This window comes from Limanda limanda, chromosome 22, assembly GCF_963576545.1.
Source record: "Limanda limanda chromosome 22, fLimLim1.1, whole genome shotgun sequence".
In the NCBI taxonomy this organism is placed as follows: Eukaryota; Metazoa; Chordata; class Actinopteri; order Pleuronectiformes; family Pleuronectidae; genus Limanda; species Limanda limanda.
In genome coordinates, this window is record NC_083657.1 from 13,950,290 (window position 1) to 14,996,752 (window position 1,046,463).

At 41.6% G+C, this 1,046,463-nt stretch overlaps 19 protein-coding genes and 1 long non-coding RNA gene across 27 annotated transcripts in view; 12 read left to right on the forward strand and 8 right to left on the reverse strand.

Annotated features, from left to right (window-relative positions):
* The window catches only part of kirrel1a (kirre like nephrin family adhesion molecule 1a), a 32,217-nt gene extending 3,830 nt beyond the window's left edge, over positions 1-28,387 (forward strand). Inside the window, exons 2-15 of the mRNA XM_061066116.1 lie at positions 11,607-11,756; positions 15,516-15,665; positions 15,749-15,906; positions 15,988-16,138; positions 16,300-16,405; positions 16,615-16,763; positions 16,885-17,012; positions 17,861-17,987; positions 18,253-18,353; positions 20,387-20,603; positions 21,225-21,332; positions 22,546-22,673; positions 23,048-23,125; positions 27,008-28,387. Of these exons, the coding sequence (XP_060922099.1) occupies positions 11,607-11,756; positions 15,516-15,665; positions 15,749-15,906; positions 15,988-16,138; positions 16,300-16,405; positions 16,615-16,763; positions 16,885-17,012; positions 17,861-17,987; positions 18,253-18,353; positions 20,387-20,603; positions 21,225-21,332; positions 22,546-22,673; positions 23,048-23,125; positions 27,008-27,733 (2,477 nt within the window). The 3' untranslated portion in view covers positions 27,734-28,387. The remainder of the gene's footprint in view (positions 1-11,606; positions 11,757-15,515; positions 15,666-15,748; positions 15,907-15,987; positions 16,139-16,299; positions 16,406-16,614; positions 16,764-16,884; positions 17,013-17,860; positions 17,988-18,252; positions 18,354-20,386; positions 20,604-21,224; positions 21,333-22,545; positions 22,674-23,047; positions 23,126-27,007) is intronic.
* A 2,047-nt stretch (positions 28,388-30,434) lies between these two features.
* On the forward strand, positions 30,435-38,000 carry ndufs2 (NADH:ubiquinone oxidoreductase core subunit S2). Its single transcript, XM_061095911.1, has 14 exons — positions 30,435-30,565; positions 31,617-31,720; positions 32,136-32,326; positions 32,584-32,704; positions 33,149-33,261; positions 33,610-33,684; positions 34,295-34,372; positions 34,486-34,571; positions 34,736-34,855; positions 35,693-35,822; positions 36,188-36,283; positions 37,079-37,162; positions 37,585-37,642; positions 37,777-38,000. The coding sequence occupies exons 1-14, from the start codon at positions 30,435-30,437 to the stop codon at positions 37,812-37,814; spliced, it is 1,425 nt and encodes a 474-aa protein (XP_060951894.1). The 3' UTR covers positions 37,815-38,000.
* A 218-nt stretch (positions 38,001-38,218) lies between these two features.
* fcer1g (Fc epsilon receptor IgFc epsilon receptor Ig) lies at positions 38,219-44,197 on the forward strand. Its single transcript, XM_061066152.1, has 5 exons — positions 38,219-38,389; positions 41,687-41,778; positions 42,167-42,205; positions 43,046-43,069; positions 43,174-44,197. Exons 1-5 carry the CDS (start codon positions 38,320-38,322, stop codon positions 43,225-43,227), a joined length of 279 nt encoding a protein of 92 aa, XP_060922135.1. The 5' UTR covers positions 38,219-38,319; the 3' UTR covers positions 43,228-44,197.
* Positions 44,198-45,161: 964 nt separating this feature from the next.
* nectin4a (nectin cell adhesion molecule 4a) lies at positions 45,162-58,273 on the forward strand. The gene is made up of 11 exons (XM_061066696.1): positions 45,162-45,216; positions 49,701-49,895; positions 50,364-50,531; positions 51,574-51,852; positions 52,119-52,233; positions 54,742-54,896; positions 55,016-55,175; positions 56,328-56,403; positions 56,728-56,790; positions 57,551-57,742; positions 57,875-58,273. Exons 1-11 carry the CDS (start codon positions 45,162-45,164, stop codon positions 58,271-58,273), a joined length of 1,857 nt encoding a protein of 618 aa, XP_060922679.1.
* A 3,708-nt stretch (positions 58,274-61,981) lies between these two features.
* LOC132995852 (ubiquitin thioesterase OTUB1-like) lies at positions 61,982-66,239 on the forward strand. Its single transcript, XM_061066070.1, has 7 exons — positions 61,982-62,095; positions 63,827-63,888; positions 64,016-64,114; positions 64,271-64,389; positions 64,979-65,063; positions 65,279-65,473; positions 65,646-66,239. The coding sequence occupies exons 1-7, from the start codon at positions 62,011-62,013 to the stop codon at positions 65,841-65,843; spliced, it is 843 nt and encodes a 280-aa protein (XP_060922053.1). The 5' UTR covers positions 61,982-62,010; the 3' UTR covers positions 65,844-66,239.
* Positions 66,240-67,030: 791 nt separating this feature from the next.
* On the forward strand, positions 67,031-69,247 carry cskmt (citrate synthase lysine methyltransferase). The gene is made up of 2 exons (XM_061066133.1): positions 67,031-67,165; positions 68,191-69,247. Exons 1-2 carry the CDS (start codon positions 67,090-67,092, stop codon positions 68,871-68,873), a joined length of 759 nt encoding a protein of 252 aa, XP_060922116.1. The 5' UTR covers positions 67,031-67,089; the 3' UTR covers positions 68,874-69,247.
* Positions 69,219-71,139, reverse strand: epdl1 (ependymin-like 1). The gene is made up of 6 exons (XM_061066134.1): positions 71,051-71,139; positions 70,833-70,867; positions 70,517-70,651; positions 70,249-70,441; positions 69,988-70,075; positions 69,219-69,769 (listed from the first exon to the last, which is right to left on the reverse strand). Exons 1-6 carry the CDS (start codon positions 71,115-71,117, stop codon positions 69,646-69,648), a joined length of 642 nt encoding a protein of 213 aa, XP_060922117.1. The 5' UTR covers positions 71,118-71,139; the 3' UTR covers positions 69,219-69,645.
* Positions 71,140-72,256: 1,117 nt separating this feature from the next.
* Positions 72,257-74,643, reverse strand: LOC133028736 (ependymin-like). Of its 2 annotated transcripts, XM_061095749.1 has the most exons (6): positions 74,501-74,643; positions 74,325-74,359; positions 74,112-74,246; positions 72,860-73,046; positions 72,687-72,774; positions 72,257-72,593 (listed from the first exon to the last, which is right to left on the reverse strand). In XM_061095749.1, exons 1-6 carry the CDS (start codon positions 74,565-74,567, stop codon positions 72,470-72,472), a joined length of 636 nt encoding a protein of 211 aa, XP_060951732.1. In that variant the 5' UTR covers positions 74,568-74,643; the 3' UTR covers positions 72,257-72,469. The 2 variants fall into 2 exon arrangements, with proteins under 2 accessions (XP_060951732.1, XP_060951731.1); XM_061095748.1 differs by having other exon boundaries at positions 74,112-74,359.
* Positions 74,644-75,213: 570 nt separating this feature from the next.
* On the reverse strand, positions 75,214-83,261 carry alpk1 (alpha-kinase 1). 2 transcript variants are annotated; one of them, XM_061066365.1, is made up of 15 exons: positions 83,204-83,261; positions 83,048-83,107; positions 82,557-82,794; positions 81,739-81,893; positions 81,459-81,657; positions 81,139-81,198; positions 80,955-81,041; positions 80,801-80,877; positions 80,590-80,685; positions 80,397-80,501; positions 78,446-80,234; positions 77,629-77,776; positions 77,384-77,546; positions 76,721-76,907; positions 75,214-76,524 (listed from the first exon to the last, which is right to left on the reverse strand). In XM_061066365.1, the coding sequence occupies exons 3-15, from the start codon at positions 82,678-82,680 to the stop codon at positions 76,322-76,324; spliced, it is 3,393 nt and encodes a 1,130-aa protein (XP_060922348.1). In that variant the 5' UTR covers positions 82,681-82,794; positions 83,048-83,107; positions 83,204-83,261; the 3' UTR covers positions 75,214-76,321. The 2 variants fall into 2 exon arrangements, with proteins under 2 accessions (XP_060922348.1, XP_060922347.1); XM_061066364.1 differs by having other exon boundaries at positions 83,048-83,247.
* A 10,344-nt stretch (positions 83,262-93,605) lies between these two features.
* Positions 93,606-119,461, forward strand: LOC132996130 (RAS guanyl-releasing protein 2-like). The gene is made up of 17 exons (XM_061066454.1): positions 93,606-93,675; positions 94,357-94,490; positions 94,697-94,799; positions 94,961-95,017; positions 95,652-95,783; positions 96,397-96,547; positions 97,591-97,764; positions 101,098-101,214; positions 101,626-101,907; positions 106,036-106,110; positions 106,515-106,640; positions 107,341-107,456; positions 107,583-107,724; positions 111,842-111,878; positions 115,451-115,609; positions 116,542-116,604; positions 118,043-119,461. The coding sequence occupies exons 1-16, from the start codon at positions 93,626-93,628 to the stop codon at positions 116,598-116,600; spliced, it is 1,914 nt and encodes a 637-aa protein (XP_060922437.1). The 5' UTR covers positions 93,606-93,625; the 3' UTR covers positions 116,601-116,604; positions 118,043-119,461.
* Positions 119,462-276,004: 156,543 nt separating this feature from the next.
* On the reverse strand, positions 276,005-279,959 carry LOC132995872 (uncharacterized). Its single transcript, XR_009677057.1, has 5 exons — positions 279,431-279,959; positions 278,477-278,622; positions 277,967-278,125; positions 277,730-277,825; positions 276,005-277,000 (listed from the first exon to the last, which is right to left on the reverse strand). It is a non-coding gene; the product is annotated as an uncharacterized LOC132995872 (long non-coding RNA).
* Positions 279,960-340,252: 60,293 nt separating this feature from the next.
* nrxn2b (neurexin 2b) lies at positions 340,253-874,238 on the forward strand. Of its 3 annotated transcripts, XM_061066075.1 has the most exons (25): positions 340,316-340,964; positions 384,865-384,882; positions 426,201-426,230; positions 454,643-454,664; positions 476,635-476,666; positions 522,353-522,370; positions 529,808-530,109; positions 543,711-543,755; positions 552,003-552,164; positions 558,545-558,983; positions 560,193-560,576; positions 563,223-563,426; positions 566,434-566,460; positions 588,543-588,662; positions 589,560-589,941; positions 591,071-591,261; positions 619,460-619,633; positions 623,643-623,762; positions 777,960-778,141; positions 833,363-833,534; positions 845,847-845,936; positions 858,344-858,669; positions 864,821-864,899; positions 873,346-873,665; positions 873,774-874,238. In XM_061066075.1, the coding sequence occupies exons 1-25, from the start codon at positions 340,328-340,330 to the stop codon at positions 874,236-874,238; spliced, it is 4,941 nt and encodes a 1,646-aa protein (XP_060922058.1). In that variant the 5' UTR covers positions 340,316-340,327. The 3 variants fall into 3 exon arrangements, with proteins under 3 accessions (XP_060922055.1, XP_060922056.1, XP_060922058.1); XM_061066072.1 differs by lacking the exons at positions 384,865-384,882; positions 454,643-454,664; positions 476,635-476,666; positions 522,353-522,370 and adding exons at positions 379,380-379,400; positions 462,061-462,078 and having other exon boundaries at positions 340,253-340,964; positions 873,346-874,238; XM_061066073.1 differs by lacking the exons at positions 384,865-384,882; positions 454,643-454,664; positions 476,635-476,666; positions 522,353-522,370 and adding exons at positions 379,380-379,400; positions 462,061-462,078 and having other exon boundaries at positions 340,253-340,964; positions 543,711-543,734; positions 873,346-874,238.
* Positions 874,239-907,864: 33,626 nt separating this feature from the next.
* On the reverse strand, positions 907,865-953,045 carry LOC132996202 (mitogen-activated protein kinase kinase kinase 11). The gene is made up of 10 exons (XM_061066532.1): positions 951,190-953,045; positions 932,588-932,768; positions 929,714-929,862; positions 928,470-928,645; positions 927,416-927,662; positions 924,554-924,670; positions 920,092-920,263; positions 919,879-919,991; positions 919,071-919,682; positions 907,865-917,083 (listed from the first exon to the last, which is right to left on the reverse strand). Exons 1-10 carry the CDS (start codon positions 951,944-951,946, stop codon positions 916,500-916,502), a joined length of 3,108 nt encoding a protein of 1,035 aa, XP_060922515.1. The 5' UTR covers positions 951,947-953,045; the 3' UTR covers positions 907,865-916,499.
* A 4,741-nt stretch (positions 953,046-957,786) lies between these two features.
* drap1 (DR1-associated protein 1 (negative cofactor 2 alpha)) lies at positions 957,787-966,522 on the reverse strand. The gene is made up of 7 exons (XM_061066533.1): positions 966,348-966,522; positions 965,644-965,716; positions 964,979-965,072; positions 963,379-963,504; positions 960,994-961,084; positions 960,793-960,881; positions 957,787-959,154 (listed from the first exon to the last, which is right to left on the reverse strand). The coding sequence occupies exons 1-7, from the start codon at positions 966,387-966,389 to the stop codon at positions 958,968-958,970; spliced, it is 702 nt and encodes a 233-aa protein (XP_060922516.1). The 5' UTR covers positions 966,390-966,522; the 3' UTR covers positions 957,787-958,967.
* Positions 966,523-966,943: 421 nt separating this feature from the next.
* c22h11orf68 (chromosome 22 C11orf68 homolog) lies at positions 966,944-968,666 on the forward strand. 2 transcript variants are annotated; one of them, XM_061095899.1, is made up of 2 exons: positions 966,944-967,008; positions 967,476-968,666. In XM_061095899.1, exon 2 carries the CDS (start codon positions 967,502-967,504, stop codon positions 968,237-968,239), a length of 738 nt encoding a protein of 245 aa, XP_060951882.1. In that variant the 5' UTR covers positions 966,944-967,008; positions 967,476-967,501; the 3' UTR covers positions 968,240-968,666. The 2 variants fall into 2 exon arrangements, with proteins under 2 accessions (XP_060951882.1, XP_060951883.1); XM_061095900.1 differs by having other exon boundaries at positions 966,961-967,008; positions 967,479-968,666.
* Positions 968,667-968,668: 2 nt separating this feature from the next.
* Positions 968,669-981,504, reverse strand: rela (v-rel avian reticuloendotheliosis viral oncogene homolog A). Of its 3 annotated transcripts, none has more exons than XM_061095898.1 (11): positions 981,341-981,504; positions 979,595-979,627; positions 979,200-979,333; positions 977,924-978,069; positions 976,003-976,094; positions 975,197-975,331; positions 974,365-974,469; positions 971,749-971,964; positions 971,572-971,652; positions 971,006-971,089; positions 968,669-970,608 (listed from the first exon to the last, which is right to left on the reverse strand). In XM_061095898.1, the coding sequence occupies exons 1-11, from the start codon at positions 981,345-981,347 to the stop codon at positions 969,767-969,769; spliced, it is 1,875 nt and encodes a 624-aa protein (XP_060951881.1). In that variant the 5' UTR covers positions 981,348-981,504; the 3' UTR covers positions 968,669-969,766. The 3 variants fall into 3 exon arrangements, with proteins under 3 accessions (XP_060951881.1, XP_060951880.1, XP_060951879.1); XM_061095897.1 differs by having other exon boundaries at positions 968,669-970,605; positions 979,200-979,336; XM_061095896.1 differs by having other exon boundaries at positions 979,200-979,336.
* A 6,282-nt stretch (positions 981,505-987,786) lies between these two features.
* Positions 987,787-1,007,896, forward strand: LOC132995925 (serine/threonine-protein phosphatase PP1-beta catalytic subunit). The gene is made up of 8 exons (XM_061066169.1): positions 987,787-987,902; positions 1,002,588-1,002,719; positions 1,002,810-1,003,040; positions 1,003,588-1,003,692; positions 1,004,047-1,004,118; positions 1,005,847-1,005,998; positions 1,006,250-1,006,384; positions 1,007,311-1,007,896. The coding sequence occupies exons 1-8, from the start codon at positions 987,851-987,853 to the stop codon at positions 1,007,413-1,007,415; spliced, it is 984 nt and encodes a 327-aa protein (XP_060922152.1). The 5' UTR covers positions 987,787-987,850; the 3' UTR covers positions 1,007,416-1,007,896.
* Positions 1,007,897-1,009,505: 1,609 nt separating this feature from the next.
* On the reverse strand, positions 1,009,506-1,025,566 carry LOC133028693 (equilibrative nucleoside transporter 2). Its single transcript, XM_061095654.1, has 13 exons — positions 1,025,415-1,025,566; positions 1,020,257-1,020,313; positions 1,019,837-1,019,918; positions 1,018,733-1,018,878; positions 1,017,952-1,018,091; positions 1,017,727-1,017,861; positions 1,017,415-1,017,512; positions 1,016,857-1,016,926; positions 1,015,482-1,015,660; positions 1,014,958-1,015,060; positions 1,014,472-1,014,557; positions 1,012,931-1,013,130; positions 1,009,506-1,011,926 (listed from the first exon to the last, which is right to left on the reverse strand). The coding sequence occupies exons 2-13, from the start codon at positions 1,020,286-1,020,288 to the stop codon at positions 1,011,815-1,011,817; spliced, it is 1,383 nt and encodes a 460-aa protein (XP_060951637.1). The 5' UTR covers positions 1,020,289-1,020,313; positions 1,025,415-1,025,566; the 3' UTR covers positions 1,009,506-1,011,814.
* Positions 1,025,567-1,031,843: 6,277 nt separating this feature from the next.
* On the forward strand, positions 1,031,844-1,046,202 carry LOC133028852 (uncharacterized). Its single transcript, XM_061095880.1, has 8 exons — positions 1,031,844-1,031,901; positions 1,032,305-1,032,616; positions 1,032,938-1,033,057; positions 1,034,123-1,034,223; positions 1,044,246-1,044,338; positions 1,045,166-1,045,279; positions 1,045,600-1,045,722; positions 1,046,065-1,046,202. Exons 1-8 carry the CDS (start codon positions 1,031,844-1,031,846, stop codon positions 1,046,200-1,046,202), a joined length of 1,059 nt encoding a protein of 352 aa, XP_060951863.1.
* Positions 1,040,559-1,041,233, forward strand: LOC132996079 (protein S100-P-like). The gene is made up of 2 exons (XM_061066396.1): positions 1,040,559-1,040,696; positions 1,041,093-1,041,233. Exons 1-2 carry the CDS (start codon positions 1,040,559-1,040,561, stop codon positions 1,041,231-1,041,233), a joined length of 279 nt encoding a protein of 92 aa, XP_060922379.1.
* Positions 1,046,203-1,046,463: the final 261 nt, after the last annotated feature.

Sequence of the window (1,046,463 nt, forward strand, 5' to 3'; positions counted from 1 at the left end):
GCGAAAAAATGCTCTTTCATGATAATCAAACTATTTATAGAGAAGTGACATTTTTTTCGCGTGCGCTCTGCCATGGTGTCAAGGCTAACCAACCATTTTTGCGATGCTATAGTGAACCCTATAGTGTGGATGTGGAGTGACACATGTAGCGAGGCAGAAGTCGGAAGTTTTACCCCAGCGAGCAAGATATCCAACTCAGCGTTAATGGTTTTGTGTTATTTTAACGGGATATGAAACGAAGCCTATTTACCGAAAAGCATCTCTAATTGACATCAGCCACTGAAGGCAACCAGTGAACCAGCTGTGAAGCTCGATCTGGGAATGGAGCCTGTGATGTTATAATGTACATCCACTCCCGTTGTTCCCCATTGGGTTCCATTCAATCGGGGAAATCTTGGCATTTCTGTCCTGGCGGGTGTTTGTCAACGTGTGACATGTTGATTGCTTCTCCCAGTGGATCTGTTTGTCTGAAGGCATTCCTCTGGACACGAGTGACCCACAATGCTCTTTGAAGAGCTGCTTGTGAGAACAAAGAGAGGGCGCGTGCATGCGTTCAGACGATCCAGGGAAATCTTTGAAGGGTGCAGAACTATTTAGTCGGATAATTCATTAGCAAACTTGTGGTTTGAGGAAAAATTCAATCAAAAGTACACGAATACATAAACTTTGAGTTTCCTGAACGGCTGCTCGAAGGTTCCTTAAGTGTGCGCTCAGGATTTAAATGCCCCTGTAATTTGATTGTGTTTGAAAGGCCGGGGGGGCATCGGAGGTATAAAAAGAAGATCGGAGAAAAAAAACAACATCCCCTTAAAAAAAAAAAATGTTTCTTTATGCAGAGTCCCCTGAGCGAGAGGAAGAACACTTCATCACATCTGACTGGATCTATCGGCCTTGTTTTCCCCAAACTGCACCGCTGCCACATTCTGCTGCGAGGACCAACGTGGGGGAAAGGGAGTGGGGGGGGACGAGGGGAGTGGGAGGGAGGGGGGGGAGTTACACAAAAAAAAGTTGTTTTGGGGGAGAAACGGAGGGGGGAGACAAAGAGGGGTGAGTCTCGTGGGCAGGTGGGTGCAGCCCGATCGAGAGTGATTGGGAGTTTTTTTTTCTTTCTTGTGTTTGTTTAAGAGGTGGAGAGGAGGAGGGGGGGGACGGCATTGTAGTTTGGGGAGGGGGGGTGTGTGTGTGTGTGTGTGCTGGATGAAAAGAAAAGCGAGGGCCGAGGACGAAGGAGGAGGAGGAGGAGGAGTGGTCGGGGGGGCCAGCGGCGGAGAGAAAGGGACCATTACTCAGGCTCCACTGCCCCCCCCCCTCAGTGGGGACAGTGGAGCGGCTCATTCAGACAGAATGTGGCCGGGGGCCGCTTCAAAGGGCTACAGTTTGCACCGGAGTGAGTGAACCCCCCCCCCCCCATTCCCCCCCCATCCCCGGCGAGGTTAATTGGCATCAATCTGTGTCGCTATTAACTTTATTTCTCTTTTTTGTGCCTCCTCTCCCCTTGCAACACGAGCCCTTGTTTTCTGCTTACCTCAGTTCATTCTTTCTCTCTCTCTCTCTCTCTCTTTCTTTCTGTCCCCTCCTGGACTTTCTTTTTTTTCTCTTTTTTAAATCTGAGTCCCCCCTCCTCTCCCTTCCTCCCCTCACCATTACTTCTTCTCTTTCCATCTACCCCGATTCTCTCTCGTGCTCTCTCCCTCTCTCTCTCTTTAATAAGTTCCAGATGTGGTTCTCGCATTCCTCTGGTCGGTGAAGAGAGAGAGCGAGAGAGCGAGAGGAGGGGAGCGAGAGGAGGGGAGGGGGTTGGTATGAGTCGGGGGGGAGGCGGTGGGGGAGGGGACAGGAGGAGAAGCACATGAATTGAAACAGGGAGCACATGATGGGGAAGAGGAGCCCGTTTACTGTAACACACACACGCAGTAACGTGTGCTGGAAAACACACACACAGACACACACACACACACACAGACACACACACACACACACAGACACACACACACACACACAGACACACACACACACACACAGACACACACACACACACACAGACACACACACACACACACACACACACACAGACACACACACACACACACACAGGCAGAGGGAGGGAGAATGGATGCATTTGTGAGGCAGAGGAGGGGGGGGTGGGGGGAGTCGGTCCTGTAACCTCAAAAAGTTTTGGGACATTCTCCTCCTCCTCCTCCTCTTCCCCTGTTTCCCCCTCCTCCTCCTCACCCCCTCCCTCCGCAGGAATGTGGCCGACGCTGATGATGTCACTTCATCTCGCCGCTCTCCCAGTTTTCTGCTCCTCAACAGGGACAGGGCCGAGGGAGAGGGGGGGTAGATAGAGAGTGAAAGGGAGTGAGAGAGAGAGAGAGAGAGAGAGAGACCCCATGTTCTTCATCCATCTTGCTCTTACAATAACAACATTAGGGTCAGCCGTCTAACTCGATCGGTTACCACGGCGCCGCGAGCCCGTCTCCTCGCCGTGTAATATAATCTAACAGCCTGCAGGCGGGATGATTGCACACGGCGAATAATGAGCGAGCAGCCTCTTGATGGTCATAATCATCAATGGCTTCCAAGTCCAGTTATTAAAAGAATGTTGTTCAGATGCATTACTTTCTTAATACTGGACCCTGGAGGCGGAGCTTATCCCCAGCCCAGTTTACCCATCGTCCTTAGATCCAGATTTGGACTCCATCGAATTAACATTTTTTCCAGTCATCGCCAGTTGATGGAAGATTCGCTCCGTTGCCAAAAATCGGGCTGTTCTGTTGTGATAACAGGCTCCACTTCACCAGGGAGGTTTTCCACCAGACTCTGGAGCCCGGCTGCAGGGACGTGCCCCCCCGGTCACGTTGGGCGATCGGTCCCTGCTCTCATGGTCGGCATTCCACTTCCTCCCAGAGGTGTTGTATGGGCCTGAGGTCAGGGCTCTGTGGAAAGCACTGGTTTTAAAGATAAAGCTGGCTGGTGTGATGAAATGAGCAAAGAACCTTCCTTAACCTGTGGTCCACTATCGGTTGAAATATCATTCTATGCTGCAGGGATATGGTTTCACACCTGAAAGTCGGGACCATAGTCTAAACTAAGGTTCATGTGTTTGTTGTGTTGTTTACATTTGATCTGCTTAGTTTTGGTGTCACATTACAATCTAGGAAGTACGGTAAATATTTTAGCACGATATACTTACGACCTTCATGGGCTGCACCTATTCTTCACATTGATTGGTTTGTAGAGATGTGTCTGGCATGTTGTCAATTCAGCTCTTATGTTGGCAAATAGTTTTGAATAAAGTGCTTAAAAAAAGAGTAGAGTCTCCATTTTTAAGTCAAAAAACAAAAGAGAAATGAAAAACCGTCTCGCTTTGTTAATGTTGTTGCCACTATAATAGCATTATAATATTTATAATGCTATTATAGTGGCAACAACTGCCAGCAAAATGAATGCATTATTTAATGCTGTGTTTCAAAACTCCAAACCATTCAAAAAAAGTATTTTCACACAGCAAACGCTCTGAACCAGGATTTGTTTGATCAGGACTGAGACCACTTCTTTAGCTTGGACTAGGGATGGTAATGAATATTCGAATATTCGATTATTCGTCATTAAGAATTTATTCGAATAAAAATCCAAGCCTAATGAATAGTCGTTCTAGTCCCGCGCATTATGAGAACATCTTCCGGTATCTTGCGCGAGCACGACTTCCTACAGCAGATGAGTGTAACGGGTGCTAAATCCCCGTCAGATATCTTACCGGACTGTTAGTTCAGGATGTGTACATCTAAAGAAAACATGTATTCACTCTAACCTCCCCATCCCTTCCCATAAACTCACAGACCAGGGTTCCTTAACTGAAAAATAAACACATTTATTTATTGTATGTATATTTATTTATCATTCAGATAATGGAACATATATTGTCACAGTGAGCCTCTTTAACACGATTCAATTAAAGCAACAAAATAGAACTTCAGTATATATTTGAATTTAGAATCAGCGAACAGAGACTAACCAAATATTACTTCAACACGTCATTTAAGTGCACTGCACCACGGTGGGCATGAAGCCCAGATATCGCGATGGAATTGTCCATAGAGTTCGTGGGGGGGGCGAGGGGGGGTCATGAATAATCAAATAATTGTTCAATAACGTTATGATTATTCAAACATGAAAACTCCTGTAAAGTCCCATCCCTAGCTTGGACTCAATTTTTGTCTGTTGGTCAAAGGCGCCTTACACAACTGTTTCATGGTTGGTCCAAACCAAATAAGGGGGGTGTCAACACACCCTGAGAGGTCTAACCCAAACAGCTGTAGACTGAGTTCTCGGGTGGATGTTGAAATTATGTTGGTCAGATCATATCAGGTTTTTTTTACGTGTTAAAAGCAGAAGATTAGGTCCTTGTTTGTCTTAAGAGAGACGTCTCTTCATTCATTAAACATGCTGTAATTTTCTCATATGCTCCAAAGGCTTTAAAGTTTAAAAGTCTACAGCGCTGAGCCGGACATTATCCTCACCCCACTGACTTTGCTCTCTCGTCTTGTCCGTGTGTTTTCAATCAACTAAGACGCCTCCCTTTCAACGTGACAATATGCACTCGTGGCGGTAGCAGCGACGGGCTCTGTAGCGATATTACGACAGCCTCTGAGGTCAAGGCCCCTGGGCTTTTTATTGGATGGTTTGTGACAGATGACATTGCAAGAAGCTCCAGTACATACCAATAAAATTAGATTGCACTGTGTTGAATTAAAGCAGACCTTGGAGGAGCTGATTTATGGATGGGATGCTGCTTGTAAAAATAGTCCTGCTAGATCCCGCCGCCGTGCCGTCCTGTAGCGTGAGGTGAATCGGTGAATCGGTGGATCTGAGAGCCGTCACAACCCACAGTGCGGATGTGTACTAGCGAGATCATGTGGTTCTTGGAGGCGGCGTGGCATTAGGAATGGGTCGCTGCCCAAAAATCAGTGGGGACTCGCTGCTGTGAATTAGTAATTCATTATGGTATCGAAGCGACCCCTGCGCTACAAGCTACACAGCTCGATTCTACAGAGGAGCAGCTTGATATGTATGTATCCCCCTTGTCGAGGCTTATCCAGAGGACGGCTATTGTTAGTTCTGGTCACCCTTGGTTACAGCAGAGTATTCTTTGTCAGTCGCTTGGCGTGTTGGCCGCACAAGCGCTCGTGGATTACCAGCGGCAGGCCGGCTCTCTACCACTCCAGCATATTCATGTGCCCGTAATGTGTCACACACTACCTCGTCCATGAATTATCATATTACCCACTACTGATCCAGGGGTTGCCATGGCCACCGTGTCTATCATTGTGTCAGCGGTCCTCGCTGGCTGTAGCCATAGTAACAATGTCGGTATTGTTTGGTGCAAAATAAGGCTCTTCAGATGTGAAATGTGTGTACGAGAGGAACCCCGGAGAATTGAACACATTCACACACACTAAAACACTAAAACACACACACACTAAAACACACACAAACACACACACACACACACAGAAAATCAGTCGTCACACCTTGACATGAGCTCATGTTCATAGTGGTATCAAAATGGACAGACAAAGCACAGCACTTATTTCCATACTGCCATTTCCAAATAAACGTGTTTCCACAGCAACCATTTTTATAGTAATGGAGAGAAGGAGAGCGAGAGAGAGAGAGAGAGAAACTGAAGCAGATTTGCTTGAAGGTGGAAAGGCAGCCGGAGAGGGGGATAAGGCACAAGGTGGAGGGGAGATGGAGGAGTGATCATTTCTACGTAGATGCCTCAGAGTAGAAGGATGTAGATGTAGAGGCCGTGAACAGGGGGAAAGGCCACAAAAGAGAGGAAGAAAGAGAGGTCGCTGGCTGCTAGTAAGGGGGAGGACGGCAAGGTAAGGTGACAGAGCAAGGGAGCGAGCAGGAGGACAATGCGGCAAACAAAGGCAGGAGTCTCCTAGTCCTTTCTCTCTCTGGCTCTTTCCCCACTCGGCCCTAATCTTCCCCTCCGCTCCCTCTCCACCTCCAGGAGTCACCTTTGTGTTGGACTGACCCGCTGTCGGCACGCTCAGCGGGTCGCCTCCTTTCACTGCCCGCTCCTCTCCGTCTATGCCTCTCGCTTGCTCCTATAGTGGCGTCACCATGGCGACGAGTTATTATGGCCGTCCTGCCGGGGCGGCCATGTTGTTGTGAGGAGACAGGCACAGGTGGTAGAGTTCCCACGGGCAGAAGAATGGATGGAGAGGCTGCACGTGCTCATGTGGTTAGAGGACGGAGCTGACCACAGAACATTCACATAAACTGTTTCTATCACTGATTTTTTATTGTTCCCAGTTTCTCAAGCATGAATTACCACTAATTTATGACATTTTATAGAAGTCTTGAAAATACTTGGTGTACATACATCCCATTCAGAATTTAGTACACACAGATTGCAGACATGCTCTTGTCGAGCGTGTGTAGCATTGAGGAGCTCAAACAGAAGGCGTCAACTGTGCTTCTAATCCCGTTTTCTGGATTATTCTCTGTAGAGACGTCCAAACAGCCTCATGCACACACACAGGACACAGGACACACGGGCAGACCTGAGTGACTGATGGACGGACAGATGGATTTATGTGCAGGCATGTTCGGCGAGAGAGAGAGAGAGAGAGCGAGCGAGTCCGTGCCGCATGACTCCCGTGGCTGCAACTTTGTCCCGAAACAATGATGTCATCCTCCTCCATCACACTTCACGGCTCCCGTGGACCTCGCCGTCTCTCTCTCTTTGTTCTCCTTTCTCCCTGCATCTCATTTTCAGGCAGCCCCCCCCCGCCTTCCTTCTGTAACAACCAACACATTGGCCACACGCGGCGGCGATATGGAATTAGACAGATAACAAAAATCAATTTGGAGCGGATCGACGAACAGTAGAAAGATTGAGGAGGGGGTGATGGTGAATGAGAGAAGTAATGAGAGACAGTGCGGCCGCCTCACTATTAAATGGATAGGTGGAGGGAGGATGAGGTAATTGAAAAAATGTTTTCTCTCTCAATTTCAGAAAAATGGGTGTACCGAGCACAAGGGAGGGTTTCATCAGACACACAGATGCACATACGCCGTGTGCACTCGCAGACAGAAAACTTTTTTTTTGGCCAGTTACTTTCCACGTCAGCTGTTGCTATGGTGACGCAAGTCTGTGATCCAGCCAAACGCACCGGGATTGGCTGGAGAGGGAAGCGAGGTAGAGGAAGGCTGGGGGGACTTTGTTGCAGGGGTACGGCGGGGGTACCGGGATGGAGGGGTGGGGCCAGACACAAAGATAATTAGATCGATGCATATACAATCCATACAAATGGCATCTGATTTAATAGCGTGTGATTTAGTGAGGCTGGATGTCGCCTAGTGAGCCGTTTCCCAGAACTCTCTCTGCTCTCGCCGCATGGCATCACTTCAAGCCTGGTCTCCCGTCCCGTGCACGGAGAGCCGAGGTGAGCCGGCGTTCAAATGCTGAAGAGCGAGCTTTGCCATTCACTGCCCGGCAGCAGCAGCAGGGCGTGTGGCACATTAAGGAACGCAGGGCACAGGAGCAGTACGCTTGCTAAAAATAGCTCCAACCCTCTTTGCATGCATATACCCTTTCTGTAATTCTCAGCAACAAATTGACGCTTCATTTACCTTGCTATTAAAACACCATCACATGGTGCGAGAGGTGCTTTCGGGCTAAACTGCTGTGGTGGTTCACACTGTGGTGGCGTGTGGCCATGCTTTCGGTGAGTCACACGGCAAGGAGTGCGTGTGTGTGTGTGTTTTGTGTGTTTGTGTGTTTGTGTGTGCTCGCCTTTGGCTTTGTGTCTGCTCTGACAAGCCGAGGTTGGTGTCACAGTGTCTGCAGGGGCCGTTGTCCTCGGCCTCCCACATTAATCCTAATCCCTTTCCAAACTTTGACTTGGGCTGTACTTAATCCCGGTCTAAACTGAGACCCGCTCCGGATGGAGATGGAGATGCTCCGCTGGTTTGACGGCTCAGTCCGTGCCGTGGCTTAATCTGTGCTCGGGAAACCGCCTGGACGTGTCGATTACATGTTTGGGGTTTAGACTGGTTATGTTTGTGTGTGTGCTGACAGGAAATGGTTAGCCCATGTGGTGTTGGCTGGGTCATCTGTGCTGCCTGTGTGTGTGTGTGTGTTTCAGTGTGCACGTGGTCATGGTCACAGCTCTTTGTGACCGTGGTCTCTGTGTGGACAGGCTGCTCGGAGTCTCCCGGTGGTATCTTGGGGATCAGTGACTCAAGGAAATCAGGACACACTCTAAATTTGTCACTGCAGCATAACCCACATAATGAACGAATACATGCTCCCTCGCTGCTGCCTTGCCTGTGCTGCTCCATCCAAGCAGATCTCCCTGTGTTAAAACACAGACACGAGCGCCTACACCCGCGTTGACAAGTGTTAACCGGGTAATATGGAAATCGGAAGAGCACATGTTTAAAATGAGTCAGTGTTTTCAGTCCTTTGAATGGGTGTTTTCTCTCCGCAGATTGTGTAGCCTCCGCTCAGACGCTTTTCAGTTTGGATTATGCTCGTGGTTTACCGAGGCGGTTGAGGGAATACCTCCAGCTCCCGTATCTGAGGTGGTGGAGGAAAGGATTTGCTTGCCCTCGGGCGACTGGGGTTGCAGGGTAGTTTAAACCCAGCTAAACTCTCTGCGCACCCATGGATATTTGAGAATAGGCTTTTCGTGGTTTTTAAAATAACTGGCATAAGTGCACACTGTACCGTACAGTAATTGGCATTAGACAAACACAAGGTTTATCTCATTATGAAATTGAATATACATACTCTTCATACAATCAGCTGACAACACATAGACTGTACATCACTCCAGAACTCTCTTGAAATATTGACATGATAACCTTGTAAGGTAACAGACGTCTCCAGCCCTTTTGGCAGCTATAATCAATATCTCCATATTTACACTGGATCACATGAATCTGTTTTAAGTGAAAGGGTCACTCGTAATAAGAAACCAACAGAGAATGGTCGCCTAACCCTGGAGTGAGTCCCTTCTGGATTTGCTGGATTTCTAATCAAATAACTACTACATAACAGGTAGATCTTACATTTGATAACATTACAGTACTGTGTTTACATCTTCAATATTTTAAAATCTTTGATTATTGGTTGTACAAAAGAGGAAATTTGTAGGATTCACATTTGTCTGACTTTGTTTGAACCCAACATGTGCAAGTGAGTTTAGTAGAGGGGGGGGGGGGGGTCACAGTCTGCCCAGGATAGAGGTCAGACACTGGCCTCCTTAACTTGAACATCAAGTGTTGCTCTACATTAAATATCTCTAACTAAATAAGCAACAATAAAATTTCAGGATCAGAAATAAGACATGCAAGCTCCTTATTAAGAATTGAGCACCCAAAAAAACGAAGTCAGTGACAAATGCGAAATGTGGCGTCTTCCAACCGACCTCCCCCCCATGGCAACAGTGACAGGAGCACAGAGGGGAAATAACACAAATTTTGTATATATTTAAAATTCAAAAACATTCACAGTAAGAGGGTGATTGAGATATATTGAAATATTTTATTTTGGGGCTTAACTTGGTATTTACCTCCTTATGCTGGGGAAAACATGCACTGCATTGGTGCCTTTACACCGTTTGCAGTTAAAGGCTTTGTGACTCGATATGATTTTACCTCCCAACTTTTCAGCGCTAATCATTGTTACAATGTTGTTTGCTTTGTTTATTTTAATACGTTAATCCTGTTAATTTGGGTGTTCCTCAGGGATCAAATTAAGAGCGGCTGTTGTTGTTTTTTTTTGGTTCATTGCTGAATTATTCTAGATACGCATGCTGCAAAGCTCCCTCTGCATCTGATTCCATTTGCGCTGTACATCTCTTTTATCTTCAGAATAATTAAGTCAGAAGCCATTGTTGCGAGTGGTGCGGAAGCCTCTTCGCTTGATTGCGTTCATTTGTAATAACAGGCACATTCCTCTGCAAATCTGACATGATCGGGAGAGAGTGCATGTCTGTGTATATGGAAGGGAAACATGATACAGGGATGGAGGGTCATCGTGGGGGGTGGGGTGGGGGGGGGTTGCAGATGCATATGGCAGTTGTTACCAAAAGCGAGAGGGACGGGAACCTTCAGAAAAGTGCTGGAGGGTTTCAGGGGGAGAAGTGTGAGTGGAATGAGAGAGGGAGGGCAAGCGAAGGGAAGGAGAAGGGGAAAACAAGTGATAAAAAAAAAAAAGTGGAGAGGACAAGTGAGAAGGAGAGATGTAAATAGAAGTAGGTGAAGAAAAGGGAGTGAGGGGGGAAAAAGTGAGAGACGAGTGAGGGTGAGCGGGGCGGACGAAAAAAAGAAAGAGGGAGGGAGAGAGAAAGTGCTGGAGGGCTGATATTTAATGTGATAAATGAGTTGTGACAGTCCGCCTCTAACCCCCTTCCAACCAGCGAGGAGGAGGAACTCAGAAATAGAAAGCGTTATGGGTAAAAAGGACATATACAGCATTATATATGTATATAGAAAGACGGAGATGCACATGCATAGTGGAAAGAGGGAGAGAGGGAAATCAGTGCAGGCAAAAGGACATGCATAGACAGCATTGTACATGTACAAAGGGAAAGAGGCAAGTAGGGATGCATAGATATACGAGGAAAAGCAGAGATGGAGGGAAAGTAATTTGGGTAAAGGACATACGACATGATAGAGGGAGAACAGAAGGAGAAGAGGGTGGTGGGGGGGGGGGTTCGACGAGCTCTGGGTTAATGATCTACTGTACGATAAAAAAAGTGGGAGAGAGGAGAAGAGACCGAGCGGAGAGAATGAAAATTTAAAGTGAGACGCGAATCCTCCACAGTGATCGCCCCTCCCCTATTCTCCGGGTGTCTTGTCTTCATGGGACAGCTAATTACAACTTGTCATCGCACACTGTGGAACAATGGCGGCGGATTTTTCTTGTGTTTTGCTCGCATTAGGCTGTCGGGGCCAGCTCGGCTCTGGGCTCTCTGCTGTGCCAGCGGACCACAGAATGGAGGGAGAGAGAGTCTAGTAGACAATGACAGCCACTGTAGTTTTGGTTGGGGAGTGGAAGCCTGGGAGATGACTCATAGGGAGGAATGAAGAAGGGGGAAACTGACAGAGAGAGAGAGACGAGAGGGAGACGAGAGAGAGGGCCGGAGTGTTTTGAAGAAATAAAAGTCGGGAGCGAGAAGGAAAAGGGGGGTGTGAGAGACCCCATGGCTGAGGTTGCGTGTTTGATCTCCCAGCTCCTCTCTCCTGAGTCAGCATTACCCGCCTCGTCCTCTTCCTTCGTTCTCTTTCGTCTTCCCCGACTAATTTTCCCTCCTTTGACACCTCTGTCTTTTCTCCCCACTCATCACGCCCTCAAGTTAATGGCTAGGAACCATCTTGTGATCAAAGATGATGGCCTTCGAGACATTCCATCGCTGCCCGGGGGAACGCACACGCTTTCTAATCAATTAACCATAAAACCACGGATACAATAACACGCCATAGCCGCGGTCAGCTCTGCAGTAGCTCGTCTGCAGCTCGTACGCAGTGGAAATGAGAAAGTACCCAACTTATGCCTCTCTTTCTTTCCCCACCTCCAGTGTTGACGGCGAGGTTCTCTCAGGAGCCAGCAGACCAGTCGGTGGTTCGGGGCCAGAGGGTGATCCTGTCCTGTGTCGTCTTCAACTACTCCGGCATCGTGCAGTGGACCAAAGATGGCCTGGCTCTGGGCATCGGAGAAGACCTGCGGGGTGAGAAACCACAGAAGCCTCCTCAGGCCTCTGCCACTGAGACTGGAGCTGACTCTGAGTCTTTCTCAGGGGTTTGGAGCAGCCAGATCGGATCAAAGCCGGAGAAGTTCATTTCATTCGAGAGAGAATAGAGGATAGAGACTGAATGTAAAGCCGTTACACTGGTGCTTTGAACTAAATGCTAAACTAAGTATATTTGATGTCACCATAACCACACGACTACCAACTATGGGCTGACTGCATGGGAACCACTTCCCAGTCTATCACACTTAGTGAGTAAGAGAGTGGACAAGATGAGAGATCCAAGGGTAATGGATGAATGAAACGTCTGCCTGCAAAGCAAAGCAGAGCTACAGAAAAAACACTGTGTTAAATAAATAAAACCCCTTTGAAAGTCTTTTTAAACAACAAGCACATTTGGTGGTGACTGTCTGGCACGGCTACGGGTTTACAAATGAATAGCTGGAATGTTTATAGAGGATAGGAGTAAATGAATCACATATAAATGAATCACACACAATATGTGATTCATTACAATTTAACAGGAAGAAATGTTTTAATATTAGGTTGAGGTTAGGGTAAGACAAGTAGTAACTATGGTGAGTAAGTGTGTGTGTGAGAGTGTGTGTGTGTGTCAGCCTTTTTTTTACGCATCCTTGGTCAGTGGTGGAGGAAGTACTGCAACATTTTACTTACAAATAAATGGACAAAAATGTACTCAAGTAACAGTACAACACAAGAATAATACAAGCTGTCACAGTCATAAAGGATGCTGCAGACGATGCTACTCAATACATTTGTATTGTCACATGAATTATTTGAAAGGAAACACGAGTCATTCTAAAGATATGGTTGAGTAGAAAGGACAGATATTTGCTGATATATAGTGTAGTAAAAGTGAAAAGTACCTGGAAGTAAATGTATTTAAGATAAGTACAGATATATGAAAAATGTACTTAGGTACAGTAACTAAGTAAATGTACGTGGATACATCCCAGAGTTGCCATTGGTCAACATTTGACCTTAAGGATGAGAAAACATTCTCACATGTGTGACTGAGCTAATTTCTAGTGTTGCTAACAAAGCAGAACACTTTGAAAGCTCACACACACACACACACACCATACACACACACACTCACACACACACACTCAGCCAGTGTTAGTACAACGTTGCTTGTTTGTAACAGTGGCGGCTAATGCGTGCTGACAAAATATCTTTGCCGCTGATTGTTTTAGTTGCAGCTAGATTGAGCCAGCGGAGCATTTTCTCCCCCCCCCCCCTCTAAGAGATGATGGAGGCTGCCGTGCTACTGGAGGACAGCTTCAACTACTACAGCAGCTATCCCGTCACATCACAGTCTGTGACTCACTCTGTCACTTATTTAGCTTGATGTTAAATTTGGCTGCCTCCTCCGCATATACCGTCAAACGCTTGACGGGTAATTCCAAGGGTCCTCGGGCACATTTTTTTACAGACTGACACCCTTCATCTTGGTCAGGGAGCATCACATCATCACCTTTGTCCTGAAAGAAGGGGCTGATACTGACTGATTTTATATTAAAGGCCAAATGCACGTATATATACTGTGTATATATATGTATGGACCTCATCCTAGTGTGCTGCTCTCCGCTCCTTATTGTTCTTTCTCTATGCATTTCACTTTAGCCTCCTGCTTTTTTCCATCCGTCAACATTAGTTTTTGACACAGCTTCCCTGACTTGAGCGGACCTTGGCGGAGTGATGCATTTTATCTCTGACTTCATTTGTGTCGACCCCAATATTTTCCGACTAATGACCTTATTCAGAATAAGACGATTATAGCTTTTACATGAGTTGCTAATATTTTACAATCAGTTTCCGGTTCACATGTTACAGAGGATAGCCAGATTAGGAGTTGCGTCCCATTCTGTCAGTTTTAAAACCCCAACCTTAAATTGTTTAATCTACGATGCTTTTTCTAAATGTAAAACCTAAGATTCCTTTTATTTATCTTGTTTACACCCAGGACATGTGCTGTCCAGCAGTTGGTAACTGTTGTATGTTAATGTCACAAAATGCTGTGAAACTCAATAGGAGAATGCAACATTAAGTACGTAATGCTTATTCAGAGGATGACCTTATGTCAGTGTCCGATTCAGACTGCTGTTTCAAATCAGGTTTATATCAGAATATTGCTGTCTGTGTAAATTTAGTCACTGTGTTGCAGCATTTTCAGAGTAGCACTGATTAGTCCAAAGGTGGAGCTGTCTAATTACTGGTCAAAACCAGCGGGCATATTCAGAAGTTATCTAGAGCATCGTTTGTGACATGCTGTCGCCTTGTATTTGTTGAGATTGTTTTCCCCCAGACTGTGTCCCTTAATATTTATTTATTTGTAATAGTTGTGTTTTCCCTGTTTTTTTTAAATGTCCCCTCTCTTTTACTTCCTCTCCTCTCCTCTCCTCTCCTCTCCTCTCCTCTCCTCTCCTCTCCTCTCCTCTCCTCTCCTCTCCTCTCCTCTCCTCTCCTCTCCTCTCCTCTCCTCTCCTCTCCTCTCCTCTCCTCTCCTCTCCTCTCCTCTCCTCTCCTCTCCTCTGAGTCATCCTAATGTAAGATCACTCCTTTTTTTCCACCTCTCCTATCCTTCATTTAACTCGTCTCTTTCTCCCTCACCTTTATCCGGCTCGCCTCCTCCTGTCAACACTCCTCTCCCACCTGTCTCTCCCTCTCTCTGTCCTCGTCTGTCGCTTCTCTATTCTTTCTTTGTCTCCCCTTCTCCCTTCGTTTAATCATATTGTTTCTGTAATGGTCCAGTGCTTCAAGCCAAAGCTTTTAAATAAGAAACATGTGAATGAACACTGGCCTCTTCATGCACACATACACTCAGTGGGCGCCTGTGTATGTTTGTGTATGAGGCTCTGTCCCCCCCCCCTGCCCGCTCCCTCTCTCTCTCTGGGCTTTTCAATGCGCTTTCTCCCTCTGCACATTTCACATGCAAATGTGCGTATACACAAGGCACACACATGCACACATGCATGCAGAAACAAGGACACACAAGGTTAGGCGGGCCCGTGCGGCTCACTTTGGAGGCTGCTCATGGAGACGGCAGCAGAGATTTTCACATGCCATCCACATCTGGGCAGCAAACATGAATTCTGCACCATGCACTGGAGTCTATTTGAGTCCTCTAAAACGTTGTTGTCATAATGCATTCATCTCTCTCCCCCCCTGCTGGTGAAAGAGCACGTGGATGCCACCTAATGGCGAGAATGTACAGCAGTGACACAGCTGGGCCGTGTGTCGGGATGGGGGAAGGGAAGCGAATAGCGGAGGGCCTGTGTTGTGTGTGTGTACGTGGGATTGTGTGTGTTTTTGGTCATGCGTTTGTGTTTGTGCATCATGTGCCATTGCGTCTCTCTGGTGTCAGTTGTCCTGCTGATGGAATACTTTTCCCTCATGTGTGACACGGATCTGAGGTTTTGTTTTCTTGCCACAAGCTGCACCGTGCTGCATTGTTTTAAAATTCTGATACACTCTACATGGGTGTGTCGGGATTCTGGCACATGTGATGCGTTAGTCTGTGTTTGGAATTTCAAATATTGAGGTACAGTGACAAACACTCACCTTCAGCCAGTAGTAGCGATAGATTAGGGCTAAGAATAGCAAAAAAGTGAACATCTTAATCCGCATCTTAAAGATGATCCTGAGGTCCTGAGGTGGAAGTGGAGCTCATGTTCGTGTTTAATTGAATCTGTTGTGTGTTTCTTTGCGCCCCAGCCTGGCCCAGGTACCGTGTGTTGCGCGTGCAGGAGTTGGGGGCATACAATCTGGAGATCCTGTCCGCTGACTTGACGGATGACTCGCTGTACGAGTGCCAGGCCCCTGATGCAGCGCTGAGGTCCAGGAGGGCCAAACTCACCGTCCTCAGTACGTTTGTGTGCTCATGTGTGCGTCTACATTCAGCCGCAAAGGCAAGTCAGTTCTTCTAATGGTGCTCTCTTCTGCTCCAGTCCCCCCAGATGACCCGGTGATCGATGGGGGTCCGGAGGTGCTGCTGAACGCCGGCGAGTCCTACAACCTGAGCTGCGTGTCTCGAGGGGCGAAGCCGCCGTCCGTGATCGAGTGGCTCAAAGACGGCCTGCCGGTGGACGGGGCGGCCAGTGCTACGGTAAGCCACAACCGCACCCACACACGCTAAACCCATACATCCGAGAGCTGCATTTAAAATCACAACATTATCAATTACCAGGAGGTGCTCCCGGACAGGAAGAGAGTGACCACACGGAGCTACCTGCCCATCCACCCGGTCGACACCGACACCGGGAGGAACTACAGCTGCGTGGGCACCAACCTGGCTATTCCCACCGGCAAGATGACAACTGTCACACTCAACGTGCACCGTAAGAAAAGCTGCTCTCAATCTCAAATAGTATGCACGTCACTGTTAGTATAGCTGTTTCTAAGTAATGCGTGGCAGCCATTTTGTATCAGACACTCCTCCAGGTTGCAGCATATATAATAAGTAGTAAGCAGCCCCCCTCTCTCTCTTTCTCTCCATCAGATCCACCCGCAGTGACCTTGTCCATCGAGCCGCGCTCTGTCCTGGAGGGGGAACGAGTCACCTTCACCTGCCAGGCGCACGCCAACCCTCCTATAATGGGCTACAGGTCGGCCTCCACTCTCAGGCCCCTTTCTATTTTCACTGGGCCTCTTAAAGTGACAGTCCCAGAATTGCTTTTTGATTTGTTTTGTAAGATAAAAAAAAAGAAGATGTTAGATCCACCATCTTTAGATTGTGGGTTATTACATTGTTGTGGTTTCCACCTGGGTCACATGTTTTTACAGTGTATGTAAATGTGTTCCTCGGAAATCCTAGGTGGGCTAAAGGTGGCGTGGTGCTGCAGGGCGCCAGGGAGAGCGTGTTCACCACCAAGGCGGACCACTCCTTCTTCACCGAGCCCGTCTCCTGTCTGGTCTTCAACGCCGTGGGAAAGACCAACGTCAGCATCCTGGTGGACGTCCACTGTGAGTCACACAACACTCATCTCGCCGGGCTCACTCACTCATGACCCACTTAACTGCATTATTTCTCAAACGCAATCCAAAAATCACAAACCTGCTCCCTCTCTCTCTCTTTGGTCTCCAGTCGGCCCGATCCTGTTGGTGGAGCCGCAGCCACAGACAGTCGACGTCGACTCGGACGTGACCCTCAACTGCAAATGGGCCGGAAACCCTCCGCTCACACTCACGTGGTTCAAAAAGGGATCAAACATGGTGAGGAGCCGAGGCACACGTCTCCTCTGACCCTGGATTCCCACTCACAAATCTAGCCTTTTCTCCGATTCTTTTACTTTGACTGCCAATTAATATTGAATTGGATCAGTTGAATGGACCAACTGGCAATACAGCTCAGCTAGCCTTCTGAATTTAAATGTTGCAGAAATAGAGGATAGGAAGGATTTAAGATGATATAAGATGACATCATACACGACATCATACTGAACAACGCTTTTCACTCTTCTCATCTAGCCCTTGACCAGGAAAGGACTTTTCTTTTACCCACTAGTTTTTGCAAGAACCACTTTTTAAAACTAAAGTACCATTAATTATAAATGTTTTGTTGTTAACATCTCTTGTGTCACACCAGCCAGTAACTGAATACAAGTAGGAGTATAAACATAAAAATATATATAATATATACATATAAACAAGTCCTGGTTGTTAATGACTCCCTGGCTGGTGGACTAATAAACAGTGTGTTTATGGTACATATACTAACTTATATGAAGGTATAGTTCAGAGTGCTGTGGACTGATGTGACCTCATCTCTATAATCAGGCTGGCTCAGGTGATTCTCTCTCTCTCACTGGGTGGTTTCATATTAACCATCATTTTCACACAGCTAATTTTCTGATGGATGTGGTTGCCAGGCAACTGCAAAACCTTTGTGATGGGTTAAAAGCATTGTCAGCCAGTTAGGGTCGGAGCATTAGAGCATGTGTGCTGAAATAAAGCCAGACTTTAAAACATGGAATATAAAATAATGAAGTGTACAGCTGGAGGTATCACAATGCGCACGCTTCTCTTCTACATATGTTTTATTATTTTTCACTCCCCCACAGGTTCTGAGTAACAGCAACCAGCTGTATCTGAAGTCAGTGAGCCAGGCGGACGCCGGCCAGTACGTCTGTAAGGCCATCGTCCCACGGATTGGAGTCGGAGAGACTGAGGTCACGCTCACTGTGAACGGTGAGAAAACATCCACATCATTTCATGTATCACTTTGAGAGGATGAAAATATTTTAGTTCTTTTAAAAAGGTCAGCTTGTCAGAAAATGAAAAAAAAAATGTCCAAAGTAAAGGTCGTTTATTTATGAAATCATATGAAAGCCTCTAGAACAGGTCGTCTAAGGTCATCGTCTTTAGAAACACATTTAGATTTAATATAATTTTTGCACATTGATGTATTTTCTGTGTCATGCACTCATGTGTCCTGTCGTTTTGACCTATGCAGGTCCTCCCATCATCTCCAGTGATCCAGTCCAGTACGCAGTGAGAGGAGAGAGAGGCGAGGTGAAGTGCTTCATCGCCAGTACGCCTCCTCCCGATAAGATTGTAAGTGAAAATGAAAAAAAAAGGGAAAATTACAAGGATATGAAACCTTTCTGGCACCAAATCCACAATTGAAATTTATGAATTTGACCCCAGCGTCAATTATTCAGACAGAGACTGCCAAGCAAGGAAAAGCTTTGGTCACAAAGAGCACAAGGTTGTAGCTTTTAGTCTGACAGGGATTTGTGTTTTACTGTTACTGTACCTTCTTGTTCCTAAATGGCCTCTCGCTCCTGCACGGCAAATGCTTTTAGGCGCTGTCCCCTTTTCTTTTGGAGCGGTGACTCACCCTCAAACTCTCCCAGAATGTTCCTCCATCCCATCACATAAACAAACCAACACTAACACTAAGCCGCTCCGCTTTTAGCTCCTGCGTCAGAAATCAGCTCGGGTGCTCTCTCCACTAGGCCGTGTCGCCGAGACGCAACGGCAGTGCTAGCTCCTCGCCCCCCCCCCCCCCCCCCCCTGTGACTGATCCGTCCTGACTTGCAGTGCGCGCTCCTAATGCAAGTGGCAGAGGTTGGGACAGAAAAAGATTTATAAAATATAAAGGACTGGAGAGGAACAGTTGTCCCGGTAAACGCCTCAGCCAAGGAGCTTCTCCTTCTCTGGAATAAGTGGGCACATTATGGGAACATGTGGGTTTATGCATAATTAACCGGCCGGCGTACAGTACTTCAATGCTGAATAATAGAGCTGCTTTTAGTGGCTTTAAAGTCGGAGAATGTGCGAGATTCAACTCACTTGTTCCCGCAGAAACACACTAACTGTTGCCTGTTGGAGGAAATCATGCAACGTGTGCATTAACATGTACTTGATGTATATTTATGTAGTTTGCCTTTGTCATGCACGTCTGTAGTATGTACTACTCCTGCCTGTATGTCTGTTTGTGGAACGCATATCTCACAGACTATTAATCCTATTGGCTTCACACTTGGTATTTGTATACTTATTGTCCAGGGAAGTACAATGCGGAATTTGTTGTGATGTTAACACGCAACGCATTCATTATAAATAAACTTTGAATAAACAGCCGACCGGTACTCGGTAATAGTCAGTGGGTGCAGGCCAGTCTGAGGACCGAGTTGAATATTCTACTTATCATTTTGATAACCTGATTATTTTTATTTCACCATATCGTCCAGCACACAAACAATAAAATGTGACAGTTTATTGTAGAATCTAACTGAAGAGGACTCACTAATGAAGTAGCCCCAGAGCATTATAAACAGGCAGATTTAGAACAGCCACAACACTATACACTCTCTTATGAGGAAATATTTTAAACTTGTAATCACATCAGTTGATTTCAATATTTAAATCTGATATGTGGTTTAAATATTTTACATATTTTTATTAATATTTTTTAAGCTATTTCCTTTGTTTGATAGAGACACTAAAGGTAAGACAGAAAATGGGATGAGAGGGAAAACCAGGTCGAACCAGGAATCTTTGGGTCGCCCCTCTAATTTTCTTTTATCATTAAAGAAAAAAGAGTTCTTCAAGTTATACATATACATTTTAAGAAGAGAGCAATAGGCCTGTTCTTCAAGGAATAGTTGGACATTGTAAGTAATAAACATATTCAGTTGCTTGCCAATGGTAATATAAGAACATGGAGCCACTGCCAGCAGCCTGGCTCTGAGCACCACCTGTAGAAGTGCTGGTTGGTGGATGTTGTTAGTTTCAGATGGAGCCAGGCTCTCTCCTACAGTTTCAAGTCTGAACTAACCGACTACATATTTACATCACAACAACTCTCAGCAAGAAGGCAAATAATAAGCACAACACAAAATGCTGAACCATTCTTTTAAAACATGTTTCAATACTTTGAATAAGGGTTTTAAGAACAGTAAAACGTGCTTAAAATGCCCTAAAAATCCTTCACTGAATGTCTCAGGTGCACACATCACAGATACATGACTATTCACCTCAATGTTCAAGTTAAAATCTTCCCATTCCAGTTGTATTCCAAATAGGGCTAACCATAATTAATAGTTACATTACCTAATTCACCCTCTGTGTGTGCGTTGCAGGTGTGGGCGTGGAAGGAGAACGTGTGGGAGAAGGAGAAGGGGACGCTTCTGGAGAGGTACACGGTGGAGCAGAGCAAATCGTCGGCTGAGGGCGGCGGCGTCCTCTCCACCCTCACCATCAACAACGTGATGGAATCAGACTTCCTGTCCAACTACAACTGCACTGCCTGGAACTCGTTCGGCCCCGGCACCATGATCATCACGCTGGAGGAGACTGGTACGTTGTGAAAACCATACAATGTCTTAGGTCATGCATTTTTGGAAAAGGAAAATGCTTTTGACTTTAGCTCAGGGGCAGATCCCAGGTGAGGGGCCATTGAGGAGTGACTCAAATCCGATTGGCCCCTGAAGTGCCCCTGTGCCCCTGACAATTTATTAAGAATTTTTGTCTTGTAAACAGTTTTGAAGAACACAGTGTGCCTGAACAAGGAACGACTTTCAAGATAGATTTAATTCTGCGCGGCTTTGGTCAAAGCTATAGAGTTATCAGTTCAACTTATTGAATCAGAATTGCCCCCCCTGTTAAAAATGTGGCCACCTTTTGGCCACTGATATAGCAAAATCCTAGATCCACCACTGCTTGAGCTCATAACATTGAAGAACATGCAAGGCTTCATATTACAGTTACAGTGTAGACTTGGGAACAATAGATGTTATAATAATTTGTTACCAGAAGCTCTAAAAAAGGCTGAAGAAATTTAAAAAATGTATGTTTTATGATTTTAATGATGATGAGTAATTTGTGTTTATAAGACTGTGGTTTTTCTCAAATAAAATCTCAGGCCATCTTCATGTCGACTGTTTCTCTCATCATCTCCTTCTCTCCCCTTCCTTTCAGAGGACGTCCCAGTGGGGATAATCGCTGGTGGGACGGTGGGCTCCACCATTTTCCTGTTCATCTGCCTGCTGGTCCTTGTTCTCATCTTCTACCGACAGCGTAAAGGCAGTGAGTCATAACCTCTACATCTAATATAACACATTAAAAATAATGTAAAGAATAATGCATTAATTTGTTTGGCACTTTTTAAAAGACACAGTTTCAATGTGCTTAATATGTTGTTTGAAATACACACATTTCAAAAAGAGCAATACATACAACGGAAAATCGAGAATAAACACAGACACATTAATTAAGCATGCAACCAAAATAAACTATTGTTTAAAATAGCAGAGTCTATACAGTCCAGAGCTTCCTATTTAAGCTTTAATATGTGGAATCGTTTGCTTAATATGTAAAGGGTCAATAAGAAAGATTTTGTTTTGAATTTATCACAAGTCTCTGAAGCTGAATTAGAGTATATGTAGGGAAAGGTAGGAACTTGCAACATTTGACCAAAATAAGGTTAAAAGATAGAATTAAAACAAAAGTATGTTATATTAGCATCAAGCATCTTATGGCACTGAATCATGTTACCGCAAACTTATGGAGGAGTCAGAAGTTTTTGGTTGAACAGCTGAGCAGGAGGAATCCTTCCTCTTGCCCTCAAAGTTGGTGGATTTAAAAACAGGTTGTGTGATTTGTGTGAATCAGCCGAGGTTGTGAATGACCCAAATTTTCTTTTGTATAGAACAAAGACAAGTTCCATTACAATAAGTGTCTGTTTCAAATCCAGAAATGTTCTGTTGCTCTAAAGATGACAAAACAAAAGTCCTTGTTTCTAAATCTTGTAAAGAAATGTCAGGATGGTTTATTTGTGTGGTTTTGTTATTGATGCTGCAGCTCTGGTTTCTGGTTTCTTTTTTGTTCTTTTAGTTTATCTGGATGATTGTGTCTCGTAAGCCTGATTTAGGCTGCGCACGTAAAGTGCATGACAAGTCGTAAAAAATCAATCAGTCAGGTTTTCAGAAGCCTTTTAAGATAAACCGCAGATCTGATGGAAAGACGGAGGCTGTTCCAAAGTATTCAAGCAACAAACCCAAAAGCACGTTCAGCTCTGGATTTTAAATAGGAACAGGGAACAGCATCTTGCCAGTTCATCAGACGGTTTTACGATCTGGTATAAACGTTCATCACAAGGCCTCTCTGCGTACCTACAACTTCCACCTCACCATATGGATATAGGTGCCCCCTCTGAACCTGCTCCCCCAGCTCGTGAAAACACGCCGGCCGGGGGTGCGCGTGTCCAGCTGCATTAAACCTTGCCGTGTTTTGCTTCTAGGTCGGCGCGGGGTCACGCTGGGTAAGCCCGACATCAAGGTGGAGACGATAAACAAGGAGACCCACAGCTTGGAGGAGGACTCCGGCAGCGTGTCCACGGCTTCGCGCATGGTCAAGGCCATGTACTCGGTGAGTGGCAGCAGCGGGATGAGTGTGTGTGTGTGTGTGTGTGTGTGTGTGTGTGTGCGTGTGCGTGTGTGTGTGTGTGTGTGTGTGTGTTTGGGCCGGACTCTGTTTATACAGCCTACAGTCGTAGGAAAAACCTCAGATTAACTCAGCCACCTCTCCCTGTGCTACACCTTCTGACTAAAAACCAACTCGATGCTTTCCCCTCTTTTTTTTAACACTTATAATTCCATTTTCTCCTCTCGTTACCTCCTTCCCTCTTTTCCTGTTTTGTTGCCACCTTCTCTCCTCCTTTTTTTCCTCCTCTTTTTCCATTTTTGTTTTGTTGTTTGACCGTTTAGTTTCTCCCCTCTGTGTCCTTCTCTCCCTCCAATCAGCCATTTAAAGACGACATAGAGCTCAAGTCCGACCTCCGCAGTGACACCCTGGACACCCGTCAGGAGTACGACTTAAAGGTGAGAAAACTCTCATTTCTGTTCATTCCCACAGGACACAGATGGTCTTGAAAACCTAAGGCTACGTTCTTCTCCAAACTAAAACGATCTCTGTCAACGCAAGCATTTTTTTTGCCTGCGTATTAGGTGTAATCCTCGTCCATACTCACACGGAATGTATTTGTCAGTGAGGACAGGAATTGTTTGATCGTGGGCCATTGAGACTGAGAAGGCTGAGCTTAAATGAGACGATCCGGTCATGAGAGGATTTCTGTGATCCGTGTCACCGGCTCGTCCAGCCCCTATTGCTCTTACCTAGCAACAGAGCTAAAATTACAACGTTTTTAATGCCCCTTGATCTTTTTCAACATATGTACTGTCACCAGTGCAACCAAGTCCGGGGCAAACACCAGGGAGCCATGCACAGCTCCACTAACTCCACCTATAGGGTTCATTTGGGGTCTTTTCATACATGTTTGAAGCGTGTGAAGTCATTTTTTTGTCAGTAGTGTTTGTGTGTGCACTGTTGCTTTTCCCTCAGGTTTTGGGATCATAAATAAGCTAAAAATTTGCATAAAATTAACCACTCAAAGTGATGAATCTGACTCGGGACAACAGTTCCTGTTCTCTCTCTATTCTCTTATTATCTGTTCCGACAATGATTCATAAGCGTTAAAACCTGTCAATGATCTGAATATCGATAATTTATTATGTAGGGCAGCAGGGCTCTACTTGAGCCAGGAAGGATCCACCCGTTGGAGCCTTCATTTCCAAAGGATGGAAGGATGCAATGGGAAATGAGACAGTCTAGTCATGGAACTGTCTTAAAATGTAGCCTCAGAAGGATGCAGACCCTGAATTGAGATAGCAGAGTTAAAACGTATTTGTATGGAAGGAGCTCAAAGCAACTTTCTTTCCTACTAAAAGAGCTAGAATGCAGTAAGAAAGGTGAAAATCACACGAAGGTAGAAAAACACGTGTCAAAGATACAGAACGCCGACATTAAATCAGACTGAAGTCACAGTGAGGTCTTGTGGAGTTCCTTTTTGACAAAGGTATCATTCTAATTATTATTATCATATCTCAAAGGTTTTGAAATACCCTAATCATGAGTGACACTGAGACTCAGAGTGACGCACTGTGCTGCAGGTTGACACTGAGAGCATCTGCCAGGCTGAAGAAAAAAACACTCAGAGGGGGACCACACTTACATTTTTTATGTTGAAACAAACCCTAATTCATAAATATATGATCCCAAATGAGTCCATCGATTGATATCATCACTGCCATAATAAAGGTGATCAATCACCCTCCAGTGGTGCTGTGAAGAAGTATGGATTTTTGTTTTTCGCGTGAAAAAATAATAAGTCTGCTGCAGTTCCACTACTATTTTCTAAAGGTGTAATGATTAAACCTAATGTTTTCTGGGAGATGACGTTTACTCTGATTATCAAAAATCCCATTTTCTATGTAATTATACAACCTTTATTTAGGGTCGTTGAGGTGTGACCCTCATTTACAATGATATGGAGTTAAATTACTGAGGCAGAAAAAGAGGAATAATCAATTTCCCAATATACCTAAATAAAAGACATCTAAGAAGGATAATGGATTAGAACAAATGACAAAACACGTCTTTTTTAACCTTAAAATGCGAAAAAATACGTTCATGTGAGATATTAAAGTTAAAATGACGAGGCTCAAACATTTAAAATAAAAATAAAGTTTCATAAGACACTTGTATCTGTAATTTATAAGGTTCAGGATCAAATTTCTAAAATGACCAAAGGGAAGAAGTGTACTTAATTTAAGGATGTGCTGTAATTTGTTACATGAGTCAGATCTCCTATCTTATTTTGAGGAGTGAACAATATGTGTTTGGTTCCTTATGAAACTGTAGCAGAACATAGTTAGTATATGCCAGGCGATGACTTTTCCTCCATATCGACACAATACTCCCTCAAACAGATGTTTTACTTTTCCTCATTCTACAGTTTGATGGGCTCTGGCTTTAGATGCTTTGTTTTCTCGGGCAGCGTGTTGTCAGCTGTGTCCAGCAGAAAGATATACCTTATAAAAAATGCTTTTGAGCCAGATTGTCATTTGGATTTATCAACAAAAACATCTAATGGGGACCTCACAGTGTCTTCAGCAGAGATGTGTTTCCTGTGCCGGTGGTCTCTTTGTCTTTGAATTTCTTCAAAACTGAGTGTTATTCGATATCTGTGAGAACAACAGAGTGGGATATTTAAGACAAAAACATTCTGCAGTGCGGTCAGCCGTTCTGTTCATTTCTGGTCTCTCCCTGCCCTTCGCTCTCAGGCCAACTGTGAGCCTCGCTTCTCTTATTACTTAAAAATTTGGCGCTATTGTTTCAAAGATATTTAAAGGCAGCACTTGTTAAAAAAAATTGAAAAATGAAAAAGAACAGAGGAAGTTCGGGCGCATTCTGCCCAGTCAGCTGGCATGAATCATTAATACGTTTTGACACCGCGGGGTTGCACTAAGGTGATGAATGTATTTTCACGCGTAAAGCTGCCAAATTCAGACATGAATCCACCCCAGGAGGTGGTTAGATCAGCCCGGCAACAGCCTCAGCCAGACTGCTTTTTTCTGCTTCCTGCTGCCTGAAGCCGCAAAGCAGTGAAGCAAAGTTGGTTGGGGGAGAAGTCTGGGTACGTGTGTGGCAAGGAGACGGTGGAATCATGTCAGAAAAATCTGCAAAGCAACATTGGAGCGTTCAGCAGGGGGTGCAGTGAGCGGAGAGAGCGTCTCCCCTCCACGACCCTGCGTGCTGGCAGGGATCCACTCGGCTGAAGAGGCCCCGGAGTTTAACGCTCACATTTTGATTTTAAGATTTTTCTTGTTAACTCGTTAAAAAATGTGAAAGTTGTGTGAATTCCATACAAAGCAAGTTTTGCATGTGCAGTTTTCTCCTGCTTGAAACGTGACACAACTAAAAAAAACTCTGAGTACATACCAAGACAGGTTTTTTTTTTTTTTTTCGAGCTTGCTTATGTTGGATCCTATTTCCAAAGGAAATTGAGGAGCTGCTCTCAGCCAGAAAAAAACTAAAACAGATGTAGATGTTGGTGCGACTGCCCTGTGAATAAGTCAATTAAAACAAGAAATCACTTCTACTTTATTCATTTCTGGGGCTTTCCCATTGTAAGGTCATTGGACAATGCTTTGGCCAACTTTCTGTTCGTCCAACATGAACTTACTGTTAGAATTAAACAGTCATGTGCATTCATTTCTTAATTTCTTAAAGCAATCTTCAAAGAAATTAGTGTATACAATACAGTGTATGTATTAACCATAAAGTGGTATCGAGAGAATAGGGACACAGCAGATATACAGTAGCTTTTTTTCCATATCATGCTTCCAGAACTTTCATCCAAATGCAGTCTTATAATTCTTCAGGAATATTTATTTAAAAGTCTATAGGTACGTGAGAGAAAAAAATCGTATTATTTATTCTAATCTGACGTTGTGCTCCGTGATGCCAGCCTGGATGGATTACTTGTGTAAAGTGTAACTGTGACACTAATCCGCTCGTACAGGGAGTGTCGCTGCTGTTGTTCAGAGCCAGAGTTTTCTCCGCAACTTCATTTGCATATATTTCTGAAAAAAGGAAACTCTGACCTCAAGCAGCTGAGTCACAAACAAGGCCAGAGCCAGAACACAGTCTTAATGAATCCAAACCTGGAAGCTGAGCAGCTCGAGGCATGCAGCTCACCCTGACCTCTGACCTTCTATAAGAGAAGATTTGTCCGTGGCAATCAGACGAGAGCATAACAATATAATGAACATACTTACATTATATTTATACACTGAATAAAAATGATTTTGACCATAAATCTCATTATAAAATCTTTGTTGTTTCTTTCTTTCTGTCTCCAGGACCCGACCAATGGCTACTACAACGTACGAGCTTCCACCCACGATGAAGGCCGCCCTGCGTCCCGCTCCACCCTGCACTACTCCGACTACCGCTCCCCTACAGGAACACCAGGGGGAGCTGCATCTATAAGCAGCAGTGCGGGCGGCTCAGGAGCCACGGCCAGCGGAGGAGCCCCCTGTCCCCCTGGACCCCTTACCTCCCCCGGCCGCCCCCAGGCCTGCTACGACCCCAGACCCCCCTCTAGACTGTCCCACATCAGCTACGCTCAGTTTAACACCTTCACCCGTGGGGGCCAGAGCCAGCAGCCCCCTGCCAACCCCGCCCCCCCAGCCAGCGACTTCCAAGGTGACTGCAGCCTCATGGACTCCACTTCCCAGCTGGCCTACGACAACTACGGTTACCCCTCGCATTACCAGACCTACCGTATGGGTTTCGCCCCCTCCAGCCTGGCCCCATTGGAGGCCGGCCCATCCTATGAGATGTACGGGGTGGGACCCAGCGTGGGGTCCCCTGGGGCCCCTGGGGTCTCTGGGGTCCCTGGGATCCCTGGGATTCCTGGCGTCCCTGGGATCCCTGGGGTTGGGGTGGGTCCCGGGGGCCCACCTCCCTCGGGATCAGAGACTGGACTCGGGAAGTACGGCAGCTCCACTCGCTTCTCCTACACCTCGCAACACTCTGACTACTCCCACAGCCGACACACACAGAGGATGCAGACTCACGTGTGAGACAGAGACGCAGAACCACCTCACAGTCTTAGCTGAGCATGAGGAAGCATCGTATAAATAGCGCCACACCTAGAAACACACACGATCACAGATTTACATGCACATTTTCACACGCCAAACACATCCTACTGAACGCATACACGATTACAGGACACAAAAATATAACATCACACACACACCCATGCACAGTCAGAAGACCATGCCCATGAGACAGGGAGGGTACGAGAAACGCAGAGGAACAGAGAGGGAAAAAAAGAGACGAGTGGGGGAGAGGGAGCTTTAGTGAGACAGGGAAGGGAAATTCCACGCAATTTTGAATTCCCTCACTCCCGATGTGTTTGTATATCTGAGCTCTGAAAGAGCGGACGGCGCAAGTCACAATCAAGACTGGGAACAAGAGCGAGAACCAGAGAGAAGAGGAGGAGAGATCACAGATCTTTGGAGCTCATAGCCTTCTCTATGAATCGACTTTGTAAATGATGAGAGTGAACGTCTTAAGGCAAACTGTGGCAAAAGATGGTTTGGGAAAAACCTCAAACAGTGGAAGTCATTTCTGGCCGCCTTTTTTTTTTTTGCTGGTTGTCTTATTCAACAATCATAGAGCACATATATAGAGTATCCCAGAATGCCCTTCTGTACAGTGGTACATGCCACCATGCCTGTTGGAGGCAGCGTGGAGGAGTGTATTGGGGCAGGGGTTGGGGGTTGGGGTCATCATTTTGCACTTCATCTACAGTATTCGTGCTTGGACGTCCCTTATCTATATCTGTGTAATGTCCTCTTTTTATTTGCACACCAGACTAGAGCTTTGTATTCTATTTTTTAACATTACAGAATTATTTTTGTCAATGTAAAACATGTAATGTGTATGTATGGACCAAAAGTTTGAACGGGAGTGCACATACCTCGGGCAATTTCCCCGAGGGAAACCCACTGAGACAGAGTAAAGAGTCGTGCCAACAACAGAGCCTGAAATCAGGCATCAGAAAGGTTTATCAGTGTCTGAACGAAACCTAGTGCCAAGTGTTGATGTTTTTCTTCACCTTAGACCGTGTATATGCAGTAGAAGCTCCTTCTATCGGCAAGTGTCGCTTTACACGCCAGGCTCGGGGGCCTTGAGTCATTCCCAGACGTTTTCGTCGGCTGGAGCCTTTTTTCTTTTCCCTCGGAGCTCTTAACTACAAGCCTGGTGCGGCCTGAAGAGAAAAACACAGATGTTGGGTTGAGAACTGAGTGGCCTTATAGGGGAACGTGTCATACATTTCCATTTTGAATCATTCCTCATTGTGTGTCTGCCAAATAAACAGCCGGAGGAGAATGTGTATGGAGAGGTTCATTGAAGGCTTGTCTACAATATTGACATATAGTGGTGTATGAGAGTGAGCGTGTGTGCGAGCGTGTGAGAGAGAGAGAAACCAAGAGAGACCAAGAGAGACCAAGAGGGAGAGTGTGTGGGCGTTGGCGCGCACACATCGATTTGTACAGTGTGTTTGTATAGACGCGTGAATGACCGTGTGTGTGGGACGGATTCTGTAAACATGCAGTGCCCGACTTGTGTGTGTGAGCGCGCGGCTGTTGTATGCATGTCAGTGTGTATACAGTATGTGTGTGTGCGTGTGTGTTTCTGTATATGTCCATATCATTTCGCTCACAATCCTGTTACAGTACTTTTATACCTCTGGTAGGACTGTATCCTGTATTATTGTGTCTTTGAATTTAGAAAAATCCAATGTTTATCTTATTGTACTGTTCTTCGTAGCAGAGAAAACTGTTCAACAGATGTACAACGAACGTTAAACTCTCATTTTTTAATTTCATTATCTTCAATATTTTTTAAAAATGGTATGTAATTATTTTTCCACAGTATTACATAAATAAAAGCACTGTTTTTTATAAAATGCAGAATTTGTCGTCTTTAATCAGATTGGTACTGGAGGCCAAATAAAGGATGGATTTCTGTTTTAAACCTGTTTTATATTCATACACACTTATTGAATTGTATATGTTATATATCATTTATTTTATACTATTGAATTATATTATTTTTAAATATACCTTTAATATCATACATTTTATGTATTCACAGCAAATGCTACAAATACCATTCATTTTAAATATGACAGGTGCAGGGATTTGGTATTTATTCTGTCACTAAAATACTAATATAAGAAATAATAAAAAATCATCACTTTTTTTTTCTCTCTTAGTAAATGTTATGCAAGGTTTGACGTTTATTCTATATTCATCCTATATTCATTTTAAGGAGAGACAAAGCTGTTATATTATTTATTATTAGTATTTCTAAAGCATGTGACATAAACAGAGGTTTCCAGGGATATGAAAAATAATAAATCAAAGCATAGTTTAAAAAACAATTGTCAAGCGAAATAAAAGGTGAAGACATCAATCAAGGTAAGAAAAATAAAACTACTAAAATCTAGATGTATCAAAAAATAAGATGAGGAGAAACATAATACGAATAAAACAAATACAAATCGGTAAAATAACAAAATGAAAATATAACAAAATTTAATGATGATACAGTCTTGTTTAAAGACGTATAAATGAAATAAAAAAGTTTTCAGTTCAGTTTTGTACATGGTAAGGGGGTGATTCCTGCCGGTAGGTGACAGCCACACACCTCATGCGCCTCTGAAACAAGGAAAGAAGAAACTCCTCTACGTCATTGGCCAGAGGTTGCATGAGAGGTTGTCTAACAGCCAAGATGGCGGCCACAATGTTGAGGTCGCTCTCTAAACTAGGACGTCCTTCAACCAAAGTATTATTAAATAACAATTTGCTCAGTCCTAGCTGTGCTGTTCTGCAAAACCGGTAAGTTAACAAACCTACAAATAACCATACGCGTCGCTTTGTGTGCAGCAGGAGGCGGAGTCCCCACAATAACATGTTAGCATAATGCTAATTATGCCGACTTCAGGGTAGCACGATAGTCGTCTACTATTCATTGTACTATGTTTTTAAATGGGAAAAAGGTTGTACGAGACACGCACATTGTAATAACGGGTATGTCTTCCAAGTTGACAAGTCGCTTAGGCTGCAGTGCTATGCTAGCCTTCATGCTAGGTAGGCTGGGGCTGTTAGCCTTCTCATTGTTAGCCGACGTGTGTCAGTGTTGACCACAGACTCGGTGCATCCTCTGGACTCAGACTAAGGTCGGAGGATTTGATCAGACTGTTAAACAACACTGATCATGTTCCGCTAACGAGACTGTGGATTACGTCGCAGTGCAGTTGACCGATGTGGGAGACTAAGCTGCTATCGTGCTAGCTAACCAGAGGACCTGTTGTGTAAATTGCTCATAAACGAGAGAGCTTGTATATTGAAATCAATTTGTGTTTTGTTTCTGGTGGGTTTGCTCCTTTAGTGCAGCACGTACAGCAGTATACAGGGTTATTATTGACTCGAGGCCCTATATACCTATTTGTTATATTGAGGAGATATATCATCGTGCTTATATCATACAATACCTCTTAATACTGTTCATATTCCATATATATTTGTTACTGTACATATCTCATTTATTTATATATTCCACTTTAAATATGCACAATACGCTTTTTGCACTTCTGGTTAGATGCTAAACTGCATTTCGTTGTATAAGTACTTGTACTGTGCAATAAAGTCGAATCTGATCTAAAAAAAATCGAATTTCTTCATGGTTCCATCATCAGTTAGACCTGAGAGTAAGTCCCAGATCCTCATCGCTTCCAAACGACAGCCTCAATAGAATAATAAGCAACATGCAGGCACTTTGATTATTCGTGTATTTCTACTGAGCTCTGTTGATCTACTCTGCAAAACTGACGATTCCCAGCACATCTTCCCCTCGTAGTAAGAATATGTTTTTCCATGTTTTTCACAGGCAGAAACAATGGCAGCCAGATGTGGAGTGGACGGAGCAGTTTGCTGGGGCAGTGATGTACCCCACTGCCCTCAATGAGAAGTGGACCCCGCCCCCATGGAATGGTACCATCATCCCTCTTTACATACAGTCTATGCATCATCCACATGCACAGTGACACTTTTCAGGCCAGGGATTGAGCTCCACTTACTATTCATTTAACAATAAGCTGTGATATACTTAAGTCAAATGGAAATGTAAAATGTTTCATTGACAAATGTGTGTGAAAGTTTACGCGTTAATAGATTTGTGAATTAACATATTATTGTTCATAATTACACTTGATTCATACCTGATTCAGTATTTTTAACATTTTCTGTGGCTCTATGGGTACAAGTTTGATGGAAGTAATGCAACAGGCTGAAATTGTCTTTTATTCCAATGTCATGGACACAGCTCAGTTGCATAGCTAAATCAAATCTGTTTTTTCATACTTTAAAGGTTAAATATTTCACATCGTGTCCTTTTTATTTCTCTCAGATGAGGATCCTCCTGCAGAGAAGGAAGTCGGCAACCTGACCATCAACTTTGGCCCCCAGCATCCTGCCGCTCACGGTGTGCTGCGTCTGGTGATGGAGCTCAGCGGAGAGTCGGTCAAGAAATGTGACCCACACATTGGCCTGCTTCACCGTGGCACAGAGAAGCTCATAGAGTACAAGACCTATCTGCAGGTATTACACCAGTGACAATGTCTCTAAATACTGTGTTTCTGTATTTTCTTACTCGTATCTATTTCTCAAACGTTGTCACTAAAGAGGACTATAATACCTCTCTGATAACCACCTGACGCAGCCTTTAACCAAAATCTTGCGCAATGAAAATGACCAGCAGAAGTGTTTCAAGATGATTTAAAAATACCCTTTATCCTGTCATGTGTTACTTAATTCTTAGAAGTCCTGCTTCAGTTCCTCTTTTCTGTGTGGTTCAGGCTCTGCCTTACTTTGACCGTCTGGACTATGTTTCCATGATGTGTAACGAGGAGGCCTACTCTCTGGCTGTGGAGAAGCTGCTCAACATCCAAGCTCCACCCCGTGCCCAGTGGATCAGAGGTACAGACCAGAAACAGTCTGAGTGTGTGCAGATTCTTCAGAGGATTCAAATGTTAAATCCAATGATTTAAAACCATAAAATACCTTGATTTAATCAATTACCTTTTTCTTTGATGTGAAAATCCTATTTGGCACTATTTTCTAATTTATTTGGTCTGCGAATTTGAAAGTGGCAAAAGAAAAATCCCCATTTAAATTTCCCAAGATGCAAGTCGACATAGAACCAGTAGATATTTACCAGAGAGAAAACTAATAAAACCGGTACATTTTCACATTTGAGAAGATGGAGCCGATGAATTGTTTTCACGTTTGCTTGAAAAATGACTTACAACTATTTGTTAATAGTGAAAATCAGTGCCCAGTTATTGTTTATCCATCAACAAATTAAATAATTGACCACTGTTTGAGCTCTTAATGTCTCTGTGTTCTATGTTGTGTTATAAGTGCTGTACGGAGAGATGACCCGCATCCTGAACCACATCATGGCCATCACCACTCACGCTCTGGACATTGGTGCCATGACCCCCTTCTTCTGGCTGTTCGAGGAGAGGGAGAAGGTCAGGATTTCTGCTGCTCAATGCTTTGTCGCAGTATTTATCACAGGATCACTCTGTTTGATATCGTTTTTTTAAAAGTTAACATGGGGCTGTTTTCAGACCTGCATATTCTCTAAATAATTATATAAATATGTTGGTATATGACAGTGGTAGTTATTGAACAATGCTGTTGGATAATAGTTTCCTGACTGTGCGCTTCTCAACAAAATGTTTGAGTAAATCAAACCAACACAAGTAAACTTCAAGGACTGCACAGGTCCTAACTGCTGATTAATGTTGGAGTTTATTGCTTAAGTATTTAACTGTATATTGCCTGAATTCTTCTTATTGACTCTTGTTTCCTCTCAGATGTTTGAGTTCTATGAGCGAGTGTCTGGAGCCAGAATGCACGCTGCATACATCAGACCTGGTGGTGTTCATCAGGTAGGAGAAATAACCTCATCAGTTTCTGTTTGTGACTGGTTTGTCTTCATCCTCAGAGCTGATGATGAGTCTGTGATATCCAAGTCAATAAACCATGATATTTAAATGTATAAAATACAAAAATAGAAACGTGAACAAAATATTTCTCAAAAGTCCACGTTGTTAGAACCACTAGAGTCACTCTCTGGCGCCTCCAAGTGTTATCGAAATGTGTTTTACTACATGTTGTGAAACCCGATGACATCATTGTAAGCCCACAATGTGATGAGGTAGAAGAAAGAGATCATTGCTTCCTGCAAAAAGAAGTGTTCTAACTATTACTGTTTATATTTTTGATCAGTTTTAACACGATCATGCAAACTCTTTTCAGAGGGTTGAAAAAATAATCTGTTTAGGAAAGTTGTGTTTTGTTTAAACGGCTGCAAAGATAGGACTGGTAAAATATACAGTCTTGCAATGAAAGAACATTCTGAGCTACCCTGCGATGAACTGATTATTCTTAATAATCCTGCAGTTAGAAGGACGTACCAAGTACATGACGAATGTAGATCACCTCCTTGAACTATCTTGCATCATCCATGAATTATTAATGGTCTTAAATGTGTTCCAGGATTTGCCCCTGGGTCTGATGGACGACATCTACGAGTGGTGCAAGAATTTCTCCATAAGAATCGATGAGGTGGAAGAGGTGAGTGACTGTTCTTCATCTCTCGCAAGCTCAGATAAACAATTAAGCCCAGTAAGGATGTAGTGGAGAAAGTTGCAGTAAATAATTGCGTCTGGCGGTTTTCCTCCTTGCAGATGTTGACCAACAATCGTATCTGGAAGAACCGTACTGTTGACATTGGGGTGGTTACTGCCGAGGAAGCCCTCAACTACGGCTTCAGGTAACCCTTCTGATCAGTGTGGTCACTTGACTTTTATGACATTCTCAAATCTCTGGGTGATTGATTGAAATGTAACACATTTAGAGCCATTACAAATGTGAGTAAAACTTGGAAACCAATACAAGCTCTGATATTCATCCCCTTCCTCATTGTTTCTCCACCAGTGGAGTGATGCTGCGAGGGTCGGGCATCAAGTGGGACCTGAGGAAGTCTCAGCCTTACGACAAGTATGACGAGGTGGAGTTTGACGTACCCATCGGGAGCAAAGGAGATTGTTATGACAGGTATGAAGATTTACTAATAGCCATTGTTTTATTTTATTTTTTCTGCCCAATTTTGTTTCTGTATCCATGTTGGAAGTTGTCACTGACTGGTTTAGTATCAGTCAGAATCTTGTTCGTTAATTGAGTAAGGAAATTTGTTTTCTATCATCAAATACAACTAAGCGTTAATCATGTATTTTGAAAATGGATATATGCAGTCCTTGGCTGGTGGGAGCTGCTTTAATATGATAAACCTGTTCATTCTGGCATTTCACAGACAACAGCCATCCTTTATTGATTTATCATGTAGAAATCATCTGTTAAACATTAAACATTCTAAGCTATCTTCATACATTTAAATTCCAATGGTTTCTGCAGAAGTATTTTATAAATCTTCATTAAACCAACATATTTAATTTGACATTAAGTATGCAACCTCATTAATACAGTTAACATTCAGTGTAGCTGTGAGTCTATTAGAAAGGCTTGTGTTACATTACTGGCCGACCATGTGTGATTAAATCATTGTTCATATGTAAACACAGCTGTTGGTGTGAGCGCACTGCCGCTGGTTGACTATTTTCATTGTGGCACAACAAGCAGTGTTTCTCATCACAATATCTAAAAACTGAATGTAAGGGAGCTGTTGGTGTAGAACACGACACATTAATCAATTGTATGATATCCAGACAAAATTAAAGAAATGACCGTCTGGTTTGTGAGGACGGATTTTGCGCTCCTCACCAGTGACCTTCTCAGAATGACTAATGACACATGATGAGTTGTGGTGGATTTTCCTATCTGCAGGATTAACGGCATCTATAAAGTAGCTTCGACTGCTTTCTGTGTGTTTTCCAGGTATCTGTGCAGAGTGGAGGAGATGAGGCAGTCCCTCAGGATCATGCACCAGGCGCTCAACATGATGCCAGAAGGAGAGATTAAGGTGGATGACGCCAAGGTGGCTCCACCCAAGAGGTCTGAGATGAAGGTGAGTGCTGCTTCATTCTGCGAGATTCCTTTTTCTGTTTTTTTTTTAACTGCCTGAGGCCATTTAATCTTGAAATGTTGGCACCTTTTTCATTTCTGGGTTTTCCCCTGCGCTTCAACTGTCCTCTGTGTTAATTAAATATCACTGGTGTCTCTAATTTGTCTTCGCACTACCCTCTTTACAGAATTAGGACACTTCTACTAAAAAATCCACTTTAATTTGGATGCTCTTGAGGCAGAAGATCACCTCTAGTTCACCTTACTGTTATAATTTTACATTTCAGTCAACAGAGAGTCAACTTCCATGAGCTTCGGTGTGCAGCCTTCACAAGGGACTTAACATGTCTTGTGTGCTTCTTGTCCTAGACGTCCATGGAGTCTCTGATCCATCACTTTAAGCTGTACACAGAGGGCTACCAGGTCCCCCCAGGGTCCACATACACAGCTGTGGAGGCACCAAAGGTAACAACACTCACAATGCACTGAACTCCGGATACTCTCCTGAAATTATCCACATGGGCTGCATGTGATAATGCAAATGTCTGAGTCAGTCGCTGCAGACTTTCTGTGGAGTTTCTCCTGCCAAAAACTGTGGATAATGTCTGAATGAGCAAAAGAATACAGCAGGAGATTAACCAGAGGATTCACTGTGGGCTAGTGGGCCCATTAAGGATGTTTCTAACACGTGACTGGCAAAACTGGAATAAAAGAATACATCTGAGGATGAAAAAGAGAAGCCATACATGTGGAAGTCATCGTCAAAGATCTTAACATGGAATGCTCTTTTGGTAAGGCGGGCTAATGCTGGTGTTGATGTGCTGTCAACAGAAACAACAAATGAATACGTTACATCCTGAGTTTCTTCTGTTATGAATGCGTCTGACTGGAGAATCTCCTGCTGCATTCTTCATGTTCGACAAGCAAACTAGACTAAATCCAGACCAAATGTTGCGTACTTTTTTGCATTTCATGTCTGTAAATGATTATAATGTAAACATTTTACAACTTCTGTTTAAGATTACACATTTTGCAATAACTCAATAAACTGCAGATGTTCAAATAGACTCCCAATAGATCAAGTGTCCTCTATTTAACACAACAAACAAAAACAGTGTCTCAGTGTCTGATTGTAGATCCTCAGTATACAGAAGGACTTTTGAGCCTTAATTAATTGGGAAGCCTTTGTGGGCCTCTTGGGATTATTGTGATGTAATATGCTGACTATTGTGTATTTGTGTGTGTGTGTGTCTCTTGCAGGGAGAGTTTGGTGTTTACCTGGTGTCGGATGGCTCCAGCAGACCCTATCGCTGCAAGATCAAAGCTCCTGGATTCGCTCACTTGGTGCGCTCTTAAAAACTTAATAAGACAGCGTGAAATATTAAACACAGCCGGCATCAATTATTCAGCACGTTTAACATCTTGTCCTAAAGGCTACTTTTAGTTCATTAAGTACGTTTAATATAGCACTATACAACCATTTCTAAAAGCACACAGACCCAACCCCCTCTTTGCCTCCTTCCTGCCCGTCCTCTTAGCTCATTGGTACATGAACTGCTGTTCCACGCAGTCATTAGAATTTTGGTCTTCAAGGCTAAAATGTCTTTAAAGTTGCATAAACAAACTATTAGAGTAGTTAGTGCATTAACTTCAGGCTATAATCTCATGAATAATGCATACTCACTTTCATATGAGCTCATCTGGCCTGAATAGTGGTGCTTGTCCTCATTGCTACTGAGTGTTAATACATGGTTTCTTCCTTGCAGGCGGGACTGGATAAAATGGCCCAAGGACACATGCTAGCTGATGTGGTCGCCATTATTGGTAAGATGGTGTCAAAGTGATTTTTAAAAAGTACACGGTTTATGCTTCAGGAAGACAAACAGCTACTACATCTGCAGAAAGTCACATTTGTATGTTGCTGAATTGTACTGAGTCCTTTGCTCTCCCTCCTCCAGGTACACAGGACATAGTGTTTGGCGAAGTGGACCGCTAACGTGACGCTGCTAATGGGCTGCTCACCTGAAGAGAATTCATTCTGCCCTTCGCACATCTGTTAGTCAGGTTCTCTTCCTGTTCACTATTCGCTGTAGTGAGACTTTCGACAGGTGACTCTGCTCATTATCGTTGATGTACAATGTCCAAATTAACCTAATAAATATTTTATGACCAGACCAGTAAAGCGATGGAACCCTTTTATTTTCATTATTTTTTCTTTTTTTTCAAATGCTCCATTTCCTCGAGTTGTTTGATAACATGAGAGAAAAAAGTGTGAAGATGGCAGCGAATTCTCAGCGATGTGTCCTTCCTCTGGCTTGATGGTGGAGGGGGAGTGGTCTGATGAGACCGAGACAAGTGGACTTCAGCGCTCCGACCACAACTTCCCCTCTGTGAGGTTAATGCAATACTTTAGTCTTCGCAAGAACATAGGAAACAAAAAAGACCACAACTAGTTGAGTTTGCTGCTTGTTGAAAGAGCCCAGTCCTGTGTATCTGTGATCATGGCCGTGTGGGGTAGGAGCACGTTACAGGTGGCTGTTCCTCTGTGGATGTGTTTTGGCAGAGCTGCTGGTGAGTGTTAACTGTAATTGAACCTGTTTATACCGATCTGGTTGAATGTCTGAAGACGTCGCAGTGGTCATTTAATTCCTGAGAACAATCTTACTTCGGAGAACTGTAAAAGCAGAAGCTGACACTGCTGTTCAGTGAGACAGTTCTCACTCACACGCACATTCCGTTGAACAACACAGATTTCACATAGACCTAACATAACTTTAACCTAATGAAAAGATATGTCTTCACTTAAGAAATGTAATGATTGACATTATAAAGACTTGCTTTTTGTTCCTATAAAGACGACAACACCCCATAATGTGGCTTTGTAAACACGTTTGCGTCCCCACAACATGAATACCTGGACCACACACACCCTTTAGGACAGTTATACAGCAGCCATTCGACTAATGTAAGGACATATTATTTTATTCCTATTCAGCTGCCTCCAAAGTTAATTTATACTAACTTTACTGTTATACTCTATATTTGTGCTTCTTGTAATCTTTAATTCTATACTTAAAAAAACATGAGCAGTATTTAATACACTGCTTTGAAAAGGAAGTCAAGTATAATAAAAATTAGAGTAACTTCAAATAAAACGACAAATGGTATATAAAGCCTTTAAAGAGACAATTATTAGGCGATTGGCGCTCTAATGCAAAGTGTTGGAATATCTATCGAGCTCAATTCAAATGTTTGATGGAAAATTAGTCGGGATCTATATTAGTAATTAATCATGCTATAGACAAAATGGTCACTACTTTACAAATGTGGATATTTTTGACTTTTCCTTCTCTTATACATATCGTATAATAGTAAAATAAATATATTGGAGTTGGGGAGTTTTTTTTAAAAGACAAAATGACATTTTCACCATTTTACAGACCAAATAATTAATTCTAATAAATAATTAGCAGATATAAATAAATTCAAGTGTGTTCATTTAGGCTTTGAGAGCTAACATTTTAAACCACAACTGACCTCGGCCTACTGACAGTATTTTACTTGTTATCTACACTAAAAGTTAAAGTTACAGCTATGCGAGTGAGTGTGTGTCTGTCCTGAAATACACATTTAAATTGGACTGAGGCATTTTGACACGTGACTCACATATAGAAAAGTATATCATAGGTTATTCTGGTCACAGTTTTTGATGGATACTTTTCACCAGCCCTTCATTTGAGCTGCGGAAACAAAAAGGAGATGTTGATGCAGATAAAAAAAACAACTCATCGCTCTCCACACATCTGCAGTTAGGCATTTAGAGCTCATAGTGTAGAAGTAATCTTATTTATTCTTTAAGGATTCTCTAAGTGGAGAGTGTAAACAGTTATGTGATTGCTGATTTCAGAAATGTTATTAATTTCCTTGAATTTGTGATAATTGAAACAGGAAGACGAAGGAGAGGACATGACAGAAGATGACGTTTGATCACAGGAATGATGTCATGGTTCCTGTGTCAAACAGTAGCAAGATAAATGTTATTCTTTTAGATAAGTTGCATTCTATACTTAAAATAATGTGGTGTTAAAGTATATAATGTAGGTGTATTTTAAAAAGTTGTTAAAGCTTTATAAATGTTTTAAAATAAAAAATATATATATTTTATAAATATTTTTTTAAAACAGACATATTGAGTCTGGATTATACACATATATGATGTAGGTGTAGTTTAAAATGTTGGTTTAGCTAGAGTTTAAAGTGAAAAAAAAAAGATATATATATTATTTTTTAAATCAGACATGTTGAGTCTGGATTGTGCCACATCATTTTTACTACCTAATAAACGAGTGAGTTGAAATATGCATTGACAACAACTTGAAATGTGAAAAATAAATAATATTTATATTTATAGCGTGTATTCATAACTATCGAGGAAAAATACTATCAAATAATATTAAATTTCCAAAACAAATTCTATCATCACTTTGTCTTCAATAGTCTCCAAAAAAATGTAAAGAATGGATTGTTGATTTATTTTACCCATTAAAAGTAAAAAAAAAAAAGTATATTTCATGTATTATCTTCCTTCTTTAACCTTTAGAGTTTTCCTGAGTTTGTGTCATTGCTCTAATTTGAATCAAACAAACGGGTGATGGCGAAACGAGGACTTATGCTCTGCGCATACAGCTGCCATTACACGCTGCCTTTACATTCTGACTTGTGACACACTCCCTGTGTATTTATAAAACAAAAAAGAATCAGGTGATCATGTTAGTTAAACCTAAAGAAAATGGAATATGGCAGTAAACAAATAAAATACATCTACGTCTCACTTTTTAAGGTTGTTGATCATGAAACACTTCACAAACGAAAAGGATCCATATATTTATTTTTAAGAGTTGTGCAACACACGTTGCATTTGTAGGGGACTCGCAGGGGAAGTTAGTTTTACCTCGATGTTGGTTAGGTCATGCATTTTGTGAACCATATTAATAGACTAAATAGCACATGTACCCGTGATGATTCTAATTCACGCTCACAGGTTTTTTTCTCAGTCAGAAATCCATCGGAAAGGGAGGCCAGTTTAAAACACTTGCGTACATGCGTCCTTTTTTTTTTTTTTAACAGATAAAGACGCAGCCAAGCTCTTTTAAAACCTATAACTTCTTTTTTTTAAATTGGAAGAATCTGCTGTTACAGATTCACATGTGTCCAAAAGTGAAATGTTGTTGAGAATGTTTTAGCATTCTTTAGTTTAAACAGGGTGCAGACCTGCAGCCCATATGTGGTTGTGTACACATCAAAACTGTGAAGGTCCACTGCTACGGCAATGATCCTCAACTGCAAATAATCTTCACTGAAATAATAATAAATTCTCTCATGCAGCAACTGGTGTCTTAGTGTTGGCCGGAAGTCCTGCTTGTCTAAAAATGAGTCTGTCAATATTTGCGGGTGAGAAACAATCATTTCACAGCCATTTGATTAGATTGTTTCTCCCTTAATGTCACATATTTACATTTCCCTTTTTTTGCAAGAAATATGCTTCCATCTGTTTGTTTTGCACACTCTGGATTTTTATGTAACGGCAGCTGCATCTGTTTGTTTCACAATCTGAAATGGTGTCGCCCTTCAATAAAATCGTTTTGTAAATAACAAGGAAGTATCGTCATTGTCACTGACACCATGTGACATGGGTGCTCACTGAACATCTCCTGCTCTGTGTGTTTATTTAAAGTTATACCGGCGCCAGGAGTCTGTTTTATGTCGTCCCTTTAAATGATGAGTATCAAGGTTATCAATGGTGTGTGGCAGTGTTGTTTCTGTTCATGGTTTTTGCTCCTCACCAATTGTTCACCTGTGTTTCCTCAGCCTCTCTTCCGGAACCGTATATTTGTTATGTGCTGGATGGGATCCTGTTTCTGTACGGCCTCATCCTGACAGCGCTCTACTGCAAAATCAAGGTTTGCAAGTTACATGATGTAGATAAATACCTATGTTCCACTGTTTCATTTTAAAGGGGGAAAATCTCCCCCATCTGCATAAATATAATATGATAACTTGTAAACGTAAAATAGAATGTCTGCAAAATAAAGCACTGCAAACATTAAAAAAGTAAAAACTAATGTTTTATATTCTAATAAAACACTATTGTACTGACATTGACTCGAATTCTCAGTCATGATTTTAACGTGACTTCCTCTGTCTGGGATTAGAATGATTGCACATGTGAAGCTGGGGTGTTGCTTCACATGTGCAACTAAACTGTTTAGTTTAATCTTGAATTCTTCTTTAACTGACTTTCAAGGAATACTAAAAAATTGATTTGACATGATTCTCTTTTTTTAACAGTTCACCAAGCAAGCTGGCCCTGAGAAAGCAAAGGCGAAGGTAATGAAAGAATGCACACACTGAAGAGACACACACACTGACACACACACTGAGGCAGGAGGCCCTGCACAGGCAGAAGTAACCACATCGCTAAGGTCAAACCTCAGTGGGCGAACTCGCAGGCAACTAGAAAAATGAAACTGACACACACCATACTTCTTGTCAACAGAAAAAGAAAAAAAAAAGATATTCAGTTCAATACATTGTAAAATACATACATCAACCAAAAAGGAAGACTGTCAATATTATGCTGCTTAAATTCTCCCATGTGACATTTAGAACTGCTACTAAGTCAGGGAAGGCTTAGTAGCGATTGGATGCATTGTGGGAAATGTAGGAGCCAGTAATTTCTGAGCTTGGTCGATACTTGAGTCTAAAAATGAAAACTCACCTGCACCTGTTGTCTCTACTTTCATGAGTGTCATTCAATCTGTCTTTCACCAAACTTTAAAGAAGTGAGATACTAAACATCCGGAGCTGCTTTCAAATCAGAAATGAACAAGGCAGCTTTGACTACATGTATACTTTGTGGTATTCATACCCTTGGTTTCAACTTGCTAAGCATAAGAAAAAAAAAGTTTTTCTTGTAAGTCCTGGAGCAGTTTTACAGCTTTGCCTTTTATTTCCTATGACCAGCCACAAACCCTGCAGATCTAACCGCATGTAGACATACACTAACACACACTCTAATATGTACACATCACCTTTTTTACACCATGTTCATACACACACGCACACGCATCCTGTCGCAATCGAGCGACACACAGAGAGAGTCTCACGTTCAGTGTTATGTGTTTGCCTCCGCTGTTTCTCACACTGTTGTTTCCTTCCCCCCGGCAGAATATGGAAGAGGGCATCTATACTGTGAGTTTCTATGCTGTGAATGATTTAAAATAATAACAATTATTAATTTAAAATGTAACCCTACACATGATTGCTCATTTACCCCCTCTCCGTCTCTCTGTTAGGGTTTGACCCCTCGGGCCCAGGACACGTACGAAACCATCGGCATGAAGAAGTGAAGGGCTTGAGTGGAAGATGAAGATTTTTCTACGTGATTGCTTTGTTTCTTGTTTTCCTATTTAAATATTGAATATTATCCATGGCATAGATTGTGAAACTGTGAGCCACAGTTTTCATTTCCCTTTTGCTTTTTCAGAATCTGTGGGAGGTTAAATTAAGAAATACCAGAGAGCGAGAGAGCGAAAGAGGGAAGTTGAGATCAGAATCGGCATTTCTCGGAAATGGGTGTTAGATAACATGTTTTCTTCTGCTATGTGAGTTTTCTTATGTGTGAATGTTTTTCAATAAATAAGACATGAATTCACTGTACCTTTTATGTACCTTTTAAGTTGAGTTAAGATGGCTTGCAGGGGTTGAAAATCATCTGGAAATGAAAAACCATATTCGTCCTGTTTTGTGTTGTGTTACTCAGACGTAAAAGACCGTTGAGGAAGAGGAGCTGTATTTCCAGTACACCACAGGATGGCAGTGATGGTGTGGTCTTTACCTGTCCACATTCACAAAACACACACACACAGCAGGGAGATCTGAAAGGAATCGCACAGCCTGCTGATAGAATAAATCTATTTCCACTGCCTGTAGGAAGCTTGGACTCCATTTCATGCTCTTATCAAATTACTTTGAACGACAGTGTAGCAAATGAGGACAGCCACAATTATGTTTCAACACAGAGAGACAAACATCCTGCCACAAACAACTTCATACAAATAATTAAAAATAACTAATTTCACGAAGCTCATTAAGGTGGACTGCATGTCAGTCTGAAAAGGATTTAGCTGTGAAAACTGTGTGATCATGTTGGGAAAAAAACATAGACATGACTGCTCCCCAAATATGAAGCCACAATGTCTTGAACGCCACCTGGGGGCTGGCTGCAGTATCGGTCAAAAACCCTGCCTCCTCCATGTTAATTAATGGGATGTGGACTGATGTACATGTCAAATAAAGGTTTGATGAGTTCTTATCACACTGATGTATGTTCATTTTTCTGACTCTGCTACCGTGGCAACGTCACAGACTCTTGCTTCCAATGAGCACAATTGCCACATTTGTATCTTGGATATTTTGGCTTAATTTCTGGATAGTGGGATAAAGTGAAGAAGTGTCATCCATCTTTAAATAACAGTCCATGGGAGAAATGATGAAGCTAAATATTAAAGCCTTTGATGTACAAGTCGTCAATGTTGTTATTGTTGACATTTCGTCTGAAAGAAACAATCAAACATATTGATTAAATGTGAGTCTTTTTAACTAAAGTTGGCTTAAGTTAGTGATCATTCTTCTGTCCTTTACTTTATATGTCATCCTAAATTGGTTTCTCCTTGGAGCTCTGATCTTTGACATTATCCCTTTAAAATGACAGGATCCACTCTCTCTCTCTCGCTCGCTCTCTCGCAGCGAACTTGCTGCTTTTCACCTGCCTCCTCCGAGCTGAGCAAGTAAAGGCGAGAAAATAACTGTCAGCCAAACCGGAATGGTGACTTTTGTGTGCGTGCACCGGCGTGTGTGTGTGTGTGTGAGAGAGAGAGAGAGAGAGAGAGAGAGAGAGAGAGAGAGAGAGAGAGAGAGAGAGAGAGTGGGGGTGGCGCTGCATGGTAGAGAACAGGTGTATCCAAACAGGTAGAGCTGCGCCTTTTTCCTTTTCTCTTAGGGACACACATTATGGCTTGCTCCTCACCAACCAGCACTTAACCAGACTCAAAGGATATTACCATTCTCACAAGGACCGCGTGCTAACTGCCACAGCTTTGACAGGTTTGTCCAGGGGGAGACTTCGGAGAGGAGCTGGTCCCATAGAGAAAGAAAAGGGATGATCCAGCAGCACCAGGCATGAGACAGCCCCAGTGCTCCATGCAGGCCTGTCTCTTAGGACTTTCCTCTCTGGACTGATTTTCCCAACGTTTCCTTTATTTATCACTACCTACCTGGGATAATGACACCTCTGCTGAACACACCCTCCCTGTGTCTCCTTGTCCTCCGGATCTTTGGTAAGAGGACTTGTCCAACCATGCAGGAATCAGTGTTATTCTTCTAAGATGTCTTGCCCTGTCTGTGTCTTAATGTTGATGATTCCAGACTAAAGCCTCCCTGCATTACTCAATTATTAGTGACCTTACTTCATGTGTATCTCCTTAATATTCCTGATTGCTGTGTAGAAGGCCTTCTACTCCTTAAACCAATACCACAGATGAGTGTCAGGTTTGGAAATGGGCACAGCAGTGGAAAGAAAGCAAAATTAGGCAATGGAATAAATGTACCATCTGAAAAATACTACATCTGCAGAAGGGACCATTTGGTTTTATTGTTTGTGAAAGCTGCCCGATCCCAATCCCATTCTGATGTTGAGTTATACGCACATGCTCTTCATGGGGGTGGGGGGGGGGGGCAGTTTTACCTGCAAACACCCTGAGCTGAAGCGGCGCTGTTAAAGAAAACACCTGTGGGGCTGTCTGTTATTTCTGGAAAAACCTGTTGCTGTTGATCAGTTTGCCTCCACCTGTCTCAACGGCGCAGACCCTCCTAGTGTGTGTGCCTGTGTGTGTGTGTGTGTGTGTGAGAGCATGTAAGCATCAGGAAGCATGTGTCCGCCCATTTCTTACTAGTTCTGTTAAGTCCTGTATCACCTAACACACAAATATTATCACAGTGATAGACAATGATAGACAATATGGGCATTGGAACAAGCTTTCAGTTACAGTCAGACATACAGTACAGAAAGGCAGCTACAGGCCGAGTGTTATTCCAGTAATGCAGCACAGGCAGATTCCACAGCAGGCTCCAACTTCAGGGTGAAAAACTCTCACAGATTTTCTTTCGAAAGAAAAACACACACACACTCATACCTGCCTCCGGAGTACAGTCATCGGCTCTGATGGTAAATGCATGAATCACACACTAATCACTGACATAGTCGAAACGGTTTCTCCCACATCAGGTATTAATCAGCACCTGTAATCTCTCTCTCTCTCTCTCTCTCTCTCACACACACACACACACACTGGCTGAGACTGGTGATGCTCAGAGTGTCATGTCTTCTTCACAGTGGTCTTTTACACAACATCGTTATCAAAAATAATTGCATGTGTTTGCTGTCATTTTGGAGCCGGAGTCTGTGCAGCAGCGATCAGGTCGGAAGCAGATAAATGACCACTTTGACATTTATATAACTAGAATGATAGAAACCATGTTAATTTGATGTGTACGGACATTTTAGTTTTGCCCATGCCCTCTCCACTAACATGGAGGAGGCATGGTTTATGACCTATACTGCAGCAAACCACTAAGGGGCAATTGGGATGTATTGGTTTCACTTTCAGGTGAGCCGTCATGTCGTCCATCTTTATATACAGTCTATAGTCTCATCATGGCTCTGGCCTTGTAACTCGACTTTCTAGTTTTCTAATAGCCACAATGGCAGCTAAGCTCTATGAGGATTTGTCTGCTTTATCAAAATAGCAATAACTTTTCAACCAATTTACCTTTTAATGGACGGAACTTGAAATTCACGATCCCCAGAGGATGAATCGGAATGACTTGAGTTCCTGCACTTTTTCTTGTACTGGACCTGTGAAAGTTATCATTTGTGCAATTGAGGGAAATTTTGCACATAGCACCATCAAAATGACATTTCCAAATTTTTACCAGGTAATAGTTTATGATATAATACGTGTCAAACTAATGGCATTCATATCAACTCAGTTTTATTTGTGCTACGTAGCTAATGGTGTCAAGCAAACACACGAGATTAAGATGGCAAACACAAGGCTACTTGCAAGTGCTTTTATTGTGAGCATTACAAGCATGACTGTGCCTCCTAGCATGGTATTGACAAACCTATCAGCCCACTGTTTACTTCCAAGTAATATATGACAAAAAGAACTGTACGCTTAAACTTCGTAACCAGTCCAAACTAGATACTGATCATATGGTATAATTGTGAAAATGAAAATTTGGGCTTGTTTAAACAGATGTGAGGGATCAGCAGAAACCAGTTAGAATCGCCTGCAGCAGTTTCTGTATTGTCTGTCGCAGGAAACTGGAGAGGGATCAGAAATAAAAGCTACAAACAATTTCCTCATGGGGTCATTTTAGGGGCACCTGATGAAAATTGTGTTTGGGCTTCGCCACACCTAATGTGTCATGTTGTGAATTGATCTATCATCAGTGTTTGGGAGCAGCTCATTTGCTGTTATTCACCCTCCATGCAGGCTGCTCTCCTTCAGTCTCTGCAGGCTTATCTCCATTAGGAAACCACTTTGTCAGAAAGTAAATCACGCACCATTAACACAAGCCCAACACCATGAGCACCAATAGCATAATACACTGTGGTGATGAACCTCCTGGTGGATCTGGCATCACTTTGGTTTTACCAAAAGGAAAATCAACTTTATCCGAACACTGTTCCAAGAGGAAGTGCACTTTGGAAAGGTGCAAGGAAACGTTTGACTCCTGGAGTTCCATCCATCATGGAGAAGTTATCTGTTAACCTCTGTTTGTTTTTTGGTTTGTTTTTATGTTTGTTTCATTGTGAACAAGGATTACAAACAAAGAACTGAAGATATTTCCACAAAACTTGCGGCCAGGGAGGAACCCATTATGCTGACAATCCAGATACAGGAACTTTTTTTGCACTTTCTTTAACATTGCCAGATATACAATGTTTTTTTCAACATTTTCACAGTTTTACCAGGAAATCATTCATAGGTTTTGAAGAAAAAAATCCAGGGATATTTAAGGAACTGATATATATGAGTTTGCTTAACTGAATTTAAGGGGATGGTTTTTCCTTGGCGGCGGTATACGTTCTACTAAATGCCAGTCTGGTTTCATATTTAGTCTTTTAATGCAGTTTGCAGAGATCCACATGTCATGACTGTCATGAATGCTACTGTGTGTGTGTGTGTACGTGTGTTTGTGTGTGTGTGTGTGTGTGTGTGTGTGTGTGTGTGTGTGTGTGTGTGTGTGTGTGTGTGTGGTTGTATGAGATTGCTGGAGGACAGGAGAAGATAAGGTGTCACTTTGTTGTTTGTCTACATCAGACAGATTGGCCAGTCTGGTCTGTAAACAGACAGACAACAAGAGATATTCATGCAAACACTGGGTTTGTGTTTTGCAGTGTGTTGCGGTTCCACAGTGTGAGACACACAGTACTTAATATGTCCTGTGCTGCATGTTTTCCTGGGGCCTTTTTGAGTTTCTCACTCCCTTCTTCAGACGCTGACTGCGTTTGCCTCGGAGCTTATCTGGAGCGACTTGTTAAGCGACATTTCTTCACTCGCACTCAGCTCCTCTGATAGACAACCTGTTTTCTTTCTCCACCCTCATTTCTGTCTGCACTGCTAGGACTCTTTAAATCCCACTCGCCCTACATTTCAATCACAGTTGTGTTTACTTTTCACACATTTCATCACTGCATATTTCCCCCTGGTATATGCTCTCAACATTAACCCAAACACAACAAGAGAAACTGTGGTCCAGTCACAAACAATAAAACATAATATGAAAGGGAGTGACCGTTTTTGGTTAGAGTTGGTGATTAAAATGAGAAGTGATAAACCTGTTAACTGCTTTTCATAACCACATCTCTGTCGTCTTATTTCTATTCAATTATTTGAAGTAATGTAAGATTATTCATGTAATATATGTGTATAACAGATATTCAAAACAATAGACAAACAAAAGAGAACATGAAAGGCTCTGTAGGAGCAAATAAATGGAAAAAAGTAAAATGGAATAAAACTAATTAAATAAAATTAACGGTAGAGGTACCCTTTATGTGCTGTGAAAGAATTTGAGTTAGTAGAACCTGTTATTAATAATTCATTTCAAACTTAACCCATTAATTAGAGTACCCAGGTTCGATTTCACTAACCTATTGTATACATTTTCCTCAATATAACCAAAGTCCAAAACTGCAGCTTCACTGAATAGCTCAGTTTCTTCATTTCAAAAATTTCTCTCATGGTTTCAATTAAGTCTTACACCAAAGGCGATTCTTATTATCTCTCGTTATAGTTTTCTTGCTTGCGGACAGAATTATTGTAAACAAAAATTTGAGCCTGATTAATGTCACCTCTATTGCCATGTATATTGTTGGTTATTTAAATGTAGGTCTATTCATTAATAATGACATGAAACAATAACAGCTTGGTGTTTGTATGAAGACCTTCTTTTCTATTCATTTTATCCAGCTTAACTAAACAGACATGTAGCTAATGGCTATAGTCTGAACTTGAAGGTTGAGCCAAGACAAATTAGTGAGGCCTAACCACGTTCTTCAAGTGCACAGCCTTTGTAATATAAGCCACTTCCTCATAGCCCCTGTATTCTTGAGATGCATAGAGCCATTGTAATAGGACGGAATTCCAGGTTTAGGTTGTAGGTCAAAGGTCACTGTCAAAATTTGTATTAGTGTAATGCAGATTGAAATAATTTGTATCATCCTCCAATCCTTTCTCCTCTTTCCTCCCAGTGACTCAGGGAGTGTTTGTCGAGGAGCCCCCGAAAAAGGCCATCCACTCCCTGGCCGAGAAGGAGACCGTCCTGCCCTGTCGCTACACGCCAATCGATCCCGGCACGACGGTGGTGCAGGTCACCTGGTATAAGGAGAAACCCGGGGCCGGCAAGGACCAGATCATCACCGCACACTTCACGAACGGACAGACCGGTCAGTCAGCGCCGACAAAATTAAACATATTGTCAAACTGGATAACTTCCCCCTTTCCACACAGTGAACTTTGGAGTGCTGCTCCAAGTTGTCAGTCTGCACTAATAGTGTCTCACTGCCATCTTAAAGAACTGTGAGAGACACTGGGCGCCAACGCTCTTGAACTCTACACTGTATTGTGGGTTTCTTGTAATTTGTGTGGACTTGGTATTTGGAGCCTTCACCCATTGTGAGTGTGAGACATGTCGGATAAGACTTCGAGCTAAATGCCCAGAATGTTAAATGTAATGTCAAGCATGAGTGCAGGAAGGTGTGTGGAACTGAAAGTGACAAAAACAACCCTGCAGGTCTGTCCTGAACTTGCTGGACTTAATCTTTTACAGATTTTTGTGTCACATTCTTCCTCACACGCTTCTTTAACTCCTGTCCCTCCTCATCTCTTTCCTCCCCTTTATTCTTGATCTGCAGCATTTGGGTCATGGTCTCGAAAAGTGCACTTCAGAAGCAGCGAGCCCACCCTGGACTCGTCCCTGGTTTTCAGGAGCACGGAGGTCTCAGATGAGGGGAAGTACATCTGCCACATCAACACCTTCCCCTCTGGCAACTTCGACAGTTACATGTCACTCACCGTATGGAGTGAGTCCCTTCCTGATACAATGGTTAAAGACCAGCGTAGTTTTTTAATGCAGCAGCATGAGTGATATTTTGTTGTACATGGATGGAAACTGGTGAAATGTTTACTTAATTCACGTGAATTGTGATGCATAATGGGTTTTACATGACTAAAAATGTAGTGACACAATAACAACCACACACTGACTCATCCCCTGTGTGAAAAACTACAAACAGTGAGTTGTCGTTCCTACGTTAACATCCACTCACTCCTTAAAACGCAATAAGCAATAACATTTGAAACCTAATGCATTTTTTGTTATTATTAATTCCCAATTAATTTAATTAGAAGGAATTATCTTTCTTGGATATCACTCCAAAATATAAGTTATTCAAACTAGACTTCTCAGTCCTATCACTCCTTATAAAGTAACAAGTCCAAGCCTTGGAAAGATAACATATATCCTATATTATTATAAATTCCCAATAGTATTATTTTAGTAGCTTATCTTATCTTTTCAGAGACCTTTTTCACAATATTTTCCTCCATTTTACTTTAATATCTCACAAATATTACTCTTATTTCGATTTACTAACTGGCTATAATGTAAACTTAGTATTATTAATCTTATTGTTAATGTCAAATATTACAAACAACTAGTTTTCCTACAAGAAGTACAACTATTACTTTCCTATAATAGTCATTAGCGTGTGAAAAATAATGCACTTTTACATTATTATTAATTCCTCATAATATTTTGGTTGTGTGAGTTTGTTGCCGTGCAAAGAGAAAGCTGTGATGTGTTTAAATGGCCAATTGAAAGTCTTGGTTAGCGCTTCAACCACGTCTGTTTTACTACTTCTAAAGGATTTTTACTATGATAATAGCTTAGTAGATTATCTTTCTGTTTGATTGGTGTAAGGATGTATGTGATATCACTTCTCTCCATGACCAGTGTGATAATGTGGCAGCCATAGCTCATACTGAGGAGCAGATTGAGAATATGTCTTTTTTTTAATCTGTGTGTGCATTCGTCACTGACTTGTCCTCATCTTCACCCTCCAGCCATTCCCATCTCCTCCCTGGAGCCTGTGATCATGGTGGAGGGTCAGTCCTACGGACAGGCCGCGTCCTGCCGCTCTATAGCCCGCCCGCCCCCCCGCCTCTCTTGGGAGAGCGCCCTGAACGGCCAGTCCACCAACCGCACCTCGGAAAACGGGGCGGTCACCTCGCACTACTCCCTGCACCCGCTGAGGAGCATGAACGGCATGAAACTGGACTGTCTGGTGTGGCACCCGACTTCCCCCAAACCACGCAGGCTCAGAAACATCCTGGAAGTTCACTGTGAGTATTTGTTAACAAAAAACATGGCCAAGGAATGAACAAATTTAATATTAATTTCCTGTTTTATAGCTCTGAGCATCACTTCAAAGTATTAAGAGAATTATATGGTTTCTTGACAAAATGTAGAATTCACTGTATCCTTTATAACTTCATCAGCGAAATTATCCTTCTGTTTTCTTCCACGTGAAAGACAACATCCCTCCCTTTCCCCCCCTCACTAGCCTCGGCTGAACAAACCTCAGTACATTTTTTGCTCTTCCTCCCAGTCCCGCCGCATGCAGAGGTGTCTGGCTACAGTGGAGACTGGTTCATCGGTCTGGAGAGCGCTGCCCTGAGGTGTGTGAGCGGAGGAAACCCCAAACCGAGAATCACCTGGATCAGGTACTGTCAGAGCCGCCTCCCTCTCTGGCTGTCTGGTACAATTGTGTGACTAACTGTCTGATGTGTCTGCTCATTATTATTTTTCTCATAAGCCCCACAGTGATCATGTATCAAGTATCTTTTGCTGTTGTTTCACCAGCGAGGAGACGTTAATGGGATGTTCAGTAAAGGTGAAACTCAGCTCGTCCTCACGAGGCAAAGTAACAAATTACTCTTTTTCGTCTGTTATTTTTCCGTGTGAATAGATGTGGCACATAATCCAAAACAATATTGACATACACTTTAAATTATCACGATCCCCTCAGGGAAAGTAGTTAATATTTTACCATCATCTCAATTTAAATAGACAAGTTTGCCAGTTTTGTTTTAAGTACTATTTTTAACTGCAAAAAGCTCTGAATTATGAGATAAAATCACTAATATGTTTGTACAACTGACTCAGCTCATCAGTAACGATTAAGGGCATAAATTATATCCATCCATCCATCCGGGGGAACACCCTGCAGGTCACAACAACATATAGACAAGTAAAAGAATAAATAAATTGACAAAAATGAACTCAAGTCACATTAATGTTTATACTTAAGTAGAAGTAAGTACTTGCTTTTAAAAGTATAGAACTAAAAGAGTTTGGCCTATTCCCTAATGCAAGGGTCCCCTTCTTTGTCATATCTTTGCGGTGACCTCTCCTGAATCCATAGGTGTTTTTTCAGCAGTGATGCTGCTGCTATATATAAAATACCTTGTATATATATATATATACATAAATATATAAACATTTGTTACTTTCTAGTTACTTAGTCACTTATTTACTTTCTTGTGCAGCTTGACACTTGTCTGGAGTTACCTTTTTACAGTGTAGTGTGGGAGGATCTCCACCCTCTTCCACATGACTTAACCAAACAAGCCCTGACATTGTCATCCTGCTGCCTCAGTGGAAACTGACAGATTCAGATGTTGGATGTGTCATTTAAAGGCGTCACACCGCTGCCTGTCTTTAAACCTCATTGAGGGTTTCATTCCCCCAGATGCCTGACTCCTTCTGCTCAAGTCACCTGCTGTCATCTCAAGTATCTATCCCCTGGTCCCTTAATGTGTTCTCAGGGTGTGGCGTAGAGTTCAGCCCGAAAAATGTGAGATGCGAAAAGTGACTCGGGGAGGAATGGCTCTCATGGAGATATGAGATGTGACAGTTAGGCCCCGGGGGGAAATCTTTCGAACGAACAGATGTGAAATAAATAAAATGTTAGGTAAAATGTTTCTTCTCATTTGGGTTGTTATGATGAGGCACGGATTACCTGTTGTTAGTCACTGGAGCGCACCTTGGGAAAGGAGCTTTTGTGAGTGTGGCTCAGCAGACGCCCGCACAACACTCACTCACTCACACACACAAACACACACAAACACACATCTACAGCAGTGGGAAAACCAGTTGGATTTGTCAGCAGAAGGCGGCAGGTGAAGAAATATCTGGTGTCACAGTGTCATGTTGCGGCTTGTGCCAAAAGTGGATGAGATAGTTTCACACGAAGGAGGGAGGAAGAGGGGGATGAGAAAGAAAAAAAAAGGGAAAGTGATGTGCAGCCCATAAAACAGTAGGTAGAGAGAGTGGAGTAGTGTGTGTGTGTGTTTAAATGTGTGTGTGGTCTGGGCTGTTGTGGTGGCGAGAGGAGGAAGATGATACTGAATGTGTGTATTTGTGTAAGATGTTATCGTGAGCATGTTTCTTTCGCATCTGTGAAAACAGAGAGTTCCTCTTTCCTGCTCGCGATAGGGGCTAACTGTGCTGTAAGTGTAACAAACTCAGGTTAGTTTCACCATGTGCAGATGATGCTTTTACACAGCAGTGTGGGTTGAAAATGCTCACAAACTACAGGCCAACATGAAGCACACAGCTGTACAAGCTACAGGCAAAGTACACAAGTAGTAGTAGTAGTACTCACTCTGTTTAAACTGATTACATATAAAGAAAAATACAGGATACACACTAAATGTTACTGACACACAGAACTAGAAAAAGAGACATTTTGAAAGTAATAAAAGTACCTTTTCCTCCTCCACACTCTCACCCTGTGGTGTGTCTTATGATGACATAAAAGCAGAAATGGGCGACAGCGTGAGCCGTCACATGCAACATGCAATCGTGCATCTCAGACTAATTTTTTTAGGTGCTCATTAAGTTTTATTTTGCCACCTCTTCTGTGTGTTTGATCTGTGAAAGTTAGGATTCCACATAAGTATTAATATTATTGCCGTTGAAATTGTTGCTCACTATCCTAAATTCTTAGTTGACTTTTACTAAATATTAAAGAATAATAAAGAATAATAAGATAAGATGGGATAAGATGAGATGAGATGAGATAAGATGAGATAAGATGAGATAAGATGAGATATGATGAGATAAGATAAGATAAGATAAGATAAGATGTATTCATTGTTCTCAATGATTAGAAAGTAAAAGGTCAATGTTTTAATTAAAATTCCCTGTAATGTAATTCTCTCTTGCAGAGTTGGCAAAGACTTGCCGGAAGGTGTGATCCCCCACCCTAACGGAACACTCGTTTTTGGGCGACCCCTGAGCTTGTCCGACCAAGGCACCTACCAGTGTGTGGCGGAGAATGAAGTGTCAGCGGGGAAGGCGGAGGTGGACATTGTTGTGGCAGGTAGATGACGGCACATGACCCACTGAGATTTGTCCTAATAATAAAAGTTGCATGTAGGGGGGGGGGGGTACATACATCTATCTAATCCTGCCTCTACCTCCCGTACTTACTATCCACAGAATCTCGCGTGGACCCGAAAATTCCAGAAGAACTGCTGATGATCATCGTGGGGGCTGTGGCTGGCGGGCTGCTGCTCCTGATGCTCGTCATCGTCATCACAATCACGTGTCACCACAAACGCAAGAGCACCAAGCTGAAGAAGGAGCTGAATGAGAAGACGTAAGTGGATATATTAAAGTGTTCAATTGAGGAGAGGAAAATTAAGTAAATCTGCATAGGAGAAAATCATGGCTATTAAACATGTTGCAATTCGAGGAGCGATAAGTGTGTGATATACATACAATAACAGCAAAGACAAGAAAGCAATTTCTGTGGAAAAAAATGCAGATAGATAGATAGATAGATAGATAGAGTACTTTATTCATCCCCAAAGGAAAGGGAAATTAAGTTGTCATAGCAGCCGGTATATTTGAATACAATAAAATACAATACAATAGAATAAAATAAAAAATATTGAGGTAGAAAGAATAAAAAACAGAAGCACAAGATAAAATAAAATAAAATAGGTAGATAAGGTGCAGTGGCAAGATGATGGTAATAGTGCTGATGATATGATGGTAATGTTATTGTTAGACAGTATATAAAAATAGTACAGTATATATAGTATAGTAATTATACCAATATAATAGCAGTATATAGTAATAATGGCAGCAACAGTATATATAATAATAATAGTAATATAATAATAATAATAATTATAACATGTACACATGTATAAATATGTCTATATAGACTTATGTATACAAGAATATACAAAGAGTATGACATAATATATGATATATAGTAGAGGTATGAATATAAGTATTTGACTATACAATAAGTAATATAATATACTATGAGTGTAAGAATATGTAGACAGAGTGTGCAAAAGACAATATTATTGTATAAAATGATATATAATATCAATATGGTTTATATGAACACATATCACATATGATGTAAATGTAAGTGTATATGGAGCGGAGTGTTGTACAGGTACACAGTGCAAGGAGACAGGTTTAGTGCAGTTCTGTGATGGTGGCTCTGACAGAGGTAGATGAGTTGAACAGTCTTATTGCGGTTGGGAGGAACGATTTCCTGTATCGTTCCTTCGAGCAGCGGGGTTGAATGAGTCTGTGGCTGAAGCTGCTCCTTAGCTTGTGCAGTGTTTTGTGGAGGGGGTGAAAGGGATTGTCCATGATTGCCAGCAGTTTTGCCAGCAGTGGGAAGTACGTTCAAACTTTTACAAGTGCTCTGACGATCCACAGTGGATTTCTTTAATCATTTAAATATCTTTTTACCTCTTTTCCCTCCATCGCTTGTTTCTCACAGGGAGGAAATCTCCACCCTCTCCAGACATGCCTCCATCAGGAGGATGCACTCCGTCAGCACAGACACCAGAGGAGCGGTAATATTCTTCTCCTCACTCTGAGCGCCTACTGTCTCTGCTGCTGCTTCATCTTGTGTTTTCTCCTGACCCGATTCAGGCTGTTCAGAATCAGAGGAATGTGTCAAACACTCGTTTGAAAAAGAAAGTTTTACTGTGATGAAATCTTTGTTCTGTGCTCCACAACCATGGGTGACTGCTTGTTGTGGCTTTCTGAGGAAATGAGTGAGTGGGCTTGGATTCGCATGAAAGGAGCTTGATGTTTTATGCACAGGCTTTTGTTGTGGCTAAGTTTGGTTATATTGAGTTCAACTAATCCGACCTCCTGTTTCTTTTTACTTGCAGACGGAGGAGAACATCCCTCTGAGGGTGGAGGGAACCATGAGGACCAGCTTCTCCTCCCTCGGGGTCAGTATCTGTTTGAAAATTAGGCTCTTCTGTTCAGATACCAGGCGGCTGAGTTCTGAGCTTCAACATTTCAATTCTGATTGCAGAGCATCTCAGAGGAGAGGAGAAGTTCTATGTATAGAAGTGCTGTATGAGTGTGTGAGGAGTCGTGCAAAGTGCTTTGGTGCTTTGAGTGGTTGTTGAGACTTGAATAACCCTATGACTGTCGTCCATTTGCAATTTAAGAAGTGCTGAGAGGCAGATATTATACCTTTGGACACATACTGACTAAAGGTTTCCACTTTTTCTCGTCTTTAAGCCAAGCAGTAGCTTTATATCTAGTATACACACACACACACACAAACACACACACACATATATATATTAGAGTAAATAGTAAATGGTTTTATGTGCAGCACTTTCTCTATCACACATCACAGGGGAGCTAACCACAGATTATTTTGTTTAGTTGACGACCCGCTCTACCTCCTAAGCCACAGCTGAGTGTTATCGATCTATTCATCAAACTCTCAGCAAATAGTGCAAATCAGGGCCGGGTCTAGGCAGGGGCAAGAGGGGGCCTGGCCCCCTCAAGATTTGTGGCTGCCCCCTCATACATGCCTGTCTAGACCCGGCCCTGGTGCAAATGAGGGTATTTAACCCAAACACCAAACTACTGCTGTAAAGTTATGTTACGTTAGGCGGGCCTGAAATAAGGGTGCAAACAGACGGCACCCAATCCATTCCAACACCACCTAATTACTTTATTGTGCTCTGACAGGACCAGGGCCACTACCTTGACAGCCGCTCGTCAATCTCAGGTGGGCGAGCAGGAGGAGGGGGAGCGTACGACTACCTGGGCAGACCAGTCCTTCACAACAACTCGCGTAGGGGGAGAGACAGGCTCCTGGACAGAGACGAGGAAAACCGACTCCGAGTGGAGACGTATGTGAGAGACAGCACCATATCTCTGGTAAGGGTGCCCGAGTGTGTGTGTGTGTGTTTCTGGGCATGTCGAAGCCTGATTTCACCAAATTGTGGAATGCAACTCACCCAACTTGATGACGCAATTGCTAAGCGCATCTACCTTTTGTGTCTTGTGCAGCAGGAAACTCGTTTCCACCCTCCTCTAACGCCGACAACCTTCCCCATGGTCCAGTCCACGGAGACTGTGCGGCAGCTGAACGGCAGCACTGTCATGCCAGCGGACGGCGGGGGTTCGCGGCCGGGAAGCGCCACCAGCAAAACCCACCAGCACCCTCCACTGAGCTCCACCTATCCACCGGTGACAGATGACGAGGATGAGGTGGACGAAGGCTTGGGGGGTCCCGCCAGCCAGGAGCATCCCGACGACCAAGACAGTGAGACCAACAGCTCCCACGTGTCCGAGGTCCCCAGCCCCCGCTATCAGCATACTAATGGCACTTTGAGACCCAAACCCCGGCCGAGCCCCACTGTGATCAGTCCCCATGCCTCCATGATCCACAAGGCTCAGATAGTGTAGCTGGAGACTGGAAAATAACAGCAGTCTTGGAGGCGGTCAGAATGAGGATACCCAGGGGTCACCGGAAAACCAGTTTGTGTTTGATTATGAAAAACCTGCATCTTGACTATAAAGCTGCATCTTCTTCATTCCGTGGGATAATGGTGCAATAGAACAAAATGTCTCACCAAAGCGTCTTCTGTATGGATTTCTGACATTGGGTTTGTTAACCAGCGCTGTGACGTCTGTTCCCCCACATTACTGCCACTAACAAAGACATGGTCGCACTATTTCCAGTTGGACTGCATTAATATAGTATCATCAACCTTTTTAGCTCAGACTCTACAGGCCACATTCTCCTTGAATCATAGAAAGCTTGTGCTGCAAGTTCAGACACACACCGATGTTACATTGGGGCCATAACGGTTCTGTATCTTGCTCAGGGACACTTTGAAGTGTAATGGAAGAGCTGGGGATTGAACCCCCGACCCTTGGATTAGTGGACCCACTCCACCTCCTGACAGCTGTTTCCTGTGACTAACAGGTGAATGCAACTGACGTACTTTCTGTGCAGCAGAAAATCAGGAAATGCAGGAGAAGGCTTTGTTGTTACATAAGACAAGTAGATTACCACACCATGGGTGGATTTTTTGCTTTAGTGTTATTCAGTTCCTGTGCCTGTGTTACGTTCCCTTACACAACGTGTTTTAGGATCTGATCCAAACCATTGGATTGTGACTGTCTCGCCACACCTACAACATGCATGACATTGTGCCATATTGTCTCTCTGCCCTCAAGCCTTCGCCTTAAGCACTGAGACGGTTTGGATCAGATAAGCCGTCAACGAAAAAAACCAAGACATAACCAATGTGTCTTACACATGTAGTAATTTGGCATAGAGTAAATCATATCAATGTGTAAATGAATTTACGAATGACTTTCTTTTTTCAAAGCTTTTTTTAAGTATTTTTTTTTATAACAGAATGAATTTAAATCAACACTATGCAAATTTGACTGAGCGACAGCGCCCTCTGCAGCCACACGTGATAACTAATTATGTTGGGCTCAAGTCTTTGAATATGTTGAGTTGAGCACTGACAGCTCTGAACTGAAACGCAACTGAAAGATAATCCCCGGCTTCCTGCACAAAAAGAGCTGCTGCTCTAACAAATACACCAAACACTGTTTAAACTTACTAATATGTTTAGTGTCTTCATTGAATATTGGAGACATAGGCAGGTTTTTAAAGGAATTTTGAGTCTTTTTAACAGATCCAGAGTTCGGCATTTGTCTTGAACTTGCTGGACCTGATTTTGACAATTTAAGTAAGTATCAGTCAGTTTCACAACTCGAACAGGAGATCGTACCCGCTCAACAAAGTGACAGCGCAAGAAAAGACTTTCAGGGTGAGGACTGAAATGAAAGAAACACCATTAAACTATCTTTGAAGCTGCTGTAGCACAGTATTGCTTTAAGTTGTATTTTGAGAACAATCAGTAACAATATACAATAAATAAGTATATTAACACATTCAATATACAGCATGTACATACCGAAAAAAATAATTAAATATATGTTACGTATATGTGCACCCTCATAGATCCACACACAAGCAAAGGTGACGACAGCTGGAAAACTTGTGAAATATTTGTATTATACATTTTAATGGATTTTTTTGTTTTTTACATTTCTGTATCGCTTGAAATGTGAATCTAAACTCACTAAAGATCATAGAGGCCAGATATTTTTACTACATCTTGTACAGTATACACTTTGTTAGGACAATATCTGTCCAAGAGGATACAACAAGCATGATCTGATTTTGACATTGAACAATCAAACATGTGTTGATTATCCGTGGTCTACTTTGTTACATGTATATATTTGAGTGTGTTTGTATTGTGACTATGGTTCGGTTCTGTTACAGCCCTGAAACGGGAAGCAATGTGCCAAAGGGAAGATATAAAAACATTTACTTTTGCTCTTTATTTTTTATTGCAAATATGAAGTATTATTTGAATATGTGTGTTTAATATGTTATGCTGTCGTCTCCACTTTTTCAATCACGGATATCAGAAAGAAAAAATACCAGAGTTAAAATATGCTGGACCAGTTTGTAGCAAACATAGTGTGCCATATCATGCAATAACACCCAACAGGTAAATGTATTAAATTTAACTTAAGCTGTATTTGTTGTAGACAGTGCCCCCTAATGTGTACTGCTGGAAGGTGCAGGGACCTGGATAAGCATATAAACTAAATCTGCATTCCACTGTGATTTAGGGAAAAAAACTGCCTTACTTTTCATTCATTTTGAGGGTTTTGTACGGTTGTCAGCTTTTATTGATGGGTTGAAATAAATATGCTTGCTTTTTCTTAAAGGACACTAAGACTTAAATGCCAAAATAGGCTTCGGAATACATCCTGTTTTCTTGATCATCTTAATATGGTGGGTTTTATATTGAGAGTTGTCTTGGTTTGCTCTGGTCCGTTGAGATGGTAGTGGAATTTAATTAGGGGTTTAAGTTAAAGACATATGTCGTTTTTTGCCCCTCACATTTTAACCGACGAGTGACAGCCCCACCTGTTCCTCCCTATAGGTACGTAGTCGATGTTAACGGTTTCCCTTCAGTTAATTTGTGGTATTTTTTTTTTTTACAAAACACATATTAATTCAAGAACAAGCAGTATGTAAGCATCAATTGCAAAATAAAGATTTGGATGCAGGGTCTCAAAATGACCCATCAAGAGTTAATGGGTAATTCTGCAGGAGACTCATATAGACCTTTATGATTTTTGATTTTATTGTACATGATGTTTTACAACAGTTGTTTTCATTCTTACCTTTCTCTTTTGCATAAAGGCTTTAAACACTGATGCACCTCTCCCTGTATGTTAGACACTGTCCTTTACCCAATAATGGTTTAACTAAAATTCTCTTTTCGACTATTTGGACCCCAGGGATCTGTAGCTCAGCTTCTACTGGGAATCAGTGAAATGATCACGATAAATGTCAGAATCAGAATCTGGGTTTATTGCCAAGTAGGCTTACACATACAAGGAATATGTTGTGGTGTATTTGTGCCAGCATATATAAGAAAATATAGAAATAGTTAAAACAGTACAAAATATTATAAACACTAGAAAAAATATATGTGTAATATGAATGATTGATATGACTAGTGCACAGTATGACTGTTATAGCCTACAGAAAGTTGAAGTTGTCCAGGGGCCTCCTGTTTAATCGAGGGGCCATTTGGATGTTTCTAACAGTAAGTAACAGTTTAACTATTTTCTTTATCACCAACTTAAATAAATGAACACATCAAATTCATCAGGTTGGATAAGTACGTTATACAACACTGGTAGTACTTCAAGTTGGAAACCTTTGTTAACCTTTAAACCAATTTACTACAAACTGAAATTTCCTTTTGTAGAAGTTTTAAAATTAAATCTCTTTATGATTTGACTGTTCGTTGAACCCTGACATTTAAGTGATGGTGAAAATAGTTTGCAGCCCTTCAACATCGACATATTCACTTTTAAATTACCTTTACCTGAATACTTTTTAAAATAATAAAATGTGCGCTTCTTGTTTATAGTTTACTGGATACACCACGGTTGATTTTTTAAAAATAAATTAAAATAAATAAACAAATAAATAAATAAAATTGTAATCTTTGTTTTGGTAGCCACCGCCCGGAAGTGCGTAACGGATGACGTCACGCAGGAGGAGGAAGCAGAAGTCGACAGCTAAGATGGCGGAGGAGCAGCAGGAATCATCACAGAGAGAGATGGAGGCTGAGGGAAACCGTAACAGCAGAAAATCTACCGAGAAAACAGGTTGGTGATCCGTGGTGCCGGTAGGGCCGGTGTCTACACTACTGTCTGGCCCGCTGTGGAGGCTGTGTGCGGGGTGACAGCGGGTGGTGGCGGCGGCTAACATGCAGCGGTGGTGATGGGGGGACACACAGGACCAGGGCTAGTTGGCTAACGCTAGCTACCGTCGCTACACAAAGGAAGAAAAGCCTCTTGTTTAGTTACCGAGGCGGCAGTTGTTGGTGACAGTCCCTGAGCCTTTCACCCCGGGCCATGTTCAAAGTCTAGGAGCATCGGCACAGGCGGGACGTCACAAGGTTAGCGGCCAAAACGACGCTAGTCGCCGTGACTGCAATTTGTTTTGTTTTCGCACAGCTCCCAGCTAGCCATGTTTAGCTGAGTGACGTTAGCCGTTGTTGTGGATTAACTTGTTTCCTCGTTAACCGCTGTCTCCGGACCAAATGCGGACATTGAGTTGCACTGTTGTTGTCTTTATTTCTTAAAATAACCTTAAAAATATATATATCATGTCAGTCAGGCATACCCCTCTGATTCTATTTTTATCTGCCTGAGTGCAGTGGCTTCACCGACGAAAAACACCCTCTCACACATCGCCTCCTAACAGATACACAGGAAGGGATCAGTACACATTGTTTGTTGTAATTATTTGAATAAAGTAAGAGGGCACTAACTGATTTGCTGGGGGTGGGGGGCAGTTTCTGTACAGGTTGTTCCTCCTCCTGGTTTATAAATAACACAAACAATGCAGGCAGATAGACACGTGCATTACACATGGCCGCTTTTGATGCTTTCCTTCAGAAACCATCGATGAGGAAAACTTGTGGACATTGACGAGTCACAGTGTGTTTGTTCAGGACTAAAGAGTCAATAAGATCAGACTTAATGCACTTTATTATAAATAGTTTATTCTCAGTTTGTGTCAATGCTCAATACCTGCATTTTACCTCTTAAGGACATTTGTGCTATTTTTCAGTTTAGACAGATATGATGTAAAGTTATATGATTTTCTTGTCATTGTCGTTAACGGTGTGTATTGCATATTGTATCACAAGTTTCATTGCAATTCCCACAGCTTTTTGCATAGCAATGCTTCTCGTTATTCACATTACTCTAACATTGCAATTGTATGTTTACATTTTGTTTTTTACAGCTGTAGGTTTTGACCTGTCTAGTTTCTCATTCTGATAAGTCTAACAAACACAGGCCTCATTAAGCTGTTTTAAAACATGGCCTGCGTGTAAATCCAGAGAATCTGATATGGACAAATCCTCCGCATTATTCAGGCGAGACGTGGAGCAGCCAGGTGCACCAGTGGGATCTGTTATCACCAAAAAGTCTTTTGACAACTTAGTTGTCTTAAATGTGTAAAGCATCGCCTTTTACGCCATGAGATATTTGTTTTCTTTTAGTTTTTTCTTTTTTGTGTCTGTCGCTTGTTAGAAGCGTCATCAACCCCCACCACTTGCTCTCTGTGAATCCAGCGGTGATCCCCTGCTGTGTTGTTGCATCAAATTCTACCGAATTTCTATGGACTTAATACCAGGAGGTCCTGTGGAGAAAGTCAGCAGAGACTGTGAAGCGTCTCACATTTGCATACACACAAGCACCTCCCCCGAAGAAAATACGGGGGAGGTCTGAAAATAGCTTTACAAACTTTGCAGTCAAATCCGCCTATCAATGTCCATTCGAGTATTTAACCCTGAAGCCTGATTTGTCGCCTTCTTTATCTTACAGGAGTGAACTGCCTCGCATATGACGAGGCCATAATTGCTCAGCAGGACAGAATTCAGCAGGAGGTGAGAAATTCCTTTTGATAAGCAAGAGCAAGTTTTGAAAGGTGTTGTCAGTGACTCTGTCCTGGTCAGCCTAAGTTAAGTGTTGTCATTGCATTAATCAATGTTCATTTTCTGTGTTGGTTTCTAGATCGCCAACAGTAACCCTTTAGTGTCGGACAGACAGGACTTGTCAGTGCTGCAGAGGGAGTATGCTGATGAAGACACAATTTATCAGCTGAAGATCAAGGTCAGTCAAACCACAGCACCTGCTCTCAGGTTACTGCACCCACATCCTGATACATTCACTTCCAAGACAAGGTCCCCATTTTCTTCAAAACTATCACATATTTACGTACTAGATTTGGGCTTACAATATGGTGTGATTCTGTTTGTTTTGTTGCAGGACCTATACAAACAATACTCGTACATCCGTAAGACGCGACCTGATGGGAACTGTTTCTACAGAGCTTTTGGTTTCGCACATCTCGAATCCCTGCTAGATGACAGCAAAGAACTTCAGAGGTGAGTACGAGTGTGGTTGGTTTTTAGGCAGTAGAGGATATGGATTTCCCAAGATTGAAATTCACACCTCTTGAACTATTACATTTAGTCTTTAGCACAGTTTAGTCTTCAAATGGCTGCATGTTGGACCAGACTGGAAAACAGTCCATCGATAGAATCACAGGCCCAGAGTGAATTTAGTGATAAGTAATTCCATCCGTCTGTAATTACTTTTTTTCCGGAGCAGAACTGGACAACCCTTACAATTTTTTTTTTAAGAAACAAACACAATTATTTTGATCTGGTAGTGAATGGGTACCTTTCAAATATTTTGTGTTTCTTGAAATGAAATTTTTTCCCTGTACCATCATGGCAACAGGTTTTATTTGGCCAAATTGAGAATTAGCTCTTTCCTTGGAACGTTTCAACAATAACCAAACAGATAGTATGCCACACAGTGTTCTGTTTACATATAAATGATATGAAGGGAGTCCCTAGTTATCACTGGCTCTGATTAAAAGGATCACTCAGTCCTCAACACCGGCCCTTTGTGGGCGGCTCTCAAGTTTGAGTATAAGAATATTATCTTATAGTTTTTTTGTCTCTTTAGGTTCAAAGCAGTTGCATCAAAAAGTAAACAGGACCTGGTCAATGAAGGCTTCACTGAGTTCACCATTGAAGACTTCCACAATACGGTGAGTTTTTACTTCACAAAAAAATCATGCTTCTAATTGTCCTGCACATAAAGCAATTTATTATTTTGTATATTTAAGTGAACAGAATTTAAAACCTATTTTATGAGAAGTTTTATGAGAGCCGATAGACACCCTAGTATTGGACCAGCTTCTTGGAAAAATGGTATTCGTACGTAGCCCTCTGATAAAATATATATAATATCTTTCCTCCCAAGTTCATGGATCTGCTCGAACTGTGTGAGAAACAGCCACGCCTGCAGGAGCTGCTGAGCTCCTTCAACGACCAGAATGTGTCCGATTACGTGGTCGTGTATCTGCGGCTGCTCACCTCGGGCTACCTGCAGCGAGAGTATGGCTTCTTCCAGCATTTCATAGAGGGAGGACGCTCTGTGAAGGAGTTCTGTCAGCAGGTTAGACTTATTTTCAATTTTCACTTCGGCTCTCTCTTTGAAAGTGGACCCAGCTGAACCTATCGACATATGTTAACCATTCTATGACCATAGTGTTCAATGTCTGTGTCAATTACTACTTATTTTACAGTGAAATCTAACTCCCATGCATCCTTTTTTTGTCTTTTCCAAGGAGGTAGAGCCAATGTCTAAAGAAAGTGACCACATTCACATCATCGCCTTAGCCCAGGCCCTGAACACAGCCATCCTGGTGGAGTACATGGATAGAGGAGAAGGTGGAACAGTCAACCATCACGTCTTCCCCGAAGGCGGCGACCCACGCATCTTCCTCCTCTACAGACCCGGCCATTATGACATCTTGTACAAATAACACTCCTGGTCACAGCCCACCTCCTCCTTCTCCTGATGCACGCTCTGGCAGCGGGTCGATGATACAAATTATTAAAAAAAAAGTCACATTGATGAATCATACATCTGTGTATGACATTACACTCATGTATTTGAAAAAAGTTAAAATAAAAATCACATTACATGCCTCCCTTACCCTGGTCGCCCCAAGTTCCCAGGTTTTCTCCCTCAGTCATCACAAAATGGTTAATGAAAAGACAAAAAAAGAATCCTTGGAAACAAATAGAAGTGACTCCAGGCATTTAGAGTTGTACAGGTTTTTTTGTGGTTGTAAATGTTATCTACTTGCTTTATGTTGGATTCTTTTCCTTTGTTACACTGCGTTTCATTGAGTTTTATTAAAGGGATTTACATCTTATCTTGTGGCGTTGAATTCAGGGGCTGCTGCATGATCAGATCCTGGTTGACTGATTGAGACTAATGCAAATCTTCTGAAACATAACTCACATCTTCATATAGTTGATTGTCTGCTGGCGACCTATGGATGTAGCCCACTGGCACAACCTCAACTGTGATTGTCTCCCCTCGCAGCCATCAAGGGGTTAAGTGGCACTGATCGTGGATGGATATCCATAGGTGTTCAGTTCACTCTGAGTTAGTGGGGAGGTACAGAAAATGTTCACCTCTAAGAGATGGAAACCAGTGACTTGAAGATATTTTCTTGTCTAATGACAATTGACTATCCAAACTGCACTGCTGATTGATTGTTTTATCATTTTTCTGATCACTCCCAACTGCAAATAACATTCTTCACAGTATAGCTGTTGTATATTAAACCATTGGATTTCTTAAAGCGTTAAATGTTATTAACAATGAACACCAATAATATATTGTTTGATTCTGACTGTGATCAGCTTCACAGCTCTAATCCCCTTATTACCAGACCTGACACCTGCCTGTGAAGCTTTACTTGGTCCCTTTACTACAGGAACTCTCACTCTGATGTGTGAGTTTTGTACCATTGACTGAAAAAAGTTCAGAGGAGCAGCTGTGTTGTTGTTTACATCTGCTCTCACACATGCGCAGTCGCGTCACCGCCACTCAGTTTGGCCCATAGCTTGGCCCAAATCAAAGATCGTCGGCTTACAACAGCAGGAGACGCTGTCCCTTTAACAATTTAGTGGACTACAACTATCGAATTTTGTAGTCGGGGCAGAGTGAGAGCTCTTCCGGTGGAGAAATTCAAAGACGCAAGTGGAGAAGGACAAATGTACAAATCTTTGAGACTGTTGAGCAGAGTGAGAGCTGCTGCCGCCTGTGTGCGGCACCACTCTTCTCTCACAGGTACGTTTCCACCTGGAGACACTGCAACACAAGTCAGCCTGACTCACATGCTAGAAACACATGCTAACACATTGGTGTATCACAGCAGCTAACGAAGCTAGGCTAGCAACTGCACCGGGTTGCCTGTATCATAGCAGCTAACGAAGCTAGGCTAGCAGCTACAACCGTATCTATGGCTACAACGAGTTAACTATGACACTACACATGGTTAGCATTCATAGCTAGCTACCACCTATAGTGGTTTAGCTCATCATCATGTGACATGCAGTTGAATAGTAACGCATTAAGTGTTTTTTAATGCACTGCACTGTATGTGAGTTGTGTTTCTGTGCAAGTTTAGCAACACACATGTTCTCCAGTTTTTAAATGGGGTTTCTAATAAGTTACAATAACTTAAAATGAGAATTAAGTTACTGCATAATTCAGTAATTTGCCTAAAGAACCAAAGAACAAGTATCAATGTCTGACAATAGCCTATTTACTGTCATTAATGAAATCATTACATCTTTAAAAGTCGCCACTATGTTTATTAGTACAGAAGTTAGTCTGACAGGGCTTAAAGAGATACTGCACACTTTATACACTAATAAATTCTATGAAAACTGGTTTTAATATCACGTTCATCACCAATCTATAAAAAACAAAAGGTATATGGGTTAACTATGGTTAATAACGCCACTTGGTGTTTCTGTCAGGGCCAATGCTCAGTTAGTGTCCACCGTTTGGGAAGTCTCTACATCATGAAATTTATTTATTTATATATACAGTATGTTTGAAAAGGTGGACTCCTTCTTCTCGAAGGTTGGGCAGACTCCAGCCACCAGAGAGCGCTTGTGAGCTGCAATCTGGAAAGCTGCGCTCATCTTCAAAAACTATGCTGAAACCAAACCTCTAAACCTCCACATCGTCTTCCATCTAGAGACGTCCCTCGTCCCTTGTCCTCTCCTGCCCCTCGACCTTCTTTTTGTCTGTGTTTCACTGCTTGAGTCCAATGAATATAATGAATTCACTCTTTTTATGTGTAGCTGACCTGATGGAAAACATGGATAAGAAAGCAACCTGGGACCGTTTCTACACTGAGAACAACGGTCGGACACCCACCTTCAAAAACTTTGAGTGGTTCTTTGGCTTTGAGGCCGTGCAGGACTTCATTATGCCCCTCCTGCAGCACAAGTGTGATCCAGGTGCTCTGCTCCGTGTCCTGGACGTGGGCTGTGGCACCTCAGCACTTGGGCCTTGCATTTACAGACACTCTCCCGTGCCGGTGCAGGTCACCTGTGCGGACATATCGCCCGTAGCGGTACGACTCATGAAGGAGCACGTTGAAGCGAAAGCGATTCAACCTCAAAGTGTTTCTTCTCGGCTGGAGTTTGTGGAGCTGGACTGCACACATCTTCTCCAGCACGTCGGTTCTGGCAGCGTGGACCTGGTCATCGACAAGGGCACCATAGACGCCTTGTTGAGGTCGAAGGAGGGGAAGGGGAAGGCCGGCCTGGTGCTGAGGCAGTGTTTGAAGGTGCTGCGAGGATCGGGGTCTCTGCTCCAGTTCTCTGATGAGGACCCTGATGCCCGGCTGCTGTGGCTGGAGACGGAGGCCCGGGAGCCGGGGACCATGGCAGCAGAGGTTGGCATGCAGGAGGTTGGAGAATTAAGGGGAATGTATTATTACTGCTACCAAGTGACTCCTCGCTCCATTAAACATCAGTGACTTTTCACCTCTGGATGTTCATAAACCCAAATGAATAAATTATTGAAAATCATTGTTAAAAGAGAATATATGTTTTTATTCCTGACTCAATTATGCCAAATAATTCACTTCAGAAAATCTATATGTCTCAACCATGGTCTCAACTCAGCAAACCTGGTAACTGCTGCCATCTAGTGGCCATCAGACCAACCCATTCAGGATGCCAGAAAGATCTCGGTGTTCTCAAGATGAAATAAGGAAAGTGGCGAAAAAGACTGAAAAAACTTTGATTTCACGTAGGTTGAGAAAACAGATTTAACTGCCTTCTTTTGTGAAAATCTGAGATTTTTTATTGTTCAATTGTTATTATAAATCTGTATCACTACATATTTCAACATTGGTTAAATCATTTGTCTTTATTGCTCCAACCAAGTATTCATGTATTTACCATAAATTATTTATGGTAAGGAAATCAAAAATCAAAAAATCTCTTATAAGTTTTATTTTCGGTCCAAAAAGAGATTGTAATTGTGTATTTTATTTGTTAAAATGAAATGATATTGTACATATCGTTTCTCTCTTCATGTGTATTTGAAGTAAATTACTTCTGACTCAAGTACACTTAATCTGTTTATACAAATAAGAGAATGTTAAACCCACAACAATCTTACTATAAGCTCATTGAATAATGGCCTCAATTTAACCCACATGCCACCAAATAAGTAATAATGCAGTGCAAAAGAGTTGCGTACAGTCACAGTGCACAATACATTTTAAAATATAGCCTTGTGTTTTAAAACAAGCTAAAGAAGGTCGCTGGGTCCTGTCCCTCCTCTTCCTCCAGCTGTGCGTCCTTGCAGAAAGGTGGAGGGATGAGCTGCTGAGGGTCCCGCAGTCCGACAATGTTGTTAAAAAAGCTGTGGATGAAACACAAAGAAGAAAACATGGTGAAAACAGGCAAACACTCGAGAAATCCCAGAATCTACTGCAATACCGAGAAGTGTCGTTAGTTGAGTGTGGCAGAAACTGAATATAGTTTTCGTAAACACCAGCTTAAATAAAATAAAAATAAAAAAAGCCCTATTACCTGTCTGGTGGAAAATAGTATTTCTGAATAGTTCATTAATGCACTGACCTGGTCACCATCCATCCACTTTTGCTGGTGTGAAACAGAGTGCTGACAGGAATACATCCAAACTCAGTGACAGTGCTCATGTACTGTGCTGCAGACAGAGAGGCGGATCACCAGGAAGCCGGGGCAGCACAACCAGACCAGCAGGTTCATGAGAATGAGATGGAATGAAATTAAATAACAAGGAAACAATCACTGACAGTCATGTGCCTCAAAACACCACATGACATCTAGTTTCATTCCCTCTTACTTCCTCTACTGTACCTTTCCCCTCCTTAATCTGCTGCTCTCCCGCCCAGGTGTTGACCAGGACTCCCTGTCCCGGGCCAGAGGAGCTGCCCAACACGACCTGTGCCAGCAGGGTGGCGTTCTTTGGGATCGCCAGTGGGTGGAAGTCCACATCAAGCGGCCTCTTGCAGCATGTGTGGTTCTTGGAGTTAATCTTATACATCACACGCTACAGGACAGGATGGTATTACACACTGAGCTGAGCTGTAAATGACATTTCCCAAAGCAGATGTGCTGCCATTACCTGTTTGTAGAGCAGAAGCACGTCAAGGTGGAAGGTCTTATTGCCGTAAACCCCCCACTCTGTGAGGCGGATGCGCTGTCTCTGGGAATCATAGCTGTACTTTGCGAAGGCCAGCAGCTTCTCATTTTGGGTAGTCTTTGAAATGAAGACATTTTTTGCATCTTTAAATGATTCATCGTATTATTCATTTAACCTTCCACCTGTGACTACTTAAAAAAAGAATCCAGTCAAAGGTGAATGAAAACGTTCAAATGTATTTATCAGCCAAAGACTTGGCATTTACACAGCAGCATAATGACAAGATGTTAAGACTTACCACAGACAGGTCTCCGGTCAGCTGTGGAGGGGATGCTGACAAAATCAAAGAAGCGGTTTTAACCTTAATGGAGCCTTTATATCACATAGCAATTTCCACATTCCACAGTATAATTTTCACTATATGCTGAAATTTAAAAAAAGGTGTGTGAAGGCCTGTGACAGGACATTATCCGTTAAAAGTAATTTGACTTTAGCTGTGTTGTGGAGGCTACTTACTGCATTGTTGTGGTCTCTGAGCAAGGCAGCCCGCTGACAGGCACACAAACAGGACGAGGACTCTCATGCTGCCTGTTGACACATACGCAGGTAGGTACGTATTGCTGATGCTTCACAGAGTTCACTTCCTTATAAACATGTGGGTGAGGCTGCGGCCAGTGACAGATTTTCTCAGTTTACAGACCTGTCCTGTCACTATAAAAGGGGAATTCAAAGGTGCCCATACCATTGAATCTGGCCTGAAATATTATTTCTTCACCTTCTTCTCTTTCCCTATTCTAGGTACATACATTGTTATCTTAGTACCGGCTTTTTGGATTTACTTTGTCTGTAGAGGAGGGTGCAAACATGTGACATAGTGGCGCTTAAACAAAATTTCTAAATAAAACGATATGCCTGTGTTCAGGACCTCTCTGACCATCAATGTACTGAATATCAAACATATTTACTGTATAGATTGAGAGATTTTTCAAAGTAAAGTCAAACGTGTGTACAATCAAATCAGTTCATTTCTGAATATTTCAAATTTCTATAAAAACACTTTGCTCAATAACTTCAGAGTGAGACTGATATGCCTGTGTTCAGGACCTCTCTGACTATCAATGTACTGAATATCAAACATATTTACTGTATAGATTAAGATATTTTTCATAGTAATGTCCAACATTTCAACTGTGGAATATATAATTTCTGGATATTTCAAAGTTCTGTAAAAACACTTTGCTCAATAAGTTCAGAGAGAGACTGATATGCCTTTGTTCAGGACCTCTCTGAATACCTACATACTGAATATTAAACATATTGTCTGTATAGATTGAGTGATTTTCCATAGTAAAGTCCAACATGTGTACAATCAAATCAGTTCATTTCTGGATATTTCAAAGTTCTATAAAAACACTTTGCTCAATAACTTCAGAGTGAGACTGATATGCCAGATTTTATGTGTAGTGTAAAGGAGTGTCGGCTGGCTTGACTGCAGTTACTACTGTGTATGTCTGGAAGTTATTAAAATCCCCAGATAACTCTAGTTATCTGTTGATTTTAAAGCTGTATGTAATATTTTTCAACCACCAGAGGACATTTTGCTGAACATGTTAGCAAATGATCAGCTTAAAATTTCCAGCAGACAGAAAGAAACATTTATTTGGTGTCTGTAAAAGGGAAAAGGTACTAAAATTAATTATAGAGTCACAGCAGTCTTGACAATTTACATGAAAGGCGTTTAATCAATTGGTGATATGAAAAAATGACATCAACAATAAAAAATATAAATTCTGCAAAATTTAGTCTGAGAAGCTTTGAATTATGCATGTTTGTTGCACAAGTAAATGTGCAACTCTGATTCAGTGGCTTCACTTATTTTCATTCAAAATCTCAAAGACAGTTTGTGACACGAGTTCAAGGAGGTCTTTATCACTTTTAAAGGAACAAGCTGACGAAGTCGACTGGCTCCTCTGCACCATCCTCCATCTCTGCATCGGGGCAGAAGTCCGGAGGGTTGAGCTGACCCGGGTCTGCAAGCCCAATGACGTTGTTGAAGTAGCTAGTGAACAGAAAGACGGGGACATAGTGAACACCTGGCAGGTAATGAAATGAAAAGTTTCTGGCTGTAGAGTTGATTTGAATCCTTCAGTACCTTAACACCACCCATCCGTAGTCGGCAGTTTGGTACGACAAGTTGACAGGAATACATCCAAATTCAGTGACTGTGCTCAGGTACTTTCCTGGAGGGACAGACATGACAGCGATGGTGTTAGTGAAGTAATGTGAAAGAAGAGAAGAGCTCTAACCTTCACGACTCGCTCTCACCTTGCTTGTCAGGCAGATCTCCCATCCAGGTGTTGACCAGGAGTCCCTGTCCGGGTCCAGACGAGCTGCCCACGACAGCCTGGCCGAGCAGAGCTGCAGTTTTGGGGATTCCAATGGGTTGGAAGTCTGTCTTCAGAGGCCTTTTCTTGCATGTATGGTTTTTGTGATTAATCTCATACATGACAGCCTGAAGGATAAAAGTTGAAGGATGAGGATTAATGTTTCAATCGACCTTTACACTAATCATTTACAGAGATTGCTATGTACACAGTAACGGGTCACCACAATGCCTAGGGCCCTGGAGCCAATAGAGCCCCTTGGCCTTAAGATGCATTATTAGGCTTTAATTTATTAATGTTTGAAGTATTTTTTAGATTAAAATTGAATTTGAAACTGTTGCTTGATTACAAAATTGTCTGAACATTTTGTAGATGAGCAGATTCTATCATGGGATGTTAAAACAGGCCTATACATTGCATTAAGATATTATCTGACGCATTTCCTTTCAGCAACTGTGAGGGAGAGCAGTCCTCACAAATGTCCAGGATGAGCATGCTGTAACTCGTGGTCACTGAATCGGAATTCATCCGGGAGTTGGACCTTTTACGGCTTGATGGATGACTTTTCTCCAAAGAAGGCCAGATGGAAGCCACTGCCCCAGGTCAGATATTTTTCACTGCAGTTTTGTGTGGTGGTCTGCGGCTCTGTGCTCCATCTGATGTTCATTTGTGTAAACTCCTATAGATACGCTGCACGTGCCATGTAAAAAATACCTAAAATGGCAGCAATTTAACATGTCAAATGAATGAATATAGTTTTGGAGTGACACACACTTTGTATATCCCGCATTTGCTATTTGCGTGCATGGCTAGGGGTCTGTGGCCAGGGCCAGGGGTCGTTGTAACCCATCTATGTGTGTATCGATCAAATGATTATTCAGCTTGTATGTTGAAGAGAGTGGGTTTGTTATTGTGACACCTGTGAGAAGTATTAGAAGTCCTGATTCCCTATGCAATAACTGAAATACACATGAACTTCCCTTTATGGCAAATCGTATTTCCCAGTGAAGATAATAATGAGATCTGAATTAGAATTTGTATATAGGCTACCCCGGACGAACTAATCTTCCGTTGCAGATCTCTGTGCTTTGACTTTGATTAACGCTAATTTCCCTTTGACTTTTCACTTTGGTTCAGAGGGGACTGTTCACCAGAACGAATTCATGTGTTGATAGTGTCATTGCTCTGGTTACCTCTCTGAAGAGCAGAAGAGCATCGTAGGTGAAGCTCTTGTTCTCATAGTTGCCCAGCTCCATGAGCCGGATCCTCTGTCCCATTGCATCATACTCGTATCTGATGTAGGTCCACAGCTTTTCATTCTGTGTGGACTGGAGACAGATAATATGAGTGAGTTTACATGTCGTACTTGCTCTCAGGTAAAAAAACACTCTAAAACAAACACTCACCACAGTGAGGGCTCCAGTCAGGAAAGGAGGACTTGCTGTATTCAAACGTAGGGAAGTATAACATTGCATTATTTCAATAAATTTTACATTTTAACAGGGAAAATTGGCATTAAATAAGCCTGTAATGAAATTCAAAATAAAATACACATCTGTCTTGTATCTGGTGTTTTACTTACAGCATGGGTGGGGCTTCTGAGCCAGGCAGCCTGCCAGGACACAAGCGAAAACCGCTAAGATTTTCATATTGTAGGTTTTCACGCTCCGGTTCACAGGACACAACAGACAACAGACACTCTGGTGCTTGGGAGAGGAGCTACTTCCTTATAAACGCTGACACTGAGGCTCCAGGATAAAGTCCAGCCTCCAGGTTTTATTTTTAACCCTTTGAGGCTTATGAAAGGAAAAATCCTCTTGCATCTGAGTGAAAAGCTTCTGTTATCAGGCTATCATCGGCTGTAAAAGTCAGTGTCTCCTCCCCTAAATGAAGCCTCTTCTACTTTATGTAAAGAATGGTTCGATGGAGAAGACAATTGTGTGAACAATTGTTATAAAATCACAACATCTACCCATATTTTTCCTCCAAACCTATAACATATTCACCTAAAATGCACTGAATGCAAATACCTGTCAGATATATTTAGTGACGCTTACTTCAAAAAAGTGCGTCTGAAGAGAGTGTCTGTAGGGGCCAGGGCTCAGTGGGACAGGGGTGAAGAATTGTGTTTATCTCAGCTAAAATGGGAAACCATAAACCCAGAACTGGAGTTTTCTGTGGAGTGGAGAAGAGGTGCGTGTGTTTGCTAACAGCCCTGTGAATGACATCACAGTCATATGATCTGAAGGTGTGTGTGACTGCACTCGTGACACTGGAGCACCTGCATGTCGGTGAATTACTTTATTGAACAAAGGCTATATTGCTTTTGACTCGCACAGAAACATGTTGAGGTCACAGACTGTTTGTTATTGTGTAATTTTATGAGTTTGATTAAAAAGGAGATAAAATGATTATTATCATTATAAGCAGAAAGTAGAACACTGGTGACATTGAATGTTTGTCAGTCACAAATAAATCTTTAACAATATCAATCTTATCTGACCTACAAGCCCACACCAGTCACCTGACTGACTGAACTACACTGATTTAAGTAGCACAGGTCATTTCATTCTCATCATGTACAGTGTCTTTCACCAAATCACAAACCCATTATATTTGAATAAAGAACACTGTCTTTTTGTTTTACATTTGCCACTTGTTTACACTTACATATGATGTATGTTTACAAGTTATGACCAATGACTGCAGGGTTATTTATTTACCTTCAAAACATAGTGCTGAGATGTCAAGTGAGTCACTGTGTCAGGTGACTCCTACTGTTAGTCCAGTTAGACAGCAATCCAATAACATACAGTAACAGCAAAATATACAAAAATACATTTACAAAAACAAACCAACAGAAGAATTTTATTTGATTTCAGTTGTGTTTTTTTTTATGATATACAGCTGGGTGCAGGTGAGGCTGTATCTGGAACTTTAAAAAAAAAATGTATAGGATAATTTAAAATGACTATATGACTGTGCAATCTTTCTTTCACTTTACTCTCCATGCCTTAGTCCTACAGAGTAAAATTTTTTTCTAATGAAGTTTTGTGAAGTACAAAACTTTATTTGCTGTGTCATGTCTCGTGAACAGAGAGTAAATATTCAAACAGAAGTAATATACATTTTGAAGCTTTAGCACAAAATGTTGCATTTTCATACAACAACCCTGACAAGTAACTATATGAACTTTATCTATATATACTATATTCTCTTATAAAAGTTTAGTTGAAATGAATTGAATAGTTGGGGAAATGTTGCTGAAAAATACCATACACTGTGCAAATCTTTAAAATTGCATGAAATATATTATACTCTTATTTTATTTAAAAGCTGAAACATAATCTTTTCACTTAACTGGAGAATCAAACTTTACAATATGTGTCACTTCTCAATGTTTCTAGGTGGGAACATGGGGCTGTCCGACCACTGGAGCTAGTTGAAGCAGCTGGCAGATGCAATTACACTCGGGTCCGTGTTGCTCTTCCAGGAAGTACCTGAGGCCTCTGGCAGCAAAGTTGGAGGGGCCCCGAGGGGTCCTGGTGGAGTGGATCTGGGGGTCAGTGAGGTAGGTAAGCCCTTTGCCATTGGCTGTCACCCATCCTGTGAAAAAGAAAAAGATGGAAGACTGTAACATCTTTTCAAAGTGACAAGAATGCACAGGCTGTGGGGAATCATCAAACACACTGGTGCACACACACACACTGGTGCACACACACACACACACACACACACACACACACACACACACACACACACACACACACACACACACACACACACACACACACACACACACCTTGCAGGTCTACAACAACTTCCTGGTAGTCAGAGAATATGTAGGTAAAGTGTCCAAAGGCAAGGCCATATTCTGTGGCCTGGAAACTCTTGTCCTTCTTTCCCGTGTTGTTGGTCAGTTTGACAAAGTCTCCGAGCATGTAGGGCTCTACTGACACACACCCCACGATCTCATCGCCATCCAAAATCTATTCACAAGAGAAAAAGGCTGAGTTCCATTATGAAATGTACACACAATTACAGTCATATTTATTTGTACTATAACAGTAATATGAAGTAGAAACAAAAGGAAACTGTTCTGTCAACACCCTGAAGTTGAACTATTTAGACTTTATACTAAGAACTAGTATTCATGCTAAAATGGTAAATGAATGAAGGACATAAATTGTTTTATTTGGTCTGATTCGATCTGATGGGGAGACACAATATCACTAAGCAAATGTTTATATCACTACGCCAATGGGGTATTATAAAGTCTATAATTACAACATATTATATTACCTTCTATATTAACAGCAGTAAACTGAAGGGTTAGTGTTATAAATGTGTAAGGGATCCTATTAAAGTAATATTGTGTGAATAAGGTTAATTTAATATGAGTGTATCTGCTATTTCTCCTCCTCCTCATCATCATCTGTTTGGAATCTTCGTTATTTGGCCTCACCAACAGTGCTTCTGAGGGAATGAAGTAGATCTGAGCCATGACATCTCTGTCGTAGAGACTCTTGTTGAATTCTGTCACATAGTACTGGGCCGTCATCTGCCTCTCCACATCTCTCAGGTGAAACTGGATTTGCTTCGGCTTCAGGTAGTCCTTCCCGACGTAACTACAGACATTAACACACAGACAGAATGAGACTTAAAGTCCTGTCACAGTCTGGTTGTGTGTAGAATGTGCAGCATGCGTACCTGCTTAACCTTTCCTCTTGGTGTAAAAACTGCACCCATATTGCTGCTCTCTGCTTGCCCTTCATCCCCATTGGCTCTCCGATGTAAACACAGGTCTCCCTTGCCGTCCACAGTCCTTGTGCTTTGGAGAACTTCAAATGTAGAGCACCTAGTGGTTTTGGATATTCAGAGACCATTACAACCCAAGTTTTATGTATTGTTAAGACACAGCTGGGTTTTTACACTACTTGCAGACTACCCCACTGTTTGTGTGGTTTTGATGCAAAGGCTTCTCAACTGGGACCAGAGCAATTTTGGACAAATGTACAGGTCTTACTTTCTTAATTAAGCATGTTATCATGCTACTATTGCCACTACTACAAAACAAAGCATTTGAAAGATACATATTCAAAACTGAACATGTCCACCAAGGTTATTACAATTCAACCTAAGGGGGACACGAATGACAGTAACTAATGTCATGTCACTTGATCAGATATTTCAAATATTAAAAAAACATTATTTAACTAAAAGTAAAGTCAGTGATTACCAAAGACCATTAATCCTTTTGTACTGAAATAATAAACCAGGCAGATGTATATTTTACAGAATGAGTGAAAACTTTGATCAGCTAGTGGAGTTAAATGAATAACAAGGGGATCACAATTACAAGTCATTACAATTTCATATTTTGGGCACCATGAATGTCAACACACTTTATGCTTTGAGGATCATGAATGTATATATTTCAGCCTGGACCCATGTGGAGGTCCAACTGACCCAACACTGCCAGCCTTCAAGCCATACCTAACATATTTAAATAGGACTTCATACTTACTGTAGACGGCTCTGTGTTCTTTAAGCTTGAATTGTGTCTCGTCACTGTGCAGCCTCTTCATCAGACAATCGTGGCAAACACCCGCCAGTAGGGCTTGGTAATCCGTCTGTGACAGCAAATATGGTCTCTCAGGGACAACACCACCTGCTGTGCTCTGATTTTGGCAGGTGTAACACAAGGGGCTCTGAGGAACATTCACTTTTTCTGTCGAAGAGACTTCATTCATCTCTACCATGTCAAATGAACTATCCATGGAAGGTTCAGTAGAGGCACACTGGGAGAGGTTTGGGTGCGGGTTTGCTAAAGAGCTCTTGGTAGCAGGTTTTACAGATACAGAGTCAGTTTCAGTGTCCATATTTGGGTCAACATTAATTTCCACGTTTTGTGGCCTGGACAAAACTCTGGATTCCCTTCTAGATATATGTTCCTTGTTCGTGGGAATTTGGCCTGAATCAGTGGTCTCAGAATCAAGTGTTTCTAAGAGGAAGAAGCTCCCGTCAGACTCAGATGACTTGCTGGTTTGGCTGGTTCCTGCTTTTGATTGGTTAGATAGCTGTGGTCTTCTGTTTGTGGGCGAGGTAAAGTCTGTGGAAATTTGCTCCCATGATGATTGGGAACTGAAACTGTCACCGAGCGAGCTGGAGGAGGTTATGAGAGTTATCTGGGACAAAGATTGTGGTTCTCCATCAGCTAGGAATGTTTTTTGCACTACACCAGCAGCATCAATCATCCAATCCTCCTCAGTGGCCAGTGTCTCTATTCCAGCTTGGATCTCTTCAAACTTTTCTGGATCACTACTCACATTGGAGGAGGAAGTGGCAGGTGTTGCCAGTCTTGGGACTGTATTGGAATTAACAGTAGAGCTTGAGACATGCAAGTCTCGCTTCATGTTTTTGTCAGGTAACAGGAGCAAGCTGTCGTCAACCTCAGTGGTCGGACAGTTCTGCTTCCTACCATCTGCTCCCGCTTCTGTGGCACTACTTCCTACTCCACTGCTGCTGGGCCAAGAAGACCCTGAACCACTCAAGGAGAAGTTCTGCCATGATGAGCCAAGTTCATCTGTGCTTCCTTGAGTGGTACTCTGGTCAGGGTGTTGAGGTGGATGCCCAGCAGATGAATCTGAACCTCTCAGATGTGGCTCCTCTCCTTGTGGTGTACCCTTTGCCACTTTGCAGGCCTCAGTGCTACATTCTGTGTTGAGTGGGTCCATGGTTGTCCCCAGCGCAGTTATACACAGCCTCGCCCCATCTAGCTCCTCTTTAGTTCCCTTACATTTGGAGTCGGTTGTCTCGCAGAGCGTTGCATGATACTTCTGGAATCTATGCATCAATTTAGAGAATTCGGCCAGACTAAAATTTACTGATGTGTCTGCGATGTTTCTGTAGCTGTCGGGAATAAAAGACCCCCTGTCTGAATTAAAGAAAGGCTCCACTCGCAGCAGAAGCTTGACTTGGGTGACCAGCTGCATGATCTCAGCACAGAGGCTATCCTTGTCTTGGCTATCTGCATGACAGTAATCATAGAAATTTGCTAAAGCTTTATGGCAAGCTTGTGTCACCTGCGTTACAACCTCCTGAGGAGTGCCAAGCCATTTGTGAGTGACAGTAAGGGAAAAGGCAGCCTTGAGGAAGGTGTGAAGCTCCTGCTTGCTGGTGACCTGCTTGCCCTCTGTATCGGTGAGTAGGCCGATGGAAAATGCCTCTCTGGCCTGCTGGAGGAAAGACTCTCTTTGTGATTTGGGGCACTCCACTGAGAAACTGTATGATAGCAAGCAGGTCCCTTGAGTTACCTAAAGAAAAAGAAAAGAGTCTGTCAATAGAAATTCCTATTGGAATAATTCCTTTTGCTTTACCGTTAGCTACCATGTCTGTTTTGTGATAAAAAGGAATTTATTAATTTCTGTCAATTGCAGGTATTCATGACTCAGTGCCCAGTCAGGTGAATGGCTTACCACATTCGTCAATACATACAGTGACGTGTACTGGCTGTATACCACGGCCATCTTCGCTGCCTGGGCTGCTGAAAGAAGACGATGACTCACATCTCCAAGTAAGGACTGAGGCAAAAACAACAGAACAACAAATTTATAAACCAATTTATAAAAAAGCCAATGGTATGAAAGAAATGATGGCGGTAAGACTTACCAATTCTATATTTTGATTAGTCCTAAAAGTACGAAAGTCCTCATCATTCATTGACACCAGTATGTTTGCCAGTAAGCCTAGAGAAGTTCCAATGCCCTATAAAATAAACAGACATGCAGAGCAAAGGTTTACAACCTTGTGCAAACTGGGTCACGCAGGCTCACAAACTTATAATTTGCTGTGCCCTTGTACTGTGGTGTTTCTAGGGTACCTTTTTATCAGGTTGAGGAAGTGAATAGTAGCCGACCAGCGAGGCCCAGATTAACTCTGCAGCCTCAAGCCACAGGCCTGAAACAGAGCAGTGAAGAAGGTGTGAAAATATAGAGCTGTCAGTGTTCTCTCTTTTACTCAAAAAATGATCTTACCCAGCTTTTGCAAAATCATTCCACGCACTTGAACACTAACAGCCTGAACAAGAGTCCTGTCACTTTCAGTGTGGTACACCCAACAACCTGTAAATTAGAGATTAATGTTCTTTTTATTTATCTATATACCATACAGTATAAACTGCCAATGAAGGCAATTAAAATGACATAGGAAGGACTTTACCTGTGGCCCCGCAGTTGTTTATAAGGCTGCTCAGGATGTACTCTGCCTTCTGCAGTTTGCCTGAAGGGAGGATGATGATAATGTTCACATTTATCCAACCCTGCATAATAAAAGCATAGAGCTTATATCTCTTTAATAAAAAGGTGTTATAATTACAAGGTATTGAAAGCCTTTTCACGTCCATGTTCAATGTTATGCATTTAAATCAACCAGTAGGATTTCTCAAATCTGTCATTACATTGATGGATAACTAGTTACTCATCCACTCATCCAATAGAAAAGTATTTTTAACCCCACCCTTCCACCACACTGTACCATACCAGAGTTGAGGTAGACCCTAGCCTGTCGTATGACCAGCTGGGGCGCCACCGGTGTGTCAGGTCGGCACCTGTGGAGCAGTTTAGTGATTTTCAGCAGCCGGGTGGACTCGTCTGTCCAGTAGAGGTAACGGTCCACCAAGAAGACTACTGCCAGTGCAGTGCTCGCTTCCCGAGCCACAATGGAAGCCTTTAAAACCGCCTGGCCACAAAATGAACATACGTGAGTTGTTTTCACGACAAGAAAACAAGAGTAGTTACTTTTTATCTGGGTGATTATTACCAGTAGCTGAGGTAGGTGCTTGCTGATTAGGTCACTGAGGTTGGTTTTGTCACTTGCACTGACTGAGTGCTTGTACTGCCACTTCTCCGGCACGAAGGGCCACTTCATGTCCATGGCCTCCTGCAGGAGAGAGGCCAGTCCTGCAGACAGCGAGTCTACAGAAAATAAGAGCGGGGGCACGTTTTTAGCTGCAACAAAACTGTGTGGGAGTGCAGAGATAAAAGACTTAAAATATCTTTAAATCCCAAGCACGTACAAAATGGTAGAATACAAATAATATAAGCCGTACCAGAAAGCTTTGTAAGTTTGGCAATTCATACAGGAAAAACTGGAGAGACTACTGGTGAGGAAATTTTGTTTTTGCTCCAACCGTATCTTGCTACACGTTGCTTTCGGTATTTTCTGTGGTATAATTGCTTCAATGTTATTTCAGGATCAAAATACTCAGAACAATGTAGTATTTTATTTGTTGTTCAGCTGTCTTCACGTTCCTTTGCTGGACACATACTATAAGTGGGCAGTGGGACTGCATAGGGACTGGGATAAACTGGGTTGAGAAGAAAGCTTACAGTGAACACTGTCCCAGTTTGTGCCACTGCAGAGCTAAACAAAAGGAAATCCCCTCCAATCCATGCCAGCTGCATGTTGGATTCTTTGAGCACTTGCAGAGAAAACCTTTGTCTTGAATTCCCAACACAAACTGTGTGTGTGGAGCAGCTCATGTCGGCGTTATTCCACCACACCAATACTAAATCCCAATCTGACTTTCTCCTACAGTCAAGTGAAGATTGACACCACAGCCCCCTCTAGTGTCTGACCTGTGCAGCTGCGGTGGTTCAGCCTCTCGGCCTCAGTGGGCTGGCTGGACCTTTGAGCCGCCGCTGCTGCTGCTGCTGCTCCGAGGCACTCCTCCAGTAAACCCCCCACCTCCTCACTGTCCATTGTGGCAAACGGATGTCCCAGCTGTTGCCTGTCATAAGAAAGATCTCCTCCTCTCTTGGTCTCCCCACCTCTGCCCCTGAACTACAGAGACTGGAGAAGGGAACGGCCACACTGCTGTGGAGAAAGGATTTTATGACATTTAGTAAATCATTTGTTGTGACTTGTACTTTCAACTGTCAATAATTTTGAGACGTATGTATGGTGCAAATAACAAAACACAACAACAATTCTCAAGACACTCTGGCGAATAAAAAAAGATAACAGGAGATCACAGAACTTCTTCTTCTTCTGCTGTGTTTTCTTATTCGAACCCCCAGTGGCTCAACCACTAAGATAAGTGGTCTAAAAAGTCTAAAAATTAACTTACGGTCACTTCAGGTTCTTCTTCTTCTTTTTGTTCCTGGAAGGGCAGGACTATAAATGCTGCCTTCAAGTGTTGTCGTAAATATCGCAATTAGAATAGGACACAATATATATATATTTGGAGATTGGTGGCTTGATTTAAAAACGGAATAAAAAGTACCCGTGACAACCAATCGAGACGAACTGCACGTTTCCTCTCACCGCTGCATGAGTTTCACTTTGTCCAGAGACACAAAAAGACGTACTATATCATTTAGTTTCTATTTCACTTTTTGACTGACCTATCACCATGTGCCTTTACATGGAGCTCTTTGCATACGTTGAAGTTCAATTATATCATATATTATAAATTAATATCAGCAATCAATAATCTGAATAATCCATTTTCTGTACTTTGTATAGATTCACAAATAAATAAACACACAATTGTTCTCTCCCCATTAACTCATTGCAGCAACACTTTGATTCCTATTTAAAAAATGCATTCTTCTGTGTCATCCTGGCTTTTATTATCATTGTTAGAATACTGGTACGGATTGTGCACTGCACTGACATGGTGTGTGTGTGTGTAGTTGGTGCGGAGCTGCGTGTGCACAAGCAGCATGTGCACGGACCGTGGTGCTGCTGCGTTCCCACCGACAGGAGGGACTGTGGCTCTGCAGTGTGGTGGCGAGGGCGCACAGCTGGAACATCCACACAGGGGCTGGCACCAGATGCTCCGACGCACGGCCGCATCCACAACTTGGCTCCGTGCGCGCCAGGAGGAGAGGAGGCGACCGCGTTGTAGGGTTAATGTGCCGTGAAGAAAACCAGCAACCGCATAGCACAGAGCCAGGGGAGCAGGAACCAGGGGGCAGCTGTTCTCCGATGAGGTCCGGTGGGTTTCCTGTCATCGCCTCTTCGCTCGGAACCGCAGGACCCGGTGCTGCCACTTGGTGAACCACAGAGTTCGGCGGTGCCGGTGATGTAACGGTCTTCTCCTCAGCGCGCACTCCTCAACTCTTCATCACTGTAGCCTCTCCTCTCAGAGCATTGGGCCCCTCAAACTCTGAAGGTAAGCCTTGTGCCAGAACTTGCATGTTGGAGGCAGTTTTGGCTTATTTGGACCTTTTTACGCACGGCGGGTCTCAGATTTGATACTTTGGATGTGTTTATTTGAGGCATTACCTGCCTGTTTAATTTCAAAGAAATGTCATCACTTTGTCAGTTGACGTTGCCGTAATCGGTGCACCGCTGTATCGCAATAGGATCAGGCGTGGACATGCCCGCTGGCACCACAGCAGCCCCAAGAATGTTATGTTGACTCATTAGGGATGCGGATCTTTGTACTTAGCGTTGGAAGCACTACTCGCAGCTGTTGCAGAGTTGAAGAAGGCATGGGTTGCACCATACTGCTGGCAGATATATTTACTAGTGGAACAATGACAATGAGTGTACCATTTATAGAGCAGGATGGCAACACTAGTTCATTGTTGTGAAGACAGGCTCCCAGTTCATAAACAGTCTAACGACTTGGTGGCTGTGGAGAAGAGTGCATGGGAGAGTGCAACAGCTTTATTTATAGGCCACACACTCCAAATAGAATTACCATAATATGATATTCAGGTGCTTAGAGCTGCTACAGCACTGATGGCACTGCCTCTTGGTGATCAGGAGGAGCATCAGGGAGCAGAGGAGGATGGAGGGATGCCTACTCCTAAACTTAGACCCAGGGAGTGGCAGGGTGTTCATCCTGCTTTGACCAGCTTGAGAATGATGGTATAAAAAAGTCTGTGTCGATATCCAAAAGTTATGGCTTAAGCCCGTGTGGGAGGAGGGAGGATGCTGGAGGTCGATGCTGAACCATTTACCTTTCGGAGCTTTGCTGAGGTGACAATCAAGCTGTGCTCACACTGACTTTCAGGCAGCTCTGTTTATAACCAATGAACACTTCTGTGCTGAGATAATCTCCCAAGGCCACATCCCAGTGTATTGTGATTCGGATCTAAGCAAGTGAAAGACTATAGCTGCTCACTTTATTCTCTTTCAGCCAGCCTCCTCGAGTGTATGTTGTGCTTTACAGGCCGCAGCTGTCTCACTGTCATGATTTAAGGTGATTTCCTCTCACCACCCTCAGATCAGTGAGGTTTAAGAGGCATCTGAGTATGTCGCGGCTGCTGATTATTCACTCTGCAGCTCCTCTGCCGACTTCACTCCTGCTTCACTGAGTCAGGCTTTGGTGTCAGAGCAGCCACATTTGACTTGTGAGCTGCGACTCGCTGCCTCTCTGGAAAAGCCTTTGCAGCTGCTGGAGAGAGAGAAGTCACTTCAGTGCTAGTGCAATTGGCATTCGGTGTCACTGATGGACTGTTCCTGCTTTGAATGCTGAACAAGCTCCCTTTGTCTAGGTCCAGATAAGCATCTAAATGCAAATGGGGCAGCCATCAACGTCAGACATGTGTGCAGACAAATCTGTCTCCGAAGCATAAATCAATAAAGCAGTTAGTCTGAAATCAGGAATTTTTTCTCGTGCTGACTCATTTGATCTTCAGGTACCTCAAATTGAACCGTGGCCTCTGTGGCCTTCATGTAGCCAACAAGTGAAGTGGAGCTTTACTTGAATGATATAGAGCTTTGAGAAAAAGAAGGATTCAAAGCACCTAGCAACAGATTAGTGGTAAAAATCAAGTCGAGGAGATTCTTTAAAAAGCCTCTGCATCCCCTCTCCTCCTCTCTCTCTCTCTCTCTCTCTCTCTCTATCTCTCTCTCTCTCTCTCTCTCTCTCTCTCTCTCTCTCTCTCTCTCTCTCTCTCTCTCTCTCTCTCTCTCTCTCGTCTGCTGCTGCAGTGCAATTACTTTAGTCCTCTGGAGTGGCCACCCTTGATATTTAGCACTGCCTCCAGCCGCCTCCTCCACCTCAACCTGCGGCACTGTTGCACTTATCAGGAAAGCCGGCCATAATTGGATCCATTGTGAGGGGCTGCTGCTTTATGCCGAAGCACCAAAAGCAACAAATTTGAAGGGGAGGAGGAGAGGAAGGAATAAACTATCAAGCAGAACAGAAGGACCGGAGCGAGGAAGACGAAAATCTAAAAAAAGTCGATCTACACAAAGAGGAAAATTAGGGAAAGAAGATAATAATTACAGGGAGCAGACAGGAGCAGCAGCTCAGGCATGTTCGCTGGATGTTTGCCATGATTGGGGTGTATGGTCCAATGCACTCGGCACTGTCTTTTCCCCTCTAGCTCACATTAGCCTATCCCATCTATTCCTCCAGAGGCACGTGTGCTGCACTCCTAATTGCCTGCATCATCTTTTTCACACATAACCTGCCAGGTCACATTCACACCAAGCATATTTGAAGTCGTTCATTAAAACCGCGCAGTGCTTGTTTGGCTCGTGGGCAAGTGACAACAATGGAATTCAAATAACTTTAACAAGAAAAAAAGTTTTCTACAAAATCATTTCTTACAGAGGGGTTCTAAGTGATTTAAACACCGCTAAAGAGAATTTAAAGATGCAGCTTAGGCAGAGCTGGAATCAGTTTGGTTTGGCTCCAACCAATTTAGAACAGAGGTTGTAAAACGGTGACAATTGGATGTGACATCTCTGAATGCAGACAAGGTCAAGTACATCTGTGCAAAGACCCTTAAAACTATTTGAAAAATGGCAAGAAATAGCAGGTACATTCCTCTGTCCCTCCTGTTCTCCTGTCACCTCTGCAGCGCCCATGAAATGGCACAGACCGTGTAACCCATCAGTCTGTCGGTGCACTCTGATCTGCCTCTCTTTAAAGACGGACAGGAGCTGAAAAGCAGCAGCACAGGGGGGGGAGACAGGGGAGGGAAATTGTTCGGATCTGAAGCGCTATAAATCAAACTGCAGTGGGAACTAAATCAGTCGGGGGCGAAACGCAAGGCTGGATCTGCCTGGAAGGAGGGTGCATTAAAAGTCACTGGTGCTGCATCTGAGCGAGTGATTACTGCCGGCAGTAAATTAGTGGCGATGGTGAAAGCGCAATTGCGATTAGTTTTCAGTTGACTGCACACTCGCCCCTGTGCTACAGGTGTTTGGCCCGCTTTACTTTCAGAAAGGGAATCAAAACAACAACGCCTGCGGTATCCTGCACTCGCTCTCTAACAACCAGGAGGTCATGTTTTCACCTGGGTCTGTTTCCGTTACTCAAAATGTGCTGAACCGTTTTGCTCCAATCTCAGTGGAGGGATGAAGAGGAGGCGAGGCAAAAACCCATTACATTATGAGGCAGATCATGTTATATGAATTTGAATATTTTACCTTGAAGAGGGAAGCATGTTGTCTGACACTGGTCCTGGCAGAGGCATTGTTTGTTCTAATGTTATATACTTTCCTTCTCGCCGTGTTTGCAATGTGCCCTCATATCCACTCTTTGCATGAACTCACTTAATGAATGCTGCGTTATGATGACAGGAAATTGTGGGTTTTGTGGTTCTCTGAGTGATGCGAGTTGAATTAACGGAATACAACATAAACAGGAACTAGCCAGTTCAAAATGTTCAAATGTTCAAAAGTCTGCGGGGGTAATGAAGGGCTCTGTGAATGTGCAACAGCATTTACACATACAGCATGGAGGTAGTTCAGAAGGACTGATGCATAAAAAACACCATAGAGCTCAGTGAGGCAACTCTGACAGGCAGGAGGAAATGAAGCAGATAAACACTGTGCAAAGAGCACATCTCTCACCAGATGTACAGTTTGGGCTCTGGTCTGTGAGCCACAGATATGTCTTAGAAGACATGCTGGTGTGAAAATTAAAGGACTCAGCAATGGCAGTGCATGTTTTCCTGCAGCCACACGGGGAAGGTGACAGCTGAAAAGGCTCATACTGGGAATTACTAGCAGAAACTGATTACACTAATTAGTACTAAACACAAAATTCATTAATTAGGATTGTCTATGTAGATTTAATTTCCCTTTGGTGTCTTTCATTTCATTGCTTTGAATCGACTACAATGACTTGACAAATTGACCTTCTGGGAAATATGTTGCGTTTCGTTTTGCCAGGAGAGAGATGAAGATAGATATCACTCTTATACACAAGAGCTACATGCTACATATGAGCCTATGAAGAAGAAACAGGTTTGTCAGGCAACCGGTAGGGATCATAGACTGTATAAAAGATGGGCGAAATGACTGCTTCACAAAAGTGAAGCCAAATTGTCTTGATCGCCACCTGGTGGCAGGCTGCAGAAAAGGTCACAAGTCTCACCACCTTCATGTTAGTGGATGCAGTGTAGACCAAACTAAAAAGATGGCTTCTGTCCTTTAAAGTTCTTATCACACTGATTTGTGTTAAATTAGTTATTTTATGTTTTTTCCTCAAAATGTTGCAGTATTGTGGAAGTAGAAACCAAACGGTCTCATGAATTATCCATAAATTATAAATTTTCGCAATAATCTCAAGTCTGACAATGCATCCTACTGGCAAAGGCTCAGATTTCAGAGTAGTATACTGTCATTAAATCATATTTAACCATCCTTGATGTAACTCTGTAACAACAGGAAGTGAAATTCCTGACTTCAGAGTTAGAGAACACCAGAAAGTGAGCTCTGACCGCGGGTTGTTCAGAAATGAATACTTTGGCAGTTGGTAGGAATCACGTGTGTTCACTGCAAGGGACATATTGCAAGAGATGATGTGTCAGGTTTGCTCTTTTGCACAATACGCCATGTGTCCTCATCTGTCACTCATCACACAACCAGTTATATGCGTGGGGGGGGTGGGTACGCACAAAGTGAGGAAACACTCGTATGTAGAGAAAGAAAAAGGTGAGAGAAAAACCCTGTTGAATAAAAACGACTGTGTGTTTAAAAAAAAATAGCCCACTCCGTACAAGACTATTTATACCGAGAGTACGCTTGCTACATTTCACACAGGCACACATACACGCCCTTCCGGTGTTTGTTATGAGGCAAACTTTCACATCTGGTAAAAGGACAGACGTTTGAGCAGGAAGCCTCAACACAAAGAGGCAAAAACAGAGCGACACAATGATACATTGTTGTCTTTGGGGGGTGAATGGGGCAGATATTAGGGCACATGCGATCTGCTGGCAGTTCCCCCTTGTTCTGTTTCACACATCAGACTTTTCATTTGAAGTCCGAAAGTTGAGATGTGAGATACGAGAGCAGGCCAGATGTGGAACAGGATGCGTGACTTTTTTTGGGGGGCTTCGGAGGACATAATAAAACATTCAACTCTGGCAGCTGCTGGGTCTCAGCAAGGCATTGTGAAATCTGCGTATTTGTCATCCCTGCACTTCCTTCTGTTATTTCAACATTATGAAAACTTTGCATACACCACATTAGCACGAGTGGCCCCAGCTACTTGTTGCATGTATTTTCATACCGTTTCCCATCATGTGTAACTCTCCCTGTTTCATTTCTCAGTTCTTTCTCTCAGTTCTTTCACATTTGACTGAGCTGAAGTGAGGATGTAGTACGCCCTCTTTGTGCCTCCCAGTCTCTCTCTCTCTCTCTTAATCGCCCGTTCCCCCTGTTCCTCCTCTCTTCCCACCGCCACCCACCCCTTCCCCTGAGGAGCAACTGCGGCTTCTAATCTCTGTTTGCAGCCAGTGCCCCCCCACCGATGTGGCATTCTGCATGTCCAGGGAAAAGGAAGCGTTTCCCTTCCTGCTCTCAGTACCCAGCAGTCTGTAAATAGAGCCTGCCACCAGCCGCTGTGTAGGGCCCCTCTGGTGAACTATATCTGTCACGTCATGCGGCACCTTTGCTACAACTTCCTGAAACAAAACCAGGAGGTGTTGTGCAAGAGATAATGTCAAGAAGTGGTTTTGCTGTCTTATAATTGTGGCCACATGGCCTCGCAACGACAGAGAGATATGATCAAGCTTCAGAGTCAGGATTCCTTGCCCTCACCAAAAATCTGGGGCTAAATCTTATCTAATATTTTCACTAATAATTTTATATATATAGATATATTTTGCTGCTAATCACATTGCTTTTAGTGTTTTTTGGTTTTGCATATGATAGATAGCTGTTTTACCAGTGAATGATGTGGTGAAATGGAGAAACAGCGGGGACATTTTTTCTCATAACTTCCTATGTGACAGGAAATAAAGAGGAATGTGACAAATATGTCTGAGACAAAGGCACCAACGCTGCCACTGGTGTGAGTAACTACAAAGAATGTTTTTCGAAAATAAATACCATGAATAAATAACCCATGCTGATGTCGAACAGTTATGCGTTTACCATTTACATCATCTTATTTCAACATGTTAGTATGCTAATATTTGGTCAGCGTAAAACATTTCTCTGGAGGCTTATGAGGACCGCAAAATTAGTTTTGACCCTATGGTGGCTCCAGATAAGGGGAGTGAAGGAATCGTCAACTTTATAACAATTCATCCTGAGGGGAAGATGAATAACTGCACCAGTTTTCATGCCCATCTATCTAATAGTGTTCAAAGCAATTTAGTCCAAACCGCAGCGATCCATCCACTTTTCCTCATTGGATGCATCCGAAGTCAGTCCATCACTTCAGTCAATTTAAACTGACGTGATGGACTGACCTCCCAACCCACACTGCAATCCCCACATTGTGTATGGTGTATTGGACTGCCACAAGGCTGGCAATTGAACCTTTTCACATGTTTGTGTCAGGGAATGAAAATACCCTGGGTGCATTTTTGAGTCTAACAGCTCCCCAAGGGTGAATAAATGCATCCACAGCTTTTGCCTCAGGGCCGCTGTCTGTGAAATCATCAATCAAATTTACCCAAATGTCAGTAGGGAAGGTATAAAACTAAATCAATGTCTGTATAGAGACACATACATTAGCTGCGGGTATTTACCAGCATGGCAATGAGCCCATTATGGAAATACCAATAGGAGGATGGATATCATTATCTCTGTTTGTGTGTGTGTGTGTGTGTGTGTGTGTGTGTGAGTCAGGGTCTTATCATCAATCAGTGCTTCTGTCGATTTTAAGACATGAAGGGAGGATGAAGATTTCCTGCTTATGTGTGGGCTCTGTGAGAAAACACATTTAGCATGGCCTGATGTGACTTAAACAGGGGGAAAGCATGTAAGCACCAAATGGATCAGTTCATTGGAAGGCAAAAAACACACTTTGGATAATCTTAAGTGTGGATAGTCTAATCCACTTCTTTGCATGTATACAGGAGCCTGGGGGACCCTGCATTGAACCAAACCGAGCCACTAACACCCCAAGAAACACGTTTTTCCAAGCTGCCAACAATTCTTTTAGTATCAACATTATAACCTGAGTGCAATCTGTGTATAAATATAATTATAGACGCCCTAGGAAGCGTTTGGTGAAAGCTAGTGGCATAGGGCCGTGTTGGGGGGGTTCCTGATGGCAGTGTCGTTGCAGTCTCCTGTATATTGCCCGTCATAGAGTTTCAGAGGGTTCTCACTTATTGCTGTGGTATTCAGTGGTTGTCAGGGCCCCCCCTCTCAACTCGAGGCCATGCTTTGCCTACTCTATAGCAAGCCGCTGTGAATAAATATAGTGTGTATCTAAAGAAAATTGATATTTTCAAAAGCGGAAAACACTAATTCGGTGAATCAGCCTGTGTTGCCTGTATCTGGTTAAAAGTGAGCTGTTACAAAGTGGTTTTCATGTTTTGTGGCTACAGTAGGGACAATAAAAAAAGGGCAGCAGAGAGAAGGTGTCTGTCTGTGTTAAGCCTCAGGGGCTTGACATTTTCATTGCCCACTAGACCGGCAGCGCGCCCCAGACTCCGGACGGCCAGGACTGACCAGGCACCTGTCAAACCTCCCTTTATCCCTGCTGTGCCCCATCCCACCCCCTAATCTGCCTGATCGATGGCCCCGGACCGTCGTCACCAGGCAACCGAGGATGACACCAAAGCCCTCACAGTGTGGGCCACCGAACAATCAATCCACCACTTCACAGCTTTAGAGACAGTATCTGAATTTAGGTCGTGGGTGAAATATCTGAATGGCAGAGCGTCTTGTTGATGGCCGGCCGCTCTCTAACTTCTCAGAAAAGACCCAGATAGAATTATTCCCTGGGTCGTGACAAAGAGCTCCTGTCAGCGGGATGATGAATGGTGTATTCCTCTGGATGTCAAGATGGTATCATCGTGCCGCAGTGCCAGACTAAACTAAGTTAAAAGACTCTGCTTTTGCACAGGTGGTACAGACCCCCCCCCCCTCCCCGGCATGTCATCTTTTGTGCAGTTTAATGGCCTCTGAGCGATGGAAACGCTGCGTCCTTGCATCTGTGGGGAAAGTGGGGTTTTATATCCTCAGTCGGCCGTGGAGGGCAGCCCGCCTCGACCTTAACTGTAAAACTGAAGACCTGAAACAGATGCGGATTTTGTCACGGTGTGAGATCCATTACACCTCAGTCTCTAGGTGACTCTCATCAATAAAAAAGGAGTCTGGCAATAACCGACTTCCAAGGCCACTTTTCTTCTCGGCGTATTCGTGAGAAGTGAGCCGTGGCATCTATCAATGCTGAGGACTTGATTTAGAAATACGGCTGCGCAAGGTCACACAGGTCTTGATGGTGTTTTTTTTCTTGGGAGGTTTTACAGCTCTTCTTCCTGTGTGTGTCTGTGTGTGTGTGTCTGTGTGTGTGTGCGTGTGTGTGTAAGTGTGCCTGAGACAGCTTGGGAAGCCTGCAATTGTGTGTGTCCGCCCACCACGCTGCAGCAGAGACAGCGTAGTGCCGGGCTTCATTGTGTCACGCACAATAGATACATACTCATCACAACCTTCCAACACTCTGCCACAAAACCACACCATTGAAGAGCCATTAGCAGACGAGACAGCAGCACGGATGCGCTGTAGCGGATTTTGCGTCCTAGCTTTTGTCTCTCGGTCATAACCTCAGCACTACCGTCAAGCTTATCTGCACTGAGCCATCCAGTGGCTTTTTTTTTTCTAAATCTCCTATTTTACCACCAGATCGAGCTGTAACCTACATATAAGAAAGGATTTGTGTATTTTACCTCTTCAGACGCCATAAATGCATTTAGGATTAGAGAAAAAAATGCTCATCCCTCAGGCTGATCCTACTCGTTTACCACACTTCTCGAGGTAAAAACATGCATTTGCGCACATGCGTCGTGCACAGAGGTGTGTGTGTTTGTGTGTGAAAGTGTGACTGGACACTAAGCCGTGGTTGCTATGGTTTCATGTCGTCAGGACTTAGCTCGCAATCCTCAAGAAAAATACCACTGCACATATACTTGACTGGCTGCTACAAAATAAATAAGGGAAGTAAATGTCACCGTGGGCTGCTTGTCCAAATATTATATATATAATAATATACTGATATGTATTAAATACTTATCCTTCTAATACTATCGTATTGTACAGCGCAGGCGGCATCGGGCCGTGTCAACAGCAGATAAAAAATTGTGGTTTCCTGAGTTCTGCATGTGGTTTTTCTATCAGTTTTCTTTCTAACAAACCATATTGAGGTCAACGTTGTTGTCTGAACTGTCATGCCTTCACATTCTGCCACAGATATGACCTTATTTGTATGTGGAATTTGCTTCCGTGCCACATGCCAGCATAGTTCATACTCATATAGCAGGGCTGGATGTGTGAATGTAGGCTTCACACATTATGGGAGTTTGAAGACCAACTCAGGTAACGATACAGCTTGAACTGAAAGTGCCAGTCGAATATTTAAGATTGTATTTATGTTTTTAATTAGACTGAGTGATTTCAAATGTATTCATTCTTAATACGTGCTTGGCATTATCAGCAAATTGTTCTTAATTATTATCAAACTATCAGATGTAAAAGCACTGTAAATGCAGGTTATTTCTATTGATTTGATTTTCATTACTGATGCATTAGGGCAACATTTAAATGTTGTATCTTGTGGAAGGGAAGCTATATAATCTATTTTTATATACTGCGATACAGTTAAACCTTAGACAAAAGCTTGAATGAATTCTCAGCCCTTCAGATAGCTAAGAGTAGTACAAATATAAAACCTCAGAATTTTAAACCACAATGAGACATATGAACTCTCCACTGAAAGGCTGTCTAATTAAATTGTGCTCATCCAAGTATAACGAGCTCTGACACCTTGAATTTGTTAAATGGAGCCCTCACATCAGCAGGGGATGACATTGTTAGGAAGAAATCCCAATTAAATTTAACAGGAAATACCAGCACACCAGCCCTGAATGTAAACAGCCGCTGCTTAGGTCAGCGGGAAGAGCGGCGTGCAAAAATAAGTGACGATACAGGACTCTTCTACTTGTGCGTAATTGCTCGACCCTGATCCTTTCCTTTCATCTTCTTTTTTTTGTTGTTCAGCAAGAGGCGACAGAGTCAAACCAATCCCAGGGAAACGAGGGGAAAGAAGGAGAGGGAAGGAACAATGGAGTCCACATTATCGGAGCAGTCGACCACTGTGGACGAGCTGGTGGAAGCGTGCATCAGAGCCTTTGGTTGGTTTTTAAAATATTGTGTCTTTGCTATAAATAACTAATTTGAATCCAGCGATAATCAAGAAAAAACCAAGTGAAGTTTTACATGGAAAGTATCGAAAAATGTTTTCTGTATAAATGTGCATGTTGGTGATGAGACGATACAGCAGATGATACTTGAGCTGAAGCATCTTTATAATGAGTGCCATCCTGTTTCTGTGTTTCAGATGAGAAGGGCACATTGAAGGATACTTCCTTGGTGCGCATGTTCCTCATGATGCACCCTTGGTACATCCCTTCAACGGACATGGCCAAGAAGCTGGTGCTCAAGTATCCTTCCTTGTCGTGTGCTCGCCGTGGCCAGGCTGAACAGGGCACTTCTCTTTTTTCTCTTCTCTTTCTCAGATCATCTCAGATTTTGTTCTGTTCCTTGTTTTGAGTATATTTTTGAACAGGTTTGTAGAAAGGTTTCGCCTTGACTTGTGGTTCAGATCTCAGGAGGAGAGCTGCACTGCTGGGCGCCGAACAAGAATATGTCACCTTTTAAAGTAATGACCCCTCTATTGCCCCTTACAGTTTCGCCTCCTTTCTGAACTTTGGTCTTTCCAAATATCATCTCTTGTTCTCTCTCTACCCCTCCTTGTTTTTCTCTACCCTTGTCTTCCTAATATGCTTGATTTATGGATTTTAGTTTTTAGGAATTGGTCAACCACTTCCAGTGCATGTAGGAAATGTGCCGCCCCCCTCACTTCGCCTGGCTTTGCTTGGGGGGGCGTGCCACACTATCAGCTGTATTATGCAAATGAGGGGCATTACCCCGGAAGTGTCGGCCGGATTACTGATGAGGCGTTTCAGGAACTTTAGAATCAGGGTTTTCTGTAAGAGGAACTCTCTCTCACAGCGGACTTTACATTTTTTTTACTTTAATTAAAACAAAATCTGTACAACACACTTGAGGACAGAAAAAGCATGGCATGTCTCCTTTAAAGCTGGTGTCCCATTTTTATGTAAATGTAAACAAGTCAATACCTTGTCGAGTGTTTTTCATCCCTCTCTCTCTCTCTCTCTCCTCTCTCTCTCTCTCTCTCTCTCTCTCTCTCTCTCTCTCTCTCTCTCTCTCTCTCTCTCTCTCTCTCGCTCTCTCTCTCTCTCTCTCTGGAAACCCTTTGTTCTGCCTCCCAGGTACTGGATCTCTGAGTTTCCAGCGGAGTTCAATCTGAGCCCGGAGCTGGCTGACCAGATCAAAGACTATAAAGACCTCTTGAACACCGAGGGCAATGAGAGCCAGAGTCAGCTCATTGACCTCGACAGTGTGTGAGTGTGTTGACCGCCGAAAGCCGTGCGTGCTGTCGACAGCGTGAATGAGTGTTTCTGTGTGCTGGTGTTTATGTCGGCGTGCCCTTTCATTGCCTGCTCTCAGACATTGCTGGTTACTGCTATGCAGGGGTCAGCGACTTCTACTTTTCCCATAAAAGCCATTTGTGCAGGACCTCCCTTCAGCGCTCCATTAGGAAACTAATTCTATAGAAAAAGCTGAATCACTTTAGTTCCCTCATGTGTTACAGAGCTATTTTTACCTCCACCAAGGAGGTTATGTTTTCTTCTGTGTTTGTTAGTAGGATTACGCAAAAACCTACTGGAGAGATTACCATGTGTGGGTGCAGATCAGGGGGTGGATACAGGAATTTTTCACATTCTTTAACATTGCATGACAGGGCGTTTTTGGAAATTATCACCAGTATCCCAGGGAGTAATCAGGCAAATTAAGGGGACTGATATCAATGAGTATGTGCAATTCTTGTCCAGTTTTTAACCTAAGCAGTGTGCGGAAAGCTGACCTGCATAATGCCATGATATTTTTCCACACCACCCCAGAACAGAAACCTTTCATAACATAGATTTTAATATGCTTTGTCGTCCCTGTCAGGCCATCGTATAAATGGAAGCGGCAGGTGACCCAGCGCGTCCCCTCAGTGTCCAAGAAGAGGAAGATGTCCCTCCTGTTCGACCACCTGGACTCCTGTGAACTGGCCGAGCACCTGACCTACCTGGAGTACAAATCCTTCTGCAAGATCCTGGTCAGTGCCCACGTAGTCTGCGATGAAGCTGCTGAACATCATGCATCCTGTGGGATGTTTACGGGTTCTGAATTCCTTGAATTCTTAAGTAATTCAGTGTTTACATGGGAGGACATTGTAGTTGCTAAGCAATGGGAGCTAAACTCGTTCACGGGCAGTAATTATATTTATTGTCTGGAAACATTTGTCTCTTCAAGTGTTATTTCTGGGAAGCAGAGAAAATGACTGTGTTTGTGCTGATTTAAACTTTTTTCTAAATTTATCTTTTCAATTGCGATGGTGTGAGTGGCGAGAAGTGGGCCGTAGCAGAGATTTGGCTGTGCTTCGAAAGATATTCTGATTAGCGTATGAAAGAGAAGAAGCCACAATAAACAGAGATACACAGATTGAATGTTGTGGCTGATTGAGGTTTATCCATAATATCCACAGTTTGTTTGGAAAGGGTCTGAATCAAAAACCTATTTTGTTGAAGCAATTATTGGCAGATTAGAATAGATTGGCCCATTAAAACCAGTTACCGCTTTTAATTTAGTGTCTGATCAATACTGGTCTAAATTCTCTGGTAGATTTCTCCACTTGGTATAAGTAGAAACAAGTCAAACGTTTTCTCACATTTTTTGTGGATAGTTATAGAATTAGCTTTATACAACTGCCATGCATGGTAACCATGAAATAACTGAATTATTCAATTGCTTACTGCTTATAAATGTTAAGCAACATTTAATTAAATAAAAAATACGGATCTGTTTCTGAATGTATGTATTTATATAATTTTTTTAAAGTATCTTTAGAATAAGTGGTTTTTGGTACTACCACCAGTAAAAACAACTTATTCTAAAGATACTTTTTTGGGGTTTGTTCCTCATACCCAAAATAAGGAAATCTCCCTCTCTGGTGATATGTCTGTGATGGTGTAAGTACACAGCAACATTTCTGATCATACACTCACAAGAGTTTATTGAAACACCAGAATATGTGTGAGCTGTAGTTTCATTTCAAACAAATGAGGTAAAAGTTTACCAATGTTCCCTCTCTCCTTTTAGTTTCAGGACTACCACAGCTTTGTGATGCAGGGCTGCACGGTGGACAACCCCATCTTGGAGCGCTTCATCACGCTCTTCAACAGCGTCTCCCAGTGGATCCAGCTCATGGTGCTCAGCAAGCCCACCGCCCCGCAGAGAGCTGCCGTCATCTCCCACTTCATCAGGCTGGCACAGGTATGTCAGCTGGGCCCAGGACGGCTGTTTAACGAGAAGGTTTAAAGACGGAGTGGTGTTCAGGTGCTCGTATGTGGGGGCTTTGGGTTCAGACAGACAGGTAATGATTGCCTTAGAGAAGACAGGGGAGGGGGGGAATTTCCAATTAGGTGGACCATATTGTGAGAAAAAGGCCTATTATCTGCTCTCATCATGCATCTCCGATAGCAATAACAGAAACCAGTTCTGTTTGAGCTGGGTGATGGTGCATTATCCAAAGACTTTAATGGGCCTCGAAAATCACCTAAATCTGATGTACCAGTTTTCCAGAATTGAACAATAAAAGCTCCCGCCCGAGGATTAGGTCTTGGCTGCACAGATTATAATACAAAATGAAATTAAGATGCATTGAGTCATAAACTGGGTCACAATTTAGGGGGTTATATCCTTCGGAGGACGGCGAAGACAGAGGAGATCGAGAGGATCTACGATTGGCATCAAGAAAGTTTTAAACATGTGTATCAGCCCGTTCAGTTGAGTTGAAGCGTGATACTCAGAACTTCTTTGAAAAACGGTTTGTCACCAGGTTATGTCGCGAAGGATCCCCTGGAGCCTTCACTTCTCTGGGATGAAAGGACACATTTGTCAGGCGCAATTGAAAGAAGCCTTTGAATTGGGTTAACGTTGTCACGCCAATGTGATGCCATTGGTCCTCAAATGCAGCCTCTGAGGGATGTAGCTATAGATTCATTATGCAGAACGTACACTTCCTGTTGGCCGGAAATAATTCAGTGAGTAGAGGGATCACTAGCGAGCCTCTTCGTGCATAGTGCAGACCTGACCAAGTGTCATAAACCTATATTTGGAATGAATAAAAAACAGTTGGTCTTGTTTTTAGTAGAGCTTGATTACTGAGTGCTTTCTTAGGCAGGTCCTTGAACTTTATTACCTTGTTTTGAAAGACGACATTGCCTTCATTTGAGTTATATTTAACTGTAAATCATCCACTTCAACTGTGAGCATTAATATGTCAGAACAAAAACATCTAATTTCAAGGATTAAGCATTTCGTTTCGGCTGAAACTGAAACCGCTGATACAGAGAGGAATGAAATGTGGGGAACCAACTGTTCCATTTAAATTTATTCTGGGCTTTTTTGAAACAGGAGAAGTTGATTAAATTCAACAGACGCTTCGCAAAAAAAGTCTTATGCAGAAATTTCACAGCAGTTCCAGACATTATCACGGTCAAACTATCCTCTATGTAAACTCCATGTAATCCGTTCACTGCTACAGTTGTGAAATGAAATCATCTGCGGCCATCTAGAGGTCACGGTGGCTCTTATCCTAATCTTAACTTAATCTGGTGTCTCCCCGCCAAATTCCCAGATGGCAGCTCCCTGCCTTACATGGTTCTCTGGAGTGTCTGGAGGCTGTCGTCCTTTCACTATAAAAACGTCCCTTTAAATTGCGTCCAGGGCTTCACTGCGACTCACACCATTTCACCTTGATGGGATCATTTACTTTGGGCTGTCAGATGGGCTGGGCCTTCCAAAATTCACTCTGCAAGGGGGCCTTCCAAAATTCACTCTGCAAGGGAGCTTCAGTCGTATGGTTTTCTTTTCAATCTTTATTCAAGAGCTTGGGGTTTTTCAGTGTGAGAAGAGGATTGATTGATTCAGATTCTGTAACGCTCTCAATCAAAACTGCTCCCATAAGATACAGGGAGAAAATGAGCTGGGAAAAGGAAGAATCCTCGATTTTGCCTTTTCATTTTAACCAATGATCTGCTGGAGTTCTGCTACGAGAAGGTGGTGTTGCTTTTCTTTAGGTGCACTAACGGGAAGCCAATGTAAGAGTGCATGATCCTTGTTAAGGTAACCGACTGTACAGGTTTCTCAAAGACATAAAGCCAAGAAAACCCACAACCAGGATTGGACAAATAAACACTTCACATTTCTTTCTATTTGTTGGAATTCAAGAGCAGAAGAAAAAAAAATCAGAGCGAAGATGTTTCAAGCGCAAAAAGGCAGCGTGAGCAGAAGAGCTGAATCTGGAGTGCAGAAGATCTAAGCACAAGGTGTATTTGAGCGTTCCAAAATCTGAATGTGAAATCAATAAGACGAGGTTCTTGAAATAAAGATAGAAATATAAAAAAACAGTCGACCACAGATAGTGCAGAAGAAGAATCTTCCTTCTAGTAGCCTGCATTGGAATGTGAGTACGTCCTCGTTACAAAGTGTAAAGCTACCTTTCATCATTATGAGATGTCCTGATCCGCCCTAATTTTCCATGTATTCGTCCTCCTCTTTATCTGCAGAAGAGCACTCCCTGCACCTCCCTCTCCCTGAGTGCACCAGTGCTCCAACACCTCAGCAGGGCTCTTGTCAGGAGAGCTCTCCTGAGTGTTCCACGCTCCTTGAGACTGCACAAATTTTTTCTGGACCGTGTCATTTGTGCAGAATGGGGCGGCCACACACAGGCAGACACATCGCACCAGCCGGAAATCCCCCTCGTTGATTCTTCGCCAATTTGAAATGCCTCAGACTTTGGCATTCGGTGCCCGGTGCAAGCACGTGCAGGGACCGAAAACCAAATCCTGCTCATGCTGATTTCGAATGCAGTCGCAGGCAGCACAGAAGGTAGCCGCGACATTTCCCCAAAGCTTCCCTCGGGGGGTGCTGGCTCTGTCTCATTTCAGAAATCACAAATGACTCATGTTCTTTCTCTTTTATTTTTAAAGACTGCGAGGACTTGTGCTGTGATTTAAAATGCAAAAAAAAAACACCACTTGCACACGGCAAAAGCTCGGTCCCATTTCACAGTATGTTCCCCGTGCAAGTGTCTTGAACAATACGCCGAGCACTGAAATGCCCTGGAAATCCTGGGCTGCCTTCCACGCCGCTTTGCCAATTGATTCCGAAGAGTGTTTGAGCTAAATCAAATGATCCCCTCTGGCAGCCCTCCCACACAGCTGCAACCCCATTGATTTCCACTGAGATGCCAAGCAGGCTGAAGGGCAGCGTGGAGCCCTGCGGTGTGCCATTCACAAAGTGTTAGCCTAACTTTGACACAGACAGGACGGAACGTTTGGTAATATCTTGGCCACTAAGATTAGTTTCATGCAGAGGGTGTGCACGTGGGCAACTGAACTATCTGCAGCTCCTAGTTTTACCTTCTGATGCTTTTATTTTCCATTTCTGGACCCTTGTAACTAATTTTAAATGTGTTTTTTTATAACCTACACCACCTTCTTGCTTACAATCTCCCCATTTTCCTGTTCTTCAGTGGCTCACACATTCACGCACTGTCTCCTCTATTGTTTCATCCTGATATTTTTCCTCATCCTTTAACAGAAGCTGCTGCAGTTGCAGAACTTCAACACGCTGATGGCGGTGGTGGGCGGCCTCAGCAACAGCTCCATCTCTCGCCTCAAGGACACGCAGAGCCACATCAGCGCAGAGACCAACAAGGTGCAGTAGTGTCCTCTGACCTCTCAAATCAAATCAAATCAAATCAAAGTTTATTGTCCAACCGACAACGATTGTTTTCTGGCATCAACAACCATGCATTTGTTGTCGGCTGCACGTGGATGCATTTAGCTATCGAGTGAACACAAGCTCCTACACTCCTACACAGAAGCTTTTTAAATCTGCGAATCTGAGCCATATGAGTAGAAAAGTTAAACGCAACAGTGTGGAGAGTTTCAGTGTCTTGTCGGTTATGTAATTCCATCTGGAGGAAAAGTGTTCCAGAATGTTTTTGATCCTTCTAAACAAACCTCTCTTGAGACAGACTCTCTGTTTCCTGCCAACTCTCATCTACTCTCATCTCATCTCATCCCGCCCTGACGTATCCACCCCCCCCGACTCACTCATCTACAGGTTTTTAACAACCTCATTGAACTGGTGACATCATGTGGGAACTACAGCCAGTACCGCAAGCGCTTCTCCGAGTGCTCCGGCTTCCGCTTCCCCATCCTCGGCGTGCACCTCAAAGACCTGATCGCCGTGCACGTGGCGCTGCAAGACTGGGCCGACAAGGAGAAGACGCAGGTCAACCTGGCCAAGACCCAGCAGCTGTACGCCATCCTGCAGGAGCTGGCGCTGATCCAGACCACGCCGCCTAACGTGGACGCCAACATGGATCTGCTCAACTTGCTCACGGTGAGTGCAGAGACTGGACAGCTTGTGTGTGTGTGTGTGTGTGTGTGTGTGTGTGTGCAGAGTCCAGGCTGAAAGATGTTTGGCTCGAATTAAAGATGGACCCGCAAAGAACAGCTTGTACCAGGCCACATGAAAATCCAACAGCAGGGATGTGGGATGAAAAACTTTGAGAGAGAGAAATACACTTTGTGTCCAGCCAGTGAAACAGGCGACCTGCTATACCTGCTTTTCTCCGCTGTGATTTGATTGGATTACGGACAGAAAGACTGGAGATTAAATGTAGCCAAAGAATCCAAATGTCTTAAATAGGTACATGATGGTCCAGTGTGGTCAGAACAAACAGTGTATCGCTAAATATTTAGTCTTAAATTAACTGTTTTTGATATTAAACATTGGATAACATATTATATTGTTGGATTACATGTTATAAGGCTTTTGTGTAATCGCACAAACGCAGACAAAATCATAACCTCATTTGCGAAGCTAATAAAAGTATTTTTCTCCAATTTGTAAAAACACATTTTAAAGAAGATTTCCTGACTTTCAGCTCCTAGAACGTGAATCTGCCCCAAGGACACTGCTGGGTCCTACATTTCCCATAATGCAGCTGTATTCTGCCTTCAATACTCCATGTGTCCTAAATGACCACTTCTGTTAAAACCCCACACTTTCAGTTTGGTATGAAGATGTGTATTCCCTGAATAATGACTAAGCTGAACGTCAGTGGATACATACAACATTATAGTTATAAGTAGATGGTGTGACCTAGGCTAGGTCTATATTACCACTACGTTTTATTTTGAAAACCGCCTTTTCACACAAAAATCTTTGTCCACGCGAGCATTTTGGCTGATTGCTTGAACAATAGCTCGTCTCCTACGCATGTAAATAGTTGTATCATTGTTAAAATGTAGAATTGATCTGCCCAACAGCTGTTTGCAAAGACAACCAGGTCAGAAACGCTTGTTATTGATTGTCAATGTTCTATACTGGTAGCCTGAGGCTAAGGGCCTGGTTGTTTTCTTTCGGAAGTGGGTCACATGATAGGAGCCTGACCAATCAGCGAAGGCTACGTCATGACCGGAAAGACCCAATCGACAAGTGGTTGTGAGTGTCTACGTCATCGTTTTCAAATGTCTCAGTTTCTGCCCCTTGACTAAAACACAGCCTCAGAGTTTGTAGAAGTCTTTCCAATCTTCTCAGTTTCAGTGGCTCTAAAACTGGAGTCGTGTGGATGCCAGATTGGAGCGTTTTCAAATCACAACGTAGGAGTGGGGTTAATACATTTACTTTAAGAAAAGAGGTGTTGAAATAAAGGGTATCATTATAATTGTTTGAGTATAGTCTGAGCTGCTCTCCCACTCCTTATGTTGCACTTGTGTTAATCACCAAACAGTAAGGACAGGAAGAAATTGGAGCCTCCACCAGGATAATCCTCCAAAAACAAGCCTCATGAAACTCATTCAGTTTGAAAGGTGGAAAGTGCTTTTCTTACAAATGTGTAAAATTACACTTTTCATGTTTAAAGTGAGAGTTATCCGTGCTTGAGTGCAGCTCAAACAAATCAGGATATTCTGCGGCAGAGTCACAGGATGATTCATCCTCTTAAATCAAGCGCGAGCTCTCAGAGTGAGAGAGCGAGACTGATGCGTGACAGCCGACGTGGAGTCGTAGCTTCAGGAAGAATTTGCCAGATGCAAATAAGAGTTTCCTGAATTTGAGACCGTTTGCTTACTGAGTTTGAGCAATCCCCGAGCGATCAGTTACGCTGTGTGGCTGCAGGTGTTGGTGTGAGACTGCAGCTGGCGTCTCTCTTTCTTCATCCTTTTTTTTCCTCTCCTGTGAAAATTAGAGAAAAACAACTTGACAGGTTTTGGAGCTGAGGGGCGGCGGGGAAGTTTTACCGGACATGAGCCAATACCCAATTATCTTACGCCAGCGCTTATCGGAGTTGATCTGGCTTGAGCGCCGCTTGGCTCGCAGCAGAGGAGAGGGAAAGAAAGTCGATAAATCCTTCAAAAGTAATGAAAAAACTAAGGGGGACGCCTGTGTGGAGAGCTCCAATAAGCAGGTTTAAAATCTCTTTTCATCAGCCTCCCAAGTGAAAGGTTTTCATTACATCAACCTGAAGGTGGTAAATACTCTGCTGCAAATCAGAAGGCCAAACTTTAACTCAATGAAAGGCAGGAAACAGGATTACAGTAAAGAGGAGCCAGGAGGAGAGTTATTTGAGGAGAACGGCGGATGCAGTGGATGATTACATGTGGCAGTTTGCTGTCACACGTTTACTGGAGCAAAAAATAGACGCCCCGCTCTCCTCACCTGTTGCCATAGCGGCTGTGCCAACGTACGCCACGCCTAGAGTTAACGACTCCTTTAATGAGCTTGTGTGTGTGTGTGTGTGTGTGTGTGTGTGTGTGTGTGTGTGGTAGAGCATCCCACTTTGTTAAATATGTGAAATACGTAGACCTCACAAGGTAAAATCAAGACTCTCCTCCTGACTAAATGTGTGGATGATAAATAAATGTAATTTAAGTAAAAAAAAAAATATTTTGCAGAACTCTTACAGGTCATTTATAAAAACATACTTTGTCCTGCTCCAATAACAGTTTTTTTTTTCACTTTTAGTCTGTTAACCTTACATTTGCCATTGCATGACATCCAATGTTTTGTGAGGTCTTTACTTAAAGCTGACGATAAAACGATGCATTCAGAAGCTCCTCGGAAGCTCCCATTTGCCAGAGTTATGAAGTGGTTATTCTGACTTTGGTTCGTTCATTTGAAAAAAAAGTTGACTGTTGTAATCATATAATCCTACTTATGAGTTCAGAGCATTTAAACAACACATTAACACAACACATTAACACCTATATTTGTTTCATATTAAAGAGAAAAGGAAAAGGCTCAGGTGTGACATATGCATACAAATAATTCAGGTTGTATAGAGGCTATGTACTGTTTTGCCTAAAGACTATGGTGTTTTGCACTTGTGGGTGTTGAACATACACTTTGCATAGGATAAAAGTAACATTTGAGTTCATATTAGATGCTACTGGAGCTGATTGTAAAATGATTTTATTAAGGCATGATGTCCGCAAGTCATCAAATCACGATGTTCCCTGTTATTCTGACATGAATGCACAGAGAGGATGTCTAAATGCAGACTCCTCTGCTCATGCATGCTGCTGTACTGACAGCTTTCAACCACAACTGCTGTCAAGTGATTGTTACCGTGTTGTATTCTGCTCCTTAGAGACTATATCTGTTATAATTTCCTGTTTTTACTTTGAAGCGACTTACCTTATGTGTCTCTTGGTTGTTCTACTTCCTGTCTTTGTCTCATTTCCCCGCTCTTGAGATGGTCTGACCTGCCCTGATACGTTTCACCTGTGACCAATTGTCCCTCTGTGCTCGTCTCCCCATCTTGCTTTGTGTCTTCTGTCTCTTCGATGGCGTTCAGTTGTATGAGTATGGATTATTTTATATGAAAGCCTTTGTAATCACTGCACCTCCCTGCCTGGGCCCTGCATCTACATTTTGGGTCTATGAAGCCTTCCCATAAACAAACCATTGTCCCATTTCAATGATGCAGAATTATAATACAATACTTCTAAAGTATAGTGCTGGTACAGAGGTAGTGACATCACTTGGGCATCACTGCTCCTATTTAGATTCTGCCCATATCATGGATTGCAAATTTTCACAAGTTACTTATGTTTGTATTCAATTTTAAAAGGGATTATTAATGGAAAAGCACAAATATATGTATCACGTTAATGTCACATGGACACTGTTAATCAATCCTAAGATTTCCACATTTTCATTGATTTTTCAGAGAATTGTGTGTGGGTCTGAATGAAGTATGAATATATTTTGTGTGTTAATATCGTGTGTGACTAAAATTCTGAAAACTTGTGGATTTAAATGCAGCGTCACAATGGTTTGGATTATTTACGACCACAAATGTGCAGCAGAGTATGATGGGAAACGAATCGTGGCCTTAGCTTCCGGCTTGTTTTAATTTAAGAGGACTGTCGGGCCTTGGTGGAGGTTTGCGCTCTACTTAGGGCAACATATGTCATGGAGTTTGGGATGGGCGGTGACTTGAGGTGTCCTGTGTTTGTGCAGGTGTCTCTGGACCAGTACCACACAGAGGAGGAGATCTACCAGATGTCCCTACAGAGAGAACCACGGAAACCAGTGGTGAGCAGCACAAAGATGGACCCTTTTTTTTACAACCCATATCCCACCCGACACCTGTCATGAAGTTCCTTTTCCAGAGTCCAGACTGTTTTAGACAGTTTCATCGTTATTTAGATATCATAGATTCATGATAAATTGCCCTACAGAACCCATAGCTGACCTACCCTGTTTAATGTGGGTGCTATTACAAATGTTATTATTATTACAAAAGTCTCCCTCAGGACTATTGGAAATCTTTATTGACATTTTGATCTATTGTCGTAACCCCTTGACTCCTGCTCCCTTGACTCCTGCTCCGCTCAGCAGCTGCCTTCCCCCCCCCCCCTCCCTGAAAGACGACACCTTCTTCCTCCCCGTGTTGATATCGATCTTATTTGCCCTTTGGTCTCTCGTCGGCCCCGCAGCAGAACTCCAGCCCAGGCCCGGCGCAGCCTGACCCCAAGCCCACCATGATCGACGAGTGGTCCGTGTCGGTGAAGCCCAACGCCGACCCGACGCTCATCAAGAAACACATCGAGAAGATGGTGGAGGTGAGTTTCTCTCCTGGAAAGGGAAGGGTGGTTCTTTTTGTCGTTATCCTCTCTACCACAATCTCCACATAACTGCGAAGTGCTCGAGGCCTTTTGGGCAATTCTCTTGTAATCTTTCCACATGATCACTGAGGCTTGGTCGGACATATGAAAATCGTCTAACACCATTTTTATGTCCTGGAACTGTGAGATTACACGATACCCTCGGGTCGAAAAGTTTTTATCGGTCTGGACTGCAGGAATCCTTTCCGAACCCATGAATAATAAATGCCTGCTGATGTAAAAAAATGAAGGTATTGTTGGTCAATGCAGTTTTATATATTAAGCATATTTCATACACAGAGGTAGATTCATGGTGCTGTACAGGGGCAATTTAAAACCAGAAGGATAAAGCGATTAAAAGAGGTAAATCAAGGGTCTAGGATCTAGTTGATTTAAGTGTGGTTTTATAATGGGACCGTCGGGCCTTGGTGGAGTGCCCGTATAGTTTAATTATGAAAATGATGAGAATTGTAGATTTTGTTAGCGATAATTGTATAAGCATATTTAAACTTTTGCCCATTACAGTCTTGTTAGAAAAGTTATTCCGGGTTCCCATTCTTTAAGAGGGTGAATTCAAAGTGAAGATACATTATTAGTAAACAGTGCTTTATGGCCGAATAGACATTGAAATGAACCGTCAGAACCCTCTCACTTACAGTCCGTCTTCAAGAACTTCGATACGGACGGTGACGGCAACATCTCCCAGGAAGAATTTGAAGCCATCAGGAACAACTTCCCTTACCTCAGCAAGTTCGGAGAACTGGACAAGAACCAGTGAGTATTTTTTTCAGATTTGTGCTCGCTTCCAGCTCCCCGACCGAGCATGACGGTGATCACTCACCGCAGTCTGTCGCCCAAATCCCTCTCATCTCTCTACTGTCTGCTTGCCTCCTCTCACAGGGATGGGAATATCAGCAGGGACGAGATGATCGACTACTTCATGAAAGCCAGCTCTCTTCTTAACTGCAAGATGGGCTTCATCCACACTTTCACCGAGAACTCCTACGTCAAGCCCACATTCTGTGAACACTGCGCCGGCTTTGTGAGTAAACACTGAAAAACTAATCCTATTCTGAGCTGGTGTTTCTTCCTCACACAAACCGTGCAGGCGATAATATACAGATATTTTTTAACACTGGGTCAGCTGTACAGTATGACTTAATAACCCTCCAGGCTCATGGGTAGACCTTAAACAAACATTGATCCTTGCTTTGTTTTTCTTTATATCTTTTCAAATGCATTGATTTCTTCACTAACCCACATCGATGTTGGTGTTGTTGCTCGTTGCGATGAGGTTCAAAGATCGGCGGTGCTCACGCTGCACAGATTACATGTATCAGCGCTTTTCGTTTTTGTTTTGTCTCCGGCCGCCTCATCTCTCAGCGGCGCCCCCCCGGTCAGGTCAGGGCAACGCCAATTACTATGAGCTATAGCCGCACAATACTCAAGCTGCATTCTGGGAAATATGGGAGGAAGGTAATTGGGCAGGATGATAGGCCTCCTCTGCTGCAGTGTGCATTTGTGTTTGTGTCCTCTGGACCCCTTAACATTTCCCAAAGCCCCCCCGCCCCACCGCACAATGAGCTCCGTGTTATTCGCCCTCAGACAGTGAGTCAGCTGTAATGAGAGCAGGCCTGGGGGGGGGGCCCTCATCGCTGAGGTGACACCGTGTTCGTTGCTCTGTTCTTCGCACACGCTGGAGAGAGGTTGTAATGTGTGTGTCATAGATGATACTTCATGTGTAGACTCAAAACAACACACCTTTACACACACACCAGCGTCTATTTTTCCAGAGGAGAGTCAGACGGTTTCAACCATCCCGAGGGGGGGGGAACTCAGACTGGAGAGCAGGGAGAGATAAGGACTCTGACAGTGTGAGCTCCTTCCTTTTGAATAGGTGTGTGTGTGTGTGTGTGTGTGTGTGTGTGTGTGTGTGTGTGTGTGTGTGTGTGTGTGTGTGTGTGTGTGGTGTCTCAGGAGGATAGTGTTAATCTACAGGCTCCGAGCTGTTTGATATGAGAGTCTGCGGAGTGGGATGCACAAGCCTCTTTTTTTTTTTTTTTTTTTTTTGATGGAATCTGAATAAGAGGAGCAGGAGCGAGTCGACACAAATCTCTTGTTTTGTCTCTCGTTAGCAAAGTGGGACAAAGGCTCAACGTGACTGAGAAGCAGCCAGTTAGAGCATTAGCATTTTTTCTCTTTGCCACGTTAAACTGTCTCATTACAGTCGCACATTCGTTCCTGGCTGCCTGTCAAGGTTATCAATCCAACAATAAAGCCATGATATCCAGTGCATTTCCATTTCCTGTACATGATCACACCTAGCGAGGAATCGTCTGCAGTATCCAAACCGCAGGAACAGCTTTGCTACTCTATTTTTCTGCATTTAGGTCACAAACCAGTGCTTGTAAACAAACCCTACAGGGATGGTGTCCCTTGAGTGACCTTATCGCGCCGGCTCGCAGTATTTGGCGGTGGAGAGGGGTGTGCCCAAACAAATCTGTGTCCAGTCACTGTTGCTTCAGCCACACACGCTGACGTTAACCCTTTATTACAATTTTCCTCTTTAAATGTCCAAAGCAGTTGGAGACATGTTGACATAACTAAATGTCTACAAATATGCAATGCAACATGTGCAAACAGCAATTTCAGGTTGGAGTTACAGTACACAGCTCCTTAGGTTTCTATAGAATGATGACATCAGCTTCATGTTAAATCCTCTCAGCCCTATTTGTGTCATGCGTGCAGCGGAGGAGGGATTTGGATTTGATTTGAGGAGGCTCAGACTTTCAGTGACAGCAAAGACTTTAAAAGAACACTCTGACATTTCAATACTTATTTGCTGTCTTTCTGGGAGTTAAAGGTAGGGTTGGTAATATAATCATTTTGTCCAAATCCTCTTCATGTCCCGTTCCACCAATAAATCCAATTGTCTGGATTTTCAAAGTGTAGCCTGCTCTTGCTGGATCTTTCTTTTTTTTACCAACTTAAAATGAGTAGATAGAAAGAATAGATCTTATATGAAGTGTATGTCCACTAAGCATGACTCTACAGTGGAGCCCTGTCCCTGCTGGTTCCCTGCCAACCAGGAAGTCACTGCTCCCTGACAACATAAAGTAAATTCACCCCTAAACTGCAACTTCATTTAATGTGTTTATCTGTCTGTATTTATCAAATGATCAAAAAGTTTTGAAAAGCAGGAGCAGAATATGTGAATCATGTCATTTTTTAATGTCTGATCGGAAAAATATAGTTTTAATTTAGTTCAGAAACTATTTATAAAAAGCTTTCTCATCATCCAGTATAATGCATGCTGACAAATTGTCTTTGTTGTGGAACCTCTCGCTGTGCTCACGGATTCCCACTGTGTGTTTGTGTGTGTGTTGGTCTTTGTGTCTGTATATACTGTATGTGCCTCTACAGGTGTTATCTGTCTGAATGCATATAGGTTTGCGTTTGTGTGTGTGTGTGTGTGTGTGTGTGTGTGTGTGTGTGTGTGTGTGTGTGTGTGTGTGTGTGTGTGTGTGTGTGTGCATGCGTGGAGAGGTCAGGATATTTTTTTTGTGCAGATGTGCCAGGACAGTGTGTGATCTCCGGCTCGCCACTTTCAAGTCATTGTTCCCCCCACTGTCTGTGCCGTCCCCGCGTCCCGCTTGATCTCGGTCCCCCTCCAGCCCCCCCCCCCCCCCCCCCCCATGTCCCCACCGACCTCCCCTCTCTTTGCTTTCTCTTCCCCTCAGCCTCTCTCTCTCTCCCCCTACATCCTCTCACCTCTCTGTGTTCCATTGTGCTCTTTTCTTGTGGCAGACACGATCTTGTATCAAGATGTGAATTACAGGTGTGTTTTCACTTGTTTTAGCACATTAGCTGCTAATTCTATCCACTTTCTCATTTACTGCAGTTATTGGTTTCTATTTGTTTCACTTCAATACAGCTTCCAGCCTGGGAACTTACACCAATTAGCAAATAAGTGTCAAAGTGGTTTGGTTGTAAAGGTGAAGGAAGGTTCTGTTTTGCAGACTATTAATGGCTGACTAAATAAAGCACATGCTCAATATGCACTTTGTAAAAACAAGGATGCAAATCTTGTTATTTCAAAGTTGCGTTTGGGCAGCCGACAGTGAAAGTTGTCGGAGGGTTGCTCACCACACTGAGCTGCTAATGAGCTGCGGGCACATTTTCACACTGTAGTGAAATGAACAGAAACTAATAGCAGGTTGGGAAGTGAGCGAATAACATATGGCACGCTGAATATTCTACTTTAACTAAATCCTATGATTGTATCATTAAAATTGCAGAGAGGAACTGAGTGAGACATCTGTCGTTTCAGAGAATTCTGATGAGTCGATGTGAAAATGGCCCCATTCTCAGTGGCACTCCCTGAGTTTAAAATACAAGTAGCCATTAAAACTCTAATGGGTGGCACACCGAAATAAAAGGTCAAAATATGGCAACAACAAATTATCACAGAATGTTTGAAGATCCACACACCTAGAAACTCCTGTGAAATAAAAGCCATAACTGAATTGTATTCATGAAATATGCTGTTAAAGTGAATGAATTTAAAACTATGAGGGTTAAGGAGTTGAATAGACTGAAACAGGCTACTTTGGTCTGATAAATGGTTAATGGCATTTTCTGAAATTAATAGTAATAATAATAGTAATAACCTGTTTTTAATATAGTATGAATCATTATCTGTTTCTACCATTGATAACTCGTATTACAGTTTTATTAAACCTACATATTCTACGCATTGTGGCTTAATTTCAGAGATGACAGTTAAGTAAGCAGCCACTTGATGCTCCTGCTGATAATTCTACAATCTACATTTATCCTAATATCTCCACTTCATCATCATGTTAAAAACCAAAGTGCTGGAGGTAAAAAAGAATCACGATTTAAACCAAAGTTCTACTTGTGATCATTCAGGATCTGGGTCCATATGATAATGATGAGTATTTAAATACGGGAATGACCTTTTGTTGGCCTATCATTACATTTTCTCCTCTTTCATCTGAAAAACTATGGCAACACCATGATTATTTCAATATCCCTCATGCCGAGATGGAAACCAAATGTGAACTCGTCCTAATTAACACCCAGCCCCACTGACCTTTGCTCTCTCTCTTTCTTTCTATCTGTCCTTCTCTCTGTAGATTTGGGGTTTCTACAAGCAAGGCTACAAGTGTAAAGGTAAGGGGAGAGATTCCTCGGATTCCACATCGGCTGCACAGATGTGTGTTCCACCCAGATGTGCACGGCAGCCTGCAAAGAGTTAGGGGAATTCATTTCGAGGCCATCAATCCCACACACACACAAACACACACACAATCCACAGAGTTGAAGTGTCGAGTAAATGTCATCAACGCATAGGCCTGTCACGATAACACATTTTTCTGTGCGATTAATTGCCCCAGAAATTATTGCGATAAGCGATAATATTGCCGTTTTGACACCATTTTCAACTTATATAATGATAATGGCATAATAATGCAAGTACACCCTTTCGAAGATCAATAAACTTTTATTTTTAAAGAACACTGGAACTGGACATCTGGAAGACATTTAAGAAAGACTTTTTTATTGCCAAATATATGAACTGTTTAAAGTAGATTATAAATATAAATAAATACAAAAACTTTTTAACTTTAACTTCGGTGCCTGAGCCAATTGAGACCCCGTGTCTCCGCGGAGACCCCTGTGTCAGACCGCTCGGAGACCCCCGTGTCTCCGCGGCTGGGGCTGTCGCAGGCAGGCTTCCGCCCGCCTTCGTCCCCCGAACGCTTTTGTGAAACCTTTCTCGCCGTGGTCTCCGTTCCTCCCGCCCCGAGCCTTTCCAAGCCGACCCGGAGCCGGTCGCGGCGCACCACGGAGGAAATGCGCCCGGCGGGGGCCAGCCAGCGCTTCGGAGAGGGCTCGCGAGGAGATCCTCCCCCACCTGCACGGGAGCCCTGACGCACGCGGGGCGCGGGCAGCGCGGAGACAAGAGTCTGTCCACCGGCAGCCGTGGCCGACTGCCGGATGGGATCTGCATCGATCTCATTTTTAGCCTTATGCGAGCGGAGTTGACGGAAATCCGTCATAGCGACGGAAAACTTTAATCCCTGAATTTATTGCAGCAAAAAATTATCGCTCATTTTAATTTATCGCGCAATTAATTGATTTATTGCATATCGCGACAGGCCTATCAACGCAGAAACCTTATCAAACACAATTCATCACACTTTTATTGTATGTCCACCCACAGGGAGCTCTGTACGCCAACAGCTGAGACCACAATGCTCGATTATTTGCCCTTTCAAGGCTCCCAGTAGACGAGTGTGTGAGGAAGCTGGTTCATTTCACAAATGTACATATACACACAGGCGAGCCATCTCCTCCTCATGGTCATTAGCTTCAAAAACACACACTTCTCCTCCTCCTCCTCCTCCTCCTCCTGTTTGCCGTTCGACGCTCTCCGTTAATGCTCCCGAGTTAAGTAATGATCATCTGCAGACATTCCGCCCCGTAATTAACTCACACTACACATGTTTCCGTCCAGATGTCGGGCGACAACTTTGGAGAATGTTCGCTCGATCTAAAAATGCAAATCACGCAAAGGCTTCCATCTGCCGGAGCGCCGGAGTGATTGATTACAGCTCGGCCGCGTGAGACGTTACAGCGGGGAGATAACATTTCATTGCTCTGCCAATCGTTCCGATAAATGAGGATATAAACGTTTACGGGCACAGGAGTGAGGGTGGCGGTATTCACTTTAGTTTCCATAGTAGCCGGGGAAGTAGGACAGACATGTAGGCGCGGAGGACTTTGCTTACAACTGCTCGTGGTTTCTCCGATGTTAATGCAGCTGTTCGCTCTTTTGGTATATCGTTATCTTCTTTGGGTTCTTTGGGTGTTTTTTAGCTTTTATACACAGGGTTGGGAAGGTGCTTCACTTTCTAAAAGGCAGAAATGACTTACCAGATTGCTGCCGTTGAGAGAAAATGAGGGGAAAACGTCAGGAAGGTGCGAAAACCAAACACACAGAGACGCTGACAAATCGATTCATGCATTACTTCGCACTTAGTGTACACACAGCATCCACTCGTACTCCCCCACTCCGCCCCTCCTACACAAACCTTCCCGATCACACACTTCCTTCAGAGGAGAGAGAGGACGGAGTGTCCTGTCTCATTCCGGTGCATTAAGGAGTCCAGTGGAAGTCAATGAAAGCTCCCACACCAATTCATCCCCATTACCTTTGTTAGCCCGTACGCACGGAGGTAGAGAGAGAGAGAGGCAGGGACATTATTAAAATGAATCACCTATGTTGAGAGTGTATGTGTGTGTGTGTGTGTGTGTCTACTGGGAAGTGTGTTTATAGGAGAATGCTCAATGTTTTGGGGGAAATCTTTCATCTTTCTGTCGCCTGGAGTTGGGAGAGATAATCAATACCAATTTTTATAATTGTCCATAAATATGACGCTGCCCCAGCACTTCCCCCATACTACGGTGTGCATCTCTCCCAAGCACATTAACAGAAACAGGAACGCACAAAGCCACAACTTAATTTTAATAACCACACAATGGGATCATGACCACAGAGGAAGTGAGCTACAATGGATATTGACAAATGAGCAACTACAGCTACTTACTGCCAGCGAGTCCCTGAGCCTTCGGTTGTAAAAACCTTGGTGCTTATGTATTTGATTATGTATTTGATGTGTTACGGTTACAGGTTTTTATTTCCATTCTGGGTGCTCAAAGAATTGCACTGCAAACACCTGAAATAGGCAAGCTTCACATTTTAAGCAAGCAGCTGGGTTTCCCAAAAAACAATGTCTCACTCGACATCAGTAAGTAACGTTGCTTGTTTTGTTGTCAGAATCCGCTGTGGCTCACTTCCTTTGTGATTGGGTTTCAGTTGTGTGGCTTTTGCAACCCGTGTTTTTCTGTTAAAGTGCTGGTGTGAGACGCCGTGGCCACGGTGCCGTACCCCTCCAATTTCATGGGTTTGTTAATGCGCCCCCGGAGTACAATGACTCTAATTGATACAGTAATGCTACAAGGGCAAACAAATAAACACACAGGAGAGAAATTGCGTTGAGGCTAAACAACAAGAAACATTTTCAATTGCTGCTTTTCAGTCCTTTCAAGGCAGACAGTTCGCCATGAAAGAAGTGAGACACTTGACCACTTATGAGAGGAAGAGGGGAATGTCTGATTTCCTGACCGAAGGAGAATAAGAATTTTTTTCTTTCAAAGACGTCTATTTTGCTTCCAAGAGGACGTGGGGTTTTAATTAGCAAAACACCTTTCCTATTAAGTGTCAATCTCTTCCCAACGGTTTCAAGGTCAAATGAGATTGAGTTTTACTGTGGTGATTTGTTGTGCATTCAGGTTGGTTGTCTCTCACATGTTCTCTTGGTGCCGGCTCGTCGCTCCTCCGCTCTTAGACGCCCACTTGACTGAGTTGTTGTCGGGCACAGTCGGCCTGGCTGTGTGCCGGTGTTCACGTGTCTGCATGGCGTGTAGAAGCACCCCCCCTTCGCCGCTCGCTCTCCTGTTCGCCTCCATGTTGGCACCCATTCCTCTGTCTGACCCTCTCCCTCTCTCTCACCTCCACTCCCCCTCCACCCGTCTCTCCTGGCCTTTCATCCTCCCGTCTCGCCTCCGCTCCCGGCGACTCTCCCTCCCTCTCATCCGACCTCGCTGTGCTCCCCTCCTGCCGCGGCACCGCTCCCTGCCGCCGCACTTCCCCCTCCACGCGGATGCTCCCGCGGCAGCCTGCGGGGTGAACTGCCACAAGGCCTGCCGGAGCCGCCTGGCCGTGGAGTGCCGGAAGAGGACCAAGAGCATCAGTCACGAGACGCCGCCGGCTCTGCAGGCCCGATCCTACAGCTTCCCTCCACCTGCCAACACCCCCCCCAGCCTGCAGAACACAGGTGAGTGGTGCTGGGGTTTGTTCAAAAGACACAAAAAACACATTTTCCTCATCTGTTGTTCTTGCAAAGTAGCAAAGCAAAGGCAAAGATGAGCGAAGACCAAGATTTTGAACAATTTTCATTTGCTTGGCATGATGGTGAATTTTTAAGATATGACGCTTGTAACCTCAGCATCAACATTTATATACATTGTTCCTTCTATACAAATAAATGATATCTGTTAATTGCAGTTATTTTCTTCATGCTGACATCAAAAGTGTAAAATAACATCCAACACTTGTATCCTCACGGCAGGTGAAAGTGAATGATATTTTCATGTGTAAATCTTTCATGTCTTTCTTGTGATGTAAATGCAGCATAAAAGTCTTATTAAGTTTTATATATGAGGCATAATATTATACAAATCCTCACAATCCTTCAATATATAAAAACTGAATTAAATATCAAAACAGTCTGTGAATATAGTCATTTTCCCACAGTAGTTCTGTTAGCTTCGAGGAATTTTTCAGTTTTCAGCTCTTCTCGACCCCTCCACTTTGCCCCCCCCCCCCCCCAATCATACGGTGCACTGACATTTGGCAGATATTTTCAATAACAATAGTGTAATTTGAAATGAGATGTGATTGGTCCACCACAGCGAGACCAGTGACTCACCGCCGCAGAGTTTTTATCAGCTATTAGGGAAGTGATGCTCAGCTCTGTTTTTATATCAGCGAGGAGCTGGATGATCACTGGATGAGACAATAGAGCCAGGCGCTGGTAAACACACAGAGGACACATATGTCATTAGATTTGGTGTGTGTGTGTGTGTGTGTGTGTGTGTGTGTGTGTGTGTGTGTGTGTGTGTGTGTGTGTGTGTGTGTCTGTTTGCATTCCCATTTGTTGACAAATCTGTTCCTGTTTTCTTTCCCCTCACTCTCTGTTTCCATCAGTGATTGCCGAGGAGGATATCGAGTCGGTGGAGGAAGGTGTGTTCGATGTCCACCTATAACCAGGTGAGAGATGGTTTATGCTTCTTACTTCATAATAACCTTATTAATCACTAAATCTGACTCAATAGTTTTCTTTTATTACCTGGAATTTACTCCTGGTGCCCTAAATACAGTTCAACAATCAGGATGTTTGTATTGATTTGAATGTCCAACATTTTATACCAGCTTTGGAACATTTTACACTGCAACACACAACAAACTTAAGAAGCTTTGAAGAACTCAACTAGTTTTTTGAGACATAACCCATCCACTATTCAAATGCACTGTTTCAGTTAGTGCTGAATATTATCTTCATCATATTCTACATTTGTTTATTATTCAGGCTAAATATAATAATAAAAAAATAAATATACAAAAAAAAAATGTTTGGAGGTTAGGCTTACTACTATGATTAATTTTCATTTATTTGTTTGGTAAATTGTATGCCCTGTAATAACAGTTGCCCGCCTGCTGGAGGTGCTGCAGCCCCTTTAGTACCTTTGCCTGCCCACAAAGCCTGGACTCTTTGAATGTGAACAGTTTAAAAAAAAATGTCAAACACTCAATCGTAGATTTCTACATTGTTATCATAGCTACCTGCCGAAATAATAATAATAATGCAAAACTGGTGTTACTCAAATATAAGATACGATAAGATCAAATGTACCTTTATGGATCCTCCATTGAGGAAAGTCACAATTGACACAGCTATGAAAAAGGGTTGAAAACTACAAATACTGGGTAGAATAAAAGTATACATTTTATAAACATGGCTGTTTTTATAAAGGTGCAAAAACCGTTGAAAATTATTTATTTTATAAAACAAATCATGATCTGACAGGATAAAAAAAGACTAGTTGGAGGTAACAGTATAAATACTCACATCTGCATTGGAGAAATGTTTTCTTCCTTCCTCTTATCATGCACTTCCTGCAATCTAGCTGGTGATCTCCCGAGAGTCACTCATTTGCAAGCTATGCAGGGGCCAATGCCTAATTTGGCAAATGACCATCCTAGCAATAATTCACATCTATAAATACAAGAACCAGTGTCCAGGTCAACCTACTGGTGAGCAACATGAGAAGTCAGTCCATGGCAGGTTGATTAAACACAGGTTCTTAGGTCGGAGAATATAGAGGCAGCCTCTATAAGATGGTTTTGCCGCCTCAGGGCTCAGGGGCTTTTGGTTTGTAAATAACTGGTGCATATTTCCATTCCAGTTTATCAAAGCAGATTACCACAAACTGAAAACCAACACAGCAACTGCAGGGCTTCCAGGGGCCTCCTGGAGGTCTGGGTTCCCAGAGCTGTCTCTATTCTGCCCAGTGCCGACGTTTTCATTTATGTTCCTTGAGCATTCAAACCTGTTGCACTTGCAATATCAGTCTGTATCATTATAAATTAAAGTGTGAGGTCTGCAGCTCTCTTATTTTTGAAATGCCTCTCTCCGGTTGCTGTGCAGGAGGCCAAATCAGTGACCGTCCATCAGGGGGCGCCAGACGCAGATGGTGCTGCAGTATGTGAGCCCGGCAGCCCCCCTACACTGAGGAGAAATTGCACTGAACACCAGTCAGGATACCTACACGGTGCCACATGGTGGACAAACGCCGCAACAGCAACCCCACTCCGGCTGACTCACGTGAATGTGAAGACCAATGTGAATGGAACGGTCTTTGTATGTCAAGTCTCTACATTTTGATCCCATGCCGACCAAGTGTTTGTGTAAATCTCACTATATATTCTATAGAAAAGAGAAATAAAATCCACAATATTGTATTTTCCTATGTTAAAGTCAGAGGAGTTCAATTTGAGCTCACTTTGCTGCAGATTGGAACGGCTGTCTACTTTTCATTTTCTTTTTTTTTTCTTTCAAAAACACAATAGAGGTGCTGTCATTGCCAAGAATGTAAACATATACCCAGACTAAGCTGCTGTCTCCTTCATCTGAGAATCTCTGCTTTTTATCGCTCACCGGCTTGTTTTTGAAATTACAATTTCGATGTCAGATAAAAAAAAAAGGAAGATTGACGACAAAAGCGGCCACTTTGCAAACAAACCCAGACGACCACGTGGACAGTTGTAATGACGGCGGACTTTGATCGGCGTCATATTCCTCTTAATGTTTATCCTGAATATCTGGAACTGTCCCGTGGTTGTTTCCCGTCTTGATGTTTTTCGGTATATGCAGTGTCTCGTACCAGTGCACTGGCGATCTATGCTCTCGCAGTACCGTCAACGTAGCGGTGACGGTGGAACGCTGCTGTCACATGAAGAACCTGAGAGAGAGAGAGAGAGAGAGCGGGAGAACGTGATAAGCAAACGGATAATACCCAAACTGGAATAATGAGGCTTTTTCATTTGACAGCAGCGTCTATAAAAACACATTACCCTGAGAAATCTGTGTTGATGCAAGTAGTATTCTGCTGTTTCTTATCCCGCATGCTTCTCTCCTTTATGGCTCTATTCTGTGGCCAGACGTCTCTGTTACTGAGAATTTCTTCTTTTTTTTTTTGTATCTAGCATGCCGAGTTATCATTTATTTAGGAAACGTGAGGTCTTGTGATTCCTGCCAGAGGACATGTTTCTGTTGCCTTGTGCCTGCGCCGAGATGAATTCAGACTTCGAGTGCCATATTGTGAACTGCTGGTTTGTCATTGATTGAGACTCATCCCACTGCTGGTATTTATTTTTTCTGTATAAAGAGCTAAATAGCTGCCGGTCCTTCTGTGTCGCTCCCCGCCTTACGAAAGATGTTCGCTGTTACTCTGAGAATGAATCTTTCCGACTGATTTTATGTGCTGCTCCCTGTAGTCTCCAGATGACTCGTCAGTATTAAATGGAGGCGTCTTTCCAAAACTTGGTGTCTGTCTTAAAGAATTTCTCTGACTAATAAGAATGTTACTCAAAAAAACAAGGTTTTGTCTTTGTCTTTGTGAAACAGGAAACGAGCCATTTGTTTTTTTTGTCCACTTCATTCTCTTTATTTCAGAAACACCTGGATTGGATTTTGGAGGTCAAAGGTCAAGGTTGCTGTGACCTCACAAAGGTGTAAGGTCAATTTGACATCATTTGAAGGATGCGATCCCTTAATAAGGACACAGTTCATATCTCCTGCCAATCCATCCAAACAAACTTCCAATTTTACATCCTTCACTTGATTAATATTGCTAAATATCTGGTGAGAGCTGGAACATTTTGGGGATTTTCTTGTTTAACTTGAAGAAACAACTCTGCAACTTATCGATCCCTTTCCAGCAGATGAGGATTTCACAGCAATTGCAACATCAAATTGAAAACAAATACTGTCTCTCACCACATCCTCCCCCAAAAGTGACTGATCTACACACACTCACACACACACACACACTTCTACCATTCTTAGTGAGACCGTGATGCAGTGTCCTCTGGCCTTCTATTGTAGACATTAATAACCAGCCCCGAATGAGCCTTGGAGTCGATGCCACATCTAATTACTCTCACAGATGAAGCCAGTCTGGGCCTCCGAGTGCTGACTCCCACTCTGCGTGTTCTGTTCAAGGGGGGGGGGGGGGGGGGGGCATTGATCTGGCCAAATCCAGCCTTTGAGTCCGCCCATATCTTATTGAATGCTATGATACTGCTAAATGCTCTCATGTGGTTCCGTGTCCGTTAACAGGGAGCTGGTGAACTGCAGAGGTGATTTCCTTTAACTTGGCCTATCGACCTCGGTCACGCACGCGGATGCATTCACCTTTAACCCCATGATTATGCAACCGTGATTCATGCTTTTATCGTGGCGGCCTATTCGACCAGCAAGGACACTCCTCCCTCCATCATCGATAAATAGCCAGAGCTGATGTATGAATGAGCAGAAAGGGTTGAAAGGAGGCAAATGCAGACTCCACACTGGAAGCACGGCGGCCTGCAAACAATAAACTCCATATTGAAACGTCCAGATTTGTGTCAGCACCTTGATGGCGGTCGATACCGGGTACGGAGAAGAAAAGAAGCAGTCGTAAAACTGACATTCTAATGCACTATCCACTTTGAAATATCACAGGCTCCCTAATATCACCCCACTGATCCCCTGGGAGCCTGCGCCATTGTGTCTTAAAGCGTGTGCGGTCATCGCCGACCGCACGGCATCGAACGTCTCTCTTAGCCCGTGATTGATACCGCCCATTCAGCTATAGAAAATCCCTCCGAGGCGGCGCAGCCATTTAGCCGGCAGCAGCCTGACTGACATTGATCGGAAAAAGGTCTGAAATTAGGGAAATTGAATAGCACTGCAGCTAATTACATAGTAATGAAGGCGGCAGGGAAATAAGCTCACACATTGTTAGCACTCTGGCACCGCCACCTTGATTGCGAGGAAAGGGAAGATCCGGCGCCTGATAGCCGAATCGCATCTGAGCTAAGACGTCATTTTCCCCTTCAGCAGACGCTAAAGGTTTATGGCGCTGTCCAAATAGAAAGAGATTGCAATGTAGAGCACCCAGATAAGATGTAGAGATGACCATTTCTGCCAGAGATATTGGCAGGCAGGTTTTTTTTTAGCAGCTATGGATGCACATTAAAAGGTCATCCGAGGGAGAAAGAGGATTTAGCACAATGGGTGAATCAGATTTCCTCTTGCAACACTAATGAACAGATTATTGATTTGATGTCCGCTCATCAAAAACCCGGGTCCGCAGCCAAGCGCTGATGCCCGCTCGTCTCTCTGAACCCGCAATGACACCCTCATCTGCAACGCCATCCCCTTGCGGTGCAGCTGATGGCCAGCATCTGGAGCTGTTAACCTCGAGGCAAGGTGGTGCTGGTGCTGGTGGTGGTGGTGGTGGTGGTGGTGGTGGTGGGGTAGGGGGATCATGGCAGGTGGTTTCCACTTGGTGGCAATGTTGAGCTGTTACATGGAGCATGTGGGTGTGTGTGTGTGACGAGGACGGACTCCTGTGGGGAAGGTGGGAACACTGCCAGTGATGTGGCAAAAGGAAAGAAGGCAAACAGAGGATCACAATGCAGCATCACACTGCAGACAGCAGCACCATCCTCCGTCGTTCCTGTTTCCCAGCATAAAACCCCCCACCTTTATGCATATGTGCACAAATTTCGAAAAATCAAATTAAATGTCGCTGCACGCTTGTTTTTCATAAGCTGACAGTTCTCTTGAAGTGTCGATTTCACCCACACGCGCAAACACAAGCTGAGAAACACCATCCACTGTCACCACAACACAATCTCAACTGTGTTGTGATCTTTTCACTCGTTTTTCTTTTTGTATTGATTTCAGAGAGGAAATAACACAGTTGTCCTTTTTTTTTCTTTGAAAAGGGGACAATACATTTAAATCCAAGTGTGTCTCCGAGGCCCTGCTTATCTGCCCCAGTCCACATTTTCAAAAAAAGTAGCCGTGCAAACTGTCCCCTCGCAGAGGAAAGTGGAAAGGAGGCTCCGCGAGACGGCTGCAGCCTTAATTGCATTAAGCTCATCGCCGACTCTGGTGAGGCGCTCAGCACTGTCGGGGGGGTTGGAATCCTCATTAGAGTAGAATCGGCTGTGATGAATATTGCTTCAAGAAAATTGAACTCGTGCCAAAGAACCCCAGTGGGGGGGAAGAGGCCGGACCTGTTGGCGCCGCTGTGCAACATTAAAGAGTTAAAGAAGCACCTTCGTCATCAGTGGGAATGCTAAACCAGAACCCGGCCCATGTGCTGAACTCTTCATCAGTGGGATCTGCTGTTAAATATCACCCTTCTTGCCAAAATGAAGATAATAAGAATGAGAAACCTGTCAACCCTTCTTCCAAATCCTGGCCTCCCCTGCTTGGAGAGGTCTCATTTAGCCATCACTGATACCAAATCGAGTAACCGCGGCCTCAGGATTGACACAAAATCAATGGCTGTGCCGCGTGCAGCGAGGACAACTTGCATATTCAATTCCCCCCGAAGCTGCAGGACTCAGGGCGGAAGGCGAGGAGGAAGGGAAACAAACCTCTGCGAGCGGTGCAAGTGTGTTTTCACTGCTGGACCTGCAGATTGTATCTTGTGACCCGGGTGTCAGCGATAGACTTATCTATGTATAACCTGCAAGGCCGGGTTGCCGGCGGTTGTCAAGAGATCCGACAACACGCGGGTTCCCTCCGCTCCCTGTGCCTTTTATTCCCTTTCCCTCGTTTTTATATTTTAGAATCAAAACCTGCACATTAACATTCCAGCTGTTCGTGAAAGCACAAGTACGACGAGGCTATAAAAGCCTGCGTGCATAAACGACGCTGCATTTCGGAAAGAGATTCCCGTGAACGCAGGCTATCATTTCTCTGAAAGGTGAGTTCTATTTCCTCACTGAATGCATCAGAAAGTGCGTTTTCAGTCCAGAGTGCCTCAGTCATCCCCTGTTTTTCTAGCCTTTTGCACCATTCACGTCCTTCATTCATTTATTCATCTACTCGTGTGTAGTGCAGGTTGCACAGTCGATTAATGGCATGAATTACTTTTAGTATTTGCCTTCCTTGGTGCCTTTTCAGAGGATGTAATCATTAGGATTTATGAAGAATGAATATGTGTGAGTGCTGCTTGTAGTACAAATAACACTGGGATCTACAGAAAGAGTGTAAACATACACCAACTGTAGAGATTTGCAGCCCTGAAGTGACTTAATGCACCATGTGAAATATTAGTTTTGGCAAATTATGGCATACGTGTAATTCTGGAGCAGTTGTGACCCTTCTTTGTCCATCCCTTTGGTGCTCATTAGGCAGCGATTGGGGGTGAATTATTCATGGTGGGCCTTTGGATTTTGTGAAATCCAAATATGTAAATATCCCAGATCAGCTGCTACTACCCCATCTTCCCCCCGAGGTTTAGTTCTTTTTAAGCTTTTTAAATAAACCCAGGTAAAAAGTAATTTAGTCCTTGATAATCAGATGGTAGTGTCTGAATTATGCCCGGTGGGTATTGTCCACTGGATGTCAAATATGTGTCCACCCATCCAGCCATTCATCCATGAAATTAAGATGTATTAACAGCCTGCCTCATTCTGTACATTTCAAAAAAGTGATTCTTAAATCTTTCCAACCACAGAATAACTCTCAGTATTATTTTACCCTCTGGCCAGAGCTGCTCACGTCTGTAGCCAGAGGGTCGTCATGGACTGCTGTGCCATGTTTGACGTCACAAAACTAAAATGCGTAGTCATCTTTGGAAATTGTCTAAAAACACGTGAAGTGTAACAAGCAAACAACACTCCAGCTGTCGGACGAATTAACATATTCACCCGGGTGTCACATTTCCATCAGTGCCGATCAGAGACAATAAAAACCTGTGTCTGCCACAGAGTAATTTGACCGGAGGATGAATGCTGCTTGTATCTATTCCCATTGCAGATAAAAGCCAGATGTTAGTGGGTGTTAATGGGTTTTTTGTTGACCAGGGGAAAGGAGGGCGGGACTCTGCAGTAGACACAAAGCTTTTATCAGCGCTGGGGACGATCTGCAGTGATGGAAACATGTCGTACTCATTTCTATTTCTCTATGTAAGTTTGCAAGTTTTTAAAACATGGATAAACCATGGTTTATCCATGTTTAAAAAACTTGCATATACTCACTGAATTTGCTTTCGAGGGGGTATAAGTCAAACATAACTTTCTTTGCTGCGGTCATTGAGATGGGAGGACGAGATCTGTCTTGGTTTTTAAAAGCCTGCTCAGGTTTGTGGTCTCGCCTCGGTCACGAAAGACAGAATGAAAGACATAAAAAACCTGTGCACCCAAGAAGTCGAAATGAGCCACCTGCGCAGGGTGTCTCTGCTCGCCCTCAGGGACACGTCAGAGACAGAACGGCTGCCAGTCAAGGTGGTTAAGGAAAATGATTGGCCTTCTCCTGAGTTCCCTTTTCTGTGGAAGCATTGTCAGGCAATCGGGAGGAGACCCAGGGCTGTCTCCAGGCACACTGGAGGGATTACATATCCTGTCTGGCCTGGGAACCCCTGGGGGATCCCACAAGTAGAGCTGGAGGATGTGCAGGAGGATTTCTGAGATGCCTTACTAAGCTCGTTGGACGAAAGTACTCAGTCCTGCCCCTGCTGTTCTATTTGCACTAGTAAATAATTGTTTTTCTCTAATGCGTCCTGTGCAGATGTGGTTTTCCAATCCCTCTGCTACCTCTTCTTTCTCTTTTTTATTCGCCCTTTAGCCCGAAGCCACAGCACCTCCACCTTCATGACTCTGAGGGGAAACACAGCCTCTCTGCCCAGAATAGTCGCTTTGTCTCCGCCTGCTCGGTTGCGTAAGCCACCTTGACGATGGGCACAGAATGGCAAAGTAGTGGAACTAATGTACGTATCATAACGCCTCAATCTTGAGGAGGGAGTTATTCCCAGATCCTCCGTTTCTCCTGGGGTTTTTAGTCCCCTTCTTCCCCTCCCTCTGATCAAATCAAGCTCATGACAAATATAATCATAGATGGGGAGTGACATGAGAGGAATGGAAAGAGAAATAAGGAGGAAAAGCAGGGGCAACTGAGGATACCGGGGCCGAGCATCATCTGGGGGTGATTAGACGAGGGTTATAGGGCTCCTGGAGGCACAAAAGAAAAAAACTGCTGAAATGGTTCTTATTGTCACGACGGTTTGAGGAGAGGATGCTCGGGTTTTACAACCCTGTAAGTGAGAATGACTCGCCAAAGCCTTTCAGCTTTTTATGAGAAAATACCTGAGAGGCATGTAAAACCTACCTTTTATTAAAGACCACTTAAGCATTTTTATGATGCCTAACAGCACTTGCTGATGGATATAGACACAGCCCTGCTTAAACGTGGTTTATGAATAGAAATGCTTGTAAGGGAGGCATCTGACTGATATTTAAGAATTAATGGTTTGAGAGTCGGCGATATCTAGAAGCTATAGCCATTGGCTGCCTCTGGGTTTGTTTGGAATGTTCATCTGTATTTTTTTTTTTTTTTTAACATTGCTCAATCCTATTTGGAGTCTGTCAAGTGTATCCCAGCATGCAAGAGTGGGCAGGTAAACATCCTGCGGAGGTTACCAGTCTATCACAGGGCACGCATACAGAAGATAATCCTTTCACCTCACATTCACACCCAGGGGCAGTTTAGCATCTCCGCTCTGCACCTGATTCAAACATCTTGCCGGACCAGGGGAGAGAGGGTCTTCACCGAGAATTAGAGCAGGTGTTAAAGGAAGACTTCACCTTCAAGAACTAACAGAAAGGCAGAGGTCCACTACCTGAACTTATTCTGGTCCAATCATCCTCCAGAGAGGGTTTAACCACCGTCTCCAGGCGTTTAAACCCAGACAAGGGATCCCTGACATGGGGAGGTGATCCCCTCAAGGCCCCTGTACTCCCAGGCGTTAAAGCTCTATGTACAGTGTGCGGCTCTACGCAGCCAGCCGGACCTACTGGCCCTGTGGCTGCATGGGCAAGACCCCCCGCCCCCTCCCTCTCTCTCTCTCCCTGTTAATTCCTCTTTCACTCTCTCACATCCTCCTCTTTTAATTGCTCTGAAGCAGAGCGCTCACCTCAGGGACCCCCGACAGGATGTTTTACAGGGCTTTGGGGAGACTGACTATTAATAAATAATACCCTCCCCTGTCCTCTTTCTATCCCTCTGCTCTTCCTCACTTCAGTTCGGATGTTGGGAGGAGAGCGGCGGAGAGCCAACAGCAGTCTTTAGTTAACCTACACTACCAAGGGGCGAGGGGGGGGGGGGCAGGCGCTGCACAGGTTAAACCAACAGCGTGATTCCAAAACACGAACGGGAGAAGAACTGAATGTAATCACTTGCAGTTTATCCCGGTAGCAGCTGCCACCTTTGTAGCAGCGTTGTTCATTGGCCGTGAAATTCACACAATAATTAAACCCCCCCCCCCCTTAGCACGTTTGAATATTTCAGTAAACTGCATATTGCACATCACAAAGCCGAGGTATTGTTGTTTTAACCTTGCGCTGCCCGTTAATAGATTCCACTTCATTCACATCCGTTTGATTGAAGCGTCATCAAAACAGTCGGGGGGGAAAAAAACTTTCTGTACATCTTTTTTCATTCTCTGCTCTCTTTGTTCCTTCTCGGTGTAGCATATTTCTTACCATACAGAGTTTCAGGGCTTTTCTTTTTGTTGTTGTGCCGCCAGCTGAGACTTTCCACATCAGGTTTTATCAAGAGTGTGATGTGTCTCTAAAGCTTTTCATGGCCGTATTGACCTTATAACGGCGAAACGCTTAAGAAACCACGGCTCCCAAAGGCCTTCACTAAAAATCTACCCATCCATGCTTTCATCCACTTCTACCCCAAAGGATATGACACTGGAATAACACAGCATCATAACCCATCGATAATTAATGCTTACACTTTGTGCAAGTGTTGTGTTTTTTTTATCATATTATGTTCAATATGTGCAATAATCCATATTACTTACTGCTATTATTATTACTTCTTACTGCCACTTTAATTCATCACCTCAAGTAACTTATTTTATTCTTATTTCAAGAACTGGATCTGCATATACATCTATATACACTATATATGTGTTGATACTCATTAGACCTACTAAGTGTTTTGTGGTCTGTAATATGGAGCAAGTTGGCACTATCTTATCTTACCTTGACTTACCTTCTATTAAAATAAGGATTTCAGAAAATCCTATTTTAGTTCAAGTTCATATGTACTTGGAACCATCTCACCATATTTTGTTATGACAAATATAAAAATTTGTGCTGACGAAGCGCTCCTACTGTTTTTGCAGGCACTCTGGTTTGTCGAATACAAACACACTGTACGAAGCACTGCTGCAAAGAATGTTAAGGGAAAAATCATAATACAAAAGAAATTGAACTGCAACCCAAAGTTGCATCATCCAACTGAAAAAACTGTACAGACACAATAATAGTTTCAAACTTTTCGGCAGGAAACTTTCCCCGACTCTCTGTCTTCTCTGCACGGATGTATGAGTTTCCCCCCCCCCTAATGAAGACTTATCTGTTCTACAGGAGCCCACCTTGAAAGAACAGACCTGTTCCCGTGCTCCACTTCCACTCCCCGGGCTATGTGACTAATTAGATGCTGTAATGCATCATGATGGAAGGGGGAGATATTGAGGTCTAAAAAGGAAGAGGGCCCGTGAGATTGATCTGGGCCTAAATGATAGAGGAATTGATCACGCCTGCACATGGCGGAGGGAGAGGAGCGATAGCATTCCCTAATGAGGAAGAATAGCCATTAGTGACAGAGTTAACAGATATGTGGGGAATCTCTCACGCTGATTAAAAAGGCTTATGAGCGCCGTGACGCGTTTGTCCTCCACGATCGGCGCGAACGAGGAGGGAGGGAAAGATATAGAGAGGGCAGCGATGAATCGGCACAGTCAGCTTTTACAACCCCCCCCCCCTCCTGGGACTTTAGAAATATACAGTGACAGAATAAAACATATTAGCTCCATGATTTGATGATCACGGTGTGGAAAGAGCGTATTCTGCCATCGTGCTGCAAAAAGTAGCGGAGGTATAAATGCAGACTAAGCAACGCTCAATATAAAGGTTCCTCTTTGACAAAGCAAATCTTATTTTGATATTAGGAGCCAGTCGCATATTAACACTCTCACATATTGCTTCTCTTGTACTTATTACTGTGTGGTTAACCCCATCTTAGAAGATACACAGGGCCTGTTTGTGGTTCGTGATTTCTGATGCTCCAGTGGAATCCTGTAGTGAGATCTGCAGGGGCGGAGCTAGGATTTTTCTAAAATGGTGGCCCAAAAAGGGGCCGCTATCACACTGACACGAGTAGAACACAAAAGCCAGACTCGATAGGGTCACAGGTACAGGTAAGTACAAAAGGCTTTACTGTTGAGGCAGGGTTCGGTACACACAAGACAGTCCGAGTAATCAGGCACAGGTACCCAAAATCCGCTAGGCAAAAACAGGTCGAAAACCGAGGGAGTACACAGGGAGAATAATACTGGAACACTGACACAAAGATATATGGCACAGAAGGAGGGGAGACAGTTGGACACGGGTGCAACACATTAGGGAGGAGCAGGTAATCCCAGGAGTGGGAAACACAGGAGGGCAGGACAGGGGGGTACCTGAAACAAGACGAGAGGTTAGTACGACTAATTCAATCAAGAAGCATGACCTCAACTATCTTGGAGATGCGATAGCCCCAATATATTTATGTGTCCAACATGCATGCACAACTTGTGGGATTCACGACCTATACTGCAGCCAACCCCTAGGTGGCGATTGCGACGCTTTGGCTTCACTATAGGGGAGCATCTATCTCTGTCTTTATATACATGCACCTAGCACTTAGGAGGAAAGTGCTGTCCTTTTAAGGCAACTGGAGAGACCTTCTGTGTTTTGTCATTAAAATTTGTCAAATTGAAGATTGGTATGTTTTTTGTTGTTCATGGAAGGAGACAATTATGGCGACATTAGGTCATGGCAAAGCTAAACTTACCTTATGTCAGTTCAAGTCCTCACAGAAATGCTGCGATCAGTGGAGCTGCTGATGGATGTTCAACTCTGGTTAACTTTTACATGCAACTTCACTTTATTCACAGTCTTGATTTAGTGCTGAAACTTTAGTGAATGCAGAGCCAGAGAGTCCAAAGTGATGAACACCATATTTGAATTAATGGTTATATTAATAAAGTATAATCTTTATTATACAACACCTCTCATAATAAAGTTATGGTTTTCTGTTTGTATCCAAAACCCACAATACCCACAACCTGCAAGCATATGTTGTATTTATTATTGATTTCACCAAGCCTACTACCACAAGACGTGAATTGATTCTTGCTTTGGTGTGGTTGGATACTAATGCTGTTTTTAGAAACTCCCTCCTCACGATAAGGTGAGGTTGAAGTTAAAACAATTACTTTTGATTTTCAGAAAACAAAAAAAACATCCACTAATGCTGTTAAAATCATGTGAAGCCCACTTCTTTTACAAAGATATCTCATAATGCCGTGTGGCTTTGTGCTGCATCATTTACCAATGTTATCAGGACTGTTTTCCACAAACAAGATCATCACATCCCCTTCTCCGACCCCCCCCCCCCCCCCCCCCCCGGCTGTGGCTTCCACAACTCACTGGAGCTACGTACGTCTCTGGGCTCAATAATATGAGAGAGAGTGTAGTTGTCAGGGCAATGTTCTCACATCCACACAAAAGAACACACACACACACACACACACACACACACACACACACTGATCCCTGTGATACCTTTGCCCTTTCTCTCTAATGTCACCGTGCCATGGCGACAACCCACAGCTTTTGTTTCATAAAACACACACACTTCTCAGCTCTACACATTGTGAAGCTTGATTCGTGGACGATGAATCGACTTTCCGCTTCTCGCTCACCTGTTTACCACTGTTTAGGTGGTTTTTCTACTTTAATGGCCTGGGTCAAATCGTGTGTGCGTTACTTTTGTGTGAGAGACAGTTTGAATTTACGTCTTTTATTGTTTTCGAGCTCTGCCCTCCACCCTGAGCCTCCCCCCCACGTAATGAGACATGTGTCTGACGCGAGCACACGTGCGTACAGACAAAAGGAAAATCAATGCTCTGCTGTTCGGGAGCCTGCGAGCAACTGAAACCATTTATTTTTGAAGAAAAAGAGGTTGTTGTTGCTGCAGTAGGTGATCGCCATGAAACACACCCGGCGATATCGTCCACTTAACGAAGCCCATTAAACATCACTCCAGAACAAACGGCTGGTGTTTCAACTCAGATTCACGGCGTTCATAAATGTTTAGTGTCACTTTCAACCAATCACAAGCCGCGGTAGTTGTGCATTATTTATTTATGAGAAAAATCTGACGGGAGAAATATACAGTATATCGATGCTGATTGAGCCTCGCTCGGCAGAAATAAGGAGATGCTGAGTCCTGATGTTAAATATTTAATTTGCCATGTGAATCCTGCTAATAGGAGGAGGTGAAGCTCTTATGGATCCTACCTGATATCAGTGTCACAGGCCAAATTTAGGCCAGAGGTAGATTTCAAAGACTGTATCAAATTCTCCCGATGTCAGTGCTCGGTTCTCCGCCTCACCGTGAAACAGCAGGATTTTAATATCCTGACTGAAATCTGGATGAAGTGACAGCGAGAGAGAGAGAGAGAGCGAGGGAGAAACAGCATGAAAAAAAGAGAGGGAGCGAGGCGACTGAGCATAAAAGTGAAACATAATCCACAGCTATTGGTGCTAATCTTTTGATTTGAGCAAATTTCCTTCTGCAGCCGAATCAAAAGGTCTATTTGCATTTATTTAACACGTGAGGTTTTAATTTTCACAGTTCTGTGGATTACCTCATTCAAAGCTCCCTGTCAGAAATGGAAAGATCTCTATCTTCATTTCCCTTCTCCTCATCTCGCTTCCTCTTGGAGAGGAATTGGGGGAAATTAATATATAGAGGCTGGTTTCTTTTGTCTTACGTAAGGTCCTGGCAAAAGAAATTCCATTATATTTGGATGGATTAGCTTTCTTTTCAACTGTATATGCAAATCTTTCGCCTCATACCGTGGAGAAGAAGAGGAGCAGAGAGGACAGGGAGATTTTACGCCATCCGTTCCAACAGGTGCAACCAGCGAAGAGGTCGCACCTCTGATAATTGAAGTTCCTGCTTTCTTCTTTTTCTTTATTCCACACCGGGACATGTTCATAATGCAGGCGTCAGTTTTTGGCACCATGCTCTAACACAACAAATATAATTCCTGGGAGTATTTCCCATCTCTTAAAAAAAACAACAGCGCTGGCTTATGAAGACAGGAAGAGTCCCACGCCGCTCGGGAACTGAGGGACAGGTGGAGGCCTGGGAGGCGGAGGCACGCCGGAAAAGCAATTAACATTCACAAACAGCGTCAGGGAAGCTATCCGCCGAGGTTGTGCAGGTGCTGAATGTCACCTACTGCTTGCGCCCAGTTCCTTCATTAAACCCTCCCATAAGGGCAGACACACTTAAATACATATTTGCATACAAATGCAGTGATTAACCCTCTAAGTGCATTAGCTCCCGGAGCTTCAGCCAGGATATCTCACTCCACCGTTTGCCTACGTGTGCTGGAAATGAGGCAGAATGATGAGGCTTAATTGAGTCCGTTCAGTCGACTTCCATCGGCGGTTTTGTTTATGGATTCCTCAGATACATCCATCCCCTTTCTATTCCAATAAATCGAAGCCAGATCTCAGTTTGCGTTTGACATTAAGACGGTGCGGCTCTGTTTGATTTCGGAAATACATTTCCGTGGCCTGGCCCATAAAGTAATAAGGCAGCGAGGCAAGTTAAATGAGCCCAGTTGGAGGGAGTGTGTCATTACAGTGCAAATATTAATAGAACTTTACGGGACGTAGCTAACATATAAAGAAACATCACGGAGGCATGGTACTCATCAACTAATCCTCCAACTGCAGAGAACATCGAGAGGAGGAAAATAGCTTCTTTAAAATAAAGCATGTGCATTCTTACTGCTTTGCAAGCTTTGTTGTATTTACAGCAGATGTAAAATGTGTGTGTGTGTGTGTGTGTGTGTGGGGGGGGGGTCACTGAATGTGCCACAGGGCTGATGTGTTCCTACACTGCTGCTTAGTTGGGATGTAGATAAAGAAAGAACAGACGAAAGGGACGGAAAGTATTCTCTTTTTATTTTCCCGAGTCATTCTTTCGCAAGGCGCGCTTCACGACCTCAGAGCTTCACCTCCAGGCTGCGACACACAGCTCCCTGTGGATTCAACGACAACAACAACAAAAACATCCCATGCTTTTTTCCCTCCCATCTTATTCCTTCTTCCCTCCACACTAAAGTCGTTTTCAGACGTGAACCCCTGCAGAATGTCCGCACAGTGACTTTTCCGGAGTTTGCCCTCAGCACATAAAGAACGCAGCTGGAGATTCTCCACTCAGGCACGTTCAGAGCAACACAGATATTTCGGGAGGATTCAGGTCGGCCCAGCAGACGCATCGGCCCCCACTTTCATCTGTGTCTTCTACGTGTTTTCCTTTACATTTTTACGTCTGTCACGGGTTCAAAAGGTCATAAACACACCCACTCTCTCGCCATGAATCCTGCAGAGGATCTCCTGCTGTTTTCACACATTCTAGAGCAGAGGTCTTCAACAGGGGGTCTGTGACCCTAGGGGGTCCGTGGAGGTACTGCAGGGGGGGTCGCGAAATTTTAGCTTGAGACAATTTTTTTCCAAAATTATTTTCCCCAAAAATGTAAGTACACATTAACATGCATCCGACATATTGTGAGGCTGATTTGACCCTCTGCCTGACAACTGCCATCCGTCCAAGGTTAGATAAGTTGTGTGCTACCCATCAGGGTCCGACATCTCACTAATGTGGGAGTATGTGTGGCATCCACAGATGGCTTCAGGATTCACTGTCTCTTTTACATGTTGGTTTAAAATAAAAACATGAATCTGTGAATTATTGTAATAGCTCAGTGTTGTATGCAAGATGTATATTTATAAAAGGCAGTGGCATGGCCACCCTGTACCTTGCACATGTTTAAATTAAAAACATGAATATATGAAACTGTGTAATATTTGAATAGTTTTGTATTGAATGCACAATAACAGGGTAGCTATGTTAATACATGACACTAAGCCCAATTTAATATAAAACACAATTTCATACAATATTTATAGTATGGGGTCCCTGCTCCATCTCTCCAGCAGTTTGGGGGTCCTTGGCCTGAAAAACCTTGAAGACCCCTGGACTAGAGAATGCCGGGCGATTGTTCGGGGGTTTGGTGCAGGTCTGAAAGCAGCGTAAGTCACATACTGCTGCATAGAAATAGACGATATTGAATAAGAGACATCTGGACTATCACTCCCTCGCAGTGCCTCCATGACTACCCCTCTCCTCCGTCTCGTTCTCCCTCCTCTGTCCATTGGCAGCGCACACAGCCGTGAGCAGAGCTAATTAAATGCTTCTAAGTGAGTCGCCTCGCCTCGCCTGCCATTCCAGCCTCGGCAAAAGGTCATCCTACTCACAGGCATGAAGCAGACATTTCTCATGACTTTCCTCCCTTCTTGGTTTTCCCCTATTGAGAAATTTAGCAGATTGTTAATTATCAGATTACAAGTTTGCCTTTTTTAAAGGCCAGCACACCGCCCCGAGTCGGACGGCTGGAGAGAGAGAGAGAGAGAGAGAGAGAGAGGGTCTGTACGCAGTGAAGATGGCTGAGGGGGGGCTCAGCTTTTCTCCTCTTTGCTCGAGTTGAGTCAGGGCTATGATTCGTGATCAGACGGAGAGAGAATTTGAGATAAGCAGAGGAGAGAGGCTCTGTGTCTGACGGTAGCCCCTGTACTCTCTGTCTGCTCCCATCAGCCCCTCGCAGCCCCTCCCTCCACCTCCCCTTCGCTCCTTCTAAATTTGAATGGAGGCTGTTGAAACAACCGAAGCCGAGGGAGAAAACGCTGGCCCGGCCTGTCGAGAGGAACCACATCCGAACTACTCAGACCAAAAAAACAACAACACAGGGAACACAATCATAGCTCAGTCCAACGGGCCCTGCTGTGTTGAAACAGACATGAGGCAAGAGGGAATTCAGCCAGGTGACATTCTGAATCTGCAGAGTTGAGTCTGGCCTTATGAAATATATGAAAGAGAATATCAAGGGAATGGCTGTGTCTCCCCCTTCTCACTATATGGGGACTTCTGTGTAGAGCACTTTACAATGAGCTTATCAGTAAAGAAAAAAATGATCTCGGACATTTCCTCGGCACTACAATATTACATTTCTCTCCTGTTTTGCATTTTCCTGTTTTGCATTTTACTTTTTATTTAACTTTTTATATATTGTATATATTTTTGTTTCGTTTTATATATAGGTATTTTTATTTTAATTTTAATTTTTTATTATGTGAAGTACTGATTGTGTTTTTATGTTTTATGTTCATTGTATGCGCCTATATACCATACCATACCATTCTGATTCTGATTCTGATTCTGATTCTAAATGTTTATTTCACAATCATTAACACTTTCAGGTAAAAAGAATGTTGAATAAATAAGTTTGAATATAGAAATAAACCTGCTCGAGTTTTTTTGATAAGAATAAGCAGTAGATTAACTAGAGAAATAAGGTGACGTGCCGCTCCTCCACGAGCACAGTGCATGATGGTGTACAGTGCTTGGTTAGTGACCATCAGTTGTACACTTCTTTATAAAGTGCCCTGGGATACTATGAGCTCACTGTATAGAGCATAACATATGTCACTAAACATTCAGACAAAATGGCAAATTCACTACTGAGTGGTGAGTGATTATATTTATTGTGTGTCTGCTGTAGTCCCACCCATAGAAAACCTCCACCTTTGAAGAAGAAACGTCCCTGTGCTCACCACCGTCCGGTTGACTGTACATCCGCAGATGAGCCTGGAGGCACCTTAACCTCCATTTACAAGAAATGCTGCAGTATCTACCAAATTGCTAATGTTCAACAGTGTTTCTTTAGCCTGATCCCTCAGCACCTCTGGGTCCTCGGCTTTCCACCGCCATCAATCTATAAATTGATACGGCGCGTTAATGAGCCAATAATTGAGTCGTGAATCAGGGCAACGGCAAGTCAGTGATGAAAGATCTGTACTTTGCACCCCTCGGCTGGAAACAAAGGAAGCAGCGAACACTGCACTGCAGGGTCGGAGTTACTTATTTAGATTTTGAATTCAAGCTATTAACTAGAAAATTACATTTTAGATGTGACGGATAACAAGTGTTAGTTACATCAGCATCTCGAGGCTTTACCAGGGGTTTGTTCTGATTCTGATTCATTCTAACTGGTATTTCTAATAAAGTCTCAAAATGAGTTCAAAACATCCCAAACTCTGCTGCTAGGATCATCACAGCAGTACTTCTGCTTAAATTGCTGACATTTTTAAGGGTAATGTTGTAATTTTGACTCTTACATTACAGCTGCAAAGAGATTATAGCATTACACACACAGGTAGATGATGAGCTTTATAAGAGACATTGTTACAAACAGATTCCCTCCACCTTGACCAGCTATATAAAAGTGCATCAGTGCTTATTATTCCAATTAAATAATCCCTGTTGTAGCACTCGTTATAGATTTTAATTAAATGATCATCCAAGTCTTCAGCTTCTGAATACAACACTTTTCTGACCAAACCTTGAGCTTCATTTCTTTTAGCTCCAGCAGATTTTTTAGACCAGCTCTTTTAGCCATAGCCGTAGCCGTAGCTGCTGCTGACTGTTTTCTCCCATCCTCTCGTTTTCCTTTTAGCCTCACCTCCTTCCCCTTCTGTGACCTTCAGCCCGTATTGGTGATTTGTAACTAATGTGCATATGACGTTATTTGTGTCCCTGCCTCGGGCAACCAATGTGCTCCGTCCAAACACTACACTGCCAAGCCAACTAAGTAAATAAATGGGACAAGAAGAACAAATGAATAAGGAGATGGATGTTCCCTTCTTGAAGACACAGAGCCCTAATTTGAGCTAATAAAGGACCACATCAAGCGTGACCCCTCGCTGAGAGCCGAGGGTCGATGGAGCGTCTGAGAAGCCCATGCAATCTCCAGTCAATTGCTCACAGGCCCAAAGATCTCATCAGCTTCTTTTCTCCTCCCAGGGAGAATGTGATGGGCGAGGGAATGAGAAAAAAGGACAAGAGAGAGGGAGAGAGAAGAAAGGTAACTGACTGGTGATGCTTTAAAAAACAGAGTGGGTCTTTATCATCGTTTGCCCTTTCGGTGGTTCGTCCCATCAGCTCGGTGATAATCTGAAAAGGAGCCACTTAAGAATGAGCTGTTGTCTATAATACTTTTAATCGATATCGATAGAGAAGGGCGGAGGGGGGGTCTCTTTCCTTTCGCTTTCTTTCCTCTTGCCCGTGTTCTTCTCCTCTCTGGAGTTAGCTCCTGATCTGAGGGGTAGAGTGGGGGGGTTATGGGTAATTGCCAGAGCACCCCCAGCGCCAGCTGTGATCTGATTTGTGGCAGAGGGCAGCCAATTACAACCATCGCGTCACTTTGTGCAAGGCAGCGACCGCCGGCAGGAGTTAGGGAGGGAGGGAGGAAGAAGGACAGAGAAGAAACAAAGGAGTGGAAGGATGGACAGAGAGACGGGAGGGCAAGAAAAAAGAGGATGAGAAAGTTTGGAGGCAAAAGAAAAGTAGGGGAGGGGAGGATGACAGAGCAAAGGAGGGGGGGTTCGGATGACAGAGACAATTAATAGTCTGATTATGTAAAGAACAATTCCTATTGTTTTTTTATTTTCACAACCATTTTTGTTATCATCCAAATACATACATCTATGAATTATTTGTAGGTGAATAATCCACAGAATGTAAATGAGGAAATGACAAAGTGACAGAAAAATATTTTTAATTTGCAGTTATATTTCTCTGTCATGAGACAATTGTATTAATATTTTGCAATGTTATTCCCATTTATCTCAGTTGTAATTTACTGCATATTAACATATGTTATACTGTGATAGCTTTATCTTCTATCAGTACATTATTACAAGGTCCTATCTACATATTGTCTCGATAACCGGGCGAGCACAACATTCAAAACATACTTCATATGAGAGAGCCTGCACTGCTTTTACCACCAGATTACAGATTACCACTGGTAATCAGAGTAGACAAGAGTCCATTTAAATAATCTATACAGATTAAGGCTGAAGAGTCAAACTGTAGTAACCTTGAACTCTCCTGTCAGAGGAAGAAATGACAAACGGAAAGAACGAGCAAAAGAGGAGTGAGATATGATAGGCAGGTGATCAGAAGACCACAGGTGGAAGACAAAGAAATAAGAAGAAAAATGTTGCACTTCCCGCAACATTCTGAGATGGCACTGCATTGAATTCACCCTACTGGTGTCCAATATAGAGCATTTGTTGTTCCATTCTGAAATATACCAGCAACCGTTTCAAAACACATCAACCACGTATTACTGTTGACCTCGTGGAAAATAAGGAGGGAGCTCCGCAAAACACCGTGACCCAGATTCCATATTTCCAGCCATTATGATCACGTCCCCTCCATACTTTGCTTCATTAGCGCCCATGTTAAGCTCTGCAGAATCGCTAATAAGTTAATTGAGGGCTTCTTAAGACTTGGTAGGTGACATTGAGAGGGAGATTGGCTTCACTTTGTGTGGGAATGAGCTTTGCATAATATTTAATGGCCACTCATGCCCCACATAGTGTAGCTGTAGAGACGACCGGGCCCATCGTATCACACACACACACACACACACACACACACACACACACACACACACATACACACACACACACACACACACACACACACACACACACACACACACACACACACACACACACACACACACACACACACACACACACACATACACACACAGACACACACACATACACACACAGACACACACACATAATCACCTGCTATGAGTTTGGTGTCAGTATTAATTAAACACTTTCTGTCCCACTAGGGGAGATGTTGTGTGTGTGTGTGTGTGTGTGTGTGTGTGTGTATGTGTATGTGTGTGTGTGTGTGTGTGTGTGTGTGTGTGTGTGTGTGTGTGTGTGTGTGTTTGCAAGCACACGTGATCAGTCACCTTGTGCGTCACAGGCCGAATAGGGGGTTTAATTTCGATATCAACTATATCTGACTTGTAGCGGCACTTCCTGCAATTCCACACAAACACACACACACATACACACATGCATGACCTTGTGAAAGTGGTCGTCTGTGTTTATTGCAATGTGTGTGTGTGTGTGTGTGTGTGTGTGTGTGTGTATGTGTGTGTGTGTGTGTGTGTGCAGACAGGTTGACAGTGCATGCAGAGAGTCAGAGAGAAAGTCTAGTGCATGCAGGGAGCAGCTATTGGGATTTCCTATTGGTGCCAAAGGTTTCCCTTCTCTCTCTCTCTCTCTCTCTCTCTCTCTCTCTCTCTCTCTCTCTCTCTCTCTCTCTCTCTCTCTCTCTCTCTCTCTCTCTCTCTTCTCTCCCCCGACCCCCCCCAGACCTCCACCCACACACTCGCACAGATTATCTTCCTCCATTGCAGAGCCAGCACTACGCCCACCAACAGGCCACAGATGAGTGCCAAAAGAAATACACTGGAAAGTGAAATATTGAAATGGAAGTCTGTTATGGTAATTATGTCTCTTGAGTCTGTATTTTGCTCTGGTTAAGTCTTGTGTGTGAGTGTGTGCGCGGGGTTGTGCACGCTCACTGGATGACTTCAGAGCAGCTTGATTAGCTGTAGCTGTCCGATTGCCCACCACAGATCAACCTTGGACAACCTTTCTGTCAACTTGATAAGGTCCACTTACCTCTGAGAGCTCTTATCTCCCTCACTCATCCTCTGCACATATTGCAGAAGGGATCGGATGAAATGTTTGGTTTATTACAACAGTAAATTTCAGTTGAGGAACAGACCCGGAACATTTGTTGATGTGATAATTTAGACCATAAGCACCACACACATGTGCACAGAGGGCATGGCTGGGAGTGTTCACGTTTGTGTGTGTGTGTGTGTGTTAGCTATATTTATTCTTCCCTTTAGGACCATTTCCTGCATGAACACTGACCAGTAGACCTCATGAATTGTGGTTAAATATTAAATAATTAATTATAATTCAGATAAACAAAATCTATCTATCTTTACTCACACATACACAAACACAAAATATCCAGTTAAAGCAACAATACAGTTAAATAAACATGTAGATGAATAGGTGGATATAAGTCAAACATTTTATTTAACATCGATAGAAAGTAAAACTAAAAAACTGTTTTCTATTGCCCCTTAAAAAGTTCACAGTTAATTTGGACAGTTTTGTTACTTTGGTCTATAAGCTGCAGAGTCCTGATATATTCTTTCAATTAAATTGTGCTAGGATGCATTATGGGTCAATAAAGAAGCCATCAGATTTTGGTGTGGATCCATTGATTTTTATTTAACTTTCTTGACATAAAATTTCTTTTTTATTTTGTATTAATCATGATATTTCACACTGCAGTGCGAGGATGGCCAGTAAAGAGAGTCGGTCAGAACAGAGCTCTATGAGGCTGGTAAAGGCAGTGGATACCTGACCAGCCGGGTGACACATGTATTAGGTGTTTACTTTGGTAAATGAGTTACGGACATGGACATTAATACCATTTATTAAGGTGGGGGTAATATTATTGACATTATTGATCAGTTGCACAAGCACATTGTGAGTTGTGTCCAGAGGGAGAGCGACTGGAAAGTGATTGATCAGTGCCATGATGTTGTGCGATTTGTTTTAAGAGTTCATGTTACATTCTGTTGGACGGTCATGGTGTGGAGATTGTTCCACTGGGATGTAAACTCATGACAGTACAGGTGTTGCTGATTACACTGGACATTTTACCAGAAAATAATCCTTTTGACTCGGTGTCTGTCGAGCGCTTGCTGAGAGTGAGATCTGTAACGTTGACTTTCACTGCGAGCTGTTTCAATCGTCCTCTAACACCAAATCATCAACTTGCCTGTCAGACAACTCTCCTTTCATATGATGAGAATCTGTTACTCTGCGATGCGACACTGCTTGAGAGCGGGACTACCTGACCTGAACCCAACGGGACACATGGCGGTTCGGGCCAAAAAAAAATCTAAACATCTGCCGGCGCTGATCGGGCTTGGCTTCGGCTCGATTGGGTTAAACAGAAAAATGCTGCTGAAATTCCACTCTACTCTGCTGCCGTGCAGAGCAGACACTCTAGTTTTCACTTTATAACTGCAGTGATTGATAACTAGTAACATGGGATCTACCACTGATATACAAAAATGAACCAAACCAAATTCATAGCTATAAAATATGAATAGGTGGTGTGGCTGGTGGTCAAATTGTATTATCAGTAAGTGCTGTAAATGGCAACATCGATGACTGCGGCAAACCCAGCATATACCTCTTCTTTAACGTCACTGCCCCTCTATAGGTCTCAGGGTACATCAATATTTCCTTGACTCTTTTTATTTTCGGCTGCCTTTTTATTCTACACCACATTTTAGAGGAAAATTCACAGCTAAAGTTCACAAGTTACTTTTTCAATGCATGACTTTTCCTTGTTATGTAGCATATAACATTGTGACATTAGTTCATTAAGTAAAGGATCGAAATAACTCCTCCACAGCTGGACTCATTTATTGAAAATAATGCTCCCGTTGCTATCAGGCAAGCATCTCTGGCACAGACATCAGAGCAGTAATTTGAAACAATAAGACCCAATTTGTGTGAATTTGTTCTAGTTGGAAAATGAAGCTCATTACGCTTGAGGTCTTGTTCAACCCAGAGTGAGCGAAGGAACATGAAATTGAAAAGCTTTTGAAATTCCGATGGCTTGCTCTGTTTTGCTAAGTGAAAATGTGAACGCTTTTCAAATCAAACCACCGTCAGTCTGGTGAAATCACGTCAGCGCTGTGTAATTCTTCTCTCCAGGAAATACCTCCCAAGTCGGATGGTTTATTCGATCCGAAAGTGCCGTATATCTCCACCAAGAGTACTATGTGTGTGCATGAGGCAAGATTCATGTGTGCAGAGCTCAGCCAGCGAGCTTTGAAATGAAGAAAGCGCACACAATGCAGGATTAGCAACTCCACACACAGCTGGAATGATACCTGTTGCACATACAGTGATTTTGTTAAGTGAATCTCTGCTTTCTTCTGCTAGCCCAATCTCGGCTGGCCCGTCATGCTGGACTTATTGAGCAAAAGATTGAAAGTGAGAAAGAAGGAATTGGTTGCAGAAGCTGGTGAAAGAGAGGGGAGGGCGTGAGGGCAACAGGCATGGCAGCAGGAAAAGTGAGAGGGCGAAGGCAGAGGATGAACGAGGCGGGAACGAGTGAATGACAGAGGAGGCAGACGAGTCAGAGAAAGAAGCTGTTCAGCTAATGGGAAGCACAGAGAGAGATGGAGAGATGGGTTTGACTGAATAAATGAGAAATATGGGGCTGACGGGGACCGCAGAGCAAAAGTGAGAGACTGCCCTGGGAGGCAAAAGATGTGGTGGAAGGAGAGGACAGCTCAGCTCTGCTGCTTGCTATTCCAGGTGTCATCTTTCCCAGTCACTGCTGATTAGTGCCTGAACATATCTCCCGGGGAGAAAATTAAATATTGATCTATTTTTCTCTCTCCGTTCTAAGCCCCCATCCTCCATTTTTTACTCGACTTCTTTTTTTATTTATATAGAAAAGACTCACAACAGATGGAATTTTAAATGTGACTGGTCAGGGCGAAAGCTGTGTTTTCACATGTGACAAAACTCCCCCCAGTCACCGCAAGTCCATTCATGCAATGGCTTGTTCTGCCTGCCAGGGAAAGTCGCTGCACCTTGCACGCTTCCATAAGCGTGGCAGCGCATTCTCTGCATGTCGAGTGGGTATTAGGCTTTCAGGAGGTATTTCTCATACTAAGAAAAAGCTGTAAATTCTAAGTAGACCAATCTAGTTTTTCAAGTTGCAGTCATGTTGTCTTGAAGTGAGACCAGAAGAAAGAAAGTATCTTTTGAGAAATCTGGAAATTTATGAAAGTGTAGACTAGAAGATATTTGAGATCAAATGTGTTCATTCAACACTGTGGTTGTATGGAAGCATTTTACAAGAGTTTAAATTTAAAAGTGCAATCTTTATAAGGAGGCCTAGATTTTTATGGCCACTAGAGGGCAGCACAACAATCTTTAAATAAAATATGTATATTATTTGCTCTTGAAGATTATATGATGAATAATTTTGCAAAAAAAGTACACTTCCATCAAAGTTAGTGTTTAGCTATAAGTAGCTGCCGACAGTGGACCAGGGCATGCCTACGCAGATAAAAAGTTTGGCCATAAAAGCCTAGATTTGCTGCCTCTGGTACACTTTAATGCAACTATTCATCAATATGTTCCTAATTATTGAAACGGTTTATTTAGCCTGGTGTAAATATCTATTGAGTTATTGTGTAGGAGAAGAATAAGGAAGTAAAGAACGTGTATTCACTTTTTCCCACATAAACCAGAAGAACATGATTTGATAACATGATAAAACATGATAAAGCAAAACATTTTACGATAGGGTTACACAGATCGGTCATAAATATGTTACTGCAGGTACTGTTGGTACTTCCTGAGTGAAGATTTAGAGGAATAAGAACACAGACATGAGTTAGTATCTGGTATCTAGCGAGGTGGACTCAGACAATAGATACGTTTATGCATGTTTACCAGAATCCGTACTGTTCCCTCTTCTTGTAGCTCTCTTTTGGTCTCCTCCAGCTCTTGCTATTTGGTGCCGGGAAGGTTAGTGTTCCTACCAAGTGAAAGTGGTCCTACAACCACTGGCTGTAGAACATTTGGTTCTCTGTTGGTTCATTCTAACAGTTATTAAACCCATTCTTAAAATAAAAACATTGGGTAGTGAAGCTCTATGTGAGATGGATTAATCTTATGGACCGTTCAATTATGTAACTAGTAAAAGGGCTTAAGCTTACTAGTCCCTCGGAACCCCCATGTCTGCTGTGGGTTCAAGAGATGCCTGAATGTACTGTGAATAAGAGAATTTAGTGCGGAACAAGATAGGCAGAAGGAAACCATGCTACTCGTTAGATAGTGTTCTGTGTAGTATATCGTTTGCATTACTGAGTGAACACTGTTTACTTTTGTACGACTGCTCCGCTGCCCGTTGATTCCATCTGAATTTACACAGAGGAGGCCGTAGGAGGACCACGTGAACAGACGGTACTTCACATATGGTGTAGAAGACAAAATAATAAAACTATTAATATCCTTCACACCCTCTGCAGCCTCATATCCTCTCAGATAGTATCATAAATCCTCCTACTCCACCCGAGTCCTCTGGGTGGCATAAAAGGAACAGCCACGCATGTAAATCCTCTCCTCTTATACCTTGTACCTTGTCCCCCCCCCCCGCGCCGCGTGTCTTGTTCCTCTCCTTGGCACTATGGCTTTTCAGTGTGACGGCCTCAGCTGTGAGGGACCGGAGTGGTTGTGACAGGCCGGGATAGCAGCCGTTCCCCGCTGTCTGGGAGGATTAGCTCTCCTCCTCCAGGATGACTGGGGATGCCTCCTGGCCCACCTTACCTTGCTCCTCTATGGTCTAGTCCACATAACAGGGCACACTGGGCCACCACTGACCATATGATGAGCAATGGAAATCCTGTTCAGATGATGATAAATAGTTTAACTTCTGTTTATCTTTAAAAATATGCAGTGTGATTAATCACAATTAAACATTTCCATTTCCTATTTTTATGTTTGTTTGCCAGCCCTCTGAGAGCGGTTAGAGCACAGTGCCAAAACGTACCTGGAGGTGCTTCATCTACTTGTTTTGAACTGAAATAAACCACCACAGTAATGCGAGACATTACTTTAATTACTGTACACAAATAAGGCAATTTCCAGGAAGACTAGCCGCTTCCACCGCTCTCCACACAGCATTTTACTGTACATTTGAGTCTGTTTAATGGCACAAACCAGGAGAATTAGTACACACATTATACAGACAAGTGATTTCACCTCTGTCTGTGTTTTCACTGCGAACACCATAGGCCGAATGGACCGCTTCAGGGTCTCAATCAGTGGGCCATATTCAGGGGTGTATTTACTGTAGGAGGGTTATTCAATCTACTCAAAACAGTTTCATTGTACTGGTGGAACTGTTTTTCTTATCGGCTCAATAATTATCTTGGTTTTATTATCTTTCTCACATACAGCTTGGAGTCATATACACTGTGATTTAAGACACCCGTGGTGTAAAGGGTGTTGTACCGTGTGTATATTTGAGTAACTGTTAAGTTTTACTGTACTTGTAGTACTTAAGTAATTTATATTGCCTGCCTGCCTCCATTAATATTCTTTTGGAGGAAATAATCGCTTGAATTGGAATTTAATTCTATTGAGTTGTGTCTCTTCCTTGGTGGTAGTTTTCGATGCATTTGAGCGAAACAATGAGGAAGTAGCTAATGAAGCGAGTGAACGCACCAAAGCTGTTTCAGTTTTTCTCAGACAACAGTGTTAGTCTGGTACCTTGTTCGTTCGTCTTGACCGTATAAGCAAATAAGCACTGTGGGTAATAATGAACACCTTTTATAGTGTATTTAAATGTTAATCTTAATCTACCAAGAAATTGGACAGCTGGTTTGTGGGAAAAAGCCGAGTGAGTGCTGCATGCTTTTCTCTCCTTACAGCCATTAAGACTTATTGTCCCTGACACGGTAACTGTAAAGCATACACTTGCAAACCAATTCCCACCTTTCCCCCAATCAACATCTCTTTTCCACATTTGTGGGAAATCGTTATGAAAACAAATGCCCGACCTTGTTATGGACCATTTGCAATATTGAAAAAAAGTCATTGTGCATTGTTTGATTCTTCTAAATACCAGGAACTGAAGAAAACTCCATACAGGGCATTTGTAGTGCTTCTATGTGACTGTAACTGGTTGAGCTACCTTTTATCCACAAGTTCAATTTGAACTTTCACGCGTCATGAATAGCAATCAAGCAGATATAGCAAACTCATGAGATCTGAGGAAAGGATGGCTCTGGTATTAAAAAGACAAACCCAGAACAGATGGGATTCTTTGCTCTAGTGACAATGCCCAAGGGCCTAAGACCAAACCCCATCATGATGCCCAGTCCACCGTAGATTCCACTGGAGAAATGGCAAGTAAATCTTGACTGGCTGACATCCAAACATCCAATTATTCAGTGTCAGGGAAAAGCCTCTCCTCTCTTGCAGCCTGATTGTATTTGAAAAAATTGAACAGTCCAAACAGGAAATGGGCTTTCATTTCCAGAGGCAGCCAAGAGCCAAGATTGAACGCCATTTTAATGAGCTTTCCCAATGAGGTGCCACCTGTTTTATACAGATAATTGGATGATTGGCCACCCTTAAACGACCCCTGCTTAGCAAGAAATCCTTTCTTTCTTTCTTTCTTTCTCTCTTTCTCTGTCTGACTGTCTGTCTCTTTTCTTTATGCTGTCTTTTATTCTTTGCCTTTTCATCGATTTGTTTCTTTTTTTTTCCTTTTATTGTCTGTCTTTCATTTTTCAGTCTGTCTTCCTGGATGTCTTTCATCTGCCCATCCATCTTTTTTCTTTTTTCTGTTTGTCATCTGTCCATCTGTCTGTCTGTCTGTCTGTCTGTCTGTCTGTCTGTCTGTCTGTCTGTCTGTCTGTCTGTCTGTCTGTCTGTCTGTCTGTCTGTCTGTCTGTCTGTCTGTCTGTCTGTCTGTCTGTCTGTCTGTCTGTCTGTCTGTCTGTCTGTCTGTCTGTCTGTCTGTCTGTCTGTCTGTCTGTCTGTCTGTCTGTCTGTCTGTCTGTCTGTCTGTCTGTCTGTCTGTCTGTCTGTCTGTCTGTCTGTCTGTCTGTCTGTCTGTCTGTCTGTCTGCTTCCTTCTTTCCTTCAAGACTACAGACAAATCATTCAACCCCTATGTCTGAAATTAGTCGTGCCTGCTACTGGAGCCAGGCAAACTCAGCTGGAGAAGTTGGATATTTTTTCTATTTACATCATCAAACATAAATCCTCACTAATGAGAGTATAAAAGAATGGAGGCTCTCCGCCTGCTTTACATATGATAGTTGCTTTCCATCTTGTGTGCCAGTGTATAGTGCTGTTGTATCTACCTAGCCTACTTAATGGCACCATGATATATCCGTTCTCAATTTGACCACAATTAGAAACACAGCGGCTCACTGATGGCTTTAACTATAACCTTACACTTTTCTGAGTCATTATAAATCCATTTGCTGCAGAGCAGATACAGGACTCCCTGCCGAGACAATTCACATGATTATACCAATTTCACATTCCACAGTACACTTTCGAACACCACAGACTCTTATGATCTTGATGGTTAAATCATTTCACACAGCTACTTTACATAAAGCAGACAGAGGGGGCACATGCTCAGCAAGTGGGTACAACTGAAGCTGATTGCAGCTTCTTGGTAACTCTGTAGGAAAATGATATATAAATTAAGGAAAAAGAAATAAAAAACTTCTTTAATGTATCTATCATGTCACTGAAATACAGGGATTTAAATAAATAAACAACCAAATAAGACAGTAGACTTGGATAAATGCAGTACTACTGTAGAGGAAATAAATATAAAATGGATTCAATGTCGGCTTGTAAAACCATAATAAAATCTTGCATTCAAAATCCTACTCAAAGTACAATGTGACATCGACATTATTTTCCATTATATACAACATATTATTAAACTAATACCAATGAATAAATGTGCAGCGTTTCAATATTTTAGTTGCTTGAGTATGAAATAGTAACCATTAAAGTAGTACTTTTTACTGCAAATACTATCAAATATTTTAATCCATGGGCTCCCAGTGTACAGGACAAATTCAATGTCTCAAAGAAACAAATTTGTTGGCTTTACCTTGTGGACTTTTCCTTAATCTTTTATATTACCATAAAAATCAAATCAGTATTTCTGTAATTTCTGCTTCAGATGGTAACAAAGATTAATGGTATTACTTGGTATTACTTTGCGGGAACATGCTTTTGACACAGTTTGCGGTGCAAGCCACTCTGCTACTTGTAGGACTTTAAATAGCCAAAATATCTCCACACCACCGAATTCCTCTGACCCTTCCTTACGAAAATGTCCTCGTCTTATGAACCTTGGGCTGTGACCGTTTGGGTTCCTTCTTCGTTAACACTGTCACTCGTTCTTGTCATCTTAACATCTTCTGTACTGGTGTGCACGGCTGCAGTAGCCCAAACATTAGCACTCGAGCTGCTTATGCTCCTATACTCTGTGCTGTGTGGGTCAACCTCACCTGACGTGGCTGTAACTCTATTCTATTATTGGTTCAGCTACTGTCATTATCATAGGCTGTTTGTGTTGTCGTGGATGAAATGAGTTCTATCGACGTTGACTTAACCATGTCATATATTTCTATTGAGGAATTTGTATTTCTTGATAATTATCAGTATTGTTTTATTGCCCAGTTCTATGGCAAACTGATATAGTGGTCAATTTCTCAATAGGTTTTTAAACTTATGTTTCTATGTAAAATCGCAGGTAACCACTTACTGCAGCAGTCAAGTAAATATCGCAAGACAAACAGTACAACATTACCCTCTGAAATATAGTGGGACAGCAGTTTTTAAGACAGCCCGACAGCTAAGATAAAACAGCTTGTTATACAGCTCTACATTCCAGTAGCCGTTACATCTGAGCAGTGTGTTTATCAGCTACTGCAAAGCAACGATTTCATTTATAATCTTTGCCCAAGTAGTTACCTTCTAGCAAAACAAACAACTGAACTGCTCAATACAATTGCTCCTTGGAAAAAGTTCATAACGGTGCTTTCATATTTTCTATTCAACTTAAATATGCAGAGACCTGAGCTGTCTGTTCTTGGAAAGAACGGAAACAACTCAAAACAATACAAATCCATTAATTGGGGCAAATTACAGTACAACAAATGAATTAATTAAAAAAGGATGAAGATAAATGTGGTAGTGAGAATGCTTGTCTCTAGGGAAAGGATCTGTATTCATGGGGGTTTCTATCACATAACCTGCTGAAATCTGTTGCGATTTATTCACTAATAATAGCAAAATAATACTGAAGCCCTAATGCATATCTGTGAGGTCAGTCTACATAAGTGCCTCTGGGCTTCTCCTTTAAAATCACCCACACTGGTCCCCACATAACCATCACAGGGTTCCATGTATGAAAGACAGTAATAACTGGCAGAGTGTAATAAACAGAAACCATGGCACCTTCCTGACTTGGGACCTGACCTTTCCAAAGTAGCTGCCCCTCAATTTGCCAGCCTAGAGGCCCTTGCAGGCAGATAATAGGCATCCCCTAGAGCTATTATAACATCCATGTGTCTGTATAGTGAGGCTTGGAAACACATGGCCGACTGTACTGGTGCTTTCAAATGTCAGGAGATATTTGCTGGTAACAGCGGCATTTGGTTGTTGAGGAAAGGCTGTACTCAGTGTAGATGTGATGGACAGAGGAGTGGAAGTTCACTGTGAAGGGAGATTTTAGAGTTCAGTAAAGGGCTGAATGAAATGAAAAGGTTTACATCGTAGGGGATCTCAAATTGGGATCTGGGGAAAAATCCGAGAAAAATGAAGAGGGAGTAATTTCACATGATAAGGAATAACCACAAATAATTATTTGTTATTTTCTTTACGATATGAAATTTTGTGCCACAGGATTTTATGAAAGATCTTGTCTTCATGAAATAACATGTATCCACTAAACTACAATGTACATAGATTGAGAGCTAACCATGAACTATTCCTCTCCAACCTGCATTCACTTCATTTGAGGAAGTTTTTGGTCTCCAGTAGCTTCATATTCGCTTCCTCTTAGCTTCCTACTATGCCCAGTGGACACCAGCGTCTGTTTAAAATTTCAGCTAGAATTATTACTATTTAAAAAGAGTAGCGAATCAATATTTTAACATTAACGGTGAATTACATGAGTACTTACAAACGAGTCACTCAAAAAGAACTCTGCAGCTCCCCGCATACAGAATTCTCCACTGACTTTCAGCTCATTGTTCAGTTAACCAGGCCTCAATTTTACTGCTTCTATTCACTCTCTTCCCTCAGCAGGCAGCAGTTTTCAACAAAAAAGCTCTTAAGACCCACTGTACCCGACCTGCCCAGCACCAAAAGGCCGCCAGACAAACTTTGCCACTAGCCTGTGGACATAGTGGGGCAACTTGTTTCCACTGCTCCAAGTGATGAAACGCTGAACTCCAAAACTAGGACCAAACTAAGTATGTAAGCTAAATTGGGGTGAGTGTGTCTTCTTCCAATCGTTGTCAGAGACCCACAGCCTCAGACTTAGGACCTCTGGACTGTTAGACTAATGGTTTTGATATAAAAGAAGAGATGTTGCACAAGTTATTTCGTATATTTAGCCACAGAAAAGGAGAAGGTTCATCTGTTTCTGTGTTTATTCAAGCTTGTGTATTTATGAGGGTCAGATGTTTGAAACTGAAAGTTTGTGTGTCTGTGCCATTCGCTTCTCCAATTATCTGCACTTGATTACACACACACATATAGAGCGCATTGTTCGGACTTAGAAGTTCATCTTCAGCTTATTGATGATCTATTGTCCCCATGGGAATTAAATCATCTGAGTTTTTCCACACTTGTGTTCTAGTAAAACCTAATTTTTATATTTCATGTAGGTTGCAACACACACAATAACTTATTTCTGAATCAAATAAATACAGTAAATATCTATTGTTTTTATGCCAACATGTGTGATGTCATGTAATGTGTTTGGCGTATTAGCTTTAATTACTGGACTTTATGTATTTGGATCAGAGAAAATATATATATTTTAAGTTTTATTTTATATCTGTATGACGTCACCCTTTGTGGGTGCTTGTATTACTCTCTTGTTGATGTCTACACTGTCTACCTTTTGTAGTACATACAGTAAAACCTCCAAATTTATATCTCCATCCATTCTTTACAATACCATTGCAGTCACTCACTTGTTATGACTTTGTCACACTCGCATTGCAGAGAGAAATCCATTCCGGCTCGTATTTGGTTTCAGGTTTTCCACGGTGATACAAAACCATTCGTCTGTCCCAGTATGATATACACTACACACGGTGTGTGAAACACACTTAACCTGTGGGTCAGCGCAGTGAATCCCAACACTGACACATCTTTGATCAAGCTACTTAATGGTTCCAACAGGATAGTTGTCCCACATAAATCCTAAATGGTCCAGGTAAGCCGAGGAGGAGGGAGAGAAGCAGGGAAAAGGCTGGCATGGCCAAAGGGGTTAGTGCTGATGCTTATAAATAACATGGTAAATATTGACTTTTTTATTTCTGAGCACTTCCACCTGTCCGGTACAAGGAGGGGTAAAATACTGGTGGAGTGGAAAAGGGTGATGAACAAGCAGAGCTGACGGCCCATGAGAAATGTAGACTGGTTTGGATCTGAAAAAAATTTGGTAGTAAGTGCATCAAACTTACTCTGCACCGTCTGCTGGCACTTGTGTGCCCATGAGCAAAACACTTCACCCGCCTCCAAGCTTCTTCAGTTGAGGTACTTGTGGCTAAATATTATATGAATGTAGTTGTTCTCTGCACATCTTCGCTGTTGGTGTGTAGTATGTGACCTACAGAGCGCATACCTCCGCCAGGTGTAATTCCCTATCTCGCAATGTCAAAACAGTGTTTCCTGCCATATTCAAAATGTTCCAGCCACAGCTTGATAAAGAACCAAAAAAGTGGTTTACACTTCAAGACATTTTGCAATAGACTTTCATTGTGCCCAGAATATATCTCTCAATGACTTTGGAGGTCCCCTGACTTTTCCTGTAGCACCACAAATTGTGGTGACATTTGAAATTCTGACTGAAATACCTCAACAACTATTGGATCTATTGCCATAAAATTTAGTACAGTCATTTATGAGCCCTTTAGGATGAATTGTAATAATATTGATTATCCAAGAACGTAAGGGCTTTGAGCCATATATTGGTTGACCAAAATACCTGAAACATCCTCAACTGCACTTTGTTGTCCTAATGAGCAAATGCAAGCATGCTAATTTACAAAAATATGATGTTGAATATGGTACATGTAAAAAATGAAATGTGAATCAACAGCATGTTAGCATTGGCATGGTTGAAATTAGCATACATTTTGGGTTTGAACCTTTACATGGAGGCCTGTAATAGTTGCAGCACAATGTTGTTTCAATCACATCTTCTCTTTTCAATATGCAAATTGTTTCCATTGCAGCCAAGCATAACCTTTTTTCCTCCAATATATCCGTAATACACTACAGGGTAAACAAAATGGAGAAACTATAGATGAAAGGGACAGGAGCAGGAGAAAAAGCCAAAACGACAAGAGGACAGCTGCCAAATATGAAAACCCAATCGATTGCAGCAACCGTACACACACTCGCAAACAGTTACGCAAGCTGCCTCCTCGTTGACCCCTTGTCTTGCTCAGGTGTCTATCAGCAGAGACAGAGAAGGAGGGAGGTTGAGGGAAAAGGCAGAGAGAGAGGAAGGGGAGCAGGAGCAGGATCAGTCAAAGGAAACAGACTGCCAGATCGCTGTGTGGCAGAGCAGCGTGGCCTCTGGCACTGTCACCAACGCCGCCGCCGCCGCCACTTCTGTTGTTGTTGTCAGATGACGACAGGATGAAGAAGAACAAAAACATTTGAGTGTCGGGTTCAGGAGGACAGGTTTACACCCAAAATATCAAGTAGAAATGCTGTTTTTAAAATGAATATGGAAATTGCTTATGGTTGGTAAGTTGTTTCTGAAACACTTACCTTATGTTTTCGTCACATTCCGATTGCCATCAATAAATAAAATGTAAAAAAAGCTGAAGAAAAAGAAGTCTGTGGTACTAATTAATAAAACTAGGGCTGGATTTAAAAAATCAATTATCTGATTGAAATTGATCTTTATTTAACTAATCTGATATCGATTCATAAACAGGAGGAATTGAGCTTTTAACAAATGCCTTTTCCCATGAGTTACACCATTTTACATAATATCAGCAGCAACATTTCAGTGAGTTATTGAGTTGCTTCTCTCATCTCATATCTGTGTCTAGAGAAGGGCAACGAGCAGAGACATGAGAGCACAAACACACACACACACACACACACACACACACACACAAACAAACACACACACACACACACACACACACACACACACACACACACACACACACACACACACACACACACACACACACACACACACACACACACACACACACACACACACACACACACACACACACACACACACACATACACACAGTTCTAGTGGAATACTGGAAAAACTAATACCATAATAATCATCTAACCCTGTTTACCGAGCTGGTAACATACATCATGCTCCAAGAATTCAAACTTTATTATTCATGAAATTATTATTCTATAATATTATCATAATATCAGTGCTATGAAATTATATTATGACCATAATCTAATATATCACAATAATTTCTGGGACAATATATCATCCAACAAAATTTCGTAAGACAGGCTTGTAAATCTAAACAACTTACACTGTGCAGAGCCGGAGCAAACAAGAGAGCCAAAGAGGTATTTACCTTTCGAATTAAAGACGATAGCCAGGCGATAGCAAGTGAGTCACAAAAAAATGTATCTTCTCGTAATTTTTAGACTGTGCACGTTTAAGTGTTTTGGGTGCATAGTTTTGAGGAGAGGGCCTATGGAAGGGGATTGGATGTATCAGTTGCATTTCTTTCCAAGTATAACCTGCTCCAATAGCTTTTCCAGGATTACCAACCCCAGCTTTCACCAGCCTTTCTTGTTGAGTGTGTCTGTTTTCATTAATCAAATGCTCGGTATATTTCTACAACTGACTACATGAAAATTTTAAGGGCTGCTGAGATGGGTCGATAAAAGTTTCTAAGAGCACTTTGATTTTTGGCTGAAAAGTCTTTACATATTTTTTCTCTAAATTTGGGCATAATCTCTTGGCATTGAACAAACACATCCAGTCGTAGTGAGTATTCTGGTGTCAGCTCAAGTGCCTCATTCAACAGCAATTCCAAGCCTTTTTAAAAAAGCCCAACCGTATAGGTGCAATAAACTCCATACTGATTCACTGAGTGAAAAGGTCTCGGTTTCCTCCCTCAACCTTCAATGCTCTGCTCTTTAATTCTCAAGTTGGACTCTCACTGCTACTGCCTCAAGCAAAGGAAGACAAATCAGTCAGTTGTAGTCTTCTACCACTGGCTCCGGGTTTTTTATATCCCCCTTTTTGGTTTGTAATTTTACTGTCAAAATAGGCTCAGTTATAACACCCCCTCAAACGACCTGGACACACAGAATCCTTCCTAAATAAGCAACAACATGTGAAGCAAATATCGGCAGCACTAAGAAATCAGATTTCTTGAAGGGAGAATATAAAGCTGACATGAGTACCGAAAAGAATATCAATTTATTTCAGTTACTATCCCCTTTTCTTCACATTTATTCCAATATTATTTATCATAGATTCTTAACTTCAGTGTCGTTGGACTACAGAGTTGTTGCTAATGGTGAGTGAATCATCCTTCTCATTAAAAGATGCAGCTGGGCAGAAAATGTCCTCATCTAACAGATGTTGTCAAGAGGACAGAGTACAGAGAGGGACAATGCTGGAGACAAGTCGGGTTGACTTGAGGCAGGGGAAACACTTTAGAGGGTCATATTAAGTAGATCATAAAAATGTATCTTATTTATTTTAACAAGTTAGTTATTCAGAGTTAATCATGTGCAGCCTTCAATGCCACTAGTTAACCGACCAACATGGTAAAGAAAAATATAACTGATGCAATGTTTTATACTCTATTTGTCACAATGCATATATACAAATCTGAAGTATTAAATCACATGCAGTTCAAATACAGAGCATGCTTCTTTTATATCTATAATTATTTATTCAATCAGGAGATTTCTCTATAAGTATTAAGCTAAATTCTATCTATCACATAGGGAATAAAAAAATGTTGTTATTTGATGTGTATAGTTAGTAAGAGCTACATACACCCTTTGAACTTTTGAAGCTAATGTATGTTAATGGAGCCAAGGACGTGAGTGAAGAATCTGTTTGTTGACATGAAGTAATCAGAAAATTAGAAGATGCATTTCAGAGTCTGCCTAAAATACCCTCAAACATTTGCAGACAGACAAAACAAGAAATTCCCCATTCAGTTCTCAACTCGTGCCTGTCAAACTTACAAATGCACAAATCTGCCCACACATATGTGGTGGGGACGTTTACCTGGCAGTTATTCCAATTATCTCTGTTCACACATAGTCTGCAGTGTATGCCTGTAAAAAGTTCCATCTGTTTATATACCACAGCTTTGTGTTCCTCATACCAGCTTCCACAGGTCATTTAGTTCCCCAGCAGAGAGTCAAGCTTTCACAAATCTCACAAACAACTCTATTGCAATTGCATCATTGTTGAAACTCCTTAGATAGAGGATCTGTGTTCACAAAGGTGGGTGTGGCAGCAGTTCTGAGTGATGACAGTGACATTTTGATCGTGTTGTCTTCTGTTTGAGTTGCAGCTGCTGTTGACGGCTTGACCGTTTTCCGTGGCCTGACATGAGTGGGCTATGTTTAGCAGGAGGACATTTGATGATTTGATGAGGATTTCAGTGTCAACTGAGCTTTTCTTTTATAGGAAATGTGACATGGAGCTAATCCTGCAGTCACACAGATAGACAGGGAGAGTTTCATCCTCGGAATGACAGAGTCCAAGCATCTAGTGCATGTGTGGGTGCACACACACACACACACACACACACACACACACACACACGCACATGCACACGCACACGCACACACACCACACTCCACTCCACACCCTGTATGCACCCATTAGGCACACAACATAAGTACTCTACATACACACACCAGTTCACCCCATCCATCTGCATGTTACAGATTGACAATTTATTCAGTCATATAGCTATCTAATTATTTTTGCAACCTGATTGGACTTTCTGATTTAGCAGCTTCAGTGAAAATACTGTGCAAGTTTTTTGTTTTGTCATTTGCAATTTCCAATTAGTTAATATAGGCAGGTTTCATGCAGATTTCCTAATCTGCAATTATACTTTGGTGTAGCAAGTTGTGCCATAGATTTGTTTGGTATAGGGAATTTGTATAGAAATGAGTTTTGCACAGTTGTTGCTCGTGTAGGGAGGTTTAATGCAAACTAAGTAACTTTCCAAAATATATCGATTGTATAAATATGTGATGGGTGATATAAGTATGTGATGCCATAAGGCAGTTGTTCACAGTGGAAATGTTGCAACATGCACTGCACTACCTGCACAGCACCGAAACCTGTCAGAGGTGAGCAGACAGATATTTCCCAAATGAATTGAATAAGACTAAAACAGAGCTAAAAGTAATGTGTACACAAAGCGCAAAACACAACTCCTTATTTTTCCTTTATATCTGAGGTTGTGATTGACATTTATCCAATAACATTGGAACCAAGGCATCGCTGTGTGTCTTGTACATAGGCAGCGTTGAAAGTTATTCTTGTTTGCAAAAGAAATATACTTGTGATGATAAAGTGTGTGTGCACTCCGCACTCTGGATATTCCTGATTTGATCGCCCTTTTCTCCTGAAACATTACAATTGCCCAGTTCTCTCATTACGCATACGGTATTCATGCACTTCTTTTATCGTGCTTTTGGATATTGTAACACGTTCTCTCGGCTCGGAGAACAAGCACACAGAGATTCAACCACAGATCTTTATTGTAATGCACCAACCACAGTGTAAGGATGCCTCCGCACCATCTGCCTTCTTGCTCGGCTTTATTCTTTCCACTAATCTGACCTTTCTGTTATCTCTGTGGATCTACAGTTGTTGTCTGTGGTTTTTCTGGTGCGTCTCTGTCAGTCTCTCCTCCACCTCAGTCCAGTCGCTTCTGAATTAATAGGAGAGTGTGATTAATTACAGTTGTGTTCATCAGCTCACCTGGCACTGCCCTGCTGAGGCCACCTCTCTCTCCTCCAGCTGAAAGGGTTCGGGAAACATCCTTGCTTATGTAAAATGTAATAACTGTAAAAAGCATGTTGTGTTTGACGTCTCTGTGAACATAAACCTGAAAGAATAATGCTTTAGTCACTGCAAATGGACGTTGTTATGCCCAATCTGATATTCTGGTGGAGAACAAGATATGTTCAGTGTGTAACTTGCCAGGTCTGTAAGCGTTTCACACAGAATTTGACTGTCACACTGCTCTACTATGAAGAAAATGATGCAACACTTATTTAAAGAACATTTTGGTGTGAATATTATGAAACTATGGCAGTGCATACTAAGACTATGGCATGCCACCGCATTCTAAATAATTAATGGAAAAAACACTGCATAAATTAACAACATATCCTCATTATGTTTGTTAGAAAATGTAATCTGGTCAAAACAAGAAGGTATTGTTGAAAGTTGTTGCAGTTGAGTTGTATAAAAACAGAAATATTCAGTAATATTTTTGACTTGACAAGTAGTCTGTTTTTTTAACCACCAGCTGCATGTTTGCAGGCAGCACCCTCACAACCTCTTATCATAACCCCAAACATAACAGTCAGTGGTTGGTGCATCTGTGTATGCAGCCAGCTGGAAAGGCTGGGAGAGTCGTGGCTGTGAGCCTGCAGCTATAATTGAAATGCTGTCGGAGCCTCTGGAATTGTAAAACACATCTTTTTATGTGTGCAACAGGAACTTTTCCTCGAGTGACTGTGAAAGCTTTTTATGAACCAGTCAGAGTTTGAGTCCCTAACACGTTGAACAGGGAGAGAGTGAGTGTAAAACAATGGCCCCAGTAGATCAGGCTGCTACCTTGAGAATGCATAGACATAGGGAAACTGCATTCTATAGCGTCTCAGCTCCAGGCAATAGATTGTGTTGGTGAGACGCTTCTTGGACTGATCAAACCATTCTTTAATTACCACACAACCATGGATACTGGCAGCCTTCAGGCAGCCATTTTTGTTTTTACACCAAATTGCTGAGCTTTAATGGTGTTGACCGCCGCCCTTGTGTTGTTTTCCGCCTCTCTTATTCTCTGATTGTGTGCAGTTATATTGTATTGTATTTTGTCTTTCAAATTGTACGAGGTTTACGTCAAACAACAGTGCACATTCTGTGGTCGTCAAAGGGATATTGAAAACAACTTAACTAGAGATGCGTTGTAAAAAAGTGATGTTGTAAGAAAGGAAAATTCTGTCCTCATGTGTCCTCAAAATGATGGATTATATTTGGTGAAGGAGGAGAATGTTTCTCTGAAACGCTTTAATAGATTTTTGAAAACACAGGGAGAAGATGACTTCAGCTTCTGACTGTGATGAATACATGGGTTTTTAATCATCACTGCCTTTACTGTAATTGAGAATACTGTTTAAAATTAAAAAAAATTCTTCTAATTTCCTGGGCATAAATTTGTTCTCATTATACTGTATATGTCTTAGAAGAAGCTTGAGTCTATATGCTGCAGTTAAATGAGATTCCCAGTCTTGGATGTGCTGGGTGCATGTGTGTCCTGTCCCCTCTGGCTGCACACACACACCTCCATGTGGCATGTGTTTATGCACATGCATGTGTTTTGCCGCCTATCCCTCCCTGTGCTCGCTGTGTTGGCAGGGCCACCACCAACCCGCTGTGACTGTTCATCAAAGTGCCGCTCCCAGGCAACCTTGTCGCCTGGCAACACAAGCGCGGTTCACCAAGGTGACACGTCAACCTGGCCCAAAGGGAGAGACAACATAAGGAAATAGAAAAAAGGGGCACAACACACAAGCGCCACCTCCCAGCATTCCACCTTGTTCTTTTCATCTGCATGGCTCTTCAGTGTTGCCCATTGTCTGTCGTCACTCTCTTTTCAACTCTGGCAACTCCCGAGTTTGGCAGTCGACTAAAAGCAGCTTGCAATTACTCTCTCAAACACATATGAACCCAAAGCCAGGCAGGTACGGGGTCAGAGATCTGCTGCTCAGTATCCCTCCAATGCGTCAATTGCTAAATTTACCTCTATAGGCGTGATATGGGACTACATGTGCTCTAACCCTTCATCAACTGCTGCCACGTGCACATGGATCCTTACTGGAGGCTCAGTGATCGAATGTGAAATGTGCCTTCATTTTAGAGCTTTTACAGCGCAGAGCTGCAATTACCCACTGATGCCTGCTTACTGCCAGGCAATCAGCACTCCATTAGCCCCTCCGCACTCAGCCTTCAGACACACACACACTGTATGCGCCGACACCCACAGTCACATACACACACACACACACGGGCAGGTGAACACACGTACGCACACTCTAGTTTCTCCCTTCCCAGCAACCACGGTTCTGGAGCCGACACAAATCATTACTGACTGCTGCAGCAGTTTTTCCCTTTCCCTTTTTTGGGGGGGTTGATCTTTTTTTTTGTTTTTCTGTCTCTTCAAGCATTTCTTTCCTCAAACCTTAAAACCACGAAGCTTCCCCAGCCTCTGCTTCCTGGAGGAACGCACAGTTTTTTCTCCCCCATTTCTAACACCTTCAGCAGAGGAAACAGATCATGTAATACTTTGCCCGAGGTACAGTAGGGAGAGTAAATGTGTTATTCATTGCCAAAGGCATTTCTATCATGTTAAGTGGAAAATCTGCAGCAGAGAGGTGACTGGGATGCAGGTGGTGCCGAAATGAACACAAACAGACACACACGCACACACACACACACACACACACACACACACACACACACACACACATATGTTTATGCATCAGTGCACAGTGCTGCACAGACACACAAAGTACAAACAGACGCGGTTAAAAATAGTGAGATAAATGTGTAAATCTGCTTTCCTGGTTAAAATAGTACATCTCTGCAGGGAGCAGACTTGTGCATTCTAGTTCACAGCCTTGGATTGATATATGTTCCTGTTTGCTTGTGTTTACTCTCCCTCAACTTTCTAATCCAGTTGAGCACACAGGCACCCTCCAAGTATATCTTCCACCCACAGCACATATTGCTTTCCTGATCAGTCCTCCACTCCCAGCGTGTGTGTGCATTGTGTGTATTGTCGCTGCCTGTCACCTTCCAGCCACTCTTGGAGAGAGGCAGGCCGTCCTTCACTTTGCCTCCTTTTAAATTGGCGTTCTTTTGGGGGAACTGTGAACAAACATTCCGCCCAAGGTGTCATTATTCATACTGATGACTCACAGACAAGGAGATGTTTTCCCATCTGAACGCTGCAAGACGTGGAGGCAATCGATGTCCCACATGGCAGTATATCGGAGTGTTAACTCACATGTATCACAAAACACACATCCATGAACCATGAAGCCTGCCAGGAAATTGTCATCACGTCGTTAATGTTTTTCTCATGAACAGTAAGTTATAACCACAAGGACGTTGAGTCACCTCAGATTAAGTACTGCAGAGACTGTGGAAATAACACTGAATCACTGTCATCATCCTTTTCTATAGGAATGGTGGCACTTGACTTTGCGGGTTAACAGAAGTACACAACTCCTTACAGTGTGTCATCTATATTTTAATTTGAACGTAGTCCCTTTTATTTCAAAATATCCTTTTCTAACTTGTGAAGAGGGCCGTGTAGCTGCTTTGGAAAACAGATTGCTACCTGTCAGGAAAGTCTACTTTTGACTACACAAGAGAAAACCAGGCAAAGTAGAACAACTGCACCTTTTGAAAAGAATTATATATGTATGCCATATTTGCATGGTATAAAATCCCTCTTTGAAGCACCGGTAAAGATGGCTCACATCCTGCAACTTAACCTTACACTTTCTACTAGCAAGTACTGAAAATTCAATGACCTCCATATAGTGCATTATAAGCCAGATGCTTTTACTTCCTATGGTAGACAAGTGCATCCATGATTCAATCCTTTATTTAGATGTTGCGAGTGGCACACAGGAAGTCTCATTCCAGTCTCTGCAGTGTATTAATACAAATATCTGAGAGATGGCCTTAAGTGTGCAGTATGTTAATTCAGTCATGATAGACTGTAGTTTGAGTGGTTTCTTCACGAGGTAAAGTACACAGGTTAATTTGGATTAATGCTGTATGTTCCAGAACTGAGCTCCATGTTAAACACAAGTCAAAGTTATTTAACTAGAGAGCAAACAGATTAGCGGTGGTGTTCAGCACCGGCATGTGTGTGTATGGTGGTATGCAAGTGCACACGCATACACACACATCAAACAGATGATTAGAAAGTCAATACTGTTACAGAAACTCAAGTAATCACTCTGTGTCAAATGATCTCAACCACACATCGTTACTTATCGTGTATCTAAACATGGTCAAGAAACTCATCATACCACATCATTAATCCAGGGCATTTCATTTGCGGCAGTTTCATTTTGAACATTATGATGTGTAAGGGACTCAATTCTGTTGACTCATAAGCCAAAAAACATCTTCAAACTAGAGTAGCACTCAAAACAGCGCATGCCTCTGCCAAGGTCAAGGCCAAGCAGTCCTTAAATTCAACCCACACTGAATTGTAAACACTTATTCGTCACTCCTCTGAATTATTAGCTGGGAAAATGGTGAAATGGAAAAGAAACTGAAAAGCTGAACTGGGAAAAAAAATCCTGGATCCTGGATCCAGATCCGCACCAACATTAAATGGGTTGTTCTTGATCAACAACACATCCCTCTTCCAAGTGGTAATTCGTCAAGTATAGTTTTTTGAGTAATGTGAGTAATGTGCCCCTGGAGTCTGACCTGTTTACTAGAATTTAAAAATATAATAAAAACTATAAACAGCTTCTGTCCGTTTATAACTTGTAAACTGCCTCTTTGCACTGCATTAAACATGTAGAGACACAAGTAGAGTGTAAAAGTAGTCTCTGATAGAGCAACTATGAGAAGTGTTTTTGTCCGCTGTGCCAGGAAGATGAGCTTTCCTAACAACCCTTGTGTTTCTCTTTGTACGTTTAAAATGTTCCTCTCTCTTTAGCCAGTCAGTTTAAAGCCGTGCTATTCAGACGCTAGGGTTGGAGGGCTTAATTTTAACTGCTGCCTTATCTTTTCCTCCCACTACACTGTTAGTATATTCTTGTTCTCCTGGTTCACTGCAATTCATTCTTTTTGTTCTACAGTATGTATTGAGCTGATAGCTACAAGCCCATTCATTGAATTTTTGGGCTGGCTTTTTAATAAGTTCCTCCAATGAGTCAGGTATTGTCAGGCATGCAGAAACTCATCTTGATGCCACAGAAACACCTTTTTTCTGCTTGGAGCCAGAAAGAGAAATTCAACCCATGCACACACGTTATCTGTGGTTTGTCATATCACTAATTAAAGTTAGCCGCTGTCGGTTTGTCTGTGACTGCACGCAGTTGTCACTTGTCATAAGCTGCATTCAGACATGCACTGAACTCTGCGGATCCTCTATTTTCTCTGGAGGAGGTGCATGTGTGAACGCATAGGTCTGAGTGAGGGGCTCCGTGATATCTCTGGAATTTCTCAGCCTATCCTCCAGGTATAAGGTCCATAGAAATTTAGGAGACTCGGATGTGAGAAAACAATGGGGGATCCGATGTTAAATTCACCGCGAGCGAGTGGGGGGGAGGGGTGTTAAAAACGCCTTTAACACGCGACAGATGCAGAAATGAAAAAAAAACAATGCCTTACACGTAGAAGACACCGATGAAGGTGTCTGTGTTTTCAAGAAAATCCCGTGATCTACGCAGCAGAACTAATAAGTCACTTCCTGCCTCTTCCTGCTGCACCCAGCTGCTCCACGTCTCGCCTGAATAATGCGGATGATTTGATGCTGTTGTGAACTTATCTGTGCAGAGAACCCCCCGCTGCGTTGTGCATGTGTGAAAGGCAAACCGCGGGCAAACTGCTAAGCCAATTCTCCGGACTTTACCCACAGGTCATGTCCACCAAAAGGGTTTTTTCTGTTCGAACAAATGCAGAGGGACACATCTTGTTTCGTATGAAAAGGATAACATCCCTGTCAGAGGTGGTATTCTCCCAAATTTGACTTCTATTATACTTATAAATAACTGTACAATAATAAAATGCATACTTATCATATGGACTATTGTATATAACACATTTTGGAACCATCATCTTCAGTATTTGAATCAAGCAGCTCATAAAAACAAGGTTTATGAGAATAAAGAGTCTACATCTGTGTCTATTCAATTCCTTTTGCTTGTTAATGTCTTCTTGTTTTCCTGTTATTGTAGAAAACACATTATATTGTACATTTTTATTTATACACAAAATTTTTCAATTATGGACCACATGGGCTTCTTAGGAACAAAAGTAAGCATCAAACCTTTGCTAAATTACACAGTCAAAACAATGTAATGTTTGCTAGATAGCAGTGTTATAATCTGTCTTCAGCCAATTTCCTCTTCCTGTTTGTTTTCACATTGATTTTTCAGATGTCAGTGATGACTTTTAAGGCTTTTCGCCACCAATCCCCTGTGTATATGGAGGATTTACTAACTCCCCATGACCCTGCATGTCATCTTAGATCAGCTGATCTTCCGATAGCTCAGAGCCCGATTGGTGACCAAAAAGCTATAATGCTTTTGAATTACGTGCCCCCTAACTCTAATGGCTTCCCAGCTGAGAACAGAAATTCTAGCTTCTGTTACTGCTCTTAAATCCCTTCTTATGACCTTCTTTAAAAAAGCTTTAACCCTCAAAATGCTTATTTAATTTGAGCAGATCTTTTAATGTTTGATTTGATTTAATTGTTATCTTTTGTGTATCACCGTGTACCTTTGTTACAAAAATGCTCTTCAAATATAACACATTTTTATTGTCATTATTATAATAAATGTGAAACCCTTCATTCACACAACTGAATGTTACTCTAAATACATAACCATTCTCAGATATTTGTTATTTTCATTATTTTTGTTATTATAATCGTTTTATAAGAAAATATAAATTCCTTTGCTTATTTTGCACAAACATGCAATATATCTAGCCTTTCTTACAGTATCACAACACCAAGTTATATACTGGATCATAACCCCTGTATTATGTTATGTATCATAGAGCCAGATTCTTGCCCGTGCACACCCCCTATCAATCAAACAAGTTGCTTTTAGTACAAATGCTCACTACTCACTCGAAGTCAGACAGAAAGCTGTCATGTTTCCCTCCCTCCTCGCTCCCTGCCTCCTATACTTCTTAGTGACACTAGCGACGCAACTAATTGTCCATAGTACAGAGAATGGAGAAGAAAAAGAGAAAAAAAAACATCTTCCCCTACACAAACATCTCATAAACCACCACCCTGTCAAAAATGAGCCGCTTTCCCAGTTGCAGTTTTGCGATCTGTATTTCAGTGTATCGCTGAAAGTCATAATTATGTTGTCAGGGAGAGAGCATGCTAGAGAAACATAATAAGCTCCACACACACAGACAGACACACACTTACTCACATATACACACACACACACACTTGCCCAGCTTGTGTGGAAGGGACAGCTGGGGGACAGAGGCGTCATTACGAGGAAGCTGATGGCTGTGACATTTTTGCTCCTCCTTGCCAAAAACATTGATTTTGTATTTACTTAACTTTTTTAATTTCCTAATTGAAGAACATGCGAATCACTCACATGCCATTTAGATCTAAGTATGTAGCCTTTAGAGCAGTGCTGTTTTCAAATCAACTCCCTATACTGATATACCCTTAGTTCCCAGCAAAATCTAGAATCTAGAATTGGAATTTTCCTCTGTTTTACCAATAAAAAAACAGAGCAATATATGTTATATTAACAGCTATTGCATACAACATTAAGAGATTAATATACATGTATTTGTCCCAAACACATGCACAGACATGCACAAGCACACTCATGCAAGGAGGGAAATTTAACCTCTGCTTTTAACCCATCTGGTGCAGGACACACAGAGCAGTGGGCAGCCATGTATGGCGCCCGGGGAGCAGATGTTGGGGGAGTAAGGTGCCTTGCTCAGGGGCACTAGACAGGGCAGGGAGAATCTTTGGACAGATCAATCCAGGTTCTTCTTTTTGTTGTTTCTCCGTGGAGTCGAACCAGAGACGAACCAGAGACCTTTTCTGCCCATAGTCCAAGTTTCTGCCACTAGTCCACCGCCTCTCCTTCTTTTTTTTTTTTTTTTTTTTTTTAAGATTAAGATTAAATGGAAATCATCGTTCAAACAGACCTCACTGAATTGACACCACTGCTATAGAATCTATAAGTGCCTTCAGGAGGTCAAATACATTTGTCAGTCTTTGCACATTTGCTGGTCTGCTCAGTGGCTCAGAACTGCCGAGCTACCTGAATGACCAGGCAATAGCCATGCAGGAAAAGGATATTGCTAACATTTGACAGCGACTTCACAAACCAATGAGTCAGAGATGGAACCGGGCTAAGTGTGGAGAGGCTGGCAGTTTTTTCCAAGGAGGAGGAGGAAAAATACAAGACGCAGCGAGTGAAAGAGATGCGTAGAATAGAGTGGCGACGAATAAAGATCCTCACAAGTAAACAACTGGAGAAAGAAATCTGCCGGAGCTGGCAGGAGCTGGCAGAGCTTGACACGTAGGGATGAAGCAAAGTAGTAAAGGGATGTGAAGCTCCATCTTCCCTCCATCAGTCTCCCTCACCCATGGCTCTTGTTACGCCCCAGCCATCAACCACACGCAGAGTGGCTAACTAGCATCCCACAGTTCCACTTCCAATATGACAGTGTTCTTAACAGCAGCGGCATGGTGGGGTTGGAAGTTACCAGTCTCACATGCAACAATTAAAGGAGGCGTGTGCATTCCAGTCGAAGCAAGGAGATAAATAGGTATATGTAAAAGTATGTAAACACATTTACACAAATGCATTTACACAAACAGATCATCAAGCTAAATATGTAAATGTGTTGTTATATCATGCTTGCCAACAAACACGACCACTAAACCTGAACCTGAACATTGCATTTGTAGCATAGACGTTGTAAAGATGGATGAGGTATTTCTTCCTCCTTCCACCATCCAGAAATTAATCAAAAAAGTCCAACATGCAGTGGCTGCCATCTAGCGCTGAAGACGTCATTTAGAGCATGGGTCTTCAACGTTTTTCAGGCCAAGGACACCAAACTGATGGAGACACCGAGCAGGGACCCCCTACTATATATATTGTAAAAAAAATTGTTTTATATTAAACTGGGCCTAGTGCCATGTATTAACATAGCTACCCTATTATTGTGCATTCAATGCTAAGCTATTCAAATAATATATAGGTTCATATATTCATGTTTTTATTATTGTGTGTCGCTGAATGAAAGATGACGTCTTCTGCCTCCATTTATCCGTTCGCTACAATATGTTGGATTCATGTTCATGTGTATTTAAAACAATTTAAATTTGTCGAAATAAAAATCTAAAAAATGTTGAAGACCTCTGATTTAGAGTAAGAGTCTGCACAGTAGTGATTGTTTAGAGTCAGGTAGGCGAGACCTTTTTATTGTTGGTTTTCATAGCATCAAATAAAGAATTAACTAAACCAAACATGTGTCAGTGCCATGAGAACAACCTTAAATAATAGAAACCATCTTTGAGAGTGTGTATTTTGACTTTTTATAATGGAGATGGCGGGTTTATGACCTATGCTGCAGCGAGCCACCCAGGGGCAATCAAGACCCTTTTGGCTTCACTTTAGGGGAGCCATCAAGTCGTCCATCTTTATATACAGTTACCTATTTGTCACCCGTTTTATCACCTGATCATTTCTTTTTTCTCAGACAAAAAAAAGTGTCAAAGATGGTTTCTAGCATTTAGTTTGTTCTCATCACACTGAATGTTATCTCATTATGACCTTTACTGCAGCCAGCAACCAGGGTGAAAACATAATCAGTTAATCATTTTCCTCAAACAAGGTAAATAATAATTACAATTTAAATTGAAGAGCTAATAATCCAGTTTAAGTTGCACATTCATTATTTTCAATGTTTCTCCTGCTCCCATGTTTTAAGCCAGTCCTCATTTTCCCACTTGTCCTTCATAGATTTTCTTATATTTGTATCATAATAGAATATTGACTTCAGAATATTGACTTCAGATAATAACACTAGAGCACAGTTAGCCTGTGACTATCAGTATTAAAGTAAATGTATTAAAGTCTATAGCCTTTCAACCGATCCATACACAAGTAATGCTCCTCTTTTATGTAGTACATTATTGAACCCTCCAACGTCACCTCCTCAGCTGCTGCCTCTCAGCATGCATGCTCCCAGGAGATCCAGCTGGAATAATGTGCAGCTGTTTGCCGGGCGGTGACCTCAACACGTACATGCATGTTCACATAACAACCTATAAACTCACACAGCATCAAATGCAACCATGTACAAACACACAGTGACACATGCCCCCACACACTCGGCCACATAAAATATACAGCTGCACTGTAGATGTGTATTTATTTTAATAAGCTCAAGTATTCATGCTGTAAGGTGTACAAATGTATGTGACAGGAATGTTACAATATTATCAGATGGTTTATTTAGGAGAATGTATAATAAGGTAGTCATGTCTTGACTTTTATTAATTTAACGTTGCAGCAACATCCATGAGCAGGAGGTCAAACTGATGTTCATCAGAAAGTTTTGAAAAACTGGTAATAAACTTGCAACATTTCATGAGCTGTAGTTAGCCTAAGCTAAACTTGTTTTTAGGTTAGGACTCCTACAGTGTTGATAATTCCACAGGTTTCTACTGGGTGAAATGTTTTTGTTCTATTCTTTAAACTACTGCATACAGCAGGGGGCCAAGGAGGTAGAGCAGGTCATCCTTAAAGAGGAGGTGGGCTGTGTAGGCGCTATGTGAGAAGGCGCTGCAAATAGATGCACTGTATGAGTGTGAGTGACTGAGTAAATGACAGAACTAATGTAAACACTTTAAATTGTCATCAAGATGAGAAAAGTGCTATAAATAATATATTAGTTTTTCCCAAATTCAAAATTTAATAGATACAAGAAGGAAATAGGAGTCGGAGTGGACTGTTAATTTTTTTTTAAGCTGTAACCCTATTCTCAGAGTTGCCACTTCTTTTTTTCGTTTAAAGATATTTGTATGGGTTCTCTAAGTATCTAATGTGCCTCATATTCCTTTTTCTATTTCCACAGAAGGTGGTCAGGGAAGCAGAGCTGAAGCTCCTCTCTCGCCAGTCTCTCTCTCCTGGTCTGGATCCCAGCAGAAGGAGATGAGCGGGAGAGAAGAGAGCAGGAGAGAGGAGGATGTGGATCGAAGATGGGAGGAGGTGGCACTGGTGGTGTGGGTGGGGCTCTCTAGGAACTCAGACCACTTGACTCTGGTGCACCCTTCACAGGGGGAGCTGTCGTTTCAATTATGCCGGCAGTCTTGCCTGCAAACACACGGGTGCGTACTGTACATGCACGTTCCCATGTCACACTCCATTGCTCCACTCCACCCACAGGAGTGTACGCCCTCAAACATTGCAGACATATGTAGGCACGTCTACACACTTTGCACCGACGCACACACACACACACACACACACCTAGGAAGACAGCTCCAGCTGAGACCCTGACTGTCGCCACTTCCCCCCGCTCGGTGAGAGTATCACAGCAACAACATGTGCAGCAGGGGGTGAGAAAGTCTATGCAGCTGATCAAGGCATCTAAGCACCGGCATCTCCACACATAGTCAGACACTTCAAAGCCCTGCTGTTGTGTGCCGCTTGGATGCCTGTTGTAAATTCCTCTTTCGAATGCTACAACAAACCTTTTGAACATTCTTCCTGTTCTGGCTTCCTCCTCTCTCTCTCTCATTTTCTCCCCCCTCTCTCTCTTTCTTTGCATCCCTTCTGTCTTGGCAATCTGCCTCTTTCATTACAGCTTGTTTACAGTGCAGTTAGCCCGTCTCACCAGCTTTTCCTCGTGTGTTTTTGCATCCTATTGCGTTGCCTGACTGTTGTGATCATGTCCTGTAGAAAGCATCACAGTGGCGTCTTTCTACCGTCCTACATGAGACGTGGCAAGTTGTTCTGTTTTAGGTTCCTTCAAAAAGGGGAACAAACCAGTAATCCCATTACAAACAATCCCTCCTCCAATCTGAAGTGGTTTACAGCACTGAAACTCGATGCAGCATTGATAATACACTACAGCACAAACCAAAAACCTGAGAGCAGCATCAGTTGACTGCTCTTGACCTTACACTTCACACTCAGCTTAATAATATACCTGTTGCCTGAGTTTTATTTAACCTTTGGCCTCAGTGTTACTTAGGCCTAGGATAATCGCTGTCAATAATAATTGCTTATTGTTGAGTAATCTTAAAGATAGGGTTGGTAATCCTGGATATTCCTCCGAGATGGACATAGTTTACCAACTACTTTAAAACTAGTCTGATGAAAAATGAATGGTTCTGATGGTTTGGACTGAGTCAAATCTCCTCTGAATTACTGTTTTCATCCCCTGATGTAACCTTTCCATTTTGGAATCATGATTCACTAATTTTGGATCTGGTTTTCTCTTTGTCAATCTTCCTGTACCTCCAGCCACCTATTTGTCTCAGCTCGTCTCTCTCCTGTGGTGTCTGAGGCGCTGAGGATGACATGCAGAGCAGACAGGTCTGTCACAGAGCAGGGGCAGAGAGGAGGAGAGAGGAAAGAGGGGATGCCACAGAAGATCACGCAGGTAGAGGCATCACATCTTAAATATGTTTTCAACAGCTTCGGGACTGAAATGTATTTCTGGGGTAAAGTACTGTCATTTAAGTACAACTTTTAAGTTACACAGGGACACTCATTGTTAATATCTCTGATTACTTTGTACCGCAAGCTGCCAGAATTTTAAGCTAGAAAATCAAGCGTTCAACTTACGCAGACATGGCATTCATCAATATAAGAACACAGATGCAAACAATTCTGCAGTTTAAGAATACGTCATGAATCTGATGTCGAGCTTTCTTAGGAAACTTCTTGGCCCAGAAGGCTTGTTTAAACGTTTGCAGCTATTTTTGTGTTGCCTGGCCTGGACAGACGTAAACAAAGGGGAAAGTATCAGTTCATGAAATATTCAAAGTTGTGTAAGCAACTGACCCATAGATTGGATCTGTCCTTATGTGTCCTTATGTGGATTTGGGTCCTAGTAAAGTAAATAATGCCTCACTACTCTTCCAAAGAAGTAGTTAAAGACACATTGACTTACTATGATAAATGTGAAGGTTATGTATGTTTTAGGTATGACAGCAGCTGGTTGGTCCTGATTGAAATGTCCGTGCTAATAGTGGATTGCTGCAATATTTCGCTATTCAAGTCAGACAAGGTAAATTGACTTTTTGTTATCTTGTCAATTACTTTAGCTACCGATAAATCAATTGAAATGTAACGTCTCACTGGTCCGAACATGCGGTTGACATTTGTAACAGTAAGATGAGGTTGACATTTTAGTAAATATATTCATATCTATTGGTTGCTTTGCCATGGTAATTTCCACCCACGTATCCATGGGACCCATGGAGGAGTTCTCCTGACGTTGTTGATCCCCTGACTTTTCATCTGGTGCCAGCATCAGGTTTTCTATATTTGAATCACTATCATCCCAACTATTTAAATGCGTTGAAAGTTCCTACACATACTGAAGGACCCTGACGGACACATTCTAATTACGCCGGTGATAAACTCCAGCTAATGTCATCATGGGGTCAAAATTTAATTTGTCCAATGCACTGGTTGATGAGCAAAAAAGCCAAAAATATTCACGTCAGCCTCTGCTTATTTGTGTTAATGAGCGAATGCTGGTATATAAACACCCTAAATATTTACTGCTAAACATTATCATTATCATTAGCATAGTGATTATGTCAGCATGCTGATGTTTAGCATTTAGCTCAAAGCACCAGTGCTCCCAAGTACAGCTTTAGTCCTTCTGAAGATTTCTAATGGCCTCTTTCTGAATGCTCAGACAACTTGAAAAACTTTTTTTAATTCAAACATTAATTTACAATGTATATAGAGAAAATACTCGATATTGTGGCATATAAATAACCATGATATGTATAATGTTACTGCCATTTTTTTAACTATAAAAACATTTATTTGTACTTTAAATATTATTAGATACTGTCTTCACTTGTCTCTAAATATAGCTGACTAGGTTTACATGATATAATCATACAGTCCAAGGATGTTACTAATGTCCGAACAGTCCTATCTTAAATAGATTATTGTTTATCTCGAGTATGACCTTAATTAGGTTAAGTTAAGAAATGAAACGCTGTTTACATGGCAGTGTCTTATTCGCTCAATCAGTCTAAAATATGAATATGGCTGTCCATGTAAAGCTTGTCACTGTAACTCCTCATTATCCATTGAAAGCTAGACTCTTGTTTTACATGGCTGACACTAGGACACAATCGGGTTGATTTAGAATATCTTTGAGGAACAGTCTATTTCAGGGTGTGACACAACTCCACAGCTTGTCCTTAACACCGAACCTTTTGTTTGCAGTCTGTATCATTTTGTCGACCCAAAGCAAAGACTGGAAGGTGGACACTGGAGGTGAAGGTGCATACTCGGTGGAAGTTGATTTTTTTTTCTTCTTCCTCCTCAGTCTGAAAGGAAATGTGTGGTAGAAGAAAAAGACGAATGTGATGAGATTAAAGAGAGAAGTGAGAAAAGGTGGGGAGGTGTGAAGCCTCAGGTTGAAAGAGGTGGCATAAAAGTAGAAGTGGTGAGGTACGAGGAATAGGAGGCAGAGTGCAGAAAGAGGGAGGAGGTTTGAGGTGGTTTATGTTACAAACGATAAATATGACAGCCCTCTTAGTCGGTGAGGCTAATGGATTTCTCTTGTTCACTCCTCATCCTTCCTGAAACACGCTGTTGTCCACCGCAGCTTATATGGAAAGCTCTGGACACTTGTCACGAATCCACTAGGAACTTGCTATTTATATGTGGTGCTTTTGCTGCAGTGGTTTCCTATTTCTGTGTGATTTCAGCTGGCTCTGACATATACCACAAGGGCGTGTGACCGGGACCGAGTGGTTGCCTTTCTTTGACATTTTAAACACTGCACACTAAAAATCATGTTGTGATATTTTTCACCAGATCGAAAAAACGGCACATTTTCACTCCCACTCCCACATGCCCCATGTGACATATGATAATGAGCTTTATGCGCACCATTCCAATGCGTGACATATATCTCTGTCACATGATGATAAATGCGGGACCTCTCTAAGCCAGATTGATTTTTTTATTCAGTGATTTCTCAGCTGAAAAAATAGCTGTCAATGTCTCTTGTTCTGCAGTCGTTTTCCGAGGAAGGTACACGCCCTTGTCAGCAATTAAACCGCTCCAGAATAAACACTGCACGGGCCGTGGTTTACCCCTCGTCCACCAACAATGTAGCAGTTCATTTTTAACCATTAACATTTAAATGGCTGCCTCGATTGATTGACCAAGTTTGAATGGCAATTTTTTACACACAAGTGACTCCTCTCATCCCCTATCAGCGCCGATGTTTTCACAACATTGCATCGCGGCTGCTTTAGCAATTATGTTTTCACCGTGCACGGTATTTACTGTCAGACACTCTCAACAAGCTCCATTTGTAAGAGTGTGACACATGCCACACGGAGGCATGGCGACTTTAAAAAATAATCCTGCCTAGATCAAATAATCGCCGACCAACGAGAGATTTCCAGTGACCGATGCTTTTATTTATAACGCCACTCTCATGTTATCGTTTTTTATATTTGCATCCAATAAAATAAAACAAAAAATATCGACACGTAATCAAAAACATTTAACTGAACTATCTGAAGACATTTTCTGTTTATTGCCAGAAGCATCGGCTGATACCAATAATCTCACCATGTTAGCTATCGGCCATGTTTGATCAGCTAATGATCAATTAGCTTATGAGTCATGTCAAGTAAAGCCAGTCATGGCCTGTGTGGAAATGCAATCGTCAGATGAGCTCTTCCACATCTCAGTCCTCACAGGGAGCATTTTCACTGTCAGCCAACACTATGTCACATTGCTCCAAAAAGTAACAAATAAATGACGTGTATAAAGCTTTTTTAAATTATGCTGAGGATCATTTAGAAATCTCAGTGTGTTTAATGCTCCACATATAATACGATTGTCTACAGAATTCCTTGGCCTAAAGGGCCATTCATAGAGGTTCAGTGTGTTCAGCTCAGAGGATCCTTTCATCTGCACCTTCCTCATCTATTCAGTGTGATGTCTTGATTTCAATTTCCATCTGAGGAAGGTTCTGATTTGAGTACTACTTTCTTCTTGGGACCATGGTGATAATACTCCAGAGGAACCTCTGTGGATTGTGTTTAATGAACCAAACATGTCGGCGGTTTAGTGCAGAATGCCCAAATGCATTGCAGAGTTAACTTGTCAGAAAAAAAACTTGAAAGTCTTGATTGGTGTAAGTCTTTGTTCCAGCTCTTTGGAGAATACATTTGAGGGGTCCAAAATATTAGATATGTCTTTGCTCTTTCAGTGATATTTGATATGAAATAGTCAAATTCCTACATTATTCTGCATGTAGTCTCCTGTTCTCCTAGCTACTTTAGTTCACTAAAGTGATACACAACTAGTGATCTAGATGTATGCATGCATTCTTTAGATAAACATTTTATTTTTGCAAGAGGTTTTTGTGATCTGTCCAGAGTGTAGCCAGTCAATGTCAGCTGGTATGTCAGCCCCCCTGCAATTCTTAGAGTATATAGATATTATATCTATATATATGTATATAATGGTCTAATCGGTATTGATAAGGGATGGATGGATAGCTTGGTATTTAAGTTTTTTCAATGTAGGTGTAATGATCGGTCGCCATTTCACTAAACTGACACATGAGTGAACACAAGTGTTATATTTAGAAACTCATTTGACTGATTGATGGTTGTGGTCAGAGCGGGAGTCGGAGGTCTCACAACGGAGACACCACAGAGTTGCTCCATCTCATTGTTAGTCTGCGAATGAGAGAAAGGGCTCAATAGAAGTAATCTTTTTATGCTTGACCTGTTTTGCTAAATTGGAAACAACAGCTAATCAAAATCCACGGAACAAACAAATCTTACCTGTTTGTGCTTCTCCCCTCAGGGTGCTCGGACATTCAATTCCTTGGGGGCTAGCGCACTTATCAACCTAGCTTTGATTTATTTAAGTAAAATGATGTTCACACTCAACACAAAACAACTAGATATGACAAACACTCATCAATTTATTCAAGTTAACTTTGTATCGAAATGATGAAAATCATTTGCGGCTGTAGAAGCTGTATGGTGTGAAGAAATAAGCTTCAATACATAAAAGGCTGCCGGGTTATCTTGGTTGAAATAACCAAGTGTGAAAGAATTCAGTGTGTGAATCAAAGTTATTCCTGATTCATTCATGTCTGAAGAAGTAACTGCTTCAGCGAGCAAACAGTTTTAGTACCATCTGCTTAAATGAGCCTGCTCAGTGTTTTAAAGTAGAAGACTGAGGCACGTTTGTTTGCACATGTGCAGTGTATATAAAAAGTGTGGAATGGTTGCAGTTAAATATAGCAGATAAATGTAATTTTTCTATATAAAAAGTCACATGTGATGTTTTTAAGATTCCTTGTGTAATCATTCGAATCATCAGGGAGCAGATATATTTTTAGAAATTATGGTTATCACAGCAGTGGCAGAAATTCACTTCAGCCTGAAATATAAAATAGCTGATTTTGAAACGAAAACTTTTTATTTCTTCACATCAAATTCTAGTGAAAAACCCAGGATTGAATAATACAGCAGGGAGCCTTTTACTATATATTACGTTGAGGTGAATGAATTGAATGTGGGTAAAATTGGAATAGATGTGACTGTCTGCTTTACCTCTGCCACAAAAGCCACAGTGCTGCTGTCGAACTGTCACAGCCTTCAGCCAATGGGAAAAATAACAGAACATGTAAGACATACATCAAATGAATCTCTGCTTGTCGTGTGCCATGCCTGAGGGGTTCATCAGTGACAAATGGCCTCCAAACCAACTCATGTGTGACGCAGGTGAGGAACGAGTATCTCTACACTCAGCATTTTGATGGCTCCTCAGATGGTGGTTGAGTATTTGTGTGTGGGTTGTGTGTGTGTGTGAGAGAGAGAGAGAGAGAGAGGGAGAGACTGATGTAAAGCGACGGAACCCAAGAAAAGCTTGTGATGTCTCCGGTGACGTGTTTGCTTGGTTGCCACGTGCCTGACTGCTGGCTAGGCTTTTGTGGCGTGTGGCCACCCGAACATGAAGTTACATCACGCTGATTTATGCATCGCGTTGAGCATATGTATAGGTTTGGTGCTGTGGGAAATATGCTGTTGGGATGTGCACTGTGCGTTTTATGCGTGTTTTGCTACTCTTGGTGACTACATGTGCATGCATGTGCAAAATATTAGATTGTATTTCAAGTGTTTTCCTGTCAAAGAAAAGCTATATCCTACAACACGTGTATATATATATATATACACATACACGTGTGCTCAATTCACATCTCAGTTTTCTGAAGGTTTAAAAATACATTGAGGAAACACTAAGGGATATGACTACATTCACCTGAGTTATGTCTAAGATCTCAAGCAACAGGACATCTGGAAATAGTACTGTGATACCATAACAGTACAGTTTTACATAATGGTAGAATAAGTATAAAAAAAACCTGTGAAAGCATTTGAACATTGTCAGCTGAGGATCTACATCTTGGGTGCTTACGTTTCCTTTCGGGGGCTCAGACCCCGAAACATGTCCTGCAAATGGTCAGTCCCCAGATAAAGGGGCTGCTTAAGGTCTTAAGAGTCAGGATCAGACAGGAAGTTGGTCAACTGGCGATGGTTAGCATTCCCGGTTGTAGCAGTGGCAAAAATGGCAGGAAATTACATTAACATGGTTTAGGTTGTATAGATTGTCAATGACTGTATTCAGGCACAGCAGATAAATGCTGAAATCAGCATGTTAACACGCAGGTAAAATGTTTATGCATATTCATCATTCTAGTTTAGCATGGTAACGTTTAGCAGGAAATGCACAGTATATTTGAAGCTAATGGGAATGTCATTAGTTCTGCTGGTTACAAATGATAAAAATTATATCACCTGATGTTTAATGCTATGAAAGTGTCATTAATTAAGAAATTATTGTTCCCATCTCTCAGTTGCACATTCCCAATTATTTATTCTAAACAACATATTAACATAATCATTTAATTCATCTAGTTACTTCATTCATTCTTTTGCCATTAGACATTGAGTGTTTTTGTTGATATACCTTTGAAAAGTGAACAAAGCCAATGTGATTTGTGGATGACTAGGAAAAATAATTTCCTGAATCTAAATAATTTTGAAACTTCCATACGTCTTTCTTGCTTGCTTACAGCTTTCAAATACTGTCTGAACAAGCTATTACACTAAATATCAACTTAATCTCAGTCATGTAGGAAAGTTAAATGACTCAAATATAAATAAAACATGAACCTTGAGTGAAACTACTTTTGGGAGTTAGATGCACATTAGCTCTATCTCTGAGAAAATGACAAGAAGCAATTAGAAGCACTTAGCATTATGGGAAACAACGGGAACATTTGCATGTCATGGAACAACAGTGATGCTGTTTTTCGTGTTCCCTTTATTTCAGAAATGTGTCATTATCACCGCAGCTCTTTCCCCTGCAGCCAGATGAGCACGGGGAGGTAGGATCAAAATTAACCTGTGTGTCTGGCAGCTGTGGGAGCACTGATCGAGTACTATCTCGACCGGTTTTAGTGCCTCACAACACACGCTACTGCCTTCAGTGGCACAAAGGCAAAGTGACTGAAATGTCTTTCATTTATGGATTTCCACCTTTTGATTCTACTTTTAATTAGGTCTCCTACACACTCACACACACAGACAGACACACACAGACACACACACACACAGGCGGCAATCACACGGCCAAATGACAAATGAATAGAGCAAGTTCTTTCCCATTGATTCCTGCTTTTCATTATGCTGGTGAGGGCATTGGGGGGTATTTCACAAAGCACTCTTTATCGCCCCGCTCTCTTTTATGAAATGGAAATTATAACCGTGGGAGAAAACCCTTCCACCCATCGTTGTCGGAGCCAGTCCAGCTCTGTCTGCTGGGAAACATTCTGAAGCCTGAAAGAGACATCCTCATTCATGGTCAGCTACTGATCGGGCTTAGTCACCTGTTTCCAAACGTGGCTTGGCAGCCACGTTTAAGGCTGATAAGTTACTGAGAGAACTAATGAAAACATTGTCTCTAGTCCTGCCTTTGAAATTGCTCCTCTGTGTGAGGATCCATGCTGATCGAGTGGAAGTCTCCAAAAAGAAAAGGAATAAGTGGGTGGAAAAGGTGTGAACATTTTTCTTCCCTTTGAGGGCTTTGCTGCTTTTGCCAAACATCTCTTTGCAGCCGCCTGTCGTTCTTTCTACCTGCACTCCTCTTTCGCCTACTCCTGCCTTTCTTGTCTGGATCTCAAAAGGCAAAATCTATCCGGTCCCCATCATCCCCCTCCCCACTTACACCCACCCATGTCCCGACACTACTTTTGCTCCCTCTTCCACATTTTTATACCAGTTGCTTCATCTCTGCTGTTTCACACACACACACACACACACACACACACACACACACACACACACACACACACACACACACACACACACACACACACACACACACACACACACACACACACACACACACACACACACACACACACACACACACACACACACACCAGCTGCCAATTCATACTCCAGAGGAAAATATCTTGTCCAACGAAGACGATAACTCACCGTTCCATATGTCGTCTTTGCGCTTCACTGTGACCCAACTCTTTTTGTAATCGGATCATCTCTCTTGCAGCAAACCCGACATCTGTTATTTTAGACGATTTTACGACTCCACACTTCCCGTTCACATCTGTCTGATCTTATACATTTTTCTGCCAACAGAACTAATATTTTGGATCCTCCTTGTCTACATGGGTTAACCCCCCTGACCAGAGTCAACAACAATCGCAATATCTTTTATTCTCGGCACATTCTAAAGCCTCTGACCAGGTTCAGTTTATGCTACTTTGGACTTTACTGGTTTTTGTTTTCACTGCTGACCTCTTCCCTGAGTCTTAAAATAAGAATCTCTGCTTTTACACCATCTTGCCTTCGAGTCAAGCTTTTGAGGCTGAATAATCACACATATTTTCACTAAGAACATCTCAGGGCATACAAATGTAAAAGGCTTTCTCACAGAGGACATTTTGACATATCACAGTAAAAGCACAGTTGTAATCATAAAAATCAATGATGGTTGAATTCAATTAGGCCACTTCACTACCATGGTCATGCTATTGAGTAAGCTAGCTCACTGTCACACTATCATGCCTTACTTGAAAAGAGCAGATCCACCATGAATGTTAACAGTAATGCCTGTGCTTTGACAAGTTCATATGGCTCCTGTGAACGTAGTCCACTGCAGTGGATAGTAAAAAAAAGGTAAATTAAAGAAGCATAAAATCTAGGCAATTAAAGAAAGTACAAGTTCTTGATAATTTCAACTGTACTGAAACTGATGCTTTAGTTAAGTACAAGTTTCTGGCTGGGTGATAAACCAATCTCAGCATCAAAGTTATTTCGACCTCTTTTAAGCAAGTTTGTCTTTGTTTGTTTGTCTTTTAGTGGGATTACGCAAAAAAGACTTTGAAATTAGACTCTCTTTAGCATTTAAAGATGGGATATATGCCTCTGCACCAAAGCATTATGCTTTTATGTTGTCCATAAGAAAATGGACAATGGAAGGACGAATAATTTAACATATCTGGTACAAATCTGGTTCATTTTAACTGATGAATGACCTGATTAGACTTTGGTGTTCAAAGATCACTCTGACCTCTCACACACATTTTGCCTGACTTGGACACACTGATTGAATGCAGATTTCTCTTGAATGTGATACATGAGACCAACTTGGAGGAATTTCTTCAACTTTTGCTCAGTTGTTCAATTGGATTCAAAGAGGCAATGATTACATTTTAGTGGTGAAAGGTCACAGTTTCCTTAGATGAATCTGGAAATAAAATATGTTGAAATATGTAGGTGGCAACTGTACTGGTTTGAGGAGCCATACAACCACAGTGTGGTAATTGTAGATCAACATTTTCTTATTTATCACAGAGAAATATGTGTGAGTAATTTAAATATAAATGTAAATCTGAGCTTAGTGGATCTATGCCGTCTGCTAAGTGTGATTCTAGTTTCTTAATGCAAAGTGGTTGCATATGTGTATATGTGTTTTTCTCGGCAGTCTACTGCCTGGCTTATTGGCACAAGGAAACTAAGATGAAAATATATTGTTTCCTCTTTTGCATGTAGAGTTGATAAACATGTGTGAAATTGATTCTTTAAATATTTTGCAACCTTAGCCAACACGTTTGTTTATGCATTTTTCAAAACACCCCTGTATGTCCTTGTGATCACCACGAGAAAACTGCATCCCGACTTCAGCACTCATCTCCTTCAACGTCCTAGATTCTCTTCTAGATCACTAGACTCTTCGATCACTCCACAGACCCTCTTGGTTAGTACATGTCCCACATGATGAATACGGGTGATTAGCAGATGTAATGACCTCTGCTGTGTGCATACAAATCACAGCACCTCTGTCTAACCTGCTGCGTGCAAAAGCTACAGTCATGCTCTGAGGGGTGTGTTTGAACGCTCCGTGTTAATGCATAAATAAGTCAGGGCAGCTTCTTCTAAGTCACAGGAGTTACTCACACACCCAGATATCACTGCAGTATATTCTACTTTCATCTCTTACAACGTCAGAGTATTAGCAAAGAAAGCATCAGGGTGGTAATTGTGTAACTGTCGCATCTCAGCAGTTCTTGGAGATGTGAATAATGAAGGATGTTTACATGAAAGTGCAGCTAATGGAGGCACTGCATGTGGTCTGTGTGGGGGTGTGTGTGTGTAGGTGGATCGAGTTGGTTGATATACGATTTGCGTCCATGCTTGTTGTTTGCTGATATGTCATTTGCATGTTTGTGGGATGATGTGTGAACATGTATGAATATGTGTGCGGTATAAATACATGCTCATGTATGAGGTACATAAACACCATGAAGAATTCTACGTCTTGTTGCCCAGCCCCAGTGGCTGTTAATGTTCTCTCTTTCTCTTCTCCACATGCAAACACACACACACACACACACACACACACACACACACACACACACACACACACACACACACACACACACACACACACACACACACACACACACACACACACACACACACACACACACACACACACACACACACACACACTCACACTTGTGTCCATCCTTCCACCTCCGTCATACTTCTCTCCACAGAACCTGCCAGAAAAATGGGCGTCTTTTAAATGGCCCACTCAGCATGGTGAGACGACTCGCTTATCATCAAGGTCTGCACTGTGTGTAGACATCACACTCGCACACAACAAGAGTAACACACAGCAGAGGAGTTGTGCAAGGCTGTGCATTTGCATAAACGCATATATTCACATGCCACCTAGCTCTTCATGCATGTTCTCCTGCACATAGTCAGATGCATGCACACACAGATATTACACACACACATACACACGCACACACACACACACTGCCTGCTCTGAAGCACATTTCTCATCCTCATTTTTTCCACTGCACACTTTCTCCCCCTCCCACCCTCCTTGTTCTACCCTGTCTGCCCCATAGGGGAGATTTCACACAGAGTGAAATACAGCATTGCCAACATATGTCTCTAGCAATCAATTTATGCCACAGGGTTCTCTCTTGGCTCCCTCCGCTTAATACACTGCCACAGAGGGCTGCACCGACCGTCTTGGCTGTATTCTCGTGTTTTTCGGGCAGAATTACTCTAAAAAGAAATATTTGCATTACTCCGAGTGACTTTGTGCTTTATTGTGCTTTATTCATGAGTGTATTGACAAATGAGAATAAGCAGCCGGCGTCAGCGATTGTCAGGAGAGTTACCGAAGCAGACGGTTGTGTTTGATGTGCTGCCTTTCATTTATGACTGCAGTAATATGGGAATAGTAATCGCTAGGGCAAAGCAGGTGGGTTAAAGTAAGAGCTGTTTATTTTTTGGGAGGGGTGTGTGTGTGTGTGTGTGTGTGAGAGAGAGAGAAATTGTGATTGCGCACATCAAAAAGAGGCATCTGAATTGCTTCTGGCATCTTCCCTTAGTATTTTGCTTTTAAGGTAAAAATGTGTCGCAGAAATTGTAATGATCTGTCCTGTGCAATGTTTTGTGTTCCATGTCGCCCTGCAGCGCGCCAGTAATTTCTGTGTTTCAGCATCAGTGGAGTGGACAGTTCCCTGCGAATTTCCCCTATTTTTGGGCTTTTTTCTCCTTCCAACAAAATAAATGTCCACTTTCAGGGTGAGGGCAGCAATGCATTAAGAACACAAGGCTGACGGAAAGGGGGAGGAAAGAAGGAGAGAGATTAAGTGAAAGAGTGGGGAGATAATCTAACACAGGTGGCTTTTTTCTGAGAGGAAATATGTCTCGGCACTGATCTGAGCAGTGATGTAGGATCATTAATTTGCCTACTTCTTTTCTGTGCTCCTGCTGAAGCCCGCCGTTTCAGTCGATTGCCTACAGCCATTAAGACAAGAGGCAGGATGGAGGGAGGAAAAGGGGTGAGGAGACAGAGAAATGAAGCACAGATTTATGTGGACATGCATGCATACATACAAATAAAACACACAAAAGGTTTGTAGAGATACACAAACGCCAGCTACACAAACACATCGATTCCTTTCAGCCTGGCACATGCTTCTGGATGTCGGCCTAATCGCAGCTACTGTGCAAAATGGAAAGCTCAAATAAAGAGCCCGATGGACTGATGGACTGTCTTCATTATGTTCCAGCTCGTCTCTGCAAACCACGGGGAGGAGATGTGGAGGTTGGAGAGGTTTTAAATCACCATAATCCCTTACCAGCGCCGTTTCACTCTTGGTTTTAAGTTGTCTCTCCTTCCTCGCATCTCTTCCTATTTGTCTATGTCAAGCTACCCATGTGAGGAAAATGGGTGCCCTTCACTGTGAAATAACCTCAGCCTTTCTCTTCAAATAACAGAAAGAAAAAGAGAAAAGGTCACTGCTGCGGTTCTGCAGGGCTTCCAAACCAATCAGAATATCTCACTGTACCATGCATTCATTTATAAGTGGCAGGGACCCCTGCAGATGCCTCCCCTCATTGACAGAGTGGTGTTATTCCAGGCTGTAAATGCTCCTATCAATTAGCGGCGGTCTAAGAATTGCTTAGGGCAGCAGAACTACACCTCTGTGAATCAACCTGTCATCTTTTGTAGATGCTGGTGAGTCCAAGGCGTGCCGGGCCTCAGAGGTACCAGCGAGCCAAGTGGTCAGCTGTTGAATTCATTATTCTGAAGGGGCCCAATATAGCAGGGGGAATATTAAGCAACGTGGTGTCAAAATCTGAGTCTTGGCTAAATAACAAGATCAGTATCATTGCATGTTCATTGTTGATGTTGATGGGGGCGAGCGATCTTGATGGAGGTGTGCGTCTTTTCGGAGCTTTTATCAGGGCCAATTACACAAACTGACATTGATTGTGTTTGAATCATAAATGAAAACAAACCAGTTCAGCCTCAACAATATTAAGACCATAATCTTTAAGATAAACGTGTCATTAAAACACTCTTAATCAACCCTGCCTTTTCAGAGGAGTAACAGCTCTTTGTTAACTGTGAATTCTACATCTCTGCTCACTAATTACACGTGGGAGTATCAAAAATAAACTATAATTCAAAAAAATTACCAGCTTAACTAAAGAAAGTACATTTGAATTGAACCGCTGATAATTACGGATTAATCTTTTTCATAAACGGGAGAAAATAAATTGCCCTATTTTAAGAACAGTTATTCACAAAAGACACAGAAGATGTGACTGAAGCTACTGACACAAAACAATAATACCTATTGGCACTGATAATAACATTCAAGGGGTGTGATAAATACAATGAATCGAGTAAAACCAGTCATGATTCAAACAGTAGGGGTTTATCAGAAGGGCATTTATCTGGCCTGCCCACTGACTATTGTTCCCAACACCCAGCTTGACATCCCCACACAAGCTCTTGTTATGAAGGTCACTTTACAGAGACCAAAATGAAAAGGGTCTCATAGCAGAAAGTTCAGGGTGAGGACCTCCGCTTCATTCAGCTTCGCCTGCATTATGCTCCTGTGGATGGCATGCACTATTCACCAAGTACAATGCAATGTAGCCTCTGCCGACCCCAGTTAGCCCGAATGAATGAGGCGACCTGCCAAGCCATTGGTACTTTGTAAAAAAAAAGTTACCCAAAGTTGTGTATCAGCTTCCTGGGAGGCAACACACTTCAGATTCAAGTGTGTGGACCGGACAATGTTTATTCTATCATACCAAATTAGTGGCTGACTCAAAAGTTTGTGTGGTTTTGTATTTTGTCCGGATAAGTTGTGTTGGCAATTGCACGAGCATATTACATGTATTCATTACGTTTGCCAAGTAAAATGCTGCTATTTTTAAGTTTTTTGTATAAAATGTGGGCAATCAGTAAACACTGATATATATGTATATGTAAGCAATTAGCAAAAACATTGGAGGCATCTGTTCTTGACACACGGCTAACAAGTTTTTAGTTCAGCCCATTACATTAAGTGTTGCAAAATGTGATAATTCGTTTTTATCATCACTTCAATGATACTACAGTACATTGAATTTTTATCAATGACTTAAATATCCACATGTTATAAAAAGGAACCATGCACCATAGCTGCAGTAAATATCTTTTGGCTCATGACCATTATGAGAAATCTGCTATCCCACTCCCACACACACATATCTATACCCACCCACACACACACACACACACACACACACACACACACCTGTGGGACATTAATGAGGAAGACTCTTCAGATCTCCAGCTCTGAGATGAAGTGTAATGACCGTGTGAATGAGTGTGTGTCTTTTTGTGTGTGTTTGTGGACGGTAGAGGACCTTGTTCACGTTTCATAAAAGTTCTGCATAGACATGGGACAACTCCGACTCTCTGCTTTCAATTAGGCCGGTAATGAGCTGACATTAAGGTCAAGCATGGACAGTGGTGCAGTGGAGCTGTACACATTAATCAAAAGAAGCTTCTCACAGTGGCCACTGAACATTATTAAATACACTATTTAAATGTTCTGTGTTACAACTAAACCTATATATGATACCAAGAAAATATCTCTGCCAGTATATCAGGCCAACTTTTTTTAAAGTTATAATGTCTAAATAGCACTTTTCAGATTGAGGGGGTATCTGGATGAATGTTTTTCTTAATTGATTATACACTTATTACTGTGCTGATTTTAGCAAGTTGACTTTATTCAGACATTAAACAGCTACAACTCAATGTAATATTGACACAAGACTCACTGAATAAGTTATTGCCCAATGCACCAGCCCACCACCACTAAAAAGATATTGATTGAAAGATGATGGATATACAAATATACATCATTATTCTCAGAAAATGGATTTAAAACCCTGATGATGCTTAGAGATTGAGGATATCCTCTGTAGCTAAGCCTCCTGGCACAGAGGCTGGTGTACAGACGTCCCATCACGACCAGTTCCAGTCGCGTCTCTACCTTAATTCACATTCAGCATCTACTTTAAACTCTTGAGGGTTTCAGTGAGATATTCTTACCTTTATACAAACCTAGAAGTTCCAGTTTTCGCCACAGTCCCCTATAAACATCAGCCAACAGGAACAAGCTCAAAGATATATTTTGACAAACAAGGATGTTCTCACTGACTCCAGGAGAACAGACATCCTTTGTATGTTTCCGATGCTAAGTTCAGAGCAGGTAGATCAATGTGATAATGAGTGACAAAACACAAGGAGCTGTTGCAGAGGTCTAGGCAGAAGTCATATTTGAATGGGCCTGTAAAAAAGTGAGTGGCCATCTACAGAAAGGGACTCGTAGAAAATGATACAATTATTTTGCAACAATCTGCATTACCAAGGCATTGCCTATACAACGGAGCTCAGTCTGTAAAAGGGTGTACACACCAGTCTGGACATTATAACCTATTCATTCCAACTGCAATGCCTGGATGTTAAAAACCTTATTGATGTTTTAATGGGCCACTAATAGGGACAGATTTCTGCCAGTGGTACAGATAGTCAGTGTGACTGTGACTGTGTTGCTTCAGGACTATTATCAGCTCATGGATAGCAGCACATGCGCAGGCACTGTTTGGCTGTGGGAATCACATTCCAGAGGCTTCCCATAGCTTGTTTCATAGTTCTGTTTTATTCAGAAGTATGTGTCTCTTTCATATGATTTGGTAATATGTATTTTGATCAACAGTTGGCTGAGGTGGTCCAGGGAGAAAAGTGGATGGGCTGGCATGTCTCAGATGATGGCATATGTTGCCCATTTCTTGTCTAATTCCAAGTCCATGTGTTTCACCCTCAATCAAAAGTCTGACATGGAGACTCTCTGACCCTTTTGCTCTTTTCATACTTTACCACACCAATTACATAGAGTAAAGATAAAGAATATATCGCCATGTCTGCTGTGTCGTGCATTATTCGAGCATGGGGTTAAAAAGGAGCCTGAGGAGGAGAAGTTGGCAAGGGTGCCAGCCACCCCAGCACTTTGACAAGATTAGCCCTCCACCCAATTCAATTAGAAGCCAACTTTAGTCACCACTCACCCCTTCAGGGTTTCCATAATCATAACAGATGGCTCTCTAGGAGACACCTACCATCTTTCACCTCCAAGAGGCCTGAAGAGCAGCCGAGCTGGAGAACTCATAATGGCACAGCAGTGGATCATGCAGAGTCTTTTTCACTGTGCAGTATGAGAAGTACTTATTTTGTAGATGATGATGTGTGTGGGGCACAGAACGACTGCTAGAATAGACAAAAATAAACCTAAAACTGCAAAAAAATAAGTCCAGAAACAAACAGGAAAAAAATCTGCATGGGATTAAATGTAAATAGATTAACCAATTTATGTTTAAGAATTAAACAAGCATTCATTCAGGTGTAAACCTGATTGACTTGACAGACTGACACTTCATTGTTTCACGTTTTATAGGAACTGGGCTGTTGAAATACCCACTTCATTTTTTCTTTGATCCCACTGTCAGTGCTATATAACACATTTGAGCGATCAACAGTGCTTTGACATTTATACAGGGTTGTTTCGAGCTCTGTTCAAGGCATATTTCTTTGCTTTGCAGCATTTTATGGATAATTTGCTGCCCACTGCAAGTGTCCAAAATGAAAACCTTGTAACACAAGATGTAGGATGTGTATAGAATGCCATGTGATCAGGATGCAATCAGATTGGAAAGACACTGTGATCAAATCTCAGCCAGTTGATATCTCTATTGTCTGAGTACCCAGTAAGTTCCTTGTAGAACTTGATTTAAAAAATTAAAATTCCCATTTACAGTTTTTCCTCTTGTGATCCGGGGTGTGTAGAGTTTGTTGTCTTCCATCCCTGACTAACTAAATGATGATAATTTTATATATATATATATATATACATCGCTGATTTTTCAGGTGACTGAATGTTCTGTAAACAACCTCCTTCCTCAGTGAAGTCAATCTAGAATTAGCTAGAAAATAGAATCAAACTCAGACAATCATGGTAATATTAATGATGTATTAGCTACAGTATTGGCTACATTTGTAACACATTTGACAGAAGATAGCATCAAGGGTTGATGTTACAGAGATGTATAAACAGTGTCAACACAACAGAGACTGCATTTTATGCAAATACAGACAGATAGGCCTATTGTATGAAAGCAATAAGGAGGCCAGCTCAGTATTTAAACACCACGTAGTGTGCACATGGTAAAAAAAATCAGTCAGTTTGTTCTGCCTGAATGTCAGAATGTCAGACAAGTCGTGCACGTCTTGCTAAACTTCAGGTTGGTCAGTTAACAGTTCCACCATGTGCATGTTAGCTTGACCCAGCACGAACCTGCGGGTGCATTCGATTTGAGTCACTTAGTCTGCCAGTAGAGTGGTGAATTAAATCAGAGATTAATTAATGTAAGCGAAACACTTTTGAAACTTATGCTGAGGTACAATAATGCTAATCATCCTCCCTATAATGACCCTATTCTTAACTGTGTAGCATTTTGGTGCATTTATTTGTGCTGTTCACAAACTGCCATCGGCCTGGCCTCTGCTGACTTGGTCTCTTTTCTTCCATTGTCACAGCTTTTCATGACTAGTGAACATGATAAAACAGCGTTGTCGTAGAAAGCATGTCAGCATATGCTGATCTTAGCATTTTTCCTCAAAGCACCATCGACGGCTTTGGAGAAACAAGTGTCGTGATGGACTCTGCATGCTCCCATTTTTCATTTTCGCTGAGTTTTCCTTTTGTTGACAGTGACAATAGAGACAAAGTTGCTAGTCTGCCCTGAGCCAGATCTGGATGTTCAACCAATTGTTCCTACTGAGTTTATTGTGTGCCTTTTGTTCGTATTCCATCGTATCATCAACAAGTAGAGACTGTTTGCTCACTCTTAGCATCCTGATACAAAATCCTCTTGTCATATTCCCATTGGCAGGGAATAACAGAATACAGACGAGTTAAAGTGGACACCAAGTGTCCTGATCTGGCATCAAACTCCAATCCAAATGCGTCCAGAGATAGTTTCATTTTATTTGCGTGTGGACAACCTCACTCTATTTTCCATGTAAACTGAGAAAGCCCTCTGTGTGTGTGGCTCATGCACAATGAATGAAGCCCCAGTCATGTCATTTCAAAATAAATGTTTTAAATAACCAACACACTGGTCCCTTTGTGGCGCCCCGGGCTAAAGCACATCCCATGTCCTCACGTCATTAGGACTCTGTGTACAGCTCCAGAGCCCTGTCTTATACCATCCCTGACTTCTTTCTCACGTCTCCTCCTCTTACTCCACATAAACATGACTTGAAAAGCACCAGAAATGGCATGAAACTTTATATATATATATATATATATAAAGAGTGCTCTGCTGATGTACTGTATGGACTCAGCATTGTGACTTTTTTTCACAAGAGGAATCATGTTTCCCCCGCTGAGGGAGAAGTTGGCACGAAAGTGCCTCTAAGGTCTTTTGTGTTTTGGTAAAATGAGATTGTTCAGTGTTCAGAGAATATAAAGCAAGCATCCACACAACAAGCGGATCAGGGATATCACCCAAGCCTTTTGTTTTTTCAGTACCAGTTCACTTTTCTCTTTTTTCCTTGAACACAGATAATTATCCATTGTGCTCATGTTAATTGTGTTAAATCTCATTCCAAGGTAAGACACAAACCACCAATGCCTTTGTGTAGATGTTGCTGTTACTAGTTATTCCAGACCTGGGATGAACTGCACAAGAAGAGTGAGACTGCAATCATCTTTCTCTCCACAGTTTGTGTGAGTGTACTGTATGATCAAAGCGGCTCTACCCCACCATGTGCTGATCCATCCTCGGCCAGATAAAGCTACTTAGTCCCCATAATGTCCTGGGGTCCCCTCTCATTGCTGCCTTTGAATCCCGTCACAGATAACGCTGCAGATTATATGCCTCTCCTGAGTCACTTTCAAGTTGACTGTACTCCAAAATCTCAAATCTCTCAATCTGACTGCGCACACGTCGGCAGTGAGAGTGGAACTATCCAGGCTTCTATCTGACTCTGTTGTTTCTGTTGGTGCATCAACGTGCAGAGGTTTCCTATGCCAAGATGTTAATTTGGAGAGACATAGTTTCTTCTGCAGTGCTAAAGTGCTAAAGGTGATAAGAGGGTCATTTTACATTAAATGATTCGATTATTAGCAAAAATGAAGAGCCTTCCTTGATTTCATTCATAGTAAACCTTCATACAGATCTGTCTACAGCTTTGCCTAGAAATAGTTAACACGAATCCTGGAATTTAGACAAAATAATCTGATTAAACTACCGCATTCCTTGTAGTTTTCCAACACAGCCATATATGTCAGTTGAATAAGTGAATGGAGCAAAGAGCCTCTTATTCCTCCATATGAAACCTGAGTATTTATGAATGGGTTTGTGACATTGTTTCCTTATGTTCTTATCTGTGTGTGTGTGTGTATGAGACTGTGTCTTTGTCTGTGTTAATATTTGGGCCACATTGACCTCTAGGTGAAAATTTCCCAGTAAAAGCAAATTGGAAGAGCACTCAAAAAGGATATTTGCCATTTTCCCCTTTTTTGGGATTTTACATTGAGGTGTATGGAGAGGTTTCACAGAAATGGTAGTAAAGTATTTCATAGAATAAATAAACTAAAAGATAAGCTCTTTTGCTTATTAATTTGCTGATCAAAAGATATCCTTCATTACAAAGTAAATCATTATTTGGTGTTGTGATGAGAATTAAAATAAAAGTTGTTAAACAATGTATCAGCTAAAAAACCATCCATCAATAAATCAAAGAATTTACAAAGAGGTTTGCAAAAACAACATTAAAAAGTGATAATGCGTATAATTTTTATAATACAACAAATAATCCACGAATTAGAAACTGTAGTTTAAAAGTCTGCTTGAAAATACAGTTCTAAAAAGAAGGAAATAACTGGATTGATCAAATTAAATTTAGAATACAGATTTTAATCCATCATTTAAAAGGGCAAATTCAATCCCTATTTCATTTCCATATTTATGCTACGTGTCCTTTTGCTTAATCATGTACATAGGTCTCTCCAGTTAGCCTCTGCACTTGCTGATTTGTGCTGGCGTTGTGACTTATGACATGGGTACGGGAAGGAGCAGGTCAGAGAGAAATAATTGTGCATTTGCATGTGACATGTCAAGCGATAGCCAATCAGAAAGCTTGATGCATCCTTTGGCTCATTTACATTGTTTTACCTAATTTGTCCCTATACAACCTCAAACTGTCATGGAGAGACAGAATTATGAATATGCTTTCATTGATGTGCGAGTAGAATAAAAGTTAAAGGGTAAGATAAGGGTTTTCTTAGTTGAGAGACATGGTACAGACGGACTGTGATGACAAAAACATCCACCTCCTGAAAATGTGTAAGACTTTGTGCAAGACAGGGAGATGAGCAGAGCATCATGCAACATGAAATATTATAAAGAAGTAGCAGGTGTAAATTGTAAATGTATACATTTGCATTGAAATGTTAATGATCATATTTGCTTTTACTGTGCTCTCAGTGAAAGATGGCACTAATGGTTCAATATAAATTCAGCTGCAGCTGTTATTTGTGTCTACAAATTTTATACATTCCTTTTTCCTGTACCTGCTGCAATCATTTCAATCTTTCAGAGGTTGGAGTGCCACAGTTTCACACTTAATGTGTTCCTCAGACATAAATGGTGTCTGTGGGCGATGGCCTGTGGATATGGTGAAAAGTGCAATCCATGATGAAGCAGGTTCAAAGAGTGTGCACTGAATGTATTCTTTAAATAATCATCGTGACTATTGCAGATGTAAAAATGCCTTTTAAAACGTGAGGAATCAATGGGCGCTTGAGTGCGAGAGTAAAAAATCTCTCTGGGTGCATTAGGTGTCTGTGTAGAGGACCCATTTCTGATTTCAGACAGTGTCACTGGAGCAAATTACACCATGCTATGCCACATCGCAACTGAATTAAATCCCCCGACGCTACACATCACAAAGCCAAGGACATTACTATCTATCAGGTCCCCACCCACTGCCAAACCATAACCGTCCTCTTCTCAATTCTAGCTCCGTTCATTAATGGAGACTAAGCGGCACACCATGCAAGTGTTTCCAGATACTAATGGTCCTGTTGTCTGGCCAAGGAGGGAATGAGCCCGAACTCTGTCAAATTTAATCTTTTAATAAGGTTTAATACTTAAGAGTGTGACCGCCTCCGTCGTCCTACTGCCTTTACCCGTTTCTTATCCCGGCCCGGGCCGCTGCTCCACTCTATCGTGCAAGCTCTCCTCGGCAGAGCTTTAGCCTCACCCTGGATTGTGTCAGCACTCGGTGGATGGGGCGACTGAGAGGCAAAGGAAGATGAGGATTGGGGAAGCGGTGGGAGGAGGGGGGGCTGGGTTGAGCACAGGGCCTTGTTAATGGGTACACAATGTGCCGAGAGACAAGAAGCGGCGTACTCCAGCCGGCAGTGCTGTCATCACAGAGGGAGAGACAAAGTGGGGACGGTGTGGGAGAGAGAAGGAGAGAGGGAGGGTTATTATTTCCCCACTTCACTTATTGGTTATCATTGGCGAGCACACAGACCAGAGCCTTGAACACAAACTCAACACACCCGCCAGCAGGGACACGGATTGATACACACACACCTGCAGGCATACGTTCAGGTCCGCAGGCCATAAAAGACTTGAAAGAAATAAAGCGAATGAGGAGACACACATTCACACACACATGCACACAGGATGCATGGTTAAGTGAATCTCCTAAATCACAAGCCAGTATTCAATTCATTAGGGAGCTCGTAGCAGCTGTTCTTGTCTAACCACATCAAGGCAAAGATTTAACACATGAATCTAACTCCGAACACTTAAGATAAGTCTGCTTTTCTAAGAGACGGGGGAATTCGCTGAGCAATAGTCCGCCCAGAAATTGGTTTTAAACCCTCAGTCATAAGTATCATTAAGCCAGCAGTGTCATCCAAATGACATGAAAACCAATTCATTCTCATAGGCAATCCAAAAATGGAAAAGAAAGAGTGAATTTAGTTGTTGATGGCAGCAGTCTCTGCAGTCCTTGAGTGAAACACATAATTGTACTATTGCTTGCAGTTGGCTACAGTAATTTTATGTCATTAGTTGAACTTTGTCAATGTGAGCTGCAGGTATGTGTTCATCTTCCTGAGTGGTTGTGATAATTCATTTGACTTTTTATAGCCTATAGTTTATTACTTTTGAGGTTTTATTTCCTAAGCTTTAGCCTGAATGGGGCAAGAAGCATAAGCAGTCAGAGGATCTGAAAAATTGCAGAGAAGCTCAACAATTTATCAAGAAAACTTCTACAAAATACCTAGGGTTGTTTTTATTTTATAAGCAAGTATCAGGATCAGTTAAAGAGAAAAAAAAAATTGCGATTTTGAGAATAAAGTCCTGATTTTACAAAGAAAGAAAAATAAAGTTGGTATTTCATGAGGATAAAGTTGCAATATTAGTTATTCTGTCATTATACAGGGGTAATGTCAGCCTGTCGTTGACGTTAAAATGAGGAATGTGGACATCTTGTTAAGTCAAACTTAAGTATAGGTTTCACAAATGACAAAAAAATGCTTTTGTCACATCAGAGCCAAATAATTAAAGTATCAGGACGTTTAAACGATTTAGTTAGAAACTGTCTATCCTGACGATAGAACCACAACGACTTGGAGTAAATTGCCTGTTGAGTGGAGGAAGATATGTTTGGTAGTGGTAGATTGCAAGGCAATCATTTCTTACGTCTGCGTGATGTGTAGTATCTCAACAAACAGTGAGATTGATGGCTAATCAAGATTTTGGCCATCATGCGTTGTTATAAAATTTGCACCAAAGTAATTCCTGAGAGGTAGGGAACACAACACTATCACTATAGCAACGTCTGCCAGGCTAAGAAATGCTCAAACCATCTAATAATTTGTAAACCGGCCAATATTTCAGCCAGATTACCTAAACAAGTGCTATTAGGAGCTCAGACGTAAACAGAGCACAGCCAACACATTACCAATAAACCTGCCGTGCACAAGAAAAACTTGCATGTAGGTTTGCAAAGGGGCGGAAAGTTTCCGGTAAATTTCCGGAAACTTTCTGGAAACTTTCCATGGGAAGTTTAGCTCGGGAATTTTGGGAATTTTGAAAAAAATAAAACTACACAAATTAAATGCTGAGCAATAAAAACATCATTAAAAACTCTATTTTAAAGATATATGGAATGCAGCACACGCTGCACGTTGAGTTTCAACCCTCCACTGTGCATTCTTCCATCACATGCACAGATAACTCCCAGCATCCTTCACACTACAGCAGGGCTACTGAGGCCTGCTGTAGTGTGCAGGACTAGTCAGGTAAGTTTCAATGATATCACTGGGGAAAACATATCAGCATGCTGATTGAGGATTGTTCATCTGTTCATCTAGCCTATTTCCATTCATTTATCCATCAATTGTAAAATATGTTCACAGACGATTCCAATTGTTTGGCTAACTATTTATATCTCTGGCATTGCATTAGTGTTTTTTTACAAACTTTTTCTCATCTTATTCTACAGAACAATGCCACGTGCACTATCTCATGTGTGGAGACATTTCACCCCATCCAATGTAGAAGGAATGGCTGTGTACATTTGCAAATACTGTGCAAAGACCTATGTTAAGAATGACACAACGATGCAGAAGCATATAGTCAAGTGCCCAAAGTTTCCTCAGGGCTCAAATCAGCCTATGACAAAACAAAATGTTTATATTTATGTCGGTATATGACAAGGTAAATACAGTAAGTATAAATTACCTACAACATTTTCAGTTTATTCCCGATAATTCCCGTATATTCCCGTTTATTCCCGTTAATTCACGTATATTCCCGTTAATTCCCATGGAAAGTTTCCAACTTTGAATATTCCCGGAGTTTTGCAACCCTACTTGCATGCACATAAGTCTATAAAATGTGACGCATGTTCAAGACAGACTGTTAATCAAACTGTTATCTGTCTCTTTCAGATGAATGTCTTAATTTACATAATCCATCAATAATGTTGATTTTGTGTATATATAATTAAACTCTTGACCGATGACATGTTTCATTTGCGTTTCGAAAATATCCACAAACTATAACTGATGCCCAACTACAGATTATTGAGTTTAGAACTTTTTTTCTGCTTGGTGATCCAACAATTTTTTACCAACTTTAATCAAAGAGCTTTAGTTGCTTAAACCAAACCTCACATTGATCTGGATTTGAAGCCAAGAAAGGCTTTTTATAAAGTAGGCTGTTTTATTATTTAAGTTGTTAAGAAATAAATCCTCTATGCATACTTGTAGCAGTTAAATTTAACTCAACAACATTTATTCAAGAGCTTCATAGCAATACATACTGTTATCAACATTTCCTATACATGTCACGCTCACTGTAGAAAATCCCTGCACTGAGCGCCATCCAAGAAAAAACTAAAGGAGAGGCGTTGGCCATATTTATGATGAATGTTTCTGTGCCCTGATTCCACAGCAGGGTTCAGATTTCCTGTATTAGGAAAGAATTACGCTCTCATCAAGTTTCATATGTCCAGAAACCTGCTCTCATCTTGGGCCATAAATAAAATGTAAAATTCACCAAAATATATAGCACTGGAGATTACAGCAGCTTAATTATTTTGTGACTGTTTATTGCTCTTTTCCAAGTGATGGATTGCTTTAAAAACGCAATGGATAGATGAAGAAGAGGATAGAGGTTGGAGGTAGAAAATGTTAATGAAAGCAGTCACTCAATTTGGGAGACTATAAATCAGCTGCGCATATTCACCTCCTCATCCGTCCTTTTTATTTTGTGTTAAAAAAATAAATAAAAAATCCCTCTGGTCAGCCTCATTGCTTGGTTCAGTGATCAAATTTTCCACCCACCATGCTTTTCTTTTCTTCTCTTTTATAGAGTGCAAAATAATGTAACAGTGTCAATGCACTGACAAAATGAGCCACTGCATTTTAGAGCATTTTCATTGAGCTGGTAGCTCATCCCCAGAGAAGCTCAAATTGTTCAAATTGTTCAGTCAGGTGCAATGTTTCCGTATAGCTGCAATTTTTTTGTACAGCCGGAGCGAGTGTTGCCTTTTGTTTTGGATTTCACCATCCTCCCCAACCTCATGAATGACAGGTTAGATACTTTTAACACACAATCCTTCTTGGCTTCCACACAAATGCCAAGAGAAACGTCTCCCAGAGCCAAATGGCACCAATTTTCTGCCTCCACAAACTTCTTATTCCAAAGAAGCAATGCTGCCAAACAGATTAACGCGAAAGGACACATACTGCGGTGCACACATAACACACAGCACCAGATAAAAAGTGAATTTTCTCCTGATTGGTTCTGGGGTGGTTAGAATTCAGAGCACCGTGTTTAAGAATAAAGAATCAACTGCTGTTTGCAGCTCACACACTGTGCACACTCTGATTAACTGAGGCAAAGGCTCTGTGTTTATACTCAACCGTCAAAGACAATAAGCTCGTGGGCAACATGGTGGGTTCCGTCTGGTCGAGGATGAGGGTGTGGTGGGGGTGTTGAAAGGTTGCAGGGAGAATGACAGGGGAGGGAAAGTAAATTACACTGAGGATACAGAGCATAAGAGTAGAGAAATATGTGGGACTGCTTTTGTGTGTGTCTGTGTGTGTGCGTGTGTGTTAGTTAGTGAGAGACAGACCGTGAGACATGCCTCCTCCAGTGCTGAGGGCAGCAGGTTCTTGGCAGAGCCAGCACTTTTGCGGGTGGAGAGAAGAAGACCAGGACGAGAGAGTGGGGGAGATGAAGGAGGGGGAATGGAGGTTTCGGCTGCAGCACTGGTGCCCGGACATGTGGCCATGGCAGGGTCATGTCAGCCCTGATTTGCTGCAGTCTCTGATGGAGGTTGACCTTGATCTCTCGCCGCTTTTAACCGACTCTGCGTGCTCTGTGAACAGCACACCGACACGTCCCCATGCTCACCCCCCCCCCCCCCCCCCCCCCCCGGGGCAGCGGTCAGCAGGAGGCGGCCACACTTGTGCACTTCACATACAAACGCACACATACAGCTGTGTCGGTGGACCTGGCACTACAGCAAGATGTGTGAAAGTGTCATTTTAGCAAATCACAATAAAAAACAAATTCCAGTCAAATCAACCAATACAAATAGGTTTGGATCTATTAAGCTGTGAGATATCTGACAATTCTGCTGCCACTAGAAAAAGGAAGTAAACTGATACTGACATTTATTATTAAGATAAAAGATTTGTATTTGATAATCTTAAAAGTCTCATGTTTCCAGAAACTGTTCAAGTATATTTTTCCTAATCCTGTGATGATTCAATAATTAGCATAAATGACACTAATTTCAGCATAAGGATACTGTGTTTCACTCCATTTAGTTGGAAAGTTATATTCATAAAATTGTTACCTTAAAAAGCGTTTATATTAGATGAACTGAAGCAATTAAGAAAATATAAATACAGCCACAAACATGTCATTAAAACAGCACTTTAATTATTTCAGTGATCAAACAATTCAGAACAAGGATCAGAAAAACTGTGGTCTTGACCCTTATTAACATCCATTAGCCCTCATTTTTAACTAGATCTAATTTGAAGCTCAAGCACTCATCGGACATGAATTAATTTAGAGGTTATGGGCATTGACATGTCTTTGAGGAGTTACACTGTTGTGTTCTCCTTTTCAGGACAAATTGGTGTAATAATACTACCGCAGACACACACACACAAACACACTTTGTCATCCTATCTAGTGGTGAATGAATCTGAAAGGATAGTCGGGACATGAGGAACCTGTGGTGGTGAAGGTCACACATCTGAGTGGTTCTTGAAGGGCACGGGAAAGTGATCCTGCCTTTAAAAACCCCACTGACAACACATTAGCCGGTGCCCAGGGAGCAGCAGTAATAACACACACACACACACAGACTCACATTTCTACATCTATCTTAGTGAGGACATTTATTGGCATAATGCATTCCCTAGCACCTCACCCTAACCTTAACCATCAAAACTAAGTGCCGTACCCTAACCCAAACTCTAAACCCACAAAGAGCCCATTTAAAGTGGGTGAGAAAGTGAGGACTGGCCAAAATGTCCCCACTCTCTTGAAATGTCTTCACTCCGTAGATTTAAGCTCAAAATGGTTCTCACAGAGATATGAGTACAGTAACACACACATACACTTTCAGAGCTGTTCAGGGGATCCTTTTTCAAAAGTAAACATGTGATTTCAGAGAAATCTTCTCAGATTGAAAACATGGTCCATATATATGTATATATATATATATATATATATATATGATGCTAGGATTTTGCCTTTTTGTTGAAGCTGTTTTCGACACAGTGTAATACACACCACACTTGTTGACTGGTATTTTCTGCACACATACCAATCAATAATCAAATCCTATTCTGATCCTCTTTTCCCCTTCCCGCTTTTCTCTATGAAAACACCCCACAGTGTGGCCTTGATTGTAAGAGTGGCTCTGTGTGTATACCTCATTTCAGATGCATTTTCCTATACAGCTTTCGGCCTGATGAATGCCTTTGTTGTTTAAAAACGCTGCTGTTTTCTAAGCCCACGTTTTGAGATAAATGTCGAGCAATTTTGTGAACGAATTGGTCCCAGCATTTAAGGATAAAAGAAGGCTTTGTTATTCAAGAGTTTTCAGCTTTAACAAGGGAAAATAATAACAATGGTTGATGATTTGTCTGCACACTTTGATCACCTGGCATTCATAAGGTTATGTACACAGCTGGAAAATAGGGCACACATCTGAAAATACTTTACTTTTTCACATGGTCCTAAGCAGATATACATTTTCAAATTTTTCACAGATTTAATACTATTGTGAAATGAAGGTGACTTACAACCAGACTCCAAAGACGAGTGGACAAGAGGTTCCTCCTTATTGCTGTGATGACCTTGTAGCTGTTCCCAGTGATCCAAACCATGACTTGATGAAAGAAATATTGTATTTGTGAGAAATCTTTAGTAGTGTAGATTGCGTAGAGAAAAAAAGGCAAAAGACACAGCACCTAGCAGTTGATAAAAAACAGATAATTCCCTTGTCTTGTTTGTCTGTTCTATTGTTTTACATTAAATAACAATAGAAGAAAAAACAATACTTACCTTTTGGCATATGAGTGCACATGCCCTGATAGTTCCCAGCACTCAGTAATGTTCTGAAAAGAGAGAATCATTTTAATAGATAGATGATGACAAAGCCAGGAGAAATACCCCCCACACACTTAATATATACACTTAATATTACACGCATAACTTTGAATTATACTAATTTCAATCACCTGATTTACTGGCTCTTAAAGTAGCATGTAAAATAACATTATTCGTCTATTATGGTTAATGCATTTTATTGAGTGTGCGGTGTGTGACGGCTAATCTGATGTGCTCTTCTTGTTGTATGATCTGAATGACAATAAAGTTCACTTTGACTTTGAAAATGTGGTAAAAAAACTAATTCACTGTGCATTTTGCTGTGAAACGCACACAGTACATGGAGAAAAGCCTGGACTCTCTCGAAGAGCAGCGCAGCACATGCTTCTGCTAAACTGTTAATCAAAAGCCCTGCCAGCTCCATCTTCGTCACAACAGTTCGATACAATGTCCACTTTACTGCTGACACTGCACAGGATCCTACTATTGGTCTCCCAATCCATCCAACTCTAACTCATGAATGAGATACTTCAACTAGTTTTCTGCCTGTGGGGCAGATACTCCGTCCTGACCAATTTTGAGCCCTCCAGGACTGTGGCTTCAGACTTGGATTATCCTCCCAGCTGCTTTAAACTCCAAGTGTGCACTTTATATCCTCACCCCCGCTGCAAATGTGGTTAAAGTGAATCAGAAACGTAGTCGATGACACCAGGAAGCAGGTCCTGGGCCGCCCTGTTGCCCTTATGATTCCAAAAGTATTTAGAGTTGACCTCCCTATAAACTCTCAGTGTAACTTTGTCTACTGGAACTGCGTAGCTGTACAGGGTACTTAGTGTCTCCCCACATTTTCATCAGCTTGGGAAAATTGAGAGGTTTTTTTATACAATAGAAAAATACATTCAAACACTATTCTGCATTTACAGTTGTATTTCCATATGACTCCCTTTTTTCACAAAGAAGATGAACTTTAAAAGTTAGTGTCAGATATATTATGCCCCCTGAACAATGTGTTCACATTCTATTGATGCTATGTATTTTTCATCACACAATCTCTGTTGGATCAGCTACCAGCCGGGATTATTGCCCCAGCTACAGTACATGCACTTGATAAAATATGTTTGCAACATGGTTAAAAGAAGGGGGAAAAAAGGACATACAAATCGATATAAGAGTATATTCAAGCAAGCTTAGACCTCAATCTTTTTTCAAACATGTTTCTACCAAATGCTTTTCCTGTCGCAAATGTTTTCCTGTTCATCTCCTGCATCCAAATATAGAGATAGAGGAGAAGGTGAGAGTGTGTGAGAGTGACAAAGAGATGCATCTCATGCTGGCATGTTGTCTGATCATCTTTTTTACTTTATTCGTGCAGAATTTTCCAATTATGACTGAGTGACATGTATTGTAGCAAATGGTGAGGGTGTCGGCACACCTTCCACCGCAGACAGCAGTTAATGAGCTTCATATCATCTATTTATGTGATTTCTGAGGGAGCAGATGAAAGTGAAGATATCTCTAAAAATGCTTTGCAGACACCTTTAATTATGATGAAACGAAATCTAAATTTTTAACCTCCTGATCAGCTTTGATCACATCGTCTCCCCCCCCCCCTCCTTTGTCATATTTAGAAATGCTAAAAGCGTGTGATCTGTCACTTCATGATATCCCTTGTAAGATGGGATAGAACCTGGTAATATTATTGCATCCACTCATATACCCGCCATATGGTACCTGTGTATGGGCCTCATTACTGCAGAGACATTTGATTGATGGAGCTGTAGTACACTACCACTCTGTATTTAACAGTAACACCTACTGAAGACAATATGCTGATACTTGAGGTTTATATGGTTTTTATTTAATTCTGTGAAACCATTGAGTCTGAGTGAGGTGAAATCTGAGTACTAAACTGGTAAGGTTTCATCAGAGAGACACAGAGGAAAACAGACAACAAAATTAAGTTTTACCTCCAACTAAAGCAAAGTCTATACATTGTCCTGGCCATATATATATAAAGATGGACGACATGACAACTCGCCAAAAGTGAAGCTTAAGCGTATCAATAAACTCTTTGTGTCTGGCTGCATTATAGGTCATAAAGCCTGTCTCCCCAATTTTAGAGGCATGAATCAAACTTAAAAGGTCAAAGAACATGTTAAAGAATCATGAAAAGGGTCAAGGGCAAATTGTTCCTGTGAGCCTGGTTTTAATTAGTAATTTGATGATATCACAATGGGGCATAATGTCATGATTGACAGCTGAGGCTGTCTCCCAATTGGTTGAAGACATGGATTGACAGGAACTTGATTACTGTTGCTCCATCCTCCAAACACGACTGTGTGGTCGTTTTTTTCTGTGTGCATTCCAAAATAAAACCACTCCAGCTTTAATGTTGACCGAATCAGTTAATTTGTTTTAAAAAAAGGGGTTTTATTGTGAAATTCTTGCAGGAGCGAAAAAAGGAACGGCTTCTTACTGTATAGCACTGGTATTTATTTGGGCGCAAGGGAATACTTTTACACAAGGAAGTAGTCATATTTATGGCCATATTCAAGGCTAGCAGCGTTTATATGCAGGATATTTTGGCTTCATTTCTGGATAGTGGGACAGTTTATGATCTGTACACTGTTTGCTTGTTTACAACCTGTCTGATTGCCTGACTGCATGTATTTCTGAACTCACTAGACTTAAGACACACCAGGGCCCGGACCATGTCCGGACCTTTTGGTGCCCTAGGCATCACATCCACTGCTGCTCCAAGGATTGATATTTTCATTATATTACTTTATGACGAGTGTATAATGATTTTTGCAATGATTTATTCTTTTTAATTAACTTAATTCAACTTCACTAAACACCTGTACATTTTGAGATTTTTCATAAACAGTATTTCCTATAATGTTTGGTTAAATTAGTTGGATAATGACTTGTATTATTGTGACATTATCAAGGCTATCAATTCTTTTTAAGCATGCTTAACAGTCTCTGTCATTTCTGTTCTGTATTGGGGCACAGGAGACTGTAACTTATGGCTCCTGACCACATTTTATTATCCAATATTTAGTTTAACTCCTATTTTTGACCATTTCCCCTGCATCATGAAATTTGAAGTGCACACTTCGGCATGCATTAAAATTTGTGAAACAACTTACAGATGAAAATATCTTCATAAAATGCAACGTGCTTGTTTCCTATTTGTATCGTGTCCTGAGATATTTTTATTATTTCATTAAATTCAGCATGAACAATATAATGACGTTTTCAGCAGCGCATCACAGGTGTGGTTCACCTGCTGCTTGATGTCATATAGTTTCCAGTCTGTCTGGACTCCTGTCACCATCAGGTGGTCGTGTGAACACTGCTGTGAAGGTCACATTTTACCCATCCGTTTGCCTGTGTAATTGTCAGCTGGACTCATCTAGCTAAAAGGTGGACCCATAATTTATACGCCTATATGACGGCAACTGCCAGTGGCTCAAGGGATTCACTTTTGGGGTTGTCCCATTTTGTGAACATGGCCCAAAGATGTACTGATTAGATATGGGTGGTCAAAGGTCAAAGGTCACAGTCACGGTGTCCTCACGATCATGTTTTTGGTCTCAACATGATATCTCAAGTTTGACTTTTGTGAATTTCTTTAAATTTTGACCTGTTGCCACTTTGACTCAAATATTAATTTGTCAGATTTCAATGGTCAAAGGTCACAATAACCTCGTAAGGTTTGGAAAATGATGAAAACAGAAACTGCTTTGTTTGCGGAGGCATACAACCTCAGTGCAGACATATTTATGGAATCGACATCTACCATGAGTTTTTATTTTATTTATCAGACTACTTCCTTTGTCCTTTATATTTTTATAGTCTAAGAGCTAGACCGCGAGCGAGCATGGACTGTTTGGCCTAGGCAGAGGTATGCACTCTACTAAGTGCTAGTTTAACAGTGTAATGCACATACCTGACATCAGTGACAGGCTTTTCAAAGTGCACTGGGAATCTGAAAGTAACTAGAAGAATGTAATCTTGCTAGTGGACACAGGTGCCCACTTGCTCACCTACTCCTAAAAGCAAAACCATAGTTAGATTTAATGGAACTATCGGAGCAGCAACTAGGATTCTGCTGGGAGAGCTACCCACTCCCCTCATAACAAACACCTTCCAGCTAAAACTCTCTCTGCAAACACGATTACTGGTCAGGTGGTAGCTAAGCAGCTAATGCCTGGCTGCGCCGCTCTTGAGTGCTACATCAGTGCTCAGCCTAAACTAATGCAATGCTCCATTAACGACTGATTGATTGATGATGGGAAAAAGGAAATGTGACGCAAGCTGTAATAAATCATGATTTTAATTTGCACGCTGGCCCCAGAATTCCTTCCTTACAGGGTTGGAAAGCCTCAATCTGCATTTCAATCTGGGACAATCATGATAATCACATCATACAATCATATTTACACACACTGAATCTAAATATCTCATAATGAGAAATTGATTTGAATCTTTTCAACACTCCAGATGGAAACTAAATCAATCAGGTCTGGATAAAATTTGAAAATCACACAGCTTTTTTTTATTGTTTGAGATCTAAAATCTGCTTATTGATGAATTGAGTTCCATAATTCCCAGTGCTTAGCGACCTGGGTGACTTCCTGTCGACGGCCAGCATCAGTCACCACACAAGGGGACACCACAGAACTTAGAGATGAATCATCCCTTAAGAGGAAGATCCTGGGTGTCCTCCATCTTCCTTTCTTCTCCATCCCACATCCTCACCCCCTGGGGAGGTGTATGAAGCGCTAGGAGGGGTGAGACATGCACATCAGGCCTCAATGATTGAGAGTCCACATCCAGTGGCCGTGAACATCAGCTTCTACAACACACATCCCCTCGGTCTGCTCTGGTCTGGTAGAGTGTGAACCCTCCCCACCTGCCTCAGTCAGAGGGGGCGGTGGGGGGGGGGGGGGGTGGAGGAGGCATGCAGCCCGTCATCCCCCACTGATGGATCGGGGACATTACGGCTCTTGGGGACAGGTGCCACTAACGATTAAAGGCCCCAGCCAGTGGCTCGGAAAGAATGGAAGTGGAAAGAGGGGAGAGGAAGGAAAGAGAAACTGTTGCCGCAGAACGAGTAAACACAAACGCTGCAGGGAAAGCAGACGTGAAACGAGAGGTGGGGAGGGGGGTGAGGAGGGGGGGGGGGGCGTTGCAGGTAGAGGAGAGACAGATGGCGAGATCCAGCTTTTTTTTTCCGGTCTCAGTGTTTGGATTTAGTGTTTTTTATATTTTTAGCCTGTGTACCAAAACAGTGATCACACATGCTTACAGGCCTGTTTACAGGTGTGGAAACACTTTGCAGCCCCCTTTGTTTTTCTCATGTAGCCGAACCGCGACAGACACTCGCCCCTTTTTCTGTTTTGTCTGCCAGAATCCTGCAGTTGCCTAGCTGCCCTCCTCTGTGCCGTGGAGAAGATATTTGTTTCTTAACCCTGTCAGTGAGCTTACCTCCCTTGTCTCAGGGGCAATTTAGCGTCCCATCATTGGTGCTCCCTCGCCTCTTTCCTGTCAAAGCCTCAGTGTTACACCGCCTCATAATTGGTCAGAACTCAAATTGTTTCCCCATCCACGGTATTACCTGTGCAATATTAAGAGGTAAATATATAATAAGCAGGGAGGGAAAATTCTTTAAATTTATATCTCCCTAATTAGTGCAAACCCAAGGACCTGCAGATTTATTTGCTACGTGCCAATCTACAACCAAATAACACGTTGGTTGCCATGTCACACGTGGGACCTTCCATTCCTGGATAACAAACCGAGCAACTAAAATGAACCCCCTATGGAGATGAAATGTGACAAAAATAATCAGGGCTCTGCAGCTCGTTTCCATTATCACTTCCAATCACGGAGAGGGGGAAAGAGGCGCTGTTGAGAGAAAGACATGTGAGTGAAAGACAGAAGATAGGGAGGAGAAAGCAGCTGTCCACTGGGAGCGGGCCGCTCTTTGTTGATGCCAAGTTCAACAGACTGATTGTGGAATTGAATCTCTACAGGGCCGAGGCAATGAATAATAGGCCCCAGCCGAGAGAATGGAGCTATACTTTAGGTTTCAACTGCAGAGTGAGAAGCACTGCCATCAGCAGAAAAAAAAAAAGGACAGGCGTAAGGACCAATGTCTATCTGCACAACACCAGTGATTTTGTGGAAATTGCCTTGACATTCAACTATAATTTGCTTTGTAATGACTGAAAATAGCTGCGGATGAGTCCTCCCAGATTGCTATGTTATCAAAAATTGTGCTCGTGAAAAAACGTGAACAACATTTGCAAACAGCAAGCTTGGGGAACCACTTCATCACCAACCCCCGCCCTGCCCCATCCAAATTCAGCCCCAGCTCCTCTCCTGATCCCTCCATTTTTTTTTGTAGTCCTTTTTTTCAGCCAGTCTGTCAGTGTTTACTGTTATAATGTTTAATGTTTGCTCATCTGCTTACCCATAATCCGTCAGCACACATTCCCTCTCCTCCTTGGCCTCTATATTAAGGCTCTGTCGTCATTGACGGATTAACTCCTCTGAACTTCTTGAGGCTGATACAGAACAAAAACATGGTACTGAACCATGCCTGGCTGTCATACCCACAAGTGTGTGTGTGTGTGTGTGTGTGTGTGCATGTGTGTGTGTGTGTGTGCGCTCTGTATATGTATTGGATGGATTTCTATCATGCTATCAGAGGAATTAAACGTCTGAATTCCTTCCAAAAAAAGAAGATAAAGCTATGATCAGGACTAATTACATTGACCAATAAGCAAGAAGTAACCGTCTATAGCCTCTTATTGACTTCTTGACCTCTTTTTGACCAACCATTGAGTCTCATTTCAATTCTCCTTCACATGCTGCAACAATCAAAAGTAAACAGAGCCTGGAATCCACCATCAGCTGATATTTTCTTAAAGTGCTTCCAGACAAAACAGCGAGTAAACAGAAACTTTTTTCTTTTCCGGCTGCACTCTTAAAACCAATGTATCCCACCTAATTATAATGAAAGGATTGTTCCCTCTCAGTTAGTTCACTTCTGATAGGTTGTCATGTGGGTTTCTGCCTCCTCTCCAAAGTGTCCCTTTATCAGCGAGTCCGCACAGATACTGCTCTGAGTCTCTTGCCAGCTTATCTCCGTTATGCCATTAATTAGCACCAAGTGTAGCAATTACACTCAAATATCCTGAGCAACAAAGGCACAAAAGATGCCCCCACCCCCCCCCCACTAACACACACACACACGCCGCCATACCCTGGCCTTAAAAACTAGACCAGCTCCCACAAATGACGGGAAGGGGAGAAGGGTTGAGGAGAGGACAATGAGAGATTTTTTTTGAAGCAACACAAAGACAGAACTCGGATAAGACTCCACTGTCGTTTTTAATTGGTTTGTCTCTCCTGAGAGGAGCTCCAGATCTGGACGGTTTTAGATTGCGAGCCTCCTCTTGTATATGCCGGTAAGTATGTGCATATACGTGAGTGCAATTTTGCATACATACACAACGCAGTGACTGAGGTAAAATTGTGAGAATTGGAGATTCACAATTGGATATAACTTACAAAAGGAAATCCTAAAATTCACTGTGTTTGTGACGGCTCACGTACACAGGCTCTCAATGTTCCTAGCATTTTTATCTTACCACTCAAGGACAAGAGTCTTTGTAGAATTGCTAACTTGTGTTTATTTCCTTTGTTGCATTTGTACTTATTGCAGTCAGAATCTTGGTGTCGGCATACATCTGACGTCCTAAGAGTAGATCGTATACTTAATTTATAATTGACCATAGAATTTGTGCTGTTTGATATAGCTGAAAATGGATATTTCTTGTATTCAATCTGCAAACTCTTTGCAAACTTCTGCTGCTGGGATTAATTAAGTCTCTTTCTCCTTTCCTTGACATAAATATTCACAGATGTCACATACGAAGATGCCTGTGCATGATATTCAAACAGTTCTCTTGCTTCTGTGTTAGGCTCTTAGTGAAGCAGAGGACCTACATGGTATTATCGGACTCACTGAAAAGCTTTCCGCTTTCTATGACAGTGTCCGTGAGCTGCAAAGAGCAGGTTGCATTCTTCTATTTGTGAGCATTGCTTCTTACATGCTGTTGCTAAACTGTAGGTTAGCTTCAGTCAATACCAACACTCAGTGGCTGCTTGTCATGTGCTACAGTGCATTTGCTGTCACCCTGGAGAATACAAATCGACTCACCTCACATGAGAAAGAGTGTACAAATAACAAGGGGAGGGCTGTTGCTGTGGTGAAGGGGGGAATGATTATGGAGGCCAATACTTCGGATTGGGGATTAGGGAAATTGGTTGAGTTTGGGATTAAGGTCTTTTAAGATCCTCCCAAGTACAGGAGGTTATGTTGTTGGATGCAAACAGTTTGTTGTATGTACTTATGCTCCATGGTGTCTGTCAGCATTTGAAGGGCTTTCGGGTGTTAGCCGGTTTCCCCACATGCGCAATTGGCCGCCCTGTGAACAGCTGACTAGACGGCAACTGTCTGGGGATCCCGGTCCCTTCCTCTAGCATCCATCAGGAAAGACAGAACTCTGGGGGAAAGTAGAAGCACAAATTAGGGTGTAGCACATCATCTAAAAGGTTCTTGCAGTGTTTTCAGAATGACTTTTAATTCAGGAGGGAGTTGGTAATCTACATCTGACAACATCTGTGACTAGGGGGGTGTTTGTGTATCAACAAGCAAAGCATTAAACAAGCAGCCGTGAAAAGCTTTTCAACTTCATATTATAAGTGCCAAACTGCAGCAAACATCTGGCTCCTTATGGCGGCTCTCAAGATATTGACATTAAACTGTAAGAGGACCACAGTATATTTTTTTCCAATTACCAATGTCCGCTGTTGGGATATTTGTATTCAATTTTTGCCACTTTTGGTTTGTCTAGCATTCAGTGCTGTTCCTAATGTTTTTTTGATTTGGTTTCCACAGCATGAAGCCCCACCCCTACAGAGAAGAGAGAGGCGGAGGTGTGATAAGGACTGTTAAGGAGCCTGCAGTTGTTTACGATTGTGGTGAACTTATACTCAAAGTAATGCAAGGTCAGGGCATTAGAAAATCAACATCATTACTATATCATTATTATGATTATTATTATTATTATTATGATCATTATTGTTATGATCATTATTATTAATATTTACTATATTAATACAGTGGCTGTTCTTGCATTTCTTGCCCTTTAGACATGATCATAAAGAAGCACCAGATATACTACAAATATGATATTTCTGTATTTTAACCACTCTGCAGACAGTGTTTAATAAAATAAAAAGCTAACCTACTAAAACAACACACAGCAGAAACCCAGTCACAATGGAGGAGGTCAACAAAGGATGTGTTTGAGTTTGTGCTAAGTGATTTTTGTCTATTTGAGGTGTTGTGAGGATGGTACAGGCGATCGGAGACCCCAAAAATGAAGAACATAAACGTTTTTCCTCAAATAAGAAAGCATCAAATAATAATTGTCGACTGGCTTGTCCAGATTTCCACGAGCGACAGTTCATTTGACCCATACATCCATTATACGGGTTTTGACTGCAGAATGTAGCTCTGCTTGTTTAATTGTCAACATCTGTTGTCGCCGACTTCTGTTGTGCTTGTGTTTTTGTTGTGTGTGCATTCATGTTTTTCGCTTGTGTGACACATCTCAGCCACTGGACTAAGAGCTTAGAGGAATATATATTTATATGCAGTGCATATTTTAAAAGATTGACAATCACTTGGCAGAGTGTAGTTTTTTTTTTTTAAAATGTTCACTTGTTTTCCCGTGGTGCATTCAGGAGCTGCAGGAACCTCAGAGAGTGGACACAACTCTGATGAGCAATGAAAAAACTATCACAGTCACAAGCATCCTTTAGGTCTCAGCCATGATTCCCTTTTAAATCCATGATTATTAAAACCAAATATAACTGCACCGCCTTTTCGATATCTGTGAACCCAATAATTATTTCTGTTGCCAACCCAACACACGCACAGAATATATATATTTTTTCAAATCAAAATAAATATTAAATGTAAATATATTACAGTTCACTCACAGCACCAACAATAGTCTGTTAATTTCACTTCAGAAATATGTCTGACGATGGAACACTAGTGATTTCCTTAATGACGGTAATCATGACCTTTTTGGGGATCTACAGCTCTACCTCTTCCCACACAGAGCTCTCAAGCTCTTTGGTTGCACATTCATTTGCTCTTATGAGAACCAAGCCTCATTATGCCTGAAGGTCACCCCATTATCCCCCGCAGTCAGACTGTCTGAATCCAAACATTCACATGCTTCACTGTCACTTCTTCAGACTGTGGAAGCCAGGGAGAGATTTGACGTCACCCTCTTTTTACCGGTGAAATTCGGATGCTATCCCAGACGGAGGTAAAACTCTCACATCTCTAAAATGCTGTAGGTGAAAGACTGAAAATAGGCAGCTGTGAGAGATACCCACCCTATTTCAGGGAATGCCGCAGCAAGGGAGGCACGCCAGCCGAGTGAGAGGGCTGTGAGAAAAGGAACAGGAGTGTCACATCCATTTGTAACTCCCACTGTGATGTCAGGATGCTGGCAGGGGCTCAACAACTGTTCACAGTCACGTTGATGGATGCAGGTGAGTGCTCCGACTCTCTCCCCGTACACTCATCTGTGGAGATCTGTCTGTTTGTCGTTCCTTTATGAACCCGTAGCTGATAGTCAGAGGCAGCAAAAGATGAGACATTGGGCCGGTAGGATAAATGAGAGTGACAGAGATAAGAATAAAGGTGAGAGTAGGGCGGAGTGACGAAATAGAGGAGCAGAGATTGTGAGGAGAAGAAAAGAGAATCGGTGTTGTGACCAGTCCAGAGAAAGTCAGACATAAAGGGAGTACATTGTAAAGTTTGTGTTGCCTTGAACCTTGACTTGAACTTTTCCCTTCGATTCTGTTTAAATATTAAAGGTTTGTAATTAAAAGGTGACAGAGTGGGATGCCACAGGGGGCTCTGGCTTTATTGAGCGAGGGGTGACAAAGCATCGGCCGCTGCGACTTGCAGTCTGCATCGTGGGCGAGGGCAGTGCCAAGTGAGCACTGTAATGTTTATGGTCTTTTGTGTTGTTGCGTAATCTTAACATTTTCGTATATTGTAATGCGACAGGTTTGTTACCACAGCAGGCGAGGAAACGGCCTCACGGTGAGAGTGTGGGGAAGCCACGGGAATTATATTTAGCCTGCATTGATTGTTTCATAAACTTTTGAGGAGGTCACTAAAGAGTGTTAATGTCTGTGCTGTCTGCAGTGTGTGGAAAATGTTTCCACTAGGGCTGGGCATCGATTAAAAGTTTTAATCGGATTAATCGCATGATTTCCCTGATTAATTACGATTAATCGCATTTGTATACGCAAAATCCAATAATCAATTAAAAAGTAGTGTATAGCGCAATTTTATTTTCAATGTTCTGCCATATGAACGAAAGTGCCATAACATTTGTTGTGCAAACACTTTTAACATCAGCATTTAATACAGTAGCAGTTAAATAAAATATTCAGTGTAAATCTCAACTTAACAATGTTATCAAAGCAAATACAAAATTAAAGGTCGATGCCACTGCCAGGGCATTAATGCTATCCTCTTCGTTATGAAAAATGTATACTCCTTCCTGCGTCTAACGTAGTCTGCCGAAGCCTCGCTCCGCTCGCTGTTTCGTTGAGTGATTTGCTGATATCAACTGTGTGTTTTGCATTTAGGTGGTATTTTAGACTGGAAGTACTCCGGTGGTAAGAAAATTCACCTTGGCAGTGGCTACAAATTACTTTGGTTCTGTCGACTCCGCCGTCTGGAAGAACTTTAAAATGAAAATGGCCATGTAAAAGCTCCGTACCCTTATCCATGGTTGTTTATCCGCCAATTATTTTCTTTTTTCCGGTTCCGCAGCAGTCAGCAACAGACTTCCACAAAATAAAAGCCTGACTTTCACAATAAAACAATAAATAATCAAACCTGAGTTAATGCGAGTTAAAATAATTAATCGAGTTAACTCATCACTTGAGTTAACTCGATTAAAATGAGTTAACTTGCCCAGCCCTAGTTTCCACAAATATGGCTGCCGCATCCGTCATTCACCACTTTTGATATCAGGGAAGATCAAAACTCATCCGTTCATTGGAAGATGTGGTTGCAGTGCTTTGAAAACTCCCATGTGCAAGGCTTTTGCATAATGCAGGGGAAGGTGTGCACTGTGCTTAGCATCACAGGAGAAGCAAAGCAACAAAAAATGCATCTGTGGCAGACAAGAACATGAACGACTGAAATCCTTCCTGGAAGAATTCTAGTGTCCTCCCCTGAGTCACAGTCACATGTTCATAAATACCCACTCAGCATGAACAGAGGACCCCAGTCTGACATCAATGATGTGAAAGGACTGAAAGGCATAATAGAAAGGAAGGATTTGACTTGGACTAGCTAACAGTTGTTGTTACAGAGCTGCAAGGGCACTTTATTTAATCAAGATCCGAGAATTATTCTCTGAGAAATAAATGAAGTACTGGATCCAGACCAAAATTTGATGGGCTCCTTCCTGACCCATATCGCATCCTTCCACCGAGTGTCATGGTTACATGTCGAGTAGTTTTTGTGTAATCTGTCTTTCACTATCAGACAAACAACGTGCAGATAAAAACATAACCTCCTTTTGTGGAGGCAAGTAGAATTTTTTTGTATTTTTTGTGATGTATTGTAATGTTTTACTAAATGCTTTAGTTGTAATGTGACACTGGTCTGTTTTGTTCACAAGGTGGCACTTAGTTAAACAGTTTGGCTTCTGACAGACGAGAGAAGAAGGTGAAGAATTAAAGGACAGGAAACAGGTTAAGGCACAAATCTCTTTCATCAACATCATCAGAATCTGTTTTTCTCCGTCGACCTGCATCGCGGATCTAAAAACTTGTTTCCACGTCGAAAACAAACGGTTTCCCGGGACTTTACGTTCTTTGATTGTTTGTTTCTGCAGGAAAATAACACACTGTTATGTACTTATATATATTTTTGTTCTTTTGTTTTTAATATATATATTTGTTGTACACTTTCCTACTGGACACTGACACAATCACTGCATTCTGTACCATTGGGTCAGACCCATTCCTGTATCTGTAATATGTTCTCCCTTTGTTTATGTGATTTATGTATGTATGTCTGTGAAGTGTATATGTGTATACATGTATCAGCTACTGAATGACCTAAATTTCCCATGGGATTAATAAAGTATCCATCTATCTATCTATCTATCTATCTATCTATCTATCTATCTATCTATCTATCTATCTATCTATCTATCTATCTATCTATCTATCTATCTATCTATCTATCTATCTATCTATCTATCTATCTATCTATCTATCTATCTATCTATCTATCTATCTATCTATCTATCTATCTATCTATCTATCTATCTATCTATCTATCTATCTATCTATCTATCTATCTATCTATCTATCTATCTATCTATCTATCTATCTATCTATCTATCTATCTATCTATCTATCTATCTATCTATCTATCTATCTATCTATCTATCTATCTATCTATCTATCTATCTATCTATCTATCTATCTATCTATCTATCTATCTATCTATCTATCTATCTATCTATCTATCTATCTATCTATCTACCATAGACTGTGGGTGGCACGTGTGGCTTATTATTCCCGCACACTTGGAAATGGACTTAGCGTGAGACTAAACACAGACAGCAAAGGGATGTTTTGCCTGTAGCCAAGGGTAATGAGCAGATTGTAAAAAGTGCAAGGAGTTCAAACACTACAGCTCTGTCTCGAAGAGTGTTTTGGGAATTTTACAGGCGCGTGGATGTTGAGATGTTTTCATCTGTTTACGTCCCAGCGAGAGCCTGCGCCAGCCTCCCAGGGTGCGCTGACAGATTTGAAGCATGAGCCCACCATGGCAGATACTGTATGTATTTCTGAGCGTTTCTATATTGCTTAATTTGTTTCTCCCCTCCACATGGGATTGCACTCTTGCTGAGAGATGACTGGCAGACAAGAAGAAAAAAGCCAGTTTTCAGCACTTTATCGGAGCTTGTACGCAATGGCAATCCCCCGCTACCACAGACTCGATTCCGCCTCGGAAATACAGGGAAATTATTCACTGCGTGGGGCCCGCTGTATGTTGTCTGCATCCTGAAGTTGTTTATCATTCGCCTCTCCAGTGTGTCAGCTTTGAAAGCACACTTCAAGCAGACAGTTATTGTTGTGGCCAAATGCACAACACTTCTTCCTCAACGGCAGCCAAAGAGCCAGATGGTGGAGTGTCAGAGGTCGATGGACTTACCACCTCCGAACACGAAGCACAAGTATGAACGCAGTAATCTCATTCTGCTATATAGAATGATCTTGTAACACCTCAGCATGATGGACAAAAGTGTTACTGTACCTTGAAATGCTCTCGGTTAGATGAGAAAAGCCTGTGTGTGCATTACTCCCCCATTAGAGTTTTCCTGTGTGTTGTGAAGTTGTGACACAGGCACCGATACGGTATTGGATCCTTACCTTCATTAATCATACATGCCTTTGAGTAAATTCACAGCTCAATAAATTTAATAAGAGACTGCTGGTGGGCCCGGGCGAGTCCCTGTGTCTCATATATACCAATGTAAGAGAGATCATTATGGAAATTCTCCGACTGAGGTGAACTTTAATAACTGCTCAAAATAAATCAAGAGGCGATATGAAAAGTGACAGGCGTTTCTCCCCCTCCAGACTTCAGATGGAGTGTGCAATTGAAACAACACCAAGCGTCAGAACATCTCAAGTAATATTGCTTCTTGAGGGAAATTCTGATTATGCAGGTTAGAATATTATGTGCCACTGCTTTGGGTAATCATGTAGTGCTGCAGCCGTGCTACTATTGCAATAAATCACAGTTTATGATAATGACAGGAGGAAATCATTGACACCTATGCATCTGGAACACAATATGTGACATTCATGCATATTCAGCGCGGACACCTCCGTGTGTTCCGACGCTTCCACCGTCAGAGAATTCCAGGGCGAGGTGTGAGATTATGAGAGAAGATGTAAATCTGGACCAGACGACAAAACACAGATGACCTTTCCTAACAAATCTGAGATGACCTTAGTGCGTGAATGCAAATGTGTGCAATGACTGATACGTTTTCAAAGGGCAGTTGTAGCTACAGACCTATCTTAGGGATTTCACTGATACATGTTCAGGTACATGGCTCCGGTGCCGGTTCTCTGAGTTTCTGAATTTCTATAACCATCATTAACTTTCATTGATGTTAATGACAGCTTGAGGATTTAAAGTTTCTTACTAACAAATCTAGCACAACCCCAGCAGTTTGTATTTTGTTAGAATCAATGTTAATACAAAATTAATTCCAGAGCCATTAGAAGTCTGAGAATAAAGTTTTTTTTATTTGAATATTTGCTCAAAGTGCGGACATGAACTTGCAGTTGTGTTTGGAGAGCGGTTGTATTTTTCACGCCTTGATTTTTTTTTTAATATATTTTTCAGCAGTAGAAAAACTTTGAATATCAGTTTCTGATCTTTTGATTTTTTTTCCATGTTTTGACACGTTTTGCCAAAGGAATTATTTTTTTTTAAATTTAAACAAGCCAACGACCACCTGCAGAGGTTGAGTCATAACAAATACTGGAGGAATAGTAAAGAGATGGCAACGTCCATGAGATCAGTAAATGCAGCTGCAGCGGCACATAAACAAACCACTCAACTGAAGACAGAGGTTTTTTTTTTAATCCTCAATCATGGAAAAAAAGCAAAGTAGATGATAACACCACTGGGATTTGGTACGTGCTGTCTGTTTTCCTGTCATTACCCTTCACCAGGCCTCGTTACAAACTTAACAGAGATCCGGGCAAGGTGAAAAGATGATAACACTCAGTCAGCCTTCATAACAAACTGTTACAGTTTTTATTTTTTATTTCTGTTTCTACTATTTCATTTTCGGCACTTTTCTAAAACAGTGTCAATCAGTCACCTACCCAGGGTCACTGGTGTGTCTCTAAGAAAATACAATAAGTCCTTATCCTTTTCTCCTCAGCTTATCAAAACGCGTCCTGACCTGCTGTGCTCTCTTATCACCACAAACTTACAATGGGGTTTATAAAAGAAATATAGTTTTAGTTGTGTGAGTGCGCAGCCTTCTGGGGATTTGATGGAGGAGCTGACAAGTGCCTACAAAGTTTCAGGACTGACCCCTGAAGGTGTTGGGGTGAGAATTAAGCAGGCGGAGTGATGGACCCTATTTTATTTGGAGGGAGCAGATAAGGCCTTGAATCGGAATCACATATTTACAGCCGCGGTTATTGAAAAGCAGGGTCACTGCACTCAGAAGAGCTCTTCAGATGGAGATGGGGAGCTCGGAGAAAAATTAACTTAGACTGGCTTGTCTTTGTCTCAGCCAGATTAGAATTTCATTTCGGTCACACTGCTGTGCTGTTATGTACTTACGTGCTTGTGTTGTATGTGTTTAACATTCTTAAGAGGCAGAAAGTCTTGATTTACTGTGGCAATTACATTCTTTTTATCATTGCTTACCATTGCCTCTTCTGTCTGTTCTGCAAAATATGGTTTCTATAAAGGAACAGTTTTCAATGCAATATCCCAAAGGACAGGAAGCTTGAAGTAGTAAAGAACTGCAGTCATCAAATAGCACACCAAAAAAACTTGGGACTTCAGAATAGAATATTTTATTTGTATGTCTCTGCGCTGTCAACAGCTCGTGGCCTGAGGCATTATGTTTTCAGCTTGTCCATCTGTCCCATTCTTATGAAAAGGTTATTTCAAGAAGGCCTTGAGGAAAAATCTTGAAAAGCATTCAGTTGGACTCATCGATTTACGGATTTGATTTTGTTGATCAAAGGTCGATGTCATGTTCTTGTGAATTTCATTACATTTGGCTCAAAAAATTCTTTGAACTCAAGGATGAACTGATTCAAATTTGGAGGTGAAAGGTCACTGTGACCTCAAAAAAGCCTTTTTTGCCTTGTGAAAGCATTTACGCGTTAAGAATGCCTCGAGAGAATCCTCTAAAATCGGGCACAAATGTTCACTTAAACTCACAGATTAACTGAATCGATTTTGGTGGTCAAACTTTACTCTAAAGAACGGTATAGTAAATAGTCTCTGATTGAGGCCACACTGTGGTGGAAATGTTTTCAATCACTAGTTTAAAAAAAGCTCTTGCGCCCTATCCATATACACAGTTCAAAGCACAGTTAAATTTCCAGTGAGCAGGGAATCTCTGCACATATGGTATTTTGGTATCATAATGCGCCCCCCCCCCCCCCCCCCCTGAAAACGCAACTAACAAAAGTTTTCACACAACTGCAGTCACAAATTGTCACCTCATCGATCCCTTGTGGACTTGGCCAGATTTACAAATTTCCATCACACAGACGCTTGTGACCATGTTGTCCACTATTTACTGTATCTGTTTCCTTCAGACAGTTTGCTTGCTGCAAATGCCAAGCTACAAGTAAATATCATTAGCCTAGTTGCTCTTATTTGTCTATTTCCTTATCTTATTTGTTTGAGGAATATATCATTGATTCAGACAAGAGGTGACAATGAGGAGCAGGACTCTTTGTAAATGTAATTCTAAAAACATTTACAAAGATCCAAAACATAAGCAGAGCAACACAATGCGAGATCACTCTCGGTTATAATCTCCGCCTACAGGTGGGATGCACAATTAACTGTTGTAAGTATGAGTTGCCAAAGAGCCATGTGGACTTACAAGGTTTTTGGCGTCAGGCAGTAAAAGTTTCACATTCTCTGCACTTAACTCGTAGTAGAGCAGTTAGCACAAATTGTAATAAGCTAACAGAGCAAGCAAGTGGGTTGCACAGTTCTAGCATGATACACTTGAGCAGAGGTCTTCAACAGGGGGTCCGCGACCCCTAGGGGGACCGTGAATGTACTGCAGCGGGGTCGCGAAAATTTTAGGTTGAGACAATTTTTTATATTTTTCTATAATTTTTTATTTATTTTCCAACCAATTCTTTTTTCCACAGATTTAAATGTCTTAAAATACACATTAACATGCATCCGACATATTATGAGGCTGATTTGACCCTCTGCCTGACAACCTCCATCCATCCAAGGTTAGATAAGTTGTGTGCTACCCATCAGGGTCCGACATCTCACTAATGTGGGAGTATGTGTGCCATCCACAGATGGCTTGAGGATTCACAGATTCACTTAAAAACATGAATCTGTGAATTATTGTAATAGCTCAGTGTTGTATGCAAGATGTATGTTTATAAAATGCAGTGGCATGGCCACCCTGTACCTTGCACATGTTTAAATTAAAAACATGAATATATGAAACTGTGTAATATTTGAATAGTTTAGTAATGAATGCACAATAACGGGGTAGCTATGTTTATACGTGGCACTAGGCCCAATTCAATATAAAACTCAATTTTATACACTATATAGGTCCCTGCTCCATCTCTCCACCAGTTTGGGGGTCCTTGGCCTGAAAAACGTTGAAGACCCCTGCTATAGAGTAACATAGTGCAGTTCCAAACGTCCAGGTAATGCTGTGGTAATGACAGACCAATGCCATTTTCTCTATTATAAGTATGTGTTACATCAAAATGTTTTGGAGTTCTTATTTTAAGGTGTAAAAACTGAAAAAGTGCTGCCAAGTGAATGCCAAGTTAATCTTATTTTCAAGCTATATACCTGACATTATCTCTAGGGTAAAAAAAACGCAGTGGATTTTACTCTCTGAAGTTCATTTCAATGATTTTGACATTATAGGGTAACTTCTTGCTGCTGCACATCATGCCAACTGATTATATATAAAATAAATATTTTCTCATATATTTCCACAGTTTCTTGAGGCACCACATAATGTATGAAAGCTGTTTACTGTTAGTCAAAGCCAAAAAATGATAATATAAAAAATATTAAGTCCTGTATAAACAAGGTCCTGAGGTAATAATGCAGCACGTTATATAAAGCTTAAGGTGAGCAGCCACCTACAGTAAGTAGAGGCTAGAATAAGTCTGCTGTTGTTCTCAGAGGCTGGTACATAATCATTTTCTCCTTATCAGCCTTGAAATGAACCAGCCAGCGACAAGATGAATCATGCACTTCTAATATTCAGGAAGAAAATATGAATGGAAAAACAGAAAGGTAATATTACTGTTTACATAACATTTTAAGAGGGACTGAGTCACCCCTCACGCCCAGCAGTGCATTTCTCTCTCACTCTCAGTTCCCATTGGCTCAATAAAAATGATTCATTGAATAAACCTTTAACTTTTAATCTCTGTCTCCATCTCTAGTTTGTTTCAAGGTGCCAGACCATGACCTTGCGTTTGCTTTTCCGTCTTTTAAGGTATAAATGTAGATGGCAGCACTTAAACTCTACACTCTGCTTTATTCTGCTAAATCAAATACTTCGCTCAACGCTTTCTATATTTATTTGTAGAAGGTGCAGGCCAGAGACCCCCCCCCAAGGTCAAAGAAAGTATCATCTTGCCAATGCCAGAAATCCTGCCTCTGATAAGAGCAAATACCAAAGCTGGAGAGGCCACAGACACAAACCACAACTACACCTCAGAAGCCTCAGAGAACTTTCCCTACACTGAACCAGCTCGTGATTGATTTTCTACACAGATCTCTTAACGGGTTGCTGCTCTCCTATCTGTAACAGTAATGAATTTCATTATAAGGCCTTGGAACACACAGAGACAGATAGAGATGCTGGCCAATGGCGAAGGGGGGGAGAAAGAGTGAAAGAGAAGAAAGCAGCGCTGTCATTCAGGGTCTGTCTGTCAAGACTGACAGCACATCACGCCTCTGGCAGGGGACTGAAATAACAGCCAGATTCAGAGCAATTATAAACACTGCCTACTGCTTTTTTGCAACCTAGATGCCCCTCAGCGAGCCTTAGATTCCTACTGTTTTGAAAATACATATTGTAACACACATGTAAATATAGACGTATGAGTTTCCACCCTACTTACTTCGGCAGTATGTTGTACCTCAAGTGCCCAGTAACCACGGCGACCAAAGATGTCCCCGGGCATTGGATGTATCCAAGCCGCAGTGAGTCAGGACGCAGGATTGGATGACTCACCGCTTTCTTGGGGCTAAACTCGCCCCTTCATCAGTATATCTCATTCTCTCTAACTCCCTTTCTTTCTCCTTTCTCCTCCCCTGCTCCCTCCTTGAGATTGTGCACGAAGCCGCACCTCGGCGTTTCCCCCCCCCCCCTGTAGGCCGGAATAAATGCTTTTTGTTTTTTTCTCCCAGACCCCGGGGTAAAGTGTTGTCGTCTGACACCACAGAGAGGTGTCGGAGCCTTCTGTTGACTTGTCAGTCATCTTATTTTTATATCTACTCCAGCCTTCTGTTTGGTTGCTAAGGAAGTGAATTTCAGCCCTATCATTTGATGGTCATTAGTATTCATGGAGGGCCGGGTCAGGTACCCCAGGAGTGATTGGCATTCATGAATAAGCCAAATGCCACTGGAGAATTTACAGAAAAACTGTTACTGCAGATTTCAAACTCAAGTGGACAATCACCACAGTGTATAGCTTATAATTTTTAGAAGTTATTCAAAAGGCCGCTCTGCTTCTTTTTTATATTCTTTCTCATTATTGATATCGTGGCCCGATTTTTCACTGTGGGTTCAGCCATTCTTACTCGGAGCCCACAGTCATTATTTATGCAGCTCAATTTCCTCATGGACAAAATTGATTTGACTCTATTCACATCATGTTTCCTCAGGAAAGATTTCCCAAATGGGGCATAATGTCATACAAGAAAATATTAGGTTAACACTTAACATGGACTCTGGAGGAATTTTATTTTGAAATAGCTGCTCGATAAATTGGCTCCCTGTTCTACGTGTACATCAAATATTTTCAGGCCAAGTGCCTGCTGTATAAAAGGTAAAGATCAGTTTGAATGAATTCCTCCTTATCTATTATAGATATTATATGAACAAGTTAATATTATAACAGCATGTGTGTGTTTGTGTGTACATTTGATAATACATATTTATTGAATGGTGTACGACAATTCTCTGACAATTATTGGTCGTTCGGTGATTGATTAGGAGATGGTTGTTTCAGAATTCTTTTAGAATCAGTATCAGAAGAATCAGAATTTCTACATGCTATATATATTTGTTAAAAGCTTGATCAAAGATGTAGATTACGAAAATCCACATTCTTTCCATATATTTTGGAAAGACACTTGATTAATATGTGGCCACAGTCGTCCTTTCTCTCTGTGACTGTTTTTAATCCATCTACTTCACTGCCGTCCCTATCGCCCGTTCTCATTTGGGCACTTTGATCCCTTTACTCCTTCCACTGTTATAGCTTTTTCAGGAGCACATTGCCTTTTTTCTCCTCTGTTTTTATTCAGCTCTTGTTCTTTTTGTCTGATCTTTTAGTCTGATTTGATCACTTAAACTTTTCTCCCCCAGAGTATCTGTGTAACACTCCCTCCTCTCTTTATCACCTTTTTCCTCTACCTCACTCTTCCTCCTCCTGCCCTACAACCAGGCATTTCACCATCACCTCCCTCCCTCCACTGCCGTCACGACCTTTGCTCTATTCACCTCAGGCTGCTGCTCTCCCCTTGACACTCAGTGATGTGCATATATACTATACATACTCTGTCCTTCAATCGCTCCATTTTTAATCTCTTGCTTTAGTTTCATCCTAACCTTTATTCTCTGAAAAAATAAAACGACACCATAAACCCTAATTAGTCCTCTCAAGTATAGGGTTCCAAAAACTCATCCACTCTGTCCCACTCGCTCTTGTTCTCTTTTTCTCTTTCACCCATACACCAATGCACATGTTGACGGCTTGTTGCCTCACTGACGTGGCTGCACTGAGGTGACACTGCGTCTGTCACTCTGACAGCTGGCATCTCACAGCGATCCACTGACTACGGCACTCACAAGGCAGACAGCAGAGATGGAGAGAGATAGAGAGGGGCCACTGAAAGAGAGAGAGGGAGGGAGGGTTTGTGCAAAGCAAAGATCAGCAAAAAGCATTAACATGAAACAGTGCGACAGATGGACAGTTTTTGCTTTAATATTTCTGCCCTTATCTTACCCTTGTCCAGGAAGATAAAGTAAACTGTGTAAGCTCTGTGTGCTGCACAGTGCACAGGAACACAGTGCAGTATTTGTTGGAAGGAAACATTGTGGTAAATCAAGAAGGGAGTTTTTAAGTCAGATTCAACTAATTGTAACCATATAAATTAAGCTTGAATTTTAGATGACCATCCTATAGTGTAGTATCTTGCAGTTTGATAAGGTTGTTGTTGTCAGTATAAGGGGTGACAAAAATGACGTCGTAAAAAGATCTAACTAGAATATTAATTTTACCCTTAAAAAAAAATAACTGTGAAAAGAAAAACGTTAGCGTTTCACCACCTGATGCGTCTTTCTGTGGCAGGATGGCGAGATTCTACGTAGTTTAGGGACCAGTTAAGTTTAATATGCTCTACTGTTAAACTAAGACAATTTAATGCAGCATGCAAGATTGTGAACATGCAGATTATTGTTCTTCATTAATATTTAACTTTACAGAGCCAAAGTTGGTTGTTCAAGAATCAAGATTCAAGGATGGTTGTAGAGCCTCAATCTTGTTTCTTAGAAAATGCTGTATATTTTAACCCCAGTAGAATTTCGTTGTGAGGCATCCTCAGTGGAATATATGAAGTCCATCTGTGTAATAGCCATCCGATATAAAACAGAAAATAGGAGAATTCAGGCTTTCAGAAAGAGTTCAGAATAAACAAGGTAAAATGAGTAGTTCCATCTACTGTACTGCTATGAAACAGAAAAGTTTGGAGTGTATTGAGTGAGCCAGCAATCCCACAAGTAAGAAAGTTTAAGTCATAATAAAAATGGAGAGCCCTGTAGTGCTGGAGAATGAAACTCAAAAAGTAATGGAGAAAAGCATCAGCAGCAGTATGAAAGGGAGGAGTGAGCTTCAAGATAGCTCGAGCCATTTCACAGAAGAGGCAGAGAATCTTTGAAATAAATTAGAAAGAAGGTTTCAGCTCGGAACCCAGCTAACCCTAACCCAGCTACAAGGAATTATTTTTTAAATTCTCACAAATCTCTTGGGAGGATTTAGCCAAACAACATTTAAAAAACCTACAAAATCCAGTCGTACATTAAAGCACTAGTGTCTCTCGGATCAAGTATTGAATAGAAGGTTAACAGAGTTAACTCAGTGTTATGCTAGGCACAAGAAGAACAAATTAATTTAATGTTGAAGAAAGATATTTTTTCTTTAAATAAACTTCTATCAGTGTTCTTTCTCTTACTGCCCATGAAGTACAGGTGAATAAAATCCTTCTAACTGGGGGAAAAAGCTAATTATACACCAATTTCTTGACACATCTAAACAAAATACAAAACAGTTGTCTGCTCAGGCAACTTAGATTGTCCAGCTAAAAACCTTGCTGTGTAAAAAACATCAAGTTACAGACCAATTTCCAGAGAAACTGTGCAAAATGGAACATTCTGCACAACATGGGATTGGCACTTACCAAAGCATGACAGTACTTTATATTATGGCAGGGTGCACCATTTTCCCAGCAGCCTCTGCACTGACAATGGAGGCAATTATTAGACCATCAAAGTGGCTCGTTGGTGAAGAGAGAGGCAACAGAAACGACACTTTCCAAAAAACAAGAGAGGCTAATTATGAGCTTCGGAAGACGGAACTTAGTCCGACACTAAATAGAGATTTCAATTTCATTATTTAGTCTGACACTGGCTTTACTGTTTCCTTAGTGGGAGGGGCATTATATATTTTCCTCAGGATTGGTCGAGAACTTGCGGCTGCAAGCCCTTCCCCCTTTTTGCTAATGCGCAGTCTCTGGCTTCAAATGGGCAAGATGACAGCTTAATTTTTTCTGGCTTTATTTCTGGATAGTGGGAGGAAGAAAATACACATTTATCATCTTCATATACAGTCTATTCCTGAACTGGATTTGAAGTGCTTGCAAAAGTCAACAATTAAGGTCCTGAAGTAGTTTAGATGCTGTTTTCTTGTATCTCCTCATCAGCTATTAACAGTATGGCTAGCAGCAACTTAAACATAGGGTGTGGTTAAGGATAATTAAAAGGTAAGCAGTTATTGCATGTGGGTGATTCCTGAGGGATGGAATTGGCCCACATGGATTGAATTCCTTTGATACTGCTGTTACAAGAATGGGTACACTGGGTACATACTGTATACAGACTTAAAGAGGAGATAGTACAACCCGAGTTGACGCTAATGGAATCAAAACACCCAATAGGGAGGCCGAATCTGAGTCGATTACATTCTCGACACTGTGAAGTGAAATGTTCTTTGTCTGTTAATCCACAGAGAGGCGGCTGCTCTGCCTGCTAACGATGCACTTCTTGAATTTCATTTAAAAGTAACAGCTGCAGCTACCAGAGGAGAAAAAAAAAATTATACTTAATGGTCACCAAAGCATTTTTGGTTGGTTGAAGGAAGATTTTATTTCTTTTTAAAAGTTCTACCTCACGTAAGCGAAGCGAGTGTCTTTGTGGTTGTGTAATGTTCCCACGGCATCTGTCAGACATCTGTGGGTATGTGATAAAAGACGACTGAGAAGCCACTTGTTAGGCGGAAATTTAACTGAGACAAGCTTTATGCACTTTGTTTCTCCACATAATTAAGCAAAACCTCCGCTCCGGGTTGAATCAACTTTTTGCTTGATACACAATAGTTTTTTATTCTCTCTGTCTCTCAGGAAAGACCAACATATTTAATTAATCTGCTAGAGAAAGCAGGAGGAAAAAAACACTTTCACCCGGCAGGATACAACGTTCATCTGATAAGCAGACAGGCTCACCTGATGTGTAAAGCAACATGAGAGGATATTGTTATCTGTGCTGATGCTGCCGTGCAGCTCGAGAACGCCAACAGGCACCGGGTCTGTCTGGAGAGGGACGGCAGCCTTATCAGACCTTCAACAGACGACTGACGTTTTTCTTAATTTATTTTCGCCAGATTGCCAGATCAAGACTGGCATTTCCATCAGGTGTTGCGGGCCGCATGCTAACATGCGAGCACCTGGCTGCCAGGCCGTGTGGTATAAAACACTAGTTTGATGGTAATCCAGGTGAATATAAAGTCGGTAGCCTGATCACGTGTTATTTTTGACTTGAAATCAGATTAATAATAAGAATTTTACTGAAGGTGCTGGCATTTCCTTTGCTGAAGAGCATCTGTCTTTGACTCAACACTGGAGTTGCTTTTACTCTGCATCGTGTGTTTGTGGGTGTGTGTGTGTGTGTGTGTGTGTGTGTGTGTGTGTGTGTGTGTGTGTGTGTGTGTGTGTGTGTGTGTGTGTGTTTGTGTGTGCTTGCAGTACTTGGCTCGTTCCAAAGTGCCTCAATCTTTCTGCTTCATTGCGTCCACTTTTCTAATTTTCACTTCCTCTCCCCTGCTCCTTCCTCCATTCCTTCTCTAATTATCTTTGCTTTACCATCATTTCCCTATTTAGCATATGAATTGGACCCGCAGCGTCTCTGTGTAGTTCGCTTATCATGTTGGCACCTGTGTGGATGCAAAACCGTGGCTCTCATAATGAAATACGCAGAGAATAGCATTATAATCAATTAAGGCAGTGACTGCAACACAAGTTCAGAGTTGGTAAATATGTCTTTTGTTTATACATTGTAATGTATATGACCTTGAATCATAATTAGATTACTCACAGGGATGTTTGTTGAAAGCAAATGTAATTGCAGTTGAGTTTGTTTCCCCACAGCTTCTATTATGTTGTCTCAGCTTTGCTCTCTCCTTTTTTTTTACGTCTTCATTTCTTTCAAATGGTTGATGTTATTTAAACAAATACTTGTGTTATTAATAGAAAACACTTTTTATTCCGTATGTATAGGGGGGACGAATAAAGGGCATTGTTTTGTTTCATCTCATTAATTGCCTTCTGTTACCACAAAACAAATGCCTATCATGACTGGAATGAGTTTATGAGCGCTGTTCACTCTGGAAGTACTAGGATTACTGATGGCTTTTTAATATAGCTCATGAAGTACCATCACATGTCCTATATCTTCATATTTCTTATTTCTCGACAAGTATATAAAGATTAATCATATTGCGTGTTCAAATTGCACTGAATACAACACTGAACTTCTTGGGCCTTTAACACTTCACATGCCAAGCCTACCTTGTTCTTCTTCTCTTTTCATATTATTGTTATTATTGTTATTATTTAATGAATGGGTAAATGTAGCAGTAATTATTATCAGCGCTAATGAGAAATTAGATAATTGAACAAAATAAACAGTGCAACCTGTTAAACAAAAGTGAATAATACTGTAGAAGTTACATTTCCAATTAGCAGTCCCCTGATCAGCAGTGGCCTGACTGACAAATACAATTTATTCTACAGTGTTTGCCAAAAAATTAGCTTTGAACCCAGATTTAAGTGTTAAACAATATTAGGAATTTTGAAGTTGAAGTGACATTCCAATAAAATATCCCCAAAATAATACAAGCCCAAAGGAGAATGTGGCTGTTAGCTTGATCTCTGATCAGGACGGTCATGCCAAAGCTTGGAGGCTTTTGAATCTTGGCTTTTTATGATTTCAGCACAGATATGAGCAGCTCACCAGAGAATCTCTAATTAACAACAAATTACACCCTTTCTGTCATGTTTTTAGATTAAACTGCCTACTCCCTGTTTCTAAAGCAATGGGAAGGGAAAAATATGAATTGAATTGGCCTTTCCATTTTTAATTAGTGAGAAGCTCACAACTATAAAATTAATGAAATAAAGAATTCCTTTTCTTTTTTGGGGTGTTGAGTTGCTGTAGTCAGTCAGGAAACTCCATCATGCTACATGGACAGATGAGTGTACACGCTCAGAGTAATATCAGGGATTTGTACCTATGTTATTACAGTGAGCACGGATGACAGACTCAAGGCAGTGAGTGGGAGGTTTTGAAGCAGAGATATCACACATTACACCCTCTCAGATTACTACCTTCTCACATAGCGTTTCTCACTCATTTCCTAATGAGCTTAATGGACTGAGAGCAGAGTCTCACCTCCTTTAAACCTGATTAGGTCAGGCAGAAAATGTATCCGCCTGGAGGGCTGATAAGTGCTCAGGCGAAATTAGATAGATGTAGTGTAAATTTCTATAATACGGATCCTTTAATCCTCAAAATGAAGTGCAGCGTCACTGCTTCATATAGCAGACAATAGTCTCAAACCTCTGGTTCAATTCCTGAAGTAGGTCTGAATAATGTTCCGCCATGCAGCACCTCAAGTCTGTCTGTATCAGGGTCCCTATCACCTAGTTTCACTCTTTATCAATATTGTGTTCCATTTTCCATCTGTTGAAATCATCGTTTCTCCCAAAGGTCACCTCCTCAAACCGCAAGTTGAAAGCTTTTTTTCCAATTAACACTCACAGTTATTTTTATAGGGCCTTTCCTAGCGTTCGGTTTGCCACAATGTAATGAAGCGTTTGACCTATAAATGTAGGAACAGCATGGAAATTAAGTGTCAAGGATTTTTGTCAGTGGGAGAAAATTTCACTGTCAATCAATAAAATAAACAGGGAATGACAGCACATTAAAGAAGATGTTAACAGCAGGCAGCAAAAAGGCCTGTTTAGAAATATTCAGACATAAGATATTGGCTTCTCTTCTCAAATGGAGCTTTATTAATAGCAAGGTATCTTTGAAAGTTATGGGTACAAACACACCACCTCATGACAGAAGACTTGTGGCAATTATACAAAGAGAGTGTGTGGGAGATCAGAGTCTGCAGGCATGCAAGGGATCTGGGATGATCACAACCATCGCTGGGTCTCTGAGGGTCTGACTCCAGGGAAGATATCAGATCAGAGCCAGGCTTTCACCACCCTTCACGTCAGAGTAAATTGTAGCCTCAGCTCCTCTAGGTGAATAGAAACCATCCCCCAACAAATGACATCACTCACCTTGGTGATTCGTAACAAACTAGATTAATGGCACATCAGCGACATTTAAGCCACAAGAAAGGGGATGAACAGATAGATCAGTGTCATCTCTCTGCAGCCTTGATTCCATGACACTTGTGAGTGGCTTTCACTCTGATCTTGTTTGTTCATGAACTTTGGACTTTCCACTTTAGACTGAACTAAAATACCAGGTGTGAAAATTGCCTCAGACAGATCATAACAAAATTCAGAACGAACAGAGGAGGTGGCCTCGGTCTAGATCAAACAGTAATTTTTCGGTTTATTTGCAGTGTAGTGTTTGGATTTTTAGACCAATTGCAGGACGTTGAGACATTCAACTCAGGTGTGAAAACGCCCTTAGCGGACTGTGAGACAATCCACCCATCACTTTTTCCCACATTACAAATGGCAGCCATCTTGTTGACTCCCATGCTGTGCCACCCCAGGAACTTTAAGCAGTCCTGCATAGACATTTGTTTGTTTGTTTGATGGCTGTTTCAAGCTTGTCTCTCCCTCCTTTTCAAATATACACCTTTCCAACATATTGGAGGAGCACTGATTAAAGCTTTTGCGACCGCAAGGAGCTTTCTATCATGGCTGCACATGAGCTATCAAAAACCTCAAAGCCCGCGCTAGCTCATACTTTGTCTTCCTATGAGCAGGGAGGCACATCAAAAGGATGACAAAACCTGTGCAAAAAGGGAATATTTTATTCATAGCTGTCAACGGAAGGGAGTGGTAAGATATTAGGGCAAGAAGGGACCTGCTGCAATTTAGATCCTGAACCCTCAACATAGTGTCGATTCCATCTGAGCCTCCAGGATGGTGTTTAATGAGGAAATCTGATCAATGGGGGAAAGGTGAGATCTTGGCTGGGACACAAGAGGTGATGATATTGACATCTCTCACCTCCTCTTTGCTCACTTTCACATGAGCCGTGGGTGTATTTTCGAACCTGTTGTTACTGGGATAGAGTTCATTTAACATTTTAAAACTCTAAAAGTGCTCATGCGGTTCAGGAGGTAAAGCGATAAACAGCATGGTAGACAAAGCACTATGTGTAGCAAGCTCTGGATGAATGTGGGTGTAAATGGCTGAATGTGATCTGTAACGTAAAGAACAATGAACAGCACCAAATATCTATTAAAATGCAGTATTTTTAACCTTCACTCGCCATAACCCTACGTGACCTCTGTGCAGTGTTTACAGCTGATTTCAAGCCATGACTTTTGAAGCTTGATTTTTTTTTTCAAATCCGGAGTAGTAAACTCTCACGTCCAGAGCAATTTCTGCGGTGTAAATGAGGCCTTGTCTCTGAAAAGTCACGACTGAGGTTTTTTAGATTGCATTAGAATGTTGTCTGCAACCCAGATGAAATCCCATTCAACTGCAGTTTGCTTTGTTCTTGGTGCCACCTGTTTGTGCGTTTATCCTGGCTTGGTTTGCAGATGTAGCCAGCCAAGTATGGTTTCCTCGATATCCCTTTCCCCAGCCACGCTTTCTAGTTTTTGTGAGGAATCCCGAGGCGTTCACAGGCCAGCTGGGATTTATAGTCCCTCCAGCAAGTTCTAGGTCTACCTGGGGTCTACTTTCAGTTTTGAGTGTCCAGCAAACCTCCAGAGGAAGGTGCCCAGGACACAACCTAACCAACTCAGGTGCAAATATCTCCAAACCTCAGCAGATAACAACAGATGTATTACTTAAATCACTTTGGATCTATCCACTGCCAGAGGAGTCACTTAACCCCTCATCGAGCCCTAGCCTTTGTTTTCCAACATGGATCGCACAGTGAACATCCAGGCAGCTGAGAGAGTGTTTAACAGCCAGCTGAGTTGTCCCAACCCTCGCCACAATAAAATAGCATCTTACAAAAATGACCACACACAAAGGGAGAACAGAGAATCAATGCTGTACTTTCAGTCGCTGTTGCCTTCTTGCAGCTTTTGCTCCTAGGTCTTGTCAACTGAATAAGAATAGTCTTGTGCTCTGTTCACACGCACAGGGACAAATATGTGAGGATGCTATGTGAGTTGAGAAAATAACAACTTCTAAAGCCTCAGATGCACGGGACTGTGTAAAGCAGCACCCACCTACCCATTTCACTACAATAACGCTTAAACCAGCCACAGAGGCTTGAATGAAAAACAAATGTGTGGAACCAAGTGGCTCATTCAGGTGCTAGTATCGCGGCAACATGGGGGAAAACAAAATCCAATCGGCCCCAAAGGAGCTGAGTATGGAAATAACAAGAGGCATGAAGCTTGATTTTCTCAGCTTTACAGACTCTGGCTCAAACAAGTACAATATTCGTCACACAAAATGCTTTTGAAAAGCAAAACATGTTAGCAGAAGCCAAATTCTTCTCTTATTTCCTCAGCTTTCCACTGAAACTGCAGCTCTCTGATCTTCTATTTGTAGAGAAGAATTGTCTCTTTAAATTCAGGATAAATGAGTTTTCCGCTTTTTGGACCAAACCCGTGTTATAGCAATTCTCCTCCAATATTGTGTTCTTTCTGTTTTGACACCGCAGCTTCTCCTTCTCATCTTCCTCCTCCTCCTCCTCCTCCATGCCACCCCTGCTCCTCCCCTTAGATTCACCTACTTGGAAAGAGGGTAGATTTTGAGCAGCAAGCTGTCAGGGGATAAAAGGTGCTTTTATCGGCCATTAGCTTAAGAGCATACACAGCTTCAATCAAGCAGTATTAAGCCGCGTATCACATCAAAAGAAGCTAAGTGTCCATACATGGGTGATTTAATGTGTCTGCAGGCATTTTGGTACCGTTTGTGTGAGAACGCCCGTCTCTCTGATCACTGATGTAACCTTTGGATAAGAAATACAGGAGGAAACATGAGAGATCTGACCTTGAGTCTGTGCTTGTGCTGCTGATGTGTGTGTGTGTGTGTGTGTGTGTGTGTGTGTGGTCCAGGTATGACTCATGTTTTGGAGACCTAATTATGTTTACACAGTCACATCAAAGGGACTTGTCTTCCTTATTAGGACAAAAAGCAAGTTCCGACAACTTAAATTATGAATCTTTAAGGTGTTCAGTGTTTTAAGGTCGGGTTTAGGTTTAGTTTAGGGTAATGTTATGTGTGGCAAGTGGTAACTATGGTCAATCTAAGTCAAAGTTTTGTCCTCTGAAGTCAGTGTGTGTGTGTGCGTGTCTGTCTGTCTGTACACTCTTTTTTTTTGTTACCCCTTAAGGGCCTTTTCCAGTGTAAACACTGACCTTGAATACCTGCTTAAGGTTTGGTTGAAGTCTAGCTTAATGTTTGTGTGAAACGAGAAGTGGTTGATTAAGGTTAGAGTCACTCTCCAGGGAACAAATGCAAGTCACTGTAATGCCCTCTGAAGTCATCAAGTCACGCATCTGTGTGTATGTGTGTGTGTGTGAGACAGAGAGAGAGACACTGTGAGAGAGTGCACGTGTGTGTCAGGGAGATGTACTGTATGAGTCAGGGACAAATGCAAGCGTGCCACACTGACAGTCTCCATCACGAAGGCCTGATGTGAAGGGACAGGACGTGTCAGAACACAGGAGCAGCACTTTCATCATCCAAAGGCCAGATGGATGAGAAAAAGTTCACAAAGACACATACTCACACTTCACACACATGTTTGTCCCTGACTCTTGACGTGCAGTTGAAAGAAAATGCATAGAAAGACGCAGTTAATCCTGCGCTTTATCACACACAAACACACACACACACGGAAAAAAAGAAATCTGATGCATATCAGTCAATCGAAGACAGCTTTCAGACGGGGGAGTTGCCAGTAGAATTGGAAGCCTCAGAGCAATGTCACCCCTGTCATCCCAACAAGAGGGTTGCTTTTCTTTCCTCCACAGGCAAACACATCCACATGATGCGCTCGGCTGAGCGGAGAAGCTTGAATTCCTGTTGCGGGCTGAGTATTTTCAACGGATACAGTCAGGCCAGTGTCTAACATTGTCATCAAAATGCACACAGGAATTGAGCGGTTGTTATGATCTTACCATCGGAGGGTCTTTCTGGACTTTACAAATAAATAATTGATCGAGCTGTCTCATGTATTTACTTCCTGATCCAGTTTCTTTCCTGCCTTTGTGATTATTGTGGCTGGTCCTTCCACCCGTCTCTATTCATGTCTTCTCTATATATTTAAATGTCAAGGATATCTTTTGGTTATCTGGTTATCAACTGTATAAATTAACTCAGGGATTGCCAGCTGTGCTTTTTTTTTCAAGGGATGAGGTTTTTGAAGGTTTGAGCACATGAGTTTTCTTTTCCTCATTAATAGTTTTCTCTGCCCTTCCCTTGAGTGTTTGTTGGTCCCTGGTTATACCTCTCCTTGCATCTGTGTCTACTGGATTTGGAAACCGGGTTTCGACCAACCCCTGCCAATCCTCCTGAAGTATTTAACCCCTAGTCCATCCATCCAGGCCTCTCCAGATTGTTCAGGCTACCACACTATATTTCTGTTTGCTGCCTTACCTCCAGTTCCATTCTGGTCACCTGCTGTGGGATTCCTGTATCCCTGTTAGCTCAGTCCAGCTCCTCTTCCTCCTGCCACACCACAAGACCCATTTACACCACAAGACCCATTTACACCTCAAATCCCTGTCATGACACCTCCTCCCTGCCTGCTCTCCTTGTCGCCCCTCCTCCCTAAAGTCCCTGGTGATAACATGCCATATTTAATACTATACTAAATACTATTTGCAATTTCTCCTTTTTGAAACTGGCTCAAGTCTCGTGTTTTGTGTTTTTGGGTCCAAAACTGAGTGTGTTACAACAAATTCATAATCCAGTTGCAGCTGCCAAATTCAGGAAGGACAGCTGGCCAAACATCTCAGACTGTGTCAATGCGTACGTTAATAGGCTTATAATATCACTGCCCCATCATTACACCATGAGTAGATGTGACTATAAATACATGTGTGTATTCCAGTAAATGAATGTGTGTATTTTCATGGTTTGTACGTCTATGTCAGCCTCATTTTTCAGCTGCAACCCAGTTGTAAACTGTGTTGCCGGATGATCGACAAAAGCATTATAGAAAAGGCTTTGATATTGCTGCATCCAAGAGGAAAATAATGAAATAAATACAGCAGTGAGCCCTCCTACACTCATGTTGAGGAGCTGGCCCCCTGTAATAATGAGGGTCACTCACACAAAAAAATAGTTTGCTGGTCTCTAAACACTCTTGCCCTCTGACGAGAACCTCTCATGATCCGCCCACTGGGCTCCATGGGATATTGTACAAATGTTTGTGTCATTTTCCAATAGAAATAACTCGGTAGTAAGTGGTGCTATAATTCACATTGGTGTGTTATTTCAAATATACTGTTTATAAATATGGAGCTATACTCTGGGTCTGGACAGTAAGGTGAAAATGTAGAAATGTTTCTGTAGAAGTCTATGGAAAGCAGGATTATACTTCTCTCCTGTATGCTCTGCAAAGCGAGTAAACATTTTAAGGAATCTTTCTATATGGCATAATGTTCTTTGTATAAATCAAGGTCCCATTTTGAGTCAATAGACGATATAGCATGAATACTGTGTGATTGAAAGCTAGTAACGTCCGATGGGTGTAGGTCACCGATGAAGGTCAAATTCAGCTCCTCCAAATATCGCCTCTTTGGTTTCAATAAACTAAGATGCATCTGTGTTGGTCAGTACAACAGTCTTGTCAAAATGTGCCAGGATCTTCCTTTAAACATGTTTAACTATTTACCATGTCAAAAATTTGAAGGTAGCAATTCTCAAAATAGCTACTATGGATTCATTTCCCTACAACAGACTGCCTGCTTGAGCCACTGATGCAGCAGCACTGGAACAACGCAGGTTAAATGTTTTTCTCACGGCCATGCAGTCATGGGCGAGTGAAGCATTTGTCATCCTTCTCTGACCAGTGCTTTTTTTCTGACTAACAACTTTCTGACACATTTTCATGACATTTGGCTCGACTGTCCAGTCACATTTCTTCATGCTGGATAGTAGAACTTTTTGTAGCCATTCCTCAGTTGTGTGGGAGAGGGAAAATATGTCGGAGAAAGACAAATGAAATTACACTGCATGATTGTGGTTGTGTTCTTCCTAAAAATATAACACTCAAGAAATATGAATTTATTGTATCTTGGAAGCGATCTTAATCATGTGCTTTTTATTGTCTGTCTGGTTTTCTTTTCTGCTTCTTGTTAGGGATGCCAGCTTGATAACTCTGGCTTATTAATCACTCTGCCAAAAACAATGCTCACTGCAAATGAACCTTTCTATATTTGTCTCTTTGTTAAATAGCTCCCATTGTGCTTTGAAACATATGTGGTGCTTGTTTCAGGAGGAGTGAATGTAAAATATGTCACTGATGCTAACACTACGAGGGGAAACTTATTTATGCTGCCGTGCCAAGTGCCGTAACGTTGAATCAACCGCTGAGGCTGACGTGCCAGGAAAAATAATGGGAGATTCTCCCCGGGGCTTTAATTGTCTTTAAAATATAAAGTTCAACCTGAAGAGAAAATCAAAACAACAGTTTAACAACTTGTGGTCAGGTAGTTTCACTGCAAAGTGGAGGTAGCTTTCTGAATGCAGTGCCGGCGAGGATATGTATAGCACTGAGCTTGCTCCACTTTCTTCAGACAGCGCTGACCTTTCCCACAATGTCCTTCTCACACAAGAAGCGCCAGCAGTCATGTCTGAAATATACAGTATGAAGGCAAAACACCCCCCCGCCCCAGCTCCTCACACAATTAGCACATTTACCGTAAGCAGGACAGTGCCTTAGTCGTTTCTGGGTACAGCTAGTCACGATGCACTGCTTCCTGCAAAAAACTCATGATGAGTGGGCACATGCACTGAGGCTGACCAACACAGACACGTTAATGTTGGAGTGTTTTGAATGTGTGTAAGAATGGGAGGGGCTGTAGGACAATGGGTAGACCCTTAATTGAAAGTGTGGTATCGGTTGGTTAGGTCTCACCAGCTAATGGTCATTCAAGCTGAAAGATAACCACCGTAACTGTTGTGTTTTTTGCAGCTAATACCTAATTAATGCTGTCCAAGGGTAATTCGATGATAAAAATAACAGCTAGGGGCAGGCGCTATGACCTTGGCTAAAATTAATATCAATGTATTTTATTTTAAGTTTTGGGCAGAGAAGCCTGTCCTGTCTAGGGTTATTTCCTCCCACCCTTTACTAGTCCTATCATATATGGCGCGTCAGCAGTAAACAATGCCTAGGGTGGCACTGATGTGGTGATGGGTTGTTCGCAAACAAGCAGCTTTCCTCTTCATATTCACAGAGATGTGAATGATTATGTAATCAGGGAAAACAAGCAATAACATGCATTGTATGTGGAGCTTATATTAACTGCATCGGTTGCAAGTCAGGTTTGGATAAAAAACTGAGATTCCTACCATTTTGGTCTGGCTCTTATAGTTTTGGACGGGTTTTGACAGCAAAATAAATTTCCTCCCCTGTCACCGTCGTGCCACAAGACTCCACACATTTTCTCTTTAAAGAAACACCATGTAAACCGAAATCAGTCATTCGTCTCTTAACATGTAACTGATTACTGAAAACATGTAAAACAATGGGAACTACTGAATTGTGAAGTTTGTGCGTTTTACAGCATTCCCTTTTTCCCGATTATTAGTTTGAGAGGGCGATCACACAATCTGGTATATTATTAGGCAGAGCTAGCTCCACACGCTAGCACCTATACTGAAGCACACATGCAGGTGATGAGTTCTAGTAGGTCGAAAGGAAGCTGTGAACATATGACGCTGCAATTCAACACAACACTGATGATTCATTTTATTGATACAGGTGTAATTCATTAAAAGTATGTCAAAAGACTGTTCAACAACCTGCTTTGCTTTAGTAAATGGGCAAACTGTGTACACTGAGAGACTTTAACTAGGTTGTACTCTCTGTAGTGCTTTGCTGTTTCGACAACAACTTCGGGCAGAAGTTAGTACCACTTTTACAACGCACTTTGCATAAATGCAGTGGCTTATATAGCAAATATATTTTGCTTTTTAAGATATACTGTATAATGACAAGTATTTAGAGCCATCTGAATTTGAAGTATTTTATAAAAAGGCTTTTGGTTTTCAGTGATCATGATATTGCAAAATCCATGTTTTGGTGCACTGTCACACTGGTGAGGACTATGAAACCAATGTACCAGGCACCCCTAATATCAGCATTAAGTCCTTTGTTGTGTTTGCCATGATGTATTAAGTTTAATTCTGTAGTATGGGTGCTGAATAATGAGCCTTGGGATTTTGCACAAGTAGACCTCCAGTGATGACACTGAATGTTTTAAATTTCTTGGGGTCGGCCCTCTCTGGTGTGCACTTTTGCTTCTAGTACAGTGTCTCTCTGCATCAGTGAGACAGGAGCATCCTTCCCCTCTGCCACCATCATTCTTCATTTCCATCAGCTCCTTTTCCCAAACTGTAAACACTCCCTCGCTTCCTGTCTGTGACTGTGATCTCTAACCCCAGTGGCCTATGCTGCAGTCTTACTGATGTATCCCGGCCCCAGTCACCTCCCTGGTGCTTCATGGCTGAGTGGAGGCAGTCTCAGAGGGTTTCCTTCTGGTGACAGAGGCCGACCAGACCCGGGTCACTTGCTTGGGGACAGCTTGCTCACCAACACTCTACTGGGAAAAGTCGTCCGACCGTTGGCCATTTATTCAGCACATTTGTCAGATGGTCACTCTAGATGGCATGTCAGCTGCAATGCAGTGCAAAGACAAACTGCTATTTTAAAGGAGGTAAACACTCCTCGCATTAAGCTTGAGCAAGAAATGCCACAGCTAAGGTCAGATACACAAAAGCCAAGCTGCATGAAGCAATGAATACATACCTTACAAGCAAGAATATTCCCCCTGAATCGATTACTATACATTGTAGTTACTTGTTGCATCGAGTTAGCAAGGGGCCAGTAGCCCTGGGCAGGTTTTTTAAGAGTTGGATGTCAGTTTCGAGGGCAGTATTAAAATTTAAAGATTGTTCCTTGTGAGTTTATTTGTTGCTATGTTTATGTCTATAGTCTAAGAAGTAGAGTCAGACCAGTATGGTGGTTGGCCAATAAAAAACATCTGACAGCTTAACAGACATAGTAGTATATGTGTTTATTTTTTGCCAATATGAAATACAGAAGAAGCAAAGTAGAAAATATGTGAATTTCCGCAGATCTATTAGTATCGGCAATGTTTTGCACCCTACTATCGGAGACCCCAAAAATCTGTTATGCTCTACTGAAAAGAGGATGTGATAACAAATACTGTTGTAATTATGCTATCAATAATAGCAACTGTAAAAACAGCCTCTAACTTGTCTTCTTTGGCTTGTTTCCCCACATTCGACATCCTGTGGCGGTAACTCTGTGTACTGGGAATTCATCCCTGTACTGGAGGGACTCATAACAACAGGACTTTTTGTGTTTGATCATAATTTACATAATCTGTGACTTTGTTGCAGTTGTTTTTGACAAATTTGGCTACTGTGTATAAAAGTTTGAGAGACTCAGCACAAGTAACCCTCGAGTTTATGAAGCTCAAACAAATTGTTTTTCTACCATCACGGGTGTCCACTGTTTTCAGTATCAAGTTTATTTGAATTTAGTTCCAGACTAATGAATTCCATTTCAAATTGTGCTATCCAGATTGATTTTATGACATTTTAAACAGGTAAGAAATCCAAATTATATGTATATATTTAATAAAAAGTTTCCAGTGACACATATTTCTGCGCAGACTAGTTTGGATATGTTTTTCCGACATGAAAAATTTAACTTTTTTAAAATCTCAGTCGTGGTGCCCTGCGGCCAAGCATACTGTATCTCCCCACGCTCCATTCTTTAGCTTCACCCCCTGACCCCCCGCTAGTACGTTCACCCCCTGCCAGTTCTCACCCGTCACTGCACCAGTGCAATTACACTGCATCACTCGCCAAGGTTAGCGAGAGTTCAGTGCTCTCAAGCTCGGCCCCTTGGTCCCTAAAGGACATTGATTCCTCTGACCTATGTGTGACTGCTCTTCCTCCGACTGAGGTTCACCAAGCTTCTTGCGGCATGCCTCAGTGCACAGCTAATTTCCCAAGGCTCAGTACACCACGCTATTAGCGCTGAGCCTAAATTCTGTCTGCTACAAGCCGCTGCCTCTGTGAGATCTATAACCAGGCTGGTGGGGGACCACGAGAGCTCAGACACACTAAAGGCTTCCACCGTCTACTCATGCATGTAGTTGTCTCCTCCTAAACCTGTGTTTGCCCTTAAGGATAATTTCATCAGGTGTGTTCTGCTGGTGAGACAACTATTCCCGCAAGCATGCAGCTGCTGGCTATAAAAAAGTGTTCTACCTATTATCAAAGATCAGACACAACAGATATGAAGCACCTAAGTTTCCACATTAGGGATAAAATCTACAACATTCGTCACTCAAGTTCACACAAGTTATACTAATGAGCTCATAATTAATATAATGAATGACCTATTTAGCATATTTGTTATCTAGATATCTTCACAACATCCTTAACAGGAGTATTAAATTACTTTTCTTGTGTTAAGCCATGATGAGCTGGTAGCACTTAAGAGAAAGCGTTATTAATTTTCTTGTTAATGCTCCAGTATCATTAAAACCATTTACTCTTAGAGGGTACAAGTATGAATTACTGTGTGTCTGTGGTTTTAAATATATATTGTGTTTATTGCATGTGTTGAGGATTCAGTATAAAGGAGACAACTGTGATAATATTGCTGTAGTATAGCTTCCTTCCCAACAGTGGTAGAATTGAGCTGCTGCCAAAAATCCTGCCCCTTGTGGCACCGCTTGGAGGGGACACTACCCAGCAAAGGTTTAGGGCTAACGGAGAGGAATTGGGACGGGGCCTATGTGTTGTTGAGGGTTATTGTTGTTTATAATGATACTACCGCTAGGAGTCCCCAAAGTCACAAATAGTCAGAAATACCATACTGTCTGTGATGTGGAATGCTGCAGCAAACTGCAAACTGACCTCAATGTTGCAATGAGGCAACATCAAATCACGACTGTGTGGGTGGTCTGTTATAGCCTGATGTAGAAAAATATCGTTGCTAAATAGCACACTCCATGGCTTTGTCTAAAATGATAAAAACGATTGTGGGTTTCTGTCACAGACAAACATCTTCCTCCCACTGTACAAACATTAAGCCAAAATAAGCTGGATACTGCACCTGCCATCTTTTTGACATCATTTTAAGCCATAACCTGCACAGTATTGACTGTGGTGTAGAACCAGGCTATTGATGTCACGCAGGTAAACTTGCGTGACCAATCACGAGTCAGTCTCAGTTGTCAATCATGACCTTTCACCCCATTTCTATTGAATCAAAAAACTACCTCTAATGACAGAACCTCTTCATTGAGAAAAAATTGAGTTGATGTATCTTCGTTTGACCCCTGTCCTTTCTGCCAGCATGGAGGCGTGCTAGGTGATTTGGTTTCACTTCAGAAAAGCCGTCATGTCATTCATCTTTATAAACTGTCTATGGTTGCTATGATAAGACACTAATGTAAGCATAATTACAAATAGTTTATTTATTATCTGCCAATAGATCAAACGAAAATCCTACATGCTGCAACTTTCCGTTCCGTGGTTGCTTGCCAACATTCAGCTAAGGTGGTATAGGTCACATCCACCTCTGCTTCCTATCAATGAAAAGTGCTGTTACGCATAACAGCTATCTAATTAAAATATGACAACAGAATTACCTTTTGTGTATCAAATTATCTATACGTGGATCCTGTGTGTAACTATATCCTCTGTGGTATTTATCAAGTCCATGGAGCGCTCTGCTGTCTTCACGTCAGAGGTGTCACACGGCGGGGACAAACACTGCCTCCAAACAAATAACCTATATCACCATGGAAACATTGACCCTGACCCAAACAACACCCCCTCCCGCCCTAAGGCTGGGGACCCAACTGCAGGATAAGCAGCTTTTCAACCTCGGCTCCGGTCCGGACTTTGTGTCCCTCCCAGGCCATCCTGTTATGAGGCCAGTTGCCAGAGGCCAGAGTGAATCTCATATACAGCAGCCGCTATCAGCTGGTCCATTGGGGCGGCTGGCACTCAGTCGGGCACGAGATAGTGACAACTGCAAGCTCATTTTGCCGCCACTCTCTGGTACATAGTGCAACAGAGTAATCATACCAATAACATTCTGGCTCGGTTACGGCACAGGAGCTCCGAGGAAGGAAATTAAAGGAACAGAGAGACACGAGGCTCTGCTCCGGATCTCACATCATTTTTATTAATTTTTTTCATCCCCACCCTTCTGTATACGCAACCAAAGGAGGCTGTCCAAGGCAATAAGGCTCACAGCCTGCGGAGGGATTTGTTTTGCCAAAAATATTTGCTGCTTTCAATAATGTGGCTGTTTGTATTGAGGGGAGGAGAGAAGAGGAGAGATGGTGGTTCACACACACTCTGTTGTAGCATCCTCAGTTCACCGGTGATGCCTTATTCTCTTTCCCGGGGGATATACTGGGAAGAGAATAAGATTTTTATGATTTGTCTGTCTGAGTGTGAGCCTTAATTCTGCTGCATGTGTGCATTTTCGTCTTTGTCCTTTTTCCATGAATGACACTAATCACCACCTGCCTTAAAGACTCACCATGTTGGCTGAGTGCTGCTGGCTCATGGCTAAGACTGGACCCACTTAAAGACAGTGCATCCCCAGAGACTCAATTGCCAACACAGGCTCTCATCGTTCTGGTTCTGACAGGCTCTTCCTTTGCAAATCCTTTGGAAAGGTGCCTAGCCTTGGGTGCAGCAGCCCAAAGAGCAGCTCCTGTCTGTGGAGGTTTGAACAGGAGCCCCGGGGGTCTTATACCGGCCTCAGAGACACAACCCCTAATCCCCAGATATCCTCGGGATGAGCCAGGAAAATGCTGCACCGACGAGTTCTTCAGCTCAAGCGAGCCAATGGCAAGCAGTCACATGAGACACCAGAAACTGAATCCCACTCCGTCCGTGATGGAGGAGAGAGTGGGAGGCCCGAGATTGGACTAACACGACTGGTCAAAATAAAAAAGGACACGCATACAGTACAAAGAGACACACACAGAACCTTCTCCCTTCCAGCGCACAAACCTTCACTTACTTAAGGCTAACATTTGGCATGGGGATATTGTGGTTCGCTGCAAGTGGTGTTTCTCTGAGATTGAAAAGTGTGTGTGTGTACGTGTGCGTGTGTGTGCAGGCGTGCTCGTGACTCAAGGATCCCTTTCATCTCGCCTCCACTACCAATCTTCGAGCCCCCACCATCGCTATCACCCAGCCACCCACTCTCCAGACTCCTGTCTTCCTCTTACAGTGGCTGCCTTAAAAGCCCCATCACTCTTCAGGTGATTGTTCTTTCTAATGTGATGACAGAGCAAGCGGTATGACCATGCTTCTTTATTTGTAGCAGCCACTCTGTGGGTATAGGTGGGAGGGGTTCAAAGTGAAACGGAGATATTGGAGTGAAGTGGTGCATAGGAAGCTGCAAGGGAAAGTGGAATGAGAGGAGATAATAAGGAAGAAAGTGTATAAGGATAAAATAAAATATCCTCGCATTTGAGAATGGGAAATTATATTTGCAGGTTCGTTCAGTAAATGACTCTTTCCTCTTTTACATTTTCGATGTAAACTCGCTAACAAAAGGCTACTGCTCTCTTTTTCCCCTTGGTGCGTCACGATCGATGTCACGAAGGCTCAGCCAGCTGAGGCGCTCTCTCACCTTGCTTGCCAATTTTGCACATTCACCAGAGTGTCATGTTTCCATCGCTACTGATTGGAACCGGAGACGATTAAAACCAGTGTCTACTGGGGAGTCATTTGACCTCGGAGTCAATGCTGATTGTATCTATTCCCATTGCAGATAAAAGCCAGATGTGAGTGACTTTTTAGTCCAGTTGAAAAAGGGCTTTATGTGATCAATTGAGAATGACTATTGTTGTTACATCATATTAACGCGAAAGACTGCTTCAGCTTTTTGTCGCTGCCTTTGAGGAAGTGGGAGGATTCAAGAAAAAACATGGATGGCTGCCTTTGTTCTGGCCTCTAGGTTAAGATCCTCACATACTGACACATCAGACATCAAATTCCACTCCCAGGATAAAAAAGAAGTGGCTGCTGTGTATTGGGGCAGACACACGCTCAATCCTAAAAACTATGATCATCTGTTTCACATTATCTAAATGCACCGACCATACAAAGATGTCCCAGTGTCTCATACTTTCGTTTTGCAAAATTGATTTGTTGTTTAGAACTATACACAAAGTCCAACAAGGACAGTGAAGTATCCTCTTCATGACCTTTAAATTACTGTTATTCTCCAGAGCCTGTGGATTTAAATACAATCCTGTACAGCATGCAGCGTGGGCGGCTCCACCAAGTTCGAATAAATATTAGTTGAAGGAGAATGACCATGATTTCTTCTTGCATCCATCATGTGGTGAGGTAGGAGATTATTCAATAACAAAACCCCTTGTGATTTGGACGCTGAGGCAAAGTGAAGCCTTTTCCATAAAAGTGACAAGTGGAACATGGGGGTGGTTTTAGATAACACATGGAGCTCAACATGAGGGAGGGAAGTGTAAGCACTTTTCTGCATTCATTACCACAGCTGATTAGCATAATTAGTGGTTATGCAAACCTTTTATGGGGGAACCCATTGAAGAGAGGTTAGCTTTTTAACTGCTGAGGAGGAGTCAAAAGATCACACACACTAACACACATACACACACACACACACACACACACACACACACACACACACACACACACACACACACACACACACACACACACACACACACACACACTGTATTTAGTCCTGAAATACAGAAGTTCTCTCAGTCAACAAATCCTCACTTCCTCAACTCAATTGATGATATTTAGAAACAGGCTGGTCTGGCTCAGGAGGAAGAGGGGGTGGAGCACTAAACAGAATGCCAATGGTTCGATCCCCAGCTCCTGTAGTCAGCATTCCTAAGCAGAATCGTGTGTGATACAAAAATAACTGCCTATAGAGGCGCTTTATGAATGTGTGTGTAAAATGGTTATCGCAACTTACTGTACTGTAAAGAGCTTTGAGTGGTTGTAAATAACTATAGCAGATGCTTATTATTTCCCTGCCTTGTACAAGCCATATATTTTAAACGTTAGATTTAAACATTGGTTTTAGACCCCATGAGAACACAATGGATGCAGTCCTATGAATTAGGAGCTTCATATATTTTATGATTTTCTCACCTGGAACCTAGATGCTGGTGGTGATGATGAGGACGGCAGTATGAAGTGTGGACGTCTCATGACCGCCTCTGATTGGACTGTTTGTAGGGATCTTGACCTGGTATCCAGAGTTGAGGTTGAGCAGGGGGTGGAGGTGCCGAACTGACAGCTGAATGACAGGATGGAGAGAGGACATTTTACACTTTACAGCTCATGACAGCTTTGTGACTTCATGAAAAGAGAGAATGAGCTGGTGGAGCCTAGAGATGGCAGGACCCAGTCACAAGAACTAAGCTTCATTTAGAAACACAGTTTTTAAAGATATTCAATAATACATCTGACTTATATCTCAAAAGCATCCGGTCTTCAACAAGCATACTTGTCATCCCTCCAAGCTAAATGTGGGTTTGTCTCCCTTACATTGGAATAACAGGGTCAAAGTTACAGCCAGGCTGTGGGGGGGAATGATTCAAACACACTTCACTAACCTGTGAAATGCATCCCGCTCTCCTCATGACACTGTACGAGCAAAATCACAGTTTTCATGGATTTTATTAGAAATCCTCCACACTGTGCCTGAAAGGAGAAGGGGAGGAAAAGACAAAAAAAGACAGAAGGGGCACAGGGAATAACAACACTTGCCATCTGAGTGTCAGGAACATATTTTTGATCTTTGCTGCAAGAAAGGAAGTCAGCCTCATCAAAGAGCCCTGAAGAGATGAGATGTAAAGAGGCTGCAAGACACATATGATTAGGGTTAGGCAGGTATTTCTTTTGTTGCTGTTTGTCATTTTTCTTTTGTTGTCGCGCATCAACTATTCTATCAACCATGAAAGGCAATTAATGAATGCTGCAGCATGAGGCTCTTATTCTTACAATGTATTACAATACATCCTCATCAACAGTAAATCCCTGTGCTTTAAAGAAACACAAAAAAGTTCTATCATGACGAGTGTTCTTTTCAGCACTTGCCATTTTCAATCAGCCTATCAATACATCCATATCAATGATGTCGGCTGGGAATTGACTATTTACAATGGACATATATTAATAAGCATAAGTAGGCATGACAGGCCCGTCAAGCTTTGGATTTTTTCCACATGTTGAAATGGTTGAAAATATGAAACATATATCAACTCTCTACATTGTTTGTTTGAATTTGCCTCACTGTGGCGAGCATAGAAAGAAAACCATTTAATACAGCACTGTAATGCAATGGCGAACAAGCTCCTGTAAATACAGGAACAATGCCTCTCCTTTATTTCCATGTCGTCTTCATGGATCATAAACTGGTGATGCAGACTTTTTGCCGGCAGCATTAGCTTCCTTGTCTTTTAGTGTCATAAAATTCATGCGGCTTTCAAGTGCATATTTAGGATCCTTTCACAGAATCCCATTCTTATTATTCACTGAAAAGAAAAAAAAACAGTTGTCAGACAGAAATGAGGCCTGCTGTTTTTACTTCTGTGTGGAAAGATGAAACACGTTGTTTCAGACATTTAATGCAGCAATAATTATGCCTGTGTTTTCTGTATATACATTGGTAAACTCTATATGTGCCATGCTTGGATGGACAAAGTGTAGCAACAAGGGGCTCAGTAGATTCCAATAATATTATTCTACATTTTATTTGGGGTTGTTATATTTGGGGAAGGGGAAAACGCTTAATGGAAATCTGCACAGCAGGGTGCATCCTGGACAGGTCACCAGCTTATAACTGGGCCGGCATACAGAGACAAACCAATCACACTCACATTTAGTGTCCAATTTGCGTGTATTTAGACTGTTAGAGGAAGATGTGGTATGAAGAGAAAACTCAGGGGAGAACATGCAAACTCCACACAGAGGGACACCAATCAAACCAAGATCCTTCCTATGAGGCGACAGTGCAATCAGCTGGACCAGTGTGCCGCCGATAGGTTTATAACTGAATCCAATTATAGCAAGATTTGAAACCATGTCACATGCTTGGAACATATTGTTGCAAAATGGGGCAAACGTGACTCTCAAATGTGAAACAAAAGCAGCTTTCAGACCTGACCTCCAGAAAATATCCACACAAAAGTTTGCAGGGATTTTTCCCTGAGTTCTGTGTCAGTCACGTGTTGGATCACCATGCCAACCTACTTACTATGAATTTTCCTGCAGCATTGTTAAATGGGCTTAGAGACTCAGACGTGTGCTTACACTTACAGCCCCTGTCCGCACTTTAGTACATGTCTGAGAGCAGCTTTAGTGAAAGAGGCGGAGGAGAGAAGACAGAGGGATTGGAGGCAAACACACTCACACACAAGTAGGCCAGTGGTGTGATATGTCTGGCTTCCAGAAACAGGGTTCAGACACTGACCTCATATCCTGTTAGTGAAGCAAACCCAAGTCAACCACAAAAACAGAGAGCAGCTGGGATTGTTCTTCACATGTTCACACACGCTTCAAATACTTTAAAGTCTGCTCAAGTTGAAAGGAGAGCCCCATTACACTCAGTAGGGACCACCCCCCCCTCTGTTACCAACAAACATTTTTCTTTTCTTGTCCATGGTGGTAGACATGCGGAAAATAAACTTTTGCAGGAAGAAAAATAAGAACGACTTGTTTCTGAACATCTAGCTGTCCCACTGTGTGTAAAATGAAATGGCATGCTTCCATTACAAAAGTAAAGACATCTTGTTTTCAGTGGGGAGCCTTCTCGTTCATGTTTCTCAGACCTGTCCATGAAACCTCTTAAAAATATGGAGATAGATACAGAGATTTCCATGGCTCTGGCACGGCTGCTGTCCATGAATGATGTCTATATTATTTATTTTCTGTACATCAAACCTGCCCCTGGAGAATAAGAGATGAAACTGAGATAAACATCATTCTAGGAAGAGACGAGCGGTAAGTACGCCCGCTTAAGTTTATGCAGAAGTTTTTCCCAGTATTTGGGGTGAGCATTTTTAGACTCTGCATAAGTGTGTGACTATGAGACATACTGTACCTGTAAGCACATCGGCTGCTCTCTAACTAAGTTGAAATTCCATTTTATGACAGATAAAGACCTAACAGCATCGCCTCCCCCGTATCTTCCTCCTCTGGCTCTGTCCCTATATTCCTTGCCGCGCCTGAAACCAGCTGCAATACACCTCAAAAATCCACTCGGCTCAGTTTCCTTACCCCCATCTCTCGCTTTCAGAAATGCTCACCAGTACTTAACAGTCAATTATAGCACATCACACAGAAGTATGGAGAAAGAACCTGCCAGAACCTGTCTCATAATATGATTGAGGCTCTCTTTACATGTTCAATTTTGAAGCCAGCTCTTAAACATGTACGTGTGGAGCAAGTGGTGCGTCTGACACAGTCTTGAAATTCTCAACCTGCTACCTGCACACATTGGACGGATCCATGCTTTAATTGAGAAGAAGAAATGTATTCTGTGCTTCAGTGTCTGTTTTACTCTAACTGGAGCCAGCTTTTATAAAAATAAAACATAATGCTGTATTGCAGTAGACTTGAATATCACGATCAAGACCACAAAGTAATCATTTTCTCATAGACTTCTATAGAAACTTACTTAGGAGTTGCTCTCTGCTGTTTAGAGCTGGACCTGGAGTCTATTATGTTTTTTATGTACAGTCTATGTCCCTCTTATAATTGTGAGAAGTGATCTATAGAATTGCTCTGTAGATGTGAAAAACCCATAATAAACATAGCCAGGGATTGATATGCTGGTCACACATAAACATCTTATTAACAGTTGGATACTCAACAGCGAGTAAATGCACGCGAGATGTCATTTCAATTAAAATGGACGAATGAAGTGATATTGGGAAATGGAGAAGGATCACCAAGGCATCATGCATGAACTGCATGGAGCAATTTATCCACCAGCTCTGCCCAATATTACCATTTAATTGATTTCTCGTGAATACAGTGGGACTCTTGATTTAGGTTTCCTGTAAAAAGGGAACTGAGGGAAATGAGAAGATGTGATCGTCAGTGCCACAAAACAAAACAGTCAAATAAATATACCAATAATATTCCAAGTAGTTTGTTCGATTTACACTAGACAGCATTTTGTCGTATAGTTAAAATCTGTGAAATTGGTCTAAACGTCTTATAAACTGCAGCAACTTTATTATAAACTGAAACAGATTCGACTCCCCTCTTCAAATACTTGAATAGTAGAAATTAAACAGCAGCACATTATGACTTTTGTCTGACAAGATATTATTAGTGTGAATAAGCTTGTGTGTTATCTCCACCATCTCCTTCCAATGTCTTACAATAATGAATGAGTAATATTATTAGGTTGTCTCAAAGAAAAATGATTGGAGTGATTTGATCAAGTCTGCAGTTGGTATCTTCTTAGGGTTCAACAGCAGAGGCAGTTTATTCTTAGTATGATGTGTTTTTAGCTTTACTACCCTTTTAACTACGATGGCAGGCTTGTGTATCTAATGATCTAATTAAAACTAACAGTAAGGTCATAACAAGCCACAGTCATCTATACATAATTAAATACTAAAGATGAAAGATAGAAAGGACCAAAAATGGCATAAGTATAAATAAATAAATAAATGAAAATAACAAATATATAGATACATAAATGAATTAAAATTCAGTTTGTGATTAAAAATGCTTTCTGTATTTCTACATTTAGTCATTGCTTTCCTGATTTCTACATTTATTTATATCTGTATTTCTACATTTTGTTATTTCTGTATTGCCGCATGCATTTTATTTCTGTATTTTCCCATTTTTTTATTTCTGTATAATTATTAACTTCTGTATTCTATTAATATTCTATATTTATATATATAGTTATTCATTTCGACATACACTTTTTTTTCTGTGTCCCTACGTTAATTAGGTAGGGGGTTTACACAGTCTACAGTCTTATCTCTGCATTTATTTATTTATTCAAACTTCAAACAGTGTCAAAATAGAACGTGTAGAATGTGTTTCTATGTCTTTCTGACTCTCTGGAGCTGCAGTGCATTTCAATCCCTGCAGGCTGTTGCTATAGGACGAGTCTGTTATCGATGTCCTCCTCCTATGGTGGCTAAATGTCAGAGTAAAATGATGACTTCACAAGCTGTTGCTCTTTGACACCACCACCGGGCCATTACTTGATGTTTTAGATTATAGCAGACTGCCAAAGCTTCTCTGTATCTGCTCAGGTAATCTAAAAAAAAATGACATTCATCTGCAGTTTCTTTAGATATCAAAGGAAAAAGAAAAACGTATCACTGAGTTTAAAAAAGAAAAAGGCCAAGAAATATACACACATACCAAAAGTTATTTTATCACACTTCAGGGAGGGTTTTCCTTTGGAGATTAGACTACCTGTTATTAAGTCAGAGCTAATTTTAGACGGTAATGAGAACGGATCATTAAGATCCTCTCTGCTTCATTTCCAGTTTTCAATATTTAAAAGGCATATTAACTAGAGACAGTTGGAAATGAAATACTGTGAATATGAATATTTCTACTTTTTAATTCTTGACTGCAAAGTCTTAAGAGTAAATATTTATTTTGTAGTGGCATTGTTAGAGTACATAAGATAGTAGATCCACATTTTGAAGGTAGTTTACCTTTGCCAGATGATTTAGCTGTTCATTTTTTTTACAAGACAACAACAAACCTTCAAAGAAAATATTGTAAGACCAGGATCTGCCTTGAACTGTAAATCTTGCACTTTGTTGTATCTGTTGTATGAGATATGATGCAAGGTGCTGTCAAAGTTTCACATCATTTGGCTTTTATTTATTTTTTCTCAATCCACATTCATTTAACTGGTGCAAATGTCTTTTTCTCAGGAAGAGACTATATAAAGAAAGAATAGCAAACCTTTTTCCTTCACAAATAAAGTGTCAGTTTGCAGCTGGGCTCTACAAGAATCTACGTCTGACAGACGTATCATGGCAGATGTTGCTATAGAATGGAAACATCACTCTGTATGAACTACTTTGCAGGTTGGAGTTAAACCTTAAAACACTGGCAGTAGATCCAACTACATCTGTAGATTTCTTTCTTTTTTTCCATGTGAAATAATTGTCCCAATTAGGTTTTGTGCAAATTGGTCTCAAACAATCAGCTACAAAAAGAGTAATTCCAAAAGAGCTGTAAAAAGATTTTAATTAACAGAAAAAGCCGCCGTGGGGAGATGCACGCAGTTTATTGCACCTTTAAGATAATAAATTGACTAACACATAGGTTATGTGGTAAATCCAGCACCGGAATTAACTGTGTTCAATTAGCACCACAGCAGGCATTGAACAAAGTGCAGTATGACATGCAGAATGTGAGGAAACGGTTTCTTTCATTTTAGTTAATTATGTCATTATAGGTTTTATCTGCAATCAAGTCAACTAAATGTACAGGGTGACAGCTCAACCTTATTAATATGCTCATTTCTGGAATAAGACAGCAGTGCTACAGCAGAAAAAAGCTGAACCAGTGTGGATGTGGAATTTGAATGTCTTTGAAGCATCTTTTCTAGAAGAGAACCTGACACCACAGCTCTCCCTATTGCTTTAAAGCTGCTTTTGCATTTGCACTGAAGTCCAGACATCTTCCTGGTGAGAACACAAATGTCAGTGTGTGAGTAATGAAGGAAAATGTCCAGAAAATTCAAAGCGGGCAAGTGAGCGTGTTGATGAGGATGAAAAAGAGGAGCCATACACGAGGATGCAGTGGAAAATGTCAACTTGGAAAGGCATTGAGAGTCAAGAGGTGGTAGCTATAAGGGTTGATTTCAATGTTTATGAGCTGTAAACAAAATATGGATACGTCATGTCCTGCTTTTTGATTGCTGTGTGTCTGTATGTGAGAACAGACTCAGTTGCTCAGGACATCTTCCAGATAGATGTTGTTGGAATAGAGTAGGAAAATGTTGGAAAAATTCACATTGAGGGAGTTGGGGCATGTTGATAATGTGTCTAACACCGGGCGGATGAGAAACTGTAAAAACCATAAAGATTCGAAATATTGTGTGTCAAAAACATGTAGAAGATGCAGGCACTGAGGTCAATTTGGAAAGACTCTTGAGCAGATTCATGAGATTCATGGACAATATCCTGCAGCGTTTGTAAAAGGTCAAGTTGGTTTGGGTTCATCGCTGAAAAGCATTCATCATAAAATCGTATCTTCTCCTTCTTTTTTCATTGACTAGCAATGATAGTGAAAACTAAAAGATGTACACCCATGCCTCCCTTACTGAATCACAATGGAGCCACCAGTTTCACTCATGCGTACTGTATATCTGATCCATTCATCAAAAATGTGTTACAATGGCAAAACTCCCAATATTCAGCTTCCTCAGTTGATCTACTCTTGGATCCAGGCCAGTCCTGCTGTAGACAGCACAGGCATTTGGAGGAAAAAAGGAAAAGACGGTCATTCCCCTCCTGGAAAGTGGCACGCAGCATTGAGCGTTCCCTTATATAATGGTTCAATAGCGATACCTACTCCCTCCTGTTTGAGAGCATTGTTTCCCTATGGTTATTGCACCATCAGTTACCCCCGCGGATGCTAGGCTGACGCAAATGCATACTTCCACGCCACGCCGAGCAAATTAAACTGAAGAGGGGGTGGAGAGAGAGAATGGGAGATTAAGTGAGAGAGAGGGAGGAAGACAGAGAGTTACAGAAAGGTTAGACGTGGAACAGAATGAGGGACTTGCAATCAGGAGGAAAGGAGGCCATCTTAGTGTCTCTTTGAAGACTCACACACACACACACACACACACACACACAGGTTTATAAGGCCTATTTCTCGTACTTTCACTGTGTGTGTACAGTTTTATCTAAGTTACTGTTACTGAGTTTTGTTTCCAAACTAACTCAACAGAAGCAAGGTGAAGTAGAGAATCCCCATAGTGCTGAGATGAAACTGGTAAATTAAACTAAACTGCACCGTTTACATTAACTGATAGGAACATTCGCCCAAATTCGTATCTTTCTTATCTTTTTAGGGTTGGTCAAATTTTACCTCCATACATATTTTGCAGATACAGTATTTCAAAAAAATCAGAGATTGTTTGCAATAGATAATCCAAACACAGTGATATATATTCTAATACCAGAGCCCAGTCCACCTGTAGGGAATGCTCACACCATTTTGTAAATTTGCTGATTTGCTGTCAAACTCAGAGTGAGATTAGAGGATCAATACCAATTTCATGTGCATATTCAATGCAGAGGTGGCTGCATGAGGTATTTAGCTGAACTCAGTGCCAAGTTTGTGACAGGGCGGGGGGGGGGGGGGGGGGGGGGGCAAATGGCCTCCTTCAAAATGCTCATCTCTAGTTCTTGGTAATTAGCAAATTATAGTCTTTCTTTTAACTAGTCCTGATCATGTTGCCTCACAGGAGGGGCCCTGGGGAGCGCGCTGCTGATTTTCACAGCCTTGATAGCGCGACACAAAGGCGGCATTGTTCACCATCGGCAGGCACCCCCCATCTCGAAGGGGGGGGTAAAAGCGAGAGGGAATAATTGCTTCCCCTCACACTGTGTGCAAAGTGTGTCCCCTATCAGCAGCCAGGCGTGGTGAGGCCGATAGTGGCGCTTCACGCACGAGACTATGCCCCCCCCCCACACACCTCACCTTCTCAAACACAAACACAAACACAGCACACCGCTGTCCGTGTTTACCGCCGCACAACAGCGCTCACCGGAGGGGCCCCCTTGGAAAACTGCCCCCTCCTGATGAGGATCTGTGTGCACGCTGTGGCGAGCAGCGCACTCAGCGACAAGCGATTCACTCGCTGAGACAAGTCGAGTCAAGTTTATTTATCTTGCACGTTTCGTACAACCCTATTTGACACACACACAGGATTCAGTTTGATCTGTGATCTTTATCGCAAAGTGTCGTCCTTTTCCTACTGTTAGCAAAGGTAAATATTCTGACGTGCGTTTCACACGCAAACACCACACAGATCCCCATCTCCAGCGGTGTGTGTCGGCAGCATATCTTTGTTCTCCTCTCTCTCGTGTGCAGGAGCAACTCTCTGCAAATATGCTGATGTTGTCACTATTGCATTACACACACACACACACACACACACACACACACACACACACACACACACACACCATGTCCAAAGGGCTCCATGGGGTAAATATGTTCGGAGCCATCATGCCTGATCATCTAATCATGACTAGGCCTTTAGGGAACGGAGCACGCCTGCTCTCCATACATGCTGATCAGACAATTTTCCCACAATGCCCTTCATCACTGCAGATTCATATCTCAGAGGCAGGTTAGATGGCTACAAAGACGGACTGAACAAAGAGACACTGTTGTTTTTTCCTCCTCCAATTTTCCAGGCCGTTTTTTTTTTTTGTGACAGAGATAATTGATGTGCTCTGAGTTTTCCCATCAACGCCTTTATTTTCTCCCACTCCTTCAGTCAAATCTAATCTAATATTATAATGGTCTAATGGTTCAGCACATACGATTTGCTTGTAGTTGCATGTTTATTTTCTCATTACCACTGGCTTTTCATTGGCTCTCCTACCAAGTGAAACACTGACACTTCATTAGATATCCTGCTGACAGCACCGTGCGTTGATTTACAACGACACTTCCTGGTCGACGCCCAATCAGCAGCTCTGTCTTTATGTATAACGACGGCTGTCTGCGTCCTTTTGGGGATAGTAAATATGATGAAGAGGCAGAAAGTTCATGAAGGAGCGACGTTAGGTGTAAAACAGGATGAGCCAAAGTGGAAACAATATTACAGCTGTAAACTTTTATGCTTGTTTGTTTATGAGGCCGTTAGTTTGTCAAAAGTGTTTGCTTTTTTATCTTCAATCTTCAATCCATATCAGTTTTAATTGTTTTGGGAGATGAATTTGTCCATTCATAATCTCATTGATGTTCACCTGTTATATGATCAACTGTAATTTATTAGTAGGTTAATTGATGGTTACAATCAGTGGAGTTTCACACATGCATCTCGGGCCAATCACCATCCAGTACACACAGTGCAGTGTATCTTGTTCTTGTGGTTCCAGGTGAGCAGAGACTAATAGCGTGTAGAAGAGTAGCTTCAGGTTTGAACTGTGAGCAATGCAAATAGGAGATTCATATCAGGGTTTGCAGGGTAAACACATGTAAATGTGCAACACTCAGCTAATAAGAAATTCAGTAGTGAAACCGAATGTAGCCTACCGCATGTATCAGTTGTGCGAGTGTGTTTTGAAGGTTCATCTTCAACTTTATTTGGTTTTGGATGACTTTGAAAACCTCCATGATGGGAGGGAGTGAGGGAAGGGAACCTCATCTAAATATATTTTCTAATTAGTGATCATGAAATCGACCTGTCTGGTGTTTACCCCACCTCTTGCCCAGTGTCAGCTGGGATTGGTTCCAGCGTTGTCCCTCGCGACCCTCAAAGGATAAACTGTATAAATGGATGGATGAAAATACGAATCAATGTTAAAAAAACAGCAATAAAATGATAATATACCTGGAAGGACACAGCAACAAAACAAAATACATTATTTGTAATCTTTCCCCAGGACGACAGAGGAGAATTTTTCTGATCTGACATTGCAGTGGTTCAGGTTCGCAAAAACAATTTGTAGGGTTTAAGAGATCTTTGTCGTCATAGTTATTATAAAGAAATATCGTTGGTTAAGGTTGGGGAACAATCACAGCTTAAAAGAAAACTGTTGCTGCTTATCGGCAAGAAAAAGGAAAAGAAACACTGTGTCAAAGTCTGACATTCTGTGGATCCGTCTGTCTGCACTCGGAAAAACTTTGTGGCTCCAAAAACAATGTATTATTTCCCCCCTTCACTCTGGATGCACACGAGTCATAATTCCTCCGGTCGCTGGAGGCTTTGCACAGAAACACGTTGCATGTTGTTAATGGGCATTTGCTAAAAACGACCGACGCCGTCATTTTTCTTCTGAGGACACATCTCCAAAATTTGCCTCAGAGGGCAGCGGCGCAGATTCGCAGCTGAAATATTCAACTCCCATTTCTCTTCACGGTGTCAGCGCGCCGACCACATCTCTGCCTTTTTTCTCCATCATTTGTTGACCATTAATCAACATCCTTCCTACACACAATGGGAACAGATCAATTTCCATGACAAGTGTTGTGTCTCAACCCACCTTGCCTTGCCCTGCTACTTAATGATCTGAAAGGAGGATTTTAGGTTTCTCCACGTCACGAAAAACACTTTACGCTTCTTTCCTGAATCCCGTCCTGTTTCCTGTTTCCTGTTTCGGCCTCTGAGCTCATCCAGTAAAAAGTTCTCACCTGACGTAGCGGGTTGTGTTGTGGATTGTCCTTGAGACTCAGCTTCCACAAGCTTGAGGTGACTCTCTCTCTCTCTCTATACGTGACCGTGCGAGAGCTGCTTCATTCTATCTGATTGATTTTTATTGACAACATAATGTACTCACCGCTTTCGGCCGTCAGCCTCTTCTCACACATAAGCAGCAATGACATTGTGTTTTTAACGCATCTAAGCCGGCCCGTATATTACCTATGATAAGTCATCGAACAAAATTGCTCATAAATTGATGCTAGAATATTTCACTGTAAAAACAAAAAACTGAAATTGCTCAGCCAAATTAGATTTATGAAGAAACTAAGCAACATATGTTCAACCGCATAATTAACTTAAGATTTTGCTTCAACTAACTTTATGAAGTTTCTTGTGTAAACTTGGTCTTGATTCATAACTTAAGGTGGTAAAACACTCAGTTTGAACCAGAGTGCACCACAATAAGTGGGGCCAGTTTTAGAACAGGGTCTACTATCAGTTGTGCAGAGGTTCAGAATAATTTTCTTATTAATTCTTTCAGACACTAACATCGTGGCTCAGGAGGTTGAGTGGGTTGTTGATCCCTGACTCATCAAGTCTGTTTGCTTTGTGAATGTTCTCTGAATGATCTACGATACAAATCTGTGGTAGAATATGTGCTGCTGAATGGGTAAAAGTACTCTGAGTGGTTATTTGGATTAGAAAGGCCCTTTTTAAAAAGCAGCCTTCAAAGAACTCTGTTGATATAACTGGTGAATCCAGTGAATAGATGTTAGTAAAACCTCTGCTTTAATTCATACAACTTTTATTTTTTGTTTAGTTTCTGTAATTATGAAAGATAAATAATCTAAATTAAAGATTACTAATCAGCACTAATGTTCAAAATAAATTTGACAGTTTTTCATGTTCCTGCCTTTTATTTAACTTTTGAGGGAATCTCTCTCTGTCTTCTCTCACACTTCACTGATTACCTGCCCACTTGTATTTGAACCCATGTGTTCCACTGTGTTCCTCACCAGTTGTTCTTGTCAGATTCCTGTCAGCGATCCAGTGTTTTCCTCATATTTTCCTCATGTTTTTGGAGAACCTACCCCTGCCTCTACTAAACCTTTTTAGTCCTGTTGAAAACTGTTTCCTGGATCTGTCCTTGAGTGTCACATCTAAAATTGGGTCCTTATCTTGTTCTAGACATAACTGAGTTTGAGTTGTCCTCAAAATCATAAAATCTAGTGCAATCATTTTTTTAAATCTATAAAAGACTATACAAGTTAAAACCACTACCATGAATAAAACACACATAGCACACATCCATACTATTTAATAGTTCAACTTCTACTTAGCTTCTACTTCCTCTTCAAGTTAGCTTGACCTGTCTGTCACCAGGATATTCTTCTATCACAAAACTTGTGTCAACATCGCGTAGAGGAAATAAATCATAATCTATGGACACAGTAAGCTAGTGCTGTATCTGCATACACCTACACAGCATTACCATAAGATGTGCTATTTATATTGTACCATAATTGTGTTCTATGAGTTGAATTTCTCTGTGACATAATTCCCTTGTTATGAAGTTGATTTCTCTGAACTTAGTATGTAGGACTTGCAGTATTATTTTCGAGCTAAGAGCCTTCATGTGGGTATAAAAACCGCTGTCGTATCTAAGGCGTCCAAATTGACTTGAGTTCAGACCCTCACCCTCTGCTCCGTTATGCACAGTTATCGTTTGTGCGCCTGATGGAAATGTGATAATGTGCCCCACACAATAACAACAGACAAGGGAGATGGCTTCTTTGGGGTGTTGATGTTTTTTTTTGTTTTTTTGTTCATGTCTGATTACACGGCACACTTGATTTGTCTCATTTCAGGGATGAGCAGGACTGCGATAGTGGCGCTGTGATTCGGGGGCTCTGTACCATCAATTCAATTCAATTAGTTTTAATTAGCGCAATGGAGACAAAAAGCGAGGGGGAAAAACAACAACCTCACAGGGTCCTCCGACAATGAAATGAATTACTCATGAGTGAAAGCTTATCAAATCAGCCAGCTTTATATGTCGAGAATATTAAATCAAGGTGCTGGAAGACATAAGACTGGAATGAGTTATGCCGATATTTAAAAGCCATGAAATCTCTATTGGATTCAAATCAGATCATGATAACAGGCTGGTGGTTATTTGATGATATTTGGTGTTTCACACACTCAGGTGACTACTACTCATCTGTCTGCTGTGAGATATTTTCATGTTTTTATCTGTCGCCTTTGAATGGAAAACTCTTGTTAAACCAAACAGTATTGACTTACATTTGATTGAAGTATACATCTAACAATGCGTGCAGGTACCTGTAAAATCCAGGCCTCTGACAAACATGGTACATAGTAAGTGAGCCTCAGACAATGACTCAGACCTCCAGTATGTATTGAGAGGACATTTGTCAACCAAACTACAAGATTCAAGATTCTTTCCTGTCATATGCACAGTTAAACCTATGTTGCTCCGTATAATTAAATATTATGTTGCTATTCATCCAATGGCACAGAAATAAAGATTAAACACACTTATAAAAGATTGAACGTAAACACATATATACACATACATATGTTTTTGCACATGTATTTTTTGCCAGACCAGCAGTATGCAATCATAATGTGATGGCAGATGAGTTTAATGTTAGTGCAACAGATCATAGAGTGCATTGTATATTGTTGAGTGTGTGATATAAATTAGATGAAATGGAGAAACTAAATATATATATATGTATATGTATATGTACAGCTTATTTGAATGATTGCAATATCTTGTGACCCATCAGATCTATCTGTGAGCCCTTGGAGGACTTCTTAATCCTTTCCCTGTGTTTGATCCATGGACATGAGTCTCTGTTGTTTGCTCCTTGTGCTCAATAATTTGTTTGTCTCTTTTTGCTCACAGCGAAGACTTTACAAGTGTCTCCTGTCTTTAGGGTTTTCACGGGAGTGAAGACTTACTTTTGACCAACCACAGGAACCAGTCTTTAGCCCTGTAAACCTTTTCATTCAAGATTTCAATCACCACTCACTGTCAGCAGCGTGCATCCCACTATTCCTGGGTGTACATGATAACAAATATATTTCATTATGTGACATAAATACAAATAATTGGTATATGTAAATATAGAGCAAATGTTAATCAAAAAACAAACAAATCAAAACTGAAGTCATTTTTACTCAGGGTGTTTCTGATACAGACTGGTAAGTTTTTGTTTGTGCAACACTGGACAAGTCTAACATTTTAACAGCAGTTCACAGATCAGTTTCTCTGCAAACTCATCTTCCACACAGATGCAGGTATAACTTTAAAAAACTGTCCCGACAAAACTTTGTGCAGTCACAATGGGCCACCTCCCCTCCACCAGCACTGGTTTTTAATCTTATATGTTGTCCTGAGAAATTAATTCTGAGAGGTGCCAATATTCCTTTGACAGGCTTCTCCAGCACCACGCTGCTCAATAAGCCAGTGATTGATGCACCCCCTCCAGGTTCATTGACTGGGAATGTGATTTCTCCGTTGGCACACTGCTCGCCTCTGACGTAGACGGACTTTTAAGGCAGTGCACGCTGATGGTGAGATGGATGGGATACACTGTAAAAGTACTCCGAAGACACATTATTGACTAACGTGTCAATTGTGTATGTGTGCAATGGTTCCCAATGGTTTCTGATTGATCGCCCGCTGAGGTGTTAACTGGCTTTTTGATTTAGTTGATTTTGAATTCTTAACATATTTCAATGGAAAGACAAAATTGCAGACTCATCAGCGTTACGTGGAAGTCAATGTAAGTCGACTAATAAGAATGAATCCTTTATATGGACATAACAGGCGGAAATGAAGACTTTTCCTGGGACATGATGTGCGACATGACGTGGGACATGATGAGCAGACTCCGTCGCTGTCCAATTGAAGTGAGACAAAGCTGCGGACCACAGTGAGACCAAGCAGGGCTTCTAATGAGGAACCCTGTCAGCCCGGCGTCTGACACCATGAAAAGAGGAAATGAAGAGAAAGCCAGAGCAGAGGGGGGGAAAGCACAGTTTTAGCTTAAAATGCTCTCCCCGACTCAAATGACCTTCGCCTCTGCAGAGATCAAATGCTCCCACGTGTGCAGGCGACACCTTGTTTTACTGCCAGGAGCAATAGCACTGCGTTAGTCTATAGCAGGGGTGCCCAATACGTCGATCGCGATCGAAGGCAGTGTGGGTCGATCGCACAACTGGACAAGAGGCAGTCACGTGGACGCTCCGGCGCACGTACCCACTTTTCTTTTTTTTTTGCCGCCGCCGCCCCTGCCGCCGCCGCCACTGCCACGCCCCCCGCCCTGGACGATGTTGCGAACGTCAACCGGGGCAGACTGCTCGTCACGCCGGGTTCAAACCGGACGCGGAAGCGCCGCCGAAGCGCCGCCGAAGCGCCGCGCAGCGCTAATCCCTAGAGCTGCATAGAGTGGATGACGGCAAAAGAGCGATTTGTTTACTGCTCCGCCGTTAAAGAGATGCGGACGTCAAAACATTAGTTCGCTATAATATTAGATCCGCCTCGCATTCTCTCCTCCTGGTCCCGCGCCTGTTATGCCTCCGCGCCGCACCGGTGGGAGAATCACTGCGCTACACAGGGGCGGCCCTAGCACATTTGGTGCTATATGCAAGAGCCCCCCCCCCCCCCCCCCTCAACAAAAAAAAGTTGAAAAACGGAATTGCAACTTTCGGACGGTATTTTGCCCTGTAAGACTGCATTTCATTTCAAATAAACACAACAACGATCACAACGACATGGTGCAAGCATTCGTTTTAGACAGCGTCTCTCCTCAGGAGAAGGAAAACATTACGTAACGTTTTAGCTTGACCTCAGATAATATGAACGTGTTTACCGTTCAAATTCATTATTTGTCATTAAGTTGCGTTTAGTTCAACGTTCTCATAAAAATGAACGCGTTCTTTTTAACTCGTTCATGGACAACACTGCCTGAAACTCAATAGCCGACTGGCCTACCTGCCTCGGCCGCCTGCAGGTGACTCTTCAGCTGTGCTGGATCGCTGTTCACTGCAAAGTGAACCCGAATGAGCTCTGCTCAACAAGAAGTTTGTAGACTAGTGCTCTAAAAGTGGACCAAAATTTCAATTGCACTTGTTTTAATAAATAAATACAGTTTTTAAAAGCATACAAGATCTGTATAAATATATTATTACTCTGCAATCAAAAGGACTCGAAACTCAAACTGCAAGACTTGGACTTGACTTGAGACTTGTCAGTCTTGACTTTGGACTTGACTCGGGACTTGCCTGTCTTGACTTGGGACTTGACCTGGGACTTGAGGGCAAAGACTTGAGACTTACTTGGGACTTGCCAGAAAATGACTTGGTCCCACTTCTGGAGGATCATACAGCTCACTGTACTTCTCCACTTAAATTATTAATTTAATGTCATCCATCTTCAAGAACTTCTCCACTGTTTGCTATGTCGGGTGTGGAGGGTAAATTACGTATTCTCCACTCAAACCTATGTGGAGAATACGTAGCCCCCCCCTCTCTCTCTTTTTATCTATATGACTGCTTGTGTGCAGAGGGGGACATTTAATAATGTGATTGGTAAAATTGGTAAAATTAAATCTCCAGGACAACAGAAGGGGAATACAAACTATGGGATGCATATTTAATCATTTATATCATATAAAATATGTTATCTATATCGTTTAAAATCATTTTTCAGTGTGTTTCCTGGCGCGAAAAAAGAGGGGGTACGTGCACGGGGGGGGGGGGGGTAGATCTTGTTGAGCTGGTCATTTCGAGAGTAGCTCACAAGCCTATAAAGTGTGGGCACCCCTGGTCTATAGGGTGACATGTGATGGTGCTGCAGCGAGAGAATGGCCTGGCTATAGTGAAAGCCCTTCTTGTGTTTTTAAAATAATACGCTACAAGAGAAGTTATTAAGTGCAGCGTGGTTCTGAGCACATTTGTCCAGTTACACTAAAGGCTAAAAACAGCAATACCATACCTGTGCATGCATATGACATTTGACAGGTGGGCATCTTTGGATACCAAAGAGAGTATTTTATTTTAGGTCAGTCAGCTTCTGCAAAAATCAAATCCAAAAGTCACACAATGCAGCTCCACAATGTTCCCTAACATTGATCATTTAGGTATTTTCATGCATATTCGAATGGTAGAGTTTTTACTGTCAGTAATTTTCTGCATCTCTCTCTCATTCCCACTGCACACTGCCAACAAGATTGAACCAATCCGAGCTCCCCCCCTCCATCTCCTCTAGCTCTCCAACCATTGACTACCTATACACATTCTGTGTTTTTTTACCCAGTCAAGGTTCTGGGACTATTATACTGAAGCTTCTAAATTACTTTATAGAAATCAACCACTGGTAGTGATGACAAACGTTATTACTCTAAGCGGTTTCCACTGTACTCGAATTTTGTCCGAGGTCAGTATTTGATCCAGTCATTACAGTTTAAATGAATGTTCCACTTTCAAGTAAAAAGTGACAGCCCTTGTTTGTTTGGAATAACAGCAACATGTTAATCAGTTGAATGAACTCTACATATAACAGTGATATGTCCATCATGAACTCAATATTTGTTACACTTCAGTTAAGTTAGGTTAAATTCAATGTGATCTAGAACGATTTTTTTAAATAAAACAATATACCTACACATTCCATGAATGAAACAGCAGCAGGGAAATCAATCGCCCCCTTTCATATATATAACATAAGGTAAATACAGATCACCATCCCTCTAAAAATCACGTTAAAAATGAATAGTTATCATTATAACATACTATACACACAAATGGCCTGTTGGTATATGACATCACGTGCACAGTCTTATTTTGGTCCTGTTCCATTGTAATACTGAAACATTTCATCTTGCAGATATAGGTTCCTGTCAGCCGACGTAAATCCACCTAAACTCAGTGCCTCCACCTCTTTATCCATTAGGTTATAATGAGTCATTGAGCAGAGTTATATCACAGTAATATCTCGGTCATGGATAAAGATTATGCTTCTCAAAGCACTATTCTCTGGTCAGTCAGTCTTGAGCAGAACTTAAGAGTCAGATTCTCCTCCGACTGGGACGACTCTCCCTACATTTGGTTTCGAGGGAGGTCGTCTGAGCTCATCATTGTTTTGCAGCTCAAGGATTTTGTGTCCTTGCTTGTCAGACACATCAGCTGGCTCGACTACTTTATGTTATTTTCTTGCATCATGGGAAAACAAAATAATTGCTGCCTTGAGAATTTTTCACTCTGTCTGAGTTTCTTTTTCCGTTAGTTTTTTGTATATTATCTCTGGGCCTGATCAAATTGTCCCAAGGGGCCCTATGCATATACAATTGTTTATTCACCTTTTTTAAGCGATCGTCAATCTTCATGAGGGAAATGTATGTGTATGTGTGTGTCAAAGTAAATAGACTAATTAGGATTATGTCGTCTGTGGAAGAAGAAAAAAAATGCATCTTCTTTCAAGTTGTTTTTGGACCAACTGTTTGGTTTACATAATTGGTTGCTGAAATGTGAGTATCGGCAGTCATTAGCGAATAATAGCAGCGGTGCACTTGATAGTTATATTTTTTTTTCAACAATATTAGTCTGTGACTCATTAGTAATTGCTCCATTTTGACTCAGACAAAGTTGTTTGTGTAATTAGGTCCGCAACTTGCAAATAATAATGCAGACAGCTCCACCCTTCACAGTTATTAGAGTATGAGGTCTATATGTTGTCCTTAGGGTATTATGCTGATTTTTAAGGTTACAATACATATTTTCCCTTTTGAATTCGTGTCATTTTGTGATTCCGGTAGATCAAGATGGCGTTTTTCTTTATCTTCGCAAGTGAATGCTTTAATTGGTTCACATTTAGTCCTCTGGGGTATGTTTGATATTAACATCCTCTTCGACCACCCTTTATTTCTCACATCTTAACTGCCTATTAGGAGCTACGATACTTGGGCCGAGAAGCAGCCAGCAGTGCACCGCCCTGCCCGTCTCCACCCCGGGGTGAAGTAGCCCTCTCCAGCCGGAGCGGGGCGTATATCTCTGCGAGTGCGGTGCCGCTGCTGCTGCTGCTGCTGATGCTGCTGTGTCTCCTTCTCCAGCGGATGCAGGTGGAGGATCATGCGTCAAAGCGCACAGAAACGAGCAGGAGCATCCGCCAGACGCAGGGCGACGGCCCCTCCGCAGTAAAAGCTTCCTCGCTACACAGCAGCGCAGGCGCTTTAATTCTGAAAAGGAGGATCTGAAGTTGCCCTCTTTCTTTTCCTGCCTTGTCGTTGCATTGACGGCAGGGATGCAGGTGGAGCGACTCAGCCAGGAACGTTCACATCTGTCTTAAAGGAGAGAGAGAGAGAGAGAGAGGAGAGTGGGGTGGAAAACCTGCCTTCTGGTCTGATCAACGCTCTGGATAAAATAAAAAAACAAAACAAGAAACACTGAAGCGCAAATTGCACCCGGGCTATATCCAGGGATTTGTACAAACCTCCTCAAGTCCTGGAGAATAATATCGGGAGGGATTGCTGCAAAACACAAGTAAGGACTTTTCCCCTCTTTGCTGTGGTGACAATATGCGTCTCAGTGCGTTTTTTTTCCCATCCCCTGGCTGTGAGGATTTATCCCTCTCTGCAAAGGCACTCATCGCCTCTCATGATTTTGTTAAAGATGACAGGTGAAAGAATTTAAAGATGAGACTAAGAATAACGAGCAGTACAGTTGCTGCTGGCTTTGTTCCGTTCAGTGCGAACGATGCGTAATGGGTCAATATTTGGAGGAGATTTGGGAGGCGAGTGGATCTGAGGGTCTGCTGTTTGTTCTCTGCGGCTCCGGGAGCAGACGCGTTGAAATCCGCGTGTGTGTGAGAGTGCGGAGGAGGCAAGTGATGGACATGTATGTTTTTGGAGCCACGCGTGACAGCAGTGGAGTGGAGTGGAGTGTGGGAATTCGGCAGGAAAGAGAGAGGGAAAGTCAGTTGTTGTGCTTCTTGAAGCTGTGGCTGTGTGAACGCAACGTCCAGGCGACTTGTGAGGGATTGTTTCCCGCAGACCCCACTGTAACAGCTCCGGGTTAGAATGAAATATGAGCCAGAATGTAGTGTAGAGAGTACAATGTACTGGTGGATCTAAATTCCCACACACAGCCCCACTTTCTTCTCTCCAAATCCCTTCAACCCCTCTCATTCCAGTGGTTCTGCCACCGGAGAGTTCATTCAAATAATGGGGCATTATAAAGCAGGTTTAATATCATTTTATTCTAGTAATATTTAACTGAATTTAGTCTTATAATTAAAACAATACATATATATATATATATGTTTGACTTTGACTGAATTAGGCCACCCGGGGGTATACGTTCTTTACAGAGCAGCTGCGTAATGGTTGGCTGCTGGAGAGGGAAGTGGCTGTGATCTAACCCTGAGTGTTAATATCCAGTCTTTTCCCCACGTACATGTGAGAACTGCGTGGCACTAAGCGTGGACATGTGTGGTGGCTTCTCATTCTGGAGCTGACTGTACGGCCTATCCTCTGCTGCGACTGCATGTGTCTCCTGCGCCACCGCGTCGCCAAACGCCCACTGGGGCGCGTAATGGTGTCTCTACACAAAATCCCCCGACCCAGGAGCAGCCTACAAATCACAGCGGCAGTCCGAATCAGCAGACACCGCGATTACGAGGTGCAAATGCGGACTGTGGGGGTTTAGCTGCACCTTCGGAAGCTCTAATTAAAGCGAGCACATGCTGTCTAGTGGAGCCGCGCAGAGGCAGGAGACGGATGGGAAGGACGCGACCAGAGAGAGAGCATGGGAGCAGACACCACACGAGGAGAGACCTTGTAAACGCCAGTGGGGATCTGACCTATTCTGTCTTTATATAGTGAAGCTGTGTGAACTTTTATAATAAATAAGATCCCCGTTACATTACACATATAACATTATATTTCTACTCCTCCATCTGTTGGACTGTGCAGCAACGCGGGGAGACCTGTAATGTGGGACAGTGGTAGCCTACTAATTACTACAATTAGTACTGTTAACTGAAAGCGCTTATTCATTTGAATGCATTCGCTCAGTAACACTTACAAACAAGGATTTTCACTCACAGTAGTGAAGTTTGAAGAATCCAGAGAAGTGTCCCTGCCTCAATTGTTGAGACTTTTGCAAGGCAAATATAATCATGTAAAGATGATTGGCCTAATCAGACACAGGAAGTGGAAGTGCATACTGAGTCCACATTGGAATTAATTAAGCAAGGTGATGTGATTCATTTCCTGAGTGCAGACTCATAGAGCCAGGATGAAAACGCTTAAGTTAAAAGACCTTACCTTTTACTCTTCCCTTGTAAACTTTGGCATCCAGCTTTTAATTTCCAGTCGACCAAAGGAAAACTGCACAAAGAGGATTCCTCCATCAACGTGGTCCAACAACATTTTGACAATGGCTTTTTGAATACTAAAAAGGCTTCTCCCCTTTCGTAATAATGGGCCACACTGAGCAGGGCCCATACACGATTCCCCTTTTGTTCTCAGTGCTTTCAGCGCACTTCATGAAGGGTGCTTAACATTGCCTTTGTGAGTCGAGATTACTTATAATAATTGCAAAATTCCCCTGCAATTTGAATAATGTTTCTAGTCCTTTTCAGTGTTTGTTATTCGGCAAGTGCAAGACGTGGATTTGAGGTCTTGTGCCTCCCTCTGTTTTCACTCGTTCCGCTGACACCAGGCGTCCAACAACTATCCTGCATGTAAATCTCTAGCTTTTCCGACTCCAATGCAATCATTCTGGGTCAACACGGAGACAGCATGGCGTTTGAAGGCAGCAAGAAAGAAAAAAATGTTTCTAATGCAGATTGTGACTTATTACTATTTGCTTTTCAGTGGGCTGAATCTGTAGACCTAGCATATCAGACTTATCTCCGAGAATTAACTCACTGAAGATGAGAAGGATCTCATGTGAGTCATGAGAGATTTGGTCTCATGATGGTATGTGCAGGTCGAGTGCAGTCGTCAGAGCAGCTGTCAGATCCGAGGCATCAGTCATAAACACCATCAGCTCACAGGTCAGTGTTTTGAGCAGCTGTCATCTTCCACTGACAGAGAGCAGAGCCACTGTCTTCTATCTCACCTCTATCACATCTTGGGCCCTCGCAATCCTCCCCACGCCGCGCCCCTCCAGTTTACCATGGCAGGGACCGAGAGGGAGCGGAATTGGACGCGGAGAGAATCCGAATGGGTAATCTGCCTGTAATCCCTCGCACGTCAGCAAAGAGAGCAATCTGCCTCATTAACTCACTCTTCTGCCGCTCGACGCCTGGCCCTCATCCGTCTTCCCATCCATTTGCCCACAATCCGCCCACAGAGTGGGACACGGGAGAGGTTAAAGGAGCTTAGGGGAGCCATACAGAAGACAGACACTTTCCTTTGCATAAAAAAGTGGAGAACATGTGATAGGAAAATGAAAGATATCCTCTTTCCCCTCCATACTCCCCCTCCATTTTAGCCATGGGGCCCATGATGGGGGAAGACATGCCTGGCCTGCTCTTACTCCAACCCTTCTATTGCTTTTCTCTTTTGATTAAGCCACTAGAATAGAGGTGGAAGAGCCAGTGGTGGAGAGATGGAGTGAAGGACCACTCACTGTCTTTGCATGACAGAGAAGCACAGGAGGGAGGAGGGGATACTGTACTGACCTATCGATCCTATCACTTTACGCTCGTCTCTCCTGTGTGGCCGTGGCTGTAGGATATCCGTGTCTAGATTGGAGCTAACATTAGTCAGTCCTGCAGGACATTTATTATGGGAGATGTCAGAGTAAGAACCTCTCTCATCAAGCTGTCATCTGCAGAGGGGAAAAAGCACAAAATTGTCTTGTGATGGCACCATTTGAGTTGAAAGCTCTGTGCGGCTTTTAACATCTTGCCTTTGGTCTTTCTAATTGAGAGAGTGGAGAGACTTGGGTGTTGGAATCCTGGAACTGTGCCACACACTCCACTGTATTCCACAAAGATTGGGTCATGAATTCATTCAGCACAGCTCGCAAGTGCATCGATGAGGGTTTCTCTCCCCCCTGCTCTCAAATAGTTGCAATTAATGTAATCCCAGCCCCCCTTTTTCATATCTGAGTATCAACCCTCCTCCCAAAAGCAGCTAATGCCAATAAATTATTGAAGATGTTCTTTGTAGCTTCAAGTGAGAGCCTGAGTGGAAATATTTGCAATACCACATCGCTCGCCTGTTAAGAGACTCAATTGAGATCGTTGCTGCTATGGTTGAGTTGGTCTTTATTAAAGAGAATAGGAGAGAATCAATAATAGGGAAATAAAACAGACATGTCAAGCTGAGTAGTCACGTCTGCACCTTATCTTCTTTTGGCTTCGACTCAAATGCCGTCCCCGTCAGTTGTCCTCCAGCCCAGACCTCGAGAGGACTCATGTCCCGGACGGGCCTGTGTTTCAGGTGTGGGACGTGTCTCTTTAGCACCTGCCAGTGAGCTGCTTTACCTGAATTAGTCCGGCGCATAAGCAGCTGCTGTTTCTCAGATTTAAAAATATCAGCCCAGACTCACCACCTCCCCATCTGGAAGGGCATGTTCGGAACAAAGCGGACCGATGTAACCTCACCCTCTATGACGATGTATCATGTTCACCTGCAACCCGACGACAGTTCATCCTCTCGGAGTCAGTAGTAAATGCAAGTGCTGTTTTTTTTTTTTTTTTTCTTTGCAGCAAAGCCTGTTACACCAAGCCTCATTTGGCTTTGCGTCATCACACATACACAAGAGCGTCTCTATCTTTGTATGAACTGTGCCTATCCAATCCAGGGTGTGCGAACATGTGATTAGCAGTGAAAGGATCCTATTTTAAAGTGGAGCAGGTTGCGTAACAGGGATATTGGACACAAAAAAAAAACCACATAAGAGTTTTATGCTCATAATTGAAGAGTGGGTGTTAGTAACTAATCCTTATGCTGTGGGATATCACTCATCCACACTATTTCTAGTTTTGCATAATCATGCAATTTGTTTGCATAACACTTGCATATCAAGCTACACAATAACATCCACTTGCAAAGACAAGCGCTTGGACATCGCCATCAGTCATTTAGTTGCCTTTTTGGGAGATAAAATGCATCCACATTTTCTTTCTCTTTGGGAATGTATAATTTATTATTGTGTGGCATTTTAAAAGAAATGCAAGCAACGTTGGCAGTCCGAGGAAATCACATTCATCACTTCAAATGCAAATATGCTTGCTGGTTTGTACATATGCTGTGGCGATGGCCAAGGACATACCACCAAGCTTCCTCGAAAGCACTTTAATACTTATAGTGTCTTTGTCAGGGAATGTGTTACCTACATACCCTTCAATTTCTTTATTATTATCAATTACATATTGAATGCCTGACCCTAATTATGTTGCACAGATGGTTGACCTACAATTGTATACAATTTTTGGGGGGATGGACTGTAAGCATGTACGTTTATGGCATCCAGAGTCTTCTCTGTTGACAGATCCACCACGTTGTGTTATTATTCAATATTAAACACTCTTTTATTCACCACCTTGAACGACGATTAGAAATTCTTCCATCTTCCATCAGACTTGTGTGCAGAAGATTTTCTCTATCCATCTGTTTTTTTAACTCATCCTCATTCTCAAATGGATTCTCAGGAGAGTGTGTTGAACAACTGGAGGTACAGCTCTCCGCCAAGTATACTTCAGAGAGTTGCTGTGCTCCACCACAGTGTATTCCCCTCTACCGGTAAATCCATAAGGCTTTTGTCCATCCTGTCATGGGTGAATTTTTTTTTCAAAGAACCATCCCCGCCACCAAATCAATACAAGATGTCCTAACCTGAGCTATGCATGCTAAAAATAAAACCTCCCAAGCTCCCATCTCTCTACCCCTCGCTCAATTCTGATATGTAGCTATTTCCAATACTAGAATGTACCTGTTCCTTTTCGCTCTATTCACTGGCTGAAATTAGGTTGGAGTATCTTCACCCGTGGGAAGAATGAGCCGGGCAACAGGGGGCACTCTGGGGCTGATGGGGTTCATGATGTGGAGATACTGTCCACCACTGCACCTGTGGCCACACTCCACCGGGCTTTCTTTGCCAGGCGATGAAGAGGGATGGCCATTCTGTGGGCCACAATGGCCACTTCAGTGCGGAGAGGGAAAGGCTCTGGCAGGGCACAATGGGTCCTTTTAGAGAGGTGGGGCTGCCGTTGCCGCTGCCCGGGCCTGCATTGGGTTTGTGCAGCCAGCATACCTTCATCAGGCTCGTCTTGCCACAGATAGGATGACTCTCTCGTTGCACACGGTCCCAGGGCAGAGCACGGGAATGGCCACCATTTATCCCATAGACCTCTCCCATCGAGAGCTCTCAGCAGTCGAAGGACGGAGGTTGAGCAGGCAGGGTCAAACAATTACCCAGCACTACTCTATCATTTGTAATAAGCCAGGTTTAGAGAAGCTCAATTGAGCGACACCATTTGTGATTCAAAGATGAAACAAAGAAATAAAATGGGCACTCAATTTCAATCACATACACCGCAGCTTTATTGTGTTGTTGTTTTGTATCTCGGCCCCAAAAACGAGCACTTTTTTTTATCATTTTTTAATTGTACTTCTGACAGCGGAGCAGTTCACTTTCTGTTTTCATTATCTGCACTCCTCCAAACTTTCGTTTTAAAAGCTTCTCTAGTGTTGATGCAGGTAGTTTTTTGCTTTTTTGTAGTTTTTGCCATTTTCGTGGTTGTCAGGGGCAAGTGAGGCCTGTGTCACATTTTGGCTTTCCTGGTTTGAAGGGAAAAGGTAGCGACATGAAGGCTGAATGTGTCAGAAAGACGGTAAGAGGAAAAGACGGCGAGGGAAGAGGAACGAGAGGAATTGCAGCGTCACAGGCCATTCTGCCCTCCCTCCGTCTCAGTTCAGCTATTTCAGTTCAACCATCCATTCAGAAAGCTTTAGTGGGACTTGCTGACTAACTGCTCTGATGCAGTGCACGCTGTTCCCAACTCTTTTGGACCTCATGCCTATCCATACTTTTACAATTTTAGCCATTCAGTGCACCTGAGTTGCATAAGTTTTTTCTCCTACATTGCTTTTTCGATTATGAATCAGGGAACCATTCAAAACATAAACTAAGTCACAACTCAGCACACGCAGTCCCTCCTTGTTTTGATGTTACATATTTTAAAGTAAGCTTTATTCCCAGTTTGATCAACCAAAAAGCAAACATTACACAACAAGTGATTCACTGGAGTTTTGGTGTTATCACTGCTCCCCTAGAAAATATTCTCTGCTCCAGGATAAATGGATGAATCCACTTTTCCAGCTTCTGATTTGTTCAGCTAAAGGAAGATCTTCAGTGAGGATGCAGTAAAGATTATCATTGGTCATATCCCCCCCAAAAAAAACAGACACACAAAATAGAATACTTCATCAGCAGAAAACACGTGTCACATTACAGGGTGGATCGGTGATTGACAGGTGATTCAGTAGGTAAATCCTTTGGAGAAAGGATCATTAGCTGAATCCTTTGACCAACAAAAGAGGTGGTGTCTCTGAGAATGCCGAACCGAAATAAGACGGTCTGGTCTACAGAGGCTCTTTGTGATATTGCTGTTGGCTTGCAACAGTGCTGGGAATGTTTTAATACCCTTGTTTTTTGTGTATTGTTAGCTGTTAGGTTGAGTTGAAGTGTGATAATCAAGCATACAGGTTACGGTTAAAGGACACTTTTCAATGGGACAGTGTAGTCCACTGTGACGCAATGAATGGTGTGGCTGCAACACCACAGCACTGGCATAACAGATGCCAAAATGGTTGTGTCATGTTCTTATACAACCTACAGTATTATTAAAGCCAGCATGGTTTGAATTAATCATTGCTATTGAATATATCTAGTTGAGTTCAAACAGTGTGAAAATGCCCAGAGCAGCCTCTCATTAAATGGCCCAGAAATTAAATAAGCCCAGATCTGATTGTTTTGGGATCAGAGCCACTTTTCCCATCAATGGTGCTAATTGTGAGGGTTTAGCACTTCCCAGGTTTCCAAGTCTCTCTCTCCCTCTCCCTGTCTCTTTCCCATATCTAAATAGAGCAGTCCAGGATTCATCAGTGTTTGCTCTCTCTTCCAAGCTGGTGTGACACACCATTTGGCCCGGGCGTTCGGGGACTGGCATGTATGGTGACTTGTGCCTCCCACTCCCCAGCGAGTCCCTGGAATAACTCCGTGATTTGACATGGCCCCTGGTGTACGGCAAGCTGTAGAGTGTGGGCGGCAGGAAGTGAGCGTGTTTGATCGTGTGTGAGCGTGTGTGTGTGTGTGAGAGAGAGAGAGTAGTATTAGCAACAGATATGCTTGTGCCTATTTTGACAGACCAAGTCCCTGGAAATGTATCAGAGATTTTCACCACGGCTGCGGCCTGTCAGTCTGTCACCCTTTTATATGTTTCTACAGCGGACACATTACAATATTTCCTGACACTGTTAACGTAATAGTTTCAGATATATATATTGTTTTTAAATGGTCGCAATTGCAGAATTAATAATGTATCTCGTCGCCCGGCTGATTAACCTTATTCAGATAATAAGGACTCTTTTCACACATAATGGTTTCTTACATGTATCTCACAAAAAATCCATCCATTCTTTATCTTTAAAGCGTATCCTTTGAGGGTTGATCACAGCTGACATTAGTTGGAAGGTGGGGTACACCCTAGACAGGTCACCAGTGTTTCACGGAGACAAACACTATTTACCTACACATTCATACCTATACAATCTATTCTGTCCCCAATTCACGTAAACCTAATCTGAAAGTTTTTGGATTGTGGGAGAAAGCTAGAGTACCTGGGGAAAAAAACACATAGACATATCAAGAACATAAAAAACTGAAAACAGAAGTACCCTGGCAACCACATGTGAGTAATAGCTAAAGCTAGTTTAAATAGAAAGGTTTCAGATGACACATTAAGATCTATAATAGAGAAGATAAAACGAGAAAAAAGCCAGTTTTCACTTGATACATTTGAAATTTGAGGTATGAACCTGCCCTCTTGCCCAGCGGAAGGATAACAAGACAAATGGCTCTAAAAAATAAAATAAAAACAAGAAAGTTTATAAAGATAAAATATAAAAAATAAACATGATTCTATTCGATATTACATTTACAGAACAAGTATTACACCAGACATGCAGTTCAGACCTAATGTCGGCCATTCAGTGAGAAAAAAGATCAATATCATCACAGTGAACAGCTTCCAGGACGGTGGAAAATCTGAGTAGTAAGTGAGAAGACAGGGAAAATGCGTGGGGAGAGGAAGAGAGAGATAAGAAAAACAACAAAGGCAGATCATAGGCACCCAGCAGACCTCTTAGGTCTTCCAAAACACAGAGGCTGTGTTGAAAAGTCAGCCTCACCAAAGCCCTTTCAAACTTCCTCAGCGCACTATCGATCGAAAGCATTCTCTCTTGCCAAGCCATTTTCTCTAAGGATGCTGCTATCTGCAAGGCGGGCACTTTGCTCCAGTTACCCACTATTCACTCGCTACCCCCCGCTCTGCCATCAGCTATGAATCCATAAGACTTAGTCACACCTGTGTGGCCTCGAGCAAGAGGAGAGCGAGCGAGCGGGCGTGTTGTTCTCGCCGCAAACATTAACATCTCCATCTTCCTCCCGGTTTATTTTGTTTTTGTCTTCTCAATGAGGAAAGAAACAGCAATGAGGTCGCTGCGCCCTCACAGCACAGCGGAGGCTCTTTTCACAGTTTCCGGGAACAAATGTAAATTTGCAAGAAAAAGAAATGATCATATTAAAGACAGAAAACTTTGTTGTTGTTGTGTTGAGGATGTTTTAAGATATTAAAGAATAATGTGAGATAGGATATCCCTCTCAGTATGGCAAGGTTATTGTTGAAGCGGAAATAATAGTTACTAAAATAATATTTACTAAAGGCAGTTGATAGCACTGTTGTCGCAGAGCCAGAAGGTTCCTGGTTTGAATCCCAGTTTGGCTCGTGTCTTTCCATCTGGTGTTTGCATCTTCTCCCTGTGTTTACGTTGGTTTACTCTTTGTTTACTCCCACAGTCCAAAACATGCAGATTGTGGTTATTTGAAGACACTGTAGGTTTGAGCGTCAATGGTTTTCGTCTCTGTATGTTGGTCTACGATACACCGGCAACCGGTCCAGGGTAAACTCGAAACCGCTCACCCAATGCCAGCTGGGATTGGCTCCAGCTGCCCCTAAGACCTGAAGGATGAGCGGTATAGATAATGTATGCATGGGATATTAATGAATATTGCAAATTATGAAACTTCTCTTTCTTTTTTACCGCAGATTTATTTTGGAAGAGGTTTTTGTGAATAGTGACAAATATGAACAGATCTTTATAATTCATATCTTTTATGGTTTGAAATTTGGAGGTTAAGAGCGGTCCAGGAAGCGATTTAATTATTCATCCTCTCAATTGTAGAAAGTATTTGTATTAATTTTTGAGTGAGTGAAGAGCGACTGTAAATTAACCTACTTGAAAAGAAAAGGCAGCCCTCAAGGTTTAAACATAGCAAGGTGAGGATGGATTGAGTGGAAACAAAAAGGAGATCTTCATCTGCTGGGTTTGTACCTCTTACCCAAACATTGCATACATTTAAAATTTTTCTGAATACCATATGTTATAATTCTTTCATCAAGGTCCCTCTTTTGTCGACTGCCTGCAGTGAAATGCTGAGTGTCAGTTCTGAGAATTTCAGTGACCTTCCTTCATGTCATTTAGTGCTCATGGCACATTCTGCAGTGCATCGCCACCTCTAGCATCTCCGGTTCAGAGCTGTGCGGCTGAACCAGAAACAATGGGTGCACTGCGGGGTAGGCCGCAAGTACACCATGACCATCAAGGAAGGACATGCTTTGTGCACACAATCCGTCGGCACACTTCAGCACCACACACTTCACAGACAGCTCCCCGCACGGCAGTTGTAAGCTGCTGTCAATTCAGCACCGTGGACAGCTCTCTACCCGCATGAGCCTGCCTGTCTCACACAAAAGACGATTGGGTTCGTCGCTTAACATCAGGTTCAACTCTGGCTTTCCCTGTGCACAAAGGGATCTTCATTTAACTGTGTTGGATCACCCTGGTAGATTTTGCTGCTCTACAGAGCTCAGATAGTATTTTTAGTTCAGGATTAATGTATCATTCCTGCAGAAAAACCAAATCAATTCTTTGAAAAAATTCTCTATCTAGCTGTAAAATGTAGTGTCTAAGAAAAAGCCAGCAGATGTTAGTGGAGAGTAGATATCAATAATGAATTAAATTTAGACTATTAATTGTGCTTCAAAATTCCTAACATCGATTGGTCCAGTGTAAATTGTTGCACTCCTATTTCATCACTGCGGCTCTGGGGAACATGAAACCAACTTTTTAAATAGAAATCTCTCTACAGAGTCAATACACAGTGCAGTATTAATGCAAAATAAAGTATGTCCACAGTGTTCTAATAATGCTGTGCTGCTAATCTTTTTTATTCATGCACTTACATAATGTCTACATCACTGGCAGTAACCCTTGTTTGCCCCGGCTGTAGTGCTGTACTGTTAGCATTGCTCAGACTAAATAACAATATCCATAGCTCAGTGATGCTTCATGCTGATATATATATATGTACTTATTTGTGATAATAGTCTACCTTATTTAACACACTAAACATATTTGGGAACGCACAGCCTATGCTAAATTTGCATACATGAATTATACATTGACAAACACAGAACAACTGCTTTTACCATGAATCCATTATTTTCTTTTACTCTTATTATTTATATTTCCTGGAACTAGCAGGAGGTCAACAAGTTAGGTAAGTCTAATCGGAGACAGTATCACCTTTTGTCAATCGTCTACTGTGTCTGTGAACAGCAGACCATCTGGAAGATTCAGTTCACCATTGGAAAACTCAGTCAACTTCACAGGTTTAAGTAAACCGTCTGACATGGTCTTATCCCTTGCATGCAAACATCGCCGGTGTATGAGTGAGAGCCATGCTGTTGATTCAGTAACTTGGACAGCTCGCCTCCTCTCTCCACTGTCTACTTCCATCTCTCCTTCAGTCCCACCAGCTGTTTCTCAGGGAGGCTTTCAGCACCTTGGGTAGCTCCAGATCCCGGAGTGCTGTTCCCACTGCTGTTCTTTACTAAAGCGTCACAGGGGAGCTGTTCTTTCAGCACCAACTTCCTAAGGCTTTGCAACACTGTCTTTGTGTGTGTGTGTGTGTGTGTGTGTGTGTGTGTGTGTGTGTGTGTGTGTGTGTGTGTGTGTGTGTGTGTGTGTGTTTGTGTGTGTGTGTGTGTGTGTGTGTGTGTGTGTGTGTGTGTGTGTGTGTGTGTGTGTGTGTGTGTGTGTGTATGTGTGTGTGTTACTTGGAGTGTACTCTGGGTTTGTTGTTAGTGAACCTCTGCTCTTTATTTTTATGATAGATTAGATGTGTGTATTTATGTGTCCCACTATTTGTGTGAGAAGAGGGATTGTATGGTAAATAGTTTGTATTTTTATAGCCCTCTTCTAGTATTTTAGTTTTAAATTCACACAAACAGTCATACAGTGCATCTATGTTCAGCACTTTTCTCTATGAGAACAGGAATTGGTGGGTTCAGTATCTTGCCCAAGGACGCTTAAAAATTCAGAAAGGGGAAGAATGGGATTCTAACCCCTGAGCCACAGCCGCTAATTCTAATGCACACATTAGAACTGTGCCTCAGTCTAGTTCTCGGTCTCTGCTTCTAGTTCTCTGTCTTTTTCTCCCTCTGAATCAGTGTCTGTTTACCTTCCTTACTGTGTTTTCTACTGTAACAGGAATTAATTGTAAGTGTTGTGAAGTACATGAGCATGAAACTGTGGATTTTAGGGTGTTTTGTGTGTATATGTGTGCGTGTTGTGCCATTTTTTCCCCCTATAATTGACTAGTGTGAATCCAGGAAGGGCTTGCGGTCCCTGTGGATTAAGACTACTATGATTATGTGTGATTTACAGCCCTCAGCTTCCCCTGTGATAACTCTGCAGGACTTTTTTCTCTCCCCCACTTCTTCCTACCGTCCGTCTCTTTTCGTCCTTACCCCAGTTTTGCTTTTTTTCCCTTATTTAAAAAAAAAAACTCAAGCCAGACTTGAGACCAGCATAATGGAAGCTTAGGGCAAGAACTGCTGACTGGAGCCCTTTGATGTTTGGACTCCTGGTTTCGCAACAGGTCATGGTGTAAATGTAGTGATGAGGTCATGTTAAGCCCCAGCCTCCTAGTGCACTTAAGGTAGCTGTAAAATATGTAAGCTTCGGAAGTGCGCAAATGGCGTGGGCAACAGAAGTCTTTTTTCAATGAAGGAAATATTATAGTGATTTATAGAGTATAATAATGTAGCAGTTGTACTCAGTGTGCCTCGCAGCGCTGTGTGTCTGTGCAAGAGTGCATATAAGTAGATTAGATTTCTATCGAATTAGAAAATGCTGTCTTCAATATTCATCATGCAGCATTAAGAAGTATTTGCACAGTGACATAACAATGTCAACAATTCAGTTAGAAAGTTCACATCTTTTACAGTGCCTTAATGTCCTGTTAGAGGAACTTTTAAATGCAAACGAAAAAACATATGCATTTAAGTATGTGTGCACATTTTGTGCATGTGTGTGCCATTTTGACGTCCCCGTGCACCACCTGTGACCTAGGAAAAGGTGAAGTCATTGTGCTGATGTGGCAGCTGATGCCTTTCCCACCCTTCCTTATGGTCCTGATAGGCCACAGCACAGGGACAGCTGCTGGGTGTCATAGCGACACACAGAGAAAGAGAGAGACAGAGGCTGCAATTGAGGCAAAGACAAGGGAGCATTTAAGTTTATGTTTGTGTTGTATGCACTAACAAAAGCTATCTGTTTCTGTATCTCCCCTCTTTTTTGTTTTCACACTTTGTACACTTCGGTGAACATTAAACATTAACACCCTGAAGGGAAATGAGACCAATTAAACTGTGTGTTGCATTGATGCATGAAACAATACTAACTCTATTGTTTTGAACACATTTTAAGAGGCGCTAGCCTGTAGCTGTGACCTTGTAGCTGCGATTGCGTGTCGGCATTTGCAAGGCTGTTGCATTGAACTTCGTTACAACACATGTTTGAATATTTTCAATTGAATTTAAATGAGCTTAAGTGGCTGGATAATTTTTTCAAGGCATAAAGGGATAAACTAGCTTGACATTTTTTGTGCAGCAGTAAAAAAAATATGTATCCACCCATTCGGTTTCTTAAGAGGGAAAGCTTGCTCTGATGAAGAAGAATCGAATCGGTCATCACCTCCTCTGCAGTGACCCTATCTTTGTGTGTGTATCTATAACTGTTAACTATGGAGCCATTATTAGTTATGTCACCATTGTGCAGCGGCACACATTACACAAGGCAAAGTGCTTTCAGTCAGGAGTGCAGACAGCTCCCAATCAATGCTAGGCCTGGGCTAGTATTGAGTGAGAGGAGAAAGACGAGTGAGGAGTGTTAAGAAATTAGGTAACGGTGAAAGAGAAGTGATAACAATAAAAAAGAGAAATGATGAGAGAATGAGGCAAGGTAATGGGAGTGATTTTTAGAGGAGGAAGAGGAGGACACAATTTGGTGTCAGGGGAAAAAAATCTTAAGGGAGGAGAAGGGGAGAAATATGTTTCCTCTATTCACTTAACCCAGTAAGAGTCTACCAAGAAAAGGGGCAGACATAGACAGAGAGCAACCTGGGGTTTGACTTTGGCTCACCTTGGCTGTCAGTGGAGTTGGACGGAGGGGTTATCTGTCTCCCCCCTGGTCCACTCCCTGCTGCTGTAATGAATTTATTGAGGCCTAGGGAATGGCTAATGCTCTTGTTTATGGAGGCAGGGAAACAGGTGGCAGCTGAATTCCCCTCTCGCACACATTTCCTGGGGAGATCCAAATAGTACTGCAAGCTGGGGCTCATATGCAATTTGGTATACATGTTGTGGGTTTTGAATCCAAATCATGACCATAGGCGTGTTTTCCCCTAACTTGTCTACACCTCCCTAAATAGTATTTTACACCTACCTTTTAGCCGTTTTATTTTTTTTTTTCAGCCCCAAGTCACAGATTGGAAAAAAACAGGTCCCATGGTAATAATAAAACCCAGATGAATCCCACATGTGGACTGAGGATTTTCTTTCTGCTCCATCTAGCTTCTCTGTCTGCGTATCGCTACCAAACCATCCTGTCCTCCATTCATACGCTCCACTGACTGTGCTGCGTCAAATCGGCCGCTTGAGAACTCTCGGGATGGGATGGTGAGCTGCAGGGTGCGGGGGCAGTTGGTCCATTGTGGCTAGTGATGTGGAGGAGTGAGGAGAACGTAGCTATCATCCATTCCCATTAAGAGGAGAGCAGGGAGAGGGAGGAGGGCCAGCAGGGAGAGAGACAATAAGTCACAAGGTGCCAAGACGGCAACGGAATATGCCTCTGGATACAATGTGAGCAGGAACGTATCACTCATAGTCCGCGCTCATGCCAAGGCAGAGGGGAGAGGCGGAGAAAGCGAGCGCAGACAGAGAAAGAGGAACTAATTCTCACGGCAGAGACCTTTACTTCCTGTGCAGTGTTAAATGCTAAACCTGTTACTGCTTACTGCAGAGCACAGTTTTCTCAATCCTTCGGGCCTTTCCTGGCCTCTGACTCCTGAGAGGGGGCGGGCGGGGATGTCAGAGCTAGCTGTAGGCTGCATGCCTGTCTGAAATTGCTAATAGATCTGTCTTCCCTGCTGTCTTCTCTCCCTGGTTAGCATAGTTCAGTTCAAAGCACATAGCCATTGTCTAATTTATTCATTTCCTTCCTCATTTTTCTTTGAAGCACTTAAAGCTGCAGTGGGAATCACGAGAAACATACTTTCTTTGTTGAGTCTTATGTCCAGTACACTGTAAAAAAAGAAAAGTTGACTCAACTTAAAAAAGTAAAGCAACCAGCTGCAACGCTTTTTTGAGTTGACCTCACTTAAGGGCTTGTGAGTTGTGTCAACTTAAATAATTAAGTTCACTCAAAATGTTATATAGAGTAGCTCTGAATGGTGATGTTCTGTTAGACTAACTTAACATCTCCATTCAGAGCTACTCAAATCTACAAGTTAGGAATACTAGATTATATGCATGCTAATGATTTGAAAACATACATCAACAGAACTGGATAGTTTCAGTCGAGAGAACTTAAACTTAAACTTGAAATGCTTAGTTAACTCAACTTTGCTGCCCATCAGTTGAGCTAACTCAAGTTTACTCTATTCATACTGTTGTGGAAATTCAATAATAACAGCAAAATTCTATAAAGAATCTGTTTATTAAGAACACAGGGGTTAACATTATATACATCCAATAACTACAAAAAAGGCAACATTGAAATTGCAGCAGCAGGGATGCTTAAGTGAACTTGGTAACATTATACAATTATTTTCAAAGATAGAATATGTAAACACATAACAAAGTGCAGAACCAGCTCTCAATACTTTAGCTATAATATAGAAAACAGTATGATTGACACTATGAATCACAAAACATGTGTTAGTCAGATACTTGAGGAAACCACTGGCCAAACCCAGCAGTGAAGAAAGTGCATCCATAAAAAACATGTAACAAGACACAAACGTGTTCAGTTGCAGAGATAACCAAATCCAGCACTTAGTAAACACTAACTTCCAATGGGAACATGGGATTCGTAGCAACACTACACAAACTTGTGTAGCTACTACTGAACTTGAAAACATATTTTGAGGAATAAAGTGACATGTCTATAGAAAGTGCATCCATAAAAACGTGTAACAAGACACAAACGTGTTTAGTTTCAGAGACAAACAAATCCAGCAGTTAGTAAACACTAACTTCAAATGGGAACATGGGATTTGTGTAGCTACTACTGAACTTAAAAACATATTTTGAGGAATAAAGTGACATGTCAATGTGTGCAAATATGTGCATTGAACACATGTCTATGTGTCATGGTATCGGGCTACTTTAACAAGTTGTTTTTCAGAGCCTGAACACGGGCAGAACACTCAGTGCCAAGGTTCATAAAAATCTTTTGAAGGGCCTCAAAAGTGTACCTCAACCCTTTGGGGTAGTCCAGGTTGAGGTTGTAGATGCATCCAAAGAGAAGGACAATGGCTGTACTGATGTCAGAGATGTCCTCCACAACAACCTTTTCCTCGATGACAAGGGCAATGTTGATTGTTCTGGGCATTGAGTGAGCTCTCCCAACATCATCTTCAACAATGGTGACTATGCCAAGTTGAACACCTGCAACGGACGTTTCCTCCGAGTCTGTATCATAGAGAAAACAAACAGACATTACTTAAATTTTTAATGTTTTCATCACCACATTTATAAATAAATTATATACCCCTGCCCATGAGTAAAGTGACATGCACCTTTATGAGTTAAACTTTGAGTGCAAGTGACCACTGTTCAAAATATGAAGAAATTTCCTAACGACAAATTTAAGATACATTAAAAAATACAATTTGTAAGGCCACCAGATAAATTTTGACCACCCAGATGTCATCAATTAATCCATGTGAAGGGATAATTTGTGCGAAATCTGGCATTTTTTTTCTAAAGGTGCTCTTAAAATTCAGCTGGTGTGCAGTTTAAAAGGTGTGGGATAATCCTTTGATTCCATAAGTGTTAACAATCCAAAAAGGATGGACAATATCTCACCCTGACAGTGCATATAAAATCGGCCACAATCCAAACACTAAAACTTGCAGCAAAATTTACTGATTTAAGGTTTTTTTTAGGTCAACCCTCATAGATGACCTCTTGATAATGTGTTTTTACTTTTATTGTTAAAGATTTCAGCCTTAATTAGGGATAACTACTTATATTACATTAAAGGGAATATAAATAAGTGGTTTTATTGCATATTCCTATCAAATGAATGCGTTTGCTCCTTAATCAGAGATGTACTTGCCCCTTGTATATTTATATTGGCCCAGCTATTAAAAAAATGGAAGAAAAAAACTTCAATGGTATAAACCGAAGTATTCTTACCAGACATGTCTTCAGGACGTTGCCTGGATTCTCCCTCAAATAGAGAGGTAGACCTCGGAGAGCTGTGGCCTTCCTTTGTGCAAGCACATTGGTTGTCTGAAAGACACAAATAAAGTTAAAAAAAATATATACCATGGCCTGAAAATACAATCACACCACACCTATTCACAATTTATGTTAATGTCTGTTTGCAATTGCACTCTCAGAAAACCTTAATTTATCTCCTACTTGCATTACCTGTTCATCAAGGTTGTCAAGGAGGGCCTTTAAGTCCTTTTCTAGTGTCCTGCTACGTGTTCTGTAAAGCTTTATCAGGTTTGAGGCGTGTGCATCCAAAGATGTGAAGAATGTCTTCTTTAGATCCACTTGAGTGATTCAAAAAAACTCAGCATATATCTAAGAGAGGAGAAATAACAGTATTAGTGTTAATACAGACTCCAATTACAGAAGGTGCCAATATTGTACAGTTATAAACTAAAAAGGTTTGCTACATCCGGAAGCTGAGCAGAATGGTGGAATTGGTAGAGCATTTAGGACATTACACATTATATAAAAAAAAAATCTTACCAACAGTAAACAGTAAACAATAAACAGTCACATGCTGCCTCAAATGAGTCCTTAGATGGGCTATGTATTTCTTTGGGGCACAGATGTCTTTAAAGTCACACAATTGACAAAAAAAGGTGACTTCTACTTCAGTTTTTCTGGACTTTGTGTGTACTCTTGAAAGGTGGCATTTTAACCCACCGCTTGTTTTGAAAGTGCAGCAGCAGTCAGTGTACAGGCACGGCAGTGGCCAGAAGCGTCCCCGGTAGTGGCAAAGTCGGTAATGCTTGAGGAGAATATCCTGATTAGGGTGCGAGAACTTGCACTCCTTACACTGCATCCAAATCCTGTGAAACAAGGAAAACACATTTAGTTTATGAGTTTAACACCACCCAAATGAACAAACTCAATTTGGCTGAGGCAGAGGTAGGCAACCTTTACATCAAAAGAACCATTTTGCCCACTCTTCGCCCAAATAAAATTTGTCTGGAGCTGAGAAACATATTTGATAAGAAAGCTTATAAAGTTGCATTTATGAAATTATAGAACAATAAAGAACTGTTGACTTTTATAGCTATTTTTACCTGTTACAAAGGAAAACACCAAACTCTTATGAAGAGAAGAAAAATACAGAGGCAAGTGTAGGTGTACTTTGAAATAAATTAAACACAGAACTATGTAGGGCTATTTGAGTTACATTTCCCCATATTTGTGGGAAATGTATGAAATAAGAAGTAGTTATTTTGAAATAAATAACACGTGAACGAGCTCTGTATGAAAGCTTAATTGTTAAATTCACCGTTATGCTAAGATTCAAACAGAAAAGACACCAACAGACGACACATACCCCAGTATACACAAGGAGAAGATCATCAAAATTTACCATTATTTTATTGATAACTCAACTTAACACGTTGGTAGTTTATAAACGTAGCACGGTGGTTTGGGTGGGGTTGGTCTACAGATAACTTAAAGTAAGCAAACACGTGGCTTTCACATGTAGCTGAAAGTTAGCAAACACGTGGCTTTCACGGGTAGCTAACAGGTAGATTTTATGGATAGCTTACACATGTAGTTTTGTAAACGTTGTGAATCATTGCATTCGAAAGACAACGGGTCGCAGAATAACCAGTAAAATAGCGGCGGGAGTCTTACCTAGTTAGTGCTGGAAGAAAGTGAGGAGGACACGCAGCCGTAGGACATGCGGTCGGAGGACATCAGTCGACAAAACTTGCCGTCGGGCGATATCAGGCGGCGGAACTTGCGATAGAAGGACGTGAATCTGATCAACTACACCCCAACATGTCCGGACAAGCCCACTCTACCTGAGAGCGCTGGGCTGGCGTCTCAAAACACGAGTGCGCAGTGACGCTGACTACGTCATGACGTCGCTTTCCGGACGCGGAAGCCACGCTGAAGCGCCGTGCAGCGCTTGCTCCAACATTAACCAACATTGTCCCATCATTAATCTTTTTTTTCACTGCACTTCTCCACTTCAATTATTAATTTAATGTCATCCATGTTGAAGAAGTTCTCCGCTGTTTGCTCCGTTAAATGTCGGCTGTCGAGGGTAAATTACGTATTCTCCACTCAAGCCTGTGTGGAGAATACGTAGCCCCACTCTCTCTTTTTATCTTTATCACTGCTTGTGTGGCTGCAGTGGATGGGCATAGGGGGACATTTAATAATGTGGTTGGTAAAAGTGGTAAAATTGAAACTCCAAGACGACAGAAGGTGAATACAAAGTAAGGGGTAAAAAGAAATCTGAACATGCTATATATATATATATATATATTTTATATGTGTGTGTAAATGTGTATAATAATAATACAAGACATAAATATATATGTTCACATATGTATATATGTTTGTTTGTGTGTGTGTGTTTATATATACATATCTAAGTAGATATATTCCATATATAAATGCATTCATATCATTCAATCTGAACTTATATTTGCATCCCGGAGCTGGCTAAGCAATATTTGAAGTTTCCTCAACTTAAAATGTTCAGTTGACTGCACTACTTATTTGTAAACTTGAAACTTTGGGTTTGCTCAACATTTAAAAAAAAAATTTGCTCACTCAACTTTTAAAAATAAGTTAGACCAATGATTTTGAAGTTGGGCTTTTTACAGTGTACTTGAAATATTATGGGTAGGAGGCTGTCTGTCTGTCTTGAGCCCCTCCCACCAGTAGAATGGGCAGATTCACCTCCTTCAATAACGTGTATGTGACAGATGTCCTACGTGTGATTTACTGTGTTTATTATCACTGGAAGTTTTGGCAGTTGTTTCCAATGCTGGATTGGCAACCTGGCCTGTAAAATGTCTGCTAGGCCGTACACATGCAGCTGCCAACAGCCAATAGGAGCAGCCTCTCTCTGAGCTGCCTTGTGATTGGTCACAGTCTCCCCATCACAAGCCAGGAAGAGGAGGCTGGATGAAGTGCAAAAGCTTATTATTGTGTTATTGCTCAATAGGGCCAGCATATTTAGCGTATTCCTGTTTAAAACATGCAATGGTTCAAGTAATGTCATGAAATTGACAAGACTGACTGATACGACTCCATGACTGATAGAATTGCATGAAAAGAGAATAAGTGTATAACACAGCAGGTGAATCATAGACACATTTCTTAAATATATAATCTCATATGTTGTAATTTTTTGGGTGAGCATGACCATCCACTGCAAACTTCATCCAAACCCAGAAGTTAGATTTATCTATAGGATCTTTAACTATAGGAATGTGATGATTCCACATGAAAAGAAAAAGCACCTGGGAAGCTACCAACATGTTTAAAGCAGAGAGGGTTAAATCTGAGGGAGCTGTGACTTTTGATTTCCCTTTACACAAGTGAAATATTATGTTAATCTACTTGAAAAGTCAAATGGTCTTAACCCCTAGGATAAGGATAATTAATCACGTGCAGCTGTTGAGAGTGCGGGACACACCTGAATTAAAGTGGAGGACGATAATGGAGGAGGATGGAGAAGACATGTAAGAGTTGTTTTATTTTAAGTTTAACATGCATTGTGCGTAGGTGAACAGTACGTGTTTGGCGTTAGTGCAGCGTTAATTGGCAGAGCAGGTAAATTGCTGGTTTAATTGTCTCGGTGACGGCGCGTATAAAAAGGAAATCCACTAACGCAGCTGGAGGATGTAAAAGCCGAGCACGTCAACCTGGTGAGTGTCGTCTATTCCAATATTCACTAATACTATAAACTTACTTTATTCTACTATTTACTGTCTGTGGAGTTAAAGCTGCATAAAAATGACAATTTTTTCCCCCCAATGGAGTCACCAAGTTCAGCTGCTTTTAGCATAGTGACGCAGCTAGTGTCGCCTTAAAGAGGAAAGTCGTTTTAACTGTTTTTTTCAAACTCTTTTTAAACAGGACTGGTATAAGCAGTGTTAGGGTCTTACAACAACTACAGCGTCATTTAATATTATTAAATATAAAATCATAGGTTACAGTCATAGTTAGCATCTCCACATGGTGTCGTGTGAGGCTTGCTCTCTCCTGAGAAAGTGTAGCAAAGTCCTGGGACTGTGTCATCCATTTTGTAAGTATACAGCAGTGTCATACCTTGGTTGTTAGAAGGCTTGTAACAGGCAGGGCTGTTGTGTTAAAGGTTGTTTATTTAATTGTGTTTAAAATGTACATAAGTGCGGTTACTGCGTTTTACAGTGTCAGTGAATGTGCTGGAAGCTTGGCAGTGGCTGCTACTCTGAGTGGAAGAAAGCTGAAAGGAGTATTGATGTTTTTCTTACTGATAATTTGAGGCGAGACTGTCAATAGAGAGTGTGGTATAAGATTCTAGCTGAGAGAACACGCGCGATCAGACAGGCTTTTGTTATTGTGGCATTGGCTACGGCCTTAACTAGCCTGTGTTCAGTTTCTGAATTAAAAATAAAACGAGAAAAGCAGCTTATTCCTTGGAGCCTCATTTCTGAGGGACACGACAGTAAGTTTCAACTGACCCTTTTTTTTATCTGGCACCCATATTCCTATAGTCATAACATCAGTGATTATCTGCTGTAGGCCAACAGTTTGTTTGTTTTTGTAACAGAGGGTGTATGTGATGGGGAAAAGTCTTTGCTTAAATGGTGCATTCGCTGGCTTACATTGACTGAGCATTGTGGTTTTGTGGCTTTGTGACTTAAATGTCGCTGTGTTGCAGTGTTATGCTCCCTGCTGTTAAAGAATCACTCTCACCCCCATCATTTGTGCATGGGATTGGGACGGGTGATTGTTTAATTGAATCTTAGTTGCTAAAAGACAAATAAGTGAGTTTAAATTAATCAACAACCCCCTGCCCATAATAATAATCATATTCCTTAAGGCTCAGGCTGAGAAAGAGCATATTTTAAATCTAACTGTTTAATAAATCCACAACCTTAATGTATTCTAGCTAATTTGAAAGCCACATTTGTATTATTTTACACCCAAGATGGAAAGCACAAAAAACACTTCTACTAGTTACTCTATAGATTTTCCAACTGCGCCTTCCTCTGAACTTATATCCGAATGGTCAAACTTTTTATATGAGTTAGTGCTTAGCACAGTTAAAGTCATTACAGTAATATACAGTTTTGGTTTGGCTCTAGCAGATAGACAATGATTTAACAGTATACTTTCAACCATTAGGTTTGGAAAGTCAGAAATTACAGAATTGTACCTCTTCTTAGAATATTTAGTTTTGCTTTGCTCAAATGGTGAGATTGCATTGGGAGTTACCATAAAGGACACGACAGGATTTGAAGAGCATTTCCAGTGCCTCAAACCTAGTTGCTCATCAGTGATGTCATGACTGGACAAGCGACATCTTGAACGTAAAACATGCCCAGCGGCAACTGATTCAAAGGTCAATCATCTTGAATGTATGCTTCACCGGTTTCCTCCGTGAACTCTTGGTCATCTTACATAGGTTTGTGGTTGCACTGCAGTTTGCCTGCGCCTTCATTAGCTTCACCTTAATGGTCTCTCTGTTTGTCAGTGTGTTCGTGAAGTAGAAGCGCTCATATTTGTGTGTGTGTGTGTGTGTGAGTGGATGGACGAGAGTATTCATGGATCTTAGCCGGCAGGCAAGAAACATTGTCTTTTCTCGTTTACAGGGAAGGGATGTCTCAGAGTGTTGGGTGCCTCTTGCAGAGCTGCTGCCCATTGGTATGTGAAGGCTTTATAATTGAATTAGCCCAGGCCTTATGGCCTAATGTTACTGGCATGCTGAGTTCCAACGCAACACTGCTTGCTCATTATTTGTGAAAGGAGGTCAGGGAGAATTGCATGTCGAATTTTGCGTACTTTTTAAAGATGGTGCAGATGTGGGGTGGCTTATGTTTTTGTGGGAGAACATGAGAATGATTTTGCCTTGATGCTCATCATCTTGAGTATTCTTCCACCAGGTTGGCTCATCCTGGCCGTGTGTGTGTGTGTGTGTGTGTGTGTGTGTGTGTGTGTGATGGGTCTGGCTGCTTGATTTACGTCAGACCTCTTGATGTGTGGATGATTGCTTCATCATGAGGCCCTGTGTAAATGTTTAACAGCTGTCGGCCATGTCCATCAATCAGAGCTTACGGAGCACATACGGATTCTGAAAATATCTTTGTATAATAACAGAGCAAATATATTATGTTTACACTACCATACATACAATATGAATACAGTTCCAGATTCTGCAGTTATGTAGGTACAGATCAGTTTGCACCAAATCTCCAGTGTGTCCCTCCTTTTTTTTTCATTTTCACACAAATTCCTGCTTGCACACAGGGCATAGTGGTTGCCCACAGACGCTGGGGCACTATCATTTATTTCAATCGGCCTTCTGTCAGTTTAGCATAGTTTAGCATAGCCACCTGAGGACTTTGGAAAAATATATGCAAATTTGCCATTACTCAGGGATATCAGCTTAACAGCACTTTGCCTCCCCGATCAATTGTGTGTGCTGTGTTACATCACTCTGAGATAATATACTGCAGCCCACCCATCAAATTCCCTCATACTTCCTTTCAGCTGCATTTTCGGTTCTATAGACATCTCCTGTGTGCTGCTGGATGTGTTAGGGAATATGCATTTGCATGCCCCTGCTTTTTGCATTCACTTATTGGCTGCTTTCACCGACTGTCTTTCTGCTTTCCAGCCTAGCGGCGGATCACACAAAATGTGCTTAAGACACATTTTAGCCTCACACAATGCGGCCGCAGTAATACGTTCGCTTGTAATGGCCCACAATCGGGTTGGTAGACTGCGGTTTGAAACGGTGGCACTGCGGAGGATGTCGGCGTGTATAATGAGGATTAAATCATAGTTGGGTCTGGAGCATTTACGAGAGCAGTGTCGAGACACCGCTGTGGTTTGGGTTTCAGTGCAGACTCACCCACTCTAAGGACATTGAGCATTCAAGGCCCTACAGCAGAGCAGACAAATGCATGTGTAAGATGTTATTGTGCATTATTTAGCACTAGCAGAACGCCTTGTTGGTCATCCTCCTGTGCTGTGTGAATTGGATGGTTGTGATAATGAAGCTCAATCATATGGAGTGGTCCTACATGAGATTACCTTATTTTGTGAATTAATTCACAACTTACATTAGCCCCTATATGGATAGAGAATGGAAACCTCTTAGTTGGGTAAACATGATGGGGAAAGTTAAGTCACAAGGGAATTATGGGGGACATGATGTCACATATCTTCACTTAACACCCTCACACCCCACCACATCTTGTTTGTACTATAAAGCTGTAATGCTTAACTCGCTTTGAGCCCTCTAGTACCATTTTAATGACAACAAATTAATTTAGCTGTGTTAACAAGGAATTATGACACCTAGTTGGGGAGGCAAGGAGGAGGAAGAGGAGTATAGGCAAAAAGGAAGAGGAAGCAGATGTGAAGGAAGGGGGGGGGGGGCAGGGCAGGAGATTGGAGCTGATTGTCAGTGGGGACATGTAAAGTGGAGCCTAAATTCACTGTGGTAACTGTTACTTCCACAAAAGCACTCAGTGCTAGTGAGTCCTGCTGGAGAGAAGGGCAGAGAAAATTGCTATCATTTGATATTCAAATAATATTCAAATACTCAAATAAAAAGCCTGTGCTTTACAGTCCCTCTGGCTTTCTCTCAACAACCAGCCTCTCCATCCTTCCCTCTCTTCTTCTCTTTGCTTTCTCCAACTGTCTGTTGTGCATCTCCTCTCCCACAGAGTCTGTTTTAACACTGTCTTATTTCAAGGCAAAAGCAGCTTAGGGGGCATTTCAGCTCTCACAGGCAGCGTCTATGTTTAACTGTTTTGCATCCAGCAGTTAAGACATCAGACTATGCTCTCTTCATTCTGTCTTTCCTTTTGTAGTTGAGCGTCCACCTGAATGTGATTCAAATTTTAAATGAATGTTGAGTAATTAATCAAAAGAAAACCCCAACACGTGCAGTAAGATCATGCAATTAAGAGTCAAGCCTCAAAGGGTGAAGCATAATGTGGACAACAGGATGTGAATTTGTTGCTTGTATTCATTTAAAAACTCTTTCTGATTCTGATAGTAGAAGCTTTTATTGTTTTGTAAGTTTTCTCCAAAAGTGTTTTAATGATAATTCCAGTTTTTCTTTTTTTCTTTCCGGAAATTTCCACTTACAAATTGACAATGTGCATAATACATTTGAGAAATAGCCTTATGTAACCAGTTTACTTTTCTCATTCATTTTCTTTTTGTTTGGCTCGATGCAGTTTACTCAGTTGCTAGATGACTGATAGCTCCTGCTCAAACATCTAAATACAACAGAATTAAATAAAAAATGCTCATAACAGTTCACATCTGCTACATTTGCATGAATATGTGCAAATGTGCGTGGGAGTGGTAATGAAGGAGCTGGGAGCCTGTGTAGTTATTCTACACTGGCTTAATATATTGTGTATGTGCCGAGGGTATTTTTAATGAAATGCTCCGTGTTAATGTTCAAATAATGGGTCCAAGTAAACCAAACCAACAAGCACAGGCTGTCTTTCCCCTCTCTGGGTTGTGTCACCCACAGTTTGGCACTGTTTGTTTTGGCAAATGACTGATCTGTTTATATGATATGCAGCGAGTCATTATGGCTGCCTGCCGTTTGGGCGTCATGTCCCGTCCTGTGTGGTTCCTGGGCACATTCATCACTTGCTTAATGACCAAAAATGAGGGCCAGGCCACAGTCTACTCCGAACTTGTGGTTTTGGCCATCATGTTGCAATATGCAGATGGAGAGAGGATTCTGAGAATCCAATAAGTCCCAATTTGTGTTCCTGGTGTGAACCTTATACCAACTGATATGATTAATGTAGATAAGGAAAACTTCCACTAGTTTTATATTTGTTTTCCTATTTTGACTGCAATTGTTGCTATGGCTTTCTGTCATTTTAGCATCTCAAAGAGAGACTTCTGTACACATAACTCAGAAAGAGTGAGTCAGGTATTAATGACTTTCTATTTTAACAATGTCAATGTCAATTTCCTGAAATTTTGATGTTATTTATTTAATTTTTTGTATTCTGAGAATCTGCACCTGCTGTGAAAGTTGTCCTTACAAAATATAGACTAACGTTTTCTTGTCATGCTAATGTAGCAGGGGATCATAATGTAAGCTGGGTGCTATCATCACAGTCTCCCATTAATTACATAGACTGTAGCAGCTCGGCACAGTTTCATAATGACCTGGAAATTATTTTACTTTTGTCTTAAAACAGTGAAACATCTTTAACTCTCTTTCTCCCAAGCACATTAATCTGTCTATCATAGTTGGAATGGCCAATGGCAGCACCGGGAGCAATCCAACTATACATCCGGGCCATCAAAAAGATCTGTAAAGGTGCTGTGCAAGTTCCTGTGACAAGCAAGCACTTCAGCGAGCAGGCAGACTTTGGCATAACACCTGTCCTCTCTGTGTACCCATCATTCGGGTGCACATGACAGCATACTACATGTGTTCACAAGGAAAACTAAACAATAAATCTTCTGTGCTTACTGCAGGGGTCAAGCTGTCGCCAGTGACGCCTTGTCACTGTCTGTGCAGTATGTTTTAAGCCCTAATAATATAGGGAATGTAAGTGGATTTGGTTTTAACATTTTCATCTCTTTTGATTTTTTGAATTAAACATGAAAATGTGAATGCCTGGTGTGATCTGCCAGAACAGATGCATTTAATTAATCCATATAGTAGACGTACTGCTGTGTTAGACTTGGATATGGCCACAAGACAGATGCCAACATTTGTGTAGGCGGGATTCAACATCTCCTTTTAAGTGAAAGATGTCGGTAGGATCTGTCAGCTCAGCATGTTGGCAGTTCCTCTCTCCATTCCCTGTGATATTACTGGCGTGACCGAATCACAGCAGTGTTTTAACGACTGGCAACAATGGTGGAGGGAGTTACAAAAACGCTGATATCAACATATCTGCACGATGCTTGACACCAAGCCTGGATATGAGTGGCAGTTCAATTTTAATCACCCCTCATCAGCGGCGATCATCTACGTAAACAGTGCACTGGGATGGGATAACTAATCATCAGTCCCTCATCTTCAATTAGCCGACTATTGGAGAAGCGGAAGGGAATATTCCAATTGCCGAGCTGCTATAAAGTCGGCATGTTGATGACACATCATAGTTAAAGACTTCCACCATCCCAGGGTCTAATAGGCAACATCCTGTTAGCAGTCCCTCATTTGGTAGTTTAGATGGGCTGAGAGCTAGAAAAGAAAGAAGGGAAGAAGAGAAAGCAAGGGACATGGATAATTTGTATCATATAATCATGGCTGATATAATTTGACATTTATATTTCTCTGTACTAATGGCTGGTCCCCATGATAATACATCCTGTGGGTGTGTACTCAAGGTGCTTTTTCATCAGAGGCAATAAGGAACAAATCAGTGTGGTCTGACTGCTTGTGTACGAGACTGCACTGCATCAGCATTTTCAGACTGGAAACAGTGGCACCACTCCCCCAAAATCAATCAAGTCATGCATTGATCAATCAGTGGGTGCTATACTCAATCCACTTAGCTTAGGTAACCTTTCAATCAGTTTAATAAGCTGTGTGTGACACCGCAGTGACTGAGCTAATGCAGGGCTAGTCAGGATGCATGGTGACGGCAGATGATTTACCAGTAAGTTATTTGGCACACTCGGAGCATTCTGTCTAATCTGATGTTTAATTATCCCATGTCAGGATAGGATAACTGTCTTACTCAGACCATAGACTCTCAGATTGATTTGACAAGGTTTCAGGCTTGTCCTCCCTTGAGGATGTGATTCTTTCTCTAAAAAAAATATGTTCCAAAACCTCATCCAACATGTCATAGCTTATCGACAAAAATAAATTAACAATGCTTTTTTCCCATCTACTTAACCCCCTAGTCAGCTGTCATTATACTTTATTTCATTGGCAGAGGGTGGAAGAAATGGTATTGATCTGATGTCAGGCAGGGAGTAGACACAGAGAGGGAGGGGAGGAGGCAGCTTAAAAGAGAGGAAATGTAAGAGCAAGGAAGACGTGGTGGCAAAGAAAGTATATATGCTAAGATAAAGAGGAAGAGAGGGCATGGAAAGAAACAGGCTTCCCAGGCAGGCTGTCGTACAGCAGCTGTCAGATTAGTGCAGGGGGAGCGATGGTAAACTGAGATGAGACGGCTGAACTTTTAACTGCCTATCCCCCGGTTCCCTTTGTTGGCATTGTGGCCACTTTTTCAAAAGGCAGTAGCTGTCACCGTGAGTGAACTTGGGCATCACCGCTCTCCCACTGTCGGTTCTCGGTGCCAGTCCCCTGTGATGCTGGCTACCGGTTAGCTGGCAGCACAACAACAAAGGATGACGACAAGGGCTATACCAGCTAAGTTACCTCAGATGGCTTTTCTGCTTCATATCTGATCCTCCTATGGGAGTCCTCGGGTGACTCTGGCAGCTAGTAAGCCATGGAGCAGCCACGGGAGGCGGGCATTCTCTCTCCGAGGATCATGTGCCTATTTTACATTGCTTATAAGCTGTACTGCTAGCAGCTTCTGATATTCTGCCGTATTGATCTCTCAGCACTCTTTGACTTTTCTAATGAAATACTGTACAGTAGACCAATGTGGTCATAACAACTCTGCCAGCCCCCTGTCAAATCACCCCCTCACCAGATATATTGGAGACTTCCTCCTTCATACATCTATGAAGTATTTAGTTGTGGGGTTGTTGGATTCAACTTCGTGTGTAACTTTGCACACTATAACTTGAAGTGGAGCTGCTTTATATGGTTGATTTTCGAGTGATCCTGATAAACATAAAATAGTTTGTACTCTTCTGTTGACTAGTTTTCTAGCTTTCATTTAGTGCAGTGATGCCAGGGTTACGGCCCGCGGGCCGGACCCGGCCCGACTGTACATCACATCCGGCCCGAGGGTGATAAGGGGAGAATATAAATTTTAATTTAATTTTGATGGAATTTAAAAAAAAAAAAAAAAATTAAAATTTTCGGTGGACTCCGTTAGTTGGTCTGTTGCTGCTGCCCGCCTCAGCTGCAGCAGCGCCGGTAGTGCTGATCGAGATGTTGTCAAATAAGAGGAAGGTCGACACTGAAGCTCGCATCTTTCAGGATAGATGGAGAGAAAATTATTTCTTTTGGGAAGTAGGAGGCAAACCCGTGTGTCTTATCTGTCGTGAACAAGTGGCTGTACTAAAGGAGTACAACATCAAACGACACTACGAGACCCACGCCGAGAAATACGGCGAGTACACAGGGCAACTCCGGACTCAAAAGCTAAACGAGCTAGCATCATCGCTACAGAAACAGCAAGCCGTATTCTCCAAATGTCGAGATACACACGAAGGTTCGTTTTATTTTAATACATATTGTAACGAACTGATAGTTGAGTTCTGTTCTGTTTGACTGCTTGATATGTGGTTGTTATGAATGGATGGATGGATGGATGGATGGATGGATGGATGGATGGATGGATGGATGGATGGATGGATGGATATGTAAAAAGATGGACAGACAGATAGATAGATAGATAGATAGATAGATAGATTACTTTCCGAAGGGAAATTAAGTTGTCATAGCAGCCGGTACATTTGAATACAATAAAATACAAAAATACAATACAATAGAATAAAATAAAAAATATTGAGGTAGAAAGAATAAAAAACAGATGGTAATGTTATTGTTAGACAGTATATAAGAATAGTACAGTATATATAGTATATAATATAACATAATATATATTTATATATGATAGTAATTATACCAATATAAAAGCAGTACATAGTAATAATGGCAGCAACAGTATATATAATAATAATAGTAATAGTGATATAATAATAGTAATTATAACATGTACACATGTATAAATATGTGTATATAGACTTATGTATACAAAGAATATACAGAGAGTATGATATATTTTATAATTTCCAGTGTGATATGGGGGGGAGGGAATAAAAGGGGCTGGGGTTGACTGATAGCCAGGCTAGTGCCATAAAGGCACATGGGTGTGTGGAAATATGGGTTGGTGACTGGTGATGACTGGCAAAGTTAATGTGCCTCATCTGTTATTGAGCCAATTTAGTTTTTAGATAGCTCATATTTGCCTATTTTTTCAAGAACCGTTTTGTTTTACTAATTCCTACTGGATATTCAATCACATGGTCTAATGTTGGACTACTTTATTCTGGCGCTTTCTTTCTGTGACTCGTTTAGGCCTACTTGGCCTGGCCTTCTTTTAATTGGCCTTATTTTGCATTGACTTGTTTTCATGTGCAAGCCTTCAATAAATATAATAAAAGTAATTAACAGTTTACACTTGTGTTATTTATAGGAAATGTGTTTTGTTGGCACCTAGTCTATTTTGTTGCATTTCTAATTTATAAATGTAGGCTACTTGCATGGATAGGAAAATGTAACGTTTTTAGAGGGTAACTGTCTCCTGCTTTAGGCTATGTAATTTTAGGCCTCATTGTGAGGCTATTTTGGTGCCGATGCAATTTCTTATTGATGTGTAGGCCTTCATGAATAATTTCAAATAACCTACCTATCCATGTGTTGAGTCAGTGTTTTGCCTTTTCAGTCCGAAAGTGTAATCCGGCCCCCTGAGGTCTTGCTTGAAAAAATCTGGCCCCCTGTCCAATTTCACCCTGGCATCCCTGATTTAGTGTCTCAATACTACATACTGTGAAGAAGTATTGAGCCACACTCTTTTAGCTGTAATAGAAGTATTTCTAGACAGCTTGATTATTGTCATGGTAATGCAGTTTAACATGATATTTTAGCCTTGTATATGTTCAACGTAAATTTGATACTGCCATCTCTTTTGGGAGTAGGAGAAATAACCATTTGTTGGAATCCCGATTTAGCAATTCCCTTTTAAACCCTGAAAAATAATTTAATTTCTGTAAGAAGACATAATATTTCTACTTGAGATTTTTAGAGACCAAACAATGTGGACAAAGTGCTTTATCTTTCTTTGTGACAATCCATAATTGGACAGGCTAAACATCTATGGTAACAGATATGAAGTGAAACAGCTAAAGTGAGTGTCAGCAGTCCAATGTTATTGTCATTTAGGATGAATGTATGTGCTGAAGACAGACTATTTGGTCACCATTAGCTGAGAAGGGAATTCTTTGTAGAGGAGGATAGATATAATAATAATAATAATAATAATAATAATAATAATAATAATAATAATAATAATAATAATAATAACAATAACAATAACAATAACAATAACAATGGCTTGAATTTATATTTCCCTGGACCGAGAACCGTTTACATATGTCTGTACATATATCAAGCACTTCAAGTGTCCATTATATCAGGAACAGAATGGTCACTTATGCAGGAACTGAGGTACAGGTTGGTCATCTGAATTCCTGGAAATGTAATTCTAATGCTGCAGACAAATATAAGCCTTAGACGTGCTCAACATGCAAATGTAATTGCTAAGTACAGCATAAAAGGCTGAAAGCTATATGTCTTATTAAGATAAGTATTGGATTATGAAAGTGCACTCTGGATCTAAAGCCAAAACCCCTCTTTAAAATACTGGATAATATCCAGGCTAAGCACTTCTACAGTACCTGAGCGGCAGCTTCACAGGTAGAGATAGGGCAAATTAATTTACAGTTCAGAAAGCAGCAAATGATTAATTACTGGATTGATTCACAAGGATTCAACATGCAATGTCTTCTGATCATTGCCATTCCCCCATTATATGAAATCAAGAGAATTTAGAGCTTCTGAACTGTTTGCTCATTTTCCTTTCACAAATATCAGCACCTCAAAGTGTCAGTTTTAACTCCTCTCAGATACACTGTGCATTTGCAGTCAGAGCACTCTTCAGAGCGTTAAGTAAGTTTGACCTTTAAAGATGAAACCCACAGCTCATTGTCTCCTTCATTTGTTGTGGTCTTTTACCTAAGATGACTTACTGTAAAGTAGGATTATTTCCTGTGGGATTAAATCATAGAGTAGAGGCAGGATTAGTGATGCATTCTTTACGTGTGATTTTTCATCTTTGGCACAGGTACTGGAAATTCATTGTTCCGCCACCAGACATTTGCACACCAAACAGAGATGAAATTAGTATGGGATTCATGGCCTGCCCCTGAATAGGGTAATACAAGAGCATAATCTGCAAAAGAAGGAGAAAGTGATGGGGGAGCAAATCCACCGCTGAGCTTGACAATTACATAGGACCGTGCAGTAAATCCCATCTTCATTTTACCGTAAATCTCATGTGAATGAAATTGTTCGAGCCACAATGGAATCTCTTCAGTCAGTTACTTAAAGAAGGAAAAGGACAGAGACCAGAGGGAGTCACATCTCATCCATTATCCCTCACATTATATATTTGTGATTTGATCTTGCTCAGTGTGAGTTTAATGGACTCTGGATAGAAAAAAAATTCATGTGTGTAGCAGGAGACCTAAACTTGAATGTGGGTGAAAATTATAATGTCGGTCTTCTTTTGGTTGAGACCCCATTGTTTCCACTTCTGTGCAAAAGTGCCAAGATTTGTATCAATTTTTGGGCAAATAATTGTCAGTTTGTTATAAGGTTAACACAAAACAAAGCTGACAAGCTCTCTGTTAATGGGGGCTGTGTGCACTTAGGTTCCTTCTCCAGATTAATTCATTCACAAGTTTTGCTGTGCAGCCAATAGGAGAATGATTGAAGTCGAAGGGTTTGGAAATTAGAAAATGGCTTCCTGACTCAGCATTTTGGGACATAAATAAACAATGCAGTTGATCAAACAGGTTTTAACATTTGTGCATGCTTGCTAAATTTCTGCACCTATACATGATATAAATTTTCCGTATTCGTAAATACATATTTAAGTAGACATTCTACCATACAAATGCTTTGAGAAAGTTGTGTATTTTCTAGAAAATATTTATAATTTCTTTTGTATTTCAACTCATTTACCATATGCGTGTATATATATAAGACACCTTAACCCTTGAGTGTCTCAAAATCTAAGAGATATTCTAGTCAATTGTTTCTCTATCACTGTATTGATCAGTGGTTTCAAATCCTCAGTCAAAAGAGACACTTGTGGCTACCAGTGGAGTTACAGTAATTCTGCTGTCAGCTCCACACAGCAAACCCAGATTAGTCATTTAAAGAGCAAACATTGTAGCTGAAAATATTTAAACCCTCAGAATACTGGTGTATTTGACATATGAGCTTGTCTGCCTTTTTCACCTCCCAGCTATTAGTAATAATATTTATTCAAACAAAATCCTCTTCTTGTTTTTTCCTCTCTTCCTTTTAACCTTGGAGCTTTGTGTTGAGGCTTTGTGTCTGTTTGGAAGCCTGACAGCCTGAGCTGTTGTTGTCAGAGGCTTTGCTCTCAAATACCACTCTCGGGTTTCATTCAATCAGTCATTCTCCCTGTGTCTCAGCATGCTGTGTATCGATGTTGGTTTGGAGCCCCTCTCCCACGGTGAGTCGCCGAAGTTGATGTAGTCTTAGGGCAGAATAAGCAGCTATCCAGCTGTGGATTGATGGGAGGGAGAATTCTCGTGCACGTACACACACACAGGCGATCTGCTGGACAGCTATTGATCAGATCATCTTATTGCTGACTCCAGTGTAGTGCACTCATGCCAAAAGGGTTGTGGAACGCCACTCAGCTACACAGGGAACATTCAATCAAAGTGCCCACAGCTGGGTTAAGAAAGTCAAACCTCACTTGAAGAACTGTAAATAAGGCACTTGTTTTTGTTATTTTCTCGTGTAGAGTTTGTTGCCAAGGTTTTGTTGGCAATGTACCACTTTGGTACCAACATGACCAAATGACTCATCCATTTCTATGAAGCAGAAGTATCAGCTTAAAGGGTCTGTTTGGTCCAAATCCCCCAAAAACACTCTTCCTCTTGTCCCAGCTTGTGATAGAGCCATGCTTAAAGTTGTATGTTCTGTCTTTGGAGCAAAATGCAATCAAAGAAATATGAGCTGAATTGATTTTTTGTCTGTAACTTAATGCATTGAAATAATAACAGTGTTTTCATAGAAACAATGTCTTAGACGTTAACTATGTTCTTGTGGGTGCTGTTTACACCGACAAATCAATTCTTAAGTAGAAAGTAGCACACAACAATGGTAAGAAAACAGATTTATTTTTTATTTTTGCCATCTGCAGTATTTGTATAGATTGTACTCGAAAGAATACACTGCCACACTCTGAAAATACGAATCATCAGTTTCTTTGTTATGAAGATCCGTCTCTCCAACAGTTCCTCCTGTGCTTGATGGGTAAGAAACAGTTGGTAAGAGATACTGATAGTAAAACGTGTACCACTGAGGGAAGTCATAAAAGGGCAGTGGTTCATTACCGGGCTAATGGACAAAGAGAAAGATCCTATAACCTAGTTAGGGAAGAGCTGTGTGTTTATGAGCCCTGGTCTCTATCTCTATGCATGCAGACAGAACTATGGACTCTGCAAACATCACACCAGTTCCTCCCATATTTTAGTTGTATCCCTTTCCCCCCTGAGTTATCACTTGGATTTTGATATCCCTAAACATCCCTAGATGCTTTGACTAGTGTGGATGTTTTTATGGCATGGTTTATCCAAATGATAAATTATTTGGCTCCATTAGACAAAGGGCAGACAAGCATGCACATGCACACACTTTCATGAACTTTAGCCTGCACACACAAAAAAGAGAGAGTGGGTGACTGATCAGAGTGTAATGGATCCTCCTCAGGTTTCCCCCAATGCACACATCTACATGAGCAGCGACAGGGCTGAGACGAGGGTGGATAGGAGACAGAAAGGGAGAGTGAAAGCTGCAGACGGAGAGGGAGATAAGAACTTGTAAGTACTCCTCTTTCTATTATCCACCTAAAGGAGCCTTTGTTACCACTTTTGCACTTGCTCAGTTGGGGCAGTGTTATGTTACACCCTGCAGTGTGTGCATGTGTGTGTGTGTCTGAGCGTGCACATGCGTGTTAGAATTTAAGTGTGCAGGATTATTTGGTAAGTCCAGAGGCTTCACTTCAATGACTGTGTACCTACAGCAGGCAGGTGATGAAAATAGCATTGTCTCTCCTTTGAGGCAAAAGAGGTAGTTTTAACTTTGATAGCTTCATCTGGATGTTTATTTTAGGAGGGACAATTAAGTAAGCTGAATTGAAATTCAGTTTAGTCTTTCTCCTACTGACACAAAACTATGCAGTTGTAAAGTAAACTGATCACAAAAATGAAATTCTTTCCTTGCAGTTCATTCCTGTAGTATTTTACTCTCCACTCCCCTCCTCTCAGCCTGATCCTCTGTCGGCCTTGCTTTTTATGCAGACACCAATAGTAGGGATCATCTCGAGACATAACCTATGCAGACAGAGTAATAGAACCCACCGATTGATCCCTTCTTTCCTCCACTTGGGGATATTTTGCCAAAGGCTCAGGTTACCAAGCTGACATCATTTTTAGTACCCCCACATCCCACAGTCAGACTTCATCTACCCCCTCTAATCCTACTCCTCCAGCTGGGAAGGATTTGCATGAATGAATGAGCAGCTCTATTGGCCCACATAACAAATATGGATTTGTATGAAGGTGGATGTCAAAAATACAATATAGTTAGTTTGGTGCAGTGTCCTGCTGTTTGATCTGTGCATCTGCCAAGATGCAAAGATTAAAACTGTTAAGAATTAGACAATGATGGCATATGCTAATTGGTGTTCAAGGAATGGAGATGTAGAGTTACCCAGTTATAGCAGAATATACTATTTAGGGTTATAGTCAGTCGTGAAAGGCATCTGGATAGGTCAAAGAGTAATTCAGTGAGTCGTTATTAAATAGGAAAAGAAGATAGCTGAAAGAGGTGTTTACCTACGACACTTCATATGGCAATTAATCATACAGATGGAAGGAGATAATGCCGGCCGTTACAAATTACCATCTGCAGATATACAGTCAGAAAAAAAATGTGTGAGTAACCAATACAGAGATGTATCTTAATCTGGATATTTTTATCATATCACACTGCCCGTTTTTACAGTGATATTTCACCCTTCATGCATCAGCCCCAAACATATTTCATTTGCAGAAAAAATGTTGCCTAGATTGGCACATGATACTATTTACGATGGCTGATGCCAAGACAAACAAAACTTCAGTATTAACACATGCATAACAAACGTACAGGCATTTAAAGCCTCGCTATAAACAATAAATTGATATCAAAATCTGAGTGGATGACTGATAAATGAACGTCTTCTGTCCATAAAATAATTATTTTTGCTTACACGTAGGGCAGGGCCAAATGAAAATTGTTTTTCATGTCCGTCGATATGGATTTATCTTGTTTATTTTTCTGTGCGCGTTGTTTTGTCTGTCAAAACATGTTCTATCCACGGTCTATCGACCATGTCTTAAATTTCTATAGATGAAAAGTAATGCAAAAATTATCGCTATAGGTACAAGATTGCAAATGTGAAGCTTGCGTGAGAGTGTTCATCTCTTTGTTCGTTTTTTACTGTAAATGGCATCCCCGACATGAGCCAGGTGTGTGATTTATCACTTATGAGTATTGGTCAAGGCCAACCACTACTCTGTGAGGATTTTGTGTTCCTCCACAATGGGGTAGGAACAGTGCGGGAGCTTAACACAGCTCAGAAATCTCCAAAAATACAAGCTCACAGATCAAAAAAACAAATGTTTTGTGGATAAAAGCCTTCTGAATTATTCGTGGTTTCTCATGGGCATGTTTCATCAAGTTTTACCTTTCCCACTATCACATCAAGTGGAGTGTGAAAAATGCTTTAAGCCTACAAAACACACTGTATGTGGAAAGATGATGACCAAAAAAGCAAGGAAACAATACCCCAGAAACAAGAGCAGTGGAACTTCCAGGAAAAAGGCAAATTGCCAAACAACTTTATTCCCCCCAAACAGACTGACTGTAACGGCTCTAGTTTTTTTTTATATGTACTGTAATCCAGTTATTTTTTTCCAGGATTGCACTTGTTTGCTATTCTCTCCAGTAACCTTCGATGGTGAAATGATAACTTGAATGTACAGCCGGCATTGACCTTACTGTCAGGAATGCATTTGGCTTGTGGTTGCCATGGATGCATTAAGGAAAAAAGGAATTCAAAATACAATGTCATAAAGGAAAATACTATCAACAGGCAGTCTCATACAATCATTGTAACATAGCTGTGATGAAAGGAAGACGGCAAGACAACTGATTGGAACCAGGGCTGTTCATGGTAAATAATCTATCTGGGTAGGTCTCTTTCAGACTGTGTCTCCATTGAAACACTATGTGGAAAGTTTTATTTGAGTACTGGATTGTAAAGACTCATCCACTTCTTCACAATATTTAATAATATTATTTAAAATATAATCATAATATTATATTGGACTACATTCAGAGTTGTTTCTTCAGAGTTGTTTTTGTCTCTTTTTTTGTGGATTGGTAGCTCAATAGTAAACGGTTGTACAGATGTATGATAAAGTGGCTTCGGAGCAGAGGACAAACTGCTGGCTAGGCTGGGAAATAGATGAGGAACAGTCCAACAGGTGAAGACTAATTTCAAAATAAAATATTGTAGAAATGTGTTTCAAGCTAACCTTTACCCTTCAGCCATTAGCAGCAGATTGGGTCATGACCAATACTGTTTGTTTATAGCCCGGCAGGCTCCAAACCAGCACCAGCAGACACTGGGGTCACTGTGCGTGTTAATACATGGGAATGATGTCAGTGCCATTATGCTTCTTAATACAGATAATAAATAATAGAGCACTGCCTCTCCCTAGAAGCGAACACACACACTCATATACAACCCAAAATGCTCATCTGTTCTTGCTCTAAGCACCATTATAGCATAAATCGATAGCCTAAAGCTGCCTGTTAAAGACCTTGGTGGGAATCCAACTTGGCTCTCTCAAAGCTTGCTTTTAAAGTGTTGAGATGCAGGATATCATTTTACCAATAGCCTGAGATTTTTAAATGTGAAGTCTGTTGTGAAGTGCTTTCAACAAAGTGTGCATTTACTGCATATCTGTGAGGCATGTGAGTTGAGTCTGTGTACAGTTCATGAAAATCAGATTTCATACTATAACTGAATTCAAAAGAAAACTGTGTAGCCAAAGCATTAGTGCACTCACTCCTCCTCATTGGACCCCACTGCCACTTTAGCAATGGAGTGGGACAGATGAAGAGATGGGAGGGAGAAGATGGAGGAGGAAGGGGATGGTTAAGGCCCTTCAATAATTCATTTCCATCTGCTGATATAAAAGTTCTTCATTCCACTTGAAATAATACATGAAACGTCTGCCACAGACACACCCGTGTCAATTTTTAATGGTAGTCTCTTTTCCAACGACTTCACCAAATCAATCATCATCCCAAAGTCAAAATTTGGAAACTTCTTCTTTTATTGCTGTCCCCTGTTTCATCCAATCAAAATTATTCACAGAATCCAAGCATGGACCCTTGGTCTCTAATGGTTTTACTTTGAAGGGGCCTGCAGGGACAAATTCTTCACAGTGGCATGGAATCCCTACATAAAGATGACATTTTTAGTTTCCCACCCCCCCTCTTTTTACTTCTATTGCAATATGCATCGTGTTGCCAGAGATCCCTGAGTACCTTCTCCTGTGTCTGAGTTGAAAGTGCCATGCACTTTTCCAACTGTTCTGTGCCAGATCTAATTCTCTTTTCCTCTCCAATAGTGTATTAATGCATGCACGGCAGAATTAGCAACACTCGGCTGTCCACACAATGTTGGTGCATGCTGCAGTCTTTTGAGAAGGTGGGTGGGCATGTCCTGGATTTTCTATGCATATACAATTTGAGATACTGTTTAGGTATGACTTGACATCTAATGTGTACAAAGGGTATTGCTAAACTTGTGGCAGAAAGTTGACAATGGTGTCAGGTGTCAATTAACATCTTAGCAGCATGAATCTGCTGGACACTTAACCAATTATTGTATTGGTTTGTCAGCAGAAACCATGTTTAATTTGTTTATAATGAGGGAACAAAGTCTGGACTTTCTGGTCCATGTATGCATCATCGATAAGAAATCCTCAGTCAATATGTTTTAATGCCAGTGATATTATTTGGTCCCAAGGCTTAGCTAGGTCCATGCCCATTTCCTCTTCCGACATCAAATGGCAAAAGACATTTTTCTGGCCCTCTTAACCTCCCCTCATTGCTGCTGTTTTGCTGACTTGGCGTCTGCATTGACATAATCGTTGCTTGCACTCCAGATTTGTTTGTTTGTTACAAATCTGTCTTAACATTACTGGGTGTATCTTGGCTATTGTCCCTGGCTAGTGTAGTGGGCATGCTGTCTGTCCCTTTTTAAACCACAGTTTCTGTACATTGCATATTTTATAGATTGGGGGCCTTTCACTTTGCACCATTGACAGGTGTTGTCTATGTGGCCTATGTTTAACCTATTTCTCTAGACTTTAACAGAATAGTAGTGCACACCTGGATCACATAAACAGCCTCTGCACAACTGTGCTGATGAGGGCAGCTTTGTTTTCCACTGGTCTGTTATGCTTCCAATGCCATAACCATCATGCTGTTATTGATTTAGCATGAGATGGTGAGCGGTAATTTTTTCGTACTTAAAAGGACACAAGGACAAATTGTTCATTTTGCAATCAATTATGCTGACTTGTATTGCCTCCTTATCAGCTGACATCTATGCATAATTGGTTCACTGTGGCATTCTCTTTGCATAGCAAGGTGGCCTTATCAAGTTTATCTCTCAACACAGTATATGGAAACGCAGATATGCATTTAATCCTCAGATACATCCTGTGTGCATTGTGATCACACTAGAAGTCTATAGTGTGACCTATTCTAGCTCCCCGTCACATGATGCCAGACAGTGGAATATAGAAATATCCGAATGTTTGTTTCCATACTGCGTAGTCCTTATGAGCACAGAACCAGTGAAGTGTAGAGAACTGCCTATAGTGAGGGCTCATCTATCTTTTTCTCAGCACATTTCAAGACTTGCTTCCATTTCCATCGCTGTGGCTTCACTTCTATTACCCTATCTGCTCTGCTGGTGAAATGAGAAAATGGAAACGTGGGAACTGACCATCACAGGCCACTGCAATAATTAAAAGAGAAGTTGCCTGGGGTTTCACAAAGCAGAGACTTTGTTCCTCCACATGGGTGTCAGATTCAGGATAGATGTTGAGGACGACTAACTGTGAGAGAGGTCCTTGTCTTACACATTCCGGGGTCTCCAGCCACTACTACTTAAGCCTTAACACCTCAAGCCAACCTGATTAGGCCACCTCTGCCTTGTTTCCATCCACTTTCTCTTATTAGCTAATAGGCTTAGCTCTCTCAGGGGGACACAGACACATTGGATCAGCACACCAACCTGTGCTCTGTCTATCTCTGCCTCATTTCCTCCCCCTGCCCTTTTCTCGCTTTTCATTCTCTGCCTCATTAACTGTCTCATGCAAAGATCTCACAGGTTCCTCTTACTTTGAAATACAGTGGATGCTTCACTTGCTGCAGCTGCCTGAGACACATGAAGGAATACAACAGATCCTTAGTTGCTCTTGTTTGTGTATCGTCTCTGAGAACACATGCCTGCACAGACATGCACATAATATTCACTCAACTTAAAGGGGATGAATTAATAATGTTGTTTCCTTTCTGCATTTAGGGACCCATCCTCCTCCATATCTTTTCCCTTGGGGCCGAAACACAAACACACACGCACACTCAGAAAGAAGGGCAACTTTTACTACTGCTTTGCTGATGCTTGGTGTGGAGTCATAAAAACACACCGCATCATCCCTGACTTATCACTGGCAATATAAACATAATAACTCCACTGGGATGCTGCATTACACTGTAATTGACCCTCCCTCATCTGCAAAATTGAGCCCATCATTTCCAGCTCATGTGTGGCAACTCTTTAGTCAGGATGAAGAATTAAATTGATGTCTTTCATCTTCATTCTAAAAATAATTGTCAAATGTAAAATAAAAAAGGAGTAAAATATGGTGGTATGATGACAGGGTTATTGTTCCTTATGTATTTCTATAAAAATACCTCAGTTCAATTCTTTATCATTATACAGGGAATGTATTAAAAAAATAAATAAACTGTATTTTACTCTTATTCACTAAATTTCAATGCATAATTTAGACTCTAAATGCAAACATTTTCTGAAAACTGGTGATTAAAACTTAGTGCAAATGAAAGCCTGCTACAGATCATCCATTATGCAAACGAATTTGTCTGAATTTATAGTCTGGATTGTTTTTTAAGTAGGAGGTGCACAGACATATTGTTCATTTAAAAGTTTGAACAAAGGATGGAAAACAAGACTCCAAGCCTCACTGTTTAGTGATGATAAAAAAACGCTGATGGTGGTTGACTAGCATAAACAGTTTAAATATGACAAGACAACTTGTGAAGTTTAAAACACAGATTTACATGATGTGAAAGGCTTTTACTCCTCCACCACGAACAGAGACTGACAAACCTTTTTTTGTATTTTCAAATTCCTCAAGGTTATCTTCTAGTTGGATTTAGAGAAGTGTAATGTTTGCTTAACATTGGGGAACATTTTGTCATACATATATAAGCATCTGACCCACACAGGAAACCTGGAGAGATATCTATCACTTCTTGCTCATCATTTGACTGGTTCATATCATTGCTGTTCTTGCACAAGCTGTCTGCAAAGTCACATCAGTCCATCACAGAATCCCCACATAACATGCAATCATATATTCTTCATGCACAAGTTTCTCCAGGTCCCTGAGAATTGAACTGTGTTGGACGCCACCCTGATGGGATGGATGTTGCTTTGAAACTCTCTTGCTTTGTGTAATCGTTGGCGTGCTATAGACCGTCGTGGTTGAAATGAGATAGTCCCATTGATGCACAGATGAGATTACCCAAGGATTGTGGTGCTCATGAAGAGCGTGACAGAGGATGCCGTACATAAACAAAGTTGAACAGAACCCAGCAGAGGGGTTTGAAGGAGGAGCAAAAAGAGACGGTGTACATTTTGAGTTTGTTTGCACCAGATGAATGTTCCAAAATGGCAGCATATGCCCACACATTTCACCAAGCGCCTTTTCGTCTTTGTGTTTGGCAAAGCCTTCATCTCCGCAGCTCTAGCGGTGCCCCTCTAGCCCTGTCCTGTTGCCTGCTATGCAGCTGGGGTTATGACAGTTCCCCTTTAGCTGTAAGGGCTAACGTGCAAGTTGAGAAGAAAAAAAACCAAAGGCTGTGAGCTGAAACTATCTGTGTAATGCCATCAGCAAGAAATGCTGACGCCTGGCTAACTAAACCTCATTTTTCAGCCAATTGCAGAATTTCCACTCTTCCTCCCTATGGGGTTACCTCGGTACCTTTTTCTTCACACACTCGCTGCATGTGGGCCAAGCATTGTATCTTTGTTTACAGGTCACAAGTGGGAATGCGGATATGTTACTTACAGTAACACACTATTTGATTTAAGGAGCAGATACAAGGAAACACTCTGATTTAAAGGAACATTCATCTGAAAACTTTAAGTTATTATTTAAATATGATGTATGTTTGGAAAATCTCAACCAGGCTAATACATTTTATATATGACCTAAGTGTGTGTGTGTGTGTGTGTGTGTGTGTGTGTGTGTGTGTGTGTGTGTCTACTCATCTCTGTTACTCTTCACACACAAACTGACGATCGTTTAATTTATGGTGTCAGATAATGAATCCAGATCGTTCCGGTCACTTAAACACTGATTTCCTGGCTGTGTGCTACTCGTGTTGTGTGTGTTGCATGCTCACCATTTTTTTGAGTTTATTTGTAATGTGTCTAAATAACACATACTCATAATGACAAACTCTGGAGCAAATCAAACACACACAAATTAAACTGTAGTACTGCGCCCCCCTAATAACTTGGGATCTGTATTGATGTGTATTGTTAGTGTAAAGTTAGCGCAGGCAGGAGTGTGGAGGAAGGACACACAGACAGGAGACTGTGTGTGTGAGTGTAAACTCTGCAAAGGAGATGAGAGCAAGGCAATAATCTATGTGATCAAATGCACATAGACACACCAGCTAAATCTTTGGCGCACCAATGCGACCAAAGAACATTTTTAGTCACACTTCCTCGATTTCTGGTCGCAGTCCGGACCCCCTGTTATCATTATCATTATTATACAAGCTGCTGCAGGGCAGATTATACTACATGAGGTTGCCACACTCTCTAGGTAATTAATGGAAAACACTGCTGTCTGCTGGCTTTGTAACCTTAATTCTGTATATCTATACTAGTGAGTGTTTTCAGTCATTGTTTCATTGTGAGTCAGTCAGCACATTGTCTGGTTAGTCCAGTTTTACAAGCAGTTTGTTTATATTCATGATGAGTAAAATCCAGGTCATATTACATATAGATAAAGGGTGTCTAAATCCTGTTCAGACAAATCTATGTTGGCTGGTATGCTCTGACAAACACAAGAACACATTTTAGGATACCTATAATGCAGCCTGGGTTTTTCTTATTGCAAAGCAATTCAGCATATTTGATTTAAAACTTTATTAGGACATCATATTCAGTACATCACACTTGCAGATTGACTGTCCCTTCATTATTACCCTCGTTGAGCCTGGTCCCATCTGGACCAGACAGCGTGTTCGTAGATTCGAGGTTCAAATGGGAAAGTTTAATAATTTAGACAAGTTCCATGTTCAAAAGTTTCACAGTAATCCGTTTATTGTATAAGAACAATACTTACAGAGAGTCTCTGGGGTTCTTCCGGACACGTCACCAGGTTCTCTGGATCATGTCGAGAAGGAACCCCCCTCATCCTAAGTCCACAGTCTTTGTAAAGACACAGGGTGCAACACAGAGGCGGTTCTTTCCTTGAGGGAACTCAGCAATTGGCCAGATGTATACTGTCTCCTCAAAGTGCAGTTTTTTGCAAGCATCTCACTTGTAAGGGAAAATCCAATCTACCAGGTGTCCCACTACTCTGCCCTTATCAAATAGGGAGTCTGCCACAGCGAAGAGACACAGCAGATTAGACTGAGAGGAGGTTTTCATATCTTTTTCTCATAATATTTCATGAAATACTTCATTGTATTAATTCTGAGACGTCCTCTCTCCTGTGCTCTGTGTGGTTGTGCTCTGTGTCTGACCCTGCGAGTCAAAAAGTTATACATCATACCAATGAAAAGAAACAGTTGTAGTATTATTGATTCTTTAGAGACTATACAGCTAATATTGATTCACAGGATATAAATGAAGGTAAAATATAGTAAAATATAGTCATAAGATAGAGAACAAAACATAGATATCTCAACACCCTTGATGAGGTAATTAGAAAAGAAAATGGTTTGTCTGAAAAGGAGGGCATCAGTAGTTAGTCACATTCACAGCTTGTTTTATGAAAGACTATGAGGGCTCTTACACCTATTTTGTTTGGTCCAGAACTTTCTATATCTCCGTTTAGTAAGAGACAAAATAACAGTAACCAATTTGTTAAGTTTCACCATTCAAACAGTAAAACTACTACCTGCTGAATTGACAAAACTCTGACATCACACACAAACCAATAAACCAACCAATGCATGTCAAGTAGACTGAGACGAAGCACACAATAGTGATGACAGGTTATGCATATGTCTGCTCCACAAATTGTGAAATGTGTAAGCAAAAACAAAAGTAAACAATGTGATAAATACATGGACCTTCTGACCTGAATAGCACAGTGCAACCGTGCATCGGAGTTTTAATTACCAAAGACTTTGTTTAATTAATAGACAATCCTAGACAACACCGATGTTGGGATTCAGCAAACCAAAAAACAGGAGGAAGCACAGATGGCTAAAGTTCAGACAAAGACTGAGAGATTTACTGAGCTGGAAGGAGGAAAAGAGAAACAGCTCAATGGGAGAACGTGTCAAGGGAGCTCTGGTCTTCCCTCCTTCGGAGAGACTCTGATCATAGAGTGCATGGCTGTTGTGGGATCAAAGGCTTTGTCAGTCAAAGCCCCTTGACTCTGTCTCTACAGAGCTGACTACAGGTAGTCAGGGAGGCATGGACGTGGAATAATTCATGACCAGAAAGGCTAACCCTGTGATGCACTCTCTGCCCAGAATGAGACGGCTCATCTGGGGTCACAGGTCTCCGTGCCTCCCCTTATCATCCCCCAGGCATGGAGATGAGAGCAGCTGCTGGGTTTGGCCTCTGTTGCTCTGCTGTATTATCCGCTACACATACATACATCACAGTCGTGTTTGGCACAAATACAGTCACGCTGTGCATTGATTGTGTGCGGCATAAATGGCATGCTTTGCATGTATATGGGTGGGCAGGTAGGTGGATGCTTGGCATAAGATGTGATGTTTTTTCCTTGTATGTGTGTTTGTGTGTGTGTGTATTTGTAGCTTCGTAACCACGGTGGCACTGAAATACAGAACACAGTTAAATGATATTCTTCTCACAGTTCCAAGTTTCAAACAACATATGGCTTGGGCTAGCTGGAAGCCTGTATGAATAAAGCAGTTCTGTTACACAAGACTGATTGGAGACGCTCGGCCAGCAATTACGTGAAATGAAATCCTTTCTTGTAATTTGCAATTTGAATGGCTGTCATACTTAATTTTACAATATTGTAGTGAAACAGAAGTAAATATGTTCAAATGTTTGGTTACTTAAGCATTCGATCATTGTCCTGAATTTGGTTTCAGTCGAACCACTTAAACAAACGTGCAGTTTGAACATACTCTGGTCAAATGTATATTATCTATGGAATTCAACAACAGTTTTTCTCAAAAGAAGGAAAGTCACTCCATCCACTTTAAAGATACTTTAAAATGGATGTCTGTACTTTTTTGATTCTGCATATTTACTTATTCAACCATGAAAATAATTGTGCCTTCAGTGAATTGACGGTAGCTATAAACTAAAGCCTGCCCTCTGTTGTTATGGTCTACTAACCGCCATTTCCACCTACATATCTGTATTTAACCTGTGAATCAGTCGGTGTAGCTCCCTGTGCACCAGCATGTTTAGCCCTAGGAAGGGAGATACATATTCGCAAAAGCAGTATTATTACATATCTTTTTCTTTTTCTTTTTTTTTATCACTGGGTGCAAATTAGTTAAAGCCCCTGCGAGCAGAATGAGTCATTAAATAGTAGCAAATATATTTTTATACCTAGAGAAAAGACAGAGCTTTGAAATAAAATGTTTTGTTTTTTGTACATAAAAAGGAAGGCTAATAGGCAATACACACTGGGACACAGAATTAAATTGGACCTCCAACCAAAAATGTTGTGGTTGATATCGATACCATGAAATCCCATCGATTCTCGTTATCCAATTAGATACCATGGCCAAAAACAAAACAAAATAAATCTTGTGTCTTTCAACACACACTTCATTAAAAATATTTGAACATAACAAACAACAGTGGCTATGTGGACTTCAAGTAATCAATACAATGTTCTAATCTGTTAAAATACATGTTTCAAACTCTAGAGCATATCAAACAAAGTCAACATCAGTACTGTACGTGTCCTAATAACTTCTGATTATTGTTGGTGTTCATTGTTAAAGTGTAAAGTGAGTGTAGGTCAGTGAGGAGGGAGCACATGCGGCAGAGTAATACAGCCAGTCAAAAGATACTGGACATGTAAGGTGTATCTCCTCTGATCCTGAAGTAGCCATTAATGTGAGATGTTAAAATCCAAACACTCTTTCAGGGACTTCCTCACTCTAAGGTGGACTTCTCCAGCAAGTTTCTCCAGGGCTGTGTACAATTCTCAACTGTATCAGGTCAGGTGGTTCTTACAAAGGAGGCAGGATTATATTTGGTAGCAACAAAGTGTGGTATACCTACTGGAGCATGAGGACAGGAAGGTATTGCTTAATTTCACATTTAAAAAAAAATAATTTTTTTGATATATATTTTTAATTGTATTTTTTTTCTTTTATTTATTTGAATTAGGTTTTTTAGAATAAAGTAACATACCAAAAACCCAAGCTTGCCCTCACTTTCTTGTTCATTGGTTTATGCAGTACAGTGTTAGCAACAAACTCTGCTCAAAATACAAAAACATAGCAAATAGAGCTGTCCACATCCAAAGCTTATTTTGTTTCAATCATGTCTGAAATCATATTCTGTTCGGTTGCAATTTTTGGCTCCATTACAGATTTGACTGAAAGAAAACGGTTACTTGGAACAGAACAAAAACAAATACTACCGTAATCACAGATCTGCAATGCAGCTTAAGCCTAAGGTTAAGGCCATTGTACAGATTTAAGCCATGACGTCAAGGCTGAATTTATTGTTTTTGGCAGCATTTAGCTATAGTCCCTCTGTGATGGTTCGCTTCAATCATGTGATTGTGAGACAGGGTCAATCTGACCAAGTCGGCTGTGCTTCTCATCACTGATACAGTTGTGATAGTGTTCTCTGGGATTTGCTTCGATGTTAACTTGCTGATGTGATTTTTTTCTCATAAAAGAAACAGATGGACATCACACGTGCAGAATGAGTGTTCAGTTTATCACTTCAAAGCTTTCCTGCTGATTTATTTGAAATACTACATAAATAACCACCTCAAACACAGCATTTGGAAATCCATTAAATCCATTGATTTGGATGATGAAAAACTCTGAAGGAATTTTTTTTTTTCATTTCATATTTGATTGAAACCCTCTTGTTAGTGCATGCGAGGTAGTGATGTTAACATATCAGATAAATGTTACTTTATAAAAACTATTTTTTGCTTCTCCTCCTATCACTTTCATTTCTCTTTATTGTCTTTGTTCTTTTTTTGTTCTCTTTCTTTGTCTTTGTCTACTGTTGATAATTTAGGTTATAAAACATCATGATCACTTGCATCATGCTGACAAGTCAAGTGTGATTTAAAGTTAAAGTTTTTTGTTTGTGTTGTAATTGCGTGTATTTCTTTGAGGGCTGATAAGAAATATTCAACAGTACAAAGTTTCTGTTTACTTCGTTATTCATGCTTACCTGCTTTTTGTAGCTTTTGTCTTTCACAAGTGTGTGAACTTGACTACGTGTTTTTGGTCTTACACTGATCTTGCACTGAAAACCCAATTAGTGAGGATAATATTAAACAGAGTAGGTGATAGTGATAAGGATGAGAAGAATACAAGGGTTCCTGATGACAATGATGCAACATTATTACAGGATACAGGTCTGTTGCAACCTGGTTTTCCGTGGCACAGAAAGAAAATAATGACCTTGTAGCCCTGTCAGGCTTCCCTGTTGCCCAAGCTTGTCAGCTTTTGGTGAAGGATTACAGGATTATGCACTGATTTGTATCGCAGCACAGGGACACCTGCAAACCTTCTCTGTGTGCTTTCATCTTCGTCTTGACAGGAAAAAGTCCCATGTTAACCCATTATAATAACTCTTTCTCTCTCCACCTTTCTTTTAAGGAATACATGAGAGGGGATGGGGAAACGGAGCAAGTGGGTCAGGGTGAATCTGCAGTGTAGAGTGTGGGGGAGGGAAAACAGAGCAAGGTGGAAGACTGGGGTAAGAGAGAGGGCACTAAATTCCAAGGCAATAATTAAGTGGAATATGGAGCACGCCCCCGAGGGTACATTGAAATCAGCACTTTGCATTTTGATGTCATGTAAGCCACTTTATTAATGAGTTTATTTATGTGTAGGTGGATGGCATTCGCCCTGACTCGGCGACACGCTTGGCCGGACTCTCCCTCATACTTGCAAATTGCTGGCAGGGGGCAAACAAAGGTGACTCGGGGTCGCATCTACTCAGTGTACTACAAGCTGTGGAGCCCAACCGTGTAATGATCAGTTTATTTACATAATGTCCCCTCAATGTGCCCAATCATATGGATTTGTATAAGTTCATTAAAGTTTGACCGATATGCATTTGTGAAGCTATACAAATTTCTTGGAATTTAGAGGTTGGGCTTTACATGCTAGTGCCCTGTGTAATTTAAATTTAGTTGTGCAGGTTTGATACTTGAGAAAAGGTGCAATAACTTAAAACACTTTTGATGTTGAACATTGCCATTATTTTCTATCTGTGCTCTGCTACAAGCCAAATTCCCTCTATTGAGACTACAAAGTACTGAATTGAACTGAGCACAGGATAATAAGCATAACACACGATACGATTTTTCATCAGTATTCATATGGGTGCAGGGCTTACCTTAGATAACCATTGTTGTATTTAACTTTATGACTATAACGGTAACTGCACATATTTGAAAAACTGTTTCTGTACAGGAACTCTTTTATCTTTGAAATGGATTCTTAATTGTCATATCCTAATGGGCTCCTGTGGAAGCCATTGGAAAAGGAATTTAATAGAAATTGAAGTTCAAGTTTTACAAGAGTGTTATATTTCCTGCACAGTTCTTTCTTCTTTGAAGTCCAGGGGTTTGTACGCCTCTTAATAAAGAGTGTGTCTGGGCTGTTAGCAAGCCTCCCCAGAGACATGCATTTGTGGTGTAGTTTATGAGAGCCCTGGTCATAAAGATTAAAGATGGAGCTTTTAAGGCTGTTTGCTACATAAGCACAAGTATTGAGTGGAATGGGGGATTATTTAGTGCTGCATCAATACAGATTGTACATGATGGAGCTCCATGCTTCATGTCTGTCTCCCTCTCTTTTTGTCCTCATCCTGTCAGCATCATCTCCTTTTTTCCCATTCATTTATCATAGCAGACATAAACATGGTTATACGTCATTTTTGCTCATGATGGAATATGACGCGTTGCGAGTGGTTTTCCTTTATCCTCACATGGACAGACATGCCCACAGACACCCCTCACGTGTTGTAGTCAAGAGATTATTCTATAGGTCTAAATTGCACTTCCTAATTGGAGAGAATTGAACTAAAGTTAAGCCCTTGGGTAATTGGTTCTGCCAATAGCACTTGGATGTTATTCACTTAAATCTGTTCTGCAGGCATTTCAATTTAGCAACTGATAAATACTTTACAAAAAGTGTTTCCAGCTGTCTGCAACTGGGGATGTGTTCATTAGTGTTCTGCAATTCTGTTTCTGCTTACATTCTTTTGACTTCAGTAATGCTGGATACATTTAGATGCTTTGAAGTATGGGTTTACTTTAGCAAAGTAAATGTGACAAACCAAAAGCTCTGCCCACTTTTACTGATGTCCTACTGAATATTATACTGAACATAAAATAAACTTAGAAATGATATCACCCCTTTGAGATGATATATTCCTTAACAGGTCCACATCTGAGAAATTTGCCAGGTTCCAACTGCTCAGACTTAGTTGATCAATTGAAATCCTCTTCCTGTGCTACAATAACTGATGTAAATGGCGAACGGATTTCAGTGGACTGACTTCACACAAAGATGTTAGCATTCTGCTCTCCTGAGAGGGCATGAGTGAGATCTTCCAGTGTGCCTAGTGTCCTGTTGATTTCCTCCAGGATGTCAATACACTGTCATGTAGGACTGAAGGGACTAGTCTACAGATCAGAGGAGAGAACATGAATTAACCGTTTGCTGTTCAGTTATCTGCACGACAGCTGGAGCCACGTTTTTTGATCCACATCTTTCAGATTTAAGCTTGTGTTCCGCGTGGCTTGAGCTCCTTTGGGGTCTTGGCAGGCTCTCACTGCTGCCTCCCACTATAGCTGAAGCAGCACACTAGCTTTTTACATAAACCCACACCACAGTCAATCCCTGAATCTTTCATTGTGAGCTGCACTAAACCCTACCTTTGTGACACTTATCACTGTGTTTGAGAGGTTTTAATTCCACTTAATTACAGAGTGTGTCATGTTTTTTTTGTTGAACCCAAAAATGACAATAGTTAAGTCATCACCCTTGACATTGGATATAATGAGCTTCACAAAGATTGGTTGTTGTATAGCTAGTTGCTGCTATGCTATATATTAAAACAACAACAAACACAGTCTTAGAAAAAAATCAAATGTAATTTTCCTCAATTTCTAAAGAATTAAGATTTCAGACAAACATTGTGATGCTATAATTATGTATCAGGCTTATGTAACATCTAACAGTGTGTTTACTTTGGTCCCCGATGCCTATATATCACGGAAATGACCCTAAGTGGCCTCTGATGTATTGGTTTTAAAACTGAATTAGTTGAGTCCAGCAGACTGAAGGCAGGAGGTGTTGAGGATTGGTATTTGGAAAGGGCACCCATTCAAATCCCAACACCCACAACAACTTATCACCATCATAATTTCACTGGCTGCATCACTGAGGTGTTTCAACATGTACATACTGGCCAGGCCAGCCATATGCTAGTCACTTTTGTTTAGACCGGTGATTATTTCTTTGCCTCATGTTTGTCCACCAGTAAGATAACCTTTACATTTATTGGCTAGCAGCCTTGCTGCCTCTGGCTTCCTTCCTAGCTTTAATTAAAGCTGTAATTGTGCAGACAGGCTCTTCTCTCATTATATCTAATCTTTTCTTTCAACCTGCTCGCTGTCCCCCGTTCAATTAACTGAGCTCACTGCTGTGGAGGCAGCATGTCTGGTGAAGTGCGGGAGGAGAGGGAAGTGAATGACGCTGGAATCATGAGCTTGGACGAATTCTGCTCTGGCCTCATTGAGCTGCTGTGCTGGTTGCATGACCTTGTGACATTTGAAATCCTATGTGGAGGTTCACACACAGAAGCTGCAAATTACTGTGCAAATAGGGCTGCAGCTACAGATTATTTTTGTTATAGCTTATGTTTTAGCAATTCAACAGTTATTAGTATTATGAATGATAAATTGTTATAAGTTAATCAGTTGATAATTTTAGCAAACACAAGATTCATGCGGAAATCTTGTACATTCAAGCTGATGCTTTTTTTTTTGGGAATGGATTATCAGTAGCTCTGCTTTTGTGAAACTGATGTTGGTGAAGCATGCTCCTCCATTGAATGTGAACACTGTCAAGGTCATAGCTTAATCACAGTTGCTGTGCTGAGTTTCCTCGGGTGGACAGGCTGCACTGTCGCATGCTGGTTGCTGCCTGTATCCTGCTGCTTTCAAGTCCTACTGTTAAACATACTCCAGAAGCAGCTGATTTGTTAGTGATAGAAGAAGTCCTGCTGACTCATGTGGTGATGATTGCATACTGGGAAATTTGGAGACTGATGGAAAATCCAACCACTGTTTGGAACAGAGGGGTCCCCTGCCCTTTCTTGCATGTCCTCTGACACTCCCTGCACACATTACACTTGCTTCATTGCGATTGAAGTGGATTTTATTTGAACTGGATTTGATGTAGAACAAATCCTCTTGTGTTAGTATTAGCACTGTCGTATTGATTAGATCCTAAGAAGAGGTATGTGAAGGGAGCGGACTGATAAAGGGGTTAAACAGAGATTTAAGGATGACAGTTGGATCTGAGCAAGTGTGTGTCTGTGTGTGTTCGTTGGTTTTTGTGGTTTCAAGTAAACTTGACCCTTGGAAGGACAAGGGACCGTCTGCAAAACTAAGATCTGTATCTACAAATTGATCTCTGCTTTGGCCTTGTAAAGCGGATAGACAGAGGAAGCCACGCGAGGTTGTGGATTTACGTATATGATGGTAAATAACATTTCACAGTCCTAATTATATAAAATAGTATCCTTCATTCTAAATTCCCCAAGTACATTTGTATCTTAGATGTGACCAATACTACCTCAATTTGGTTTGTCTGAAGCGACATCTTGGTGTAATCTGAATTGGGTTATTTCCTTTAAAAAAAATCTACAAAAAACACTTGTTTTTACCAATTAAACCACAGCCCAGATGTTTGCTGTACCCAGTGGTAACAGAAAAAAAATTACAGCCGCCTCCACAAATCTTTTGTGCAGTCAGGTATTGTGCCAGTCTGTCACAATTATTTGCTGAAGACAACGTAAAAATGCCTTAATTATGTTCCTTGAATCCTCCGCGCCATTAAGAGCCAAACACAAACCCTCTTTTGTTGTTTGGCAATTACAATGCTTTCTTTAACTATGCTCTTTTCGCTGTGTGTGTGTTGTCCATTTTCTTTGAATAGCCTCCATCCATGTGCTTTAGATGTGACCTGAAAATAGAATGGAGATGAGGTACTGAGAGATACTAAAGAAAGGGAAAGCAGCAGAGAGTGAAGTCAGACGGAACAACACAGAAGACAATTACCGATTACTTTATTGTTGAGGGACATCAGAGTGCATGCGTGTGTAATCTCGTTGGTGAAGCATGAGACATGCCAACTGTTATTGACGACACGCTGTACGATTTCTGCTGAACTTACTCACTCCCTGATTGTTGTCCTCCTCACCCCACTACTGTCTATCTTGTATACAAGCAGAGGTTAGGAGGTCTTCGTATAGCCCACCTCATTAGATCTTACACAGGGGAATTAACCCATTCATTTAGAAAATAAAACATGCGATATGGAAGCTAGTAAATGCAAATAAAGGAGATACAATGCACCATGCTCATATGTTGTCACAGATGCACACACACTGTCTGTACAGTATATTGAAGTGCAGCATAACCCTTGGCTATTATCTTCGCTGTATAAATGGAACGCTTAGAGGTCAAAATACACATTGCAGATACAACCATTGACCCTGATGCCAAAAGGTGCTGGTCTGTGCACTCAAAATTGCACATTGTTAATTTTAGTGTCAATTATTCTTCAGGCTATACATAGTTTTGTGGCCGAGCTTTGCGGCCTCCAGTCAAGGCACTTTATCTCGTTAAAAGATCCTGTTTAATAATTAATCAGCTCCATCAGCTTCAAAGGCAGGGCTCAATCGATTGAGCAACTCCCTCACTTCAATTCACGAGGATGCTACAGCTTCCATGAAATTGTTTCCCTCCTTCACTTATGATGTATCATCACTGCTTCCTACCAAACATGTGAAGACTAAGAAGTCAAATGGCAATTATGCTGGAATGTGATGTCTACCATCATATCACCCTTGATCATCTCATTTCAAAGGATTAGTGGTGGAACTCGTTTTTTTTAATGGAAGCTGATTTGCACTGATCTATCAAAGACGGAGGGAGAAGAGCTGGGTTAGACTGACTGCGATTCTTGAAAGGTCATTGGCTGTGAGTTACTCTGCACACAGGGAGAGGCGATGGTGGTGTTGACTGCTGAGGAACCGGGGCCCTAGGGACTGCTGCTTTGCTGTTAGCTCTGACCCTTGCTGCGGGGGTCAGCATCAGTGGCGTATATATCCCTGCCTCTGGGTTGCCTCTGCAGAGGAGACCAGAAAACACCCATACTTTTTCATCCAGTTGGCGCGGGCAACATTAATCATCCACATCTCCTTTGCCAGCCGTTGCTCCTCTTGGTCCTACAGGCTTCATCCTTCTATTTTTATTTTCTTTTGGTCCCTTCTTTCCTTGCCTGTCCTCCACTTATAAGTAGCCTTATTTTGTCTCATTAACCAATATGATAAGTATGGACTAAGCATGGCACCGTAAGCATGGACTGAAATTCAAGTGTCTTACTGGTGTGTTTTAAGGTTCATGTTCCGCTAGTTTTTTTTCGCAGAAATTAACGTAAACATGTTTTGCGAACATTTTAATTCTGGAAATTCTATTGCCAAACAATTAGAAAGTGAGAAAACCCTATCATTCAGTATTTGGGTGTAAAAGCATGTATTCATAATGAGCACAATGCAGTTACTGGCAGTCTTGGCCAGGTCCACACCAAACAGGCTGGACTCTAACTAATCGCAAATTCATTTCAGATTCGTGTGACCAAAGCATCTGAAACTTCTATGAGGCTTCTTTAAATTTTCAATTAAATTTTGTGGAGTTTTATGAGTAATGATTTTCTTTCATCTTTAACACCATCAAGTAAAGTTGACCTGCAGTGCCCTTCACTGATCTGATCAGTCAATGAAACACATTTTCCAAAAATGTCACCTGTGCCGGTCTGAAACTCTCATTCAAATGTTTTTCAGTGCAAGGTTGGGTCAATAAATATCAAATTGTGGATGGGGTCATTTTCAAGAGGGCTAACAGCACCTTCTGTTAATGGTTGTATGGCTCTTCCGGGACCTTGTAAGGATTGGTATCAGTAAGATTGTAACAGGGCTACTCTGGAAGAAGCTGAGAAGGTTGCATGTTATTTTGCAACATTATCAGGTCGACTCATCTTTGTTGCATTGTAGTTGCACTTTAAGCCCTGTCTTTTCAATGTGGTCTGGCTTACCTGTCTGTTTTACAAAATACTAAACACTTCAATTTGCAAGTATAAAGTGACAGTATTAAATAGCAATAGAAGAGCAGCATCTTATCCTGGCTATCAAAGGACATTTTATTAGTGGATTTTTTAGTTATTTTACCACTAACCCTCCAGTTAAAATCTGCTATGTTCAAACAGCTGCTGATATTATCTTCTATGAATGTTTATTAAGTAACAGATCTAGCGGTAGGAAATTACATTTGTGAAATGGGAAAAGTTCTGTGAAATCGATATTATCTGCAGAGCAGTATAATGGTTTATGTAAATAGTTTTAATGACATCTGAATGGAAATAATGGAATTTAGATTGCATGCTGATAATTTTACAATATACCGATTATATCATTGCTTTGCATAATGAGTCAACATGAATTAAAATGCAAGAATATGATGAAGTGATTTAAAACTGCAAACGACCCACTGACTTTTTTCCTGCATGTCTTTAACGTTGGTAGCATCGTTTTTTCTGCAACAATGAGGTTAATAAACATTGCATTATGCGTCATAATCTCTGGGCAGGACTTCTCTCCTGTGTGTGTGTGTGTGTGTGTGTGTGGGGGGGGGGGGGGGGGGGGGAGGGGTTTCTTTCGCTTTTCACTCATATTAGTTATTAATAGATGTCTGATCATGAATCCGGATTGTTCTGGTCACTTTATCCCTGATGTCCTGGCTGTGTGCAGGTAATTTTTTCAATGTTTTTAAATTATTGTTGTTTCAACTCTAGACTGAATCAAATCAACACAAAGTAAGCATAACGTAGTGTCGGTGTTTATCGTACTGTGTAAAGTGACTGCAGATCAGCTGGGGAGTGAGGAGGAAGGATATGTGACAGTGTAATCAGCACATTACAAGGTTAGGACAGTTTGTGAAAGACACATCTGGGAAAGTATTAGCTGACATTACCAAGATTAAGTTGCCTAGAGGTTTTAAATGTTGGTTTCGATACATTTTCAGTTAATTACCCAGCCCTACTCCTTGTGTGTGTTTCCTTGTTATTCTCCTCTTTTTCTCTTTTTTTAAGGTCAAGAGATCTTTCACAAATGAGTGTTTACTTACAATTTTGCAGCCACACAGAGCGAGGAGTCACTGTGTTTGCCAGAAGGGAAGGATGATGGAACGAAACAATGAGTTTGAGTGGGAGGGAGTACACACATAGACTCCTGAATGCCCGAATCGTCCTTACCTCACCTAAATCAGCAGAGCCTTTATGGCAGCCTTTACTACACATGGGGAAGGGAGCTGTGCTGGTTCAAGATATCTCTGGTCTGTTTCAGTGCGCCTTTGAATCATCCCAGATATTAGGCGTCACTATCCTACATCTTTAATGTCATTGATAGAAACACTGTTCCTATTTCCTAATTCCAAAGTGAATTATTTTCTTCTGATAGCCCACAACAGAGTCGGATAAAAGCTGCGGAAAACTCAAGTTCCAGGCTATTCTCATGTACAGTTAAAGTGATCTTTCAATATAGATGAAGCTGTATGAAAAAAAAAACTGTGGACTGATTCAGAAGAAGTGAAATTGTTTGATCCTTTATACGAAAACTGCTGTGTCCTTTGCAAAAAAACAGTCACATACAGTCTTTCCAAGACTGTGCTTTACGTGTGTGGTCTTGAGGCTCATTGGGTCTAATGGGCCATGTTAATTGTGTTAAAGACTTGATATTCTAATGGGCCACATAGGATTAAATCACTGATCAGCCACAATATTTAAGTCGACAAGGGTTGTGGTACATCAGAATACGTTTATCTGTGGCCTGTTCAGAAAGAGTTCCTGGGGGGAATTTTTTCACATTTGGTCCAAATATTTTGCTTGACAACAAGGACAATCTGTATTTGGTTGTTTAAGGTAAATGTCACTGACTCCTCGAGATACCTTTTTGGCCATATCTTGTATCCAAAAGTTCAAAGATCATTTGACATAAATCCCATTGGAATAATAAAAGAGGTTAGAAACCTTGTACTGTCAAAACAAATGTATGAACTTCAGACATTCAACTGGGTTTTCATAGTACCCAGCCACATACATTGGTATGCTAGTAAGCTGGTGATGTGGACTTTCAGGATAATGTAAAGTAACTCTCATGAAAAACTGAAAAATTAATTAACAGAAAATTAAACCTAGTTAGGTTCCTCTTTGCTGTTTATACTCGTCTTTCAATACGTAATAGTTCTTCAATAAATTGCTTCCAACTAACTCTTGTCTATTACCAAGTGAAATGTGCATCAAAGGTGCAAAGATCTTAATTTCCAGCTCCTGTATGACCATGACATGTGTCCTTTCCAAGCAAAAACAACAGACATTGATCCGTGTCGAGCTGGCTGTCCACTCCTTATAACTTTACCACCACTGTCTCATTGTAATGGCTGAGTGTCCTACAGGTGTCATTGGATCCCATTACCGGAGAAAGTCTTGATTGGCTATGCAAACTCATTAGAGTCAATGGAAGCGGTGAGATTCTCATTTTCACGGCTTCCCTCATTCGCATATTGGCTGCAGAGTTCTGTGATGTGCCATTGTTTGACTGGCAGAGTGAAAGTGACGGGCAATTTCCGACGGATGATTTCTGAATGACAATTCACTGTTGCCCTAAAAGTGTGGAAGCAGCTGCTGACTTCACATCTGATACGTCTATTGGATTTAGAGTGATCTATTGGCAAACACTGGATATCATATTAATAATTATATATTTATTGGTGTATAATCACCTGAAAATTTAAATTGTTGTGTTTTACCTACTTTAGAATGAGCCCTTTGTATCTACACCAGCAGTTGGTCCTTTTCCACAGAGCTAGCTCTGTTGCACCAGCATGTTTTCTTCACTGGCTGTAGAGAGGATATTTTGTGTTTTTAGCATTATTTGAAATCCATCATAAATTCCCCTGCTTGCTTGCAATGGGAAAGCAAAGGGGAGATGGTATTCAGTTGGTAATTTCTCCTTCACAGTGGTCCTTAAATGTCTCTATTGGTACAAGTGACTGTATTTAGTAGATATATAGTATATTTACAATGTGAAATTCAATACTTCATCATAATAAAGCCTGCACTGTGTTTATCTGTGCACTTGGATTTAACTGCAGTTTTTCACACAGCACTTTAACTCTTAGCTTTGAGACAGCAAGGTTTTACAAAATCACATAAAGGACATAAAATACATTCAGAAAGTATCCAAAGCCCTTTACTTTCTTCACATTTTATTTTACAGCACTATGATCAAATCATTTAAAAATAATAATAAAGATTTCCCCCATCAGCCGACGCTTAATGCTCCATAGTGACAAAAGCGAGAACATAATTTTAGATAGAAATTTTAAAGTAAAATATCACATTGACATAAGTATCCAGCACGTTTGTAGGCACTCACCTAAACAAAGCCACCGTTCATGTCAGTGCATTCCTGGATTTGAAGTGATATGTTTCCGTTGACGCATCGAACAATGGTGTGTGTTGTGTAATACTTTGTGTAATGCAATGCAATTATTGACACCCCTGACCTTGTCTTTATTCTCATGGTTATAACGAGCTACCAGGCTTAATCCACACTGGGTATACAATAGCCTGCTAATGTACTGACTGCACACATACACATAAATGCATAGCCCCTCCTCCCCTCCCCCTCTTTGTCTGTCTCTATGACTTAATTTGTTAAATTCCAGAGGGAAATTATGTGTAATTTAGGATTTGAGAGATTTCCTACTAGCAACATAATCAGCCTTGCACTCTGAAGCTTCTTAAGCTCAGTGTAAGAAGTTGAAACCCCCCAGACGTTGGTCAAAGAGTATCTGCTAATCAAAGTTGTTGTTATGCTTCTTGGAGTCTGGTGTGTAAGGTTCGTCGAGCAATTTCCCAATAAATCACAGTAATGGATTGGATTGGTTAAATATTTCAGATCAAATACATGTTGATTTTGAACCCTACATACTATAAATTATATGCTGGTCCAAATATAGGACATCCCTGATTTGGAAGCTATCTTTATTTTTTCAACAGTTATTTTGAGAAAAATATTTTTTGAGGGTAGGAAATGCCAGGGTTAGTACTCCTCGACAAGCTAGCAAGAACAGGCTTCACTTTGAAAATATGCAACTGATTTATCCCACCAACTCCTATTGGCCTTCTTGTCAAAGCTCTGGCGAATATAAATATGCAGTACCTCATAACCACTAGAAGAAGCTGCTCAGTAATTTCGGACTATCGTCTCTGCTTCAGCGGGGAATGTCTCTCCCTGAAGACTCTGGTTATGTGCAGTGAGTACAAACAGGGTGGGCACCGGCAGGCAGGTCGGTTAGTGACAGGGAACCATTTAATTTGGTTGGAATGAAATGATTGGTCTTGTTTATGGTCCAGATGACTTTTTTATTTTCTTGGCTATTGGGACGTGAAGAGGATATCAACAAGTACTTTTAAGACAGCCCTGCTGGCAATGAGAGTCCTCATCATCTAAGCCTTTCTCTCTCATACCAGTAAAAACTTAAATCTGGCAATAAATAAAATACAAATTCTTGGATATAGTCACAGAGTTCTCAATCTCCTCTCAGGCTCCAGCTAAGTGCTCTGAGATATGTTTGGTCACCCAATGAGTTCTGCAGGGCTCTGTTCCAATGGGCACTTAATCTTTACCTGAATTATTGCCAAACTTTACCGCCATTGACTCACCACAGCACCTGAATCATCGGTAATGCTTTAGTGACATGTCACAGCCTTGCCCTCTATCTGTTAGATCTTGCTAGCACCGTAGCATCTGAGCTTCCTCTTGTGAGCACCTTGGATTTGATATTCTCCTGTTCTTCATATCCAACACCTGAACACCCCATTGGGAGGCAGGTGCTGATAGTTGAGTCTAAACATATTGCGATAAGTATATTTCAGCTCCTACATGTATTTAAAAAAAAGATAATGGGCAATGATTCCTCAATGATTATCAAACAAAAATAGCAAAATTAATCATATTTGTTATTGTTATTTTTCATCAGTATTATTTATGGCATCAGTGCTTGCGAATACATCTTAGATGGAAAGATATGAAGTGACACTATTGGCAATTCATCTTGGTTTTTCTTTTCTTTTTTCAGATTTTTCCAAATCCTCCCTAGAATGCTGTAAAATAAAAAAGTCTTATTCACTATTAATAGTTTTATCTTCAAAAAGATTTGTGGCTATTCTGTTATTATTTTATGAAGCATTACTGACTTATTGATAATGATTACATGCTGGGAAATTTAGATGAGTGTTGGTAATTCGGGGTTTACTTTATCTCAATTGATGCACAAATAGATCAGTTACTTCAAATACGTTAGGACCATCTCATGAGTGCTAGTTAATTAATGTCACTGTCTTGGGTGGGTAGTTGACATAAAGAGGAGTGTGTGTGTGTGTGTGTGTGTGTGTGTGTGTGTGTGTGTGTGTGTGTGTGTGTGTGTGTGTGTGTGTGTGTGTGTGTGTGTGTGTGTGTGTGTGTGTGTGTGTGTGTGTGTGTGCGTGTGTGTGCGTGCATAGATGACTTATTTGTGCCCTTAGTCCCTTCATTATCATCTAATGAGTATACCAGGTCAATGACACTCCCCAAAGACATGCACACCTTCACACCTTCACATATGTCATCTATTCACTTTTCTCTGGAGATTGTTTCAGTTATACACAAGTTAATAACCGCTTTTCTCAGCTCAACTCAATTAAAAAGCGGTTATGATTCACTCGTGCTGCATCACACACATCCATCCTTCCCTTCTTCCGTTCGGCTCCTTCCGTTTTATTTACCCTCTGTGTTGCTCACTGAAGGGAAGCTACTTCATCACGCCACAGTTGACATCCTCATTTTTGTCAAGGTCGCCGAGAGGCTCCCAGATGATTGTTGACACCTGTTGTTTCTTTATTTTCTCCGCATTGGTTTTTCCTGTCGGACGTGCTGACAGCGTGCACGCCATCGCGGAAGGCAACATTTGCTCTGCTGCCACACTAATCATCTCCTCCCTGAGTGCAAAGGGTTTGGCCAAGTCGCTGTCTGAGTGCATGTGGTGATTTGCAAAGGCTGTGTTTTTTAATGATGCTTTTCATAGGCTGAGTGTCATGTCCTGCTGGCTGAGCTTCAGCTGATCCATTTTAGTTCTGGCGAGACACTGCACCTTATTTCATACCCGGTAGTTGATAATGGAGCACACTGACTGGAGTGAGATCAGGTGGGCTATAGAGGTCAATGTTTTTCATCTCTCATCCAACTGAGCTGAACCTTGACCCCCCTCCCCTCAATGCTTCATGTTAATCCCTTTCAACCCCTAAATGCTCAGCTGTGTATCACAGTTCACCTACTGTCCTCCTCTTCTTCTCCTCTCTTTTTTTATTCTCTCCTGTGAGCTGCTGGTGCACCCTCTCTTTTTCGGCTTCATCCTTTTTCATTCTGTCCCACGAGTTCCCAGAGGTGACGGGCAGGGAGTGAGGACACATTGTTACGCCAGCTAGAGCAAAGCCATGCATTTTTTAATCTGCTCTGACACTATTCTCCATCTCTCTCTCTCTCTCTCTCTCTCTCTCTACCTCTCTCTCTCTCTCTCTCTCTCTCTCTCTCTCTCTACCTCTTTTCTGTGTCTCTCGCTCAGCGACCTATCACCCAGCCACAGCTTGATTCACACCCAGAGGAGAGGCATTTCACCAGGGACCAAACACCTGTCTGCTCCTGGTACTCGTGCCCTGCTGTGTGTGTGTGTGTGTACGCTTGTGTTTGTTTGTCTGTGTGTGAGCGACACACACTTCTCCTGTGTAATCGTGCTTAAGGGCTTCACAGCTTGTGTCTCTGGGGGTAGTGGTGGGGTCCTGCATCCACTGACCTTCAGCGATTAGCAAAAGGCTGCTATGTTTTGCTCTCACACACACTCACACAAACATTTTGTCCACTGCAGGTACATTTCCATCCATGATACTAATGGCATTTTTACTCAAGTCCTCTGCTTGCCAACTGACAACAGTCTCTTGTGTGAGGAGATCAATTGATTCATCAATAAGACACTTGGCAGATATTTAGCAGTGTTGATTGAGGAAATGAGAATCCCATACAGAAAGTAAATGCATCCACTTTGCTGATCCTACAGACGCAGTGGCGTATTTGAAAGAATAAAACAGTGCAAAGACTCTAGTCTACTTCCTATATGTCCTAAGCTGTTTTTAGACATGACATGGCTCAATGAGGTCTGTACTTTTTCCAGAGATCTGCACATATGGAGAAACATTGTTATAGATTGACAGCTTTTTAGGCAGTAATAACTCTCCTTTATCTCGCCTTAGCCCCCAGCAATCCCCTCATAACAACAAAATCATAACTATATAGAATAGTTAATGAAATGACAACAGGTAAACACAAATATACATATGTACCATTACTAACTCACAAACACATTTCAGAGTTTTTCTTGAGGAACCCAGCAGGAGATTGTGCAGTCAGAAGCGTTCACAACAACACAGAAATCTCTGGAGTGTTGAGGCGAGGGAGTGGCGCAGCATATGGGAGGCAGGACAAAGTGTTTAAAGTCTGCTGCAGAGATGACATGTTTTTGTTGACTGCACATCGACACTGGCTTAGGCCCTTATTACCAAATGCTATCGTATTTTGTTTTGGAGCCACTGCGTGTGTTAAACGTCATCAACAAGTCTCTCAGTGAAACCTTCGGACAATCTCCTGCTCTATGCTCCAACATGGTCTCATTTGCACATTATCCAGAGGTTTAGTGCAGGTCTAAAAGCAGCTCTATGTGCGCACATTTACACAAAATATAGTGTGTACAATGGAGGCATGCAATGGAGGCATGCAATGATCCCACTTTCTTACACTAATAACCAGTAATGATCTGATGGTGTTTATTAATAAGCTGTATGCTTGACTATGTGGAGGAGACCTGGATCATTTTTAGCTGTAGAACTTGTTTTCATAGCAAGCATGAGATGCCTCCGAACTGACCCATTGTTTTACCCTCCTCCATGTTTTCCAAGTCTCCTTCTACCAACATGTATGGGCCTGCTGATGCATAACATAATGCATGTACAAAATAGAAAAATATTGAACTGAATAAATAGGCCCTATTTTCACGAAAAACTAATACAGCTGTTTGAATCAATATCCGACCTAATATGCGATATCAGTATAAGATCAGATCTGTACATTTCTTTATGTAGGAGGTACTGTTAGAAATGTGGAAGCTGTACCTTAGTCTTCTGTCTATCAACAAAAAAGCCTATTTCTAGTCCCACCCCTGTAAAAGGCAGCCAATGATTTATTTATAATATTGATCTCTTAATGTGTAACAAGATTTATGAATGCAATAGCATGTTCCTGTTTACACCATGTTTATTTACATGGGTCTCACGTGTGTGGAGATAATAATGGAAGTCATTACTCTCTTTCCTTGTGCTCCATAGTAAGAGGGCGTTAGCATTCTGTAAGTGGCGCCGCTGGTATTGAACTCTCTCTCTTTCCTTCAGAGCAGACTGGGTCTCTCCCCGTTTCCACCCCTCGTTTCCCCTCCTGATGTCACCGTGCTGCTTTCCTTCGCAGATCTCCTCGTCTCCCCCCCTCTCCATTCCCGCCCATGCCTACCCTCCGTGCTCTTCTCCCTCTCCTCGAGCTTGAAGACGGTGAATTAACTCCAGCCTTCGACAGGGATCTGCCTGTAATGAAGCCTTTGTGTTTGTACTCTGAGCCGGCGCCGTTTGGAAATTGAATTGGATGTTCTCTCCCCGCTCGGTTCCTCTTACCTTCCTGCTCCCAACACAGCTCGGGCTTTCTCTATTATTTGCTGCATTCCCCCGTCACAATGCTCCATATTGTGCACCTCGATATTTGGGCATGTTTTCTGAATGCATTCAAACACTTCCCGACGCCCCTCAAGGATCCTACACCTGGTTGGATTATATGCTACGAGTGCACTCCCATATAGAGTAGCAGCTTCCCACTTTGTGTCATATGAATACATACACTTTCCTATTTCCATCCAAAGAACAATTCCCCTTGTCATGGCTATGGCCTGACTTACACTAATGCTGTATGCTGGCAGCCAAAGCTCCCCATGCATTTGTACTTGCAGCCTCTCCTGAGAACTCCTCTTCTTCTACTGTCACTATCATCACTGTGTGTCCTTCAGCTTGGTTTATTGTTGCTGTTTTCAATGTATTACTCCCCGTTTCCAGTCTTCCTGAACTCGCCCTATTCTTCCCACGTGGCCTCCCTGCTGTCTGGAAAGCAATCAACATAGATCTGCTCTCACCAAATCCTGTCTATGTAGCAGGGGGCCGCTTTGTGTCCCCCCGCCATGCTTAGCCTATTACCGAGCGCTTTAGTCTCACTTGCCTCCTCTTCGTCTACTCCAAACTTTCTCTCCCCCTCCCCTCCCGTATTTCCTACTCTACTCTCCTGGTAATGGTCGTGGATGAAAGGGAGAGCTTGTTTCTGTTCACTGACGCCCCACTTGGCTGCTTGCCTTTCTTCTGCTATTGTTGTTGGTTCTTAACAGTGGTTAGTAGGCGCTTAAGAAGGTAAACACAGAAAGAGGGCTGCAAGGAACAGAATACAGGGGGCTGCAGGTTTATTTAGGGAGATGGAGAAATGAAATAGCAGGTGGAGTGTGATGAATGATATATGATGATTTCCTATTCAGAGAGAGAATGGGATTGCATAGGATGAGGGCTTTGTGCTGCAGCAAAAGGTTCCATGAGTACTACCTAGAAATTAGGTTGCGAATGAAATGTAAACGTCAAAACAAGACTTCATGTCACGTTGTGTTGTCTTCCTCATCTCTTCAGAAAAATACTATCAAATAATAACTTCTATGTTTTCATGAAGCCAGTCAAGGACACAAGAGGACAGGATATGTCATACTGAAAAACGCAATGTTTATTATTTGGGTAACAGTGAGGACATTGTCCAAATCCGACATGCAAACGGTCTCTGGAATCATAACTTTCTTTTTCAATATGCTCTTTTAACCCTCACACTTCATCCTCCACCTGGAGGACTGCAATATTACAGATTTTCTACAGCTACAAATAGAATAATGCGGTGGGTTTGCTTCTAAAATATTGCTGGGTCACCACCACTATAAAACACCAAAGGAGCAGAGCTGCTGTTGGAAAAGTTTTCCCTTTTAAACTGTTACAGTCAGTGTTCCTACCTCTACTGTCTCCTCAGGCTACCTTGAAGGAAAACAAACATGTATTTTTCAGACCGTCAAGACTCTGCAAGACAGGCTGCTCTTTTCTCTTTGCTGCTTTGACCTCACTGACGAATAAATACAATAGAGTGCAACCGATTTATCTGTCAACCGATACTAGCCTTACCATTTAATGTAAAAATAAAAAAACAAACATACTTTCTTAATTCAACTTTTACAAAGCTTGTTGTGTTTGTTAAACTATAAATAGCAAGCCTCAATTACAAGATTTGGACATCAGGGTTTGAAAACATCATCCTGGGAATCAAGTATGCTTCGGCTGATATTTTGGTATCTGAATTTTTTTTACTTCCTAACATAGTCCTCTCCAAAAAATCCATATCAGTCAAGCTCTAGAATCTACTATTTCGACCTAACCTTGAGTGATATGCTTCATTGGATGCATATCAAAAGTATTATGTTTATATATCGGATGAATATCATGTAGTTGCTGTCAACATTTGACTTGCAGACGCTTTTCATGGGCCACAGGCTGAGAGGTGAAGCAATTGCAGATATAAAGTGTGGCAGCTGCAGTTCAATTTTCAGTTTATCTTTTGTCTTTTAATCCTGTTTTTATGTTTTCCTGACATTCAGCAACTTGACAAAAATCCAATAAAATCGCCTCTGGGCCAACATGTCACATATCTACCAAATACCCCCCTAAACTCTCTCTGACAGGGACACTTTATGTAAGGATTATAGAAGAAAATGCAAACATGACATTTTGACAATCTGTGTGACTTGGCAGAAAAAATAACCTAGAACAACAATAGTCACGCTGTAAAGCAGGCACAGACATCATTGGAGGTTAAAGACGCCAAAAGAGGGTGAGAGGGGGAGGATAATGGGAGGTTATGGGGAGGTGAAAGAAGTCATCTGAACAACGCATTTCAAAATAAATACAGGTTCACCTCGGTCTCCAACCTCTAACATGAAGTTTGAGGCAAAGAAATCCAGTTTTTCCTGGACTGTGACTTGAACCATCAGCGTAATGAATTAAGTCCAGTTTTGTAGTTGGTCAACTGAGGACTATTTCCCAAATTTATACAATTGTTTTGTAGTAACAGATACATGTATACATGCTGTATATCCTCCCGCCTCGATTACTGTAATGCCTTTTTTACTCACCTGGACATGTATGTGTATATAAAGCTATAGGGCAGCTCAGCTCAAACTTAGTCAGCTAGATTATTAACTAAAGCAAAACCATCCTCACACGTCACCCAGATCTTGGCTTCACCGCACTGGCTTCTAGCCTCTTTTGGAATGAAGTTCTTTTAATCATATACAAGGCTCTGAAAGGCTTTGGCACCGGAGAACATATCTTTGCAACTTGCACCCTTCACTCCAAAGAGGCCTTTGAGTACGGGAGTGGGCATTTTAACTAAAGAAAATCCTCCTTCATAACCACTTAAAAAACGACATTACATCCTTCCATGATCTCTTAAGGTTTTCCTTCGAGGTCAAGGAAAGATGATAAGGAGACTTCTTAAGGACTTAGGAAAACATTACTTCAGTGCTGAAAGAATCAGACTGCACTTACACTGAACTTAGTTTTTTTTTGTTAAATCAACTTTATCTATAACAAACAAAAGATACATACAGTGACACACACAATGCTGTATACATACAGTTAGGGGTAGTTGATGTATATAGGAAATACTCTATGTATAGCTTTTTGTTCCATGTCTGATGTACAAAATTACTATATTTGAACAATTTAAATGTTAACAAGTTAAAGGGAAAGTGTATGACAATGATTTAAGTGTGGTTGACGCCATGAGTTCTGGATCAGGTCACAACCACAAGATTGTTTCTCTGGTGTCTCGACATTTGCCTGCTGAACATCAAATGGTGTGGGAAACAGATATTGAAGTGTCCAGCTCTTATCATGGCTGCCACTAAATACTAGACTCATTTCAGTTAAGAACTTTCTTAAACAAAAAAGACAATTTTAATATTTAACAAGACAAGGTAAAAACAAAGAGTGATCAAGCCTTTTCAGTTCTAGCTTCTGGAGCAGCAGATTAGCTGTATGTGTTATTGCTTTTAAATCTTAATACCTACCTTTATAGAACATATTTTCCTTCCAGCTGAATGAATAGCACACTATATTTCTGTGACATTGAGCTGTTTTCTTTTATAGAGAATTTATATCTTTTATTTTCTTTTATTGACTTTTCCTCTTTGTTCTTTTTATTTTAAATATTATCTCCTTTCGAAGGCACTATGCGCTTATTGCTTGAAAAGTGCTCCGTTGATACAATTATAATCATTTTGCTCAATGTAAATCAAGGCTTTACCATCCGTGTGTGATGTTTTATAGGACTTTACATTTAGTTTGGTTGTATGTCTGTGTACAGCTCACTGTGGTGACTCAACAGCTGAGGTGCTGAAGCAAGTCAATCCCTCTTTCACTGTCTCATCCCCCTTGTATACATACTTTCTCTGACGGTTAACATTTTTCCCATTTCAGTGTTGTTCAGCTCACTATATCTTTGACAGACGTTATTGTTGGCTGTTTGACAGATTTTCCTCCTGGTTTATTTCTGCAGTAAAGCTAAGAACGTGGTTTTGCTCGTCATGAATTAATTTCCGAGGTGGCAGCAGAACCTGTAATACCAGGATTCAGAAAGATCTTGATAAAAAAAAAAATCAGGCCTGTCTGGATGTATTATTTGGATTAAATTAATAAGGGTTACGTTTAAGGTGAAAACTAATACCAATACTAGGTCATATAAATCTGTTTTATTTTGGATTAGGCACAGCACCCAAGTCTTGTAATGTAAAATAAAACCCTGCATAAATTACCTAGTAAGTTTTCCCTTTGACATTAAATTCATCCATTGGCCCCTGTCTTGTAGTTCACTGCAGGATAATGTAATATTTCATTACTGCTGCATTAAAGCTAGTTTAAGCTGGTAAATGGGCACAGTGTGTACTTTTTGTAGTTCAGTCAGCCATGTGTCAGAGGGGATAACCCCTGTGGTGTCGAGGTGTAACGCTTCACGTGTCTGTGGTGCAAATAGTCTGTCGCTGAGAGGACGTTGTGAGTAGGTTCAAATGTGCGCCTGCAGATTAATTTGTATGATAAGCTATTGTTTCAGTGGCTCCCTTTGTTGTTGCCTGTTTGTGTTTTAAAGAAAGCTAGGCAGTTTGTAAACCTTGCTGAAGGGAGAAGATTTGTCCTCAGCTCATATGCTCCTTATTGCAGTTTTTTTTGTTCCCCATTTATTGAGGCAAATGGACATACACATAATTTGTTGTATGAAATTGTCAGTGTGTTATTTCCTGGATGTTATTTTCTAAATCAGTATTTATGTTCTCTGCTGTATTCATAAATATATTTTCAGTTACAGTGATTACAGTGACCTGATTTCCCATGGAAAACAAAAGTTTCATCTCATCTCACAGCTGCACTCATCCAAACACACTCACACACGAACATGACCAAGCACATAAGCATTTAAATACTTGGGCAAGGTGTAGACACACACTTTATAATGCATAAGCACACAATCCAAGGTAATCAACCTCCACTGAAAGTACCTGTTTCAGGTTCATGGCGGTAACTCCGAAATGTTATACATCAACTGCAAAAATGATTGATTTGATTATTATTTCTCAGTAAGATAATCTCACTGGAGTTATTCCTCTTTCTTGTTTCTTTAGCATGCTGTACCATGCATTCTTTCTCTTTACTTTAACATGATTACAAGTTAAGTGGCAATGAGTGTTACTCCTACATGTTAAGCTTTGAATAATTCTTGTCTTTACTAAAAATAAAGGAAGAATCAGGAGAAGTGATTATACACTCTGGAAACTTTCCCACTGGGAAATAAGCTTGTGACAACGCTGGTGTTAATGATGACACCAGTCAGCTCAATATCTGTGGAGCGCTTAAATGTTAAGAGTTTACTGCAGGATGCCTCACTCTTGTGGAGTACATCAAGGGGTGTAAAGATTAGAAGTGTTGGCTCCATTTGATGCGTTTGCTCATCTGACAAAGTTTGCAGATTGCCACATTATGTTCCTGAGCTACCTTTTGGCATTGGAGTTAAATGTGAAATATTACCAACTAGATTGTTTAGCTTCTTGTTTCGACACCAAATTCTTTGCCCTTTGTGCTGTCAGTAAACTCCTCTCTTCACAGGATCTTACAACTCTGTGATTTGACACTCAACACATTTAGTTTACAAGTGTAGAATCCAGATAAATGTAATGTATGACCCAGTAGCTCAGTTTGTCATTTACCCAACTACTGAGATAACATGTAAGCAACTGTCTGTGTTGCAGATAGGTAAAGTGTGTTAGTGTTTAGAGGTGTTGTGAGGGAAAGATGTAACACACACAAATACGCAAACATCCGGCATTCACAACAGTCCATAGGCAATAAGCTGCCCAGACATCCAGCCTCTGTTATGATGCAAAATCAATAGGTGAGCATATTGACTTCCTCCCACGATAATGTCATCATCAGCACCTTACATTACTAAACAAACACACCTGTGATGACATCCACACCTTTTTACAAGGTCCTAGTCAGTGCATTTTCATTGATCAGCTCAACCGCTGTCTTTTAGATTTTCCATTTGGTTTGGCACTGAGTGGTTTCAGTTGCCCCAAGAGGTAGCTGCTGTGATATTTATTATTTTATTTCATTTGATGGGTCATAATTTATCCTTTAGTATCCCCACTGAGGCTGTTTGGAGCAGGATGCAGTTTGTCTTGTAAGCTCAGGTTGGAGGCTTTTCTCTAACTTACTTCTTCCCAGAGGATTGCAAATGCATGCATATTCTGTTCCCTTTATCACTGCTCCTTGTGTTTGTATAAGTGTACGTGCACACACAAGGCTGCATGTCCTCTCACATCTTGTTCCTAGTCGAGTCTCAAAGTGGCACTGCATGCCGGAGCATGTTCCTGCTCCCTGAGATTTAGAGCTGAACTAAAGGAGACCTGAATCAATGTTTTCAGAGCAGTGTTAGTTCCATTTTTCATCAGGAATTTTATAGTGACTTAATTTCCTCCTCAAAAGAGGAAGACAACATACTGCTGGGACTTATAGGAGAAGAGAGCTCGGTGAGAGGTCTTTTGTAAAACACTGCTTTCAACCACATTTCCCAGATCAATATGCCACCATAGGACGGTCTCTGAGTGAATTGAGAGGCTAATAATGAGCTCAGCGAGTCTACATGGTCTGTGAAATTAAACACATTGCTCACCTGCAGCAAATGCTAGTGGGCCTTGACTCTTAGTAATCATATTGGTGCCCTAACGTCAATGGAAATTGCTAAGAGGGAACTTTGAGTATAAAATACACACCTCTGTGTATTGCTTGTCACTCCCCCGGTCTTCAGTGGGCTCGTGTTTCTTTTGATTCCTCTGAAGTATTTCTATCAATATGATCCTTCATCAGCCTGAGCTGTGATATTGAAATGTCAATTCTGTTTACAAATCTGCCATCGCCATGATATCCTCTGAAAGTTTTTGAGTTTTTATCGTCTACCTCCCTCTGAGTTTTACTAGCTATTAGGTCTAAAAGCCTGAAAAACATTAAAGAGTTTGGTAATAATACCAGGTATCCTTCGATTAAGATTGTCGCTAATAGTATTTTTATGATAGCTGCAGACAGCCGATAGACACTTAACAAAATTGATTAAACTTTTCCAACTTCATTATTCTCTCCTTGACTCCTCCTTGTCTGAATTAAACCATTCAGTACTTTTACACAAATGTATCAACATTCCCTCTGGGAAATCCCAATTTTTTTTTCAGAACGGACTACCATTATAGTGATTAGTGTCAAAAACTATCAAAGGGCTTATTTAATTTTGAAATTTTTAATTGGGGTTATGTTACTGGCCTTCCCCAGCTTTCAGCCTTCTATCTCTCCTTTTACATAAAGAGGGGTCCTCCTATAAAACGAGTGCACAGGTGACTTATAGGCAAATGGGTACTTGGGGAGGTTGGGAGGTTGGCCCTAATAAGGTGCAAATATCAGGCCTGTGGCATGAGCGAAGGAAATAGCTTTTTGACAGTATATTTAAGATGGTAATCGCCTGTCATTTACATGAGCCAATTCACTCTGAATTGCTGTGTGTCTCGGTGTCCCTCCCTCCCCTGCTCTATCTCACTTCCTTTTCTTTCAATCTGCTGTCCTTCCTATTTTGCCTGTCACATTCCTCCATAATTCATTCGTGATGAGAAGGCGAAGCAGCCTGTGAAGCAGCCGGTTGTGTTGATATTACAGCCAGCTGCCTCTATAGTGTTTGACTTTGTGGTGGCTCCTGAATCTGGATTTTACAGAGGAGCATGAACAAGCAGCAACAGCATTTGCCTTTAAGTATGTTTCCAGGCATTTAAACGTTGTTGAAATTCAAAACATTAATGAAAATCCGCCTTTTATACTTAATTTCTAATCCCTAATTTCACCAAGTTCCAATTTCTCACGTGATGGCCTTGTAAGACATAAAGTAACAATGCCTGTGTTCCCTGAAGGGGATCACTTTACCTATCTGCCCTTTTATATGCTTGTTGACTGCTGCTGCTCTTATTGGCCACTCAGGTACCTGTGGACCATAATTGCACCTACCATTGCCCCAATAAACACGCAAGAAAGATGGGATAGCTGCGACTATTTACAGCTGCTAATGGACCCTCTTTTTGTTGCAGCTTTCTAGAGGCAATCTCACAGTTGCAAACACAACAACAATTTAAAAGCAAATGCAGCTTCAGCCTGATGTATCCACAGGTACTAAAATTGATGATCAGTACTTATATTCCCAAATGTAACATAGAAGGGACACAGTACGCAGAATGTATGTGTGTTTGTTACGTCACTGACTTGTCTGAAGTCAGTGACGAAACAAATACAAATACATTCACTATTTTTTAATCTTTTTTAAATCGGTTTCCCCTCGCAATAATCAAATTAATCATTAGACTGAATTAGGTTTAACAATTTATTTGTTCATCTTTAAAACAACCTCATGTACAACAACTGACTGATGCTAAATTAGTCTTTTTTTCCTAGTTTACAATGACTATAGAAACCAGTGTCTGTATTGACACTGCAATGTTTTCTTTACCAGAAATACAGACAGTATCTTTCTCAACTGCACACCATCAGTTCCTCACTTTCCACACTGTGATTCTGCTGTGTCTGATGGGGTGAAGATGAAGGAACGAGTGGAGGAAAGATTGTTTGTGTATATGTTTGTTTGAACGTGTAGGAATTGGAAGATAGGGAGCATATGCAGAAGTACTGCTTGGCAGGATGTCTGTGGGGTGACTTATCCCTTTATTCTGTCGCTCCTCTTCCTATTGCCTTCCAACCCCCTCTGAATTTCCTACATGCTGTCTCAAGGCCGAATTATAGTACTGCGTATGCAACCGCGGCTGGCCACGCAGCTGCATCGACGGACTCGTTTTGGGTTTTATGCTTCTATAACGTGTTGTGCATGTTGCAAAGCAATTCCCCGCCAGAACACTAGGCGGAGTAATGTTTTTTGTCAAAGTCGGCTCTTCTTCGTGCCACACACGAAGAAGAGCCGTTTATTTTCATCGCCACGACAGCTCCTCAGAGCCTTTTTCTGGCGGACAAATCCGCCCGTCAGTGACGGGTTATTCTAGTGGTCATAGTTTCGGATCTTTTCTGCCAAGTGCTATTCTATTTGGTCCATATTCGTTCTTCTAAATCTTCCGTGGTTTTCGCCGGTTCCTCGCACTAAAGCGGAAATGCGACTCCGGAAAGGATGTAGTTAGCAGACCAATCACAAGCCTTGCGGGCTGCGTGAGGCTCGCGTCGCTTTGTCGTATAGTTAGAAAAATTGGCGGACGCACGCGAGGGGCGTGTTGCGTGTCTTGCGTGCATGCGTGCGTGCGTAAAATCCGACTTTAAATTGGCCCTCACTCTGTCACTTCCTCCACTCCTCTGTCTGTCTCTGTCTGTCTCTCTCTCCCTCTGTCCCTCTCTCCCTCTCTCCCTCCCCCTCCCCAGATAAGGCCAGCAGAGCTGCAGGCTTGTGGGCTGTTTAATTGGAACGGGAGAGTCTTGAGGCTTGGCCAGTGAGCCTTGTGCTTCCTACCAAAACATCTGGAGGCACCGAGACAACCACACGCATGCTGCGAGGCATATGCACTCAAACACACAAACTTAATCGGCCATTTCTCGCTCGCCCCCAGCAAACATTTCACATTTCCTGCATGCAAAGCAACTTATAACAGTTGAACAGGTAGGGTTTCAGTATCTTACTCAAGGAAGCTGAGAGAGGAAGGCAGCACTTCTAAACATGCATACTGAAAATATACTTTTGATGCCTAGAGCTGTGTTTGAGTATTCACATGTACATCACTATAAATATGTACAAATACACAAACAGACACACACAATAATATGCCAAAGCACCAGTATTGAAAGTGCAGCCATTTTCACCTGCTGTAATCCACTGGCACACTGATACTCATCCAGAACCACTATCCCCCCCCCACCCCCCTACGCAACAGTGATAACACAACAAAGCTTAACCTAGGGCTCAGACAACGGCTAATCCATTTTTCTCCAGCGTGCACGCAGCACCGATTCATTTAGAGTAACACTTTCAACGCTGGCCACACCTGGTCGTCTGTGAGCTTTTACGCTTCCATAGGCTACAGTCGCAAGTAGGTGGAACCAAAGTTAGATGATGATGGATGGCCGCATGAGCCGAGAGAGAGAGAGTATACTAGGAGGGAGGGGTGTGATGGGGAAATGAGAGGCATTATGAGGAGGTTAGTGTCAAACGGGGAGGAAAAAATAGGAGAGAAGGACAAGTGAAAGAGGTATTTAGAGCTTGGATGAGCAGGGAGCCAGACGGTACTGTTACAGTGCGAGTGCAGAAACTCCCTGTCAAGCTTTCCTTCCCTCTGTCTCACTGCATTACTGCTACGTTACACTGCAGCGTGATGAGGCTGGCTGATGGCACGCAGATCTAATGGCGGAGTTATGCGGGGGATGATGTGTGTCAGTGCATGTGTTACTACATGTCACTGTGATTGTGTCACAAGTAGCATGGCAGCTTGAGTGTCACTGATGTCTTCTTTTCGGGTTTTTTTCCTCTTCGTTTCTATCCCTCATGCTCAGTCACACTCCCTTCTCTCCCGTTGTCGGCCATTTTGTTGGCTCGATCAGGGACGTAGTAATGTCTTTATGAGTGATTTGCTAACGCTGAGAGGCCTGTGTCTTCCAGCCTCGGCTGTCACTGCCCTACATGATGTGGCTCTCGTTGCCTTCATGTTTCCATTTCTGTCATCTATGGCTGTCAGCACTGCCATCTACAGAGGCGGGTCCACTGCGTCTTGTGTCTGCAATTGATCTGCAACCAGCCGGACTAGTTGAAAACAACCTCTCCTCCCACACAGTCCCAAAGCCTCCAATCCGGCCTGCCTCTGCTTATTGATTGATTGATAAAGGAGAAATGTGGGTGACCTTTTCCTGCAGAGCCTAAAACAAGCTTCAGAATGTTCACTATATCCTTTTTTTAATACTCTCTCCCAGCTCACCCTGTGACTGCTTTCACTTTGCGTCCTCACAACATTTCAGCTTGGATAGCAAATTCATTTACTCCCCATGATTCAACCTGCCGAGGTGTCACGGCGAAAGGAGCAACACGAAGGGCCAAGTCATTATTAATCTGGCGGTTACAGAGCTAACAGCAAGGCTAAAGCCCCTTGATCTGTTTCATTAGCATCTTCTCATCAGGGCTAAGTGCTGTTAGCAGCAACAGCCAGCGCTAGTCACTGGTGGCTTACAGCTGACGAGGCTGATCAAAGCCAGTAGTCTGATGTAGTATAAAAGCAATTCACCTCTGTGTTAGCTCACATGGTGCACATGACTGGGGGACTGTGTCATGGAGCTCAGCTTCCACAATTCTGATTAGCTCAATTTATTTCAACCAACTTCAATGAGTTCTGTGTCTTTCATTTCTTATTTGGAATGTGGGTTTGTTCTTTTTTTTTTCTTACACTATCAAGTCCTTGTCATTTCCCCCGTTAATCCCAGAGTCTATTAATCATAGAGCTCCATTCCATTAATGTCAGACTTGAGATTGAAACTCATATAGGCCTACACAGTTTCTCTACTGATTAATCTGCCATCAAATCAACAAGGTGTTATGATAGCAAGAGTAAAAGAAAATGAAGACGTTTGCTAATAAGGCGGATCTCAAACTGCACTGACTTTATATTAGGTCATCTAGGGAGTGTTTTGGCAGGAGAGATAAAGCTCCCATAGAATTGTCTGATTTCCAAACCATCCATTCCTCTTACCTCTCCAGCCTTCTGTCCTGATCCATGATATTCAAGACATCTGGACACCACCTCTTCCATGTACTTGTTTTTTTCCACCTCCCTTTCACACCAGCTCTTTTTTTCTCAAATCTGTGTTCTCCATCTTGACCAGGAATATTAAAAGTGGCTCAGCAGGCCTCTCTGGTTAATTAGAGCACAGCAGCAGCGGCAGCAGAGGCAGCCTCATGCTGACGGATGGTACACTGCTGAGTTTATCACAGGCCAGGATTAATGGCTCCTGCCTGACTATGATATGGGTTGTGTGTGTGTGTGTGTGTGTGTGTGCGTGTGCATGCGCTTGTTTACATGTGGAAACTGTGTTTATAATGCATATGAGTAGGTGTATTCGTGCACTGAAAAAAAACGATTTATGTGTAAATATTGGTGTGCGCTACACCTCTGTTATCGTTTCTCTGGATTATTGTGCTGTATAAATAATGCATACGCTTCAGCTGTTTCAAGTGCACTTGAAAAGTGATTCAGTGTCATATTTACAGTTCTAACAAAGGTGTCTCCCCCCTCAGAGGGGAAAAAAGGCACTGCGCAGTGCGCACTGAACTCTGTGTTGCACTAGTGGGCAGTGGATATTCAAACCAGACTTCAGATGATTGTCTTTGAGCCGAGTGTTTGCAGAAGAAGGGAGATGAAAGCCTGGCACAGCTTCACACAACAGGTGTAGTGTGGTCTGTGGGGAATCTGAAAACCTGGGGACAAGTCGATGCACTGCAAGAGATGGATTAAACACCAAAACACACACATTTATTCCAAGAATAATACAAGCCTGCACACACAGTGGAAGTCTTTATTACACAATACAACACCACATAAATACCGTGAAAGTCCCCCAACTACACACAAGAAAGCAGGTGGTCATATATTTTTATTACATTCAGACTGAAAACCTCCACAACCAATTTGATATTGTTGACCAGATGCCTGATTTGCTTTTACTCAAGCATGTAAACTGTATATGGGATCATAGCAGTGTGATCTTTCTGAAGAAATTGTGAATGCAGAAATCTGACCTTTTACATTTTGTGTAACGATCGATCTCTAAGTTCTTCTATTACCAACGTGTTTGTCTTTGTGCATCGCTGCAGCGGGCATGGAAATAACTGGCTCAAATAAATTTTTTACAATTATGGCAGTTGCAGAATTGCCTGGTTCCAGGGGTTGCATTTAGATACATTGGTCCTTTTGACGTTTTTGTGTGACAGACTTTAAAAATTAAATAGGTTTTGCCGTATTCAAAAAATTCAATCTTTGTCACAAGTGAGGGAATTAAGAATGGTTTCCACTGCGGCGTGGACTCGGTTGGAGCAGAGTTTCTGTCAAGCTCATTCCAACACTTCTCATGGGATGATGTGAGAGGAAATGGGTCGGTGGTAGCTCACATGACCGTGCAGTCATCCTGAGGGTTGCAGAGCTTTGCTTGGATTAGAAGGCATGTCAGGCTAAATGAGACTGGGTACACATTGCTCTTTCAGCCTGGTTGCCTTACTCTGCTGCAGCTAGCCAAGCACTGTGAGCAAGATAGTTGTCCTTTTTCTTCAGGAAGGAATCGAGGCAAATGGATGTCACGCTAGCAGTTGAGCGGGGGGTGGCAACATTTTTATTTTTGGATTGAAACTGGACCAACGCTGGATTGTGCAAGTCATTTGTAAAAACAATGCTGCGGTGAGGTGCTGGAGAGGAGACATTGTGGAATAAAGTATGACAGAAATCATAATCCCAAATGCTGGCATAAATATAGACACACACAAACTCAAACTGTTCACAGTCCGCATGAACACCTCACTCTCACTGGATGCAGGCAGCTGCACACACAACTAGAATCAATCAAAATCAAACACACTTCCAAACACAGCACAACCCTTGGGGCTCTGGTTATCTCCTGAGGCTTGTTATGCTTCCTCAGTGTCCTTGGGTTTTAATAGTACCATCAGCCAAGCCCGCCACAACCCCCTAATAACTGGCAACACAATGCATGGAGGATGAACGGAATCTCGACATACAACATTTTGATAAATACAACACTGTGAAAAGACAAAGAAACCCTGCTTCCGTCCCGGGTGGTAGATAATCCCCAACCAAACAGAAATAACTTAATGAATGTCCCTTTTCCTAAGGGAAATATGCAAAATCTATTTAGTCACAAGGGACACAGATTTGGTTAAAGAATGGTTGATTTAATAAGCGTGAGCTCTCTGCTGGTATCCACCAAAGTACCGATACTAATTGATTTTTGACACCGTGGCATTGCAAATGTAGCGGTTGGTCATCAAAACCAACCCAGTAGCACAGCCAAGGCAAAACATGTATCGTACAGAGTGAAACACATTTGATTAGTATAGTATAATTGTTCCTTAATCGTAATCGAGGTAAAAGTTTTAAGGGATCTTGAGCCAAGCATGAAAAAAATAAAGTTTGATTTGAAGACATGCCGCAACATTATTTGTTTTCCTCCCTTTTTCCTTTCTCACATGTCCGTGTGCTTCCCCCCCCCCCCCCCCCCCCCGCATGTATGCTTTTGTCAATGCTGTTGTCACTTTGAAGTCGTGGCAGAATAGCACAAGGGAACTTGAGCAGAGGCGAGCCTGGCTTTAGTTGTAAACTGTCTGTGAAGGGAAATTAAATCTCACACAAGAAATAATGGCTCTGGATTAGGTCAAGCCCTTGGGTCAAGACACAGCTATAGACTCTGCAGCACTCCACTCTGAAACACATTTCATTTTAATGATGTGAGCAATTGCATAAGCATGTTCGTAGTGTGTTTGTATGTGTGGGGCAGAGTGGCAGGGGTGTGATTCATCAATTAAATTCTGTTGTAAAAAAAAGCATGGTGTCTGAAACTGCAGGCGAGAGGAAACCAAAGGCAAAGCAGATGAAGGATAAAATAAATAAACAATGTACAAAAAACTTTCCAAGGATTTCAACAGAGTAATTGCTAATTAACTTGACAGAGGATGGGTCACAGTTTTACATGGACCCACTGTATTGTGTAAACTGGATCATGTTTGCATGTGATTAACAGTTTCTGTGTCTGTGTTTCTTTCAGATCCCGGCCTGGCCCCACCATGATGGGACCCATACCTGCATAAACCTTAATGGTCGCTGTGTTTCAGGAGAAGCATGGGTTTACGCTGAAGCCATGAACACATCATATGCTCTATCAGACGCCGGCAAGCTCTAATACCCGTCTTCTCTACTACTCCCTCTCTTTTGCAAATGTTCTTCTGCTTGCACACCCCTTGAAGAAAGATCACAATCGGATGACTCTTCCCCCAAGCCTTCAGCAGCTTCTCACATTTCCTGGAAATTGCTTTGAGATCTGGATTCCAGAGACAAAGCTTCTATTTTCAGTTCAGGATAGACTAAGAGGCTTTTGAAGAAACAACTGTTTGGCAATTATCATACCCCCCACCCCCTCTACTGTTCTCCTGCTATTGCTCATTCCTTTCCTCCAAGTCCCAGAGGCACCAACTGATGGAGAGACTAAGGAGAGAGTCAGGATAAGGACAAGCATTTTTTCAACATCAGAGAGAAGGAGAAATAACTGCTGATTCATCAGAAACATTTTAGAAGGGCCCCTGAGAGGATTATATTCCCCACTGAGCTTTACATCCCAGTTGTTCAGTGTGATATACTAATTGCTGTTTACATTTCAAATCTGTTAGCTACACTGAACTTAGCCTCTGTGGTTCAGTAGAGCTGTAAGGCATTAAGTACAGAAGGGGAAACTTGGGAACTTTGAGCATGACAAGGGGGCTAAGATTCCTGGGTTGGCCCCTGTGGCCTCTGGCCCTCCTCAGCCTACTCAGTGCAGTGACAATGCTGGAATTTGGTGGGGCGCCTGGTCAATGGGCACGCTATGGCCGCTGGGAAGCTGGATCAGTGGGCGAGCTGAGCTTCAGTCTCAAGACCAACATTAGCAAATCCTTGGTGCTCTACCTGGACGATGGTGGCAACTGTGACTTCTTGGAGCTGCTGATTGCTGGCGGGCGCCTCCAGCTGCGCTTTGCCATCCACTGTGCCGAGCCGGCCACTTTGCACATGGAGACAGGAGTGAATGATGACCGCTGGCACATGGTCCTGCTCACCCGCAACTTTCGTGAGACCCTCCTGATGGTCGACGGAGAAACCAAGGTGGCTGAGGTCAAGTCCAAGAGGAAGGAGATGGCGGTGGTCAGTGACCTGTTTGTAGGCGGCATCCCACCCGATGTGCGCCTCTCTGCGTTGACGTCCAGTACTGTAAAGTACGAGCCACCCTTCCTGGGCTTGATCTCCAATCTGAAGGTCGGGGAGATGCCTCCTACTTTGTTGAATAGCCAGGGCATTCAGAGCGACCTGGAGTACCTCTGCACCAAACAGAACCCGTGCTTCAACGGAGGGTTTTGCTCTATTCAGTATGGAGAAGTTCACTGTGACTGCACCCACACCCGCTTCAAGGGGAAGTACTGCAAAGAAGGTAAGAGACCATCATATTGTGACAGCTCTACCCTGATTTAATTATATTGTTCCTGTGCAATGTCCCTTGTGTATAGTAAAACATCCACCTGTGGTAGGTAAGGATATTCTCTTTTGCTTAGGTCCTTGAAATCTTTATACTATGTCATTAGATGTGAGAGTTGGCCTTTACCTTTGAGGTGTTGGGATGTCTTGATGGCAATTCATTTTCTTGAGGGGACAGTGCTATGAGAGGTTATGCAGAGGAAACCTGCATCGTTCTGATGTTTATAAATGAAACACAAATAGCCTTTCCATGGCCTCTCTAAGTCTCTTGCAGAGAGGTCATAAATGACTTATGCCTTGGTGTGGGGGGAAAGGAAGTTGCTCTAGTATAGTGTTATACTTAAGGTGTCGACCTCATGAAAGCTCAGAGGAACTGTGTGTTGCTGTCTGAGCTACTTAAGGCAGACATTTTGCAGTCTTTTATTGTCAAAATAGTTTTAAAGAATATTCTTTGCTTGAAAAAAAACAAAAGCTTGCCTAGGATTATGGGACTCAGGTGCTACATTGAATGTGGCTGGGATTTTTTTTTGAAAACAATACTTAACATCAAAGGTGCTGAATATCTAAACAGAACATTTCAAATGCAAAATCGCACATTGTAGGTCTTCTTTTGACTGGCTTTCTCTCCTTCTGTTGTCTCAGTCTTTCCTTTTTCCCTCTCTCTCTGTCTTCTTTCCAACCTTATTGTCTCTGGAATACACCCTGCTCCTGCCTTCACTGGCTCTTGGGTTGTGCTCCTCTGCTGTCAGTTCATGTCAAACTCTGTTCTGTTTTAAACTTCTGGCTCCCTCCTTCACTGACGCATCCCATTTCCATATCTGTGGGTTTTTTTCCCTGTCCTTCATCCATCCATCTCTCTGTTTCTCTTTGTCTCGCGGCATTTCCTTTACCCGCCTTCTCTTCTCAAGGCTATCTGGGTTTTTCCATCTCTCCACCTCCCTCCTCCTCTGCGCCTCTCCCGAGTTCACTCCCTTACTCCACTTATCTCTTTTTCACCTTTCCTGCTGTCAGCACTTCGTAGTCCTAACTCCCTCCTCCCTTTCTTTCCATCTGCACACCTTACTTGTGAATTATTTCATTCCCAATGCAGACGTCAGGGAAGGCATTATCATTCTTGACTAGACTTTCCTACTTTATCCCTCTTTTGTTTCCTCTTATATGTTCTATCAATATTGTTAATATATGTACTACAAAAGCCATATATAATCAATAGCCTCAGCAGCTCTTACATTGTTCTGCTGGATGAAATGACTTGTAATTACAGAGCCTTCAAAAGGTGGATAAGAATTACTTTGTCAGCTATGTGCCGATTGTTTGAAGGCTTCGCAATTTTGTGGTACTCGCATAGAAACTATGGCTGGGCTGAAAGAGAAACAAACATAATATTTTGTTCATATTTTTGTTTGTAAATTGCTTTTGATAGATCTGAAGTCATACGAATATAATCAGCCTGGAGCCATGATTTAGATCAAAGTCTTTAAGTTGTTTTGATGTAGAAAGTCTAGAGAAGGCCTTAACAGTGCAGCTCAAGAGTCTGTATTGTTTCCTCTACTGCTTCCTTGAGGAAGCCAAACAAATGCTCAATCCTTCATTTCTTGTGGATGAGTTCTAAGTGGTTAAAGCCCCCTTAGCACAGCACATGATGTCACGGCTGGACAGCAATATGTCTATCTGCTTGTCTGTCTTTCGCCCTGTCTCTGTCTCATATTTCACAGTTCCTTAATTCCTCAATCCTTTCCTGCCCGTCTGTCTGTGTGCTCTGTGTCAGATTGCTGTGTGGTTGCTGCGAGCAGATACTGCTGCCTGGCTCTTGGCTAAATTGAGAGCAGAATACCAATGCGGTGCTACAGTGACTGCAGGAAACATTTGTCCTTTTGAAATGGAGAGAGACAGTATGATGGAGTGAGAGGGAGAGAATGGAGATGGAAGTGAGGAGGAGAGAAACGGATCATGAGGAAATTGCGGAGAGAGTGGTGGCTGATCAACAGTGAGAAATGGAGAGGATAGCAAGAATAACAAAAACCGCATGAAGAGATTCATTTGATCAGCGTTAATTTATTTTTAGAGATGTTCTTTGGTTCGAGCACCGTAAATTGGGTCATTATGGCTGCCAGAGCAGCGGTGTATTTGTTCCTTTTATCCAACATGTGGGTGGGATGTAAAGGTCTATCGCTCGCTCACTTTTAGTTGGTTTTAAGACCCTTTAGATGTCTGAACTAACAAATCCGTGATGCGCCGTGTTAGCTCTGTGGTAAAGGGGCGAGTTCAAAGCAATGCTTGTTTTTAAAGGACTGCTGCCTGCTCACCACAGAGAGGAAGAACACATCACTTCATGGGATCACTTTTAATGATGAGACATGGCACTTGCGATATACAGTATTCATGTGTCTGCGTTTAGATGATGCATGATATGCTACTTGATCACTTACACATTTAGCTGATGGTCCTTTTAAGAGATTTAATATCAGAAGAACAAGTTTGCTTTCTTGGATCACTGAAACTATAAACTACAACCCCTTTGACACTGACATTCATTCCCAACAGACTCACAATAACTACCTGTAGTTACCGGTAGTTATTGGGTCTATCTGTATCTTTCGCTCCCTTTGATCCTATTACATTCATCCAAGTTCCAGATGTTGGTGCATAAATAGCTGTAAATAACCAGAGCACGATCAGTGGCCATCATGCTTTGCACTGTTTACTGACCCCGTTTTCTGGCATACTTTTGACATTGAGTATGACACACTTGGTATCATCACTTGATCGCTCATGTTTGGACCAAAACAGTCATGTGAAATTATTAAAATAATAATATTGTCTATTATTAACTTAATATACAGATAATTTAAAACCAAAGAATAATTTAAATGAGGTTAAACAGATTCTGGAATTTTCATTACTTTAATTTCATTCCCTTTTTCAGCCCTACTACCAAGTCAATTAAAGTACACATACCTTGATTAAGGGGTGAATATTTATTACTCTATTTATTGTGCTACCTTCTGAAAATACATTTCAGCACCTCCAGAACCATTGTTCCTGTCGTAGGGTTCATTTTTGCCAAGTCCAATACCAAAATCACAAGAGCTGCAATTTGTCTTGATAAAAGGCAAAGTGCATTATACGTCATTGTAGGGCAAAACATGTCATATCCTAAAGAAAATGTAATGGGTTCAATTAAGAGAATCATGAATTGCGAGTTCTTCCTTAGTTAAAAGTAACAAGAGTAAGCAACAAATATATTTTTAAATTGTAAAAGTAATATTGTTTTTTTGTATTATTTCATTAATTATTAACACTGATAGGGGAAGTACCTTATAAAGTGGAATTTCAGTGAAATAAATGTCAGCATGATGGCAACAACAAGCTCTTGTTTGGTTATTATAACTACAGAAATCCTATTCATTTCACTTATTTTCACCCATGGAATTATCTTAGTCAGAAGAGAAATTACAGGTTGTACAAATTATTACCTTTGCTCTTAAGTTTAGGGATTTAATAGTAAATTGATATTTGTGCAGCAATAGTTTTCTCTAATTGATCGGTTCAAATATTAACATGCATCCAGTTTGGCTGCCATTCAGAACAGCAGCTCATTAGCAGCTCTGTCCAAAGATGCCAAAACAGACTTTGATCTTAAGGAGCCGTTAGATACATTTAGGGATGGAACTAATACTTTATATTTAGCATTGTTTTATTGCCAAACAAATGGTTTTTTTAAACCCATTGCATTGGCTTTAAATTGACGAGCTATAAAATGCTATAAAAATGGCAAATATCATGACTTTTTAAAAGCTTCTTAATAGCATTTACCAACTAAAGTCATGCCTAAAATCGAACATTAAAATGCATTGTTTTATTTTTTGACTGGTGTTGGCTATGGTTTATAACAATTAATGTTAATAATGTAAGAAAGGGGGATATTTGTATTTTTTTATGAAAAACACCTAAATAAATAAATCATAAGTACAACAATAGCACCAGTATTAGCATTTATTTGGACAAGACACAGATAGAGTTTCATGGAGAAATGTAGGGTTTTCCCTACCCTCCTCTTTACTTATAAATGCTGTATGCTCATGAACACAAAGCTGTGGAAGTGGCAGGCCTTGATGTATATATAAGAGCAGACCGAGAGAAAATTAATTTCGACAGAAAGAAGCTGCCTTCAAGTCTGTCTGAAGACGAGATGGAAAGGAGAAGAGACCCGTTATTACAATATAATCTTGGCTGTGTTACATAAATGAATAATGATGCACATTTAACACTCATGCTTTGATAGCCTGTATAGTTTGGACAATGATTGAAATACAAGCTTTAAGCCACAAAGGTCTAATTTAAAACAAAACATATTGTCTTCCAGACTTTAGAAATCCTTTGCAATGATGAATCTCTGCCTAAAGTGGAATCTGAACAATCTGTAAATTGAAAATGACAGCTGAGGTTTTTGTAATTTACGGAGGTTGTGCCATCTCATCTCCCTCGAGCGCAGGTTTTTATCCTGCTACAGTATTTTGTAGAGTCTGAATCTTCTGTTGCCTTCATATAAATATACCAGTGATCTCACTCAGCTGTTAGCACCCTTCATCCATGTCTGGTTCCAACAGGGTTCAGCATTTTTGCTCATTGATGTTGATCAAGTAAATAAAGGTTTTGTTTTGCCAAATTTTTTACCAACCTTATACCAGTGACAAAATGTTAGATTTTATCTCACAGTAATGACATTGAACGCTCAAAGAGAAGCAAGCTAACATATAACCTTGAACATTTTGTTGTGAAGCTGTACCTTCCCTGCTGTAATCAGAGATTCTGTTCCCATTTCGAAGTTGTTATGTGCAAGCCTGTTGCTATTGGGGACTGTGATTATAGCCTCTACGGGCCATTGTTTTTATAATTGATGCTGACCCTGGCTTTATCCTCTGTTGACCTGTAAATGACAGTGCAGGCCAAGGTGGCTATGAGCTCTCAGGGATAATGACTGCCTGAGATATTTATACATTAATTTGCTCAACAGGCTGAACAGTCGTTCAGGTTGCTACCGGGGCTGGATTTGCACCGGATTTTAAAGCCATTTGTCAGGCTTGAAATGCACAGTCACCTCATTAGAATTCAATAAAAACAACAAATAGAAAAACAGGATTAATGTTTTGTTAATGTGATTCTTGTATTTCTGGTGACAAACTGGAATTCAGTATAATACAAAACCTATAATCAGCATTTATTTAATTTATTGATCTCTGTGGTCATTTCCCTCTACCAATTTGCAAATGCACCACTCAGTGAATTTAATTACTTTACATTGATTCAAATTGTAAGTATTCGCCACCACTTCAAGGCCAATGTTGGCAATAAGAGCTGTTTACTCAACATTCTAGGAGAAACATTGCGAGTTCAGCATAAAAAAACAATTCCTGTGTCTTTCAGGCTTTTTCTAGAGTGGTCGAAAGCGACGTGAATGTTAAGTCTTTACTTATTTAATTTACATATAACTTTACTTATTTTGAACTCAGCGGCACTACTTCTCATCTGAGTAATGTGGAGGATTAGTTGCTGTTGTGAACGCGTCTGTGCAGAGAACCTCCTGCTGTGTTGTGCATTGTGTGAGAAGCAAACTCTGGGTAAAATTTTAAGCCAAGTCTCTGGATTTCACCCGCAGGCCATGTCTCAAAACGTCTTAATGAATTATAACATTTATTTTGTAAATTGTTTTGGCCAACACCAGCTATCTACATATCATAATAGCTGGGTAATGGCTGGCTTTTCACTTGAGCTAAATGCAAGTTCTAGTCCAGCAATTACAATAATGTATCTGTACATTTGAATATTGTTCTCCTAATATTTAGACTTGATAATCCAAAATTCACATGATGGGCACTACTTTGTTGGGAAATGATCAGCAGTCAGCTATGGTTTGCATTTGAAAAGTTATCATCCCTCACCTACACACTTATATTGCACACAATTTACTCCTCGTTCTTGGCTTGTGACAAGAAATGGTATCTGGCAATGTCACGGAAAATGTGATGTTATCCTTCCATTGTTGCAGTTTTCTCTGGCCGTGATATAAACACTATACCACCATTTATGAGGTGAGAAAGTGTTGACGCAGCAGGCCTTTCCACTTGACAGTGCCATGTCGGAAACTGTTCAAAACAGCTGCTTAGCTTATTACTGCTCACCACTCTTCAATTCACTTTCATCATCACTTTATATTACTTGGGAAAATGGCAGAAACGTGGATCCCTGAGGGAGCCCTGCAGTTTACCGGGCTGGACCCCGCATGTCAGGAAAAGGCATCACTCCTCCCTCCGCCTTAAAGCAAGAGGCCATGACCCCAGGCGAGCCTCTAGCTGCAGAGTGGAAGAGACAGGGAGAGGCAAATCTGTGTTCAGGGAGTTAAGGCGTCCACTTCAAACGCACACTGTCCTTTTTATAGCCTGTGGAGATGTTTTAACAGGGTCTGCCATGAACAGATGCTATTTCCCCCAACAGGCCAGACAAATCTCGGTGTATCAGCTGCAGTAATTTATGAATGTCAAAAGCTCAGCACCGTTCTTTACACCCATGAACTTGGTGTTTTTCAATGCCTTTTTACGATAAGAAGCTGTATAGTGACGTATATGAACCTTTTGAAATAACCTGGTTAATTTCATCAATTCTTCAAAACTGATCCTTATCTAAATCACAAGTTTAGACAAACACCATGTCCCTAAGTTGATAACACACAAATCATTATGGTCTATCGTGTCCTTTTTGAACATATCCACTCAGACACCTGGAGGGAAAAGTAAGTGAACCCGTAGATTTAACAAGTGTTCCGACATCCTCTGGCAGCAATAACTTCAAACAACTGATTTTGTTAGGTACACAATAGTCAGTCCTGTACAGCTTTCAGGAGGAGTTTTTGACAGTTCTCCTTCAGACCCACTTCAGCTCAGCCGTAGTCTTAGGATGAGATGTTGTGAAAAGCGCTCTGAGAACAGTTTAGGTCTGGGCTCTGTCTGGGCCACTCCAAAAGGTGGATTTTCTTTTTTTTGAAGCTGTATGAGATTTACTTCTATGGTTAGGAGCATTGACCTGTTGCATCACCCAGTTTCTACCCATCTTCAGCCCGCAGACAACCACTATTACATTATCCCTTAAGAGACCTTGATAAAGTTGGGAATTCATTTTCCTTTCCATGATGGCGAGCTGTCAGGACCAGAGGCAGCAAAGCCAGATCAAAGCAGCCTGAAAATGTGATGCTCCCTCCACTGAACTTCACCTTTGGATTGATATTTTCAAGTTTGTATCCAATCCTGGCTGTGCCTTCTCCCCAAACAATTGGAAGTATAGTTTCAATAGTGTTCAAAACTGATCCAATCATATCTTCACTTTTCGATTCACTCGTGACTGTACTGTACTGACATTGTGTAGCCATTTTATTTTTTTGAAAACCTAACTAGAAAAATGGTATGTGGCCACTGTAAATATGTCAAGCCACCATTGACATATCAAGTTTTTATTTCATGATCGTACATTCTGCATTTTGTTAGAATAAAACTTAAGTTTTCAAGCCTTTACAGAGGATGAATATTGTTTTTATGTATATTTTTAAGCAGGTTTTCTCCTATTGTGTGCAGTATAGTGCTTCTTTCTTTCGGTTGTAACATCGCATTCCACTGGGCAGGAAAGCATTCAAGCATATTTTCGGCAAATTCAACCTTATGGCTCAAAATGTAGAATGCAGGGCCGGTATAAATGATTCTAATCTTAAAGCTGTACATGTGTAAAGATATAATCCGTCCTTCTTAAAATGTGAGTTGAGTGAGGCAGGGCACTGACTTTGAGTGGTAATATGTGGGTAAGATGGTGACAGAACTAGGCTGGGAAGAGCAGGGGGGGCACCCTCATACACTCCACCACTCATATATCATGGTGATAATTGCTCCCACTGGTGAGGTAGGAGACGGAGGCAGTTTGGGCTCAGTTTGTGGAGGGTTGGGGGGGGCTTACTGCCTGATAATCGAGCTCCCAATTATCTTGTCCTGTAAACATAAATAAGTATGGTATAGTGCTAATGATAAGGTTGCGGCCTTTAACGTGCCCTGAACACATTCTATTGATAACCTTATCAGCAACACAGTGGACAGAATCCAAGTCATGTCTTTAAGCCTTCACCAACCAACCACACTGATACAGTTTAATGAAGCCCCCATGCTTATAGTCTTAATTGTATCTCATTACTATTGGTCTTCATCAGAGCGGCTGTGCTACGTTCATCTAAATATATACTCTTAATTAAAAACTATAATATATTGCAAAAATAAATGCTGTAAACCACAAATAATCACTATGGTTCAAAGTAAAGGGGCACATTTTTAAGAAAACCTACCGAGTAACAGTATGTAGGGTTTTATGGGATTTTACTCATATTCACATGCTTGCATAGCCATCTTTATAGGGATGGATTTTTTTGCTAAATTTCACTTTATTAGAGCTAATCAAATCTCATAATTGAATTTGTACACCAAAGTCCAGGAAGTGGACACATTCAGTTATTAGAAAAACATTTTTAGCCAGAGTGATAGTGGATTTTTACAAGTTGTATATTAACCTACAATCTAAATCTCTAACTCTATTCCAACATTTTTAGACTGGTGTTTGTTGCGTTTGAATAAAACAGGGATGACATCAAAGATTCAAAACACAACTGCTCCAGATGAGAGTCCATAACCCCCCATATTTTTGCTTTTTGTTGAGCTTTATGAATACTATAGGTACAGTTGTCTGACTGAAATTAGTCAGTGAATGTTAAGAACAATAAAGATATTTCTTTTGACTTGATAAAAAGGCGTGGTGGTGTAGCATGTCTGCCGGTTAGGTGCACAAAAGCAAGAGTCTTCCTTGGATGGTGTCAATCGGATTTTCCGGTCCACCACCATCTTTAACCTTTTCTCAGGTGAGTCCTTATTGGCTTGAAGGTCCCCGCCAGCGTGATCTGCCGTCACATGCAATTAAAGCTTGCTCTCTACCCCTGCTGTCACTCTAGGAGTGGGAAAGTGAGTGAGAAGTCTGGCTCACACACCCCTGTCACTTGTCACTTGCTATCCATCGCGTGTCTCACTAAGCTGCAGGAGAAACATATGGCTAAAAGTAGAAAGGAAAATATGTCCTTGTTGCATTAAATTCTCATGTGCGTTGAGACCATGTCGGTGAAGCATTATGATTATTCAAACATGATATACAATATTTATATTTACAGATGAGATTATTGACATTTATGACACTTGTGATTTAATAGTATGTCTAACAACGCATGGCTGGAGTACATTAGACAGCTTTCCTAATGGAACAACAAAGCCGATCAATAAAGGGATTCTCTGATGGCTTGTTTTCACTCCGTAGCATCAGTGCCATAATATACTCACGTCAATTGCTGACGATTTCATATACATGGATTTTTTGAGTATATCCGGTGCGTCACTTAATGCAATTTACTTTTTTTTCATACCCTCAGGGTCTGACTATTTGTGTACGCCGTTAATTAAGAAGCAGGTGGCTCTCCAGAAGCTGCAGTCACTAGAGAATGTTCCTTTTCAATATCAGCGACTCCATCCTGCCATTTGTGAACAAACTGAGACCTTACCTGCACACCGAAATCATTTCATATTTAAAGATTTAAATACTGAATATCTAAATTATTCAAATGTAGGGAACTTGTTTGCTTAAAAGAAGTTCCATGAATGCAAGGCCACTATCTTTTAAAGTTGTGAATGTCCATATGATTTTGGACTGTTAAACGGCATTGGGATTCAAAGTCATAATGCACAGTGTAGAGGACAATATGTTTGCAAGGAAATGTGGTGGGGAATGCAACGTTGTAATATCTTTTTATATGTAATTGCACATTAAAATTCTGCGGTATTGGCTCAGCAGTTCCTCTCTAGCCTTCTATATTACTCACTTTATATTAAAACACTTAGTAATCATGAAAGAGCACAAATGTGAGCAGTGCATTTCTATCCCCAATTTTACAATGGCTGCTGTGGGCTAAATGTCAGTTTATTGCTTTTATTGTTTGCTTATTAGAAAATTGTGATTCTCCTTTTTATATGCACTGCATTTTTTCAATTGGGTTGTACACTAACTGTTGTGTTGTAGTTTTTGAAGGGTAACTAGTGAAACCAAATAAATCAGTAGGTTTGTAAGGCACACACCAGCAACATCCTATTTACATTTATATATTCAACTTGCAACCTTTTGTAAGTTCTGTCCTTCCGTTATATGAACTCAATCCTCTGAGGAGCTACTCCTCATGTTTACCGTTTGTGTTTATCACAGTCCAGCAACTTGAGTCACTGTGTCCTTTCATAGCTTCTGCACTCTAAGCCTAAACCTGAAGGGAGCAAACCATAGCTCGGTTTATCGAACCCACGTGTGCAAGGATGTAGAAAGAAAGTCAACAAAGAGAGGAAAGAGAAAGATAGCGAAGCATTGAGCACAAACATGACCCTCCTCCCTGAGTTCCTGCAGACTCTTAATTTTGCTCCTCAACCCCAGGCTGCTGTGAAAAAGATGGCTGACTGGATTGTGACTGATAAGAGATCCATTTATCAGGTGACCCGCTGTGGTCCTCTGCTGGACAACTTGTTTGTGCATTGACTCTGAAAGTTGATACGTGGGAGGCGGAGAAGAAAGGTTCAGGGTCGGGAGGGGGACACAGCATGGTGTAAAAAAAGGCGTGAGAGTACAGAGGAGTGTTGAGACTCAGAACATGTTGCTGTCGACACAGACTGTGGAAAACCTTCACGGCTCCTGAGCCCCTGCCCTCTTCCTGGGATCCCACTTCAATCAAGCACCTGCCAGCTGAGCTTCAAAAGAGGACTGTAATCCCCCTCCCTCCGCCTGCCAAAGACCCCTGCCACTGTAATATGACAATATTGATAAATGGAGTGGAGAAGTTTCTGATGCCTTCTATGGTGCCCCTTAACCCTGACTGAGTATGTGGCTTATGACACCGTTGATGCAGGTAAAATAAGACCCTGCTCTAGAGTCAGCATTTAAAGGAAAAGGCCCTGATCACAACACGCGGGACTCAAATAGGCCCTTAGAGACTTCTTAAAAGAGCAAGGCCTCCATCTTCACAGATTTTTGTAAAAGCAGGGTGGCATTCATTATTAGTTTATAGATCTCCTGTGAACCGCAGTGGCTCTATGACATTTATTTATTTATCGAGCCTTCCAAACAGACGGGACCACCTATGGAGTTAATACAGCGTCGGCGACATCAAATTACTAGGAAATGAGGTCTGATTGCTGATGTGCTGCTGCTGTAATGCCGTCACTCAAGTTGCAAGCTGTTTGCGCTTGTGGCTCATCAGAGCTCTCCCGCCTCGCAGCTAAGCGAGACTTGACAACATCAAGGATAAAACTTCTGCTTTTATTTATTTATTCATTGCGTTGCTTCAAATTTGACTCAAGCATTTTTTAATGAAATAAGTGGGCTTATCGAGGAACTGTGGCTATCTGACAGAGCCTGTCAGAAAGCAAGAGACATAATTCCCTTCCTGTTCTCACCGACTAAACTACAATTAGACCCGTGTTCTCTGCATTGGGCAATAACCTCGTGAATCAGCCTAATTTCCTGACGCGTCGGCGCCATGTTGTACAGAAAACAGGGCAGTGAGTGATAGAGGTCACAAATAGGATTGCCAGTAATGTTTCACCTGCAAAATTGAGATAAGAACATGATGCGAGTAACGCGAGAGTTTTGCCAAAGGTGGAAGCTCATCAGTCATACAGCAGAGCATGGGGATAGGGTTTGGGATGGTGCATGCAGAGAGGACAACATTGTTAAGATGGCTGGTTTGTGGACAGAAAAAACGCTGCATGACACAACAACACGGCTGTAGTAGTGACACAATTGTGCCATGCTCCCAAGAAGTGGCTTATGTCGCTGATGGATTGCCCAGAGTGATATTTGTCAGGGAAAATGAAACCGCTTGAGGGGCACACTGTGAGTGCTGGGGGCAAGTAGTGATGCCAGCCTGTAGATTGTGTGTTTAGACCAGGGGATGACTGTGGGGAGTGGAAGTCTGACTTTGTGGATCAGTGGTGAGACTTTCAGACTCGCTTGTGTCTCCCAGGCAAGTCGATAGAGGGTTGAAAGAAACTCGCAAAAAAAGAACAACAAAGAATACAACAAAAACAATGGGATAGTCTCTGACTGTGCTGGGGAGACTTTTTTTCTCTGTAAACTAGTGTTTTACCAGACAGACTGGAACCTTAATGACAGTTTTCATTTTTAAAAGCGTCAATATGATAATACGCTAATTTGATGCATGAAAACAGACATTTTGAAATGATTATTGTAATTATTCAGTCTTTGCATGCTTTTTGAGCGGTAGTCATAACATAGCACCGCACATTTATTCACAGCCATCCTTCTCAGCAAAAGGACTTAATCACGCATTTCCATAAACACACAAACACATTGACACACATCTCTGGCGTCGCTGTTCACAAACTTAGCGGGGAAGTTAAATATTGACTCACAGTCTTCTTGATAAAGGGCTTTTTGACTATTGGAGCCTGAAAAGGACACATAGTGCACTAATTGCAAATAGTAGAATGCCACGGGCAGTATGTGCTAGTGATAGTGGTTGACCTCTCTCTTCTCCCCTCTCCACCAAGTAGGCTTATTGCCAGGGAGCAACTTAAACTGAAGGGGTGGGTTCAGATTGGAGGTCATTCTGGATGTTAGGAATTACATGACTTCTCTGTCAGTGCAGAAACATAGTTCCTGTGAAAATAGGGTTAATCTTGTTATACCAGGAGTTCATGCCAAGTTTATACAATGAGCACAGCTTCTAGTCTCATTTTCACTGCCAGCTGTTGTCTCTGTTTTCCACTAAGCCATGCATTTATTTGAATCATCTTTCACAGCTCGAAGATACAATGAATGCATCGCCTTCCCCCGCATGCTTGTTGTTTAGCCTTGGTTTAATTTTGGCCCGTCCATTGCAACAAAGTCATACAAAGTCACCAGTTGCATTGTAAATTGTGAAATACTGTAAAATTAGACTTAGCTCATGAATATGGGAGAAAGTACAAGAGCGAGACAGAGTAGAGAGAGAAGATAATATAAATCACAGTCCCAAAGAGAATTGTTCTAGTGTTTGCATGTCTGATCAAGCTTAAAAATGTTATTACTCTATTGTCACTGGAGCTGTTCTCTCTGGTTTAACTCCAGAAGATGCTCTGACCCTTTCAACACTTTACCACATCTGGCCTATTACGTGCCGACAGCTCACCTTTCCCTTTTCTTGCAAGAGGATAATGCCAACTCCCCGTTTCATTGTGATGAACAGGCAGCGCTGGCTTTAGTGTGATTCCATTTCCTCCTGCTCTTGGAGCTTCTATAGGCAGAAGCCTTGACAGTACTTTACTTGAAAGCAATCACCAGGAACGACTGTTGCTTTAGTGTGTGATTGAATACCAATAAATCTGACCCTCCTTATTTCCCTTTGAACACCGATTGGTGGATGGATGCCAGCTTGTCTAGACAAGAGAGTGGATTAACTTCCTTAGTGGACCTTAAAGTACATGATCCTGCATTATGACGCAAAGCTTCCATCGGGGACATTTTGACTGAAGCCGAAATTCATATAGTTCTTGTTACATTCATAATAGCTCACCCATTGTTGTGGGTCTCTGTTGTTCCCACCACTGAAGTTCCTGACCTTTCCATCTATTTCTATTCAGTTTTCTCTTGACTTTTTTGTGTGATCTTGCGTTGTATGTATACAAAATGAGCAGAGACAATCACCTTCTGCATCTGCACACTAAAACATGATGATTTTGTGAATGATGGCAGATGGGGCAATAATGAATTACATACACACAATACACACATTCCCATGATGCATTTAAGACAATGAGACCTAATAGTTCTTCTCACTCTCTCGTAATGAAGGATCAACCTGGTATTATCCCTTTATCTCCTCCCACTTAGATTTTAATAATGAGCTATGACTGTGCTGGGTGTTAACTAAGGTGACACATTTATTGTTATACTTATTTCACACACAAATATGCATGCAGGGGAGAAACAAATAAACCAGCCCTCAATCGGACACAGATTGTACACGAGCCGGTGGGCAAGAGATGGATCTGTTTATTTTGTCTGTCTTTAGCCAGGTAACTACTGTGATATGGCCTGGTTTTTCCAGGTGATGTGTGTGCAGGCCTGTGTGTGTTGTCGCTCCGCACAGGTGGCGGGCAGCAGGGATGGGAGCAGGCCAGTGAGCAGGTAGAATCCCACTGAGGTGGAAATAACACAGACTGGACTCCTCCGCTGTTTGGAGAGGCCTAGTGTGAAATGTTGCACGTAATGCTGACCGCACACTGTTCCTCCCCCTGCGCTGGAAAAAAGTCTGGTACAGGTGTAGCTGTGTGTTGCTGTATGTCTGGGAAAGACATACAGCTACAGTCACTAACATGAAGGCACAGAAGAGCAAAGGAGAAAGATCCATGCACAATACTCCACATGCATGAACTAAAAATAGCAGTTTAATTTTGTGATCATCAAATGTTTCTACATTGGTGACTGGAGACTTAAAGCTCTTTTCCACGACTGGAGTTGATGACGCTAACTGAGCTTGCAGCTATCGTCACGCAACCCACAAATCTGAATTTACATTGCTGAAGTTGGTTGGCAGACATTATATTATAATATCAGATACCTAACCTTTTACTCTAACAGACATTCCCATTGATTTGTCTCACTCCTTCTCTCTCAGCAAATTCTTGGAAATGTGGAACATATTTCTTATACATTCAGCATTCCTCTCCAATCATGATCCTATCTGATTGAATGCTGTACATTTGAAATCTGCATAGCTGTGATTGGTAGGCACAGAAGTCTTCATTTGAAGATCAAGCAAATAAAGGGAAATAAGTGATTGCATTTTAGAACAAAATCCAGTCCCTGACATTCCACTGATATGATGAGCTTTGAAATTTTACCCTTGGAAGGGAATTCATTAAGATAGGTATCATAAAGAAAAAAAAAGCAGGGTGAAGAAGACATGAAATAACATTTAACAGAAATCCAGATTTAAACCCACTGTCAAATGAATATAACAATGAATTATGGACCAAAGCGTCAAGACTAGATTATACTATAAATGCCATGTTTTTTATTTGATCATCAAAAAACTCAATACAAACTTTGACAGAAGGATAACAGAATCTGAAAAGGAGCTTATACATTAATCAGTGCATGGATTCTTAAATAATATCAATCTTGTCTGCATGTCGAAGGGCGAAGAAATGCACCAGAATAAGCTGTTTCAATAGAATTTCTCTCCCCAAGCATATTCTAACAGTGGAAACTTTTCACCGATGTTTAATTATTTCCGTTTTACTTCAAATGATAAAGATAAAGGCCCTTTGAGTTGTAATAACTGTCGCTCAATATTATAAGCACATCTAGCAAGATCAAATCATGTAATCGGAAAGCTGATACACACTGGTCTCATGAAAACTCGACAATTATCAGATAACATGAGTGAATTGGTCAGTCCTATTCTAGTGGTTTGCCTTAGATATGTAGAAACAGTCTCCAATCAAAATGTGGCCTTTCATTTTCAGTGCTTTGCAGATATATGGGTTTGGTCAAAATGTTATGCAGCGGATCTGGGTGATCTATTCAAAGCCCGTGGCCTCAATAGGATCCAATGACCTCAATTCAAAATCGTTCATCTTATATTGAGGAACAAAACATGAATGTCCAGCTGCAGAGCTTTTATTCATTCTACTTATTGGGACATTAGCTGAGGAAATGGGAACTGAAATTAATTTTCATAAAGAGGTGAAGAAATTCAAAGGTATAGAATAATACTGCATTGTGATCCTTTACCTTTCCAATATGAATTGTCGTTTTTACGTATAGTGTTCTACAGTTTCTTAACTATTCCACTACTATGTTTCCTTTGATTGTGAGCAATATAGTGAGTTATTTGATCCCATCCTACAGAGCATCAACATTAAACAACAATCTTGTGATACATGACATGAACCTTTAAAAAAACATAACATTAAAAGAGTAATCTACATGAATCCTTGGAATTGACTCAGCTTCTACAATAAATCAATCGCTCAAATGTAAGCAGTCATGAAATGAAAATAATTAAAAGATGATTGAATAACCAAGAACTGTCATACTTTTTATAAAAACCACAAAAAAAAGCTCTTTGAATTAACCAATGACCATGAACCTTCAAAAAGTGAATCCTTAAGTATCGTAATTTTAATGTTGTCTATTAAAAATACTCCTCCTTTGGACATATTGAGCATATACACTCACACACATTTTAAAACATGCTCTTTACTTGCAACGAGTTGAATAAAATATAGTTCAATATTTTTACACAATATTAAATTACAGCACCATCATCCCATTTATGACTAGAGGATGGTATCTCCTGGAATGATCGATGAAAAAATCAAGGTACAAAGCTCAGACTAAGGCAATTTAAAATGCTTAACAGATAACATCAGGCTGTGTTACAGCTCTACAAATGGGAATAAGGGACGACTGCAAATGCTTTGTGTTGCTGAAGGAACTCTGCTCCAGTTGCTGTGGGACTGTTTGGCAAAACAAACCAACCAATGATCAACTCTAGTCACAATACCTGGAAATTAACATTATTTAAAAAAATATAAAAAGCATTTCTCTTTATTAATGTGCACAAACAAATATAGCCAAATATAAACTGTCCTCAATAATGTGGAATGGAATAAATGGTAACCTCTAGTTGGCTGGAAGGAGGAAACTCGTACCAACATTGTGTAGTATGATTCAGAGAATGCTCTGTATTAATAAATAAAACATTGATTTCCCTTGATATCAGGCACAACTTATATCTAGGCCAAAACAACATACATAACGTTATTTATAGAAAATAGGCTAAACATGCTAACAGCGTTGTGTTGATTTACTCTCGGAATGGAAACGTATTTACTGTTCATAAAAATTATTGTGAGAGCAGAAGTTGGCTTTTCAGTATTTTATCACTGTGTCACTGTCATCGTCCTTTGACCTGTTGCTCACGCCCAAAGCCACCACACAGTGACCAGCTGAGCAACACTTGAATTTCCAAAAGACCGGCACCACTGCCATACATGTCTCATTTTCTTCAAAGCTTTCTGTTTCGTAGCAGTCTCCAACTCTGATTGCATCAAACACACACAGCAGACAGATGAAGGACAGCCTAAGTGAGAAAATCAAGCACACTTACCAGCTGGTAAAAACAGTAAAATCTGACACTCACGCTTGACGGCCTAAGTTGCTGAAACATGTATTATACGCTTGACTCTTCCTGACCTGCATACATGAGTGATCAAGCTTTTTGGAGTGTGAAAGTGGCTGCGAGGAGGAGGCAAATAAAGGAGAGACCAGTCAACTCCCTTCTGTTCCGTCTCCTCCAAAGCCCTTCTTTTGTTCTTAGGTTTTTGGCAGCGTGCCTCGAGTCCAGTCAACTTTTACTGCAGTGATTTTGTCTGTGACACATCAGTAGCTCAACACTCTCATCTTAGAGCGTTTAGGGGGGGGTGAGTGAGTGAGGGGTGAGCATGACTGCCAACAATAGTTATCCTGTAAGGCCTGCCTTTGGTTAAAGTTGTCACTTCAGAGGCAGTTCTCACCAGAAAATAAGTCCACCCTAACTAGCAGACAGAGAGGGATCGATGAACAGGCAGGCAGCTGGCCATGCCGTGTGTAATCCCACCAACAAGCTGTCTTCAATACTACATCCGCTCTTATACCTGGAGATTCAGCATCACGTTATGTCAGTTAACATTCCTTTTGAATAACGATTTTAAAACAATACTGATACAGTTGGCCATTAAACATATTGAGAATGCAAAGTGTGAATTCAATTGTCATGTTCATGTGCAGCAAAATTTAACAGCACCATACAGAAATGCAAGAAACCAAACAAAAAAGCAAGAGTAATTCTAAAAAGAACACACACACACGGTATGCCATCATATTTGGTTTATATGCAAATACAATGTCCATTAATGTTGGATAGATATCATCGCCTGCTCCATTACTGTAAATATGTACACAACCTGAGTTTATATCATCCATATCTCATGTGGAATAATACTGCCTGCTGCATTTTGCTGTCTGTGAAATATTTTGGGGTCACTTCCAGTAGAAACGCTGTACATCTGACATGCCACCCATCGTTACACTTCTTCATCCTGTATGTATTCCAGTGGCGGCTCGTCCCGCTGTGCTCCCAGCGGAGCCTTCCTGTTTGGTGACTCACTGACCCCCTTGCTCATATAAAAAATCTGCACACTGTCCCTTTACATAACACCCACAGCCCATTTCACTTCCACTCTGTTGAGCAGGACTGAAACAATGGCTGGGTACACCCTCCACCCCACCTCCTCCTCCATATTCCCTCACCATGGTTCAATGACTGCTGTCTCATTGAGAGACGGAAAAGAGCCTATGTGTCCGTTGCTGAATTCACATACGGGAATGATGAATGTTTTCATCCGATGGGGGACAGCGAGGGGCTGGCGATGAGGTCAAGGGTTGGGAAGGGACAATAATGCAGAAATTTCAAGCAGAGATCATGTCTCGAATCCAGAACAAGAGGCTGGAGCCCTGTTCTGGGCACGGCACTGCCACAGGCCAAACTCATTTCCTCAAACGCATTTAGCTATTTCTGAAACGTTGAGGCCAGAGTGTGTCTCGCTGACTGTCTGTGTCTGGCCAACACAAAGTATTCCGTTCAGAAATCACATTTATTTTCTGGTGCAAAACTTTTATCAAAGGTTCTAATGAGCAGAGCGAGAGCCTTTGTGAGAGATTGTGTTGGTGTCAAAAACGAATCCTGTTGGTGTATGGGTCCCGAATCTGTCTTAATTGTTATATCCAAGAGGCGTTGTCAATGGCCGCAGACCAAAAGGCCTTGTGGCACAATAGGATTGGCCCACAATTAATTAGAGCAACAAAAAATGTGAAGAAGCAACAAAAGCTGTAGGTGCAAACATCAGAATTTATTCTGTCATTCGTCATATTAAACAGGAGATCTGTTAAAATGGGAAGTGGTTCATCCAGTGAAATAAACTGATGATTGGTCTTGTTTGAGGGGCTGGACAGATACTGCAGTGGTTGTGCTCCACATAGAGAGCATCATTTTGAAGAGAGGTTTTTTTATTCACTGGGGCCGGTCACAACAAGGCCGGATTTTAACATTGGTAAAATCAATTCCCTGCTCTAAGATGACTGAAAGAGAAGAAGTATGTATTTTACTGGAGGAAGGTAGTGTGCGTCATTAAGAGTGAGAATGTATTCTGTACCAAGTACAAGGATGCTAAGATGCAGGGGTTGATGGGTACAAAACGACAGGTGATGACATGCAATAGCTTTCAGTTACTCATCCGTGGAAGGCCGAGCAAATCAAATTGATTCAAGGGCAAACCGCCGTCCAGACTGATTCACATATCCTGCTATCGGGTCATGTGCTCTTGAAATAAAATGAAGACTGCAGCCAAGTCCATCATCTTTACCCAAAGCACAAAGCAGTATTCAGAATAATGTTATTCTTCTTTGCTTGAACCTCTTTCTGACTATAACACAGATTTTTACAGGCCTGGTTATGTATGTCTGTATGAAAATGTGTTTTTTATCCTGATTATGAAAGTGTAAATATTGTTTAGAGAAGTGCTTTACATATGGAGTTATTATTACTTGATTCCCTTTGCAACAAACATAAATTATGGAATGCACAATGGTGCTAGAAGCTCCTTGAGGTAATTTACATCAAGATTGAAAAACAATACACTCTGTAATAGCTTTCCAGTTGAGATCTATCTTTTCTCGTCAACATCTATCTTCCCTGCAGAATTGGATTCCCTGTTCTCTCAGGACTGAACACAGTGGCTCACAGCAGCAGCCCCCCCCCCCCTTCCGGCCCCTTATTTTTCTGACATTAAAGGCAATAAGATAATGGAGCTCCTTCTAGTAAAGAGCAGGCTAATACACCTCAGGGCCATCCAGTAGGCCACATAATGATTTGTTAGCAATAATTGAGTTTATGACTATATCAGAGAGAGAGGATTTGATAGGGTGGGTTTTGGAAGTCCTATTGTTGTTTTGAATTAAGTCCCTCATTCACAAATTGTATTGGTATCAAATTGTTATTTTGTGCTTGTCCTATTAAACTGAATCATTTCACATAGATACAATTCCTACAGTAGTCATATCGATGAACAGCTACTAAATATATTGTTGAAACAGAATCAAAAAGCATTAGTTTACCTACACATCAGCAATATATGCATAACTTGTTCCACCAGACTAGAAAATATACTAGAGTGAATATATCCCATTATGAGCAGACCAGATTTTTACAATGATGTTGAATCTAATATTTGTCGATACTCCTTAGCTGACCATCATACTTTACCTCTTTGCAATGCCAGGCACCAATGTACTCTGTACTAGCAGAGTAGAAATAATGTAACTCGCTGACACACTGCATCGGGTTTTTACAAGTAACACTTCTACATTTGCTGCAATCGAAAAGCAACTCACCAGTTCCGTTGGACACTTCCACCCAAAAGCCATTGGCCCTGCCTGTGCCTGGCCGACTGTAAAGCACACTTCATTTTGACATTCGTCACTTACTGACTGCAGGGAGCGGCACCAGTGTGGGCTCACCACCGTCAGCGGCTCCTGCCTCAGAGTGCGGTGGCATTTTGGGAGATCTATGAGGGTGTTTATGAGCAGCTTGAAAAGGGCATTTTGCAGATTTATGGATGACAAGGCTAAATGATCTATGGAAAACAGGAAGGGGGGGCATTGATGTTGATTGGAAAAGAGTGTTTGGCAGTGTATGTTTTTTTTTGTTGGTGTGTTTAAGAGGGGTGTGTCAATTCCTCCCTATCCCAGGGTATTGGGGACATTCCACATTTGACAGGAGGAGGGGGTTGGGGGGGGGGGGGGGTAAATGCATAAATAAAAAGGTCACGTCAAGCCATTTTCATAAAAGCTCATTAACTTTTATTTGCTGCAAAAGATGTCTGTGTAATTAGAATAACAGTGATTGAGCTAATGAAATTACAAAAAGTAGTGGTGAAGTGGAACCAAAAAATAATGATGCACATCTTACGCATGTCTGAGACTTAACTGCACGTTACTGGCAGGTGACCTTTCAAGGAGATTGCGGTAGATACCTGGTTTTTGCAAGGTTCAGTTTGAAGGGTTTGTGTGCATGCGGGACCATGTGTGTAGTCAAAGTGTTTGAGCACACAGGACTTTCTCTTGCGTGCGTCTGTGACAAGCTGCAGTTACGGTAACAGAGAGCAGTTTTTATTGTTGCTCTGACCTTTATTTATTGCCCCTATCATTGTGTGGTGGTGAAGAAGTAGAACAATATATGTTCTACAAAATGGCAAGTTATCGAAATGGTTTTCTCCACATATTGCTCAATAAAATTGAATAAATCAGGAAGCTCGGGCTTGTCATTTATTAGCGGGGTTAATAGAGAGGCTCCAGTCACAGTTTCTCAGGCTCACAAAGTACAGTGGCCTGGCGGAGTCGTGCTGAAGAAGGCCAAGACAATGAGGGTTCCCACCGCAAAACAATCGGAGTATTCAGCATAATCTCAGCTTGAAAAGAAGGAAATCTATCTGTGAAGTGTGTTCAGTGCAGTGATGCAGGAGCTGCCTCACACCCAGCCCGATGTGATCACACTCTGTGGTTGACATGATTGGACGTTAGCGCTCTGCTCCCATATATTATTGAATGCGGGCAAGTATAGGTTTCACCGCCGTCATTAGCAAGGGAAGCCATTAATGATGAATGTTACCTGATCCCACGTTTGTAAGAGGTCAATGAGTGGAGCTCTCTGAAAAACAGTAATCAATGGTCAGCCAGTTTAATCACCTCTACCTCCATGGTTATCTGTCTGCGACCTTCAGAAGGGGAAGTCAGTCAGGTGCAGTGATGCTGAGACATTAGAGCAAAGGGAGACATTTCATTCAAATTTAAAAGAATGTGTCTAATTGATGAATTAGTGAGTAAAAAGTGTTGTTATTTGGATTCGATCAACGGACTCGCCTGAAAGTCTCTTTGACACCAGCAACCTGCTGTTCCACAACCTCATCTTTCTAACCTGCGTGATTCGTGGCTCGGTTCCACAGATATGAGGGAGATATGTCAGCCTCCCTGTCTGCCCGCTGTGTGTTCTGATAGCCTGGCAGCCTGGTTGTTTGTTTACTCCCTGTCTAGGTCAAAGCTGATGCCCTCACTCTTCTTCTCTACCGTCCCACTCTCACTGAGCTTCTGTGAATCGTGGTCTCTTGCACTCACACTGTGCTGACCTTTATAGAGAACTGTATATGCTGTAAAGTTATGCCACAGCACCCAATTTCCAAATCCTGTGTAAGTTGGCCAAAGAAGCTAAGGGTTGTCTCTGGTGATGGGTAGACTCGTGAATCAGTTGTTTTTTTGAAAAACAGATAAAGGTGAACAAGTCACATGGCTTTGCCAAAGCATTAGGAATCCCAATGTTGAGGTCAGTTTTCTTTCAGTAGGTAGATTGTGCATCTATACATATTTATTTCCTGTGTACACACTAATGTAAAAAAGATAGTTTTGAGTGAATGCTACCAAGAAACAATAGATAAAGCCTGAGTTGACCGTAGAGGCCTCTTATTTCAGCAGGATGGTGCAATGGTTAGCACTGTGGCCTTGTTAGGCAAGACGCCTGTATTTTGCCTGCGGGGGGCTTTCTTTGTTCTCCCTGTGCACAGGTTTCCTCCAGCAACTCCAGCTTCCTCCTTCAGTCCAAAGACATGCAGAGTGGGGTTAGTTTGCGTCATAGGTGTGAATTTGAGTGTGAATGGTTTTTTGTCTCAGCCCTGGTTTTGCATCTCAGCCCTGAGATGTGCTGGCAACCTTCCCAGGATGTACCCCGCCTCTTTTTTCCCAATGTCAGCTCAAACTGTCTCAAGCTTCATCAACAGCAGTCAATAGGATGAGCGGTAGAGATTATGGATGGGTGGATGTTTGAGGGGTTGGTAGTATACCTGTTTATGTTATATCACATCCTGCCATTTGTGGATTTTGCACTACAATTGCAAATGAGCATGCATGTTTTTTCTTATCACACACTGAAGGGAGCTCTTTCACTACGTCAAACCCAGAGGTTACATACAGACAACAGGGTCATCTTGTATTGATCCGCAACTTCCCTGATCTTACTCAAATCGCTACACTGATTTTAGATGTTAAATATCTGTTCCATAGGTTAATGTTTATGACCAAACAGCATGCTGAATTTTATGATGGTCCGTGATGGTGCAGCCCAGAACTGTGGTTATTAGACATGGTAGGGTTAGGGTTAACTCTAACCCTAACCCTTACCCTTAGGGTTAACCCTAACCCTAACCCTAACCCTACCATGTCTAATAACCCTATAATTAAATAATCTTATTCTCTGTTTTTGGCTGGTATATTTGTGGTGTGTCAGATAACAAATGATGGGGGGACTAAATAACGGACTTGGAAAAACGTATACTCAATAATCTTACTATAGTAAATGTGAAAAATTTGTTTTTGCCCCAATTTCATGATTACATCCAGGTTGCACAGCACCACAGTTCACAGCTCACACCCCAAACAACACGATGGCTGTTACTAATAACTCTGAGAATGAATCACATTATATTTACTCATTAACCTATATTATAAGACAGGCTACTCCTCCCTGTACACATGTTGGCCAGGCTTTCTACTCATTTTCATTTCTATCTTAAGCCAAACACATGCATATTTTTGATATGTTTTCCCTTCCATAAGAAATGTTCATTACTTTACCAATATAGAGCGAAAAGGTCGAATTATATTTTTGAGTTATGTATATTTAAAATGTTGCAATACTGTGATATTACAGCATTATATCCCTATTTTTTTGACTCTTATTGTGTGCTGAATGTTAACATTGGAATGATTAATTTCATCAAAATAATTAAAAAAGTATATTCATAAGCTATAAAATGGATGAGGAAATATTTGGGACTGATAATGTCCTGCAGATGAGCTTATACCGGGAGAAAGATAATCCTCATGATTATATTCTGAAATATCTCATGAGCATGGCTTTGATGTGACGCTCGACCAAGAGGATTTAAATCCTGCAGACGAGAACCTTACTAGCTGCTTTTTTCATTTTGTCTTCTGCTGATGTATTCAGAAATGTTCAGCGGACCTGAATCATTTGTAGCCTGGGCGTTATGCATCACCCCAAGTACACAACCTTGACTTGCAGTCAATAAGGAAAGACATCATCATCCCAACCGTCTGAAACATTTCGAGAAACTCGTGGTGCTCTGCCTCATGGACCTCCTCAGATGCTTCTTACACACACACATCAGTGCAATGTGCTGGAGCTGAAGCTCACTCATAGCATGTTAGTGTTTCAAAAAAATACGTATAAAGTACACGCTGGGCTATATGTGTCATTCCTTCTGTAGATCTATTTATTTTGTTTTGATATGGATTAATGACTCAAAGTTAACTCTTTGTCTCTCCGAGGACCAACAAAATAGATAAAACACAGATATAAATAACCTAACTTGCTGACTAGAACAAGGGTATTAGGGTTTTCCCACATGACTCCCACATCAATTGGTAAGAAGAAAGAAGACAGGATAAATACAAATAAATTAAACAAAATATATAACTGAGCATCATACCAATGATGATTGTGTATATGTAACGTACCTGATCTAACATTCCCATCTTTTCCAAAAAAATGCATTCTGATTCAACTGCAAATCGAGTACTGTGTACTGTAGTGCAAATGTCCCAACAGAACAGTATTGAATGTAATACAGTGTGTTTCCTGGTAAGCTGTTCTGAATTCTAACCATGTAAAGTTATTCTAGTATTGAGTCATACGTTATGTAAGATAATGTAGGTCATGGCAACTCACCTGCCTTCATGTCATGTACAATGAGTATTGATTTACTCTCATACACCTTGAATGAAGGCAGGGGATGGGATGCCCCACACATCCAACAGTTTTTCAGAAACTTCACCTATTTCCTGCATTGTTTTCTTTCTGAATGCATATTTTCACAGAGACGGCAGCATTTCTGTTCACACAGCACTGAGTTAGACACACACTGGCATCTGGGACGATGGGTGAGTAGGTGTTGAAACTGTGAAGCATTCGTTTTGACACTGACGTGTCTGTTTTTTCTGAATTTGGGCGGGTTCAAAGTTAGTCGGCTGGTATTTTTTTTGCACTCTCTACATTTTTACCTTTTTCTCCTGTCTGCATCTGACAGAGATGCAGCCTCTTAAAAACGATGGTACTTGAAAGCTCAGCATTCCATTTTCCCACTTGTGACAACATCTTTCACATCTCTTTCACTTCGAGGTGAAGTACAGAAAAATACTGGACCTGCAGTGCACTAACACAGCAATTGACATTCCCTGCTTTTGACCTTGCACTCACAACAGTAACTTGCGTAGTTTGATTTTTAATATATTTGTATGTGCCTGGCTGGAAGGAGCGTTCATTCAAAGTGAGGTCGGCTGACGACAGGGGGTCGTTCATAATGGCCTCAAATGTGCTCAAGATGTAACATGAAAGGAACATTGTGTGTTTCATTGTTGTCTATTATGTAAATTCATTGGACCTCTTCAGTGGGTGAATAACTTTAGTGCCTTGACAACAACTGAAAGATGCACATGGCCCAAAACCCAAAAAAGCATTTGCTTTTTTCAATAAAGGGATGCACAAAAACAAATACATTTTCTTTCCCCTTATTAATAAATGTAAAAATCTTAACTTAAAAACTTAAGTTAAGTTTCCTCAGAGTAAAGTTCAGGGCGATCCTAAAGGTGCTCTTATTGTGACTTAGATTGCACTATATTGTCGTCATGCCCTAATTTTCTGCTAGGCATCTTTTAAAGAAAACTATGAAACCCTTTGACTAGAGGTATATACATTATACTGATATGTCTTTATGTAACCCATACAAATCCTACAAGATATTAATCCATAAACCTGTAGGACAAGCAAGCAGAAAGGTATATTTATTGATGAATACAAGTATGCATGACGTGAATGATTGAATGGGCTGATATGTTGCAAAGAAAATGGAATATCAGTTTATCCGAATAGTTATTTCTACTCCAAAAGGATTACTATCAGCTTTCCAGATTGAGCATTCATTTGCCCAAAGGCATTAACCAAAAAAACTGTCTATTAGGCATTAAAACCGCTGGTTTGTATTCATTTTTATTTATTTTGTTTAAAAATTTCTGGAGAAAAATGATAGGTGTTCTCTACAGCACATTGCTTTGCACATAACATCTCATCTTTCAAAGCTGTGGAGAAACAAATCAATACTCCTCCGTTGATACAGAAAGCGAGAAATAAAACAAGAATTCCAGCTCACCTGGGCTCAAAAGGTTCTGCTCTTTGTTTAGCTTTTGCAAACAAAGAAATCAGATATTTTCCGCTTCTGCCTACTCTGTATTTAATTCTTGCTCTCTGTACTTTTCTATTTTAGAATCCCTTCGTCCATGTAATCCAGGGGTGTGCTGCGCGGCAGCTCGGGGCCCACCGGGCTGTTCCAAACAAAGTCACATTAGCTTCTCTTCACTTCACAGCTGCGTTGGGCTCGTGGCGAGGGGGGGGGGGGGGCAATTTGCTTGAGTCCCGTACTCAATGTTAATAGTTTTGCAAGCACAAGACCAAGAATGTAGAGCATGGACGTGAGGGTTACAACAGCTTACCTGGAGATTACAGCATCAGCAGCTCTCTCTCGAAAAAGCCCCCTAGGATTTGACTCCCATTACCCCCCATGGTGATTTTTTTTTTACACCCTCCATCTGTGGTAGTCGGAGATTGAGTGTAAATTCAATGGGCAGTTATTAGAAAGCGGATTGATCTGTGGCTTTCCATCCCAACGGAGATTCCTGACAGTTTGAGCTGCTGTCCCCTTAATTGGAGCATCCTTTCTATTACATGCGATGATCAGCCATTTCCTTTCTGCTTTGTTACTTGTGTACGGGCTTTGTTTTGTCTCTGGAGGCACATGGCGGAATCCTGTGAGCACGCCGCACGCTCCAAGATTTGGTTACAGTGAATCCACAATGAGGTGTTTCAGACAGTAGACGGCTATTTCAGAGATGGATGTTAAGAAATGCGAATTGGCGCCCTTTCCTTTTTCTCTCTGCAGAAATCCCAGACAATACCAGCCATGTTGTGGGACTGGAGAGGCTGGCTAGCTCAATCCTAACTCTATCGAGGATCATCAACAATTGTCACTAAATCAGCCCCTTTAGTCTTTAGCCTCTCTCAATTCATTACAAGTGAATGGGCTTTTATTGGCGTGACCATTTTAACAGGGACTCAGGGAGTGTGTAGAAGCTTGTAAGGCTGGATCGACACAGGCAATTTACTAGGGGATCGAGGGGCGACTTCAGGCCAAAACCAGCACAAAACAAACAGAGCGACAGAGAGATTAAGAGATTTGTCACCCCCCAACCCACTGTTCCTTTTTTTATTGTCCCTCCCTATTTTCCTTAGCTCTCAGCTTGTTTGTTTTGCTCTGCTCATCCCCCTTCAATCTTGGATGCTGTTTGGTCTTCCAGGCTCTCTTGTCACTTTTTGTGCGTGCTTTTTTATTCTTTTAGATTTCTCTGGCAAATACATATCCCCCACTGAGACTGATATTCAAACTGTATTATCTTATCCCATGCCTTTTTTTTTTTGTTGTTTTATCAAAACTGTGCTGAAGGCTGATTCTTTTAAAATGCAACAGCAAACAGCAATTCTTATGAGCAACTTTGAGTGTGACTTCCCCCATGCGAGCAACTTACTTTTTCCAGTAATGTTAAAAAACACATATCATGTTGTTTCCCCACAGCATTTTGTGAAAACACAAAAAACACAAATACAAAGTGTGGTTGTCTTTTTTCAGTGTCTTCTTTTCACGAACAAGAATAAATTTGTCTTTGCAGTCAAACGAGTTGAAGCGGGTCAAACCTCTCGTTTATGACTACCGGTGAGTCATACAATGACATGCTGAGTATAACACATTATTTCCTGCCAAATAATCCTTGACCTATTACCGTTGGGTTCCGAGTGAAATCCATAATGATGAAGAAAATGTTTCAATTTGAACATGTTTGCTCTCATTTGTATCATGGCCGTATCATATTTTGGGGTCAATTATCATTTTCTTCTGTCCTTCTGCTTTGCTCTTGCAAACAAAATCTTTTTTTTCCTGAAACATAACTGTGGTACTAGTGGAGCGCACACCACCATTCATTTTACACATTCAGTCATCATTCATTTGCTATACATCTATGTTGATATTGAAAAAAGAAAAAGTAAGATTGACAAATCACCTGCCTCTCTCTGAATCTCAAAGGAAAGTAGCCTTGACATTCTGCATTCAGCAGTTGAACATGCAGTTATAAGGATATTAATCACAGTATATCAGCAGGGCTTGCAACTGTGTTTACACTTGCCATAGATATATATTTTAACTTGACTTTGACTGTTTTTAATTTATGTGACACACAGCTTTCATGTCAAAGTAAACAAAAAAAGCTAGTCGTCAGATAATCAACTACCTTTTTACCACCTCCAACTGTACCTGTCTCCCAATGTCTGTCTTCAAACTGAATGGCTTGAGACAACAAACAGGTGGGGAGGGAGAACATTATGAGTTCAATAGATCTAATGCCAAAGGAATAATAACTCCTTCCAGTGGATTGTAGCTGTCCTGAATGTTACTGGACATAAAATTAGGTTCCTTTATTTGAGAACGAAATTGTCTGAGTCTGCGGACCATCTCTGTAGTTTATATCGCCCTCGTAAATACTAATAATGTAATAATGATAATATCCAAGTCAGCCCATGTGATAAAAACAGCTGGAGAGTATCCAGAGGATTCACCGCAAGCGCCACAAACACAAACACAAACATTTGATATGTCTTGAATTTAAGAGGTGTCATAAACATTGAAGACATGGACAAAGACGTCAACTTCGTAAGACAATGCAGTTCGAGAGGTCTTGGTGATATGGGCCGATGACGGTATGGATATGTTGTATGTTTTCCACGGAATTCACATGTTACGCCACGACTCCCTTATGCTGCTCCACCCCCCTGAAGCTTCTGGAGGTTTCTGTGTTGTGAACATATGTGTTCAGAGAATCTCTTGCACCGTTGTTCATATGGAAAGGTATACTCTGAGGAATGTCGGCACAGAATTTGACCTGGGTTATGGCTAGAAACGGCCATACCATACTATAGCGTCTCTATTTACCATTGCACCATCGTGCCGTCCTATAATACCATCAAATTACAATTATATTAAAGTTAGTAACATTTCAGTTTCAAAGTTTTCCAGCACAGCTTGTGTGTATACTGATTTCTAGGGTAATTTCTACCCCTTAAAAACAAGTCTTCAGTCTCTTCCTGCTTCTTATTTTACATTAGAGATAAGCCCTCTGCCAAGGTTTCTTACATCTCATATCTCTCCACCCCCCCTTTTCCTCTGTACTCCCCCCACTCATCTCTACCACTCCTCCCTTTACCCATTATCTCCCCCTTCCTCCCATCTCCCCTGTCTTCCTAGCTTGGAAAAGATAAGATTTGCCGTCCCCAGTGAGTTCTTGGTGTCGATACTAATGTGCTGTTATCATCGATGAACTGTCAGACCACCTCCTCCCGTTCCTCCCCTGACCTTCCTGCAGTGATACAAAAAAATTGAAGCTCATGACACATGTTTGCTCCACATGACTTTGTTTTGAAGTACCAGATTGATCAAATATTTCTTCTCCCCTTGTTCACTGAAGCTTTTTAAAATCTGCATATGGTCCGTTGAGACGTCTATATGGTAGAATTAAACATGATAGGAACACTTCATTAGATCACAATAGAGCACTGTTTGAAACGGAGTCGAATCGCCCACTCAGTCGGGGGTCTGGTGGAGAAATGGAGCTGGAAACATGTCATTAAATGCGTGCTGATGTGTCTTTGCTCACAGTTGTCAGGCTCAGGGAGCGAGGCGAGTAGCGGCCAGATAACGGCTAGTGACATTTACGAGGTGGATCTACCGCTGCTGATTGAACCTAACTATATGTGTCATCCCGGTGAACCCTGTTGAATCCAAATCCAGCTCACAGCATCACAAGTACGCATATCTTTAGCACCGGGATCCCAAGCGGGGCCAGAGTCTCGTAGCCATTAGTGTAGAGTAGAGATGCTGGGCCCCCGGGGTGAAATGTCCCTGCAGGGCTCTGAAATGTGAGCCTTTTTCTTTTACAGCTGCCACAGAATCAGAGAGCATGAATGAAAGTTAAAACAGTTAAATCTTTAAAGTGCGGCAGCCACGCTTGCTGTTGATGCTGGTGCTGATGACTCAGAAAGTGGCTTCAAATAGGCAGTGACTTAAGAGATTATGCTGGCAGCCTGTCTCACACAGCCAGTGATGTCATCCTCTCTTAGTTTCTCCTTTTACACCAGTTTTGCAGTCAATACTGGTTAATCTTGTAAACGCCGGCTTTATTACAGGCCTATTGTTGGTCTCTGTAAGAGTTAAAGGCCTCATATTGGTTTCTTGAAGGCTCACAGTTTAATGTGTAGCCACAGATTGTGTGCACCATGAAAGTAGTAAAGATAGTTCATGGGGGTTATTTTGACTGATACCTGAGTTTGTTTTAGACATGATTTGTCGTTAGCTCTGTTTGCAGAGTAATTCTTTTCACCATATAAACCGTCTACATGTAGAAAATGAACACTAGGGCCACTACAGTAAACCTACGGTACTGTCATTATGTAATATGAGGGAAGAATATAATGTCCTGTAGCAGATTAAATGCTGATTTAAACCCCCCTCCCCCAAACACACCAATAATCTGAACATAGCATTGAATATTTGCGTAATCATCTAAACTTTGTTGTATTGTATAATCTGACAAAAGGATTTGTTAAAACCCCCTCCAAAAAAACATGATCTCTTCATGTCATTTGATGAGTTTGTGATCATAGTCAGAGATTTTTACGAGCAGTGGAAACAAATCTCTTTGAGGTCACCTTGAACAGGGATTAGTTTGAGGACAATAACTCATTTCAAATTTCCATGAAAAGTCAGAATTGTCAAGAGAACATAGTGTGTATTCTTGGAGAATAAATGTTTACCTAATGTGTCCAAAACTAAAATCATTCTTTAACATATCACATCTGCTGTATGTCCAGTATTTTGACATGATGCCACATTAAGATACTTCCAACACCGCTAGAATACACTTTAATAGAAAAATAAAACTCAATACGAAATGCCAGCAGTCAGGTTTGGTTTTCAACCACTTTTAAATAAAGAGTAAAAGCTTGCTAGAGCCGACTATAGCTGCCATTTTACATCAGTGTTGAGTTGTCATCCAGGGAGAAACTCATTGCGGTGTAGAAAATAGCAGAAAAGCACCACTGACAGCAACCTTAATAGCCCAGAGTTCCAGGCAGCCACAAGACATGTTTTGTTTGGATTGTGTACCTCAGCGTTCAGGTTTTTTTCCACCGGATGAAGCCGCTCTCAGCTGTTGCTTGTTTTTGTTTCTACTTCCATGAGTGACCTCAAGCTTTGTTGCATGCATGGAGTATCGAAAAGTGTATAGTGGGTGCAGTTAGCTTTTTGTTAATCCAACAATCTAGTGAAGTTAGTCGGTGATGAATGGCATCTCGTTCGCTGACTGAGCACTGGTCATTGCTTCAGAATTTAAATGCGGTATAAATTATATTAATACCAACTTCAATGGAGTTTAAAAGTCACTGTTAAATGTAGTGAAAAATCAAATGTCATTAAGTCCACAATGCTCAAGTGGCCTAATGGAGAGGAAAGCAGCCAAGCCAGGCCAATGCTTGACTGGTGAAAGATACACCAGGCTTTGCATACACACATGCCCACGCACACACACACCCACACACAATTTAGTACCTGCCATTTTTTTATTTGAAAAAAAAATCAACAGTGTTTAAATTTTGTTTTCAAGCTGTCTATAGTCCATTTTGTGCTGCTACTCACTGTTTGCACAAAGTCTAATTCCGTATGTCTACAGATATCACGCTCATGTTCTTCTCTTCACGTGAAGCCTTATTGCTGCAATCCATTCTTGTTCAAAGTGAAAAAAAGTTGAAAAGACTTTAAATAGTGGACAGATAAAAGAGTCAGATATCTCTCTGCCGTGCCTCAGAGGAGAGTTTTGCTTATCAGTTCTGAGTTTTGTCCCACTTTGCTTCCTGCCAATCACCTGACACCCACAGGAGAGATAATCGAGCAGATCTATATAAATCAAGTCATCTTACAAACTTTATTGTACCGTCCATGTCTTTACCCTAGGTTGCCTTTAAGTGGAACACAATTTCATGCTGGGTTCGACCTCACCCACTAAATCTCCTGTTTTTGATAAGTGCTCCACCTCCACTCCCATATCTTATCTGAGTATTAACTAATTGTATTTCCCTGCTGTCTTTCTGTATATTCCCGCCTCCTGCCTCTTCCTAGTGGTCAACAAGTGATCGTCTCTTACCTAATTAGCCTTTGTGTCATTTAAACTGTTTGGATTCTGTTCTGTTCATTCATTCAACTCACAGCAAAGAAAGGACCGTTTTTATCTCCACCTTTAGTCTTCATACAACCTCACAGTATCTTCCTCTCTCTCATTATCTCAGTTTATTTCTGTGTGACCTTGTCTATGATGACCCTGGTCCAATATCCCTGATATACTTTAACCTTTGCCTTTACCTACATCCTAGGACATGATATTGGCAGAAGAGACACACCCCCATTAATATATCTAAAGTTATTACCTCCTCCTGACCTCCCTCTGAAACCTGCTTTTGCTTTATGAGTCACCACTGTGCAAGGTTGTTTCCGGTAGCAAAGAGGAAAACCAGTAATAGGCAGACAGTGTTTCGAATGAAACACCAATGACAGGTTCATACCAACTGTCTACACCTGAATCTTGATCTGCACCACGGACAAATAACCACTCGCTCCTTGGCTCATGGATTAACCTTTCCACCAAATGTAAAGTCTATCCACAAGGTTTTTGAGATCCGCAGGTTTTTATCAAACTGACAAAAAACTTTCACCCAAAAAAGTGCTCCTTGGCAGAGCTGCCCCCAGGTTCTCTGTTATCCGGTTTTCAGACTAATAAAAAGCACCTCTTGTTCGTGTGAGAGCAAAAATATATAAAAATAGAAAATATGAGAAAATCTCAGATTTGTATTATGCAAATGATAGGTATCTGCCTTTAGCATTCTGTGCAAAGCTGTTGACATTGCTTTAAAACAGGTGGGATATGGAGTTTTAAATGATTTGAGATATTAAGTTAATCAAGTTCATTTAAATATTCTAGAGATTTAACACGGCTTTTTATGTTTCAGAGAGGAAAACCCCTAAATACTTGTTAAATGTTGCATCTCTCTAATCCCTTCCATTTGAACCCAGTTCTCTCTTCCCCTTCCTGTCATCCTATATTAAATGAGGTATACTGTATATGTTGTGCTGTTGCAAGATAAATCAGTCAATTTGTTTATTTTCTTTTTTCTCTTTATCAGGATTAGAAAAGCCTCAACTACATTTGTCGGGCGGAAGTTTAGTGTTTCGCTGTCGAGATTCGGTATGGAATCTGCAAAGGCCATGTCGTGCGGATTAACTTGTCACTCAGAGAGAAAGTTTCTGACAATGTGGGAGAGTTCAGGACAAATCTTCCCTCTGATTAGAATGTAAAGAGCGAGGGAAAGGGGGCCAATAGGGAGTTTGTCTGTGTGTGTATGTGTGTGCGTGTGATGTGTGTGTGTGTGTGTGTGGGGAGGGGGGTATTTCCGTGTACGTTTCTCTCCATCTGCCTCTCCTCTCTGTGTGCACTCCATCTCTGTTACTCACTAATGTTGTCATTTCTTTTCCTCCGTGCCTGTCTGAGGACATGTCAAACAGCCTTGGATGGAAACTGCCTTTTCTTTGTCTCTCGCCTTTTCTCCTTCTTGCCTTTTGAATTCACACTTTCCTGAGTGACACTGCGCTGGCCAACATAATAGACTTTAAAAGTCTCGCCAGTGCAACTAGACTAAATCACAAGACGGGGACCATGTAAAATAATGGTCTGTATTTGAAGTTTAGAAAAAAAGGCCGTCCTCAAAGATTTTAAACAGTTTTGGAATCCACTTTCCCTTTATGTGGCTACACTGTTGTGTATTATGTAGAAGTCAATACAAGTTATGCTGAAGAAATCAAAAGAGCCAGTGTATTGTTCACAGCGCTGTGACGCCTGTGTGTTTACAGCTGTTGGCCAAAAATCACAAACAGCCCACTCTCACTCCAGCCCAGTGTTGTTTGGGTAATGTGCTGTGTACAGATCCAAAGAAAATGTTGTGCTGTGTGCTGCCCTGGTGTCCACTCTGGTGGTGTGTTTGCTTTATGATACATTTCAGCTACATACCCCAGGTTAGCTACACTGCAGCTGGAAAACAGACAGAAACATGAGCCAACCGAACAAATGTGTTTACACTTATTGGTATGATGGAAATATTCAAACAATACCATTTGTTTTAATGTAAAACCAACCCCTTCCTCTGAGAGCAACCCTCCAAATAGTTTATTTTCAATCGTTTCAGAAACGTTAACACTATAGCCGTAACAGTATCGGAACTCATTATACCATCTGACTGTACCAAGAATATGTCAATTATCTAATCATATGTTTACTTAAATATGTTATTTTATGATTATTCATTTTTTTCAACAAAAACGACAGTCCATAGTTCAGCATAATGTATCTTAACTATACTGGATGCATCTTAAACAACATTATGTCCAGTTACTATATATTTAACCTCTAGGTTATTGTCTCTACAAGTAAAATAATACAACAGTGTATATGAGATGCTCCTCATATATCCTCATGCTTCAATATTTTAATTGGCATGTACTTTGTAAGAAGTACCTTTAATGTTTCCGACATAACAAAGACTTGATTGATCAATGCTTCAGTCCTTTATCTGAAAATATTATAAAAATGAAATATTATTTTAGACAACAGGACGTCAACAGTCACACAATAGTCACATAACTATATTTATATAATATTTTTTAATTATAGCTCGTTTACTTGTATTTAACATGCAGTTTAAGTATGATGTTTTAACAATTATACTGATAAATATAACAATATATTCAAACTGTTGAACCCTCTGCCCTCTCACGCCCTTTGTCTATCTAACCAGCAGATAATTGTGAAGCTCCCCTCACATGTGAGGAAATGGGATGATAGTGATAGAGAAGAGATTGTTTTTCAATGCAGCCGTGCTGTTTCTCCCCTCTGTAAATCCTTTAGTTAGCTTGGTGAGGATTAGGTCTGAAAAGTCTCTCATTTGCCTCCAAAGCCTGCAGGGATTCATTGGTGTAGAAATCCAGTTTCTTCAGAGCTTCCATCTGAATTTTACTTTGGTATTTATTTGCCTATTTATTTTTGTTGCAGCCCATGTCTGATTTCTGCTCTTTCATATCCTATGACTGCCTTCTCGTTTAATTTAGACTTTTTTATTGCGTTTATCGCTGGAGGTATTGCACAGTAAATTAGAGGTATATATGAAAGAATTGACACATTTGACTTGCTGTCGGTTTAACACAAGTTTATGTCTACATTTCAGCCTTTTAGAGTTATTTTTAGTCTTCGATTGGGTGAAAAAGGTTACAATAACTAATGTGTATTCCTCTTTTTTACCCCAGAAACAAATCTAAGACACGGCTATGAGCCTCTTTTTTGCACGAGGACATCTCTTATAGTACACAGAAAAGCTTTTGAGCATTTTCATTCGTACTCCATGCTCCCATATGAATCACAAAGTGCATTCAAAAGACTAAGATCCCAGTGGAGCTCAAAGCCTAAGGCTATGTGGGATAGACCATAATGAAAAACAGCTCTGGGATAAAGATAATGGGTGGTAAAGACTACTGGAAACTATCAATGGCATGAAAGGGAAACGCTCCAAAGGGTGGGGCATACCCCAGCAAGCGTCTGACTGAAATCATATTTCATCCTTAAGGCTAGATTTCAGAACTATTTCCAGGGAGAAAGAATGCTTGCTCAAAAGGATTATCTGTCAAGTCAGAGTCAACCTTAGAATGATATGGATTTAACAATTAGCGGCGCTTACTAAATCTTATAGGGGGGCCTCTTGACAGATCATTCTTAATGTCCTCAACAGACGAGGAGTATTTTTTAAATGCAAAATGGGGGATTTTACACAAGTGCAGATGAAAGTTTTAGAGCTTGAATGTGATTTGTTGACACACTATAGATGCATAGGAAAGTCTAGTGAGGGCTACTCCCCATGAATATAAATTAAAGACAATCATCATCCAGGTCAGTACAGAAATACATTTTAGTTTTACAGAGCATTTAAACACCCTGTTTGTCTATTTCCTCAAAGCGGTGTCCCTCTTTTTTAGTGAAATATGGACTTCCATGAAGCTTAGTTTTGACTGCGAGACAGAGGGAGCATAAAGAAAGTATGAGGGACTTTGTGGAGAGATGCATGGAGGGGAAATACAGAGTCATGGCTGATGATGATGTAAAAAAAACCTCTACTGTAGATCAAACATCCTCTGCTCCAGCTTTGGATAGAGAGAGAGATGGGAGGATATCAGGGAGGACAATGAAAAAAAAAGGAGGATGGACGATGATCAGAAATGAGATGAGGGAAAGGCAGTCATGGCCAGTGATTATATAAACAACCTCTCCTCCACATCAGACAAACGCAGTCCCCATGCTTTAAGCTGTGCAAATGCTCCGATAAGCCTGCTGGTTCCTTTCTGCTGTTTAAGTACACCACACCCCACTCGTACACTTGCAGAGAGCTTCAATTATTATCAATGTTGATGTCTTTATGGTAAATAGCAGCACTGGTGACATTCGCCTTGACTCGTCAAACTTTCTTGTCTTTCTTAAATGTCCTTGACTGAAACTGTTGTGTGTCCTCCATATCAAGGATGTCATCCGAGAATAATTATCTTTTCCTCCTGATTTCATTATTCATTAACCTTGTGGTTTCTAATAACTGTAAATTGCTATTGTTTGTGCTCAAAACACTTTGATCTGCTTTCATAGAGGGAGATAGTAGTACAGAATTCAAAAGCACACGAGCGATTTGCTTCATGCAGAGGCTGCATTCAACAGAATCCCTTTTCAAAAACACCACTGGTGTGTTGTGGGATATACACTTTTCTTACTCCTCAGCCCCGTCGGGGGCCAAATGGTGTGTTTCTGACTTTTAAATGGCCGCCATTATCATCAAATCTTAATGTTAAAAGCAACTCTAACTGTCTAGGCTTCCCAACACACAAGCAGCATATGCACCATATATGAAATATAGATTTGCCCTTTCCAACTCTATAATGTAGTATAATTTGACCTCACAGTTTTGCATAAATTGTATGCTGCTGTGGCACAAAAAGCCTGTGAGGACCGTGTATGCTTCTACTGTTTCTGTTTTTATTCTGACCGAAAAGATGTAGCTTGCAAACACAGTGAACCAGCTCAGTATCGTCACATTTGTCTATGGATGACCATGCTACCACTCATTACAGCAGCAACCCACGAAGACCCATGTCCTGCACACCCAACAGCAGATCAAAATGCCAAGTTTTCCTCTGGGATGCAAAGCTCCAGGCTGCTTTACATTCTCCGGCTGTGCCTCATCTTCGAACATGGGGTTTCTAGAGTGCTAGGCGGCAGCGGTTTTATATTCTAGCATTGCAGGCTGGCCTCTGCTGCTGTAGGGTAGCTTTTTTATGTTAAGCGTCCTGGTTGAGCCCCATCTCTTCGACTCCCCCTCACTGAATCATTAGCTGGAGTGAAGTGTGTGAGAGTCGCCCTCTCTCAGTCGGGGATCCTCTTTGACTGAAGCCTCCTGCTCCCTATGGGGGGGTAGTGTGGCTATGGAATGCTGGTCCTCCACACTCTCGTCGGGTATTTCTCAAATAGAGAAATATGTGTTAGTGGGATTATTGGATAAGTCACAGCATTTTAGGAAAGTCAGATAATAGAGATTAAATATTCAGGGGGGTAGACTTTATTTTGTTTTGCTGTCGAGGCTCCAAGACCTCACGCCCCTTTTACGGTCTTTATTTAGATTTTATCTTGTGAAAGTTTTCTCTGAAGAACTAATAGAAAGACAGTTATTTGAGGAAGAAGTAACCAACTAATGACTCTGCTCTCTGTCTCTTTCCATGCACTCCTGTCGGACCCTCCCCTGAAGCTGAAGAGTATGCTGTTGAAGGTAAGACAGATGTTTTCCACCTCAGGCCCTCTGATGGCTTCCCTTAATGCTGTCATGGATTCTGATGCTGGCTGATTATGAATGCTTTTTGCCCTCTCTCCAGGGAGGGGCATTGTCTGTTTGGACTGCGGTTATAAGTGACTTCCAGGGGGCCTAAATTATAGTTTCCGAATAAGACTAAAGCTATGGCTTTACTATCAAAATCATCCCTGTTTAATCTTGTTTATTTATACTTGTCCTTTTTAATTTGTTTTTTTTTTTTGGACTTTTTATTATTTCTATAGATACAAGCATATGGCATAATTCACACAAACATGTCAAGATGTCTTGACAATCTTGAGCCAATTTTGCAGTGAACAAGGTTTTGTCAAAGCTAACAAGATATGACATGGTGATTTTGAGATGCTGTCTTCCTGCTTTCCTCCCTGTCCTATATCCAACAACAGTGAACTAGGGCTGCAAGTGGGGGCCCCTGGGGGGCCTCATTAGCCCTTGGGCCAGGCACACCTTGTGGTGGATGTTGCCTGACTTGATGGATAGATCAGCTTTAGCTTGTCTGTCTGCAGGCTCCTGTCTCTCTCTACTCTGCTCTGATCTGGAAGAGATTCACCTTTTGTTTTCTGTTTGTCCCACTTAAGAGAAACAGGATCTCTGCTCTGCGTGGCAACGCCTTGTCTTGGTGTATGAGTATGTTTGCATGTTTTTGAGTTGCATTTCCTCCTCGCTGAGTTTGAGATGATGGATTACCTATCACACAGCCTGAACCGGCAGGGGAAATCACTAAAACAAACACCCTCTTCCACCAGGTTTTCTTTTAAAGCTGAAATCTTAAATGCCAGTTGTCTCTCAGTCTTTTTTTACGGTGCATTAGTTGTTTATCTTGTGGCATTTTGGAAATATGGAATCATATATCATAGTATTATTGCATTGTTATCAACTAACCCAGTGAGTTTTATTTAAATCCTGCTCTCAGCATGATATGTAGAAAGTGTACACTTGCAGCTGACATTTTCTCAGCTTGTTCCTTCATGAGAAATGCAAGTCTCTTGTAAAGACCGTTTATGTGTGTTTGTTAGTGTGTGTGTGTGTTTGTGTGTGTGTGTGTGTGTGTGTGTGTGTGTGTGTGTGTGTGTGTGTGTGTGTGTGTGTGTGTTTTTGTGTGTGTGTGTGAGCACGCCCTTGCTGCCGTGTCTCAAGTCACCACTGAGGCCCTTGATGAGATAATGTCAGAGGGAAGGTTGGGAATAGCAATAAATGGTGGCAGACCCACGATTCCTGGCAACAGTGCTTGACAGATTAGTGCCCCTAGACTGATGTGGAGTGAGGTGAGGGGCAAGAAAAAACCTTGTTTGTTAGAAAGAGGAGGTGGAGAGGAGCAGAGGAAGGGGATGAAGAGGAGTGACCTACTCAAGGAAGGGTAGGGCACCTAACAAGGGACTAGGTCGTCCTCTGTAGTTTTTCACCAGACTGCAGAAGTTAAACTAGACTCTCAAACACATTAAAATGTAAAGTTAAAGTACTTTTGTACGTTTGTATCAAAGTAACAAATAATATGGGCTGGTGTGTCTGTTTATATATGTCAAGGCAATGTCTCTCAAGACGGACCTTTTTAGGTCACCAGCTTCAGTTTTCAATACTATTTGGAGAAGGTTCTGCAGGTATTTCTTTGCACTGGAAGTTGTAGGTTAATTTCCTTTGATTGTATGCTCCCAGCACTTTGAGAGGGGGACAGGTTACAGGGCTCTAGCTGTTTTGTTCAGTGACACCGTAACACTAATGTGAAAGTGAGTATAAAGCTGATCTAAAGCCTTATTTTTTATTTCATGAACATTGACACAAAACACACACTCCAATGTGGAATATTCTAATGTGAAGATACACAAATCCTAAAATACATATGCTAACATCCCAAGTAGTGTGTGCTCTCTGAAGTCATGTAATTTAATTAAAGACACGGAGTTGTGTTCCTAGTTCCCAGAGTATTGTGTATCAACAAGACAGCTCAATAGATTTATTTAGTGGCTCATTGTCTCTGATTCCAAATCCACAGAGTGTACCTGCACTTCTTTCTATATTTCTATTTTTAGGGTTTGCCTCTGACCATATTTGGTCTAATTAGTGTCAGTGACCATGTAGTCAAAGGTTGGTTGAGATTGATGATGCAGAAATATGTGGAAACACCCCGGGGAGGCTGGTGCCCCTGGAAGGTGCCCGGTGGCCCTGGCTCCCCCACTGTAGGACCTCGATTGACGATCTGCTTGCAACACTGACCTGTTTTTACCGGTGAGCTAGCCACACGCTGCCATCTGCGAAACGCCAGGCATGCCCTTTCCCTGGAGGACTGCACGTGTGATGTATAGTTATATTATGTAAACTCTATTGTCCGAAGCAGCGGTGTTCCCGTGGAGGTTATTAAAGAAATGTCACGACGTGCTGAATGCAGTCGTAGGTTAAGTGAAGGGGTTGTGACCTCAAGGTAGCCATTTCAACTATTTGGATCTGTTGGTAGCAAAAAGTGCCATTGTGCAAGGCATTTTAAATCGTACTGAATTGGGCTGTGGCTTCGGGGGCATTAAAGACAGACTAGATACAAAAGAAGAAGGATAGTCATTTTAATTTAACTTCAACTGATGGTCTGACAGACTATGACCATGGACATGGCTGAGAGAAAAAAAATGCCTGTTATACAATTGGATAGTAACAGATCAAATCTATCCGTGGTCAGTGTTGCTGGCCCCGGAGACTGGCTGATAGATTTAGTGACCCACTGCTGTGTTTGGGTGAGGGATGTTCCAAGCTGGCCAGGCTGATCTTAATCAATCTGATCAAGGCTAATGATCTTTTCTCTCCGAGCCACGCAGACCTTCAACTTAATCTCACCCGCGGGGGAGGGCAGTAACATTTTTTTTCTTTTCCCCCAGCGTAAAAAAGAAAAAAATGGAGTTTGATGTTTGCCAGAGATATCGGATTATAGATTTGAGTGGGGTCTGTAGTTATAGGAGATTACTTTGGATCATCCAAACGAGATTATGGATTTTGTTCTTATTTGCTCAGGAGAAACAAAACAGAATCATTGACCGAAAAAATGTACTGTTCTCCAAATGCGTCTGCATCAAGGCAACAGAAGGAGAACACAAGAGTATGAAGCAAATATTAAATTTACTGATGTCATTGTGATATTAACCTAGATTTGATTTGTTTCTGGAACAAATGGTGCATGTACATGATCCTTATTCAAACTCCAGCTGCTGTTGTTATTTTGAATTCCATTGGCAAAAAGGCTCACCACCTGGGTAATGAAAAAGGTTCTGGTCTTGCCAAGAAATGGTACATTGCTACAGCAATTGAAGAACTATAAGGCATTTATTTATATAATAGCATTGCATAACAAAACCATTTGTCCATTCTTTCAGATCAATAAAGCTTACCTTTATTTTTCATTGAACGCACGGGAGATTTCCAGTGTTCAAATAAAGCAATCCATTGTGGAAGATTGCTGGCAACCATTCTACTACTTTATATAAGCAAGCACATATTCACACAGTAACCTCATTGAAAGGAAAAAAATTACCAGGGATGGAAAGGGTGGCACAGAGCTGAATGACTTCTTTCGTCAGCTCTGAAATTGCTCAAGAGCCTTTGGACAGCAGGATGCCTTGATGTTCCCTCTGCCTGCCCGGCTACTGCCAGATGTTGCCGGGAGATTATGCGTCCCCGGGTCCTGGAAGAGCCAAAGTCCAGCCATGCCTGTTCTCACAAGACGATAATTTCACCCCACACAGCTCAGATTTTTTTTTTTCTTCTCTCCTCTCTCTTCCTATTTTTCTGCTTTGTGATAACCAAGTCTAAGGGGATGGAGTGGGCGTCCACTTGTGAGCAACTCCAGATGCTTCAGTGTCAACATGCATGGCCTTAGGCAATATTGTTTGCCATGATGGAGAGAGAAATGGATTGGCCAATGCATGGCCCAGAGCTCTGGTGGGGTGTAGTGTTTGTGTGTGAAGGACAGGATTGCGTGTGCCAGATTGTGCTGCTCTGCTTGAGATTCCTCTTTTTTTTCTCTTCTCAAGTCTAGCACAGCTCTGTCAAACTTTGGAATGGCCACATATTCCCTACTTAAGCCTGTATTTGACAACTATAGTGAACATTTTATTTTCCATAGTAAACTATTAGATTGCCTTCCGAGTTTTTGTTGAATCACTCACTTTTAACTAGCCGATGGTTGCAACAGCTATTGTACATAAAACAAAAAAAACGTCATAATGTTTACTTTATCATATTCTTCAAAATGTTTTGAAGTCAACCCTCTTTGAGTTTATTATTTTTCTCCAGCTTACAACACAAAAAATTGAACCTGAGCACTTTTGCTATATTACCATGACATACCACAAGGAGCTTTGGGAGAGATTTGAACTCTCTCATCAAAGGACTTCTTTCCTCTGAGTGTGAAATGAACATTTGTTGTGCACGTTCGTACCTTTGTTGCTTTTGAAGTAGGATTAAAACAAAGACAGACTTTTTAAGCATTTCCCAGTGGACCTCGGAGTTGTGAGGTGTTTGGAGTTCATATTGCCTCATCTCTCGCTTTGTTGTCTGCAGTAGCTAATTTATGCCCGGTCAGGGATACAGTGGTGGTAATCCTCCTCCTGTTTTTGATCCACCCATCTATCATTCAATGATGTTTTGCTCTCTTCCTCTTCTTTTATCCCTTCACCCATCTTTAGGATTTATCCCCGTCTCATCAATCACTGTTTTGTCTTCTTGCCACCTATCTGTACCTTTTTTAAATCTCTCTCATCCTTTCCTTTAACAATTCCTCCTACTCTTTGTCATCACCTTCATCCCTCTCCTGCTAGATAAATATATAGGTTCTTGCTAAGAGGCCTACTGGCTTCGTCGCCTCTATAGGAAGTTATGAAATGCAGCTTTAGGTTATTAAAGGATATATAGAGTGGACACACTCACACATCACTGTATTTGGCACACCTGTACACCGCTATTCTCACAATTTTCAACAGTGCATAAAATCACATGTATATATAGGTCAGGAGCTTTTGTTAATCAATCAATCAAATTTGATTTGTACAGCCCATATTCACAAATCACTGTTTGAAACATACGGCTTTACAAGGTGCGACATCCATTGTCCTTAACCCACAACAAGAGCAAGGAAAAACTACTTAGAAACCTCAGGAAGAGCCACATGTGAGTAGAGATCCCTCTCCCAGGACGGACACAAATAGATGCTATGTAACGGAGAAAATCATCTACATAACAGTATTGACAACATTGATTAGAATAAATAGTTTTTAACATAATGGAGAAAGTGGGTAAAGTGAATGCGTGCTTGTTGGGGACAGATGGGTTTGTTTGAGGATTTCTGAAACTGCTGATTTGTAGAAAACACTCGACAACAAGTGAGCTGCTGTGCAAAGAAAATCCTTGTTGATAACAAAGGTCAGAGGAGAATGGCCAGTTGAAGGTGACAGAGACGCTTAAATATATCAGTACGTGTACAATTCATGTAATACCTCATATAACTCATTGTGATACAGAGCTCAATCCAAAATAAAAGCTCTGCAATGTGGTAGAACAGGAGATTGGCATTGTGAGCGTGCAGCAGAAATGATGTGATGCAGTCATGTTAATATGGAGCAGAATCTCAGAGGGATGTTTCTAACATCTTGTGGAATCTATGCCAAGAAGAACTGATGCTGCATAAAGAGCAGAGGGAGGAAGCACTCAGTACCAGCATCAGTGTGCTGTTCAGTGAGCTAATGGCATGCAAAGGACTAACAGGCTAAACCAGGTGTCTTAAACGCCCACACTGTATACCTAATATGATGAAATAAAAATTAGAGCTATAAAACATAATAGGATTGCCCTCTTATGGAAATATGTTCAAGTACAGCACCTCATGACACAAGTGTTAGCATCCAGTGTAAGTCCTTAATAAAGGCTTAACCTTGTTCTTTCGGTGGCTCCTAATGTTTGACACTATTATAAGAGATCATAGTATCTCATTTACAAAGTAGGTGATTAACCTAGCAGATCTTACGCCGGCAGCGGTGATGGTCTGGAGCTTATACCCTACTGGGGACAGCTCAGATTAACACGTGAAGGTTGGTAAAGTAATAACTACCTGAGCATCTCAGTCATTACTGTCTTTTTTAAATCCCAGGTATCATAGATATGTGCAGGCAGCCAAGTGAAGTGCTGACACATTTTTTTAATGTGTTGATTTTCAAATTATGGTAGAAGCAAGAAAGCAGACATCTTTCAACTTTCAGCTGCATATAGAGAGCAGAAAGCTTCCAAAAGGAGCAGTGACCATATTCACTGAGCACATGCATTAAGAAACCGTTGAATACAGCATGAGTCGAGGCTCCTGTCAGTGGAGTTTTTACCAAAGAATACTGGAGCACACATTTATGCTCTGTTGTCGCCTTTGTGTGTCCAGACAGGACTGCTGACATATTTAGAAGCTAACTCTCAACTATTTATTCTCCTGACAATGACAAACACTTTCATAACCAGATTTTTCCATAGTTCAAGCCAGGAGTCATTGCTCCACATTTTCTCCTTTCTCCACCAAACTTGTTATTTGTGTCACAACACTCCTGTTGTGCACCTGCATCCTTTTCTGAATTCAATTATGCCATGTAATGCCACTGACTGTAAAGCTAAGAGTCCATGCTGGCCAGGTGACACTGTGAGAGATTGCATTTGGGACGAGCCCAGCAAAAAGTCCATCTTTGCCTGTCCCAGAGTCGACAGCCAGTACTGAGAAAATAAAAGCACTTGCACTCACTCTCACTTCCATCTGACCGCGAAGCCAAAAGGTTGAGGCAAGTGGTTACCGCCATTCTTATTTCTTGTACGTGTGTGCACGCGTCATTTGTGTGTAAATGGGTTCCTCTCAAGACAGAACAGACTTTGCAGCTCTTTGTGCACAAATGTGTGACACATGCCTATGTGGTTGTGTGTGTTTTCCCATCACTGTAACTTGTCCGAGCCCCAACCCCTCTGATGTGTTATACCATACTAAAAATTCTATTTCACTACCTGACTGTCCAAATTGCAAAGGTTCTCAAAGAGAATCTGATGCATTCACCAGGTGAGCATTTGTTTCAGCTGTCTCGTTTCAGCTGGGCCTTTATTTATTGTCAAACACTCATTTAGCACGCCTACAATTATGTATGAAGGGCTGTTGGTGGCACGGAGGCAGTGCAGAGAGAAATGGTCTGGTAAAATGGAGATCAATAGCCCGGTGAGATGAATAAGAGTGACCAATAAAACAAGGGATATGGGGAATACAGCTATTCTCTCCTCATCCCTCCCTCCCTTTCATAATGGGAAAATTGTAACACTTGAGTGAGCTTGTTTTGCCACTGAGGACCTCCCTCCCGCCGCCTGAATGTAAAATTATATTAGTTAGGGATTCAAGGAGGGTAGATTGGAGAATGTATTTTTCTCTTGCTAAATCCTCCCCTTTGTTTCTCCCTCTCCCATCTCTTATCACTTTTTTGTCTCTTGCAATCACCATCTCGTTTTTTTTCTATCGTTTAATTTTTCTGCTTTCTTTCTTGGTGGTGCCTTATTTCTTTAGCTTATTGGGTTTCTTTGAGTCATCTCCTTTACTTATTTTCAAGTTAAATTCAGAAACCCTTTAAATGTGGTGGGATCTATACATAAAGATTAAACACAGATAAGTTTGTGTGTATTAATGGTTGATAAGGCATTGGCCACTACTGATTACTGGGTTTTATTGCATACAAAAATAGCTTTTAACCTTAATCTCAGGGGGAAATCAAAGCAAGCTGAAGCATTTTGGCTGTGAAACAGTGTTTACTGCTGGTCTGGAACACTGTGCAGTGACTTGAAGGCAGTCAAGCAATGCCTTTCACCCAAGTTTAAGCCTTTTATAAGCAGACACTTGATGCAAGCTGTTGAAACGCCTTCAGCGAGGCACTGAATCCCTACCAGCTGGTGGAATGCAGCACTGTAGCAAACCCTGACCTTTGACCTTGTGAGGATGAGCAGCATATAAATAAATACATCACATTTAACCCCCCCCAACCACACACACACACACAACTGCTCAAATATTTTTTCAAAGCTGCATATTTGTCTTCTCAACATGTCATAATCTGTACATATCTTGTGTAATACGACAGCTTTAAACCAAATATGCCATGCTGACGGACACATAGTAATCAAAGCTCACCACAGCTTTAACCTAACCTTTGGAATAAATGAGTAGATGCATATACAGCTGAATAGAAATAATACATTTCTAATTTATACCATGGTGTTTGTTGTTGCAGATTAAAGTGTAGAAGTGTATGCTCAGAGGAAGAAAAAAAACAACCCAGTGTTTTCCTTTAAAGTGACAAACATCCTACCAAACCTGTCAGTGCTGAACTTGGCATCCTTGTCGACCACCTACATAATCCTTTGTTGAGAATGGTTATGCAGGGGCAAAAAGCATTAAACTGACAAGGAGAAGAAAAGGAATTTATCCAGAATACAAATTATAAAAATTGTGAAAACAGTCACATCTCCCAAATCCCCAAAATATCTTAAGGCTCATCCTGACAAAATGTTTGACTTGAGAATCCAGATGTACGCAATGTTTGCCTCATTAATTCTGTCTCTAATATCCAACTGTATGGTGAGTTCCTTAGAGATAGACTGGGGGGAAAAAAACTCCATATCATTTCTCATATGTAGATAACAGGTTTTTCGTTTGACAATTTGACATAAGCTCAGGATTTAGTGTTTTTAGATCCAAGCCAGAAATTAAGGTAAACTTTTCAGGAAAGCTCTGAGGTCAAATCTGAACTCCTATCAGATCTTTTAAAGATTACACCGACCAATAACTCATATTCACACATGACTGTACAGATATGTTACAGTTCTGTGTCCTGAAACATATTTTTTTCTTTTTCCAACTCATCAATTCATATAGTAGTAGATGGGGGGGGGGGGTCTGTAAAGCATTTATAGTTCTTTGGTTGGCTTTTAAAATACACTATTGAAATTCTACACTACATTGAATGTAATCAAAGAAATGTTACCACATCATCATTTTGCTCCATTTGCATATGTTGAGTAAAAAGTACATTCTTGAAAAATATGTTCTTGTTTTTAAAGCCATACCAATTACCAACTGAACAGACACAGAGGAAAAAAAACATTTAACTGAAACAATTTTATATACATGCTATACACCAGTGTGAAAGCCACAGTTTACAGAACACAGAGGCCATTACGTCACATTATATATACATATATGTGTTTTCATCTTCTGTATAACATTTGCTTTTATAAGTTGATGTGAAATGGAAGCGGACATCTTAACAAATACACATTTTATAACTTTTTATTTTGAAATGTACTTGCAGTTTACTCATGATTACCACTGATAAATGAGTCCGTCCTGGATTCAAACTGCTGCTGCTCTGCATCTGTAAACACAGCTCTATCTTCTTCCATTGTGGACTGGTGTGAACTCATACTGCTTTCACATTGCTCTGCAGTTTGTATGATTAGGTCAACTCTGGGTGCTTAAGTACAGTGTGTGAAGTTACCACTTAGTTTACATTAAAAGAACCAGACATCTCTGATGGAAATGTTTGAATTGTCCCTTTTGCAACCTCTCTGCAGACAAGGCTCCTCATTTTTTTCCCCTGACTGTAAGTGTGGCCTAACCGCTATGATGAGTTGTTATCAGAAACACCATAAATTTGTTCAGCAGCTGCCACAAAGCCTCTTCGCCCTACCGCTGTTATTTATTTATCTGTCAGGTCTCTGATTCTCTGAGGGCCACAGAGGAGGAGCTTTGATACCAAAGACACTCAGTGCTCTCTTCTAGTGGCTTAGGCCTGGCCTACTTGATTTATCAGCATGTGATCATTTGGAGGTGGAGAAGTAGAAATGAGGGGAGAAGTTGTAGACAAGGGTTAGAGGGAGATGAGGGATGAACAGCAAAGGCTTGGACTGCAAAGAGGAAGGAATGGATATATAAAGATAGGAAACAAGAGAGAAAGGATAGAGCGAGGTAGAGGAGGGGTTAGCGGGAACCTCAAGAGCTGAGGCATCAAAGCAGCAGGCTGTTTCAGTAGGAGGAGACATGGCCTAGATACTTCACTAGGATTCACTGTTAATGACTGTTCAGCTAGACCAGGGTTTCACTTTGTCAAGTAAGCCACCGTCATCTACAAAGTGTTAGTATACACCACGTTACATTAAACACTAAATAAATAAACAACATCAATTATATTTTGATAATTTGACCCTCTACACGAATACACTGAGTGTGGTGAAAAACTCAGATTGTACTTTACAGTATCCAGGGTGGTCCGCCGGGGCAACAAGTGATTCTGCTCCTCGGCACTTTTCTAATCAATCAAACTTAGAGCAGATCTTTATAAAAACCTGCGCAAATCATATATCTGTGTTTATGCATTAACAGGGCTTCAAACTATGTGTTACGACAGAATCTCCTGGAATTATCAGTATAATCTCTCTTGTCTGCGTGAGTGTGTGTGTGTGTGAGTGTGTGTGAGTGAATGTGTGTGTGTGTGTGTGTGTGTGTGTGTGTGTGTGTGTGTGTGTGTGTGTGTGTGTTTCGATGTATTTTTAAATACGTGTCTAATAAACTCAAGCAACTTAAACAACCACAAAGTAAACATCAGTGCTGTACGGAACCATACAATTTCTGAATAGTGTTGGTGTTAATTATTAACATATAAAATGAGCGGCACAGAAGGGCTGCACAGGCTCCTGCCCGAGGTCAAGCAGTAGGGGCAGGGACCCAGGGACCATGGACAGCTCCACTGGCCCAGCCACAGTGCACACAGCCTGACCACAGGACCACCAAGTCTGAGGAAAAGCACCCAGCGCTCCAGGTCCCACCAGAGCGCACAGTGCCATGTGCAGTCGGCTGCTAAGCAATATCCAACGTCATTCTGACGCTCAGACCTCACTGGCTGTGGTTTTGCCCCGGAATGGCTGTGTGTCGCGGTTGTTCACCAATTCATCATTATGAATGATTATGTTGATTATGAGGGTGATCATAATTGTGGTGCCCTATGCAAAGTGCGTCCTAATCCTAAAAGTAATAACTGTGCATAGTACGCCAGAGACGCCCCATCATTTTGCTGTTGAGGCTTTCAGGGAGTCTCAAGTGTCAAATGCAGGGGACAATCTTGGATCCCCCAAGATCCCCTGTATTTCGAACATGTGTATATCTGCTTCTCTCTCAAGTGTCTGATGACACACATCAGCTGGTTCCACATTCAATTCAGCCTCAGTTTGCTGGACTACCACACAATCTACTATTTCAATCTATCATACAGAATATTCCGGATCTTGCTTTGGATATTTAGTTTACTAAATGTTCTTTAAAAACCATCGCCCATGTTCTTTGGATCAACTGTACCTTATTTATATTTAATGCCACACAATAGAGTATTTGTATCCCCAAGTCAGGGAGTTTGTTGTTGGATTGTTTGAGTCATCTTAACACCAAAATGAACATGTAGAAAGCAAGTCGCTGAACAATCCTGATGCTACAAGTAGTCATTAAGATGTACCTCACACTGGGTCTTGAAATATACCCTAGCAATTAGATTTCTGCTGGTTCCACTAGGAAACAGGAAGAAAGAAAATCATTTGTTTTCATGGCTTGACAGTTTGCAATGACTGAAACCAATCCAATCCCCCAAAACCTCTTCTCTTTTTTTGCTAACATGAGACAGACAAATGGACGCCTACACCTGTGCAGAATCCCCAGTATATCCACATCTAGATTGAGTATATGAATCAGTATGTGTGTGTGTGTATGTGTGTGTGTGTGTGTGTGTGTGTGTGTGTGTGCGTGGGCAGGGACATATGTCAGTGAGTGCGTGTGTGAGAAAGTGAAAGACTGCGTTTGTGCATGTGCAGGACCCAGATTAAGCTGTCACCCAGTCTGTGAGTGGTCCTAGTCAGGCTGATCAATGTGGGGCCAGCTTGCAGATAATAAAGTGGTTAGGTCTCCCCTCATGCCTTTAATTGAACAAGTGTCGCCGGCTCGGCCCATCTGGACAGAAAGCATTCAGGGTCTGTGTTCACGGAGAATGGCCGGAGAAGAGGAAGAGGAAGAGTTACTCTGGAGCCATGTGATCCTTTAGAGTAACTCAGGAGTCAGTAAAGAAGTTACATATGGACAAACTAGCAAAATTAATCTTTTAGCTTAATACACAGAGCCCGTGCTGCGTCTTAAGTGTAAGCCTGTTTGTGCATAAATGCGTGCACCTTCTCAAAGGAGTTACTTTGTGCACTGTGATGTTAAACATTTTGTTAAACAGTGCAGAAACCCCCAGTAATTTATAATTTGTAATTTCTCAGTTCAGTCAGACTTTCCAAAACATGAGGGGAATTATTAATGTAGTTTTCATCAAAGTCGATGTTTGTTACTATTGGCATAATGTTTGGTCAGTATTATCCTGTGTTTTTGGTGTATGCCCTGTCCATATCTCCCACACCCATGACTGGTGTTCTAGATATATTTCCACTGGCTGTTCAGTTGAGTCCAAGGTTTTAGAAATATCAAGATGCTCAAATTTAGCTTGCTAGGTTTATGAGGCTTGCCCCCTATCCCCATTATACAATAATATATTCATGCAATAATCAAAGTAAATTATGACACTATAATTTTGTAGGTTCATATTGTTGACATTTATAGAACCACTCTGTTGATTAAATGTTTTGTAGTAAGAACAATATTATTAACTTAACCCACCTCCCTACAAGTAATGATACTGTTTATCTTATGACAAAGCCTGTTATCTTTGAACTGTACACTGTATTGTTGCCCAGACCTTCATGACCTCAGTGGTGAGCATCCTCATGAGCAGAAGGATTTCTGTGAATGGCATTAACTCCCTAAGCAGTGTGTGAAAGTGCATTTATTTACATCCTGGAAGACCAAAGGCATTATCATGCCTAAGGCTATGGCTTCTGCATGCAGGAACAATATATATTTTTTTGGTGTCTGTTTTTGTGTCCTGTTTTGAAATCTGCAGGCACTAGAGAGTGCAAGCTGAACGATTCAGCGCCTTAAGCCATTGGCCCAGTTGAATAAGATAAGGTCAGAACTCCACTCCTGATTTAGAGGATACAGAGCATCTCCCATCTGGACACTGACAAGAGCCGCCTCCCCCCCGTTCTCTAAGCCAAGTCAATGAAGAGACCTTCTACCTGCCTTGTTCGCTGTTTCTCCTCTCTGTCAGCCTGAGCCCCTTTACACTATTCATAAACTTGAGCAGAGGGTTGTCTGACCTTTTTGCTGAAATGTTAGGGCAAATTAGTTGTCAGAGTAGTGGACGTGGCAGCCATACTAAGCCACAGCTCCAGTCCCATACACGTCGACCTCCCGTCCTTCTTTACCTTTCCACAGGGTGCCTTGCCCTTTCTACTGTTGGGGCGTAAGTCCCTCTGCCACCACCATGGATACACATTTTTGTCTCTGTTCGTTTCATAGACTGCTCTTTTCAGAATTAGGCAGCCATACACGGGCCATGATATTTTAGCAAAATCGCAAAGTTCAGTCATTCACACAGTTTCTTATCCCCATTTTGAGAAAACCGGTATTCAAAAGCTTAGCAAATGCAATAAAAAAAATACCAGCCACGTGGCCAATTCCTGCTGGAAGTTTTCCTCCCAGGTAAACTGTAGGTCAGTCCTTTCAGTCAGAAATGAATCTGAAGACTTCTTTACAGCAGTCTTATATACATACTTGGTAATAACTGCCCTGATTCAGTCTATACATCACAAATCCTTGAATTACTATCACCTACTTTTACCCTGAATACAGAGCAGCTTATAATGAGCCCAAATGCAAGCAGCACCCTTTAAAGCAGAGTAAACACTAAGCTTGCTGAGCCACTGCCCCCCTGAGTCTACGCATATTAATTACCTTACGTAATGGCTTTTTAAAATAAACAGCACTGCATTCAGCAGGCATAAGTTAGTCTTGTATGGTAATTAGCTTCTCAAGACTTTGTTTGTGTACGTTGCTGCTGGTCCACTTTTTCAAAATATCGAACGAGAATGAAACTTTGTTGCTGCTCTCGAACAACATGTTTAGATTATGATCCATTAGCCCACATACATGAAGGTGTTGGTTTCCCAGAGTTCCTACAGCTTCTTTAAATCCTGGAATGCATGGCATGGCATGGCATTTCCCATTGCGTTATTAGTCATACTAATAACGAACTTCATAATTAAATTAATTGGAATTTTTGTGTCTATTTGACCTTGACTCTGCCCTAGTAGCCTGAAACCTACCAACTCAAATTGACTAATCTTTACAAAAAGCTATAGGGGGCAAGGATGTGTTAAAATGCAGGGGGGTTTCTTTATATCCCATTGGCCAGGGAATTCTTTAAAAAGCCCTTTAAATTTATTTTAACGAAGGTATGGCACCCTTACTTTCCATGGATCCATGAAAAAACTCCATTTCTTCTATTCCTTTTTAGTTGCCAATTTGCCCTCCACCTGAACCCCTGGATCTTGTGGCTCAGGGCTAAACCTCATCCCCTCTCCCTATAGGCCCTTTGACTTTACTTTTTGACCTTAGCCTGACACTGATACTGCCTTCTGAAGACAAGCGAAGATCAGGTGCGGATCAAGAGGTTAGTCGCTCTCGTGATACAGGCTTTTTTCTCTTCCATTCCCTGTCTGTGGGCTGTGTTTGTCTGTGCTCTGCGGGTCGATGAGTCCTGCATGCTAAACTTGCGCGGTAATGGGTGTGTGCATGTTTGCAAGTGACTCCATCTCATCATTCAGCTTGAGAGAAAATCCATAGCAGGGTGATAAACATATTGCTTTGTCAGGGGATTGAAGGTGTGAGTGTCTCTGCGACCAGCACTGTGTACACAGGACGTCATTTGAGGTCAGTGTTTTCACCACTGTGGCAGCCTGTAACAGCATAGTGCTTTGGTCAAGACCAGAATAGAGCTAGGCGATGAAACATAATTTACAATTATTATCGCCATATCATATTCTTCAATACCAGTATGACAAACTTCCAATACTCTCTAGTCCTGAGTAGTTATTATTACAATTATTCTCTGTGGTTTCATTGACATTTGACATGATCTGATATGGGAAGACCTGTCTTCACACACCCCAGAGTTTATCATTAACATGAACATGACAAAAACTATCTTGAGCCCAATCATCACTTCTCACTATCCACACACACTTAGTAGGCAAAACAGAAAGTGTTTACCTTCCCAGCCAGCAGTTACAGTTGCCATATCACATCTCGCTTGTCCTTTACTGTTTTCTGAAGGCCGTGATTAAGTGCCATGATGGAAAGCATCAACATCCATCCCATCCATATTTGATGAGTGAATGTCTCCCTCCCAGTGCACACAACAGGGGGAAGCTGTAATCAGCGTTTACACATACTGTGAATAATTGTTTACCCAGATAATGGCTGTGTTTGTGCAAGCACAGAAAAGGGTTGTTGTTCTTGTTTTTTTTCTTTTATGATAAAGAGAACTCTGATTAGGTAATAGAACGACTGAGCTCCTGTTGTTTTTATTATTTGGTTTGTTCAGGCGGCTTCCTTAACCTGTGAACTGCTATTAGCCCCCATCAAAGTACGAAAAAATCATTATTATCACCAGGACAACAAGACCAGAATAAACTTGTGAAGGAGAAAACTAGCATGCTGTTATTCGACTTTAGTAATGATTTGGCATAATTTCTGCACAGGCGTCCTGTATGCACTCTGCTCACACATACACTCAACAGAGGGGTATATCATGGCTGCATTGAGCTGTGCCGAGCTCAATTACAGAGTCACCCTGTAAACCTGAAATTTTATATGAGGGAGACCCTATTTCTGCAGGGCAGCACCACATTAAAGAGTATGTGGATCCACAAATGAGGTCAGCGGCGCAGGCTGCTACATTAAGGGCATTGGAATCACAGTGTCTGGCTCCTACCTATTACAAATGGCACGGAAAGATTAGCATATAGAATTTGATACAGATAATTTGAAATAATAGATTAGGATGGGGTCACTTTGAAACTTAGTTTCCAGTTTTTACGGTATACCATAGCAACACCTACAGTATGACACAAAAATCCTACAATGCCACCAACATTAATGAAAAATTATGATGTCATTTTGTTTTGGCTGAAACCATTTTTGTGAGGTGTTAATTCAATTATATGATATTTTTGAGAAAGTTCATTATTTTCGGCAAAAGAGTGCCAGCTAAATTACACAAAAAAATACTTAACAGATTTCCACAAAGCTAGAAATAAATCCAATACACTTAAAAAAGACCTGGAGGTAGGAGCCCATCCAAGACCAGCACAGCCTCCACATCTTGAACTTTCCTTGTATATACATTTGTTGTAAAACCATCTCAGGAAGCGGTGTTGCAGTGTCCCTTTCAAATTCTAAAGAGACGAACCCCTCAAACCTATACGTCAATCCCATTCTCCATTACAGTGTGTTCCAAGGTCAACCAGGGATGAAGGGACCACTGTCGGTATATTCCACAAAGAAACCTACTATGTTACAACTATTTCTGCTATGTATGATATACAAACCTGACCAAATCCACCCATATAAATGCCTGTCTCTGCTTCTACCCATGCTCACACTTGCAGGTGTGCAGTCACACATGGATATATTCACTTCTAAATGATGTCAACGATTCAGTTTGTTTAGGGCTTTTATTGAAGAAGGTACAACTGAACTCTTCTTCCATTTCAAAGTCCTTTATCTCTCACAGATGGCAGAGATTCTTAGTGTGGGTTGAATTGGTTGATCAGTCATTTGCTATTATGGGTGCTAGAGTGTGAGATGGCTCTGTCCTTCATATCTGAGAGAAGGTGTGTAGGCTGGCAGGTGACTTTGAAGTCAAGTATTTTTGATGCTTGTGATTTTTTTTTTGGTTACCTGGGTAAAGACGGAGTGGGAACAGTATAACAGGAAATGTCAGAAGATGTGGGGTAATAGAAAGCTTTGTTCAGAAACCTCTGATGCTGCGTATGATGAGGTCTCTCGGCTTGGCTTGTTTGTGGATAGCAGCGATGTGTTGATCGAAACTGACTTTATTATTTATACTTTTTTTTTTTTGTTTTGGAAGCTGTTCACCAGTTTAGCTGCCTTGCCATGACTGGGGGTGTGTTTGTGTGTGACAAACTATTGACCAGGCTTTTAGTTTTGTCCATATTCTAATGTGGCCATAGGTGGTACTTAATACTTTGATGACCATCAATTCATAAAGATGAAAATATTGACTGGTGTACCTGTCTGTCACCAGCAGACATGCCTGCATCCATTCACCCTGCCCATGCTCTCACTGCCCAAGACCTTTGTCTTCAGCTGGAGAGAAGCTGAAAATCGCTGGTAGTTAGGGAGCAATTCACAGAAAAGTCGGTTTCTAGCAGAGCTATACATATTTCATACAAAATCACCCCCCCATGTCACAATTTTGCATCCTACTTTTCCAAACTTCTGTCATTGCCTTCCACTGTTTAGTTTGCAGTGACAGCACTGACGGATGCGGATCCAACCAGTGTATGAAAGGCAGACACATGCCCACTCCCAAGGTTCTCGCCCTTCGGGCCCTCATCTTAGCGGCCTGTTTTCATTTCAAGCAGCCAGGCAGGTGGATAAAATGAATGATTGCAGTTGAGAGTCCTTTTCCCCTCCTCTTTTCAGAGTTTTGAGTGGTGGTTGATTAGAAACGTGCTTTCCTCACCAGGCCCTTGAAAACCAAGTCCTGGAAAAATATATCTCTAGCATCAACTGCTGTCACTTGGCAGAAACAAAGAACCATAGAGATTTAGACCCAAACAAGGGAGCGATGTCATGTTACCTTTACGACAAACAATACATTTGATCTTGATTTCCATAGCTCTGGAGAAGCAAACAGTGTTTGAATCAGCAATCCTAGAAACGTGTGTGTAGCAGGATAACCTTGCCTATGTGAGTTCATCTAGCATCTTCAGGTTCACAGTCTTGAAAAAAAAGCTTGTAGCACCACCTTTACACTCACAGGAGAGATTCAAATCAAAGTGGCTTTCAGAGAATCATTTATAATTGGCTTTATCCCATCTCACAGAGAGATTATGGTAAGAGTCAAATCACAGTATACTGTATATGTAGACTGATTTCCCAAAGCAAACATTCAAATACTGAAATGCAAAATTAAAAATCGAACAACAATAATAACAAATATTATCGTATTTGGTAAATATAGCCATTCTAAAATGTATTCAGTCCTTTTTCGAGCCATTAACACTGATTTTGCACTCTTGGTTTAGCAGCATTGATGAGAGCAACTTGAGAAGAGCACCTTTTTTTTATCTGTCTTGCTCCAGCAGGAAGGAAGGCGAATCAAGGATAAGCAAAGCGACAAGTGGAGTTTTGATACCGTGCTAAAACTGTCTGCTTTCCTGTCTGTGAATCCATCCAGCTGCTTAGTTGAGATTTTAGCCATGCGAGGACTGACATTACAGTCCTTAATGTTTGGAGATGTTGCTCTAATTAATTCGGCTGGAAGTCGTGGCCGCAAGCTGGTTTCTTTCCATTCAGTTATTATTTCACTAAATTTATATTGATCCTCAGTCCCTGCAGCTTCAGATCGATGCTACAGTTTTAAAAGGAACAGGAAGGACTCTTTGCACGCTATCTGAAGGTGTTGTGCCATTTTTCTTATCATTGTACACCGCTGTTCTTCCATTTTACTCAACACGAGGTAATGTCTGTAATGGGAAATGGAAGTCTTGCAGTGAGAGTATTGCAGTGGCCATGCTGCTCATGCTTTTTTAGTTTTGTCTACTCTTCTAAACTTGCCTGTGAATATGCTTACTGTTTTATTGTTTGTGTGATGGACATTGTCTGCAGAGCTTTTTATTAACAGTCTAAGCTGCAGAGTAAGGGTACAAAACATTGTGAATATCATACCTGGTTTATCTGCAGTGAAGATTATTTAATCATTTAATGAAACTGCAGTTGCTTTATGACTGTTTTTGTGTGTGGATAATGTATAAATTCAAATGATTTACTGAATTGCTGTTATTTTACTTTGAAGACTTATTACCAAAGAGAGACTGATTATGTGAATATTGTTGCCATGATGGAGACTAGCTGTCTTCAGTGGTTAGTCCGTCTATGTCTTAATTATCAAAAGGATCTAGCAGTGATTCTGACCCGTGGTTTCACCTGGTTACCAACCACATATTAAAGGACATAGACGACATGTACAAACAAACAAGTCTCAAGAGACAACTGTTGACTGCTGGGAGAGTTGGAAATATGGTGGCTAAGTTCAACATCAACAGAAAATAATTGTTTTGTTTTTTTTAACAAAAGAGTGTCAGAGTGTAGCAGACAGCCAGACTAGCCATTAGACCAATAAGCGATCCCAAAGAGCCTGAAGAGACCAATTTACCTGCTATTTACTGCAACAACAATTTAATGGGACAAAGAGAAGGCCCAGGATGGAATATATTGCTATTGCGATTTCCCTGCTTAATTATTGTCACCATGTGGGGTCCCAACAGGGCTGTGTTCCGTGCCCGACTGTTTTTTTTCAGACTTCATCCTGTAATGTGTGTATGTTATTAGTAGCCATTAGTGTTCTCCATAGTGAACTGTACACTTACCCATCCACAGCTGCTAAACTCCTATCAGGAGTGCTTTCCCCAGGTAGCACAGATTAGCTACTAAGGAGCCGAATCTCCAAGGTAACAGGTGCACTGTTTGCCCCCTCTTAAAGCAAGACTCATAGAAATGACTCAACTCCTCTTTTCTCATGGAAAACACTTCAATGCCGTGCAATGTTATAAGCAGCTCAATTCTTCAACACAGACACTCTTTAGAAACCACAATATATGGGTGAGCTATTTTCATCAACGAACTGTTGAATCACAGCAGTTCCTGTGCATCATTCGTCTATTGTAACTTTCTCGCACTCACTTCTTTCATCGTGAGGAAAATAATAATCACATAAATAACAAAGCATGCATTTCAGATCCCTGGGCTCCAGGAGCCTGTTGTGAAAGGAAGGGTACATCTGTTACTGGCCGAATACATACAGTACACCAGACTGGGGCCAGAGCCTACAGGGTCATTAGCTTCTGGGCCTCTTGTCAGTGCGAGGATTTGTTCCTGTGTTGGAGCTGATTCACACTGTGTTCTGACTTGGAGACATTCGGAGAACTCTGTGCTGCCCCATTAAATTTGCAGCTGCTTTTAAATGACCTGAGCTGCCACTCCCGCAAAAAGAAAGTCCCTCTTTTGAATTATGAAGCAGCTGCGTGTGTGTGTGTTTCAAAAGTGTTCTACCTTTGGGAATATATTTCAGACTAAAAACCAGGTATTTGTGGACAGCTTCACCCGCAAGCCACCATTCACTGATATGGAGGGAAGTTTCACTGTCTACCTCTCTCACCGAGCTGCACTCTCACCCACTGAAATATGTCACCGTTTAATAGAGTAGTTAGTAGTTACTGTGGTACCAATGTAAACGGTCATTGTCCTTAAACCTTCCAACAGCAATATTCAACCCTACTTGTTTGAGCTTTGACCAAACACACACGGAGATACAGGTGAATGCAACATAGCATGTTCTTTGTTTACAACATTCAGAGCAACTCTCTGCGTTCAAAATAGGATAGGATACACTTCTGTTGCTTGCAGTTGTCCTGCACCTCCCATCTCTCCCTACTATCTCCTAACAGCCTTTTTATAATAAGGCCTCTATCTCACTGGCTTTCGGTCTCTCCTCATCATTTCTCCCTTCAACGTGTACACATTAAAGGTCTCTACTTAGACTTACATTAATTTCTTAAGACTAAATCCGAACACTGACCCAGAAATCAGATTTATTTATTTTTCATTTGGTGACAGCGCATTCACTTGATTTCAGTCTGAAATGTGTCCCCAAAGATACCCTATGACAGAAACACACACACACACACACACACATGCGTACACATAATAACCTCCATTATGATCCATCAAAGTTTTTTAGACTGTATAGAAACACTAAAGCTTATCCTTGTATTCTGCAGAGAAACTCTCTGTACCTCTACACATTAACAGATCAATACAAATGCTCTTCACTAGCTATGCGGAGACTTTGTTGACTGCCGGTGCATGTACAGTTTAATTGTTTTTTTTGTCCTGTTCAATATAGCGAGTAGGTGAAAAGTCACTGAAACAACAAAGGCTTGAGATATAATGAAATACAATCTAGACCCAGAGTCGACCCATTACCATATTATCCTGCAGACCAAATATCAAATATCCCAATTAACTGTTATGCTGACGAGCATGCTGTACTATCCATGTCAAGATTGGATGAGCAGTAAATTCATAGAGCTGCTCAAAGCAATGTAAATATTGTCTGTGTACGATATTCATATTGGTTTTAGAGGTTTTGTAGGTGAGTGTACACCACCGTGGGATCACAGATAAGCTTGAATAGAGATCACTCCATTTTTGCTGGAGTAATTCCCTGACTGTTTGCCTGTTGGTGTGCTTGTAAAGAGTATTTATTAATTGTATGGTAAACATCTATATCATCAGTATTTAGCAGTCCTACTGTACTAAATAGCCAGTTTCCCTATGGCTAAAATTAAATCGAATAAAAATGAATGCCCACAGATGTAAGTTGTAAACATTGTTATTTCCAATTCAAATTGTGAGAAAATGGGGAGGCTTAATAGGACCAGGTTTTATGCCAGCAAATTTAGACATCTTGCAAAAGTACGTATTTATGTTCAATATCATTGGTTGATGCATCAACTCGGCTCCCTCCTTATTTATCCGCTCCTCTGCATGGAGACTCCATCGGTGTTCTTATAAAAAGAGGCACCAGTCAAAGCCAGGCGTTGACAATTCTACCTCCTTTCAGGGTTTTTTTTCCCTACTAGCGCTATTTGCTCTGTCCTCCTGCATCCCAACCTTTCCCTTTTCTGTACACAAGATGACATCAGACACCTAATAAATATTTCATGACACTGCTTTACTTCTGTGCAAATCGCAGATGCCATAAAAAACATAAATGTCTCTCTTCATCGCGCAGCGTTTGTGTGCATGCCTGCTGGAGCAGTGCCTCCAGTAGATTCATGCTAAGGATAGGTACTCGCATTCCTGCCATCAAGGACATTGTTTGGGGAGATTCAAGCACGGGGGGGCATGGTTCAAAGGCTTCATACTTGAGTACACTGATCCATGCATTCTGGGTTTCTTCTTTTTAGTCTTAGTTCAAATTTCACACACACATACACGCCTAAAAAGATCCTCATGAACACAGTACAGGAACACAAACCTCTCCTTCCCTCTCACTTTGTCCAGCCTGGGTTGCCCCAAGCTCACTACATATGAAATCAGATGTTTGATACGAACAGTGACAGAATTCCAAGACACCTCATCCACACCCTTGACACTTCACCTGAAGTGTGCTTCCGGGATCCATGGTGCATTGCAATAAAATGTCAAATCTTATGTGACTCTGATGAGAAGTTGTTAGTGGAAACAGCTTCAAGAATTCACATCCTTGAGATTGTTATTGTTTGAGCTGGATTGCTTGCTCTCTCACCGTTTGACCCTAATACTCTAAACATGTGATGCACTTAAAATGTGCTGAGTCCATATGCAAGATTTACTCCGCAAACCCAAACTAAGCGAACTACGCAAGTATTAATTTGCACTCTACTTCATTTCCAATATGTTGTATATCTCTAGCCCTGAGGCGTTCTTTGTTCCTTGTATTTTTGCACCAAATCATCCAAGCACAGCCCTGGCTAAAGAGTAAATGCCAATTTACTTCTTTGACTTTTAACCAGAAGGTATTTGGTGCACCTTTTCTCCTCATCAAATATCCAGGAAATTTGGTTCGGATGTGAGTCATCAGAAAATGAGGCGTCCAGCGTTTCTTAAGTTCCCAAATTAGATTGGCTTTATTCAAGAGCGATGCCGCCCTTTGCATCGTCTCCCTCCTGGAGAGCAAAGCAGAGATGCAGACAATTATTTTAAATGACTTCGCAAGATCCTTATTTGAACATGCTTTTTTATCTTCCGTCCCTTGTCCTGCGGTGTGACAGCGGCTCACTTTGAGTGTGCTCCTCTGTTGTTCTCTTGTCTCTGTGCATTGCAGTGAACTTTGATTTGCAGAGAATTGCATGTGGTGTAATAGCAAGTCTGAACTCAGAAGCTCTTAAAGGCCATATAAGAGGCATTTAAAATGTTCTTCTGTTTGGGTCTTCCATTGTACTGAATTGATGTTAACTATAACCACTCGGAAAACTTTGTTTAGGACATGAGATCCACTCTGACAGGGAAAATACAGCCCTTCAGTGTTTTTACATGTATTTAACTGACTTGGTTACATTAAATCTGCATGCAGCTGGTCAGAATTCACATGCCTCCCTTTACCCTGACCTTATTTCAGAGCCACCACTTTCTTATGCTAATTGTATTAGGGATGCTAGACGCCGTATCTAGCCTGAGGTACTGATATTTCTGGTGCCTGTATGTTGACGCAGACTTGCTGCAGTCACTGGCAGAAAACAGCCCTGCCTCACTGCATGCGATGTCTGAATTTAGCAAATAATCATCTGCTTAGAGATGGGAACCAACTTATTTAGACTTCCAGCGGCTACTTTGTTTTTCAGTGTAGAGTCAGACTTAATAAGATATTTTAAATACAATGACTCTTAAATATACATGTAATGATATCTCCTTTCTACCTCCCACTCTGCTTACATACATTTCTGCAAACAGCTAATTGTGAATCGGTTTATTCATGTACATGTCCAACAAATCTGTATTCTCAAGGAGAAATCATACCAGAAGTCAAGTTTGATTAATCAAAGGATTTTACAAATCAATCTTTGATCATGCAAATGAACAACACCTTTAAATGTACAAATAGATGAGTATAGGCAAGTACACAGCTTATTAAGTAGTATAACTAAGTGACTATAACTAGGTTATATAGATATGGACACTAATGTAATTTACTGCTGTCTTTAAAACACATTCAACAAATGTTTTTTTAATATAATCTGTTTATTTTCTTTGTCCTGTACAACATGTTGCAAAGCCAGCTCCCTGCTTTTGATTGCAGTAAACGACAAAGCACTTTCTCACAGTACATTGCCACTGAACCCAGCTTTTCTCAGAAATAAGGACTCTTACTGCATTTATTCCAAGTGTCTCTATTTTCAGTTCTCACACAGGCCAATCAATAGCTAATGGACACTAATACAAAGAGCAGAGCAAATCTCACACACCATGAGTGCCCAATCAGCCAGTGCTTTTGAAATCAAATCCACTTGAGTCGTTGCTGAGGTGGCCTATGGCCTGATTAGGGCAATTATGACACCATGTTACCTAACCTACCTCATAGACATTCAGCTCTCCCAGGCTGATGGAGTGGGTCCGGAGTCAATCATATGTGCACCAACCTATACATTAGATTTAGATTGTGAGCAACAAAGTCGACTGAGCGCTCACACTTAATTTGATTTAAAATATGTGATTATTCAATGGGTGGCTGCAATCAGCCCACATTTATGGTCTTTGAATAGAGAAATCACCTCCTTAGCTAATTAATTCATGTATTCTCTATTGTGTCTTTAAAGCATTTATTGTCAAAGTGGTGTCCCATAATGCTTCTTAATCTGAAAGCGTGAAAGACACCCACTGTGTCTGCACCACTTCTGATTGACTCCCATTGACACCATGCCGTGCCATATCTTTTTGATTGTTATGCAAAGGCAGAAACTTTCCAGAGTGAATACATCTGCATATTTTAAACTCCATTAATCACACTGTATACAATTTGTCCCCGGCATTTTCCTGGATGTACCCAAACACTGAAGCCTTGACATTTAACCTGCTTTTCTTTGATTATCTGCTCGAAAATCTTGAAGCACCAAGAGAAAGCAAATTGGAACAAGGCAGGCAGAAAACTGGAGGGCTTTCTGCCAGAGACACACATGAGGGGTCCTTAACAGAGGTGTTGGTGCATTTTAATGGGAGAGATGTTATTTGTTTAGCAGGGTTAGCATCTACCCGTTGCAAGGTAATAACACCCCCACACCTTGACAAAGATCAGTCCAACGTGGCAGCACTGCAGGGTTCTTAGGGGATTTATTCTGCCTTTTCTGTATAAACACTTTCTTATCTTATCGCTTCCCTGTTGAGTGCAGGCCTGCCCTGACAGCATGTAGCTTGAGAGGAGTCATCATTTGGGAAAACTACGCTATGTTCACGCCGCAGTCGAAAGTGTCTCACCACTGATTTTGTTTTCCTCCCCCATGTACTGCAAAAAGGATGTTTGAGAATCAATACAGAGAGCAAAAAGCTGCACCACAAGTGTGCAGTTTGTGCTACAAAATACAAAACAAAACTTGCTGTGTATAGTGCACTAGTCGTTGTGGGCACTGTACAATGTATACTGTAATACAAAATAACAGAATTTAGTGCTCCATCGACCAGTAGAGATTTGTAATTTTTTTTACCTTCCTAATTTAAATCCCAAAATACCCAAGGATATGTATCTTAATGAAAATAAAAAAAAACACAACAACCCATTTTTCCTTTCCTGATGTTGCTGGCATTTCATACTATCTGTGAATCTGTGTCAGGATAGATTGACAACAAACTGGTTGAAGGAATGGACAGAATTTTTGAATTGAGCATGAAAGCCCTGCAGTGTGAGCCCATGCTCTGATCTATAGCACCCAGTGGAAAAAACATCCTTGAGATGCTGCTTTGCTGCATCCTGCATTCACTCGTGTTTTTGCACTTACATGCTCACAAGCGAGTCTGTGTTCAAAGTAAGCAGAGATAAGGACAATCAGCTCAAATGTGTTGCTGCTTTAAAATTTGCCACACTTAAATTACAAGATAACCATCATCACTGCCACTTAGTATTATCTGCCATGATGTGCTTACAGAGTAGATTACATGTATATGGATGTTGTGCATCACAGGTACAACTCCTTCTTAACAACTGTTTGTGTGAACAGATGGAAGGTTTGTCACGCACACGGCAGACACACAAACATACACAAGGATATGCACATGCACATGCACACACACACACACACACATCGATGACACCGGAGACTAGCGAGGGATTGTAATAGAACTGTCCATCAAGTCAAATCAGTAACAAACACGAGATGTTTTAATCTATTCCAGCAGCAGAAGGTAGACAGAGGGCTTTCAAGGGGGCACCACAACAGCAATGAAATGTGGTCAAAATATAGATTCACATCTGATGGATATTTCAGGCTATTCACCGTGTCATTTCAGTGTTTCACTATTGTCCTTTGTTTTTTCAATGCACTATATATTGGAATCAGACTAAAGCCTGTGTTTGTGAAAAGTACAACTTGTCAACACGTAAGATAATTTTTATTTTTGGTGAATACCTCTTTAGGAAGAATCCTGGATGCAACTTATGTACATGCATAAATACCTTTGGGGTAAAATCAGCTTTTTTTTAAATGCAAAAAGACGACATAGTTTTGACAAGTGTAGAGTTTTGACTTGTTTTTCTTATGGAACTGTTCTGGTGTAAAATATTGTAAGATTGGGGACATTTAAGCCAGCTCTCGTTAACTCTTGACTACCATAAATGTCTTCTTCGTTTCTGCTCTAAAAACACGAGAATCAGAATCAGAATCACAATGTATTTATTGCCAAGTAGGTTTACACCTCCCTGGAATTAGCTCTGTTTGTTGGTGAACATAATGAACATAAAAACATAAAAACACAATAAATACTACACACATAAGAAAAAAACTATACTTTTACTACAGTACTTGCCAATGGTAGTACAGGGCAACTGGTGGTTTGGAGTGGCGAAGAAGGAAGATTACAGTTTTAATTGAATTTTGAAATAAAAATAAAACACTTATATGTATGTGTACTCGCCGATTCTCAAACAGGCATCTCCAGCAATTCAGATTATTTTCTAACGACATCTCAAGTTTGTTTGTGTGCATGTGTATTTCATTGCAAATACTGACCAGATATTTTCATGGGGACCAAAGCCCAGGCAGTGAGGCGAAATGTTATTTCTGAGGTTCTAGTTAAGGTTTGGCTTAGGCTGTCCACAATGGATGGAAGTAAATATAATGACACAGCTGCACATATCTTTCTGTGTGTGTTGGTCTCTGCTCATGCACCTGCATGCTGCCGGTAAAAGGGTTATAAATCACTGTCTAGGTGTGCAAGCATATGTTTGGGTTTTCCTTGCCTTCTCAGCCCGTTATGAGACGCTGCTCATCCTGACAGATGGAATTGATGGCAGTCATTATTTATGATGCCGTCCGCCCGTCACCGTGTGTTGTCACCACGTGAGTTGTCAGCTGCCACAAGATGATAATCGCACAGATACCATTTGGCCAGAGCCTGGTGTGTGTGCGTTTGTGTGTGAGAGACTGAAACATAAAGAGATAAACATTTGGACGTGGATGGAGTCTTCTCTACTGCACCCACATGCATGTACAAGATTAGATTTCCAATTTAAGTCTGAGAGGACTTTGAGCCTGAATTTGATGCTTAGCTGAGTGCAGTTTTCTCTCCATATAACATTTCATCATAACACAATTATTGTAAACAAGTGACCCCATGGGAACAGTTTTTAGTCTCTGTGCCAGTGTGTAATGTACATCCAATACTTTGCAGACACATGCTTTTATATTGCAGTAAGTCATCTAGACTGCTCCTCTTCCAACCTTTAAACTGCCAACACTCCGCCAGTTTAACTGCATCAGTTTGTGACTTTTATGGCAATATGTCCTTTACATCACATACACTGTAGGACAATGTGACTGAAAAGGAACAACAATGTCTAAGCCACAACAGGTTTACAAAATATGCACAGGGAAATAATACATTACCTCGCCATCATAATTCATTTGGAAAACTTCCCCCGTGGCTAAAATGTCAACAATGTCTTGCACTAAATCTCGTTTGCCAGCCACTTTGCCAGGTATTGAGCTCTGGCTGGAATCCATTCTGCGTATTAACATCTTTGTTCAGAGTGCAAAATAATCTGGTAAATTAGTTTTCTTAACTCAAACTTGCATATTAATGAAACCTGATTCACAAACCAAAAGCAGCACCTAGTTAAGAACAGTGGACTGCATTTTGTGACAAAATATTTTTTGCAGCTGCTGAGAAATAAGAGCTTTTCATATTTAAAGTGTCGTGGCTTTGTATTTTCTGTAGATTAGAATGTTGCACTGATTTGACCTCGCAGTATTTTAAATCATTGCTGCTCTGTTTCCACTGGGTACATAATTATAATAAAATGCTTTATGACCTTCTTTCCACCATTTTTGGCAATTTGGGTATATTATGTTGGAAAAGTCACACACACACAACACACACATTATGTTTCTTCTTTTCATTTGCATAATTACAACCTGAGCAACTTTCTGTTGTCGCTACCTTGTTTGAGCAGATGTTTCGAATGTAATTCCTGCACTAACCGTTCTCTCTAACTTGCCTGTCACAACACATTTGGACAGCCTTTTAGTGTGCTAGGTGCTATGGCGTACACCAGATTGGCCCTAAAGCACAGTATGCATGAGTGTTGCTGCAGGGAGGGCGAGCTACAACAGGGGAGATAACAAACCCCCACCGAGGTAACGGGTGGCTTGTTGGGCTTCAAACCCACACCACTCACCACTTTCACAGTGTGCATTTCTCTCTCTTTGTTTCTCCCCTTCCCCTTATGGTGACATTTTTCGGGGCTGCATGACGCCATGAATGACAACTAGGGGCTCTTTGGAGTGTATGTCGGCAGAGTGGCCTGGCAGAAGGAGATAAGGAGAGGAGGCTGCACACATACACGCACACACACACACACACACATGCCCACACACACACAGTTTGTCCATGCCCTAAAAAAAGGACAGAGAAGCACCCATACCCAAAATCCAAAGGACACTCATATCATTCTACTTGTGTTTTTGTAGTGTGTATAATATAATATGTATCTAAAGACACACGGCAACATACATTGAGGACATTTCTGCAAGTACTTTGCTTTCCATTGTTGTCAGCAGATATCAGCTTACAGTATCAACCAACAACCAACTGAAAGGGGTAAGTGATGTTATACATTTGATTTGCAAGTAAAAAGGAGACCCACAGACCGTTTTTCCTTTTTGATGATTTTAGATATATTCATTTCAATGGTTCAGCTGTAATAATAGTTTGTAGATGCAATGTCACCTGGCAATGGCTTAAGTAAAGCTGTATGCATTGTATAGAATGGGCACCAAAACTGGAAAATCACAATATCGCATCGCTATACGCTCACACGCGTACACATAAAAAACAGATATTCATATTCCCTTAATGTCTGGTGTCTGAATAAGCCTTTGACGAACAAATACATGTTCACAACTCCATCAATTTGTCAAAACCAACTCTCCAGGATCCGAGACTTCATGACTTGGGTCTAGCATGAGTCATATGACTCTTAGAGCAGTTTGATTTTGAGCACATGCGTGTCAGTCAATATACCATTAATGCCCAAGTAACTCCAAAGATGTTGCACAAGTGTGCACATTCTGCAGCAAAACAGACATCTGTGCTCCATTATTTCTCAAGTTCTCACAATTTATTTTCTCATGGCTTGATAATTATTGAAACAAACTTGTCTGTGTTGCTTGCACAAATTATGTGCAGACAAATGACTCACCACTTTGGGGTCCTTTGGATGTTAATGGGCTGCCGCTGAATTTAGTGCAAGCACACATTTTTATTTTTGTCTGCACAAATGTGCAGAAATGATACACCAACAAACAACAATGTTTTTATTGATATCCTGATCATATGGAGTGACACCTTCAGAGAGGTACAAACCTAGTCTTAACTGCCTTGCCCAGCATGTACATAATTGAATTTCAATATGAGTTTGAAAGACGGGCTCATTAGGGTCAATTACCTATTTCTGTTTATGCTTAATACAAATATGGCAAGACTTTCTCTCTGTTGAGGCCTTTCATTCTTTGACATTAATTAATACAGCTATCTGGGCCTCCAAAGCCCTTCAAGTGTGAAAGTTCCTGATACAGTAGCACACACATGACTACAAAAACATGAATAATTATATGTGTAATTATTCCTATGCTGTTTTGAGCTGTTTCTCCACAAACATGCAAAAATATGGGTCAACATTACAGCTTTATGGTATAATGAGCAAAGATACCAAAGCCTCAACTCCTCACTCCTATTAGCCTGGCACATTTCTTAAAATTACACCAACAATTTGAAGAGAGAACTTGTTGAAGGTGTCGTCTTTGTACGGGTGCACTACATACAGCCCTGTATTAACAAGCCTCCACTTGTTTTCTGAAAATAATAAGAACATTGTGTTTAGGTTGTCAAAATAAGCTGTGCAAGTTCCGTTTGTTGATGTATACACCCGACTTGACTTTCATTTATGCCGTGAGTCAAGGAATGCCCCTGTCAAGATGCTGCATGGACATTACCACCCTGTCTGGGGTCAAGCTGAGGAGTTGCTCGTCTTCATCGTCTGGTTGACTTGTGGGACATCATTCTTGGTTGTTTTTTAAGAGTTTTCTACATCAGCCCTTTATTTCGTGCGGCTATGGAAGATTTTCTTGCATTGTCAAACCCATCATCAGATCATACAGGGGACAAACTAGGCTGGGGGGTCAATGGGCACCATTCAGAGGCAAGGTGCATCTGTCATCATTATTTGCCACTGGATTGTTTGATTGTACCCAAGGTGGTCACTGCATGTACAGTTCTACAGGAAATATATTATGGATGAAACTGTGCTCGAGCCCACCAGAGGACAGGGTCATGTGGCAGAGGTTGTCAGATTTGCAAGGGAAGATGCCTTCTGGCCTCAGGCGTCATCCATGGTATAAAACCAGGGAAGCTGCTGTTACATCAACTCACAACCCAGCTGGTGGGTGCAGAAGATCATTCAGAACATCAGATATTGCAAACTGAAGAACAACTCTAAACTCTATTTTTAGGCACTAGTGTTTTCATTATTAATTAAACAAATTGCTATTTAGAACGTTGTTCAACATCCCTAATAGATATAGAATAGAGAGGGATTGCATACCCCTACACAACAGCCACGGTGAATCCATCCCAGAGGGCCTAAGGACCAAGAACTTCCCCTCAAAGCACATCTCTGTTGTGCTCTGTAACAAATCAGAATAGTTGAAGTTAACTCTATGTTAATATAAAAGCACTTACTCAGAGAGAACATATTACAAATGTCTCAACCTTAGATCACTTACTCCCGTCCACTCTCTATGTATAAATTCTGTTTTGCTGCAGCACTAAATAAGTTTTGTAGTCTCCTCCAATATTTATCACCACCATCGCCAATCTTTGCTCCGACAACATTACTGTTTTTCATAATATTGGAGTTGCACAGCTATGCTAGCTAAACCCACATTAGTTTAGCTGGCTGCTAAGTCAGGTATTTATATTATATATATTTTATATATGTTTGTAGGTAACTTAAGAAGACCAATAATGGAAAAGTCAAATATAATAACAACACTTAAATACATAAACATTGCATCACTGCGAGTCGATCGGTATATAGCATTTCAACAAACATGCTCCAGGTAAGCCACAGATGCTCATTAATATGTATAACCGTACCCAGTAACTCAGGGTGATACACTCTCACACATATAGACACTCATATTCTGTTTCACCTGCGTAGGGCCAAGCCCCAGCTTGCCACCCTGCCTCAGGGACGGCAGTGGCAGATGGCGCCTGTTCAAAAGTGCCGAATACCCATATCTGTTGGTTGAAGCCCCAAGAGGCACCGTTGATGAGGGATACGAAGTGAAGATGACACTGATCACTCTTCTGCCTCCTCCCCAAGCTCCCTCGATTTCACTAAATGCAAAGGAGCCGAGAGATACTTAAGGTGCAGAGAGGGAAAAGAGAACAGAGGCAATATGGGAGTGAAGGCTGTGTCTGGGGGGGGATTTGGATGCAGACAAGGCAGTGGTACACCCATTTTAACCCAGTGATTATACTAATCGCTGTATTTAGTGTTTTAAGGACTCCACAGAATGTTTGGAAACACTAAATATGCTATTAAAATTATTAGTATGTGGAAACACACAATAACATTTTATTTCATATTTCATATTCATTCCTAATTTTTTTTTTTACATATTTAGTTACTAGCCAGAGGAGGCAACTCATTGTAACATTTTAACTAAAAAACAGCACACACCAGTGATGAGTGTGGCCCTACAATTCAGGTGGGGAAAAAACAGCTAGTGATTGATTTGGTATTTCTGAGGCAGCTCTAATTATATACTTTTGTTACTGACACTGATGAAATACTCAGAAACTATTATTGATTTTGCTGCCTGAATCTTTTTCCAAGGCAAATCCATTTCAGTACAGCCGTTATCAATCCTGATCTCAGTTTCAGGTACCGTCTTTCGCCGAGCAATTAGTTTTAATTACAGAAGCTTATATGGAAATTGATTGATCTGAATCACTGTAATCTGGGGCATTCCTAAGATACTGCCTTCGTTCAGCCCTGTTCGAAAATTAATAGTGTGCATCTAATTTATTCTTTGATTTAAATACAACACATTAGTCTTTATATCGTATATTTACACTTGTTATCACAACCTGTAAATAAGACATTTACAGAGACACGTTTCAGGCAGAACATCAGCAAGTAAGCATGTTGTTGTTGAATACACAGCATACTTTGACTAACTGTATTCATACAGTGTAGAAACTAAAGTCAAACTGATCCAGACATTTTCTATCAGACCACCTCCCGCAAGTCACGTTACCTAACATGCTTGCATTGTGGTTTTCTGTTTCAGATTAGTGTTACTATGCTGCACATAAATAAATCGCAGTGGTTCATTTTGATGTATTTTTGTTGGGACCTCAGATTCTAACTTGCCATCATGACACCTCAGATAAGATTTTGCCTCAATTTTGATTCTTTCTTCTCTCTAACATGTCAATTTAGCATTAAGATACAGGTTTTCACATGGCACACTCACTTTTGCCACACACAGACTTTCCTAAAGAGCCCCACCAGAGAGGGATTCATGGCCAAAGGAGTGTATCCCATTGAGACAATGGCTTCCTCTTTCAATTTCCCTCCCTACCCTGGTCAGATAAAGCTCTTTTCTGTAGTAGAAGGGATATTGAATAATTGCGTATAATTGGATTATAGATTATGCAGTTCAGTGACCTTCTAGTCAGTTTTTTGGACTCAGGAGTACATAGCCTGAGTAAGAGTGAGAGAGGAACCCTTTTAAGTTCATATATTTGTGCATACTTTACACGTCAGTTAGTGCGTTGTAGGTTATTGAGAGACCAGATGATCCAGAGAATTCGTGGCAGCTTGATCCCTGGTGACCTGATGTAAGACACTCAACATCGGTCCTTCGATAGTCCTGACTCAGATGTGTACATGTCCTGACTGTTTACCACATGCTAATGTCATCACTCTTGTGGATCACCAGAATCATTATAGTGTCACATAATAAAAAAGAAAACAACTTTTAATAAGTAAAGGAGAGCAGTGCAGGGCCACGGGGGATTTTGTTCTTTGTATCTTGAGCCGGCACATTAGCATTCATAGGGTATCATGGATTAGAGCAATAATCCTCAGGAAGCTTGTTTTTCCCCCACCTGATTTTCACGATATCTTTGGTGCTAGCCAGTCATGGCTTTGGTGTTTTCACACTACACTGCACAGAGACTGTACTTTGATATCAAAGAGCGGAAGAGTTAGACCGACAAATCTGTTGACGCCGTTCATTTTCCATCTGCTTATGTTCTTTCTTTTTTTTGTAACATTGACTCTCACAGTTCTAGCTGACTCACCGTTAATGGCTCAGTCTAAATAAACTACAAACAAAACAGAATCACTCCCCACCACAAGATTATATTTATCCAATTTACCGAAGGAAGACCAGGCTTTGATTTATAGGGGAGGTCGGACCTTGTGCTTTTAAGCCAGGGTAATTATCAAGTACAAGCCTAACTAGTACAATGGAAAAATGCATTGAAAGCAGTTTTCTCTGTAAGTGTTTTATCTGCCCTCTTTAACTTGTAAACTGGTGACCACGTAATGACCCCCTGCTACTAAACACAGAAGTGACAAAGGCAACATGGTTAGGGTTCTCTCTCTCTCTCTCTCTCTCTGGTGTGTGTTCTTAGCCGCTAATCTAGTCCCCTCCGGGCTTCCCGGGGATGAGCTGATCCAGCTGTAACTGGTATTCAGCTGCAGACACACTGCTGCCATGGTGGGGATGAGGGCATCCAGTGCCAAATACCTGGTGACTCAGGCTGCACCGAGCTGGTCTGATGTACCGCCAGCTCCCTACCTAGAGGTGAAGGTAGAGGCTATGGGGCGGAGGAAGGTGGGATCACCGATTAGGGAGGTCGTACAGCCCACCTCTCGATTACCAAGAAGAAATGTTGCTAATTGTCAAGCAATATTTGAGTATAGGCTCATTTTTTATCTTCCCTTTGTTAAATGAGTAAACAAAATGCAACAGGTACAAAAATAGCCAAGAGAACAGATTGAGTGGTTTTCTTAAAGAGCTGTCGTGGGGCTCGAAACATCACGCTGGATCTTAGAATGCGGTCGTGACAGATGGGATCAGCGGAGCCTAGCATAACGGCGCTATCTGATTAAGCAATCCTACACTGTTTGAGCGGTAGCCAAAACGGCAGTATCGGTGATGGTTTTGATGGAAATGGTGATGACAATATTTACAATAAATACAGTAATAAAGTCCCAAGGGCATTAGCAAAAAAAAAAAAAAAGTGCAAATCACCTTTGCACTTGCACACTCACACATCAGGTGTTTCTGTGAGATAACATGGACGTCTTGCACCAGAGGGTTGTGATGGTCTGCAGAAAGCTCCCCCGGCATAACAGACGGCTCCAATCTGTTGCTCTTGTTATTTTAGATAGCCAGGTGCCAGAGAAATCGATATGATTAGTATGTATTTTCATCTGTATTTGACACATCAACATATATATAACATTCTCCAAATATACTGGTGGCTTCCATGTATTTGATTTTTACAACCCTCATTTCAAATAGCCTACTTTTGAGGATAGTAATGCAATAAAATGTAAATTAATAGCAGGTGTGTGCTCTTCCACGCGTTCGCACTTAATCAGTGTTATTATGTTTACTGTCGGATGCTTACAGTTAAACAATACAGCTGCAGCAACCTGGACTTAATGTTATTCAGGATTCCCAACAATATAAAAAGGGATTTGGCCCCACAAGGCAATTCCACTGTACCGGGAAGATGTATGAAAGGTTTAGGTTTGCCCTATATGTGCATTCCCTGGTGAGTTTACCTCAGTGGGCAGTGAACCAGGAGAACCATTTTTTTTGTCAGTAACATTGCTGATTCAACTGTATCCTAATACAATTACAGAATTCTCTTATTCAGCTTTATAACCTTTTTCAAATGCAAATCCCCAGTGACTTTTCAGAGCGGTGTATTATGTATTTGGCCGGATAATGTGATAAATTACACAATAGCAAGATTATTGTTTGAATGAACGACACTCCGGACAGGGGAGGAGTGAGCTCCAGTGAGTGGTGTGGCTGAATAACTGAGGGGGGCAAAGAAGAGGCTATGATGGTTGGAAAACTGGATAAAATAAAAAGAGAGAACAGAGAAGACATGGTCTGTGGATGAGAATGACAGAGGAGGAGAGACATAAAGGGAGTAGAGGAATTTGAAGCAGAATATGAATGTGAATACACCAGTATGGCCGTCGTTATGGTAGGGAAGATACTGGAGCCAGTTGCCATGCCAACAAGGGTCAGGCAGCATCTCCTGTATCTGTCCATGGAAGGCCTAAAAGTGATGAGGGACTTTCAAGAGAAACAAAACTTGTTGAGGGGAAACAAATGTCTTTTTTCTCTCTCATCCCATTGACTATAGTCGCTCATACATTTCAGGGATATATCGCTGACACTTCAAGGTGGAATGCACCACACTGTAAAAAAAAAAAAGATGAAATTTTAAGAAAAGCAATTGCAGATTTTAAGATTTTCCAGGCTGTTATATGTATTTGTAAACTTCTGCATTCAAAGCAATTGATTTAACATTGTTTAATTGATTGAAACCCCTTAAATAATGAACAAAGACACACAACATTTTAAAAAAAATAAATGAATTTTCTCCCCTTAGTTGACTTATTTTAATTTTTTTCCACACCCATCATACGTGAAACCCAATTCCAAACGGAGCAGGGTTATTTCACAGTGCAGCGTCACCAGACGTCGCCTACATTGTGTTTAACATTGTTGAAATATTTGTTTACAAGGTTCAGTGCCGTTTAATTTTCTTGTGATCAGCTCTATCTCTCTCTCTCTCCCTCCTCTCTTTCTTCAGCTCCTTCTCCTTGCTCGAACTCAGGAGTACTTTTGTTTGAATATGCAGAGGACTTCTCTCTCGCGCTCGTATTTGTTTAGTTTGCGTAATTAGAGTTTGGCGAGATGAAAGCAAGCAGCAGGGCTTTTTGCTCAGCAGCTGAAACTAAACGAGATACTGTTGTCTCCAGGATAAAAAAAACAACTTGACATTTGTTGTTTCCTTAATTTAGGATTGAGCTCTGCCATTTAACGCCATGGCACAACCTTCATGACAGAAGCTTTTGTTGTGTGTTCACGTGAAGGCTACACATCATATTTGATTGTCACTGACTTTTAGCACATACACTTGTTCTCAACTAGCACAGATTAAAGGTAGGGTTCGTAATTACTTGAAATCCTCCTCATTTTGTAGATAGCCGGCATTAAATAAAGGGCGGTACATTAATTGATTGATTGGCTTACCTGTCTGTCACTAACTAACTAACCTACCTGTCCGGGCTCTCACTGCACATGACAGGAGTTTCCAATGGGAGAGGCACACAACTGATGGAAGGAGGATAGCCAGAAGGAAGCGAGCGAGTCACAGAAATGTCAGCTTGTCGCCTATTGTCATGCAGTTCACGTTCATGTATTTTTTGGGTGTAGTATTAACAAGAAGGTTGATGGGACGGGGTGGGGTGTTGTGTTTCAAACAGTAACCTGCTCTTGCTGTATCTTTTCCAGGATTACCCACCATAGCTTTAAATCTCAAAGATTAATTTTAAGAATGCTGCACACTCTTTGGAGGAAAAGGCCTATGTTGAGAAAAAGTGTAAAAAAAGAAAAGTGTTAATGTATTCAGTCACAAGTATTATCTCATTTGAGGACAATTAACAGATTAGAACTGACTAAACTCTTTACGGTTAATTTTTCGCAGCTGGCTGAAGAAGAGTCTGTGTAAGCATCTTCTTCACAACCATTTTATTCGCCAATTTGCAAAGTGGCTACACCAGTTGGGACTTTCCTATCTCAGTTAAATCAAGCTGTTTATTCTTCTCCACAAAGACAATTCCAGCTTCAGAACACAGACGCATGAATTATTAATACATTTGCAACACAATTTCCATTAATTTAGCTATAATTACCCAACTCTCTCAAATGACTGAACTTCTAGGAGCACCGCAGATTCCATGGTCTAATGGTGTTTACCCGACCCAATGAGCTAAATGAAGTTAGTGCGTCATCTCAGTTGGAGGACATTAATTTTCCATTATGGGATGTTGTTGTAGTTACCTGCTGAGGCCCACCCCCCCGACACAAGACAGGAAGTCGCCCTCGCAAAACCTCACAGGGAGCCACATTTCAAGGAAAGTCATTACGATTTAATTTTTTTTACCCTGACGGGAAACTACAGTTCACTGCCATGCTGTTAGTGAAGAGGAAAAGGATATGTGCTCCTAAACACCGGCTGAAGGGAGAGAATTGTCAAAATGAAACATTAAACATCCCCAAACGCTCAAGGCAAGGTGCTATTTTGTACTAATGTCCCCGTAGATTACTTTGCCCCGACTGGAGCTTCCATGGCTCAGAGGACCAGGAGATTTTGTTGTTGTTGTTTTTACTTTATCTCACTGACATGGGTTTACTGTGGTTCTGCAACAGAGTAGTGACAATGATCCCAAAGCGTACCAGCCTGTAAAAGTAAAAATGGTTCTCACAAGGGAAAGATTGATATTCTTTTCCTGCCTCCCGTATTTTGGAGTGAACTTCCTTTGTTGAGACATGCCATTAATAAGTGGTCACACAATCTTTTCATTCATTATATCTATGATTGACAAACACAAGAATGAGAAGTTCAGAATGAGGATAACAGAACAATGCAACTATATTGGGTTTGGTCGTGTGTGAGTGTGGACGGTAGAGACACTGCGACAGGTTTCTACATAAGAAAGGATGTGCATGTGCTAATCATCCACTTGAGGGTTTGCTTCCTTTCCCCCTTTCAATGCTGTTGGTTTCTCCATCACATCTGGTGCTGCAATCACAGCTTCCACCATTCCCGGAAAGAAGAAGAAGAAAATCAAAAAATAGCTGGTAGGATGACATGCATTTTGTGGCCCACTCTCTGTTTTCAGCTTCCCTAATGAGTACAGTCCAGAAGTGGCAATCAGAGGCATTCATTCTATGAAACTGGCTTTGGGAAAAGAGAGCGGATGGACTGGGATGCATCTGTGGCACTGGCAGACGACGAGGAAAAGGAGAGGAAGGACAGATGGATGCTCTGGGAGAGGACATCAGATCTCAGTGGGAGCTAATGATTAGTTTTGACCTCATAAATGAAAGGGAAATGGAGGTCAGACATAGAATTTAGAGGTTTTCGCGAGATGTACCCAGCCGGGTTCCTGCAGGCCTGGAACTCTTACTGGAACTAATACAACCGACCGACATACAGAGAGAAGATACGACTTTGATTTGGGCCGAAACACTGCAGAGCATGAGGATGCAACTTCTGCTATATTACACATCTATATCACAGCTCAGTGGTGATGGGGCCCACCACCACTGAAGGGAATGCAGCGGGGTTTTATTTAAGAGCTTGTAAACACACTGCTGCTCCTCTGAGCGTCTTTAGCCTGTCTTGTGTAAATTAGCATCAGAGAAGAAATCATCAACATCCTTTTGTGTGCCAGCTTCGGTGGCTAAAACATTTCGAATTAGTCCAAGTTCTCTGGCTCGACATACGGAGGTTCTATTTATTTATGAACTGTTTAATTAAGATGGAGCAGCAAATGTTCAGATCTCTACCCCTCGCTAATCTCCGAGACGCTCTGATTTATTTTTCCAGACACATCCCATGACATATTAAATGTGCTTTCATGAGCAAAATGTGCGAGTGATTCACTCAGCATTATGGAGTTAATTAGGGGTTGTGGGGGAGCATATTATCTTGATGTGAGATCTTTATTTTTTGTAAGACTTAACTAAGATCTCCCCACATACAAAATAGACAGCTATTAAGCCAATAAACAAAGGTCACTGCAAAACGTGAAATTCCCTGCTGAATAAAATGATTAAGCATGAAGTGTTCATGTTTTAGTTTTGCATTCAGTTAAGTCAGTGATTTTTTATTCTTAAACATTAAAGCAATGGTCACCAAAGTTTGAGCCAAAACCGAGGACGATAATATTTAGTATCTGTCGTGGTAACATTGGTTGAATATTCTGTCTGCAAACGTGTCATGTGCAATCTTAATTATAGTGCGCCCCTTTGTTATTGTAACTTTGAATAGTAAATCACATCATTTGACAGGACTCCAAACAACTTAGTGTATCGTTCCTGACAGATGATGGCTGTTGCTGCTGTGTAACGCGGAAAGTGACCATAAAGATTTAATGCTTCACTCGCTCAGCTTAAGTGCCTCGCCTAGGGTCAACAGTTCCCTGTGGTATTTCCAAGGAAATCAAATGCATTTGAGCACACGCACACGCACATAAGGGGAATTCAAAATTGCTGTAATAGGAGTATATTTTTTATTCAGATACCTTGAGAATCTAGGGCATTCTGCCAGAAAACAAGCTCTCCAAGTAAAGGCATAAACATGTAAAGAATTTTTTTTCTTCTATTTTTCTTTCCTGTTACATTCAGAGGATGAAATTCTTTATAGTACAATTTGTGAATATTAACTGCATATGTTTAGAAGTGATCTAGTGGTCACCAAAGTTAATATGACATGCAGTTGTACTCATGAGCATAAATTTGCTTTCTTTTGACCTTTAAACTTGGATTGGTCTTCATCATTAAAACACAGAGAGAAGCAGGAGAAATATCTATAGGTTCAGCCAGTGTTATATCCCCTGCTTTTACATTTTGATGGTAAAAAGAAGCAATTAGATATAATCTTGGAATGTGAACGTAAACCTGTGATACCGCGCATTCAAAGTAAATAGTCTGCGATACAACTGCAGGATAAATCTGTCGGGGAAGAACTGTCATTCCAACTAGAGCAATATCTAATCCACCATGTAACCAATAACCATAACCAATTAACAGGAAAAAAGGAACCAACATTATGGAGAATATAATCATCATAATGCATTAAATGATACGATTGGAAGTTTCCAAACCAAATCTCATATACTCATCACCTTAGGCTTTTTAAAGCTGTTTGGAAGAAAAAGAAACATAGTTTATCCTTCACAAAATCAGCTGTGGTCAGTCTTCAGAATTCACATTATTTCCAATTAATTGAAGCTAATTATTTAGTTAGTTAATCCTGCGGAATTTCTTCGACCAGTGGTCATTATGTCCTAACAAGTAACAATTCAATTTACCAATTTGTATTGGTGCATCTCCACGAGTGTCGGTGGCCAAATTTCATCAAGTCTCTTTGCCCATCTCGTACAAGTTGGAATTTAGCTGAGCGAATTTGATAATTGGACTATTTGACAAGACGCATGCAATCAGCAAAATATGCTGATCTGCTACTAATAATAAAAAATAACGCCACTGCTTTTTGCTTAATATTGTGTTGGAGAAAGTGTGCATCCCTCTGATGGCAGAAGTTATTGTGCATTCATTGTTTAAGAAGACAGATTATGTTCATATTCAGATTAGAATTTTGAATGTGGGTTGTTACATGAAAAAGTTTAAAAGCTCTGTCTCTTAAACAGGAAGCATCCTTTCATTGTATAACTGATAAATAGGAGGTTATGAAAGTGTAACTGGAGACAGGGAACATTGGATTTTAGTCTTTCCCTTGAATCTTGATGAATCATATTGTCTTGCATCACATTGAGTTGAATCACTGTGCACCCACACAATAATTGGCAATTCTTCAAGATCATATCGGCCATAGTGATAGAGATCACTAAGGCACATACCTTGTGCCAGCACTAACAGTATCTTTGGAGTATGTATTCTATACAGCTAAATCTTCACTTTTGACACTGCTCTTAGTGACAGTTATCTGTGTATGCATGCGGACAAAATAAGCCACTGCATGTTGAGTCAAAGAAACCAGGCAATGCAAATTAAACACTCTCTGGAAATACAAAATCTATCATTTTTTTTAACGTTTGCAAGATTGACATGCGAGTCAGCCTCATCAAAAGAAGACGTAACGGTCATTGTGTGCTAATACCCAAGCTCCACCCAAGCCGTTGCTCCCCACAGTTGCCTAATGAAGCGACATGCAGTATTCTTTAATATATTAATTCATAAACCCAGGGCTGATGCGCATCATTGCTTTTCTACAATGTAATGTAAGTCCATAATAAAAGACACCGCAGCGTCTGACAGACTTGAAGCCTTGGTAGGATCTCTGACTTAATTTTTGCACCGACAGAAACTGAACCTTTTGACCTGATTATTACCAGTAGATGAAAGCCTTCCCTGGATTTATGAAACTGTTTGATTGAGGGTCAGTGCAGATATCAGATAATTGAGAAGGTTTCAAATCAGCAAGCCCTTCTCTTCTCTTTGGGCAGATATCAATAAAAGCTTTTTGATGTTCAGCAGAGCCGTTTCTTAGACTATACAGCGTGTACAACATATTATGACCAAGGCTGGGTATGTTCACTGAAAGCGTTTTATCCTTTAATAAAATCTCAGTGAGCCGCGTTGTGTGTCTCTGAACTGCCGGTAAGCCACTGTGGACTCGTTGGGTGAATTCGACTTGATATTAAAGTGTAAAACTTAACATGTTCCTTCCCTTTGAAAGTTCTGTGTTAATAATTTAAGGTACTGAAAGACACGGGAACCTTTGACATCAATCTATAGCTCTCTGTGAGATTGTAGGAGTTCTTCTCAGCCCTTTACCTCCCACTTTCTATTTCTCTCTCTCTCTCTCTCTCTCATAGAATAGAAATCCACAGTGAATTATTAAAGCACTTGCCACAGTTTCTATATTACTTAAGCTCTGCAAAGACACTATGCATTATAGATCAGGCTACTGAGATGAATATTATTCACATTCAATCAGAACCGCTTTCCGACATCTTTTAAGCAGATGTTTTTACAAATTGGCCTGGTTTGTTTCGGAGCCCTCGAGGGCTATGTCTGCACTTTTAAGCAATGTGAGACCTACAGTGATGATTTAGCCGTGAAACTTCATCTGTGCCCAGGCCCAGTAAAAGCCAATGATTTGTGGATGTGTCAAATGTTTTGGATACTGTGCAGTTTTATATCTCGTGCCAAGGGTGCATCAAGCAATAAGCTGCACATAAAACCATTTATTGTTCTTATTTTATACTTCATGACTTTTATACACTGAGATAGTTCTTGCTGGCTCTCACTAAAGTCATCAAAGGCAGTGTCCTTAACAAAATGTGTTGTGTGACTTCTGTTGTGTTATCAGCGAGTAAAGAGGAGGCTTCTGTGTCAGCGTGTCATGTGTCTTCCAGAGGCACGTAAAGTGTGGGGACCATATGCTGGCAAGAGTCCTTGGAGGAGGGTACTATTTAGCATGCCAGCCCGACACCACAGGGGGTTGGAGAAGCAACCACATTCTTCCTTGTGACTTAGTCCATGTGTCCATCTGATGAACGAGGGATGGTGGAAGTGTGAAGAAAGGAAGTGCAGAAGTGGGGGATAATGATGATGAGTCCCATTTTTCTGTTCCCTCCAGTTGTGTGTCGTCGCGGCTGCCCTGAGACCCATCACAGCTGCTTGGTATGCGTGTGTGTATGCGTGTGTGTGTAGGATGATGAGGCTCATCATAATCTGTGAATATTTGAGAAACAGGTTTGACAAATGAATTCCGTACAAGGTCATTCAAGATGACGCTGTACCAGTTGAATGCTGATTACAAAACAGCGACATTACTTGAACTAAATCAGATAAATCTCTATTGTTATTAAGCCTTTCCTATCACGATCTGTGTGTGAATGCAGAACATCTAAAAAAGGAGAACGTCTGCACATTAATCTTCATCTTTTAGTTGATGTAGGACAAGCAGATGAGGCCACCACACATTATAAAGGCGATCACATAATTGTTATTCATGTGATCGTTATGATACAAGCCATTGTATTAACCATGGGGTTATGTGTATATGGGGGCTGACTGCAATTAGCTAAGAGTAAGTATCTGTCTGGTGTATCTATGAACTCATAGATGAAACCCTAGTTAACCTTATTTTACTTTTTTCTTTACCATGCAGTTTGTTGCAGGAGCCACCAGAAGTCATTTGGATGAAATCAGTAGTTTGCAAAACGGTAATGGCTTGTGTTCATCAGACCTGAAAGAGGAGCATGGAAAGGCGGCAGATGAGGAAGAAGAGAGCAGGAGGCAGCTGCAGCTGGCCGATGGAGGCTGGATGTGGAGCCAGAGAGACCGAACAAGTGAAAGAAAAGGAAAATAAGCAGGAAAGCGGAGGGGTGGGCCAGTGAAGACGGGAGCATGTCTTCTCCTAACGACAGAATTATGACCGCGCACCATCTGTCACTCAATCATAACCAGCCAATCGGAGCTGCTCTCCAATCGGCACTGGTTTCCGTTTGGCACTCCCATCTGTACTCGCCACAGACTTAAGGAAGTAATCAAATGCTCAGATGTCAAGGAGATGGGTAGACTCATCGTTTCAACTGGGTTTTCGTCACGGTCTGTGCTGCTGTGATTGGATTCGTGCTCACGTATTGATGTAGAGTTGGGACGAGAGGGATAGATGTTTTCCTTATGTCTGTTATGTTCGGATTTTTTACACTTAACTTTTCAGACCTGCCGGGTCTTTTTACCTCCATCAAACCACTTACTAGTAAAAGCTGTCACATCCTGATCAGGAACTGGCATGTTAGGAGTTGAGCATCCTATGTTGCTGCCAACAAAAACATGTGTGACTGGCTGTGAGTGGGTGTGAGTTTGTGTTTTACTGTCTTTCCGTTGTGAGAGCAATGTGTTGCGTGGATAGAAAAGTTTGGTATTTTGCAGAGATCACATCACAACTTCTCTAATATTCCATTTCACCTTCTGATACAATAGTTGGGAATTGATTTGTCCTTCTGATTGATTTTTGGCCTTTCTTTGCCACCTCCTGCTTCCCTGTCTGAATGTCTTTGGTCAAAGCAGCCTGTGAGGACGCCATATGACAACTGGCTGCCATTACTCTGTATGCCCTCCTCCCCTTTGCTCTGTGTATATTCTTTCCCCTACTCTTCCGTACCTTTTCTAGGCTACCTCCACCATGCCATTGTGCCACTCTCGTTTTCCCTGACTGAGCAGTATGAGGGTGGGGTGGGGTTAGGGGCATTTGAATGATTTGGTATGCAGTGACAGCACCGTTCTGTTTCATTGCAGGAGCCTCCGCCTAATCTCCTTAATGGATTATGAGTAAGGGAACAAAAACAGAGGGAGGCAGAGTGAGAATGATTGGAATCCCTGCAAAGGGCCGGCAGGAAACTGACGGCATCCAGATAAATAAAACACTCAGCCTGTACATTTCCTCTTCCCCCTGAATCACAGATGTTATTAAGCAAGAGGACAATAGAGGAAGCTTGTAGTGAAAAGTCATCAGCGCTTCTGTGCTCTTTGCATTCTGATTTACCTGTTTGCTGGTGGCGCTTCAAGTGTGCTTAGTGCATTCATGCTGGAGACGAAGAGCTGGCCCCTGGTTGTGTGTTCATTTCTTCGCTGCGACATTGGATGTTATCTTTCTCCTCTTGGTCCTCAAAAAAAAAAAAAAGGAAATTGAATGTAAACTTATCAGTGAAACACCTCAGTTATCCCGGCCGTGGTATAAATGTCCAACCACAGGCATCTGAAAGACACCCCTAGTGCATTTGCTTATATGGAAGTTTCAAGGCAAAACACCCTTATGTGTTTCACTTTCAATCGTTTATTCCAGTGCTGAATATTCAAAAACTGCAGCCGCCAGTGATGTGAATCAAGTCTGACCTTTTGGGACCTCTATGATGGTATTTTTTGCTGCCTCGGGTTAAATCCACTTTGCTTTAGTCATTTGGTTTTTATGAGAATGAACCCTGCTTTAAGACCATGTTCAGTCTTTGGTTTATTTCTCTATTTTGAGTTTTTTTCTCAAAGAATTTCCATCCACTAGACACGCTGCTGGATGTTTTATGGTACATGAAAACTGTCGGCAAAGTTGTTTGAAGAGATATTATAATATTATCTTTCCTACCAGGCATTTATGGTTCTCTGCTTAGTAGACTTCCCAAACAGGTGCTCTGTGGAGGCTGAATGTAATATTTTAAACAGTGCGAGTTATTGTTGTGTGTTATGGTGCTGTGTCATTGTGGATGCAAATACTCCTGCTTTAGAACTGCTGAAGGAATATTTCCTTTCCTCATCACAGACTAAGCTGGAGTGCGCATGTGAACACACACTCAACAACAAAGTTGCTCAGAGACGGTTGAGGTCTTTTGTTCCTTTTAGTGCGAGGAACGACCTTTGATAGGTTGAAGCTGCTCAGCGCAGAGCTTCTGCTAATGGCAGTTTTGACAGCGTTGCTATTCCTCTGGGGACGGCTGCACCCCGACCAGTCTGGCTTCTGATGTGTTTAACCAGAAACTCGAGGCGTTTTGATGATGGCAGAAAGGTGGCACCTGCATTGTAGCCTACTAAGATATCAGGGTGTCAACATTGTTCCAATTCCTAATGTGTACCAAAATGTTTCATGATGATGTGAATGTCTTTGCATGTTTGGCTTATTACAGGATATGGAATGGGTGTTCGGTGCTGTGGCCTGTTTCAGAGGTTACTAGAATTCAGATTTGCCAGATGTGTGCACAATAGCCTACAGTAAGCTAAATAACTATTTTAGGTGGCTATTGTGATGCTGTGTTCTCAAATTGTGTCGGGATACTCTTTGGCTTTGTTTTATACATTTTTTCAGACAACACAAAACATGTTATCCTGTAGCGTTTTCCCTGGTTTATCTCTGACCCTCTCTCTGTGTAAGGCCCTGCAGAGCTGAGATTCTTTGTTTTTTTTCATGATTTGAGTACTGACGAAGATGACGAATTCAGTCCGAGCCTTTTTCTGCCAAACAGTTCTTTGTGTGTTCCATAAGTACTCCAGAGGAAAAAAAAGCATTTGTGAGAGCAATAGCCTTCGGGGGTTGCGCCAAATGAAAATGCTTTTTTTTCTAAACCCCCCCACACCTCACTCAAGAAGTGTTTGCTTGTTTTCTGTTACTATTCGCTCTCTCTCTCTATACTCCTCTCTCTTTCTCGTTTTACCTTTGATTTGAACTCTGACATCCAAGTCTGCCCCAGGATGTCTGTCACAAACTGCAGTCCAACGTTGTGACAATGCTTTTTTTCTTCCCGTGCCGTTTATGACCTTCTTTTTCTTCCTCTTTCTGTTCTTTTTTTCTGTTTTTTCCCTTTCAAGGTCTGGCGCACCTGACGTTAAACGACCAAGGTATGGGTTCATTCCTTTTTATTTTGGTTCTGGTTTTATTTTTTTTTTGAGAGGAACTGACTCAGCCTCTTCGCTCCCAGCCCCCTCTATACAGCCGCTTTCCCTCACAGTCTCCTCTGCTTCTTACCTTTCCTCGATGCCATATCCCTTCATTTCTTCATAAATTCTTCCTCACCTTTTCGACCCTTTGTAAAGTCCTCCCTGGTTGCTGTACCCTGCTTCCTCTCCTTCCATGCTCATTTTTTTGGGTTGTCCCTCCTGCTCTTCCTCGCTCTCCCTGCCGCCATATCTTTGTGCATTTCTGTAACCTCCACCAATGTGTGTCCCGCCCCTTGTCCTGTCCTATGGCTAACGTCCTGGACCTTCACCTCTGACCACCTTTGACCCCGACGACCTGACCCGGGGCTGAAGGTAACACTTTTCTGCTATCCCTTCTGCTTGGGTTGAAACAAAGACAAGAAGAAAACTGCTGAATACATTGGAAATGTGTTTGTTGGTCAAGTTACAAAAAAAAAAATGTGTCCATACTTCCATTCACTAACATTTCAAGGTGAAAGTGTTGTCGAATGTGCAGAGTTTCTCATCACCACTCTGCTGACATTCCCATTGTTTGGCATTCAGTGTTTTTAAAGGCCTGCGCGTTCTGATATAACTTCAAATTATATGTTAGAATTCCTTGTTGTGGGAATATGTGACTGCAATTGTGTGGATGTTGCTGTGTTATATTTGATGCTATGCATTTACAACACACATGCATATTTCACTACAGCTGTTTAATCTAACCTCACACTCTTCTTTCTATCTGACAGACCTTTTGTCCCCTTTGCTAGTTTTTCACTTGTGTTTTAATCATAAGCACCGTTGAAAGTTTCATGTAATTTTGTCTACTATAACACCGACAATGCCTTTTAATCTAAAAACAAAAGTCCAAGCCAACTGTTTTCTTTCCACAAAGTTCATCTGACCTTTCTCTGCCTCTGGCCTTGCACTGAGAACAGTCTATAGAAAAAAGCGTTTACGCAAAGATCACAAGAAAGAAAGGAGCAAGTGAACAAGTGCAATTGCCAGTCGATGTTGTGACCTTTACTACTGTGGAGAGAGCTTCCTTTCTTCCGTCGGTTTAGTTTGTGGCTGTGATTTGAGAGACAAACCCTTTCCTGTGATTATTCTTAAGTTAGTGTCACAATATCACAAGATACTAACCAATTGTGGGAAAAGTTTATCAGTCACACTACAGCGTTGTCTACAAAACTAGATTCCATCTGGGGTGGATGACTCTGGTTGTTGAAGCAGTGAAAGTCAAAGTTTCATCTGCCTGCTGAAAACGACATGCTCATCCCAGTAACTGCTTCTGTTTTGCTGAGTTCTGCCAGTATGTGGATAACCTTGCTGGTCCATGCTACAGTGGGATTTCCCTCCGGCTATAACATTGGGTCCGTTGTCAAAGCTGCACTCAGCTCTAAAATGAAGCAACAGTGCAGAGTATTAAATTAGGTGTTGTGAGAATTGTAATAAAAAAAATGGTTTTAGAGGAAAATGGTTCGACAAAGTAGGTAATTATTATTTGTTTTATAAACAGTGAAGTGAACCATGAAACGTAGTTTGGATTCCAACATTATACCACTGCTCTTTATACAGTGGTGAGAAATAGTAATTATATCCTTTGAATTACCTGCATTAATTTATCAATGTGTCTCAAAACACGGCCGAGTCTTTATCTAAGTTACAATTATGAATAATATAATTGTACTCATTGTATCATTCTTGTTCATTATGGATATATATATATATTTCAAGGACAGTTTAGAAAAACTGGTGTTAGCACACTGGGTGTGGGGCAGCACTAATTTCATGTAAAAAATACCCTCTGACATTTCGAGGTGACAATACGGCTTCTACTGCGATGCTAACAAAAGAGTGTTATCAAAAGACCATCCAGAATTCCATATTTGTCCAAGGTAATAAAAGGTTATATTGCAATCCCGAAGAGTTCACAGTCAATTGTCCATAAATGTTGATTTTGTGTGGTGGCTACTTTTCCATCAAGCAGGCGCCTCGCTAATATGACTCCAAAGGGAAAACACAGATGCTCAGTGAGGTGAAAACTTAGCCCAGAGTAACAGTTAAAGGCTCACAGTTAGCATCCTAGTTCTGCCTTTACATGCCTTTAGAGCATGTTAGCTAGAGCACAATGACACTCAACATCACTACAGGGAAAATGTTTTGTGCTCTTAAAATAACTGAGGTTAAATTGGTTGGAAAGAACAAGCAGCATTACATATGTTTGAAGAGGGTACTGCATACCAACATAAAAATATTGTTCTAGAGCTGAAGTAGGGTGGAGGGAGCATCTGGATTTTTGGCTGCTTGGGCCTGTGGTCCTGGACAACTCCACACCATGGTGAGGAAAACTGATTTTCAAGTTTATCAAGGTATCATTCCTGATCATATCACAGCTGAAGATCAGTAGAAGCTATGTTGGGAGAGACCCAGTCAGAGCCCACCCCCTGTAGAGATGCTGTGGACTAAGCTCAGAGATTGGTTCACAGCAAACATCCTTAGAATATGTCTGATCTTCAGGCTGCTCTGTTGCTTGAAATAACGCTGTGTAGATTAAAGGAGGTTCAACCTCAACATGAAAGAAACTCATTTCGTAATCACGCATGAAGCGTTTGTCTATATTTGTGATGGGCTGATGAAGTTTAGATTACACAAACACAAATGATTCCAGATAACCAGGACATTCCAAAGGGTTAACACAAAGTCTTCTACAACTGCAGTTCATTGTCATCATGGGCATAAGTATGCAGTTGATTCTTCTCTTTAAGATCAGCCATGTGTGTCAATTAAAATGATGCCTGAAAATTACCACAGAAAGCAATAGCTTATACTGATATGTCACTTGAGGATGCCTTTTTTATTTAGATACAATAATAATGGTGCAATTTAACTATTTTCACAAAATTCATGCTGTCTTTTCATATGGCATATCTAAAGAACGGTGTGTCCACGAATGTAATGTAATGTTGAATGAAACAAGGTGGTTTCACAGTATTTTACCGATTAACAGTGGTTAATTTAGTTTAAGATGATTTCTTAGCTGTGACGGTTCAGTCATTTAAAATATGGACAATTGTTTTAAAAACAAAAAATCCCAGCTTTTCCCCTTTTCAATGTTTTACAGTACTTTAAAATGAAATAATTTGGGTTTTTGATTGGTGGTTTGATAAAATAAGAAATGTATAGATATCAACTTTGGCTTTGTAAAATCCCATCATTTATCATAGTTGTGTAATGTTTCATTGACCAGGAAGGGGATATGTTACTCCAAAAATGATGCTGGGCTTAAGTAGTGTAGCACTTAAGATGTTGCAGCAGTGTTTGAGAGGCACAGAAAATATCATGTTGCTAGCCCATTTATTTTGAATAAGAAAATGAATATGCCAAACCTCAAGTTATGTTTTTACCAAATGTGTCTGCAACGCACAGCAGACTATTGATGTACAGTGTACGATAAAATGTCAAAGAAATATTACATCAGGTTAGTCATTAACAATTGAGATTATCTTCATTTATTACCTACTCACTCACACTTATATTACAACATTCGTATTTTTTTCACACACAGTTGCAAAGGAATACGCTAGGATATTTTTCTCCCTTACATTTTGGCCAATTTCTTATCTATTCAAAGCCCACTTTCACTCCAGAGTTCATTACAGGAGCTAACGTGCACACTGTGAAGGTTTCTCTCAGTTTCTCAAAGCAACAGGTTTAACACTTCATTTATTTTATACCGCGCGCCACAAAGACAGAATACAATTTTCTATCCTCAACAGACATTCACTGCCAACAGCAGATGATTCATAACCATAATCCCTTCATCTCTATGCAGCCTCTGCTCTTCCTTCCCCTGTAACATTTCCCCTAACCTCCTGCCATTTACCTCAGATCCCTGTTTGTAGTCCATCCCAAACTGGGCCGACTGTTTACTCCAGCCACACGCTCATAGTGAGAAAAGCACACATCCAGACGATAGAACATGCCAGAGGAGTGGGAAATCTGACATCTATCCATCTTCACCATCTCCCCCGAGACATGGCCAGGTCTCAACATCAGACATTCGGTCTCCGATTCGTCAGGGCGTTCTGTAGCTGTGCCTTTCCCATCAAATCTGCCATCAAAAGCAGCAGGATCTAAAGTTGAAAGGTGCACGATAGAGAGAATTTCGCAACTTTTTTTTTTTAAAGAGATAGGAACAGGGTTGGGATTGTGGAAGATAAGGTGAGGAAAAAAAGATAATGAGAATAAATCAAATATATCACACACACACGCACACACACACACAGGTGAGCTGCTTTAATGTGCATGTGGCTAACCGCATCTGGCTTCCAACAGTTCTACAGTACTTTTTCACATTCTGACATTTAATAAATAGGCCATAGGCATTCAGATGTTTAATCCATAACTTTGTTTGGGGATAAAACAAAACAAGTCCTAGTCAGGTAACAGTGTGTTCTTTCTGTTTCCCTTTCATCGGGGCTAACCACTGCAAGTTAAGTAAAACAAGGTGCAAGGTAAATTACCTTGGGGATGGATACTATATTTTCAGTTCAAAGTAAAGTAGCTGATTATGCTTGTTCCATCAAACAATGCCCAGCCAGCCATTTATATTGATCACCCTGTAGCCAGAATTAATACAGTGTTTGTTCCCAGTGGACGGCCAAAAAACATCTTGAAAGAGAAAAATCGATAAACCAATTTGGTAAAGGCGAGGACGTGTGACATGTTAGCGAATTAGATGATTTTCACCGGAGGATTTGGCTACTTCTCAGCTCTCCCTGCTTCATCTTTCCTGAAGTCTGTGCATGTCAGTGAGTGTTTGTGTGTGCACATGTATGCATCTGTGCATGTCAGGGTAGTCATGTTGTTAAGAAAAACAAAAAGAGAGAGAGAGAGAGAGGTTTTGGTCAATGTTAACGATCAGAGGCAGGTGCCTTAGCCATCACATAACCAGGCCAAGAAAATCAATGTCAGTCTCCTCTCAAACCCAAGGCTGTCCTTCACTGCTGCAGGAAGGACAAACCCCAGGCGTCAGTCACTGCTGATCTCTATCTGCCCGCCCGTTGTACCGGCTCCATACATTGGGCGGCATTCTCAGGAAGCACGATATCATGTGACGACAGCACATTTAACGTAGTGATATAGTGGTTATTGTTCAAGAGCTTTGACAGACGTGAACTCTCTGAATAAAATAAAATTGGCTTTGTTTCTTGATAAACAAAGCCCTTAATGTTAACATTCAAATTAAGATTACAGCTATAACTCACAAATTGAAGACAGTATTTCCAATCCTTACCCTCTACTCTCTGTTTTACAGCACACACTGCTTTCACGAAAGCTCGGAAACACAAACAAATACTGGTCGAAAGATTTTCGTCTGCAATTTAAGATAAAGTCGCACAGTTAATTTACATTTTGGAGTCAGAGTACAATTCAAGAAACAGTTAGGTTCTGCTCTTAATAGATTCTCACGTACTAAACAAATGATTGCGATGGTAAGATTGGTAAGAGATATAGTTTCAAGCTCAAGAAAAGCTGTAGCACAATACGATTAGTAAAGGAGGAAACCCTTTGGGCCATCCTCTGGGAGAAAAAGCTGCACGGGTAGCCTGAAGGCAGTGCACTACCGACCTTGACCTAATAATACGGTCATGATTTTATTGTGATGGGTTGAAGCTAAGAGGAGCAACATCAAATACATCCTGCACAATATTCATAAAGGTGGGAAATAGGTCAGAAATAGAGAGTCCCTTCGGATTTGGTGATTCTGATATTGATTTAGAGTTTTACCGGTTGGTAGCTGTTAATGTTAATGTACCATCACGATGTTGGGACTCCTTTTACACTCTCTGCACAGTGTCAACCTTTTTACTTTGTGTGCAATAGGGTCAAGTTTAATACAGGTCTTAACCTTTCAAGTCACTGTCACTCTCCAGATAATGTGCGTACACATTTTAAGTGAACAAGGTTTTTATTTTTATCTTGGAATTTGAGGTTTTGAACTTCTTAAAATGTGAGAATCAGTATCAAAATTGAAAATTCGGTTTGACCGTGACTTGGCTAATCGCCACATTGTTAACTCACTTCCTAACTGCACTGACCTTTATATTGAAGCAAAGCAATGATACGATTGGGGTAATTGTAGGTTCTATTTTGATGGTGTTCTTCCACTCCTGCAGGGACATTAACTGAAGCTGTGAATATATGCAATATCACCTTGGTCCGCAAGCACAACTCAATTATACTTTACCATGAGCAGTAAACAATAACAGTGCATCTGTCTCATGAAACTCAATTTGCAGTTATATCAACCGTCCATTTTACACTATGCTGGATGTTAGGTGTAGCCTATTTACCACCCCCAGCTGTCTCCAAGGTGTTCACATATTGCTCTTAACAGCAGCCCTGAAGCCATCTCAGCTGTAACAAACTAATTAAGGGCCACTTAAATAAATAAAACTACAATTTCCAATAATAGGAAAAAACAACGGGCACTTAAATGCCTCTAAATTGGAAACATTTCCGGCCCCTTGGCTTTGGAATAGTGGACGATTTCGCCCACGGATCACTTGGTTTCCATGTGAATGAAGTCTCCTGCTGCCACCACGTCCTCCTCCTCTGGAGAGGCCAGCATGGTGCATACTTGGAATCAAATTAACCAGGCCCTGGGAGATTGTCTCTTGGCAGGTTTAATGTAGATCACCCTGGAGATACTGAAGTGAAAATGAAGGGAATATCCCGCCCGATCGGTATCTAACCTCGAATGTAATAGACTAGGTCCAGGTCAAGATAGCCATCGGTGTGAAAGGAGTCTATGGGCCACTGTGTTTGGTTGCAGTCTTCATACACTATTTTTATTGATATGGTAGACCAGTAGTTGGGTTTATTTAATAACTATTATTTAATCCAACCATTATATGTATTAGTGGAAAATCATCTTCAAAATTCACTAGTTCTAAATTATAAATAATAATACTATTTTAAATCTTACCTAAAACTCTTTCTTTGCTTGCCCTGAGAAACACGCGTTTTGCTCTTGGTGTCCATATCACATTTTTCCTCAAACATCAGTCCGAACATTTTTCTTACCTAAACATCACCACAATTAAATTAACTAAATTGCAATGTCCTTTTTTCTGTTTTCATATATACATGGCTTCAAATTATCTTTCTTCTCAGAAACCCATCAACACATGTTCTTGCAATAAATAACAGTCTATTGCCCTCTTTAGTTCCACTATAATTAAAATCTCTTGAATTAAAGTGAGGATAATGGCACAAATACAAAGGCCTATCGTTTGTACAATATTAAAACCCACAAAAACAAAATTGCGAGAGAGAAGGCATGTAAGCCACAATGCAATTGTTGGAGCTATATTAGAACATTTCCTACTGACAAAATGCCAACATCTCAAGGCAGTGAAAGGTACTTGATATTCAAATTATGCACTGTGTCTTACTGATTACTGACTTAGACAGACAACTTTTTAACTTTTCCCCCCAGAGCTTTTCCGAGTGGTATGACTGCCGGCGCCGCTGTCACAAAGACTGGATTGTTTCCGTTGTCAGCGTTATGATAAAAACACACATTTGTATTAATAAGCAGGCAGGTTTTGTTACTCACTGATCCAGAAGGAATAATACCAACCAAGTGTTGGTTTTGAAAGCTCTCAAGTCCCGGAGCTCTCTCTGAATGCTCGTGCAAAGTTTTTTTTTGTATTTTTTATCACTCCCTCTTCACCTTCTTTGCTTCCTCCAAAAATGATACTTTCCATAGTGGTTGTTGCTCTACTCACTATTTCTGAGAACAGTTACTGAAGGCTTACCCGAGTAAAACAAAAGTGCTGTCGTCTTGCTCAACTGCAGATATGCGTCCCTTTGTGTTCGTAAATCAAGCTTTGCTGATGAAGGCCCGGTCACACATATGTGATGCAAACAACTATCGACTATGAGTTGTGAACATGCCCTATTAACTTATAGCAAAATGTCTATTGCCATTTAAAATCATAGTAAGGGATGCATTCTTACTTTAGCACTTTATGGCAACATAAATGACACGTTAAACAGAATGATAAGTAATGTTTATGTTTTAATGTTGTATTCTCATCACTGAAAACAACTCTTTAAAATGTATAGACGAACACACGTTTTCACTGAGATTCACTGACAGGATACAATGATGATAGTGGGTCACCTCTAGCCTGACGTTGTCATACTCATTATTCTAGTCAGAATATGAGTCTGAGACCGCTCCATTGGGCTGTGATTATGGGGCGTGTTTCAACAGAACCAGGAAACAAAATGCCTCTTCGCTCAATTGGATAGACCTACAACCAATCAGAGCAACGTAGTATGTGACGTATGTCAAGCGACGCATAGTTGTTGTCAGTTGTCTGTTTCACGAGTTTATTCACTCTCTAAATAAATCAATGGAAATGCTGCGAATGCCGCTCGTATATCCACCTGAGGCAAAGCCCCCAGGAAGCAGCCGGTGACCAGGGCTGCTCGTGAGAGCCCCGGCCACCGGCGGCGTGAAGAAGCCCGCTACGGATCTCTCTCAGAGCCTCGCTACCGGCCCGGGACCGGCCCGGGACCGAGGCTCTGAGAGAGATCCGTCCCTACCAGAAATCCACGGAGCTGCTGATCCGCCAGCTGCGCTGCAGAGCTCCGCTGTCATGGCTCTGCAGGAGCCAGCGAGGAGGAGAAACGGCAGCTAATCGTTTTACACTTCCTTGTTGCTCCAACATTAACTACAACAGCGTCCCAACTTGTGTCTTTTTTGTCTCATATGTGCTGAGGAGCGTAGCGCCCCCCCCCCACACACACTCTCTTTTTATTTATATGACTGCTTGTGTGGCTGCAGCATCGGGGCCAGCTGATAAATTAAACTTTTTCCGAATCCCGTAGGAGGACGGCAAAAACATCTGTTCGATCTACAAATGCCTTGATCACGTTCCTCTGTTCCTCTTTCAAAATGAATGCGCTGTCGATGTCTGCTGAAACAGACTCGATGGCAGCAGCGACACATCTCAGCTCTGCAGGCAGCGCTCTCTGGTCACGTGGTTGATTACGTCAATGTAGATCATCTGTCAATCATCGTATAAAGCCCGCCCTGACGATTTGATTGGATCGACCAGCTTCGGGTCTATCATAGTTTCTCCCCAATGGAGCGATGCCAGACCGAACTTCCTGAACAACAAATGTTGTGGGCGGGGCTAAGTTCGTCTGGCACCCAGGCTAGGTCACCTCTGCAATGCTATACAAGCTGTACAGCATGATTAATGATAATCAGTAATAATTTAATCACACTAATCTCACAGCAAGTAAACATATATATCACAAAGAATAGTTCCTCCATTTCTTATTGTATACTGGTAAAACATGTTTTTCTTTTGAAACGTTGACATATCTCAACAACTTAACCTGAATTCATTCATTCCATCACCATCAATAAAACATGTTGTCCTGCTGGAGCCAAAGGAGTCCGTTAGCATATCCATTACGAAAATGTGATGCTTGTATTAAAATCAGAGTGTGATCGCTAAGTTTCTGTTTCCCCCATTTGCATATGTATATTTCAGAACATTTTCCTAAAATCTTTTATTCACCATTTAAACTTTTCCAGCTATCATGTAAAATGTTGAGCAATAAAGCTGAATAAAGCTTGAATTAAAATTTTGCTAAAGTAGAGACAAAATGAATATTAGATGACAGTTTAAATATAACCTTGTTTGATCTCAAACAAGGTTTAAGGTGCCACCAAGTACCCTCGCACCTTATGATCTTCTCCATACCTAATCATTCTTTCTCATAGTGTGTCCCGATGGATCATCATTTAGAGTTTTTGCCGTGACCTCTTCCACCCTGCTCAGCAGCCTGGGCATGGTGGGCTGTCTGGCTCCAAGCCTGCGAGGCTACTGCAGAGACATTAGGCCAGGATGACAGAAGCTCTCACATAGGCAAGAATTTCTCCTGACACAGCAGCAGTGTAAAATGGATGGAGCCTCCACAGCAGCCTGAATCTGCTTAACACAGTCCTCACAGCCATATAGGGAAACGTCTGAGATGAGTAGATCTATGGCTATGGGACTTTTTTATGAGACGACTCATACTATAATATTGACAATGATGGGAAAGGAGGAGTTGTCCAAGCAAAGATTTAAATATATATAGTGCAGGTATTTCTGTACCTGACAAAGATGATATGCAACAGTTACTTCATGATATGTTCCTATTAACAGGTCAGCAGTCTATGTATGGGTTAATGCCAGTTAATGGCGTAATCACCATCATGAGGCTAATGCTGATTGACAGGTTTGGACTGAGGCCACCCTGTCTGACCTTCAATGGGTCCCTTGGGTGAAGCGAATGACAGAGTGTGAGGTGTGTGACAGTCCCAGTCCCTCTACACCCCGCCCTCCCCTCTCTGAGATTGATTGGAGGCCTGCATCGTGTTTCCAAGGCTAGTCACGCCTCATTATTGGCAGCTTCACTTAAAGAAAGTGACAGGAAGCGTCATACAGACAGAAAACTCCCACTTGACTATGCAGCGGGCACACACATGCACATGCAGCCAATTCCCTCTACTACAATATAGATGTTCTCTCCTCGAACCTCATTTCAAGCCATTACATTCAAATGGCTAATGCCGAGATAGCAGAGGCATATCAGAAGAAATGCAAACTCCTAATGTTGGATTTAAGTTTTGACTACTATCACCATTTCACTAGAGAAATAAAGTCATTGCAGTTTGAAAAAAGCAGTGAAAAACTGAGGGCAAACAGAAAATACAGAGGCTTCCATCTGTTCAAAGAATTGCAAGAAGACAGGCATAAAAGTTATACTGTGAGTTTCTTTCATTTTGTACGAGCAGCATAATGCCTGGAGAATAAATGCAGTAATTTAATGACACCTTCTCTATTGTCCTCCCTTTATCTTCCCAGCCAATCAGTCCACCTTCACTTAAATATGTCTGGCGGAAGGCAGAATTCACAAGCAGGTCGTAAACACTGTGGGTTGGCTCTGAAATCCCATCTCGTGAATTGGTAATTACAACACAGATTGTAGCCGTATGGCTGTGCACAGTATGACATATTGTGTGCTATATGCACCTAGAATAAAACATATGGTTGGCTTTGTCAAGAAAACATGCTTGCAACATCCAAACAAGCATGAAAATAAAAAAATATCAGACATGACTTATGTGAACTGTATCTGTGTGAAACAAGTCTGTCTTGACGTAAATTTGTTCAACCTGTACACATAGACCTTTTTTGTAATACTTTTGAGCCCATTTCCACACAGTGTGCAACAAATCACAGTACTATTTATTACAGCCCACAAATTATGAAAATGTATCCTCAGTGAGGGCAAATACATCTTTTGTGATGCTGATTTCATCACTTGTTTATATTCATTTAGTCTGTTAATCTAATACAAGCTGACAAGCTTTTAAATGTAACGTAAATTGCTTCCAAGGCCGTTGGGGCTGATGTGCGTGTTGGCAGAGGACAATATTTAATGTGATCTGATTTTAGAAAAGTCCTAAATATAATTAATTTAAGTAAAATGCAACCGTACTTGATCTAGCCTTAAAGAATTAGGACAAAAGCTCAGACCTGAGGTTTGAAAGATTGAAATGACAAACTAAACAAAATTTAAGCTGTCCCAACTGTGTAAGTCTTAATTCATTTACACTAAAAGTGCATACAATGGAATACAAATATACATATATAAACAAAACAAAATTTAACAACATATTTTTTCTTTAGGTATAAATACATAGAATTTAACTATGTGAAGATATAATACAAAGATATTACAACATCCCTCATATATTTTTGAACATATAATAATAATACAAATTTGGTTAGGGTTTTTGTTAAACTTGAATATTCTACAACTAAGCTTCACTAAGCTTTTCATTTGTTCATAATTGATTTAATTTTCCAAATCAAACATAATGCATATATATAACTGACTTAATTCAAAGTGTCTTGACCTTACAATATAAATTTTACAATAAAGGTCCTTTTCATGATGAGTTTAATGCAGGCTAAACCAAAATATTATAACAATTACCCATAATCCTGCTGTACTAGAACAAAGCACAGGGGCAGAGATAATTTACAGATACTAAAGTGCAAACCCATGGATAAAATATGAAGCACTGCGCAGTAGTTCTGTCTTATCCTGGACTCTGCCCATTTCTCTGTGTTTGCTGACCCAAGAGTCTAGAGTAAATCCACAGAGGAGAAGTCATTAAATCCATTTATTCTTAAAAAATTAAATGTTGTCCGTAGATTAATCTTCCTGCTCTACACTCTATACCCTTGTCTCAGAGCTGCCAGACACGTGGGTAATGTCCACGAGTCAGCATACACTGAGTTTTTTTTTTCCTTTGCACACAAGATAATCTTTTCTCTAAGATAATGTCTCGAACATCTTTACTGAGTAGAGTGACCCAAAATCTACCCCATACATTCTTTATTGCACAATCCTAGGAATTCAAAGAAAAAACATTGTTTTCAAAATCCTAACAATACACTCAGTAAGCACTCCGAACGTAACGCCATGTTTTAGACCTGCTTGCCCTAATGCATTTATACAGTCCGGAAAAGCAGCCAATGTGCCCCTATGTTTCAGGGCTTTTGTCATTGTCATATTGATTTTGTGTAACCCTAAATAAAACTGCAATTTAATTTATAACTAACTAACTTCATCCTAAGATATGAATCTAACTGATAAAATCCTCTCTAACGTACATACTGATTTTAGGATGCCTAGAATTTGAATCGACTTTTACTTCGGGCAAGGCGTTCAACCACCCAAGACTTGTTTAAATATTTATTGGAATTCCAGACTTTGTTGAATCACCAACTTTAGGTTGTTGCAGCCTATACATGCATTAATAATGAAGTCCTGAGTAACAAAGACCATGATTATAAAGCACACAAAATGAAATACCCATCATGTTTGATACGAGTGGATAAAGCCATTATCCTCTCTCTGTTTTCTTTTAATTGTGTAGACCTTTACCCTCAATGTTTTTTTCCCGAGATTCAATTTGGTGACCCTATTGTTCTATCCCTCCTTTTTTATACATTTGTGGTCCTTATTTAGAGAGGACATAATTGAATTTGGCCCATGGGGAATTAATCTTGTGGCAGTGTGGTCAGAGGCTGGAAATTGGATCCAGGTCAGGTTTTAACATGTTGTAATTAAGGTCACAGGGGGCAAAAAGGAAAGAGTGGAAATATAATGGGGAAGGAGGGCCGGAGTAGCTCACAAGACAGATTAGAGACAGAGTGAGGACGGGGGGGGAGAAGTGCGGATGTGGGAAATGTGAGTAAAGCTATTGGGACTAGTAGTAAACAAAAAATACTGAGTCATGGAACTCATTGAAGAAAATATCTAAAGATGACTGCAAGGAGTAAGAGACTCACGTAATAGAAAAAAAGAAGTGAAAGTGAGGACTAAGAGAGAGGGATGAGGAATGGAAACAGGATGAGCAGTGCATAGACTGTGGCATATTTTCATTTCGTGACGTTTAACCAAAGGTACTTTGTTTATATGAGCATAGCTAAAGAGCCATAGATTACCAAAGGCTCTCCAAATTAAAGAGAAATACACTCCCTTCTCTTCTCTTTCTTTTCTTTTTCTGCCTCCTTTCCTCCGTCCATGGCCTTTTTCCGTCTCATCCGTGTCATCTCCTGCGCTCTATCTATCTCTCTGTGTTTCTGTCCCTTCCTGTTTCTCCAATCTTGTCTGCTCTCCGGAGAGACAAAATCCGGTGCTGAGGGGAAACCGATGAAGACAGGGATATGTGGAAATAGAGAAGGGGATAGGGGAAGGAGGGGCAACGGAGGGATGAGGCCCATCAGAAGATGAGTGTAACAGGAGTAGAATGATAATGACCATAGAGCCCTCGCTTTCCACCGCTCGGGCTCTCTACAGATGTAGTGTCAAAGGGAGAAATCCACAGAGCATGCATGTGCTGTAATGTGTAATCTAGTCCCTGCCTACACACGGCCCTCTCGACTCGTACAAAACAGAAGCTGCTGTAAAACCCTTGAGGGAGCAGGAACTCCCAACAATTACCACAAGGAACATCAAAGCCATCGCACAGTCATAGAATTAATCACCCTCTTCTATGACACACATATCCTTACGCACACTCGATGAGGCGGTCTTGCCTCGTATCTTATTTCTACAGTCTTAGCATTGTTCAATTGCATAACGCTCATGAATACCGGTTCTGTGATAAAAGCTTTCCAGGCGTTTAGAGAGAGAGCCAAGAGTTAAAAACCCCCGTTCTTTTTCTGTGTAATGTTCTGTAAGCATTTAAATGTAGACTGCAGCAAAATTGAAAGCTGAATAAGTAAATTTCGGGCCGCATATTTAATAGTCTTTTCAGGAAGAAAAAGCAGCTCTGGCTGGCCGATGAGAGGGAAATGTAATGAACAAGAATAATCACTCTCTCTCTTTCACACTTTCTCTCCCTGTGTCCCGGAGAAAATGATATTTCCGCATTTAGAAAATAAAAAGAAAGGAGGTAGCGCTAATCTCTTTGGTGGGAGAGGAGGACAGACTAATGAAACATGTTGACACATGTATTAGAAGCTGCCATAATTGAATAAGGGGATTTGGACGAGAGAAAGAACATTATTAAGATATGTGGGGATTTAAAACTGTAGAGAAAAGAGGCCAGGCCAACTTAGTCAAACCAGGGACTAAAAACATCTCCTTTATGTTTTCTTGGGGGGGAAAGAGGCTTGGTTTGATTATCTCCTTTGTGGCTTCATATGTTATTTTTATGTTCTATTCACAAAAAAATATATGTATATGTAAACAACAGCCGATGTCCCTGGTTTATTTATATTTACTATACAGCCATGATGGATTTGAACCCGTCAGTTTGATGGTTTCCTTAAAGAATCTGCCCCCCACCTGCAACCTTGAAATCTGATTAACGCAGTCTTACATATATGTAGTATGGTACATACACTATATACTATATAGAACCATTCAAACAAACAATAAATAAGTGCCAGCGTAATTTTTTTTTTTGTGGAAAATAAGTATGTTGGCCTGATGTGGTGCAAGAGCAGTAGTCATAGTTGAACCAAAGAAGAGAAGCTATAATAATATTCCTTTTCTTTAAAAAAAAATTGAACAAACAGCCAACTCTCAGACATTAAAAAGTAAGTTTACACTGCAAAAATATTTATACTGCAGATACCTCTTTATTTCCAAATGCACACATCTTAGCCGTACCTGCGCAGGAGAATACCGTCTCATTCCCATTCAATAGGACTCTGCTGACACCCCCAAATTTATTAAAACTTTGTATGGGTTTGTATCCCTATAATGTTTTCAATGCAAGATGAAATAACAATGTAGGAGGGCTACTTCAAATTATTGTCAAATGAAAATTGGGCATTTTTCTACACATCTGAACAATGGTTAGAAAGCATTTGCATTGATTGAGTGCTGCCACGCACCAATACCTGTTTCTGTTGGGCCAATGTCTGCGAGAAGAAGCTTGTGGTTTCACAGTTGACATGTGCTGCTTCACTTATATACGTTATCCCATTGTGGTGGATGTGCCATTAAAGGGAGTGTTATAACACATATAGTGACAGAAGACAAAGGAGCGCACTGCAAAATGCTTGAACCACACATTAGGTGTATATTCAACGTGGTGTTGGAGCCTCACCTTGCATATCTGTTAACACACTGACTGCACAGTGTCTTTGCCCCTTGAGTGTTTCAATCCTATTGCTAATTAGCAGATAGTCACAGTCTCGGAACCCTTGCCTCCCGCTCACCTCCTCTAATCCCCCACCGCATGTTATATTAATAATTAAACACACTAAAGCCGGGGATATTCATCTTCGTTTGTTACAGGACAGTTGATGTAGACTTAATCTCCAAGGTCCATAATTGACCCAAGGTTTTGAACTGTGCCACTATTTGCCTATAGCATTGTCAACAGAATTAGTGTGACATTAAAGTTCTTTTAAACTTCATCAAGCTAATTATGTTTGAATACAAACATTGAAATGGAATGAGTTGCAGTGAATTATATATTTGACCGACTTGTAAATATTATTAATATAATGACTAAGACAAAGAGAAAAATGTGTTGAAAGTATTCCAAGTTATTTCTGATAGAGAGGCTTGCCTCAATACTAATAAATGACGAAACATAAATGAGCAGCTATTCAATTAAATGTGAAAAAGGCAATGTTGGACGACACTACTGTTTTATTAAATGAATATATCCTGAGGACCTTTCTGTGCAATGCAATTTGCAATTCCCCCCTGACTCCTCAGAACATGATGGCTCAGCTTGGTGTCAGTGTACTGTCAGGATGCTGCAGGTCAGAATCTTTACCGGCTGAATCGCCTCTGTGTGCAGCTGCAAACATTTGAGAAATGACTCAAAGTGACCTTGTCCTCCAAATGGCTCCTTTTGGCAGTCGTGGGACAGATCAAAGCTACCTATCTTATCTCCAAATGGGTTTAATTGGGCAGACAATTTGTGTAGTGACGTTTTCCAGATATTACTGAGGCTTGGTGAACCAAAATAATTCCCCCTTGTTAAGATAAGAAGCCAGTGCCAACTGTCTGGAGTGCTTTCAGCGCATTCACTCTGCGCTCTTAGCATCAAGGTCAACTGTCGAATAAGCCAGGCACCGAAGTTCCCCACCAAGGTTAATGGGAATTCAAGAGCTGTTCAAAATGTATTAGCTGTTTTAAATGCAGTATTTTGTCACAGGTACACTTGTGTGTGTACCAATCAATAGTTGAAAGGCTGAAATGACATGCTATTGTGTAGTTTTATTATTGAACTTTTACCACAGCACGTAACTCATTTCCTTCATCAAATTAAAAAACAAGTAAAAGCTTGCAGCTTCTCTGAATTACCCCGCCTCAGTTTTGTCCCCTGCTAATTTTGCGAATTCACAGGGCAATGGGTGGTTTCGTGCTCGCCGGAGCATACAAGCAGAGTCAGTGAGCCAAGTGGAATAACATTAGAGGCCCTTGCAATCAGAGCAGGTAGTAGGGGAGGGGGGGTTGATTTGTGTTGCTGTTCTGATCAAGTGCATAACTAATGACTGCTGTTCTAAATGTCAGCGGGGACGCACAGCTATTCTGATGGACACCTTCTTAGCCGAGATCACACAAAAAAATATCAAATTACCGGTCAAAATCAAAACAAGAGGTAATTTTCTTCAGCAAGCAGCAGGGGACCCGAGATATTATGAGGAGAAAGAGGAGCGGTGAGACTGGGTGAGAAGGGGGGTTGGAGGAAGAAAGGAAACACAACATCAAGTGAAGCCATTACGCAGAGGTGAAGACCTTCATGTAGACTGTGAGCTTTTATGTTGATTGAGAACAAAAGAGGTCCTGTGTAAGTTATAGGCCCGCTTAAATGTTAAAGCACATTCATGAATAAGATATTATAGTTATTTCTCGGGGTGCATGATTTGCATTCCCTATTCCCAAAGCCAGTCGGCAAGCATTTTTCATTTGTATGATTTAAGTGCCCTTGCCTTTGTGGAAAAAGGGAGAAAAATTACTACTCAAGAATTACAGTACACCTTACACTATATGTCTGTGGCATATGCAAATATCAAGGTTTATGAGTGCTAAGATCTTCTCACACACTTTAGACATTGCGCTTCAAACTGATGTGAAACTTTAGTGTAAAATGTGATTAATTAATCTTGTTCCTTTCAAATTTAATATTATGTTATCTCATTCAACAGGCCTGCTTCCTCAGGTGGCTGTTCTTCTTTCACCTGCATCACTCTGTAAGTGTCTCTGTGTGGAGGGTAGAGCTTTTTACAACAATGCCCTCCTGAGGAAATTTAGTGTAAAACAGTGTAAAGGCACTGCTCATCCAAACTATGTGTCGTAGGACATCAGTCATTCGCTGAGTTTTCTCTTTATCTCTCTGTTTGACCGTGTGTGTACTCACTTGACCTCTGTAATGAAACAGCCACTGTAAGTGAGTAGGTTTAGATGTGAACCCATTTCCTTATAAAGAGCAATTGCTAAAGTGATTAGAGGTTTTGCTTTTCTGTACTGTGTTAAGGAGATTTAGTTTGATGCCTTCTCTGCTCCTTATCCCATAATTCCTGCCCTGCATCAACTGATTCTTCTTATTTCTGGCCTCCGTCACCCTTTCATTTACTTTGGCTTCAGGATAAGCTCATCTGGCTTTTAGGACATTAGCTTTTTCTTGACCCGTAAGACTTCTTTTCATCTCTTGCATTCTCCCTCTACAGATTTTCTTGGCTCCCTTTAAAGGCCAAAGTGCACCTTGTATTTTTTTTTCATGGTTGTGAATACATTTAAAATGGAAAACTCTGGATTTTGTAACCTATTGTACAGGTTTGCCTTTGGATATCAAAGTTTGTTCCGCAAGACACCGGATAAAAACACATACAAGAAAAGTGAAACCAAAATAAAATCTAGTTTGCTATGTTGCTCTTTGCTTTTCATTCAAGTTGTAACACAAAGTCAGCTCCTCCATTCCTCCACTGAGGCAGTAAAAGATTAAGGGTGCGACAAAACTCTCTCGGAGCACTTTATGTGGTCTGTGAAGCATTTAACACTTGTTTAACCAAGTGAGAGCAATGGCATTCAAACTTGGCTGTAAACCAGTAGTGTAGTGCAGGGTATATGGAAGTATATGGTGTATGCCCGCTTCCAAATCACCTGTTGTGTGCATCCTTCATTCGTGTCCTGCAAGCCAATTTGTTCCTAGGACAGCGAAAAGCATCACCCATCTTACTGTCATTGGTTAGTTAGGATAAGAACATCAAAGTAAGCCAATCAGATGCCGAGTAGGGCGGGTCATATCTGTGTTTGTCTTCCTGGTAAAAAATATGATTGACCAAACTCATTAAAAGCAAACTACTCAAACATAAAAATGTCAAGCTTCATGACGTTCTGTCTCCTCTGTGCTGCTCGCCAGCAGCTCCTTGAGTGACGGTAGTTCAACCCTTTTTAACCATTCATATTGCAAATATTACACTATAAATGGTGGCACACTCTAGCCTACACTGTTTGCTGCAAATCATCTCTATGTGAGAGTTTGAAAAATAAACTACTGGCCCATAGACAACTGAATTGACACAAAATGCATCAACAGCCTGAAGTGTGTGGGCTGGTATTGATGCAGCATCGGAGTCATAAATTAACTGACAATTTCCCCATTTGTAGCTCAACTGAATATGCAGGAGTGGTACATGTGACTGTTTGTATCGTTTGCTGGACAGGCTGGGGAAAAAAATTAAGTTCCTAGCTCTCCAGGCATCACTTCTGAAAACGATTAATGAACCTCAAGTTGTGTGGAATTCAGCTCTCAGCCTTCCTCAAAGTTCATTATTATAGTGTATTCATAGTCAAATCTCTGCTTGTCCATAGCACACAAGATAAAGTACACAACAGAGACTCTTTTTTTCTTGTTTTCCAATTTATACAAAAATATACTGTCTCTGTGTGTTTGAAATTGAGCACAAAAATGTCACACGCTTACATTCCCCTGATGAAACATATACCATTAAAATTCAGTAGATCTGGCTGTTTATATGGATGTGCACCAAATTGCGCACACTCACAGCATAGAGGCATGTTACAGGTCATGATCTTGCTGTTGGATGAACCCTTAACCAGCTTCATTTGTTATTTCTCTTTTTCTCTCCAGTGTAATAGCTATATACAGTTCTTCCCTCTGCTGCACAGTGTCATATTGGTACCGCAATATATAGTGTTGCAGAGGGTGTAGTAATATATTTTGTTCCTATCTGTGCACCTATAGTGGTTTTTTTTTGCAGAATAATAACCAGTTTTATTTATTGTTTCATTTGAAATTCATATATAGTTACAAGCGTACCCTTGAACCATCGTCAGTCCCTTTTGAAATCAATTAAGCTGCACCAAAATGCACATACTCATAATCAGTTCCCCATATACGCCCAGACATTTTCCCCATTAAATATTCCCTGTGAAAACTTTGAAAATGTCCTGCATCGTGAAAGAAGGTGGGGGGAAAATCCTGAATCCGACTACTTGTTTGGACCAGGAACTCTAAAGGGTCCTTTCTAGGCCTACGTCCCGTGGAAACCTGGTCGGTAGTTTTTACATAAACTTTCCAACAAAAAAAATATAACCTCTCTTCTGGAGGTGCAATTTCCATCTACATATTTCTATATTTTTTTAATCACTGTGACCTTGACCTATGACCACTAATTTGAGTCCAAGTGACGACTGATCCAAAGAAATTTCCTCAAGGCAGTCTTGAGATATCACATTCAAGAGGCACAAATCATGTTTTTCGAGGCCACCTTACATTAACCAAAATCGAATCAGTTAATAGGTGAGTCCGAGTGTTACAACTATATTGTAATCATTCATGAGTCCAAGTTGTTTGTGCCAGGTGTGATGAAATTCCCTTCTGTCAGTCCTGAAAAATCCCATTCACAGGAAAGTAAGGTCTCTATGACCCTGACCTTTTACCTGTCCCCAAAATAGAAGTGTTCATTTTTGAGTCCAAGTGAATGATTGTACCAAAGCTGATCTTAAAATATTTCATTCAAGAACAACTTTATGAACTTCATGTGGCCACTGTGACCTTGACCTCCAAAATGGAATCAGATCACCCTTGAGGCCAATGTTTGTATACAATTTGAAAACATTCCATTAAGGGCTTCTTGAGATACCGCGTTCACGAGAATACAGTACTAAGTACTCACTGAGTGAATATCAAAGAGAAGTGCAACCATTTTTTAAGTCAGCTGTTACACAAAGTCTAAGTTAAAATCACTTTGACCCAGACAATTAATTGGAAGATTAATCAACTAATACTGATATTAAGTGAATAATTTAATCAAGCAGTCGGGCTCGGCAAAAGTAACCACAGACCATTAACTCGGGCGGAGCTTTACAGCATTACAGCATCAGTCCAATCACATCTAACAAAACAAGCACACTAATCATAAAGGAACAGAGAGGAGGCCTTGATGGTCGGCTACTCCAGCATTTATAAAGTACTCACGTTAACCCTTCATAAAGCAGCAAAGCAAACTGGATCGTTGCTGCTTTGTCCTTATTTTACTCTAATCCATAGACAAGTCGCACTGTGCCAAATCCTTCATTTCCCTTTAATGATATGTCCTCTTCATACACCTTTTTTTTTCTCTCTTTCATCTGTTCCTGACTTTTGAGTTCACTCACAGTTCCCCTTATTTATTGCCTTTGTGTAATTGACTGGACGTTTCACGAAGTCTCCGGCAGGCATCATTAAAAACTACTTAGGACTTTCAGTGCTCCAATCAGGTGCCTAGGTAACTAGTTTCAGATGAGCAGGAAGACTGGATGTCCTATCCAGCCGAGCAGCTGATTAAATCGGTTTATCATACAGATGATAACCATGGAACAAAATGAGGCCACTGAAAAGGCAACATGTAGTCATTTGAAGGCATGACAATTATCTTGCAGTGTGTAATGCGATGCCATACGAGTTGAACTGGGGTGGGGTGTAAAAAGGGTTTGACAGCAAAGTTTGATTTGTGTGTCATATGCAGTGTGCTTTGCCTCCAGTAATAAGAGATAAATTATACGCGCTTACAACTGTTTTGCTTACATATCAAAATGATTCACCAACTCCCCTCATACAATGACCCTTTGGACGAGAAGAATATCTTAGAAGATGAGATGGACATTTTAAAACCATAAGTGAAGATGACGTGAACTAGAAAAATGTCTCTCTTTTTCTGCCCATTTTATCCGTTATCGTTGTACTTGCTAAGAAAAAAGAACATTTCAAGTTGTATATCGTGTTTAGTGTTCTTGACAGACACATTCACAGTTTCAAAGGCAGGCCTGAAATTACCCATAGTTCTTATGGGGGGGCTTTCTAATGGCAAATCAGGGAGCACTTTGGTGGCATCCAATGCAATTACTATATAATATGTGGATGTTTTTCACTGACAGTTCTGAGAACGTAGAGATAAAAAGGAGCTCATTAAAGAGCCAGAAAGCAGACCCAAACCATGCAGTCTGTAAATACTGACGCTCCATCAACTGAAAACCCTGAATAGAGAAAAAATATTCTTACTGCAAGACAAGTAAACATTGTTCACAGTGAATATAAAATCTGAATATTGAGGCATTTGAGGATTCCTTTGTATGTGTATGTTTGTATGTAAGTGTGTGTGTTGGCATGTGCACTGTCAAGGAGCACTTGACATCAGAGGAGAGGTGTGGGCTGAGGGTAGCAGAAGGGGATTTGGTGAATTACCAGGCTGCAGCCTCAGCATCGAGTCCAGAGGATTAGAGCAAGGACTAGGGTCTGGGAAGGAGGTGTGCAGAGGCACGAGTAGAAGGGGATCAGTGTGTGTGTGTGTGTTTGTGTGTGTGTGTGTGTGTGTGTGTGCGCACATTTGTGTGTGTTTGTGTGTGTGTGTGTGTGAAGAATTGGTCAAACACTGGCTTCAGGTATTACCCAACAGTGAAGAGGTACCGTGTCACATCAGAGGCAAACACCCTCAAGGTCACTGTACAGTGTGATGTGTGTTGGGCTGCACTCTAAACGTGAGCAACACATTTTTTATAGCACACTGGATAAAATAGGATGTGCAAATTCACTCTGATTCAATGAAACACTGTACATGAACTGCATCGTGAATTTTGATCGAGCTAATATCCCTGACTTAATGCTGATCTAATTATTTGATGCCTCCACACCACAGACACGGCCATAGCCAGAGGCATTATGTTTAAGGATGCTCTTCTGTCAATAGATGTCTGCCTCGTATTTCTTAATGATGATGCTGAAATACTTGCATTTCTTAAGCCTGAGTGTAAGGATCAAGTATTCAAAATGTATCACATTACTTTAGATATTCCTATATGCTTTGAAACTCATGAGTTCGACCTTTCAATAAGTCAAACTTGTCCTTGTCAGGTAAAAACTTTGAAGCAGTCTCTTTCATTTTCCTACCATCACTGTCAAGCAGAGGTGTCAGCCGTCCAATAGCTACCATGAGTCCCAAGTTTCACTCAGCAATAGTTAAATTGTCTTCCTCGGACCTGAGGGAGGTGAACACAACAATATCTTCAATAGAGTGGGCTCAGATACACCAAGATGGGTTTTAGGTCTCTGCTATCACGGCAAGGTCATCGTGACCTCCTGTCTATCCGGCCCGTCAGTTGCAATTTACTGCAATTTCTCTTTTTCACTGTTCACTTTTATGTCAATGTTAGCTCACAAAACTCTTTTGGCCATAACTAGGAATTTGTGCTAAGAATGAGTACCCTAAATATGACCAAAAATATACTTAATATATGTTATTAATTTCCTTCAAAGTCTTCACTACATAGTCTTGTACATATGAGTCTCAACAAAATTGGATGCTACCTCCAACTTGACCGGACAGTGGAGGCATAGAACCGTGAGGTGATAATTCTAGGTAAAGGTACATTTTTTAAATCAACCTGATAACTTTTTTGTTATGTATTATTTATTTGTACGGACTCTAGCCACTGCAGAGTCTTTCTGATTCACACTGCACTCCAGAAGGTCCATAATTACAGTTGTGACTCTCTATTTTCTCCAGACACAGCCACTCACTTTATTTAGAACTATGTATGTAACCAGTATCCATCTGACAAACCAGATAACCACTCTAGGTATCAACCGAACTGTGTCCCTGTTACCTAGCAACACAGCTTTCTCCTGGGGCCTGCTCTGGTTCAGGAGGTGGACCGGGTTGTCCACTTAAGTTCGTGGTTAGATCCCACGCTTTCCGCATTCTACATATTGAAGTGTCCTTGGGCAAAATACCGAACCCGCAAATTGCCTCTCATGGTTGTCCCATCAACATGTGAGTGTGTTAACAAATGTGTGTAAATGGCATGTAGTTCTAAGTGCTTTGAGTGAATGATTGGACTATAAAAGCGCTGGATAAATGCATCACCAATTATCATCTGTTACGTCCTGTGAATGTAGCTGGATAAAAAGAAAGAAAGCAAACAGGAAATATTTTAGACCAATCACTTTATATCAGGTGTTAAAGGGATAGTTCACTTTCGATGAAAAATTTAAATTCACCATTATCATCATTATCTACTCACCACTATGCCCATGGAGGGGTGGGTGAAGTGGAGTCTCAGGGGTAAACAGCGCTGCAGCCGAATCCAATATATGTTAACGTCAATTCAGGGGTAATAAAACAGAAAAAAAAAAACATGCCTCCCTACTGCATGTGTGGTGTCATCCAAGTGTCAGCAAACCTGTCATTCATATTGTATTCAAAAACGGCAAAACACTGCTGAATGCCATAATATCTTTACATCCAGTGTTGGCCCAGATTCAACACGGTAAAAATGTGCTTAGGAAACTGCAGAATATACTTTCAATTGCATTCATTGCTTGATCCTAATTACCTGGCCAGTTTACCATTTCTTTGAACGGTGCTGTGTGCTTGTTAACTTTGCTTCCACTCTTTACTGTGTGTCTCAAAATATGTGCTCTCTAATTGGACGCGTCTTTTGAGTCGGGATCTCTGTGCTTGATGCTCTCTCTGCATCCAAAACAATCTCCTGCACTCCTGTGCATGTGACTAAACACATACACCTACATCTTTATTTAGCTGTAGCAGCGACCCCTAAGCTGATTGGCTATGGAATGATTTAATGGAACCTAAATATTCGATTGGTGTGATATGACGATGGCATTTGGTTAATGTGAGCTATATAAGGCGTGGACGCGGACAGCAAACTTAAAGACTACTATTTTTCCAAAGATCCACTTTTCATGATGGCTCTTTCTTAGATGTTAAGCTGTGGTGATTTAAAGACTACCTCTCACACCTTCCACCGGCAGTGTCAGAGCCACATATTTAATCTATTTTAACTGCTTGGGACTGTGTGATGACCCTGAATATGATCTAATGCTTAGGAGAGTATTTTTAAAACGCATTTTACTCGTCCAATAAAAGAAACATGAATCTTTTAACCTATACTTATACCGTGACTTTACTTCTGTTTGCTGCTGATAAAGTGAGAATTTAACATAACATTATATGCAAACATAGAACAAAACAGGGCCAGCAAAGCGGGGTCTGACCCGACTTGAAAATAGTCAGTCAATAAACGTACAGTATGTAAAACCAACTTATCTGTGAACTGTATCAAACACTTATTTGCTTTTACCTGGATTTGATTCGTCTCTGTTGTTATTGCCTCTTGTAGTTATCTATTGGATAGCTTTAAGTTTTCCTTAATTGCAAGACAACATTGATGATAGTGTTCCTTTCAATTTTAACACCGGTGGTTAAGCTATTTTAGATTAACATGTGTTGTAAAAGATGTTTGATGGAAAGTTGTGAGGCACAACACCAACAGCTATAAAAGTAATGTTGAGAGCAAGAGAGAAATCCAGGGGACGTCAAAATAAAGCCACGGTCATTAATGGGTGGGACGCCGTCAATTATCAATTTATTACTGATAATTATTAATGTTAAAACGTTTCTATTTTATTTGTCAGCACTTTTAAATCCTTTGAGGCAGCGGTTTAGCAGACTAATTGCATGCACTGTAAATTAGTGTCAGCCACTTATTGCAAGTTGAATCAGTGAGGAAGTGAACACACACACTGAAATTAAGGGAAAAAAAGGAAACTCAAGCTACACTTTGTAAATGTTTATCTTTTTAAAAAGCAATTTGTATCAGATTTAAATTTGTTATTTAATTACTTATTTAATTTAAAGTCCTGCATTTCAACAACCCCCTTGAAAGATGCTCTGGACATCTGCTTGAGAACATCTTGTCAACTGGACCTTTTAATCGTACAAATTTAACCCCTGCAAAAGAGTGACAGACTTTGCTTTGGATTGGGGAGTATCTCAAGAATCTAATCATGAGGCTGAGTTACTGTATTTATGTGGACCATAAAGTCTGACATGCTAAAGTTTTGTCAGTTTGAATGAACCTATGGTAGAGGTAGCCCCGCTTGCCCTTTATTCGTGGTGAATCCGAAAGCGCTTGCAAGTCCCAGGCTTCAGAGAGTGAACTATGTTTAAAGTGGAGTCATCTCATCGAGAAAATCATGACCGGTTGTTTTCCTGCATTGGTGCTAGGCCAGTTTAACAGTGGTTATGTTAGTGCCAGTGAAAAATAACCTCTCTGAGCTGGTGGCCTTGGGTGAAGGGCCCAATAAACTCAGCAGCAGACTTGCTTCATGTCCAGAGGACGTCCGAGCATACGGAAGGAGTCCATCCTTCTGTGATCAGAGAGAACACGGCGCTTCTTCACATGCCAGAAGATATGGTTTTGCAGGATGACAGCACCGTTTTCCTTCCTTTTTCTCTTTTAAGAACAATAGCCTACCTCTGGGGTAGTATATTACAGTGCACACATGGCCTCGGGGCTTGCTTTATACCGACACTCCTTTCAGAATTCTGTTAATCTTTGAAGGGTTGCTGCGGAGTAGTGAGGCCAGGTTGATATTTCTACTTCACCCCAGATTGGTTTAAATGATTTAACCTGCTTTTCCGGATACAAAGTGTTTGTTTTAGATTGTTTGAATTCCTGAATTCCTTACAAAAGCAGTCCAAATGTGCTAAATTTGTGAGATGTGGAAAGTGAATAAGTAGAATAATTAGTAATTAGAATATCCATTTACTAACTAACCTTTCGAAACACTGATCTCTATTGGGGCACAGTGGCCCATCATTAGTGGCCATATTTTCCACATAAATAACATAAATCATACAGTAAACACCTGTGTTGCTGTATTTAATTATGCATTAAATAGACTTTGATGAAACACTTTATTTGAACATATTAATATAATACCTTTACAGTGTCAATTCTTCTTTTTCTCATCATATTAAAAATGTAGTGTGACATTAATAGCATTGAGGCATTTAAAGAATACTGCTGAAATACTGCAAAGAAAGTTTTAAGGAAGCTTCATGATGCACAAGATTAAAGAGTTGAAGTGGATCTAACTGCCTTTATATGACTGCATGGATTTAATGACATGGATAAGTAGCTTGTCACTAAGTGTAAAGTAGTTGTGGACAACAGTCAGGAGTCAGAATGCCTTAACAACATTTGAGCACTTTATGCTGAAAGTTATATATAACATCAAGAAATACTGTGATTACAGACGACCTTCTCCCTCTTGTAAGAGAGTGCTGTAATACTGATAACCCGGTAGACAATAATCTGTATAATCTGTGAAGTAACCACCACCTGACACACATGTCTCTGCACTATATCATTTAAGATGCATTAGGCCAAAGTCAGACTAAAAAAAAATTGTTTACTGGTCTGGCATGGTTTATTAGAGCATATTTGTGTGGGATGGAGGGTAAAGATTGACTATCTTAATGGGTCGGACGGGTGTTGGTAATAACCCCGACACACACATCACCACAGCCCGTTAGCGTTTGCATCCTAATAACTATCAGACAGCAAAGCTTCAGCGTCTTTCCATGATCATTATGGGAAAGCTTTGCTTCCCCAAGCTCCTTATTAGCGCTACCTATGCATACTGCTGTCAATAGTGTGTGTCATAGAGAAAGACAGTGTTTGTGGGTTTGAAAGTGAACTTATTAATATATTTTTGCCTGCGAAGCTTAGACAGCCATTAACCAGTAATGTATGTCAAGTCCATCAAGGCAATGCAGCTTAATGAATACACTGATCCACTTGATGATAAATAATATGAATAACCTATAAACCTCATTATCAATTTGTGTCAAAATCACCTCGACTATCTTTTTGTAGTTTGAGACATCGTCAATAAGCCCATTATGTAAACTAGTAGATAAAAAGATCCAAGTGTGATATTATTATGGTATATGGAAGCAGATGGGGGTCAGCTCCAGCAGGGTGTCCTTAGGACTTCAGGAGGCAGAACACAGCTCCAGTGGGCCCTGGCCCATTTAACCCCTGGATACATTTGAAGAATAGCGTAAGAAAAGGGAGAGAGGATGGTAAAAGCAGCAGAGAGAATCTGTGAAGAGAAGCAGCAACACAGAGATAAAGAGGCAGAATGGGAAATAATGTTTAGGAATTTATCTTCATTTATCTTTTCACTTATTCAAGGCGGGTTGTTATTCCCTGTTTGCATGCACTGCTTTGAAAGGCACTCCAGCACAAGTTTTGAATTATTCTCTCACTTCATTATAGTACATGCTGTCTGGGTAACATTTTTTAGCAGACACCAGTTCGTTCCTATACAATGCAACTGCTGAAGAGCTTAGCATTTAAGCCATGGAAGCCAGGTTCATGATCCCAAAGGAAAATACTTAGGTAAGAAGTGTCGCTCTGTTTCAGTGAGTGTCACTGTCGCAACTCTCAGCACTGTGATGCAAATGAAATAAAAAAAGGTTAAGCAGTTAAAACTGTGATAACTTCAGTTGTTTGCCTCCAGGCAGAAATAAATATAGATTCTGTTATGTACAACTCACACTCATCTACTCACTGTCGCACACAGGATTTGTAAAGTTAAATTTAAGCAGGGCATGCTATTTAAAGACTAGACATAGGACGATTACTTGTCAGTGACATCTTGAGGGACAATTGAACAGATGCACTGAACGTCACGTACTGATTTCTTAGCCCTCTATCATCTAAAAACTTAAAATGCTGTAGTGTAGACACATGATGTTCTCGGCATTTGGCTGGCAAATGAAACCTCACGTTGAACTCGGTAAAGCCTAAGCAGCTTATTAGTAATGCATATGATTTTTTTATCTGGCACTGACTGAAGAATCATGTCGAGATCAGGAGCCACATCAAGCATCCGAATGGGGGAGAAAATGACTTTGACTGGATTTCTTGTCCCAAAGGACTGATTTGAGGTTTTATAAAACTGCAGATCTCCCAGACAACAATCTATAGAATTTACTGAGAAATGTGTGAAAAACAAACAAGAACAAAACAACCAGTGAGCAGCAGTTTTACAGATGGAAACGCCTTGTTGATGACAGAGCTCAGGGGGGAAATTACTGGCCTGGTTGGAACAGACAGAAAGGCTGTGGTAACTCAGATAACCTCCTTTAACAACTGTGGTTAGCAGAAAAGTATCTCAGAATGAACAACACTTGAGGCTCTACTCTTGTCAGCCAAGAAGACTAAAATTAAAGGCTAAGGTGTAGTTTAAGATATAGGCTTGAACCAAATTCTTTCAAACTCTGAAGCTTCGACTATAGCCATAATAAGTCAAAATCAGTATTCAAACCCTCAATTTAAAGATACATGTATAAACATTACCACTAATATCCCAATTACCCATTCACCCATGCATCAACGCTACTAGTTATGTTATTAAAAGTCATTCTCCGACCAGGGGCATTTTTTAATTTTATTCATAGTTATGGTCATGACAGGCTGGCAAGTTTCAATAAAGCTTTACACTAGTGAAATAACAAGATGAGGGAAAGGAACAAAAAACTTCTACACTTATTTAGATGACTCCCAAGGAGTCAGGTGCCACATATGATTACTGATACTGCCATATCATAAATCAACAGGTTTTGTAATAACCTGAAAACTCTGAGTTATAATGTATCTTTCATGCAACTTCTGATACGTTCCTTTCTTTCAAGGGATAGGATTGTCGTCTGTTTTTTGTCTACATCTCTTTACACCATTTTATGGATTCCATGCCATGAATAATTGAGGCCCACTCCAGTATTAACTTCATGTTCCCATTAAACTGCTTGGTAAATATATGATCACCATTCTTCACTAGAACAGCTTTTTACTTTGTTTTTCATTTAAGTCTAACCAGATTACAGGAAAGCAATGCAAACAGTGAAAACCCAAAGACAGGTGGTCATTGTCTCTTAGTGAACCTCGAGTGTGGGATGTCAGGGTTATTTGTCTCTTGTACATTTCAAGAGCATGTGGTATTAGCAGCTCACTGTTTCTGCCCATTTAGCTTTTTAGGTGGAATCCAACAGTAATATGACCTTAATTAGAGATTCAGGTAGATTCCATTGTTTTCTCACTGTTGTGGAAAATAGGCAGAAAGTCCTTCCAGCAGTTGGACCTTCACCTCTGTATGAGAGGATGAATAGAGAGACAGGGTAGAGGTTTCTGCACAGTGTCTTGGGGGTTTGGTTATTGCAAAATCATTTCACTGTGTATATACCACTGGCTCAGTATTGATAAATGTGTTACAGTTATGGTCACATTAAAAGGAGCATTTGATCTGTTGTTTGGTCAGTAACTGCCCTGTGAAATTAAGAATTAAACATTTAGTAAGTCATGCAAAGTAAAGGTTTTTGAAGAACTTCATTGATTCCTAACATTATATCTCTCTTGATGTTGCCTCGCTACCTGCTGCTATCTTTAAAGCTACAGTCTCAAAGAGTTTATCATAAGTAACACATCTGTTACTTCATGTCTGCTGCTGAATGAGGTTAACAGATTGGGGATTGATGGAAGAATTACATTATTTACAAAGAGGGTGTCTGTGGTGACATTCACAGAATCAAAATGCTGCTAATGCAAACCAGACATTTCCTACTGCAGCAGCTTCAAGTTCTGTATTTTGTCAGTATGCTGACTTAATTTGAATTGAAAAATCTAGGTGACAGAACTATTTGAATGCTAGCATGCACATACCAGGACCCTGGGATAAGCCACCTCATTGACAAATTAGCCTACATCAATTTAATGACACATTTGATGTTTCTCCTCTGGCTTGCCAAACGGTCTGTTGATTATACTGTGGAGGATATCTCACTTTCCATAAAGTGAGATATCCTCCTCTATAATAAGGAACTAAAATAGGACTCAACAAATACAGAGAGTGGGGAACGAGGGAAACAACATTAAAAATCTCATAACATTTTAATGAGATAACACCAGAAGTAGGAGGAGAAAAAAATATATAAACGCAAAATAAGACATAAATAGAAAAGGAAGGGTGTAATAAAAATAAGATACTAATAGATAGGAGATGTATTGAAGTTAGTAATACTTGAAATGCAAAGTAGGATATCGAAAGGTAAATATCTCACCAAATATTGAATGAAAGGATATACCAAGTAATAAAACAAAGGAATGTGTATGGGTGGATAAATAAATAAAGTCAAAGCCAAAGTGAATAGACAGGTCTTAAGTTTGCTTTTGAAAGATCAGATCAGTTCCCGAGACAAGACTATTAAAAGCTTTATAAACCAATAGGAAGACCCTAGGATCAGTTGAAGTGGACAGGTGGCCAGTGCACCGACTGTCAAGTTGAATATGTGCTTGCTTGCTGGTCAAAGTCAACACATGTACAAATTAGTTTAAAAGCAATTGTAGCTGAGATATATTCTACTCATGGAAACCAGGTATTCTGCTGCCAGAGGCACGTTGTCCCCTCCTGGTTACAGATGATTCAAAATATTTGAAATTTAATCTAGCAGATAAAGAATTTCAGCATTTATACAATCCATTATGGAAATAAAAGTCTGCTGCCTAATGTGGTTGAGTGGACTTCGCTGAATAAAATAAAACGGTAACTTAACGTCTCTTATATTCAAGTCAGGCTCTCTCGTAACTGCTGTGTTTTTGAAGATAAAAGTGCATCGCCACAAATCCACATATTAAATCAAAGCTCTGTCCGTTATTTACCCATTTGTGTGTTGGATTGCATTATCGAAGCTCTCAAAAGAACGGTTATGTTTTTTCAGGGTATATTGAGTAATAGGGCCACTTTAAGGGGAAATAAATCAGATATTTTGAGAGTAAAGTCATAATATGATGAATATGGGATCATTTTATTAAGTTATACCGCTGTATAAATTATATAAATAATGTTATACCTTATCTTTTGGCTCTTTAGCACCAAGTATCAGGACGTCAAATAGATTGTGCAATAGCAAACTGGGTTTATTCAGAAGAATGAACCACACAACCTCTATTGTGGAGGAGGAAATGTTTGTTCGATTTTTCCCCTTTCAATAATCTATCTTCCTTCTCAATTCTGACATTATTTGTGTAATATTTTGACATTATTCACAAAATCGTACCCCGTCATACTAACTGAGTTAGTTGTTCTGGATCAGATTTTTTATCTCAGGGTTTATCAACTTAGGGTGAGAGTTTGTTAAACCTTCCTTTTGGAACTGGATCCAGAGCCTTTTCTGCTCTGAAAAATGACCTGTACCTTTCATGTGAAGAGGGCTCTATAACATCAATGATCCTCCCATAATTTTAAATCATGATTTTAAAGTTGAACAATCAAATATGCTTGAGAGCGAGCCAGTAACTGTGTTTTCAAACTAGCAGATAAAAAGACACATGAGTGGAACAACTTATATCATAACTGTTGTTGGTAGGCTACAGGAAAGTAATCTGACCTGCATTTTTTTTTAACTATCTACGTCTCTGGATAACTTTAAAATCTAGAATGGCACTAAGCATAATGCATATCTTCACCAAGGCCCCATATTCCACTAAATTGAATCAAGCAGCACCAGATTTCACACACTTATTGAAATCAGTCCTCCAAATGTGCCAGATTTTTATCTTTCATCATGATTCATGAAATATCAGTGACAAGGTCAAAATTGTATAGCTTCTTTCCTGATCCATACCATGTCCTTCCAACAGATGTTGTGGTAAACCATCCAGTAGTTGTTACCTTATTTTCTTACAACACAATCCAATAAACAAATGGACAGGGTGAAGATATAACCTCTTTGACTGAGGTAAAAATGTTTGACCCTGGTATGCAGCCAATATGTGGATAACTTTCTGTTTCCTGGTCTTGAAAAGTCTGCCCTTTACACGGCCTTGAATAGTTCATTTTTTTACCTTTTGCATGCACACACGTGTGTAAGTGTCATGTTTCTCACCTTCATGGGCAAGAAGGGTTGACAGCTCAGTGTTGCTGAAAGGGTTTTGGAGAGTGTGCTAAGAGATGGACAGTAAATCGACAGCAGCCAGGGGTCACTGCTTCTTGGCTGTGAGACTGAATTACCAAAATCTAACAGTGTGTGTGTGTGTTGTGCAGCTTGACTTTTTCACTGATGCCTTTGTGGTCACAACAAGTCACATGCATTGTTGGGTGTAATGATGGGTATCATATACAATAAAGATGGTGTGGAAGATGTAACTGGGCAAAAAAAGAAGCCAAATCATTTCCTTAGGTGCCACTACACCGCAGCAGCTTTCACATCAAAATTCATGAACAACTGAGAACCAAGCTGTTATTGGCATTCAGCTTATATTCATATACAGCTGCCATAACATGCTATCACACAGGAGCATGCATCTCGCTTATATTTTTGTTTCTGTTGTGGTCTGGAAGAAGTTGCAAGAGTTGTGTTTGGCCAACTATCTGTTCACCTGCTCCGTTCCCCCGTCTTTGCTTCTTGTCTCACAAACACTCACTTTACCTACTTGCCTGTGTCACTGGCTACCCTCGTGATTTTCAAGCAGGTTTGTCGATATCAGAGCGAGCACGGCAGCTGATACCATTTGGGAGTCGGAGAAATCCTTGTCAATATCCAGGATATTAACAAACAAGACCTGAGAGACGGAAGCGTATTGATTGTGTTCATTCCTCTGGCATGTTCTCGGCTTCGGCCTCCCTCCTCCACTTTGAGCATTTAAGCTCTGTCTCAGCTCGTGTGCCTGGACTGTAGTTTGAGCCCAAGGCCGGCGCTGCAAGGCAAAGTGCCCTGCGCTCCATCTGCTCTGGCTGGCGTTCCCGCTCTGCTCCATGTGTTGGGATTGAAGAGGCTTCTTTTCACCTTGGACATGTAGTGGTAGCCATTTCGCCAATATGGATGACAGCCTGTCCTGCATGGGCCACTTTGTTCATGGCTGGCAGTGACATACGGGATCTCTAACCAGCAGCTCATTGGCCTGTGGTGGAAATCCCCTCTCCCTGACTGTGTTCATTTGAGTGTGCTCATGCACTTTTTATCAAGCATGTCTTTAAGTAAAACTGTCAAGAACACAGAGAGATTTAACTCTTTAACCTTTAGCTGATATTTGTCATAGTAGCAACATTCATATAATCCCTCCCCTTTTAGAAATTTGTATTTAAAGTAAAAGCACAACATTGTTTGTGGCTGCAGTGGTTTATATTGAGCTGAATTACAAAGCTTTTAGTTTGTTGTTTATAAGTTGTGGGTGTGAAAATTATGTCGGTCCACCCACGTGAACATTTTTTGAAACATATTGACTAAGAAATCTTTATTTTAGATAAACCAAGTTTTCTAACCCCACTCTGCACCATAGACTCAACACACAACATAACAAATAAAGAACTGTTTAAGGAGGACTCAGTAATGATGAGGAATAAATCTGAAGTAACTCTGGAGTATTAAAAGAGGCCAATAGAACAAAAGGTTCCAAACAGGCAGGTTAAGAATGATCACTGTACAAGTCTCTTAAGTGGTCATTAACCAATCGTAAGCTTCCCCCCTATCACACATTGCAAATAAGCTGTCATTTTAGGAAAGAGAAATACAGAAAAATACATAAGACATTTCCTGGAATGGGAAGGCACATAGGCCCAAGACAGCTGTTTTGGCATTTTAAAATGCAGCAGGTGCAGATATTGCACTGTGTGTGTGAGTGTGCGTGTGCGTGTGCGTGTGTGCTGCGTGTGTGCTGCTCAACTTCCCTGAAAGAAAGTTATACATTTCACAAGTTAGTTGGAAGTGCCCTCCATCAAGAATTGATCTTCACAACCACTGCATACTTACTTTAATACTTTCTTTAACACCTGCCAGCTGATGTAGCAGCTCCAATTTTTAATTAGGAGTCTTTCCTGACAGCGTGGATCAATGATATGAAAAGTTATGGATGTTTTTTGAAAACACTTGTTTTTTTACTGAATCATCGGTAGGACATTGGAACGAATGCCAAATGGGGTTTAAGCCGGGTTAGTTGCTTCTCTTTTATTAAACTGTGGGTTGTTGTATTGGGTGATCCTTTAAATGTCTTTAGAACCCCCGGCCTCCGCTCCCACCCTCTCCTGTTCATGCTCCTCTTGCTCTGTCGCTGTCTGTCACCCTCTTTGTGTCTCTGACAGTAACTGTGCACGATGTAAAGTCTACCTGAAGCATCGCAGATGTGCCATGTCATTGTCAACGGACGTGACATGAGACGCAATCTCTACCCAGTGATGTTGCACCTATTAACTGTGTAGTAGAAGTTACTACATACTGGTGCCACTAAACTGTTGAATTCTTATAATTGGTTTCCCTTACCTTGATTTTATTTTGTATTATTAATATTCCTCCTGGCAAGGCTGCTTTAACCTAAAAAAGAAGATCATAATATTATCCAGTGTTTTTAACAGTCCCAAAAACATGGTAATTGCAGTGAGGGAAAATCGTTTGTAGGGAACCACACAATGCAGTCTTTTTTTTTAATGAGACCTTGGAGGAGTTGTTTGCAGTGTCAAGAAAAGTGGACTGTCAAGAAGTTTGCTCAGAGAGTCAGCTTTAGATTGTTTTAAACTTGAATTAATAAAATAGGAATTCTGCCTTCTGAACATTCCAGGCTCCTCCACTGTCCCAATTAGCAGCTCAGTTTTGCACAGTTTTTGAATAGCACCCGTCGTCATGCTAATTCCAGCCTGACATCTTTTATTCTCTTCTCCCTGCTGTTAAATCTCATTTTGTTGCGAGCAGGTATACTCAAGTGACATTCTGCTCCTCTCGTTGAACTGATCCATCTTCTCTTTTTTTCTCTCTCTCTCTTTGTCCTCTCACAGGTGACTCATCTCAAGCCGGTAAGTCGTCCTCATTTTATACTTTTCTGCCACTTTCGCATGTTCTTTTATATGCGCTCACCCTGTTGCCATAGTGACAGACTGGTTCCGTCACCTCTTCATATACAGCTGGGATATTTGTGAACATTTACATGCACACAAACAAACACCAATTATCTATTTTATCTTCAGTTGGTGCGCTAAATGAACAAGGAAACTTTCCTCTGACAAACTGCTGAATAGAAACCGCTTCTGAACTCTGAGCACTTTTCCTCTGTCTGCCTCCTATCCTGTTCTTTTACATTTTTTATGCATTGCAGCTATTTGATATTGCCTACTACATTACCTTCCATTTGTTTGTATTGTATATTAAAGAGGGGATTTCTAACTGCTTATTGCGAGAAGACAAAACCCTTAGCCCCCGTTTTGCTCGGTCTCATAAAATGCACTGCTTTCCAATGTAAATGCAAATTCGAAAGGTTTCAGTGAATGACTAACCGGTTTGAGAGCACAGGGACAATTCTGGGTGAATGACATTGTGCTGTGCGATGCTGTTATGCTGCACTGCCTGCTTTATCAGGACCCAGGATTCAATGAGTTATTCCTCTGTCATTTTCAAGTTCATGAAGTTTGTGAAAGTGACTCATGTAGCAGCTCAGATGCAATGACTCAGACTTGGAGGTATGGATGCCAGTAAAAAAGACAGTCGTTATATTTGCCCCATTATATGCTCATGTGCCTGAAGTGGATTCTGATTATCAGACTTTCAACTAGTGCGCCTTGTGATTGTGTGATTCCCATTTCTAAATGGGACGCGTAATAGCAATGCTGACGTACAATGAATATATTCACGCCTATTAACGGCTGACTTTCTTTTAGCTAGCTCTACCCCATTGCACTAAGTTTCAAAATGACTTCCCCATTCATATAACTTATGAGCAAGAAATCCAGTTATGGGCAAATTCTATTTCATCCTCCGTGTTGTTTTGTACCAGGCCTGAAGTGCTCTGGACCATTTAAGTACTTATTAAAACACGAGCAGAGGCTTTATCTGTAAATATGCTGACATGTCACAGTGTGCTAGCTTTCAATCAGCATGTCATTTTGAATCAGCAAGGGTGGGAGACTCGAGCGAGGGGAAGGACGGAGAGATGGACGGACTAATGGGACGTATCAACACCTCACACAAGCAGTAGAAACCCATGAGATGGGTAGAGTTTAAAAACTCTCGCTCGCAGCACTTTGCAGCAGCCAACTCCTGCTTTAGAAATGTGTCAGTGTTATCGCTCGCCTCCTAATAATTGGCTTTGTCTCGCTGCAGTACCCTCTATGCATTATGAATGTGCGGTGGTAATCTACAGCACAGCAGAATGTGTAGCATGGAATGAGAAAACTTCTTTTTTTTATTCTCACACAAGTGATAAAGAGGGCGTGATAAAGATGTTTTCAATCAATCCACTGGTGTACGTTTTCCCCCGAGAGTTTTGTGCTGTGATAATTCAAGCATGTCTCCTGTTCCTTTCTACGGAAAATATTTTTGTCTCAGCGTCTGCGTGTGTGTGTGTTGTGTGTTTGCTTGTCAAGCTTTGTCCAGTGAGTGTGTGGTCCAGGGTTCTGATGTCGCTTGAATACTAATGTGGCATTTTGTCTGTTTACTGCAACTCGGACACTCGGTAGGATTGAGGGTTGCTTTGGGTTCGCGTTCAGCCCCGGGGTGCAGGGGAGAGTAGGGACACACACTCAGATACCACACCCATGTCTTACTACCCTGCAAGAATCAAGATCCAGAAAGGGTGAAGGGGTGAAAAAAAACTAATTAAATTTTCATCTGGGAGGCCAGTGCAAATTGAGTTTCATCTTCATTAAGACCACCGGCTAAAGAAGAGGGAGATAATTCGGTTTTGCTTTTCAGATACAAGCTGTTTCTGTGTCAGTCTGCAAATTCAACATGGTTCTGCCATGTGTGCACTTATGCGCATGCACATTTCATAGGCCTTTGAGCGGTTTCTGAGCAGCTCGTACTTTATTTTAATGTGGGGCATATAGTGAAGCGTCGCATATTGAGCAGAAAGAAGTTAATGAATGTTCTTTCCTAAGAAACAGTTAGATGGCAAAGAGTATACTAGCTTGTGGGTGGATTAAATATAGTATTTTTGTTTTAAATAAAAGTGTGGATAAAGACTAGCAAAACACTCTTTCATTAGATTATTATTAGACTGTACCACACTTTACTATATGGTAGTGAGTAACAGCCTGTGATCATTGTCCAATCTCCTTCATTGGTTTAAATATAATGCTGTGTTTAGCTCTCATAAATTTTGGAAAATCGGATCAGCTGAGTGAATTACTGCCAGTTCTCACTCGAGCACTCCTGCACACACACTCACACACACACACACACACACACACACACACACACACACACACACACACACACACACACACACACACACACACACACACACACACACACACACACACACACACACACACACACACACATATATTTCTACTTCTATCTTAGTGAGGACACTCATCTGCATAATGCATTCCCTAGCCCCTTACCCTAACCATTCAAACTAAATGCCTTACCCTAATCCTAACCCCTTACCTAATTCTAACCATAAAACCAAGTCTTAACCCTCAAACAGCCCTTTGACGATGTGAGGACTGGCCCAAATGTAGTACAGGGACACACACACACTCATCCTTCCCCAGAGCCTTTGTCAAAATTCAATAGATGCTACGCAAATCCACATTGGAAATAATGGCACATCCAGCTCTGTACTAGTCAGAGAGTTTGACAGTCGTTGTTGCAGGAAGTTAATATTGCTGTTTTTCAAAATTGTCAAGTTTCTTTTTTTTTCCACCGCCGAGCTTAAGAGGTAGGTATTGGCACAGGTAATTGGCGTCCATCAGATGTAAAGGCTGACAGGCGGACTAAAGGTAGAGATCCTTATCCTACTGCTGAATTTCATTCAGACTCCAAAAAACAGCATTACCAGAGGCAGAGACATCTTTCCCTGTACATCTCCCTGTCTGTCTCTGTCTCTCTCAAGCCTTGTACTCCTCAGCTCAGATGATTTGCATCTCTCTTTCCCTTTTTTCTCTGCCTCCCTCCCTCGAATGCCAACACCAGGCGAGTTTGAGCCAGCAGAATCCTCTTCAAGCTGATGCTGCAAACGGATTGGCCTGCTCACCATACATGCTCGCACCAATGCTCAGCGAACCGCACAGTTCCAGTTTGGATGAGAAAATAAGGGATTCCGGCTCTGTGCTGGAGTAGAGATTGATTTTTAGTGGAACATATTGTTTTTCTCCACGTTCCATGTTTAATAGTCATGCAAACCCCCTCAAAACTTGCCAATTGCCAAAGTTATTATTTTAATTCTGCTGTAGTTTTTGTAAAACTCCCAAACTGGTGAGAAAAAATATGTGAAGCTTTTGGAATGACCTAGTTTTCTGTGGGCATTGTTCATGATATGAGGTGATCTTCACTTGAGTCCTGAATAGACAAAGACAACTGGTCATTGTTTCTCACAGACCTGCTGCAGCTCAGCCGTACTCTAAAGGCCCTTTCAGGTCGGATGTGACTCCAGCACAGTTGAGATCGGAAATCCATTCGTCAAGATGCTTCCTTGTTTCTGTCTCAACTTGCCTGAATGCTAATCCAGCCTGACCCAAACCGGACAGGCATTCTTATTTGGATTACCTAGTCCATGACATGATTGCTCCTTTTTCCCGATTGCAGAAGCGACTAAATAATCAGCCAAAGTGACATACCCAACTCAAATATCTCCTTAAAATCTTTCACAGAGCCAAGCTCATTTGGTATATTCACACTCTAATGTGAGTCAGAGCTCCCTGAATTATATGATTTCCAGTCAAGTACGTGAGTCATGTGTGTTTTTAACTGTTGGCTTGTAGGTAGTGAGGATATGGCAACAATGAAACAGAAGTTGTTTTGCTCTGAACCCAGTGGCCAGCATAGCACTGATCAAGGGCAGTGGAGTGCTGCTGACTTCTCTATCCGAAAGGGCCTTTATCTGTTGTGAACAGCTCTCTGAGCTAATCCCAGACCGTCTGCACTGGGTTAACATCTGGGCTTTGACTGGGCCACTCCAAAAGCTGGATTTTCTTAGTTTGAACTATGCAGTAGTAGACTTACTTCTACGTATAGGGTCATTGTTCTGCTGCATCACCCGATCTTCAGCTTGGACAAAGCCACTCCGACATTATCCTTTAAGATACCTTGATAAACTCAGGGACTCATTTCCCCCTCTATGATGGTGAGCTGTTGGTACCAGAGGCAGCACAGTCAGATCTTGTTCGTGGGTCTTCTAGGACTTCATTTTATGAGACATGTTTCACATAAGCAGAGGCTTCTTGTGAATTGCAAAGTCAATATGTTTTCTTTATAGGTTACAGCCGCCTTAATCCACACCCCCTGGTTTGTGGTCTCATTTATTGGACTCGAGATTTGCAAGCTCCTGACTCCAGTTAGCATTAACTAATTTACATTGTAGATGTATTTAATATAGACAAGAGCAATAAATGGTCTTTGTTTTATTAGTTATAGGTTGTTTGCCCACATAATGATCTGACCATGTTTTAGGACTACTTTGAAACAAATGTTGCAATTCCAAGTTTAAAAAAAAACAAACATTGAAACACTTCATATCGTTCATAATTTATTTATTCCTTTAATCACCTTGATCATTAAAGTGCTGCACAGTGAGGCAATGTTCTGTCTGATAGAAGCGACCTGGCTACTTAACTCAACGAGTCTTATACATGGGTCACACATGTAGACACAAAGACTGTTAACACTCTCTGTTATCCCTGGGAACGCAGCTGGCACTTAACTTATTTCTCCCTATCTGGTGATAAACAGCAAAGCCTCGAGAAGAGCACAACAACATGTCCAATCCACAATATAACAACCGAGCCCGTGGTCACATTTACATACTAAAGGAGGACGGTAATGAGATAGCTACCTGAGATAATTACTACTTAAGGCATCTGATTCTCACACCTTACCACAGGGAACCAGTTTAACTCACTGCAATTAAATGGCCACTCATTTGCTCCATTTGAGGCACCGTTTATGCCATTTTATGCTTCACTGTGTCTTAACACAACGGTGGCTTAAATAGCGGAAACTCCAAGCTGCAAATGCAGAAGGCTGCAAGGCTGTATAGATTTATAGATTGTAAAATGATAGACATACATGGAGGGGTTATAGTAGTGTAAACCGTCCAATCTGATTCAGTTAAAAATAACACTTGCTGTTATTTTGTGCCCATTACTCAATTTAAACATGCTCACTTTCCTCAGGCACTGATATGATCCTGATGAGATTTATTTGGGATTTTATATTGGTCAAATGTATTTTCTCCTTATCAAAATGTTATTATTAAGTACATGCTTTCTTCGAAAGTGCCAGTGGACACCATGTCTTGCTTATTCCCCACCCACATGTTTCCTGACAGGCTGTTTTGACAAGGATTTTATGTTGTTTGTTTTTTTGATCCACCTCCCTACTTTCAGATTTCGTTTCTATGCTTGTGTTGTTGCAACACAGAATGTGGATCAGGGAGTAAATACATGCAGAAATAGTTGTGTCTTTTAAGCTGTTCCCTCTGGCTCAAAGATGGCTTGGATGATAGGTTATATATTTAGGATTGGAAACAGTTGTTTCTGACAAGTCAGACTGGATGTGGAGCTAGGTGGAAGAAGAATTGCATGTTTGATCCTTTCTCCCAGCATATAAAACCACAACTGTCCGGCTGTATATTCAGTGTGACTTTGCTGTGGCTTAGAAATGGCATCATTAACACTGATGACAATAAATCCAGATTTTTAAAATGTTTATGTTGATGACACTGAGTCACCCAATTGCTCTGTTGATATTCTGCCTTTAGCAGACTGAAATCCTTTACGTGGCAATAACTCAAATTCGCTGCCGATATATTGCATCCTTGTCTTTTCCTCAAACAAATAAATTAAACTGTAATATCTTGACTGCTGAGAAATTGTGTTGGTTTGCTATGAGTGATGCTCTGTTAATGGTTTGTAATCGTTGAGCTTAGTGTATTCAGCTGAGCAGCGCAAGACTACACACCAGGGATAGCACTGCTAGATCTACATTGGTGCCAGCATGCGAAGATTAGCAGCGTCTGCTTCCATTAGCCTCAGAGTAATTGTTAAGACAGCGATGAACAGTCCATAGCTCTAATCCCCCAAATCAAAGACAAGTTGCACAGACCACCAACGCTCAGATTTGATTTCTCTCACTCAAGAAACGTGACTTAATCTTTCCATCTTGTTTAGAGATCAGAACACAGAGCCCACATCCTTCCCGTCAAAGGCTTTTCCAATTATCAGTTCCACAAATTCCCGGATGATAAGGGAAAAGGTGAAGATGTTGAGGTGAAGACAGAGGTGCTGTTTCCAAGCCCGCTTGGAGATTCCTTAACGTGCAGCAGCGTGTGACATACTGTGTGCTAAACCTGCATCCCATGGGAAAGCAAGTGTGGCAGTGTGAATACAAAGCCAGAGGAGATTCAAAAACGTGTCAAAGAGTTTGTTTAATGTTCGCACACACTCTTGGAAGACACTGACAGACTCACAAGGACAAAACACTAAAACTTAGACATCCACAGTGTATCTTTCCATCTCAACCTTACCTTGCAGCTAATCCCTGTTTTTTAAGAAATGTCTTATCTCTATTCATATTTCCTCCCCGCTGCTGATTCTCACAATGTCCTCTGGCGTTTGTTCGAACTCAAGGCTCATTACAATGCTCGGCAGGTTCATTGCAGATCTATTAGGTTGATTGGACTCCATGAGGGGGAAGAGGAAGAGCTAGTATGTGAGAGGGAAAAAAAAGGGGCCAGACTAATGTGGCTATAATATGGGAGCAGCAGGCGTGTTTACTAAGTATAGTGCCAGGCCGCCGCTGTAGATGAGCCTTGGTGCCCTGTAGCTCCGCAGCTTAGAGGGAGCGTCCATTAAAAGCCACAGCTTATTACCAACAGCTGGTGCCGGATACTGCCCAGGGACAATCGCATATATTATCACAGGCCATCACACACATACACATCAGTGCACTTTCACTCGTGTGACTTTAACAGACTACATTCGTTCCTTAATTTGATTACATTTGTTCCCCTTTTGATGTATTTGATGCTGTGAGTGAATATTATAGGACAGAGGACAGATTCACATTCTTTTTATTGAAGACACCATATTTTCAGTCAGTCTCCCCTATATTGTTGTGAATTTCCTGTTGATGACATTCAATATGGATTTGATGGTGGCTGTGGAGCTTCTTAGAACATGGCTTTTTTTTTCATAAAATGAAAAACATCTGATGGTTCTAAGTCAAAACAAGAAATGTTGTGGGATCAATTTTCTTAGGAGGAAAGATAGGAGGTACAAATTATACTCGTATTGATTTATTTCCACTATAACTCTGACAATACCTAATCCTCATTAGCATGCATGGTGTGAGACATCGGAAGGGCTGAGAGGCTCCCAACGGTGTGTCAGAAATGGTTTGAAACTCATTATAAAGTTCCATTTTACAACTAAATTTGACACATGTATGATGAATAATGTAAGTCTATTAGCTGAAAGTCCTTGCTTGCAACTATGTGTCGCCGATGAAAAATGTCCGAGGCAGGATCCAGCTACACTGCATTTGGTGAAATTGTCAATATCTAATCCTAAATGTAGTTTTTAGGCAGGCCTTATATTTGCTTAAAAATGTATGTGTGTGTGCTCATGATAGCTATCTTATGTATTCTTTGTCCATTTGTCTGGTTATGTTCATCCTCAGAAATCTGTGCTGCTGAGAGGAAACGTGTGTGTGTGTTTCGTGTGTGTGTGCTCTGAGACGCAGTGAGATCAGAGCTCATTCACGTGAAGCAGCTGGTCTGTGACTTTGTTGAAAAATAGTGGAAACAGTGAAAAAACAGAGTTTCTCTGGTCAGAGCTGAGAATAACTCTATATAAAACTTTATTAGCTGTGTTATCAAATATGTTAAGCGGCTCCAGACAAATTGTATTTGTTGGATGAGGGGGCAAAATGGCTCTTTTGATTGTAAAGGTTGCCGACCCCTGCTCTAGTCTCTCTCACACACAGTCACTGATACAAACACACACACAGATCACAACTTGTCTGTGTTGCCTCCGGGTCGAGACAGTGCGAGTGTGGGTCTGAGGAGGCGATGGCAAACAGCATCAGCAGCAGACAGTCCACTACTGCAGACTCTAATCGAGTGTGCACACACCTCTGAACTCTAGGCAGCAGCGCGGTGTTTGAGACACTAAGCCCTTATTAAGTCTGTGTCCAGAAGAGCATGCATTATATCACTTTTACTAAGCCTTATGTAAATAATTCGGATTTCTAAACACTGCCATTGGGAAAATGTGCTAGCACATGTCAGATTTCCACTCCCACAGCTACACATACATTGTCCTAGTATTTGATTTATATCCTTCAAAGTTAAATTAAAGACACAACAGCGAACAATTAAGGTAACTTTATAAACGGGTATAACTTGCATTGGCGTAATAAATATGGTAGTGCAGACTAAACAACAATAATAAAGCACATTTAAATGTCAAATATCCTCTTAAAATAATGTTCTATATTAAATTGCGCCTTTGTGTATATTTAAAGAATATTGCAGCAATGCCGACCGTTGAGATATTATCCTGACAGACACTGAGCTTCTGGCACATATAGCTGCTTCACAAACACACTGTTCTTGTTTTTCCATCTTGCATAACCTGAGCTCTAAGGCCAACATCACATTATATACTGCCACAGCGGAGATATGATCAGACCTGCGTTAATGTAACAAAATCCGATTACGTGCTTTTCCACTGCACAGGCAGAAATGAAAAGATTATTCCTGTCACCTCAGGGGGAAAAGGTGACAGACGGCTAGAAAGGCTGCATTATAGACAAAAAACTAAACATTTACTGCCCTGGGATTAAAACCGAGTCAACACTGAGACACAAATCAATTGGCCAGGTGGAGCGATGTCAAATAAGTGAAAATGAATGTCAACAAACCAGACTAAAGTGGAAACAGCTGACCATCTTTGCTTCTTTAGGCCAACAAAACAAGAATATATACATCTGACCTCATGCAATCTCACTTTTTATTAAATTATTACATAATTTCAGAAATAAAAAAACATTTCTGTACTCCCAACCCCTGAACGAGGCCTCAGGGCCCACGGATCCCATCATCCCGTACCGACTGTGTATCTGTTAGCGATAACTGCTCTGTGGTTCCCGGCCCCAGTCGGCAGCAGCCACCAGCCGGCCTGATCAATAGGGATCCCAATAGGAGGGATGAGGCCCATGAATCAACCTGTCTGGATATGACCCAACTCACATACACACAGCGGGACACATACAGTTGGCACAGAGCTAAAGCAAGCACGCACACACAAGTAGTTCTATTCAGGAACAAATGATCCATACATTGCTATGGAGACACACACATGCAAAGGATTACAATGTAAGTGATCTCAATTCATAAAGGACCCGTTACAATGTTTTACATGTTAGTTCTTTTAATTAGCTTTTTCTGCAATAAGGCTCGTTATAATCATCATCATGTGGGCGAGTCATCATGTGGGCGAGTCATCAAGGTCATGGTTATCCAAAGACATAGATAAACAGAATGATGGGCTGCCACTGCATGTATATGCATGTGTATAATGTAAACACTGGCGCAGTTTAAAGGGTTTCTTTCCATGGAACGTATTGTTTATCAAATCAAAGCCTCTTAAACTAAGATGAATGTATGCAGTTTTGCATTGTGGTGTTTTTGATCACTTATACGTTTCTCTGTTTGCATGCACGCAGCCCATTGATATGCAAGGTGTAGCAGCATTATGTTCATATAAACCATGTTCAAGGCTTCACTAACTGGCAGTGACAGTGTATGTGGCTGATGCAAATGGGCCAGAGCTTATACATTTCTTATAGATCTGTGTGTCGTTGGTATCACATTTCCATACGTGCTGGACTATATGTATATACATTCTGTAGGTAAGCAATTTACAAATTTGCACTTTTTACTTTGAGGTTAAGCTTTCTACACGTGTAAGTAATGCGAAGCCCATTTCTGTGACCTAATGAGAAAACAAAGAGGGTTTTTACAAAGTCTGTATTCCTCTATTGCAACAGCTAGGTGTATATTATATCCAATCTCATAAAGCAGCATAAATAAACTCCACAGTGCCAAGTACAAGGGCCAGGAGCCTCGTTGGTGGTGTGGCTGAGGCTGCCGCATCACTGCTCTGCTGTTTTATGGAGGACAAGCAAGCGGATGTCAATGGCTGGCACGGGATTTTATCGTAGCCTCTCCCTTCTTCATATACCTCTCTACATTTGCATTATAAGTAGCTACAGTTATATACTGGCTTTTGGGGAGAGACTGGTAAAAGATGTGGGCGTCTGTTTTAACATTCAAAGGACACAATGCAAGAATGTTCCAATCAAAAATGGGTTTCTGTGCCTGGAAAGTGGTCCAAAAGGGTTGTATTTAGTCTTTTGAGTATAGCCAGGTAGGTTCCAACTTCTTTGCCATTTTAAACCATGTGTGCTCACACTTTGGTGGAATGATACTACGTAGGCATATTAGGGAGATAGTAAGAGATAATGTTTCTCCGCATGAGAAACATCACTCTATTGACTTAGAACCAGGTTGGTCGACTGTTCAATTGCTTTCTGCTGCCAACATGAGCCTGACTACACCTCATTTGAAGTCCAACATGCCCAAAGCAGCTTAAATCGTCACGAGTGCATTTGCTCTTCAAACAACATGGGTGCTCGACGGGGAAATGAGAATCATGCTTGGCATCACTTTGCGGAGGGAGTAGAAAACTCTCTAAAGTCATGCATGCCTTTGCTGCTTTGTCGCACATTACTGCTTCAGCAGACACGGAGTACATTTTCATCCACATGAGGAATCTGCCCACCAGGAGAAATTGGTTTGAGGCTCGGAATTAATGTTGACATTCACTCCATTAGCTCATCTCTAACACACGTTTACATGCAGCTGTTCATTTCTTCCCTCCTGTGTACAGGAGTCTGAATCTCTAAATGTATTATCTGCTCAGCTCAGGGATTTAACTTCCAGACTTAGTTGTCATTATTTCAGGTTTAGGTTATATTTATATTATGTTAATGAAATCAAGTCATTCCATGTATTGAACTGATTTAGCAAAATAAAACACTGCAAGTAATTGCATCTCAAAATGGAGAACTTGTGTGAGAGAAGGGGAACTGCCTGCTCATCTCTTTGACCCGGTTAAGACCTGGTATTAACATGCATCCGGAGTAATAGGATCACAAGTGATCAGCACTAAGTACTACAATATCAACAATGAGTACCACATAAATGTGTTAAATCTAAGCACAAATTACGTATTTGTTTACTTGCATATTAAGCAAGTGACAAATGGTCACAGTACATTCAAGAAGCACTTTAATACCAGGTCTGAACTTTTTCACCTTCAGATAGGATCTCTCAGAAGAGATGTTACTATCAGGTTTGATGATCGCAGTAATGCAAAGGCAAAGATGACTGCTGGGTAACAAGTAGATTACATACTTGATGGTTCACTTTGTATGAGGACAATATTGTTCTCTCTGTATCATATCAAATGTAGCATTGCTTTCTTCATACATCTTGTTTTGCTAGTTCAGGACATAATGAACATGCTTCTTTTGAAATGATAATAACGAGAACTGCCCATCTACCCGAGAAGGTCAGGATGTCAGCACTGATCTCACAATAATGTTGTTGTCATGGAGATCTTCAGGGATAAACTCCTCCAGGGATGAATTATGTAAATGAACAATATCAGTGCATCCAACTCCTTCAGCTCTTCCTCCACCAAAGTAAAGTGTCTCGTGGGCTGGTACTTAGGGGTGATGAATGGCGGCTGGTAGACCTGGAGTGTTATCTGTGCTACTGAGGCCTGCAAACTAGGAGAATCCTGAGGTAGGACACAGCAAGACTATGCGGTTAAAGTTGATGTATTGCTACGCAGTCACAATAGGATTCATGTTGGAAGGGGCCTCAGTGAGCATTGTAAGACTTCAAGGACCAATAGCTGCAACAGAGTATGTGTCTATGGCAAAAGGGAGATACTATGGAATTACTGTTGGTATATGTGTGTATGTGCGCAATCTAAGAGTCCTCAGTTTCAAATGAAGCACTCGCACAAAATTTTGTGTGAGTGTAGTGCGAGGTTAAGGCGATTCCATTCCTCAGCAGAGATGATTGAGTTTTTACAAGACTGCCTGTGTGTGTGTGTGTGTGTGTGATTGATAGATGTGCTTGTTAAAAGAAGGCGTGCGGCTGTGAAACGACCGACCAATTAAATGCAATCTGTTCCAGAGGACAGATGACATCATAAAAAGTGCGTCATCCTGCCAGTGCAAATAGACGGACTACACCGGCGCGGCGGCTTTTAGTTTCTTTTTGCTCACTATGCTAAAAATAGGTCCTTGACAAAAACAGTCCTAATTATTCACCTGAATGTCTTCTGCTCTTCCTTCCATCTTCCTCTTCTGACCTGTGTGTGTGTGAGGGTGTGTTGCCCCGAGTCAGCTCTGTGCGTGTGTGCCTAGTGACTATGGAGATGACATAGAATATTCCTTGGAGCAGAATGGCGCAACATTGTCAATTTCTCTATGATTAAAACAAAAAGATTAAATGCATTGCATGTTCAACAGTAGAGATCGTGCTGTTTTTCAGACATGCCTCTCAGGAACCACTCGAAGTAGAACTATATATGAGTGAACACTGTAAATGAAAACATAATAAATAGCATTTATTTTACATTTGTAGACTGTAATTTATGTTACTTAGATCTTTCCCTCTCCTTAGCCATAGCAGATTCCTTCTCACTACTGCAAGTGACAGACGTGTACAGCATGTTGGGACATATGAAACCTGCCATCACAACATAATCCAAGACGTAACAGGAAGGCAACATCAGGGACAGACAGTGGTGTGACATATCTTCGTTTTCCGTGCAGCGTTTTTTACCGTCTCTGTCTTTCCTTTCCCTCCCATTTAACTGTGGAGCTTACATTCTGTTGCCTGAGAGTTAATTAAAGTAGACGAGACTGTTATGCAACACTTCTCCTCTTCTCAGCGTCATTGTGTCCCTCGTCCACTCTTTTTCCAAGGCTGTTGTGTCACTGCAGATGAGGTGGGCCATGCTTTCTTTGTATCAGCTTTTCTAAATCTCTCTCCTTTTTTCGTGAGATTCTACTTTTTTCCTGTATGTACTTTTCATTTCTCTTTAAGTGGGGGGGTAACCTTCCATGCTACACTTTCAAGTGTAGGAGGGTGCAGGGGACCATTCAATATCCAATCTTTGCCAGCTAGTGTGGCTTAACCTTATTTCATAAACATCGATTCAGGTGGAAGATTAGCGGTTTTATCAAGCACCGGAGCAAAGTCACACCTAAAATGTGGAATTTAAGTTAGCACCCCTGCAATTTGCCCTGCTGTTTTTTTTTTGTTGTTCTTTTTTCCAGCTATGATGGCTTCACAATGATTTGCAAGCAATTTCACAATACATACAGATATATAGATTGTGTTTTCTAAATGACAGATGGTGAAGCAGAAATGCAGTTTGAGGAAAGTATTCAGCTGTCTACCCTATTGAATATGCAGTGACGGTGTTGTCCATCCAATAAGCACACACTCGCACAAAAACACACACAAAAACGGCAAAAGTACGATGCTAACACCGGCACTCTCTGACTTCTCCTCCGTCTTATATGTTGCCCTTTTATTTCTTTCTTCCTGTTATTTTTAACTTTCATATGTTTTCCAATTAGCACTCGCTCCTGGAGAGGAAGACAGTTAAACACACACACGCACATTAAATATATTTAGAAAGCTTTATTTACCCTGAGCCGCATGGGAGAATGAGCCATACGGAGGAATGCATTTGCGGAAAAACACAGAGTCAAGATAATGAAACTCAAATATGCATGTGCTAGACAGCCTGCACTACACCAGTGATGGTTTAAGACATTGTCACCACCTGTGGTCTTTTCTTATCCACAGGTGTAAATCCTGTGCAGTCTGGCTTTTGCGGCACAAGATGTAGGAATCCATCTTATTTGTGGTGTGATGAATGCACACGTACTTATACATAATCCGCAGTTCAAAAGAAAGGCTCCAATGGCATATTTATCTCTATCGGTGGCAGTATGTGTTAGGATTCAGTCGGCGCTGGTGTGATTTTACGTACAGCTGGAATGCGCGAGTCTGTGCGTGTTGAATGATACAGGAGTTACTGCCTTGAATATACCCAACCCCATACTCCCCCCCCCCCGCCCCGGAGCACTCAGGAGCTTGAATTAAAGTGGATTTAAGGGAGGCGAAGGTTGGAGGAGAGCGAGGGTTTATAACTCTGATTGCCATGCCCACCACTCATAATGAGACGCATTACAGAGCTGATGTTGTAAGATTAGGGTGACTTTAGAGACATGAGCAGCCTTACAGATCAGAAGAGAGGCGGGAGGGAGCGGGGTGGGCGGGGGAGAGGCGAGAAAGAAAAGGGAGGGGGCGTGAAGGGAAAGTGAAAAGAGGGAGTAAATGGTGGATGGAGGGGGAAGGCCGGGACAGAAGTAGAGAGATCGGCAAAAAGAAAGATCGAGTAGGCCAGAAAAAAATGACTCCATTTCTCAGCAATGTTTCTATTTATGTCAAAGGGCTCAAAGATAAGAGAGACAGGCAAATAAAAGAGAGGAGGATAGAGGTATGCAGATGGTGGCTCTGGAGGAAGGAGGGACAAAAACAACAGACAAAGGAAATATGCATTCCTGTCAGCATGCGAGAACAGCAGAGACTCTCTGTTATTAAAGCATTGACAGCCTTTGACAGCGATATAGCTCAGTTTTTTGCTCCGGCCCCATCACCGCTTTGACTGGAATTCAGCACAGGCTCGGATGTCATATAGAGAGCTGACAGGTGTTTATGTCCTCTTTCTGTTAGAATTGCTAGTGATGAAAAAAAAAAAGTATTCTGTCCAATGCCCAGCATCCCACTTGTTTGATTTGATTGTGTAGTAAAGCTGATTTGCTGGGACGGCACGTTCCCCAGTCATGTCGGGGTTTATGATATGCACTCAGAATTTGTGTGGCTGCCAGCTGTTAGACAAAATGTGAAATGCAATATGCTGCAAAAGCCAAAAGCTGACCCAAATGACAACGTTTATAATCTACTAATGCATATTTCTACTCTGTTACCACAGTAAACGGGAGACAAAAACAATAACATTTTATATAGTTATTGACAACTTTTAGCTCACTTTTGGTATCTATGATACTTTACTCCTGCTGTGCTGTTTGCAACAAGTTTAAGGATCAAATCTAAAGAAAAACGTTTACATGGACACTAGTGTTTCAATATTAACCTAAGAGATTTGTCTGAAATAGATACTGCCACACAAGCATTATTTTTTTTTAGTTACATTATCTAGAGATGAAAGAATAAAAAAGAGTTGTAGCTTTTGCACTATTACAAATAACACACTCAAAAAGTTATATGTAGCATTGCACATTCAACTTATTCAGGGTGGGGTTCTTAAACTGGCCGACATTTTGACGTAGTGGATGTTATGACATGGGTCATGGCCTAACATGTAAACAGGAATATGAATGGAACATGTTATTAGTGATCTATAAGCACAAGCAAACATCTGAACCTAAATTACATTCTGAGTATTCATCGTACATGTAGTACTATGGGGGGCCATGCAGGATTCAGCATCTTGCCCAAGGACACTTCGGCATGGCATTCGAGCCGCCGACCTTCCGGTTGGAGGACAACCGCTCTACCACCTCAGCCACAGCCCCACAAATAATGTCTTATTCTGAACAAGATCAATAGTAGGAGTATTGATGTCGGTGTAAACGGGGCCTGTGATGGATTGCTGCTTTTTTAAAGGGGCTCTTCCATTTGAACATTTACACCAAACAAACATCTATAACCAATTTTTTTATTGTCATACTCCCTGGTATTTGTCCTTTCTGCTACAATTCACATTGTCCATTGTACTTTATGAAGTGTTTCAACTACAGAGTGAATACTCAAATACTACTTAAAGAATCTCAGTCATTGTAGAGGATGTTATGTCAAATAGTGTTACATAACTACTTTAACAGAGATAATGGGGATCTTAGATTGGAAAATCAAAACACAAGTGTATGCGTTGTATACAGTTTTGTCTTCATGTTGTAGTTCCACTTCGATTCTCATAAACTGTACATTTCATGAAGATGGTTACTGTTGACCGCATTTGTGCATCGTGTCTATAAGAATGCATTTTTTTCAAGGACACTGCTGTCCAAAGGGAAGCATTTGATAAAAGCCTGAGGGTGTAACCATGGACTGCTCTGATTCACAGGGACCTCTGTGACAAACCGTCTTTACTGTGTAACATGGTTTAATGGGTCCAAGAGCGGACGACCTTCTTTACGACTTCTACAACATCTTCATCATTGTATGACTGTGTGTGTGTGTGTGTGTGTGTGTGTGTGTGTGTGTGTGTGTGTGTGTGTGTGTGTGTGTGTGTGTGTGTGTGTGTGTGTGTGTGTGTTGGTGTGACGTGTGTGATAATGCAGAGCAAATAGCAATGGACACATTTCTGACAGGTTGTTCAATGCATGAATCACAAAGAAAATCTGTGTGTTGACTTTCTGTACATATTACTTGAGCTTCACTTTATTGATGTGTAGAGGATGGAGATGGAAACATGTGTCTGTTAGACAAGTTTAACTGATTGGGAATATGATAATTTATATTTGTCGTCATAGATACAATAATGCAGTAAAGCAAATGCATACATACAGGTATTGTAGCTGTCAGTTTATTAGAGACATTACATTATAAATCCTCCCTCTTGGATATTCAGTGATTCTGTGGAAACTGCATTTGAGAGTTGTTGATTCACCTGGATGATCAACTTGGAGGCTTTGGGGGTTTGTGTTGCTGTTGAGCTGCATATTAATGTCCAAAGTTGTGTGTCTCTTGTTAAACCTACCCTCATTAATTTGAAGGGGATGGGAGATGACAAGAAAAGGGATTCACACATTGCAGTTTAACAGCACCGTGAACAACAGCTTGCACACAGACACTGAAACCTTCATGAAGGCAGATTAATGCAACAACTGCCGTACTAAACTTCATTAGATTGAGCTAGATATGAATTTCTACTTACTTACTACCTTAATAAACTCACAAGTGGTTGTATATGCAACCGTGATACAAGGTATGTGTAAAGGTACAATTCTGTACAATGCATATGTGGTCAACCTGCTTGACGTTGAAATAGATTGCGACGTTAATGTTATATAAAATATTAGTCTTGTTCCAGTATTGCTCCACTAGTACGATTTTCTGGATTGTGCCACAATTTAAAGTCTCATGCAGTGCAAAATGTCGAGGCTCAGTATACACCATTAGTGTCAGATAGCATCGCCGCTGAAGCTAATCAGGCTACATTGAGCTGTAGTTGACAGTTAGCTGCTCCCTGTAGTGACAGGCAGCAGTTGCATTATTCAGCTGCAGAGAGGGTTGCAATGCACTTTGTCATACTGCTGTTGTGGTAACGCAATTAAGTCAATGGTAAAGTCTGTATCTTTTCCACTGGAAGAGCATTTACAATGGGGTACAGTTGACATACCCACAGTTGAAATACTGTGTATGCAAAGCCATAAAGGGGGACATTTAGATGTGCTGTTTCCTACAGCTCCACATTGAAGACCCATTAATATGTAGTATTGTCCATCTTCTAATAGGGGCCTGAAGATAGAGTTAAAACGCACAATTCTAGTATAAAGATGAAATCTTAATGGCACAATTTTTTTTTTCTGAATTCAGAGGATTTAGAGCCTCTCCAGTAAGTAGTTACATGCCATATTTGACAGAGTGCTACACTGCAGTGGCAATAAATCCAGATCATTTATGCCTTTATCAGCTGCAAATTTGAGAGCACTTGATTGCAAAGGTTCTGTTACAGCAATATGAACATTTGAATTTGCCATTTAACTGGTATGTTTAAAAAGCAGTCATATACCAGACGAAAAATTTACAAAATTATTTGTTTAAATCAGCTCAAATATTACTAGCAGGGTAATTAAAGCATTCTTTAAAACTCCAAGTCCACGATTAGCAACGTGGTTGTCTATCAATTTAATCCTGATGTGGATCCAGATGCAGACTGAGGAAAAAATAAAACAAAAACATTTTCTAAAATAGGAAAAATTAGGATTTTGCAGCCAGCTGTCTGGATTTTTTCCTTTTTCCACACACCAGTCTTGCTTGCTCTTTAGTTTTATTTTATTTTTCACTCATTTGTGGTAACAACAGAGTTAAATAGATTAATGATAAATTGATATCTATTTTTTGTTATGCTCAAAAAGACATGCATCATTTTGACTCCATAGAACAATCCTGCTCCTTGTTTGTGTCTTCCTAGCATCTTGTCATTCCCTCTATTCTTTGTAATCACCATTCTAAACAGGTTGTAATCAGCCTGGCTGGGAGCAGGCTAAATCAGAATCCACCATTCTGATTGGGAACAACAGCATGTCGGCCTCCCAGCTGATGGTGGAGCCACTGTTATTATAATATGAAATCCCTTTTGAATTCCTCCTTAATCTTGACAGACAAATAGGAACAGAGCATACAGTATATGAAAGACTTATGCAGGGAATAGGGGGTTTTCCCCATGAAACACTCACTGTGGATTTAAGAACATGCAAGATGAAAGGAAATACAAATATGTAAATGGTAAATGGATTTGTATTTATATAGCGCTTTTCTAGTCTGATGAAGACCACTCAAAGCGCTTCACAGTACAGTTTCACATTCACCCATTCACACACACATTCATACAGTGCATCTACTACAGCACTTTGTTATTCTATGGGGGGCTATTGAGGGTTCAGCATCTTGCCCAAGGACACTTCGGCATGCAGCTCATTCCTGTTCCTCATGTGTTTAGTGAGACTCTCTTGGATCAGAACATGCTAAATTCAAGGAGCTTTTTTTTGTTATACCTAATTGGCTTCAATGTCATCTGCAGGAATATTCAATGAGTTAATTTACAAGTATGCATTCTAGATATTTACACAACAATCTGTCGGACCCATAGCCGCGATTCAAGATTATTTATTGTTGTATGCACATTCAAAAGAGGTGTAACACAGTTCAATAAAAATCTCACACCGCTAGTCCCCCAATGGCAACAGAAATAAGAAATACACACTATAAGAACATACTTATACCAAAACATATTAACACACATAGTTAAGTGTATATATATATATATATGTATCTTGTGCAAAGAGCAGCAGCTAGGTAATCGTTATATATAAATAAAGATTGACAACACTTCTCCACTTCCTCCTGTTTTACAACAATGGCGTTAAAATCTCCCTGATACTGGAGCCACCATCGGGGACTTTGGAGTCAGAGTCTGTGCAGCAGTGATTGTTGTGTCGCTGTGGAGCTGAGCAGTACCCGACCAATCACAAGTCTGCCTCAGCTGTCAATCATGACTGCTTGGAGGGAAGCCCCATTAGTCTGGAAACTTTAGATATATATTTGTGCGTAGTGTGTGCTTGTGTTGTCTTAGCACACTTTTCAACCTCTCTTTGAAAGTCTCCCCGCAGCTTTGATGTCGAAAGCAGCAGAGTCCATTCCCTCGTTCACGGCAAGGCCAACTCAGATGAATGCTGCCATTGTTGTGGACAGAAAAGCTCCCCTGCCTTTGAGGCAGAGTTACAAACTCTGTGGTTCACTTTGCATCGACTTTTAATTGTGTTGGGGAGTCACATGCTTTTTGTACAACAGGCCTTCTGACAATGCGGCCCTGATTGTGGTTTTGGACAAACAATGGCCCTGTGATTTGTGCCGCTCGGGCAGTGATTGCTGCCAGAGCAGACCTCCTGACTTTGTGTTCCTGTGATGGAGATGATGGGGGACGACGTCAACATCCTCCTCATGAACCACTTCACATCGGGGCTGTTTACGTTTACATATTCTCAGAGTCTTGTCGTGTCCCTTTACCTTTTCAGCAAATGATTTTATCATGCCTTTCTGGGTGACCAATACCAAGAATGCAAGTTATTGTTGCTTCAATTATTTGCGGCTAATGACAGCCCCTAATAAAAAAATGATTGATCGCACAATCTGTAATCTCAAGATACTTTGGGTGGGGCTACATTTGCAAGTCAAGCTTGGAATTTTATATGATTTGATCAACAGTCTTGCTGATCCTGTGTACTATGCACAGAAAAATATTAAATTAAAATATGGAACCATCACTTTGAAGAAAATGTCTGATGTGAGTAGGGATGGGTATCGTTTGGTTTTTATCCGATACCGGTTCCTAACCGATACTTTTAAAACGATACCGGTGCCTAAACGGTGCCTGAACCGATACTTTTTTCAAAAAAGTGCACAAAACGATGCTTGACTAAGAAAGGCTTTTTTTATTGCCAAATACATTAACTGTTTAAAGTAGATTATGAATATAAATAAATACAAAACCCTTTTTAACTTAAAACTATGAATAACATACGAACTGTTAACAAAAGTTTACACTATACTTAAATAAATAAAAATAAATACAAAACACACACACTCTGACTCGTGACTCTGACTTCGGTGCCTGAGCCAAATGAAGACTGAGGGTCGCTTTTCACTCAGAGACCCCCGGGTCTCCGCGGCTGGGGCTGTCGCAGGGGGGCTTCGGCCCGCCTTCGTCCCCCTAAAATGCGGTCGCTTTTATGAAACATTTCTCGGCGTGGTCTTCGTTCCTCCCGCCCCAAGCTTTTCCAAGCCGACCCGGGGCCGCTCGCGGAGCCGCTCGCGGCGCACCGCCAGGGAGGAAATGCGCCCGGCGGGGGGGGCCAGCCAGCGCCGGGGAGAGGACTCGCGAGGAAATCCTCCCCCCCTCACATGCACGGAAGCCCTGACGAACGCGGGGCGCAGGCAGCGCGGGGACAAGAGTCTGTCCACCGGCAGCCGCCCCCGACATGCGGGGGCCCGGCGGGAGGCGCCGCTTCCCGTGAAGGAAGGAGTGGAAGTGTGAGGAGGCGGGACGAGCGGAGACCTCAGGCTTCGATTGGCTCAGGCACCGAAATGAGGCACCGAAATCTCCGTTGCATTTCGGTCCGGGTAGGTACCGGTTGTATTGGAACCGGTTCCATATTGGAACCGGTTCTCGGTACCCAACCCTAGATGTGAGTGAACACCTTAGTTCCTGATCTGTTGGCTGAGTGGTTGCGGTCGAGGTCAGCGCAAAGGACACAGGGTGAAAAGGGCCTGTTAGCTGTAGGTTAAAGGAAGACGACATGTGAATCACAGCCAAGACTGAGAACTCAGTATCTGACCGTCATCCACCACTCTCCACTGCCTCCACCTGCAGCAGGTGTCGAGACCCCAGCACTTGACACACACGCGGCTCGACAGAGTGATCGATGAATGTTGGCCCCTCTTTCTCTTGATGAGAATGGGTCAGTATGAATGCACACTCTCACAAATGGCACACCATCAGGGACACCGCCTGGCCTCACACCTCCCAGCTGCCCCTTTGGCTCTGTTTCGCTAAGCTTTCCTTTTCACAGCCAGTTCTAATCCGTTCAACTCCATGCTTTGAATTCATTCCAAAGACCTTCTCAATGTTCTCATTCATGTACTTAGCATCTTCAGACTCATCACATCTTTTTTTCTGCTGGCCTTACCCTGTTGATCTCAGCCCTTGTCAGCAAATGTATGTCTTCGCTAAGATCCGTGTTCTCATGGTGCAAACACGGACATACAGTTAAACTGGACTGAAAGCAATTAGAGTATGAGAAGTAGACACATTTTCTGTGCTGGCGCCAGTGTGCTCATGCATGCTTGCGAACCTGCGTGTGTTAAAGTTTCCCGACTGATGGGGCTTCCCTCCAAGCTCCACCAACATCAAAACACACAGAGACACCACATGACAGATGCATTTGATGGATCTGTTCAGCTGCTGTGCCAATGGACAGACGCACAGGTAGTTTGGCACAGGCGCTGGGAATAAATATTCACAGCAAGTTTGCTGTTATTACCACAGCTCAGCCATAGAGGCAGAGAAAGAGCAGCAATGTGGATTCTTATTTTCAGTGGTTTTATAGAAAACGAGCAAAACAAAGAACAGACAAGTTCAGACCATGACAGACTTTGACTCAATTCTCTGCTTCAGACACAATTACTCCACTGTGTTTTTACAGAGAAAGTAGTTATTGTCTGCTTCATAAATGTTAAAAGCCATGCATGGCCTTGACTCTGAGGTATTATTTCAATTTGTCATTATATGATATTGTTTTTTTCCCTTAAGGGATATGATTAACTTGTCTGCATTCATATGTCATGAAAGACGCCAGCATGCAGGACTGTTGTTTTGTTTTTAGTTGACATTGTTTGGCAGAGACATAGAAATAATACCAATGCAAGGCCATGAACAAAGTGATCCTTTAAAATACCCGTCACTGTAGTTAAATGTGGATCTTGTTTGCTAGTGTGTGGCCAGTGCTACCTCTCACGCCTGACAGAATGGACGTTACCCAGGGAATGCTTCTGTATTTGCTACAAATATGCAGATATTAGAAAAAAGAAAGCCAAATACCCAACCCACATGAATCCATATAGAAAGATGGCGATATGAAACATGCATTAGTGTGGGGGTTAAGTGAATAATAAAATTGCAGGTGCAAAGCTTGTGTGGGCGGATGAAAGGATGGAGCCAGAGAAGTGGTTAGAGGTAGCAGGATTGCGAGGAGGAAATGATTGTGTGTGTGAGGGGGGGGGGGGCAGCTTTATCTTCATGGCTGGGTTGAAAAGCAGGGGGGGGGGTGCAGCGGCAGGCTGGAGTTGGGCAGGAGATCTTCTGATTGCATTAACCTATTAGAAACAAAAGTGCAGCTGCTGGGTCATGGAAACATCATATCGCTTCAGACTTAGGTATTAATCAAAGCTTAGATTGTCAACAATCCTGTCTGCATCTCCTGTAACCATGGTTACACCGCTGACTTGATAAATATATATTCATTGTATGGTTTAGGCATATTTTTTATTCATGTTTGACCTTCGAGATGTCATCAAATTAATGCCTGAATCACAGAGCATTTTAAAGGAGCCTTCATGGTCATTAAAATAGGTGTTTGGGTTTTCCACATCACCAGCGATGAAATAGATTTGTTGCTTTTGAGTCGTTGCACTGGGAATGATTGGTTACATTTTAACGACAGTGTAAAGATAACACTGTTAACCATCAAAAGCCCACATCAATCGTATTGCTCGGATGAATATGCAGAGCTGAATTCATAAGCAGGGAGAAAAACTAAGCAGTGGGAATTCACTCACTCTCCTCCCTAAATATTATGCCTTTGATTAAGACATTTAATGGCCAAAATTGCTGGAGTGAAGCTTCCAGCCTACCTACTGTATATGAATGATCTGCCAAGTGGAGTTGTCTGGAGAAATGCATGTGAAAAGATGTCGGTACAAAAGCAGTCGGCGTGATCCGGCCTGGAGCGGAAAAAAGGTTTTGAAATTTTAGATTTTGCTCGCTTTACAAGTACAATGAAAGGACCCTAGTGACACAGTATGACGATTGCTTACTGCTTTGCTATTGTAGGATACTGTATATAGAGGCCCTCACCATGGCTGTCAAAGTGTATCTGCATGATGGGGTCCACATTACTTTGATAATGGATACAGAAATATAGTTTTGTCAGACAACACAGACTTGGGAATTGGATTTTGATAGGAGTAGTGAGAACGCAGTGGCGGAGACTTTCATATCGCCCAAGGCTCCTCCACTCATCCATCCAGACATTGCTCATGAAACAAAAGCGAGGGAGAGAGTATGTTTAGAGACTCTGTTCTTCTCTGATTTGATTAGGACGTTCTCCATGGCTAAATTTAGCCTCAGTGTTTCGGACAGCACTCACATATAACTCTGTTGATTGTGTTGATAATGTATTTGTATGCAGAAACTTATGCCCCGTTGCATCTATCATGTATTCCCCTAACAGGAAGTAGGGGAGGGCATTGGTGATACTGTAGAGATGAAAACAGACTGGAATTGATGTTTTACTCACTGATAGTGGGGATATTATCCCTTCAACACTAACTCTAGCTCTTTTTTTTCAGGAAATATAAAAATAGCCTTTATATTATTATAACATTATATTATCATGCTAAATTACATATATATTTTCCATGAGCTCCATTTGAAGAGTTGCATTCCAACATTTGGTATCCACGATGTTAAAGCCAACAAAAAGGCGCAGATCCGTTCTCTAAATGTTTATTAAGTTGAAGGAAACTTTTCCCAGTTTTGTCGTGTCTAGGTTTGGAATCCAGTAAAAGGAAATGATTATTCAATAATCTCTCATTTTTATCGATTCAAAAAGTTCTAGCCCATTCTCTCCCTGTACCAGACCAGTAAAAGTATGTCCTTGTCACTGAACCTAAACCCTTTTGTTGTATATCATTGGAAGTTTTTCCTCTGAGGGGCCCATCCCAATTTTTGTAACATCTGTTATGGACCATTATAAATGAATGAATGAATGAATCTATGATCTTTTATATATTTTTTGGTAACTTTGTCTTAATTTATTCTTTGTTAAAAAGTTAAACCTATGTTAACATAGTTTTGTTTTTATTCTGTATATTTTATTGGTATAATTAGAAGGATGTAAATCAACTTTATATCACACAATGCAATTACAGGAACTGATGATGATGCTACTCATAGCTGGCTTAACTAAAATAAGTTGTTCAAACAAATCCTTTGTTGTATCAGTATGGCTTTAAACAAAACTCATTCCCTCAGATCAGTCTGTGCAATTCCTTGGAAAAAAAAGTGTTGGTCTTTGTTTGTCTTCTATTCAACCACAGGCCAGAGAGACAACCTATACTTTTCGGAATATATCATCCCCTCTGTGTATTTGCTGATGTTTTCTTTTAGAAAACTCTATCCATCCTGCCGATCTCCAAATTTTAATCTGTAGGTGCATCTGTCATATGTATGTATGTATCTGTCATAAGTCCGGTACAGTCTGAGGCGCAAGACCTGTGTGTCTGCAGTCAGTCCCTCACCGAGGATCCCTGATACTGCAGTCTATTACGTTGAGCGTTATGCTAACAAAATGTTATGCATTGCCATAGATAACAACAATTATTAGTATAGATGGGCCAGGTCTTAACACTGTGCAGTGTTGCTATGTGACTATTGGAAACCTGGTGCTTCTTCATTGCTTCAATTGGAAAATCGAATGGAGCTTCTGTCAAGACGAATTTAATTGCTTAGGGATTTCTGCGGCAAAATGCCAACATGGTAGGAATGAGAGAAAATAAGTGCTATCAACTGAGTAAATGAAGAGAAAAAAAAAATGCTGATGCATTGTTTTTTCCTTTAAACCCCAGCTCTACCCTCACTTTATTTTTTGAGTCTATAAAGTTGAGATCCTCACGGAGTTTTGCAAGCGAGCTATGCATAAGGATATAGCATTTCGTCAGCATGCATCATTAGTCTCTGTAAGGCCTATACTGTGGACTACAGAGGAAAAGTAAGGATGGAGATTGGATATTTATGCTGCATACCACAGGTGAGGTGACTCCCCAGGACTTGGTGTTACGGATTTTACAGCGTTCAGTCTTAGAGACGCTGCCAAACACTGATCTGCAATCACAATACATCCATTCTGCCCAATCAAGGCCAAAGTCTGAAGCTACTACTCTTTGTTAAATTACCTTTTAAAGGATGCAATTTTTATATATCCATGCATGATTGAGCATTTGATGAATTACATCCATCTGAATGGAAATTACAGTTGTTCCAAAGTAACCACGGGTGATGGTTTGTTGTAAAAACTGCCTTGAAGCAGTAAAATGCTCCAGTACACTCTCCTGTGTTCCTTAGTGGGTTTTTTAAGATCATATGTATGCAGTCGTGCTGTTCCTTTTTTTTTGCAAACCTTCTTCCTTGCCCTCCATGTCCGCCCATGCAGCTCATTAGGGCTAAGGGCACATCTTGACTCTGCCATCGTCATGGCAACACTATAATTAAACCATGCCTGTTTCAGAACCCTCGCCTCACAGGCACTTAGAAATCATGCTTAACTTGTGTGTCCGTCATAGCTGAATATAATATGCATTGTGTGTGGGTCTGTGTCTGTGCACAGTTGTACAACATATACCTAAATTGACATGTGGGAAGTATATATCAATATATTTATCCAAATTGCTGTGAACTGTGTGTGGCCTCAGTTGCAATTGTCTTGCCTTGAAACCCCAGTAAAAGTTGTCCGTCTCCAGCAGGAGCCAGAGCCACCTATCTACCTGTCGGGATGTGGCCATTTGTATGCACAGCAACCCCCTGGCTGTCATAGGGTGGGCTAACCCCGGAGATTAAGAACCTGTCGAGGCTTTAGTGTCGGGAAGAGATCATGTTTTGGTCCTAGTGATCAGCACTAGCTACCACATGACAGCGTGATAAACAGGGGACTCCGACAGCATATCTTGGTTGATTTAAATAGCCCCTCGCACTCACCTCACTATTAACAGGTCCGTAGCTACTCTGAGGGATGGACTCTTAATGCCTCGTGAAATATCTTGGTTGGGAACGGCAGCGTGAGGGAGAAGATGATATATGGTAATGTGTTCAGAAAGAAGGGATAATTTACTGTATAAAACAGAGATGAAGTCCAATAAAAAATAACTGACTGCCAAATATATCCTGGGTTGAACCATAAAACACATCCTCGGAATATTTTATCAATGATGTATCAGTTGACAGTTGATTAACAACAATTTTGTAATTGTGACTCTGATATAGGCTCTTTCAATAAAAGTGAATGAAGCCAATTTAATTTGTTTCCTCCGTCACATCAACAATGGCAGCTGTGTGTGTTTGTGTGTGATTGTGTGTGTGTGTGAGGTCCATTTGCACGCTCATGTTCTCACCTTCAGTCTGCAGTTTACTTCTGTGATTTGTCTCTTTGTCGATACACGGCGCTCTGTCGTCAAAGGCAATATTCCCAGTGTTGACGCTTTCAACCCAGTTGCCTTTTACAGCGTGACTGCCGGTATTACTCAACCTGTTTTACCATCTCTCCTCTAGGCTCCTCACGCGGAGAGGTGACATTGGTGTTAATGGCATATGTCTGTGTTTTAATAGCTCCAGGGCAATGTGTTGAATAACTCTAATCTGGGTTTTGAAAAAAAAAACATCCAACAAGAGTCTGCTGTGGTTACAGTGGTGGATGTGCTTTGTGTGGGTCCTTTGGGATGCGTGTAAGTAGGCCTTATCCATGGAGCATAATTCCTTACTGGGCCTGCTTTGTTGTCACAAATAGGATTCAGCGTCCACTAGACGGGCACTAATCCGGGGCAACTCTATGTAGCTTTTTAGTCATATCAGGTTTTACCGTATATTGTTAGCTTCTCCTATTTATCTTGCTTGACTTGTTTTCTTTTCATTTCATCTAGCTGGCAGAGAATAAACAAAGGAGTGTGCAAACCAGTGTACTAGGACTTCAGGGCTCCTAGAAAATATAATCAGGCATTCTACTAGCTATTGAATCAGGCATTATCAGCTAGCAGAATGTGCTCTGCTTATTACCTTGGCTCAGTCTCTCCCTAACTGCTACAAGACCGTTTAGCACCTGATGCTAACAAACACTCATGGAAATCCCCATGGATGGTTGCACAGAGATTTAAGACGTGGTTAGAGAAAACGAGACAGAAGGCTAATGAATACGTGACAGAGAGAAATAGATGAATAAAGAAAAATATGGAGGGGGGTGGGTGTTGGCATCTCAGTTGGTGAGGGGGGCATAATGGATCTGAACTTAATCAGCAATCAACATTAATGTTGAGGTTGCTGTGTTTATTCAAATTAATCATCCAGGACAGGGCCCCCCCCCTCCCCATGCCAAAAGAGCGGAGAATATGTCTCCGCAGTGCCTTGCCAAGGAAATTGATGATGAATTACTCCGTTTATCAAGTCAACCCCATTAACGAGCCTGCTGACGGCCCCGTCTCCATCCCACAAGATGTTTTCTTTGGCTTCAGCGGTTGGTAATTTGGGTCCTGAATATATATATACATATATATTTCTTTATTTTTTCTTCGCCCTGCTCATCATCTGAGTGGAAAGTGAAACTGCAACAAGCTTCATTGGTAATGGCTAGGTGTGACGCTGAACCCTAATGCATTCCGCTGAACATCTCACTGGTTAGGTAAGTGGATGAGTAGCAGCAGTAGAAGCTGTTACACTGAAGTGAGGAATTGAGAGTATGCATAAATCCCAGGGTATCTTCGCTGGCAGTTTTGGGTAAACACAGATTAATGTTGTTCGACCGACACGTCAGAGAGGATGTCTGCTTAGATAATCAAGACGTACTCAGGGTACTGCGGCTGTGTTCAAACAGATTCTCGTCAAAGTTTCTCTCCCATTATCAGAGATGAGTGTTGTGTGTCCCTGATGAATAAATAAATATACCCGAATGCAAAATGATGCAGTAAAGTTTTATTCGGGCTTTAGATGTGACGGTAAATAACCATTTAAAGCTCGATCAAACTGATCAGAGTAAGTGTTTATTAGGAAGGTATTTGGCTTAGTTCAGCAAAGACAAGTCTTAGTTGTCAGGCTATAGATTGAAACTATATGAAAAAACACTGGAGATTCATTAACCGCCGACCTTTCCACGAGAGATGGATGGCTGAGGATGGCAAAAAAAAGAGGTTGAGCCAGAAAAAGACGCAATCAGATGAAAGGGTGAAGAAAAGCTTGTGGCGAAGGAAAAATGGCTAGATAGCGTAGAGCGCATTTCTTGTGTAGGCCATTCGTCATGTACAGCCGGAATGGGAAGGGGAGAATGAATGGAGGTGTGGAGGGGGAGCAGTGGAGGGGGGAGCAGCGGAGGAGAGGTGGGGAAGAGGTAGAGGCTGGGGAGTGATGAACAGTTGGCCTATCCCATCAAGGATGCCTTCTAACCTGTGCTACAAAGAGGGGCATCCATCACGGAGGCAGGCGGCAGTGCTTTACACAATTGCACAGACACAGCAGCGCAGCGGCCACATGCTGGGCTCACACTCACAAAGGGCACGGCCATCCCCGCCAGAGGCTACCATGCACCAGCAGCTAACTCTATTACACCCTAAGGTGGGGAGAGATGTTTTGCTGTGCCATGGGTGCAGGAATGTGCTTCTTTTCATCACAGTCTTCATCAATCAAAGTATTTTATGTAAGGGATGGTTTTTTTTGTATTTAAAAGGGCTTTGATCCTTTTACTATTAAATTTTGAATTAATGACTTGTGGCTCAGTTGTGTGATGGAGCTACTGATATCAGCTTGGTGACCTTCTCTGTTCTGTCAAAGGTCATTCCTTTAAGACCGTATAGAAATGTTCCTATGATTGCAGGGATTGCTGAAATTAACTGATAGTGGTCCACAATGTTTTGCCGTTATGAAAGCTGATGTGTGTCTGAACAGTGTCGGATTGTTTTTGTTAATCTGTAGGGGGGTGTTTCCAAGCCATCTACTGGGAGTCTCCATCTCCTGTGTGTGTTAATTAGCGTGCACGCACAATGCAGCATTTCCCCCGTTTGTGTGAACAGATCTCCATTTCCTGTTTCAGTGTTCAGTGCAAGTGGTCCCCGTCACAGAGGAAATAAACACCTATGCCTTCCCTGTACTGCAGGGCAAGCATTTGTCTGCGCCGCCCTGACAGTCACCCAGCTGTGTCTCAAATGAGCCGCATGAGTGTCTTATGTGAAAAAGTGCATTTCACATGTGTGTGTCTGTGTTTTAGTGCATGTGCAAACTGAAGCCCATTCATCTGCTTTCTCTGTGGTCCGCCTGTTTACGATATGGGGACACAAGTGTCGCTCTCGGCTCGGCAGATGTTGGCGGTAGCGTCGCTCGACTGTTCACTCTTAATCATGCGGGCTCACGTCAGACACCCTGCTGCTGCAGTTATGGATTAATCTCTTCCAGATATTGACTGCTGGCGATGCTGAGGGCTGGGGGGAGGCTGATAAAAGACACCTGAGTGTGTGTGGCATGCCAGGGCCCCGACTGAGGTTTTTATTGACTCCCTGGCCTAATCAACACTCATACCCGAAGGGAGAGCTTGTTAGCAGCCATGTACTGCTTAGATGCCTTCACGATGTAAGAGTGTAGGTGGCTGGGTTTGGTGGGAGGTGGCTGTGTTTGTGTAAATGTCAATGTGAGTTCAAGAACAAAAAAATCATAGGCAGAAGAGTAAAAAACCCCAACAAGTGCAAGAGCCTGCGGGCATAGGCACTCACACACAATTCAGGCTTTATCTTCCATTGTTAGTCTCACACTTTGTGGTGGTAACTGCATCCTTAGAGCATAATTATGAAATCCCAAACAAACTAATTTTGGGTTCAGACTTCCTGCTCTACCTCGTTTTCATGTTGATCTCTGAATGTGTCTTGATTTTGCATTTTTTTCCTGTCACAAATGTCACGGTGAATCACCACGTCTCTGGAAACATAGATCAGTGCAATTAAAACTTTGAACTACTCACACTCTCTGTCTTAGTTGTGATGTTGAGTCTAAAAATGTGAATACGAAATAGGGACTCGAATGGTCTGGCCTTGTTAGTCAAAGAAATGCATTTTACCAGGCATGCCTTGGGTCTGTGTGGACCACTGGCTGAAATCATTGTCACAACGTCAATACAGAACAGAATTAGATGCACCGTTTCTCACAAGTTCATACATTGTCTGGGACTAAAGTGACTCCTGTATTACAATAATTTCCCAACAACTTCTATCTATAGGATACATTGACTATAAGATAAGGTCGTAATATGATTATTATCAAGGTATGGTATTGGCAAAAATATAAAGATTGCATTAGGGTAAGCTCATTCAATAACTTATCAGTAATAATAGGGGTGAGCTCATTCTACTAAACAAAACAACTTGGAATGCTTAGAGTTTGTGTCTGGGTGTATATACATTGTATATATTATATATCACATCATGTCATTACAATAGGGTTCCATTAAAAGTCAATGTCAATTTAAAGAATATTCTAAATGCATAACAAGGGAACAAGTCAAGAACAGTTTATCGAAAGAACGATAAAAATAGATGAATAAAGAGACAGGACCTTTGTGCAGTGGTTTTTAAATTGCTCGTTTCATCGTATTCTCCTGCCACATAGACACCAGAGTGTGTTTAAAGAAGGATTATTTCCCTCTCAAGAAAAGTTCAAAGTCCTCGGAGAAATGTTTGTATAACTACATCTCTTGACAATTTTATTTTCTGACTTTCCCCACTACAGTTCCACACTGTTATCAAACCACAGCCCTAAGTGCTGTTGACACACTTCATAGGTTTGGGCTTTATTTGTAAAGACAAATGCGAGAGGAGGAAGACGAGCGAGTGAGCCTGGTCTGTAGACAGAGGAACAACATCTTTATAAGCATTATTAACAATGGATGAGGGCATTACTTCCTTTTTTCAATATCTGATTTCGAGTTAATGAGGGAAATTAGAGCGAAGGGAGGTAGAAAGACTGATTGTAGCAGGTAACTCAGTGGTGGTGCTGGGAGCCTCTGTAACCATGGAGATCAGTGGGGAGGCAATTAGAAATGTGCAGATCGTTTTGAATCGTGTATGCATAATTGATTAAAATCATCTACATTGTGGTTAGGGTGGTGTTAGTGATGATGAAAATGAAAAATCAATACTTCATTTAGTGGTGAGTGTTACAGTGAATGTGACAGGGATGCTTCTCAGTAAGAACTCAATACAGAAACCTGCGTCCAAACCTCAAGAGTGGACGGTCTTGTTTGCGTTTTGTTGTCTCAAAAAGATAGGTTTTTTTTAATTCAAGGGCTTTGGTTTTGAAAACAGTGGGAAAACACTGTCCTTATAACATTTCCCCACTTTAAACTTGTCATCTCGGATTTCCTCTCAACCCAGCTCTCACATTCTTTTGGATTAATTTATTTTCCTCCCTGTCTAAACGTCAGTCTGGCAGCAGGCTTTGCTGCCTGCTCTGTTTTTATGGTCCAGAGGTGATGGGAACTTCATTGATGGTTCTCAGTTTTGTTGTTGTTTTGGGGTCTGGTTTACAGTCTTGCTGACCTTCATTTGTACAGCATCCTGCTCTAGGGAGAAGTTTCCAGCAGCACAGCTGGCACTTGGCTCACTATAAGTGTGTTGTAAAAAGTATATGTGCACTGCGTAAAACACATCTCTTTTATTGTCTGTGAATCCTTTTTCCATATGTTGATTACTTGACTGCAATTACATGCCATATTTTTCATGAAAAAGAGTACACAATTAACCAATATATATAATTATAAATATGTTACATTCAAGTCAACTATGGCATCTGGCAGATGCACAAGCATTGTTACTGAACACAAACTCAGCAACATAAACAAATGCAATGACAAATGTCATTTTTCTGTGAACTACACAGTATAGAGTCTGTCAGAACTACATGGACTCAGATTTTGATACCTGAGCACACAAGCTCTATTTATCTCCATAGAGAGCAACTTGTTTTTAATGTTTCTTTGAAATCCTGCTCGACCGTTTTTTTTTCTTTTGTGCTTGTCATTTTTGAAAACAAGTCATGCACCGCTGTTTTGTGCTGCAGAGGCAGATTAACGAAGGACAAATTCACACTGAGCATGTTATTAATGTTTTAATTAAATTCTCAGCCAAAATTAAAGTTGCCCCTCAAAAACACTAAATGAGGTGAAATGGTAATTGCAGCTTCTTGTCTGTTCAAATCCAAAAGAGAAACATTCAAATAACCAAAATGTGTTCAAGATTTAAGAAAAACATGCAGTGAAATGTTAAAAATTTCAATATCTATTTCTTGATGGATTTATTTGATCTTTCAGTTCAAACCCTTTTAGCCTTGTCGCTGTCCATGGTGCTGAAAGTGCCTGCTGCGATACATTGCTTTGCTGCTCTGCTTTTTGTGGCGCACTGTGCCATTAGCAGTCGTACAGTAGGCGTGGGTGGGGGTAGGCTGTCAGTCATGATAAATCACATCGTTTTCTCCGGCTTTTCACAGCAGCACACCTGTCACACATCAACACAGTCGTGTCATGGTGAGAAGACTCCTCTGTAGTGAATCTACACCGCATCCTTCTCAGGTTCGGACGGAAGTAACACATGTGGTTGTGCATGTGGTCTGAGCAGAGCATTTCATTTTGTACATAAAGAACAGAATAGAGGCTGACTGGAGCTGTACTTATTTTTTGGAGATTTGGAAGAATCCACCATCTGCTTTCATGATTGCGACAGAGGATGTGAGCACAAATGCTTCATATACATGTTATATGTCAGAGAGGTATGTGTAGGCTGATGGTCATGACAGTCAAGGTGATGGTCAGGACAAGTCTCAACATTACAAAAACATACAGCAAAATAAGACGCACAAATAAATGCCTTGATACAGCTTATTTTTGCTGTTTTTTTAAGTTTCAGTCTTTTAACTTCATTGGGTTGATGTGTCAGAGCAGCCCATCTCCTACAGTCTCTTTCCAGGTATCCATTGCTTTCTTTTCGGTCTCTCTTCTTTCTTCCAACACTTTTCATTTGTCATATTGCCTGCCTCCCAGTTGGGACCCTGTCTCCATGGTGATGGGGTGTCCGTGCCACTGCCTGGCATCGTCACTCCAGAGATTTGCTGCTCGCTGGGCTTGCTGCCAAGCCTGCCTCTTTCCAGGTGCCAGGGTGTTGTAGAACTAGGGACGAGGAAAAACCTGTTAAATCCATGACTGCCAAACAGCAGTTGTGTGCAGCTTTGTAGTGACTTCGACACCCGACTTTTGAATATGTGACGTGACTTACAGTAGAGCCATTTTTTAAACAAACTTCAAAAAAGTGCTTTTGCTTTCAACCAGATGTTGGTCTTGCCTATATCAATTATATATTGACATTCAGACTGATGTCATAATGCTATTGCTACACATCATTCCATTATGTTTGATAGAAGGATTTTTTCACACCATTATTTTTGTATTGAGCTTTGCAGGGTTGCATGTATGAAATTTCCCTACATTTATTCAAAGTATCTCTCTGGCAATACCATCAAATCCCATGAAGAGGCTGCTGAGGAACAGAAGGACACCCTGCAGTTTCAGCTCTCATTTTCATCTTGTTATGCTCAGATTGAAGCAGAGCATATTTATATACTGACTCTCTTTAAAGAGACATTTTTAGGTTTTCAATGCTGTTATTTATGCAGCTCAAGTCTGCCAAGGCATTCTTCAGGAACCAAACTGGGAGCAAACAAACCCTTTTTCTATTTGTGGGTGTCGCTTTTATCCATACATACTTCATGTGCTTGCACGGTAATGTGTCCTCTCAAAGTTTAACATGCAGGACACTTTTATGGACTTCCTGCAGAGTAGATTCCTCATGGTTTTTGCAATGTGCAAAGGTCTCCTCAAAGTGGTGTATATTGACTTCTTGAGAGCATTCAGTATACAGTATAAATATGATGATAAATACCATGACCCTCATTGACAGCCCCTGCTGTACTTTGCATTAGTGCTCTTCTCTGCCTTTCTTGATTCATGGCCACCTGATTATGGAGCCCAAATCCATACTTTTGCTTTCAAGGAACAGAATAATACAAAGAGTGAGGTATAAATAGTTGCTCTTAATACCCAGAGTAGGCTACAGTGTGTGAGTGTGTCTGTTGTTGCCAAATTAATATTTTCTCCTGTAATAAAGAAACATACTAGGCCACGATATAAAGAGGTTCCGAAGTGGTGAATTACGGTTTCCTTCGGATTTAACCTTCCAAACATTTGTTTTTATGATGTCCAATTAAATATCCACCTTTTTACTCATTTACATTTAATTAATGGTAAAACGATGATTCACCCACACGCTATCATTCAAATTGCCTATTGTCTATGTTTCATTATACACTGATGTAAGGGTGCATTTCTTCAGAGAGAAAACAATGACACATTTATAATGGCAATAATGTCTGTACCCCGTGTCTGTTGTCTCTCTGCTGAATGCCTCCCTAATAAGGATATAACAATATCCTACCACAGTGGGAGCAATGACACAGATTTCCACCACATTGTAGATAAAAGGCTGCGTTTGATTTTGACTCCATGACAATCCTATTCACACCCTCATTAACAAATACATAATGGCTTTGTGTGTTGAAACAAACACAGTTTTCGTCCTCTGCCTCTGACTCAGAGCGCTCCACTTGGCATTGTTCCTCTCAGTTTCCCCCCCGACGATCTGTCCTCAGGGTCTTACCTGTCTCATTGTCTGTCTATCATTGTGAGGATCTATTTTGGCTTGTATACTGAAGTGAATATCGTGGAGTTTTGGAATTTTGGCCCAAGCAATTTGATGACCTCGATGTTGTGCGAATTTGGGCTATGATTGGACAAAACTCATTTCAACTTAAAGAGTATTTAATGCAAAACAGACATTAATGAATGCATTAATTAAATTAATAATGCGGTGCTACTTTTAAATATAATTTCACAAAACGGTGCAATAAATCAACTGAAGCAGAACCTATACTATTTTGGGGAATTTAGAAAACGTGAGGTGGAAATCTGCAGGGAAAGCGACGCGTCTGTACATCCAGTCTGTTGTGACAGTGTACTACAAAGTGTGGGATGATGCCGCCTCTGTTGACATGAAAATTGGATTTGGTCCTGTAATAGCAGATTATGAGGTTGGATTAGATACAATAGCTGAACGCTCAGTTTTGTCATAAAATATCATTCGTTACCAAAGGGTTGAACAACATTGCTCCATCGCCCACAGAGCACTATTATGTGCTATTCTCATATAAGCTAAAGTCAAAGAAGACAACAAAGAATAGAACGCCAAGGTCAAGGATTAAAATGTGCCACAATGCCACACAAACACATGGATACATTGTCACATTTACAGGAAGTAACAATGAACTTGTTTTCTTTCTGAAAATGATCAGTGTCAATCTTGTAACTCATATCATGGCTATTATCAGTGATTTGTCATCACCATTACTCTGTAAACATTCCCACTAGGGCTGTGCAACATATCAAAATCCCTCGTCATCGTGATATCAACGTACGCGATAGACATGTCGCAAAAGATTGCAAAAACTGCTATAAATGGTGTTCCATGCGCCACGCATTCAGGCTCTGCATGTCAATATATTTGGCCAATCAGATTGAGGCCTGTGTCTTAGATGAATACTTGTCAGTAGAAAAGAAGAAGAAGAAGAGAAAACAGTGATTTGATGAAGCAAGACAGCTCTATCTAAGATCGGACACATGTAAACTCAGTCTGGGTTAAAACAACCATTAAAACAACACTTTGTAAACTTAGTCAATGTATGTAGAGCTGGAGGACATGTCGGGGTGCTCGGTTTGTCTTTACACGGAGAGGAGCATTAAATTACTGACAGAGCCACTGAAATCTGTAAAAAAATAACTGTTCACGGTCCAAACATGTATTACAAGATCCCACATTAACACTGTAAGTGGACTTAGTGGAGCTGTCTATGCGCTGTGGTGTCTGCCCCCAACTTGGTGGTGCTGCTGCCGGGCTGTGCTCCTTCTCCCGGCCGTGGAGCTGTCCATGGTCTGTGCGTCAGTAGCCAGGGACTGTTTTTGTTAAGTTATCACAGGTCATATCCTCATCGCGATATTAAATTACATTATCTCAAATAGCATCTTTTCCTAAAATCATGCAGCCCTAATTCCTACTCATTATTCAATTCTCGCTGCTGCTATCATCAGCAGCATAATATCTGGCATTCAAAGAGTCAACAGTTTCTTTACTGCAATTACCATTATATGTGTCAGTGATATCCTAATTGGCATTGATAATACATGAGTAAACCACTAAGGCCTCATTTCATTCTGTATAAAAGCAAATCAAGCTTAAAGGTGATTGTAGATATTTGGCCGTAGACAGTTGTTGATAAATGGTAGAGCCTCTCACACAGCTCCACTGACATCATGTGTCTTTCTTCTGTCTCCTTGGTTGGTCATTTATAGGTCTATTATTTATCAGATGCAACAACATGATCCGTGTCCTAGTTCCATACTCAGATGCATGTGATGCATGTATTAATACTAGTGTGTGTTTAAAGGTGGGTATAGTAAAAAAAAGCTCACATTATTGATTGTTTTATACAATGTTGATTATAAAATTCTGACTGTCGGAGTTAAGATAGTCAGAGCTGCAGATGACTAATGTACTGCAGATTGGACTCGGGTTTCTCAGTGAAGTTTAATTGACAGTGACATCCCACATATAATTGATTGAGCTCCGTCAGCACAGGTCTTGTATGATCTGTTGTTTGTAAAAAGCATTCATTACTTACTGGAGTCCTTTCATTCCTCATTATTTTTTAATTAGACATTGTTTTCGGATCTTTAGACTTTGCCTTAGTCACAAAACAGCCTGCACTTGTTGGCACACTTTGTATCTGCAGTTTTCGTACATGCTTCCATCTTGATGATAAGAAGTGTATGTGTGTATGTGGGTGTACAACTATGTTCATTGTGTACAATATAATGTACATTTGATGTGTACAGGGCCACACACCTACTGGAACATCAACCGTCAGTCACCTTGACTCTATACAATGACAGCTCCAACTTTCTCTCTCTCTCTCTCCCTCTCTCTCTCTCTCTCTCTCTCTCTCTCTCTCTCTCTCTCTCTCTCTCTCTCTCTCTCTCTCTCTCTCTCTCTCTCTCTCTCTCTCTCTCTCTCCTTCCCTTCCCTTATTGCACTACTCAGTGTGTGAAACACGCCTAAGCACATCATTATGCACATTGCAGCGCCACACGCTTCATACTGTGACATGCTCGGATTGTTAATGGCAAAGCATGGTTTGACTGGAGAGAGGGAGTGGTGGATTGTGGGCGGATGACGATGATCGCGGTAGGGTGGGGGACAGAGGCGAAGGGTTCCTCCCTCACAAATCAAGTGTGTCAAATTACAAGATTGTGTTACATGATTAGCATCTACATAATGAGCAGAGTTCATTAGTCCCCTTATTAACTGTGATTGGGCTTTCCGGATGCCCTGTCGGGGAATCTTACAGTGTTTGGGTGTTTATCTGTTTATTGAGGTGATGGATTTGGCAACTGCATCTCAAGGGTGCAGGAGTGTGTGTGCTTTCTGGTCCTTTGTGTTATTTCTATGAGGTGTTTTAAGCTATGCGTTTAATTCAGGGAGATAACCATTGTGAATACACCGACGAGCACATCAACGCTTGCATGAGAAGATTTGTGTGCACAAAAACATCGTTTAACAAGTTGGCATGAGCACATGCATTTGATGGTGTGTTGTTCATAACCTCCCAACGACCATACACATGGCATGTCTCTTCCCCCAAAACGCACACAACCACCCCTGTCTGTGAAGCATCTGCTCAGTACAGAGCGTGCACTTACCTGCCCAGCATGCCAGCCCAATCCACTGTCACTAAATCCATTTTAGTCCGTATGGCTCTGCCACATCTCTTCTTCAGTGCGTGCAGCATTGGTGTGTGTGTGTGTGTACATGCACGAGAGTGTGTGTGACTTTCCTGGTACCTGACTATGCTTTGATATCACCCTCAGAGGGCCTACCTCTCTAAGATCTCCCTCGGGATCACTCAGGATTTTACCTGTGCTGTTCAGCAATGAATCCACATCTGTTTGATATTCTTTTTACTTGTTTGTGCTCGCTGTGCTTAACACACCATGCTGAATCTGTGAAAGATGCGTGTGTATGTGTTGTTGATAATTAAATAAATTAGTATGTATATATTTTAGATATTAGGTATTTGTGGTGTGTTGAACTCCCTCCTCCCATTTATCAGTATGACATTATGTACACACAACTGTTTTGTGCATCAAAAAAAATCCCTATACTTCACATGCTGACACCCTCCTGCAACAGCATGTTTAAAAAGCATTAAGTGTGCATATGCACTGTAAGCATTGCTATTTAAGTGGCAGGAAAATGTGTTTTTAACAGGCAATACCCAGAGCCGATATGTTTGCAGGTTATCTATTCATCCCATTCACGTTGACACAATATCTCAGGAACACCTTCAGGGAATCCTTTTAGATTTATTACAAATTATCAATTGGACTCAATGTACTAATTAAATTTGGCAGCTATGGTCAAAGTCATGGTGACCTCATGTACTTGTGCCCGCCATGTATCAGGAATACCCAAAGAAAACGTCCTTGCATCTGTCAAAAACATTCCCAGTCAAATGTCAATATGGCACTCTAATTGTCTATATTAACAGGCAGCAGAGTAATTTCTTCCTGAAACAAGAATGAAGTCACACTCCCTCTGTGTGTTACTTGACCTTTTTAGCTGCCTGTGTTGTTAGTGTGTGTGCATGTATGTGAGTCACAAAATGAGGGGGATGTTGGTTCTGGCTGCAAATGCTGTTGTGTCAGTCATTGTGAATACTGTCTCATCTTTATCCTAGCTTTCATGGTACTGTATATGATTTGGACAAAAATAATGGTTATATCACCAATGTTGCGAGAAAAAGAAAATCCAACTCAACACAGAATCTTACCTGAACAATGCATGTGCAACTCGTTTTCCCCTTGACTGCCTGTCACACTCTGCAATTGGCACCAATGTGCCACATACATACAGAGAAAATGGCAGAGAGAAGCGAGACTGATAATCTACATCGATTGAAAAACAAACTGAAATCAGTAGTGTGGGATACTTAGGATATTCCTCCATGCAGATAGGTGTTCCATTTACAAGTTGAATCCCTAATAAAAATAGATGTGAACGTGTAAACATCAACCATAAAATGTACAACAGAAGTATCCCCACATGGGTGTGTGTGTGTGTATGTGGGGGTGTGTAAAGGAGAGAGAAAGAGCGATCAAAAGACAGACAGAATCAATCTTACCTAAAATAATAATTCTGAGCTCTTGTGACATTTCTTGCTATCTTCAGAATTTTTACAAAACATTCAATCAGTTGGTTATTTGAGAAAATAATCAGTCGACTACTTCAACACAATGATAGTAATGATTTGCTGGTGAACACAAAATACAGAATTGAAATGAGCAACTGCAAAATCCTTCCTTTCCATTAATGCATGAGTAATAATAATTTATGTTTTTATCATGATTTGATACAACACGGTCACAGTGGTTTTCTTCCCGCATTAAGTGCTTTTACTTCAACTACATTGTCATGATAATATTACATTTCATGAAATGCACTGGATTTATAAAAAATAACTGATATTATCTGAAACTATTATCATGCTGTGGAAATCTTAACCTTAAAATATGATTTTATCAGCTTTTATACATTTTCTCCGGATTACCCATGAATTATATGTCCTTGATATGGATCTAACCCTATTTATTAGAATTATTGGTCCTGCTGAAGGAAACAGTCTAATCCATCTTTTTATCTCATGAAGACACAATACACATATGTGCAAAGCCTTTAAGAATATGTCGTATTAGTACATTTTCTATAAACAGTAAAATGCCCTTTTTTTTGTTTGATTGTATTCTGCTACTCATGTCATATTTTGATTTCACAGTCCCACATATCATACTTTATGTTGGTTTTGTTTCTAAAAAGGGTTGTATATTGCCTCAACTTAGAAACAAAGTACACAGGTACAAATACACACAGCTACAGAGACAGACATATATTCCCTTAGTGCTCCTTGCCCCCTTTCTGCCCTTTGTTTTTGTCTCTGTCTTCGTCTGTCAACATATCGTAAGTGTACGATGAGGATGTGGAAGTGGTAAGTGGCAAGGCATGACCCTTCCTTCCCCTTGCACACACACACACACTCACACACTAACACACACACACACACACACACCAGGTCTGTGCTTGTATCTTTTCCCATCCTATCCCAGTGGTATTGAGGTGCTATCTCTCTCTAAGCTGTCAGGATTGTCAAGTACTGATGGATGGCAAACAGATAGGGTCGGAGCAGCAGGACATAAACAGGGCTTCCTTGTGCTGGCTGCCCTTGCTCAGTCTCAGCCTGCACTCAGCTGCTGGTAATGGTGGAAGGCTGTCCAGTGGGCCTTGTTTGAAAACTGTTTGAAAGCATCGCTCTCTTCCGTTTTCCAGAAACAAAACTGCTGAGGGGCTTTGCCTGGTCTGTCTTCGTCAGCCTGTTCTGACATGTTTTGCAGCTTTGAGACATGCACTGAAATCCAGACATTCTCCTCAAATTCAGAGTACATAAATTCTCATTACTGCCGTTATTGTATGGACGTTTTTTCCTTGCATCCCCCCAGTAAAATGTCCAGTAATTGTCTGAGTGAGCTCATGCGAGAATACAGCAGGGAAATGTCCGTAGAATTCACAGCGAGCAAGTTGATGTGTTGAAGACATTTCAAACATGTGAAGGACCTGCAACTGAAACAAACTAAGATAATACAAATATCTGAGGATGTACAAGTGGTTTCTGACACAAAAAAGACACACACAAAGATGTTAAGAGAGCTTCTTGGTGATAACGGCTTATACCAGTGTCGCTGAAAAATGAAAATTAAACAGAAACATGTGATATCCGGACAATCGCCTGCTCATTCTTCATACCTGAAAGGCAAAGTCCAGAGAACGCACCCAATTGTACGGATGTTCTCTGGAGTTCATGTCTCTAAACAGCTTCGTAGTCATTCCCTCTGAAGTTCAGATTTAAAATGTCTCAAATGGATTCATCTGTACAGCTCTTTGCTGTGTATGTCTTTGGAATTGCAGTGGCAGTAAGCTCCTATTGAAGGTTACAGGTTTCTCCATTCACCAACGACCGTGCTGAGTAACATCATATCCTTTTTCTGATTTAAATCAAAAAGCAAATGTCATCAAACCAATGCATCACACTTTGGTTGCAACTATAAATGGGATTATAATGTTTCAGGGACATTACACTGGATCTTTGAACCCTAGGAACCGCCATGGCCCCTCCTCATTCTACAGGTGAATTAACAGGACAAGACAATCACTATATCCATCATTCTAAACTACCACAAAGGCCTTGTCTCTAATAGACCAGAAAAAGAAAGGAAGGGGGCTCAGGAGAGAGAAAATGCAAGGATTTGAAGGAGGTTGCAAAGATGTGTGCGAGTTTATGTAGTCACATGTACATTGACATATATACAAACTTATGCTGATATGATTACATACTCAACATAGAAACTTAACTTGCCAAGTACAGTAAGAAGCATGAATGTGTAAGTATATGTATTTTTTTATTCATGTGCACACACGACGTCAAGAAGCTCAGAGAGAGCAGAGCCTGGAGATTTACTGTCCCCTTTATTTACGACAGCAAGCTCCTCTCTGAGGTCAGCGCACGCCACGTCTTTGAAATGTAATTATGTGGCGATTGGTGAAGTGTGGATGTGGATGTGGCAATTTATAGGCAACTTATTCCTGATGGATAGCGACGGAGCCCTTCCCTCCATTCCACCCCACCTCTCCAACCCCCTCCCCCGGCACGTCCAAGGCCCCGGTGCCGATTAGAATAAACGAGGGATGAAGGTGCAGAGGTTGAGGCGGTGAGTGCGTGGCCCGCTACAAGGAGAGGGCAGTGGAGGCATCCTGCATGTGACGGATCTCTGCTCTGTGCTGGCTATCGGGTTTCAGGGTTAACGGTATAGGATTTGAAGTTAATGGAAGTTTGTGTGATATTGCTGCCACTAGTGGCTGTAATATCACAATCTCATTCAAGTCACTGTGACGTTTGAGGAGGATTTGTTGTTTTTCCAGTTTTCAGTTCACCTGTGAAATGTTAAACCCAGAACACAACCCGCCAAACACTCACACTCAGGCTTAGAACTACATGTAGCTTGTGAGCTTCAAGGTCACCCGCTGTATATTCACATGAGGACCAATTCAGCGGGCTGAGAAGGCGCCGGTCGAGCAAGGATTGTTTTGCTGTGGACATAATTAACTGCGAACAGAGATTAGGATTATTTCATTTAGGTAATCTGGCCCAGGAGTCCCCGGTCAGCAGTGCGCTGGATAGATAGAGGAGGATAAATTGGTAATGTCTTAAATGAGCAGCTACAACGGGCGTGCTTTGGCCCCAACCAGACAAATAAGCATGCAATCGCCCCATTGCCTTCTCCCTCCATTGTGACAGGGCCCAGAATGGGAAATCATTTTTCCATTTATTTTTTAATCATTTTCTCAATTTCCCCCTCCCTACCGTCCATGCCGAAAAAGTAATTTAATCTGTGGGCCACTTCAAGAGACACATTTTTTTTTTTTTGCGCATGCTCACACCTTGTTGTACAGCACACATTGCATATGTGCACATTCGGACGCACACGCGGAAACACTTCTCTCCGTTCCTTGAAGTTGTGGTGTCATTTTGGGGGATTTTCTTTCTCACTCTGTACCAAATGTTTTGAGAAACTTAAGATTTACAGCATAGTCCAAAAGTCTGAGGCTACTCTGCCATTCAGAAGAATTGAAAGTCTGTAAGGACTGGGTAAAAGGACATTTTGTCTGTGGTTGGTGGTTTAACTGCACCGAGGTGGGCCGGTGATGGGTGTGTTTGCAGTGTTTGTGTCTCTGAAGGATGTCACAGCATTGAACGGGTGGCCCAAAATTATTGTGTCCACCCACGTCATGTTTACATTCCTGCCGGAGACATCTCACTTTATGAACGTGGAGAGGGCCAACATTTTGACAGAGGGGGACACACAGGCATTAACACACACCCAGACCTGCTATGAAAACAGAGAGGCTCAGATCACAACATAAACAGCGGGTGTGTGACATTCTTTCTCAATACAGGAGGAATCCTTATTGGCTACAATATGTTCAAATCTCATATTTATCTCTATTTCTTTATTTGTTTGGTATGATTGCCATTTGTTATTTGTCACTCAAAACAAGGAACAGTATAAAAAAGCAAGCTGCTTTTAAAATACAACAACAATCCTTTGAACTGCATTAGGCCTCCAGTCTGGGTTTTTATCACTGAGCGATAGTTGACACCAGCTTTGCAGTGCACACAGGCTTAACAGCTCGCCTGCATTCAAAGCTCGGCACCAAAGCTCGTCCAAAAGTATAGGTTTTCTCTCCATGGCAATCACAGTGGAGAGCTGCCTGTCTGCGACCAAACACTGCTCTGTTTACAATGCCATGGACTCTGAAGAGTTCTGTTTACCCTATTTCAACCGGCGCCCTCTGTATAGGGAGTGCAATAACCAACAATGAGCAGTGCCCCAATAATGTATCTATAAAGTAAACTTCCCAGGGCTAAATCATTTGTGCTGACAAATAATAAAGAAGAGGTGGAGGATTGTAGGCCCTGGCCCATAAATATTTAAGCACTGGAGGATTATTACAGAGTTGGCTTTTATGGGAGGCCTCATCTTTGATTGTAGTGGCTTGGAGGGAGAGAAACTGTGTGCTGTGCGTGCATGTTTCCGAACGCGGAGTCTTGCTTCAAATGTTTAATATTAGTCTGAGATTTAGTTACCTCTCCTTATGATCTCATCAGACGTCCTATGACTGCACATCAAGACGTCACTGTCAGTGTGATGCATTTCTGTGAGCTAAAGCAGAACCTTTTCTGCTGTTGTGATAGGTCTCTTTGACCTCAGAATGTTTGGGTTGGATTTGTATAAAACAGGGCTATGGCATGGCAACTGCTATATTATCATTGCTTTATGATGGGGTCTTTTTTATATTAGTTAATCTTGTTTTTTTATGTTTTATCCCAAAATTTAGCTACAAGATGTTATTGGGTCAACTTGACATCATCAATGCACATATTCCCTAAAGCGTTTCAGAGCTGAGGATGTGATCTTTAATTAAGATATGATAAGATGAGCTTTACTGATCCCACGTTAATGCAATTCAGATAATCAGAATGAGGTATAAAAGGGAGCACTTGAAAGCACAAAATTTAAAAAACCTTGTAATGATAATAGTAATAAAAACAGGAACCAAAAATATAGAGAATATACACCTTTCACAGCAGATGGAAATATTATTTGTCAAGACATGTTGTTGGGTGAAGTGCAGAGATGCAGGATGATTGGATGATAATGTATACTGTGAATCATGTATGAGATATTGAAATATACATATACATATGTGAATATATACACAGTATAACGGCAGGTATGGTATACACAATGAATGAGTAAATTATGAGTAAACCTGAAACATTTATGTTTTTTGAATTCTGCTGATTCTGACTAGATTTTTTATCCTGGGATGAATAAGAATAAAAACCTAAATTTAGTGAGTAGAAGGCGTAAATGGCAGAGTGAGGAAGAAGAAGAAAGCATGAAGAGTGCATGAGAGCAGCATTTTCTTTTCCATGAGGAATCCCATCATGCCACCTGAAGTCTCCTCTCTCATTCAGTCCACTGACCCTCGGTCACTCCCCACTGGTGCAGACCAGCTCCCGCCTTCCTCTTGGCCTATGTTGGTTGGTGAATGAGGAAAAATGAGTGTGACATTAGCTATCGATTCCACATTAATGCATCAGGCTCCTATGCGATCCCAGACACATTGATTTCTATTTTGGTTGTCACTGGCGAACACAAAAGAAGGTGAGGCCTGCTGTGATAAATGGACGGGGTGTCTTTTTTTTAAATGGCTGCCAACTCCTGGCTTGGTGTTTTCCCCGAGCTGAAGGCATCCCGCATGGATAAACTCATGTGTAAGCAAGCAGGGAGTGAAATTATTATTTTCTCCCTCTCAGTTTCAGGTCTAAGCTGCATGTTTTCTGCCCTGACCAACTGGTTTGATGTGTTTGAAATTTCAGAGGTAGCTATTGTAACAGTCATTGGAGATGTCAGTAAACACATCCCATCATGAGAGATAACAAACTGCCCAGGCTCGGGATTGCCCCGCATCTCAAATCAAATTTTGACTAACACTCCAAAAGCTACCTCACTGCAGATGTGAAGTGCTTTCTGCGTATGTTGGCATAATTAGCCGACACTGCACAAATAAATTGTGTAGCTGCACTGGTAGTATTATGGTCTTTGTTCAGCATCTGGCCGGAGGTGCAGAGGGAGGCCTGCACACAGGATAATGGGGCTGATGGCAGGTGGCGATTTGTGTTGGGTATCTGAAAGCATTTGTGTCTGATGGTTGGCAGAAATGCGGTCATGCCAGAGTGGACACATGAGAATATGCCAAGCAGTGGTGTGCAGTGCTGCCAGCCACTCATGTGCTCGACTCATTGGTAGGTTGGTGTGCTGGTGATTTGGCTACACTAAACTCCACAGTGCAAAGACTCAAGAAGTAACTAATTACATTTGCTATGGCTCCTTCAATGCCAGCTTGTGCCTGTCTCTTTTAATTTCAAAATTCAAAGTCTGTGCAGTATGGTTGAGGTGATGGAGGCACGGTAGTGAGGTCCTGCCAATCCACTTGATTAATTGCGGGTCAGTCTCAGCTGTCAATAATAACATGCCATCCCATTAAATATAAACCTAAAACCAACTCACCAGAAAGATTAGAATTTGAGCAAGTGGAGAAAGAACTACCCTCAATGACAGAACCCATCTTTGAGAAATATTTGATGTGTACTTTGATTTTTTGGTTTGGTCCATGAGCCGTCCACTAACCTGGATGAGGCAGGCTTTATCACCTGTACTGCAGACAGCCATCAGGCGACAATCGGGGCACTTTCGGTTCAATTTTGGAAAGCTGCCATGTCGTCCATCTTTATCTAGAGTTGTATGTCTGAGTCTACAGTGTGAGCTGGTCACAGTATCTGATTTTAGTGCATGCAGCCACGGATCCCCAGTAAACAGAAAGGAGATGCCTCTCACAAACATCCACACGTTTAATGGCTGACGTAACAAGGGCTAGGGCTTGGCAAAGAATAGAAAATGTGTAGAGTGATGTGTTATTAAATGATCGTTCATTAAACCTAATCGGGGTAAAAGTCTTCAATAATTGTGATGTTGATTCAAAGTAATATGGCCCAGCCCTAACAGACAGATTAAATAAAACGTCTCCCATAATAATTTATATTTTGTTATAGTGATGTGTGTACAATGTGTTTAAACCAATTACATACAGGATATTGTCATTTCTCTGAGTCATGCTTGTAAAAAGGTCACAATACTGACCAAGTACAAAAGGTCTGAGATTTGATGTTAAGCTTTTGTCTCTGAGTGTGTCAGAAGTCTGAATTGTGAACCTGAAGGGCACAGTTGACATTGTTTGTGGCCGTGTGTTCTTAGTCACCAGGCCTCCCACACTCATCTCTCCTTCCTAAAGCCGCCCTCCCAGTCAGCCATGTCACAACCACTGAGAGTCAGATGTTTGTGGAGTGGTTATGATTGACACGTACTCTACATATGAGTTTTTATAAAGGGAGAAAGAGAATAAATCAGACATTTACCAATATCTAGAACACACATAAAGTGCACCATAAATGTTTAAAATTACTTCAGGAAATGCAAACATGGGGGAAGACGAGAACAGAGACCGTATCCTGCTAATGGTTTGCCACTTCATCACATAAATAAACCATTGCAGTTTATCTTGTAAATCTTTTTTTATGTACAGTCTGTACATAAAAGTTATTGGTGTTTGATTCACTGGTAAATGTTCTCCATGATTAAACACCAACCATTATCATGCTGACGGAATAACTATGTTACGATGATCACTTGTATTGACCAGAGGTGAAGAATGCACAATAAAAAAGAGAACCAAAGGAGTTCCTGAAAGTCCAGCGTTTTCTGCACTGAAGTCTCACTGACTGGTGTTTTCCTTTTACTTTTGATCTGGCTGGTGTTGTTTTTTCCTCTGGAGCTGTTACTAGCCTACATGCTTCACACAGTATAGAGGCAGGGCAAAGAACAGCATACGGCAGCACAGTGAATAATTCAGTTGTTTATACAATGATTCTATACATAACTTTCCATTAATCCAATAGTGTGATTGATCATGACCATGCTGGGATTCTTCAACCACCGACCCTTTTGTTTATCTGTAAATATTCACTTGTGTGTGTATGTGCTGGTAGAGTTGGCTGGTCTTGATGGGGAAATGTGTGCTACACTTATTGTGCCAGAGGCCTGTGAGAAACAAAAGACTCAGCGCCAACACTGTGGAGCTTTCATGGGAAACACAGCGGGAGGTGTTTGTACCTGAGAATATTTCACTGTTTCGACACCTCCCCCATCAATGCATTTTCCCTCCTCCCTTCTCATCATCCACTTGTCCGTCCAACTCGGCTCCTTCCCCGTTTTCCTGAGGTCCTTTGATTTTTTTTCCCTTTCCTCCCTCATCTCACAGCTCATTTGGTCGTATATGCAGGGCTAAATGTGGTCAGGTGCTGAATTCGTTTGCTGCCGCATATCTGGGAAAAGTATGGCGTTACAGCTTTTGAGCTGGACTGATGAGAAAATGTAAGCTTGTAGACAGGACGCCGGTATGGAATGGTAATGTAAGACAAAAGAAGGAGCAAATAAATGGGAAGGGAAAGGGAACAGGGGTTCAGAGAGGGAAATAAATAAAGAAAACTACCAGAAAGATGGAAGGATTTGTGTGTGTTTTTCTGGCGTGGGGAATTGCAAGGGAAATGCAGCAGAAAAAGATGATGAGAGAAGGCAGATAGAGATGTATTGCAAGAGGGATGATGATTTTGGTGCGATAATGTTGATGTTGCATGCGCAGCTCAGAGTGAAGGAGAGAAATGGACGGGGGTGAAAGAAGGAAGAGAGGAACTGTCCGTAGAATTACTGTGGCTGCCAGAAAGAGGCTAATGAAATGGCACTTGGCACAGCAGGCTCCCTGCTCCACGCAGCTGGTGAAGGAGGGAGAGAATGGGCTTTGGCAGTGGGGAGAAAAGACGGAAAGGAGGAAGTGAGGGCAGCGGAGGAAAGGTTGCGGGGCTGCAAAAGGAGCCGGCTTGTTGAGACTCAGACACACATGCAATCTCGCGCGCGGGGTGAGGAAGGGGAGGGCGGGTCACTGTAGAGAACAGGACAGGAAATGAGAGACATCCTGGTGGTCCTGGTGGATATGCAGAGAGGGAGAGAGGGTGAGGATGGAGGGGATGCTGGCATGGGGAGCAAATGGAGGGAGATTTGACATGCGAGAGAGAGAGTGATTGGGTGTGTGCGGAGGCGGGGAGTAGGAGATGTCATGCTTCAGGACATGTTTCCTTCTTTTGATGGGTTACTGCATATTGTGTCAGCATTGACACCCGTATGCATCATTTCTATAGTACAAGCTGCCTTATCCAAAATGAAAAGCTTCAGCTGCAAGAAGCTGCACCAGTGTTTGCATTTACACAGGGCTCATGATTGAAAGCATTGTAAGTTTAATAATTGCAAATCAAATTCCCTTCTTCCTTTTAATCTTTTAATTACAAAAGCACCATTTTCTATTTTCCAAGTAGCATGACTTTATATTTTGAAGACTGTGTGTGTGTGTGTGTGTTTGTGTGTGTATGCGTGTGCGTATGCGTGTGCGTGTGCGTGTGTGTGTGTGTGCGCGTGTGCGCGTGCGCGCGTGCGTGTGTGTTTATCTGTGCGACTGAGTCAATCGCAAGAGGAGAGTTTAATAGAATCTAGGGAATGCTTACGCGATCAAAGCGGAGAATCTTTGCTGGCACTCGGCAGCAACAAGAGGGCCAGTCAATGCTAATTTCAATAACTCTTTAATTATTGGTGTCAGAGCTCCTTTGGATCATTTTGCGCTGTGCGAGCGAGTGGGTGAGACTGAGAGAGAGAGAGAGAGAGAGAGAGAGAGAGAGAGAGAGAGAGAGAGAGAGAGAGAGAGAGAGAGCTAAGAGGCGTTGGGCTAGATCAGCCCTAAATCATAAATCAGCATTAAAATATTGATGAAATTTGAATGACAGCCGATACAGGGGGCACGAAGTGCTTGAGATGAGAGGAGGGTGAGGACATTAACATTGATGGTAAGAGTTTGGTTTTGGATGGGAAAGAGGGAAGATTCCTCACTTTCCTTCTTACCTTTTCTCCCTGCTTTGTTGGGATTAGGACTGGTATTTGTGATTCTAGTTACAGTACTGTAACATCCATCCATCTTTCCATTCGCATGATTTTCTTCAGCTACAAACATGTGTAAAACAGTTTACTGCTACTCCGTGTCCTTTTATATTCAAATTTGCTTTAATAATGAGGACTCATGCAGCTCATCAACCCGAGATGGTTTTTATTGCCCTATTCAGTGGAGCTTGGATTTGGATAGAGCCCAAAATAAACCAAGCAAAAAAAACTAAAAAAGAAAACAGCACACACTGGAAATGAACTAAATGATCTCCCCTCTCCATGCCCCCCCCCCCCCCCACGTTGGTGTTGTGCCTTCCTTCTATGGCACCAACAAACTGCAGATCCTATTACAGCCAAGCAAACAGTTATAGGGAGAGTAATCCACCACTCTCTGTCTGAGAAATTGAGTGGATTCAGGCTGCCACTTTACCTTTTAACACAAGTGTAGACCCTGACCCCCACCTATGGGCCCATCAGCTAGAATAAAGCCAAGGCAGAGCTTCAGAAAGGAAAACAATAAATACAATACTTTCGCCTTAATGTGGATGGAGTGTGATAAGGTTTATCGACTTCTAGTCAGGGCTGCCTTTCTGTTTCTCCACCCACAAAATCCAAGGAAACTCTAGGGATAATTAGCAAATGTATTTTAACATTCAGATACTTATCCTTGTTGCCCATCTAGTGAACCTTTGGCTCATTACCAAACAGTGTTTAATTTTGTTACACAATAAAAAGGGGTTACGCAGTGGTTTGAATACATCTAGATGAATTGCTCTGATCCTTGTTTGCCCTTTCTTATCTCTGTTTCCTCCTATAGAGTACAAGAAACAAAGCTTTTTACAAATCCCCACTTGGTCTATTCTCTAAAAAGTGAAAAGCATATTTAAGCACATAGTGTTGTACTGCAGATGCTCACTGCTCTGAGTAGGAGGCCTGGAACAAATCTGCCGACCTGGTCTTTGTTGTCAGGGAGAATTAACACTTGGCTTTTCAAGGGCTGTTAAGTTGAATTATGTGATGATGATATAAAAGTTACATCCAATTTAGCTGTTTTTGTTTCTCTAGTGAAGCCAGATTTGCTTCATGTCACTCAGAGCAATATTGTGTACTGCTAGCATTGTGCATGGTTGCCAAAAATAGCTGATTTGGCCACAATGACATCTTCATAAGAAAACTACAATTTGTAGAGTGCATGACACCCAACAGTCCCCTTACTAAAACATATTTATATTCAAAAGGTCCATATTTTTATTTAGATTTGCACCAAATAGCACACACTCATTAATATCAGTCCCCTAAACATGCCATCTATTAAATACTCACTGAGAAATAAGTGAAAGAGTAGGAACGTACTGTAGCTCACAATGTTAAAGACAGGGAAAATGTTATCTTTTTATCCATCCCATAGTGTTTGAGTAATCCAGCTAGACAGTCAAAAACATAACATCCTCTGCAGAAGCTGAAGTAAAAAGAGAAGATGTGCATCATGTTTAAAGGCTGCAGTCGTAACATGTTTGCATGATCTACAGAATGTGAATACAACTGTGGTGTATTGTTTTTCCTGTAATTATGCCAAGTTACTTTCACCATAATGTATCAGTATAATATATGATCCTACTTATTCAACATGACAAATTCAATGTGACATACATAAAGTGTGTGTGCATTATTAAGACTTCAAGCATGTGTTGGTATGATAGTGTTAGTTTTCTTTAATTTAACCACACATCTTAAAACACTGTATTTTCACAATTTACTTAATTTTCTTCATTCATCACTAAATTGGTAAATTAGGACCGTGTTTAAGACAAAAGTTATTTATATCTTAAAAAGATGACACCGCTAATTGATAGTCAGGTTTAATTGCTAGCACCTATTCACGTAAATAAATAAAATAAATCTGTACAAAAACTTACTTAATTACAGTAGCAATATAATTACAATTTGTTTTACCTCTAGTATTGCATATCTGAATGTTCTTTGTTTTAATTTTATATTCTGAGCTGTGGCATAGAAAGACTCTCTGTTCAATCTGCTTCAGGAGTTATTGTATTATATTTTTTATTATATTTATCAACCTCATCCCCTTTTTTAAGTTTCAAGAGTCAACGATTACTAACGATCTGTTAATGCTTTAGTCTGTTACAGTCATCGGGTTATATTGAACATTTAAGCAAAAACTAATTTTATTTGTCATTTTACTCCAAACATTTTTATCATCAAATTGAATGAGCAACTGCAAATCAGCGACTCCAAGTCGTCACTGTTCTTCAAGGTGCTGCTGACTAGTTATGACACATGCAGCACAGGAAACTAAACTGTGGCATTGAAGAAAAAAAAACAAATCACAAAATAAACTAGGTTTTAGTCAATTTAATTTGGTCTTTTCCTCAACAGTGTCGACACACTCGGTGTTGGGACATTCTTTCATGTTTGTCTTTCAAGGAAGTGGTATTTATTTACTATAAATATGCCATGAACTTTCACATATTACTCAGCGATAGATTGCCACTCTGTCCTCACTGTGAACAATGGCCGGAGTTGTCACAAAACACCCTGAGGTGTCAGACGAACCTTATCTTCTTAGTTCTTTGTTCAAGGTTAGCTCGCCGAGCCTTCAGGGAGCACTTCACATGTCTGCGGCGTAAAGACTTGTGACATTGACACAGGAGTCACAGTGGAGTCACGTCTCCTACGTTTGACAAGGTTGTGATGAGGCCGCCGTCATATTAAGGGGAAAGCAGCCGTTGATGCAAACCAAGCTCATGTGAGAACAAGTCGTCTGTTTGCGTATTGTTTCGCTTAGAAAAACAATCATCAAATACACACTGGCCTTAGGAGGCACATACACACTGCAGCACACATGCAATTAAACACCCACATACACTCGCCGAGCGACTGCCCACGATACTGCACAGAGGTGTGTGTGTGTGTGTGTTAGTGTGTGTTTGTGTGTGGGAATACAGAAGCAGCAATACTCTTCTGAGCCTTCAGATAGCCAGCGAGAGACAGGGAATGAGTAGGACAGATAGGGCCCAGTGTCTAATTAACTTACTGCCTTCAGAGGATGTGTGTGTCCTTAAATCCAAGGCAAATGATGACCACTGGGAAGAAGGGAGGGGGGGGGGGACAAGAGAAAGGAGGCTGCAGTCATGCAGAGAAACAGGGTGCTAATACATGGAAAGTACAACAGTCTGTCGTTCCTATTCCAGTTTGCAACAAAGGAGGCATATATGTGGTTTAAATTTGGATCACCCTCTGAGCAGGTTTTCATATATTATACGTCTTTCACACCAAATTCTCCGGGTATTTATGGGATTTGTTTTAAACGTGAGTAAACCTGCTAAAAAAGGCAGTTGGCTCCTTTCCTATTGCCTGTAGAGGAGCCATGCTTCCTGTTTTCTTCCCCCTGTGCGTCATGTTCGACGCCACAAACGCATTGACAACTGTAGCGCTCTCTCACCTCGCCGTCTTGCCAAATTAGCCGTTGACCCGGATGTCTCATTTCCATACCTGCCAATTGGAGCCGATTAAAACTCGTGTCTACTGCAGAGTGATTTGACCCGCGAGTGAATGCAGAATGTTTCCATTTCCATTGCAGACAAGAGCCAGATGTTAACGGGTGCGTGTGGGTTTTTTTACCAATGGAACATGGGTTTAACACAGGGTTCTTCCCAAGAAATAGGACAAAAATAGTCATGCATCTGGATGTGAGCTTTCCAACGGATGTGTTGATCTTGTTCTTCATGTCCGCCGTCGCCCACCAACAAGTATCAATGGACGCCTACACAACAGATCAGACAACATCTTGAGACACCCGTTTGTACATGAGGAGAAAGTGCCTGAGGTGTTATAGATTTGCAGTGAGTGATAGAGAGGGTCCTGCTGCTCCACCGGCACAACTCTCCACAGCAGCTGCAGACACAAAGACATTTGTGGGTAGAACACCGCTATGTGAATGTCGAATGCAAACACCTGATGGGTATTTGCTCATTTTTGTAGGTTTAGTCTTTTTTTGAACATAAAAAATTCCCATAATGCCACCGTCTGCGGTATTTGCTCTTAGACTTGCTTTAATTGAGAAGCAAGGAAAGACAATTGTTGAAGCCAATATGGCTGCAGCAATCTCTGTGTGAGCCTGAAAAACAAACTCACTTAGACACAGAAGAACAAACAAAGATGGAGAGGCAGGGGCAGCGGGAGCCTGTGAATAAAAGTCTTTAATTAGACCAGAGTGCCATAGAGTGCTGTCTGCATGGATCACGCAGGCTGGGCCTAAAGGGATGAGTATAAAGGGAAAGTCACTTTCAAGCTACAGTAATATAATGGGACCCCCATAGCACCAAGCGGGGGGTAGATGTTTATTTGCCTTATTTCTGTGCACGTACGTAAGTGTTTGTTCCTCCTAACAAAAGTTTCCCCGTGTTGAACCTGTTTCAAGGTTGGCTCAAACAGCTGAAGTCATCAGTGTAAACCATGAGGTCTAACGTGCAACTCTTCTGCCATTATCGTCCTCAGCAGCAGCGGCACAGCTGCACACAAACAGAGCCTCTTGCTAAGCCTGGTGTCATATCATATGACACCAGGCTAAGCAATATGGCTAAGCAGGCTGTTCACTGGGTTGTGAAATTGAAATGCAGCCTTGGTTATTAGACAAGCAACTCATCACCCACACTGCTAGTTCACTGTCAATGGCCACTGTAGCATCAACTAACAACAGAACTCATTTGTTGATTAAGAAGAGCTGTGTAGGCTGTGTGCGTTAATGTGTACGGCCGCTGTTGCAAGTATATGGATCTGTGTGTGTGTGTTGCTTTCACTTCGGGGCCACCTGCCTATACATCACCGAGGCTTAATGAGTGAAATATTCATTGTTAGCAGCAGTACAAATATAAACATCCCCCTGATGAAATACCCCATTTGCTCTAGTATTTCAACACTAAACTGTATTTAAAGGTTGACGATATGACTTCTCCCGAAAAACGAGGCCAAAGCATCTGAAATGCCCCCTGGTGGCTGACTGCAGTGCAGGTCGTAAACCCCAAAGTATCAAATACATTTTTCTCAAAGATGGTTCCTGTTTATTCTGACTCATGATTGGTTGCGCATATGTATGGGCGGGACCTCAACCCCACGTCTCCACACCCCCATGCCTAACCGTGACCTCTATTTTGAATTCCCATAAATGTAATGTACTTGTTTTGAATGTGAATAGTTTTAAAGCCCCCTGGTGGTAATATTGCAACTGCGTTAATGTTCTGCGTTACGTGCCTTAGAAGGAAAATACTCTGGAGCTGGAGATTGGGATGCTAACAGTGGCCACAGACTGCTGATAATTGTTTGCTGTTGAATTTTATACTGAACTACAATATGTGGGACCAGTGCAGAAGCAAGTCCTGAGTGCTTCCTGCTATATAAACATTAGAGGACAAAGACCATTAAAATGGCATTGTTTGTATCCAGGATATTTCAGCTTAATATGTGGATATTGGAAGGAAGTTGAGACACCTTGTCCATCATTGTATAGGATGACAATGCTAATTGTCAGGATCAGGAGTTATCCTGGTGGATGGAACTTAACCATATCAAATGCTGCAAGTTAGACAGACCTGAGTGAGAAGACATTGATTTAGAGAAGGCTGCAGGGATGTGTTTGAAAAAAGAAGTGTTCTGCCCAAGTCAGACTCATTTTGTGTTACAGCAGTTGTCAAAATTTGAGCTTCTCTGTATCCTAAGTAAAAGCATTGGTTTACATAACATACATTTGTAAGTCCAAATTCCCTGCAGGCTCAGTAGAGGTGTAGAAGTGGAGAGATGACACTGCCGCTCAGGTTCTCCCTGAACACACACATTCAAACTCAATAATTCAGAACCAGCAGCTGCCCGACCAGTAACAGATGTCTTTGTTAATGGGTGTGTAATCAATACTTTGCAAAAGTGATCATTTGCAGGTAATTTCCTTTTTTCCTATTTTCTGTTTTAAAGTTTCATCACCCCAATTTATGGAATAGGATTTGGGATGTTTCTTGTAAATGGGTGTCATATTTTTTGGGGTGGATTTGGATCTGAGTCAAAAACTAGGCTTTTTTTTTTCTGTCCAAAAACATCCTCCAATCCAACGCTTGTGGACATTTTCCTCATCCCTCCACTCCACCCCCGACAACAACTACCATTAAGAACTGATCACCGTTATCTCAACACTATACACTGCAGAATCCTTAACTTCATGCATATATTAATTGAGTTATAAATGAGCAGATACAAGAGCATTTCATTTTGACTCATTAACACTATATGTTGTATTTTCCTTTTCCTGCCACCCAAAATGAATTGAAAAGCTGTTGTACTAGTTTTTCTGAAGATTCAGAGTTTTGTAGACGTACAAAGCTGTGAAATTCAAGACACAATGAACGTGTACTTTCACCTTTAGAACAAATTCTGTGTGTGATAAATATTTTAAGAACTTGCTTCCCAGTTGAGAGTCAGTACTAATATGTACAATTGTAGACCACCTTTTTGTAACCTTATAAACATGGGACAGTACATTTTTCAGTGTTTGCAGACAATACCTACATCCATTCCACGGAACTCTTCCCTAAGTTTTTCCTGCAGAATATGATGTTGTACAGTCATGTGTTTTCCACAGTTTACTTTTTGCCCTTACACTTTTTATTTATGGGAATAGATATTTGCTTTATCTGAACCTGGAATAAGTAGTGTTTGTTTTAATATATATAAATATTTATATATATATTTGTTTTAGTTATTGATTAACTTTTTCTACTAAGATTTGGAATTTTATCTTGGAGTTTGTGTGTCTTTTTACAAAACTTTTTTTTTATCTTCTCTTAACTCAGTTGTTTTGAGCCGGCAGGAACAAAAATACTCCCTGCTCTTCTATAATCTAATTTTGGGAAGCTGTTATCTCCGCAGCTCAATGCCTCTGTCTCACTCCGTGCCACACGGGCTGATTCATGTTGCCACATCCATCATTGACAGGCCTCCAGAGAGAAAGGTTAGCATTTAGCTAAAGGGTCTCCAATACATCAGCAGATTAATCCTATTTAAGCTCCTGCTGTGTGTTTGTTGTCCGGTCTGTGAAACATCAGAGGTGATAGTTTCTTAACATTTACCCTCAAATGTCAGTGGAAATATTGATTAGATATAACCGCTTTACACAAGTTTGGCTTAGCTTCCTTCATACATCAATTTTTTTATCTTTCCACTAACATTCCTTCATTTATTTTGGGTAGTTCTCTTAATATGTGTAAGGGAGCAGTTTGAAAGTTGTCAGATGCACAACGTTAAATCCCATGCATCATACCAAACTCTATGCTTGTCTGCAAACAGCCATGTTTCTCAGCTCTGACGTTTGTCAGTAGCAGGTTCAGGAGGTCAGACGTCTTCAGAAAGAGGTTTCACTCATTAAAACTGCCTTATAAGTGGTTCAACATTGGCATTTGACCCAACTCAGGTTGCTGTTTAGTATGTGTGTGCATGTGTGTGAGAGAGAGAAATAGTTTTTTGAGCCACAACTGTCAGTCTTATCCATTGCAACGTCTTCATGGTAATTCATAGTTTTTCTTGTGTTTGAACCCAATCTGGAGGTTCCTATGTGTTATAGGCAGGGGTTAATTTGTGCCGGATCATGCCGGAACAGGATCCGGCACCTCTTGGTTTTGGCCTTCCCGTGTTCCGGGACTTATTTGGGCTGACCCGGTTCCTCTCGTATAGAAAAAAATATGAATACAGAGCTGACAAATCTCACGCTTTCGGCGTGTGACACACATCCAATTAGTCACGCCCAAAAAAAAAAGTGATTTCTTACAAGTGGCCAATACGTCGATCGCGAATGCTGTGTGGGCCGGCGCCGCCACGCCCCCCCCCCCCTGACAAGAGGTCCGCCGCTACATCGTCCAGGGCTCGGGGGGGCGGCGGCGGCTAAAGACACACCGCCGCTGATGTGACGTTTTGTAATAAATCTCTCATTTGATTTTTGTGTTTGCAACTTGTGCAACAAGTTAATTGAGGAGCTGAAGGTGCTTAACGCACAGTACTGGCCCGAGGACGCAGGTGCGCTGTATGGAGAGACTGAGGTGGAGTCGCTTTAACATTACCAACCCGCGTGCAGGCATACGGGCCTACAGAAAACACAGAGACTCGGAGGAAAAGACATCCCCGATGAACTGATGGAGTGACTTGTTGCTGTCAACAGCATTCCTATCGCGAGTGCTGAATGTGAGCGCGGATTTTCGCAAATGAACTTAATTTACACTCCCAACCGTTCCTCTCTGCTCACATCCACCATATCATCTTTACTCTTCCTAAATCTTGTTGGACCCCCCCTGGCTAAATTCAATCCAGTCCAGTCCGTGAGGTCGTGGGTGGCCAAAGGACACAGAACTGCCACAGACACACGCAGTAAAACCTCCGGGAGGAGGAGGAGAATCCGGACATGGTCGTGATGTGGTGTGTTTTGGTCTAAATATGAGCATACTGTCTATTAATAAGCCGCCGAGCCAATCTTTAAATAATAATAATGGAAGATTTATGTGATTTATTGTAAGCTTTGAACTTTTATTTTTTATGTTTTACAAGTTAGATCTATGTTGAGAAATGAATTGCTGACTGTAAGTCCCACCTGTGTTGATGTGGGCATTTGCCTGTGCTGTAAAGCCTAAAATAATTGTAAATTATTGTCATAAAATTCATAACATGGATATTAATTGAAATTAAGGCTTGTAAGTCCCACAGCATTGTCAGTGGGCATTTGCATGTTTTTTTCAGCACCGTTTTCTGTATGCGTTCCGGGACCTTGTGATTTACAAATTAAGCACTGGTTATAGGCCCTGTTACAAATAACGCTATGTTGGAAGGGCTGCAGTCATGTACTACTTCCTTGACCTATGCTGTTGTCAGCCTCTTCTTTTCCCTTGCCAGTGATCAACTTCCAAGGTTTTGCACAACCCATGGGTGGTGAAGATTGTAGAATATACCTGCTTCACATGTTGGTGATTGTGTATCACTAATTTGAAATTAATTCTTATCTCTGTGGTTTCCAAATTTCAAAGACATCACTGGTGGGCATTAAAAAGAGGATCAATCTTGTGTCGTGCCTATGCTTTCTCATATACCCGAGTCAAACACTGGAAACGATCGACATCATTAACGGACAAAGAAATCAGACTTTGTTTGTCTACGATAGTGTTTTAGCTCGTTTCCAAACAAGAGGCCAACTCTGTGCCGCAGCACACGTTTCTTTTAATCTGATCACGAGCGTGCACGCACACACTAAACAGCTACACTACTTCATTCCACTGCCGGCGATGACATTACCATATTAAGTAAAGCCGTTTACAATGGATAATTCTTCAGGCTGTTTGCCAAGGATCCTCACACAATTAAAAGAACACACATAAAACAACACAATGAACCCTCACAAAAACAATACTACATTGTTTTTCATTTTCTCTCCACTTTATTGACAGTGGCAGAGTGACAGTTCATGAGAAACTGTGCAAGAGTATGTATTTCATTAAAGGAAATGTACGTTTCTCTTTAGGTTGTCACATCACATCGCAACTCTAACCTTTTCGTCCAAGACTAAGTAACATACTATATTTAAGACCTTATGCTCTTGTAATTGTAACTGTAAATAAGGGGCTTTGTGCAAGTATGCACACATTTTTTTGTCATCTGTGAGATGGTTTCTCTACAGTTCAATATAGAGTTAATGAGCCAAGACCAACCAATACTCACTGGAGCCGTTGAAAGAAAAAAATAATCTATACCTGTATTTCAGATGGCTTCTTTCATGTTGTTGAGGTAAAGAATGTGGACATTAGCCTGGTCACTGTAGCAGAAAATGGCCACACATAGGAAGTGTACAGTTGAGTTATCCTAGAAAGAAGTTCTTTGGCTTGTTCACAACATTGGTCCAGTGCTAAATGATGTTTGACTTGAGCGGTACATATGGAATATGTTCCATGTTTCTAGCCTTGGCACTCATATCATACAATATACAAGTGTTTGTAAAACGGGGAGAAACATTGCTCAGGTTCACGTTAATTGGCATTATTATGAACACTGCTCAAAAAAGGAAATTATAATAAAATTTGTTGGTAACACAATGACATAAGAACGGTCATGGAAATCAAGTTCATCAGCCCTTTGTAGGCTGGACTCAAAACCACACCGAAAATCAAAGTAGCACTTTTTTAATTACAGGCTAATCCAACTTGCTTGAATTTCATCACGGCAACTCATAATGTGACTCAGCACGCTCCTGCTGATTCGGGGGATGGTGTCCTGTCTGTGGCCCCATATGTAAAACATTCCCTTGTAGGGGGTCGTCTTGCTTTTTCCTTTGTTGCACCTGTTTCATTCGCACCAAAGCAGGTGAAATTGATTCACAGTCACTTGTGCTTCCTAAATGCACAGATTGATGTACCGGATGTATAACTGACTTGGTGTTATAATGAGACCTTTAAGTGTTACCATTAAGTGTTCCCATACGTGACATTTTCTTTGAGTTGCCGTAGAGTTCTCCACTGTGATAATGGTCATCGAACACCCACAGTGGGAGAGAAAATAAATGACTAAGGAGAAACGATATAGGGTAAAGAAAAAGGAAGTGCAAATCAGAGAGTGAAGGAGGTGAGGTGGAGTCACGAGGTTGCTGCCATGGCCTCTGATGTTACTGTTACAAAAGTGACTGTTTACAAGGCAACAGATAATTAAAGCAGCATCTACATCCCCCATTAAGTATTATCTTCAACTACCTCAAGTTATTCCCAAGAACACGAATGTGGTAATCAGAGTGTATGTGAAACTGTCTCATGAAAATGCTCCATTTAAACTGGTGGAGTTGACAGTGAGTGAGGGAGTCAGAAAAATTAGCGGCGACTTGCTCCTGATGCTGCCCATCATGCTCAATTCTTTTCTCACCATCTCTACAGAAAGATTTACTTTCTTTCTTAATTCTTTGACCCCGGCACACTGCGACCTTCACGTTCTGTCAATCAAAGCAATGGCGTAAGGGATTAAATTAAAACGAGCCATGCTCTCTCAAAATGTGACCCGCAGCTACATCTAAAGGTGGAGGGTCACACACAAGTGTCTTTATGGCAAAGGCTCTTCAAATGCATGATTCCGCCAGCACGCTCAGTCATGGGTAAGAATAAAGTCTGTAGACACCTCATGGATGTGACTTTTACTTCTTAAGTCAAGTGGGTGATTACATTGGCAGATACGTGCACCAGGTACTGGTTAATTTGACTGTACAGTATGAAACAAAATTTTAAAAAATTGTAAGAAGTGACTGACAATTGGGACAGGCAATAGCTATTGTCTTTAATGTATATACTTTTAGTTTTGTTCAACTATATTTGGATATTTCGAGGAAAGTTACCAACATACTACAGTTCCCTTCCTTGCATACGATGCCAAGAATACTGTTCTCTAGCTCTTCATGTTTCCAGACAAGGTGATGCTCTCTCATTGGAAACCTTGGCTCATCCAAACTTGTCTGAAAGTACAACGTGTCTGCCGGGGTTAAGAGATTTAAAAATAGAAAGGCAACAGAGACTACTCAAGTGACACTTGTACTCATACATTATCTCACTGCAGACAGCTCGTTCCATATTGACCCTCCTGCTTTTTTGGCAGCACTCCCCCCCGAACAAAAGAAACACTGCAAATGGCGAGATCGCAAATTCACTGTGGCTCAACAAGCACATAAGGTCAGAGGGAATGGACAGTGGAAAGAAAGAGCCTTCAGCCAACGAGCTGGGCAGACAGAAAGTTATGGCTCCTTCATTATAGGATTGCAATCAGTCCACGGATCGATACGTACAGTAATCACCAGGTCGGTGCAGAGAGAGGAGGGTGGAGAAGAATGGGAACAATGTTCCTTTACTTCAGCTCGATGTCAGTGGCCCCACGAGAGACTGGAGACATGGATCCATTAACCTATTCACAAATTACCAATACAGCTAACTAGATGGTTTCACAGGCCGGGTCAGGATAGGGCCTGCAGGCAAGGAGGATACTTTCTAGGTGTTAGTTAGGCTTTAGGACACATAACTTCTATGATCACTACCTAGTGGTCATACAGGGCTCTCGCAACGTGGCATCATCTGATGATACGATGTGTTGGTCTGGCAGATATATTATCTTGTTATGTAGTATCAGTCTATAAGCTAATATAGAGTCTTTTGCCCTTAACATGTGTAACTGTAGTACTCAAAGTGGACTTTCTAGGTCATATTTCATCTTTTCATCTGAGCGCGCAGCAGTGTTTCAACACCCATGCTTGCATTTTGTAACATAGTTGACAACACAGGAGACTCAATCTAGAACAAGACAAATCTGGTGCTCAAGCTCAATTTAAATCCAGTTTGAATAACAAACACTGTCCATACATTAAGTGAAGTAAAGTGTCATATCAAGTACTCATTGAGGCTGGACAGAACAGAACTATATGTGTAGCAAATATCTGGCCTAAATCTTAGCACACAAATACGTACACAGTTTGTGCTTGGGCAAAAGTATAAGCTCACCAGCCTCGCTGAAAATAAATCTTCAAAGCATCTTAACCACAACCCTCTAAATAAGAATCTAAAGAATCTACAGGTTTATAGCAGTGCTTATTAAGCTATTTGTACATTCCTAGTGACTGGCAGCAAATTCCTAATTTGGGGATGACCCTGCTGCAGTCCCATGATGCCCAGCACACTGCCACTCCGAGTGTTTGGCCTTGGAGACAAATTCATTGGACTTTGCCCGAGCTCAGAATCCCACATATGTTTCTGTGAAGGACAGCTGACAGTTCGGATTTATGAGTAAGGGAAACCAAAAGGGTAAAATCCATGAGGAGTGAAACCTAAAGCAGGGAGGGGCCATCAATCAATCATCCAACCTCAACAGTTTGTACCCCCCTCTCCACCCTGCTCCGCCGAACCCTGACACTAGAACTCGTCTAACCTTTTAAAATCTACAAAATCGGCCTTGTACTCTCTTTCTGCCCGTCTGTTGCCTTGAACCTCCCTCGGTTGCTGCCTTCTTTCCGTCACGATTTAGTTCACTCTTCATCTTTCTTCTATCTTCTATTTTCCTTCGATCTATTTATGTCTTACTGTTTGTTTTTACTCATGCAGTTGCGCGGGATTTCTATGTGAGCATGTTTGCATGTGCAAGTTCTTTAACACTGGCAAAGCGTTAAATACACAAACAAACTTTTGTGTGTGCCTCTGGGGTTACGGCAGGACACCGGCCTCTGTCTGTGGATCCAGCAGGCTTCTTTGATTCATGCGGCATCAAAGCCGTCACAGGGCCCTGCCTTTTCCCTCTCTCATGTCCCTGGCTCTCCAAAGCTGTCGGATACCGTCTCTCTGGGGCGGATGGCACTCGTTGCGAGCTAATAGAGTGTGACTGTACATGCACACGTGGAAGAGTGTGCGTGCACGTTTGCAGGAGCGGCGAGTTAATGTGACGTGACGAGAGAATTTGCCAGCATGTGGTCATCTAGATTTTGGATATTTTCACACACACTTGTCTTGAACCCGTTCTCTCTTTTTTTTTCTTTCTCATTCCTTCTAATGCTGCCTAATTACCAATATGTAATCCAATCGGCCAAAAAGCTGCATGTTAAGGTTCATTATGCGTTGACTAATGCACCACACAAGTTTGGATGGAGCTATTCATGCAGCTCATCTTATTAAACCTGTTCTCTCTCTCCGTCTGAGCTGAATCCAATTTAATAACGCATGCTGCACTGCACTTTTATTACTGTAATATCCACCAAAGACGAGCCTAAAATGGCACTTTCAGGGCAGCACTGAGAAGCACAGACTGTATTTGTGTCCTCGTGACATTGCATCACTATTGAAGATGCTGTGTTTTTCCAGGTTAGGGATACTTGTTATAAATTCCCTCGGATCAAAACGAGTGAAGCTGTTGCAGGGTTGTCAGGGCTGCACGAGCACAATATGTAAATCGGGTCGGAGTGTGTGTGACGGTCCACCAAGTCAATGACATTGATCCCACTCAGGCTGGAATTCAAGACTCTTCCTCTGGCCTTCCTCCCCCTCACGGTTTAACAGTGTAGCATGCAGACATGTTGCACCCCCGCAAGAACAGAGAAGGCCAGGGGTCTCTGAGGCCAGGCCACTTGGCATCTCAGCTGCAGCAAAGTGCTTATCGCTGGTGATATGATTGGTCCATGTAGGTTGTACTGGAGGTGGAGGTTATTGAATCTATATTGTATAAACCACAACGGCTGAAGGGAGTAGGAGAAAGTCGAAGGTCCAATCAGGAGTTTTGGAGGGTTATTATATTTTTCTTTCAAAGAAATCAGATGTCAGCGAGAGAGTAGCACTTCAAGAGCCGGCAGCGGTTTGGGGTTTGTGTTCAGATGTCAAACCCCAAACCGCTGAGCGTACCAATCTGACGCAACGAAGACGCAGTCTATGAAAGGCACCATGAAAGGCTGAAGCCAGCAGGTACATGTGGGCAGTTGGTGAACACTGGCTTTCCACATTAAAGCTGTTAGATCACTCTGACTAGATTCAGTATCCTTCTTTGACCCCTAAAACTACCCGGTACTCGAGGTCACCTCACTCGGCTCAATGGCATCTAATACCAGAGGAAGTCGACATTTAATTAATAATAAAGACGCTGTTATGGGTGGCTACATTTCAAATGAGTGATTTCTGTAATGTAGTCAGGGCCTTCCGTGAGGTTAATTGAGACCTTGACAGCACTTTAGTCTGCGCTTCGTGCTTGTGTGTCTTGTCTTACCTCAAGCTACAGCGCTCGGCTCTTGGGTTTTGTGGAAGGAGATTTGATAGTGAAAAGCGTGTGTGCGCTGAATGTATGTGTGTGTGTGTGTGTGTGTGTGTGTGTGTGTGTGTGTGTGTGTGTGTGTGTGTGTGTGTGTGTGTGTGTGTGTGTGTGTGTGTGTGTGTGTGTGTGTGTGTGTGTGTGTGTGTGTGTGTGTGCATGCAATCACAAAGAGTGGTACCGCGGGAGTGAAATGATGAGATAGAAATGTACAGGAGATTTAAAAGGAGAACCAGATGTATAAAGACAAGCACATATTCACAGGAGCTAAAGAGGTCTCAGAGAAGGAAAGAAAAGAGTCGTTTTCTATATTAGTTTTTGTGTCTTGAAAGCCGAAGCTGAAGTGATCTTCTTTCCCCCCCTCTGGGAAACTAGGAGGGCTTTTTCCAGTGCTCCGCAGTGTGGAGCAGGATCACGGCTTGTTGGAAATTACCTAATCCGAATTGCAATATAAGTATGATGAGTGTTAGGATAACATAACAATGTATAACTGGCTTGTCAGTGTTGTTTGTTCTCCCACTTCTGCCTTTAAAGTGAAGAGCAAAAATGATAAGATTGTGTTGATCTCAGAGAAAACTTATCTCGGCATTTTCTTGGCATGGTGACAGGACGGACTGGTGCAGCAGTCTGTCCCCGTCCCCTCCTTTTCTCTCCCTGATCCTCTCCAGCTTTATCTCCCTCTCTCAGCATTCTGCTCATTAAACAGACATAAACAAAAGAAGGTTATTTTTTCCACTGTTTACCGCTTGTGTCTCTCCGTCGCATTCGGCTCAATCTCGCTGAGCTCACAGAAGCAATCGCAAGCTGTTTGTTGCTTACTGTTAACAGCCCATACTTTGGGAGGGGGTCCAACTTTAATACATAATTGAAAATGGTTGCTGTGGTCCATTTGCCGCGCTTTTATTCTTCTTCCATCAGCACCGCCAGGAGGCTGCTCTTGGGGGATTCGCTTTTCTCTGTCCTTTTTTCCCTCCCTGGTGTCATTTTCCCTCTCCATCTATTCTCTCTCCTTTGATGCCTTTTTCCGATGACAATTCACACTTCAGTTGAGATTGGTCTAAATTTCGATTTCAGCCAAAATGCTCTTTTAAGTAGCTGTCCCTGTCTGGAATTCCATTTGTCATTCACTTCCTCCCTTTTTTCTAACTCTGTAAATGTTTTTCTTTTATGTGAGTGCATGCACCCATGTCATGTTGATGCGTTTGTCTCGACGTGAGCTCTATCATCCCCGTTAATGTCCCAGAAATATAGCAGTTAGCTGTTGTCACTTTACAAAGCACTTGTATTGCATGGCCGCTCACTAAAGCTCCCTTTCCTTTTCTTCCATGCGGCTGTTATTCCTGAAATTGGTCTTAATGAAATAGTGTAATCAACTTATGCAGGCTACCGCACAGTCCGTGGACATGTCCCAGTACAAAGTGCACAGCTATCAAACTGACACAGGATTATCCATCACCCCTCTTGTCCTTTCACCTGGGATTGCTCCTGTGGCGAACTCTCTCCCTCATGAGATTTGGCTTTCAATCTGTCTGCCCGAGGACCACCCCCCCTCGGCTGGCCCCCGCCTCTCCCTCCAGGGAAATGCACCGAGGTCTTGGAGTGATTTTGCTGTAATGGAACTTCAGGATAAACTAGATTTGATGATCCGCCCATACAGGAGGGCCCCTGCCCCCCCTCCCCAGCCCTGTCCCTCGCCCTCCTCGTGTTTCAGCCCTAAACCTTATTACCTGGGTCTGATTCTCCAAACTGAGCTCCCTTGGGAAGCAGAGGTGGGGAGGGACAAACGAACAGGAAGTGGAGTGTCACTTCAGATCACAGTTCACGTCGGGGAGCCAGTTGATTTGTATCACCCTCCTAGTTGAGGAAGAGTCTTTTGAGAGATCTTGTTGCTGTGCGGTGTTGTTGTGCCTCAGTGCTTTTTACCTCTAGAAACAGATAATTTGTACCAGGCATCTTGGGATTTGTAGTGTTGAGTCCATGAACAAGCCTTGCGTCTGTCATTCTGCCTAATTTAAGATGCAACTCTATTAAGATAATGCAATTAGAATCATAGAAAAAGGTAAGGAAAACTACAAAGAGGCTTATTCACGAGTTCTCCTCGCTCAGTGGCTTCAGTATCAACGCTGTGATTGAGGTGTCAGTGTTATGAATGCTGCTGCAACAGGTGTTTGTGAAGTTGCTGTCAGATACACACTGTGTCCTCCCCGCTGCTGTTCGACTGCAGCTGTTTGACACGTGTCCATTGAACAAATGGGCTGTTTTGACTGATAGTGTGTGAACGGAGCTCACTGCTGTGGAAGGTGGCCATGTGCTGCAGACAGACTGACAGCCTGTAACAATGCTGTCAACACCTTTCCCTCCTTTCCGTTTACTCTTTTCTTTGCATCAGTTATTTAGTTTTTTTTCGTTTTTTTGTTCTTTGCAATGAAATTTCTGTGGACAGAATTTTTTTGTCAGTTATAAAATGTATATTAACCTAAGCTGCCATTTATTCATCATGCTAATCCTACACTGTTGACTAAAGCCCAAGTCATGCTTCTGTTTTGACTACACCATAGGTATGCACAGGCCTTAACATTAATAGTTGTGCTTAGGTGTGTGTGGGTTGTGCTGCAGTAACACAGCCGAAACCCCAATGGCGGTAGTGTTCTGTTTTTCTGGTTTGTGGCCTCAATTTACAAATTCTCTGGCGTCTCTGTTTTTGGTATTGGCCTTAAGAGCCGACTTAGACAAGCGATAACATCGGTGTGATATTGTCTTTCCTTTCTCCAGGTAAGGAAGAGTCGGTGGCCACCTTCAAGGGCAACGAGTTCTTCTGCTACGACCTGTCGATGACGCCCATCCAGAGCAGCACCGACGAGATCACGCTGTCCTTCCGCACGCTGCAACGCAACGGCCTCATGCTCCACACCGGGAAGTCGGCCGACTACGTGAACCTCTCCTTGAAGAGCGGAGCCGTGTGGCTGGTCATCAACCTGGGCTCGGGGGCCTTCGAGGCCCTGGTGGAGCCCGTCAACGGCAAGTTCAACGACAATGCCTGGCATGACGTGCGCGTCACCCGCAACCTGCGCCAGGTAAACACTGCCTATGTAATCCAGGGCCACCGCAGTTGGAGTGGTGCCTCTCTATCCCTATCTCTGTTGCTTTATTTGACTCTCTATCATTTCTCTCTGCACAGGGATCGTACAGCGAGTGTGTCTCAACTTCCTTCTCTCTTCTGTTGTTGCTGCATTAACAGAAGTTTATTTTCCAAGTGGAGTTAACAGAAGGCCGCCGCTGCTGTTGTTTCATTCTTTCTTTCTTCCTCTCTAAGACATGAAAAGATCCACCTTTCTTCATAGTCAAATGTCGTTCAAAGGCAAGAGGTGAAAAGGCAGTCATATGATATTTTAATTGTAATTTAAGTTAGATTGTAGATCTGCATGTTCAGGGGTTCCTGAGGACATTGTCGTTGGCCGTTATTGAAGAGCCACCTCAGAAAGTGGTCTGTTCAATATGTATGCACATAATGTACTTGGCTACACAAATAGAATGCACCCTAATTTATCAAAGGTGACAATGCACTTAAACCCTCTCTGAACAAATAACCAGACTCATCTTTACAAATCTTTAATCGTAGCAAATAGGAAACAAAAGAGAACATGCAACCTGAATGTATGTGTGTATGGGTGAGATTTGGTGCGAGGCTGTGCATGATCCATCAATACACATGCACAGCCAAACCCGTGGACGTGCACGTACAGCGTCCTCTCTGGATGCTCCAGGTCATCAATTGGCAGTTGCAGAGACCAGCAGTGAGATACAATCAATTCCACTTACACTTGCCGTCCTTACTTCTTCACGTTTTTTTGGGTAATTGTAATTGGAATGAATGTCTTGTCAGACCTAATAATGGGCATTGTAAGTAGCCTTGAATGCAAAAAGGGCCTGATGTGAATGCATTAACCCAAAGATGGTACATCAGCTTTTAAGTTCCCGTCTGCAAAAATACCCCCTGAAAGTTTGAATATGGGAAAAAAAGCAGATAATATCAAACTCTTGTACTTAAAGACACTAAAATGTCTCCCCTCAAAAAAAAAAATGGAAAACCTGAGAGCAAAGTGATTCTTAATGTGGACGTTAAGTGCCGTTGAATTATAGGGGGCGATTTCAATGCCAACCAGACTCTGCAATTTCTGTCATGAAGCAATAATATCATAATATATTTCAGTAAAGTAACTTAGACATGGAAATGGCCCAAGATTTGTGGAACTGATGTTATATTAGCATATGCGGTGCTTGCCGTAGGATAATGGCTAATGATCACACACTGAAAGTCAGATGGACCTGCTCCGACACACACACACACACACACACAGTCGGGGTCAAATATGTTATGCTGTAGAACTATGTGTGATCACCAGAGTGAGACTAGCTTAATGAGTTCGGGAAGCCAACACGATTTTAAAGATTTACAGCGTGAGCCGACCGACCTACAGACAACTGCACCATAATGACCATTAGGGAAATGAGTAACACAAGAGACTGTTATTATCTGTCTCTCCATCGATGTGCCCAGCTGTCTATACATGTACAAAGAACTGCTATGTGACTGCAAGGATTGAGCAGTGAAAGTCAAATACAATTCTTAATTTGTATAAGGGTTTGAGTCTTTAAAGGTAGAAAAATGTAGTAGAATACATTTTGTGAAAAATAGCAACGCAAAAATCTTACCTGACTTACCACTAAGGAAACATATTGCAATCTGTCTGTACTGTCTATGTCCCAATCCAGAACTGACCACTCACGTCCACTGTCCAGACGATGTCCATTAACTCACACAGGGGCATGAATCCCCAACAGATTGCTCTAATTGACCTAACAGGCAGCGTAAGTGTTGCAGAGCTCTCTAGATTTACACTGGAGCGTTCCCCACTAAGAGACCCAAGGAGGCGAAGTATCGATGCCATTGACCACCTCTGACCCTGTGTTTACTCCCAGCGATACCCAGCAGATCAATGCGTAATTGTGTGCTTTAAGGTCCCTCAGAGCCTGCACCCATTTACCCAGTTGCACACATGTCAGCCAAATTGTAGACAGACACGCGTGTAGCTGCATATAGTCACATACCTTCGATTACACTGTCGGGAAAGCCTTAAAATGTTGATGCCTTTTAATATCACGTTGGCCTGGGAATGAAGGAAATATCTTGTAGATCTTAACAATCAGTAGCAATTACTTACTTTACAAATTAAAAAAGAAAAAGTAAAATGTGCTCAATTCTGCTTTTATTCTGTAAGAAATGTGCATTAAATTGACATGGTAGGAGTTGAGGAATTACAAAGGATGGATACGGTAACAGTAACACCCCAATGCCATGTTTTACACTACAAAGACATTACAAACTATAGGATTTGATGGCTGAATTTGGACTTGTCAAACACAAACTGACTCAATACAGGCTGATCAGAGACTGTATTTATTAAAAGAGTGTTGATCTTCATGCAATATAATTTCCAAATATATTTACATGTCTACCTTTAGACTCCAAACATCAAATTCCCTTTTTCCACATTAAGTTTAGCTGTAAATATTGACGAGTTCAGATGATTGGTCCATCAAGATGCATGTCCTGTCCCACCCACAATGTTTGGTTTGGCTTAGATGACAGTTAATCACGGCGTCCCATGTTTTGACATGACTGGAAGTGTCAACATAGAACCCACACAGAGACACATTAATCGTTTTGCACTGCTCTTTCCTTTGTAGTCAACATGGTATCTTGCGTTACAAACAGCCCTGCAGTCGACAGGCGTTGAATCCCATCTCAGGTTATCATCCAGCCCCATTTGTCTCGCAGAGTCTCATCCACTCTGTGTCTGTTGCTCCTCTAATGTCATGCATATCTACCACTGCATCAGTAAGCTGCAGAAATAAGTCAAGCCTGTGAGATCTCACTAACCAGTCTCCCTCTCGGACTCTCTCTCTCCCCCTCCCTTCCTCTCTCTGTGTGTATTCAACATATTTCTCCTCAAACCTATGAATTTGTCAGCTTTGTGCAGGATAAAATGAAGCAGACAGAATTAGGTGAGGTGATAGGGACACACCGCCAAGAGAGTGGAGAGAAGAGAGGAAGCGGAGGGGTGGGGAGGGGAGAAATGCTCCACAGCCAACAATGCATCACAGCTATAGAGCTCCCCTTGGTGGCGTCTGGAGGAACTGCAAGTGTGCATGTGGATAATGGCGCGTTTGAAGAATTTGTCTAATCCCTGTGGTACACAGATCATATGTAGGCAAGGACAATGGCCTTGACCTCATCACTGTAAATCTCTTCCCACTACACACACACACACACACACACACACACACACACACACGCCCTCACCTGTCTCACCACATCCACTGCATCATTGGTTAGCATAAGCAGCAAGGCAGCCCCCCCCACTCCCTCCCTCTGTTCCCCCTGACATGATGATCTACCATCATGTACATGTTAGAGACTTCAGCACCGGTGACCATCCTTGCCCTCTCTCTCCTGCGGGATTACGCACACTGTCTCCGTACTGTGCAGACAGAAGGGCGAAGACAAAGACGGAAACCCTCGTGTTGGGTGACTGGTGGAATGATAGATGTATCCCTTACAGTGCACCAGCCCCATCACATTGTGAAACTAGGTCAAATATGAAGTGTGCAAGGACATTCTTGTCAGCATGAATGTAGCAGTTAAGGTTGTTCTCTTTATACAGGGACAGTACATGGTTTTAAATATCTGCACATTATGTTTCCTTATTATATTTACATATTTTTGAGTATTTATTTTCTGATCTTCCTGGTTTGATTACTTCAGAGTGTCTATCGACTGACTAATGAGCGAGGCTAACTTTTATTGGATAACTTAAACAACGTGTTATTGTGTCACTAACTACTGTCGCCAGGGGTGGACTGGCCATCGGGCATACCGGGCATAATCCCGGTGGGCCGTTGACCCAATGTGGGCCGGTCTGGTCCGCTATGTTGTTGTTTTGTTTTTTTTCTCTTCTTCCTCTCTAAATTCCCTCCAATTGGGCCGGCCAATTGGCTACAGAGGGCTAGCAGTGTGTTGCCAGCATCGACACATATTATTGGTCTATTGTTTGTCATTGTCAATCAATCATGGGCTGACAGGCTCAGAGAGCCCTGACAGTGCTGTCAATCACAACACAAACCAGGGTGGGGCGGGACCTCATTGCATTGGCGGTGGGAGTCGCGGGACGGGCTGCTGCTGAAACAGAAACTTAAAATGGATAATAAGAGTAAAAAACGCATCGGGGAAAAAAAGCAGAAGTCTCTGGAGGTGGAGGCTGCTAAATGTGCCAAACTGACGGACCTATGTGGTGCCGGGTTCACCAGCCCAGCAGCAGCAGGTGCGCCGGGAGACGAGCGAGGAGGACTCGACAATGATGAGCGAGTGGAGGCAGACATGTGAGCGCGCATTTTCAATTTTCAATACATTCTCCAAACTGGCTCGTTACTTGAGCAGCGGAGGTTGGCGTCGCACGCCTCTACCGACGGCGCACCTCTCTCTCTCACTCGCTGCCCCCTCCCTCCTGAGATGTGCAGGTCCCGGTGGCGTGTTTGCCGTCGGGGGGGGGCAGCGCGAGAGGTTGGTCTATCCCTCCGCAGGTTCACCTTCAGAAATCTTGTTACGACTTTTACTTCCTCTAGAATAGGATAAGAGATAGTGTCTTATTTTGTGTGCCTATAGTATAGTGGTTATACTGTGGTTTATTAATGTTCTTGGGCAGACACAAGAGGCACTTGTTTATAGTTAAATAGAAGTTCAGATGCACTGGTCCATTACTATTTGAACCTCAGCATCTAGGGTTCAAAATTGGTAAAATTATACATTATATGCATATTGTTGTTGTAATTTTTCAGTCAGTTGAGATAAATCTTGAGGAGAAACATTTTGGGTTGTTTTGTGTCTGTATAGACCTACTATAAAAAGCAATTTGCATTTTTAATTTTAGTTCTTGTACTTTTGATACTTAAGTACATTTCAACACCAGATACTTTTGATACTTAAGTACTTTTAATATGAGCTACTTTAAATTGACGTAACTTATGTCTTCTAAATGTCTTAATGGCAGATGTGCTCGGCTAATTATGTGGGCCGGTCTGAGCCAAAAAATGCCCGGGCCGTTTTGTTCTCCCAGTCCAGCCCTGACTGTCGCTACAGCAACTCAGAGTCAATCGGTCGATTTGTGTGTGTAGTGCAAGGTTGTCGCAAAGTAGTAGTAGGGCAGATGTTCAGTGCTGTAGTTAATGTTTGTGTGTTAAAGTATTGGATGTGTATTGTATTTGAACATTAGATCTACATACAGGCTCTTGCATTTCAAATTAAAAGAGTAGAAGAAAAGAGGCAAGAGATTAAAAAAGCTAAAAGAAGTAAAAAACCTAGATAGACATTTGTAAATGCGTACAATAAAGTAAAATAGATTAGTTAAGGGTATCTGTGAATATAAAGATTTTTCATTTTGGATTTAAAAGGTTGTGAGTGTCACCTGTATACATACATGTGCTGCTGTTGTCTCGTGAAAATCAGCCTTTATTGGAAACCGCTTCCTCTAGTGTAGTTAAATATCCGTTTGCTGTGGTATTCCAGCAGCCTCTCTGATATTAATACAAACCAGTTTCATGGTATATTCCGGTATTTAAAAATGCCAGGAAATATGTTGGATGCTCTGATTTCGATCTACTGGGAAGATAGGAATGCAGGAATCCAGTCATTTATATGTTAATGTGTTTTTGGAAGGATAACTATCCAAGTTGATGACCACTTGAATCAAATAGGCCTCCGTCTATCTCTCCATCTCTCTATCTGTGTCTTTGTCTCTCTGTCTATTTGCCTCTCTGTCTGTCGGCTCAACAGACACATGGTTCCCACAGGACGCTGCAGGCAGTCAGTCAGTCAGGAAACATGAGACAGGCTGCCAGGTCGAAGGAAACGCGGGCTTGTATGTCTGCGTTCCTGTTTGCTCACGAGGAGTCGAGCGAGTTGAATGAACGATTGTGTGCACAGAGAGTGGGAAATGAAGTGTAGTCCTGTCATCTGAGACTAAAGGACTATCGGAGCAGTGGGAGGATGGGGGGAGTGCGCTGGGAACAGTTTTTGTTTTTTTACAACTAAACGTTCCGACATCCTCTGTCTCGCAGAACTGGGGCAATAGCTTAACCAGTGTCTTGAGTGACAGACCTTTGATAAAAATAAAGTTACTCTGAATGTTTTGGCCATTGTGAATCCACAGGCATGTGTGCAGCTTCCTGATTGTTAGGACCATAGATGCTGTATAAAGATGGACGTCACGTTTCCACTCCCTCACACTATCTAGAAAGCCAAAATATTCCGGTTACGAAAGCCTCCATCTTGAACATTTAGTAGTGATTGGGGAAAGAAGCAGCAGCCTCGAAATAATTGATACTAAAACTACGCACACATTTTTTACAAGCAGCAATACAACATATCACGAATCAGTTCAGAGCACAGCACATCAAATGCATGCATAGGATGTTTCAGAAGGTGAAACTGAGGGACAGAAACACATCTATGAATGACAAACCTTTGATAAAAAATAGACTTCCCACCCCAAAAACATTGTAGAGTGATTTGAAAATGAAACAGTGTCACAGATCAGTTGCTACCATGACTGAAAGATTCATCTGGGAGACTCCTTGTCATTTATTAGTGTTTTAAGACCGTGGAGAGGCAGAGTGATCGTCCAAACGCACTATTCCTTTTTGGAAATAAAGAATGTCTAAATGCAATGTAGCCTTTTCACTCAGACTGTGTAATCCCCGTCACTAAGACATACTTAAGAGTCGTGTTTTAACTGGCGGTGCATATTTCATATTAGACGACAGTATGAGAACATCAACCCTTCCCCTCCTTCAATCAATACCAGGAGAGCGGATACTCCCCACCACTTCATTGTTCCCACTATTTCAACCTCCCACACTCCCACAAATTGTTTTTCGTCCGTTTCAGTAAGGCATGATCAGCTGCAATTACTCCCCCTCCTCCCGATCCTCGTCCATCAGTCAATCCCCCCCCCTTCACCCAACCTTCCTCCCTTCCCAGCCAGATTCCCTGAGAGAGAGCCAATCAATTATTCTCTGCTGCACACGGTACCCTCCCTTTCTGTCTCATTTTCACTCCGTCTCTCTTGTCCATTGTCATAGCAATTTGTCACATAGCAACTGTGTCTGCAGTTCTGTTGGGTGGCGAATTGTCCCTGCATGGCGGCAGAACTACAGTTGTTGCGTTTACCCTTTCCACACAATTACCAACTCCTTGTAAGACGCTGTGGCTGCTTTCACACATGCATTGAATTCCGGGTAAACTGTTGAGATTCTCCACAAGGAGCTGTATTTGAGAAAGCAAAAAGTCGAGTCTTTGGAGTTTCTCCTGCCCGGAAAACTGGAAAAAAATAATACAAATATTTCAGGGTGAAAAATGGAGCCAGACATGTAAGACAATGATGGAGATTTTAACTTTGATTTGAGAGCGTTCGGTGATGAGGGTCAATGCCATTGTTGATGTGCTGTAAACAAATTTTGTGATCTCAGCAGTGGAATTTAGATGTTACATCCTGCCTACTGCATTCTGCACCACCCCTCGAATGAACGCTCCGGAGATTTGTGGTGCTGTGAGCTCATCTGATGGGAGAATTCTCTGCTGCGTTCTTCATGTGAAAGGCAAACTCCAGAGAAAGTCCAGACCCAGTTGTGTGGACATTCTCTGGACTTCTTGTCTGTCCTGATTCACTAGGTAGTTGCGTTTGAAACCCTTGTGCCCTACATGGTGCTTGGACCTTCTTCCTCCATAGGGACAAGACAAGGACAAATACGTTTGAAGCAAAAGTAATTGGATAAACTACTGAGTAAAATAACCAGATCTTGTGATGGATTACTCAAACTATTCAAATCTGAAACCCTTGTTTTGTATGTTATGGCCAGCATACACATACGTATACGTTTGCTGATTAGCTCCTATCATTCACATGCTAACATCTCAGTGAGGTCAACATTATACGTTTAGCATAATGACTGGACCTCCTGTTGCCAAATTGAAAATGTCATTTAGAGTGCTCTGCGATGCCAACCTGCAGAGCAAAGCACTTTTATGGTGACACCAGGGATTGCTATTCAAGGCAGGCAGGAGTAGTGGATTTGTTTGATGCACATAATGACATGCTAACACCCCTGTAATCCTTTCTCAGTTTACTGCCAATGACATTTTAAGTATTACTAATTTTCCCCAGCTGTGCTGTGAGGAGCAGTCGTCATGTTGATGTGCGTTTATTATTTTGTATTTACTTATTTCCCTCGTGCTTCTTTCCCCATCCAAGGCCAGAACCTCAAGCACAGTTTCTGCTCATGCGTCGCCCGAGCTACAAGCACCTCCTGCTCAAACATCGTCCTGACTGTTTGATACCATCACAGAGAGGTTCTGTGCATTTGAGGGGAAATAAACCCCAGCTCATTTGCATCACATTTCCACGATATTAGCATATCTGCTTGCATTCCCGCACTCAGTTACTCATCAGCCTCATTTGCCACTACCTGTATCTGCTCTAGCACTTTCATGTTTATTCATCCCACTGTCATGCAGGCGTCTAATCGGATAACACATCTCTGCACCATTAGCACATTGAAACAGGTGGAACCGCGTAATAAAACGCTAGTGAGACAGAATCCAGTAAGAGATATAAAAAGAGATTATAGGACGAGTAGAGGGGGGGAGCGACTTAGGAAGAGAATAAGGAGAAGCAGCCCTGTAAAAGAAAGCCTTGCAGTGAACATTTGTATTATATTTTGGGTCAGTGTGAAAATGAGACCTAAGTCTTTCTAAGTCTTAATGACACCAGAGAACTCTGAGGGTAAAGGGAAAATCTGTGATATCGCTGTTGGTTGAGAAAGTAGTGTCATCGTTACAACAATGCTACATGGATTGATGATATAGCTGGATATCAAAAGCAGGAAAACAAATGTCCAATCTTTGGGTTGAATATTTTGTGCTCTATAGGTAAGGTTTGTTGTTTTGCTTCGTTTTTTCTCATCAAGCGTATTCACAAGCACATAAAAAATAAATGCAATCAAGAACAGCCAGATCAACTTTCTGAAAAACATCCATCTTCATGTTCAGCTGCTACAGCTGTGTGCTCACAAACTGGATCAAAATTTACACGAGTTAAGGGACAGAAATAAAAGGTAACTGTACAGTAAATATTTTTGTCCAATGTATTATTAATTCCTAAATTACAATGCCTTGTCTGCTGTTGAGCCATCTGTCTGTAGAAAAGAAAATCAGGCGTATTTCAAATTAAAAATGGAGACGAGAGCACGTGAGAAAACGGCACCAGACAATGTCATGGTTAATTTCTTACTATGAAGGCACAGTGATTTCAACCAAGGAATATAGGGCATGTAGTTAAAAGCAGTGGATCTGTATTGAAATGTAATTTTTTATATTCTCAGCAGTTTCACTTCTTTGACATTACGATGAAATCTAAGGAGAAGGAAGGTCTGCTGTTCAAAGACAATATCTGTCAGTGACAGACGAGAAAATAGAGCTGTGGACAATGGGAAGCACAACAGAAATTTAAAGGAGAATTATGACCATCTGCATCACAATATACAATATGCTCTCCTTCAGTTTCTCTGCACACATACCTTTAAAGAAGCACACACCTCCGCACACTGTTTGTTTGCCGACTCCTCTCCGCCGTAATTGCAGTGACATTTATATTCGCACCTGAAGCCTGTCTGCCAGTTCCCATTGCTTGGAGCCAGACAGAGGCAGTCGAGAGTGAATGCCGGATGATTGGAATGAATGCAGAACCAAATGTACCTGAAAGAGCAATTTTGAATTTAAGTCCAGGTCCACTGTGTCTGACAGGGTCACCCACAGAGTGGCCTTGTTACTGAGGACAGCTCGTAGCACCACACTTGCATAAACACAAAAGAGCCAATAGCATGACTTTATATAACATGGATTGGGCTTATACTGTCTTTCATGTGTCACTAATCATCCTCTTAATTTAGATGATGACATTTCTTCCAGATGACAAATAGCTCCTCTTTTTCTTTCCCCTCCGCCCCATAACACAATCACACAAAAGGTGTTTTATCGCTTTTTTCTAAAAGCCTAAATTGGGAAATTTATAGTCGAGCGGTCATCAGTCTCAGCGCTTTCTCACTTACAATGATAAATCTATCTGGGCCGGGCATCTTGGCTCCGCTGCACTATCCATTGATCATTTTCACAGCTTTGTCATTAAATATTTATTCAGCTTATTCGCCTGTGGCCGCAATTCAGTAACGTCCACCCTGACTGGTGTGTAAAAGATCAGCGTCTCATTTTACGTCTTGGCCAACCCTGGCCAGCGTCCTGCTGCTCCTGTGTATATACAGGCTGCCACAGCCACCATCCACAGCTCCAAAGCAAAGAGACTTACCGTTTAAATAGCATTAGCTCATACCCACTCTTTTACCTCATCTTCCAAAATGCAATAATACAGTGTATGTTTATTTCTTAACCCAGAGGCACCTTTGGGACAGGTGCAACAGTAATTTGTTTGTCTGGGCCTGTGGTTGTTTACGTGACTCGGAGCTTTGTCCTCACTCAGCAAATATCACGGCCTTCCTTTTCCCACATGGGTCAATTACAGAGAGTATGCTGGGCTGTCACAGCAGGGGCTCCAAGTGTGTTGGCATTGAGGCAAATTTGTAACAAGCACAGTGTGGAAGAGCAACTTTACAGTGAGACAGTCAAATTGACAGTACAGAAAACAGTTAGCTTTTTTTTGATGAGTGCTCATCCCCATTTTATTCTCATACTCTTATAGCAGTCTTATGCTAGAGTCAAAATCCCTTGCCATATGTATCCCTCAGTACTCTCTGTTGTTGTCAGCCCATTAGGTTACTTCTATACTCGATACGCATCAACGCTCCATCAGTGCTGCACACACTTCCTTCTCCAACATCATGAAGTGCAACAAAATTGTGGGGAGTTGTGACAGGAACCCCTTTAAAGCAACCAGTTCCCCGACCGTTCTGTCTACCTCCTGATAACAAAAAAGGAACAAAAGTTTAATTTTCTGCACGATTGATCTTGACAATGGAGCGCCAGTTAAGCAGAGCTTACAGCTCTCAAGCCTGCAGTAAAAACTGTGACTTGTATAGCAGCTACGCCTCTAGATCTTCAATGCATCGACGTTCACGCATCAGTTTCAGTGGCTCGGTTCGCTGCATTTCTCTCCAGCCGGGCAGTTTATTCATAAAGCGCTGCCTGCTTCTTTCTCAGCCCCAGTCTAACTCCCCATCCAGACTCAAGTGAGTGATCAGGTTATATTTGTGCAGAGAAACTTAAAAGAAGACATCATAATTTAGTTCCTGCTCAGCTTCATCATGGCACCTCCACAGAGCAAATCAACATGACAAATGCAGTCAAAGGTACAAAGAACAAATTTAATAATGGACAAAGAACAAATTAAGTTTCCTCATTCACTGAATTCAGGTGTTAAACACACACAGGATCCAATTGTATCACTTCTGCGTCCTTCCTTTTGTCAGTGGGACAAACAGCATCTATGTTCACTCTCTGCATGAGACAATGCAGTCACTTTGCATCCAGCGTCCAAATGCAATCGCTTCCTTTCATTTCCACCACACATCTTTTCACCCGCCGCCATCACTTTATCATGTTCTATTCAAAGAGATCATCAGCAATCTTTTTCGAAGGATACATTTTTCACCACCGTCCCAGGGCTGCTCTGTCAAAGAACTGAGGGATGGATTGGGTCCAAAATCCAACATCATCATTAAACGGCTGAGAGGGATCTAAAAACGTACACAGATCAAAGTGTTGCGTCCCGCCTCTCTTTTGTGTCTTCAAATGAGTTCTGAAAAAGTCATAGTCATTGTCACCTTTGTAAGGGTAAATTTGTCAATCTAAACTAAACCATTGTCAGTCTCCTGGTTTTTCAAGCTTCTTATCACATCTACTACGTTGTTTTTGATAGTTTAGAGGCATAGTATCGATATGCCTAGTAAATCGTTTAAGAGGAGTCATTAGACAAAGTGGATGACTGGCGACAGCATGTTAATGTGACCCCTGATCCCAGCATGGGCGTGGATGATTCCTAAAATCTGCTACTTAGCCCCATAGGGAGGCCTGTTTGCCGGTGAGCACTTACACTTATCTTCCACACAGACGCCAAGAACACACAGAACACGTCCGTCCCATACACACACACACACACACACTCACACACACACACACACACACACACACCATACCATTCCCAGTGATGGGATCACATGCATTCACCCTTTTTCTTCAAAATTCACTGCATCAGATATGGTCACCTGCAGCAGTGGACCGTTTCAACTTTCAGATCAAGATATGAGATGTCCTCTAGACGTCCACTGTGTCCACAGGGAAAACTCAGGGCAGATCTCACTGATGGATCCATTAACCTTCTCACTGCCATCTTCCGACTTGTGCACTTGACTCAAAAATAATCAGATCATTGCAGGGGGGATATAATACTCATGAAGGCGAAAGATTTCACCACACCAAGAACAAAAAATAATAACCAAGATTTGATGAAAATGTGACATTTCATGCTCTTTATGGTTTGATTTGTTCTCTTCTCAGGGACAACAGATATTGCTGTTGATAGGAGAAATGATTTTCAAGACTTAATGGACATTTTTCTCTCTTTCAGGATGCTGCAGATACCGGAACCCTCAATGAAATGCCTCTGTCTTTTCTTTTCATGCTCAACAGTTGCTTAACATAATGCTGTTTTCCTTAATGCCCTGATGACAGTCAACACAGGAAACACACTGTGCGTTTATTTACCACAATTGTTCCTTTCTACAATGCAATGATTTCTTTTTGTTTTTTTCTTGCATATATCACAATAGCTCCTTACTTGGGAAATCACGAAAACATGATTGGCAACGCCCAGTGCTTAACGAACGCCATTGTAAAAATGGAGTAGACCCCACTGCCAGCAGGCTCCCGCTGACCAAATTAGCCAATCAGATTGACTACTAATGCTGGTGTACTTCTCCCTCATCCCCTCCCCCGCTCAAAAACCAACACCCCCATCGAAACTACCCAAGTCCCCCCTGTGGAAGTTGATTTGCTAACTCTTGTCTCTTTTACTAACAACAAGCTTCCGAATTCTTCCAATTTGATTATTTTCATTGGTGGATTTTTCTTTCCCCTTTACCTCCTATAATTTCAACAACTAACACTGTGTCATTCACGGAATGTGAGCCATCTGTTGTTTTCTCTACTTAACTTGCAACTTACATACTAACAAATGTATTGTTATCCTTTTGATTCCTTTGGTTCTTTATGGATTTATTTTGTAGATGACCCCTTCAATCGAAATAGTAGCTTTCTTTATTTCTTTATTTGGATGTTTTACTACACAAACAATGCGGAAGATATATTCTTTTTAAATTATATTTTACTATTACATACAATTTTTTTGCTTGGAGAACGAGGAGAAGCTGGTTTTGCCGAAGGCAATTTTTCTTTTTTTCTTTCCCGCCTTTTTGGGGTTGAGGTGTGTTCTCTTGAGTTCAAGGTTTATCATTATTTTTTTATTCTTTCTCCTCCCCCTGTTTTCTCCTGAAGCACGCAGGCATTGGACACGCTATGGTAAACAAACTGCATTATATGGTAGCTATCATTCTAATTGTCTTATACTTTGGTTTGCCCTGGGTTTTCCGTTACCTCTTTCTATTCTGTTTGCTTTACTGAAAGTACAAACCCGTCATCAAGGTAGCTGAAAAACTCCACCTCTCTGTTTTTCTTTAAGCCCTCTTCCTATATATATGTTATTGCTTTTTTTTTTATTGCCATCCAGTTCTTCCCCTCCTAAAAATAATTGACTTGTTCATCCAAAGAGGTCTACCCAAAACAAACATACAGAAATATTTAGGTTTCAAGATTTTTATTTCTTTTGCTGTTTATTTTTTGTCTCTTTTTTATTTCTTTTTGTTTTGATTTTCTATAAATTCAAACACAATCCGTATGAAGAAATAAAGAATCGTAATGCACTGCGATTATTTGAAGAGTAGTAAAGAGTAAATCTTACATTTTCTTGAAATTTTTTTGGTGAATCCGTTTCCTCCTGATTCATTTTCTTAGAGAAACCTTGTTGAGTGAGCGCATGCAGCAGGTTTCTCAGGCAGATAAACATGTTACTATGGCAGCTCCAGTGAGAGGAAGTAAAGAGAAAACACTTTATGTTCATGGATTTCCACAACTATTATCACCATTAGAGGATTGGGCCTGAGGAGAGCTTCTTGCTAAATGCCTCAGTTGGACCTGTTATCGGAGCCACCTGTTATCCAAGCTCGCCATCCAGTGGTTTATGGAGTCATGAAGAGTATTTACAACTCCTGATTTAGTGGTCAATGCCCCCGTTGTCAAGTAGGCCTTAAATGAGGGCTTGATCCCATTAGTGGCCTCAGAGTGATTTATGATCAAGATGGGGCTGTTCCCAGACCTTCACCTGAACACACCCGCTCTGCTACGCACACATATGCACACTTAGTCCAGCTGCAATGTGCCAATAGTCTCCTGAACTCAACTGCAACCAAGAGTACTGACTGAAGCTCAGCACTGAAATTGAAATGGCACTTGCACCTTTAACTGAGCAGCAGATGAGGGGAGATGGCAACAATAACGTGTCTGCATTTAAAAAAGAAAGACTCTTAACAGATGCTTTTATTAGGCTGAATGAACCAGAGTCCTGCCGAAGCACGCTGGTAAACCACCCGTAGCATTAGCACGTAGTTGTTATCAGACTTACTTGCTTTCACTGGACTTTTCCAATCAATAGATGAAGCTCTCTGCCCATTGATGCAGACCATAAAGGGAACTGCCTGGGTAAATCTGAGCTGTGTGCGATCGACCCCTCATTAACACTAACACTAACTTATACTTCCTATACTTTACTGGCCTCACCCCTTGCATGAAGAGACTTGAAACCCCCCGTCCCAATCGTTCTCTTTTTGTCTCTATTTCAGTTTTTGGTATACAGATTGCATTGAGTATATATGTATATGTATATATAATGGCTAACATATATACATACATATATCAATTGTCCTAATATAATCAATACGGCCATGAAACATGTTAGCCACACCCTCTTGTTGTTTTGTTTATTTTGTTTATTTTAATATTATGTATGTTGTTTATTTTTTTTACTTTTATGATTTTACCTTCAAAATTAACTTACTAAAATGAATAATGACCTCACACCTTATCTTGCAAAACTACCCAAAGGAAAAACTTTAAGAGGGGAGACAGATTTTCATTTTCTTGGTGAATAGAGGATTGATGCCTCCAGGAATAAATCTGGCCAATCCATCATAACACACGATTTGGGAGAAAGGGGAAAAAAAAGGTTGTTGTTATTAAGTCACTGTATCCGTTTAGCCTGTAGCCTTTTGTCCAATTGCATGGAGGACAAGTGATAGTTCATTGGTATGACCTTTGGGGTAGTAACTGCTCTATTCACCAAGACAGACATGTCTTCCCCTCTCAGTTTTCCCCATTCTTTAAAAAACCCTCTCATAACCGTTGATCTCATCTGTGATTGGTGACATTGGTCCCATCCTGTCCTCACCTCCTCCACTAAACTGACAGTATCCAGTGGTTGTGTCCCTGCACCCTGTCTGCATGATTCTATTGGCTAGAATGTTTCCACATCAGCATCCTCACATGGTGTAAATGCTGCTCTAGCCCAGCGCGTGTCCGTCTGTTGTACACGTGTCTACATGGGTGTTTTTTTTCTGTTGCATTCTTTGTCCTGACCGAAAACAACCAGAACATTGAAAGCTATCTTTCTTTCTTCATTTGTCTGGTGTTGTTGTGCTGTGCAATTTCAAATTCACTTTTCCACTATTTGCCCATTTTGCTTTATCTTGCATCAGATGGTTCATTGTTTTGTTTTTTATATGTTTGTGTTTGTTGTGTCTAATTGAACCCCCCCTCCTCTATAACCAATCTTCCTGTCATCTTCCCATCTAAGTGCATGGCTTGTGTGTGTCACTCCGTGAGCTTGGACGGATTCATTTTGTTTCTTTTTAACAAAAGCAAACCTTTGTCACATGGAATAACACATTCAGTCCAAATCTGGATCTGGTTCGGGCAATACAAATTGCAGAGGACTTTTAAAGAATCCTCACCTACTCTTACCACTCTGACTAAATTTACTAAAACAGTGTTACTAATCTACTGTTTGAATCAAAACCTTTGTTGTAACTGTACTAACAACCATTTTTGTGTCTGACTTTCCCTTACTTACAAAAGTACTAACCGATTTCGTTCACCCACCAACCCTTTTAACTCTTTTCGGCACAGAGCTTAAAAAAAAAAAAACTTCCCCCTTTTTCTCTCCTCTTGTCAAAATGACACTTGGCCTAACTTCCTAACCTTCCCTCATCTCTTTACTAACCTAGGGCTGCAGCTTAGTTCATGGTCTACATCATTAAATATATATATATCATAGTTATTACTAAAAGACAGAACCATCTCTGGACATCAATAACACCCGGCTAATATTTTTTCACAAACTGCCAGACACCTATCGAAGTTCACCGCTGAATCGGAACCCTTTCTTTCCCTTTCTCTCTTGAGCATCCTTCTTTTGAAGGAGGTCTGACTTTGACCTCAACCAATGGGGAAGCAATGTGCACATGTGTCCAAAATATACAAAATATAACACATTATTTCTCCCTGAAAATGACAGTAATCAGATGTAGTGCCAACAAGGGTAAGTGATGCACTTCAAAGGTAAGCTTGATGCCAACTCTTTGCATGGATAGTGCCGTCAATGTACGACGGTACTGATAGGTACTGGTAGAGCGAGGCTTTAAGAGTCAGGAAGATGCTGACTAAGGAACTTCTGACTCCATGCAAAGATTGGATGCTCAAAATCACGGCCGCCCCTGGGAATTGAAGCTTGGAAATTATCTGTGCTTTTAACTAGGTGACGTGTACGTGACGAGAGTGAGTTGCTCACACAAAGCTATTTTCCATTGTATGTGCTGAGGGCCTGACAGGATATTTCCACATGCTATATCGAGGATTTGACTGACATTCGCTTCAAGACTTGTTTTGCTACTTCCCAGCCCCTTCATGGGAGTAGTGACAGCTTTACCCAGGTTACTTTTCTCTGTGCTCCTCATGTTCTTTTTTATCTTACCCTTATCAGCACATACTACATACTGTGAGTCACTACCAGACTCCTGGAGATCATTCTAAGACAGTGGTTGAGCTCTGTGTGCCGTCAGTATGTTGGAATTGTGTGCAAGTGTGTAAGATGGGCTCTAGATACATCTCCAAGCACATTTGATTTGCGCTTTAAAGGAGACATATTTTACTTGTTTTCAGGTTCTTAATTTAGATTTGGATTATTACTCAGAGCACATGATTCAATGTCCAAAAAGCTCATCACTTTCAGCCTCTGTCTGAAAACATTTGGTTTTAGCTCCAGTTGCTTTAAGGTGCGCCCTACGATAAATCCCTGTCTCCTGTGATTGGTCCAACCACCTTTAAATATCCCCAAAATTGAATTTAATCTGCAAGTTAATGACTTCTTCCATGGCCCATACCCCATATCCATTAACTTTTAATAAAATGTATTAAGTATTTTTTTGAAAAATGCTAACATACAGTAATGAAAAAATAACCTCTTTGGGAGAGATAAAAAAAGTCTTAGAAGAAACGGAAAAACTGAAAAAGCATATTATGTCTCCTTTAAACACCCTCAAATTAAATATAGTTGAAGTGTTCATTTCAAGTACATCGTTGTCTTCACTGCAATCAATAAGACATTTTATGTGCAGTGTTAGTACAGTCCCTAGCACAGCTGGAATCATCTCCACCCATCTTGTTTACTTGATGAGAGAGTGGGGGGGGGGTCCACTTTATGGGGCCCTCCATGCTCAGCAGCCTGGAGTCATGGAGTCATGGAGTCATAGAGTCATGGAGTCAGCGACACAGTCAGCTAAGCTCACCACAGGAATCCACACTCAGAACAGTGGTAGTTCACAATCCACTCCATGTGAGGACCCACAAATAAAGCTTTATTGTTCTCTGGGTAGTTGGAGGTTTACGAGGAACAAGTAAACAAGTGAAAAATTGATTGAATAGAATGGGGGTTATGAACATAAAAGAAATCATTCCCCCACCACAGGGCCATTGAGGAAGTCAGTTCAGCGGCATGTGAATGGGTAAAAAGGAATGCCTCTCCTGATTTGATCATCGCAGGTATAGCATTTCTTTCACAGTATATTCAGCTGCAAACAGCTTCACTCTGTGTTTTCTGTTGTACCCGCGACCCAGTTCAGCAAAGATCAGCCAGGTGTCTTAGTTTCTCTCCTTAGATAGTGGGCTAAAGAAGTGTGTGAAGAGAAGCTGGGTACAAATTAAGTAATCCTACTAGCAGTGGTTGGGGGTTTAGGTGCTTGTTTTAGGTAAACTATTCTAAATGTATGGATTTTTATTAACGTATATTCAATAGAATAATGTTAAGCACAGACAGACAGTAGAATGTTCAATAATTCATTTTATTTTGTATTTATCTGTCAATAACAAAGATTTGTTGATCAGTCTCATGTCACGGTAGTTAAATCTGTAGGTGGAAGTATAGCCAGGCCTTGGAGTGAATGTCACTAACACTGGCTGTTCTATGTGTCCTCACTTAGCAGTGCTTTGGTTCTGTTACTGTGAATAACTCTAAATACTCCAACAATCATGGGAGGGCACTCCTTGGTGTTTTTATTAATTCAATGACCTAGATCCAACATTTCAACCATTAATTTAGCCTGTGGGCTATTATCACTATCAAGTATAGAGGAATAAAGCAGGGAGAAGATGATGGAGGTTCACATCTGCAGAAATATGTCACAAAAGTGAAAGTGAACTTTGTTTTTAAAGACACTGTGGGTAATCTAAAGTGAGCTGTTATCTTTGCTTCAATCAAATTTACCTATCAGGGTCAGATGCACCCAGAGTATCCAGAGTATTTCTCGGCTGCTGTTAGTCAATATCACAAGGCCGTTCCCACCTTGGTGACAAGGAAATATCCATGCCGACAATCGCAACCCAACATGACTCTGCTATAATCTTATAACAAATTGTCGGGTTTCATTCCAAGAGCAGTCCCTCTGCTAATTGCAGGGAACATTTTGAGATAATAATGGAGGCAGATTAAATCAGGGCTACGTGGCTTCCTGGCTGGGAGAACCAGGGTGTTTCAACTATCAACCTGTGATATCGTCACCCTTGCCTTCCTCTGGCCAGTGATGCAAGTGTTAGTAATGTTACTCAACGGGACGGGTGTGCACTCTGGTTGAAGCAAAGACTAGCTTAGCGCTGGTGTATAATTAGAAAGAGAAATTACCTCAGAGGAAACACTTAGTTGGGTTTTGTACTTTATCATTTTTTTCAATTCATTTTTTGAACTTATCAGTGTGCTTATTTTGGATCTTTGACATATTGTCTCTGTGGGTTTGTTATTGATGTTTAAGTCCAACCTCTTATCACATGATCAATCACTGAATAGAAAACGATCACCCTGGGTCTTTTCTTTCAATTTTTCGTACACAGCATGCATCAAAAGCTCTGATTAATCTTTTAAGTGTTGGAACCTGGGATGATGAAGAGAGCACGAGAAAGAAACAAAATGCAAATCACTTACTTTCCCTGTTAAGTTTGGACATGTATAGGTGTCTGGCAGCATACTAACCAATACTAATCAGCCGTGGCCCCAGTAAGCACATCCAGCCTTGAAGATGTACCATCAGCAACCTGCTCCTTTTCTAATACGTCAGTTTTCTTCTGAACTTTAGTCAACATATTAATTTCACAAGCTTTACAAGTTATATCTCTACGCTCTGACATTTCAAATCCTAGATCCTTGCTTTGAGAGAAGGTCATAGCAAAGGTAGACAGTTTGGAAAAACTCTGTAGGAACTTTCCATGAGCCCTTCCCCCGTTTCTCCTCTCTTGTCACTGGGAGATAAATGAAGTGACGGCGCGGAGAGTCCCAACCAAGACTTCCAAACACCCCAACACACCAGCACTGTCCACCGCAGAATGTTCATGGTCTTTCCCACCAAGTAGCAACAGCAGACATAAAAATGAGTTGCCCTGTTCACAAGGGAAGTACGAAAAAAAATGAAGAAAAAAATAGTCACGAAAAAGAAGACAAGCACCCGGATGGGGGGATGGATCTTTAGAGTGCAGATGCTAAGGTTTCTCTTCAGTTTTCTGTTTTCAAGTGTTTGCTGCAACAAGAGTGGACCTGGACCTCATATCATTATTTTTTATATTCAATAAGAGAGTTTGATATACAGGGCATTTTTGTATTGTTGAAAAACAAAGTGAAAATGTTTCTCACAGACTCATAGCACTTGTACTGAAAAAAATAGGCTCATGATAGCTACTCTGAGGTTACTTTAGATCCAACATGCAGAGGGAAGTGTGTTAAATGTGAATTGTAACTATAATATTATCTTTAAAGCTGGACTTAAGATGAAATAACGATGGTTTGGCCTTGCCTCATTTTTGAGAGTGCAAGTAATTTTAAACAGATGGTCGTGGCTCCCCGCAGTTCTGTTTTTGTGCTGTGTACATTTATGCTGAATATCAGAGGCACGAGTGCTGCACCTCTGCTCAGGCCAGCTCGATTAGGATAATTAGACTATAAATTGGCCGCTAAACGCAGAAGCCTCTTCCAATGAGGCAGGTGTGTTTCTGCTGGATATTTGTAGAGTAGCATAAATTTGGCACTGATAGCAAATACAGCTATGTTTTAATGATTACTGTAGAAATGCAGAGCAAATCCTCACAATATTAAACGTACAACTGAGTATATCTAATGTCCCATTTTTAGTCTCTCTTTAGGTTTTATGAAATTGACAAGTCAGGGTCTGGTGTAACATTGAAAACAGTTGCTTCACCTGCTCTTGTAAGTGCAAACGTTACATCACTAAAAGTCTCCACATATGCTGCTGTAAGTGAGGCTAAACCTGCTTTGATCAGACTCATCGTGGATCAGACATACAGGGTTACTGAGCCTTAGTATCACAGACATCAAACTGTCCAAAAATATAATCAAAGAAAAAACGACAGCCTGTGAGTAAAGCCTGGGGGAGCCACACAAATGTAACATTTGTTCATCAGTTTTTTTTACATAATCATTATTTTGGCTCTTAAGTCTGTTTGCTGTGCTTCAGTCCACACTGTTTCAAAGCATCAGCTTGTGGCTGTGTTTGATTCCACCCAGCGCTTTCTGCTGTTAGGAAGCAAACATGCAGCACAGGCTGTGTAACCTTGCACAAAAGACCAGACTCGAGGCAATTAAATATTGAAAGGGGGGTTATTTTTACTTGTAGTTCCTTGAGTGAGGGCTGGTTCAAATGAGGCATGTTGCAGAATATCTATGAGGGAAGACATTTTGATACTGTGAAGGCAGTGTTGCCTGCAAGATCATGTTGTTGAACTTTATTTTGAGTAACATTTCAGTCAGTGCTTTAGGTTTATGATAGTTTTTAGTGTTTAGAAACTATATATTTAAAAAGCGGAGTGGCTGCTTTTGAGGCACTTCAACAAGTGTCAGCTACAGTTCAAGCCTTTAGTCAGTGAGCACAACACTGGTCCGTGTCCCTCAGCAACTGCACTCTAGAGTGAAACCCCCCCAGTCTGACTGACACCAAAGCCAACCAACCAAGCGCTACAAAATAGGGGATGCCCCCGCTTATTACCTATGTTTAATCTATTTTCTTCCTTGTTTTTCTTCCTCATTCTTCTAATTTCTTTGTGCTCTCGTCATCCTCTATTCTCGCCACCTTCTCTATTTTCTACCTGTTTTTTTTCATCTCTTTTGGACCACGCCTATGCCAGGTGACCATCTCAGTGGATGGTATATTGACCACCACTGGTTACACCCAGGAGGATTACACCATGTTGGGCTCTGACGACTTCTTCTACATCGGAGGGAGCCCCAACACCGCTGACCTGCCCGGATCGCCAGTCAGCAACAACTTCATGGGCTGCCTTAAAGATGTGAGTGGCTCCATTCGATTTTGCAGTTTGTGACTGATCAAACACACGCATTCAGTCTTTATACTGTATTCCCCTGCCTCCAGCTTGTCGGCTATTTGCTTTGGAAGCAGTTCAGAATGCACCATCCTGCATCCTGTGTTGCCTCATGGGAAGGAGTGTGTATTTTAAGATGTTTTTATCAGTTAAATAGTGTCTGAAACCTATGGGTAAGACGTTCTCATTCCAAAGAAAAAACATAGAAACATCACAAAATTGCGGCGATAACAGACACCGTGTTCAACTGTAGTTCAGCTTCATCCTCACGCAAACTCACACAAACACACACAGTGCGTATTGACTTTGGCAGAGTCACTTGAGAATCATCAGCCTGTGCCGATATAACTCCCATATGTGAGAGTAGGAGGTGTCAGACAAACAGTATCCTGAATTATTTCATGTGTTATTCCCTCCTCCTCCTCCTCCTCTAACCACACTGCAGACTGAACACATCCACAGGCCCTGCACACACTCCCACAGTGGGATGGAAGAAAATATCACACAGGTTCACATTTTTAATATTCAACCACACTAAATACAGCAACAAATCAGTGGTGGCTGGATATGCAGGGTGACAATGGCCTTATAATACTTTCTTTCTTCAACTCTGACAAAAAAAAAATTACTTTTATTTTCACCAGGGCTTTAATTCATGGCTTAACAAGCCGTCAAGAGGACCAATCACAGCTTAAAGTATTATGCCCTTGTAAATGTAATGACTTGTATAGAGGCGGCGCAACATGGTGCCATTGCTTTTCCTCATGAAACCACGCTGATTGAATAAGTAATTACTTTTGCCATCACATTTAATGGATTGCACAGTAATCGCCCTATCTCTAACTTAATTATGCCTGTAGAATTACATTTTCATTATTTGGGTTGCTATCCGGCGGATCCCTAGTGGGTTTTAACTTCCTAAGGCGTTTAACTATCCTCTCTCTCATCAGGACAAGGCTGGATTTACAGACAACATACAGACCAAGCACAGGGAAAGGGGGAGGGGAGTTTGTGAACAGTAGGAAAAACAGACGATGACAAGTGCTAGCAGCAGAAAATAGAGGTGAAAATGAAGAAGCGAGGTGAAGATGTAGGCAGCTGGAAATCGCATGACAAAAACAAATTGTTGGAGAGCAGAGCATTTACGAATCCGTTCGACAGACTTAGCTATCTGCCAATAAGAAGCTAAGCAAGAGTAGGTGCTGCCTTTAGAAAAGAGTGAAAGAAAAGAAGTGTGTGTAAGTTGTGAGGTAAAGGTGAGACGTGGTAGAGAATGGGAGAAGTTCCAGGCAAAATCCAGGAGAACGTTTAGTGTAATCGTGTTTGACCTTCTGCAGAAGGCTTCATTTAATCTCAGGTTTGGGTCAGCACTAAAAAACATGTCTCATAACTGTGTAGAATTATAAAATGTACCTGAATCGAGAATAGCCTGCTGATAGCTTGACATGGTTTGACAAGGCCCGTTGTCAATTGTAGAGAACTTTAAGATTCCAACATGGAGGCGGGGGGTCGTCAGCGGCGTGTTTCTTTCTGTGCGAGTTCAGTGGCACAGCGTGGATAATCAGTGGTGTTGTGGTCGAGGCTTTCATACCGCCGCCACCGCGGTCAAACGCCTTTGATACGCTTGGCCAACACCCTCCAGGCAGCAGCTATCTAAAGGAAAAGCGCAGCAGAGGAAGAGTAAAGAAGGCACCACACCGAGCCAGGCACTGAGGCCCTATGAAGTTTGTATGTCCTGCGTGTGCTCACACGCGCGTTCAAAGGGACCCACATGCAATGATCATACGCTGTGTGATGTACCCGTGTTGTTTCTGAGCACAGCGGCGTGGTGTGAAGTCGGGTCTCTCTGCTGCTCATCCCCTCACTCTTGTTTTCCACGGATCACTCTCCTCTCCTGCACGTCACCGTCTGTCTCACCACCTCCGCCTCTTCATCTCTCTCCCAGACAGTGACCTTGCTATCACCCAATTCACACTCCATCCATCTCAGTCTCTCTCTTTCACTCGCTCTCGCTCAACCTCCCTCACCTGCTCGTCCTCCTCACTCTTCTCACCGCGCTCATCATTTTTTCTCCACCTCACTCCTCCTCTCATCTTCCATTTCTCAGGGGCAGTTTTGTGTAATTAAGTCCATGCTAGTGCAGTTGGTACGCTAGCTTTGCCACCCTGACGGCCAAATTAAAAATTGATTTCTTCGACTGATTCCATGCACTGGATGAATGCTCTCGCCCTCCTCCTCGCCCTCGCTCTCTTTCACCCTCTCTCCCGTCCTGCCCTCCCGACTTCATATTGATGCTCTATCTCTTTGTCTGCAGCTTCCTCCTGCTCTCACCTTTGTTGAATGATGACATTTTCGCGAGCCACCCATCACCCTGACTCATTCCCCCACTGACCACGAATCAGACTTTGTAGTTAGAATGGTCCTTTGCCCTTTACAGTCATATTTGCTTATCACCAAGGCAGCAGCTATATTAAGTGGTAATGCTGACAATAATCAGAACTTGTCAGAAATTCAAGTTGATAAAATATGTGTTAAATTAGGATTGATTGGTGGATTGTCTTTGAATCTATTACAGCACCCGTACAAAAACAGAAAGTGTATGTGTTTTTTGTACATTTATAACCCCAAGAAAACCAAGAAAAAAAAGCTGATTATATTTATCCTGCCTACCTGCAGGGTTTGGGATTTGCTGGGTTTCTCAATGGCAAAACAAATCAATGGAGTCACCCCTGAGGAAGGCTTTGGCTCTGCTTTAGTCGTACCATTAGAACAGTGAAGGCACAAGTCATGAGTCCATGTCGGGGCCCCACACGGTTTGATTTTCCAAGGATCAGTGAAGTTAAACCTGCAAAAAAACACCCCGCGGCTCTGCTGCCCATGTCAATGAATTCAAAAAGCCGGGAGTGAAAAATCAAATCAAAGAAGGGTCAGATACCTTGATGCTAGACATTATTAAACTTTTGCGAGAGCTCTATTTATTAGTGAACAAAGCCAGCGAGCTTCCAGTGGGCAGTTTGACTTGTTAGATGAGCTGTTGTGACCTACCCTCCCAATATTGAAGAGGACATATTACAAAGTGTCTGTGTAAAGCCAGACAGCCGCAAGGGATGGAGATATGATGGAAAGGCTTATGGTCTAGATGAGTCAGCACATGCCTTTTAATAGAAACCCCTTAGATCGTCTCGATTATTTGCTTTACAAAGGCACTGAATACTTGCTACACTTCTCCGAGTAGGACCCTGCATGCCTCTCGCTCTTTAATGGATCCACTCTGTACCTCCGACCATCTTCTCCTGCCTCCCTTGTGACTTAACACCTCTCCCTTGTATTCTCCCACCATCTTTTACCGACTGCCATTAGCCTAATGCTGCCCCTGGCTACTCCTCTCCTCTCGTTCACACTGGAAAATGACACATTTCATACCCGGCAATGCTGCTGTAGCATATTTATCAACTGGAATGCCAGTAGAGTGCAAACCTCCACCAAGGCCAAACAGCCCCTTATGAAACCCCATTCAAATTCACTACATGCAAGTTGTGATCTGGATCTGCACCACCAGTCCCCTAAACCTGCCTGATTTTAAAGGAATCTTAATCTTAATTTTTCTCATCAAGATCAATTAATTATTCTGTGAGAAATCGATGATATGCAATGTAAAATAAGTAAAAATATAGGCTCTTTTGGTTAAACCATTTGCATCCTTCCACCAAGTTTAGTTACACAACATAAAACAAAAACATAACCTCCTTGGTACAGTTAATTATCATTGACCTAAGAATTAACTGACAGAAAATGTCCTAACCATTAAGGTTATGGATCATCCTCTTTGACACACACTCACAGCTTTTGAGAAGAACGTGGACCAGATTGTTTAATTGGTCTATTGACACTTCTCATTGGCCCGGGTGTGAGTCATTTGAGTGTGCAAATAAAGAGTGATTTTATCCAGAAAAGCTTAGATTTCGGTTGGTATTCTCAATTAATCATCACAGCCATGTTGCAGGTACAAACTGACCCTTGAGTCATGGTGCAGCCTGTTTCCTGCTTTCAATCCTGCATCATCTTTTCATACAAGCTGTCTGTTCAAGCTGTTCTCTAAAATCATTACACCAGGCACTGCAGAACATGGATCATCAAAAATAAATACCTAAAAATAAATAAAGTCTAAATAAATATTCCCCTTCCTCCCTCTGCCTATTCTGTCTTCCACCTACTCCTCTCTGTCTCTAACACCTTAATCTAGGCAAGATCACACCTTATTAAATGCCATTTTTTTCGCTATCATGGCTAATTACCAGGAATAATCTCTGCTAATGACGACAGGATGAGATGTGCAGTACATGTGGCAGCATGGCCAATGTGGGAGATAACTGAAGGAAGACTTAGGTTCAAGAATAACCCAGCACATCTGTGTTCTCATGCTCCATTCTGTGCCTGTGCGTAGGCGTGGTGCTTGACAGAGAGGGAGAGAGAGAGGATACATGTGAAAAATCGAGTTGGAGGGTATTGGAACAAGACACTTTGAAAGACAATGAGGAATGACATCAGCGGTGTGGTGAAATTAGATAGTAAAAAACCAATACGGCGAACCACATCGCACGAGACGAGACACTCAGTGGTGCAAATATGACCAACAGACCAGCGGTGAAAAAAACACAAGAGTAACTTAATATTCAGATAATAATTCAGCACTATGTCTTCCTCTCAATTTTCAGGGTAGGAAGTTGTTTTCTGGTTTGATGAAACAAGATGAGGATCGTTAAGAAGTAAGATGTAGGAAAGAATCCATATTCTATCAGTGGATCTAGAGATGTCTCATAATTTCACCCCTAATATAATGGAACTGGATTTGACGGCTGCATCGCTGTGTGTCAGTGGTGTCTGTTGTTCACACAGGGAGCCACATCTGGTTTGTGGTATGACTAGTGTATATCCTCAAATAAAAGTATAGGTCAACTAAATGCCAGGACTCTACAGTATGGAGCCAAGCATTTTCAGATCCTGCAATAAATAAAAAAAGTTAATGGATTCAGTCTACAGAGACGCTGGAATGCTTTTACTTTGAAACAGGTACAGGAAGTGTTGCGAATGATTATGTTGTGACATGTTCAACAGATAGACATGGAATCGGTGGTGGAGGATTATTTCCACTCAATTTTTGCTGTGAACTGCTCATGCATCCAGTGAGGCCCTGGTGTAATGTTCATGCGTAACGATCAGAGATACGTTTCCAATCTCTCTGCCAGGGTGTAGTCAACCAAAAGAAATAGATCCTACTGGTTTTCTAAATCAATATAAAACAATGTGTTGTGAATTGAAAGAGTTGAGTAATGAAATTTCACAGGGCCAGTCATGGGGAACCAGGGATGTGGGCCTTGCTGTTATCAAAGAAACAGTGTTTAGCTCTGAACATACGAGCAGGATACTCTCTCTATATCACACACACACACAAAATACTGTCTGCAGAGTGCTCAACAGATAAAAGGAGAAGTGAAACTATGAAAGACAAGAATAATTTACTTTACCTTTTGCACTTAATCCATTATGAAGTGAGGAATAGACACACAGTTTTAGCCGAAACTATGGAGCCGTGTTTCATCAAAGGCTGTCAGAGCCATTTGCATTACGGCTGCAGGCAACATGTCCCTGTGTCTGGAAATCCCCTGGAGCCTTTTTAATTTTTTTTACCCATTTATTTTTTTCTGCTACGACAAATAGTTTTTACGTTACATGGATTCGACGGAGATGAGGGAGTTTCCATGGCAGTGATCAGAGCTGGACGCACTCAGAATGCTGAGAAACCCACACCACCACAACACTCACAGACATCAGTAGAATCAATGAAAGCTCGCCCTGGGCAACTTGTTAGTCCCAAGTGGTTTCTCTGTGATTACATTTTTTGTGTGAATGATTTTATTACCAATTCATGCAACGTCAGTAAGTGGATCACTCATCTGACTTAAGTTTCTTGTTATAGAGGAATGTGGGCTGAAGATTGAAAATCAGCTCCTGTAGGGAGTTGTGTCAATGCTGTCGTAACACTCCTGCTCCAAAAAAACTTGTGTATTGCATTCACGTTTTGATTCATTGTCTCCACTTGCTGACGAGCTTTCTCAGCAGCATCTTTAAATGACACTGGAGCGTCATTTTAGCGATTAGGATGCATGGCCAGGCTCTCACTATTGTGGACAGGATGTTCTTCTCTCATGCAGCTCTATTCTGTGTGAATGCTATTGAAACCTTTTCTAAAACAATAATGATATTCTACATGTCGTATTTGAAACCACAATCTTGCTAGTTTATTCAGAATTATAACCTTGGAACTATTTGTTGTCTCTGCCGTCCAGGTGGTCTACAAGAACAACGATTTTAAGCTGGAGCTCTCACGGCTGGCCATCGAGCGCGACCCTAAGATCAGCCTGAACGGTGACCTGGTGTTCCGCTGCGAGGACGTGGCAGCCCTAGACCCTGTCACCTTCGAGACCCCCGAGTCCTTCATCTCCTTGCCCAAGTGGAACACCAAGAAGACGGGCTCCATCTCCTTTGACTTCCGCACGACGGAGCCCAGCGGCCTCCTGCTCTTCAGCCACGGCCGTCCCCCGAGTCCCAAAGAGCAGAAGCCCGGTCGGGAGCTGAAGACAGATTACTTTGCCATGGAGCTGCTGGACGGGTATATGTACCTGCTGATCGATATGGGCTCCGGGAAAACGAAGCTGAAGGCCAGCAACAAGAAGGTCAATGATGGTGAATGGTGCCATGTGGATTTCCAGAGGGAAGGAAGGAAAGGTGAGGGCTGCACATCATCTAGAAATCTGTGTTATTGGATGTTAAGTTATTCACATTCATCATCTGCATTTTGTACCCATTCCTGGCATGACTATCAATAACAACACTGGCATTGCTTATGACCTCTTTCACAATAGTTCATCTCGGAAATTCAGTCATTTTGTATTTTGGCAGATCTGTGCCTTTTTACAATGTGTCAACACCCTGCGTGCCACACATGCATTGGCAGTTTTACAATTGCTTTTCAAAATAGTGTTGCTGGTATTTTACAAAGCCAGCAATATGCTTGTGTACTATTATACTCAATCTGTTACTTAGGTTTTATTTTGTAGTTCCCATGGGCAGCAGATTGAAGGGTCACATTAAAGCTATTAAAGCTTCATCAGTGACAGCAGAAGAACAGACTGACTTGATTTTGGCATATTCTAAATCTCCATCGCTCTTTATGCCAGTCCAAGCACGTACTATTAATGATACATCCAGTGTTATTTATGAATGTAAGTTTATTGTTCATACCTGCGTGGTGCACTCTGATGACTCCGCCTGCATGTGGGCACAACAGGAGCATTGTGCTTCAGTGTGCAGTGTCTGATGAATGATCTGTAGGTGGGCAAGCACCTTGGACATTATATCTCACCCTAATGGCGTCTTCTAATGAGGAAGGGTGTGGATGAGTGTCTGCGTGTGTGCACGCATGCATATGATCTCACCGCTGCTCCCGCTGTAATTGGCTTTTAATAGAAAATTAAGACGGAGTCGTTAATCACAGAACGGGAGAGAGCCTTTTGTTTCACACACTCCCTGCTGCATTCTGCTTCCCTTCTCCTCCATTTAGCCTATTACAGACACATCAGACACACACACACACACACACACACACACATACACACACACACACACACACACACACACACAGGCTAACACACTACTGTCTTCTTTTCTCCATGTCTTTTGTTTTTCTGGTCCGGGTCCTCAAATTATCCACTTACAGCCCCTCTCAGCCGTCCATTCACTTACTCACCCTCTCACTCATCCACTCTGCTCCCCACAAACACACCCACCCATCCACATCACACGTTTCAACCATTTTCACTGTCTCTTTGAGTCATTAAGACACACTTTCATTCATCTGCTGAATACAAGAAGCATGTCACAATTTGATCAAGATGTCCTGTGACATTGTACAATATTTGCGTTTCTGTCTCTCAGGATCTATCTCAGTAAACAGCCGCAGCATGCCCTTCAGCTCCCCAGAGGGCAGTGAAATCCTGGACCTGGACAGTGATATGTTCCTGGGCGGGCTGCCGGAGTTTAAGACCGACCTCATCCTGCCGCCAGAGGTTTGGACAGCGCTGCTGAACTACGGCTACGTGGGCTGCGTCCGCGATCTCTTTATCGACGGCAAGAGCCGCGATGTCCGCCGCCTGGCTGAGATCCAGAGTGCGCTGGGTGTGAGCAGCTTCTGCACGCGGGAGCTTCAAAAGCGCTGCAGCAGCACTCCGTGTGGCAATGGAGGTCTGTGCAAAGAGGGCTGGAACCGCTACATATGCGATTGTACCAGCACTGGATACCTGGGCACCAACTGTGAGATAGGTAAGGAACGTGAAAGATGTCTGAGGAGATCCCTAACCCAAATGGCAATTTCTCAACCCCAAACCAGACACACCAAATGGCACAGGAACTTCTCTTATCCCCCTTTTGCTCTGGTCAGAAAACCCACTAACACCCAGTAACATCTGGAGTTCTGTCTGCATAGGGCATGGATTCAAACTGCATTCGGTCCCGGCTCTAATGACTTTGCAATAACACTAATCGGCTCCGGCTCTGATTGGCAGTGATGTAGTGAACACATTAGTTTGGCAAGACAGCGAAGTGACGTTGAACATGACGCACCAGGTGAAAGAAAGAAAGAAAGAAAGAAAGAAAGAAAGAAAGAAAGAAAGAAAGAAAGAAAGAAAGAAAGAAAGAAAGAAAGAAAAGAAAAGCCAACTCCAATTCTGGCAACGTAAAGGTTATTTGTTATTTGCCTGTTTACCCACTCATTTTGATGTAAAAGAGTTATGACAGTGAAGCAAATCATCACCTCTCATAATCAAAGAGACATGCTTAACATTGGTTAAGTGTAAACACCTTATGTCTTACACTCCATCCAATAAACCAGAGCAGGGAAACAAGGGTAGAATGAGCATTTCGGCACGTACCACAATGCACTGCCTTGTATTTGACACAACCAAGCAGCTGCTGTAGTGTAGGAGCAAGAGCTCCACAGGGAGCTGTGTGTGAACCAAGTGCCACACGAGCCTGGGAGGAGGGAGGGTGTCGAGACTGAAGCACTGAGAGGATGGCAGCAGCGAGTCAGAGCAGCCAGGCCTACTACCGCCATCTGTGCCAGCCATGCAAACCCAGGTGGTGCGAGGTGAGCTAGTCAAACAGCACCACGTACGTCTGATTCCTCCCAATTAGCCACAGACGCCTCACTTCATGGTTCGTCTTTGCACGTCCGTGGGGCTGAGTGAGCCATGACAGTCCGGGATTGTGAGGGACAAGGAGGGTAATGAGGGAAGGAGAAATGGGATTCGAATCAGGTCGGTGCAGGTAGAGGATGAAACGTCTTTATTTTGAAGGCTGCTGTTTTTACGGTTTCCCAGGTGGCAAGAGTGGCTTTTTACTGATGCTCCTCTGCCATCTAGTGGAGTGCTGTGTTACTGCAGCATGTGGCAGCGAGCACTGTTCTAATAACCAACCAATTCTTTCTCCATCAGTAGACTGAGTGCATAGATTAACTGAGTGTAGGGGCAATCAATGATATTGACTAGACGAAGAAAACCTCAAGGATATTACAGGATTCCTCCAAGGCACATCAAATTAAAATCATCGTTGGTGTTTTGAGGAGGGGCCAGGGCGATAATGAATATGCTTTATGAACTATGGATTAGTTTGATAACTGAGAGAATTATTCTACATTTCATCCCATTTTTTGGTATGTCTGATTTAGTCATTACTGTGTTTACCAGTTGACTCCAGGGAGTTCCCTGCATCTTTAAACATTGTGTTTCTGCACGTTCAGAAACCTAAATTTGTGAATTACCCCTGTGACAGCTACTCATGTTAGCCTGTGGTGAGACATATTGATCCACATGAAAAATTATGATTACTCCTCTGGGATGTGTCACTCTACACAGCAGTCTGCTCCTGGCATGGCTGCATCTAAGGGTGTAACCATCGTTGTACCGACTGTGGACACGATGACTCAGGAACCAGCTGCTCTTGTCTGGTCTGATTCTAGATTGTGTATATGTCCGTTTTATGTTCCTCTCTTCTAACAATCAGTGTTTTCAATTTGTGCTTCGGGAAGTTGATGTGTAATTTGATGAAAATATAATGTTCATGTAAGAAGTCCCGAGCATATTCCCCGCACTTAAAAACAGCAGCTTGACACAAGTGAAGACAGAATTACATGTATCAGGGAAATTACACAGTTAAAGGTGCAATTACTAAAACATAAAAAGTGACAAAGGGCCTGGAGGAGCTGTCTACGCGCTGTCAAACTTCGTATTAATCCTCTTTCTTGCCTGAGAAACACAGGAATGATTTATATCATCTTTTGATGGATTTGCTAAAATTCATCTTTCTCACTGAATGTTCTCCTGATATTATAGATGTATTAAAATACATAAGACATCTAAATATATACTCATTTTGACCTATATATCATTGTGTATTACTTTAATTTAAATCTGATAAATAAAGTGTAACGATAGGTTAATATAATGACACATATTTGAAGATCCATTTATTCTGAAGGAAGTTTGGACTTCATCTCTTGTGGGGGGTTTTCAGTGTCATTAGATTTGTCAAGTGGTTTCAATTGGATGTGTGGAATATTGGCAGTTGAGGGGGATACGGTGGTACAGTGGTCAGCAAGGTCCCACAAGGTTCCTGATTTGAATCCTTGTTTTGCAAGGGTCTTTCTTTGTAGAGTTAGCATGTTTAATCCCCATCAGAAAGGGAGATTTGGTGATTTTGTGATGGGTTGTTTGTCATATACTAGTGACCTGACCAGGGTGAACCCCTACACTTGCCCATCCCCCCTTTGACCCTCAAACGAATGGATAGATACATATGTGATATCCTTTTCTGATTATTTCTTATTCTCTGCTCCACTCTGAGCATTCCCTCCTTTGTCATGAGTTATACCCACTTTCTCACTGCACTGTCCTCTCCTTCACCCCTGCGCAGAGGCGACGGTGCTGAGTTACGATGGCAGTATGTACCTGAAGATCATCATGCCAGTCACCATGCACACGGAGGCCGAGGATGTGGTGCTGCGCTTCATGTCTCAGCGGGCCTACGGCCTGCTTATGGCCTCCACCTCCAAGGAGTCGGCAGACACCCTGCGCCTGGAGCTGGACGGAGGCCGAGTCAAGCTCACCGTGAACCTCGGTAGGCCACTGTGATTCATGGCACATGTCCCTGCTAACCTTTCCCTCAGCATCCCCCTGTCTCTTCATCTTCATGCTGTCTCTTAGCATCATTTACTGCTGAACTTGAAGGAATGGTTTGGCATTTGTTTTTATTTTTCTATTGTTTTTGGGTGGGAAAAAGCTTCTAAATTTGTCCCTCAGTTTCATCAGTTTTGTCTAAAAGAACATATTTTATTACATGTATTGGGTGAAGATGGCAGTATAGTAAGCTAAAAAGCTAACGTATACCCATTATTACCCACCAGCTTACATTAGGAATGCTGAACATTCTCAAAAGCTATAATTAATTAAGAAAAACTGAGGAATGAATAGAGAAACCTCTCCTCCACAATTTGATAAAGTGCCTGCTGCCACGAGATAAAAGCAAAAGAATGTAAAGTGAAATGAGGAGGAATCCCCGGAACAGTTATCTCACCCACTGTGGGGAGCAACCTTGCAGTCATTTCTGTTCCATATTCGTTGACCCCTCATCCTTCCCCCTCTCTTCCTCATTCATTGTCTTCTTTTTGTTCCCTGTGAAGCCCCCCAGCACCTCCTCTCGCTATAAAGCTCCGTCTGTAAAGCGCCGTCCTGGGCCCCACCCGGAGCCTGAACCCACTAACCTGTCTCTACAAACTTCAAGGTGGCCTTGCTCCTGTCTTGCTCCTCCTCACGGTCCTGCTCTATTCCACTTAGTTGTGGAGCTATGTGAAAGGCTGGTCTGGTCCACTTGTGCCCAGAGGCTGTGCTAAGTGAAGATACACACCCTCATCATTGGTAATTACACATCAGTTTAAAGTGGATGTAAAGAGGTCTGAAAGGCAATCTTGGAGAGGAGAAGGTCAGTGAAATTGTAGAGCGAGGCTTGCAAGATGGATGGTTCCGTAGAGAGAGCGAATGCATTCCCTCTTATAACCGGCTTCGTGAATGCAGACCTTTTGACTTATTAAAATTTCATTGCGATGAATATTAGCGCCCTGGGGAGGATGGGTATGACCTTCCAGCTCTGGATACTTTAAGTCTGTCCTGATCCCTCTGAAGGAGAAGACTTTCAGCAGTGAGCGAGGAGGAGCGTGACAGAGGTGCACCCTTGAAAATAGGAGTTTAAGCCACCGTAGAGACAGGAAACAGGTGGTGGGATAAACAAAGGTGGACGTTCCTCTTTTTCTATTTCTCTCTCTGTCTCTTTTCTCTCTCTGTCTTGCTCTTCCTCTTTTCTCCTCTCGCTCATAATCACCCCCAAGTGGCCATGACTCAAAAGATGGAACTTTTCATCCCTTCAATGGCCTTTATGTCTGCGGCCTTCGGATCAAACAGTCAGAGAGACCGACTCACAGCTGCAGGTGACTAAAGCTCCACACGGGGCCACAGACCTATTAGAAATCCCCATCTAATATATAAAGTCTTGAAATTAATTGTATAAAAGTCCCATCCCTCCACTTTTAATTGTGCTTAAATGACACCTCAAAAACACTACACAGCTCTCCTCAGGATGGTAAAACTGACTCCTGCAAGAAAATTAATTTACAACAAACATGAACCACATTTGACAATCAGCAGGGAATCCTCCATATCTCTTAAAGCTTAAGATAATGACGGTAACCTGTGCAGCATGTCAGCTGTCTGCCCGTCTAACACTGTCAGATGACACCTGGCATGGTCTGGTTACCACCTTGTATGTATTCCTCCCTAAAAAAACACAAGCAACCTACATATGTGGCCCGTAGATACATTTTGATGCACCAGTATTTATATCACGCCATATCTCTGCAAAGTGACGCCGGTCCCTGGCTGTTTGTGTCCACTATTCTGTAGCGGTTGACAGCTCGAGACCACAACCCAGCCACACTGCCACATGCACATGTAGCTCTCAACCACAAGATGGGGCAGAATAGTAGTAAACTAATTTCACGATGCAATTCTATGGGGGGGATAACAATTTGATTCTACAGCGACCCCTGTAAAGGGAGCCTCGGCTTGTAGTCTTTCTCCGCACTGCTTGTAGCAGGCAGTTCACAGCAGGGTGTTATTCCTTGTGGTTTGTGTGCACCAGGCATGAGGTGGCTGGGATGTGCAGATCACCCTTTCTTGTCATTTACACTGTTGGGTTTCTCGTCCACCAAAGTGCTGCAGAAGGCTTCTCAAACTGCCAGGGGAAAAAAAGGTGGAAATTAACGGGGGCACGACAACGTTGTGCTCTAGTGACAGCACAGCAGCTGCAGGTAGCAGGGATCTGAACACAGTGGGAGCATAATGGGCTTCACAGTGTTAATATACAATCCGCGTCAGGAAAGCAAACACCTGGTGTTATCATCATCTCATTTTGGTGAAAACTAGGTGATTTTGAAATTGTAGGCTCTATCTGAACTGGTTTATGAAGTTAACAGTATGTGCATTATATTAAGTGTGTATGTTATGATTTACAAGAGGAATTAAAGTAACAAGATTTTTGTTGTATATTATTATTATTAAAACAGAGAGAAACTAGATGAGGGTTCAGTCAGATGGTTTAAATACTTTACGCTTCATCCAGATAGAACCTTATGATTTCAAAAACACCAGATCCATTTTTAGATTGCCTCTTAAATCACATGAACTTTTTATTATGTGCTCATATACTAACAAGAGAGCACTTTGAATAGCTAGTAATTTTTATGATAAGAGCAGTGCCAACATGGATTCCTGCTGTCCTGCCGTAGAGATCCCACGGTGTGAGCCTAGTCTCCTGCGGTGCTTTGGGGGCAGTGGGTGGAAAGGGGGATGAATGATGGGACTGATGGAGGAAAAGGGTGATCCTGACTCAGAGTCTGTCCCCGGATGGTGGCCCCAGAGCAATGATTGTCTGCAGAATGTACCTTGAAGGATGTAAAATGTCTTTTTTTTTCTCTTTATCCTTTCTCTTCTTTCTTTCTTTTTGTCTCTCTCTCTCTTTGTCTTTTTTTTATTTTTTTTATTTCAACTCACCATTTCGCTCTCTCTCCCGCCAGATTGTATCAGGATAGACTGTAGCCTCAGTAAGTGGTTCTATCCATTTTTCCGACTAAAAAAAGCAATGTATCTGTCTATCTCATCTTATTCTGTGCAGTGGCCCTTTTCTGCTCGCTCCTGACCTCAATGATCAGTGACATTTCCATTCTTCCATATTTTATTTCATTCTAGTAAGCATTGGTTCATTATAGTAAGCATTGGTTCGTTTATTTTTTTCATTACATTCTCTCTCCATGCCATTTTTCATTTAGCCTTATTTCATTTAATATTTTTGTACAATGCATGATCTAAGTTGTAGTCTCCTTTTTCCATAAGTGCTGTCACTTTATTTTTCCTATTTTCTGTCACAGATTTAATTAATGTTTCACATGCATAATCATAAGTCGTTTTCGTCCCGCCGGCCAACAGCACTAGGACATCACTCCATTATTTTCCTGATAATTTCCCATTCTGTTCATTCCCATGTCAAAACACACATGCAGAAAAGGGCAACTTCACACTCTTCTGTCGGATTTTCTTGTTTTCTATAATGCGGCGCTGAGTCTCGGCTCCGCTCGGCCCCGCACGGCTGCACAGGCAGGTGCTGTTTCTTCTCTACGTGGGCCAAACTCTGGTTTGGTCCCAGAAAGCTAATTGCTTATCCGCTGAGAGGGGAGGCAGCACCTGTTTGTGTGTGTGTGTGAGTGCTTCATGTTTGGAGAAAGCTTGTGTTATCGTGCCCCGTGCTGACAGAATGATAGCAAACACTTATTTCTATCATGGCCTGTGACAGTTGAGCAACTAGCCCACAGGTAAGTGCTGCCAGCCCCCGATGACAGAAATGGAGAAAATCTCATGTTTGTGCTTGTGTGTTTTAAATGAATTAATTATTATATTGTGTTATAATCAAAATTATTATATTGTGTATTTTTATTTTTATTTATTTTTATTTTTTATAGTTCTCCTTTCTGTTGCAGTTTTTGTTTTCAGGTGAGCCCGTATTAATGGATTAATAACGGGCCGTTCAGTTATCCTTCAAAATGTTTACCCCCATCAATGCTGCTAAAACCTTTATCCTGATTATGTTTTCCTCTACACTTCACATCTATTGCACTTCTGTCCGTCCTGGGAGAGGGATCCCTCACATGTCGCGCCCTCTCTCTACGTATTTTTACCCTGTTAAAAGGGTTTTTAGAAGTTTTTCCTTACTCTTGTTGAGGGTTAAGGACAGAGGATGTCACACCATGTTAAAGACCTATGAGACAAATTGTGATTTGTGAATATGGGCTATACATATAACATTTAATTGATTGATTGATGGTGCGTGCGTGACAGCTCATAACCCACCACTTTCATAACTCTACTGGTGGCTTTATGAATTTCATGTATTAGTTGTGTGAGTTATTGGTGATAACCGTTAGTTTACAGTCAAAAGGATCAGGTTTAAATAAGGATCTGAGTTTGAAGTTAGATTATGGCTTCATGTAAAGGGCTTTGTTGTGGTATGGTGATGGTTAAATTTATAAAATGGTGTAGTCATTGGAGCTTATTTAGCCTCATACAGTTGGTTTGCATGTGCTCTGTGCCTTTTACTACATGTGCTGTGTGTAGGCACTTAAATGCACTTTAACGCTATATTTTTCCTGACTTCAAACACCTCCACGTTGCATGGAGGTGGCCTCAGTGCACGATGAATAACAACACTTGTTATATATGGAGAATCTGGCGTGACACACAATTCAAGCAATGCATTCAAGATGTCTATACCCAAGGTTAACCACTAGATGTCGGGCAAGCACTGGGGATATTATGTGATCTCTGCAGTAAGGGAGGAGAGAGAGAGGGAAGCTGTGTGTTTTTCTCCCACCTCAGGGATCTAAACCATTTCTGTTGGGCTTGTTAGACCCGGTGTAGATTGTGTTGGATTGTAACAAATCATGTATAAGGTGGTTGAGGTCACGACAGATTTATATTCTCTCCTTTTTTTGCCACTCAGTCTTGCATTGCTGCCAGCTTTACTCATAGAAATACAAATAACATTAGAAATGTTTTTCCTTAGTCATTATTTTCTGAAATTCGGCCATTGCGTTAAAACACTTACTTTTTTATTTTTTTTTATTTTTTTTTACAAGGAATGTTTTATAGTTAACCTTTATTTTTCAGAAAATCAGTGCACCAAGTCTCTACTGGTTGCCCCATGCACGTCGGTTTTCTTGCTTGTATTTACATTAGCAGCAGCGTGTAGCGGTAAACATTTATATCCCTTGCACATTAAAGTGAATTTGACCCAACTCTGCATATAGATGTTTACACTAGCCTGTGACTGCTGGATTAGGATATGAATTTCTGCATCCCACCCTAACTTTGACGTCACATCACTGCATCATAACATGTGCAAAGTACATGAAATGAACAATAAGATTAAATAATGATCATCTCGTCACTCTAATTGGGACCCAGCAGGTTATACTGTAACCATTTGGTACAAAAAGAGCTTCAGAAAATAGAGCTGAGGTTGTAATGCTGTACTGTTCACTATTGAACCTCTGACCTTTTTTTTATTTCTGGACTTTGTAGGGCTCTGCGAGGCTTAGGAAGTGATAGTTCAGCCCTGTGTTTTTATTGTGATACATTTTGACCCTGCTCTCCCCTTGTAATGCAACCAGACATTATATGGAGCAGAGCTGTAAGCCTTCTGCTGCATTCAGGTCAGGGTGTCGGGCTGATGATATCTGCTGGAAAGGTGGCCTTTCTGCAGCCGGCAACACCTTCTCTTAGCACCAGATTAGATTTGACACGACATATGGCCAGCATGTGGGGCACAAGTGGTCCATCTGCTAATGTCATACCCTTTGGCCTACCCTTTTTAGCAGACTTACACACAGTGTGTCTGTTTGTAGATAGAGTATCTGATCTGATCCCAGCTTAGTATGTAAGCATCGCTTACAAACAAAACCTAAAATAATACTCATAGAACTCATTCACACTTTAGATGAGTAGACATTCTGTGAAAAGGGCTGAATATGCTCTGCTTTTTGTGTTTACTAACGAAACCAGTGATATCAAGTTTTGTCACTTTTATATTAAGTTTAGTCTATACATTTTCTCTGCGCATGGCATTTTAAACACTTGGTTAAGGTTAGGGGAAGTAATGGTTAATCAAAAACATGACTGGGACGGGAACTCTGGTCAAATTTTGGGAAACCAAGATAATGTTTTTCTATGCAGAGCTCTTATACAATAAATGCAAAATACTCTTTTACATTCATATCATGGGTGATATGAAGACATTCCCGTCAACAGCAGCCTTTCATTTTAGTTTCTGAGCCTCAAAAGTTAAACATTCTCGTTTTAGTGGCTATGTATTAGATGGAACTTGTAGTGAGATATCTCTTCATCTTAAGTGCTCTCACCTTTTCCATTTTATTCTACGTCCATGTATAACCTAAAGTCTGAAAAGTCCATCTTCTTAGGAGTGAGGCCGGGCCTGAAGGTAATATGGGGTATGTGATAACAGTAATTTGACAAAAGATCCACCTTCAGTCTCTGTTACACTTCGTCTTTTTTGGTGGCTTAAACCCACTTGCACACCGGGCTTACTGCACACTTATCCTGCTCTAGAGTGAATAAAAGTACCACTAACCTCCTAGTACGTTATCTTGGAAAATTTGCCTCAGCATTTGTATCAATATCTCCTCATTGCATAGGTAATGGTTGGAGGTGAAGATCGTACAGAGATAGGCAACCGGACAAGCTTTCACAGACATCTCTCTTTAAATTAGAGCTATTGGTTATCTGAGAGAATGACTTATCGGTGTCATCTTCTTCAGCTGAAACAAAAATAACAATAAAATAGTTGTATTCGCAGTCTAGTAGTTTGAGGCTACCACTCCTACGAGGGATTGAAGAGACCCCCTTCCGTTAAGGGGCAATACTCATTATTGCAGAGTGCCAGCTCCTCAGCAGGAGTGTACTCCAGTGTAGGGTCTGCTCCTGTCTGCCATTTAATTGTACTTTTGTACATCAGTATCATCCTACAACAGAGGCTGACTGAGGCACTGCAACCATGTACGCGATGTACTGATAAAATATTAAGTAACCTACTGACTGCTTTGAACTATGCTTTTAGATTTATTATTTTATTCACTTCCAAATACATTTTGAGAACACATGGGTTGCTGTTGTAATAATGAGGCTAATCTTGCAATGCCATAAGAATACATCTGAGCAACACTTTCATTCAATATAATTAATTTAGTTAGATCTACTGATGCCTTAATAATAAGACTGTGACATGAAGTTATGCTATTAATCTACTTTAGGTATGTTCTGTATGTATAGTCTTGTGATGCTTTTTCTTTGGTTTGCTGTTTAGGTGGTTTGAGTCTCTACTGGTCTTTTGAGCTGTGGCAGCTGCTACTGCTCATGCAGACTACCAAAACCTTTGTGTTGTATACAAACAGCGTTTATGTTAGAGTGAATCATCACTTTGTGGACACTAGAAATTACCAAAGCAATGTGTTTCATGGGTTGAGTACTTATATACAGCATTGACAATATGGCTGATAGGTTTTGTATATTAATATTTTGACCAGTGGAATGAAATATTGAGTGTGGCTAACCATGCCTATGTGAGTACAAAACTAAACCTATCATGTTTATTGCAAGAGTCATATCAATATATAGGCAAATCAAACCATTTGGAAGGATGAGCAAAATCCTATTGATTTTCACTTAGTAGTAACTAAATACATCAGTATATTTTTTCCAATGACACACTACCTGTCCTATAATCAAGTCATTTCCTAGCTATGGAAGTGTATGTTCACATTTTATTCAGCGATGTCAAACCAATAAGTATAGCACAGTGATGAGTTTTAGGGCAAGATGATTCGTACATTACTCTCCAATATTGTCACTGATATATGCATTCCCACCAACACTGATGCTCATGGACGCAAGCACATGCATTCATAGATTCATCACTTGACACATAGTGAGCAGAGAAATGAATACACACACAGATAGGGAGCATATCTCTGTCACCTTCCTCAGTCTTTGCTGTTTGCCAGGATCTCAGCTGTCTCACTCCTCCCCATGTGTTCTCCATGGTCATGACTACTAAAATATGTAGCAGAGTTCATGTAACCCTGTATCAATTTCCACTGCAGATTAAGTACATGTGCTCAGAGACAGACCGTATCATGGCCTTTTTAAATTTGAAAGTATTTTGTGTTCACTCCAATTTGTATTGAATTGGGTTCTTATCTGCCGCCCCAGCGCCCTCATTTGTCTCAAAGCAGATGGCTCTCTTACTCTTACTCATACAAATATTGAATTTGAATGAGTTTCCAATAACTCACTTAAATCCTGAGTCATACCGGTCCAACTCAGCCAAATAGATGTCATAGATGGATTTGCAGTAGGCACTAGAATCTGCCCCCAGTACAACATCCTACAGTTTGTGAAGTTTAAGCATGTGTCAGAGTTAGACTGTATAACATTTATTTTGGATATGCTTGGATTGGGATTTTATTTTTTAGGTCAATTTAATGCTCCAATGGAGGTTAGCTCTCTTTATATTTAATGTTCATTTTATCCTCCAAAACTCTGGGCATAATGTGATGCAAAGGGCCAATAAGAAGTGTGTTCTTAACATATTGCCTTGGATATGTGCACCCTCAGAGTATGGCTGCACCATTAGATATAAATAGATTTATGTTACAAGCAATCTTCTAGGTCAGCGATGGATAACAGCAATTAGTTGCACATTTCCTACCAGTTAACAAGTTTGTCTTTAATTTAGAGTCGTCCGTGTGATACTAGCACACTGCTTAGCACCAGTGAGACAAATAATTATAGTGAATCAACACATAGGATATATGCAGCTCTTCCTAACAGTTGCCTAGCAGGTTGTCATACACCAGTCATTTTTCAACCACATGGAAATCAACATACACATAAATGCATGCATTGATGCAATATCATCTTCTTCTTCTTTGTTTGGTTTATTTGCGGGTGTCCACCAACGTCAAGGCCCATGATTCTTCTGGATCGACTTGTCTTCTTAACTCTCCGTCAACTTCAATACATTTCTACATATAATATCATATTTAGCTCTTTCCATGTTTTGATGCAAATGACCCAAATGCCTCATAAAATGTTAAACAGAAATGGCCTAATAAAAGTGCTTTGAAGCCTTTTTGAACTTCAAAGGAATAAGTAATGATAGCATTTTCCTAACAGTTGCAATGGCATGTGTAAGAGTTTGTGAACACACCCATGCACGCTAACTTACGTAAACATGTCTGCTAATGTTTACATTAAGATGACCTCTCGTTCTGTCACTATGCATAGTGTTGGTGTGATGATAGCAATTTATGTAAACTGGGGCCAGCTTCTGTCAGTATGTTCAAGTAGAATTTCAATAAGTTATTCATAATAGCCCACATGTATAAGGGAATGCGGTTCAGTAATCACAAACCATTCTTACAGTCTCAATTCTGCACTCTGGGTGATTGACCAACTGAGAATGTCCTAGTCGGCTGTTAACAATCTTTTATTAAACAGTTATTGACTTCCTCTATATTGCTTTTATTGTATTTATGTGAATACATTTTCTGAGATGCAGAATATTTTCATCTGTTTGTTGCTGTTAAAGCAGCTCAGGAGAGACAATCAGCCAAAACACTCCCGCTGTACGGAGTTTCACAAATGAGTCGACGAGCTGTTATTGCCAAGTACTGACAAATGGAAGGGCACTCCAGCTGAAGGACATGCTGGGAAGGTGATGGACCATAGTTGTATGAAAAACTTACAAAGCTTAGTCGTATATCATTTATATTACATTTTTTTAAAGCAGTGCTTTGTTCTGATTTAAGGCTCAGCAGCCTAAAAAACATTCCACAACTGTTTCACTGTCAAAGGCCCTTCAATGTTGAACCCAAAGGAGAGAGAAGTTTTAGCAGGACGGAGCGGGGGAGACAAAACCTACATTGACAACGAAGTGCAGGGGGTTGGTGAGTGCAGATAGATACTGATGTCCACTGACAGATGAACGAGTGGAAAGAGAATGAGACAAAGGCAGAAGAGGGAAACAGGGAAGACAGAGGTTATAAGTAATATCGGGTGAATGAAGAAGATCTAAGAAAGACGACACTGTGCCTTGTATCATTTCTTTTTCCATTTACTCCATCTTTTCTTCCTCCTGTCTGTGCTCTCTGAACTTTATAGACACCTGAGGCAATCTGCTTACTAGACCAAACAGAATGAGGAGATTTCCATCTCGCCTCAGTTTGTCTTGTAGGAATCGTCCCGACCAATCTCCACTGTTGACTTCTACTCTTGGCAATTTCAATTATTTATTACATAGAAAAGGTGGAAAAACGGTACATTCTGTATTTCGTCCTGGGGCCTGGTCTAGTATCGGGAGGCAGCCATGTTAAGGAAGACACTTTCTGCCCTCCTGGTCCACTGAACGGCTTGTGGAGCATTTTGGGCAGGAGGATAGCAAGCTTGTCTCTGTGTCTGCTGGGACCTGAACAGTGTGTGTCTGATTATACCTTTATTAGGGATGCACTTTTGGCCGACAAGTGGGTGAAATTTTACCAGATAAAATGTCATGATACAAGCATATTAAGTTCAGTTTTTACCTGTGTAATGGCCAATTGGGTTCAGACTTTAACAATTCACAAGGATTATAAATGACCTGGGAAGTAATTGTGACTGTTTGGTTGATCTGTTGTTGACGTTAGAGCTTTGAGTACAACCCACAATAGAACTATTGAGGAATTAGGAGATGGATGTAGCCCAGATAACACATATATATATCAGATGGTGAACAGTTTTATGAAATGTATTGCAGCTCTTTGTTCGTTTTCTGATTACTTTGTAATGTCCACTGTACATTTAGCATTATGTTAACGTACATGCAGTGGCAATGACTGACTTTACATTTTTCAGGGAAGGATATGGAGGTCCCCTGATTTGTCTTAACGCCCTAAGAATCACAGTTACAATAGTTGTATTATGTCAATATTTTTAAATAAGATTTAAAAAAGATGCTGTTTTAAAGTGTTTTAGCGCAACTGATGCTGAGGATTTCATGAAACCACTTATCGTTTTTGGAACTTGTGGAAGTGTTAGAAGAAAATCTCTTATGTATGAATTTATATATAAGCCCAAACACTTTTAGTTTAGGTACCATGGGAGCATGCAATCACTATTCCAACGAATAAACCTTAAGTGCTTATTCCTGGAATTGTAAAATACTGTTGTTTTCTCCATCAGTAGAAATAAAATGTCCCATTCCGCATTGGGTGGAATCTCCTTTTGCAATTGTTTTTCACAGATTTTTTGTTAACACAAAACAAAGATGTCGAAATTGTTCCGATATCAACAACTGCATTTAGAGCACTGCCTCTATTTTGAATTTGGATCTGGCAGCCTGATGGGCATAGCTTCAGTCCATGATCAGTCTGCCTCCTTGCAGCGCTGCATGGCACAAGCGACAGGTTAGATGTGGACTCATTACACCGACTCTAATGAGAGAACCCGCAACAGCCTGGAGCTGTCTAAGCCCATCCTGCCTTGCAGGACTGATGGCTATCCCATGGGGCCATCCCCTCCTGCCACAGCATGGTGGAAAATATGGTTTAAATCATAAATCAGCATTCCCCCCGGGACCTTTTTATAGAATGCTACGGTGCGAGATGTGAGCAGGGGGAAGGGGAAAAAAAAGAAACTGTGAGGACAAAGGAAACTGATAAGAAGCAGGCAATGGAGGGTGAGCATCAAAATGGAAAGTAAGGGGGGAGGTTGCAGATGGTAGTATGAAAGGGAAGAAGTGTGTTCCCTGTGTTTGAAGATCCAAAGGGAGCTCCAAAACTCTTGAGAGGAAGGGCAAAATGTATGATTTATTCCCGGCTTCACAAAATCAATCTGCTGTCCTCTCAACATCTTCCAGACTCAAATATGTCTTCCTGCGGTGGCCATCTGCAATTCCAGAGGCTATCAACAACGGTTATCTTGTCATGGATGCTAAAGCACCAGCACACCCCTCTTGCACATCGGCGAGAACAGTGGGAAAGAGAAAGTGTGTGGCCGCTGATAGCAGGCAGTGCATACAAATGTCTATATGCGAGAAAGCATCGCACACATATTTCTGCCTCAAAGTGGGACTCCCGTTGTCACACAAACACGAACGCAGTGGCTGCCTTATCTCAGTAATTGGTGCAGGGGGTCAGAGTGGCAGGCGTAGATAATCATGGCTGGGGGTCATAATCTGTTTGCTGCTACTCTCACTTCTTATTCGTCTTCTTTCATCGACCCCTCCCTTATCATCATAGCCTTACACACCCACACACAGTTTCATATTGGACACACTCTCGGCCACCTCCCATCTTTGTAGTCCCTGTTCGTGATGCAGCACCACGCTTGAGATGTTTTGGATGCTGCTGCGGGGGGGCAGTTTTGCTGTTGTGTCAGCATGCTATGGTGTCCTCAGCTGACTGCCAGATCCCCCACTTAACAATCCTCAGTCCCTTTCATACGCCCACAAAAAATACAGCCCTACAACCCTTCCACTCCCCTGAAAGAAATAGCTCTCTTTCACAGACGTATATGACACATAAAGTGCTAAAGAGAGCTGCTTTACGGGGGGGAAGGACTTGATGGATTAAACGTTGAAAAATGTGGGTTAGAATTGTGACAATGGTGAGTGGGAGGAAAGAAAAAACATAAATGTAGATATCTTGATGTAGATGTCTCCTTGCATTTTTATCAGAGTAATCTGCTCATATCTTTCATTTACATCACAGAAATTTTTTGCTGTTAGCATACAGCTACCATTTAGAACGGACACGTGCAGGCACACTCGCGTACACTCGCACACACATTCACACAAACACACCCAGCTTTTCATTAGATCTGCAGCGATAGGCCTCCACTCCTTTGAGATAGAAAACATGATATCTTAAGACGGGAGCCAAATGGCATTATCGTCAAAGGACGTCTTATCCTGATATCTCTGAAGAGCAAAGTCCTTCCTGTCTCTCGCCATAGAAACCATATTAACTTCTGCAGCCTTATATAACCTGCTGCTATTGGTCTTTGCTTTTACAGAAAAATATATTTTCCATTTGGGTCACTTTCCTCCATTGAGGAACTCTCAGCGCTCTCATAAACCACAAACCACAGCAGTAGAAAAGTAATTTTTTTCTATGTTGTGTGTGTATATAATAACCATTTGGTAAATTATCCTTTCTGCACAGTGACTGAGGAAATTCTATGTGGCGTGGCCGAAACAGACTCCATTCTGACTATTGCTTGACTCCTATTTAAACACGACTTTTTCAAATCTGAAAGTCAATGAAGGCAGTTAACACAGTTACTGGTCGTGAATCATGATGTCGCAGCCATGAGTTTCTATATAGGGCCTAATTTACATAATCCTTTGTCTTGTAGACACATGTATGAGAAACGAGTACTTTTACGGTTCGTTAAACAGGTTTTTCTCAACATTGAGTAAAGCACATCTTCTAGGACTTATTTTAAGATGTAAATGGAAAAGACCAGTGAACAATAATGTTGAATTAAACTGAGCACTAGACTGAAATTCACAGTTAAAACCCTTTTGTTTTACTCTTATGTGCACTTTCGTAATTTTAATGTGTATCATTGCTTACTTGTTAATTTCAAGGAGGCATATTAATCTTTTTTCGATATGAGATACTAAATAGAAGAGAAAAAAATGCTAATTTTAATCACTCAAAATTAGCCAAGAATAAATATTTGTCTGTGCTCACCGTGGCATATTTATTGTAAACATTTTTTTCATAAACCAAGGCCCATTCAAATCACAATGTGGCTGTGAGTAATAGACTTTAAGTTAATTAGTTAGTAGATATGTGGTCTTCTAATCAAAGCAAACAAGATTACCAGACAGTCACAAAGCAAAGAAGTGAAAATCATCCGAAGACCTTCCAGTGTGATTCATATTTATAAACTAAGCCATGTATCATTATCTGATTTCCATTTGAAAGTGAGGCCATGTTCTGCTCAATGGGAATTATTATGAACCGTAGGAAATGACACAGCCACCTGTAGTGTTGTAATTAACTTCAATAAATGTGTGAAATATATAAACAGTTTTGGCAGTGTTGGTGGCACTGAAGTAGCATAATCAGTCTATGATAACAAATCATACTTTTTATACGTCTTAATTTCCACTAAACAGGAACACCTGTTTAACTCCAGAAGTAAACTCTTCTTAAACAGGAAGCATTCACAACAGATCGAATCATTAAAACCTACACTATTTCAAAAACACGCTTGTTAAGAAAGGGAGCACATTTGTGTTCACGTCTACCTTGTTAGATGGCATCTTTGCAACCCAGCAAAAGATGAAAGATGTCCCCAGTCTAAAACAGTAATGACTAAGCTAAAAAAAATGCAGTTTATTGAATATACCCTCTCCAATAGTTTCCACTGAATCTAGAACATTACATTTCATAAACACAAAATTGCAGATGACTCAATACAACTAGAATCTGTCATGGGACTGTCATGGCTGTAGAAGAGAAACCGGCCAAATATAGAGTGACATGCAAATCAATCATATCTAATAGGTTATTGGCATCAGTAAAGTTTCAGGTTAGTTTCAAGAACCACCGTGCTTCAGTCAAAACAAATGGTACTTATTTGAAAATGCAGACTAAACTCCCCAGTGATTCTGGGCCCTACATCTCCTGACTGGCTCATTGTCAGCAAGTTGTAGCAGTTTATTCTGTATTTTGTTCTGAATATGAGATAATAATGAAAGGTTATTTTTAAAGGGTATTATCTGTGTTATATGGCATCCAGGAGATTGCACTACATGTATAGAACATGGCCGCATGAAAAATAGTTTTCTCACCGTCAGTAACCCACAGCTTTAATAGCTTTGGATTCCATCATCTCGCCGTTCCTCTATGCAGGATGTAAAGATAGGGTTTTTACAGAAATGAGCCAGAGAGGCCCCCACATGATGAATAGACCTGATTGCCTCCAGGGAAGCATTTTACTGACGGGAAACCCTATCTGCAACTAATGTACAATTTCAGACAAATAAGTTTGCAAAACACTGTATTCACTTCATTATTTCCCGCCAGAAGGATTGAGAGAACATATCTGAGGGTGTTTAGTAAAAGTGATCTTTAGTAGTTTTTAATTAACATTAAAATGATATTAAAATTATTTTTATAATGTTTCCTAGTCACTCATTTATACTGTGTTTTTACCCAACCACAATTTCTACCATCTTATATTTTATTCAATTACTTTGAATTAAAAGCTAACATATTTGCTTTAACAACCAATAACTTTATTGGTAGCTAATTCGCAGGCTGCTTTCATGCCACCAGAGTCTTCAGGTGTTCCAGTGTTTAAATCACCCGTGCTAATATCTGCAACACTACAGTTGGCTGTGTCATTTCCTTCAGTTTATAGTAATTCCCCAAATGAGCCGTTGGGCATAACATTACATCACTTTCAAATGGAAATCAGATAATGATCATATGCAGCGAAAAACCCATACCGAATAACTTAAGCTGAATGAATAAACATGTGACCTGCATATTCTAAGCACTTTTGGAATCAAAGTCTGCTCTCCCACCTGTCACAATGTACCTTTTCTTTGTTTTCTTTGCTTGTTAAATGCAGTGATAAATCATTATGTTTTAAATAACACCAGCCAACTTTGACAGATAGCACTATGCCCTGTTTGCATTTCATAAGGGATTTGACACATAGCGTTTTGCACAGAGCGTCCTCAATCTCGGATTAACATTTCTAACAAACGTGTTTAGCATATGAGAGCAGCGGCATGGGGTTTGTATGGTGTCGAGTTGTGGCCCTGCTGTCCAGACAGCAGTCGACTGGGGTAATCAAGTGTGAAGGTTGTGAGGAGCAAACAGCCATTAACTTCCCAAACACAGGCCATCATCACTGTCTGCGGAACACCGAGGGGAGGGCGTGTGTGTCAGTGTGTGAATGAGAGCAAGTGTCAGGGCTGGAGAGTGTAGTTTAGAATTGTGTGTGTGTGTTTGTGTCCTTCATTGCTGTCTGATGATGGATAGAGTGGATTGTGATTGTGAGTGTGTCTGATGCCAAGTGTGAGTCCACAGTGTGTGTCTCCTGCTATAACTGTCATAAGATGAGAAGAGAAGAGTGTGCTTGTGTTTGTGCACGTGCACATCTGAGTGTGTGCAATGGTGCTTGCAGCAGGGAGGTTTAAAGCCTTGCCTATCGTCTCTCATAAATAATCTTTGCTGTGAGTATGTGTGTGTTCTTTCAGACATATATACCCTGGCACTTATCAATTTATACAGATTTGCAGGCAAATCAGGTCGTGCATCCTACTCTGTGTGTCCCTATTCAACGTGATCCTAGCGCATATTATTCCCATATGGCAGTACAGTATGCCTGTGCTGGCCTGTGACCGCTTGTTTGACATGCCACTGTGTCCGCTTGTGTGATGCCATGCCGATCCAACCCATCTGCTCCAGGCCGAGCTGGCACAGGGGAGAATCATTGGAGGCAGGCAAAAGGGCATTGGACGTGGGGTTTGGTGAGGCATGGCATCCAAAAACCCTCCTGAACTACTGCCCTCAAAACAGTCCAGAGCACAAACAAGGGTGTGATGGACTGTTAGTTCTCAGTAGAGACCAGGAAAGCAAATATACTTAAAATGGATGTGCAGTCCACATTACAAGATGCAGAGTAGGGCTGCATGATATTAGGACAGACAGACAAAAATAGTCTCTGTGTGCCTGTATGCTGTTACCTTTCCCTCTGGTTCTGGGGCTATAATAAAGAAGCAATGCAACTTTTTTTAATAGTATAATCAATCAAATATTGACATTAATTTGGCCTGGGATAAACGTGATAACTAGCAGTTTCCACTGTACTAGAATTCAGGAGTCAGGAGGTGGTGGTGGCAAGAAATGTGATGGAGGCCCCCCTTGTAATTGTCAATCATATTCATATTTTTAACATATTATCTCAGGCAGCAGGTCTCCATCTCATTGACCAAATATATTGATATGGAGAGTGTGTTCGCAGTTCAAGCAGTCTTTTGTGATACATGTACCGCACATGTTGACATTGCGTATATAGTTCATTTTCGCTATATCATGCAGCCCTAGTGCAGAGTACTTGCACATTGTGTTGGTGAAAGTATTATTAACACTGGTTTGTTAATGGAAACCAAGTGTTAATTATTTCAAACTGCAATGTAACTAAATAATTTCTTTACTGGAAAAAAGACAGATATTCTAAAGAGTGAAACATATTCAATCAAAATATAACATGTCTGATGACATTTAAAAAAATAAACATTTTTAAGGTTGCAGTTTTAAAGTGTAACAAAACAAGACATGTTCATGATGACGCTTGTCAACTTGAGGTCATTATTAATCGCCTCTGTCTCATTACATCATAGGACAAAGGTGTATGTAATGTTAGTGGGTTGCTGTAGGATTGTGTTCTTACATGTGCGTGGGCGCTGTGGCAGCGGGGTTGTGAGTGTGAATGTCAGCAACCAAGTGTAATCTTGGGTACGGGTGGATAATCAGTGTTTGTTTTGGAACATTATCAGGGTCTCTTTCAGCGCAGCACTGAGATGTTTGGTATTTATAGGATTTGTTCATTTCGGTGGGTGGAGAGAGTTCAGATGTTTGAACTTAAGAGGCAACATGCTGCGAAGTTCTATTTAAAAAAAGAAGAAAAAAATCAATGGCAAGTCGAGAAGATTGTGAGGAGACGCAGTTTAAGAGGGTGTGTTAAAAACAGAATACTTGGAGCCGAGTTGTTTGTGAATTCATGTACGTTTTTGTAGGAAGTAGTTTGTAATGCAGCCATTTGAGGGTAAATAGACTGTGTTAAAGGAAGAAAAGGATTGTCCGAGACACAGACAAGGAAGCAACGGAGTGTGTGTGTGTGAGGGGGGGTGGCGTTCCTCTTCATTACCAGCTCTAAGGAGACATGCCAGCAGCACAGATGGTAGAGAAGAGAGGGGGCATGGGGTTGGCACATAAACCTCAACGCGCCCTCAAACACCACATACATTCATACACTAAAATGGACATGAATATTTGTATAATAAGTCTTCAAAACGCAATATGTTTTGTACTTGTAGTCTGCTGTTTATCACCATTACTAGGCAATTCAAACATTCCTGCAGATGTGGTCCTGAAGATCACCACACACATTCACACATAAACAAGTGCCGTGATGCCACACCATGATGTTCCTGTGCCAGTTTGTTGGCTGGGAAAGCTGCCTTGCTGACACTGCATCTCTCTGTCTTTTGGCTCTCTCACGTAGTGTAACACACACACACACATACACTCCTGCTGCCCCTACTCTCCAATAAGGCTTATTTCTCTCCAAACCCTTGCTGTCACCACTCTTATAACCTGCGACATAAGTTAAAGTTTCAACAGCACCTTTTTCAAAACAGATACTATTCTTTCATACTTATAGTCTCTCTTTCATACACACGCACATATATACACAATTGCACACTGAATACTTGTTTACATAATGCATTCTCTAGGCCCCTACTTTACCTCAAACATTAAACTTAATTCCAAACATTACCAAAATTCTGACCCTGAAACAGCTTACAAGGTCGTGGACCACCCAAAATGTCCTTTCTTTCAAAAACTGTCCTAACTCCTCTAATAATCACACTGCTACACATACACAATACAGGACCCCAATGGTCCAATTACAGACACTGGTCTGGCAGGAAACCAGGGCCATGTGTTTGTGTGTGGGAGATGTATCTATTGTGCGCAGCATGTGCTGCTCTCATCTACAAGGTCTAATGTATGAGTAAGCTCTCCCTTTCTCTCTTGTATACACACGCACAGGCAGACCTCCCTCAAATGTAAGAAACCTGACGCATTTCCCTTGCAGCCGATGACTTGTAAATCCCTCTTTAAGCATTAATTATGCATTTTATAAATGATGTTCATTATGACTAGTTAGCTGGGTAACGGCAATGGCACAACACTGAGATACAATTAAATATCTATAATTATTTATTCTTTTAATTCTTTTAAATATAATTTACACCTCTCCAACAGACATATTACAGCTGTTGTTGCTGTTTTATGCATATCATGCCATGCAAGGTGTACCAACATGCTGGACATTTCCACACCTTTTTTAATAAATTTCTATAACATTTGTGTCTAATCTAAGCTCAGCCTGTGACAAACTCAATGTCATTATGCATATTATGAAAGACATTTTCTTAAATTTATACACTATGCTGATGCAAAGACACCAATTGTTTACCTCAGATCTGTGATCATACTGTATTTACTATTACTAGTATTATGATAATTCAATTTGATTAAAGATTGTACAATAACTGATGGCTCAATTCTGATTATCATGGCAATGCTGCAATTCAGCACATAACAATCCTGCTGGTTGTTTCCTATGTTTTCAGTTTTATAGAACCAATTACATATTGTTTTTATTTATTTCAAAATTGGTATCCATCTGCAACAGGATGTGCTTACTTCTGCGTGATTATGAAGAAAAGAGTGTGTTCACTATACAATGTGCTTTCCCAGATGGGTGCACAACAGGGGGGTGCCTGAGGTCCATCACCTGGTAGTAAATGCTAATCGTGAACATAAATAAGTCCTCCACTCATATGACACATACACACGTTCTCTTTTTAATTACAGCATCTGTCTGTCTCACTAAGTAGAGATTTTATAGACATCTTTTTTTCTGTCCGCACGTATTCCATATGAATCCACAAAGATGCCAAGCATTACAATTTCCCCCGGCCAGCATTTGGTCTCTCAGGTTGTTTTTTTAACCTCCCCTACAGTTCTCCATGAAAAATCCATTTCAATCATCTTGTATCCACCCTCATCTCTGCATCTTCTGTTTTCTCTCCCCCCTGCTCAATCTCTCATCCTCTCGCGCCACCTTTTCGTCAACACTCACATCAGCATCAGTGTCCTTCATCTTTCCTCAGAGTGGGGCTGCTGAGCTGAGAATGAAACTCTGGGGATTGTGGATCTTTCTTGAGCCCATTTTAATTGGACTGCAGTCCACTGTTGTATTTTCTTTTCTCTCATGGGTTGCGTGTGCGTGTGTGTGTGTGTGTGTGTGTGTGTGTGTGTGTGTGTGTGTGTGTGTGTGTGTGTGTGTGTGTGTGTGTGTGTGTGTGTGTGTGTGTGTGTGTGCGTGTGCGTGTGTGTGTGCGTGCGCGCCGCTTCGTGGAAACTCGTGACCTCAAACTTCCTGAGTGCTAGCTGCTCATAATTATGTTCTCTTGCAGGGAATTTGAATTACAGAGCTTGAATTGGCCTTCACTGCTGTCTCCTATACTTGAGGATGGCAGGTTCTGTCAAACATCGTAAAACAGAATATCACGCTGTAGTAAAAGGGGAAATCAACTAACATGGCAGCTCAGGTTCCCCTGTTAAGTTGAGTCAGTGTTGAGATGAAAAATGGCAAAGTGGTACATTCAGGGCACAGCATTGTTCGGATACAAGATTTTCTGTTCAGTGTTAAATATCTGTTCTCTCAGGGATAAGTAGAGGCTTTCCAATGCTACATTGATGTTGTAATTAGGGTTGGGTACCGAGAACCGGTTCCAATATGGAACCGGTTCCAATACAACCGGTACCTACCCGGACCGAAATGCAACGGAGATTTCGGTGCCTCATTTCGGTGCCTGAGCCAATGGAAGACTGAAGTCTCCGCTCGTCCCGCCTCCTCACACTTCCGCTCCTTCCGTCACCTCTCCCCGGCGCTGGCTGCCCCCCCCCCCCGCCGGGCGCATTCCTTGGCGTTGCTCCGGGACCGGCTCCGGGACGAAGACCACGCAGAGAAATGTTTCATAAAAGCGACCGCATTTTAGGGGGGCGAAGGCGGGGGGCCGAAGCCTGTCTGCGACAGCCCCCGCCGCGGAGACACGGGGGTCTCTGAGTGATGGAAAAGCGACCCTCAGTCTTCATTTGGCTCAGGCACCGAAGTCAGAGTCACGAGTCAGAGTGTGTGTGTTTTGTATTTATTTTTATTTATTTAAGTATAGTCTAAACTTTTGTTAACAGTTCGTATGTTATTCATAGTTTTAAGTTCAAAAGGGTTTTGTATTTATTCATATTTATAATCTACTTTAAACAGTTAATATATTTGGCAATAAAAAAGCCTTTCTTAGTCAAGTATCGTTTTGTGCACTATTTTGAAAAAAGTATCGGTTCAGGCACCGTTTAGGCACCGGTATCGTTTTAAAAGTATCGGTTAGGAACCGGTATCGGATAAAAACCAAACGATACCCATCCCTAGTTGTAATACGTGTAAATGTGTTGCTATCTCTGTTATACCATCAAATCCACACGGCATGCTACATCATTTTCTACATCAGAATGGTTTGGGATATAATCACAGTCTGGTTAGCTCAAACATCATGTTGAATCCCCTTAGCAAACATTGACTTGAATTTCTGACACTGCACCCTGCAGTTACCCCTTACCCGTATAATCCCAACACTCTAACCACATATGCTTCAGACACCCTGAATAAACTGCTTGGTTCAGTGGCTTGCCCTTGTGTATGACTGCATGACTCATGGCAGGTTCTTATGCCATCTACTGTACCAACAGCAAACTTGCCAGGGACTGCCTGTGGCCCTATCGAGCTGTGGTAGTGTTGTTAAGCCAATGCTCTGGCTAACAGTGATCGTTCCTGTTTGGCAAGCTCCGAGCCCCCTGGTCAGCATTAGACTCTGCTGCGCTCGTTAGCGTAACAACCATTTCAGGAAAGCTTGCTGCTCCTTGGCCGACATCAGTCAGGATTGATTGGAGTGACAGTGGGGTTGATGGACCACACAGGGCCCCTGTATCATGTAGAATGTAAAAGAGCCAAAATGAAACATGTCTCATAACATTGTTTCAGCACTCTAGGTTCATTTCGGGGCTTGTAGTTGCGGTGTCAGTGACTGAGAGGAAATAATTCATTGTGCTTGGCAACATATTTAATTTGTCAGATGCTTCTATTTTAAGATCCTCAGACGTCTTGAGTGAAAACATTTTCATCATTCGTCTGAAAGATTTTTGGATCTCTGTGCCACTTTCTTCATAGTCAGAGAAAAACATTTTTATGTAATTTCCTGATTGTCAGAATATAAATGCTGTCATCATTGCCTACTGCAGACTGATGTTCAGCTTCACTCAAGTTGTTTTGATTGTGGTTTAGACATGATAATTATACAACAGTGCTCTAGTACTCACTGCACACACATAGCCTGAATAGAGACTGATGGCAACAAACAGCAGCCAATGGCTGTCAGCTTGTGTTTCATTGATCCGATTACATTAATGATGGCTGTTTACAGAGAGAACCGAGCAACCACTGATGGATGAGTGCTGGTAATAGTGCAACAACCCGCAAACATCACACCTCTCATTTCTGATGTGGTCACACAGCCAATGAAGGTAATTCACACTCCTGGCTATTTTTACACTGGTTAAGAAATCTCCCTGGCATGTCTTCTTCTCCCATGTGGCATATGTAGGAAGTGCCAGGCACAGTGGGGTGCTGTGATGGAACAAAAGAGATGCAGAGATGAGGAAAGAAGAAGCTTCTGTTTATGTGAAGGCAGCACTTTGCCCTGCTGATCTCCAACACAAAGCGAGAGGGCACAAGTGACAGCCTGAGAATTAATTGCATTTTAATAATCACCAGCTCTGTTATTAATGAGCCTTGCCTCCCCCTTTGTTTTTCTAGCAATGAGTACTTGTCTCTGCCAGTGGCTGCATTAAAGGCTTAGCGGCTCATTTAACCCTGGACAACTAGCTCTCAGCTTTCTTGTTTGCCATCTCACCTGGGCAGTGAAGTGAGGCGTCACTTCACTTTCAGCAATATGCCACACCGAGCCAACACCAGGTGTTTCGTCAGTATGAGGTTTTGAGGAATATGTTTTGAGGAATATGTTTTGATTAATAATATCATCATCTGGGCGTCAAGCCAACACACACGCCAAATTGTGTAAGATAGGGTGCTATAATTTACATCGTCATACTCCTGATCTCTGCAAGCTATTCTTTAATGGTTAACTAGCCCAACCCAACTTTAGAGAAGAGAGTATGACAGTGACCTTAAGTGTGTGTTGGTACTGTGCATTGCCCTATGCCCCTACACCCTAATGGGTCCCAGGCTGCACTTCGACCACCTTCTACCTAGAGCTTCTGGTTGCTTGGCTAGCTCGAGCAGAGTATATATCTTAAGCTCCTTCATTGTTACTGTTATTATGTTTCAAACGATGCTTGCTATGTATGCAGCAGTGGCCCTTACTCTCCTGTGGCCTGTGGCAGCCAAGCCAAATAAATATTGCATGGACTCCATTCTAAAGGGTAGTCATTCCCCTTCATTTGTGCTGCCTTAGACTCTTCTAGCTTTTACGATCTTGCATCAGCCAGCCAGCTCGCCGGCTGCTTTGTTGCACTTTGGTTCTCAGTTTTTAGTTTTTTTTAAAGGTTCCTTTTTACTCCTGTTTTTTATCATCTTCAACCGTTTTATATATTTTTATATATATATATATATATATATATATATATTTTGCTCTGTCCTTCAATTTATCTTTGTATCAGCTGTACCTTTGCTGGCAAGTTTAATACACTCCTGCTCTAGTTGCAGCAATATAGCAGGCATTTCCCTTATATTTACTTCACATATTGTGTGATCAAAAGTCTCTCAGTCCAGTTTCATGTGGCTTGAGTCAAAAAGTACATGAAAAAAACTATATAATAAAGCAACATGAGTTAAAATTCCCCTATAAACGGGGGAAGAGGACAATCATGTTTTGTCTGTTAATACACTAAGGCTACAGGCAGCCAGCCTGTCAGAATAGAGCCAATGACCCTATAAGTGAAGAGCAGTTTCTAATTTTAGATGTGTATTAAACAACTCATCAGTACTATTAGAGTATGAAATCCTTTTGATGCCACAGTTTCTTTATTTACCAGCCACAATGACATAACAGTGACTAAAAGTGTGGTGAGTACAGAAGGTGGCTGAATACAAGTGACTGGTTGCATTCGGCTATTTCAGTCTGCCTTGCTGCCAACAAGGTGGAAGTCTCCTCTCATTATTCTGTTTACACACAAACACACACACACACACACACACACACACACACACACACACACACACACACACACACACACACACAAAATATATATCCACTGATCACCTTCACCCCAATGCTGTGACACTTTGCATGGCCACTCCTGCCAGGCCTTCACTTTGACTTCTGAAGCCACGCTGCTCCGACGTGTCTATTTTGAATCCTTAAACAAACTTTGTCACGTCAACTAATCCCCAACAGCCATTGCTTTGACTGTAGCCAAGAATCATGTCATCTTATCATGGTGAATTGTAAAGGGTATGAATGACCACAGTCTTGCTGTTGCTGACATGAGGGTCTATTAAACGTTTCTGCAACACCATATGCAATTGCATCAAACTGTATTTTGCCTTTCAGTGGGTGAGGTGAAACAGCAGTAGGAGAGGGGTGCGGAGGAGAGGGGAATTGGAAGTGGAGATGTGGAAAGGGGGAATTAGGGAGGAGAGCAGTTTGTGGGATGAGCAGTTAAGCTACCTGGTCTCACCTATTAACTCCTAAACTTATAGGGCGTGTTACGCGAGTGCTCCATGTGCTTATCTGAGACATGAAATGCTCTGTGAAAGCAGAACTTGACTTTATATAATGCTTGTAACAGAGTCTCCAGTCGTCGTTGGCTGCCTGTTCTAATCTGCTTCCTCAGCCTATTACAAGGTATTTGTCCTACTGTCTTCCATGACATCCTACTGCAGCACTGTGAGCGTTTCAGAAGACATTTGATATCACAGTTCGTCAGGCCAGACATTTGATTCCTTTCATTTCCGGTATGCTGCGACGATCCATCAGGTGAACATGTTTCGCAAACATGCAGATTTTCTCCAATAGTTCTGTCACCTTTTATGTGTAGATCTGGTGTGTGGGTGCGTGAGTAGACACAAACACAATTCCCACTGTGCTGATTGTGATTTGAATCCCCCCTCCCCACCACAGGCAAAGGACCGGAGATACTGTTTGCGGGGCAGAAGCTGAACGACAACGAGTGGCACGCAGTGAAGGTGGTGCGAAGAGGCAAGAGCCTGCAGCTGTCTGTGGATAATGTCACAGTGGAAGGTTAGTTGGGTTTGGGACACAGCAGGATTCATTTGCTAATGAAATCCTTGTGACTATAAGGATGGGATTTACTCGAACAAACCATGTTTCCTTTTTATCTTCAAAGGGAACGTGACTAATTATGATGATAATGAATCAGACTTATGGTTTGAAAATGTATATGGGAGATCGGTAACAAGTTTTAAATGTTTATCATCTATTAAGAGCTCGATGAAATATATGCAATTGAGACTGAGCACGAAGAGAAATGAAAAGAGTTTTTTTATAGTAGATAACTGTGAGGTAGCAGCTGTGTACAAAGTATGCAAGGACAGGTTCTGCCAGCTACTAAGAAAATGGCAAAAGAAGGATGAAAGGTCAAGAGACAGGGTGGAGTCACTTGTGCTCACTGTATTTTGGCCCCAGGCAAAAGGATAAAAGGGCAAAGGGTGAAGGAATAGGTGAGCACAGACTGTAAGCTAGATGAGAAGCTAGATGGAGGAAAGGTAGTGGACACATTGAGGCCAGAAGCAAAGATTGCCCCTGTGAAATTCTGGAATATCATCGTAATATCCATCACAGCAGGTTAGAAAAGGAGCTGAAACCTTTCCTGTACATTAGATGTAATAAGCGTAATAAAGATATGCCAAAGACATAAATTAAATGCTTATTGTAAAAATATTATAGCAGACAAGGTAAATTCAAGTTTATATTATTTTACATTGTTCTTCAGTTAAAGGCATTTTAATATTAACATGGCTTTTCCATTGAAAACGTATATACATATAGATGACTTATTCGTTTAACTTACTCGTCTTGAAAATATATATGTATGTGCTTATGGTTATGAGGTTCCATTAATATCTCTATTTTTAAGTTAATGATGTTTTGTTTTTTCTGTATCCTTCAACGTTCCAGGTCAGATGACGGGTGCCCACACACGTCTCGAGTTCCACAACATCGAGACGGGCATCATGACTGAGCGTCGCTTCATATCTGTAGTGCCTTCAAACTTCATTGGCCATCTCCAGGGCCTGACCTTCAATGGCCTGCCATATCTAGACCAGTGTAAAAACGGCGACATCTCCTACTGCGAGCTGAACGCCCGCTTCGGCATGCGCCACATCATTGCAGATCCGGTGACGTTTCGAACGAAAGGCAGCTACTTAGCGTTAGCAACGTTACAAGCTTACGCCTCGATGCACCTCTTCTTTCAGTTCAAAACTACCACGCCCGACGGCCTGATGCTTTTCAACTCTGGAGACGGGAGCGACTTCATTGTTGTGGAACTGGTGAAAGGGTGAGTTGTTTAAAAAAAATGTCCACTGGTCAGTACGTTTTAAGTAATTCCTCTGTTGGGCCCTTCTTGCATCTCCAATCTGCTGTTGACATAAAACAGAAAATAACCTGTTCGCATTGGGCTGAAAGTCACGGAACTTAGTTTCGTAACAAATCAAACCTAGTGCCATGGTGTGTACTGAAGTATTAATTAAAATATATGTTAAGGCTGTTCATCAGTGTTTTTTGGATGAAAGTTGGTGAGGTATATGTGAGTAATCATGATCAGTTATCTTGAAAGCTCGGCTGAAATATTTACATCCTGGAGGTTGTTATTTGCTGGTAAACAGAAAGTGTAGAACTCTCTACATCTGGTTTTCTAAAAACCTGTCTTTGGTGCTCGTTTTACAATCTGAATAATTTGCATATGTGTGAGCACAGTGCATTTCTCTGATTGACAAAGTATTTGGACAATTCTTGAAGGAGCTTGAACCCTGGAAAACCTGGTTTGAATTGTCACCTTAAATACTGTTTATAATTAAAGGATCAAAAAGAAGCTTTAGCTATTGTGTCTCTCTTCCTCTTGTGCTCTATACTTAGCCTTGTTGCAACACAAAAGCCTGAGCTGCCTCTGCGGCATAAAGACAAGAGGCTACATAAAGGGACTAGAATCAAGGTAGAAAAAAAATGCATACCTTCAATGGAACAGCCACAATAGCCTTAACCCTAAACACAAAAGAGAGCCATATTTGTGTTAAGGAGGGAAGTGTGCCACCTCATCTGCCTGTGGGCAAACAAGGGTTTGGAGACAAAAGCAGGTTTCTATATTTACATGTCAGACCAGTGAGTAAGTGCCATGTGCAGACACATCAACTTGAATTAGTATTTTCCCAAGAATATGTCTTAGAGAAGAGGGTCAAGACATCAGAAACAGTGTAGGAAATTTAAAAAATACGATCGGATCTTCAATCACTCCATCATGATAATTGAAGGTTGAGTGCTGTTGATTGTGACCTGTTATCAGTGAGGAGTCACTGAGAAGAGAACAAAGACAATTGTAAAGTTAAGCCAGATCATTATGAACCATTGCTGACTGAGATGCAATGATTGATTTTTGATAACAACCCTTAAACTGATATCTTTCTTCACAGGTATGTCCACTACGTCTTTGACCTTGGCAACGGGCCGTCGCTGATGAAGGGCAACTCAGACAAGCCGCTCAATGACAACCAGTGGCACAACGTGGTGGTCTCCCGGGATGCCAACACCTTGCATACGCTAAAGATCGACTCACGCACCGTTACTCAGCACTCCAATGGAGCCCGTAACCTGGACCTCAAAGGTAATAGCAGGCCACCAAGTGCTAAGTGATGGATTCTTCCAGAAAACGTAGCTACTGATGGGAAATACTTATTCCTCATCTTATCGTCCTTGGTTTGTCCCTTTTGTGTTGTTGGAACGTAGCCATGAGAACACGCCTGCTCAAATTCATCTAAATTAGATCCACTTTCAAGATCACAGTGGCTTTTACAATAGGATCATTGTACATCCACTGGTATTTTAAAAATTTCGGCATCTGTGACTCTACAGGAAAAGGGCAATAACAGCAATATCCTTTACCAACTGGTATCTTAACAAAACCTTAACACTGCAGACCGAGGTGAAAAAGGAATCATATGACAACAGTAACAGCTTATGGTTTCATGCTTCTGTGCTTTGTTTCCTTCTTTCTTTTTTTTTAACTTTCACTCACTTGTTTCAACCGAGCTGCCTGACTGACTGGAACTAACACCGTCACATTGAGTACACTTGACTTTTGCTGAGGAAACAATGACTTTAAATGGAGACACCTTTACTACTTTGACTTTAAAGTGTGTTGCCCTCACAAGTCATCTTGAAATAACAGCAATGGTTGGAAGGCACTCAAGTGTGAGAAAATATCTGGTCCAGGCTGACTAGGACTGGAGGCGCAGGTAGTTGTGGGCTTTGGATGTCTGAAGTCTCTGATGAATTAATTCAATGCTGGGGAGTTGCTCCCTGTGATGACAACAATTGACATTATGGTAATCAGAGATGAAGAGATATTTACTTGGAAGAGAGACAATAGGAACTTGACAGTGGACAACAGAGGTTGCAAGGCAGTGTCCTTCATGCTAGACTCTTTCAAGTGCCTGTCTCTAGTAGTATTAAGATTAGCTCTGGATGATTCATGTGCTCCTGAGAGCACTGTAGGTTGTTGTGTAAAAACACATCAGATATCTGATCGAGCACCCAGGGCGATTGAACGCTATTGGGAGTCAAAAGATCAAAAGACGCCCTGACATTTTTCAGGAAGACATGATTTATTGACACTTTACCTTTCGTTGTCCTTTGGTGTATGCATGCTGCAATTAGAAAGGACAATCTTAGGTCATCTTGTTAACAGACAATAGTACTGAGCAAACAACAAGCGTCCATAGGCCAAAGACACAAGGATTTAGGAGTTTGAAATATCTCGTAGTGGTTTTAGCAGTAACAATTATAGTTAATGACTAATGACGCAGAAATGTCTGATGAAATGCAAATAAAATGCAATATGCATGTATAGCCAATTATGTTAAAGTCACATATGCGCTATAGTAGTAATGTGATTACTACAATCAGCAACTCCCAGATGTAATGTGTGCTTGTTTTTTTGAGTATAGCAAGCTGCAGCATAATGCTTTCATTATGTATTGTGTGTGATTGATGGACAAAGCACATCTCCTGTGCATCTGTGCGGTCGTCACAGCATATCTGCTCCGTTGATCTCCTACAGTAAGGTAATTGATGTGTGTTATTAGATGGGTCTTTGACCTTGATTGATTGCTTCCAGGCTGTGACAGAGACTGTTGTCAATCATCACTGACATTCTGCTGCAGGTGTTGGGCCGTGGATTCCGTCGTAGCCAGAACCCTCTTCCCTGCGCCATCTTCAAATTCTCCCACCATTTGCAGTCATGTTAGACAGCGTCCTTTCTAATCAAGCAGAAATACATCACAACTAATCCCCCAGCAGAACAGATGCACACCCTTAGCTGTCATTATAGTTTAGGAAAAGTAAACATAATCGGTCTTCTTATTGTTTGGGAAAAGCAGTGTTCTCCAAAGCTATACAGCTGGTGTTACCGTTGTCTCACTCAGCCGGACTGATTAATAGAGAATTGTATCACCTTCTTTTTAAAACCCCACCAACCAAGCGTGTGCCCCCAAGATCCCTCAGCTGCCTACCACAGAGCCATGCAGCAATAATGGCTTTATATATTCAAAATTGCAGACACCCCTGCACAATAATTCCTCTCACAAATGAAACAGATGGCAGGCATTTTTTCCTTTTCAAGGCCCAATCTACATTGTATACATGGCAGTGGAGTGAACGTCCATCTTTACTAATCTGTGAGCCACAGCGTTTGAAACTTTGTTATTTTCATTGGCCTTTATCTCTATTTTAGCAACTTGTTTTCAGGGGGTGGGGGGTTGAGGCGGCTCAGTGCTAGTGGGAAGAATAATGGTTGGACTTAAGTCAGGGCAAGATGCATCACTACTCAATTCCCCTATCTAATTGGGCATTCAAACCATGCTCTGTAGTTCTGCTGTGACAATTCCCTTGCTAAAATATCATACGCAGCTCAAGCACTGTAGTGCCATAAACATGGGAGTAAAGCACCAGATCTAAACCTGTATAGGTGGAGAAAGACATGTACATATCGTTTATACTACCACACATGATGAGAAGATACTTTTCTTTCCTTTTACTATTGCACAAAGGCTGTGTATGTTCTGGAAGTCTTACACTCACACAGACAGTGTGAAATGAAAAAAGCAAACAAACTAAACAAAACAGAAGTCGTATAGCAACATTAAATTGTCTCTCAATCTCTTTGCTGTGTTGTAACACCATTTCTGCCTGCATTTCAAAGAAAAAAACAATTCTCTAAGCTTTATCTGTGTAATTGCCCAGAGAAAATGGGGAAAATGGGTTTTGTGCTCTCTGTCTTCCTCCTCTTTGTCTTTGGACAAGCAAAAAATCTTCAAGGCATCCCTCTTTGTCAGCTTAAGTATGATGAGGGAGCAGCACACACTCGGTCCCCGAGGATAGCACTGAGTGGATCTAGTTTTGTGTAGTCAATGCAGGTCTCAGAAGAAGACATGTTGAACATACACCAAGCAGGGAATAAAAGTCTTTCATTTCTGTTGACAATCTGCACAACACAGTGATAGCAGGTTATTTTTCCACATTCCTGCCCCGAAATAGCCTGGTTGATTCTCTCAGCGATCAGTTTAAAAGGAGCCTTATCAAATATGCCACAGAAGCTTTACAATATGATAATACAAGACATGATAAAACAGAATCCTTTAGTCATGCTACTGAAGGTGAAAAATACAATACATTTTGAGAGGCTTAAAATGATTGCCAAACAGAGTTCCGATTTTTGGAACATGCAGAATTCGTGCTTGCTCGTTTGATATGGAAAGAATTACACATTAGGACCTGTACAGTTCAGCCTCCAGCCTTAGTCGTGACTGTCTTAAACAATTAGTCAGCGGGGAAAAGCAAAGGGAGAGAGAGTGTTCCTTCGCCCATATACATTTCACTATCATAGTACATCATGATCAAAGTAGAACCACTTGTTGTCACAGAACCAATTTGCATAGTTGAGCTAGAATGGAGCCTCCAACAGATTAAAATTGTCACAGACGAAATCAGATGAAGTAAGTTTTGGAATTTCCTTAAATGTAAACCAAGAGGGGATGCTCAACAGTACAAATCTGTATCCGTAGACAACATGGCTCCCCAGCTGCCAATTTCCTGCAGTAAAAGTATAGTTAATTATCACTGAATATATTCAGGAGCAAAGGATTCTCTTTCATCAAACACATCCCTTTGTTTTTTTATGAAAGTGTTAAAAAAGCAAGGTTTCATAGAGTAAGGTCTGCTTTTTGTTTCCACAGGGCATTTAAATATTTAGCTACATGGACCTTAGGGCCCATTCCTTTATTTACTATTTTTATGAGGCTGTTTGATATAAAAAAAAATAAATAAATATGTTCAGTAGTGAAAAATTGTGTGCCAGCCAGGTGGTTCTTGTCGGTACATTATTTTTTTGTCGGGGCTTTGGTGTAATTACCAGAAATTAAAAAGACAATCAACAACCTCTGGCGATGATAGCAGGAACAATTAGCGGCTTCCTCTTTATGACAGGAAGCATCAGGTCTCATATGATATGTCTTAATTTGAGTAACCCTCACCAGTAGTACCACTGGGGGTGGACAGGGGCTAATTGTCCCCATTTGTTTATGCTCATCATGCCAACGTTCCCCAATTAATTTAACAAAGATATATTGATCATTAATTCATTAATGCTACGTCTGACACCTTGCACCAAGGACAGGTTAAGGTTGATTGGTGAGTGTTCTCTGACAAAGACCATGTAAACAATAAGCCGCAATATTAAAAGCAGTTACCAGTGTTGATGCTGCATAATGTGCATGTCCTAATTTATTACAATTTGACATGGAAAAAAAATACAGAATTAAAAAGTTTTAGCTGTGAACCCCAGCAAACAGCGCTCCCCATATTAAACAAAATGGAAACATTTAATTAAAGCAAAATGCCCTATATAACATTAAATAGTAAAGATAATAAAGAATATAAGATTATAAAATATTTTTACCTTATATGTATAGCACTTTGCATGGGAATTATTACTTCGATAAATTCTAAACTCTGGCAGTAATTAGGTGGAAAATTGTTGTTTCTCGGTTCCAGACCTTTATAGTAAAATGCAAATCATCGACACTTTGTAACAAATCCAACTCAAGTAAATAAAACAAATAGCCGTAAGCTTTAGTAACTGTGTGTTGTATGTTGAAAGCTGAAGTTGGATTGGTGAACAGTGTTGGTTATGTGGTAGAGGAAGTAAAAACACCCATTGCCCTGAGGGGAATAACTTGCTTCACAATGCAACGAACATGACAATATCAAAGGTATTAATGCTATTATCAAATAAAGTGATGTGAAATAAGGTAAAACATTAGAATACAACGAGCGAAGCCTTTTCAGGTTGACGAGCTACAGAGAGGAGGAATAATTTGGCACACCATATTCAGACTGTGCCTGTCCCTTTCTTTTGAAGATGCTTGCTAATGAGACATACTTATGTGGAATTGTAAAGAGATGACACTGAAAATGTTCAATTTTTCAACAAAAGCAGAACAAATTGAAACACAATGTAGAGAAGAGGGTTGGCAAAGATGAGAGAGGAGGAGAGAGAGGAAGTAGGTACACACATTTTAATGAGCTCTACTCTTGCCAGCACTAAAATTGAGATTAGCCATTTGATCAGCGCAAAGCTTTTCTGTCTTCTGTGTCCTGGTTAATATCAGTGTCTGACAAAACAAGCTGAGCTAGTCGCTAATTCTGCCACAGTACTTGTTTACCTGTATGCATCTTGATGCCTCTCAGTATACCAGGTGCAACACAAATTATAACCATTGTCTTTCCCACCGTCCCCTAAACAACCAAACATACTCCACGAGAGGAAGCTGTAGTTTTCATGATGGACAGTACAAGCAACATCGAGTGGAAACCTGATCACATATTTCCATGAGAGAATATAGTTTTCCCTGTAAGTATGGAAGAGCCCAGACACCGTGTGAGGAAAACTCTTAAAAGCAATATCCTTCTTTAACTGACTGAAATGAAAAGCTGAACTTGAATCAACTGGCAGCCAAAAAGTCAAGATCTTAAGTTATCCAACTTGTGAATTTTAACTTCTGAGACAATAACAGCCACAGTCTTCCTGCCCCAGCTCTTTTTTTTTGCTAATCCACAACTCCCATGTGCCAGGCGAGCCTGGATGGTCCCTTTCAACAGGCTGATGACGTCCCAGTACGATGATTTTTTTTTTTTGCCTGAAACAAAGATGGGTAACATTTACTCCAAGTTGCCTGCTATCTCTTTTTTTGTACTGAAGTCCATCAGTAGCTCCCACCTCATCTGGCTCATACTAGAGGTGGTTTATAATATATTTAACTTGAATGTTAATATCCTACTACGTAGATAATTTCCATGTGCTTCCCTCTCGACCAGGGGGGATTTTTCTCCTGCTACGCTTCTCCATAAGAGGATCAAATTGAGCCTAGCAGCTCAACTGTCTTGCTCAAGGACATAGTATCAAAGGGTATTTGTTAAAAAGAAAACATGATTGTATCCACATTGTCAGATAAAAGGAACATGACTCCTACAGCTTAGAACCCTAAAACCGCTGCTGTTTGAGCTTTCATCAGTTTTGACGATACAAAAAGAGTTTGCCAGCATTTGGCCTCATGCGGGCAACACTATGTTGCATAAATCACCCTTCATGAGCATTATAGTGTATTGGCAACACATTGTGCACGGTCGTCCCGCTGTAACCAATAGATTAACATTTCCTCTCATTGAAAGCCAACCCTTTAGGTGTAAGCACAATCTATTCCTTATATTGTGTGGAGATTAAATAACATAATACCAGGGTCTCTTTTGTTATGTACGAATAATTTGTATTATCCTTCTCCTCCATAATGGCATGTGAGTGTGAAAAGCCTTTAAAGTCAACATCTCTGGGGCAATGGTAACAAGAGGGCGGTGAGACAGATTATGTGATGGAGAAGACCAAGATGTGATCATACTCAAGAAAGTCCAGCTGTGAAAATTGAACCCCTATTCATTTATATTGCAGCCTCCATGGAAACAGGAGAGGAAATAAAGTGTTGCAACTGCTGTGATGTGCAGCACTAATTACATGTCTTTGCTGTGACGCTATCTTGACCTCATAATCTTTAGTGGAGCACACAGTGTTAGCTCAAAGGGTGTCAAATGTTAAAATGTTACAAGGTCTTAATATGCTCAATGCTGAAACCATTGAAGGGGAGTTTCACCACTCAGGTTCTGTAATTGCTACTAGGTGTTAGATCAATAAAACCGCCATTGAATTCACAGGGAAGAAAAAATCCTTCAATGCCAGTCTCCTAAACAGCAAGGCTGTTATTTTTCTCCACAAGATACTGTAGGTTTCCAACAGCGAATTCCGCTCTACTGTGTTATGGCCGTTTTACCAATAGCATTCTATGATAAACGTTGAATGCTTGAAGAGAGGTATGCTAGGGGCATCACTTCATTGACGTCTGAGACCATTAATCTTTTTGTCTTGAAGATAACTGTTATATTTTCCTGTTTTGAATACGCAAACACTAAGGAGTAGATAAGTGCTATCTCCGAATACAGTTGTTCCTCATGTGGCCGATATAATATGGTTCCTCCAATTATCTTCAGACAAGTGTCAGTTTCTTGAGCCTAATCAGGCAGATCAGTAGTGTCAAGAAAAAGTAATAATTCGTTTTAGGCAAACAGATATTAAGACTCATTCTGCTAATTGAAATGATTAAGATGGATTATTCTGCCTTCAAACGGAACCATAGCAGCTTCCCAGTGGTCCTTTGAGTCTTGTCAGCTGAAAGTGTCACGAGCAGAAACAATGTGCCAGTTGTGAAAGTAAGTTTTCAGTTCAAATCTGATGTAGCTTGAAAGAGAGAACTGAGGAATTGTCACTTTTGTCTGAACCACTTTATTGGATGTGCTACAACACATGTACCTAATTCAATTTCCTCTTAAACAGTGCTTTAGTTTTCACCTGGTGCAGAATTGTGAATGACAGAGAGGGACGCGGCGATGTAATGAAGATCTGCCAAAGCAGCGCCTGAATGCATTTGCATAATAATAACTAAACAAATCACTTGCAGCATAACTGGATTAGTGCCTCTTGTCAGATGGTATAAATGTCTCGAGCAGTTTCTCAGCCTCTTTTATGACATCTCCGCACGGGAAGCTTCAGGAGTGTGTGACGATGGAAGCTGTTTGTGAGCCATATTGAGTTCATTCAACCGAAATTAATACATTTGTCCTTATCTAAATCATTATCTGAACATTACGTGACGTTGCCTTTATCATCGTCAGTGTAAATCAACAACATCTAACCCTACCTATTTTTTAATCAAAAAATTGATAAATCCCCATTATTGTAGACATACTGCCATTTATTTAAGCCTAAATCATTATTCGACAAACACTCTTTTTTACAATCCACCTCTTACTCAACTGAAAAATAAGTAAATATGACTGCATAAAATGTCAAGGCTTTTATGTAAATCAACTTATATGTAGTACTTTCAGAAAGTTATCAAACCCTCCTCCCCTTTTTGCAGACTTAGGGTTGTAGATTTATTTGTAATGAGTTAACTTATCCATTTTTCTTTTGAGTCTTTTTTATGTTGTTTGGCAAACTCTAGGCAGGCTTTCATGTGTCTTACACACAAATGCACTTCTGTCCAACCACTATAAGATAACCCAACCCTCACCCAGGCTGTGGCAGATGGAAAAAGTTCAGTTTCTCAGCAGCACTCCATCAGCCACAGCCTGGGTGAGGGTTGGGTTATCTTAGAGTGGCTGGACAGAAGTGCCTTTGTGTGCATTTCTCAACTCAATCTTATCGTTATCTTATTCCTCGGACTCAATGAATCGTTTTTTTTAAGTTGACATTGTCCAACCCAATTCATGACATATCTTCATGGTCAGATAGTTGATGAAAACCAGAGACAGTTGAGTGCCACAGCAAAGGGATGTTTCCACTTTATCTTTAGAGCATGTTGAGTGAGTATTGATGAGTTACCATTTTTTGTTTGGATCTATAACAAATTGAAAGAGTCTGAAAAGTTTTTTAAGAAACTGACAGTCCTTTGCAAAGTCCCCTAAAAATGTCAGCTTCCCTTCAAGATGTGTTGTTCCCTGTTTATTCATATCCCTCTCATGTCCTTCTCTGCACCCTCTATTTTTCCGCTGAGTGTCAGTCCTCTCTCAACAAATGGTGGGCTAGGTAGCTTGAGTGCTGCAATAGAGCAGTGTGTTTTAGCTTTTTCTCCTCCCTGACCTGTCTTACATTACAATTTACTATGGCATTACTCACAGTTTTGGCCGTTTTCCCACATTCCTCCCTCCCTCTTCTTTTCTCTCTTTCATCAAAAGACAGCTTCTTCACCAGAGGTGTAACCGAAATGGAGACAGCACTTGTTCTGATTGTATTTGTGTGTAGACCTGGACTTGTCAAAAAACTATAAAGTAAAATCAAATAAAATGCAGATTGATCTGTCAGTTAGTCAGCTTGCAAAATATAATATAAACAAACCATTTAGTAGGAACAAATTACCAATATATTAATCCTAAACGGCTATTAGTTACATTAATCTGAGTATACTGTATATATATTGTTGAGTTGTATAATGCTTTGTGAATTGTATAATTTGTCATCAGTGTAATAGGATGGATGGACAATGGATTTTAATTTACAGTATTATACATGTCTACACGGTTTCATTCCTATGACTAGCTGTTGCAGTTGCTGGCAGTTTGTTCAATTCACAAATATATTCTTTACATTTTGCTAATGTGCAAAACATGGTCTGTGAGGTAAAAATATGTGGTTGATAGAAATTGATTTGGATTGGGTACAAAACAATTGCCCCCCAAATGAATAAGAGAAAAATAGATATACCACATCTTTCCACATCATTAGGGCCCGAGCACCGAATGGTGAGAGGCCCTATTGAAATTGTAATGATTATTAGGGCCCGAGCACCGAATGGTGAGAGGCCCTATTGAAATTGTAAGGATTATTCTTATTATTAGGGCCCGAGCACCGAATGGTGAGAGGCCCTATTGAAATTGTAAGGATTATTATTATTATTATTATTATTATTGTGACTAAAGTGAATTGGCTTTTTGAGAGCTTTAACATGCTGAACTTCTTACCAAACTTTGCAGTAAATTAGTAAGTGGTGAAAATTTACGTATTCTGGAGTATTTGGAAATGGGCGTGGCAAAATGGCTCAACAGCGCCCCCTGGAACCCAGCCCCTAGGTTTCCACATAACCGATTTTCAACAAAATCGGGCAAGAGGTGTTTCGTGACAAATCATGAAAAAAAGTCTCAAGGGGCATGTTACGGACCTATAAGAAATGGCTCGTGAGGCCCGGAACACATCAAATAAACGAATCAGAAACAACTGTTGCCACTAAATAATAACAAATGTTTATTGGTTGAAACAAACAAATATTTAGAAAGGCAACAAACCAAAAGGGTTGGAGGTTCCCGGCCAAAACAAACAAAAGAGAGGGGAACACTGAGCCAGCCATCGGCCGTCGAAGTCAGTGTTCACCCCCGAACTAAGTCTGCCTAAATAACCCACTACCTAAATGAAAGAAAAAGGTTATCCGAAAACAGGACTACCGGGGACTACCGGGAACCCCCGAACCAACTACCAACATAACAAAAGCTCAAAAGGACTTCTGGCATGGGGGAAAACGGAGCCTCGGTCTCCTCACCCGTTCACCTGCATGGAAGAATAGAGAGCGAGAAAGAAATTCACAGCCTCCTTAAGTCAGCTCCAGCTGACGAGGTGATGAGTCTCACCTGAGGACTGGCTGCGTGGAGAGAGAGAGAAAGGTGGAGAGAGGCACAAACACACACACATTCTCACACAGAGCCCCACCTCCTGGCCACACGTAACACCCCCACCCAGAGCTTGTGAATAGCCGGGGGCAAACGTGAAGACCAGGGAGGAAGGAAAAAAAAACAACACATTCACAAGACCTAACACCGTGACAACGTGTCGGCCAGGACGTTGTCCCGCCCCTTCACATGCCGAATGATCACGTTAAAGGACTGCAGGAAGAGCGCCCAGCGCATTAACCTCTGGTTAGTGTTCCGCATCTGATTCACAAAAACTAAAGGATTGTGGTCCTTATACACAACAGTTGGCGAACTCGCGGAACCCACATAAACTTCAAAGTGGCTCAGCGCCAGGACCAAGGCCAACGCCTCCTTCTCAATAGTAGAGTACACGCGCTGGTGTTTGTTGAACTTCTTGGAGAAGTAAGAGACGGGATGTTCAACCCCGTCCCCCCCCTCCTGAAGCAGAACAGCACCAGCACCCGCATCACTGGCATCAACAGACAGTTTAAATGGACGATCAAACACAGGGGCACACAGGACTGGGGCCGTAGTCAACAAAGCCTTAATACAGTCAAAAGCACGCTGACAGCCCTCAGTCCAGCGAAAACACACCTTCGGGCTCAACAAGTCAGTGAGGGAAGCAGCTACCGCAGAAAAGTTCTTACAAAAACTACGGTAGTAGCCCGCCATCCCCAGAAACCGGCGCAATTCCCGCCGTGAACGAGGGACAGGGAAAGAAAGAATAGCCTCCACCTTGGAGTGCACCGGCCTGACTTGGCCCCCACCAACCACTTTGCCCAAATAGGTCACTGTCGCCTGGCCAAACTCGCACTTAACAAGGTTTAAAGTAAGATTGGCGTCACGCAAACGCCCAAACACAGAATACAGCTGCTGAATGTGCTCGTCCCAGGACCCAGAATACACAACAATGTCGTCCAAATATGCCTCACAACCAGAAAGACCAGACAACACAATATTCACCAGCCGCTGAAAAGTTGCTGGCGCATTACGCATGCCAAACGGCATCACAGTGTACTGAAGGAAAGCGTCTGGAGTCACAAAAGCAGAAATTTCTTTCGCCCGAGGAGTCAGTGGCACCTGCCAATATCCCTTTAACAGGTCAAGTTTGGTTACATACTTGGCACCGCCAACATTATCCACACAATCCTCAACTCGGGGAAGAGGATAACAATCAGGCCTAGTGACTCCATTCACTTTCCTAAAGTCTGTACAGAACCGGTCTGAACCATCAGATTTCATAGCCAGCAGACAGGGAGAACTCCAGGGACTACAGCTGGGTTCAGCAATACCGTGGCCCAACATGTAGTCCACCTGCTTCTGCAAGCGTGCACGTTTTTCTGGATTAACTCTGTAGGCATGTTGTTTAATCGGAAACGAATCTCCTACTTCAACATCATGTTGCAGCACCTGGGTCTGAGAGGGCACATCAGAGAACAGTGACATATGTGAACCAATCAAACGGACCACATCCTCACCCTGAGACGGAGGCAGATGCGAAACACAACCATCAAGATTAACCAGCAGTTCAGAGTTCTTCAAACGCCCATGAACAACAGCACTGGACAAGGCAACGACATCACCATCGAAATCCAACTCCTCAGACTCCGGCAAATCGGCACCGGACAGCGCCACAGCCGCCTCACTCTGATCAATCACTTCAGCACCGGACAGCGCCACAACAGATTTCAATACAACAGGGGAGGGTGAAACAGACCCTCGCTCCAGATAGGGCTTCAACATGTTGATATGACAAAGCCGACTTCGCCTCCTGCGGTCCGGGGTCGCCACCACATAGTCACGAGCGCCAACCTTCTCCCGGACAACATATGGCCCACTGTAACGTGCCTGTAACGATGAGCCAGGAATGGGCAACAGCACCAACACTTTGTCCCCTGGGCTGAAGCTACGGCTCTGCGCATCTTTGTCGAACCAACGCTTCATCTTGCCCTGGGCAACAACCATGCTCTGTTTAGCCAGCTCACAAGCACGATGAAGTTTTGAACGAAAATCACACACATAGTCCAGCAGATTCTGTGGTTCTGCACTACCAACCCATTTTTCATGTAGCAATTTAAGCGGACCGCGCACCGTATGGGCAAACACAAGCTCAGCAGGACTGAAACCCAGCGACTCCTGTACCACCTCACGCACAGCAAAGAGAAGCAGGTGGACACCCTCATCCCAATCCTTACCATACTCGAGGCAGTAAGTGCGCAGCATAGATTTTAGGGTCTGGTGAAACCGCTCAAGCGCACCCTGACTCTCTGGATGGTACGCGCTGGAATGACAATGAGAAATGTCAAGCTGCTTCACCACCTGTGCAAAAACCTTAGACATAAAATTCGACCCCTGGTCCGTCTGCACCACCCGTGGCAAACCAAACAAGGAAAAAAACTTAGTCAACGCTTTAATGACTGCAGGGGCGGTGATCCTCCGCAGAGGAATAGCCTCAGGAAAACGAGTGTTAACGCACATAATGGTCAGGAGAAACTGATGACCCGCCTTTGTACGGGGAAGAGGCCCTACACAGTCTACGATAACATGTTCGAAAGGCTCCCCTACAACAGGAATCGGATAGAGTGGAAACGGGGGAATGGTTTGATTGGGCTTACCAGAGAGTTGACAGACATGGCAGGTCCTACAGTGCTGACGCACATCGGCTTTAAGACCCGGCCAAAAAAAACAACGCAACACTCTATCATATGTCTTATTTACCCCAAGATGGCCAGCCAGAGGATTATCATGGGCCAGCTTCAAAACTTCTGGTCGAAACAGCTGTGGAACTACAACTTGCTTCACAACCCCCCAATCCTCTTGAAAACCCAAACGTGGTGGCAGCCACGCACGCATCAGCACCCCGTCCTTCAAGAAATACCTGGGAGACCCACCCCCATCATCATCATTCAAACCCACAGCCGCAAAAAGAGAAACCAGCGTGGGATCACGCTGCTGTTCGATAATAAGCTGTTCACGTGACATGGACAATTTAACATCTGAACTGTCCAATATAGAAAGGGGAGATGGCGGGGGAAAAGGAACCGGGCCTGGGGAGGGAAGAGAAACCGGGTCTGGGGAAGGAAGGGCTGGTAACACTGACGAACCGTCCCCAGCCATAAAACTGTCACTCAATTCTACTTCCTCATCACCGGACTCAGGCTGCAGCTGACGTTGCTTTGCTGCCATGGCACGGGTAATGGCGCAGACAGAAAACACCCCTGGGAACTTTCTCACCAACTCATCTGAACACCCAGACCGGGGAACAGCTGTTACTTCAGGATTAAGCAGGACCTTCCCCCCCGCTAAATCGTTCCCCAGGATGAAAGACACCCCCCCGACAGGAAACTCATCACTGACACCGACAATAACAGGCCCCGTAACCAACTCCGAGTCCAGGTGAATGGTGTGCAAAGGAATCCCCACAAACTGCATCCCAAACCCACGGACTAACGCAGCCGAGTCGGTTGAAGATTTATCAGACAGAGGCAACACTCCACTCAAAATGACCGACTGAGAGGCTGCACTGTCCCTCAGAATAACGACAGGGACTTTCGGGCCTCCCGCAGTCAGCGAGACCGCCCCCTTCATGACGAAAGGCAAAAACACACCATCAAGCTCCGGAGACTGCCCAGGATGAGAGCGTGAGAGAGATGAACTGGGAGCACTAGGAGACTGACTCAATGAGCTTTCGGTTTTTAACAAATTAACAGCTTTAGGAGGCTTGTCCCTTTTGTTCAAAGCAAAACAGTAATTAACTGTATGGCCACGCTTCTTGCAAAAGGAACAAACCCTGTCACTCTCCTTACCCCCTCCACTCTCCCTACGCGTCACAGGGGGCCTGGGCGCAGAGAAGCTGCGACCCAGGGAGGACTGTGGCTTATCATAACTGTCCCTATGAGTCAAAACGTATTCATCAGCAAGTACCGCAGCCCTAGACATTTCTAGCACGTTACGGTCGTTAATGTGTGTCACAATTCGTTCAGGCAAACAATTCTTAAAGTCTTCCAGCAACATCAACTCACGCAAGCCAGCGAAATCAGAAACCTTCATAGAGCGACACCAACGATCAAATAACACTCCCTTCTCATGACCAAACTCCACGTATGTCTTCTCATACGACTTCTTGAGACGACGGTACCTCTGGCGATATGCCTCGGGCACTAACTCGTAGGCCCTCAGCACCGCCTCTTTGACATGATCATAATTCAGGCTCATACCAGACTCCAAAGACGCGTAGGCATCCTGGGCCTTTCCCGTGAACACACATTGTAAAAGCAACGGCCAAAACTGCCTAGGCCACTCCAGGGTCTCAGCTACACGTTCAAACAGGGTGAAATATTTGTCAACATCTTTATCATTAAAAGACGGAACGAAACGGATGCATCTACCTATATCAAAACTACTGGCGGCAGGAGGGGGAGGAGAAGGAGGTGCATGCTGTAACTCCAGCTCCTTCAGATGCACCTGCCTCTTTGTCTCTTCCTCCAGCTTCCGCACCTCCAGTTCACCCAACAGCTCCTTCTCCCTCAGATCCAGACGGCGCAACTCAATCTGCAGCTCCAATCCCCTGAGACGAGCCGCTTCATCCACATCTGACCGTGACTCCACCCCCTTCATGACCGCTTCACTCAAAAGACCCTCTTTATATAACACAGACAGCAGCTCAGTTCTTATAGCCTGCTTCTTCATCTGCTTAGTCACCGTAACTTTAAGAAAACTGGCCAGAGAAATTAACTGCTCTTTAGTGCAAGAACAGAACTGCTCCATCGTCGGATGAGCAACAAACTCCTCAGCACTAAACGCCATGACGAGACTGGCCACACTGATCAGACCAGGGCGAGAGGAAAAAAAACAAAAAAAACAGACCGCTCACCAACCTACTCCCTCAAAAATACCACCCAAGAGGGCAAAACACAGCAGCACCAAAAAGAAAACCATGGTGCACAAACGTGCCGGCCGAAAAAACACTGGCAACCACACTAGGAAGTCCAAGCCAACAAACTCTGTCAGTGACGACCAAGTCACACCACAAAATCAACTAGACACGGCCTATCACAATAGACACGGCACTCACAGTTGGAATCAACAGAAACACTGAAGACCCAACATGTGATCTCGGACGAGCCCCCAAATATGTTACGGACCTATAAGAAATGGCTCGTGAGGCCCGGAACACATCAAATAAACGAATCAGAAACAACTGTTGCCACTAAATAATAACAAATGTTTATTGGTTGAAACAAACAAATATTTAGAAAGGCAACAAACCAAAAGGGTTGGAGGTTCCCGGCCAAAACAAACAAAAGAGAGGGGAACACTGAGCCAGCCATCGGCCGTCGAAGTCAGTGTTCACCCCCGAACTAAGTCTGCCTAAATAACCCACTACCTAAATGAAAGAAAAAGGTTATCCGAAAACAGGACTACCGGGGACTACCGGGAACCCCCGAACCAACTACCAACATAACAAAAGCTCAAAAGGACTTCTGGCATGGGGGAAAACGGAGCCTCGGTCTCCTCACCCGTTCACCTGCATGGAAGAATAGAGAGCGAGAAAGAAATTCACAGCCTCCTTAAGTCAGCTCCAGCTGACGAGGTGATGAGTCTCACCTGAGGACTGGCTGCGTGGAGAGAGAGAGAAAGGTGGAGAGAGGCACAAACACACACACATTCTCACACAGAGCCCCACCTCCTGGCCACACGTAACAGGGCATTATGAAAAACGCAACAGGAAGCCCGCCATTTTGGATTTAGTGGCCATTTTGACCATTTTGGCCATTTTTGCTTTGACGTACTTGTCCCAGGGCTTTCATCAAATCAAATTTAAATTTAGATGAGTGATATCACAACAAGATGGAGATAAAAAATGATTTAGGGATTGATTTTTCGTCTCACCGTGTGACCGTGGCGTGGCGTCAAAGTTTGATTAAACGCCATCAAAACACGAGCTTCTGTATCTCGCACATACATGATCCAATCAAATCCAAACTACACACATAAGACAAGAGTCCCGACCTGATGACATCTGCACTGAAATCATGACTTAATATCACAGCGCCCCCTGGTGGCAACAGGAAATGTCTTTTTTTTTGCATGTCTTACACTTGGATGTATTTCTCCTCATCCACTGACCTCAACCATGTCAAACTCTATCAAATGGGTCTCACGACATTGATTATGAAGATATAAGATTACTGTGACTTTTCGTCAAACACAGTATTAATGGCGTGGCATCAAAGTTCATCAACTCTCCGTGAAACACGAAATTGCTGTAACTTCAGTGTTCATGGTTCCGTCTCACTCAAACTACATGTGTGTGTTAACATCCCCCCCCTGAAGATATTCATATGGTTTTAAGAAATGGGCGTGGCAAAAAAACTGACTAGCGCCCCCTAAAGGGCAGCCCCGGCACTAATATTGGTCGACATGTACAAAAATCTATGGGGACATGTGTCTTTTCATAACAAACAAATAAGTCTCTTGGATTGATATGTTAGATCAAACAGGAAGCCCGCCATTTTGGATTTGGTGGCCATTTTGGCCATTTTCCACATTTTTACTTTGACATACTTGTCCCAGGTCTTTCATCAGATCAACTTAAAATTCAAATGAGTGTCATCACAACAAGATGGAGATAAAAAAATGATTCAGGGATTGGTTTTTCGTCACACCGTGTGACCGTGGCGTGGCGTCAAAGTTCATCAACTCGCCGTGAAACACGAAATTGCTGTAACTTCAGTGTTCATGGTTCCATCTCACTCAAACTACATGTGTGAATCAACAGCCCCCCCCTGAAGATATTCATATGGTTTTAAGGCCGTGTGACCGTGGCGTCGAAGTTTGATTAAACGCCATCAAAACACGAGGTTCTGTATCTCGGACATATATTGTCCAATCAAGTCCAAACTAGACACATAAGACAAGAGTCCTGGCCTGATGACATCTACACAGAAATCATGACTTTAAATCACAGCGCCCCCTGGTTGCTACAGGTAGTGAAGCGTTTATTGTCCAATTGAGTCCAAACTACACATGTAAGACTAGAGTCCCAGCCTGATGACATCTACACAGAAATCATGACTTTAAATCACAGCACCCCCTGGTGGCTACAGGAAGTGAAGCGTTTATTGTCCAATTGAGTCCAAACTAGACATGTAAGACTAGAGTCCCAGCCTGATGACATCTACACAGAAATCATGACTTTAAATCACAGCGCCCCCTGGTGGCTACAGGAAGTGAAGCTTTTATCCTTGCCACAGAGAGGAAAACGCATCCAACGCGGAGACGTGCGCTTGGTCATCGACCGCTCTCTCCCCCGACCGCAACAGGCTTCAACGTGCAGGTGCTCGGGCCCGCAAGTGCTACAACGTAGCCCTAGTTATTATTATTATTATTATTTACTTTAATGTACTTGTCCCAGGGCTTTCATCAGATCAACTTCAAATTCAGATGAGTGTCATCACAACAAGATGGAGAAAAAAGTTGACTTAAAAAATCAACTTTTCGCCACACCGTGTGACCTTGGTGTGGCATCAAAGTTTGATTAAACGCCATCAAAACACGAGGTTCTGTATCTCGGACAAACACGATCCAATCGAGTCCAAACTAGACACATAAGACAAGAGACCCGGCCTGATGACATCTGCACTGAAATCATGACTTAATATCACAGCGCCCCCTGGTGGCATCAGGAAATGTATGTTTTTTTGCATGTCTTACACTTGGATGTATTTCTCCTCATCCACTGACCTCAACCATGACAAACTGTATCAAATGGGTCTCAAGACATTGATAATGAAGATATAAGATTACTGTGACTTTTCGTCAAACGCCATACTAATGGCGTGGCATCAAAGTTCATCAACTCGCCATGACACACGAAATTGCTGTAACTTCCGTGTTCATGGGTCCATCTCCCTCAAACTACATGTGTGTATTAACATCCCCCCCTTGAAGACATTCATATGGTTTTAAGAAATGGGCGTGGCAAAAAAACTGACTAGCGCCCCCTAAAGGGCAGCCCCGGCGCTACGATTGGCCGACTTGTACAAAAATGTATTAGGGCATGTGTCTTTCCATTACAAACAAAAAAGTCTCTTGGATCGATAGGTTAAACCAAACAGGAAGTCCGCCATTTTGGATTTAGTGGCCATTTTGGCCATATTCACCATTTTTACTTTGATGTACTTGTCCCAGGGCTTTTATCAGTTCAACTTTAAATTCAGATGAGTGTCATCACAACAAGATGGAGATAAAAATTGATTTAGGGATTTATCGTTCGTCACACCGTGTGACCGTGGCTTGGCGTCAAAGTTCATCAACTCGCCGTGAAACACCAAATGCTGTAACTTCCGTGTTCATGGTTCTATCTCACTCAAACTACATGTGTGTATCAACAGCCCCCCCCCCCGGAGATCTTCATATGGTTTTAAGGCCGTGTGACCGTGGCGTCGAAGTTTGATTAAACGCCATCAAAACACGATGTTCTTAGCTCGGACATATATTGTCCAATCGAGTCCAAACTAGACATGTAAGACTAGAGTCCCGGCCTGATGACATCTACACAGAAATCATGACTTTAAATCACAGCGCCCCCTGGTGGCTACAGGAAGTGAAGTGTTTATTGTCCAATTGAGTCCAAACTAGACATGTAAGACTAGAGTCCCAGCCTGATGACATCTCCACAGAAATCATGACTTTAAATCACAGCGCCCCCTGGTGGCTACAGGAAGTGCAGCGTTTATTGTCCAATTAAGTCCAAACTAGACATGTAAGACTAGAGTCCCGGCCTGATGACATCTACACAGAAATCATGACTTTAAATCACAGCGCCCCCTGGTGGCTACATGAAGTGAAGCGTTTATTGTCCAATTGAGTCCAAACTAGACATGTAAGACTAGAGTCCCAGCCTGATGACATCTACACAGAAATCATGACTTTAAATCACAGCGCCCCCTGGTGGCTACAGGAAGTGAAGCTTTTATCCTTGCCACAGAGAGGAAAACGCATCCAACGCGGAGACGTGCGCTTGGTCATCGACCGCTCTCTCCCCCGACGGCAACAGGCTTCAACGTGCAGGTGCTCGGGCCCGCAAGTGCTACAACGTAGCCCTAGTTATTATTATTATTTTTCACACAAAAGGATGGGCTTTTTGAGGGCTTTAACGTGCTCAAAAAGTTATGAAACTTTGCAGTAAGTTAGTAAGTGGTGAAAATTTACGTATTCTAGAGTATTTGGAAATGGGCGTGGCGAAATGGCTCAACAGCGCCCCCTGGAACACAACCCCTAGGTTTCCACCCAGCCTCTAGGTTTCCACATAACTGATTTTCACCAAAATCGGGCAAGAGGTGTATCGTGACTAATCCTGAAAAAAAGTCTCAAGGGGCATTATGAAAAACGCAACAGGAAGCCTGCCATTTTGGATTTAGTGGCCATTTTGACCATTTTTGGCGATTTTTACTTTAATGTACTTGTCCCAGGGCTTTCATCAGATCAACTTCAAATTCAGATGAGTGTCATCACAACAAGATGGAGAAAAAAGTTGACTTAAAAAATCAACTTTTCGCCACACCGTGTGACCGTGGCGAGGCGTCAAAGTTTGATTAAACGCCATCAAAACACGAGGTTCTGTATCTCAGACATATTTGTTCCAATCGATTCCAAACTACACACATAAGACAAGAGTCACGACCTGAAGACATCTGCACTGAAATCATGACTTAATATCATAGCGCCCCCTGGTGGCAACAGGAAATGTCTTTTTTTTTGCATGTCTTACACTTGGATGTGTTCCTCCTCATCCACTGACCTCAACCATGTCAAACTGTATCAAATGGGTCTCAAGACATTGATAATGAAGATATAAGAATACTGTGACTTTTCGTCAAACGCCATAGTAATGGCGTGGCATCAAAGTTCATCAGCTCGCCGTGAAACACGAAATTGCTGTAACTTCCGTGTTCATGGGTCCATCTCCCTCAAACTACATGTGTGTATTAACATCCCCCCCTTGAAGACATTCATATGGTTTTAAGAAATGGGCGTGGCAAAAAAACTGACTAGCGCCCCCTAAAGGGCAGCCCCGGCGCTACGATTGGCCGACTTGTACAAAAATGTATTAGGGCATGTGTCTTTCCATTACAAACAAAAAAGTCTCTCGGATCGATAGGTTAAACCAAACAGGAAGTCCGCCATTTTGGATTTAGTGGCCATTTTGGCCATATTCACCATTTTTACTTTGATGTACTTGTCCCAGGGCTTTTATCAGTTCAACTTTAAATTCAGATGAGTGTCATCACAACAAGATGGAGATAAAAATTGATTTAGGGATTTATCGTTCGTCACACCGTGTGACCGTGGCGTGGCGTCAAAGTTCATCAACTCGCCGTGAAACACCAAATGCTGTAACTTCCGTGTTCATGGTTCTATCTCACTCAAACTACATGTGTGTATCGACAGCCCCCCCCCGGAGATCTTCATATGGTTTTAAGGCCGTGTGACCGTGGCGTCGAAGTTTGATTAAACGCCATCAAAACACGATGTTCTTAGCTTGGACATATATTATCCAATCGAGTCCAAACTAGACATGTAAGACTAGAGTCCCGGCCTGATGACATCTACACAGAAATCATGACTTTAAATCACAGCGCCCCCTGGTGGCTACAGGAAGTGAAGTGTTTATTGTCCAATTGAGTCCAAACTAGACATGTAAGACTAGAGTCCCAGCCTGATGACATCTCCACAGAAATCATGACTTTAAATCACAGCGCCCCCTGGTGGCTACAGGAAGTGCAGCGTTTATTGTCCAATTAAGTCCAAACTAGACATGTAAGACTAGAGTCCCGGCCTGATGACATCTACACAGAAATCATGACTTTAAATCACAGCGCCCCCTGGTGGCTACATGAAGTGAAGCGTTTATTGTCCAATTGAGTCCAAACTAGACATGTAAGACTAGAGTCCCAGCCTGATGACATCTACACAGAAATCATGACTTTAAATCACAGCGCCCCCTGGTGGCTACAGGAAGTGAAGCTTTTATCCTTGCCACAGAGAGGAAAACGCATCCAACGCGGAGACGTGCGCTTGGTCATCGACCGCTCTCTCCCCCGACGGCAACAGGCTTCAACGTGCAGGTGCTCGGGCCCGCAAGTGCTACAACGTAGCCCTAGTTCCACTTGTTGCCTTATTAAGAAGCGAATGCAATTGGCGTTGTCCTCATCAGACATGAATTCCTTTGGGACTCATTGGCTCGCCTCTAGTCCCCTAGCAAAGGCCCTGCTTGTAATAATGCTCCCTCATGAATAAGATCTTGTCATGGGTGCATTTTCTTCTCTACACTTTGCACCGGTCTCCATCTCAGACTCGGAAATAGATGTTGACGGAGGGAAAAAGGCCCTGATCCATTTTGAGATGTTACTGTTTTTAGACCATAAAAAGGAAGAAACATGAAAAATCCATCTTAAAAATATTTCCTTGAAAGATATTTTTACAGATTTGTAGTTATTTGATTGAACACGTCTCTCATATTAAACAAATGAGGAAGATTGGAGTGAAATTGCAGAGCTGCTCTTCAGACGGTGAATAATAGAATAACGGCTAGGAATCAGCTATTGTGAACTAGGACACAACAGCTGGAGATCAAAGTGATTACATGTAATATCTTAAAAATAAACTATGTGAGCCTACAGTCAGTCACAAAAAGATATCAATGCAAGTGCACATCCATTTGTGCCACTTTTAATCAGTACAATGAGACTTTGACCAGCAACACGATACAGCAGAACATCTGACACAGACTGTGAAGTCATTTAGGGTGGTTTCAAGTAAAGCAAAAGAAGATGGGTTAAAAAGGGAGATTTAAAAAAAGGACAGGGTGAGAATGCTTTGAGCGCAAAGAGTGAGGGTGGAAAATGAAAGGGCAAGGGAGATTAGGACAAATATGTGGAAAAGGGAGAGTAAAAGATAGTGACGGAGCAAAGTGAGAAAAACTGATGGGGAGTAGAAAGAAAAGAGCACAGCCGAGGCAAAGCGAAAGGACACCGAATACGAAGTGACATTTCATGGAGGGAGAATGGAAGCATGAAAATGTGTAATGATGCCTGTCTGTGTCACTATACAATCTTTCACAAAGTGCCACCAGCAAGTGCTGGCACATATCAGGAGCCCACACAGGGACCCACAGACCAGCTGGTTGGGTTTGGGTCAATCAGGTTGTAGCTACATAGTTTTGATTGAAAAAAAAATATGGTGATTCATGATGTGCCAATACATTCTTTTGAAAAGTCACCAGACACCATGCCCCTCCAAAACAGAATATCAACTCTCTCTGCAGTTGATTGGGTTCCTTCCTAACAGTGTCTTCTAATGTTAGTGATTATGTACGATACCGTCTTAGTTGAAAATGCTGGGTAACATGACGACAATGCTTTGTCCCTTTTTAAAGACAGTCAACCCTGATAACCCTTTAAAATTCCAGCTTGTTTGCAACCAGTACAACCAGTTTTTACATAATAAAATACATCAAATTTGAACAATTTTCCCGATACTACATGATGAAATCATTTTTGGAGGGTTAACAGCCTAGCATATGTCAATCATAAGCAACAACATAAATGTTTTTGCATTATTAGTTTTTGTGTTATATCACATTTTAATGAATAATTCCTGCCATTACGGTTAAGACAAAAATATGCCCCTCGCCCAAAAATGCCATAACATAAAATATATCTATATATATATGCTCACGTACTACTAACAATGTTTCATGAAAAAAAAATATTTTCCATATGACAAATACTAGAGTGAAATACATGTATGTTATATTTTATGAAAACATAAAAACATGGAATGCATTATTTTATGTTTGAATGGCCTTGGTATCAAAGAAACAGTTATAATAGGTTTCATGGGGCGATATTTGTCAAAAAGGTGCCGAAAGGTGATATTTATTTTACACAGAGAAAATTCCACAAAAAACACACACTGGGATAAGAACAACCAATAAACATAAAAACAGGCAAAAAACTATCAAAGGAAAGAAAATGTCCACAAGGACGGACACGGACTGGACTGTTTGCGGCTCAAACAACAATTTGCGAACAGGAGCAAGCAGAAAGTTTGACGTTAAAAAAGTGACGTGCATTTTAAAAAAACGTAGTGAGTCATCTTTAACATGTAGTACGTTTCACACTACATGCTGCATTGCAAAAATAGTAATCGGTGCATGACAAATGCAATGAAACATCAGTTGCCCAGTTTCATGCTTAAGGTAGCAATTGTGTGGAGGAAGGTTGAATCTAAATACAGATGACTTTTTGCTAAAATTGTGAAACGGAATAATCTTGATTCAGCATGCCAAATATATGCCGACTATTTATATATATTTATATTGCTTTCTGCAGTCGTTTGGCACTGTGTAAGAGAGGGTTTGTTAGAGGAGTTGGAATATTCATTACACCACCTGTAGTTACAATAAAATAGAGAGTTCATGCCCCAGTGTGTGACAACATGTCAATACAGTATAAAATAATTACAGCTTGAGCCCTTTTTATTCTCACATAATTATATACATCTATTTATGTACCGTTTCTTTCAGATACACACACACATCAGAGACACAACATAATTATCCAACTTCTAATTTAGCATCAGCAATTAACTCACAAGCAGCAGCATCATTTATCCTTTACACCAATCGTCTTGTTGTGGCATCTTTGTAGATCAGAGCACCTGTGTAATTAGCAATCACAGATTCCCTGCATCCTCCTGCTGGCTGCCATTGTTCCAGCCCCGCCTACAACACCCCACCTCCGACTGACACTTCATGCGCACTGCTCACAGCATATATGTGTGTTTGCATATGTCAGCAATCATTAAATTGTTCTCAATTGGAGCCAGCATGAGAGCAAAGCACACAGGGGCAACACGGGGGGAGAGAGTGAGGACCCGAGAGGGAGGCAGAGGTTCTTAATAGAGCATTTAATGAGAGTTAATGGTCGGCTTTGGGTTCACCGGGGACTTGGCACGGAGCACTGACTATTGTTTAGAGATGAGACCAGGCATTGTGCATCTATGGCCTATTCCCATCATCAAGCCTCCCTCAGTTAAGGATATAAAAAGTGTTTCTCACAGTATTCCTTAATATGGGCAGAGGCTGCAATATCTTTGCTTCACTTGGGAGCCAATTACAGGCGAGGAAAAAGTACAGGTGTAATCCTGAGTTGAACAGGCAAACTGACCTAATACATCAACAAGTACATTAATACTACTGTTGGATTTTGTTCAGGCCCGTGGTTCAAGAGGGTTGTACCTAATTTCCTTAATTAATCATGGGCATGTTTTGTAAATTGTAAAATCAGATTGCCACCCGTTTTCTTTTAAAGCAGTGCTTCTGTAAGCTGCCATTTTAACCAATTGCTATTGAGAGGCGTCAGAAGGTGGTAGGTTTGATCACAGTCTTCCTCATTATGCATGCCCAAGTGTCCTTGGGCAAGATACTGAACCCCGAAAGGGCAATTACTGTACTGTGAAGCACTTTGAGTAGCTATCAAGACTAGAAATTTGAGCTTTGATATTTTCTTTCGTCTGGAAATAGAGAAAAACACTTCACATGAAGTGTCTCAAACATACTAACGACTTTCAGCCAGTGCTCTTCTTTCCTAGAGATTAAAGAACATGTTGTCAGGGGCTGTCATGTGTTGGAAGGTCATCTACTCATCTCTGTTGACTGACTAATCCAATTTTCATGTCAGCAAATCTTGATTTATGATGTTTTCTCACCATGGAAGATAAATTAAACCATCGTCGCAGAGATCTATATTTTACTTTAAACCCTCTGAAAACACTGATTGCCCAGTGTAAATGTTGAATCAGTGTTCTCATCCAGATTGTGCTGTGAGTCTCTCTCTACGGCCCCCGTATCATAGCATTCCAGCCCCTCCCATTGGCCCCTGAGAGGTCATTATGGTAACCGTGGAGTTGGTGGTCTCTGGCGATGTCTGGGATGTTGTAATTGGTCCCGTCTGGTGGGTTTCTCCGAGCTCTTCAGCAGCACTGCTATTCATCACTGCTGGGGCAGCAAAGTCAGACCAGTACACTGTTTCTAGCTGGGAGTAAAATGGTTACTCATTGTTCTGACCTGCCCATTCTAGAGTAGTCCCAAAAACTTTGAGCCTCAAACATATATCAGGTTAAAGCAAGAGAATATCTTGTGGGACATTTCAATATTTTTATAGTAACATCACTTTTTACTTTACATTTATGAAAGCCAAATAAACTGTGATTTATATAGACACCATTTTTTGATAAGTGTGATACTGCGGGCCTAAATGATGAGTCAGTGGTTTTCCTTAGACACCTAAATGGGAAAACAAACATTCATTTATGTGAAAAAACACTAGAAAAAAGTTTATTTATGTCACACTACTGGGATAAGTTTTGAGAAGATATTGAGTTTCACACAGGCTAAACAAGTTCCGAACAGCTTTTCAATGTCAGCAAGTGGAACTTCCTTAGTAAACACCTATTTGAAAACAAGGTGGAGGAGCCACGATGTGTGCCACAGAACAAACTGTTTGTGGGCCAAATGGGCAAGGAAGTCAAAACTTTCCCCAGAGAAATCTGTAATTTAGATTTCTGTTCAACTCCAAACGAAACACAGCGACAGCCTGCTTCTCTGAGTGGGTGTGTGCAAGTGTGCTGCATATTTATTCATCTTCGGTTGCCTTTACGCCACTGAAAGAAAAAGAAAACTTGCATAAGTTATTCCTTACAGTACATCTCTCCTGTCCACTCTGGTTATATAGTCAGCTAGTGGAATCTCTAACATGCTGTGGACTTCTGCAGGAAATGCGCTGTTTGCTCTTTTTAGATTAACTCCATACCAATAATTTTCATATTTGCTAAATGGTTCTTAGAGCTGCGATTTCAGGGAATCACTCAGCCAGACTGATAATGAATTTGTCGTATTGATTATGATGCCCGGGAGCCCCGGATGGGAAATATGATGTGTCAAGTACTCATTAATTCCAGAGAGGAGTTGGCAAACATCATTGACTCATTCCATTACACAAAGTCCACATATAATTGACCTCGTGGCTCATTGCTTCTCTGAATGGTAAAGTTGAAAGTGCTAAAGTTTTCCGCTGTGGGGAAAAAAAAATTCTGACTAGAAAGGTTTTCTGATGGTTCTATATTTTACAGGATCTCGCCCATGTGTGAAAGGTTTTGCTGGATGTTCATTTTATGCCTACTTAAGGATAAAGTGTGAAGTAGGAGTTTTGTTGATGAGAAATGCCTAAAGCATTTCAAACTGTGTTTATTCATATGCACTTACATCAAAGGCCTCTTTGTGTTTTTCATAATTTCACTTGGCATTTTCTGCACAACTCCACAGAACAGAGGGCTGAGCAAAGAAGGGAGAAAAAGAGAGAAAATAATTGGGATTAAAAGTGGATGGATATTTCCTTTTATGTTGTAACGTAAAGAGGCCTTAATTGTGCTTGAGCGCTGAGATATTTCAAAACTCAGCCTTATCATCTCGCTGAGGATTCACAAAGTCTGCTTCACGAGAAAGTGCTGTTTTGTACATTTTGTTCTTCTCCCAAAAGAGAAGAGTACAGTATATAGACAGGATCATGACATGAATCTTTGTAAACATCAAAAGCTATTTATATTGATTAAACTGTAAGCTACTTCTTTGAATCATGCAATATACAGAACATGTTCTTGGCATCTTTGTCACAACAACCGTTTTGTTAGCGGATCTGTCTCCCTAGCATAGCTCCCAACATTCATGCTGCTGGGCTTTAATGTCAATTCTGTGTCTCCAGGTACCTGAGACGTTTTCTGCCTGTTACCTGCATCTGCTGTTGCACAAAAGTCCAGTGCTTCAGCAAGGCTCCACATTTTTTCTGATCATAAACCCCATTCTCCCACAAATGGGTCAAAGGCCACCTCCGATCTTAATGGCAGTAACTAGGGGTGCTCAGATTGATCGGTCAATATTCACTCTAATTAGTTTGATCAGATGAGGCAAAACAAACAGCTCTCACTCATAAAGTGCAACGCTCAACAGAGATGAGAAGGAATTGAGATGGCTCATTTTATTTTTGTATTCTAACATATAGTTATTCGGTGGAAATAGCTATTGAGTGAGGCATCTTACTTCTCTTCTCGTGTTTGTGCTCTTGTTTAAGCAGCAGATTTTTGCGCTCTGCAATATCACCAGATTTCCTTTAAAATTGTGCATTTTCTTGAGTTGAAACTTTATAAACTTTGTGAAACGTCTTTGCAAACGGGGCGATGCACTTGTTTATTTGCATATTGTGCGGGGAATTCTATCATGGGTTGCCTGTCGGATCTGGTTGTATTTCTACTTCAAACGATCTGTGATCGGCCCAAAAAATCCTGATTGGAAAACCCTGAACAGTAACAGCAAGAAATGTTGTATCGAGCAAGTAAATGACTTAACAGTGTGCTGTGTAGACTTCATTATTTCAGTATGATCTTGTTCCTTCAGCTTGTTCCTTCAGATGATCTTGTTCCCTTCAGCTGTGGTCTTTTATGAACATGACAGTTCATGTTAATTAACTTACTGCACATCAATAACTCATAATTAAATGGCCGATTAAGTCATCTTACATTATATACCCACACATTTAGTCTGTACACAAAGAACATATTTGATTGGAGTTTGTCATCATTGAACTGAGACGTGTAAAGCTTCATTTGTACTTTCTCCCACAATCAAGGTAATTCTTGTTTTGACACTTGAAATTTCAATAGTGCATTAATTAGTAGTAATCCACTCATGTAACAATCCATATAGTCAAAGAAAAGTGAAAGCACAGCTATGCCAACAATGCTAGACTTCCTAAATATCTGCTTGTATTTGATTTAAACTTTGAAACATGTAAGATCTTTCAAGTTTTCACAAGTGATTCCGTTTGTTTATTTTGCAGGGGAGCTGTACATCGGTGGCGTGACGAAGAACATGTACAGCAATCTGCCCAAGCTCATTGCGTCCCGGGATGGGTACCAAGGTTGTCTGGCCTCCGTGGACCTGAATGGGAGACTGCCCGACCTGATCGCGGATGCCCTCCACAGGGTGGGTCAGGTGGAACGAGGCTGCGATGGTGAGTGGAGGAAGCAAATGTCCATCACCTACAGGAACAGTTCATAAATTTAGCTCAAATAACTTCATGTAGTTTGCATAATACCAAATATGTGTTGTACTTAGTTGTAATACCTGGTACTTTTTCAGCTATATTTCCCTAATTGTGAAATTCATCTCAATGTTCAAAACAAATGATAAATCAACAATAAGCTCTCCTGTGAATCAACAGAAGATCAAGTTGAATTGATTTCAAGTGTTTGTGTTATCTTTAAAGGTGTATCCAGTGTTCCTGGGGGGGGAAATGTTGTGTGTTCGAGGACAACTTTGTACTGATTTGTCATTAAGGATAGCTCAGTTTGAGAACATGACAAGTAATCATAAGGAAAACAAGTCTGGAGTGCAGCAGCAATCTGCCTCTTGTACGATTTAATTTCAATCTGTCGTGTAGAGATGGATAAAACAGCAAGTAGTTCTGGGTTTCCTAACTGTTTCACATACTCGTAGTTTACTGTGCTAATTGTTAATTAAAAAGGTAAAAACATTCTAAAGTGATTTTAGTGTACACATTTATACAGTACAAGGATAATGTTTACATGCCACCTTTATTCTCTGCTTTAAATAGCTGCTCTACCTTCTTCAGTCTTTATTTGTATCTATAAATTGGATTTGTTTCCCTCTGTGGCCTGATTACACACAGCACTTCCACCTGCACTGAGCCTTCTGTGCAGAGACACCAGTACAGTAAGACGGTGCATTTCGTCTGTAGCTGCCTGATATACACCAGTGACCAGGCCCAGACTTACAGCTCAGGACAGTCTTTACGATCAAAGTCCCCCTCGTCTTGATATCCGCTCTATTGCTCCATAAAACCTGCATCGCATGAGTGTGGTATCTCTTCCCTCTACTGTGCTCAGTATAGCAGCAACTTTGGGTTGTAGCGTTTTCCCTTCCACTTGACTCCGGCAGACACCTGAAATGAATGTGAACATTATTGTGCCATGGAGCTGAGCATGTGTAATTTAGTAGTTATAGAATCAGTGGACCTTTTTGACAAATAGTAGGAGACCACAACCTGAGGCTGTTGCAAATGTATTCCCTTGTTGATATTGCAGGAATACATCAAAAACTGAATTTTTACTATAGTCATATTCAGGATATTATTCTTCACCCTACACTCAAGATGCCAAACGCTGACATCACATAACAAAGTTAAAACTACAGCAATAGTGTTCTAGTTAATCTATCTCCATCAACTGCTAGTCCTTTGGCTATGCAGGAGTCCTTAGGATGACTCTCCTAAAATGCAGTGCTATTCTGCGGATGGACCACTGCCAACATCCTTCCTTACTTGGCTCTGAGGTCACTGTTGCTTCAGGACTGGGAATACTGAGTGGTCAGAGGTGGCTGCTGGTCCAAGTCTCTGTAGACCTAAGGCCAGACCAAGGCCAGAACACTGAGTTTGTTCTTGTGCCTCTGTACTAGCTCAGCAGATGATAACGGCAAGGAACATGATGTGGAAAAGGGAAGGGGACTGAGACCGAGAGAATTGAAGGGAAGATTCACAAGATGTGTGTTGCTGACTCATTGTAGCTCAACAATGGAAGAACAAGGAAACGTGGTCAAAGATCATACTACATCCATTAATATAAGTATGATGTAGCAAAAATTAAAGCAAAAGTAGACATTTAAGCATTTATAGTACATTATTTAAAGTATAAGCAGAGTTACCCATAAGTTTTTGCTGTTCAACATTAAGAGCTAAAGTTGTCTATCGCTGCCTACTTACAATCAATTTAATTTTCCCTCCCAACCCAACCAACCAGGCTATTCACAGTGATTAAAAACTGGATTTAACAGTTTCTCATTAAACATGTGCAATGTAACTCTGAGGCTCCCTGATGAGCACGGCACATCGCCTTCTTTTTTTCTTCTTACCTAAGATTCAGACGTTTGATGACTAAAATCCTGAGTCCGGGTAAAGGTTATAGTAATAAGGTGATAAAAAGTGACCGTGACGTGACTTTGAAACGCTATAAAAACAGTTGACCATGGAATCTTAATGTTCAGCCAATCTGCAGACAGACGGCGCTGATGGAAATCTCACTGTGGCTTACAGAAGTCTCAGTTGCAACACAGCGAGCGAGTCCCAGACACAGGTGACAGCAGCCAGGAAGTGGAGATTTGTGTCCACACTGGTCTTTTACAGTGATGTCAGGCTAACCCCCTCCATATATTGTCCAGTATTTTACTGAATGTTTGGAGCTAACATGGCAGATGGAGTTTTATTCTCCAACAAACCTGAGGCACCTACTAACAGGTTCTCAGGCAGCCATACAGAGTTTGGCCGATCAATAGTTGAAAGAAAGGCAGTGGAAGTGATTACATTACTTTATTAATTATTACAGTGTGCTTAATTAGCGCCTCAGGGGGCCCCTTTATTAGTGAGTAATAAATGGGGCAATAAGGTGGTTCAGACGTACTAACAGAACAAGCTGATGGAAACAGAATTCGATTTGACTGAACATTTTGGGCCAGAGTAAAGTGAGTAAAAGCTCTCATGGATTGTTTATTGTTTTGGGTTTTCTTCTTTTTCTTTTTTTTGGGCTGGGGGGTGGCTTTTTAATTGGGCCATTTGTTAAAGGCACATTGAGATATCGGTTTATCTATATGGAAACAAATGAGTCTGGCAATGAACCATGGCTCTTTGGAAATGTTTATGTTTAATTGAGATTTTAATGAGAATCCCCACCACCGCCGACAAGAGAGTTACCACACATGCTTATATTTAGACACATTTCCTTGTCTTAGATTTGATCTGCATCCTAATCTTTTTTCTGCCATTCAACTTTTATATATTATTTTCAAAACAGCTATTTAAAATGTGGGTTTTCTTGAAAGGAAGATTGACTATGATATAGTATAAGCCTGTAATAATACAGAGTCAGATAGAGCAAACACTTGATCAATTATTTTCCATATCATATCAGCTCAAGTGAGGAAATCTTTTGGCTCAATAGTATATACAATGTGAAGAAGTTTTCATGGCAGTCTGTCACACTACCTATCTCAATAAGTGGCTGGAATTCCACTGAGAAATTACAGCGGTGGAGTCTCTAATTGACAATTTAAATGTCTTCATCCATCCATGACCATGGGAGGGAACAACAGGCGAGAGCGCCCTCACGCCTTCCCCTGAACACACACACACACACATACACACACACACAAACACACACCCACAGATGCTGAACTGCAACTACCTCGAACAACATTAATTTCCAATGCAAATTTGCCCCATGTCCTCCGATTACACAGGGTTTCAACCTTGAATTAATGTCAGATTTAATCTGAATACATTTCTGAGCAACATTAATCAAATCATTTTCAGTCTATGGATGAGCAGCTACTGAGTTTAGTTTTAGTAACTGGATCTTTTCACACAAGTATTAGAAATATGAGATTAATTTTACGCTTTTCACACAAACAATGATTTGATAACAGTGGGTAGAATATGCAATGAAAAACTCTTATGTTTAAAATAAATAAATTAGTAACAGAGTGACAGGGCCTTGATACGCTGCAGCTTATGTGGACCAGATGGGTAATTGGTAACTGTTCTTAATTGACACATCCAGCCAACACAGAGCAGCATGACAAATCCATCCTAACACCTAGGTTTAATATCAATGCCACCAATGCTCAACAGTTTGCATCACTTTGGTTGTTGGTTATCTTTGGTTTCTACAGAGCTAATAGTGGCGAACCTTTCACATGACAGGGGGGCTTGAATGTTAATGTCATATGTTTCTAAACGCAAACCCTCTTCAGCTGCCACTACCCAGAGAAGTGGTCGGCCAGCAGCACTGCCTGAGGGGTTTGTGTCTGACTCAGCTGAAAATGCTTTAGATACTGTGTCACACTCCTCATTAGTTGGTGTCTGTGCACCATGCGTGGTCCCTCACTTGAATTTCATGTATGTTTTGGACTGTTAACTAAATTCTGAACTGTTGCTTTGGTCCTGCCCTCAGGACCCAGTACCACCTGTACGGAGGAGTCCTGCTACCATCAGGGGGTGTGTCTCCAGCAGTGGGAGGGCTTCACCTGCGACTGCACGATGACGTCCTATGGTGGCTCATTCTGCAATGACCGTAAGTGATATGTCTTTAATGTTTGGTTTAAGTGTGTATGGCTTGAGTGAGTGTTGCGCGTAGATATCAGCAGGGTCAGATATATGCTGCTCGTGGTGCTTGTTTTCTTTAAAGCTGCACAAAACACTTTGCTCTTCTGCTGTTGAAGTGGCAGTGAGAGCCTACATCTGAAAGTTCCCATTACTCAATTAATCAAAGTAATTGAAGTACACAGCACGATGTGTCCTCATTCATGTTGCTTGGGTAACCATCATTGGTGCGTCCAGTGTTCTAGCAAGTGCTCATTTGCATCTCTTTAGGTGATCATTTGTGTGGATCTTCAGGCTCTCAATTAGTGGAAATGGGATGCTCCACTCTTCTACAGCCTTAATTTGTCATTTAAGCTGATAAGACAGTTGTATCTCTGCATGCATACATATCTGGCCATGTGCAGCTTTAACAGCACTACAATTAGAGCCTCACAGATCATCTCTCACATCGCCTCAATACCAATAATTTGACAAACTTGGCAACATATTATGACTACCTTGCTAACATGTTACATATCAGAAATTGTAGGCTACATTGCACTCAACATGACCTCCTCTGTAATGGTCTATTACCCGCACATTATGCATAGTAACACCTCAGATTTTACAACTCTGACTTTGCCATGAGATTGGTTCCTCAGCTGCTGAGGCACTGCCGACACATGCTGTGATGAGAAATGGGGATTTAAATCCTAGTGGTCTCCTGCCATGTGGTCACCTGCTAGGCGGCTGGTGGCAAGGAAGAGCAGGGAGGTTTGGAGAAGGGGTAAAATACTCCTATTACAGTGATGTCTATTTCAGCGGTTTTAAATACTTATTTTCCAGGCTGATGGTTTGTGCGTACATATGGCTTTGGTTTGAACCAGCTGCATTTAACAGACTTCATCTTTAAGATATTGATTACTGAATATTAGAAATGTGCTTATGAATAAAAAATATATATTTACTCACTGACATTTAGCTTAAGTATTAGATGTATGTTGTCATTGGTGGACCGATATGCCTCGTGTTGTTAGGTGCTCAGTGTACTGTCTCATCTCATAAGCAATGCTCAAGTTTTAAAGATAACCAGATTTGGTAATATAAATCATATTTTTTTAAGTCCTTAAGATCTTCTTATATAGCAGAGCTTAGCTTGGTGTAAGGTAGAGCTTGTGTACAATTAGCATTCAGAACTCCTCACAGGCTTGATTTAAACAGGAGCAAAGGCAGGGTGACAGGCTAATAGACTTGTTTGCATAAGTCTTTGTTTGCTTATTAAGTGGTGTGTGCTGAGTTAAGCTGTATCACCCTCACATTGTCCTCTCTTGTTTTTTCTTAAGACCTTATGTTTCATTTGTGAAGTTAGGAAGTTTATCTGTGACTGTTGTGTGCCGATGTCGTTGTAACGTTGCTGCCATGCTACCTACACAGAATATGACGGCATGACAGTCAGGGGCTGATTAGCAAGGTGTTCCTTCGACTCTTGGAAGACTCGAGCAAGGAGAAGGCGATAATAACTGCTCTGTCGGCATGACAGCCTTGCTGAGATAAGCAGAGCGATCCCTCGCTCCTTGAGAGAGGAGTACAAACGATGAAGAGAGGAGAGCGGTGCTGATTCCGGCAGTGGGATTTTGCCGATGGGGAGTGTTAGTGGTTTTACCGTGCTGGTTTCACAGATGACAGTTGAAAGTGCGTGGCACCAGGGAGCATAGCAACATGGGCTCTGTAGAAAGACATAGGAGATGCGTGTGTGTGTGTGTGTGTGTGTGTGTGTGTGTGTGTGTGTGTGTGTGTGTGTGTGTGTGTGTGTGTGTGTGTGTGTGTGTGTGTGTGTGTGTGTGTGTGTGTGTGTGTGTGTGTGTGTGTGTGTGTGGAAGGAAGGACATCAACAGCAGCCAGATCAAAGGAATTGTATAACTGCAATTGAGAAAAAGAAACATTCAAGCAGTCTGTACTGCAGTCTTGTTAAGTCATCAAGTCCACATTTTCTCAAACTAATGAATATGATTAAGTATCAACACTGACTTATTATCCTCTTGCTTTCTGATCATGCAGTATGAGTAATATGTGAAATAGGCTGCAAGTTGATGTCCACTCTTCCTTGTTCCTCTTGGTCTTCTTCATGTGCAATGTTTTCTTGGTGAGGGGCTGCCACACTACAATGTCACACATCTACAAAGTCTGAGAGAACAGCAATCACCTCTTACTTATTGACAAATTATGCCAATTTGAAAATAAGACAAACCAAACCAAGTTTATTCATAACTTAAGTGATAATTTAACATGACTAAATAACTTCTAAATAGCTGGAAGGATGCAGATTTACCAACCCCAATACATATCTGCATACATTATGAATTTTTTCCCAAAAGTGTTAGTGTGTCAGCCTCTGTCACGGTGTCCATGCATTGCTAAAGTTGGTTTCTATTGTTGCATGTTTTTTCCTTCCTCACAGCAGCTGCAATTCTTCAGGCTTTCCTTCCTGGCTTCATATCTGCCATCTTGCTACGGTGGAAAACTTTATTTCATCTCTTGACCTTGACAACCGGCTCTGAGTTGAACCTTTTGGCTCGTTCTCGTCTTCTTTCTTATCTTCGCATTTCCGTGCTCTTCGCCATTCAGGCAACCTTCTATCCTTGAGGCTTTTAAATGAATCAACATTTGTCACACACCGTCAGCCTTCGGAGAATTTTCCTTGAGCCTCATCTGAAAAGCAAGGTAGGACTTAATATACTGGGAAGCATTTTTAATTTATGAAATGGATGCGCCAGTTTTGCAGATATTGCATCATTTTTGTTTTTGCAATAGAAACAAAGGACGTGAAGAGTTTGATCCCAGCCCAGTTCACAGGGTTACATTATCCTGCTCGCTGTAGCTTTGCCCTGATTTTTGTCCTGTGCCCTTGATGTGTCTTCTACCTATGTGAAATGCAAAGTGTTGAAATGCTTTAATCCCTGTTTTTTGTGTAGTTTCTTCTCGGTAGCCCCATAAACCATATAGCTTGCATCCTACTTGTCTATGCCTGCATGCCTAATGAGAACGAGACCGGGATGAACAGATGTATTGGTTACATCTCTTTGTCGCCTCATAAATAATATTTTATAAGGATATATGTGTGTCACCAAAAGAAGAGGCAGAAATAAGGCCACTCAAATGAGTCATAGAGAAGCAAGCTGCCATATGATCACCCTCTTTGTCGCTCATTCAGCTGCCACACTGAAAATCTGGTGCATTCATAAATATAATGCACTCAAGCACTTTTTATTAACCAACCAGCCAGGCACACATTTGTTGCCCACACAAATACCTTTTATGCTCTCTGACCTCAGTTCCAGATAAAAAAAATATTTTAATTTTGCCATCAAAGAAAAATATTAATCTTGTAGAGAGTAACCACCACTGAGTTATTTAGAGTGTAGTAGTTATGTGTGTCCATGTGAAGACTACACTGCTCAAATTAAAAGATACCTGTTATAGAAATATTCAGACCTGTGAAACTGACTGGTCTTAGACTTTGTGGTCCATAAAATATCAATGACTACCTCGGCAGCCAAGTATCACATGGCTAACATTGTTCAGTGGAGAAATGATTAAGTCTAATTTCATCAGTTTAAGCTCAGAGTCATTTGTTTCAATCCGGCAAGAAAGGTTGTCAAAGTTATTGACGCTGCAGTTGTTATTTATGAATCCTGATTCACGGTTGAATGGAGGCGATATTATACACAGGGAAGCTATTATTGTACAGCATTTTTCCTCAACGACGTTTCATACCAGATAAACTGAAGTAATTTGTCTCTATTGGATTTTTATTACCTGCTGGACATCAGCCAGTCATATTTGTCTCCTGAGATATGATGGAGGTTATGTCTCTGACTACATCTATAGAAGCACTTCAGCAAACCTGTAAATTTAATCTTAATTTTGTAATCATATTTGTAAACAAAAATTTGAAAAGGTTATTGAATCCTACTGTTGCCTAGCTGGAAAGGAGGATGAGTCATTAGCTCCATTAGTCCTCTTCTCAATGGAGTGTTAGTGTCACATTATTTTCTAAATGCTGTTGCAGAGACTGCTATCCTTTGCCAAGAATAAAAGCCTTCCAATAATCAAACTCACTTAATCAGGTAATTTAGCCCAGCTATGAATCCTTGAATTTCTGGAATGATTCTAAATCTATTAAAAAAGCTACAGTGGCCAGAAGGACAGGCAGAGGACAAAAGGCAGGTGAATTGATGAAATGCTGGTTGTAAAGTTGGATTACTTTAATATCTTCTGCTCTGGTTGACATATCTGAAGAGGCTGAGGCCATATTCAGTAATTTGCAGATGTGGACTTCTCTCAGGCATTATTTAAAGCATGCTCCTATGTTTTTTTCTCTAATTTTAACATAAAAAAGTCAGATGTTTTCTTTCCTCAATTCCCTGGTCAACAAACTATTTTTGAGAGCTCCCTCTCAGCCCCGCCCCCATCACAGAACTTTACTGGACTGCAAACTTATTTTTACATTTGCATTACTTATTGATGTGCATCCATCTGACACGGTGGATTGGAAAAGGAATAATTGTGGAAGCCAAGCTGTCTGAGTAGCAGATAGTTTATACTGGATGTGATCACCATGGCCGAGGGTTAACGCTGTTGCCTTGCATGGATCAAGGGAAGATGCTGCATACTGCTCACTATTTGTGAAGTTGTGTATGTAGCAATGCTGCTGAGCTCAGAGCATTGCAACAGTTTGTACTACGATGGCTGAGTAGGTTTCTGTATCAAGAATATTTCTGAGGCTCAAATCTACGTGGAGAAGTTCCCATGTTATTTAATTGAATAGCTTGCACATCTTCGGTGACCTCTTCTGTCGGTCACTTTGCACTGACAGGCTGACCGCATTACACTTGGATAAGTGAAGTGTTTGTGTGCTAGGTGGGTGAGTGGGGGGACAAATATATGAGGCTCAGCTTGGAGGAAGGAAGGAACTCATACTACTGAAATTGTTTTGTTGTTGCATTCCTATCTACATTAGTGTCTGCAGACTTCACCTCAACAGCCACATTTACCAGAGTACTCTCCAGCCATGTTTCATCAAATATACCTTTTCTAAAATGGCCTCTTCTCTTACATTCTCATTGACAGTAGAAACATGCGGTGCATTTGCTGTGGCACTGAAAAACAAATCACATTAAGTTGGAATTGGAGGTGTATGCCTCAACTGTACCACTATGTCCGTTCTCGCATGCAATTGTGAAACAACGAATACGAAAAAACAGTTCCATACCCCCCAATCGCATACCCCTACACACACAGACAAGCGAGCGTTTGTTATTCAGCAGCAGACTGCAGTGATTGACTGGTCTATTTGTCTCTGCGCAGCATATAAGTGGGCCACTTGGTATTCTCCCTTATTCATCTGGAACCAACTCAGACAGAGATGCTGTGTAAGGGGTCGCTGTACGAGGAATTTGTTTCTGTCCTGCTCTCATTCTCTGTGCATCGCGAGAGAGCCACCAAGAGAAAACAAGCTGGAGAGGGGATGGACAGGGTGGAAGGAGAAGGCTGTGCAATTCTTTGTTCAGCTGTATGCTCTCTCTGGGCCAGCACAACACATGCATGTGTAGAATGAATCCAGCTGCCGTTGCATAGTGCTGTCAGGCATACTAATTGAGTGCAAAGTGCCAGAGTGTTTGCAGCACTGCTGATTTCAATCTACCTCCTCCCTGCAATCCCTCACCTGTTTCTTTTTTCTCCAGCACTAGTACCGCGCTCTCAGCAAAGCAAGCTGATGTCTTCCCGAACAAAAGCTTGTCATTGAAGCATATATGGGTACTGCATAATGTGTCCTTCAATGTCAGACCACTCCAATATGTGCATTCATAAATTACAAAAAATTGCACCTACCTCCAACAAAATATGTATTGCACTGTCAGATGCCAACAGTACACCAGTAATTTGGATTTGAGCATAAAGTAAAGAACTATTATTAAATAAGATTAAAATTATATATTTATATTATATATATATATTGAGTTTTGGCTGACTAAAAGGTGAAAGCATCATTAATCAATAGTAACAGTTGTCCTTCATCCAAGTGTGTTGAAAATCTTACTATACCTTTAGGTCAGAGCTGAAAAGGTGCAAATCTGTGTAAAGTCATATTGTGTGCCATTATTATCTGTGAATGAAAGTAGACCTCTGCTTTCGAGTGTGAATGTGCTGTAGCTCTTCCTTTAGTCCATTCCTTATGCTGTTTGAGGGCCATTAGAGTGAGCGAATTGACAACAACTCTAAAGGACTAAGTGCAGCTCACTAAGCTGCCCCTTACCTTTGCTAGCCTACTGTTAATGCTTGATAACCTTGATGAGTTGCAACAGGCACTGGTCATGCCTAGCCCCTCTTTCCATCCCTCCCAAGCAAACTTTAATGAAACCTGATCACTGAAATGGATTCACTCTCATCCTCTTCAGCGACTCTTTAGGTGGTCATTTGCTTGCATCGCTTGAAATACAGCCGAAGAAAAATAGCAAATAAAGGGCTCCTGTTCGCAAATAGCAGAAAGTTTAGCTTTATCATTGATTGCCAGGCCACTTGTTGTGATGAAGGTCACACTGATTACAACACAGACTCAGTGCTCAACACAGTTTAGATTAGGACAGACTAAAAGGGATTCTCATCACCAGCTGAAATCACTCAGTCCAACCTCAGGAGGAATGAGAAAGCAGAGCCACAAACCTCCGAGGAGAGAAAAAGGAAAACTCTACCCTCAAACCCCCTGATCCAATAAAGGAAATCAACTGTTTTCACCCAAGATGCCCTCAGGGAGAGAGACAAGCATGGTCGAGCATAAAAGCCAATACATAGGAGGTGTCTGACCGGCTTTTTGGGATCATATTTCCTCTTACTCGCATTCCCATATCTGTTAAGTGTTATTCACATCACACCTCCTCTCACATCTTCTCTGTTTGCCAGCCGGTCCCAAAGAGCTGCTGTCCGGACCCAGCAATTAACCGCAACCTTATTAGCCCAGAAACACAGGGTGAATCCTGAATAATTACTCTGTCTGCTTTATTAATGCCCATTAATACATACACACACACACACATACACACACCCTGTCTACTTCTCAGCTGTTTACTGCTCTAGAAATGAGATGGAGTGAGACCGGTGGTGGTCGCAGCTATCTTCCCATTTGCAGGCGCTGTGAGTGAAAGCATGAGCAGAGAACTGAAAGGATGGATGGGAAGCGTTGGAATGGAGTGAGCGTGAGTGAGGAATGAAATAGTGTTTGGGCATGCAAAGGCAATTTTGGCTTCCTCTAAAGATGGCAGTGCCTAGCCCATTGGGCTTTAAAAGTCACCATGTCAATAGCTTGAAGGGGATTGGTTGAGGGTGGATGAACACATTCTGTGCCCTTTGATGCCCAGAGCGTTATGCTCAACATATTGCTTAGGTGGAAATTGTGCTCTAGCTATCGTCCTCAACTAACTAGAACACTAATAATGAAATTGAATTTTTAAGATCTGCAATACCTGTATGGTAGATAAGACAAGATAAGAATACCTCAGCAGCTAATCTAGCTATCTTTAACATTATTAAGTGCAGTTATTTTAACTCCTGTATTTCAAAAACCAAGAGAGTGAACGTCCTTTACCTACAGGATATAATAAACCGTCTGCTCCTCATCGATTTTCTCCAGAGCGTCTGTTTGTGAGCCTGGTAGATTTGGCAGGTAAGCCAGACTTGTGCCTGTCTCTTTGGGGGAAGAAAACCAAAAGCAGCTTTCTTTCGGTCTTGTAGAGTTTTGCTTTGTGTTGAACCGGTGGAGATTTTCCACTGGTTGGTTTTAATTAAAGATTGGAGATTTTAGACTACAATGTGCAGTAAAATACAATTAAAGGGGCCTTGTAATTGATTTGAGATCATTCTAGCCACTTGCAGACATTATCTCAAGCCTATCACTCTGGAATAAGACTATCGAAAAGGCAGGGGGGATATTTCAGCCTATGTGTGTCTTTGGATTTAGAAAGAGAATCAAAATCAAAACAAGGTAAAAACAAAGCAGGGAATCTATTATTTCCTGTTGGTGCTTTGTAAATAGCAGCGTCGCACATTGGACTAGTGTCAATATTTTGGACCTGATTGAATTCAGTGGTGCAAATACTCTCCCAAATGCCATACAAGTGCCAAACATGACGCGGCACGCACAAACGCACGCACGCACGCACGCACACACACTCAAACACACACACACACACACACACACACACACACACACACACACACACACACACACACACACACACACACACACACACACACACACACACACACACACACACCACACACACAGACGTATACTACATACACATGCAGGCTCTGCTGGGAATGTCCATTTTTCCATAGGGCATCATCCCGGACAGAGACCTTTGGTTCAGCTGACGTGGTAGATCATCAGGACTGACAGATACACAAAACGCACACACCATGCTTGTATTTAGTCCTTCAGGGGTTGAGCTGTCGATAAGTTGAGCCGACAGTCTCCTCTTCACCTTCTTTTCCTCCTCAGCCCTTCCTTTTCCTCAACTACTCGACCTCCCTGCCTTATAATTCCCGAAACAACACCCATAACTTGAATTCCCACCGCTACATCCTGTAGGTCAAGTCTTCAAAACATAAATCCTGATGTAAAAACATTATCCGTCAGCCTTTCACTCTTTGCCCGATAAATTCTGGACATCAAGAGCAGCAAAAAAATCCTGAATTTAGCCATTGAGCAGACAGTGTAGTCAGACATATGCCTTTTTTTATTTAATGTACTTTGTATTTATGGTTATTATATATCCAAATGAATGCAATAGCGATAATGACTACTAACATCCTAAACACTGCGCCATAACAAAAGTCAGATAAGATCAGAGATGTGGATAAAAGAACAGACTTTCTCCAAGCTGATAACTCTGCAATGTTTTACAGAAACATTTCCTTTACATGCTTCATTATACACTCCATCCCAACATTTTTAGAGATGATTATGATAATAAAGCGTTTGAAATCAGCAATTATAAAGCTGAATAAAAGGTTGTGTTGAACATTTTTGGTGGATTTTGTAGGCAAGGAGTTCTGAACCCGAGCACGAATAGTTTTGGGGAAACTTGCATGGATTAAAGTTGTTGCAGAAAGATTTAATCATCAGACACTGCATGTCCATGAACTCATGATATCCTTGAACAACAGTATCTCTATTTGCAGACTGTTAGCTAGAAGCTAAAAATGGGTTTTGGAAACGCACCTCATCTGAAGCCAAGATTTAATACCTCAGATATTTTTTGCGGCTCCACAAAACCTCTTAAAAGGTAAACAAATAATCAATGGCATGGATGTTTGCTGTTAAGGAGTAGAAGCAGAACTCTCCTTGAACTGCAGTAAAGTTAAGCAGCTACGTGAGTTCACAGGGAAACCAGTTGGAAGATAATATGTTTATATGCGTCTTAATATTATAGCAAATTCTTGATGATTTTCTCTATAATGAAATTTTTCTACTTCCTGTCAAATGTCTTCATCATTTGGACACTAATGAAAATGGTCCTTGTAGCTCTTGTAATTGCCTCGTCCAAGTGGTAATAATGTGTTCTAACATAGCAGAGTTCATGTTCATGTCTGTGATAATGGTCCCCTGTGAGATGATAAAGTGTGTGGAGTGTGAACGCTCTTTTATTCATTGAAACGGTGAGCATCAGCAGAGATAAAAAATGAATTCAACCCAAACCTTGGCAGTTATTTTTGTAATCTTTTTGATTGAAATGACCCTTGCATCTTCCTCTGTTGGTAGACCAGTAATGGAGTTCCCCAAGCGGAAAGCTGGTGGCTCTTTTAAAGCGTGCCTGAATCCGGTGGCCAAAGAGGGTGATAAATCAGGAATATCCTTTACTCCCCTCCCCTGAAGATTGAATATACAATGAGGTGCATATCAGTACATGGATTCAAGCTGTGACATTTTAAAATATGTTTTTCCCCTCTTGGTTATCCCATACTCTTTCTGTTAAAGCCCCTCATGTAATTGTATTACACCACAATATTATTCTGACATGTCCAGAGAGAGAGATCTTATTGATATTTTTACTCTCATGAGGACAACTTCTTATTTACTGCTGCAATAGGGCTGCATTGTAAAACCCTGCCCTCCTGTGTATGCCCTCCATTGTTTTCTTTGTGATTAAGGCCTTTTGACTCAATGGAGATACCTCTGTTACTATTCTAGAATGTGCTGCGTTGAGTCTCTTAACATTATAGCTTTATTTTAATATCTCTGATTTATCTTCTCTGACAGATGACATGGGGTTGGGCTGGGTACAGAGGAGAGCATCCGAGAGAAAGGGAGAATAAGACAATGAAGACAGAAACAGCGGGAGAGTGATGGCGCGCTGTTCAAAGCTCCCCTTCCATAGCTGTCGAAGGAGAGGGAAAGTTTGAATGTATAATAAATTCAGCATTCTCTTTTCCTCTTAAAACAACTCCCCTCACTATCTCTCGTCTTGTTTTGGAACTTCAGTTGCTTACAGGCAGTGACTCTGACTTTGTCGGGCACCATTGATCTGATTTGTATCTGATTTTTCATTACAAACTCTAGATTTAAACATGCAGCATCCCACAGCTCCATCATATCAAACATGGATTGGCACCTTCCTATTCCCCTTACTGTTTCACACTTCGGTCATTAGTCCTTAGTTCTTAGTCGTCCTTCTGCAATAAGGGATACCATACAATTTATTTTTCATTCTAGAAGTTTGCCCAATTATCAGAAGCATCAATTTTAATGTAATTTTGTTGATCTAAACAACAGTAATCAAATTTGTATTATATTTTCATATTTTCCAATTTAAAGTTATAACCTTATTATAGATTGAGATGAGAATTCTACCAACCTTCTTTCGTTTTTTTTCATCTGTTTCATGTTCATATTTTTGTCAATTACGTTCTCCACCATGGAAGATGTTCTTTGTGATTTTTGCGATCTGATTGGTTTGCTTTACTTTTGATGTTTTGGATTTCTTTAAATTTATTTTTTCTCCATGTATTTCCATGGCAACAAGTACAACTTGGCCAATCCTCTTAACTCAAAACTTTTCACCGATAAGCAGCAGAGAGACACCACACAGCGCTCTGTTGATTGACATTGCTGCAAGTACAATTTTATTTTTTCAATCCAATCAAAGGAATTTCCCTTTTTAAAGCCTCAAACTATATCAGCAAATATTAAGCATTAGAAGAAACTTAAAGAATAAGTCGGTTGTTCTTTATACCTGAGAAAAATATTTCAACTTCAGGTAACTTTGCATACGCAAAATGGTGTGCTTTCAAGTTTTGTTGGATGTACGGGCATATGTAATCTCTCTCTCTCTCTCTCTCCCTCGCTCTCTCAATCTCAAACTCACTCTCTCTCCCTCCCTCTCTCTCAGTCTCAAACTCTCTCACTCCCTCCCTCCTTCTCACTTGTGTCTAAAGCATTTGAGGAGGACCAGGGATCGATTGAGGCCAGGCGACATATGAGCATAACAAAGTAGATGAGTGTCCTTGAGCAGAGCAGAAACCACATTTATAATCCCGAGCGACGACAGCTACTTCTCTCTGAATGCGGCCATTCTCGCTGTTGCTCGAAATGCATGTCAGTAAAATTGATAATACATTGGCTCGAGCAAATTTGTTATCCAGCACTCGTCAGAGAATCAAGAAGGTTTTTAATCGTGTTTGGACTGCTGAGAAAGATGCAGCCAGAGTGTCCGACCTGTCTCCATGAATCTTGTTGCTTTATACCTCACTGTCTGGCAGATCACTGACTACAGATGTATCTCTCTATTATTTTCTAACTGTGTTTTCTTGCCTGACTGGCTAAAAGTAAGCCAGAACCTCTTCCCCACTGCCTAGTCTCCACCCCTGTGCTTGGCAGTTTCTGCATTATTCATAGCGAGGCTGTTTTTTGTAAATAGAGTAGCTTAGGCCGCCCAGTCAGCTGGCGAGTATTGGAGGAAACCTTAGGCAGGCCTGACAAAATATTCCTACTGTAAGAGCTTTTAAAAGCCGAGGTGGGAGGGAAAATGAGTGCAAAAATGACACCATGAAACAAAATGCAGCATCAACATTAAGGCACATACACAGCCAGTAGCCTTAGTTAACCCTGGCTAAACAAACAAGACTGGAAAGCTAATCTGCCTCCTTCAAATGGTAGAAAATGTGCCTACAGCAGCAATGCTCTTGAATAATTTTTTACATTATGTTTTTCCATGCGTGTTGTGCCTTGTTGAAATAATTCATCCCTTTCACTCAGGATTATCCTTCGAACTTATCACTGTTTTAAAATTCAGGTGAATTGAAGAATATGCCTCAACTTTTTTTTGTTTTGATTTTTTTCCCTCCTGGGATTTGATGGGGTACACATACATGATGAGACTTTATTTAGGGGTATTGGGTGGAGCCTGATATTATAGAGTTCCAGGTGCTATATAATTCAAGACTGCATTATTGACCAGCTTTGATGAAATTGTTAAGCCCACTGTACTGCAGAAATCCAGAAAATAGTTTTCCTCTTTAATTATTGCTACATAATGTTGCACAGTGAATCTGTTGGACCCTGTGTGCAAGGGGGCGGGGAGGGAAATGCTTCTCTCATAAGTTGCAGCAGGTCCCCGTACACAATTGGTATAAATATGCGGCTTTTGTGATCCAATCATAAGTGGACAGCTCTTAGTACAGGTGTGAACGAGCTCTGTCTGGGCCACATGTGTCCAGCAAATAGTAAATGGTCTATATTTGTATACACTCAAAGTGCTTAACAGTACAGTTTATTGACATTCACACACACACTCATACAGTTCAACTATGGGTTGCAATTTTGCTATGAGGGGCAATTCGGGGTTCAGTATCTTGCCAAGGACACTCTATCATGAAGACGCCCTGCAGTATGGATCAAAAACATATTTTATCTCTTCTCGTTGATTGGTTTGTGACCACCACCTCAATATCAACACTGATCACCACATAATGATCAATACTTTCCTGAAATTAGAAAAAAATAATTTCACAGCCCAACCACATGAGATTGATTCAGACTCTCCTGACTTGTCTCTCGACCTCTCTTCCTCTTGCTTGTGCAGCTTTACTCGGTCTTCATGATGACAAATGACGTACATGTTTGTTTATTTGTTTGTATTGAGTGGAAGTTGGGGCCACATTTTAATGCCAGGTGATAACAGATTAAGAGCTGTCCACTTGTGATTGAATCACAAAAAAAACATGTTAATACCAGGTGTGCACAGGCCCGTAGACACACACACACACACACACACGCACACACACACACAGACCTTGTTGCTCTTAGAGACACTGGTGCAGAGAACTACATGTTCAAATGTTTGTGGTTACACCTAACCCGAGATATTACTGATTATGGCAAGTATTTTGCATGTGAGGCTGCAAGTGTGAGAAATTGAAAGAAACATCTTGTGAAAGAAACAAATATTAAGCTGACAAACGTGTCATTACCTCAGGTACATTGTGTACATTAGCAGCCTGGAGCCTTTGCAAATAATTAATTAATTATACACACATGGGTTAATGATTAAACACGCCCCCTAGTATAAAGTCCGGAGGAGACAATGTGAGAACACAGCAGGACATCCTCCGCAGGACTCATCGCCATGGAGTGGGCGTGTTAATGACATTTCACACAAATTACAAAAAAGAAAACAAATATATGCAGAGGAAAAAGCAGAGGCACACCTGTAGAAGACATAGACGAAGGTGTCAAGACACTGTTAGGTGATTAGGGGAGATGCGTGTGTTGATGTGTTGTAAAAAGAAACGGGTGGTCTCCGGAGCGTAATTAACAAATTACAAGTCGCCTGAGCCGGCTGCACCCTCCCTCTCTCCTGCTGCGTTGTGCATGTGTAAAACAAAGGAAAACTCAGGAGGTCGTGTCTGAAAATGGGTTATATTATCAACATTAATGGTTTGTCCATCTTAGTTGCCATGACTGTTTTCACATGCCTCCCTGTTCCCTCCCATTAGAGAGTTGGCCTCCAGAATTGGAAACCCATCGAGCGGGGATGTCCTTCACCTCCCTGTTCAATTAGGGAACCGGCCGGACAACAGCTGACCACCTAGAGGGGAAATGAATTGAAAATCACATGCAGTTGTCGAATTAACCTGAGGGCTGTTAAACTCTCATTGAAATGCAGTGGAAGAAGAGTGACTGGCTCTGTCCTCTTAAACCCCGTACCTTTCTCACCCAATCCACCCTCACCTGCACCCCCTCCCTAGGTCCTACAGTTAAATTTAGCTGTCCTAATTCCTATCGTCGCCTCTTTAGTCTCTGCCGATAGCTGTTGCTTTGACTCTCTCAGCTCTCACCGTGTTTGTTTTTTCCTCGGCATTGGCGTAAATCTTTTAGCCTGTCCATTGAGTGTATGTTGTTGTAATTTACTATACATTAGGCTTCCCTGCTGCATGGTAACTTCTCACATTTAGTCCCTCTAGTATATCAGTGGATTAACAAACGATATTGATAGTACACACATACACACACACATAAAATGGTCATTCTTCTGTGTATTATTTATGGAAAATCGTAAAATTACTAAAAAAGAAATATTCCTCTCCTTTCCCGTAATGATTTTCCTTTCATTCCAATACAGGTTTTGTGGACTCCTGAATTAGCCTGTCTTCGCTGCTCGCCACAGATGTAGCTTGCATGAGTAGTCATACAGGCATTACATGCGTTTCTATCTATAAGCTTCTCCACTGTGTGCAAATGCGCACACAAGTTCACATCCATACCCTCCCTCTTACACACACAGACGCGCGGACACACAGTTTAATAAATATCGCCTCCCTATTTTGTGTCATTCCACTCTGTGAAGAGAGGCCCACATCGACAGGCAACCCAGCTTTGCTTGATCAATAGTCTTTCTCCACCTCTCTCTTTTCTGTCGCGGTCTCTCGCTCCCCCACATCTCTCGCACAAATCTCAGCTCCCTGTTTTCCCTCTGATCCTCCAGCTGGATTACTTCTGATGTTGTGCATATATAGCCAGAAACCACAAAAGCTCAATCTCATTTGGTTTCCTTTTCAATCAACTGCTCAATATCACACATGTTGCCAGGTGGCGGGGGGGATAGGAGATGATTCTGCATTTGATTGTATATCACAGAAATTCTAAATAGCAAGGAACACAGTGGCTCAACCCTGATTTGCACAATTGGCAACGTCAGCAGAGATATCATGTGCTACTGGGAAAAGGCTGAAGGTTCACATGACACCATATAAATCGAGCTAGATTGAACACAGCAGCAGTGCTCTACAGTTTCCACTTGTATAAATAGTTTATAAAACGTGGAAACACACATATTTTATACAAAGAGTAGATAATAAGAAAATCCTAATACATATTCGAAAAACATGTTTGGCATACCTCATTCAAATTCCCCACTTTAGGAAATTTCTGTGGAATCCATAATAGCTGATGCATTTTATTGTATAGATCTCCATGTCATTACCACTAATAAACCTGCTAAATTCCTCAACTTTATAAATGTTCTTCCAATCAGTGCTCAGAATTTTACCGGAGGAAAGCAGATTTATTATTTGGAGAGTTTGTTTTGTCATTGTCTCTGAATCCCCACATTCAGTGGGTTTTTACATTTAAAGGACTTTCAAAATTCAAGAGTTTTTACCGTCATTCTAAAACATGGGACAGATGAGATGGATTAAAGCTACAATAAGAATGGCCGTCATGCTTTTATCAATAGAGTGGCATTAATCAAATCCACAATAAATAAATAATGAACCACAGGAACATTAATCACAACAAAATTAGACACAATTTAATATCAAGGCCAACATGTGCAAAAGTTAGTGGCCTTATTTTAAAGTAGTACACGGAGAAAGGGTGAGAGAGGAAACTAGTGATGCAGGGATGCACAGAAAGAAGTACATGCCTGCAGCAGCACCCCCCACCTCCCTAAGGGCCCAGCCACAGTTTTGTGTAAATACATGGCAGCAGTGCACAGCAGAGCAGAGTTTCTTTTCTCTGAAGCAAGAAATCTGGTCATTTTAGGAGCTAAAACAGCAGGAACGCCTTCTCCTCCCATTCTTTTTTTTCTGCGTTTTGAAGTCAGTGCACATTGGGAGTTGTCTGGGCTGGTTTAAACTGTGTTAGTTGTTTGTTTCAAAAGTAAGACTGCATTAGAATACGCTTACAATTAAGATCCACTGGCTCAATGCAGGGTTTAAACTTTGCCTGTTTTTTTTAGATAAAGTTTAATATGCACTGTAGGGTAGGAAATACAGGAAAGCAAAAGGTAAAAGAGGAAAAGATTAAATGGAAAGAGAAAGAAAAAGTGTGACACTACAGTTTTAGTATGTCGTACGCCACCCACACTATCACTGGTGGCATTTGGGCCTGTCAAGGACTGAAAAGATGGGGAAGAAATCTTAACTTTTGATGCCTGGCCTAGCTGCAGTGATAAAATATTGAAGCAGTTCTCAGTTCACAGTGCAGTCACCGCTCTTTAGATATTCTGCTTCAAGATAAAAGGCTGACCCCCCTACCGCTGCTGTACTTCACCTCAGCCCTTCTCATCATTTACTCTCCCTTTGTCTTACTCGCTCTCTCTGTGTCTTGCTCACCTCGTTACACAGTTCTCGCCCTCGCTCACTTGTATTCCTGTTTATCTGTGTATCTGTGTGAGAGTGATTTAGAGTATGGGTTTGAGTGACAAGCCATGATGGTGCCCCTCAAAATTAAGTGGGTGGTTTGTGTCACATTAGATGGGCTTAAAGCTTGTACGTGTGTTTATTTATGACACTGTTGCGTGCATCTTTGCTAACCTGAGCACATATGCGATTAGCTCTTAAACGTGTGGTTCACTCCAAACTATTTATAAACACAAGAAGCACAGTCAGTGAAGGTGGGTGAGTGCACAGTGTCTGTAATAAAGTGTCAGTGTCTCTCGCTACAGTCAAACCCACACAGGTAGCCGATGTGTATAGCATAACAAGCTTTCCCCACTTACGATTCCCGCGATTAAGAGATTTAATTGGGTTTTGAGATCTAAAGTGACCCTCAAATATGATCTTGTCTCTGAAAGTGTGCTGACAATTAAACGTGCACATCCTGTTTGACACCCTCCAATATCAGTTTTAACACAATATCATAAGAAACTACAATTATTCAGCAGTTGTCACTTTTCTCTTGACATAACCTGATCTGGAAACCTAATTCTGTACAGATATTCAAGACACCCATAACATGCCGATGCCAGGTATGAACTGTATGTTAGAAAGAAGTTAACGCAATGTGAATATGCCCATAAACTGTGAAGTGAGGATCAGGACTTTGGTAGAATTTCAACATTTGAAAATTAACAAAAGGTGTCTTTTGGGTGCTTCATGGTAACAACTATTTTCTGCAAAACCCTGGTGTGAATTGGAAAAAGTTGGCACCAGAATGGTTGGAACCAGTACTCTAAATTACTTTAATGTCTATGCCTACGTTCTCTCTATCTGATTCTTAATCTCCCCGCCTCATCCACCCTCTTCCCATGTGGCAGTGATTCATCACAGCAGTGAAACTGTGAACACAGGGAGATAGACCAGTGAAGAGCGTATGGCAACTACAGCTGTCAACCATTAAAAAAGACAAAGAGGGAGATTGAGGAGAGTGGGAGGCTTTTTTTCACTTTCAAGTATTGTTAAGTCTATGTGACACATTGAGTCAGATGGGTTTCCATGGTCAAAAGTAGCATGCAACAAACAGTATACTGGATGATTGATCCCTTTACACAGGGATGTTGTAGATTTTTAGATGATGGGAGAATGTACAATATACTGAGTGGGACATACTGTTAAAATAAAATGCTTCAACATGCTCCTTTATAGGTGACTTTGTAATTTGAATTTAATTTCTGATATACCTCAGTGTTTGTCAGATCTGTCCTGCAATTCCATCATTCAACATTAGCAACATCCATATTAGATAATAAAGAATCATAATGAACATTAATGTGGTGGTGATATGCCATTTATCTATTTTATAAGGGAAATACAAACAAGGTTTCAGATAAAATGTCTGTGTTCAAAATGAATTCCCCATCATTATCACCTATCATTAAGTGATTTGTTGCACTGATGCCTTCCATTCATCCCACATCGAATATTGTAGGCAATGAACTTGACAAGGTAATGCAGTGTTGCTATTAGAAATCTTCAAGTTAAAGTGTCCAAGAAATTTTCACATTTTTCTTTTAGAATGACTCACTACTGTGTTTCGAGGGTGTCTCACTGGATCAGAGGTAGAAGAATCAGAAAATATACAACTTGAGGTTAAAATAAAACAAATAGGAAACATCTTCATCTATGTATTGATGGTCACATCCCCTCTGTGCGTGCGTGTGTGCGTGTGTTTGTGTTCTGGCTCTTTGGCCAATCACAGCCACTTTTCACTTTGCATGTGTCAGTGTGGGAAGAGATAAGAATAGAGAGCAGGTGATTTTTGGTTTAAGATGCAGTCTGTATGCTCAGCTCTGTGAAATCGTTCAGGCTTTGAACCTTGTCTTTACCCTAGTTTCATGCCTAAAGTAGCTGGCTTTATGTGTGTGTGCGTGTGCGCATGCATGCACCACAGAGAACTTCAGACGGAACAAGAAAGAAAGATGTAAGGAGAAAGATAAGTTGCGCTGATTGGTGCGTGCAGGGCAAGTGAAGAGAGTGAGGCAGCCATCTCCAACATTAATGAGTCACACACTCCGTACCTGTGCTCTAGTGGAATCCACTCCACTGTCATCTTCTCTTATTCTTATTACTTCTTCTTACTTTGTTTCAGGTTTCTGGCGTCTGCCTCGACTCTTGTCTTTAGTTTTTGTCTCTACAGCTGGGGTATACCTCATTCCTCCTTTTCAAGAACTATTATAGGAAGTCTCACTTTTAACTTAAAAGTTGTACAGTTTAGTGATTAAGTTAGTTACTGGAAGCATTAGCTCACAGAGGAAGAAAGCAGCGAATAATTGGATGCTTTTCTGACTGTTTGATTTCCTTCTCAAAGAAAAAATTGTTGGCTTGCCCTCTCTACACCAAATGGTGTTCCCTACGTCCTCATTCTTGGTTGGAAAGCTCAATTGCAGTAATTTCAAATTGTTCTAATTCATTAACAGTAATATGACAAATAACAACTGATCCTTCCTTGAATTGCAATCATTAGATCCTAACATGCAGCTACTTGATGTAGCTCACACTTTTCCAACTTACCTGTGTCATTGACTTCAGGCAGCAACACCCACCTTCACCTGAAATCGGGGTGATCAACGTGCTAAACTTGTGTGTTCTAATAGTTAATTTTAGGCTTCATTTGCACATGACAATCAGTCGTGGATGCAATTCTGTGGCAGCAGGATGCCAAAGTCTGCTTGGCAAGCAGGTTGCGAAAAATTAATTATGGGCCAAATGAGTCTGTTAGTCATTGGCTGAGAAGTAGAAATGGATGTCTGTGTTTATTTATCCTGGCTTGAATTTGTGCATTCAACCACTGTGGGGATGATTATTTAAAAGTAGAGATTGGAGAAACAAAGAGAAAATACATGTAGAAATAGAGAGGGATAGGATGTGGCGAAGGAAATTGGGCTGGACAGGAGAGTGTGGAGAGGATGAATTGCATAATTAAAAGAAAATAGCCATTTCATATTGATTGCAGACATGTAGTGATACGATTTTGGAGGAATGTCCTGGGAGGGCAGCTGTCCCCAGGCCAGAGTGAGAAATCGTAATGGTAAGGGGCCAGGGATAATAAGCTTCCACAAATGGAAACCGTTGCTCTTTTAACATGAAGTCATCTGTTACATTTTGATGGAGTCGTGCAAGAGCATGAAGATACACCCATCCGTGCATTGCCCCACTGAATTACAAATACAGATATTGGCATGTGACCGCCGCACAAACAAGGTTTGCACGTACACGCACAACTTGCAAACATGATTAGTATTATCATTCTACAAAAGGCACGAGAACCCCCCATGCATAGAGATGTACACAAACAGAGATGTTTAATTTGTTGATCCTGTTTCCCATTGGCACGCTATCCCTTTATTTTCTGTCACTACCATTTTCATTCCCACAAGATGAAAAAAGAAACATCAGTGTGTGCCCTCTGGGGAAGGACAGTGAAAGTAGAGAGAGGGAGAGACAGCGGTCCCCCGTACAGCGTGTTTTGAAATGTATCTGTTACCGCGGAGACCAAAAGCATCAAGGTCCATGTATGAGTTTAGGTTTACTAAGCTTGCAATTGCAACAGATAAACCAAAAGTAAGAGAAGAGAGGGAGAGAGACATTTAAGATGTTTTCTTTTTCAAAAACCGTCTCTCTCATCACACTGCTTCATCAACAAATGTCGGGCTGATCAATACTAGTAATAAAGTATTGAGCATTTCGGAAAACACTATTTCTCTGTAAAATTCTTGTGTTAGATTCTGTAGAGTCAGGGTTTCATTATGTTCTTTTCAAAGAATGGGGTCAAGACAACAAACAAATCGACATAAATCTTTCTCGTGAGGCTGCTCCCTAAGATTAGTACAAATCTGAGTCTAACACCACTTTTTGACGTCCAAAAAAGCACCAATGGCATGGCTGCATATTTTTTACAGTATATAATTTTATTGAAAGTTGAAAGCAGATTGGTTTTACTTTTCTCATACCTAAAACTGATGCTGCTTTTAAGAACAAGAAAAAATATGTAATACGGCAAAATAACAAAATTTCAAAACTGGCAACAATTTAGATTTTCCCAATTAAAAAATAACTTTGTTTTATGTATTTGTTAATGAAGTTATAATTAATTGATTATATTAGAACTAAGCATATTCTTCAGCACTAAATAGGAGTATGCATACACATACACACGTACATACTCAAGCAGCACTGGCATATGTATTCTCCACTTGCATCTATTTCCACCCATCTCTCACCCCCTGCTGTGTCGAGGGAGCTTCCGTGGATAAAGATTTGTCATCTATCTAAATCTCACCGGCTCCAGCGCGAGCAAGTGTTTTTGGAGATTGTGCTTTGTCAGTTGACGCACTGACTTCAGAGTCAACAAGATGACAACAAGTGTTGAGAGCTTTTGCAGCTTTAAATCTTTAAGTTTAAGTCGGTCAAGTTTGCCATGTCGGCCTCCCACAGGTAGCTCCGCAGTTGGAAACATTGGTTGACAACGTCAAACACTTCAAAGGGAGAGAATGTGGTATAGAATTTTGCTTGAATGCTGAAGGAGCGCAAAGCATGTACAGAAGTACACATTCTTACTCAAAGGCACAAGGGTAGGCACACGCTCACACATGCACTCTTTCAAACATGCGTCCACGCTCAATCACTTCTGTGTCCTTTGACTCAGTCTTTCAGCTTGTCTTTGTTGAATTTACCACCATAATCCTTCTGTCTTTGCTTGTTCAATAGAGAAATGGAAAAACTAAGCCAGAGGGGTGGCAAAGGGGGGGGGGCAATGAGGGAGACACACAACCGCAAAGCAGTGGGAAAGAGACAGGACATTGAAATGCATGGGTGCCCTTGCCAGTTCTGATAAAGCTCACAATACACCAGCATCAAATCTCATCAAATAGTCATCAGTGCAGATGCTTAAAGCAGACGGTCGTACCTGTGCATCCGAAGGCCCTGTCCACGGAGCTAAATGTGCATATGTGAGAGAAAGTGTGGATGTGAGTGTTGGGACCTGACCTTCCTGTAGGCCCCTCCATGTCCTTGTGTTCAGTGCTTTGACCTTTTGACCGCCACTAATGGCATAAAGCACTGTCGCTGACACTGGACACACCTGAAGTGTTCTCTCTAATGCAGCATCCCCCAAGGTCAATCCCAAACAACCCCACCTCCTCCCTCTGTGATCACCCGCCTGATCCCTTTTATGATTTCAGAACCCCCCGTATTCACTGTCTCTCCTTCGCTCTCTTCCTTCTTTCAAATTCCACCTCTATTCTTTCTCTCTAAGCTTCATTGCCTGCTGTGCACTGCACCTGCCTGGAATCCCAAAGGGACATTGTAGGAGTGTCACATCCTGGCAACACAAATGCACACCTACACGGACGGAACACAAACACATTTACTGATCATCTGTGGACACCCACCTCTGCTCTTGATATACCTGGCCTGCAGGGGTGTAAAGCGTGTGGGGGAGAGAGGAGGTGGAAGTTGGAGGGTTAGCAGAGGTTGGGGAAAGGTAATAGGCTGTCAATACAGGCCCTGGGCTGAGAAAATGTCAAAGGCGGAGGTGCCAGATGGATTGAGAGACACTGGGTGCTGTTTTCACGGTGTAGTGCCCTGAAGATCGATCAAGAATAGCCCTTGGTCAATGCTGCTTCAAAGTCAAAGTGTTGCATGGTAAAAAAAAAAAAACTTGCTGTGGAAGCTTACCTCAATATAGGACCGAGTTTCTTTCTATACTTAAATGAGTTCAAAAACCTTAAATGTAAAAACCTTAAATCTGACCTAGCATGTTCAGCAGGTGTCAATACTTGCTTGAGGTGGCTACAATCAATCTCTGACATCAAGATTGATTAAATATTCTGATCTCTTCCAGACATGATTCATTCACACCGTGTGACCGATAAAGAAAAGTCAATAGCAAATTGAAAATGACACCTCCAGCAAACGCTGTTATATCCATCTCTTTTCCAGAGAATCTTTAAAACATGTCCGCTTCTTTTAACGCTATTAAGCTACAGATGTACAAACTGCTGCACCAATGTGACAAACGTGGACATAAAGCAGAAACGGTGTGGAGGCCATGGTTTGGATCCAGCCTTTTTTAAGCTTGGCAAATAGTACCAATAATTAGCTGGCTATCTGCAACAGATTTTTATCCTTCCACAGTGGTGCCCAAGCAGCCATAAAGCCAGGGCCGAGTTCAGCTGAGCGCACAAATACCCGAGCAGGAGGCAGGGGAAATAAGAGGCGGGTTGAAATGTCTCTGCACACTCGGCCTTTTTCCTCTCCAGTGATTGATGGTGGGCATTGTTCAGTGGCTTTTAGTCACAGGCTTGTAATTGCTTTTTGACATTGCTACAAATGAGAAATTACTCTGTCCCATTACCAGCGCAGGAGATAAACAATAGGGGGGCTTCAACGGAGTAGGGCGATAAGACAGTGTTTACATAGGGAAAACACCGTTGTTCACATTCCATTTATTTGAACCGAGTTACAGTACGCTGAAAAAAGAGGGACAGCTGAGAAAGTTAGTTACCTTAGAATATTAATGACTGAGAAATGCCTCTGCTCTATCATTCCCTCACACAGGGAGACACAAGTGTTTAATTACACTGATATCACTTTTCCCAGCGATAATTATTTATAAAAGACGTAATTAGAGGACAAACAGTATTAGTCAGCCACCTCAAAAATCAAATAATTTCCCTAATTTTGCAGTACACCATTTTCTAATGTATTCAAAGTCCCCATTGCCAACTGGATTTCAAGTGGACCACATTGATTGAAGGGCGTGGTGAAGAGGAATGAATGAGAGTTTAGTGCTAGAGAGTGTGTGAGTGTGTGTGTGGGGCCTATTCACTCCACATGTAAACAGCCTATTTTAATGAACCCTGTCCCTTCACATGTCAAGCCTTGTGTAAGTAATGTCCTGGAACGTCACTGGCTGCTTCCTTCCTGCCCCCTAACAAGACACCTCCCGCCCTCCACGGCCTCCACGGCCACCACCTTCCTCACCCCCCCTCCAGTCAACCGTGGCAGTGACATCGAGGGGGAAGCATTGCTAATCACCCATCACTTATCTGATTCATCTCCTGGTCACAGAGTGCCATGGGGATGGGTGACTAAGGAGATGGCAATTGTGTGAGAGTGTGTTTGTGTCTATGGTTGAACAATCAGGTGTTTGATCTTTGAGTAGTGCTAAGTTTGCACAGATGGAAATGTAATGCTCTGAGCACTGGGAACTGTTAGCACTATCATGGGTATAGACACCATTGGGTTTCAACTGGTGACATTTCCCATACATCCTAAACATGAAGAGTATGACCCGCAGCAAAACGCACCATGCGTAACAAGAGCCTGTTTGACAGTAATAGCCTGTCGGTTGGGCTGTTGATCGCCTCCCTTGACTTGGCTGTGCTTACATCATAGCTGTTTTCTGTCTGAGTGAAGTCACAAGTCCGCACTTCTCAAGCCAAGTTAGACGTGTAGTTCTAAGTTAGAGTTGTAGTTCACCCAAAAAAGCAAGTTGTCTTCTTAATGTTTGTTTCACAGATGTGTAAAATGCATCTATAGAATTGCATGTCCAGTATCAGGTCTATTGGGTGCAGAAACAAACTACAATGATTTAAGCAGAGAAATGGAAGTAAGCAGCTTTTCTCATTGAAGTGCCAATGTTTTTGAAGTTTGATGCGACTCTGCATCTGCAATGTCTGAATCCTGTTAATCTGCGATTCAGGCAGGTTTTAAATCACCACTGTTTCGGCTTGTAAACACCCTTTTAACTTGTATCGCTCTGTCTGTCGTTTTCTACTCAGTGACAATATAGATTTTAAATGTTGTATTTAAACATCCAGGGATATATATTTTCTTTATATGCTTGGTTACATCTTGACAATAGCACGGTTAAATCCCCAGTATGTTTGCCAGAAGCTAATATTGTAGCTCCCTTTAATCGCAACTCTAGAGTGTTTTATGGCTTGCTTTGATGCATACAGCCGCAAGATGCTGAGGAGCTTGTTTGCAAGTTTTAAAAAACAAGACAACAAAGATCTCTCCAGAGAAGCAAAGATCCCTCAAGAATATATCCCAGCCTTAGTGATGGAGACAACCTGGCGTGCAGTCAGTCCCTTAACTCCAAACATGTTCCCTCTGTGTTGTGAGCATCCCATATGATTCCCACCCTTGCCTTTAGATATGGAAAACAAATTCCTTACTTGATAGGAGCTGGTAATGTCATACAGGCTGATGACAAAGGATGAATCCGTGTTTGGTGCCTGAAGGTAGTGTGTTCCACATGTTTTCTCTTTTTTGGCTCTGCATATTTCAGGCTAAGGTAAGCTACTGATTGCATGGCAATTAGTTTTGTTGAAGTAAACAAGAGGTCCACTACAAGTTTGTATTTGATAGTAGCTTGGAGAGGGAGACAGACATTCAGGCAAAGACGCATAACAGTTAGTTGGAGCACTAGATAGAGGAAACCACTTTGCATTCTCTAGCCATCCTTGCTTTCCCGAAATTTTCCCTCCTCACCAAGGATACTAATAAATCCCCAGCTGCACACAGAAAACCCAAAGAAACCGAGGATGAAATATGCAACAAAAACTGTTTGTTTGTGGTCCGAAAGCCAAGGTTATTTGTCATCTCAGAGAGGAGAGGCGTTCCCAGGCTTAACTAATTCTGTCTGCCATGGGCTCCTGAGAACAACGATTCAAACAGGGGGAAGGACACCTTTTTATTTAGCAACGTGTATCACGTAGAGATAGGTGATAATTAAACAGGAAGAAGACTGTTGCCACCCCAATAACCCTCAGTTAGATGTCACCCATTAATGGTGCTTAATTGGCTCTGAAAACGGAAACCACGCAAATCCAGTATTTTTTGATGTGAAAAGCAAGAAGTAATGAACATTAATCAGAGCCCCTGTTGTTTCCACCCTGTTCTGCTTGTAAGAGAGCTTTAGGTGTTTGCACTTGCTGACACTCACACACAAGCGCACAACTGCAACCCCCCCACCCCCCACACACACACACACACACACACAGTCTGTGACTCATGGTTTGACAAGTCTTGCGTGTTTAGTATGCTTTGTGATCTATTCTCCAGTGTATGTCATCTCTGAAGTGGGTAATCACTGATTACTCTGTCACTCAGGAGCAGCTGGCTTAGTGAGTTCAGTGTGTGTGTGTGTGTGTGTGTGTGTGTGTGTGTGTGTGTGTGTGTGTGTGTGTGTGTGTGTGTGTGTGTGTGTGTGTGTGTGTGTGTGTGTGTGTGTGTGTGTGTGTGTGTGTGTGTGTGTGTGTGTGTGTGTGTGTGTGTGTGTGTGTGTGTGTGTGTGTGTGTGTGTGTGTGTGTGTGTGTGTGTGTGTAACATTTAAAATAGGTGCCAAAACAAAGAGCAACAACTGACAATTCAGGTGTATGTGTATTTCCTCTACTTGCATTACTCCAACATGCATATTTACAGTTAGATTTACTTGTTGTTGATGTTGATTATCTTACATTTTTTTATCTTAAATAGATTTTTGCTTAAATTGGTTCTGCATTTGTTCCCAACAATATTGGTCACTGGCATGTATTGAAGGTTTTGGTGGGTTTTAAGTAGAAGAGGTTTACTAGCAAACATCCACAATGTATTACTCTAGATGCAGTAAAGCACATTTGAACATATGGTTTAGTAACATAGCAAAAATTATGATAAGCGGTTTAGTATTTAATACTGTATTAAGAAACCTTACTTTTTTACTATCTATACAGACTCTTTACCCATCACAACAAAAATATCAATCACACCCACACACACAAACACTAACTGAGGCCTGCTGAACCTGCCTTTGGTTGTGGAGATAGGCTCTATGATGTATTTCAGGGAACTGTCCCTGGTGCTGAATTCAATTCCAAACCCACTGGCTCTAGCCGGTAAAAAAAAGACTAAACTTAAGAAGATATTTGGAAGAGGATGTTTGGAGGGAGGACGCTGCATAATTCAGAGAGGAAGGCAGCGGGAGATTTGTTTGAGGGGAAAATGACAGAACATCAACAACCCTGACATGCATAAGTGAAAGATGAAGAAGAAGCTGTTGAGAGGGGGAAAGAGCATGCAAGACGGCCTCACATGTGGTGTTCATGTGTTGGCAAAGTGTGGCGTTCTAGTAACAGTTGAGCCAGAGCGTGTGTGACTGCTTCAATGGTGAAGGCAGTGCCAAGGGAAAAGAGCAAGTGGACAAGTAACCAGTGTCTCAGAACCTCTCAATGAGGTACTGTCCATATGTCAGCATTACAATGGGGAATATGTTTATGAATCTCTTTTGGATGTTGTTATGCCTCCTGCTACTTTCCTACTCCAGTAAGATTGCTAGTTGGATGGATCAAAGGAAAGTAGTTTGGCCAAAGTCCAAATGTAATAGCTCACCTTGACTAAGGATCCATAATATATGCATAAAAGAAAGACATTTAAAAGAAACATTTGATGTCAGAAATTTGACATAAAATTGGAGTACCTCATAAAAAACCCTCCTGGGTTTGTGAGACATACTCACCAGGGAAGCATTTGAGCACGGCAGTGGGGAATGTACCTACGTTCATGTGAAAATCAAGTATGGCTGTGTCTTGGCCATTTAGGGCTCAGACCCATGTGGATGTCATCTGAGCTGCAGCCATATATCCCCTGATTCAGCTTTGTGGCTTTAAAAGCATCAAACTATGCAGACAGCAAGTCTCTCTATTGATGTTTTACATCTCCCACCGAAGCCCTAATCCATCTTTGTACCATGGATAGGTCGGCTCAGCCGTGTGCCCAGGTTAATCAATGCAGCCAGCTACACTTGTACTGTTTGCAGCAACTTGACAGAGTTCAAGTCTCTGAGTTGTCATTGAATGCTTTATTTATGTAGGCTTTCACTTGTTGTAAAACAGTGCAGCCATAGTTTTATATCTTGAACATGTCGCCCATATGAAAACTTACTTGACTTCAGTCACATGTCAGGAGACTACATCATTCGAATGATCAATTGAGATGTTATCCTGTAAGGGAAAGAAAAACATGCCAATCACTGTTTTCTTACATTTTCTTAACAGCTTTAGATGTTTTTATAGATGTTATGGGAGAGAGGCAGCTCAATGGCCCCATATTCCTTTTTATGGGTAAGCCCACTTCACAAGGTCAGAGATATGTGTGTGTGTGTGTGTGTCACATGTCAAGCTGTATTCCCCGGTTAAAATGTTAAGGCCTCCAGCAGTATCATTGATTGTTGAAGTTATTGTAATCATCGTGCTGCTGTAGTACCATAATGAATAGCTACACAACAGTAACAATCAGAGTTGCACATCAAAACAATGATACATGCAGGCATGGTAGCATTGCCAGGCCTTCAGGGTAATCAACAACACAATGGTACAGTAGAGAGGAGCCAGTCGCACACAACAAAACCTCCTTTTAAAAACAACCCTCAGCAGCAGGGGCGAAAATGTTGTTTTTACACATTAACCTGACACAATAGCTCCTTTTTTATTGCTGTGTGAGCATCTTGATCTTAACCCTGCTTGTTTTCTCTGTGGAAGAACAAAACATTTTCTTCAATGTTTTAAATCCACCAAATCGGTGTGCAGTAGCCTTCCTCAACGTGCCATTCATTTTACAATTACAGAAAAGGTTTTGTAGTTGTAAACCAGGTAGTACAAGAAACAGCAAGTAGCATTTAATGTTGTTCTCAAGTGAGCCAATGGGAGCTATGTCAGGTTTTAGGATAGTAGTGCTCATTTCAGAGCATTATGTGATAATGTAAGCTACTTGTAAAAATGCAACATTAATCAACATTAATTTAGCTTTTTTCTACATGATATTTCCGTAGGACTCATTATTTTTATTTTTATTCAAGGGATAGCATCACCATTCAAATGTGCATCACTATGTTCTCAATACATTAAAGCAGTGCTTCTTATTATAACTATGTTTCTCACAGTTGAGCACAAAACTTGGCTTGTGTAAGCACTGCAATAAGGTTAATGGCTCTGCAAACACAAACCCTCTCACATGGTTGTCATGTCAGGATGTTCTTTCAGTCCCTCACTGAGTTGAACTGGGAGATAAAGCATTGTAACAGCTGGGATGACATTGACATTGAGAGGAGGTGCTCAATTCTTTGACACTGTAGCCTGACATTCAATGTTAAAGAATCGTCACAGTTTTTCGCTATTGTTGCCTCAAGGTTTTTGTAGCATTATTTAACAATGTTCTCATGTTTGTTGGCCTGGTCACAGTCGTGACAGCAGTTTCACACATGGAGCACGATGTGTTGTTAGGAGATAACAGGGAATTGTTTCACACCTCTATAACCTACCTGAGTCTTCACTCTGCAACTTAGTTAGAAATGTGTGGGAGGAATGTGTAAACTATTTAGTACTGTTTTGAACACAAACAATTGAATATCCCCTTATCGCTTGAACTGTGAACACGTTCCTGAACAAGACAGTTTTGCTCTACTACAGACATAGTGTGCAGTCACAACTGGACACACTGTGCAAAAACGAATGCAAACCAATGCACATCCAAGCTTATTCTTCTTTGTGAGGGAGCTTTTTAGCAGTTTAATAATTAACTGGCCTGGTGGTGTGTAATGTTGTTTGTTGGAACCCAAGGAATTTTCTTGATGAGAATTTATGTGAGCTTTCTCATGTTTTTTTTTTTTTTTGCATTTGTCTGCGTGGGTCTTCAAGTGGCCACTCATGTTTTTTTTTCATTTCTGAAATTTTAATGAATAATTATTCATATTTTCTGATGTTGTATAGAAGTCCAGAGTATTTTTTCAGATATAAATTACAACGTTTACTTTATTTTTACACATTATGATTTTGATGTCATTGTTTAAATGGAATTTGCATTTAACATGTAGCGATAATTGATCATGATAATGCCCTTATTAAAAATTTAATTATTATCATCTATATAATCAGTAGCATTTAAATACCCAGTTTACTATTATCAAGGCATTCTCATTACCTTGGTTTCTCGTTTAGGATTTATAAGCATTATATTATCATTTAATAATGGCTTTTAGTGTAAGTCACCTCAGGCTGTTTAAAAAGATAATGAGTAACAATTAATTTAAAAAGTCTAATCATTTTATATATATATAGACGTTATAATTGCTGACAGTACTGCATGTTAATAAACACTCAAAATGCCCTTACACAAAAATAGCAATATCTATAATAAAACATTCATTAACATTTCTATATAAAAGTTTCATAGTGGGAGTCGAGTTGGATTGTTACATTAAGCTGTCTTTTTATAACATTTAACATTGCAACTGTTCACATGCGAGCAGTCACGTGGATTCCGAACAATAGGCAGAGGGTTAGTGATTTGTTTAGACACACTCCATCTTGCTTCTCGTCTCGTCTCCACCATTTTTGTCTGTCTCCATGTCTGTCTCCTCTGCACTCTGCTTTTATGTCTTTCTCTTGTTTCCTCTCCCCTCCTGCCGATCAATGGCTTCCACCCGGCTTATTGACATTTTTTGTGCTCTCTGAGTAACAGAACACTGGTCAGAAAAAGAGTTATCCTCCAAACTCAGCCCAGGATATAAATAGAGTTGTCACTCTGAGACATCACATAGCTCTTACTGCTACAGTGTCATGTTTCACACTTGTAAAATTACGATCAGTAAATGGCCTGTCACAGTTACTTGAGTTCCTCCAGCTTATTTAAAGATAAGCATTTTTCAGTTCTCTTGGGCTATTTGGCATAATGGATATTGAGCACATTAATATTGTTCTCTGCTCATTCCAATGCGGTAATGTTTTGCTGCCTCAGCCTTTTATGGTAAGAAGGGAGGATCTGTCAGTGTTACACATTTTTTCAAAGTAAAACCTCTTGAAGTGACAGAACAAATTCAACCCCTCCTCTTTCTTGAGTTCTGTAAGTTTATTTTTTTCCACCATCATCCTTGACACCTAGCAACACTGTTTGAATGATGTCTTACTCAAAGTAGATCAGTGCAATCCCATTTTATCCTGTCACTCAATAGCTAAGAAGTTCTGTGTTTTTCTTGTGCACACACTTGAACACGGTGTTTTTTTCAACTGTTGAATCCTGTAACAGTGGGAGTATGAAGGCAAGTCAAAGTGGCAGGTTTTCTCTGGTAAAGTGTCGATAAACACAGAGGGCGAAGTGACATTGGCAGCATGGCCTTACTCATGAGAACCGAACTCCATCTACAAAGTTCAGTGACACGCTGAAGAAATTCCAATGAAAGCAAGGAGGAGAGACAGATGCAGGAGGCTCTCTGTATTACATTTTCCTTGATAACGTTCTGCTGTATTTCTGTCAGTAATTCCGGTTGTTTTGATGGGTTTGCCATGGACAGGATGGAGATGTACCAAACATGCTGTGTGTTCTACTTTCACATCCGTCACCCCATACATTTTTAAGCACCGAAGTTTCCCGGCTATTTTCTGGAAATTAGTACATAAAGCATTAAGTACTCAAAAGTCACTTCTGGCAAGAATGAGTGTTATAATATGAGAAATATATTTAAGTGTCAAGCTAAACATCATTTGTATGCTTTTGATGATGTCAAAAAAAAAAAATCTTATTTCATTATTCAGCTAAAGATTACTCTGAGTCGTTTCTGATAGGTTCAGTCATGGCACCGATGATGTATTTCATCTTCTCAGGGTATAAAGGATAGTGCAAAAGGTAAGCTCTTTCTCATACTTTGTATTTCAAGGAAAAAACCCAGCTCAGGGTGTGACTGCATTTTCTGTCATAGTGGTACACTGAAAAATATCCCCCAGCAGAATATTCACATATTTGCATTTTGCTTACTATAAAGCACTTTCAGGTAGCCGCAGTAAAGCATTGCCAGGGTACTCCATTAAGCATTCAGCAGTGTGTCTCAGCTGAGCAGGCTTATGGGTTTCAACCTTACCCTTGTTCTCCTGTCACTGATATGCAACTATACAAATTACAAGGTCTGTGCTGCGCTCACAGGGGCCCACCTCAATCTCCTCCTTCCCCACGGCTTCATTTAATGACTTCATCAGTCATCACAACATTTTTTTTTTTTAATTCCTTCATTAGGCTGTGTCTGGCCAGAAACATTCCTGGGATTGGTTTGACTTGCCTGAGAAGCCAGTAAATCATGCCAAGGGTCTCAGGAGTGTTGGAGATCCAAAACGCCACGATTATCTTTTTCAATCAGACTGCTTTTGGGCTGAGCTGACTGGACTAAGAGCCCAGATCATTGCCTCTACAAATGGGACCCTAAGCCCCTGGGTTGTTAAGCCTTTTTTATTCAAGTTGGCTTACTGGCAGAACTTAGTCTTTAGTGGTTTAAACGAGAGCGGTCAGTTGGTGGTTCTCTGTTTGACCACATTTTCTACTTCCCAGATATGGAACACTCAGATATTGTTATTAAAAAAATGAATCTGGTTTAAAGAGTATATGTTCTACATCACATCTTCTATGAATGACATGAGCGAGTGGTCTGGGCTTGTAAAGGGCACTGAAGTTAGATTAGATAGCTAAATATATGTCTGATAGTGGATAAAAAGATCGGCATTTGGTAGATTTGGGTGCATATTTTATAGCAGTATGGTATTGACTCATTCGTGGTTCATTTGGATTCTTCCCCTTAATTACCATGTGTTTATATTTTTGTCTCAACTGGGAATTCTGTATGTTATGTAATGCTAGGTGACCACTACTGTTAATACGGTTCCTCTGACCTCAGTGAAGGCTTGGGGATACAGAAAATATAGAGACAAATTCCAATAGTTGGAGTTAAGCTATTTTAAATCCTTCTGTGTCTGTCTGAGGCCTCCCCCACGAGAGGCTTGCCTGAAATTAATTGGGAAACTTGTGAATTTTCTTTAATGTGGCTGTGAAAGGATACATAACATCGCTACTGTACATGGCCTCCCAATGTACTCAAACTAGCAGAATCAACCTTCTTTCCTTTGTGACAACATCTCAGCACCTTCAGCCGTTTAAAGCTGCAGCTTTTCACGTGGTACACAATATCTTACAGCGATGGAAATAAATTAAAAACATCTGGAGTAGGTGTCGTCTTTCTCACAAGCCTCCTCCATCTCCCCACCACACCTTTTTTTGTCCTCTCCTGCCGTTTTAGCATCCTGTGTCGACTGCAACATGTTTTGTTATCAACAGATTCATGCAGAAAGCTGTAATCTCTGTATTCTTAGCATCATCTAATTGCTCTGCCTATCTGCTAATACCCTTCCAGCACTAGTGTTTGCTTTCAAATGATTTCTATCCCCTACTGTGCCCCCCTCTATAGCCATTCTCAACTAAATAATGGATTTGTTTGAAGCTAGTTTCTCTCCCCTGGCTAACTGCAAGCTACAACCGTTTTAATGTGATTCTCTTTATTGTGTTCTTGCATTTCTCCACTGTCTGTGACCCTTGGAGATAACTGTGAAGCCATTATGTGTAATCATTGTCATCATGCATGCTGCCATGGCTTGATTGTTGCACCTTTTGCATTTTAACAATATACCAGGTTAGGGTTGGGTACCTAACTCTGTACTTTTAAGGGTACCGACCAAATTATGTCGGTACTACCGGGTTCAGGTTATTGCAAAATGTTGGTACCTTTGAGCGCATCTGGGCGACAGAGTATGTATATGTGAGTGAGAGGGAAAGAGAGAGAGAGATATAAAGAGAATGAGAGGGCAAGACCATGTGACTCAGCCCTTTAACATGATCAAGTGAAGCTCATTTCTGATCAGTACACACAGGCGAGACACCCAGGGAGCCATGCACGGCACCAGGACACAGACAAAACGACCATCAAAATGCTCACAGCCCGGCCACCGTGCCACCGTGGCACCATGCACATCTCCACTATGTTCTCTTACAGTGTTCATTTGGGTTCATTTTTTTTTACAGTTTTTAACAGCTCTGTCAGTAACTTACTCCTACACACTGTGTCTCTATCATTCACGCACAGTCAACCAAATCGAGCCAAACCGAACAATCCTTCGGCTCTACATACATTGTCTAAGTGTGCAAATTATTTAGTTATTTTGAGTAGTTTTTATTTTGTATACACGTGTCGGATCACACTGTTTGTGTGTGAGTGTGTGCCATGGAAAGACAAGCTGAATGTTGAAAGAATTTGCAGCAATGAAGAAAGATTTGACTCATTGAATAAAAAGACAGATCATTATTTGGGGGGAAATTTCAAACAATCAACATTTAAACTGCCTGGCTAGCATTCTTACTCAACAGTATTGTTAACTTTATGATGAAATCAATACAGTGGAAACCTGTTAAAGTCATCACTATAACACACTGACATGATAGCTATTGTATTTACAAACAATTACCGTCACAGATAAAGTAGGCAGGTATTAACTTGGAACTGGAAAATAACAAGTTAGTGGTGTTGTCTACACTTTGCTTTTTTACTTTAAAAACAGCTGTCATTCCCAGGAGAAGGATGTGGCAGCAGTCTTTTGCTTAGTGGCATATTTTTCACACTTCACGTCGCTTTTCAGAAAGTTCAGCTTGGACCACACACACATTCATATATTTCCACACATTCTGAAACACACATTGATGTATTATAATCACAGTGTGTGCAAAAGCTGTAGACAAACTGTTAGAGGCCCAGAGGCAACCGAAAACAGAGTCTCTGCCAGTATGAGTAGCAGCAACAGTCATCTTGTTTCTTTGGAATCAAAAGGCACGGACAAGTCTAGCCTGCAAACAGATACACAGGAGCCTATAGTGTTCAGTGAATGCTCATTCGTTGTGTACTAATAAACATGGGAGCCAAGTAAGCTCCTTTTAAGATGGGAGTCATTGACTTTATACACTTCATACACCTTTTCAGATTACCTAATTGGTCAGTATTGACTTTTTTTTAACTTATGTGCTGGTGTTCTCTTTTACAACATAAAATAAAAAGGAACAGGGCAGAGACTCACACTGCAGTGAAGGTTAATATGTGTCCTGAGCTGGCCGGAGGCATAAACGAACCCAGTGCCTGCTTAGGGGCCATCTGGCCACTTGAGGGGCCCCCAAGAGTGCTGGATATTAAGGGGATGGCTGCCTAATACAGTTGGTTTAATCAATTCTTGATGCCTATGTCAGAACAATGAAAAGTCTTGGGTTTGCCCTGCTTGTTCATCTGAATGCAGTTTCTATTCACTTTACTTTTCTCTGTTCTCTGAGAGTCAAGAGACTCAAAGACATGGCACTATTATAATAGATGGCTTCATTTGTTAAGTCTTACAGCAGCAGGCAACTGGCTTGAAGACAAGGAAATGAGCATATATATATATGAATTAGGACAAGGGTTACTAAAAGGGGTATAAAGAGTGTATATGTATAAAAATGGAGGGGATACAATCCTAATGCACTGTGACTACAATAATCAGAACAAATATGTGTATTTGTATCGATAGACTTATTTTACGTCTTTATCTTAGCTATGATATTCTATACTGCCAGTCAAAATTATTCTTATAAATGTTAATCTCAAAAATGAATTTTTAAAACACCCTTTACCCAAACTGGGCACAACCTTCTTGTATGCCATCACAGCAATAGTAGTTCAATGGTACCTCCTTGCTTCGTGCCTGTAGTGAGATGTTGTCTCAATCTGTTGTATTCTGGTTCAGTATTTGTGTTGAATATTCAAAAAAAAACATCATTCAATATATTGCACTCAGTATATAAAGTAATTAAGTAAGAAAAAAGGGTGTTTCGGTTGGAGAATTGATTATGCTCCTTTAACTGCAGGAAGGCCACTTAATGTGAAAACATGTTTCTCTCTCTCTCTCCTGGCTGTCTATTGTAGGTAAATGACTGACCTGTTGAGATAGACATCGCAATCAAAACCCTATTGAAAGTCATTTCAGACAAGTAATTGCTCCAAATTGCCAAAATCATTATCCCTGTGTAGATCTGTGTTTGCTCTTTGTGAACCAGCAGAGCTTATGAACGTGCAGAGAAGGGTGTTGTCTCTATAACAGCAGGAGAGACCCTCGGATACCGGATTCACCCGGCGGTACATTCAGGATAAATATATTGTCTCCAGTGAGGTTTCAGTAGAGTAGCATCATTGGTTCAGGATGTCATATCAAATTCGTATCCGTCTACAGTTTGATCATCAGGATCTAATAACAGGCTTGTTATTTGCAAACACACTGGAGCTCGTTTGCTTGCAGGTAGAAGCGTCCTGTCCCTGACATTCATCTTCTGTGTGAAGTCTGTTGACTGACCTCTCATTGTGTGCAGTGGCTTTGTTGGCACTCGTTGTAAAGCAGACATGATAATGAACCTGTAGAAACTGCGGCGAGAAGGAAAGATGGACCAATGCCGAGCCTGAAGCTGCAAATAAGGAAAGGTCAGGAAGAGGAACAAGCAAAGCAGTCACTCTAAGCAAATGTTAGAAGCACAGTTCACCCGGCGTTATCAGGCAAAGGTGGGCCAATTAATCCTGATTAGACAGCGGCGTGTTCAGGGGTTAGAGTGCGAGGGCCGACTGCTCTTTTTGTCCTTATATGGAGACAGGAAGAATGGAGGAAATCTTCCTGATTGGATGTCTTACAAATTATCTAAAATAAATTCATTGTTTTACAAGTGCTATATTTATCTTTATACGCAATTTGTATCACAAAAAATAACAAGTGGAACTGGGTTTCCCTTTAAAGGTGTCTTCAAATGTGACAGTTTTATAAAAATGGTGTTCGCCTGCAGGAAGTGATTTTTATTTACTTTTGTAAATTAGTTTGGGGCATCCACATCTTACCCTCTGTCTCCACCGCCTTTGAAAGAATAGTTCACCCAAAATTGAAAATTCATTCACTATCTACTTACTACTATGTCGATGGAGGGGTGGGTGACGTTTTTGAGTCCACCAACCACTTTTGGAATTCAAGGGTTAAACAGTGTTGCAGCCAAATCCAATATAATAGAAGTTAGTGGGGACTCCTCCTTCAAACGTAAAACAATACTGATTATATAATCTCATGTATCACAGGTGTGTTGACGGTGGCCCTCACCTGTAAAGTGTTTTCCGATTCTACTTCTTCACTCTGCATCATTCAGACTCTCCTTTTGTTTAGGTGATTTATAGACATACGACATGAGATCCGTTTTGCAAATGAGCCAAATATATTGATGGATTGTCCCCGCCCTCTGCTTACATTCATTCTCTTTCCTGCAGAGGTCTGTAAATGTGTGCACTATTATACCAGTGTGTCTGAGATAAAACATGTTACCAGTGCAGTGCCAGAGACACCAGCTGTTATAACCAGTGTTATATATCACTTTATGTCCTTTTTATTTTTCCATTCATCGCTTTCTAAATGCAGCCTCTTCTTGGCTCATTCATACCCTCCCTCCCTCCCATCTGCATGCTCCTGTCTGTCTCACTTTCCGGTATATGGCTTTCATGATGATTTTGCAGGTGCACTGTGATTTGTTCCAAAGCATGAGTTATGACAAAACAAACACAGGACAGGGACTGAATACAAAAAGGTATCAATACAACCTGCCCTGACTTCCAGGAATAGAGGACAGTGCAGTAACACTGGTCGCAAACAACGGAGAAGTGAGTCCTGATCAACAGCAAGGGACTTTTTCATATCATAGTGTTTGTCAATAGTGGATTCAAGTATTAAGTGGGAATGTGAGATAAGTTTACTCTCTTACTCCCACTCTGTCAATGTCACTGTCCTTCCTGTCATTGAATAGTGACACGGCAATCACTACCACATCTGCCACTTCTCACGCAGGATGTGATTACTGTGGATCTGAATTGATGAGCGGCTCTCCTCTTCTGTCTTCTCCATCGGTCCAGCATCTCATCATCATCAGACCACAGTGACAAATGAAACAGGTCTGTTCATGCTAAGAAGATATTTGTAAGAAAATAATTATTAGAAGGTAAAGACATGAGTGAAGACTCTCTGTTAAACAAAATATTTTCTTGCCCAACCTTGTAAACACGACAGAGTTGGCGAACGTTCTGAAATGACTGTCACTTAGACATCATAATCATTGTGTGTGAGGAAAGCAGGCTTTTTATCATTAAATCAAGCTCAAAGTGAGCAATGCCAATTAGGAGCTGGTGTGAAATTATGACACCAATTTGAAGCATAGTTTAAATAACTATATGATTAAATAGAATACGTTATTTTATCAATGTAATCCCTATTCATCATGGTTTTCTCCCTGCATCCACCCATCTCCTTATTCCAGTCTACCCCCTGTGCTTTACTTTGTAGTTGTTGCGTGTTTCTTAATCACACTCTTGTGGTTTTGTGTTAATGTTAAATCACTTTAATGGTTTATGTGTGCTCCATGAACACAGCAGTACAGCTCAGAGTGCCTTGGTTGGAGCACAGTGTAGAGCGATGCTCTCTGCTGCGCTTATTAATCGATGGATCTCATAAGAGAATTGCATAAAAAGAGCAATGTCAAAAACAGAGCCATAACTTAATCTGATGAGAACATCTGCAAACACTCGAGAGGCATCTGTTAGGCCTGGGGTTAGTCATCAAAACAAATCTGGTTCAGTCCACAAGAATAACAGATATGTTATCTAACTGTTGCTGATTTATTGTTCTCTAACTGCTTACCTCAAAACATGATTTCTATGAATTTGGGAATGACGTCTGAGTGTTGGTCTGTGATAGCGCTGATTTAAGTACCATTGATATTTTAAATGAGCTCTCATTTAGAATGTTTCCAAATCATATCATGATGAGGGTGGGGAAGATTGGAAGTGAACCACTCTGGTAGGGGAATTAGTGGAGCCACAAGACTCCATTTACAGTTTGTGCCTATTGGAGATAAGTTGATACCTGATAGATTCGGCCATGGTGAATGTGTCTTTTCAGCCATAGCTTAAATGTCTCCATCCTTTCTATACTTTCTGGCTTTCTCTCTTTCTTCATTGGCTCTACACCAGGTGTAATCCAGCTTCATCCCAAAAGTCCCTTCCTGACTTCTACTTCCCCTTCCTTACCTCTCTGTCCCTCAACTCTCTCCTGAGGAAGTCCAGAAGCTAAAGGCTTTGTGCTGAGTCCTCACCATTGATCAAGCCCCCATTAAATAAGCCCATATACAGCCATATACACCAATGGATACACTGCAATGGGAAGACAAGGAGGATAAGAGTGTAAAGATGTAGAGATAGAACAGGGTGTAATAGGACATTTGCAAGGACATGTGGCTCATGGTGAGGTTGCAGTGTTAAAATTAATGTAAACTGTCGCCTCTAGAGGTTGCTGTATGTGGCACCAGTGTAACATCCACCATTGCCAAAGCTTCCACTGGTTATTTACATTTCTAGGATTTCCCATGTTTAGTAGAATATCTCATTGCGCACTTGACCATAAAGGGAATCAGTTTATGCAGTCCACTTTACCTGTACAGTTTGTCTAACAAGATTTAAATGTTTATTATTTTTTAATAGACTTAATTGATTTTAAGTGTGTAGTAAAGACTTTGGAAGTTTATCAAAGTTGTCTTTCAACGATCAGACTGAAGTACAGTTAAATTAGTGTTTACCCCACTGTTTTCTTTCAGGGATATTTTGAAATTAAAAATAACGTTGAATTCTCCACCTCAGCTGCAGTGACCAGAAACATTTACTCCTCCTGTCTGACAGTTAATCAGTTCAATAACAGCAGTCTGCACTCTGTTGCCTTTGTTTTTCCTTAGTATTAGTTGAGTCCACACAGATCTTTTTGATTAGCTTTGGTGCTGTGTGTTACTGTCTTTGCCTCTATGCTTCTAACAAACATTCAGCCAACTAGCCCACCTGACACTCACACCCCGAGACTCATATGTGCCCAAACATTACTTTTTCCTCATTATTACTTGGAGGAATGTGCTTAGCTGGGAGAATCCAGACAGCAATTATCCAAGCCTGAGCGTCAGCAAGCATCACTACACACAGGATGAAGGCCAGTTAGATGGAGACAACACCTTGTTCTCCGGATTGGATGGTCCTCATCAGAGCCTAAGCCGCTCTGTGACTGTCTTTAGTCACAATGAAAGACTAGAGGGAAAACACTAACAGGGCCGATTTAACAGGTTGCAAAACAAGAGTGTTGGAGTTGGGTGGAAAATTAAAGGAAGTGTCCAAAGGCACTGTGATGAGATGAATCAGTCGGTCGATAGTAATGGCAAGTTGGAAGCCAGAATGATGGTGAGCACATACATCTTCAAAAGTATCTGAGTTTCGTCCCTAATGGGATGAAAAAACCAATAGCATAGCTTCTTTTTTTAGGCCACATATGCTGTTTTCCAGCAAGTGGTGACAACAGCAGACGGCGAAAACTACTGTTATATGAACTGCTGCAGCAGACACAAGGTCCTCTTTATGTTAAGATGTGGCATTTTTCCAATTACGATTGGTTTGTGTGTCTGTTGTGTTGGCGTTAACAATAATCAGAGTCAGCATGGGGACTAGCAAAGATCAACAGTAACTTGACTTTTCAGGACATCATCTCCTGTATCCAAAACCAGTCATTTCCTATCGCTTCAGGCTTTCCACTTCTTGCACGACAGAGGCTCTGCAAATGTCTGAAATATATATGAGGTGCTGCAGGATGGCGCACCATTTCAGGACCTCCCATTATGATTGCGAATCAGAGAGTTCTCCTCTGTGCTGAATAATTCATGCAGAGAAAGTATCTGCTTAGTCAGAACTGTTTTTTCCCCTCTACCTGATGCAGGGAACGGAACGAAAGACGTCAGCACTTGTCCCAGAGTTGCTTGGGTACAGAGTTGCCACTTAGACAAAGTTCAAGTGGAGGAATTTATAAAACGAAAAAACTGAAACTTGAATCCGAGCAAATTACAAATAGCTATTCAAAAAAGGAGATTGTCCAAGAAAAAAACTGTTAAAATATAGTTCAGTAGTTTGATCCTTTTGCAACCTGCAGTATTGTAACTGCAATGATGGGAGAAAAGAGCAGGTTAGGTGGATGATGAGTTGGGGCAAGGAAGGGGAAGGGCTGTATGCGTCTCCCCCCTTTATTTATTCCAGACACTCTCACTGTCCCATTTATTTATTCCAGACGCTCTCACTGTCCCATTACTCACGCAGCAGCCCAGGAGCTCTTACTCACTGAAACCCTGTTAAAGCCCTGCGTCAGCAATACAGACAGACTGAGAGAGGGATGAAGCAGAGAGAGGAAAAGACGAAATAGACAACACAGAGGTGAGATAAAACACTCCCCCTGCTCTCAGACCCATTCTTCCTGAGTCTGTCTGCCGGTGGTCGCTATCCAAACCTCCATTAGCCTCCATGAATAATGAAAGACAACAATGAGTGTGTTAGCATTGAGCTATTTCCCCCCTTCACTGCTGGGACCCAGAACCCTGTGAGCAAGTGGGTGGCAAACAAGGTTGAGAAATTAGAACAGATGTGCCAAGAGTTCCCTCTCATACCCGCACTGATTTAAAGGAGAAAATTAGAGTTCCTTTTGGAGCTACTCGCCCAATCCATCTTGCTGTCAGATAGTCTGGTGTCAGGGGAATCATCGTTTATGGACTCTTTATCAGTTTAAGGTGAAATGGCTTGGGGTACAAAACTTTGCTTTGATTGGTTAAGAAAGTTTGAGATTGAGTTTGGTTTACCTACACTTGACTTTTAACCAACCGGAGAGTATAAGCCTTGGGTATATAGAGAGCTTCTATTATGTTTAGTTTCAGAGCAAAGTCAGTTCAGCTGAAATGAATGTGAGTTACACTGTTTTGATGCTCTTTGTTTTATCCGCTGCATTACATTTATATTCTGTATCAGGACCTCTGGCGATATTATTGATTTATTTACTTTTTGTGTCAAGTTTGCCTTTCTCGCGAGCGTTATGACTTGTCACTGTTAATAAAAGTATTTTAAAAGTATACATGCACCTAAAAGCCTGACCAGCAGGAAACATATGTTACTTGAAATCAATTTTGACAAATAGATAATGCACACTACTCGGTTGGTCTTATGTATCCCAGCCTGAATTATATATTTACACAGTAGATATAGAATCTAAATTCCTCCATATTTCCAACAAAAATACCTCGCCCTCTTCTCTGTGATTTACATCCCTCAGCTGTTGCCAAGCCCATCACTATCTCTTCTTGTTGTTGTGAGAACACTTGAAACGGCTCGAATCAGACGGCAACAGGTGGCCTCAGACCTCTGCTTGGGGAAAATGTCAAGACAAGCCGAGAGCAAAAGAGAGGAGCCTGTAGTGATGGTACAAAGAGAAGGGAGATAAAGGCTGAATGAGAGAAAGCAAATGTAATGCAGGCTGAGAAAGGTAAAGACTGACAGTCAAGAAGAAGCGATGGGAAGAGGTCGAAGAAAAGGGAAACAGTTACACGGACAAGTGAAGCTGTGAGAGCAGACATGAAAGCCCAATGTATTTTTAATTCCCTCACTGTCTCTTCAGCTCCTCCCCTTTAACGACGACAGGAAGAGGTGCTAGGATGAAGCAATAGAGGCAACCGGAATTTGTCAAAAACATGACACGCTTGCTCCATCACATCACTCTGACGGGCTGTCAATTACTCCTGACATGTGGCACAGCTTGTCACCTGTCACAGGGTGTGTGATGGATTGTTCAGCATCTTGAAGTTGTTTCTACATTCCTGTTATTTTTCATTCACTTCCTTCAAACTGACATAGGTAGGACAATTAATGTATAGTTTCCTTGAAAATTCAACTCTTTGTTGTGTAGAGTCATAAAGATTTCACCAAACAGAGCACACTGCCCTTTGAAGACTGTATGAAGCAAGCAGCTTTAGTAGTTGGTGTGTATTACAGCATCCATGTGACTGTAATCATTTTTACAAATATAATGCAACTTATCTTACCGCACCTACCTATCCTATTTGAGATAGCCCTAAACACAACTGTTTGTAACTAAGACTCTTGGTAAATTGGAAGTGGACTGCATTTCTATAATTATCCCATTCTATCCAAAGTGCAGAACAATGTGCTTCTCATTCACTCATTTACACTGACACTAATGCCAGTTAGATACAACAGAAGCAAGAGCCTGACCATCAAGAGAAAAGTGGGCTCAGCATCTTATCTAGTGACTCCTCCCATTCCTACAGATTGTCTCTGTGACCCTGAATCATCAGTGTAACTCTAGCTGCAGCCGTGCCCCTCACCTCAGCTCTTGTTTTAATCTTGATGCTGCGCAGTCACAATGATGGCAATGGTTAGGGTCCATTGTTAGATGTCAAGTACAACTCAATTACTAATTTCTCCTGTTAGCCGGTGCAGGGGTGCACACGTGTGATTTCATGCTTGACCATGCATAGTCTGTCTCGATCTATCATCCCTCCTTTCTCCCTTTCTCCTCTCCAGTCTCCTCTGCCTCACTTATTTATTTGATGACAGGCAGGAAAAAATGAGGTGAAGGGGTTCGACAATCTATTCTCCTTTTGTTTTTGTTGTTTATAATGAATTAAGCTTTTTTTTAGAATCCTTTGTCTGTCCTTGCTCCCCTGCCTTTACTTGTGATTCTCTCCCCTGAGTCTCTCTGCCTCAGTCTCATTTTCTCAAAATTTAGAGAATGTTTGCTTCCATAGGAGACGTGCTGTAGGAAGCTGTTTAATTGTGTGCTGTGTTTGCATCTTATCATATTGGATATTTTAATCATCAGGCTTTATGTCCTTTGCTTCTGACAGTGTGACAGAGATGTTCCAGTGCTATGAGTCGCGAATTCCCAACCTCATACGCACATGCATATTTGATGGGAAACGCCCTCAGAGCCCACCTTTCTTTTTTTCACTCCCTTCTTGGAACGAAGATTAAGCAAAATCCACAGTGATGAATATCAGACTGGACTCCTAGTGGAGCATCACCTGAGGTATTATGGTTTCAGTGCTAAAACTTTTAAACTGAAATAATGTATTGCTCTTATGTGTGTGACAAGAATTCCCTCATTGTCAGCCTCATACAGTATTCAGATGTTCTTACTTCTGTGTGGGTAAGAGCAAGGGCATCAGTCTAAACCTGTCTTCAAATTTAAATTTGCTTTAGCAGATTTATAAAATAGAGAAATTGCAATGCCACAAGCTACTAAAGTTTATATTTATGGACTTGTTTTGTTCTGGTGTTAGTTAGATTATTTTTGTTTGTTTGAGTATTTCTAATAGTTGTAGAATTCTCTCTTTCTGTATGTTGACCGCGTATCTCAAGAACCATTCATCTAATTGGCTTCAAACTTATGTATTATTGTTAATGGCCCATGGACACATTAAAGGGATCAGAGACGATATACGCAGGTTTTAGTTCATCAGAGAAGATGACAGAAAAAAGGCACTGTAGGCACCTGCCCTCACATGTTTAAGGTTTGACTAAATGTGTGTGTGTAAGTTTTGCACTTGTAGCTGGATGCTGGCACACTCGAGTTGTGAATCAACTCTTGAAAGAACAAATTAATCTGTGAAACATGTACAGCTGTGTTGAGAACTGATGTGAAAAAACTGAGTATTTATACACCAGGAGAGTATCGTTGTATTTAAACTGCTGGATGGCAGTTTAAGCTTCTCAAAAACACACTCTGATTTATTTAAGGTATCTGTGTGTATGTGCCCAGCCTGGTGATGAAGTGTAGTTCTCACTGCTATGTGTTAACAATCTCCCCTCTCCATACCTCTGTCACCCCACAATGACCCTCATCTCCAAATTCAAGGAAACAGACCCATTTAGGTGCCACTGCTCGGAGCTGCCTATCTGCAAAATTCTCAGGGCGGGCTTTTCAACCCACCAGTCTAATTTACAGCGATAATGATCAAGTGAATTTAAATCAGGCACCATCAAGTGAGCTGGCCAGGGCTAGGAAAAGGTTTGAGGCAGGGTGGTGCAAAGGGGGGGGGGGAGTGATTAACGGTGTAATAGGTGGGCGAGGGGCATTCCTCGACACCAGGAGGCATATGAAATATGAAGCCCAAAAACCAAAGTGACAGAGAAAAATGTATTTTACCCTTTTGCTCACTTATCACTGCAAATCAGCCCTGCGTCATCACAAAACTCCACAGGTCCACGACTCGTGAGCACTAATGAAGACGCCGAGTGGATAGGGGAAGACGAAAAACAAGGTGATTACTTCTTGCTAGCCATCTTTAATCAGTCTCCAACTATGCTTTAGATAAATTTTGACCCAGACTTGATAGGAACCTAAAACATTCTCTCTGGTGATGGAGAATTCAAGGAGCATTTTCCTGAAGGACATCTCTCTCCTTAATTACATTCTGGGCAATTTTCCATGGGGGGGGGGGGGGGGGGGGGGGGTCAACATAGACAGCCTTGTTCAGTCAAAAACTAGCAAGTGAATTACTAGCGTTTACCTTGTTATTGGTTCCTCCGATGCCCTGTGACCTCACTAACCTTCCCAAACACCCGGTGGCCTCACTTAAAGCCCCACCATGCATTAAAGGGCATGGTTTGAAGTAGGTGGTCATAACATAGCAAGACCCATAAAATGTGACTTTGTGCACCAATGTTTCAAACTTTTTTAACACTTGGCCTCTTACTTAGACTAGTCCAGTAACCTTCTCCAGGACAGCCAACGTGCTTAATTTTTGCCTTTGGTGCTTGAGACTGCAAAGGTGCAATGCTCCCTGCAGAATAGACTGAATGTGAGAGAAGGCCAACTTTATTAAGGACACAATCATGGTCGTCCTTTGGAAACAACGTTTTCTTAAATGGGGACTTTTTTTTACACTCGCGATAATGACTGCTTTGCATTGAGAGCATCTTCACATATTGGCTCAGGTTAGCGTCCACTCATTGCAGTCACTCCCTTGGGTCTAATGTGTAGATGGTAATTTCACTAGTGAACAGTGGCGGCTGGTGAAATTATTTTTGGGGGGGGCGCACTTGGGCGGCGCGGTTTAAATAGCCCACCGCAATGAGAGAAAAAAAACTCCGGGGTGCTCCGGTCCTGTGCTCCGGTCCGGACGTCCCCGGGGACGTGCTCCTCCGGGGCCGTCCCCGGGGCCGTCCCGGTCCCCGGGGAGGTGCTCCGGTGCTCCGGGAGGTGCTCCGGTCCCGGTCCCGGTCCCCGGACCGAGACCGGGTCGGAGACCGGGTCGGAGACCGGGTCGGAGACCGGGTCGTCCCCGGGGACGTCCCGGTCTCCGGAGCACCGGAGGGAGGTGCTCCGGGAGGTGCTCCGGTCGCCGGGACGTCCCCGGGGACGGTCACGGTCCCCGGGGAGGTGCTCCGGTGCTCCGGGAGGTGCTCCGGTCCCGGTCCCGGAGGAGCACGTCCCCATGCACGTTAACATGTGGTTAAAAATTTCAGCTGATTATTACTGATCGATAAAACTACACACACGACACAGTAAACAACAATGATTCTATCTGTCCACTGTCTGTCCTCTACCTGTCTCACTCAGTGCTCCGGGATCGGAGCTGCACCTCCGTGCAGATTAAAAGTATCTGCTAACTATGCAGCTCCTGTAGATCAGTGATAAGGTCTCTGATTGGACAGTCCTGTCAGCATGATGTATAAGAAACCCTTTCATTGGCTGTAGGCGCAAGTGAAGTGCGCCCATGGCTCGAACTGTCATCCGCCATTGAGAAGCTGTCCTTGCTCAAATGTTCCTGCCCCTTTTGTTGACTTCCATAGACTTCCACTTGCCCGGCGCCCACAGGGAGGAGTGGCTTCTCTCTCAGTGATAATGAATGGCAAATATATTACCAAATATAATATATTAAGTGGTTTTTGACAGGGGCTTACGGTCTCCGGCACACATTTAACGCTTTAAAACAGTACATTTCTTATTAAATTATTTGATATATAATGTTTTTTGACATGTCATTTTTTTTTTTTTTTTTCATCTCAAAATTGTAGGGTGGGCGGCGCCCCAGCGCCCTGTATGACGAACCGCCACTGCTAGTGAATAAAGCAAAACTCGTCTCCATTTGTCCTGACTGATCTGGGAGCCTAGTTGTTTGATATGATGAATACATTGGAATGAAATGCTGCATTGTATATATCTTCCCAGCCCAGAAAACAAAGCAAGAGATGACTGTGTGCACTAGTGAAGCCCAGATTGCAGTTATACCTGCAGACTCGCGGTTGATCTTCAGGTAGTTCGGGTAGGGACATAAAATTTAACATTCCTGATTAATACTGGGGTATTAACGAGAATCGTGTGCATTCCTGCAACTAGCCACTGGGAGCGAGATCTCATTCAGCACAGCCAGGTGCATCATTGAGGCCAGGAGGAATATAACTTTTTTTGTAGTTTGCTTAACATATTTTTGGAGCCAAGGTGTGCAAAGTGTAGTTAAACGTCCAGTTCGCAGGCTGGACATTTACAACAACCCCCTAGCCGTGTGATATGTAAGGAAAGATAAGTGGAATATAAAAACAATGTCTGGTTGGTTCAGTCCCCGCTGCTAACACACGCAGTACATCTCAATCCCTCCCTGTTTCCAGATGCACCAGGTGCATCCTATCACCAATGTACCAGATACACACAAGCACACTCCCTGTGCCATGGCGCGTGACAATAGGTCCATATGTTTTCATTGATTCTTAATTGCCAATGTTTCCACAACAGTGTCCTCACAGTCAGTGCAGACAATGTGTGTCAAACTAAAATCCATTACAGAGGCTGCATCATGTTATTAAGTGAAATATCTCATCTCTCAAACCCAAGAGCTTCATTAGCTCAGTTCAACAGGTCTTGTTAGTAAAGAACAGATTCATATATCATGGCCTCAAGTTATTTTTCTCTCGTTCCCACGATCTTAATAAATGTGAATTTAATTGAAACCAGCATAATATATCACCAACACTTTCACCAGCAGAGGTGGGGTGGAATGTTCATCTTTCTGCAGTTCTTTAAATTGGAAAAGATAATTCCTTTCAGTGTGGTTGATAGGCACACATCCGCATATGGATGCGGATGTGTGCCTAGGTGTGCACAGTTATATAGAGCAGATGCATAAACAAACACTGGAGTGAATTTTATGAATACATACACAATCTGTTCATGACTGAATAGACTGAATAGAGTCCGTAACAGATGTAGGTCAGACTGACCGAGACATTGATTTCACACAAGCACAAGACTAGCTTATTGTATCACATCCAAGCTACTGCTTACATATCAATGTGACTGGATGCGTGAGAACTCTCCAATAAAAGCATTTCATTGTGATATTACTTAACTGCTTTATATGGCTATAAAGTCCACATAACTGAGAGTTACGATATGGTGCGCTCCCACACGCAGAGGTAATGTTCTGGACTGCGTGGGCAAGCTGGAAAAGGTCTTCCTCTGCCAGTGGTGCTGTAGATGGGGATGGGGGTGGTGGGAGACACAGAGGACCAATAGCTTCAGCTCATGTCCACAGGGCCTAGATTTCTCTCTCTCACTGTATTGTGTGCGTGTGTTCGTGCGTGCATGAGAATGGAAGTTAACTTAAGAGGAAAATGTGTTAAATGTGCACATGAATATTATATATAAACATTCATACTTTCACACTATTGTTTAATAGTAAAATACCATATTGTATTTATCAACTTTATGCTGTAAAGCTTATTTCAACTCAATTGGTAAATAATACAAACTAAATAAATATTTAACAACACACTGGAATTCTTATATTTGAAGGTTAGTTATTTTTTTAGGCAAAATGTATAAAAAGATTGAAATACGGCTGATATTTCACACTTAGAAAGGATGATTTGAACACCTTTTGACAAGCCTGTTTCATTTAATAATGGTTAGCTGATTAGCCAACCCTATCTGCCATCATTGGGACATTGAGTCATTTCATAATTTCAGGTTGCTAGATTCAGACACACAATTACAAGATCTGGATGTGATGATTAAGTAGAACTGACTTAAAACTGGCGAGATCTGTCTACCCATTGTTTTTATTTCACTGTCCCTTAGAGGAGTTTTCACAATCCTTGATGGCCATATAAGCTTCAATGATCCAAGTTAACTAAGTACCTTGACTGTGGTGGCTCACCATGGTTTAATTTTTCACACTTTCGATAACATTCTAACATATATGGTATTTAACTGTGTTTTGCAATATTTTGAAACCTCCCTCCCTGTTTCTCTCCCTTGCTCTCTCTATTAGCAGCCCTGCGAGAAATACAAAAAGTTTTACTGTCCTCCCAGGCAAACGGCCGTGTCATGGTTTCAGCTGTAGTTGTGCGTGTCCCCATAAGGAGCACGCAGTCCTGAGCAGGCGTCTCTCTGTGTACCTGTCTCTCGGGCTCCGTCATGCGCTGTCAGGTGTGGCATGAAAGAGTGCACCGCCCCCACAACCACCGCCACAGATTGAAACTAATTCTGTTGGAAACACAGAATCCTTATGATCCCTTGATTAATTTCTCACCACTGCTAAGCCGGCTTTGATTGATACATGTGACAATGAGAAAGCACGGGTGCCAGTGAAAGTGTCTGATTGATATCACAGACAAATACTCCACAATTACGAACTGAATTACTAGCGGACCCAAAATGACTTTGTCATTAGTGTGCTACGTGGCTGCCCTGTCCGTGCTTGATGGCAAAATGCATTTGGAGTGGGGATATGAAAGAAACTGAGAAAATCCTGCCATAAAGATTAAAATTAAGAGAGCTATCTGTTTTAAATTAGACTACTTATAACATTTTAATTACTGAATAATTACTAGATTTTATAATACACAATCATAGATTATCATTTTTGGATATATTGAACATGTCTTCGTTATGCTTTGCATACAGCCTATACATCTTAATGAATGTATTTGGGTGCGGTTACAGATTAATCTTCCACAAATTCCATTTTGTATTTCCCCACTGAATAGTCCTCACAAGGTTAACCTAGCGTTATAGATCATGTTGAAAGTGAAGGGTGGACGGAACATCATCTACAAGCACTGACAGGTGAGATTGGCAGGGTGAGGAAATGGGCTGGAAAATTTGGACTAGTGTCATACTATGATTTCCATTTCCTTTAAAACAAGATGTAGTGTGGCCGCCTTCGAATAAAGGAGCAGGAGAATGGAATTGTGTTATATCGGATGTGGGGGATACATTTATAGTCAGAGATCCAGTGCAAAAGAACAGAGGTAACAAGTTAAAAAAGCATGGACCCAGTGTGACTTAGTGGGTACCAAAATTTGTTATCATTATCTCTTGAAAACACTGAACCAAGTATCCTGAAACTAAAATCTTATGTCTAGTTATAAACCCTATTGTTTTGATTAAAACCCAGCAAGGCAACATTCTTCGGCTACACATGGAGGCTAAGATGCTGATGTAGTTTTAGTATTTACAATTCACCATTTGAATACAATGGTGGTCCAGATTGAATTGTTTATCATCAACCCTAACAGAGCAAAAACAGGACTGAGCCATGTCATCCTTAGTGCAAGTGGAAATCTACCACTGAGTATATTTTTGCTGAAATTTGCCCACTGTAGAGAAAAAAGACACATTTCATTATTTCACAGTGATCATGTATTCAAGCCAAGGAACACCTTGGCCCTCAAGTAATTTACAGATTACAGCACCTGATACTGCAATCACATGAAACTAAATTAAAATAAGCCTCCTCAAGGCCTAATGAGTGGAGATTACTATGTCGAATCTTTGCTACTGGGCACCAAAAAGTCATGAAGCAAGCAAAAAGGTTTTCAATATTCTAAATTGTTTCAAAAAGAAGTCTTGTTACGATGTGCACTTGAGGGCATATTGGTGAATGACCACTAAAAAAGGGTTTGTGTCACTGATCGGCATTTGCAGGTTAGACTTCTTTGGAATTCCCCAATAGATTATTTTGTCTTGTGGCCAAACAGTATGACTCGCAAAGAACTGCAGTTTTATCCTCTATTTTTAGGTAGAATATGAGTCATAATGAGAGCACTGTTTGTGTGCGTATGTGTTTGTGTGAGTGTACCAGTGTACGCATAAAATCCCTGGCACCTTCCAGCGTGTCTTATTCACTGCCAGTAGCTCAACCGAGGCCCTGCAGCCCTGGTAGACCAGTGGCTGGTCGTCTGGGTAGGAGCAGACACATAAATGCTACAGTGAATGCCATATGGCTTGTACAGGCCCCCACGGAGGTTCTGGAGCCTCAGAGCGATGCCCTAAGAGGCGAGTGGTCATTGGAGCAGGAGAAAGAAAATAAGGATTGGAGCAAAGGATGGAGGGGAAAAGGAAAGGAAGGGTTTGAATGTGTGATATTGAAGGCTTATAGACCTCCACCTGCGTGCTACTTATTGCTAATTGGCCATCAGGCTCTTGATCCTCTGCCAACACAGTAGAAGGGTGCCAGTGCACAATCTGACTGCCATATTTTCCATCGCTCGCTCTCTCACTTTCTCTCTTCCCCTCTATTAACTCACCTGAACTTTGCTGTCCTTCCCCATCCTGTCACTGCTGTTGAGTCCACAATCTATGGAGACGGCATGTAATTGAAGAGTAATATGATCTGAAAAGCCAAATCCTGGAGGGAGAAATAAACACCATACCAGATTGCGTATGGTTTCCATGGTCTTCAGAGAATTGTCCTTTGAGGCCTGTAAGTCTGAGAAATGCTCAGGTATCACATCGCTGTTGCCAGGACTTGGTGCCCGGTGTTCCTGCACTCGATTAAGTGGAGTTGCTACTGTAAAATCAACATTGTTTACCTTGCATGCTAACTAGGTGTGTGATTGCATAGTGTTAAGGTAGGCATAGGTAGCTATCTACAGACAGCTGCTGATTCTTCCTTCTGGGAAATACATTACCGCGCTCCTGTTTGAACTGTAATTGGAAAGGTGTTAAACCCAACGTCTGGTGTGTTTAAAGTGATTTGCTGGTGTGGTGCCTGCACAGGTTTGCTGATCCTCTGCTTGTCAGTGTGTGAAGTTACTCTGAGTGCAAGTGTGTGACTATATTAACACTTCTGTCCTGCCCCCCTTAGTTTTACATGTGTAATCAGATCGTATGTGTTACCAAACATCACACACTTAATAACTGGCACCAAACAAAAGGGGGGAATTATTTCTTAAAATGCATTTAGATAATTTACATTATAATTCCTCTCTATTAAAATAAAATTGAATTGAATGGATGTGTAGACACTCGTAAAAAATTCATTTAAAGTTTGGTCATTTTTCACATTAAAAAGCAATTTAGGAATTGTACTACTCAGTTTATTGGTAATAAGAATCATATGGTGATATGATGACAAACAGTTAATGCACAGCTTGAGTCTGGGGCAAACACGAGTTGTCAGATGATTGAACATAAAAATCAGCAGTGTAGCGTAATTACTTTTACTGCTCATGTGCAGTAACTACATGAGGGCCAACTATTAGCTAATGTAAACTGTATGTCTTCAATTGACTGCATCATAAATCAGCTTAATTTTAAAAATTAAAAAAAAAAAACATCTTAAAGAAATATAAATGATTTGGACAGTGGGTAGAATGTGTCTCAGTGCCTTTGATTTTGACTTGAAGTTTAGCTGCTTTAGGTGTTTGTGTTTTAGGGTATAATTAACTTTGTGGGACACATTTTTTGCCACCTTATTAAGTTTCAAATGGTCATTGCGCCCTGATGTGACAGATTTACATTTTTAGAGAAAAGCCTGGTAGATTCCCAATAGGTGCATTCCTGTTTTAAAATATGAAAGTGCTCTTAAGCAAAATCAGGAGTACATCATTGGCATGATTTGTTAATTAGGATCAAGTGGTATTGTAACATCTAGTCTAAACAAGGATTTAAAAGGTCTGTTATGACTGAGTGAAAGTGGCTTTGATTAGAAATGAGTATGACCACTTAAACCTCAAATGGTGACAAGTGGATTGGGTTAATTAATAGTCCTCTCTAGAAGAGCTACGGGAGGGGAAGTTGTGTTTGATTTGCATTGGCTCACATAAGTGAGGGGAAAGACTCGAATTGATTGAATCAAAGTAACGTGCCTTTTCCACACCATCATGTTTTTTTAACTGAGAGAGGGAGACAGAGGAGAAAATCTGCCCACAGGGATTTGAAGCATCAGTGAAAAAGAGAAGGCAGAGGAGGAAGAATATTATTATGTAGCTGGGCATTGCAAATTGAATTATTTAAATGTTCGCACTGTAATCATGGCCAAGGGAGTGAAAATAAAACGACGAGAGAGCCAACAAATGAACCAGAGCAAGAGGAAAAAGTGCAGGCTAGTTTAGGGTGAGTTTTTTTTTTCACATATTGTTGTAACCATTCACGTACTAATGGTCTCTGCCCCGCAGAACAGACTGAAGCTTTGGTGTCCCACATTACCCAATCTCCCACATTCCTACAATTCCCCCGTGTGTTCATGCATTTTTATTTCGGAAACATTGATCATTTGATAATTCTTTTGCTGAATGTTACTTGGAGCAATTAGAATATTCCAGTATCTGTATGCCAGACTGTCAATAGGGTTGAAATGACAGCTTCCATCTGCATCTGATAATCCCCTAGGTGTTAAGGATGGTGAATATCCCTACAAGAGACCATTATGTCCTATATTCCAAAATAACCGTTCATGCACTAATGCTTTCGGCCCACTGAAACTCAGTAGGTTATTTTAACAAAATTATGTGAAATACAATGATTCCCTGCCCCCTGAGGTAGAAAGGTCCGAGTTCCATGAGGTGTGACAGAATTTGATCCTGTGGGCTCCAGTCTCAACACTGACTTGCAATCAAATCACACCTCATTGGCTGGAGAAGCAGACTCCATGTTTGAACCAGAGCCAACACAGAGGGGAAAACACGAGAAAAAATTAAGAATGTCACAGCATAGGTTGCAACTGTTGTATTCATGTTTTTTTTATGTGTAACCCACAGTTGCAAACCAGTCCCAGTGAGCCAGAGATCCATTTCCTCCCCTGATTGAATTCCAACCCAGTCATTTTGTGTGCCACTAATCCTATGTGCTGTTTTTTTTATATTACGGTTTCCTCTGTAGTTTCAATCATCCTTGATAAGCAGTCCTCCACTGCATGTTCTTTTCTTATGTCCATGACCATTTATCCTCTCATGTTACAAGCGGTAGTGTTGCCTATCTCTTGGCCAACAAAAGGACACCCCTGCACATTTGCTCGTATTAGTGTGGAAGCCTAATGACTTTATCAGCTCCTGTCTCAGAGTGATTTGTACAAACCTTGCAGTGCATAAGCGGGGCCAGACATAGGGCCGAGCTGAATAAAGGTCTTTAATTAAATGTGTCATCTTCGCTTTTGATAAGCCCACCGCGGCAATAGGGCTGCCCGCTATGGAGCCGGAGGATGGGAGAGAGGACTGAAAGCCAACTGTCCCCATCTATCATCAGTAACACAAATGACAAGAAAATAACATGTTTGGATACATACACTTCCTCCTCTTTGTTCTAACATTTGCAGTAAATTACCTATGTAATGGTATTCAGGTTTGTGAGACATTATTTTCCCATTGCATCACTTGGGACAAGAATGCAGAGCTACAGTTCTGGTGTAAGAACCTTTTCTGGAATAATGCAGCAAGGTGTAAGTTGGAATGTGAAGGTCAGGGCGGTGGATGTAGTATTTATGTAGCAGACTTGCATTATTTTGCTTCCTCTCATTAATAAACTAATAATGTTGGCTGTCAGTATCAATCTGACTGTTCCCTATATCCGTAACTATAATGTATCCTAGTTGTCATGGGTTTTTATTTCAGAAACAGTCAAACCTTAAACATTTTATAAAACCATTGCTGAACCTTACTTGGAGGTCGTAGCATATTCCAGTATCGATGTACTGATTGTCAGTAGGGTTGAAATGACAGCCCACATATGCATGCAATCATTCCTTGTCTGCCAACTATACCCTGTCTAAGTTCCTCAGGGTAATAGACAGCAGTAATATAGGCAGTGGTGTCAGCAGTTTAGTAAAGGTTTCAGCAAGATCACTATTGAAATCACCAGACATCATCTGACAGCTGAGAGTAAAGATGAATGTCCTGTCCTCGCCCAATCTTCAGATATGGATTGCACCTGGAAAGTGCTTACCAAGCCCTCTTTCTCGGTCTAAATTATTGAGTGCATACATGTGATGTGTTTACATGGCTTGTGTCCCTATCAATAAGTAATGCCATGTCATGCACAGAGCATGTAAAGAGATATGAAGGCCTGAGTTTTCCGCCCCTAGCAAACGGGGAAGAAGTAATGTTGAGACCATGTTTCTGCTGGGTTTGTTTCTGACCTATGATTACATTAGAGAGTTAGAAACGCTCAAACAAATGCTAACCCAACCTTAAAACCCTCTTTATAGATGTTCCTGTCCGTCTTTGCTCCCATATGGCTTAAATGTAGTTAACAATATATTTGCCCTTATGAATAGAATTTTATAACACCAGAAAACCTAATTGCATGTCTCTAAGTTAACCAAAATAGACACTCAAGAGAAACCAGTACGGTTTGTTTCATTTTCTAGTTCTGAAACCCAATGCACTTAATATCTCGTATGACATTAGTCTGAGCAGTAGTACTTAAGCTTGTTTACTGCCTGAGGTTGATGATACTTCCATCTATCCATCATCTATACCACTTGTCCTTGATGGTTGCAGGGAGGCTGGCGCCAATCCAGCTGACATAGGGTGATAGTCATGGCACAACCTGAACAGGACGGCATGGGGGGCTGACGTATAGAGACAAACTAACCATATAGAACCGCTCAAGCAATTTTGATGATATATTCCAAAATATTTCATAAAATGATAAAGACAGTTATTAACAGTTTTTTGCGTGATATCAATTGGGGATCTAAAACATTGCATACATGTTGTCAACCTGTGACAGCATTAATTGACTTCCCATCAAAAAATACTTGTCAATAAGTTTGTGCTTCTTATACATCCATTCATGTGACCTTGTGTCATAAATGCTGAAAACTGACAAGCTGCACCTGTACAGTGAGTCCCATATGCATTTGTTTTCAGTCCTTCAGTTTAGCCAAAGGCCACATAGGCCAGGTTCATACCACAAATTAACATATGTCTCAGGTCATCCGATCACAAGTAGACGGCTCTAAATACATCCGTTCACATCTGGCATTACAAATGTCTTGAGTGACACTTGCGAGTAGATCCCACTTCCCCACTGTATATACAAATAAACACATACATTGTTTCTGTTTGCAAAGACCAAATTATGTTGATTTGGCAGGAGGCAATAATGCACTTCCCATTTTTAGTCTGCTGGGAATTTAAAGATGTAGTCAAAACAACACGTACAGCCTGTCTTCCTTGGCATGCTCCAGGCCCACCAAACAGACCATGATTTTTGATGCAATTGTAATGCATATCTCTATATGGTTTCAAAATGGGCATAGAGATATCATGAGTATGTTCTTCCTCTTACGCAGAAGACATCAGTTTACTAGGCAGTCCTTCAGTGTGGCACAGGACACAGTCGCCCACACATGCTCAATGAATGTGGTCGAAAACCTATCCGAATGTAGTCTGAGCAATTTAAGTAAGTAGCTCACTATTGAGAGGCAAAAATAATCGCTGCTTGCATTATAAACAGTTGAGTTATAGCCTATGTGCAATGCACATCATCACAGATTTGTCATGATGCAACCACTGTAGCAGCACTTTGTCTGCACTTTGTGTGTTTGTTGTGTGCACTTGTGCCTTTTTTACCCTGTTGCTCTCTTTGTTCATGATGGCTTTAAATGGTTCAGTTTAATAACCACTGATACAGACACTGTAGTTCATTAAATCTGCTGGAGAAGAATACAAAAGCTTCAGGACTAATTATTATGTTGCTGATGTCACCTCGTGCCTTAGCCCTGAATGTGTGCACACATTGTACATGAGGATGAGAAAGATAGAGGCAAAGAAGTATATGATAATTACTGGGGGGGGGAATATAAATTGAACTAAAGATTTCAAGACATTAATTAAAAAAATTAAGACGCTAAATGTATTTACCCATCAAATTACTTTGTTATTGTTTGATAATCATTTCGGTGACGCTGTTCTAATTAAACTCTGTCCGTCTCCAGCTATTAAAATGTGCAGCACTGCACTTTTTGCCATCCTGATTGATAGCAGCAGTCGATACAATGATGGAAAGTCATGTTCACATATTCAAAGCAGGCCTCCCCATCTGCGTGTTGATAACCTGGACATGTTAACCCTTCAACCTTGTGCTGCTGTGAGTCACCAGATAAGCTCTAGAACTTGATGTCTCCATCAGCCTCATCCCTAATGAGCCCTCATGCAGCCACTCAATAGGAGGCCTGCACTTGTGGTTAATGTCGTCTATTGAGCTGAAGCACTATTGGCTGTCAAAGGAGGGAGACGACAAGGGAGAATGGAATGATGTGAGAGAAGTGTGGAAATGTCAAGGACATTCCTGTTCATCACTTTTTGAATCACAACTCTTCCTCCCTCTGTCAAACACTTGAGGTACAGTTCAATGTAATGTCACCCTGAAGTTTTCAAGTTCAAATCTTGAGTCCATGTTATACGCATTAAAAATCCATCGAAATTCAACTCCAACCACAGCAGCGCAGCCTACTTGTCGTTACGGTTACGTCTTATTGGCTTTATGGGAGAAAATCTGCAGTAAAGATTGATTTGTTAACTGCAGGGATTTGTGATGTAGAAAAGCAGCAGGGTTGCCAGTTTTGCCACACAGTATAGATCTATAAATGATGATTTTGTTGCATTCTGTATTCCCGGCACCTAACACACTATAGTAGGTGTGAACAATCCAATTGGGGGTCAGTTGAAAGTGTGGAGACCTGGCTCATAAGGGGCCTGGCTCTTCAGGTGAATCCAAGGTCTCTTTTGTCAAACGGCACCAACTGGTAGACACGCTGGGCACGACCGATTCCTCTTTGGCTTTGATATAAAGAAAATACCTCCAAAGAAATGTAACAGCGAGCAGTAACAAGACTACTAGCGGACATACACAAAAACAATATCATTGATCCATCACACGCACAAACAGTGGAGGATGAGAGAAGGTCAGACATGGAATAAAAATAGAAAAAATAAAATTGTGTTGAAGTAACCTTTGTGTTGATTGAGAGAGAAACCACACAACAGAGTAACCAGACCTGACACAATACTGTCAAAGGTTGGTGCACAGACTGAATAGTTTTCATTTGTATTTTGCCTTCCCTAAGTGTATTCAGCTGCTGTGCTGCCCTGTTGCGGACAGTGGCGGCGGCGTATGTGTGCAGAGCGTGTAATGAAGGCTGACACACTGAGGAGGCAGCAGTCACCCTGTCCATTAACTCTGAAATCCTGATTCCAGTCAGCTATACTGCAGCAGAGCCTCTGTACTTATGCTGCACTCACAACATCGTGCACACACACACACACACACACACACAATTTGTCTGAATGTAGGCACAAATTCATCCAAAACATACCCTAAAAGGACATTTTGAAAAGTTGTACTTTACCGGTGATAAGTGAAACTGTATACAGAGAACTAGGAAGGGGGGGTATGTATTTTCTGCTGAGGGGAAATCAGTGGAAAGTGTTTATTTCAAGGGTTTCTCCCCTAGATAAGAGATGAAACAAGAAGCAGCTAACATCAGGAATGGGGATTAGGACCAAACTGCCTCCCCGCGGGAGAGAATGATAAAGACTAGAAGAAACTTTAAGATATGTGCTTGTGTAGTGGGGGAAAGGATTAAAATGACAGGTAGGAATATCAAGAGCAGATTGGGACATCCTGGTGGAAGGACACTCAGTGCAGGCAGGAATTGAGAGATAGGGTCGGGCTTACGTTACTATCTGCCTTTCTCTCCAATTATTACAGTCCTTACTCCTGGATACACAATCTCTCCATGTTTCAATTAGTTTCCCTTGTCATATAGTCTCTTCCCTGTCACCCATGAGTATTTTATGTAAACTTTTTACACCAATAATTAACTGTCACTGTTACTTGGGGCCAAAATAATTGCAAAGTTGGCCAGACAACTTTAACCGTACTGAAATATATCCACTGTCTGTGTTAACTTACATCATACTACAGCAGTGTCTCCACTAACAAATGTGCTGAAGAGAAACATAACTGATTACAGTTGAGTTAAGACGTATTAAGACCTGAGATTCAAATCATGCGTAATTAGAGCAACAGCATATTCTCAGCAGTGCTTAATTGTTGTCCCCCAGAAATGTCTGATTGCTTCATATCTTGGTTGCTCAGAGCTTATATGGTTTTAGCAACAGGTTTTATTTAGAGCCTGTAATCCATCCTGTTTAGCCAATTAGTATAACACAGAACAGATCTATTTATTCAGTCGATTTATTGCTGCTTGATAGAATCAGTTACAGAAAACCATCAATGTGGTAAATGTGAGTTTGAAGGAAGGTAACTGTCTTAATTAAGAGAGTGCAGATGCTATTGTTGCAAACAACTTGTCTTTGCAAAGGACTCTAGGGGCTCATGGTACGGCCCCCCCTGTGTTTGTGTGTTATCTGAGCGAATCCCATAAGAACATATTATGAAGCTGTGCTCACTGAAAACCTGAGCTCCATGCATGAAAAGCCTTTTTAGCACAGGTTGCTCTTTTTATAGACTTAAATGTGCAAATCCCTCTGAAAACATGAAATACAGTGAAACATGTCTGTATGTACTATATCTGCGTTTGACTACTGTACATAAATATCATCGACTCTTTTGAAAACCAGGCATGTTATTAACCACAGATTAAACTGCAGCTCCAGCCATGTATCTCTTATGTGCAGGATAAAGCCAAGTGCATTTTCTCCCCAATCTGTTCCCTGCAGATTACCCATTGTTGTTGTGTGTTAATCTCAGTGATATCAGCGAGGCCTCGGCTCTCCCTATCTGGAGTTTAAATCAATAGGCACTTCCATTTATCGAACATGGACACCAACAGAGCATCATAAACGGCTTATGTCCTAAATAAGCTGTTGTACAATGCGCTCTGTCTGTCGTTCTGACGATCTCCCTTTTTTCACCCTCTTTCACAATACTCGCACATTAACTGCTGTTCCTCTTCACATAGGCTGTGGATAAATTATATGTGATTCAGCAGGCATTTTAAACACCGGGGCGTCTCATACCCTAGAGCTCTGCAATCTGGCGCCACAGAAAGATGATGACTCTTTCGTTCTCTTTCTCGTACTCTCTCTCTCTCTTTCGCCCCTCTCCTTTCCTATCTTCCTGTCTTGCACCATGCTCTGGCCCCCTCTCTCCACAGCGCTACTGTTGGGTATTCATTGCGTCTAGAAATTGTATTTAAAATCCTTAAATCCTTGTCAAAATTTCTCCCTGTGTGCAGGAGATTACTGTGAGCCAGTATTATTCTGGAATAGCTTTAGCAGGCACTCTCCCTCCCCACCACCCTTTGAGCATGTACCCTGATTATTACCTTCACAATGGCACATAGAAAGGAATCGTTTTCAGGTCCTAGTAAACCTGTAAATCACCTCCTGAAGTTGTTGCAAGGTAAGAAATAATCACTTGAAAAAAGGGCTGTTTTTGGTGCATTGCACTAATAACAATAAAGACCCAAAGCAGCTTGGAGTCACAGTGTAAGTTGCACTGACACCTCATTTCGTCTGTCAAAGTGCACCAGAAACATCTCTTTACTATATTGTTTTGGCTCACTGAGACTAATATGCTCAGAGGCCAGTTGTCCATGGCCTCAGGTTAGGGGGCCCCTCATAGACATCATGGATGAGGGAAGCTGAGGTGGAGATGAGCCCATCTGGCTCAGACAGCTGGGTCCACAGCTGGAGGGACAGACAGTGACAGCTGATTCACCGCAGAGAGCTGGGCTGCAGCTATGGATGGATGGATGGCTGGAGGGAGAGGAAAGAACCAATGGAGAGAAGATAAGTAGAGGTGAGACAGAGAGAGATGGGGAAAGCTTGCCAGCCAACCAGCAGCACTTTTATTCTGCATTTCTGCAGCACCCAGGCGGAAAAAGACAATGTAATTTGTCTTTGTAGAGGTGAAATCTACCAAGCTTGGCAGGTGTCATGAGTACATTAGTTTGCTTTTTTATTGTGGCACCAATCAGTAATTTGTATCTTAAATTAATAACTTGTACCCACAAACAAGCCTTGTCACCATTGACTCAATATTTTTGGGGCATATCTTGAAACATCGTTGGAAAGCATTTTTATACAATACAAGTACACAAATGAAAACAAAAAACAGTGTCTCGTTAAGATTATATTCTCCCTCACAATTGTTTGTTCCCCCCCCCTTCTTTCTGCACTGCAATTGTGTGCAAGTGACTGTGAGCAGACATAGACTGAACAGTACTAATATGTTTTAGTACCAAAACACAACTTGCAGCTTCTCTCCTGACTGTGCTTCTCTCTGAAAGGAGTACAACAGACAACAACCTGTAACTTTAGCTCTTACTACTCTTTATTTTTAAAGCACATAATCAAATGATTATAAGGCATTAATTTCTGGAAAGGATAAAATAAAATAAAAAAAGAACTTCTGACACCACCAGGCTTTATAGAGATCAGTTCAAAATGACTCCGTGACCAAGGAGCCTTTTTGGAGCATCAGCCGTGGCCCTGCGGTCACCTGAGCCCCATCTGCTCCTGTGTTGTCAAGACAGGAGTCAATAATTTTGACTGTGGGTGAAAAAAGAAGCTGACTCAACTGATGAGACCAAGGTGAGGCACCATTACAGCACCCTGAGGGGCAAGCCATACCTCTGCTGATTAAATATTCAACATCTTGACCCACTGATAGTTATCAGATCTATCTAATTATCAAACATCCAATTAAATAAGACAGGGAGAGTTAACATAAGATTGGCAGACAATGTCATTCAGAATATGATCGTTAATGAAATCTCTAAGAAAATGGCTTTTATGGTGATGGGATAAAGGTAGAAAAGGAAAGAGAGGGGGAAAGTGATTTATATATTTTCCCTCATCTTTTCTCTGTCTCCCCCTCTCTCCCCTTGAGGATATATCATTTCGCATGATTAAGATGTGTGCAACCTGCTCCTCCATTCAAGCGAAACAGGAGACACCCCCCTAGCCAGTTATCTTCCCTCTCTCTCTCTCTCTCTACCGAGCTAATGCTTCCTATGCCCACAACACACACGTTTCCCTTTAATCCATCCCCTCTAATTACCAAATATACTATACCTAAATTTTTTCCTCTCTGCCTTTCATCCCGATCTGCTCGTTTTCATTAAACCATTTTCCTTACCCCTGTATTTTTTTTTTCTATTACTTTTGAAGCCAGCAAGTCAAATCTTGTTCATTATCCATCTCGACCCTGTTTTTTCTGTCCATCATTTAACACCATAAGAATACAATCATTTAACTTGGCATTCTTATTTTTCAAAGCTGGTGTAGCCAGTCTATGTAAGCAGTCTATGGTGTAGCCACAATGCTATTAGTGGATTTCTGTGTCGATAACTCTACTCACAGGCACCCATCAGCTGCATTGATGGCTTAATATCTTGCTATCATTCACCATCGTGCTCTTTTTTGTGGTTGACATTAAGGGCATAGGTGGTTCAATGTATGCATATATTACTTGCAGAATAACTGATGCTGTGTTAGTGGAAAACCAATATACTTTAATTGCCAAACCTCTCGTAGAGAAGCATATTAAAGTGAGTAAATAAACAGTTGAATCAGAGGCCATAATCAGGCTGCAGTCCCATGTGCCTGCCCTTCCCTGCCTTAGAAAGCACACTGACAAGACTGAGTGCTGCATATTTTAAATTCACTTAAGATGACATAAAGTTTTAAAGAGAAAAAAGAACAGTTTGAGACTCCCCAGAACAAATTACACTTGTGTTGTTCAAATGCCTGACATGATCTATTTTTATATTTTCTAGTCATGAAGCTTTGTGTTGTCTTGTTCTTTCTGAAACGCAAAGGTTATGAGGGATGCATCATAAGTCTCTTAGAATCAGGTTGCGATGGGTGGTTTGTTGTACAATGTGTCTTTAACTTCTATTGTTACCTTTAGTTTCTTCCAACCATGACTATGATCACGATGGTGCCCTAGCCTCAGAAAAAATAATGATCATATATAATAATAATATTGTAGTAAAAAAACAGTTGTCCCTTAAGGTACTGGGCTCATTTGGTCTCAGGTCATTGTTCACCTCGCTTCACCTTCTTTGCCTCCTCTTCTTTTGCCAATTAGAGTTGGCATGGTTAACACGTTCGCTCTTTCCGCAACCGGGACAAATAGAAACGCTATCAACAGCAGAGGCACTTCCATTGTGTCGTAAATCAAGCCTTCATTTTTTTTCTGCATAATTTCCAGCCTGGCAGTAGAGTGAATGTCATTAGTCTAAAAGAACCTTCTTTTTAATGGAAAGATACAAAAAAAAGTTTGAGTAGACATCTTTAAGAACTGGAATTTTATGGAGACCATAAAGTTTGATCAGGCAAGTATTTTGTTCCAAAAAAGGCTTTGAAGTACTTTTGAATATCTTCTCTGGTAGATGAGTTTACAACTGGCAATGCGTATCCCAAACCAATCTTTCATTGTCTTATATGAGTAGCCAACATTGGCGCTCAGCATGAAGGAGGTTTCTCAACAGACTACTTACATAAACGGCGGACACCGGGGACGCAGTATGGCAGAAAGCTACTGAATAGCACAAACAGGAGACAGGAGTGAAAAATTGATGACTTGCTTTTTGTGTTACGCCTACCCCTGCTGTGCGAGCAATGAGATTCTGCGTGTCCTACTTTCCTGACCTCACCCAATCCGAGCCTTTCCTCTCTGGGTTTCATGTGTATTGCTGCTTAAACCCTTGAAATACATCTATACATCAAAATAGTTTATATAACCACCCTTAATAGTCTTAAAAGAAAATTCCCTCTCACTTTGTGTTTCCATCGCTGCTGCTTCTTAACAACGGGTGGCGTCTGAACTGTAATTAATTAAGTGTATAATGGAGAGACGGTTTCCTCAGGATTAGACGATAGACAGGAGGCTTTGATCCCACTTCTGTCAGTAAACTAATCCCACTTCCTCTATCGGTGACCTCACTTCCCCTGAGGGATTTTGGAGTTTGTGGTTTCATTGGGCCGAGGGTGGTGTATTTAGCTCCAAGGCTTTTGGCCTTTGGGACCGGGATGTTGCATCACACGACAATGAGGACCTTCATGGCAGTGTGTGTAGTGCAATTAGTGTACATGTGTCTGGAGTGATTGCTCACCTGTGTGTATTTGTGTGCTCTGTATTCCCTGTTTTTCCTGTGCTGGAGGGGAGGGGAGTGGGGCAGCAGGTGTTGGCAGTCCTCTGTGTTTCATGTCGTAATGAGTTCCCAGATCGCACACTCTCCTCACAAGGACAAAGCTATGGTGTCAGGAACAGTAATTGAACACAGAACATGTTTTAGAGGTAGTTTGATCATGAAAACCGTAATAAAGACATTTCATTATAAGTAGTTGGCTTTACATAGAGATTAATTTGACATTTACACGGTTTGTAGTTTGTGTTTGCTTTTTTTGCCTTTCTTCTCCCTTTCTGTTGGAGACATTTTTGACACTACATTTTCAATGTTTTTGTCATGTCAAAAACATTTACATTTGCTAATATACCTTTATTTAGAAAGATGTATTGCCTTATTAATCAACCAACCAAATCAAGCCAGCAGCGCTATTTTCACAATATGCTTATAAAGACTTCATCTCCAGTGCTCTGCAGAAATATGGGGATGGGTGAAAGGAAAATAGTCAGTGGATCTGGATGATCTATTCAAAGCCCATGGCCTCAATAAGATCCAATGACCTTGTTTCAAAACCTTTCATCTTATATTTAGGAACAAAACATGGATTTGCATTTCCAGGACTTTAATTAAATTTAGTTATTGAACCAGTAGGTGAATTAATAGGATCTGGAATGAAACTTAAAAGCGTAAAATTAACACAGCTTCTTCAATAAATTGACTACTCAAATAAATCAGGAAAGAAAAAATATGGAAAATGCAATACCTTATTCAGTCATAGACATGAACATCCCAAAAATGAATACCGAAATATCAACATTCAATCTAATTGTATTTGTATAGTGACATATCCTAATATGCATTATCTCAAGGCACTTTACATAGTAAGTTTGACACCTTAAAAGTTGCAGAGAACCCCAACAGTTCAAACTAATTTACTATTTGCTCTATACAATAAAGTTTAATATTTTTACACAATATTAAATGAAAGCACCATCTACCCATTCAGAACTTATTAGAAAGGCCTGCATCCACTCATCTGGTAGAATGACAAGTTCCGACGCATCATAAAATTACCATTGAGGCTAACACAGTTCCCAGTAATAATTCTGTGCTTTATTGACAACTGTGTTTTCTCCAGGTGCACCTGCAAAAAAGGTTATGCGCTATCTTGATTTTGTATCATCTTCCTCTAAGTTCAGCAGTTCACATGCAAAATCAGGACCTGTGTCACCCTGTGTGTCATATCTCCCTCACCCTGTCGGCAGCAAACACAGCATCTCTTGTCTTCCACCTGTTTGTGTCTGTGTGCATGTGTGTGTATATGAGTGAGAAAATCAGTATAGTTCTGACCCTGTCCAGTGTAGAAGACCTACAATGGCCTTTCCTGATTTGGCCAATTTTCTTGCTTCTTGTCTACAGCACTGAGCTCCTGTCCCAGCTGAGATCTCTATCAGCCATGATTTATCTGACACACAATCTCCCTTCATCTCTAGCCTTCTCCCTCTCTCTCTCTCTCTCCCTCTTCTCATTCCTAATTCCCCTCCCCTTGCAATCCCTTGTCTGCATTTCTTTCTGCACTGCACACATCATTCTCTGCATCATTATTATGCATCCCTTGTTTTTTCCACTACTCTTAGCGTCATGATTTTCTTGTCTTCCTCACCTCTTCTTCTTTTTCTGTCTTGCCCACACTAAGTTCCCTGGCCTCTTCTTTGACAAGAATATCTGAAAATTTGTATATGGTGTGCAAGGAGTAAAACAAACATGCATAGGGAGGAATTGGGATTGAAAGGAGTATGAGCTGAGCGCAGACGGGCCGAACCAAAAGACAAAAAGAGAGGAGAAATAATTGATAAGGAGACAGAAGAATGAATGCATTGGAGGAATATGAGAAATGTATATTTACAGAGGATGGGGGAGAAGTAGTGCTTATTAAATGTCTCATTGTGTTAATGATTCAGCTGGTGTCAGGGATTCTCACAGCCCCCCTCATGAATCAATCATTATCTGCTTGTGTCATTTGTAGTTGCACTAGAACTAACTTTTTTACATTGGTTGTGCCTTTTGGCACCGCAGTACACATTACACCTTTTCTTGGCAGTTCCCATATGCATAGGTCATTTCTTAACTAGGGCTGGGTTTGATTCCATTGGATTTGCTCGAATATAGATTTATGTAAGGATATTTTAGGGTACAATACAATACCAATCTTGCCTGGATATGAAAGACATTTTCACAGATTGAAAGCTGTAAACTCTGCAAGTAAACCTCTTACTTGGTGCATTCTTAAAAATACGTATTTTGATTATTATGATTATCATGATTATTAATAATATAATAATATTGTTGTTTGATATTTTGTCCCAGAAATCGTTGTGATAAATGCAACCATGTTAAGTTACAGATATAATTATATTATATCATTATCATGCAAGTACACACTTTCAAAGTGCAATGACTTTAATTCTAAAGAATATTCAGTCTGACATTTGAATGAGAAACATAATATGACAATATCATAAATTAATAAAACATAAACAACAGACATCCAAAACAATAAATAAAATGGTCTCTCTGTCAACAAAAATTCTTCTTGAATAAATATTAAACAATCGGCTCAGGGTATATATTATCAGCACAGTAAACAGAATGGTTATGATTTAGAGGAGCTTTTAGCTTGTTATTGTATTAGGTTAGTATCACAGCGTTTCACCTAGGATTGTGTGTGTGTGTGACAAGTGTCACACACACGTCGGTTTCAACTCTCCAGCGTCTCAATCAAAGACAAAGTATAAACGTCAGTGTTGTTCATGTTCTAATAATGTTGACGAGTGTGTGTGTTTATAGTTAAAGTGTAAAGTAAGCTCCGGTCAGCGGGATTGTTAAGGGAGGACACTCATACAGAGACTCTGACGCTGCTGTTGTTCTGACCCTGAAGCAGTGCTGCTATTCGTTTTACAGCATTGGTTCGTAGTGGAAACTATGTTTTCACACTTTCTCTTTGTCTCTATTTGACATACTCACCTCGATCACCTCCTGTTCTCCCTCATCTCTGCTTCACGTGTGTCAGTGTGTGAGTGAGTGGGAGCGGGGCCAGCCTGTGTGTGTGTGAGTGTTACCTCCACAGAGGAGATGAGACGAGGAAGTGACACAACAAGTGAAATACAAATACAAAGACACACCTGCTAAATGTTTGGCACATCTGTGCGACCAAGCAAAACTCAGGACCGCTGTAAAATGCTGTGACTAGTGGATCAACACACAGGGTTAGATAGTAACAGATTATGGATCATGAAAATAAATAACTCAAAATAGCATCTAATAGATTTTAGTCAGAAGAAAGTTACATTGCCAACTGTTACATGATAACCTATTACGTATTTATAATATTGCTACTTTGAATTGTAAATGTATTTATTAACAAACCAAAATGGTGTCTGACTTACAGGGTTTCTAGGACAAACTGCTCATCATAAGGATTCAAGACAAATTAATATTTGAACATTTTTGTGAGCGAGTCCATTTTTGATTAAAATGCTGTACTTTCAATGTTTAGCTTTGAACTAATCCAAATGTAGGGTTTAGATTCCAACTACTATACATTTACTAATCTTACCCAACAATGTGCGTACACACACACACTAGTATGTGATTGTCGTACATACTCTGGAGGACGTGCGTGATGACAGCCAAGTCATTGGTGTAAGAAATCTGTATGTGTTGTTGTTTGTAAGTGTCTGTCTTTGTCTGTCTGGAGTCCCTGTGTGTGCGCCTGTGTCAAAACATCAAACCCGACCTGCATGTGTGCCTCCCATCTTTTCTGGGTGCGTGCTCTCCTTCAATTCTCTCCACTCTTTCCCCTCCCTCTCTCTCTCTCTCCCTCCCTCTGTCTCTCTCTCTCGCTCTCTCAGCTCCTACCAGACACATACAAACACACACTCGCTCTTTCTCCGCTCTGCCCAGCGTATCATAGTCACCGCCTGTGTATTGAAAGGATCTGAGTGTGTCCACCTTTCTTTCCTCGGCTCTGTTTCTCCCCCTGGTTTTTTTTGCCTTGCTCAGAACGGAGCCGCGTGCGTGTGCTATTTAAGTGTGTGTGTGTGGGGGGGGGTGGGTTGTCTGACTTGATCGGAGGAAAAAGCGAAGGAAGAGCTGTGCGGGCAGGAAGGATGCACTCGCTGCTGCAGCCTCTGATTCAATTAGCATGAATTTCACAGCAGAGGCAGCAGCGGCAGTAGCGGCAGCATCATCATCAGAGTCTCTCCCAGCAAGCCAGCAGCAGCACCCTGTGTCGGAGCTCCACCGAGAGGACCAGCGGCTGCTTCTCATCTGCCTCCCACCCTGGAAAGCAGCGTTTAAAGGGGCAGAGGAAACTGATTCATTTTCCGAAAGGGTGAAGAGTAATCGCTCGTAGGACGGAGCTTGCTCACAAGTCTAAGGATTGGAGGATTGTTGTTTTGAACTGGACAGCGACCACTCTGATGCTGCTTCAGAGTTAAGGTTATTGCTTAATCCAGTGAAGGTGTCTTCTTGGTGTGGGTCTGCGTTCCATGACCCATATCGATTTATTTAGTAAGAAAACAAGAGAGGGAATTCAGCGCCGCCGCATTTGGAAATAGACGACCGTTTTCTCCTCCTTCACACCATCTTTCATTTCTTCACAGTCCTGTTCTTCTTTTTTATTCATCTCTTGTTTTCCTGCTCTTGGCTGCAGACTGAACGGGTTTGCAGCTCCTCCAGGGATTCAAAGCCCCGAAACGGGATTTGGCTGCTCCTTCATCACAGCACCCTTGTCTCTGCTCTTCTTTTTTCGCCTCTCCCTTTTGCTCTCTGTTTTTATTTATCCATGCTACTGCTCATTTAAGTTGTCTCCAGAAAGCTCTGAAGGGATGGTGGGAGTCTTTTTCTTCACAATGGAGGCTTGGATTATGGGAGGAGAAACCCTCTGAAGATCTCCCAAGTCGAAGGAAACCCTGCCGAACAATTAACTAAAAGCGCTGTACACAAGATATTTTTCAAGGAGCTAAGATGGAGTCTTGTGTTTGATAATTCTGTGCTGCTAAGCTGTGATTGTTTGCTTTAGGGTGACAAGAAAGTTGCGTGTCACAGAAGAGGTTTAGGTTTTTAGGGAAAGAGTGGGAGTTCTCAAGGATCCAGTCAGAAGCTTTTGGATATCGACACTAGACTGTTGGAGGATTTTTGGGGTCTTTCTTCTCAGTAAGGAATTTTTGTTTTTCCTTTTCAATCACTTTTGGGATTTTCAAACAAGGATCCTTTTTCTTCCTTTTTTGGGCTTATTTTGTTTTTTTTTTGTTTTTCCCCTCCCCTGGGGGCTTGAAAACCGGGGATCATGGGCCCCGGATTCGTTTGAGATGTTCACTTCCTGTTTGTGTCGTGTGAGGGGGAGGGGCCTTATGCCCCTTTCAGGCCCTGCCCCCATGGAACAGGAAGTGGAAGTGGAGGTGGACAGAGGGGTGCTATTGGTACCAAGGCCAGCGGCAGCATCAACTGTGGTTTGGGCCAGTCCGGCCTTCCTTTTCCGGCTTGTTCTCTCTCTGGCACTGCTGGTGTTCCCCTGCCCAGCAGTGGCCGCCCGAGTTTCCTCCTCCCTCAGTACCACCCACCATGTCCACCACTTCCACAACAAGCATGGTACTGTGCCTATTGCCATCAACCGGATGCCCTTTCTTACACGTGGGGGCCATGGTAAGAGTATATGTTTTTTGTTAGTCTTTCCTGGACACTTCAGCCAATTATTGACCGTTGATTTTCCTGAGCGAGATGCCAAAGTACATGTTTGAGAATGAATGAGAGGAATGACATAGACCTAGGGGGTCAATGACAGTTAATTATTTTCTGAGTTGATTTAAGCTGGCAGTGAGCTCCAACTTGACTACATGAGCCCAGGCATTTGGTTCATCCATCTATTGATCTCTGTCATGTCTGGAAAGACTGCAAGGAGCCTGGCCCGGGTGACCAACCTCACTGACACAACTCCCCATAGGCCAGTGTCTTGGTTCATGTCCCCGAATTGGCAGAAGATGTTTCCAGAAGCTCTTCCCTTCTGGGCTTTTTGCAGCACATCCCCAGCCAGCTGAGTTCTGCTGCTTGCCTTTCAAGCTCAGCAGCCATCTTGGGTCTGATGTGTTGAACTGTAGCCAATTTAAATTCATGTAATCACCCCCCATAGCATGATTGTTGACGCGTGATGGCAGAGAGTAAAGGAAAAATGTCCACAACTGGTTGTTGGGATGCTAAAACTTGCATGGTGTGCGTCACGGTACATTATGTACTCAGGAAAATCCATTGATAATTGTCTGAGCACTCCTTATAGTGTCCTACTTTCTATAGTATATGTCTCTGGCTCAGTGCTTTGTGGTGCATCAGTTGCTGCACTGTTCTTAGCCTAAGCTGTCAGGGATGAGGCAGAGTTTCACACTGATGATTCCTTTGATGTTCCCCACCCCGAGCTTTTACCGCTGCAATTTGTCGCCCCCTTTTCCTCTGAATTTGTTACCCATGCTCCTCCAGATACCCTGTACATATATTACTGTGACACAACACATTCACAGCATTTACTTATCCCTCAGCATGTTCGTGCTCATGTCATTCCATTTAAAGCCATTCTTCTCTCTGTTTGACCGTCCGTTTCTCCCCCTACCTCCTCCCAACCTCTCCTCTCTCTCACTTCAGTATACCTACCTGTAATCTGTATCAATCAATCCGGTGTCAGTTGGTCAGAGGAGCCTCACACAGCCCTCTGCGGTCGATTGGCTGCGGTGAGCCTCTATCAGCGTGCAGTCTCTTCCCTAGTGCTAGGTACTGCAATGGATTTATGGTTACCCACATTCTCCTCCCATCACACAGCTACAAGTTCACAGTCAGAGTGTGACCGAACACACTAATGAGGGCTAACCTGCGCCATAGAGGGGATATGCAGGAATCTTCTCAGGGTCTCGTCAAAGACAAATTGATTAGGGATTTTTCGACGTTGAATGCAAGTATAATGATCCATTAAATCCTTGAATTTGTTCAACTTATATATATATATATATATATCATCTTTAGCTCTTAATATTTTTCACTGAATTAAAGGTGTTTTTATTATTTTCAGGAAGGTGTTGATGAGTAAAAATAATGTTTGTTAAAGAGTAAACAGTTAAAAGGTTTTTGAGAAATGAATGCCAACAAAAAATGTTTAATAAGGTCCAGTTTATAGCATACCCTTTACTGTACAAACACAAATTAGAACTAGAGGATTTCTATCCACCCGGCTTTGTCACACTTTAATGACAAATATGATCCACTGCATAAAACAGACATAAAAGAAGGAACGGGGAGGAATTCTGCATTTCTCTATTGATTTGTTTTTTTTCACTAAGAGCTGAATTGGCTGTCAGTTTGGGTTTAAAAGCAGCTGAAAGCGTGGTCTGCACTGGCTGTGTTTTCCAATTTCATTGTAATGTTAATGTGCACTGATTTATTTGTGGTGCTGCTTAACAGGGGCTATAGCATTTGTGTTTTGAACACTTGTCAAACATTTTTTTATTTGACGTAGCAAGATGTGATTGATGGGAGAGAGAGAGGATGATCTTTGGTTTGTTCAAAGTCTCACAAACCTTCACTTATTATAAGACAGATGAGCATATTAGCACTTCTCATCTGTGTTGTTGTTGTTACATATGTTGAGCATGAGCCAAGTGTTGACAGAGCAATCAGCAATTCCCATCTCTGTTTTCAGTAACTGAGGCTGAATCATTTATTTTTCCAATATAAAACTGACAGCGTTCCGTCCCAATGCACACTTTCTCATTTTGTCATTTTAAAGTATACTCCCTAAAAGCACAAGGCAGTCCATCCGAGAGAAACACTGAATAACAGCACACAGACACTTTCTCCCTTCTAAAATTACACCTCAAACTATCCTTCTTATTCTTTTTTTCTTTAGCCTTCTCTTCCTTCTAGCTTAGATAATTGGATTGCACCTCTCACATCTCGAGCTGCTAAGCTATTTAAATTGACATAATTAACATAAAAATGTTCTTCGGTTCTCTCTGTGGATTTATGGCTGCCAGAAGATATTGGCCTGCAAGAGAAACGTCTGTTTGCCCCGTGGATAGGAGAGGCTACATTTCCATAGCAAACCATGAGCTCAGGTCCAAGTCGGGATGTCGCTCCGCACCATACTTGCCTGAGAGTCGTCTTTCTGTTCTCATGTGCTGCAAGTTTAGCGGTCATGCCTGCAAAGAACAGATCATTAAAAAAAGCATCTAAGTAAAAGCAAGAAATAATTTAAGTTGTAGGTTGGCTGTATCCGCTGTTCTTTTTTTTCCCTGGCAGTATGCTGAAGCAATTACTAATGTACGCCTACACAGTAAACACTTTTGTTTCTCATTCGTTTTGCGTTGTTTTTAGTAGCACACTTGAAGGTTTTTTCATTTTCATTACAAAACGGCGCACAAACATTAGAATGCTGCCCTTGTCTGTGGAGTCAATTTCAGTCGCCACCATAAAAAGTTCCTTTGCAGTCTGGCATATCAAGTCCTCGTCTGAAATGCCAGCTCTCCATGTATTGTCAACCAAGTGGCATAGCTTATTACCCGCATTAATAACCCACTCAGTGATAAGGGCCCACTTGTTTCAGAGCCTTTTCGGTAGACAGTTTCTAAACTAGGTTTCATTTTCCCAACACTGTATCACTGCCTTTGCCACTATAGACACAGACAAGTTCCCTCCAACTTGTTCAGCCCTCACGTTGACTTTAAAAGCCTCCAAAATCTTTCCATTTGCAGGGGCACAGTACGCTCAACAAATCTTAGTGTATGCTAGGAGAGGAGGCACCTGTCATCCATTAAGCCGTCACCGTGGCCTCGAACCCACCCCTGGGTTTTAGCATATCAGGTCTATGAGATTCAAGGCTCAGTATTATCTGCAGCTCTCTTCCCACAGTGTAATTATTACGCTACAGCTGTCTGGATGAGCCCCTACTGTTGTCACTTGCAGGCACACACCCACTCTATGAATACACACATGCAGCACTGCCGATAGAGGTATTTCAGTATTTAGCACATTGAAGACATATGTAGAGGTAGACGTGCATTACATATTGGCTGAAAGGATATTGTGCTTACATGTACCATGTTTCGTAAAATGTGATGATAAAATGGAAGTCGGGAAGGATTTACGTGGAACCACCTTGGATGAGCTGTTCTCACACAGCACTAGGTTTATGCACATATCTTCCTCCGTGTCTTTAAAGTGATCAGCAAACCAATATCTGATTGGGCTATAGCATAGGACCCACTATTTGCCGTTGTTTATGATCCTCCAACGTTGCCATGATCCGGTGAGACAGATGAAGAGCTGCCTGTTTTAGAACAACCTAAAGTGTCTGTTTAACCAAATACAGGTTTCTATTTGTAAAACAATTCATTACTCTCTAATCAGATGCTGCTATTTATCACCAACATTACCCTGATTACAGCTAATTGAAGGGTCTTGTCAAACCGGGGCATTTTTTTTTTCCTTCTCTTCGTGGTGATGCATGAACCCTTACATATATACATGCATATGCTTCTAAGCTACTGTTGCATTGGCCTCTCACTTAGATCCATTGGGAATGTGATAGTTACTGTTGCAACCTAGTCTTCCTTGTGACAAGTCTTATACGTCTCTGTGAATCTTCCTGTACAGATGTGTAGCATTTAAAGTACCTCGTATGTTCCTTATAAGATATTTACAGTCCATGCATGCATAAGAAAACACTGCAATTAGAGAGATTCCACTGAGGTGTGAACAGCCCACATCCTTCTGAATAAAAAACAATTAGCTTTCAGGTCTTTTTATTTTTCCTGTGATACTCACTCTTTTGCACCAGTGGCATGACTGGTTGTGTCTGGCTACATTGATTGAACACACTAACACACAAACACACACCTATGCACATGTTGTATGACCCTGTGGTAATCGGTACCTGAACACCTCAATGCATAGGTCTAAGGGGATTAAAAAGCAAATTTTGATTCAGCCTGTCTTTGATGCTTTAGATGGTGAGTTTCCAAGATATTTTACTGCTGGGTGGATCACTTTGTCCTTGGCAGTGGATAGAATTTAACTAATTTGAGCGATTTCCAACAAATGGACGAGTGTAGTCATACGTGTGTGTGCACATGCTTTCTAATGTGCACAGACTTTTGTGTATATTATAAAAATGTCCCCAATGTTGAAGCACCTTCCTCAGTGGGTGAGGGTTCAATATCAAGAATCAGCAGCGTCATTTACCTCACTCCCTCCCTGTCCATCATGTTTGCTGACCTCGGAAACTGAGGACATGCCCAACCTTTGCTGTGTTTGTTGAAGGAAGGGATGAAGGAAATGGAAGGTTGGCCTCGATCACCTCAAACCACCGACTGATTTAAAATTCAGACAAGGCCATAATTACAACTGCTCTCACATCACCTGGACCTCCTTTCATCTTTACAAGTGGTTTGTGTGCGTTTCTGTGAGCATCACCCAAATGTGTTTTTCATTTATGTTCAAAAGGAAAACACGTCCATTGTTTTATACCCCAGCAATGCTTTGTTTACTGCTAGGCAGCAGAATAAAAGAGGACGATAATTATTTGCCTCAGAAAAACAGGGTTGAATTTTGTTTTTACACAATTTTCAAAATATGAATTTCAGCAACAAAACGAACATCAAAAAGTGAAAATAGCAAGAAACTGAAAATGGTCATTTACATCGATATTAAATTATGACAAAAGAGTTTGCCCACATTAAATTAAACTGTGAAATAGCCTGCAGCCACAGGGTCTACTCTCTGTGTTGATGTTAATTACAGGGTTGCTATGGTGGATGCCCCAGCCCCTCCTCATTTGCTGGTCTGTGGTAATCATTGCAACCCACTACGCAGTGCCCTTGAAGTAACTGCAGAGATAGTGTTGACACATGTTGACCTCCCTTTATATATTCAATTCCCCATCGTCATCTGTAGCATAGATCTTCTTTATCTTCTACCATTTTGACTGATTAATTGCAATGCCAGTGGTGTTTCTAAACATATAATTTACAATCCATTACTGTCTTTGTTCTCTTTATGTTATTTTCTTTCTCCACTCTCCCTTGTCACATTACCCCCAGTCTTTATTATGTTCGTCTCATTAGCACCATCATCTTTAGGTGTTTTTATGTTGCTTTGTTTCTCAGATTGAAGCCATGACTGCTGCTCCCCATCTTCTCCTTCCTTTGGGAGAACAGCCTCTGTTTGTAGTCCTCTGTGTGGTGTTGCTTGCTTGTAGGTCGCCCATGCATACTGATGAGGTCAGCTGCTGCCTACACCCATACATCTGGCCTGTCCTGCAAAAGTAGAACTACTAGCCCTCTGAGTCCTGTGGTCCAAGCACCTTCTTTACCGAAAACCACACATCATGTGGCCCAGTCTTCTGAAGAAGTCCTGTCCTTCTCTTTCACCAATGGCCTATGTCACTGTTTGCTGTGCTAATGACAAGCAGCCATGTTTGATAATCACTGCTTTATCTCTTGGCGGCAGAGGGAGGTCAGGTGCTGTGTGTATGTGTAGGGATGTTGGGGAGAGCTGTTGAGCGCTCTCCTTTGAGAGTCAAGTCACAACCCTCCTCTTTCAGAGAACATCATTAGTATTCATGATTCTCCCTCCACACGAAGTCCAGGGTGCACAACCACGAGCACGGACATGCGCATAGTGATGAGAAACAGAGAGGACGCCTCAGGTGTTCTGGCCAGTTAAGATAAGCTCGCTGGTTTGATATTTTCTGTCCTGCCCCCACACCCCCACCCTCCCAACCCCTTTTGTGCTGCAGTGAAAAGGGGACATATATAAGCCAAGTGTGCCAGGCTCCACTCCTCCGAAAAGCTGCCAAGGCCAAAAATGGAGCAAGTGTGTCATCCAGCTTCAGTTACTTCTGAGATTTTTGAGCGCTGAGTCCACCATTGCGGGAGTAGCTTTAACATGTTTTCTTTTTTCAATAACTTCTTGGTCTCTTGCTTGGTACTTGGCTTCAGGCTTGTGCATTTTTGACATTTTATGAAGTGTAAAGCAGGAAAGTGGGTGTTTCAAGCATCACTCTGCAGCAGTTTGAATCCACTTTTCCATTGTCTGATACCAGAAATGCACTTCAGCAATACCCTCAAACTTTCTGCTGCCTGGTAGCTGTATATGTTTTTGCTTGCTGTCATAGGAGTGTCTCCTTGGTGGCCTTCTTTCCTGAGTATTGGTAACAGTCACACAGCTCTCAGCCAAGGACTGAAGTAAGTCCTGAATGTTTGGGTAAAAGTTGTCTGCTGCAAAAAGCCTGTTTGTTACTGTAATGTTCAGTCAGAACCCTATCAGAAACCCAGCAGATAGCACTGTGTCATGGTCATTTAGAGGTTGCAAAGTTTAAGTTTTTTTCTAAATCTAAATGCATTACAATCATATATTCACATGTCAGTTTAGTTAATGTAGTAATAATAAAAAACAGTTTAATGTTACTATTACAATAGAGAACAAAACATTTATCCGACGAGTTGTTCTACAATATGCGTGCGTCAATAAATTAGACTCATAGTGTCTGTAGAAACTTGCTGGAGCACAGAAAAACACTCTTATAAGGATCATATCAAGTTTGAGACACATTATTCTCTGTAGTGTTTTGCATGCAGCCACCAAGCTAGCAGGCATATTTTCCCTGCCTGGCAGTGAAATTGATTTGCCCTGTCCGCCGCTCTCGTGTTGAGGCACCGACACAAAATAAGGTGTCATACACAACTGCGGCGGCCAGATGAACGCGTTCCGCCCAACACAGCCATCCATAGTTTTCTATTAAAAGGAATGACTGAGTGAGGTGAGAAAAGACAGTGCTTTGTAGGGCCGAGGTGCTGGGAATCCTCCTCCACCTCAGGTTTGATTAATGCCCCTCCAAAACAAGAGAACGCACACACCAATCAATATGTCACAAACTAACACATATGAATGGATTTGGCATTCAGGCTCTTATTATTTGCAAGTTACCAATATGTCATTGGTCTTTGCATTGCTTATGTAGCCACACAAACTGCTCAGGCTAAAAGGATGGTTGAAGCTGTTCCATTGACGGTCTGTTTGCTTTGTTGATTACTGTTACTGAAATAGTAATTCAGCCTCATACATTACATTTTAAATCAACATTATCCTTCTAACAAACTAAATTGCACCCTTCATCAACAGCAGCAGGTGTACTTAAATCACAATTTGTCTTAACAAACCGTTTCCTTTTGGTTGGAATAAGTTGGCATTGAGCTGCAGGGATGTTCTCTCCATTCCTACCGCCCTTCCCTGCCAAAGCACATGAAACAATGCAGGCTCGTAAGTGGGAGTGCTTCACAGCGTAGGCAACGGCCGGGCTTTGTATACAGCAGAGACAAGGGGGCCGGATCTTCAGAGGGTGCGGTGATGTAAGCTGACTTTAATTATTTAGCCGCCAGATATTAAAGTAGTGCGACTTGGGGGCCCACGCCAAGGATTTGAGTCTGCACTGGGAGTGCTCGCCATTAATAAACAAAGTGGCTTATATTATGCATGACTGATGCTTTGAAAAACCGCCACCTCTGCCTTTCTCCTCAGCAGAAGGAGTTTTAGGAGGCAAAGGAAACCGCACTCATCAGCTTTGCAACTATGTAAATGCAGATCTCCTGCCCCCCCCGCAACCCATTTCACAGCTGACATTCACCACCTCCAACCTCAGTTTTCAAGTGGCCTTTGATTGTGGTTTGTTTCAAAATGAAGCTGTCAAGGAACTAGAAGCCTACAATATAATAAAATAGTATATATTAAAATATATTGTTCAGTAAAATATTAGATTGTAATGGAAAATTATACAGATCTGTGCAGAAATTCTTATATTCAACTTTTTGTTAGAAAAGGCAGTGTGGACAGACATGAAGCCATGAACAGGAATGACTTTGTCAGTGCACTTGACATATGGAAAGGAATTTTAACAAACAAGAGAAAAATTGTTTATTCACATTCAAAAACAAAATCCTGAAATTTGAATATGGAATGTGAATTGCATGATATGAAAACATAATAATTATCTCCTAAAATTGTAAGCACTTTACAAATCATGATTGTTGAGATTATATAATTTCAGTTACACTATTGATTTGAACGCTGGATAGATTCCGTTGCATCTGACAGGGCATCCCTACGCTAGATGGGACAGTACAGTAGCCAAAACAAGAATTATTTAGATTCCCCCTTGCTCTGTATGTACAAGACAAGATAGAGCAAAGCAAACCTCAAACCGTTCAAATGAACTCAATACTGATTAATGACTAATCACTGATGCATTAACTATATTCTATGCCTTATTTCTCTACCTATTGCAAGTACTGCATGATCCATTAAACATTCATCTATAGAGCAAGCTTTCCTCAGCTGGTCTCCAGTGAGGCTCCATCCTGCGTTTTATTGCTTTAAAAAGAAACTTTCCATTGTTGTGTTGCCTTCAAATATTTAAATGTAATTTCCTTGACTGAGAGCACTCACAGCAAGAAGGATGTCAACAGGGGTTTCCTTGTCATCTTTTGTTTATTTCAGCTAGTTGACAGAGGAAGCAACCCATGGGATGGTGCACCGTATTGACCGTGCTTGTTTTGTTGGTTTTTCATTTTATTCTTTTTTTGTAGTCCTTGGGAACCAATGACTGCTTGCCATAATTTGTCTTGATGTGCTCTTATTGTGCTTTTTAGTGCAAAAGGTAAAATGTAACCATTTGCTTCATCCAATCCATTTCACTGTTTAAAATAATGTCAGGATGTAAAACTGAATGTTTACTCAAAGTGCTAAACAGACAGAAAACTCCTATATTTGTGCATACACCAAAACACATAAATAACCATATACACACATCCACACATGGTCTGCCAGCAGAAAGTTACATTGTGGAGTACAAGGGAACATCAGATATCTCAGCATCGTCATCTGACACATCTGTGTCAAGGCTCCGATGACTGACAGACACAGCATCCATCACCATCATTACCCTTGCCACTACCACTAGTCATCGCTGCGTGCAGCCTCCATATCACAGAAGGATGGGGAGTAGGATGAGCTCTCTGATGGAAATCAGAAAGTACGGTGCAAAGAGTGGAGATTAATAGAGTAGGGAAAAGGAGGAGAGCTTACACAGCAGGGATGGCAAAGCAAGATTGGAGAGTAAGAGAGAGAGAGAGAGAACTATAGAGAGTGATAGAGCCCCGGTTGTGAGTGCGATTGAAGCCCTAACTCATGATCTTGCACACACATTCTTGACACAGTTAGATGTCCTCCCTGGGGCCTTCGGGGGGGCTGTAGAGATGAACCAAGGCACTACTGGAGCAGAACCAGAGATAGTCGAGCCCCCTACTTCTTTCCCCTCCACTCCCCAATCTTATCCTAGCCCATCAGTCATTTCACTACACAAATAGGTTATTCTTAAGTGTGCCCAGGTGACGGTCTCATTTAAGGGTAACCAAAGCCCTGCACAGCTTCACAGGTCTTGGCCACAAGGTCCTAAACCTCTGCTTTTCATACCATACACTATTCTACTATTGGAACCATTGAAATGTGCATTGACATTTTCCTTTTCATCACTTACCACTCTATTAAACATATTGGATGGAAATAGCCCTGACCATAGAAGAGGGCCTGAAATAAAATGGAGGCATCAACGGTCTACCCATACAGAAGATAATTTCATTCATGATCAGACGCATAGGGTTAACTTTAATAACCAGACCACCATTGAAGATCTTACTATGTAGTTTGTGGTATGTTTGCAGTTATCTATTTGTAGGACCTGGTTTTCCGATTGCATGTGGAAAATGTGCAGCTTGTGTCCCCATGCAATGGAGGAACAGTTTAGGTCAATATCTGCTCAGAGTCAAGTGAAAGCGATAACTCAAGGTGGCCGTAAACCAGATTTATTGCAGTGGAGAACAGAGAAGGCAGAGCATTCCTAACGGTAGCTGAGCAGTGAAGGCCTATCCAGCATCATCCTATACTTACAGAGAGAGTGGAGTCTATAATCTGTCTGTGATAACTGTAATGTGGGGGCCTTTATCTTTCATGGGGGAAACCCAGAGGCTTATCTCATGGCCTGTATATAAGGCAAATCACTCCGTTGCCCATCTCCTCCACCTCCCTCTCTTCTTCCAAATGCCAGTATGTGTAAGTAATGTTTCCTCATTGTGCAGATTATTGACCGCCAATGGCAAGGTGCGTGGGCGGGCTAAGAGGCTCTGTCTGGCTGAGAATTTGAAAATGGATAGTTTCCCTACATTCTCCCATTTTAAACTGCATTGCTGAGTGTAGGATGTCTTCCTGAAATATTTACAGGGAGAAACATGACATTTCATCTGCTTCTTTGTTTATCCTGGAGGCCAAAATGGCCCCTTAGCCACACAGATTGAAATTGGCATCAAACACTTCTCCTAAATACAGAGAACTCAAACTTAATTTGACTCTTCAACGTAATTCAGTCTCAGTTAAAAGTTTTCAGTTGTATCTTTTGCCCTGAAAACCTGGAGTTAGTGAAGAACCACAGTATCTGCATATTCATCAGTGTGGCTAATAGCTGTTGTTCAAAAGCAGTCCTGCCCCTTTCAGCCTGGATAGAAGGGTAGGTTTACCCGCAAAACCGGTTTAGATTACAACTAACTGTCATCCTGAAACCAAATCCTACGGGGACAAGTATTATTGTGCTGTGAGTGGGCCTTGCATTTGGTTGGGTTGTATTTTTAGTAATGCTGGCTCTTGTAGTGATCAGATTACAGACCTGCTTGCTCTAATGTTACCAAGACGAACACCCTGGCATCTTGTCAAAGACAAACAAATTGCATCAACACTCATTTGGGGGAGCAGCAACAGTCGTTAGGCACTTGAGGAATTACCAACAGACACTTAACATGCACGGTAGCCAGACATATCCAGCTCAAGGTAGATAGATGGTTGGCACAAAGTTAATTAAGGCCTCCACCTGGACACAATTTCTCAGTTGCTATTGAACGTGTTTGACCCTCCGTTGTCTACTCTGTCTCCATGAGTGCGTCTGTCTGCATTCAAAACACTTAATGTACAGGAACCTTGATCTCTTTGCCAATGACTAAGTGTTGCTTTAAGCTTGTTCTTACTAATTTTCATTTCTTTCCTTTCCATTATTGAGGGATAGATAGAGTATGTGTTTATACTCCTTAGCTTGAGTGATATATAGCAATCTTGTGTGCTTGGCTTTATGCAAAGGTGGAGTTCCCAGTACTGCACTTGACTTTAAACATTTCCCCCGGTGAGATTCCGTGCTCCCTACCTGTCAGTCATCCGTCTTGCTTTGTCAGTTCCTCCAACCATTCAAAGCCCCTGTATTCCTTTCTGGAGCTGCTCTGTGGTCTCTCATACAGTGCAGAACAACATAAAGCTCTGCAAGTATCCACTGCATTTCCATCACAGGTAGAGGCTATTGCCGTAAGGCTGTGCTTTAGGGACCAAAAGGTCAGAGCTGTTCAAGAGTAATACACAGAATTAAAGTTGGGCTCTGGTGGAGGCCTTTAAGTGAAAGATAGTGAATGCACCATTTTACTATCTTAAACAGGAACATTTAAACCTTTTTGTTCCCATTCGGATACTCACTTAAAATGTAATTACTGTTCTTACAAGGCTGTTACAACAGCCCACTGTATTATTTTTGGAAACGATTTCAATCCTAACACACAGACGGAAGATGTGGGATTCCACAGCTATTTTTTACTGAGCTGTCAGTGATTCAGAGTGGCTGAAAGTATGCAGATGATGTGGGGAGACTGTAAATGCACTGTATCCTACTAATCTCTTATGACTTATTCGATTTGCGCAAATGTAAATGTATCTCCAGCGCACACTCACTCACATAAAAAAAATTGCTAATCATGTCCACAAATAGCTCAAGAGATCCTCTTTAATGTGTGTGATTCTCTGAAGAGACGTTTACATATTTTACATGTTCATCACATTTTATAATTCATTTTGTTGTGTAAATATAACTTGCACAGAATCTTTATGCGGTGTCAAGGCTCAGGAGTAATTGTAACACCGCCAAGGCATGCTGGGTAGTGAAATGAGAGCTCTGATATGTTTGCTGCTTTCTGGCTGACATGCGGTCCATTTGCTACCAACAGTTACATTGGAAGATGATGTTGCTTCGTCCACATCATCATCAAAGTATTGGCCATGTGCATCAACTTTTCACAAAGGCATTGACATGTGTTATGACACTGCTACGATGTGTGTATCACGCAAGGCCAAATAGATGGAAGGACAGCAGCACAGAGAGGTGGAGTGGAGTGATCAATGCAGGCACAGTGGGTGAGCAGGTGAGAGATGGATAGTGTTATTTTTCTCCCTCTCTCAGTGCGGGGAGGTGACCTCTAGCTCGGCGATATGAAGAGAATGTCATGCAACATTACCCTTCTCCTCGCCTCAGACGCAAATGAAGTTTTATTTTTTGTGCCGTGCTCTGGAGAGGAAACAATTCTTGCTCCTTGATTAATGTCTGGTGCGTCGACAGGCAGCACACAAGAAGGAAGTAAAGAAAGGATTGGTAAGCCTTTATACATTCTCTCTCTCTGATCTCCCACATGTATTAATTAGACTGTCAACAGGCTCAGAGGAGGACCACAGTGTCCAGTGCTTCTTCCCCCGGAATGTTTTCTCCTTTCTCCTTTGGTTAGCTCACCTAAAGTAACTGCTATCTCACCTGCAATCATTACACTATTTTTGTTGAAAAACAGAATCCCTGAGGACATTTTTTATGGCAATTCTGCTATATTTTAATAAGATACAGTTCTTAGGTGAAGAGCCAGCAGTGATATCATGAATACCTAATATGGGCCGTTGTCCAGTGAATCACCAAGGCACACTTTTGATTCTATTATTTCTCCTCCCAGTGCTTCTGTTGCCATATTGGACCCTCTTCCCTACAATCTTGAAACAAGTAGCAGTGACAGCCAATGTGACCGTGTAGCCATATGCAAATATGTCAAGATGGCACCAAAGGACATCTGTTTCCATATGACAGTTCTCTAAATAGTACAGTGGTGACGTCAGAAGGTTTGATTACCCAGCTAAAATATGACTATTTTCCAGATGGGTAGGGCAATTTGCATCCACGACTATCAGTGCCAGTAGTTAATTATCAAGTAAAGACAACCGCACAGCCAGCTCAACTGTAATTACCTGTCAGAGCTGACCATCAACTTTGGCTTTGCATTGTATAAAACTCCCTCCATTCTCCACCTCTCTCAACATTAATTTAGCTGTCTTGTCATTCAAATGCTTTTGCGGCTTATTTGGGGTAGGAGGGAACATTGTCTTCTAAATCACACGTTTTTTGAGTAGCGACAAAGGCATGGCTGCTGTTTAATGGTGGCAAATGTCAGATATGACAGAAGCTCTCTCCAATGGAAGCTGCCAGAAGGTCGTCAAGTCTGACAGGAAAGGCGAGGTGACATGAGGTTGCGGATTTGGACAGTTGACCGCTTATTTAAGCCATCACTTTCTCTTCATGTATTGAATACAGCACAAACAAGAGTAAATATACTAAGTATAACGACAATACATGTGTTGTGGGTGAAGCTGAGAAGTGAAGAAAAGCAAATACTTGCAGTGCGTGGGTTGGTGTGCAGCTGTGCCTGTGTGCGTTAGTACAATTTGTGAAATAGAATCTGTTGCCAGGCTCATTAGAGAGTCATGCAACACATATTACATTGTTTGTGCTTAGAAAAGCTCTGCTAACTGTCATCTCAATACCTTTTGATGAGTGGAAACTGACACAAGGTTCTTCACACCGCACAGAGTGGGAGGTATGTGTGTGCAATAAAGTAAAATACATATGTGTGTGTGCGTGTAGACAGTGTATTTGTGTGTGGGTGGTAGAGGGGCTGGCATCCAGTCATCTGGAAAGGTGACTTTCACTCCAAACAAACAGTTGAGGCTGAGGTTTGATTGGCAGTAGAATATCCACTCCACTCTGGCTGTGTCTCATTACTATTTGATTATGAATTAAGCTGTGCACAGTAGGATGGAACAAATACCCTGTTACAGGTGTGGCAAGAGATATCTGATGATCTTTTCCCCACATGTACTTAAGACTCAAGGACATCTTATGCAGTGGAAGCTGTAAGACAGGAATTTCTTTATTTGAGAATCACAGTGTTTGCAGGGTTTCTTTTGAGAACTATTATGGAAAAGTCCTTTGTACCAAACTTAGCACAATATACATCTAAATGTTGCCTCTAACCATAATGGTTGACACATAAATAGCAAATTTGTGTCTGAGATATGTTTGCTATCCCACACAGAATGACTAGGTAATAAGTGCTCCGATCCTCTTAACATTTTGTCTAAAATATCAAAGCTGTGATGGATATTAAGGTTTTGGATAGTACTATAAAAATAACTTTGATTGCTGGGCTATGTTTACGTTTTAAATTGTATACATTTTGTACGGACTTGTATCCATCCTCAACTGTAGTAGGTAGGTATATATATAGTGCTAGGTAGGTCACTGACAGTGGTGTTGTGAGATGTGTTTTCCTTGCAGGTCAGGCATTTTAACTATCATATATCTTCCTGGACATGGACTTGTACAATGTTCTGAGTATAACTATGATGTCATAATTAGTTACACTGATCTTCCATGATGTGAAGCTTAATGCAGACAGTGAGCTGTCATTTGTCTTGTATCAGGAAGTCCTCTGTGCTATAACGGTGGTAGCTGAGGTGTGCTGCATGGCAGCTGGCTCCTGTAACATGACACGGGGGACTTTGCAAGCGCCAGCCCACGTTTTGCTGCCACTGGGACTGACTCTGAAGCCAGTATCAAGACTGGATACTGCTCTCAGAGCTATCTAGAAAAAAAACACTGTCCAAAGAAAAAAAGCTCTCAATCAGTTACTGTGACGCAACTTTGTGTTGCATTAAGCAATCAATAAGGAGGACTAGAAGTCAGAGGGGAATCTGGAGGGATAAGTGGAAGAACCTTCTTTATAACCTCCTCTTTGAAAATGAAAAGAAGCGATGTCATCAACCTGATTCCTGTACTTTACAGAAAACTGAGGTTATTTCAGGCAAACACCTGAAGGTGCCATAAACAGCATTTTGATTCAGTTGCTACGTTATACAAATGGGAGTGTAAGAATGCGTCTTGGAATTCATAATCACTGCACCACTGTCAGCCCTGCTGGTGATCTGCCTCATAAGCGTTATCTCAGAGGCCCCAATTAAAAACTTCCCCTGATTCAGTAACATTGTTGTTCTAAAAACATACTGCTTACTCTCACTTTCCTCACCGCAGTGTCTTTGACAGGAGGATGACAACACTTGGTTTGTTCTGCACTGAAAGTTACAGAGTAGAATATAAGGATATTAAAGATGGAAGGTGCGCACACATTGTTTGGAACAACCGGTGAGTTTTACAGGTCTATAAGACAAGACCAGAATTGACAAATAAATAAATAACACTGAAGTCATGTTTTCAAAAGATCTTAAAAAAAATTAGATTTTCCAAAATTTAATTTAAATTCAATGGGATGATTTATTGTTATATTAGGTTTAAACACACAGGACAATCAAATCAAACCAGCCTTTTTGTTAAATGTCCCACCTGAATAATTTTTAAACAGAGCGTCGAAGTGATGAAGGATGCACAACCTGATGTCACACCCCTGTGAGGGGAACCTCTCAAACATGCCGTGATCTCTTGATGCTTTCAGGGTTACTGCTAGTCCTCATTGATCCTTTCTCCCCTCTGGACTCTCTCCCTCTCTTCCCCCCCTTCCGTTCCCGGACAGTTCTACAGTATTTCTCCATCAGTGATGTGGAGCTAGGGGGCTTCAGGGCTTGCTGCTGGAGCAGCTGTCAGCGCCACAGCGGACACTCTTAATTGGCTCCCCTGGGGCAGTCCTCTTGGTGGAGTAGAGCGGGGCAGTAACTGTGGAGGCACGGCCAAGAGAACCAGAGCCCTTGGAGGCCTAGTTTAAAACCCACTGAACAAACCTCTGGTCTACATTACTGTGCCTTATAATTCAGAACACAATTGGAAGCAAAATACCATTTCATTCATTTTAGAGGACACGCAATGTCCTTGTATATGATTTTTTTTTTAAGTTTTCTATTCTTCCATAAATGTGGTGAAAAACAGTCGGCTTTGTGAGACCGCACCAGGCAGACATAATAATTGCTCAATGATCACATCATAACTCAACTTCAAAACTACAGCAATGGAAGTTGTCAAATGCACTGAATGGCTAACAGCATGCAATCCAGCTGAATGTCAAGATGCCGTTATCACCAGCAGTTTCGGAATGGTGAAATGTGGTTGCCATGGTTATTTTTAACCAACTCCTAATCCGTCTAGCATTTCAGAAATTGCTCCTACCACTTGTGTAACATGAACATTCCATGTAAACCCTTGTTCTTTACCAAAAATGTATGTGTATACAAAGACGGCACATATTCTGAGAAAATTTGTGTTGTCGGTTACAGTCGGGTATTCCTGATGTCTGTATTATCTGATGCAACAAGCCCCTCCAGTCCCAGCAGAGTCACTGCAGCAATCACTGCCTCTCCACATCCTTCCCCGGTGCCCTGCACACCTCTACTCTTGCTTTTTGCAGTTTCCATTGTCTTCCTTTCTTCAGTTTCAGATCACCTTTTTACCTTGATATACCTACGTCTATCCGTGGCTTTTATTCCTTTTTTTTCTCTGTCTTACTGGCTTTGTGATGCTCGATGCCGGTGCAGGAGGATGAGTCAGTGAATCAGACATCTGCTTCCCCCTCTCCCACTCCCTCATTTTTATTCCTCTGCTCTGCCATCCGGCATGCACTCCTTCACATGCCACATGCCCCTGATATCCTAAGATTCCCTCTCGCAATACCTTTTCTGTCCTCACCCCCTCATTCGCTCCCTCCTCATATTTCTTTATCCTTCTGGCTTCATCCCCCATCTTCAATCGTTTCTGTCCGTCTCTATCAGCTGAAACAAGGAGGCTTTGTCTTTATTTTCTGCTCACCTCATTATAGCTAATGCAATTCCATCACTTGTGTTTGTTTTTTTCTCCTCTGCCATTCGTTCCCTTTAGTCCAGCTCAGACTGATTAGGGAGCATTGTTAAGTTTCTCCAATAACAGCATTACTGTTCCCCCTGCTGTTAGTCTAGATGCAAGTTGACAGAGGCCGAGCTACTTGAAGGGATGGAAGGACGAATAAAAGGTGGGACGTTTGGAGGGGAGAGCTTCAGTAGGAGAGAGCATTGCCAATCTCACTAATGGCTGTGTCTCAGTATAGCTCAGAGACTTCCTTTTTGGCAAGCACAGTGTTTACAATCTTTTTCTTTCCCAAAGTCACTTCAGAAGCATGGATGTTGGTGTGAAATCTGGGGTCTGTGCGCACACACCCAAACTTCACCGTGTTGAACTCACTCATTCATTTATTTGATCTGACTTTGAGAGTTGTATTTTGCCCTGATAGAACAGAACACACAGCAGAGCTGATATCAGCCACAAGGACTTCACCTAAAGAGTATGAGCACATGAGCCAATCCAACAATAGAAAAGCAAAGCCTTGGAGTATGATTCATATCCATTCAGTAGTCTATTAAATGGAGCCAAATTAACATTGAATAGCGAGGAAGAAGCAACTTCACGGTATGTATTCATAGCCTCTGGTTCCCTGACGTTTTCAACTGATTTCTTAATTAAAGTTAGGTGGGGGGTAAGGGGAGGATTGACCTTTCAGCTCAATTTGTTGTCTGGCTGCCGCTGGATTGGAGGTACATTTCCCTTTTTACCCATTGAGTAACCAAGCGAGGAGCAAGGGCTGCACCCCCCGGGTATCCTGTAGTCTGAATTATACAGTCACTGGGCCTGTCTGTTTGTGCATCTACTGTACAAACACACAAAGGTATTCATAGCACAGGAACAGAATTATGCATCCGTGTCTGTTTTTGTTAGCAAACAGTGCACGAACAGCGGGTGCACACCTGCTCTGATGCACCTGCATTTAAAGTCACAACAACAGGAGCTGTAGTGTCAGCAACACAAACACTGAACAATGTGCCCATACAGTTTAAATGAGCATTCTCGGCCAGTCCTAAAAAACAGTAGTTTATAAAGTTGAGTTGTCAAGGAAACTTCCTCAGTTGAAACTCAGGAGTAAGGGAGTCATAGCTCAGGTCCTCGATTATTCTGACTAACAAACCAGCTTCTTCAAAGCTGACATTTAACGAACACCTGCTGTTAATATTTATTTCAAAACCCTCTTAATATATAATTATGTGCTTTAGCTCATTGTGATTTTAAGGTCTGTAGAATTGCAGGATTAGAAATCATTTGATTTATTTCTTGCAACCAGCTGTGTGGACAATACTTTGAGCTGTAATTTACTTACAATGTTTCTAAACAACAGTTTAATGTGTTAAAGATTAATGGTTATTGAGTTATGACCCCAAGGTAAATTCGATAGCTAATTTTGTCTTGCTTTGTTCATTTATCCAGAAGTGAATTGCAGTCTTAAACTTTTTTTTTGGATAAATGACAACTTCATTATCTCGTTTAAAAAAACAAAAAAAGCCTTAATTCAGAGTAACAGCCCTATTTTTCTGAATTAGCAAGATACAAATGAATCATACAGGACATGTTTGCTCCCATGAAAGTGAGAGTCTCTTACTGGATTATACAGTTGACTATTTCATTGATTTAGAAAAACCATGCATGTTTGTTTTTTTTTTAATTTATGAAAAGTGTCTTTTCCTGTTTTTCTGAATTAGTAAGATGATTAAGTCATTAATTAAGAAAAACAGAGCAGATGGTTTTTTTTCATTTATACAGTTGGCACCTGACATTAGCTTTGACCAGAGCACCTTAAGCCTCAGTTAAATCCTAACCAATATGGAAGTGGATGTTGATCGCCTAATGTAGCTTGATAACGAGCAACTGCTACTTTTTTAAACACTTTTCTTTTATCTACTACTATTGAACAACAATAAAACTTGACTGATCCCAGTTAAATCATGTGTGTGTTTACAGTGTTGTAGTAGCAGAGATGAGGACTAGTTCTGGTCACCACAGTTATACCTGCAGAGCTAATTTGAAGACATGAGGAGACAACTGTGGAGTGATGGAGGGTCCTAGACCACGGCCAGTCCAGCCAGTTATAGGGTTAGTTAAGCGGCTCACTGAGGTAACCCTCTGACTCAGATGGAGAGTGATGGCATATCGGGACTGACAGGCACAGAGACAATTGAGATTGATGAAAGTTGCCACTGGGAAACAGATGAGGGTGTGATGAGAAAGGACGTGTCAGATGGAATGGTGGGTAAAGAGGTCAAAGTTAGGGGAACAACATGAAAAGGGAACGTATACTCGGTACATTGTGATCAGAAAAAGATATGCTACTTTGAAGTGGTGCCTCATGGCAGGAGCGCTCTTCAAGAGGACCTCCTGCTGGGTAGAGTACTGTAAAACTTTCCATTTGTCTCTAAGACATACACACATTTATAGTGTGTGAGCAAATCTGTAATTGATTTGATGTCCTGGAGCTCCTTATGTTATTAAAAGTCAGATCCAGTTTTGTTAAGGATTTTTTTCACCAGTATTGACACTGATTCATCAGTTCAAACATACAGCCATTATATATGGCTATAGTATCAACACATTTACCTTTATTACTGACAGTAATAAAGACAAATAGTTGGAAACGTAGATACACAGGTCAATATCAAATTCAGGTCAATATCAAATTCAACACATGGTTAATGCCTGATAAGTTATTAGACGTTTAAGGTAAAAAACTGATAAGCTACAACTCAATAAAAGCCTCCAAAGAAATTCTATAAAAATATAAGTAAATTGCATTTATAACTTGATGAGATCGAATAAACAAAATAATCATATTTGAAACATTTGGAATATTATGACATTTCCCCAGAGAGAGTATCTTGGCCAAGACCTAACACGTACTAAAATTACATATTCTGTTGTTGAATCATTGCAAATTTAATACAGTGGGGACTCATAAGTTCCATGGTAAATATTCATCCTGATATGACTTTATGAATAAGCAGTGAGAGAGAGAGACCAAAAAAAGAAGTACATGTCCTCGGCCATTAAAAAAATATAGGCAACCATAATAATGGGTGTGTTGTCCTTCTGCCTGATAGCGTACTCCTCTAGAGACCAGCCTCTGCATTAGAGAAGAACATACATTAGCCTGAGATTATAGTGCAGCAGAAACACAGTGGCAGAGAAGAGGAGGAAGGGAGCCAAAGGCATGAAAATCTGGCAGAAGTTAGTTATACTGTGATTGAGAAATGGGCAGAAAATAACCAAGTGGAATGAGAATGAATGAGAGTTGACAGAGGAAGGGAGTGGGCGCGGGCAGTAACCTTGAGGTTAGAGATGCTTGGCTGTGACAGAGGAGGAAGAACACCGATGTTATCTCTGCGGACAAAGGCAGCCAAGACACATAACCAGCTGTTGCAGTGCGTATGTGCAGTGACCAGCATCACCAGACTCTGCTTTTTCTGTGCAACCCTCACTAGAGTTTTGTGAATGCCGGAGTGTAGCTGTAAAACAGTGTCCATACTCAGCTGACTGTCACTGCTTAAATGAATGTTCAACAGAACACAATGTCTGCAGGCCTGCTTAATTAATGCCTAATTACACCTGGAAATATGCAAAAGTTTTGCAGAATATTCCCATGATCTCAACATTAGCATGACATGAAGTATCGAACTTCTCCTAATGGCGATTAACGTAAATTTATTTCTGAATCAGATTGTGTTAAACAAATGTTGAGGCACTCTGCCAGCTAGATTGTGACTTTTCTATCCTCTGGTGAGTGTGAATATCCTCAGCAGTTTTCACAGATATATGGCTACCAGTTGTTGTGATTCTACATGTTGTTATAACCTTGCAAAGAGACGAAAATTGAGAGAGACAGAAGATGGGTTTGATTTGCTGTGTCTCAATAGAACTTTAGGATCCCAGTTTCAGTGGCAGTCTATCCACTAATGGTCAAGATGTTGTGCTTTTTGAGCCAGCTTCATGCAACCGGAAGACTTACCACTTGCAAGGTGACAGAAAATAAATGTATTTGTGTTTGACTGTGTGAGAGAGAGAGCATGAGACTAAACCTGTAGCAGAAGGTAGAAGCTGAGTTGCCTCCTCTTTAATGACGCTATTTCCATACATGGTTATGGAAATTCACCCTGGGAAAGTCTACTCTCATTGTAACACATGTTCTCTCATCTAAGATACACGAGCTGTTGCACGTCAGCCCAGGAGAGCTCGATGGATCATCTCAGTCAAGACCTTAGACATCTCTATTCATGCTACCTCTCTCCATAGAAGCTAATGGATTTTCCCTGCAGCACATCTTTATTGTCTAATGCACAATAATGTCTTGGATGTTTTATGAGCACAACCTAGCGAGCAGACATAGAAGAAGGTAACGCCAAGGCTGATCGATGGCAAGGTAGTTGATGGATATAACCATATGGAACAGGAAGGTTGTGGGGGAGAGGGGGAACACACAGAGCTGTGGTGCTGAAAGCTACATTGGATGCCTAATGCTTTTCTGCAGAGACATCAGGCCTTAATGCATACTTCAAGGATTCTTGATTCGTATTTATGGTGAATTATTAATACAGAGATGTGGGAATGGCTTGCATACATTGATAGATTTGGACAGAATGTGCCCAAGGGTTATTGGCAAATCATCTGTATTTATTCATAGACAGCTTATTTATTTCATTCAAATTCTTGTGGTGCCTTCTTTCTTCAAAAGAGAGCAAATGTGCTGCCTTACTTTGGAATCAGCTAGTTACAGTGATGGGATCGGTGCTTTGCCACCTATGTTCGGTTGAAACTGTTAGAGGACAGGAAAAATAATCCACAAAGTGTGTATAGTCCAATAAATTAAACTGATCTCTTCCATTCTGATGCAACATATCATAAGAAAGTGAATATAATCTAATAACAAGTAAAGTTCGGTACAACCTGAGAGACACATTGCAGTCAAATACAGCATCTCCTTGTGTAAATGCATGTTGCTTGGAGAAAAAGATGTTAGTTAAACTGCGCCTAGCGTGAAGGGATGGTTCAGCACTCCAGTGGGAGTGGGGCTGTGTTATGCCTGCAATGCTTGGCTGCGCTAAGCACCCATCTGCAGGAGCTCCTGAGCTCAGCGACTGCTGATGAGAGAATCAATTTAAGTTCGATGTTACAAACTACGCAGGCGGAAATGTATGTGTGAGACAGAACAGAAAGACTTATACTTTTAGTATATACTATGACATATACTTATGACAGAACAACTACAGAAATAGTATATTTAATCCATTTGAAGCACAGGAAGGAAGAGCTTCTAATTCTGCCCACTGCACAGCTCCAGTTCTTTTTTGTTCTTCTCTCCAATCCTTTGCCCTCATTCCTTCTTTTGAACTTCACACTGCAAAAAGTCACACAAATGTACAGCATATCAACTCAGTTTTCTATTAACATTAAATGCCATCCCTGCGACGCTGGTCACCTGAAGGTGAAGGGCTTGACTGGATTATTCTCGTATTGTAAGAGAGACAAAGGGAAGCCCTTCTGCAGCCATTTTAAAAACTTAAAAGACATAAAAACATGGTGGGGAATACTCTGTATCTCTGCACACGCCCGGGGGGAAAGAACAATAACCTTCTATTGTGGATGGATCAAGGCAAAGGCCCTTGCCTACAGATAAAATTTAACTCAGCACGTAAACTAGCTGACGTTCCACTGCTGTGTTGGATATCAGCCTTTAGATGAAGGGACAATTATTAAATCCAGTTCAGGTTCTTTCTCAGCTTCGCGGCTCCACTGACTTGGCCCTCTCTTTCTTTCTGAAGCCCCCCTCAGGGCGTCTGCAGCCTTCAAAGTCACTGGTCTTTAGCCAGCCAATCCTCTTACCACCAGGAAGAGGCTCTCCCTTCGACACAATGCTGACGTTCACAGCATGAAACCTGTCTGATGTGTGTGTGAGGCGGGAGAGTTGGGCATGTCTCTGGGAAGCTAGGTTTATTTTTATATATGATGTGATTCCTTAGTCCAACAGCCATTATCACTTCACGGTATAATTAATAATGCAGTATTCTGCATTCATAACCAATGCTTCTGTGTGTGTGCTTCTGAAAGGCACTCATCACATGCTGCACTCTGGCTTATCTATACAAAAAGCCATATAGCACGAGACACTGTTAACTCCTGATAATGACCACTTCACTTTGTAATTTTCTTATTTTTGCCACTGATGTTTAACATTCACTCTCTTGACATCAGGCTGACAAAATGTTATTTTTTGAATTGGCAAGTTGCGCACATGAGGAATTGTTCATTGGTGCATCTTTGACTGAGCGGTCTGATAGTTTAAAGTGCCAGTTTTAATGATTTAATAACAGCGATGATCACCTTTGGGGGAAAAGGACAGACAGTTTATCGGCCCTGGGAAAACTCGAACAGAGCCTGCTGTGTTTGTGTTATTGCTATCTCTGTGCCACACACACAGACCTATTTGGATGGTGGCTTTATGGGCAGGCTGGGAACGAGATGGATGCACGTGTGTTTGCATGTTAGATAGAAAGATGTTTTGTTGTCAAACGTCGACCTTGTTGCGTATTTGGATCATTCATCCTTCATTGCTTTTTAAGGTTCAGTGAAAGACAGAGAGAGATGGGTGGAATCAGAAAAAATGGAGATAAGGTTTTGGAAGAAAGAGAGGCACAAAGACAGAGGAAAATTGGAGCTGTTGCAAAACATAGAAAAGGGAAACTGACACCAAGTGTTTGAAATAGTGGAACCTCCAAGGGAATTTCAGGTATAGAAGGTAAAGAAAGAAGTCTATGATGGAGAAGAAGTCATTTTTGCCGCATTATATTCTCCTGACTAACGTTTAAATGAAAGCACCATGGTCTCAGTCTAGCTCGATAGTTTCAGAAATCTCTGGAGAAACGCAGAGCAGCCTGGGAAGGAGTAATAGTTCTTATGGACACTGATTCACTCAGAAAATACTTTCCTTTCATTGAAATCCATTTTGCCATCACTCTTTGTTATTTCAGACACAGTCGAGCAAATCAAATGTGGGCGGTGTGTGTGTGTGTGTGTTGAAAGTACATATAAAAAGTTGGTGGATCAAACAAAAAGAAGGCGCACCTTAGTCTAATGCACCATGCTGCCTTGCTCAGCAAGCACATTTTACACATCCGTAGAAACTCACATTAGACCTGCATATTTCATAAGTGCAATGTTTATTTTATCACATGTCCAACTCTTGCTTTGTAAAGACTCGGTTGAGCCTTTCCACCGTGTGGCTTTATTGATTTTTTCATTAGAATGCAAAATCATTTGCTTTTAAGAAGGCATAATGTAAATCACAAGCCTCGAGTGGGGATTAAACATACAATTGAGAAAAAAGTTTGATTCAGATTTCCAATGACATTTTGTTTGTGTGAACAAAGTCTTCCTGGATAGAAATATGCAATGTAATAAGTTTTAAACAAAACCAGAGTCTAGAAGGGCATAAAATGTTTTCCAATGTGTTATTGCCTTCCCAAAAGCTTGGGTGTTTTCTGACCTATCACCTACATGTATGACTATGATATTGGTAGGTTGATGGATCAAAAGCTACTTGGCAAAGGGCAGGATCATCATTAAAAGAAACTTGCCTTGACAATGAGTAGGAGATGAACAGTGAACTGGTAGATGTCCCAACATCCTATCTACATGTTATATCAGCACTATAATGTTTTCACAATCAAAGATTGTTTCAAGTGTGTTATCTTTCATGTTTCTGGTGACTTCAGCCTCAGAGGTTAGTTTCTTCTTTCAATCCTCACTTCTGAAGCAGTCACCATTCCCCTGTGTTCCAGCTGCGGTTCGTAACTGCCATCATGTGACACTGGAGCTTTTACAGTATCTGGGATAATCCAGGAAGTGTCTGCTTCATAGCGCTGGTAAATCTTTTTCCCATTTTCATTCATGTTTTCACTGAAGTCCCTGTCACAATGGGAATTGGTTTACACCACGTTGAGGATTCTGTTTTTAGCACCAATGTCTCTTTTGACAAGACTTTGTGAACGCAACGCTGTGATATAGAAATGTGACATGGGATCCCTTGTGAATGAATGGATATATGCATTACCTCTGATTCCTGCTCATGGTCACTGATGTTTTCTGACATATCCAATTTGGGTGATCTATCCCGTGCATTTGCAAGGAACTGCAGCAAAAGGAGCTATTTTTAGCAGCATGGCTTCTCCTATCCCGATTAATTTTGCTGCAATGTCCTCATTGGATAATTAAAAATTTGTAAACAATATGATCACAAGAATAATTAGATCTACGCTGTCTTCTCATCTTTAATAGCGATAGGATTTAATGTATTCTGTCTGTTTCGAAAAAAAAAATGTAGAGCGTGGCTTTGTCTTAAAATGCTGGATGCCTTATTTTTGTCTTTAATTTCTTTCTCACTAAAACATGTACGTACACACTCTCATCCTTTACCGTCAAACAGTCTCCCCACCGCCTCAGCCACAGAGTGCATGTGGTGTTGCTGGGCCCGCTGCATTGCTCAGGGGCCATTAATTTCCAAGCTGTGCTTAACGCATTTGGCACTCTCTGGGAGAGATGACATGTATATGTATGAGTTTTCTGGGGCCAGGGAAGAAGAAAGCGAAGAAGGGAGACAGACGAGAGTGAGAGAGGAATGAAGACAACTAGAAAGAAGGGATAGAGAAGGTAATTACGGAAAGGCAAGGCGGGAAGTCAAGGCACCGCTATGACCCTAATGGGACAAGGGAGAGAAGGAAGAGAGTATGAGAGCCAAAATAATAAGAGGCACATGCTGCATCCTAGACACATGGCCCAGAATAGTGCATTAAAACTGCAATCCCAGGTGGAATGCAACATTTCAACAGGGCTGCATGTAAGAAAGCTACACGTTTGCGTTTATCATTCACAATATATATTTACGGTAAAATGCTTTAATTAAATATAAAACAGACCCCTTAACGCTCAAAAGAGCCAATGGATTCAGATCAGTCAGTAGGTGGACAAAGAAAGATGAAATAGAGTCAATGACATAACTTGCATGGAAGCAAGGACCAGCCTACTCACCTCCGTGATAAACAGAATACAGATCTGCATCAAGGTGTCATTCCCCATCTCCCCCATCCTCGTTAGCAACTCCTCCATCCAGTCAAAGCTAATAATTTACCCAAGGATCCTACACCATCATGATCAATGCACTGCTGAGACACACCAGCACTCAATGCTAACTGAGATCAGAGGAGCCTTGGTATTATATTTTTGTCTGCAGGTGAGACATTCCACATGGGACAAAACAATTATTGATGGGATAGTCTATCTTGTGAATAATCAACACAATGTCAAAGTGAGCTCTTTTTCCCTCCATCACCATCCATGACTCGTGCAGGTTGGTCTCATTTTAATGAGCAGTGCGAGTGTTGGGGTTTGGCCTTGCTTTGGAGGCCTTCTTTTGAAGCAGGCTCTTTGCTAAATATTTAGGCCACGGGGCTGATGATATAAATAAATATGTTCTCTCTCCAGTAATGCCTGCCAGTCTCTGTGCCTCCCTTTGCACTGTGTTTTGGGAGTTGCAATTTCATAAAAGCTCCAAAGAAAACTCAGAGTATCTTTGCAGTGTATTGTGTGTTAATGGTTCAGATTTCAGGATGAATGAACATCCATTGGTCATGGCTAAGCTCTTAATTTCAGGGTTTACTGCATTCCTCTGCTTTATTTTGTTGAAAGTGGAATATCTTAAGGGTTAGCATGGTTTGCAAGGCAAAGAAGACATTTGAAGCCTGACTTGTTATGGCATATTTCACCACAGTCACTTAATTAATTTGAAATACAATTTCAAAATGTAATCAACAGTGTGAGTAGATGGCACCTCAGAGTTTGAGGCTGTGGAGGAAATTGTATGATCACAAACACAACAGCATTTAAAGCAGCTGTCACAACTTGTAATGACTCAAACTCGCTGTCATGTTCTTTTCTGTTAACATCCACTTGGATTGGATTTTCGATCTCTCCCCCTTACATTACAAATCTTCATAAGCTTTTTCTCCTCTCCTCTCTGCTACCCTTCCACTCCCCCAACCCCTGGTGGTTGTAGTCAGATCTCTCATTAACCCAAGCCCAGGCTGCAGGGCTGGGGTCATTCTCTTCCTTGCTGCTAGTTATATTGTACCACCCTCCCCTGGTTTGGTTACAGGCCCTCTCACGCCTGCTGTTCCAACCCCTGGCATAGGATTTCCTGTGCAGCAAGGCCTCAAAGGGGCAAAGCCTTTTTAGCCATGATCCAAATTTATTGTGACAAGGATCTAATGCACCGCTGAGAAACTCCTCTTTGTTTTTGTGGGGTAGCTCCATGACTCCTGTGTTTGTGCTTCCTTTTATTATTGTTTATTTGCATATAGTTTCAAATGGAATTGTCTGTATTCTAAATTGGTAGTCAGTGTGCACGATCACAATGTAATTTAGAATATGAGAAATATTGATTTTGTCTTCCTTATATGACCAGCAATGTATTTAAAATGGCTACAACAGACAATGAGGAGCTCAAACTAAATTAGTCTCTCCTCTATGCGGGTACTGTATACTTTGTCACTGTCTGTATGAATTTCATGGGTCACTAATCCCTTCCTGCAAATAATTTGAGTGTTACTTGTCCAACATTATACTCATATGTTCATCTGATATTCAGATTTCCCGATACCTTATATAGGACAATGGAAAATTTTGTTTTTGGGGAGATGTATGTTTTCTTTGTATATTTTGTGCTTAGTATTTTTAGGGATTTCCCTTTTTTTTCTCACAAGCCAACGCAAGCTCACCCTGGGTCCCTTAGCTTTTCCCCTTTGCTTGCCTACTCGTGTCATCTCCACTTTCCTCTCTATTCCAAACGGCTACTTGCGTAAAGGTTAAACAGCCTGCCTGTTCAGCCATGTTACAAGGAGCCTGCTGAGGCTGGGAGTAAAGAAGGTGGAAAGGAAAAGTAATGGTCCAAGCCTTGACATGGATTTGGCACAACCCGTCGGGGAGGGTTTAATGTAGATGGGACAAGGAGTAGCCCCACCGACGCTGTTACCAGTCAGACTGTTTTTGGCAGCAAGATCGGCGGGCTCCCAGCTGGGCATCTGGATGGTTACACAGGCATGAAGTGGATTTTCAAGAGTGTGTGTGTGTGTGTGTGTGTGTGTTTGTGTGTTTTAGAGGTGTTGGCTTGTCTACAGGCGGTGTGCATTGTGGCGTGTGTGCCCTTCACGTGCCCTTTCTCTATTGTTCCATCCGGATTACTGAAGTTTTTCTCTAATGCACTCTAACTTTTAGGTGATGCTAGTAAAAAGTAAAGGGTCTGTATTTATATAGCACTTCTCTGGTCTTGATGAGCACTCTATGAGAGCTCCACAGTACAGTTTGTGCCATTCACACGCAGATTCATACAGTGCATCTATGAGCCGCACTTATCATCTCTATCACCCATCACTCGGCAAAGCCACCTAGGTGCTGTTAAGGGTTCAGAACCTTGCACAAAGACACTTTGGCATGATGAATGGCGGAGACTGGGATCAAACCACCAACCATCTGGTCAGAGGTCACTGCTGCTTGTAAGATATGATCCACAGTTTTACTGGGCCTGTAGACAATGTTTGCACATACATAGCACTCTGTGTGTATTCGCTTTTATTTGCATCTTCTGTCTTGTTTAGTTTTACATTTACCCAGACCTTTGTTTTGATTGTACTTTAATGAAAACCTTAAGACTTACTATATTTTTCTCCAGTCATAATTTAACAGCAGCTTATAGTAATGCCAGCTTCCCTTTTCCCGTGTAGAAATTACCTAAATATTGCAGTCTGAAAAGTTGCTTCAAAACATTTCTTTGGAAAAACACATTTAAATTATCAATCACACCTACTGCTCCCTAATCTCTGTGTGAGCTCCCCATTTGAATTTCCTCAAAATGGAATAAACAAACAACAAGGCAAACAGATTAATAAATAAACACACAAACTTATAAATATATATATATCTGCACAGCTCATTAGCATTTTGCATCTTACCCCCTGTAAAGCTGCACAGCTCCCCATCCAGTATCTTTCTTTCGAATTATCCTTGAGCAAGTTGCCTGTGATATGGAAAGATGCAAGGTGATGATCCCTCTATCCTCCAGGTTTTCCCAATACACACACACTCACACAAACACTAGTGTGTTCCCTCCTTTACATTCCTTTACTCCTCCCCATCCATCTGCTTCCACTGAACTCCTGACTAAATATTTAGTTAAAATGGCGCTTAGTACTGAAGGCAAGAGAATCAAAATTCCGAATACCCAATGAGCTGATGTACCCATGCATGTGCCCACATGCCCACACACACACACGACTTGTTCACACACATACTGTACCTGTGCATAGATCATTCACAGACAGCCACAGCAGGTGCTATCATGGAAACTGATGGGGTGGCTCAGGTGTGCCGCAAGTCCTTTCATGTGTTAGTGTCTCCTCTACAAAAGCACCTCCATACCAGCTTAGATGGGGCAGTTAGAGGAGGAAAGAATGCCTTATGCTTGCCTCTCTTATGTAAGATTATTTTTCCAAAGGCATCCCTGCTTGATAAGCAAGAATATATTTTTTGTTGAATGCAACCAATATCCATAAAGTTAAAATCTAAATAAATTCATAGATGATACCGAAATGCAATTAGAAATGGATTAATTTACCACCGGTTATTCCCTCTGAGAGTGCGGAATGGAGTTTAAAGCTTCCATCTTAATTAAGCGATAGATTTTTGGGGGAACTGTGCTGGAAAACATTGTGCTTGGACACCATAGTTAAAATTCTATGAATGGCCTCCTGTTTAGCAGTTGTAGTATCTTTTTCGTGAAAACATTCGACATGTTATACACATAGTTAACAGTATATGTATCAGGTGACTGAAAAGGCACACGGAGGCAGAAGCAAGATGCTTATTTGCCTGTGCTACATTTTTGTCCATCTAATTAATTCTCCAGATATATGCCAAGTAGTCTATTTTTCCCTGTCTGGAAGCTGTTTTTCTGTTGGTCAGTCTTTACTACATCTCTCAAAAGTTGTCTGCTGCAGCGGTTCTACAATTTTTGGTTTGCCGACTTAAATATCCTATATTGCAATGAAGCAACGTTACAAGAATGTATTGTAAACACACACACACACATATAGATATAGATATATATAGATAGATATATATGCACATTTCTTACTATGACCTTATGAACTTCATCCTTAATCTGAAATAAAAGCTGCTTTGACAGGTCAATTTTACTTTCAAGTAGAAAATTTGCACCAAAGTTATTTTGGCACACAGATAAGAAACTGCTCAAAGCCCATTTTACTTCAGACCCTGACAGGTAAGGTAAGCTAAGACCATGGCAGTGCTCATATACAAAATTCCAGTTTTCAATCTCGGTCTAGATACTAAAGTCTTGATTTCCCAACCCTCCTCATTTAACATTTGCAGTTACTTTCCAACATCAACAGATACTAAACAGGCACATCTTGGTTTTCTTATACAACAATTACTGATATTGTAAGATGTCTTCAACGCAGAGATTTAATGGCGATGATAATGGAGAAACCAGCTGTAATAAAAGTACAAGAAAAAGAAAGGGCAACTAAAATCAACCAATTTTATTTTTTATATAATTTCATATCATATTTAAAAAGATAGATTAAACATTCTTATCTCAACAGTCATTTAGCATAACTACCAGGTTTCCTGCTCGTTCTGTGAAACCGTTGATTTCTATGCAAAACAGTGACAAAGCGTACAAAAATAACTCTGGACTTTTTCGCAGCAGCCAGACTCACATCCCGGCTGTATTTCTCAAATATAAGATTTGCCAGAATGCAAGGCAGACTTATAATATACATTATAATGGACTCTACCCCACGATATTGCTGTTCGTTCTTTTGTGATACAGTTAGGTTGGAGCCTCAACCCATTTCCCACACATGCGTTATTACTCTAAGCCGATGCAGACAATTTAGTCTATTCTCATCCCCGCGCATAAGAAGAAACACATTCACACATGGATCTGAAAAAATGAGACAGGCTAGGATGAATGTAGGCCACTGCATAAAATTGAAGAATAGAGCTGCTATTAATTTTGCTAATATGGCAGTAGATAGAATTTAGTCCACCTACATTTGTATGCATTCACTTTCACATTCAAACTGGTACACTGACAGTATTCTGTGTTGCAGCCTTTTTATTTAAATTGGACTTTGTTGACTGTTGTGATCTGTAGGAGGCAAGATAGCGTTACCCCTCATTTTCCAGCCTAAAAGTGTTTGTGGTGGTGTTATTGGATAATGGTGGTTGAAAGTTAGTTTTTGTTTTTTTTGCCAGATTGTGTTCTGTGATTTGATAAAAGGCAGCTAAGGAGAATGGATAATGTTGTTGTATGTGAAAAGGATTCAGTCAAAGAGCTTTGCATGAAAAGGTACTAGAAAATTAAGAAATTATAATTCCCCCCCACCTGATTGGGTCTGCACATTAGCGGCACCTAAACAAGATATTTTTTTGTCAGTGCAATGCCTTTTGGCAAGTATGTGTTTGTGTCTGTGTGTGTGTTTGTGTGTGTGTGTGCACATTTGCCTTGGTCCAGGTCCTATTTCAAACGTGTACCCAGGGGCTTCTGCTAGGAGGCAGCCAGCTCAGGTTTGTCTCGGATCAGCAGATTTCTGTTGTCAAATATTTTTCTGTTGCACTTCAGCCACCAGCAGTGTAATTGAGAGGAAAAAGTGAACCAGAAACACAAAAGCATGGGGGGAAAAATCCAACTATTTATCTCGCTGTGTTTGGCGCCAATGTAGCTTCTTTTTTTTTTGGTCATTTCTTTTTTCTGTCCTCCCCACTGATGGTTAGATTGTGTCAGAATAAAGGCATCTCCCAAAACACCCATTGTCACGATGAGACGATGCCATTCCCATAAATGGCTAACAGTCCATTGTGCTTCATTGACCTCTTTGTAAACTCGATGTCCCAATTAAAGTGCCAATTTCTACTTTACACAAAATGGCTGTAGTATATACAGTGGGCTAATAGGGCTGCTGGTCAATAATAATTGCCTAACAATCTTTCAGCCATGTGAGATTTACCGTGCCCTGGAGTTCCAACATCCTCCGAATCCTCAAGTATCCCTTATGCTGATCAGGCTACGGTTTGGTGGTAAAACAGCTTTAAAACTTTGTACTTGTATAAGAGAATCTATCCGACTCCACAGAAAGCATGAGAAGTTCATAAAACAACAGGGAAGAAATAAACACCCTTAATTGAGGAGTGCAAATATGCCAAGATATAAAAATGTAGACATTGTTTGTTATCGACCAGCATTTATTTTCTATTTGGACATTTCTTATAGTCTTTCTACAAAGCACTAATGTCACGTTAAATGTCACAGAGCTAAGAAAGATTTTTTTCTATCCCTTGCGAATTGTCTGCTAATATACTCACTCAGCTACTCTTCCTCTGAATGTTCTCTACAGTCCACTGCCTTGCCTGAGGGTCCTCTGTCCCCTGTGCCTCTCACGCGATCAATAAAGAGAAGGGGACTTTCGATTGTATCTTTACCTCCCTCATACCTGCGTCACATCCAACAACCATTGCTGCAACACACCACATACGGTAGATAATCTCCTCCACCCCTTTTCAACTGCGTTTCTCCGCCTCTCTCCATCCCCTCTTCGCCTGATTCACACACTTACCCTTTTATGTTAAACTTTTCCGTCAAATCTCCGCGGGCCGCCAGAGCGCAAAGACAAATGTTTCCCATTGAAATGAGAATTGATTTTCCCAACGGCCTCCGTAATCAGTGGTTCGTACATTTTCATTTGGATAAAAAGTAGCGAGGGGCACGGTTGCAGTAATGACTGTCCCCACGGGGAACTGAAGGGCGCCCAAAGACAGAAAGGGTTTGGTGCTTTTAAGGGGATCGGGGGTGACTGGAACCTAATGTTGATGCTAGGAAGGTTATGTTCTAGCATGAAGCTCTGCTGAGATTGAGTGGGCCTTGGATTCCATTTCATCAAAAGGAGGCATCATGATAGCTGGGAAATATCAACACTTTGAAGAGGCCAGTTGTATTTAAAAAGGACATAAAGTTCAATTTGACTCTATTTATTAATTTACACCATCAACAGAAAAAGACATGACCTGGAGCACTCTCATATAAAAAGCAAAAATAATGGGATGGGCTGAGATCTTTGTCATGAAGAATAAGGTCAAGACAGACGGGAGAGAAACCGAGAAAAACATAATTAATATTGTATCGTGTAAAAAGTCCGATGAGTGACAGTTTGTGCCACACAGAGCGATTTAATGACGAGGTGGAGGCGGGGAGGAGAGTGGAAGCGGAGGGCAGGAGTTGGAGCCAAGCTTAATGGCCTATGCAGTGGCGAGTAGCGAGGTAAATCAGCCTATAAATCCATGTGCTGATGTACCAGGCCAGGGCTTGGCACGGCCCCCTGCCAGCGGTTAGTGGTTGCGTTCCACCTGACTTCCCCCATTCTTCTGGCTCCTATTTCTCTCATTCTGCCTCATGTCTTATTGCCGCTGTCGTGACATAAGCACCTGCAGTTCTATTTTTGTAATGCCAGGTCGAGATAGAGGCAGACATACTTTGATCCCTCTTTAACCTTAGTGCACTGTAGCCAGCACAGACCATAGGGTTCTGTGCTAATATGCTTTTATTTGGAAAATGTAAATATGGTTTTACAAAAGAGAAGCAGAAACCTGGGCACCCGATGTTTTTTGGGTTGACCTGGTGGCTTCTGCCCACAACAGCTTTGACTTCAAGAAGCTGTGAGCATTTCTCACCCTCACTCCCAGAGAATTGTCTCTCAAAAACAAAACCTCTTCTAAAGTTTATGCACGCACTATCATTGCTGGAATATAATACATCCAACCCATTTGACAGCTTTATTGCAACACGAAGCAGCTAATTTAATTTAATATGCAATACACAGCATATGCTAGTGGCAAACCTGCACCTCCTACACATGGACATCAGTTCACTCTGGGGAGAAAAGTAGTCGGTGTGAATTTGTTGCTGCATCACCGCTTTGGAAAGATACAGAAAAGACATGAGGCTAATTTGTCATGATTGATGCAAGGCCCAGTGGTGCTTTGCAGCTCAGCTTTTTGAGGAACTTGTTCATTTTAAGTTGTTTTCTATCTCTCACTCAATTCACTCCAATTTGGTGTTGCCAATTCGGTTGTCCTCTAGTCCTCATCATTTCTAACTATGTGTTGACGGGGAGAGAACCACAGGGCTTGTGTGTGACTGTAAAAACAGTGAGGATGGAAAAACTGTTGCCGACACAAAAGTGTTCTTCAAGGGATGCAGAGGCTAAGAGGATCCCCAGCATGTAGCATCTTGCAAGTACAGGGATATGATGTAAGCACAGAAGCAGCTCTGACAGCAGGCTGTCTTCTTTTTTTCAGTGGGTGCATCCTTTCGGGGCAGCTGTTTGACATGTATATGGGACATCGTCCTCTCACCTCATTGCATATGCATGAGACAAGGTAATGCGTTACACAAGGCTAGCTGACGAAGCCGAAGGAATTTGCTTGAAGACACATGGTGCACTTCATCATCACCTGTCCACCTTGCTGGGGAATGTCAGAATGCTGCAGGATTCATACCTTTCTCTAGGTCACTGATTCTCTTGATCCAAAAAAATAAGAAACTCAAGGCAAGGGCTGCTGGGATAGAAATTAACAGCAATGGCTGTGTGTGTCTGTGTTATGGGGCGTGGAGAAGTGATTGGTGGGTATATGCTTCCTCTTAGCCTTTGTATCCCTTGACATTTCCTTCACTCTGGCCCAGTTTGCTTTTCCTCCTTCTCAATTTGATTGTGATAGGATTCAGGGATGGAAAGGTAGCGCTCCCCCTTTTCTGTTGTATTATTCCACTTACTTCCACTACTCACTATTTTATGTTATTTTCAATGTTGAGCTTGAGCCAGATCCATCTCATTTACCAAAACTGCGAGGACTGGGAGGACCCCTCGTGGCTTAATGTGTTGTATGTCTCATGGTAGGCTGGACTATTTAGACTAATTGAAGCACAGCATGGTTTGATAAACAAGCTGTCCCCCCCCCCCCCCCCCCCCCACACTGTATGCCACTAATAGAATCTCCTCACTTGAATTAATAATGGCACAATAATTTAGTCCATGTTTATCTGTGACACTGGGGATTGAACAAGTTGGGAGGACACTAAATTGTAAATGAAAATGTATTCAACACACATTGAAATTAAACCGCCAGAACAAGTACTATAGTATTTTACATACAGTCTTAGTTAGTTTAAATTGCAGATATTTGTTATTTTCAGTTATTTTCACTGTCACACTTTCACATACTTCACAATAAAACTTTAGTCTGCAATTTGTTTGTTTCGTTATACGCACAAAAACAAGAAACCCTCTCACCGTCTATACAGTATTACTTTTCTGGAGTGGATTTTCCCTTTAAGGGCAGCTGTTTTGAGCCATAGCGTAGCTTTAAGTGGCTGCTGTTGAGTATCTAGTTGGTTACAGACTGCCAAGTGGCACTTCACAGATTATTCGGTGACTGCAGTAGAGTTGCCCTGTAGCAAAGTGGAGGATAAGAGTAAAACTTGATAAAAACCTGTCGCAAAAGGCTAGATCTTCTCTCAGGCCAGCACTGAGCAGATGGAGATAGCTAGGCTCTGTTTGCTGGGTTATTGTAGATGCGCTGACAGTGGAAGACCGAAGGCTGTCATTCACATTTGATTGAAGCTGACATTTTGTTAGGGTTAACCCCTCCGCCCTCACTTGATGTGTGGAATCAGCCTCGGTTTGCTTGTCGGATGGTTTCCATTAGTTGGGCGGTTAGGTGTATAACAACCAATCCCCGGTGGATTACAGTGTTGAAAGTCTGTCAGTCCCCCACATGGAAATGGCAGGATTCACAGAGGCTTGTCCTCTTTTTCTCCGTGTATCCCTGCCTCTCTACACGAAAGCCTTGATTGATGTCTACAAGTCAAGTAATATGTAATCAACTGAATCCTCAAATATGAGACTGTCTTCTCCATGTTACTTTTTATTAGACAGATGTGAGTTAAATCAATTTAAGTGGCTGGCAAAATCTGCAGTGTAGCTCCTCTTTTCCTCTGTTTTATTGCAAAGAGTGATGAGCTCATGAGAACGAATTTGCGACAGAATCACAGACACTGAGAGATACAGTAAACTGTAAGTGATACGTTATATCAGACCAAACATCAAATTCAAAAATTATTATTTCAGGACTTTTATAAATGCATTGTTGGAAAGCAACTAAAAAGCTCCTGGATAGTATGAAAACAATCAGAGTAACCTAACTTCCATACACCTCTGCATCGTAAAATTAGGGGTTTCCCATCCACAGATATGTCAAAACAGATAAGCCAATCTTTTAAATGGCTCAAAACTGTGTGCACTCTATTTCTGTTGGAAGCTGTAATATTTCAGCACTAACAGCAGCTAACTGGTGTTATGATAATAAAATCAGGCTTGTGGGAATTGAGCTGTATGCTTGGTAGCTGAGTGAATACATGGTTTTCTCCTGCAGATTGTGCACATGCATAGAGGGAACATTCACATCGCTACTTCTCACACAAATCTGCATATATGACAGCGTAATTATCATCCTTTGCCTTAAACATTGCATTTGAGTCACTTTTAAAACCCTGTGTTGACATCAAATTGTGCGACATTATATGAACCCCAGTAAGCAAGTCTTTAGTGTTTGGTAACATCAGTGTTGTCTGCCACAGTTGGAATGTGGGCCCAGTTGTATTTCAACAGTATCTTCTATAAGCCAGTGGGTTTTATCCCTCAGACTTCACTAGGAACATAGCAGTGCTGTCTTGTAGCAATGACTGCCATGCTGATGAAAGTTTATCTCCTGATGAAAAGTAAAGGATATTGCTTTTGTTGGAGAGCATAGCACCGACAGACATGTTTATGAGAATCGGTTTTCTTGAGATTTTAATGCTGATAGAGCACCCGCCACTCCCTTCCTTACTCGGGCATGATACTTTTACAGCTTGACACAATAAAATAGGAAACACACGTCTGGAATAATTTGTTTAGCAACTCATAAGTGTTGGATATGAGGACGAGCAGAAGAGAAGTGCACAGCAATGACCCAATCTGTTTGAGAATGGAAATTAATTCAATCTTAAGCAATTCTGGTTGAGTGACAGGCCTGACGAGAGGCCTTGATTTCCCCACAGCGGCGTTGCTTCATCTTAAAGCCAACCTCATACATAAAAAGACCCCCAATTAGGAGTTAGTCAGGGCTGCCCACCGTCCTGGATTATGATTCCATAATTGAGGGTGCTGGAGGTCACTATGCTTACTCTGTCTCTGCAGTGGGGGAGGGGGGACTTTATTTGGGAACATCCTGGGCAACGGTAGGTGACGGGTTGCTAATAGCTGCCAGCTCCTGGCAAAATTGCCTGTCAAAGAAGGTAATTGGACCCATAAGCCATTGTGTGCACTGTTTCTCCATCTGCATTCAGACGCACACGAAACAGCAGAGTTATCAGACAGTCATATCACCAAACTGTTTAAGCTCATGTGACATGTTGAGGTGACGGGATCACCCTTGGGCAGACACAAATTCAAACCCTAACTTTATCCCCTGTTACTATTCATAGTTAACTGTCAGATACACAGAGGTTGTCGGGTGTAGCTGAAAAGTCAGCTCTATTTGTTACCTCTCAGTGGGTGTGGATCACGGAATTCTCATCAGGGAATCCGTGTCGCTGCACAGCCTGTTTCTTACAAACATCTGTCCAATCCAGTGCTCCGGTTGGCCTGGGGACAAACCATAGTCACTCTCTCTCCTCCTCCCTCTCAGACTGCTCTCTGAAACTAGCAGGTTTAGCTGTATGACCCAGGTGTTTAGCTCAGCGTTTTTTCCCCTCCTCCTGCCCGCTCGACTTCTCACCCTCACACACGCCCTGCTGCATTCTGTTTCGGCTTCTGAACTTCTCTGTCTCAAACCCACTGGTGACACCAATCAGGTTAGGTCTGGCGCGCACACAGAGCACAGCTATTGAGGGAAAGCGGAGAATAGCAGCTTAGGATCGCATTATTACACAGGTATATAATTTCTGTGGTTTTGCTTGTGAAGAAAAAGAGCATATGTGAATGAATTTGTGTGGTTTTGCTGCAGGTAAGAACAAGTGCTGACTTTAATATTAGCTGGCACTGAACATATACACTTCTGCTTTTCATAAGAGAACCTGTAACAGAGTAATGAGATACAACAAGTTAAGTCCTGAAGGGGATTTTGATTTAGTACCAAAGGGAGAGGGAAAAAGAGGGGCTCTAGCCTTCAGCCCTACTTCACCTTCATAGCTCCCATAAACCAGGAAATGTTCTACGAAAAAAAGGGAAAGGGAGGAAAATGATTTGCAAATTGGGAAAACTGTATAAGCAGAGAGCAGTATTCAGTGCACATTGGCTCTGAGCTGTGTATGAGCGTGTACATAAATTACAGTTGGAACTGAGCCACACACCTTGAAGACCCATAAAAGCACATCGTTGAGCTGAGCTGTTTCAGGTCCAGCTGCCTCCCTCACTGTCCCAGGACTGTGTCAGCTGGTGATTGAAGCCATCAATTATTGAATAAACCCAACAGAGTTCTAGCCAAAGTCCTCTTCCTTTATGTTTCTTTAGTAGCCCGGTCAAGCAAAGATGTAGCATAATCTTATGGCTTTAACATCATCCACATGGAAATTTCAAGTGTGGTAAACTTGCAAATACATATTAGCCAGTAAGATTGAATTATCCAAGCAAAGACAGCAGGAACAAAGTTCTGATCAGGAAAGATGTAGGAGGTGATGGAAAAAGCCACGAAAAGCGTATTTCAAAAGCTGCTTTTATAAAGCAGCGTCTAGAGATTAGATTAAAAAAGCCAAGTTGTACACAACCTCTGCGGGTGAAGGTTATCATGGGAGACTTTGTCTGTATTATTCTCGAATTATTCTGTTGCACTATATCAGGCTTTGTGTGGGGACAACATCAGTCATGTTTAAAAGAAGTGAACTATAGTTGAGTCTCGATTTACCAGTGAAGTCAGTCACAGGCAGAACAGTGAGTGTTCAGTGTGACCTCTTTGTGTCTTAAAGGTAGGAGGCTGGCCTTTCACTTCACCCACAACGACTTCTGCAAGACTGATGCTATGGTGCTAAAATGCACACACATGCACACTAATGATCGGATTCTAGTCATACCCACGGACTAGCGGTTGATCTGCAGGTCGGGTGGGTAGGTTCATAATTTCTAATTAATAGCGGATGGGTTTGGGTGGGTGACATAAGCATCATACATCATTAATAAGGTAAAATACAAAATACATTCTCTAAAATGTAAACGACAAAGACTGAGAGCCTGGTGCGTTCCTGCAACGAGCGCTCATTCAGTGCAGCGGGGGGCATCATTGAGGCCAGGAGCAGTCAGTGAAGACATAGGTCCCTATTTTTGTAGTAAAATGCCCAGTGCACAGGGAGTGGGTCTGTGCACATTTTGTATCTTTGTGACAGGATGCACCTGGCACATCTGTTAACACGGAGATTTAGATGTACTAAAGCACATACAACATGCCCACATATTGTTAACTTAGCTAAATAGCTGTATCTGTTTTATTACAAAATAAGTTTATTTCATCCGTTGAGCATATTGTTTATGATAATAATGAGCTGCAGTTGTACAGTGAGTTTTTGTTCGTCTTCAATAAAGTTACGGCCCGGTCTTTGTGTCCTCAGACAAGCTGTTCAATTTCAGAAAGTTTGAATTTGTTATTTTTGCCACTGGAGTCGAGCAGTGGAACAGGTAGCTGTCAAGTTGAGAAGCATAGTATTAATTAAAGACACAGCGAAGGAGCGAGTCCAAGTTAAAATCAAGCTCTCAAGCTCCTATTATCTGCTTCTTCATTTGTCCTCTAAAGAAAATGGAAACACCAATGAGATGCATTAGAAACCCAGAGCAATAGTCTCATGAGCAGGGAGAGGTCACACTAAATCGATGAGTGCGTTCATCACAGGATTTTGCAGAAGAAAGTTTTAAGCACAGGTGTCCTACTTATTAGCAAAGTACTACTTGCAACTTCTTGCCGACTCATATTGATTGATCATTGTGTGTGTGTGTGTGTGTGTGTGTGTGTGTGTGTGTGATTATTGATGATTATTGGATTGCCGGAGAAGCAATTGATACAGCGTGAAAAAGAACATCAGTCATCCATGTAGGTTATATTGACGTCCTAACATGGAAGACATGGAGGAGGATGAAAGTGAGGGGGTACAAGTACAGTCAGAAACAAACACTCACATTTTGTGTAACAACTGCTGAGTGTGTTGTTTCCCTTGTCTAAAAAAAAGTCTCACGTGCTGCAACTCATAATTGCGTTATAAAACGTTAAGTTGCTTGTCGGCCATTTCCCTCTAAAGAACATCTGTCCCCTTCTCACAAGGACATTGTGGTTCCCCAGTGCAAATACGTCCGTGTCTGTCAGTGCATTAAATGGGAGGGGAGACGGAGTAGTAGTACACGACGATTCGGTTGAGGTCGCCCTATTGTTGGTGGCGAAGCTTCACACCAGATGGGCTCATGTCCCTGGATGAAATTAGTAAAGGAGTTGTCCTTGGTGGCATCAGCTGCCTTTCACCAACACAGGCATCTTTTCTTTTTCCAACAAGTCGTAGTGCAATAGATTGGGACAAATGATTAGTTGGGTCTTAATGAATTAGCTCAGACTAATCGCTGTTTTATTGTTTAAGTGTTTTCTCTTTGGAGTACAGAGTGTTGCAGATTAAGAGTGTGGTTGTGGACATGTGTGTGTGTTTCATTTGTTTGCTTGCATGTACACACACTGCATACTTGTCTTCACCAGCGTTTGCTTGAGAGGGTGAAGTGGTTTTTAATAGACCAATATTTAAGAATTTTAGTTTGAGTGCCTCCAGGCAGCAATTTGGTGCTGATGTTTGATATTTAGACCATTAACTTGTCAAAAAGCATAACAAAATAATAATATGGGTTCTACCTCTTCAGAACTAGCTTGAACAAGAAAATTTAGTGTTTTTGCCATTGAGCTTTACTTCTTAGTTTAATGTCTCTTAAAGTAGGTTCAGGCAGATTCACTGCAGGTTTTACAGCCGGACACGCCAGAAATCGAGTAAGTAAGAAAAATTCAGCACCTGAAAGATACACTGGCTCATATTCTTTCAATCGATTGTCGGATCCTTGAAGTTAATGCTACACATTAGGGCCCTTGTGTCTTGTGTTACTTTATTTTCTAACATGCCACAAATGAGGCAAAGCTGAATCATCTTTTTTATTTTAACTCTCCTCTCTACTTTACTGCTCTCCTGGGATCAGTAATGTGAGAACAAACCAATAGACAGTAACATTTTTAAGACAGATTTCTTTTCTCTTGTAGCAGAAAACAATGGGACATCCCAGGAAGACAACTTTATCACCAATCAATATCCTGACATACAAACTCAATTTCAATTGATCCACTCTTTTTGAAAATGGTTGGAGCACTCTGTGGACATGGGCAGTTAGATCAATCGCAAAACTACAACACCACATACAGTAAACAAATTACTATTGAGTGGGTTAATAGGACCGCGGTGTTGTAAACGATGCAGATCACCAGAACACCTCTTTGATGATGTGACACCTTAACCTTTTTACAAATTTTAAATTAATACCATTTGGTTGAATTAAGGTAAAGGTCAGGAATTCAAACCTGAGTGTGGTTTACATACAGAATGACAAACTGTGGCGTCCGGTGTTAAAGCCGGACAAATACACCTTGCCCTCCACCCGGACCTCTACCTACAGTCATTTTGTGGCACCATGAAAAAGTTTACACCTTTTGATTCTGAGAGAAGACGTTTTACCTCTTTCCCACAACCTTTGGAAGTTGCTTGTCATGACAGTGGTGCATCGTGCATGATGAAAAGAAAAGGAAACCAAAAATCCATTTCTAGGATTTACGAAAACTAAGTACACAAACCTTCCTAGTTGTTTATGTGCCAACGCCTGGAAATGAGCATCATAATGTCGCACAGAAAAAGTGCAGCGTCTAGACTGCTAAAATTAGGAAAAAGAAGAAATTGGCACTCTCACCCAGGGGTTATGTTTCCATAACTGCCGATCAGAGCCTGAGCTGATGAAAACCTGTGTCTGCTGCAGAGTCATATGACTACGGAGGGAATGCAGATTGTATCCAGTCACATTACAGACAAAAGCCAGATGCTAGTGGGTGTCAGTGGGTTTTTTGACCAGTGGAAAAGGGACCTAATGATGTTTTTCTGATAGAGGACAGCCTCACTTACTGAATGCGTACTGCAAAATGTGTTTCTGCAGATAATGTTTCCTGTCTGCAAACAGTCACACTGCATGTCCATTCAGACTCTTTAAATATTAGTAACTCATCCATTTAAAAAAATTCTTGATCCCCATTTAAAATAATTTATTTAAAATATTTCTAAAGGTTCCCCTCTGCTTTTTCTTACAAATGCCACCTCCCATCATGCATCCTTCCTTCTAGGTTTCCTTGAGCATTCTGCCCACTCCATATCCTCCACGTCCTTCAGCAGAGGTGCAGGCACTGAAAGCAGAAATAGCCACTCATGCATCACTTCAGTCACACAGCCTTGTTCACTCCTCATCTCTCCATCTCCCTTTTGTCTTTTCAACAAAGGGGTATGAATATCAGGGTAAACCCTCCGAGAGTACGGCACTGACCGACCACCTGGAGCTTCTACGCTTATTTCCACGTCTCCACGGTCAATGTTTCACTCTACCATGATAAAATATAAAATATTTTAAAATATAATAGCCGAGAAAGTGTGTATTCATGTCATTTGAAGGAGAAACATGGAGCGCTGATTGTAGAAGGATTTAGTCTGAATTGCCCAAGGATCTTCTCTCACGGACCAAATTCGCTTTTGTCTTCTTTGTTTTTACTCTAAGGCTTCATTCCTTTTAACAATTTTCAGCCAATGTTGATGCTCAGAGGGAGTGATGTGTTCTTTTACGTCACATCTTTAAAATGCAAATAAAATAGTTAATACCAAAGTAGAAAATTAGGAGACATATTTGCAGAACACACAATTTCAAGTATATTATTTAACCTAGTCTTTAAAATCTTCTGCCTGAGGGCAAAAACACTTAGGATGAGATTTACGTCCTTGAAAAAACTTCTCTGTACTCTGTCTGCATGTAATTAGGGTTTGACTTTCTAAGGCAGCAGCAAAACACAATATCTGCAACGTAATACTATGAAGAGTGAACTTCAGGTTGAAGTTTATGAACCGCACGGCGACGACTTTCAGTCTGCACTTTGTTTGGTGTTAAAAAATAATTACATTATGTTGATTTATTATTGGTGATGTTTTTTCCTCTCACAGAAGCTTTACTTTATTTTCTGATTCACTGCAGCTCCAATGAACTCTTCTGCAGTACGCTCGCCCGTTCTCTACTGTCGCTGGGATTTATGTGGAATGCAGGTTAATTTAAATTCGTCCCCCTGAACCCAGCTCATATTCCCACTTTGCTTTTCAGAGGCACCATTCTCTCACAAAAACTGGCCCTTGTAAATTGTCTGAATCCATCAGTAAGCATGTTAAACCATACTGATCTTATCTCACGCAGTTTTGCACAATTCTCCCTTAAATGCATACAAATAAGGGAGAGATATGCAGTGATTGCACAAAGTGCTCTTCTGTGGCCGCCTGATAAGTCACACGCTTTTTCATAGCTCCTTCGATAAAAGGGCTTTGCAGGTTAGTGCAAACAAACAGTAAGAGTAGCCATACATACACGCGCCATGCTTCACTGATATTTGCTGTAAATGCAAATGATAGTTCTTTCCTAGCACCGATGATTGGTGGAAACGTCTACACAAGCACATACACATGAGCAAAAACCACACATTGGCTCCCAAGGTCACTCTACAGACAGACACACACACACCCATCTCACACTTTATTCCTGCGGCAGTTTTATTTCATTTTCGGTTCCAGCAAAGTTACTAAAGAAAAAGTCCGATTTGAACACCTCTACTGCTCTGTGCTGTTCCAGGTGAAGTTGTGGAATGGAACCTTTTAGCAATTGTGAGTGAGTGAGTGAGTGAGTGAGTGTTTTGTATCACGTTGCTGGAAAGACTGCGACATGTTGGATTGAAGGGGAGAGACATTGGCATTGAGATTGATCAAGTGCAGCATCACAGCGGACAGGCTGCTGATTGTAGACAATAATGATCAAAGGTGTCAGGTGCTCAGAGCACATACCAACTCACACACACTACAGCACCCATTGGCCTTGTTGGATACACCTACACAATAGATAGACATGTTGCTCGCTGGCTGAAGCCTCTTTAAATACATTTAGACAAAGCAGACTGTAAGTACATTATGAAGGAAGATTGTGTGTGAACTCCTAGTTGCTCAGGGCAAAATTAAAATGGTAATAATAATAAATAAAATCTTCTCTCTGTTCTTTTCTTGTGGACTGAACGTAACTACATGTTTATCACTACGAGCCACAATAAATATAAATGTGGTCAATGGAATAACTAATTAATCACAATCAGACTTTAGCGTGGAGCCACTTCATCCACACAAAGTGACAATTGTGTGCATGTGTAAGAGCAAGCGAGTGAGAGGTTTTATTCCTGGTGAAAAGTATGCTTCTTGTGATTGTTATAAGATAACCTTGACTAACATTGGTTTTACATCTCTAAAGGTTTTTTCACTATCAAACTCAATTGTAGCTGCATCGGACATGGCTTGACACGGCACAATGATTTCTATTCTTATTTATTTAACCAGTGCAAATAGAAAAATAGCTTCTGGTGGTATCAATCCAACAGTTTGAGGCAGACAGACACCCATGTTACTGGTTCTGTTGGTTTCTTCTTGTTAAAAGTTTAATTGTTTTTTACTCTCCACTGCCACCAAATGATTGGTCATTGTGCCAGCTCCTGGGTTTCCCTCTCAACTATCGTAGACTCTCGACCTCACTATGTAAATTTCTCTGAGATAATGTATGTTGGGATTCGGCGCTATATAAAAATAAATTGAATTAGACCAAGTAAGACTGGAGCAGTAAAACCCTTGAGTCTGCTGATTTGCACTACTCTGCTCTGTTGCTCATGTATTTAAGTTTTATTTGAAAGAAGAAATATGTATTTTCTCCTGCCAAAACGGTATTGCGTTAAATACCACCATTCAATGTACTGTACAAACACTTGAGGTTTGTGTGTGTTTCCTCTGTCCTCAGAAGCCACCACAACAACAGCCTAGGCTTAATAATGATTCCTAATAGCGAGCAGTAATTGGAAATAGCAACTTCATTAGTGAGTGACGGCAGCAGGTGATAAGACAGGGGAATACTCTGTAGTCAGTGATGCTAGACAGTCATTATCTTAAATGCAAGCCCCACTCCTTAATTATTTGAAGAGGATCCTCACACTCATCAGAGCCCCTCTGTCTCTTGGACTTTGGATTTTTAAGTAGACTTTTTAAAAGAGATATTTGGGGTGCCTCTGTTATCTGTGTGTGGGAGGTGGTGGATGGCTTTGGGACGCAAGTGATAAAACAGAATAGGCACAGTAATGAGAATCTCCTCGCTTCGGCCTTTGATGCAAAGATGATGCAGCATCATGTTTCCTCTTTTTATGTGGGTTAGCCTCACTTCAGACTGTAAAAGTTGTTTGATTTTTTTAATATGGCCAACATCGCTTGTAAACATTTGTCATTAGCATCTTATTATTGCTGCCCAAATGCAGTATGTCACCAGCAAAACGCTGAAGTTAAGCTTTCGCATGCAGCCAAAAAATTGGTTTCTCATTTTCCCATGCACTGAAGGAACAGTTAATTAAAATAAGCAGCCTTGTGTGAACACGCAACCTGAAAAACAAATGATCTGTTATGTATCATATACTGAAAACGTGCTTCACATGGACAAAGAGAAAGAAAACATTAGACCCTCCCTTCTTTTCCCCAAATATCACTGAAATACGCCCCTACCTCTAAACACAGCCTGTAAACAGTCCACAACAATTAGAGACATTTTATGTTTCTCTAGCTTCGGCACAAACACATAAGTGCTGAAGTGCTGATAAAAGTTGCCTTTGTAATGTGATTATTAGTGATTCTGTGTGGGCTAGACATATACCATAACCTCATTTGGGAAGCAGCAATAAGAAAGCATGATTGCCAAAGAGGCTAAACCCACTGAGTGTATGTGTGTCTGTGTGCAGATGACCTGCTGTGGAGTTTATACCTGAAAATAGTTTCCTCTCATTTTGCCCATGATTGGTTGCCACTGGGACACTGGTGCACAACTGAAGGAGACGGAGAGCGAGTCAAAGACAGAGAGACAGCAAGAGCACTTGAACCCTTGAGTGGCATCGGTGATGCTAATGCACTGCTCAGAGACAGCAGAAGAAAAAGAAAATTGAAATAGTATAAGTGATTGAAGGAAACAGGGGAGCGGGGCGGGCTAATGACACTGAATCTACGAGATCACAGTGATTGAGAGAGGAGATAAGATGATCTCTGATTATCTGCACTTGCATGAGGATCAGAGGGAGAAAAAGAAAAGGAGGAGCTCATGCACAATGCACACACACATGTCAGATCCAGTAGTGTGGCAGAAAAGAGTCCCGAGTGTGTGCGTTTGATCCGGTGTGATGACCACAGTTGAAAGCCAATGTTTACACCATGCTCAAAGGTCAAACGCATCATGTGTGTTAGAGAGAGGTGGCCGGAGTGCTTCTGGTGTCCCTCAAACCACTGGTGCTAATGGAAAGGAATATATGTCCAAAGATTTGAGGTGCGATACACTTCGGTGTATTTCAATGCTTCCAGCCCATTGAAAAAGTATTTTATATCATTCAAAACCACTTTGAGTGCCTGGATCTTGGTTCTTCATGCCATTTTTGCAAATAAGTTTTTCTCAAATTGTTGTACATCATTTGTGTTTTCGAGCTTTGAGCTGAGGTTCCAAGGTCACACACACACACACACACACACACACACACACACACAAAGCTACGACTCCTTCATGCTGCAGCAGGATGTGATTGGGGATGATTAGCTCCCCCTATGTTTTATCCTCTGGGCCATCCTCATGCCAGTCCCACATGCCTGGAGGGGCTCAAAGCGTGTGTGTGTGTGTGTGGGGGGGGGTATGATTTATGTGTTATTTGTTGTGTAACATGAGCGGGCAACTGCCACCATATAGCCACATCATTCAGGATTAGAAATATAGATTCAAGAACATTAGAAGCACCCTTAAGCTGTTGATCCCTTGAAATGGCGGGACATATTTCTGCCTCAGTACTGCCGCATGACAAACACGCCGTGGAACCCAGGTGTTCTGCTTCTAATCAATGGATGTATTAAAGGGAGATCCCAGCATCTCGGTGGTCGTGAGGGGACTAGCAAAAGCTTGTTTTCTGCTGGGAATGGGCAAGACATTGGCAGCCAAAGAACTGTCGCATCCATCCTGGTTGGAATTCAAATGGATCACCCTCGCCGGGATCAATACTGCATGATAATGATGTTGTGACATTTGAAAAGGTGTGTGTGTGTGTGTGTGTGTGTGTGTGTGTGTGTGTGTGTGTGTGTGTGTGTGTGTGTGTGTGTGTGTGTGTGTGTGTGTGTGTGTGTGTGTGTGTGTGTGTGTGTGCGCGCGCGCGCGCAGCCCTTGAAATGTGTCCTGTGTGGCATGTTGTTGAGTATATAGCGCACCCCCCCCCCCCCCCCCCCCCCGCAAACGCTATATCATGAATGATGATGAAAATGCAATTACACCGTGTCTTTTAAAATTGGATTTGCTCTGGATCACCAGGGGAAACCAGCTCACTATCTATTTTAAGTAGTGTTAATTGTCAAATCAGGATGTTCCTACAATTTCTTATATTTGGTTTTATGAAAAAACATAGTGACAAGCAAATCTGGTTATGGCATTGGGTTCTAGGAAGTAAGTAAATCATCTCTCTTGTCATTGCTGGGAAAAGCAGTAATATTATTATAAAATGTTCCTGTATCAGGTTTCTGAACAACAACATACCTTATGGGGCTGTAAGCCAAAATAAAGGGCTACTGTATCATTTGAAAGCTTTTTATGGCATTGACTTAATTATAACAGTTTAATATATTCTCTTACAATTTATCTTAGCCCAAATTTGTCTTGTTTTTGTCTAAGTTTTTAGTGTTTTTACTGAACAGAATCAAATTTACCCCCTATACCTTCCAGTCGACACTTTTTTGGCTTCAGTACACCATAATCCACTGACTTTTGCAATGTATTAGTTTATGCTGGGGCAGCTAGCTTTATGAGCGACATAAGCAATCTATCAAAGAGGTTGAAGACAAGCCTTTAGCACCATTGATCTCTCCACTCCTGCAGAATGTGCATATATACCCCCTATATATCACTGGATGGCACTTTATCAAGAGAGATGGATGAAACACAGTGGCAAACTTTGTCTGCATTAGAGATACTAAATATTTCTGATGGTGCTTGCCCTGCTGATTAATGGCTTCATAAAATGTCCACAGCTACCCCTCAGCTTTAGGCAGCTTCTCAATCACAGAATAGTCTCAGAGAGTAACCCACCTAAAGCTCCGGATAGTGTAGTTTAAATCAGATTTGTGTCTGTTTTTGCATTGAAATGTTTAAATCTGCATCCTTTACATCCTGAGATTACAGTCGACAGAAGGGAACCGTCTGGTTTTCCACATTTTTTTTGTGCCATTCTCTTCCTGCTACATCTGTCAATGTGTCCTGCTCGTCCGTGCCTCAAAATCTCTCCTCTTTCCATACGCTTCCCTGTTTTTTCAGAGCATCGTGTGTGTCCGACTCCTGCAGGAGCTGGCAGCATTGTAGTGAAACACTATTAATTACCTTGTCATCCCCTGACAGTTGGCAGTGACAGGTTTTAGACCAGCTCTCTGAGGAGGTGGGCGGACACTGGCTGTAAATTAAAAAGCTGGGAGAGCTTGTCATTTCCTGTCATTGGTGAATTTAATGAAAAAACTGAATGTGCGTGCGTCTTTATATATCTGTGTTTATTCTGGCAAAAGACAGGCCGATAAACCTGCAGAATAACTAACAGATGGGCAGAAGGAGAGAATCAGACATATATTGACTATGTGATAGACCAAGAAACAGCTGGTGGTTAAGTGGACAGAGGTATGGGGAGAAATGAGGCCAAAGCAAACAGTAAACCAGCAACCACACTGCAGTAGAATAGCAGCACCTGTCGTTTTCAAATGAGTAACATCCTGCTGGTTTCTCAAGCATGTTCAGTCAGTAACTTTGGACTCTTTAGTGCCATCTTCATTTCGTTTTTGTCAATATCATAGTTCTGCACTCAGGTCCCTGCCTGAACTTTCCACTGGCTGGCATTTTCTACACTGTAACTACTCATGTAACGGCAGGAGATATCTCCACTAGCCTGGCAGAGCTTCAAGGGAGGAATTACAGACTCTTGCAGCTTGATAAATCCCAAATGTGAGTTCTAAAGAGATTGTGAAAATGGCACTTTACAATAGTTTAACAGTTTTTACTGAAACACACTTTGAGATAATGCAGCATTCGTGTAAAATCGGTCAAGCCATAATTACACGCAGTCAGTTGGGACAAACCTCTCACCTCAGCCTCTGACTTGCAATTTGCGGTTAGAGATATTATGAATTTCTAACAGCTACAACATCTCCCATCTAGTCAAATGAACCATAAACCTCTGGGATGGCTGGAAATGCACCACAGCTGGCAATTACATCAAAATAAAACGCGATACTAATTCCAGCATCCTATAAACTGTTGTCTACCATCGTGTTTGACTTAGTTACAACCTGCTACACATATCTAACACAACAAAATAAGCTATTTTATGTTTTATATATGGTGTGATTACAAGCACCAGTGCTTTTCACCCTTAAACAATACATGCATGTTGACAAAATGGGGGATATTTGCAGCCCATCTGATCATCTCACTGCTTGTGTGCTGTGGTGGCAGTTCCCATTGGGAAGTCTATTCTCGTCTCTGATTACCTTCTGCAGATAGACTCACATTCAAGTGCATGACATATGCAAATGAACACAGAGAAGATGAAAGATCAGTGTTTGTTATTTAATGTTAAACAAATGCTGTCTTCACCTTGAGGTGTGTCCTGGCTTCTTCTATTGTCATTAGATACTGAGTGAGGTGCTGCATATTTGGTTGCTGCACATTAGACTTCTCACACAAAGGAATAAAATACAAGGGTTCTGCTTGGTTACAGTAATTCAGCAGTTAGTCGATGTAGGTGGGGGCTAATTCTAATAGACATTTCATATAACAATTTCCATTGCAATGTACTCGTTGACTTCCCGGATTCCAGCTAACAAAAATAAGAGAAGAACAAACTGCCCAGAATTGTGAGGTTTCAACCTCTCTACTTGAATTGTATGGGTGATACAGAGTTACTTCAAATGCAGTGTTGTGTTCCTGTTTTACCAATGTTCAGCACATCCCACAGTGAGCATAGCCAGGCCACCATCTCCGAGTTTTGCTCGAAGGAGAGATGTAGTTTTTGTTGTTTCGATATATACCGTCCCACCCGACCGCTTCACCTAATGGAAAAGCCATGTCATATTTCCCAGGGCCTCGTGCCCACTGCAGCGCCACATAAGAGGCGTGTAAGGGATCCGTGCGCGTGCCAGGCTGCAGCGGTGAAACAAGCGGAGATGCAGTGTGTGGAGTTGTTGATCTGGGCCCAGACCCGTGTTTGGCCCTGATGAGTGTGAACAAGCTGCAGCAGCCCGGGGGAGCTGTCCATGGTGCTGAAATCAAGGCTCTCGCTCTCTACTGCTGAGACTGCTGCTCCTCTGCTGCTTCTCGAGCTAATCAGCCAACACAGAATCCTGCTTCTAACCTTGGCTTCATTTTATCCATTTAATTAAAGGAAATGTGCAACTTTCACTTTAGTTTCACTCCTACTAGACTACTGAATGGTCTTACTGTTTCCATCTGTAAAATTGTTTTTTTTTTAGGCATTGGCAAATTTTTTGTTTATATCAGTATTTGCATCCAAAAGTCAGTACAGATTATGAAGTAAGTTTTCTTTATTTGACATTTAAAAACTTAATATTGGATGTGCAGAAGATATTAAGAGCTTTATTAAAGGTCACACATTTGATATGAAGATTCCTAGTGAAGTTTGGAGTCTTATTAAAAGTTTACAACTTTTTAATGCTTTACTCAGCTCAGTGAAGAAAAGATTACAGCTGCAGGAAAATTTCACGCTGACTGAGTGAGCTAAAAGTGAGCTTGTATAAAACTCAAATTATTCATTGATGTCACAAGTCAAAAATTAATATTTTGTGATTTCCAACTAGAAGTCTTCACACTACCTTGTGAGAATCTACAGGAAGGAATACAATTGAAAATATCTGCTTGGCTGTGGTCATTGAGATGGTATCATAATGTGTGAAAGCAGCTTTTAGTACAACAGCATAGTGTTGTCTGATGCTGTTAAATACAGCTCTTGTCTTAAATGTGCGAGGGAGAGTCCACTGGGACCAGTCTGTCATTGTCAATCCTGCACTGAAGAGGGTATGGTTTTACTGTGGTTTATATCTGGAGAAGCCAGAAGAAGAAGATGGAAAGAGTGAAAAGAGCCCTGGGAAATCTTTTGCCCCATCTCGCAGGCACCTCAGCTTCCCTGCTCCTCTCACTCACCTCACTGACTTCCAATCGCTGCAGCCAATTTGCTGTGAGAGAAACCCCACGCTGGCAAGAAATGAAAACCGCCTCAACTCCTCAACGCACACCTACCCCACAGTACCGTCTTCCCCTCCTCTCCATTCCCTCCTCCATTCTCCTCTCTCCAGTTGTCCCCGTATATCAAAGGCCTGGAGGGAAACGTAGAGACTCGCTCCGTCGCCCATTTGCTTCCCCACTCTTCATTTTGTACCACAGCTTCACTCCTGGGTTTCTGTCTTGTGCCAACTCTGGGTCACCAAGAGAGGAATGGGGAGGGCGAACATGGGAGAAAGAATGGTGCTCAACCTCTATGGTTATTGTAATGCTTGTTGACTCTGTTCTAGTTTTTTTTTCCAGACTGGCTCTTCATCATTACTCCCATTGACTCACTCGGGCAAATCAACAACCAAAGGAAATATGATGTCTAACTAACATTGATATTATACATGCCTCACTCTTTAAAAGGTTGATTTTTGAAAATATTTGCAAACAGAAACACTTGGCCGACAGATTTCGGGAAATGTATGGTTTCGTAGCTCAATTTTCCATGCTACACACAGGCACATAACACTATCTGCTGTACTACTTAAAACACCATTTGAATGGGAAAATGGTGAGTGAACCATTGCATACGAGACAGGAAACAATGGAAACACTGAAAAGAGAAACAGAGAAGGAGGAGGGTTGTTAGCCTGGGGCGCTGGCTCTCCACAGCATGGTGATGGCGGTGTCAGGGGTTTGAGACTGTAAATAATTTACTTTCTCACAGCAAAGAACACACACATGCATTGTTCAATCAAGCCCTCTACCTCCCTCTACCTCTCTCACACACTCCCAGTATTTGTGCACACACCTGCACATACAAAATACATTTTATTTTCATCATTTCAATACAGCTTACGGTTTACTAGCTCATGTTTTGCATATTTTGCTGAAATACATAAGAGTAGAGAGTTAAGATGAGGGGTAAAGTTCACTCCGGGGCCAAGAACTCACACATGCAAATACAATGCAGAGGTACAAGTATCATTGCTTATGATGGGTTTCCCTACATTTCCTGTCCACCTTGTCTTTTCTTCTCCTGTGCGTCGACACGTATTTAAGGTTCTAAAACATGTTCAAATAGCCTCACTGCAGGTCCATTCCCCTCAAAGCCATGACACAAAATAACCTCACTGTTTGTTATTATCATCTGAGCATTTAATTGCATTTTGCAAGCCCAGAGGGAGCAGTGTGCACCCTTTTACCGTTGCAATGTGATGGCTTTATAGTTGTTCGGTGTCCGGCATGAATACACCATCACTCCCCAGAAGGCTTCGCTTGACATTTAGGGGGGAAGTGTTGAGTGTGGTGGAGGGGGCTGTTCGGCGGGATGGGAAAGAAAGGAAAAACATGTAGAATTAAGTGGGGGTGGTGGGAGTAGAACAGGCGGAATGGGTGTTTATGGGAAGGCACGCAAAATGTCAGACGTGAGCTGCACAGTGAGCTGAGAAGTGAATGTCAGGGGGCGACGGACAGCTGCCGAGCTATTTCCTGGTCATTAGCAAGATACCAGTGACTTGGGGATGTACTTTGTGACCTCTAGGCTTGAATCAACCTGCCTGCCTGTAACGGAGCTATGGGCTATGTTAAAAGAATGTGTCGATTGTGTGAAGCATGCAGATGTTCAAGTTTGCATGCTTCACACAATCAACACATTTTTCCATCTGAAGGGTCAGACTGGGGTATTTAGTATGTGCTGTGGTCACATATCCAAGGCACTAATATGATTCATTCTTTTCTGAAATGTTGCTATTCAAGCTTACATATAGGCTATAGAGCCCAAGGCAAACATGTTGTTGCTCTTTCATTCTATGCATCCGATTGTTTTCATACATGTTCAATAAAATCATTAGAATGGATTTGAAGGGAAACCGAGCGTTGTAGGGAGAGGCCGTAGCACAGTTAATATCCATCTCATTAGGTTCGAGACACCAGTGCAGTCCATCTCGAATGCTGCCTCTGCTCTACTCGCATCAAATACTGCCAGCAAAGCTAACCATAAGGACGCGATGTCTGCGATCCTGAGGTTGCGAGTTTCCTCCCCATCAGCTCTGTAAAATGCACACACTCTCTGACTCAATGTTACAACTCAGCACTCATAAAAATCACTTGCCAACGCAGCATGGAGCAACACTTAGCATCATTTTCTCAGTCTGAACACTAAACAACATCCTGATTTGCATGCTAACAGTGTTTAACGGATACACACACTGCCCCTCCCCTCCTGCCTTGTTCCCTCTGAAATGCCAGTAATGGTAAAGGCTCCGCAGCAATCCCAGCATCCCTTATGGTCTCATGTTCCCTCTTGGCGTGACACAGATGGAGGAGGCCATGCCCCACCGGTGCCACTTTGTTTGGGTGGTGTTTCGCTGTGATTTTGAAGCCTGTGGGCACTGGCAGGGACACACAGGCCTTTCCTGGCAGGGAGTCATATCATCTCAGCAGGATGATAAGTTAACATGAGTGAGGGGGGTGTGAGTTTGGTAGTGGAAAAATAAAGATATGATACTGCAGTGCAGAGGTGTATGATAGAGTTTATGTACACTGGACTCCTTTTTTATATTTGAATGTTAACATTTTTCTACTTTGATAATTTGGTAACACTCCCGGGCGGATGCCGCCACCACCTCACCTCCCTGCTAATATCCACCTTGACAGCATGTCACCGTCGTAGCTGCAGCTTATCAGCTCTTTCTTTGCACACTGACGGATGCATTCCCCCCCTTCCTCCCTTGATTCCTTCCTTCCTACCACTATTCCTGTTTCCCGCCTTCCCATCTTTACACCAGTGTGTTATTATTCAGGGTGCACGGAGCCAGACAATTTGTTTGCATTCGATAAGACGATTGGAGCGGAGGGGGTTTGGGGAGGAGAAGACGTTCTGGAAATATCAGCAAATTGGATTTAGCAAGAGAAAATATCAGGTATCTGATAGCATGATTCTATTAATGCAGGCGAAGAAAGTAAGGCGTGTGTGTGTGTATTGTGGTGGTGTTAATTAAGGAGGTGCATGGAACACTTCCCCACCACTCCCTCTGTGACAGGAGGTAGGCGTTTGAAAGCTGGCACTCTGTCCGTCTTACAAGGTGCCCCCCCGCCACCACCACCACAAACTCCTCGCTCCCTTGTATGGAGGCCAAAATGATCAACAAAGCAGTTATTGCGTGCTGTGTCTGATATGGAAATTTTAAAGATAGCTGCTAATAAACATTTAAGTATTCCGCCGCCTGCCAAATTTTCACTTGGAGAACTGCCGCTTCTTTTGCACCGTCTGCACACCGTTTCGCTAAATTCTGGACAAAATAGGAAGCAATCAAACGCTGCAAACACACACCCTCTCCACACCACAAGCCCTGATCCTTTTTTCCTTCCCGCCTTCCTCCCAGTATCTTCCTTGGCTGACCTAGATAGCGAAAAGCGAGGAGATGGAAAAACACGACTTCAGCAGAATCAAAATGCGTTTCAACAGTCTCATGGACTAGCCTTTTGTTGTGCTGCTCCATATGCACTTGCATGTCCTCCACTTCAGGATGGCAGTATCTATAGCAAAGGTTATTGTTCACAACACTTATAGCTGGTTTCCTTTGTCTTTTCTGCAAAATACGGGTAACTCTGATTTCTTGACTTTAGAATTTATAGTTTTACCACATTTGTGGTTTGAATCTGGGGCATCACATGCTCAAACCCTTTTTTTCCCCACCCTGGTTTCTGATAGAAACCCTTAGACTCTCTCTCTGACCCTCTCATCAAAGTCCAGTGTATTTCCATCACAACACACTGTTTGCATGTTTCAGTCAAGTATCAGGAATAGAGAAGACGACAGTGCCTGTCCTGTTTATGTGCCGCTCTGCCAAACTAGGTCATCAGACCCTGGAAATTTGAAAAATGAGTACTCTCCTGAATTCAAAAAAAGCCTGTCTGGAAAGATTGCCTGGGACAAACACGTTTTATAAGGCCGCCACACAATGTTAACAGTGCAAGTAGTAAACGTCAAGCTACATCTGTGTTGTCAAAAGGTCATTTCAGGTGCTTGCAGTTTAAAAAAAATCTGTTGTAGATTTTGGAGTCAAGAAATATGACGTGTGCCTTTCACATCATGTTCTGTGGCTTTTATTCTGCCAATGGATTCCACATGCCACTCTTGATCGTAGCCTTGGTTCTTTTCTTTCCGTCCTGGATGAATGACTTTGTGCAAAGGACGACATCTATTACATCCTCTAAAGAGAAGCCATCGCTAAGTATGATGAATGAGTGATGAATTTATCAGCGTGTGATGAATGTACAGTCTTGTCCAGGTGCATTTGAACTAACCAATTTCTCACTTCTGTCTCTTTCTCTCCCTCTCTTTCACTCTCTGCTCATGCTCCTGCTGATGCCTTGAAAACAACCAAATAGGTAAGTAACAGAATTCCACTCTGTGCACTAAAATGTCAAATTGAGTTATTTTGTTCACTTTGTTTGGTAGAAAAGTCAGAGACCACACAGCGCAAGGCTTAGGCAGCAGGTATTAAAAAGAGTTGAAGAAACGTCAAGCCCACTCTGCATAGTGGGCTTGACATTTCTTCAATAGTGAGGCATTTCCACTGCCTAATGAATTTTTATAGGATTTTGACCCTTTTGAACGAGAGTGACAGTGGTTGTGATACTGTATCTGTGAATCTGAGAAACAAGGGAAGGCATTGTTAAAATAGATCCGTGGTTAAGAACGTATCATTTTAATTAAAACTCTTGTTCTGGAAAACGTAGCTCTGTCATTCTGGCAGTGATTAATGCACCGTGTGCAATTTGCTGTAAATTAGATGTATAGCTAAAACCCTGGGAAACCTTGACTGTACGTTTATACAATGCCTGGTCTGTGTTATAGAATTTAGACGTTGCCTTGAATTAAAAAAGACAAGAGGAATGCTTCCACCACTGAATTCCTCCATGTATCATATTGGAATAGTCAGGGGACATTTTAATATAATAATAAATAATACATTTACAGGGATTATAAAAGGGGCAATTGCCACATTTGGCAAATTACCTCCTGTATTTGTAAATGAGGGCAGCTTGTGCCACCACCTCTGTGCTGTTGATGGGTCCAATTTATGTGAAACCAGTGGAGGACATTTGGAGTTTTCATCGACTGCTCCACTCTGTGCTGGTTCCCTTTAACAAAGTATCATTGGGTTGCTCATTAGAGCTCACAGCAGACTGCATTAGAGACGCGATGCTTCACTTCTCGTTCATTTTGTCTAGCCCTCTCTCACTCGCATCTCCCTCCATTTCCGTGTGCATTCTGCCACCACCCTGCTCTTCCTCGCCGCCACAAAAGCAAATTGCTCATCTGTCTTTCTGGCTTTATTCCACCCTTCTGTCTTTTCATTATTCCTTTCTGTCTCCTTTTGTCCTTTTCATAATAATGAGAACCATCTTTTCCGTCTTATTTTACGCTCCCACTGCCTGCTCTACATAGGAAGCCTATCAGAGAAGGCACGTCTCTGCGCTGTCACTGACACTTCATAAGGCATTTACATTACCTTACAACGCGAGTGTGTGTGCTGCAATTTAATTTTCTCATTTGATACCTTTCCAACAGCTGTATTTGAAATATATGAGCCTGTTTAAATTCATGAGGTCAGATGAAGTGCTTTCTGTAATTGGAACCATTTACACACTTTCTTGAAGATGCTTTCTTAACCCATTGGTGTCAACAGTGTGATCAGTGTGAGGGTGACAAAATTCAAGATGAATAGCAAACATAAGTAACTAAACTAAAAACTGTTGTATGAACTTTTAACCAAAGTGTGAACCCTGATCACGGCGAGCTCTCCACCGCTTTGCATTTTCAGTGGTTTATTTATGTTTTTTGTGCTTGTGAAAGGATCTAAGTAGGAATCTGTACCAACTAGATTTTATTAAGAGCCATTTTCCCTACAGATTAAACTGCAGTTATTCCCATAATAGCTTCTGAACATTGTGCTGAGCTGCACGCTTTCAAAACAACTTGTTTTTAATATGAACGTGAAATGACGAGTCTCCTCACTTTATCAGTCTGCCTTATCTTTGGTAGAGGTAATGAAACCAGAAGCATCATGTGGTGATGTGTTATGAGAGATGATAAGCCAGTAGACAGGTAATAAAAGAGGCGGTTCATGGCTGCAAGTGCAGGAAGCGACATGTGGGATACGGCAAATAAAATGGATGATTCAAGGAGATATTAAAAAAGCTTTAAATAGAGAAACTTGAACTTGAACAACGTATAACATCTCTACACTATGAGTGCTCAATCAAAGCATCTAGTCCTGATTACTCCTCTACATTTTGCCCTAAAGGTTTTTACCTGTGAAAGGTAACAGAGTGCGAGAAGCTGTTATGGGTGTGGGTAAACATTTATTTGGTTGTTTGTATCTCTTGCAATCCCTTTCAATGCTACCAGTGTTTCACCTCAGGTGCCTCCACCTTCATTTCAGACAAGTGCTGTATGTGAATGTGAGTTAAAACTGGTTAATTAACTTGTCAATGGCATCATATCTCTGTGTGGTTGGCTGATACAGAAGCAGGAAATTTAGCCATATTCCTTTTTACGTTAAATAAATTGTAAGTGGATGAAGGTGTGAAGTCATTCTATGTCTGAATCTTGAGTTATTAGCGTCCCCTAAGATGTCCTCTCTCCATGGAGAAAAAGCTTTTTCTTTGTGAAACTGCTTTAACGAGCATTTGTTTTGGAGAGTAAAAGACCTCTGTGTATAATTCACCTTCCTGTAAAATCTCCTTGAAGAACTAAAGTTAGAGGGACATGCAGCAAGTGGAACTTTCATATGAGTCATTAAACTGTAACGTCAACCTTCCACCAGGTATTTTAGTTGCCTAACCCGGACCATCACTAAACCATAGTTAATTTACCATGATCACAATCTGACATGAACTATAGCATGGCTGCCGTCAGTAAGTAAATAATGTACTGGTGGTTTTCAGTACAGTACCTGTGTTTGGTGAAAGGGCTGGTTTGGAACATGAGAGTACATATAGACAGTTGTGATAGTTTTCTGAGTAAAAATCACAACACACTGTATTAATATGTGGTTTCTCACTATGTATAAATAAATAAAAAAACAAGAATTGAAATCAGTAGAGCGCATCCCTCCTCTAATACCCAACAGTCTCCCTAAATTGAAACAGACCTAAAGGTCACGTTACGTTTCTCAGCTACACACTGATGGTGGTTACAGCGTTCTAGCCCATATTTGTTTCCATGTAATAGCTGAAAAAACACCCTTATGAAAACATCAATCAATATAGATTTTTGTTAGTTCCACAAAAAATGTATTCATTCATTGATACCAACCCCCTGAATATGTCTCAATGTTTTTAATCAGGATTTGCACATAATTTTATGAGAAATAGATGTAAATACTGAAGCAAACCCTATCCTGCAATGTTAAAGACTGTGAAAATAAATATTCCTACATCTGCCAACCGGTGCAGATCCGCACAAAATGTAATGGGGTCTCCTCTGACTTGCACCACATCCTTCCACCAAGTCTTGTGGTAAGCCATCCAGTAGCTTTGGCATAATCCTGCTAACTAACAAACAAACAAATGCAGATGAAAACATAACCTCCTTGCCAGAGGTAATTAAAAAGTTGATAATTGATCAAAGGAAAATAATCAGAATAAACATTTGTTGTAAAAAAAAAACTGCTAATTTGAATTGTTAAATTTACACTTGCTTATTAATACCAGTGAGTAGAATTAAATCATTGACTTGTGACTCAGAATGACATTCACCGATAGATCTTCTACAGAGTCTGGAGTACAAGATGGCATTATGCACCTTGACCATGAGTAAAATCCTGCTTTTCACATGTTGATTTAATCTCACAGACGAGGTCAGTGACTCTGTCGTCTGCATTTGAAAGATAAAGTCAGTCATAAAAACCAAATGCTCCTTGCAGCACACCCGCTGCTCTGTGAATGACCAAACATATTACAGGCAAAGCAGACGCGATGGTGAGATCCAAGTGTTCCCTGTCTTGATTTGCCGCTGTTGGGTTTGTCAGCATGACTGACAGTCAAGAAAAAAGAACTTTGGGAGAATACCTGCTTTGTTCAGCTGTGAGAAAATACTCATGCAGTAAATAGTAAGAAACACAGCAATGCAATCACAGATGCTCTCTCTCTGTCTCCCTCTCTGTCTCATCTTGAATCATTTGTTTTCCCGGTGGAGGAAATGTCCTTGGAGACCTGAACACTGCAGGCACACTCTCAAATCCTATCAGCTCTCATCATCTTCTGACTGGAGACTGGCTATGCTCAGCTATTCACAGTCTGCTTCAGAAGAATGAATATGTATCAAAATGTCCCAGAGCAGACTACTTTATGTGATATCCCACCAGACCTCTGCAAATTACTTCTACAACATCATGTCAAATTTAAACATGAAACTCACCAGAGCCAAGAATTTAGCAGTAATGTCCATGACTTCTGAAAGCCCACACACATTGTTCCTACAATTTAAAAATATGCTGTGTGGGCTGCATTGATCTGGTTGAAGCAAAGTCAGATGAGTTCACATGCTCTATCTTTTCAAATGACACTCAAGAATTAAAGGTAATCAGTCCGTCAGGCATTTGATCAGCAGTGTTTGAGCCCCGTCTCCACTCCTCGGAGACTTATTGTTCTCTTTCACGATTCCACTTGAATATAAATCAGGATCGTAAAAAGAAGAAGAAATATAGATAACAGGCATGACCGGAGGACGTAAAGTGAGTTCAGTGAAGAGTAGAGTCAGAGAGAGCAAATGAGTGAATATAGTTCGGGGACAACGTGTGAACAGAGGTTTGGAGCTGCAGGGAGTGGAGCTGCTGGTTTCAGTGGTGCTTTAAATGACCCCACTATCTCTCTTGCATTAAACACACTGCCCTGCAATCTGCAGTAAGCCTCAAGCCTCACTCTGTGCAATCCGCTTACCCTTGAATAGCTCTAAATTAGCAGTTGGCTTTTTCACTTTATGCCTCTGACGGGCCACAGGCAAGTTGAGAAGTTGTTTTCTTTCTTTTTTTTCCAGAGGTAAAGACTTAATTCAGCCTGAAGATGAATGTGCTTTTAATTAACTTACCTTAAGGCTGGTCCCCATCCTGAAACCTTTGATTAATTAGATGGGACTGATTCAGATGATGGAGCCTGTGGGTGACCCAGGATGCTTCAGTCTTTCTTTAAGGACTTCATTAGCCCAAAATCCTTTAATGTGACATCAATAAATTGCGTGCTCCTGAGACCTGAATTTCCTTGTTAATGCCTAATAGGGGAGGAGGTGGTGAAGAGGTTTGTTTGTTTCTTCTTCGGAGACACAGTGCTGAGTTGGCTCCCTGTCTCACTAACATTATGTCGAGTCTGGAATTTCCGTCTTCACATTTGTTTCTATCCCTTTAACTCCTAACCTGTAGTGCCACCTTATACGCGCAGGTATATGTTCCCTGCTTTCCTGTGCAGTTGCATCTCCTTGGCCATAGATGTGACAACACACAGTCTCAGTGTGCGATGCTGACACACCGATGTCTCTTGAGCTGATGTGTCTTGTAGCAATGCAACATTAAGCCTCCCATCTGGTGGGATTACCATTACAGGTGTTTAATTTGGCACCTGCATCATTAGTGCTTTATCACGCTGTCTGACACAGTCAAGCCGCCTCCTCCAATGACAATGACCTGCATTAGAAGAGATTAGATGGCAGGGATGATCGGAAAAACGACGCCGCAGAAAGATAATTGGGTTGCATGGGTGCAAAATCTCAAGAAGGGGATAAGCAGGCAGATGGAACTATACACATTTGATGGTTCAAATGGAAAATGGAGAAAAAAAGCAACATAGCTGCATAAGAAAGAGTCCAGAGTGGAAATATGTCATTCCCTCTAGTGATGCCACAGCTTCACCTTAATAACCAACTAGAAATGTGAAAAATGTCAACATGCCCAATGAAGGATTAATAAAAATGCTAAACTGCTCCCACAGCACTAAATGCTGACTGTGCCCTATCCAAAGATCAGATATTGTGCGTCTTTGTGTCCCATCAGTGTACTTTAAAGTCTAAAAGTATGGCAGTCCTAATGAATAATGTAGTTTTATTTCATTATTCAGGTTCAGCCTGTTTCAAACAGGTTGGATCTTGCCACATGCACCTTTTTAAATTTTAATGTAACCCCCAGTTAAACCAAACTCAAGTCAGCATTGAGTAGGACCAGTGAATCCTTCCTGCTCAGCAACCCCAGCCTGTCCCTTCCGTCTTCTCACACACTCCTTACCTGATTCACTTTTGAGAGTTCAGTGTACGAAATGTTTAGAAGTGGAATCAATATATTTTTTATATATATATATATATATAAAATAATTTCAATATAAGCTCAATATGTCCTTGTTAAGCTCGTAGTAAAATATGGGGTCCCTAATAGATCATCATATTTATAGTTAAAGGAATAGATTGATATTTTGGAAATTGGATTAATTTGCCTTCTTAGCATGAGTAAGAGCTGAGGATCATTACAGTTGTCAAGTCTGTCTAGACTATCAGCTGAAGAATACCTGGAAACCACAGATGAAGAGAGACCCTGGCTCCTTCAAAAATCAACCCCCAGCCTTTTCACGCTAACTGATTATTACATCTAATAATATATTGATTTTTGCATGTGTGTGAGTGTTCGACAGGTGATCGATGTTATACTCACTAAACACTTAAAAAAATGCTGGTGGCGAGGAATGCTCTTGAGTCAGTAGCACCCTCAAGTGCACTGCCTCTGGGACCGGAGCAGTAAACAACATGGAGTGTCGGAGTGGGGACAGGTTGACCCGGGTCCACCAGCTGATCAGAAGCAGCAGTCACTACAGTTAATGGATTGTTGTCGGCCCGCTGTCTGCAGCGGAGATTTACAACCAGCTCCCATCACAGGAACATCAGCATCTGCTACTTAACATGCAGCATCCAGTCTGGGAAGTCCAACACGCACATGAACAGACACACACAGACACACACACACACACTTGGAAGAACTGATTTAACAACAAAAGCAGACAGCTGTGAGGCACAGCAGTGATTTAACAGCACTAGAGAAAGCGACACCACATCCGTAATCTTCTTTCTTCCATCTTCTGTTGAGCCCTGTTTAGTTATGTTTCAGTGTAGACGCGTATCGTCAGATGTTGAGTGTTGGTGGGCCACACTCAAAGTGAAATTTTGGAATGGAGACCCGTCTGTTGTGCCATTTCTCCAAGTATCGTTGTTGTGTTCCCTTATAGTCGATAAACTTTAAATGTTGTTTTCTTTTAGTTAACGACACAGTCCAGCATCTGTGACATTTCAAGGTGAGGAGGGGCATTTTTAAAAGAAAAACTCCCACCCGTACAGTTCAGCTCTGTATGCACAGCCAATTTTGCCAAATTGAAAATTAAACCCACTTTCAAAAAATGCAGGCAGCCATTTGGTGCCATTTATTTCCTCTTGCGGAAGCCAACATCTTGTCAGAGCAAGCTTTTTAATCAGACGCGTGCAGGAGCCTGCCTTTGTCGAATGAAAAGAGAATGAAGAGGCTGACGGAGGAGGGGGTGGGTGGGCGGCCGGGGTGGGATGGGGTGAACAATTGGCATGAAATGAAGTGTCGTCAAAGCCAGTGCTTTGCTGAGCATAAAACAGTCAGGGGATGATTTATTGTCGCAGGGAGATCAAGGGCTCTGCTCTGTATGCATATTGTATGTGTTCTGACGGAGTTGTGGCCCCCACTGAGGAGTATTTCTAAAACAGGAAATCATCATAATACCCAGAGTGGCAAAAAAGCTTACAAATTGAAACCTCTGACTGGTTGAGTTTTCTTTCATTCCCCTTATAACATTTACTCCTCTGAGTCTGTCCTTTTTTTTATTGTTGTCATTAAGTCTCTTCCTGTCTGCCACCATCTCCGTCTGCATGTCACCCCCTGATTCACATTCTGTTTATCTTCCCATGCTGCCCATCTCTCCCCCCCTTGCTGCCAGGATGTTCCTTCTTATTCCATCTCATCCCCCCATATTTCCCTGTTCCCCACTGCACCCCGGCTTTCATCCCCTCGGCCCCTCGTACTCCTTACATCTCCCTCCTTGTTCTCCCAGATACAAGAGAGTGCGAATGAGGCACCAGCGAGGGGGGCTTTGTAGTCAAATTGACTTGTGCCGTGTTCACCAAACGGATGAGCTGGGCAGGTCTCTGCCTGGGCTCAACAGTATGCTTGACACACTCATTTGTCATGCATTGGTCTGTATGTCTACTCCTGCCAAAACACTGTCCTGGCTCCCATCCCAAATCTCTCCTTATTCTCTCAGCACTTAGGCTTGGGGGGAAAACACAGGCACAAAATGGCTGCCGCTGTCACTGCACAGTTCTTTCACTGAGTGAAGAGGAAGGAGAGCGCTGTGTTTCTTTTTATCTTTTACAAAGAATGAGATGATGCAAGTCTCTGTGTTTTTATGTGCAAACTGTGGACATTCTCTTTCATGGTCCAGCACGAAAAATGTTTATCCTTATCAACCCTATGATTTGCCATTAGTAACTTAAAGAGGGTCCTAGCTGATTCTGACTTTACATTGTCATTGTCTATGATAAGCACATCTGTGCAGGTTTTTTAAAACACAGTGAAAACGATCTCCCGTTGCCAGTAGACATGTTTTTGAGTATTTGTGGTGATTCATGTTCGACATCAGAAAACAGGATTAGTGAGCAGAAGAAAGCAGCATGGAGATGAGTGACTGTACTGGCTGTTAGTCTTTTGTCTTTCACTTCACTCTCGATGAATTTAACATTGTTTGAATGCCACTTGAGCTGAGACAGATATACAGCTTTGATAGCTACAAGCTTTGACTGCCTCCATGACGGTGTCATCACACCAGCTAGAAAAAGGACCAAAATCACTGTGTCCACCCAGATGTAGTGGAGTCAACTGACCCATGAATTATTCCAGATACTTCACTTTCTGAACACAGATACAAGTGGGTTCCTGTCCAGTTGAAAAGGGGCTTCAGGAAGAAGGCTACAGGACCAAAGTTTCCTCTGAGATGGTAGTTGAGTGACCTACATGAAGTGATTAATTACTTCCACATGATTTATGACTTTGACCTTAATCATATTTAGTCAGGCATTAGTCATCGCGTCACTTTGTCCCCAGAAATTGAGAAGTATAAATTGATTAGGAAGTTTTGGAGGCAGGTCGTACACAGAGACTTTCCTCTACGTTAGAGCTTATAGTTGCGTCAGCCTCCATTTTCTCACTGAAAAGCGTCCGGATTTTGAAAAGGTCAGTTGTGTTTTTGTCCTTCCCTTGATGTAGGGCAGTCCCTCTCTAATTTTTTGCTCCCGCATTCTCTGTCGTTCGCCTTTTTCTTTGTGATTACAGTGCAGCGTGGACACAGCGACCACTGTACGCTTGTTATTAAGGCCAATTTCCATCACTCCTTCTCCTCCTCCCCCGTCCTGTCACCAGCACGCCTCAGCTAGGAGAATGGATTTTAATAGGCGCTGGTTGATTAGTGTAACACTAACAATGAGTCAAGTAGCGTAAACCACTGTGAAGAGTGAGGTTGATTTAGAGAGGCAGGGGGCGAGGAGTGAGTGATATGAGCTTATTCTATTTAACAATATTCATACAGTATTTACATGTATAACATTCACAACAGCTATTTCTAATGATAAACACACACACATTTCCTACAAGTTGAAACGTCTGACTCACTTCCCTCTGCCATTAATGCTCTGAGTCACATGCTGTTTGTTTTCATGTTTGTTGAGAAATAGAGAGCATCCCACTCCTCTTTCAGTTCCACTTCCATGTCAGTGTTCTGTGCACAAATCTCATGGTAAAATTGATTATTTTCTTTTGACTTTCCACTGACGTGTTTTTAATCAGAAATTCCCAACCAGAGGAACTTGTACCCTGTGAGTGTCTGCAGCTTCCAGGGGGTTTATAGAAAGATTGTAGACTCGCTCAGCTTATTAAAATTCAAATTATGATTAGTTCAAACATAATTGTGTTGTGACAGGTGCAGAACACACCTCCCACTAACCTGAGTGGGTTTTAAGAACTTATCGAGCAGAAATGTCTTTCTAAATGTCATGGATATGATGGTTGTGTACACTCTGGTACACTCAGGTTGAGGACATCATTATTAGCAGTGCAACTTGACCAAACTCTGCAGGAGAATGTTCACCTAATAATGATGCTTCTTTGTTTAAAACAAAATATATATATGTTTTCAGTTTTGACTTTGAATCTGCTCTAATTAAACCACTTTTTTAAGTGTGGAGGTATATCTCCTATAGAATCCTAAATGTCACGAAATCGTGTCAGCAGCAGAGAAACTTCTGGCTGTTGCAACAAACCTCATGGAGAGTGTGAGCTGTGATGCATTTATTATAGATCTCTCCCTCTCCCTCACTGCCAGATCTAAAGTAGGTCACTGCAAAACTGAGGGCCACTGTAAATCACTCCGTCCATGCACCATAACTCCTGGTTCCTCGATGATCGCTTTCGTTTCTACATACATACCTGTATATTCACACAGAGATTGTGTTTATATTGCAAACACGTCAGCTCTCTGACGTGGCAGGGGTAAGGATCTGAAATTGCATTAAGGAGCAGGATTTATTACAAGAAGCTGCAGGCGAGAAAGCAAATGGGCTGATTTTGTGCCTTGCAAAACATGTTTATCAAGTTAGGGAATTGTGGGTGTTGTTATTAACCATGGCAATAACAGCTAATAAGACTTAAACCCAGTTTATTTGTAGCCCAGTGGATAGTTGTTCCTTAACGATGCAGCAGCGTCAAGTAGGCCTGCGCTCTAACTCCCTCTGTGGCTGCTTCGGTGAAGAACAGTGGGTTAAGATGAAGCGTTAGTTTTAGTTAATGCCTTTAAGCCAGTGTTAACGAGATGGGTATAGTCTAGCCGCTCTGGCATGTGTAACATAACCAGCGGAGTCAAACTTCTTAAAGCTCCAAATGCACCAGGGATGGGTGGCGAAGGAGGCTTTCAGCCCTGCCGTCTGCCTACCAATCTCTACGACAGTTTCCCTGTGATCTGAGAGGGCTGCACAGCAGTCGTCCGAAGCTAACAAGCTCCGAGAAAAAAAAGTAATTGAGGAACCAGTGACAGAGGAAGAGAGAAAATGGGACACACATTATGGGATGATTTCAAAATCAGCGCTCAGTTAAGAAGATGGCGTGTGATGGCTTTGGAGTGAGTGGTTTGCATTGCTGCTATGACCATGTGGCGGCTGGTCACCAAGGGGTAAATGAAACAGAGGGAGAGCCACACACACAACCCTCGGCTCACTGCAGCCCCTGATTACAGCTCCCTCGTCTCTCTTGTTAATGTCTCCCCTTTCTCTCGGCTCCTGTCTACAGCAGAGCTGCTTTGTCATCTGTTTGCTTGTATGAGCAGTTGTATTATTCACCAAAGCCATCCCACTCAGTCATGCACACTCATACACTTTGTGTATGCTCAGTTGGTTTCCATAATTAAACTCAGTTGTATTTAACATTATAACCCTGATATTGCACATTCAAATTTAGACTTTATAATTAATTGTCTGATTGTCTGATTGGAAGTATTATTTATCGAGAAAAGTCTATAAATAAAGAAGCATTTTTTTTTATTACTTTTACCTTGAGTGGCTTATAAGGTTAAATAAAACATTTTGCTTAACAATTATCAAGAAATATGATTGCTTTCTATCAGACATTACCTGCTTGTTTTTAGGGAAGTTACATGTCAGAACACATGTTGCCTTGTTAAGATGGATTTTAGTGTCGCCACGAGCTAACATTTAATTTTCAATCAAAAAGAAAAGCACTCAGTCATTCTCTCCTTCCTTGTTCCCTTAGAGCGGGAGCGGTCAGATGTGAGCCGAGAAAAAATCTGCCCCTGTCACTGTAAGGCAGCTCTTTAGGCCGCCCGTTGGGGAATAGCTTTACGATTGTATTGATCCATTTTTCAAGCGCAATTAGGTATCGCCCTCAAGTTACATTGTTCACTTGTGAACCCACTCTGAGCCAGGGTGCTACCTCGGAACAGAACGAGAGGTTCCCTGTGTCAGCTTGTCTTCCATGGAGATCTGGCTGTCACCCAATTTTTCCTTTTTCAGAATCTCAAAAATCAGCTGTATTAAACCTGTCCCATCTCTCAACGTTAGAAAAAGGCCAGTTCCCCTCCACCTTTTTGCCTCTCCCTCCATGTTGACTCTTTTTCTGCCTCATGCTTTATCACTTCCATACCTCCCTTCTAATCCCTCCATCGTTCCTGTCTTCAGTCTAACCTCTCCCTGTCCACCACTTCGTCCTGCTATTGCCAAAGGCAAGGAAGTGTGTTGGATGTTAGAAATCTCCCCGATGTTACCCTTTTAGAAACAGCAAGGCCTCCTCATCATACCTGGGACAAGGCTGCTGGCAGAGTGCGGCCTGTGTCGGCTTCTGCAGAGAGACAGAGAAATGAGGGCAGAGATTGAGGGCGGTGAGGAAAGAGACAACACAGAGAATATAGCAGCAGCAGTTGAAGGGCAGGGGGAAGGAGTAATGGGAAGGTTAGCAATCTTTCATCCCTTCTTTCCCTTCTCATCATCCCTCCTTCCTTTATCTGGGTTTTAACCATCTCTCTCCATCTGTCTCTTTCCCTCTCTCCCTCTGGTTTGCATGCTGGTTGCGACAAAAGTGGGAGAAAATGGAGAGCAAAGTGTCATCTCATTGCTCCATCTGTACCCGCAGCTAACGTGCCTGTGATATGGCTGACACCAGCTCATTCTTTCTCTCCTTTCTCATCTTCTCCTCTCCCCTCCCCATAAATCTCACCTCAGCCTACGACTTTGCTGAGAGGGGAGATCTCTTGTTTTGTCTCCACTGACAAGATCACCCAGAGCTCAAACACCTGCCGCTGCTGAAAGCCCACATTTTTCTTCACCCATGCTCCGTGCTGAACCCTATTTCCTGGGATGTAGCAGTAAATACAGGATATATTTCATTTAGCGGGGATTGTCTCCAACAGCATTTAGACAGTGACATACTTTCAACCAGATACAGCTTCACAAAGCAATGTACGTTTTCAGAAAAATTGCCACAGGAAAGCTCCACTTGGTGAGAGTCTTTACTGCTATAACCTAAAAAATAGGATCACTTGCTGAAATATTACACAGAGACACATTTTACCACAAGGCTCTTAAGTCAAATCATAATTACCCACCGCTTTGCAAAGTTTGCTTCTGCAATTTTTAGTTTAATTGCCCATATTACTTTAGTTTTAGGCATAGCTTTCCTGTTTCTCTAGCTGCTTTCAGACATTCACTGAACTCTTGAGATCCTCCAAAGGTTTTTCGGAGGTAGTTTTTGTGTGAATGCAAATGTCCAACTGAGAGCCTTCAAAGTTTCTGTGGACTTTCTTTGTCTGGCCCCTTAGTATATGAGTTCCTCTGCAGGTCGTGACTGAAAATGGCTTCTGTTGATACTAGAAATAAAAGATTGAACTGTTTTATTGTAAAAAAAAACACAGTTCACTAAATGACCAAGTTTGAAATTGTCCTCCCCTCAGATTTATACTTTTATTACTTCACATTGGAGTTGAATAATTAAAAAAAGCATTTTGTCTTTCCAGAAACAAGTTATTCTGGATAATACAGTTTCCAGTAAAATAATTGTTCCTACTTTCCTCTGAAACCTCTGTGCAGTGAAGTCACTTCATTAATCTACCTCTTACTACCATTTAGAGATTTTTGCAGGCCCAAGTGATTCTGCTGCAAACGTTTACATCTTGTTGCATCGGCTCTGATAACTGTGAATAAATGATCAGAATGGAAGCACAGTAAAGTTGTATCTAGTATGACTCACCCGTTTATCTGCCTTTGTGTTTCTGAATCAGGGTCCAAGTTTACATTTCACCTCGTCCTCTCCTTCAGTGAATCTTGTTTAAATGAGCAACTATGCAATGTCATTATATGAAAGCTAGGGGGCCCCTGCCTCGCTACATGCACTGAAACCCAAGTGATGCAGGCGGTGAAAAAAATATAGGGAGCACAAGATGAGGAGGTCTATCTCTATATCCTCATAGCCTCGTACAAGAAGCTAATACTTCTTGACATCCGTGAAAAACCTTTTTTAATCTGCTGACTGAAAGTGATGGGGAGGGAAAAGAAAAGAGGAAGGATGGAGAGATGAGGAAGTACTGCAGGAGTTTTCTGTGTACAAAATCAGCTCCAATTTGAAAATGATCCTCTTACATTTTTTTTCGTTGGCACGTCCTTTGGTCTTGCCGAGAGGGGCATTCAGCCGTGGTGTGTCTGGAAATCCTTTTTTTTCTATGCAGACATCATTTATTGCAAGGTTGGAGCTCACATCACATATCATAAACTCTGTTAAAGTCAACGCACTGTGCAGAAATGTGTAATTTCGATGAGCCTGAGAGGATATAGCACTCATTTGGAGCTAAACTATAGATTCACTTTCCTTTTTCCATTTATTCTCTGTGCGTGTATTTAGCTAAACAAGTGGGTGTCATGTATTTAAGGAGTTTCCACCTGTGCTCACACAACCAAAACGTGTTATACCTTGGCTCATAGAGACGGTAAGAGAACGCAGAAAAAAAAGAGCACCTTTCAAAAGACAGTGGGGCGTAGAAGCTTCTCTCCGTGATTTGACAAATACTCTGTGAAAGCGTGTATGTCATACATCTTGAAGGCTCTGTAAGATTGCTGTGATCACTGTAATCACCTGTTCCTGTCCATGCTTTGGCAGGGAAGCTCTGCTAATTGCAGAGAAAATGTTAGCGGTTTGTTTACCAGCGAGAACTAGCTGAAACAATATATTTCCATGCCATCGCGAGGCCCCACCAGACTGGCTGTTGTCTGAGATGTGTTGACTCAAATCCAGGGTGAACTGTCCTCGTTATTTGTCTAATTTTCCTCATTAGCCACGGCATACACACCAAGTAGGAGCTCGGGAAATGAGTTTGGGGCTGGTCGGGGCGCTGGAGTTATTGTGATGGTGGAGATGCCATTGGAGTGCGAGGACACTGAAATGGCTGCCTGGTTGCATCAAATCACTTTTCTGTTTGTGTTTTGGGGGCAACTGTGTTGTTATCTGCTCTAATCTGTTAATAAGACAAGATGAAATAAGATTTGTGCTTTATTTGCCTCCCAGCATTTCTTTCAGCCATCTTGGCTCCAATTCATTTCTATAACCTGTCTTATTTCACTTAGAGAGGGAGCGTGAACAGTCCTTTGTACTTAAAGGCACTTGAATGAGCATGCAATGAGAACAAATGTCTTCACACCAGAGAGCCAGACTTTGGTCTTTTCATGGTCTTTTTCAGCATTAAAGCAATTCCTCCTCCTTTACAGAATAACACCACAGTGACATTTAAGAATTGTAAATGGCTTCGTAACAGCCTCAGCCCATCTCACCGGTGCCGCCACGCATTGTCCCCACATTGTCAACAGGCTCTGAAACAGCCCGCAGCAAAACACTGGCTCGTGTTTTCCCGCCCTGTTCGTCCCCCTCATGAAAATGCAGGTTCTTTGTATTCATCAACACAGCTTAGGTTCAAGCACCGCCTCCGGGCTGCAAGCTGAGGGAATTACATGTGAATGTAATGTGCTGCATAAAGGGCGGCCTAACCAAACCTGTGTATGCTAGGAAAAGTATAGAAAGTCTGCGTGAGAGGCAAACATGCAGAAGAACATGTATGTAAAGATACATTTAGGTTAAAAGTAATGACTTGCTAACACCTTCACCCATTCACAGACTAAAAGGATTTTCTTTCTCTTTTTTGTTTGGGCCAGCCCACTGCTAATGCCTATATGAGTGGTGTGCTGAATGCAGTTCTACCTGCCAGAACCTTGAACAAACTGAACAGTGTCATTGCATTCTGTCTTATAAGATAACTACTCAATATCCCCAAATATTTATATTTCCCCTCTTCTGATCCAACAAGTACTAGAGAATGAAATGATCTACTGATCCTCTAAACGTCATGAGAAGAATATATTGTTTGAAATTACCCTCCAGAATGAGATAAGCTTTTTCTAATCCAACACCCTTCTTCTGTGTGAAACCATCGCCACTGCAAAAATTGTTACATGACAGTTTGACAAGTAGAATTATTTTCTGATTTATCATTGGGTTAGGATAAGGCCAAGATTTAGGTTTAGAAGAAAGATTATGGATTTGGTTAAAAGATAAATAAGATAATTTAGTCCTTTGTTAGTCCCACCATGGCTAAAATATAGTAAAAAACAAGCAGTAAAAACTACAATATAAATCCATATAAATATCCATATAAACTACTGCAGTGATACATTTGATGTTCCCTTTAGACTGAAAACAATGCACATTTTAGTTTCCTCAATGGTTTAATTTAATTCAAAGAACGATGGTTGGAAAGAGGAAGATGCCCTCTGATACAAACTTGTGTTTTTCGGCTGTGTAAATAAACTCAACTTGACTTCATATTAATTCTGCCCTGCAGACTAAAGATGCAGTGATCTTGCCTATGGATGGAGTGACGGCATGTGCAATTTGCATGAAACGAGGTTTATGGCTCATTTCCCTCCAAAGGAAATGGAAACCCAGCGATGTAACATTCTACAGTTTGTTTATATAAATCACAAATGAATCTGCACAGGGTGAAAAATCTGTGACTTTTACAGAACATTATTAAACACAGCAGATTGCTTGGACCTCCAGTTGGCTCCTCTGCTTATATGACACACCAACGAAGAGCACGAGACCTCCGTCAGCAACCCCAGTGTTTGTTTTCCATCTTCTTACAGTCTGTGTTTGTTTGTTTGTGTGCAAAAGCATCTGTGAATTCTTAGTTACCCCCGTCAGCAGCCTTATTTGCTGCTTGTGCATTGGCCGCCAAGCAGTCTCTCAGCACCAGCCAACAAATGGATTGTTATGTAACAGCCACAGCCTGCTGTGTTTGACTGCCAATCTGTACAGAAAGAGAGGGGATCAAGGGACAAAGGGAGGGTAAAAGATAAAGAAAGAAAGGGAGGCAGGCAGTTAGAAAAAGGGGAAGGAGCTAGTTACGTGCCTCTGGCTAAATGTTTTGGTTCCAGACACAGCACAGCAAATCTTCTCTGCTGTTCTTCTTTCTCTCACCGTGTTTGGGTGTTGTCTCATCACATCATTGGTTCGGCTTGATTTGCTTTCCATTGAGGAGCTCTCAGCAGAGCGCAGACGGTCATTTATTTAGTATCTCCCATCCCTTGCCTAGCTCGTCCGTCTTGCCAGCTCCCCCCACGTGTGAAGAATCTGCTCTGTGACAGGCGCACTCAGACAGTCGCCTCTGTCCAGGAGTCCCTCTGGGCCAAAAGAATACAATCGACTGTCTCTGCTTTATTCGGGCACTTCGACAGTTGACATCACAGCACAGAGGCACCAATGACATTTCAGATGACTACTCGGGTTCCTCAGAGAGATGGCTGGTTGATACTTATATATGTGTGTACTTTTAAATCGCCCTCTTGCTGCATCTGCTGGGTCCAACCCAATCTCAGCTTTTAGCATTTGGCTGTTCAGCTCCAAATCTCCCACAGCAATGTGTGTCAGATTTTAAATCTTGTTAGATGAGAGGGGATTGGACCACCTTTATTCTTCAAAGAGCCGGTCTTATATGGATATGATCTCATAATAGCTGTGTGAATGGGTAATAGACCTGCTACTGGGGCAGACATGGATATTCAGTTGTGCAACATTGAATCCCACCCCTCAGCTTTCATGTGTCAACAACAGTCAAAGCTTCACAAGATCTAAGAATCCTGTGCGGACTGACCTGTGCCAGCTCACCACACGTGCATGTCAAAACACGCTCAACATACATGCGCACAATCTTTAATGCATGCACCTCACACATCCACTACAGACTGTGTCGTTCTTTCATCTCCCCACTTCATCCGCCCCCACCTTTGATGTGGGATACCCTGGAGTCTGAGGAGTACAGTCCTGGGGAATGAAACAGAGTGGATCTGTGCTCCTGCTCCGTGGAAGAGGCTTCCCATTGATCCCCCTTGCGTCTAATGTTCTCTCTCTCAGTCTCTCTCTCTCTTCAATCACTCTCTCCATCACCTCCCCCACTGCATCTGTCCGTCCCTCCACCAACATCCATTATAAGCTTCTTTTCTCCTCAGCCAAGATGAAGGTCATTATTCCTTTAGCTGAACACATTGTTCTTGGTTCTTCTGACCACTCCCCCACCTCTAATACCACAATAATAAGTTATCTGAGCCCCATAGCGCACTATGCTCATTTCATTAAACAGCCATTTCAAATGTTGCTCCAACCGGTCAAGTATTCTGCAGCCCTGGCTCTTAAGTTCCTAAAGTGGAAGTTGATGTAAGCTCGGATAAACTGATTGTGAAAGGTGTTGACTTACTCACTCTATTTCCGACGAGTGGTTTTTCAGAGATGCCATTACAAACATGTAACAAGCTAGAGAGGTCAGTGGAGATTAATTTTATCCAGTGGGCGACGCAAGCAGAGTGGGGAAGCTGTGTTACTTTACTTTGGTCAGTATCTAAGTGTCCTGCACTGGTAAACATGGAAAGTAAGAGATCTTTTGTTTTTTTGTCTACTTTTCTGTTTATGCAAGGCAAAAGACTAGTGATAATTATATGGTTTAGTGTGTGAAGGTTTTTTCATAAAACGTTTAAAAAGTGTATAGTGGGTCATCCACTTGCCAGAGGGGTGTCGGCTCTATCGCAGCCTCCCCCATTTTGCATGCAGACGTGTCCTTTGGCAAGGTGCTGAAACCCAAATTGCCGGCAGTGTATGAGTCACGCATTACAGAGAGGTCATCAAGACTAGAGAAGTGCTGTTTGAATACAGGCCATTTGCTGAAATTTGCTGCTTTTCTTAGTTCTGTATAATTAAACCTTATAACAATTTTTGGTTTTTAACTTTTCTGTACAAAACAAGCAATCTGGCTGTCACTCTGAGCTTTGAGAAACTGTGTTGGGCATTTGTTTTTGTTGACTCATTGGCTGTTTAGCATTGGCTTTAGCTATTTGTGTTGTATTTACATTATATACTGTTAAATGTTGACAGCCATAACAAATTATCCTGTCCCTGCGTGTGTAATTTTACAAATTTCATGAGGTCACCACTTCAGGGATCGATTAATAATATCCTGTGTTTGTTTATGTACTGCGAAGACTACTCCAACGTAATTAGGATGATGTTAACACTAATGGCATCCATGTGTATTAAATTATATCAAGAAGACCACACATAAGTATTCCCATAGATCTAGCAGCAACAAAACACTCTGACCTTTTCAGAACATCACGGTCTAATGACTGTGTATGGGAAGTAGGGATGGTATACTGAGCAGGTCCGTAATTATTTCTTCATGCATCACATGCCAATGCTGCCGATACGCAAAGTGCACCTGTCTCCTCTCACCTCTCCAATCTTGGTCTTAAGTCCCTGATTCTTTATTGTACCTCTGGTACACAACAGCTACTGTTCATTGTTTTGTTTTTTAAACACAAACACCAGCAGACGTTAACCTACTCTGTGTAATCTGCTTTTACCATGTTTTGCAGGACATTTGTTGAGGGGTGGTGGGTTGAGGTCAGTTGGTTGATGCGGACCCTCCAAACAAGATTAATAATTAAACAACGCAGTCTAAAGATGAAATATTAACGTGTATCTGTCTGCAGCTGCTGTTTGATTGGAATGCTATTAGTTGAGTTATTGCTGCTTTCAGTGTAGATGCTTTCAGACATGCACTTAAGTCCGCACTTTCTCCAGAGGGGCTGTATGGGAGAATAGCTATGTGAGAATAAGGCAGGAAAATTCACAGCGAGCAAGTGGATTTCTTGATGATTTCTAACAAGCGCCGGAGGCAAAAAACTAATATCTTTGGATGAGAGAGAGACATAGAAGATGCAGACTTGGAAAAAACAATGACATTTGATAGCTTTTGGTGGTACCCAGGCACCACCGTGGGCCTGAATGCGTTCTTCATTTGTGAGAGGCAAACATTTTCATGTCTGGAAAAAGTCTCCTCTGAGTTTGGTGTGCAGGTGTCGCATCCTCCCTGTATGACATTGAAAAAAATGCATTCATGTGTGGCCAAATTATATTAAGGCTGATAAACACAGTTACCTCAAAACTTTGGTAATGTCTTACTTGCAATATGCTTCTGGTAGAATAGATGCTGCAAGAAACATTGCCGTCCCCAGAGTCTCTAAATCAATATTTCATGTTTAGATTCTGGATGAAATTCAACTAGAGCCTCATTGCCCCAGTCGATGCTTCCAGGAAGCCAATAATCTTTTTCTGAGGTAGTCAAGAACAACTCTTAATTCCTGCTGCTGTAGATCCGAGATACATCATTGCATTAGTTCAAGACGAGGTCAATCCCAGTTTTGACTTAGAATAGAACTGTTGGTGAACTGGTAAAAATAAAAAAACTGGAAAATAGCTAAAGCCCGACACGCACGATGATGCAATATGCTAATTAGCACATTCATGACAGGATCGCATTGTATTTGCATGCTGCCGAGTGTCAGCCGGTTTTCAGCTCTGATCTATTTGCTCCTTTTCTACTCTCATATACAGTATTTTTATACATTCAAACTCCCAATAAGACTGTTCTCATCTCGACAGTTTTGTTTTTCTGTTGTCACACAACTGTCCAACCAAATTATCACAGATTATATCCTCTCTGTGCTGTCGAGTAGGAAATCTTTTCTTCTCTGTATTTTTAACGCTCCTTCTCAGCACGTCATCAGTTACACAATAGTACAGTCATTTACATCGATGACTCAGCGTTATTACTTCTCAAACCACTTGATTGCTTTTTGATCTTCTTCTCGGCTCTTCAGATGTGGAGCAAAAACAAATGATAGCTGAAGTAAATTGTCATAACATTTCCTCAGGCTTATACATGTTGTCTAAAAAAGGATGCTAGTCCATAACAAAAGGTTGGAACAATCACTAATGCCACGAGGAACTGATGTACTGATTATCCATGCGTCAGTAAGTGTGAGCATGTGTCTTTTGATGAAAATAAAAATTGCTTCTCGCCGTCTAAGCAGCTCTGTTGGGCAGCACTGTCTCAAAGTCAGCAGACTATTGAGCAGGCCATTAGATAGAGGAGGGTATGTGGGGTTGATCAATAAGCCTTCCAGATGATATATATGCAGGGCAGATGTGCTGGCCTGCCTAGGAACCTCTCACAACTCCTCCATCGCTCCCTTACTATCTTATTCTCCTCCAGACCTCCCCACCGCCTTTCCCCCTACTCCCAGTGGAGGACTTCATTTTAGGATAGTTGTGAAAAAAACAAAGGCAGCGTCTAAGCACTAGCTGAGCATTGTATTTTTACGTATCAGTCTGTTAGTCGCTTACCCTCCAGGGACATAGCATTTTGAAATGTTTCTACCAAACCTTACAAGTTTTTGAAAGAAAGAGAGGAGAAACATTTGAATGCTCCCAAACTGTAAAAGGTACTCCTGTTATCAAGTCCCCGATGGCAGAAAACTGGATGGGAATAATATCAGACATCTGAAGTTGACAGACGTCATTTCCCAACAGTTTGAGTGATAACTGAAAGAGACGAGCACTGTTGACATAGTTGACAACTGACACAATCATTCAATGAATTAAGTAATTATTTTGTCAAATTAAGTAAATTAAATAATCCTTAAAAAACACAAAGTTTGCTTTCAGTCCAATTTGAGTTTTAAAGCAAGACAGAACTAAATATGGTTTGAAGACGTTCTTTTAAAGCAGGTAACAATCTGTCATAAAAAATGTGTTGAATTTTTTCTGTAGACGGATTTAAATAAGATATGTTGGGTCATTATTCCCCTGATTCGACAATCAACTTTGAAAAAGTAAGCACCAGTTTCTAAGTGATGTCACTCCCTCATTATAAACTCTCTAACAGTGTAGTTCACACACAGACACGAGAACAATTTAGCCTTCAACGTTGAACCTGAAGTGTATTGAATTCATTGGTTCAAACAGATTGAGAAGCCACAATCAGTGTTTTCGAATGACAGCTTTATTATTTTTACAGAGATATCATAAAAACTGTGCAGCTTTAAAAGGCAAGAAAATATTACATTATTTTATTAAAAGAGTCAAAAGGGCCACACTTATTGGAGCTCCAGTTAGAAGAACAGCAAACTGGAAATAAGACACACAAGATTAAAGTCTTCAATAAAAGGCACTCGAGTAACAAACAGTTTAATACATAGTGGATTGGTCCGAATTCCAACTAATTCAATCGACTCTGTACCAGTGGGAGGACAGTGAGGGATTAGGTCCTTCTTGCTGCTCTGGTGGTTGATCTGGACTCCAGCACGCACCCCCATTAGTTAATCATAGATATTTTTTTATTATTTTAGTAGCAAGGGTTTAAAGGGTTAAATCACTCGATAACATCCGGTTTTTATCCTTTGTCTGTGTAGGGCCTTGAAGATCAGCTGCCCTTTGAGTGTGGTCGATGACTTTGACTACTGTTACTGATACTACCTATAACTTCCAACTAGATTAGTTTGCCCATGTCAAGAGTTCCCATGGGGACCCTTACCATCAATAACCCCAGTAAAAATGCTGCAGTTGCTTTAAAGCAAGACCTAACTGACATTGATTGACCTCGTAGTCTGATATCTTGTGTTGAGATGATTAAGCAGTGGGCGTGCTCACTTAAACATTTTAATTAAAGTGAATCAGGCACTTGAGGAGATTTTCATACTTGAGATCTACATGACTGTAGTATAAGGGGACATGTTTCAACTCCACAACTGGGGATATAGACAACTACAGTACAGTATGAGAAATATGTGTACAATTAGTTATATGGTGCTTTGATTTTCCAAGTATAAGGTCAGTCCAATTACTCTTTTTCAAAATAGTTCAGGCGACTGGGATTCTATGTCCCCATCTCCAAGCTAGTGCTGCAGAACTCTCCGGACCCAATTACCACTGAAGCTCTTATCACCCTTTTGAGATCAGAAGAAGTCAAATAGAAGGGAAGAGTTTGAATTTCCTTGAGGTATAGAGTGGACAGGATATAACAAGATCAGAACTATTATAATCGTGTAAGGTGTGATGGAGTAAGCTGGAGCTTCAAAAAATCTGCTCTGAAATGGCTTAACAGTTTTACTCTCTTATCCTTCCTACTTATATCAGTATGAATTTGCATGTACTTGCATCGTAATAGATGCTTGAAAGTCAGAATTGTAGAAATCTGATAAGGTAAACGATTTTATCTTTAATAAATGATGCCATCTTATTGTCAGCCACCCTACCTGGACTCTGGTAAAAGCATTGGAAGCATTGAGACCTCCATAATCAAGTGTCACCTCGCCTCATGTAACAGGAAGGTCTCTCCAATCCAGCCTTATAGAAAGCATAGATAGAAGATAGATGTTATCCAACCACATCAGAGGGGGGGGGCTTGCTATTTTTATTTTAGATATAACAAATCTTTGGTGTGGCATTTCTGCATTTTCTGATATACCATCATGGAGAAAAAGATATCAGATCAAGGGCAGGGGTGTGTGTGTGTGTTCTTATCACCGAGTTCTAGTCGGGATGTGTGTATGTATCTCTGCAGCTTCAAAGATCAACAGCTGTCGGGAAACTTTTGGCAAATGTCTCATCTCCTCAACACCCCCCCCCCCTCCCCCTGCCTCTCTCTCCCAGTCTACACATCCCTTTGTAATTGTCTCTGAAATATATTTTTCCAATATAATATGTCGAAAAAAGAGCAAAACAAGAAGGTTTTCAGTGTCCTCATTTAAAAAGGAATCAATAGCTCTGTCTCCGTCCTTAACTGCTCCAAAGAGTCAGCGCTGATGCAATAATACATGAAGGTTGGAGGAACCATCTGTGTTATTGAGTTATTGTTTGAGAGCCTGTCTGAGAGTTTAAAATAAGAAGTAGCTATGTATAAATTACGTGGGTGTGCGGTGCCGTGGTGCCTCAGGGCTTATTGCCTCTAAAGAATTGACTTCATCAGTCCCTTTTTTTCCTCACCGAATGTTCATTTTATCGCCAGCCTGGCTCGCAATTTTCGTGCTGTCAGCTCCCATGAGGCGTTGCGGCTGGCGTTCGGCACGGCAACATTGACCACAAGCCTTAATGAAAAATGGTGGGTTCTGCTTTCCCCGATATGACCTGTTTATCCCCACAGTAGATGATAGTGGCCTGGAATCCACTATACCAATCAATGCCCCCCTCATAGAGAAAGCATTCCGGATGATAAACTTAGTGCTAAATGCACTCCTCTCTGACGACAATGTAGAGAAGAAGAGTGAGGAAAAAGGGGAGGGGGTGTGCAAAATCAAAATCAATAGGTTTTTCATTACCGCTGTGATTCATGAGACTATTCTGATTATTTTTCCACCGATCCATGGACAAAGGAAAGTGGGGTATTTTTTGGTCCGTTCTTCTCTAAACTAGATTACCAGCCAGCCCTTGTGAATGGAAATAATAATTAAGTTGCGTCCTGTAATGTTTTGATTCATCTCCTTGCACTCTCTCCACCTCTATCACCACAGGTAGGATTGATTGGCCAGATCGATGGCCCCAGAGCTAATTGAACAAAAGTAATAAATATTTAGCTTATTTTTGTTAATGGGGGGGTTGTGAAACACCTGGGTGCAACACTGCATTTCCATCAGTAAGGCTATTCTGGCAAAAGCAGGTAGTCTGATTGCTTGATTAGAGCACGGTGGAATGAAGGTCAGAGGAATCCATACCTGCCGAGGATTTTGTTTGCCAACAACTCCCTCGGCAGTACTAATTTACTTTTAACTCACCTTTTCCAATAGAGGCAAATAGTTGCTGTTAGGAAGAAGTCAGATGCAGATGTCTCTGCCTTATTCTGCACACAGACGCAGATAGTTGTGCATCCACACATACACAATAAAATGATCTTATGAACCTAGTCTTTATAATCGGTTTGTATGCAGAACTATAAACCTCATTATGAGGTTTTCTAAGTGCTACAACAATTGCACCTATGCTTCTCAGAGATGTTAGTAAAAAGGCAACACCACACATTGTTTCAAATGCACAATTTGCAAATTTCTGCTGCTGGGGTCCCTCAGTCAAAACAACAATAGTTTGATCATGTTGTGAAATGAAGGGAGATCATGAGAGATGTTGTCGCTGCGATGGTTTCCTCCTCAGCTTGGTAGATGTGGTAGTTAATACTGGTAGAAACACTGGATCAAGACATTTCACAATAGTATTCATGAGAGGTGAACCAGATGAAACCCAGTAACAGTGATTCAAATGACAGACTCCTTTAGATTTGAAAATTACCTTTTGGGATAAAGTGAGTTTACAACTCGACCAAATGATGATTGATGGACAGAAACATTTTGCATTTTATTTTACATGGCTATGACTGTCTGGCTGTGATGTTTTGTGATATTGAGGAGGTCATTCTCTTGGTTACAGCCTCCAGACTTAAAAACAATCATAATAATAACATTATTTGTCTCACACTTTTCAACACAAGTAACAGTGCTTCACAACAATCATAATAATAATAATGATAATAATAAAAGCAATAGACATCAAAAAATAACTTTTTTATAGAGATTATATAGAGATTTTAAAATTTGAGAAAAAGTGGGGGTCTGAAAGTCTAATCTCTTCTGGCAAATTGCTCCAAAGTAAAAGGGGGGCCCTCATGGCAAAGGCTCTGATTCCTTTGTTTTTTTTGCCTAGATTTGTGAACGGTTAGCAACGCTATCTCAGACTGCGTCCTGTCTGAAATATAGAGAGGGACCAGCTTTTAAGGTAATTAAAATAATTTTAAAATCAATCCTAAAATAAACAAGCAGGCAGTGCAATGATGCAAAAACAGAGGTGATATGGTTGCATATTTTGGATTGTGTTAGAAGCCGAGCGGCAGCTTTCTGCACTTGTCTTCCTGGGCTTGATAAACTCGTTTTTCCCTCTTTCTTTTTGCTCCATCTCATCTAACATTAGTGTGTGTTGCATTGCAGTATTTGGTGGAGTTTGCCTCAACCAAAGCAGCAGGTGTTTGCTAGAAGACACTGTGACACATGGATGCACCCTGTCAGGCCACCCGCCGGAGACTCTGAGACTTCTTTGTCCCATCATTTAGAGCAGAGAAGAGCGCACGCACGCATGCACACACACACACACACACACACACACGTAAGACTGCTATACAGAAAGTGGCCACGATCAACTGGATAAAAGCAGAAAGACCTGTGAGACCAGCGTCATATCAGGACCACAGTGACTCAGTGAAAATAAATAGGTGAACTTTCATCAATTTATTTACGCGCGTTGATTTGCTTCAACCAAACTTGACACATTTTGACTGAGTGAAAGCTCTGCACGTTTCCACTGCAGTCACATCCATTCACCTGTGCTCAACTTTTCTTTTTTTCTTCCCCACATGGCTCTTTTCTCTTCCATAATAACATGGTTTCCCACCCTATTTTTATCGGCCAATTTAGAAATCTTTTCTCCTCCTCCATCCTCCGCAGCAGTCGGTCGCTGTGGCTCCAGCACTGCGCTGTTAATAAACACAGGAAAGAAAAAAGAAAAACACCAACTTTCCTCATCTTACCACCATCGACAATTCACACACTCCCGTACCCTGTACACCCTGCCTCTGTAGCCCGTTGTCTTCCTTCACCCTCTCTCTCTTTTCTCCCCTCCTCCGGCAAACAACCTCTTTATAGCCCTCATTGCCATGCTGCGATAATTAGTCAGCGCTAAAATAATACAGCCTGAAGAAAACAACAAGAGCTCAGCAGAGGGCTTAGCTCCGCTAGGAGGGAAGGAGGTTGGGAGGAGGAAGGGAGGAATGGCCAGAGCCAGAAAAAACAAGAGACAGAGAGAAACAGAGAGAGTGAGCGGCAGTTTGAATGCCTGTTCTCCTCCTCACGGCCTCTTCATTCCATCCTATCTGGTCAGAGCGAACCTTGACTGAGATTTGTTGGGTAATAAAAAAAATATAGGTTTCTCTATGTGTGCACATATGAGAGAGCTTGTGTTTTTACAGGTGAGATGAGCACAGTATGAAAACCCCAGTGCCGTGTCCATACTGGTGGATCTGCAACTAGCTAATTTAGATTATTTTTGTTTATGTAGGAGCCACTTGCTTGTTCTCATCTCAAATGTGAGGACTTATCATTTTTATTGTTTACTGCATATGACCAGGGGCCAAAATGTGGAGTCAAACAAAGCTCAATTTGACCCCATTCATCTAAAAAAAAAAAAAGGGCACTAGTGCTCTGATTGTTAGGCTTATCAAAAAATGAGGTTAGAAGGATTTACAAAATGAGGATGCACAGCCAGCAAACACATCAGTCAGATCCAAATTTGAAAAGGCCTTTGTTGCTCTTGAGTTGGCTGTCTGCATAGCAAGCCTGGCAGTTTGGGCAAAGTTGAAATTATGTGATCCATTGTTGAAAAGAGGTTCAACTCTCTTCTAGTGCGTTTTGGGCGGCTTCATAAAGAGACATGTACATGCACCAGTCTTTGCACAAGCATCCGGTGTAAAATCTATGTGTGTGTGTGTGTGTGTGTGTGTGTGTATGTATGTGTGTGTGTGTCTGTGTGTGTATGTATGTGTGCGTGTGTTTGTGCGCGTGCGCGTATGTGAAAGGGAAAACAGACAGCCCACAGGGTTGAAAAGTGAGGTTTCATATTTCATATACTCTATGCTAATCCCAGCCAACGCCCGTCATTTCTCATTCACCAACGGACATATCGGAGTCAAGCCAAGTCCTAACTCCTCTGTTCCAGTTCAAACGTGAAAGCGCTCAGTGTACGAGGTGGATTTTTTTAGGCTGGAAATCAAAAAAAAATTGAGGCAAAGTACCTTTGACGCGGAGATCTGAGGAATTTATTTTGTTGACGTTGAGTGGTGCTGGTTATACTGACAGCATAGCCAACACAAAGTTTGTCAGTTCGCCCTAGTTTGAATGCAACGCAACTGCAGGCAACCGAGGGCAACTGTAACAGCAGAGGCTCTGAACATTAACATTTCAAAGAGCAGTGACAGCCAGCACGGGTGCGAGTGCTAGCGCTAATGCTAAACATGACTTCAGGATCATGATATACACTGGCAGTAAAACAAGAGTTTTCAAATGGGATGTTCAAGCCAGCCGTTTTTTTGTGACTTTTCTCTCACATGTCTGTGCCTGCAAATTATATAAAAAGTTAAGTTGTAACTAAATGATTGTCCAACTTTCTCCCTGTGTTTTTTCTGCAGCTGGGACAACTTACATCTTCGGGCGTGGCGGAGCCCTCATCACATATACCTGGCCACCCAATGACCGGCCGAGCACACGGGCAGACCGGCTGGCGGTGGGCTTCAGCACGCAGCTGAAGGAAGCCATTCTGGTCAGGGTAGAGAGTGCCAAGGGACTGGGAGATTACCTGGAGCTGCACATAGTAAGATACCGCCTCAGGGGTAATGAGGGGGGAATGAGAATGTACCATGATCTATATTCAATCAGATGACTCATTGAGAAAAACCCAAAGAAAAAATGGGGGATTGGGAAGAACCTATATAAGGAAAGTATAAATAGACAAAAAGGGGTTGCATTGTGTACTGTGATTCCATGGAGAATAGACAGTCACTGGAGAATGAATAAGGAGGGAAGAAATTTGTGAAATAATGAAAGAAGGACTGAGAGAATTGTACTTTGAACTAAGCAAGAGCGGTGGAGGAAAGAAGAAGAAGAGGAGACACAAGTAACATGTGTTTTGGTTGGGCACTCCTAGATCTCAGGAATATTTAGTCATACTAGAGGGAAATAGTTTTTTTAATTTTGACTTAAGATGAAAAAATACAGAGAAAGACTAAGACACTGCAATTCAATTATGTAAAGATGTAGAATTTCAGGTCTTACTTAGGTGAGGCTCACATAAGCTCTTTTAGACAAGATACGGCAACTGCGTGGAGTATGACTGAATCGTCATTAAATGGCATGTTGATACACACTGAGTGTGTGGTACTTGCATGGGCCACTGAGAGAAATCAGAGTGTGCAGAGTGACTAAGCAGCCAACAGTGTCTCATCTTATCCCTTGTCTGTCGAACTAGTTATGAGCCTCATCTGCCTCGCTGCAGTCATGTGTTGGGCTTAAAGGTCATTTACAACCACCTCCAATGACAACTGTAAATGGCAACTGAGGCCGGAGTGTGAAATATGCATTTACTCAGACTCTTAATTTTTGCATTGACCCTAGTGCTTCATCTGACTGATGTTACAGTCAAAGTTCATATTGATTCTAATGGGGGGGGGGGTCTGTTAATTACCAGCCAGGACTTCACCTGGTGACTCCTATCCACTCACCTTGCTACTTGGGACAAACAATTAAACACTGCATGTAGTCAGGTTCACAACGACAGTGTTTCCCTGTAAAAGCTGGGGGGAAAGATGTGTAGAGATAAGACTGTGTCACTCTTATCTAGTCTAAACTGCACGTGGAAGAGTTGGGGGAGTGGAGGAGGAATATTGTGTCAGTGATAAATGATGACAATGACTATAGTGATGCAACAACTGGTGCTGGAGTTGAAGTGGTGATGTAGGTCAACTGGATCAATTTCGAACTTCTTATTTAATACATCCTAATTACTCAAGACAAGACACAGACCTGTTCAGTTTATCCTGGAACAACTTTAAAAATGGCCCCTATTTAAACTGTTGGCAGCATCTACTGTGGAATAGCCTGAGGAGCGAGACTTTTTAATGTTATTTTCAGTGTTGCTAGCGCCGCAGCAAAAAAATAATTTACCTATTGGGTGTCCCAATAAATCTCAGAGGCAAATATCTCAATTCCTGGGGAAATAAATCCAACATATATGAGCAGAGCGAGGCGACACAAAAGTTTGTCAAGATTTTATTTTTGTAATTTGAGGGAACTTATCCTTTAACTTCGTTTCAACTTTAAGTACTTTTTTATGTACAGTGCATTAGTTTTTTATTCTAACCTGGAGGAACAGCTCCTCTCTGTTTATCTGTACCTGTTGCTCACTATCTCACTCTTCTCTCAAGTGCGCCGTCTCTATCTAACTTCTTCCTTTCATTTACTCCCTCACTCCCTCGTCTCTGGCCCGCTCTCTCCCTCTCTCTTTCGCTCAGTCTCACAAACACATCAATGCCTCCGCCACACCGGCCCGGCTTCTCTGCTCCCATTGCAATTACATTTCATTTGCTGCCATTCCTCCCGTGTCGCTCCCCTAAATGACTCTGTTCAGCCTGTGGTGGGTGTTTGGGTCCTGTTAATTATGCCCGTCTCTCTTTGAGTCGAGGAGTACAGGCAAATTAGACCTGAGAACCCAGGAGCCGTGGCCTCATATCATTCCGCCTGATGGGGGCCTCATGGACCCAATCAAACTATGAAATAGCTCTACGTTCAAACAGTGATGGTGGCCTTGAGGTACCATACCTTGGGCCTTCTTCCTTAGCTTTGGCTCGTGATTCCCAAATAGCCGTTTTTTTTTTTTTACTCCAGGTTAGCCTGTGCCATGGTCTCCAATAACATTTTAAAGAAGGTAATTGGCATATTTAAAAGTGCTCGTTTCAATTCATTGTTGAAATTTTTTGAAATTCTGAATTTTGAGAACAGACATCCACAATGACACATAAAGGAAATTATTATATTGATTGTTAAGTTAATATAAGTAAATATGGAGTGGGTGTCACAGACACTGTCATTAAAAGTTATGACACATCACTGTCTGTTTACTCTTTACTTATAGCAAGCCTCCATCTCCTTTATTCCTCCCCCTACCCACTCTCTGCCATTACCTGACACAGGGCAGGACATCACTCACTAAATCTCCATCTTCCTGACACGGCAACATCAGGCACCAGGGTAGAAGATGTAAAGTGGAGGTTGTGGGATGAAGCGCTTGAGCCGAATCTGCTGAGTGGGACTGCTTTAAAAAAAAAAGGACATGACATATCCCCACAAGACCCTGTTTCGTGCACTCCCCTAATTATTTACTGTGTCTGAAAGTGCGGCAAACTTTCCAGCTGACATTTTGAAAGTTCTTGATGAAAAAGCTTTGAAATTCATTATCTGGAAAATGCCATAGGAATGACTCATCGCCAAGCAGACCAAACATGGTGTGCACACGGTGCAAACTGCTGTTGCAGTGCAGTGTTGATCAGGTGCGTCTAATGCTCCTCCGTCACCCAGGTCAAGGGACAGCAAGCACTAGTAAACCAAATAAATAGCAAGCTGGACTCTCTGTTCATCTAGAAGACCGCATTGCTTTTACTGACCGGTGTGCGGAGTTCCTCTGCGTTTAATCACCCAGAGAAGTGAAATACCATACAACTCCCCAAGAGTCACTAGAACTAATTAAGCCTCTTGGATAAATGGTGAAACATTTCCAAGAATACTCAGTTAGTCCGGTCACTTTTTACTCAGTGTGCTCAAATGAACATGTCGGTAGCACGTAGTTCAAGTTGTTACACCCAAGGCATCCACTCGTCTGAGTTAACAGCTGTTTTTACAGAAGTCATTGCAGACTTGGCACTAATCCACTTATCCAATTTGTTGTCTTTCATTCTTAAACAAAATGCTATTTCTGTAAAGCTGGGTCTTTTTCAGCTTGCTTATCTACTCCTGGATCCATCTACAGTATTTCACAGAATTCTATTTCGTGATGATTTCTGATGTAGGATGTGAATGGACTCCTGGATTTTTTTTGGGCCATCCAGTGACTCCTTGTCCATGATTTTGACACCGTTCCAGTTCATGTATCAGGTTTTGTTTAAGAGTTCACTTAATGCCTTGAGGGAGAAGTTACATATTGCACGTTTTAACAGGCTGAAGATTCGGAATATTCACATTAGATAGTGTTTTTGTTTCAGAGGTTAACAATGAATCTTCACGTTTTTTCAATCAGGAATCGAAGCCAAACAGAAGTGACAAATATCAAAAGATGTGACAAATTTCTCCGTTACAAACTTTATTCTCTCCAACACTGAAAATACCCATTGGTTTCACCACTCGCAACATGGATTAAACGGGAACAGACACAATTATTATTACTTCAGTGAGCATTTCTATTTTCTTTCGATCTAGTCGACAGGATGTCCCCCAGTCCCCCCGATGTCTTTCACAGAGTGTTAGCTCAACAGAAGTAAAAATGGTCATTTGGGAGGGCAGGACATCATCTTTGCCAATCTTCATGACATTTCTACCATCAGGGCCTGGGGTGTGAGATTCAGGGAATGAAGGGTACAGACAGATATCGAAGTGGGCTGATAGCTAAATCTCCCATCTGTGGCTGCTGGAAAAGGTAGATGTCCTTGCAAGACCTTGGAACCCAATCATACAAAGAAAAGGTTATAGTTTATTTTTAAGAAGAAAGTTTATTGAAGCCAAAAGCAGTGTTTATCTTCAGTACGTTCTTATTTCTTTTGGTTAGCCCTTTTGAATCAAAACTGTGTCCAAGTATAAGGAGTCTAAGTCGCTGTTGTAAATCTCCACTTATAGTTTTACATTAGCAGCAGTAATAAAATGACCTTTTCAGAACAAGTTTAAGATGAGACTTTTGAGTCAGTATCCCAGACAGCTAACCTCATAGTTCAAGTGTTATTTTAAGGATACACCTTCCTCCTTTGCAGGTGTGATAAATGAGATGTAGGACAAGAGTCTGGTGTGTTTGCCCTAGGGTCCTATCCTTTTTGTTTTTGTGCTGACAGCCTGAGTTTTCCACAAACATTGGCAATTCGAAAGTTTGGCATGGAAAAAGGGTTGCCTTTCATGTTGCCTTGGCTAGAATGCCTGCTGCATGCTTTGCTGTCCTTGCTGCCTGGCTCAGGTGACATTGATGCAGTCAGGCCCTCCCCTACCCATTAGCAATATGGCATCGAGGTGACCGCAGTTTGGAAGACCAACTCACCTTATGTATCCCACATCCATAAGTGCTACAATATTGAAGAAATAGTGTGTCTAGAAGGGCCTCACCCGGCGTCTACTGTCTTCTGCTTCACGACTCATCAGGAATTAACAGAAACCACCATGCAGGTTCTTCACTCTCAGCAGAAGAAATGTGCATTGCTTTGTTCAGTTTTTATGAAGCTGTTTTCATTTTAAGCAATAAAGGCACAAAAGTGGAGAGCAGCAAATTGGGTTTATGTTATGCACTGAGAGATGAGTCATTAATGAAGGAACAAGTATCGGAGTCATTCTTTTCATGTGCTTCTCATAAACTCACTAAATGGCCTGACAGAAGCTGTGGTGGTTTGGATGCACCTTCCAAACGAGGACTTGCACAATCTTTTTTCTGTATTTTTCCAGGGTGTCTGTTTGTATTTATTGCTGTTCTCACAGGCACCGCTCACCTTTGACAGTCATTAACTTTACAGCTGGCAAGTTGTCGCAGTAACTGCTCTGTGGGAAGTGTCTCATCTGCAGTTATGGGCCAGTGCACAGCGCACAGCGGGCCAACCCGAATACCTCCATCACTGGCTGTCCGGTCCCGGCTCATAGCATTAAATAAGGGCTGACTCTGATTACGCGTGAGGGAGACATCCCTCACCTCAGCTGTCTACTCCGAGCAGGGGCAGAGAGCAAGGGAAGGGGCCGGTGACCAAAGGGGACACGGCTATATTTTCCCCTCTTGACCCCACCCTTACCCCTCGCCCAGCGTGTGACAAATTGGCTGAGAAAGGAAAAGGGATAGACAATGCAACTCGGTGTTTATGTTTCTGCTCACAAGCTTTTTGTGGCCAACATCCCCGCAGTCCAATGTGAAGTGCAGTACCTGAATTCATGAGCTCCATGATGCTAATGTCAGAGATGAGCTCCTTTACTCTCACCGCTCACTAATGAGATAATCACATTTTTTTAATACACCACCGCCCTGCTTTTTTTCCTTTTCACTTTCCGACAGCCACAGGTTATCTATCAAGGCTTTAAGCCGTCAACTGTTTAATTATGGGTTGAAAATGTGATCTGACATGCGACGGCAGCCTGGGATAAGATGAGTGGCGAGGAGAACCGGGTGGATGGAGAGCTTTCAGAGTGCAGTGGGGAGCGGGGAGATGCTGGCGTCAGATAAGGCAGATGGTGATGCAGATAAAACTGTCAGAGGGAGGCAGAGGCTTTTATCCTCCACTCCCTGCCCCCGGTAACACAGACACACACACACAGAGGGATGGGTGTGTATGCATGCACAAACACACGCACACACATACACACGCGGCCACACACGCCATTATTCCCGACTAGCTGTCAGTAGCACCCACTGCTCTGAGGTTCCAGCTTAAGTTGTGTACAGACACATTGGCAAGGACACCTTCACATTCTCTCACAGGACAGGTGTGATTAGCCCTTGTAGACACTTGAATTCATTCAAAGTCACAATTTACAAAAGTAGCCCTATTGTCCCCCTGCATCTTGTTATTTGTTTTATTTACAAGCCCCACACACACACGGACACTCCCTTTCTTAAATGGGTGTCACCACTCCGGCCTACTCTCCTTCATCTTGTCAGGGGAGAAAAAGCCAAGCACACCGGGAGAGACGGACGGAGGATGCGTGGAGAACAATTGAGGGGGAAAGTTAGGCATTGTTTTGATGAATGCAGCCCCCTCACAAAGGGGAGCGTGGGCCACCGTCGGTAATGAGATCGGGTCCTGGTGGGTTTGGCAGGGTCTCCTCGGCGGGAGGATGACAGCATATCGATTAATCCTCCCCTTTCGCATCACTAATTAATCCTCCCATGTGGGTGTGGTGTGTTCACTGAAGGGGGGGGGGGTGAAGCAGATTCTACCTTAGATGTTTCATCACAGGGGGCTAACTTTGGATAGAGAAGGAGATTAGGAGGCAGATCTTCCTATAAATCCCACTTCCTTCACTAGGATCGGTAGACTTCTTGAATAATCAACCATTCATTACTAAAATCCATTCATTTGACTGGTGATGCTTGTAGAGGGTAGTACACAGCATGGGTTTAATTGTTGCCTCAAAGGCCTGAATCACATCTCCAAAAGAAAGAGTCTGCTGCTGGTACCTGTTTGGTCATTTGTCTTGATTTTTAGACGTAGAGCACAAATCCAACAAGTAACTCAGAGGTGCTGAAGTGTGGCGAGCTTCACTTCGCTGTGTGGCTTTGTTAATGTGTCAGATCTGAATGTAAGTGGTCTATTAGACGGCCAATTATTTATTACACTGAATTATATGCTGTCAGAAAGTCCCGGCTCACTGCACCGGTTGGAAGGATTTCAAGCACATAATTCCTTAAGCTAGCAAAGCACTTCTGGCCACACCCCCAACCTGTTCCACTTTTGAAACCTGGTTTGAAGTCCCAGTTTGACGTGTGGTCAGAAACTCAATGTGATTAAATACCGTTGAGTACAGAGAAGGGCAGGTGTTGCCTGAGAAACGCTGCATTGATTTACTCTGGAGATATACTCCCAGTAAGAAAGTGATGAATGGAATCACATTGAATGCACAAGTGTTGATTAGTTGATCTGCACTTCACTGCACTGTGGTGTGCTACGCCCTAGCCTCAGCAAGTCTACAGAGAGGAGGCATTACATTACACTAGGCTGATTTAACAAATGTTTTGTTCAAAGCAGCTCATACATCAGAAGCAATTTGGGGTTTGGTGTGGACAGGAACCGAGGATCAAAGCTCCCACCCTTAAAGCATAATCTGAAGACTTGACTCAAGTGCAGGATCGCTTTTCCTTCTGTGCTGATAGTTCTGTCGCTTACTTGTAATTAGTCCTCATATTTAAACATCAAGGAACTGCAAGTTCACTTATCGTTCCACTTAAATATTCCATTCAAAATAATTAATCTTTTAGTTAACAAGGGGGCCTCACCTTTGTTTACTGCCTGTTGGTCACTGTTCCCGTAGCTCACTCTGGCTATGTATCCTGTGAGAACAAAGTGGGAGATGGGCTTTTGGATCGATAAGCTATTAGGGTCCAGGAGAGCAGACCTGTCTGTATGGTTTCCATCCTGCCTTTAATAATCACCTGGGAAGGCAAACTACCCTCTTTCTATTCATTCTGGTCATTGTCTGCCATCTCCTTTCATCCAACCATCTAGCTCTGTACTCCTGCTACATGAAATGGTTCAGCTTAGTCCAGATGTCTGCGTATCTAATATGATGCCTGTGTTTTATTTCCATAAATTTCCACACAAATGTTGCAATTGGTATTACATTGCACTGACACAGCCGACTTAGCCTTGTCATATTACTGAAGATTGTGTAAATGTGGGGCATTTTACATTTGTGTGGTAAAATGAAAGTAGAAAGGAATGGAACGAATGAAGGAAAGTAGAAGGAAGGAAACGGACGTGGTGTTAAACTACCCCTTCTGCCAAAAGGTGCAGATCACCAGCGGCAGATTCACCTTGTTGTGGGCAGGTTGTCAATATTTCATTGACTAAACAACTACATCTCCAGAGGGCTCATTGGTAGATTCTGGCATCCCAGAACCAGCTTCCAACCTTCACCCACTAATCAGTTTTCATGATCTCGCGATGTTATGTTGATTTTCTTGGAGCCCAGCAAGGATCCCTCCACCTGAGCCATATCCACTGGCTGCTTCTATCGGCTGCCTCTGAGACTGACCAAGACAGAAAGTCAAGAGCACGAAGGGTGGAAAAAGATGAGAAAGCGTACTTTTACCCAGTCTGCTTTGTCTTTAGTGAGATGCCCTGAGGCACAGACCACTGTGAGGTCCTCCCCGAATGTCACAGCTGCACCATCCACCCTGCTTTTTCCCTCTGGATGCACTGTATCCCTCCTCACTCACTACAGTAAGCCCCTGACCAGCAAAGACAGGCTGTCCTGTTTATTATCTACATTCATCTTACACAACACAAACCAGCATCACTCATTAGAAATGATGCCTTCATTTGCATTATTATTCATCTACACCTACTAATGCTGCTGCTGCTGCTGCAACTGCTGCTATTAACTATTCTCTATGAATAATACGTTCATTTTCTGTACGAACACACAGGTGTCTGCACCATTCTGAATGGTCTCATTAAAACTTTTCACTTCTTTGATTAACTGGTAATGCTGACACATGCATACATTTCAGAGTGGATATGTCATCCTTAAGCAGACACCAATTTACTTGTGCTTGGATGCAAACTCCCAATGTTCATATTTCACACCTCCCCCCAGCATCTGGCTGTGCCTTGACTATCATTGGAAGCTGCCTGTAAGCATTATCTAAGACTTTTTGGACTTTGGCTGACCCTTATGTATTTTGTCCCTTATGGTTCAGCACCACATTCATAAATCACCCTTGACCTTTCCATGGAAGTTTGTCTATTGACTTCCTGTACTGTTTTAATGAAGCTTATGCTTTCTATTGATTGCAAAGCCATTATATAGTGCACTGCGTCCCCTTTAATATCTCAATTGACCACCAAATGAACATCCTACATCACTGTTGCCCCACTTTCCTTGGGAGAAATAAGCCATAGCTCTTTGCCCAATACCTCGAGGGGTTTGTTGCAGTGAGGAAAATCAACACAGCCATGCTAGTCCAAAGATCTGCTTTGAACTTTCTCCACCTCTTTCTTAAAATGGTGGTTAGCTTAAAGCCCAAACTCGGTTACCACATCCTTGCTCGCTCTTATCTCGGTGTACTTGTCCACTACCTTGGGGAGGATGTTTCCACCTGAACATATTTGAACACAAAGGAGATGCTGAAAGTAGAACGGGAAAGAACGACGCTTAGATACTGACTGAAGGAGAAAAAAGGACAAGCAACTGAGCTGAGAAAAGAGAGCGAGAGATGGCCAAGAGAGGCAAAAAATGTGTTTACATCTGCTCATTCATGCAAGAGTCTACATGTCTGTGTTTTCAAGGCATCTGCGATGTGCTCAAGGCAGAAATTATGAATGCATCTTTTCTCTGTCGCAATTCTTAACTTTGCAAGTCTATTGACCATTCTGCTGTTGACAAACCACGAGAAAACCACTTTATTATTTAGTGCTTTTGTTGTTCAGAAAAACGAATATTAAGAAGGAATGTCTGGAGCCGTCAGCATAAAACTGGTCATGGCTGAGAGGGAAGCTCTTAAAAAAGGGGCCTTTGTAGAGCAAAGATAATAGGAGAACACGCTTTTTAAAAACTCTTCTTTTTGAGAAGTTAAGGAGCTCTTAATAAAAGTCATTGCCTGTGTGAGTTAAATTCCACATAAAATCTCCTGAGGATGAAAGGCTGGACCAGGAACAGAGCCGTGGCTTTTCCATGATCCTTTACTGTTTCTCACTTAGGATTTTGTGTCATGTCCAAGTCACTGAGGTTGCATCTATAGTTGACATTGATTGCTTCATAGATGAGCCTATGTCACACGTTATTATATACTTTTTGAATAGGTGCGGAGGAAAAGTCGTCATTCTTTTGGAATGGAGAAAATGAATGGACCGCCACATTTCATTGACTTTGATCCTGACAGGTTAGATGTTGTTTTGGTTCGGGCCGAACTGAAAAGTCCAACGGTCGGCACCAAACCAGGGAAGTGTTAAAGCATGTCTAGTTTGTCAATTCAATCCACATTTACTGGAAACAGTGTTAGTGCCAATATTTGCCCTCCTTCACCCAACCACGTCTGCAATCACACATCTGTTCTGAATTGTGTGGTGAAATGTCAGCTTGTACAATCATAAAAATGTGAATCTTGCCCATGTTTTCCAGCCCCCTGTGTGATGATGGCAGCGTTTAATAGGAAAGCTGTGTGTACAACCACAGTGAATGTTAATGATAATTGTTCACAACAGGTAGTTCTGTAATAATTTTTACCATTTTGTTTTTGGTTCTCCTCTAAAGCTCATCTGATCTTCTGACAGCTCATGATAATTATCTCAGTGGATTTACTTTGTTGTGACTTTGCAGTCGTACCAAATCCCAGCAGTTAACTTGCATCATTTGTAGAAATCAGGTCTGAGACTAAAAAGAGCAGTCACGATATCCGAGTTTCACTTCTAAGAGCAAAACTGAAAATGTCGTCTTATCCCTTATACTTAGCACATTGCCCTCTTCTCTCTTTTCAATTTTTTCTGCTCTACGAGTCGAGTAGTTTCACCAGTAATCCATCCCTGCTGATATGAGTGAGTGAGGTCTCAGCTCACTGAGCAGTCAACTGTCCTGTCTTCCCAGAGAAATGAAATCCTGTTGTCGGAGCAGCAATAACCGATGTCCAATGGGCCCCCGAGGTTTGTGCAAACCCGTCGCAGAGACCATGCTATGACTGTTCCCTGCTGCGTCTTTCATGTGCTGCAAATAGGATTCCCTCGCCGCGGCTGCTGTTTGGTAAATCTGTCGTGAAGACCAGTTTGGGTTGGATTTGTAGGATTGGTCAAGTTTGAGATGTGTGTGGACAGAGGGAAAAAAAGAGGATGAAAAAGGTGCTGAGGGAAGTTTATGTCTAGCTTTAAATGTTTCTCTAAACAGATGTATGTGGTTTAGTCATAATTATGATTCCCCTGTAAAGGTCCCCCCTCTTTTGCATGATACTACTCATTGCTAGAGTCTATCAGTTATTCGGGCGACATAAAGGAGCAGCAGCTTAATGCTCTCTTCTCTCACTCAATCCCCCCTTTTCAACAACAATCGGCTTGTAGTCTGTTTACTGTATAGTCTTTGACTGTTTCCTCTTGTGTGTCTTTTGTGTCTCCTTTGTGTTAGAATTGGCTCTGAATTTGATCAGAGATGGAAGAGGAGGGGTGGGGGAGAAAATTTGCATAGCTTTCATTTCGGCCACTGCTCTTTCTCCTGGGGGGGGGGGGGGGGGGGGCGGCAGTGTGAGGGAAATCACACAAGCAGTCAAACAGAAAATGGCATAAGCAAACAGAGAAAACACAAAAAATGGGCTTTTGTTTCTTGAAGCTTGCGTTCACAGAAGCTGTGAAAATCAAGTCCTGAAGAGGAAGGTGATTGATTATTTTGTGACACGTTTATAAGATGTGGAGAAAAAAAATCCAAACAAAAGAACTGTGTCAGCCTGAGACTACTCTGAGAAGTCAAGTCAGGCTCTTTGATTTTCTCTGAGCAGACCTGTCTCCCATGCTCGGAGACACATGCCTAATATTTAGGGGGAAGCAAAGCCACAGGGGAGGCACCTCTAATAAGTGATTGAAGGATTGGTGTCATCCTATTATTCCTGCACAATTTAGGAGGAGAAGGAAGTTCATTATTCATTCAGTGGCTGCCACAACTCTGAATTGGGTTTCTTAGGTTCATCCAGTTGGTTTGGGACAATCACATGCAAGAAGCAGCAACAGCCTTTTGTCAATTAGTTTGTAAACACGTCTTGTTTTTTGAGTTTCGCTTTGAGCTGTAACTTCTGAGAACAAATCACAAGCTACTCTGCACGATGGAAGGAGCGTCATAATTGTGAAAGACAAAGAAAAGAAAAGGTAATCTCCAGCAAATAAGCTGTGGGCTTATACTTAATCAGGCAAGCAGGAGCCACCAAACATGCATGTCATTAAATGGGTTGGAAGCCTTTTTTTTAAATATTGAAAATGACTTTGAGGAAATAGCGACAGTGAGTGGGTTCATGTTATTCTCGTGTTTCCACATTTCCTAACTCAGTCTCTGTCATTCTTCTTTTTTCATTTATTTTATCTGTGTTTTTCTTCCGCTCCATCTTGCTGAGTCAGCACTTGCACTTAAAGAGTCAGGCTTCAGATTGATATGCCGAGTAAGTGCTCTCATATCCGTAGCTGATGTAGCAAAGGGCTGAGGGGAGAGTTGGTGCAAGTAAGGCAGGGAAAATTCACCACTTTGACTGTAATGAGGGCAGGAAAGTGCCCAAAAAGGGAAATGTGCAGACATTATTTTATCGGCTATGATTCGGGACATTTGGGGACATGAGCAGATTAGCAAATGTAGCAGCGATGAATCAGACATTTTCCAGCAGATATGTAAAGTTAAAGATGGTACTTGGCAGTGGCAGGGTCATGGATTTGCATAAGAGGTCACTTCCAAGTCAGAGTCCACCAACTCTAGACTAGTATCCTGTGCATTTTGGGCCCATGGAGCCCTCCCACCCAACTAAGACTTGGGCAGTAGCCGTCAAGCTGTTCATCTCCTGAGCAAAGAGCTGGGCCAACTCGAGGAAAAAAAGACTTGTAAGTTGGACGTCTTCCCAGAGCAATTAGCTGAACCCATATGCCTGTTTGATTAATACACAGATGAAAATTATCTTCTCCCAGCCACTCTGCTCGGCTTAAGCTCCCTCCATGGTGACCAGGTTGGATGTCAGTTTGTACAGTTTGCCACTGTCGACTCATGTGCCGGGCATTTGAGGTGTAGCGTTTTAAAAAGATCCCGTTGGATTTGCAGATCCACGTTACTGCTTTTGTAGCATAATAAATGGAGGAGAGGGCCGCCAACAGTCATCCGTTTTGACAAATGAAGCCTTTCCCCCGTCTTGCTTACTCCACCTGTTTGCTGGTCTCACACAGCTATGCAATCTTTGCTCACTCAGCCAGGGCACAATCCATACATATTTGATAGATAGAGCAAAGTTATCAAAGCTGACAGTCCCAGTAATTAGAAAAAGGCAATAGTCGAGGCCAAGGAGACCATTTCCCCGATGGATTAACAGCAATCACTTACAGCGGCGTCCTCGAGCTGTTTACACTGGCAGTCATGAGGCAGATGTTTTGAGCATCAGTAATTTCTTTCTCTGGATCCACTTGATCAAAAGCAGTGAGCTAACTAATCAGTGGTCTGCAGCAGATGTATTATCATCAGAGAGGAAATAAGATGCGTAAACAACAGGCACTTCCTCTCTCTCTCTCTCTCTCTCTCTCTCTCTCTCTCTCTCTCTCTCTCTCTCTCTCTCTCTCTCTCGCTCTCTCTCTCTCTCTCTCTCTCTCTCTCTCTCTCTCTCTCATATTCATGCACAGACACATGTGCAGGCGCATACACTGCAACCGACCTGGGAGGGATGACCTGAGCACTGACCGTGAAGCCAGTTACTCAGAGAAGAGGAGAAGACCCAGGATATATTCCTAGGGCCTCCACCTGCTGTTTTAACAAGAGCCTTTGCCGGGTCAGACGATCAGGGGTGTTGCATCTTAAGCTTTGGTGCCCCCCACCAGGTGTACTGCTCTGTGGTATCCTGCTGCACTCTCCTCGACCTCAAAAAAAAATCTAGTTGGCGCCAAAAAGGCAAAAGGGCCATTGCCTATATTGTCCCATACAATAGTTCCTGAATTTTCACACTCCAAACATCACATACACACGCAAACATACACACAGACACATGCTCCATAAATCTGTCCATGCTGGAGGCTGTCACGGCAGGGTGTTGAGATGCCATGCTTGCCACGACAATTAGCTGCACATCTGGCCTGATGATTCAGGGAGTCGGCCAGACAGCTGGCACAGCACTACCAGTGTTTAATGTGTAAATCTGGAGGGTCCTGCACATTTGAGAGTGGATACAGTCTGTGAGGGGAGGGGGCTGCAAGTTAGCCACTGAATCAGATGTTAAATGAAAAGTGTGACAAGGCGTGTTGCCAGCGGAGAAATACTGCTGCTTTTCTCAGACAGCAGGTGATTCACAGCTGTAGAGTGAGTAATGGAGTGTTTCAACTCCAATTATGAGCACACGGAGCAATAGGGATCAATGCGCATACTAAAACATTATGTGAACATTTACATTCCCTGTCTCTCTTTTTAATATTCAGTAAACTGTTGTTTGTATTTACTGCAAGACCATAAGATGACTTGACCAGAAGCCTAAATCAATCAGTTCCTTCAGTCATTTCCTCAGCAGAGATTCACGGTCTTTGAACTGTTGTTACTACAACAGAATAACAATCTGTATTTTCATTGATGCAAGCTGTGACAAGTCCTAATAAAAATGATGTTAAAATGAAAAAATCCATTACATTAGTACAGTGTGTACAAACAATAATTTCAAGTTCAATCTCGACCAGAATACCGGTAAACTAATGAAGCTTCTTAAATACAATAACTATTATTTTATGTGTTTATACTATAATTTTCCACCATTGCACTGCTCCCAATTATCCACAAAGAACAACAAGACCTCACTGATCTCTCCGTACCATGCAAGGTTATGTTTTTCCAGAGTAAGTGCTCATCCACAAAAAAGCAAGAAATATCCTGTGAATACAGAAGATTATTCTGTGCAGCTGGTTGCAGGATAACTCAAAAAATACACATTTCTCCGAAAGTAGCATGCATGTAAACCAAGCGCACAAACAAATGCGCAGATGTGAACTGCAGGTACAGCCATCGCTTCCTGTCCATGCTCATCTGGGTGAAACAGATAACAGATCGGCAGCGCGTAGAGACTCATACCTGCTGAACAACATTTGTGATATGACAGGGGATGTGATGATGGATCAGGGGGAGAGAAAGACGGAAGAATGCTGGAGTGAATAGTTCATGTAAGAAGCATTTCACTTTCAACAGTGGGGTTTTTTGTGACATATAATACTTAGCAGTACATAGTAATTTAATGTAAGTACATATTTTGTGATCCTATTGAATTGCAATACAACAGTATGAGATGGTAAACAGCACTAATATAATATTATCATCAAGTAGAGGAATACTTAATTCATAATTAATACTAAAATGAATGATTCAACCCGTAATTTTGGACTAAATATTTGTGAATATATTTTGTATCAATTGTGTGTGATTAAAAGGAGTTGTTGTACTGAGCAGCAGCTTGTGTGTCGGAGAGTCAGTCGAAACACGTAAAAGAAACACTCCAGACCGACAGCACTAATGAAGCACAATGAGGGAAATCATTATTAAATCAGCTTAGTCTGGCAACTGATTGTTTGTTTTTAAGATTTGAAAACTCTTTTATTGATGTGATGCCGGATACACAGCATTTAATAATTATAATCCTTCAGAAGGCAGTATCTGAAAGGAGATAATTTTGTTAGACCTATATGGCATCTTGATATCCTGACATATAAGAAACAAGGGCACAAGGCCATTAAACGGAGCAAATGCCTCCTAGTGAGGCTGAGAGGAACGTAGCTCTCCGACACCCAGCCACCCATCACCGGCCCCACAAGTCCCTGACTCTTAATTATCCCCTGGAATGATGAAAATGAAAAAGAAATAGTAAAGATGGAGCCATAGCCGTGGCGGCTGGTGGGTCATTTAGCCGAGCATTTATAAAATGAGATCCCCTGCTCAGTCTGGAGCCATATTAGAAAGTCTAATGTCTGTCTAGAGAGATAAAGAGAGCTAAGGTCACTCTAATCTGCCAGTTATGCTGGGCGACGTTTCGTGACTGGCGGAGGTTGTGGCCCCAGACACACACCGACACCTCGCGGCCCACTCTCTCGCACAAATTTAGCGTTCAACCAAATGGATGCAGGTTCAGGTCATTAGAATGAGAAAGATGTAGAGATAATGTTGAGTACACCTTTCTCTATCTCTTTGTTCTGAACCTTATCTGCCAGGGCTGGACTGGGAGAACAAAACGGCCCGGGCATTTTTTGGCTCAGACCGGCCCACATAATTAGCCGAGCACATCTGCCATTAAATTGACGTAACTTATGTCTTCTAAATGTCTTAAAGTAGCTCATATTAAAAGTACTTAAGTATCAAAAGTATCTGGTGTTGAAATGTACTTAAGTATCAAAAGTACAAGAACTAAAATTAAAAATGCAAAGTGCTTTTTATAGTAGGTCTATACAGACACAAAACAACCCAAAATGTTTCTCCTCAAGATTTATCTCAACTGACTGAAAAATTACAACAACAATATGCATATAATGTATCATTTTACCAATTTTGAACCCTAGATGCTGAGGTTGAAATAGTAATGGACCAGTGCATCTGAACTTCTAATTAACTATAAACAAGTGCCTCTTGTGTCTGCCCAAGAACATTAATAAACCACAGTATAACCACTATACTATAGGCACACAAAATAAGACACTATCTCTATTCTAGAGGAAGTAAAAGTCGTAACAAGATTTCTGAAGGTGAACCTGCGGAGCGCTGCACCCCCCCCCCCAACGGCAAACACGCCACCGGACCTGCACATCTCAGGAGGGAGGGGGCAGCGAGAGAGAGTGAGAGAGAGTGAGAGAGAGTGAGAGAGAGTGAGAGAGAGTGAGAGAGTGAGAGAGGGAGAGAGGCGTGCGACGCCAACCTCCGCTGCTCAAGTAACGAGCCAGTTTTGAGAATGTATTGAAAATGCGCGCTCACATGTCTGCCTCCACTCGCTCATCATTGTCGAGTCCTCCTCGCTCGTCTCCCGGCGCACCTGCTGCTGCTGGGCTGGTGAACCCGGCACCACATAGGTCCGTCAGTTTGGCACATTTAGCAGCCTCCACCTCCAGAGACTTCAGCTTTTTTTCCCGATGCTTCTCAGCGCCACCCGGGCGTTTTTTTACTCTTATTATCCATTAAGTTAAGTTTCTGTCTCAGCAGCCAATGCCATGAGGTCCCGCCCCCCCCCCGCCCCCGGTTTGTGTTGTGATTGACAGCACTGTCGGGGCTCTCTGAGCCTGTCAGCCCATGATTGATTGACAATGACAAACAATAGACCAATAATATGTGTCGATGCTGGCAACACACTGCTAGCCCTCTGTAGCCAATTGGCCGGCCCAATTGGAGGGAATTTAGAGAGGAAGAAGAGAAAAAAAACAAAACAACAACATAGCGGACCAGACCGGCCCACACTGGGTCAACGGCCCACCGGGATTATGCCCGGTATGCCAGATGGCCAGTCCACCCCTGTTATCTGCTATTTATCAGGTCCATTAGTCCCCTCTTGAACTAAAAATTATAGACAGCATATGTGTGTTATTAGTATTAAGTGTACAACTATAATTAAAGGATCAGGAGAGCCAAACTATGATGTACAGTATTTTGAGTGATGGAGCATCGCCAGCACTGAGAAAGCACCTGCAGAGTTTATATACTTGGTTATAGTATCCCCTCGGTACATTGCTATACACTCCAACCAATAAATGTATGCAGCTAAGATGTCTGTTACATCCTTTTATTTCACAATGATATTAACAGGATATGCCACTGTCTTCTCTCTCCTGTATTTTAGAGATGCAGCACTCATCTCCCACTCCCAATTGGCTGGTGTAGGGGAGAAAGAACCAATTCCCCAATCAAACACAAAATTTAAGACGAGCTTTAATTAAACTGTAAACTTGATCCCAGTGTCCTACAGCACTTTTAATCTGCTGCCTTGAAACTATTAGTTATTAATCCAGGAGGTGTTTGTGACGATGGTGCTGATCCCCCTATAATTACCGGAAGTGATCACACACCACTGCGGTTCTCTTGGTTATTTGTTCACAGCTGCCATAGAGTTGACTTTGAATCTGATAGGAAATCGTGTAATGTCACCGCCGGTGTGTTCAGCCGCATCTGATAAAGCGGCAGCTCCTGAATACATTCTCCAGTGAGAGCTGCTTCCTGCCACCCCTGTCTCACATAGGTGATTCAGCATTCGTACAAAGAGATCCATCCTAACTTCTCATTTTATCTTCTTCTTTCCGACACCCAAATATGAGCTGACTGGGCTGTCAAAGCCAGGACGGAACCGCCGTTTGATTCAGACACTCTCTGATCGCTGGAATATGGCTCATGTTATAAAAATGAGCAGACAGAGAAAGATATCCTGCATGGCCCGAATCAGCATCCTCTGCCAAGCAACAAGCGACGACCCTTTTGTCTCGGGGGCGTGTAACACATCATGACCCTGGCGTGTCCTCCAGCGCGGCCCTGTCCTCGGCCTTTCTCGCCCTGTCAGTGTTACTTGGGTCAGGTTAGTATCAGCTGAGAGGCCAGGGTGTCATGTAACCTTTCATTCCTTATCAAAGTCACGATAGATACAATCTGCCCTGAGTCGCTGCCTCTCCACATCTTGATCCTTCTGTTTGCATCATTTTCTTTCCACATTTCACCTCAGTACTGATGTCTTCATTCTTTTGAATTAGCGTCTCGTCCACTGCTACTACAGTGTGATGGCCCTTCATTCCCACATCAGACTGTAGCTAATACTCTATTAACCTTGTAACTACTTGTTGTTTTGAGTCCACATAATTAGTCAAATGTCAAAGTAGTTATTATTATAGAAGAAACAGAAGCTCTTAAGAAAAACATTTCATCAGCAATGCTGCCTACATGTCGGTGTATATATGTGTTGTTGACAGTTGAGCAGGCAGAGGCGTAAAGATAATTTGTAAGCGAACTTGTACTTGTGACTTTTATCTAACGAGATTATAACTGACATCTTTTTTTTACATTTTGTTAATTTATTTCATAAAGACCCTGTCATTTACCATTAAACAGTCTAATCTTAACTTTTATAGCTGTGTACTGAAGCTGATTGGCGTGCTGTTGTTAATTTGCCATCTAACCTGGAAAGTTGTTTTTTAGACGTCAATTTGTTCACAGTGTTAGTTCCACGAGCAACACAAGAAATGCAGGGGGAAGGAGACATGAGATAAAAATTTTAAGTGGAAGTCCAAACTCTGTTGTGTAGCAGTCTAATTTTCTGTGCCAACCAAGGTAGACTCATGATGTCACAGCTACATGCAACTATTATTTTGAGTGACATTATATTAAATTGTTATTTTGCTGTCTGCAAAAAGCTTATTTACTATATATATAAATACATATATATATTAAAAAAAGCTGTCAGACAGTATCATACATAGACAGGTTGTGCCATCATAAAAATATAAAATAAGAATTTACTCCTCTGGATTCTCATTTTTATTTAATAAGACCACAGTTGTACTTAAAATAACAGCCATTTCTCTAACATATTTACTACTCTGTCCTTCATTCCTTCATCACGTTGCAGCTCATTTTCTCTCTCTCTCTGGATTTTCTATCCACCTATTTTTTATTCACCTTGCTCTGAAGCTGGGCAAGTTAATGCATGTTGAAAAAGCCTGGACCCTGCCATGTATTTGTTCCAGTTAGACAGGGTTTAGCCAACTCTGTAATTGGGCTGTGTTTAATCCCTGCCTTTCTTTTTAGCCACTTCCAATGGAGGGTAAATTACTTTTTCGTCTGCCTGTGGCACAAATTGGTTTAGTGAGTGTGTGTTTGTGCTTGGCGTGCAGGCTGTAGAGGTGAAAAATGGTGGTGCTCCCAAGGTTCTAACACAAAAGCAGGCAGCAGGAATTTATTCAATAGCAAAGCAACACATTTTGTCAGGTAAAATCAGGTATGAAATCCTGCCATGTAAAATAGCCATAGCTCTGTCCTCCAATGAGACAGCATGTGATGGATGACATGCATGTTATAACACTGACTTGGGGGAGATGGTAAACCTCATGCACAATTAGCATCCTGAGGGTGAAAGGCTGTAAATCTGTGGAGGGTAAAGCAACTGCGTGTGTGAGGTTCCAGTCTGGAGGCCCAGATACCTGCAGAAGGCCAGATTAATAGTGATGGGAAGATGAGATGCCACAAAGAATTCATTATCCCCCCTCTTGAATAAATGGGCCCTGGGCTGCGACTTTGCCGCTGCCACCTCAGATATAAGGCACGCTTTAATAAGAGCTGTCGGGAGGTCTGGGTCCTGAGCATGTTCATCCCCATATGTATATGCGTGTTCAGGCCTCTCTATCCCATGCGCCTGTGTCCTACATGCACAGTTCTGCACATGTTGCAGGGGAAGATGTAAAGGAATAAGGAGTGAATTGAATCTTTCTTTTAAGTTTGTTTGAGAGGATTGACGATCTTTTATTGCTTCCAAGAACACTTACGGTGCACATCCTGCTGCCGGCCTTCCTGGAAAGGCTGGTTATGGACATCTCATTGAGTTTCCCAGACATTTGCTCTATGGATTAAGCAATCATCATCTGACTGTATAACTGTCTATGTGTATCTACACTGCTGTATTTTTTTATTAACCATGCCATAATACTCTTCTGAACTGCAGCACTTAAATGGCCAGTTTACAATCTCTTTGAGTTTTGGACATAACTTACCTTTTATGTTGCTGCCGCTCCTTTTATATAAAATGCAAAGTGTTTGCCAAATGAATAAATAAAGCTTTAGTGGAGTTTGATTGCTTTTCAGACCTTACAAACAGCCAGGTTATCAAGTACTTTGATGGAAGTATGTACTGCTAAAGTACATACTTTATGCTAAAACAAAAAGCCAACTGCGCAAAGGAACAGCATTGTGTACGTGTGTGTGTTTGTGTTCTTGTACAGCTATCCAGTCCTCACTTTGTGACCGGACTTTAATGGACTGTTTAGGGGTTAAGCCTTGGTTTTAGTGTTAGGCATACAGTTTGGATGGTTAGGGTAAGGGGCTAGGGAATGCATTATGCCAGTGAGTGTCCTCACTAAGATAAAAGTACAAACATGTGTTTGTGTGTGCACCACCCCTAAGGGCATATTGTCACTGCAGCACAGACATGTGTCAACACATGGGCCTGATGACAGATCCCTGCAGCAGTGGTCTCACGCACATATACAAGAGGGGGGTGAGATTCATGCTAGATCTTGATGATATCTACAATCTACCTTTCAGCCAAATCATAGAGATTAGGACATTTTATTCAATTTACACCTGGTAACGTTGATAACAGAATTATTGCCACTAGATGGAAGCAATAAATTCTATCGCATGTCTCTTTCATAGTCTCCTCCATGTGTTTTGTACTGTATTTGAAAAACAATTAAACATCAGAAGAAGAGCTGGTGCCAAAAAAGAACAGGACTCACCGTCAGTAGTGTGACAGTGGTTCAGTTGTGCACAGTCAGATATTATGATAGAAAGTGATGCAATAAATCTATTGAACCACTTTAAGAGAAAGCATCTAAAGGAACATGAGGAAATTGTTTTACTAAAGATGGGTGAAACCCCGATCGTCTATATCTGACAAGGGCCCAAAACAAAAACATGTATCATTGACTGACACATTAGAGCAGGAGAAAAATACAATAAAAGCAGAGACGAAACAGAAAGAGGTGACTGAAGAGGTCACATTTTATCAAGCTGAAGATGTAGTGACATTCAAAGCTGCAGACAAAGTGGCATTTAAGACACTGCAGCTCTCTTTAGTCCAAAGGCTGTTTCGCATCCAACATTACTTTTCAAAATTAAGATGAAAGATCACAATGCAGATCATAGATAGAGATGATATGATGGGGATTTTTTTGGGAGGAGTGGGGCTCCCACTACTTCAATTGCCTCAATCATGCAAAGCAGTAAGTACAAGTCGATTTTTAATATTCTGTAGAAAGTGTGCACGTGAATATGCTGAGTCTGTGGGGGGGGCAAGGAGACCCAAAATATTGCCTGCTGCCCTTAGTGGTTAGTTTGTCATCAGTTGATAGCTGACGGGCTCTCAGATTGGTTCACTGTAACTATTCTGTTCTATTTTACTCTATTCAGTGCTATTACACTTTTGTCCAACCATTATCTGTGGGCTCTAAATCTGTCAAATCCAGTGTAGCGATTGGCTGTTCTATCACTGGGGCCGCATCATCTGCTCAACTGCTCTCCCCCCCCCCCCCCCCCCCCCCCCCCGCACCACCACCCTCCTCCTGGCTCTTATTTTCTCATCATGCTGCTTGGCACCGTCTGCGATGCTTTTGTCTTTTCTTCAGCCAAAATGGAAGTGTCTGGCTCTGGCCCCTCCAGCACCGGCTGAAGGAAGGTTATATTTACTAGTCTCAGTAATTGGGGTTGAAAAATGTAGTTGTGTGTGTTCGATGAGGTGATCATGTAATATAAAATCCAAATTACACTCAGTTGTTCGGCTAAATTTGTATTCAGAACTTTTGTAGTTGATCATATGTAACACATACTATATATTTAGATCGAATCTAAATTTAAACCCTTCCTCTTTTCTTTGGATGGCATCACATCTTGTTCTGGCCTCAGAAAAAGCAACAGGCTTGCGCAGTGCTTCCATCATATTTGGGCCGAATAAGTAACTTTGGCAACTTTTTTCCAGCATGAAATGCCTCTTGGCGAAAGCTACTTACAAACCGTGACATTCCCTGTAGGTTAGTGGGAGGTTGAGGGATCCAATTTTTCAGACAGTGATCCTTTCGTAAGTTTTACATTAGTCCATTAATTAAGAAGGTAGGTTTGAGTAATAGCAGCAAGTGTTTTCTGTTTTCATGCCACAGCGCAAAGGGCCTTAAGGCAACTGCACGTCACTACAGACTCATCCACTTTAGAATCATCTTGGCAAAGCATGTAGAGCTAAACAGCTCAACAGGCCTCTGGGCTATTCTGTCCACTGCACCTTGCATGAAAAATATGTAAATACATCAAGTTTTATGCCTGCCACTAGGAGAATGCAAAGCACAAACACTTCATACCATAGGAAAACAGTGATTTGCAGGCAGTGGTGACCTTAAAGCAGCACACAGGGCTGAACACCACAGCCCATTAATGAAAGCACAGCACCGAGCTCCGGGGATGATCGTGACAAGTTCCTCCTCTTTAACTCGTGCCCTCGTCCGTCATTTGGAATGTTTGTATTGAACTACCATTCTTTCTCCTGCTTGTTGCACTGCCAGTATGAACAACTGAATCAGGCTCCACACCCACCCAGTCCCCCCACCAGTTTAATTTGCATAACTGATGACTGATTCAGGTCAAGTGACCTGATTGGCTGTCATTGCATGTCTCTAACTGAGGACTGATGACTCATTTACCTTGTAATAGTGTCTCCCTCTGCCCCAGGCACTTTATTATATATGCTCTTTTATCTGACTGTTCTCTCAGTCAACCCTTCTCTCTGGTCTGATCACTGAGGCCCACCGTGTCTATGAAGGACACTATGATAGAAGGCAGGGGGCGCGCCCGGCCGAGACAAGGTGTCCTGATTTTCAGTCCCAGGCGTCAGACCACGTCTCTCTTCCACCCCGACCTTGGTCTCAACCAGCGCCTTGCTTCAACCTTGCTTTCCTGAAAAACCTATAATTCAACCCAGGAAATTACACTCACCGAGAGCGAATGCATTTCATCATGATCATTTCCCTCAATTTAAGTCACAGCAACAAAAAGCCTCCAGGACCTTTAGCTAGTGATCGTGGTACTTTTAAACGCCCATCGCCACAAACATCTGGCCCTCCATCATTTGAAGGCGCCGGCACAAAACGTGGGCACCATTAATAAGCTTTATTACAGCACATTGACATTTCGGTGATGTCTTTTTAATTACTTTGATTGATAGTTTTGGATTGGGATGAATTCAGGACGATGGGTCAGGAGGAGGGAGGGGCAGCTACTACGACAATTCATTCAGTTGTGAATTGCTAACCTTTCCGACTCGGAGCTTAAATGTAAATGGTGCCCCAAGGGTGATGATCATACTATATATCAATGCCTTTTAGATTCACTCAGAAAACAAATGAGTCCTTCTAAGTGGAAATTTCTGTTTTTCCCCATCAAGAAGTATATATTAATTGGATTTCTGGTCAGCAAAAGATAAATCTGAAATGATTATAGCAAATACCAGCTGAATAACTGACTAACCATGGCCTGAAGCTAAACCTTTTAATTCGTGTCAGCTTACACAACATGAAGAGAAAAGGCTTCTTTATTAAAAACAAAGGATTCATCATTCTTGCTTCAGACTTTAGCAGATGTTTCTGTAATTGTTTCCCCCTTTGGGTCATATGGCAGTGTGCTGGCTTTTGTTGCCTCATCTGTTTGTAATGATTAAATTAAAACTCTCATGATCTCCGTCCCAAATGGTGGAGACAAGCAGACAACTCCTCATTTCTCTGTTCACTTGTAGGTTGATAAAGCTACGTGTTGTAGTCATCAGACTATGGACGTGTGTTTAAAAGTACCTTAACAATACACATCTTTTAAATTGATCGTGGAAATCCTAAAATGGGGGAACAGGTCCAGGATAGATTCCACTTTATGTTCAATCAGAGATTTGGACAGTCAACATGTATGTTTGACTGAGTCTTTCTAATGAAACAACCATCAAATGTCCACATTCTGAACTGATTAATAAGTTGAGGTTTGCAAAATTCCTCAAATGTTAATGATGTTATTGTACGAATCTGCTTTGTCAATGTGCTGCTTGTTGCTTACAGCGCTGACAGAAGCACTGAACCGAAGCACAAGCAGAGGAAGAGGGTCTCTCCTCCCGTTTCACTCTGGACCTCTTATCAAACAGGAAAAACATGTCGTGAGTCACAATGATGACCGTCTTGATAGGTGAGGGCACTGGAGGGCTGTTCTCATTTTCTGACATGAAATGGTGGATGAGGGATAAACCGAAACCGGCTAGGAACGTTCAAATCTCTTTGAGAATGTTATAAATCACAGTTTCTCCACATATTAGGTGTGGTTATATATTTTAGGCTTGTACTGAGGATGAGACAACATAGTCTTATCTGTTAATTGACAGGTTTCCTTCATATTCACAACATAACTACAGCTAAAGAACATTAGTGTGTTCACAGCCCACTGAAGTCAATGACGTCCAATGTACCTCCCTAGTTTGTGGGTAATGCTCACCAGATGGTAGAACTCTATATTGCTAAGTGGTCTTGGACTAGAGTGCCAGAATACCTTTAATCACTGAAGAGCACTTTACATTTTGGGAGCTTCTAGTAACGTTATTGCCGATGTAATTGGTTCACATCAGTCAGTTGCATTTTATGGGTGGTTTATTTCAAACTGTAACAGTTAAAAGTGCTTTAAACGATATCACAGTGATAGTACTATTTTAAGATGGTAAACAAAGACCTTTTTTGTTATGAATCGTCAAGTCAAATCTGTATAGAACAGCAAATTGTAAGAAAGAAATTAAATCAGAAAAAGGAAAGAACAGAAACCAAGAGCTAATTATAAAACCAAGATGAGCCCGCAGTAAGAAAAAATAAGCTACTGTCAGCATTAGTGTCAAAATACACACATCCAGTGAGTTAGGCTATACAACTCAAACAGAAAACTAATGTGGTTGGATGTACTTTCTAAATTAAGCTATATACAGTGCAGTCTATTTTTCATTTTCTCACCCGTGCACTTTCCCATGTGCACCACATAGGCTGTGAATAATGGTTTCCTTCTCACCAGCCAGTGACGACAGCTGTGCTGACTAATTCAGGAGACATGAGCTGAGTGCTACATCATATCACCTCGGCATAGCAGCTGTAGCTCTCCAGCGTGACAACAGATTTCCTTCTGAGTTTATAAAAGCATTGGATGTGATTTCACTTAGATTTTAAAATACTGACATAAAAATATTGGGGATAATGACTACAGCATTTACCCTGCAGTCACATTTTGCACAGAGGTTGATGTGAATCACTGCAGCTGACAGTAGATCGGTGCAACGCCGATGAAGGCTGTGATTAACTCCGAATACATGTAGGATCCTTCTTTTTATTTTAAAGTTGAGTTGTGTTCGTGTTGAGAGCGGTCATTAGGACTAAAATGTGTGTATTAAGAGGACCAGTTCTCTAGCCAGTATTTGCAATTAACATTCTGGATGCAAATTTGATGAGCCTATAAATGTACACTATTTGTTGCAGGACAGAGAAGCTTATGAAACAGCATTTAGACCTTTATGGGGCAGTAAAGCTCCTCAATAAAACCCCTACAAATGAAACCTTTTTATATGAGAAGGCAGCAGTTTAACTCGAGCGCTGCATTTCACAATATTACCCAAAGTGTTGCACTCCATTGTTATCCTGCGTTGATCGTTTTAATTTTCAGATTCCTCCGCTTGTCTCTACCCCCTCCTGCCTTCCACCATCTTCGCTGGATGTCCCACATTGCGAGCCTCTTCGGTGGAGAGCAGTTTACTTGATTGGGATGATAATCAAAACCTCAAGTAGCTTTGCACCTTGATGAGAATGTGCTTCATGCACAGTTTTGTATCCAGCCTGTCCCATTTTTATCCTTGTAGGTAGCTGAGTGTTTTTAACAAGTCCTCATAATTGATCATGAAGTGGGAGGCCTTTCACCCCAGCCACAAAGCACTTGACACTCTTTGAAATATTACAAATGAAAATGTTGGAATTTCTCACCTGTGTGCCATTATTTCAGGTCAGTGGGACTGAATAGCATTTTTCTGACAAATCACATGCATTGCACCTTTCAAAGAATTTCAGACTCCGTCACAGCACTGTTAACTATATATGACTTAGTGGGGTGTGTTGGCAATGATTCATCTTAATGCAGCACAGCCCAGTGCTCAATGCACCTCCATGTAACATGGTATGTGTTTTGTTGAAAAGGATGTCTGACTAATTTGAATAATGCATTTAAAAGAATGAATCTGTCTTTTCTCTTACATCAGTGTTGCCCACTGAGGCGTCAGGCTGTGCTTTTCTTTTCCGATTTCCAGCATTTAATTTAGCTTTAATTAATGCAGCACAGCCTCTGAGTCACTCAGAGGACAATGTTAACTTTCCACTCAGAAACAGCTTTCTCTGACTTAATCTAACAAAGTTGTACAAAGCTAATTTTGAGTTTGGGACTTTAAAGAATGTATGAAATGTACCTGCTAGGGAGACGCTGCATTACTTTGTATTAGCAGCAGTGACGCCGACTGTTTTATTCTGAGCTCTTTTAAACACACACACACACACACACACACACACACACACACACACACACACCTATAGCTCACAAACCAGTGCATATATTAACTGCAGAGCCACACTGCTATAGAGCAATGGCTGCAAATGCCATTAGCAGCAAGCGAGAGGGATGGAGTGAATGAAAGATATCCATCTTTTATGAGCGTTTCCCACTTCTTCCTTTGGGTGCATCCAACCGTGTACCCTCATCACTAATCCCATTTAGCAAAAATGTAATCAGAAAAAAGCCCATTGGAGTCTGTGTTGCCCGTCCTCTTCCTGTGTGGGCTCAGTGGTGGAGACTTGCATCATCACGATGCTCATTTTCTCTCCTGTGTACTTTCACACTGACTCAGCTCCCCTCGTCGTACCGATTGGTGCTCCGAGAAAAGCCACCTCTGGGTCGTGATGTCCATTAGTGTCGCAGGGTATTACTCATCCGCCGGTTTTTCTGTAGGTTTGGTTGTACCTTCATTTGTCAGTGTCTTTTATCTAGGAAAAGTCAGCCAAGCTTGTAGTTCTTTTCAGCGACACCCTGCTCTACATGAATACAATAACGCACAGTGATTCGTGGGAGCTGAGCGACACGGTGCCTCCACTTCCTTAATGGAACATCTGGAATCGTATTATTTGTCTTATTAGGAATACCATTTTTCCTGTGAATGGAGGGATTATAACTGATATTTAGGTTTACCATCCGTTAATTTGGCGAGGTGTTATTTAGCATCTGTCTCTCATCTAAGCATGTCCCCTCATTTTTATTCCATTGGACTTTGCTGTGTTATGTCACTTAAACTCAACTGTGCAGGACTAAGACAAGCATAATGGTTTCATGATGCATCATGAGAGAATGACATTTTTATACGAGATAACATTTACAAAGGAGGAGTGTATTATTCATGGAGGTGGCACATTTATTGCTTTTATTACTTCTCCTATAGAATTTTTATTATTTGAGTTTGTAACTGTGTTCTGCAAATTACCATATCAAAAGATCTTTGCTATTATAAATATCTGTAGTAAAAGCCCTTTAACATTATCCTGGCTGATTTGACAGTCTTTTCTAGTTTATAAATCCACATCGTCTGTTTATTGGTTTGTCCACTTGCCTGTGTCAGCAGGCAACTGTGGTTTGCAACCCCTCCTTCCACTCTACCACCAACATGTTTTTATGGCTTCATGGTGGTTTGAGGACAGCCAAGCGAAAAGGAAAACATCCTAATCTAGGGCACGAGCTGCATTCCATTAGCTAGGCCTGCCAACCCTTATCCATTGATCTGCCCGGATTTGGGAGACTTTCTAACTTTATATTTTGAGGAGTTGTGTGGAGTGGGACTAGCGCCTCACTGATCTGACAGATAAAAACAAAGATGAAAGAGCTGCATTTAGGCACAGGCCTGGGACAATGAGCAGAGACGAGAGGAGGGGGATTGTACTGGAGATAAAGGGATGAGGTGGGGGATGTAAAAGAAGATGTGAGAGGCAAAAGTATTGCCCTCCAACACTGGTGAAGGTCATGAGGTTTTGTGTAAAAAGAAAAGAAAAAAACAGACTGGAAAGGTACATTAGTATATGAACTCACTTGAATCTAATAATAAGAACTGCGCTGCATGTTTCCTTCGGTCTACAGCATCTCATATATTCCCCCTTTCAGGACATAAAAGATCACACTGTCATAAAGTCATGAGGTCTGACGGCAGGCACAGCTGGCTTGACTTCCTGTTGCGAACATTCAGCCACTGCAGATCACTAGGAAAGTAAAAAGAAGCATTATCAAACCAGTATATGAGCTATACTACTGTAGAATAACAATGAGGGTGGAGCAACAGTAAGACAAGATGACGTATTTTTCCTTTAACATTTAACTGCTGTCATCATGGTTTTTTTCTTAGCCTTTCTTGCTCCTCTCTCCATCCCTCCCTCCACCATTTGCTCTCGCATCTGTCTCCCACGCAGAATAAGTTGACCCTGGAAATGCATATTTACCCAAACACTTCCTTAATTAAAACTGTCACTCCTCTCAGCTCGGTGGCCCATCCTAGCCCCTCAGCCCTCACTGACAGCCATTCAAGGCAGAAAATCTGTGGACTGCATCGCCCTGCTGGCGGGCTAATCTCTGCTTCTCACACCCTGTTTCTGAATTAACTGTCCTCATTATCGCATCCTCCCAGAAACTCTCCCTCTCCCCCTCCGCCACCCCCATCCTTTCGCTCCTACTTCTCTCTCATGCAGCGCTTCCCTTCTTCCTCTAGCTCACCCCCAAAAACTAGGACGAAAGGAGAGCGAGGGAAAGAGAGCTTCTTCCTTTTTTTTCTTCCCCTGTTCCCTCGCCTAAAGTTGAGAAATTCTAAATAGCATCGTGAGTGGCCACGGGCGAGAAAATGCATTTTGGTGTCAGCCAAATGATAATTGCATTTCAGCTGTGGTGGCGGATGGGGCCTATTACATAAGCAAAACATGAGAGTTCACCATGTTCGGGGCTGGAGCTGTCACAGAGGTGTTTTGAAACGGAGCCAAGAGAATGTGGCTGCATTACCAGAGCCCAGCCGCAAATCATTTAGTTAAGACTTGATTAACCCTCGCTCCCCTCCTAATGATACCATGCAGCTGTAGTCAACTCACTGTAAATGTGTTAGTTGTACAGTATTGAGTTGTGTTGGTGGATGTAAAGAGTATTATTGAAATCAACCCTAAAATCAGTATTGCTGTTCATCTCTATTCTCAATTAATACATAACAGATCATCTTCTAAAATTCTTGGATCAGATTACTTTGCAATGTACTAAATACAATTTACATTCTGTAATTCTGTAATTAGCAAGATAATCTGTTTAATAGTTTAGGATTACTTAACAAACAACACATTTAAATTATCATAAAAAAAATTGTGCAATCCTATTTTTTTCTCCTGAAACTTTTCAAAAGATTTGCTAATAAATGCATTTTACAAATTAAGCATCCAAAATCATTAGCTTCTTCATTATCACATGTTACCTAATGAGATTAGCTAATGCTTCCTTTATAAACTATAATACTGTGCCAGATGAAAATGGGTTTATGAGCAATGTGATGAAAATAAATGAAGCAAATCCCAAAGTAAAATGCCTCCCACATTTAACTGAAAGGAAACAGACCTTAAAGTTTTTATTCAGATTTAAAGTTTGGGCCTTTGCAGAGGACAGCAGTTTCAGTGTTTGTGTTGCACAAACACTGAAACTGCAAACAACATGAATATTTTTGATGTTGAAATTATGGCTATACTGCCAGGAATGGAGGCTGTTTTGGAGCCTGCTGCTGCTGCTTGAATCTTCTCTCTAAACTCTACACTATTCTTTGTTACCATCACATAGTAAAATGCTGTATGTCAGGTGGCCTTTGCATTAGTCAAATTGGTTAGCATGAAAAAAGTTGAATTTAGAAATTGGCTTATTTTAATGGCATAATCAAAATGTATTAATACAAAATCGCATCAAGATAATTTTTTTCACATCAGTCGTGAAAAAATCGACTGACGCCCTAACATGAAATGGGTGTAAATCTATTCCAGACTAAAGATTGGTTCAGCGTCGTGCTATTCTCATTCTCATTGGCTGACCCCATCCACGGTTAAAATTTGCAGTGATAATTACTGTTCAAAAAATAGTTCATTACTTTAAAATGCGGCAAGTTATATGAAACATTTGTGCTTTTCAATACCTAAAGTGGTCAAGGATGAGGAAGCAGAGTATGTTTGACTTAAACCTCTGATACATTAAACTGTACCCTCTCACTGTAGTGTTACCAGGTGCAGAGCATATAACTGAGTCCATAGGGATTCAGCTCACCAGGTGATCTGTCTTTTGGCCGATTCTAGCCTGCCTCCTCCAGGACGAGCACAATGCACATACTGTACATATACTCACCCCAGTGAGGAATCTCGTTAGCGCTGTGTGTAGCGCTAGACCATCTCTAGTAGTATGATTAATTGTATACATTTAGTGCGTCAGGGCAGGTCGTACACTTATAATCGTCATAATGTGCATCAACGTTTGTTGTCAGAGAAGTTGAAGTGTAAATGAATGAGAGGTTGACGGCCACAGCTGGAAACACAAAGTAAAGGTTTCCAGGAGCAGAGTACAGCGTGCTCTGGCACTGATAGAACACTCCATCACTTGTCGACCACACTGCAAGCTCTTTGATAGCCAGCACTTTAGCAAGTGGACAATTCCATCGGCAAGGATGAAGTTAAGAGTCTGGCAGACTGATGGACAGCCTCGGCATGTCAGGCAACAGTGAGCCAGAGTCGAAGGACTGAGATGAAACTGAAACGTAGATAGGAAAAAAGTCTGGGGGAAAAGCAGGAGGCAGGAACCGAAGAGGGGTCTCAGATGAAGCCCTCAAATGCTTTCATTATTGGCTGTCAGATGCCAACATGAGATAGAGACCGTCCTCAAGACGTTGGGTCAGGACTCCAATCTCCAGCCACAGCAGAACGAGAGGGGCTGCAGGGGAAAAACAATTCACCACTACTGACATGCGATGGAGAGAAGCTCTGCAACACTCAGGCTTGTAAACAGAGACACACGGGCTGAATGGTGATGCACAGTGCACCAGTGCGTCTGTTTGAGTGAATTGAGAGGCACCGCTGAATGTACTGCTACACTCCTGTAGAAGCGTACCTGCACTCAACTTGATATTCAGCTGAGGAGAGGCAATTTATTTAAAACACTGAGAAGAAAAACTAATATCTGCTGGCAAAGCCTCCTTAAACACACAAGTTTATATATCACACATTGACACACACACACACACACACACACACACAAACACACACACACACACTTTGAATACAAAGCTCTCACTCAAAAAACAAATCCAGAGTCTTTACTTCTTATGAGCATCGCTCTGAGACACACGTCGTTGCATTCCTCCCCAGACACTGTAGCCTCTTTTTCATCTCTGAACTAATGATGTTCCCTTGGCTTTATTCACTGAGGCCTTTTTAATGACGTGTGGGGGAGGAAAGAGTGGGGTGCAAGAGAGAGGGGTGGCACATTGACCTGCCTTTTATTGAGAATAATGGAGCCAAAATGGCTCCCATTGGTTCCAATATTTCCCAGGTGGCTGTTCATGTATAACTGGACCTGCGAATCATAATAGATACGGAGGAAAATAACATTCATTCCCCATTAATGGTCACTCAGCCTCACCTGAAATATTGTGACAGGAAGAGTGGCATCAAAAGCATCATTTCATATCTGCAGCCTAGATGCTCCATGCCTTTGTCCTGTAGTTTAGTTAAGCATTTCCATAACTAGATCCGCATCATAGAGTCAGAGAAGCTTCTGGTGGTTGTTTAGTTTAAATGTTGAGTAAATGTGAATAGTAATCTTTGCATCCAAATAAACGGCTCTTGTTTCTTCTTCCCAAAACTGTCTCTTTACCCTGTCCAACCCACTGGATCCATTTCAGGATGCAGTCCCACCATAGGCTTTCTTCTCTTACTGCGAGAGTGGAAGAGGTGATACAAACATGTCACTCACTCCGACATTTTTACTCGTCACATAAAAAAGTCTCCAAAAATAACAACAAAATAGCACACTAAAACAAGACAGTCTACAAGTTGTTAAGTGTGCAGAAAACCAACATTTTACAGCTGCACTGAAATATTCATGGTGCAGGAGCTCGTCCCAGACAGGCAACATCGACGTTAGTGGATTTATCTGTTTTGTCAGTCTCTGCTTATGGCCAGACGGCTTTAAGAAAACACCTCTTCCCCCAGGGGAGACAATCCTAGCATTTTTCACCTTACATCTCCTTCTTCAGTTTCTTTTTCCTTCTCACCTTTCTTCTTTCAGTGCAAAGCGGTACAGTGCTCACTGTTTTGAAGCATCTGCTGTCCAGGAAGAGGGTCATGCTGCCAGCGTGCACCTTACAAATAGGCTATCTAACCCAAAATCAGAAAAGTCTTCCCTCTCTCAGCCTTGAGAATGGAACGCCCCGGGTCTGGCTGGAAGGCAGAATTAGGTTAAGGAAGAACTCTGTGAATCGGAGTAATGTTGAGATCAGTTCAGCCCCTGTAGGAGGTGGTATGCTGGGATCAGAACTCTGCCTCCACTGCGTACCCTCCAGCTTTCCTCTGTCCCTAAATAACAGCTCAATAGTCTCCTATTGCTTCTAACTTTTGCATGCAGTGCAGACAGATCATTACATAACTGGGGCCTAAATTTACAAAAGTGCTCTACAGATTGATTTTAAAAAGACGTTGTGGGAGCTCTGAAGTGAACTTTTGCCGACAAATATCCAGCATGCTCTGAATTAGTGGCACTTCTTAAAGACTTTAACTTCAATGCAACATCCTTACTGTCACTGCCCATATCTGCAACCCATCCATCTGACAATAATCTATACTATTAATATCTTTATTTATGGCTGACTGTAAAGCATCTAATTTGGCCATTACAAAGATAAATCTATTTGAGTTGTCTGTAAAAAGTGTCTGCAAGAGGACAGGACCAACATTCAATATTCATCACAGGCTGTGTTTACACTGATGTAATGTGTGTCCAGCTCAAGCCAAGTCTGAAACAGCTTTCAGACATGCACCGACCTCTGGATAATCCCCTGAGATGAACCAGAGGAGCTGCATGTGAAAAAGCAAACGTATGAGTCAGTTGCTGTGGCCATTCTCTGTAGTCTCTCCTGCCAGCCCTCCAGATAATGTCTGATTGATTGTGATTGCTGTGAAACCTGAAAAGAACAGAAAGAATACAAATGTCATAGGATGAAAAAGAGACGCCATAGCACATAGAGAGACGCAGACAAAGATGTCCACTAGGAAAGACAATTTCGAGAGCTTTTGTTGATTCGGGCCGACACCAGTGACAATGTACTGTTTTGTACATTGTCACTAATCCCTGCCACAGAATTTATACATGAAGTCCTGCCTCTGCATGCTGTGCCACTCCTCGCCTGAACGCTTTGGAGTTATCTGTGTTGTTGTGAACGCATGTGACCGTAGAATGTCTTGCTGGGTTCTCCATGTGTGAAAGGCAAATGTCTGAGAAGGTCTCGACCCCATAGTGTGGAGTTCACGTCTGGAAACAGCTTATAGATGTTTACAGCAGACAGACAGCGATGAACTTGGTAAAGATTTAGTTCTCTCTACTGAATACGTTTAGTGGAACAAATGTGTGCACTGGTGCTTGTTCACCACCTGCTTGATAATCTGACTGCTCTTTTCAATCCCTACATTTGAACAGCAACTTGCATTAGCTGGTAGTTTTGGCTTGCATCACCATGCACTCCTAAAAATGCCTTGTGTGTATACATGGTAATGCACAGTGGATTCATGCTGCCGACCAACAGCTCATCATGAGCTACAAATGAGGGCTATTTATTTCACCTTGTCTTTAACGATCACAATGGGGCTGAATAATCCAATTTCAGCTGTGTAAAATCAGCGAGCTATCTACGGCCCATTACCTCGGATGTGAGGGGGTCTTTAATAGAGAGCGCCGTGGTGGCGTCCAGTGACGATAGTGTTTGATACGGGGAATCAGAGACCCCGGGCTTAGTTTACGCTCTCTAATCCTCATGGAAAGATAAGGCCTTTAATGTGACACACAGATGCGTATACAGCCATCACAGAACGTGCACTGCACGAGCACTCAGACTGAAGGGCTTGAACACCACACCCATGCATTTGCATACACCCTTGCCTCTGATATCGTGCTGTCTCTGTATTTGACGTTATCTCTGGCACACGTACAAAGACTCCAAAGTTGCCCCCCCCCCCCCACACACACACACACAAAACAAGCACACTCACTGAAACTGTCAAAACACTTAGAGTATGGTGCCAGATGTGAGGCATCTGGGTTATCTGGAAATAGGAATTTTATCTCATGCAAATCATCACCTCACAAAACTGTAGGTGGGCGGGCACTGACTTTCACCAGTGGTGGCCCCAAGTGTCATTACTCCCTCTGTCGCTATGATGAGCTCAACATCTTGTGTGTGCGTTTGTGTTTGTGTGTTATATTTGCCTTGCGCGGGTCGCTTCATTTCCTATTCAGAGAGATTTGAGGCAGCAATCAGTGTTTCCCAGCTTCTTATGTGTCTCTGCCTGACACCTCACTGAAAGTCAATGCCTTACCAAGCAGAGCAGAACAGCCCACTATTAAACATATACACTGAGCTCCGAGCCTCTGACATGTAAACAACTCTCGATGAAGCATCTCCAGCTGTGCCCTGACATACACACTCTAACCTATCAGATCAGCTGCCTTGATCAGTGTCGCAGTAATCAATCTCCATTATGTATTATCTCTGTGATCAAGGAGTTCCCAGGCACACACACACTCATCATCATCAATTGAGATCTGTGTTTATCAGTTCAAATGAATTGTACGATGCACGCTGACGCTGCAGATCCATAATAACAAAAAGAGGAGAGGCCAAATCAAATCCACACACATGCACCTGAAACTTGAAAATCCAACACAACTGCATGAGTTTCGATTAAATATGCATTGGTCTTTCATACAAGGTGCAATTAGCTGTGCAAGAATGCTATTCTTACGCCCAAGCATGGAGGGTATGAGTTATTATTTAATGTTTGCAGCGCGGGGAGTGGAAGAGAAGCAAGGGAGCGACCCAGACAGAGAGATAAATAGAAGGTGGCAGAGTTCAAGAGAGAAGCAAACAATAACGAGTACAATGAGAAGCAGGGGGAGAAGACCAGCTGGGAAGTATTTATGCAAATTTATATTCAGCAATTATGAAAATGAATAAAGAGAACAGAAACAGAAAACTTGAAATAAATGGCTTCAATAACACAAAATAAAATATGGCAAGTTTAACCAAAATAGATATTTATGACAGAAAAAGATAGGCATTTGTTATTGTTGTTTAAAACTGTACCTTAACATTTGTGTGTTCAAAAGTTAATGTACAACAGAGTCAAAAAACATTTCATATATTCATACATTGGTTAAACGACCATTATGGACTTGGCAAAACAGAATATGAGCAAAAGCTAAAGATCTCCTTTCTAATAAATGCATGTTTATTTATATCAACCCAACTGATAAAAGAACCTTTAATTATTCAGTCCTGCTGGGTTTCAAAAGTTTACCAAGACTTTGGTGGGCTCTTGCATGAAACACCAGCCAGACAGACACAGGTGAAGTGAGGAACAGAGACGGAGGCAGACATGGAGAGAAGCGAGAAGATGGGAAGCTAGAGAAAGAAAAAAGGGAGAAGGCTCATTAGGAGAAATTTCGGGCAGGAGCAGTTCTGCATTTTCCTTCTGCTTTGTAATTAAGAAGTGGATTAATGAGAAAGAGACACAAGCGTCTGCCAATGCCACCGCAATTAACGAGCTGAGGAAAAGTTTGTTGTTCCGTGGCTGCGTGAGCGAGAGCAGAGAGCGGTCATGACGTTCCACTCATTGACTTCCTGTCTCTTTGCATCCTTCTCCGTTCCCCTTTTTTTGTGCTTTTGGCTCTGTTTATCGGCCCAGCTCTCAAAATATCCCTGTTCCCCTCTTTTGGTAGATTTCCCATTAGCCTTCACCTTCTCCTGAATAATAGGCTACTCGCAAGTGGGGCAAGTAGTGCATGTGCAAGTGTGTTTGTAGGTGTGTCTTAGTAAAGGTCCTGATCCTTTACAGGGAAAGATAGACATTGGAAATGAGGTGTGGTCTTTGTTTCTCTCAGTACCAAACAGATCTGTAGTTGACCTTGACTTAAGCAGTATCTCAATTCAGGGGCCGCTTCCTTCAGAGGACACGGTACAGACCGCACAGGCCAAACCAAAATGAGATTGTCTGGTCTACAGAGGATGTGATTGGCGTCACCAGCTTGTCCCACCCTTGCTGTTGTCGCCTAGCAACAGAGCTGCAGTTGGACATGACGAGAAAGTTTTGATTCTCATTGGTTTTTTAACATGTCCATGTTAGCTTTTCGGTCAAATTGAAACGTCACACCACATACATGGTAGGAACATTACCTCTTGGAAAAACAGCTAGTCACTGAAGCACAATGAATCATGGGATAGGTTGGGCTAAAAAGGATCCACCCATTGGAGCTTTCGTTTCCTGAAGATGAAAGAATGTATTTTTAGGCTGCATTTGGAAGAGCCTTTGAAAATGGTACAGCGTAGTCACGCTGCTGTGACGCAATCGGCCTTCGAATGCAGCCTCTGAAGGATGCAACTCCTGAATTGAGACTGAATTGAGAGCTGTTCACTGCAGACGGTCCCAAACAGTCCTTTTATCCAAATTTTTACTGTTTTGGTTTGTTGATTATATTTTAGTAACACGTGTCTCTGCTCTTTAAACTTCTCACTTTTTAGATCCTCCTAAAGTTAACCTTAATATTTACAAGTATTAGTTCTACTTTTTTCAGTCACTATCAAACCTCTAACCCACATTTACTTGACAGTTTAAATCGGCAAAATAGAAATAATTGAAAACAATTAGGTCAATAAAAAAAGACACATTTCAATAAGAGATGTTTCTGCTCGGAAAACCCTCATTTTACGTTAAAGCATTTCTATAACAGTTACAATAAAACAGAACATTATATCCTTCATGAAGGGAGAATTTTGTATTCAACTGCATCACGTTTAGCAGGGTGAACATAATAAACCAGCAGCTGCATGTATTTGAGTTGTCTAAACATGTCTAAATGTGTGGTTTAGGATTAGGACTTGAGCTTCAGGGTAAACAAATGTTACTAAACATGCTTTTTAAAAATAAAAACAATCAGTTGAAGGTCCTCACATGTACCAGTAGACGGCTTGTATGCATACGTGTGTGTTCCTGTCTAAACCTATCAGTGTGTGTGTGTATACAAGCAGACAGCAGGTGGTGTGTGTCAGGGGTGGCTGGTGCATCGGGGGGAGAGCAGGCGTCAGGTGTGTGAGGCTGAGGCGGAGGTTTAGGTGTTGTGCGGCCTGTGTGTAAGATAGGCAATGATGCGTGTTGGCAGAGTTGTCGGCTCAAGTCCATCCCCATGTTTCTTAGTCTATCTCTGAAGCACACACTCAAATACACACAATCATGCATATAGTGTAGATAGCCAGCTGTCCAGAATGATATGTTTGTCTGAGAAGAAGATCCAAACTCCAGTGTTCACAGAGTGGTTAAATAAAATCAGAGTTTTCTAGATTGTAGATTTTTTCCTTCTCCAACCTACATCTACTTTGTACTACACGTAATGTATTGTACTCAGCCGCCACCACATTATTTCCCAACCATGGCTCTCTGGTGTATATCACAGATGTACTTTGGCGCTGATGTTTCCTGGCATTCATTGGGCTCTTATTTATTTACTTAGATGTCAGTAGAGAGCATGTACAATGCCTGTGTCCAGAGGCTGAATATGACACACAGCCGTGCTGTTTGCATGTTTGGTGCACTGCCCGGCGCTGCCACTGGTACACACTCGGCTACGGTCTGTCAACATATGAGTGTTCTGTGTTTGTGTGTGTGACAGCATGGAGATGAGCTACCCATACAAATCTCTTGTAACATTTTCAGCATGCATGGTGATATATATTACATGATTGCCGTCGAAATGCAGCCAGTGACAGGAAGAACAGCGAGCGCTGAGCGTAAGCCCCGACCAAAGGTTTTTCTGTGTGTCTTTGTTGCACAGTCCACACATACATCCAGCTAAATCAGTCACAGGGATTTTCTGAGTCTGACATGCAGGTTACAGTAGAACTGAGAACATTTACATTTAACTGTACTGACAGTAATCCTGATCTGAAGAAAAAAACAGTTTCCTAAGATGTGATTAGTTTTTAATGACAGCACTCTTAGAAATGTTGAATATTAAGTTATAACCCAAAATATAGACATATTATTAAACATAACTGCCATATGTAATCAACAACATGCGATTTTGATGCAGTATTTGGCACCTTGATATTTTAAATAATGTAGTGTACCTCAAAATGTAAGTTCCTATTGGACAGTAAACCACCTCATTGTTCTTGTACAATTTCAACATTCACTGCAAGAAGAAGTCAAACTTGAATGTAATCTTGGTGTACATCCTCCAGACTGCAACAAACGCACATTCACCAAGTGTTGTAGTTTCCTTACTGTAGTTAGTTATTCGTCATAACCACAAAAACTAAGCCATAACAGAGCTTAGCATATGTCCCAACCAACACCAGCTGAATATCCTATGATTCATTGCACTAGGTAATTGTTGTGCAATTGTATACTGCATGTATTTCTAAAAACTACACATTGAATGAAATGAAATGGAATCACCATAAAATCTCAATTCATAAGCTTATTCTGAAATTGCAGAAAACAATGCTCCAACCTAAATAATAACAGCATATCACACGTCTTCATCAGAAAATTCCCAATTCTGAGTATGCCATTATCAAATTCCAACAATAGTGGAATATCAGTGTGCATGTGTGCTCCTTCATTTTGAAATGCCCTTCCTCTTCATTAAACGTAGTAGGACTCATAGACTAGAAGAGGTTTGGAGGTGAATGTTGATTTCACAGTCTAAATGGCAGGTATTTGTAGACTTTCTTCTCTTAAGTGGACTGAATGAATTGCTCATTTCATCCTCCTGCCATTCATCCTCTCTCCCCTTCACGTCTCCCCTCTCCATCATCCCAATGCCACCGCTGAAGACATTTATTTGCAGGGAGCGATGAGGTGCGTAGTCTGAGGTTTCCCTGCTCGATTGGCTGATACGTTGTGTGGTTAGTGTTTGGAGGGGACGGGCGGAGAGCAGGTGAGAGCGGGTGCTGCCTGAGTATCGAGTGAGGGGGCTCTCGTACGCGTTCACACGCTCTTTGAAGCGATTGAGGTGCCCTGTGATTGATATTTGATGAGTGATTTCTTTTATCATCCAGGTATTTTTTTTTTTCATCCTTTGAGGTTGCACAGTGGCGTGGTGTTTATATTTTCTGCCTCAGACGTGTGTGTTGAAGCAGGAGACACACGCGAGAAGTCAGAGTAAATAAGAGCTCACATTAAATCATTGTGGATTTATAGGAGCTGGCTTCTGGAGCTATAGTGGGTGCCACGCACACATGTACACACACATTTACACAGGCACGCACACTCTGACAGTACAGTAAGTGGTTCTGCCCCAGTAGTGCTAAACAAGGCCAACAGTCTCAGTTATGGACAGTAAATAGAGCAGAGCAATACCTGTAAATAACCAACAACACCGCCTCATAAATCCTCTGTGTGTGGGTGTGTTAGGGGGGGGGGGTCTGGCACATACACAAACACGACCCATGAGTCCAGAAGGACAGGTGGGTTTGTACGCCTATTCCGACCCATTGCAGGTCACTTGGCATTATGTTTGTGCACATTTATAGATTAGTTCATCCCTCTGTGTGTGTGCACTGCAGGACCAGAGCCAGAGGTCCCAGCGACCAGAGGGATATGACCTCTGTTTGTCCTTTATGCCTTTGCCTCGATCCTCTCGATCATTCATCCAGGCTGCTCCATGCCGGCGTAGGTCAGACAGGCATATGTGCACACAGTTAATGCTGGCTTCCCTCCCAGTGACCTGGTACAGGTGGACTTGCCCACTGGCAAGGAAATCAAAGACCAGCCACAAGCAGGGCGCACAGATGTATAATACAGCAGCCTGCTGACACAGGATATTTCCCAGTAGGAGTGTTCCATGTGTAGAAAATTGCTCAAGCTCTCTGCAGAGGATCCTGTGTTTGGGCGAACACAGCCAAGAAACATTTACAGCTCACCACGCAGCAGAGGTTTTAGATGCACCCGATAGTTAGCATTGCGACTGCTAACATTTGAACTGATAATGGATGTATTGTGTAAATGAGTTTTAACCAGTTGTCAGTTGTAAGGAGTAAACATTGGGACATTGTTTTTTATTTAATGACTGAACTCATTGGAGAACACTGAAGGAGAATATTAAATCAGTGCAGATGATTTGATGCTGAAATGGATCAATAACTGATCTAACTTATTGATTATATTCTATAAAATATATACTTATTGATCTCACTTGATTAATTCTGGCTTTTGCAGTAGAAAATATCCTGGTTTGTTAAGACTGTGACTGCAGATGTCAGAGGAGAGAGGAACACTGTTGTGTGTTTGTATGCACGTGCCACAGACTGACACTTAGGGGAAATTGTTGCTGCTAGTTGACAGCACAATCACAATGATGTTCACAGTGCCTGCTCCATTTTTATTGTAAACCATCTATTCTTCTACACACAATATTCTGCTGTATAGCTGGAGTGTGAATTCAAGGTTGTGTGTGTGTTTGTGTGTGTGTGTGTAGTGTGCAGTTGAAAAACCTTTTTAACAAAAGGAGGGGACACACACTGAATGCCAGGCCATGAATGTTCATTTTCCTGGCGCATGATTCATCATGACGGACAACCGTTGCCGGTGGCACTCTGAACTGGCACGGCAGGGTTGCTGTGGTGACACAGCGAGAGCACCTGCAGCCGGTGAGACAGTGGCGTTTATCACCTGCTGGGGGCAGCTTCATCCTGTGACTTATTACATCAAATCATGAAAGCCATCTCAATCAGAGATCTTGGACTGCAGCTGCTAATACAAGCATAACTAATGAGATGCAAGTTGTGAGCTTGTTGTGGGTATATGTGTGTTCAGTCTCGCCCTGGAGTCTCAGGTAGTGGGGGGGCGTGCACCCCGACATGCCCCGATGTACATCTGAGGGAGAGATGGGGGGGATAACCTTTTTTTCCTTGATCTTTTTGTTTCACTTAGTTCAAACCGGGGTCTTTGAAGACTGTGATGCCGCCTGTAAACAAAAATCGAACAGAGCTGTCACTGCCGCAGAGGGCGTTGATGCATTATGAGCAACTTTGTCACTGTCACTTGAAACAAAACAATCTGCTCTTTTTTTTTATAAGCACAGTCAAAAACAACATTAACAAACATCAGCAGCAAATAACATTTGCTTTGTGCTTCTGTGTTCACTGCTGCCTTTTAAAAAAGCACGCCGACTTTATAATTTGGCATCTTTCCCCGTAGTCTATATCCCTGCACTAATTATTTAGTGGAAAATGTCGAGAGCTGTGTAGGTTACAATATTAATGTATGTGCTTCAGCTCCGAGTGATTGCAACAATGCAGTGTGAATGTTTCATCCGCATCCTGTTTGACTGTAAAAGCAGTCACCCCATCGAGACACAGGCGAAAGGTTAGAAGAACGTAATTTATACATTTAATTATTCATCTTTTGTCCCAATTTGCTGCACGATAATTTACCTCTTGTTTAATTTTTCAAGTGTGCACTATATGAGCTCATTAGCTGCTCTTTAATACACAATGCCCCGCTGTTTTTCTTCTCAGTAATCTGAAACGTGGCTGCAACGTTTATAGAGAGTTAATGTAAAGTTGGCATGCTTAATTTATCTGTTTTTGTTATATAAGGAAACATTCTCAGAGCTTGAATAGAAGAATCAGTGTCGTCAGCTTGAACTGCTTTGTTCCCAGTTTCTTGTCACTCAGGTAGATAATGGACTGCGGCACACCAACTATTGAGCTCACTGAATTTGTCTTCTGCCTTTGTCGCTTTTAACAAACCATTTATTTTGATGTAGTAGCCAGAATTTAAAAAGCGTCATAATCATCTGATGCAGTGATTAATTTTCGACAGTAGAGTTTGCATAAAATAACATTTGGTACAACAGCATCTCATTAATGTCATTGTCAAATCACCTTTGAGCAACATTTTGAGAAATCAGAGTAATTCAATTGTTTAAGCAATTCAAACTTACATTTGTGCTCCCATAAATACACTGTTAGTCATATCATCATCTGCAGTTCCAATGTGACAGGAAGTTTATGCTTTTGTTCAGAACGATATCTACTCTTTCTGCTACATTTACCGTTACTGTTGTCTTTATTGATTTGATTTATAAACACCGCTAACACAAACACAAAAAAAACATCACGCAGTCTTTATAATTCAATTCACTAATCTTAATTAACCTTGCATAAATTGATGATTAAAAGATTGTTAGTGTTTGCACTTTGCAGTGAGTTGTGTTTGTCTTTGATGAGGCAGTTAAGTGAAGTGAAGAAATTCTGTGAGGTTTTTTTGTGAAGTACTTCACAAAAACGAAATATATTTTATTTCCCTGCTTCAGAGGCAAGGTTTTAAAGTTAATTAGCAACGATTCCGATGTAACACATTGCTCTCACCTCAATGTCGCCTAAGATGTGTGATTGGCAGACATTCAGATAATCAGAGGTGAAAGAAGGTGATTTTTCAGTGTTGAACAGTGATTGCCAAAGGGGAGAAAATATCACATTGGACTTTTTTTCCCTGAATGCCTTACTTTGATCTCACTTCAACTGAGGAGGAACATGGATGTTTGAAGCACATGTGGATTTCTTCATTTTATTCCCATCTAATATATGCAGTACACATGAACACACAAACAATCTGTCTCGTCTGGACTTCTCATCAAATGGTTCCCAACCTATTGGTGACACAAAGTCACCGACACCCATTCAGGCTCTTCTAACCGAACAGACACAGGTAGGAGAGGACAGATTAGTTTTGGGCCTGCAGGGCTCCACTAGGCCGGTGCTGTCACCGAGCAGCCATGAAGAGAACAAGCTCTTCAGCAGCACTTGACAGATGAGAGGTCGACGACTCGAGGCAAGAGTTCTGCCTCAAATAGAAGTGCTCAGGGGTGAAGTGGCCTGGACCGCATCAATGTGTTATGAATAAACATATTATGAGTTTTAGATAATGACTCATGCCAATAACTACAGCCACAAAAATGATAAACGTGAAACGTAAAAATAATGAGAGGTTTTATTTCCTTTACAAGCCTAGATTCAATTTGCTCAAAGGCTTCAATCAATTTTCTGACATTTGAGTAAAATGTAAAATGTGAATCAGTGCATCAGTTACCTTTATGTGAATACATTCCAGAAGGAGTGATAAGATGTGCAAAAATCCGAACATTAGAAACCAACCCTCTCACCAGATGGTTGATTCTGTGAGGAGTGTCTGTTGCGATTGAGTATTTGAAAATGTCTTCCTTTCTAGAATAACTGGTATATATGTTTCATACATAATGATGGCAACTTAAATTTGGTTAGAGTGATGGATAATGTCATTGTTATGGTTCATAGAAACATCACTGTTGTGCCAAATTAGCTCGTTCACCTGGGTGTCTTGTTTCCATCGCAACCAATCAGAGCCAGAGACGATTACAAACTGTGTCTTCTGCAGAGTTACTTGACCAGGGAGTGAATGCCGATTGTATCCATTCCCATTGCAGACAAAAGCAATGTGTAAGTGGCTGTTAGTGGGATTTTTGAACAGTAAAAGAGGAGTTTAGGTCAGATCCTACACACCCATCCACCACTCGGCCCTCCATATCCTTACTTTCTATCTTGCTGCAGCAAGGCACATTACTCTTCTCTCTGCACTGGCAATGATTGTTGCTATTGGATACCAATTATGAGTTGCCTCCTCTTCCATTAGCTATGTAATTCCGTCTTTGCTGCGATGCTGGAAGCTTACCAATTGTCACCAAGAAGTGAACCTTTATAAGCTTCAAAAGTGCAGAGTTTATTCCAGGGGAGTTGAATTGGATTGAACAGGTGTACCTAATAAGCTGCGCACACTGATGTAGAAAGACACACAGCAGAAAGGATTATGGTATCAGATTTATCCCACACCCAGTGATTTGCTTGGAAACAACATGTGTACAGTGTGTGCGTTGGTTTAGCAGTCGGCTCCACAGCAGCAGCACAGCCACAGGAAGGCAATGAAAGGAAAACAAGGCAGACAGCCAGGGACAGAGACACAGAAAGAGATTGTGTCCGCTTTATCCCTGTTTGCTCAGTTTAGCGCAGGGCAAATATTAGCCCGTGTGCTCGGCAGCCGTTCTTCTCTACTGGGCTTCAACCTTACGCCCTGCCCGCAGAGACTAAAAGGCAAAAAAGAGAGCAGGAAGCAAGGGGAGGGGTGAGGATGAATGGGAGAGAAGCAGAGTTATCAAGGTAACAGATGGAGAGTGGCAAAAGGCAGCTCAGAGAACAGAGACCGAACCACGGCAGAGAATACAAGGAGTGAGAGAAAGTCAGAGTTAGAAAGAGGGCAGTCTATGGTCCAGTTCAAAAGAGACACTATTTTTACTGTTGGAGCACAGCTCCGAGTTCAGTATAGGGCTTGTAATGATGACTTGCGTGCAGCTTGTCATCCTGACTGCATTTTATGGTATAGATCTTCTTCAACTTCACAGCAGGGCTCTCACTTTCAGAGTTTCTCTTTCATTGTGCCAGGAAAGATTCACTATTTAAATCTGTCCAGACCACAGACTGTACAATATGTACCATTGCTGTTTTCAATTGAAAGAGGTTTGCAACCACCTAGGAGGAAAGAGAGAGCAAGAAGTAAAAGCCTCACATAATCATGCTCTTGTGTTTTTCTTTGCGGCTCTGTTCTGCAGTGCAGAGGAAAAGAGATAAAGTAGAAGAGGCAAAATGATGCTGCGAGGACAGAAAGTGGAGATGGGTGGAGAAAACAATGCACAGAAAAACACTTTGCTCTCAAATTTGTCCGATGGTCACAGTCATTCCCTTCTATTTCGGCCAGCTGGCTAACTCGCTTCCCCTCAGCACAGAGGAACCGGCTGCTTCAAAACAAACACGTACACACACAAACCAAAACAGAAATCCACACATATGCCCCACCCGTAGCATCACAGTCACACAAAGTGTAAAATCATCAAATAGAGATAGACAAAAGAGGTAATCTCCCGTTTCAGTTTCTTCTTGCAGTGTATACCCCAGCATGACAAATTGTATGAGCAAACTGAAGATGAAAAGACACGGCGTTGGCACAGTTCTGTCCTCTCACACAATCTCAAGACGTACATGCTCAACTCATCTTGTATTCACTCTTTACTGATTTTACATAGTTACAAAACCTTGTCCTCCATTGCTTGGCCACAACACATGAACAAGCATAGCACCGGGGGCCAGTGTTCTCCTATAACTGTAACATGAGGCATGTTAGTTATATGATGACAAAGATGTTGAAGTTATAGGAAACAATGGGTTGGGAAGAGCGTTAATCACATGAAATTACTGAGCAGTTGTAGACCTGTGGCTCAGGATGTAGATTAAGTCATCATTTGAAGTGTGGTGGTTTGATTATTGGCTTCTCCAGTCCACAAGTCAAAGGGTCATGGACAAGACACTGAACCCCAGATTTCAAAGTGAAAGATAAAGGACAGATAGTAAGTGCTGTAATAATGTGTGGATGATTGGGTGAATGTGATGTGAACTTTTTTAGTCATTGTGAAAACTAGAAAAGATAAATTGCAGTCCGTTCAATGTGGATCGATCTCTTTGGGAGCAGGGCTCAACCTATATGTAGGCCCCCACTTTATTGGTCTTTATGTGATGTCTCACATAAAAAATGGATCCAAGAGGACTCACCATCAGCTCAAATGATGTTGAGTGTTTTTGACTTTCTTTCTTTTCCAACTGACTGTGAATTGGTGTTTATCTGCTTGTCTACATTGTCTGGCTCAGCTATAGTTTGAATGAGGTCTAATTATGAATCAAATATTTTTCAAGTTTTTTTTTCTGATTTCTCAGTTTCGAGACAGGTCCAAGTTTCCACCATTTACTTCAGTATATTGCAAAACTTATTTTCAAGTGAAATGGATTTTAGCCTATACAGATTTAAAAGGTACTTTAGGAACACAAAAATAGTAAACTTGGACATTATTCCTTTGTCATTCCTTCTGTACCTCCAAAATATGAACCGTTTTTATCAAGGTTAATATTAATAGGGATAAGTAGCACAGTGAAGTTGATTTATTCATAAATTCCTTATTATTCTGGTTTTGTTTCTAGAATCTAGTAAGACATAAAGTTAACACCATGCTACACATTAACCCATACAATGTCAGAAAGGATTAATAATGTTTAGAGCTACGAAACAAAAGGCAGTTTAAGAACAATGTTCAAGGACTCAGCTAGATTTATTCTGCCGGGCAGGAATAATCTACAAACTCATATTGTTTAAAGCTGATACACTTCTCTCCATCAGCTATAGAACACTGCGAGTATCCACTATTTCTATCAGATCACCAACAAGAGCATTTGGATCAATTGGATTCTACCAAACCCATGTTAGCAACTGCAGTCAACTCAGTAATGAGCCTCTTGGGAGTGAAAGAGTGGTTGATGAGGGCAGACAGATTAGAAAATGGAGAGAAAGGAGGAAAGGTAAAAGCCAAAGTGAGCGACATGATAATGGAGGACATCTGAAGGTGAGGCAGTATACACTCCATTCAAAACAAAGTCGGAAATTGATTTTGAGGTTCTCATTGCTCTAATAGGCAGCAAGGACCTTTTTGTTATCTGCTATTTAAATTCACTGTGAAAGGGGATATGTTGGCAGAGGCTTGGGAGCATTAGCAAAGAGAATTCATATCACAATGAAAGCAGTCAGAAACACCCCGACATGATCATTTGCTTAAGTTTGTAATAGTTTCCTTACACTGATTAAATGAGTCATCTGTCCCTGCTCCACTTTGTCTACAGAAAGGTATTCAGTATAATTAGCTTTAGTGGCAGATGCAGGGATTATTGTCATATCTGTGTTGAGTGAATTGATGAAGGATTATGTGGAGCTGGAAAACCAAAAGATAATTGAATGAAGAAAAAAGAAGCGGAAAGGATAAAAGGATGTGGATGGGAAACTTTATTGGTCTTGTAAGCCTCTTTGTCCCATATTAAGTCCCCCAAACTGGCAAGTATCTACCAGTGTCTGGGCCTACCAGGGCTTTTGGTACTAGGGATGTCGAGTGGGCGGATGGACATCGATTTCCAACGCCACTGTAACACAGATACTTTTTCTGTTTTTTCTGGCCTCAAGGAATACGCCCCCGCAGCTCCAGTGTTTTGGATCTCTACCACTTCTTCCTCTGTATACCTTCTTGCTGCTAGTTCTTTCATCATATCGTTGCATGACCGCTTCTTCCTGCCCTTCACCATTATTCCTCATATCTCTTCGTTGTTCATTCTCCGTATTTGTCCTTGCTCTGCTCCATCCTCCATCCATCTCTGGTTACTGACATAAAAGGAATGTGTTTTTTTGAGATGTTCAGGTTTCACTTGTGCATCCTGATAAATGTAATCTTTCTTAACACATTTCTTGGCAGCACAAAGAGTCTGAGATGTAAATGATGATTCTATTTTAGTACTAAGGTGACATACTCCCTTAATATCACCACTCATATTTAATTCCTTTTCTGATGATAAGGCGGTGAAAGGCAGACAGGCAACATTTGATGGATGCTTGACGATTGTGTCACTTTCCACAAAAGTGGAGAACGTCTCGATCGTGGACTTAATGGAGAGGCAGTTAGATGTGCTTGAATGTAGACACAAGGTCATAGGTTTGATTCCTACAGTTGTCGTGGCAATAAACTGTGCTGCTTCTGATTGTCCTTGTGGAGGAAGCTGAACATGTTACCTTCGTGGTCTTCTATTCTCCTGGTATTGGCAGATCAATTCACATTTTCAAATGGGTCTGGCTCCTTAATTTTGGATTTCAAAAGGTCCAAAAAATGCCTCAGAGCACGATTATATTTACCTACAAACAATCATTAATATTGTTGTGATAGCTGATTCATATCGTTATCAGTGACAGCCATAGGTCATTAACGAAAATGCTCCAGCGATGCTTCTCTGTCAGTCAATGTATCAAATCCGCCCAATTTTAGATAGTTGGTTATGATTGGCCCAACCTGTCTCAGGATGGATGCAAACCTGTGTGAATGAGGGGGGGGCAGAGCAATTCACAAGAGATGCTTTGTACAATCAGCTGGATCCCAGCCACTAGCAAAAGGCATAAACAAATCCCTGAGTATGTGAGTGTGCGTTAACGTTTGTGTATCCATCAGCTCTCTGAAGCTCTGTAAACAAGTCCGCGGTGTGTGGCGGCGCTCCGCATAACCTCACTCAAGGACGTTCTCATGTTTGCATATGTGTGTTTGTGTTTAGTGGGAGCGGGTGGGTCAGATGGGATTCACACCTACAGGTCTGATGGTAATTGTGCTGAAGGACACAATCCATCAACAGTCTCAGTGGTGCACATTTCCCTGAATCAAGTCAGTGTGCGTGTTGTTTTTCTGGTTCTTGAGATTGGTGGCTGACACAGGAGTTTTGGTGCTAGCTGACAACATAATCAGGATTATGGCAGATGATGTTTTGGCTGATTTATTTTTCCCTGTCTCCTTTGTTAGCATAAATTCTGCTTCCCACCACTGCATTTTGGCTCGCTGCCAGCATATGTTTACTCCGGGACAAATGGGTAAGCCCAGCGTGAGTCAAGCTCTGGTGGGAGATTCAGATTCAGACGGATACACACACACACACACACACACACACACACACACACACACACACACACACACACACACACACACACACACACACACACACACACACACACACACACACACACACACACACACACACACACACACACACACACACATTTTCACTCATCCAGTATATTCACACCCACACCACATCAGTCTAATTCATTGATTTTTCAATCAGATCTGATTCTCCATCAGAGCTGCCGCTCATTCTTTTCAAAGCAGAATATAATGGACAGCCGTGACCACTGACGCTGAAATAAGTCAAAAGAAAGAGTCGGGGGGGGGGGGATAAAGTGCTAATAAGATGAGGAGATGGGGGGGCAACTTTCTCAAGGTGACTGCTGGAGGCCACTTCAAACCCATACAAATGAGGGTGTGGTAAATGGAACCAAGCACAACCCATCTGCAAAGTGTTTAGATGCTGCCCTCCTCTCGGCCCCCTGCCTCCCAAATTGAGATTAGACGCGTGCCTCTCTGTGTTCGAGCCCTGTGTCATTTGAGGTGAATGATGAGAGGAGAAGACATGAAATCGGAGTATTTCAGTTACAAAATGGCTGTTGGCCCTTAGTCCTTTCCTCTCTTTGTCACAGACATTCTGCACATGTTAAGTGAACGGGCAGTGGCTGATTTAGCCAGTGAGGAGTCTGAATGTTATGCAACCGCCCATTTCTTCTTACATAACGCTGCAGTTTCAGAATGGAAGATTAGCCCCACTATACTGTTCTGTTCCCCTTGTAGCAGATGCCTCAGCCGATTTTCGCTCACAGACATTATGCATCACATGATGACAAGCTGATTAGCCTTATATCCTCAGAAGGGAGATGCAGAGATGCCATATGATGATACATCAGGCTTTGTTGCACAAACATGTGGGGCCTCTGTCACTAATATAAATATACTACCAAACTGCATATAGCACATAAGATTTAACATTAGTGCATAGAGCTGGTAAAGTTGAAATGCTTGCTCAAGCTATACCACTGTCTGAAATAGAAAGCTGCCTGAAACCATGTGGAAGTGTCAGATTTGTGGTTTAAAGAGGGTACGATTGATCGCTTTTTCGCTGGCCATCCAGTAAAAATCTATTTATCAATCATTTTCAGTGTCCACGCTGCTCCACTGGGTGATTCATAAGCTCATAAATACTGCTGCTCCACATACTGCTTGTTCGTCAAGTTAGGCTCAAGCAGATACAGGCTGTGATAGATCATTATTGGGCAAATGAGAGAGAAGCTGATGAATAGTTTGCATTTTCACCACCCGCTGGACTATTAATATGAAATCTGTCAAACCAAATCAGCCGAATCAGCAAATTCCGGAGCTGGTCAGCCGTGTTCCCCCTACCGATTCTTGAGGCACGTCGAGACAGCAAAATGCAAAACACCTCGAGGGATTTAAAACGACTGCCACTGTATCTGCCAGCGTCCTGCTGAATCCAGCCTCCAGTCTATCCGGCAGTTGTCATTTCCCTGTTGTTTTCCTCTTTCTAATTTGCCTTTTTGGAAGTCATGCATCAGCTCTAAGAGGCCTATGCAGAAAGATGTTGAGGAAATGCAAATAGATCAAGAGGGAGATGTGTGCGGAGATGAAGCTGTAGGGGGTGTTCGAGGAAAAAGCGCATCATGATTAAGACATGAAACCAAGAAAACAAAAGCCGTCAAAAATGTATTCATATTCTTCTTTGGTCTGTTTTTCCCTCTTCTTAATTGACTACAAGCGAGAGAACAAGATCTAGACATTTTTTAGGGGGCTTTGAAGATGTCAAAGCACCTTGAGGCCTGTGAGGATCATCAAGGTTCCTTCTGTGTTGTTATCGCAGTGTTACACTCTGCACCTTGCTCCTCCTCCTTCCTCTTCCTTTTCTTCCCGGCGTGATCAGCCAGGGCTCTGGTAGCGCTGCTGATAACCCTGATACACAGAGGCCGAATGCAGCCCAGTCCAATGCTTCCTCATTCTCATTCCGATCTCGCCAGCAGCGTTTACCTCGATGCACTCTCGCACGCTGCAAGGTCATGTTGAAATATTTCAGATGGAAATGCTCTCCGTATTCCAGCACTGCTCCTTCTTGTCTGCGGCTGCTGCACAGAATTCCAACACCACTTTTCTTTGTCTTTGAGAAAAAACGAAGGAGAAACTCTAATGAGAGGATTACGCAAACTTTTTTTTCTTTGCGGCCACTCAAATCTGCCGTCAACTTACTGTTATGTAAGAAGCACATCAGCAAGTTGTGCTCTGCTAAACACATTTTTTTCACTGTACTCAGACCTTAGATATTTGGCAAGATGTATACTTGAGTAATTCAGATAATATCCAAGAGAAAATCTGTACTCAACTTTTTACTTTAACATCTGAGCAAATCTTTCCCGTTAAAACTCAAAAAATAATATCCACTCAAGGTCTTTGTTTAACTGAACCTCCGTAATTCAAAGAAATGCTGCCTTCCTCAGACAATTGAGGTTAAAATTGGATGTGATTGAAAATCTATCATAAAGCAGAGAGCTTTCCCTCTAGTCTACAGCGGACCCCCTACCTGCACCAGTGATTGACCTACCGATAGAAAAAGAAAATGTGCTAACCATTGGATAAAAGGGAAAAAGCGTAACATTCTCACTCCTGACATTGGCTGACAGCTGCAGCAGATTTAGAGCTGCTAAGCAGTAGTTGAGACGCTGTAGTGTTTAAAGAGCAGCCAGGGCTTATTGTCAGTTACCTCCCAGTCCCTCGGTTTCACTGTTGCAGGCTTCACTGCTCCCAGTCATTCAAAGAGGTTTTTTCCCAGCTTCTGTTTCCAGAGATATGTTCGCTTAAGGGAAATGGCCATTACCGCTGCATTAAAATCATTTAAAAAAAAAACACTGGTTCCTATCGGCTTCCCACTGTAATGGGCTCAATACATTCCCTCAGCACCAGGAAGAACCCTAATGTTGCGGAACACAAATGCTAATCTCTCTGTAAATATCACTCAAATTCACTCTCCCTTCTGCTTCTCAGTCATAATAACATTGCCTCATTCTGCTTTGCCTTGGCAAATTGAATTAATTCTCCAGGCAAAGGTGTTATGATTCTTCTAATCTTCCTGGTGCGTTGCAATAAAGACAATCCTGGCTTCTCATGTTGATCTAGACACATTTCACTCACCATACCAATGTTGTTGTTCTTGCTGCGATATCTCAAAGGTATCAATAGTCGAAGCTTTGATTCAAATCGTATTAACATGTGCCCCACTAATCTCTCTCTGACTGTATTCATATTCATGTCTGAGAATCACTATTTGATTTTGGTGTACATGGGGAGAGCGAGTGTCAAGACTGCATGGGTCAGTCCATAACATGAATCAATTGATTAAGTGCCTTGGAAGCTAGGAGCACTTGGACATTTGAGACGTCCAAGCCTCTTTGCAGAATGAGATCATTTTTTTGAGCAGTCCATCAGGCTCCACTCTGAGAAACTCATCTTGGTCTAACTCAGTTCTGATCTTCCTAGAGAGCTCTTTGCTGTATATCTATTTCCTGTTGTGCTTCCACATTGAGTCCTCTTGTTTATTCTGACCGTTGATCTGTGTCTTATATTCTGTTGATCCCTCTATAGCATTAATCACGGCCAGCAGCACTGCCTCTTTCACTGCCATTTGAGCATGCTCAATTAATAGCGTAATCATGGCTGTCATCAGTGCATGGCCATACTGTGGCCTTAGCTCAATATTACCCACTTCATGCAGCACCGAGTAGTGGTTAAAGTGTGCATTAATTTAACTGTGATTATACCGCTCATTAGCTTATTGTACAACCTCTGCACTTATTTACTCAATTAACTTGCTATTTTAAGTTCTGTTAACATTGGGGGGGGGGGGTTATTTTCGTTTTTTAAATACTTAATCAGCCATGAATAATGGAAAACCGCTGCGAGCAAAAGCCACGCGTTCACCTCTGAATATCTTGGCATATGGAAGGTTGCAAAAAAAATGCACATACTTAATGAGATAATGGAATCAATGAAGTTGTTGCTGCAGTGGGAAGATGAGCACTGTGTAAGAGTGACCCTATCTGCAAATGAGTGTGACCCTGTTGTGACAACCAGGAAGTGTTCCGGGTTGGGCATCAAGGTCCTCTGGGTTTGCAGAACTAAACAGCGACAGAAGATTTACTGTCGGACAGAGAATTTGTCTGTAATGATGCTGTCTGGTATATGTACTCTGTCTGTTTCTCGCTCCCCACCCCTCATTCTATGCTTCTCTTGCACACTGTAACTCTGTAAATGACTTTGACCTTTCCTGGGACTGAGGACAGGACCCACAGAGAGAGAGCAGAGATGGCGGGAGATGAGAGTAGAGTAGGCGGTTGACTGTAATAAACTCGAATCAGTGGGCAGCTGTCAACACTAATAGATGGGAGGGGGGAGGGGGTCACTGGGTTGATGAATTCTAAAGGTGCCTGAGTCCTCAGTGAGTACTTGTTCTTTACGAGGCTGATGTGAGAGAGATCTGATGTTCCATCTGAAGCAGGATAATAGACCAATGACCTGGTGTGATTGATTATGTGCTTCATTTTTTTGTTAACCAGTTAGCTTTTGAAGATGTAAGCAATTGTAAGAGATTTCATGGGATAGGCTCAACACAGAATGTTATAATGACTAGGGCTGCCGCGATTCGTCGACGTCATCGATTACGTCGACGCTGAAAATGCGTCGACGCGTATAAAATGCGTCGACGCATTTTTTTTTAAAACCGCTGGGCACCAGCCGTTATAGACTATGCATGCCGCGGCTGGGGCAGCAGTCGCCCCGGCGCCCCCCTCCCCTCCACGCAGCCGGAGGCTCGGTGTGCGGCCCGCCTCAAGTTGTTTTTTTTTTTGGGGGGGGGGGGGTCCTCGTCCACGGCGCTTCACGGCGTCGCTGGTGCGGGGGCTTCCTTTCTCTTGGACCGCGGGGCGGTGTCCGTCGCAGGTGCGGACGGCGGCCCTGGACGCGAGTCGGGTCCTTCTCGCGTCACCTCAGCTACGGCGCCCGCGTGGTGGGAGGGGGGGCCGCTAGACTGAGTCCAGAACATGTGGACATGCTGACATTCTTACATTACAACACGCATGTCTAACTAACGTTTGAGTTTGATTTTGAGCTGGACACCATTGTTTCTTATACTTTAAACTTGTTGCACTTTGTTTAATATGCAGACATAACTTTTTTATTTTGATAAGGGGTTAAATAGAAACTTTGATATCTTTTTGAGTTGCACTGCTGACTTAACTTATATGCCCTCTTTTTTATTTATTTTTATCACGTTGGAGTTGCTAGTTTAAACCTTCAGTTTTGCACTTTAATATTTGAGCCTTTGTTTACATTTTGTTTTGTGCTGCATTATACGATGACATACAGTTTGTTGTAAAATTATAAATAAAATTAACTGAAATGAAATGGTCAATTAGATTTTTTTGGAGGAAAATTAGTCGTTTAGATTAATCGACTAATCGATAAAATAGTCGTCCGATTAATCGATAGAAAAATAGTCGTTAGTGGCAGCCCTAATAATGACTCAAAATTACTTAAAATTATACAGGCATAAAAAGCAATTTTCCCTGAAAGGTTGGTTTTGTGTAATTTTTAAAATGTTAAGGACTCTTGACTGTACTGTATTTAGCTACACCCTCCTCAAAATGTTATCTTTTGTCCTCTGTAGGAACGGGGAAAGATCGGCGTGATCTTCAACGTGGGAACGGATGACATAATCATCGAGGAGAGCGCGGTGATGGTGAGCGACGGCAAATACCATGTGGTGCGTTTCACACGCAGTGGTGGCAATGCCACACTACAGGTGGACAACCAGCCCGTCATCGAACGTTTCCCCTCAGGTAGGAACAGGTCCCGAATCTGGGCAATGTTTGATTAAAGCCTTCACAGTTTGAATTCTCAGATAAACTTGGTAACACAATGGAGAGAAAAAGAGGGATGTTATTGAGTGTGCCACCTGCCTCTTCAAGTAATTTTAATAGAACATTCTGTAAGGGCTCCAGTTTATTTATCATGGCATTCATATTTAGAGCGTGTCTGCATTATTCTAGGTGATTAAGTCAGGTTCTGGTCTAAAAAGCAAGAAGAGCAAAACATGTTTCCTCAGGCAAGCAATCTCTCGTCTAAGAGCATCGACCTCTCTGCAGTCAGTCTCTCACTGTAGCTCCTGGCACTGTGAAAGCCAGCACTGAATCAGGGCCAGCACAACGTGAATATGCCAGTCAGGTTTGTTTGGTGAGCATAGGATACATATCTCCCTCTGTATCCTATGCTCACCAAACAAACACTTTACACTGGGAAAGTATGTGGAGGTGTTTAGACATGCCTTGGCTCCCAGATAAACACCGACGCAACATCATTACACATACAGACTTTAATGAGGGCAAGCACCCGATGAGTCACTGCTTGGAGTGTGCTAATTCCCCTGCTTGCTGTTTAACCATAATCATGGAATTCTATTTTGGCCCAAATGATGAGGCTATTTTTGGTGGTACAGAAACACTCACTTAATTTCTCTCTCCATTGTGTTTACCCTCTGTTCATGGTTGTTTTAAGGAAGACATTTTGTGCTCCAATCATGAATTTGCATTCGGTGAATACCAGGCGAACCAGTCTCTCCTGCCGGTGTAAGGTATTAATGATCACGTGGAAAACTAATAACCTGCTGCAGTTTTTCAAATCTTTGAGTTTTTCTTTATTCAACATCAGACTTTCACATTTTCTTCCCCCCTGGAGTCAGTGGGTTCCGTCTCCGTTTTCTAAAAGCACTATGTACTGTCATTGTTTAAAATGGAAGGGAGAGTGCTGCTAATGTGGCCGTGATATTTACTCTCGTTGACATGGAGCAGTGCGACTGTGGCATCCTCTGTCACAGCAGTGATCCAATATTTTGTTTTGGCATTGAGAGAAGTATATTCTCTTGCTAATCAGTGAGGCCGAAGAGGAAGAGCCCTGACAGATCACTCTTTCCAGTTGTTGTTATGATGGAAATACAGCCTCTTTCCGCTATAGAAAACACTCCAAAGAAGAGCCTTCAACAACAGTGGCACTCAACAATAGCACTAAGCGCTTAGAAGATGACATCGCAGCAGTATGTTAACATTGCCAAGTGAGCGACATCGTCCATATCTGTTTTGTTGCATCAAGAAACGCAAAATCACAGCCCATAATGTATTCTTTTTATTCCTCTTGCCTTCCGCCCTCCTGGCTTCTGCTGTCGTCTTAGTCAAACATTTCTTTCCTTTTCCTCCGCTGATCAAGAATGGAAGAGTGTTATTTTGTTGTTGTTTGTTAGTTTACTTGAGGAGTTTCGTGTTTGTCTGCAGGGGGCTGGAACCCGTGTGAAGTTTTAGGAGGTTACGGGAAATGAAGAAAGGAAATGGATGAAGAGAGGGGGTGGGGGCGTAGTTGGTTGATTTGTAGAATGGCTTTTATTCATTTATGTGAACTAGATCCTTTCAAACTATTTTTGGGTGCATGCTTTGATGGCTTCGGCACCTGCTTTGAAGGCTCTACTCGTCATCGTCTGATGGGGAGGCCTCCTGGGGTAACAGAGTTGTTACACATTAGGAAAGCAAAACCTCGGATGAGGCTGAGGCACAAAAGGGCGGAGGAATACATAGGGGAGAGAGCGAGTGACTCAGGGATGGAGCGAGGAAAGTGGGGATTGCAACTTCCTAACTGAAACAGGAACTGTGCAGCGAGACAGTATGACGCTATATCTTGTAGAAAGCAGAAATAAGTATGGGGAAGCTCCCTTGTTGAAACAAGTTTCTCTAACCCAGATTCAGACACCTTTTGATCATCTAAACGAGACAAAACACTCCATGCTCAGTATTTGGGAGCGTGTTCAGAACCTCCTTCATTTTCTTAATGCTTATATTACGTAGTATCATTGGCATTTCCCAGTAGACGATTGAAACATGTTACAGTGTCCACATAGCCAGATTGAAAATAAAAAAGAAGAAGTTGGGTCGAAAGATACTTCCAACAGGGCTCTCTATTAGTTGTTACAGGTGCCAAATTTGTCTGACAAAACATGGACGTGCAGTTTCTTGTGAAATCTCCTTTCCCAAAAGGACGGTTTTGTTCCAAATCAAGCCTTGTTGGGATTCTGTTGCAGTTTGGAACCCTGTCTAATGCTTTGTGCTCACAGAGCTACATTCAGGATTTATTCTCCTATAGTCCTGGTCTAAGAAATGCAAACATTCCCAGAGGAAAGGGATGAGAATTGTAGAGAATGTCAATTTGTCATCTAGCACAAGAAGCACGGAGACAGGGTATCTATGTATATCGTTTTCTGGCATTTTTGTACACTATAATTAGGGCCACGGTCCGAAAGATGTGTCAGATTCAGATGAGTTTGAATTGCTGTCTGCACAAAGCCTCCGTTAAGGCCCCGGCAGCAGGCTTATAAAGAGAAGGCCACAGCGAGGTGATGATTGAGGGAGACAGGATGTTGACAGCAAACATGGCCGTCACGGGTCAGGCACATTCATCGGCAAAGCAACACGTCTCCTGACGTCCCACGATGTGATGTTTGTAGTCCTTAGGGAGTGTGTGTGTCTGTGGTTGTTTCAGTCCGGGTTGGATTCTATGTGCGACAGTGCATATGTGTCTCTGTGTGTGCGCAGGCTGTGCTTTTGTTTGTGTGTGTATGTATGCATTTGATGGACAGAGAGCAGACAAAAAGTGTCAGAGGAGCACCCGACCAACTAATCCAGCGTGTCAGGTGTCCCCAGTGGGTCTTCCAGCAACAGTTATTGGCCCACCCTGCCTTCCACATTCCCAAAATGGCAGACTGGCTCAATAAAAACAGCCCTGTGTCACACTGAGCACCTCAACCTGGCCACAGACAAACAGGCAGATGTTAGCAGCAGTGCCATACGGACCATAATTGTACCATTTGACACCCAATTCCCTTTATTTACTGGTCATCTGCTGTGACGAAGTTAGCAGACCCCATGTTGCTAATTGTTAATTCTGTGCTGGTTTATTTTCAATTATATACCACAGCCAGGAAGAATATTAAGTTCAGGTTTTCTGAAGGGTGGGCATCATTATCAAATACATACACCACGAGTACACAGCGGCCTCATCAGTGTTCTAAATTTTGGCTTGAAAGCTTTGAGGCTTTATTCGTTGTTGTGTTACCAGACCGCAGGTTCCTCTTGTTAGAAGAAATAAGGTAATATTTATTCCAGTGAGAATTACTTCAAAAGAGGGTTTATTCTCTAAGACAGTTTTGCTGAGAGAACTGGACGTAGCCCAGGTTGGGATAATCCCCTCTGACCCATACAGACTCTGAAATGAAAGCAGAACAAAGTAAAAGACTATCCTTAGTTTTGCTTTTGGGCTTTTTTAGCTTCTGTGTTATCGGTTGTTATTCAGTAACCTCAATGAGCATTACATAAAGCACAAATGTGAAACTTTTAAGTTAAGATACAATACATTCTTCCCCTATAAATGAAAAGTCAAATTCCTGAGGAATATATTGAACCCTTGCTGATTTGCATAGGTTTTGCTACTGTAGCATTTTTGAGAGTGCTTATATGATTGAGTTGTGTATGGCTTATAGTATACCTTTGTCTTGGTGTATCTTATATTAATGTGACTGTGTGTGTACAAATGTGTGTTTGTTAATCTTGATATCCTTGTATCTATATACATGTGCTGTATATACATATACATTTGTATAAGAGAATGTGTGCAGTGAACAATATCTAGGTGTTGTTGCGTGAATGCCGACTCGGCTTCTAATCATCATCTTGCCTTCTTTGTAAATCGCCTAACATTTCCATTTTTTCTGACTGTAGTAGTTCGCCACAGTAAATTAATGAGAAGGGTGCTTCAGAAAAAGTCTGTCCATTTCCTGTGGGTTTATACCACACTTGGCATTTGAGCTTCATCGCAGTGCCCCCCTGAGCTTTGGATAATCATTTTGCATTTTACAGCCGTAGTTATGTTGTCACCATCGCACCATATTGGCAGTGATTAACATATTTTGCTGGCTCATAACTGTGTCATTATGACCAGTGAGAGCACACAGTGTGCCGTCTTTCTTCCACACTTACTGTTTCTTTCTCGCATGCCAGTATTTCCTGACAGTAAATCTCCTATAAAGCTGTCACGTTGATTTAGTCTCTGACAAGGCTGCGGCTGAGCAAAATTAGAATTAGAAAGTGGAGTCGGTGGCGGTAGGCCCGAGGAGGGTGGGGGTGGTTTGGGGGTTGCGTGGATGAGGGGTCGAAGCAGGGGAGATCGAGCAGATGAAAAGCAATAGCACTCTCCACCAAGTGCCGGGTACGCATTTCTGAAAAATGATAGACTGAGGGAGGAGAAGAGTGTTGGATGGAATAAAAGAGAGGGGAGATCCAGTATGCATGCTGGAAGCTAACCACTGTCTCTGCCGTGATGGATGAGGATTTGCACGTCCCACAAATTGGATTGCATCACAGCAGGGAAGATTACATGAACAGTGGCCCTATAAAGCGTGATACGGCACATGCCAGAGTGCATACACATATTGTTACATAGTCCGCAAGCCAGGATTAATTTCATAACAAACACACAAATTACTTGGTACTTGTAATGCACTCCGACAAGTCAATGCTCATTTCTAACAGACTAGCACGCCGCTTACTACCGGCCATAAATCAGTGAGAGGAAAGATGGACCAAGTACAAAGAGAGGGCTATTGTTATTCCCTGTTTTCTTTCTGTAAGGCGTTTAGAGAAATCCACTCAGCGTGGCAGCTGACCATTAGGGAGAGAAAAAAAGGGAAGTAGGGAGAAATGTGGGTTCACGAAGGAGGAAAGAAGATCTTGTGGGATAAAAAAACAGCTCAGAGAGAAGAGCTGGAGCTTTTAAGATCTTTTTACTCAACTGGTCTAAGAAAAGGAGTCAACAAAGCTCTTGGCTGCACTCTTTCCATATCATCCCTTGGACCTTTATGTCACTATTGTTTCTAGATATCCATCTTTGTCTTGGCCACCTCCCCACCCAGAGAGAAAGAAAACCAAGCGTGAATGAGCATGGAAGATAAAGAGACATTGTAGAGGGAGCCCAAAAGATCTGCTTCCCTTTTCCCTTTGGCAAAAACAATATGAAAGCACTCAACTGAGCCCGTTAAAATGCTAAAAGTAGGGGAGACCAACAGGATTAGGACAGAAGAGGGATGCACTTTGTACAAGACAACACAGTCAGACAAATAGCTGCAGGCATATGGACTAGATTTCACTTCACTAGCTCAGGCCTCCACACAAGAAATATGGAAGCAGTGAGTTTGATGCCCACAAAGCAGAAGATGAGAGTCAGAGAAGCGAACTGGGAGATGAACACAGCACAGTGTGGCCTCATGTCCTTTACATCCCATTCATTTGAGAGGGGACACCTATATGTGCTGAAGGTTATTCTCATGTGTCTGTAATCTATGGCACTTAAGAGTCCTGACAGTTTGCAGTGTTGCAGCAGCACAATGACAGTCCCACTCATCAACTAAATGAATACTGCAGCAGTGAAAAGTGTTCAAACTTACTTTTAATTTCTGCTCCACTGCAGAGGAGATACATTAATGTAGAAATATTCAGCTTTTCAAACCATGACACTTTGTATGATCATCATATGATATATGTGATTAACTACTATTACTATATACATAGTTAATATTAGATTAACAAGTAGTTTGACAGGAATTTACAAAATGTCACCAACTGAGTCAAAGCTTCTCTATTTCTGATAGATATTTACCAAGAATTGTGTTGTATAAAAGGCACAGTGATTAGACGAGTAAGCAGAAACCCGTGATAGCCAATGACATATGATTAGTTGAACTTCTCAGAGCGCACTGTGCTCCACTGTCTTTTGCAAAACCACAAAGATCGTCAGTTTACACTGCTACAGTTTTTTTTAAGCGTTAAAAAAAATAATCAACTGTCCAAATATTTGATATTTCTACATCCTATACCTTCTCTTTATACCTCTGGGTCAGGTTAACTTTTGAATGCAGGCCTCACTACTGCTGCGTTTTCTCACGAGAGTGAAGTGTTCCGTTCCGTTCCGAAGAAGAGAATTCCTGTTTGAATGGTCCCACTGATACCATGAAGTAGCAGAGGGATTCTCATTTCAAGTTGCTCAGGCTGAATTAAAACACAAATTATCAACACGTTCATTAACTCTAGTAGTTAGTGGAGTAAGCAGCTGGAGTTTGTGAAGTTGGGCTCCAGACTGTGGGAGTCAGTCATGACTCCCACATGTCATGTCATATGATGTGATGCATGACTGACATTTATCATAATTTTTATTTTCATTTTACGCAATTCAGGACTGAACAGCAGAAAAAATCAGAAGCTGTTAAATGAAGTCAACCAGCTCAGCCCCTTGTCGTTGGTGACAGCTCCACCTCATTCTGTGAGTTCTCATTGGGCCTCTGGTGCGCTGCGTCCCCTCTGATTGGATCTTGCACAGTTGGAAGGTATCTCCAATTATTGGCCTGTGGCTATGAGATGATGGAGGAGACGTGAACAGAGAAGTCGTGAAGAAAGTACTGACGAGGAGAGAGCGAGAGATGGAGGGAGACATGGCTAAGTAGCGCAGAGCAGGAGAGGGAAAAGATTGCTTTGGGTAATTAGAGAAGTGACAACTTTGATTTCCACATGAGTCGGGCTGGGGGGGCTTTCTTTGGCTCTCTCTGGCAGCCACCCTCGCACAAATCCACCGTGGCCGAGATGAAAGGTGGTGAGGATCCCATCGAAGTGAGAGGAGAGGGGGGAGAAGAAATGAAAACGAGCTGTTGGATTGATAACTGCTGCACAGATGAAAGATGAGTGAGAAAGATGAGTAGTTAAAACAGTGCGATTTCATCATTTTCAAACGCATGCCAACACAAGCAGTGGGCGACGTATTTACATTGAACAAAGGAGTCTGGTTAGGAGGTAAATGGCTTTCTTTTCCTTTGCTGCTCCGCATGAAGAGACAACTTGCCTGCAATCTTTGGCTTAAAAGAATTGGGAGAGGGAAAAATGCTGCAAAGAAATGCCATCTTATGTAAATTATATCCTTTTTGAGCATCTTAAAGTTAACAGATCTGGTTGTGCAGATTAATTCAACTTCAAACAACCTAGATATGGCATTTCTTAATTTTACTACTGTAATCCTGTTAATACTGAGTCCCTAAAAAATATTAAAACAAAGAAGCATCAGATTGGGGAAACAGGTTGACTATCTATCATGCCGTATAACTCTTTAAGAAAACAAGACTTTTGGGATGTAAGAACAGAGATGAATTTCGTAGCATAGGGTTACAGTACATGGGGCAGTGGTTTCCTCTTACCATCTGCTCTGAAAAACACCCAGTGGATATGAGAGCAATCCATCTAAAGTTACCTAATGAAAAACAGAATGAGGCTGGTTTGACAGAGAGCGATTCTGTGAGAGGGAGGGAGAGCGCGATGGCTGGTGGCCAGTCGTCTCCAATGTAATCTCCATTCTCGTGGATGGATTTCCAATGTGGGTGTCCTGTACAAGGGCATCTGGCTGCCTGCCTGCCTGCTACATGATATACAGTTGGCTCCTGGGAGAGTCTCCACACACGCGCTCACATGTGGTCACACATATGCACCGATACGAAAGGAGACAGAGGGCAAGACCGAACAGTGTGTGATTCATATGCTAGATTATCAGCACACTCGAGCCCGACTCTCCCAGACAGACATAAAAATCAGACACTCTACACTCCCAGCTCGTACTCAGGTCTCTTGCCCCGACCTCCACCTTGCTTTCTGTCTCCCAGAGGAGCCAGTCAGTCAGTGAGTCCTTGCCCTGCCCCTAGCACAGCAGCTGTGATACCCACTCCGGACACGGCCCCATCATATCTGTTGATGTAGCCAATGCTCTGGGCGCCAAACTTGGGGGTGAGAGAGATGTAAAGACAGGTTTCTGTCTTCCGGAGAGAAGAGAGTGTTTCAGGGTGGACAGTCTGCACCTTAGGGCGTCCAGAGGCTTGTCGGCTGGGCAAACAAACGTGATTAGTGTAAGTTAGTGTGGAGCAGCCAGGGACATGCACTCAATCTGCTGGTTTGTGATCCATACCTTGTCCTAAACCTCGTGTAAGATTAGTTATCTGTTTGCTCTATATTTAAAATAAAAAAGCTTTTTCTCCATATGTCCACCAGTAATACGACTCAGTATGCTACAGATATTCATCATTATGCTTATTTTTCACATTAAGGATAAGAATTTAATCAGATAGGAGTGAGGTTTAATTTTAACATGCAACTCTTTGAATAGATTTTTGGAAAAATGGCCCAAAATGGTTGAAATTCATGAAGAAGATGACGAGAAATCATTAATATTGATAATGCTACAAAAAGACTGTATCCTACATTTCCCATAATGCAATCAGATGCATCTCTGGTGAGCTCCACCCATCACATTGAGTCCCATGGCTGTGGCAAAATCAGGGTTCTTCTCTCAGATCCTCCTTCCTAGAAGTGATTGAGTGGAGCGCACCTTTAAGGGAACATAAGTCTCCATGTAAACTGATTGCAGCCACTTGAGTCCTTAAGTCACGCTAGGCTATCAAAGAACAAATATATTCCTCAACAGCTTAGAGGCACGTTTTGATTTACTAGTTTATATTTCTCTCTTGTATATCAGATTTCCTTGAGCACCAGGTCCGATTGCATTGTTTTGCCGTCTTTCATATCAAGCAAAAGGAATAGTCTTGGGAGAGGAGCCAGTGCGATAAAGGCGGTGAGGGAGAAGAGAAGGGCCCAGATGTTTAATCTATCCCCCCATTCTCATGCAGAGCAGGCTTCAGCTGGTGTGGAGACGAGCGAGAGGGGAGACGTTTCTCTGGTTCACTCAGAATGACTTATTTCTCCAAGGATCCCAGTCGAGAAGATGCAAACAAACAAGCGGGACAAGGAGGAATTTTCATTTTCTGACACTGCGGTGGAGATGATACAAAAGCTGTCCAACAGAACTTTATGGCATTATTTTTTCCTGTATACCTACATTAATTTATGCGAGGGTGGCTGCCAAAATTACATTATGGTTTCCATGATTTCCAAAACTTCCATCACTTCCTCAGTTTGCTTTACCTTATCTGTCTTTTTATTGAATAGATATAAAACCATTGTGTGTTGAATCCTCAGAAAGAACATACATACTACATACTGTACATATACAGGTCTCTCTTAGCAATTAAAGCTCTCCTTTCCAAACACTTAGTATGACTGTGGGGAGTAATGGAGGGCAATGCCTGCATTACATTGTAATGCATTCAATCTCCCACCACTAAACTCACGGTGTTACCCAGCTGGGAAGAAGGATGGAGGGAAGAGGGAAGGAGGAAGAAAGAATTAACAATAAAGTAAAGTAATTGGTGCAAAGGGAAAAAGAGGAAGGTAGAAACTGAAGGTAAATGGAGAAAAAAAAAGGTAAAACTGTGCAAGAAGAGAGGGAATAGGACATACTGGTTGGAGGAAGGAAAGAGTAGAGGCTATAGAAGAAATAATGGGAAATGGACTTTGGCAGAAGGTTAAGAATGAACCATCGATGAAGGATTGTTTGAGAACAAGGGAAGGACAGGCTGAGAAGAAGAGCGGTTAGAGGGGAAGAAGCAGGCTCGAAGGATAAAGTGAGTAAGACAAGGAAAAGTGATTAAGGAAAGCGCAACAGAAGCAAGAGAGGAAGGAACTATTCCTCAGAGGAGGCACAGAGAAAAGGCGGGTAAGACCATTGGAGAAGCAGTTTCCTCACTGCAATACCTTACATTTGCCACTAGGGGGAGAAGTAGTTCATACTCATTATCAACCATTATTTGGATGATAAAATGGACCCTTCATAGGATTAAGTTACTGGAAGCGGCTGCCTCAATGTGATTGAGACAAAGTTAGAAGATGAGGTAGCAGATGTGAAAATAGAATCACAGCCCTGATTCATCTCCCTGCCTCCCACTGTATTTCTCTTTGTTTGTTGTTATTTTAATCATCTTTAAATTGCTCCACCTTTTAGTTTTTTCACATCCCCTGCAGGGCTTATTCCAGCGTTATTGCAGGCAGTAAAAAGCGCCATTACCACCAATTATACATTATTCAAAGATCAAAACATCCAGGAACAGCTTCACTGCTTCATTTTCTATCTTTGCCTTTCTGAGTCAGTTCTCTCGCCCAGATGAGCAGAGAGGTTCCAGGTGCAGCACATGAATAGCACTGAGTCAGATGTTACCTTACATTGGAACCACGTTCTCTTCCATGTCTAACCTGCTCGCCCTCTATATGCTCCTCCATCCATTTGCTGCCTGCTATTCATTCCTGCTTTCTTTCTTCTCTCCGCTTTTCTTTCTCTCTTTCACTTGGCATTATATTTTTTCAATGTAGCTTTTCTCCCCACGCACAAACAACTATGTATTTTCATATACACACAGTTCCTAAGTGCGTGTGAGCCATTATTGCGCAGGCAGGCGTGGGTAGAGAGACCCCTGGGGAGTGGAAGTAGGTACTGCAGAAAGGAGAGGTGGTCTATTTTAGATCACTGCAGCAGCACCGAGCAGCAAAGGGAGCAAAATCAAAGTATACTAATTAGAATGCAGGATTTACTTCAGAGCTGTCCTGTTCGCTGTTTAGATTTTGCTCCCAAGCCCTCCCTCAGTCTCTGACTCTTCTCTCTGCAGATATCTCTGCAGCCATTGTCGAGCCATATGGCTCCTTAACATTTCATATGGTAAGAGAACCACTAAAACAGACTCAAAGTCAGGCTGAGACTTTAAAGATAATGTTCACTGGGGAATGAGAGTGAAATCACAGCAATAGTTCATTACAGAAAAGTCTGCTTTACCACAGTAGGGTACTTGGCTCCATTGGCTCGGTTATGCAATCGGAACTTGGACTGTCGTGCTGTGGTGCTATTCGTGGGTAATGATGGGATACAATGATATCGGCTGTGTGAATGGACCTTAAAAATTGAATTGCATCTCCTTGTATGTTAGCTTTATTGTGTTGTGTTGTAAATGAAATAGTTTCCTGTAAATTATAGAAATAATATATTAAATATGTTCTGTATTCGTTGGCGCTCCTCAAGGACGCCTGGGGATTGCCTGACCCCATTTTTTGGGGAATCACTATGCCTACATAGCGGTCTTATTTTTAGCCTGTAATCTTTGGAGATTCCTTTTTCGACATACACATAACTCCTAATTAAGTCTCTGACATCGCCACCACTTTAGACTTCATCAAACCCCCAGCCTTGCCACCACCAGCCCTCACCTCCCCCTTTTTCCAGCTCCAACCCTATTGGCGGTGTTGGAGATGTGCTCAGTACAACCCAGAGGTTGATTGAAGTGAAGTGCGGGATAATAAGTTTGCACAGCAACGATGGAACTTCTTTGACTCGCTGATGAAGTGATGCTAATTGCCGAGTGCCACTGAGAAGTGCTCAATTAATGCATAAGGGAGAGAAAAAACCCTGTGAAAAACAGAGTGCAGACAGTTTCACTAAGTCCTTTTCGCTTTAGGTGAATTGGAAAAGTCAGATTCAAAGTGAAGTGATGCTCCACGGGCAGAATGCCATCCTGTTGTCGGATTTGCGAGGTAGTGATTTCCTAATCAGCGACTCTTTGTGTTCAGTGGGAACTAAAGTATGTCTTCCTTGAAACAACCATGAAATGTGTTTTACTACTGTGTGATTATCTGACGCTCATGTGAAATAACAATGCTTTATTGTTGACATTGATGTGTCTTTTCCTGCTTTATTCATTTACAGAGTACTAAGTGTGTTGTTCAATGATTTCTGGTTCTGTGCGACTTTAGCTTAATTTACTTCATTACCGCTAATGTGTTTCTAAAGTGTATTCACTTTGCAGAAGTTATCTCTTCTACAAGTGTAATTATGCTTTATCTAAATAATTCATAAATCTGTTTAACTTTTTAGTACATTTTAAAATCATTTAAACTCAATGTAACTAGAATGCTGTTAACTTGTCTAACCAAACCAACCAGCCTAAAAACACATCCTCAAGTTCTTCCTGTCCTAAATAAAGCTGATAACATAACTTGCTAAACATTTGCCATGTTGCCCTTCTAACCTCTAACCTTTCAACTTCCAGATTTTTTGTAACCTCTCTTAATTTGTCTTCTCCAAATTTCTTAAAGGGAACTTTGATAATGAGCGCCTGGCTATTGCTAGACAAAGAATCCCATACCGACTCGGTCGGGTAGTTGATGAGTGGCTACTCGACAAAGGTAATAAAATCCCTTAACTCCACTAATGATCTAACCGCCTAACCTACCGTTAACCACCACTCTGGAGGAGGTGCAGTGCCACGCAACAAGGGTGATTGTTATTTGGCTCTTAAACAGAACTGTGGGTCCCCTGTATACTACTAAATACTTAACATGCCCAATTGTGATTGGCCGATACATCATAATCCAATAATCTCAGTTAGGTAGAGACATGTTGGTTTCTACCCCACATATTCTTTATATTTTTCAAAATAGATTTGCACTTGAAGATGTTCACTGTGCTGTTGCTGCCATTCTAGAGAAATGCCAGCAAATACCTTTGAGCAATACCACCATTTTGTAGCATTGGTGTGTAGATAACCAGGGGACCACATGTAAAGCACCTTAAACTGGGTCTGCATCTCTTCAGAGGATTAACCCCCAAATAACCCAACATAACCCCCGAATAACCTGACCACATTTAAATAGAATATTGATTCCATATGCTTTTCCTTTGTCTTTGTCGTTGGCTGAATGTGAACTTGCATTGACTATATTTAATTTTCAGTCTTGAAAACAAACAAACACTGTATGACCTGTCACAATCACTGGATTTCCAAGAAGAAAGAATCCCCCATGAAAGTCACTAAAAGTTAAAGGGACTGTTGAAGTGTCATTGCAGCATGTGGACGCAGTTTTCTGCCCATCAAACATAACTAGTGTTCTCAGTGTCGAATGTGGTCACATCAAAGTGATGATTCTTTAACCCTTTGAGTGCTGAATGTCCCAACCCCTTTGTCTTTGTAATGTGGCTTGTGTTTCTGTTGCTGAAGGTGGTTGATTCTTTAATAAAACAAGGAATAAATCAAGACACAAATGGAGCTGATGTCTGTGCTGCAGCAGGACACTTAATTCTCATGCACTTTGCAAATGGTGAACTCAGGTAGTTTCAGATTAACAAAGAGTTATGAGATCATGCAGCACAATTTAGAAGAATATAACCAAAATATAAGGATGATAATATAACCAACGGATGTTTTTTGTAGACAATTATCAGAATGTCCAAAGATGAAAGATAATTTGATTGGATTCAGATATCTACTAAAATCACTATGAGTTAGAAGTTCTAAGCTTTAGCCAGTTAGCTTCAGGGGCTTTTCTGAATCTGTATCATAAACAAATGACGATAATAAAGATTGGTATTCATCCAACAGACAAATAAGATAAATGAGGCACTTGTATATTTATTACATGGAGACAAAACAATCTTGCATTCATTTGCGGCTCCTGTGTTCTCACTTTTCTGTCCTCCTTTGCGTTGAGGAGTGCACTTCTACTCAGGGTAGTTAGGAAACAAATCAGAATGAAAAAGGCAATGGAGATGAAAGTTGAATGAAAAACTGGATCAATAAAAAATGACTTACCCACTTATGAAATGATTTGTACATGCCATTAAACTATAAAGAGAATGAGATTGAAAGTGAATGAATTATTCTCTTTCTTCTATAGTTTGAATTGAGCCTGCATCCAATCATTTAGATGAGAACAGTAGGAGAAAGCAGGAAGATCACATAAACAAATAATCTCAATCAGACCTCAAGTGACAGCTTTGATCAGCGTGCGTCTTCAGAACAGCGTGCAGGACTGCTTCTTTGTTTATCTGATTGGATTCCTTCAAACTAAAATCAGACACACGTCATGGACTGAAGAGGCAAAGTGGTTTGGGAAAAACAGAACGAGTGTATAACTCTAGATAATGAGGGGGATTACCAGACATTTCCGAGCTCAAAGGGTTAAAGCTGTTTGTTTCTTTGAGAAGGAAGCAGCTACAAATTAACGCAAAGAAGCGTCTTAGCAGAATCTAACCACCTAACAGCAAATCGAACTCCACCACCACTAACCACTGAGGGCTTCTCTCATGACTTCACCTTCCCCTGCGAGCCTTGATTGAAACAATTTGAACAACCCTCCGGCTTCGCCCTGCTGGTGACAAATTCAGAGAGCCCTCAGTTATAACCATGTTATAAATTATGTTTTAACGTCTGAATGCAATTGGACCTGGACGTCAGTATTTGGAAGAACTTGGACAGGTTGCGACCATCGCTCGGGACGAAAAAATAAACAAAAAGCTAACAAATGTCTAACTTCCACTAAAAGAAAAAAACAACACAAGCAACGTCCACCCCTTGCTTCCACCGTCACGTACTGCAAAAACTCAGAGGGTTAAAACAGCAAATAACCAAATTCAAAAATGACGCACCTCTGGTTCATTGAAACAGAATGTATTTGAAGAAAGGTCCCTTTAACATTTATTGTTTTCACCACTCAGTAATGGCTTGGATGTATTTTTGTGTATATTTGCTCATTTTGGTGAACAGTGTTTGAGCACTTGAATGAGGGTTATTGACTGTTGTGTGCAGCCTGGATCATTCAATTATTTTTTATTTTTTATTTTACTTTACATAGTAATAGATGTATACAAATGGTCCCAGTTGTGTTACCAGTGTTTTTGTGTCTAATGTTTGATGATTTTCCTACCATGATGCCTCACAGGGTTTTAACATGTTAAAAAGCCCTTGACCAGAGAGCACAAACCATCAGCCCCACAGGTCTCCTCTCACAGTCTTATCAATGTTTCATAGAATATGCAAAACTCCAAAAGCATGGGAAAACATTTTGTCCATGTGTGGAAAGACACAAAATGAGCAGACAAATCACTCGCAATCACTCATACAAATCAGTCTGTTAGTCACACCAGGGTATAATGGCAGTCGCTTGGGCAAGCAGTGTCCCCAAAGAAAGCTGTGTCACTGCATCCCGTTCAGAAGCCTCAGCCCATCTCATCTACTGTGTGTGAGGCAGATCAGAGTGAGCATCTCTGGCCAACTTAGTGACTGCTGACTAAATCCAAAACGGCAGCCATTACAGGGAGCCAGGGCAGGGGGAAAAAATCCCAAAAGTTTTAACAGCTCTATCTGAGCGAAAACTTACTCAGATCATCTCTCTCCACATGATGGATCTGTCATCCCAGGTTTTTCATGGAAAACTTTGCAAGCATTCATCTTTGTCAGTGGAGCCGTTTTTTTTTCAGGAACAATAATAATGCTTTGCAGCTTCCGACTCGTCAGGGAGTTCCACTAGGATACAGAGAGTACAAAAAACAGCAGCAATCAATTTCCCTTCGTCTTTTACGTTAGCAGATGAGCAAAAAAGCTCCCAAAAGAATTGGAGCTGTATACCTTCTTCTAGCGAGGATACTGTCCCTCTGGAGCAAACCAATAGCATGATGATAGAGCTTTGAGTTGAGCTACAGGAGTGCAGGGGGAAGGAGAGAGGAGGAATACTAGGACATCAGGTCTCTGTGGCCCAAAAAGCAAGTTGAAGAATAAGGTGTAATGTTTAGTGTTTAATGGTCTGGCAGAAGCTTCCCCCATTCCCTGATCGAAAGCAATCAAGTCCTCCCTCATGGTGTGGGGCCAGAGCCCAAATCAACATCTCCACGCCCGGAATTGGTCCAGATCTGCTGTTCATGATCCCGGCTTTATTTCACAGATTCTCTCACATCAGGCTGCAGTCAACAGAGAGCAAATCTGTCTGAGTCTGCCTTTCAGTACCCCTGTGATGAGCTTTGTATCCCGCTGAGTTACTATCTTGTTTTCTCATTTGATCTTCCTGGGCCATTCTGGCCATATTTGAGGGAAGCAGGGGAAACATTTCCAATGGTAGCATGCTTGCTCATGCGTAGAAAAGTGGCTGTAAGAAAGCTTTGCCATTATTTCATGGTCTACAACCATGAAATGGCCTGAGAACAACACAGTCACAGCTGGAGTGAATAAAAAGAGAGAAGATTGTCCCCAGCTAACCACCGTGCTATCTCTCTTTGTGTCTCTACGGCGACAGGAGCTCTTGTTTAAGATCTGCATACAGATATAGGAGCCGGGATAGAGCCACATCAGATTAAATCCAATCTAGTGTCTCCAGAGTCCTGCAAATTCACCGCCACAATCTCTGCACCCTCAGCTGCCTTCAAGGACCTCAGGGCTCCACGCTGCCTCGCAAAGCTTTCCATCTAACTTCATGCTGCATTTTGCCCCTCATCCCCATTGTAAAACACAATTAATTAATAGTGCTCTACCCAAAACCAGCCCAAGTTAAAAGGAGTAAAGAAGCAAAACGCTCTTAAGTACCAAAGAGAGCCGTGTGCCGAGGAGATAACTGGGGAACACTTCATAATCGACTTTGTCAGCATCCCACCCCACCCCCATTGTGCTCCAGTCTTCTTCGACTTTCTCTCTTCATCGTCTATTTTTTCCTTCAGAGAAGAAAATAGGAATAGAGGGAGTTATTGTTTGTTGATACAGATACGAGAAATTCTGCAGGCAAATGAAGGATTTATGAACACAAACCCGTACAGACGCTGCATCCAAACGGTCCAACTATCTGTTCTGCACATCACAAAGCGTTGTATTGACAGAGGTGAGTTCTGGGCCATCCCTCCCACCCTGTAACTCGGCTGAGAGAAAACATTTCAGATGGAGGCTTCTTGCAACCATATGGCATTCCTCGTCTCTGCGAGATAACAGGAGTAGAAGGAGGATGAGAGAGGCGTAATGACGAGGGTGGTGGGAGAAGATACTGCTCTCTCCAGCTGTACTCCTTTTTATATCCCCTCCACCAGGGATGGGTGCACTTGGTTCATCCTTTCTTCACCCCTTCTCTCCACGGCTGCTGTCCCCTCATCTCCACCTACTTGTTCTAGACATAAAACAATTATTTTACAGCTTCCAACAAGCGATATGTGTGTTAGCAAGTCGAGCGTGGCCCAAACCCAGCCCACTCCCCCAGCTCAGCTAGTAATTACCGACCACATCTTAACTGAGCCATTTCTCTCTCTGTTCAGGAAAAAAGTTGAGGAGGATGGAGCATCGATGCAAAGCTATGACTAGAAACTAAGTGTTACTCCTGTTACTGCAACTAATCTTAGGCAACTTTCCATCATATACAGGGGAAGCTCTTAATAGTTATCATGGTTGCAGTGATCAACCGGAAGTTTGGGAAAGATTAATTCCTTTACAAATGCTGATTAAATAATTAGCTTATAATGAAGTACTCCACTAGATGATGATTGGACGATTATCTCTGATTCATTACTTTTTATTCATGCTATTATTAATATACAAATGTCAATTAGATGACAATCTAAATGCGAAGAAAAAGAGTGATCATTATCATGCTTGTAGTGATCAAGTTGACCCCGACAGATGTGATCATTACTGTTACCCCTGTACTGATGGATCCTGACAACAGAGAAGAGTGACGCAACCTGCACCCAACTGTTAACACAGTACAAAAATACTCAGGCAAATAGGAAGTGATGCACAGTAATCCCTAGCTCCTCCAGTCCGCATGTCATTGCACTCCGACAAGACACTGTAACCCACAATGCCACTGATTGCTGAGAATGGAATAAGTGAGTGCTATGATGTAGAGCACTTTGAGTGGTCATTACGACTAGAAAAGTGCAATATAAATCCACTCCATTTACAACCCCATTTACATACAGTTGTTAGTAAGAACTGTCTTCCACCTTCAACATGGTTGAAGGAGGAAGACCCACAGCACCTCAAACTTAAAAAAAAAGAATAAGATATCTCTGTTAAACCAGACAGAACAAAAACAATATCCCTGGATTATAATAATTGTAAATTTATTATAATTGTTATTTTAAAATTTCAAAGAATATTCCTATAAGGTCATCATATCCAAAATGGTCTGTTGATTTTGTAGGCATATGAGAAAAAATTGCATTTTAAGTTATACAAAATAAGAAATTACATCTCCACTATTACAGTATTTCTTCAGCATGAGGAAATTCAAAAGTAGATAAGTGTAATCAATAAAGTGATTACTTACATCAAGAATTTGATTAAAATAAATGTAATCTGAAAATGTAAATTGTAATGTGGCAAATTTGTCCCATAAATATTTGAGACAGTGATTAAAAGTGTGCACACCACAGTTTAACTGAACCATTCGGGATCATTCACTTCTATTATCACTTCAGGTACTGCACATTTCGCTCGCCTTTGTTTGACCACTGGTGTTTTTTGGGTGAACTCTGCGTTCCCAGAATTCTCAGCAATTAACCTACGTGCACAATTTTTCCATTACTGTGAAAAGACAGGGAATTATCCTATAAAACCATCCCCTTTCCAGTAACACAATTGACATTCTGTACTTTTGACTTTTCCTAACAGTAATGACAGCACATCTGGAGTATGTTATTTTCGTATTCTTCCCGCCCCTGTGTAAATGTTTACCCACTTCCTCTATATGAGCATCTTCTCTGGTCAAATCACAGGGATGCAGCGAGACGTACAGCAGGTGCCTAGAATAAAACCCTGTCATTACCACAAGGTTAACCATGTGATTAGCCGACCGCACTTGAAAATTACAGTGGGACGATAGAGGATATACACCAGGGGTTCCATAGATGGGAGGCACTAAAGTGCACTTTCCTTTTCCTCTTTCTTTTCCTACTTACTCGAGTAGTACTGTACGTCTGTCTCTACTAAAGATATGTGGATCGGCTCTGATGACATCCGAATTCGCACGTATACTTGACTCATCCGCCCATCACCCACCAGAAGGAATTATTTCTCCAATTTAGAGACCCGCAGCAACATGAACAATCCACTCCACCTCTATCGGTGACAATATGGTGACATATTACACCTAAGAAGGCTGGTTTCAATTAAATTCACATTTATTTAAAGCAATGTTTATTTTAGAAAAATGTAAATGGTAACGTATTTGCATAATAATGGGGCCCCTCTGGTGACATTTGGGGAAAGAAAATTTGGTGCATCTGTAAACAGGGAGAGATTACCCAATTACCAAATGTGCACTTTGCACGGTGCGCCTTTGCCCAAAAAATAGGACCGTCTGTTGTCATTGACTAGTAATTGCAAACTGAATTTAGACTACGCCTTGCCTCAATGATGCACCTGGCTGAGCTCTCGCTTGTAGAACTCGTTGCAGGAATGCAAAAGATTCTGATTCTGGTTGTTTGTCGTTTACATTTTAGAGAATATAATTCATATTTTACACGTTAATGATGAATGATGCCAAAACCATCCGGTATTAATCATTCATGTAAATTTGTACAAACCGACCCGCTGATCAACCGCTATAATTGCAATCTGCACATCGCTAGTCCCTACCTCAGCTGCTATCTTTAACTGCGCCATTCCTCTTGTTCTATTTATCAAGCCTGTCATCCACTCCCTGTGTGCCCTCACTCTGTCTCTTTGACATTCTATCCTCATGCAGTCCCACTCTCTCCCTGTCCTCCTCGTGTGTCATCCTCCCGCATGCCTGTCATCTCTCATGTCCCCGTTCTCTCAGTCCCTGCTCGACCTCTTACCTTATCTCTCTCTCTCTTGCTTTTGAAAAGATAAATGAGGAGCTGCCCGATGGTCAGTTAAAAAAAAAAAAGTATATATATATATATATATATATATGTTATATATCATTAATAGTTGCAATTCACTTGTAATGATGTTGCACTATAGCTGAAGTCAGCTACCATTACTGTTTTTAGAGACACTGTAAGCCCTACAGTATGAGGAAGTCCACTTCTCCCTTCATATTGATTACCTGCCAGCTTACAGTGGGAGGGAGGGCTGCACACTATTCCACTGCGCATTATAAATGTCCCCCCCCCCCAGCTGCACAAGGTACTGTGACATGCAGGGGTCATTACCACAATGATTCGGCGAGGAAATCGAAGTCAGAGCGCTGCTGGCCTGTCAGCCACTAAGCCCCCCGGGTGATCCAACCAAAGGCGGGTGTGATTGCAGATGATAATGCCTTTAGAAATAGTCGTGACCGCTTTCTATTACCCAGATGCCCTATTTAAGCATCAAAGAGTGCACAGCTCCCGACTAGGATAGTATGTTCTTCCAGGCTATAGGACAAGTGCAAAGACTCAGCTGCAGCACCTCTGAAGCACCATGTCTACTCAGGAAACTTTAGAATTAACAGAAAAATAATACAATCCTCTTCAGTATTAAACCTTAGCTCTAATTAACATGACTATAAGTAATATGTGGTTGACTGCTCAGCCCTCCTCAGGCTCCTCCTACACTCTGTTTCCAGCATGAAACTTTGAACATCCCTTCATAACCCAGCGCTATTTTTACTCTGCTTTGTTGTAACCTAGAGTTGAGGTGCACTTTGTGCTTCTTTGTGCATTCCACTTCCCTCTATGGATGTCTATAAGAACAAGCTATATGGATTTAAATGTAATAGGGACTGACAGAGTTAGGAGAGTGGTGTGCAGAATCGAAAGAAGAACAGAACTAACCTCTTACATATTTGTCCCTAGGGATGGATGGATAGATTGAATGTGATAGAAATGTAAGTTAAGGTAAGATATTAAAGTAAAATATGAAAGTAAGATATTAAAGTAAACTATAGTAGCATGAGCTACAAAACAGCTTACATCTAAGTGACTGTCAGACACAGATCAGTCAGTAGGATGGTGGAATAGGCATCTGTCTCCTCAGACTCTAGGATCTGCAGCAGGACTTAAAACTATCCCACTGACATCCCAAAATATGTCCAGAACCAGGGCCATGAGCTTCAGCTCCTGTATGATGCAGTGGAACTCTCCTCCTCTAACTGTTCTTTTCTTTCCCTACCTTTTGAAATGGGAAAGATCTACTTTTGTCAAGTGAGAAGTAGGAGGAGATCATCATCACTGGATGCTACCGAGGATTGAGCTAGTGTAGTTCAAATCAAACTTTTCATTGAAATATTCGTTTTTTTTCACATCTTTGAGCCATTTAGTTGGCACAACTATGTGGGAAGGCCTTTACAAAGGCTCCCCCATGGCTGTAGACTAATTTAAAATGCATGACTACTGGTCTTGCCATTGTTGCTAGTCTTTAAATATTATCACTAATCTGTATAGACCTTAAATATTTAAATCATGTTTAAATTGAACAGAAGGAAATTAAAAAAAACAAATTTAAAATTGTCCCCCAGCTTGACAAATATTGTTTTGCCATACCACAAACCCTAAAAGGTAGACAGACAAATGATCAAAGACTAGATCAAGTTTGAGTCTCTCAGCTCGTCTGCAGTGGCTCGTTGCAGAAATCCTGATCAATCCAGTGGCTTCACTGCGGTTAATTAAGGCTTTGTCTACAGCCGCGAATGTCCGTTATAATAAGTGACTGGCTGCGTGCCACCCTCCCCCCTCCTAACCCCTGCCTACACCCCTGCCCCGGCCCCTCCCGAGCACAAACCTCTGCCCATTAAATGCCTATCACCTTAAGAGCTCTGGGGAGAGAGATGAGGCAGCAGCCAGCCAATCAAGCCAAATTGTTCCAGCCCCTCATCAATGTGCAAACCCCATGTTCTGGGCTGTCTGCTGCACACACACACGGCTGTCCAAGCGCACATAAACACACAAAGGAAAAAGCTTATGTAAATAAATGTTGGGCCAACACACACTACTTGAAAAGGCCAACTATCACACACATAAAGGTCATTTCACTGAGTTATTATATACCCCCGACACACACCCTCTTCTCTGCAGCCCTGCCAAACCCAGCTCTGTCATTTAACGTGCTGTGATTGCTTGTCATGCAGCGGCTCCTTTTTTTCTTCTACCCCCGAACCCCCACCCCACTCCACCCCGCTCATGGCCGCTTCCAAAATTGGCTCTAAAACCGCATGTCACTTTTGATTTGACCCGGCAGACCCTGAAACAATAACTTCATCAGGCCCTGTTAGAGTCTCATCCTGAGCAGACAGCTACAAAAGCAAAAACACTGATTTCCCTTCATATAGCCGGGGGGGGCACCTTTCTTCTCTTATTTGTTTGGCCCGTCTCACTCTCAGATCACAGTGCTCTCCTGCACTAGAGGCTCGTCCTTCTGCGTTTTTTTTCCGTTTGCGAAGGAGGCCATTGTCACCTGCAGGATTAAATCGGTCACCCAATGGATGCTTGTACACCTCAAGAAATATGTCATAATCCCCCCACCCTCCTACACCATAAGCTACTTGTCAATATGGCTTAGTTATGACTGTGTCACTGACTGAGGGTGCAACTGTGACACCAATAAACTTAAGTCCTCTGGAGTACACTGTCTATTCTGAGCAGATCACACTCTGACTTGGAGTTGCTGCCCACACACATGGAAAGTCGGGCATTTGTAGAGGAACTTGAGCTGATTAGCAAACTAAGAGGACTCTTCGCATTCAGGAATTCAGATGAACACGTGTGTCCTCAACTTCCTCCTATTCCACGACCCTTTCAGTGGAGAGTGGGAGTCGATTGCTTGAAATGGGAGACCCTGTGGGCTGATGTGCTGAGGTTGTATATATGTGTGTCCTCTGGTCAAGGACATTGACTGAAAGTGGGGTGGGAGGGGTAGGCATGAGGCAGGGTTATATTGCTTTTGTGATTTTCTGAGTGTGATCTTGCCTGTGTTCTCAACCCCTCTGTTTGTACACAAGTGCAATTATTCTCCTGTATTTTCCCTGCTGATGTCCACAATCTGTCTCTCCCATTCCTTCTGTTTATTGCAGTATCACTCCCACACCAAACATGCGTTTGGTATTGAGATAATAGAGTGAGACTCAGCTTATTATGTCAACAGTGCATATGCCAGACATTAAGTCTCATTATAAAGTTAGGCGAGGGGAGCTAGGTCCCTTGTGGGCCTAATGACCTGATAATGGGATGACACGTGTAATGGCCCATCTCAATGGAATAGATTTATCTTTCCAGCTCTTCTGTAGAAAACTTACAGACACACACACTCTGAACATGTGGTTTATACGCCCACACACAACAGGCACACACATGTGCTGTAATTGTCGTTTGTCTGATAAATCCACCCACACGGGGGTTACACATGCATCAGAACAAGTGCACGTGCAAGTGTAGAAAGAGAGTAAATCATAATAACAGTGATGAAGTACCCTCTCTGCCGTCTTTATTGAAAACAAATGGGGCCGGGGCCGGCCTACAGTGCCTCTATGCTGATGAGGAGAATGCTGTCCTCGCTGGCTGCCAGTCCCACACAGGAAACAACACTTACATTGAAAAGACCTCCAGAATATTAATCCTTCATCATTACACATATTTACAGAAGACATTTTCTGCAAATGACATGTGCATGAGGGGCAAAAGTCCACACACGAGCAGAAGTAAAGTAGTAGTCTCTCATACCTGTGTAAAGAGTAATACATATAAAAACATGCATGAACACACACACAAACACACACTCCCATTAGGCCAGAGAGGTCTCTCATTTCAAAAGTCCGTAGCCTACCTTCCCCAGAGAGACTACATTTTCCTCTCAAATGCACACATTAGTGTAGTATTACTTTCACAAACGCACTCCCTCCTTCCTTACAGGGATTGATTAATCCATAAAAAAAGCTCTTTGCCTCCTCCCGACCTTCTGCTCTAATGATTACCTCATCAGGTCTGTTTTCTAACCCACTTGCCTTCACCATCTAAATGTCTCATATTATAAGGGTTAAAGTTTACATCAGTCGATGTGACATGATGGGACGTCCCCGAGGGAAGCCAGGGGGCAAATATTGGTTCTGAAAAAAAGAGATAAAGTCTAAATAAAACCTGAACTGACATCAGCTGAAGAAAATCCATAGAGAAAAACTACACCTGTCAGACTGCCCCCCCCCCCCTCCACCCTCCTCCACCCCTTCACCACAAGTCCTGGTAACACATTAGTATTGGACCCTGGTTAATGGCCCACCTTATCCTCCCTTCATCCATCTATCCATCCAGATGAATGGTAATGACCACAGAGAGGCTGCTGAATTAAACATTTCCTTCCAATGAGGACCCTATTTTCCTCCTTTAGATAGCAGAGCAAGGTGCCATTTTTTTCTGCTGGCAGAGGTACTTTATCATTGTGCAGCACAGGTGCATTGGAGGTCAATGACACAGACCCGGCATTGTTCGAATACATTCCATCTTAGGGCAAATGAGATGCATTTAGCTGTGAACTTTCAGTCTCAGGGTCAAGCCGCAACTGCCCCTGCAATCTATTTGACTGTCAGATTCAGGATGCCTTTGTGGAAAAATGGCACGTGCCCAGCTCTGTAATGGCTGCAGCCGCAGCAAGCCAGGGTCCAATCTCCCTAAAGTGTTACTCAGGACATCCCTTGTGATTGAAACAGTCCCACTATATCCCTTGTTTCACACTGTGTACAACCTTGTGTTTCATGTGGAAGCTCACCTAGAGACCGCGACTCATTTGTATTCTCTGCGTTCTCTCTCCTGCTTTCCTTCTTTCCATGATTTCTCTTTGCTGCCTCTCGTACCTCCACTTTCTCTCTCCTTCATTTCTGCGACCTTCACCTTGTCTCTCGCATATCAGGTCGCCAGTTGACCATCTTCAACAGCCAGGCGTTCATCAAAATTGGTGGTGGTGGAGAGACGGGGCGCCACTTCCAGGGCCAGATCTCAGGTCTGTACTACAATGGCCTGCAGGTGCTCAAACTGGCAGCAGAGGCCGACCCCAATGTCCAGACCCAGGGTAACCTGCGGCTGGTGGGTGACGTGCCCTCAGTGCTCACCACTGACACCACCTCCACCACCCCGCTGGCTGACATGTCCACCACAATCATGGAAACAACCACAACCATGGCAACAACCACAACCCGCAAACAGCGCTCGCCCACCATGAGGGACAGTGTGACACAGGTGAGTTTGTAATTCCAAGCTTTTTTGCATGATTCCCACTGAGAAGCTCAAGAAGAACCCGTAGCAGAAAGATACTGCTGTTTGAGTCACTCAGCCAGGGAGATATTTCACTGCAGTGCATTGTGATGAAACATTGCCAGTTACTTTTAATTGGCTTTCTAAAGTTCGTCCAAAATCTGAAAGTGCTGAGAACAATTTTTGAGAGATTAAACAGCATGGCCAAGTAACCAGATGACCCTCCTTAGACGAGAAGGCTTGCATATCAAAAGGAATCGTTCATCGGCTGCAAGGTCAAACAGTCACGTCCTCAGCATAGTGTTATGTGCGCGCCTCCCCTTGTCAGCCCTCAGCCACATTCAGATGTTCAAACAACCCCCAGCCTGAGAGGGAGTCGCAAAGCAGCTTTGTGTGGCTAGTCTTATTAGACCAATCAACACAGCAATTTTGATTCGCTCCAGGACGATATGGCTGACTAAACCCCAGATGTGGTATGATGCTGGAAATTATAGCACATCCAGGCAGATCAACAAAGGCTGGAGGAGGGGAGGAACGTAATGAAAAGGAGCTCCCGCAGCAGCAACAGCTAAACAACTTAGGGTACCATGAACTTATACTTACTGCCCCTCTTCACGCGCGTGTGAGAGGCTGTGATTTATAGTCGGATGATTATCCACATATGCTAAGTGTAGCAATTGCTGGCATTATAAGCAGCAATTAGCAAACAGCAGGGAAGTACTCTTCCCTACATGGAAGGGGTGGGTCATCCAAGCCCACTCTTCCCATAATAAGACCAAATAACAGACTCCATGGAAGAATGTGCTTCAGTCCGCACACAATATCACTAGCTCCATGCTGTGTGCCGTGCAGGAAGACTGCTACGTAGCATTATTGAAAGTGTGATCCAGGTCAAACCGAAAACGATGCAAGCTTCCTTTCCGTGGCTATGTTGGATGTACATTATGTCAGCCTTTTCAACAATATTGTAACGGCTGTGAACTGGAAATACTTGAAAGCTCTTGTCTTTAAAAGCTGTCCATTTCATACTTTGAACTTCAGCCGTCCAACAAACTTAGATGATGTTCCCAGAAACACAAAGGCAAGGTGCCAATTACCAGTGTGTCTCTCTTATGCACATGTGTTCATTAGTGCGATTCATGTCCTCAGAAGCTTATCTTAGATCAGTCAGCAAGACACTCGTGCTCGTCCCTGACAACCATGATCAGCAGATGCTGAATAGATTTGGACGCCCTCACTCTTTGTCCCTTTATCATCATATAAAACCTCAGCAGATCCCTTCCTTTCAGCGTTCTATCGACCTCATTTTGAATAAATTCAGCGTTGCCAATTAGTGCGAAGTGAAGGTGAGCCCTGCTAACACCAAGTAGAAAGAAAATTGCAATGTTAGTTGAGCTCACTGCTCAACTCCTGGTAATTTGTTATTTTTTCTTCCTCCTGTAAGAAGTCACTTAACAAAGCGTCCAAAGACTCAACAAGGCAGTGCTCTGATGCTATCTGACAAAAGATACAAAGGTGGTTGTGTTTCAAAAATGTTCAGCCAAGCACAAGCAGTCACGGTTGTGGCTGCCATATAACTGCAAGCATTTGTGCACTTACAGGTCAGTTAAAGCCTCTTTACAAAACTGTCGGGGTTGTGCCTGGTTGGCAAGACATGGTCTGAGGTTTAGTATTTCTGGGTCTTTTCTCTTGACATGGGATCAATAGAGCCCGACTCTAAGATGTCACATGTGGCCATCTACTCAGTTCCGTGGTATTTCTCTGGGCTCCAGACTTTTCGCCGAAAACATTATTTTGCATTCATCATTTAACCAGCTTTTATAGCGGCAGTCAGTGATATGAAATTGGCAGCGATAGACAGCACAGTTTGATGAATTATCTGGAACCATTTTCGGATAGCAGAGAACTCGAAGACTCTTCTGCTGCTCTGTTGTAACAAGCCTTAATGTGTGCTGCACTTGCTGAGAGACGTTTTTGGTCATAAAAAGGCTGAGTACCACCTTTAGAGTGTTTTTTATTGCAAAGATTCTATTTTACAGTGAGTGTGCACACATTTTAACAACATCTTTTTTATTTTATTTTTTATTATTATTATTTACCTGGCTGAGCATGGTGTATTGTCACAATAGCCCAAAATAGCATTTAGGATATGTGCATGAGAATGAATAGATACTAACGATGAGTCAATCCATATTCTTAAATGAGCAAATTTTGTTGTGCACACAAAAACATGAGATCCTTATTGTGGGGTGTCGTTGCTACAAGGTCCTGATTAGTCTTATAGATAGTCCCAGTGTGACGATAAAGTTTTTACTCCAGGATTTGTAAAGATATCGTTAAATGGTTAGGGTAGACACAGTTGTAGCCTGTCAAATTAAGCCAAAAAGTTCTGAAAGCACAAGGATTATATTGATTTTGAACAGCTGAGAGGCACCAGACAGTGTATGAAATCTCTTATATTTGCTGTTGTGAACACAATGTCGATGTCTGGTGTGTCTGTCCTGGGAAAAATCCTGCGGTGCACAGGAAGTACTGTTGTTTGTTTTGACATTCACGGCAGCAAACAGAGTTTGTCATAAATAGAAGAAAATTGGGTATTTAGCAGCAATGGAGTGTATCGTAGCTGTGCAGACAGCTTGGGTCGGCATGAAATTGGTTTAATCATCAGGCCAAAAGATGAACAACTGTGTTCGAAAAAACATGTGTTACTTTGATTAAAATAAACAAAAAGTTGTCTATGTACAAAAACTTCAGGGGAGGCAATAACTCTGACTCACAAGGGTAATTTCTGCAGTCTGCAGATAAAAGCCATTTGTTTTCTTAGAATCTGGCTTAATTTTAGATGAATTCAGTAACAAGGCTGCCATGTTTAGTTCCCAAATGAAAAGAAGGGTTTTCGAATTCAGGACTCTGACTGGCTTCTTTTCTGCAGAGTCCCATGGAAATTGTAGTATTCAACCAGAGTGACACAAAATGCGATTTCTGAGAAACTAAGCTAAGTTAGTTCAATCGGATGTCTGTGTGATCCTTTCAATATCTGGACGAGCTCTGTGCCTCTGTGTTACATAACACTGAGGATATCTTTTTTTAAAAACAACTTTAAACCCCCCTTTTTAATTAGAATTGGGAATAACATCTCGGGAACCAGTATCCCTCCTTCATCCCAGCTCTGACACAAGTTAGTCACTCTCTATGATCAGTTTATGAAGCAGTTATTCAACATTATTCTCCAATCAAGAGAGAGTGTTGTTTCCAAGCTTGTGTTAGTCATCACTGTTGCACTCCAAGAAATATGCAGATTCAGATTGCTTTGTGCTCTCCCTTTCTTTGTCACTAATTGCAAAGAAAGATGACGTCCCTGACATCCCACCTACAAAGCTCTGATTGGTTCGGCTGTTTATACAAAGGAACTGCGAAGCAGAGAGAATAGCGGATCCGTTTAAATTTGACAGTAATGAAGTCAGATTTTGTATTATACACCCAACATGATTAAATAACCCTATGTGGCTCATAGGTTTGTTTGATGAAAGTCGGTCATTATATAGATTCTTACTGAGTTACCTCCACATACAGTATAAACCGGAAACTGATAACTCACTTTATTTGTTATGCGAGTTATGTATCGTATATCATAGCCCAAATAAGAGGAGGGAGAAAGGATTAAAAGCAAGCGAGTGAGTGTTAGGTAACTTGAAGAGAAAGCAGTATTAATTAGCAGTTCCAGCTCACACCAATATCTTATCATATGGAGCCTGTGGTGTAATTTTGTGCTCGAGCAAACATAGTAATAGTATGCTTAATACCGCAGTAGGCAAAGCTAACAGGAACTATTGCAGTCTAATGAATATCCCCAGCAACCACCAACACATTCTGAGACAGGAGACGAGCCAGGGTGGCGGAAAGCAAGCGAGCGGAAACCCAAATTTCAATTTCTCCAAAAGCTCTGAGCAACCCGCCGCGCTGTAGCTTTGATCATAGTGGAATAATGCGCTTTGATGCTTAGAATAAAAGATCTACCTTTTGATGTAAGTGTGTGGGGGTATGTTATTTTCCCCATCTCTTCACCCCCTGATATTGTAGGTTTCCATGAAACTGTTGGAGTCATCACTTGTCTTGCTCTGACCCAAATTTGCTGTCAGGATGTTATAAAACTAAGATCACAAGCTGCGCCTGTGCTGCTGCTGTCTAAGGTCGAGAGCCGTCCCAGGTGTTTCTCTTGTTTGGATGGATGCAACCCGAAGTAGATTCAACTTGGAGAGCTCTGACCGAGTCAAACTGGAGTTCGGAGGCACTCCTTCAGCAGTGCACTGCGTTAGTGGGCCTCAGAGGACAATTCTCCTTCAAGTAAATTACACTCAGCGCTGATGTTGTGGGCGTTCAAGAGGGGGAGGGTTCAAATTGAGGTTTACAAGTGTGTCATGTATTGAACTAAATTAAAATTGTGACAACTCCAGCAAAAATAACAAATTTTGCATTGAGACAAAAAGATTAAAACATCGGTCGCCACAAACACAACATGCTTTGGACATTTATCTATGTCCGATGTGTCTGATTTTTGAAAAGTGCCCTTTTTCAGGGATGCATTATGTGCTGAAGTATGTGGACTCAGGGAACTGATTGCATGGATGGACCATAACTGTAAGTGCATGTTTATTGGGATGTTGCTCGGTAACCGAGGCAGGGTCATTAGGCCCATTTGACAGAGCCAGGTGAGCTGAACACACACTCCAACTCAAACAATTTAATTTAGGATTGATTAAAGCCAGGTCATGGATAAATATCAGAGACAAGTGCGTAGCAGTGTGTGTCTCTTGAATCAATTATGCTCATAAAGGCTCCATTTTCTATCAGATGACCCCATCTTGAATAACAAGTGGAGAATGAGGATAGCGGCAGGGAGGAGATTCGGGTGTCTAGACATGCAGCTGTGTGAGTCATGCAGGACTGAGGACAAAACCTTGGCTTCAAAGTTTGAACCACCTTGTCAGTTATAATCTGTTTGCATTAGGTGAAGAGAAATGTCTGCAAACTGTAGGTCAAAAAGGAAAGTGTGTGTATATTTATTCATATATATACACAGCACATTTGTACTGTTCTACGTGCACATTGAGGATAACAGCTACTATCTTTGAGTGACTGGCCATTAACTACTGGTTAAGTACAGTAAGTGCTGGTCAAGCTGCCCTTGACTGAACTTCCAATTTTCATTTTTCACTCATGACATTTCACATATTATTATAGACCCGCGCAGATGCATGTGGAAACGTGTGCATGGTAAAATAACTACCACCAGTGTTTTCTCCCTGAGTGTTGGGAGGCAGCAGAAGCAAGTAAACGAAACAAATGACACTGTGATTTATCATCTCATGCAGTACGTTTGAAAAAGGTTGGAGTCAGGATATTGTGACACATGCAGCGCAGCTCCTTTAAGGGAGACTTCAGTGCGTTGTTTGTGAGTCTCAGTGAGCTTAGTAACTTGGAGCAGAGTTAGAAGTTTGCGGTACAGCTGTGAACTAGCAATTAGAGCTCTGTAGTTTAGACTCTGTTAGTAAATTAACACAACAACTCAGCCATGGTCCCGTGGAGTCACTGCTCTCAGATGACCCCAAGATAACCTGCATTGAGTAGATCAATAACAACCTTAAATAATTCATATTTATTATGTTTACACTACCCATGGTGAACAACTGAATCATTCATTTAGATGAGTTTTAATTAGGGTAAGGTCCTGCAGCTCTGCTTGCTTATGTGAAAGCCTGGACTCTATATAATATTTTGTGTCTATTCAGTGGAAGATTAATGCAGTTTTTTACTCTGATCTTTGAAGTTTGTCCAGTAAGAGCTTCTTTGACTATAAACACACAGGTTTTAATCATAAAGCACCCCCACCTTTACAGCACATTTGCTACTTCTAACAAATTGATAAACAACAAAACGGCATGTTGTAAACAAAGAAATATTTTCCTCCCCTGGATTGGCTGAATAAGCTTGTGTGAAACTAGGTATCATTGAAGCCACGGATCTTCACTGTGGCTGCCTGAAGCTCTTAATCCCCATGGATGTTCTGTGTTTCCTCTGCCCAAATGAAATGTGTCCTGACCCTGTGTCCTCTTCCTCCCCGTATCTGTTCTTCTAGAATGCGGATGACATTTTGGTAGCATCAGCCGAGTGTCCTAGCGATGACGAAGATTTGGAGGAGTGTGAGCCTGGAAACGGTGAGTCAACTCAGGGAGTTCTGTCTTCATTGTGCTTGGTACAAAAACAAAGCACAGTCTAGAAACGTACGTAGACAAACGCTGTGCTCCTTACTGCACTTTCATGTGACACTTGATGACTGCACAGCCCTCTGTATGCAGCTCTGATTGTTTGATCCAAACTCCTTTCTTATTGGTTTTCAAAGCAGCAGGCAGTCTTCAGCACTGCGCTCCATCAAGTGCTCAGCCAAGTGGTATTATCTGGCATTTACCCAGCTGTTGCACCGATCTCCTGCCCCGACTTTAACAAGGCAGGACAGTTTCAACGTGGAAACGCAGCTTGTTCTGCGCGGCGCACAGCTGTAGGCTGGCAGGCCCGACGGCTGAGGCGCTGTTAGTACGAACAGCGGGTCAAGCAATGTTCTGACACCATGACAGGAGGTGGAAGTTAAAGGCCATGTGTCCAAGTCCCTGCCTCTGTGGTTTCTAGCTCTATTAAGCTGACCACGGTCAAAAACTGCCATGAATCCCACACAGTGAAGCAGTGTGATTCAAATCACTGCTGACTCTAAAGGAACAGCTCCCAAACACGCACACAGATCCATAGTTAATGATATTTTATCTTGAAAGATCCTGTTTGACAGCATAATGGATTTAACTCTGGTGTGGGTAGGATAGAGATAAAAACGATTGCCTCAATGAAAACTATGACTTTAATATTTATATATATATATATGTTATTCTTCTGAATATGCAGTAATATGACCTTAGGCATAAGCAATCATTAAAAACTAGCAACTTTAATGAAAAATACTTAATTATTAGATTCAATCTGAAATCCTGATGTTTTAAGTCCCAGTGAAACAGAAGTTACTATTCTTACCATCAGTAATGTGAAGTACCTCAAAGTGAACAAGTACATCCTGTTAGTTTTAAAAGAGCTTTGTCGGATCATTAAATTTGATTGGGTCATGCAACGGTAGGTGTGGTTTATAACAGGAGATTATGGAAGAAATAATTAAATCAAACCTTAAATATTCTAAGAATCATAAACCCTCCTCCCATTCTGCTTTGCAAGTTACAACCAAAGCTCAAGTGTTATTAAAATCAGTTTTATTTATTTTTTCGGTTTTTGGACAGTAAACAGCAAAGAGGCAGACAAGTCACATAGACTGAGAGATCAGGGGTTTGATACCTGTACATTTAGCCCAGGACAGAATCTGGGTAGCAGCTGCTGCGGGAGAAGAAACCCCAGCAAAACAGTTTGTAGAGATTATTATGGGCTCAATTCAGAGCGTTTTATAATATAAAAAGAAAGGCAAATAACAAGTATCTATCACTAATCTTAGCATGGGTCCACCAAGGAGAGTTTGGGGACATTTCTTGTGATGGTCCTGAGGGTAGAGCGGACAGTCACAATAACCATCATATCTTTGTCTGTGAAAAACACTTCACTCTGTTGAAGCAAATTTGAAGAAGTTGTTGTAGGGATGTGGATTAGAGGTTTTGCTGGACTGTTGATGGTTAATTTTAGTAATGACAGTAATCAGTATGTTGGTGTGAGGAGAACCTGATCTGAGATCAAGTGTGGCATTCTCCTGTGGTCTCTGTAGGTGGTTTGGACAGAAATAGAGGCTCAATTCCCTTCTTATCGAAAACAGAAATGAGAGTTTTTCAGTGGATGCTATTAATCTCCTGTGGGGAAATGCAAGTCTCTCTCTCTCTCCCACTCTCTCTCTCTTGTGCCCACACAAACACACATACACAGAGCGGCAGACACGCTTACCTTTCCAGACAGACTCTTGTCTCTCTCACTCTGTGGGAGTGAAGTTTTCTCTCTGCAGCCATTTCTCCCGAGAAACAACAAAAACACATGCTCCATAGGCACCTTTCAGATAACACCGGAATTCCTGTGAGGTGCCCCAGCGGGTTGGATAAGCCTGGGTGAGAACTGTGGACAAGGAAAGAGGAATCAACCTTGTCCGTAAAACATGTCCCCTCTCCATCACTGCTCGGCAAACACGGGCCTGCAGTCATTGTGTGACAGCAGCGATTCCCAGTGTTTTCAATTACACGTGAGAATGGAGCTTATTGAAGTGCCCTCAGGAAGGAGGAAAAATGTTAAGCTAAGTTGTGGATTTTCTATTAAACCCAGCAAGATATGACTGCTGGGAATTCATGGGGATCAATACACCACCTTCCTATAGAGCCGGTGGAGCTCCGTCTGCTGAACAGATGTGTCTACCTGCAGCTGTTGTACTACCTCACACAATGTCAGGCATTTTCTTGCGACTCCATCTTGGTCCAGGATTTTTTTTAACCGCCTAGTGCTAAGTGATGACCCTCGATGTGAAGAACTGAGATGATGATTTCTTGGTGACGGGCTCAGGGTGGATGCAAAATGGACCGAGCAGGGGAGGCATGGAGAAAATGACCAGAGGAAGCGATGATCAGGATAGAGCTGGAAGGACTGCGTTTGTGAGGGACTGAGCCTCATTGAGATTTGTGTCACGTTCCTTTGCGCTCAGAGCAGAACAGAGAAACGGGGAGAGAAGAGAGATAGAGCTGCTGAGAGAAGAGAAGTAGGAAGCCGAGGAGAGAAATGCGAAATTGAGAGTGTGAGCAGAGTGAAATTTGCATCAACGATTCCCGCGTTTCCCACCAGGCTAATTAAACTTTGACTTTGTTAGGAAGCCTTAATTACATCATCCACTTAAGGCTTTGGTGTGGATCCTCCAGCGTTGTTAATGAGTCAGGAGAGCGACGAGACCCAGGAAGTGGGAACCTGGATTACAGTTGAAGAATGTAGTGTGTATGGAGTAACAAAGTGAACACCCACACACAGAAATTCAGATAGATACATTATTTGTATGTTCACATAAACACACTTAGATTTAAAGCATATATTGACAATAATTGTGACATAGACAGAGAAATTATATCAACATATCTTCCTCCAACACAAGCTCATTAAATTTCTTCATCTCAATGTTCTAGTTCGGGTCTTTTCGCTACCTCAGCACGACCTCACTTTCCTTCTTTCTTGCATTCCTCCCAGCTACTTATCAGTAGCAGGATGTAAGAGGCACTATATAGGTTTTACTGTGACAAGATCAGAGCTTAGAGGAGCTCTTCAATAATTCATCAGACACAGTCATCGCAATAGAAAGAACCTGCAAATGTTCTTTTTAGGGCAACAATTGCGACTAAGAGATGTTGAGATGTGTTTCAGTGTTAGATATCCGTCAGTGTGATTCTTAAATGATCTCTGTTTGACAGGTTAGATGTTTGGTTCAACTGGTTTGAATTTAGTTCCGTGGCTGAGATTTTTGGTTCCACGAGTTAGATGTTGTTTGGTTCCACATGTTAGTTGTTTAGTTCTACAGGCTATTCAACAGATGCAATGATTAGTTCCACAGGTTTGATGCTTCAGAGGAAGTCTTCTGATTTTAAACATTCCTCACATATGATCATGTTGTGTGGAAATTAGGATAAGAGTTTGTGTGGAATTTTATGAATTACTAATAAAAATAAACAAAGTGGTTTAGAATGTGAAAGAATAAAATAGCTAATGAATTCTAAAACAGGGTAGTATAAGAAACTGGATTAAAAGGAATAACACAGGATATACAAATAAACTTAATTGAAATGGAAAAAACATAATTAATTGATTTAAAATGTCATTAATAAATTATCTTATCTTAAATCATTATTTATAACAACTTATGATTAGTCATCACTAAGATGCAATTTTGATAACAAATTACATAATTTAGCATAAAATAAAGCTTAAATCAAATAATCAATATTTAATTACTCCACCACTCATTATTTATTCACCATTTATATATAAATGCTGATGAGCAGTGTTTTATTTACAGCAGTTTATATACACTGCTTAGTCATTGGAGGTACATTAACAAAGAGAAAGATTATAATTTTCATAGAGTCAGGGGAGTCTAAACAAAGAAATACACAGGCTGGTGCTCAGCCACACTGGTTTACAATTTGCATGAACAACATAACCAGGGTTCTGTGAAACTTGAGTCCTGAGACACGGACAGTTTTATGTTTTTAATAGCGTAATTTTAAGTATTCATATGGGCAGTGCACGTCACAGGGCCACACAATTCCCCGTCTTACAAATCGGTGGATAGCTACGGAACTGCAATGAACCCTGTAATGTCAGCTGTAGTGTGTGCGACATTCAACAGCTTGAGTTTCTTAACACAATCAAACGACTGCAAATTCAGAAAATAAGCAGTTAGACACAGTGATGTATTATTTATATTACTTTAGGCCACACTGTAGTTTTAGAGAAAACACCACAAAATACTGTAGAGATCTGCCGGTTGCAGCTTGTGCAAAGATGCTAATGTTATCTCACAAGTGATGCTGACTACTTTTGATAGACACGAACGTTACCTTAGCACTTCTAGTAGGTAGCCGGGGTTAATCCATCCGGCCTGCCGTTGTAAACCAGAACTTTCTTGTTTGGTTGTGATGTTTATGTAAGTGAGCACTTATATAATAGGTATGCGATTGAAAACTAGTTTTATGGTAAAGTCAATGAAGCTTAAGATTAGATTCACTTTATTGTCATTACACAGTACAGGCACGATATAATGAAATAAGGTGGCTCTAACAAACAAACAAACAAAGGGCATTTGAGTTTCTGTCCCTCTGTCCCTAGGAAAAAAAACATAAACCCTCCCTGGTGCTCAGTACCTTCAAAACAAAAGCATAAACTATCAAAACTAAGTAAAGATACCTAAAACAATATGACTAGTGTTTATTATTATTATAAAGGCTAAATCTAACTAGTGATATTGAATAAAACAAAAAATGTATAAACAAACGTTTAACTATTAAACACAGAAAACAGTTAATAGCTCCAACAGTTTCCCTCATTACTCTGATATCTCATTAATAGGTTAACATAAATTCTCTCAAAGGCATCCGGCGGAAAAAAACAAGCTACAGCCTCCATGTAGTGGGGCATCAACAGGGCCACTGCAAAGCAGACGCAAAGCAGTAGATTATGAAACCTCAGCATCAGGTAGAAATTCTCTGTGCATGGCGGAGATTCACATCATCGTGGCAGGAACAACAAATCCAGTCAGCTTTATATGGTGGGTTCAGGTGCTACTGAGCAGCAGGGAGGTGACACTGATGGTCGCTCGCCTGTATGAGACACCACATGAGCAGGGCATGATTTCTTTGGTTCTCTATAATTCACTTTGCCTGAAAGCGACAGCAGCAGTTTATGGAATTACATGTATGAAGAAGCAGCAGCTATTTTTCTTACTCATGTAGCACAGTTGATAATGGCCACAACTGTCCCTACTGTGGCATGATTTGAAAGCAAGCGAAGGAACGCTGTTGGTTTTTCCATCTGCAGCCTAATCAAAGCTGAATTATAGAATCATCAAACTCCAAACAACCTTTTTGCTCTAAATATTTCAAATGGTTGTGAGCGGGGCAACATGAGCGGCAGAATAACGATGTTAGTCAGTAGACCGACAAACATGCATCAGTATCCATCTGCCCTGTTCTCGTTTTGAGTAAATAGAGGGGGGGGGGGTGTTGACTCATACTGGCAGCCTTGTGGGTAAAGATAAAGAAGAAGTGTCATCATGATGGCCAAACGTGGTTCCAGTGCCTCAGCTGCTCAAATCATTGGAGTCAAACTCAATCAATCAGGCTCAGTATCTTAGAGTCTCCCTCGCTTTAACGCTCAAACGACACTCTCACAATGTTCAAAGAAAGGGACGCGCACTGGAATCATGCTGTATGTATTTTAGAAAGAACAATTTTTGCATCCAAATTGGTCTCACGCCTGGTTTTGGAGCAAACCACAAGGTGACTCAGTTGAGAGTAAGAGCTTGAAAGCGAAATGGGCTGATGGCAGTGTGTATGAAATGTTAAAAATACCTTAATACCTCATCCTCCAGTGACAAATCCTGTCCCCCCTTTTTTCTATCAGTGTGTGGTTCTTGGCAGCTTTTTAGCAGGTGAATACATGTGTTGTTTGTGACTTGTTATTTTTCCCCTCCCTGCCTCTGGGTGTCGACTGAACAATCACAGCTGCATACAGACAGTCACAGGGAGAGCCAATCTAAGTTGTTGATTGGTTTAAACTATGGGTGCTGTAGGTCTGGGTCACACAACAGGAAATGAAAAGATGGTTCACCTGATAACTGCCTCCAGTTTGGAGATGTGGCTCACTGTGTCTGAGGGCTGAGATTCATTATCTTTCCAGTGGCCACTGCCTGCCAGTCGTATGGGAGGATGCCTCCATGCTTTGGGTCTTAAGCACTAGGGCACAGCAGAGTGATGCAAGTCATTTGTATGTACATATACTCTTTAAGATATTTATATTAACCTCCTGAGAAACAAAATCATCCTATTTCGGCAACGATAAAGAAGTAGCCACTGCCTGCCAGTCATACTGGATGTCAACCACATGTACTTCAAGTGGGGCACGCAGTGAGTGGAGGTTACTCCTCAGTAATGGGTGGGCTGCACTCGGAGCAGCAGGTATAAAGCTTGAAATTGCACTTTCAGCATCTCTGCAACACAGACAGATGGCAAAGTAAAGATAGCAGCAGCAGCAGCAGCGTCTCACCCTCAGTCACGCATTCATCTCGTATCTCTGAGGTCCCAAAAAACGGTGCCTCTTTCTTCTCTGACTTTGACAAGTTATTTAAAAGAGAGCACCAAAGATTAATTTTGTATGCACTAAACATGCAAAATCCTGCTTGGTGCTTTGTTCCTTAAATGAGCCAACATGCTCTGCTGTCCTCTTAGCCTTCAAGGTGAAACACAGCCCTCAAACACAGGAAAAAAAGAAAGAAAATATTACAGAGAGCTCTAGTGCTAGCATTGAAAGAAAAAGTTCAACTCCTCCTAAGTTTTCCTTTACAGCTCTGACATTCATCTTCATTTTAAGGCCTGTTTCTGTCAAGTGTGTTGTTATATGCTGATGTGTTGCCGGGGCTTTGTTAACTCAATGCATCGCCATTTGTAACAAAGCAATTCTTTGAGTGAAAATGTATGGTTGTATAACTGACTACGTTCGAGGGGCGGGTGGGGGTTGCTGAGCTGATCAGAGGTCACAGAGAATTCTTACAGTCCCCAAAACATCCCCCTCCACCTCCCCCATCATCCCAGAAGTGCCCGACCCAACCCCTCTCCCACTGAGTCCCACTGATTTACCTCTTCAACTGAACAAAGAGCCAGAGTCATGATTTTATGCTGGTGATGTTGGCATTTCTTTGGTCATGTGTTGCTGTTACCTTCCCTTTTTTTCTCCCAACAAGATGTGCCATGATCTAATTCCCCTGCCATGTTTTTCTAATGTTTCCTTGACTGTGTCCCTCTCAAATTCAAATGTAGTGTATAATAATGATATTCTGCCATGTTCTGTTAATATATCCACAATATATTTAACCATTAACCCCAGTTGGGCTTCCATACACTGGTATAATTCCTCCTTCTTACAGTTGACTTTATTTTACATCCAAATAACCTTTATCTAATCTGGGTGTTCATTTGAAAGTCGGATACAATTAGATTACAATTTTAACTGTTCACTAGTGGTGGTGGCTGGGAGGGAAGTGGGCATCAGAGACTCATTTGAAAAGGGAGCAGCAGTGTTTAATAATGTGTGTCTCAGTGTTCTTTAATGTGTACTGAGAGTTTGGGTTGGAAAGCAGGGGCATCGGTTTCCTGCAGCCACTGCTGAGGGTTTACACAGAGATTAAGCCAATGACAAATGAGTTAGAAACCACCATAGGGGGAAATTGGGATCGAGCCAATTCTTAAGAAATTGAGGAATAGAAAACGCATTCAATGACTTATCAATAGACACCCATTAACGAACAAGAAGAGAGGAGGTAAACAAGGGGGGGAAGTTGTTTATCACTATCCAAGAACAATCTTACACAGCTTTCTTTTTGTAATTTTTTTTTCATGCAAAAATCATGCGGCCAATTTGTTGATGTAAGTGACCTGAACCTCGTGGTTTGCTATCTTATTTAACCAATCACAGCAGAAACGTGTGAGCGTCAGAGTAGTAAGAATTGGTGAGACAGGAAAGTTAGCAGTGAAGGATAGGCTGTCTAGTACAATAGATGTTAAGTTGTAGTGTAATTTGTAGTCTGATTTTATCCTGTATTAGTCATATGACATGTCAAGTTTAGGGCTTTAGGTCAGAACAGAAGCAGAGTAATTGAGAATTTTCTAACAGCTTGTAGTTTATTTCAGCTCAGCGTAAGTCAGATTATTAACTTTTTAAATAGATCAGTCTAAACCTGTAGAACTAACCTCATGTTGAGTCTTAGTGCTGTTCTAATACTGGTGTTGCTGTATTCATTTGAACTGTTTTCCTCTGTTGACTGGAGGTGGTCTCTTTCTCAGGTAGTCTCTAACACTCTTTTCCTCCATTCTCTCTTTCTTGTCCTAGGAGGTGAATTAGTGTTGCCAATAATAACAGTGGACTCCCTAGACCCCCCATCCATCGCCACCCACTACCCAGTAATCCCCCCGCCCCCAACCACCTACCGCCCTTTCCTCACCCTGCTCGAAACCACCAAAGAGTCCTTCCCCGTGCCCAACGGCCGGCCCCCATGCCCCCTGGACCAGGAGGACTGTGAGGAGAACATCGAAGTGTCGGCCTACGGCTCGGGGGAGATGACTGAGTCTGATGACGAGGACTATTACAAAAACTCGCACCTGGTCACCGACAGGACTGTGCTCCCTCCTCCCCCGGCCGCCGAGGGTGGCGTCCAGAACCCCCGCGACCGCCATTTCTCCCGCTTTCCCAACTCACACCGCCCACCTCTCGCCTCCACCCCCACGGCCAACCCCGACCAACTCAGCCCGCGCATCAAGCCGGCTGCTGGCGGCAGCAGTAGTAGCAACAACAACATCCCTGCTGGGAAAATGAACACCCGGGACCAAGTGCTGCTGCCGCCAGCCCACCCCTCTTCAGACCCGGGCCACCGTAGAGTCCCTGGAATAACCTACCCCCCAAATTTCCCTCATGTTCCCACTCCAGATCCCACGTCTCCTGAGAGAGGGCTCCCAGGCGCTGTGGAGGTCCAGCAGTCCAGCAGCACCACAGGAATGGTGGTAGGCATCGTGGCAGCCGCTGCACTCTGCATCCTCATCCTGCTCTACGCCATGTACAAGTACCGCAACCGCGACGAGGGCTCCTACCAGGTGGACCAGAGCCGCAACTACATCAGTAACTCAGCCACGCAGAGCAACGGCACCCTGGTGAAGGAGAAACAGCCCAGCACTGCCAAGACGGTTACCAAGAACAAGAAAAACAAAGACAAAGAGTACTACGTCTGAGGGAGCGCCACCCCGACACACAGAGACAGACAGCAGACGCACTTAGAGAAGGAAAGAGACAACAGAGAGAAAGAGAGAGAGAAGCAGGGAGACAGGCGGTATAAAGGAAAGAGAGAACATAACAGAGGGTAATTCATTATAAACTCAGTATTGTCAGGTGACCCTTCATATTCCAGTCTTATCAGAGGGAGCAAAAAAAGCCAAGGTGACATCATGGTTGTGTTCAGTACTTTCTGATTCTCTTGACTTCTTATGAACTGTTGACCGTGGTGTGTTTTAGGGAAGGCTGTCGCACCTCAGATCTCAATACTGTGCCAACACCCTTGTACCACATGCTGATAAAACAGTGATTTATGGATAAGTATATGACAGGTTATTCTATATCTTGAGTACTGTAAGAAACCACCACCATCAGTATTTGTGCCAGGGTCTGTACTTCATTCTGAGGTGATCTTGTGGTGAAAGCAGTCACCTGAGACAGTATCAACTTATATTTTCCAACTAGGCTTGAGTTAGCAACATGAAATCCCTCTGTAAAATCAAAATACTGCCAAATCCAGCTCCCCCCACCAGATGTCTCTCTCTCTTCCTCTCATTTGCCTGTGCACTCTGTTTCTCTCCTTGTCTACGGCGTTAATGCAGCTGATGCAACGTGAACTCTGCCGTGTTTCAAGCATGTAGTATTAATTTACGAAAAAGAGATAAAAACTGTTTTTCTTTCTGTGGAGTTTAAAAAAACAAAAAATATGACAATGATTGATGATCATAACAATGTTAAACGTAGCAACTATGTGAGATACCACCGCTCCAACCTAACGGATGCTAACTTGTACGTTTAGCCGCCAAAAACTTGTTGAGGCCAAAACCCCTTGGTCGTCCTTTCCAGCAGATCTGTGTCATATGTTTCTGGGGCTCCGAGGTGCCCCCTAGAGGGCCAGCAGAGAAACTCACGTCCTTGCAGTTACTAATCACCGGAAAACAGAAAAAAACTCCAGCAAACAAGATGAACTATAAAATTATAAATATATGTATAGACGTTGCAGAAACCTGTGGACCTAAATTGTGAGCCAGTGGAAAAGTGCGAGTTCGCTGATATTGCGCAGCGAAGATGGACTTTAGGATTTTTGACGTCAGGACAGTCTCACTACCCAAGTCCTCTGCCTCCCCCTGACCTCACCCTTTCATGAACAGGAACAGGATGACTGATGCAATGCCTTGATGCAAGACTCAGTCACCTTGGTTTGCACTGTTCTTTTTTTATTTGGTTCTTTTCTCTGGAGAAATGAGAGACATTTTAGGGAAAATTCTGAGTTGATTCTTGCTGGAGTTCCACTGTGGAGAGAGAAACCTTGCAGCTGAAAAAGCAACTGTCTTTCGCCCCACTCTGGCCTGACTGGACTGATGGCAGCCAAGAGGCAAAGCAAACTTTGTGGAAAGAGCACACAAATGACAAGGGTGAATGGCAGTTCCTGGAAGATGTACAACAAGAACTCTAGTATTCCAATTTTCTCAACTCTATTAAAAAAAGAAAACTGTACCATAAAAAGAAAAGAAAAATCCAGAAAAAAGTTTGTGAAATGTCTAAATATTTGACTCTCATTCCATTACTAAGAGAAATGTGTTTTCCCTCCTATCATTCCTGTTTGGAGAAAAAAATGTCTATGATTCTGGGAAACCAAAATTTCTATGTACTTTTCTTTTGGTAATTGAGCAAATGAAACCACACGTCTTCTTTATATCCATCTGTCATCAGCAATCTATTTTTTATCCTCCATCTTTACCTTTTTCTTTGTATGTCCTCATACCCTGTGGAGTAAGCAGGTTTAACCCATCCTCCATCTTTTTTTTTGTTACCTTTTTCTGTCTATATGGCTAGAGACAAGATGGCCACCATTTCATTTGACAGGCTCCATCGATTCACTGTCCTGCCACGTTTGTCTGGTTTCGCGCCTTCTCCATTCCAACCGTACTCCTCCCAGTATCTTCCTGTTCTTTCTAAATGTTATGTAAAGTGTTCCAGTGAGATGACTCTAAATATGTGTACATTAACAGAGGGAATACACTTGGTTATATACTTCTTACTCCCTGTGTTGCGTGTTCTCTTCATCATCTCCCTTGATTTCATCTCATTTGGACTAAAATTTTAACTTGCAACAAACTCATTTGAAAGGTTCATATTCTAGTCAAATGCTCTACTTGCTGCTGTATTTCATGGCTCCGCTTTAGCAACCTAGAAATTACAGTCAATTAATGCCAGGGTATTACATTGTAGTGCTTTGACTGAAAGAGTGTGCATTCACTGTCAGAAATGTAGTTTTTAGTGAAGGACAATTTCATCTCCTTAGCTATATATCATAGGCTCTATGTTTTAGCCAGATTTGCTTTGCATCTTTCCTCCTCCTACAGACTGTTGGAGGTGAAGGAAAAAGAGACCTCAGGCAAACACTCAACATGAAATTTGCAGTTGCAAGCAGAGCTCTGAACACTAGGGGGTCAGCCGAGTACGAATCAGTATAAATGCTGATATCTGGCATTTTTTAAGATTATCTGTAATGTTTTTATCCGATTGCCGATCAAATGTGCTACAATGCGACCCACAGCACTGTCGTCACTGAAAACTAGCGACGTTCCACAGTCCAACGCAGAGGAACGCTGTGTTTCAATGGTAACGACCGGGCTAAACTGGCATTAAATAATATAATGTTCAGTATGATGTTATTCTAGATTTTGACAACCAGAATAAAATTTTAACTGCAAATTATTGTTTATCGTTCGACCACTGCAGGAGATTGTAGTCTGGTCTGTAATTTGTATTTAACCCGCATATGTTGGATGCCAATTTTTCAAAATATAAAGAAATATAGGATAAAAATACAGGATTTTTTAGGTGTAACTCACTATGGAAACATTATACTTCCTGTTGATAAGGAAGACGCAGGGGGGAGGCAAGCATATTTCACTCAATTTTGTCTGAGTGGCCTACAGTGTCAGATTTTTTAACCCTCGTTGTGGAGAGCAGGGCAGACTACACTCTTTAATATGTTTTATCAAGTGAAACGAAACTTGAGCTTATTAGTGGTACAGAGAATGTTTTGCTATCACTTACCACAACAGAGAGGTCTGGATCCTCTCAGGACAGCAAATCCGGAACTAGCAGGGATCATTTGTATTCTTTGAGAACCCCTGTGCAGTGGTGACGTGATGACGCGGAAGTAAAAAGAAAACAGTCAACCACTGCAGTAAAGCAGTTTCTTGTAACTTGTGATCAGATCTGCAAAGGCAGAGCTAATGGTTTCTGAAAATGTGTTTTCATTGTATGCCTAACAGAGGTGTTGCTTACCTCAGATGATCAGTAAAGAGCGCTATTGGATAGGTGTTGCTTGGCTGTGATCCTGGGGTACTGAAAAATAACCAAAAAAAAACAAAGTAAGATCATCTAATTTACCTGCACTGACTGAACATGTTTCAGACCCAAACAGACATTTCTTCTTCTTCCGGTCTGCTTCTTAATTTCACTAAAAAGGATTGTCAGCTGGGAAGATTATGAGAGTATTGTATGAAACAGTGATGACCTTCAATTAACCATGTCTTATTGTTTGGTCTGGAAATCCACAATTTGGAACCGTGAAAGTGCAACAATCATCAGTGAGTTTTCAGTCTTCAAGCCCAAACTTCACCGCCTCTAAATGAAAGGACTTATAAAAGACTATGACCAATCAGCTGGGTGAAGATGCTTCGCAAGAGACTCTAAGGGATTTAATTATTCCCCCAGTGACAAAGACCAGAGGATATCACGGTAAGGCATTGAAATTTGAGTCAGTAAGTTTTATACTATACAAGGGCATCAAATCTCATTGTTTTTTAATTGAAAACTGTGATGTTATAATGATGAATTAGAGAGTCTTAGTATAATAAACCATTCAACTCTATGTTGAGGTATAATCGTAAAAAAGGTAAGGGATTCCCATGTTATTATCAAGTAAATTGTATCAAATGTTATAATAAAATAAACATTAAATAAATGATGAATCACAAATTAGTAATGCACAATAGTCACAGTCTAGTATGACTTGACAATGGCATGATATAGGCAACGATCATAGTATTGAAAAGCATAAAGAGTCACAGTAAAGTAAGGCATGAAATGTGATATAATATTAATACATAAAAATGTCAGTGTAGTATAGTAAAACAAAAACGTCTTAGTATACTAAGGCATACAAAATTAAGTATAGTAAGGCATGAAAAGTTCATAGCATAGTGAAGAAAAATGTGTTAGTATAGTGAATCATAAAATCTCTTTATATAATAAAGCATAAAAAATATCATTATACTTAGGCAAAATACTAGAGTATAGTAAGAGGAAAAATAATATAGTCAGGCAATGATGTCATTATAAAGTGAGGCATTAACGTCATAGAATAGTGACTTAAGATCTGTGTCACCTCTCAAGGATTTATTCTAAAATTATTCAATAAGAGCAAGTTATGAGGACCACAATGAAAAACTAGCTAAACTTGCCTTTTATTTTCTAAAACACTCTACAGTCAAATCTTCTGTTTCCTGGGGGTCACCATTCGAGGGTAAAAAAACTGACAATATTGGCCGAAGAGAGGCTGATGATCCAAACTTTAGAGAGCAATAATACAAATGAAGAACAGAATCAAACACCTCTCCAATCAGGGACAGAGACTTATATCTTTAACACTGATTTTTGAAAGACAGAGGCTGATAAGTGCTCTATTGTTTCAGTGGTGATTTATTCATACTATTAAAGATGGAAATCTGAAAATATTCTAAGGAGCTATGACATTCTCCAAACTCTATTTGACCAATGTCAATTCTGAGCTACACATGCCCATAAATCTCAGTATCTAGGGCTACTGTCAGTGCTTGATAAATTAATAACTTACAATAAATTAATACATAAGCCCTTTACTATAATACGATAAAAAAAGGTCTTTACGGTCTGGTTCCCTCTGCTGTTGAGGTAAGTATAGGCCACAATTTGAGAATTTATCACCCTCGCACATCTGACTGAACACCGCCATATCATTTTCACTCCACTGGTTTTCCGTTGGACCGGAAGAAGGACGAGGTGAAGAATTGTGCCGTTGTTTGACAGGTCTCATGGGAAGCAATATTGGATCAGTTTACCTCTTTTGCCAGAAATTAAGCCCCTGACCACACAACACTAATGTGTCCGTCATGATGAATCTGTGGCGGCAGAGGCTGCTGTGAGGTGAAGGAACCAGCACATCAGATTCACACGGTCGGCTGGAACGCAAACAGAGTGTGGGCGTTGAGCCTTCCTCAAACTTTCCTCTATCACAGTTCTAGTTCTCTTTAAACCCTGATACCCGACGGTAATCTATAATCCTCCACAAATTATAGGTGTAAAATAATAGTAATTAAATGGGATGACTGTACAGATGCAATACAAAGCATTGGAGAGGTCATAGCATGCATGTGCACTTTATATACACTAATCAGGCAATCTTGTGTTTTTAGATTATGATAATGCCAGTTCACAGTGATGTCATCAGGAGGTAATTTGATGCCTAACAAATGACTGGTTTATCTAAATAGGCTGTAAATATATTATATAATTTTCTGATTTCATAGTGACAACATCCGTGCCCTATGATCAGCAATTATATTTCAATCTATTCACATTTATAGTCGAAAAAGATGCAGAGAGATTAATTACCCTATTTTCTGACTTCTTTGTGACGTCTTCATGTCCATTTCCATCTTTAGATTGACTATCTTGCCTTATTATTTGCAGAGATCTATTTCCGAGCATATTTTGTTTGCTTTTGGCCTGTTCAGCTCCAAAAGTTAATCATCTGGAAATACCCTACAAAGTAATATTTCTGTCAATGCATTGTTGAGCTATTTTGTATATACACACACTTATATGACAACTATCCCAGATACAGTATGTGTATCTGCTGCTCTTCTGTTGGCATGGCAGTGTATCTTGACATGAAATATGAATTAACATAACAAGAACATCACTGCATGGAACAAATGAGCAATACATTTGCCTAATCTGCTGATCAGTGAGTTCATGACAACATGAAATAACAAATTGATACCTTGGTACCTTGTAGAGATTATTCAACTCCTGTGCAATTAATGCACTGTATGAAACACTCATATACCCAATTCCAGTTACCGACCAATTAGTAGTTAGTAGTTAAACTTTACAATTCCACCGCACCACCCTACACATTTTAAATACACGAAAATAATTACAATACAGAAGCATGACTGAGGGCAGAGAGGACTGAGTGGGAACCGCTAGCTGCAGAGGCAAGACGGGAGTGAAAATGAAGTGACCTTTAATATTGCACCAAAATCTGCAGCAAAAACAAAAGTACAAGATAGTGCTGGAGTAAATTAATTAACAACACTGCCTGTGTTTGAGTGCACACCTCTCATGTGCTGCAGTTTACATCTTGGCTGACAAAAGCTGCCACTTAAGCACTTTGTGCAACTCTCGCTCCCTTAACTGTCGGGCCCTGATCAGATCCAGCTTCAGCCGGCTCATTTGAAAATATTCTCATCAATTTAATGAACACATGCTTGTGGAGCAGCCAGTCTCAGGCTGGATGTTTGTTGCCTTGTATGAGTGATGAGTGAAAACGCAGCAGTGAGAATAGCTACAGATGCAAAGGGGAGGACCATTACATCACATGTAATACAACCGGCCGTCTTTAAAAGAGGCAAAGATCTAGCAGGAGCTGCAGAGGAGGCAGGAGTAGAGATAAGGCATCTACATCTGCTTTCCGCTGTAGGCAATGAGGCACCTGTCACAGACAAAGGCCACGATCCAAGCAGGTTTACTGATCAAAGTACAAATTTAGATGTCCCAGTCACTTGATTTGAGTAAATGTTATATGCCAGAACATTTAGTTCTGTTGCAATGTGGCACAATGTGTACTATTCCAGTGATTGAAACCAGAACCAGATCCATATAAAATACCAATCGAATCAATTTGAAACCCTTTCAAGACTTACGAAAATTCTTAATTCCATTGACGTTTATAGCAATGTGAATAACTAAAACTAAAATCTTGGAGGATAGATGACTCAAAAGGAGGTTGTCTTTAACTCCATACGTTTAAACATTTGGAGGGTTTAACAGACCAGTCCATTGTGACACCATAGACTGTAAAAAAGATGAACATCCATGAAGCCAAATCAGCTTGATCGCCACCTAGAGGCTGTATATAGCATATAGGTAATACACTCTGCCTCCAGCATGTTAGTGAATAGGACATGGCCCAAACCAAAAAGCCAGCCCACTCACTAACACAGTAACCAGCTGCAGCAGCTCAGCTCCATGCGGCAATTAAGGTCCTTTAAAAATCCTAGATCATTGTCCCTATTTGCATCAAATGCCACACTTTGTCTGAGACATAACTCAGTCCAATCTGAACACAATGACATAACAAACATTTTATGTGGTTTAAGATATCATTATCATGCATAAATAAACGTATATAGAAAAGAAACTCCTACAGAACTACAGAATTTACAGAAGCTGTACATCCATGAATACACAACTAACAGGAACAGCTTGGTAGATAATTCTGAATTTAAGGATATGATGCTGTTCAAAGCTGTGTGGACAACATTAGATTCAAGACACCTTTTATGCAGGGTTTGATCTGCAAATGTCCTCTATGCATTTTCTAGTCTTAACAACCACTAAAAGCACTTATGAGTCACGGTCATCCATTCATAGGGTGTCTTTATACATTCATACATTCATTGGCACACAGGCAATTTCTTTTTAAAGAAATATTCAAAGGTTTTGCCGTAACGCAGCCTGTAGTATTTAGCTTGATTGATGTTAACACCTCCCAGCCTCTCAGCTGGCGCTGCTCACATTTCCCCACATGAACATCCGTGAAGTGCAGCCGCTCAGGTGTATTGGTGATGTCATGCCCGCTAGCTAAAAAATCAAAGGTACGGGCATTTCAGCCCTAATGGGCTGAAGACTACGGCTTTGTTTTTAATAAGGACCGTGCTGTGTGCACGTTATGTTTTGAAAATGTTGCGTGCCAAACGTCCAGTGTTAGGCACCACATTGAAACAAGGCACAAAAGAAGTTTCAAAGATCAGGCAGACAAGGGAGAATAAATTAAAACTTGCAGTGTCCAGGTATGGGAAGCAAGCCAACTATCTCAAAGTCTTTGCCGAGGCAAAAAAACATGCGACTGAAGCAAGCTTTCACAATTCTGAATACGAGTGTGGTTGGTTGGGTTATTGAAAAACATATTATTGCAATCATAATGAGATAAACATGTTTTTTTAAGTGTTGATCTATATATAGCCCATATGGATGCACTAAAATGACAATGACAATCTGTTGGAAATATTAATGTTGTTCAATAATAAAACTTAATATATGATATGGCACACAAAGTAAGTAGAAATGTTCACATTGGCACTTATTGTGAAAAAGGTTTCCGACCCCTGCCATAGGTCCTGAATTGGATCTAGGTCAGGGGAACATGAGGGTCAGTCAATGCCTTCGTCACCCAGGAACTGCCTCGACACACTCTGGTGACAGTCACATGAGGCCTGTCATTGTCCTGCAGGATGAACCCAGGACCCACTGCACCAGCATCTGTCTGACAATCGCTCTGAGGATTTCATCCAAGTATCTAACAGCAGTCAAGGTACCGTTGGCTATGACATGGAGCTGAGAGAGAGATAATGTTATGTTATTGTTTCATCAGTGATAAGTAGTAATTTGTTACCAGCGTCGTATTTGTTATATGATGAACACTACACAACACAGTCCCTAATTCCAAATCCTAATCTTTACTGCTGAAAATCATCAACCTTAGGGTGGGAGTCAATATCCATCAGTCAATCATTATCATAAACTACTCCTATACAAATAATAGAGCTTGTTCACAGGCTGTTTGTTCTGTCACCTCTCATTGTGATAAATATGAGTCTTGCCTGAGTTTTGTATCCCCGAGGATAAAAAAGGATTCCTCTGCAATCAGATTTAAAACAGTGACTCAAAAGACAGTGCAGCTCTCCCTCCGCAGGGATTGAATCAGCACAAACACCAAAGACGGTATCAAATTGAAACCCCTGTTTATGAATCTGGAGCAGGCGTTAGTAAAGGTAAGGAAGGAAGGAAGAACAAGACTTCTCTGCTCCAATTTGTGTGGTGTTTCCTTCCTATTTCATCATCCAACTGTGAGACGTACCCTGTGGCCACTTCGCCCGTTTACCCTGCAATCTGTAAAATACGACGTGAACACCTGCATGGATCCCACTGCGATGAGACAATCCCAAAAATGTCCAGACTAAACTCATTGTCCTCCTCACTGGCTTTGTTTCAGCCCCACTCTTCTCGACATCCATCAAATTAATAAAGTAAAATCCAAAAACAAAGACGTGGCATTATTTCCCCCCTGGCACAAGGCTTTATGGTAAACATGCCTGAGAACTAAGTGATCATCAGAGATGTGACGTCACTGCTTAGACAGACAATCGACAATGACACCAAATCTCAGCAGCCGCCGCCCCTGCTGTGCAAATTATCAGCGCTGTGCTCAAGTGTGCATTTGTGCACGTGGGGGTGCATGTGAGCATCAGCGAAAAGCAGGGCAGCCTCAGACTGGATTTGTTTATTTGCCTCTTCGAGTAAAAGCTCAAATGGGCTGTGAGATGCCTGTGTTGTCGAGTGTTTAATCATGCAGCCCCCAGGCAGAGTTTGGGACGGGGGGGGGGGGCTCAAAAGACAAACAGACAGGTATACAGGCGTTATGGGTGAGTGGCCTCAAGAGTTTTTCAATCAGAGATTGATGCCGGTTTAACTTTTGAGAATCAGACATTAAAAGTGGGCTATGGTGTTTTAGACGACTAGGGAGCACTGTCTTTATCAGTGGGTCCTCTTTCTGTTTGTGACTTACAAACACCTTTGAAGACACACAACAACAGGCACAGGTTAAAGAATCTACCGCAAGGAAGTCGAGACAATAAAAACAGGGTTTTATCTTATAATATGTGCCTGTGGTTCACAGTGTTATGATAGTTCACAGACGACTCCCTGCTCTGTGGAGCCATGGTGCAGTTTTGCCGTCTTCGCCAACCAACAAGTAAAGTTTTCATGAAGTGGAAGACGATAACTGTTTATGGTAAATGGGTTTTCGAGTCTTGTTGACCACTCAAAGCAATTCCAATATAAATGCGACTGTCGGTGGGGTTCGTATTCGACCTGTAATGACCTGTTCGAATTCAAAATCTGCAGTTGGACAGAAGAGCATCAGACCTTCTGAAGTAGTTTGTCTCCTGATTCAGCCGAGGGCGATCGCTATTTCCTGTCCTCAGTAAAGTAAGCCAGTAATGTTACATTAAGCTGATAAGAAAATGGTGGACGCTTTCACGCAACGCCGTCCGAAGCAGACGATCGTGACACTTTGCCATGTGGAATAGGGGAGACTGGGATCGAACCGACGACTTACAGGTTAGTGGACGACCCGCTCTCCCTCTCATACCACAGCTGTCCCAAAAACAGGAACAGTACAAGTCGCATTCCTCCATTTGGACACAAATTCAAACAGTACTTCTATACACAGCACATTTCTCTTTCAAACACCATTCATACACTGATCTTCTGGTTAGTGGACGACCCTCTCTACCACCTGGGTCTCCTCTATTTATCTCTTATGGAATGGGCATGATATCCTCTAAACATCTGCTGGATTTGCACTATGTATCATATTCTAATTCATTCATAACAGGGTGTGTGTTGTGAGTAAATGTTTACATCCTCATCTGAGTACACCCCCCAGGAGGCCTCTCCACCATATGCAGGACAGTCAGCGTCAGGAGCCTCTCCGGCTCTCCCTTGTGCTTCAGCAGCTTTCCAGGGTTGAGTGTCAGATCAGAGCTTCCTGCCAAAATGTTCAGTAGGCTGGAGTTGGGGTTTTGTCTGAAGACACTCACACTGATCTGGGATCTGCTCTACCACCGGGGGGGGGTCCCTCTATGATGCTACACTTGGCAAAAGCGCCCTACGTCTCTCTCTACCCATCTGTCCCTCTTCTTTCTCTCTGGTTTTCCTCTCTCTATTCTTCCCCCTCACTCTCTCCTCACAAGATGCGTCATGGTGTTTAGACTAATTGACAGCACCTCTTGGGCATGACACAAATAGAGCCTCAATTTACAAGTCAAATATGTATGAGGAGCAGTGCGTAAATGGAAGGCAGCAGGAAGGGGGTGACAAGGATAAGGGGATGGGAGGGGGCTGATGGAAAAAAATACTGGCTACAAGATGGTGAGCAGGGGATGAAAATGGGGCACAGAGGGATCACGGGAAAAGTAAGGGAAAGCCTTATAAAGTGAAATCGTGTGTGTGTGTTTGTGTGTGTGTGTGTCTGTTCCAGAGTGTAAGCGCCTGTGTGGCTGCTCACAGAAGTTTATCTTCTGAAGGTGGTTTCTGCGTGTGTGTATAAATGTGCTTTTGTCAGCCTAAAGCACAAGAGTATATTGTTGTACAGTAGGCAGTATTGATGTGCATGTGTGTATAATATATAAGATAAGCAGGACTGTGCCTGTGTGTGTATGAGAGAGCGGTTGTCACTGCGGCGTAAAATCCAGACTGCAGGGCAGAGGGGAGGATGATGGCTGAACAGGTAGCTGCCTTCAAACCTCCGCTGCTGGAATGAAGCCATACAAACACACCACTCTTACCTATCAATCTGGCTGTCGGCAGATTACACTGTCTCACGAACACACACACACATACATACACTGCACGCTCACGCAAAGTGTGAGAAACTGAGAGAGAGAGAGAGAGAGAGAACGACTTAAAGGGAGGTGAGGAACAAAAGATGGAGAGATGTCAGGGGTGGAGGAGACAAATGTGTAGTGAGATAATAAAATCACTCAGCTTCTGAGAGGGTTTGTGTTAAGCGAGTGTGTGAGTGAGTGTGTGTGTGTGCTCTTCACCATCTCTCTCTCTTACTATTTTTGCCCAGTTGCCATGGCAACCATCACCCTTATGCTTGTGTGCATGTGTTCGGGAAATGTAAAGTCAACGTTGAGGCTTGCAGAAACACTGTCCACTTCATTGAATTCACACTATGATGTCTAAAACCACAGCAGATCACACACACTCAAATTTAAGGTTAGCGTAGTGAAACTGATTTGATTTCAGATAAGGTTTCTCAGGACCACATACAATGGTCACATGTATGTGTGTATGCTGTTTTTTTTGTGTGTTAATATGTTATGTATCAACCAAATATCAAATGATAACATGTAACATTATTAACCCACCTATCAGATTAAGCTCTGGGGCAGCAGCTGAATGTATCTGCTCTGTTGACCTGTCGCCAGCCTGCTGAGAACTGCCTGCCCCCCGGGAGAACTTGCGCAGCTAAAACTGTAATTAATTGAAAACACTGAACCTATATGAATCTATATTAGCACGTCAATTAAGTTACTATTTGTTTTAAGGCTCAAGATTTCCTTTAATCTTACAAATGGACAAGTATGAACTGCAAACCACATTTCTATTTAAATAGTTGCAGTGTGCAGAGATGGACATCGGTCTTCACTCTTGTATATCATAATTACCATAGATTGCACAATGTAAAATGTTGAACAGCTTACACATATCTTCAGTCTGTTACAATAATCTGTTAAAATGCCTCCTTTCAACCTGTGTCTTTCAGCACTATCTCTTTCAACATAAAAAAACAGCAGCTTTATTTTTAATGTTTCTATTAATCAGTTGAAAACACATGGCAGGGGTCTGTTTTGCTGCAGTAGTGTGGAGTACTTGTTCCTGCGGACGTGTCTATTTACTGCTGTGTGCTGACTTGGTGATACTTCAGGTCAATGACTATGTAACCAAGGACAACATGAGATCTTCTGAAAGTGAAGCCAAAACATATTGATCCTCCCCTGGCTGCCGTCTGCGGTATAAGTATAATGTAGCAATATTTGTTTGCTTGATCACGATACTCAATATCTTGAAGAAATAACCTCATAAATACTCAATTTAACCCTTTTATTTTAATTTTACTGCCACAGCAGTATAATGATTCCAGTATTACAGTCCCTGCAACATTAAAACATTCAAATTGATAATTACTAGTGGTTTCTGTTGGAACACATTTAAACTTCCATGCAAAAGAGAGGATTAAGTGTAACAAAACATTCATATATTTTTCTCAAAAAAATGATGTAGTCCCACATACTGTGGCCTAGTTTAGACCCTTAACAAAAACAGAGCTCGAGACAACAAAAAAGTGTTTTTAACAAGAAACCCTCAGTAAGACGTTTCAAAACCACATAATTTAAAGTGCACTTTTTGTGCATCGTGTTTGTGAAAATAGGTCAAACACAGGAAGAGAAAGGCAGCAGACTGTGTGCACCACAGAGGCAACCATCCAAACTGTCACTGAGACAAATGTTTAAGTCCTTAAAATGAATTAAAGACGCGATAACCATAGCTGCCTTTAGATTGGGGCTGGGCAACTAACCGAAAATGTATTGAAACCGACATTTATAACCTCTAACCGACTTAATTCTGCTCAATTACGTTAATACTTTTCCAAATGTGTGCGTTCACGGACGGTCGGGTTTCCGCTCCGTTCCGTCACCCTGCTGCACGTCCTCCCTCCTCAGTCCTCTGCTGACTTGCGCTCACATTACACGTTAACAACAAACACCAACACTAAACAGAAGTTATGAGGACACGTAGGCTACAGGACTTGAAGTTTACTTTGTGTTTGTTTCATTCGCTCTTTGTTTAGGAGGAGTTTAGGAGACACGTATTTAAACAACATTTTGAACACACGCAGCTCCCACGTGAGAGTTAACGTGACGCACACAGCCAGGACGTCAGGGTTAAAGTGACCGTAAGGATCATCAGTTTGTCAAGTACAAGGAGACACACACAGACACAAACACATACACACATAATTGTTCAGTCATTGTAATCAAGGTAAAAGTTTGAAATAATCATGATAGTGATTTGAAGTCATATCGCCCAGCCCTACTTTAGATCTTCATCTCATCCACTGATTCACATGTAACCCTAGCCTTTCTCATTCACTTTAATCCGTCTGACCCATAATTGGTGTTAAACACACCAACATGACTTATTGTTCAGCAGAGGGGGGGGGGGGGGGGTCAAATGATTGCCTTCACTAAGGAGGTTATGTTTTTGTTGCTGTTTTTCTGCCTGTTAGCAGGATTACGGAAAAACGACTGAAACGATGTTCTTCAAACTTGGTGGTATAGGGTGAGGTATAAGCCGGAGTGGAAATCATTTACTTTTTTCAACATTACTAGATAAGCTGTTAGCCTTAGTGGAGCAGGAGGAATGTGTTGGTAAGGATATCTAGAATCAGCATACTGCTGTGACCGTACGAATCAATGGGTGATGTGGACAGATGTGGAGGTTCAGGTATTCTTCATTTAGTAGAAGGTGACATTTCAAATGGTAAAACGAATTTGCGGCAATTCTTTGGTTGCGTATTTTGCTATACAAAAACCAGTGCCAGGTAGGGATGTCACGAGAACCGATACCTACGATACCTTTCGATACTAACATAACAAAACGATGCCGATGCCCAAGTTTTTGAAGTACCGTAGGCACCGTCAGCTTCAATGCCAGCAGCTGTTAGCAACTTAGCATTAGCATCGGTGCTGCGCCAGTCGACGTTTACATTCTGAAAACCAAGACGGCAACTGCGGCTGCAGCGTTCGCCCCACCTCGACTTGTTTATTAAAAAGGCACAAAGTCGTGTATGGAAGTATTTTGCGTTTGACGCCGGGTTTATACCGGACACGGAAGCAACGCCGCCGCTCCGCGCTAATCCTTAGCGCGCCGGCACATGGTTGTTTACACCGGAAGCTGAAGCGGCGCATGGGAGTGGATGCGAGCCAGCTGTTATTTAAGGCTTGGTCCTGCGCTTACGAGTCGCTTTGGCGTCGCTTCAGCGTCCGGTGTAAACCCGGCGTGAGGCAGATGTATCATTTAATGCATAACGTGTCTCACAACAAAGCGTCACTCACATGCGACCGCAACTACCGTATAACCCTCAGTATATGCGCAGCGCAAGCACATTGAATTACCGTATATGACATTAACAACATCCAAATAATGCACTTTTTTTTTACTGTGGTATCGAAATTGGCATCGAGAATCGTGTTATTTTACTGGTATTGGCACCGACTACTGCATTTTTGGTATCGTGACACCCCCAGTGCCAGGTGATTGATCCAGTACCGCTTCCTTTTGGATTCAATTTGTCCGCCTCCATCTTCTATTACTGTCTATAAGCTCAACACGCGGAAACTTGCTCTCTGGCGCTTCGCTTCCTTTTGCTCTTTCCCTGTTCGCTCCTGATATAAAAATACACACACACTTACACAAGAGAGTGGTCTGGATGGGGGGGGGGGGGATGTATGAGTGTGAGATGTATGTAGGTCTATATGAGCGAGCAAAAAAATGATGTGAAACATTGCGCTCCATGTTCGACATAAAGCCATTTACTACATTGCAGGAATGACAAACCGTAATACATCAAATATATTTGAGATAGCAGCTCCTGGGTGTGTCATTTGTGTCAACGTATATATGTGCACATACAAGACCGATTTGTTGCTATGTGGGGTTATGTACCGAATGTGTTCTTTATATGAGTGTGTCGACATAGAACATATCATTGGTTGTTAGTAATGTCATCCAGTGTCCTTGCACCTGTCACTTTGAATATATTGGACCGCTGCTGTGTGAGTGTGTGTTTTTCTCTTTGCATCAGTATATGTACGTGTGAATTTAAGGCACAGACACACACACACCTCACTGGAGGCAGAGGAAGATGTAATGGCTTCCGCTAACGCTCGAGTATTTTTCGAGATGTTCTCAATAAAAGAAGACGAGTGAATAAAATGAGAATACATCTGTAATATGAGCAGAAGGGAATGGTGAAATTTAAAGCTGAATGGGGCAGAGGAGTGATACATTCTGGCGTGCCACATTGAATTGCAACCTTAAAAATGACAAATATCAGCGCTGCTGGCTTTTTGTTTTTTTGCAGCGTGGAATTGTTTACCACAGCTTGAGGTTTTTTTCTGTGCAGCCAAAGCGGCTTCGTGCTTCACCCTTTCCATTTAGACTGAATGTGCTGTTGACGGTTGTTATTTACTGGCACAAAAACAATTGACATTTTCATCATCACACTGTATTATCTGATCACCAGTGGGATTAAAAACTGTGACACTGATTTTTTTTTGTTAAATGTATTATCACCATGATACCAGTCAATTTAATTCCAATTTTTAAGTATTGTCAATATCTACAGATTTGTGGTGTTATTTAATAGAAAACTAAATCACTTACAGCAGAAACGGGTTGAAGGCTGCTGCCTATTATTTTAATAGTTAAACATACAGTTTCAGAAGAAGAAGAATTTTTTTTTTTTTAATCTAAAGTTACTAACACTGAATAAAATGTAGCAAGACCATGATGGTTTAAGTCACATTGGCTTTTATGCATGGTTTGTGTAACAATTTCCTATTTATCATCACAATCAAAACAGCAGTACTTGTTGTTTTTCACTCCTCTTTAACTCTATTCTGTGTGTCTATTATTTGCTACTTTGCTTTAAATCACAATAACATACAAAAAAAGTTAATTGGTGTAATTTGAACATCATCTGTCATTTTATATCCACGCAATACCATTGCTGGTATTACAGATAAAAGTAAAATAAAAGAGTAAATATATATATATTTACATTTATAGGTGACAGCTGAGCTTCAATAACTGTTTTTTTCCCCATAAGTTCATTGTCAGTTTAGTCAAATTGTCCAATAAAAGTGACAAAATGCCTCCAACCATCACCTATCTGTCACTCTGAGAAACTTTCTATTACCTACAACATTCCTCAGCGTCACACCTGATAAACCATTATTTGTTCACATCTGTGTTTCCCCAGCTATGGAAATCATAACAACTCATTATGTATTCTGAATGTATAAAACATCCATTCCCAGGATGAAGTCGGAGCTTCTCATAAATGCCAGCTGACATTCAGTTTAGCTGCACTGCTAGTTATCCAAAGAAGCGGCAGGATCGACCTCAGTAGACTGAATCTGCTGTGTTCGGATGTTTAACCTTTAACACTAAAACATCAAACAACACCATGACAGGTAAACTCTTTCTGTCATTTCCCACCTGTCTGTCATGTATGGAAATGTAACTTCCCCTATAGGATCTCACGCCGAGTCTCCTGGGATCTCATTTACTTGAGCATTTGATCATCACCTCCACATGTAAACACAACAGCGTCACACGCCACGACATATGAAGGCTTCGTTATAAATCAGACTCAAATTCACTGTCAGCATCTTTATAATTGTGAATTACTCAAGAATATATAAACCTCCTCCACCTACTGCAAAGCTATCAGCGCCGTGACAGACTACACCTTTCTGAGCTATTAACAGCACAAATATAATTAAACTCATCAATCAAATTCACTTGCTTTTCAATCACTGTTTCACAACAACCCAATATTGGATGCTAATAATATCTCGTACCACATATGAGTAATTAAAATTTTTGATTAATTGTCTGGGAGGAGTATCATCACCAATCTTCTGTCACTTTAAGTCAACCTAATTATTAACAGTAAATAATGACAAGTAAATCATGAGTAAGGGGTACAACAGATACACAGCTTTGGCAATCAAATAACAAATGATTAAATACAATGCACAGATTAAATCGCATGGTTATTCAATCACCAACACCAATCCTGTTACTGCCATTCTTGCCGTATTCATTCAAGGTCATTGAGAGTATGTCGCTAGTTGCAGGAAAAGCACACCCATAAGACTACCCACTGATTGCTGCCACTACCATTAAACATCCATCCTAAAGTTGAGCGACTTTTATCCACATTGCAAGGGAATTGTCAGAGAGAAACGTATGCCTCTGCCACAGCTGTCGCTGGTGGGGCATAAAACTATGTTTTAACTCTGTCTTTGAAGACATCAAAGAGCACCTGCAGGTGTAGAGAGTGGTCCAAGGACACCAAGTTTTGCAACCACAGTCTTATTTGTAAGGATTGTTTAAATACAAACACATCATGTCAAACATGTTTGTGCAATAAATCTCCAAAATCATTTAATTACAGATCAAATCCGTTAGTATATAAATTCCTTGTTTTAGATTATCAGTAGACTTTGTATGAGGCAGTGAATGTTTGGCAGTTTTGCAGGAAAGTATCTCAAATGATTAATTGATTAACAAAACTTGCTGATTCATCAACTAATTCCTGTTACAGATTTTGCAACACTATTTAATTTAGTTCTAGTGTCGGAAACCTATAAAACAAGCTAATTCGATTCTGCAAGTACAATAACTTTGCCGCTTGAATCAGAGTACTGTGAGTCATATTTAATAATTCCTTGCTCCTTAACGGGGCTTCAAAAGAGGGATCACAGATACCTATTGTAAATTAAACCACACTGTAATCCAGCCTTTTTCCTCTTTTTTAAAAAGGTCCAATGTGTAGGATATTTGTGGGATTTATTGGCAGAAATTGAATATGTAATATTCATAATTAGTTGGGGCTGGAGCCAATAGTAGTTGATACTGGGTAAGAGGAAATGTAGACCTTGGACAGATAAATCCAGATTCAAATGAGAATCTGTTCTTCATAGTAAACAAAATAATTTTGGGGAATTTCTTTCATGAAACCTTTTACAAGAGAAATTACTAGCAAGTAGAACCAGAAGCACGGTGTCTTCGTTGTTTCGAATTTTTCCATTTTGAAACCATTACTGCAGCCAACGCCAATTTGTTCCAGAAGTTTTAACTTCAGGTAGCACAGTAAAGCAATTTAAGTGGGTCAGCACCAAACTGTCAGTAATACACTGCTAAGTCTGCTCAACCCCGTCTTAAACATTAAGATCAGCAGGCAGCCAACAACCCTTCTGGAAGAGCCATCTAGATTTGACATTAAGGTTATTCTAGCCAAGGAAGTCTCTACAGCATGTGTCACATCTACACTAATAGAAACAGGACAAGACAATTATTTCCGTCCTGCAGTTAATCATTGCGATGATGTTGATACAAGAATTTGTATTTCTCTACAATTTTATTCATAGATATCTTAGCATCAGTTTTCATATTGCCAGTTGCTCTTTTCATCTATTACTGTTGGTAAAACTGCTAATTTGTTGCACTGTGCATCTTAAGTTAGTTATCAGTCATATTTACCAGGTTTTATTGGATAATTTCCTTTGTTTAGACTAATCAGAGATCCACTGATCTAGAAATAATGGCTTCATACATGAATGAACAATTTAATTAATCTATTTGAAGTTGTTACAATAGGAGCTGTTGCATCCTTTTACCGTGCATACTAAATTCTGCCATAACAACATTAGGTCAGATAGGAGTGCAGGCTGTTATTTATTTTATTTCTGCGTATGCCTCAATTTGTGTGAATGGCCAAAGAATGGACTAAGCCACTCTATTATAAAGTCTCTGTTCAAAAAGTGAACATAAAGAGAGAGGACGACAATGAGAGCGAGCAGGTAGAGAAGGAAGGTAAAGGACCCCAGCACGCAGTAAGCACAGAGGTGGGTCAACGCATGAGGTCTATATACAGCCAACAACTCAACCAATTTATTATCTCCTAAGCAGGATGAATGGGCTTCCCGTATTTCATTTGGATAAGAAATGAGGCACGGCAAAGAAAACTGATCCGTCATCATTTCCATGTGCTCGGGACAGGCAATGAATGGCTCTTAAGAACACCATTTATTACGGCTTACGCTCTACAGTGTACCCCTGGTTCCTCTTTAAATGTTCAATTGCACCACTGCAGGTGATGAATCAGGACATGGACTCTCAAATCCCCTGGGACGGAGTCTCCAGGAGAAAGATGAGCTGCACCAACAGCCCTCTGCAGAAGGGCAGACTGCTGGTGGTGAGGAAATCATCACACAGGAAATCATTTTACACTCTTTTGGCCAATTTTATCAACTGTTCTTTTTTTGCTCATTAATCGAATTACAGATAATTATTTATATTTAACTGTTCCTTTTAACGCTGAAGTTTAATAACCTGTGTTAAATTTTTTCTCAAGTAACATGACTGTATCAGCAGATTTTAGGCTGACCCAGATATGGACACCGGAGTGTTGCAGTACATGACATGAAATGGCAAAAATGTGTCGAAGGTGAAGAGGCTGAGTTTAGTAACAGCTCTGGAACTTTTTAATCATATGTTTTTAGTTTAGTTTAGTTATAGGCTTAACAAATTTAAATTAAAGATGCTTCAACTTATGGTTTTTATTTCACATTCATGTACATTTTTTGTCATGCAGCTTTAAATGTTATGTCTTATTAGTATTTGTGGCTACAGCTATCAGCACCTTTGTGTACAGTTACCATGACTACAGGTGTACCCACTAACTAAACATTACTGCAGCTTAGCATGATGTTGAATTACCAAACTGGATTCACTCACTTACTGACAACTATTCATTATCGGGGTTAAGCCAGCTCGAGAAGTGACGCCGTATATCGTCAGATTACAACTGTGATCTTTCTTTAGCAAAGATGTAGAGGGAGAACTCGCAAATTCCTTTTGATATCAAAACTAAAGATTATATAGACCACGATGAGGACATTTTACCTCTGGGTGATAAACTCACGCCATGTGACGGCACAATGTCTGCACTTTAGATCTTTTGATTTCCGTCAGATCTTTAGATATTCCCCTGGCTTTTTTGATTGATGTTTTTGATGAAAAACATGAAATAGGGCAGTGACAAGTTTTCTAAGGTTAGAATTTGTATTAACTGATCAAATGAGGTGGATAATGGCTTGCTTTGCATCATGCTGCCCTCCAGATGCTGCGACTTTCAAAAACAGATTGCAGATTCAGTCTCAATAATGTTATTAGGTTCCCTTTTGGTTTTGGGACGTTTAAATCCAACTTTTAACTCTGACACCAGATCCTTCGCTACTGTGTTGTGGCTAACTCTCCTCTCATCACACAAGGCTCCACTGCTCAGTGATGGACGCAGGTTGTTGAACAAGACTTTCCATTCAAAAAGGTCCAATTGCCTGCTTTTTAAATCGTCAACAAAAATTGTGTTACTTTTTATTCAGTTTAAGTCTTGTTTACATCGTTAAAGCAGAGCAGCACATGAAACTTTCTTAGCTTACTGGCTTTTAAAGAAAATGGGAGATGGCACACTGGTTTGTTGCATGTTACACCTAAAAAACTAAATGTAGTACCAAGCAAGAACAACCAGCTACAAGTACAAGTATAACCAACTGTGCACCTGGCACAGGAGCCATTTTTGCTACAGTTAAACGAACAAAAGGTGATTTACCTAACTGCACTTGTGTCCACCATGAGTTTATTTCGTTATAATGGACCGCATGGAGTTTCTCTCTGTGTGCATTAGTCGCTCAATCATTCCAAACGGACGTCCTTGATTATACAAATTCCGTCTAAATGTGTTAGTTGACTCTCCTTTAAGAAATGCTTGAGAAAATCAAACCCCAGCAAGACAAAGAGTGAGGCTCCATGTCGCAAACAGCTTGATTTATGGTCAGCCTTGTGTCATCATCAATTACAGCAGAGAAAACGTATGAGTCATTAGAATATCTTGTCAGTAATTCTGCTGCTGCTGCACTTCCTGTATTTGCTGAAGGATAAAATGTAGAGAAATGCAGAATAACTTCAACTCACATCCATTAGTAAATTAACCTAAAAATCTGATTAGCCACAATGGATCCACTAAACAGTAATTAGACCAATCCCACTGTCCATTACACTGGAGATCTTGTGCCTTTCACAGCCAGAGCCAATGAGATTGAACCCCCCACCCCATCACACACACACTCTTTTGGGACTTACTGATCTAAATTAGCAGCAGATAGCTGCTGTCTCTGCCCGTTTTTGTCACAACAATGAAGCATGTAATTGTTCTGTACATATGCACTAAGGCCAACCGCGATATTTACCCTGCAAACACTTCTCCCTCGGAAATCTTCCCATGCATGCAGGCACACTTGCTCAGGGCTCTTTTATCGGCTGCTGCAAAATAAATTTAAAAAAGGCTGCAGTGTGTAATTGTTTGTGTTCTGCTGGCGTCGTTGCACAGTGCTTTGCAGACATGCTCCTGTTAAAGTGAGTTAGTTGTGAAAGCAAGTGAGAGGACGGATCATTATTTTCCCATGTACCAATATACGCTTGTCACAGGCGGCCAAGAGCAGTGGACACTTCAGCACAGAGACAGGTGAAGCACGTTGAGGTGGAATGCAAAATCAACCTTTGATCAGTCAGATGCTACTGCAGCAAATATCATCCAAATGACTCAAGAAAGTCATTCTGAAGCACGTTTGTATTTTGCAAAACTCATAACAATGGAGGAAATTACTGCGATTCAAAACTCCACATTCCTCCTTTGGTCTCGCCACGATACTCACTCTGTTGTGATAAAGGAGCGACGACTGACGACTGTGTAATGTCTTAATTCAGCACGTATTTCCATAAAGACCTTTTGTCTGTAATTTCCGTGATCTCAATCTGTCAATCAGCCCTGCTCGGTTATGTGTGCCGCTCTCTGCGGTGGGAGGGCCCACTCTCCCTAAAAACATCATTAGTCAGCCCCGCCGCGGAAAGCTATTTCTGACAGCAGCTCATCAAAGGGGCTCCAGGTGAGCGCGGCAAAGGGAAGACATGCTCAACCCCTGACCCGATGCACCGCTGCTATACAATTCCCGATTGGGGGCGAAATGGGAAGCCACAGCGGGGGAAAAATGGCAGGCAACAGTGATAACAAACAGAATAGCTTAGTGCACTACGTCTCATGCGATTATGTTCTGCAGCAGCTGCCCACAGGAGACGGCTTTGCACTTACACACTGCCCTCTAGTGGCTACATGTGCACAAACTCAACTGACTGGATGCCCTCTTCAGCCTGATTTCAGTCTCGCTGATTCTCAAACTTTTAGTATGACATCAGCATTAAAGTGAACTGATTCATACAGTAGAAATGAGCTCCGTTATCCTTGGCTGAAGACGTCTTGGTTTTTCCTCCGGTACAGCACTGGGGACATCTTTGTTCCAGTGTCACTTTTCTGTGATTCACTCTTATCACACTTCCTGGCTCCCTTCCTGCTCTGGTTCACTCGTTACCCTGTAAAGGACTTTGTGCAATTTGGCTGTGTGAGCACAAACCGAGCATCAGATCGGCACGAAATAGATTTTAAGCCTGAGGTTCTGACATTTTCTAATAGAAAGGCTGGAAATAGCAGAGGCATTTTTGATGAGGGTCTCGTGGAAATAATGTGGTTCCTGCACACGCTGCTGCTGCTTTTCAAAATGATGATCACACACAGAGGCCACCATGGTCGTGCATGTCTCAGTATTCAAATCACAGTCTGCATTAAAACCCTATGCATCAGTTTTGATGATGTTGGGAAATGTATTTTGGACATATTTAGGACAGGGTACAATTATGTTACTACAAATATATATACACCAACATTTTATAAATATTTATATATATAACCAACAGTTCCAATAATAGGGAAGCACTTTGACGACTGTGAAAAAAACACCACTGCAATCTTGCTATAATTATCTATAAATAAAAAGAAAACACAATATGCAACCAAATCTATAGAGCTTGAATTAAATAACATAAATGCCCATATTTTCTTCATTGTTCCCTCTGCCAGTGCAGATGTGATCCAGATCCCTGGCCTATTTTTGCTTTGCAGGTATTGCAGTAAACTATCACCATCTTTGGAGGAAAAAGTTCCACATCTTAACTCCTGTTTGCGGCCAATAAAAGTCTTGACTGCTATTAGAGGTAATACTTTGAAATAATTATACATCAGCGACATTCTGGCCAATGCTCTGCAATATGACTCTGAGAGGTGAATGTCGGCAAACCGATGAATTGGTCAAGCTCTGATGCAAATGCAGACACTTCTGCTCCTGACTGTTCAGCATTGATTCACAGAAAATTGGAAAGCACTTGCTCCAATGGCTCTTACAATCCTGCCAAACAGTGATTTTCAGATCAGTTTACAGACCAGAGAACGCTCCTGAGTTGGACTCAAAATGACAACGCAAATGATAATCCTGCCATTTTCAGTGCAGAAAGAGTAGTTCATCCTCAAGGGCATTTTAAGAAAAATATATGTATATTCTTGAGTCTAAATAAAACCTTTTTATATGGGTTTAAATTTAACGTAGACGTGTTGATTTGATTACCACCACCTACACATGTGCGAAGGAGTGGGGTGACCTCCTGAGAGTTACCTGATTTCCTGCAGAAACAGCTTTTATGAATCTTTAATGATGAAAAACACACCTTGAGGTGAAATGTGAGGCTTTAAATATAGGAGGTATAAAAAGACTTTCTCACTTCATACATCTCGGATGTGTTGTATTCGGGCTTCATTCCAGCTCATGTCACAGCACAGGAGGCTCCGAGGCTTGTTAGCTGCCGTAATCATAGAGTGGGCAGAAGGATAAACTACTTAGATTACCTTTACATATATTAATTAATGCTTCAGCTATGTGAAATACTGTCAATCATGGATATGTATGTGTTTATGTTTATCTAAAACATAAATAATAAAGCTTGTGGTTTGACATTAAACATCAAACCTCCTTTCTTTGTTGCCAAGCATTTGATAATGACATCTTAAGAACTATTGCCATTTTATACATGTACACATTATTCCCCTGTAACATCATTATCAGCAGTAGCCCTCCAAAAAATCTGTATCGCTCAAGTTTTAAAAGAAATGCAAACTCTTCTTTAGTTACAGCTTTGAAATTGAGAGTATCATTGAAAACTAAATATGGAAACTGAAGATGGAGGTGCAGTTGACCAAAGCAAACATTTTAAATTGTCTCACTGAACACTGGGAAGCTGCAGTGGACAGTTATCACATTTGTTTAAAATGTTCATGGAATGTCAATTAATCCTAGAAATTGTTGTGGTTAACTTAATACTGGGTGTCCAAGATCATTGTACAAACAAAATAATCTATAAATAGCATATGATAATTATTAAATTGTTTATGTTAAGCAAAAATGCAAACAGCGACATAAGCTATCAGAAATCACCTGGGCCTCAAAAACCTTCTGGGAGCCATTTATCACATTTAAAAGCAAGCAAGTCAGTTACTGAAAACATGAATCAACCTATTAATCACTATGAAAACTGTTTCAGCCCTGAACACACAAGAGGGGGGGGGGGGGTAAGTAACACCCTCCTACAGAACACACAGAACATAAAAGCCTCCTGTGAATGAGTGAGACGGGATGAAGCTGCCATCAACCGCAAATTACGAATCAATGATAATTGTATTGCGTGATAAATACTTGTTGTCTATCAGAAACACAGTGGCGACACAAAGCCCCAATTTCACAGAGGCAAATATGCAGCATATAGGTAACATGCATCCACACAGAATTTAAATGAAGCCATTTCCTGCAAACCAGTAAAATACTATATCGATAAAGAACACATTTCCTAACCCAGGTTGCAGTCAAAGAGTGTATTTATCTTAGGAAGGTTCCTAACTGCCATAATAAGAACATTAATATAATAATAATTGTAAGTCTCTGGAGGATTAGGTAAGGAGCTTCAGTGCTTCTAAACTTATCTCATTTAACAAAGGAAACACTGAGTCATCCTTTGAATTACATTTCCAGACCTTTGAAAGAAAAGAGGAAATGCAACACATGATGCAACAGAACTGCAGTTTTATTCTCATGTCCCGAGCTCCTGATTTCTCTTACGTCACATGTGTCCAGTCAGGAGTCACATTGAGCAACAGGCATGTTGAACCTGTAGTTCAAAATATAAGTATTATAATTAAATACAAATACAAGAGTTATTTCAACCCCCATGATTGTGGAATGCACAAAAGATATCTCCACTCAACATAAAAAGGTCAAAAGCACCATACCAGGGAACTCTGCTTACTTATGTCATCATTTTCTCTGAGCCCTATTATATTATTGTTTTAATGGTGAATACTTTCTTGTTGCATTTGATTTAATGTCATTATATTTAAACATTTTAGTCCTGTCAGTTTTGTTTTTATATGTTGTTATCTCTTCCTGTGAGTAATTGATTAAATGTTCCCTCTGAAGTCTGAACTTAATCATTACTATTAGCATTATTGTAATTATTGACATTGTTATTTTATATTTCTGTATCTTGCAATTTCCGGTCTCGGATTATATAAAAAATCGTATCAAAATATGTTTCTGCGTACGCTCTACTTTTCCACATGTGATCTTCTTTACATCCTCCAATTTAAAATATTAAGTGGAAAAAGTATTGCCTGTGTATAAATTGATAACAGCTGTTATTTATATATTCCTCCAACGGTAGAGTCTGTCAGAAAGATGGCTTTAAGGTTCTCCTCTCCTAAATCATAATGACGTTTTCCATCGGGGTCAATCAACAAGTGGTTAATAGAGGAGATTATTTGACTTGGCATCTAAATCAAACCTGAGTTACTGAAGTTCAAGGTCTAGCCCCCCCCCCTGCTGTTCACTCACAACATTAATCATGGAGCCCAACCACCTGTGGCCCTGTTAAACAAACACACAAACAAAGAAGGATGTTGTGTTACAGAAGCAGTCCCACCTTCAGCTCCAGGTGTGTCTCTCACTTCCTCTCAGTTCAGTTCTATGTGACCCGGTCTCCTCCATGTTGTGGTACAGGCCCGGTGCTGTTAGCATGGTTAGCTCCAGTGTTAGCTCCATTAAATCAGTCATTGTGTGTCCTCCTCTCGCAGGGACGTGCTCCTCACGCGTGTGTCCTTCACCAATTCCCCTTGTTTCACTCGCATCTAAATAAATAAACACTTTTTGAATCCTGCTTATTTGTTGTGGTGACGCACATGACCTGCAAACAGGTGCGTGCGCTGCAGTGCGCCCCTCGTGGCGGCGGAAGGTACGGCAGGGCGAAGGGGACAATTCATACAAAGGAGAAGATTTTACACATACAAATACCTTTTTATTATATATTTGGCATCTTACTAAAGCAAAACTTCAAACAAATAGACAAACGTGTAAAGTAAGTAAGTTCTTGCTTTTAAATTAACTGAAAACATTCAAAGTAAAAACACTATGTGAGTGTTGCCTATTCCCTTAATGCACCAGTCTACTACATCAATACTGTTCAAGTATCTGGAGACAGTACAGTTTTGCGTAGCAGATCCCAAAACACAGACTACTGGTGTTAATATTTTTTTAAAAAGTAAGAATAGGCCTTATTAAGAATTTTTACATCAAACAAACAAGCTAAAAATAATAAATCAGTTTTATTTTTTACCCCTGAATTTAATTATTTTAAAGGCTGAATAACAGACAATCATTAGATTGTTGCAGGTTAGGAGGGATCTTGTCTGAAAACGCATGCACAGCAGTTTAGCATGCACTGCAATTTAGTAGCACTTAAATGGCACTTACTTATATCACTTTGTAGTTTAGCTTTTTTGAAGAAATTGTACTTTCTTGATTCTTGTTGTTCTTGGTTTGTACCCTCGGGCTTGAATGCACTTATTGTAAGTCGCTTTTGATTAAAGCGTCAGCTAAATGTAATGTAATGTAATGTAATGTAATGTAATATTGAAATCAGATATGGTAATACTGAATAATGCATAATAGCTAATGTGGCATAAACCTGTCTGCTACATTTTAGTTATTGCATGTTGTTATTGTTATATCACTAGTGTTTTAATAGTACTTGCTTTATAATCACTTTATACTTAAAGTATTACAATTTAAATTACTTGCTGAGTGTAGCTTATTCCCTTATGAAACGTTTTTTTAAGGATTGGTCTTAAATGTGTTTCTCCACCAGTGATGCTGCTGATGCAGGGGGCGAGGTCTAATGATACCTGCCCACTCTGATTGGATCAATAAACTGATTCCCCTTTCATTATCGATTGAATAAAAAAAAAACACTGAACAAGATGTAGTTGGGGGGTAGAGAGGTCAGATATTGGCTGATATAACGTGGAGTAAAAGAGAATAGTACCCGTAAAAAAATAAAGTACAGATATAGGAAAAATGTCCTTAAGTACATTCACCAAGCAATCGCCTCTGTTACATCCCACCACTGTGTATTTCCTACTGGATGGTTTTATTGTTGCCGTTAAAAATCAGGGACCTCAATAAAAGAAGAGAAAAAAAGAACCGCCTCTTAGTCACACTCTTCTCAGTGCCACTCTCAATAGGATGAATACGGTCTGTGGCACTGTCTGTATTCGATAGGGATGATGCAGTTTAACACAGTTCCAATACAGAGCATGAAACTGATGGGCTGCGCAGAGAGTTTATAGCCGCTGCTAATTTTCAGCTCTTGTCCCCATTTGCCCTCTTGTGTGATGTGCCGTATCATTTTAAGCTTGGAGGGAGCGCTCAGACTTTCTCAGCCATTCACAAAATGTTAACGTCCATCAGTGGCTCTTTTGTTGCTCCACAAAATGCCTGTGCACAGGCTCGCTGTATAACTCGGTTCACAATTGCCCTGGTATTTTACGAGACCGTTTCCTCCTGCAACTTAAATTGCATCGATTGCAGGTTATTCCCTGAGGCTCGTGCTCCCTCCACCTAATGTTGCCCAGCCTGGATGAGGTTAGGTTGATGATGACATGCATTGTCTTTAATTCCCAAAGTGACACTGATATATTTTTAATGTTATTTGTTTATTTGGCAAAATTAGACACCGGCTGCTGAACATCTGTCCACAGATCACAGAGCACTGCGGAGAATCCAGGAGCAGTTTAGTTCAATGACTTCCTCTCATTTGACTCATTTGACTCATGGAGACAGTGTTAGAAATAAGATAAGATACAATAGACTTTTTTAATCCTGAAAGAAATTCTTGTGCCAGCTTGCCCCAAGATTACAGTGACTGTAAAATATCCAATATGGTACATTAGAATAAATCTAATAGTATTAAGTTTAAAAAATATAAGTGAAATTGAAAAGTTTATGGTAAGAAACTGTGGTCTTTTGACCAGGACACATCTTACTGCATTTATTAGGTTACAAAACACCTAAATTCCAAAGCTGACTGTCATCACACGTATTTGATTGCCTGACTGCAGTTGCTTTGTTTTTATACACTTCAATACTTCGGCACTAAGTTGCCATTTGGACATGTCACTACAGAAGTCACTAATACGTTATTTCAAGTTTAAAAAACATTTCCCACATCTATTTTCAGTGATATTATTAAAGGTTTCTGTCTTGCTGTGGACGGGTTGATGCAAGGGACACCCAATGCAAAATGTATCCTCTCCTTTCCTGTTCGTCTATAATCAAATCCATAACAGAAAATGAATAAAGAGGAAGCTGACAATTGTGTGACTGAGACAGATAAAAGTGCCCAACACAATTGTCATCTTCGCAACCTCACAAAGTGATGAACATCCTACCCTCCGTAGCTTCGGGATCAGAATCAAGTGTAATCACATCTTGAGGAAGCATCAGGTTTTGTTCCTTTTTATTTCATTTTGCTGCTCTGCAAAAGCAGCTGAGAAGAGAGAGAAACTGAGAGAGACGGAGAGAAGTTCATTCCCGCTCTTCATTAATGTCAATAAGACATTCTCTGCAGGGGAATAGAAGACCCTGACTTGTGGGAGCTTGATTTGACGACTGAACTGAGCTAAGAAGGAAAACATCCGATGCTCAGCTCTGTGTAAATAAATGATGCTGAGCATGGTCTTTTGAGCTGTGAAGGGAACAAGTTCATTCTTTTTCTGAAGCATGGAGGACAAAAAGTGTAATTTCTTCAAAGAAATTCTTTATTTGCTATTTTTGATAAAAATTATCAAATTAATTTACAATTAAAATATATATCTATCAATAAATAGTTCAAATCAAGAGGGCAATAAAAGAAACAACCTAAAACAGTCAATAAAAACACATTTTTATATACATCAATTAATTCATGAATAAATGGTGGACTATAAAAATGTAGTCCAGATGAATTTTAGTTAAAAAAAAAAAAAGAGAAATAAATAACTGACTAAAAATATAATTAATAATCCAACGTAAACTATATGTACAATGGGAAAGATTTTTGAACCAATGAAGATCAATGAAGAGTGCATTTGGACACTATTAACCTTTTAATGACGTATATCTAAGGCACCCCAGTTTTTCAAATAGACTGAAGGAGCTGCTTTGCTCGACAGGCGCCCAAACCCTCCTGAAGTGGAGAAGAGCTACGAGTTAGCCACCCAGCTAAAGATCAATAATCTCCTAAAAAGCTGAATGTTTCCTCAGGCGGTGGTTGAGACCAAACCAGAGCTAAAAGAAGAATGAAGATATTGGACTTACATTCAGGAGAGGGCCTGAACAGAACATCTAATTGAATATTAATGATGCGTAGTATCAGCAGGATGTGTGAATGGTGTTTTAACAATTGTTCAACATAACATGGTGAGTTTATGTTATGTCAAAAAATTGTTCTGCTGCCCCCAAAAGGACATAAAATGAATGAATGCATCTCTACATAAGTGTTGTACTTTTAGTTTGTAATCAGCATATGTTTTATTTTTATTATTTTGTCCTTTAATGCTGTGTATAGATTCTTCCATCCCTGCTCTCTCAACATGAGTATGCTCAATAAGGGGTGTGCTACCTTAACAAATTAAATATTCAACTCCATTTATTGTTTAAACAGAACAGAATATTTAAGATAAAGAGGATATTAATACTTTAATGAAATAGAACAAATAAAAAGCAAATAAAAAACCCCACTTAGTGCTCACTGTGAGCGCACTGCAGAGCCACATCACTGTGCTTTATAGACTTTCATTCACAGTGTCCATGGCAACATGAGCCTTTGAGACCTGCGCTGGGATAGAGGAGGGCCAGGCGTTGCAGAGTTTCTCCGTCACGTCCTCGCTGACGTCACTGATTCTTCCCTCACCGTGGTATCCCCCCCACCCCCCACTCTCACCTCATTTCGTTCCTCTCATTCTTCAAACAGATTCACATTTTGAGTCGATGGCCTCTCTCTGGAGAGATTCGATTTTGAAGGGTTCACTTGGATCGGCTGCAATTTCCACGCAGCCCTTTTCAATTTCTGACATCTCAGCGCAAAATCATCAGGCAGACGAATCACATCAGACATACATCCAGTCTACACGCATAGAAACACACATCTATGAGTGGCTGGTGCCTCAGTAGCTCAGGCTCTGACAAATCCCTGAAGTGCTTCGGAATGCTCACTGTAAAATTAGTGGTGGTTTAATTCTAGTGTTATTTAATTCTCCAGAAACCTACCCCACAATTTAGCTTTACGCTCATCGTTATTCACATGAAAAATCTGATCAGACTGAGGGCTGAAGGGTTTAATGTGGGTCAAAAACACAGGCCATCATTATCTATTCTACCACATTATATCTCATCTGTACTCAGGATGGCAAGTCACACAGGGAAAGAGACAGAACATCGGGTCTGACATGGCACTAAAATAAAGATTGTGAGTGCATTCATGTGTCTACACGCGGGGTCAAAATGCAGACACATGAATGCACTCACACTTTCTTCTCATAAACTTGTTGTTTATGAATGAATACACACACAACCAATGACACAGACAGACACACACACACACACACATGCCATTACTGCCCTTGCCCTGCCATAACCTGTATTGTTGCAGTGAAGCACCAGTTCTCACCACTGAACATCTTATGTCTGCATGACAGAAATATAACGTACACACAGAGTCATTACTTCCACTGAACTAGTCCTCATTTGATGGATGGGAAATGATGTGAGAAAATGTTGAACTATGGCAATAACAGAATATTTCTTCCTCCTGTCGCAGGATCGATGCAATTTCGGGGTTAATGTTTGAACTAACTGGAGGGAAATGACCACATCTGTCCACCTGAGGTGATCACAGCAAGGTCGTATTTGATGGCCACTTTAGTGAGTATTCACAATGTCAATAGGTTCCTCCTCGACTTAAGTCCAAAATGAAAAGTCCCCACGACTTGCAAATTGACCGCATGAAGGTCCATACAGATAGTCACTTTCCACACGAGGTGAACCCTCGTGAAATTGGCGATTCCCCAGTTTTCCCTCAAGTGCCACAAGAAGATTAATATTTTAGCTTTGAAGTATCGCAACAATTATTGGTTAGACTGTAAAGCCATTTGTTAAACCCAAAAGGATAAATTGCGATGATATAATTATAAAATAAACTCAAAAGAATCACAGGAAAATACCTCATGAATTGAGAAGATAGTTATGAGATTATGTAATTAAGAACACTGTATTGTTTTTCTTTGTTAAATACGAGGACTGATTTACTCTGTCTGGAGCAGAACATACCATGAAATATATATATATATATATATATATATGATTGTATTGATAAACCATAGGGACTGCTCTCTGGATAAAAGACTATCTTCGGGACAGAAAAGATTAACACAATGTCAAAGTTCATACAGTATTAATATTGCATTTATATATTAGACAGACTCAGGGTGGACAGCGACCTGCCCCGACCGTTTGGGTTGAAAGGAGAGAAATGGTGAAGAGAGAAGGAAAAAAGAGTGACCAGTGGGAGTATATCTCTGTTAAAGGTTTAATGGTGATAGCAATAATTACAGCAGAAAAGACAGTAATTAGAGTTGAGCAGAAGTGTCAGATCGGGACTCTGCATCCCTTGAGATACCTTCAGAATGAGGACAGAGAAGAAGAGCCTTCAAAAGCGAGGGAAAGAGAAAGAGAGAGAGAAAACAAGCAGCCTATGGAAGGACATACCTCCGCCTCCCATTCTGCTCTTGGAAACTCGAAGAACCATAAGTAAACCTGTATTTTAAGAGTGAAGTTATCTATTGGGATATTTCACTACTTTGAGATATGGTGGAGCTTGACCAATAAGGATTTGTATGTCGGGAGAAGAAGCGAGATTTCTGTTCTGGATTCAACAGGGAGCCAATGCAGATAACAGATCCATGATAATTTTAACGGAATCCTTCTGAGACACAATTTTTTCATAGCTGTCATAATACAGCCATAGAGACTAGGACAGTCAAAAACAACTCCAAGGTTCCCTACAGTAGAACAGGTGGCCAAGGTGATGCCACACGAAAGGATTCTACGATAAGGGAATTTTGTGCTGAGGCGTTCAACTAAATTCTTAACTTTTCCGTAAATTCAGAAGTAAAACACGACCAGTCAGGTAGTCCTGAAGTTTGACTACCTGATTATTTTTGTCTGGCGTAATACAGCGGAGTGTCTGTAAACTGTGCTATATCTGATAATATTGCCTGACAGAAGGATATACTGTATATATGTTGAGAGTTTCGGTCCCAGTAGAAAATCTTTTGGAACTCCATGTCCAATGTTTGTGTGCCTGGGAAACAAACTGGAATCTATCCAATATAGACGATTCCCTTTGATCACAATTAATTGTCCAAAGGAACAGCTGACTAAAAGCATTTTTGTTCGATACAATTTCAGCTGCACCTTTTTCACTTCAATATGAATAAAGTCACAAACAACTCTGGAGTGTTACATTTTATTTGGTCTCATCTCTTTTTGAGCTTTTTCCTTAGTTTTTTTTTTCCACAGGTTAAAACCCATTATAATAGCCAAGAGAAATAAAAACATTTTCACATACTGTATACAGAAATAATCCTCTTGACACACAACAATAAAAACAGTTGATTAGGCCCAGCCCAGTGCGAGATTTCACAAAAATGCAACAATAACGAAGTTTTCAAAGCCTGATGACCACTAAAACTCTAACTCAAAAAGAGCAGAGACAGTTCTGAGAGAGATGTAAAAATGGCTGCCAGGGCAATGCAACAATTGCGTTATCACATCGCCTAGGCTGTAATAAAACACACACACATAGAAAAGACATGGAAATGAATCTGGAACAATTATAATTAAAAGCAAATAGATACAAAGATGGAGAGGTCGACCTTGTCCACCACTTGAAGGTGGTGACAAAATCCTCATCTCCCTCAAGCAGTTTTATGCACATAAAAATTCAGTATGGGTGCCCAAAGGGGACATTTGACCACAATTTAGGTTTGGGATTTTGCAATTATGTACACAAAAAAAAACTGATTTCAAGCTCTACCAGGCAATTCTCTTGAATTTTCTGCTACACAAAAATACTCTGGTTTGTAGAGGAATCGTTTTGATACAGATTTGGTCGAATTCAGAGAACTGGAATGTAAAGTTAATCTGCCTCATGTGAAGCACCCATACACGCAACTTAAATACTCCAGTGAAAACCTATAAAAAATGTTTTGATCATATGAAGCAATCATCCATCATCCTAATGTAGACTGCGTCCATAGCCATCTATACAGAAACATATTTTTAAATCCAGTGTGTAAAAAGATAGCCATTTATAAATATCCACTTTCCCCCCATTTATAAATGTTGTATATGCCCCTAGCTTGCTGGTAGGAAGCTGTCAGAAGGAAAAGCCTTTTACAGTAATGTGATGCTGTGAGTGGAAGAGATGTGACCGGTGAGTCATGGGGATTTGTACCATCCAAACCATTTAAAATTTCTATTATGGATCATTTAGAGTTCAGCTAGTTAAGCCCCAGCATGAGCACCTGAAAGAGACCACCTACTGTTAAAAACCCTTGAGCTGCTGTCAAATACTTTACCTTGAATTATATCTGTGCCTTAAAAGACATTAATCGGGTTAAGTGTCGGCTGTAATCTTAGGACTGAGTGTTTATTAGACACAGCGCGGACACTTAAGTCAATTTCATTTCGTAGGCATTAAATTAAGTGTAAATAGGCAAAGGCATAAAAACCCAATGTGGACATTGGAATTTTGTTACTACTGATTTTTGGTTGATTTACTCAAGCTATAACTGCTTTTTACGCTGAGGTCGGACGTTCAGCATTCTTTCCACAACAACTTCACAATAACACGTTTTTTCACACCAGCATTTCAGAACAGAAAAAAAATCTTTCCAGTTAATCAAGTATTCATAAAGCACATCATGGGACAATTTTGAAGAGGGCTGACTGCTTAGCATTTTAAGGCGGGAAAAATAATTGGAGGTGAGTGAAAGGCAGCCGACTGATGTACAGATGTAAGGTCTTTGTAAAATGTTTCTCAGACAGTGTTGTAAAGAAAGAAAGGAATGTAATAGACATCACTTCAACCGACCAAAATATCAGCCTGCCTCCACGAACCCTGCTGGTGCGATTGCCAGAAGCTGGTGAGGGAGTCATGGACAAGTCGGCTTCTAGCAATTTTTCAGCATGTGTTTCAGGGGCATAGCCTTGGCTAGAGGGTCGATGGGAGGGGAAGAGATGTATCAATTGCATTATTTCGAAGTGTAGCCAGCTCTTACTAGCTTTTCCAGTATCACCAACCTTAGCTTTAAATTTATGTTAATTTCAAATTATATACCCAGGGTTGAAGGGCACATTTTAGTTCCTAGTGTTGTGTGGAACCAGAGGCGTTGTAGAACTAGCTTGGGCACCTGATTTGTAGAACGATTCCACATGATTAAGATAAAATGCAAATGTAGTAACTAATCATTTGCTTTTATCTGTGAACAATGTCAAGCACACGGAAATATAAATCAGTCTGCACAAGGGTTGTTTACTCAGCGCACTCATTCAGCACTAGGAGCAGACATTTCGAGAGTGAACAGGTTCTCTGCAGAAAGATCATGAAGTAATTGAGTGTCACTAGCTTCGCAGAACAATAATCTCGACCATGGGGCTGCTGCATGCTGTTGAGAGAAGGGGGGTTGAGTGTGTGGGCCTCGGACTTAATCTCAAAGCTAAAATCCATGTTTATTTTGTGAACAGAGCGCCAAGAGCCTGTCACTGTGGTCTTGGAAACAAATTGGTCATCCTTTCATGGCTCCGATTCGTTTAGTTTTCGATGATACAGAAAAAGAGGACAGCAGATGGTGACCTTGGATGCACAGACAGAAGCAAATTAGAAATAATATTCACTCTTTGAAAGACCGAGCATTAGCTTTTGCACTTTGCGGGGCCCGTTGCAGACATGGCTTTTGTCCACGTCCCTCTTGGGATATGCATTCCTGTACAGCTAAAGAAAGGTCATATTTGATAATTTGGTCTCAGCCTGTTAATGCCAAACAAAGGCCCGGACAGGTGCTTTAGTTTCATACGAGCCAGAAAGAGCAATAATGAGACCCTGGCACAGACGGCTGCCTGTGAGACAGCTGAAATGAGCCTGATAACCAGGTACATTTGTAACATCTACTTAATTGAACAATAGCAAGCAGAGGTGCAATCGGGTGAGAGCCAGTGAAATGCTAGGGCATCTAGTTAGGTGCTTCAGAATTTACTCTTCAGTGAGCCGCCAAGGTGAGACTTCATCAATAAAAAAATTATCATCAATATTCAGCCTGAGTTTTCCCAAACTTCTTGCTGTTCTACAATTTTTCTCCATAGCCACACACAGAAAACATGCTTTAACTAGAGCTGAAGCAATTTGAGAAATACAGTGTCCTTCTGACTCGACTCTCCGGCTTCGCTGAAGTCGACACCAGAAATGGGGACGTTTACGTGCAGGTCTTTCTTTGTTACTTTCAATAATCAGAATAGTTCAGTGCAGGAGTTGTAACGAATCTTTGAGATTCCGTTTTTTAAAGGTTCACAAATCTACCCCGGAGCTTGGCATGTTTACAGAGAAGGCTGTGCAGAAACTAGATTCAGTCCTTCTCAGTACAAGATCTTCTCTGTGTTATAACTGATGGGTTTACACAACACTGTGATGCTCGCTTTGCTGTTGGCTGTTAACTGTAATGATACAGCAGCAGTAGAACATGTCCCTGCTCAATGTAATCAGAGAAAAGTATTAACTTCTGCCAGCATCACCCGCCACCATGTTGTTACTGTGACAAACGCACTGATTGGGTCATATTGATACATTTATAAACTAGAATTAAATCACAGTATCTGCATTGTGTTGAATATGTTAAAGTGTCTTAAGCCATAACTATATTTTATACCATATGTCCTGATTTACCGAAAAACAGCACGAATGATGACTATGGAGCACCAAAACTGGCAAAGTGCAGGAACAGGTTATCAGACAAGTCAAAATATGATTTAAAACATCAACAAATAAAAGTGTTGGGCAAAAAAGTAATTCGGGGTTTAAAAATATAAAGCTTTATGTGATTAGCACCAGCAGGAACTAGATTAGCACTTCAATGTGATGTCCGTGTGTAAAACAAATAGGGTTTTACTGGAATTTTGACAAAAAAATAATAATAGAGTCTACAGCAGGTTTAACAAGTGGATGCTGCTACTATTAAACAAAAAGTATATGGTTGAATCTATGTAAACGTATATCTGCTGTTGACAATTGGCAACACTTTTCACTCGCTTTTACTAAGCCAACAAATAAGTGGCTTGCAATATGATTTTCTTTCCCCATTCTTGATAATGGCTCCGAAACACAACTGCCACTAGTTGGTGCCTCTTGGCGTGATGAGGGTCACGGACTTGGGTTGCACCACTGTGCCGTCTCATTAGCTTTTATTCATGCAATGTATTGGCAATTTGCCATTCGCTGATTGAGGCAACGGTCTGAGCTTTGAATTAAGATCATCAAATCATGTCTGCTCCCTGCCGCCCTGTGGAGCTGGTGGCCAGATATCACTCCCTCCTGCAGAGAATGCACTTCCATTCTCCCCGGCTGCTTGTTGTAGAGACGCTGATTTCCAATGACGGATCGGGCAAAGCCTCCAAGAGCAGAGAGCCGCAAACAACCCATCAGGACTTTCTTATGGGAGTGCTGGTTGTCAGCTGCGGCAGATGGGTGGCAGCCATGGCTCATAAATCTGACAGCCAAAACTAAGAATTGCTCGTTCCTGTCATATATGTGTCCCGGTCACGTCCTACCAAAAAAATTTCAAATTCTTAAGCATTTCAACATATTAGCATGAACAGGTCATTTGGCAGCAGGTGAGGTTTCGCACCACTTCAAATGAAACACTTCCGAGGAATGATTTCCAGAAATAAAATAATTTCCCCAACTCTGACGCATAAGTTATTTGTGAGATCCATGGTGACTGCTGTTATTACAAGTAATATTTTATGTAGCCGGACTCAAAATGCGCGCCCTTGATAGAAAACGGCAGGTAATGCTTTTTCAATATAAGCTCTGGGGGAGAATTAAAGTGAGCACTGAGAGAACATCCAGACCAGACATGATTGGCGGCTTGAAGTGGATACTTGACACACGCTGCATTTGTGACAGAAATAATCAGCCAGACGTTTCAATCATCTCAATTTCCTTTGTGTAGCCTTTTTTTTTACTCACAGAGCTCTGTTGACAATAACAGCCTTCCGAGCCTAATGATTATCAGAGGATGGCTCTTGTGACTTTGTGTGTTGACACAGAGACGCGTCAATAACTCATCCCTGTCATGTCTATAAAATGGCGGCGCGGACGAGAGCAGAGGACGGGTAGGGAACAGCGCTGAGGGACACAGCAGCTAAATCAAACCTTCAACGTTTGCCCGACTTTGAAGAAGATCCACACAGCTCATGTCCTGTTGATGGCAGGAGAAACGGGACCAGAGGTCGATATGAAACAACAGCAAAATGGGGAATGTGGGTGATCCTACAAGCTCTATCTGTCCGGAAGAAGCAACTAGGATGGAGGAGCTGCTGCTTTTTCTTCCATGTTCTCAACATTAATATGATATAAACTTTGTATTCTACTCTTTGCTTCAAATTGCATCCTTTCCTATGTCATGAGAAGAATTTGTACAATTATTTTGTCTTTCCGAAACAGACACTCCAACACCTCCGGTCCATTTTACAGAGCAGATGCCAGGTGTGTGTGGAGGTGGGTTAGTAGGCCGCTTATGAGCTCTCTCAAACTAACTGTGTAACCCTTGACATTAAAAGGGATTTTTAATGCCAATGGATTTTTTTATCCTCCTTCCATCAGTTTTCAATTTGTACAACCAATTGCAGCACCACAAATGCTTTCAAGAGGAGTGTGCACCATTATTTCCATTTTTTTCACAAATTAATGACATCTCCCCCCTCTCAACAACAGCAGGCCTTTCACCCCCTCAAGTGCAGCCATACAGAACTTTGACCATTTGAAGTGGCTGGACTCTTCACTGTACAATCTACCTGCTCTTACCAGTGAGTATTACTTTGGATGTCCAGTAGTAGATAGAACAGATAGGTAAATGTGCAAAAGAAATATAAAATAAAGCTCCCCTTTCCATCCAAAACAAATCTGATTCCCTCCCAGCATCTCCCCAGTAAATGGATTGTCCTTGAACGAGTGCCATTTCTTCCTGTTTTTTTTCACGGACAGAAACCTGGCTGTTACTGAATTGAACGCTCTGCAGTGTGCCCGCCAGAAAAAGCTTCCACAGAGCAAGCAAGCAAAGGAAAGGGAGCAAGAAGAAAAAAGGAGTACAGCTATCTACCACATCACCTGAGGGGGAAGGGCACAGAAAAAGGTGAGTGTCCACAGACACAAACTTTATGCATTAAAAGTGCGCGACTTCTACCGAGATGGAATCCGATGCAGCAAGCGGCTACAATACCTTGTGAGGAGGATGCGTGGCATTAACGTAACGTTGGGGGAAATTAATTAAGAAGATATCCAAACGCATTGTTAATTCTCCCTGCTCTTATCAAGAGGCTAATTATCGCTATCAACCTCCTCCATTCGTCAGCAGGATTATTAGGCTAATCTCAAAGCTTTCCCCCTTCGGAGACGAGGTCTTTCCCTCTTCATCGGAACAAAGCGGTTATTGTCTTCCCATGACACGGTGTCAGTGATGAACCCAATCAGTATTTCTACCCTGTAATGCTCCAGTGAAAACATGGGTTACATGACTAGTTTGGGCCTCGTGTAAGTGGGTCTCTTCCAGTTGCTCACATGCCTGACCTACGTCAATTAGGTTAAGGGACTAGATGCTTGGGAACCCGGCTCACTCCGGTTATGCATCACAAGTCTGAGATGTTGTGAACTGCCACACCTCATGCATTTCCCAGAATGCCTTTTGAGAAAACTGTCTGAACATGTTACATTAGGTGTGTACAACAACCGCTGACAATAATGATTGTGAGCCAAGAGTGGAATGAGGCCGTTTGTCCGTGGTTGCTCTGGTGCAGTCTCCTCTGTTGAGGCTACTGATGCAAAAAAAAAATATTGTTTCAGTGTCTCTGCAACAAATTCCTCACTGTATTAAAATGCTCAAACGTCTCTGCTGCATCTGTGCTGAGAACATATCACAGTAATCTAAAGGTTCCTACCAGATGTTTTCATTACTGACATAATAGTTTAGGATGGATTTCTTTTCTGACCCTAGATCTGTGAGTAGAGTTCAATAACGCCTAAGCTCAAGTTGTGCAAAGCCAGCCTACAACTCACAACGTCCCTGAACTATCTGATGTTTGACGCGTGTTACCAAAGGACTTGTTTTACATTGTCAAATTGTTGCACAGAGTTAAATGGTAATAATACCTCTCTCATGTGTGTAAGCTAAATATGTTGCTCACATCAGGAGATGATTATCTTAGCGTAACTAAGCATGAAGACTAAAAACAAGGGGAAGCAGCTAGCATGGCTCTGTCCAGCGGTAGCAAGTTGGAGTTGATGTTGAATACATTGAATAGACAGATAAGAGAGTGGTGTCAACAATGTCAAACAAATCTTTTGGAATCAGGTTTTGCATCTCTCCTATCAAATTTGTATTTTAATATATAGTGTTATAATGCATATATTTTCTAAAAACCTTTTATTTTATTCTCTGATCTATATTTTTGATTTATTTTTATTGTTTTTGTCGTGGTCCGTATATATTTCTATTCTTGGCTGCAGCGACTGTAATGAAATCTAACATACAGGGGTAAAAAAAAACATGAATTTCAAATCTTCCAGCTCCTACCTTCTCGGATACAAATTTTGATGGATCCACGACAAAGAAATGTAACATTTCAGATCTAGATCTTCTAGTTCAAGAACTGAATAAAAGGACCAATGACGACCAAGTTAGTGGTGCACTGTGACATTATAGGCTGGCTTTGTGAGGCCACTGTGGAGATTAGTGAAGGAAGTGTCCATATTGATGTACTGTAGTATCTTCTAATAGTTATTTTAGTTTGAACCTTCCTAAAGCATCAGACGGGTGGTGATAAGACAGTCAGGATAGTGTCATACAAGTCAATCAACTACAGAAAAGTATATTAAAGTTAGGTTTAAATACTATTGTCTCTCTGTATCATCCAGTGTGGCGAACCCACCCGTCTGGCACTCTGCGGAGGCAGAAACAACTTATTTGCAGACACTCTTTGGCCCAGCTCTTACACTGTCACAGTGGCATTCTTTGGCATACGGAGGGAATGCAGAGGGCTCCCCTGTCTTGTTTCCTGGGCTCTGTCGCCTGCCAGCCAAATGAATCTGTCCAATCCCTGGCATTTCCAGAGGAATGTTACTGGAATGTTATCTGCTTCAAAGTGGATTGCCTGGGTCATGGTTTTGTCTTGGATTTCATGAGCAGCCTAGAATATCCACTCTGAGTGCTTTCTCCCATAATGCAACAGGGCAGACTGTTTAAAAAAAAAACAACAGTAAGCTTTCCTTGAACAATGAGTCTAGACGTACATGCGCACACACATGGAGACGACATTTTCTTCCACAGCAACGCTAAGCTGATTTCCAAATTTAAACCAAATTCAAAGCATCTTCCCTACACACCAGATTATCCATTCAAGGAACCTTGAAAAGATATATATTAAGAACACTTCATGAAATAAGGCACTCCAATTTTTCATTGTCCTGAATGCTTTCAGTCTGCAGAGAGGTAGAGACAGATGAAGCCGTGCAAGTCGCCTTATCCACCTCTGCATTGTCACAATGCTTCAAAGGTAGGGGGTGATGAAAGCAGGTGATATGAGCGGTCTGATAGGATCTGAAGATGGAACTAGTGATCTGTGGTCTGCTCCTTCAAAGGGATAGAGAAACAGAGATAGAGAGGGAGAATGAAACGGGCACCAGCTATTGGTTTACCTTTCCTTTAAGATGTAGGACAAAGTAGTGGAAACAGTCCTGGGCTGTGTTCCTGTGATAAAACTGCACTTTTCAACACTCAGAAGGGAGAGGTGGTCACAAGCCAACAGACGAGGCCTTGTTTAGAACCGGTCATCTCTGTGCTGGGTAGGGGACTTGAAGGGCTTGAGCCCCATTGTCCGGCGGGGGTGAGCCCTCTCTTTGGTGCCATCCAGGGGCTTGCTGCAGGCCGCCCAGCCCAGGTCAATCAGGGGCGAGTCGGCTGGGTTGAGGGGGACTATGCGGAATGAGGGCAACGTGGGCGAGCCGTTGGTGGAGCACGGGGCGGAGCGGGACGTGTGAAAGGGAGTTGAGAAGGGGTCGAATGGTGAAGCTGTGTCCGAGTCGCCCAAGGGGTCAGCTTTGAGGGCAAATGGATCACAGTCCGGTGTTGGGAACGGGTCACAGTTGGTGAACGGGTTTGTAGGGGAAGGCTGATAGCCCAGGGGGTTGCTGTCCGAGCGGATAGGACTGCGGCCCACAGTTGAGATGAAGCTCCAGGGGTCGATGCGGGGGCGGATGGGTGACGGGCGGGGCCGGGGGATGACGCTGACCTCCAGGCGGCGGGTTTTGGGGCTCCAGAGGGCAGGGTTGGGATGGAGAGAATAGGGCACAGAAGGTTTATCCTCGGTGTCCTGTGTGTCTTGGCAGAAGGGAAGGTCCAAAACTGGAAAGAACAGAAAGAAAAACATCAAACATGCTCTGCAGGATTTCAGAATTAAAACTCTTAATGGCTGAGGGACTTACGAATGACAAATACAAAAGTCAAAAACTGAGCTGAGGCAAAGATATCCTGAATAGTTATATAAAGATTCTAGACAACAGTCTCGTCGACAACAGACTCTGTAAGATGAGTAAAATGACAAAGACTAATATATATATAAAAAAGGTTTAAACATTCAACATATTAAACATCTTCATCATCCCGTCCTTCATGTTCTTGCTGGAGGAGTTTTTAATTGTTAATCTGGAATGTGCTTTCAAACTGCTGCTCCACTGCTCTTTTTATTGCATTCTTACCCCATCTGAATGCATTCGTGCATAGTTCTAGAAAACACATACTCTAAAAACATGCTGACATTGATCCAGACAGAAACATGAAAGTGGAAGACTACTGTTGCAAAAAGAAATGGAACAAGCACCAGCGCAGAATGTTGATGTAATTAGTCTAGATTTAAGAGAACAACATAGTGCCGTGTAACTACATGACGGAGCTGCAAGCAGCAAGCAGCAAGTGTAAATTAGCACCGACAAGAACATTAAACTCAGAATAAATCACCTCGGATGAACATTCGCAATGTCCAAATGTGATGGGTCTGCCAAATGGCATTACTTACGTGAACAGCAACTCTCCGTGCATGCAAAAGATAAAGCTGACAAGACAGGGGAATCGGGAGTCACATGAGCAAACCAGTGTCGGTCTCCTCTAAATTCATCTCTCTCTTTCAAGCTTACATTCACAGCCAGTAACCTTGTGGCAGTCTGTCAATGCATCTGAGTCATTGCGCTCAATAAACGTAATAAGACGCTTAGCTAAAACATTCCCTGTTTAATTAAGTGTGGCTTTTCGCCTCTGTGCGCCCCATGTAATGAGCGCATGCGGTTTGTGAGATCACGGTTGTTTGGCGGCGGAGCAGGCGAGATATGTCTGCTCGCAACCTGGGGGCAGCGCTGGGAGAACGGCTCTGTGGAGAATCCGGGGCTTTGTGAGTCAAGCGGACCAGATACGGAGTGTGAAATGTTCCCAGGGGGCACTGTTAAAGCCCCTCGCAAAGCCCACTCGCTCTTAAAACAACCAATACCCACGCCTCCGTCGTTACAGCTCTAAACTGTGTCAGTGCTTCTAAGATACGCTTATTACTCTTTGGGAAAAACATGTCAATGTACTGTAAATGAAAGCAGCTGGTATGCAGATAATGTCTGGGAGCACGGCACTGTACAAGAATTAAAACACAAGTGTAAATATGCCCCATGAGAATGGAAAATTGCCTATTTCAAAATGTAATTTTGAGGGGATAATGAATGCTTAACCCTCTGGCGTGTACTCTTTTATCATGTGTCATGCATGTATTTAACACAACATACAAGACACATTACATGTCTGGATATGAGCATATTTGCACTCAATGCAACCATAATGCACAGCTGGGCTCAAGCCAAAGACTCTGAGGGAGAGCCCAGAAAGACTTTGCCGTGTCGGTGAATTCATGAACAGATGATCAGCAACTCTGAATCCAGCACTTTCAGGCTCTGTGACCTCAGCTGTGCTGCCTCATGTTTCGCCGTCAACTTTGCAATAAAAGAGAATCTCTGACTCTCGGGGAAAACAACAGGGGCAGAAGATTTGATGCAAGCTTTGCTGAGCAAGTATTAGTACTGGGGCCAGCTGTTACTGGAGATATGCAAATTGTTATTCAAGGTATAACTTGGATCCAGTTTCAGTGTTTGGGGCGCCCTGAAGAAATGTGGTCATATCATGGAACTATGTTAAAAAGAAACCAAAGACCCAATCAGGAGAAGAGATAAGGTTGGGAAGCAAGAGAAAAATGGCTTCTAGCCCTGAGTATGAGTCAGAGGATTTCTTACACTTCACATAGTGTAAGGATCTTTTCCTCTAAAATTGGTGGAATACTCCTTTAAGGTGAAAAACTGACCTAGCTGGGAGGTGTGCAGGCCTTGGCTGGACCTCCTCCTCCGGTCAGCTTTGTGCTCCCAGGCCTCGCAGCTGGTCTCCCCGTTGGAAGAATTGGAACTCAGGTTCCATTCGGTTGGGCTGCTCTTGTGGTGCCGCGGGGGGGTCCTGGGGCTCTGCGGACTGTGCGGCGTCCTGTGGCCACACCTCTCACGCCGGTTTGGCGGGGGTGGAGTCAGGGGCAAGGGCTTGAGTTCTTGGTACTGCAGAGCTAAATCCAAGAGTGGTCTGGGGAGCGGCTCAGAGGTGGACAATGAGATGAGATCGTCCACTACTGGGGGGTCTGAAATGAGGGGCTTAGGGGAGGAGATCTCCAGTTCGTAGGTGGTGCGTTCCTCTTGGGATGGGGGGTTAGTTCGAGGGGGCACCCTTGGGGGCATATCAAGGCAGCGACCCAACCCTACTGAGGCCAGGAGGGAGGCACCCCCGAGCAGGGCCTGGTGCGTGCCCTTAATCAGGCCACTGTGGGAACCCCTCTCAGGCCTGGGGGAGCCAGCTGGGGAGGAGCCACCTTCCTCGCTGCCCGAGTCTCCCTGAGGTAGAGGAAGCCGCAGGCTGTTCTTCACTGAGGAGCCTGCAGAGAGAGAAAAATGATTTTTTTAAGTTTCAGCAAGACAGAGAAGGAGAAAGAGACAGAAAAAAACCACTCAGTGCATTTATTATTCATTTAGCGTCTATTTATAATTCACACCCATGCCAGTGTGAATTATAACACCAGCTAATGGAAGATGCAACTGGCGTTTAGGCAGGTGATGGAGGGCGCCGGTTACCGTTCTGTGCAGTGGGTGGGGTGGGGGTGCAGGGTCTGTACTCCTCAAAGTCGTCCTTGGACTCTCCGTTCTCATTGCTGTCTGACCCCAGGAGCTTGGCTCTCATCGAAAGACTGAAAGCGACAACAAATTAAGAAACACTGAAGCGTGTTGCTGAACTAAGTTGAGTCCTTGTCAACCCTAAATGTTCACATGTTAAAGAAAATGCTTTACCTGCTTTCCTGTGGACTGAGGCGCAGCATTTTGGGGCTTTTGGGACTTTTCGGGCTCTGGGGCCTCCAGTGGGTGCACAGCCTCATGTCTCCATTGGATTGTTTGAGAGTGGACGGCTCCAGAGGCCAGGCTGGGCTCAGCCCGAACGACCTGCTGTTGTCACTGGGACTGACTGCAAAGAAAAAGGGAGAAAAATATAAGCTGGCACATTATCAGTATGCATGCCACCCGGCTGTATACTAATGAGGTGAGTGAGGCATTTTGAAAAGGCATCTTTCACAACAACAACAATTAAGGCAGGCTTACACTCGTCTCCGACACGGTGACATTTAACTGACCCCATGGCTACATTTCATGAAACTTCAACAAGTCACAATCTCTTCTAAATTGTGTTATGATGACGTCATTATAGGGGATTCAGTCTATTGGGCAATGTCAGAATGGTTTGCAGAGTAGGAGGTGGAAGGAAGGGAGGAGCATCTCTTACACCAAAATAAGCAGGTTTTTAAACTGGCTAAAAGAAAGGAGGGATGCTGATTGAATCCATTGCATACAAAAGTTGGATGTTAGTGGGTTTCTGAACCAATTGAAAAGGGACTTGAGAGAAAATGAAAGGAAGTGCAGTGTGCAAATAAAAGCTGTGAATTTCAAATAGCGTTCACACTATTTACCTCCCCACCGACTGGCACATGCTCCAAACACATAGCATGTGAACAGTCAGTGATGCACAGACTGGGCGTCCTGCCACAACACCTTGCACTCACACATTTTTAACCTCACACCCCCGACAAAGTTAAATGGAACTTTCTCGACACAAAGGCTGACACGTTTGACAAAGGAAGGGACAAAAGTGGAAAATAGAACTTTTAAAAACTTTAAATCTATTGTTTTTATTTCACCGATTTCTGGCAACGCTTATTTCCAGCGATTCCCTCGCTCGTTCCTGTCACTTCCATTGCGGCTTCAGAAATTGCGGCTATGCTCTCTGAACGGACAAGTCGTTCTGTTTCAATTGGCCTGTACTACACTCGCGGCGTGGCTTGTGCACTTTGCCTCTCATCTCTCTCTGACACAATGTTTTTCAAAGCATCCACAGAAAGTCAGTTGATGGTGTCAGGGTTGCAATTTCACCAATATCAAACTGGGGCTTGAAAATAGAAAAATCCCCAGCATTTCCTCTGTAAACACTCCCTTCCCTTTTGCAGTTTGTCCACATTAATGTATTCATCTTTATGTTTACATGGTTGTAATGTTTGTGTATATTTCCATGTTAGCTCATCTACTCATCATAGGCCCTGTTTTGCATTTCTACTTCCGTTATACATTATTAACAAAGGTGATATTCATTTGCTGCTACATATCAAACAAACATCTGTGCAAACTGCAGATATTAATCAGGTGTAATGTTTACTTTGTTCACGTCTTAGTATTAGCATGCAATCGTCAAGTAAAGCTGTCGTTACCTCAGCCAAGGAGGTTATGTTTCCGTCTGCATTTGATTGCTTGTTAGTGAGTTTGACAGGATTACAAAAAAACTTCTCAACTGGTTTCCATGATGTTTTGTGGTGGGCTGAGGCATGACCCAAGGAGGAACTCATTCAATTGTGGTGCAGATCGGGATCAGGAGGGAGATCCACAACTTTTTTTCCCCCAGTTACTTTCTCAAGTATCAATGCAGAGATCATTAGGAAAATATCTGTAGGGTGCTTTTGTCAATGTACAAGTGGAAATTTGTGCTGCTCTGGATTCTGTGATTAAAAATAAGTATTTTTTTTGGGGGGGGGGGGGGTTGTATTTGTTCAGTTACTGTATAGTAACAAATATTTATTTCAACTATCAGAGAATGGATATATTTCTACAGTTTGTAGAAAATGTCTTTGTACATATATATATATATATATATATATATATATATATATATATATATATATATATATATATATATATATCTTAAGCAATACATGTATATGCTGATGATGATAAAGTGGCCAACCAGCCTTGGTGGAGGTATGGGCTCTCCACTTTTCGATATGTCCGGAGAATTGGGTCTAGACTTTCTGCAGAGTTTGCCTTCCACACATACACAATGCAGCAAGACGCCTTCACAACAACACAGAAATCACTGGAGTGTTCAGGTGAGGGCATGGGCAGCAGGCAGAGGAGGAATGTAATGTATTAATTCTGCTGCAGAGAACACGTGTTGTTGTTTAAAGCACATGGACACAGGTTTCAGCCCTTATCACCCAAACCTCTCTCGACATCTTCTTCTGTGTCTTCTATGCGTTTGGCGCCGCTTTTTCATGCATTGAGATTTGTATTCTTTTTGATTTGTTCATTTTTGCATCTGTTGCGTGTTTGAAGCATCATCAACAAACCTGCTCACATTCACTCCTCCTGAATTTCCCCTGGACTTTATACTAGGGGCTTAGCCAGAAAAATGTCAGCAGAAGTTCTGGAGGCTCTCACTCGGACATTTGCATTCACACATACATGAAGAAAGTCAGAGGATCCCTGGAGGTCAGTGCATATCTTAGAGCAGCTTCAGTTTTGAGGGTATTTCGTCATAAACCGAAGCGTGGGGTGAATGTTAACTAATCATCTATGTCATCCTCTGAATATCCAAATTATGTTCCTTCAGGTGAATATTTATCTAAATGAATGAAAATATTTGCATTAGGGTGGCAAAACCACTCAAGTCAAAAGGACTCTTTTATAAAGGATGGCAAAGAATTGTACTGTTATGTGCTTTGAGTAATCACGACTTGAAAAGCGCTATATACATGAAGACCATTTATCATTTAAAACATGTGTTAACTTGCACATGACAAATGAGAGCTTGAACTCAATTTGATCTCAATCAATGCAATGTTGAGATATTTAATTCAGGACAAAAGCACAGGGTCGAACAACTGACAATGCCTTCATTAGAGCAACACCACTAGCTAAATTGGAGTAATAATGATAATAATAATATGGATAGCATATTCAGCAGAGGATGTACATGCGCAGGACATGTAGCAGCCTCTATACCTCAGGTACTGGAGGTGGAATGAGGAACAGCACAGGGAGACAGTAGCTAAAACTAACACTGCTACCATTGCAAAAATAAATGAGGGCAGCTGTAACCATTAGATAACAGTCTACCGAGATGTTCAAATGCTAACTCTTGTACTCCCAAATTAAAATATGTCCCTGAAAAAATGTGGGATGATTTAATTCCCTTGTTATTGAATTCAGTAGACTTGGGCAGAATGGGAGACTTGACCTCAAAGACGATCGCTCTGTAGGTTTTTCTTGTGCCACCCTCTTCACTAACTTGTATTCACTGAACAAAAACCTTGTTGAATGGAGCTCTGTGCACTAAAGCAAATCATTTTGGCAGTTCTCTAGACAAATATGTTTGGAAAGCAGCAGCAATAAATCACTGCTTTCTACTCAGAGGGCAAGCATAAATATCCACTAAACACATTTTAATGACTGGCACACTCTTGGCTTAGTGATTGCCATTAAGGGGAGTCATTAGGAAGTAAAGAACACCAGCCCTCTATTTAATGAATAAATGAAGCCGACAGATGTTTTGGATTTACTAACCACTTTTACAGATAAATGTTTCACTGCAGTTTGTGCTTTTATGCCAACCCCCGGTGGTAATTGTTTAGAAAAAAATCCCTTTCACTGCCTGTTGCTGCACCACAAATTTCCTCTCGGGTTTTGTTAAGACGGCCCGTGACCTACCGCCTCCAGTTTCCCTCAGAAGGAGGCTCGATCTCGGGGCGTTGGTCTGCGAGCCTGACAAGCAGAGGAGCATTGTAAATCTATGCCACTGCTGCAACCCTTCTCAACCCCTTCTCCTGCAGCAGTGAATTCCTCCCAGCTTATTTTTAATTCAGTCAACCGCACTGTAGCCACTACATGCATATAAAAACTGGGGAGCGTTTCTGCAGGGAGAATACAGCTCCATGGCTCCCCCCACTGCAGCACTTGGCTAACTGCAGTCGGAGTCAGGCTGCAGTGGGAAAAAAAGCTACTGAGTGGTGCTGAGCCGCTGAGAGGAAGTCAGATAATATTTGGACTGGAACAGACTATTGAAAAGGGAAAAGGGTGTGTGTTTGTGTGTGTGAGAGAGAGAGAGAGAGAGAGAGAGAGAGAGAGAGAGAGAGAGAGAGAGAGAGAGAGAGAGAGAGAGAGAGAGAGAGAGAGAGAGAGAGAGAGAGAGAGAGAGAGAGAGAGAGCATTAAGCCAGGGAAGGGAAGAGAGAACAAGAGGGGACCCACTGGGAAACAGGGGAAGACAAAGAATTTGAGTGGGTGGTTGAGAGCACATAAAAGAGTATTTGAAAACTGAGATGTAATGTTGCAACAGAGTCTGTGTGTGCATGCAACAAGGCCAGAGATGCGACATTCTTTGTTTTTTCCCAAATGTCTCTGGAGGCTCACACACACACTAAAATGCCTGCACTCACGTTGGATCGCACGGAAACGTGGGCCGAAGGAGGGCGAGGAGCCTGAACCCAGATCAGGAGAGTTCCGCCTCTTCTCCAGGCCGGGGGATGCTTGCACCGTAATCTTATGGATGAAGTCTGCAACAAAAACAAACACACACACATTTATATTTATATATATGTATCCATTCCAGTCTGAATGTCGACGTGACCTTGGGCTGGACAGTGAACCCCAAATTGCCTGAGCTGTATCATCGATATACAAGTTTTGAGAGGTGCTGTATGAATGTGTGTGGGAATGTGCCTTGTAGTTTAAAAGCACTTTGAGCGGCCATTGTCAAGAAAAGAGCTATTTAAAAGCCATCCATTTTACCATTCCATTTACACACAACTCTGGGTTTCATCGCTCGACTTCACATTCATACACGCCAAAGAGCTGTCAGCTGTTTTGAAGGTTGCAACACTTGTGTTTAGGTTCCTTAATTCTCCAAAAAAGCCTTAACTGGCTGTCACGGTAGTTTCAGAGTTTTCCGGGAGATTCAGAGCAACACATGTTCTCATCTCAAATCCTTACGTTACATGACTAATTTTTGTTGAGGGATTGAATGGCACATAACTTCTAGCCAGGGATAAAAGAATGCTGCTGCCACAAATACTACTGCTTATAACAAGCTGCGTAGCTTAAGTGCTAATTAAGGCTAAGTTCAATTTAAGGGCACTAAACGTTAATTTAGGCAAAGATATCAGTCAATTCAAAGGGAACAAACTGAGGCTTTACTAACAGTGACCAACGCAGCCAGGAGGGAAATTATAAAATAAATTATTCTCTCAAATTAATGGGCATGTGAAACATCAATTCCCTTGAAGCACTAAATCATGTTCTTAAATTGCATATTTACCGACATTATGAAGTGCAGTGGTCTATAGAGAGTACAGAATGAGATATTGCTATTAATTTGAGGTACTGGGTTAATTATGTGGTTTGCCGTTACAACTTAATTATTCAACTGCACAGATTGTACACAAAGACACACATCAGGCCTAATAGGAGCTCCTGCCATTGGCTAGCATTTGCTCGTTGAACTCTTGACTGTTTTACTAGCTAGCTAGCAAAGTAAGATCATCTTAAAAACAATATTTTTCTCCTCCATGTTAGTGTATGGGACATGGCCCAAATCAATACACACATCAATTATGTGATGAACATTATTTCCAACAAAGAGGATTTCTGTCAAGTTTATTAGTTCTTTATTTTTTCTATAAAAACTGGGTGAAATGTGAATGTCACGATTGGCACTGAGACTGACTCGTGATTGGTCCAGTGCGTTTATGAGCAGGACCCAATACGACGGCTCAGTCCCCTGATGGCTACAGCCTAGACTCTGTCTCCAAATGAAGTCAACAAGGCAAGATAACAGTGCTGCTCTCTGCTATATTTTGGCTTCTTTTCTTGATATTGTGAGGAAATGGAGATAAGTTGTATACAACTTTATATATGTAGAGTCGATGGTTCCAGTTAATTGAGATAACTCCAGCCAAAGCCTGAGCTACAATTATACATTTGGACTTCATATAATTTTACTTTTATTTAAAATGTGCCACGCACCAATGTTGCTATCGCTCTATTTCGGGCAAAAATAATTTGTTCCTATCTATATTTATCCGCTATATAACCATGACTGAGCCAAATTTGCAAAGCTAAAGAAAAGCCTTAATGTCTTTTATCCTTGAATCTTCATTCTTTCCATTTCTTTTCCTTGTTCTGATGTTTTTACTCAAGCCTTTCAGCACAGCCTTGAGAGCATACCACCCTGCACTTTACTGCAAATACTGTCCTTGTGTGTGATGAAATAAAAACCATTTAAATCCTTATTCCTGAAAAAGAATCAAACGGGTCACGTTCTTATTCATTTCAACTTTTTGAGAATATGTGATAAACTAGAAGTTACTCTAAAGGGTGCAAAGAGAGGGAGAGAGAGCGAGAAAGAGAGAGAGAGAGAGAGAGAGAGAGAGAGAGAGAGAGAGAGAGAGAGAGAGAGAGAGAGAGAGAGAGAGAGAGAGAGAGAGGCCAGCGTATCCATAGACAGGAAGTGTTGAGGCGTGGTTGGCTCACTCTCCCCTCTCATCAAACCCCCACCACCACATCACTACCCTGCTGCTGCTGGGAAAGGCCTAACCACAACACACACAGACACACACACAGACACACAGACACACACAGACACACACACAAATTCACGCATGCTTGCTCAGCCCAAAATACACTCGCACACACTGAACCCCAGTGGATGTGAACTGCAGCGGTCCATGTGACTTTGTGATAGTAGAGGATACATGAGGAGCAGCAGCCAGCTCAGTGTGACAACAGCAGCAACAAGAGAGTGAGTGGGTCACTGCAGATACTGATGAGATCAATGCTTTAGTTGCATCTCAAACCATGGTGAGAGTGGTGTTTCAGGGGCTTTTTCAGAATAGAGTGAAAACATTTTTTTTGAAGAGTTATTGCATTTTTTGTGCTGAAAATATAAGAGAACAATTTTAAAGTTATTACATATATGCAGCCCCAAATATCATGAGTCCAGCCCTGATATGAACCTGCAGCAAAGCTGAGCTACAAAACAGTTGCACCACAGAACACCACCCCACCCCACACACACACAAACACACACACTTCCTCTTCACTGCTCTCTTGCATTTTCTTTGCAATTTTTTTTTTACTTTTGTTGTTGTTTTTATTGCTTGCTGAGACTGAGCCAGTAATGGTTCTTGGAATGAGATTTCTCGTCAGGACTGCAGGCTGACACAATCCGGCTATATTTGTTTGGGACTGAACAAATCAAAGACACTTCAAACACACACAGACACACACAGACAGACACACACCTTGGGGCATGCTGATCTTCTCGCCGTTCTTGCTCTTGAGCTTGTGCTTCTTGAAGGTGCCTTTCCTCTTCTTGACGTTGGGCTTCTCCTGGTTCTGGTTCAGGTGGTGGATGAGGAGGCTGAGTTCGCGCTCGAACACGTCCTGCTCCCACTGGGCCAGCTGCTGCTCGCGCTGCCGCAGGAACTCTTCATGGGACTTCTGCTCCAGAGCCGCTCGCTTCAGCTCCTCCTCGCGGCACCGCAGCTCCTGATGGAGGAGGGGGGAGGTGTTAATATTAGCAGGACCCAAATCATGCATGACTGAGGTTTCATAGGTTTACGGTCCCATCGCCTCCTGGGTGACAGTGAAGTTGATTGCAGGGAAACCTTTCATCAGTATTAATGGCAAGATGACTAGCAGCTTCTGTTTGACATTTTATCTGATGTCACACAGATTAGTGTTTGATCTAAAGTGTTCAGTATATGGACTTCTCCTCCAGGGACCTTACATTAGATACTGTTCCAACCAAATAAAAACAAAGATCAAAGTAAAAATGAACATCCAAAACTAAAATGAATGTTTCTTTGATGTGCCGTCTGTGCAGATAAATTGCTTCAAGTATGAAGGTAAAAGTGTAATGGTGGCAAAGATTACTGCTATTTCAATTTATGTATTTGTATATTAATCTAGTGATGCATTTTATATTGCGTAACAGTTTGATATTAGTGACCTTTCTAAGTAAAACTGCAGCAATAATATACTCCCATGATACTTTTTTATGGATTTATCTATTAAAAAGGTAGGGTTGGTTATTTGTTTCTGAAACACTTCATGTCCCAATAGCATTATTAAAAAAAGATAAAATGCTGTTGTCTGTGGCCGTTGCAGGACTTTAATTGACTCAACAAATATTTTGTTTCCACTCACTGAGCATGACCAGAGTGTTACACCAGTGAGGAGACAGTCAAGATAAGTCAGCTTCTAGCAGGAGTTGAGAATTCTGAGTAGCTGAATGGATCTCAAGGATCATTGGAGAAAAACAGGTACGCGAGTGATTCACACGGTGCCTCTTACCTTCTCTTTAGCCCGGAGTTCATCGAACATGTCCTTGATCTCCAGTTTCCAGTCCTCCTGCAGGGAGTGGAAGGAGTCCTGAGGCATCTCTTCCTTCACCTGCTGCTCCAGCGCCGTCAGCTGGGCCAGGATGGAGCTGAAGTTGGGTCTCCGGTGGGGGTCCTGGTCCCAGCACTCTGTTAGAGCAGACACAGTCAGACAACGGGTTCTACACAACACACCTGCACTCTCGGGGTTATTATCTGTACAGTTGCATAGGTGTCCTCACAATGACAGGTTTTAAGGAGTTTTTTGTTTGAACAACTCTAATCCTTCTGTTTCCTTAAATTACTTTGATGTATTTAGTTCGGTACCGAGTGGTAACATTTTGATTCCTCAAAACAAAATGGAAAAATCTTGCCTCCACTACAGTTTCACTTCTTTGGACATTTGTCGTGAATCAAGGGACTTGAAAGAAGGAAGTCACTCAGTGATTCACCATAATCCTCACACACACTGATCTGCACTGGAAAAAGTCCAATTGTATCACCCAGATGAATGTGAAGACATAAAATCAGGCCAGAGTCAGTTATTTCTGTTAATTGAATGAATATTCTGCAGCAACACCTGTCGTTTGTATTTTTCACATATTTCAGACATGAGTGTGAGTCTGTGTGAACATCTGGACTCAGATTGATCGCTTACTCAAAGTGTCACGCTTTATTAACTGGCTGTGAGGGGTTTCGCATAATTTGCTGCAACACTTGGGGCCTTACAAGCAGATCAAAAACCAATCCAACAATTAATTAATCCTCTGAGGTGGCTATCGGTGGTTTGTGTGCACTGATCTCCTCTATGAACACAGTGGTAGAAAAACAAGCTGACATCACGACAAGAGGCTAAGTGGAAAGACTGCACACAGCGTCTGCTTCAAAGCAAACGTACGTTCGGTACAAAGCAGTTAACATGTTAGAAAATGCCCAAGTGACATTTCTTTTTAACTTGAAACTAAACAAAGGGAGAGCACAAACAGTTACAAACACGCTGGTGGCCCCAGCGCGACACACTTCCCCTGCACAGCCGAGTTATTAACATACAGGAATTTGTTTGCTCAATTTCCACCTAGCTTTGGGGAAATGGAAAAGAGAGCATGCCGGGGACACCAACGATCACACGCAGGACTCACACACCACCGAACTGAAAGCAGCGGTGGCACGAGGGCATTCAGTTACATTGCTACACATGCGAAGTTGCGCCCCCCCCACCTGACATGAGCTGAGCAAAGGGTTCGGGGCACGTGGAAGGGATGGGCAGCGTCAGCTTGTTGACGGCGACTCCGTAGGCGACAGCGAGTCCGTCAATCCCTTTGTACGGTGACTCTCCTGTTAGCAGCTCCCACAGCAGAACACCGTAGCTGGAGAGGGGGGGGGGGGAACACACACCACAAAGCATGAGACAGTGCAAAATTAGACACAGCAAATCATTTCACAACAAGCATCATTATGCAGTATTTTGCAACACATATAGCTCTGAATTATTTGGAATTGATGATACACTGGAAATTCTTTGAATCAAGCTGCTGCAGTGTCACTGTACTAAACAAGATTTTCATTTCAGAAGTCCTAGTGACAATGCCCATTCGTGTTTAAAATACTTACTTGACCGCTGCAATATGGTAATGTTTTCATATCCATAAGCTGTTATAAATACTACTTCCTGCAGCTGCTTAACTGAGGAGGCCTTACTGTAAATAGAATCATGGCCGATCATGGGTTTTTACTGCAAAGGCAGCTCAATAAGTCTTAAACTACCAGCACCAGGATTATCTGAAATAAAGTTTAATCCACGTGTTGCTTGCAGAACATTCAACTCAACGTTTGTGGATCAAATCTGAGTATAGTGCACATTCCACTTCGTGCTTTCGTCTCCACATTAGGCCTTACATGTTCATTATCATAGCAGTGACAGAAGAGAACCAAGACGCATTAGTGCTTTGGAAAAATTTGCATGATGAAGCACGTGCTGGCAAAGCAGTGCGAGTTCATGAATGCCGAACGTGAGCAAACACAAGTACACACACACACAGACACACACAGACAAAAAACAGGACTTTGGCCACACAATGGGAGCAGCCCTGTGTCCAAAGAAGTTGAAGCTTGGTGCAGGACTTGGTTCCCCACACTGTCAATTACCCCTCGCACGCACCTGACCCAACGCACAGTGGAGGCTCGCTAAGTGGAGAGCTCAGGCCGCAGCCCTTTTTTATTTAGTTCTTTAATTACAACCTCCACAGACTGTGACTGTGCAGAAACGCTGAGCGCCGGCTCGCCCCGAGGCGGTCGGCGTCTCCGCGTGGCAGCTGTGGAGACGGGCGGCCATGGACAAATGAGAAAGAATGGTAGAACAAAGATGACCCTTCATTTTCAGAGCAGGGCCGCCCGCCTGCTACTCGTTCACTTCGCCGTTCTCCAGATTGTGCAGTGATTGCTGAGAGAATGAGGTGCCGTGGGTTTGTTGTCGAGAGACGAAGGGAGATGGAAAGTGAGAGGATGTACGTGTGAGATAGTGAGAGAGCAAAGAGCCCATTGAGTAAAAAAAAAGAAAAGAAACTACACTCTCTCGGGAAAATAGGGTTCTATCAAGTACCAGAAAATTCCTTAAGTGGCTTGCACCAGAGCAGAATCTCTTTTGGTGTTCTCAAGGACGCTTTCAAAGAGGTTCTCTGTCACGGCATGCTCAATTGGTTTCACATAGACTCTGTATGAGTGTGCAAAGATCCTTTAAAGAATGGATGATATGGTCCAAATCCACAGGATTAAAATTAAACCCTGGCATATGAGAGTCACTGCAATAACCACAATGCAGCAAAGCCGTGAATGCATTATTGCTTTAATTCATAATGTATACATTTCCCTGTTGCTGAGGAAGGACGGCCCGGCTCACTTCATTCCAAATGCAAATTCACATACAGCACTGAGAAGCCATCTCCAATCCCCTCTCAACAAATCACAGTTGTTTCGGCTCTGTATTGTGAAACCACAGACCATAATTGATGGACTCTTCTCCCTCTGTGTAGATGTGGCCAAAAACACATACAGATAGGAGCGTGTAGACACACACACACAGACACACACAGACACACACACACAAAACTATTCCCAGATAAAGAAGCTGTGCAGTGGTCTGGTGTGTGGCCTCCTCCTCTGTCTATGCCGGAGACAATGGGACAGTGTGCAGCACACATGTCCCACAACAAAGCACAGAGCATGTCTTTGAAGAGACGCCATCACATGGCTGCGGCGGCCTCACTGCAATCCATCACTCCGTCCCTGAATCTCTTCATCACTGCCCCCCCCCCCTTGCCCCCCAACCCTCGCTTCTCTTCCCTTTTACCCTTTCCCCTCTTTTTCTACCACTTAGCTGAAGAACTGCAGATAATTGGCAGATGATATTGAACGTACATAATTTAATGGCGCACTTTTATGAAGACTGTATCTTTTTAACGTCAATACCCCTTCCACGGGCTTTTGCCTGGCAGCTGAAACTGCCATTAAAGTGTTTAATTGCAAAACATCCTTGTGCAACCCTGCATTATTCACAAAATTTGTAAATCTGTCACCTTAGAATCTCTGAAACAGTCAGCTTGCAACTTTCATCAGACTATTAAACTGAGACAAACTTATTTTCTGGTGTCGTAAGAATGTAGCTGTTATGAAGACAAGCTGTGACCTTTTGGTTAAAGATGTCACAAGATCATGTTAGAACAGTAGCTCTCGAAAACAAACCACCTGCTTACAGGCCCTCGCTGTTTGTTTAGTGAGATATGAGCGGTATCAACCTTTTCATCTAACTGTCATTTAGAATTCAAAGTATATTTCCCATGTGAAGCTATTCCTTTAAGGCGCCATCACTCAAACCATACCCCCTCTTAGGAGTTATGATGAACACAGCAGGCTTTTGATTACTCAAATACCTTGAGTGCACACCTGCACTCACAATAAAAAAAAAAGTCCTGGATTTGGTTCATTGGAATTCCATTGTCAATTGCATGGCAGCTAAATATCGCTAGGCTACACACACACACACACACACACACACACACACACACACACACACACACACACACACAAAGCACTCACCTCCAGACGTCGCTGCCCTTGGAGAAGGTGGAGGACTTGATGACCTCCGGGGCCATCCAGGCGTAGGTGCCGGCGGTGCTCATCTTGGTGGTCTTATGCCACTCCCTCGCCAGGCCAAAGTCGGTGATCTTCAACGTCAGACCCTCCATGCACTCGTTCTCTATGGGCTGAGCCAGGAGAACTGACGGACACAGAAGTAAAAATATACAATCAGTGGTTACAAATGACAGGAAATGCATCCCTGCAGACACGTTTGACACTGTTCTTGCTTGAAGCTGAGAAAACTAGAGACACACATTCTCCATGTCTCTCTCACTTCCTCTTCCTCCTCTTTGTGAATCCAAACGGACAGTGGCAAACACTTACAAGTATCCTGTTACACAGTTCACCCACATTAGATTTATCAGGCAGCTCTTTCCCTTTAAATGGCTGAGGGTCACATTTACAGGTGATTGGCAGCAGGGTCTTAAAACTAATGTGTTTTTTTCTACTGTGTAAAGCTGGGTTTGGATGCCCCCCCCCCCCCCCCCTCAGCCGAGCTGCGTCATCAGCGAACTAGCTCAACACGTTAGCCACACAGGCAAATAGAGAGGAAGCACCCTTTTGTATTTATAGAGAGTCCGGCAACTGCTCTTTATCATTGTATTATTGGTTTGTGTGGGGTTGTTTGTTCCACTAATTGTTATTTATTAGTTAATTATTATTATACAGGCAGTCTCTTGTTTCCACAGCTAATTTTGGAGCTGTAATTGCAGTGAGACCTCACTTCTTATGCTGCTGCTTCACAGTATATGTTTTCCACCTCTAAAGCCCCTTAGTGCTCAATATAAAAAACTATGTGAAAATAAATATCATATTATTTTACTTCGTATTAATAAATTCCAATTATATTAAACAGTTGGCAAAAATGTTTGTTTATTGGACTTTTTTTTTGTTTGCAACATGCACCATGTTATGTGATTTGCGAATGAACCTTTATTTCAAATTTTATTTCATAACAACAAATTGGGAGATCCATAAAAAGTCCAAGTTTTTTTGTTTGTTTAATGTTGGGTATTTTGTTTTTCTGAACAGGAAGCAGAGATTTTTTCAGTTTAGTTAATGAGTAGGGTGAAAGGAAACAGTAATGAACAGTGAGCGGAGCGGCAAAGACGAAGGCAAGATACTTATTGCGTAATACTTAAGTGAGTGAATTCAAACCTCCGACACATGAGTGAGGTAATCAGCGACACTTATGCTGCTGCCTGGTCGTATGGAAAACAGCCCACACTGCAGCTGCATCACAAATTCTTCTCACAGATCCTACACGTATGAGTCGTGCGTAAAGAATATATTGTATTACATGATTTCTTGTTGAAGCACATTGGAAATATCTGCCAAATTTGTCCAACTAATTTAAGTGTTTTCATTTTAAACACTGATCTGTGTCGCTCCAGTTATTTCAGACCTGCCGACTGCCATTCTGCGGCTGCTGACACATACTCTGTATACAAGTTCAAAGCACAACACATGTTGACGAGTTGCAGTTTATGGAAAAATAAGGCATTGGTTCATGATATGACTCAGACTTTTTCTCATTAAAATCATTCAATTCCTACTCTGGTGATGGGTGGGTTGTTATTTGTGTGCCTGGAAAATGCAGAGAATTATGAAAGTATGATTTCACGTTGACGTAAGACTAAACAAATACTTGAGACGGATGTTGTTGTTTTTTTATTTCCTTTCATGACGGAAAAGTCACACAGCTTCTTTTGACAGCAGGCCCACTGCCCGTCACAGGCAGCAGCTCTTAGAGTACAGAACCGATCATCCATTCATATTTTCTGAGCAGAGACCACAGAGTTGCCTCACAGAGATGTATAGTGTCTAACACGCCTTCAAACTAAAACTGTGTCAAACTAATGACCCAAAGCAACAAACAAATCCAACCCAGTTGATTAAGTGTGTCAGCATGAGAAAAAAATTATATTTAGGCCACGTTAAGTTCTTATGCCCTTATGTTTGTCAGAGGCTGTTTTCAAAAAGCCACTAATGCACTTTCAAAGAACAAAAAGTGAATAAAAGCTTCTAGTGTTTTCTTTGAGTTGATCATTAAAGATTCATGGTAATGAAACCACTGCTGGTTAAGCCATTTCTGCAGACATCAGCTGATTTGCTTTAGGTTTTGCTCCTGAGACGAGTGGCCTCACAGGATGTATCTTTCTTAACTTACTTTAACTTTAATATAACTCCAAAAAATGCTGGTTACACTCAAATCACACAACATGAAGTAGAATGGCACGAGGAGCACATTCCTCCACGAAGCCAGACAGTCCGCTTATGAAACCAAATTTAAATTCATTAGATCCTGATTTTTAGTTGGATCAGCACAAAATTACACATGAATGTTAGTACCCTTAACATGCCTCATTATTTTCATCAAGATGCATGAATTGTTATATGTGTCTTGTACACTCAATAAAAACCTAAAAATCTTTTTTAAATATCACCGTTTGTGTTTTGTGTGGAGAAACCTTGTGTCATAAGAGAAACAAGTCAGACTGTAAACAGAGCAAAGTGAACAAAATATTGGCTCTTGCCCCTACCGGCCAATTCATCGTCAGATGATAGCCGATGGGCTCAGAGATTGAGATTCAGCAAATGCTGAGATGTCAAAACACGGAAAAGTAACATTCGACTCCTTATTTGACCTTTAAACCAAAAACGAATGACAAAATATATCCTAAATTTAAGGGACTCAAAGAAAATGGATTCAGACCTTAAATCTCGACTTTAAATGTGTATTGAAAGATGTATTTTAATGTGGCATATATCCTAGCTGTGAAATCAACATGAACAACATGATGATCCCGGGATTCAGTAAAGCAGATCTGAATCAGTAAGTGGATTTACTGAGGATTATCACATGAGAGCAGGTCAGATATGGAATGCTGCTGCCAGGTATTGGTCACATAGAGTCAGTAAACAAGGACGTGAATAGAGAAATCCAAAATGAGATAAGTACACATTCTCAAAGTTAGATGATAGATAAATAGATTGTTAGATACTTTATTGATCCTGGGGGGAAATGTAATAACCTACGAGTAAACATATTGTGGTAACCAGCCACACAGCATTGAAAGTTCTCCAGGCGAGTCTCTGTGGGAACAGAATATAAAGCCAAGGAGGCCGGTGGCTGTGGTTTGACTTTGTATCACATGTCTCAGTTTGATCGGCAGCCGGGCCTCTCTTCCCCTCGCTGGCAGGATGGGCAGCGTTCAGGGCAAGGCTGGCCGTCAAACGCAGGGTGGAGAAGCAGCAAAGAATTTGACTTATTATAGGGAAGTAAGACTCCTGCTATTTGCAGTCACTTTCCGACTTTCTGAGGACGACGCTCTTTTTTTCCCTCGGTTTCCTCCTTTTGACCGAGTTTTTCACAAAAAAGAAGACGACCTCCAGTTTCCCTTTTTCTTTCACTACACAAATATGAATTTTATATATGCCTCCATGTATAAACGACCGACTCGGGTTCTCTCTTTGTTGTATCTGTCTCTCTCTCTCTCTCTCTCAGACATCCTGTGCCTCGTAGGCCAGAGGCAGCGGGTTTGACGTCACAAAGGAATGCATCACAAGAGGTTGTGTTGTCTGCTATGTGAGTGTCCGTGTACGTTGATCGGGTGGAAGACTTTGTTCTTTTTTGCTCGTGTATTTGAACGAGGATTTTTGCACCCAGTCCTTCGAAAACTACCCATAGACCCCTTCAATGAAAACATACCGTCCATGCTGTCTCTGCAATGATGACAGATTCAGACTTAGACAGTTAATGGAAGTTTCTCCCTTTGTTCTTACAGTCATACAGACATATTTCTAAATGGGGGGGGGGGGGGGACTGCATTAGGGTAAGTCAATCACAAACTGTCAAATTGACTTCTGCCTCGAAAAGAAGGCACAACCAATAAAAAGTAGCCAATGGCCAAAACAAAAACAAGCTGTACAGTGTGCAAAAAAGTGCCTGCTCATTTAACCTTTCTGCAGAAAATCAATTTCTGTCCATTCAACAGCTGAGTCATTGTTTCTGTCAATGCCGAGGGCCCTCAGGGAGCGGGTGGCAGTGGTGTGGGTGTGTGTGTGTGTGTGTGTGGGGGGGGGTTGTATTTACTGCAACAGGCTCTGATCCCTTGTTCAACGATTCGTAAAAACAAGTCCACGGTCAGTCACCCCCAATTCCACCCTGGTGCTCACTCAATGTGTCGTGACCTCACTTCCAGGAAGTGACGCCCGAATCACCCAATTACCTGCAAGCCCCAAAGAAAAGACAAAAAAACACAGGAGCCCATTGGTTCCTACCCACCGCTCATTGTGCACATTAAGGACAGCACCTATTTTAGGAAACTAGGGTTAAGAGGGGTCACGTGGCCCCAGATACTGACAGTGATGGACGGGGGGGAAGTGGTGCTGTGGTAAAACGAGCTGAGGTGACACAGAGCGAGAGAGAGAAAGAGGTGCCGAATGTTGATCAGTATCATATGATTGAGTAAGACATGACGCAGCATAAAGTGGCTGTCTGGGCTTAGAAAGCAGGATTATAGATAATGGTGCGTGCACGCACACACACACCCACACACAGTCACACTCAAGCACACACACACAGCATTCATTCAACATGGGCAAACAGACAGTTTACACAGAACACGCTCACATTCTGTGTCAATTTTTGTGCAATACACCCAGCAGCACACAAATAACAAAGTGTGAGAAATCTCTGCTCTAAGACACAAACACAAACAGACACAAACACACATAGAAGAGCTTGCAGCTGAAGGACACACATGAATACACAACAGTTATATACTTTACACACACATTAAAGGTGTAGGCCATATCCCAGGGTTATGGGTGTGCTATTAACTGGCACATTTAACTAATAATCAGCCAAGTGTTACTAGATTATTTATTTATAAAAATGTAATTTATCAAATGTGATCACAATAAGTCTGCACAATCCATATCAACCATTTTGTATCACTTAGGTCATTTTTAAAGACATTTTATATGCGTGACTGTGTGAGCCGTGTTCACATTGATTCTGACTTGACTAAACTTTTTTGAGCCATAAGTAAACAAGGAAGACATAAATGTGCACCTCACTGAATCAGGAATGTGGGCATGGATGTTGGATATATAATTGGCCCCTCTGTGTAAATTGTGGCTCTTTTATGGCCATTTAGAAAAATTCAAAAATCCGCCACTGTTGACAAGTAAGTCCGACTTGAAGACAATCAAGTTTGACCTGCTGCTGTCTATGTACAGTTGATATATATTTGCTGCATTACATCATTGGAACTGGATTAACTCAAATAGCAGCTCAACATTTTGAGAAATATGCTCATCTTCTTTCTTTTGAAGGGTGAGAGGAGAATATCGGTATCATAATCGGGCATCAGGTGGTCAGTGTATAGTTAGCCTAGTTAAGCATAAATAATGGAACAAGGGGGAGACGGCTAGCTAGGATGTGTCCGAAGTTGAGCATTACACCTACAAACACCTTTAAAGATAAACCAATTCACAGTTGTTGTATTAGGCTTGAACTGCAGATGAAAATGTAAAACTGATACATGCATGGTGTAACTTTTTTTGGGCAAAAAAACATCTGGGCAACTCTAATAACAAACTACCAAGACAGACACACAGACTGCCTTACAGACAACATTGTATCCATCCTGTGATATTAATATGTTTATGTAGAGAGGCATGTTGGGTAAATAACCTCACAGTTGTTGGCCTAAGGCCTATCTTACACCCGTACATGCACCCACACTCACAGAGACAGATTCATTGTAAAGGCCAACAGGCACATGCACAACATGGTTCTTGCACATACATAATCAATATGCATGACTCATAAAATGAATCTGATATCACATTTTGAGTGGGTGTGTTAACAAAAGTGGCAAAACAGAGCAGGAACTCCACCTCTCCTTCAAAGGATACTGTTGAGAATAATGACTAGATCAGTCTTGCCCAGACAGAACATCCCCCTGATAGAGAGGCGAAACCAACAATGTCGCCACAAAAACACCGTGACAGATCTCCATGGCAACAGGACTCTGTTTGGCATTGTTTGTTGTTCAGAAACAAGAGTGTGTCAGTAGCAGACATGACTCCTGCCAGCGCAGCAGCCCAGATAAGAGTTTGGTGCTGGGACTGAGTCCACCCTGGAACAGTTACCTGAGCGAGAATTCCCAGTATCAGAGACATTCCAGGGCAGATTTATAATAAGCCACCTGACTGATAAAGAATTACCATTCCGGCCAAAAAAAGACTATTTACAATTCCCACGTTCCTCATATGTCATTAAAAGCGCTTTAGGCCTATTTAGATTTCATAATAGCTGAATAAATCCCCAGCTTAATGTGCAAATCAGCTCAAGCTCTTGAAAAAAAAAAAATAGTTTCAGGGAATTTGTTGTGACATCATTGCCAATGTAGTGACCTCGTGTTTCAAGGAAGTTACAGCAGCCTGAGGACAAATTTCTCCACTGTGTGGAAGCCAGTCATGGTGAGTTTAGGCTAACACCTCTGTCCTGCTCTTCCCACTGTCCTAGTTAGATAAACACACATCTTAAAAGCCTTTTCTCTTGTAATGTTGAAGGTCAATACAGCGAGGCAGAGAGGCTGGGTTCTGCTTGAACAAAGTAATAGGCTAATCTTACATTTTTCCTGGGGCTAGGCGTTACAGGCAAAAACTAGAATGGCACCCAGTAGGCCGCATACCACCACCAAGGCCCAACAGTCCCCTTAAATCCAATCAAGCGGCACCAAATTTCACACACTCATAGAAATCAGTTCCTCAAAGGTGATTTTTCTTCATTAAGATCCATGAATTACTCCCTAGAGAAAATGTAAAAAATTATCAATACGCCACATTGTTAAAGAAAGTAATGTTGTAGTTGGATCTGCATCAGTTACCTTGGCGGAGTTAAAAATGTGTTGATATCTAGCAAAATATTTTACAAAATGTGACGTGGATCAATTATGTTCCTGTGCTTGCTTAATTCATATGCAACATATTATGAGATATATGTTTAGACGTTATATAGCTATTGATTTAATTGTGATACGTGTTGCTACTGTTTCATCACCCACCGCTCACTTTTCCGCCACATATTTTAGTTCTTCACTGCAATACAGACCTGGTGAGTATGTTGACTTATTGCCTGGGATCTGTTAGCATTCAGTTCACTCTTTGAGCAATTGCATGTGAACTATGATCATTCTTATTAAATGAGTGTGGTTTAAATACGTAAACATCCAAAACTCAGATGCTTGATACAGTACTTTCAAGCAGTTCAAAGAGAAAATGCTATTAAGCTACATGTGATAAAATCTGTCAGCAAAAGCTTTCACGTCAGCCCTAACAACTGACAGCAACTGACTGGAAATGAGAAACGCCAGGTTCCGCTTCTGTCCACCTGTGTCTGTAAACAATGGCCCACTGCTCCAAAGATATCGAGTGGTACAGTCATGTACAGTCGGTGTAATGTGTGTTGTACCAGAACAGAAGCGGCAGTAACTTACATCTGCAGCACCTGACATTCAAAAGGAGCAGAAGCTTGTAAAGGTTCAACGTCCTGCTCAAGGACATGCGACTAATTCTGAACAAACAGTGATAGAGGCGGTAACCTTTCAGCTGCAGGTCTTTCTCTAACCCTCCAGTCCCGTCACAATATCGGGCCACATGCATACTTCAGCTCCACAGAGGCGATCTGTGCCTCCTCACTCTGCACCTCACTTAATTACTTTCTCTCTATAAGTCAGCACAGGAGTTACATCTCTATCTCTCATCGCATTTTTAAAAACCTATCAGTCCTCACGGCCCAGTCTCTGGATGGGTCACACTGCTTGAGAATTTTGAAAGCAAATCAGGCCGATATTGATATTACAGGCCTCTGTGGCTCAGGAGATATGAACAGGTTGTCCAATGACTAACAGGTCGGTGGATCAAACTCCGACTCCTCTAATCTGCATGCCAAAGTGTACTTGGGCAAGGGACTGACTCCTAAATGGCCCATGGCAGTTGTCCTGGCAATGTGTGTATGAATGGGGGATGTGACTTGTACCGTTAAGTACTTTGAGTGGAAGATAAGATCAGAAAAGCGTTGTATGAATCTGATATAATAGTTTGCAGTTATTTTTCTATTCAGAAAATAAGTCAAAGGTAGAAAGAAATCCAGAAAAACACTAGAATTAACCTAAAATTTCAAAGTCTTTAGGAATTTGGGGACTTCAAGGTGCTCAATATTGGTCCAAGTCAAAATTAATATCTGTATTAACTTTTTAAATAGCCACATCAGTGCAACCTAAGCCTCCTCTATGCTCTTTCTACCTTTCTCCCTCTCTCTCCCTCCCTCCCTGCCTTGCACCCGTAGGCGCTGGGAGAATTCCAGCAGGGTGGGGGCTTTCCCCAGGAAGAACGGGAGCTTTGTCTCCTGAGGGACGAGGCCATAGGCTGACAGACAGTCTGGCAACCTCTGACCAGGCAGCTAGTGAGAGAGAAAGAGAGATAGGGCATAATCATGTAGTGCAGCAGATGTCAACTCATGGTGAAACCAGCACTCATTCCGCTGGAGTTTCGTCTTAGCTCTGAGGCACACAACTATAATAATAATAATAATACTCACTACAAAACAGGGCGCAACTGACTGGTAACTATGAATAGAAGATTCTGCAGTCACTCTGAGGCAGCGCATCTCCTCCTCACGTGATGAAGTTGCGATTCAGGTTCAAGTACATTTTTATTGAGCCTCTACACCACAAGTCTGTCCTTAGTTAAACCTGAAATCCCTAATGGCAGTTTATTGTGTCACTTTTGCGTGGCATGCCGCAACACTTCACATCTTCATCAACACTTCCAATTCCAAATAAGCTTGAGGAACCTGTTGGCTTGTTTTCAACATCTGTGAATCTCTGACTGTGGGTTTCTTTGTGTTGTGAAACTTCTCGACAGCCAAGCCCCTTTTCCGCTGGTCCAAGAAACACACTAACATCTGCCTTTTGTTTGCAATGGGAGTTCACTTCCGGGTCAAATGAGTCTGTAGTCCACTCGGGCTTTGACGATATTGGCTTGTGTATATCTGCTAATTTTGGTTTAAAAGAGGCATGAGCAACTGAGTTGAAGAGTGATAGAGAAAGTGATGCACATAGATGTATGAACATGTGTGTGAATGGGTGAAGGACAAAAATTGTATTGTAAAAATCCATGAAGGTATGACGTAAGATTGAAACAAAAAGGTGCAATAAAGTTTTGTTTTTCTTTATGATAATGTTCATTATCAATTCATCTGTTGATTATTTTTGAGGAATTGATAAATGTTTTGGTAATAAATGTCATAAATTTGAGTAAAACGCTTATTAAAACTTTTCAGGATCCAAGAATAAAAAACCCAAACATATAAAATTTACGACAAAAAAAATGCCAATATGACAAGCTACCAGCTTATCATCGCCACAGTGTGTGAAACATTGGCCGGGGGAATATTCTGTTTCTGCATTAACGCTGTCAGAGGGGGTTACAAATGATTCCCTATGCAAAGTATCCAGCGCCAGGTATGAAGGCTGAGAGGTCCTGAAAACAGTCACTTATTAACAAGCCTCCAGTCTTCACATGTTGAAAATTAACCTTCCTTGCTGACATTTCCTTAGAAACTCAAACAGGGGGGGTCCTTACTGTGTTGACCCCACAGGGTAGCAGCAGTCGGCAGATGTTCTCAGATGGTAAATATGATGGATCAAGCACAAGCTGGTACAAAAGAACAATGCACTGCACTGATTCTGCAGCACATAGCCAACAGATAAATCACTATACAACCTCTTTTTGACCACATACAATGTTTTCCAGGAACCTGAACCTGTTCAACTTTCCCATTTGAGTTTACACCACGCTGGAGGAACCCTGGCAATTAGGGGCAAACAATCTGATTGTAGGTGACAAGTGACAAGAAAATGTTTTTTTAAGTGCAACACAACCTTAATGCTTGAACTTATGTTGCAGAAAAGACGTAAAGAGATAAAAGTGAGCATATAAACGGAAGAACACCATGATATTTGTCTTAACTGAATAAATAGTTCTATAATATAGGTTAATGTTAGATAGTGTATGTTGGTTTCTGTCTTGACAAAGGTCTGGGGTATTTTAAAACCAGGGACAATGATGAAGGGCAGGGCATTACTGATTCTTTTCATATTCCTGAAACAGGATGTTATGTTTTCATAGCGGTTTGTTTGTTTGTCTGTTTGTTAGCAGGATTACACAAAAACGCTGGAGGGATTTCCACGTAACTTGGTGGACGTATGTGGTACTGATCAGGGAAGAACAAATTAAAATTTGGTGTGGATCAGGGGTTATTATTAACTTTTTAGACTCTTTTGCCAATTTCCCAGGGACTATTTCCTGGATAGATGAAACTAAATCTGTTATACACAGGGGACTTGTTTCTATGAGTCTGTTAAATTCAGTGCGGCTTGATTGACTTCAAGAGGACTGTTGGGCCTTGGTGGAGATATGCATTCTATGAGTGCTTTTCCAGTTTAGCATTATATTATCTGGAGCCATAAAACCATGCTTCATGTAAAAAAACAAAAGCAGCTACATATAGAACCCAAATATGTAGCAGCACGTCTTCCATTTAAAAAGGCATTACACTCCTGTGACCAAGTCATTGTTCAACTAAATAAGTGTGATATTCACGCCTTTCCATGTTAACTCACAGGAGAACAATACATTATTGTATAATATTGTATAGCCATACAGTGTCGGAATATCTTATGTACCGGTGGTGAATAGTCTTGACTTTAAAGCAACCTTATTATAGGGTATTTCCTTATCTTTACTGCTGTTGTGCTGATATAGTTATTTCCTGCATAACAAATTTAAGACCTGTAACAGTTGTATTATATTACGATCCATCGAAAATGGGTTACAGGATTACTATAATGCTTTCTCCACCGGGTATGTCAAAGGAGCCATGTTGAGAGAAGGATGTTAAAGAAGTCAATATAATGTGAACAATGTCCACTCTGTGTAGGGAACTGATTCCTTCCATCCAGAACCCACCGCAAAAGAAAATCCTCAGGACCGTTTCCTCTTCCAAAAACATACATACAGTAGGTCTTTACGCATTTGCATGGGTACGGTCTTGTGATCTGGGGTAAACAAAAAGAGGCCAGGCTGAGAATGAGGTTGCAGACTAAAAAAACGAGGGCAGATTTCCACTCTGGCCGAGTTCTGTAAACCTCTCTACTTCCTGTGCGCTCTGACCTTCCAGTGTCTGCTTTTCTTTTCTTTTTTTCCCCTCTATCCCTCTCCTCCTCCCCCCCTGCAGTTTTGTTGTTCCTCCCCTCACTCATCCTGCCTGGTCTTCACACGCACACGCACACACACACATATACATTGTGGAGCTTTCATGATTAAGCGTGGGTTTGCAGGCATTGTGTGGGCACATGTTCTATATGCTATGAAGACTCCGGCCGAATGATGCAGAAATTGCAGTGATAGACCAAAATCCTTTTCTAATTAAAACCCAAACGTCAGCATACAGATTGGACTTGATTAAATATCGATCATTACGGGACAAGGCGCATACCACATGAACATAAATGCCTTGAGCAGCAAGTCCCAGATTTGACTCTCAGACAGCCAGACCATCTGCTACATGTCATCCCCTTCCTCTCTTTCCCATGTTTCCTCTCTGCCTTCACTATTACAATCGAAGACACTTAAGTAGTGACAATGGCTAGACTTGAATTTCTAAATCTATATAATATGAGCCTGAGATTGTGGCTTTGGCTTTTTTGTTTCTTGAACAAGAAGAGGAATAATGACATAACATGTTTTTGCTGGCTGATGATCATTTTTACCTGAATGGTTGAAGTGGCAGCCAGAATACAATCAGTTAAAGAGGCTGTAATGTTTGAACTGATGGATTGAGGTAACTATGATTTCTTTAAGGTACATAATAAATAACTGTTTCTTTAAGCAGCTCAATGTGGCATGGAACTAGTCTGAACCTCACCTTGAGGACATGGTAAACGTAGAATTACCTGGTCTTTGACAACCAAAGCTGTTTTAGTGTGTATAATTTAATTTGAATAACTCATGAGGTCACTGTGGCCTTTGATTACTGAAATCAAATAAATGAATCTTTGGGTTCAAGTGACAACTGGTCACATTTTGAAGCGATTCCCTAAAGGCATGTTTAAGAGGCCAAAAGCATGATTTGTGAGGTCACAGTGACTTTGACAATTCACCTTTGACCACCACAACCTTATCAGTTCATCCTCGAATCCAACTTAACGTTTGTTTGAGATATCGTGTTCTCCAGAAACATAGAATAAAGAGTAGGCAAATGAATGGTATAGCCAGGCAGCTGACTGAGCCATATATTAAGTTTGGCTCGCAAACTCGCCTTATCACCCGCTGACACACAGTATGATCTGGCAGCAATGCAGCTGAGCTCCGCCCCCAGGTGACCTCCTTCAGACCCCCTCTCGGGACACCCCAGGCTAACCTTAGATCCCTCAGTCAGCAAAAGCAGCGCTGGAGACGCAGCCTCGTTGTGGATGGGTTATTTCATGATGATGCAGTTTCTGCCATGTTTGACTTTTGAGGTTACACCTCCCGCTGAATGAAAACACTCAGCCGATGCATAAAATTTGCTCTTCACGGGGGAGATGATCAAAAAGTGGTGAGCTAGTTGAGTCATTCAAAAAGTTTGAAGGCAGACACTGAGTGGGTTATAAATGTCAGAGTCTAGAGCAGCACTGTATGTTAATGTATTCACTGTTCTGATATGAAACTGAAGGGATATTATTTTACACAGCATCACAGATATAATGCAAAAGTTCCTCATTTATTGTTAGTTTGTTTCTACACTGAGATCAACTGGGTCGTTGAAGCATTTGCTGAATCTGCTATTCATTCTCATGCTCCAGTTCCTTTTTCTTATTAGAAAACATGTTACTGAATTTACAGAATTTAAAGACTTGACAGACATGACAGCCAATTCAACATCTTGAGCAAGGTGTACATGTGGGGCCCAACTACTTTTGTGTTAGTTTTCATGCATGACAGTTTAATATCATGCATGAAAAATATAGTCAGTAAATCACAAAGTTTAAGAAACTGGAAAGAGCAGGTAAACAATCAAATCAAAAATAGCTCCAGACTCATTTTCTGTCAAATGAACTAGTCTATTTATAAACCGGTTGTTATACCCTTTCATAATGATTCTAATCTAGATATTACCAGTTTTGCCAATATAATCCAACCTTAACGTCAATTTACTGCGGTTTTCCTGTGACCTTTCAACTACATGCCATGAAATGCAGTCAATATTAAGTGAGATTAGTTTATCAAGAGTTCCCAGTATGAGTATGAGATGTGTAGATACCTTAGACACATGTAGATATGTGTCTAAGGTTTCTCTAATGGACATACACAACGATGCCGGTGTCAATCGATTTTCTACTAAAACGCCTCAGTTTCCTTTGTATGACTTGGTTTGACTTGGCAGTGATTCCTACATTTGATCCATTAAGACGCCAGCAGGGCTTATCAAGAGACAGGCTGACAGCTCTCTCACGGTCAGTCCCAGCAGCTGCCTCGGGCTCGTCACACCCTCCGTCCCACTGAGACTCTGCCACTCGTTTTCTGGCTCCAGCGACAGTAGAGCGAGCAGTTTACCTACAGGTGATGTCACACACACTATGGACATGGGTTCCTAACATCGATGGTTTAAAACAGAGTTAATAAAGTGACAAAAATCAAATTGATGGTAAATGGACTGTATTCATAAAGCACTTTTAAAGTCCTATCGACTACTCAAAGTGCTTTACAGTGCAAGTTGCATTCCCACACACGTTTTTACAATATTTCTACATTCAGCACTCATTCTATACAGCTGTCAAGGCCAATGTGGGGTTCAGTATCTTGCTGAAGGAGGAGCCAAGGATCGAACCACCGACTAGCCAATTAGTAATATTCATTTTTACCAGCAGTAGATAAAAACTCACAAACTGGAAATGTATTTAACACTAGAATGGCACTCACTAGATCGCATACCTCCACCAAGGCCAAACAGTCCTTGTAAATTCAATCAATCCATCCAGCTGTCATCTATATCACTTATCCTTTGAGGGTCCCAGGCAGACACGGGGAGAACATGCAAATTCCATACTGAAAGACCCAGGGAACAATCATGCTCTGTAGCAACAGTGCTACAGAGCATGATTGCACACCCCCCAAAAATGTAATCAAGACACACCAAATTTCACACATTCATAGACATCAATCCTTTAAATGTTATATTTTTTCATCAAGATCAATGAATTATTTGCTGGGTCATGTCAATAAAAGATCTGGATGGCACAAGTCAACTGACATTCCTATCTGTAGGTAGGATTGTGTTTTTTACTGTGTGGTCTTTCTCTCTCAGTTATCCCCTAAATTCAATGCTACAGCTGTCTTATCAAAATACAGGTGCATGTCCAGACTTTATTGTGTTTAAATGCCCATATTCCCTTCACTAAATAACTCAGCAAAACTAACAAAATACCTAAAATGTCAGAAGTGCCCCCATAATTCCTCCTGCTGAACAGGGGAGGGATATGGGTATGTGTGTAAGGGTAGTGGTAAAAGGAGGGCAGTTCACCACACACAGGCAAACATCACACACCCAGCCGCCTGTACACTCAGAGACACACAGACACACAGTGGATGTTTTGAGTGCACTGCGATGTGGGGCACTGGGGGCCCTGAATAAAAACATGCCGGTAGAGGGATGTATCAGATGTTTGTCTGCATGTGGAAAGAGAAAAAAAAAAGACATGTTGATCCAAGATCTGACTGTGGCTTCTTCCTGGGGGAAAAAAAGGGCCTAGGAGTTTCAGCCCAGGGAGTGCTTAGCTTGGCACTTTCCCCACCAGATCTAACTAAAGCCTCTGCAGAGTTCTATGGCGTGTGGTGATGCCTCTATCCCATTTTGGATCTATGAAGGTTTTGTGCCACTCTGGTGTGACCACAGCTATCAGAACTAGCAATGGCTACGAGTAAATCATTTGATAGATCAATGTCTTTCCTATCAGAATATGTTGAAACAAGTGAAAAGTCTCTAGTTTTAAATGATACCCATTAAGACCACCACGAGATATACAGTACTGGTCTAAGGTGAGTAAAGGCCAATTTATGCCTCTCCGTTTCTTCTATTACGGACAGATAAGACCGCCCTATCCGTCGTGAAACGCCCTCTCCGAATGCTTCGTACAGCTTTTCGTACACGTCTGATTTTTCTAACTATCCGTCTTCATGCTGGAGACCCGACGGACCGCTATTGGCTGTGATTGGTCCGCGAACGACATCATTTCCGTATGACGCCATTTCCGTATTTCCGGACCTCAAACTTCCTGTTTACTTCCTGTTTACTTCCATGTAGCATCAAACCCAAACACAACTATGATTCTACGATTAATGTGACGTGTGTGTTAAGCCAGCGGAGTTGTCCGGCTGACGGTGGCTCGTTAGAGCACTGAGGGCATGTGTGCACGGTCACAGACGGTTATAACGAGCTTTCAAAACGGCGCTAGCAGGCTAGGCTAGCGGGCTAGGCTAGCCACCATGCTAACTGCGGTGGTAACAGTGCAAGAACCCGCCGTCACGACTTTAATTCCACTTCTATCATGACACTGTTTCTATAATACCGTCAGGTTAGAAGCAAACACTGGATAGTAGTAGTTAGTGTCAGGAGTCCCTGTGTGTGGAAGCTGGGGGGAGCTAGGTCCGTGTAGCTTCTAGCTACATGTAGCCTCAAGCAGATTCAAGCTGTGGAATCAGCAACACAGTTCGGAAACAAGACCGGGGAACCGCTGCGCTAAGAAACGATTACATCAGCATTTTGACCCGCTGGGTGTCACTTTATTTAGTTCTGTTAGTTGCCATGGTTCAGTGTGTGGGACGCAAGCTAACATGTCAACAGAGACACGTGGACTTCTTCTTCCCAAATGGGGTAGGCCTCTCTGAGCTCGTCTTCCGTTGCGCCACCTATGGGTTTGGCGGTGAATTTTTTCCGGACGTAGACTGACGGAGAAGTAAAAATCAAAAAGAGTCTTTGCCCCCTGCTGAGAACTCTCCGAGAAACGGACACGTAGTAGTGTATAAGAGCCTTAAGAGTCTTACCCCCCAGACATACAGGCACAAGAGTGACGGACACAGGCTCCCATATTTTTCTCTCTTCTATTTACTTTTGGTGGAATTCCAGTTATGGCTCCTGGCTTAAACCCCAGCTCTTCTTCATTGATCCAGTTTCATCAGAATGTTCCCAACAACTCAAAGCGCTCCACTGGTCATTAGCTACAACTGCAACTCTTGGCAAGCTCTTCAGGGATAATGACTATTCACCTCCATCCATCACTGTAACAGCTCTGGCCTTATGGCCAAAAGCAATCTCTTTTTTTAAATGTAGATATAAGCTGGTGGTCTCTATCCTCACCTAGTGTTTAGGTTAGATTGATATGATACTTTACTGGAGTATAATATGATGTAAAGAGTAATTTTTAACCATCATATCATATATAAAGAGGAGTTGTTCTATTTTTAAACCCATTTCCTCTCCTTCAATTATTTCCTGCAAGTTCTGTAATGAACACATCCTTACAGCTACTGGAAATATGTTTTCTGCCTCCAAAAAAATGTCTTCCTGTATGATTGCACCGGCGCACAACAGCAGATCTCAAAAGAAGAACTTGCATCATTATTCTGAGGAACTGACACCATAATCTCAAGTTTACCATTGATGCTTTAGTACATTTTGTACAGCCAACCCAACCGGCCTGTTGTCAGTTTTTTCCTTTCCTTTTTCCTATTTAAGGTTATAAACTGCCCTTGCACCTGTGGAATAAACCCATCGGCACCTCACTAACATCACGATACATTACTGTAAACCCTGACAGGGTTTCTTTCTAAATGAGCCCCCCTCCCTGTCCCCGCTGCTCCCACTCGCCTCCTCCACACCCCCTCCACAACAGGATATTGCTCAGTGGCACAGCAGGGCTATGGTTGTACAGAGACGTGTAGGGGCAGGCCAGGGACAAAGAATTAAAAAAAAAAAATAACAAGAGGCTGGAGGAGGCTGGAGAGCGATAGGATCTCCCCGCGCACAGAGAGAGGGATTGTGTTCGCCCCGACCTGCCTCATATACAAAGATTATATTAACAATAACTCTGCTTTGCACTACAGGAGAGGTTTTTCCAGCAGAGAGGTCTCGCTGGGAAACAACCTGACACAGGGGTGGAGATAAGCGAGGGGTGAAAGAGAGGGTGAACAGATGCTGAAGAAGAATAAGAAGAGGGATGCTTGATGGTCTGAGGAAGACGAACAGTTTAAAAGTTAGTACTGGGTCAAAAGTGAAACGGATGCACCTGTTGAAGGGTGTTGGAGAGAGATTTTTCTTATGATGTGTCGAATGGGGATTCAATTCTTTAAACAAACCTTGAATCAAGGACTTTACCCTGCATGTAATAATAACTAAGGCCATATTCTCAAAACCTAGGCTAATTTACGGTTAAGTTTTTATTAAAGAGCAGCAATTATCGTTTTCTGTGTTGGCGTCCTTGAGCAATGAAGATCTGCAGTAGCCGACAGGAAGAGGGGAGGGAGGTCAGCAACTTTTGGACCAAAACAGATACAGACAAAGAGCTGACAGGGATTTGATGCTGCATCCCAAGAATGATAATAACAGAGGGGAGGCTGCTGTGAAACTCAGATGGCTCAGTGTTTAGGTTCGCTATGAGCCCCTTTAGAGCTGAGACAGGCATTTGTTCTGCTTCAAACGGGGGGGGGCCAGAAAGCTTTATCAGCATCTTCCTCCCGTGTAGCTTTAATGACAAGGTCCAATGTGTACGTGTCTGCTACGAGAGCCCAAAACACTGACGCAAGACCTTTCCCTCTACCCCCGGACAGCATCAAAGTCCAAAGTGTGAGTTGTGGTGGTGCGGGGATGGAAAGCTTCCTTGAATTCCTGACCTTTGTCAGAAAAGCATGGCATTTTGTGCTGTCAACAACACATATTTGCAGGCCTTTCTGGCCTCTGCAGCTTTGGCCTATCTTTTGCAGCCAGGGAGTCACATGACTGGGCCTCAATGCAAAAAGATGTGCTGTCGTACTACTAATCTCAAATGCTTTGTCATGATTTGGAGCTGGAGCTCAGGATAACGTGGATATATTACCCCAAGCACAATGCATCAGACTGCAGCAAATATGGTACAGAATCAAGAGTAGAGAGCGAATTCAAATTCCAACACTAAAGAGTTAATAATTCTACTGGAGGCATTTGTTGAGTGTGTTGAGAGATTTTAAATGGTCTTTATTCTAGATGTGACCTTGTAAACACCAAGAGATTCCTTTAGCAGCTTTGTGTACACTAGTACACTATGTTCCACTGCGGCCATGGGACATGTTGCCCCACAGAAGCCCCAGCAAATGTTTTTACCTTTTATTTTCCTCTGTGTATCCCTGAACAGACAGTGGGTGAACTCAGCTAAATGAATCAAACACTGCAGACGCGATGGACTTACTGTTGTTGGACTTGAGATCTCGGTGGATGACGGGGACAATGGCCTCGCTGTGCAGGTACAACATCCCTTTGGCAATCTGCACGGCCCAGTTGACCAGGACGTGCGGCGGGATGCGACGTCCTGACAGAGCCCGGCTCAGCGGGCCACCTGACGCATACTCCATGATGAGGCACAGATTGGGCTCCTCCAGGCAGACACCCTTCAGGGCAATGATGTTCGGGTGCGTGAGCATGGCGAACAGACGGGCCTCCTGCCTCACATTCTGGGCCGTCACGCTGATGTCCTCGTCGGGGTCCTGGCGTGCTGCCTTCACGGCCACCAGCCCGCCTCGCCACACACCACGATAAACCTTCCCGAAGCCACCGACGCCAATGACCTCCTCCAGGCTCAGCTCCCGGAAATCCAGCACATCAGGTTCGAAATCGCCCACCACGGCCGGGCCAAGCTCGCTGACAATGCCGCTAACTGGAAGTTTCCCGTATCCACTCGGCTTGAAAGAGCCGTAGTTAGACGGGAAGATGCCCACCTTGTTGTTGACCTTGCCCGCCCACCAGCCGTCGTCCCCCGATATCTCAGAGTCCAGAGAGAGGACCTCCACCAAGTCACCTTTACGCAAGGTGAGCTCATCTTTACAGGACGCCTCATAGTCGAATAAGGCCGTCCACACAGGATTGGTGAAGTTCCCTTTTTGTGATTGATCCAAATTTTTCCAGTTGGTCAGTGAGCTACGGCTTAATATGTTCTTCAGTGGCTCCATGGAGCCTCAAGCTGATGTTTTGACTGGATCCGATTTTGCACCCGAAGGGTTTGAAAATAAAGTACAAAGGAGTACTTTATTGAACCTCGCTCCCTTTCCTGTCTTTCTTGTAGGTTCATCAGGGACCAGTGAAATGTATTCAAACGCTTGACCGACAAGTGGGCTGCAGGACAGGATTCAGAGAGAGCTGAACAGCAAGTGTCTTTCATTCGTCTTCACGCGAGACGCAGACCTCTACATTTGGAAATGCAGATCCAGCCGAGAGACCGCTCTTGTTTTCTTGCAGTGGATCAAAGCTCAGAAAGGCAGCATGGTCGCCACTGAATTTCTCTCTGTGCGAGTGATGTGGTGTGTGGTTTCCCAAACACATGGTTTGAGCACAATATCATTTCACCGGCCTGTACTTCAGAGGCTTCTGAATCCCCTCACCATGGGCAGATAGGCCAGTGGAGTCCCTCATGCAAAAACTGCCACCTGTTGAGTTGAGATTATGAGGACCAACAGTATAAAGACGAAAATAAAGTAGCCCCAAGCTTGTTGGGAAGTACTTAGATGCTGCAACTCCAGATTAAGATTCCCACAGCGTTGGGTTGTCCATTTTGAGTTTTATGTATTTTTAGCCATTAAGTGCAGTGGCCACCACAAGCAGGAAGTGCTGAGAAGCGGAGAAGAATAGCAGGAAAGGAGCATTCAGTCCGGCCAAGCAGAGTTTTACGACAAGTTTCAGGGCCAGTTCGCGTTAAGCCCAAACCTCCAATAACTCTGCTGCGCTCCCGCATCCCGGTGCGCCTGAGTATCCATGAATACAAGAAAGCACGCAACGAGCTGCGCTTTAATAAAAAAAAGTTTGAAAAAAAAGTAGTTTAGTTTAGTAACAGGAAGAGCGCAGCAAACCTGCTCGGCTCCACTTCCCAGGGAGCAGCGCGCAGGAACGAAAAAAACAGGTTCCGTTAGTTCCTCCTCGGAGTGGAGCGCGTGGCCCGGTGCCGCCCGGTGGTCCCGCTGTTACGGTCGGTGGTTCACCGGAACTGCCCTTCCATCAACTCGTCTCCTCCCGCTCCTGTCCGTGGGTCGGTGCTCACTCGTCCGGACCTCGGACCACTCGTACGTGCGCGCGGACAGTGCGTGCGGAGGGTGGGGTTTCTAAACTTCTTCTCTCCCAACAGGAAAAGAGTCAGATGACAGGCCACGGTCAAGCCGGACACAGTTCAGCGGTGCCATTTCCGGTCGTCGCTATCAATGTAAAACCGATCTCATGAGCGGCTTTATTTGAGTGACAGGCGACGTGATGAATATTTATTTAATTTTTGGCCTTTTGCTGTTGATTCAATAAACAGTAGCTCTCACAACAACTGCATGTTACAACTTCATTAGTTAAAGTGAACCCATGAAATCCAATGTCACTGTATCTTGACATGACATTATCATTCAGTCAACATACTGCTGCAGGAAAAGTACATTGTAGGAGGAAGATCACACATATGATCAAAATGTAGATAAAGTATAGACTCTTATTCTTTATCATGGTCTGTGTATATTTTTGGCCTTTGCGATATAATGATAAACCATCATAAAGTTCTTCTTCATATTTAATGCCTTCACAGGTACAGGTCTAAGAATTCCCTCATTATAAGTGTCTACACCAAATTTTGAAATACAGATCTATTTAGAATATATAAAGAGCCATTAATAGAGATAAGATATGATTATCCGTAGTTAGTCCAAAAATGGGGACATTTTCAGTTTTAGAGAAGCAAGAGTCAAAATAGGGCCTCAGTAAGTAATAAGTAACATGCGATACATAAGTGTAAGGAATATAGAAAATGTAGCAAAATATGAATGGATTGAACTGATATATACAGTGTAAAAACCGGGTTAATATGTTGATGGATAAATATAGAAATAATCCCTAGTTATGTTTCAGAGAGCAGTGAGAATGTATTCTTTAGGTTTTTCACCACTTTTTTTGGGAGCAAACCATCTACTTTCACAGTTTCATGTCCTGTTTTCCCTAAAACATATATACATAACAGACATAATGATTTAAGCAACGTGATGCACTTCAGATAACAAGAAATAAGCTCCGCGTGCACAAAATAGCAAAAAAGTTAAATTACAAACTAATTTAAACTGTTAATTATATTCAAGTAATTATCTAATTGTGTACATATACGTGTATAATGTTTTTATGAGAGTTTGATTTTGAGTTCATGATTTCCCTTTGTTCTCATGGTCATCATCTTGTTAAGTTTTGTGTCAGGTCACTGGCTGCGCAACAAGCTTGAAGTACAACAATAGCACAGAAATAACAATCTAGATTAAGTAGAGGAAGAAGATTAAAAATTTCCAACAATAACGAGGCTGTCATGGTGTTGAGTTGAGCAGGACAATAGTTTTTATGCAGTTATTTGTTATCTTATTTTGAAATTCACCCCAGAAGTTCTTCTTGTTTACGTTTGATGACTTTACGTTAATGGTAGCAGGTGCTAAATTCATAATCTCTATTATAACAAAATGAATTTACTTAAAAGATGCTGTAGACACACTCATTAAAGTTTATTCTGTATATAAATGTACGAATGGTTATTTTAAAGTCATGCAATATGTTCTTGTGTGCTTTATACTATGGTTGATTCTTTGCATCCGTCTGCTGCTACATAAGAACAGTATGTTATAGTGTTTTTTCCTGTGGAATCAGTTGAAATGTTACACTTTGGTGAGACTTAATATTCAAGGACACTGGTTCATTAAAATTCATGCCCATAGTCACAGAGAAGAGGACAAAGTGCTGCTGTTGGGTTTCTGTGAGGAGAAATTTGTTGAAGATTTTCTTTTGTCTGGTGTCACTTTGAACATAAAAAGGGAGTTTGAAGCTTCACTTAAAGCAACACATTTAAAAGGTCTCAGCATGTGGCAGGTTTCATGTGCTTTATGCAGTTTGATGGGGGCAACTTACCCGACTGCGGCGGAGGAGTCTTCACTGAAAACTCATTTGAGTAGTTTTAGATTTACCGCTGTAAAACTCAACATAAGATAAAGGGAAATATAGTTTTATTCCAAAGAGAATACTCTTACTCTCGCTTTCATCTTCCCAGTTTAAAAGCAGCAAAATAGTTCAGCCAATTCTTATGATCAAATGCACAAAGCATTGCTTAAGCAATATAAAGTTATTTAAACAGAATCTAATATTCAAACAAACTCAGGCTAGAATTTAACGGAAATCTTCATAAAATATTCTACAAATATTTGCTAATCTGATCGGACTTCATAGCTATGACTTCATGTCTTTCTATGGAAGACATGAAAAAATGGATTAACCTTTTACTACTCATCATAAATAAGGAGATACTTAGTCAAAATTTTGAAAATCTCTTACCTGATTAGGTATCTTAGTGAGTCAAAACAATAGACTTTATATAGAGCTCCCTTGTGTCTTTGGAAAGGCGCTACATAAATTCAAGCTATTATTAGTGTTGTTAAAGCTGGATGACATGTCTCCACTTCCTCCTGCCAGACAGAAATGAAGCCAGTATATCCGGGATACGAACGCTGCCATCGTGTCAATTTAGAGCTAGAGTCATACACAAATGACACCGGCGAGGATGTCAAAGGAGCTTTTGGTAACAAGAGCCGGTGTCGGGGCTGTAAACAACAACACCTGTATTAATATCTGGCATCGTGCTCTGTCCCATCTGCTCACACAGAGGAGGCAGGGTTTATGACCTCAGGGACCGGGGGGGGATTTGGCTCCACTTCTGGGGGACAGTCTACCGTCAAATTTTGGACATTTACCCATATTCCGTCTTTTGGCTGAATCGGCTTCCATGCAAATCAAACCACTAATGTTCAAACAAAAAAACCTGATTTTAAGAGGCACCCAGTGTCGATCATTAACGTGACACACTGATAATGATCTTACACCATATACCTTTATCATAGTTGTCAGATAGCTAGTTAGATATTACACAACACAAAAATCTAAGATGTTTCCGGTAAAAAGGAGAATAAAAAAACCCAACACTGAACAAATTTCCACTGTGCAGAGTGATGCAAGCAGAAAACTAAAATCATGCTTCTCTCTCTAACAGCCCCGGTTGCTTTGCAGTTTCAGATTTCACACACACATTCCAGGCCTCGAAATGAGACAATCAATATGACAATTTGGTAAGAATTTGTATTTGTAATATTTTCTAAGCTTTTTACAAAGTGCATGAACAATTTTCAAAATACATTCAAAGATGTGTGGCTTTGATCAAAGCCTGCAGAGCTAACAGTAAACAAGGAACGACTTCAATGTGCCCATTACTGAAACAGGAGTTGTGTATGGATGTTGGACATATAACTGTCCCCTCTGTGTAAATGGTGGCCCCTTTGTTGCCCCTGATTTAGGAAAATCATAGATCCGCCCCTGCACTTTGATATTTAAACTACATCTTGTAGATAGTACTTTCATTGTTTCACATGTAATGGAAAATCCTGCAACTTTAACTTGAGCAAATGATCTCTGATTGTTATCTCAACACTCAGCAGTTTATATCTGCTTTGTCCTCGGTGCTTTCCAGCCCTGTGTTTAAAATGAAATCAAGTTGGCCGTGTCTTACTCTGTCCTCCCTAGATGACAGAAGACCCCCTCATTCCACCACCAACCAGAGCAGAGACACAGAACTGGAAATAAGAAACAACCCAGTACAGATCAGAGAGTGTGTTCGTGAGCTGGTTCCCACTGTTCCCTGTGATCAAGGCCACAGACTGAAACACAAGGTACACTTTGAACACGTGCTTTTCAAGTGGCTGCACATGTGAAAGGATTTTGTTCTCGCAAAGGTTGGGGAATTCCTCTTTTTGCAACATTTTCCCATGTTTTTCGAAAGTAGCAGAGCAGCCAGCGCACAGCAACTGGGTGGCTTCACGGAGGGAGGGGCTGGGAATCACAGGGCCACCTCTGGCCCCCGCCGGCTGCTGTGTGGAAACAGTGTGCTTCCTCCCGCCGGCCCTTTGATCGCTCTCCTTCCCCTCCCCTGCTTCCCTGCACCATGGCTGCCGCTTGTTTGGACACCGACCTCCTAAAGTCAAACCCCCCCCCCCCCCCCCCCCATACACACACACACACACACAATCAAATCAAACTCCACCCTCCTCCCAGTCCGCTGAGTCAACGCTTGTGCAGGAAGGATGCAGTTGTTTATGCGGCCCTGGCTGTGTGTTGCTTGGTGAGTCGGGTGGGGGTGGAAGGTGCGGCTGCATTTACACGGCAAAAAAGTGAGTTTTAAAAAATAAAAAAAAAAGTAAAGAGGGCAGGAGGAGGAGCCAGGAGGCTGGACAAACACATAGACTCAAGGACAAGTGGAGCAGGGTGTTTGTGTGTGTGTGTGTGTGTGCCAGTGATGGTAACAATCACCTTTTCAGAAACCTGCAGTCTTGTGCTTATCTGATTCGACTGCCAGCAGGAGACCGAGGACAAACAGCTCTTGTCTTTCAGGTTGCATGAGTCATTGGCCGATAAATCAACACAAGATGCGTCCGCGGGGAAACTTTTCAACATTGCAACACACACAAAGTAAAAATACCAAAAGGAGACGAAGCTACAGCACTCAGTCAGGAAACAGGGATGTTTTCTTAAACATGTGCAATTGCAAATCAAAAGGGAAGCCACTCTGAAGAATTTGGGGTAAAGATACAGCAGAAGTCGTGTGCTGTTCCTCCATCTGCTGAACAAAAAGCTGCGTCTGAAGGTGAACGCTGTTGCTGATTTGCGTGACATGAGGAAATATTTCAGGCTCCTCATCTCCCTGACATGGAAAACACAAGAAAACCTTTTATTTAAATTGAAATATGAACTTTATTTCACCCATACAAAATAAAAAGAATGTTAAAAGTTTACAATACAGTGTCCATGTCTATTTGGAAACATTTCATACTGAGACCGACATATAAATGGGAGCCCCGTCTCTGCTTTACATCTAAAACAATCTAAGATAAAGGAGAAAATGACTGGAGGGGTGGCCAGAGGAGAAATTAAGAGGGGACGAACAACTTTAAAAACAAAGTCATGGTTCTTGATTCTTCTGATGGGCGATTCAGGGGGAATTTAATGATCGTATAAAACAATACAGGAGCTCGAAATGCCTGACAGCATCAAAAACAACAATGTAAATCATTAACCAGCTGATATGGTCATCTCCAGGGCTGTGAACGTTTACAGTCCTCTTGATAAAAAGCATGAATTAAAAATAGAAACTAATTCAAAAAAAGCTGCGGCTTGCTAAACTATAGCAAAAATACACCTGCGTCCTCGTTTATGTTAGTTTGATAATTTAACTGACTTGTTGATGAAAAGCCCGAACATTAGTTATTCATAGCCAATCGATAATATAATATATAGACTATGACCTTTTCCCTTCGACAAGTGCTGATCACCTTCCACAAACTGTATAAGCTCTTGTCCTGAATACCTATCTATTATTTGCCTTTGCATGATTATTAAAGGCTGTATTTCAGGCTTTAACAACCAATTGCTGATTTATTTTCTTTGAAGCCAACCTGAGGGATTGCATGATGACTGATACGTTCCCTTCATCATGTCTATTACAGAGGATCAAGGTAGAAAGGAAAGTGCCAAAAGAAAAAGATACAAGGCAACACAAACCACACCTATCCTGTCTGCCGGGGGCTCATGGCGAAAACAGCGACGACTGCCATTTTTAATAATCAAAATAGAACGACTGACGTGTTAAAAAACATCCTTGTTGAACTCTCCTCTACAATAAAATAAAACCCTTTTTTTTTTTTTTAAAGAAAATTAAAACACATAATATACAACCAGTTTTCTGTTTCCTGTGGCGGAGTCTCTTTCAGCCGGCTGTCCAGAGGTTTTTTCTGCCAGCAGGCTGTGATGAAGAGTCTTTCCCTCCTCTGTTTAGAGCACCCGCCGCAACAACAACGCAAGAGATAGAAAATAAAGCTGAAAGTGTGTGTGTTTGTGTGTGTGAGAATGATTGGTGGAGGAGGTGGGAAGAGGGAGCTAAGAGTCATAGTCTTCATCGTCGTCGTCCTCGTGTTTGTGCGGCGCCGGGGCTGGCGGAGGCAGTGCGACGCTCATCATGGAGGGGTGTGGGGCGAAGGCCATGGTGCCCTGGGGCTGTGCTGGTGCCATGCTGCCTGCTGAGACCGTGTCGCCCGTGTGCATGTACTGGGGGGGCGCGTCGGAGCTGCGGGGGCACAGGCAGACGTGTGAGAGATCAGGGATGTAGCATCACAAAGCACACATCATTAAACACAATCTTCTGCGGTCTGACATTATTGTAAGGTCTCAAGGTTCCCTGTTTTACACTCCATAACACTAACTCAATTATATATAGTTAGTACTAAACCTTTATATATAATACTATACAAGTTTGGCTTCGTCTCTATCAACCGATCAATAGACCAAACAGTTTGTGTTTTTTGGGCTCTTCACAAAGCTGCTTTACCACAGTCCAAACATTGCACATATCCTCAACGTATGACTTTCTTGAAATATATCAACTTTATTCTCACAATCTCAGAAACTCTTTTCCCTCTGAGTGGCCTTTACGTGCCGTACCTTTGTGCAATGCTTAATGTGGAAATAGCATTTTTCCATGGAAACATGTGTAGCACAATTTTTAAATGCATCATAGAAGCAGTGGGCTTCTAGTTGCCACACTTTCTATAATACAGCTAATAAATCATGTCAGTGTTTAATCATATGCTGCTGTGAAAGTGAAGCTGAGAGAAGGAATCACACATTCATCTTCTCACCAATGACAAGTCAAAGGACACAATTCACAGGGGTCTTGGCAGGGTGTGAAGAGTAGCATATGGTGGCTAATGTTAGCTAATGTTAGGCTGACATTGCTGTGTTCCTTAACACTGAACATCTTCAATGACTTGATGACTCCTCTCTCTCCTTGTGCTACTGTTTGAGCTTCACCACAACCTTGAGATGGTCCCTGGAGGCCGAAGTGGTGGTGGACTGTCTCTTTAAAGACAAATGGGGATAAGTCTATTCATAGACAATTAATTGCCAACTATTTGATAATCAAATGATCATCATTAGTCAGCTAATGTTTGCTTATCCCAGTGTCATGATAGAAAAGCTGTTAAATGTGGACCAGTTCAGACATGACAGAAGTAGTCACACTGGGCTGTGGCCACTTTTTAATATTTCAGACAATTCATCTTTAATAGAATTGGCTGAAAAAAGTATTGACAGCTTAATAATGAATCTTAGATATTCCGATATCAGAAATGCCTCCGATACAGCCGAAAATTGTGAGTATGCAAATCTACAGGTAAACATCTACCAATCCAGTATATTAATTTGGCTCAGATAAAACTGCAGTTTCCTTTTCTCAGAAAACACTTCTTCACCACTCTAAAACGTCAGTTGTGCTGTATTAACACTGGCAAGTACAGTTTTTTGAGCAAAGTAATTTCTGGTAGTGTAGCGTTAGCAGGAGCTAGCTCGAATGTCAATTTAAAAACACTGGGACTGTTGGGCCTTGAGGTATGCGCCCTACTAAGGGCTACTTAGTTATCTTTTCCTGAATTAGTCACGTGATGTTTGTTAAGTGTTAATTGAGGTCACGAATGTTTGTTCTGTTTATTCAAAATTTATGAAAAGTCAATGAACAAACAAATGTCTCCTAATTTTCACAAGATACAGACTAGACATGCAAATACCCAAGCCCCTCTCAGGGTATTCAGCCTGAGAAGACAATTACAAAGACGCACATGCTGATGCCGATGCTTGCTGTTGTCCAGATGTCTTGGATGCAGTTTTTTTTACACAGTATCATAGTAACCCAGGCGATCTGTGTCCCTACCTGTTGAACCTGGCTGCAGCCTGTAGATTTGTGCTGGACTGAGAGCCGTCCTCCTCGTCCCCGTCCGTCTCGGTGTCTTCAGAGTCATCCTACAGCGATCACGAGGAACACAACATGAGCCACCTCTCCACAAATCTTGCAAGCTACAGATAGTTATTGGCCTCTGGCAGATAGTTATTGGCATGCAGACGCAGCTCCCACCTCTTGTTCTGACTCGGTGCCCGACAACTTCTTGTCCTTGCCTTTGGAGCCGACCCCTCCATTCTTGCGTCCAGTTCCTGGTTTTCGACCCCTGGGAGTCAAATAAAACATTTTTAGAAAAGTTATATAACGTCACATGAAGGTAATACGCTTTTAAAAAGTGGAAAGAACATTTGGAGACATCTGATTAATGGCTGTGCTAGACGATTCTACCTAAATTTCATGATCTGTGCAGACCAGAGTAAGGAGGAAAGGACTGCCATTTGTAAAGGACTAGCCAGTCTGAAAAATGGCTCACACAAGGAAACTTATCACACATTTTTTACTTTAGAACAGTTTGCATTCAGTAACACTGTTCAATTTCCCTGTTGATTGTGAATCAATACTGCACACATTAATATTTTGGGTATAAATACCCATTTTTATATTTATATATGTGTTTACATGTAATTTGTCACAAAGCACCACAGCTACACATCTTTCAACATCTCATAAAACTAATTAAAAATGAGAAAGTCAATTCGCAGCATAAATCTGCAAGACAGTTAATGCCAAAATGGAACATTAAAATCACTGGAGATAATTTCAAAGCAGAGAATAATGTGACCAACACTGCTGATGGAAATTCGTTTGAGCCATTTATAATCAAAAGATGCTGTGACTCCACAAGCCTCATCCTCAAAGCAGAGGCGAAACATCTCAATATTAGCAGCTTGCAACCACTTTAAATTAATGTGAATCGAATCGGCCACACTGTTTAGTGAGAAGAAGAGTTCTTTTGCTCATTTATTTTGTGTGTGATTCTCTGCCAGACTCTCTGCTTCAATTTAGCAGCAATGGCGATGTATGATTTGACAGTCAATACTGCCTTCTCTTCTCTACAATCCTCAGTAATTAGTTCTCGCTCTGTGAAGATGAATAAATGTGCCCTTTCTTTTCTTTTTTGCTGTTGTTAGTCTTGCGTAAGAAAACAAACTGGGAAAAGGTAATAGGGGAAGAGTGCAAAGATGACTAACAATACTTGTATAAATTTCATTTTCCAGGATAAGCTGTTTCAGGAAGAGGTAACTGGCTTTGAGTGCATGTAAAGATGGCTCTCCTGTTTGGGATTCATTACTTTGAAATGTAATAGTTTGGGTGCATGAACCCATCAGAGACGACAGAATGACAAATTGATTAATCAAGTGATAAACCAGGTTAATAGGTCAAACTTAGCAGCATAAAGATACAGTGACTCTGTATGGCACATGAAGATCTGAGCAGTATCGTATTTGACTGGTAGTCCCATGTGTGTGTGGGGTCCAGGTATTACTCATTTTGTGGCGACATAATTCTAAACAGTCATAGTATGGAGAATTGCTTCTTTATGGGGACAAAACTCAAGTCCTCATTACGTAAGTTATAACATTTTAAGGTGAAGACATTCTTTAAGGTAAGGGTTAAGTTTGAGTTGAAACGCAGAACTCTTAGGAAGTTCTCAGACATGACCTCTGTAGGATGTCTGGAGAGTTGGGACCAGACTTTCTGAGGAGGTGGCATTTCCCAAGTGCACAACTAAGCAGGAGATTCTCTGCTCAGACACAACAACACTGAAATCCTCAGAGGATTTAGGCGAGGGGGGGGTGCAACAGGCAGAGGTAGGACATCCACCTCAGCTCTTATCAACAAAAGCTTTTTTGACATCTTTGTCAGTGTCTTCCAAGTGTATGGCAACGGTTTTTCATGCAAAGATATTTGTTTTCTTTTAGTTTCTTTCATTTTTGCTTCTGTTGTGAGTTAGAATTGTCATCAGCACACCCCTCCTAGCGGTGAGTCCTGTGCTGTGTTCTCACATCGGCTCCTCTGCACTTTCTGTGGACTTTATAGTTTGGGGACTGGCCAGACAGAGTGTATTGCTCTTGCATTCAGACATTTCTGTTCACACATACAGCCCCTCCAGAGAAAAAAGTTACACTCTGCAGAGTTCAGTGCATGTCTGTATACAGCTTTAATGAGAGGCAAGGCATGGGCACACTGGGGGCTATGGCTATTAAAAAGTGCAGATTAAATACTTTGTAAAAAACGGAATTTATTAATTAAAAAAGCCCATCATCATAACAAATCATTTTTTATGATAAAATAAGGTTTAACAGGACCAACGAAAGAATTGGAGCAGTGGGAGCTCCAGCCTTTCATTCAATTTGTCATGGCTCGCATGGTCTCTCCTCCGACTGTAAAATGAAACGTACCCTGCAAATGTTAACATGACCTTACAAATAGCTTAAATAATAGTTAATAAATGTGAGTGTTAGTGTGTGAGAGGTAGTGAGAGATAGAGAGAGAGAGAGAGAGAGAGAGAGAGAGAGAGAGAGAGAGAGAGAGAGAGAGAGAGAGAGAGAGAGATACCTGCGGGAAACCTTTTCTCCTCCCCCCTCCGAGTGGTTCTCTTCCCCCTCGCCCTGCATGTCTGGCACTGTTGCCACCAGGTCTTTCAGGAAATCAAACTGTTGCTCCAGTTCAATACACTGTTTTCTGTGAATAACACAAGCACACACTGTTCAGTCAGACCTCTGCCTTCTCTACAAAGTCAAAACACATTCAGTCAGCAAAATGTCCGCCTCATACCAAATTGAAAAGGCGATAAAATTAAATATTCATTACAGCAACTTGAACGAGTAACACTATCATCTCACTCTTGGCCATAAATACTTTCAGATACAGCACAAGGGATTTGATGAGGCAGTTTAGCAGTATTATCTAAGGCTACATCCACACTTCTGATTCTAAATTAACACTAATAAGTCACTTCTGATACGTTGACATGTGATCTCCACAATACTTTTGAGTTTTTCAGCCCATTAAACTGAGAATTTTTCTAACAGTTTGAAAACTCTAAGGTTCTGTTTTATTCTGTCTCAGTTTAAGACCTTATACAGGGCGGGTTCTATATGAACTGGCTGAACCAATTTTATTATGACCAGTTGCCGACGGCATCACAGCACTAAATCTAACTTGTATTTTATTAGTAATAAGCAAAATGACATGATTAACATTATTCTATGTACTTTTTAAGGACCGTCACAATCACTAGTGTCTGATGAGTTGTGTGAAAGTTTCTGAGAGGCAACATGAGGGAGACCAGCTTTAAGCAGAAGCACTGGGAACACATACAGCACATGATGTGTCAGACATAATCTCAAAGATAACAAAAAAAGTTCCTGCAACATTTCTGATATCACGCCAACTAAGTTTCACGGTTTGTTTTGACAAATAAAACATTGTGTGTCACTCAGTGTCGAGGGATTGTATTGCTGCTCCAGGGCACAGTCACACATACACAAATGCATGCAAATATCATGAATGAAAGTTCACCAAAGTTCAACTCCACATGAAACCTTGCTGTGGATTTTCTCCGCCACAGGAAGCAAATACAACCCCCCCCCCCTCGCTCGTAAAGATTGGAAGTCAAGGGGAGGGGAAGGTTCGTTACTGCTACATTCGTGTGTATGTGTGGCCCTCACTCTCTGCTGCTTCTTCCTATCTGGTGTTTATTGGCAGGAGGCAAACCTAATTAGAGGTGCATTATTGCCACCAAGTGGACTAGAGTTGTTGCAGCCTCGACAGTCTCCTCGGTTTCAGTCTACACAAGAGCGTCTACTGAACCTAGAGAAACATCTAGCAATTAAATTGGAAATACTGGTCCAGTATTTATCTAAATGCTAAACTGGTTTGAAATTTTGTACACTCGCCTCAAAGAACGTTTTGCCCTTGTGATGCTTTAACTGCAATGTATTATATGTGTAATATGGCACCTAAAAATATGTGTGAAAAGGAAATAAAGACATAGCACCTTTTCAGCTACATGCATACAAAATCAGAATAGAACTTCACCATAATGTCCTATAATGATCCAACAACGTGAATTCACACAAAAGGTTTGTAAGAGAGAATGATTTGTGCAATAGTACAGGGAAAGACACACAACTACAGAAGTATAGACACTTACAGATGTGACGTTGTCATCGTCTTTGCGTTCCTAGACTGGGTGACTTGACAGGCCTTTGTGAGCAACGATTCCAAAAAAAGCTCCAGGGCTCTCGCTGACGTCTCAGTTAAGGAAAGTGTGATGCAGCAGATCTGTGTCCATCATTACAATAAAAAAATGGAACTTACACGGCCCGGCTTGCACTGACGCTGCATTGAGGCTGAAAACTTTCACAACTGATGATGAAAGACATGAACAGGCTGACTGCAACACAATAATGACAATGAATGTTGTTGATGAAAAATATCACTTATAGAACTGCTTATACCTGTTACTTGAAATAGTGTTATAGAGTGCATATCCATAAATTTGTCAGATGGGGTGACTTATGTTATTTCAATCATCAGTTAATATATTATATTAAAATATCTATCATAAGCTTCAAGAGCAAAAAGTGATGTCTTTCTAAAACAACAACATAAGTACAGCTTTCAATTATTCCAATTGATCAAATATTTCAGCTTCAAGTCAAACAATTGCTTTGAGAGCCCTGGAATGAATGAATGAATGAATGAATGAATGAATGAAGACCACATATCACCACCCAACACATTCACAACACTCATACTGATGATCACAGACAATCCAGACCATGGATCTGTGGAGATATTTGGCAGGAAGGATACAAATTATAACGGGGACTGCTGCAGCCACCTTTCCTATTTCTTCATCTGTCTGCATAATCTTCTTAATCCTCGCCTGTAATGACAAATGGGTTTGTTTAATGTGTGTACACAATGAGTCTATACAGGGGGATACGGTGACACAACAATGCTTTACAGTTATAGGTCTAAACAGACTCAAAGCAACTTTCTCCCCCCAAACCCTTTCACGAACATGTTAGCAAGTTACAATACAGAAAGTTTGAGTATAGAACATTAATGGTATTCCACTGCCTGCACGTTTAAAACCCTTAACTCCCATCTTCTGTTGCAGGTGCCCTGTGGATGTATTGCTCATTGTGCGACTACAACAGAAAACAGCTGATTTGCTCTGATACCCCTCAGTTTCACTTAGCTTGCCATGCTAAAAACAACGTTAATGAGTGGGGTCGCTAGCTAGCTAACGTAGCGCACCTTTAATGAATCGTTGTAAACACTGGGGAGCACATAAGACCAGCGTCGGTCCTGACGTGAAATGTAACGTCTCAATAGCACAATTTACATTTTGTTGGTAAAGTTCGTGTGTTTACTAGCTGACCTTTTAGCCCCACAGGCAGGAACACAGGCCAAATCCTACTCAAGCTAGCTGGAGGAGAATTTAGCAGTATTCACACCAGTTTGCTAACGCCAGCTAATCTTTACACCGGTTCGGCGAAGTTGAAACTTACCGGGGGGAATCTGGCGTTGTATTTCTTCTTTTTGCTGGGCATAGTTTGATCGCGTGGAAGGCCGACCTAAAATAAAACGCACTATACTCTGGATTTTTACTCTATATCATGTGTAAATCGCCTCCTCTGTGCACACACACACCAGATAGCGGTGGCTAGCCGGCTAACACGTTAGCACGTCGTCGTCACTCGTCGCCTCCTGCCTGGCGCGTCAGTCCGCAGGGTCCCAGCGCCGTCATGTTGGAGCACACGAGTAATATAAAGTAATGAAAGTATTGTTGATCGTGATTAAAAGTGTGAGACTGACATTTGATATCTATACAATAAAATCAATAATATCGAACCAATAGATGATCGGTGGATGTACATAACCCCGAGGCCCCCGGTGACCAAGAGTCGTGTAACTACATTATTTAATTTAGTGCTTCATATGCTTATATTGATAAATAAAACCATTGTTATAGCAAGAATCCAACTTTAAAAGTAAGACTAAGTTGCATTTGTTATCATTGCGTATCAGAATTAACACCCAGATGTACATGAATTGATATGAAATTGTCAGACATCACAGTCGACTTTGTCATTTGGATCTTGGACCAGAAGGAACCAGACTATCATCTGCGAGAGAGCCACACTGGACAAGAAACTTCAACATCTGCAGGTGGCTACAAATTTAATACTAAAACGATTTTATAATCAATGCACGATTATTTCAAGTGTCCTCGAGAAAATCAGTGTTTTATAACGTTAGTTGGATCAGTCGGCTGGGGTTTATTCGCTATCCAGGAAGACGAGAATGAACGATTGCTACAATGGCTAACCAGCTTGCTAGCTACAATGAAACTAGATACACTTACAACTACGTTTATTTCTGCTTGGGTTTATCGCGTGTCCACTGAAGAGGGTACACACAGGAAATGGTTAAAAAGTCTTTTTCATACGGAAGTGAGTCTGGGGTGGACAGATGTGAGGCGTGGAACAAGTGTTGCTAACGTAGCATGCTAGCTAGTAGCACTAGTGAACACCCGCGGGCTACAGCAGCTGTCCACTTGTGTCCGGGTCTCTGGACCAGCAAAGAGGCTGCAGGTGGGGTTCAGGGTTTAACGCACGACTCCATCCTTTCTGCAGCAGGAGCTTCCCACACTGACGGCGACATGGAGGAGGAAGAGGTCCCGGTCGATGTGGAAACCACCTTTGCCTCGGATACCTACGCCGCCGAGTCCATGGCCGCAGACCTGGACCCCTGGATTGTGTTCGACTGCAGTGAAACCCCCAGGTCCGAGTTCGAGGGCTGGCTGGAGACCAACAGGCCCTCGCAGGTTTACAGATTCGGCGACGAGGAAGGCGGTGGCACCCCTGTGGGATGGATCTCCGTGCTGGGCCCGGACCTCGACACCAGTGATTCTGATGTGACGGGTCTCCAGGACAGCTGGGATAAACTGTTGAGCAGTGGCCGGTCTGTCTCCTTCGAGGCAGTGAAGGAGCTGGCCCTAAACCACAAGGTCCTCTCAGGCAAGTGGCTAATGCACTTGGACTCTGGTTTTAAGTTGGACAATGCATGGGAGTGTGTAGCCAGAGCAACCCTGGATGGAAAGATCTCCAGTGCGAAAGTCAGTACCTTCGATCCCAAGGGAGATCCCCAGCAGGTCATATGCTGCTATAACCAGAACTTCACTGATGAGAGCGATGTTGTAAGGCTGGACTCTGCCATCCGAGCCTCAGGGGTGAAGTGCTCCCTCTCCTACAAGCCAGACGTGTACACACACCTGGGAATCTACCGGAGAAACCGCTGGAAGCTCTGCCCAACCATTTACGAGAGCAAATTTGACCTGGAGTGCGTGCCGAGGCGCTCCCACATCACCAACAAAGTCACCAATCTTAAAGTAACATAAGCCGGTCGAGACAAGAGTATTCGCTTTTGCAGGACAGGTAAATGAAGAGGCACATAGAAGGTCCCATGAGATGGGCTGGATTATCAAAACACTGATTTTTACTTTGGAGTCAGTGGTTGAATGTTTATCTCAAGTTCTTCCTTATTGCAAAAAAGGCACTAAATCTCATTTCAATTTTGTCTACTCATGCTGAAATGTCTCTTTTTTTATTGAATATATTTTAATCATGAGTAAGAATATTTGTATTCTTGTGGTTCTGTTTCTAACACTGACACTCACCTGATCGAGAGTGGCTCAAGAAGTTCTTGATTTATACCCACATGTTCAGGGGGGAAAATTCAGATGAAGAACTTCTTTCTTTGACAATATACATCTCATTTATTTTTTTTCTTTCAGAGTTGCCAAATAAAACTTCTTTCCAAAACCACATGCATATGCTGTTGTTTTTATTGTCATGTACAATGTGTTTAGATTTGAACAGAATTCATTTATGACAGCAAAAAAACTGCACAGAGTTCAATCCTGCTTACATCATACTAGTATAAAGCTGCCTAATGCCTTCGCAACAAAGCAAATTAAACTGTTGAGTAAAGCAAGTTGAACTGTAGCTGTGAAATCGTCATATTCATAAAATAACTAGAGAAGCTGATGAGAGAGCAGAGGAAGCCGAGCCGCGGGTGAGATCAGAGCCTGAAGCTTGAACCTCTTAAGCTTCTGTGCTATAAGCATGTACTCAATGTTGCTTTTTGGATAATTACTTACATATATACGCCTTCATTTAACTCTTAAAACTCTGAACAAAGGCATCTGTATAGAGACAGTGGTGTTACAGCTGCTGCTGACCTTCAAAAAACATTCTGTTAAGTTACAAAAGCACTACATGGAGATACTTAATTCAAAGACAAAGCGACATCATTTGCATAGACTTGATTCTAAACTTGATTAAAGTCTTAATGGGATACACCGGCTGCTGTATTTAAAAAAATAAAAAAAAGGCAGACCAAACACATTTCACTTTAAGACAGTGATCAACACATGAACACTGACCACAGCTACCAGGGTTGTTACAGGTACAGCGAAATTTAAAACCCAAAACATGCTTAACATGTTTCACAGAAAATATCCTAAACAGGAAAACATTAAAACAGACGCCTGCAGCATCTGATTGTCTTGTTAAAACCAACATTTTACTGTGGGTAAATCTTCCACTATCATGTGGAGACATGCAGAGACAGTTAATGAATGATGCTAAACATAGGCTTGATAAGGGCAATGAAATCTGAATATTTCATTATATAAAGCCTGGCTAAACACGCTCATTGAATACCTGAAAAAGTCTTTACTGGTATTTCAACAAGCACATCCACAGTGAGCAGTTTGCTACATTCTGTCTGCTCCAGCCCTTCATATCCACCTTGTTTCCTTTATGCGTTTGGTAACAGCAAAGGACCTCAAGTTCTCAAGGTTAAATGGGCAGCACACGGTCTATGTGAGTGTGTCCGTTAAAAACAATCACGTGGACAAACTTTAACTGGGGTGTCCTGACACAAACCCAACATGGCTTTCGCTGTTGAGAATGGAAATAAGACGATCCTCGTCAGCGGACATCAACTCATCCAACTCATCCAGTACAGGAACTTGATGGTGGATGTTGTTGGATGAGACAATTGAGCCCTCGTTCTGGAGCAAGGTGACGATGCTGTTGGGGTAATTCATCCAAGTGCTTCCTGGGTTGCTGGCCGGGTCAGAAGTGTTCTGGCCCATAGTGGAGGAGCTGGAAGGAGCCTGTTGGCATGAAGCCTGAGCCAACATCGCGGTGCAATTTCCAACCTCACCCATGAGGCGGGGGTTCAGAAGGTCCACAAAGTCATCCATGTTTAGGCTGTCCAGGGTGCCTTGGGCCTGAGCTTCAGAAAAGCTAGGGAACTCTGGGATATCATCATCCAGTGGGGCGTCCACACGGAAATGAGAGCTCTGGAGGGTGTAGGAGCTGCTGGCCTGCGAGGACGCAGTGCTACCCAGAGAAGCGGAGGGCTCCTGGGCCATGGCCGAGGAAATGTTGGGGAAGAATTCATGCAGATCAGACAGGTTGACGGTTGAGTAGTCCGGGTTGGTAGCGGAGGAGGTAGTAGACGTGGAGGAGGAGGAAGATGGTGGCTGGTTCATTGAGAAGTTGGCCACTAGTGTGGCTTTGGGCTGGTTGCCCAGGCTCAGGCTCTCCATGATCTTCCATGTTTGGCTTGTAGTCACAGCTGAGATGGAGGGGGAGGCCTCTACCTTGGGCTGGACTGAGAAGAGCTGACCCGGCTGATTGAATAAGTAGGAGGGCTGAGATTTCCCTCCACTGGCACCAGATGGCACTACAGCTGCTGAATACACACATCAGACAAACAAGCAATTTCAGTTCCAAATTCAAATCATCAGTTTAGAAGTTCAGTGTGTAGAATTGAGGGAAATCTAGTGGTACATTTTCATATTGCAACTGAATACCCCTCAGCTCACCCCCCCTCCTTCCACACATGAAAGAGAACCTGTGTTAACCTTCAGTTGTCATAAAAACTTAAAAAGGAGTTCAGTATGTCCAGTTGGGACTGTACAGATTAACTTGATAAACGACAGAAACAAACGATTATCAACATAGTTGCCAATTAATTTTCTGTCGATTAACTCCTTCTTTTAATCAACTTTTATCACTATTCAAATCAGAGCTGACCTCTTGACCCCTCTCAGGGATCGAAGCATCAACATGTGATGCAACAGACTCACCAGCTTGTGCGTTCATAGACGGAGGCTTGGCTGTGACTGTTCTCCGTGCTGTGCTTATGTGCCGTCTGTCTTGTGGAATGGACACTGAAATTTGAACAGACATGATTATATCTCACTGCGACACACACACACACACACACACACACGCAGTTACCTTTTTATATTATTGCAGAGTGACAGAAAACAAATCTATGGTGTCTGAGGCGTCTCACAAAGGCACATTAACGAAAAAAAGTAATGCAAAAGCGGCAACACAACTATATAAGCTATACAAGCTGAGATTTTTGGAGCACCCTCAGGAAGAACGCACTTGTACCCTAACACCTTGGATAGATGAGCACCAAGTTTTAGGTGGCGGCTAGCTTGACTGGGTTTTCATAAACGACGGCTCCCTTTGCCACGGAAAGCAACTCTGCTCGGTTCATTGTCAATATCCGTTCTCGGAACCTTTCGTTGTGGTTGTGTTGTTTGGTGTTGTAGTGGTTTTGTCACTTTTGCATTTGTGTTTTTTCCGTTAATGCCCTTGTGTTGACGTCTTGGCCACCGAACAAATCTCATCAACATACCACTCGACAACATGGGTCCCAGCTTCAGGCTCTGGAACATGTCTCCTGTGCGCTTCCTCTTCTCAGTCAGTCTGTATTCATCTAAAAGAGTCATTAAAAAAAAAAGAGTTATAAGACACGGGTTGGAGAGTTTCACCTTAATGTATCACACAGGAGCAGGAGAACAGTGTGTCCTACCTGGGTCAGAGGGCAGGTACTGGAAGTCCATTGGCTCGCTGACCTCGCGATCAGAGGGCCGGCGGAGCTGCATCTTCACTCTGATGGGCTCGTTGAGATTAGAGTCGCGATAGGGAGGTGTGCGGAACACAATGGCCACCTGCCTGTGGACGTCAGCCTGGGAGAAGGTGCCCTTTCCCTCCCAAGAGTCCTGGAAGAAACGCACCTCGATGTCCTCTATGAGGGGAGCAGAAGGCGGGAAATGTAAGGAGAAGCTCAGAATGGACTCAACGCGTGAAAGAAGAATCAAAATCGGACATAGGTGTTTGAGCTTTGAGGATATTAAGAGAGAATGAAAGCTTTTAGTCATGATGAATGAATGAGCTGTCACTCTTGCTGCTATGCAACACAAAGCTTACAAGCCTTGTAATTAGCTTTAACTGGTAAACGTAAAGTAAGAACCAGTATGACGTTATGGTGGCTCCGCTTCGGAAGAAAGTAGCTACCTGACATTTTCCTGGAGATGTCAGAACCAAAGATTTTTAGAATGTAGTTCAATTTCACAGGTTCACACAATGTCTTCACACTGATGTAATGTGTATCCAGCTCAAGCCGAGAATCAAACTGCTTTCAGAAATGCACTGAACTCAGGTTCCTGCCAGCCAGCCCCCCCCCCCCCCTAGTAGAAATTCTGGATAATGTCTGAGTGAGGTCATGTGAGACTACAGAAGGAAAACATGTGACGGATGCAATTAAAAAAATTAAGAGATTTCAAATATCTCAAGATGAAAATAAGGAGCATACACTTTGAATAGAAAAACACTGTAAGCAAACATGCCTGATCTCTGCAATGGCAATAACACATCATGTTCTGCCTCCTGCACACTCTACTCAGGCGCCACCCCTCCATTGAACCCTCAGGAGATTTCGCTGTTGTTGTGAATGCGGCTGACCAGGATAATCTCCTTCTGTGTTCCTAATATGTGAAAGTCCGGATAATGCCGGGATCCAATTGTTCAGACACTTTCAGGACTTATTGCCTGAAAGCGGCTACAAAAGGGTAAAACTCAGTTTACAAGTTGCAGGGAAAGTTCAAACAGCTTTTACAAAGAACATTACAAAGCTGTTTTAACAGTCTGTGCACGTACAGGCGGAGACCCGGTTGTATGCAGTGCAGCATCACCAGAGAGTCTCTAGTCTCCAGTAGAGACACACTACTGATTTATTAGTAAATAGGAAATGAGAAGTGGGCGTCTGAATACAGGAAGAAAGCTTTTCCTTCCACAGACTGCTTTGCATTGCACTTCTCAAAACATATACAGAGACAGACAATGAAACCTCACATGTGGCCGAATATACCGCTTCAAGCTGGTTGTATGGAAAGAGCTTGAGGTTGAAAGAGGTTGTATGCTGAACTCTAAATTTGAACTCTAACGCCCTGTTCAGACCTGGCAACATCCTTCCTGACAGATCCAATCACAACTGAACAGCGCTCAGTCTGCTGTGACCACTTGTGCTCGGATCTCACTTCCTCGCTCTACATGCAATTACGAACATTTGTCATTTCTGTTCCCAAAGACCAAATGATAGGAGGAGTCTGATGTGACTCTGTTGGTAAGTTATCATGGAACTGTAGTGGGTCAGAGGACATCAGATGAGTAGCCGGTGCGTCAGGACCAAATTTCATTCACACAGGGAAGAGAATGTTGTCACATGCGTCACACACCACCTCAAAAATGTGGTGTGAGCTATCAGATCTCAAGATGCATACAGGACACATTCAGCCCTGTAGTTATTGCTGGTCACTTGTGATTAGATCAATCAGGACGGATGTTCATACCAGGTCTGACAGGTCTGAGCAGGGTCTACGTGCTCAACTACATTGAACAGATGTTCTCTACCAGTTGGTGCTGTTATACGTGTTACACCTCTTTTACACTAATTTAGCAGCTATATGCAGGTTTTCGTGCTTTTGATTTCCCATGCACTCTTTAACATTGTATTGAAAGCTAACAAGGAAAGCTTGAGCTGAATTCAACTCTACGCATACATGTGAGTTCAGTGTAACTCAATGAGAGAAAACAAGTGATTATTATCCTTCGATTCTCAGCAAGTCTTGCCGATTCATCTTGTATTGTTAGATTTAGGGATTTATCTTTCAGTGACCTAAAATGAAAGTTGGCAAACTTTCTTTTTAGTAGGTGGGTCTCACAAATTTATATTATATCAAAGCCTTTATGTCCTTCACCTACGTCTCTCTTATTTCATTCTATTCTATTCAGTGTAAATGAGGACACTGGACTATGACGTATGTAAGTTAGAGGCATCTATTTTATCATCTGCACTGGACGAACATACTGTAGAAACACTGCAACAAGAAACCTCTTGGACCTGTATCATTGAATCGTGAGTATATTAACTCATATTTTATATTGGGTTAATGTGAACTGTTTACACCTTAAATGCATTAGACTGATTTGCAAGCTTTAGAACTGCTTAGTCAGCTCTGATATTCTTTTTATGTTCTGTTAAATGAAGTTAAGTTTTGCATGAACAAACAAGGCCACATGGGACCGTTGCAGACAATGTGGGGGGGGACGAAATGCAAAACTATTGTACAGCGCAGACTTATTGTACCTTTTTGCACTTTGTCACACAGCAGAAAGATTTCGTCCCCTCCCTTGCAGCTTCCAGAGTTGCGGTTGACTCTGCAGATCTTCAGCTCAGCTGTGTTTGGGGCCCCTGCAACACAGAAGAAAGCATAAATAACACATATAAGCCAACAGCAAAGCTACAGGATAATACCAGACACCTACTAGATGCAGAGGAATTTGGGCTGTGGCTGACAATGAGCCTTTCCAATTAGATTTTAATTCCAACACAGGGAAGCAAAACGTTTTTTATTTTTGAAATATTCTACCGTATATAATTGTGGTAGAGTGGATTTTAATATAAAAACTAATTGTCACATTTTGAAAGTGAAACCAAACTTGCGTGAGAATTTTGTTTCATATTGAATCAGTGTTAGATCCTGAGCTGAGACAGGGCCATGATGCCACATACACACTAAACACATTTCTTCCACATGTCCACATTTGATTTAAAACACATTCTCCCCCCAAATCCTGTTGTAAAAAAAAGATTCTCCAAACTTACTGTGGAGAAACTTAAGTCATTCAAATATAATATAATAATCAAAAATAATAAAAGGGACACAGTAACAAATGATTATATGAAGATATCTTCAGATTGACAAGAACAGCTTGGATGCAAAGAGGAATAAAGAGTGTCAGGGGGATAAAACATTGCAGGAGATACTGACTATAGTCGAAGTGTGAACTTAATACTGCATGAATGTGTGATGAAACAAAGCTATCCTCAAATGGATATTTAAAATACGTGAAATTAAATAAACCTGCATCAACTGTACTTAAATATACAATATATGCAGACATGTGTGCTCACTCACTGTTGTCATAAATGGGCTGGGACACTACAGGCTCCAAAGGAAACTGCTCCCCTGTAGACAGAGTGATGGAGGCCTGGAAGCAGAGCCGCACTGAATTCAGGTCAAACTCCTCTTCCCAAACCTTCGCGTCGGGAACTGCAGCCAAGAAAAGAGCAGAGAGAAGGAAAGGATGACTCATCGGTCTGGCAGAGCACTGCTTCCTGTCACATGCAGTTCTGTCTGTATTTAGGTATCAGTGGACGGGGGTTAGCAACAAATTAAACTTCCTGTTGATGTTGTGGTTACTGTCCATGATGTTTTTCTGTTAAGTATTATCTTTGCCTTATCTCTATCTTGTGTGTAACATGTGAATATTTGGGTGGAGACTATGCCATATTATCTTAATACATTTTCTGATCAAGTTTGAGCTTCTGGTGCTTTGTGGCACTATTTTGCTATAAAGCCATGCTAGCTACAATACTGCTAGGTGCAGGTTGACATACAAATGTGGTGTTAAACCGGAGGACAGAGAGAGAGTAAAGATAAGACACACGCTTGATCAAATGTATTCAGGACAGTAGCCAGCGTAATGTTGGCCCAAAAAAAAATATTTACGGCCACCGTATTTTATGCATCGCAAGTAGGCCAACAAAAAAATATTATTGCAGACCATAAACTGTATATAAAGATGGATGCCCCAAATATTTGTCTTTACATTGGAGTGGGACGGTTGGAGAGTGTCTCCACTCAGCGCACCAGCTACCAAAAGTGCAACATCAGAGAAAGTGCTAAGGTCTGTACACTCATCTGGAAACATGACTACTCACTGTTGAAGGGGTTATTGTTGGTCTGCAGCCTGCAAGTGATGGCCTCGGTCACATCCTTCTTCTTCACACACTGTATGCCCAGGTTCTGAAAACTGAAAGAAAAAAAAAAGTCTCAGACAAAAACCACAACAGCAGAAACCTGCCCTCTAATTCTAACACTTGTAGTAGCTGATATTATGAGGTTTTTATGGGATATAACATAGTCTGGACTCGACTCGTAACGGTTGGTAAATAGTCAATTTACAGTTTCACACATGGTGCGGTCCATTAACCCCCATTTCAATTTTCTATGCAGCTCCACTTTGGACATTTCTGCTCCCATAAAAACCACATTTAAAGATAATAAAGCATCATCACTTTGGATCACTACCCACATCCCAAGTTCAGCACACAATCGAGGTGAGAGTGGGTGGAGGTAGAAGAACACTTGACGTTGAGTGCACTGCAGAGAAATTGATATTTCAGACCACAATTACTATAATAAGGCTGTTAACTATTTAAAAGCTTAATTAAATTAAGACTGTTCCTTTTGCCAATAACCACTGCTTTAGAATGCTGGCAATCACCTTTAAAACTGACATAGAAATAAATAAGGTGAACTTTCCTGAGTCTTCTACACTACCATCTGTTTTTTTGCCCGTCATTTGATTGTTGCTACATCATGTTTTCATTTTGTTTCTCTGTCTGTTTGTTTGCAGTATTGTGCAAAAACTCCTGGATGGATTAACATGGATCTTGGTGGAAGGATGTGGTATGGATCAGGAAAGAACCAAACACATTTTGGTGTGGATCCCAATAAAAGGGTACACCCAGGAATTTTGTGTCACTCTCTTTGCAGCTTTCAATCAAATTGGGTTCATAATGAAACTACGGTAGGACAAATTAGAACAGGCGAGCTGCCACAGTCCAGAAGATGGATAGGAGACACTGCTTTGACATGGAGAGATAGGACACTTGAGCCATAATTCTGCTCCTGTTCTTGGCTTGATCCAAGACTTACTTGCTCACAATTTTCTGAAAAACGATTGGGTTGCTCATGGTTAGTTCTTAACTGAATTGTCGTTCTGTACAGTCTGGTAATTATAGGAAGTGAACGCCTCCCTTCCTACTGGCTGTATTCCAGATCATTTAAAAAATGCCTGTGTGTCCAAACAAAGAAATAGGCCTCAATCCTGCTATCGACATTGATCACAGACTTGTCTCCAAATAGCCAGTACTCCTATTATCTTATAAATATGATCAGAATATTATTACACCTTATGGAGGACATCAGGCTTCCCTGTGTAATTTTCTATTCTATTATTTGACCAGATGTACTACAATGTCTGCTGTAAATCTCTCATTCACACTCCTGTCAGTAGACTCCTAACTGTAGAGTCCAGGAGCCATTAACATGCTGCACTGCAATAAGCATTTATCAAAATATCAATATTTGTACGTGAAAAACAGAGACGGCATATAAAATTCACTCCTGCCGCTGAGTGGTGCATTTATTTAGTGATAAGTTTAAATGTTATATAATTAAAAAAGGGATCTTATCAGTCGGTGCTGCTGCCACTTTTTTTTAATAAATTTTTTAAAGATGTAGAATAAAACAAGCCGCTGACAAAGAGCAGAGTCTGCAAAGGGAAACTGAGCTTGTCGTTAATTAGTTTTCGCTGTTAATGTTTTACTCAGCTCCAAACTCAAGGGGCGGCTGGCGACAGTACACACATCAACTCCCGCAAATGATGAAGGCTGTTTCTAGGCCAGTCTCTAACAAATGCCACCTTGTTCTGGTTTGAAATGCGTCCCCCCCCCCCCCCCAAGGCAGCACAGTGAACACTGAAATGAAGCGAATGCTGAAATGGAGTCACAACAAGCAGAATTTACTCGCGTGTATCTGAAGTGCATGAAATATCGAGTGACCCGCTTCACGTACCTGTGTATTCGTCTCTCCTGCAGGTCAGACTCGTAGTAGCCATGTTTGCAGTCCTTCCCGACCAGTTCGTGGGGGTGAGGCTTGTGCGGTGCATTCTTTGTCACCAACGAAATGCGCACACGCAAGGGGCCGTTGTAGTTGTGCACCTGTGGGAGAAATTTGTGTCGCACTTCAGTCCAAAATTCAAATTTAAGGGCACTTAAGAAGGGTGGATGTTTGTTTTAGCAGACTAGTTAAAGGGTTTGATCTCACCAGTCCCTCTGATGAAAACCCTTAGAATAACTCACATGTTTGGCTTTGTAACAGGAAGCAAGAATGTTTCAAATGCTTCAAAGCGCAAAAAGTTATTTTTACTTTAATTTAATTTATGTTGTGCCATTTGTTTGATTCTTACACAATATGAAGAGAAAAATGTCAATTCGTCCTTTTATAGGAGGGTTCTAGATATCTGGATCAACTCTCAGTAAACCTATCTGATGAATAATAATCTCTGCATCTGCTGTCTTTAAAAAAAAAACCCACACAGACACATGGGAGAACGTGTAAACCGGGATTCGAACCAGGGGCGATGGGGCTCACCACAGCACAACTGTGCCGGCCTCCTCTTAAGCCTTGGAAATAGTAAAATAAAAGTAAGGATTATTTTAGAGTAAATATAATACTTTCTGTGCTATTCATTATCTCCACTCAGGGGGTGATGTTGTCACTTGTTTCTTTGTTTCTGGATTACTGAAAAACTGCAGAACTGATTTCCACATGACCCAAGAAAGAATCGATTACATTTTGAAGCTGAACCAGGATTTTATTTTTCACTTATTCAATATATGCAATATGGTTATAGAGTGGTCTATCAGCCCTGAAGGAGTAATGCACTCCTCTGAGCGCCCCTCTAGTTCCACACTTTGGTCACATGATGAAAACTGCTGCTATTATTGTTGAAAATAATCACTATTACCTCCGCTGAGGAAGTTTTTGCCTGTTATTTAGCCGGATTACACAAAAAGCTACCCGTCAATTTCCAGGAAATTTTGTGGAGGGGTGGGGCACGGTAAACAAAGCTCTTTCTTTTCTTGCCAGAGATGACTCAGCCCTGACCTACCCCCTAGTGCTTCTAGGTCCAAAACAATGCAGGCAAGTATGGAAGTGTCGAAGCAGAACAATAAAAAGTAACATAATCTAGCATTAAAGAAGATGATGCGCAATTTTAAGTCGGCAGAGCAACATTAAATAGATCACAGCCAGAAGACGTGCGGTAAAATGTTTGGTCCGAACTCACCTTGATGGCTGGGTGAGTCTTAGTGGTGTCGTTGCTCTTCTCTCCGGGGATGCTGCCGGCTGATCGTCCTTCACACTTATACCTGAACCTCATCCCCCTTGGCTTTGGCTGCTCAATAATCTCTATGAGGGGGCCTGCTGTTTGGACAGACGCAGCAGGCATGAAAGGAAGAGAGGAAAAAGAAGAACCTGACTGAATCAAATGCAGTTGTCACTTTCGAAAAACACAAAAGCACTTCAGATTGTGGAACTGCCTCTCTACATGGCTTTATCTCTGTCAGTGTGTCAACAGGGACATAGCCGGTCATCGGTACACAGGGGTTGTGAAATGTTTACACGTGAAAAGTCTGCAGGCAGTATCAGCACTGATTCACATTTCGAGAAACAGCTTCTTACCTGGGTTGAGTGTGTTCATGTCCCATCTATACACTGTGGTGGGTAGAAAACAAGAGAAGCAAGGGCAACACTGTTAGTTTAGAGTCTCAGAAGAAATAGCAGTACACCGTTTATACTCAAGCACACGGCGCCAAACCAAATGCAGCATCAGCGCGTATTTGTGGTTTAGGGAGAGTTTGTCATTTGTGTGGTGGCCTGGGTGGAAGTCTTTTGAGACAAAGCAGCGTCCAAAGAGGTCAAGGGACGGCGAGCAGCTTCCCAGCTAAATATAATTACTCACTAAAAAAGTGCCTGCCAGAGCTCATAAAGAAGAAAAATGGGCAGAGTGAAGCAAACAAAGACGGAGCGGCTGTAAGATCAGTGTCAGATTTCCCGTCTCATTGAGAGGGAAGAGCAGGAAGTGCTCTTGTTTCAGATTCTCGGTTAGTGAATCGTTGAGATTCACAGACACAAGCGCGCTGAGACTTTGGAGCTCCCCTCTGCAGCTTGCAGAACTTGTTCTGTAGAGAGCAGGAGCAGGACACTTTCCAAGCTGTAACAGGCGTGCAACCCGGCCACAGACCAAAGAACTTCTTTGCATCTTAGTTTTCGACCAAGCAGTGACAGATATGAACAGTCACTACTTGATGATTTTACGTGTGAATAAAATGGATATTGGCATTAAACAAAGCATAAGTACAAGTAAGTGTGTAATGTGTGCAATCACAGCTTTATATTTCAAAGAAAGCCCTGTCAATTTGTTGAGACTGGATGCGGTGAAAGTGAAAGTATCCTACATCACCACTATTTGGTGGCATCACTGAAAGTATTAATATCAAAAACACAGCTGGTGCATCTGAGACACATATTGTGAGTCACTTTCACTGCTTCAAAAAGTTTGTTGAGCCTGTTCCTCTCGTGGATTGTTGACTTTTAGTGTAGTTTAAAAATGTTAACACATCGACAACTCCTAGATATGAATTAATCATGTGTATCAACAAAGTAAATCTGTTTTGGGGGGTCCGATATTAAAAAGCTTGAACGCATCCATCGCCAATATAAAAACATGATAGTTAATGATTATTTCGTTTACAGGGAAATGTAAATATGACTAAAAAGTTGACACAGGGACCGATTTGAATCGTCACAACATACGCTTAATGTCGGCGTACAAAACAACAGACCGGATCTCACCACAGAGTGTGTGAAAAAAACAGAGCGTAATTTCCACCTATACTTAAACTAAAGTGGGCGGTTGCAAGCAGCGTGGGCCGATCGTACTCCGGAGGATCTTTAATTGAAACCAAAGAAAGTTATCCGCTTAAATTTGAGCCGAATTGCGGAGAAACTGTTCACAATGGACCGCAGCATGTTAATATGCGAATGACAACTCGTAGTTCCCCCCCAATGTACAGATAATACTTATATAGACACATATTTCAAAGGAGTATTCCATGGGGTGGAGTGACCCGTCAGGGCCTGAATCTCGGCTGCCTGTGGTTCAGCGGGGCCAGGTGAGCCAGTCAGGTGACGCACAGAGGAGTGTGAGTGTGATTTGAAACGATCTGATTTGTCACAACACGAGAGAACAGTAGCAGAAGTGAATCACAGCCCGACGGTGTGTGTGCTAGTGTCCGGGGAGGAGAAGGCTCCTCCGCGGGGCTTTCCCCCGGACCGAGCGCAGACAAACAACTCCCTGGAACACTTTCACCTCCGCGGCCCTCCGCGAGGAAACAGTCCGGCCCGACCCCCAGCGGCTCCACTCACCCTCCATGGCGGCGATCCCGCTTCTCCCTCCGAGGCCCCGGGGTCCCGATCCCTGTGTACACGGTGGTTTTTCAGCCACAGGTTGCTGCACACTCTCCTAACTTCTTGACACAGTTCTTGTTCCGTCGCTTCCTTCGCTCCACCTACATCAGTGTGCAAGAGTCAAGCTGCAGGCAGGTACATTCACACGTGTTCCGGTGACAGCTTCTGGTCGAGGGACGTTGTTGCTGCAGCTGTTTGTTTGTTTTGTGCGTAATACGCTTCTTTCCAAAGTCAAACTCATGACTGAACCACAACATTGCATTTTGGGATTTTAAAAATTGAATGTATATAGATAAATGTATAAATATCAATATATAAACATACCTAATGCTGTATATGCAACATGTATGTCAGTTCTTTCAATCGTAAACGCTCTATGTTATGAATTGCAATTAGACATTTTGTAAGCAGATGGATATAACGTGTTTTTCAGTGTTGTCATTCTTAAAAGTGATTCAACTAAAAATGTGATTTACCGATCCACAACACAAAAAGCCTGTAAATAAAGCTCTTATTTTCAAAACTTACTTTTTAAAACCTGATTTTTTATTTAGCTATTGCTTATGTTGCCTTTATCCTTTACCGATATGATTAATTTAAAATGAATTATTGTATTTGTTGCCCTTGATTTTTGCTTTGCTGTCTTCGATTTCAAATGACAATGTATTATTTTGCTTGTTGTCTCTGATGATTTGAAAGGTGCTATACAAACCAAGTTATTATCATTACATATATTAGTGCTTTCTTTATTAAGTTATAATATGGTTTGATTTATTAATGTTGACAGATCATTTTTACTTAAGGGTTATATTTGTATTGATGTATTCCTTTGTACTTTACAGGTTTTCTACCAAAATGTGCAGTAGAATCGTTTTGAAAGTGTTAAGGACATTGCAAAACTGTATTTTATAATAATCAAAACAATGGAATGAAAAATGAAAAAAATACATTTTACACTTTTAAAATCAACACATATTGACTTGTTTTGTCTTTCCTAGAAAACAAACAATAACTCAACATCGTACTTCTTGATTTGTGTATTATTTGACAGGTATCAGGATTTCAAGATGAAAACTCTGGATAGAGAAACACAAATTCCTTGTGATTCGTTGTTGTTGGATTATGTCTGTTTATGGACGTTTTGTGTGTCTTGCAATGTAGAAGCATTTTATTGATTTACTGCTGTATGTTATTTAATATATTAACAGAAAACAAATAATAAAGGTCTATTTGGAACGTACTCTTAAGTAATTTGAATAACTTTGTGCTGTTATTTTGAAGAACACTCGCATGTTTCCTGTGTCATCCTCTGGCTTGACACAGCTGCACCCTTCTGTCTTTCCCCTGCATTGCTACTTGCCACCACCCACTCCAAACAGTGCGGAAATACCCAGATGACGCAGTAGAGGGGAACAGAAAAGCGACTTGTGAGTGGGAGAAGCCACAGCATAACTTCTGGCTTTAGTCACAACCTGGCAGAGAGTTTCAGACCGGATCCACCTCCGTCTGTGCCAGAGGTTTATTCTCAGGGCTGCTCCAGTAAACAGACCCTGGTCGTGATTGAACTTTTTAAGTTTTTTTATAAACATCTTCAAACAACTCTCCCCCCACTGACCCACGAGGTTCCAATCAGCACAGTGAACCACATGAAACATCCTTGTCTCAGGCCTCCGCACTGGCGAGAAACTGATAGCAAACATCTCCCATCCTAATATTTATTTGACAATCATTATTCTGTTTTTAATAATTAAATGATTCTAAAAACAGTTCATTTGAAAGCTTTGCACGTACATGTCCTGACTTTACCAGAAGAGAGCGCTGCAGTTGCATAAATCAGCATCTACAGTCTGTGTATTTGGCTCATGATAATATTCAGTGACATTTGTCATGTTTCTAGAACATGTGTACAATTTTTCAAAGTAAAGTCCAACATTTTCACTGCGGATTAGATAATTTCAGGAAACTTCAAATTACTGTAAAAACACTTTGCTCAATAAGTTCAGAGAGAGACTGTGCCTGTGTTCAGGACCTCTCTGACTACCTACATACTGAATATCAAACATTTTTACTGTTTATATTTGGAGATTTTTCAAAGCAAAGTCCAACATGTGTACAGCCGTGGCCAAAAGTTTTGAGAATGACACAAATATACATTATCAGAAAGTCTGCTGCCTCAGTTTTTATAATGGCAATTTGAATACTCAAGAATGTTATGAAGAGTGATCAGATGAATTGCAATTAATTGCAAAGTCCCTCTTTGCCACAAAAATGAACTTAATCCCCAAAAAAACATTTCCACTGCATTTCAGCCCTGCCACAGAAGGACCAGCTGACATCATGTCAGTGATTCTCTTGTTAACACAGGGGAGAGTGTTGATGGGGACAAGTCTGGAGATCACTCTGTCATGCTGATTTAGACAGAATAGCAGACTGGAAGCTTTAAAAGGAGGGTGATGCTTGAAATCATTGTTCTTCCTCTGTTAACCATGGTTACCTGCAAGGAAACACGTGCAGTCATCATTGTTTTGCACAAAAAGGGCTTCAGATATAGGATATTGCTGCCAGTAAAATTGCACCTGAATTTACCATTTATCGGATCATCAAGAACTTCAAGGAGAGAGGTTCAATTATTGTTAAAAAGGCTTCAGGGCGCCCAAGGAAGTCCAGCAAGCGTCAGGACCGTCTCCTAAAGTTGATTCAACTGCAGGATCGGGGCACCACTAGTGTGCAGAGGTTGGTCAGGAATGACAGCAGGCAGGTGTGAGTGCATCTGCACGCACAGTGAGGCGAAGACTTTTGGATGATGGCCTGGTGTCAAGAAGGGCAGTAAATAATCCATTTATCTCCAGGAAAAACATCAGGGACAGACTGATATTCTGTCAAAGGTACAAGGATTGGACTGCTGAGGACTGGGGTAAAGTCATTTTTTCTGATCAATCCCCTTACCGATTGTTTAGGGCATCTGGAAAAAAGCTTGTCTGGAGAAGAAAAGGTAAGCGCTACCATCAGTCCTGTGTCGTGCCAACAGTGAAGCATCCTGAGACCACTCATGTGTGGGGTTGCTTCTCAGCCAAGGGAGTGGGCTCACTAACAATTTTGCAAAAAAAGAACACAGCCATGAATAAAGAATGGTACCAAACATCCTCCGAGAGCCACTTCTCCCAACCATCCAAGAACAGTTTGGTGAGGAACAATGCCTTTTCCAGCATGGAGCACCTTGCCATCAAGCGAAAGTGATAACTAAGTGGCTCGAGGAACAAAACATCAACATTTTGGGTCCATGGCTAGGAAACTCCCCATACCATAATCCCATTGAGAATTTGTGGTCAATCTTCAAGAGGCGGGTGGGCAAACAAAAACCCACAAATTCTGACAAAGTCCAAGCATTGATTATGCAAGAATGAGCTACCATCAGGCAGGATGTGGCCCAGAAGTGAACTGGTAGCATGCCAGGGCGAATTGCAGAGGTCTTGAAAAAGAAGGGTCAACACTGCAAATCTTGACTCTTTGCATAAACTTAATGTAATTGTCAATAAAATCCTTTGACACTTGTAATTGAAACATGTGTACAATGTGTACAATTTTTTAAAGTAAAGTCCAACATTTTCACTGTTGAACAGATCATTTCAGGATACTTCAAATCACTGTAAAAACACTTTGCCCAATAAGTTCAGCAAGAGACTGATATGCCTGTGATCAGGACCTCTCTGACTACCTACTGAATATCAAACATTTTTACTGTTTATATTTGGAGATTTTTCAAAGTAAAGTCCAACATTTTCACTGTTGAACAGATCATTTCAGGATACTTCAAAATACTGTAAAAACACTTTGCTCAATGAGTTCAGAGAGAGACTCGGCCTGTGTTCAGGACCTCTCTGAAAAATCAAACATTTTTACTGTTTATATTTGGAGATTTTTCAAAGTAAAGTCGAATATGTGTACAATGTGTACAATTTTTCAAAGTAAAGTCCAACATTTTCACTGTGGAATAGATCATTTCAGGATACTTCAATGTATTGTAAAAACACTTTGCTCAATAAGTTCAGAGAGAGACTGATATGCCTGTGTTCAGGACCTCTCTGACTACCAACATACTGAATATCAAACATTTTTACTGTTTATATTTGGAGATTTTTCAAAGTAAAGTCGAACATGTGTACAATGTGAACAATTTTTCAAAGTAAAGTCCAACATTTTCACTGTTGAACAGATCATTTCAGGATACTTCAAAATACTGTAAAAACACCCAGCTCTCATTGAACTTTTTAAGTTTTTTTATAAACATCTTCAAACAACTCTTCCCCCACTAACCTACGAGGTTCTAATCAGGACAGTGAACCACATGAAACATCCTTGTCTCAGGCCTTGACACTGGCGAGACACCGATACCAAACGTTTCCCATTATAATATTCGTTTGACAATCATTATTCTATTTTTTAAAATTAAATGATTCTAAAAACAGCTCATTTGAAAGCTTTGCACGTACATGTCCTGACTTTACCAGGAGAGGGCGCTGCAGTTGCATAAATCAGCATCTACATTTGTATTTGGCTCATGATAATATTTAGTGACATTGTCATGTTTCTCCTTTTTTGTTATTTCTTCCAATTTTCCTCATTTACATTTGTTTATCAATCGACAGCACTAATATTTGCACACAGGATAATTTTTCCAACATGTGACCTGGGATCGATGTAGATTAAACTTCCATCTGTTGCAAAAGTTGCCAACTAAGTTCATTTTTCAGTAGCCATATAATGTCAATGACTTAGTAACCTTTTGCAGACCCTGCTGATTGTGAATGAATTTGATATAAGATATAGATTATGTGTTTTATGTAAGACAGGAAAGCTGCTGTATGCAAGGGAGTGATAGTAATGGCTGTTTTTAAAAAATGGTTGAGGAATCCTAAAGCCAACCTGTTGAGAGAGACTTTGGAATTTGGTTGAAATCGCCAGAAAAAGGTTAGTGGACATTGAGTCAAGATTCTTAGTCTCTACACATTATGTGTATAATGTATACCAATTATATCATATTATTTTATATTATTCCATATATACCTCTTATTATTTTTCACCCATTTGAATGTAAATAAAAAAATTTTTTAATTCACAATAAGATGCATATGTATACCTTTAATGTTCATATTATATTGTTTATCATTGTGAATTTATACATATTTATATATACACCTACACACATACATAGAAATATATATGTAAGTCTTTCAAAACATCTCCTTGTGATGTGCAAATACAGTTTGCCACAGCCCTTTAGTCAAGTACATTTCTATACAAAACACTATTTCGTAGTGAAAGGTGAATATTCTGTAAATATTCTGTATTTGTATCTAATATTTTTATTTATTCTTTATTTCTCTTGATTGACTAATTCTGACCTGTCTGCTGCTGTTGCAAGTGCATTTTCATTTGTAAAGTTTAATCTTATCATTTTTACTCTACTGTAAAAAGAATATATATTCTCTGGTTATATTCTGACAAAGTTTCTGTATTTTTAGGGCCCGAGCACTGATAGGCACTGACAGATAGTGAGGCCCTATTGAAATTGTAAGGATTATTATTATTATTCAAGGCAAATTAATTGGCTTTTTGAGGGCCTAAACATGCTCAAATTCTTACCAAAATTTGAAGAAAACTAGAAAGTGATGAAAATGTACGTATTCTGGAGGTTCTGCATCGCGGACATACAAGGACCATGAATCCTTTGATGCAGAGCCGTAAACAACAACTCCACTCCTGCAGTGACAGTGTCAGTCATAGATTTATATGGTGTCAGTGGTCGAAGATCATAGGAACCTTTTTGTCTTGTAAAGGTGAAGTCTCTCTCTCTCTCTCTCTCTCTCTCTCTCTCTCTCTCTCTCTCAGAATTGGGACATTTCCTCAAACCGTGTAGACATTGAGGTATGGCGAAGGTTCATCCTTTGCCAAAGGAGATGATGTTGTTATAACTCCACTGAGCAGCTCTATGTGTCAATATTTCCTCAGGGTCATAGCGCCACCTACTGATCAGTGTGAAAATGAAGTTGTTGTAATTTTATTTATTTATTTCAAGCAAAAGGTGAAACGCATGCAGCGCTTCAAAATGCATGTGCTCGGCCAGCTCAGTGCTGCTTTTCAGTCCTAGAAATTTAAGAAAATGTATATTATAGTTACTATAGTACTTTCCAGTTTTCTCATTGAAGTCGCAATAATTAGTCAGGAATTAACACAAGTTCTTCATTACATTTCATAAAACGTATTTCAGGTGGTTTATGTTTTCATTTGTTTTCATAGTGTGACTGTAACCGTCACTGGGGGGAGTAAACACACCACTCTGCCGCCTCTGCCACAGAAGCCGGAGTGTCCGGAGGGTCCGTGAAGGCAGCACCGTGTTCCTGAATGGGAGGAGGTCGTGCCATCACTGTTCCACACTGCGGAGGGAGGCCGGAGCTGCTGGGTACAGAAATGGCGGAGGGGGAGTTGGACGTCGACTCGCTGATTTCCAGGCTTTTAGAGGGTGAGTCCACCGCCTCGGCACATCCAGGGCGTCCCTGTCGCTCACATCTTCTTTCCTGCGGGGTTGTTTAGTTAGATGTTTTCATTTTGCGGGAGGAAGTTGCTAAGAAAAGCGGCCGCGTCACTCGCTCACGGAGCCGCGGGTCGGAGTGAGCAGAAACTAGTCCCGTCGTTCGGTTACGCCGATCGCGGGCACACGCCTCTATCGCTATCATGTCTTGTTTTTTTTTTAGATTAACTCGCGGTTGGTTATATTTGCGACACTTTATTGTTGTCGTGAATAACAGTTTGAGATTGCGATCGAAGTTGCAGCTGCAGGACTGCTCGCACCCACGGACGATCCGAACCTTCAACTACAGCAACGAGTTGCCACCTGGGTTCATGCTTCAGTCCTTGTGTTGCATCATTAGTTTTTGTTTTTACCATCCAAAGTGTCTCAGGCTTTACGTGTCTCCTCTCTCACAAGCTTTCTCTGCTACAACCAAACACACGCCGCGATGGGCGGTAGCTTGTTGCCACACGAGTCCCCAAAGTTGTCGTTTCTCTGTAAATAAAGTGAAGATTTTGAAATCCTAGTCGCCGAATATTTCCAGGCTATTACCTGCCCTCTAAATGAGCTGTTTTAGTATTGGCAAATAACTTTATATCCTATCTTAAGTAGAAAAGGCTTTTTTATAGATGAGGTTTGGCCTAAAACTCTTACTTCATTGGTAAGAGTTTTCACATCCTAATACGTTTACACACGTCATGAGCTTTGATGTTCTTCAATTTTAGATACACCTGAGCTGTGCAGATTATGCAAAGGGAGATTTTTTTATTGAAACCAATGAAAGTTAGTGGCTCAGATTATAGCCGAATTGAAGAGAGGTTGTTGGCAAAGAGCAACAAGCTTTTGGAATGTGAATTACAACTCTTGTATTTCCCCAAATAGACGGATCATCGTTAAATTGCCAAACATTTCAAAGGAGTTTAACAGAACAGTGTGTTATCGTGCCGATATTTTCACATCATTGCAACTGCTGGTTGTCTGATCTTTACTGTTGTGTCATATCATCACACATTCCTAAAACAACCAGTCTTCCCAGTTTTATTCTTCATGATGAGAAGCGCATGTCATGTAATGTGTCTTCATCTACCCAGAAAGCTCATGTGCTGATCATATTTATTTGGCTTTTCCCTGATGTTTATAGTTTGAGGCTGTCAATGCTGCACAAAAGTAATCTCTGTACTTTCGAAGAACGTGTTATTGTTGCTCCTGTGCCACTGTTATGTGTTGAGTAGCAGTGGGTGAGTTTCGTAGTGGTGCTAAATAAGGGATCCCGACACAGGTGAGCCGATCTGTCTGTCTCTCTCCTGGGACAGTGTCTCCCTGTGTCTTCAGTAAACACGTCCCCACCAAGGCACTCGTGAACAAACGTTCATGATGGATTCTCTCTTACACAAATAAAATCTGTGTGTTTAAGATCAGACACACACAAACATACACAGTTTGTCAACAACTCCTATTGAACGAGTCTGCTGTGCATGTCAGTATAAGCTAATCATGTGGATTGATTGGGACTAGTTAGATAATAATGCTTGTTTTGTTCATTGTGTGTTTAACACAGCTGTGTGAGTCTGTACTGTCAGCTGGGCAGGACTACACTGTAGCTGGTTAGCTGGCTTCATATTTTGTGATTATTATTTTTTTTTATATCCAACCATCTATGTCCTTCCAGCCACTAGAGCAGCCTCAGGTAGTCTGAATCCGGCCGGCTGATATTTGGTGTGAAAATATGAAATGAAGGGTGAATCCGACACTGATGGTTTTCTGCTGGCTGATAGTGATAGCTTAGCATGGAAGGAAGGACTTTGAAGTAGCCTCAACTCTTGCTCACAAGTGATATCTGCACCTCCCAACTGCTGAAGGAATTTAATCTCCATAAATTAAGATTTGTTTTTTTCTAGCCAATCTTGATACTTCTGGATCAAATCCAAAATGTATTATTCTGAAATTTATTCAGTTTTCAGGAGCCAGGATTGGACCAAGAAGTTCCTTTTTCTTTTGAAAATTGTCCTATCCTGTCATGGTTACCCAAAACTGGCTGAACAATCCTGAATGAACAGTTGTCACAGTTTTTAAGGAGCAACTACTAGTCCACATTCACCCCCTTTCTTTCAAGACAGGTCTAGGGCCGATTCGTAGCCAGTGGCTAAACTCGAACCAGTTTTTTGTGTTTTGTAGGCCAAAGAACTGTCTCAGCCAGAAAAAAAATGGTTCCAGAGTGGAACCAACTTGTTGCTGGTCAAGAAGAAAGTCAGAGGATGGGGGCGGGATTATCATTACCAACAAAACTTGGTTGTGTCCCCTTGTGATTGGATCTCAATTCAACGCGACAATTGTGTTGCCCAAATTATGTTGTTTTTACCCAGTCTGAGTTTACAGCTATCTAATGACATGGAGTGTGTGTGTCAGTGAGGTTAGTTGGGGACGGCTGTATAAATATAATATAATATATAATAAGTGCTATTATACAGCCGAGGTGCAACATAGACCTTGGTTACTTGGCTGTAAGGCGGCTCAAGCCCCTGGAAACCCAAACTGATCCTTAGAAGGTTCACGAGTTGAACCAGCTCCAAACCAGTGCAAGTACCAACCCAGCACTAGCGTTCACTTTGGTGGAAAGGGGTAATAATGTACCATATCAATGTGGCTCAGTAGGCAGCCTGACTTGGCAGGCTTGAGAAGCCTCTGAAAATGTACTTGGACCACAGCACACAAATGTGACACACAAAGACCCAAAATTACAACAACATGAGGGTTGGATGAACTTCATGTGGATTCATAACTTTAATTCTGCACTGCAAACAAAAGATGAAATCACACTGTGTCAGGTCAGGTGGCCACGGCTGACTGCTGAGCACTTACTGTTTATATCAACGGGCGAAGTGGCATCAGTCTAACACAGGCGGACGTATTTGGGCCATTACACAAGCAGAATTCCAAATGGACACACTCAAACTGTCCCCAGTGTGTCGGTTTGTTTTCGTTGGGGCTGCATTTTATTTTAGGACTTGACCTTTGGGCAACACAAAGACCGCTCACAGGCTTCTCCCTACTTATGGAACCTTGATATCCCTCGTCTTGGTTTACATCCTCAGATTAACGTGTACAGTTCGCTTTCGTTTAGAATTCCACTAAACGGCCACGACCTTTCTGCTCCCGGTGTTCTCAATTTTCGATTCAATCCAATTGTATTTGTATAGTGCCAAATCATAACTAACACTGTCTCAAGCCACTTTAAGGTCGAGAGCTTAATATTTATAGAGAAACCAAACAGTTGACCACAAGGAGAAAGTACTTTGGCAACAGTGGAGAGAAAAAGCTCCTCATAAACAGGAATCCTTTCTCCTTGTCTGTAAGAATAAAGAGACCTTTTCCATCAGGTAGGACAGGATTTCCTTAAACTGCTTCAACAGGGGGTTAGTCTCTGTTACCCCCCTCTGCTCTCGAGCCAGTCCAGAACCAACACGCACACACACACACACTGATCTAGTAAATGTCAACAGGCACAGCTGTCCCTGGTAGAAATGAACCTACCCTTTAGATGACACACTCACACACTCACAGTAGACATACAGTTTTACCTTGTTTGTATTTAGCTTTTTGCTATTCATTAAGTTTCCATCAAATTATAATCTCGTTTAACCGAGATCTGTGAAAGATTTAAAATGTCTAAATTGGACTATTAGCAGATAGCTGTTTTTCTTTTAATCATGTTGTTTAATCATAACATCGTGAATACGTACATATATAAAATACCTATAACATATAATGTACATTTGACTTTATTTTCTAATAATTTTTCATTTGTTTTAATTGAGGCCTTTTAAAACTTCCACGAACAACAATTGTTATGACCATCATCATGAGCATGATAGTTTAACTTCTGACTACTGTATTATTACTAACCTAATAATTTGTGCGTTCCATGATTAAAATGAATTGAGCAAAGAGTCCTTTCCTTCTGTAAAATTGACATTGACCTCGCTTAGAAGCGTATTGTTTTTTTTAACTCTGGGTCCTTGATTTAAGAATTTTAACAAATGTGGCCCTGGCTGGATTTTTATAATAATGTTTACAACACATGCCTCAGCTACACCGCCCCTTTCCTTCACACACAAGTTTGCTCTCAACCAACCTTCATCAGCTTTTACGAATGCTGTGCTGCAGTAAAGCAGACATTACAGAACCCAGCCAGCACAGGTGGCCCGTAGGCTTTATGTGCCACTACAGCCCCATACCTCAGCCAGTGAGGGTGGATACGCAGCATGGAAAGTTGCATTTTGAACACATTTGGTCATTTTGGTTTATGGGCAAAGACGCCAGCCAAGTTGTAACCCAGTAAGTTTGAGTCCATAAAATCTCCCACAGAGCAATTTTCTGTTCATGAGCTGTCCAGGCTGTGTTTGTCACGGACTGTTACACTGCACAGATTGAAGATGATTCGCATTCACTTTTTTAATATTCGATTGAATTAACTATTAGAGGCAGCAGTACATCACTTTCTACCTTCAACATGCCACACAGTTGCGTAGCTGCCTCGAAAGTTAATCCAGTGGTAGCGAGTATGTTTGTTGGGGCAGTGTATACTTCCCAAGCAATTGCCGTGAGGGAACCTTTCGCGTTGTTTTGACGTAAGCCGCTCCCTCAGTGCTGTTTGATTTGTTTGCCCTCACCATATGACTTGTAGCTGGAGTGTTTAACGCAGCTTGCCTGGTTTCGCTAACAGACAAAACGTCACATACATGAAAATGTATGATGTGCATGTGGCAAATGAAAAGTCTTGTAACAAACCTCCTGTAATAGTTCAGGACCAATGTTCATACCAATAACTGTACTGTAATATCTGTACTCTGAAACATAAGAATCATTAGATTTTACCTCCAACGTGAATTAATTCAGTGTCTTTTGAACAAGCTCCTTTTAAAAGAAAAGATTTTATTCAATCAACTAAGGTCAACAAGCTCCTAAGTAACTCTGTCGCGGATCTCAGACATGAACTGGACTCCGTAGTTCCTCCGTATTTTTTTTCTCCGAAGAAGCCATTGCATGAACCCAGCCAAAGATCCCCCCCGCTGGATTCACAGTGGGCGAGTGTGGGGTTTGATGACGCTTCTCACGCGGGAGCTGTAAACATGATCACGTGATCTCTGCAGCGGATTTAATACATCACCTTCTGCCTCTGTCTGCTGCTGTTTCACCTGTCGCCTGAATAGTGCGAAGGATTTGTTTTTTGTTGTGAACGCGTTATGTGCAGAGAACCTCCCGCTGTGTTGTGTATGCGTGAAAGGAAAACTGCGGTTAAACTCCGTAGCCATTTCTCTGTATTTTACCCGTAAGTCATGTCTGAAAACGGCTTGTGTGGCCAATGTGGCTTTGAGTGGTAACTAAAGGTCAATGGCAGATGCCTTAAGATTTAAGCCCCTTTTCCACTGGTCAAAACCCGGTAACAACCAATTATTATCATATTCATTCTTGGGTCAAATGACTGCAGTTGACATTGGTTTCATTCGGCTCCAGTTCCAATCGGAAGTGGTAGAAGAAGCCCGGGCGATAAGGGTGAAGTTTTGTCCTTTTTTGATATGTCATTAAAACAATTTAAATTAGCATAAATCACTTCAGACAAGGTAAGGCTGAAGCAGTAGAGTTGAACTAAGTTGCTTGGGCTGTACTCTGTTGCCTATGAAGTCACCTTTTGTCTTTGTTCATGCAAAAATGACATTTCGCTTTAATTTTGGAAATTGTACAATGACAATTTCCCCCCTAAAACATATTTAATAGCTGAAAACAACTCAAGGTATACATACATGTGCAGTGTAATATAGATCATTTAGTTTATAATGTACCATTAGACCTTTTTTGTGCTCTTTCAAAATGCGTTTATATAGTTGCCACCATGCTTGTTTTCCTGGGACTGCTGCTGTGTTGCGTGGTGTTCAGGCTGCTGGCGTGGCACTCTGTTGTGGAAACAACAATGGTGGAGCCTGTGTGCAGTGGTGAGCGTTCACCCCCTGGCACCAAACATGGCACAGTGCTCACTCTGGCTTTTCAGCTGTCCAGCGAGGCTGTCAGCTCCAGCCCGTCCGTGCCCTCTCCCTCTATTCACTCCCTCGCCTTCTGTGTCTCCTCCACGCAAGCTTCAGTTTCTCTCGGTCTCCTCTCCTCTCCATCTCTCCCGCTTTCTGCGTCTACAGTGTTTATTTCTCCCCCAGTCTCTCCTCTCAATTTCATCCTTTCTTTGGCCCCACAAAGACATCCATTCACCCGTGGCACTAAAAGGCGAACAAAATGTCCTCTGAAAATGCAAAGCCCGCACAGAAATGCCACAGCAGTCAGGATTTTGGCCTTGAGATTCGGTCCCACTCTCCTCGCCAGAGTTGCTTTGTGTTTCGTATTCACTGAGGGGTCACTGTTTTCCATAGCCACTGTGTGGGTGAGCGTCGGACGGAGGAGCGGAGGGGAGCTGCTGGCCTCGTGCCCAGTTGGAAAGAATAGAGAATGGAGTTTGAGAACTAAAAAAGGTCTGACTGGGCATCTTTATTGGTGCAGCAGTCAGTAAAACATGCACAGTCATACCTGATAAAAATTCATTAGATTCTTTGGGTATCTTTTCTTGGCAGTTCCAGAAAATGAAAAATCCAGTTTTCACTCTACTTACAATTTGAAGTCAGATAATCTGCACTAATAATAGTTTTTATCAACGATGCAAAAATCTACATGTATGCTGATAAGTGTTCTCTAGACCCTGAGTATTTTGAGGCTTAAGAATCTGGTATATTTTCTTTGGGAACTAGTGGAGACCAAAATGGATCTAAAAGAAGAGAGGGTGAATATTGGAGTCATGTTCATCAGCTAAACACGACTCCGAAATCATGCTAATGTTGCTAAGGTTCTGCTGTTAGATGTTTTGTTTTTCAGTATGTTTGCCTTCATTTAAGAAATAACATGTGGATACATTATTATTCCCACAGAATGAATTCAAGCTATTGTGGTAGCAAGGGTTCACATGCACATATTTTCAGTGACAGGTACATACAGTAAAAGGTGAAAGAATATTTGTTGCATAAGAGAGAGAGAGAACTGCATTGATGCCACTTGCGAGTACATGAACAACTTTAGCTTTAAAGGTCTGACTTTCTACGTGGATGGTAACAACTTTATGGACGATAGTACCAGCAAACTGCAAATAGCCCTTCACACAGCTGTACAATGCAGCAACAGAGCAAACACCGTCAGATCTCATGTCATTATGAGAGGGGGGTCATTATGAAACTGTGGCAGGACAAAGAACACTGGGTTATACAGGTGGTTAAACATGTTTTAAAGATCTTTTTGTTTCGTTTGGGTCTTTCCTTTGCAGCGTCGTGACCCTGCAAGTCCCTGATAAAAAGGTCTGTAAGATAAAGACGGATGAAACAAGTTCAGTGGCAAATACTACAAAAGATACAGCATAGGAAAGCAGTAAAACAACCCTAACAGGACTAGAATATACAGAGTCGACATGAGCTCAACAAAAGTAGTTTTCATTGTTAAGCGTTTTATTTTGCGACTAAAACAAAGGCGAAACTGGAAAGCATGCTTGCAGCTCAACAGTTGAAAAATGGACTTATGGCCCTTGTCTTATTTTTAAGCTTTTGTGCTGACATCAGTGTGTGTGTCTGTGTTTGTTTGCTTGTTGACGTGAACGTGCTTACGCAGCTCTTTGCCGGTGCAGCTGACAGTCGCTACATTGTTGTGGACCTTCGCTCGGTGACGGAGCCGTGGCCTGTGTCAGGCCAGTCTTGTTCTTTCTCCATCACATAACAAAAACAGAGCCGTCCAGCGCTCCCTCTTTGTCCCGCCTGAGTCGCCTGCTTACTCCATAGAGTAACGCCCTTATATGGTAATGCCTTGAAGGAGTGATCTGTCTGTAAGTCACTTATCTTTCAGTCTGTCTCTCTGTCCCACACTGTGCACTGTTCAAGTGAACTCTGCTCTTTTTAAATGAATGGAAAAATAGTTGACCTCCTTGACCCTTAGCAAGGAGTTTGCGGCAAGTGAAGCAGAAGAATGAGGACTGAAAACAACCTTTTGTAGATCACTACCCCCTTTGTCTTTTGTGTTAAAAACATATACACGTCTTTATTTTCCTACTTTTGACCGGCAGTTTTGGGGAAAAACTGTTATTAAACCATTCACAGGGAATAAAAAAGGAATCTCTTGAACCCGTGACTCTGTGCTCCAGCCCTGGGTCTATTCCCAAAACTGGCCACACAGGCTCGTCCCTGCTATGTGCTTTGCAACTTATCTCAGTCATGGTTTGACTGAGTGCTCGCACAGTCATGTCGTGCCGTAAGTTGTTTCTTGTGTGGCTCAACATGCAGCATAATGGTGGGTTGGGCAGATCAGTCACTATAACTAAGGTTAGTGAGGCCCAGTGTTGGGAAGGAGCCATTTTGACTGTCAGTAGATGGCAGGCTAACAAACTATGTCAGTTCATATTATGCAAGTGTGGGGCTTGAGCTGAAATCTAATATTGACCAATCTGCCAATTATTCTCTGGACTATTTTAAATTAGAATTTATAATTCTTGTTTTGACAGAACATCTCCCTAACCCCAAAGATACTTAGAAAATACTCCGCTTTTCTTAGTTTTTCATATTTCTCAGTTTGTGTATATATTCTGTTAGTTTTTATGCCATTTTAGTTTTGTGTCATACATTTATATAATTTTCAATTGATTTGTTCTTAAGAGCAGGGAGAATATATAAGATAATTTGGTCAACGTTTTATAACTGAGTGAAACGTGGAGTTAATCCCAGTGTCCAGTCATTAAGTGAGAAAAATGTAAATTGGCTGAACTGTAGGTTGGACAAAACAAGACTTCTGATCTCACTAGAAATGTTTATATCATTGTATTCATACATTCATAAACCAGCTGGGGTTTCTTTTACATGTATAACAAGCAGAAAAATGAAGAGAAAAAAATCCTATTTATTAAAATTCAAGGCCTAAAAGTCCATTTGATTAAACTGTAAATGCTGTGATTTCCTTGGTCTTGTTTCCGAGTAAAGTATCATGTTAGTCATTGTCCTAAAGACATAGTTTCACCCAGAACAAAAATATTTGAAACCTTGGATTATGATGGGATTTGCAGATGCTCAATCCAGAGAGTATCCTCAGTGCAGCCAGAGCCGTGACCATGTGAAGGCTCTGTGAGCTGTCTGGAATGCAAAGAGGATTCTGGGAGGGGCATGAGGCGTCATCGTCTGACGTCAGCACAGTTCATTGGCAAGGTGGAGGAGGACTGTGACCCAGGAGTTCAGTCATAGCCAAGAATACACCTTAAAGATAAATAGATGAAGAGGAGGAGGAGGAGGAAGAAGGAGGGAGGTGGAGGGAGGAGAACGAGGGCTTGGGAGGGAAAGGAACAGGGATAGAGAGAGAGAGAGAGAGGCTGCAGTTGGCTGAATTGCAGGCCTCTTTACATTCATAAGCCTGGGCAAAGAAGCCGATCAGTTTTGAAGAGGTCAGAGCGTGACTAAAGCTAAGCCTAAAGACAGAGGGAGACAGACTAACGTACCTGACCAAATTTGGAGAGATGAACTGAAGATTCACTCTGATCGAGAGGGCACAGCAGCTGAGAGAAGCTGGTGGAACATCAGCTGTTCAGGCGAGGCTGTCGTAGAGTGACACATAAACAATCTGTTTGGATTGTCTGTCACTCTGTGAGACTTTTGGTGTTAGCCTTGATCAAGCTGCCCTCTGACATCCACGATGTCCGGACATTCTCCTTTAATATTGTATGTGAGAATGCTAAGTCAGTTGCTTCAGACATTTTCTGTACCTTTTCCCACCAGCCCTCGAGTAAGAAGTCTGAGTGAGCCTAAAGACAAATAGGTACATTTGGAAAGACGGTGAGATGTGCAGGGTTTCCTGTTGTTGCGAATGTGTCTGACCCAGATAATCTCCTGCTAGGTTCTTTATATGTGAAAGGCATACTTTATTGTTTGGTGTGTAAATTGTCACGACATAAAGAGATATTCAGTTTGAAATCCTAGAAGACTTAAAACCATTCACGTGGTCGTGGCTAGGACAAATGGATTTTAAGCAGTTTTGCAGTTAAAATATCGACATGATTAAGTGGTTGCTGACATTTTGGAAAGTGCATTTTCAGTTGAATAAACAAATTGATTAACCAGCCAATCATTCAGTAGCAGTTTTCCGTTCAGATCCTTGTGCATAACTCATGAAAAGGGAGTCAAGGGAGTCCGACTAATGTAAGAATGGTCCAAACATCTCTTTAGTTCCTGGCATGGGTATTAATAAAGGAAAAACCTCCCAGATCCTACACTTCCCAAGATGCAACCTGTTTGTTACTTTCTCAGGATGTAGCTCAGCGTTTTTTTCCCAGGCCAGTGTTTCTCACGACAAGCAAAACATTCAGGTGACGGGCGCGTCGCTACTGTCGCACCTGTTGAGGGTGTGTGTGTGTATGTATGTGTGTGTGTGTGGACAGACAGTTCCTGACTGGTGAAATACAAAATGATCAGTGTCATTATCCACAGGACTAGGGAGAGAGAATACTTTACAGTTGAATTGTAGTATTTGTAATATTTTTCGGTCTGAATACTTACTGTAGGACAGGAAAGCTTGCTTTATTAGTTTGTTGCATTGAGGAGGAGTTTTTGGATGTTTTAAGAATCTCGGGTCGTATCTTGGAAGTACTGATAAGGGAAGTTGAATGGTAAAGTGTGTGTGTGTGCGGCTGCGTAGGTATCCTGTCGGGGTTCCTCCACTGCTGTCAGATGCACTCCATGTTAGTATGCAGGCCGTGGGTTGGCGGTGATGCCACTTTATCCGCAAATCAGCTCCTTTCCCTCCCTCGAGACACAGCAGCAGCTTCGCTCACCAACACAGGCTGGAAATTGGTCTTGCTGGGTTGCCATGGTGATAAGATTTGGGTACCACCTCCTATTCTCTCTCTCTCTCTCTCCGTCTTTTTTTAATTTCTCAGTGTCTTTCACATCCCTCGCTTTCTCCTCACTGGGGAAGCTGCAGTGCAGTGGTGACAAAGTAAATGATGCTGGGATACCTCCCCACAAGGCCGTAGTGGTACGCTCTGAAGTCAAGGTCACTGGATCAACAGTGTGTGTGTGTGCGCATGTGTGTGTGTGTTTGTTTTTTGTGAGATGTGTGTGTGTGTGTGTGAAGCAGGAGACCGAGAAATTGAAGAGTGTGTGCATGGTCCTGGCTCTGCCCTCACCATATAATGAAAGGGGATCTTCCAGGCAAGTGGGACTAGCTGTGTGTGTAGGTGTGTGTGTGTGTGTGCGTGGTGCGTGCGTGTCCGTCCTATATCAGGCCTCCCCTGTCAGCTGAGCTAGCACAGACCTGCAAGCGCGTCATCACACAGCTAAAAGGGAGGGTTGTGAAATCATTCAGGCACTCCTTGCTTGTGCGTTGTGCTCACTGGAGGAGATGTTCTGCAAAAATACCAGCAATGCAACGTGTTTGCATTTCTAAACCACGGCAGGACTTTTCAGAGTGTCACCTCTCGCTCTATTAAAAATCATATTCTCCACCTGCCCCTGCTGGGTTGCCGTGCTTTGTGTTAACCTGTGAAATTACCTGAGACGGACAGGGGGACTGTAGGCAGAAATGACCAGCACACACTTTTGTCCTTTAAAACTTTGTGTGGAGAACCCCCCTCAGAGCTGCGAGCTGCAGGAATTTGATACTTTCAGATTCTTTATTTCACCTTCTTTTTTAAATGCACCAATTGCCGTGGAGCTGTCGCTCTTTCTCTGACCACCACGTCTGTCTGATTCACCTATCAGTCGCCCTTTGACGCCTGCTTGGATTTCCATCATGTTGCTGTGGTGTCGTCTGACAGATGCTGTCTCAGTCAGACCTGGCCCACTTCTCTTAGCAGGAGGTGAAGGAGGAGGCGTCTGTGATTCTTACATTCATCAGAGCACAGGGAGAAAAATATAGGGCAACACATTGAAATAGTGCAGGGAAAGTTGAAATTGAAAAAGGTAGCTATAATTGGTGGGAGTCAGTGCTGGGCCAATGTGTCGGCTCATGTGAGTTTCCAAAGCAACATTAGGAAATCAAGAGTTTTCCGGAGGAATTTTAGTGTCTGAGCTGCAGGGATATGGTTCATAAATAACCCAAAGCTTTTTATTTGGCACGGTGTTACAGTCGGAAACATGCTTTTATTTCAGTGCACGCTTTCCATTTGATTCAATCAGTAACTATCCAGTAATTTTACGAACAAACTAGAGTGGCCCAAAAGTCTTCTTATGAAACTGGATCCAATATGCACCAAATTACACACACTCATAAATATCAGTCCCCTTAACATGCCTGACATATAATTTCGACATATATATTGTTTCCATTAAGATCCATGTATTATTCTCAACACATGGTACCTCACAATTTTAAAGAAAATGATTACTTGATCCGCTCCTTGATCTGGATCCACACCAAGATTTCATGGAACACGATTGTGATAGCTTTATGGCTAGTTTCTGCTAAATAATAAACAAACAAATGCAGACAGAAAAAAAAATGCTTTCAGGTCGGTGCAGTATATGAGGTTGTGTCCGGCTTCTTTATATAGTCCATTATTTCCATTATTAGTCAATCTGTAGGGTAATTGACTGTCTTCAGAAAGTAGAGAAATAAGATGTTCTACTTTCTAATATTCCCACGGTGACGTAATCAATTCTTCACTTAATCATCTTATACAGTCAGTTACGGTAACTTTCACTGAATGATATTTGTCGCTTGTGTATCTTCATGACAACTTAACTGATTTGAGACTGTATGTTTTAGCTCTTGTACAGCTGAACACCATTGGTGCACTGATTTTTTGCGTATTATTGTGAACAAGTGTAAGATGAGAAGATAAGAAATTAATACACAGTTTTTCCCCCTTTACAATAAAGTATTAAAAAACAAAATCATCTCGGTGGTGGTGCAGAAACTGAAGAAATGTTTTAATCTCAGATCCCATTTGCATAAAATGGGTCGGATCAGATACTTTAAATTTGAAAAGATGAGTTAATATTATCTTGTGTTTCTCTTGTACAGCAGCGGAAACACTTAAAGGTTTAAAGGGACTAACCCTAAGCACCACCCTGATGCCGGATCACAGCTCACTTGTTTGCTGTGTACATATTAGAACTTAAAAATACACCAAGTTGTAATTTGAGTAGCGCAATAAATCACCTTTAGTCTGCGTCACTTCTCTAAAATCCCCCACGTGGTTGTACCTCATTTATTAAGTTTCATTAAACTGCTCTGCTGAATTTATTACCAGTCTTCTATACATTTAACAGTCCGTGACCCGGAGTCCTGCAACTTATTGTCAAGTGACCCCCCCTTTTCCTCCCTGTTACACAACAGGAAGTGTCTCTAAAACACCCCCAGCAACATCAACAATGCCGACACGGGCTGTTTCCATCCACTGTCTGTTGACTAAACTCGGCCTCCCATATTTAGATTGGAGTTCATTTCAAAACCCGTCCTGTGGGGGGTGATGTGTACAGTTATGTGATGAACAACACAGGCGTAGGGTTAAGGAACAAAAAACGGGGGGGACAAGTTACTGAGGAAACTCCAGTTGGATCGCAGGTTGCTAATTAAGACACCCACTCATTAAATTGTGCAGTAGCATCTTAAGCAGCGGGTGAGATTCGCCTAAAATGCCTGTCTGAGGAGTACCGAAAATAAATTGAAAGCTGTTCTTGAACCATTTGGAGTACATGCATGATCTTGGTCTCTTTTGAAAGGTAACATTCTGAACTTACCCCCCAACAGTCAGAATCAGTCTAAGTGCTACTGACATTGAGCAATAGCAGTCGGAACACAGTGAAGTAGAAGGTTTTTATTTCCGCCTGAATATTTTTTGCTAAACAGATGCCTGCAGATGACCCTAGTTGGGACTTATGAGCTGGAAAACACACTGGGACCTGAGCATGAAGCCTTGACTAGCCGTGGTTCAAATTTGATAACAATACCACAGAAAATGAATATTTCACAGATTTTTTCCTAAGGGCATGTCTAGGCGTTTTCCACAAAGGCCATTTGTAGACCATGGTAACCAACTAGGCTAAAAAGGCTACTTTTACACTCAAAATCATACTTTTATATAAAGGAAGCAGAACCGGTCATATGGTTTAAAATGTATACAAATAAACATCTTATATGTTGTTTACACCTAGATGCTGGCTGCGCTGAGATTACGCAACAGCTGACTGTGGCTATTCTTTGATGTAATAGTGTGTTTTGGACTGATTATGTTACTGGATTGGATCGTCTGGACCTTTGGCAATGTACCAAGACTGTTTTCGTTAAAATGTAATCGATCTGTGGATTAATATGATGCTTCTTAGGTGAGTGACGTCGACTTTGTGATTGGTTTTCTTGTGTTAGTGTCTTGACTGAGACGTTAATTGTACCGGCTGTGGTGATCGGATCTTGAATCGGAAGAATCTTGGCTTTCTAATGATATGTTGTATCAGTACCTAGCCGTACGAGGCAGTTCTGTATATAACAATGTTTGAGGCTTATCTGTAAAACAGCCAGCCCACGACACGGTGCTGCTTAACAGGTTTAATACATACTCCACCTTTGCTTTCCCTCCACCAGTGCGAGGATGTCGTCCAGGGAAGATTGTCCAGATGACGGAGGCCGAGGTGCGCGGCCTCTGCATCAAGTCCCGGGAGATCTTCCTCAGTCAGCCAATCCTGCTGGAGCTGGAGGCGCCGCTCAAAATCTGTGGTCAGTAACCCCCCCGCTTGAGCTTGTTCTTTTAAATTACACCATGTAGTCTGTGTCCGTCCTCTAACCTCCGTCCCTGCTCCGCCCCAGGTGACATCCACGGACAGTACACAGACCTGCTGAGGCTCTTTGAGTACGGCGGCTTCCCGCCAGAGGCCAACTACCTGTTCCTGGGGGACTACGTGGACAGAGGGAAGCAGTCGCTGGAGACCATCTGCCTGCTGCTGGCCTACAAGATCAAATACCCCGAGAACTTCTTCCTGCTCCGGGGCAACCACGAGTGTGCCTCCATCAACCGCATCTACGGCTTCTACGACGAGTGTGAGTGCTCGTCCCCCACGTAGCGAGACAGAAGTCGAGTGTGTTTTTGTTTTCAGGTCGAGTTTGTAGAGAAACGAGCCGAATAAGTGCTGCTTTTAATCCTTAAACTTGTAACTGTTAAAACTTTGACATTTGGTAACAAGGACACTAAAACTGGAACTTTTGGAAAGCAGCCAAAAAGAATCATGAGTGAAAATCTCGATCAGTAACGACGTTGAGCACAACACTGATTTCCAGTTCAGGTTCTGCGTGCTGACTGGAGCTTCACTAGACTTTGAACAAACTGTGGACAGAGCAGCAGGTTTCCTTGCAGGGGCTCAATCACCGCAGGTCACTTTTACAGTTTCAGAAAGAAAAGCTGCAAACAGCATCACCACAGGCCAAGAAAACAGCCCATTCCAGACAGGCAGGTTTAGCACAGGCACTAGTTGACGGTGACCAGTGGGGTGTGTGTGATGTGTATGGTGGAACTCGTGAACATTTGGATGTGCCGTTCATGATTCTTTGCCCTGAGACCTCCTGACTCGCTGCCTCGTTCATCCCACAGGTAAACGCAGGTTCAACATCAAGCTGTGGAAGACTTTCACCGACTGCTTCAACTGCCTGCCCATCGCTGCCATAGTGGACGAGAAGATCTTCTGCTGCCACGGAGGTATCCATATTGAATATATGAATGCATGTTTCTGTGCACATCCCGAAAGCAAGTCCTTAATGTCTATGCTTTCTCTGGGTTTGTCCTCATCGCTCACCGTAGCACTGTCAAAGTGTAGTGCTGTGCCTGATCTGGAGAGATACAGTTTAAGTGAGCCTTGTTGACAAATCCGATGTGAGGTAAATGGGTCAGAGCCAGTTTATAGCTACAGTGATATGGGTTAATACCTGCACGGGCAGGAGGTGGGGGGGGGGGGCGACGGCGACGATGATGATGAAGGATGACGACAATGATGGTGATGAGATTTACAAAGTGTATTAGTTTTGTAAAATTGTGTTGTTGTGTTGCCCTCAGGTCTCTCTCCTGACCTGCAGTCTATGGAGCAGATCAGACGGATCATGAGACCCACAGATGTGCCTGACACAGGTGGGTCAGTGTGCACACGCACACACACACACACACACACTGAAAGCAGGCCAGATGTTCCTCATGTCTCTATCCCATCTACCTCTGTACAGAATGATAAAGACTTGTAGTTTTCATCTAAGCTGCATTTTAAGCTGCTGAAAAGTCACTTTTCATTCATGTACTTAGTTACTGTCCAGTTTTTTTATTTGTTTTTCTATTTTAAAACCCAACCTTGCTGTTTCCTCTAGATACTCCAGCTGTAAACAAATATGTCCCGTTATGCTCTGTTGCGTTGAAGGTGACCCAGGGAGCACATGCAATATAAAAAAGCAGCCACTCCTCAACTCCTCGACTCTGTATATGTGGAAGGAAGAGATCTTGAAACGGCTGAGGGAAAAGTTATTTGAAGGCTTAATATGCAGTATGCAGCTGTATGCAGATATGGCAAATATCAGTATCTACACACAAACAATATTTAAGTAACATGTCCTGCCAGGTTGTGGATTTTGATAATCAAGAAAAATCTGGGCCCATATTCATTGGGCTTGTCAGAGCATGAAATCTGACCCAACTGGTCAAAAACTCTCAGAATGACGCCGGTTTTGTGAACGAACTTTATCAAGTTTCTAATTCTGAGAAGACTTGTTTCTCTGCTGATATTTAGGAGAGCCAGGAGGTCGTGTTTAGGCATGGACATGCATTTGCAGTCTGTGGGAGGAGAGATGGTAACTGATGATGGCGAGGTTATTAAAAAGTGTTTTTGTCTTGGCTGACCTTGTACGGGTTTGCTCACACACACACACACACACAAAACGTCCGATCCTGCTCCGACTGCAAACTCAACAACCTCACAGCGACAGGGAGGGCGCAAACTGTGATGACTTGGCGCCATAGCAACCGACAATTTCTGCAGTAATACATCAAACTTCGATCCCTCGTTCCACTTCTCCAGAAAAATGCTACCGATCAAATCTCTGTGCTCGAGTCCTGCTCAGAGGGAGCTGCTGTTTGACCGAGGTTTTCTTTTTGCTGCGTTTCCATGGAGTGATTCTGAGATGAATATAACTACAGGTCCAGTCTCTTGTGAGCTCAGCCACTGATACATTTGTTTGTGGTCTTTTGCTATAATTTATGTTCCAAACACGAGGCGAGGACGCAAGGAGTGAGGAACCGCTCACTGCGTCTGTCTCTTACAAATCCTCGCACTTTGAGGCCTGGTCCTGTAGCTGGTCATTACATTGGGGAAAATTCATTAAAAAATAATATAGTGGTATAACTTTGCATTCTCTCTGCCCCCCCAAGAAGAACACAGTTATTTTATAAGTCATGATACAACCAGTGGAGGTGAAGCCTCTCTCAGTTGGAGGCTTCGCCCTCTTCCTGTCCTTATAAGGCAGCTAGTGTTCGAACTCTGGCAGCCACCGTCTCAGATCCTCTTATGGTCTTCTAGGGAGACTCCAAGTGTCTGGATATGAAGAGAGTGTGTGTGTATATACAAATGGAGGCCTTGATGTTTTAATACCTTTTTAAGAAAAGGCAACTTCCGGTAGTTTCAGGTGGATTTACAGCAAAGCTCAGAGAGAGAACTTGAGGCCTTGACCCAGATTTGAATGTTTGATCAAAGGTCAAACACAGACATGGATCTTGTTGTCCTGTGTGAATGCAGCTGCTCCCTCTTCTCTGATGAGCATTGGTTGGCGTGTACGATGGAGTTGACGAGTTGTGTATCTCCCCCCCCCCCTCCAGGCCTCCTGTGTGATCTGCTGTGGTCGGACCCAGACAAGGACGTCCAGGGTTGGGGCGAGAATGACCGCGGCGTCTCCTTCACCTTCGGAGCTGATGTGGTCAGCAAGTTCCTGAACCGCCACGACCTGGACCTGATCTGCAGAGCCCACCAGGTACCACACACACAACCTCCCATTACTTAACAATATAATAAATACATAAGAAACCAGCTCCCCTGACTAAACAACTAAAACAACAAAACTAATACATCAGTCTAACCAGGTATCTAGTTGTGGTTTACCACAGCCTTGTGTTAACAGAATGTAGAGTGCATCTCTACTGAAAAACCCTGTTCACATAATGATGTAAATGCCAGGAATCAGGGCTCCAGTGAGTGATATCCCTGTGAATCTGATGCCCCCAGGTGGTAGAAGACGGTTATGAGTTCTTTGCCAAGCGGCAGCTGGTGACTCTGTTCTCGGCTCCAAACTACTGCGGAGAGTTCGACAACGCCGGCGGCATGATGAGCGTGGATGAAACCCTGATGTGCTCCTTCCAGGTATGCAATACTGACCAAGTCGTGTCAAAGCACAGACATGGGTCTGGTGCCCAGTACGTGCACAAAGCAGATGAACAGGAACATAAACTCCTCACAAGTTCAAATCCTGCTGACACACCTCTGACATGTTACAAGATTGACATAATCAGGGAAGTCCCTTTTGATTTAATTAGGTAGATGTCACCAAAAGTAAATGATATTTGATAACAGTTCTATTCATTGCGTGCAGCAGCTTCAGCGCCCTGATCAACAGGTGTGCTCATAATCAAAAAGGAAGAAAGATACTATGCACAAGCAAAAACAGAGCTTAAAAATCACGTGGTATTGGTAATGAATACATCGATTCAGTAATTATAAATAATGAAATTGAGAAAGAAAAGATCTGGACATTATAATGATGCTGTACAGAAGAAAACAAATCCAACATGCTGTTTTATCATCACAGGAAATCTGACGCACGGCTCTGGATTGTGTGTTAAATCTTTAAAATGGACTCCATCGCAATAATATTAAAACGCTGATTATATCAGTCTAATGAATCGATTTTATAATCATAAAACAGACAAGGGCCCAATGATGATGCATCATGAGATAATAGACAACTCATTCTAATGCTACTGGGTTGTTACCTATGTAGTTTTATTTTTGTTATACCAGACTGTTAATTGTAATGGAGTAGTTTTACTCCTGAAGAATCTGATTACTTAGTTTGTCCACAGTAAACATGTAGCTCATTGTTTATCAAGGCTCATTAAAGCAGAGTTTATATATATATTTATTATATTTCCTTCTGTACTTCACTGGAGTAGCAGTACAAAGAGGCATTCAATTGAAATACAGTGAAGTACAAGTACCTCAGATGAGATTGTGAGGCATTTTACTACATACACAGAATTAAACGCTAAATCTCCTGTGCCCGTTCCCAGATCCTGAAGCCGTCTGAGAAGAAAGCCAAGTACCAGTATGGAGGGATGAACTCGGGACGGCCCGTCACCCCACCCCGCACAGCCGTACCCCCAAAGAAACGGTGAAGAAGGATGGACGGAGGGAGGAAGAGAGGGAATGAGCGATGACTGTCGGTGATTGTCTCCTGTTGGCTTTTCACAACTCTGAGTAAAAGCAACACTCGGCAGAGGAGGAACACAGACTAGTGCGGCGGCTGATTTTAAAAAGACGCACCCAAACCTGTCTTTCATTAAAATTCTCATTTCTCTGATCTGCCTCTGAACTGCTGTCACACACTCTTCTTCTTCCTCCGCGATGCTTTTCATCCGTATAACATTTTTAAAAACAAGTGTTAAAAAAGAAAATATGCGAAAACAGCGAGTGCGTCATTCTGTAGCATATCAGAGTGTTTTCTTTTGTCTTTTTGTCCTTTTGCCTTTTTTTCTTGACAACAGAATGACAGCTAATTTAGTTTACCACATCTCCTTACTTCCCTGCCTGTACACACACAACAGGTATCAATGACAACTGCTGGGTTTTCAATAAATAATACAGGGAATAAATCCACGTGGACGTTCTGTGTCGTTCTTCCACCCCAGGACTCATTTCAAACGTGGGTGTACCACCTCAGGACCTTATTCCAGTAAACACTGACCTTGTCAGGACCAGTAGACCTGATGGGGACTGAAGCCGAATGAGGCAAAACGTCATTTCTGAGGTCCTGGGTAAAGGGATAGTTCACCCAAAAATTTTAATTCACTCGATGGAGGGGTGGGGGAAGTGTTGGTGGGTAGATAATGAGTGAATTTCCATTTTTGGATGAACTATCTCTTTAAGGTAAGACAGAGTTAAGTATGAACTTGTAAAGATTAGGTATGAGGTTTTGGTTACTTCAATGCAGTGTCCTTACAAAGAGAGATGTGAGAGAAGCTTTTTGGTTGTTTTTCTACCTGAGCTTGACCTGTGAGCTTGATACTGTATGAACCTGGGTTTCTATAAAGAATGGGGGTGCACTCTGGACAGGTGAACACAAAGAGACACTCAAGCATTGACACCTACGGACAATTTAGAGTCTCTTTTAGCATAATCTGCCTCAGTCTGTAAATCTGGACTCTGGTAAAAAGAGAGAAAACGCCCACAGACACAGGGGGGGGCATGCAAACTCCACACAGACAGACCCAGATTCAAACCAAGAACCTTCTTGCTGTGAGGTGACAGTGCCGCCCGTTACACCACCTTATGATAAAATTATTATTTTGTATGGAATTGGACAAGAAGTCTTTAGTTCAGTTAGCCTTGTATTACAGGATTGCCGTTGAGGACCTGTTGCTCCGGTTGAGCCTCAAATCAAAGATCGATCAATAATCAAATCCGACTTAAGCCCTGAGGAAGTTTGTTCAAACTTGTCTATAAAAAAAATAATCCAGACTAACAAAATTCTGCTAAATCCGTAAAGCAGCTTAAAGGTGGATTTGTTAACATTAAAGGATTTCCCCTTATAACATGCTCTTATTTTGATATTAACCCCTCAGACGTTGTGGTAGAGACATAATACTTTTTCATGCCATTGCAAAAGGAGTCAAAGCTACGGCGCCTTAAACACGATATCTTCTACCTGTGAAACCATACCTGAGGAAATCTCAAAGCAGATTTAATATTTAAAGTTGTGTTAGTTTAACTGTCATAATTTCATTTTTACAAGTTAGTTAAGGGATAAAGGGATTTTTGTAATTACATTTCATCCCCTCACTTAATTGTGAAAATGAAAGGAGTTACACTAACACACCGTAAACGTTGCTCAATCACCCTGAGAGACCTCTGTGGTCCTGATGATGCAGTCACATGTGAAGAAGCCTGAACTGGAACAGGCTCATTAAGGCTGAAGGATGCGCTGCTTTAGATTTCAAGGCAGAATCAATAAACCAATAAGAATTAAACAAAATCCAGATTTACAGTGACTAAAGTGAACTGAGTTATCCTCATATGAAAAGCAGGACCCTTTATTTGATTTTTGACCAAGGGAGAAGTTCTCTATACTCTGCTTTCTGCCGCTAATATCAAGTATTCTCTTAAAATAATTCTTCCCTGACCCCTTACACCAAGTTCAGGGAAAACAGTTCTGTTGTTTTTGTGTAATCTTGCAACCAGTTTAAAACAACTACACACACACAACTGGTTGGAACCATTCATTTATTCACAGCCAAATCTATACACATACATAATGAACATGCATGGATTCCCTTTGTTGTCACTCATTCTGTCACAATCTGTACGGGTGAACTGCAGGTAACGTTATGGTCGTACTAGATCGGAGAAAACACAACGGGATGATTTTTGTGTTGTTGAATTAAATGCATTGACTGAGAAAATGGACAATATGAGACTGTTGCAAACAACGTGAACCTTCTTGTTGTATCGTTAAGGCTGAATGTGACAGAGCGGCAGCTACAGAGCGTCCACAGCCTGAGAGCGGCCCCATGTGTCATCACTCTCTTTACATTCTTCAAACACCACTTGAACAAGTACAAAGGAAATGCGGAGTTAACAAGAATCTAAACAACTTGTTTTGTTAACAACATGGAATCAAACATTTGGCGCATCACATAGAACAGAGATCATATTCAGTTGGCAGCCACTATATTTAAAGTCTGGGATTGGCAGAGGATTCAAGGCATTTTTTAACTATTACAATAAATGGTTGCCATGTTGAGGAAGAAGAGATTGTGAGAATAAAGTCGTAATATTACGAGATTAAAGTGATAATTGAGAAGACATCAATTAAAACTTTTCGTAATGTTGTGACTTTATTTCGAAATGTCAGAATAGTTTTTTCCTCAACAGGACCCAATACTCCGTTGTACCTTGACAACTGCTCGCTGTATTTGTCCATTTAATGTAGTGTCAAGTAACACTTAAAAACAAATCCATCAAATAAAAATCCAATCCATGTTAAATTGTCCGTTAGGAGGCAGCCCTTAGTTCATTTCGGACAAGCAGATGAGACAAGACAAATGTTTTTTTCCTTGACATGTACAAGACACCTCATACTGTGACAACCACTCATTTACTGTCAGCAGAATGAAAAGACGCACACTTGGATAATACTAATAAAAATAACGGCTTATTAAACACTTTCTTATCCACACAGATTGTGATACAAAACCTGCAAAGTACCATAAGTTAAATTCTATACATGAAGAGGTCTGTGCACTTCAAATAAAAAATAGAAAAACTGAGATTTGTGACTGGAGCAGAGCACATTGGTAGCAACATAAAAAAAACAATACTATTTGTTATGTGGCCAATATAAATATCCATAAAAATTCTACATTTGTTTCTCATTTTCCACAATGACCTATATTCACAAATTATATAATTGTTTGTCTTCTTACTAATAACAAAAGCATAACTACACTGGTACGTTAAATGAGAAAGGTTTAGCTGCCCGGTGTCCTCAGGACGAGCATTTCTTTTAAAAACTCACTTTAAAATAAAACTACATGTTGGAGCCGCGACATTTTTTACTCCATCAGCAGAAGAATGCTGCTCCGCTCACACAACCTGTTCACCTGAAACCTGGAAATACAACCAACCACCAACTGCTACTGTTTCCTGTCAGTCAGTCGTAACCTGTGATGTCACAGCACTCAGGTTTTATTCAGAGGTTTTAAGGTTCGAATCAAAAAGAAAGAGGGAATTCTGACCAGTAGATGGCAGCAGTAACCTAAATGCTGGAGAGGGACAGGTTTGTTGACAAGAAGAGCATGGATGGATTCTCCCTTTGGCTCATTCACGTATCCAGCCATGTCCATGAGGCAGCTCATTAACTTTCCATTGGTAAATTACATGACATTTAAACAAACAGTTTGTTCTACATCTGCAGCATAGTGCTAGTTCATTATAAAAACAAAATAATCCTAGAAAGTCCCCATCATCAAAAATAGCTAATGTTTTAAACACAAGGTAGATAGGCTTGTTGTAATTATTAAAGCCATCAGTCAAATTACAAGAAGCTATCTCTTATCAAAAGCCAAACAAACAATAGTGTAAACACAGATCAACTGTGGCAACAAGAACAAAGACGATACATAAATCCTCTTGATTGCAGCACATGGAACTTCATTTAAATCTGTATCTCTAAGGATTCCCTTTATCTACACATCAGCAGTGTTAAATGCCCTAAACCAATCAAAAAGTCAATCTACACACACAAACTGTAAACCAAATAACGCAGTAACACAATCCTATGAGAAATGAACAAAGAGGAAATCTTTTCTAACCCTTTTCTTCAGGCAACATAATAAGCAGTTATCAGGAATATGCAAAATTTCCCTTATTCCTACATCTGAAGGGACTCTTGCCATTTTTGACCAAAACCACTTCATGAACTGAGTGCGTATGTGTGTTGTATTTTTAAAGTGTCACTCGGGTCCTCGGATGACAAAAAAGTAAAGGTCCATTAATCTAATTTTCTCCTGTGTGTGTTTACACCAGCGCTCTCAGCGGGAAGGACAAGCCCGCTCCTAAAGACAGACCCAGGGCCAGGAAGAAGGTCATCAGGGCTCCTGCAGTCTCTGCGTCCTTCGGCTCCACTAACCTGGGGGGGGGAGAAAGAGAGCGAGAGAGAGAGAGAGATTAATGTTACTGATCACACTTAACCAATCAATAAGTGATACATGATCCTTCTCAGAAGACTGCTGAGTCACAGTGAGCATTTAGCCACCTTCAGTTTGATTAGTCACAGTGATGTGATATTGTCATGGCGATCGAGGGGTGATTCCACACCAACACACCTTGTTGGTGCGTTCAAGGACCCTAAGAGACTTGGCTGCTGCCCAGCATGTTAATTAATTATAAGATATATACATATTTAAGCTTATAATTCTAAAAGGTTTTGATAATATCAGGTAAGATTTAGAAAGAAAGCATAGACGAGTGACAAGATACTGAGTCTTGGCCTGAAAATCCACTGTCTACACTAAAAGCCCCAAATGATTGGCTCTTGGCACCAGAGGTTAACAGGGTGGCTTATTGCTAAGCATGAGGTTTTTGTTATCAAGGTTTGTGTATTTTCTTCATTCATAATTTCAGCTTAAATTGTGCTATTCCTTTGTCTACAACTCTTAAACTTATTCTAGTTTGGTGGAGACTTTAAAGCTTTACATGATATTTGAACCAGTAAGTGGTTTTGTTTCTGTGGATGATCAGTGTAAATACGTGGGCTCTTAAAAGAGTTCATCGTGAACCAGTAATATGGTTTAGAACTTTTCATTCCTTCCCACAGCTTCATGACTTGACTGAGTCAAAAGTGATAAGTTACATTATAACTAGTTAACTTTTTTAATGTTGGTGTGTATTTTACATGCAGGTTCACATTTAAAAAAAATCAAAAGCTAGTTGTAATGTTGGTCATTTCTTTCTATTAAAGAGGGTTTAGTAGCTTTTATCTTAGAGCCAAACACAACAAGTTCAGTCCACACCCCTGAACGTGTACTTGCCCAGAACTGCAGTAACAGGTGGGATGTTGTTTGCATCATGGAATGAGATCTAAACCATTCATTATTTCATGACTTCATTCAGCATCAGTGGGTGTGTACTCACTGTGGTGCGTAGGACATGGAAAGGCAGACGAAGTAGCCACTGGACAGGGAGAAGAGAGCCATGATGATAGTGAAAGCAGCGTCATGGGCGAAGAAGACGGGAAGGAAGGAGCGAGTCTGGACGTTGCAAAGCATCAGCAGAGGGATGAACACCACCCTGGAGACGACCAGCGCCGGGAACAGATGAGACTCTTTACGAGGCTGTAGAGGGGACGACAGGAAAGATGGGTTTATATAAGAGAGTATGAGAAGATGACATCAGGTAGAGTGAGGACATTAAGAGGGTCTGGAATTATATTTCCAAATATCTCCTGCAGAGCACCTCAGTCTAGCTCAAAGTGTCTGCACAAGAAAAAACATTCCTGTATGTCAGAAAGATAATGTTGTGATTTGGTACCCTGCAGGAGGATGGACAGGAACCAGACAGAAGGAAAAAAATCACAAAGGAATCAGAGGTAGTGTGGATGTGGGCAACAGGAGGGATTTCTACGTGTCAGTGTGGGAGCTGAGGACCTTCTGACACAACAACATAAAAACAACAAAAACATGATGCCACTTTCTGGCAAAGGGACAACGACAAGAGAGAGTGAGAGATCCCGTTAGGCGTCCAGTCAGTTTAATTTGTTGTATTATTGTTCAACTGGAGGACGACTGAGGTCATTTCCAGTCAAGGACAAAGAGGCAGTGCGTCATGTTCTCTCCATCACTCACTAATCACTGCTCTCACCTGAACGCTCTGTAAACACAGAACTACATACAATAGAGGTTGACAGCTGTATTTACTATGAGACAATAGAAAGGTATCAGCCATCAGAGACCTGCTGTTTTTAAGCAACTTCGTCTTGCCTTTAATATCTGTGGGAGGAATTAATTCCCAACTATGACAAAACAAAAACACATGTCAAAATTATCTAAATTAAAATAATAACTTTACTTATATGGCACCTTTAAGAACAGGGTTTATAGTTTACAGTGCTTTGACAAACAAAGCAGAAAGAGGTGCAATCGCAACAAGTCATTCACACTAATAAACTGTTATGACTCAGGACTGTTATGATGTAGTATTTTAGAGGAGCAGAATGTTTAAATCAGTTGAACTTTGTCCTTGCCCAGTATAGGTTTGCATATGTTTGAATAAGTAAAATAGTGAACATGGCAAACATTACACGTGTTGTGCAGCAACATGTTGCATTTCGTCGTCTCTACGATCAGAGTCACAAGCTTGACTGCACAGCTGAGTCTTAACATAACAGTCTGAGTACTTTGATTTTTTCCGGTATTCAATTTCCTGGATTATCTATTAAATTAAATTACGTCATTAAAAAAATTATTCAACCTTTGACTTTTTTAAAGTTGTTTGTGCTGGACATGTGTAGTTTAGCTGGTTAGCATTTGACCAAGCATCAAAATGCAAATAAAGCTAGAAAATGGCAAAGATACGTCGTTTGGACAAACGTATGCTACAAAGAGGAGTCTGATTATTATAAAACTGAAATTAGTCATGTAATTGATTGAATCTCAGCCAAATACATAGACACTCACCCAGCGTATGATGGTGGTGATGGTGCGGCCGAGCCAGTCGTTGACGTTGAACATTAAGAAGCAGCACACTGACAGAAAGAAGCGGTCTGGTGAAAGAACAAAGGAGGATTTTACATAAGGCCACAACTTAAAAGAGTATAGAGATTGTTACTGCACATCGCTCCATTTATGTTAGACATGTTATGTCTTCTCTCATGAACGTTGAGTGTTATTATCCTGTTGATGATGCACTTCCATCCCTCACTTGAGTCCCTCCCTGAGGATTCGGCATTTCATTCTCTTGTTAAACTGGATTTGTTGTAGTTTTTCCTGGTGCTATTCAAGGGTTAGGAACAGAGGATGTTGCACCTTTATTGTTATGACTATAGGGCAAATTAAAATTTGTGAATCTGGGCAATACATATTCTTTTGTGTATATAGACGTCCAGTATGTGCATGTTGTTTGCCGCAGGAATCTGCCAGAGTTAAACAAAGGCTCAGTCATACCCCATTTTCCTGGGAATGATGTCCTGACATCTGCAGTGACAGCAGGGAAGACAGACAGAGTGACTGTGAACACAAAAGTCACACAGAACGCCATCACCCAGATCTGAAAAGAAAAGAGAAACAGCTTATACACATGACAGGACTAAATGTGCATTCATGTGCTCCTCAGTAGGTCCAACTTCCCAGAGTGGTGAATTTTGTTCCGACTTTGAACCAACTTTGAAATGGAAATGTGAAAAATTATGGAAGCTGTTAACAAAACATGTTGTATTCATTTGTTCTGAGCCTTTTAACAGCAACCTGACACCTCTTTCATTGATTTACATAGTAAAGAAGATCAAGTGAGGAGGTCAGCAACTCTGAGATGTTAAAAATTAATACGGCGTTTACATACATTTATTTAGTCAGGAATTCATTTCACGGATTATTCCAACAACATGTGAACACACACATAGTTACTTTATGATGCACTACAATATCTGACACACAGAACAATTGATTGTCGTAGTTTTAATGACACTAACCTTTTTGAACACCTCTATGACGGAGGCTTTGGCCTGTGTCTTCTCCACCTGCTCCAGTGACAGGAAGGCCTGCTTATTCTCCTCCGGGCTGGGGTCCACCTTTGTCTCGGCTTGTTCGCTGCTGCTCACAGAGCCATTAGCATGGCCGTTCAGGTTCTTGTTCTCCACTGTGATGTTCTCTGAAGATGAACATGTAAACTTGTCTTTATGCTGTCTCAAAATGAAAGTACAAATCCGTACACACAGGGGAGCATTATCTGCGCGCGGAAAGGCATAGTCACAACTAAGCATTTATGCTCTGTGTGCATGGCTGTGTTTCACGCTTGCAACTCGTCAACACCGACAGACAGATGCTAGCTCAAGTTAAATTTTGTGACGGTGGCTGATGCTCCCTTCCTTTGATTGGTCACTTTGAACCCACCAACATCTCTGATCTCTGATCATGTAAACCCCTTCCCCTTCAATTTTCTGTGGCAATTGCAGGCTCGGTTCATATGTTTGAATATTGTGAGACTAAATAAGCCCATTGTTCTTTTTATCTATACAAAACCTTTACTGTTCAAGGTACGCTTGAGGGAAACATGGAATCTGGTTGGCTGCATTGTGTGAGTCGGAGCAGCTCTTTGGGTTTTTGACTATTCAAAGATTATGCTGAGTGTGTGTGTGTGTGTGGGACCGTGTGTCAGTGTAACAGGCTCTGTCTTTGTCCGAGCGCTGCTGGGACTCTAATTGGATAAACAGAGGGTCAACTCACTTAATAAGATAATGTTCCACTGAATTGATTTGATTCAACTAGACCGAACGGCTGAACTGTGAACTGGAAAAGTAAACACACGCTCGCTCACTGTCAAACAAATGTTTGATCAGCTCAAAAGGTCCAGTGTGTGCGATTTAGGTGAAAGGGATCTTTTGGCAGAAATTGAATATAAAATTATCCCAGTGATGTTTTCACTACTATGTTTCATCTAAATTGTATGAATTGTTGTTTCTTCACCCTGAAATGGGCCCTTTATATATAAATACTTTATATGTCCATCTGGAGAGGGTCCTCTATTTGGAGGCAGCCACGTTTTGTACAGTCGTCCAAACTGGACAAACTACATAAACCCCTTTTGAGTTTTTATGACAACTGAAGGTTACCACAGGTTCTCTCTCATGTTTGGAAGGGGAGGGTGAGGGGAGGTATTCAGCTGCAACATGAAACTTAACAAATAGACGTCACAAATATTCTTCACACCTTTAATGCTATTATTATTTAAGAGATCGTACTTCAAAAACTAAGTCAGTAGGTGAAATGAGTGTCGCTTTGAGACAGAATAAATAATTCAGAGAGACAGCTGAGGGAGTTTGCGCAGGGTGAGTTTGGCGATCTCACCTTTCAGTAGCTCGTCTGTGGTGCCTGCCTCATACTTGCTGCTTTTCTTCAGATAATACTGGGCAAACTCCTGCATGGAAACAACAGACAACACAAGTTAGACCTCTGAGCTGTAAAATACACAAACAAAACAGAATACATAGACACAAACGGAAATTATCCTGTTGAGACATGTTAACACAGCACAGGTTTAATGGTAATTCCTATAGAAATTAAGATTCACTTAGTCCTGCTATCATTTGGCTTCTGTTTCACTTCCAGGATTCATCACAAAAAATTAAAGCTACTGAGGTTTAAACAGCTATTCTAAAAATGTTAAGTTTTTCAAAAATATCAAACTATCTAAACCAAACTATCTTAAAAAGTTTGGTTATGTATTTACTGATTTAGTTTAATTTTGAACACGGCAATGTTAAAAACAAACAGTTGCTTCAGTGCGACTGTGTTAAGTTGCCGTTAATTATGTTAATAGCTAACAAAGAGTGGGTTCACAATAGTTTAGTGGAGGTTGAAAGGATTTCGGGTAACGTAGTCATGCAGAGCCTGAAGCTGACTGACCAGTCGAGGTAGAAGCAGGTAGCTTAAGAGTGTGACCACTGTTCCCAGGCATGGTGTAAAGAAGTAGCCCAACGCTGCTGACTCAGAGTCTGCATCACCTGAGTCACAAAGATCAAAGACATGAGTTAGCCACCAGCTGTTGAAGGGAGAAGCTTATAAAAAAAGATAAAACTGCTCATAAGGACCCAACACAAACAGAGTCATCTCAGTGTCTTTGAGCTGAGGGTTGCTGTTGTAATTTGACTAGCTCTACATGCGTTTCTAGGCAACTGGTGGACAAGCACAAAGTGTAATTTTGTGTGGGTGGCTCACTGGCTATGGCGAGCAGCATGGCGATGGCGGCGAAGGTCCCGGCAAGGCCCTGTCCACTCATGAAGACGGTGCTGTACTTCTGAGGCAGCAGACCCACCAGGCCGAACAGACTGCCCTGCAGCACGGCACCGAACGCTGGGAAGAACAAGTGCTGTGTCACTCGACATTTTCCAACTGTGCGCCACTCTCGACTGCTATTTCAGGCTTTCACCCACAATGACTTACAGTTGATGAACCAGATAGTAGCCATGGTTACTGAGAAGAAGCGGTCTGCCTCCATGGGCACTTTGACCAGCACTGCTGTGAGGATGAAGAGCAGCAGGATGAAAACAAGGCTACCTGCGATACGCATCGCCTCCGATATCCTGAAAGAAGAACAGTCGACATCCAGATTAGTGATTTAACCAAGAGTGTGTTGACTTCTACACCAAACTGGAAGAAAACGACTGAGTCAGTATTTTATTCCCCAGAATTAATTAAATCTATGGTGGCAGCAAGGGTGCGAATACAGGCGCACACTCGTATGCAAAAGATTCCAAATGACAGGTACACAGACTAGAGTAAAAGTCCTCGCATTAGAGGGGGAATTGCATTTTATACCACAACTGCAGCTGAACTATATAATCAAACGGTCTGCATGGATGGTAAAACTTTGTGGAAGATAGCACGGGCAAGCACAAGGCAAAGATATACAATGCAGCGACAGAGCAATACACCTTATCTCTTATGTAATTATGATTTGAGTGTAAAAATTAATTTTGTTTCTTTAATAAACTGTCGCAGCACAAATTAGAAAAACATTGGCCACCACAGCAAGATTATTATTGGGAAACACTGAGTAACATATTTGTAAAAGACACTTGGTGTTTAGAAGCAAATTGCATTATTCCAACTGAATATCTTTGTGTTCCTAGATAAACAAAAGTCTTACTTTCTTATGAATAGTTTCTGAACACTGGCCAGGCCCAATGATGACATAATCTTTACTTGGAATCCAGTCACTGACCTGTGGTAGAGGACGGAGTTGAGCAGGGTGAACAGCAGCAGGGGCAGCTGGGACAGCAGGGTCATCCAGTTGTTGAAGTAGTAATCTTTCTGGATCACCGCTGTGCCGTTGCTCCATTCTGTTGTGTTTAGACGACCTTGAAAATACTACAAACACAGCAGGACAGATATTAGATCACCACTGCCAAATCCTACTTCCACTTCACACAAGGATACATGAAATTGGGACTGCATACTACATTAACCAACTATGGAAGATCAGTCATTTTAATATAATCAAGCAGTAAAATATTTCAGTCTTTTCATGTTGTTGTTAAGTATACACAAAATAGGTTATTAATGCAAGGAGTTAGCATAAAGTGGCAAAGACCAACAAATTATAATCATAATACAATCTATCAGTTGTCATGCTTTATTAGCAGACAGGAAACTAATACTAATTGTTACAGTAGCTTTATGACAAAATAAAGCTGTGTTGTCCTAAAATCCAGGTGGCTGATTGGAGCATAGATCCAGATACATGTAGTTCTGGCAACACTGAAATAATCGTCCTCATTTGCTTTGCTGCGTGAGACCTGCAGTGTTCTCACATCTTCTATCAGCAGCTGAAAATATCCCTGACTGTCAAGTGTCAAAGCTTTCAGCAAGAATCAGAGTGGGGTTGCAGCGCTGCACACGTAGGTAACATCCATGTGAAGAGAGGCTTTGCTCAGTCACATGAACATGTGTGTTTGCGCATGACTACATCCACATGACGGCCTGGGTGGATTTATGGGTCCAGAATGCATAACATGCATGATCACTTAATACCATCTCTGACAAATCCAATCCCTTATGTTCCCTTACATCACATGATGTCGTTTTTAGACCGTTTTCAACCATCCAGCATTTGATTCTTTAAGAAGTTTAAGTGAAGCTCAGGACCAACAATTTCTTAAGTCACTGTGGAGAAAGGTTTTTCTTTTGAAGAGGTGATCTAAAAACTGATAAGATATCATCTATGACTGAGTCTAAAACATTGCATGCATATTCTGTCAGAAGTAGATAAATAGACAGACACTTTATTCATCCTGAAGGAAATTTAGGAGAAATATAATGATTTTACCAATGAAGCAGTCATGAAGAAGTTCCATGGTAACAGTGTTCCCAGGCCCAAAATGAAGAAACAGATTCCCACCAAGCAACCCCTGTGAATAAGAAGTGTTACTTGAAGAAAGGTTTACAGAAGCCAGCTGGACATTGCATTACAGTATCATTCTTAAAGAACAGGCAGCCACTATTAACAGCAAAATATTATCTTCTTGTCGAAGGTTACTTTTTTTGTTAATATAGGGTGTAGGCTTTTTCAGCTGCTGTATATTACAAATAGGGCTAGAAACCTGTCACAAAAACTTCATGAGACCATAGCTGTATGTGTTCTACTGAGTGCAATTCTAGTTTTAATTGTTACACCAGCAACATCGTCAGCAACAAAGACAAATTCGATGAGTGATGAGTTTCTCGTTGGAAACTAGTTGTAACTCACCGATCCTGAGGAGCGTCTGTTCCTTCCTTCATCCTGACGTAGGAGGTTCTGGTGAAACTGCGAGGGCAACAGCAGAGAGGAAAGGTTAGCCACATGTCCGAGAACAACTGATCGCACAAGTTTGTTTTCAAGACACTCCTCCGCGGGTTTCCAACTGAGATGCAGGAGTGTGTTTGTCTTCTGAGAGGAGGCTGTGAGGGCTGGTCCAGAGACGCTCTGAAGCACAGCGGTGTGGTACGAGCCTGGAAATAAAGTCTTTACATTGTTTCACCTTGACTTTTGCTATGTTACGTCACATGAACCTGTGAGTATTAGGATGAAGTAACTTGCAGTTTGATGTGTTCAAATTAAATTTTCACACCTGAAAGTCTAGACTTAGGTTCATGATTTTGGTTTGGACAAAACTGAAGAGTCTGACAGTCTGGAACAAACAAATTAGGTGTGAGAGTACCCTGAGGCACCCTGTGCTCTAGTTAAGAACATGAGAATCCACTCCCTGCATACACACACTCACACACATACTGCAGCCCATTGTCTGTAGAGAAAAGGAAGCTCACACACTAAGCGTGCAGAATGGCTGCTTGGCTTGTTTGACTTGGGGGATCAGACTAGATACATAAAATCCAGCTCACAACACACAAATCTTATACAAACATTCTCTATGTTGTGCAGCTCGGAAAGTATATGTGGCTCAAGCAAATAGTTTGTCTGTTGACTGCACTTTCATTTCTATTTCTTCGTCAGTTCAGTTATTTGGATACTTCCCTAAACCTGCCAGTCTACACTTCCTACAAACAAAAACAGGTTTTCCATTCACTCTGTTTTCCATGGATCACAGGTGTTGTACATTAAGTTACAAGCTAGGCTAAAAATAAAGGCCCGTTTATTCCCTGGTGAGATGGTCTCATCTGCGTCTCACTGAGACAGTGGTATGTTCTCAAAGCTTGAAGAATATAAGCTCAGTCAAAGTTCACTGCAGTCTAACTAAAAGCCTGTTTAATGCAGCAGAGCAGAACTAATTACAATGCTCTAGTAAATCATGGACAGGACTAACAATATGTTGTGTTTATTTTACCAACATGTTATTGAAGGATCAAAATGCATAGGAAGGGAGTTGTTATGGCTGAGAGACGGCAACAATGTTTGGCTGAATCAAAGGCAAGGATATCGGCAGGAGGTAAAACTAAAATAATTCATGTTTTTACTGATCTTTTGCAAAAGCCAGTCAAACACCTGGCAGGGGTTTGGATGTGTGCGTTTGTAACAAAGACCCACTCGAATTGACACAAAAAAACATATACTGAGTCCTCTTAAGTTCGGGGCTGAAAGCAGACAAGAGTCACAGCCCCTCGTATCAACAGGAATGTCAGCTGATGTAATCTCACTAAGCCTGATATAAGCCACTTAAAAGGCTGAAGTCATAGGACCGGATGATTTCAAATAACCCATACTTAAAGATACAACATGAAACTTCAGCCACTAGGGGTCTCTCCATCCAAACAATAACAAAAGACGTTGGGAGGCAGCGTGGGATCGTGGGAGTTGTTGTCTTCACGACATTTGCAGATGAAAAACTACCTCAGGCGAAGAAATCATGTTCATGGATTAGTTAATCTTTTTAAGTTTTATTTATGTTACACAGCGAACGGCAATGAATAATGGTGAGTCATTACAAGTGACCATAACAACCAGTGGAAGGGAAAAAACGTCTAACTGGGGAACTGTGTTTTTACATCGTCACGCATTGTTTGACCAGGGAAATACAGCAGAGACGGGCAAAGTGTAACATCCCCCTGCCTTAAATATAATTTCTCTGAATTTTGAAAATTTTTGGACACATTCTAATGCAAGTACACAAGTCAACAAAATATATCACAAAGGTCAAGTTGTTTTCACACATTTAAATGAAGAGTTGATACTTTTTATATCTATCACAGTTCCAAAAAGGGAAGTTTGCTGAAAAAGCTTTCCCCCTGCAGCTAATGAAAGCGAGACGGTTCTATTAGTGACGCTAGTGAAGCGCAAACAACCAGGGGACAGACAAAGCCCATTTTTGGAGGGGGCCGTTTAGCATTCTAGCCCTTTTCTCCACCTTCTTTATTTCTTGGGGCAATCCACCACTCCCTCTCTGTAAGCCACAAAATGTACCAGACAGACAGGAGGAGTGGCCCCTCCAACATCACCGAGGCAAACATGTAGAACTTGAGAAAAAATTTGCAAGTCCTGGGTTAACACTCGAAGCGGGTCACTACCAGCATAGTTGCCTACACAGGCAAACACAAATCATTCTTCAGATGTCAGTCCCTTAGAATGCAGTGGCTCTTTAAAAACACACAAACACTACTGCACCGACAATCCCTCCTGTCTGTATCTTTCAATATACAAATGCACTAACATAATTGACTAACACAAGCAGCTATGTTTTCCTCCACAGGCAGAAATCAATCTGTCTTCAAAAGTCTTTTTATTTGCTGTGCCGGGCAGTTCCACTGATAATTTACTCTGCGTACACACTGTAAGCCTTAGTACTCAAATTTGGATTGTTGTTTTTTTAAAGTAGCTGTTAACATGATCTTTTAAAATGTGGCCAGTATCAGACTCTGATGTGACAGAAGAGCAACAAGTCACACGCAGCACGCTGTGTTTGGTAAACAAGGAGAAGTCAGTAATAAACATGGGAGCCACAGATGTGAGCGCTCGCTGTTCAATGGTCACAGACCGGTTACTTCCTTAAGTTGAACTTGTACAGACCTGTCACCCAAATAACTATGAGGTTAAACCTTCACTGTCCTTCCACTGACTGCCTCCGTCGCAGCTGTCTTCTATGTTTGTTGTCGCCAGGTGACACCCGCCCACTCGTTTGAGTGACGTCGAAGTCGCAGTGAATTCCGATATGGGTCACACTGTTCTGACCATTTAAAAAAATCTGATTCCAAGTGATTTGAGCTGTCATTAATCAGAACTGGGTCACATGGCTGGAGGGAGATCAAATTAGGGCTCTCTGTGCTGCCTGAAAGTATTCTGACTGTCTTTCCTCTACTGACATGCAGAGGAACAACACGCAGGCAACAGAAAACCGATTTCATTTTTTCCCCAATTTCATTTCATTTAGCTGACCCTTTTATCCAAAGCAACTTACGATAAGTGCATTCAACCATGAGCCAAACTCCGAAGTGCTGTACGTAAGTGCCATTTAAGTGCTTCTTGTTTCAATCTGGGTTTTCTTTGTCTGCCTGTCTATAAGTGAGCAAGGGTTTTGCAAAAAGTACTACGGTTAAACTTAGTGGGAGGATGTGGTACGAGTCAGGGGAAAACCCAGAGAATTTTGGTGCAGAACTGAATCAGGGGGCAGATCCAAGAGTTGTTTTTCACTTCCTTTAACGTTTTTTCAAAATGTTCATTATATCTCAGAGTAAATCATAAATAATATAATTTATCAGGCATATTATGTGGACTGATATCTATTGAGAGTGTGTAATTTGTTGCAGAGCCATATAAAATGGCTGATCTAATGAATTTAAATGTGGTTTAATAAGCGAACTGTCGGGCCTTGGCAGAGTGAAAAAGTGAAAAAAATGAATTCTAAGAAATGTAACTCCGGTACCTCCCACTTCTACTAGTCATCTTTGAGCTGTGTCTACGCCATGAGTCGGGTCCACCTGTGGTAAATTCAATTAATTTGACATGACACACAAAAAAGGTGCACACCTGCTCATGAGGTGGAGCAACTCAAAGTAAACATCCACTCCACGAGGTCGGAGGAGTTACAGACAGAGCTCAGAGAGAGCTTTGTGTCGAGCACTTTAACTGTGTCGCTCATATTTAGAAATCCCTCTTTGCTTAATGTGCAGCATCCTCTGTCTTGTGTATGTTTATCAAGACTAGGGGGGGGGGGGGGGGCAAGTTGACCAGCTCTTGTTTTTGCACAAGAATCTAAACATACCCAAGCACTAGCTTTGCATCGCCTACATGCAGACAACAATGAAGCATAGCCTACTTTTTGTTTATTTCAAAGTTGAAATAATGAATTAACTTTTATTCATTCTATTTAATTTACCTTTTATTTATTGTTTAAAAGAAGCCTAAGTGGCATACATTTTTTAATCTGTCAGTTTGTGTGCAGTTGACTGGGGGTATACAATAATAGGGCACATTTTTATTTATCTTCTCTTTTGACTACCCAGCAGTCATTAAGTAAATGTTAATATTTGAAATAAAACTTGTAAAGCTCTAAGTAAATTTGACTGTGTTGTATTTGTACTATGATTCAACTTTTTTTCCATGGTCCAATATTTAAAAAAAATATAACCAAAAGAAATCGCAGGAAATCGTAATATCGAATCGCAATACCCAAAGAATCGCAATACATATCGTATCGCCACCCAAGTATCGTGATAGTATCGTATCGGGAGGTCCCTGCCGATTCCCGTCCCTAATCAAGACGTTGCATCATTTCAGACGGGATCAAGAGACAGACGAGGATCGTGAGTGATCACAGCTAAGATGTACAAAAACAAAATCATTACATCTGTTCCCCACCTGAGGGAAACAATGACTCAGTGTTTCTGCTTACTGGTGCTTTTGGCTTTCCAGTTATGTGTCATGCTGTTTGTAAATGCGTCTGATTCACTGCTGTCTCATCAGATTACCAGTCTTCGCAGTGATCCAGCTCAGTGAGCATGTGTTCGTGTAGCTTCATCACCGCGAGGAAAAGAGAAATACAGTAGTACACCTTTACTGATCAGCTCCTTCATCCGAGTACTGCAGTTGTGCTACTACATAAACACAGACCATTTACTTCCCTGCGGGTAAACAAACGTATTGTGTGTTGATGGTGTACACTGTCACATGTGGACACAGGTCGGTCCGAACTGAAATAAACAACAGAATAAATTACCATACCATCGGTTCCATCCTCACATGAGCGACCGACTCACCGACAGATGCATTGAATAACACAGCAGTGCAGCAGGAGACGAGGAGGAAACCAGCGGACCACCAGCAGCAGCCCCCTCCTCAACACACTACCACAAGCACACAAACACAGACGTTCCGCTTCGAACGTTCCCCCAGCCCCGACCACGGAGACACCGCGGCCATATCTGCACGTACAGAGCTAACGTGATACGGAGCCCGATAATGGTGGCGAGGGGCTCACCTCGGGTTAAACGCTGGTCTTGTCGTCACTGTGTCTTCATAGTGTTTCCGCCGGGAAACCGAGTCTCGTCCACACCGACACGAAGGGAACGACTCGTCTGGAGCCTGGTCCGCGTCTACACGTGGCGGGAATCTGTAGAAATGGGCATGGCCGCGAGCTGCGTCTGTTTAATCTGGGCGTGTCGTCACCATAGACTGTGGTCGTCACCCCCCGAATTCTATCCACTTCCGGAGTAGTGACACGTTTTTTACCCGCGAAAACCTTCACATTTTCGTAGCTAGAGCTCCTGTCAAGAGACAGAAACTCACATATTTATGTATATATATATATATATATATATAAACACACATATATATATGCACATATATGTTTCTGTGTGTGCGTTTATGTATGTATATGTGTGAATGTTTACAAGTATGTGTGTGTCAATTTGTATATGTTTGTATGTTTATATACATATGTGTGAATGTATGTAAGTACATTTATATGTATAAACTTATGTACGTGTATGTTCATATATACATGTTTATATGTACATGTCTGTCTGTATGTATACGTGTTTGAATGTATGTAAGTACAAATATATGTATGTATATTCATCTGTATATGTATATTTGTGTGTCTATATCTGAAAAAAATTGCTGTATTATTACTAAGTCTTTGATGTGGATGAAGAAGAAAACATTTACTTCTGTTTCCAGGAAGGAGGTAGGGTGCAGCCAGTAGAGTGTGTCACAGTGGGTTCTTTTGCATTTCCTCTTACTGGTTTACCTCAACAACTGGTCCCACACCCCTGCTGAAGGCTCACCAGTGGATAACGCCAAGAGGAAACTGGTCTTTCGGTGGCTTTATGAAAATATGGGTGTCGTGCGCCCTCTGCTGGTCGAATCTGAGAACTGAACCGTCAGGCGTCACCGTGAGATGAGCGCATTTGATGATGTATCTCACCACACAGGTGCCCTACTGTCAGCCATGTTAATCCAATCAACCTTATTTGTATTGTGTCATGTCCCAACAAACATTATCTCAAGGTATTTTACACAGTTAAGTGGGGACCTTTCAATATTATAGTGAAACCAAATAGTTCTCACAAGTAAAAATCTCTCATTACTAAGAAAACCATTTTGAGATTCCACATTTTACTCGTCAGTGCCTTTTTAATATAACTACATGAAGGGCACAATACTTTAATATCATGATGGAAAGTAAATACAAATTTGTCTGATTCCCGAATCAAAAGCTTTTATTTATTAACCGAAGGAAGTGTGGCCCAATACTTCACCTTCAACACAAAACAAATCGGAGTGAAAGAGTTAAAGGGGATGCTTCTCTCATTCTGTATTTCCAGCTGGCAGACTGAAGATGGCACTGTCGCGTTCCACAATTTATTTCCCCCCAGATGTCACTTTGCTGCAAATAAATCATGGACAAATTGCTTGTATTAGACCTATATTGTCCTGTGTTAACCCACATCCTGGAAATAAGAGTTTTCTCTGAGAATTTAAGGAAATAAGCTTCAACATGCGAGATGTGGAAAAACATATATTCTCACAGAGGAAAGCCAACATATGAAAGTCAACTTAAAGCAGCTTTTCTCTAGATATGAAAAGGGCAAAGCGGGAAGCAGATGTGACATTTATGCTGTGCTATGGCTCACTGGAGAGAAATGGAAGTGAACAACTGTGATGATCAATTGCAACACCTGAACTCAGGTCTCGTCTCAGTCGTGCTGGAGTCTAACGAACCTTTATTCAACCCTGGAAAACAAGTAAGGCCACCCAAACAACGAGATGATTAAAGCAGCCCACACCAACTGGCTGTGGAGAGAACCTGCGCTACTATACCCCCTTGTGCATTGTGAGGGCATTACTTTGCATTACTGCCAGAATTGTGTGGGGAAAACCCAACAAAGATACAGACAATGTGAGGGTTAGTTATTTAGATGTTCATCCCAACTAGTGGCCAGTAAAGGATTAATGAAGCTTCCAACTGCTCAAAACACTCCTGAAGGTCAGTCTATCAAATAAGACTTACCAGTTTCTTACTTCATTGGGTTAAAGGCAGCTTATCCCCCCCCCCCAATTATGCACACTCATGAATGTTAGTCCCCTAAACATGCCTGATTTTATTTTTCACCAGGATCCATTAATTATTCTCAGAGAAATCAAGGAAAGTGTTGAACATGTACCCAAGCTTTCAATGTTTAAGAAAGTGAAAAATAATTCCTGTATCTGACAATGATCAGTGGTGGATTGTGGGTAACTTGGCTATGAAAACAGTAGGAGAACCTATGAAGCTATGAACCCCATCGAAACCAGGTTGGTTCAAGGGGGACAAACCACCATCGTTTCAGTGTTTCAGTTTCTGGGTAAGAGATCTCATAGTTTTCTGTGTGTGTGGTGTAAGTGTTACTAATACTGTGAGGGCCTAAATAATCTTAGTTCATGTTATGTCTTCTGAGTGGGTGAAAAGGGGGGGACTTAGAGAAGCCAGAAAAAGATGAGTGCCAGTATCATCGGTGAATCAGTGAAAAGATGAAGCTGCTTCTGAGCAGTCTGCTGCTGGGCTCTCTCTGTGCCATCTCATCTCGCAGTAAGTAGAAACACAACTTATTTACTAATAACAGACAATAGTAATAATAATGATGATAACACATCTGTTGCTGGTGACATCCTGTGCAAGAATTCTCAGAACCAAGTCACCAAATCTCCTCATTACATCAATTATTGGTGTCAGAGGATGACTCTAGTAATCCTGCGTTGGTCCAAGAGCTAATGAATTTAGGTAAATGTCGAAATCCTGTTCCTCAAAAGTTCATGCTAATGTTTTTTGGAATAGTATATAATTTGATCAATTTGTTTCTGCTGTTCCAGTTTTTAAAAACAATAAATGAGTGTAAACAGTACATGTCAGAATGTTTTGAGGTCTGAAAATAGATTTATTTTCCCGAATAGATGCAGTGTACACGGCCTTATTCACCACTCTGTCTCTTTATAGGTGTTTCATCTACAGACACTGTGAGCCAGACCCCTGATGTTTCTGTCACGGAGGGCGACGCTCTAAACATCACCTGCTGCTTCACCCTGAAGTCTGAAAGAATGAGGTTCTACTGGAAGAAAAATCCGACAGATATCTGGAATCAGTACAGCGTCGTGAATAATCAGTCTCAAGGATCCCAAATGAATCCTTCCTGTTCAACTTTGACCTTTTCCAACATCAAAATAGAGGATTCAGGGAAATACATCTGCAACGTGCATGCAGAGATACCGTTTTATGTCGAGGAGGAAGGAAATGGTACCGTCATCATAGTTGTGCCCAGAGGGATCAGTGATGGCAACACAGATCTACACACATTTGGCGGTAGGTAATAAAATACCACTGGCCTGACATGCACTCGGAGGTCATCTCTTATATTGGTTTGTCAAGGGCTGGAATGAAAGGTGCTGATGCGAAAAACATCATCAAGACTAAATTTGTCCATTTAGAAGACAACGGTATTATATAACATTTAATCCCTGGGATCAGTCAAAATATTATCAAACCCAGATGCTTGTAAGAATTGACATCAACAAGAAAGGTCCATGTTAATATAAATAATAATAATCACTGCTATCACTCTTATTCAGCTGGTCTCAACTCAAACAAAATGGTGACCATTGTAAACATCACACTGTTAAGCATCAGTAGAATTAAATATGGATAAAACAGGAACTTCACGCTTTATTATGTAACTATTTGAATTACTTCAAAGTTTTTTTTAATACTTTTCTAACAAATGAGTGTGGTGAAAAGTCCAGAGAGATCTAAAAACATACATTTAGGGAGGTAGTATCAACGTTACATTCACTTGCCTGTAGATGCTACAGTTGCGATGTCGACAGTATTGTGACAATTGGTCAACAGTTCCCCCTCTGTGCAGTGAGATTAGAGGCCTTTGTTAACTTCAGAAGGAAAACTCAGCATTTCTAAAACTGTGAAAGGTGTTGGTTACTGATAGTCGGACCACTCTCCTTGGCCCAGTCGGCGAGTCACAGGAACAGCGGGCTCTCAGGTTGTTTAGACCAATGTCTGTCGGTTTGATTGGCAGATAAGAGGCAGTGGAAACTGAAGGAAGACAACGAATCAAATCAGAATTTTGAATACAGAATACTGTCAAATGAAAGGAGCCTGGCATATTTAGGAGAATAACGTCTATCAGTATGTGAAATTTGGTGCAGATCCAAATAAAAAATCTGGATTTTGTGAAATAAATGTGGTTTCATGCGGAGGCTGTTGGGCTTTGGCGGAAGTCTGCACTCTGAGGACCTGTAAAGTATACAATGACATTCATTTTGCAATTTAATTACATACTTACCATCACTGTTTACACATTTTATATATGATATCAAATGTTTATCTGTAATAAATAAGCCACTGAATGGATAAGTGCCACACCAGAGCTCAGTGCCATTATGACCACTACCTCCATTAAGTCACATGCAAATGGGACACCAGGCCGTGACAGAAAAACTCTAACACACTGGTCTATGTGGGAGATCGAACCATTTTTTAATTTTTTTTATTTTAATTTACAGTATTTCTGGTCCTGTTGTGTCTGCACCATCCAGACAGCCTCATGCTACTCTGATTGGCTCCACTGTTTCTGCATGATCCCCCGTCGCTCAGATTGTTGTATAATAATTGAGTTGAATTTTTCTCAATTCAACTATGCAGATGACACACAAGTCTATAACAGTGTGATCAGGTGACTACACTTGCTTACATGGGCTTAATAGGTACATCAAACCAATCAGTGACTGGGTGTGCTAGAATTTGTTTTACAAATAAACACGGACCAAGGGAGGTAATTGCTTCTGGCCCCAAAGAAGAAAGAATAAAAGTCAGTGTTCACTTTAAAAACACAGCAAGTAAAGGAAACAAGATCCAGGAAAGAAATGTTATATAGCAGTGTTATCAAAGGTCTTTAAAGCTGTCTCTCTTTCAGATGGCGCCTGGGAGGAAGTGATGATTTACACCCTGAGGTGCCTTCCCATAATTGCCCTTATCATAACCTCCTTCTGCATCTACAGATGGAAGGTTAAAGCTCAACAACAAGTACCAGGTGATATATAACCTACCTCAAGTGTGATGATACTGTAAATGTTGCATTATATGGAGTATTATTGATCAGTGCATTCCTGTTTCAGCTACCCCTGGCAATCGGGTCACCTCAGCCCATGGAATAGAATTAGAGGAAAGAGACAAAATAAATTGAAGCAGCAAGACAAGTGGATGAAGTCAGATGAGGCTGCAAACTGTTGTTAACTGTTATTCCTCCTCTTCTCCTTGGACTACTGTTCATTCAATATTCATCAGCAACACTTGTTGAGAACTTCTGCAAACTTCTGCAAAACATGTAAGTAAAAAATGATGCCCTGTATCTTGCATTTTATTTGTGTGTGTTCACTGAGTGGGACGTAGCCGTCATCCTTAAACTTGCAGCCTTACAACAATATACAAGGCCTAATAAAGGCCTAGTCACACTATAATGCTCAACAGTGTGGTTTCTGATGTAAAAATCCAATTCATTTTCTAAATAGAGATGTTAATTATCGGCCATAATATTGTAACCATCAAATATAGACTAACTACAAGCTACATGATCTTTGAATTATGTAATTTGCTCCTGTAGAAGCTACAAGTCTGTATTTCATCAGCTGCTTTAAAGACAATTGTGTTTTACTTGCAATGCAAGGAGAAATACTACATTACCCACGATCCTTCTGTGTAGTAGCAATCTGGTGGAGCTTGCTGTCACAATGGAAATGTTTATGCTATTTACGTACACACACACAAGTTAGATAGTACGATGTATTGCGACAATACATTAACAACCAGGTCAAATTAAAGAAGTGCACTAGAGGTCGTTGTGATCATTTGCAATGGTTTATGGGATGTGTAGTTCCTTTGTTCAGCTCGGCCTTTGTTGTCTGTGGGAACTCCAGCTCCAGCCTGGCCTCCTGTGTTCCACACTTTGAGTCCTCGGTTTTAACAGTTTTAACATGGAGTAAGATACAATGCATCACCTGATATGTTGAAATACACGTCCATGCAAAGAACATCTTGCCATCATCCTGATTGATCAATACTAAAACAATACAAAGTCATGAATTTTTCTCCAAAACATATATATCTTGTTGTTTACCGATTTCATTATTTCAGTTTCTGTGTAAGAGGGAAATAAAACTTGAAACTCTGTGAGGAGAACAGAGAAAAATCTGAGTTGCACGATCTCATGGTTTCCTGTGTTTGTGGTGTGTGTGTTACTTATTTTGTGAGGGTCTAAATGACGTTAGATCATGTTATGTCTTCTGAGTGGGTGAAAAGGGAGGGTCTTAGAGAAGCCAGAAAAAGATGAGTGGCAGTAATCAGTGATGAATCAGTAAAAAGATGAAGCTGCTTCTGAGCAGTCTGCTGCTGGGCTCTCTCTGTGCCATCTCATCTCGCAGTAAGTAGAAACACAACTTATTGCCTAATAACAGACAATAGTAATAATAAAGATGATAACACATCTGTTGCTGGTGACATCCTGTGCAAGAATTCTCAGAACCAAGTCACCAAATCTCCTCATTACATCAATTATTGGTGTCAGAGGATGACTCTAGTAATCCTGCGTTGGTCCAAGAGCTAATGATTTAGGTAAATGTCGAAATCCTGTTCCTCAAAAGTTCATGTTAATGTTTTTTGGAATAGTATATGATTTTGATCAATTTGTTTCTGCTGTTCCAGTTTTTAAAAACAATAAATGAGTGTAAACAGTCCATTTCAGAATATTTTGAGGTCTGAAAATAGATTTATTTTCCCAATGATGCAGTGTACACGGCCTTATTCACCACTCTGTCTCTTTATAGGTGCTTCATCTACAGACAATGTGAGCCAGACCCTTGATGTTTCTGTCACGGAGGGCGACGCACTAAACATCACCTGCTGCTTCACCCTGAAGTCTGAAAGAATGAGGTTCAACTGGCAGAAAAATCAGACAGATGTCTGGAATCAGTCCAGCGTCGTGAATAACCAGTCTTCCTGTTCAACTTTGACCTTTTCCAACATCAAAATAGAGGATTCAGGGAAATACATCTGCAACGTGAATGCGGAGATACCGTTTCATGTCGAGGAGGAAGGAAATGGTACCGTCATCACAGTTAAGCCCAGAGGAAGCGCAGGTGGGTAACAAAACACCACGGCTTGATAATGTTGAATAAGGGTTTAAAAAATACCTGGTTTGCAAATGGATAAAACTACTAATAATAATGTGTGTTAAAAAATTGCCATATGGCTTTTTCTGTAAATAAAGGCTTTATATCGCCTTTAAAACGGCAGATCAGTCAAATCTAGCTTGTTTTATGTATAGTAAGTGCTGAGTGCAAGGTTTTTAACAAATGTGCTTTTTCTTCATCTTAAAGTGCAACCTATATAGTCTCCATTTCAAATTACCATAATCATAACTTATGTAATTATCATTGTTATTTCTTCCCCCCCACCAGAAAATCCAGATGTCCCTGCGGCTCATTCTGCTGTAGTCCCCATAATACTTGTCTCGGCTCTTGTGGGTCTGTTGCTCCTCATCGCGTTCGGCTGTTACTGCATTCTGCGAATCAGACATGGTACAAGTAAAACTTTTATTGTTGTATTACATTATAAACCCAAATGACACATTGTCCTGTAGATCAAATGGGCAGATCAGTCAAATTAGAAGAACACACTTTTTTCTCCCACGTACTTAATCGTGCAGATTGTTTAAGATTAGTCTGTGAATTATCCATAACGATATTGCGTTTGATTTTGAAACATTCTTGATGTTATTCATTTAATATATTTATGTCCGTGCCCAAAACTAAATCCCTTCACTTGTATTGGTTGGGCACAATAAAACCAGATAATATCATCAGCTTTGCACATGAGTAAATACATTTCCGCGCATTAGCAGATTAGATTCACGAGATTACAGCTTCAGTTTCTCATAAATGTTGCGCAAATGAGCTGGCAGTCACACGCCCTAGCCGCTTTCAATTGGTAAAACTGTAAAAATTGTGTTTATTCAATTCCATGTTTATCTTAGAGGATGGTTTTCAAGGTGGAGTTGTACCTGGGGCGGGTAAAAATGTAACACCTCCGAAAAATACTTAAACGGCACGGCAAACTTCAATCTCAATCATATTCCTATTATAACTCTTCGATATTGTCAATAAAAGTGACAATAGTTATTTTATAAATGAATAATTTATACTTGCTGTTTTACTTGTGCTATCCACCCACGAAGTGCGACCCGAAGCAGACACAGTGAAACATTCGTTTTATATTTCGAGTCAAGCTTCTGATAGTCCACTACTCACTGTTGTTTCAGTAAAAGACGTCATTGCACTCTTTTCTATCACATTTTTATTTTCACTGTCCAAGCGCTTTATTTTGAAAGCCTAATTTTGGAGCATTTTTATTTAGTCTGGGGCACTAGATTTAAAACAAGGTAGGACAGGGGATCATTTAATGAAAGTGTAAAGAACTCAGAATTCAACCAGGTGGTACTACTGAAAATGAGAACATTACTAACAGGATTAGTTTCTGTGTCGCAACTGTATATTTCATTGTTTTGGGCAACTGCTAATTATTTGTGTTTGCGTGTGTGTGTGTTTGTGTGCATATGTTATGTGTGTGTGGCTCCACGGGTTCAGCACATGCAGTCAGGGTGATCTACGAGGTTCCCCACATTGACTCCGAAGAGGCAGATATGGATAAACACAGCACCAGCTCCTCCACAGGCTCTTCTCAGTGGGTGAGTCAAATGGCAGCATGTCAGCGGCTCACACACACACGCACGCACGCACGCACGCGCACACACACACACACACACACACACACAAGATTTCAATACTTACTGACAAGAAATAAGAAATTTAATTATTATATGTTTACACATGCTTTGTAGCTGGCCAGACATTTTCCCCTATAAGTCTTGCATCGTTTAATTAGACAACATTATATTATAAGGTTGGAGCAATATAAAGAAATCCAGTAAGTTTGAAATACAATGTCCATGTTAAACCTCTTCGGCTGCTCAAAAAGCGGCAACTTCCAGTGGTGAGACATTTTTACGAAATATAACTGACATCCTGTTTCTGACTAAGTGTGCCTGTGGGTCACACCTACTCAGTTTTATGTTTTCACAATATAATGTCTTTTGACCTTTGGGCACCACAAACCCATTAGACTTTTTAATACTAACCTTTAGTTCAAATCTTTCTGGCTCTTTCAGTGTCAGGTACCAGTGTATGAATCCTTTGATTACTTTGAACGGGTGAAAAGCAAAGAAAGTGGATGAGGATCTACTCAGCTCATTTCGTCATCTTCCAGCATTTTCTGCATATACTTTTCTTCATGTCAATAATGTACAATAATTTACCTATCTCTACATTGATTCTGTAAAAGATGTATAAAAAATTCTATAAACTGTAGTTTTTTAAAGTATTTTCTGTATTTACTTTTTCTTCATGTGAATAATGTCAAAGAATTAACTCAGATCCATATGGATTATATAAAAGCTTATATATTTGAAAATATCTGACTATTTTTCTATAAACTGCATTTTATTCCTCTTTGTGGATGACATTCTTTTCAGAAACGATATGGTGTGTGTGTGTGTGTGTTCATTTACAGACGGTATTACTTGTCTCACACTGAAAGGGTTTGACGTGATCACACTGTTGTTTGTCCACATCAGTGAGAGGTGTTGAGGCAGAAGCAGAGATGCAGGTCCCACGGTGACTTGTGCCTACAGTGAGGACTCTGAGAGGAAACTGTGGTGTTGAGGGGTTGTTGCATAATAGGTCAGGGACAGGAAGTGGAAACAACGCCTGTGACGGTCGAAGTAGCATTGTGCGTACATTCACCACACAAGGCCCTCCAAGTGGATACAAAACATCTATAAAGATACATACTGGCTCTTACTGTAAATGCATTTTGACCATGCTTTCCAGTCATTATCTTAACATCATTCATATCACAATACACATGCTCATACATTTCTGTCCCAAGACAATGTTAGTAAAACACATTTCGAAAAAAATATGCACAAAGAATAGAAGAGCTGACTTTTTACCATCATGTTATCATTCAATGTTTAGCACAATGTCGACATTTGTTCATTAATGAAACTCGAGTTGAGTTGGAGGTTAACACTTAATATCAAAAGAGCAACTGGGACAAAAGTTGTGAAGCTGTAGCTGCTTGAAGACAAGAAATTAAGCCAATGGGTGACAGGTACTTCAAACCCTCCATCTAACACAGAATGATCAAATGTTTGTGCTTAAGATTGAACATTTTCACTGACTGTGTCGCTTTGCTTTGCGTCTCTTATCCTAATATTGACTATCATTTTTATTTCTCCCTTAAGGTCTGCATTAACAACGCTAAGCATTGTTTGTGTTAGCATTACAAACATTTACAACATTGCATCTTTGTTCTTTCATGGTTTGCATGCCAGAGTGTTAGCATGTACACCAGATGGCACTAAAACCCATATCACATGATCTCTGTGTTACATTTCTACTTTATTGCTCTGCGGCTGTGATAAAGTCAATGAGTTTAACGATACTGGCCTCATTAGCAGCAAAGTCTCAAACAGAAACGCAAACCTGTCAGCCTGCTTCTGATTAAAAGAATGTGAAAGACACTCCTTCAAATGCACGTTTAAGTGTTCCACCCTTCACGTGCATGTACCAAGGTGGAACACTTTAACGTGCATGTACCAGGGTAGGACACTTTAACGTGCATGTGAAGGAATGTCTTTCACTTGCACAGAAAGAAGGAGTGTCTTTCTTTCCTGCAAGAGCTGTGATAAAACCACCTTTCTTTTGTTTGCAGAAGAAGGCCACGTAGAAACACATTCACCACATTAGTGGGATATAGAAGTAGCTACTTTATATTCTACACTTGTGTCTTTGACATGTCATTCAAGTGGATGACATGGAGTCCAATTTATTAAACGCATACGGCTGTAACACACAGAAAAATACATAAACATACATGTACATGAAGTGTGTACACAAACACGCACACAAACGCACGCAAGCACACATGCGCACACACACACACACACACACACACACACACACACACACACATAAGATTTCAATACTTACTGACAAGAAATTGAATTATTATATGTTTACACATGCTTTGTAGCTGGCCAGACATTTTCCCCTATAAGTCTTGCATCGTTTAATTAGACAACATTATATTATAAGTTTGGAGCAATATAAAGAAATCCAGTAAGTTTGAAATACTTTGTCCATGTTAAACCTCTTCGGCTGCTCAAAAAGCGGCAACTTCCAGTGGTGAGACATTTTTACGAAATATAACTGACATTCTGTTTCTGACTAAGTGTGCCTGTGGGTCACACCTACTCAGTTTTATGTTTGCACAATACAAGGTCTTTTGACGTTTGAGCACCACAAACCCATTAGCCTTTTATATAGCCTTATCTGACATTTGTGTTTGTACTATTATACTAACCTTCAGTTCATATCTTTCTGGCTCTTTCAGTGTCAGGTACCAGTGTATGAATCCTTTGATTACTTTGAACGGGTGAAAAGCAAAGAAAGTGGATGAGGATCTACTCAGCTCATTTCTTCATCTTCCAGCATTTTCTGCATATACTTTTCTTCATGTGAATAATGTACAATAATTTACTTATCTCTACATTGATTCTGCAAAAGATTTCCAAAAAATTCTATAAACTGTAATTTTTCAAGCATTTTCTGTATTTCCTTTTTCTTCATATGAATAATGTCAAAGAATTTACTCAGATCCATATGGATTATGTAAAAGCTTATATATTTGCAAATATCTGACTACTTTTCTATAAACTGCCTTTTACTACTCTTTGTGGATTACATTCTTTTCAGAAACGATATTGTGAGTGTGTGTGTGTGTTCATTTACAGACGGTATTACTTGTCTCACACTGAAAGGGTTTGACGTGATCACACTGTGGTCCACATCAGTGAGAGGTGTTGAGGCAGAAGCAGAGATGCAGGTCCCACGGTGACTTGTGCCTACAGTGAGGACACTGAGAGGAAACTGTGGTGTTTAGGGGTTGTTGCATAATAGGTCAGGGACAGGAAGTGGAAACAACGCCTGTGCGGTCGAAGTAGCATTGTGCGTACATTCACCACACAAGGCCCTCCAAATGGATACACAACATTTATAAAGATACATACTGGCTCTTACTGTACAGGCATTTTGACCATGCTTTCCAGTCATTATCTTAACATCATTCATATCACAATACACGTGCTCATACATTTCTGTCCAAAGGCCATGTTAGTAAAACACATTTCAGAAAAAATATGTTGACATTTGTTCATTAATGTCACTCGAGTTGAGTTGGAGGTTAACATTTAATATCAAAAGAGAATCTGGGACAAAAGTTGTGAAGCTGTAGCTGCTTGAAGACAAGACATTAAGCCAATGGGGGACAGGTACTTCAAACCCTCCATCTAACATCGAATGATCAAATGTTTTTGCTTCAGATTTAACATTTTCACTGACTGTCGCTTTGCTTTGCGCCTCTTGTCCTAATATTGACTTTGTCATTTGTATTTCTCCCTTAAGAACTGCATTAACAACGCTAAGCATTGCAATAATTGGTCTGTACATTGCTCTGCGGCTGTGATAAAGTCAATGAGTTCATCGATACTGGCCTCATTAGCAGCAAAGTCTCAAACAAAAACGCAAACCTGTCAGCCTGCTTTGGATTAAAATAATGTGAAAGACACCTTTCAAATGCACGTTTAAGTGTTCCACCCTTCACGTGCATGTACCAGGGTAGGACACTTTAACCTGCATGTAAAGGAATGTCTTTCACTTGCAGAGAAATAAGGAGTGTCTTTCTGTCCTGCAAGAGCTGTGATCAAAAAACCACCTTTCTTTTGTTTGCAGAAGAAGGCCACGTAGAAACACACTCACCACATCAGTGGGATATAGAAGTAGCTACTTTATATTCTACACTTGTGTCTTTGACATGTCATTCAAGTGGATGACATGGAGTCCAATTAGTTAAACGCATACGGCTGTAACACACAGAAAAATACATAAACATACATGTACATGAAGTGTGTACACACAAAGGCACGCAAGCACACATGCGCGCACACACACACACACCTAGCTCCTACCCCATTGTCTTCCATTGATTTTAGGTATACTTACTCTGACCATAACCATAGGTAGTACTTGCATAACCCTAACCCCTACCTAAAACTAAACCTAACTTTAACCTTACCATAACCCACCCTTAACCTTGTCTTAAATTAACCGGAACCTAAACCTGACATTAACCCAGTGATTCTCAAACTGTGTGGAGGCATGACAGGTGGTGCGCGCGACCGGGAGGAGGAAATGTGATGTGGAACTAATATTAGAGCCGAACTAATGTTTTCACGTCTGCATCTCTTTAACGGCGGAGCAGTAAACAAATCGCTCTTTCGCCGTAGCCAGTGGTCGGCAGCCCGCGGCTTCAGCCCCTCTGCAGCGGCTCCCTGTGCAGTGTTGTGCACGTCGCGCACACACTCAGGCCCCGAGGCTCCGCCCCCACCCACTCACTCAGGGACACACACAGTGGAGAGCATCGTTCACATGAAGCAGGCGGTCAGGGACAAACAGACAGCGTTCAAAAACCAAGTTGAAAAGAAAGTACGATGAAACCTGTCTTGCTCTTGGGTTCACAGTCAATGTGGTAGAACATGAGGAGAGACAAGTGTGTATTTATGTCTGAAAAGTGAAAGCTCTATGAAACCAAACAAATTAAGAAGACACTTAGAAACATTACACTAGTCACATGCATGTGTTCTTTTTGGTTGAGTTTTATCATCTTTGTAACAAAGTGATTTTAATTGAATTATTTTTTTCTCTATTATAGATAAAGTACAGACTGATGGAGGAATGTAGTGATAAATGTCACCAAAAGTACTTCAATTATGTTGAATCTAAGCAAAGTTATGGCACTATTTTTTTAAATAAGCGACAAATGTCACAAAAAGTTGTTTGAAAAAGGATTTTTTCTGCATCGTTGTTTCATTCTTAACATAGGTCTTTGCACAGTATTTGCTAATTTACACAGCCTTTCCTTCTACATTGGATGGGGTGAAATGCCTCCACACATGAGATAGTGCACGTGGCATTGTTCTGTAGAATAAGATGAGAAAAAAGTTTGTAAAAATACACTAATGCAATGCCAGAGATATTAATAGTTAGCCAAACAATTGGAATCGTCTGTAAACATATTTTACAATTGATGGATAAATGAATGGAAATACTGAAAATAGGCTAGATGAACAGATGAACAATCCTCAATCAGCATGCTAATATATTTCCCCCAGCAATATCATCGAAACTTACCTGACTAGTCCTGCACACTACAGCAGGCCTCAATAGCCCTGCTGTATTGTGCAGGATGCTGGGAATTATCTGTGCATGTGATGGAAGAATGCACAGTGGAGGGTTGAAATTCAACGTGCAGCGTGTGCTGCTTTCCATACATCTTTAAAATAGAGGTTTGAATGATGTTTTTATTGCTCAGCGTTTTTCAAAATTCCCAAAATTCCCTAGCTAAACTTCCTGGAAATTTACAGGAAACATTCCACCCCTTTGCAACCCTACTTGTACTTGAACTTTTATAAGCCCTGTCATGTTTCCTCTCGTCGTTCATGTCAACCCTTACACAGCAGCATTGTCAACAACCCACCACTGCAGATGACAGTGAACACTTTTTACCATTCACAGTAAAATAATTGGTAAGAACCTCACTGCAAAATTTAAATCAGAATCTGATGTCCCTGTGTCTGGTTCAATGAAAAAAAAACTCCCTTTTGATCAATAGACGGCTGCCTGAAGCTGTGTATGGTTTGGGAGGTATGTATACTTTGGGTGTTGCAGAAATTGAGCTGGGTTAACTGAAGTTGAGCCACTTCCTTTAACAAACACTTAAACTGGAGTATCAGCGATCTTCAAAGGGTATATAAATGGTTCCATCTCGGGATCTCCACTCTACTATTCTGCCATTCTCCGATTTTCCTTTTTACCGCGTTTATCGCCCTCTCAAGCAGCAACCATGACCACGCTCGAGACATCAATCGCCGGCCTGATAAAGACCTTTGATAAATATGCCGGGGGTGAGGGAAAAAAAGACACCCTAACCAAAGCTGAGATGAAGACTTTAGTGGAGACGGAGCTTCCTAGCTTGATCAAGGTATGGCTCAACTAGGGAGGGGCGGGTGGAGCACTGAGACCTGTTTAATGAGCCTCATGAAGGATAATCATCCACTTAACTTACTTCATTCTGTATTATATTAGGTCCTTGCTAAATTACAAGAGTGGCCAACAACACTGAAAATGTAATGACTACTGATTGTGGTATTAAAAAAATGATGATTCTACATATTGGCACATCATTAAACCCCTTCAACGGTTTTAAGTAATGGTAAGAAAATGTTTCAATTTCAGGGTTTAGTGTCCATCACTGTTTGGTATAGAATTTGCCTGTCAAATAAAATGAGGTATTTATTAGTATTTACTATGGTAACAATATAATATAATAATAATAATAATATAACAATAATACTGATGATTTTGTGGGTGTGTGCAGGGAGCGAAGAACCCAGCTATGTTGGGTGAGCGACTGAAGGACCTGGATTTCAATGGTGACTCCGAGGTCGACTTCAAGGAGTTTGTGGTGTTTGTAGCTGTCCTGGCCTGCGCCGCCCACGGCCGTGCCTGCAAGAAGTGAGAAGGTTGTCCGCACACCTTGGATGGAGCCAAATAGAGCCAGATGGAGGCATAATCGGCTTTAAAATCCTTGTAGTAACTTTGTTTTGGAGAAGCTGAATAAAGTTATTTATCTACCTGTACCTGGTTGTGTTATTAGTGTGAAATCCGGAGCAGTAAGAGGGTGTGGTAGGAAAGGGCAAGAATAGGAAAAGGAGCCAAAATACAGATGATGCTTTGTGAGATTTAAGACGTTTCTACCTTATACGCTCTATTGTACATGGACATCTTGAAACACCCTCTTGGGAAGAGGCAACTATCTCTCAGTCCAAGTTGAATTACTCAGAGGTTTTTTTCTGCAACAACATTAAACCAGGTCACTGGTTTCATATCCATACCATACAAACAAACACACATACTTGTACTTCTATCTCAGTGAGGACACTCATTTGCATAATGCATTACCTGGCTCCTTAACCCTAACCCTCAAATCAAGTCTTAAACAGTCGGACCAAAATGTTGTTGGGATTTTAAATTTTAGCTTGTCTGTGTGCCTGAGTCAGTGAAAATGTTTAATGAAACTGCACTCTAAACAATAAAAGAAAGGAGGGTGGGGGCAGGAGCAGTTTGGGTCAGATATGAGGCCTTCACACAAATTACTTTTAATAACCGTTGCTGCTTGGTGTTAATCATGAATCTTTTTCTTGTTCTCATTTTTAACTTTTTATATTAAAGCATATCTCCCTTAGCTTCATTCAACTTGACACAGAGTTAAAGGAGCTGTCCCATCTGGGGAACAGACAGATTGACATTGTTTTGGTTTAGTTGTTTCAAATGTTTACACAAACAGAACATACAGCCGATAAAGCAGGAACACAATATTCTTTACTCAAATGCACAACATCACTGACCCACAATACGTCGGTCGAGTCAAGGCTAGTTTATGAGACACAACATCAAACTGTCATGGAAGGAACAGTTTGCCTAGCAACTATCAGAGGAGGCGTGAGATTGGGAGTGGCTCTTGTTCACTTCCTTATTCCAATGCCAAGAGGATGGACTACGCCTGCGCACTATCGAGGAAGAACCAAGGAAGACTTCCCCTTGTTGACCAATCCTGTTCTATCTACTGTTATAAAATATTACAGACACCGTCTGTTTGATGCGACTCGGACTTCCCCGGTGCTGCTAGAGTGCCGGGGTAGTGTGTTGGATGCCTATTGTTTTTGCTGTTCATACCTTTTCATTGCGTCTTAATAAATACTTGAATTAGACCAAGCCGGCTCTTCTCATATTTAGGATAAACGAACACGCAACGACAATGTCCACACTTTTACAAAATGTCCTAACTCTGTAAGGTCTAGGTCCAAGTACACACGCAAAAACACACTCACACACACATACACACTCACATATGCATGTGTATGCTCAGCCAGAAATCTGGATGTGGTCTTTGACGAAAACCTGAGCTTCAAACCCACTTAAAGAAGTTTGCGCAATAGGGATTTTATAAGCTAAGAAACATAGCAGTGTTAGGTCTTTCTGACAACTGTAACTCCCTTTATATTGTCTTGCTCAAAAATCAGGCCACCGTCAACAGTAAGTCCAGAATGCTGCTGCTCGGCTTCTTACATAATACAAAAAATAGGCCTGGGGGGGCCCCTCCCTAAACCTTTTATTTTCACACGCCAAGACACGTTCTCTTGTAGGGCGTTGCTAACCATTCCATGGTCTGGACTGAAAACCAAAGGAGACAGTGCCTTTGTCGTGATCTTTATTATTACTTACTTATTATTATTCATATTAGTATTAGTTATAAGTTTCATCTTTGTTGTAAAGCACTTTGATACTAGTATTGAAAAGTGCTACAGAAATAAAGTTATTATTATTTGTGTATTTGTCACATATGTCTTTGTGTATATAAATGTAAATATATTCATCATATACATGTGAAATGAGAAGAAAAGGAGTTTGAACATTAATATAGGTCCAGTATATGACAAATGAAAATACAAAAAATATTAAAGGCACACATAAACACAGGCTGTAATTTACTTTTGCTATGGAACCAAAATATGGAAATGTATGTACGCATGTATGCATTGTGGAAGATGCGAGGTCGTACAGGACAGGAAATGATTTTATCTTGTTGCAGCAGGTGGTCAAAAAAGACATATGAAGAACATTCACCGCATTTCCTGTCTGACTAGGAAAGGGGAACGTGCATGTGAAACTATTAGTGCTTGATGTACCTCTCTCTCAATGCAGCATGTTTGCAAGAAGCAGCTTGCAAAGATAGTGGTCGTCCCGCAGGGAGGTTTGTTTATCAGAAGTTGTTAAAAGTTATTGCAAAAAACTGCAAGCAAAAATGGAGATCTCGGCAGAGTCCACACCTGCAACAAGGCCCAACAATCCCCTTAAAATCAATTGTTCCACACCAAATTGCGCACAATCAGTCCACTTGCAAAACTGTAAAAATGTCTCCAAAAAACGCCGATTAAGGAGGTGAATGCAGAAAATTCATTTTTTACACCGTCCATTTACACAGCTTGGGGGTTTCACGATGTTTCCTACCATGCAGCGTAAAGTTTGCAACCAGCCGCACCAGATACGACAATGACACTGACAGTGGGTTTAAAAGTGTTGAAGTGGGATCCAGTGCTGGCACCCAAAGGGACAATCAGCACACGGTTTATACATTGCACAGTTAAATTCATTTCATTCTGCATTATGTGAGGTTTGTTTTAAATTGACAGTTGATTTGTGGTGTAATGGGCGCCAGGTAGGAATTTTTAAAGAATCACGATTCAGTATATTTGACGCTTCGTAAAGCCCATTTACGTGTTTCAACTAATGGCAAGACGAGGCTTTAATTTCAGGTTCAACGACTTTCTTTTTATGTCCTTCATGCTTCTTCATGCGTCTTTCAGTTACCTTAATTTGGCTGTGAAAACAAGTAGAGAGAAGAGAATGTCAAATAAAATGTTGGTTTAATATCTTAACAACAATGATGGTGTTGTGTTGGCATGTTCAGGGGGCGGAGAGCCAAGAACGGGTCGATAAGATGATGAAGGATCTGGATCAGAATGGAGACCAGGAGATCGACGTCATGGAATATATGTCCCTTGTAGCTTCTATCACCGTGTGCTGTTTCGAGATGTGCAAAGAATGAGCCGGTCGACCGCACCCTGGGGTGCAGCCAAATAGAGGCAGCATACAATCCATGTAGTAACAGATTTTTGATTTTTTCTATCTGCTGAATAAAGAAATGTTTCTCCCTAAACATGTTTGTCATGTATTTCATGATTAGTGTGAAATCAGAAAGAAGATGTGGTTGGACTTGGCAATAATATGAACAGGATACAAATGGTTCTTCCTGAAATGAATGAATCTCTTTGCAATGTGTGTGCTCTGTCCTGGAGAGGCCTGCTCTCTCTCTCTCTCTCTCTCTCTCTCTCTCTCTCTCTCTCTCTCTCTCTCTCTCTCTCTCTCTCTCTCTCTCTCTCTCTCTCTCTCTCTCTCTCTCTCTCTCTCTCTCTCTCTCTCTCTCTCTCTCTCTCTCTCTCTCTCTCTCTCTCTCTCTCTCTCTCCAGGGCTTTATATATGCATTAAATTATGCATATGTAGTTGTACAAAATTTGAGGTGACAGTTAAATGCCAATGAGGTATACCACATATATCCAGAAGCTATTGATGTTGCATTTTGTACATTCTTTTTACATTTTTCACAGTTCCTACTGAATTCTGTATATATATATACAGTATATATATACAACAATGAGCGGGTTAAAATCGTCAAATGGGATCTAATTATTAGAAAGACACAGAACAAAAGATATCTGTTTATATGAGACAAAATAAAATGAAAGAAGTTCTCTTTTTTTCATGCTCAGAGCAAAGATCAGGCAACACGCTGCCTCTTAATCCACCTCTGTGATTCTCTGTGAGTCTCAGGGTCAGGCCATCGCTCCATCAGCCCACCAGGAAGCACTGGCCAAGAAACCCACTGTATCGCTCGTCCAAGCAGTTGCAGTAGTTCACAAGACCTATGCTGCACCCTATTGGCAGGTAAACTCTCCTTTTCAAGTTTTTCTGACTGGCACTAGTCTCGCAAAATGCACTGCAGGGATTTATCACAATCAGTATGAAATAATCAAGGCGTGTAGAATTGAAGGTGGGTTAACATAGTTGAACCTTTAGTCATACTCTTAAGTTGCACCACCCTTTGAAAGCATGCTGTATCCTCAGTCACAAACCGGTTTATCAAAAGATATATAAAGAGTCGCCTCACAGCTATTGCACTCCTCACACATCAACCACTCTGTCGACAGCTGCTTTTCTTCGATTTTGTTCACCACCTCACAATGTCAGACATTGCACCCTTCCAGTTGGCCACCATCCTCCTGATGGAAACCTTTAAAAGATATGCAGGAGTTGAGGGGAAAAAAGACACCTTAACCAAAAAGGAGTTCAAGACTTTGCTGTATGCGGAGATGCCTATCTTTGACAAGGTACTGTACAATCCACTAAACTTGCTTCATTCTGCATTATGTGAGGTTTGTTTTAAATTGACAGTTGATTTGTGGTGTAAAGGGCCTCAGGTAGGAATCTTCAAAGAATCACGATTCAGTATATTTGACGCTTCATAAAGCACATTTACGTGTTTCAACTAATGGCGAGACAAGGCTTTAATTTCAGGTTCAACGACTATCTTTTTATGTCCTTCATGCTTCTTCATGCCTCTTTCAGTTACCTTAATTTGTCTGTGAAAACAAGTAGAGAGAAGAGAACGTCAAATAAAATGTTGGTTTAATATCTTAACAACAATGATGGTGTTGTGTTGGCATGTTCAGGGGGCGGAGAGCCAAGAACGGTTCAGTAAGATGATGAAGGATCTGGATCAGAATGGAGACCAGGAGATCGACTTCATGGAATATATGTCCCTTGTAGCTTCTATCACCGAGTGCTTAAACGAGGTGTACAAAGAATGAGCCGGTCGACCGCACCCTGGGGTGCAGCCAAATAGAGGCAGCGGCAGCATACAATCCATGTAGTAACAGATTTTAGATTTTTTTCTATCTGCTGAATAAAGAAATGTTTCTACCTAAACACGTTTGTCATGTTTTTCATGATTAGTGTGAAATCAGAAAGAAGTGGTTGGGACTTGGCAATAATATGAACAAGATACAAATGCTTCTTCCTGAAAGAATGAATCTCTCTCTCTCTGTGCAATGCGTGTGAATCTCTCTCTC

Coding starts and splice junctions, on each gene's coding strand:
- ndufs2 (XM_061095911.1), top strand. CDS start 30,435: ATGAGAGGTTGTCTAACAGCCAAGATGGCGGCCACAATGTTGAGGTCG. Junction 34,572..34,735: donor GCCCTCAACTACGGCTTCAG/GTAACCCTTCTG, acceptor TTTCTCCACCAG/TGGAGTGATGCTGCGAGGGT. Junction 34,856..35,692: donor AAAGGAGATTGTTATGACAG/GTATGAAGATTT, acceptor TGTGTTTTCCAG/GTATCTGTGCAGAGTGGAGG.
- fcer1g (XM_061066152.1), top strand. CDS start 38,320: ATGGCCGTGTGGGGTAGGAGCACGTTACAGGTGGCTGTTCCTCTGTGG. Junction 38,390..41,686: donor GTGTTTTGGCAGAGCTGCTG/GTGAGTGTTAAC, acceptor GTGTTTCCTCAG/CCTCTCTTCCGGAACCGTAT. Junction 42,206..43,045: donor CTGAGAAAGCAAAGGCGAAG/GTAATGAAAGAA, acceptor TCCCCCCGGCAG/AATATGGAAGAGGGCATCTA.
- nectin4a (XM_061066696.1), top strand. CDS start 45,162: ATGACACCTCTGCTGAACACACCCTCCCTGTGTCTCCTTGTCCTCCGG. Junction 50,532..51,573: donor CATGTCACTCACCGTATGGA/GTGAGTCCCTTC, acceptor TTCACCCTCCAG/CCATTCCCATCTCCTCCCTG. Junction 57,743..57,874: donor GAGACAGCACCATATCTCTG/GTAAGGGTGCCC, acceptor TGTCTTGTGCAG/CAGGAAACTCGTTTCCACCC.
- LOC132995852 (XM_061066070.1), top strand. CDS start 62,011: ATGGCGGAGGAGCAGCAGGAATCATCACAGAGAGAGATGGAGGCTGAG. Junction 62,096..63,826: donor AAAATCTACCGAGAAAACAG/GTTGGTGATCCG, acceptor TTTATCTTACAG/GAGTGAACTGCCTCGCATAT. Junction 65,064..65,278: donor TTGAAGACTTCCACAATACG/GTGAGTTTTTAC, acceptor TTTCCTCCCAAG/TTCATGGATCTGCTCGAACT.
- cskmt (XM_061066133.1), top strand. CDS start 67,090: ATGTACAAATCTTTGAGACTGTTGAGCAGAGTGAGAGCTGCTGCCGCC. Junction 67,166..68,190: donor GCACCACTCTTCTCTCACAG/GTACGTTTCCAC, acceptor TTTTATGTGTAG/CTGACCTGATGGAAAACATG.
- epdl1 (XM_061066134.1), bottom strand. CDS start 71,117: ATGAGAGTCCTCGTCCTGTTTGTGTGCCTGTCAGCGGGCTGCCTTGCT. Junction 70,652..70,832: donor TGACCGGAGACCTGTCTGTG/GTAAGTCTTAAC, acceptor TTCATTTCAAAG/ACTACCCAAAATGAGAAGCT. Junction 70,442..70,516: donor TGCTTCTGCTCTACAAACAG/GTAATGGCAGCA, acceptor CCTGTCCTGTAG/CGTGTGATGTATAAGATTAA.
- LOC133028736 (XM_061095748.1), bottom strand. CDS start 74,567: ATGAAAATCTTAGCGGTTTTCGCTTGTGTCCTGGCAGGCTGCCTGGCT. Junction 74,360..74,500: donor TCAGAAGCCCCACCCATGCT/GTAAGTAAAACA, acceptor GTTTGAATACAG/CAAGTCCTCCTTTCCTGACT. Junction 73,047..74,111: donor CTCTTCTGCTCTTCAGAGAG/GTAACCAGAGCA, acceptor TTTATCCTTCAG/GCTGTCATGTATGAGATTAA.
- alpk1 (XM_061066365.1), bottom strand. CDS start 82,680: ATGGACAGTGAGGAGGTGGGGGGTTTACTGGAGGAGTGCCTCGGAGCA. Junction 81,658..81,738: donor AGCACCTACCTCAGCTACTG/GTAATAATCACC, acceptor TTTTGTGGCCAG/GCGGTTTTAAAGGCTTCCAT. Junction 77,547..77,628: donor CAAGAGGAAAGGTTAAGCAG/GTACGCATGCTG, acceptor TAATGTCTGTAG/TTACGTCGGGAAGGACTACC.
- LOC132996130 (XM_061066454.1), top strand. CDS start 93,626: ATGTGTGAATGTAGGCTTCACACATTATGGGAGTTTGAAGACCAACTC. Junction 107,725..111,841: donor GTGAACACTGCGCCGGCTTT/GTGAGTAAACAC, acceptor TTCTCTCTGTAG/ATTTGGGGTTTCTACAAGCA. Junction 115,610..116,541: donor CCCCAGCCTGCAGAACACAG/GTGAGTGGTGCT, acceptor TGTTTCCATCAG/TGATTGCCGAGGAGGATATC.
- nrxn2b (XM_061066072.1), top strand. CDS start 340,253: ATGACAAGGGGGCTAAGATTCCTGGGTTGGCCCCTGTGGCCTCTGGCC. Junction 566,461..588,542: donor CAGGATAGACTGTAGCCTCA/GTAAGTGGTTCT, acceptor TCCCCACCACAG/GCAAAGGACCGGAGATACTG. Junction 845,937..858,343: donor TGAGTGGCTACTCGACAAAG/GTAATAAAATCC, acceptor CTCGCATATCAG/GTCGCCAGTTGACCATCTTC.
- LOC132996202 (XM_061066532.1), bottom strand. CDS start 951,946: ATGGAGCCACTGAAGAACATATTAAGCCGTAGCTCACTGACCAACTGG. Junction 932,769..951,189: donor AGATCTCAAGTCCAACAACA/GTAAGTCCATCG, acceptor TGTGTCCGTCAG/TTCTCCTGGCTCAGCCCATA. Junction 929,863..932,587: donor AAGGGCAGCGACGTCTGGAG/GTGAGTGCTTTG, acceptor CCCCCTCTCCAG/CTACGGTGTTCTGCTGTGGG.
- drap1 (XM_061066533.1), bottom strand. CDS start 966,389: ATGCCCAGCAAAAAGAAGAAATACAACGCCAGATTCCCCCCG. Junction 963,505..964,978: donor ACGATGACAACGTCACATCT/GTAAGTGTCTAT, acceptor TGTTATTCACAG/AAAACAGTGTATTGAACTGG. Junction 960,882..960,993: donor GCACCGAGTCAGAACAAGAG/GTGGGAGCTGCG, acceptor TGATCGCTGTAG/GATGACTCTGAAGACACCGA.
- c22h11orf68 (XM_061095899.1), top strand. CDS start 967,502: ATGGAGGAGGAAGAGGTCCCGGTCGATGTGGAAACCACCTTTGCCTCG.
- rela (XM_061095896.1), bottom strand. Junction 978,070..979,199: donor AGACTCACCCAGCCATCAAG/GTGAGTTCGGAC, acceptor TTTCTCCCACAG/GTGCACAACTACAACGGCCC. Junction 971,653..971,748: donor GTACCTGCCCTCTGACCCAG/GTAGGACACACT, acceptor TGACTCTTTTAG/ATGAATACAGACTGACTGAG.
- LOC132995925 (XM_061066169.1), top strand. CDS start 987,851: ATGGCGGAGGGGGAGTTGGACGTCGACTCGCTGATTTCCAGGCTTTTA. Junction 1,003,041..1,003,587: donor CTACGGCTTCTACGACGAGT/GTGAGTGCTCGT, acceptor TTCATCCCACAG/GTAAACGCAGGTTCAACATC. Junction 1,005,999..1,006,249: donor TGATCTGCAGAGCCCACCAG/GTACCACACACA, acceptor TGATGCCCCCAG/GTGGTAGAAGACGGTTATGA.
- LOC133028693 (XM_061095654.1), bottom strand. CDS start 1,020,288: ATGAAGGAAGGAACAGACGCTCCTCAGGATCG. Junction 1,019,919..1,020,256: donor ACAGACGCTCCTCAGGATCG/GTGAGTTACAAC, acceptor TCTTATTCACAG/GGGTTGCTTGGTGGGAATCT. Junction 1,016,927..1,017,414: donor ACCTGCTTCTACCTCGACTG/GTCAGTCAGCTT, acceptor GTTTCCATGCAG/GAGTTTGCCCAGTATTATCT.
- LOC133028852 (XM_061095880.1), top strand. CDS start 1,031,844: ATGAAGCTGCTTCTGAGCAGTCTGCTGCTGGGCTCTCTCTGTGCCATC. Junction 1,031,902..1,032,304: donor CTGTGCCATCTCATCTCGCA/GTAAGTAGAAAC, acceptor GTCTCTTTATAG/GTGCTTCATCTACAGACAAT. Junction 1,044,339..1,045,165: donor TCATGGAATATATGTCCCTT/GTAGCTTCTATC, acceptor TGTGAGTCTCAG/GGTCAGGCCATCGCTCCATC.
- LOC132996079 (XM_061066396.1), top strand. CDS start 1,040,559: ATGACCACGCTCGAGACATCAATCGCCGGCCTGATAAAGACCTTTGAT. Junction 1,040,697..1,041,092: donor AGCTTCCTAGCTTGATCAAG/GTATGGCTCAAC, acceptor GGGTGTGTGCAG/GGAGCGAAGAACCCAGCTAT.